The sequence below is a fragment of the Hippopotamus amphibius genome, chromosome 6, assembly GCF_030028045.1.
Source record: "Hippopotamus amphibius kiboko isolate mHipAmp2 chromosome 6, mHipAmp2.hap2, whole genome shotgun sequence".
NCBI classification, from domain to species: Eukaryota; Metazoa; Chordata; class Mammalia; order Artiodactyla; family Hippopotamidae; genus Hippopotamus; species Hippopotamus amphibius.
In genome coordinates, this window is record NC_080191.1 from 14,473,297 (window position 1) to 15,626,729 (window position 1,153,433).

Here is a 1,153,433-nt window from a genome sequence, read left to right on the forward strand (position 1 = left end):
CCAGAATGTTTCTTCATTATTTTCCTAAAGTATAATTTTCCTAATGATAACTCTTATTCCTTAAAAACAGTTATTTATTCAAATTATTTGTTTTTTATAAGAAAACAATGTGTAATATATATTTAAATGATTTATTTAATAATTGCTGAATTTAAAGTTGATAAAGAAATGATTACTTATGAAAATTTCAGTAAGGTAAAGTAACCTCTCCCATACAACATCAGATGCTGTATCTTTATCTTTGTTTTCATTAGAATGGAATAAATTAATAAAGTCTATATGATCATTGACCATTTATATCTATAAGAGTTCAAAGGATAATTAGAGAAAATTCTAGTTAATGGTCAAAGAAGAAGACCAGATTGAAGGTAGAATCGTGATAAAATTCCTTGGTCACTTTTAATCTTTGTAATTATGTATAAGACACTGTGTTTGGGAGGTAGAAGTGAGGACTTGTATATTTGACAGCAAGGAGTTACAGAACCTGAGGTCAAGTAGAAAGCTCCAGGCTCTGAGAGGTTATAAGGGGCAAAAGTCACAAGGATGTCAAGAAGAGAATCAGGGCAGGAATTCAAGTAAGTAGGAATTATGTAAGGCCTTAATTAATGAAGATGAAAGGTCATTCAGTGTGTTTGTTATAAACCAGTAAATTTGTTACAATAACCAATGTAAGAACAAATATCAAGGATGATTAAAAGTTAAGCTACTGATAAAATATTTTTAAATTCTCAACTAATTTTTAAGTTATCACTGAACTCATAGATACAGAGAACAGCTTGCTGATTACCAGAGGTGGAGGATATGGGCAAAAGTGGTCAAAAAGTACAAATTTCCAGTTATAAAATAAATAAATCCTGGCGATGTAACATACAGCATGGTGACTATTATTAATAATACTGTATCTTATATTTGAAAATTGCTAACAGAATAGATTTTATAGTTATTACAAAAAAATTGTAACTGTGTGCTCATAGATGACTAATTGTGGTTATTGTTTCACAATAGTTACACATATTGAATCACTGTGTTGTACACCTGAAATAAATATATTGTTATATGTCAATTATATCTCAATTCTAAAAAATATTATTGAAGTCTGGGATACACCTCAACTACAGGTGGGTATTTTTTCGTCATTTAAAAAAAAAATTATTGAAGTGTAGTTGATGTACAATGTTGTGTTCATTTCTGCTGTATAGCAAAGTGATTCAGTTATATATATATATATATATATATATATATATATATATATATATATATACTTTTTCACATTCTTTTCCATTATGGTTTATCACAGGATATTGAATATAGTTCCCTTTCTGAATGGGTATTTAGTGGCCAAAACTAAAAAATGTAATATTAAGATACAGAGATAATGTAGTAAATATATCATTAGAGTAGTCACTAGGAAATACTAACTCATTTGTAGCATTTACTATTTTAAAATACTTTTTCCTATTGTATACCTTTTAAGTGTTCTCATAAGTTGGGACATTAACCCACTGATCCATTAATTAGCATGATTACCATGAGTGAAAGTGAAATGCAATTTGATCATTATAAAACACAAAGAGCATGAGAAAGGTGGAGCCAAAATGTATGCCAGGCACCATGAGATGTTTTATTCATATGATAGCATAGAATCCCAAAGAATGAGTTATTGCTATTATTTCATAACATTTTTCATAAATATATCCAACCCTAAATTAATTAAGAGCTAACACTTCTGGGAAAATTACTAAGAGTTATGATATGGAATCAAATTATAAATACGCATATTATACTAAAAGCCTCTACTATGAGCTTAAAAAATGTCTCCAGCTGGTAGGTAATGCTAGTCTGATATCAAATCATAATATATTAAACAATGACACCTTTAGTATATGTTCCAGTGACACAATAAGCTACTTTTATATTATAAACCCCTCTAGTCTCATTGTAAGCCAGGAGCTTTTTTAAATTGTGAAGCACATGAAGTAGAACATTTATCGCTATTATGCCAAATAAATGAAGTGAAACAACAAAGAGGCCTTTAAAAGAACTGTATTTTATGGCTAAAGCACACAGAAGATTAAGTGAAAAATCAAGTTGGAGTTCATTCAGCCATTTTACTTTTTCATTTATGTGTGTGTGTGTAAGAGCACAGTCCACTCAGAACAGAAATCCTAGGTTCTGGTGTTCCATTATTATGGTAGGGTTGTGAAAGTGCCTAAGCCAAGAGTAAAGAAAATAGGCATGACATATAATACCTGAATTATATAATTTAAAATACAGAGAAGAGAAAGGAATAAAAACTGATTATTTTCCAACTCCATGTGGATACAATAAAGTCAAAGGGGTTTAAATTTCATAGGGGAAATTTGCTCATATCTAAGTATATATCAAAAATAATATATTTTAAAATATTCATTTAAAACCAAATTATTAAAACTTTAGTTTCCAAGCTTTTAAAAATGTGATTTTGGAGGCACAAAGTATAGGTTTGCTTTTTTTATGTCTTGACAAATGTCTTCTGTCTTATTTTCTTAATTCATGTCCTATGTTATTTTCATTAGTCTTATTAGCCTAAAAGACTCATGTTCCTATAAAATAAATTTGCTGGTATGGAAATATTAATTTGTGTGGAACTGTGACAATGTCTTCAAAAAAAGTAGCATGTATTGTTATAAGCTATTATAGAAAGTAAATAGTCATACATATTTAAAATCACTATGAGATTGAAATGGGTTACTATGATATGTTGTTGTTTAACAAAAACATCTGTGTCTTTCAGTGCTGCTGGGGTTTGCTCTCTCTTTAAGTTTGTTTAATCTCTCCTTTTCCTGAGCCACTAGCCTTCAAAATGTGCTAGAATTTGAAAGAAGGGGAGAGAAAGAGAGAGAGAAAGAGAAGAAGAAGAAGAGGAAGAGGAAGAGGAAGAAGAAGAGGAAGGAGGAGGAGGAGGAGGAGAAGGAGAAGAAGAAGAAGAAGAAGAAAAGGAAGAAGAGGAAGAAGAAGAAGAAGAGGAAGAAGGAGGAGGAGGAGGAGGAGGAGGGGGAGGGAGGAGAAGAAGGAGGGGGATGGGGAGATGAGGGAGAAAGAGGGGGATGTGGATGAGGACGGGGGAGGAAGGGGAGGAGAAGAAGGAGAAAAATAGGAAAAGGAAGGGAGAGAGGAAGAGAAAGAAGATGGAAGGAGGATGAGGGGGGAGGAGGAAGAGGAGGAAAGAGGGAGGGAGGAGGGGAAGAGGAGGAAGGGAAGAAAGGAAGGACTGTAGCTAATCTCATTACTACTGGTATATTTTTCTTTTCTCACTGCTAGTAGTTTTGAAAAAAAAAATGGTTTATTTCAAGTGTCTCCATTTTATCTCTTCTAATACCTTTCTTTTTTTCCCCTTTATAATTGTTTAGGCAATCTGTCAACCTCTCTTCCATGGAATTTATCATTACTTTGGCTTTGAGTACACCATATTTTCCTAGTTCTTCACTATATTTATAATGGATGCCTATATCTCATTCAGGGTTTCATGCTATTTTCCCCAACCACGTTCCCAACAATAATCTGACATATCATCAATAGTTGACCAATCCAAGTAGCTGATCAGCTTCACTCTCATTAGTGTCTGAATATTCTGTTTGAGTAATAAGTAGGTTTAATTCTTTCCCTTTCTCTCACATTTTCCCCTTTCCTTTTTGTTCCAGTGATACATTGTAAAAAGAATAATATATTACTGAATTATTTCTGAAATTTTTGAGTGTGAATTTGGCTAAAATTGGGTGAGGATTATATACTTGCTTTGTAGAGTCTAGAATTCAATCAAGGGTTGCAGAGATGTACCTTATCTTCCAAGTAAATGCAGACATGCCAGTTGAAAAAAAATTGTAAATAATTTGGCATTCTGCTCACAAAAGATCTACCCCAAGTATGGATTCTGTTTCCTCATTACCTACATGAGAGCTCTATATGAACCCTAACCCATCAAAAGGACATAAGTCACTTTGGGATAAAGACACTGTTGGTTTTTTGGGGACTCCCAGTCCTTTAGGGATGTTATTGCTCCACAGCTGCTAAAAACACTGATGATCTGAAGTGCAGCAATAAAAAGGAGGCAGTTTTACTGACAGCTTTTTCAAAGAAATATGCTCATGAGTAATGCTGCTTGATGCTGCATCAGGAGATAATCCAGCCTTGGTTCACTGGCCAATCTTTCCTTTTGGACTATTCAAATTATCTGACTAATTAGTGCTTTAAGCTGAATTTTTCTGAAACAAGATCTACTAACAAAAATTTCCAGTCACACTAAACCACCATTAGATCCTGTCAAATATATTTTATTAGCCAGGGTTTCTAATTCCTACATTTTTGTTTCCCACTTCAGATCAGTCAATCAATCAAAATAAATCAGTGAAGCAGAGCCATAATATGAAAGCCATCTGGGGTTTAAACTGCCAGTCTTCCCTCTAGCACCTTGATTTGGTAAGATCTTTCTTACATAAACTGAGAAGCATGAGACAGTGTTTAGTCGAAGAGCTAGGGAATAAAAAGGGAAAGGTATGGGGAATCGATTTTTCCTTTATCTAGGTTGTTTAAAGTAGGTTATTTTAGAGGTCTCTACCTAGAATGATGTGGGTAGGGTGTTGTCAGCTGTGCCTAATATCTACAGCATACTATATAGTCATTCAGAAAATAATACCACATGAATGTGTATGTGCACATGTGCAGATGGAGAGAGCAAAAAAGAAAGAGCCACAGAGAGAATGAAAACCAAATGGTGCAAAATGAAAGCAATATGTGAATCAGGGAAAGGGTATATTGAAACTCCTTGTACTATTCTTGCAACTGTTGTGTAAGTTTAGAAATAAAATAAAAACAAAAATTTACAAAAACAAATTTTAAAATGTAGAAGGGAAAATGATTAAGCAGGATGGAGAAGAGCTCAAGATAAGTTTGGGTAAGTAAATAAGAACTAGATGACCTAGGGCTCTGTGGTCCATGACCCAAGTGTGGATTTCACTTCAGCTGCAATTGAAAGTCATTAACTGCTTTCTAGTAAAACCTGATCTGATGGAGTTTCAGATCATTGAGCTACAACTTGCATGAGATTTTTGGTTTGGGGTTATTCATTTTGCTGTTGTTTTTGCACTTTCCCTAATAACTGCTATCAGCTGTGTTATGTGAACTTTGTTTCCCAGTGGGAAGCAAGTTTACTTATTGACATCAATGTAGTTCAGAGCACTTCAGTTCCTTTTATATCTAGTTAAAAAGTTTCTCTCTGACTCCCTCTTGCACGAGCACCGGAAATACAACTAACTGCTGAACAATCATCGACAGAAAAACACTGGAGCTCACCAAAAAAGACACCCCACATCCAGAGACAAAAGAGAAGCTGCAATGAGATGGTAGGGGGGCGCAATTGTGTTACAATCAAATCCCATAAATGTTGGGTGGGTGACTCACAAACTGGAGAACAGTTATACTGCAGAAGTCCACCCACTAAAGTGAGGGTTCTGGGTCCCACGTTAGGCTTCCCAACCTGGGAGTCCAGCAAAGGGAAGAGGAATCCCCAGAGAATCAGACCCTGAAAGCCAGTGGGATTTGATTGCAGGACCTCCACAGGACTGGGGGAAACAGAGACTCCACTCTTGGAGCACACACAAAAAACTGTACTCACCAGGACCCACGGGGAAGGAGCAGTGACCCCATAGGAGACTGAACCAGACCTACCTGCTGGTGTTGGAGGGTTGCCTGCGGGGGTGGGGGGTGACTGTGGCTCACCGAGGAGGCAGGGGCACTGGTAGCAGGGGTTTTGGGAAGTGCTTATTGGCATAAGCCCTCCCTGAATCCACCATTAGCCCCACCAAAGAGCCTGTGGGCTCCAGCACTAGGTGGCCTCAGGCCAAACAACCAACAAGGTGTGAACACAGCCCTATCCATTAGCAGACAAGCAGATTAAAGCTTTACTGAGCTCCACCCACCCAGCCCTACCCACCATCAGTCCCTCCCATGAGGAAGCAGGCATGAGCCTCCTAGATAGCTTCCTCCACAAGAGGGCAGACAGCAGTATCAAGCAGTATCAGCAGTATTGCGTCTTGCAGAACTGAAAACCACAGCCACAGAAAGATAGAAAAAATGAAAAAGCAGAGGACTTTGTACCAGATAAAGGGACAGGATAAAGCCCCAGAAAAACAACCAAATGAAGAGGAGATAGGCACTCTTCCAGAAAAAGAATTCAGAATAATGATGATGAAGATGATCCAGGACTTTGAAAAAAGACTGGATGCAAAGATTGAAAAGTTTACCAAAGACCTAGAAGAATTAAAGGGCAAACAAACAGAGATATGCAACACAATAACTGAAATGAAAAATACACTAGAAGGAACCAATAGCAGATTAAAGGAGGCAGAAGGGCGAATAAGTGACCTGGAAGACAGAATGGTGATAATCACTGATGTGGAAAAGAATAAGGAAAAAAGAATGAAAAGAACTGAAGACAGCCTAAGAGACCTCTGGGACAATGTTAAACGCACCAACATTTGCATTGTAGGGGTCCCAGAAGGAGATAGAGTGAAAGATCCCGAGAAAATATTGGAAGAGATTCTAGTTGAAAACTTCCCTAACATGGGAAAGGAAATAGCCACCCAAGTCCAGGAAGTGCAGAGAGTCCCAGGCAGGATAAACCCAAGGAGAAACATGCCAAAACATATAGTAGTCAAACTGACAAAAATTAAAGACAGAGAAAAGTTATTAAAAGCAACAAGGGAAAAACGACAAATAACATACAAGGGAACTCCCATCAGTTTAACAGCTGATTTCTCAGAAGAAACTCTGCAAGCCAGAAGGGAGTGGCATGATATATTTCAAGGGATGAAAGGGAAGAAACTACAACCAAGAATACTCTATCCAGCAAGGATCTCATTCAGATTCGAAGGAGAAATCAAAAGCTTTACAGACAACCAACAGCTAAGAGAATTTAGCACCACCAAACCAGCCCTACAACAAATGCTAAAGGAACTTTTCTAAGCGACAAACATAAGAGAAGAGAAAGACCTACAAAAACAAAAACAAAACAATTAAGAAAATGGTAATAGGAACATCTTGATAATTACCTTGAATGTAAATGGACTAAATGCACAAACCAGAAGACACAGACTGGCTGAATGGATTCAAAAACAAGACCCATATATATGCTGTCTACAAGAGACCCACTTCAGACCTAGGTACACATACAGACAGAAAGTGAGGGGATGGAAAAAGATATCCCATGCAAATGAAAATCAAAAGAAAGCTGGAGTAGCGATACTCATATCAGATCAAATAGACTTGAAAATAAAAAATGTTACAAGAGATAAGAAAAGATATTACATAAAGATCAAGGGATCCATCCAAGAAGAGGAGATAACAATTATAAATATATATGCACCCAATATAGGAGCACCTCAATACATAAGGCAAATGCTAACTATGAAAGAGAAAATGCAAGGCAGAAATAGAGACAAAGATGTAGAGAACAAACATATGGACACCAAGTGGGGAAAGTAGGGAGGGTTGGGGGGGAATGAACTGGGAGATTGGGATACCAAATTGTACACTCTAAATATATGCAGTTTATTGTATGTTAAAAAAAAAAAAAAAAAATCTTCTCCCTGCCTGAAGACAATATAGGATGGTGGCTCCAAAAGAGTGTAGCAGAGGAGTGGAGAACTGTCTCACAGTATATCCTTGATCCTTTGTTCAATTCTCTTTTCTAGAATCTGAGAGAAAGGGTTGGAAAACAAAGGCAGTTCCTTGTCTGCAGCCTTTGGTGATATTATTTTTCTATTTGTTTTTCTAGAATCAATGTTCCTAAATGACAGCAATAATGGGAGTGAATGAGCTGACCCCTTTCTGCTTCCTCCAATTATTTAGCTTAGATTTTAGTATGTGGCTAAGAATTTGACTTTAGTTCTTATGTCAGTTGAGTTTGTTAAGATCAACCCAATATTTTTTTCCAATAGTTGTATTTAAACATATTTATCATATTTTACTTGAAAAGTACTGTCTCAGAGAAGAATAATTAAAATAGGCTTCTGTTCATGTAGTAGACTTAAAAAATAGAAGTTAAAATTTATTATATATAAAACAAGGGGTATAACTAAATAATTTATATCAATATATAATTATAGATATGATAGAAAAGATTTTAAAGAGCAAAAAAAAACTGTTTAATTTTTATTATGAGCCAACATATGTAAATCATTAATTTTTTTCTAATTGTTTCCTAGAATCCTTCATTCAAATAAAATGTCACATGAAATCCAAAATAAAATAGATGGCTTCTACTGTGACCTGGTGACAGCATCAGTGGCCTTCACCTCTTTAGCTCTACCCAGTTCCATCACTTGCAAAGACTCCTTAGATCACTTCAAAACTCTGCAAAACAAACTTTAATACTTGCATAAATAATACTCAGGGTTTGCCATATCTCTCATTTTTCTTCTTAAGCAAATAAGTTTAAAATGTGGTATAATAGTTTATTAAATAATTGTAATGTAATAAGATACAATTAACATAATGTTTTTTATAAAAACAAAAATACCATTGATATTATATTTACAAAAAGCATGATATAAAATGTGTTTACATAGGACTTCTCTTTTCTAAAAGAATGGATATAAATATAAAATATATTGGAGTAGAGAAAAATATGGTTAATATGATTAATATGGTTAATGATGGTCCAAAGACTATCATTCTTTTGTTTTGTAATTTTGAAGTGAGTTTTACTTTATTTTGAAGTTGTATGTTTTTTTCTCAATTACTTAAAATACATCACATAAATTTAATAAAATCAGGAAAAAATTTAAACTTAAATCACTACCAAAGATCACTAAAAAAAAATTTGTTCAAATTTTATTTAAACTGTTTTTAACCCAAACTCCTTCCTAATAAAATTATTGTTGGAATTATAAAATATTATAGTTGAAGAAAATAGTATAGATTTTCTCCATAAGTCCATATAAAATCAGTGTTCTTGAAAACACTTTTATGTTATTATATAGTCAAATAGTTTGGGAAATACCACATAGTATCCATTAACTTTAGGTTCATAATTATATTAGAATCTCAAAGCCTAAAAAATAAAGATCTTTAATCAATCATTTTCCAGAATCACTTGATTTAACACCCATTATAATTTTTGGTAATACAAGATGCAGTATTAGCAATAGTCCTATAGGCTACTCATTTTAGAGGGGAGATAACCTAAATCTATGAATGAAGTCTCTGCCAGAGAGCACATATCAGGGGTGAAATAGGAGCTAGAAAAGAGGGTACACAGTCTGTGGATACAGTCCAATGCTTAGTACTGTGTTCCAGTCTTTTCAAAAAAAAACTGTATCCTGGATGTTTAATTGAAAGCATACTAAAAGGTTTACTGTATTCAGACAAATAGTTAAAATTTTATTAAAAACATTTATCACATTTGCCACATGCTTCGGGAATTACCACAAGTCCAAAGAGTATCATTCTTTTTCACGTATTAATTGTAAATAAGTATCTATCATGCTAGAGAAGTAAAAGATAGGAGGTGAGAAAGAGACCAGAAAGAAAAATAAATATAAATAATCTATTTGAAAATAATTATAAGGTATGAGAAAGTAGTCCAGTTTGATTCCTTTGTATGTAGCTGTCAGTTTCTCCAATACCATTTATTGAAGAAGCTTTTTCTTCATTGTATATTGTTGCCTGCTTTGTCCTAGATTAATTGACCACCTAAGTATAGCTTTATTTCTGGACTCTGTATTCTGTTCCACTGATCTGTGTGTCTGTTTTCGGGCCACTGCCATACTGTTGTGATTACTGTAGATTTGTAGTATAGTTTGAAATCAGGGAACATTTTCCTGATGATTAGTGATATTGAGCATCTTTTCATGTGCCTGTTTGTCAACTGTATGGATTCTTTGGAAAAAAGTCTGTTCAGGTACTCTAGTCATTCTTAAATAGGTGTTTGTTTGTTTTTTGTTGTTTTGTTTTGTTTTTATAAATTTATTTATTTATTTATTTATTTTATTGGCTGTGTTGGGTCTTTTTTGCTGTGCATGGGCTTTCTTTTTTAGTTGTGGTGAGTGGGGGCTACTCTTTGTTGTGGTGCATGGGCTCCTCATTGCTGTGGCTTCTCCTGTTGTGGAGCATGGGCTGTAGGCATGTGGGCTTCAGTAGTTGCAGCACATGGGCTCAATAGTTGTGGCTCACAGGCTTAGTTGCTCTGCGGCATGTGGCATCTTCCTGGAGCAGGGATTGAACCCCTGTCCCCTACATTGGCAGGCAGATTCTCAACCACTGCGCCACCTAGGAAGCCCCTAGGTGTTCGTTTTTGCTGTTGAGTTGTATGAGTTCTTTGTATATTTTGGATATTAAATCCTTGTTGGATAACTTATTTAAAAATATCTTCTTCCACTTAGTAGGTTGTATTTTTGTTTTGTTGATGGTTTCTTTTTCTGTGCAAAATGCTTTTTAGTTCAGTGTAGTCTCATTTGTTTATTTCTGCTTTTGTTTCCCTTCCTTGAGGAGATATATCCAAAAATTGTTGCTAAGATCAATGTTAAAGAGCATACTGCCTGTGTTTTCTTCTAGTTTTATAGTTTCAGGTCTTAAATTTAAATTTTTAATCCATTTTGAGCTTAGTTTTATCACTGATGATGCATGATTATTCTTTTAAATGCTGCTTGGATGGACTTATATGTGAGCTTTCCAACCTCCTTTTTCTTTACTATAGACAGTGACCCTTCTCTGAACAGGCCATTACTCTCTCTCATATGTACAGGTGATAGAATGAATTCATTTTCTTTACCTGATAAACTCCACGTTGCCCTTAAAGAGACTGTTCAGCTATTACTCTATAAATCATTATTCAGTGCCATTATAGACAGAATGAATGCATTTCCACACTGTGCTCCTAAAGTAAACAGTGTCAAAACCTAAAAAGATTAACCTCTTTTTTTTTTTTTTTTTAGCCATACCAAGATCTTAGTTCCCTAACTAAAGATTGAACCCAGTTCCTTGGCAGTGAAAGCACAGGGTCCTAACCACTGGACCACCAGAGAATTCCCTAAAAAATTAACCTCTTTTAAAATAACTCTAAGGAATACTGCTTAATGTTACCCACTGGGGCAGATTAGCTTTTTTAAAAATAGCCACAGGAATATTACAGTCTTATATGATCTTCCAGAAATGAGTCAAAATCTTGTTTTCCCTTCAAACCAGTGCAGAATTCTATGCCTCAAGGAATATATAAAAATGATACTGTATTATAATACTTCCTAGTCTAAGTCATAAAGATGAAATGACTCTCACCCCTGAACTCGCTCTTTCTCTCCCTCCCTCTCTCTCTCTTTCTCTCTCTCTCTCCATCCCTCGATATTTGCCCCTAGATACCAGTAAAATAAAAGGTTATTTCCTGTCACTAAGTTTTAGAATAATTTGTTACAAAGTCAGAGTTACTGATATGCCCATTTTAGACACTAAAACAGGTAGGTTGACAATTTTATGTACTTATAAAATAGCAATACTGTATCAAGAAGATTAAAAGATGCTATGGAGTCAATAAAAAGTGCGATTGAGAATGACTAACACATACAGTGAACTTAGGCTATAAATAAAATATTCATAATATAAGCATAAACAAATCCAAAACCTTTGCATTCTAATAATAATTTATAATTATCTTCTCAATAAGGAAATAGCAAAAATCCTAAAAATAGTGTGCCAAAGGAAAATGTCTTTATTCTGATCATATTCACATCTTTTCTAAATTTTGTTCCTTGTCTTATGTCTATTTGATGTTTTTTTTACCATATACAAATTTATATTGGGATATCCCTCCCATATATAAGACCCATATTCTCAGCCTTTGTTAATAGTCATCCACAAAATTCACCAAAAATATAGTTTCAATCAATCAAATTGAAAGCAGATTGAGTGCTTCTAGCACTTTCTTTGAAATAGCTGGCCACTTATTACCAGTTAGCTTTAGAGTGGCTTTTCTATGTATCTTTGTGACCCTGCAGCTTTCTGATCTTAGTTCTGAGCCAGGGTCAGGATCCTGGGTCTGGCCTATGCTGTGGTGATGATAGGGATTAATTCTCATCCTGTTCAGTGTAGAAGTACCTTCCTGTGTTGTAAGCTGATGATTGACTTTTCCAATTGGAGAGCACACACAGAAATGCCTGACACTGTCTGTGTTGCATTGTTAAACAACCGCCCTGGCTGCGGAAGCTTGGAAGTGTTCTCTTCCACCCTCGATCACCTCTGCAATGCAGACTATCAAACCAAATTATTCTTTTATTTTGATAGTATCCATTTGGCTAGAGTCTCAGCTTCATAAGAGGGTAAAACGTCATACCTTCATTTCCACCATGCTAAGGACAATTTCTCTTATATGAGTTGCTCAATAAATATTTTTGAGTTAATCTTTTGTTTGTAAATCTTAAAATCAAAATTAATATCTGACAATAATATTGTTTATTTAATTCTTACCAATTATTTACTCTGTAGTTCTTCTTTAATCTTTTCAAACATCCAGGTTCTAATGCCTCTCCTTTCTCTCAGTCTATAAACTGTGTCATATATTCTTCTTATCCTGTATAGGTTATTCTCCACAACCAAGTCCCTGTTTATATGTACAACTGCAACATTTAAAACTGCAGAGTGAAAGTCCAGAGTAACCAAAATATATGCCATTTTCACCCCTTTACCAAGCTGAACTTGACCAGAGAAAAAATGTCATTGAATATATAATGTATTATTAGCACCCAAAATTCCTAGTCTCTTATCTTCATGGCCCTTTAGAGCTACCAGGCAATTGTTCTGTTTTTCCAGTTAAGTCCACCTCCCATTATCCTTCAAGGCTCTTTCAAACCTTGTTCACTTACCCAAACCCCTTTACCCACTACTTTTCTACTCACTCTGGATAGATGGTCCCTAACTGAGAAGATATAGCTTCTATCAAGCCCATCATCATTCATTCCTCTGTGCTCTTTTGGAAACTTATTGCCATCCTCCCATCCATCTGTCTATCCACCCATCCTTATTTCACATCTAATAGATGAAATGTGTCTCCCTCCACTTGTGCTTGAGATCAAGCCTACCATCTATGCCAGCCTCTACTTCATTCCAAAACTCTAACAAATTATACCAAATCTCCCATTCTTCAACCTCTCACTTTTACTGGTTCTTCACATGAATATTTAAACACAACCTTTCTTGCAAATTTTGTGAAAAAACAGATTCTTCCTCCACCGTGTGCCATACTCTTAAGTGCCAGCCTGTCCCTCTACTCTCCTTCAGCAATTATCTTTACTTGACATTTTTATTCCACATTCCTAATAAATTCCTCAGATACTTCACTTTCTTTCTTCCTTCTCTTATCCAACCACTTTTTCAATGAAATAGTTGCCTACTTATTATGGTAAATGCAATTGGTGTTAATTAGTATTTTTATATTTTGTCATCAGATTACATTGTAGCTTTTGATAGTTTTAATTATTTTGATATTTTCACTTTGATTTACTCCAGTTACAAAATCCTGATTTTCCTGTCATTTCTCCAGCCACTTCTTAATTTTTTTAATAAGCTTCTTTTTCTCTTATTACACCCTCAGTACTTATTGTTTCTCTTTATAACAATTTTTTTCTCTCTTGCCTCTATACCATTTCCCTGGCTGATATTATCTGTATCTTGCTGATGCCCACCCTTAGCCCCTATATTTCAACCATGATAATATTCTTTCACTTTTAACCAAGCTACCAAGATAAGTATTTTGTTAGGAATTTTGCAGATATTTTTCAATCATCCTGAAATATTCAGCAGCATATGCTACCTTTGTCTTGATTCCTACTCTTCCTTCAAATCATAGCTCATTTCCTCAGAAGAGTTCATGAATGAGTGCATGAAGAACTCAGCAGAGGCAGGTATAACAGGACTGTTTCACCATTAAAATGCAAAAATAATAAAAATTGGGGGAACTGTGATGATGAGTAAACAATGGTAGGTCACAGAAAGGTCTTCTCTGAAAAACAAAATATCAGATATATGTTCCCTTGGGCACATTATTACAGCTTGATGAAAGGTAGGGAGAATAAAATATTAAAATAAGGAATTGAAAGAGTCATGAGAGTGAGACATTTTAAGAGATGTAGAAGAAGCAGATGGAACACAGACCATTATGACAGATAAACTGTCAGCAGGGAATTAAGGACTGCACTCTGTACAGAGGCTATAGATTTGTTTTTACAAATCCACAACCTATTGCCCAAACCACGTGTGAAGAGATGTCTTTTGGAATTCAGATATTTTTTTCCTGATTTTACAAAAATAACATAGTGAATGTTATTACTAAACAACCCTGGCAATATCTGAGACTACACTCTATATCTTAAACATATATGTGACTTTGATGAAATATATAAGTATTCACACTAGTTGAGATAAATAAAGACTTAAATAGTCACATGTAAATTCAGGTCAGGTTTTCCAACTGAATACAGTTATATCAAACGTAAGAATAATGCATGTTGTATTTTTGGAGACTGTAGATTTTGAGATTGCAGAAAAAAAGAATGTGGATCTTTATCTCTTGAGAATCAGAACACAGTAAACACAAGTGAAATCAAAATCAAGAGCTTCAACATATAATTAGAAATGTAGGTATGTAATCCCTATACTGTGTATGGCATATTAAATCAAACAAGAAATAATTAACTCATTGGAATTTACTTTTAAAGTCATAAGAAGATAGAACAAAGCAAAAATGGAAGAAACAATGAATGGCTAGAGTACATTCATAAAAGTGCAAATTTTTTAACTCTGAGATAATATCCTGGTTCAGATAATCAGCCATTTAGAGTCTCACATGTTTAATTCCTGGAAAACTATCCCTGACTTCTCCTACCTCTATAAAAAAATTACTTAATCTCAAAGTATATATATTATAATGTGAAGGTCATGGGCTAAAAAACACAATCTTTATAAAGATTAATAAAATATTTAATTAAAATATATTTCTGTACTTATTTAGAGGAAACTAAGCTTTAAAAAGTTTATAATAAAAATAATTCCCTGGAGTCCAATGGCTAAGACTCCACGCTCCCAATGCAAGGTGCACAGGTTCCATCCCTGGCTGGGGAACTAGATCCCATGTGCCCTAAGAGCGCACATGCTGCAACTGAGGATCTCATATGCCACAACTAAGACCTGAAGCAGCCAAATAAACAAATAAATAAATATTTTTAAAAAATCTATTCTCAAAGGGGAACATAATTATTTGTATTAAAATATAACATTAAAATGTTCTCAAATATTTTTCTAGATTTTGAAATGTTTAGAAATGTTCACAAGTTACAATACCACCCCAAATTTAAAAGACTAATGAACATGACTAGCTTAAGTAATGCTATCAATTTAGCTTTATGCAGAAGAACTTGATTTAAAATGTCAACTTGATTCTTTTATCACAGAACATAAAGAGATTTTAGTGGAGTAGTTTCCTCCTGTTTTCCAGATGAAACAAATTCTACATCTCACCAATGTGTTCTTTAATTGAATGATAATTTCACTTCAATTCAGGATTTTATACGCCTTGCTAAATTTTGTCATGATCTCCACATGTTCTTTTTAATTTTAAGCATTAGAGACCTGCTTTTGTGCATCTGATTTTACCTCTAAAATACTCCTCAGATCTGCTTCCATCTCTTCATTCAACCCTCTATTGCCATAGCACATGACCTTACCTCCTGTCACTTGCATTGCTGCAGTCTTTTCCTATTGATATGTTCTATAATTCTTAGAGGATTCTGCCCATGGAAAGAAATAGCTATGAAAATATGTGTTTGATTTAATATTCAATTATTGAATAATATTCAGTTACTGAAAATATTTATCCCAAATCAAAACTTTGTGTATCAGGGTTCTCCAGAGAAAAAGAATCAATAGGATATATTTGGAGATAAACAAACACACACACACATATATATATGAGGAGATTTATTATACGAATTGGTTCATGCAGTTATCGAGGCTATGAATTCCCACAATCTGCTGTCTGCAAGCTGGAGACAGAGAAAAGCTGGTAATATAATTCAATTCAAGTTCAAAAGCCTGAAAACCAGGGGAACCAGTGGTGTACTTCACAGTCGAAGGCCAAAAGCCTGAGAACCAAGAGCTGTGATGACTGAAGACAGAAAAGGAGAGAGAGAGAGAGAATTCACCCTTCATTTTTCTTTCTGTTGTATTCAGGCACCCAATGGATTGGATCATGTAGGTCCACACTGGTGAGGGCATATCTCTTCAGTCTAGTGAGTCAAATGTTAATCTTCCACAAACACCCTCACAGACGTCCAGAAATAATTTAATAATGTTTTACCAACTCTCTGAGCATCTCCTCGCCCAGTCAAGATGACACATAAAATTAACCATCATACTTTGAAAATCAAAAAAGTATATTTAACTGGCTTTAAAATAGTGATGAAAAATTTGATAAATTATATTCTACTAGCATTAATTTGTAACTGCAAGATTCATTCAGATGATTCTTTTGGATGGATAAAACACGGGAAAACAAATTGTTGATATCAAGAAAAAAAGTACATCATCACAAGAGAACCTGCAGATGCTAAAATGTTAATAAAGCAATATTAAGAACACATTTATGTCAATAATTTTGGCAGCTTACAACAGAGGTCAGTAAACTACCAGTCATTGTCCAAATCTGCCTGCTGACCATTTTTGTACAGCTTGTGAGCTAATTTTAAATGATTGAAAAATAATCAATAGAAGAATAATATTTTGACACATGAAAATTACATGAAATTCAAATTTCAGTGCCCGTAATTAAAGTTTTATTGGAACACAGCCACACATTCATTTGTACATTGTCTATGGCTGCTTTCATGCTATAACGGCAGAATTGAATATATGCTCTCATCATCACTGCTCTTCTGTACACTACAAATTGCAGTGAAACATTTATAACTCCATAGTGTTTCACCCCAGTTAAGTGAAATGTAATCCCCCAGGTAAGAATTTAATTCTTCTTGGTAGTCAGCTTGTGTTACAAAGTATAGTAGACCTATATTACCAAAAAAATTATAACATATTTAAAATTTCTCTCTTGTTATGGAAGTATCTACTTAATTACCTTGATGTTGAGTCTTGGCCCACAAAGTCTAAAATATTTATATCTGGACCCTTAGAGAAAAAGAAAAATTTTGACCTTTGGCAAAGATAAAATGTTACTTGATATATACACATACTACCAAGCAAAAGTAAGGGATAGAAAATCTGAGTCTTCTTGTATCTATTAAATAAAACAAATTCATAGTTTAAAAACTTGCCACAGAGGAAATTTCAGGCACAGATGGAGTCCCTGATAAAAATTTCATCAGAATAAATGTATTTAAGAAAAATGTATCAGAAAAAATGAATATTTGTATAAGGTTATCTACACAAACTCTGTCAGAAATTAGAGAAAGGTGGATCACTTCCCAACTCATCACTCTGATCAGACAAAGGTCACAAGAAAAGAAAACTACAGAATAGTAACCTTCACAAGCCTCAACAAAAAAATCAAAAACAAATTATTAGCAAATCAAATGCAACCATATGTAAATGGACAGTATGTCACAACTAAGTGGAATTTATTTAAAGAAAGCAAGTTTGGGTTAACTTTTTTAAAAAATCAATGTAATTCACCATATTAAAAAATAAAAGAAAAATTAGATGCCTATATAGATTAAAAAATTTTGACTAATTTAATACTCATTTAAAATTTTAAAAAACTAGGAATATAAATGAACTTCCTAAATCTCATTAAAGATTACTATATAAAACCTATCAACATGCTTAATGGTAAAAGACTAAATGGTTTCTCCTTTAGATGGAGAATAAGCTAGAGAAGTTCACTCTGACACTTCTATATGTTCTCATCTATTCCTTACATTTACACGATTCCCCTTGTGTCAATACCACACTGCCCTGATTGCTGGATCTGTCTAGAGCATGTCTTCAGATAAAGCATCATGAATCCTCAAAATTTATTTTGTAAAAAATAGTTTTTGGCTCATTCTTGGTTCTTTGCCTTTCTATATGAATTTTAGAGTAAGATGGTCAATTTCTTAAAGAAAAAGAGAGAAACTTGTTAGATTTTTCTATTGGTGTTGTGTAGAATTTGTAGATTCTTTCAGAGAGAATTGTCATCTTAAAATTATTGAGTCTTCTAATTCATGAATGCAGTATCTCTTTTCCTGTATTTATCTAGGCTCTTAAACACATAATTCAGAAATATTACATAGATTCCAGTGTATAAATCTCACACGTATTTTATTAAATTTAACCCTATATATTCATGTTTAGGATATTGCTGAAGGTATGTTTGGCGTTTCATTTGCTAGTATTATTATTCGTATTCAGGAATAATATTTTTTGTATAATAACCTTGTATTTTGCAGCCTTGTTAAATTCACTTGTTATTTCTGGTTGGTTGGTTGGTTGGTTGGTTGGTTTTAGGTTAGTTAAGATTTTCTAAAGGCACAATCATATTCTCTATGAATAAACCAGATTTTTTAATTCTTTTCATTTTTTTTGGTATCCCATTGTGTCAGCTAGGATGATCATATGACACATAACAATATTACTTTCTACTTATATTATTCCATCTTTAGTGCTCCTGTAACATACAAAGTATTTTCTTAAGGTTTTGAATTGCTAATCGCTAATCAAATTTTACATATTTCCTCATTGCTTAATTGTTTACTGTTTTATTTCCTACTGTTATGACAATGTATATCATTAAGGGAGATTTGACTTTCAAATTTTATAGTAGTTCTTACTTCACACCCTCGGGCCTCATCTTCTGTCCTTCCCTCTTGTTATATTTCCCACAATGACTTTGTTGGTGTTCTTAAAATAAGCCAGGCACCCTCCCAATTCTGAGTCTTCCCCTTTGCTGTTCTCTCTGCATGGAACATACCCCAAATAGCCACATACTTCATTCCTTCACTTCTTTCAGATTTCTGCTGAAGTCCCTTTATCAGTGAAGCCTACCCCAGCTATCCTATGTAAAGCTAGCAATCCTTATCCACAGGCTTGCTTACTTATGGACTCTGCCATGCCTTATTTTTCTTAATGTCACTTATTAACATTTAGGTATTATTATATTTATTTTCTCTCCACATTAGAATTTAAGCATCATGAGTGTAGGAATAATGTGTTTTACTCTCTGTGATATCCTCATCAATTATAATAGTGTCTGACAAATACTTTACAGAGCAAAGCGATTTATGTATCTATCATTTCAATGAGAACTCAAAATATTTTATGTGCATTTATTCAGTATGTTAATAAGTACGAATTATGGTCAGTGCAGTGGGCTATAAAGAAATCTAAGGCATCTGGCATAATTATTATATTCTTATGACATGCAGCATATTTTTTATGGTTAACAATATTTGTGAACTGTTTTATTGAAACAAGGGAGATTGGAAAAATATAGATAAATCTAAATAAACAAGTGGTAAAAACAGAAGAAGAAATATAAAGGTCAAAATTAGCATTTCTAGCTAGATATATTAAGATCTTTTATTCTTTTACTCAATTTGTTTAAATATTTTCATGTTAAAAACTCAGAGTGGTACATATTAAAATTTTATAGTGAAGTTTGTCTTCCACAAGCATGACAAACAAATTACGTAAGCCACAGACAGCAACTAGAGTTGATAATGTGAAAATAGATTTTGTATATGAATTATGACACTCTACATCTTTGATATTCTAGACTAAAATTTCAAGGAGGAACCTCATATACCCAGAATGGTAGGCAGATTATTGGCCTCTAAAAGATGTCCACATCCTAATCCCTGGAATCTGTGACTATGTTACCTTGCATGGCAAAGGAAGATTAAGGTAGCAGGTGGAATTAAGGGTGCTAATCAGCTGACCTTAACATGGGGAGATTATCACAGTGGGTCCAATGTGATTACAAGGGTCTTCAGTGTGAAAAAGGGAGGCAGAAGTTTCCATGTTTGAGTGATGCTTTGTCAGAAAGACTCCACCAGATTTTGCTGACATTGAAACAGAAATGGGATCAGGAACCAAAGGAATGTGGGCACACTCTAAAACCTAGAAAAGAAAAGGAAACCAATTCTCCCCTAGTTCTTCCAGAAAGGAATGCAGTCTTGGTAACACCTAGATTTTAGTTCAGTGAGACAGGTGCATGTAAGATTTCTGACCTACAGAACTGAAAAATAATAAAGATAATAAATTTGTACAACTAAGTTTATGATAACTTGTTACAAACAGCAGTAGGAGATTAATACATGCACCAAAAACAGATATTAAAGAAGAGGAAATGTGTAAGGCAAGTTTATATTCTAATTTCATTTATGTAGAAATTAATATACAATAAAGTATAAAAAAAATCTAATTATCAAGCTGTTTTCAAATGTATTTTTATATCTAATATTTTAAGACTCTCACTTCCTCTATCAGACCTTCCCCCAAAATTCAAGATAAATCTAGTATTTCATATTTTCTAGGTTTACCTAAAATTTTTAAAAATTTCTAAATTTAAATATTTAAGTTAAATCTTATGATATCCACATAGTCAAAAATGCAGTTAACTCTGAAACTAGCCACTTTAGTTATGACATGACTACTATCTCACATCCTTTAGTTTCTGTTGTGTACTTGACATCACATTGAATAGCCTGTTACCACTACAAAGGCTACAAGTCTTAACACAAATTTATAAATTCTCCAACCTCCCACTTCTGTATATGATTATCCTGCTTTTGGTTAATATTACTTTTTTTTTGTCTCCATCATCTACATAAAATATTGTGTTGGTATTTTTTTTTTATTCTGACCACATAAGCAGCCGCTGTGTTTTGTCAGTTCTTCCTTTACTTCTGTTCTCATTGCCACTATCTCATTTCTAAGATCTTTCATTTCATGCCTCCTTGACTACTTGAACTGAGATTTACTGTCCTTGTTTGTAAAATACAAAGGAGTGAGAAACAGAAGTACTAAAGTTCTTTACGCACACAATCTAATCTAATGAACATGATGTTCTTGTGATGTATTCTTTTTTTTTTTTTAACTCTTTACATTTTTTATTTATTTATTATTTTTGGGGGGGGTACACCAAGTTCAATCATCTGTTTTTATACACATATCCCCATATTCCCTCCCTCCCTCAACTCCCCCCCCACCCTCCCTCGAGTCCCCCCCACCCTCCCTGTCCCAGTCCTCTAAGTCATCTTCCATCCTCGAGTTGGACTCCCTTTGTTATACAACAACTTCCCACTGGCTAACTCTTTACATTTTAATACACATTTTAGAATTAGCTTGTCAATTTCCATATTAACATTTTCACACAGACACAGAGTCTGCTAGGAATTTTATTCAAATTGCACTGACTCTGCAGATAAATTTGAGGAGAGTTGATATGTTATATTGGATTTTTCATAGATTTGTGAATATGGCCTATTTTATTATTATTTCAAATATGGTTTCATTATTTCAAAAGCAGCTTATATTTTTCTATATAGAGAACTTCTATATTTTTATTAAGTGTATTTCTAGACTTTTAATGGTTTTAGATAATACTGAAAATAGTAGTTTTAAAAGTTTCACTTTCTAGTTTTTTGTTTCTAGAATATAATAAAATTTATATTTGTACATTGGCTTTGCTACTACTTGAACTGAGATTTACTGTCCTTGTTTGTAAAATACAAAGGAGTGAGAAATAGAAGTACTAAAGTTCTTTACGCACACAATCTAATCTAATAAACACGATGTTCTTGTGATGTATTCTTTTAAAAACATTCTATGAAAAAAATAAAAAAATAAAAAAACAACATTCTATGAAACATAACAAGCATGTAATAGACTGAGTTAAATGTATAAGTTTCAGTATACAGCTCAATGAATATTTACATGTGCACACTTAATATGTACATATGGATACATATTTACCCAGGAAAGTTCCTTAGCACCTTTTCTTAGCCAATCTTGGCCCCTAGGCACCAAACAAAACCCTTATTCTGACTTCAAACACCGTTGAATATCTTTACCTGTACAGGCATACCTTGGAGATGTTGCAGGTTTGTTTTCAGACCATTGCAGTAAAACAGATATCAAAATAAAGTGAGTTGCATGAATATTTTGCTTTTCCCAGTACAGATGAAAGTTATGTTTAGAAATTAAGCCCTTGTCAGTCACATCGTTTGCAAATATTTTCTCCCGTTCCATGGGTAGTCTTTTCATTTTGTTTATGGTTTCCTTTATTGTGCAAAAGCTTTTAAATTTAATTAGGTCCCATTTGTTTATTTTTGCTTTTGTTTCTGTTACTCTAGGAGACAGATCAAAAAAAAATATTGCTGTAATTTATGTCAAAGAGTGTTCTGCCTGTGTTTTCCTATAGGAGTTTTATAGTATCCGGTCTTCCATTTAGGTCTTTAATCCATTTTGAGTTTATTTTTGTATATGGTGTTAGAAAATGTTCTTATTTCACTATTTTACATGTAGCTGTCCAGTTTTCCCAGCACCACTTTTGAAGAGACTGTCTTTTCTCCATTGTATATTCTTGCCTCATTTGTCATAGATGAATTGACCATAAGTTTGTGGGTTTATTTCTGGGCTTTCTATCCAAAATATATAAACAGCTTATAAAGCTCAATATCAAACAACCCATCCAACCAAAAAATGGGCAGAAGACCTAAATAGACATTTCCCAAAGAAGACATACAATAGGCACATGAAAATATGCTCAACAATGCTAGTTATTAGAGAAATGCAAATCAAAAAAACAATGAGATATCACCTCACACCAGTCAGAATGATCATCATCAAAAAGTCTGCAATATAATACATGCTGGAGATGGTGAGGGAAAAATGGAACTCTCCTACACTGTTGGTGGGAATGTAAATTGTTGTAGCCACTATGGAGAATAATATGGAGATTCCTTAAAAAATTAAAAATAGATTTACCATATGATCCAGCAACCCCATTCCTGGGCATATATCTGGAAAAGATGAAAACTAATTCGAAAAGATACAGTCACCCCAATGTATATAGCAGCACTATTTACAATAGCCAAGACATGGAAGCAACATATATATCCTTCGACAGATAAGTGGATAAACAAGAATCAGTGTGTGTGTGTGATACATACACACACACACACATATGCAACGGAGTATTACTCAACCATAAAAACAAATGAAATAATGCCATTTGCAGCAACATGGATGGACTTAGAGATTATCATAGTAAGTGAAGTAAGTCAAACAGAGAAAGACCAATATCATATGATATCACTTATATGTGGAATCTAAAAAAAAAGATACACATAAATTTATTTACAAAACAGAAATAGGCTCTCAGACATAGTAAATGAACTTATGGTTACCACAGAAGAAAGGTTGGGGGAAGAATAATTTAGGAGGTTGGGATTAACAGATACACACTACTATATATGAAAGAGATAAACAACAAGGTTCTACTGTAGAGCACAGGGAACTACATTCAATATCTTGTAATAACATATAATGTAAAAGGAACTGAAAAAAAAATATATATATATGTATAACTGAATCACTTTTCTGTACACCTGAAACTTACACAAAATTGTAAATCAACTATACTTCAATGAAAAAATTTAAATACTATAAAAAGAACTAGTTTCCAAAGATGCATATATCTGAATAATGAAGGTTTTGTAAAGTTTTCTTATCAATTATGTTAATAATTATGAGGATGTAATTTAAAATGGAAAATTCATTATAACTAAAAATCCAGTTATGATTATTTTACTTTACATATTCCTTCACATAACTGTGACTGCAGGTTGAGAGTTACTTGCACTGAACACTTCCTTATGGTTGCTATGTGTTTAGAGTAGTCCCATCACTAAAAAAAGGGGAAATAATTCTTTGTCAATTTGACCTTGAAGGGAGTTTAAGAATAAAATGTATAAAATCTGTGAAGCACTCTGAGATCTTTGAAGTAGAAGTTGTAATATAATGTAATATCACAGAAATCTAAGAGATTTTTGAAAGAGTAATGTATTAAAGATAGTTTATCCTTCAACGTATTAATCTTTGACAGAACCCCAGGCAACCACTAGGATGCTAGCACCACTGTCCATTATACTCTTGAAGAGATAGGTGTAATAGCTATACAACTACATGTATGTTACTTTTTATTTTTTATGCCGTGTACTGATAGAGAAGAAAAATGGTGCAAAGAAATCAATAATTAATATGCTATTTTCCATAGTCTTTTAAAATGCTTGGCCATTTTAACCACTCCACAAAGTAGAAAAAATGGAACTAGTCATCTTAAAATGGAACGCTATAGTCTTGCTTGTTTATAGAGTATTTTCTGAACTATATTTTGCACATGAATGCTTCTATAAACAATATATATTGTTATTCCAAAAAAAGTCCCAATATAAAATTCCAATGTAAGTGTACCAGAGAAGTTATTTTCATCTTTGAAAGTATGTTATAAAATTCCATATTAGTCAGATAGGCATTGAAACAGATGCTTGTAGTTTAGGGACTTCATTTTTATTATATTAGTAGTTTTATTCAAATTTAGAATTTACAGTATATAATAAGAAGTAATAGATTTAGAGATGGAGCATTTTTCAGTATATATTTTGTCTAAAATTTACTATATGCACCTTTGAGATTAAAAGACATACATGCTGAAATCCCTATTATTCTCTGCCAGAACGGGTAGTCTTGGACTTGAGTAGATGAACACACTCCTGGGATACAATAAAGCAAGTTTATTTAACTTTAATAAAACATAGAAGACAGACAATGGAATATACACATTGAATAGAATAATGAACATCTGTCTCTCGCTTGGCACCCAGACATATGCAATCATGAGAAATGAGGCCAACTGGATAAGAAACTCCTCTGTTTAAGGAATTATCACCTCTGGCATCCCTTTAGGTCTTTTACTTTGGTGGTCATATGCCCCACTTCACAATGACATCACTAGTGCCTATGCTTTAGTTTAGCAACACCCCATTGGTTTATGACTAATCATCAATTTTATGTTATAAATAATCAATCTCAACAACCAGATGGCTACACAACAACCTCAATAGGACTGTCATTTAGTATGTATTTGATATATTCCTATACATTGCATAAGTAAGGGATATAAGAAGGATTATAAGGAGAATCAAAATCTCAGACATTCTTGATTTTAGAGGAAAGACTTCAGGACAGCTGTTTAACCATTTCTTTTGAGATCCTTTTGAGTCAAGCTTATGCACTTGACTCAATTGGAAATACCTGAAGCCAATGTCTTTTTGCCAAGAGCTCCCATTAATGTTGTTTCTAATTTTCTTTTGGAAATTTTTCTTTTATGTACAAAATGTGTGTGTGTGTGTGTGTGTGTGTGTGTGTCTAATTTGCTGTTTATAGATTAGAAAATGCTGTGAGGGCAAAGTCTTACCCTATGTATCTTTCTATTCACAATATAACCTAGTTTAATAAAAAAAATTAAAGTAGGAGACAGGGGACCTATGTTCTAGTGAAATTATTTGTTAACTTTAGGACATTAAGGAAATATGTTGGGCTCTCTGGGCCTCTGATTCTTAATCTATGAAATAAGTAAAATTGACTAGATGATATCAAAACCTATTTACAAATAAAGTATTCTCTCTATCTCTGAGTCTAGCAAAATACCTCAGAGTGTAACATTAGTTGAGTGGAAGATTTGTGATGTATTCTTTATAATTGTATACATTTTTGTTGCTGATGGGAGAAAAGAATATATTTGGAACCAAGAGAGAAAACTGTGCTGGCTTGTATTCTTATTTTCTAATATTTACACTCTCTCTGTAAGAATTACACATCTTCCTGTTCCTGTTATCAAGCTTAACAATGTGAATTTGTTTGGGGTAAGAAAATTTGAGTAGAAGTGACATACAGCAGTTCTGAAAAGAACCTTTAAGAGTCATTACGTGTTTCAGCAGCTTACTTGAACTTTTCCATCTGCTCCAAAGCCAGCATGTTCTGATAATGTTAATCTTATTGAAGACACACAGAACAGAAGAATAGAAAATTTGTAGGTTACAAGTAATGAGAGAAAATAAATCTTTGTTTTTAAAGCCACTGAAACTATAGTTCTCATCAACTATAGGTTATTTGTCATTTTCAGATTGTTAAGCAAACCACCTCACATACCATATTTCTACATAACATCTCAATAATATACATTTCAAAGGAGATTTATGTACGTATCTCATTTTGTGGAAATTCAACTGCCCCCCAAATATATGTGTGCATGTATCTGGATAAAATAATTCAGCCTGCCTCAGGAACACAGAAGTAACTTTAATATTTGATATTTTAAGGTATCTGATGAAAGTAAGATGTATCAGCTGACTGTGGTTAGAATAATACCTCTCTATTTGGATTTGGTGACCATCTAAATACCACATACTAAATTGTTAAAATCAGATGGCTGAAATAGACAAAATTATTTGACAGTTCTTTATTTCACAAACTCCTTACTATCATCCCCCAGAATTGTCATTTGTATTGTTATTGTTCGTGGTTGATGATAAGAATTGATTAGTAATACAGTATAATAAATGAATAGATGATATAGTGGATGTTTAATCAATTTCGGAATCCTTCCTGAGACTCTAAAACTTACTCAGATGCAACATAGAAAATAACAGTAAATAAATATTAGCAATAATTTTAAAAACATTTAAAATCACATTTTATAATTAAAGTAGTTAATTTACAATGTTATATTTTTTTCAGGTGTACAGCATAGAGATCTAATATTTTTATAGATTATATTCCATTTAAAGTTAATAAAAATAATAGCTATATTTCAATGTGTTGTATAATATATACTTGTTGCTTATTTATTTTATACCTAGTAGTTTGTGTCTTTTAATCACATATACCCTAGTCTCATTCCTCCCTGGCTTCTCTCCCCCAACTGATAACCACTACTTAGTCACTACTTTGTTCTCTATATATTTACATATTAATTCCTTTTTATAACTTTCCCACCTCTGCTCAAAACTGACTACTGCTTATGGAAAAATCTTTTTGAATTTTTTGATGGCCTTTCATTCACTTATTCAACAAAAATACATCTATATAGTAGTACAGATATTATGATACTATATAATTATAAATAGTATATCTATAGTATACTTATATATCTACATATATAGTACAGATATATAGATAGCAGTAGTATGGAGAATGGATTCTTGTGGGGAACAAGCAGGTCAGAAATTAGGAGACTGGTTTGGAGGCTTTTTCCCAAAGAAAGGAAAATATATAGATTCATGCTTCTTTTTTGTGCATTTTAAGTAGTGATTAACGTAAATGTTATGTTCAGATATCTGCAACATATGTATGATATTAAAATATCTTTTTTTGGTGACAGAGAAATTAGGTACTGCTGATACTACTGTAATTTGTTGATAAAAATCATAATGGAAGAGAGTGGTAAAATTTTGTTAGAGATCACTGAAAATAAAAACAGAATTTTTCCCGTCTGTGTTCAAGGATCCTTTCAGTTCTATCTGTAGACCTCAGGTTTAGGACCAGGTGAAGGGTCAGCAATTCATAGTCAGTTTGCCAGAAGCAAATATAATTCTTCTCTGGAGTGATATAATATTATTCTTAGGCATCCAATTATGTAAGCAATTTTTCATATTAAAAGTCTGAACATTCAAACAAAAGTAACCAAAGAATACTCCAACTGACAATAGCAGAATGCATATTCTTTTTAATGTGCTCATGGAACCATATACACCAAGATAAAACATATTCTGAGCTATAAAATAAACCCAAACACATTTAAAAGAATATAAATTATGCAAAGCTTGTTCTCGGGGCATAATCTAAACTGTAAAACAGTAATAGAAGGTATTCCTAAGTAATGGGAAATTAAAGAATACACATCTAAGTAGCCCATACATCAAGGGGCAAGACCTAAGGCAAAGTAAAAATAGTATAACTGAATATAATGAAAATATAATATCAAGTTTGTGAGATGCAGCTAAAGCAGTAATTTAAGTGAAATTTATAGTATTAAAATACCTATATTAGAAAATAAGACAAATATGAAAAAAGAGAAATAAAAGCAAGCAAGGAAAGGAAATAATAGCACAGAAATCAATGAAAATGAAAACAATACTGAAAGTCAATAAACACAAATTTTAATTATTTAAAAAGAACAATGAAATTGACCATTTCTAGCCAGACTAATCAAGAAAAAAATAAATAAAAGACAAAAATACCAATGTCAAGAATGAAAGAGAATAAATCATTACTGATCTCAAAGATATTCAAAGGATGATAGGAAATGCTGTTAACAAATCTATGTTTGAAAATTTGACAATTTATCTACAATGAGCCAATTCCTTGATAAGTGCGAACTAGCAAAACCCACCAAAGAAGTAAATAGCCTGACTAGTCTTATACCTATTGAAGAAATTTAATTTTTAACTAAAAAATCAAAAAATCAAAAAAGATAACTCCAGGCCCACACAAATACACTGGCAAATTCTGCTAAATATTAAAAAAAATATAATCCAAATTTTACATAATCTTTTCTAGGAAATAGAGGAGGAAAGATTACCCTAATATCAGAAGCAGATTACGGCACTAGAAGAAAACTACAAAACAATGACTTTCATCAATATAGAAAATCCTTAACAAAATAAAACAAACTCATTTTTTGTTTCAATAGCTTTAAAAAAGTTCAATATGATAGATATATAGACATATAAAAACATATACATTATATATATATATTTTTTTTTTTTTTCCTAGCTGTTTCTCTTGAAGGGTTTACAAAAAAGCAGTGACAACCTAATAGTAATGAACACATCTAGTTCTCAGATCTTGGTTTCTAAATGTAATTCTCCAATAAAAAGAACTAGGATTCCTTGATAAAATGGCTGATTCTAGTGCTAGGAAAAGGAAAACATGGAGTTTCTTGCAGTGCCGTAAAGTAAAGAAGTGTTCAAAAAGATAAATAAAAAAGAATTGGTGGCACGTCAAAAGGACACAGGAGCCAACCTCAAAAGAGCTCCCAATGACCAAAGCTGGAACAATTAGAGCAACAAAATAAATAATGTTTATTATAACTCAAAGAATAAAATAAATACCCACACATCTTTGAAATCAAAATAAAATAAAGACATGATTTAAAAAATAAAGAAATTAGAGAAAAAGGGAGTCTTTATTTTAGAAGAATTCCAGTAAAAATTATAGAAGGCAGGTGGTCATAGAAAATCACCATGAGTACTCCAGAGTAATGAATACTGCAGGTAAGATCCATTGGTAAATATTAAATTAGTGAGCCAAACATTAAGGAGAAACAAGATATTTGCATACCTTCATATAATCTTTTCAAAAATATATAAATTGATGTGATCTTTTTAACTTATATTCACAAAATCATTAATACCTCTCCTCCTGGTGGTAAGCTTTAAATACATTTTCTTTGAAAGTTGGCTGGACTTAGTGAATTGCTCTAACAAATAGAGTATGGAAAGTGAAAAATTGTAACTTTAGGGGGGAGAAACCTGGAAGATATCACCTTAATCTAATGATCAACGTTAACATCATTGGTAATAAGTCATAGTGACGTGTACCCTCTGATATGACATAAGGACACATAACCTTTGTGTTATTCTTCCACAAAAAACATAATCTAGTGTAATCATAAGAAAACATTAGGAAAACTCACATGAGAGACAATCTACAAAATCTGATCACTGAAGTTCAAAATTGTCAAAGTGAACAAAAATCAGGTAAGCCTGAGAGACTGTCACAGATTAAACTGAGGAAACTAAGGAGATATCATGGTTAAGCTCAATCTGTTCTTCTAGATTGTATCCTTGGACAGAAATGAGACATCAGTGGAAAGACTAGGGAATTCTGAATAAAGTGTATTAGTTTTGTTAACAGTCTTGTGCCAGTGTTTCTCTCTTACTTTTGATAAGTGGACTGTTTGTTATAAGATGTTGACATTTGGAGGTGAGTGAGGAGTATATAGGATCTCTCTATACTATCTTTGTGATTCTTCTGTATATCTAAAATTACTTCAAAATTAAAATGTCTAAAAACACAAACAGTAACAAAGATAACTTGAGACACAATGAGCAAAAACTGACAAACTATGAAGAACAGCAGACAATAAGAACAGATTTATAAGTAATCTAGATAATGCAATCATCATTATGTAGACTTTAGAATAAGTATGGTTAATATGATCAAAGGAATAAAGGGCAATATCAAAAATTTCACCAAAGGACTGGAAACTATAAAAAAAAGAATCAAATGTATATTTTAGAACTTGAAGCTACAATAACTGAAATTAAAATCACCAAAGACCATGGTGTTACTTTGTTGAGAAGACACTTCTCTGCTTTGTGTCTCCCAAGCATTTGACATTGTTGACCAACTGTTTTTTTCGCTCTTACTGCTTCTCATCAGTTTTCTCCTCCAGCATCTTTTTATTGGCTCAGTCTAAAATCTGTGCCTTCTGAAACTCTTCTGTTATGTGTATTCATCTCTATATGCCCAAGATTTCCAGATTTGTGTTGTATGTCATCCCCTACACAATTACTAAGTTGGTTTTGAATGTGTATAGAATTTACCAGAAATTTGGCAAGTATTTCTCAGAGTTTTTCTGTCTCTTTTTTTTATCATTTCTTTTTCCAAAAAGTAATTAAGCTCCTTGAGGATTTGTGTTTTTCTGAAATCCTAAAGCTTTTATTACTGTGATTTGCACATAGTAGACACTCAAAACATATTGACAAATAAAACTCTTACAAGGAGCCTTATTATAGCTTAGTGTCACATTATTACAGTCTAAGAACAAATGCAAATATGCTTAGTATTTATGGCAAGATCAGGCTTTCAAAATCAATCTTTAATAACCTTTTCATTATGATGACACCATTTAATTAGAAATGACTTGCTTGGAAAACTAAAATGTCACTTTTAAAAATTCTGTATGCAAAGCAGAATTTTTTGATTTATGGTCCTTAATTTTGAAGTTAAACAGATTATTTTTCTCTTATTACATTTCACCATTTTAATTATGGAATATGTTCAGAGATGAAAATGACTATGAAATGAAATGCCTTTTCTTCATAAGCAACACTTAATGATTGTTTTGCTCTAACAGGTACTTTGGGAATGAAACACAGTTGTTCTGTGCTTACAGCCTATTTGTCCTCTGAATTACTAGATATACTCACTAGGCATCCACTTATGAAGCAGAGGAACTAATATTCCTGAGGGCAATAAATAAGGCATCTATGCTCCTAGTTCAGAGTGTGTATAAGCAAAATGGAAAAACTAATCAGACTAACTAGACTGTGCAAAGATAGAATGCGATGAGGTATATGAGTTCACTTTTTAAACAGAAGATTGACACAAATGCAAGATAATAGGAGCATAATTAATCTCAAACTTCTGTTTAATGATTAATTGAATTTAAAATATATACAAAATTTTTATTAAATGTTATACATTGATAACAAATTTAAAAATATTTCACACTAGAGAAAGCTCACAGGAAAATAGCAGTTCAGAACTTTTATTACTTTAAAGCCAAAAAAATAAAAATAAAAGGGTGGGGGGAATATGTAATAGAAAAAGGAAGGGGAAAAGGAAAATATAATTCCTATGCATAAGAATATATATGGCTGGGTTCCAAAGCAAACTACCAAATGAAAAATAACAATTGTATTCTTATTATTGCTATTATTATTATACAAAGGAAACAGAATTGAGCTGTGATGAGCTTACTATATATAAAACATATATGTGAAAGTCCCAGTGAACATGGGCACTGTGTAATCCACCGCACCACATTTCTCCACTGAAAGATGAACAGCATATTCAGAGCTGTTTAAATGTTAGGAATGATGATCCAAGGTTATAGACTGGTAATATATTATTCAGGATCATGAATTCAAAAGCAATCCTTTGAGTATATCTTGAGATCTATGTTTGCGTTTATATTATAAGGTAGTTTAGGGTCAATTGGCCTTTTCTAAAGAAATTGATCCACATGTATGTGCTTGCCTATTCTTTTCACCATGTGAATTTCCCTGTATTATGTTCCATTAAGATGTGGATCTTGATGTAAGCAGCTGCTCATCAACAGCTTTTTGAACCATAGGATTATAGGAAGTATATTCAATTAAAAACATATTGATGCAATTTTAATTTCCTCCACCAATTTAACCCTCCATTCATGTTTTCCAAAGTATTAAAAATCCCCCAAATCTTGTTTTACATTATGACCCACCTCAAAAGTATACAATGGAAAAATACATTCCATAGTTTTAGTATCAAGCCTTTTCATGTTAGCCACAATAGTTGTCTGTTGCTTTATAATAGATATGTCAATATCAGTTTCATTAACTTTTTATTTTCTTGATCTTAAAAAGTTGAATATGAAACATTAGTAATTCAATAAATCTGCTTTCTTCCCTCATCCAAATGTCCTAAAATTGGAAAACCAAATGACTTTTGACCTTAACAGTAGTGAATATATTTCTGTCATTTGAAGAATATATTTTTGAGAGTGGTGGCCTGTCATGAATATATCCGCCTAAAACTGCCTAAGTGTGGTATGTTACTATTGCCCCCAAACTTATTTCTTTTTTTTCCTGTGCTTTAACTTTTAAGAAATCCTTCTCTTGGCCTTTATAGGGACTTTAACTCTTTCTAGTGACGTGTAAAAGTGCTAAGTGGAGGCACAGGGACATAATGCCCTCTAGGAAAAGAGCCGTACATTTGGTGTGAAATGTGTTTGCCTCAACTATGCCACTTTTAGCCATGTTAACTTAGCTAATATATTCAATTCTAAAAAACAACTTCCTTAGATATGATAAATAGTTTACAGATAAAGAAAATGTAATTATATGCCTTCTGCATAAATCACTACCTTAAGAACATAAGATACAAACAGGAAAGGATTTTAAATTGTAAAATCCTACAAGTATGTACAGTAATATTTTAATAGGCTGCATGATGTATATTTATATATCTACGGTTTGTCTATTGAAAATATCATAAGTGGATACAATTAGGCATTAAATGTGAAATTATAAAATAGTCAAGACCCTCTAAATATTAGTTTATATTGAAAGCACCCAAAGACAAGAAGCATATTAACTAAATTCCATTGTTTTAGGAGTACTAACCACCTTGCCATAAGCTTTATTATTAATTTGTAGTTAAAATAATTCAAGTTTGGAGAATTTCATTTGAAATGTGAAGCAAGATACTATTAACAAGAATATGCATGTGCAAATTAACAATTGTTTTCGTATGAGGAATTTGATCTTTATGTTTATTTTAAAACAGGCAAATTATTGTGTCTAATTAAAATTTTATTGTGATACGGCCTTCATCATGGGTGAGATGAATAAAGAATGCACACCCTTTAGACTAAAATACTATGGTTAACTGTGATATTGATACTCTTCCCTATTACATTTTCTGACTTTTGTGTGAAAAAGTAAAAGTGCCTCTTCAGGCTTAAAGGAAATTCACGTGGTATTAAATATGTCTTCAATACTTTCTAGTATTTTTTTAGGAAGCTTGCAAAGGCTATAGATTTTACTAAAAAGTAAACAAAACTTTAGAGGAATAAAGAAATGTATTAATGAGTTTTATATACAGATGTTGCATCAAAATTAATTTCATATAAGGATTGAATGTTGAAAATATATAGAGAAAAAAGAAGAATAAAATGGAATATGTGTAAACATCCCAGATTAACCTAGAGTAGATGCTGATTCTAATAATGTCTCTATAACTTCTGCCTCTGTTTCCTGCTTTCAGTCTACAAAAATTAAAGGCAATTCCATGATTAACTCAAATGATAGTAATATAGTCTGTTGAAATATTTTAAAAGATAAAAACATCTAAAATTGGTAAGCAAACTTTTTGCACAAGAGGATATTAGTCAGCAGCAGCAGCAATATTTTACATGTTAGTTTTTATATAGTTGGTAAAATAATATGAAGATATACACGTTGTTGCTTCAGTTAAAATGCTGCCAACAAATTAGTCTCTGACCTCTGTCTTATCTACATTTCCAAGTTACTTAAAAATTCTTGTTAACAAGGTAAAAGTATTGAAACTAATACATATTGGCAAACTCATTACTTAAACATAATGGGTGACATTTAAAGTTTAGTGATACAATAAATCACCTGGATATTCTTTTACATTATACACTACACTTTAAGCACACATTTTGAAACATACATATATTATATCGCCATCAACAGAAAAGCCTCTTCATGTTGAAACCACTATTTAAAGGCTATGTAGGAAATTTGTGTTTTTAAGGAAAGTACTTTATGCCTTTCAGGCCAACTATATAAAGTAGGTGGAACAATGTATCATCAAGTAATGACTGATTTCAATATTATTTTCATTTTGTTTGTGTATACATAAAAACTATAACCTTTAATCTTTTAAAAATTAGACCATCAGGTATATTATAAAAACATTTGTATTTAGATCAAATCTTAATTTTAAACTTATTTGAATATTATTTCATTTTACAGAGTGTTCTTTATGTTATGTTTGTCTACTAAAGGCCACCTGTATTGGAGTGTAAAAGTGTGAATAAAATGCACAAGTTGTATTATTGGTCAGAGAAGAACCGAATGTGATAGACATACATGATGTCCATTATCAGAGAAACTCATGCTGTGATAGGACATTATTATTTGTTGTCACTGTGGCCTCTAAACCAGCAGGAGAATGTATGAGAGTTTCCTCTTTGGAGAAGATGGATCACATATACAATTTTCAAAAGCCTCACAGTGGCTCTAATATTTTTACACAATGAGTCATTACCCTAGAACACTATTTCTCAAACTCTAGTGAGAGTCAGATCACTTGGAGGGCATGCTAAAATACAGATTTTGACCTACCCCCATAGATCTATTTCAGTAGTTCTGTGGGGAACCTGAGAATTTTCATTTCTACCAAGTTCTTGGTGCTATTCATCTGGCTGGCCGAGGCCCTACACTTTGAGAACCACTACCTTAGAAGGTCTTGTTTTTCCAGGGCATAGCCATTCATGGAAGACCTTGTCAAGGGTGAGGGAAGGTATTCTCTCCATTGGTGATTCTACGCTCTGGATCTTCAACTGATGTTAGGCACACAGCCTGCATTTTTATATACATTACTAAAAATATAAAGGACTGACAATTTTTACATTTTTTACTTAGTATCTGTGATAAGGTGGACATAAGAATACTAAAGTAAATGAGCTGGGGCCTTTCTTTTAACTTTCTACTACCTAGTTCAACCTAATCAGGTTATAAAGAAATAATACATGGTAAGTCCATGGTATTCTAGGGAGATAGAACACAGAGGAAAAGCAACTAGTGCAACATGAAATCTGAGTCAGAAAAGACTTTCAGAAGGGGGTGACTCAAGGATTATGTCTTAAGAGATGCATAGGAATTACCCAGGTGTCATAGTGAAGTATTTTCAACAACAAACACTCTGTGATGTAATCGAATCCATCTTTCTGATATGTGTGAAAGATTAAGACAAAAATAAGTTTTGTATTATTATCTGCTCACAAAATGATTTGACCCTAGTGACCATAGTCTGTGCCCTGCTTTTTTTTTTTTTAATGATTTTGCTCCATTCTAAATACAAATTTTTTATTTGTTTTTGGAGTTGGAGATGTATTTCCAGATTGATTCTCATTTCATTAAAAAAAAGTTTGTTTCCTTGACTCAAACTGGGAAAAATTGCACCTTCAAAAATTCAGATAAATTTCTAGTTGTGGTTTTCCACTGCTGAAAAGAAATATAAATATAAACACAAACAGGGTGAGTCATACCTCTCACTGTAAAAATGGTGGGTCGCAGGGAGAATACAGACATGGAGGCGGTTTCTTGTTGGTCTGCGCTTGTCCACTAGAAGGGTTGGTCTGGGGGCAAGACTGGCCTGGGCTTTTGAAGAGAAAAATCTTACTATACTGCAAGAAAAATCTTTGTCACTTTTGTCTCCTCATATCCCCCTTAGGCACTTGAAGTGATTTCTTGTATAGGGGAGAAGAAAGGCTAAATGTCTACTAACTAGAAAGAACTGTTTATGAGATATTTAGTGGCACCATACTTGTTCCAGCCAAATATTTAATTGCCCTAACAATGACAAAAAAGAAAATCACTTCAGGCAAAGGACCTAACATGTATAGCAGCATTAAAACAGAAATCTGAATGTGAAAAATTCCAAGCAGTTGTTTTTCCTGGAACATAAAATTTGGATCAACTCGATACTTTGTGATGACCTAGAGGGGTGGGATAGGGAGGGTGGGAGGGAGGCTCCAGAGGGAGGGGATATGCAGATATAGGTATACATACAGCTGATTCATTTTGTTGTACAGCAGAAACTAACACAACATTGTAAAGCTCCAATAAAGATGTGAAAGGAAAAAAAAGAAGTAAAGCTGGAATAAAGTAGAAAAAACAAATCATATAGAGGCTTATGAATCATTCACTGATACACGGATAAACTTCTCTTTGTGTTTGGGGGCGGTGTGTGTGTATGTGTGTGAGTGTGCGTGTGTGTTTATGTGATGAATCCACATAATGCAGTGGCATGCAGTTATTAAGAATACTAAGTTTTGCATAAGATTAAGAAGTCACTTGTGTTAAAATAAATGAATATTTAGTTTGTAAAGTTGCACATGCTATTAATTTCTCAAATATTTGTTAGGTATGCTACCATGTGTCAGGTGCTTTTCCATAATACTGATGGTACAGTGCTAAACAACACAACTTCTGGCCCTCATCAAGACTGTATTCTGTATCAAAGAGATACAAAATAAATTGGAAAAAAGAAAAAATATGTCATATATTTTTAACAGAATGGATTATGTGTATAACTACTGGATAAATACATCTGAAATATCTAAAGTCTTTTCATAAAATTAATTTTCATAAGGGACAGTGGAAGATCATCTCCTGAAGGACACCACTATTAAAAAAACACTCAGGGAATAAGAGAAAAATAATGGAAACTGGGGTTGTGGAATGTAAATATTCCCAATACAATAAAGTGCTTTGATAGGACATATGAGATAGGAAAATAAAATTTAGCTTAAGATACTATTTTTAAAGATGACAGCATTGAAATTTAGTATGTAAGTGCAACCCTCATGCTTTTCAAAGACTGACTTTAGCGTTGTGTTGAAGAGTCAACACTTGGATCATAAATTTATTTTAAATGTCCTCTTGGACTTAAGATTCTCCTCAACACCACATTCTTGTCCTATTTCTTCTCTTTTTCGATGCATTCCGTTGTTCACTTAGCTGTTGGTCAATGCCCAGAATAATAGACTTTGCCCCTTTGAGGATTTTACTCCTCTCTGCAAGTATCTGAGAGAGTTGGGTAAAAGGCATTGTGTCTCATTTGCCCTTTTTCAGACATTCTCAATGTTCTGATATTTATCCAAATAATTTTGTTTTTTTTCTAATTTCAGATTCCTTATGCATATCACATTCATTTTTTCCTAACATTCCTTGTTCTCTTCCACATAAGCAGTACAATCACTAAACAAAAAATGATAGATTACTCCAAACTGTATTTCCTCTCATTAGTGTAAGCACTTACTTGATCCTCATATACTGGCTTGCTAAGTTTTCCTGATAATTAAAAAAAAAATAACAAAACAGTTTCTCATACCTAGGAAAGTAAACATGATTTACAATTATAGACTTAAATATAAGGAGATCCTTATTTCTGAATGAAAGCAATAGTGAAAGTTTTAAAAGTTTTCTAAGAAAACTAACAGATTTACATGTAATTATACATAAAAAGAAGAAATATGTTCTCCAGATAGGAAAAAAAATTTAAGTACTATTGATGAGAACAATGTCTCAGTGATAACAAAATCTTCAATTTTTTTCTTCCCTCTACACAGTCTGAAACAAAACAATTAAAAAAAGAAATTAGACTCTGGATGTTGTACATCAATAAGATGAAAATATAGAGCATTTCTGATAAAAAGCTTTGGTTTTAACTAAAATAAACTTATGTCTACACATTTCATAAAACATTAAATTATACAATATAAATAGTACAATATGTAAAAGATACATGTATCTGTATTGCCTATGAGACTATAAATTGGTTGAAATTTCTAAAAAAGTAAATTAACGTGGAACTCTCATTTGACTGAGTAACCTATATCTTATCAGATGACTTCTAGAAAAGTTAGAAATGCTGACACTATTTATCTAAAATATGCATAATCATTATTGTCTTGAATAATAATGTTATAAATGGTAGTTAACATTTCTTAACCTCATAGTATATAGCAGGAACTGGGCTAAGTTCTAAGTCATGTAAGTATGGGAATGTATATGTAAGTCATGCGAATCAGAGATTTGAGTTTCAAATTTCAAGTATGTCTACCAAATGTAAAATAGATGGCTAGTGGGAAGCTGCTGCCTAACACAGGAAGATCAACATGGCGATGGGTGATGACTTAGAAGGCTGGGATAGGGAAGGTGGGGAAGGAGTCTCAGGAGGGAAGGGATATGGGGATATATGTGTAAATACAGCTGATTCACTTTGCTGTACAGCAAAAACTGGCACAACAGTGAAAGGTGATTATATTCCAATAAAGGGCTTAAAAGAATTTCAAGTGTGTAACTTATTAGCTATATTGAGCCAAGGCAATAACATAATCCCTATGAAATTCAGGATGTTCACCTCTAAAGCGTGGTAATGATAACATATAGCAAGAAGTGTGGTTATGTAACTGAAATGAAACAATACACAGGGAAACACCTGGCGAAAAAGTCATTTCTCTTTTATTAGCATTTCTGATCTGCGGAAATAGGCTGGAGCCTGGTTAATTTTTAAAAAGCAATAGTTTTGATATTTACATTTAAGATTTACTGCCACTTGAAATGTTAAAATCAAAACGTATTTCAAAAGAAGCCAATTGCTAGAGGTTACTTGATGGAAAATTATATAAGCAAGGCTGTTAGTTCATAACTATGCTACACATAATTAAGTCAATGCTGAATGTCTGTCTAAAGAGAAGGAAAAAAAAACACTAGAGAAAGTCAAGTCTCGAAAAATGTCTCCTGTGATAAGAAATGTTCAAGACATGGATAAAACACTTCAAAAAGCAAAAGGATGCTGCCTGCTGTTATGAGTCTTTTGTTCTTTATTCTTGAATCTCAGAAGATTAAGAGCTTGAAAGATGAAACTTCATAATACAGGCAAATGTAATTGAGACAATAGACAGGAAAAAATATAGATAAAAGACAAGATGATTTAGACCAAATTAAATCTCTGTCTTGAATAAAGTGAGTCAAGAACAGAGAGTTCAAGCCTGAAACTTTAACAGAGAAAATAAAAGGAGAAACACTCTTCTAACTCATTATATGAACTTATTTCTATCTACAAATAAGAACTATACAGGGAAATAATTTTAATAGCTGTAACAAGTATTATTCATTTCAGTTTTTGGCATAAAAATTATCCCAAAGTAAGTGGCATAAAACAACAACCATTTTATTGTGTGGGGCAGTCATTCTGTTAGGGCACATCTGGGTAGAGTTATCTCTATTTCCTATCTCTGTTTGCACTCCTCTGGCAGCAGTATACAGTGACCCAGCTTAGAAACATCTGGCCCATCTGGGAAGTATGAGCTATGTCTGTGACGCAGTCTCTTAAAAAACCTACAGGTGATGACTGCAACAGAAGGCAAGAATTATCTTGATACTCATTTGCATCTCATCTAGGTTGAGATGACTTGTAGATCAGGATCAGCTAGGAATGTCTACCTACACGTGGCCTCTGTGTGTAACTTGAATTTCCTCACAGCATGGTGACCACTAAGCTTTTGAACTTTTTACATAGTGACTGAAGGCTCCAAGAACAAAGCAAAGGCTGAAGGCTTCAGTAACTAGGATATAGAACTCACCTTTTGTTGGGAGGAGAGTAAAAGATGTAGTCATATTTTAAAATCACAGTTCTACTGGTGCTCCATGCCACATCTCCTCAGTCTACCTCTGATTTCAGCTATATGTGCAACAGGCCCTACATGCTATAAGACGTCTGTCACATTCTTACTGTGCACCTCAGCTGCTCTTTTGTTCTCTGCTTTTCTCTTTCTCCCCTTCTTTTTTTTGTGGTCTGGGTGTAGACCTTTAGATAAATGTATTCTGTTTCACTACATGTGGGGAAATTGTTCTTTTGCAAATAATAATAAATGAAACGTTCATATCAGGAAAAATAAAATTAAGTAAATAAATAAATAGATATTTCTCATAATTGATTCAGCAGGTCCTCAGCAAGACTGGGCCACGGTTGCACACTCTGGTAACTAGCTGAGTGATTCCATCTATGTGTGTGTATATATATATATATATATATATATATAATTTTTTTTTGGCTTTCTCTTTCTAATGTTTTTTGCCCTCTCATGTTTTTGCACCCTTCCCAATTAAACTACCTGCAGAGACAAGTTGTGGTCTTGGTTATGTCTTTGGACAAGGGGTAAAAACAAAATAGAAATCAATCTCATTTATGAATGAATATAGATGTGAATATACTAAAATAAAACAAAGCAAAAATAAGAAACCATATTAAATAGTACATTGTGAAAAAGTGGCTTACTTTATGAATGCAAAAGTCTGTTATGTTTTATTGAGGTATAACTGGCATACTATATATATAAATGTAAAGCATACAATTTGAATATTCACCCTTATGAATATCACCATAATGAAGATAATTAACATAACCATCATCCCCCAAATTCCTTTGTACCCTATTTTAATCTCCTTCTTTATCTATAGTATCAGTGAAATATAAACCTATAAAGGCATCTTATTTAATATTAAGCAATTGACAAAACCTGACAATAGTAAATATGAATGAAGATTAAATAAAGGGATGAGAGTATAACATAAGAATGTAAACTGGTAAAACTACCTTGGAAAATAACCTTTCATAAGTTTTAATATGAAGCATGAACAGAATTGGTGACTTAGAGATCCCCTTTTAGATCTATATGCTAGATAAACATATACATACACATATGCTGTATGCTCACGATAGCATAGTTTATGGCAGTAAAGCTCTCCTTCAAAAAGAGAATAGATAAAAACAAAAGAATATTACTAGAGAAGTGAAAACGAACCCTAGCACCACCTTAAACAAGAAATAGTATAGCATTGCTAATGGAGGATCCACCTGACCTGATGTGTTTCCTAATGTCACGTCACTTGCGAAAAGTCTACATGAAATGAAATTTCACATGAATATAATCAGTTCTTTAAACTTGCCTTCCTTTTTTTTTTTGGAAATACTAGAGATGAAGATTAGTTTAATAACACCTTAAGGACATGATCAGACAAATCAAGACTATGTGACATTCTACAAGACAACAGCACTTGTCTTAAAGTAAAGCCATGAGGAAAATGTAAGAGGGTGATCTGTTTCTACATTAAAGGAGGCTAAAGAAATGTCAGTATACAATGTGCGTACACTGAAAAAAACTGAAGGCATTTCTGAGACAATTATGAAATTTCAGTATGGACTGAATGTTAACCGTTCTAGGGAATTTTAATTTTTTTTTCTTAATGGTATTGTTTATTTAGAAAATACCTCTAATTGTTATAGATGTGTGCTGAATTATTGCCTTATGTACATGCAGCAAATGTGGTAATAAGTTAAAAACTGAATCTAGCGGATGTACATATGGGTGTTCATTGAAATTTTATTATTTTAAATGTTTAAAAATAAATTTTATAATTATTAGTAAATTCAAATTTATTTTAAAATGTTGAAAATAAATATTCCTGCTTCTAGTTTCTCTAGGTCTCTATCATTCTTCACATTGCTGTCAAAATTATTTTACACACATACAGATCTGATTAAGCTATTTGGTCCTCAAGGCTTAATTTAAATAGCACTTCTGAGATGCTTCATTTAACTTTCCAGGAATAATCCATTGTTTGGTTTGTTTTGGTTTTGGTGATCCCCTATATGTTTTGCCATAATAATTATACAGTTGATATTCTTAGTCTAGTTTTTTATTCAATTATTTATTACTCTTTCTAAACTCGTGTCTTTTTGTATGCAACTGAACTCCTGAAATTTAGTCTGCTATCATACCTTATATGTTAAAAATAATAAGCACATTGAAATATGCACATATGAATATGTATTCTAAACCTTTTAGTATGCTATTATTTAAGCATTGAATCAAATTAAAAAACCACTTAATTAAAAATCATTATAAATAGCTATTGTGTCAAATACAGAACATTGATTTCATAATATATATTGAAGAATAAAACTTTTCCAAAGGTCTAATATAACGTTCTAAAAATTAGAAATATCTACATCAAATTTACTACCATACATTTTTTTTAAACATGCCAGTGTCATTTAGTTTATTGAATTTTGTCTTACCATACATTTTGATACAAACTAATACATACATTTTGACAAAACTATGGAGATTGTTACTCAAAGAAGTTTACCATTTTTTTATTTTAAAACTCCTTTTAACTAATATAGAAATTTTATGCTTAACATCAATAGCTTGAAATAAACTTTTGGGAATGTTTTTCCTCCTGAGTTGTTTTTAAAATAATGTATACTAGATATGAGATAAAATTCCTCAATAATAGATGAAATTCTGACCATCTAAGCTACTCTGACATGATCCCCTCTAACATGTAGGTTATTGATTCCATTTCTGCTGGCTTCTAGATTATTACTATCACTGGCATTTTAATATCATCCTTTGCTGAGAGAAAATTTAGGTAATGGAAGTTTTGTATTTAATTAGCTCTCATAGATTTTATAGTTTGGATGACAAATCAATTTCTTTAATATACAAAACTAAATGAAAAACAAATACTACCTCATTTAGTCTATTGATTTCGCCCATGTTTTTGCTGTTTTGCTTTTAGTTATTTATTTTTTTAGTATTTTTCTTGTCCTTCTTGGATTGAAGCCTAAGCTTCCAGCCACAGCTGCTACCGTTCAAGCTAGTCCTAAAAGTGAAGTAAAGTATGCTCTTCTCGCTGACCTTCCTGGCCTCAGCTTAGAATTAGACAACTTATTCCCTCTCTTATACCAATGGCAGAGCTACTCCCTTCATGAAAAGCTGCTACATCCATATGTATTAGAGAAGGCATGAAGCACCAGCTGCTGTGTCCTGCTTTTCTAGCGCATAGAGCTTGCTCCCTGCTTATAGCTCAGCTCAGGAGACAAACAAAAGGCTTAAGAAGGCTTCTATTTGTTCTGAGGTTTTAGTTTATTCTGCCAAGTAGAACTACAAAAGGCTTTGTATTTCTACAACTTTTTTGATGATGTGTCCACAAAGGAAATAATTTATATGGCTTCCCTCCTGACACTTACTTAAAAGAAATACACTTAAAAGTAATAGGCATAATTAAATTAAACACCCCAGTACACGCATAGACTCTAGCCTTTATTTTATAGACTGACAGTGAGAATTCCATGTTTGTGCAACATAAATAAATATTACTTTTTAAATTGAGGCTGAAACAGATGAGAAGGCATTCATCATCTTTCTGTTGTCAGACTGCATTATTCCACCGCTGAGGAAGAGCAGTACAGCTATGCCTAAACGTTCCCATGGTGCCAGCCTCAACAAGGGGAGCACAGCTACAACTATTTCTGTAAGTCCTCTACATTTTACAGTGTATGCATTGAATCCTGTGATATGTATACATGTTTAATTTTATATTTGCTAAAACTGGGACTGAGCGACCTCTTGGGTCAAGTAGCTTCTTAACATTAAAATAACATATCACTGGATAGATCACTCTGTTATATTCCAGATGTCATTTTCTAGAGGCAATATATCATAGTGGTTAAGGACTTGGATTGTAAAGTCAGGTTTTCTGGTTCTTTGTTTCACAAATTCTGTCAATTAGTAGCTGTGTAATTTTTGACAGTTAACTTTCTGTGCCTCAGTTTCCCCATATGCATGTTTGGAAGACAAACTGAGGATGGAACATTGCATGACTCAAAGTAAACAGTAGCTGTGTGTGTGTGTGTGTGTGTGTGTGTATGTTTACTTTTGTTTGATTTGTTGTTGTTGTTGTTGTTTTAATGTAATTTTCTTTTTACCAATAGTTATCATTTTACCACACTATCTGTTTCTAGTTGCAAGCGTTGCACCACGGGGGCCCCTAACCAGTTCTAACATCACTCTGTGGTTTTCAATGTAGGCAGGCATTTGAGTAGGTACAGCATGGTGAGGTGTGATTTATTCAGCATGAGAGAAGTGAAGAAAGCATGTGTTCCTTTTGTCACACAGTCCAGGTGGAGTAGGATTGGTACCTGCACGTATTAAATTTGCATTATATAGCTAAACTACCTCCCACAAGTGGTCCTTTAGTTTAAGTTTCAATATTCCCATAACAACAAAATAAAGGATGGAAATTTTAAAGAAAAAGTTGTTTCTTGTAGGCGTATATATGCCTTCTATTTCTCTAACTAGTTGCATGTGTATCCATAACATAGTGTATTTCTTTCTTTCTCTGTATGTGTCAAAGGATCCATACAAGTATAGGTGAGAAAGCCAAGTTATCTCAAAACTGGTAGAGTTAAACTCTATCAACGACAGGAAGGACTAGACATCACTAGTGAGCTTACATGGTAATCAGGTAGGAGAAAGGATCTACCCTGTCTTCCAGACTGCACCATTTTACGCACTTTACTTTAAGCCCACACTAACAGCATCTGTGGGATCTCCTCAAGACCCTTCCACCTTCTGTCCTTTGCCCACTGCTTGTTCCCAAAGCAAACACCACGTGTTTTTGGGTTTCCTTTGCTTTGTTTGTTTTTTTAATGGCAGCACCTCAACCTAGTCCCAAATTTCTCTGCTGGATATTATTTCTATGTAACAAATTATCTCAAAGCTTAGCAACTTAAAGCAGTCATTTATTTTGTTCCTAATTTGGTGGATCAGGGAGTCAGGAAGGACTGAGCTCGGCAGTTCCGACTTGTGTTTCTCCTGTGTTTGCTAGGGATCCACATCAGCTAGGGCTTTGGTCTTTTGGCGGCTCCGCTGGGCTGAATAACCAAAATGGCTCCCTTGCATGGCCAATAAGCTATAAGCGGAGGGCTCTGCTGGAGCTGTTGGCCAGCACATCTATAAGTTGCCTCTAAGGCATGGTGTTGTCAGATTTCTTACATGCAGGTCTGGGATCCAAGCAGGCAAAGAAAACAGAAACTGTATTACCTTATATGACCTAGACTCAGGAGGCATACAGTATCAATTCCCTCTCAAATTATAGGTTACAAGTGTGTCACAAGCCCACCTAGCTTCAAGGGAAGTAAATACGAGTACAATCCCTACCTCTTGATGAGAATGCGCCAGGTCAAATTGTGAAAGAATATGTGGGATTGTGAATGTGTGGCCATTTTGGGGGGAAAATAACAATTTGTGACAATATAGAATATTCGTTTAATCTTGATACATTTTAGTACTCTTAAAATCTGTTGTTTCCTAAAAGGATATTTTTAATTTTCCCCTAGTCATTAACACATTAAAAATGTATAAGACATAGGTGATTCTTGACGTATATGTAAATGTTTTTATTTGATTATAAAAAGTAATTATGTTGACAAGCAATTAATCTGAAAATGAAAGAAGATTCTGAAAGATTAATGTCGTTAATGAACATGATGGCTCTTAAAAATGTGATTTTGAAATGAAATATAGAAGTCACTTTGGCATAACTTCTTTGGCATAACTTTTTTAAACTTTATATTTTTTCTCATTACCAAACAACAAAGGAGTCTCTTGAAATCTTTACTCACCCACACTGCAGTTAATTACTTCAAATTAAAGATTAGTCATGAGCTGTGTAAATGGTATTAGGAGATAATAGTATTATGAGATCACATAGTCATGGCAAGAGTTACTTAGGATATTAAAGAAATTAATGTGGCCTATTCTCAATGAACTAATGGAGATTCAAAGAATTTAAGGGTAAATACTTATGTACTTGGAAACTTTACAAGATGGAGAGTTTTGATGTACAAAATTAGGTTTAGGGGTCAAAATGTTACAATATGATATAGAGCTTTTTTTTTTTGAAATTGACAATTAAACAACTAAAATTTCCTAGATGGCAAAACAAAGGTGCATTTCCTACCTGAAGCAAGTTTATCTCGCTATGTACTTTACATGAGAATCATGATAAAGTAATATGCTTCAACTGTTTAAAGGTGTGCTTTATTTCAAATGGCTTAATGATTTCATACTCTAAACCAAAATAAAAACACAAAGCTGTAAGTGAACAGGCCAGCACTCTGGAAGAATTATAACTTTATCTTATGTTATTTGGAAAAATACAACAACAACGAAAGTGTCTGCTTGCCTTTTATATGGTTGAAACCCACGAGTGAGAAGAAGCTGACTGTAGATACCGCAGCATAAAGTTGGGTAGTATTAAAAGCTGAGAGCAGATGCCAACAGTTTAAAATATAAATTAGAAAGGCTGGAGAGGTCATTTATTCTGAGAAAATTTAATAGCTGTGAGAGCCTTTAAAGCTCAGAATCAGCAGCAAATGTGTACTAATAAGTTATGTAATACCTTTATTCCAACTGTTAGGTACATATAAGCAAAAATAATGGTCATAAAAAGAGAACAGACTAAGATTTATCATAGGTAATAGAAAGGATAAAAAAATACAAAAACAAGCAATAAAAGAGATGAGTTGAAAGTGAGAGCTGTGGTTAATAATGCAGTCTTAACTTCAAATTAGACTTGTTTCTTTTAATACTTACTCTAATATCTTTCATTGGTTGTTTAAAAAGCAAATTAAGCAACTTGGGAGATATTATCTAAAGAATGAGTGCTATTTTTATGTCTTAAAAAGCACAATTAAATAAGCTAACTCTTATCTAGTTAAATTAGATAGCTCTAGTTTCTATTTCTACCCATGTTGGATATACATCATTTTACTCATTTCAATTATTGTATCTGACATCACCTTTCAATTGATGGCAAGCTACAAGAATGAAAGAGAAAAATTAAAAGAACCTATTTGTAACTTTTACCAATACTATAATCTTCCCTTTCCTATTTCGACATGCATAGCTAGCTCTTTTATTTATATTGAATTTACCACACAATAATAATAAATACATGTTTGTCACGTTCATACTACAGATTACTTTTCAATAACAATCTCTAGAGCCAGGAAAGGAAAAAAAGATAAAGCAATAGTTTCATGAACAAGTTCCAATAAATCCATAATTTCTTGTATCATAACTGGCATGCGACAAAGCACAGATTAGGTGCTCAATCAGTGCTGAATGCAATTACAAGTTTATGGGGGTATATACAAAATGTCCCCTACATCTCATTAATCTGTCATTCCTGTAGGAGTTGCCTTAATAGTCTGCCCCTAAATCCAATAGACTTCCTAACAATTTTAAAACCTTAATCTTTTCTCTTCTTTGCATTATGTTCTTTAGAAATGAGGATGAGGAGAACAATGGATTAAAGTGATCGCATTTGTGTTCAGCAGTTCTGCAGATCTTCTCACACTCTTTGATGTTCCTTGCTTCAGTTTTACTGCAGATTCTCTAGTATTGTAAAGAGGTGGACTGGCCCACTCCTGATCTTTTACTCCTGCAATTGACCCATGTTGTCTGCCTCCCAGGCTGCAGGTGTAGACACTTGAAAATAAACAAAAAACCTTACTTGTGTACTGTCCATTAATTTTAGATGGTTGTGTCTGCAGAGTAGCTCAAGAAATTAGAAGTTTTTTTTCTTTTTCTTTTTAAAAAAATTTTTTTTGTTTTACTACCACGCTCTCTCCTCTTTCTTAGGACATATAGGCTAGTGGAACTCCATCTTTTTTCTACAGCTTTGCATCTAAGGAATGTGACATATCCCTATCCTTATCACTGAATCACTAATGATTCTTGTGGCAAGTGTTTGAGTTTCTTTCTGTGTTGGGTGGGGGTGGTTGGCGTGAGAAAAATTGATGGGTAGGAGGAAAATGACCTATAAAATGTTGCATCTATATCTCCAGAGTATTGACAAAAAATTAATCAGTCAATCTAAGAAAGAAATGGAAAATTTTATTTTTGAGTGAAATTGAGGATTATAACCTGGGGTTAGTCTCTGAGAAAGCTCGGAGCATAGTTCCACCCCCTAGAAGTTAGATCACAGTTATATGGGTTTTTTGAGATAGAGGGCTGTACATTAAATGATGCATTATTGACAGTTTGCACAATCCAGGTCTGTAAGTACAAAGTGGTGGGTCATCGTGACACCTTACAAGATCAAGAAGGAATATTATCTTTTAAGGAGTTGTCTTGTTGGTGGTAGGAGAAAGCTGCTCTTTATGATTGAGCAGGTGTTTCCGCCAATGCAGAGGACAGGTCGATGCATAATGCAGACACACAATGCACAGTAGAGGGGAGGGAGGAGGTCAAAGGGCAGAGAAGAAATTTTTTATGTTTAAATTTTTCTTGTCTTGCCATAAAATATGAATTTTATTTCACAAGGGGATATGCATTGTTTGAAAAATTCATCTCACCATTACCACCACTACCACTATAATTTTGATAAAGTTCCTTGGCTTAGAGTCACTGACAGGCAATGGTAGACGCATAAGGAAAGAGTTTTGAACTTCAAAGAGGGAGAGTTTGTGCTCAATCTCATGCTCTGTCCACCACAACCTCATTTGACCACCTTCCTACATGACATGCAGATCATCTTTTTTCATGCTTCCCATTGTCCTTCACAAAAATTTGACTTTTATTGCCCCTCTACAGTTTGTCTATGTGCATGTAAAACCAACTGTCAAATGAGAACATTTGACTAGATGCCCATTTAAGTGTTTCAATTGACAGTTAAGAAGGCTTTGTCTACTCAGAACAGATGGAAGCTCTGGGCAGGGTGAATAGGATGTTACCTGATCCACATACTGGCACTTCAGCATCTAAACTTCAGCCAAAATAGACTAAGAAACATTTTCACAAGTATACCAGACACTTTAAGCCTTTTCTCTCTTCATCCAAAAAAAAAAAAATTTAGTTAGGTAGGTCCTGGATTAAAATCTAAAAGACATTCTTATGTGGATATAATTATTTATAATTTTTGCACATAGATGAATAAGCTGAAAAGCATCTGTTCATGCTAGATGACCAGCTCCTTAGAAAAAGGAACCATGCATGTTCTATCCATTTTTGTACATTCAGATTTTACGTATTCAGTAGTCTATGTTGAATACCTAGGGAGTATGGCATTAGGCATACCAAGGAGGCAAACCTTTGCATCTGGATATTGCAGTCTACTTGCTTAGAGGAAGACAATTAAGCCCATCAGTTTAATACCTTTTCATAACTTCCATAATGGAGGTACGCGCAGTGCTTTATCTGGGCATAGGAAGAAACACCGATTCTTGTCAGAGTGGAGATGTCAAGGTGTCCTGGAGGAGGTGACACAACTTGAGCTATGAAAGGTAATAAAATATTGGTGAGTAATGTATGAAAGGGAGGAAGATGAATTGCAATTCAGGAAAATGTAACATCATAGGGAATTGGTATGTTTGAGGAAGTAAAGGTAGAGGCCAGGTTGAGCTTGAGAGGAAACGAAGATGGAAAGCTTTTGTTCTTTATTCTGAAGCATATGGGAGAACAGAAGGATTTTTTTTTTTACAGGAGTATTATGATCATATTTGGATTTTATAAATATCCCTTCTACAGCAGCACAGATAATTCATAGGAGTGGAACTGGACTGAAAACAGAGGAACAAGTTATATTTTATTAAATATATCACACTTATATGGTTTGGATATTGGGTTCCATCTAGTTTTAAATTGGCCCAGATTGTTTATTTTCTTATCAAAACATTTTTATTAATAATTTTATTAAAGGGAATTCCTTGGCTGTCCAGTGGTTAGGACTCCATGCTTTCACTATCGAGGCTCCAGTTTCAATCCCTGGTCAAGGAAATAAGATCCTACCAACTGTCCAGCATGGAAAAAATATTATTAAAATAAGCCAGAATGGGTTTGGTATGTGGTACTTCCAGCTCTGATACTGTCTTACCTAGTAATATGTGAAACCCAGGTGCAGCGAAGAACCTTCACATTCACACATGGTAAATTCTGAGACAGCCCTATCTCTTTCCCATACACTTGTGACTCAGTGTAACAAACATCTCTCTTTCAAGAGCAGCAGACAAGGTATTTCACTAATAAAAATGAAAGAAAATGTGACCAAACTTGTGCAGGCAGTGAAGACTTACTTCCTGTTGATGGTGGTGAGTGAAACATTAGTTGCCACTTGGTGTAGCAGTAAGTTGAACCAGAGTGAACAGTGATTTGAACTGCCTGAATTCCACAATTCACCAACCATGATGGAGTCACTAGAGGCACTTGGAAAGATACCTTCAGAGGACATGAAACATGTGTAGGAAATGCAGACAGAAGGTCCCTATTTGCTCTATGGAGTATCTTAAAGTGTGGGAAGAATCTTTTGATGGAATTCCTATATTTAACTGGGTAAATGTATATTGTACAGTGAAATAGGATACATTTGATAAGGCTATGATTTTTCAACACTTGAATTTGGCAAACTCTTCAAAAGAAGCATCCAGGTAACATTTTACTTTCTTGTCTCATAAAAATATTTATTGGCAGAAAAAGCACTCTGGTTGTTGACAAAAAGATAGTAGCTGTGCAAATATTTGGCCTGAAATATTTATATATTTAAGGAAGAATCTTAAACTGAGACCATTCTTTCATTCTGCAACATTGGCTCTGAGCTTTTTAATGAATTTCCACTAAAAGACAAAAGAAAGAGTACTAATGCCTTAGATTTTGTTCCCTAAGAACAGAGAGAGTGTTTTTGAGAAAGGAACTGATTGAGGGAGTACTCTCAGGAGAAGAGGAGTGTAGGAAGTAGGGAAGGTTATAGGAAGAAAGGTAAAGAAAGATGTTATCTTCGCAGGGGATTAACTTGGGCCTGGTGCCAAAATGGTTTTCCTATTTCTTTTTCCCACCTCCTCTGATTCCTTAACCACCAAATTTACCACAAGTGGTGAGGCATTCAACTTGTTAATTCTAAATATAAAAAGGGGGTTCATAGAAAATCTTTATCAGTTTCCAAAGTCATCAGCTTTATGTCTTTCTTTTCTCCCCTGAGATACTTCCCTTTCCTGTCCCACATTCCCTAGTTTAATACCCTCAAGCTGTGTATATATCAGAACATAAATTCATAATCTTCAAACCAATCATTTTTCTCTATAAACAGAAGACCAAAATGTCCAAACCCTAAACCTAGCAAAAATAAAATAAAATTTGTCCCATCTAATGCTAGCGGGGCAGATTTTTTACTTCCTTTGGTGAAGAGGGTAATATTCCCCAGCAAAGCAGACAGCGCTATTTTCTGCATGTTGAGAGCTATTCTCCAGGAAGAAGTAGCAGCTCAGAGTATGAGAGCATCACCAGCTGAAGGGGCTGGGAGGAACAGCATCAACAGCATAGACTACAGCTGAAAACCAGACTTGTGCATTTACATGTTAATTTTGTATTTACTAGGTCTCAATCTTCCACAGAATTTCCTTCATACTATACATGAGCTGCTACATTTTAAAATATATCACATCTTCAAAATCTAGCTTAAAAATCATGAAAATATCTTCTTTTTCTCAACTCTTTCATCACTCCAAATTACCCAGTTATTTTTCTAAATTAATTGGGAAAATATACAGTTACCCTTTAAACATTAAATGCCAATTTAAAATTTTTCATAGTACCGTTTAAAATCCTTGAAAAATAGGGGCTACAGTGGAAGTGCTGAGAAAACCTTAATTATAGCACTGGGAAAAGTAATGCTCTAATAGCTATATAGCAGATTGTATTTCAAGTGAAGGAACAATAAAATTGTAAACCATGAAGTGCAAGCAGGGGATAAGACATATGTCTCATGCATTCAGCCTCGACTAAAGTGACAATTTTCAGGCGCAGTTGGATTCTTAATCAGATAAATTTATCAGGTATAAAGAGCTGTCATTCTTACTGACCATTAAAAAATAGCTTTTAAATGGTGTAAAAAGAAGATCATTTTCTCTTTTCCTGTTCATTGGCACTACAGTTTGCCAGCAGTATATCTGTGTCTGCTTCTAAGAGCCCAGCTCACTTTCATTTTGGTCTTTTTAATTTTTTCTCAGAAGTGACAGAATTTAACAACACTAAAGAATTTAATCATACAGCATCCATAGCAAAAGAAACAACTAAAACATTTTCACATTTGCAGTGATTTTTTTTTTTTTTTGGGGATGAAGTCTTAGGCTTTTTTAAAAAAGAGATAATTTGTTAATTCAAACAAAGTTTGAAAGGTTTCTGAACAACAGGTGAGGAAACCTGTTTGTCCAGAGTAAGTCACTGTGATAACAAGCTGTGAAGAGCTAAAACAACCATGTAAAACTATTTAAATGTTATATTCAGTGCCAGAGTTTCTCTACAAATGAAATAAAATACAAACAGGCAAAAAAAAATTACATAACCTCCTTTTTCCAAGTTGCAAGGTTGAAAGGAAGAAGACTAAAAGATAAGGAACTAAGAAAAGAAGAAATGTGTGTGTGTGTATATATATATGATATATTCACATACACAACAACATCTTATATGTCTAATCCCCAACCATAAAAATATGAACCGTGTCTTCATTTATCACAAACAATGAAACTGAAATTTAATTCTATGAACAGGTTCAATTCCTGCAGTATTTACTGACTTTTTTATATAATAATGGATGATAGGTGGTAGTTAATCCATTAATAAAAGTTATGTAATGAATGTGTAATTTCTGAGATTCCTTCAGATTTATGCTTTCTATTTGATAATCCAGTTTCCCTTCTGGTAGGCATGAGAGTGACAGAGTGAATGAATGTTATTTCAGAAATTTAGAAGATGGGATATATGAGTGTCTTAGCCAGGGAAAAGGTAAAAGAGAAAGCACATCTCTTCTGCTCCCATGGATTGTCAAAAGAGGAAGGGAAAACTGGACTCCTGCCACCTGTAGGCTGTGTCTTTCACATTGTACTTGCCATGAGAATAAAATGAGCTTTGAGACATGTGGAGGCAGAAGGAAGGCCTGAGGGTCTCTTCAGCACCCGTGTCACATGAATCTGACCGTTCTGTTAGGCAAACTTACTGGGGATTTCAGTGAAGTGGGAGAGAAAGTATCTTGTAACTGAAACCTCCAGAGCAGAAAGCTGGGGTCAGACCTCAGGGGAACTGCAGTGCTGGCACAGTTAAAGTGAGGTTAAGTGACCTCTGAAAACCAGATTGGACATCACAGCAGCCATCAACTTAACCTGCACAGGGCCCAAGAATATGTTCTGCCCAGATTCTTCTCTGGGAACAGTAGCCAGTATATATTTCCCAAAACATGATTATGCAGACTTCCATATGCCAGTACTATCTTGAGAAGAATCTGGAGGTGTGATTCAAATCTGAAATGTGGAATTATCAAGAGCAGATTGAATGAATAAACTATTTGGCCATTCTGAGCTTATCGAATAGAGTTATCCTGCACTAGCAGTGCATGCATATGTATGTGTATGTTGTGTGTGGGGGAGTGTGCATGTGAGTGTGAGTGTATTTAATACCACACTTCTCTGTATGTCGAGGGAAGAGGGTACATGGAGAAGATCAGATCAATTATGGAAGAGTTAAAGAAGCTAAATCTGCGCATCTGAGTACAATGTGGGTAAATTCGCAACTTCATCATAGTCAACATTTAGAAATTCTAATTGGGACACCAATTCTCCAACAAAAACATAAAATATGGGTATAAACCCCCTAGAGTCTCCCATGCCTGCTTCTTGTCACTACTTTGGCTATTACTCAAAAAATTAAGAGAAATTTGCCCTTCCAATTTTGAATTGGGTCAAGGGTAAATCGTTCAAATCATAATATTCTATTCTGAGCCAGATAAAGTATGTCTCAGGAAACAAATTATCCATAAGTAATTTATTTATTTTTTAAAGATTTATTTTATTATTTATTTATTATTTTTGTTTTATTTTTGGCTGCTTTGGATCTTCGTTGCTGCTCACAGGCTTTCTCTAGTTGTAGTAAGCAGGGCCTGCTCTTTGTTGCCGTGTGCGGGTTTCTCATTGCGGTGGCTTCTCTTGTTGTAGAACATGGGCTCTAGACACGCTGGCTTCAGTAGTTGTGGCACACAGGCTCAGTAGTTGTGGCTCGAGGGCTCTAGAGCACAGGCTCAGTAGTTGTGTCACATGGGCTTAGCTGCTCACAGCATGTGGGATCTTCCTGGCCCAGGGATCGAACCCATGTATCCTGCATTGGCAGGTGGATTCTTAACCACTGCACCATCAGCGAGACCCTCCATAAGTAATTTATACTTAGTTTTAAAAAATCTCAATATCACATACTTTGTGTTAAGTTCCTTCTCTGTTGCTTTTTATCTCATTAATGTATTGTCACTGCAAAGGGACTGCACATTGTACAGATGGGGAGAATGAGGCTCCAAGAGATCAGATGAATTATTCACACTCATATAGCTAGAAGTAAAAGACTTGAGGTTTGAATACAGAAACCATGGCCTTTTTACTACACAGTATTCATAAATTACACTCTCAAGGGCAGGAAAAGTACTTGAGAACTTCGGTTATAGTTGAGAGGTGATACATGAGGGAAGATGGCAGAGAGCCCCTACTCTGACTGTGGGGGGATGGGATATAGAAGATGGGGAGGGGGACAATGAAGCTTTGGAAGAGAAATCACAAAGGCACATATAAATTGTGCCATTACATGCATTTATCAGAATTGCTTTACAATTTAATATCCATTGCAGAGCTAATAAGAAGATTAAAAACTAAAGCCAATTGACCTCTCACCCTCACCAGATCCTCAGTTGAGATACAGCATTAGTGTTTGGATTATTGGTCTCCAGTCCTGTCAATGTGATTTTAGACTGACCATACACATTCCTAGAAGCATGTTAATAAGACTTGCTGTGGTATTTTAAGAAGCTTATACTTCGTTAGAAGTTTGAATCCATCCTAAAATTTTCCCTTCCTAGGAAGGGCAATTTGGTTGCTATTTAATAGAGATAGCCATACCTAGCTGTCAGCTCCAACGGAGCAGTTTCTCATTGTGTCTTGAGGCATGGACTTCTATTTATTCACCTGTTTCTGACTGCATATATGATTTTATATTCAAAATCTACAGAGATAAGCACTTCATTTTTAAAAATAAAATAAGCGGTTTTCTACTTCATGAACTGAGAAAGTAAAACACTTAAGATCATAGATTATCATCACAATCTGTGTATAAAATGTCTTTCATCTGGGGAATGTTAAAAAATCAAGAGAGATTAAAGATAATAAAGGAGGGACAATGAACCAGTAATCCACAGAACACCATCACAACTTGCCACATTCATAAAACTTATTTAGAATTCAAAGAACTAGAAAATGAAAGAAATGTTAAAGCAACCCACACAAAAAACAGAGTATACAAATAAACAATTCATTAATGTGGCAAAGCTTGATATAAGAAAAATGGAAACTGACTTTGAAAACTAGAGCTTCTGAAAAATTAAATATGGTTTTAAAAAACTGCATGTCAATATGCACTGTATACTACCAGCTTTTCTTGTTTACAGTATTTCATTTGTAAATAACTCCTTCAAATGCAATAAATATTTACATATAAGAAGGAATTCCAAACACCTTAATTTACCTAAGTAATCATATAGTAGGACTGAATGTGAATGGTCACACATATAATTCTTTCAACTAAATGAACAATTGTTTTTTTTTTTTTTTTTTTTTAGTGTCCATTCATAGGGTCTGTGAGTGAAAAACTTATTGAAAGCAGATCAGGGAATAAGGAAAATTCATTGTCTGATTCTTTGATTATAAAACTTGCCCATTAGGAAATATCCCATAGTACTATACACAGACATTTATTTAGAACTAATCACTTTATGTTTTGGTTAGCTCTTTACCAGTTTATTTTATAGAGGAGTCTGGATTGATATGGGGAAAACATTTGCTAAAAGGATATATTCAAATTCTTAGACCAGATGAGAGGGGTATATGGAGAAGAGGCAGAATATATATAAAATATACAGAGTTGTAGGAAAACTATGTTGAGTTTATAATGATAAAAATAAAAAGATATCAAAATTGCAGAAAGAATACTGTTTTAAATTCCAAAAGCCAGATTCTACAGTAAGTCTTTTATTTATCTGAATTGGAAAAGTTTTATTCTTCAGCATGACATATCATCTTGCTTCCTAATGGAGAGAATTGATATTCTTCTAGTTACCTGTCAAATGCATCCTTCTCAATCCATCCCCTCAATCCAAATTCCACACAACCATTGTGAAAATAAGAGATTCACTTCCTGTTTCTTGGAAATCATTGTTTCAACATAATCATGTTTCTCTATCCACTCCAGTACTGAATACATTCATTCATGAGGATTTAAAACAATAAATGAAGTTAGCAGGAAAAATGAAATAAGGGGTATGAAGAAATCTCCCAAATTTCACAATAGAATTATAAAAATACTGTAAAACTCTTTCCTTCTGCAAAATTGTTCTCAAGTATGTATGCATATTATATTGTAACCACCACACATACAACATTCTCTTCTCTCTCTCTCTACTTATTTATAAAAATGTAATTACCTATTTTGGTAGTTATATAGTATTACAGAAGTTATACAGTAGCTATATAGTACTCTAAAACTTATATGTCAAGTATTTACCTAGACATAGACATTTAGTTAATTTTTAAATGTTGCATGTTTTTAAAAGTTAATTTTTCTGCTATTTTAATAATTTTAGAGAGAAGTGTTATAAATGACAAGCTTTGAAAATCTTAACAGGATTGATAATATAGATGTAATATTATTTAGAACATTTGACATTTACATCTATGTTAAATATCAACGGGCAATAATATAGAATTAATTTTTAAAAGAAAACCTATATATTTCAACAGTTCTCATGGCATTATGTTTCTATAGTCGCAGTCAAATTAAAAACATGTGTATAAAAACAGTTGATTGAACTTGGTGTACCCCCCCAAAAAAAATAAAAAATAAAAAAATAAAAAATAAAAAAAAAACATGAAGACAAGCAAGTGAAATTTTTCTACTATTAGATATAAATAGGGTAGCTTTATAGTGTCTTCATGGTGAATTTTCTCATTCTGTAATTTGTTTTTTGTTTGTTTTTAATTATATATATATATTTATTTATTTATTGGCTGCATTGGGTCTTTGTTGCTGCGCACAGGCTTTCTGTAGTTGCAGAGAGTGAGGGCTACTCTTCCTTGCAGTGCATGGGCTTCTTATTGTGGTGACTTCTCTCAATGCGGAACACTGGCTCTAGGCGGGCAGGCTTCAGTAGTTGTGGCACGTGGGCTCAGTAGTGGCTTGTGGACTCTAGAGTGCAGGCTCAGTAGTTGTGGCACATGGGCTTAGTTGTTCCACGGCATGTGGGATATTTCCGGACCAGGGCTCAAACATGTGTCCCCTGCATTGGCAGGCGGATTCTTAACCACTGCACCACCAGGGAAGCCTCTCATTTTGTCATTTGTACTTCAATTTTTTTAAATTGCATGATCATTGTACCTGAGAAAAAAATCATATAAACATCTCTAGAAAATTCATTTTTGAACTGAAATTCTGATTATAATTTGATCAGCTGAGTTACAATAAATTTATTCCAAAGAATATATCTCTTGTCATTAACTCTGAGGCCATGTTTTTTATATAAATCAGTACCATATTAGAAATAATAGAATACTATAGCTAAAAGAATACTTCATCAATTTAAGTAGTTAGAATACTAATTCACTATTATAACATGATCTGTATTTCAGCTTTGAACTTAAGATATTGTCCATTAACATTTTATTTTTAAAACTTCCTCAGGGTATTAAGCAGTGGCTCATTTCCAGGAAGTCACTAATATTTTTGTATATAGTTGCTGAAAAAAACAAGCTTCTACTTAGAATGAAAAAAAATTTTATCTTTCCAAGGATAATCAATTATTCCAATATAAAAATACTAGAAAGTTCTAATTCATACTTGAAGAGGAAAATAATATAATCAATTAAAAATACTTCAATAGATTCGAAAATCACAGCCAGAAATTTTTCTTTAAATCAATTTAGAGATATCCGTTGCCTACAGGAAATGGTATTTCAATGATTATATTCTATAAATGTTGCTGTGAATTCTATGGCCTTCCCAATCTACAAGGCAGTCACTCCATAGTGTTTCAAATTGGGATTGAATAATGCCAGGCTGCATATGCAGGGCTGCCCCATTCAGTCTTTCTATCTTCACAGGAATATTTCTAATTGATTAGAAGAAATGCCTCTACTCCTAACCACCTTCACCTTAGCCATCCAACTCCAGGTGAATACACTTTAAAATGTCCAGTTTGTGTTCAAGTTTGCTAAAGAGCCGAGCAATTGAAAGGAGAAAATATAAATGCCAATTTTCTCAAATCAACTTCTTAATGTATCTTATTATAATACATATAAGGGATCAAAAAAATACAACACATTATTTCTCCAGGTCAAAAAAAAAGCAGAAGGAATCATTTTTCAGTCACAAGAAATTTAAAAGTTAGAGTAGGTAGATAAAACACTCCTCAGAATTATAAGGAAGTGTTAACATGACATTTAATATCTTTGCTCTAATAATCACCCAGCAATACTTAGAGATAAGTCAAGATTTTAGGAGCCAAAGGTTTCAAAAATTAGGCAGAAGCCTCAAGGAGAGCTGTGAATAGATTTCAAAAAATCTCAGAGTCTGAAGAAACTTTTAAAGGTTTCTAATAAAAGTACCCAAATGATGTTTGAATTTCTTCTATTAGATCCCCACCAAGTGGTTGCACGGTCAGCCTGACAACCTACAGTGACAGAGAATCCGCCATCTTTGGAGGCAGCCCATTGTATCAGGACTGTGATAAGGCTTATTTTAATAAGCCAAAATTTGTCTTCTTGTAACTTTCAGTAACTGTACCTCATTGGGTCATAGAAACCAATATTTCACTTGGGGATTTCTATGATATAAATGTAAGTATTATATTGCCACATTCCTCTTTACTTCTCTGTCTCACCCCTGTTCTATTAATTATTTGAAGCCTTGGTTCTAGGTTCATTATCTTTGTATCCTCAGCACTTATTACGGAGCTGTGTATGTAGTGAATAGGCAGAGCAAAGGATCGTTAAATGAATGAATTGCATCTGAAATGAAAGCTCACTCAAAAAGCAGAAACATCATTTTGTCAAAAAACTGATAGTGGGCATTATGGGAAATGTAAAACGAGTTAGTGAGGAGTAAATTAAAGGACATCTTTTGAGAGCTGTGGTCAGTATTTTCAAATCTTCCCCATACTTGAATCCAGGTATTTCCATACGCTGTTGGTGGGAATGGAAATTGATACAGTGATTATGGAAAACAGTAGGAAGAGTACTCAAAAAATTAAAACTAGAACTACCATATGATCCAGCAATCCTATTTTGGAGTATATATCTGATGGAAACAAAATCAGAATCTCAAAGAGATATCTACACTTCTGTGTTCACTGCAGCATTCATTATTCAGCGTAACTCATAGAAACAGAGAGTAGAATGAAGGTTGCCAGGGTTTGGAGGGTAAAGGAAATGGGGTGATGTTGGTCAAAGCAAATAAACTTTCAGTTATAAGATGAATAAGTCCTGGGGATCAATGTACAGTATGATGACTAAAGTTGAGAGTACTGTATTGTATAGTTGAAAATTGCTAACATAGTGATCTTAAGCATTCACACACACACACAATGGTAACTGAGGTGATGAATGAGTTAATTTAATTGTCGTAGCCATTTCACAACGTATACACATGTCAAATATTCTTGTTGTATGCTTTAAATATATACATTTTTTCCAATTATACTTCAATAAAACTGGAGAAAATAAAAATAAAAATATTTAAAATACAAAAAAAAAATTCACTTCATGGCATATAACTAGAATTTTTAAAAATTTCTTAAGATATAATCCCTGAAAAATGGACCAAAGTGCTTCATCACACGTCCTCCCTCTTGATACTGGCAGCATTTTTAAATATCTCCTGTTATACCCTTCGGCAGAATGGGACATGCCTCTGTGACATGCAGTGCTCCAAACCAGTGGTTGTCAACCGCTATGTCACATACACTGGTGTGACAGAAGGACAGAGAGGGAGGAGGAGAGTTAGAACTGGCACAGCCTTGCGTGTGCCTCCCCACCTCATGTCCTCATCCCTGCCCCGGCTGTTGCCTCAGCAGAGTGCGAGTGAGCCTCTGGGAATGAATTGTGCATTGAATACTGTACTTCACGTAAGTCATGGCCTCAACATTCACATGACAGATTCACACATACCTTTCCCTGTACCACCAACAAAATGGATTGCAATTTAACAATTTGAACAAAAGTGCTAATAGTTTCATTACCTCAATTTTCATGCACTCAGATACATCTGCCATTAAATAAAATTGTGCTTTTTCCTTAGACACTGCTTGTTTCAAGAAGGATTGAAGGAATTTTAAGAAAATAAATTGAGTCATCTGGTTCAAGACAAGGGAGTGACGAAGCATATTCACCTTTCTCCATATAAATAGATAAATAAATATCCTCAAATCCTAAAACAAAAATGATAATGGGAAAAATGCTATCATATATCTGTGGATTTCGGGAGAAGATGATATATCAGATCATTATATTGTTGGGTAAAGCAATATTTGAAGTTAGGAGGAAGGAATGGGGAAAGCAATTTTTTCCATGAGGGAAATGCAAAAAGTGCTATGTTTAAAATATACAATCATCCTGGACTTCCTAGGTGGCGCAGTGGTAAAGAATCCGCCTGCCAATGCAGGGGACACAGGTTCAAGCCCTGCCCTGGGAAGATTCCACATGCCATGAAGCAACTAAGCCCGTGTGCCACAACTATTGAACCTGTGCTCTAGAGCCTATGAGCCACAACTACTGAGCCCATGTGCTGCAACTACTGAAGCCCATGCACTTAGGGCCTGTGCTCCATAATAAGAGAAGCTACTACAATGAGGAAACTGCGCAGCACAATGAAGAGTAGCCCCCGCTCGCAGCAACAAGAGAAAGCCCATGTGTGCAGCAGCAAAGACCCAACGCAGCCAATAAATAAAATAAATAAATAAATAAAATATGCAATCATCCTAAAATTAGCATTTGGAGTAAGCAGCTTCCCTAGCCCACCGGCTTGATCCCCCACCAATACATTTCTTATTTAGAGTGTGCATCCCATTTCTGCAAAGGCAGATTGGAGGAGACTTAACAACATTACAAAGAAAACACACACTAGTCCTCTATATTAATGGCATGTTCCCTATTCAAATTTGGAGGAGCAGAGTGAATTAAAAATAATTACATCAAGGAATGTTTTGGTGAAATTTTGGTTAATTAAATGAAGATTAGTATCTAATAGATTCCAGAAAGGAAAATGCAGAACTAGGTTCTTCATCGGCAACATTGTATGAGATAGAGAGAAAGCAAGTGTTGCTCAAATTTCTCAGGAAGAAAAATATTTTCAAGCTAGAATTCTATATCATGCCACATTGCAACATTAAGTGAGAGGGCATTTTTAGACATAAACTATCTCAGAATTTTTCATAAATCTGCTTAAAAATGTACTCTAATCTTTCAGGCAAAACATATCTTAGATTTTCTAAAACACTTATTAAAGAAATGCTCAAGCAACATAATATGGAATATACCTAAGAGGTGTCTTGAACATCCTAAAAAACAAAAAAATTATATATGTAAATTTATACATATACAAATTTATCTATGTTTGTACATAGATATATATTTTATATATACATATGAGTCTGTATGTATATATTAACAAATATGTGGTAGGAGATGATTAACAAACCCACAAAGCATTTATCTCAAATCTGAAACTCAGACGAATGTAGGAAGAACAACTAAAAAAAAGGAAGTGGATTGAAAAAAGCGTTTCTGGTTAAACCAGGAAGATATTTCTACATTGCATAGTAAGAATAAAATAAATAGTATTGGAAAGAAATAGAATTATAGAGATTATGGCCGTCAATGTGAAAAGAAAACTAAAATGTTCTATAATTTTGAAATAATCATAACTCTAAAGGAAAGAATATCCATTTTTAAAATTTTGGAACGTTCATGGTTTGACTTAGAGTTGGTTTATAACATAGATTATTAAGTATATTCATATTACTTTTTTTGTTGTTTCACTTTAATGTGTGTTTATTTGGGGATTATCACAACAATCATATATTTATGTGATAAAAATCAAAGATTACATAATACTTTATCTTATGATGAATGTTACAATTACTAAATGTTACAAAACTAATTGCTTCAGATCTTAGGGTACTAGAGCAAGCCTTTATATGACACTGAGTATATTAATTAGAATTTGTTTAAAGCTCTCTTTTACTTTTAAATTATCTCTTTCTTCCCTCTAGAGTAGATTTTTGTTTTAGCTTTATTTTTCTCAGTCATGCTAGTGACATACATAGTGATACATATGTATAATATATCAACAGATTCTCATAATATCATCAAAGTTATAAATAAAGGCCTGAGGAAGATAGTGCGTTTCCTCTGCTAGTGGATGAACAGTTCTCTCTCTCAGTTGGTCTCTCTCTTAAGCATAAAGTCTGGGTGAGCTTTGTGTAATTACAGTATTCAGGTTACAGGAAATGGTCCTGAACATGTCCTACAGTCTTAAAAATGCCGGAAAAGCTGAGCATTTTTTGAGACATTCACAGCTACAGTAGAGCTATTTCTATATAAAATTACCTGTTTTTGAGTGCTATCGCGCCTCAGTCCCTCGCTCCTCGCCTCGCTCCTCGCCTCGCTCGTCTCGCACAGGCAGCCCAGCTTCTGGTGCTGGTGTCCGGCCACGGTCGATGCTCTTGGGGATCACGGTTAAGTGCACAGCTTCTTGTCTGTCCGTGCTCTGTTGAGTGAAACGGCTTCCATGATGACCGACTCGATACTCATTTAAGCTGTAATGAGACTGAGTTTGGATAAGATGAACTGCAGCTTCTGAAGGACAGGTCCCCAGAATTAAACCGCCACCATGTCCAGCAAAAAGGCAAAGACCAAGACGCGCCCCCAGCACGCCACCTCCAACGTGTTCGCAATGTTTGGCCAGTCACAGATTCAGGAGTTCAAGGAGGCCTTCAGTATGATCAATCAGAACCAAGATGGTTTCATGGACGAGGAAGGCTTGCCTGATATGCTTGCTTCTCTAGGGAAGAACCCCACCGACGTGTACCTCGAAGCCGTGATGAATGAGGCTCCGGGGCCCATCAGCTTCACCATGTTCCTCACCATGCTTGGAGAGAAGCTGAATGGCACAGACCTAGAAGATGTCATCAGAAACGCTTTTGCTTGCTTTGATGAAGAAGCAACTGGCACCATTCAGGAGGATTATCCGAGAGAGCTGCTGACGACGATGGGAGATCGGTTTGCAGACGAGGAAGTGGACGAGCTGTACAGAGAAGCGCCTACTGACAAAAAGGGGAATTTCAATTACATTGCGTTCATGTACATCCTTAAGCATGGAGCGAAAGACGAAGATGACTGAAAAGAACTTGAGCTGAAACCTTCCAGTTTCTTTGTCTTACTCTGTTTTATTTCCCAGACACGTCCCCCCTCATAGACCCCTTGCATGCAACTTAGTTTCACAGCTTTGCCTCTTTTTTTCGGTGTATTTATTCTAGACCTTTCTGCCACTTAGCACTTGTATAATCAGACTGCAAATGGGGACGATGTTGTAAATTGTATTGAAAAAAGAGATTGCGAATAAAAATCAACAAATGTGAAAGCCCAGAAAAATATTTCTGGTATTTCTGGTTTTGCTGGATTTTTACATTTTTATATAATAAAAAAAATGCTATTTTGATATAAAGATAAAAAAATAAAATAAAATAAAATTACCTATTTTTTTTTCCTTTTACATAAGGAACATACAGACTTTGTCAAACGGTAAACCTCAAATGAGCTCTACTGTGGGGAGAAGCCATAGGATGACCAAAGAGCACAGTTATACCATAAATAGAACCTCAGGTACCTTTCCTCTGCCCTATTTCTCATCCTCACTCTCAATTGTTCCTGCTGATGCTGGAAAAATGGCTGGGATTATGAAATCCAGATGGACTCCTTTTGCTGTTTCAGGATAATTTACCACTTATAGAATCTTATCATGAAAATATAAACACTACTCTCTTGTCTAGACCTTATAATCTTTTGATCAGACTTTGTATGAGTTTCCAGTTAGCTACTCCTATAAATATGCAAGTTGTAAAAAAATCTCATAATCCATAATGAGAAATATCTTACCATTTACACTGCTAGAGATAAAGATTACATTTTATATCTCTTTGGTCATTTTAGTATAAAAATATACTACAATATAGTAGATTATTTAGTGTAATAATATATTAAAGCAATATAATTCACTTACTTTTAGAATAAATATTTTAGAAAAAATCTTCAAAATATTTTAGAAAAAATCTTCATAATTTAAATAGTATTTTCATCTATGTCAGAGCATAAATGTATTCTATTTTTTTATTTAGCATCCTGGTTATTTTATAATCCTTCTACCTCCAAAACAATATGGTTTTAAATGCCTAAAATATCATTTAAACATTAATTTAAAATAAGAGCTATGTTACCCAAGTAATTTCAAACTCAGACAATGAAATTTAATATTGACCTCTGAAATAATCTATAGAATGCTCTGACTTCTCGTTCTCTGATGATTGAAAACTGTGATGTTATTTATATTTCTTAAAACTACATACTTATTACTAACTTTATTTGATTTTAATATTTTTTATTTCACAAAATATAATTTATCCCTTGATTGTTTTTCCCTTTTTGTTTTCTCCCAGAAGCCTCTGTATTTCATTTTTTGATAAGAAAATACTTCTGCCACTAGGTTGCACTCTTATGTTGATTTATGCTGGGACCCAAGTGGAAAGGGAGCGTTAACAGGTACTTTCTAGACTTTCTTCTAGCTCTAGAAATGTGGGAAGATATGAACATCCATCAAATCTTTCCCAAAAAAATAACTTAAGAATTCTCTAAGAGCATATGCAGAGCCACATAAATGAGAATGTGCCAGGGGTTATGATTTATAGGAATGAGTACCTGTTCCTCATTATCAAGAATATTTATTGAGTACAGAGAAATAAGTATTGATGAAATACAATTGTTCCAGATAATGGAAGCTAGCTGTGTATTTGAGGACATCACTTGTCTAGTAAGCTAAAAGCTGGAGGGCCGATGACATCTTTCATTTGAGATGGTCTATATGAGCTCAATATGACCAAAGTCACAGTGATCTTGGTACATCAGCATCTATGCCTGGGAGTCACAAGACTTGCAGTCTACTATAGCTGTTAATGTTATGTTGTTGCCTTTTAAAATTCTGGGTACACTTGGTGTTCCCAGTGAAGGCTATTGTGTTTTAGGTGTTTAATTTTCAATCTAAACTGGAAACAACCAACAGTTGTGGTCAAAGAGAAGAATCATTTCAATAAGCAAGGTCTTCCTTCACAAAGTCTTTGTTCCAAACCTATACCAATGCATTTGTGTAAAAATTATACCAAACCAATCCAAATCAAATAAAATAAAACGAAATACAACATGCACGCACACACATGAGTGAGCGAGTGCATACCCACAGAACACTATCATTTTTAAGTACTGAATTATTCTTTTATGCTCCTTGTAGGCATTTAATTGCTAGAGTCCAATAAATCTTATGGAAAATGACAAAATGTTGGTTAACTCTACATCTAGGCAAGACCCAAGTCCGTAGTAAGTGATATAAAACCTCTAACCAGCTTTTGAAAGTTAGCATACATGGTAAACTTAGGCAAAGATTACTTTTATCTAATGTTAGTTTTCAGATTACATATCCTGCTGTGCATTTGCAAAGTAATAAAAGGTCTTATATTTACTAGGCTAGATCTCATGGTGTTAAAAAATGTGATAATTTACAAAGAGAAAAAGTCATCAGATGTAATTAGCAGAAGTGTTAAACAAATAGCTCATATGCTTTAATTAAATTGCATATTAAACTAGGCATCTATATTTTAATTTCCATAGTTTGAGTATTTAATATATTTTTTAAAGTTTTATTAACTGATCTGTGATGAATCAAATAATGCTTATGAATACTCACATAAATACAAGAGATTCAAGCATAAATTTGATATTTAAATGATTTATTTGCATAGAAAAGACATTTAAAAGTAAGACTAATTAACTGCTAAATTCATCTATAATAGATATAAGAAAATTCAACTAAAGGGAGTTTTAGCTCAGTGCACTTGGCAAAGTGACTTAATTTAAAAGGAAAAAAAAAATAACCTATAATAGAAGTTTAGATTTTTGAAATATAAAATTCGAAACATTTAATTACATTAATTTGGAACTAGAATTTCAGAATTAGGTAGTTAGTTCCGCAGAATTCATTTTTCTAACTTCCTTAGATTATTTCAAAATTTTAAAGTTACGTATTTTGTAACAGATGTTGTATTGAGTTATATGTTCTTGTGCCTATATAAAACAAGAATTATAAGGATGTATAATAGGATTTTCATTTTCCAGATGATTAGGTCTGCCATGGGCCACAAGACTAAGCCCTTTAGATTGCTAAATTCGTTCCTATGGAGAAAAAGAGTTTCAACAATGAAAACTGAACTACTTAATTTGTATGAAAGGAGATTAGTTTATTTGGGGGGATTATAAAATGATAAGAAACATAGCTTTTGTAATGCCACAATAGTTGTTTTTCAAAGTTTAGGAACTCCATAAAACACACATTAAACTGTCAACAAAGAACACTTCTAGATTTAACCAATATCTGAAATTCATCCTCAGATTATGAAACCATTAACTGTATTTCTTCTCTGTTCCTTTTAAATTAGAAGTGTTGAGGAAATTTAGATAATCTGTATATTTCTTGGTAGCCTTATTAATGTAAGTTATAAGATTTAGCAAAGAAGTGCTAGAGGAGCCTACTACCAGATCTGACAGTCAATTGTTAATGTACAAGAGTTTTTGTGAGCTTTGCTATCACCTGAAACTAACACAGTATTATAAACCAAGTATACTTCAAGTAAATAAAGAAGGAAGGCAGGGAAAGGAAGGGAGGTGAAGGGAAGGGAAGGGAGAAAGAAAGTGAGAAAGAGAGAAAAAAAGAAAGGAAGAAAGAAAGAATTTTGTGAGCACATTGAGAGTTTGAAATTGTCCATGGTGTATTTACGCCATAATCAGTCATGGTCTGAGTATTTACACCACGTACTTGGCAAATGCAATATATCGATTTTTTCATTTGTTTTTTTTTTCCTGTTTTCCCCTGGAGAAACAATTGTTAATTATTTACCAGCACTGTATTGGTTTTATAGTTCCCGGTGCTCATATGTGCAAAAAATTTTGGAAATAGCCCTGACTAAATGGAGTGATTGGTGAATTTCTTTGTGAATGAACTGTTGGTTTCTCATCAAATTCTACCCTTACTTCTCTGCTCCCATCATTTTACAGAAACCTAGCTTCCACATCCCCAAGTACTATTCTTTACAGAACCATTGACACATCTTCCCAGAAAGACACTTTCAGCATATAATTTTTCTGCTTCCTTATCTGATACTTTTGTTTGTCTGAACTCTGGCCCTAAAACCCTCTCTTCAACTTCCTGTTTCTCTGCACCCTACCCTCTGCTCGAGCCAAAAGAGTCAGCTTGCCAATGCCATCTTTTTTCTGTCCATAGCCTTTAACTTTTTCTTAGAAAGTGCTCCGTGTTCTCTAAATTTGTTGAAATCCTACTCATTCAATAAATAGAAATTTCAAGAGGTAGATATTGAAATTTCTCTAGCGGTCTGTCATTTTTTTCTTTTCATTCAGGTTGTCCCAGATTATCTAAAATCTATATTAAACATTTTATCCATCCTTCTTATACATCCTTTTTATACAGCATATTCCAGTCCCTTTTCTTGCCTGGACTGTTACAAGATTGCTTTACTCTTCTGATCTCTGACATTGACTCTAGAGTCACCTAACATAAAGGTAGAACTGCACATATCACTCCCACACAGAAACCCAAAGGCGAATAAAGTTCAAACTGCCATCACCCTGCATATTCATGGGTTTCACATATGTGGATTCAACCAACCATTGATCAAAAATATCCCCCCCAAAAAAAAAAATTTCAGAAATTTCCAAAAAATGAAACTTGAATTTGCCCCACTCCTGGAACTAGGGAACTATTTACATAGCTCTTACATTGTATCAGGTATTATAAATAATCTAGAGATGACAAAGTGTATGGGAGGATGCGCATAGGTTATATGCAAATACTATGGGATTTTACACAAGGCACTTGAGCATCCATGGATTTTGGTACAGGGGAGTCCTGGAACCAGTCCCATGGATACTAAGGAACAGCTGTACTCTGCAAGGAATACAAAAGTCACCTCAACTTATTTCTCCTTACTTTTCCAGTTACTTTGCCAAACGTGGCATAGTAGTCTTCCAGATACCTGTGCCTTATATTCATTCATCCTTCTACATAGAATATTCTTTGTCCTTTTCTTTATCTCACAAATGCCCAGAAATCTATCAAGAGCTAGGTCCTATGTCACTATCTGCTTCATGAAGACCAATCATTTCACTTCTCTTAAGTATCAGAGTTACTTTGTATTGCCATGAAAGGATATTCACATAGCCTATCTTTATATGGGACTTAATCTTTTCCTAGTATGTGAACTCTAAATTTAGAGACTGTGCCTTATTCACTCTTATAGTTGAAGTAGCTAGTTAAGATTTTATTAAATATTTATTAATTTGTTACTTTGAATGCCATTTAATTTTTTAATGCTTGAATCATCTTGCCAATCAGATTCTAATTGTTTGTGTGTGTATGCTTACAAAAAGGGTCTGACCACGCAAGTCTCTGTATCCGTATAGCTTTGGACTGATGGCCATTTCTGCCTTTATTTCATCACAGAAAGAAACAAACACACTCACACAACTATAACAAAACAAGAATTAGCAGGAGTTGGACACTCAAAAGGATAGATAATGAGCACTCAATGGGCTTTGCTATTAATTGCCCTGTAGATCTGCATGCCTTATAATGTAACACATTATTATTACAGAAAGTTATTGTATGACAAGTGTTTAAAAGTATTCTATCACTTTTGATATGAGAAAATAAATCCAGTCAAATAAGTTTATCAAAAGGGACCACATTTTATTTAATGATGCATTCCCAATAGCTATAACATATATATATATATTTCCCCCAGTAGTGATATTTTTAATGATATCAATGCAGCAGATACTATCTTAAGATATCACAGGTATTATTATACATAATAAAATGAAAAAAGGCAGTATACTCTAATGAAAGATGACAAATAGTAAATAAGCACAGTGGGAAAAAATGGTGCTTATTTAAGAGATAAAATAGAGGTGATATTACCCAGTACCTTGCAACAGATTAGATGTGGTATCAATATAGACAAAAATGTAAACAGGTAGATGTCACTTTCCCTGTACTCCTTTTTTTAGGTCAAACATTACTGTTTATAACAGAGCAGAATTTAAAGCAAAACACCTATGGCATCTCCAAAGAGATCAAAACTTAGATAAATGATAGTCCTTGCTCAGTGGAGAAGTGATGGTGGGAGCCACGTTGCCTCATAGCAGGGGTAGACAGAGTGTTAAAGATAAAGCAGAGTCTCATTATATGTCTCTTTAAGCAAGAAAGTCAAAGAGACAACTAATACAATCAAATTCATTCATGTTTTAAGAGTCCTTAATGAGGAAAATAATACATTACATACATTTATCGAATTTTCTGTACACTGAACATGAGGTAACAGGATATATCCATTCACCTGGTGGTGGATATAGAGATGTAGCGTCTACTTGAAGGAATGTGACTTTGATGATTAAATTTACGTGTCCATCTGACTAAGTCAAGTGATGCCCAGACATTTAGTCACACGTTACTTTGGGTGCGTTTGTAGGGGCATTTCTGGGCGAGATTAACCCTTAAATCAGCAGGCTGAGTAAAGCAGCTTGTTCTCCCCAATGTGGATGGGGCTCGTGCGATCTATTCAAGACTTAAGTACAACAAAAAAAGGCTAAGTAAGAAGGAACTCCTCCTGCCTAGCTGCCTTGAGCTGGAACATCTGTTTTTGTTTGTTCGTTTTCTTTTTTCTTTTTCTTTTTTACTGCCTTTGGACTCAGACTCAAACACTGACTCTTGTTGGATTCTCAGCTTGGGGAGGAACTTGCACCATTGGCTCTCCTGGTTCTCAGGCCTTCAGGCTGACTGGAAGTACACTATCAGCTCTCCTGGATTCCATCTTGCTGACTACAGATCTTAGGACTTAGTCTCCATATTGTAACAGCCATTTCCTTATAATAAATCTCTCTCTGTATCTCTCTGTATACATCCTATTGCTTCTGTTTCTGTGGAGAATGCTGACTAACATGGTGACATTGCATGGTTCCAAATGCTAAGTGCTCTGTAATTTTCCTTAAACATTTTCTTATATAACTAGACGAATACAAAAAAGCATATAAATAATTCGGTACATACGATGACAAATTGAGAGAAATGTTTATATATTTTTAAAAATTTTAATGGTCAGTGTTCGTTTTTGCTTGTACTCATCATTTTACATGAAAAACTCTGCTTTATTCTTTTTCTTTTGTATGCTCTGATTTTTATTTAAATACGCATCTACTTTATTTAAAGACGCACCTACTTTACCACCTTTATATAGTGTCTCTCGCTATGAATGACCGTAAATCTTATGTTTTGTAATTTTATATGATACAGCATTTGGAATTATACAGTGTCACATTTCTCCTTAAGTAGATGTTTAAGTCTGTGTTCCGTACCTACCACCACTTATCTCTACCCCAGTATACAGCAAATAGTAATAAATGAGAATAATGTAACATTTTCCTCAATAGGGATCCTTAGAAAATAGTAAAACTTGGAATTTAGTATTAACATATACACACTACTGTATATAAAATAGATAAACAACAGAGACCTACTGTATAGCACAGGGAAATATATTCAATATCTTGTGGTAATCTATAATGGAAAGAGTATATATATATAACTAGATCACTGTTGCACACCTGAAACACTGTAAATCATCTATACTTCAATTTAAAAAGAAAAGAAAATGAAGTATTAAAACTAGCCTAGAAAATCCAGGACCTATGATCATGGATCATAGGGATCACAGAGCAATTGGGATTTGACTGTTAAAAAAAATAGTAAGACTTGGTAATATTTGTTGTTCTCTTGTTTGACTTTTTTGCTCAATTTGCTTTTAATCAGAAAGTAAATGGGTTCCTATTCTTTTCAGTTCCTCACCCAATGCCGTATACTATATATAATAACGTACATGCTTGCCCTCATAAGCACACATGTTGTTGCATGTCAGATTATAATAATTTTTTCAGCTAAGTGTTATAATATGGATTGCTAGCCATGGAAAACAATGCTTACAGGCTAATGTGACTGCTATAATCGGCTTCCTAAACCTTGCTTTTTCTTCTACTGTAGAGGCTATAAAAAGCCAGCTAATTGTTTTTGCAGCTTCTCTTGCAGTTTGTGGTGCCAGTGTAACAGTTATCTCTGTAATATGTAAAGAAAGTTTACAATCCAATAACAATAAGACAAATGAGCCAATAAAAATGGGCAAAATATTTGAACAAACACTTCATAAAAGAAGACACACAAATGGCTAAAAAACACATATAAAGTTGCTAAAAACAATTAGCCATCTGAGAAATGTATGTTAAAACCAGAAGGAAATATCACCACACACCTGCTGGAATTGATACTACTGTGCATTGGTGTGGTTATGGGCAACTGGAATTTCATACAACCAAAGATTTTGAGGATGAATATAAATTAGTTTAACTATAGATTTCTCATATTTAAATTATGTCAAATAAGACCATTAAAATCCAACATGGACTTCAAGGATACTCATTGCCTGCAAGCTTTTTAGTCTATCTCAGGAGGTGAATACAAATGCAGCAGTGATGTGATAATAACTGTGATAGAGGAAGTATGCACTCTACAGCTGCTAGAAGAGTAAAATGCTTTACACTGATGCAACTACAGTAATTGGTTTGTTCTGCCCTGAGTTCAATTTAAAATGGCAATTATTTTTGGAATATGTGATTTAAATCTTTCAAGATATATTACAGTAAAAAGGAAAAAGCCTTAGAATTGAAATGTAGACTCACAACTAGTTATGGAGGAGAAAATGAGTGTCCATGAGACAGCATTTAAACTTTACGTTGTGACTTTGATCAAGAATGAATTTGAATTTTTAGAATGTATTATAAGAGCATTTGAATATATAAGACTAACCATTTAAAAATGACTTTTAAACTTACAGTTAAACCCTAATTAAAGATACTAAATGAGGTCTCATTCAAAATTGCCAGCTGTGCCACCCTCTGAATATAAAAATATTCATCTAACGCAGCTCCATGTGTTATCACATTAACATTTTCACAATTATATAACATTATATCACAAGTAAGACTGTCTAGGTTAAATGATCTCAGCTCACTAATTCTAACATTTAGAACTGTTCCAGTCAAGGAATAGTGGTTTATTCCTTTCTATCACAAATGTTCATCTGCAAATAAGTGCTGTAGAGATGAAGATTTAGGAATACATTTGTGATTTTACCAAATGAATGGAGCCTGGTTACAACAATTCATGATGCAGTTTAAAACAGCAGCAGCATCATTATAATCAAAGTTCAGTAGGCTAAGAATTTTGGGAGTTAATAAATTATAGTGAGGCTCATGATAGTAAAATCACGCTAGAGTTATACCACTTCCATGTAAACCAGGAAAACGTCATCTAATTATTCATAAACATATCAGGGAATGTTCATTTTTATGTATTAATGTAGGGGATTAGTCCAAGGAGTTTCCTTAAATTTATTTTACTGAAGAGATATATGTATTATTATTATTATTCCTTTTCATTAATTTTTCTGTTTGTGATACACTAGAATAGTAATGTTACTCGCTTTTCTTTTACGATGATGTGGCTATTTTCCCATCGATTCTACCAATACGAATGGACAAATTAAACTGATCTACAGCTGCCCTGTTACTACCAATATTATCGCATATTTATTGTATGGAAGGGGACTGATAAGAGCATACCAGCTATTCTTTAAATCTACATTCTTATTTTAATTTCCTTATACTTAGTCCCATAACTCCAGGATGATTTTTAACTCTCATAGTTACCGATGCCATGTTGGCAAAATGATGGGGAAGTGGAAGCATACATAGCATGTTTACAGGAGGCAGTGGCAGAGAAACTGGCTTAATGACTACAGATCTTCTGGCAAGAGGGCATTCTAAAATGAGTCTTTTTTACTTGAATTTAATTAGAAATAAAAGCAGAACAGTTTGGGTGGGGGAGGAATTTTAATAATTCTATTTAATTACTTAGTTTTTCTAGACACCATGCTATGTATTTTACAGTTAGTCTGTATCTCTGAACAAAAATGTATTAGCTGGTTATCATTACCCTCAGTTCACAGGTAAAACAAATAGGAAGTTTAAACTTTTTGCTAACCATATGGTGAAAATTTGAAGTGTGATATTTTATACACACATACACATTTTCAAAAAATATTTAATTCAGTTCTTCAAAAGAATCTGATTTTTCATTTTGTATCCAAGTCTTCATATCTGTGCCTCATGCCATATAATGAGAAATATATTATATCTACTAGGTAAAATCTTGCAGACCCTTTGACACAATTAAGTCAATAAAAAATACAAGTTCTGGATAAACTCCATTGGTTTTAGTTTCTTAGGGCTGCCATGACAAATATCACAGACTATCTTCAACAACATAAACTTATTTTCTCACAGTTCTGGAAACTGGAATTCAAAGAGTCAGTAGGTTTGATTTCTTCTGAGGCATCTTTCATCGGCTTGAAGATGGCCACTTCCTGTGGTCTTCCTTCTGTGCTTGCCCATCTTTGTCCAAATTTCCTTTTATTCTAAACATACCAGTTATATTGATTAAGGCCTATCCTAATGGCCTCATTTAATCCTAACTACTTTTTTAAGGGCCTTATCTCCAAATACAATCAAATTCCAAGGTACTGGGGTTTAGGGCTTCAATATACAAATTTTGGGGGCGGGGGGGACACACACAATTCAGCATATTTACCATCTCACCAAATTCTCTCCAGTTATTCTTATATGATTCTCTCCCTTTAATATACCTCAAAATCATTATTTTACACAAGCATAAAGGCTATATAATTAGTATCAAAACAGAAAAAAAGTTTCCAATCAGAGGCTCTCTTCTTGAAATATGTTTACTATCTTGTTAAATACAAATATTCAGAGAAAGAAAAAAGCAATTAATATCCTACACTTACATCAAATTATGAATTTTTTTTTTCCAGTGGAACAGCTATATCGGATCAAAGGTTGGTAGGGACAGACTTTAATTAGTTTGAAAATCATTTCAAAATGCCCTTATTGGGAGAAGATGCATATAATATATGTATATAAATTTGTATATAAAATAATTATAAATTATATAGAGTTCTATAGTCTGTGATTTCGAAGTTCATATAACAGTAACACTCTTCACAGTTCACTTAAGTCCCAACTTGAGATATAAAAATGTACTAACTTCATCAATTACTTTCATTTTAAGAATGCATGGTTTTTATCGAGTTTTATCCATATTACTTTGTAATTCTCTTTGCTCTCATTCTATAACTCTTCTGTCAGAATCATCTTAAATGATTGGTTTTCTATAACTCTTCTTGGTCTTACAAATAGAAAAAAGAGAAATAGCTGGACGCCTAAGACACTTTGAAAAATGGATTTCTAATTTTGCATTAATGTATGAAGTTATAGTTTTTCATGTAGGCAGAAAGGAGCCTATGCTTAAGTTTGAAGGGAAGTGGCTCAGTGATTTCTTCAGTATAGTTCTTAAGGATCTTGGTAAATTAGTATTCAGCTACTCAAAAACTAACTGTATAATAAAACTGAACAAGAATTACAGTGTTTGCATAAAACCAGAGTAAGACATCTTCAAACTCCCCTCCTTCAAAACATTACTAATAGTGATCTAAAATAAAAAATATAAATTTTCTTCCAAGCAATGCCAAAGAATATATAAATATATTTTCTAGTGAAATATATTTTTTAAAGTCTGAATTCTATGTCCCAAATAAATATTCAACCTGAGAGAATATAAACCAACTTCATATACATTTTATATGATATCTTGTCAGGATTTTTTTTTAGAAATGGGGATTTATTCTCCAAAACTTTTTTAATTACTTGTATTTTTTGTATTAAAATTTTCTATTTAAATTTAGACTTGCTGCTAAATTTATGTATTTTGGCAGCCATTAAATATAAAATAAGATAGACTTTCTTAAATTTTTGACACTGAATATTGTACTCACAGATTTTTTTCACAGTGAATCATTTTTGCATTACTGAACGAAACTAGCTCACATGTTAAAATTTTTAGTAAATGACCGTGTTTAATTTATTTTCTTAAAATTATTACATCCATAATCAGAAGTCTTTTTTTGTTTGTTTTTTCTTATGGTCTATTATGTTTTGATTATTGCAAAGCAGATATTGAGAAATTAAAAAAAAATCCTAGTGCTATAACAACCCAATGAACCAAACCGATATGATGTTGGTCAAACATCAAGAGCTTGGGTTTTGGATGACCATTAAGAGAGACTCACAGTCTGATCCCTGAATCATATTTGACTTGTTCTCTTACAACAATTTTGTGCCTGGTAAGAGATTAAGCTAATGACTTTTCATTCAGGAAGAGTATATAAGTTAGACATCAGGAGTTAAAATTAGCTTTTAAGAAGCTGCATCTAAAATAACTTTCTGGCCCCTCATTTGGAGACTATTGGCTAGAATCAACATTCCTAGGTTCCCCATCTGCCATTTGACTTCATTATATCCCTTCATCCAACGTATCCTAAATTTCTAAGTAGAAATGCAAAATAATGCAATTATTTACTCTCATTTGTCATTGAGCATTGTATCTGAATTAACCAAGGTGTTTATTAACAAATTTTCATTGCCACCGATCATATGAGAAGTTTAATCAAAGCAGTTCTCTAATTATATGTAATTATAAGCTTTCCTTCAAACCTCCTCAGTGACATTCAATTGCTTTTTGTTTATTTGTTTAACTGTTGATCAGTGTAGGCCAGGTAAAATTTTATTTTCTTTTCCAGAGAGAAAAATATAGAAAAACTCAGTGAAATAGTTCTCATGAGAACCAATTATAAACTTCACGTTATATGCTTTATAACAGAAGTATATGAACTGAATTTAAATTCAGTTCTTAAATGATGAGACTGTCAGCATTTTAAAGAAATAATAATGACTATTAATATATGGCAGGAATATGCATTATGAAAAGAACTCTTTAAGGAAGGGGGTTATCTTCAGCTCATATTTCACCAGAAATTAAGTTAGCTATTTTTCTCAAGGTCTTAAAATAATAAGTAGCTGTGCATAAATTCAAATCCAAGCTAACTCCAGAGCATGCATATTGTTGGATAATCTATGCCAAGAATAAGATAAAGTAGAGGTTTATGTAAATGATACCATACATATTGGTAGACAAAGATCTTCATAAAAAAAAAAAAAAAAAAAACTCAGAAATCCCTGGACATATAATCAAATAGTAAAAACAGAAAGCAAAAAGTAAAATGGATCAAGAGCTGTCAATGGCCTTTAAAGTCTAAGTGCAAAAGCCTCAATTCCCAGGCTTACCCCTGCTACTCCATAATGTAAGAAAAGTGAAAAATACATAAACACCAAAAAAAAAAGGCCAGGGCTAACTGGATAACAGAATATGAAAAATTTAATAGCTTTTGGTAAGTGAGATTATTTTCTATTTTAGTTTGTGGCCTCTCATGAAGAGACAAAGAGAACTAAAGTTTTGTAAGCATCAGTATTTTAAGCTAATTTGAAAAAGACTGGAAAAGTAAGTTGTAGAGGGAGGTGGAAGAAATGGAAAAATATAAGTATTATTTACTTATTCAATGTATAATAATTAAGCACTAAATATTTCAAGCACTGTTCTAGGTTCTGAGGACTGTGATACACAAGAAAAGACAGAGTCCTTGTCATTTAACCTAATCTAATCTTGAGATATGACTTGTATGGTGATCATTAAAAATCATGAACAAATAGTCTATTTGAACCATCATATATAACCACTAAACTCCAAATCCTTTCTGATATGACTATTAGCTTCACACAGGGTCCAGAAGCTTCAGAGGAAGAGAAGATTGTGTTACAGACATTCCAGATGTCCAAGCATTGTAGCATGACCTCAGAAATGTTCAGAAGATTTGCTATTTACAAAGTGTGAGAAGAGATTAGGGAAGGCCAGTTAAAGTAATCCCAAGAAATAATCTTGGCCTATGTGAGAACATATTGTAACCTTTATCACTACATCAACAGAATACAGTAGAGGGTAGGAATAGTCACCAAAATAAAGCTGAGGATTGGTAATCCTAATTCACTAGGAGTCAAAGAAGGGTAAAGACAGTTTCATACTTTGTGGAAAATACAAAAGTTAGGAGACACTTAGGAATAGCAAAAGAGAAAAAGAGGAGAAGAAATAGAAGGAAGATGTGTGCAAGAACAAAGAAACTAGGCTTTAGGAGAAGTTACTTCCTCATTAGTGGGAAAGTGGGGAATAAGTACTTATCCTCACATTTTATTTTATTTTAGTTTTGTTAAATTTAGTTTAGTTTAGTTTATTATTGAGGTATAGTTGGTTTACAATATTATATTAGTTTCAGCATACAACATAGTGATACAATATTTTTATAGATTACACTCTGTTTAAAGTTATTGTAAAATATTGGCCATATTCCCTGTGCTGTGCAATATATCCTTATTTATTTTATGAATGGCAGTTTGTACCTCTTAATCCTCTACCCTGTCTTACCTCTCCCTGATTCCCTCTCCTCTCTGGTAGCCACTAGTTTGTTCTCTATATCTGTAAGTCTGTTTCTGTTTTGTTATATTCATTCCTTTATTTTTTAGCTCCCTCATGTAAGCGATAACATACAGCATTTCTCTTTCTCTGTCTGACTTCTTCCACTTAGCTTGATATCCTCCAGGTCCATCTATGCTGTTGCAAATGGCAGAATTTCATTCTTTTTTCATGGCTGAGTAATATCTCATTGTTCATATATGTACTACATCTTCTTTATTAATTCATCTGTTTATGGACACTTAGGTTTCTTCTGTGGCTTGACTATTGTAAATAATGCTACTATGAACATTGAGGTACATATATCTTTTTGAATTAGTGTTTTTATTTCCTTTGGGTAAATACGCAGGAGTGGAATTTCTGAATAGAATGGTAGCTCTATTTTTAATTTTTTGAGGAACCTCCATATTGTTTTCCATAGTGGCTGCACCAATTTACATTCCCACCGACAGTGGTCTAGAGTTTCCTTTTCTCCACATCCTCCCCAACATTTGTTATTTGTGTTCTTTTTGATGATAGCCATTCTGTCATGTGTGAGGTGATATCTAACTGTGATTTGCATTTCTCTGATGATTAGTGATGTTGAGCATCTTTTCATGAGCCTGCTGGCCATCTGTATGTCTTCTTTGGAAAATGTCTATTCAATTCTCTTGCCCATTTTTTAATCAGTTTTTTAAAAATATGGAGTTACATGAACTGTTTATATAGTTTGGATATTAACCCCTCATCAGTCATATTATTTGCAAATATTTTCTCCCATTCTGTAGATTGTCTTTTTGTTTGCTGATGGTTTCCTTTGCTGTGCAAAAGCTTTTAAGTTTAATAAGGGCCCATTTGTTTATTTTTGTTTTATTCCCTTTGCTTTAGGAGACAGATCCAAAAAAAATATTGCTTACAATTTATGTCAAAGAGTGTTCTGCCTATGTTCTCTTCTGGGAGTTTTATGATTTCCATCTTACATTTAAGTCTTTAATCCATTTTGAGTTTATTTTTATATATGGTGTAAGGAAATATTCTAATATCATTCTTTCACATGTAGCTATCCAGTTTTCCCAGCGCCACTTATTGAAGAAACTGTCTTTATTATATATTTTTGTTTCTTTTATCATGGATTAATTGACCATATGTACATGAGTTTATTTCTGGTCTCTCTATTCCGTTCCACTGATCTATGTATCTGGTTTTCTGTGAGTACTCTACTGTTTTGGTTACTGTAGCTTTGCAGTATAATCTGAAGTCAAGGTGCATGATATCACTGGCTTTGCTTTTTTCCTCAAGATTGCTTTGTCTATTTGGTGTCTTTTGTGGCTCCATATAAATTTTAGCGTTGCTTGTTTTAGTTCTGTGAAAAATGTCATGGGTGTTTTGAAAGGGATTGCTTTAATCTGTAGCTTGCTTTGTGTAGTATGGAAATTTTAGCAATATTTATTCTTCCAATCCATGAACACAGGGTATCCTTCCATTTCATTGTATCATCTATTTCTTTCATCAGTGATTTATAGTTTTCAGAGTATAGGTCTTTCACCTCCTTGGTTAAGTTTATTCCTAGTTATTTTATTCTTTTTGATGCAATTTTAAATGTGATTGCTTTCATACATATTCTTTTTGAAAGTCCATTATTAGTGTGTAAAAGAGCAACAGATTTCTCTGTATTAATCTTGTATCCTGCAAATTACTGAATTCATTTATTAGTTCTAATAGTGTCTTGGTGGAGACTCTAAGGTTTTCTATATATAATATTATGTAATCTGCAACAGTGACAGCTTCACTTCTTCACTTCCAATTTGGATGCCTTTTATTTCTTTTAATTTTTTGATTGTTGTTGCTAGGACTGCCAACACTGTTAAATGGAAGTGGTTACAGTGGGCATCCTCTCCTTAATTACCCTATTTCAAAAGGAAAAACTTTCACCCTGAGTCTTGGCTTATCAACTCAAAGTCTAATGATCTTTGAAAAAACATTCATGTAGTCTTGTGCTGTTTTTAGATTTGAGTTTGATTATGGTGAACCTAATTTAGGGTAAATCCCAGCAGGGAGAGTAGCTCAGGGGTATAACATTTGACTGCAGGATAGATCCTCAGGTTCTAATTTCTTAGAAAAGAAAGCCTGGATATAATAAATATTTCAATAGATGTGCCAGTTATCAAGAAACCGGCCCTCAGTTTCAAATATCTTGGCAATACTTCAGTGGGATGATTCTCCAGTCTTGGCAGCACCCCAGGGGGCAGGTTTCTAGTGGCCTCCTCGGGTTGGGTTTGGGGAGGAGTGTGGTGCCTCTCCCAAGTCTTCCTCTTCCCTGAGTACTCTATCTCAGCCCTAGGAGTAGTAAATGTCCTTTGACATCTGCTACTCTTGTTTCTTATAGACTTATTTTTATCCTTCTTAGTAGTTAATTCCCTTTTACTGTTTAAAACATCTATATCAAATTTTTTTTGTTCAAACTACTGATGTGATTTTGCCTACTGACTGGACCCTGACTGGATACATAAGGATGCAAACATTTATTAGTAAGAAATTGTGACATTAGTTGTTGGAAATCAGCAGTTATCTAGCTGTTGCTCTTTCAGCCATTTATTTTCCCTACCCCATCACCCATAAAATCAGATAAATCACTCAGTGTTCTTTACCTCAGAGAAGGGATGACCAGAACATAAATGCTAAAAGAAAAAAAAAAAAGAAAAAAGAAAAAAACTTGGATTTTCTGTCCCAGAATGCTTAATTTATAGTGGACTGCAGAGGATTTGTAATAAAGATTAAAATGCTATAGAAATAACACAAGGGAAGAAAGATTCTCCAATTCCCTAACTATACCAACTCCCCAGATAAGGAAAACCATTTTATTTGAAATTAACAGTACAGAGAGAAAAGGATGAGAGGAGAAATGTGAATGAATAGCTGCACCCTAAAACCTTGTGTGTTTTTCAAAGTCTGTGTTGCCTTTCTATCTGAAAGAAATCTTGACTGATTGGAAAAAACTTGGGTGTAATGTTACCTCATTCAAATCTTCTGTAAATTTTTTTCTGCATCAAACCTGTTTGCATAGAATATAAGACCACATAATACATTACCTTTTATATGCACGATTTTTCTTTTTGATGCTTTTAAAAGTTTTTCAATAGACTACATCTAGATAGTGTTGATTTAATTAGATAAAATTTTCCTATAGCAAAATGGCATATTAATCTGTAGATTCTGTTATTTTTTTTATATTTGAAAATTTTTTTTCTATTACACCTTAAAGATTGTTGGTGTATATTTACTCAGCCCTCTATTTATAAAACACTAACAATCTCTCTGAACAATCTCTGTTTTCTGTCTTGAAAAACTATCTTCTCCAACTGATTCTTTGTTCTGCATTTGTTGTCATAACCTTTTTGGTGACTTTTTCCAATTAACTGATTCAGTTCTCTACCATGTCATTTTTGGTTTTACCTATTAATTTTATAGTAGTGATCTTTTGAAGCCAAATTGATTTTTTTAGTGACACATTTTTGCTTTTCCATTTTAATCAATTTTACTTTCATTTGGGCTTGTATTTCTTATTTCATCATCTTTTCCATTTTGCTGAGAGTTAGAGGAATTTATAGTAGGGAAGAAATATTCTCTTTACTAAATATATCCTTTCTAGAAATGATTCTTTCTTTCTTTAGCATGCCAGGTTATTTACCACTTTATTCCCTTTTCCACCCTATAAATATGTAAATATTTTGAAGACTTCATATATTTTCTTCTGATTCATGTTTGACATGAGTAATTAAGTCTAGCTTTTCTCTTTGCCTAAATTTATAGTTGAGGGGTAATCTTTCATTCAGTTTCTTCTTTATCTTAATAGTGTTTTTGACTTCATAAAATCTATTGAAATTCATACTTAAATATGAATTATAGATATAATTTTTTCAAATTTGCTATCATATATTTTGATCACTTAGATAATGTATATGTTGAGTTTCTTGTATATGCCCGACCCTGTACACTGGAAAGGTATATGTGAACACAATAGAAGGGCCAGTGCCCTCATACAATTTATGATCTAAATGATGGAGTATGAAACTATCCAAGAGACTCTGAAAGTCTTGAAGAGAGTCAAAGATGTCTTGTTTTCCACAGAGAATACCAAGCTCAGTTTCCAAGGGTAAGCTCAAGTTTGGATATAGATTTTGCTCCTACCTGGGTTTAATCTTTTATGAAAATAGCTGTTAACTTAGCTATAGAGAATTTTCTCCCATCACTGCTTCTCACCATATGTGACATTTGAATGGATAAAACTCTTTTAACAAAAGGTTGAAGTTTTGGATTCAGGTATCTTCTAGAGTAAACTCCTTGTAAATTACAAAATCCGTAGAATGAGACAACATATTGTCATTAACATCTATTAAAATATTAATGTGAGTTTAAAAAATCATAATGTAGTAGTGCATGTATTTATTAGAATTATGAGTGAGATCTTTATGGAAAGCATCTCTTAATCACATTATAATGTAGACTAGTACATTCAGAAAATGTGCATAGTTTGAATATTCTCATGCAAATGTAACATCTAATTTCTCTGACAAAGATCCCACTATTGCTTGCTTAAATATTATTTAACATTTGTTTAGCACAAATTGTATGATATTTCATTTCCAATAATGTATTTCTAATAAACAGTATTTTTTAGAGATCAAATTAGTAAATGCTTACAGTAGGAAGTGTTTAACTAGAAAATGTAGAAAGAAAAATAATTCAACAATAAGAGGAAAACTATTAGCTTTGGTATGTTTCTTGCCATACTCCCTCATTTCATATATTCAATATCATATTCTTCTTTAATTACTAAACAGGATGACATAGGAATGTTTCAAAGTTATTGCAAACTCTTAAGAAGTATGTTGCTTCATTTCAAGACTTTACCATTATCCTTTTCACTACTGTTAAACATTTGGCGTTTTTAAATCTATTGTAAATAAAATTGCAATGTATATTGTAGAATATAAAACTTTTGTTAAAATATCATTTCAAAATGTTAAAAATATGATTATTATTGAAATATAAAATACTCACATGCCAAATATTTTATTTAGCTTGCTGATTCATGAGGAAACCAGTAAGATATTAAAACCACTGTAAAGGAGAATTTGAACACCAGAAGTAGATAAAAGCGATCAGGAATGCCAAACTTAACATGCTAATAAATGCAACTTTGTTTAGTATTCTATGAGGCGATAAGATATAATGCTTGGGATTATGTTTCTAAAGGCAGGGAGTAAATTTTCTCTAGTGTGGATGATATCTATTGGCGTTGCTGTGAACAAAAATAATTAGTATGACAACCGTTATTCAAGAATGCTTGTACACTTACAAAGCGGTAAAATAGATGAGTCACTAGAATGACAGTCAAAGGTACACACCCTTATATCCTAATAAATCCTAAGGAGTACATCTTAATAAATATCATATTATCAGCTTGCTCTGAATGTTCTATTATACAATGCCTACTAAAAAACAGGCAGTAGTCTCTTTTGACCATTGTCAAATCTTAGAAAATGTTTCCTGACACTTTCCTTTTTTTGTGAACTCTGACCAGTGTCTCTCCACTTCCCCCACCCTTAGCCACCACTATTCTACTTTCTATTTCTATAAGTTTGGCTTTTTGTTTTTATTGTATTTATCTTTCTCTGTCAGACTTATTTTACTTAGCATAATGTTCTAAAGGTCCATCCGTGTTGCCACAAATGGCAGGATTTCCTTCTTTTTTTATAGCCAAATGATATTCAGTTGTGTGTGTTTATATATACATATCACATATATTTATCCATTCATCTGCTGTAGACAGATTGTTTACATGTCTCAGCTATTATGAATAATGCTGCATTGAACATGGTAGTGCAGGTATCTTTGAGAGAGTGATTTTGTTTCCTTCAGATAATATACCTAGAGGTGGGATAGCTGCAGCATATGGCAGTTCTATTTTTAATTTTGTGAGGAACCTCCATACTGTTTTCTACAGTGATTATATCAATTTACATTTTCACCAACAGTGCACTAAGGTTCCCTTTTCTCCATATTGTCAACAACACTTGTTATACCTTTTCTTTTTTGATACTTGCCATTCTAACAGATGTGAGTTGATATCTTACACTTTTAATTTCATTTTCCTGATGCTTAGTGATGTTGAGCAACATTTCATGTACCTATTGGACATTTGTATGTATTCTTTGGGAAAATGTGTATTCAGATACTTTGCCCATTTTTTAATCAGATTATTTGTGTTGTTTCTATTGAGCTGTATGAGTTCCTTATATGTTTTGTATATTAACCTCATATATGGTTTGCAAACTTTTTTTTTTTTACTTTCTATAGGTTGTCTTTATTCTGTTGGTTGTTTCTTTTGCTGTGCAGAAGCTTTTTAATTTGATATAGCCTCGCTTGTTTATTTTTCTTTTGTTGCTTGTGCTTTTGATATCAGATGCAAAAATCATTGCTAAGACAAATGTCAAGGAATTTTTCCCTATATTTTATGTTAGAAGTTTTGTGGTTTCAGGTCTTACATTTAAGTGTTTAATACATTTCAGTTAGATTTTATAAATGGTGTAAGATGGAGGTCCAATTTCATTCTTTTGCATGTGGCTGTCAAGTTTTCCCAACATTATTTATTAAGGAGACTATCTTCCCTCCACTGAGAGATCTTGACTCCCTTGTCCAATATTAGTTGACCATAGATGCATCTGTTTCTTTCTAGGCCCCATATTCTTTTCCATTGGTCTATGTGTCTGTTTTTTATACCAATACCATACTGTTTTAATAACAATAGTTTTGTAGTATAATTTGAAATCAGGAGGTGTGATACCTCCAGCTCTGTTCTTCTTTCTCAATTTTTCTTTGGCTATTCAGGGTCCATACAAATTTTAGGGTTGTTTCTTCTATTTCTGTGAAAAATGCCATTAAGATTTTGATAGAAACTGCATTGAATCTATAGATGGCTTTGGGAATTACAGACATTTTAACAGTATTATTTCTTCTGATTCATGATCGTGGGATATCTTTGCATTTATTTGTGTCTTTTTCAATTTCTTTCATTAATGCCTTATGTTTTTCAGTGTGCAGATATTTCACCTCCTTGGTTAAATTTATTCCTAAGTATTTTATTGTCTTTGATGCTACTGTGAATGGAATAGTTTTCTTTATTTCTTTTACAGTTTATTGTTGGTACACAAAAACATAACCTTTTTTAATATTGATTTAGTATTTTGCAACTTTAAGGGATTTGTTAATTAGTTCTAAACATTTTTTGGTGACATATTTGTTTTCCATTTCTAAGTTCATATCATTCATAAACAGAGATAATATTACTTTTCCATTCTGATTTTATGACTTTAATCTCTTTTTTTCCTGATTGCTCTGGCTAAGACTCCAGTAGTGTGGTGAATAGTAGTAAGAGTTGGCACCCTTGCCTTGTTCCTGGTTTTCAAGGAAAAGCTTTCAGCTTTTTACCACTGAGTATGATGTTAGCTGTGTGTTTGTCATACATAGCCTTTATTATATTGCAGCATGCCTTTTCTATACTGAATTTGTTGAGAGCTTTTATCATGAAAAAAATGTTTAATTTTTTTTGTTAAACACTTTTTCTACATCTATTGAGAGGATCATATGGTTTTTATTCTTAATTTTATTAATGTAGTGTTCTTGACTTTTTGCCAATTCAAATTAATTTCAATAATGGATTCCGAGAATTATTAGAAATAAAATTGCCAACTTCAATAGTATAAAATTATTTTACACCTAATGAAATAAACAAATTAACAGGTTGCACAATTTCCAGGAGGATTGTAACAATATAACTTTTACCAATATCACTTGAGACTGTCTCTTTCTAACAATATTTGGTGAAATTGAATATTAAAATATTAAACTGTTTCCAAAAATTATTAATTTTCTAGGCAAATAAAGATTTTCTAGTTATTTATTTTTTTACTGAAGCTGAGCATTAAGAAAATGTTTAGAAGTCTTTTGTGTTTTTTCAAGTATAAATGTTCCCTTATTGCTCTTTGCTATTTTTTCCAGTTCGGAGTTTATCAGTCTTTATCAATTAATATTATAAATTTGTATATTAAAAATATCAATCCATTTTTGTACTTGTAGCAAATTTTTTCACCTAAATTTGTTTAGCTTTTTAAATTATAAACTTGTTGTGATTCTGTGTTTTTTGTTTCAACAGAAAAAGCTTTTATCATTTTACAGTGACAAATCTGTCAGTATCTTATTTTGAGGTTGATTCTGCTTTTACACAAAACCATTTCTAAAATCACACACAAATATTCTAATTTTAACTCTATTCTACCTGGTATTTTGTGCGTGCTTGCATATGTGTGTATGTTTTGGGCTGATGACCTAGATATCTATTTACCTCTCAAATTATTGACTCATTTGTTCAATAATTATTCTCTAACTCCCATGTTAAAATTTTACATGAAATAAGATGTTTTTTCTGGGGTATTAAGCCAAACTATACTATTTACTATTATTATGACCACATCATATTATCATTACTTTTCTAAAGTAGAAGTTGTATATTACTTTCTGTTACATAACATCGCTCAGCACAGTTAAAGAATAAAGGGGAAATTTCTTTCCTACTCAAGGATGCTTATCAATCTGCTTTCTAACACACTGAGTCATTTCTCTTTAGTTTCACTCATGCTAAAACCAAATCAGAGCAAAATGATGCCTGAAAAATCATTCTGGAATGTATCAGTTGGCTTTCCTTTACCGCAGCTCTATCAATCCATAAACAGAAATAGAGTCACAAGGACCCTGCATATTTTGCTTTTGTTCCTTTTCTATCCCAAGCTACACTAGATGAAAATAGAGAAAAAGATATCAAGGGGAATAGTTGAAGAAGAGAGAAAATATACATTTTCCACATTATATATGTATTATACAATATATTTACACATTTATATAAATGTATAAATTTATCTGTTCATATTACTATAGCATATATTTATGTTATATATAATTATAAGACATAATATGTAATTTTCAAAGCTGTATTGCATTATATATATTATTCCATATATATGGGATACTATACATATATATTGTATCTCTACCATCCTCTTTTCCTTCTTTCTCTTATTTTTGATTAATTAGTATATTATATGAGTGTACTTAGGTGAAAAATTCATAAAATATAATCAAATGTCACAGCAAAAGCTGGTGTTTGCTTCAAAGATACGACATAGGAAAATGTAGAGGAAAATGTTACTTCTCCTTCTATTTCCATCAGGTATAATAAATGTTATAACCTACAAATCCAGAAAGAGAAACCTGGGGTGAGTGACAAATGTTTTCTTCTCCCTACTGCAGCAAATGTATGGCAAAAATGGGTCATTTTAAAGCACTATACAAAAGTGTATTTTTCCCCAAATTGTGAGATTTTGATATACTCATTTATATTTTAAATCAATCTCTTGTCATCCTACCTTGCTGCAGTATTCTGGCCATCTGATCACCTCTTCTCTTTTGACATTTCCCTGGCTTGGCAACTCTCATTTTCTTTGGCACCATATAGAGTATTTTAACTATGGTCTCAGTTGTGCCATAGAAAGAAGGGTCAACACCACTGGCTTTATACATCATGTCTCTGTGTACCCTGGGGTGGATTTCTTTACTCGAATATTGTTTCCTTGATTGTTTTAACAGAGTTGATGTGTTTTCCTAGGGTTCATCTATCACAAAACAATTTACAGTGCCTCACAAAAGCCCACTACCTTGGAAAGACTGTATTTATGTTTTCTTTGGCTCAGACTGAATGACTCAGGTAGTACCATGTCCCTGAGGCCTTGTTCTTTAGGTTCTTTCTGTTTAAAGAAAATACATTTAGGTCAAACACTGAAAAAGGAACTATGTTTAGATAGCAGTGAAAAATTGCTTGGCAAGCAAACTTTCTTAGCAAAATTCTCTTGCTGAACTTAAGAGCCTTAAAGCTTAAAGATCCTGTAGCCTTACATTATTTAAAATTACAGATAATTTAAAATTAATATTAAAGAAAATAAAGTTTTAATGAAATATAAAGATACTGTTTGATTTTCTACCTGTGTCAATGATACTTGTCCTCCAAGACTAAAATGAAAAACACTGTTTCATTCCTGCCACAATTTTAAACAGGCTGAGCATGTGCTACATACCTGATGTGCACTAAATTAATATGCAGAGTAAATTAATATGTAGAACTTGAGAATATTTCTTTTGTTTTTGCCAATATAATTGTGTAAGCACGCAATCATAATGGTCTAGTTATATAGATTAGTGGGGCTTTGGAAGGCAATCTAAATTGTTTTATGATAAATTGAAGCTAAATTGGAAACATATTCCCTAGTTTTCCAGTTCCTGTAAGTTTCCCAGTTAGGGTAGGTCACAAGAGGAATTTGTGCCAGGTTTAGAAGGTGGAAGTAAAGCAGTAGCCAGTTTCCCCAGTGATCAGCACAGAGCTACAGACATTACTGCAGTCCACACATATTGCTGATCTCCTGGCTCACAGGGCACATGCCTATTATAAGTCCTTCTACTCTGCAGTTTTGGGTCCTGGCTTATGCATTAAAGAAAATGTTTACTCAAAGCCTTAGACTGGGTTTCTGGTAGCTTAGTACCTTATGTTGTTCTTAAAATGCTTAGAATGCCTCTTCTTGTTTTGCAATATCAAGTTAAATAAGATTCTATAAACACTGGCAGTGTCTTATAAGCTGCACTCTATTTACCACTTGTTTACATTAAAATTGGCTTTAGTGAAATTCATACAAATACAAGTTTTCAAGTGAAATGTGTTATGGGTGATTAGTTGACATCAAGATTACCTATTGTCTGCCTAATTTGCTCAGAGGAGTCAGAATATTGGTAGAAAAATAACACGTTTTGGTTTTGCTATCTTTAGAAATTTGTACTTGGACAGAAATGTCTCAATTTTAATCAAAGAAGATGAAAGTGGAAAAAAAAAAAGAAAGGAAAGAAGGAAAAAGGGAAGGAGGGAAGGAAGGAAGGAAAGGAAGGAAGGAAGAAAGAAAATATAGGCAAATGAGAAAGACCTAAAGAATAGATTGGGAAAAATTAAGAATAGGCAACCTTATTAGGAAGGTAATTTAATGTTGAACTTATCTGTATTATCTTTTGTCTCTTATTGTAGCTTATCTCTATCTTTTGGAAAAATTTTTTAAGAAATAAATTTCTAATATTTTCACAAATAATCCCCATTAGCTTACTAATCTTTTGGAAAAATAAAATAATATCATGAAAAATTTTTATTTAACATTATATGTTCTTTAAAGACAATTTAGACATTATGACCACTGATGAACTGTACAATTTAAACTTAAATTTTAAATATTCAGTTTTCCATTGTATTTTCACAAAGCTTATTAGCATATTTTGCCTCATTTGAACCTAAAAATAAGCCAGAGAAGTGTGCCAAATGAAAGCTCTGACAAGGTTTACTATGCATATTGCCTTAAATTCAGCAAATCAAATTTCAAATATTTCATTTAATAAGGTACTAATGTATATATTAGTATAAAACTGAAGGAGAAAACAACTACACAAATACCGTGGAGGTGAAATAAATAATAAAGAGTTAATAACAAAACATTGATTAAGCTGACCCAAAAGTTAATTTTTGTGTCTATAGAGTGAGACAGAACTGAGCAGAACCCCCACATATTCATTAATTTAAAGTTTTATAACATTTTAAAAACACTTTATGTCTATGCTTTCTTTTTGTAATTTTCTAAGCAATTTCCTTCTCATCATTTTCTTGACATTTGAGTTATTTTTACCAAAAAAACCTTTTTTTTCCCAAATAAAAGCTATTTTTCCTAACAAAGGGGGAAAAAAATCTGTAACTTAAGACAGCTTGAAAAACTGAACAGGTATAGAACGTGTTTTTTCTACTCTTTACAAATAAATCCAACATGATCCTCTCTCACATACTTTATTTCTCTCGCATACTGACCTTAGGGAAATCTCCCATCTTATTTTGTCCTTTACAGCTAAGGGAGGTGAGGGGAAGTATTTATGCATTGTCAGTGCCAAGATTACATGAAAAACAATGAATACAATGTTCATATCCTTCATTCCAATTTGTTCCTAATATTATCTATGATCTTGTTTTATTTCTTGTAATTTGACTTATTTAAATGTGTGTACTTGGCAAAGCATTTTTGCTTATTGTGTTCTTTGAAATGCTTAAAAGGTATGTAATTTTAAATTCTGAAAAATGTAATTACAGAGATTTAAGGAATCTTAGCTTTCTTAAGCAAGTCTGTACTGTTTTATAAGAAAACTCATTGGATATGCTAATTGTTTAAATCCTCCTTAATGCAATGTTAATAAATGCAGATTTAATTTTAAAATATTATTTATAACCATATTAAAATAGACGTTCACATTTCAGAATGCTGGGAGATATATTCAATCTAGCTCAACAAATAATAAGCATCAACAGCATACCTGGCACTGTGCTAGGTACCGAATATACAGAGAAACTTATATCATGATAAATCATCAGTCTTCTCTACTAAAACAGAGGTTCAGCCTGAGCTATTATTTTGATGTCTGGAAGTTAAATATACAAAATGGTTAATCTTACCTTCATAGATACTCATGGTCAACTAAATAACTCTCTGTATTACCTAAAAGAGCCCTAGAACTGTCCATCCCTTTGGTGATATGTACTCTAGTAGACTCCTGGAGTAGCACCTGGAGGACATTGGTCCTTAGGCAAGTTATTGAACACTTTTGTGCTTAGGGTCCATCATCTATATAATGAGGAGATCATTCCAGATAAACATCCCATGAACAATATTTTACACTGCGTCTCTCTCTCCACTACTAGAAGAGTGAGTGGTTTCCTTAGCACCAAACAAGCTGATTCTTGCACTGATGTGTAAGGAACAAAAATCATGGGTTCAATAATACTTACAATCTCAATCAATTGAATATTCCTCAGTGACTTTTAATTTTAGAAAATGGTTGTGAGTGAAGACTTGAATTGTTTTTCATGGGTAAATGTATAGATGATCCCATTAAAAGAAGGACATATCATGTCTTATTTTATTTTTTTTCCTGAAACATTTATTTCCTTTATTAATTTGATATGTTACCATTTAGATTTCATTATAGGCAACCAGTAATTGGTTAAGTTTTACATAGGACAGTGCTTTCAACTAGACCAATCTTTTACAAATTTATCATATAGAGATGAAAATACATTGAAGGAAGAAACTTAAGAAAAGTTTTAGAATTTATTCCATAGTTTCTTTTAGCATATTTTAAATTCTTTTCCCAGTTTTGCTTAATCCTCTCGTTGAAGTCCCAATGGTGCAGAAAACTGTAACTGTCAGATAAGTAAGCTCTAAGGAGTGTTGCCATATTTTTTAACAAAACAAAAATTGAAGGCTTTTTTTTTTCCTGAATAAACTTGCAGTCTTTTGAGAGATTTTGTCTCATTTTTGCATGTTAAATTTATATCTTCAAAGAATTCTGCTAATAAAGAATTATGTTGTGCACTTTTACACTTTTCACAGATACATAAGGATTTAAATAAGTTATTAACCTATGGATCTTCTGTTCTGTCCCTTACTCTCAAAATAGATAAATCAATCCATGTTATTGTTCCTTGATTATCAGTTCTTTAGAATTGTCCCGTATATTCATTAGAGAAAATACATTTTAAGATATATATCAGACTTTTTCCAAAATGTAAGAAAGAATGCTTACTTAACTTTTACACTGAAAGAAAAAGTTAATTGAAACATTGTAAATATTGTCATGGATATGTAATCTAATGGATTAAAGGATACTGAATTTTATTGCTTTGAATTTGCAAGATACTTTTAAGATTTTTAAAACAAGATAGAAAAAATATATTTGATCTTTTCTTTTAATATTTGAATCCATATTTTGAGTAAAATTGTATCACTTAATAATCATTAGTGGGCACATTTTCTCCTTTTTACTTATTTCAAACATATATATGTGTTACAATGAAAATATATATACTATATTACATTATATTTATTACAATTTTGTTTCAGAAATTATTTCATAAAAAGTAAAGCTTTAGCAACAGAAATGTTTTAGTAATTGCATTTTGTAACAAAATAATAGAGTACTAATACTTACAAAATTTCTACTCTTCTTAGGTATAAAGCATGAAAGAGCCATCTACCATGTAGGAGAATATGGTTCCTTTTAAGGAATCACTAGTTGATTGCCTTGGGAACTTTTTTTAAGTAAAGATATAACTGACATATAATATTGTATTAGTTTTAGGTATACAAAAAATTATTTGATAAATGTATATATTGCAAAACAATTATCACAATAAGTTTAGTTAACATCCATCACTACACACAGTTATAAATTTATCCTTGTGATGAGAACTTCTAAGATCTACTTTCTTAGCCTCTTTGAAATATACAATACAGTATTGTTAACTATAGTCAGGATGCTGTGTATTACATCCCCAGGACTTCTTATTTATCTTATAACTGGAAGTTTATACCTTTTAACCACCTTCATCCATTTCACCCAATTTGCTGAATCTCTTAACTTCAAAATCCAGTTTCTTCACCTAACCTACACAAAGAGTCCCGCAAACTTGTAAAATTAAAGACTAATTTACTGAAACCCCTCCCAATTTAGTATCAGAATTCATGCAAATGAGCAATCATCAATCTTTTAAAAAAGTTTAGAAGTAAAGTTATTGTATACTGTGGCCATTGTTGGATCCAGGTTAGTATGACCCAAATCTTATACAATTTGTAGTCCCACTTTAAAGAAAATAATTCAAATCACGCAGAGGGCTTTTTAGAAGTAGCCCATGCAAATGAGAGTCCTTGAAACTTAAACTTCACTAGATTCTTGAAAAATTGATGAAAAAGTGAAGGTAGATTATAAGGAATATGTTAGGTAAGGATGGATATGATGAAATGAAGGAAGTAAGTGCCAGAACCCTGTGGTTTAAGGCAGTATGGTATGTTCAAGATGCTGAAAACAAAACAAAAGAGAACAGAACAAAACTGTGTGGCTACAGTAGGGGACACTTGGGAGAATGTGGGCATTAAATTGGATAAGTTTTACAAAAGTGCTCTATAAGCTATCAAAGTGTATACAAATATTGAAAATAATTATATATTTAATATTGCCTAGACATTGAGCAAGGGAAAGTATGATTAGTGAAGATGCCAGTGGGGTAGAGATGCCAGGAAATGTAGATGTCTATAGGCCATTTTAAGATGTTCTTTCTTCACCTTACAGCAAATATAACTCAGAAAGTTTCAAATTGGGTAGGTAAAGATGAGGGCAGAGCAACTGAGTACAAGCAGATTTGTATTTCATCAAGATTATAGTGGCTTTCTAGAGAAGGATTTAGAGAAGAGTAAGAGAGGCTTTTGCTGCAAAACATGCAGAAATAGTAGTGGTTAAGACTAGGTGGCTACTGGCTGGTAAATATGGCGGAAGTAGACTGATTTGAGAGATATTTAGAAGGGAATATCTATAGGGAAATCCAAGAGGTCAGTGTCTATGGTTACTCTTAGATTTTCAATTTATGTAACTAGACAAGCAGCAGAATATGGAAGAAATGCAGATTTGGATAGAAGGAAGATTAATGCAGTCTTTCTACATTAGTCATAAGTAGTTTTCAGTGATTTCAACAGATAAGACCAAATACAGCCCAAACAGTAGCCACTAACTATTTAAATAAAATTAAAAAATTCAGTCTCACCACATTTCAAGTGCTCAGTAACCACATGTAGCTAGTGGCTACTGCTTTAGTCAGTATATGTGTAGATCAGCTGGACTGATCTAGATAAAAATTCAGTTTGTGAATTGTCTGCAGTGAGATGTAAATAAAAATATTAGTTGAAGAGTAACAGGCTAGGCTGCAACTTGCAGAATAGTATCATTCAATAGAAGTAAAATAGTTATGAAGGCCAGAATAAGTTTGCATCATAAATCCAAGAAGGGAAAACTTTAAAATATATGGAGGTGTGAACAGGTTTGAGTGCTGTTAAGAAGCTAAGTAAGATGAGTGAGTCAAAATATGCACCGAGTTTAGAAACAGAAACCTGTGAAAAAATTAGTAAGACTTCCCATTTTCAGAAGCATGTTTTGGTATAAGCTAGAAGGGAGTGGCTTAAAGAGCTAATGCGAGATAAAGAATGAGCTTAACACTATGGATTCCTGGTTGTGAAAATAAGGAGAGAGATTGCAGTAGCTTCAAGATCATGAACGCTCCAGTGGGAGATCTATCTATCTATCTATCTATCTGTCATCTATTTTATTTTTAAAAAGTTTAGAAAAAAATGAATTTAACTTGAAGAATAATTATCCTGTTGAAAGGGAAGGGAGATAAATATACAAGAGGGAAAAGAAATAATCTGCAGTGTAAAGTCCTTAGGAAAGAGAAGAAATTTAAGACAAAGTATAAAATGGAAAGATTATCCTGAGATAGATTCATACAATTTACCAGAATTCCTGTGATTTTAACATGATTTGAGTCTTAGAATACATTGGGTTTTGAGGGTTGTTTTGTTTTGTTTTGTTTTTCTATTATGAACCATTCTGAACATCTGGTTTATAAACACACACAGAATATTTTATTTACAGGTATTTCTGTTTCCATGCTTGCCTGTTGTTTATATTTGTTCTTCCATAACCATTTCAACAAATTGAGGCAATGAAGTTCAGTTAATCTGTGCAAGACTCCTCTGTATTTCTCCCACACAGCAGTTAAACTTACCAAATGTTCACTCCTTTCCCTCTCCGAGGGAATGGAACATTGTTAGTGAGTTAGATTTTATAACTACATGGTCAGATTTATGTTTTAGGTAATTTCTTCCTCAGTTAAGTAGAGAAAATTTCTAAACCAAAGAAAGACTGGAGTTAAGGAGGATAGTAGAAGGCGACTGCAATAAAACCAGAAGAGAAACGGCAGCAGCCAGTGTTATCTGGGATGAGAATGAAGAGTGCCAAGACGATGAAGGACAATAGCAGAATCAGACAGGGATACAGCATTACCTAGAACAGAAAAAAGCTCGGCAGCTTCCAGACTGTGTTGTTTTTTTAATAGCGTAGTCTAACATTTAAGATTAATAACAGGATTATAGTTTGAATTAGTTTAGCGTTTGTATACATAGATGTAAATGTTACAGATACATAGTATATATCTAGATATTGAATATAGATTATTTATCTGCATATTTATAGCTATATTCATATATACATATTAAAGTTAAATTTGCATCAAAATTTACCAAATTCTCATTTCATGAGGGTTCAGTCTTTTTAATTTGTTTGCCTTTATGTTTTTTCAGATATACTCAAAAATTGATTCATGAACCAGGTAGGCAGCTTTCAACTAATAAGTACAAAATATTTTAGAAACTTGGAGTGGTTAGCCCAGTTAAGCAATGGTTTCTATAAAGGAAGCATTATGTTTGGGTTTGTTATGTTTTAGAACACATTAAGGTACAATTTATAGACAGGAGTAGAACATCAAGAATATTTAAGGATGATGAGAATTTAATTGTCTAAAATGTATACAGAGGTCTCAGCATATTGTGTTTTCCTAACGTAGAAACCCATGTCTTCCCTGGATTCCCATGCTCCTCTAAGGCTTGGGAGGACTTAAGTTATTTCTTTAGTCTCTATATGCTCCAGTAATCATAAAGCTTAGCAGTCATTCTTTGTCCAGCTTTGGATTCACACGTGCAACTAAGGGTATCCATCTGATTGCGTTTTATTAGTAATCAAAATATGCTTAAAATACCACAAATGAAACCAATCACTTTCACTACAAAATATGTTCTTTCTGTCATTTCTTTTTTTAATGACATATAATAAACTGCATATACTTAAAGTGTACAATTTGATATTTTTTTCTTATAGTAATGTATATATGGCAATCCCAATCTCCCAATTCATCCCACCCAACCCCATCCCCCACTCCCTTGCTTCCCCCCTTGGTATCCATATGTTTGTTCTCTACATCTGTGTCTCTATTTTGGCCTTGCAAATAGGTTGGTTTGTACCATTTTTCTCTATTCTGCATATATGCATTAATATATGATATTTGTTTTTCTCTTTCTGACTTACTTCACTCTGTATAACAGTCTCTAGGTCCATCCATGTCTCTACAAATGTCCCAATTTTGTTCCTTTTTATGGCTGAGTAATATTCCATTGTATGTATGTACCACATCTTTTTTATCCATTCATCTGCTGATGGACATTTAGGTTGTTTCCATGACCTGGCTATTGTAAATAGTCTGGCAATGAACATTACAGTATATGTGTCTATTTGAATTATGATTTTCTCTGGGTATATGCCCAGGAGTGGGATTACTGGGTCATATGGTAGTTCTATTTTTAGTTTCTCAAGGAACCTCCATACTGTTCTCCATAGTGGCTGTATCATTTTACATTACCACCAACAGTGCAAGAGAGTTCCCTTTTCTCCACACCCTCTCTAGCATTTATTGTTTGTAGATTTTCTGGTGATGCCCATTCTAACTGGTGTGAGGTAACACCTCATTACAGTTTGGATTTGCATTTCTCTAATAATTAGTGACACTGAACAGCTTTTCACGTACCTCTTGGCCATTTGTATGTCTTCCTTGGAGAAATGTCTGTTTAGGTCTTCTGCCCATTTTTTGATTGGCTTGTTTGTTTTTTGATATCTATCCATTTCTTATCTTGGTTGGTGTGCTCAGAATGTAACCAGTCACCAAGTCCAGAAATCTGAGTATTATCCTAAATTCCACATTCATCTTTACTCCACTATTTTAGTCAGAGGTTCTAATTCACTTATAATTTATATTTTATGGTAATTTTGGTATATTCTACTCCACTTGGGAATAATCCCTTTAATAACAAAGAAAGGGAAATTGTAAGCTTAGTTCAAAGTTTAAGTAAAAGGTATTTTCACTATTTCAGCTATCTCTGTTTTCAGTCACACATGTTGTAAAAGCACCCAGAGCCTCCAGCATGCTTTGAATATCCTGTGTCCAGAAGTGGAGTCTATCCTGTCTACTCTCATCTCCTCCATTGCATTAATAGACTGGTTATAATGCTTTCAGGATTATTGGGGGAAATAACTCTTAGCGTGGTTCTGAAATGAAAATGTCTCCCAGTTGCATGAACTCAGTCAGATAATCCCCTTAGCTACTACTTCTAAAATTCTGTTCAATAATCACTTCATGCCCACTGCATGCCCACTTCATTCTTTTTTTTTTCCTTCAAATTTTAGCCCATAAATTCCCCCCACCCCAAAATATTTGCACTGATCATGAATAGAGTTACAAGTGGAAAAAAACCCCTCAACTACACTATGAGGATCATTGATTAGCATACCTCAAAAGAGCATGTAGGAAGCTGACCCAATGTCACTACTGGAACCAAGATTTCTCTACTCTGTTTCTATTTCCCTTTTGTCTTTACTTCCCTGTCATATTGCTAATTCTCCAACCATGATAAAGATACTCTGCATGACTGTGGAAACACTTTCCTAGAACCCTAGGTTTATACTCTAAGAACATTAGAAAAAGATTGTGTTCTATCATCCATGCTTGGAAATATGGGGGGAAGCTCTTTGATCACCTGACCTAGTCCTGTGCCCACAATCATAGGCTAATTAACAGGGCTATGTGTGTAAGTTTTGTAAACAGAAAAATGAATAGAAAGGCAGACAATTTTCAGCAACTTTGGTAGTTATAATAAATATATTTTATTTAAAAATATGTTTAGCATGTTTTATAATTTTTGATTTTGAATAGTACCTGGAGTCAACACATATTTAGAAAATGTGTTATATTTGATTCTTCCATTTACTTCCTGCAAACAGAAAGGAAAAATAATCCCTTTCTCCTGCTTCTTGGTACATTTAGTCCTACTACTTAATGAAACAGCAGAGAAAAAGACAATATTATCTTATTCTTCCCACAGTGACTGGAGATAAAGCTTGATGTGAATGAATATACAGTGACTGATGCTAAGGTCACCATGCACAGTATTTAAAGACGTGTGCTGAAAAGTCAAGCAGGTCAGCTCCACCACACACTATCTGGGCATAGTTAGGAAATAATAATGAAAGTATTCAGAGATTCTCTTATGCCAAGATGTGTTCTACACACTTTGGATACATAGGAACTAAGGGTAAACTTGTCCAGAGTGGATTCTCTGCAGGTTGTTGTCCTATAAATGTCCATGGAAGCCAACCATTGTTCTTCGGAACAATGATTGTTCTTAGCCAACCCTGGATGAGCCTGGGATGGAAGATCATAAAACTGGCCTATGTTATGCAGGTGCAAGACGAGGCTTGGAATCTAGTCTCCTGATTACACCATGTTGGTTACCCACATTGATGTTCCTCCAGCTATCAATGCTGAGTGGAAAGATCTGGACTAGAGCCAAAGGCCTGCCCATTGGAGTGCAATCCCAGATCCTAATCAGGCCAGGAAAGGGATGATGATTTCTTAATCATGCAGTCTAAATGACCCCACAGTCTAAGAGCTTGGTTCTTCTACCAGAGTCTAGCAGCTGGTCCTGCTCTATTTCTAGGTTCTCACCTGGAATGTAACTGCTTACAGGGGATCCATACTTCTCCCATTAACCCTGACTCATAGTTTCCCCCAAAAATTGTCCCATCAACCCTGACGCATGTGTGTTCTCTGACCATTTATTTGACCTTGCTCACTTGATAGCATATTCACAGTTGTTTTTTCTCATTTTTCAAAACACTTTTCTGCACATAAACTCATAACCCAGCATTATAGCTTCCCTCCAAGGCTACACAAACTTTCACTTCGGTCCAAAATACCCTTTACCCTTGCTTAGTAAACACCCATCCCTTAGGACCTAAGTCAGGTATTGCTTTTCCTTTATGCTTTACCCTATTTCCCTGACAGAAATAGATGGAGGTAATCACTGAACTTTGTAACAGTTTTGTAGTTTCTATGTATTTCTAGAAAAGAATATAAAAATTATAGTTTTAATTATTTGTTTGCATGATTTGCCTCCTGGAGCAAAATATGTTTTTCAAGGGCAGGCAACATTCATCTTTTTATCCCTCTCTTAGCAAACATGTCCAAACTAGAATAGACATTTGATAAATTTGTGGGAATGGAAATCTGCATGAAAACACCACTCGGAATCCACTGTGACAGAAGTAACCAAAATATTTATATAATAAAGTTCAAAGCTACATTTTGAATGAAAATGATGCCACCATCTGGCTCATCTCAAAAAAAAAAAAAGAATTAGAAAAGTAATCTCTCAGAGTACTGGTTATAAAGTCAAAATGTATTTGGTAACTGAGAGAAAAACTTTATCAGTAACATTTCCCTAAATTGTCACTCATTATTTTAAAATGACATTGGAATATTTGAGCTTGAACAACTATGTGGTTAAATTTTCATGGTAGTTGATAGATCATCTGAGTATACTGAATAAATGGTCTCACTTGGTCACAATATCTGACCCATTGGTTTAAATGAGTACCTGTAATTCCTGTCACTTGTATCATTTATTCAGTTATATATTTTTGTCTTCTTCAGAAGTAAGTGAGTTAATAACAATGATTGATTTAAAAGTATAATTTTTACCCTGTCATTTATCCAAGAAAACATCTTCCTGAAATTTGTGGGTTGCAATCATTTCTTAAGCAAGTGTTATCTTGTACTCTGTACCACAGAGTTTATTTTTCATGAAGATTTATCTTTCTTCTACACCACACTGCATATTTTTAGGTCATTGATAACAATTTACAAATATATTAGACATTTAGATTTCTCATTTTGGAATGTAGGTATGAAATCTAAGCAAATATAATAAATGGAAGTTGTCTTTCCTGAGTGGCAATAATTTTATAAATAGATATGCAGTGAAAGTGCATCAGGTGGGAAGAAAGCTCAGAGACATCGCCAAACCAATAAAGGAAAGACAGCTGCCTAGTATTCCTGAGGGGCACCTGAATGCAGGGAATACTTTCACCAAGTGTGCTAAGAATACACGTTCTCAACAACAGAGGTACTGCATTTAGACTGAAATTAAAATAAGCACAAGAAAACAAACAAGAGCAATAATTCCTAGAGAAAACTCATCTCTGTCTGATTAATTTTGCAATGAGCATATACATTCATAACGAATTTTTACAGCAAATATGGCATGGTACGTTTTAGTTGCACTAGAAAAACAAATTGACTTTTATTACCTAAATCATAGAAGTCTCTCCAAGCTTCCAAAATGTTATCTAAGTTGGAAAATTTCTAAAGGGATCCAAAGAGAGAGTAAAACTATAAAAAATGTAAGAAATGTTTTATAGATTTTCTTAAAAACACTTTAGCCAGAAATGGACAAGGAAGCAAGTCTCTTTCTGTGTACACTTTTCATCACTGGAAAATAAATTTCATGCCAATCCCACAAAACACTTGCTAAGCACGAATTAACATGAAGGATCAGATGGTCAAATCAGACACACAAATCAGAGATCTTATTCAGTTTTAACCTTAATGATTTCAAGTAAATAAGCATTTAAGAGTCATGAGTGATGCAAGTTGAGTTGTAGGGATTTTCAGTGTGCCTTTCTATCCACGACAGATGCACACTCTTGCCCAAGTAAAAGTTGAAGTCTCAAGCTAGAAAAGTGTACAGTCTTCTCACAGTCAGGACCAGATTCAGTTACAAAAGACGTCCATTTCTATGCAGATAGTCATACAGCCCATGTGACATCTTCCAGGGAGCCATGCTTCATTCATCCACAGATTCCCCGTGTGTTTGTCGTAAGTAATCTTAGATCATGGATATCTGACGTTCAGTATATTTATAGAAGTATATCTTTTGTGCTACAGAAAGACTCTTTGGCATTAATTTGTTTGCCTAAAGGTCAGTGATTACCATGTTCATAGGGAGATTAGACCAGGATCATCTGTCTTCTTTCCTCCTTGAATTTGCCCCCCTTCACCTCAGAAATAAGAGCAAAATGGATTGCAAGTTGCTTCTTGACTTCTTTCTTCCTAGCATGCATTTAACAAATTTAATTCTAATTAACAGCAAATCATTAACTTCCCCTGGTAACCCACTTGACTTGGACATTGGACGAGCCCATATAAGGGACTTTTTAGCAGGAATTTCAGGTACCAACAAGCAGCAGCCAATCGCTGGATATTGGTGGTAAACTGCTAACATTAAGGAGCCAATGGCAAATATGGTAAAAAAACAAAATATCTTTCCCTTCACTGTGAACTCAAGAATCTAGTATATAGGAGGAACATGGTATATATTTGTCAAATTAGATTTTTTAATGCAGAGATATCCCTGATTTTTAAAACAAAATTTCAATTTAGACACAATTTAGCTTTCCTATATTTTAATTTAAACCTCTAAAAAGTTTTTAATCACATCATTTCAGAATACATAAGCTAAATTTGACAAGTTTCAGCACTATCAAACTTTGGTTTTTAGTGCTAATGAAAAATATATAAATTCCCCTTGAGTAGCAGATAAAAATAAATAAAGCTGGCAGAAAATGTAATGCTGTTTTCAAGTTTTCAAAACCATGTTACAAAAATAAATAATGGGGATCTCAAGATGGCGGCGAAGTAGAGAGACGTGGAGTGCATCCCTCTCCACAGTTGCATTGGGAATGCACGGAAGGACGCAGTCATTCCCACAGAGAACCAGCCGAACACCAGCAGACGGCCTCGGACACCAGAAAGGGCAGCGGGGAGCCCGACATAGCCGGTAGGGAGGCATCTACGAGGGCTCAAAGAGGGTGAAGCGGCGGAGCTGTGGCAGACGGGAGGGAGTGAGAAACATACGGAGGGTCCACAGCGCAGCTCAGCGTTCCCGGACCGAGACATCGATCTGCGGCTGAACGGAGGGTCCAGGAGCGGGAGCGTGGGAACCGGAGAGCTGGTTCAGGGGGAGAAACATTGTTGCCGGTAGGGTGACGGACCGAGAGCACAGGAGGGAAGAGGTCCGCGGAGAGCAGTGCCCGTCCCTGAGAGCTGCCCGGCCATGATGGCGGCTGGAGGCTGCAGGCTCCCGGGCGCGGGGGAGGAGCCGCGCGCATAGCCTCTCCCTCTCTTTCGGCGCCTCTGCAACAGGCAGTGGAGAGACGCCCTGCGGGCCACCTAAGGCACTCAGGGATAACAAGCACCCTCAGGCACTCGGGCTGGGCTAGATTAAAACTCCTTGCAACACCAGCAGCAGGGAGGCTGCCGAGAGAAAAAAAAAAAAAAAAAACAGCATCAAAAAGAAAAAACCCCGAGACAGGCCCAACTCTAAGACTTTCTGTGTACGCCTGAGCCACCAGCGCCCTCTGCAACAGGCACCTCCAAGCCTGACTGAAACAACAGTGCGCCACTGCTCACTCCCTCCCAGGAGAAGGAGCCACTATTGTACCCTCTCCCTCCCCACACACCGAGGCTTACAGACGAACAATAAAGGAACCTCTGCTGGTCACAGAATAACGCAAAAAAAAAACCCAAGGCAAGGAGAAGGACACTTACAGCTGAGACGCTAAGGAAACAGAAATAGTAGTATCAATACCTATTGAACTGGTCCATTCTGGGATCAGTTCTAGATTTTTTTTTTTTTTCTTTCTCTCTATCTCTTTTTTTTTTTTTTTTTTTTGATTTATTAAATACGATCTTAGCCCTAAGGGATCTACAAGTTTTATAACATAATTTTTTAAGGATATTTTTTATTCTTTTTTTTTTTTTTTTTTTTTTTTGCCTTTTTATATACTTCTATATCTAGCTAAGTTTTTGGTAGTACGGACAAAATATCTTTCATACTTTCCTTTCATCCCTTTCTTTTATACACTTCTATTCCTTTCTTTTTCTTTGCATATTTCCAACCACATTACGCTCTTCTGTTCCCCTTTCTTCCAGCCATTTTAAGTGTATTTTATCTTAACATACTGATAAGCAACACTATCGGTCTACTCAGACTCCTTGCTCTATTCTCCAGATGATGCACTGCCTTGGTATTAATATTAGGCTTTTGTCTTTATCTTAGTTCTTAGTACACTTGTCTAATTACATTCTGAGAATCTCCATTCTCTCTGGTGGTACTCCAGCTCATTTCTATATTTGATCCTAGCTTACAAAATCTCCCTGGATTGATGTTTATATGTGTAGGGTGTTATTTGTTGTTTGTTTGCTTTTGCTTTTGTCTCTGATTTGTTCTGTTTCAGTTGTCAATTTCTGCTGGGTTTCTCTTTGAATATCTGATAGCACACTGGGGTTCTGTCAGGTCTTTCCAGAGCCTTATGTCCTAACAGATTCAATAATTGTGTGTCTTATACATGTATGTGTTTCCTAGACTGAATATTCGTCTAATCCAATACTTGGACATTAGTCTGAGGCTTGGACAGTCTTCTATAAACACCTCTATCACCAGGACAAGCAACCCCAAAAGCTTGGACAACCATGAGGAAACAAAGAAACACCATGCAGGCAAAGGAGCAGGAAAAAAACCCACAAGACCAAATAAATGAGGAGGAAATAGGAAAAATGCCTGAAAAAGAATTTAGAGTCATGATAGTAAAAATGATACAAAATCTCGATAACAAAATAGAGAAAGTACAAGAAACAGTTCATAAGAACTCAGAAAAACAAACAGCAATGGATAACAAAATAACTGAAATTAAAAATACTCTAGATGCTATAACCAGCAGAATGACTGAGGCAGAAGAACGAATAAGTGAGTTGGAAGATAGAATGGGAGAAATAAATGCCACAGAGCAGGAAAAAGATAAAAAAATAAAAAGACTAGCAGACAGCCTCAGAGACCTCACTGATAACATTAAGCGTACCAACATTCGAATTATAGGCATCCCAGAAGAAGAAGAAAACAAGAAAGGGTCTGAGAAAATATTTGAAGAGGTTATAGTGGAAAACTTCCCCAACATGGGAAAGAAAATAATTCACCAAGTCCAAGAAGCACAGAGAGTCCCATACAGAATAAACCCAAGGAGAAATACACCAAGGCACATATTAATCAAACTAATGACAATTCAACACAAAGAAAAAATATTAAAAGCAGCAAGAGAAAAGCAACAAACAACATATAAGGGAAAACCCATAAGGATAACAGCTGACCTTTCTACAGAAACTCTGCAGGCCAGAAGGGAATGGCAGGATATACTGAAAGTCCTGAAAGAGAGAAACCTACAGCCAAGAATACTCTACCCAGCAAGAATCTCATTCAGATTTGATGGAGAAATCAAAAGCTTTCCAGACAAGCAAAAGTTAAGAGAATTCAGCACCACCAAACCAGCCTTACAACAAGTGCTAAAGGAACTTCTCTAAGTAGGAAACACAAGAAAAGGAAAACGCCTACAAATACAAACCCAAAACAATTAAGAAAATGGTAATTGGAACACATATGTCAATAATCACCTTAAATGTAAATGGATTAAATGCTCCAACCAAAAGACACAGACTGGCTGAATGGATACAAAAACAAGACCCTTCTATATGCTGCCTACAAGAAACCCACTTCAGACCAAGGGATACATATAGACTGAAAGTGAAGGGATGGAAAAAGATATTCCATGCAAATGGAAGTCAAAAGAAAGCTGGAGTAGCAATACTCATATCAGACAAATTAGACTTGAAAGTAAAGACTATTAAAAGAGACAAGGAAGGGCACTACATAATGATCAAGGGATCCATCCAAGAAGAACATATCACAATGGTAAATATCTATGCCCCCAATATAGGAGCACCTCAATACATAAGGCAAATGCTAACAGCTATAAAAGGGGACATCGACAGGAACACAATTATAGTGGGAGACTTGAACACCCCACTTACATCAATGGACAGATCATCCAAACAGAAAATAAATAAAGACACACAAGCTTTAAATGACACATTAGACCATCTCGACTTAATTGATATTTATAGGACATTCCATCCAAAAACGACAGACTACACTTTCTTCTCAAGTGCACACGGAACATTCTCCAGGATAGATTACATCTTGGGTCACAAATCAAACCTCAGCAAATTCAAGAAAATTGAAATCATATGAGATGGAGCTATATGTAATGAGGTGGATAGAACTACAATCTGTCATACACAGTGAAGTAAGTCAGAAAGAGAAGGACAAATATTGTATGCTAACTCACATATACGGAATCTAAAAATGGTACTGATGAACTCAGTGACAAGAACAAGGAAGCAGATACAGAGAATGGACTGGAGAACTCGAGGTATGGGAGGGGGCGGGGGGTGAAGGGGAAACTGAGAAGAAGCGAGAGAGTAGCACAGACATATATATACTACCAACTGTAAAATAGTCAGTGGGAAGTTGTTGTATAACAAAGGGAGTCCAACTCGAGGATGGAAGATGCCTTAGAGGACTGGGGCAGGGAGGGTGGGGGGGACTCAAGGGGGGGGGCGTCAAGGAAGGGAGGGAATATGGGGATATGTGTATAAAAACAGTTGATTGAACCTGGTGTACCCCCAAAAAAATAAAATAAAATAAAATAAAAAATAAATAAATAAATAAATAATGGTAGAAAAATATATACTCTGTAGTAAAAAAATAAATATACCTAACAGGACTGTTTAATTGACTCCTACTGCCTTTTATTAAATAGCAAAGTGTTAGCCACAATCAGTCAAAATTTAAACCAGCATGTTTAATTTATTAAAAATAAATGTTACTATCATCATCTTTGTTAACTTTTTTAATGAATTTGTATAAATTTCCTTAAAAATGCAGTTTTTTTCATAATTTGGCTGCTGCTTTGTAGAAACCAAAACAGTAAAAAAAATCTTCATCAAGCCACACGTCTATTTTTAAAATGAATTTTAAAAAATTACTTGCCTTCTCAAAGTGAACATTGAAAGTGAGAGCACCAGAAAATAAAATGGGTGATATGAATTACTAGAATCAGATGTTTCCAATTAAATCTGAGGTAATGTAATATAAAGTATGCCCACTAGCGTATGGGTTTCTCATAAGTACAAGTGAAAATAAGTGATTTTATACAAATGATGATTAATATCAATCTATATTTTACTGTTGTCTTTGTTAAATGTGTTAAAATATCTATACCCTCATTGCAGTGGAACTCCTCACGTTATGGGATAACTGAAGAATGAGTAAATGTTTTTAGAAATAATTTATCATGCAAATTTTGGGGAAGAAAATGTCTTAAATAAAAATTTTTTCACCATTATTTCATATTTGTTCATCTTTTGTTTTGGAGTGATTTCCAGGCAAACCCGGAAGAGAATGTGAAAATGGTAGAAGATAGGCTCCTTATAGTCACTAATTTTGTGCCAATTTGAAAATGTGGATTTTCCTTAATTGAGCTAATGTTTTGTTCTGAATCCTTGTAACTATTCACAGTTGATTTTGTCTTCACTGATTTAGGAGTAACTATTAGAATGTCAGGACTGCAGAATTTATCCTCCACAAGAAATTGTGATCTTTATCTTAATATTGACTATTTGTTGTTTTCATTTGTGTTTAGATATATTCTAGATATGCTGAGCTCAATAGAACATTTTACTGCCTTTGTAATAATATTCATGAATAGTATACTTTTATTTTTTTATTTTTTTTGGGGGGGGTACACCAGGTTCAATCATCTGTTTTTATACACATATCCCCGTATTCCCTCCCTTCCTTGACTCCCCCCTTTTATAATAAATTTATTATATTTTATAAATATAAAAATATATTTTACTTACTATATTTGTAATCTATATTCTATATCATATAATCACAAATGATTATGTATGGTATATAAAAATAATATACATTTATAGTATAATAATATATTATTCTATATAAAATTATATTTATTAGGTAATATAAAAGTAATATAGAGGACATTTTTATTTATATAATAGTATTTATTTGTTTAGTAGTTTTATTTGTATAACTATTTACTTATATGTGGAATGCTTATCTATAGTAACCTTTAACTTTTAAATATTATGTGTGTGTTCAGAGAGAGAATTCTTTATGTATTCAACCATAATAAATCACAGTGCTTATCTTTTAAAAATTAACAGACTACTGTAAAGCTTTTTCTTTAATATTTTGATGCTGTGTTCAAAATGATTATAAATGTTACTATGATAATGAACATGTTGCCTTATGTTGTAGATACGTACTCTGTTTTTTTTAACTCTGTGTTTTGATATTAGAAGACCACAGAGATATTTAAATTGGCTGAGAAATTTTTCAGTCTATTCTTTAATATCACAGGACATTTTTGTGATGGAAAGGTCTAATGATCCATGCATCCAATTACATTATAATTTGCATTTGCAAAATTCAAGTATGCTTCTTTTATTTTTAATTTGCTTAGCTTTGAAAATATATTATTTAAGGTTTAGAGGAGAATTATTTAAAAGAGGACAAAAATTGCTTTCATATGTAAGATGTTTTTACTGCAAAAGGCAATATATGTAATATATGTTTGGACAGAAAAGACAATACCTGTTAAGTTGTGTACTAAGAATAGTCCTAATATATTCAAGTATAAAAATATGCCAAGACAAATGGCTCTTTTATTTTTGAGGACCTATTTCTCTGGAATCCCAAATTTTTTAAAGTTTTAATAAGTCACTTGAAAATGAAGTGATGAAGCACAAATACATTAAACATGGCCATGTTGACCACTTAAAATATTTATAAAGATATTTTGAAACTCCTTTTTGTTTACTCACTACTATTTGGAAACCACTGACATAAGGGACACCACCAGGGTTGGCATGCAGGCAGGTGGATTACATGACCACCTACATAATCTATTTTAGATGTCCTCATGATTTAAAAGTAATAATAATTCTGGAAATTGAAGAGCTAGAAGTTTGTTTCTTAAATCTAATCTTTCATATCAGACTAAAAGGAAATATACCTTAGTCAAATCACACTTGAAGCCTTCTTTGGAAGAAACTAGAAAGATAGAAAATTAAGATACATATGATTTCTGGGTGGGGCTTAATAATTGTACTTAGGTTTTGGCTTTTACACAGATGTTAACTGGTAAATTTGCTAGCATAGAATATTGTTTCACCAAGAATAAACTGTCCCTCCAACAGGCTGAAAGTTTATGTTATTTGCTTACAGTTATTCCTCCCTTCCCCATTATTAAAAATTATCTCAATTAACTGAGAATATAGTCCCTCCTCATTGCTGTTGGGTGAGTCCATATGATTTGCTTTAACCAATGGAATACGGGGAGAAGTGACAAAGTATTAGCAAGAAGCTGAGCATTTAACAGGCATCACCTTTTCCCACTTGCCCCTGTAGTGGTCCTGCCATCTGCTGTGAGAATGCTTGTACTGGGAAGTCATCAGTCTAAGGAGAACAGAGACACTTGGAGGACACCTGAACCCAATCATTACCCCTGCTGCTCACCCACTGATAGGTAAGAAAACATTAAGTTTTTTCATGATCGGCCAATGAGACCTTGGGGTTCTTACTAATTAAACTCCAGTCAGTTTCTCTTGCAACTTAATTAACCAGTTGTGATAATGTATTCTCTATCTATATTTGAACATAGATATGTTAGAAAACTGAGTGTGTTGGTATTTTTTTCTATAAGGAAAATCTGAGTTTTGGTCTGTGCATTTCTCTGCTGCTTTTACCTTCATACACTGAGGATTTACACATCTATGTTTACAGTGTCACGTTCATCCCTTTAAAAGATTCTACATAACCTATGTATACTTTTTCTTACCTTTGCATCTGGAAAATATGTTTGTTTGCAATAAATTCTAGGCTATATAAGGCTCTTCACAGTATCATCTAATTTATAATTCCATGCTAATCTTTGTTCTCTCCAAAACACATAATGCAGGTCAGTTTAGAATGCCCTAGTGTGTCCAAAATTTCTGACAGCTATGCCTTTATTTGTGTTTTTTTCCATGCAGGAATCATTCTACGTTCTAGTTTTTGTATTCCCTATTCTTTCTTGCCCCAGAACCAAGATGCTGAAAATCTTGAATTAAACTAGTTGTAACAGGTTCTAACTGAAAAATAAAATGCCAATTCAGAAAATAGTATATATAAAAAGGAAGCAGAAGCTATTTTCCTCTTTTGTCCTCTTTTGTTTCCTTTTGTAAAGAAAAAAATAAAAGAAAATGAAAGATGATTATTCGAAATATGCCAAAAGTAGAAAAAGATACTGAAAAATTCTGGTTTATGAAAAAAAAGAAAAAAGATACAAAGAAAAAGATGCCAGAGCAAACATCCTCAAAACTTCATCGATGGTACAAGAGATAGAATTAAAAAGGTCACCCTGTGTGCAGCCCAAAGCTAAGAAAGAAAACTGTAACCCATTGTTGAGATGTTGTTTTAAAGATCAAACACAAGCAATTATACTCTAGAAAAAATATATTCTAAAATTTTATTTTAATGTCTGTCTTTGTACATTTATTTATTTTTCTTTGTATTAATGGTCATTATTCAGAACAAATCTGTTTTAATATCAGTGTTTAAGATTGAGAATAGAGAAAAAACTAGCTAAGGAAAATCTATTCATTAAGAATGACCTATTTCATGCATTTTGCACATTTGTTGTGGTTATGGCAAGAACGGTAGATACTACAGTTTTGCACAGAAGAAAATTATATATTTGTTTTATAATGTTCTTTATGCAAATATGAGAATATAACCATATGACTTTTTTTACTAGTGTTGAAAAAGATATATTTGCCTCATTCTAGAATTTAAATAACAAATTATATAATCACTACTTATATCGAAACAAATGCTCTTTAAATTTTCCTTTCTTAACGCTTATCTCTATCTATATCTAGCAATTTTTAAGCTTATAAATTAAATATGTACAAATAAATTGTAACATTTTTAAAAAATGAATTTTAATCTTAATGTTAGACTGCAATGAAGTGAGCAATTTCAAAAAAATAGAAGTTTCATTTCTGATAAACTAAAGTAACAATATTCTGTGCAAGAGGACTTGAAGTTTATATTATGAGATTTTATTAAAATAAGCTCAAAGAAAGGTAAAGGTTGACTGCAAGAAAACTTGACAGGACTATATAGAAGAATACATATAATTGTGATATTTTACAGGCTGAATGCTTTGCTAAAACAAGAGATGTTGTTATTTAAAAATATATTCATGGAAAAAAATCATACATTTCAGAATTTGAGAAAAATTGTTTGGTATTTTACAATTTTCAAAAGCTAATGTATTTTAGAAACTGATCATATTTCTCAGTTTAGTAACCTTAACAAAACACATGATGATAGACCCCAAAATCAGTCTAACCATATTCACATTAAGTCCCCAGGTAAATTAAAATTGCCAGCAGTTTTGAGCACTTGATAAATCCTAGGAGCTGTGGTAATGATATTATAAAATAACATCATTTAGTCAAAACAATGATCCTATTAAAAGGTATTATAATTGTTTTCCTAAGGAAACTGAAGCTTAGGTCATCATTTACCTACAGTCTCAAAGTGATGGGCCTGAAATTTAAAACTACACCTATTTAGGTCCAAATTAAGAATTTATACTTTACCATTTGTTCATTTATACTCTATTATTCTTTAATTCTACTAAAGTGAGCCCTAAGAAATATTCACTGAGCCACATCTGTGTTCCAGGAACAATTCTAGGTGACAGAACTGTGAACAAAGCAGTAAAACACCTGGACTTCCCAATAAACATGTCAGAAAAAACCAAAGAGAAAACTAAAAGGGGATGGAGGAAAGGAATTGTGGGGTTGGGGGATTTGTCTGTTTAGAGGGTGGCTACTGAAGTCCTAACTGAAAAGAAATGGCTCCGTAAAGTCTGCAGATGGCCTGGGAAGAGGTCCTGTGAGTATTCTGGGGAAAGTATTCCAGGCAGCAGGGAAGAGTGCATTAAAGCTTTGAGACAGGAGCATGGCTTGTGTGATCAAAGAACTGCAAAGAGAATAGTGTGGCTGGAGCACAGGGAACAAGAGAGGAGCAATAGGGGATGTGTTCAGAAGAAATAATTAGGAGCCAACCATGTGCATCCCTGTAGTTGGTGATGGTATATCTGATGTTTTACTCAGAATGATTTGCGGAGCATTGGAGAAGTTTAAGCAGAGGACTAACATAAACTGGCTTCCATTTACTAGGATCACTGTGACAGAAGTGTTGGGAATAAACTGAAGGGGAACAAGTGCAAATGGAGGGAGACTAAACACAGTGTTCAAGTTCAAGTAAAGCAGCTAGGAAAGTATTGAAATATCAAAGGGGATAGAAATTATTTGCATTAGGGTTATGACATGAAGAAAACTGGAGAAATGTATTAAATATTTAGAATATAAAGATCACAATCTATTGCAATGGGTTACCTATGAAGCATCAAAGAGGAGAGGTGCGTGTCAAGGATCTACTTGACTTCTAGGTTTCTGTTTGTGAAATAAAAAAGAAATTCAGAAGGAGAAACCTGGTGCCTTGCACTATCCATTCCCTTTCATATTAATGTGGGAAAAGGGCTATAGATAGAAGGGTAAACAACAAATACAGTTCTAAACAGTCAGACAGAGATAGTTTTAAAACATGTAGAGTAAATGCCAGATTGTCAAGTCTTCACTTGCAGGAAGGCTATTGAATGTATATAATAATTTATGATTGATTTGACTATAGATGATAAAGCCATGGATATGGATAAGATTATCTGAGGAGAAAATATAAAACAAGAGAACCTGATCCAAGGAACTATTGCGGTATTTACTGTCATGCTACAGATAGGGCTAGAGTGGAGACAAACATAGAGAATCAATGGGGAACTGCATTTGCTGTGAAAGCAGTGTGTCATCCAGGGTAGCAAGGATATCCTGGCAGGATCACACTAACTTCACCTAATTTACAGCACATACACCTGGAGGCATGAGTAGACCACAGGCCAGAAAGAGCACACAGCAATTGAAATTAATCTATCTGCAGAGTATCAAAAGCATTCAAAATCAGCTAAGTAGGGAAGAATCAGGATTATGCAGTGACTGACAAAGTAGTTGGGGATTTTCCTGATGTACCAAAAAAGAAGTTGGGCTTCTCTATGAAACAGACACAAGGGTAGATGACAAGAAAGTCAGACCAATCATAAAGCTAAATGCAGAAACCTTGCTCCCAGGGCAACCACCTCATTAACACAGAGAATAAACTGTGCAGAAATGAAGTTCCTCTGTTGGAACTGCCCAGAGCTATGGTTCCCTTGCTATTAGAGTCATTCTGTTAAATTACTGTACAGGAAATGTAAATTTATATCTACAGGCCCTCCAGCTTAAGATCTGAGGAGAGTACTAAAATAGGAACTAGGTAAACAGTGAGGAAATTTCAACAAGTATACACCATCAGTAATTGTTAATATATCCAAGATAAGGCAATCATATAAATTCAAGAGAAAATAAGCAGAAATTTGAGAAATAAAGAGGAAAAACAGAAGGAAGGATAAACATTTGTCTATAAAAATACTGTAAAATAAAAGGAAGTAAATATGATCTGTAAGCTTTTGTGTAGAATACTTGGAAAATTGAGAGCATTTATTCCTTTCCCCGTGTTCCTCTCCCAGTTAGAGAACTTCGAGAGCTCGCCCTGTCAGTCTGACTCTCTTTGCTCTCCAGTGGGACATCCGCAAACAAGATTCAAGCTCTTATAAAGTAATTGTGCTTTAGGGCTTATCCTCTTCTGAAACCCAGCTGACCTATAAGAAGTATGGGGTAGCCTGCTGGATAGAAGAGGCAAGTGGTCCTAGTCACCCACGTGGCCACAGCCTGCAGCCAACCAACTGCAAGTCCTGTGACTAAGACCACCCAAGACTAACCAGCTGGGCAGAACCAGCCTAAGTTACCTGAGCATGGCTCAGAACCAAAGAAATGCCCTGCAGAATCATGAGCTAAATAAATTATTGTTGTTTTAAACTGCTCAGTTTTGAAGTGATTTATGTGAAACAAAACTAATTGGTATAGATATTTATGTTTCAAAAAATAATCTAATAAAGATTCAAAAAGTATGCAACCAACCTTAACTCTGATTATTTGTTTACCTATGATTATGATCCGGTTGATATAGATCTGAGCCAAATGGGATAAAACTGGGGAGTTGTGGCTTATAAAGAAGGGCAGAGAGATTTTTTTGAAAGCATTGACACTAAATTATAAATAGTTTTTAAACAAGTTCAAAATTTAATAAATAACTCTTGCAAACAAATACAAGAACATAAAAACAGTTAATAATGAATCTGAAATCCCATATTATGCTAATAAAAATAGAAAATAGGATATAAGCAAGGAAAAAAAAGAAATAGGATGCTTAATGTCTTAATTTATACCATAGAGTCTCAAGATACCTTTTTCTTGTAACACTATTAACAAAAAAATATAGAATAAACTACCTGTTTATTAGGTACTATTACTAGTATACTTAAAAATAAGATGAGAAACAAAGCATGCAGAGCAAATGTAAACTATATGTAAAAACAGACATATAAATTATGTGATAACAAATATTAAATTACAAAATATCAGTTTTTATAAAATATATAAAGGGAATAAAATCAACATTCAAAGACAAGGCCTCACAAATTGGTTGAAACAAATCTATATACTACTATCCACCCACTTAGAACAAATTGGATGCTAAAGATTAAATATAAAACAATAGAAAATATACTAGAGAAATGCAACTAAAAGATAGTTGAGTATCTCCAGTACTGTCACAAGAAAAATAAAATTAAAGGCAAAACACATTAAAAGATATCATTGTTTGATCTTTATAGAGGGTGTAATCTATAATATAACACCATAAACTTTCAAAAGCTAAGTAAAGAATTGACAGAATGACAGTGAACAGCTAACAAATAGTAACCTTAGGAGTATAACAAAAATTAACATAAATTATGTGGTAGGAGATTTTATCACACTTCTTCCCTCTGGATAAATAAGTTAATATCTAAATAACAAGTCACTGAATCTGAATTATCCAGATAAAATTTGTTTTTGTATCAAATTCTAAATCCTCTCAGAGAAATACTCCTTTTTAAATATCCCTAAGCAATTTACAAAAATGATATCCATTTTAGGCTATTAAACTCAACCATTTCGAATAGCAGAAAATGCATAGGTTGTTTTTTGTAATTAGAATGTTTTAACATTAAAATTATTATTAAAGATATCAAGAGAAAAAACCCAACCACCTGAGAATATTTTAACTCTTTTAAATAATATTTCTGATCAACTCCCCCCCACACACAAAATTGCAATTGTGTATTTACAAAAAATAATGACATCAAAATTTCTGGTATGAATCCAAAGCTATATTAAAAAATGCTCAGTTAAAAATACTTTCATCTTTAAATTAGAAGGTATACATATTTAAAGTAAAGCAATTCATTCAATAATTAGAACAATAAAGAAGTCAAATAATGTTTAATAAATATAAACACCCAGATGGAAGAAGGACAAATGTCTCTTCAGACCATAGTCAGTGAATAAAAGAGAAAAAGGAAGGAGACTCTTCCTTCCCACAAGTCTCCCTCATCCATAACATTTCCATGTTCATCTCTTTACAAGCTGGATTTCACTATAACATTTTATTTGAACAAATTACAAAAAATTTAAATTGTTTAGAAAAGATTGCTTTAGAGCAATGTTACTTGTGAATATTGATGTTTTAATTGAAAGGCAATTAGATACAAAAATGAAATAAAATTATATCAGCAATAGATCATGGTAATGGTACTACAATAGGTTACTATTAAAGAACCTAAAAATAGAATGCAAAAATTTTATTAGTCAAAGATCCGACAAGAAAGCAAAATTATCTTCATGGACATGAAAATGAATTTAATAAAATTCACCATGTGTAATGATTTAAAAAAAATACTTTACTTTGAGTAAGACTACAAATAATTTTAAAGTGGCATAGGAATAAGACAAAAATTTTGTACCACTACTACAATTTAAAATAATATTAACTACTGAAATACTTAATATAAATGGAGGAGAAAAGGTAACAATCAATGTAAACGTTGAAAAGGAGAAAAGAAAATTATTCTGTACAGATTTCAACAATTTCTCTTAAAAAAACACAAGAATATCAACGGTAAAACCAAGGAACCACTTTAAGAGTTGAGTTGAATCAACTAATTGCTACAGCTCTCGACATAAACACTATAAATAGTTTTAAAACACTCATAGGAAATTTTGGATCATATGCAAAAGCATTACAATTCCTATGGATACATTTAAAAAGAAATGTTAGAACCAATAAAGTGAAAACAAAATTGTACTAGGGTTAATAAAATAATTCTTTTTTAAATTTTTATTGGAGCATAGTTGCTTTACAATGTTGTGTTAGTTTCTATTGTAAAGCAAAGTGAATCAGCTATATGGATACATATATCCCATCTTTTTTTGATTTCCTTCCCATTTAGGTCACCCTAGAGCATTGGATAGAGTTCCCTGTACTACACAGTAGGTTCTCATTAGTTATATATTTTATACATAGTATCAATAGTGTATATATGTCAGTCCAAATCTCCAAATTCATCCCACCCCCTTTTTTCCCTCTTGTTATCCATACATTTGTTCTCTACGTTTGTGTCTCTATTTCAGTTTTGTAGGTAAGATCGTCAAATATCCTATATTAATGCATATATGTGAAATCTGAAATAAAAGAATTCTTATGTAAACATCAGAAATTTCATGGTTCTGCTTTGGAAAATTAAATATTCTATAAATATCAACAGTCTTCAAATTAAACGACATAATTCTAATCAAGTCTTTTTTTGTACCTAACAACATGAAACTTTTTATATATGTGTATGTACGTACGTGCACATGCATGCATGCACAAGACACACATAATATTTTAATTACATTTATAAAGTATGGATTACATTTATTAGCACATTTTCAGGTTACACAGTTTACAAAACAATAATAACAGATTAGTTGCCTATCGTGAAGCCTACTATGAAGCTTCTAGTCACAAAATTCTTTTCTTTTATGAAGTACTAATGCCAAACCTAAAGTGTATCAGCTATGTCATAAAACATAAACCTATGGTCTCCATCTCAGTAAATTTTCAAAGTTAAATGTAAATAAAAACTGGATAACAATAAAAATCTTAGTTTGGGAACATAGTTAAAGTTGAGGTCAATACTAGGAATTAAAAATGATAATGTTATCATTTAATATTAACACAATTATTGTAGATTCAAAGAGCTTATTATTAATCTAAATAGTACAGATAGTCTTGCAAGTGGAGAAATGTATCTGATAAACCCAACAATATTGCAATTCCTTTTTTGATTAGGTAACCTTTTCTTACTAGTCTCATTTCACTATTTCCTAGCCTGGTTGCTGGAAGCAACTTTAGCTTTGGGAGCCTCCACACACTATGAGATATGTATGGAATATCTTAAGTGCTGTGTGGATGTGAAAACTATCTGTTTTCTGAGAATACCCTAGATTTATTAATTTACTTATATTTGCCCTATTGGTACTGAGTATCTTTTGTAGTTCTCAAAGACCATTAAGCAATTTAACAAACCTAATTAAGCAAAATATTCTCTATCCTGAAATGACTAAATGCATCTCTCCACACTGATGGTCATAAACTCAAATGTCTGGCATAAATGAGTGAATGGACCAGGTAGGAGTAACAGTTAACAGGACAGCATATGTTTCTCAAGAAGGGCAGCTGCCACTGAGCTTTGGGTCATTGTTGCTTTGGGTGGTTGTGTCTCCTTCGTTTTTCATATGAAATCTCCCTATTTTTATTATTAGAAATAGTTCAATTTCATTAAAACAGTGTGAAGGCTGAGTACACAACATTTGGTATGAGAATAATTAGTCATATTCTCAGTTTTACCCACACAGATATCAGTAAAAACATAGGCATTTTTAGTACAATAGCAAAATGATAGAACTTGGGATGTGACTCCTAAAATCTCTAAGACAGAATAAACATTAAAATATACAATGTTATACAACAAGCAGTAAATAAGTCCAAAGAATAAAGAACTAGCAGAGCTTCTAAAAAGTGCTAAAGTAAATATGAGGGTCATCCTGATGTCTCATGTTGTGACTCAAACTACCGACACTGCTGTGATTACACACATTCCAGGGTCAGGAAGAGAAAGGGAATAAGCCAGGTTCACCACATTCTGTGGCAATAGTCTGCTTTCTAGTGTTTTTTCCCTTAGATCTCTGGGAAGAAATTTCACACAACTTTGTGTGTGCAAGTGCCTGAAGCAAGGCTCAAAAAGTAAGTCTCACTGTATTCTTTTAGTGGAGAACAATCAGAAAGAAAGATGTAGAGATAGAAGACCTAAAGGCAAGGATGTCCTAATGACATAAAAGACATCACACTTTTATTTTAAGGATTTTCTAATGACATAAGTGATATAATACTTTTATTATATTTAATACAGGGTAAAACCCATGTATTAAATATGACTACATTCCAGGTGTTTTATCTATTACATTACTTTGTTTAGTCATAGCAGCAGCCAATACACTGTTATTATCCATACTTTTTGTGTAAAGAAATTGATGCTGAGAGTAATTAACATACCAAAGGACACACAGCTAGTAAAGAAGTAGATTTAAGAAAGAAATGTAGTTACATCTAGCTCCTTCAGTACAACACCTGGCCACTGAACAAAAGGAAGCGGAAACACTTCCCAAAGCCAAGTTTCGCTGTCTCCAAAAAGTATGGAGGAAAGGAGAGGAAAACATTAATTTCTACTCTATTATTAACTCTCTCTGGCAATCTTCTTGCCTGTCTTGTTGGTGAAGATAAATATGAGGTTGTCACAATGGGTCATCCAGGAATTTAGATAAGATCTTTTCAGCTCCCATAATACATAGCAGTCTTTGGCATAAACAAAAATATATATATGAGATAATTTCTTTAAAATTAAGTTACATTATTTTATTTCAAAGTAATATATAAAATATATATCATACTATATAAAAGACAAAAAAATTCAAATAGTAAGAAATGCATACAATGAAAATTCTCTACTCCTAGCTTTGGAATCTATCCTTCTTTCAGAGGTAATCAAATTTAATAGTTGCTTATATGATCTTCAGGAAAAAAAAATATATATATAATGTATGTGTGCACCTGTAGATATACACATACATATCCCTCTCTATATATAAAATAGGTATAGATATTTCGTGTATATGTGTGTACATATATACATGAAAATATAAATTTAGTGGCTTCTAAAATAGTTACAAAATAACACAATTCTGCCCAAGTTTAAGCTTATTATTTCATACATGAGCATTGTGTCAAATATTTTTCATTGTGACTTGAAATACAACTAAATAAAGCATAAGATTAAAACTATATCTACAAGAAGCATAGCAACTTTTTTGATTAACAAAAGAAAATTAAAACTTCCTGCCTTAGCACAAACAACATAATTGGGAATTTTCTGCAATATCCTTGCTCTCTTATAAGTAGAGAAGAAAATATGTATGTACATCTAAGTCACAGGATTTTCAATAAAAATAAAAATCAAGGAGAGAAGTACAAGTCAATATCCAGCATGATCTTATAGTATTTTCTATCCTTAATGGAATTTAATCCTTTTGGCACACTCATTTTGGATTTGTTTCATCTCTATGTGATTTTTATATTGACTTTAAGAGAGCTTCCATGAAATATTGATGATGTTGTGCCATAGAGTATAAAATAAAGACCTTTCTAAGATATAGAGTATTAACACCTGAGAAACAAAAAGCATTTTTAATGCTATCAGACTATTAGCATGTGATTGTACTAAAAATTCCTCTAGAGTTCTAATTTTTAAAAATAGATTACTATCTTTTTTCATCCATTCAACAATAATTTTTGAGACTTTAGGTATTTTATTTGAAAAGGAAAAAAATTATTCCATTATTAAGTTTTCTTTTTCAGTTTGAAGCCACTAAGACATCAAACTAAAGCTTCTAAAAATTAAAAATAAAGCAAAATGAAAATCACCTCTGGACATAGGCCTATATGTGGATGTTCTATGAGCAGTTTACAGCTTGGTCATTAGAAATCATCATGCTGCTTTGACTTTTAGAAATTTGCCATTAGACATATATTTGTGCTTGCAGCAATTTCACTGAGAAAAAAAATCTCTTTTATGTTGATCCAAGTATTATTGCCTAGGATTTTAGAACTTTTGTCTAATTCTCTTCTTAAAAGCATCCATAATTTAATTAGGAGTTTGTCTTAATACTGTCATTCGGAAATTAATGGCAGATTGCTAACCCCTATGACCAACAGAAAAAAATACACTGAAAGACCACCATATCTTACCTCATAGTGGACCACGCTAAACAGAAGTGGAGAGAAATCACCAGTAATGATCATTCTCTTAAAGGGAAAAATTCAGTGTTTTCATATATGGTCTTCCATCTGTCTGGGATGCTTTTACTCTCTCCTTTGCCTAGCTAATGCTATCAAGTGTGCATTTGCTTAAACTTTATTTCCTCAAAGAGTTAATGTCAGTACTCTATCCCATCTACCTAAATCCTTCTCACCTCACTAATGCTGAAGTGCAAATATCTACTGAATAGATCCATGTGTCTATTCTAACTTTCTAACATCGCATACCTCACTATCTCATGTTCTAGTACTCCACACCAGTCACACCGCCCTCCTTGCTATTTCTCAAACACGCCAGGAATTCTCTTTTCTCTGAGTTGTCATTGCTGCTGCATCACCTGGTACATTCTGCTCCAGTTGCCAGGAGGCTGTATTCCTGTCTCATTCAAACCTTTGCTCATGTCATTTTCTCAGTCTTTTCTTCTCTGGATATTATTTAAAAGTGAGTCCCTTGATCATGCATCAAACTCCTTTCCTTATTTTTTTCCTCCATAGCGCCCATTGTCCTCTGATATACCATACTGTATACTCTAGAATATAAACTTCAACAAAGCAGAAATTTTTCTGTTTCATTGACTGCCACATCTCCTCCATGTTGGAATAATGCTTGGCTTGTTGTAGGTACTTAATAAGTATTTTCTAGTTAAAAAATGAATGGGAAATATTTATGTTAAGGACATTTATTCTGGGATCCATCTGGGCCCATAGATTGTCTTCGTGGGTTCAATGAATCTCTTGAAATTGATTACAAAATATGCATAGGTCTTCCTGTATGTATTCTAAAAAGTATGGAGCAAGCTATCATTCTGAGGCTTTACATAATATGCCTTTCAATGCTTAACACATACAAAGTACTCAAAACTACAGTTAATATTAGTACTATGCTGAACAGCAAGTATCTGTTTATGCTTCTGGGTTGTGGTTGTTGTTGTTGTTTTTGTACTAGACTACAAAGTTCTCAAGTAACTTTGAACTCATGTTTTCTAACATAATCTTTGAACTTATATTCTCATATTTGAAAATATCTTTGATCTCATATTATCAAGCATGAAGCAAGCTAACCTTGCTTAATAAATATTTGATGCACTGAACAATTCATATAAAAAGATCACAAAGAAAAAATGAGAACTAGTTCAAGTTGGTAGATTGAATGAGTAATACTCAATTGGATCTCCTTCCCAAGACCCCATTAAAATAAGATTAATAAGACAAAATATATAAGCAAGTTTACCAAAATGTGAATAAGATGTGAACATCATTGCACATAATTTAATTAACATTTTGGAAGATGGAGAGTGAATGAAGAAGCAGTTACTGATAGAGAGCTTTCAGAAAATTTGACTCTGTAAGGAAAGCTAATAATGCCCAGGATGCCTGACACTACAAAAATGCAGGTAGTAGTAAAAAGAAAACTGAAATCTGAATATTATTATTTGAAAATCTATAGCTGAGTAGTCAATCTCATCACTCTTCCACATATATACTCCACACTCCACCGTGTATCCATTCTTAGAAAGTACATTCAGGGTTACTCCAACACTAGAAAATAAGCCAAGAAGGAAAATATGCAATACAAGAAATTATGGCTGCAGTCCAGGAAATCAAAAGATGTTGATAGAAGAGAGATGTCAGAAAGATGGCAAAATAGAATGCTGCAGACTGTCCATCACCCACAAGGACATTGAGTTAACAGTATATAAATGAGAACTCTAGAGACTATTTGACAAGCTATAGCTCTTAGGTATATGTAAAATCAAGAAGGAATTACAGCAAAAAAGGTTTGAAAATTCATGGAGTTTTAAATACCCATTTATGCCTGTCCACGTACACAATATAGTGCATACAACCAGAGGAAACCTACCACACTTGGGCTCTCCCTGTTGGATGGAAACAAGAGTGCATCCAACATTTTAGGGTGTTGGGAGGCTGACTGATGGAATGGTTTCTATCTTTCCTGTCTCAGAGCACGTAGGGAGTAGTGGCAGAGTTTGGAAGCCACTAAAAATAGGCAAGCACCTCTGCATGTTAGAGCTGCAGTTCCACAGGCAGATTCCAAGGGTAACAAGAGATCAGAAAAGGTTTGAGAGGTCCTAAAACCTTTAGCCAGACTGACTGGCAAAGTTTTTCCCATTCATAATGCTAGTAGGCAAAGACTACAGAGGAGGCTGTCTTCTTCAAATGCCCATATCCCAGAAAAAGATTAAAAGGCACATAAATAAATAGTAAAATATGGCCCAATCAAGGGAACAAAATAAAATTATGGAAACCAAATCTAAAAAAATACAGATCTATGAGCTACCTAACAAATAATTTAATAATAACTGTCATACAAATATTTAACAAACTTAAAAAGACTACAGATAAACAAATAATTGAAACCAGGAAAATGAGAATACCAATATAAAGAAACTATAAAAAGAATCAAACAGAAATTCCAGAGTTCAAACAAAACTAAAAAATTCACAGGAGGGTTTCAATAGCAGACTTGTTCAGGCAGAATAAAGAATGATGGCACTTGAACACAAGTCTTTTGAAGTCATTAAATCAGAAGAGGAAAAAGAAAATAAAATTAAGAAATATGTAGAAAATCTAAGAGACTTAGAACATCAAGTGGACTAAAATACACACATTTCCAAATCCCAGAAGGAGAAGAAACAAAAAGGGGCGGAATGTTTATTTGAAAAAATAATGGCTGAAAATTTCCCAAATCTGATGAAAGAAACAGATGTAAAATTTCAAGAAGCTCAAAGACTCCATTAGGGATAAATCCAAATGCTAATAGAACCACACTGATACACATTTGTGACTACCAAAAGTCACAAAGAATCTTGAAAACAGCAAGATGAAAGTGACTTATCACATAAAAGAAAACTTCCTTAAGATTATCAGCAGATTTCTCAGAATCAGCTTTACAGGCCAGAACGGATTGGGATAACATACTCAGATACTTAAAGAATAAAACTGTCAACAAAGAATACTATATCCAGAAAACATGTCCCTCAAAAATGAATAAGAAATTTTCCTAGATAAAGAAAAACTTAGGCAGTTTATTACCACAAGGCCAATTCTGTATGAAAAGCTAAAGGGAACCCTTTAAGTTGAAGCAAAAGGATGCTAGACAGCAACATGAAGCCAAACGAAAATATAAAGTTCTACAGTAAAGGTAATATGTGGACAGATATAATAACCTGTGTATTTGTAATATTGGTGCCTAGAATTTAAGTGACAAAAATATTTTTTAAAACTATAAACCTATCTTAATAGGTATACAATATATAAAAAAATGAAAGATGGGACATTACAACTGATGACACAGAGAGAAAATGAATTATAAGATAATATTATGAACAACTGTACACCAACAAATTTGATATCCTAAAAGAAGTGTACAAATTCTTAGAAACACCCACCTACCAAGACTGAGTTATGAAGAAATAGAAAATCCAAATAAACAAGTAACTAGTAAGTAGTTTCAAACAATAATCAAAAGCTCTCATTCCCCACCTCCAACAAATAAAAGCCCAGGATTAGATGGCTTCACTAAAAAAATTCACCAAACATTTGGAGAAGAATCAGCATCAACATTATGAAACTCTTCCCAAAAATTGAGGAGAAAGAAATAAGTGCTCATTTTATGAGGACATCATTACCCTGATGCCAAAGCCAGACAAAGACAATACAAGAAAACTACAGACTAATATTCCTAATGAATATTTATGTAAGTATCTCAACACAACACTGACAAATTGAATTCAAAAGTATTAAAAGGATTATACTACATGACAAAGTGAGATTTATTCCTGGAATGCAAGTACCACTCAACATATGAAGTAAAATTGAAAATCAATCAATGTAATATAGCACATAATAGAAAGGACAAAAACCACATAATTAACTCAATTGATGCAGAAAAAGCATTTAACAAGATTCAAGACCTTTTCACAATAGAAACACTCAACAAACTAGAAGAAAACTACTTCAACATAATAAAATCCATCTATGAAAAGCCCACAGCTAATCATAGTCAATGGTGAAAGAATGAAAAATTTGCAAATATGTATTATTTAGCCATAAAAAATAAGAAAATCCTACCATTTGCAACAACATGGATGAACTTTGAGGACATTATGCAAACTGAAATAAATTTGACTGAGAAAGACAAATATCATTTGACCTCAATTATACCTGGAATCTACAAAACATGAATTCATAGAAACAGTAAATTATTATCACCAGGGGCAAGAGGTGAAGGTGGTCAAAGGGTACCAATTTCCAGTTACAAGGTGAATAAGTTCTGGGGATACAATGTAAGGCATAGTGACTATAGTTAACAAGACTGTATTTTGTACTTGAAAATTGTTAAAATAGTAGATATTAAAGGTTCTTACCACAAACAGGAAAAAAAGGTAATTGTGTGAGGTGATAGATATGTTAACTACCCTTACTGTGGCAATCATTTCATGGTATATATGTCTATCAAATCACTGTATAGCATACCTTAAACTTATACAGTATTATATGTCAATGTATCTCAATAAAACTTGAAAAAATAAAATTAATACAATAAAAATAACATTTTGGTTATATAAATTAGAAGAATTGTATTCAAAACAGGCTAAAGAGTTTACTTCTCCTGAGTGGGATTAAATAAGAATGACAGCATGTAGCCAGAGGAAGGCAGCACAGAAGGGTCTTAGATTTCACAGAAGTTCTTATTGATACAATTTAATTCATTAGTATGTTCATGAAACATATTGATAGAACATATGAATTATTTTAGGGTAAAAATGGCTGGGTTTTCACTAGAATACTTGCAGTATAAAATGGGATATGGGAGAAAGTAATTCTATAGTGTAAATATTCTATTCTTGGTTAAGAAATTTAAAAGACAGCAAAGATCAACCTATTTTGACATGTGACAGATTTACATGAGTTGTTCCCTTAAAAAAAAACAAAACCACTACTCTAAAGGGGAGTGGCTAAGGCTGGATTGAGGAGAAAAGGGAGTCCAGAGCGATTCTTTTGTTTAGATTGTTGAAGAAGCAGAAAACTACTGGTGGATACTGGGAAGGACAGAGCAGAGGCAAGAATATTGATATCTCTTTTGTGTAAGATGTGCAGATCAATGAAGGGCAACTAAACGCAGCCAATGGTACCAACCTCCACAGAACCTTTAAAATAGAAGTCTCTGCAAGAGAGTATACACTCATTTCCTAGGAATCGGTTAATGTAAATTCATGAATTGCTAACTAGCAATCAACATTTAAACAAATAGAAAAGGTACTATATTTTTCTCTTAATTCTAATACATAGATGTATTTTAGCTGTTCTCCTTTAGAAATTTAATTCAATCATTTATGGACTTTTCTAAAAAAAAAAAAAAAAGAAGTCTCTTTTAATGTGCCACAAATAGTACACTATTTTGTGTGGTTATATTTTCTTTCTGGACCATCTGCCTACAAAGCTGGAATTCAACAAGTTTTGAGCTCAAAAATAGTACCACTCTCTCTGAAATCACTAATTCACCTCTAAACCCAAATATCCAAAATTAAATATATATCTTCCCACAGCTCCCCCTCCTCCCTCACCCCCAGGCATGTTCAGGCTGCTTTCCCTAGAGTTCTCCAGAAACAAACCCCTTGGTCTCCAGCCTCTATCTCCAATTTCTAAATCTTTGTCTCCATTCTGTCACTTTCTTTGCTACAAATGCTCTCCCAGATTGATTTTTATGCCCAGGCATCTAAAAAATTACAGCAGCTTAAAACTGTTTTCCTTTACTCCTGTTCTACCATTCTCAAACCAATGCCCATAATACTGTCAAAATAATCTAATTACAAACTAAATATGTACATGTTTCTCCACTGCTTAAAATGACTTTCTTGGGTCTGTCCTTCACTCTGGGAGGTGCTTGGGGCTGCGAGTCTCTGGAATTCTTATCTGAATTTGTGGTGTGGAGAGTTTGTGAAATGAGGAATGCAGCTGGGCATCTTGCTGAAGCCAACAAACTCTGTGGTGGTATTATCCCCATTTTACAAATAAAGAGCCTGAAGCTCAGATAGAAGCTTAAAGAGGGGTATTAAAAATCAAGATGCTCCTGACACAGCCCTGCTCATCAGAGAGAAAAGACACAGAGCCACATACCAGAAAGCAGACACCAGACCCCCCGCCCCCACCAGGAAGCCTACACAAGACACTGGACAAACCTCACCACAGGGGGCAGAGGACAGAAACAAGAGGAATTACTACTAGGCAGCATAGGGAAAGGAGACAGCAAATCCTATAAATTAGACAAAATGAGAAAACAAAGAAACACCACGCAAGAAAAGGATCAGGAAAAAAAAACCCACAAGACCAAATAAATGAAGAGGAAATAGGAAAATTGCCTGAAAAAGAATTCAGAGTAATGATAGTAAAGAAGATCCAAAATCTTGATAACAAAATACAGAAAATACAAGAAACAGTTAATAAGGACTCAGAAGAACTAAAGAGTAAACAAACAGTAATGGACAACAAAATAAATGAAATTAAAAATACTCTAGATGGTATAAACAGCAGAATAACTGAGGCAGAATAATAAATAAGTGAGTTGGAAGATAGAATGGGGGAAATAACCAGCATAGAGCAGGAAAGAGAAAAAAGAATAAAAAGAATGGAAGACAGTCTCAGAGACCTTAGTGATAACATTAAGCACAACAACATTTGAATCATAGGCCTCCCAGAAGAAGAAGAAAAAAAGAAACGGTCTGAGAAAATATTTGAAGAGGTTATAGTGGAAAACTTCCCCAACAGGAGAAAGGAAATAATTAATCAAGTCCAAGAAGTGCAGAGAGTCCCATACAGAATAAAACTGAGGAGAAATACACCAAGGCACATATTAATCAAACTAATGAAAATTAAACACAAAGAAAAAATATTAAAAGCAGCAAGAGAAGAGCAAAAAATAACATATAAGGGAAAACCCATAAGGATAACAGCTGACATTTCTGCAGAAACTCTGCAGGCCAGAAGGGAATGGCAGGATATATTGGAAGTCCTGAAGAGAAAAACCTACCCAGCCAGAATCTCATTCAGATTCAATGGAGAAATCAAAAGCTTTACAGACAAGCAAAAGTTAAGAGAATTCAGCACCACCAAACCAGGCTTACAGCAATTGCTAAAGGAACTTTTCTAAGTAGGAAAAACAAGAGAAGGAAAACTTACAAAAACTAACCCGAAACAGCTAAGAAAATGGTAATTGGAACACTCATGTCAATAATCACCTTAAGTGTAAATAGATTAAATGCACCAACCAAAAGACACAGACTGGCTGAATGGATACAAAAACAAGACGCTTACATATGCTGCCTACAAGAAACCCTTTTCAGACCAAGGGACACATATAGACTAAAAGTAAAGGGATGGAAAAAGATATTCCATGCAAATGGGAGTCAAAAGAAAGCTAGAGTAGCAATACTCAGATGAATTAAACTTTAAAGACTATTACAAGAGACAAGGAAGGACACTACATAATGATCAAGGGATCAGTCCAAGAAGAACATCTCACAATGGTAAATATCTATGCACCCAACATAGGAACACCTCAATATATAAGCCAAATGCTAACAGCCATAAAAGGGGAAATCGACAGTAACATGATAATTGTAGGATACTTGAACACCCCACTTACATCAATGGACAGATCATCCAAACAGAAAATAAATAAGGATACAAAAGCTTTAAACAACACATTAGACCAGCTCGACTTAATTGATATTTATAGGACATTCCATCAAAAACTACAGAATACACTTTCTTTTCAACTGCACATGGAATATTTTCCAGGATAAATCACATCTTGGGTCACAAATCAAGCCTCAGTAAATTCAAGAAAATTGAAATTGTATCAAGCATCTTCTCTGACCACAATGCCATGAGACTAGATATCAATTACAGGAAAAAAAAAACTATAAAAAATACAAACACATGGAGGCTAAACAATATGCTATTAAACAACCAAGAAGTCACTGAAGAAATCAAAGAGGAAATCAAAAAATATCTAGAAACAACTGACAATGAAAACACAACAACCCAAAATCTATGGGATGCAGCAAAGGCAGTTCTAAGAAGGAAGCTTATAGCAATACAGTCCTAACTCAAGAAACAAGAAAAATATTGAATAAACAACCTAACCTTACAACTAAAACAATTAGAGAAAGTGAGCAGAAGGAAAGAAATCATAAAGATCAGATCAGAAATAATTGAAAAAGAAATGAAGGAAACAATAGCAAAGATCAATGTAACTAAAAGCTGGTTCTTTGAGAAGATAAACAAAATTGATAAATCATTAGCCAGACTCATCAGGAAAAAAAGGGAGAAGATGCAAATCAACAGAATTAGAAATGAAAAAGGAGAAGTAACAATGGACACCACAGAAATACAAAAATAATGAGAGACTACTACAAGCAACTATATGCCAATAAATTGGATAACCTGGAAGAAATGGATATATTCTTTGAAAAGTACAATCTTCCAAGACCCAACAAGGAAAACATAGAAAATATGAACAGACCAACCACAAGTACGGAAATTGAGACTGTGATTAAAAATCTCCCAACAAAAAAAAGCCCCGGGCCAGATGGCTTCACAGGTGAATTCTACCAAACATTTAGAGAAGAGCTAATACCCATCCTGCTCAAACTCTTCCAAAATATAGCAGAAGGAGGAACACTCCGAAACTCATTCTATGAGGCCACCATCACCCTGGTACCAAAACCAGGCAAAGATGTCACAAAAAAAGAAAATTACAGGCCAATATCACTGATGAATATAGACACAAAAATCCTCAACAAAATACTAGCTAACAGAATCCAACAGCACATTAAAAAGATCATACACCATGATCAAGTGGGGTTTATCCCTGGCATGCAAGGATTCTTCAATATGTGCAAATCAATCAATTTGATACATCATATCAACAAATTGAAGGATAAAAACCATACGATAATCTCAATAGATGCGGAAGAATGTTTTGACAGAAATCAACATCCATTTACGATAAATACTCTCCAGAAAATGGGCATAGAAGGAAATTACCTCAACATCATAAAAGCCATATATGACAAATCAACAGCCAACATCGTTCTAAATGGTGAAAAACTGAAAGCATTCCCTCTAAGAACAGGAACAAGACAAGGGTGCCCACTCTCACCATTATTATTCAACATAGTTTTGGAAGTTTTAGACACAGCAATCAGAGAAGAAAAAGAAATCAAAGGAATCCAAATTGGAAAAGAAGAAGTAAAATTGTCACTCTTTGCAGATGACATGATATTATGCATGGAAAATCCTAAAGACTCTAGCAGAAAATTTCAAGCACTAATCGATGAATTGAGTAAAGTAGCAAGATAGAAAATTAATGCGCAGAAATCTCTTGCATTCCTATACACTAACAATGAAAAAGCAGAAAGAGAAATGAAGGAAACTCTCCCATTCACCATTGCAACCAAAAGAATCAAATACCTAGGAATAAACCTGCCTAAGGAGGCAAAAGACCTGTATGCAGAAAACTGTAAGACACTGATGAAAGAAATCAAAGACGATACAGATGGAAGGACATACCATGTTCTTGGATTGGAAGAATCAACATTGTGAAAATGACTGTACTACCCAAAACAATTTACAGATTCAACGCAATCCCTATCAAATTACCAATGGCATTTTTCACAGAACTAGAACAAGAAATCTTACAATTTATATGGAAACGCAAAAGACCCCAAATAGCCAAAGCAATCTTGAGAAGGAAAAATGGATTTGGTGGAATTAGGCTTCCTGACTTCAAACTATACTACAAAGCCACAGTGGTTAAGACAGTATGGTACTGGCACAAAAACAGAAAGGAAGATCAATGGAACAGAATAGAGAATTCAGAAGTAAGCCTAAGCACATATGGGCACCTTATATTTGACAAAGGAGGCAAAAATATAGAATGGAAAAAAGACAGCCTCTTCAATAAGTGGTGCTGGGAAAACTGGACAGCAACATGTAAAAGAATGAAATTAAAACACTTCCTAACACCATACACGGAAATAAACTCAAAATGGATTAAAGACCTAAATGTAAGTCCAGACACTATAAAACTCCTAGAGGAAAACATAGGCAGAACACTCTATGACATACATCAAAGCAAGATCCTTTTTGACCCACCTCCTAGAATAATGGAAATAACATCAAGAATAAACAAATGGGACATAATGAAACTTAAAAGCTTTTGTACAGGGAAAGAAACTATAAACAAGACAAGAAGACAATGCTCAGAATGGGAGAAAATACTTGCCAATGAAGCAACAGACAAAGGATTACTCTCCAAAATATACAAGCAGCTCATGCAGCTTCATACCAAAAAAGAAAATAACCCAATCCACAAATGGGCAGAAGACCTAAACAGACTTTTCTCCAAAGAAGGCATACAGATGGCCAACAAACACATGAAAAGATGCTCAACATCACTAATCATTAGAGAAATGCAAGTCAAAGCCACAATGAGGTATCACCTCATACAGGTCAGAATGGCCATCATCAAAACATCTAGAAACAATAAAAGTTGGAGAGGGGGTGGAGAAAAGGAAACTCTCTTGCACTGTTGGTGGGAATGTAAGTTGGTACAGACACTGTGGAAAATAGTTTGCAGGTTCCTTAAAAAACTAAAACTAGAACTACCATATGATCCAGTAATCCCACTACTGGGCATACACCCAGAGAAAACCATAATCCCAAAAGGAACATGTACCATAATGTTTATTGCAGCACTATTTACAATAGCCAGGACATGGAAGCAACCTAAATGCCCATCAACAGATGAATGGATTAAGAAGATGTGGCATATACATACAACGGAATATTACTCAGCCATAAAATGGAATGAAATGGAGCTATATGTAATGAGGTGGATAGACCTAGAGTCTGTCATACAGAGTGAAGTAAGCCAGAAAGAGAAAAACAAATACTGTATGCTAACTCATATGTACGGAATCAAAAAAAAAAAAAAATGGTACTGATGAACCCAGTGACAGGGCAAGAATAAGGATGCAGATGTAGAGAATGAACTGGAGGACATGGGGTTGGGAGGGGAGGGGCGACGGGGAAGCTGGAAGTGAGAGAGTAGCATATACATATATACACTACCAACTGTAAAATAGATAGCTAGTGGGAAGTTGATGTAAAACAAAGGAAGATCAACTCGATGATGGGTGATGCCTTAGAAGGCCAGGACAGGGAGGGTGGGCTGGAGTCGCAGGAGGGAGGGTATATGGGGATATATGTATAAATACAGCTGATTCACGTTGGTGTACCTCAAAACCTGGTGCAAAAGTGTAAAACAATTACATTCCAATAAAGAGCTTTAAAAAAAAAATCAAGTGGCCTTGAATAGCCTGCAAACTGTATCATACATTACTAAACATTGGAAAGCTAATAGTAGCATTTTTAGAAGGACATGATCAAGTTCTTAATACAGTATATGGATTAAATAAGAAATAGATATTGTAGGTTAATGCAATGTTATTTAAAGGCTCTACATAATCTAATAAATTTTAAATACATAAAAAATCTCTAAAAAACAAAAAATTACTTTCTTTTAGCTTCAGGATGAAAGTTAAGCATTTCGCATATTTAATAAAGTTCTCCCTATTCTGGTCTCTGTCACCTTCTTTAGCCCTGTCTCACTGTGGTAGTGATAGGTGGCCTTTGTACAAAGAGTACTCTTTGTACTCTTCCCATTGAGAGGTGGAGTCCAGTCACTGTCACTATTACCCTACCCTCATAACTGAATTTCTCCATTAGAAGATGACAGAAGGCATGCTGTTCACCTAATATCTAAATGCAATTAACTAGTTTACAAATATTACCCCTTGAGTCATCTCTGTGACGTAAGCTTACTAGTGCCATTCTATAGATGAGGACATCGAGGCACAGTGACTTTATAGAAGTAGCTAAGATTCAAACCCAAAGATTTGCGTATGCTTTTACCCTTGTTGATAACACTCGTTGTAATCCAGTTTTGAGGTAGATCAGACAGCCACATAGAGAGGTCCGCATGGAGGAGAACCCCAACTCCTAGCTAACAGCTCCAGCTGAGATCCCAGCCAGTGACCACTGGCAGTCACGTGAGTGATGCTTGTGCAGTAGATGATCCATCCCTGCCAAAATCTGCCCTAATTGTGTAATCATCAACAAGTAAACGATTGCTGTTAGTTTGTTCGCTGTGTTGATAGAAAATCAAAATACATATGCTTAATAAGCTATGTATATTGTTTGCATATGTATATATGCATATATATCAATATATACTTGAGTTTCAAAGACAAATAGTTCATGCCTATATCTTTATTATTCTATAGACCTTTCCGAAAGATCTTTCTTAGCTGGCTCCTTGAACTCATTTTCAAGGTAAGTAAAGTCAAAATCTTCTCTAAGGTGCATTCTTTGACAGTGCCATCTCGACCCCTCTCAAATTGCAAAGTTGGGCTTTGTACCATTCCTTAGTGCTTCGATGATATCTATTAGAATGAGACTTTCTGAGAACTGCTGGTGTGTATTATTTGCTTTCATTACATTTTCTTATCACCTAGTCTCCCTATTACTTGTACAAGCCTAGACAAATAGGCATTCTTAAATATTGAAATAACTGAACTTTCTTATTGTGTCAACTACCTGAATTGTGGATAAATGATCTTTGCAGCAAAATGCGAACAAGGAATTAGGAGGAAGGTGGTGGGGGAAGAGGAATTAAAATCTAAATATAATGTGCATATTTACATGTATTTAATTCTTATAGCATCTTTATAAAGCAATGTTAGTCATCTTATTTAGAAATGAAGTAATTGAGGTTCAAAGAGTTTACAGAGGTAAATGAGATTCGATCTCAAGTATAAGTGATTTCAAAGTTCTTACTCTTACTATTATACTGTTGTGCCTTGTGTTCCCAACCCATGCAGTCTTCTCAAATTATTAAAGTTATATACAGTCAGGAAATATTTCTCAGCTAGTATATTGTGCACAGTTGAACACAGCACCATGCTGATGCCTCATGTTTCATTGAGTAGTGCTACAAAAAATGTGTTCTGGAAAACCATCGTCATTACCTGAGTACTTGTTAAAAATGCTAATTCACGATCCTCACCCCTGAATTAAATCAGATCTTTGGTGTTGGGGCCCAGTAATTTGTGTTTTAACAAGCCCCACAAGTGATTTTAATGCTTTCTTATTTGAGAAACACTGCCTTTGAATATTACAACCTTTGTGATCACAAACCATTTAGTATGATTTTCTCTTTTCACAGATAAAGAAACAGAGGGTAACTCTGTTTGACCCCGTGAAGTTATTGTAATTAATAAGTGGCAAAGCAAAAACTAAAGTGAAGATATCCTGATTAAATGCTTTCAGTGCATCACTGGGAGATTTTTACTTGTAACTCATGTCATATTTTGACTATCAATAGCATAAAAGTTTTGTTTCAAACAAAAGAATCCAAAGTATATATACATATATGTACTTACCTAAATACGCTGAGATGGCGATTGCTCTCAGAAGGACATGTGCAGAGAATTGAATCTCAGCAGGCTGCCATATCCAGCTGGAGTAGGGCAACGACAAGTGGGGTTCACAAAAGAAGCACGCTAAGGATACACTGAACCAGCGTGAATTGATGAGGCATGATTATAGAGTGCCGAGACATAATCATAGCATAAAGAACAGGCTCAAGTACCGAAATCAGACATGGGAGCAAAAGCTCTGCAAACATCTGCTTTAACCCAACTCAAGATTACCAGTCACATTTGCCTGGGGTAAAACAATCTGCTGGTCACACTTTATCCAACGTAGATGGCAATTCTGAAACATGAGAGAGGCCGAGAAAATGCATGTGTGTTCAAATGCACAGAAATACCCAGAAAACAAAACTTCATAAATAGATGTAATATATATAAATGCAGATGAATTTAGATACATGGCATTTTAGTATTCCCAAAGCCATAAAATATCTTTTCATACTTTGGAAGGTCTAGGAAAAAAACGGAATATGATAGCCTCCTCTTGGAGATTTACATGTACTTTAGTGTAGCAATATCCTTAAGATGTTCAGATGTTCTACAGCAAATGAAATCTTTTTTAAGCCTTTGTTACCCATTCTTCTTTGAACAAAGATTTAAAAAACAAATTCTAACAAGCATGTAGTCTTCTACTACGGACGAACCCCCATCTTGTTACTCTCCCAGGATTTCAGTGTCCCTGCTGCCTCTTTTTCTGTTGGAAAAGAAACAAAGGCTATATATGCCAAGTAGCACTAACAATCTTTTTTTTTTTTTCTTGTTAGAAAATTGTAGTTTATTGCTCTCATCTACACAGGCAAAATAGCAATAAAATAATAAAAACGTGAAAATTTTGACGTTAACTATTTCTAAAGTATGTACTAAATGCTACTATCAAAATATTGTCCATTATATTGCAGTCCCTTAGTCTTCACTATGTCTATTTAGAAATTAACAGAGAACCTTGCAAAGAGGAGTTAAAAAAAAAAAAGGACAAAAACATATAAAAACTGGGTTTTATATGTAACATACAAAACGGAGTTGGTAGAGTGCTTTTCTGTACTTGAAAAATGCTTTATTTTTAGAGATGTCACTTTTGGAATTTAAAATATGCAGTATATGCACCATAAAAATTGCTTTACAATACAGGTAGTTAAAAAATTTTTTGTCTGTGATATGTTTTTTTCTAAAAAAATTTTAATTCTAAAAATAACTTTGAAAGGCATTGGGGAAAGATGGAGGAGCTGAATTATTACTTCAGGATCTCTGATTAGTGCTTTTTGTCCAGTCCAGTCAGGTAATTAAAGATTTATAAGAATATATATATAAATGAATCACTCTGCTGTACACCTGAAACTAACACAATATTGTACATCAACTATATACTTCAATAAAAAATTTTTTTTAATTAAAAAAAATACTTATAAGAGAAATTTTTAGAAATCAAGGTGATAAAAATAACATTCAGCCTGGGATCATACCATTCAAGAAAAAGATCGAGAAAACCGCTTGTAAAAGCCAAGATAATATAATCAAATGATATTCATAAGATCCTACTCTTAGTAACAGAAATACTCAGTATAAGCATTACAAAAGTAATTCTTACCATTTATTCAACACTATCATTTGCCAGGCACTGTGCTAGGTGCTTTACAATTATGATTTCTAATTCTAAAAACTATTCTTAAGAAGACAGCTAAGCTGTTTTTTGAAACAGAAGAAGGAAATGAAGATTAAAGTTTAATGACTCATCTAAGGCCATACAGCTGATAGATGTTAGAACTGGTGTTTGAATCCAAGTTTTTCTTCCACACAGCACCTACCGTATAGAAAATCAGCAGAATAAACTCCTCTATTTTATCCAAATTTCATTTGTAAAATCCCAGACATGACCTACTATTCTGATATCACAAAATCTATCTTTCATAGTATTAATAAATAAGAAAATTCATTACCTTCTTATCATGTGCTTGGAAAAGTGTTATCACAGATAACAATAAGCTATTCTCGTCCTCATTTCCAACAATTTAGAACCTGTTACTCAAAACAAGAAGCCCTCTGATTCAAATATAAAACACAATATTCTATTTAGTCACAATCAAAGATCCGAAACCCCATTTTTGAGCCATTTCTGCATAATAAGAATCCAGCCTGCATTTGTCCATAATAGAGAGAATATTAAACTAAGAAGTCCCTGAAGAGGTCACAGTGTTGACAAAATTCAACATGATGGTGGAGCCTACACAGACAGAGGAAACAAAGCTAGGCCCTTCCACACAGCCACAAGTCCTCGCGATGATTTCGTTTTAAGTCAATGTCTCTTCATGCCGCACATATTCCCCAATGTCTGCTTGATGAAATACCACAATCGCCATGGGGTCTACTTTCCTGCAGTCTTGTGTAGACTTTGCTGCCACCCCAAAACCCAAAGGGATGTCTGCCATGGAGTACACCACAACTCCCTGGTACTGAGAAGTATTTTCACTGATTCCACCAAGTCCAGATTTCAGCACATGGTTCCCATACAGAAAGGATTGCTCTGCTCCTGGTTTTATCCACACTTTATACTTGGCATAGGGTGCTAAGTAATCCAGAGCGGTGATGTGCAACCGAAACTTGTGGGTCTTAGTGAATTTTCCGAAGCACGTCCCCAGCGACACCAGCTTGTCACCGGAGATATTGGCGGCCAACTTCAAAATCTTCTCGCTCACGTAGTACACCCGGTCGTTGTGCAGCCTGAAACAGTAGGTGCAGTCGGGCCTGTCGACCAGCAGCTGAAGATTCGCCCCGATGTATTTTGCTATCTTCTCAAACATTACGCGGGTCTCCTCTTCAGTCAGAGGCCGCATTTTCCCGCTGGGTTGGAACGCCGAATCCTCGTGCCTCAGTTACCGGAAACGGAAGATCAGCACTAACAATCTTGTGGGAAAGAAATCACAGGCTGGAGAGATTTTATATAAAAATTTTGAGTTTTGCCTTCTCTTGGGAAAAAAAAAATCTGAAAACATTATGTTTACCTTCCTGCATGGCAACAATTAACTCTTACCTATTAGTGGCTGCTGTTATGCTAAGATAAGGGCTTTTCTGTTTGCCGCAGTGCCTACACTGCCTAGTTCACTCAGTTACTTTATCCGCTTGCCCCTATAAGTTTCAGAATTTGTTATCCTTGCTGTGGGACTTAGAGGGAAAAGGGTCATTCACTTCAGATGACAAGAAATTGTCAGTGTTTTAGGTGGAGATTTGTCATTAATTACTTTGCAACTTTGTGGATTTTACTTTTACTTAAACTACTTGCTGATGATAGTCATTGGTCAGAATGCAAACACTCACTCACATTGTTTTCCTACATATCCACTCCCATCCTGTCCGGTTGTAGATAAAAATAAAGAAGTCAAAGAACTATTGCCAATTTGTGGTCTGAAATACACATGTAAGTCAAAAACCTTTCCCTCTATGTTCTAATAAGATGATTTAAAAATCACATCATCTCTGCTCTTTGGAAACCTAACTTTCATTAATTAATATTCCAGGCAATGTTATTGACATCTTCTCCACGTACATGAGGGAATCAGATTGCTGTTTGCTTTTATTCTATTTAAACACCTATGAGGAACAAGAGTAAAAGGATAAACATGCTAAACTTCTTGTTTGAATTGCTAGTTAGTACAATGCCTAGACTTTGTTATTTGAAAAGTATTCCTCCGACAATAGAATAATTATTATTTAAAAAGAAATAAAGTGTGGGAATAATACATCGTATTCAGCTTTTCTCTCCTCTGGTTTCTGAGAGCTGCCTTTCTTCTTCCTTCTGGGCATGGAAAGAAGATAAGCCACTCTGACTTTCTCCTTCTGCTCATTTTTCTCTTCTGGCTATGTCTGTTCCTGAAGGGTTAGGAAGCTTAGGAAGCAGCTAAGTGTTATCTGGGCTGGTTTTTCCATTCTCTGCCTGCTCAGTAAGGAGCTATGGTGTAACCGTAACCCTCCTCAGTACTGTTAGGGCCCTCTTGGACAAAGGAGAAGAGGGCAATAGGGAGCATTAAAACAAACTTTCTATGATTAGATAATTATAAATTCACAGAAGAGTTGGCAAAAATAGTATACAGAGTTTCTATGTACATTTCCACTAGCTTCTGCTTATGCTGACAACCATAGAATATTTATCAAAACTAAGAAATTGATATAGATACAGTGCTATTAACCAAAATATATAATTTATGTGAATTTCATCTTTTCTTAAAATTTATTTGTTTATTTATTTATTATTGGCTGCATTGGGTCTTTGTTGCTGTGCAGGCTTTCTCTAGTTGTGGAAAGCAGGGGCTACTCTGCTGCAGTGCACGGGCTTCTTATTGCAGTGGCTTCTTTTGTTGTGCAGCACGGGCTCTTGGTGCGTGGGCCTCAGTAGTTGTGGCACATGGGCTCAGTAGTTGTGGCTCGCGGGCCCCAGAGTGCAGGCTCAGTTGTTGTGACACTCGGGCTTAGTTGCTTCATAGCACATGGGATCTTCCCAACCCAGGGATCGAACCCATGTCCCCAGCATTGGCAGGTGGATTCTAAACCACTGCACCACCAGGGAAGCCCAATTTCATCTTTTTTCATACTATTGTTCTTTTATATTCCAAGATCCAGTCCAGAATCCCGCTTTGGACTCAGTTGCTATAGCTCCTTAGTCTCCTCTAAGCTGGGGGAGCACCTCAGATTTTTCTTTAAAAAACTTTACACTTTCTAAAAGTATTGGTCAGTTTATAGACAGTCCCTCAGTTTGGTTTGCCTGATGTTTTCTCTTGATTAGATTGAAGTTGTGCATCATTGGGAAAGATATCTCAGAGTTCACACGCCTTTCCTAGTGCATCATATCAGCAGCACATGATATCCACATATCTTATTACCGGTGATGTTACCCTTGCACTTGACCACTTGGCAAAAGTGGTGTTGCTTGCATTTTGTCAAGTTGCTGTTTTCCCTTTTTAATTATGAAATATTTTGTAGGAGATACCTTGAGACTATACAAATATCCTATTTCTGCTTAGACTTTTGTCCACTAATTTCTGCATCCATGTCTATTACTTTTCCACTTGCTACTTTGCTTCTGTCACCAATATTTGAAATTCTTCTGTAGGGGATATTCATCTATTCTCCTCTATTTATTAATTTACTTTGTTATTTATTATATCATACAGACTCATGAATTTTATTTTAGCACAAAAAACAGGCCTAGACACCAGAGAAATTAATGAATGTGATTATATTCCAATAAAACTTTATTTATGGACACTTACCTGTATTTATATGGTAGTCACAGGCTGTGAAATATTTTTTTTTTAATGTTTTTCAACTATGAAAATGTAAAAATCATTCTAAGTTCGCAAATGGTAGAAAAACAGGCAGTGGGTAGGATTTGACTCTGACTACAGTTTGACAACTTCTGGTCTAATTAATAAGTTAACCATTTTCAAAATACCTGATACAACAATTGTGGAAGAAATCCAGAATAACCACAGTTAAAAAATTATCCAAGGAAAGAGATGCATAGTGCCTTGACCACTGACTCAAAAAATATAATATTTAATAACCTCCGACATAGGAATAGTGAATCTCACAGGTGTCCATTTGTTAGCTTACCTTCTTTAGCAGTTTATTCTCACTGGAAGACTTTTCCTTATATGGAGTCCATCACTTTCTGAGAGCAGAGTTGAAGTTTTGTTTTTATTTTCCCTATTGTGACATTTATTTTTTCATTAAATCTTCAACAAATATCTATCTTTATCTAGAACCTCTAATGTGCCAGCAATTTTTCCAGACACTTAGAATACATTAGTAAACAAAATAGGCAAAAATCTCTGTATCTATGAAGCTTATATTCTAATGTATCTTTTGATGGAAGGGGATAGAGACAGATATTAAAAAACAAAAACTATAAAATTAAATAACATGATATTTGTGAAGGGTTAAATACTATGGAAAAAAAACAGATCAAGGCAAAAGAGAAAGGAGAAATGGAGTTGGGGGGAGTTCCATTTTAAATCAAACAGAGTAGATCTCACTGAGAAGATGATTTGGGAATAAAAGATTTGAAGGAGGTTAGGGAATTTGCCTTGGACAAAGCTGGAAGCTGAGACTTCCCAGAGGAGATGACAGCCATTGGGAAATCTCCACTGTCCCAAGGCCAATATGTCTGCAGTGTACTGAGGCAAGGCAGGACTTGCAGGAAGAAAAGATGGAGGGATGAACTTGTTACCGACCAGGGTTTTGGCCTCCTTAATCAATAGAAACTGAGCAGAGGCCAGACAAGAAATTCAGTCAAGGCTTTACTGGGGCCCCTGCTGCAACAGAGGGGAGTGAGAACAAGCAACATGTTCCCTTGTTTGGCTGCTCCTAGGTGGGGGATAATCTTGTTCTTTATATAGGGTGAGGGTAGGTGTGTGTCCAGGAGTCAGGCCGGAGGGGTGACTTAGGTGGTTTGCCCACCCCTTGGGTGGTGTTGTGTGCAGGGAGTGTGCTCAGTACCCAGCTTTTCCTCCTGACCCCCTGTTTTTGCTCCTGGCTCTTCAGAAGTGGCAGTTGAGGTTATTTTGGTCTTTTGTATCTTTTAGTCCAGAATTTGCCCCAACTGCACATGCACGCAGTTATTTTCAGTCCCATATTAGTTTCTTTGTATTTTGTTGCTCAAGGAGATGTTTGTCCAGGTACAAGCATTGCAACACTGCAGCAAAGGGTCCCAGGTCCCAGCCTGTATCAAAGTGGACTATTCATTTGGATTTAATTCTGTGGAGACAAATAGCTTGGCTAATCAGATACATGCCAGGCTTTAAGAGAGAGAAAGAGAGCAAGAGAGAGAAAAAGGGAGAAGGGAAGAAGAGAGAGAGGGAGGGGGAAGAATGGAAGGAGGTGTTAAAATGGAGACCAGGCTTGAAAATTCCCCAAACAGACAAAACCATTTAAGCCATGTAAGCAAAACTAAATCTAGCTTTTGTGAATAAGCAAAACTTAACTTAGGTTATTTCTTACAAATTCTTCTGATGATAATCATAAGAGAAACTTAAGTCATCTTTCTAAGTAGTTTAAGATAGTCATTTTAACCAATCCCCTAATGTCTGGAACCCCCACTGTAATAACCTTTCATTGTAAAGGTTAAACAACTTCCTTATTTTCACTTTATAAGCCATCCTGTAATATCATACCTCTAAACTTTGTATCACTTTTGGATTTGAAGACTCCCAGTTTATGAGCTGTTCATAAGAACAGTAAACTCTTACTAAATACTACGTGCAATAAACTCTTACTAAATACTATTTTACTGATCTGGTTTTAATATTTATTGTTTCTGGATTTTTGACAAAGGGAAAATGGGAAGGAGTGAAGGAGGGAGGGAGGGAAGAAGCAAAGAAGGAATCAAAGAATGAAGGAAAGAAAGGAGGAACAAATATACTACTTAAAGGAGATGTATAGTAATATAAAAATTATCTGCAGTAACATCTCATAAACTCAGAGGATTATATTTTTATAAAATAACATTAATAACATAATATTTAACATAAGCAAGCTCTATGGTGAGTTAATTTTATTCCAAGCACTGCATTAAGTGCTTTCTATACATATTCTCTTTTACTCTTCACCATGTGAGTAAATAATCTTTATGGCATTATTTTAAAATATCCATAACTTGGAAATAGGTAAAAGATGAGTGTATGTCCGTTCAATATCACACTAGAGTGTTGTCTGCCAGGACTAGCCAAGAGTTATGTAATTTTCTAGTGTTATATACATTTTATTTTATTATATTTACTCTTTACTATTGACTGAGGATTTAAGAACTCTGTAAAGGTAGCTATTGATTTGCATAAGATTAATAGTACTGCAAATGCTTCATATCAAATAGCAATGCAAATGAATGTTGAGATGCAAATAGGGATACAAGCATGCTAAAGTTTTCCTCCCGAAGTTGTATGTAGTTTTTATTGTCCAGTGGGACATCAACGTGTTTTGTGTGTGATTTAGAAATCTTATTCCAGCTTTCTATCTTTCTAAATAGAAAAGAGAGGAATACATTGAATAGAAACACTTTGTTTTTTCTTAAATTTTTAAAAGCAAATTTTTCTCATAAGGAAGTTTAATACATTTTGACACAAGCTTATTCTATACTTCTATGAGAACTATACATTTAACTTTTTGCAAAGTGTGCTTTGAGAATTTAAATGACATTCCCCTTATTAAGACCAGGCAAATAGGAGAAACTCTCAAATAGCTGAAGCTGTAAGATAAAGATTCTGGAACTGTTCTTGATCATGAATGCTCCTGTCAACCAATATTTGAGGAGAGTAGAGTCTACAGGAGAGAGATAAGATGGAAGATGCATAAGGAAGATAGAAGACGCGAGGTGGAAAGAGTCTTGACATTGATCAAATACTGGATTCTACTTTTCTCTGAAGTCCAGTTCAGATCCCATCCTTGACTTCAACTGGACAGCTTAGAATAATTCTTTATAGGTTCACTATTGTTAAGCTAATTTAAGTGGTGCTGTTATTTGGTTATTTGTTTGTAATGCAACCCCGGACACAAAGAAAAAAAGAAGTGTTTCAACTATAATATATCTCAAAATGTAGCTGGCTGCATGGTGGATCCAAGTAAGTGTTCCTTCACAGACAGTTGATGGATACCAGTCTTTTTGATATTATTTTCCCTGAGGCGTATGTTAGGGAACCACAGGAATGGGAGATTTAAGGTGATTAGTAGAAAAATATCAGGTTACCAGCTCGTGTGTATCAAGTGTCTGACATGTGTGAGCTCTGCTCTAGAAACTAGAGAAATATTTCTGATATAAATTGACAAAAAATCTTTCACCTTAGAAGGAGCTTATACTGTGGTAAAGAGTTGTTCTTAGGGAAATCTTGTTCTCTTTGATATGGCCTGCCTGAGAATAATTAAGAACTCACAATACAAAGTTACTTTGTAAAAGGAAGCTCTTTTTGCCTACCTTCAGATATATGAGAGAGTGTGAGATTACTGTGATCAAGAAAGACATTCTGGGAACCGGGTGAGGGGAGATTCTGAGTCTTGTGACCCAATACCACTGCTGTGAATCCTTGCCGGGAGGCAAATGGCAGTGTATCTAAAGATAGAAATACTGAGTCTCCAGGCCTATTACTAAGAAACAGAGCCAAAACAATGGGATCCAAATCAAACAGCGAGATTTCACAAGATTTCTGGATTTCGGTTACCAGCAAATAGAACTCCTTCAAATGAAATTGCTAATAGCAAAGTTTTAAGGATTAAGTTTAAAGTTAATTCATACAGTTTTTATCATTTTTGAATGATAGCTATTCTATAGAATCATCCTGAATTTACTGAAAGCTTTAATTAAAATATGGATGTGATTCATATCTTTGAGGAGTTCATAATTAGGCTGTGCAAAGCTGTGAGGAAATAAATAAGAGTGCAGAGTAGAGAAGAAAAAAGTCCAGAGGGATGGGAAAAATCATAGATACTACAACTGCCAAAGGGCCCAGATTTACTCTAAGCCTGAATCTATACACTTGACATTCAGAGTAAAGCCAACTCTCACTTTAATGAGACCATTTTATCATCAGCTTCTGCCTTCCTCATACAAGAAGCTAGCTGTTAAGAGAAATATGTTAATAACCTACTTTCAAAGCAAACTTTGAAATAAGAAGTCCTAAAAATACTACCTTATTCATGCGTCATTATGTTTATTTAGCATACTATTTTCTAATCAGTGTCTATGCTTTCTACTATGAATGTGTTTGTAAATATTGCCTTAGTGTCCCCTGGAAAAAAGAAATGCAAAATGCATCCAAGAATAACAACAACAAAAGAATGAAATGAGGTAAGGAGACAATCTGTAGAATCTCAGATTTTAGAGCTAGAGGAGAATTTAGAGATTATTTGAATCAACTCCCTTCATTTCGAAGATAAGAAAAGCCCAGATAGATTAAATGCGCATATAGAACCAGGAACAGACACAGATATCCCAATGAAAGTGGAAGCCAGAACCACAGAGGATCCAGAGTCTGTACAGTCTTACAGCGAAAGAAAACACACACACACACACACACACACACACACACACACACACAAAAGAGCCCCACTTTCAGCTGTTCTTTGTTCTCATTGTTTAATGCACAAAAGCACCACATTTCATTGATTCAGTAAATATGTATTAAGAACATACCATACACCAGGCTTTCTGTGTGTCTGGTCAATTATTTCTCTTCTAGAACAAATAAACCTGCATGACCATGCTTTGAAATAAAGGTTATGTTAAATCAGGTTTTCCCTACACTATGAGGCTATGACTCCTAATTCTCACTACATTATAATCCTAAAGGCATCAATATTGCCTGAAATAGTATTTTCAGAAAATTGCAGTGGGTGACATAAATAAATAGCATGTCATGCTATAGTTTCCTATAAGAAAGAAGAAAAGTTATAATTGCCACAAGATGAGAATCAGAGAAGCTGATAGAGGGGTATTAGTCTCCCTGCAGGATGAGGCCATCAGTTCAAGAGGAAGACATAGAGAATTTGAAGACCATCCAGAGTCTACCAGTGGCCAACAATGTTCACTCTGAGATGGTAGAGAGTAACGTGCAGGGACAGATTTCTGTAGGATGGCCATTTTCCACAACAGCAAGTTTTTCAAGTTACACGTTGGGAAATTTATCTGGTTTAATTAGAGGGATACCAAGAGATGGCAGTAATCATGGGAAAGGTTCTAGAAAGCAGAGAAATATGTGAGAAAGTCAAGATTTCTAGATAAAATCTGCCTTAGGGCCAGGTTCCAAATAACACAGAAAACAATTCCTGGGACATAAACTTGTTGAATTTGTGAATAAATTAATCATATTGTCATTATTCACCATTGTAAGTAACACATTACACTCAGTCTTTCTTTGAATACATGTTGCTTTGGTACCTATAATATTGAAAGTATTCAGATAGGTTCTATTGATGATACAAAGTAAAATGGATACAGTTCTGACATCAGAGACTGCAGAGTGTACACAGGGAGCCATGACAAGCATATTCGTATCTAATTTATAAGGAGGAATAATAAATACAAATAATTGACAGATATAAAATTCAAAGGAAGATGTCACTTGTGCTCAGAAGAAAAGGTGAAATCTACAATTCGATTATAAGCATGAAAGTAACTGAGATGGAATGAACAGATGTGCATTGGCACCTAGGAGAAACACTACAGGGTATGGTCGGGCCAGAGTATAAGGTATAGAAACAATGTGTAGAGTAATCAGAAAAGGGGTTACAAGTTACAGCAGTCTCAAATCCTGAAAGTCTTGTAAATTATTCTTAATTTTCACTTTACTTTGATGGTATAAAGAATCTGAAGGTTTCTGTGAGCAATACGGTCAGAATCTAAGTGGCTTTGTAATGTTTTATGTGGCAGTCATTTGTGGGATAGAGAGAGAAGGAAAAACCCAGGTGCAAATAAATACATTTAATGGCTATAACAAAGGTCCATATTAATAAACTTTTAAAAACCTGTTATTTCCCATGAGTTTCAATGTAGGAGGATGTAATTTCATGAAAAAGAATACCTTAGTTCATATAAATTGTATATTTTATATGTTACTATATATTTTATAGTAAACTCAAAAGTCAAATATTGTGTGTCTTAGAAATGTCAGAAGTAATAAAAGATTGATGTAATATTAGTTATCCTACTTTACGTTTTAGCAAACTCATAACTACTATCGACCAAATGCTTTGAAAGTACTTTAAGGAGCAGTATAATAGAGTTTTTAATGAAAAAAAAAAAAAAGAAGGTCAGTTTCAGAGCAAATGAGGTCACCATCAAATGATAGGAGAAATTCACAATTCACTGCCTTTTCTATAGTGGATCTTCTCCTTCTGTTTCTTGCTTGAGTTTGGGGCAGATAACAATGGCAGGTGGAGGTGGCAAAGGTCAAATTGCTCTGGAGGTGATGAGCTAAATAATTATATATATATATAAATGATAGAAAAGGCATGAGCAGAATTTTCCAGAGAAAGAAACGTTAAAATAAAAACTATTTGCAGCTGTCCTACAAAAAAACTAGATCTTTGTTCTCCTAATGTTGCAATCAATTCTTGATAACCTACTCTAATTGGGGAAGTAGTGGCACATTAATCTCAAATTCATTTGTATGTGATGACTGACTCAAGGACACTTGGTAATATACATGCATGTTGAGACTCTCCGAGGACCATGTTCTAATGATCTAATACCAGTGTTCTAACACCAATTCTTCGGATTCTTAGAGAGCCCTTGAGAAGACTGAAAAGAAATGAATAAAACAGAAAAATGAGTATTCCATTTTACTTCATTAACTATAGAGAACCTAGATGGACATGATAACATCAACTAAAATACAACTTTCACAGGGCTGTCCTAGGATATACTACCCAGGCAAAGTTGTGAATTTAGTTCCATAATGGAAATACATGCTTTTCTAAAACTACAGAAAATAGAATGAAATGTAAATTAACATACTGTATGATGAGGAACTGCACAACTACGTCAATTCAAAATCTAACTTGAGACCAACAAATTCTGCCATTCATCATGTTCAGATGAGTTAGAACTGCAGAAAGTAATCCAAAAGCAGTGGGTTGAACAGTTTCTCTCTTTCTCTTTCTCTCCCCACCCCTCCCACATGTGTACATGCATGTTACTCACAGGTCAATTTGCTCTTCTGATGAAAGTTATATACTCTAATATCAGAAAAAAAATGTGTTAAATGTGCCTAATAATTTCCATACAGTTTGAGGATGTTCACCAATCCCCTAAAACCCTCTCTTGAAACAGTGAGGTAGTTTTGTCTCATGTGCAAGGCCTTCAATTTCAGTCAATGCTACCCAATAGTTAGTTAGTCCTTGTGTTATCGAGAGGAGACTAAGTGCATCTGTCTTCCAGTATGGATATCTAGGAAATGACAGTAATCATAGTCGTACTCATAATTGTAAAAGCAATCAATACCAACACCAAAAACTGAAGATTTTATTTAAGCTTCTTAAGACAAACTTTTTTTTTAATAACCAGGAGAAATAGTTGCTTTATAAGTGATAAATAGGAAACTACAAGATTTGTTAAAGCTACATAACTCAAGATTGTAAACTTAGTCTAAAAGTCCCTTTAGAATATGAAGTTCCTAACATTGAACCTGCCTTAACTAAAGCAGTGCTTTGCCCACAATATAGTTCTCCTTTAAAAGATTAGCACTTCTTTTCCTTTGAGTTTAAGTGCTTTATCATTTTAGGTCTTATTTTGATTGATGTGTCGTTTTGTGATACACAGGACAGTTTTTGTTATTTCAAGAAAAGAGTCAGACAGCCCCAAAGTCTGTCAGGGAAGACTAGGAGAATGGTAAGTGTGGGTAGTTTACTTTTTTTTTTTTTTTAACATACAATAAACTGCATATATTTAGAGTGTACTATTTGGTAACCCAGTCTCACAATACACTCCCTCCCAACCCTCCCTTCTTTCCCCACTTGGTGTCCATGTGTTTATTCTCTACATCTGTGTCTCTATTTCTGCCTTGCAAACCGGTTGATTTGTACCATTTTTCTAGATTCCACATAAATGTGTTAATATACAATATTTGTTTTTCTCTTTCTGACTCCCTTCACTCTGTATGACAGTCTCTAGGTCCATCCATGTCTCTACAAATGTCCCAGTTTCATTGCTTTTTACAGCTGAGTAATATTCCATTGTATATATGTACCACATCCTCTTTATCCATTGATCTGTTGATGGACATTTAAGTTCTTTCCATGTCCTGGCTACTGTAAATAGTGCTGCAATGAACATTGGAGTGCATGTGTCTTTTTGGATTATGGTGTTCTCTGGGTATATGCCCAGCAGTGGGATTGCTGGGTCATATGATAACTCTATTTTTGGTTTTTCAAGGAACCTCCATACTGTTCTCCATAGTGGCTGTATCAATTTACATTCCCACCAACAGTGCAAGAGTGTTCCCTTTTCTCCACACCCTCTCCATCATTGACTGTTTGTAGATTTTCTGATGATGCTCATTCTAACCAGTGTGAGGTGATACCTCATTGTAGTTTTGATTTGCATTTCTCTAATAATTAGTGATGTTGAACAGCTTTTCATGTGCCTCTTGGCCATTTGTATGTCTTCTTTGGGGAAATGCCTATTCAGGTCTTCTGCCCATTTTTTGATTGGGTTGTTTGTTTTTCTGATATCAAGCTGGATGAACTGTTTATGCATTTTGGAGATTAATCCTCTGTCTGTTGATTCGCTTGCAAATATTTTCTCCCATTCTGAGGGATGTCTTTTCATCTTGCTTATACTTTCCTTTGCTGTGCAGAAGCTTTGAAGTTTCATTAGGTCCCACTTATTTATTTTTGTTTTTATTTCCATGACTCTAGGGGGTGGATCAAAAAAGATCTTGCTGTGATTTATGTCAAAGAGTGTTCTTGCTATGATTTCCTCTAGGAGTTTTATAGTGTCTAACCTTACATTTACATCTTTAATGGTTTTACAGTTTATTTCTGTATATGGTGTTAGGGAGTGTTCTAATTTCATTCTTTGGCATATAGCTGTCCAGTTTTTGCAGCACCACTTATTGAAGAGGCTGCCTTTTCTCCATTGTATATCCTTGCCTCCTTTGTCATAGATTAGTTGACCATAGTTTATCTCTGGGCTTTCTATCCTGCTCCATTGATCTACATTTCTGTTTTTGTGCCAGTACCATACTGTCTTGATCACTGTAGCCTTGTAGTGTAGTTTGAAGTCAGGAAGCCTGATTCCACCAACTCCTTCTTTCCTTCTCAAGATTGCTTTTGCGATTCAGGGTCTTTTGCATTTCCATATGAATTGTAAAATTTCTTGTTCTAGTTCTGTGGAAAATGCCATTGGTAATTTGATAGGGATTGCATTGAATCTGTAAATTGCTTTGGGTAGTATAGTCATTTTCACAATGTTGATTCTTCCAATCCAAGAACATGGTATATCTCTCCAACTGTTTGTGTCATCTTTGATTTCTTTCATGAGTGTCTTATAGTTTTCTGAGTACAAGTCTTTTACCTCCTTGGTTAGGTTTATTCCTAGGTATTTTATTCTTTTGGTTGCAATGGTGAATGGGATTGTTTCTTTAATTTCTCTTTCCAATCTTTTGTTGTTAGTGTATGGAAATGCAAGAAATTTCTGTGTGTTAATTTTGTATCCTGCAACTTTACCAAATTCATTGATTAGCTCAACTAGTATTCTGGTGGCATCTTAAGGATTTTCTGTGTATAGTATCATGTCATCTGCAAACAGTGACAGTTTTCCTTCTTCTTTTCCAGTTTGGATTCCTTTTATTTCTTTTTCTTCTCTGATTGCTGTGGCAAGGACTTCCAAAACTATGTTGAATAGTAATGGTGAGAGTGGACATCCTTGTCTTGTTCCTTGATCTTAGAGGGAATGCTTTCAGTTTTTCGCCATTGAGAATGATGTTTGCTGTGGTTTTGTAGTACATGGACTATATTATGTTCAGGTAGGTTCCCTCTGTGCCTACCTTCTGGAGAGTTTTTATCTTAAATGGGTGTTGAATTTTGTCAAAAGCTTTTTCTGCATCTATTGAGATGATCATGTGGTTTTTATCCTTCAATTTGTTAATATGGTGTATCACATTGATTGATTTATGTATATTGAAGAATGCTTGCATTCCAGGGATAAACCCCACTTGATCATGGTGTATGATCCTTTGAATGTGATTTTGGATTCTGTTGGCTAGTATTTTGTTGAGGATTTTTGCATCTATATTTATCAGTGATATTCGTCTGTAATTTTCTTTTTTTGTAGTATCTTTGTCTGGTTCTATATCAGGGTGATGGTGGCGTCATAAAATGAGTTTGAGATGGTGGCCTCATAAAATTCCTCTGCAATTTTTTGGAAGTGCTTGAGAAGGATGGGTGTTAGTTCTTCTCTAAATGTTTGATAGACTTCACCTGTGAATCCATCTGGTCCTGGACTTTTGTTTGTTGGGAGATTTTTAATCACAGTTTCAATTTCATTACTTGTGATTGGTCTGTTCATATTTTCTATTTCTTCCTGATTCAGTCTTGGAAGGTTATACCTTTCTAAGAATCTGTCCATTTCATCCAGGGTGTCCATTTTCTTGGCATATAGTTGCTTGTAGTAGTCTCTTATGGTGCATTTTATTTCTGCGGTGTCCATTGTAACTTCTGTTTCATCTCTAATTTTATTGATTTGAGTCCTCTCCCTCTTTTTCTTCATGAGTCTTGCTAGAGGTTTATCAATTTTATTTATCTTCTCAAAGAACCAGCTTTTAGTTTTATTGATTTTTGCTATTGTTTTCTTTGTTTCTATTTCATTTATTTCTGCTCTGATTTTTATGATTTCTATCCTAATAACTTTGGGTTTTGTTGTGCTTCTTTCTCTAGTTTCTTTAGGTGTAAGGTTAGATTGTTTATTTGGGATTTTTCTTGTTTCTTGAGATAGGATTGTATTGCTATAAACTTCCCTCTTAGGACTGCCTTTGCTGCATCCCATAGGTTTTAGATCATTGTGTTTTCATTGTCATTTGTCTCTAGGTATTTTTTGATTTCCTCAGTGATCTCTTGTTTCTTTAGTAGCATATTGTTTAGCCTCCATGTGTTTGTGTTTTTTACAGTTTTTTTCCTGTAATTGATTTCTAATCTCATAGTGTTGTGGTCAAAAAGATGCTTGATATGATTTCAATTTTCTTAAATTTACCAAGGCTTGATTTATGACCCAAAATGTGATCTATCCTGGAGAATGTTCCATGTGCACTTGAGAAGAACGTGTAATCTGCTGTTTTTGGATGTTATGTCTTATAGATATCTATTAAATCAAGCTGATTTATTTTCATTTAAAGCTTGTGTTTCCTTATTAATTTCCTGTGTGTATGAGCTGTCCATTGGTGTCAGTGGGGTGTTAAAGTTCCCCACAATGATTGTGTTACTGTCAATTTCCTCTTTCATAGTTTATAGCATTTGCCTTATGTATTGAAGGGCTCCTATATTGGGTGCATATATGTTTATAATTGTTATCTCCTCTTCTTGGATGGATCCCTTGATCTTTATGTAGTGTCCTTTCTTGTCTCTTGTACATTTTTTTTATTTTAAAGTCTATTTTATCAGATATAAGTATCACTACTCCAGCTTTCTTTTAATTTACATTTGCATGGAATATCTTTTCCATCCCCTCACTTTCAGTCTGTATGTGTCCTTAGGTCTGAAGTGGGTCTCTTGTAGACAACATATATATGGGTCTTGTTTTTGTATCCATTCCACCAGTCTGTGTCTTTTGGTTGGTGCATTTAGTCCAGTTACATTCAAGGTAAATTATTGATATGTATGTTCCTATTACCATTTTCTTAATTATTTTCTTTTTGTTTCTGTAAGTCCTTTTCTTCTCTTATGTTTCCCACTTAGAGATGCTCCTTTAGCATTTGTTGTAGGGCTGGTTTGGTGGTGCTGAATTCTCTTAGCTCTTGCTTGTCTCTAAAGCTTTTGATTTCTCTGTCGAATCTGAAAGAGATCCTTGCTGGGTAGAGTATTCTTGGTTGTAGGTTCTTCTCTTTCATCACTTTAAATATATCATGCCACTTCCTTCTGGCTTGCAAAGTTTCTGCTGAGAAATCAGCTGTTAACCTTATGGGAGTTCCCTTGTATGCTTTTTTGTCGATTTTCCCTTGTTGCTTTTAATAACTTTTCTCTGTCTTTAATTTTTGTCAATATGACTATGATATGTCTTGGCATGTTTCTCCTTGGGTTTATCCTGCCTGGGACTCTGTGTGCTTCCTGGACTTGGGTAACTATTTCCTTTCCCATGTTAGGGAAGTTTTCAGCTATAATCTCTTCCAATATTTTCTCGGGCCCTTTCTCTCTCTCTTCTCCTTCTGCGACCCCTGTAATGCAAATGTTGGCACATTTAACATAGTCTCAGAGGCCTCTTAGGCTGTCTTCAATTCTTTTCATTCTTTTTTCTTTATTCTTTTCCACATCAGTGATTTTCACCATTCTGTCTTCCAGGTCACTTATTCGCCCTTCTGCCTCAGTTAACCTGCTATTGGTTCCTTCTAGTGTATTTTTCATTTCAGTTACTGCATTGCATATCTCTGTTTGTTCTTTAATTCTTCTAGGTCTTTGGTAAACTTTTCTTGCAACTTTTCGATCTTTGCATCCAGTCTTTTTCAAATTCCTGGATCATCTTTGCCATCATTATTCTGAATTCTTTTTCTGGAAGGGTGCCTATCTCCTCTTCATTTAGATGTTTTTTTCTGGTGTTTTATCTTGTGCCTTCATCTGGTACAAAGTCCTCTGCTTTTTCACTTTCTCTGTCTTTCTGTGGCTGTGGTTTTCAGTTCCAGAGAACGAAATACTGCTGATACTGCCTGATACTGCTGTCTTCCCCTTGTAGAGGAAGCTATCTAGAAGCTCTTGTGTGCTTCCTGATGGGAGGGACTGATGGTGGGTAGGACTGGGTGGGCAGAGCTCAGTAAAACTTTAATCTGCTTGTCTGCCAATGGGTGGGGCTGTGTTCCCAACTTGTTGGTTGTTTGGCCTGAGGCTACCCAGCACTGGAGCTTACAGGCTCTTTGGTGGGGCTAATGGTAGACTCTGGGAAGGCTCAGCACTTCCCAGAACCCCTGCTGCCAGTGGCCCTGTCCCCTCAGTGAGCCACAGCTGCCCCCCACCTCTGAACACAACCCTCCAATACCAGCAGGTAGGACTGGTTCAGTCTCCTATGGGGTCACTGCTCCTTCCCCCTGGGTCCTGGTGAGCACAGTATTTTTTGTGTGCCCTCCAAGAGTGGAGTCGCTGTTTCCCTCAGTCCTCTGGAGGTCCTGCAATCAAATCCCACTGACTTTCAAAGTCTGATTCTCTAGGGATTCCTCCTCCCATTGCTAGACCCCCAGGTTGGAAAGCCTGATGTGGCTCGGAACCCTCACTTTAGTGGGTGGACTTCTGTGGTATAGCTGTTTTCCGGTTTGTGAGTCACTCACCCAGCATTTATGGGATTTGATCTTAATGCAATTGTGCCCCTCCTACCATCTTACTGTGACTTCTCCTTTGTCTCCGGATGTGGGGTCTTTTTTGGTGAGTTCTAGTGTCTTTCTGTCTATGATTGTTCAGCAGTTAGTTGTAATTCTGGTGCTCTTGCAAGAGGTAGTGAGTGCACGTCCTCTTACTCCACCATCTTGAACCATTCCTCCTAATAGGATTTTGTTTGGTTGTTCACCTTTAAGGGAGAAACTTCCAGGATCCCTGGTGTTGTAACCACTGACTTGCCCAAGGGGCAGGCAGAGAGATGGAAAGCAGAGTCTGCAAAGCAATTGGAAGATAAGCAGTTTGGAGGGTAGTATCCCAGCTGTGAGAATGGCAAGGAGACTTCCTGCCAGCTTGATGGGATTCTCAGCCTAATCAGGTGACATCAAAGTAGTGGGACCTGAAGACCTGGGAGCTTGTCCTTCCAGTGGGACACTGTTGTGTGTTCTTCTCCCACATACAAAGGAAATCAGAACATTTGAAATTGAAATATTTGCCTGGGTATCTTGGAATCTTTTTCTTAAATATTACCATCTATTTTAATGTGAATAAGAATAATATGGACACCCTATACATAGTAATGATATAAAGTTTCATTTTAAAATATGTAAAATCAGAGATAAATAAAAATATTGATGATAAAAGTATAGATGGTATAGAGATATGGTAAAAATGTAATTATTTTAACTAAAGACACTAAATTTGGGAAAATGATAAGGCATTTTTCGAACCAGGGTTACTCTTCTGCTTCATCCATCACTCATATAATACCTTCTATATCCTTGACAGTGGCTTCCTTCCATTACCTGCCTTTAGCATACTTCTCAAGATTGTATCTTTGGTCTTCTTCTTATTGTCCCATACATGGCACCAAAACAAAGCATGACATAATTAAACAGAAAAGAAACAACAACAAAAACATTGACTCTGTTTTCTCAAAAAATGTGGATCAGTTTCCCCTTTGTGGTACCCACTATCCATGTAAGCATTCATTACCTCTCACTCAGATCCAGGCTCTGCCCTCCACAGTGCCCAAAGGCCCACACCTCTCCTTACTCCAGCCTTCAAGTCACTCCTTTGCACAAAAGCACTTAATAGTTCAGAACAAATATCAGAGGATATTGCACACCTTGAAATATTTGGATCTTATCGCCCTTTCCATTTTTATTTCTGATTCTCTTGGCATCCCCCAGACCTTCATTTCCAAGCACACCTAGGACTCGCTTCTCAAACCATGCCCTGCATTTTCATATTTGCTTCCACCTGAGATGAACAGTCTCCTCCCTCTGTCTGGTACGTCTTCACTTTTCTTTCATGATCGCTTCTTTCACTAATTCATCCACCACTTTCTAGGTCATAATATTCATTCTCTTCCTGGTGTCCACGGCACTGTATTTAATTTTCCACTTCTATTTTCATTTGCATTAAATTTGCTTAGATTCCATTCATTTTTTTTTTGAAAACCCTGCCATTGTTTCATGCTATTTTTACTTCCAACTTACCTTCTTTCATCCCACTCTTTGTCATTTCTTTCAGTCTCGGGATAATTCAGGAATTACTCAATCATGATTTTTCTCTCCCCTGATTTTTGAGGGAGGAAAGTGCCAGTGTAGTGAGAATGAATGTGGTCAAAACACTTTGTGATCAGACAGAGCTGGGTTTGGATTTTTGTGTCCAGTGCTGCCTAGATATGGAGACATAGTTAACATTCTTATCACTTTCAGCCAGAGGATATTGCACACCTCTGTAATATTGTAATCCTTACAATTGCAGATTTTTAAAAGATAAATGTATCGGTGCATGTTAAGTGCTCAGCCAGTAAGAGGCATTAAAATACATTATTTCCTTTCTTCTCCTGCTTATGTCTCAGCATGAGTAAAGAAATAGGTAAACTTAATTATAAACCATGTAGAGCATAATTCCCACACTGGGCTTTAATTACAGCATTAAGAAAATACTTTTATGATTCAAATTTAACAATGTCCCAAGTGTCTTGCTTGTGAGAAACAAGGCTGTATGCTGAAAGAGACCTGAGTTCCAGTCCCAGCTGTGTCACTGCCTTGTTATATGACTCTGGGCAAGTTAATTAAAGTATCTGCGTTTCAGCTTACATATCTGTAAAAAAATCAGTGTAATAATGCTCACCCCTCAAAGGATTGTTTGAAGATTAAATAAGATTGAGTTTGATTCACAGTTATACCTATGCACATATTGATGATGATTCTTGAAGGAAATAGTCTTATGGTTTCATTGTTTCATAAAGTTGAGTAACATGGCGTCCAGAATTGACATGAAATTTTGTAGAATAATCAAATCACTCTTAGTAGGCATCATAGAAAACACTTCTCTCTATAATATGCTTCTCTTGTCAGAATAAGAAACAAAAACTTAGCTGATTAAATATCTTACAATTGTACACACCTTCTTTTCTATTCATTCTGTTTTTATTCATTCTGCTCTAGTTCCTTGTGACTTTGACTTCAAATATGCATATATTTCTTCCTGTTCTCTTCTGTTATTCCCATGGTTCACAACTCTGGCTGCATGTTAGAATCAACTGAAGAGCTATAGAGAGAAAATATGAATGCCTACACCCCAGATACATTGAATGGGAATCTCACAATTGTTCTTAAACTTTATCATGAACCAGGTTCATCTGGATAGCCTCATAAAACATAAGTTTCTGGGATTCATCCCCAGAGTTTCTGATTTAGTAGGTCTGTAGTAGAGCTCAAGTATTTGCATTTCTAAAAAATTCTCATGTAGTGCTGATGCTGCTGGTCCAGGGAACACTTTGAGAACTACTGCACTTAAGAGTAAGATGCTGACAGTAGTGTTTTTATAAAAAGTTCTCACATGATTCTGGTCATACCAAGAGTTGAGAATTCCAGTGTTATCCTTTGCTTGGCTCCAAAATCTACCAATTTTACCATTCATTGCTATGCCGACCACAACCCACAGCCTGAACCTGCTATCTTTGGTCATCAAGATAGTACTGAAAGCACATCATCTATCCATTAATCCGGCCATTTATGTAGCCACCTCTTCAGTCAACACTTACAATTGAGATAAATTTCTTACTGTCAGGATTTCAGGGCCTCATGAAGAAGACTAACAAATGGAAATTTCAGTATAATGTAAATGTGTTTAATTTGGGGTGTAGGGTTGGGGAAAAAGACTTTTTCTGACTTCATAGAAGGCATGGTGTTGATGTCAATTCTTGAATTATAAGTACAGATTCAACAAGTGAGCTAAGTAGGGAAGAGAATTCTAAAGCATATTTTGGTTTTGTTTTTAATGTTTATTTGCTTAGAAGAATAGTCCAAATTATAATGATTTCATTTCTTAGAAGATTCATTTTATGACAAGCGATGTTTATCACTATGTTATCTAGGCTTGGGTGGATGCTTGGGTGGGGTGTGGATGAGAATAGGACAAATACATTTGGTCCAGCTATACTGAAATTCAGTACAAGTTTTAAAGTCAATGCCAGCACAAATCCACATTCTATAACTCAGAATAATCCTTACTTAGCAAAAAGAGTAATAGGAGAGAGGTGCAACAGTTTTCATCTAAAAATTTATCGCAGCTATTTACTGTTGAGCTCCTCCATTGCCCCCACTGCATTCGGCATCTGGAGTTAGATATGTTTGGTCGGTACTATCGATGATAGGCTATAAATCAGTCTCCATTCTCTGACTTCGTTGGTGCCACTGAAAGAGTAATTAGCACCTGCACCACTTGCAACTTTGCTGCCTGTTTATGCATCATTCCAAGTAAAAAACAAACTATTTCTGCTGCTTGCTCTGACCACTTGCCACCTTGACCCTTTGTCATTTCTCTAAACATAACCTTCAGAAGTTGTCTAAGGTGTGACAGACAACCTAACAGCTTTTTTGAAAGGCTCAGTTCATGCACTTGTTCATTTGAATGTTCAGTGCCAATTATGTGCTTCTTTGTACTGGTGCCTACCTACCTGCTAAATTGTTGCTGCCAGTTCCCATATTCTTGCTATTAACAATGGCTGCTGTTGCCATGTCTTTATTTAAATATCTGAAGTGAGTACACAGTTCAAATACACTTGTGACAAACATAAAAATGCTTAATTTGTTCCCATGACTCCAGCACTGAAGTAAATATCTGTGTTGCTCCTGTCTGACACCTGCAGTGAACATTCAAATCTTTCACCTGCTTCAGTTTTTAATTTCATTTCCCAGAAACATTTAGCTTGTCTGTGTGTACCAAGCTGTTTTCTTTAATAATCTCAAATTAACCTCAACTAATTTACAAAATATGAAAATAATAATGTGCACATTTTTATAATGAATGCAACACACAAAAATATTTTTGGCGTATATATACAATACTAAATGGAACATTTACAGAATCAAAGAATCATAGAGTTTTAGAAAGACCTTGGATGTAATCCAGTCTTACTTTACATGCACATGAAGATATCAAGACCCAATAAAGTTGTATAACATAGACCCTTAATAGAAGAACAAAAATTCCAGATATTCTAACTACACATTCAGGAATCTTTTTACTTAACTCAATTTTCAAAGTGTTTTATTTAATAAAAACTGCCTAACAACGGTGAAGTTAATGTATAGAACTAAAATAAAATTATGTATTATTAAATTAAAATGTCCACTTTTTAAAATCTTTCATGTTGTACTCCTGCAAAATCAAAAGTTTATATTTTAACTGTTGTCTATGTTCATTTGTTAAAGATGCTCTTATAGGACCATTGTAATTTATTCATTCTGCTTTAATGATGCCATTTTCTCCACTTTCTATTTGACAACAGTATTCACTTGTCTCTTTGGAGCATCACAGACAGCTGCAGAAGAGAGATCCAACTGCATATTGGCAGGAGACCACAGACATATAAGGCTGTTTGGGGTACAATTGCAGTTTAATTTAGGTTGATGAGAAAACACAGCAGAGTTAGCTTGTCAGGAATTTGGCCACATTTTTTGCTGAATATTTATGTGCATCTAAATTTCTACTATTCTTAAGAAATACAATTTTTTGTCTACTTAACATTCTGTGTATTAAAGAGCTGTGAGTTTTCTCACTGCTTCTTTACACTTTAGAGTTTAAGGTTATCTACTTCAAGCAGAAATTTCACAGATGAGAAAACAGATCCTGAGAGGTTAGGGGATATTGGCAAAATCACACAGTTAGTTCATTACAAAACTAAATTTCAGGATTCTCAGTTGATTTGGATTACCACCGGACAATAGCTTTTTAGCAGGCATTATTAAGCAAATATCATGTTTGAAAATAATGTTTTCTTAATACAATTTCTAGATAAAATAACACAAAATCCATGACTCCTGCTTCACTCTAACCAAATTACCACAGTGCGCTCATAATAAACTGTGATGATCTAAGGCCATTCAATAATTACTTTCTGCTCTATTTTTTTAAATTTTTTTGCTCTATTTTTTTAAACTGTGGTGTCATCCTCTTTATTTTTCTAAGAGTCTTAAAATTAGACTCTGTCTGATAGTTCATCTTGTACTATCTTCCTCGTACTTTATTAACCTGCTGCATTATTCCACTGTGTGAATCAGCTAACCTCTCCTTGAACACTTTCAGTAGCAGGGAACTTTGTGAGGCAAACTTTCCTCTATTAGTCAATGCTAATAAATTTAGTGATGATTTTATTTAACTAGTATTTAATTTAGGTTTACTATGAGCAAGGTGATATGCTAAGCATTAAGAGAATTAAAAAAGAAATAAATCACAATTGGTGACATCAGCAGTTCATAGTTTAGAAGAAGATAAAAGTAAAGCTCATGTGCACATAAGCATAATACAGATTAAAACTGATGAGTTCCATAAAGGGTTTAGATGAAGTAACAAGAGCTAACATTTCCTGAGTCATTTCTCTGTGCCAGATACTCTCTATATAAGTGATGCGGTAAGTGCTCATGGAGGTAGAGACTGTCATCCTCTAAATATTACTCATAAGGAGATCAAAGCTGGGAATGTCAGATGCTAGCTCCAAGCCACCCAGCGTGTTAGCAGTGGATCTGGAACATAAACCAACACTTCCACGCTAAGATATTTTGCCAATCTTAAAGGGAAAGGATGATTAGTAGAATTAAATGTGAGGTAAAAAAAAATCACGATGAGAGAATAAAATCAACAAAAGTTGACAGAAAGAAATCTTAGAGCACAAACAATAAGGTGTTTCAATATCAAAAAAGATGAGTGTGAGGGGATAATTAGGAAACATCCGCTGCTGGCAGATTACAGAGAACCTGGACCACCCGCCCACAGTTTGTGTTTGTTATTGAAGAGCTATTAAAATTTTTGAGCACAAACATGACACAATCAGAGTGAAGTTCAGGGATATTAACTTTGAAGGAATTTATGAAAATGTTGGATGAAGCCAGAGATGGAGAGGCACATAAGTTCAATGGTGGCAGGGACAATGAAAGTGATATTTTTTACCATGAGCCAACATATTTCTCCTTATTTTTATATTCTTGATCATGTTTCTGCCTTCTGAGGTGACCAAGGATATGTGCTCTGATATTTTTTTGCAACCTAATAAGGTTATAAGAAAAAATGTATATTTTAATGCATTTGTTGCAAAATATCAAAATTGTCTTATGCTAAATATTCTATTCTGGAAACCTGGCATATAAATGAATATGTACTTTCAGGTCCCTTTAAAACATACAAGTACTATTTACACCAATAGCACCTAGACAGAAACTATATAATATATGTAGTAATGCTTTCAGGATTTGTACAAATTATGAGAAAATTTCCTGAATGCATAATGCACAGTAATACGATTGCATTTGATTAGGTGATTTATGAGAAAGATATATGGAGTGTTTATGGCCTGACAACAGGCGTTCCAAAAAAATTTTATCAAGTCCAGTGCTATAGTGAAGTATATAAGAATTGATTACAGCTATTATTAGTGAATTTATAATATTAAGATGAATAAAAACACAACTTGTATTCTGAAACTACTTGTCCTAAGCAACAAAATAACAACAAAAATTATATTTTGATGTCCTTTAGGTATATATATTTATATTTCACATGAAAACTGGATGTTAAGACAATATTTTTGTTAACCAGTTGATCCATTTTAAATATATTCAGTATTAAGGTCAAAATTCCTAAGAATGTGCACACTATATATATCATCAATTTCAACTTAATCTCAGAATACACTAATGACTATATGCTAGAATGTAGCTACAAGAATGTCTATTATACCCTTGCTAATATTAAAGAAAATTTGAGGATTCATTGACTAAATGGTGCCCTGACACCTTAAAATTATTTTGGTAAGTGTATATTTAGTAAATAGGAAAATATTTTAAATAATTCAAGTGAAGAGTCTGGGCTATATGACAATAAATAGGAAATAATAAAATGTATATGCATTTCTAATATATATAAAATATGTTAGTATCAGTTTTCACTGGGTGGTGGTTTCATAGTTGTTTTTACGCTTTTACACATTTAGCAAATTTTCTGCATTGGGACATACCTTGGAAAGATATTTTTAAAAGTTTTTTTGTGAACTACAGTGAGTCCTTTTGGTTTCCATCCCTTGAGGCTATTTATTTCACTGCCGTTTTCTTCAATCATGTTTCTGATTATGGCTTTCATCCCAAATTTTCTGTTTCAGATATTTGTTTTCTCCATATGTACCAGCTTGTCACTGATTATTTTCATTCATTCTTAAGCAATCTGTAAGAAATAAATTATACCTCCTTAACTACTCATTCAATTTTCTACATTGTTTACTCATCTTTATAGTGCCTTGATATTATATGCCATTGTTATATATTTACTTTCTTTTCAGTCACCCATGCTACACATAATATTAAAATGGTATTTTTTCATCTCAATGCACATCCTCTTCATGGTATTTATTTTTCTCTCAAGGTAGATTTTCTATGTGTTATTGAGGATGCTAATTGATTTATGAATAATTCTCTGAGTCTTTAATAACTTTCAGAGGGCTATACGCAACTTACTGTAAGTCTTCAAGATCATATTTCCATTATTGGGTGCTTAGTGTAGTTTGCTGGTTGCTTTGCTTATTAACAAAAGAGGTATGTGTACTCCACTTGATCTGCATCCTTATTCAGTTGAGTCTTGGTCAGATTGCCTTCACAGACACAGCTTAATAAGCATGTTTAAATGCATAATTTCCAGCCTGATCTCTAGGGTCTAGTGAGCATTCTTGGATCATGATCATCCTATTAGTATAGTATAGTTATTTAAGGGCATGGATTTGGAAACCAGAGCTTGAGTTCATTTACTAGCTATTTGAACTTGAACAAGTTACTTGAACTTTTCATGACTCAATCTCCTCATTAAAAAATAATAATAATAATCCATACTTTACTGGTTGTTCTGAGAGTTAACTGAGTTAGCATGCCTAAAGTGTTTAGAATAACACTGTCACATAGGAAATATTACAAAAGTGATAAGTAGTATTTTTAACCCCCTACCACCATTCCTTGCCTGTCTGAAACACTAATCAGGGAAAGGATAAGAAAAAGGATAGTCTTGAGTGTACAGTGACCTCTGCCCCAGCCTATAGCATAATAATCGTGGATTCCATACCTTCAGAGAAGTGACTTGGCATCTCACCCAGCGCTGCTTCATCCATTGTTTTATGTCTTGTCCAGATGCATTTTGTCATTTAGCATTTCCAGGTGGTTATTTAGAGCTACCCCTGAAGGTAACGATGGTGGTATGAGGACAAAGCACTCTGGATCACTCAAAATACAGTACATACACTATAGGAATAGTATCCTTTTTAATATTCATTTCTCCTATTCTTTTTTTCAGCCAAAGACCATACATGAGGAAGTGGAACCACTTCTTATAGACTCTCAGGAGACAGGAATGTCATTTTTGCCATCATTGTATGTTTATCTCAGTGACTTTTCTTTTTGGTTGTTTGTTGATTTTTGAAATCAGGTTCATCGTACTTGTCATTAGTAGAAATTTTCCTAAATATTACTAATAGGTTAAATCTCAGATCTAGTTTTGGAATTGCATTCTTAGCTTTTCAAAATTTGTTCACGTTTTTATAAAATTGTAATGGGAATTTGAAAGAAGCAATAGCAAGTGTTGCTAGTTAGATAAAAATTTAACTGAGGTTACCTTCAAGAGATAGCCCATTATGCAAGGGCTTGGGATGCCATTTTCTTTGCTCTCTCTCTCTCAGAGCAAGAGAAGTAGAATGAAGTGCTAATGATTTATAGTGCAAAACATTTTACACTCCCTAGGAAGATAGCAGTTCTGATGCTTACTAACTTTCCTGCCAAGAGACCATTAGTATACCCAGTATGAATTCAGTAGTGAACTAGAGAAAATTTAGGCAGATAGATGATAGATAGATAGATAGATAGATAGATAGATAGATAGATCGATGATAGATAGATGAAACTCAGTTAATAGAATTAGAGACTAAATGAAGGAAATGGCTGAGCAGGGGAAGAAAAGACTCCTGTGTTATTAGTTTGTGTTTTTGGGTCTTGCAGATAACAAATCATAAAGAAGGCACAGAAGTTTGATAATAAGTCAAATTTTGGAAACATTAAATTTGATATGCCAATAGGGTACCTTATGGAAATTGACAGTAAGCTATTGGAAAGGAAAGGAGTATGGCCATATTAAATCACAAACTATTTAATACATACTTAATATAACATACAATGTGACAGACACTGAACCAAGACCTGTGATCAATGACTAAGACAAAACCCACTCTTCCTTTTCTGCTGGAGACTTATACAATTCAGCAGAATGAGCCAGGACAAACTCCACAGGCTGCCGTTGATAAAAATAACAAGTTAGATTTTGTTGATTGCTTTTTTTGTTCTGTATTGTTGTTCACTTGTTTATTTCTAAACCAGCACAGAATATACAAGAGGTTATAAAAGGAAATGTATGAGAAAGTGACCATCAATTCCTTCCAGTTCCTTGTGGATGTGAGCTCAAAGTTCTAAATATGTGGAATAAGGGTAAGAAACTCTCTAGGCAGAGCAGCCCCAAACTGAGAACTCATCGTCTTTTATACCACTTTAGGCTGAAAGTGCTGCATGAACACTCAAGGGTCTATCTAAGGGAATTTTTGCTGTACCACAATTACACATTTGCATTCCTTTTCTTAACATGTCACTATTTCTACTTGAGGTTCAAACAGACAGTCCTCGTGGTCCAATCACAAATAGTCCATAGGCAACAGGCATCCCAGTTATATGCTTCTATATGCTTCATACGATACAGAATAGTACAGAGGGCTAAAGTCTAGTGCCTGGGTCCTTCCTTAACCCAATCCCAAATGGTTACAATACTTACTTATAGAAATGACTCAAAGATCTGAAGAAATGTTTTGACTCTCTCTCTCTCTCTCACGCACACACACACACACACACACTATCTGGGTGTCTTAGCTCCTCTTTAGGGCCTTCCAACTGATTGTGAGACCCATGCAAATGCAAATTATCAAGGATAATCTCCCTTATTTAAAGTCAACTAATTAGGGAGTTTATTTATATCTGAGAAGTCCCTTCACAGCAACATATAGTGTTTGGTTAAATATTTTGGAACTGTAGCTTAGGCAGGTTGACATAACAAAAAATATCTGTCATAGCAGGTTACCTGAAAACTACCCATATTAATTCCACTCACTTTTCACTAGGAAAAACATAATTGTAAGACCCCATATTGTTACAAAGGAGACAAAGACTGGCAGTCTTCAGCTAGGTAATTGTGTATCCAGCTAAACCTCCATTACCTTCATTAATTACAGATTGCATGTAAAACATTTTATAAAGTCACATCACTTTGTCTAATAAAGATCCATCTCTTATTTTTTCTCCATTTGGCCCTTCTATCCAATCATTCAGAATTTCTAACCTTTTCTATATAACTTGCTTCTCCCCAAATGCCATTCCTAGCCTTCATTCTTATCCTTCTTTCCCTTTGCCTCAAATTTCTCCTTTCTAGCAACACAAACATTTCACTTTTTAAATAAAACTTATAATGAAAACATTCACATCAAATCTCTTCAATTAATTTCACCCAACATCCATCTTTCTCTCACTTATATCCTTGAGGCATCAGATATATGTGTGTGTGTATATATATATATATACACTTTACTGTCATATTTACTTCCCTCTTCTATGTTTTTATTTAGTTATTTAAGTGAGAAAATGGAATTTTCTCTCTTCTTCCTTCCTTTCATCTCTTTTGACTCTAGTAAGATAGAGTAAATAAAACAAGATTCACTAGTTTAAGATGATATTGAAGTTTTGCTATGGAAAACATTGTTAGCAAGAAAAACTTTGTTTTGTAGATGCTTCATTGGGAAGCTAATTAAATATTTAAGCTTGCTCTTAGAACAATAAATCCAGTAAATCCGTGGTGATGTCTTGCTGGATAGAATGAAAAGTTATAATCAGCACAGGATTTGTTGGTACCTTTCTCTGAGAGAACTGGCCTTTGAGAGGAGGATAAAAGATGAAAAAATACTGAGAGCATGATGGTGGAGATGGGGAAAAAGAAAGAAAAGAGATGAAAGAAAAGATCAAGGATATAAGGATTTCTCCAGAAGCCCATCTGAGATTTATCCCATTTGAACTCAAAGAGAACACCATAGAAGAATAATAAAAGGTTTTGCAATATGTGCTGACTTCTTTTTTATCAATGGTTGCCTCCTTGTAGATTGTTTTATATTGGTACCTACCAAATTTTGATGAGATACCAAGAGGATTATATTAGGATATTTCATCTTCCCCAATAAAGTGTAAACTTCACAAGAATAAAGAGCTCTCTTTCATTTCAGCACTTAGCACTACTGTAAGACACTATTGTATGAAATATTTAATAAATAAATTACTTATGAAATGGACAAAATTGTGAGTCAGAACTCGACGATGATCCTTGGCTAATATTCTTCCCTCTGATGACTTGCCTTACAACTTCTTTATTTCATGTGACCCCTCATAGGGTTCACTGTAAGGTACAAGATACGGGAGGCAATTATAACTTTTTTCTCACATTTTCTCCTCTGATCACAAGGAGAAAGAATCAAGTCTCCTCTCCACATGAAAACAAAGTATTGGAATGGACCTAGGCCCATTTGCTCACATATTTACTAAGCTCTCCTCAAATAAGTAAAAACTGAGCATCATGAAGTCATATTAGTCCAGCATTCATGAAGTCATATCTTAAGAGTGCAGGGAAAGTGAATACAGTCATGAATTCATTGTCACTTGTTTCCTCGGTAAATAAAGGGTTTACTTGTCAACTTGGCTTAGTCCAATGTTTTAACTACCCTTTAACTTTCTGAATTCATACATAGTGAGCTCTCTCCCATTTCCTGTTTTCCTTCATATTAAGTACTCCCTTTTTAGGGCCTGATTTCTTTTCCATGAGTACATGGACTTCAGTTTGCAAAAAGGAGATTGAGGAAATCTTACTTATATGCCTAGGAATCCACTCCACTTCCCAGAAAAATTGACCAGAGAAGGCCTTAAGTGGGAGAGGAAGGGAAGGCCTGTCTGAAGACGTGACATATCAATTGGTACTCCCCAGACATATTTTATTTCATATATTTCATGTTAGGATGTATCTTTGATGTATATAGAAATCCTAAAGTAGAAGGATAAATTATTGAATTAGGAAACTAATTGCCTGTCCCTGACAACCAGCAAGATTAGTATAGAAGGCCTTTAATACAGTTTACAAACTGTCAGAGACAATCCTCATCAATATTTTTACTACCTTCTTTCTGATAAAATTTAATATAACCTATTATCAGAGGACTCAATTCAGAGCTCTACAGAACTGAGGTTGTTTTTATTCTTATTGGCATGAGTCAATTATTTAATTTGATGGGTAACACAGGGGCCAGACATTAATATCAGAATATCCACTGCAAGGCGGTCACACTACCATTTTCATTTGTGCTCCTATCTCTTTTATTCCTTTACTTTGTCCTCCCTACCTTCCTATTGCTTTCTACAAACCTTCTAGTTTTCTCCTTCCCCTGTGAATGTTTATGCCTTCCTGGTGAACTTATGGGAACTGCTAAGCTTTGCAACTTGCTCTTAAGGATAAAGCAGGTGTGTACCTAAATTTAGTCCAAATGCTGACTGTACTTTCTAATTTTCAACTAGGTGATTTTACCTCTCATAAATACCATCCCAAATATTCTATTATTTTTATTCCTTTTTATTATGGCAACCATTGGGCAGTAAAGTGGCTGTCCCTGTCCCCTCAGCACACTTCAGATGAGGCTACTTTAGCAACATGTGTGAGTTGGCAGCACTTCAGTAGGCCAGTGATGTGATGGTGCTTTGCGGGGGGATTATCAAGGCATGTCTACTGAGACTGAAGAATTCTTCAGAAATACCGAATGGAGAAAATTAGGCATGAACTAAGAACCCAGAGGACTGTGTAACTTAAAGGCCATGAAATTACTTGGAAACTTAATTATGAAAAAGGATATGATTCTAGGGCAGGAGGTGAGCTTTGCCTCTGATTTTCACTCTTACTAATATGCAAAAAAGTCTTTTATGTGAGACAAAATTTGCTAGGCAATTCCCTTAAGTTTCTTATTATGTATTAACTAATTAAAAGCCTTTTCTAACCTTTAAATGATGAATTACCAGTAAATATCTCCACAATATTCACATACCTGGTATAATTTCTTTTAGAGCAAAAGGCAGCTGGCATAGCATTATTTATTAAGAAGAGAAATCGAGCTCTTCATAAAGTACTGAGAATGTGTTCCTCTGGCATATTCTAAACACAGATCCTTGAAAACGCTCAATTAATAATGTGTTGAGATGTATCTGTGCCCTACCTACTAATCACAGGATGAAAACATACATTCTTTCAGTTTTTTCATTTTTAATGTTTAATCTCAAAACGTAAATTTTCCCCTGCAGAGAACATCAAAAGACAAATTCCCTCAGTGGCATTTTACAATTAATTTTAATATCCGTGAACTAAGCACATAAATTCTTCCAGTCGTAGCGTATGCAAATGTGTTTCTGCATATCTTTGAAGTAGCTGTTATTAAATGCAGATACCATCTCTGCTTGGGGCTGAGCATTAAAATAGTTTTTACAAAATAACAAAATATGCTGTATGTTATTTTCTAGATGGTTTGTTTTATTCAATGAATTTCCTTAGACAGGAAAAGTGAAAATGCTATAACTCAAATTCCATAACTTACACTCAAGGAATGTAAGTCTAAGTATGAATAAAGGTTTCAGAATAGTCAGTCAATATCCTCAAACTAGAGAGAAAAGATACAATAGAGAGGAAAGCCTGGACAAAATCCATTCTAAACAGAAAAAATTCTACTCAAGAAATTTGAATTAAATACATGATAAAAATGAATGATCCTAAGTTATGAAGAACTTGCAGTACTTTCTTCATGTCTGTATATAATTTGGTATTATCCCTATGTATTAGTCAGGGTTCTCCAAAGAAACAGAACCAATAGGAGGGATTATACATGTACAAATACATATAATATATAATACAAACTATATATTATACATTTTGTACACACACATATATACATATAAAATGAGGAATTGGCTTACACAGTTATGGATGCTGGCACATCCAATCTTCAGAGTGGGCTGGCAGGCTAAAGACCTAGGGAGAACCGTTTCTCCAGTTTGAAGGCTGTCAGGCAGGAAAAGCCAATGTGATGTTGCAGCTAAAGTCTAAATGCAGTCTGCTGGAGAATTTTCTCTTACCCTGGGGAGGACTTTTTGTTCAATTTAGGCTTTCACCTGTTGGAATGAGGCCCACTCAATTTATGGAGAGTAATCTGCTTTATTTTACCAATTAGAATGTTAATGCCATCCAAAAACCCCCGGGGCAGAAATGCCCAGAATATTTTGGCCAACTATCTGAGCCCCCCATGAACCAATGAAGTAGACACATAAAATAAACTCCCACCCCTCTAAATCATTTAAAATGAAAATTCTTGTCAGTATATAGCAAGTTAAATATTGAGCAGATTTTCACATCAAAATATCTATTGGAATAAAAAGAAATAGTCATGTATGTAAGTCTGATACTTTCTATAAAGTAAAATAAAATACTTATCTAACCAAACTTGGGAGAAACAATCATCAATTTTAAATTGAAAATCTCATGCCATAGTCAATGCACAGGGGGGATTAAAAGATTGGTATTAAGATAGAACAGTGTTTTTCAAATGAGAAGTAACTGCCATTAAGTATTACTCAAGAGTTTTCAGGAAATCATAAAATTCAGACTTGGGGCCCTGAGTTAACCTCATGGGGTACACATGATGAGCTTGGTTAATTTTGTTCTAGGCAAACAGCTAAGATGATAATAGAAGCATATTGATAATCTTTGAGGAAAATACGTATGGGTTAGTAGAGGAAGAAAGCATCCATGAATTTTGAAAAATGGCTTATATATACCACCAAATGAAAACTAGATAGCTAGTGGGAAGCTGCTGCATAGCACAGGGAGATTAGCTCTGTGCTTGTGATGACCTAGAGGGGTGGGATGGGGAGTGGGATAGGGAGGGTGGGAGGGAGGCTCAAGAGGGAGGGGACATGGGGATATATGTATAAATACAGCTGATTCACTTTGTGGTACAGCAGAAACTGGCACAACATTGTAAAGCAATTATAGTCCAATAAAGATGTATTTTTTAAAAAAGAGAAAAAAGAAAAATGTCTTAGCTTCTAAAATTTCCAAAATTCTACAATTTGTTATTAAATGAATGGACTGGAGGGCACCCTAGAAGCTGTTAAATTAGTATTGAATCTCTTTTCTTTTTAAAGAATTAATAAACTACGAGAGCAAGATAATACAATTCTATAAAGGATATGGCAAGTGTGTATTAGACTAGTCATAATTGGGCTGAAAAATATTCTGATAATTCAGTTTCAACTAAGGATAATATTGGGTGGAATTATGAAGATTTTCTCTGTATCTTTGTCCTGTTTAGTGTATTTCTAATGAATAGGATACAGTTAAAAGGGGAATGTTGAGTATAGAGGTAACTTCCAAAAGAGTGGAAAGGTTAGTTAATAACTTGTGATTAAAAAAAAGAGAGAGTAAACAAGGATTTCAAAATTACAGCAGCACATTTTGTTACAGAACAAAACTAGGGAGATTTCACAGGTACAATTGTATTCTTATATTTTGGTTTTAGAAAGCAGTATTTCTTCAACAGCTCATGGCTGAGATTTTGTGGAAAAAAATCTAGGAAGAGGCTTTTGTTTCTGGCTATTTATGAGAGACTACAAATCCTGAAAATTGTTATCAGTAAAAAGCAACTAAAATAATGGCTAAATATTTTTAAACATATTTTTAATTCAAAGATTTTAAAGCAAGAAATTAATTTTCTCAGAAGTAAGATCCAGTTTTTCTTTTTTAAACTGGGTTTTAAACAATCTTATTGATGTATAACTGACATTCAATAAACTGCACCTACTGAAAGTATATGATTTTATAACTTTTGACAAATGTATAAATTCATGAAAAAGTTACCACATTCAAGATAATGAATTTGCCTATCTCCCCAAACATTTCCCTGTGACCTTTTTGTAGTCCCTCCTTTACATCCCTTCCCAGGGCAACACCAATTTGCTTTCTGTCACTATAGATTCGTTTACATTTTCCTAAAATTTTATCCATCTTAAAACATACAATAGGTACTCTTTTTTTTGTCTGATATCTTTCAGTTAGAGGGATTATTTTGAGGTTCATCCATGTTAAAGTGTGCATAGTTTGTTCTTTTTTTATGTTAAATATCATCCTATCTTAGGAATATCCTACCATTTGTTCATCCATTTACGAGCCGATAGACACTTGGGTTGTTGCCAGTGTGGGGCTCTTGCAAATAAAGCTGCAATGTACATTTGTGTACAAGACTTTGTATGTAAATATGCCTTCACTTCTCTTAAGTAAATACCAAACAAATAGAATGCTTAGATCATACTGTAATGGTATATTTAACTTTTTAGGAAACTACAGAACTGTTTTCTAAAGTGGTCACAACGTTTTACACTCCTGGGAGAAGTGATGCAAATGCTATTTTTTCCACAACTTTGTCAACACTTTAATAGCTAGCCTTTTAATTTTTAGTCAGATTAATAGTTTTATACTACTATTTCTTTGTGCGGTTTTACTTGGTCTTTTCTAATAATGATGTTGAGCATCCTTCAGTTTGCATATTTGCCATCTGTGTATCTCCTTTGATGAAGTGTCTGTAATTGTATTTTTGGTGAAGTGTCAAGTCAAAACTTTGACCCATTTTTATTAGATTTATTTCTTATTATTGATTTTCAGAGTTTTAAAATTATATGTGTGTGTGTGTGTATATATATACATACACATATACTGGTTACAGGAAAATATGGCACATAAAGAGGAGAAAAGTCAATCAAAACTGAAAGATATTAGAGTTAGTAGTTTTGAATGATTGATTTCTCTCCTCATTATGTGTTGCAATTTCCTGATTCTTCCATGCCCTGTTAATGTTTGTTTAGTGCCAGTCATTACAATTTCACTCTTCCAGGTGTTGGATATTTCTGTATTTCTATATTGTTGAGATTTTTCCTGTGTTGCAGTTAAGTTACTTGGAAGCCATTTGATGTTTTCAAGTCTTCTTTTTCTAATTGGCTGCTCAGTCTAGGGATGTTTATTTCCCACTATGGAGTCAAGATCCTCATCACTCTCCACAGTCTTCCATGAATTGTGACTTTTTCCCATCTGTCTGAAGGGAGAGGCACTATTCCTGCTCCTTCACATGTAACAGTGACTGCTGTCTCTAAACTTTTGAAGAGTTTTGCTCAGCTTCAGATGTTCTCATACGTATATACTGATCAGTACTCAACTGAATGCTCAAGGGGAACTCTCTGTAGATTTCTGGAGTTAGATCTCTGGACATCTTCCTCTTGTCCAGTATTTTCTCCTGTAAACTGATGATACTTTGGCCATCCCCAAATTCTCAACTCCATCTCCCTAGCTCCAAGAGTCTTCCAGGCTCTGCTTGGTTTCTCCCTCCCTACCCTTGAAACACTTTCAACGCAGTAAGTATGCTGGGACAATGGTAGAAATCATTGGTTTTGATTCCTAATGTTCAGCAGTAAATCAGGGATCATTATTGTTCACTGCTTGATCTTCACTGTCTTCACATTGTTGTTTTATATATTTTGCCCATTTTTTTGTTTGTTTTTCTTGTGAGAAGATAAATATAGTCATGATATTTCATATTGACCAGAAGCAAAATTTGATGCAGAACTTTTTAATGGATTAATTGAGGAAACAAGGGACAAAAAGCAGCAGCTACACAAGGTGGGAAACTCACAGTGGAGACTTCTGCATAGAACTGGGACTGCCTAAATGCACATCCTCTGAGGAAGGGTAAAGAATCTAAAAAAGAGTGGATATATTGTGTCTGTATAACTGATTCACTTTACTGTACACCTGAAACTAACACAACACTGAAAATCAACTATACTCAAATAGAATTTTAAAAAATAAAATAAGAAAATAAATTTAAAAAATTGTAAATCTTAAAAAAAATAAAAGACAGTTTATTGTCCCAAAGGGGTATGGTATGGTAACTTGCGTCTTTGGATATTGTCTCAGATAGGAGGGAAATAATTAGAACTGAAATTGTATTTTCATTAACCAGAAATTATGGGAACCAAAATTCCTGGTTCAAAAAAATACAAGCTGAGAATTTAGTCTAAAACAATTATCCAGTGGTAATGGTTTCAGATATTTGGAAGAAATATAAGCAAATGCTCTCAGAAGGAACATATGTTTCAGTTCATGACATCTGACACCAAGACTAGATTAGATGGGCAAGAGATTTATTTGAGAAAACACTTGTGAAGTATAAAGAGCTTGGGAGAAGAAATGGTTAGGAGGAGATTTCAAATTGTGATGCAGGTCTGTTAGCTGTGAAAAGAGAGCATGAGACAGTAATATTGGGTAGAAAGACGGTATTTAAGCAATACCTGGTTTGTTTCTGGTTGGCTTCCTCAACTAATAGAGTCATATCGAGGGCTAAGCACTGGTCTCCACTGCTGATAGTTTGGATGTTGTGAACCAGCAGTAGCTTCCTATTGGCATATGGACTGTCACATGGATCAAAAGGAATAAGTAGATGTCAGAGACAGAGTCACATATATGGATTACATATATATAACGAGACAGTACTTATGATCAGTAGTGAAGAAAGATATTAAAAGAAGTGCTTTCAATCTTTCCTAGTAAAGGTGTTTTCCTAATAAAACAAACAAAAAAGGAAAATTGTAACTTATCAGACAAGTACTTAAAATTCCAGATAGATTTCAAGCTGAAATGTGAAAAGCAAATGTTTAAAATTCTTCAAAACAATGTAGGAAATATATTCGTGACTCTGAGGAAAGATTTTTGTTTTGTTTTGTTTCATTTTATAAATAACATCGGCAAACTATCATGGGGAAAGTGATAAATTAAATCACAAAATTATAAAATTCTCTTGTCTTATGATGCTATAAAGAAAGTGAAAAGACAGGTCCTCAACCAGGATGCAATATTTCAGCAGATGTAACAGAAAACTATTAATGTAGAGAAAATATACAAATTTTTGCAAATCAGTAAGATAAAAAGAAGTACTCTAATAGAAAACTTAAGAAACTACATAAAAATAAATTTTACTCAAAAGAAAACACAAAGGAACAATAAATACAAGGAATGATGCTCAACATCAGTCAATGCTGCATAATAAAACTGCAAGAAAATAATTCAGTTAACAAATTTGAGAAGTTTTAAATGTGTTGCTGTGATTGTACAGCAGGGTGAACCAATATACTGATAGTACAAGTGGATACTGGGCAAACCCTTTGGAAAATAATTTATTAGTAGTACTTACAATCGACTGTGTACATACTCTAGACAGGCAGCAACATACGTAAAGTACAGTGTCCAGGAGGAGGGATGTGAAAATTCCATTAGACAAAAATAGAACATGTTGATGAGGACCTGGTGGTAAAAATTCAAGGATGATAGCAAATTGAGGAATAACAGCAATCTGTCACAGGCATAGAGAATCCTTACCCCGAGCCTTGTAGAAACAGCAACAAGACCTAAGGAAGGATTTTTAAATGTTGTTAAGTGGTTTTAAATAATTAAGAGCATTGTCTGTGGGATAAGTATGTTTAATCTGTTTGGTCACAACAGCCAAAAAAGAGCCAGAGAACAAGTGTTCAAGATTTAATTTTTACCTAATTAAGAAATGTTAGATCTGCCTTAGAATATATTACATTTCAGAGTGTAATAACATATCCAACTTACTCCTAAATGATTGAAATATTGAGGATATATTATATAAAGAGAGAGAAGAAATATATCTGTATATAATATAAATATACATGGAGAGAAAGGAAAATATTTATTTTCTCTCTATATTTTTTCCTATTTATTTACTTATTTAAACAATAAGATGCTGAACGATAGGGCTAATTCTCTACCATATTTTAGCAGAATAATCTCCCCTTGTCCCAAATGCCACAATGCATCTGAAAAGATGTCATTTAGTTTCTCCTTTATCTCTCAGGTAGCCTTATAACACATTTCCAGCATTTCATCCTTCCACAGAAGACACTTTAAAAATAACCATTTCAGAGTTACTATAATATGCCATGCAAGGATCAAAGCCTGTGTGGTTCCATGGATAACTTCTGCTTTAGAGCAGGAGTTTCTGTCTGAATGAATTTATCAGCAGGGATGTGGTGCGAACAGGGAAGAATATAGACCCAGCTTAGACCCTTCTTAGAGGTGTCATCTTCTCTGAACTTCTTCTCCATCTGTAATATAGGATAATGATACTGACTTCAAAAGACTGAGATGAGGATTAAATGGTGGAAATCTTGGCATCGTGTACAGGACTTATCATAGAGTAAGCTTTTAATCAAGTTATAATTAACAATACAGGAATCAAAATCTCATATTTTTTCCCTTATTCAAACCAGTGGATCTTACAGAGAGTTTTATTCTACACTGAAAACTATTAGAAAGGAAACTTAAACATCATAGCAAGAGCTTTAATCGAAATATAAAATTTCAGATCATTCCCTAAAGTTTGAGGCAGCAGTTTGATAAAGAGCCAATTTTACATTTTATTGGCAAAATTAATGGTTGATTAACACCTCATATACAAAGCACAGCAAATGTATCATCATTCATATCAAAGTAGAATTTCAAGTGGTAATGGCATATTGAGGCCAAATAAGAAACATGCACTTACATATCTGTGGTAGGCAGATAGCCCAGGATTCACACCCCCTAATGTGCACATCTTTGCAAAATCCCCACCCCTTGAGTGCTGGCAGAATATGGAATGTTAGTCTCATAAGTAGGGTACTAATCAATTGATTTTGAGTTAATCAAAATGGAGATTATCTCTTTGGGCCTGATGTAATCAGGTGAGCCCTTCTTGAAGTCAAAAGATTGGAGAGAACCACATGGCAAAGACCTAAAAACTGACAGCCAGCAAAAGAATGAGAACATCTATCTGGCCTATGGCTTAAAGGAAATTAATTCTGCCAACATCCATGTGAGCTTGAAAAAGAATCAAAGCTTCAGAAAGAAAAGAAATACAACCAACTGTTAAATTTCAGCCTTGTGAGAGAGACACTAAGCAAAGGCCCAGTGAACCCATACTTAGACAAGAGACCCACGGAAAGTGTGAGATAGTCCATTTGAGAGTTAATCACTAAGATTGCAATAATTTGTTATATAGCAAAAGAATATCAATGTGATATTAAAACCAAATAAGAAAGACAACAGATGGCTGGTGATCTTAAAGGGCAAGGTTGTGGGAAAAGGTTTGCACAAAGAAAGAACCTGGGCTTATATAGTTTCCTTGAGTGCCAGGTTTAATGGTTTGTTCTAATTCAGGTAGTGCTAGTATTATTAAATACAGCATGTCCATGCAATTGGCATAAGTCTTTTAGAAATTTTTTCAGAGATTGTTGTGTTTCCACCAACCTTTCATTTATATGCAATGTCTGAATCCCCTAAATCCTACCTACCCATATAGACAGATTCTGCAGATAATGAAAGCACATGCAGAATTCTTAAACTGAAAAAAAAAAAGATTGTAGCTTTCAAATAAGACTACTGAAATGAATGGTGTTTTTCTAACAGTCTATATCTTGAGTTTAAAATATGTCATGAAATTTAGATTTTCTGGTTCAATATTTTAATAAATAAAAAATGTACTTCCTAATGCTTCCTCCCCTGCAAATTTTTCATCTTTCTCTCTCACAAACACTAATGACTTACTCCTGCATGGAGAAAAGTGAGCACTTCAAAGGACTTGTGGTATACACAGCATGGTAGGAGGTACATGAAATCCAGCTACTTGAAAGACACCGTTTGTCTTTCATGTTAGAGGAAAACAAATAATTTTAACACACCCCATGGTAACGCCAATGGGATTTTTCTGATTATTATTGAAAGCAGCACACTCTCCATTACCTTCGTTTCGTTACAAAGATTGTGTCTGGTTTTTAACTTCCTTTCTAGGTTGATCCTTTGGTTATGACACAGAACAAAGCTGCCTGTCACGAATCCTCCTCAAACATCATATTTACAAATAATTTCATATAGTAGTTGAGAAAGACCACCTACACAGTCTTCGTTCACACAGCCTTAATAGAAACTGAATATGGTTATGTTCGGCTAAAAGAAGGTGTTGGAACCCACCTTTTCAGGAAAATTTCCTAGATTTTCCTTGCTCCAATAAGAGGGCAGTATTGTTGCATGTTCATTTTAATTTTAGTAAATATCAAAGTAAGTATCCCCTAGGAACTGGAGACACACAGTATTGTCAATTCGTCCTTGAGAAAGTTTGCACCAGTTTACGTGCCCTCCAGCACTGTCAGAATGGAAATAAGTCACTCTCCATCAAATTATAGTAAATCTGCTCACCATCATGTTAAAAATCACTTCCCAGTCTGATAAGCAACACATTAGGTCTTAAAATATTTTTAATTTTGTATTTCTTTCTTTACTAGTAAGGTCGTTAACTATTTTTTATGTGTATTTCCTGGTCATTTATTGTTTCTTCTGCCCTGAGCAAACTCATTTCTTCCCCCATTCTTAAAACACTTGCTTTTAATTTAATTATCTTGTAGCTTCAGACAGGATTCTCCACAGATTGCTCAAAAATTTTCCTCTTTGTTTCTCCAAAAACATAATTCATAAAGGAAATTTTTGGCTTTCTCACTAGGATCCACGTTAATACATTTGAAATAATAAAATGTTTTAAAATGTTTGTATTATTAAATTAATAACTGCTCATTATGGCAATTACCAATAGACAAGGCTCATAATTTGTTCTTATAAAAATACATATTAACTGGAAGCTATTATTCAAAAGATAAATGAATAATAAACCTTAGTAGAAAGAACTGCTATATAATTTCAGTGATGGTAAAATTCAATATCAGCAAGATTTTTCCCATATCTTTACAGTAAATACTGATTTTATTCAGTATAAATTAGTTTCTTTCAACTTTTAATGTTTGCTAATATATGATAATAATTGCTCTATTTTATATTTAGAAAATTCACTATCTTTATATCACTATTTCTTATTACAGTCTTTCCTTTGTTTTGCCTCTTCCCCAGTTCAGATATGCTCTGAAAAAAAAAGAAAGTTCAAAACAAAATAGAAAGGTTTTTAAGCAAACTATTTGACTTCACTCACTAAGACTGATTATATCTAGATAATTCTAATCTATGAGATGATAAGTCAAAATAGTTGTATATTTCCATAAATAAGTTTATTAAGTCAATTAAAAATAAATTATGTAAAATGGATTTTAAATAAAACTATTTATGTTCCATCTCAAAAATAATCTTCTGTTTTATGGAATACTTTTCTCATAGGGAAATATACTTTAAAAATGTTCTTTTTCTTATTCATAATGTGCCAAAAGAGATTACAGATGTTTTCATCATCTATATTTCAGCCTATATATTTGATATATAATATATGTTTCAGTATATATTTAGAAAATATCTGCATCTATAGATTTTCACCTTAAATTACTTAAAACATTTATATAAATAGATATCAGTCACTTTCTTCAGAAAAGAAGTGTATTAATTTTCTAATGTTTTTCTTTTATCGGTTCTGGTGCCCTAAAATTCAAAAGGTGTATTACAGGGCAGAAAACAAGAAGTTGGGATCATTGGCGTTATCATGCTTCAGGGGAGAATCTGTTTCTTGTCCAATTTTTTAAAGCTGTTGGCTTTCCTTGGCTTATGTCACATCACTCCAATATCTGCTTCTTTTGGTCATATCACCTCCTCCTTCCTGTGACCTCCTGCCTTCCTTTTATAAGGATCTTTATGCGTACATTGGACACACCCAACATATCCATGAAAATCTCCTCATATCAAAATCCTTAACCTAATCACATATATATGTCTCCTTTTACTATATAAGGTGATGTATTCTGATTTTAGAACATGGACAATTTTGAGGGACAACTGTGTAGCCTACCACAAGAAGCATCTATTTATCTTTTAAAATGAGAAAATGTGATATAAAACTGCCATCCAGAAATCAGTAAAGTTTCACCTACTCTTTAGAAAAGCAGTCTGTTTTTTGGTCAATAAACCTTTATGAATTGTACATTGTACCAGGTAGAAATCTATAATATAATTTACTTTTACCCACAAGCATGACTGCCAAAGTACTGTTACCAACCCAAGAAGAGTTTGGTAGATTTATAATTGATCTACTTTTGTTCTGTGCTTTTACTAAATATGTATTATTCTGTTCTGTATGTTGAAATATGCAGAAAAATAAATGTTTCAATAAAGTAAATGAAGGAAATTCACCCTCAGATGATAGTATACAGTGATTTTCAGCTCGAAGGCTATCTTTGCTACCAGAAGGACTGTAAAGTGTACTTTAAAAAGGGAACTTATATATAGTATATAGAATCCATAAAATGTGAGGAAAATACCTTAATCTAGAATCCAGGGATTTTCTACCTTCATGGATTTCCTCTGCCTTTGCTTATCATTCCACTTGGCTTTCAAAGAAAATTATCAGCAAAGTACTTAAGAAGCAGGCAATATTTCAGATAAGTTAATAAATGTTTATTTGAAAATACTCTCAGGCCATTTGGATGTTTTTCGTTTGCACTACGTATATATCCCACTTTGCATTATTCTGTTCTGCCTTAGCTTCTGTTCTTAATCCAGAAAATGAATACAATTAATCATATTTCAGAGAACACAGTCCCAATTGTAACTCAATGACATGTGTGTTCTTGGTATGAATCAATTGCTAATCTTTCCTCTGTCTCAATATTGCTATTTTTTCCGTATGTGTGGAAGTTAGTATACTAAAGGAGAGAGAGAGAGAGAGAAGGAGAATGAATACAGGAGAGAGAGATTTTAAGGAGCTGGCTCACAAGACTGTGAGAGCTGGCAAGTCTAGATCTTCAGGGCTGACCAGCAGGCTGGAAATTCAGGCAGGGTTTGCATTTTACAGTCTTCAGACAGAATTCCCTCTTCTTTGGGAAACATCAACCTTTTCTCTTTAGCAACCTGATTGGATGAGACCCATACATATCATAGAGAGAGATCTGTTTTGCTTAAAATCTACTGATTACAAATGTTAATCACATCCAAAATAAATAAAACAAAAACAAACAAAAAAAGCCTTCAGAGTAGCTAATGTTTGGCCAAACAACTGGGCACCAGAGTCTAGCCACGTGGACACATAAAATTAACCATCACAGTCAAGAACTAAAATCTCTATGGAATGAAGGTGATAGTCCCATGGAGGTGAAAGACTGAAAAAAGGGGGTTAGCAGGTGGCGGGTCTGGACCAGGAGATGAGAATCTCAGTGCTGAAGAACCAAATCTTACCTTCTAATTTCTAAGTGAAAGTAGCCAATCTGAAAAGGCTACCTACTGTATGATTCCAGCCACATGACATTGTGGGAAAGGCAAAAGTGTGGAGACAATAAAAAGATCAGTAGTTGCTGGTGGCAGGCAAAGGGGGAGATGGGGAGAGATGAATAGGCAGAGCACAGAGGACTTTCAGGGCAGTGAAAACACTGTATGACATTGTAATGATTATGATGGATATGTCTTTATACTTTTATCCAAACCCATAAAGTATACACACTAAGAGTGAACCCTAAGGTAAACTATGGGCTTTAGGTAATGCTGATGTGTCAATGTAGGTTCACCCTTGGTAAAAATGTACCATTTTGGTGAGTAATATTAATAATGGGGCAATCTATGAATGTGAGGGCTCAGGGGCTATATGAGAAATCTTTGTACCTTCTTCTCAGTTGTGTTGTTAATCTAAAACTGCTCAAAAAAGTTTTAAAAACAAACCAAAAGCTAAGTTTTTTTGGGAGAGGAGCAAGTAAGTATGGTTTAGATCTAGAAGCAGGAATAAGAAGTAAGTTGGTCAGCTAGTAGATTAGTACTCCATAGTTTACAGCATGCTTGTTTTGTTTTGCTTTAAGCTCTTTATTGGAGTATAATTGCTTTACACTGTTGTGTCAGTTTCCGCTGTACAACACATGAATCAGCTGTATTTATACATATACCCCCATATCCCCTCCCTCCCACGACTCCCTCCCGCCCTCCCTATTCCAGCCCTCTAAGTCATCACCAGTCATCAAGTTGATCTCTCTGTGTTATGCAGCAGCTTCCCACTAGCTATCTGTTTTACATTTGGTAGTGTATATACATCAACACTACTCTCTTACTTCATCACAGCATGCTTTAAAATGTATTATTCCTTTTAATTGCATTATCGGAACACTTCTAAAATCGAGTAGCTTGATGTGTGCCAGATCACATGGGAGATGCAGTGGAGGACAAGTCTCTGCCTTCTCGAAGATTTCTGAGGAACAAACCGGGATATTGAGAGGGGAGATGGCAATTAAAAGGCTTCTCTTTACAGTAAGTCCCCTAACACAGATGAGCTCAGTTCCGAGCGAGCGTTTGTAAGTCCAGTTTGTCCATAAGTCCAACAAGTTAACCTAGGTACCCAATTAACACAATCGGCTATATAGTACTGAATTGTAATGGGTTTATAATACTTCTTGCACAAATGACAAATAAAAACAAACACACAAAATAAAGAAAACATTTTTATTCTTACAGTACATTAGCTGAAAAGTACAGTAGTACAGTACAACTTCAACAGCTGGCATGCAGGGGCTGGCATCTAGTGAACAGGCAAGAAGAGTTACTGACTGGAGGAGGGAGAGGAGGTGGGAGATGTAGAGCTGAAGGATGGTCAGCAATAGGAGACGGAGGGCAAGCTGCAGTGTCACTCCTGCCTGACATGATTGGATATGCAAATGCATGTTTGCATCTTTGAAAGTTCGCAACTTGGAGGTTCGTGTGTAGGGGACTTAACTGTCATTAAGAAGAATCTCTCTCCTCTCACAAGGTGCTTTTGTGTGTTATCATGTCACATTGTCCTGTGTATTTTTGAGCCTATTCATCTCTGGATGAAGAGCTGAGATGTACAGATTGTCACGTTATGGACTCGCATTCTCAGTTTACCAATCACTTTTCTGATTTTATCCTCAAGGCCATGCTGTGAGATGATTTGAAAATTGAGGGAGAAAATTGCCTTAGGGATTCTAATAAAAGCTAAAGAATTAGAATTCATTGTGATTATGGTGTGTTGAGAATGGTTTAATAGCTAATACAAAATGATACAGTCATGGTTCAAGGAATTTTAACATTTAGTTTTATGTCTGTAAATTTAGGATTATGGCACCAGAGTTTATACACGATTTTGCAGAAATGTCAACACATTATTTTAAAATATACAGACCTTGTGGTTTGGGAGGAAAAAGTAACCCAAGAGATCCCCAAGTCCACTGTATCATTTTAAGTATTTAAGAGAAGTGTAATTGAAATGTTTCTACTTTGTATTAAAGGGCAGAAAACAATTTCTCTGGGATTACTCCTGTACAGTGTAACTTTCTCAAAATCTGGATATTATTGTTTATTCTCAATTATTGCTTTGTTTAGAAAGTGCTAGAAATAAACTAAGACAACAAAAAAATTAATGTCAACATAACTAGCTGAATATTTAAAATTCAATACACTTATGTATTTTAAACACAATGATAAAACTAATTTTGGAAAAAAACCTCAATTTTCTGTTATTGTTTTTCTGCCAGTTGAAAGACTAATGTTAGGGCTAAACATTAAAACATAATTCATTCTGTTATCCAAGCTATGTAATTTCTATTAATTTCTGTTCTAGTTTACCAATTCTTTCCTCTGTACCCTCCATTCTACTGCTGAGCCCATTCATTGAGGTGTCATTCAGTTGGTGGTTTGGGTTTTGTTTTCTTCTTTCTTTTTAAGTTGTAAAATTTGGTTCTACTCTGTACGTTATGTTTCTTTGCTGAGATTTTCTACTTCTTTGCTGGGGCTTTCTTTTTTTTTTTTTTTTTTTTTTTTTGGTTTCAAGCATGTTCCTAATAGCTGTTAAACATCGTTTCCATGGCTGCTTTATTTATTTGTCTTTTCAGATAATTGTAGCATTGCTCATCTCAGTACTGGCATCCACTGACTGTCTTTTTTCATTCAGTCTTCCTGTTTCTTGATATAAGAGATGACTTTCATTTGAAACTTGGACAATTTCATATTATGAGATTCTGGGTCTTATTTAAACCTTTGTTTTAACTGGATTTCTCTGACACCATTTCAGGAGGCGAAGTAGGCTCTCTTCTCAAAAGTCTTCAAGGAGACAGAGACCATTTGTTCTCCACTGTATTTCCCATGTGAGCACATATTTGCACACGGGAGCCACTCAGTAAATGTGTTACATGAATGAGTCAAGGGTGAATTATCCAACTATGAAGAGTGTTCAGATAATTAAACTGAAATGTCAAGTGGAGGTAGAAGCCGCGTTTCTCCATTTAACATCTCTGACACCCTGCAGTTGGGGGTGGGGTGGCACTCCTCGTAACTGCGAGAATGGGATGAGGGGTCCTGCTCTTCCTATGGTCTCCACGGACACTGGGCTCCAGCTCCTCATGTGGTCTCCACAGACACCGTGGTGAAGGGCTCCTCATTATAAGTGGGCGGTGATGAAAGCCCTGACTCTTCACCAGGCCTCCTCTGACACCACCCCAATGGGGAAGGGGAGGGGGCATCTTGTAACTGTCAGGTGGAAGTGGAAACCCAGGCTCCCCATATAGTCTCCACTGGCATGAGGAGGTGGTGCCCTCATTATCAGCTGACAGCGATGAAAGTCCCAGCTCCCTCTTTGGCCTTCTCTGACACTACCTGGTATTTGTGTTGAGACCTCATTGCAGCCTTGCAAAGGTGGAAGCCTGACTCTCCACTCAGCCATTGCTGGCACTGTGTAGCCACAGTTTTTCCTGTGATGTTTTCCTGGAGTACAGAGATAATTGTCTAAAAGTTTTGTTTTGTTAAGCTGAACCTTTCCTGCTCCTTCAGCTAATGAGAGCAGGCTTCCATTTGGACTTTTTTTGGTCAGTGTCTATCAAAGGTTCTAGGTTGCTGGATGTTCAGCTCCAAGGATCCCAAGGTCCCAAGCCAGTCTGCCTTCTCCTCTTCTTACATTTATGTTTTATATAATGTCCAGGGATTTTAGTTTATTAGTGGTAGGAACAGGGAAAAATCCATCTTTCTCTCTTGATATACTTTTTATATTTTTGATGTAATGCTATTAGTGTGATAAATATATTTTAATCTGTTTCCGCTTTGATCTATGTTGTCAATCCTTATGGTCCTGCCTTTGCTTGTATGCAGAATGACGGGAAATTTTTAGTTCTGTGAAATTATTAAATCCTGACAAAAAAATGAATGCTTGCTTGACCCACCCCAAGGCAATCATTTGGGGATAATGTATTTGGTCATTGAACAATGAAGCTGTGGCCTGGAATTATCATGAGTATATATTCAGGCAACTCTATGAGAAATAAGCTGAAAACATGAAACTTTTGATGATCTATTACTGGGAAAAACAAAAGTTAATTGCTCATATCATAACAGAGTTGTAAAAACCTGTAATAAAAGTAAAGAAAAAATCATAAAAAACTTACTTCTATGATATAAAGCAAAAATGATTTTCATATTTCAGATAAAACAATAATGAATTTCTTCATCAAAGCCCTCAACGAAGGACCCTGAATGTTTTCAAGGAGAATCTCATTAACAGTATATGAGTTTGGGGAAAAACATATTCAAAGCCAGTCAGTCTAGATAATAGATTCTCAAGCCTAATGTAAACTGTAATGTCAGTTGCAAAAACACAAACAAACCTGTTGGCCTGCACTCCCATATGGAAAAGTGTGGTTCCATAGAGCCACTTCAGATGGCTGCCCAAATTTGATAGTCTCAAAATCTGGTAAGCCAAACTGCATCTAGGTTAGACTCTCACTTTTATGTATCTTTCATATTAGAAATAACTTTTCAATTAAGTTTTTTCTGAGTGTCAGATTACAAAATAACCTTCATGTCTATTCAGGATAAAATATGGTCTCTTAGTAACCTGAAAGTGTCAAGGCAAAAATAGTCAAGAAAAGAGGTTAAAGCTGTTTTCAAAACTGAAGCATCCATACTAGAACTTTTAATCGCGAGAAGGTGGATTGAGTTCTAATTCTGTGGTTGCATTAAGTCACTTAGCCATTCTAAGATACCTCCTTCCATTTGGAAAATAATTTTTACTGTGTATATATTGCAAATTGCATCAGTCATGTTCTGTAGGTCTCAGAGATCCAGTGGAAGGACCAGATACGTGCATTTATTTTAATCGTTCAACAAATAAATATTATTTGCTCCTTACATGACAGACTCTGGGGAATCAGAAGCCAGGTAAGCACAATCCGGGCTCTCAAAGTGACCTTAGTGTCAGAGGCAGTGAGATCAAGAGCTCAGAAAGGCTTCTCAGGAGGGTGGCACCTCAAGCTAGGGGTAAATAGAGGAGATGACCTTCTGTATAAGAGTAGTTTGGGGGGAAAGATGAAGGTCCACACTCTTTCAAAATGTGGTGCAAAATGTGTGTATATGTTTTTCTTGAAAGAGTGATCCCATAGCTTTTACCTGAATAGCAGAAGGTCCCTGGCTCCCAGCATATCAAGAACTACTGTCTTAAAGGAAGAGTAGAATTTAACCAGAGTAAGAGGAGGGCTGACACGGTACCCTAGGCAGAGGGGGTAACACAAGCAAAGATAAGAACACAGAGTGCTTATCTTGAAGATAAGACTTTTTCTTATCATCGAAAGGGAGCTATTTAAGGTTTTTAAAGTAAAAGAAGAACATATTCAGATTTAGGGTTAGAAAGATCGCTCTGACTGTTGCGTGGAGGATGAATCCAACAACTGTACGAGAAGCTGGTAAGCAGAAACTTAATACTAAATGCCAGAACAGAGTGAATGATGGCTGTTATTAAAGGAAGTGATGGACTTCATAAAAATTTAGAATAGACCCCGAATAGCCAAAGCAATCTTGAGAAGGAAAAATGGAGTTGGTGGAATCAGGCTTCCTGACTTCAAACTATACTACAAGGCCATAGTGATCAAGACAGTATGGTACTGGCACAAAAATAGAAAGGAAGACCAATGGAATAGAATAGAGAACTCAGAAGTAAGCCCAAACACATATGGGCACCTTATCTTTGACAAAGGAGGCACGAGTATACAATGGAAAAAAGACAGCCTCTTCAAGAAGTGGTGCTGGGAAAATTGGACAGCAACATGTCAAAGAATGAAATTAGAACACTTCCTAACACCATACACAAAAATAAACTCCAAATGGATGAAAGACCTACATGTAAGGCCAGACACTATAAAACTCCTAGAGGAAAACATAGGCAGAACACTCTATGACTTCCATCAAAGCAAGATCCTTTCTGACCCACCTCCTAGAATCATGGAAATAAAATCAAGAATAAACGAATGGGACCTCATGAAACTTAAAAGCTTTTGCACAGCAAAAGAAACCGTAAACAAGAGTAAAAGGCAACCCTCAGAATGGGAAAAAATAATTGCCTATGAAACAACGGACAAAGGATTAACCTCCAAAATATACAAGCAGCTCCTGAAGCTTAATACCAAAAAAGCAAATAACCCAATCCACAAATGGGCAGAAGACCTAAAGAGACATTTCTCCAAAGAAGACATACAGATGGCCAACACACATATGAAAAGATGCTCAACATCACTCATCATCAGAGAAATGCAAGTCAAAGCCACAATGAGGTATCACCTCACACCAATCAGAATGGCCATCATCACCAAATCTGGAAACCACAAATGTTGGAGAGGGTGTGGAGAAAAGGGAACTCTCCTGCACTGTTGGTGGGAATGTAAGTTGGTACAGCCACTATGGAAAACAATTTGGAGGTTCCTTAAAAAACTACAAATAGAACTACCATATGATCCAGTAATCCCTCTCCTGGGCGTATACCCAAAGAAAACCATAATCCCAAAAGAAACTTGTACCATAATGTTTATTGCAGCACTCTTTACAATAGCCAGGACATGGAAGCAACCAAAATGCCCATCAACAAATGAATGGATACAGAAGATGTGGCATATATATACAATGGAATATTACTCAGCTATAAAAAGGGATGAGATGGAGCTATATGTAATGAGGTGGATAGAACTACAATCTGTCATACAGAGTGAAGTAAGTCAGAAAGAGAAGGACAAATATTGTATGCTAACTCACATATATGGAATCTAAAAATGGTACTGATGAACTCAGTGACAAGAACAAGGAAGCAGATACAGAGAATGGACTGGAGAACTCGAGGTATGGGAGGGGGCGGGGGGTGAAGGGGAAACTGAGACGAAGCGAGAGAGTAGCACAGACATATATCTACTACCAACTGTAAAAGATTCAGTGGGAAGTTGTTGTATAACAAAGGGAGTCCAACTCGAGGATGGAAGATGCCTTAGAGGACTGGGGCGGGGAGGGCGGGGGGGGACTCGAGGTGGGGGAGTCAAGGAAGGGAGGGAATACGGAGATATGTGTATAAAAACAGATGATTGAACCTGGTGTACCCCCAAAAAAAACAAAAATAAAAAAATAAAATAAAAAAAAATTTAGAATAAAAATGGCCAAACATTGATACGATTGAATAAAAGAAACTCATTGAAATTTATAAAAATCTGTATGAGTGGAACGTCCATTTCCAGCAGTATAAAAGAATAGAGATTCTATTTTCTAATTCGAATAGAAAACAGAGACTGAGGCAAAACTTACATGCTAAGGTTTTACTGGGAGGTGGACTCTTAGGCAAGAAAGACAATAATGAGAGGAAATTTGTAGGAGGAAAAGCAAATACAACGTGATGAGTTGCTGAGTGGGCCCTGGGCCTCTTAGAAACACTGCTGGTTGCTCAGTCATGTGGGATGCATGGAAACACTGCCCCTTGAACACCTGGGGGCGGGAGAAGGAAAAGGCACTTTCTCTTTCCCATCATCTGCTTCTTGTTGCCTAGAGCTTTCCCCATGGAGCATTAACTCTCCCATGCTCCTAAGAGGTGTTACTCAGACCCTACAGTCAGCTGCTGGAGACTTCAGATGCAGAATGAGGCACTTCATGTAAGTCCAGAAGTGGTAGGAAAAGTCAGAGTTTCCTTGAGCCCTGTAGGGGTAGCCTGGGTACTGGAGCTTCTTGGGATCCCCCCAAGCAGGCATGATCAGCCTCAGACAAACCCTAGGCTCAGGAGATGTGGCAAATTGCCTCTCATAGGTCACAGGTGGCTGGACAAGGCCTGGGTCTTTCCTATCCTCCCCTTTCCTCCTCTCTCCATTTTATCTACACTTGTTTCTTTCTGCCCCAACTCTCTTCTTCTCCCTTTCTTCTTTTTTCCTTTCTTCTTTCATACCCATAATGGAAAAGCAAGGGAATCTAATTAAACATCACTATTATACTGAATGTTTATCTGCTAACTGAAAAATACAGATATAATCCTTGCTTTTTCAACAATTTACCATATTTATTTGGATCATTATTCTTTCTCTGTGCTTTGTTTTTTATCTTAATTCTTAGATTTCAATGAATTGAATATATTCCACATAGTTTTTCTCTACTTTGGTTTGGTATTTTCACTCTTGAAGTTTACTTGGAGAAGGTGATTTCCTTTATTTTACTATAAAACAGTGAAGAAAGATGTGTCTAGTTATATAAGATAAGGGTTTATGGAAAGTGCATGAAAGAGAATGTATTTATGTATCTGTGTATATATGCCTGTATGCATATGTGTGTGGGAGTATATTTGTTTTTCATTCCCAAAGTATAGGAAAGTAAAATAGTAATGGTGCAGGCCGAAGTGAACTAGAGGATATTTTGACACTGATTAGTTTGAACTTCATGAAGAAGAAAGAAAAAAATCTGTCATGATAATAGGCATTTTGAATTGACGCAACTCAGAAAGACATAGAACAAACAAACTGGAGAGCATCATTGAACTTGGAAAATCAAATAGAAATAGATCAGCACTCTCCCTATTATCAACAGAATTTATATCTTCTTGGAAGATATCCAGATAATTTCAAAAAGAGGTCATATTTTGTGTATGTTTTTTATGATATGGTGCCAATTGTCTCAGAGACCTACAGAATCTAAGTACTTAGTATCATGGTTGCTTATTTCATTTTAACTATTTGTCTATTTATTGTTCTCTGCCTTCTAAAGCTGCTTAACTAAATTTTGTTTTTCTAATGTCACCATCAACTCTTGAGCCTCCTGTGTCTTTTACAGTAAGAAAATAAATATAAAAAAAAGAAAATAAATATAAAACACTGCTCTTAGGTTAGCATATTGGGCAGGGATTCAATTGGTGCCACTGTGAATGTCCTTGAGCTGGAAATCAGTAAGGTGCCATCTCGGTTTGCCAAGCGGTCCATAAACCAGAAATAGGTTCATGTCTCTTGTTCTGTCATAATTATTAATAGCACATGCACTCACTCTCAAAAGTGTCCTGGTTTGGATGATAAACAAAAGAACTCAAAAATGAGGGCAAGAAGATTGCCATCGGGAAGTTAAGGTACAGAATTAATAGAATGGATCAATTCAGAGACAGGCAGGGACATCTTATAGCCAGAATGAGAAGTCATTAGAAGGTAATAGCATATCTAAAGAAACACTATTTCAATCAGAGAAGACTTAGCGAGTAATAGAAGCCTAGAAAAATAATTGTCACAGGTTCTGCTTGTGCCAGCATGACCCAGGTGGGGTGCTGTCTTGGATCAGGACATTTCTGCAGCATTTCAAGCACCCAAAAGTCCTCACCTTATTATGAAGATGAACATATATGACAATCGCAACATGATATTGAGCATTTGGAGTCTACAGCTTTCTTCCTGTGCTCTAACATTGTGTTTATCAAGCAACCTTCTGGATTATCTTTTGAATTTTCTTGTAGAGCTGTACACACTCATTCTTTTTTTCAGCCTATTTTCAGCATCTGCCACATGTCAAGAAGTGTGATGGACCCTGGGTTTACTAAGATGAATCATGCTTTCAGAAAACTCACAGCCATGTTGAGAAAATGACAGAGGCAGAGAAAGGGACAGAAGAAAGAGAGAGAGAAACAGAGAGAGGCAGAGAGGGAACGATAAAATAATTATTGTTTGGTGTGATAAACATGATGGTAGTCACGTACAGGATGCTGTGGGAGCATCAGACCATGGGAGCTGGGAACAGGGAGTGAAGTAAGCTAAGGCCGGCTTCCTGAAGAAGGTCACATTTAAGTGGAGTTAAGAATAAAGTGAATGAAAACAAGGTGATCAGAGGGAATAAGACATTGTACATTATAGGCAGAGGAGGACAAAAGAGGCAGTTAAGGAGTCTGAAATTTACATTTGAAGATGCAGTAGCAAGCGTTTTTGGTTTTCACTTTTTTAACATTTTAGACTCATTCCCTATCTGATCTCCATAATCCAGTGAGGGTGACAACTATATTTCTCATGATAAACAGACAAATTGCCTTTTTATTTTTTACAGCATTCCCATGGGATGCTGGGGAGTACACTCCTGATTACAGTTTTATTACTGTGGAGAATTTTACTCTCAAAATGTGAAAAGGTTAAATATGGGTATAATGGTGAAATTTTGAAAATATGTCCACTTTCCTTACATATAGATCATGTCCCCTGGCATCCATTCCTGTGTCATGGATCTAGAAAATGGAAGGCACAAATAACATGCAAGTAGTATTAAATGTAGGCAAAGTCACCGACTGACAGAAAGGGTAAATAAAAGAAAACTCCCGGGTCTGTCTGAGAGAGAATAAAAAGCAAAGCCAGAAGAAAAGTGAGTGACTAGATATGGACACTGTACTGCCCCCTCTGGGGTGAAGGTCCAGAGATGGGCTTGGCATTATAAACAGAGAGACAAGGGGTGGTTAGAATCTGTTCCCCATTTTGAGTATCTGGGGAGAGAAGAGCACAGAGTTGCTCAGAATGAATATTCAACAGTCACATTCTGGCAAAATGACAACATACCATGATTTGAGACAAGGAGAGAGCCTAAGTTACCAATCCTATATCTCCTGTGGTTCCCATAAGGTATAGAAGAAATTCAGAACTTTGCAGAAGCTTCATGGTATTGTAAGAAAATAGTGCATAGAACAAGTTTTACCTCTGGTAGAGACAAAGTGTTTCTCAAACCAGACTCAGGATCAACATCAACCAGAAGTGTCTACGTTACCTACAACAGGTGAGGTGCTACCAGTGATCAAGAAAGGACTGATGGGACTTACCAAACCAAGGGAAACTACAAATTTGCCAGCTCCAGGCTCTACAGTGAATTTCATCTTAGGACACAGAGATCTGAGAGAATACAGAGGGCAGAAGGCAGATATAAATCCCTGCCCCAGCAACATCATACTTTCCTTTCCAATACCTCACTGACATCTTGGGGAAGAGGAGGTGATGGAGAGGAGGTATGAAAGACTGAACATTTACCCAGTAGAGACCAGAGGACCCTCTAAAAGACTATCTAGGGAATTCCCTGGCAGTCTAGTGGTTAGGGCTCCACGCTTTCACTGCAAAGGGCCCGGGTTAGATCGCAGGTCAGGGAACTAAGATCTCACAAGCCATGCAGCACAGCACCCCACCCCACCCCCCAAAAAAAGAGAACCTAGATCACAAGGGTCCAAGGGTCCAGGGGTAAATTAACAAGTGCAAGTCTTCCCCCCGCCCCGCTGCTGTGTCTCATCACACGGAGAAGTGGATTACACGACTTAGTGTTCTTATGTGCCTTTCATTCCATGAAGCGTGGAACGGATCCAGAAGTTCCTCTACGTGTGGTGGTGATACTGGTTAGAGTGTGGATTGTGGACAGTGGCAGAGCAGAGAGCCAGAACGACTCTTATGCAATTGTTCAGTTAGCAATTGCTACCTTCAAAAAATATAATAGCAAAAGACAATAAGTTGTTATTTTTCACAATACTATACTTTAGCACTCTGGACAGTTCTGCTGGATTTACCTGGGATTACTCATGCACCTGCATTCCTCTGACAGCTCTATGGGGGCGGAAGTGTCCAAGATGGTCTCACTCACATGCCTGAAAATGGGTAAAGGCTGTTGACTGGGTATCTTAATTCTCTTCCACAATACTTCTCATTTGACAGTAGGCTAACTTGGCCTTCCTCATCGCGTGGTGATGTCAGGATTCTAAGAAAGCAAGAGTAAAAGCCGCAACAGCCTTCTATCACCTTCTATTGATCAAGGTCGGTCACAGACCAGCCTACATTAAAGAGGGTGGAGAAATAGTCTCTGTCTCTTGACTAGAGGCACAGAATTGTCACATGGATGGCAGAGGCTTGAGGGCACAGGAAAATGGAATTTTTTTGGAGGTCTTTATTAACTGCCGTCCAGTGAGGAACAAGATGAGTGTGTTACAGAAACTGTGAAGACTGTTGAAAACCTGACTGGGGCTATGAAGAATCTGCTGCACCAGCACGTCAAACTAGGGGCTGATGAAGCCAGAAATATCTACAGGCGCTTCATTCACAACGTCAGTAACAGTTGCACCTCCAGGACCACCGAATGCAGCTTCCCAGTGTGTGACAGTCAGCCTCCTAGACCCCTTGTTTCCGTATCACCACATTTGGGAAGTCTGCCGTTCTGGCCCCTGAGTGGCCACCCTCATTCAGGCAATGCTTCCCCCAACACTATGTCCTTTTTCCCTTACCACTTTCCCTTTCTCCTTTGTACTTTCGCTTCTCCTGATATCTCTCTACTTCTCTCTCTGTCCTCTCCTACTTCTCTCCTGTCCTGCTGAGAGGATGGATGCTGGGAAGCTACAGCATCACTCCTCTCAGCTTGGCAGACCTCCTCCCTCTGGCTGACACATGCTCACTTTGACGAGTGAGCAACAGGGCTGGAGATACTGGCATCATCCCCTGCAGATCTTGGCTCTCCCTGATGGGAGATTTCTGAGAGTGATAACGATTCATCATGCATATCCTGTAGTGGGTGGAAATGTGATCCTCAAAATAGTCTCATCTTTATCTTCTTGCCACCAAGAGAAGTCCCTTTGGGAAGGGGCTGAAGCGGCAGATTTCTCTATTAACCTGTGGCTTAGAGTCCCACAGATGACATACAGGTGGCTGGTTTCTGGGCTTGATCACCACAGTGGACAGTGGGCCCGGTGCTCCTCCTTCACTGGCTCTTTCTGGAAGCTCTCAGACTGGTGCCTGAATAGACACACTCAGAGGGGAGAGTTGAAATAACAATCTCTCTCTTTCTGTCTCTTTCCCTTTTTTGGTCTTTTCTGTCCCTCTTCCCTTTACCTCTCTCTTGGTCCTCACCCCTACACCCCCAGCCCTTTCATCCTGGAGACTGTCTGTTAGTGACTCTGTGTCACTAAGTCTGGGGAGGCATTCTGGGATCCCTTTTGTCGTTACCCTAGGCCTCAACCCCATCCAGCCCCCGGAGCTCTAGTTGTCCGCCCCCACATTTATGTGTAAACATGGGAAGCACCCAGGAAATCCCCAAAGATTCTCCTCTGAGTCGCATTCTTAACAATTGGAGGAATTTTAAATTAGACGATTTAAAAAGAAATAAGCTGATTTTCTTTTGCGACCCAGCCTGGCCCCCGTATGCCTCAGGCGACCTGGAGAAGTGGCCACAGGATGGATCCCTCAACTTTAACACCATTTTACAACTGGACCTAGTCTGTAAGCAATCCCCAAAATGAGCACAGGTCCTGTATACGCAGGCCTTTATGAAACTTTATCAAGACTTCGGTGTGAGGGACTCCTGTCGTGTGTGTAACCTCTGTTCCTGTGTTGCCCCCAAAAGACTTGGAGCCAGACCTTCTCACAGACCCCCCGTTCAACCTCTGACTTCCATGGGCACCCGGAGCCCATTCTCTGGCCCTCATTTCTTCCCCTTCACCCTCTTCTTTAGCTCCCAGATTCCCACCTTTCCCTGTCAAATCAGAAACCCCCAAATCAAAGCCCCCCATCCTTTTCCCAGTGGGCGTTCCGATCAGGTTCAAGTTAGCCCCCACTTTTGCCCTACAAGACCTTTACCCCCTCCAGGAAGTAGCTCAAGGGAATGGCGGGGTTACTAGAGTGCACGATGGGGGACCTAGGAATCTGTGAGGAGGGGTTTGGCAGATTCTCAGAGAACCCTGATGAGCAGAGGAATGAATTTACCAGGCTGGGGTTCACATTCTCCCTGACATCACAGTTATTCTGGCCCACTGATGAAAAGGATCTTACACTGAGGTAGGCCAGGGGACACGCAGATGGCCTACTGGCCACCAATCTACACCACCAAATTTATCAAGCCGGTGGTGGTGCAATCCCAGAACATGACCCACACTGGGCCTGTGACAATCACATAGGCCAGGCTAGGATGACACATTATATTACTCGTCTATCAGAGGGAATGAAAAGGTGTATGGTGAAACCTATAAATTATGATAAGGTCTGAGAAGTTACACAGGAGAAAGATGAAAACCCTGTAGTCTTCCTGAGCCTGATGATAGAGGCATTCAGGAAGGACACCAATACAGACCCTGAGTCTGCAGAGGGGAGGTCACTATGGCCGTGCATTTTATCACCCAGGCCACTCCTGATATCAGAGAAAATTACAAAAGCCTGAGGCTGGGCCCCAAACTCCATTGTCAACCTTGGTAGAGGAGGCCTTCAAGGCCTATAATAACCAAGCGTGAACAGATGAGGCCAGTAAGGATAGGATAAGATAGAATAATTTTTTTTCTAATAAAGAAAAAAAAATGCAGCTTTTGACTGCTCTGATTCACTGGTCACCTTCAGGGGACTCTAGAGGGCTGAGAGGACCAAACGCATAGTCTAGAAGTCCTCTGGGCCAAAACCAGTGTGCCTTTTGTCAGAAGGAGAGGCACTGGAAGGGGGAGATGTCCAGAGCGCCATCCTGTGGAATAACCAAGGCACAACCCTGACTGGCCCCAGTTCCTCTTGCATCTCTAGGATGAGAGATTTGGGCAGACAGACAGATGGGGCCCCACTGTCTGCCTGGCTTCAGATCCTACTCAGTCCATCCTCATCATTCTGCCAGAGCCTCGGGTCATCCTTGACGTGGCAGTTAGGAGAACTGAACTTTTTGTGGACACTAGAACCACGTGCTCTTCTCTAACTTGGCCGACTGGCCCCCTTGCCAACCATGACTACTGTGAAAGGAGTTGATGGACAGCCAAAGGTAAGGCGATTTACACATCCTCTTACATGCGGTGGTGGGGCTCCATTATTATTATTATTGATATTATTATTGTTATTGAAGTGTAGTTGATTCGCAATATTGTTTTAGTTTCTAGTGTATGGCAAAATGACTCAGAGAGATATATATATACATATATCTCTTCCTCATATTCTTTCCTATTATGGTTTATTACAGAATATTGAATATAGTTCCCTGTACTATACAGTAGAACCTTGTTGTTTATTTTATATATAGTAGTTTATATCCGCTAACCCCCAACTCCTAATGTATCCGTCTTCCACCCCCTTTCCCCTTTGGTAAGAATAAATTTGTTTTCTATGTCTGGGAATCTGTTTCTGTTTTGTAAACAAGTTCATTTGTATCATATAAGTAATATCATATGGTATTTGTCTTTCTCTGACTGACTTCACTTAGTATGATCATCTCTAGGTCCATCCATGTTGCTGCAAATGGCATTGTTTCATTCTTTTTTATGGCTGAGTAGTATTCCATTGTGTATATATATCACATCTTCTTTATCCATTCATCTATCGATGGAAATTTAGGTGACTTCTGTGTCTTGGTTATTGTAAATAGAGCTTCTATGAATGTTGGGATGCATGTAGCTTTTTGAATTTGAGTTTTCCCCAGATTTATGCCCAGGAGTAGGGTTGCTGGATCACATGACAACTCTATTTTTAAAGAAACTTCCATAGTGTTTCCCATAGTGGCTGCACCAATTTACATTCCCTTGAACAGTGTAGGAGAGTTCCCTTTTCTCCACAGGAATCAGGTCCATTATTACTACTCACTCCTTGTTCTATATGCCAGATTGTCCCCCTCCTCAGAAGAGATTTGCTAAATACATTCGGACCTAGTATATTCTTAGGACAGGGTAAAGTCCAAGAAGGTAGAGAATTCAAACAGAGAATGCATCTATTAGTAGCCCCAGATGACCCGACTCCTGGTCATTAAAATATTCCCAGGATGTTATCCAAGAAATTAGAGAACAGGTGGATTCTGTAGTTTGGGATACCTCAGTGTCAGGAAGGGCAAATGTGTCCCCACAATAGAAATAAGATTAAGGCCTGGGGAAAAATACTCCGGGAAGGGACAATATCCTTTAATACCTGAAGCCCCGAGGAGGAGCCAACTGCTGCTCACCACATTTCTAAAACACAGACTCATTAGGCCCTGCCAATGCCCTTGTAACACCCCAACTCCCCCCACCTCATTCAAAGCCTAGCAGAAAATAGTGGTTTATGCAAGATTTAGGAGAGCAAATGAGGCAGGCATCCCTTTTCACTCACTGGTGCTGAATCCATGCACCCTCCCCACCCAAGAGCCATGGAGGCACCCCAACACACTGGAGGCTACACAGTATATTTGGACAGTGCCTGCACAGGGTTTTTGGGACAGCCCCCATCTTTTTGGAAACGCCTTAGCGAGGGAGCTGAGTCTTGAAAAGGGAACTCTGCTTACAATATGTTGATGATTTATTGGTAAGTAGTGAGACCAAGCAAGATTCAGATCAACATACTGTTAAGCTCCTAAATTTTCTGGCAGAAAGGGGATATAAAGTCTCCCCAAATAAGGCTCAGATCTCACAGCAGTGCGTTCAGTATCTAGGATTTGTTTTGATCCGGGGGCGGGAGCCCCTACCGTAGATAGGAAAACAGCAATTAGTGCATTACCTCCTCCAACCACAAAGAGGCAGCTCTGAGGCTTTTCATCTGGGTTCATGTTAAGCAACCAGCTGGCCCCCACCTCAGGGATTGAGCAAGGGAAGCTGTTACTTGTTTTCACTCCCTTGTGCTGAAGCATGAGTTCCAATATAGCCTTATCTGAATTTCTTGTCTGGCTTCTTATTAATATTTATTGATTAAATTGTCCAAGAGCCTGGTGGGTAACAAAATCATTTGTATACATATATTAAAATGTATATACTCCTCCACTACTTTCATAGTTACCTTATTTTCTTCTTACAATTTACCTTACCAACTCTATATTAAATTTTTGTACTTACAGAAAATAACTTTTCATAATTGATGTTGCTTTGAAAGTCACATTGTTTCTTTATGGTCCTAAGACAATCCATAGCCAAGAAGAACAATTTAGAAGTTAATTGTTTAAGCAGAAGGGTTTGTCTCTATTACAGATAGTTCAGCAGTTGGAAGCTATTCATATTTCCCACTAGAGAGGTCAGGTTTATGTTCACAGTAACACCTCAGATTAAGAAACAGACCACAAGTAAAGAGAGAATTAAACTGGAAAATTGAAATTTATTCAAAAGCACACTTTGTGATTTATTTTTTCTGTTAGGTGAGACTTAGCCCTTTCAAAAAATGGCTACAGTGTCTGCCTGAACACACACTCTCCTAAGCCAACACTCTGCTGCTCTGCATTTTACACACACACACACACACACACACACATGACCCACTGATTTCCCCAAGGCCTCTCTGATATAAAAGCAATTTTCTTCCTTTTCCCTCATGAAGTTTGTATTTTCAAACTGCTGTGAAACCATGCATTCAGTATAGCTCTTCGTTTCATTTTCAATTTCCTAAAAGAAATCTCCATCTTTTAAGTGCATTTAGAAATGTGTCATCATCGTTCTAATAGGATAGACATCTTGTATTGACTCTACTTCTTAGACTTATGGTTGTAATTGATAAGCCAATATATTTACATTGAAATTGATTCCGAAATACTGGCAGTTCTATATGATTCTACTTATATTTGCTCTGAATATCAGTTGCTTGTGCTCAGATTCCGTTGGCAATCTTAATGTAGTATTTACAAATAACTTCTGAGGTGATGACATTTTGTCAATAAATCCTCTTTTTAATCACATTAAGTGCACTAACATTTAATATAATAATATTTACTAGACAATTTTAATTTGTTGTGTAAAAAATACGCTAGGTATTTTTTATGCTTTGTGAAGAAAAATATTTCAATTAGATTGAGAGTTTATATATTGCAGTATTTTAAAAAAATAATTGCATAACCTTTACATTCTGGTCCTGGATGATGATTTCAAAGCATCACTAGTTTAAAAACAAAATATAATATTGTTCATATAATTGGAAGTTGGACATGACTGCAAATAACACCTTAACATGTAAAGAGTAACGTTAACATACTGGTGCTCATTGTTTTGTTTTGTTTTTAATCAAGTAGCTTGAAATCTGTCACCTAAAGTGTGCATTTTTTCTTATATGAAAAAATCAGCCAACTGTTTACTAAGACAATAATCGTAGCTAGTATACTGTGCATTAACTATTCACTGTTGAGTACTTTATATATATTGTATGAATTAACTATCATGAAAAAGTAAGTCAGGTTTTATTTATCACTGTGTAGGTGAGTAAAATTAGACATGGGATGTTAAATCATTTGACTAAAGTCAGACCACAGTGAAGCCAAGCTTAGCCTCAGGTGCCAGTATCTGCTCTTAACAACCAGGTCTGTAGAAAAATCAGTTCAATCCTTCTCACAGCACATATTTGAATGCTCTACTATATACCAAGATTTAAAACAAAACATCTAAATTTATGAAGGCCAAAAAAAAAAAAACAAACCTGTAAAGGTATGTACTAAAATATGCTAAAAAGTTAATAAGATTAGCTTGTGGGACACAACATTTTGAATGATTGATTTTCCCAACTTTGCTGTTTACAACAATGTGGTTTAAGACCACCTCTATACAAATCATCTGAGGTGGTTTCTTTTTTTAATGCAGACTCCTGATACACATAATATCAGTTGCCCACAAAATCTGCAGTAATAGGTCAGAAGTTTACAGCATAATAAATTTCCTAGGTGACTGTCATGAAGACAAATGTTTGAGAGAACTGCTGTCTCTTTTTAAATATTGCATTCTTTAATACTCTATAACAGCGATATCTATTTCAGAGTTAAAAAATACAAAAACAATTTTTAAATTTTGCATCTCAACATGTTATTTTACCTTCTCTAACATTCATTTCTGCATTACATCCTTCTAAATTAAATGAGTGAATAAATAAATCTTTCTCTAATTAATCTATGTTCCTTCAACTTTGGTTTTATTTGCCCTAAAATAAAGTTGACATCTAACCATTTCAGTTTTTGTTATGACTCCCCTTGCTCTGTATCCCTGATTTTTTTACCTCCAGGTCTTTGCGATGAGTATGGATGCGGTGAGCGGCAAAAAAAGTGCTGCATGAGCTCACATTCAAGGGTGTCAAAATACAGCTCTAGAGAGATTCTAAGCTTTAAACTCTGTTATAAATGGAAGTTAAAGGGATAACTTTGGAAGTTATCAAATTGTAGGATTCAGTGTCATCTTAATCATCAGATGAGTTATCTGAGCTGGTAGGACAATCCTTTAGGAGAAATACTCAATGTTATTATTGAAATAACGCTTCAAAATTATTGAAATAACTCTTCTTTTGTCCATTATTTCTTATGTCTTTTCCAATATTCTATGATATTTCCTCCTTCGAATCTGTCTAATGCACTTGGTAGAAAACTATCTTCCGTGAGTATAAATCTGATTATTCATTCTGTATAGTAAGCATAGCAAAGGAACCTAATTTAGTCTAAAACATCCAGGAAAGGACCTCTGGAGGAAGTGTAAAAGATGAAACATGAACGATTAGGAAGAATTTTCCAGGTAGAGCAAAAGCATTTTAAAGAAACTGTAGCAAGATATAGAGCATATTCTGAAATATGTTCAGATGGCAGGGAGCTTAGCTTGCCATGGATGGAGAAAAAGAATGGGATGGTTCAGAAGATGGAACTTAGATGCTAGTGAGAGATAAAGACAGAAAGTTAAAGGCAATGCATGGACCTGTAGGTAATTTTTAACCTGTTTTTCATGTGGAGTCAGTGAAAAGTTTTAAAGTGGGGAGCTGGAACATATAAATTGGTATTTAGAAAGACCACTCTGGTTCAGTGGTATCTTAGTCCACTCAGGCTGTTATAACAGAACTCCCTAGACTGGATGGTGTACCAACAACAGAAATTTATTTCTCGCAGTTCTGAATGCTGGGAAGTCCATGATCAAGCTGCTGGCAGATTCAGTGTTTTGTGAAGTGGTGAAGACTCACTTCCTGCTTTAGAGATGGGAGTCTTCTAGCTACAAGCTATAAGTTCACAGAGTGGAAGGGTGAAAGGAATTCTGTCACAAGGGCACCATCCCTTCTGATGAGGGCTCCACCAACCTGATCTAATCATCTCCCAAAGGCTTTACCTTCAAGTACCATTGCATGGGCAATTAGGTTTTGACTATGAATTCGGGGAGGGACACAAACATTCAGTCTACAGCAAATAGGGGAATTTTTGGACCTAGACTCCTGGGTGACATTCTCCTGTTTCCCAGGACATAGGTTATGTCTTCACTTCTTTGTATAAGGCACTGAGTAAAAATCTCAAAATTCCCTGAGATGCATATCATTTATATTATTTTTTGAATAATATTTTTATTGTGATATAATTTAGATACTGTGTAATACATAGATTCTGAGAGCTTTCTTGAGGTGTTACTGACATACAATAAACTGCACAGGATTAAAGGTCCTGATTTGACAAGTTTTTAATATGTAAACACTTGTGAAACATCAACACAAAACAAAATATGAACATAGCCATTATCTCCAGAACAATGTAGTATAAATATGGGGAGGACAGACATCCTGGGTCTGTTCCTGGTCTTAGGGAAAAAACATTCGCTCTTTCACCATTAAGTACGGTATTAGCTGTAAGATTTTTATAAAAAAGAAAAACACTATTACCAAGTTGAACAACAGTCTAGAATTAATTTTCCCCCACTACTGATTAACACCTTTTCTATAAACAAATTACATAAAAAAATTTGTCTAAAGTAGTGCATGTTTTGTGGGCCACACATGGTAGCTGTCTCATAGTCTTCATTTGTGTGTGTGTGTGTTGTTTGTTTGCATCTCTTTATCATCTAAAATCAATTTAGCTGAAGGTTTATATCAAAATAGGCCACAGGTGGGTGTGGCTCACAGGTTATAGTTACTGACTATAGCTCTAACCAAGCATCTGAATTAGGATTTTTTCTGTCTCAGCTGTTGGAAACAACTGCCCTGTGTGAACTTCGTGCATTATTTCTTCTAATTCTCTTGGGTGATTCTTTCTCTACTCTTTGGTTAGTTTCCTCATATACATTTGTTCATTAGTACTAAGCTGAATAATTGAAGGGCACCCTTTGAATATCTTTAAATTTCTTTCTGTGCACTCTTGTCTAGTTTCTAGGACTCTGTCCTGTAAGCTCTACCTGCCTTGGCATCTCCAAACTCTCAGCTCCATCTCCTCAACTCTGGGAGACTTCTGGGCTCTATTCAGTTGACACTCCCTGGACCACAACCCTTAAACCTTCTCTAGGCAATAAGCTAGCAGAATAATGCAATTCACTCTGTTTCCCATCACTCAGGTTTCACTGTCATGTTACCTGCTTTTCAAGATCTTGAGTGTCATTATTTCATATAGTCTGTCTTATTTCTTTAAGGTGGGAGGAAAAATCTGATTCCTGTTACTTCAATTTATTCCAGAAGTGTAATATATAGATCTAGATCTAGAATTTAATGAATTTAGACAATTATATATACCCATGTAGCTGCAACCTAAATCAAAATATAGAATATATTATGGCATAAAATTTCTTTGTGACTCCTTTCAGTTAATCACCTCCATGAGAAGGAAGTGTTTACGTAAATTATTGAGAACTATTCCGTGTGGAATTTTGTCTTTCATAATTATTTATTTACTTATTTAATCATACATTTACTTGGTACAGACTCATGGAAATTTATTTTATACTTTGCATTATAATCCAGTACTATTTTATTTACTTTGTTGTTCAGTTTATTCTGGCTTTGCCATTGGAGCTCTTTTAGCTTGCTTTTGTGTCCTTTTGACATACTCCAATCATTATCTTTTTTTTTCTTTATTTCTTGTTGTTCTGTTTCATTGTTATTGTAGTTTTCATTGTTTTCTGGCACTCCTGTACTCTCCAGGTTTATCTTGTATATTCTCTGATCCAGTCCTAGAATCAGCCATTTCTCCAACAATCCCTGGTTTGTTTTATTGGATAATGATATTAAAACCAAGATCCAGTCTCTAATAATGTGCTCATTATTATTGGAGTGCCATATTTTCTAAATCTCTCAGTTGGCAGATCTCGGAAACATATGTGTGTATACTAACCTGTGTAAATAATATACATATCTATAAATATGTCTTTATTGATCCTTCTTTACACATTTTAAGCTAAACATGATACTGATGTCTCCAATTCTAATCCATCGCCACATAGATCATTCCAGCCCTTTGCTTCTTTGTAACCTCTACTCCAACAATAATCAATCTGATTCACACCATCCAACATCCAATTACTTACTTACATGTACAATGGTTTCAGAAATGTTAACTAGTATCCCAATGGTACTGCCAACAAAAGGTAAAATTAACAACTTCACCAACTAGAATACTATGCTTTTGTATAATTCCTTTTGCCTTAATCTTACAGAATCCAATCATTTCCAAAGTTACATTGATGAGCACCTTTTTACCAAACCCCAGTGAAATTATTTCATACATTTATAACACAATTAGATTCTTTTGTCACAGTCTATATTCCATCTTGGGATCCTTGACCTACTAAATGATTTATTTTAAAATCTGTATACATTAAGATCCACTCTTTGTACTGTAAAGTTCTATGAGTTTTGACAAATGCATGGTCATGATACCTACACCTTGTATCAGACAGATTAGTTTCACCACCCTAAAGACTCCTCTGTGTGTATTCAATTCTCCGCGTTGCCAAGTCCCCAGCAACCACTGATCTGTTTATTACCTCTAAATATTTGTCCTTTCCAAATTCCATAGAAATGTACATATTATATTATACTATGCAATGTGTAGCTTTTAAGACCAGCTTCTTTCACATAGCAATATGCATTTAAGATACTTTCCTATTTTTATGTGACTGGATATCTCATTCCTTTTTATTACCTAATAGTATTCCATTGTATGAATGTGTCATAGATTGTCTATTAATTCATCCACTGAAGGACATCTTGGCTGCTTCTAGTTTTTGGTGATTATAAACAAAGCTGCTATAAATATTTGTGTTCAGACTTTTGTGTGGACATATGTTTTGAAATCCCTAGAATAAACACCTAGGAGCGTGATTATTAGATCACATGGTAAAACTATGTTTATCTTTGCAAGAAACTGTTGAACTCTCTTCCACAGTAACTCTACCATTTAGTGTTCTCACCAGCAATAAATGAGAGTATCCATTGTTCCTCACCTTCATCAACTATAAATTATTTTTGATTGCTGTTGAATTTTAAATAAATAAGCATACAGTATATATTGTTTTGTGTCTTGTTTCTTTTTTTCACACTTTTGAATTTCAACTACATTTTTGCACACATCAGTAGGGGTTTTTTCCTGTTTTATTGCTTTGAAACTTTCCATTGTATAAATATACAACACCTTGTTTATCCATCCTCTTATTGATAGATATTTGAGTTCTTTCTGGTTTGGGACTATTCTGAATAAAGCTGGTACAAACATTCTTACCCAAGTGTTTATTTGAATATATGTTTTATACTTTCATTTCTCTTATACTAATGTGTAAAATTACTGGATCATAGGGAAATATGTTTCAGTGTTTAAGAAATTTCCAAATACTTTACTAAAGTAGTAACATTCTCTTACAGTTCAACCAACAAAGTTTGCATGTCAGTTGCTCCAACACACACTACAATTAGGTTTTGTCCAAATTTTAATATTTTTTAATTGTAGCCATTCTTGTAAGTGTTATGTAATAACTTATTTGTGGAGGAAGTTGAATGATTTTCATCTGTTCATTAGTAATTTTTGTATTTTTTTGAAGTATGTATTTAATACCTTTACTTATTTTTCTTTAGCTATTTTTTGTTATTGATTTTTGAAGTCCCTTATATATTCTATATATAAGAACTTAAATGAGATATAATTATTTTGCATATTTTACTCATAATCTGAGGTTGGCCTCCTCATTTTTCAGTAGTGACTTTTAATAAGCAGACTTTAATTTTGATAAAGCAATATTAACTCATATTATCTTTTACATTTAATTAGTGTTATGTTTGTTCTCGCAAAGATAATATTATATAATATCTTAGAACCTTCATAGTTAGATTTAATGCTTAAGTTTGTGATAAATCTGTAATTAATTGTTGTGTGTGGAGTGAGTTAAGGGTTGACCAATTTTTAATATGGCTTTCTAGTGACTCCAACATCATTTTTTAAAAGAAATTCCTTTCACTCATCAAATTAACTTAGCAAATTGGTCAGAAATCAATTATAGATCTACTTCAGGGCTCTTGATTCTGTCTAATTGATCCATTTGTTTATCCTTGTGCCAATACCACATTCTCTAGATTACTGTAGTTTTATATAACAACTTAAATGTTCTCCAGTTTTGACATGAAATAGTTCATAACATTCCTGTATTATCTTCATTCTATTAAAAAATTGTGGTGATATGTTTCAGTCATGATATTGATAATCTGTATTTTCTTTCTGTTTTCTTGCTTGATTTTAATTTAATTTAATTTTATTTTATTTATTTATTTATATTTTTTAGTTTTTTCAAAGAACCAACTTGGCTTTTAAATATTTTCCTAATAGTTTGTTTTTCGTGTCATTGATTCCAGTGTTATCTATATTATTTTTTATTTACTTTGGATATGATTTGCTCTTTTTCCCTTGCCTCTTAATGTAAATAGACCATAAGTCTTAATTTTTTTTCTTTTCTATTATAGACAATTAAAGTTGTAACCTTCCATGTAAAGACTTCTGTAGCTTTGTCTCACAAGCTTTGACATTTTGTTTTCATTTCCTTTGAATATAAAATACATTCTAATTTCTTTTGTGCTTCTTTCTTTAATTTATGGATTATTTATGTGTATTACTTAATTTCTAATTATTTTCAGATTTTCTAGATATTTTGTCATTGATTTTTAATTGATCCTCTTGATTTCTAATTTCATACACTTGTGATCAGAGATTACAAACCTCTTCAGTTTATCAAAACTTTTTTTAAGACTCAGTATATGATCTATTTTAGTGAGTGTTCCATATGCACATTTAAAAGAATGTGAATTTTACAATTCTTGCACATAGTGTTCACTAATAGTCAGTTAGGTCAAATGGATCGATATTGTTCAGATTTTCTGTCTTACTGATTTGTCTATTTGTTCTATCTGTTACCAGAAGGGGGCATTAAAATAAAGATTTTAACAATTTTTTTTTTAAGTTAGATCATTTTCAACTGTGATTATGGACGGAATTTATCTATTTTTCCTCTTAGTTCTAAGAATTTTTGCTCTGCTATTTCATGTATACACACTTAATATTATCATATCTTCTTAGTGTATTCATCCTTTTATCATTATGAAACTCTGTCTTTTTCTTTAGTAGTACTCCTGTTTTGAATTCTATTCTCTGATATACATAATTTTATCAACTTTTAATATAATATATATAATATATGTATATATGGTGCATATATATTTTATAGAGTACATATACACTATGTACACTATGTACTTTATTTTTATCTTTTACTTGTAACTGGCGTTTATATTTATCTTGGGTCACTTATTTTAAAAAATCCTTGGGATTTGCTTTTATATGTTATGATAAACTTTGTTGTTAAATGGAAGAGTTGGCCATGTTGGTGTTACCAGACTCATCCCTTGAAAATTCCTGAGCTCTGGTAGCCATGTGCAGTTTCAAGTCACAGTCATGTCACAAGAGTCTAAAAAATGACTTAGTAATAGAAGTAGATCTCCACGCGAATGAAATCTGAAGTTTACCTTCTAGTATCAGAATGGGGGGGGGGTGGTTTGGACCATCAACTAATTTCTTGGTGCTGATATTCAAAACCAACTTTTTTTCACATAGTAATACACTTTCTTATTAATGTTCCATCATAACTGATCCCTTGGTACTTTTGTATATATACAATATGGCTTACAAAATCATCCTTATCTAGCAAAAAATCTATTCTCTTGTATGACTTTTCAGCACTAAATAAAGCAAAAAGTCATGAAACATTTTTTCATTATATATGAATTACAAATATGCTAATAGTTAATTCTTAATAAGTACGTAAGTGATTTAAAGCAATTATAAGGCAAAATATTTTGCGGCATGTGAACAGGCTGACCATTGCTTTTACTCATTTGACATTGTTGATACATGGCAACCATAGTATTTAATATTAGAATTTTATCAATAGCTCATTTTGTTTTATTTTCTGATATGTTTGTCATTGATTAGGCAATTGATCTCATTAATGTCTTAGTAACAGTACAACATGAATATCAACAATATCTTTTAACATATTTTCTGTAAGCAATACCAGAATAAGTAATGCCTCTTTAATTATAGTGTGTTTTCTGACTTTAAAGGAAAGATTAACCATAATCCATATTCCAAAAAAGGGATTATTTTGGATTTTGTTGGGACAAACTATATAGTTTGGCTTACCTGCTATCTTGCTATATCATACCTGAAAATTAATATAAAATATTTGATGGCTTCATTATACTTCACAAAATATTTTGTGATGGGCTAACACTAGTTATAGGAAATTAAAAATTGTCAGTCCCATGAAATCTAATTCTCAAATATTCATCAGTGTAATTATTCATTTTTTTTTTCTGACTGCCTGAGCAGAGTCTTCTACTTGGAGATTCACTTTTACCAGCATATACAGATTTTAATTCTATATTTTTCCTCTTCATTTTATTTACAATTATGATGTCATTCTACATTGTAATGTTTTATGACTATATTTATCACCATATTTATATTTCATTAAACTACTTTTGGGTCATTTACCCATTTCTGTGGAAGGAAATTAAAATACAACACAACAATCACCAATATTATGCATTTAAAACAGTTTGAAATTACATTAAATCACATAAGTCAAAGCAAACTGTAAACTCCTTCTTGAATATAGCTCTGTAGCAAATATACAAACTTTTAAAACTTTTTGTTGTTAAATACATTAAAAAGTTTATGAGAAAATAATAATTAAAAATTTATCATATTGTGAAATTAATGTAAAAAATTTTATTGCATTTCCTATGAAGCAGCCAAACTACTGAAGCACTACCGAGAAACACCAAGAATTGAATTTTAATAAGTGTTTATGGAGAATTCATTTCAAAGTAATGACTCCCAAATTTTTCATTAACACCTGAGAGTACTGCCATGTATAATGTTCCCCCATGACTATTTTTTACTCAGCTCTATAGAAGAGGGTTTATGTACAAATTTTTCTGATCTAATTGTAATTTCTTCTCCCAACCCTAGTTACATAATGGATTTAGATAGTCACCATGCTTTAAACAGTTATTTTGAACATTAAGGTTAAAACCTTTTTATTAGTCTGGTTTTTTTCATAGTATTCTTTTGAGACAATATGCTTTGTATTTTTCTCTTAAAGAAGAGAAAGCTGGAAAATAAAGGTAAAACTATCCCCTTACCCCCCTCAAAAGATCTGAGAGCATTGTGCTAGATAAGTAACATAACTACTTTTAATCTACCTAGCTTTATAAATTGCAGATGAGAAAACTGAGGTTAAATAACTTGCACAAACTCATGACCATTAGAATCTGATGCCCATTCTCACACTGCATTATGTTGCCTTAAAAAGGATAACAAAGAAATGATTTTATGTACTGACCTAAATGCATTGTGTGTCAAAGCAAGGTTCTTGGACCACCTGTGTTGGGCTAATTTGGAGTACTTAAAAAATATAAGGCATGCCAATGGATTTAAATAATATTTCTTGTTGAGCCCAAGTATTAAAATTATTCTCAACCACAGCCATATTCAACTGCTAATATACTGAAGCTCAAGCTAAAAGCAATATTTATTTGTTCTTCAATCAAATATCAGAGAATTTTTCTCATGCTCAAAATGAAACATTTTGGCTTCATGAGGATAAATTTCAGTTATTGAGTTCTTTAGAAATGCAGAATTCAAAATGATTTATGGAGTTATCATATAACGTCTGGGGTTTAAATATTCTCATGCATATGTTATTCATGGTTTAGTCATACATATTTACAAATAAATCGCTGCCCAAACCCAATTTCAATACATTGACATTCATGTATTTTATTCATTTTATTTTCATAATTTGTCTGTGTGCTCAGAAGTATTAAATTTTAGAAATTCTTTGCAATGGATTTCTAGGAATAGAACCTTATTACTGTGCTTATTAAGTATAAAACTCATTTTTTCTTATAATCTACTATGGGGTCACATTTTTGAGATGCATAATAATAATATTCTTCACCAATTACTGAACAGATCGATGTTAATTATTATCAAATGTAGATTTATGGTTCATAGAGAATTTGGACCATCTTGATAACACTCAAAATGTTGATCACATTGTATTTCATCTGGCATCTACAAATGGAAATGGCAAATATGAAGAGAGTAAAGAGAAGTTCCCCACAGATGACAGTTTTCTGCTTATATTTCTTTTAAATTATTTGTTAAGGGACTTCCCTGGTGGCAGTGGTTAAGAATCTGCCTGCCAGTGCAGGGGACATGGGTTCCATTCCTGGTCCGGGAAGATCCCACATGCTGTGGAGAACTAAGCCTGTGTGCCACAGCTACTGAGCCTGTGCTCTAGAGCCTGCGAGCCACAACTACTGAACCTGTGCGTTGCAACTACTGAAGCCCGAGCTCCTAGAGCCCGTGCCCCACAAGAGAACCCACTACAATGAGAAGCCCATGCACTGCAACAAATAGTAGCCCCTGCTCACCACAACTAGAGAAAGCCCATGCACAGCAAAGAAGACTCAACGCAGCCAATAGATAAATAAACTTATAAAAAAAATTATTTGTTAAATCATCTAAGGTTACTTTATAGATCAGGTACACTAAATCTAATGATGGCTCCCTGATTTAATCACTCAATTAAGTTGAAACAATTGAGAAATTTTGTATATGTTAGCATGAAAAAGCCATAGAAAAGCTTAATAACTTGGAACTTGTAAATAAAGACATTTTCTGGCATGAAAACTAGACTGCGACTAAAAAGATGTGGAAATTGTTTTACCTCAAAGGAGAAAAGAAGTGTAAGAGAAAGGAGTCTAGTCAACGTGAAACATAGAAAGTGGAAATTCCCAAAGTAAGTTATAATCTCTGTGCCTCCAGCCCTCTCCCAGGAGATGATGTGCCGTCCACGAGTAGGAGAACCCTTTCTCTTCTCAGGCAGGCACACAGAGTGAGGATCCCTGATGAAGTTTCAGGAAAAGATAACTTGATTCTCCAAGCTGCTCAGAGTCACAAAACTCTGTACCTATAATCTGAGTTTCGTATCACCGGGAAGTCCTTTATCACTTCTGAAAAAAATAATTGGCTTCCTGTCTAGGTTTTCTCAAAGCGTAGACAGCACCTGACAAATCAACATACATTTCAGTTACACTTATAATTTTTCATATAGGTTAAAACATAAGTATATTGTCATTTTTGTGTAATGCCGATCAGCACAATAAGAACCTATGTGTAGAAAAGGCGTGGCTGCTGGAGGTAGGATGATAGAGTTGAGAGCCAGATACTAGATAGTGCTCAATACCAGAGGTTCTCTGCAGCTGAGATTGGCAGAGGCAATGAAAGAGATCCAATTTAGTTTTATTAGATCTGATAAAAGAAGATAATCAAAGCCAGGCAAACCAGATGCATAAGCAAAACCGAAAGTGGAAAAACACATAATTTTATACTAAATTCAGATAAGATTCAATAAATAACTTGGGAGAACATTTTTAACTAATAAGGACCTACTGTATAGCACAAGGAACTCTTCTCAATACTCTGCAATGACCTATATGGAAAAAGAATCTAAAAAAGAGTGGATATATGTATATGTACAATTGATTCACTTTGCTGTAGAGCAGAAACTAACACAATATTTTAAATCAACTATACTCCAATAAAATTTTTAAAGTTAAAAAAAAAGAAAAAAAATTCCTTCCTTATTCTAAAGTTGCACTGTGCAGTCACCTGTTACTGTTTACACATAAGTTTAACATAATTAAAATTAAATAAAATTCAATGTTATCAGTTGCACATTTCAGTGCTCACTAACCACATGTGGCTAGTGGCCACTGTACTGCATAGTGCAGGTCTAGGGCATTTCAATCATTACAGAGAGCTCTATTGGACAGTGCTGCTCCAAATGATGTCCTCAAACATTTGTAGATACTATAGCAACTTGCATTTGCAAAGATATGTCACCCTAGTTTAAAGGTACAGCTTTGAAAAAGACAATTCTATGGAGATCAACAGCTCTACTACAGATGAACTAAAAGTCTGAACTTTCAAAACTTGGGACTAGATTTTGGACCGCGATGAAGACATCAAGGTCTTGTGGAAACAGTTGTGTTTTCCCACTGGTGTCTCTAAAACTCCAACAGATATGAGTGTATTTCTGTTAGTTATCCATGGATTCATTCATTCATACACTCATTCAAAAAACATTGAGTATAAGATACATTTGTTGGACACCATGGTAGAAGGTCAAAATACAAAGAAAACAGACATATAGACTGTTGCTTATAAGACTCACATTGCTGAAAAGAGGAGATACACCATTAGTGCTATAATGGAAATTGTTCTAGATGATCTCAAAAAAGTGATTCTGTCAGAAATTTTGAGATGTATTTAAGAGAAGATGAAACTGGGGACAAGAAAATAAGTTAATTCACCATGTCTGAAATAAGGCAGTAGTAGAAGTAATGGAGAGAGGATACATTCAAAAGTAGTCAAGAGGACAGTTGTCTACAAGTTCCTTAGAGATCGGGGCTAACTCTTAGTATTTATATTAGCCCACATATATTTACATCACTAAATAATCACTTGTTGAATGAAAAAATACTCAGGAGGAGAAGTTAATATAATTTATAGTAGAAGTCAATATAATTGAGTACAGGGGTAATGGAGAATGAGGTGTGAAAGATACCTCTCACAAATCCATTCCATCCTGTGTTCTCTTATCCTACTGTAAGACACAATCCTCCATGCTGTTGCTAAGCCAGAAACCTGGGAGTCATCTCTGATTCCTCCCTTACCTTTTCTTCATAAGCAATTATATCTTTTGACTCTAATTCCTTAATTTCTCTCATAGTTGTTCAAATTTTGTCATCCTCATTTCTATTTTTTTGTTGTTATATTTTGTTTTGCCTTTTTTTCTTTTCCTTTTCCTTTCAGGGATTACAACCATCCATTTCTTTCTGTTATCTTCTTTTTAAAGATTCCAAATCTAGGTTCCCCCTCAAACCAATTCTCATCTTGCCACTGAGGTGATTTCTTTTCCCTAAAATATGAGTATAATCAAATCAACCCCCTTAAAGTTCCAACAGCTGGACAGTGCCTAATGGATAAGTAGAAATGTCTCAGAATGGCATTCCTTCAGGGTCTTTCCTTCCTCCCCCTCCTCCCCACTGTATTCACAACCTGAAACGTAACCTTTGGACCTTACTTAAGCTTTCACAGTTTTCCGAATGAAGTGTACTCTTGTTCCTCTTTTCCATCTTTAAACTTATCCCTCTACTGGCAATGCTCCCTACCCCAAACCACATACTTTGCTACATGGGTTCCAGCAGGCAGCTTATGCAGGAACTCTTGAGGAGGCTTTCCCTTCATCTTTCCCGGCCTCCCATGTGGATTAGGTGCACTCTCCACAAGGTCATAAAATCCTGTGAAACCGCACTTTTCACAAAGGATTTTGACTTGCTTATTGTAATATATTTGATTTACGTTTTTCAGCATCTTGTAGACTGTTTAGTGGTGACTCTAATCAGGATGTGAATACAGAGAGAGGAGATTCAGGGGAAATCCATAGATACCCAGTTGGTTACCTAGAGGTGTCTGACAATCGAAGAATTATTCTAGACTTGATATAAATGTGAGAGTCACTGAACTCTAGTTAGTAATATCAGCAATGAAATTGTAGTAAGTGCCCATGGAGAATGAGTATGTTAAGAAAGACAAGAAGAAAGGCAGAGTCTCTAGATGATTCCTTGATTTCCCCTTTCAGTCCAGAGTTCAATATTAAAGGCTAAATAAGATTCCCTGGTAACCCATGCCTTCTCCCATCTTTCTATCTGATCTTGTTCCTAGCTTAGAATATTAATGACATTTTTGTATTATATTTTCTTGATACTATTTATTATTTCTTTAATTTTCAAACTGCCTCTGCTAACATTTCAGTATAATCAGATCACAAGAGCAGCCTTCTCTGCCTCCTTCCAGTCATTCTTTGCCAATAGATTTTTGACTATTAATTAGTGCCTTGTTATTTTCTTGAGATGCACTGTTCATTTTTTTTTCAACAACTATTTATTGGAAGTCTGCCTTGAAATTTTTCTGTAGACCCAAAAACAAATTATGTGAAAGAGAATAGGACATTGCCTCACAGTTGGCTACTGAATAATCAAGAAGGATTTGCTCTATTAGTAGACATAAGAATTTTTTTTTCTTTTTTTTACTGGGAAAATCCACAAGTACGTCTTTGTGTCTGTGGATCCGTGCATTTTCAATCTTTTGTTTTAAGGTGACAGCCTTGTGCACGCCCTTCTGTGTTATTTAGGTGCTCTTCCTGGAAACACAACTGCCAAAATTGTCTTTGAAAAACTCAAATTTGAAGACATAACTCATCTGGTCAAAAACTTTTAGTACTTCTGACTGTAATAAACATATAAAATTCTTTACATGAGCATCAGAGCCTCTAATGGGACAGTCTGGTTAAATGCCAGTCTGACTCTCAAGTCATTCTTTTCCTTGCTCACTCTACTTTGGTTACACCAGTCTTTTATCTTCCCTGCCTCAGTGTTTTCACATATGCTATTCCTTTTTTAAAAAATTAATTTTATTTTACTTTTGTTTATTTTATTTATTTATTTTTAACTTTTTATTTTATATTGGAGTATAGTTGATTTACAGTGTTGTGACACATGCTGTTTCTTGACTGATCCTTCCCTAGAACTTTCAGCTTCTCTTTTCTTATTCAATTCCAGTTTTCACAGTTTAACCTAAAATTTAATTCACTCAGAGTCAATCTTTATGTCCTGTACTTACTATACTGGGTAATTGGTTTAATATGTAACAATATACTGATCTGTGTAATTATTTGTTCAGTGTTTGCCTACCTATTATACCATAAGCTCTTTCAGAAAAATCCAGTCTCCTTGTTAACTACTGAATCTGTAGTTAATGGTATAATATGTGGCTTACAAGAGTTTTTGAGGAAACATTTGTGGAATTAACATGCTTCAAGTTATTTTCTTTAGAAGGAAGTCAGTCATAAATCATGATCTATAGATTCTCAGCTACCCTTAATAGAAATATTACTGACACATGTGACAAATAGGATTTACTTTAGAAAGGACTGAATAACAAGTTAACAAAACCACAAGCATGGCAATATAGAAGCAAATCCCTAAAACATATCATTATGCACTTGAAACTATCATAAATGAATTATGAATATCGTCTGTGTCTGTTGCCAATATGATCACAAGATTTTTTTCTTAATTTTATACTCCTTTTACTGAAATTTAGTTAACTTTAAAACTTATTTGCTTAAATATTTTTCAGGCTATAAAATATAAATTAAAATTGTTTCTGAAAGAAAAATTTATATATCGCAAATAAATGAACACCTACTATGTGAAAGACACTCTCCTAAGTCCTAGGAGACCTTAGATACATTTCTACTTGTGACTTAGACCATGCAAAATAAGTAGAAACCTTTGTAGGGAAAGAATGAGATAAGAACCTTTCAGGTACAGCAAATGTAGAAAATGAGAAAATTTACAGCAAAATTATTAATCAGTTATTTGGTATGTTTGGAACATGGAGTTTCTGGGTGCAGCAAGAAAAATGGGGTTAAAAGAGAGTTTAGAATCAGTTTATGTGATGATTCAAATGACATGTCAAAAAGCTACTATTTATATTGTAAGTAACAGGGAAAACAATCAAAGACTATTTTGCTCTTTGCAGCAAACAAATGATTTATTAGGTCTCTTTTGTAAAACAAAACAAAACAAAACTCTACTGGGGGGTATGAGGAGTGGATTAAAAAGCAAAATACTGGAAATGGAAAAACCAGATAGAAAGTACTTGCATTGGAGCAGCGAGAGATAATAAGGATCCAGCCTCTGTGAGGGCATATATAAAGAACCCAAAATATCTGAGGGCATTTGCTTGTTCACTTTTGTGCCTCCTTCACAAAGTCTGTCCCAGAGGACAGGCTGTAGTTCATATACTATATCTTTGTAACTTGAAGATCAACACAGCGTTTGAAATGTAGGTGGAGATCTAGACAAGTCCTGAGGGGAAAGGGAAATTTTCAAGTGCAGATAAAGATTTAAGCAGCAATTTGGAAAGACTGAAGCCAAATAAATAATGTCAAATAGGTTGGAAACATTTAATTTAAAGTCAGGAAAAAACTAAGATGTCACCTACTATATTCAGCATTGTATTAGAGGTCATAGACAGCTCCACAAGACAAGAAGAAACTTAAAAACAAAAGATTGAAAGGGAAGACATTCATTATTTGCATATCACGTGGCTGTTTACATAGAAAATCCAAAACAGCCTAGAATCAAATCTGTAGAAATAAAAGGAGAATCTAGCAAGGTGATTGAATATAAGATACATTGACTATAAGATATATATGTATATATGTATGCATATATACACATTTCTATGCACAAGTAACATCCAGTATAAAAACAGCATTTATTAAATAGACACCATTTACAATAGTTACAAAAGCTATAAATTACCTAGGAATAAGTAAAGTAAATGCGTGAGAACTATAAGCACAATATTGTGAAGGACATTAAAGACAAGTGTCTATAAGTAAGAAAAAAATTCTTTCCAAATTTATGCAAAGATTTGATTTCATTCTGATGAAAATTCCAACAGGTGTGTGTGTGTGTGTGTGTGTGTGTAACTTGAATGGTTGATTTTGAAATTTAGGTGATATAACAAGATACTTCTGAAGATACTGAATAAGAAAGAATTAAATGTAAAACCCAAAACAGACCCATGCATATAGGAAACCTTAATATGTTCCAGATGTAGCATAGGAGATCACTGAGAGAAGATACCATTTAATAAATTGAGGGGGAAAACAGTTATACATATTGGGGGGGGAGGGTAAGTAATGCACACATTTGAACTTCACTAAAATTATAAAACTTTAAAATTAAAAAAAAAACACATAGATGAATATCATTGTTATCACTAAAGAAAAGATTTCTTAAACAGGATACCGAAAGTGCTAACAATAAAGTAATAGAATGATAACTTTGGCAACATTAAGATTAGCAACCTGTTTATCAAACAGCCTTTAAGGAAAGTGAAAATACATAGGTCACACATGGGGAAGAGATGTTTGCAGCAAATGAAATCAAATAAGAGATCAGGTAATATCACTAGTATATAGACTTCTAGAAATCATTAAGAAAAATAATTCAGTAGAAACGGTGGTAAAAGACCTGAGTAGGCATTTCAAGGAATGTGAAACACATGTAGCTAATACACGTAGGGGAAGATAAAATTTGCACTAGTCAAGAGGGAAATGCAAATCAAGACCACAATGACATTTGACACACTTCATAAGCAAATTTTTTTTAATGACAAAATCCAAGAGTTTGAGAGGGAATAGATTATCAGTTTCTCTTACGTATTGATGATTAAGACACTGATTGGTTCAGTGGCTTTGGCAGTGTTGCAGAGCATGTATATCCAAGAAGAAATTTAACACATTAGTACCAGAAGACATATACAAAAATATACATACTAGCGTGATGTACAGCTTAAAAACAAAAAAGCAATTCTAATACCCACTATCTGGACAACAAAGAAATAAATTATAGTAGGTGCAGCCAATAAATATTACACAGTAAAAAACAATGAACAAGAACTCTTAGGAAAAACATAAACAAATCTTAGTAATATAAATTTCAGTTTAAAAGGAAGTTTCAGAAGACATTCTGGAGTGTCATACTTGTTCTCTTTCTTTCCATCCCTCTGTCTCCCTGGAAATTCTCACTTTTGCTGCATATTGATTGAATAGTGGCTAAGAATACTGGAGTCATTCTGCCTGAGTTTGATAACTGTAGCACTTTAAAAATTTATTTAAGTTCTCTTGTCAGTGGTTTCCTTGTTTATAAAATGATAATAACATTAGCCCTAAACCATAGGGTTACTCAGAGAATTAGGGGAGGTAATTCCTATAGAGTACTCCTTATACATTATGGCACAAAAATTGTTAGCAATCTTTATAATGATTATTGAATTCATAAGGAAATTATGTGAATTTCTGCCTACTAAATATTTTGAACCTGTCTTTTACTGTTGATCTTCACTGGTGCCAATGGGATTTAATCTAAACTAACATAGTATTTTACCCAGACTACTTACTGATATGACCTCTTCACTAATCTCCTATAATCTCTCTGGTACCTATTTAAACCATGCTCCAAATTGAAGCCTGAGTATTCTTTACAAAATGCAGATCTTATCCAACAATCTTGCTTCTGCTTAAGAGATTTAAATGGTTTTCATTGCTCTTTGGATGAAGATCAAATCATTAAGGTCACTTGTATTACCTTGCCAAAGTCCAGCTCTTAGCTGTATTTTAAATGCATGTCCATTACATATCCCTATGGCTTCTTTGTGCTCCATCAACACTGACTGCCTATCAGTTCCTCAGAACATGCCATGCTCCCTCCTATCACACAACTCTTATATGTACTTTGTCATAGGCTTGTGAAACTTTTAATGAGTATCTGCTTCTCATCTTTCATATCTCAGAGCAATCATCACTTCCTCAGGGAAGTCTACCCCAATTTCCTAGCCTAAGTAAGGTTCTTTTATTATAGGCTCTCATAAAACACCATACCTTTCCTTCCCATCACCTGTGTGAAAGAGTCAAGTGCATTTTTTCGGTAAATGTTTGGACAAGAGCTAAATATTTGAGATTTGGCTTTTTCATGCCATTTCAACAAGAATGTTCTCAGCATTCCAAAGCCAATTATTACGTTACTGTTCACTTCTATCGTGAAAGAAAAGCAAGAAACTTCAAAAAAGAAAGAAGCACTGATGGAATATTTTCTCGTACCTAAGTGAGGACAAAAGAAGAAATCAACACAAATGGCCGTAGTATAAGTCAGAGAAAAACTTAGGTAAAATTATGGTATCATATTTTGCATTTAATGGGGTATCACCACACTGAGTAATAGGATGTCAGTAAATGCTTTAACAGCAGAGTTGACATCTGTTTATGTTCTCCACACCTGGAAGAACCCTAACCTGTGCCATGGTTTGAAGCCAACAGAAGTTTGTAGTCCTGGGAGGAAGACACAAACAAGTATTATGTTTCATTATATCAATAAATACTTTCATTATATCAATAAATACTTCTGCATGCATCCTTTATAAATACAATCCAATTTCTCACATTTTCAACTGTTAAACTGCACTACTTGAGATCAAGTGAGTGAAGTCTCATTTCAGATTGTATTTATGTATGTAGCACATTTGATTAAGGTCAGCCTCCTCTCCTAGACTTTAAATTATCACAGCAAGCACCATGTCTCTTTTTGATCACGTTGCATACCCAGGATCTGACACAAAACTTAGTTTATAATGTAGGCTCACAGGTGTTTAAATATAGACAAGTGGGTGCATATTTAATTAATTCATGATGGTGGGGCACAGAGTAATAGGTCAATTCTAATCAAGGTGTCTGCATTGTTGAAGAATGAGAGAGAATATCTTGGGAATCAAAGGAATGGTTAATATAAAGTAGGTCTTTGTTTATAACTAAGTGAAATATATTTTGCAAAGAAATTTTCAACTACTTCCTATTTTGTTAGATTTTAAGACAAAGAGTGCTATAAGGGAAAATCCAGGTTTCCATTAGAAAAAAAATATAGGAAATGTAAAGAAAAACATTAAGGTATGAGAAAATCTGATAAAAAGAAAACGGTAGTGGTAGACGGCACACTAGTGGTAAATGATTAAAACAGGGAGTGAACAGAACAAGGTAGGGTTTAGTGGGTTGGGGTGAGAGACCGGAAATACCAGGGAAGGCAGAGATTGCAATTTGTTCCCCCAAATTTGCTTATACATTTTTTTTAGTAACAGAACCCCTGATTTTTAGGGGGCACATGGCACATGGTCCAAATTAAAGTCTGCATTTCCTATTCTACCTTAGAGCTAAGTGTGGGCATATCATTACTTCTGACCAGCATAATGTGCAACTTGTGATATGTGTCCTTACAAGGAAGGAGCAAGACCTTGTTAATTTCCTTTTGTTCTTCCTCCTGGTGGAAATGTGATTGTAGTGGCTGGAGTGTAGCATTTACCCTAAAGTACATGAAAACCTTAAATTAGGAGCTGAGATACAAGGTACATGTTAAAAAATAATTTAAAATATTATAGAAGGACCATACATGTAGTGTCTTTTATTTCCCCTTTTAACATATGAATTTTGACCAAAGTGAGTGGAATTTATGATTTTAGATTTTTCAGTGTATTAATGATTTTGAATTAGATATTAAGCTCCACAGATTGACCTTAAGGGTTATCTATTTTGGTAATTGAGAGTGTTATATTTTTGATGGTATAATATAATAGAAATCTCTGGTTGAAATGTAGGAAAACAACTATTCTCCTTTGTAAAGAGGCAGAGATATATTTGTTTCATTAAAAAAAAATTATACTCATAATAAATGTGAAAGCAAGGTACAGTATAAAGTATAAGGCAATACATTAAAGAGGATTCTTAAAATCTTACAATTCAGCATGATTCACTAAGAAAGTGTTCCTTATCTACATTATAACACATATTTCTTGAGCTTTATAAAATAGAAGTTGTAATGTTTTGAATTAGACTTAAGCCCTTAGGGTATAAATTACATTGGATTCCAAATTTAGCATTATTTAACAGGCACTAAAATAGAAATTTTCCCAACTTCAGAAATATTTGTGGGTTCCATTTTGTGAAATTCATTTTTATTGTGTAAGTATCCCCTTTACATATTGAGTTAGAAAAATTATTTGCTAAGAAGTAATCATTGGCAATATTACATTCTTTACAATTATAAGAGCAAATCTGTTCTATCTCCACTCTATTTGAACCAGAGTAGTTCTAGTTTTTATTTGCTTCCTGTCCTCAATTTCTGCATATTTTCTTTAAAGACAGGGTTCTTGTTCCAGGTAAGAGTGAAGGATTGAATGTATGCATCACATTTTGCTCCCTACTCAACCATAAGAAATACAGCAGAGAGTTTTTTGTTTTGTTTTGTTTTAACTCCAAGAATACGAAGAACGAGAGAGGTGAAAGTCTCAACAAAATTTTTGGAAAGAGAAAAGCATATGAACAAATGACGGTTAACCAAGCAGACTGGAAAAAAAATAGAATTCCAAGTGGTCATTGTGAAAGGCAGAGAACCAATCAGATTATATCACAGAATCCTCCACGGCACAGGATACAGCTGTGCAATGTGCATTGATAACTAATAGTGTAGGAGAAAGAATACCACAAGGAGGACCTATTGAATGTAGTTTGAAAACAGTGGATTCTCTTCCCCCATCTCACCCCTTGAGGCCATTCTTCACCAACTCATCAAAGTGATAAGGAATTATTCTCAAAAAGGAAAAAAGGAAGGACTCCAGACTGGAAGATGCCAGGTACAGTTGAAAGCCTGACAGCTAAATTTAAAACAGGGAGATTAAGTGACCTTAGTCATTCTGAATGCAGAATACAGAGATCTCAAGAGCTCTTAACCTATGATTAGCAGAAGATTAGCAGTCAGGGCCTTAATCTCCAGGCAGAATATTAAAAGATACTCCTCAGGGGAATCAAAGGAAAGATTCAAAGACAGGGACATGTTGAAGGATTCATCAACAAATAGTCCCTCTGGACTAATCTATGGTAAAGCTCTAATTAAGTAAATATTCTCCCTTACCCTACTGTGCACATAGAGCTTCCAAATCAGATTTTAGTTCCCTTTTCTTAATCATTAACAGGTTGCTAAGAATTGACAAGCATCTGAAGAAAACTTCTAAGATGGAAGATACAAATCCCAACAAGCACATTTAAAAATGCAACTGGGAGAAAACTGAGGTCTTTTCAGGAAGAAGGAAATGTCTTAAGATTACTAGTAATGTCTTTAGAGATATAAGAGAAATTACTACATTTATAAAATAAGAACTCATAGAAACTAAAATAATTTGGCAGAAATGAAAAACTCAATGATATTTGGAATATAAAGGTGACAGAAATAAGAATTAGGAAAGCAAAGGTAATAAACATAGACTTAGCAATTTGGTAGCTCCAATATTTCAGCATGCTGGGGACAAGCAGAAGATCAAACCTAAGAGAATTAAAAAAAAAATAACATACAAAGAATTGGGGAATGGCTTCATGTTTGTAGAGAGTGAATTAGAAGTAAAACAATGAAGGGATGCTTTCAAATTTGTCTAAGAAAATTATTTTCAACTTAGAATTCTACACCCAGCAAAATGAATAATTATTTATGAGAGTAGAATAAAAGCATTTTTAGACAAGAAATATCTCAAAAAGTTGACCTCTCAGGTAATCCTTCTTTAGAAGTCACCAAAATTAGAGATAAACCGAGAAAAGGGAGAACTTCTGTTCGAGGCAGCGGGGGATCTGCAGAAGGCAAGAGAAGAGAGGAAGCTCACAGTAGTGATTGTACTGCAGACACAAAGGGTCACTCCTGAGTCCATATTAAAGCAATAGGACTCACGTTACAGAGACACTGAGGACTGTCATGGCAAAATTCTCACTGCCATTGTTTATTTATTTATTTATTTATTTATTTTAAGCTCTTTATTGGAGTATAATTACTTTACACTGTTGTGCCAGTTTCTGCTGCACAACAAAGTGAATTAGCTGTATTTATACATGTATCCTCATATCCCCTCCCTCCCGTGACTCCTTCCTACCCTCCCTATCTCATCCCTCTCAGTCATCACCCATCATCGAGTTGATCTCCCTGTGTTATGCAGCAGCGTCCCACTAGCTATTTTATATTTGTACCATCTTTCAAACTCAGGACAAAATTCCTAGGCAAGCCTGGCCCATATTGTTTTCCATACCTTGTTTGCCTTGATCAGACACTGATGAAGTTATTCTCATACGTTTCATGCTCTGTTTCCTAAAACAGCTGGGCACTCTCTTCTATTAAAATATTCTGCTTAAATTTACACCTCAGAGTTGGAGGTGACTGACAGTAAGCCCACTCCCCATGACAAACAAGCTTCGGTGCACAGTATATATAGCCAGATGTGATGATTCTGTTGTACTTCAGATGCCATAATCTTGTTGTACATACGCACTGTATACAATCTGCTGTATTCATATTTCATAATAAACATTAAAAAGCATTGTGCTAAAATACTCTAAAATCATTTGTGTTTAGCACATATACTCATTCAATAATAAGGAACTTATTCTTAAAAATATATAACTGAATTGAAAAATATTTGAGACATTTTAGTTTATAAAACAGCTTTATCCATTTTACATATTTGTAAAATAGAATCTATCCCCTCGGTGCTCCCATAATTGTTAGGGTAATTCAGTTGTAAATGCGTGAATATATTTCCTTGGTAGTCTCATAGTTGTTAGGGTTACTTAGCTGTGAAATATAAGGAATATAAATCCTTGATGTTTGCATCTGGTTAGAGTTATTTAGTTGTGGCATGTGTAAATATGCCCCCCCAAGTGTTCCATAGTGTCTAGAGTTATTTATTTGTGGTATATGTTTCTCTACTGATTACCTGGAGTCATCAGGTCATGCTGTCAACCAGAACAGGCATTCTCTTCCTCTTCTTATAATTTGAGTGTTAGACACGGGAGAATAACCTTATTCCAGTATACCGCCTTTCCAGAGAAAAACATTCTTTCACTGGTTGAATTTATTTTGAAAGTAATCAAGATTTTATTAAGAATAGTACTTCATATATGCATAAGAACGCAGTGAGTAGGGCAATATCTGTCTTGGCAATAAGGTAGAAACCTTTTAGGAAATAGATAAAAATTAAATATTTCACATCATTTATATATTCCAATTACCTTTAGAGTTAAAATACAGCAGGTTTTTTTTATACTCTTTGAAATTTGTTAACTTAATACTTAAAGTTATTATCAAATCATACCAAAGATCTAAATAATTATTTCCTGACTATTTAAAAATAAAGTTGTCATTTTCTGCTTATTTTTAAGGTTGTTTAATATAAAGAAGAATTAAAATTTTAAAGTGCCTTAAAATCTGATTAGAATCTTATTGAGTAAAAGCTTAATATTGACCAAAATCTGAACATTTTATAAGCTATTTTATTCGGGGTTATTTACCACTAAAAAAAAAACAATGCTGAGATTTGCAACAGTGACTTGTATAACTCCCTAAAATTAAATTTTTGGACAGAATTATCCCTGAAATATGAAATTTCATGTAAAATAACCCTTACACTAGAAATTTTGAAAACACTTTGGCATTTAATTTTTAATTTAATAGCTACTAGCAATTTGATTATGCAACTTTTGTGAGTTCAGAGGTATTTTCAGTTTTCCTGTTCTTTTTTTTTTTCATTTATTTTTTCATTTATTTATTGGCTGTGTTGGGTCTTGTTTGCTGCATGGGCTTTCTCTAGTTGTGGAGAGTGGGGCTTTACTCTTTGTTGTGGTGCATGGACTTCTCATTGTGGTGGCTTCTCTTGTTGCGGAGCACAGGCACTAAGGTACACAGGCTTCAGTGGTTGTGGCACATGGGCTTTGTTGCTCCACGGCATGTGGGATGTTCCTGGCCCCGGGATGGAACCCGTATCCCCTGCATTGGCAGGTGGATTCTTAACCACTGCGCCACCAGGGAAGTCCTATTCTTATTTTTGTTTTCTTTTTTATTGGGTTTTTTTTTTTTTTTTTTTTTTTGGTCAGGAGCTCTAGTTAAAATGAGTCTGTATTTTTTTAACTTGTTGATATTGAGCTTATCTCTTCTTTAATTGTATTAAATTATCAGTGCACAATGAATTCTTAAATTGGACATGAGTTGAACTTCAGATATAGTATCAGCAATCACTATACAGTTGTACACAACCCTATGGACATAGTCAATATCCATTCACAGAAGAGGTAATAGATCATGACTATAGCCTCTAGAAAGGCTATTTTTCTCATTTGAATTGCCCTAAGCCTGAAGATCACATTTTATATCCCAGTCCAGGTTTTCCTATATCTGAGTAGCTCATTGCCCGAGCTTTTTTCTTCTTTTCTCCAGATAGTTGTGAAGTGGCCATCCTTGATGACCTGGAAGGATTCAGGAAGTGTACTTCCCTTCATGCAAGGAGCATATTGTGTTTACCCATAGAAGAGAAAAATGAAGTCAAAGCTGAAAGTAAAATGGACGTAATTTTAATGACTTTTTTAAATTTTGTGCATTGGATTCAAACAGCAAACTGTGTGCACTCAACTGTTATCACAATGTTGTCAAGAGGTCTGTGTCTTTTACCATTTTACACACAATTGTTCATTACAGTATGTTATCAGCCTCGTGGAAACCAGGGGTGTGGCATGGTAAGCAGTGGTGGTAGTGCACCTAGCTTTTATATTATCTAACTTGAAAATATTTCTCTTCTATGATTCCTTTTTTTCTTGATAAAAATAGTTTTCACCAAACGTTGGTGGTGCACACGCACTACCATCCATGCTTGACATCACACCCCGGACAGGAACGCATGTTCTTATTTTGTTGATAAAAAGTATTACAAAAATTTCCATACAAAAACTATTTTCATAGAAATCTTGCATTTCCACAAATAAACCTGAACATTTTTTTGAAAAAAACTGCTCAAGAATTTTGTTCATTTAACATTGTGACTGTATTGATAAATGCAGTCCACGTCAAAGTTCGCCACACGTACTTTTCTTTAGGTGACCAGTCCCCTTTCTCCTCTTACTGAGATCCACCCAGGCTCCATCGAGTTCATGTACAGCAGGAAGGAGGGTTTGGATTAACATATCGGAATGTTAGAATGAAAGTTTCAGTCTTCCACAGAACTATCAATACTCAGCCCTCTTTTACAACTTGAGACAAAGATTGCAAAACATCATCCTTTTTAATTCAGAATCTCTGAACCAACTGTTGCTTTTTTTTTTCTTGGTGTGGGGTGGGGGAAAGGGTGTCTGGGGAACAGGTAGGGATTTGGTAGAGTTACATGTTAAATCTCCTGCCATGGTGAATGTAAGAAAAAGCATTATTGCCTTGGTAATTGACATTTCTATCTCAATCAGTGACACAGACTGTCAAAAAGCAAAAAGAAAGAAAAAAAAGAAAGAAAAGCACTGATGAAGATCTGCTTTATATTCCACTTGCCATGAAATTCATATTTGTTTCGCATTACATTTTTTTCACATCCTATAAACACATATCACTGTTCAGAGGATCATTATACTGAGTAGTTGGGGGCTAGTAACATCACCACCCTCTTATCTGGGTGTTCAGAAGACTGTACTGTTTCTTGTAACACTACAGTTTTTGCTGATTCCAAGTATTTGTATTCTTAATGATTTTTTTTTTTTTTTACTGGTTACCCTTGGGGCATTGATATTCCATCTCCTGGCAACAGTTGGACTTCAAAAGGAACCTGTAATTTCTTACTGGACTGCATTTGAAACCAGCCACAAAATGCGTATGTCACATTCACTCAGAAGAAGGGAGGAACCCATGATAAACAGTGTAACCCCGTGTAAATTGGTTGATCCATGATGTTTGTAAATCAAGTCTGATCATTGCAACTGCTTAGATCACAGAGTCTCTAGTTCATAGACACAGCGGCATGAGGTAACTCATTTTATTTTGCACAGGTTGCATATTTCCACAGGAAACATTCTCGCTAAATTGTTTGGAAAAAAGACGACAGTTTGTGCTTGGGTGTTTGGCCTCCCAGCTTTATGCCATGGTTTCTTTACCTGGCAACCTTCTGTCGTTAAATGTGTGCATGTTGATAACTTCTTCTGTTTTCACAATAACTGGGGCCTGTGGCTTGTGTTTTAACCGGCGCTGGCACTTCAGGGACATCCTCAGTTCCTCTACCATTGCGCTACAGAAGGACCTCTACAGAATAACACAGAAAATGAAATATTACAAAACAGATCAACTGCAACAGTCCTGAAAATATTAAAATCATTCTCAACAGACTTGTCAACATAGCAGCCTTGAAGTTTTAAAAAATTCCATTATAAGATTATAACAAATTGTTACACTTTTAATACACAAAACATGATAATTAAAATATTTTATCAAAGTGGGCAAGTTTAAAGAAAATCTCCACCTGATAGTGAAGTAAACTGCCAACTAGGAATGCATGCATTACATAGATGTGGAATAAGATTTTTAGATATAAAATTGCTTAACATTATAAAATATAACTCTACCTTAAAATTTAAATACAAGGAAATATACATAAATCAGTTACCAGAAATCCATTCTTGCTATTAAAATAAAATTAGAAAAAAAGTACTAGTTTTTAGATCACAATGAGATATGAAAATTTTCTTTAAACATGGATTCTTCATTGTGCATTTCCAAACAGAACAAAAATAGTACTCACACATTTAGACATAAAATATGGAAAATAGTTTCTGGTATTCATTATATCTTTTTGTGACTATGCCTATAAAACTATCAATGATGATTACAAACACATATGATCTAATCATGAAATGACATTGTATCACATTAAAAATCATGCACCAATATGAACTTTTTTGTCATCATAATCTTGATAATTGAGCGCTGATAAATAATTTATTCCATGAAGAAAAAATTACCCTATAAGTAATTTTTTTTAAATTTCCTGTTTCATTGGCAATAGACTTGCCAGAAATTCTGTATATCTGGGGCTCATTATTACACACTCTTCAAAGTCCTATTACAGAGTCAAAATGTGAAACAAAAATTTGTTAGTCTCTCCCCAGCTAATTGAGAGATGTATATTAATTACATATAAATCAGATTTATGAACCTGTTGCATATTGCTGACATTCAGATGGTCTAAGACTTAGGATTCTTCTGTGCAAGAACTAAAAATGTGGACAACAACTAAAAATGTAGACACGTATGACAAATTTACACAATTCCAAAAAGTGATATGAAAACATAATGAAATAAACCTAATCAGATATGCATGTGAAGACTTATTTTTTGCTGTTGGTGTTGCTTCTTTGTTGTTTATCAGCTTAAGCTAATTCCAAAATAATACAAGATAAAAATATTTAATACCATAATATGTGCCTTATATTTAAAATAAATACTTTGCATACATCACCCTTTGTGACACAAACTAATACTGAGTTGAGATGGGCATCTGTACAACAGAGAAAACGGATTGAGAGAGAAGATAAGTCACCTTCTGCAGCTCACACCTGCACCCTCAGCAAGATATTCTGATACCAAATTTTGTGATTTTTTTGACCCTGCCCTAATACCTTATTGACCATTCCTGGCTACATTCTCATTTTTCTTTCATGGGTTCCTGAACAGTTTCCTTAGTGATCTTCCCAACTGTATGTCTTGGTTATTCTCAAAAAGCTCACAATTATCAGCATAATCTGTTGTTTTAAACATCAGTTATTAATAGCATTTTCTTGTCCAAGAAACAGCTGAAATTCAATTCTCCTCTTTTTTCCATCATGACCTCTCTGAGTCAGCCTCTACCTCATCTGTCTCCCCAAACTTTTCTTTTTTTCTCTACACATACCCTTCTCTTTGGACCTCCAAGGTTCTTCTCCTTTGCTTTTCCTTGCTCTGGTACCTAGCAGAGTTCTTTCATCTTTCACATCAATCCAGCTTTATCCCTTACCTCCGGACAGGACTCAAATTTTATCTTATTCAGGAATCACTTTCCAATTGACCAGGCTCATTATTTTCACTCAGTTTAGTATTTTTCACTTATTATCATGTTTCTCTGTCTGGCCTCTAGGTCTTCTATGCGTCCCTCTCACGGAATTGTAAAGAGCAGAGATCAAATGCTCATGGCACTGGTTCGTACACATGTATTTTTTCAATGTTGACTGAATCAACAATAGCCATACACGACCCTGACATTTTAATTATTTTTTAACAACGTTTCTAATTCAATTGCTTAAAGAAGTTTTCCTTTCAGAAGCTTAGTAATATGCATCGTGTATAAGTGATCTAATTAATCATATAAAACCTTGTTTAATAACATTAAATTAGTAAAAATATTAATTTATTAGTACTTGTAATGGGAGCTGATTAAATGCTACACGTGAATTCCCCATTAACTACAGAGTTACTTCTATGCATTATTTATTATGTGTTAAGTTACACAGTTCTGAGATTCATGAATTCTATTTCTATTAAAGGATCTATATGACACCTGACAGCCAATATATGGACACAGTGTTTCTTCTTGCTTAATACCTACTATTAGATGTACTTATTAAGGACATGGTGATGATGATGATGGAGATGGTGATGATGACAACACTGTAGAAATGGAAAAATCTGACTCCAAAAGAGGGAGGAATACATAGTCTTGAGGAAACTTAGTCTTGGTTCTCTGTTGAAACATTTAACAGAAGAATTAATTAGATAATGTAACAAGGTCAGAATTTGATGCCATCGACGTTTTAAAATGTTATAGGATGTGAGTAAGGTTGAATTGTTTGTAACAAGCCTTCATTTAAAACAAATAAATTTTCCAAATATTAAATAATTTATAACACCCTCTTTGGCAAATTCAATTTTAAGACATTTTGATTATACTAGTTCCAAAAAGAGAGAGAGTAGAAATATTAATTGTTTTGTCCATGGTAAGAGAGTGATCTAAACAACTGATTTTCTTAGAAAAAAAAATCTTATACATATACACACCCATTCAACTATGAAATGACAATTTTATTTCTAAGTAAGTCAAGAAGTAAACTGTATTAATATCCTATACTTATCTTCAGACTACAAATAAAGACTTTTAAACTCTTTTAAAGCAATTTTGTGTAATAGAAAATTTGTAATGCTGATTAACATAAACATAGGTAAAGTCCCTGCCCCAAAGGTCACAATACTTTTCTCTCTTATATTTTAAAGTTATCTTAAGTTATATTTCAAATTTACAAATGCTGAAAATTATAAACATGTAACCCCACCATTACTATTTTAGGCTTTTTCTATTTTACAAAGCCATTAGAAAGTGAAAATTTTAATCAAGAAAACTTTGAGCAATCAGTAGCCTTGATTATATAGTCATTTACCACTTTTGTTAATTTTTCTCTTTGAACGAGCTGAATTCTGCCAGTTCTTTTTTGATCTATCAATATAAGTTTACCTAAAAAATAGTTTTATCTTAGGTTCTACAAAAGTTACCATGAGACAATAGGTTCTTTTCTCACTTATATAATATTTCTAATCTTTCACAAAACTATGAAAGCCTTTAGATTTGAGCAAGAGTTTGGAATCAACATGACAAATTTAAAAAATTTAATGATACCATAAAGTACGGTTAACTTGTGGCACTAAGGCAAACAAATATTCTTTTCTTTTTTTAAAGTTTTAGAATGTAAATTCCATATCTTGATCTATGTAAGGATCTAAAGTTGAAACCGTAGAGATGATTGTGAAATATACTTGTTTTCCTGTGTTGTATGCTGCCAAAAAATTACTAACTTGTTCTAACTTGTCATTTGATAGAGACAAGTTGTCTTTCCTACTTCATATTACGATCAGAATTTTTTAAATGTCTTTTTTACTGAACTATAAAATAAGGCTTTGAAAAACCCAAGTGCACTTGACAGGAATTTCCTGGGCTATAATGAAGAAGAAGGAAGATGAGGAGGAGGAGGAGGGAGATGGGGAAGAAGAAAGAATAAAAAAGAGAGACAAAGAGAGTGGAAGGAAGGAAAGAAGGACGGAAGGAAGGAGGGAATGAGAGGGAGGGAAGGAGTGAGGGAAGGGAGGGAGGGAGGGAAAGAAAACTACTATGCTTTTCAAATTTCTTAGGGATAGAAACAAATTGTGTCATTAAATAAAGTAAGTTTCTTAGGGTGAAAACAACAACAAAAATGTTTCTGCACAATATAACAGACTACAAAAAGAAAAAAGAAAGGTGCAAAGATACTAACCATTATTAAAAACCTCTTTTAGTAAGTTTCAAAAGTTTACTAAACAGTGTCTGGATGGTAGGGTGGCACTAACCAAATAGAAGATTCCTGAAAATGAAAATTTAAATCTTTGAGCTGTTAGCATGTATAATTGCATTTAAATTATTAAACTCATTATAAAATCACTATATTTAATGAGGCAACGTGTATTTACACATCTCTAATTCTTGAAACAATGAAGGTCTGGAAACCTTAAAAATATGAATTTGGCTATATTTAAACTGCCATTTAAACAAGCTATTTTCTAATTTTAAGTATAAGACAACACATAAATAGTCTGCAGATAAATATTCTCAAGAATATTATTCTTGATGTATAATAATTTATTCTTAATCCCTTAACTTTCTAATTTATAGATATGTTTATATGATAACATGATGTGACAGCACTTTAAGAAGTACATAAATCTTTTTAATGTTAGAAATCTAGTTGTAAACATGATCCACATTGAACACTGATATATTTAAACTTCATTTTCAAGTTAAAACCTTTATGTTTAGCAATGTCTTAAAAAAAAAAAACAAAACCAGCAACTGATGAAAAATAACCAGTTTAATTTTTTTAACTTTGAAGCTCATAACTTTCATGTTGATTATATAGTCATTTATCAATTGAAGGAGAAATAATCATAAATATTATATGCTCCTATCAGGTCTCTAGTCAGTAGGTATTTTGTAAGAAGGAAACTATTTTAAACATCTTGCTGTCCTATTCTTTGATGGTATAAAATTAACTAAAGGATATTCCAATATTCATTCAGAATAATTTCCAACCATTTTTGCATACAGTTTCTATTTGAAGCCCTATTAAAACATCTTTAAGCTGCTTCTAACAGATTTTGTAGTGCAATATCCTAATATGTACTAGCATATATCAACCAAACTGTTCTGTTTGTCATTTAAATTATTTGTTAACTGATTATGGATACCTCGTTCATTCTCAGACATTTTCTAATTAATTTCTGATGCTGTAGGCCATTTGACCAAGAACTCTAGATCACATGTAGTAGAGACAAATCCAAACAGTCACTGTAACTAATCCCTGCAGAAAATTATTCCACATTAGATAATAATTACATTAACTAAATAATAACTAAAAGGAAATAAAAAGCATATTGGAGGTAATATGCAATATTTTATATAAATGTTGGTGTATCGAATGAGGAAGATAAATGTCATTTAACATGACCCATTCATTTTGATTTATACTCTTTAATTGGCAGTCTTTTAAAAATATCAAATAGCTAATGCTATACATCAGAAGTATGAACTTACCTAAGGCTATATGAATGTAACAGTGAAGCAATGAGAGAGAAAAAATGACTAGTTAAGATACTCATGTCAAAAATATATTTCTATAGCAACTTTGATCTTGATATTCAGTTTTAGAGCAGCTCTCTTTTTAAAAAAAAATATTGTTTAGATAAGCTGTGCAGTCAGGCAGGTATGCACGTAACTGGTATCCAAGCTAAAAGAGGAACGCTGTTCTCTTGCCTCCCATTCTGTACGTGTGTTATTATATTAGTCTGCCTCATTAACAGTGATTTGAATTTCAGCTGAGGCTTTTACCTGGACTCTGTTCTTAATACATGGTAGTTTGTGAACACTAAATAATAAATCAGACACAAAAAATTATGGGCCTAAATTATTTTTTCTCAATAAATAAAATGACAAAGCATTCTACTCTTTAACCTGGATTATGTTACAATGATAAACATAACCAAGGATTAAAATATTCTCAGAAACCTTGACTCTTACAGAAACAGTTACTGAATATCTTTATATTGCATTTTGCAAATACGAGACAGAGAAAAATGGGGCATCATTACATATTTTTACACTTTCCCTACTTAAGCTAGAGATATCAATATATAAGGTCTGACAATCTTCAACACTGCTTTATTTGATACAGCTGTGAAATGAATTTTAAGGAAAAGTAATGTTAATCATCATATTCTTGCTAGTAGTCATAATAATAACAATTTTTCAACAAAGTATGTAACATCCAAATAACTAATGCTTAATTCCAGGAAAGCTCTCTTCCCCTTAAGTTACAGCAGTTAAAATGTATCAGCTTTATAAATAAAAATAATAAGTATGTTACAACAATAGCTGCTTATTATATGCCAGACACATGCCCAAAACTCTATGTATATTAACTATATTAATTTCCAAAACATTTTCATTTATGGTGTATTGGTAACATTCATTTATTTATTTTAAAAGATGTATAGAAAGGTTTAGTAATTTTATCCAAGGTTGAACATATTTGAAGAATGATCCTAAGTCTTTTTTATTTCAGAACTCATGCTTAATGTCCAGGAAAGTGAAATAACTATGCAGGGCTCATGATCAAAGCCCAAAATCTGTTTTATTTAATTCAGACTCCTACTCCACACATTTTATCAACACAACATCAGAGAGAAAAGCTGTCAAGAAAAATAGTTAAATATTCTACCTCCACTTTGTGTACTGTGATATAGTGTAAATAAAGTTAGTCTAGGCATCTTTGACCCTTGAGATACTTATCCTCATCGGCACACTATGGATAATATTCTTTGCATAGTTCTCAGAGTAAATCTGTACTCAAATGAGATATTACACTTTAAAAATTCTAAAGTCATTTATGAAAATCAGCTACAATCTCATTTTAAAACATTATTTATGGGCATAAAAAGAGGATCAGTTATAAATGAATGATAAAAATCCTTCTGCTGATTTGCAACTACTTGAAACTACTTAGTGAGTAAAATGAAGATTGGCATCTCATTTTGAAGTATGATTTTATATTTATACATAAAATCAATTTTAAGAGCCACCCAGTTAGTCCCTATATAGGTTATTAGTAGAAATTCAGAGATACCCTGCTCTCAGGGAAAAGCAGTATCATAAAAACAATACAAAATGCACTATTTATCCAAAGTTTATTTGCAACTTTTAACTTCTGAATAGCAGTATGCTTTAGAGCTAAATTTTTTCATATTAAAAATGTACTCAGAACTTTAACTTAAGAACAGCTAAATGCAGTTAAAATTCCATACATTAAATTAAAATTCCACATATTAAATAGAAATTCCATATATGAAAAGCACAAGTATACTGTGGTTTGGCATTATTTGGAAAACGTAAATATTGGAATAAAATCTTTACTGATGATTTATGACAATGTTTGCATTCCTATATCTTATCCAATAAATGATTTCTTTTACAAAGCAATACTCCTGTTAGAAGTAATTCTTCAACATTCTAGAAGCAATTTGTGCATAAGGATCTGTGAACAACTTGTTTTCATTCTTCTGGTTCCATGAAATACAGATTCAGCCAGCTTTGAAAAGCATTTTCCTCGTGAATATACTTTCACCCAGAATCTCTGGTCTTGCACGTTTAAGCTAAACCACTCTGATTTTCTTCTTATTCCCCAAATTGCATTGTTTCATTCATTTATCCTTCTACTGTGAGTTACAACTGCCTTCTACATTTGTTATTCAACTACACATTGAAGAATATTCAACGTGTCCCCAAAAATATTTTTTGTTTTCATTGACTGTAAATTATTTTATTAGTTAGAGATTATCTTTGATAAGATTTACCAGTGTTCTATAATACAAACAACTAAGTAGACTACAATGGACTATATCCTGAAAAACTACCATACTAAGTAGTTCTTAAAATGTACTTCAATCATCTTAGAGGAAAGTTAGAACAAAAATATGCATCCAAGGCAGGACACATAGCTTAGAAAGTCAATAACTGAGCAATAATTTTTATATTTTTACTTAGACATATTTACTACATTTTGTTTCTACTTAAGTAATAAGAAAGGGAATATTTTGTCATTAAGTTTTTCATATTGAGAAACTCAAAGATTCATATTCAAACTGATGTTCAGTAAGAAACAATTCATACAGGCAAATCTATTTTCAATTACATGGAAAGGAAAATATCAGACAAAAACAAAAGATCCAACTATGTAAATTATGTTGTTACTCTTGTTGGAAATCAAGAGGACAGAATTATGTATATCTTTTAAAAGATGACATATTCACATATTTAAGAAATATATTAATATTTAAGAATAATTACAAACATAAATTAACAAACCATAATTGTCATAAAATATTTTATAAAAATTAAAATTATTACAATCATTTATACCTCATGCTTACAAAACCAATGTATTATCATAAAGATGATATATTACCAGAGAAGATAAAATTCTGTATATTAAGCAGCTTCTTTTTCAGTTATAAGTAAGATTTAGAAGGTGAACACAGGACCCTTCAAACAAATCCATGTAACTTGAAATGCACTGATAATTGTCTAAGATGTACAACAGTTTCTTGGATTGCTTACTGCATGAACCCTAAGTAGTAATTTTTTTTAAATCAGGGAAAAGTTGAGGCAAAAAGAAAATCAATTAGAAAATGCACATGTTGATTAGTTACTTTTTCAGATACATTCAGGAAAGAAAAACATTTTGAGTATCTTTCCAAATGGTCAGGTTATACTGTGAAAACCATCAAAAAATAAATACCTATTTAGTTTACCAGTTTGAATAAATGAAAAGCAGTATATCCTTGATGCATTAATATTTACATCAAAATTAAAACCGTTAAGTACTTTAAAAATTGTAATACACCATCTTGTGGTTTTTGGAAAGGAATGCAATTTACAATATTTGGATTTTTATAAGGTCTACATATTTCAGCATTATCTTCTGTTTTCAGTTTTAACTCACCCTCATTTACAAATATTAGATTCTTATACTACTCTTAGTTATCAAACAACTTGGAAATATAAAAACATTATAGTCTGTAAGACCTATTTGTTCCATTAATATCTTACAAAATATGTGCTATAATTTATTTTCACCTTTAAAAAATAATAAAGTTATCACTAATAATTATTTTCACCTTTAAATAATAATAATTATCACAAATTTTATCATCTTCACTATCATTGGAGGTAAGACTTGACATGGTAATATATTATTTATTCATAAATTTTAAACTTAAACTTCATTTTCAACTAGACTGTGTGTATATTTCGTCTGCCAGCCTTGTCAGATAAAGATAGAAAATTTAATTTGTTCTTTTACAAAATACTAGAATATTATTAACTAAAGAAAGAAAAAAGAAAATGGACAAAAATAAATGAAAGAGATAAACTCCTTTGGGGCTGAAATTGTGAATAATATATCCTGCTTATCATCAACGTGCAAACACAATTCATTTCATATTTGGTTCTCAAACAATAATTGTTGAGTAAATGAATAATTTTAGAAATGTTTACTTTGTTTTTAAAATCTAAAAACATTCAGTTAAAGACAGTTATAAGTGTAAATAAGCTGTTAATTTCTGTATGTTCTCAGGCATATCTTATAATAAAATCTAGGAATATTTCACAGCTAATTTTAATAACTGAAGGTGTTAAACAAACCATATAGCCCAACAAAATAAAATCTTTTTCTCAGGAAAAATGAAGAAGAATTGAGCCCAAGAACCTAATTTATCATAACAAATAAAATGGATCACTTCTAATAAACTCATTATTATTTATTTTACAAGCATAGTTCTTTTGAATTGCATGGAAACAAGGTTCTTTTTCATTCTTTATGATAGACTTTTCTAAATAAGTTACCGGAATCAACTTCATTATTTAATAGAGAAAAAGAGAGAAAATGAAAGGAAGAAGGAAGGAAGGGAGGAAGGGAAAGAAAAAGAGAGAGAGAGAGGGAGAGAGGGAAGGAGGGAGGGAGGGAGAAGGGAAGGGAGAGAGGAAGGGAAAGAAAATGAGAGAGAGAGAAAGGAAGAAAGAAGGAAAGAAAGAGCTTATGCCAGCAAACACTGTCTGAGACCTTGGAGATACATATCAAAATACAAAATTACTTTCTTAAAGGAAGTAAGAGTCTAATAAGGGGAGAGGCAGCCACACAAATGAACTTATCTACAAAACAGAAATAGAGTTACTGATGTAGAAAACAAACTTATGGTTACCAGGGGTTAAGGGGGGAGAGGGATAAATTGGGAGATTGGGATTGACATATATACACTATTATATATAAAATGGATAACTAATAAGGACTTACTGCATATAGCACAGGGAACTCTGCTCAGTACTCTGCAATGGCCTATATGGGAAAAGATCTAAAAAAATGTGGACACATGTATATGTATAACTGATTCACTTTGCTGTACACCTGAAACTAACACAGCATTGTAAATCAACTATATGGCAATAAATTTTTTAAATAAAAATAACAATAAATTAAATTTTAAAAAGGAATCAATAAGTATGAATAAAACAGTGTGCTAAGGGAAAACGGAGATGTGCAAAGAGTTCCAGAGAAACGGATGGATGTTGTTTGAAATGGATAAGACACATTCCCAACTTTCTCAAAGAGGGAGCAAATGTTTTTGGAATGATGATAGTTTCTGAAATCAGCTAAATGTGAAACAAAAATGAGATATGCAGGCGGGGTCATACATTTTTCATTGTAATAGAAAATAAAAACCTAACACCACCTTGTGGAAATAGCTGTCCCTATACCCAAATTAATTATACCTATTGATTAGGAAAAGCTTTCTTTGCAAGTTGATGCCTAGTCTTGAATGCCTAATCTAAAATGACTCGTGGGAGTCTGCCTGGTAGAAAAATGGGCAAAGTTTGCTCAGGTCAGATGGGAAGAGGATTTTAAAAAGCCAGCTGACCTTGGAAAATTGAAAGTAATTTAGTGTGGTTAGACTACAGGTGCAAATTGGGGAGAAGAAAAAGATAAAACTACGATGGTGGACAGAGACAGATCCTGAAGTGCCTCCTCTGTTAGCTAGAGAATTTGAAATTCATTACAGAAGCTTTGTGGTGACAGTGTGACATCGGGGAATGTGACTAATAATGCTCATGTCATATCAACACTGTTGTTTCTTTCCAATACAATATTTTATCTGTTTCAGCCCAAAAAGGTACACTGATTTCCTTTTTCTATTGTTTTAGAAGATCACAGAAGTCCATAGAAATTGAGAGCTGGTTGATAGGTGAAAAATTCAACTAAACTAGTCATTTATAAAAGGTGATTTTATAAAAGTGAATTCCCATGTCCTTTGAAAAAATAAACCCAGAATGCTTATGAAATAACTGTACATAGAGACATGGCCCAGGTAAATCATAGGAACAGGATAGAGAGAGAAAAGGGCAACAGAATACAGCATGTGCTCAAGAGATTAATGTATGTGTTTTATTTTAATACTAAGCTGTAAGTAAAAGAAAACTACTATATATGGATGATGTGAGATTCTAACTAGACAACCTAAATTTCTTCTATTATTTTTGGACTTATGTTAAGCTTTCACCAAATATCACATTTATTGATAAATCATAGTAAAAATGAAAATTGAAGAGTTAATTTTCATCTTTGATTAGTTCTTTGGATTTGATTCCAAAACTCATTTTGACATCATTGTAAGGGTCATAACATAAAAAGTGTATTTAGACCTAATTTTCAATCTTACCAGGGCAAAAGATATTTGATTTAGCCAAGTCAGTGGATATAGACATCCTGAATGTAGTGGGAAAATAAATCATATAATTGCCCAAATTTTTCAGACTTTTGAATTGGTTATTTTACTTATAGACAGAATGGGGCTCTCAAATAGTCATATATAAAAACATTATTTCAAGGAATTAAGTACTGTCGTCAGGTAAAAATGTGGGAAAGCTGTATCCAGAATTTTGATTTCAGAAAGGATAACTAACTGTATCATAAATAAAGATGAAGGAAAATATCATATTTCTACTCTTTATATTTACCAATAAAATTTTATAAACCTTTCAAATATTTAAGAGAATATAATCTCACTCTGATGCAATGTCTAAAAGTTAAGATCTAAAGGATGTTTTTAAATGAAAAACAAAAGAGATGTTTATATACTAAAAGACTAAAGTTTCAGAAGGCTTAAAAATGTTAAAACAGCATTTTATGCCCAGAGTCATAAAGTTACATTAAAAAGGAGCATGTACCATCTGAAAGAAAGATTTATCTATAAATATTCATCCTTATATTTATAGGACTAAGGGAATTGTAGCACTAGAAATATATAATCTGAACCAGGTTCACAAACTTTTTTAAGACTAGAATATAATGATATTTGTACAAAAAACTAAATATATTCAAATCCTAAGAAAAAATTGCAATGGTCTCAATATTTTTGAGGTTTATATATATTCTTCTAAAGACTCAGATGCAAGGCAATAAAGAATGCATTAAGAATAACATTAAGTGGCAAAGAAGAAACCACAATATTCTTACATTCAGAATAACATTGTGATGAAAAAGAAACCACAATATTCTCACATATTCATTAATGTAGAAAATTAATCAAAATTTCCACAATGCACATTGAGTTTTCAAAATTAGAAATTTATTGGACCAAAAATCTTCAAATAAAAATTTCATTTATTCTCCAACTTGAAACTGTTAATGAGTATTGTATCTTAAAGCACTTTTTATTAGCAGAGAATTTTTTTCTTCTTACTACAGTTTCTGAGTTTTGCTTCCTTCATTAATTATATTCCTGTAATAAACTAACCACAATGAACTTCAAGCAGGAAAAGTTTCTCCATTTTCAGACTTCAGTAGGAGGAAAAATAGTTACTGGTCCTAAAGCTGGCTTCAATTAAAATTATTACACTTAAATTAAAAATCACAAAGGTGATCCTGAGTTCTATGAACCTTTGTTGTATGAGTGGCAGAAGATCATTAACAGTCACAGTTCTAAATATTTCCTTGGTTGGAAAGATAAAAAATAGTTTGTTTTATTATTACAATGATTGCTTTAAGTTGTAAAAAAGTAACATTTACCTTTTCCAATTGAGCGTTTTTTTTGGATTTGTACAAAAACTCTCCCACTGCCACAAAAACTGAGAGCACCAAGCCGGCTGCCAGAACAATGAAGATGCCACCAATATTTTGAACCCCCAGGGCACTGGCCTCTTTGCTCTCCTCCTCTGGACACCCATTGCCCCTCCACCACTTCTCCTTCATCATGTGCAGCTTGCCTTCCTCTTGCAGCTGAAGAATTGCTATGGTGATTTTATCTCTATATGGAGAACCTAAGAAAAGAGAGGGTTTGTTAATGCTTTCCAGGAACCCAGAATTTCATAAAAAAAGGTTAACATGATGAGAGAAATGATGAGAGAACAGAGCACTTTCCAAATGTTCCAAAGTATGCTAATATTTATTTTCAGCAGAAAAAAACAACTGGAAAATAGAAGTTTAACAAAATAAGAAAAGAAGTGTAACAAAATAAGTAGGGCAGGTGGCATTTCTGATTTTGAAGGGTAGGACACATTTTGTTTGGAAAGAGGAAAATATCTCTTTTTTAAAGGCAGGCTCAACTCAGAGCATTGGAAAAATAATAAAAAGTTAAGTAGAAACCTACAAAAGGAAATAGAGGGCAAGGATATTTAGTTAAAGTCTAGGAATCACTCAACACTGAAAACAGAGCATTGATAGAACCGTAATTTCAAGTTTTAGGAAAGTTGTGCAAAAAATGGTGTTTCCCATGATTAAGTGCAGTAATTTAAAGTGATCATGTTTGACAAGCTCTATTCAGGGGTGGCTAATACTTTGCAGATAATAAATAATCACTCATAGTTGTTATTTGATATGAATAACAGAAGAAATAGGTTTGTACAGACTTGGATCATTCAAAAATCATCATGGTGACATACTAAGATTTTTTGGTTGTTTATTTATTCTTTTACACTTTGGAAAGAAACGTTCTTTACAGTGGAGTCAACAATATAAATGAAATTTAGTATTTATGCTGATGGGGGTAGATATTCATCTGCATTAGCTATTATATGATAAGTAATAACTTTTCTAATTGGTTGCCCAGAAGCATGGAATAATACCGAACTATATGCATCTTTCAACATCTGCCCCAAGGGGTCGGTCTTATTGCTTTCTCCCACTCCCAGAAAATAGCCTGTTTCTAAAGTTTAATTTTCTTTCCTAAAACACTATACTGCATTTTCCATTTTTCTGCACAAATTCATCCATAAGTGTTTTTCTGTTTGTAGGAAAACACTGATTTCAGCTCATATTCCATGTTGTCTGTGATTTTGTTTTGATTTAAATATACCTACATTCTACACCTAAAGATTTGTTTTTGCTTAGAGCAATTAAAAACCTGGTCAGGAAACTATTCTCCCTCCTAAGGGGATAGCACCATATGTCTTATTTTTACTCGATTACTATAACAGGACTAATTCAGCATTGCTCTTTTAGCAAGAATAGGAAAGCTAAAAAGCAGAAATACAAAGAAAATCATAAAAAAGTTAGTAGCTTATTGAAAAAGTTGGAGGAGTGAGGATATACCACATCCAGGTGGAGAGCTGTTTCTTTAGCAAAATCCTCAACCTATGCAGAAAAAATGTTTAAGTATATGGCTTCTATACATTTTCTCACAGCTTTCCTAAAAGGGGCATCATCTATTCCTATAATTAGAACTAAAATATTTTATTTTTATTGTGCAACAACTCAATTATAGTAGGGGAATTTCTGCTTCTCAGGTTCCTTCCTGTATTCTCTTCCAAATACTATGCTGATGAAAATGTTCAGTTTAAATTCTGCCCTTTAGCCACTTCAGATTTCAGTGGATTAGTCTAGCCCTTATTACTTTCTACCTTGATCACTCACTGGACACTCAGCCTAGGTCACCTAGTATTACTATTATTTATCTTTCAAGATGTGATCTATTTTCCTAAGTAGATTACAAACTCTTTGGAATAGAGGATATCTATCTATTTCTACTTTTTCCTTTCTTTCTCTCTTTCTTTGTTTCTTTTCTTTCTTTTTTCCTTCCTTCCTTCCTTCCTTTTTCTTCCCTCCCTCCCTCTCCCTCCTTTCTTTTTCTCTTTCTTTCTTTCTTCCTTTCTTTCTTTCTTTCTTTCTTTCTTTCTTTCTTTCTTTCTTTCTTTCTTTCTTTCTTTCTTTCTATGTATCATCTCTCTGTATCTATTATCTATCTTAATTTTCAAACTTCTCTCACATAATAGGGTCCCAACCAATGATTCATATTGTAAGGAGCATTATATCTGATTGAGGCAGTCCTAACAAAATGTAAGGGTGACAGTGGGGTGTTTTTGGTCTCCTCTGATATGTATTTAAAAGCTATAAATAAAGGTTATCTTGTTTGGCTATCCAATTTTCATTAATTCACTACATCTAGCCTAGCAGCAGCTTCAGTCACGTTTACTCTGAATTATCATTCTAATTAACCATGTATATTCCCTGCAAAATAAACATATGATTGAGGGAAAAAATCATTTTAAGAAGATCTGAGGTTTATCAAATATATCTTTCAATTAGAAACATAGCATCTGAAACAAATTTTGTAGTGATAGTACTCATGAAGATGACCACAGGTGACTATTATAAAAATGTGGCCTGGAAGTACAGTTATAAGCAAATGTTGGGGGGACAGTGACATGAAAAGTAGACTGAAATATGAAAAATTCTTGATCTACCTAAGTAATATTTTGAGCTATGTCATTTCTCATCCTGAGCAAAATTAAAAGAATATTATTTTATTGCCAGCTCACCAAATCCACTGAATTGCTTTAGGGTGTTTATTCTAATATCTTCAGACACCATATTCTTTACTACATTCTCAAAATAAGGCACAGACAAACAAAAGCAACTCACTTTTGAACAAATGATGGACACATCTTGATTTCTTGCTGGTTGAGCTTCCTATTTCCAGCACTTACTATAAATATAAAAATGTCCTATTGCTAGCAAACCTCTTCCACACTTGTTTTTCAGTGTAAACATAATACTATGTAAATAGAATTTGGTTTGAATCAAAGCTACAAAATTAATACACCTCATTTTGAGGTTTTTAACAGGGTGACATAATATAGATAATATAATAGATGACACAATCATTGCCATGCTTTATTTGTCATTCTATCATTGATTCATTTTAAAAAACAGTAATTCAATAATGAATTATTACTTCTTTAGTACATCATTCCTTTAGAAGCATTTCTAGCAGGTACTAGTTAAAGTCAAAAGTGGTTTGAAACTTTATCTAGTTGAGAAATCTCAAGGACATATTGAGATCAAAGAATAAAAGTATCTTTTATCTTCTTTATGACATGAATAGCCATGCACTTAGCTCTAATGAAGCGAACAGCCATTAGTTAGATAGATAGAGTCTGAGTTTTGCCCAAGTATGAACCCAGACTCAACCCATACACTGGCAAGCCAAGACCTATGAGGGCATTGAGTGGCACCTGGGAGAAGCTGAGGTTCTGCACCATAAGGTTGCCTCCAAGGAAGATGAGTATTTTCGCAAGAGGATCCTAAGTTAGATTAGGAAACTACTGAGGAAATTGTAAACGTCTATTATAACATATACTATTGCACCTAAAAGTCAGTCCTCAAATGCTTAAGAGGGTAAATAGGTAACCACAAATGGGTGAAGAAACAAGTTAGACAAAAACATCTGGAAAATTGCAACATCCAATATGACAAGATAATTTCCAGTTCCGGTTTTATTAAAAATCTGAAAATTTCAACATAGGGTTACCAGACATTTTAACTGTCATTATATCCCAGGAAATATTTTGTCTAAAATTCCCTACATTAAAATTTTGGTAAATAAATTACATTTAAAATACATCATGCAGGATAAGGCAAACGCCTCTAAAAACTGAATTTGGCTCTTTGATTTTCACTGTGCAATCTCTGGTTTTTGTTTCATTTGTATTCTTGCTCACAATGAGACTTTCTTTGGTTGCTTAAACATATGCTCCATACTGACAGTAAGGAACGATTATGTTTTAAAAATGGTCTTTTTTCAAGTTGCCAAAAGATTCCATTTACCAGAGGGGGAAAAAAAAAGGTTTCAGCTTACATGAAAGAAAGAGGGGCGGGGGAGGGGGTGGAAGGGAGGCAGGGAGGGAGGGAGGAAAGAAGGAAAGAAGGAAGACCTATGATTACTACATAGTGAAGTCCCTTGATGTATCAGATGCATAAGACCTGGGGCTTGAAAGAACACTCAAAGGAGGCATAAAGGCAGTTTCCAGTGAGAATCAGCAGCAGTATATGTGTGGGCATAAAGAAAGCCAACAAATGCACCTATTCAGAATTTCCTCATTAAAAAAAAAGATTAGTTTTCAGATGTTCCTAAATGGTCAAAGAATTTTACATAAAATTATAACTTCATTAACATTCCTCCCAACAAATAGATTAAAGCTCCTTAGGAAAATAAACTTTGATTTGTTATAAATAATACAAATCTCACCAGGTAGTTCAGAGCCAACTTGCTGGGTTTATTAAATTGAGTTGACTCCCTTCTCTCTTCCTTACTTTCTTCCTTCCTTCCTTCCTTCCTTCCTCCTCCTTACCTTCCTTGTTACCTTTCCTTCCCCCTTTTTCATACTTTATTTTCATTTCCTTTCCTTATTTTCTTTCCCTTCTCCTCAACCTCCCCTTTCTTGTCCCTCCCTCCTCTCCCACCTCCCCTCCTTCCTTCCCTTCCTTTCTATCATTGGATGTTTCTTACTTATGGAATGGAATAACGTGTTGTTATACATACTTGGTTCTGAAGTCTAAATCTACTACACATAATTTATTGATTTGTTCATGTGATTGTCTTTTTCATGCTCTTTACAAACACACCAATTTCAATATGTAGCAAACATATTCCTTATCTTATTCAGTATATCTAAATAATATAGAAATGATAAAGGAAATGGAGGTAGCATTACATTGAATTCTTGGGGAGGCTTAGTGATTGATAAATAAGTTTTCTTTAAAGGTTGCACAGCGATTTGTCTAATACTTACCATGCTTTAGTGAAATATTCTAAAATCACATTATCCATATACTGGAGATCTCCCATCCATCTGGCAAAGATTTCTTTACTTTCAAATCAGGTTTCTGCATGCTTTAATCAATTACAAAGGTCAGAAAAAAATCACTCTTGCTTTCTATAAATATCTCTTTCTAAAACTCATTACAGGGACTGTCTAGGTGGCACAGTGGTTAAGAATCTGCCTGCCAATGTAGGGGCCATGGGTTTGTTCCACACTCCAGAAAGATCCCACATGCCATGGAGCAACTAAGCCTGTGCACCATAAAAAAATAAAAAATAAAATAAAACTCATTATACCAATCTTTCCGAAACTGGATTTTCCCACACACTCCTCTTTTTTGGGAAATATACATCTGTGCTTCACTTTTAAAGAATTCATTGGTCAGATAAGCTTGAAGAATACTCCATAACAAATATATCTTTTGTAAATTAACATTATACATTAGCAAAATAAAGGCTTCCATTTCTCCACTGAAGAAAAATGTTAAAAAATTATTTTAAATGATTAAATTTATTTTTAGTGGAAGAATTTTTTCCTCCATATCTATTAATGTCCACATCAATTATTTTATTTTAACCTCAATTTGAAAAGCACTGCCTTAGATAACAATAATTACCACTGTTACTGTAACAGCTCTTTCTGTCAAAAATAAGTTGTTTCTTATTAGATCTGTTTGTCCCTGCCTAGCTTTAAGTTTACACATTATTACAGCACTACTGATCAAGTTGCATATTTTTTATATTTTTTTCATCTATTAGCTCCATATTCTTCATGAAACATCAGCTCATAAGAATTTGCATCATACTACTTACTTTAAGACATCTCTTCACACCCAGCTTTTAAGTCTCTTTACAAAATACTTTTGGGGGACAAAAGTTATAAGAGTTTTTAAAATATACTTGTATATCAAAACTGATAAAACCAATTTTGGGGAAAGATACATAACCTTTGTTTTTCCTAATAGCACCTAAATCCTTTAAATATTTTGTTAAATTCTTAGGGTCTGGTGAAGTATTTCTGTTTCTCATAAAGACAAATCCCTACTTTCCACTTCCTAAAGGATTTTAATTTCCTTTGTTTTATATTTCATAGTTATTCAGCTCATCGTGATGACAGAGAATTAGGTAACATCCCAGTATTTTTTTTTCTTTGGGTCTGGGAAGGTATTTCTATGAAGTAGACTACTTATAATTTTAGGTTTCCTCTAGCTTGTCATTTCTCCAAGATACTGTGTACTTTCTGAAGTACAGTAACTTACACATCTTGTGGGTATGCAACTATACTATAGTCACTAAGTATATATTATTCCATATGTGACTGTAGTATAGTCACTAGTTATATATTATTCCAACAGTTTGCCTCAAAGAGCTTCAAAACTTCCTTAATTCTTGTTCTTCTTTGAAAGTGTTTAATCTGATAAATATTTCTAAGACACATACCCAAATACTTGAAGCCCTTTAAATAATGACTTAAAAATCAGGCTAGCTGTCAGTTGTAGGTAATCAATCATCCATTATTCATCTTATTTCACCCAACATCTAGCACAATGCCTATTACACCATAAGCATTCAACAAATGCTTTGTGAAAGAAACATTGAATCAATTATAATACATGCATTATGATATAGTCAAAATATGTTAAGGTAGAACTTCTGATATTGGACACCTCAGGTTCTTATTAAATTCAGTGGAGCAAATAGAGTTCATAAACAGATTTGTTTCACACTTTTAGTGTTGACCAGCTAGAATAAGTTAGGGTGGCAAATAAGTTTATAAATTTTTATGCCATTCTTGCATTTATATCAACTGTCAATGGTGTCCCTTGGTCAGTGTCTTAATAAATAAAAGATTTGCTAGCACAAAAGATCTGAGGCTATCTGCTGGAACCATCACCTTTCATTCTTATATTACAGTGCTGCTGTTACATTTTATGAAATGGTTCCCTGCTTCCTATGCTGAGATGAGTGTTGGGTGCCCTAAATGCACAACATATTTTGGGTGCTTTTAGAGCTTTATCTTTTTTAACATTATTTCTATGATAAAATCTTCCAATAAAATTGGAACCAGACCACATTTTCTTAGAGCCTTTTTCTCAGCAAAAGATGGGTTTTATTATCTCTTAGGACACTGTCTCTCCCATATTTGTTTTTAAGAAGTGCTAAGTCAAGTTTTATATTTACATTTCAGATTGCATTTCACATTGCTGTTTTCCAGTTTTATGCCATATTCAGTCAACAAATGCTGCTATACAATATCAAAGCATCATTGTTCTTTTCCTCTGTAGAATTTATCTCAGCTTGTAACTAAAAAATAATTTATGTGACTATTTGTTTAATGCTCATTTACCCTTACAGGCTGGAAATGTCATGAGGACAGGGGTTGTATCTGCTTCGTTAGCATAACACCTGGCACACAGTAAAGATACTATTTCTTGAATGAATACATGCACAAATAAAATATTTATTACTAATCAGGTTGTCATGCTCGCCTGACCAATTTTATCTTCAGTTATTTCTTATGAACCCAAACTATATCTATATCTTTATCTAATCTATATACAATAATTACAACACATTTATTTCAAATGAAGCATTTAATATATGTAGCAACTAAACACTTCATGGGGCCCATTTCAGACTTCCTGTGAGACAAAAGCTAAACTGGTGTGAAGTTACTGTCATCGTACTTTGTATTTTCTTTTGAAGGTATTCTATAGAAAAATCTCAATTTGATAGGAGTATAGGAATCTATGAGTGATAATCATAAAAATTAAATCTCATCTTGAAAACAAATTATCAACCCATAACTTTTAACCACAGAATGGCAAATGAGAGCTAAAAGTGATCGGTGCTCCATGATAGTTAGTAATCTTTCCACATTGAAAACCTATGAACATCATTTCCTTGCTTAAATTTTTTTTAGTGGGTGATGCTCTAAAGCTATAGAATACAAGCTCAATTCCTAAAGATGTCATACAATTCCTTTCTTCAACCTATCACAGGCTTCTTCTCGGACTTCATCCTCTTCTCCTTACACCTAACACGCTAGCAATACAAACTACGAAGTTGTATTTCCCATTGTCTGGAGAGCCCTGTCTTTATAGTTCCTCCAGTTTTCTGGTTGAACATCCTCACATCCAGACCAACTTCTGCTCATCTTTCCTGATCTTTGCGCACTTTTCCTTGGCTGCCACAGAGATACACAGGATCCCTCTTCTTTGGTACAATAGCACATTGCAAATACTCTAGTACAACATTTGGTACATCATATTCTAATGTTTTACTATATATCTTTTCCTACTAGATAATGATATGAGTGTCCTGAGGGCAAGGACCATTTATGAATTTTTTTTACTATTAATTATTACCTATACATACACAGGTGCTAGGTTATAGGCATATGGGGTGAAAAATGTAACACGAGCCCTGCCCTCCTAGAGTTTTCACTGCAACACAAAACACATATGTTGAATAACCTTTGCAAGTATGAGGATCATTGCAATAAAGAACACTATATTATAGAACCATGTGACAGATGGAACTATCTCAGTCCGCTGACTAGGTACACAAAGAGGGTTGCATTATTTTGAAAAGAAGCATAGGGACAATAACTCTTCTTTCTCTTTGGCTGCCTTTCACCTATTTTTTTTCCTGTTTTCTTTCTATATGCATTCCTGGTTTAGAAAGGTATATATGAGAAAGGAAATTGATAGTGCATCCCAAATCCACTTTGTTCATTTCTTCTAAATAAAGAGGAAAGAACTAAGTTCAAGATATCAGAATCACAGAATGGGCCCAAATATAAATGCCACTGTTAATGTCGAAATGAGATAAGAGAGGTAAAAAAACTATGAGGTAGAGACTGTATGGATTTAGGGACTATATGGATATAGATATCAAGTGGATGTACCACCAAGGACATTATCTATATATGTAGTAAATTTTTAAAAAAAATTTAAGTTAAGTACCTATATTCTAAATCTATAACTGGCTTAAGTTGGATAGAGGTTGTGGTTTTTTCTCTATTGTAGACCTCAAAATTCAAAGTGTTATGACCTCTATAGAAAAGTAATTTAAATGCATTTTACTTAAAGGAATATTGGTAGAGTCCTGAGGAGAACATCTAAGATCACAAAAGGAGATGGTTATATGAGGGACACAAAATTTATCAATAAAAATTTCAAATTGTAGAGTATGTATTTTAGCCAGTTGCCTTTTATTCATATTCTGAACATTCTTTGACTTATGTAAAAAAAAAAATAAGAAGGGCAAATGTTATCAGCACATAATGAAAAAGTAAACTGTTTTCACTGGTTCTGACATATTTCATACATAATGGTTAAAAGTGGCTGGTGAAGTAGATTTGTAGTCACGTTTTTTTCTCTGGGTATTAAATCAGGAAACTCTGACCCTAAATATGAAAATAGAAATAGTTGCATCCTAGAAATTCTTCCTTTCTTACAATTTTTCATCTGCATAATAATCATTTGAATAGCAGTAAGAGTGGAAATGCCAGGAATATTTTCCTTACTATGATGTTTTTGTTCCAAGTCCAATATTAAACTTTAATGAATGAATTATAAAAGTTGGACCATTTTAAATAAAATCATCATCCTACTTAATCTTCAAGAACCCCAAAATTGTGAGAGAGAATAAATATTCAGGAGAGTAAAGTCGCCATCCTTTAAGGTAGAACTCAAGTCCCTTTTTCTATTTGGCCTAACTGAACTTTGGTCCTCACTGAATTCTACCACTCTGAGTTCCTGCATTAAATAACAGACTACTTGTTTATGTTCATTATTGTATTTTCCCTATTTGATGTTAAATTTGTTTTTCCAAGTCTATCTCCTTAAGAAAGGGGATGATGTATATTTATGTTTTATGTTCATTATTTGACAGATCCAAGAAGGTTGAAGGGTGATAAAATTTCTTAAAGATTGACAAAATTAAAAGGAAACATACATGTGTTCAGAGATAGTCTTCTCTGAATACACCTGGGACTCTGTTTACTAAACACTCAGGAAATGTTCAGAGAAGGAAAAACTTTGTGTTATTTATTTAGATACTGTCCTACAACAGAAACTGTCTCATCTTTATAAAGTAGATATCGGTCACTTTCTAAATAACCAAATGATGGTTACTTAACTACGGTATACTGATTGGCTGATGGTAAAATCCTGGTTTGCTTCCATAGGAAATGATTTCTAATTGGTTAGGAATGGATCATATTAACAACCCATCTTACCTACAATACATTCAATATTTTAAAACTATAAAGAATAGAGAGAAAAAAGAGTAAGATGCAAATAACTTTAAAACCACAAATACATTCTTTTACTTATTATAAAACATTTCTTCAGAACAGTCCTTCAGAATTATTTGTGGTGCATATGTTCTGATCCAAATACTATACATTTAACATGTTTAATCCTTATTGTAATCCAATTATGCAGACATGATTCTACCCATTTACTGATAAGGATGCTGAGTCTTAAGGAGGCTTAGTAACTTCACCTAGGACACTCAGGTAGAACCAAGATTTGCACATAAGTCATCTGTGTACAAAGATCACATATTCTATACTGTGTGGTAAGAAAATATGACTTTCACATGAGGGCCAGCAAAGGCAAGACATTCATCTTCAGAATTTAGTGCTTATACATTTCACCTCTATGCTTTGACTATTTTTTTTCTAATACAAGTGGTTCATTGATCGTACTTAGTCCTGCTAACCAAAGGATGACAGCCTAGCACAGTCAATCTGGCTAACTAATCTATAATGGAATTTGAACCCATGGCCTTGTAGTAAGCACAACAAGACACCCACAAAATGAATTAATGATCTAATGTTTGCATATAAAATCTATCAGAACTAACTGTTTTCATGAGAATTATCCATTTATTCATTGTTTAGGTACCATTTGGTCAGCATTTACAATATTAATGAAAGCTGCTCACACTGGTGCTCACAATTCATCAAGTTCCCTCTGGAAGCTTCCTAGATTCTCGCCTGCTGAGTCTGTTGATGTCTGTGCAGCAGGCATAGCTCACTGAGGTTCATCTGTTTTCAGTGACATGAAATCTGGACTTTAACAAATATGCCAGGAAACAATAGCTTCTACAGGTGTAATGTGGCTTTTTTTTGTTTAATTTGGGCTCTGAAAATTATTAGATCTAGATGTAGACTTGCAAAATCACTTCACCAACATTAAAATTATGCTGCTTCTGTAGTGAAAAACTAGAATGCATTTTAATGGAAGGCTTGACCTGCAGAAAGATGAATAATTTGCATCAATTTTTGTGCATTATGTTCAACTAATGAAGACAAATGTATTCATTCATTTCAGTAAAGCTGAAGAACTGAAGGCCGGCAATTTTATGCATCTGTAATGATGAATATTATAGTGCTTATTATATGATGAATTGGGAATTCTAGAAATGGATGGTGAGCAAAACGGGAAAAACATGCTTCTCATACTGATTTCTATTTTTATAAACGCTGGCATCTGCCTTAAACAAACAACATGTCTCCCTTAGTACCAATTCTACATCTCTCACTTCATCAAATAACAAGAAATAAAGAAGCAGTGAGATCTCATGCATTTAAAATTTGAAGAAAGAAATTTCACATTGTTCACATGTCAAAGTTGTATCCTTCTACCACAAAGAGTCCATGATAAGACCTACTGTAATATTTTTTACTTTATGCTGATTACGTGGAAGGGCATTATAATGAGGTAAAATTTACTTGAGAATTATTAATATGATTACAGCTATTTTGTATTCATAGATATAATATGTTGTAAAATAGTTTATAAAGGTAACATTAAAATCCAATTACAAAGCAAGATGGCATCTTATTATTTATCATTATATGAATAAATATAATACAAACAAAATACAAAAAAACAAATAATTTTGTGTCTGATAAAATTGTCATTAAATTTAACCTTAGTATTAACAGGGATTTACAGCAGATGTAAAGAACGGGCTTGAGGACACGGGGTGAGGGGTGAAGGGGAAGCTGGGACAAAGTGAGAGAGTAGCATTGACATATATACACTACCAAATGTAAAACAGATAGCTAGTGGGAAACTGTTGCATAACATATGGAGATCAACTCAACGATGGGTGATGACTTAGAGGGCTGGGATAGAGAGGGTGGGAAGGAGTCGTGGGATATGGGGATATAGGTATAAATACAGCAGATTCACTTTGTAGTACAGCAAAAACTGGCACAACAGTGTAAAGCAATTATATTCCAATAAAGAGCTTAAAAAAAGGGGGATTTATAAATTATACCCTTTACATTCATCTTTACTTCACCTCTATGTTGCCTGTTACATTCTTCATGCATTACACATATTTCAGTAGTTCTTTCACTATGATATGAGTAATTTAATTTGGATTTTGTTCAAAGAAATAATTATTTGTGGATTGTTTGAAATTTGCTATTTTTTTTAGCAGACAATAAACTGCATATATTTAGAGTGTACAATTTGGTATCCCAATCTCCCAATTCATTTCCCCCCAACCCTCTGAAACTTACTATTGATTTAACCCTAGAAGTAAAATGAGGACACATAAGATTATAGAAGATTTTAGCATTGGGGATGATAGGCACAGACAAGAGCAGAATGTCCTCCATCCCCTTTTCAATTGACTTATATTTCCCATATATTATTAAAGTTGGGAGGCACCAATAAATGAATGAAGTGTGCCACTAGCTCATTGTTAAAAACAGAAATAGTTTTAATGGACCCCTTCAGACACTATATAATACTTCTACCAAACTGAACACAGCAAAGCAAAATAACACCAACTGGCCCTAATGGATTTTTTCTAGATTGCTGCTTTCCTACCAGCTCACGGACTGCTGAGTCTGCCTAGTCCTCAAAGTGCACTATGCACTCAACATCGCAAAGACAGAAGCCAAGAAGGCTTTTAGTATGGGCAGTCAGGAGAGAGGCAAGGCAGCCGAAAATGCCATTAAATAGTAATGCTCCCTGTTCGGCTAGATAGATTATCACCTATGGTGAATGAAAAGGCAAGACTGCAATTGCTCACACATTTCATATATTCCTTAATGAACACTGCTGTGATTTGCTTTTTTTGGCTTTACCCCATCCAGTTGTTGCTGTTTTCTTTTTTTCTGTTCTTTCTTTTTATTATTTTAATACTAATGAATGAAAAGGAAGTTCAGTTAACTTATTTTGAGTAAAAACACCTACAACTTCAAAAATCTTCCATATAGTACATATCACATTAAAATAACATTGCCACAGTCAGGAAAACTATGAAAGGGATTTAATGTCACTGCAAGCTTAATTAAACTAGCTTATGCTTATTTAGCATTTACCTTCACATCATTGTTGATTGCTCCACTAAAGTATTTTTGTGTAAACAGAGCTTCCCTAATTAAATAGCTTATATCTTAGTCATTCAGTGATTTCACAACAGTTTGGACAGTAATCACAGGCTCGGAGTGATGAATGGTGATGGCAGGCCCGTAGCTGAATCACACAGGAGGAGGACTAGCAGGTTGAAAGGACACATAGACTTTTGGGGGGAAAGAAGGAAAACATGTATAATTTTTGAAATATTTCTGAATATTCACTCCAAAAGAGACGTAGTATTTCTGTTTAACTTCCTGCACTTAACCACATATGCCTCTAGGACAATATCTAAACATCTGAGCAATAATAAAAGCAAGACAAAAGGAGTTCCTCTCTTTGATCACATTGACAATAAAGATAGAATTTTCATTCCTGTTTATGGTTCCTGCAGATATAAACTCAAAATCCTGGGGAATTTCTGGAACTGACCTAAATTTCCAGAACCTGAGCCTACATTGCTTTGCTTTGAATAGATTCATCTCCTTAACTCTTACTGGGAAAAGAGACTCAAATAACCATTTTTTTTTCCACACCTAGATGCATTCTTTTTTATTTTTATATTTTGGCTTATAATTAAACAAAATTTTAACACTGAGTAAATATAAAATATTACAAAAAAATTGTCAGTATGCTTGAACAAGATGATATAAAAGGCAAATGCTAAATAACTAGTTGAGAAACACAGGTTATGCTGTTGGTTGAAAGTTTATGGTGTCAGAATCTCATTCATGTACTATAGTTGCATGTCATTGCATTTATTAATGACTAAGTAATAATTCATGAAGCCATATTTTGGCAGAGCTATGACATGGCAAATCACAAATTACTGCCTGAAGTTTTTTTCTCAAATGGGGGTAAAGTATGAAATGCCTCTTTCTAGATTATACTTCTTTGATGAAGTTAAATGAGTTGACTTACTCATAATGTACTGGAGTCTCAAAATCATTTTAATTTTACTCTATGCTTTGAGTTAATAAAATATAATTTACTAAAGTTAAGAAATTAATATTATCAAGTCAAACAGAAGAAAACTATTTATCTGAACAAGGGAAACAAAAAGTATATTGCAATACCTGCAGGTGAGTGATTTGCATATTTATTCCTTTAAATTTAAATTATTATGTTCAAATATATCTCATTCAAATTAGGCTAAAAACAAAATATGTGTTAAATGCATTAAACAACTTTTAGTAAAAAAGAGACATTTTAATAAATTTAAATTCAATATTATTTGGCAATGAAAATGAACAATATGGTAAAATATTTTTCATAGTCTATAAGTTTGCTATATCAAAGTATTTTAGATGCTTTATAAGTATTGATAATTTTACATTAAAACTCCACAAAGGTCCTTATAAAAGAAATTTGTCATGTGCTATTACCTAATTTTTAAAAATTCATTTTAATGAAAACACTTTATACCAAACTACACACTACAAAGAAATGACTCCACTTAGATATATAATCCAACTTGATTTCTATAAGTTTCTTGTGCAAGTGACCTTGCTAATATCGATGACTATTTTCTGCAATAACTATGCGTTCTTCAGAAGGGCAGAAGTTGATCTGATCAGCTATGTTGAACAGATAAAAGAAAAAAATCTACATCCTAAGGCTTATAGTTTAATTTGTTTTGTTCTTATCTATAAGATAAGCTTAAAATGAGAAGAAATAGGAATTCCAAATGCTGTGCCCCATATTTTCCTTAATTTAAAAAGTTACATTAAAAGTATAGTTTATATATTTATTAATATTTTGAATTGTTTTATATTTTCCTTATTAGTCAATATCTTTCAGTAAACAGTGTCAGGTGTAGAAAGAAAACAAAAATTGCTGTTTGTATGGTTCCGATAAACTATAACAGCTTCCCTAGAACTGATTCAACTATTATCTTTATTTTTTAAAATAGCTTTCACATCTGAAATATCCCAGGGAGTTTCTGAGAATTATATAATATACTATTTTGATTTATTTGTAGCAAGCATTTCCTCAAAGCAGGACAATGCAATAGAGACATTCCTGGTACACTGGTACATTGTATTTACAACACAAACAAGCAAACAAACAAAAAAACCCTCAAGTTTTAGGTTTTATATTAAGTATACGACAAATTTCTTTATTCTAGAAAGTTTGAAATTATGAGTGCTATTATGTAACTAACATTAATGACAAATATCTGTGCAATACTCTAAAGTCCTCGAACATCCTCCCCAAATCTTATTCAATTCTTGCTACCCTGATTCACTCAAGTTTGTTTAATGAGGTTATTGCACTGAATAATGTAATATGCCATGCTGATCATCAGCTCTAAAACGTATTTCTTTTCTCTGTTTTTAAATCTTGTACCATCATATTTTCAGATGTAGAGTTCATTTGTTCAACAAATAATTGAGGGTCTACAGAGTGCAGGCACCATTGTTGTGTGGGCTTACAACAACAGAAAGACAAAAATCTCTGCCCTCCTTCAGATGATGTCAACCAAAAGAGGAAGGTAAGGATATACAAGAGTCATACTCCTTTCAGAAACAACACTGAAAAATGCATTTATTTTCTCCAGCTCTTTCCAAATGAAACTATGAGGCAATGGGAGCTTATCAAAACACTGCTTCCATCCTTTAAGAGTTTAAGAATGTGCTTGATTTTTAAAATTTGTTCTAAGACATCAGCTAACAATATTTCTCCATGTACTTTCTAGCCCACTTTAGATCAAACTCTGGGAATCTGTCAAGCACATTATCTGTAACATTACTGTAAGTTTAGTATTAAATAGAACTTAGGTTTTCCTAGTCTAATCTTCTAATTTTACTAATCAAAAAAAAACAAAAAGAAAGAAATCTAGAAGCCATAAATTTCAAGATCACAATAAGTGATAAGCCAAAATCTAGAACATCAGTGTGTAAAATATTACATGATGATATTTTTGAGCATGTTATCAGTCTCTTTTCTAAACCATAAATTTTCTCATATAACTTTTCATAAACAAGTACAAGTACACTTGAAAAATTAGCAAAAAGTCACTCATCACAAATTCCAAATAAATGATACATGAACTCATGAAATTGTTGAGTTCTTTAGGTAATTCCTACTGAGGGAAAAAACTATATGGGGTCTAACTATGGAGAATGCCAGTATTTGAACACTCCATCAATGGGAAACTATGGCAATAAACTCAAGCCTTACTATGCATATAAATATAATTTAAAACATTTCAAAAAGATGTGCTCCTCAAGCTATAATTATGAAAACTCACTTTTATATATTTACCATAGATTAAAATTAATTAGAAAACTTCTGAATTAATACATACATAGGCATAATAATGGCAAAGCTTGGCGGGGTCTTTTCCTGGTGCAGGCAATAAAGGGGGTTCATTTTGTGTAGAGAATTTTAAAACAATCACAGCAACAACTATCACCACACACTGGCAAGTCAAAACATGTCAAAAAGAAAATATTCCTCCCTTGAACATATCTTTTGTTCATCCAATTTCTAAACAATTACTCTTGAGTTTGAACAACCCAACTCTTACTGGGCTTTGAGTTAGCATGTATTTATTTGTTATTCTTTAATAAACACTGTACTATACTTGGAAACTAGTTTGGAGAATTCTCATTATACAGCTCACCCTCCAAGACATGTAAGCTCGGCTACACTTGCATATTTTGGGAGTAAGAAGTTAAGGTTCTAGTTTTGCTTTGTTTTGTTTTGTTTTGTCTTGCTTTGCTTTCTTTATTTCAGCAATGACTGTGGAATCATTATTTGGAGTCTACTGTATAAATGCAGGAATATGTAATGTTACAGGAGCGAGTGTCTCAAAATTCTCTCAAAGTCAGTTCAAACTAGTTTGAACTATAATGTATTTGAGTAAACTTTGCCAAATATGATAAAATTTAATGTTGAATTTTTTGATGTCATTATGGTGGAAAATTTTTGGACTTCTTATACATTTGAAAGTTGTTAGAAATGATCCCAAAGAAACAGACATGGGTAGTATTGCAGTTTCTGGAATTTATCATGAAACGGGATTTTTATGAAGCTGTGCCCAACTTTCTAACTGTAGTATATGTTAGTTCATATGAAAGAAACTTTTCAAAATTAAAATTAATAAAATTATGAATGAGGATACATTGACAAATATGGCTATACCATTTATTAAACACAAACATGTGAAAATCAGTTTTGACCCAGTCATTGAAAAATCTGCAGAAGTTAAGGCTCAAGAAATTATAGTGTTATTATTCATTACTGTGATAGGCCAGTGAGTAGCTGTAAATGCTTCCCCTTTCTTTAAAAGAATATTGATGTAATAAAAAACATGTTAATCTGCTATTCTTTTTCCTTGGGTACAGTAACAGTTTCCTGTTTCTGCTAGAACAAATTACTACAAATTTAGTGGCTTAAAACAACTCAAATTTATTATCTCATAGTTCTGTAGGTCAGAAGTTTTAAAAATGAGCTACCTGTAGGGCTGCATTCCTTCTGTGGCCTCCAGGAAAGAATTTGTTTCCTTGCCTCCTAAACCAACCTCTAAAGGCCCTCTGCATTGCTAGGCTTGTGGTCCTTTCCTCCATCTTCCGTTCAGCAGTAACATTTTCAGATCTTTTTATCTCTCCTCCCTCCTCTTCCCTGCCATGGTCAGAATGTTTGTGAGCCGCCCAAAATTTATATATTGAAATCTAATCCCCAATATAAAGGTATTTGGAGGTAGCACCCCTGGGAGGTGATTGGGTCATGAGGGTGGAGCCCTCATGAATGAGATTAGTGCTCTTATTAAAGGGACTCAAGATAGATTCCCTGTTCCTTCCCGGTCTATTACCAAAAAGCAGCTTCTCTCCAGACACCGAATCTGTTGATACCTTGATCTTGAACTTCCGGCTTCCGAAACTAAGAAATAAACTTCTGTTGTTTCTAAAGCACCTAATCTCTAGTATTTTGTTACAGCAGCCAGGGTGGACTAGCACATTCTTTTCCTCGATACTTCTGTTGTGATATCTCCTTAATTGTGACTCTGACACTTGTGCTTCCTTCTTATAAGGACCTTTTTTATTACATTTGACTCACCTGGTTAATCCTGGATAATCTCCCCATTTTAAGATCCTTAACTTAATCACATCTGCAAAGTCCCTTTTGTCATAAAGGTAACATATTCACATGTCCTCGGGATTAGGCCATGGACATTTTGGGGGAGCCATTTTTATGCCCATGACATGTACATATGTACTGTAATATTATGTATTTATACATTCATTAACTTATCATATATATTATACCTAAATATGAAGCTCAATAAATGAACATTTTCATTGTTTTTTATAGCAATTATTATTATTATTTCATTCCAAAATTATTATTGAAAAGAATTTTGTCATATAGAAGAAAGAGAATGTTAAAAATAATCAATCCTAGTGTAAAATAGTCTAGGTATGTTACTGGTAGTCTGCTATTCCTTTTAAAGAAAACATATACCGCTCTTAAATAAAACAGTTATTCACAGTAACCATTTGTGGCTCATTGTTTTAGTTTAACTATGTCAAATACTATATTTTAAAGCCACTAATATGAAAAAATAAAGTTGCAAAAGCGATTTTATTCATAAAAACTTTTCTTAAGTGTAAGATTGAAAAGGTCCTTTGGGGGGGGTGTTGTGGATTTTTTCAACACTGATACAGCAAAAATGTCTACTGACCATTTGGTAGAAATCAATTTTCCTATTGTTAGTTATTCCTTTAGAAGTGGATATACAAATATCTTCCTGATTTTATATAGTCACATAGCAAGACACATTTGTTTGAAGCAAAATTCCTAATGGCATATGGAGGCACTTTTTTCTCCCTTCTCACAGCAACTAAGATTAATGAACAAAGAACAAATGGCTGACACAAAACCTACCCATGGGGGTGCCGACGCCATAACCTTTGGAGTCTATGAGGCCGCCAATCTGTGTCAGGTTACAGTTCCGCTGGGTGACAAACTCAATGGTTGTTGACTCCATTAGGAAAGCATAATCAGAGGTGAGGACTCTCTGGATTCCTTCCTCATTACTTTTGACGAGCACGGACTGCCTCCTGCTACTCATAAAAGCCCACATTTTGTCATATGTGGAGATTTTTGACTTCTGGGGAAAAACAGAATAAATAAGAAAGATATTCCTTAGTTTCCACATGATCCTACAATAGTTAGATGAAATTGACTATATTTAGTTTGCTCATACTACCTTATAATGGCATTATTAATAACAGTATACTAAACAAAAAATCAAAATCTGTACAAAAATGTTTCTCAGAGCAATTCCTCATCATATTTCCAGGTGGAGAGGAGATTTATTTAACAAATATATTAAAAAAGAAGTCCTGATGCTCAAAAGCTCACAACTACTAAATCATAAGAGGCAATAAAAAAAAGAATATAAACAAGATTAATAAGGAGGTTTTTTTGTGTTTGTATCTCACATGAATATCTCATGTGTACAATTTTATCTTTCAACGTTACTATAACATCAAATTTGGAAGATGCAGACACTGGACACCAATTGACACTACAAAATTTTAAGGTTTTTTTCCCTCCAAATTTGGTTGACTATAAGACAGATGTTACATTATCCCCAAAGGATACATACAGATATAGGTTGAAGAGATGAGAGGAATTTGTTACAAATAAGAATATTACAAGTAAGAATGACTACTACGTTTCTGCTGAGACACAATCTGGACACCACAGAACTTCTTTTAACCTGCCTCAGGACAAACAGGAAATCAATCATTCAGGTCTTACTAACTAACGATTCCTGGACCAAGAAAATAGAAGAGATTTTACATCCAACCAGAAATTCTCAGTAGGGCTGCAGTACGATTTATTGCTAAAGGAAAGAAATGAGTTTTGTTAAGAAGGCACTGATAAAACATAAACAGGAAAAAGGTTAGCATCTGCCTATGGAAAGCTCATTTGTGACACCTTTACCTTAGATTAATTCTTCTGCAAACACAAAGAATAATCCTACAACTATAAACACAAGAAGGATATTCACCATACTGGTTGCTCTGTCATGAAAAGTCAAAACTATTTTCAAGTAAATATATATGCAATCTTTTGCAGTTTAAGCATGCAATTAGTCCTACATGTGCCAGGACATAAGTGCGATATTACTCCTTCCACTAAGAGGTAGATACACAATAATATTTAGAAAAATTCCGCAACTATTTCAATGATAAAATGGGAAGAAAAACCTTAATTTAAAGGGGAGAAATATGTAAAGGTACAATAAGTGCTTTATAAAAACAAGTATAGCTTTAGTGTTAAGAAAGGATAGAAGTATAAACCTTTGCTCTCCAGTGAACACTAAAACAGGCTCAAATTTTGAAAGAATGCAGCTAGAAGATTGATATGATTACAAATTTGGACAGCTATGGTGGTATGTCAGTTGTTTTCAAGCAAAATAATCAAATGTTGGGAGTAGAAAAGGGAAATGAAAGGAACAGTTAAGGCTATGATGAGATTTTTATTGGAATAATTAAGACCAATAGTGAGATTTTGCAAAGATGCATCCGGCTATCCAAAGTAGTAACGTAATGAGGAAAACTAGAACGAGTTCATTTCCTTTCAAAGGTAAATAATTTTCTCCTAATGTTTTGGATTAATTGAAACCAAAATACAAAATAAAGTCAAAATCAGAGCTCACCTGGAGATTAAAGAGATTTTATGTAAAAAATAAAACTGGATACCATTTTTGATTTAGTGAATCTGTGACTGATAATAAAAGCAATCCCATAAATGTAATACTAAAGATTTATGTAATCAAAACTGCTTGCTCATTACTTGACAATTTAAAATGTAACATCTTTAATGGAGAATGATAGTGTAATATCATAACATGGTTGTACACATTGAGGACAAAATCAAGCAGAGAGATTAAAAAAAGTGTACAAAAAGTTATTCTTACTTGTATTGGTCATAAATTGCCTAAATTCTCTGCTTCATTTTAGTTATAGGAACATTAGCAATCAATACATTTTATTATTTTAGTTACATGATTTTCAATTCATGATAGCATGTTCCATCCATCGAAAAGAGTTAATTTAAATAAAAACTTGAGAACTAGTAATTTTGCCCAAAACAAAGGGAGAATATAATGTATACAATGGCATTAATCATTTAAACAGTATAATTACATCTCTCTCTTTTTTAATATTAAAAGTAGAAAGTTTTAGTTTAAAGATTATGCAACACAATTTAAAAGAAGAGAATTACATTTATAACAGTATGTGAATGTATCCATTATTAATATTTTGCTGTGGTTAATGAAGTAAACACATCAATCTTTTTAACAGAACCAAAACCCAACAAATTAATAAATATATTTCTAATATATTCTTTACAAATATATAGTTTAATTTTAGATTAATGTGAAATTTAGTATTATTTTATATTTGAAATGTCTAATCCACAATACTAACCTTCAATTGACAAAATAAGGATTTTACAAAGTATATTTTTATACAAAATTTTTAGAACACTTTACTGCACTGATTTTTTATTTCTATGAGCAATTCCTAGAAGGTATTATTTATACTCATTTTGAAACTAATCATTTCCTATCTTTTTAAAAATTTTTTATTGGCATATAGTCAATTTACAATATTTTGTTAGTTTCAAGTGTACAGCAAAATGAATCCGTTATACATACACATATACCCACTCTTTTTCAGATTCTTTTCCCATATAGGCCATTACAGAGTATTGAGTAGAGCTCCCCATGCTATACAGTAGGTCCTTATTAGTTAATAACTTCCTGTCTTCCATTATTACTTATGTATCTCTTATTGATATGCTTCTGATTTCTGAAATCTATTGTCTATGATTTTTGCACAGGTTCACTTATCTTTCCTGTCTGTAGAAAATATAAGTATTTCTATTGTTCTTATGTGGCATAATAGGTTTTGATAGAAAAGTTACCCAAATTGTTCTGTTTCTCATAATAAAAATAAAAACCCAAATAAGAAATATTTCAGTTTAGAAATATTGACTCTCTGCTGCTCACACACATTCTGTATGGCTTGCTGTCATTCTTTGACCACAATTTCCAACTGAGCACAGTTATTTCTCAATGGCTATAAAACACAATGCTGGTCTTCCTAGGTGGTGCAGTGGTTGAGAATCCGCCTGCCAATGCAGGGGACATGGATTCAGTCCCTGCTCCAGGAAGATCCCACATGCTGTGGAGCAACTAAGCCCGTGCACCACAACTATTGAGCCAGCGCTTTAGAGCCCATGAGCCACAACTATTGAGCCCATGTGCTGCAACTACTGAAGCCCACGTGCCTGGAGCCTGTGCTCTGCAACAAGAGAAGCCACAGCAATAAGGAGCCTGCCCAGCACAGCGAAGAGTAGCCCCCACTCACCACAACTAAAACAAAGAAAGCGCACGCACAGCAAAAAGACCCAACAAAGCCAATAAAATTAATTAATTAATTAATAATTTAAAAAAACAAAACACAATGCTGTGTAGAAAAGATATGGGAGATAAGACTAAAAGCCATTACTACCTTTGTAGACTGCATGTGTGTATGTGTGTGGTATGTGATACCATTCAACTCTACCTATTTCTACAGAATGTTGAAATAGAAAACTAATCTTCAGCATTGACTGGAAATTTTATCACTTTTATAATTTTCAGTAGTGAAGATAGTATAGTGCATCACTGGTTTAAGAACAAAATGTCTGAACAACATCAATTTTAAAATTTGCTTAAATTTAAAGCAGCTAAGACAGCTTATAAAATATTTGAAGAAAGTATCTGAACAAATTCTTAGGCTGAATAGGAAGCTTAAGATGCTTTTTTCTCTGTAAATCTGGCCACTAATAAATAATTGATTATCTATACTTAATTAATATGTAGGTAAATTCTGAATAATGTAGGCCTGAGTCAGAAGTAATGATCACTAATTCTATATCTCTTACTAATGGAAAATATGTTCTCATGCAAGCCAGTTAATCTCAATTTCATTTTACATAATAGTCAAATATCTTTGCCAAACTCACATGGTTTTTGTGAGGATAAAATAAGACACTACACATAGACACACTATGCAGTAGTAAGACATTTTTGTAACTAATTATTCTTTAAAAAGAGAGCATACTACTCCAAGTGCTTGTGTTTTATTTTTCTTAAAAAACACCATGTACTCTGGCAAAGATGGAAGATTGAATACCATCTTTGAACACATTCTCTCCTATGGCATGAAACCACAGGCAAAAGAGAATTAGATAGAGTGCAACAGAAACAAAATTTTGGAAGCTGGAAAGCTGATATGTGAGTTGTAACTGAGCTAACCAACCTTTAGAACCCCTTTATCCCCTACAAAATTTCTGAGATTGGCAGTTCTACGTCCTTCTCAAAACCAGAATGATCAAAGGTCTAACAAAAGTTAAATTTACTGAAAAAATGTCTTTAAAACAACTATCTCTGAGCAGCTTGGTGACTGCTCCATCCCATCCAAGCAAAGGACTAGAGGTTTTATTCTCTGGGAAGTAAACAAGAGCACACTGGAGGAAGTTGAGCTAGGGAAGCCCATACTGAAACCAAAAGGAACAGGTTGGCGTCTACAACCAATGTTGAGACAAGTCAGCCTTCTGTCTGCCTTGGTTCTTTGAATTCCTCCAAGAAGATTTTTTTAAGCAAAACTGAACTGCTCTAAAGAAATAACAATAATAATAACAATAATAGTAATAGTAGCAGTTAACACATATAAAGGTTAGCATGTGCTGAACATTATTCTAAATTATTTACACATGTTAAATCATTGAAGTTTTACAAGATTTCTATTAGGTGGTAGTATTTTTGTCCCCATTCTAAAATTAGAAAACCAAAAACAGAGCAGTTAATAATATGCCTAAATTCACGTGGCTTCTTCTGGGCCAAACCAGGAATCAAACTTGGGCAGATTAGTTACCAAGTTCATAGTCTTAATTATTGCACTTTATCAACTGCATCTGAAGGCACATATCATGGGTTTCCAATAGAACGACCCACTATATCATTCTAAAGTGGAGCTCATAGTTTTTCATCCTGAACTAAACACCAGAGCTTACCATGATTCTCTAACATAAATTATAAAGACCAAAACAAATAAAATGGGATAAATGTCCTTAGAGATGTAAAAGATACTGCACAAGTGCAAAGAAAAAAATTTAAATGGACTCTGTTGAAAGAAAATACATTCAGAGAACAAGTACATATTGAAAATCTGATATCAAAAATGGAAACTTCAAGTGAAATGTAGAATAAAAGAGGATTTAAAACACTATAATTGGCTTGACCTCTAATTTCAAAAATTTATATTAAATACATGTAGAATTATACTGATATGCTAAGATCTAATGTGTAAGGAGGAAATAAGCCTCAGCTAGTTTTACTTCCAATAAAATAGAAAATTGCTGAACACGTTGAAAATAAAATAGACCGTAGGACCTCTAAGGTTGAAATCAATAGGTGGGGGACTTCCCTGGTGCACAGTGGTTAGAATCCACCTGCAAATAATGCAAGGGAAATGGGTTTGATCCCTCATCCAGGAAGATCCCACATCCATAGAGCAACTAAGCCTGTATGCCACAACTACTAAGCCTGAGCTCTAGAGCCCACAGGCCACAACTACTGAGCCCATGTGCCACAACTACAGAACACCATGTGCCTAAAGCCCATGCTCCACAACAAGAATCCTGCGCACCTCATCAAAGAGTAGCACCCACTCACTGCAACTACAGAAAGCCCGCACACAGCAACGAGGACCCAACACAGCCAATAAGTAAATAAATAAATAAGTAAATAAATTTTAAAAAATCAATAGGTGGAAGCTGTATAAGTTAAAGATTAGGAATAAGAACTGATTTAAGGTCAGTAAGCTGGTAATTAAAACTAATAATCAAATATTTGTATATTGAGTGTGAAAGTTTATGAAAACTTACTTAGAAGTGAGAATATATCAAGTTGCAATGTGAACTAAAGATCGTAGTTGGAAGGTGGGGCATGTTAAAAGAATGACCTGTAACTATGTTCTGCTCAACAGCCTGTTAGACTAAGGTTAATTTCACTCAGTGAAGTAGCTACTGATCATTGCCAGGGGTCATGATAAAAATCATGGATGGAGACCAAGCTGCTGAGCTAAATGTGCACAGTCTTTGAAGGTCCTCTAGCCACAGTGATACAGAGAAGTGAAGACCTAGATAGAACACCAGAAAAGACTCAGGAATTGGGACGTAGCTTGGCCCTGTGCATCACTGCTGCCAAATTCATTAGGAAAGACATTCCAGAAGAACACATTATTTAAGAGAAATATGAAAAATGAAGTCAGATAATAAACTAAGCATCAAAAAATATAATTTTCTGTAAGCGAAGAATTGAGATCATGGCAAATTAGAGCACAGAAGAGAAACTGTTCAGATAAAGTGTAGCCAAGTTAAAAAATATATTGAATTAAGTGAAAAAAAAAAAAAGTAAGGACATCTTGTTTCATTCCTTTACTTCACAAGTGAGAAAACTAAGGCTACTCGATAAGAAAAAAATATTAGCAGTGAAGGTAGCTTTGTAAAGAGTAAAATGGTGATAGGATTTATGACATCATGACTTTAAAGAAGAATTTTAATTCCATAACAAGATGATAACTTCTTTGGCAAAATGAAAAACATTTCTAAGTATTATTGCAGTTATGCTGTACATAGTAATATAAAGTCAATAAAGTCAAGTCTCAGAGATATTGCTTGAAATGAATATTAAAATCAAAGCACTATAAAGGAAAAGCATATTTAAAATGTTCAAAATAAAATCATCTTATTTTCCCACACAACCCACCCTGCCATTCTAAATACTGGAATAAATATCTTTCTTTGTGTGTGTGTGTGTGTGTGTGTGTTTGTGTTATATCAGATGGATTTAGGATGTCAATATTTAGCAGTGTTTATCAAAACGCTGAGGCTTGTAAGTTGATTTGGTTTTTGCTACATTAGCACAAAACCAATAAAACTAGTTCATAAGGCACTGTCTTTTTATAACAGCAGTTTTCATGGGCTATGAAACATCAACAAAAGGATAAAAGAAAAAAATTCTTATCAAGAATAAACTAACAAAGAATAGGAAATACAACACTTAAAAAAGTTCACAGATGCCAAAAGATAGTGTGCTTTAAAAAGAGCATTCAGTATACGTAAAATATTTTAAACGTATAGCTAATGGTTCCAAACTTAAGGACATATAGCTTTAGCTTCTGATAGAACTCAAAATGAAGTTGTCAACCTGAAATTATCTGGCTCTTTGCTCTACTAACTAATGGGTTTTACGCAGCATCTTTCATGAGCATTTTAGCGAGAGATTTTTAGAACCGGTAAGATACTGATGTAAGGATAGTGCTTTGAAATTTTGTTTCTATCCCTTCTAAAATGCTATGAAAGCCAATAGAGTAAGGGTTACTCTCGTACCACTGGACTAGATCTTTTGTTGTAAGCAACATATTTTACAAATTCAAAGCCATTTATTTAAAAAAATAATCTTTGATTTAAATTCCTTAGTACAGAAATGAATTCTTCTCTCCCACTCACTTTGCTTGCTGTCAGATACAAATCAAAATCTAGAAACCATCTTGTGCTCTTTGGACCTATATTTGTAAACCTGCCAGATGCCCTAAAAATGATAAGAAAATATTTGTGAGACCTCTGGAAGCAAGAACTTAAATTAATTTTTTAAGTGCGTTCTAAAGGAAAGTTTATTTTCTTGAATAAGAGGGAAAATCTTCAATATTAATCTTGTTTGAATTATCATAACCACAAAATATCAACAGGACAAGGAAAATCCAGAACTATTTTGTAATATGCTTTTATAAATATTTGAAGCATCGACTAAAACTCAGATTCTTTAAAAAAGTTTATTAAAGTAGTACAACATCTAAAACATCTCGAACTATAAAAAAAGACTTTATTTATGTTAAGAGCCCATTTATTTTTATTTAAAAAATAAACATTCATGAAAAAATATTTTGTCACCTAAACCACAATGTCTGGTAGAATTAGTTGAACTCCAGTGTGTGGATGAGCATGGCAAAATTACTAAAAGAAGAGGCAGTAATTTCTGATGATTTTTCATAATTACCAAAGTAAATCTGGTGTCATTGGCACTTACTCAAGTTATTCCTTTTCAACAAATTCCACATCACCAATTTTGTTTCTAATATTAACTTAAATATTTGGTTATAAGTGCTATAATAACATTTATTATTTTGTTATGAAAAAGTCACATGTAATCATTCCTAATACAAGGTTTGAAAAAGCTTGTACCAAGGGAGATCTTGGGAAAAGAGAATTTGGCTGGATTTGCATTTTAATTTTTTATTACAGTAAATAAATTACCAACAATACTGGAACATATGTGCTAGGTAAGAACAGCTGAGCCCTATCTAGACTCATCTGACCTTGGTCACTAGGAAATTAGAGTTAATTCACGAAAACAGGACTGAAGCCATATGTGGTTCATATCAAAGGTGGATCTGAGGCTAGTGCAGTGATCCGAAAGCATTCGGTTGTTAGCAAACCTGTCAGTCCTTGGAATAATTCTGGCAGTTTTATCTCAAAGCATCTGCAATCCCTTAAAACAGGATATTTGAAGGGAAAGACAATGAAACAGAGAAAACTGCTCTTCTCAGAATTACTGAGAGTTAATAGAGGAATAAGAGAGAGAATTATCACTGAGCATAATATGATGAGCAGCAAGTTTAAAGCGATTTGGTGCAGTTAAAGGCAGTTATCCTTTGAGGCAGCTGAGCCAGGATTTGATGGTTCATTCTGAATTATTCACAATCCCTGTTGATGATTCTTCTGCTCTTGCACTTTATTCTTTAAATGAGATATCTTGAAATTTCCTGGTCAAATATTTTCTTTTCTTATAAATAATAGTAACCAGCAATACATTTTACTATCATTTGGCCAGATTTAAATAACATTAGGAAACTTGACTTCACTGGGTCAGTGGAGGACCTTAAACCACAATTTCTTGGCCATATCCAAGAAAATGCTTCCCTAACAATTTCAAAGAAATGTTACCAGGAATAATGAGAAAATTCATATTAAGTCACTTTGACAAGCTATAAAGCTCTCAAAGATATCAGGATTTTATTCTTATTGCAAATTTTATGTGATCAATCAATGGAGAAAGATAGCAACTCTCTACTAGGACTGCAGCATGTACCTACTATATTCTTATACCTATGCCCTTACCTTTAGAATAATTTATAATTTATAGGAACATGGAAACATTCACTTGCTTACCCATTCACTCATTTGTTCTTTCATTCCAATATTTATTGAGCACAAGCTTGGTGTAAAAGACCATGCCAGGCACTGTGCATGTACAGGTTAGCCCAAAAGAAAGCATGGCTCCTGTCTTAGCAAAGCTTAATGTCTCATAAATACAGGAAAAGTAAACTAAGAATTATGAAATGGTGTGACAATTGCCATGACAAATGACAGATGAGGTGTAACCTAAATTGATGAGGGGATGTATGACAGGAAGTCACAGGAAGTAATTCCTTTTCCTCTAGGATTCCAATCAATTGCAGTTTGGCTGGATCTCTCACTTTCTAATTGAATCTCTGACCTATAAATAGGGCTGGGGAAAAAAATCCTCAATATTTGTAACTCTTAAAAGAATCATTGTTTTCACTTTCAGCCAGTACCTTTTCCAGAATTTCTAAACTTTATTGGGAGATGAGGCAAACCTCGGAATGTTGTTGAGATACTTAATATTGGTATTGCTGTAACCTTATATACATAAAAATATACACAAAATGGATGCTTTGCTTCTAAACAGTAAACACATGACCCCAGGCCCTAGGGAGGAGAGAGAAACCATTTTAATCACTTCTCCATCCACTGGCTAAACATGCATAGTTAATCACAATAATCATGAATTTAATTGTATAAGGTAATTGCATTGACGATTATATAAATCACTAATCTGAGGTACATTTTATTTTTTATTTTTTTGGCTGCACCATGCAGCTTGAGAGATCTTAGTTTCTCAACCAGGGGCTGAACCTGGGCACAAAGCAGTGAGAGCACAATTAACCACTGGATGCCTGGGAATGTCCCTGAAGTACATTTTAATCAGAAGAACCACATCTAACCTATGTGCTTGAACTTGCCATTTTCTCTAGCTCCACTGTTCTTTCCTTGCATATCTGTGTGCCTCTGCCTTCACCTCCTTCCTATCTTTGCTCAAGCATCACCTTTTCAAAGGGACTTCCACTATTTATTTATAATTCTGATTCCAATAAAGCCTCCTGCTTTATTTTTATCCATAGCACTTAATAACTATGTAGTATATTACATATTTCCTTACATATCGGTTCAGTTCCTATCTCCCTTTACTGTGAGATAAACTGCATGAAGGTGAAGACTTTTTGCCTGTTTTGTTCATCATTGTAGCCCCTCTACTTAGAATAGTGTCTGCTGTACGGTAGGTACCAGTAGCTATTTATGGAATAAATGAGCTAAAAAAATAAGTAAATGAATAAATGCATACAATGGAATTATTTCTCTTGTGCTAGAATTTAGAAGACAGAAATATTAGTCTCAGCTCTGGCGTTACCAAGCTAAGTGATATTTGGTGAGTAATTTCATATCTCTAGAATTCAGTTTGCTCGCCTGCAGAATAAATGAGTTAAACCGTACTAATGCTATGATATCATTCACCAGAGATGGTTTATATAACTATACATATTTAGGATAGGCACATTTACTTCTTTCATATTCCGTTCATGGCTTAATTTAATAAGAAAAAGAATACCACTTACCTAGTTTTAAAGCAAAACATAAAGAAAGCCATATCACTGTACTGCATAAATAATTTTAAGCTCTATTTCAATGTTAAAGTGTAGCTTTAACATGTAAATGAAAAATAGTAGAATATATTACACATCCCACATATCTCGGGGATGGGAAGTAGGAATAGTGTCCTCTTTGTTCTTTTCCCTCTTCTAGATCATCACTGCCCCCACCCCCTTTGGAAAATAAGCCAAAGTACAAAACTTTGCTCTGTTAAGACCCATACCATATACTCTTACTGCCTGACTCCTCTTACTACAGTTTTCTATTCATTTTCTGGCTACTGTCATCATGCTTAGAAAACTGTAGTACCCAAATGTTGGTTTCTGTCAGTGATGAACTAGTAAATGTCTAACAATTTGGTTCTCTGGAAAAGTGGAAAGGCCAGATTTGTAGCATTTCCTGGTTTCTATGGTTTAAATATTCCTCCTCTTACTATTTTAAACTATGGACTTGATACCAACAAAACTATAAAATTCTTAAAAACATAACTCCTGCAAGTCAATATAAGCCAGCTCCAGTACAACACTCCTTCTCCTTCACCCAAAATTCTAGGTGAATTCTCAGTTGTTAGACAATCATTTCCAATAATTTTCTTACTAGCACTTCATCCACCCTAAACCATAGTTACATAATGTTGTGTATATCAGCACCTGAATTATCTTGCTTTCAAAATTAATTATTCAAATATCCTACTCCGTGATTATAACCTCTTTCTTTCTCAATTTTCTTATTCAATTTCTTTCCTGGTCATATTTTCCAGTCTCTTGGTGTCTCATGCCCATTAATGACCTACATTCCAATTCATTTGCTTCCTCTACTTCTTTATATTCTACTTTGTTAAGGTGAGCTTCCATGATCTATAATTTCAAAATTATTGTTGCTAATATCCTAAATTCATTAACCTCTCTCTCTTTTCTTTGGGCCACCTAACCTAACCAAACCCTGGATAAACCCAACAATTCACTTCCTCTAGCTCTACATCAAGGCAGCCCAGAGTTGCTAAAGAATCCCCTACTACAGAGTGCAACATGAAGTAGATGCTCAGCACTGCCCAGTAAATATAATACTTCTCTCAATTTCTTCTCTAAAATTCTTATCTTAACTTTCTCTCCAAAATGCAAAACCTTCTGTGGGATCATTCACTGTTGGCCGTTGATCATTGCTTCATAGAGAAAAAGTAAACTGTGTATAAGAGCTGACTCAAAGACTCAGCTAAAACCCTTCTCATAGCAAAAATCTTCTTATGGTATGCTTAGTCAGATTTATTTCAATAAAAGGATGTGACTGGAATGAATAAAGTGTAGTAATAAAGTACAGGCAACTAGTTATGAGACACCAGATTATTATCAAAAATATAATATCATTGAAGAAGCATCCTAAGGAAAAATTCAAGAATACATTTTTATTAATTCTAAAGGTATTAACTACACATAAAGTTATTATAGAATAGCTGAAGGAAACAGACTGATCATAAAAATTTATTAAATCTAATCTTCATGCAGGCAAGTTTAAATAATAGGCTAATTACTACTAACGTTAGAATCCATTAAATGAAGACTCTAATATTGCTACATATATTCTCAACTGTTTTTGTTAAAACTACTCTTAACTTAGAACTTATTACGTGCAAATGCTATGCTAAGCATTTTAAGAACACAATGTTATTTAAATCCTCAGGCCACTGTGAGACAGGTTTTGTGATAACTGTCACAAAAATGAGAAGAATGAGATGAGGGTAATTCAACATCCACCTGAAAGTTGAAGGCAGACTTACAACGTATAAACTAAAGCAAGTTGCTGTGAATTATAACAGTAGGCATGATTTAGCTGAAATTGCTTTTCTGTAATTAGTTGTTGGTATTATTTAAGGCAGTGATTTAGCAATAAGTCAAAATATACTTTCCAAAATAAGTACTGTAAGATGAAGCAAAATAGATGCAAGATGATAGATTCTGGCCAACAGGTTAAACAATCATAAGTTTAAAAGGAAATACCCAAAATATTTATGCAGAAGAATAATATATGTAATGAAAAAAAGAACATAAAAAAATCCAGTAGAAATACCAAATGAAGAAGGAAAAAAAAAAACAGAATTATATATATAGTATGATGGAAATGAATAGTTTTCAAGAACCATCCGTTGAAGTTAACTCCAAAAATGACAATTTTAAGTATGTGTTAAGTGATTCTAAATAAAGCCAAATGTAACCTTAAATTTAAAAGGATGGTAAGAATAGTCTGGGTTTGTCAGTGTGTGTGTGTCTGTGTGTGTGTGATATGTTGGCAACCTGTTCAACTCCCACTACATCCCCTGAGCAGGCTTAAACACACTGGGGAGTGCAAGAAGAATATTTTAAGCAGCTAGAGGCTAAAACCAATCAAATTCCAGGCCAACTTACATAGAACATGAGTAAGTATCTACCATTTACCAGCATGGTGTTTCTTGCAGACAGGAATGCCAACAATTACATGGTTTATTATTTTACACTGTTGTCCATCAAAGGCAGTGGTGGAAAAAACTTGCATGCATTCTACCCATAATACTTTTCTATTTAACTAAAATTACTTTCGTCAAGACTTCATCCTATGTTTTGATACAAATCTCTGCTAGAATGTTCTGTCTGTACCTTAGAGTGGACATACGTCACGTGTGTCTATCTCTAATTAGTATTCACTTCCTAGCATCCAATAATCATTACATTTAGAAAAGCGTAGGTTTTTGGGTTCTTTTATGTACTGTCTCAGTAATCTTGGCAATTAATTTTGCTTCATCTTTTGTCCAAATTTTTAATTTAGTAGCCACCTATTTTTTCAATAACTCCCCATCTCTGAGTTAGAGTTTCATACCTAGGTAGCTACAGGACTGATCCCATTTTATTCCTGCTTGCACAAGCTTAAGGTTTAATTTTGTTCAGTGGACTCTGTAATAGGAGTTCCCATGCCAGACCTTTCTTCCTCCACAGACACAATCACTCAGGAAGAATAGAACAAGCCAAGCTATCTGTACCAGTGACCTATGTTATTTTCCAAATAGGGCCAACCTTGAATTTTATTTGATCACAAATAATCTAAGTAAACCATGGAACTTTCAACTTCTTTTCCAGAAGGAATGTCCACATTTTTAAGGCGAGTTACCGAAGTATAAGGTATAATAGTATTAAAAACAAACACTCCAAATAAACCAGGCTTCCAAAGTGTAGTTCCAAAAATAAATGTGTATACATGCATGTGTATGTTCCTACTTAATCAGCTAATTTTGACAAATTTTTGAATGAGGAATAACTACATAACTGAAAATCTATCTCCCCTCTAATTTATTTAACAAAGTACATAAAGCTCTTTATCATGTTTTATGGACTTGATTTTGAAATCTTACCGAGTTAAGTGTATATAAGTGATTTTTCAAATTATAACAAAAAGACCCATTTAAAAGGAAAAGAAAAAGAAAGTTAATTTAAAGAGACTAGAGTGGAGAATTTTTCTTGACAATGCCAATGAACTTGAAAAACAATATGGATTGCTTGGATAAATATCTAAGTCTAATTATACTCATAAAAACCAAGAAAAGTTTCTGACATATTTATATGCAGAAAGCTTTTGTCTTTAAATGTGTTGGCACCAGGCTGGCCACATTGTGGTTGAAACAAAGAAAGAAAGGTATAGGCTAGTATTTAAAACATAAACTGACTCACGCTCACAAAATTAACTTTTTAAAATTTTGAATTAGTTTCGGATGTGATTGAAGTTTCAAGGGCACTTTAAAAAATTACAACCATAATTCAGCCTTCTTAATACACAGGCATGGGAGCTCAGCTGTGACTAAAAATGCATGAAATTAGATATGGATGAATTTAGTTAAATAAAAGAAACATCAAGTGAAAATATGGTGCAAAAATAAAGATATTAAAGCTAACTTAGGAATGTGATTAAGAATTCCAATAAATCTCTAACAAAGACAAACAGTAAAATTTTAGGTCATCACCTTCATTCTCATTAATAGGTATTAAAATTATATTAAAAATATAAATTAGCAAATTCCTAACTGAAAGCTCATAAATAGTATTAGTGAAAATTGCATTATAAATAAAGTAAAAATGATCTGAAGAAAAACTAAGTTCAGTAAACATAGCGTTAGATGGACTTTTTATTTGCAATATATTTATATGATTATTTACCCTGTGGAGAGTATAATTTTAACCATCTAATCATTATCAGGGAAAGTAAAACTGAAGGACTAATTTACTTTCAGTATTGATATGTAATGATAATTTGGTACTCACTTTTGCATTTGAGAATTTTATGAAAACAAAGCACGTCTCTACTCTGATACTTAATAGCCAGGAAATTAATAACAATAACAATATTAGAAAATACAGTGCAATGATATTTGATTTTTTTCTGTTTAGCCATCTGTCTTTACCAGTCATATTTTCCATCTTGCCTTAGAAAACAAGCAGAAAAGGTTGTTCATAAAAAGCAATAGTCTTTTCACTAAAACAAATTTGTTATATCTTTTACTTTCCATGTCACTGTGACCATGTCTAGAAAGCACACATTTCTCTATAAAGAAAGAATGAAACTACAGCTTCTTGTTATATGAACATTATCCAATTAACACATCTAAATGACTATTGCACCTTCAAAATAGTCACTTTATTTTAAATTTGCTTGCATTTTTTAAGCTCTTTATTGGAATATAATTGCTTTACACTGTTGTGCCAAATTTTGCTACACAACAAAGTGAATCAGCTGTATTTATACATATATCCCCATATCCCCTCCCTCCCACAACTCCCTCCCACCCTCCCTATCCCAGCCCTCTAAGTCATCACCCATCATGGAGCTGATCTCCGTGTGTTATGGAGCAGCTTCCCACTAGCCATCTATTTTAAATTTGGTAGTGTATATATGTCAATGCTACTCTCTCACCTCATCCCAGCTGCCCCTTCATCCCCCACCCAGGGTCCTCAAGTCTGTTCTCTACATCTGCATCTTTATTCTTGCCTTGTCACTGGGTTCATCAGTACCATTTTTTTTTTTTTTATTCCATATATACGAGTTAGCATACAGTAATTGTTTTTTTCTTTCTGGCTTACTTCGCTCTGTATGACAGACTCTAGGGTTTTGAATTTCTTTTTTTAGAATTGTCTTCAGATGTTATACTATATCCTTTCAAATACTCTCATTATTAACAATTTTATATCCTATTAGGATTCATTTTCTTTTTGAAAATAAGTCAAAGTATTTGGAATAAAACAATGTAAGCATAAGCCATACACTAATTTTGCTGTTAGTGTTCTGAAAGTAGGGATAGCTATAAAGTAAAAGAGCTGGTTTTCTTGTGCTGTATATAAGTGTGTTCTAAAAACAATTCCAAACTGAGAGCTCTAATAATTTTTTAGCAAATCACAATATTAAATTTAGTATCTTGAGGTGTTTCCTTTGTGAAGTGGTATTCATTTCCTGTATACAATCTACAGTATTTTCACTTAATGTAGTTCTCTTAAGTTAAAGATTTTTCTTTATTATAAATATTTTTATTTATCTAGCAGAAAAATATTTACATAAAAACTAAATCTGCTTATAATCTCTAACATCTGTATGGATAACGATGTTAAATTGGATATTTCATGGTACTGATGAACCTAGTGGCAGGGCAGGAATAGAGATACAGATGTAGAGAATGGACTTGAGGACATGGGGTTGGGGGAGTGGGGGAAGGAGAAGCTGGGAAGTAGTGAGAGAGTAGCACTGACACATACACACTACCAAATGTAAAATAGCTAGTGGGAAGCTGCTACAGAGTACAGGGAGATCAGCTTGATGCTTTGTGAAGACCTAAAGGGGTGGGATAGGGAGGGTGGGAGGGAAGCTCAAGAGGGAGGGGACATGGGGAAATATTTATACATATAGCTGATTCACTTTGTTGTACAGCAAAAACTAGCACAATACTGTAAAGAAATTATACTCCAATAAAGATGGGAAAAAAATGGATATTTCAGTTGAAGCACAAAGATAAAATTGACTTAAAACACAAAGTGTTAAATAGACAACCATGAGGGCATTTCATAATATATCTAGAAGCTGTAAGATGATTGATCCACAAGGGGATATAAAAAGATAGGATAATGAAAGAAATTAAGCACAAACACTTTGAGGATAACTTAAGAGACAGCTATGTTCAGGCTATGATTCTCAACACTCTTTTGCCCTGGTTTAGGTGGGAGTATGTGTGGAATGTACCTCATATTCCTGAACTGGTTTGAAGAGGTTGATCCAAATCCCCTGCATTGGTTGACACAGAAATCTGGTGTCCTTCATACAGTTAGGAAAACTAAAAAGTAAATGTCTACATATGAGAAGTAACTGCATCCCTTTTCAAGGTGGAACAGAGGTGTTTGAAACCTCAGGATAAAATGCAGTCATGAGAGTAAGAATGTTAGTCTTTGCCCAAGGGGGCCGTTGCCATGGGTAGAGGTAGTTTGCTCTCCAGTTGGCAAAAATTCACCAATTGCTGACGTAGGTGTCACAGCTACTTCAGCAGCCCCTGTTGTTGATTCTAATGAAGTTGCAGATGTTGAGGAATGATGCCTTTGCTGATGACAAGTTTCTTGTTACAACATCCATCAAAAAGATATTATGTCAAGACAGCATCAAACCAGATGGTAAAGACAAGTTTTGAGATGGCAGTTTGACTGACTCCAGCCCTAAATTTTGGCTGATGACATCTTTCTAACTTGATAAAACTAAGCAGAACTGCTAGCATAACCAACAAATTTGCCTGAGCAAATGCTACTAACAAAACATCTATTGAAATGAAGCCAAGGAAAATTTTATTTGTTTTAAAAAGTTGTTAAACTGGGACGAAGCGAGAGAGTAGCACAGACATATATATACTACCAACTGTAAAATAGTCAGTGGGAAGTTGTTGTATAACAAAGGGAGTCCAACTCGAGGATGGAAGATGCCTTAGAGGACTGGGGCGGGGAGGGTGGGGGGGACTCGACGGGGGGGAGTCAAGGAAGGGAGGGAATACAGGGATATGTGTATAAAAACAGATGATTGAACCTGGTGTACCCCCCAAAAAATAATTAAAAAATTAAAAAAAAAACCCCAAAATGTTTGAACATTTATTTCAAACAAAAGAAAATGTTATTAGAATGACTCACAGAATATTTTAGTGTTGCTTGGTTACTGTTAGAAAACAAGGTGCATTATAAGTAAAAAAATTAATTAAATTTAAGTTTTCTTTAAAATCTTTCCTAGCAACATTGCCATTTTTTAAAAATGTTGCTTAAGTTGTCACAAAGCTGTAGTTATTAATTGCACTCAAGCTAAATAAGCTAATATCCAGGCAAATGCCTTGCTCTAACTTTTCATGATTTCCAAAATCTCCTAGTTTTAGTAATTTTACCTCAGGAGACTGCATATACCTATTTAATTAGGCATTTGACATACAAGGATACAATTTTCTGCTTAAAATAATACACGATGTTTCTGAGTGTGTCCATGAAGCCCACATATAACAGACATTAGACAGTTATACAGAGACAGTTCAGAGAAATAAAGCCAAAGAGAGGGGATAAGTCTAGGCCAAAGGGTGGTCATTAGTGCAGTAAAGGTATTTAAGATATCAAAGACTTATGAATTTTTCTGTATATGATGTTTTAGGTAGTAATTAACCTGGAGTTCATTTCCTTCCATTCAAAGGCTTGGTCAGTCTATAACTTCCCTTTACTGCTGCCACTTGGGGGAAAGAGAAGTTTCTCCACAGTGTTTGTTGAAAGCATTCCAAAGAGAGTGAAGTGTAAGTAAATGAAGACCCTTATCTTTAGAAAAATCACATTGATGTAAGTGTTAGTAAACTAGGAACAGCAACAGTATAGAAATATAGCACTACCATTTTTGGAGATGCACACATCTCTTACATTTCCACAACTGCAAGTGGAGACCAAATACACTTAGAATTTATATAAAAGCCCTGCCAGAATTAGCCATTACAATGATATAAAGTGGGGCACTGTTCAAAATGGGATGAACAAAAGTAAGTCCGTGGAACTGAACTACACAATAAAAAAAAGTATTTCATTAGCCAGATCTGTTAATTCTTTTTCATTTTTTGTGTTCAGAGAACATAAAAGACACATCTACATGACCATAAAATAGTCAAACAAAAACTAATAAATATACATTAGATATACATTTTTTCAAAATAACTGGTTGGACTAATTTATTTCAATTAATTTAAACAAATAATCCTTAGTGAGGTTAATTTTGAATAATTTGACCTAAGTACTTTTCTATAACTTATAATAATAGGGAATAAGTTCTTCTGATATATTTTATTCTAACTATGTATATACATATATATACACATGCGTGTATGCATTACTTAATATATATAAAATATTATGTATAACACAGTATCTCATAATAATGCATTGTTCTAAAATTTTTCCTCAAAAGTTATGATAGTGATGGTTCTGGCTATACATGGTTTTGCAGAAATTTATTCTTTTATATATATATATATTTTTTTTAATATTTTTATTCTTTTTCAAAATCCTGAGGTACTCACTTTCAATAAGACTCACTATTATTCACTAAGAGTTTACCTTGGATTCATCAGCACACATAAAATCATTTTTAGGGCTTCCCTGGTGGTGCAGTGGTTAAGAATCTGCATGCCAATGCAGGGGACACGGGTTCAATCCCTGGTCCAGGAAGATCCCATATGCCATGGAGCAACTAAGCCCGTGCGCCACAACTACTGAGCCTGTGCTCTAGAGCCCACGAGCCACAACTATTGAGCCCACGTGCCACAACTACTGAAGCCCGCATGCCTAGAGCCCATGTTCTGTGGCAAGAGAAGCTACCACAATGAGAAGACCGCACACCACAATGAAGAGTAGACCCGGCTCTCCGCAACTAGAGACAGCCTTTGCGCAGCAATGAAGACCCAACGCAGGCAATAAAGAAAGAAATTAAAAAAAAAAAAAAAGAGATGTACCTTTAGAAAACATTTTACAGTTGGAAAAGCCAAAAGTCAAACCTTAGATAAGACATGTAATGTTTGTATATCCTATGTATTTTATGCGTTAGAGGCAGCACTACTTCTAGAGCTATATCTTCCAAACTCCCAGAGTTTATTGTTAACGATAGGTCACCACAAACAGATCTCACATGAGTCTTTTTTTGTTGGTTATCATTTTTGTCTACCTCTTGCTGACTATGTCCACAGAAAACAGTTCTACTCTTCTTAATCACCAAAACCCATCTTTACTTGTTTTCTGCCTCAGGTGACCTTGCCTCCAATTTTGCTGAAGCCATTCATGTCAGTTCCCTCAAATTCCTCATGCCTACCTTGTATATTATCAGAATTATGACCCCTGTATTTACACCTCTATGCTGTTGCTTGATCATGTGCTCTTCTGCTCCTCCAAGTCTTCACTCCAAAAACTATGCTCTCTCTTCCTTGTCCTTCTCATCTTTACCTTTCAAATAACTTCTTCCTATTTGTACACGGAACAGACCAATGGCTCCCTCACTTTCTTTACCCAGTCTCCTTGATATTCACTCTTTTCTCTCTTGCATTATATAATATTATGTTTTCATGGCTCCACCTTTCTAATCCACTTTAAGATGCTTTTCTTTCTTCTTCTTTTTCTCTTCCTTTCTTTCTTTCTTTTTCTTTTCTCTCTCTCTTTCTTGCTTTTTCTTTTTTCCTGCCTTCTAACATTTGGTTTCTCTAATGTTCTGCCATTACCTTTTCCTCCCAACTTCACCTTTGGTGAAAACTTTAAGAATTTGAATAATAATATATTAATGGCATTGCTTTTCTCATCTACAGCTCTCCTGGTAGGCAACAAAACATGTCTAATAATTTATTAAATATTGGTGTTCACTTATAATTCCAACCTTTTAAATTGAACTGGCTCAGAGTGAACGAAATTTCTTCCCCAAGAAAATTTTGTTTTTCCAACTTATGTTCAAGTAGATGGTAATATATCTTTCTACTTTCTTCCCTCACTATCACCTTGAATCAAAATTGTGCATTTTGTATATTTTAATACAATTCGATGTTTAAAGTATAATAAGGATGTTTTATGTAAATTCCCTCATGCTATTTTCTGTGAGAAAAACAAAATGTGTGGTACAAGTTTTCCTTATGAAGCTTAGATTCTAACAGGAGGGTCAAAAGAATACAGATTTTGATGATGCAAAGCAGATAAAGCCACAAAGTGAACACGGCAAGAAAGAATATTCTAATGGATTGCAAACTCCATTTCTAAATGTCTTTGTCTCTTGCCATTCTGTTATCTATTCCTCAAATGTTATTTTATTTCAGGACTTCATTACTTCTCATTTAAACTCACACTGTGAATTCTTAAATTGATCTATTTTCCTCCAATCTCTCTCCTTTCAGTTACCTTCTTAAAATGTCATGTTTGATCACCCCACTCTGCCCCAGACAGTTAAGATCATGAATTTCTACAAACCCCCTCATAGGCTGTAAGCACACTTCATGGAGTGTTATCTTTCAGGAAACTTCCATATTCAAATCAGCGTATGGGCTTTACTAGGACCAATTGTCTTAAAAGCTGGAAATAAGTTTTGTACATATTTGTATCATGCATAGCATCCAAGGTAGTACTTTATACGTAATAGGGACTCGACAAATATTCATTGATTTCCACAGAATTCAGATATGTAGGACTTTCAAATTATTGAAAAGCCTCCTATAATTTTTCCAACAAAATTAATAGCAATTATTTTCATTTAAAATGACACAGGATACACATATTTATTATTTTTAACAAAAATGTGCTGCATGAAATAAAGATAATTTTAATAATGATAGTGATAATGATGTAATATCAAGTGATAATATATAATTATTTACAATTATAGTAGAACATGCACATACATAACTCAATTGGTCTTCCCAAACATTGCTCTATTAAACATATTATGGAAAAGAATAACAAGACTTAGAGGAGTCAAGGGACTTAATAAGGATCATTGGTTTAATAAGATATGATGCTGAGTCTAGAAGCCTTGTTATCTGTTCCCAAATCAAATACTCTTTCTACCAAAATCTCCTCATTAATTCTATCAAAGAATAATAGAAGATAGAGTCCCCTATTTCCCTGGGCTTGCTCAGTAATTCAATCTCCAACATAAGTAATTTTTTGAAGATTTGTTTTATTCCTTATGACACATATTCCTTATGTTTTTTTCTCTACATTAATGTTACACAAAATATTTACTTAGCAGAAATCTTGGTGTTAGGGACTGAATTGTGTCCTGTTAAAATTTATATGTTGAAATTCTAACCCACAGTACTTTAAAATGTGACTGTATTGGAGATAGTTACCTTTAGACAGGTGATTAATTTAAATGAGGCCATCAAGGTGGGTGGGCCCTAATTCAGTCTGACTGGTGTCCTTATAAGAAGAGGAAATCTGGACACAGGAAAAGACACCAAAGGTGCACAGGCCCCAAGGGAAGACCAAGTGAACACACAAAGAGAAGGCAGCCGTAAACAAAGACTTCAGAAGAAACCAAATTGAACATCAGCCTCCAGGACTGTGAGAAAATTAACTTCTGTTGTTTAAGCCACCCACTCCGTGGTATTTTATTTTGGTAGCCCTAGCAAACTAATAAATTGGGTAAGATGTAAGACATTTTAATTTACCATATATGAAGCTTTAGTTAAAGATAGTTAACTGGACCAAGTGTTATGCTTTAGCATTCTAAACAATGGTCCAGTAGAAAAATTAATGTACCAGGGAAGTGTCTAATATACCAATGATAAAGCTTATTTATCTGAAAAGATTGGGTCAGTGAAGAGATTTATGCCTTTACGCATAGACTGAGTAAACTCTCTATTGTTATTCTCTGATATGTACTTATTCCTTATTCCTTGTTTACATTTTATAATAGCAATAAAAGTATATGATTAATTTATAAATGATGTCATCCAAAATATATAGTAAAAGTAGATATATTACAATTTATAGATTATATATTAATCTTTCACTTCAAGACCAGCATTTTAAGGAACTTCTTTCATATGGTGATCTATAGTGGACAGTGTAAGATTACATGTGTGCATTATGTATCTCTAGATATAGATATATATGTTCATATCCTAGAGTAAATTATAGGCCATTAACTATATATATAATGTGTATATATATGTTATATGTATAACATTTCTATCTTGTGTATATATATTATATATAATGTTTCTATCCCTGTTGATACAAACCTAATTATCAAAAATGCATAATAATAAAATATATAGAAAAAGAACATGAGAATCTCCTCTAGTTCTTGACAAGAAAGTGAATAAACACATGTTGAAAATGTGCACTTCCCCACATAGTTTAAAAGAGATAGATGCCATAAACTAATATTAAAATTATGATAAATCCCTGGAGATACAAAAAGAATTAAGTTCTATTATGGCAGGAAAATGTTGCATCTGAGAAAAGGGGAGGATGGTGTTAATCAACAGAGGGTGGGAGACCTTTATATGTAAATCCCTTTCCTGTCTTCATATTGGATGTATTATAACCTTCTCTATAATGATTCTAAATAGAAGAAATAACAATAGCTGAGCCCTTGCGGTGTGAGATGGAGAAAAACAATGTGGTACCAGAGGGCAGTGGAATGAAGGTGTGCAAGAGGTACAGACCATGCTTTCATCCCTGGGAATTGAGTTGCTTTTGATCATCTTCTCATTCATTGTACGGAGTTAGAAGTTACAACTTTGAAATGTGAATCTTAAAAATAAGCAGGTCTTGAATGCAGACATAGGAAAAGTCTCAGAAGGGATATTCCACTGTGGTAGGGAGAAGTTGATGGACAAATAAAATCAGATTGTAAAGGTAGAAGAGTTGTCCAGGGGCACACCTCACCTCTCTCTCACCTCCTAAAGACTCCACACAGGGTATGAACCAGAGACTAGCCTTTCTCTCTTCCACTCAGTTTCTTATAGACTGACAGAAAATGCTTCCAGAAGAATATAAACTTATAGAAAAAAAACAGATATAAAGGGAATATAAATCACTATAAAAGGCAACACACTGAACAAGAGAAAGCAAAATAAAGAGAATTAATGGAGCAGAAACATTAATAAAAACAAAGAAGGATATAAATATAATTAAATAAATACTTGATGATATGCAAAAAGCAAAGGAAGACGGACCAAATATAATGCACACATAAAAAAGAAAACTGGAGATACTAGGTCATAAAACATGACATTGAAATAATGAATAAAATAAATCTATAGCTACAACTAAAGAATGCTTACATGATTAGAACTCATCTAGAAGAGTTGGTTGAACCAAAAAAATGGGAGTCAGGAAATAAAGGAAACAAAAATAAAATTTTAATTCCTAGTTAGTAGGATAATACAGTAAGTCAGATTAATAGAGCTTCTAGAATGCTAAGCAGGATAATTTTTTTTTAAATCTACTTCCAGTTACATGTGTAGAAAGTTTTAAATACTTCCAAAAAGGAAATCAACTATTTATGGGTCTTCACAACTGCAACCTTAGATATGAAAAGCCAAAGGAGTAATGTTAAATATTTGACAGAAAAAAATTAAAATCTAAACATTTTTGCCCAGGAAATTAGCAGATAAATGCAATGACAAATAGTTTTTAGTGTATAAAGACATTCTTTGCTAACGGCTGAAGAAAAAAAAATTCAATGGAGAAACTTAAAAGTATTTTAATCTAAATTAAAATGAAACTAAAATGTATCAAAATTTATTGGTTAGAGATAAAGCAGTAGCAATATGCATACATATATTAGAAAAGAAAAAAAAAGATTCAAATCAATTACCTCAACTTCTGCCCCAAGAACTAGAAAAAGAAGAGTCAGTGAATCCAACAGTAAGAAAAGAAAGGAAGTAATACAGATGAGAGTGGAAATCAGTGAACTAGAAAACAGAAAAACAATAGAGAAAAATCAATGAGATGAAAATCCAACTCTTTTTAAAAGTCAAAAAAATTTGTAAGCTTGAAGTCACACTGATAAGGAGAAAAAGAAAGATGAAAAAAATTATCAGCATCAGGAATGAGAGAACTGACACCACTACAGATTTTACAGATATAAAAAGAAATAATAATTAGGCAAAATTATGAACAACTTTATACCAGTAAGTTCAACATAGATGAAATGGACAGATTTCTTGAAAGGCACAAACTATCAAAGCTCACTAAAAATAAAACAGACAATTTGAGTAAACCTCTATCTATGAAAAAATAAAATTTGTCATTAAAAACTTTTCGACAAAGAAAACTCTATACCTAAGTGACTTCACTAGTAAATTCTGCCATACATTTAAGATAAAACTAGTACCAATTCTAAATATACACTTCCAGAAAATTGAAGATGTAATACTCCTAACTTATTCTATGAGGTCATTATTACAGGATACCAAAACCAGAAAAGATGTGAGAAGAAAACCGTAGACCAATAACCCCCATGAACATACATACTAAAGTTCTTCAAAAAATTTTAGGAAATGCAACCCAACAATATACACACAGGATAAAACATAAAGGGTAAGCAGTGTTTATCACAAGAATGGATGATTGCTTTCACATTAGGGAAAGAAAAATCGCATTCACCATATACACATATAATCATCTCAAAAGATGCAAAAAAATTACTTGGGAAAATGCAGCTTCTATTTCTAATTTGAAAAAGAAAATTTTAGTAAACTAGGAAAGAAGAGAATTCCTCAAGCAGATAAAAGGCTTTTAACAAAACCCTGAAGCTAATATCTCACTTAATGGAAGACCAAATGTTTCCCCCTAAGTTCACAAATAAGAAAAAGACACCGGCTCTCATTACTCCTAGTCAACATTTTAGTGGAGATTCCAGCCAATACAGTAAGGAAAAAACAACAAGGATAAATTATACACATCTGAATTGGAAAGGAAGTAAGATTGTTTTTCACAGACTACATGATTATCTATGTAGAAAATTTTATGGAATCCTCAAAAGTTATACTAGAACTAATAAGTGAATTTAGCGAAGTTCTCAGGATATGGAAACACTGCAAAATAATTGTGTTTCTATATGCTAACAACGCAAACAAAATTTTTAAAAAATACCATTTACAATTGGTACAGCTAATATGGAAAACAGTATGGAGGTTCATAAATAACTAAAAATAGAACTACCATATGACCCAGTAATCCCACTACTGGGCATATACCCTGAGAAAACCATAATTCAAAAAGACACATGTACCACAATGTTCATTGCAGCACTATTTACAATAGCCAGGACATGGAAGCAATGTAAATGTTCATCAACAGATGAGTAGATAAAGAAGATGTGGCATATATACACAATGGAATATTACTCAGCCATAAAAAGGAATGAAATTGAGTTATTTGTAGTGAGGTGGATGGATCTAGAGTCTGTCATACAGAGCGAAGTAATCCAGAAAGAGAAAAACAATTACCATATGCTAACTCATATATATGGAATCTAAAAAAATGGTACTGATGAACCCAGTGACAGGGTAAGAATAAGGATGCAGATGTAGAGAACAGACTTGAGGACACGGGGTGAGGGGTGAAGGGGAAGCTGGGATGAAATGAGAGAGTAGCACTGACATATATACACTACCAAATGTAAAATAGATAGCTAGTGGGAAGCTGCTGCATAACACAGAGAGATCAACTCCATGATGGGTGATGACTTAGAGGCTGGGGTGGGGGGGTGGGAGGGAGTCACAGGAAGGAGGGGATATGTGGATATATGTATAAATACAGCTGAATCACTTTGTTGTACAGCAAAAACTGGCACAACAGTATAAAGCAATTATATTCCAATAAAGAGCTTAAAAAATACCATTTACAATAGCATCAAAATTACAAAATACTTAGGGATAACTTTGACAAAATTTATGTAAGACCTAGACAGTGAAACTAAAAAAATAATGTTGGGAGAAATAAAATATTATTATATGGAGAAATACACTTTATTTATCAAAAGTCTCAAATTTTTAAGACATCAATTTTCCATTCTTTCCCCAACACCCCAAGAAAGGACCTATAGATTCAATACAATCCCAAGAAAATTTGTATTAGCTATTTTTGTAGAATTTGACATGCTGATCCTGAAATTCATGTAGAAATATAAGGACCTAGAATAGTCAAAATAGTTTTGAAAAAGAACAAAGTTGGAGGACTTATACTATCTGACTTGAACTTATTACAAACCTACAGTGATCAAGATAGTGTAGCATTGGCATAGACAAAAAGATATTACAGGCTGGAGAGTACAGAAAAAGATTCAACATATATGGTCAACTAATTTTTAGAATAGATGCATAGGAAATTCAGTGAAAAAAAGGTAGTTTTTTTTTTTAATAAATGGTCATGAAATAATTGAATATCCATGTGCAAAAATTAAAAAAAACCTTTGATCTATATCTTATGCCATATACAAAAATTAACTCGAAATTAATCATAGATCTAATTTTAAATTTAACCCAATAAAACTTCTAGAAGCAAAGATAGTGGGAAAAATTAGTGACCATGAATTTGACAAAAATTATTCTAAAATACACCAAAAACACAATCTACTAAAGAAAAAAAAAGATAAATCAGACCACTAAAATTAAGCACTTCTGCTATTTGAGCACTACTTACAAGTAGATAAAAAGACAAGTCATGGCATAAAAGAAAACATCATGGATAAGCATCAAAATAATTGTGCAGGATTTAAAGAAAGACTAAAGATATTTATAGGACATTCCATCCAAAAACGACAGAATACACTTTCTTCTCAAGTGCACACGGAGCATTTTCCAGGATAGATCACATCTTGGGTCACAAATCAAACCTCAGCAAATTCAAGAAAATTGAAATCATATCAAGCATCTTCTCAGACCACAACGCCATGAGACTAGATATCAATTACAGGAAAAAAACTGCAAAAAAGATAAACATGTGGAGGCTAAACAATTCACTCTTAAACAACCAAGGAATCACTACAGAAATCAAAGAGGAAATCAAAAAAATCTAGAAACAAATGACAATGAAAACATAACAACCCAAAACCTATGGGACGCAGCAAAACAGTTCTAAGAGGGAAGTTTATAGCAATACAGTCCTACCTTAAGAAACAAGAAAATGATCGAATAAACAACCTAACCTTACACTTAAAACAACTAGAGAAAGAAGAACAAAGAAACCCCAAAGTGAGCAGAAGGAAAGAAATCATAAAGATCAGAGCAGAAATAAAAGAAAAAGAATGGAAGGAAACCATAGCAAAAATAAATAAAACTAAAAGCTGGTTCTTTGAGAAGATTAACAAAATTGATAAACCATTAGCCAGACTCATCAAGAAAAAAAGGGAGAAGATGCGAATCAACAGAATTAGAAATGAAAAAGGAGAAGTAACAACGGACACCTCAGAAATACAAAAGATCATGAGAGACTACTACAAGCAACTATATGCCAATAAATTGGATAATCTGGAAGAAATGGATACATTCTTAGAAAAATACAATCTTCTAAGACTGAACCAGGAAGAAATAGAAACCATGAACAGACCAATCACAACTACGGAAATTGAGGCAGTGATTAAAAATCTCCCAACACACAAAAGCCCAGGACCAGATGGGTTCACGGGCGAATTCTATCAAACATTTTGAGAAGAGCTAACACCTATCCTTCTCAAACTCTTCCAAAATATTGCAGAAGGCGGAACACTCCCAAACTCATCCTACGAGGCCACCATCACCCTGATACCAAAACCAGGCAAAGATGTCACAAAAAAAGAAAACTACAGACCAATATCACTGATGAATATAGATGCAAAAATCCTCAACAAAATGCTAGCTAACAGACTCCAACAGCACATTAAAAAAATCAAACACCATGATCAAGTGGGGTTTATCCCTGGGATGCAAGGATTCTTCAATATACACAAATCAATCAATGTGATACATCATATCAACAAATTGAAGGATAAAAACCATATGATCATTTCAATAGATGCAGAAAAAGCTTTTGACAAAGTTCAACATCCATTTATGATAAAAGCTCTCCAGAAAATGGGCATAGAAGGAAATTACCTCAACATAATCAAAGCCATATATGAAAAACCAAAAGCCAACATCGTTCTCAATGGGGAAAAACTGGAAGAATTCCCTCTAAGAACAGGAACAAGACAAGGGTGTCCACTCTCACCACTATTATTCAACATAGTTTTGGAAGTTTTAGCCACAGCAATCAGAGAAGAAAAAGAAATCAAAGGAATCCAAATTGGAAAAGAAGAAGTCAAATTGTCACTCTTTGCAGATGACATGATATTATATATAGAATACCCTAAAGACTCTACCAGAAAACTGCTAGCACTCATTGATGAGTTTAGTAAAGTAGCAGGATACAAAATTAATGCACAGAAATCTCTTGCATTCCTATACACGAACAACGGAAGAGCAGAAAGAGAAATTAAGGAAACTCTCCCATTCACCATTGCAACCAAAAGAATAAAATACCTATGAATAAATCTGCCTAAGGAGGCAAAAGATCTGTATGCAGAAAATTTTAAGACATTGCTGAAAGAAATCAAAGACGATACAAAAAGATGGAGGGACATACCATGTTCTTGGATTGGAAGAATCAACATCGTGAAAATGACTGTACTACCCAAAGCAATTTACAGATTCAATGCAATCCCGATCAAATTAGAAATGGCATTTTTCACAGAACTAGAGCAAGAAATCTTACGATTTGTATGGAAACGCAAAAGAGCCTGAATAGCCAAAGCAATCTTGAGAAGGAAAAATGGAGTTGGTGGAATCAGGCTTCCTGACTTCAAACTATACTACAAGGCCATAGTGATCAAGACAGTATGGTACTGGCACAAAAAGAGAAAGGAAGATCAATGGAATAGAATAGAGAACTCAGAAGTAAGCCCAAACACATATGGGCACCTTATCTTTGACAAAGGAGGCACGAATATACAATGGAAAAAAGACAGCCTCTTCAATAAGTGGTGCTGGGAACATTGGACAGCAACATGTAAAAGAATGAAATTAGAACACTTCCTAACACCATACACAAAAATAAACTCCCAATGGATTAAAGACCTCAATGTAAGGCCAGACACTATAAAACTCCTAGAGGAAAACATAGGCAGAACACTCTATGACATCCATCAAAGCAAGATCCTTTTGGACCCACCTCCTAGAATCATGGAAATAAAATCAAGAATAAACAAACGGGACCTCATGAAACTTAAAAGCTTTTGCACAGCAAGAGAAACCATAAACAAGACTAGAAGGCAACCCTCAGAATGGGAAAAAATAATTGCCTATGAAACAATGGGCAAAGGATTAACCTCCAAAATATACAAGCAGCTCATGCAGCTTAATACCAAAAAAGCAAATAACCCAATCCACAAATGGGCAGAAGACCTAAATAGACATTTCTCCAAAGAAGACATACAGATGGCCAACAAACACATGAAAAGATGCTCAACATTACTAATCATTAGAGAAATACCAGTCAAAGCCACAATGAGGTATCACCTCACACCAGTCAGAATGGCCATCATCAAAACATCTAGAAACAACAAATGTTGGAGAGGGTGTGGAGAAAAGGGAACTCTCCTGCACTGTTGGTGGGACTGTAAGTTGGTACAGCCACTATGGAAAACAATTTGGAGGTTCCTTAAAAAACTACAAATAGAACTACCATATGATCCAGCCATCCCACTCCTGGGCATATACCCAAAGAAAACCATAATCCCAAAAGAAACTTGTACCATCATGTTTATTGCAGCACTATTTACAATAGCCAGGACATGGAAGCAACCGAAATGCCCATCAACAAATGAATGGATACAGAAGATGTGGCATATATATACAATGGAATATTACTCAGCTATAAAAAGGGACGAGATGGAGCTATATGTAATGAGGTGGATAGAACTACAATTTGTCATACAGAGTGAAGTAAGTCAGAAAGAGGACAAATATTGTATGCTAACTCACATATACGGAATCTAAAAATGGTACTGATGAACTCAGTGACAAGAACAAGGACGCAGATGCAGAGAATGGACTGGAGAACTCGAGGTATGGGAGGGGGTGGGGGGTGAAGGGGAAACTGAGACGAAGCAAGAGAGTAGCACAGACATATATCTACTACCAACTGTAAAATAGTCAGTGGGAAGTTGTTGTATAACAAAGGGAGTCCAGCTCGAGGATGGAAGATGCCTTAGAGGACTGGGGCGGGGAGGGTGGGGGGGACTCAAGGGGGGGAGTCAAGGAAGGGAGGGAATACGGGGATATGTGTATAAAAACAGATGATTGAACCTGGTGTACCCCCAAAAAAATTAAAAAATAAATAAATAAATAAAAAATAAAGAGATTCCCATATTCCCAAAAAAATAAGTAAATAAAAAAATAAAGACTAAAAAGAGTACATAATATCAATTACATTTATACATATTTATAGAAAATGCCAACTAATCTGTATTGAAAGAAAGCGGATCAGAGGTTGCCTTGAGTTAGGGATGGTGTTGAGGAGAGGTGGGGGAAACAGGTTGCCAAAAGGTGCAGGGACACTTTTGGGAGTGATAAAAAAATTCACCATCTGGATTGTGGTAATAACTCATGGGTGCAGTCATATGTCAAAAATTTCAAATTTACATTTTAAAAACATGCAGTTTGCTGTATGTCAATCTTAGTTCCATAAAGCTAAAATAAAGCAGGTTTTGGTTTTTTCTTTTAGCTTTTCAGCAGTCTTATTCTAAGGTATATATATCATAAAAAACTTCAACAGAAGGTTAAATTTTAAAAAGGAAAAAAGAATTATTCAACCTATCAAATATTAATATATGCTACTAACATATATTAATAAATGTAAGTTGAGAGAAATAGACCAAAGATCAGTGGAATGTAATTAAGACTTCAGAGATAGATCCATGTAGATGATACATAAAGGACAGATTAGATAGATAGATAGATGATAGATTGATAGATGATAGATAGATGATAGATAGATAGATAGATAGATAGATGATAGATACAGACAGACAGACAGACACTTTGATACATGATGTAACTGGTACCACAAATCAGTCAGGAAAGAATGAACAATGTATGAGGTGATTATTGAATAACAGTTTGTGATAGCAGAAAGTTACAGACATTGTAGATTCTATGACTAGCAGATGGATAAATAATATGTGATAGATACATACTATAATATTTTGTAGGAATTAGAAACAATTAATAATTAATAATCATGTAGCCTGAAAAGAACAAAGTAATAGATGCAAATTTAAAATATAAAATTAAAACATGTTTAAAAAATTGAAAGATACATGTTAAAAACCACCATATATTCTTAAAAGATACACCCATAGTTGAAAAGATATACATTATATACATTAGAGTGGCTTGTTATGAGAAGAATAAAAAGGAAGTGGGGCTTGGGGTTCAATGGAACTGAGAGCATAAGAAAATAAAATTAAAAGAATATTTTGAAAACATTAAAGTAGGGGTCTTGCATAGACTAATAATAGTGTGACTGAGGAATGAGATAATCCAACTTATGCTTCTAAATGAAAAAAACAAAACCAAACTGGACTATTTCTTACCCTAGTTTTTCAGTGTCATTTCCCTCTAGACTCTTTCTTTTTCCAAAGATAAAAGAATGGAACTAATAATTTTAGCAAGTTACAAACATTTCTATAAAATAGGATGAAAAAGAAAGCACAGCTGAACTCGCTTAGTTATTTTTTAAAATTCAAATATGAACAAATAAAAATATCTGAAAGTAATGTTTTTAGTGGAATTAAATCTAGGGCTTAAAATAATTCAAGGTATTTGAAAGATTGGGAAATTCTGCCATTGGCTACACTCATCACAATAGGCCAGTTGTTGAAGAAACTGAGTTTCTAAGTAGTGATTCAATGCAACGAATCCATGAGCAAGTCTTGGTGAGTAAGTGTAAGGGACACAGACCTGTGGGGTAGCATATCTAAGCAAACACTGAGGCCAACTAGAGAATTCTACCCCTCTGTGGCTGCTTTCTGAAGCAGGGACATTCTGATGAGAGCAGAAGCAGATGCAAATTACAATGCCTAATCTTCAGTAATAATAACCTCTTTCTTGTCACTGGTAAGACTCCATTTTATATTGGATATTATGAAAAATAACATCCTCCAGTTAATACCTAGAGAAAATGAAAATAGCTTTGTATATGAAAAACTTTGTATATGAAAGTCTTCATATTCTGCATATGAAGATTGTCCTGCTGAAAGATTTTAGTGGAAAGAGAATTTCTTGACATTTTTTGGCTATATACAAAAACTGAACAATTGGACCATGCTTCTCAAATACAATAGAAAAGAAATAAACCTGATTGTAGTAGTTGTAAAAGATTATTTTTCACCATTTGAAATATCCTGCCTTACCCACTCTGTTGTCAACCATTTTCCCTCAAACTATAATAGCCTCTTCTGATAGAAAATCTAATGTAATAAAAATCAGAGAATAAGATTAAGACAGTAAAATAATCTTTGCCAAACTTCTCATTGACTCTACTACACTAGGTTTTAGAAATGGACTTCAGCACAGTGAGAAATTTAGAATAACTTAAGAACTCAGTTAATCAAGGAGTATTATGGTATTATATGGCAGAATTTCCAATAATAGTTGAAGGAAACAAAGCTGAAAAAAATTTTGCTCAAAAAGCTAACTATAGATTTGCACTCTAGTCAAATTCAATAACGTTACATGGACCCTATAGTTCTTATATTCTTCTTGAAAGATCTCCAGTTTTAACATGCTATAAACTTATTTAAATAGATGTACAAATTTTAAGCCAAAATAACTGGGACACTAAAATAATAGTTATGCTTATGTCTTTTTTTAAAAATCAAACATTTAAATGATTTTGTGAATAGACACATCCATAGATTCTTTATTCTCGTCCTGTGCTTTCCGCTATAGGATTTTCAGAAGCAGTTTTCTCTAAGTTCGTTAGAAGGGTTGTGTGTCTTTTACATATACACACACACACACATACACACACCCACATACTCTTTTTACACTCTCACGTATATATATTATACACGTACTCTGGGCTTGATAAATTTGAACAAACCTCAACCTTTGTCAAACCTTTCACATTTGGAAATAGATTTCTAAATGACCTATTTTGAAAGGATATGGAGCAGCATTAAAGCAGTCTACTATTTTCTGTAGAATAGTAACAATAATTATAACTTTCTAAGCAAAATAGATCTTTGAAATTGGACAAAAGAGACAAGATCATTAATGTCAAGTGTTCATTTCTGTAGAGAAATATGTGAACTACAAAAGAAAATAAGCATCTGTCAAAATACACCCAGTTTTCACACCACCAGTTTTAATGTTATTAGATCAAAGAAAATTTGAAAAATGTTAGTTTAGCAGTCAATTATTAATTTATATAGGGGACACAGACTAATGCCCATTTTGACTTGTGTTCTTCTGGTCAGACTTCTATTCTGTTTAATCAGAAAGAACCTCTCTCATTTCACTCAATCTGACTCAGTTGTTACAAAGCAAGTGACTCAATTTCCCCATTTTATCTGCTAGCTGGTATGACAAACTTGACTAGTTTGGATCTATCCTGGGTCAACTTTCACATATTGTAACACCTTAAAATTGTTTAGACAACATTTAAAGCTTGTCATAGATAATTCAGTAGTTTTCAAATAATAGGCAAACCAATAATAATCTATGTCAAAGTAGTTATAAATATTTATATGGCAAGTTTTCTACCCTGTAAGTCATTTAAAAGAGAAGATTACTGTATCATTAATGGTCATAAGCTAATATTACCTGATCAACATTGACAGGAAAATAACTTTGGTACAGTCTATTTCTGATTTTTTTCTTATGTCTCATGGTGAGCTATAGTTATGATAACCTTATCATTTATTGACATGATTGAGAGTAAAAGAAGGCATAATTAATGATTGATTTAGAAAACCAGTTACTAGGTGAGACTTTCCTGGAAAAATTGGGGCATATGTTCACACTAGTTGTAATGGGAAAAACTGAAGGATTCATGGTCAAGTGCTGGATTCCATTACTAGGGGAGAAATTTAGTAGGGGAAAAAATCTTAGGCAAATATCTTTATCATAAAATTTCCCCTCTATAAATTAGAATATTTTTTCATGCTGTGTCTAATTTTCAAGAGTACTGTGAAGATTTAATATATATTGATTCCTTTCTATCTTCCAAAAAATCAAAAATGTATTTAAAACATTGGTTCATTTTACATAATTTTGCATAATTCTGGAACAAGAGAAAATGGATCTTTAATCATTATTATTTTTTGAAAACTGCAGATATGCATGAAGTAGATATTCTTTATGAGTTATTTCATCTAATAAACACTGCTATGTAAAAAATTATGCATTAAACACACAAAAGCAAATACAAGTAAAAGCTTGGATTGCGAGTAACTTGTTCTGTGAGTGTTCTGCAAGACGAACAAACATTTCTAATAAATTTTAAGTTGATAAACGAGCGATGTCTTGCAATACAAGTAGTACATGATGCTGAATGTCACATGATCACAACTGAGCCAATGGAGCTGACCACCTACAAACTGATGGATCTGCATGGTGAGCAACAGCAAGAGGTTATGGAGGAGATCTCGTCTGCAGAGGAGGAGGAGAAAAAGGTGGAGGAATCCCACACTTCAAATGAGATTAGGGAGATGTGTAAAATGTGGGAAACAGTGCAAAATTTTGTAGAAAAGCACCATTCAAATAAGGCTGTAGCAATGCAAGCAATGAATCTGTTTAATGACAATATAATATCACATTTCCGTGAAATCCTCAAAAAGAGGCAAAAGCAAGTGTCACTGGACAGGTTCCTTGTTAAAGCTGCACATAAAGAAGAAGGTTCCATTGAGCCAATAGAGAGCAGTGATCCTGTTAGTGATAGTGAAAGTTGTCCTACACAATAACCCTCGTCTCTCTTGTCTTTCTCACACCAGCCATGAAGGTGTTAAAAGGTAAGTGCAGGTTAATTTCTTTTTCTTTATATTTTGTATTTCTTTATTATTTTATATTATATTACTGTATTTTAATCATTTTTATATGAGTATTTTTGGGTTGTGGAATGAATCATCTGAGTTTCCATTACTTCTTATGGGGAAATTCACTGTGATATACAAATGCTTTGGATTACAAGCATGTTTCCAGAACAAATTATGCTTGCTAACCAAGGTTTTACTATAATTGAGGCTAGAAATGTTACTAACGGTCCTATCATGTGGGAAGCCCAAAAAGTGGATGTTGCACCTGAGATCATTGAGAGGTTGGGAATGACCATGGGCAGAAAGCCCGGTAGAGACCACAATAATCCAGGATGCTTAAGTGAACTAATCAGTGGCATTGCGAATGTAGAGAATGGAACATAGGCTTAGTAGAATAAAACAATAAAACAATAAATAAATAAATATACATATACTATACCTAATATGATTCAAACACATACCAGTATCAATATATTCAATTACAATTATTCTCAAGGAAAACTATCTACCTATAGATAGATAAATATGTTTGCATTTCTAAAAAAAAAAAAGGACCAGGAATTGTGAAAGTTATTTCAAGACAGAACTATGGTATTAACCTTTAAGTAGCCATTTGCATGGGTACTATTTTGTTCTATATATTAAAATGCCCAAATTTATGGCTACTTATTATTAAAGCCACCTTTAATTATAAAGCCTGCAAAGCACAGAACATATGTATTTTATAATCCTTGAGCCCTCTCTACTCCCTGAAAAATACCTTACCAAATAAGCTCTAAATAAACAACTGGATTAAACAATAGTAAATATATTTGAAAAGAAATCCTGAGAAAAATAGAAAACACCTCAGCAAGAGAATTAACAAATAACTATTTGTATTATATACAACAAAACTTGTGTTCCTGTTTCTGTTTCCCTCCTCCTCCTCTTCTTTTCCCTTGTCCTCCTTGTTTTTAATTGTAGTGTGAATTGTTTGATGGAGTCAATGGGATTAGGGAAAGAACTTAATTGCTTCTCTCTCACTCAGCATTTGTCAAAAAGGAATTTAGTGAACTCTGAGGATACAATTTACAGAAATATTGTTAAAGCCTTATAAATATGAAAAGTACCTAGATTTAATTATGGAAAGTGTCATATATTTAAAATTATACATGCACACATATATACATGTTGCCCATCTATATAAAGTGATATCTAAATTATGTGTGCTAAATAAAACTTGCACAGATTTTAAATCCTTTTTATAAGGAAGATACTTTAATCATCCACCATAGTAAAATTCCCTTAATAAAAGCAACTTTTATAACTTATTTAATCTTTAGAATATTCCACCTCTTTTCCTGTTGATAAAAAAAAAGTTTAGTTTCTCTGGATAGTTCAAACTGGCGTACTTCTCTTAAAAAGCTCTGCTGAGAAGTCATTAAAATTTGCCCACTGTGCTTCTGCAAACTGAATCTGATTTTGCGACCTTTATGTTTCACTTTTAAAATTTCAATCTGTCTGAAATCACTAGCTTGGTTTTTCTTTTGCCTTTACCAAAATCCTCTCTATTGACCTCAGCTGCTTTGACCCTCACCCACGTACAGTATGATTAATGCCAAAGTGGAGCTGCATTAAGCGTTTGCTTTGACGGGCTCATTATCTTTCCTTTTTGTTATTTTTCTCTGAGTCCTTTCTGATACGTATGAATTCTTTGGAAATTGACAAGAGGCTTATAGTGATCTTATGCCCCCCTAAATAGGCTTTTATCTATGCCATTTCAAATGCTCCAGCAATATTAGAATGTATCATCCCTTTTACTTTGAGAACACAGAGCAATCTATTTATTCAAAAAACCCGAATAATAAGGAAGAGACTAATCTGAGGTCATGTAACTGTGTCTTTCCTTGGGAAAAACATCATGAATCTCTGTGGAAAAGCTGTTTACAGCTGATTTCTGAAACAGGCTGATATGCTCCCTTGTATCTATTTCTTAATTAACTTAAAAATTAACACTATTGATTATAAGAACATCTGCACAAAAATAAGAATTTTTCCATTATTGCAAATAACGTATAAATTTTCTATACAGCAATCCAACTCTAAATGACTTCATTGCAAAAAAACTGAAATTCTACCATTTCTACAAATTCAAAAGCAGTATAATTCCTATTAATAAATGTAAAAATATATGTTTATATATATATATCCTCTTTTTCTTCATTATATAATTGGTGTGTATCATGTCCATAAATATTCTCAGAAATTAGAATACAATATTGATTAGCTAAACTGGTCTGACTATCTCATACATTATATAACTTGGTATTACTTATTCCCTATGTGCATATTGACATAATTATTAAAAAAGCATGAGGAGAACAAAGAGGTTTTAAGGTCAGTTATAAACTGTGTTTACAGAGCCTTGTCTATTATTTCTAGCAATAATGACAGAATCAAACATACAGAATTTATTTTTACTATCACTAATCCAAGTGCCAAAGTATAATTATGAATATAAAAACATTTTTTAGATTTCTATTTCACAGAGAATTGACTTGACATTGACTAGAACACTATGAATAATTACAGGGACATTTGCTATAATTTTGTGAATTTCCTTGAATTTTCTATTGGACCATAAAATAAATATATTATCCCTTTAAGTATTGCATTTTACTTTGCTAATATAGAAACCTGGGCTCACAAGCAGCTACATATCAAAGTCCTCTAATACTGTCATGAAGTGTTCCATATTTTTTCAATATTTTTATTCTTTGTAAAACAAAACACCAATGAGTAGCAAGCTGTAGGAAACCACATTGAATAAGATTTGGGGCTTTGGAGTCAGATACCCCAACCTCACACTACTTGCTTACTTGCTTATCATTGGGCAAGTTACTGAACTTCTCCAAGCTTCAGTTCCCTCATATATGAAATGGGAATGAAGAACTAAAGAAGATATGTGATATGTAAGGCATTTTGCATAGTGCCTGACACAGGGGAAACACTCAGGAAAGAGTGTTATTAATAATTATTGACTATTGATACTCATTTTCACCAGTGGCTAGGGTGGGACTCCACAGAGAGGAAGAATGCAATCAAAAATTGTTATATTTGACAGTATTATTCTAGCATGCACCAACAAGAGCAGCTTGTGGAATGGTGGTTTACACTTTAGCATACACATCTTACACCTGTAGGATCCTTCAATGAAACATTTTATTGTACATCGAGTTACTTCTTTTTTATTTAATTTATTATTGACTCATCATAGGGCATTTAGTATGCACATTTACCATTAAAATGAAAGAACAATGTATTTTTAAATTTCCCATTTGACAATTTATTCCCTAAGGTAGATCTAGAAAAGAAATAAGAAAGTAATGACAATGAAACGTGTCCCTGCAATGATCCCACTAATGTATAATTTGTTTATGTCTATCTGTCATTTTTCAAAATTCACTTATTTAACTTAGGCCTAAGGAAAAGAAAATTGTTTGCCAAATAAGATACTAAGACACCATTGAAAAATTGGAGTAGACTTAAAAATCCTCTTTGACTGTTATTTACTCACATTAGAATAAGACCTTTGAAGAAATTTCTGTTCATAAAGCCATCTGAAATGCCATGCTTACCTTTTCATATCATGTTCTGACTCTGCATGTGCTAATCTTCCATTTCCTCTCTCAGAGACATTCAGACTTCAGAGTGTGTTTAGAATCATTTGTTAGAGTTACAATGACCAAACTCATTGACTGTTTTCAGAGAACATGAAATACTAAGTGGAAATTTGAGTTAGAAAATGAACAAATATAGCATATAGTAGTTTGAACTGGTGGCTGTGAAATAAGGCCTGAGTTCAAATCTTAGCTGTGGCACTTTATATCTGTATTTTCATAAAGTCCTTAAATTCTATAAACTTTAATTTCCTTACTTTTATATATGGATAATAGAGGTGCCCAGATCATAGCCTGGTTGTAATAATTATATGAAAAAGATCATGTCCTAGAGGAAAACATAGGCAGAACACTCTATGACATCCATCAAAGCAAGATCCTTTTGGACCCACCTCCTAGAACCATGGAAATAAAATCAAGAATAAACAAATGGGACCTCATGAAACTTAAAAGCTTTTGCACAGCAAGAGAAACCATAAGACAAGAAGGCAACCCTCAGAATGGGAAAATATAGTTGCCTATGAAACAACGGACAAAGGATTAACCTCCAAAATATACAAGCAACACATGCAGCTTAATACCAAAAAAGAAAATAACCCAATCCACAAATGGGCGGAAGACCTAAATAGACATTTCTCCAAAGAAGACATACAGATGGCCAACAAACACATGAAAAGATGTTCAACATCACTCATCATCAGAGAAATGCAAGTCAAAGCCACAATGAGGTATCACCTCACACCAATCAGAATGGCCATCATCACAAAATCTGGAAACAACAAATGTTGGAGAGGGTATGGAGAAAAGGGAACTCTCCTGCACTGTTGGTGGGACTGTAAGTTGGTACAGCCACTATGGAAAACAATTTGGAGGTTCCTTCAAAAATTACAAATAGAACTACCATATGATCCAGTCATCCCACTCCTGGGCATATACCCAAAGAAAACCATAATCCCAAAAGAAACTTGTACCATAATGTTTATTGCAGCACTCTTTACAATAGCCAGGACATGGAAGCAACCGAAATGCCCATCAACAAATGAATGGATACAGAAGATGTGGCATATATATACAATGGAATATTACTCAGCTATAAAAAGGGATGAGATGGAGCTATATGTAATGAGGTGGATAGACCTAGAGTCTGTCATACAGAGTGAAGTAATTCAGAAAGAGAAGGACAAATATTGTATGCTAACTCACATATACAGAATCTAAAAATGGTACTGATGAACTCAGTGACAAGACAAGAACAAGGACGCAGATGCAGAGAATGGACTGGAGAACTCGAGGTTTGGGGGGAGCGGGGAGTGAAGGGGAAGCTGAGATGAAGTGAGAGAGTAGCACAAACATATATATACCACCAATTGTAAAATAGATAGCCAGTGGGAAGTTGTTGTATAACAAAGGGAGTCCAACTTGAGGATGGAAGATGCCTTAGAGGAGTGGGACGGGGAGGGTGGGGGGGATTCGAGGGAGGGTGGGGGGGGAGTCAAGGGAGGGAGGGAATATGGGGTGTGTATAAAAGCAAATGGTTGAACTTGGTGTACCCCCAAAAAATAATAAAGAAAAATAAAAATAAAGAAAAAAATAAAAAGAAAAAGATCATGAAAGGTCCCTGTCATCGTATATCTCCAGTGTATAGTGAATAATAATAGCTCACCATATTATTGGTGTGGCAAAAATAAATCATTCCTACAAATAAGAGGCAACTCACATGTTGGTGATCCCATACAACTAAAATTATTGCAGTTACTTAATGTATTATCCATATTGAAGTGAAGGACAATAGTTTCCTATTATATAGAACAGAGTAGAACAAATATCTACATATTTAGGAGACTGTTCCTGGAAGATCCCTTGTTTCTTTGAATCAATCTTACATTTCCTCTAATACTCAAGAGAAGTCATGAAGCATAATTTAATATTGTATTAAATTCTCTGTCTGTTGTAATCATATTTTTAGTCATGTCTGCTTCTAGAATCTAATATCATGAAAATGTCCAAAATAACAAAAGTGCATTAAAAAAAACATGGTTTCCACTAAAGAAATAATGACACTAAAATTTATTGTGTATCAGTGAGGAGCTTAACCCGCTGTTAAGTGTGTTTTATAACTGCCAGGTATAAAGAATCCTGCAAGGTAGAATTTCTTAGCACCAGGATGTATTGAGGAAACTGAGGTTCAGGTGAAATAATCTTTTTCCAGGTAGGATAAGTGAGAAACAAAGGATTGCGAGTTCTTATGAAATAAAAAGTTACTTACTTAAGGTAATTGAATTTTCTTATTTGGAGGAAACCATTGCTAACTCCAAATTTATTAGCTAACTAATTTTTTCCAGCTCACAATTCATTTGCTTTCTTCTCCCAAATGAATTGACTAGAAGTGATATCAAATAAAAATGCCCTAAGTGATATGAAGAGTTAAACATCTAATGTCCCATCCAAGCATGCATGTCTCAATCCATAGCGCAGATAACACACTCAAAGACAAACTTAATTAATAAGTCTTTGATAAAGTAAGTACCTGAAAACATCAAAACCACTGTGAAGTATTCATATACAAAAAGCTTTGAGGTGTGCAACAGAAGGGGACTGTTTGCAAGGACATCCAAAAATAATTAACAAGCTCCTTAAGGTTCTTTTATTAAAATATATAAATTTGACATACTTTGACTTCAAACTTGGGGCTGAAAAAATGCATGGCATTTATGCAGTTCAGTATTTGATCTTACTGACATACAACACCCAGATTATGAATTTATAGATATAAATTAAATTTCTCTTCAGATCATTAGCAATGTATTAGCATAGGTTTTAATTAAAGCTTAAGATCCATTCTTTTCACATCAATTGGTTGGATATATAACATACATTAGCTATATATTCTAGGTGCTTACAAGAATTAGCTCATTATTACCCTGTGAGGTGGGTACTTTTATTATGTCCCAGTTATAGAGCATTAAGTAGCTTGTCCAAGGTCAAAAAACTATTATGTGGTAAAACTGGGGTTCACATTTAGACAGCGGAGCCCCAGCACCTATATTCTTTGTCATTACACTGTTTTGTGATCTTTTTGGCAATCTGCAGTTTCAATCTGCAGTCTCTCATAGTGCAGATCAGAGTTAAAAATAACTCCAAACATATCATCTACTATAAACTATTATAATATTGTGTATAGCTCACTGGCAAAATACTACATGCTACAGATTCAGATGTTAGAATACTTATAAGAGAAATTATCTCAACATTCAAAATTCAATTTTTAGTCACATGGTTAGCCCCTCAAATAATAATGGTGTGAATCAATATACAAGGTCATTATGATTAAGTTTTATAAATCATCCACAAAACATAAACCCACACACATACACATATACCCATAGACCTAACACGGGGATAAACTCTGAGCTTAGCAGTTCCCACAGCACTGAGTTATTTGAAGCAGTAGATAAAGGAGAATAAAGGCAGTTTTATGATCTGATAAGACAAATAGAGAAGAGAATATGTTCTTTAAATAGTTTCCAAGGAAACTGGTTATGGACTTGCATTTATAAACAGGAGTACAGGGAATTTTAAGCCCAAGAGGAAAAGGAAATTAATGCTACCATTTCACAGAAATGAATGCAAACCAAATGAGAGATTAAGCCTTTAGAGAACAGAGAAAAAGAAATTACAGAAAAAGTATATATATTTGACTATATATGGGCAAAATTTTATAATTCACAAATCTATATTGATTGGAATTTAGAAAAATGAAGATAGTAAAATGTAAATTTATAAGTATAATTTGATCAATATAAATATATTAATGTAAATACAACTATACATAATTACATATAAATTTTATTATGCTAATAATTAATATACATCTAATTAATAACACAGTAATCTAATGGTGTTTAATGCAAGTTCATTAATAGTATTTAGTATATAATTAATTAATTCCATGTGTCTTATACTAAGTATCATAAACTGAATAGGAATTTAACAAGCAATTGCATTTTCATTACATTCATACACAAGGTAAATTCACTATTAAAAATGGTCAAAGATCCATTTGCATTAGGCTTAAAATTTAGACGTGATAGAAATTACTAAAGCAAAATTATGTGATTATTTATGGAATTAACAAAGGGTTATCACCTATCTACTTTTATTTTGTTTGCTTACCATTAGAATTTCACTTGTGATTCTAAAAAGCTAACCTAAAATGCAGCCACTCTGAATGTAGCCATCTGTCTTCACCAGTGTTTTATATAAAAGTGCTCCCAAAAATTAGTATAGAGTAAGTAGCAATATACCTCCCATGTAGCGATATTCAGACTACAGTTCTTAAACTGAAAATGGCTTTTATCTTTTTTTCTAATAGATTTTTTTTTTACAGATTCATTTATTCAACCAATGAGTGTTGCCACTGTTTCAAGCATGAATTGCAACAGAATGATTCTTTGCTAATGGTTTGATGCAATATCATAATCAGGTCTAGATGTAATACTCTTCCACAGCCTCACCAGCTCATGTAGGGACGTGAAGTACTAATGCAATGAAACAAGATAGAAAATACAGCCATATATGCTCAAACATGACTAATAGAAAAAGCAAATAAACCTCCAAATCTTTCATCATGACATCATTTAAAACATCTTTATCTCCTTATGACTATCAGGGCCAGTGTGATGACAAAAGAGAGCTGTCAAGTTCAAACACCACAGAAAATGTGAAAATTGACTAACGTGTGGTTACTTCAGGTAATGTATCCAGTCAAACCACACCAACACATTCACCAATTGTTAAGTCACTCTTCTCATTTTGAGTATGCGTAACTCTCACACAGACACTAAAATATAATGAATATAAAATTAAAAGAATAATTTAAGGATAAATCTCCATCATTATAAATTCTGAGTTCTCTATTCCTTTGTTCCTTGAAGAAATAAATGTTTTCATTTTTTGAATTCATAATTGTAGTCCACTAAAATAAAATGACTGTATTTATGAGTGCTCTGAAAAAGAATCAAATGGCATTTAAATCATATCAAAAGTGCATTGAGTTCAATTTAATTGCTAATTTGCAAGAGATTGAAATCCAGACATTGAGATGAAAGTGCATAAATTCATATTCAAATGCAGTTCCTCACAGTATAAAATGCATATGGCATGAACTTTGTAAGAGAGACGTTTTTCTTAATAGCATGAGTATAAAATATGCGATAGGTCTTATATTACATCCTTTCACTTTTTGGACAGAAAGTATATGATGTAATTATATAATGTGAACAAAAATACTACATATACCACACACCCTGATAGAAATTAAGTTCCAAACATATGTGCACCTTAGCGTGGCCTTTCCTCTCATTTTCCATTCTATTTCATTACCATTTTCTTTTTTCTTTTTCCCCCTCTCTTCCACACTCTTCTATACAACAGATGCTCTCTGCATCGATCCCAAGAACTTTCTTTCAAGGCCATCCTAGGCTACCACTTCACATTCACATTTTTTTTTTGCCACCCAATGATTACTTTTTGACTTCTTTTATTAAGGGATAAGTCCTAGAGTTTGGCTAATGGAGATGAGCCTCATTTATTGACCACATCTGCTTCATTCAAAGTAGCTAACATACATGTTTTCAGAATAAGATCCAAAACATGCACAAATATATCAGAAGGCAACCAATCACCAAAATCCATGGAAGACTTCATACTCTCTGTTCAGAGAGAATGCAAAAAGCCAGAATGTGACTGAGAGAGGTGTGGAACTGCTCTCTAGACTGCTGGAAGGAGTTAGGACTTTATCATATTACTGGACCTGAAATATTAAAGAGCACGGTGGCCTTTCAGATAAATATTTCATTATAATGAATGAACAAAGGTTCTTCTAACAATGTAACAATGTCTCATCTGGAATATAGCACAAAAGCAGTCCTCAAGGACTGGATGATATGGAGTCTCAAATTCACTTCAAACCCACACTGCCGATCATCCAGGACTGGCACAATTGACTTCATTTGCTTATTATCTGACTAGTCACTGAGTCTGGTGACCTCCAATTCACAGCAATACATTTTCCTTAATATTCTATGGAGTCCTTGGGTTTAATAGAGACTTCTCTAGTGTTTCTGGAGAGGAAAACAGGGTGTGGAGAAGGTGGCAACCATGGACACTGAAGGGCTCAACTTTCATACATGTTCTACACTGGAGATCTAGTATGTTACTTTATTTTTTTAAGAAAAGTCTTTTTTGAAGAAAAAAAAAAGATGCTTTAAAACCACTGCTCTAAAAGTGTATTTTAATTTCATTTTTGGGGTCTGACTTATGGATCATCTTCTGGAAAATAATCTCATGAAAAGACCCTTTTTTGCTTCCATAACAAATTCCCCTTGAATTGATTCTGAAATGGAACAGCCTTTGATCAAATCTTATTACAGAGAAGATGCTGTTAAAAGTGAATCTGTGTGGGGCTTCCTAGGTGGCACAGTGGTTAAGAATCCACCTGCCAATGCAGGCGACACGGGTTCGATCCCTGCTCCAGGAAGATCCCACATGCCACAGAGCAACTAAGTCCGTCCACCACAACTATTGAGCCTGCGCTTTAGAGCCCATGAGCCACAACTATTGAGCCCATTTGCTGCAACTACTGAAGTCCATGTGCCTAGCAGCAAGAGAAGCCACAGCAATGAGGAGTGCACATCCCACAACGCAGAGTAGCCCCCACTCACTGCAACTAAAGAAAGCCCACGCACAGCTAAAAAAAAAAAACCCAACAGCCAATAAAATAATAAATAAATAAATTTGTAAAAAAAGAAAGTGAATCTGTGTGTGTGTGTGTGTGTGATGTGTATTCATATGTATAAACTGTCCATATATCTGTGATTCTACTAGGGTAATTGTATCAGTTTAATTCTTTCTAAATAACTGCATAACAGTATTTCAAAACTAGAAGTATCCTTGAAGATTCACTGAGGCCAGAGAAATTAAATGAATCTGGGTTCCAATGTTCTAGTCAAGGGGAAAGCTATTAAAGATACATTTTGTGGAGGATAATTCTATTTTGGCCAGGTACTATCCCACACACAAGAATGGGGACTTTAGCATCCCTTATCTTCGGTGTTTGGATGCAGCCAAAAAGTAAGTCTCATTCCATACATTTCCAAATGACTTTTCTACTGGGGATGGTAAACTCTCCAGTTTAAAGTTAACAGATTATCATTTAAAATTGAACATGAGCCAAAGCTCTGTGTTCCCAGTTCTGTTCTTTCTCCATTTTATAAAGACCTATCAAATTAATAACTTTAAATAAACATTTGAGACTTTCTGGTAATTTTATCCATTTGATATTTGAATATTAAATCCAACTTATGAAAGGTTACTTTCATGTAGCTGTACTACATGCAGAACATATAAATTAAAAAAAAAAGCCCAGCTTTGTTCCATCTGTGAAAATATTTAATTTGCTTTTATTTTGCTCAGAATAAATGACAAAAGATGTCCATGTTATAAGCAGTATGACAAACATGCTTTCTAAATTGTCAAAAAGTATGGTTATTCTCAAGTTCACATTCCAAAAATAAAACCAAGATATGGATTTCAAGAATTCAAAAGCCTAAGGTTTAAAAAAAATCAACAAAACTAGTTTAAGGAATTGTAGGTAAATAATCATTATACATTCCTAAGACAGCATTATTCAAACACAACATATTCTCTTTGAGATTGATAGGAAATTGTAGGGTACTTTCAGGTGAGAAAAATTTTTAATTTGTTTTGGCCCTACTTCATATGAAATGAAACAGTGATTTCAAGTAAATTTCTCACCAAGCAAAATATTTTGATGATTAACCCAACAATTACATTAATATACAAGATAGTAATAATTTAAGCCAATGTGCTGTGTAATATTGGAAATTCAATAATATTTTGACAGGACACTTATTAGTGAACAAGTGTTTTAATCAATAGAGAGAAACCCTAGGTTTACAGTTGCACTAAAGATTTTTTGTGGATGCTCTAAAAGATGGTGACAAGAAAATGACACTTAGAGACACAGCAGGAGTTCACACTGAACTGTCTACCTAAGATTGATGCAGCAGGCTTGAAATTTAAACACTTAAAGTAATGTGCAAAAATAACCATGATTTTCTATAGTTAATTTTGATCTGAGCTTGAATTTCCTATGATAGTGGGATATGCAGGAAATTTGGGGGGATGAAGAGAAAACCAACCAAAAGACAACTACTAATTAAGTCTGCCAAGTTTACTCTCTTCCAGGTTAAAACCATTGTTTAGTGTATATATTAAACCAATTAAAAGTTCAAGCTTTCTGTTTCCAAGATGGCCATTTACTGCCCAAATGGAACAGTTTTAAGAATGAAGAGTGGGTGCTAAAATAAATTAGAAGGCCTAATTGATTTAAACAGGTGAAAGTTAGGGCTATCCTAGAAAAACTGGATATTTGGACTTTATTAGTAGTGTTTCTCTCTTTTCAAGGGAACTTCCCTCTTCCTTCTTTTTTCCAAATCCAGCATCTAAGTGAAGAGGGAAGCATGTTATCTTTATAGACATGGAGTTAGGGGTCTGGTTCTCATGCTGTCTCTAGGTTCTTCCATGTCACTACTGAGATGCCATTCATTTCATAAGGTTGTCAACATCTTGAAGGTATGTGCAAATGATGCCATTTGGATCTTTTGGAGCATTTTGCTGTATGCAGTCTGCAATTTTTGTCTAATCTAGGCACATATTATCCTAATAGTGGCACTACACTGAAGTTCTGGATTCCTGTACACAACACTTTAGTGATGATAGCAGTTAATGATGAGAAAATGGCCATGGCTTTTGCATTTCCATTCCTGCCCTTTTCATTTTCTTAAGCTTCACTACCCAAGACTTCCTTCCTTCCTGCTTAAATTACACCTATGATTTAGATGAAACTGAAGAGAAGCCACCCTTTAGCTTATCTTCCTTCACATTTAGATTACATGGCTGATTATTCAGTCTACCATCCAGATTAATACTGAGCAATTTGATGATCACATAGGTATGGTAGAGTGACCATAAATGCAAACTTCATGGTGTTGAAGCTTAATTCCACATATTTCATTTTTACAAAAAAATCATTTCTGAAGAAACCATTCAGAAAACAGTCATTAGAGAAAGACACAGATGAATGACATGGAAGTTATTTTTCTCCTAAGAGGAAGAGACTAGCCCCAAGTTATATGATTAGTCAAGGCTAATGATTACAAAGACCACTCACAAATTCTCTTTGTGGAACTTTGATGCCAAATTAATATAAATGGATATTCATAACTCAACCAAAAATTCCAAGACTCCAGTCTTCTTTTGTCCTTTCAATTTGGCTTGACATAGTGGATGTGAAAATACATTGCCTGGCAGAGACTAAGAATTCAATAAATGTCTGTTTTCATATTTTCTCTATTTCTTTCCTTCCACCTAAGCATGCACCCAGCTATTCTCTTACCTTTGATCCCTACCTCATTCTCATTAATCATACAACTCTGTTTTCCATCTGCTTACCTAAGAAAATCAAGGCCATCTAAATGAATTCTATTTTCTCATTTCCATTTCAAAGTACTTTTTTAACTGCCACTTTTCTTCTCTGTCCATTTCATCTCAGAGGAAGAAGAAAGTATTTTCTTTTCCATTGTTCTTTCTTTGAAATTTTTCTCTCCTTCAAGGCATTGTTCAAATGATAACTCCTCTGTGAATTTACTCCCATGTCCCTCCTTTCCTCACTTGCCATGTTAGAATGAACCACCATTTCTTTGAATCCCTAAAGAACTCTGAGTGTATTATCATTAGAGTAACTTTTTTTTTTTCTCATAGTATGGTAATCTGCAAGGCTGACACCTCTACTAAACTGTAAAAACTTTGAAGTCAAGGATCATTTACCTCTTTAAATTAGTGTCTCATAGACTTTGAGCATTAAAGATGCTCAGTTGATGATTTTTGAGCTGAATGATGTTGATGACACAGACAATGCCCCATATGACTTCTAACCTTCCATATCCCTATACCTCCAAATGAGTGTCTGGGCTAGTCTTTCTCAGGTATCTAAGATGTTAAACTTTAGTGATTCTGTTGTATAGCAAGTATTATTCTTAGATTAATTTGTAAGTTAAGAAATATATCAGGATTTTCTGGTAAAGACACTTTATTAAAAAAGAAATTTTAAGTCCATGATGCTAAGAAAAGATAAAAATATTAATAAACTTGAAACAAAATAAAACAAAACAAAGTAGAAGGGGTGGATGGGATGATGCAACCTGACTGCCTGAGTCTACATCAGGAATCAGGCAGGGATGGTTGAGAATTCAGCTCATGTTGTAAATGGAACACATGTGTTCCAGGCAAGGTGAAAAAAACGGAGCCTGGCTTACTGTTTGGCATGATAGATTAAAGTGGAATTCTATTGCCTAGGGGCATGATTTATAAAAAGCTGCCTGACTAGGGACCCAGGAAGATATAGAGATAACTGACTGACCAAGAACAAAGCCAAGCTGCCTGTTCTGAAAATAAATGAGAGGGTCATGATTAATTTGCTGCTTCTAATCTTCTCCTTTTTCAAAGACAATTTTAATTTATTTATTATATGATCTGTGTGATGGACTCAATGTTATGTCCCTCCAAAATTCATATATTTAAACCCTAACCCCCCAATATGATGGTATTTGGAGATAAGGCTTTTGGGAGGTAACTAAGTTTATATGAGGTCATGAGGGTGAGGCCCCCATGACAAGATTAGTGCCCTTATAAGAGGAGGAAGAGACACAGAGGTCTCTCTCACTTTCTTCTCTATATGAGGATACAGCAAGAAGGCAGCCACCTGCAAGCCAGGAAGAGAGCTCTTACCCAGAACTGTATTGGCCAGCACTTTGATTGTGGACTTAGCCTCCAGAACTGTGAGAAATACATGTTGTTTAAACTATCAGTTTATGGTATTTTGTTATAGCAGCTTGAGCAGATTAAGATACTCTGCTTGGGACTTCCCTGGTGGTCCAGTGGTTAAGACTCTGTGCTTCAAATGCAGGGGGCGTGGGTTCAATCCCTGGTTGGGGAACTAAGATCCCAAATGCTATTCAGTGCGACCAAAAAATTAAAAATTAAAAAAATAATAATAAAAAGATTTAAAAAAAGATACTCTGCTTACTTTCTTGTAACTAAAGAAAATCTTTTAAACAATTCCAGGTAGAATTATAATTATTTCAGAGGAATATAAGTAAACTATATCAGAGACAGGAGAGATCTTGTTTATATACTTAGAAACCCAAATGAGGTAAGGCCAGAAATCCTGATATTATGTAAGCATACATATCATAAAAAAGTGATACTGACCAAAGCAATATGCATATTTTGGTGGCACACAGTAAGGGGTAGGTAAATATTGCTGACTTACTAATTGGGTAAAGATTGTTTACTGTACGAAGTCTATTATATAAAAAAGAGAAAATGATTTTTAAAAGATCTTGAGTAAGTCATGCTGTTGCTTTTATATTTCTTCTTTGGCTCTTCAAATTCTTCTGCCACTAACATAAGAAATTACTTTAGAAATATAGTTCTACTTAGGGACTTCTAAGATACTACTTCACTCAGAAGGAAATTTCTCTTTTCTTCAGATTCAAGAAAAGCAGTTGGAGAAGTGTGAATAATGGTAAAACAGTCTTCCTTCATTCTGCTGAAAATAATCATTTGTACTTTCTGAAGTTGTCTTAAAAGGTTTCAAAAGGCATTTGCTCTTTTCGACAATCTCAGAAGCTAAGTGCATCAGGGGAGGGTATGAGATTTAATGGGAAGTGGAGGGGAATTGTATAGAATGCATGAAAAATACCAAGCTTGGGGCTGCCTCAGTTCCTTATCTTGGATTTCCTCCTGCCTGTCATGTTTGCCCACCTCACCAGCATCCTTTCAAAAAATGTTAAATGTCACTTCTTCCAAGAAACCCCTCTGACAACAAATACAAATCTCAATCTCCAGTTATATGCTTTCTTGACAAATGCAGTTTTCCTCTCTGGAAATCACCATAGCTTTAATTGGTCATTATTTGTGAAGTAACTTGTTTGTCTCTCTCCTCTGCTCTTGGCTGCAGCAGGACAAAGACTAAGCACTCACTACAGCACCGGATGCGCAGGAGAGATTCAATAAGTATGTACTGAGTGAATAAGGAGAAGATACAGAGAATACATAACTTTAAAAAAAAAGTATACTATTTAGGGTTTTTCAGTCAACAAAGTGAAGTGGAAGCCCACATGCTAGAAGTAAGAATCAGTTTCACCAGAACATATTACCAAGGTAGAACCCTCGCATGCAATATAAACACATCCCTTCCTGCAGCAGTCAAATGTGAACCCTGGAAAAATATCATCTCCATGAAGAAGGATGAAGAGGGAGTCATTTCCTACCTACAGCTTCTTACATCCCAACACTCACCAGTCTTCCAGTGAGCCTTCTGGCATTCAGCAAATGCCTCTCTGTGCTCTACATCTTCTATGAACATTCTGCTTACCTTCTAGCTTTAACAGATCTCTAGTTCTCTCTTAAAGATGGTCTTTCCCTACAGTCCTCTCCAGTGGCAGCTTTTAGTCCCCCAACAGTTCTTGTGCCACTGGGTTGGGCTATAGGCTCTCTTTTCCTATAATTGCTCTTTCCATTTTCTTTTAGTACTCCATAAATTGCTCCATGCTTTAAAATCTCATACCATCAGGTCATCTCACCTTCTCTGTCTCGGTGCTGCCTTTTATTCATCCTTACTTTTCACAGAGTTGGGCTCCTTGTTCAGAGTCACACTGCCTTATATTTTTCCTGTCTTAATTCTTGGTATTTTCAATCACCTGTAGTCTGAAAATTCCCATGCCCTATCTTCAAAGTACTTGAACTCTATTTTTTTCAAGTACTTGAAAATGGCAACTTGGCCACTCTCTCTCTCCCATAGTCATACCATAAACTTTGTGATTACTAAAAATTGCAATCCTTCCATAATCAGATTTCTGAACTCTACTCTTGGATTGCTACTTCTAATTTTTCCAACAATCTTTCAACCCTAACACTTTGTTACTGTGTCTTACCCTTTATTAGCCTCTCTTTCCTTCTTACACAGATTAAATTGCCTGCTCAATTGTAAAGATCACTCCCTATTCAGTTCCCTACCCTTCTTACTTCTTCATCCATCTTTGGCTAAACTACAACCCAGGTTAAATCTAACTTTGTACCTGACTGCTTGCACCCATGCAGCTGAACAGGTTTAGAGAAAAATTCACAACCACAAGGGCAAATCTCATTTTAAATTAATAACCAAAACCTCAGGTTAATCATACCTAATGCTGTTCAACTACTTGCATCTCCATCGATCCATTCTGCTTTCCCTTCCTTTACTGGCTCCTAAAGAAAGCCATCCTCTTTTGCTTACTCAAGGACATTATTTCAAGTTTTTCCCACTTCTACATCATCTTTCCCTTCCTACTGAACTATTTCCATCAGCATACACATGATGTCTCTCCCATTTGAAAATAAAATATAGCAAAACTATTTATCTCTACTATGACAATAAGTTTTAAAATGTTATGTCAATAAAGTCATATTAACACAAAACAACTTACACTTGGTACCTGATTAAAATTTGGCTATCCAGCTGTGGTGGGTTCCCAGTCAAATGTGTCTTTATCTTAACCAACCACACCATTATTTGAGGATATATGAAAGTAACCAACATAACCTTACCAAAAAAAGCCAGTTCTTTCTGTGCTGGCTACTGATTATCTTCTTAGTCATTCTTTTCTCAAACTTTCTGTTCTCAGTCTATTGATATCCTAACTCTGGATGACAGAAATTGGGAGAAATGTGGAGATTGTAGAAGGAACAGTTTATAAGGAAACAAGAACTATGAGGGGGGAGTGGGGGCTTTCTGCTGGATTTGATTGATAGTTAATGATGAGGTCTCTCATCCTTTGATTATCCTGTGATCAAAGAACTACACTTGTAATCCAGACACTTTACTGATACAACATTTAAAATAAAAATATATCAAAAGACTTTTCGAAGAGTGGTAGTTCAGTGTCAATAGAATAAATTTGAATTTAAACTTCACTTTACTAAACAGTATAATTCCCATGTGGCCATCAGGAAGAGTAAAATTTTGTTGCCATTAACTGAATTTAGGAGAGTATAACTGTTTAAATTTGGGAGGGTATTCCTGTTTCTTTGTTTGTTTACTATGCAAACATCTGCTTACATGACTACTGGATACAGCTAATTGGTTGACAATATGACTGTGGGAAATGAGATGTGACTCATGATTAATATAACATACAAGAGTAGGAACAAAATAGCATTTGAAAAATATCCATAGTTATACCATTAAGAAGTATAAGAAACTAGAGGAGAGGAAAGATTTAGTGTCAACAGCTAATGCTGCAAAATAATTGTCATTTATTTACTAACAGTATATAAATACAGTTTTCTAATAAATAAAAAACTGATCATTAGCAAATGTTATGCACATGCTTTCCATTCAAGTGAACTAATTATTAATATTTATGCCAAACTGGCATAGTTTAATTCAACTCCTCTTTCATAATGTTTATATAGTTTTAGAAGTACTAGCAATAGTACCAGAAAAAATTGATGGAAATTGTCTTTTATATTCTAACTTCTTTCTGTCAGAAACTGCCAGATTGCTTCAAATATATGACACAAAGATATTGAAGACATAATGAGCTTAAAGAGAGCAATATTCAAAGAGGAAAAGTAAGATGAGTGTAAGCATGCAACAGCTGTCACTCAGAATTAAATAGCATGTGGTTACTATCAGAGTGTCAAAACAAGGACAACTCAACAGCAATATATAATTCTGTATTCAGTCATCTTGTAAAAAATGCCATTTTTTTAAGATCCAGGTAATACATGGCAGAGATGTGCGCAGACTTCTTAAACTCTTCATAATCAGGAGTGGAAATGTGTAATCAAGTACATACATCAACCAGCAGTTTTCTCTAATTAAGAGACCCTCCCCCCTTTAATCTTGAAACACCGATGATGTATGTGTAGAATTTCAGCACATCAAATTTGATCCTTAACATGCTGACATCTAAGCCATACTCTGCATGAAGATAAGGAGCTAACTGGTAGCTAAGCTCATGGACTTAAGTCTTGAAGGATATAAACATTTGGGACTCAGAAAAACCTTACATTTGCAGCAATGCAATTGTCATAATTTTTAAAAATATGTTTACATCCAGAAAGGAATTACAATCACTTTCTTCTACAAGCAAACAAATACACTGCTGCATTTCACTCAGAAGAATAACTCCGTCTAAGCCATTTCAAGTATATTTATCATCTAAAATGTTCTCCTGTTTAGTTCGCACTATAAGGCTTTATAAATTCCTCTATCTCCTCATTACAGTCACTACCTAATGCCTCGTCACTCCACTCATTTAAGACACTGTCACCTGTGCCACAGTGTTCTCTATTCCAATTCTTGATATGATACTGGCAATTTCATGTCCATATGGACCACTGGTTAAAGGTCTAACTTCTCTGTCTTCTGCAAAAATCCTTTCCACTCCTCCACAGCAACCTCCATTCCTTTAGTAAGTCATTCTACTGCGCAACTACAAACTCTCATCCTTCTTACTTATCTGCTTAATTTACTCCACTGCACTTTTATCTGGGGTGGGGGGGAGAGGGAACTGACCACCAGCCTTTCTTCTCTCTTGCTATGCCTCCATCTTCTAACGTCACTTACCTCCATTCCAAATTCAGATTCCACAGATCATTTTTGAACCACTCTTTTTTAACAGGAGTCTAAACTCCTCTGCTTCATTTTCTCTCTATATATATAGATATAGATTTAGATATAGATATAGAGATAGAGATATAAAGATATAGGTATAGATAGATTCATTCTCTGGAAAACCCTGATAGAGTTTTTACAGTACTCTCTACCTTTTATTCAGCATTCAATATATACCTCATTATGTCTTTAATATTTGTCTTCTCAACAAGATTACAACATCCAGGAGGGCAGGATATAGTGCTCATATTGATCAGTATCCCTAGAATCTAGCACATTTTCTAGAACATATAGTAATTCTCAAAAAATATTTATTGAAATAAGTAAAGTGTAAGGAATTTTGCTTGTCTCATTTTAATTCTTTTTAACACTCCTTGGAATCAATTACATTTTAGAAAATGCATTTATTACATAAAATTCTTTACAAAAAGGCAAGTTTGCTGAATTTCTCTAGATACAAGTAATCAAAGTTATATAGTACAAAATCAATTACTAAAAATAACTTTCAGAATTTAAATTAGCATAATTTAATATATTGATGTCTAATTAAAAAACTAACTCTATGATTCAGGTAATTTAGTGTATCTAAGAGTATATTTCTTCATACTCTTACATATTACTAGTAACCAAATGCCTTAGTTACAGATTGCATTGCAGCATTTCAAGACTTCTCAGGGCCTTTGATATGTCAACATTAACTGTGATTCACTGCACTGATATGTGCTACACAATGCAGCACTTCTCACAGTTACTTGATAACCACAAAGCTTTTGTTTCACATTGTGTCCTAAGGAGTGTATTCTAAAGATTTGCTTTGAGTAATATTGATGATTTAGAAGCCACTTGGGGATGATTTTATATATGCCAGTATTATTATATATCACATCCCTATATCCTTTAAAAGTATTATTTAATGCAGATAATCTTATAATTGGAATACATGTTCAAGATGAGATAAAAAAATAGGATACATCTTTAATTGTACAAAGATTTTGAAAAATCTTAGTGATTCTAAATTTCTAAAGAAAAGTCAACAAAGAAGTTTTTCCAGATAGTAGGAGTCTTTCTGAATATATATCCTTTACTACAAAAGATCTCTATCTTGTTAGATTTTTACTGAGATTGAACATTTACTCTATTATGTATGTTTGCAACTACAAGCATAAATGTATTTAAAAGTAGGTGACAACTATTAAAGAGTTCTGGTTTCAAGATTTAGTGTTCATAAGCATCACTCGGAATGTTTGCTAAAAATGGAAGCGTCTCAATCCAATGACAGAGTTTCTGATTTAGTAAACTGGGGAAAAGGCCTAGATTTTTATCTTTTTATAAACTTCCAGGTGATTTTGTGTCTGCTAAACCTTTCATTATGCCCTAAGAAGGGGATTAAAAATACAGAGGTACTATTATAACACCAAAAACCAAGCATTTGCTGGCCAAGCCCTTTTTATTGCTATTTACCATTACTTTAATTTATATTTCACTTGGGCTTACATGAGATACACTTATTAAACTTTCATCTGCAAAGACTATATGCTGGATTAAATATTATGCATTGAGACTGAATAAATCCTATAGGCAAAGAAAATAAATAATTCTATTAGAGAGCAAAACTTACATTACCTTTTTGGAAATGATTCTCTATATCATTGAAGTGACTATATTCTCCACAGTAGTTTTTAAACACTGACAATCATTTCAATATTACTCCTTGCTGGGTCTCCAGTTAAGGAAGCTCTTGACTTCTACCTTCAGAGGGTATTAATACATTATATTATAGCATTTCTTAAACTTAAAAAAAGCACTGTTCTGATGAGTTTATAGAAATAAGTGTTTATATAAACTGAATATTCCCAAATACTCAGAAAACAACAAACAGAATTTCTAATGGATGAATTCCGATAATCTATAAAAGATGCTTGCTCAAAGGCCATTTTCAATAAAAATCCAAATCAGACTGCTTTAATAACTATTATTCAAAGAAAAAAAGCTTATATGACTTTATATAAATTATCAATGTGACATAATACACAAGGGCATATCTCATTTTTATGACAGATTTGATTTCTCATTAAAAATATCTTTAAGCTGAATTTATTGTTATTATATTGGTTTAATAATCAAATAAACTTAATTTACTCCTATATAAATTTTCATATCATGAAAAGGTGCATTTTTTAAAATAAATTGAATCATTATTCTCTCAAACTTTTTATATCAATAATTGTGTTCTGTAGTGTGTCAAACAAAATTTCCAAGATATTTAGGTAACTTAAAACTTAGATTAATATTAAACTGAATTAGTTAAAAATTATTGAATACATAAGTAATTTATTTCAAAGATAAAATACTGAAACATTGAATACATGTAATATTAGCTAAGCACTATTTTCTCTGATATAAATGTAGCCACTCCAGCTTTCTTTTGCCTCCAAGAGACATTTTTAGTAATTATTAATAGGTATGTACTTATTGCTGTTTTTTTAATTGTTTACTGGCTGCTTTCATAGTTCTTCTCTGTTTCTTTCTTCTTTTGCTGAAGAGAGGATTGGATACTCTAATTCACCTCAATCTCTTCCAAAAAATGGAAGAGGAGGGAATTCTTCTAAACTCATTTTATGAGGCTAGCATTACCCTGATATCAAAACCAGACAAGAACACCCCAAGAAAAGAACATTACAGCCCAATATCCCAGATGAACGAAGATGTGAAAATCTTCAACAAAATATTAGCAAACCTATTTCAACAATACATTAAAAGGGTGATAGTATTGGAAGTCCTAGTCAGGGAGATTAAGTAAGAACAAGAAATAAAAGGTATCCAAATTGAAAAGGAAGACAAATAAAACTGTCACTATTTGCAAATAACATGATATCATAAGTAGAAAACCCTAAAGACTCTATAAAAAAAAATGACAGAACAAATAAATGTCAGTAAACTTGCAGGCTACAAAATGAATACACAAAAGTCTGTTGTGTTTCTATACACTAACAAGCTATCAGAAAGAAAAATAAAGAAAATAATTCCATTTATAATTTCATCAAAAATACCTAAGAATAAATTAATCAATGGGGCAAAGACCTGTACATCAAAAACTACAAGATATTAAGGAAAGAAATTGAAGAATATACAAATAATTAGGAAAATATTCATGCTCATGAATTGGAAGAATCGGTGTTGTTAAAATGTCCATGCTCTAAAAAGGAATGAAATTGAGTTATTTGTAGTGAGATGGATGGACCTAGAGTCAGTCATACAGAGTGAATTAAGTCAGAAAGAGAAAAGCAAATACCGTATGCTAACGCATATATATGGCATGTAAAAAAACAAAAAATAAAAAACCAGTGCTGATGAACCTAGTGGCAGGGCAAGAATAAAGACGTAGACGTAGAGAACGGACTTGAGGACACAGGATGGGAAGGGGAGGTTGGAACAAAATGAGAGAGTAGCATTGACATATATATACTACCAAATGGAAAATGGATGGCTAGTGGGAAACTGCTGCATAGCACAGGGAGATCAACTCCATGCTTGGTGACAGACAACCTAGAGGGGTGGGATAGGGAGGGTAGGAGGGAGATTCAAGAGGGAGAGGATATGGGGATATATGTATAAATACAGCTGATACACTTTGTGGTACAGCAGAAATTGGCACAACAGTGTAAAGCAATTATACTCCAATAAAGAGCTTAAAAAAAAAGAGGGAGGGGATATGGGAATATACATATAAATATAGCTGATTAACTTTGCTGTGGAGCAGAAACTAACACAACACTGTAAAGCAATTATACTCCAATAAAAATCTGAAGAAAAAAAAAAAAGTCCATGCTACAGATCTACAGATACAATGCAAATCCCTAACAGAATTCCAATGGCATTTTTCAAATGACGCACACACCAAAACTTTATACTAGTAACAACCCTGTAGGGGTAAACATTATTTTGTAGAATACTGATAGTGATACAAACAATTCTTGTCCCTAGCAATGCAAATCAGTTGCATATGTTAGAGATAAAACTGATTTATAACCTTTAGAATAGGTGATTCCACACATAATATTTTATTAAACTATAAGAAATTAATTTAATATCTATTCACAAATTCATTTTTGTACTCTCAATTGCTTCAAATTCTCTTTTGAACGAATCTTAACAATAAAATCTTTGATACATGTTCATTTATATTCTCATAAGAATGTTTTTAACTTAAAAATTATTCTTTAGCATCCCCAATATTTAAGAAAGTGTCTATGTGCCCCCAAGTATACACTTACCCAAATTTGAAGACATAACATAAAAGAGTCACTTTTCAACAGTGCTTCACTAGACCCTATGACAATGGCTTTCAATCTTTGTATGTTCTTCAGAATCATTGGCAGATTAAAAAATGAACAAATAAGAACTGTTTTGGCTTTACTCTTAGAGATTTTGTTTCAATTGGTCTGAGTATTCATATATTTAAAAAAGCTGCCCTAGTGATTTTAAGGGATAGCTGGGCTGAGAACTTCATTCTAGCATCACTTGGACCACAGTTGAGAGCAAATGAGGAGGAGATGGGCCTGTCAAGTACTAGTCCTTCTCCCCTGTTGCAACCCAAACGGCTCTGCTTTTAGTAGTTTTATATATAGACACCTCTTAAAGAAAGGGTTTCACAGCTTTAAGAAGCTTAAAAATCACTCCTCTTTCCTAAAGCCACTTATCTATCTATGATTCTCACTATTCCTCCCAAAATGAATCCTTATCCAAAGCAAACAATCACTCTTGACTGTATATACTCTATTTTCTTCTTCTTACCCCATTCTGGGCACAGCATCCCCCTCATCTCCAAATTTCCAAATCTTGCCTCTCCGTTAGGGCTAAGCTTAAATGTCATAGTCTACCCATGAAGATTGTGCACATTTTTCATTTTAAAAAAAAAGATAGAATTATTTAACCTTCTTGATTTATCAAGAAATATTTATTATATCTTATCTTGTATATATGTTGATTATAACTTTCTATCAATACAATACATATTTTAATAATAACAGTGTGATTTTCTCTATATCTAGAAGTCTTCTTCCTTAATCCACAACCTCACATTCCTTCCTCAAAAAATATCTAATATACACAGTAGAACTCATACCAGCAGAAGTTGTAACATCCCTTGTTTTATAAGTGGGCAAAAGAATAAAAGAAGTATAATATTCTATTAAAATACTGACCCAGTATTGTAATGTATTTTTATAAATATGCAAATCAACCAATGGAGCAAAAGATTTATTCAAAGGACTAGCTACTGAATTAAGCTCTTCAAAGATTTTACTATTTCACTTACACACCTGACTCATTTGAATATTAGTTATAAATCATGTATGCCATTCTATTGTCCATTGACTCATTTATGAATTAACAATTTCTTGAGCACCTAAATATGTCAATGTTTCCATATGTGTTCAGGATAACCAGATAACTAGAATATCCAGGTCCTCAAAATATCTTGTAAGAGTTAGGATTTAAAAAAGTAAATAAAATGGAATAGATCTACTAATGGCCTTACCTTTTTCCATGAATTTCCTTCAGCCTAGTCAAATCCCTATTCCATTCTGTCAAAATCTATTTGGGCATCACTTCTCTATGACACTGTTCCTAATTCCTCCCCCTCTCTCTGATTTATTCCAGGAGTATAATGTTGCTTTAAAATGCAATGCAAAGACCAATTAATGTAGTACACCTTATCCATAGAATAAAGGAAAAAACACATGACCACCTCACTAGACTCAGAAAACACATCTGACAAATCCAATACAACTTCATAATAAAAATTTTCAAAAAATTAGTGTGCAAAGGGAATGTGTTTTAGTCAGTGTTCTCCAGAGAAAGAGAACCAGTAGGATATATATTATATATTACATACATATGTACACATACACATGTGTGTAGAGAGAAACACAGAAAGAGAGAATTGGCACACACTATTATGGAGGCTGAAAAGTACCATGACCTGTCATCTGCAAGCTAAAGACACAAGAGAAGCAGTGCTGTAATTCAGTCTGAGTCTGAAAGTCTGAGAACCTGAGGAACCGATGGTATAAATCCCAATTTGAGGGCAGGAGATGACCAATGTCTCAGTTCAAGTAGTTAGGCAGAGAGAACATCCAACTTTTCTCTGTCTTTTTTGCTCTCTTTGGTCCCTGAACAGACTGGATTATGTCCACTTACACTGGAGAGGGCAACTTGCTTCACTCAGTCCCTCCAATTCAAACGCTAATCTCTTCCAAAAACATTCTCACAGACACACCCAGAATAATATTTCACTAGATATCTGGGCACCCAGTGTTCTAGTCCAGTTGACATGTAAAATTAAACCATTAGAGCATCTTCATCCTGATTTAGGACACCCGTAAAGAACCCACACCTAATATCATAGTAGTGAAAGACTGAATGATTTTCCCCTAAGATCAGGAACAAAACAAAAATATATACTCTTGCCACTTCTACTTAACATTATACTTGAATTTAATGTATTGCCATGGCAATAAAGCATAAATAAATAAATAATAAATGGCATCTAGAATGGAAATAAAGAATAAAAGCTACATCTCTTTGTTGATGACATTATCTTATATATAGAAAATCCAAGAGATCTACTGAAACACTGTTATAACTAATAAATGAGTATAGGCAATTTGCAATATATAAGATTAATATACAAAAATCAATTATATTTCTATATACCAGCAATGAAAAATTAAGAAAATAGAATTATAAAAGTTATTCTATTTCAAATACCATTAAAAAGAATAAAATACAGAGAAATATATTTTTAAAAGAAGCATAATATTTGTATAATAACACTACAAAACTGTTGAAAAAAAATTTTTAAGATCTAAATAAATGGAAAGGTATCCCATGTTCATTGACCAAAAGACAGCATTATTAAGATAACAATACTTCTTAAGTAGATACACAAACCCTACTTAATCCCTATTAATACCCCACCTGGCTTTTTGCAGAAATCGACCAGATATCCTAAAATTCATACGGCTCAGAATAGTCAAAATAATCTTGAAAAAGGAAAAAGTTGATGGATTCACACTTTTTAATTTCAAAACTTACTACAGTATTCAAGACTGTGTGGTATTTAGATAAGAACATAAGTCAATGGAATAGAATTGAGATTCCAGAAATAAAGTCTTACACTTATGGTCATTTGGTTTTTCACAAGAGTGTCAAACTTTTCACTGGGGAAAGAATAGACTTTCCAACAAATAATGCTAAGACACCTGGATATCAATATGCAAAGGAGTGAAGGTGTTTCTCACTTATTTTCTACAACACACCTATTGTATATGTGTTCCCCATACCATATACAATAATTCATTCAAAATGAATCATAAACCTAAATGGAAGAGGTAAAATTATTAAACCTCAAAAGAAAAAATACAGTTATTCCTTGGTGTCCTTGGGGTGTTGGTTCCAGGAATCCCCCCACAGATATCAAAAACCTGTAGATGTTCAAGACCCTTATATAAGATGGTGTAGTACAGTCAGTTCTCCATAGCCAAGAATGTGGAACCTGGGGATATGGAGAGCCAGCTATAGTAACAAATCTTTAGTATCTTTCATTAGAAAAAGTCTTCCTAAATATAATACCCAAATCACAAGCAGGCAAAGAAAAAATATATAAATTAGATTTCATCAAAATTTAAAACTTTGTGCATCAATGAATATAATCAAGAAAGTAAAAAGACAACCCAATGATGGGAGCAAAATATTTGCAAATCATACTTCTGATGAGGGATTTGTATGTAGAAAATGTAAAGAACCCTTAAACTCAACAAAATAAGACAAATCACCCAACATTAAAATGAGCAAAGGATCTGAATAGACATTTCTCCAAAGATATAAAAATGGCCAGTGAGCACACAAAAGATGCTAAATATCATTACCCATCAGGGAAATGCAAGTCAAAACCACACTGAGACACCACTTCATTCTCAAAGGAATGGCTATAATCAAAAAGATAATAACATGTCCATGAAGATGTGAAGACACTGGAATCCTCTTTGGACTATTTTTGGTAATGTAAAACTGTGCAGCCATTTGGAAATCTGTCTACGAATTCCTCAAACAGTTAAACATAGAATTAACATATGACCCAGCAACTGTACTTCTAAGGCATGTGCCCAAGAAATATAAAATCATATGTCCACTCAACTTGTACATGAATATTCACAGCAACCATATTTATCATATCCCCAAAGTGTAAATAATCCAAATGTCCATCCTCTGATGAATGGATAAAATGTGACATATCTAAGCAACGGAGTGTTATTCTGCAATGAAAGCATAAAGGAATAAAGTGGAATGAAGTTTTGACACACTACAACACAGATAAATATTGAAAACATTATGGTAAGTAAAAGGAGCCAGTTAAAGACTGCCTGTTGTATGATTCTACTTATAGAAAATGTTCAGAATAGAAAAACCTATACAGAAAATAGATTAGTGGTTGACAAGGGTTGGCCAGGGGGAAGAGTGTGTGTGGAGGATTGCATTAAATGGGAGTGACTGTTAATGAAAATAAGGTTTCTTTCTGGGATGCAGAAAATATTTTAAATTGATTGTGGTGATTGCGCAACTCCGTGAATATACTAAAAACACTATTGAATTGTACACTTTAAATAGGTGAATTGTATGGTATGTACATTATATTTTAATAGAGCTTTTATTAAAAAAAAAACTAAACTAAACTTGGCAACTACAACACAACTCAGCAACTGCACTCTTGGGCACTGACTCCACAGAAAACTTACATTCAGACAACACCTGTACACAGATGCTCATAGAAGCCTTGCTCATAATAGCCAAAAACCTGGAAACAGCCCAGATGTACTTTAATTGGTAAATGGTTAAACAAACTGTGGTACAACCACACGATGGAAAATTACTCGGCAATAAAGAGGAACAAATTATTGAAACACAATAACCTGGATGAATCTCCAGCAAATTACGCTGAGAAAAGCAAGGTTATGTACTAGATGTGGCTATTTATATAACATTCTTGAAGTAACAAAATTATAGAAATGCAGAAAAGGTTCATGGTTGTCAAGGATTAAGGGGGGTGGGGAGTGGGAGGGGAATAAGTGTGATTTACTATAAAATATTTCTTCTAATCTTTTCTTCATAATTTTCTAACATTTCCAAAATTGAAATAATATATTTTACCATCTTCCCATCTAAAAAATGTTTTGCTCTGTTCTAGAATCCAAGGTGTTTAATAGTAGTCCAAGGTTATAAAAGCTCAACTGCTGTTAAAAATCATTAAAAATATTTTTGGACACTTGACTCTGATTTCAGGCAACTAATTTCATTGATTCTTTTGTTACTGTTAAAAGGAAACTGCTTATCAAATTCATTATGTACTTTCTGAGAATGTTGTTTGATAATGACTACTTAATGTTAAAAATCTTTTATACAACAAACACTTTCCACTTTGCTCTGCCTTAGCAACTTATAGCAAAATATAATGTTATATTTAATGGGGGAATGTCTTATAGGGCCTCAGTTTCAATTTTTCAATTAAATTAATTAAAATTAAATAAAATTTAAAATTTCTATTCCCTAGTTGCACTAGCCACATTTCAGGTTTCAATAGCCCTGTACATTTTATTAAAAGCCATAACACAACAAAAATCCAGTCCTATTTCTTAGCCGGAGATAGTAAGATTTCTTTGAAGAGTTTTGTAGTAAACAACTGATACTGTCAAAAGTGTTCCCAAATTGTAAGAAAGGAGCAAAGGCAAAATCTCAAGTGTTTCTCTAACGACTACTAATAGCAAATCATTGTATCATTATTTTCAAGAAATTGCATTGACAATACATTAGGCCTGAGATTTGGAAAGAAAGAAAACTCTGAATAAGGCTGAGGTAGGATGGATGAGGTAACTATTGCATTGCTTCTACTGACAGTGCAAAAAAATATGTAAGAAGGCTTTGGCTACCATGTTTACTTTCAAAATACAATTAATTTTGTTCTTCTAGACATGAGTTTTACTCTAAGAATTATATACATTATGGCATCAGTGCAGAAATAAATGGAAGCGACAACTTGCAATGGTTTGACCCCAAAGAGCAGCTCTGAGAATAGGCTTGAGATGCTTACTTGCCAGCTGCTTCACTAAGACAAAGGTTGCATATAGTGATCTCAAGATTTCTGTTTGCAGTACTAGCTCTCAGACACCTTCAAATGCAGATAAAGTCTTTCTGACTTTGGAAGATTACCCTTTCCTTAATGCTAGTTTATTTGGTTTCTTGAAAAGGAATTTTGCTGTTTTTAAAAATTCACTTCTATTTTTTTTTTTCCTCACAGACATAAATAGCTCTAGTGTTCTCCCTGGATTCCAAGGGGATTTATGTCACAGATAGCAACACCTTCAAAGTCATCTTCATAATTGTCACCATCAAATTTGTTCCTTATGAGATCCTTTATGACACACCGGCCTGAAGGTTATAATATTTCAGGTAGACCTAAAAATGGCTGTTTTTAACCATGTTCATTTCTTAGCCATGGCCATCTATATGATTTTGATAAAATGAATTCCTAATTCACCCAGTTTAGTTCTATTTATTTGTTGGAGTCAGGCTGGGGTCCCCTGCTACTAGTACATCCTGAGCAGCCTAGAATAACTGGGAAACTGAAGTCCAACTCAAATGCATTCAATGTTAACTCTTTGTGAGAGAAGCACAGACATGCAAGTGGTCTTTCTCATTCACAGAAATGTAAAGGCTGAATAAACTGCAACTAATCAACAAAGAAAAATGTTTCTATGATCATTCCTCTAAATGTTTATTAATATAGTTTAACTGAAAAAGGTTAATGACTATTTCTATATATTTCTATTACATGATTTTTTTCCTCTTTTATTTGAAGACAGGATTATATTAGGAGGCCTACACAGATAACTTTTAATATCATCTCTCTACCGATGTTACTTGGTTTGTTTTAAAATATTTATTAAAGTCAATATTTTAAAGCACTGATTTTAATAAAATGAACATTAAAAATGAATGTCCCAATCACTTAGGTACTTAAGTTATAAGTGATTTCTCTCCTGTATATGCATGTTTATATATGAACATACTTCAAAATTTTGCAAGGAGTAAATGGAATGGGTTTGGAAATTAGCAAAAGGATATTTGTTTTAAACTCTGTCTCAAGAAAAACTATTTCTGAAAGTATCACAAGAACATTCTTTTTGCTTGTTTGTTTTGTTTTGTTTTTTAAGGACTTTTATTGAGATACAGTTAACAGACAATAAGCTACATATATTTAGAGTGTACAATTTGGTATCCCAATCTCCCAATTCATTTCCCCCCAACCCTCCCCGCTTTCCCTACTTGGTGCCCATATGTTTATTCTCTACATCTGTGTCTCTATTTCTGCCTTGCAAACCGGTTGATCTGTACCACTTTTCTAGATTCCACATATATGTGTTAATATATGATATTTGTTTTTCTCTTTCTGACTCATTTCACTCTGTATGACAGTCTCTAGGTCCATCCATGTCTCTACAAATGTCCCAGTTTCATTGCTTTTTACAGCTGAGTAATATTCCACTGTATATATATACCACATCTTTTTTATCCACTCATCTGTTGATGGACATTTCAGTTGCTTCCATGTCCTGGCTGTTGTAAATAGTGCTGCAATGAACACTAGAGTGCATGTGTCTTTTTGAATGATGGTATTCTCTGGGTATATGCCCAGGAGTGGGATTGCTGGGTTATATGGTAACTCTATTTTTAGTTTTTCAAGGAACCTCCATACTGTTCTCCATAGTGGCTGTATCAATTTACATTCCCACCAACAGCGCAAGAGGGTTCCCTTTTCTCCACACCCTTTCCAGCATTTACTGTTTGTCGATTTTCTGATGATGCCTATTCTAACCGGTGTGAGGTGATACCTCACTGTAGTTTTGATTTGCATTTCTGTAATAATTAGTGATATTGAGCAGCTTTTCATGTGCCTCTTGGCCATCTGTATGTCTTCTTTGGAGAAATGCCTATTTAGGTCTTCTGCCCATTATTTGATTGGGTTGTTTGTTTTTTCAATATTGAGCTGCATGAACTGTTTATATATTTTGGAGATTAATCCTTTGTTAATTCGTTTGCAAATATTTTCTCCCATTCTGAGGGTTGTCTTTTCATCTAGCTTATAGTTTCCTTTGCTGTGCAGAAGCTTTGAAGTTTCATTAGGTCCCACTTATTTATTTTTGTTTTTATTTCCATTACTCTAGGGGGTGGATCAAAAAAGATCTTGCTGTGATTTATGTCGAAGAGTGCTCTTCCTATGTTTTCCTCTAGGAGTTTTATAGTGTCTGGCCTTACATTTAGGTCTTTAATCCATTTTGAGTTTATTTTTGTGTATGGTGTTAAAGAACATACTTATAACCCTATTCTACTGACTCTTCTAAATATCTAAAGCATATTCCTGAAAAGAGCATCATTGCCTATGCTCAGTGAAAATAGAATTTGTGTAGCTGTATTAGGGCTAAAAGCCTTTAACACTGAAATAAGAGGAAAACCAAATAGACCAAAATATATTTATAGAAAAAAATGCTGGAGGTTATTGTGACAAGATATTAATAATTGTCTTTGGAGGTTGAACTTGGGACATTTTCGCCTTCTTTTGCTAAAATTCTCAGGAGTCATATGCATTATTTTTATAAAAGAAAAAGAAATTTGCTTAAAATTACAATGACTAATATTCATGGAGAGGAAGAACAATTGAAAATGGGAGTTTTTCTTCTATTTAAGCATTAATTCTGAACATGAATTGTTTGTCAAAGCAAATCTTACATGTTAATAAAAAAAGACCATTAATTAAACTATTAATAAAAAGACCACTAATTACAAAACTATGTATAAGGTATGGATGGAACTGGATTCATGGTGCATTTTATTTTTTCAGCTGTACAAAAGCATAATCCAGAATATTATCTTTAAATAATTATTTTGAAATAATTTACAATCAAGATCAAATTATTAATGAAACAAAAATGAACTGAGTGCCAGGTCTTAGCATTAACCACAGTAAACTGGATATATTTCCAGAAATACAAGCATTTATATTGGGGGAAATGGTTTCATCTGCTACAGAGTTTAACAATTCAACTAATAACTTCCTTACAATAAGAATCACAGTAAGTACGTAATGGGAATTTATTATGTTTAGTGCTTCATGTAAACAATCTATAAGACACAAACTTACACCCCCAGCTTACCTATATTTTCTTACCTATAAGAACACAGAAGCCTGGAGAGGTTAAATAAATCCCTAGTGAGAGACAGATGTAGAGTTTCATGCCACAATCTAGACTATGCATTTACTAAGTATGTTAAAATGCACTGCAGTGACTCAACACTTCTTTATATCCATTATTAATGCTTCTTCCTGATTCTTTGGTCTTTATTTAATTGTTTTTGTAATAAATTAAAATGAAGCATAAACTCATAGTGTTCTGAAAACAGTCAAGGGACCTAAAAAGCAAACTAATTTACGCTGTAGCCTCTAATTAGCTGTAATTACAATATTTAATAAATGAAACACCTACTTTTAGAGATAATCAAATCTTTTCACTGTACTCCACTACTGCTATGGTGTATACAATAGGCTAATAACAATCAAAAGCATTATTCAAATGCTGTTAGGAAATATAAATGTACAATTGATTGCCAACCCTGTACTATTCTTCTGTTAAAACAGATTTCACATGGAAACTGGTATAAGAAAAATAAATTATGTTATCATCCATAATTTAACTCCAATAAAGGTGGCATTTCTTACTCCTATAGAACACACTCATTCAAGCACATTTGCACATATACACACATTCACTTATCTGAAATGTTCTTTATTACTATTGAAGAATTTCTCTGAATACTGGAGGTGAATGAAAGTGCTCACCAGTATGTGTTAGACATTTAAACAATCGTAGACACTGCCAGGATCACTAATATTACAGCAAAAGGAAAAATTTGAGTTACTTTAGAATTTGATCCCTTAAAGACAAAGATATTTAGCGATAATGTTTAATCTAGTCATATTTTGAAAGCAATATTTTTAGGAACGTGTTATATTCAGCTTGCAGTTACCAACACCTATTAACGAACTATTTTGTGCTTCTTTCCAGTCTATGTGGAGCTAGGGGGAAGGATATAAAAAACTAGGAGTGAGTAATGAACTGTTTACTACTTGTGAATATGCATGATGATTGAGTATCAAATCACTGAGTATCAGAAGGGCTCATGACCTTATATTTTGTTTGCTTCCAAAGGGGAATAACAGTTTTGTGTCATCTTTAAATAAACATCTAAGCATCAAAGATGGCAGCAGCAGTAATAGTAAACTTCATTTTGCTTTATGATAAAATGAAAGGATCAACTTAACTACCATGTGATGTCTCAGATCAGCTCTTAATAGCAAGTGATATTACTGCTATTTGGACTTTTGGAAAAGAATAAGAAGACAAATGAACAAAAGAAAATTCAGCTGACCAAAGATGCTTATTAGTGTAAATTCCATTTGCAAGAAAAGAACAGCCTCCCTGCAAAGCGACATCACAGGGCATGCAAAATCAAGAACATTAACTGCCAAGGACATTCTGGATTTAGTAGAAGTTTCAGTGTTTTCACCTGTAATTAATGGACAATCTAGAGGAATAAGAATAATATGTCTTTTTTGATATTCTAAAGTGGGATGCTCCCCCCACAAAAACCCAAAATATAGTAAGCACGATTAATAGAGCTTAGTCGCAAGGCCAATAAATGTAATTTCTTCACAAAATTCACAAAACAGAGAGTTTGGATTTTTGATTGTACATTTGTTTTAGAAACACCAAATTACACTTTTATTTAGCTACTTATGTAGAAGAAATAAAATTTTCATTTTAATTATTTTTTAAGAAATCAAACAGGATAGTTTTTTGATACTATTTATCTTGGCTTCATTTTTTTTTTGTCCAAAAATACACTCTTCTTGAATTTCCTTCGAATTTTTGCCTAACCAGTGGCCATAAACTTTTACAGTGACAACTATTATCCATTATCCAGCACCTGACATGCCCGCTCAACATCACTATATTAACTGACTTTCGAGTTTTCTGACTCCCTGTGGGGCCCTCTCTCCTAAGATTGATGAGGTGCAACACGGTGTTTGAGCTGCCATTCTGACTTGACAAACAGCAAGAGTGGTCCCTGCACAGAGCAGAGGAGGGAGAGCAAAGGAGAGAGAGAACCGCAGCATATCCTGGAATAACAGCAGCCTCACACACTTGCTTTCCAAGGCAATTAAAACACTGTTTCTCATACTTTACACTGCAGTCAAACACATGACTTCTTTCTTACATTCAAGTGCTCCAAAGCTTCATTGGTATATGTTGCAAATGTAACAATTAGAGAGGGATTAAACTTTTGTCCCTTAGATATTTCAGAGAAGCTAAGATAAAAGTTACTGCTCCAAGTTTAAATACATTGAAACTCTAATCACTTAAAATTCCCAGAATGGTGTTATCACTTACTTTTTAACTATTGAATTCACTCTGGCAGAGCTAGGGTAATAAAACCCATCATATTCTAATTTTCAGACAGCTTGATAGAACCAATGTTCTTAGTATATATAAAGTGTAATGGAGCACTTTCTTTCCCATAGGAAAGTCTTTGACTCATATGCTCTGATGCCAACTAGCCTTCACATCTGCTGTTTCTCCATTGATAGCTGTAACTTGGCATGCCAAACTAGTGTCTGATGAAGCAGCTTTCCTCAAAGGCACCATTTTATTTCTTGCAATGGGGACATAGTAAAATGGTGTTGGTTTTCTGTAGGCCTTATGCAAATCCCTGTAATAAACATAGGATCAGGCCTCACATACAATAAATTGTGTGTTAGTTGAGGATGGGGGAGGGAGGCAACCTCTTTGGGGAAAAATCACCCCCTTACTCTGCCAATAAATTAAATGCATCATAAGGAATTGGTTTAAATATTTCAAACTTGACTAATTAATATCAAAGCCATACAAGCACTGAAAAGAATACAAAAACACTTTAAAAATACCAACTTATAATATAAATCTATAATAGTAAACAAATATTACCATTTAACCTAAATCAATATCTTGACACCATTAATAGAAAAAAAATAATTTGGGAGAATTAGAGAAATGATATGGCTACAAAAATCTTTGCTGAGCTATTTCTTTTTGATTTCTAGAAAAGGTGTCAGAGGAAGAACACATCAATGTGAAGAGATGAAAACTTCAGTAATAATATTAATCACTAATCTAGACTGACTGCTCAGATACACTGGTGTTCAATCCCATAAAGCTTTTGTTTCACTCATTTAAGTATGTAGAAAAATTTTAAAAGTAAACTAAATTATCCACAAACTTGAATACATGAAGTAAACAAAAAATTCAAAAGGAGGTCTCTGTTTATTCTAAATAACCATAGAGTTATTACCCAGGTGGTAACTTGCAAGCAAGTTATCAAGAACAGATTTTGGCCTGGAAGCCTAAATGTATCTGGTTTTCCCATCCCCCTAGATAGAGCAGAATGTCATGCTGGAGGAGCATGTTGTTTCAGTTTAGATCTGCAAGGAGATACAGAAGAATTATCAAGTGACACAAAGGAAGACTTCAATTAGAATTATGTAATAAGTTACCCCCATCCATTAATATCAGTACATTCTTTTTTCCACAACAAGGAAAGGAGTGACAGCAGTTCACCAAATATTACAGGATAGTGCAATAAGCCCAGGCAAGAAAACTACCTGAGCCCAAATCTCAAACTATTGCTCAGAACCTAACTTAATATATACCTGCAGTGTGAAGTGCTTCATCTCTTCTTAACCTCCTACACATTAGGAAAACACAAAATCACACATTCACTCTTTCCAAGACTCTATTATGCCCCCTTTTGGGTCTCCTTTAATTTCATGCCTCCCCATGATAGAAGAAACTGCAATAAAATGTTTATAAAGGAAAGGTGAATATATTCACTGCTAAGCTCCCATAGAACATATATTTTCTCAAATTTTAGAGACACAAACCAGAAACAGAATTTACCCCACCATATTTCTTTGAGAAAGGAGAAAACTCTAACCTTCTTCACCATGCTCCGAGACAATTCTTATTTATTCCTGTTGGGGGCCTTCAGGAATGATGTCAAAAGTGAAGATGTAATTAGATTATCTACTCTCAGCAAATCTGTTGAAAAAGGCTTTAAATACAATTCAGGTAAATAATTCAAAAGAAGTAAGAATGTGGTCAGCAGAGTTATCATCTCATGCCTCTGTCTGATATTTTGTGGGTTCTGGGTTTTCAGAATAGAAAAATGCCCACCCTAATATGAAAGAAATGGCAGTAGATGCAGTCAGGTATTAACTATCATTGCCAATAAAGAAGGGATTATTTAAATTTCAAATTAAATTAACTCTTCCTGCACATTAGAATTACCAGAGGAGGTTATAAACATCTCAGATGCCCAGGATCCTACCTCAAGAGAGTTTTAATTACTTGGCTTGGAAAGGAGTGTGGGTCTCAATATTCTATAAAAGCTCCCCAAGTGCTTCTATATTCTCATGTGCAGACAGGTTGAGATTACTGATTTAAACAAATGGATATTTTAAAGATGTTTGAAACTTAGTAGATTATATATCCAAATAGGACAAAAAAATGACTCTATCCCTTGAAAAAGGAAAACTGATATGAAAATCAAGACTATTATTCATCAGAATGGTATGACTGTCTATCACAGACAAGGCCACATTTCTAGATGATATACATGTTGTTTAGTCCCACTGGTTATCATATTCCCTAGGACTTCAGTAGATAAAAAAAAAATAGCCCCTAGAGTTAAAGTAGTGCTTTAACTGGGGATTCTGATAAAGTAGTGAGTATGACTAATTTTACTGGGCTATGATCTAGAATTTATGATGCATATATAGGAAGGTACACTATCAGCAAATCAAAAATTTTAATCACAAATCTTTGATGCCAATATACCCATGCTCATGTTAATATTTTGTTTTTAAATTACCTTCTAGTCATAGAGACAATAAATCCCCATGTGAGACACAAAGCTGACATTTGAGACCCTTTTTTTCCCCTAGCTTATTGAGGAGAAGAGGAGGTGTCATTAGTAAGCATAATTTGACTCCAAGTAAATAAAATTACCTGAAAAGAAAGCTATGTGGCTGGTTAGTAACACCTAAATAAACAGGGCATCTCTTACATGAGCGAATATTTAAGAAATAATTCCTGTACTTACTAAAGTACTATAATGAATTTTCTAATTATTATATTATCAAAGAATCCCTTCTGGATAATGGTGGAAAATGATTAGAATATGTAAAATAGTAAAAATCTGGTACACAATGAAAAACATACTCAATTTCTATCCATGTGCAAATAATTATTGAAACTTTTCTTTGTGATGACCATACTTCACTAGAAATTTGCTATATAAACTATAAAAGTCATTTAAAGAATACATTCTGGAGATCTAATGAGCAGCATAGTGATTACAGTCAACAATACTGTGTTATAAACTTCCAAGTTGCTAAGAAACTAGATCTTAATTGTTCTAGCCACAAAAAAGAAATGATAATTATGATGTCATTGAGGCATTGGCTAGCACTATTGTGGCAATCATATTGCAAAATATAAATATCTTAAATCAACACACTCTACACCTTAAAATTACACAAGGTTATATGTTGATTATATTGCAATAAAAATAAATTTTAAATATCTTTCCAGTTTTCAAAAACTATTTTAGGTCAATTTCCTGAATATACAAAATGAAAATTCCCAAGTATTTTACCAGCAATATAAGAAGAGGAAAATAAACATTTATTTCAGAAAACACTTTTCAATCTGAAAAGTAACTATAGATGCCATGTTGAGATTTACTTTTCTAATGTATAAATCTCTTTACAGTAAATATATTATAATTGCATTACCACCACTGTTCCAAATAAAAATAACAGATAACGTTTTGCAGAAATTAAGAAATATCTAATGAATGGTATGTTTCTAAATCCATTTATTAAGTGCATGATGTAAACTGCCAACTTTTTACATTCTATCCCTTGACTCAAAAATTACTTATGTTCTTTTGGCATTTAAGAAGCAAAAATCACTCGAGCTTTCAAAAAATCATTACAGGCATGCCACACAAGCAGTTCAGGCTTAAAAACTTATACTGTCACCCCAGCATAATTTAATTTTAGAAGACCATTGAACTGATAAGCTCAGAATAAGTAGCAGACTATAAAGAACATGTTATAGTTGTATCTGCCCCAATGGCTTAAGGCAAATGTTTGAGAAACTTAATATGATCAAGCAGTTGAGGTCATGTGGGTGAACCGAAATGACTAATGCACTTAGCTCTTCTGAGTAATGATGGTTATGCCATGATGTCTTTGGCTATTACTTTTATTGTTGATACTATGAGTCCCTTGGTTATTGCTTTCATAATTAATAAGTCACTTAACCTCTCCATGGCCCAGTTTCCTCATCTGTTAAATGAGCATAATGATAATTGCTTCCTACCTTCCTGAGGGGCTGCTGTGAAGATTAATGAGCTGGCATTTACAATGCACTTTGAGTTCTTCTAAAGAAGGAAACTATGCACAAAGAAAAACAAAACAAAACAAAATAAAACCCTCTTTGTTGCTAAGTAACAAGAAATAAAACTACCCCCTCTGCCCATGGATTAATCCACTTGCTTGCATTCCTAACACTGCAACCGTCACATACTACCAAATAAATTGACTTTTTAACCCAAGGTTAAAACAGAAATGCCATAGAGGGCTACATATTTTGAAGAAACCATTTTAGCTCTCTACAGAATAGAAAAATTTTGAAAGTAAACACGCATTCTACCTAAAACCCTCTGTCATAGGTGTTCCATCAGTGAATGCAATATTCACTATGCCAATAGGTAACTGTACAGAATTTGGTGGGAAAAAAAAGTGAGTTGCCGCCTTAAAGGAAATCTAACTATGTAACACTGATAGCAGATAACAATGAAATCGCTAGAGGAGGCTGGGAAAATGGGGATCTGTAAACCCAGGAGGAAATAATATTTTCAAAGTGTGCTTTATATTATAGTAACTTAGAAGATAGAAAACATTAATAATCTTCTGGACTTGGACAAAGAAATATTCAGACAAAATGACACAATATTCAAAGTATCAGCTGGTAAATTCAGCTACATAGGATAAAGTAGTGTAAGAAAGAGAGAGAACATTAACAATAAGAAGGAGAACAACAAAGAAGAGAAGGAAATAATTTTAAAAAGAACTGTGCAGTTTGCAAACAGAATTTTAGAGGTGATATAGAGGAGCTAGAATTTGTATGATTGGGTAATAAAAGTGTTTTCAATCTTCAGTATCTCAAGCCAGTAAAAGTTCTCAAAATTGTTTTAACATGGCTCCAGGCATTAACTGAAAATCAGATTAAGCATGTTGCCTTGAAGTGCTTTGTTAAAACCTCTGAAAAATTTAAGGAAATGCCTTGTCGATTGATTTTCTCTTCTGGATTAAAAAGCTTCTAGTCCAAAGTAGCAACGATTAAGTCTAGAGAGAAGCACATTTTAATAGGACCTGTGGTTGTGGTTTATATTATAAATGGACTCAATTGGATATATTTAAAGGCCACAAATGCTTAGCAGAAATAGAGTCTGTTCCAAAGGTAGAAAAGCCTCTGGGCCTCCAAATTTCTAGGAGTAGGACAGCTGACTTATAAGGTTAATGAAGGTTTTTGTTACATACCACTAAGAGTTTTTGATCCTTTGTTAAGCAACATTACTGTGACAACTGATAACTGATAAAGCCCAAAACACATGCACAATCGGTGCTGCGGACTAGAGACCCCACAGTAAATGATACAGATTCAATCCATGTCCCCGTGCTGTGCGGTGCTGTGTGGAAACAGAAGAACTAATGGAATACAGTTTGGGGTGATAATTTAATGATGACTGAGGTATAAATGCTCAGAGAATTTAAAAAAGGAGTACCTTACCCAGACTAGGTTGATTTGGGTAGGGGAAAGGATCAAGAAAATTTGCCTGGATTAATTGAATTTGGATCTAAGAAATAAAGAAAATATAACCAATTTGGTTGGTAGATAAGGACAGAAATGGAAAAATGAAAACAAAACAAAACATAACAGGAGGTATATCATGCAGTCAATAGGGGACTAACCAGTTTGGCTGGAGTTTAGAGTGTGAGAACAGCTGGCTAAAAAATAAAAAGAAGCCAGACCATGATGTGCTTTGTAAACCTGATAAGGAGCTAGGTTCTTATCCTAAGGCAAAGAAAGGGGGTGATTCTGGAGGGTGTTAAGTCACCTGGCAGCAGCGTAGAGAACAACAGGGAAAAAATTGAGAAAGAGAAATGTTGCAAACCCCTGCACAGAGATGATGCTGTTATGAAACAGGATGATAGTAAAATAAATGGAAAGATATACAGGAGGTCGACAGGTGTTGGGAGGTGCTTGGAGATACACAATATTTCTATAAGATTTAACATAATCCCTGCCACAGAAGACAAAAGTAAATCTTTATTGAATAAAAATTGATTCTTAAAACTGAACATCCATATCATATCATTGAGAACCTAAGATGCATGTTGAAACTGACTGAAATAAGACATCATACTCATTAGGTTAAAAAAAAAAGTTAAAATTAAGAATGAACTTTTTTTCATATTAAATACTTTTTAAAGTTGCCTTTACATATGGTTTGGCATAAATTCCCCAAAGAATTGTTAATTGCACCTCAATATACTATTTCACAGTACATAGTCTTGAAAATCGCTTCTGAAAACTGCTCCACTGAGTTTTTAAAAATTTCAGTTATCAAACTATTCCTTCTTCATGACAACAATAATGGGAAGAATGAAGCAATTTAAATAAGATAAACACAGTGTGATCTTTTAAAGTCTATTTTAAAATTATTTATCTAGTGGGTCATAGAAACATAATTCACTTGACTGTTTAAAATCATTCTAAACTCTGAATTTTTAAAGTTAGCCATGTATTCTAGTAACAGTAATTTATAATGTCTATCAAGCTTTTATTATGTGGTTAGCATATCATGTAGAGCTTTCATTTAACATTAAAAAAATTGCGAGAATGGTTCTGTTAATCATTCTAATTTAGAGATGAGGAGTCAGAGGCTTACAAGGGGCAGTGTCTTATCTAAATACAGCCAGTAGGTGGTGGAGCCAGGAATTAAGCTCAGATTTCTCTGATTCCACAGTTTCTTTCGCTCTTAACAACTATTCTAAATTGTAGACTATGTGTTCAGAAGTATTTAGTGATTTACATTAGATTTTTGATACCATTTAAATGTCCTTTTAACATGTGGCAGAATTATTTTTTAATAACCATAAAAGAGGACGTGTATTTCCTTTGATAACTTTTAGAAGGACAGACTCTATTAGTATAGGTGGCAAAGGCAGAGATTTCAGGGAGACCAAACCCAGAGAGAGAATTTGTACAAACTGAAAACCCTGAGTCACAGGTTGCACAGAAACAGGTGATTTCTGCCTCATTTTGTAAAACATATGACTCACTTTGAAAATATAGGGATTCTCAAAAGAGACCATAACATCTACAGGCTATAGCTGAGTTATTTTTGAGTCAGTATTCTATATGTACTCATTCTCCTAATCTTTATACTCTAAGGAGAAAAGAATGTGCATGTTGCTTGGTAAAATTCTGTACAGTGTTCAGCCCTGGGGTGAGATCAATTTTGAGTTATTTTGCCAGTCATGGCTTTACATTTATCCCTGGAGAGCATTTGTGTAGAGTGTAATGGATATAGAAGAAAAGACGAACTCTTCTTGAAGACAATATACATGTAAGGTCAATGAACAAGGTCAAGCGTGTTCTTTGAGAGAGGAATTGTTCAATGTTGTAGAATGGCTCTGTGTTTCACAATACTGAAGACTTGCCCCCTCCCCCCCCCCCTTAAGGCCAGGTATCTTGAGCCAGCTCTTGCTTGTAGTAACACAACTTTACCATTCTTTAAAATAATTTTCTGGAACTGAGCTGTTCCAGAATAATTAGCTAACAGCAGGGTCTTGTTCAATTAGTGAAAACAGGATGGAAATTCCTTTAGAAATCAATGCCTTAAAGATGCTTCCTAGAGTGTTTGTATGCATTGCTGTTAATTAAGAAATAAAAGAATGATATCAGATGTAAATTGACTATACACAATAGTTTCTGATTCATTGTGGAATTTCAAAATGACCACGCAATTACTGCAATTCTAGACTGCTAGGGATTTTTTTTTTTTAATTTCATACCAAAGGCTGATATAAGTATATAGTCCAAGAAGCCAAAATATGAGGTTAAAATTAGTATCATTTAGGGCTACACTAAAATAACTAAAGAAAAATCAACATTTACTGTGTCCTTTTACATTCTAATTTTTTTTTTTCAAATTTCAACAGTAAGAATTCAGCATGTGATAAAGTTATCAACATAGTAGTCAACTTAGTGATTATCAATGTGTGGTTTTTTTTTATAGTGACTATTGGGCATTCCAAAAGACTGCAGTTTTACAGAAAGAGTCTGTGCTGTTGGAAACAGAAAGTTGTTTCATGTCAATTTTCTCTGGGTGCCAGGGGCACCCCTGTGTGTAAAAAAGAAAACAAGAGATGAAAAGAGTAAGAAGAAAAGTGAGTAGCAAAGAAAAGTGAAGTTAGGCAAAATGACACCGCAAGAGGGCCACTGAACTAAACAAAAAACAAAAAAGACAAAACAGAAGTTGGAAAGACTGGAAAGACAAAAAAGGGAGAAAATAAGCCTAAAGACAGGGAAAAGGAGAACATTTTTAAACATTGATTTTCCAGAGGTATACCTTGCTCATAATATATAAGAGCTTTGAAACAGGATATTTGAGTTAAAAATAAAATTTAAACTCTGAAATGTTTGTGAAACAGAAATAATTACTTCTGGTATCAAATCACTAGCATTAGTATTTTGTTTGTATTATTGTACAAACACAACTTCAAAAGTTCCTTGAATACTGTAATAATTTAAATGCATCATACATTCATTCCCTGCAAAGTTACTGACACTGACAATGTACATTTAGAATTTTCAACAGCTACTTTCTTTTTTATTAAAAAAAAGTTTTTTATAAGAAAAAAATCTCTCTTAATATTAAATATTCAATTGGGGAAAACGGATCCTATTGTAGTTAATATAGTCAAATAGCACCATACTAATCATAATGTTTTGGTCAATTTAATAAATTTGATTAAATGATAATTTTTCAATTAAATGCAAAATATACGTCCAATCTTTAACCTAGCCATAAGAAATACTCTCTTTGAAAGTAATTAAATTTTAAGAATTGTATAGATTTGACTAAAACAATCAATCTATCTCATTCTTTGCATATTTGGTGTCCTCCAGAACCCTAAAAAAAAAAGCTGATTTAATTTGGTAAGAAGATTTACAAAGAAAGATGCATAATTATTTGGCAAATTTAAGTCAAATAAAACCCAGTTATATGATCATTGATCTAGTCTTCCCTGTCTCCAACTAAACTATAACTTTCTTAAAAGTGAGAATTAGACGTTATTTGCTCTAGCATACCCAAGGTGTAGACAATTTCTGGTATCGGTAGGCGCTTATTGAATGTTTGTTGAAAGAATTTGTTTTATAGCTTGAGTCAATTGTTTTTTAAAAAGATAAAAAATCTACCACCTCTACTGCCCACTTGAACTGCCAATTTGTGTGAAGTGAAGGAAAATACCAAGGCTTAAAAGTCTGCCCAAACTATAAACAAGATAAAAATGTTTAGTAAACTGAAAAGAAGTTATAAAGCGATATGGATTCCCTAACATGGGAACTCCTCATTGGGTCTACTCTGGCCCAGTGAGATCAGTGGAAGTAAGGAGAAGATCTGAATAATAAAAGGAGGGCAAGATACTCTATATGCCTGGAACTTGGTGCAAGCACACTTTCAATTTAGATGTTCCACAGGCTATCCCACTGAAAATCACTGCGAGTTCAATGAGGTAGCCCATTTTGAGATTCTGTGCCTTCCAGAATATTAGATGGATGAACGTCCAGAGAATAGGAACAGCTTCTACTTGTTTCTACCAGTCCTTATTTTCCTTCTTTTTCTGTAGGCTCTGAACAAGTAAACCTTGTCTCATAATAACAGAAAGAAATGTCTGTATGGAAAACATTTTTACATGTAATCATTCTATTCTTCTGGAATACCCACCCCTTGTAGGGTCTGATTCTACTACTACTCAATTTTTAGTAAATATATTTATTTATTTATTTACATTCAAAGATAAAACTTTGTTGGGGAAAAATAATGTAATTTTTTACAGATTCTCCTCCAAACAAAAATGGAGTATTTACAAGGCAACAACTCCTTGCCATTTTGCATGTATTAAAATATTTTGCCTCGATGGCCATATTTTTAGTTGTATATCTCTCCACCCCCTGAGGAATACGCTATTGATTATTCTGCACATATAACAAGGTTGCTCTGCATTCATTAATAGAAAAAATTTTGTTTGCATTCTATCATTTTAATACATACATTTCAGATAACCAGTAGGACTTACCTTGAAAAAAGTCATGGTTGCACCATCCTCTACCGCTCCATATTCTATCTTGGTTTGTTTAGCTAAATCATCAGCAGAGTCGATAGGGGATTCCATGCGCTCCACTGTCAGAAAGGCGGCTAAGTTAGCAGTATACGAAGAAATGATGATAAGTGTGAAAAACCACCAAATGCCTCCCACTATCCTGGTTGAGAGCGCTTTGGGCATGAGCTCAGAACCTAACAGAGATTGGGGGGGAAAGGTGAAACGAATACAGAGAATTTGATCAGCAGTCAGGTACTTTTGGTCACAGTGGCAGAATGGAATCACTGTGTAATAAAAGCTTAAATCATAGATTTACATATCTCTTTAGGAAGCAAGGAACAACCATTGGGAGAGCAGAGGCTAATTTCAGATAATACATAGACTCTTAGGGCATACTGTGTTTATACTGTGTTTAAGTATAGTGACAGGAGACTCAAATTCTACCTGAGACAGTGCAAAATAAGAATTACATATTAGTGACTGGATAACATTTATAAAAATATCATTAGAAGGGAGAAATATCTCCTTAGTTTATAAACCACTTTTATAGGTTTTCATATCTTGTTAGTTATGTGGGTTTTAGAAGAAATGACTTAATATACATTCTGATCCATTTCTTAACAAGCTTTATGTATGTACAGTTTCATTTTTCATGTGCATGAAACTCAAAAATCTTGTCTATACTGCCATTTAAAAAAAGTAATGTTGTACTGAAAGGAAAAAGAAAAGAATTCTTTGCTCTTTAAAAAAAAAAAAAGTAATGTTGTAGGAAGATAATTTTAATTATCCACATTTCTTGGGCTGTGGGGTTTTAATCCAATTTTTACTTTCAAATAGGTAGTCAATTATTTTCTTATACATAAACAAAAGTCTCCTATCACTATAGTTAGCCTCATTGAGGGAAGTCAGAATAAGGATAGTTAAATTGGCATAAATTTATTTTTACAAACATATAAAAATTTCATAATTATATTACAATACATGGCTGGAGTTGCCTGCTCATGGTATTAATAAGAGAATGAGATCTGATAATTATATTTTGCTTTTGAGTATTATTAATTTTAATTAATTTAGATTATAAAATAAAATTCTAACAATTTTTAAATTGTCTTTTGGTTTTACCACCTTATTTGCAGTCAATATGGAAATGAATACACAGCAGCATGTGTAATTTTTTTATACAAAAGTATACTAAATTTATGGATATATATATATTACTACTCACTTTTAATCATTGTGAACTTATAATCAAGAAAGCATTGGCTACAAATTAATTTTAATAGGGTTTAAGTAAAATGGAATGAAGCAAAGATGGACTGAATCCATTTTCTGTTTTGTTTTATATAAGTTTTAATATAATAATGGATGTAGTAAGGTAACATATCTTCAGATGGAATGGAAAATACAAATTATTTACGTTAAGATTGAAAAGAAGTGGTATCATCACTTGGCTCTGTCACAACAGCCCATCTTACACTGCAGTTCATTTTACCCTTCCATTTTCAAACAAACAAACAACATTTTAAAAAGCAGACAGACTTGGACATGACAGCCAACTCCAGCTCCAGACTCTGCCTACAACTCTGTAAGGAAAAAAACCGAAAAGTACCTTTCTGATGTAGTTGCTCCTAGGCCCTGTCAGACACACACTCGGACACCGAAACACTAAAATAAATACTCCCAAGATGGTCAGCAGCTGTGGCTGCCCAATCTACCTTTTTTCTTTTCTTTTTTTTTTTTTGAACAACAACACCAATAAAGTCAAACAAGACGGGGAAAGAAAAGAACAATGGAGACAATCGACAAAAATGGCCCAATTACCACAAGTTCATATCTTACCCAAGGACTTAAAGCGAGTACCTCCTAGGCTTGTGAATCAGAGCCTGGTTAGGGGCTGACTGTCATGTACTCAAGGTAACGTCATGTCCAGCACTATATCCCACTAATTCCTGGGGAGCTGGGCATCAGCCAGCATAGAATGGGTTCCTCTGTCATGTATCCACCAGCAGTGAAGTAGTTGTGTGGCAAAGCAAATGTATATTTGAATTTTTCATTGCTTGGCTTCCTTGTCATCATTTTCAGAGATATCAGATATAGTCTTATTTCTTATTGCTAGATTTTACAGATATCAAGTTCATCTCACCAGTATACAAATATAAAAATCTCCAAATATTTTATAAAATATACGTAAAAAAGGGATATTTTATTTTTCAAAGTGGTAGGATAAATAATTTAAAATTTTTTATTATGGTCAGGTCTTTATCATGAGAATAACTTGTTCCAGGCTATTAAGGTTAGTTATTAGCAGGTGACTAGCAATTTGCCTGCGTGAATTGCATAACCCAGTGCTACTTATAAAAGATGCTTGTCTCATATGATAGATTTTTATTCACTTCTAAAATTTTAAAAGAACTCCAACATTATCTTCCAGCTGTAAATAAATCCAAGGTGGGGAAAAAAAAAAAAACTAGACCCAAAATGTAGGAAAGGGCAAATACAAATACTGATTATTCATTTTATTTAGAAAGAGATGCCACAAACAGATTAGTTCATGTAACAGTTCCCTGACTTTTCAAGTTTTAGGTTTAAATACCTATATAGCTATATATAAGGAAGCTTATATTTTTAAAGGAAAAGTTATCTCAACTTGGTAGGATTGCTTGCAACATGTATTTGTTAAATTATTTCTTTTCCTTTTAACATGTAATTATTTATTTTCAGTTTAGGAAATAGTTTATAAATGAAACAACAATGAATTAATGGATTTATGAATAATATTAAACATGCAAAAGCAAAGTACCCTTTTTATAAACAACATTTTATAACTTAACAATAAATTTTCTCTTCTTCAGATCTGTAATGCAATTACCAAATGAATTTCTTCAAAGTGGATAATAAACATACCATTAAAATTTAAGGTAAACCTTTACAATAGGTGTGGTAACTCTTACAAAGAAATATGTTTTTATCCTTAATCCGGTCATTGTCAGTTGTTCAAATTTTGAGCATTTTGCTTTAGTTACTAAATTTTAAAACTTTAAAATATTACATTTTTAAATGCATAAAATAGTCTTAGGTCTTGGCTAATGAAATCTTTTATATTGAGTGGAAGGTCCAACATATTAATTTATATAAATATTAAATGTTATATATAAATATTAAAAGATTAATAAAGAAATCACAGCAGCAAAAATAAAAATAAATTCAGCTTGGGAGAACTGAGACTAAAATAATGAATTCATAGTTATATATATATACCATTAAGACATTTTGCATGTATTATGTCATTTTCTAAGAAATGTTGTCTTTACTTTTAACATTAATATTATAAATTTTAAATAACTGTGAAAGAGTATTTTTGCAAGCACTTCTGAGCATGCAATACTTTATATTCTTATATACTATCAGATGCAGCTAATATTTTACTTGAAATGGTAACTAAATGGTTACATATTTTGTTTTTGCAAATTTATATGCAGTAGATTCACTAATCATGCAATACAAAGGCATCTGGTCATCAAGAATTGATATGAAAGGGAATTTTTTACATCAAAATGAGACAGGAAACAGGAGCTGTATTCTTGTCTCAAGGAGATGCAATCTTAGTAGTACTTTAAATGCGGCTTCTAGCTAATGGATCAGGTTAGCTTGGTTATCTATGAGATAATGTATCTACTGTGGGTTAAGAAAAAGTTAGATGAGTATACTCTATGTGCAATTGCAAAAGCTAATTATTTTCTCAGAATCTCTCTTGGATGGGATTTGAGAATGCCTAAATGCATTAGGTTGATGGAGAAGCTGGATTATGGTTACATGCAGAGAGGCACCCATGCAAGTGACTTGTGCCAGCGAGAACTGTCACCCCCAGCAAAGAGTGGGACATGGTGCCCAAAGGAAATAGCAGGCTGAATCGTATACCTTGCTGCATGAGAGCTCCAACTCCAAACCAGAAACTATTTAGCAAGGTAAAATTGTTTTCCACCACGTCTGAGTCAGGGTTGCAAGGGTGTGGGTTATACCACTCATAGGGACTAAACCTGTGGTAATTGACAGAAGAAAAGAATATATTTAAATGGCAGTGAGAAGACATTCTATCCAGCATTTTTGCTGCAAAAGAAACAGAAAGACAGGTAAGATTAAGTAGAAACCAGAAATAAGCATTTTTATAGTACAATTTCATATGTACGACAGCAAGTTCTAGGTTTTAAAGATCCCTGTCCTTATCAACTAATTAGCATTTCTTTATCATACATGACTTATGAGAGGAAAATCTGTGTATCAGTAAAGCAAGAACATTTTTTAAGATGCAGGCTTTTCACGTGCAGGATTTAAAAAAAATTTTTTTAAAGACTAGAAAATCATTAAAGAAGAAAACAAACTTTGGTATGAAATAAACATTTTTAAAACTGTGGAAAAATTGCTAAAGACAGAAGAAATGAAACAAAATCATCTTACAAATTTTTTGTGATATAATAGAAACGATATACCAAGGTGACAGAGACTAATCAGTGAATAATTATATACTAAGAAAATTGTACAATGTATTTATACCTTTATGTGTAACAAACTACAATCTAAACAGAAAACCAAATCAGAATGAACTGCATTCTGATACATGCTTCTGACATCATTATAGGTTTCAGAGGGAATGGCAATAAGCAGTGTTAGAAGCAGCAATGCATACTGAGACTGATTGGTTTCCACTTATTGTTTGGTTTCAAATCTACAACTAATTTGAATCACTGTTTTAAGACAAAGAAATTCAATCTAATTTTTGAGGCCAGTTATAGATGATTTTAGAAATATTAATAATATCTCTCAACTAATTCAAACTGAGGACTTTTTAAATTGTCAAGTACACAGAAATTAATTTACTCTAATTATAATCCAGATATATTTTTCAATTAATGATGCTATCAAAAAATATCACTGCCATAATTAAAAATACTTAGTCTAATTACTAAACTAACAAAATATTTTCTCTAATATCTCAAGTTTTAAAGCCACTCTTTTATTAACCAAATTAGTGTGTGTGCCCTTTATGAAAGCATTAAACAATCTCACATTCAATCAAAGTTATTTGAATAATGTATCTGTCACTTCAGAAAGCCCAATTTTCTTCCCAATAATCTTTCTGACATATTAAAATTCAGAAGATCAAACAAACCATTTTCATCTTTCGAATGCAATTTTTAGAACACCCTTGTTTTAATAGCCTATCCTTGACAAACAAAGGAATGTTTTGTTTGGTTCTCTAAGTTAAGCTGACACACTGAACAGAAAGGTTGATTGGATAGTAATTAAACATTCTGATCTGATTTGTTATGTCTGACCGAAGTAGAACCAGCTTCAGTTGTACACATTTTATTTTTATTTAAATTCCCTTATTACTTTTTACCATAATGAAAACAGTTATATACATTTTTTAAAAGTATTTTGAAGTATTAGAATGTTGGTCATCAATCTTTACCCAAGACTGTCTTTAAAAATATTACCATTTTCAATTAACTATCTAAACAATTCATTGCTCGTCAGAGGCAATGTGATCTAGTGGTCAGATCATACAGTCTGTAGCTGGACCATGCAGCTCCATGCCCTTGGACAAGTTATATAAACTCTATTTTTAAACAATAAATATTTTAAAATGTGACTTTGCCTATAGTTACATACTCAGACTCCTATTTTGAATCTTTGATAATTAAACTGTTCTTTTCCTACTCTTGAGAGTATATCAGCTATAAATATAAAGCTGGTCTGTAAGATCTGGATTCAGTTTTTGCACATGACAAATCCTAGAAACATGATCACAGAGAGTGAGATGGTATCATCTGGCAGATCAAGATCACTAGTTTTCACACAGAATTCCATGAGCCCTTGAGTTTTACATAGGTGCTTCAAGGGATTCCATGAAAGGAGAGGAGGGAGATGTAGTGGTAGGGGCTGGGGAGGTGGAAGTAAAAATATGCAGGATTCTGCCCTTCTTTTCCATGTATGTATGTATTTATACATGTACATATAAAAATATACATATTTTTTAAATTCTGAGAAGGTAGGAAAGACAGGAAGGAAGGCGGGAAGGAAGGAAGGAAATGAGGAAAGGAGGAAAGAAGGAAAGGGAAAATGGAGGGAAATGTGGAGGAAGAATCTGGAAATACTGGCACTAGTTTCAAGAGATTACTGTCTACTGCAGTGAGGGAGTCACGTATAATTTAATTGAATGAAAGGAAAAAATGTATGGCTAATTAATACTTAAATTCAAATTATGTATAGCTTTCACATTCTCCACTTTGTCTGCTTTTTCCTTAGCATGAAGATTTCCGGTGTCCCCCAAAGAGGCAGAACTTGCCAGCCAACATGCTATTTAACTTGAATTTGCAATTTGCTCTTCATGGTGACACTCAGAAAGCTTTTCTTCCATCTCCATTTGATTCATTAACATTCTCCTAATGGTGGTTAATGTGAGTTCCTCCCCACCCCACCCCCCACAGACACACCCCCCCACACACACCCTCACACATAGTTTACTGGTCTTGCTCTGCTTTGCCCTTTGTCTGCTTTATTTCCCTCATGTTTAAGTCAACACAGCTCTGATTCTAGTTCCATTCTCTATTTTTTTCTAAACTGAATCACCTCTTCCCTCTAAGATCAACTGCTATGTTAATTCTATCCTTTCTATTTCAAACATATCTTGCTTCAGTATCTATCCCTTTCTTCCAATTCTTCAGACCTACCATTTTTAAAAATTCTATTGGCCTCCATGTTTTTTCTGCCCATAAAAAATATTTTGTTCACTTCAAATCTACATATTTAACCCTAATCACTCTCTAGACCTAAAGTGAATTTCCAATGGCCTGACAGTAGACTTTTCAATATTAGTATGTCCAACACGAACTCATAATCTTTCTCCCTAATCCTCCCATTTTATTGTCTTCTTCATCCCTGTCAACAGCATCCCTGCTGCATTCCCCAACAACAACTGCAAAGGTCCTGCTCCTCGTCCTTGGTTCACTTATTCTGAACACTTTAGAGTCTATTTTAGTTCTTTACATTCCTTTTCGCCACAACCCTGACCTTAAACAGTTATCAATCTACCTATAGAAAGATTTGTTCCTTTCCTCCCCTCTTCATTTCCTGTTTATTTCCATTGGCATTAATCCCAGTTCAGGTTGTCATATCCTGTAGCAGTAGTCTCCCAGCTGGTCTTTCTACTTTTTATTCCAAATTTATAAGCTCCAAATATTGCTACCCAGTTAATTTCCATGCAGGATAATGTCCAAAGTGATACAACTCTATTAAAAACAAATCTTCAATCATGTCTATGGTCTACATACAAAATATCCAGACTTTTAAGCATGGAATTTAAGATCCTCTGCCTTGTGCTTCAAAATACCATTCCAGGATTATGTTCCACTGCTTTTTCTCCTATTCACTAGCCTCTGGCCACTTTCCCCCCCAAAATCCTATTTTGATTCTTATCCATTTCTTTGTTCACCTTGTTCGTCAGTGTGTAATTCCCTACTCTCTACTCCTCTCCACTATTCAAAAATCCTACACCTGTCCTTCAGTCCCAACCTAATACCACCACCTAGTTGTAGTTTTCCTGATCTTTTCTTGGAGTAAATATCTAAGATAGAAACCGGTGTCTATCCCTCAGTATTCATTGTCTTGCCTGAGTTTTACTAGGAACGTTGCTGCCCAGCTAATAAAACTATACTTCCCTTCTCCCTTGTATGCAACTACATTTGAGCCTCTGCAATATGAACAGAAGTGATATGTACACCTGAGAATTCCCTTTAAGGGTGTTTGCCCTAGACTCTTTTTTCCTTTTCCATCTTTTAGGAAACAGTGATGATTACAGACTATTAGAAGCCCAGTGTTGAGGATGACAGAGGAGCCCCACCATCCTTGGACTGCACTCCTATAGACTGTAGAGTAAGAGGAATAAATGTTTCTCAATTCAAGGCACTGTATTTTTTGGCTATCTTTGTTAGAGAAGCTTAACCAGTCAGCACTTGATTCAGGTACCCCTCTCTTTTTTACATATCTATAGCACTAAGAGCTTCAAGTCATACTTATGATAGCCCTGCTTCTTCATTATAAATTAATGCACATATCTTCCCTCTTCTATTAATTGTAAATGAGTACAGGCAAATACAGTCTCTGATTTACCTTGTGTCTCCTACAATTTCTAGCACAAGGTTTTAAACCTAGTGGGCATCTAGAGGATATTTGAATTATTCTGATGCTCTTTTTACCTCTCTTTCTTTTTTTCAATTTCGGCTAAACATCTGAGATGATAATCCTCCTATTTCTCTATACCTAATACCTCCTTAACCCTAAGCTTCCAGCTCTGTTAAAGTCTCTTTGAATCCACTGTCTTTTTCCTTAAGACTATCACTTAATCATTTTTCAGCTTCTAATAAAATTCTTACTGAGCACTGGCCCTTTGGTATCTTCTCTCTTAACTTCTGTGATATGTGCTCCTGAGTATTTGCTGTCTCCCTCTAACAGGAGATCCTTTCTGGCTAAATCTTGGCTCTCAGATCTTTCCTCCTTCTTTAATGACCTAACACACTCATGGCTTTAACTCCTGTGCTGATAATTACAAAACCCTCTTAATTTATAGCCATAAATTTTCAAAGTATTTCCATTCATCTTTATATATTACTACTAAGGCAGCTCACCATTACCTCATACTTAAAATGCTTAAAACTAAACCCATACTAACTCTCCTTCATAATTTTTTCCATTCTAAAATGATATAGCACTTCACTGAGTTCTTGAGATTTAAAGTTCATTTCTGTCTTCTTTTAATTTCCTTCCTCAAATGCAAACAAACATTATATGCCATATCAACTTCTGTTTTATAATGTCTCTTTGTTTTATCCCATCCATGCACTTTTGTCTCAGTTCTAAATCTTGGATTTTAAAACTCAGTTCCTACTTGGTTCCTGTTTTCTCTGTTTTGTTTTGCAAACTATCTTCACATTGTTTTTTACCATGCAACTCCCCTTCTCTAGAACCAATCAATTCTATTAGCTACTGAATCAGGTTTAATATTCTATGCCTCTGAATTTCAAGGTTCTATATAATATGACTCAATATTTTTAACCTTATTCAAGCTATTATGTAGACTGGCCAATTGTCTTATTTTGTCTTTGTTTATGCTGTTGCTACTAAGGGAAAAATCCTCTTCCCTTCATTCGATTCACCGAGCTTGTGTCTATCCTACTCCTTTCTGAAATTCCATTACTTTTCTCCCAAAGCTTACTGTGTCAGATCTCTATATCTTACTTATTGCCTCCTGCTCTACTGTTGGCATTTCATGTGCTAATTTTGTATTCTCAAAATTTTATGAGATCCTTTAGATACGCTTTTTATCATTATAATTATCATTATTAATATATTTGTATTACTTCAGTGCCTAAAAATTGCGTAACAGAATGACTACAGGTTTGGGGACTATAAAACTTGAGTTTCAGCCACGTGTATATTTTGTACTTGGTGACATATTGCTAAATCTCTCTGAGCTGAAGATTTATTTCTAAAGAAGAGAAAAAAGAAACTAAGCATGAGAGAGAATACATGCAAAGCATTTTGCAAACTATACAGTGCTACACAAATGTTAGCTAAAAGTATATAATCCTTTAAAGATTTCTTACTTTAGAGTCATATCAAGAATATAATTAGATAATATATGAAATAGTCTGCTCATGGAGGAAATACTTTTACCATATTATGCAAAATGCTAATTTAACATTTATTTGACCATCTTTTTCATAGCAGAGGCAAATGACATCACAACTAATGGGGAGTACACAAATAATTTTTGTATCATATACCATTTTGAGCCAATGAGCTCTATACTTTCACATGTTTGAACACTGTTTTCTTGCTGATACCTTAAGCTGCAATGAGCTTCCTACAAAGCATCTCATTTATATTTCGGGATTTAAATTCAATATGAGTTGATATCGTCATCATCATTGGCATATCATAATAATCCTCAACTTTTATCTGCACCGTAAGTTCAAAACAAAACTTGTTTGAAAATTTGCCAGTAGTAACTGTGATACTATGAATTTTCTGCTCTGTTTTACTCTGCTTAATTACTTAGCTGACACAATTCTTCACCTCATGTTAAACTTGGGGTATAAATTGGTTGTAAGAGGGGAATTAAACAACATTCAAACTGAATTTGTCTTAAACAAAATAGACATGACCATTTCCAAAATCAAGTATAAACAAACATTTCAGCATGAAAAATACAAAGTTTTTAGCACTATATTATCTTTACATATTGACTATGGTTTTGTTTTTTTCTTTCATGGGCATATAATTAAACTGAGGATGTAATAATAAATGATCTTTTACTACTTTTCAGTTTAAGTTCCTAAGTAATTTAAAAGTCTAAAATTTGATATTCAAATTTTCAATATTACTTCTTTGATTTCTGGGAAAAATAGGTTTCATTTAAATCATTTAAAATGATCATTTAAAATAGATCATTTAAATATTGATCCAAGGTCTGATACACTGTATTGAATAAACTATTATAGAATTCTCAAGAGAACATAAAATTGTCCTTCCAAATGAGAATGGTTACAGGATCCAAATTTGTTCCTTTTTTTTTTTTTTTCTAAATAATGAAGTGACAGGTGATGCTGACTGGATTGTTTAGGGGAGAAATGAGAAGCATGTAAGTACTACATAAAAAAATCTGTATACATTGAAACCATTCACATAATAACTATAAGGCATATTTTCAGCCACAATTACAGATTTTTTCCAAGAATCACCCTCCACTCCAGCCATGTTCAACTGTTCACTACACTTAACTGATATAAATCTAATGATATATTTAAATGATATACTTGGTCAGAATAGGTAATCAGGCTAGGTTAGTGCTAATACAGGTTAGCATGGATCCAGCGGTATGTTTGGTACTTTATTTGAGATGCAGAACATGGAAGTGGATGTTATAACTATCCCCAGCATAAAAGCAAATGGACAGAAATGAGAGGACATATCTAGAAAATGGATCTAAATGGACTGAGAGTGGCAAGGGTTACTCTATTTCTAGGAGTCAAAAGTACTATTAATTTAATTCAGGAATGCCCTAAAGAGAGCTAGCTATAAGAGCTCTCATACTTGGGCAGAAAAGCTGATTAAAATCCAGGAAAGAAAGGGATAAAACATGCATGTTCTATCGAAATTATGCCGTTTTGGTGACATCTCTGGTGGGAGCAGATACAACATGGGAACTTACGAAGTCTTTGAAAATTAGGGTTGCCGTTTACTAAAAGAAAAGTTTAAAACAAGGCACCAAAGAACCTATTGAGTTACTCCCGATAAGGAAAGATTAAATAATAAACTGTTAGAAATGAAATATAGAATTAATAATAATATCATTTTGTGTCATACTTGCCAATTACAGAAACAAATGCAGCTATATTATCTCATTTTGAACTGCAACAAATAAGTGGAAATAAGAACAACAGTGTTAGTATTAAAAGCTGAGATTTAGATAGATCAGGGAGCTGCCCAGGAGCACAAAGAAGGCTAGAGCCAGATAAGCAAACAAGTCAATTCTATCTCATTTCACAGTGTTCAATCATTATCATACCCCATAAAAAAGGAATTCCTATGTTCTAATTCAGTTCCCTGTGATAAAAGGATATTATTTGTAGTTCCCCTACTCTCTAGTCAATGAAGAATTGCTTGATTTTCACTAGGGATAGAAAAAGACTTTTTGTTCTATCACTTTTTGGCATACTTATACCTTGCACTCTGTAAAGTCAATTTTTGCACATTGAGAACATTCAAAAATTAAGATTAAGTTAATGCTTTGATGTCACTGGAACACAAAAAATACTCTCAAATTTTTCAACAAAAGATCACATTTTGATTAACAAATGCATTAACTACCAGCTGATTTCTATTCAGAAATATTGCAGAATGAATGTCAGTTTTTAAATTTACCACCATACCCAGCCTGATAATATAAATATTATAAATGTTAAAATTCAATAATACATGCATAGATATGAAATCCTTAAGGGATGTTCAAATTCATCTGAAGTTTAAACTATTTTTACAATATTATTTTTGCTCTGTATTTTGCCACACCACCTGAATTCTAACTATTTTCCACATGGAATATAATACTGCTTCTCCTACACTGTCAGGACAAGTTATCTCTTCGAATCCATGAAGAAATGCTAAAAGCAAGAGCCTCGGCAATTTTTGTGAACCATCACAGTATCTTTGAGAGGGAATAAATCAAGTTAAAGGAATTTAACTCAATATATTGAAAGAAGAAAAAAAAAACTTTCTAGGATAGTCTGCTTATTATTCAAAATTATTTATTTTTAATTAACTTTGATTTTAGAAAAGAAAATGTCAAGAAGTAACTTTAAAATATTTTTATGTGCCTGTTAGAAATCATGATCAAAGATAAAGCCATATAACTTTGGGAAATTGAGAGAAATAACATGATTTCACACTCTAAACCAAAGTAACTCCCACATTGCAAGAACTGCCAGGTTCTCTTTCTAACACCTTACAAAACACAGGGGTTCCCAACAAGAAATTTCTGTAAAAATGCCCTTGTCGTTGTAAAGTTTAACCTGTCTGGTTATCTTTTATGGTTCTGAAAGTCTAAGAAGTGGAGACAATTTCCTCAAATACTAGCAGCTTTATTCCATAGCAAACAAAACAGTGGTGTCTTAGCAGTAGGCTTCACCAACAATCAAAACTGATTCCGAGCTACTGCTTTATGGGCATGATCTACTTATATTGGGATAGTACCATTTTACTTTTAAGTTTCCTGTTGGTTTAAAAGTTTTTTATTTTCTGAATCCTTACTACCAAACAGACCACTTTCAGTGCATAATTAATTCTAAATACTATCCTTAGCCAGAAAATTAGTTTTGTGATCATTCCAAATAAATAGTTTATATAACCTAAATGACACTTCCTTTTCAGAAATAGGGATCACTGATATTCTGTAGCAGTTGATACTATACATTTTATGTTGATAGTTGTCAATAACAAACACATATCCTGAAATAGTTCCTATTGTTCAGTAAATTAAATTTGTTTTACTTAAAAAAGTGATTGCGTGTGTATTAGAATATGAGTCATACAAGCTCATGCTGGAATTTTTTAATTGAGCATACATCAAGTACTTTAAGAACTGGTTTCTAAGGAAAAGACTTCCATAGCTATAGTTAATTTTAGTTACCTTCCAAATCATTAATGAGCAGGATATTAGTTAAGGCTGTATTGTGTTTTCTATGCTCAGATGTAAAAGGTTTCATAATGTAAAACGATGTGGTGAGGTTTTGAAACTAGATGGAGTTAAACTATGATTAAGAAAGAAATGAAAGGAACAAAACATTTGGAAATCATTATTACATAAACTAGGAGATAATATGAGTGTGCAATTTAGAAAGATGATTTAAAAAAAAAACACAACTGAACATAAATATATTTAGTTCAATTAAATATAGCTCAAGGATTAAGAATTACTGTCATTCATACACCCATGATCCCATTTGATAAAAGCAGATAAACTCTATTGCAATATATTAGCCAGTTAGCACTGTCAGAAGAAGCCCCAATAGAGTGACAATCAAGAAAACAAAAATTGAGAGAAATAACATGACTTCACACTCTAAACCAAAGTAACTCCCACATTGCAAGAACTATAATGTCAAAGAGTCTCTGTGCAGTCATTATTATTCATATAACTGTAAAACTAGCCTTATGCTCTTTTCTTGGTATAGTCCTTTGCTGACTTTGAATTACCTTGAACATCTAAGTATCTGAATCTCACTTAAATCTCATCAGCTCTTCACCCTGTATTTCCAGCTGCCTATGAGAGATTTCCACCCGGATGTATAGCCACACCTCAAACTTGGCACTACCAAAATCAAATTGGTCATCCACCCCATACCAAACCAACCCTATGTCTATAGTCAACCAATTTATTAAACAATCTAGGCATGTTCCAAAGATAGAGATTGGAATTCTTAAAGTCACCCATCTTTCCTTCAATGTCTGTATTCAGTATATCGCCAAGGTTTATTGTATATTTCTTCAAAATAATTCTTGAACTGGCCCTTTCATTCTCATTTGCAATCCTCTTATTACTATAATTTTAGCTTAGGAATTATTTACCTCTAATCCAAGAAGTCTTCCTGCTTTTTGATTCTCCCAACACTATCTCTCTTGTCCATCCTACATATGACTACCAAGGAAATCTTCCTGGACTTTAATACTGTTAACTCTTTCGTCAAAAACTTACAAGAAATTAATATTGCTTTCCAATCAACTCCAACCTTTTCTGCCCAATTTTCAAAGCTTTAGAAAGCTGTCATCTCACCATGTTTCCTACTATACCCCAACAAAAATCTTATAATGTGTTCAGATAAACCAATAAATATCTCATACATGGCATTCATATTAACATTTCCACATTTTTGCTAATGCTGTTCCTCACAGCTGAAATATTCCATTACAGTCCATTAATTAGTATCCTACTTATATTTTAAAGCATAATTTACTTATTGGACAATAAGCCCTTTCTCAGAAGATATACCATATTTATTTTAATCTCCTCCACCTGAAATGCTGTCTCCATTTTCCTCTACTTAATATAGTTTTCCTCATCTTTTAAAGTCTAATTCACTTATCAGGATAATATGCTCTTCAAAAGAAAGGAGCATGTCATTTTAATTTTATACCTCCTATAGCATTAGAATAATACTGGAAATAAAATAAGTGCTTAATAATAGTGTTGTTTTACACACACACACACACACACACATATATATGTAATCCTTTATTTTAGCACTTTGTTCAGTGTTACTTATAATGTGTGATATCACCACTTTAAATGTCAGATTCTGAAGAATAAGGACTTCCATTGGGTTAGATTCAAGATGAAATAGAAGGTCAATGTAAAAAAATTAATTATCTAAAAATGTTTAAACATTAAAATATTTAAACAAACAAATATGTTGCAAATAGCAATCATCTTTAAGTTTAAAGGATGTCTAGGTTAATCTTTAATCCAATATCTCCTAAAATAACACATTGTAAGTCAGCAGTAGATACACTGAAGCTACTCAGACAGCTTTTATTACATTTACAGGAAGGGATACATTTTTTCCCTGAACTCTTTAAAACTTTAAAGAAAATTTTATGTATATTTATAGGTCTTTCCTTCATTCGATACAGCAGGTGCTTCTCTACTTTACACTACATTAAACTATTCACTGAAATATTTATAAGATGCTGCAACAAGGGTGCAAAACTTTATATATATTAACTCCTCAGAGAATCAAAAGTCATTATTCAACATCATCCTCTGCAACTCTAGAATATGCTATAGATTATTCAAACAAAGTTTAAGAAAAACTTTAAAATTAACTTGTCACTTTGCATGCAATTTTATCATTTCAATTTTATTATTCACAAATATTTTGCCCATCAAATATGGACAAATCCACGAAGGCTTTAAATTTGAAATATATTTCATATACATAAGAATATATGTGTACAGACACTGTTAGAGAGATTAAGAAATAATTCTCGAGAAATATTTTCCATTACTATTAGTATTCTTATCAGTCACCATCTCTGTGTCTTATCTTTCATCCTAAATTTCTTAATCTGTAGGGTGAAGAGGCTGCCCCTGGTCATCACTATAGCTTCCTTCTATATTAATAATTCAGGATTTCATTATTCTTTCAAAAATATGTCCATTACCTTACTAATTACCTATTTGCACCATATTGTGTGAGTAATTATTCAAACAGAACAAATAGGACAAGTTTTAAATATATAAGTAAATCTTGTAAAAACTTTATAAAATAATTCAATTATTGCATATCTCTTTCAACACACATACTATTTTAAAAACACAGTTGTATAAATTTGCCCTTGGTAAGAACTTTGAAAATTGTCATTCTCAGAGCATAATTTAATGCCAATTTATCATTTACTACTTACTATTAGAGAACTAGAAAACTGGTTTAGCTTGCAAAAACTTTATTGTGACCAAAGTATGGTCATTTGCTTTTGTTTACTTAGTGGATATATGGATATATTTAGATATATCTGAAGATATCAATAGATATGGAGATATATATATATGAAATACATGGCAGTACAATAAAATAAGTTTTCAATCAAATAAACACAAATCAAGACTCTACTGATGAAATATAATAATTAATTAGGTCTAAACATTTGACCAATATGTAAAGAGGCAAATAGTTTTGTGGTTGTGGCAGGCAACCCGTGTTGGTAGGAGCAGGGAGGCTGTAGTTAAAGCACTTTGCTGTAGCTCCAGCCTCCTGATTGGCATTAATTACTCCTTCTACCTTCTCTATTTTCCTTGTATGTTCAATGTCCCCATACTGTCTGTGATTTTTCCAGATATAGTTTATCCTCTCCTTTCCAGCTCATTTCTTCCTTGTTCACTATATCCCTGTCAGAAGACAAAATAGCCTTTACATGGAAATGGTAGTGATAAGAAAGCAGTAACATAAATACAATGATTGGCTGCTTCTCTGTAAGGGACCACCATACCTACATGTGAAATAAATCCTCTAAAGGGCAAAACAAAAATGCCATCTGACTTTACTTGAAGAATTATTAGCAAGATAGTGTGTGTTTGTGTGTCTGTAGTATTTTAATATGACTCTTTAGTATGGTCATCCAATCATGATGCTAGAATGTCTATAGCACTACTCCATCTTACTTGTTTTAATTTCAAGATAGATGGTAAAATCTATTACTTAAAAGGCAAGCCTGGGTAGTTACTGTAATTTTTACAAAATGAAGAAAAGGAATACATTTGAAAGTCATGTGATTTCAACACACAACATGCTCAAATATACAATATAATTAGAGCTATGGGCCTTACTTGTAAATATGCGTTACATGTTTAGCACCAAAAAAACCTCACAAAATTACAAACTGCTTAACTTGATTCGACTTGATGGCATTCCATCTTTTTCTATGTAGCTTCTATCTCATCACTGTAAGGCAGGAAGAATTTTGTTTGTTATTTTTCACTTAAGGCCAAAACAAAGTAAACATTAGATTAGCTTGGGTTTTGCACCTGGTTAAATTATTTTATGCTCTAATGCATGACTCACTAATATGTTTAGAGCTTTTACTTTCACCGTAAAACAGGTTGACTTTGATTCAATTAAAATTCCTTTTCACAAATATGAATAAAAATTCCTTATTTTAAAACAAATATAGTTAAGAATTTAGGACTAGGAGTACGTAGCAACATTGATTCACAGCCACTGTGAGATTATCTGAATAGTGTAAAAAAATAGTGACACACTTAATAATGGATTTGTATGTACATGGTGGTTTAGAAAACTTAAAACACTAATGATATAACTCATTATGTAGTGTGAATATCAAGAAGTAAAATAGTATTTGGCATATTTACTTAGTGCCAGAAAAAGAATTATTGCCTTAGATTATTTTATTAACATTGGAACAAGCCCTAAATGTGATGATATTCTATTGTTTGGATACAGGAATTTTATAAATTTGACATATATTTAGAAGATGGATCATCTTTCTAATTATTTTTATACACATAACGTAATGTGAACTTCATCATTAATAAATAGCTTTGTACCAGTGTTTAAAAATTTACCCTGCAGCCCTCCCCATCACTCAACCTACCTATTCAACAAAGCTTGCTTCCCATTTTGGAAACTGTAGTAAGCTAAACTGATTTGGAAGATCACGTATGGGTTTCTACTGTTTTTAGAATCTATTCAAAGTATGACCATGCAATTATTTTAATAATTTCTTAGAATCTGCACTGGTTGTAAACAGGAGGGACAAATTGAGGTTACACATAATTTTTCTTTTTTTGGCCAAAACTATGCCTTAAATATTTTCTTAAATTTGAAACTAAGATTGTCCAGCCTTATTCCCTAAAATCATCTTCTTTCAACGGTACCATCAGAAAATAACTACCTATATCGATTTTTATACTTAAATATTTATTTTAGTTCTACTATATTTTATTATCTCTGCATCTTTATCAATGCAGTGTTTGTTGTTAGAAATCTCATAAAACATACAACCCTATATAATTAGATGAATTTTATATAAAGCCAACTTTTACTCTGTTACCACCTATCCTGTATGTGATATTTGCTTTATTTTGTGGGCAAAGGATGCAGCTTTAACTTAAACTGTATGTCATAATTAAAACCTGGGGTCAGGAAGGCAAAATGGAATACTAGTTACTTTTAACTAAGAAAGCATGTATTTAAAGACCATGACAGATACATTTATAGGGAAATTGTAAAATAGCTTTTAAACATTATCTAATATTTGCTTAGATTAACATAAAATATAGAAAAGTAGATGATTCAAAGACCTGCAGTTTTATGGCACAGAGGTTTATTAGAATATCAGAATACAGTTAATCATTTTATGGAAAACTTACAATGTTTTCTAAGATGTACTATTGTTTTTATCAAAGAAAATTTCCTAATCACTTGGATTTTGAAAATGCCATAAGAATAATACTGGTCAAAAGTCCTGAAATTACCATTTATTCACAATATTTTTACTTACATATAATAGTTTTGAGTGCAAAGAATGACTTTAGACTATTTAACATATACAAAATACTTATGTATTAGATTATAATCACATCTTTCTTTTGTTCTTTGATGTAGAAAAATATAAGTGATAACTGATTCTTTATTCTTTGCAAAATATTAAATTTTAAATAATTCTGTTTAATGCTCAAATTCTATAACTGCATATAATAGTTGAGTTTTGTAGAATACGTTTTAAAAATAATGATTATATCAGTGATTATATACTTTATAACATTTATATTAGCTATGTGTTCTCAAAATTCTAATATTTCTATTTTAATCAGAATTTTCTTCTGTCACTGCTTCTTATATTGTATTTATATAATGGAGTTGTTTTATCATGCAATTAAGAATTGTTTTTAACTCTCATCAATGATAGTGAATGTATATATGCATATATATGCATATATGTATGTATGTATATGTGTTTATATACACACTTATATGCACATATATAGCTACTTATTTTTAAAGAGAAAAAAACATATTTCATACATTTCCAAAAAATCCATTTTTCTTTGGCATTTTCATTCATTTACATATATTTACTTATCCTAAGCCAATAAAATAGGAAATATGCTAGTGAAAGAAGGCCAAGAAGTCCATCTGTGTCTGTTCATTTATCTGAGCTATCAGTTCTTTAATTTCTCAAAATATTTTTAATCTCAAGCTCAACTATCTGTTTCATCAAACAGACTGTTTCAAATTCTTCTAGCAGTAAATACCTTTTTTTCCCTAAATCCCAAGTGAACTTATTTAAAAAAGAAACTATCTTCCTCCTTCAGCATCCAAAAATTCTCCATTCACTCTGAAATCATCTTAGTATATATTTAAAGCACTTAAATTATCACTTTCCACCCCTCTTTTAGGAATTTCAAGGACATTATCTCAACTGAGTATCAGCTGCATAGTACCAAGCAATATGCTATATCCTAATTTGCAGTGTAGTCCCTCATTTATTTTTAGGCCATTAAATACATCCTAATGTAATGTGCATTTTTCATCATGCTGAACTTTTGGATGGACTAATTTCATTATTATCTGGTACCTTCCCATGTCCTTCTGTTCTTTTACAATATTGAATTTTAAATCCTCCCATTTAGACTGAACACATACTAAGTTTGTGTTTCTCCATACTGCTGTAGTCAGTATTCTACAAAGAGTGGGTACTCAAAAATTGGGGGGTAAATGGATTTAAGTTCTTGGTGTTTATAGTGTTTATCCTAAGGTTTTAAAAACACATATATACACACATACACATGATCTTGCTTTATGATTAAAATTTAAAACGTTAAAACCTTTGTATGAAATCCTTTCACACAAAATTCCGTTAAAATAGCTAGGTTAAAAATTAAAAGAAAAATTATAGCTTCTCTCAACAAATTGGATTTTTAAAATAATATTTTATATATATTTTATGCACAATGGAATTTCTGAAATTCTGTTTCTGTGCAATCTATGGGTTTTCATATCTGAGGTAGGGAGATCAGATTATTGTTTCCAGTTGCTGTATTCTGCAGTAAGAATTATTTTTAATCATCCAGAATGTTCCTCCACAAAACTGTAACTATCTAATGGTTTTTCATTTAATCAAACTTGAAAAATAAAAGTTCTACCTTTTTATTTCTGAAATAGTTTAAGTATAGTCACTGGCAGTTTATCTCAAATAAATATATATATTAGAAATTATAAATGGGAAATACATAAGGAAATGTATTATTCATTTTGTGATTTATATGACTAATACTTATTGATAAACTGATGGATGTAGAAAGAGACAGAGAGGTTTGACAGATCAAGCTGGAGTAACTTTCAGACAATGAAAAGATCACGGAACAACAACAAAAAATCAAGGCATATTATTATTTAGAACCCAATCTGGTTATATAATTTCAATCTTGTTATAAATTATGACCCTAGACTTAGTATTTGGATACACGCCATTTTATGATCATAAAGTAAATAAACGATGTATTTTCATTGATTCTAAAACACAAACAACGCTTGGTCTAAATTTGAGATAGTTGTAGCTGCCATTTATGAAGCTTTTATCTAACAGCATATTCTATTTGAAATAGGCTAAGACCTAAGCAATAATACTTTCCATTAACTATAAATGAGAGTGTGTAAGAGGAGCTAGAAGGCTGCAAACAAAAGATTAAAATGAATAAATGTCTTGAAGGATGGACCATATAATCCTTTGATAACTGTATTCATTTTAAGATGAGCCATTCAAAATTGCTACCTGTCCAACCTGCATAAGTGAGCAAACTAGAAGCATGTAGATAAAAATTGCTAGTTGCCCCTAGGCAGGCAGTTTTAATATCACTATAGCTGAGTTTTATACACTCTAGGCTCACATGTCTGCTGAATTCAATACTTATTTTCTGGCTGTTTTCACTTACGGTACTTGCATTCCATATGGAAACAGAACATCAATAATTATCATTTGATGTTGTATAATATGTAAATGAGATTTAAAATACAGTGACCATTCAGCCCTGTTTATAGAGTGTGGGTCATAAGCTAGACAAATAAAATTCTAAAAAGATTATGCCCTCATAAAAATATGTAGCATCAAAATTATGTCTCAAATTAAAATCTATATAATTCATCTACCTAGAGTACAGAACATTTATATACAAATAGATAACTAATTTCATCCTTGCAATAAATCCAAAATAAATTATCAACTATTTTGTATAACACTTCCTCCTTTAACACATAAAGTAATATTAATAAAACTGTAATGTATTTAAGCCATATGTTTACACTCGGATCATAATTTCCCAGAATGAAATACAGAGTTTGTTTGCTAAATTTATCATTACTCCAAAATAAGTTTTTTCCCCAATTATCTAATTATTTTATAACTTTTAATGCATGTAGGGAAGTGTTTTCCAAAACATTCAGTGAGTGTCTTTCTGATAATTTAATAGCAAAGCCTGATTTTCTAGCCAAGTTCACAAATAAGTAATAATGAGTTGTCCCAACACCAGACATTTTCAAACGGAAGGAAATTTTTTTAAAGTACATAATAAAACAAAGTTTTCACATTCATTATTTTACTTTTAAAGAACAAAATATTAAAAATGGAAGCAATTATAAAAAGTAATTTTTTAAACTATAAATGCTAATTAATGTAAGTAATATTGTCATAAACTGCCACTTAATAGATGTGATGGAATCTTATCTTTTCATATCAGCAAAATGAGTGCTGATAACAATTCCTTGAGGAATCAGGAGCATGGATCCTAACTCGGTGTGTTATGGGTGATTTAAAATATATAGAATGTATATGATAAAAACAAAAAATTTCAATTAACTTATACCCTAAAGCAATGCTTTACACTTTGAGTCAGCAAATTAATTGACAGCTACTAATGGAGAGCATGTAATAAGAGATAAGGTACGATTAAAAGAATAAAAATGTCCATGTCCAAAAATGTTTGGAAATTGCTAAGTTAACATAATTTGATTTTCTTTTATTGTAAATCTTTTCAGTCTTTAATTTGTTAATAGTGAATCTCTAAGAGGAGGATCTAGTACATACTGGTCATGACTTTCTTTGATCATAGAACTCTCCTGGGTTCATTTTTTCCCCTCTAGAAGCAGTTTAGCATCTAATATTTTGTATTACACCCTATAATTGGTATAATACATTTATATGCTGTGTTCTGGAGCCTACACATTTTTATTAAGCTCCAACTTCTCAATTGCTTGAGAAAAGTTAGGGAAAGCATTGATGTGCTGGAATACTCCATATCAAGAATAAAGCAGAGTTATTTTCTACAGGATTGAAAATTTATATTTTTATAGCATCATTTAAGATTTTAGGGTAAAAATTCATGCTTCTCACACAAAACTAATTTGTTAAAGTCATGTCTCAAGAATATAGGTCAGGACCAGAAAGAAAGTACAGAAGACCTCTAAAATATGAAATATTTACACTTACTCCTCATACATTTTTAAAACAAGCTTTGTTTACTTGTTTTAAAGAAAATGCCAGTTTTAAAATAATAAAACAGGAAGGAAGTAGTCAGGTTGCTTAGAGGCAGATACCCAGATAGTAAATGAGAAAGAAAATTTCACAATTGGAAACTTGAAATAAGAAATTTGAGAGAATTTCACATATGGCCAAATGATACTTCACAAATTAATAACTTTTGTGGCCGACACAGTCAATTACATACCAATAACATCTTTCTTACTTACAAAAGAACCGAGGTGGCAGTATACCCTGATAAAAGAAATTCACATGTGCAGGTTCTTTTGCAGGTAGGAATATCAAACTCAAATAACTCTAGCCAGTAAAATGTAGACAAGGGAATCATTTCTTTTCTGAATTAAAAGGCAATGTCTTTTGTCTTCTGCCTTTTTTTTCCCTCCTGTCTTCCTGCCTGGGACACAATGCTTGTAGTTGCCATGACCATCTTGCAATCATGAGGATGAAAGCTTCAGTCTAAAAATAGCGTACGTAGCACAGACACAGAAGGTACCAAGTTCCTTAATACCACCTTCAGCAGCTATTTCAATCTTGCCCTGCTTAAGGCTCCATTGGAACAATAATCTCCCTATTTACTTACATAACTGTTTCATCAGATTTCCTATTACCCACATGTGAAACTATTCCCACTAGCATGGGTTTGAACCTATTACTAAACTTTCAGAGGACATTATTGATATTTATAATATTGTTACTGAATAATCTCAGAAAATTTATCATTTTAGAATTTTTGATTAAAATTATAAGCAAGGAAGACCATTTTATGATTAAACATTTTCCATGTAAAGAGTTAAAATTTTCTAATATGATGATAAAATCGCAATAATTCAGAAAACATCAGCATTCACAAAAACATTCCATGCAATTGTCATATAGCTAATGTTTTCCTCAGTGTATTTTCTCTTTTTAGTTATTTTAATATGCAATTGATGTCAAGGAATTATGCAAATTGTTTATATATCAAATCATTTTTATCAGTGAAAGTATAAATTGGTATTGACTTTAAGTTTTGAATTACTTCAAAGTTTCTAATCGTACTAATAAAAACCCAGTTCTTAACTTTTGCTTTTGCAGCTGTGTAACCTTCCTGTTATCATCCATGTATTTTTCTGATACACCCTGCATATTGGTATAAACACATTCCACCTGGACAACCTGCTATTCACTTTTATGACCTGTGCTTTTCCTTTCATTTGAACATGGTATATACTAGGAGTAGGATACAGCCAGCTCATACTGGCTTGTGAGAGCCAATTTTACACCTATCTTCTGAATTCCATGTTCACTGAGACTCCATTGGCAGCTAGATATTGGCCATAGTGGTAGTATTAAATACCATGAAAACTGACAATTACTACAAACAAAAGCCTCTCTCACTGTCACAGTCAATTATTAAACAATTACTATCACACCACTGAACAATATACATCATTTATGTTGAAATTTTATGCCTTACATTGTTCATTAATTAAGCTTGGCTCTGTTTAATTGGTAACTTTAATACCAGAAAGTCACCAGATTTACACGGAGTGAAGCATAAGGATTATCTGTACATGAATGCTACAATAATATGCTATTGAACATATTATTTAGTAGATCTAAATGGGTTGGGAGGGCTTAATGAGATGGTAACAATGATCAGTTCCACTGATTTGTAATTTATTAATGACAAATTTAAATTGTGAAATTGTGATCAATTTTTATTAAAAATAGAATCTTGAGAAAAACTAAATATCACTCTTAGCTACAAATGGATAACTAGAAACAACAAATGTTTTCAAAACGTAGGACCTCCTACTGATTCCCATTAAAATTTATATTTGATGTAGGACATTAACTTCAATACTAGGCTGATTTCAGAGTCTTGAGATCTATTCTTATCCTCAGAAATATTTTTTTAGTAAAATTAGGTCCTAATGGTATACTACAACTTAGTTAAGTTTTAAACTAGCTCAGACTGTTTTTATTGAATGGAATTTAAAAAGTCCTTATTATAATCATCTCTGGGTTACTTTAAGATTTCTGAAGGAAAGGCATTATTTTGGTTGCCATAAAATTCAGACTTAATATTACAAATGTAAAACAAAAATATATATATATTTCTGCACTTAAAGCTGGAATCTATTTTTACATTATACGATGGCTTTTCTGCAGTCTCATTAAATAGTTGCTCATGCCATTTAAAAAAAACACTCAATTGTCCAATCAAATTAAATTGAGTGGCTTTAAATTGAGAGTAAAAAAGAAAATGTCCAACATATCAACACTGCACCAGAAAGTATAAGTTCATCCTATTAGTAATGTCTTACCAATATAGCTATTTGTTTGCAAGTGAAGTACCAAATATTAAAAAGTAGAAATTTTTAAATCAATATGAGCATAATTTACATTTGAAAGAATTATCTCTTAGACTTACAGTTCAGAAGCAAGTGTTTAGCTTGCAACACATTTGCTAGGGATTTTAAAAGCAGTAAGTCCAGTATTAATAGGCTCAAGGCAGACTGTCCTCAGATCAGTCAGGTGGTCATGTGGTTTCTAATACTGGAAAATGAAACAAACTATGCTTTTTAAAAAAATGGACACTTAGTAAATGAGTTTATCAACAAGAACTAACCAGAACTTGAGGCTAGCATTAAAAAGGTAGCATTTGATTTTCTAAGTATCATTTGGACATTTAAATTGATTTAGCTAATATGCAAATATCTGGATTATAAAAAATAGCAAATAAGCTACCATAAACATGCAAGGCTCATAAAGCTTTTCTTCTCATCGAATTTTTTATTTTAATAAAAGTTTCACAAGGTTTAATGACTTGTGGGCTTTCTTTTCTTCAATTAAATATCTTTTGAAATTATATTCTATTGTATCAACTATATCAATAAAATCTTTTAAAATTAAGTGTATGCACCATATATGCAGTTTAGTATCTAATGTTGGGAAGGTATTCACTATTTTTGTTTTCAGCTCACATATCTGAATTAAGAAATATCAACACAAATATTTTAAATTTTTGGCAGATGAAAGACAAAACATTATAAGGATAATGTTTATAAAATATAAAATGTAAAAGTATATTATAAATTATATTAGAAAAATATCTTCCTAATTACAAAATTTGGAAGCCCTAATTGAAAATTGAAGTAGTAATATGAAAATTTGAAGTCAACATGTTTCCCTGAATGTAAGTTGTTTTTGCATCTCTTCCACAAGCAAAATTTTCACTATTTTCAAATTTTTTTGGTAAAATCACCTTAGTAATATCAGTTTCCAAAACATATCTTCAGTCAGTCTAGTGAATTTATAAACTCATATTTAACACACCTCCCAGCACCCCCATTTTCAGTACCAATAATAGTAAGGGAAGCAGGGAAACACTTACCTAATTTTATTATGTTAAAATAATATTCAGGTGCATATTCTGAACCAACTTAGATGACAGTTGTAGCCCTATTCTGTTTATAAAGTTTATCATGCCAGTAACATTCAAAACCTACAATTTCACCTTTGCTTCAAATATCAAGTCCATTAATGTAACAGGGAAATCTATTTTAAATTCATTCACCTCATTTTATCATCTCAGGAGTAGTCAGTCAGGCACATGACAATGGGTAATGTTTTAAAATAATTAATTTAGGGTTAAACATCTCTTGTAAAGAACAGCAGGAAACTAAGTTATATCCAGGCCAGAGATGGAAGGGGACCGGGAATGACCTTTTATATTTTTTATAAAGTACTGAAACTAAAATTCTGTTTCAATTCAATGTACATTAGATAAAATAGAAAGAATTGCCATAGTTTTAATATGCAGATGCATATAATTACTTCATTAATAAGGTTTTTTTTTTTTTGTCATAAATGTTGTCAGGTTAGTTTCTGAGCTTCCAAACAAAATTTCAAAAATAGGTATAAAATCAACATATTTCTAAGAGAGATAACATCACATTTTTACAGTGTCCCTTAGTATGCAATGGTTAAGTAAAAATATTTAAAACTATAGGTTTGAAAACCAACAGAACACTTCGTGTTGTCATTTGTTTTACTAATCCTATTTACATATGAAATAGATTCTTTTGAGCTCTTTCCATCGAAATATCATATTGAAATTCCTATTGTTATTTGAGAGAGCAATGATATTTTGTCCTAAAAATTATGTACATATATATACACCCAACAGGATTGATATGAAAACAATTTAACTTGAATGATGTAATTATGTAATGGAATGTAAAAAATTATAGCAATTAAGGTGCTGTGACATGTTCTAATGAATGAAGTTACACTGGTTGATGACACTATATCTCCTACTCATTAATTATTTGGATAGAGTGCATTGTTACATAGCATGAAGAAATAAAGTCATAAATCACCACTAAAAATTACATCCATACATTTTCATTTAATATTAATGATATTTCTCCCACATCCGTAAATTATTTTAAAAATAAAAACAATATCAATAGCATTTTTAGTCTCCAGAAAAGCTCACAATGTGGTTCAATTCTTTTACTATATACAGCTAGTAATTTTCAGGGGAAGAAAGTTAACATTTCTAGAGAATAAGTTTATAAGATAAATCTGCACATGTATGGCTTGTGTCTCCTGCTTAGATACCCAAGTGATTGGAAATATTTTTTAAGTTTCTTATTTGCAGATTTAAAGAGAAAGACATAGCTCTTAAGGGTAGCTAATTAGAGTGATACTTTTAAGCAATAACCTGTTATTATAAAGCAATATACCACTAACACATAGTGCAAATATTAAATATAGAATTCTTTTAAATATATTTTAAAAATAGCCAAGGTCTTTTTTCTCTGAAATCTTAGAAGGAAAAGATGGAAGATGAATTTAATGTAATAGTCCAAAAGAACCAAATGATAGAAGTCCCTTTTCTGAGTCTGTTTTCTCTTTTCTTCTAAATGTTTTCTTTTCTTTAGAACAAACTTCTTCCCTATAATAAATTAGAATTTTAAAAGCATAACAATAATAGCATGAAACAAAGTGTAAACATCTCCAATTTCCTTAGTGAGAGGTATGAGAGTGGGGGTGATGTACACCTATTCATTCCTTAAACCATAAAAATAGTTACTGTGAAAAGCTAATAAGTTAATCTCTTCATGGTTCTCAAATTAACCTGGCTATTGTTGATATGCAGTATATATTAATTTTCTTCCTTTTCTCTGTCAATTACTTCCTTCACATGACCCACCAGTCCACTACAAGCCACGCAGGAAAACATCAATCTGAAAGAACACTTACACCAAAGAACTGACAAGCAAAGGGACAGTTTTTGACAGGCAAAGTTAAAACGTTACTAATTTAGGTGTCATGCTTATGACTGAAGAAAAAAATGACCTATCTTCTCTACACTTCTTAAGACAACTGCCTTTATGAGCACAGTACTCTCAATCATTGTACAAACATATATAGAAAGAAACAAACTCCTAGAGAATATTCCTTTCTTTACTCATTGTCTTGGTTTTACTGGCTTCCTGTACAGACTCCACTGTTTCAAGGTGTATGTAAAAGCTTTGGCCTCTCTTGACTAGACATTGCAGATTAAAATATTTTCTAAAGAACATTTTTAAAATTTAAAAAGACACTGACTTTCCTGGGATAGTTTCAGATTGTGAAGATCTTTCTTAAGTGTCTGAGAAAACCCCCAAAAGCCCAAGGGACCACTGGAAAGAGAGAAGTGCAATTTTGTTTGGTAATTAACACAGACAAATCAAGCTGGAAAGACAGCTTCTTACAAACAATTCACAGTACTCTGCAGCTATGGGAGAAGTAGCTACCGAGAAATTGCAAAATATAGAAGAATAAGCGCATCACTTGGTGAAATTCTGGGTTCTTTTTATCTTGTTGGTTCTCTTAAGAGTCACCTCAAAGAATTTCTTTCTCATGGCCACAAAACAAAACAAAAGAAAAACAAAAACAAAAGAAAGCAAAGCACCAATACTACCAACTGTAAAATAGTCAGTGGGAAGTTGTATAACAAAGGGAGTCCAACTCGAGGATGGAAGATGCCTTAGAGGACTGGGGCAGGGAGGGTGGCGGGGACTCGAGGGGGGGGAGTCAAGGAAGGGAGGGAATACGGGGATATGTGTATAAAAACAGATGATTGAACCTGATGTACCCCCCAAAAAAATAAAAAATAAAATAAAATAAAATTAAATTAAAAAAAAAAAGAAAGCAAAGCAAAGAAAAAATAAAGAGAAACAAGCCATTCACAGTATTGTTCTTGTCCTATTAATTTTTCATCCTGAATTAACTTATTAGAAATTACAAGAGACATGGTAGCAACTGCCAAAGGGCCACCACACTCCTTATCCAAATCTTTCAAAGAAAAAAAATAATTTCTTGCAAAGTACTGCTTCTCATCAGGAAGTGTGTGTATATGAGTGTGTGTGTGTGTAAAATACAATTACATGTTCCATAAAGGATCCATCAAGGACACAGGTGTGCCATTTTTTGGTAGCAAATGTAATAATTAAATAAACAAATAATTGAATAAACATTCAACTTCAAGTTTTTAGCATTCTCAAATTTCTTAATGTGACTTTATATACTGTAGTTTATTACAATTAGCTTCTGTGAATTACTAAGCTAGGCATTGTGGAACTTCTAAATTGAAACAAATCACCACAGGGTGACCGTAGTTCTCAGAAGCTCATTGGCCAAGAAATTTATTGAATGGACACACTGACAATGACTAGACGGAGGAAGCTATTTTGCTTCTAGGAGTCTTTGATTTCAATTCAGTGGTGGAGGCAAGCAAAGACACAGAGGCAAATAATTTATCCATAGGATACGAAAAATGAAAGTGGGCTATCAAACGCCTGCTATTGCATTTGTACTTAATTTTGTGCTAACAATCAAAAACATTTTTATGTGGAAAAATAATTTGGAAAGAGATGTGAAGACATTTAAAAGATACTCAAGAATAATAATATTTAAAAGAACATGCCAACAAGCATTTGATTACAGATTACAAAAAAAATCACTTCAATTTTAAATTGTCTTTGTCTTACTCAGTTTTTTATCATATCTTTTATATGTAAATGTCTCGTATAATTATAAAATTGAGAAGTGGAAAATATGCTTATTTTCTCTTATGATGATTGAGATTATCTTCTTCACAGATAATTTCAGTCAAAATCTCTACAGTCTCAATTGTGTAGACTAGAATACTAGAATATCTAGAATCATATTCACCATAGCTGAAAATAAGTCACTGATTCAACTTAGTTTCAGTTGGTCTGGTTCTACCAATTACAAAAACTAAGAAATTGTTGTGGGTTAGTGACTCCATTTATACTATTGGAACCATTAGAAATAAAAGGTAAATCATTTTATAATGTGTTTACCAAATAGCAATTGTTAAAGAAGATCTGTTAATATAGTAGTAGGCTCAATTCCCATGGAAATGTAATTTGAAAGTGCATTTAGTTTTACTCAATGTTGACTTTTAGGTCCATAACTGAGGTATTTCTTAGTTATAATAATCACTTTCATAGGTGTGAAAGGCATACTAGCAGAAGAGTACTATTTCAAACCAAATTTTCCTTAAATTCTAGGAAACTTTCTAAATGAGAAGAGGAATAGTAGGTAGGCTTCCCTACAATCTACTTGAATTAAAAAAAAACATAAAAGTAACATATATCTAAAATTATGGAGAGGTAAAACTGAAATAGTTTTCTAGTAAGAGGTGGGCAAGTTGGTGGCAAAGGCACACAACAAAATTGGCATTTCATTTCAATGTGACAACAGTCTTTTTGACAGGAGATTAGTTTAACATTGAACATCCCACCAAAACAGTCATCCACTTCCAAGTGCATAATAATTCATTGTGCTCTTCACCGTACATTAAATGTCATCCATAATTGTGACAGGAATATATAGAAGCTATTGCACCCTAGTTAGGAGCCAAGATCAAAGCCATTAATGCAAGCATTTTGGACATGGTTTTCTAAACTTGGTTAAACCATTAAAAACACCATGTTTAGAACATCTTTACCTCTGAGCTCCAAGAGAAATACAGAATATTTTTGCAAGTGTAAGGACTCTCAGTAAGGCAACAGCCTTGTCATCTTGTGACCACAAACCATGTTAGAGCCAAAACATGTCAAGACAGTCCTGGCAGTCACTGTAATAATAAACCCTGGAGCAGATTCTAGGGAGACTGTCCCTTACTCTCCTGCTACCTAATCCAATAATACAATAGATGATATTTAATATCCTAAAAATCATGCAAAGTAGTTCAATGCAAAAATCATATAAGAAATTCCTATATTCTTTTTAACTTAGAAAAACTGATCTTACGTATATAACATATTGTGTATCCTTGATTTGCTATTCTTGCTAAGAAAGCCAGGTTAGTCAATATCGCTTGGCTTTTTTTACTCTTTCTCCTATATTAGGCATAATCATTTGTGCATTTAAGTAACCTAAGAAATGTCTGTGTAATTACATTCTTACTAACGAATTTGGTATAGTATTTTCTTCTCTAGAGTTTATTTATATTTAATTTTAAAATGCCAATCTCGAAATAAAATATGAAATGTTCTTATATGCTTAGTGAATAATTATTAAGGTTACATCAATCCTGTTGGAGGGAAATGTGTATACCATTATTCCTTTCTTTTAAGTTCGACCTTCAGTTATTCATCTCTGTATACCAAACTACTAAAGATCTTACCAAAAGTTACATGCTAAATTTTAGAACAGCTCTGGTTGTCTTGGAGACAACTATGGCTAAAAGAAAATTTTAAATTCTCTAATATTATAGGAATTTAAATTGACTCATTTTATAAACAGGATCTACTGTATCAATATTATCTATTTTTTAAACAAAGGAAATATTTGAAGCAAGGTGAAAAATATCTCTCATTAGTGTAAAGGGTGGGTTCCCTACATAGGCTTTTCATATTACTAATTTCCATTCCTATACTAATATACCTGGATCAAAGGAAAAAAAGAATAGAAAGAGAGGGGAAATGATTTAGGGGCATATATGATTAAGCACAAGCTTGTCATGGAGAAGATTTCTTCCTAATCCTCTGTCAACCAAGAGCTATTCTTAGAATACCTAGGATAAGGCCATTCTGTGTCTAGACTGCAGTACCTCACGTTCATTTTTACTCTTGAATAAGAGTTCTCAGCTAATTCAGATAAGCATGCTGATTATGTCATTATGCTATAAATAACAATGCAACTGTTTGCAAGAGATCATGGATTATAAAACCATACCAAGACAAATAAATAAGATCATTTATTTTTTTCTTAACATTCACTAAAATAAATTTAGAGCATTTTCAAGTATTTCTTAATCTTTCCTCTTATAAAATAAAGGTGAGGGAAAATATTAAAATGGTATCAATCACGACTTACTTTTAAATTTAATTTTAAAAAACATATAATCTAATAATTATTATCACTTACAAATGTGTCATAAATTTAATGTTGTTTATGATACAGCAGGTATTCATTAAGCCTCAAATCTAGTATTCTAATGATAACTAACAATCTGCTTAATGTCTTATTTCCTTTATAGCTATATATTTCTCTTCAGTGAAATATATGTTACAAGTCACTTTTAGATAAATATATTTAAAATACATGTAATTCATTAAAAATGTTGGATAATCATAAAACACTTTCATGACTTTCATTCAAGGCCAATATGTATTTATTTTCAGATAAACATATCGGTTATGAGCTTATTAATGGAAAAAAATGTATCAAGCCATCTTAGATCTAAGTATCTGGTACAATTCTCAGAACATTATAGGTATCCGGTAGATACTTGCTGAATAAGTCAATGAATAGATGAGGGATATAAATTAATGTATAATATTTTATGAAATCCTAACTATCCAGTGTTCACTGCAGGTTCAAGAAATATTTGACTAATTGAGTGAATGATTGCTGGAATAATTAAAGTAGAAACAGAAAACAAACTGAAGGTGTGGCTTGGTAGCTAAAAAGGTATAGAAGATTAATTGTAACAATAATAATTGGAACAATATTAGCTGGTGACTGAAACTAAAGTAATGCCAATAAAAAATTTTAATGATATTTAAATCATTTATTATATCTTAATTTTGAGATAAAAATTATTTTAATTCTAAGTAGATATTACATAACTTCTTAGAATTCAATATAACATAATATCCAATAATAAATATGAATTTCGTTGTTGAAGGGGTATTTTAGAGCTTTGTTTTTGTGAATTTCAGTGAAAATAAAACAGATATTTGAGAATTTTTAATGTAATTTGTCTTTCTTTTCTCTGTAATCATTATAGAGATAAGGGCAGAGTATTCATAAAGGAAAGGGCATCTTTATTTTGAAATCAATAACAATGTTAATAAGTTCATCGGTGATCTCTGTATGGCCAAAGACATATCTTCATTCATAGGTAAAATTAAAATGCTACATTTATTTTGAATTCATAACAAACAATCATGATGTCATTTTGGTTAGAAAGGTAGTTAATTTCCACCATTGAAATTTAGACATTTTCCTATCATTCGCACATCATGAACTTCTTTTATGGTAGCAAGAGTTCAATACTACGTCAGAGTGAATTCTACTTATACAAAATCATTTGGTTTTGGAGATTCAGTTTAGAATTTAAATGGACTCTACTCAAGAAACTTTTAATCTAAGTTTTAGTGTGCTTTTGAATTTGACAATATTTATACAAGATTATAATAAATGTTGAGAACTGAAGAAAATATTCTGAGATAATCTGTAAAGAACTGATTTTTATATTGCATATTAATTTACCAACAAAATCTAATATTTATTACTTAATATAGGATATCCTATATTATTTATTATTAAATAGAACATTTGTTAATTTGCCCATAAATGAAGATATTAAACTTAATTTTTCAAGCTACATGAAACTGTTTTCACATCATTGAATAAGATGCTGAAAAAGAATCATTTTCAAATCCATTCATTTAATCACTGACAAAATTCAACAGTAATATTCTAAAATTCAAAGGCAGTGAAAAATGGCGCACCAGTTAATGTTATGTTCTCAGATAGAATGACATGGATGAATTTCTTTTGTGTAAAATTAATACACATTATCACAAATCTACAGATATTATGTTATTATATTATGTATTATCAAAGTGAGAGTTTTAGAAATTTTTAGAAGTTATATAAGTGCATATCCATACTACATGCCTCTATTTGCTGATATATTTTTAAGCGGGAAAAAATTCAAATGTTTCAGTATTTGCTTTTGAATCTAATTTTAGAAGATTTAGGCTCAGAAAATTAGAAATATCAAAATTTCTAATTTGAATTTAAGGCAACACAATAGTCTCTGCTTAGGATCCCCTGGAAACTGCTATTAAAACATAATTCAGCTTGATAGACAGTCACACAGTTGCCTCACAGCTGTCTCAGGACATTTTTCTCTATGCTTTTTTTTACATCCTCCCTGAGAACTTTAGTTAATTTGATTAAGAGGGAACAAGTATACCTGCAGACACCAAGAAAGCCTTTTTCTATACTTCAGAATTTTTTTTTTCTGTTTGTTCTATGGGCAGGCTGTAGAGTTCTCTAGCCATTGAATTATTTAAGCTGCAATCCGTGAACTCACTTCTCTGCACTCATTAAAACAGAATGGCTTGTGTTGGTTACTATAAAAAAGATGCCATTGGTCCAAAGATGCTCAAAAATGAGAAGGTTATTTTATTTGCACAAGGTATGGAAAAAACTGGAGCTAAAAGTTTATGAACTTCATACTTCAGATTCTCATTTTGGGGGAAAAACTCTAAACTTCAAATAAAAATTTTAACTCAGTCTACCATACAGCTACAAATGCTATATGCATATATGGTTCCAATACAAATTTTCAGTCAAATACCACTGGTAATTTTCTGAAGGACTCACATGTTAATACTACACCTATTAGGTGGAAAATTATAAATCTATATCTTTATGTAAATATATCAGAAATATCTATAGGTATAATTATAAAAATATAAATATATGAAAATATATCAAAATATTATGCTATTTCTAAAATTGATTTTATTCTTTTTTTTAATTGAATAAACTAAGCCTTTTTTATTGCTTGGAAAAAATATAAGACTTCATTAAAAAAATGTTCAAGGAAGGACAATTATCCTTAGTGATAAATGATCAGAAGACCCCATATAAATTAACTGAAAAAAAACCCCACATATTTAATACTTAATTTTGAATTTAAGGCAAAAATATTCATATTTATACATTATAAGTATTATTTTCAATGTGAAAAAATTATATGTAGCATTCTAATTCATCTTGGATTTAGAGTTTTCTTTTTGATATCTGAAAGAATATAAAAATTCAAAGACTATAATGAGTCTGTGACTCTCAGTCATTCAAGTAACAATGGAGCTCTGAGCCCAAGGGTAATTTTAATCTCCTTAATCAGGGCAAAAATAAGCTAAGTCATATCAAAATAGTCTATCTGTTGAAAATCTGATAGTGAGGTAGGCATCAGTGAAAAATGATTATAAATTTCCACTTCTAGAGTAACAATAAAGTAGCTATATCATAGATTTTAAAAGCCATTATAAAAATACATATTTTTTCATTTAGGCATTTGAGTTTCTGATGCTATGACTGAAATATACCTTACCTGTCAACAAAAATGAGACAGTTTTTTGTGGTGATACATTTATTCTGTGAAAAAAATGACAAATGTTATGTAGAAAATCATGACAGTCTTTTTATACTTAAAATGATTATTTTTAACTAGGCTTTGTTTATTTTTTTAAAGGCTCCTTCTAAAATTTACCTCTTTGGTTTTTCTTATAACTGTTTTATTAATTCAAATTAGTAAAACATATTGTTTTACCGTCTGGTTCAAGAGAAATTTTCAAAATGAGGAAATCATTTTTATATTACAGTGATTTGAACTATTTTTAGCTTCTGATTAAGGAGAGTAAATTCTACCACACTTATAGCTTACTGACACAACCAGCATGCTTTCTGCCCAAAAAGGCATCATAGTACATTTTAATAAGTTATATGACTCTTAAAAGTTCATAATTCTCCAGCACCCCATGGGAAATAAAGAAAAAGAAAAGTAAAACTGATTGTGACTTTTGACAATTATTAGTTAGAAAAAGGAGGTAACAATTGCCAAAAAAATCACAAAAGTGAGCATGTTACCTGGCTATGACAAAGAGCACACAACTGACACCCAAGTAAGCCAGCAGAATATACATCCAGATATCAGGGGAGAGAGGATTCAGGAAGGAGAAGACGCCTGGGTTTGTACCATTGGGCTTGCGGTACAAAATACTTATTCCAAGTGTCATAAAGGGCTTGGAAAAGTCGATGACCTTCTCTCGAACGTAGGTAATAGCCAGTGGAGCAACTGCAAGGTCAGCTTTCTGTAGAGAGAAACATAAAAAAGAAAAGAAAATGTTCTAAGTCACAAGAAAGTACTAACCATATCAAACAAAACAAAGACTTTGCACCCAAGAACTGTCTCAGTAACAGTCACGTTAACATTTAAAGCATTCTTTACTCTGAAGTGAAGCATTTGATTTACTCTGCTACTCATTTCTATGAGTTTCTAGATTAACAAATTAGCAGTTATTGCACGTAGGTATAGAAAGAAAAATCTTTATAGGATGAAAAAAATATGAAGAAACTGTTGTACATTTAGTACCTGAATTATGCTACTAAACCTGCTCAGAATACTTTTAAACTAAACTTTAAAAACAATATCAATTATGATTTTATAAATACTTTGGTCAAATTGTAAATAATAATAACTACCTCAAATTATTTAGCTGATAATCAAGAAATTTTTTTTTCTAGTTTTAAAATTATAGAGTACAGTTAAAACGTTTTAGTCTTTAAATAGTTAACACTGTGAAAATCCTCTTTTAATGTGATTGTGTTTATTGCTCCTGAGTTTGGTTTCTATCTCTCTAATTTGTTTTATATTATTTAATGAAAATCCTTGCAGCCTTGCCTAAATCACATTAGGAAATGAGTTTTTCAATTTTCATAAAGTTGCTAATTTTCCATGGTAGCTTAAATATGTTAAATTACTAAGGCTTTTCACTTACCATGTTATAACCATCTGTCAGAGATGAACTTAAGCTCTAACATATTGAGATAAATAATTATAACATTTTGAAATAACAAAGGCATCTATTCCAACCTACGATGGGAATCTATATTTCTGTATTTCTTTTATTTTTATAAACACAAGGAGCTTTCAGAGAATATATGGAAATGCTCATCTTAAAGAGCTACAGAAAGATGTACAACAGAGTGAAATTGGTCCTCTACTGTTTCCTTGTCTTAGGGATTGTTGGAAGACTTAAGGAAGAACTTTCCCTAAGACACTGTTTGTTGACAATATTATTCTGAGTATGCGTTTATGTGCATTTGTGTGTGTAGGGGGGTGATGGTGGGAGGTGCTTGAATAGGGTACCTCTGAGAGGAGCAATGGAGAGAGAGAGACATTTCCTAACAACCAGCATAGGAAAACAGAGCTTCAGGGTCCTAGGCAGAGTACAATCATATTTCAAACTCATAAGTCAAGAAATATCAATTTAACAATAATAAACTGTTCATGCTCCTTGAGCATTTGCTATGGAACAGGCATTGTACTAAGAAGGGTACCTGAATTGTTGCAGTTAGTTCTTACAGAATACTACTATTATTCTCACTTTCAGATAAGGTAAATGAAGTCACAGAAGTTAAAAACTTGTTCATTGTCACAGAGCTAATTAAGCATTGGAACCAAGGACATAAACCTAAACTTCTGGAATCCATACCTAGAACTAACCATGACATGCATCTCAGAAACCAGAAATGGAATCATGGAGACAGCATTCATTCATTCATGAAAAAGTCTATAGAGATGTAAAGGGAACTATATAGAAGCAAGGGCAGAAATTGATAGAGTATAGTCGCAGAATTCAGAGGGTCAGGTGCAGAGTTCAGGCAAACAGAGCATTTTCAACAAAGGAGACAGCACTTCCTTTAAGACAGAATAAAAGGAAGTAAAGGTGGTTTGAAAAAGTAAGCAAGCTTGTTAAGGAAGGAAAGTGATCATATAAGAAACAAGGATTCCAGGTTTAAAAAAAAAAAGGACAAAACAGAGTGGTGGTTTGCTCCTGTTTTGATGGTTAAATCAGCATAGTTTATCATGTGCCACTTAATTTTGCAACCCCACCGCCTCCTAGGCACATGGAAAGCAAAATTTTACCACATATAAAACATGTGAGTATGCTTTAAACTGGTAAAATACTTTTAAATTCATGATACATATCAACAAAAATTAGGAAACAATTCAAGTAACATATATTAAAGCAAAACTACTACATTATTCCAAAAATGTTGTTCTATAGGCATATATTAATAGGATTGACTAGACATACATCAAATTTCAAATTTTACTTAGCATTCCCTAAAAAAGTTATATTCCAATTATTAAAGGGAAAAAACAAAAAAATCATATAGTATGCTTTCAATTATAAAATTAGTCATTTGGAACAAAAGATATAAACAGACACTTTTAACCGTTTAATTTAAAAAATGTACAGACTTGTGCATGTATATAAAGGAATATTATTCAGCAACATAAAGAAATGTGCTATCAAGCCATAAAAAGACATAGAAGAACCCTAAATGCAAATTGCTAAGTGAACAATACCAGTCTGAGAAGACTACATACTTTATAATTCTATATATATGGCATTCTGGAAAAGGCAAAACTATAAAGACAGTAAAAAGATCAGTGGTTGCCCAGGGTTCAGGGGAGGGGGAGAGTGATGAATAGGTAGAGCACAGAACATTGTTAGGGCAGTGAAGATGTCTTGTATGACACTGTAATGATGGATACATGATACTAGGCATTTAGCAAAATCAATAAAACTGGAAAACACAAAGAATGAACCCTAATGAAAACTATGCACTTTAACTAATAATAATGTATCAATAAAGGATCATCAATTATAACAAATGTACTACATTAATGGAGTCTGTTAATAATAAGATAAATTGTAGGAAAAGGGGATAGGATAGAAGAAGGTATATGAAAATTCTACTTTCTGCACAATTTTATTATAAACCTAAAACTGCTCTTAAAAAGTCTATTAATTATTTTTAAATAAGAGCAGGTTGTTTTAACCACACTCTCATTAGCAGAATTCAATGTGTTATGTGTTGATTGATTAATTAATTAGAACTAGGTTGTTAACTATTAACAATAAAACACACAAAATTTATTGACCATCAATTGTAAAAAATAAGCAGTATCTAATTGCACACCAAATACATTTTTAAAATTCATTTACAAAATGAGACCTCAGGACTATCTTGCAGCAATAAAGATGAATATTTATTTATCCATTATAGCATTATCTGTGAATAAGATCTAACTTCATTACAAATCCATTAATACAATAATTTTGGAATCTAATCAAGATGCTATTATGAGAGATATGGTATTTTCCCATCGAATGTCATGGTATTAAAGATGGAGCATTAGGAGAAAAGACCTTGATAGTAAAATAGAATAACCCTAGAACTTTTTAATCTCCATAGATAGAGGTTAATATATTTAATGAAAATAAATTTAGTAACTGATTTTTTATTTTAAAGAATAAAGTATTCCTGCATTAGAAAGAGCCAATAGTCAAAACTGATTTTAAAAAGCAATTTCATCAAAAGAAAAATAAATAAGTAAATTGTTATGTGTCACATGAATGGTACAAAGTAAAGGGAGAGCTGACTTCTACCATCAGATTGGCTCAGAGAAGACCCTTCCAAACAATTATATTTCCATTACAGCTTGAGGAAAGAGTCTGAGATAACAAAGGTCTGAATTGGGAGGGTGATAGTAGCACAAAAAAGGAGTATCTCAGCAGTAGCATCAAATGAGCCCATTGTGGGCCAAGACTGTGTTGCATTCTTTGCCCATAATACTTCCATTAATTCTTGCAAGAGCTAAACCAAACTTGTAGTGCGATTCCCTTTTTCAACAGATGAAAAAACAAGAATTGTGAGAGTTTGAGGAAAGTATGATCCCAAAGATGACTTAACCATATTCATTTCCCACCATTTTCTGTTCAATCATTCAAGTGCATCATAACCAATTCTTCTGTTACACTGTCTCTATATTCCTCTGCCCCAAATGATCTTCCCTTTTCTCCACTATACAAATTCTATGTCACATCTCTTGATTCTTTTCCTCCAATGTAGCCTGCCCTGAACATTCTGTACACATTAATTTCTAAGTAAATTTTTATGCATTTATAAACTTAACCATGTAATTTAACATGTAACAATACTTTATGTTGTATTATTTCTGAGTTTTTCACACATAAGTTATCTAATATGACATGAGAGATTTGAATGCACACATTGTTGCAATTGTATTATGAGACTATAAACACTTTGAAGCCTGCAGACATTCTCTTCAATCAAAGCACATTGCACTGAACTGAGAGAATGGTAAAGTATCCCTCCCTGGAAATTTCACAAAGATGCCTAGGCAGCATCTATCTTATTAATTTAATAAGTATTAATTTACTATTCTATCATTCTATGTGAAACTCTTCCAAACTGTCTTATTTAGCCCTATGATCATAATCCATCTCACTAACATCTCTAGGGTATTGGGCAAAATCTGACACCAAGGAATCGCTTAGTAAATGTTTGCTGAATAGAGTTTCAATTTAACTTACTAAAATGTTCAAAGAAAGTTAAAGGAAATCACTCAGAGAATTTTAAAATTAAACTTTTTTCTGATCTTGCTATAGAAATGAGATTTATTTGTACATTAATATAATTTCTAGTGAATTAACCATCTAGGGAGAACAGAATAATTCTTTTTATGGAGTTATATAGCTAATAGCAGTCCTTTGATTAAAGTCTCTTTAAAGATTAAAGAAGAACGGTAAAATTTATTGGTCTAATTCCCTAATACAAAAATTAGATAAGAAAGCATATCTTCATGCATGACACAATGACCCCAAATTTGATTATGCTGAGAAAATCTTCGTTATGAAGTCCCAAGAATCAAAGAACATAATAATGTTATATTATAATATGGGGTCTGGTCAGTGTAACATCTTATGCACCTTTCTTAAAGTTCTTGCAACTTAACAATGGAAAACCAGTTCTAAACATTGTTTTCTTTTCCATAATGCTGTGAAATGCTTAGTTAATGGGTAAAATAATTAAAGTAGCGAGTGCATATGAATAAATTGGAATGTTTTAACTGATTGAGTTAAGAAATTTAAGCCAGTTAATTATGCATATTAATTTTAAAGTCACTTATAAGTGATAGCACACCTTCCCAAATTCGTCACAATGTGCAACGGGGACAAATGTTTTGCCTCTGTGGGCACTTGCAGGGAAACAGAGGTCACCTTCTGTATGCACAGCATACCCCTCCAGCACTACCCTCCCAGTCACACTACCTGGATTTTTGCAGTGACCTCTTAATTGATCCCCTGCCTTCATTTTTGCCCAATTAGTGTCTATTCTTCATCCAAAGACCAGAACCGTCTTTTTAAAGCACATGCCAGGTTATCCCTTCTTGCTCAGAGTCTTCTACTGACTTCCAGCACACATAGAATAAAATCTAACATCAGCCTACACCGCACTGCAAAAAGTGGCCCTGGCTGCCTCATCAATGTCAGTTCCAGTCACCTTCTGGTCTTAGTTGAATTACTCTTGTTCCAACAACTCTGGTTCCCTTGCTAATCTTCAACCTGTGCACACATTCCTGTTCTCAAGGTCTTTCTGCTTGCTATTCCTCCTGCCTGGGAAGCGTGTCCCTCACACTTAAACACAGCTTATACTCTTTCTTCATTCATGTGTCTGTTCTGATGTCAGTCACTCAAGGGGATCTTGCCTGACCACTCAGTCTATCACCTTATCTGCTAATCAGATTTTCATTTTCTTCATGAAACTTATCATGACCTGAAATTATGTAACATATTGTTGGCCTGCTTCCAATAGAATAGAAGTCCCTTTGGATTAAGGAGTTTCTCTATTTTGTCCAGTTCTATATTTCCAGTGCCTGATACAGTGTCGGGCACATAGTAGTCATTAAATAAACATTTTTAAATGAATAAGCAAATGGATAAAACTATAACTATTGCTAATTGATATAACTAAAGAAGTTTAGTGAAATTATGTCACTTATTTTTGGCCTTCCTCCAATAGAATAGAAGTCCCTCTCTTCTGTAATGGCCTAAGTAGGAATGATAGTCTATTACTTTCTACAATTCCTATGATTACATTTAAACATACATTAAAAACAACACAAGGAAAAAATTCCTACAATATTACTCATTATTATATATTCATCAAGCAAGTATTTGAGAAGTGAGAGACGTTGAATTGCTTCTTTGGCACAAATTTATATGCAAGTTTCAAAGTAGAAAACTACAAACAAGTCAACATGATATTTAAAATCTCAGGTTATTTCCTGAGCCTATAAAACATTCAAACAATTCATTGTTACTGATTTAAGCTATTATTTCACCTATATATTTTCAGCTAAACCTGTTTTCATTTCCCAGCTTAAATGCTCTGGGAACACAACCAGTGGACCAAGAAACAACTATTAACACTAGAATGGATGTCTATGAACTACAAGGAACCCTCTTAATGGAACTGTGAACTTATAATTCTGCTCTAGTAAACCATTCTCCAGTCGACAATGGACTAAGCACATTGGATTTCCAGGATCTATTTTAAAATAACAGGTAAATTATAACAGTTGTAAATATTCAATGCTATTAAGCTTTCCAATTATGATCAGTTTATGTTAAAACTGGGCATTACTTAGTTAAGAGCAAACTTAGAATTAACTTATTTAGCATTAATTTATTTATCACAATAACAAACATTCCTTCACAAAGGATTATCAAAATCCAGCTATGCACAAGGCCTGGGCAAAGTTAAGGATACAAAGGTGTTTATACCAGTCTCCTTTCTCAGGTGACAGCAGCATAGGGAAGATTAACATGGAAACAAAAAACTGCAACGTTCTAATAAGTCCCTCAGCTAAAATATGTATAAGGTACAGTTGTGCTACAATTTTACTGGCTTGCACAACTGTTACTTTAATGGGTTAATACAAAAAGATATTCCTTATCAGAATTTACATTAATCCTGCAAAACCTGGAGTTGAAATGGGACCAATGCATAAACACTCCATAGGTAGCAGTATTAAAGAAAGTGGGATGAACTCAAGAAGGAAAAGTGAGAGGCATTATTACCCATCTTAAAGCTCCTGATTACTTATTCTTCATCACTGGATTAACAACAACAACAGTAACTATGCTGAGGAGGTTAAAAATTAAAGTGATCATTAGAGTGATTCATTCTTCAACATGAGAGAGAATAAAAAGAGCTGAATAGTGGATAGCACTTGTACACCACATAAATAAACCAAAAGGTGCCCCTAGCTCAACCTCTTCTATTCCTTTTTCAGTTAAAATACAAATAAACATTAGATACTCTTCCTATATAGCCTCATTATCTTACTTAAATGCATTTGTTAGACTCTTAAGTAGTATAGAGAATAAATGATCTCTGTATAAGAGATCTGCATAAACAAGATCTTCTGTATATCTTCAGATATACAGAACAGGGATAACATTTTGCTACATAGAATATATCTCTCCCAGAACTTGCTTTACAAAGATACACATCATATGCTGAATTACTAAGCAAACTTATCTGAATGGGTCAAAGCTAAACTATAAATTTACTTAATTCTCTACATTCAAAAGTCTGTATTATATGCTTATACTTAGAACAAATACAAAGTACATATTAGTATTTGCTAAACAGATAAATCACTAAAATAACATATACAGTAAGAATGAACTTTGGGCAAAAATATTTACATATATCTAAACAGCCAGCCTGTGTTGCACGTGGATATGTTTACATTTAATTTTTTAGTGAAAAATATTTTGTAACATGTTTTCTCTGGTTTCCATGACTAATGAAATTCTTCATACTATTTAATATTTTTGTAAAGCTTTTAACTGTTTATTCAATACTTAAAATATTTGAAGTATGAGGGAACTTAGAATCCTGACATCTATCTGAAATCATTCATTCACTCATTTATTCAAGAATTTATTATCGAACAACTCACTAATTTTATCCAACAAATATTTATTCTTGAGTGACTGCTTTGTAATAGGAGCTGTTCTAGATGCTGACAGTACTGCAAAGACAGACAAGGTGAAGAAGACAGACACGGTGCAGGAAGCAGTTAGAGGCTATAATGTCAGGACATGAAGAGTGCTACAAAGGAAGATAAAGCAGGGTAAGAGGATCAGAGTATAACTAGGGAGAAAAGGAGCACACTATTTTCACTAAGATGAACAGAGGAAACCTCTCCAAGGTCTTGACATTTGAGTCCAGACTTCAGTCAAGTCAGGGATAAAGCCGTGTGAGGTGCTGATCAGAGTTTCCCCAGCAGAGGCACTTAAAAGTTACAAAGGCTCTGGGGTAGAAACAAGCTGGGTATGGGGGAGGAGCAGCAAACATGTCTCCAACCCTCCCCCACTCCTCCCACTTATCATGCTGTTGGTCCTCTCCAGAAAATCCTGTGGAAATATAGAAACATCACATGACAAAACACTCCAACACTAAACAAAAGGTGTCGGATTTAGAAGAGAAAATTTGTCTCATTACACCTCTCATTTCACTCTTCTATGTTTTTTCCACTAAAAGGAAATGATACCACTTAGGTTTATTACCTTATCTTTACCCTCTAAATGTGATCTCTATAAATTCTTTATTCAAATTCAACTGCAACAAAGCTATTTAATTGTGCCTTAGAATTTTTTAAAATACCATAATACCTATTAAACATTTAAGAAAAACATCATGTTTGTGGTAACTCAGCCTTATAAAAATAATAATAGAAAAATAGATTAATTACACTGTCCACAGTATTTCTGAACATATGACATGACCTTATTCCTATATCACCCAGTGATCACCTGCCCCTATAGAAATTCCCCATTGATTAATAAAAACAGCTTTATGGTTTTCTGCAAATATCGCTGAGGAACAGCAATTTCCTCCCAGAATAGTTGATTTTTCTAATAATTCAGGTGTAATAACTGAGCTGAGACCACTTCCCCATGTTTGTTAATAAAAATTAAGGCCATTCCCATATTTGTTTATTAGACTTTATCCCCATATATTTAAGGATGCTTGAATAACTCACAATTAAGTTTGAACATAAAGGTCAAACAAGAAAATTCCTACAAAACATCAAACAAAAACCTCTCCAATACTAACTTCTATAGTTGCAATAGTGTTTGATAGTAGAAAATTGGATGTGATATTAAAAAAAGGTCTGTAAAAAAGGTTAGAATTTTCAATCTATAATTTTATCCAAACTGCCCCCACTTTGGTCCTTCTTTCTGCCTTCCTTCCTAACTCTTTCTCTTCTTTCTTTCTTCTTCCCTAAAACCAGAAAGAATTATTTTTTGTGTGCTGTTTAAAACCCTTTGTAATAGAATTAAATGTCTAACTTCAAATGTAGAAGGATTTAAGGTGGAAATTGTAAGCAAAAACATTGGTATTGAATGAAAGTGGACCATCTATTATTCCAGCCTGATTAGGCCTTAAATCTATCCATTGTACTAGAATTTCACATCTCAAATTTTTAAGAAAAAGTTCTAAGTTCAGAAACAGGCTGACATACAAAGGTGTTCTCTCAAGATCACCTGTAATCCGGGAATGCAAGTAGCTTCTATGCCAAAAAAAGGGAATGTTATTAGATTAGGGTATAACAAGAAAGAATGCATCATTAAGCAGCATTTTGTGAAGTTTCCAATGAAATGGCATGGACACTGGCAATGCCGGTGAATACAGAAACAGACAATATTAAACATGAATTCAACAAAATAAAAGCACAGTAAAGGTGAAACCTATAGATTACATGCTTCTTTTTGTTTTTTGTTTGTTTGTGTTTGTTTTTTATTTATTTTTTAGATTACATGCTTCTTGAGACATGCCAACGAATCACAACTTAAAGAGCATTTTTAGATCTCAATTTAAACAAGTAAATTGTAATAAATGAGTAAATAAATACTATAAGACAACCTGAAAGATGTAAATAAGTACTGATGGTTGGGTACTTGGTGTCATTAAGGAATCATATTTATTCTATGTGATGAGAGTGTAGCCATTTAAAATTTTTAGTTCCTCTCTTTTAGTGATAAATACTGAAATATATGTATCATACATGACATGATATGAAGTCTAGGATTTGCTTCAAAATAATGCAGGTGGCAAGCAAGTTTGTGGGAACAGAGATGAAATGTAATTGGCCATGAGTTTCTAATGCGTGAAGCTTGGTGATGGGTATATGAAACTTCACACTTTTCCATCTGCACATGCTTGCAAAGTTCTACAACGTAATGTTTAAAAATCAACCATGGAAATAAATTGAGCAAATGTTAAAAATAGTTGCTCCTAGTTAGCAGAATTATGGTTGTTGATTATATTATTTCTCAGTTTTATAATTTTTATATGCTGAAAATATATTTTTATTCCAGTAAGAAAGAACAATACATGTCATTTAAACATATATGTTTTCTACCTTGAAAACCTTCACTAATCAAATGAAACATGACTATGAGCAATAAGCTAAATCCAGATAATTTTTGTGGTCATTTTATTTAAGAATGTAAAGATTGAAATACATATAAAGAATTTTATTTGACATAAACTTATATATTAACTTCAGTACAAATACAGCCCTTTTTTGATAATAAACTATTTTTAAAATATGAAATGAGTAAATAGTTAAAGGACTGTTTACCTTGAATTTCTGAAAACATATTTTGTATTTTGAGGGTAATGAAAAATAAGCTGCCCTTTTGTAAGTATTTTAACATGAACAACTCAGATGGAGCCTCTGATATCAAATATTAAATAACATGCTAAAGATAGTGCTATTGTGTTTCAAAGCTACAGATTCTTATCTTTTTTATATGTCTATATAGTTTTTCCAGGATTAAGAGGGAACAATAATCAATTTGATTATCTTTCTGTATTTCTGTAAACAAAAACTTGGAACAAAGACTAAATTACAAAAATATTAAATATCCATGACTTCGAAAGGTAATTGCTCTTCCTTCACTGGTTTAAAAGTTCACATAAATATATCTCATAGTAGAGTAAAATAAGCTTCTATTTTCTCATGTGTGAAACAATATGACAGGATCTATCAATCAGTATTTACTGGTAGACTAGGCAGAGAGGGGATGAAAGATATTTAAACAGGATCCCTCCCAGAGCTTCTGTAAGATTCCTTGGAGCAAGAAATATCCAGAGGAATGATAAAAACATAATGAATTGTATGAGCGAAGGATCAGTGCAGTTGTTAGGGGAAGATTCACAGAATACTTTGAGACAAACTATGAGCGAGAAAGACCAATATAGCAGTTAATAGGCATAGACTTTGGATTCATTAGTGACCCAAACTTTCCAATCAGCAGCCAAAATTTGTTTCCATGGTTCTCTTTTTCCAAGAGGCAAAAGCATCAGCCACAGAGAGGGGTATATTTAATCTACCAGAATCTAGCTTTCCAAAGAGCAGACTAAAACCCAGGGCATTGGCAACAGCGAGAGTCATAACTAGAGTTACAAGAATGGCCTTAACTTCTGCCCACTAATTAGAAAGATGACGTCCAGTTCGGGTTCTGTATGTTTAGCACTGATACTAGAGAGCCACAGGAGCCCAGTGGACAGCATTATGTTTAAACTTGTCAGTGAACCAAGTCTAGGCATTTAGAAGAACCTCTATGAATCTAGGGCCCTGGTTCATCAGCAGCTGTTTTACGCTGTGAAGTGGAGGATAAAATTTCCCCAAAGGGACAGTAACCTCATTTCATGTAAAGCCAAGATGTCACCGCTGCCTGGCTGGCTGAGTTCTAGAATATACTATTTCCATTTAATTAGTGAATTTTTTACAGTCTTTCCATATTCTTAGTTATTAAAGTCTAAATTGGCCTACCTCAAAATAGGACTATCAGGCCATGGAGTTACAGGGTTTCTCTGGATCAGGCATTCAGTTTCTACAATGGTCTAGCTGTAAACTAACAGCAGATTTTTAAAAGGGTATAGATGGTGACCGTGTCAACACTAGAATGTGATGAGTCCGGAAATCTGAGGGAAAACTTTAGGTACAGGAAACCAAGAGGCAAAAGCATCAGCCACAGAGACTTATAGTTCAAAGGGGACACTAGGATCATGGGTTGAAAGGTACTAGGACTTCTCTACATGTAACTTTTTATGATTAGGAAGATTCCCTCTGGGCCCTAAGAAATGACATATTATAAATAAACTCCTTTTTTTATATACAGATGTAGAAGCAGCACATAGAGTACGTTGAATTGGCCCAAAGGGCCCTTAACACAAGGTCATGTTAGATTCCTTTCTCCACTGTAGATCCTGACTAAAACTGATTAGCAGAATGTGGATGACTCCTGACACTGATGACACTGGGTAGGATGGTGCCTTGGTCACCTGTATCCAACAAAGCCAACAAGTTTTCTTACCTGACCAAAGTTCTCCAATACACATGGACAGGTATTTTTGGTTTTTAGTCCCTCTCGGAAACAGGAAGACTTTGACCCAGTGTCTACGAATTCTTGTCCTTGAATAAGCTGGGATTGGGACAGAGATGGTGAGAGGGATCCGGGAGGGTGGCGGCAGAGAGCAGCTCCGCACCAGTAGGCAAGAACCATTTACTTTCCGTTTTGAGCAGCATGGTGGTTGTTTGCTAGTCACTCAAAGTTCCCATGTTTTTGGCCAGTCTAGTGCTGTGTATTAGATGCCAAGATCCTTAGTCTGAAGTTATTTATTATTGTGACCCCTTAGTTAAGCTGCTACAGCCACATTGCCTTTCAGCTGTAACCATGGGGATTTCTGCATTATTTTCATGATAATATACCTTTTTCTACCTGACCAATTCACCATTTGGACTGTATACCTTACTACTTCCTGCTGCTTAGGCTCTAAACATTCATTAATGAGACAGAGTCCCTTAGCCTTTCCTCTTGCCCACCGTTTGCATAAGAGCATTAGCTCCTAGATCCCAGGAACTGGTCCCATATCATCAAACCCAGCTCATGGAGCCCTTGGCCTTGATTTTCTAGAAACCCATGTCTTTGTCTATATCCCATTCTCACCGCCTATTTGCAGAAATTCTTATAGTCTGAATACTTAAATTTCTTTGTCAGTTACATGCATTGGAAATCAGTCTGTGGCTTGTCATTTAATGTTTTTTTCTATCTGTATTGTTCACAGTGCGGTAAATTTATTTTTTTAACCTATTCTATCTCTCACTCAGAGTACATTTTTGATCTAGTGATAAATATTTTACCAAAATTCCAGCAAATCCTCAGCTATTATCTTTCCAAATATTGCTTCTTTGCAACTTTCCATTGTCTTCTTCTGGAACTCCTACTAGATATATGATGGAGCTTTTCACCTTATCCTCCATGTCTCATCTCTTCTTTCACAAATTATATTTTCTCGTTTTTCTGTGCTATGTGCTAATTAAATTAATCATTATTTTTAACTCACCAGTGCAACTTGTCTACTGAGTTTTTTAATGATACTTTTTAATACTTGTTAAACTTTCATTATTTTTTATTTTTCATATTTTCATATATAATTTTTACTATACAATTTATTTTTTGTATTGTATAGAACTTTAAAAGATATTTTGCCTTTAGTTTTTATTTTTAAAATTTTGACAGTTCTACAAAACATATTTCATAAGGATAAAATTCATGTTTAATTATGTTTTTGCAATATGACCTTGCATTTTTGGTTATTTTTATTTATTTCATCCCCTCTCACACTCTCTCATATATCCTTAGAGATTCTTTTCTAGTGGTTCTATCATTTCTTTCACTCTGTGACCCCTCTGTTTCATAAGGGGGATTTGATGTTCACATCCCCTGGTGATATTGGTGGTATTTTGTATCTAGTTGCAGAATAATTAGTAACTTGACAGAGTTCTTAGTTATCTAACTGAACTATGCCTTGCTGTTTACCTAGGACCACAGCTTTCAAATCAGCCAAAGCCTCAGGGCACCAGTATTTTCCTGGTGCTTTCACAAGTAAGGAAGCCATACCCAAGGCTCTGGTTTCAGGCAGTAAGCCTGCCTTCAGACTTAGATTTCACATAGAACACTTTTAATCCATCCATAATTCTAGACCAAAATACCCTATTTATGGTTCAGGGGCCTGAGGCTATAGCTTTAGTTGGGCTTACTCTGTTTATTTTGCATGGATTTTTGTTATGGGAATTAATGAAAGGGGAGTCTGTCAAAGCTTGATGTTTCTACATCATCTTGACAAGAAATAAAGCAGAAGGGATTTTTTCCCCCCTAAGTTTATTATAATATGCACTCTTTCTAGCAGCAATTAAAAGATGGCTCAAAGAGGTAAAGTCAGCAAATAGTAACCTAAGAGAGGCAACAGGAAAATAAGGGAAATTTTATGGAAACCAGTGGAAAAGAATCTTACAGATCAAATAAGATAAAGCCTGACAAATATCTACTGAATTTAGCAACTTGGAGACATTAATAAGAGTAATTTTTGATGACATGTTAGTTCAAAAACAATTATGGGTGAGATGTGAGATAGCTAGTGCAACCAATTAAAGAAGGAAAGGTAAAGGTGGGAAACGGAAACATTGGGTGACAGCTGAAAGGGATTTTTTTAAATGAGAAATGATGATCGTTTAAAAATACAAATGTAAATAGATCAGAAGAGAAAAGTCTAGATGTCTAAAGAGAGAAGGAAAGAAACATGGGTCTAAAAATTCCTGGATAGACAAGCTAGAATGGAAAAAAATGAAAAGAACATCCTTAAGCAGGACCAATTTCTCCATCAAACTTTGAAGAGGGGAGAACAGGTGCTAATGAAGCATCGCTTGTAAATTTAATGGTGAGGGTTGAAGTAGGATGTTCTTATCTAGTGGTATCTATTTCTCTTAGAAGCAGGAGACCAGGATTTCTGCTGTAAGTTGGAGAGCGACTGGTAGACTTGAGAAGTGGAAAGGAACTTTAAAAGAAGTGTTGCAGAATGTAAGAGAGTGTGGTGACTAGAAAAAGTTTGTAGCAGTTGTGACAGTGTTGACAGCTCATTTGGGATTACTATCAGTGGGTTCCATTTTTCAAGATGGGTTGATTTTCTTCAGCTGAGTTTATTCTTGTAAGTCAGGCCCAGTGAAGAAGATAATGACAGAAATACAGGGCCAAGTTTTGCTGTGAAACAACAGAGGAAAACTAAATTTGGTACTAGAAGAGAATGTCTGTAACAATAAGCCACAGAAACTAAGATGGGTATGAAGAAAAGTGAGGAGAGGGGAGAATTAATATATGGAAAACAAAGAGATGATTAATCAACTCATAGGTTTGAAAGGGTCAAAAACAAGTGTAGTGAGTGTATGGGGTTAAATACATTTATAAGTAATAAGGAAATAAGCTGAATTGCTGAGTTATTGATCTAAGAGATAGTATTTTGGGTCATAATAATGATTATGATGCAATTATAGGCATATATAAGACTTATGTGGTGAAAAGACTCCTGGGAATGAACAACTCACGAAGCTTAGAGTCCATGGTAATGGATGGGTCTTCTGTAAGGACACTGAATTTATCTAGAAGCATAAAATCAACTATCTTAAAGTGAAAGGCTATGAGCCAGTTGTTGAACTCAACAAAGGATGAGTAATTGTGATTAAAGAGTGAGTGGAGGATAACTTAAAAAAGAGAAGGAATGGTATATATCCAGAGACAGGCTCCTCAAAGAAGCATGACTTTCCTGGATCTTAGAGAATTCATAAACTGGAACAGCAATGGGGAGCATGGTATTGGGGCTATTTAATTATATTTCAATTTGTCTATTTCTCAGCACAAAGTATACTTTCTTCCCCATGAAGTTGAGCACAGCCATATGATTTATTTTGGTCAATGGAATATAAGCAGAAGCAGTGTGCTTTCATTCCTAAGAAGAAACTTTTATGAGACAGTGTCCAATTCACCATGTTCCCACTCTTTCCCTGATGTGATAATCAGTGATGCTCACATGGCAGTGGCTCTATCAGCTTGGGTTCTTGTGAGAAAACATGGAGCAGAGCCCTCAGCTGGCCTTTAATCTATATGCAACGGGAATGAGAAACAACTTCTGTAGGCATAAACTACTAAGATATTTGACTTTAGCCTATGCTGCCTAATCGAGTCAGTCTCTTGGATCTGATCCAGCCCCTTGAGATAAGTGGGGTAAGACAGAGTAGCCATCATTAACAAGGCTACAGAGAGAGCAGTTTCAACAGGAGGGAGGCCAAACACAGTAGGAAATACTCAAAGAAGAGAATGGAAATGAAGGAAGATTATTAATGATGGAGGGAGGGGATCAAGAGAGTATAATACATGGCTTATAAGAAAGGGGAGAAATGGGAACGTAGGTCAGAACAAAGTCAACATAGCCCAGCACACTCTAGAAATAAAATGCATTGTTTTATTAATAATTAAATAGTTAAATGGGCCAGATAGTCTTAGAATTTTTACAGTGTCTGATAATAATAAATTTGTGACATACATTTTGTTTAAAGAATCTTTTCATGTTTAAAAAATTAGTGCATTTTTTAATGCACTGGGGATACAAACTGCAATTTTTCATGGCTTCCGACTAAATTCTGACACACTGATTATCTTAGGAGCATGGAACCAGGTGTCAACCGTCTCCTCTTCCTTCTCTCTAGTCGCATGTATATTGGGCTAAGTAGGCAGAAACTTGACATTTGGATGGTCTCATCCCTAGATTCTGGAGAGGATGCAGACTTTTCCTTATTTGTTTATTCTGTTGATAATTTCAGTGGGAAGTAGGGTGAGTGGAAGAGGCAGTGAGACACCTGGGTTTATGTTTTCATTCATTTTAGATAAATGCTATTATCTCTACCAAAAAAAGAAAAATAACAACAAAAACTACTAATGACAGCTAATACTTATAGAAAGCTTATAATACACCTGGCATTATTCTAAGCACTTCATATGTTTTATGTAATTTAATCTTTAGCATGAAGTATATGATTTTGTCAATATTCTTTTTTTAGGTTAAAAAAAAAAAAGCGAGGCTCAGGAACTTAAGCGAGTTGCCCGAAATCACCCTTCTGATAATGAAAATCTGGCTGACCGCAAAGTTCTTCTACTAGCTATAATTTTAAAGTTTTTTTAATACCAAAATATATTTGATGGACTGATTATCTTTCAACATAGAATGAAAATGTATTAAGGAATAATGAATTGAAGAATAGATTTCACTGAGGATAGCAAATGAAGCCATGATCAAATCTCCACTAAATTATCCAAGTTCATATTGACATTTAAACATAAGAAATTGTCCTTGACAACACACTGAATCTTAGTTTATTCAAACAATACCTATTTTTTACTCAGATTGTTTTATTCCTTTAAAACTGTTTTTAATATACACATACATACATGTAATTGCTTGTATATATTAATAGACATATATACCATGTGCATGTAAAAATATATATATAAACATGCATGGGTATGTGTGTGTACTTGTAATATTACACCAATTACTTTAAAATATTGTGAAGGTCAAGTTGACCTGTCTTAAAAAACACTTAACAATACACCATGATTTATATAGAGACAATATGAGAACATATCGAAACACCAGTATTATTTGTATGCATATTACATATTTCCTTTTAATTAGAAAATGCAACCTTGCCTATTATGACAAACTATAACATAAATAATGTGTGTAAAGAGATGCATGGGAATGAATCCATCTATGTTAGCACATACATAAAAGTAACACCATTTATTGCGGGTCTCAGAATGACCTAAAAATACTAGCTGGCAACAAGATTCATCATAATTCAAAAAATTCTTTACAGCATGAAAGATTGATTTGAAAATGGAAGAACACTGGTTATTTTGTTACTATGGTCATTCCTGGCAGTTATCCAGGGATTACAACTGCACAACCTTACAAACAGCATAGAAATTGACTGTTTTAACAAAGGGTCTCAGCAGGGTCATGAGTGGTGCACATTTAATTCTCACTGTGCGTTGATGAGCTCTCTTTGAACTTCGCCAAGGTTTAAACAATGGCGACAGACCTCTGGCACTGTCAGAAAATGTGGGCCTTGAACTGTGCTTCAGGAATGAAGTTTTTTGTTTGTTTGTATTTGTTTTAGTAGGAAACCACATTTTAATCATTTAGACCAGTTATCAGTTCTCACTAGATTTAGAGTTTTAAGGAAGCTTGTGAAATATTAGAAAGGAATTTTTGCCACAATCATCTTCTTAAGAAAAGGCTCTAGTGTTGCTCTTAGATTAATCTTTAAAGGTCATATATTTAAATCCCAAGGTAAGAAAAGGGTCTGCAAACCTTTTAATGGTATGATGAGTAGAAAAAATGTATAGGTTGGGTCATATGAAATTTGTGGTATTTCATTTTAATCTATAAAAATGACAAATTTATGTTTCAACATAATATTACTATTTACATAATTGACTGATTTGCCTAAACATTTTTTTCTTAAATTTTGACATGTAAACACTGACTTCTGATTACATTTTTATTTGTAATGTTGATCCCAAGGTGAGAGATCATTATACTCTACTTAAAAACATTAATTAGCTTTTTTAAGCAAGGAAAATCAAACAAAATATTTGCGTGTGTGTGTGCGCGCGCGTGCACACAAGCATGTGCACTTTCTTGCAATTGATTCAACATAATTGTTGACCGATGGATTTTGTTGACCAGTGAATAATATTTTAAGAGAAAGTGAGTAGAAATTACTTATACTGACTTGTATGCATTGCCTTCTTTTATGATCTTGACTGGTGTTTATAAAAAAACAGATTGCCTGAACACGTTTTTTCTTACTCACAACTCTGACCATGTTAGATTCTACAAGGCCCATTCACAATGCCACCTTCCCACAGCACCTTTCACATGCCTCCAATCGTATATATTCTCTCCTTGCTCTGGATTTACTTTCCAGCCCTCGTGTGTGCATCATGACACTTGATTCTTTAATCAATCTCTTATGGTAATTACATATTCATATCTAGTATCTGTACTGCATTACATATTCTAGAGGGAGAAGTCCAGGTCAGTCATCTCTGTGTCACTGATAGTGACTAGCACAGAGCAGTGAACAAAACAGTCCTTCAATAATAAATGAAATAAATGTGCTTTGGGCTTTTTGTTTGATATACTTATTAATGTTATGATATTAATCACATTACTCTCTTTTTATAATTAATCACATTACTCTCTTTTTATAATCCCCATGTTTTTGCTTAATAAATTAAATATTAAATTTTTAATGTTGATGTTCTCCCATTTGGGGATTGGGGTCAGGAAAATGTCATTTCCCAAAAAAAATGAAATTAACAATACCAAAGTCCAATATACAATGGAAAGGACTAGTTATTTGTAGAAATGTCCCTTCAAATATTTTGAGAAGGATTAAATGACCAGAAGAATAGTTTTAATTTAGAACAATTAAAATGAAGAAAATATGAAGCCAAAGATTTTGAGCTGACATTGCCCTGAGGACACAGGCAACTCTCTAATCCTCACAGGCTAGTGCTTGAGATTTGATGAGTAAGAAGCCAAAATCAGAAGGTAACATCTGGATCTCATGCAAAATGAAAAATTTAAGATCAGAATGGAGACTTTTGTATAAAACCAACATACCCTAGCACACTCATATTCAATGGGTCAGCTAGAATAAAGACCATCCTACAGTTTAAGCTTTCTAAGGTCCCTGCATTGTTTTGATATTGATAGCTTGTTAAGTACACTTGCTAAAACAGCCATTAAAATAATAAATAAAAATAAAGCTTGTAAGTTCAAACTAATAGGGAAAAAAAGGAATGAGACCAAAGAAAATCCATTCAATCCAAAAAAAGTCAAGAAAAAAGAAAAATAAATTTAGATGATAAAAATAAGACTGTCTTAAGAGAGATTATCACTGTGTCACTAATCTCTTATCAACCTAATCAAGAAAAGCAGTTGTTTCTTTAAAAAAATGATAGCTCACTTAATTGTACTGTAACATCCTTGAGGTAAAACGTTGGTGATAGTCTTCCTAGCAAAATGAGGGGAAAAATAGTAGATGTGGGTTTTTATCCCCAAGAGTGGATGCTCTACCCTGTATTAGTACTCAGGAAGAAATATCACCAGAGGATAGGATAAGAGATCTGATTACCTAGGCTTTGTCCTTTGATTTCTAAGTTGGCTGATTTCTAAATTGGTTTTTATTTGCACCTATGGAATAGGAGTAAGAGCACTGTAAAGCACTGATCCCTGTTACACTCCCATAAAAATTAATATCTGGTTTCAAAATCAATTCTGTGTATTTAGTTAGCTCAATAACTCCTGAATAACTGAGCAGTGGGGACTTGCGTAATTAAGGACCAGACCCAGATTCAAGAGGTCTCCACTATGGAATCACTGGTTTGTATGGGTGGCTCTGCTGGACAGTCTAGCCAGTTTTAAACATGTTTCACTCAATCTTGTCCTCAGTTCATGAAGCACAACTTAGAATTCAGCTTATTATCAACATATCTTTAAAAATACTGCTTTTCAAATTATTTAAATGCTGGTTGAAAAGAGACATAAAATTCACCTAGTCTGTGTAATGGTTTGGATAGAGAAGCAGGTAAAATGTATGTCAGGAAGTTTGGAATACATAAAAGGTAACAGGAAATAAGCTGGAGGAGATAAGGTGAGATAGTAGATTTGGAAGAGATAGGAAGTGGGGACAGGGTGCATTAATCAACGAGTACCCATTTGAACCTATGAAAAAGGTAAGAGTCAAAATGTATGGTTACTGTGCACGTTTGCAGCATTTCAAGCACAAACCATAAGAAAAAAAATGGTAGCTATGAATTTCATATTCCTGGGTGGTTGCACTGTGAAACATAAAAGTATCATGAAAGCATTGACAGATATGAAGTTTTCAACTGGAGTTTGGATTATGTTCACTGTACTACAGTTTCAAAGAGTGAAATATATGTAATGCATTCTAGAAATGTTTCCATCCCAAAGGATTATATTACGGTACTGAAAAGATAAACTCTCAGATGACCGAGATGACTCTTCTTAACAAGCTGATGCTAAAATTGTAACTTTTATATTGATGACCCTTTACTTACAGTGCATACAAGATTTCTATCTGGCTCCTTCCCTGAGGACAAACTATCTTTTGATAGTGTCATTTGTAATCAAGTTTCTTTTAATTTATACAAATATAATTGTGACAATTTTAACCTTTCATGTACCTATTATTTGGGGGGGAATAAGTACAAAGCTACCTACTTTGTCTAAGGTTCTTAAGTGTTTTCCATAACTCATGCCCTCCTATTATTTCATCATGTATTATCTGATATATCTGATAATATTTGTTTAAGAAACATTCAAAAATGACTTTCCTATGTGCCTACATGAGATATTAAGTATTATCTATAATAAAGATAATACTAAGTATTATCTGTTATTCTGTAGCTATGATTAATTTCTCCATTTTAAAATTCTAACTTCCCGTGAGTTCAACAATCTTACCCAAATTTATTTATTTTCAGAAGGAATCTGTGATGATAGCATAGCTATGGCTTAGAGTAAAATCAAGTGTGATGTGAAGTTTATTGCATGCCCCTAGTGTGCAGAGGAGTAGAGGTGAGGTGGACAATCTATACCCATCCACTTATTCTACAGATATTTATTAACCATCTCCACCCTATGTGAGGCCCTGTGGTGGGTGCTGTGGGAGGTACCAAGAGGAACTTGAAACCATTCCTGTCTCAATGAAGGCACTGACACCTGCGTGGAGGAGACAAAGCATGTAAGTTGATAGCCCAGAGTATGATGTTTGGAGAAATTCATTTGAGGCGTATTCCTATTTATAAGTAGTTTTGTAAGTGGAGTTGGCCAAATTGACATCAATGGAAAAATAGGCTTGATTTATCTAACAAACATTCATTAAGAATCTATTGTGTATTAGGCACTGTGCTAAGTCCTAGAGATATAGCTTCTCCCAGAGCTTATATTGTAAACTGAGAGAGAAGCCTGAAGATTTATCTATTGAATAACAGAAAGTGACATCAGAAAGAATATTTGGGATCTAAATGATGTTGTTTAAAAATTAATCTAAGGTGAAAAAAAAAAGAGTATAATGTACCATAAGGTATCAAAGTTAATCATTTCCAAAGAGAAGAAAATACAAGGACATATAATTTTATATTGTCTAATACTAAACTAAATATTGTCACATAAACAAGTAAATATATTTGTACTTGAATACATCCCATAGACAATATTTCTCATTTTCCAAGAATCCACATTAGATAATGTTTTTAAAAAATTTGATCAGAAATATTATCAAAATTAAATATGTGAAAAATAAACTTTTTTACATAATTAAATATGTGAGAAATAAACTCTTCCCTTCAACGGCATTATCTTCAGCAAACTGAATGTTTTCAAGGAACCATAAAACCTTAAATATAATTAGCAATGACTAGGAAATTCTATCCAGACACATGATTCTAGCATAAAACAACATTTGTTAATGTTAGTGTAATTAGATGCTAACAAATAAATGCCTTCTCAATACATTGTTCCAAATTAATAAAAATAAACCTCTCAGGCAAAGAGATATAGAAATCTTTTTTCCTTTTGTTAATCCTGTCCTCAAAAGTTTTCTGAATCAGATCAGAGTTTATCATAAATTTAAATTGTTTCTCAAGACATTAAAAGAACCCGACCAAGTTGTAGTTCACTGTTTTAGTTATGTGTGATGTTACATAAAATAACATCCTTCAGGTAGAACTACATGCTAAAATTAAATTAACTTCAGCACTAAATATAACGTATTGGAAAAAGCATCTGTCATTTTCTTACAATTTAAGCTTAAAGACTTCCTTAATCTTTTTCCTCCCAGACAGGATTAGATATATACCCCTCAGGTTTCCCAGAATATCCTGGGAATATCTCTATTATTGCATTACCTGAAGTATATAAAATTTTTTTATGTGCCTATCTTACTTAGGATTCATATTTATCTTTATATCTTCAGTGGCTAAAACTATGACAGACACAAAAATACTAGTATTGAATTATACTTCCATTCAGGGACATCATGAAGAATATCGTTTTTTGGCAATTGTATTATTTGCATTATTCAAATTTACTTTGAAAAGCAATTCCACATAACTTGCATGAAAAGAAAATCTAGGCACAGTTAACAAAGAAATGACATTTATTCTATTAAGAAAATTCAGGCTATGGTTGTACTTTTAAATTATTTAAGCTTTTGTTTAGGACTTTGTTTTGTTATTGTTTAGATTAGTTTTATGATGTAAAGAAAATGTCACCTTAAAAGAAGTAACATTTGTTGAAAATAGAGAACCAATAAGGACCTACTGTATAGCAAAGGGAACTCTGCTCTATATTCTGTAATAAACTAAATGGGAAAAGAACTTGATAAAGAATAGATACATGTAATGTATAACTGGATCACTTTGCTGTGTACCTGAAACTAACACAACATTGTTAATCAACTATAGTCCAGTATAAAATAAAAATTTTTAAAAAGCCACATGGAAGCAACCTAAATGTCCATCAACAGATGAATGGATAAAGAAGATGTGGTACATATATACAATGGAATATTACTCAGCTGTAAAAAGCAATGAAACTGGGACATTTGTAGAGACATGGATGGACCTAGAGACTGTCATACAGAGTGAAGTGAGTCAGAAAGAGAAAAACAAATATCGTATATTAACACATATATGTGGACTACAGAAAAATGGTACAAATCAACCCGTATGCAAGGCAGAAATAGAGACACAGATGTAGAGAACAAATATATGGACACCAAGTGGGGAAAGCGGGGAGGGTTGGGGGGGAATGAACTGGGAGATTGTGATACCAAATTGAACACTCTAAATATATGCAGTTTATTGTAAAAAATTAAAAATTAAAAAAAGGTCACATTTGTTTATATCTGTTCTCAGTTATATTTATTCTGCTTTTCTGATAATAATAGATATAAATTCGTGTTTATTATTCAATAACACCATAGATCACAGATAAACAACTTTTCCAGCCCACTGCTTCAACAGTGTCCTTGTAAGTTGACTCCGTGAATCAAATACAAACTTCTTATTATTGAACTCAAATAATTCTAGATTTTTGATCTGTTCCTGTGGGCAATTTTCTCTCAGAATACCCTTGCCCTTAGTTTATTTTTCTACTTTCATTTTTATATAGTACTTGATTTGTTTGAGTCATCTTTAAATTCTCAAATTCAAGCCTTCTTCATTCTAGTCTGTTTTCCTTTGTTCATTTAAGAAGCTTTTAAAAAGCTTTCTTTTCTGAAGAAGCCTTTCCTGACTATGTCAAGGAAAAGTTTCAATGCCCTTCAGCATGAGACTGATTAGTTGTATACCGTTTTGTCAGAGGCAAAATTATGTATAGGATATATGGGAATGTATAGGAGTTTCTATACATCTACAGGAGTCTCTATAATCCCAATTAAGCATTTTACTACCTCTTAAACTTCAAATTATGTCTTGTGCTTTTTTTTATGATAATATTTATGTCTGAAACATTTATTTTACCAATATTTAAAGTTCAAGAATCATGTTTGAAGAACTTAGTAGTATCCATGGGGGATATTTATTCAATAATTTATAGTACAATTACAAAATAAAGTAATCCTCCATGCTGGTTTTTGTTATAGTATTACAACTAAATAGCATATTACCAAGAGATCATTATTAGGGAAATTATTTTAAAAATCTTGACAATACATTAAAATTTTAAAGATTTTTAAAAAAAAATTTTATGTTTAAGAAAACAAATATTTCTAAACACAACCTCAATGTTACTGTGAAAGTATATACAAAAATTAAATTGAACCATTATGTTTAAAAGATATTGTTAATGCTGTAGTTAACAGTGTCTCTCCCAGAAGAGACATTCAATAAGCAGTTGCTAAGTATCAACTATGGAATAATTTCCAGTGAATCATAATCTATTATATAGTATAAATCAGAAGTGTACTAGTCTGTGGTCTTCTGCTTCTGGAGTAACTTTCTCAATAGTTTTTATCTCTGAACTATTTGACAGTATATTTCCACTTTCAACAACTTGCTGTTTAAATCACTGAGAAAAATGTTCATTTATAGAGATCTATATTAGCCTTTTTAACAAGACATGTACTCTTCCTAATACCTAGCTCTAATGTCTGAGTAAACAGTCAAAGGATTTCTCACTGAAAGTAAAAATCACTTGCTTTCTAAGTTGCTTTTTTTCAGAGAAAGGAAAATTATTAACAAATATGCCTGGCCTGGAATATTTGGTTGTCTATCTTCGTGAAGAGAATGGAAGGAATTCAGACTTTTACTTATGCTGAAGTCAACCCATGTGGACTTAATGAGCAAATTACAGGTGGGTGAGAGAACTAAATTTGAAAAACAAAGATGTTAAGATTCTTAAATAACAGAATATCTTAATGAGTTCCAGTTAAGGAAGAATTTCCCCAACAAAGAAAGGAAAACACCACAACTATGAAGACAAAAATAAGTAAATTGACAAACTCAAACTTTAAAACTTCATACCCAAACTCACACAAACACAGATGTATACATATACACCTGCATTAAACAAATTAAAGTACATGATCCTAAATAGGAAAAAGATTTGCATTATTAGTATTCAGAAAATAAAACAGATTACTGTGTATCAATAAGGAAAGTCAAAGGAAGTAAATGGGAATTCAAGGAAGGAGAAACTAGAAAGTCAATAAATATGGAGGGAGTGGGGAAGAGGCTAGTATAATCAGGGAATTATAAATTAAAGCAATGGGATTCCATGTGTCTCCAGAATGACCAAATAACAAATACTAGCGTGAGAATTTCACGTTAGTGATATTGCAGAGTAACAGAAACTCATAAAATTCTGGTAGAAAGGTAAATAAGTGAAACACTTTAGAGAACAATATTTTCAATATCTAATGAAGTTAAAAATATCCATAAACTCTGATCAACAATTCCTTTCTCAGTACATCTCCTAGAGAAGCTCTTGCATAGGCGATCCAGGAGATAAGACAAGAAAAGATGTTGCTCTTCCTGACGGCACCTGTTTTCATAGCATAACACTGGAAATAACTTGAATCTCTCTCCATAGAGACTAGTTAAATAAAAATGGTATATCCCTAGTACCAAGTACTATTGAGAAATTTATACAAAATGGACCAGGAGAATATCAAACTTAAGAGTGGTTGCATGTGGGGAAGGATAAGGGAAATGTAATTTTATTTTTTGCATTGGATTTGGAAATTACTAAACTGAGAAATTTTATGGTGCGTAAAGGACTCCTACATTATCTGTAATGTTTTATAACTTTTATATTAAAAGAGAGAAACTTGAAGCTGAGACAACAAACACATTAACAGTTTCCACTTTTGGGCCATGGGAAATTATAAATAAATTTGCACTTCTATGTTTCAGTGATTTTTCCTAAAATTAAAAAAAAAAATAACAGTGACAATAATATTACCCCTATTCAGTTTTTTTTTCAACTGAAATACTAGAATGCTTCCACTAGATTGCAACATCTAGACAACACATTATCAAAATTCAAAGCAACGGCACAAGTCAATTCCTATTTAGTGGAAACTGGTTTTTGATTTAGCCTTTTCATTTTTGTGATAATACCTGGAGGCTTTTTAAGTTCTTTGAAAGACAAATGTTTGATTTCCTCCCTAGTATATAATAAAAGAGCAATCAGAAGGCAAGGCAAAGTGCAGTGAGGTCCTCTAAGGCTCATTTAAGACTCATAAAAGGCTTGACAGTGTTAAACGCCAGTTGCCTTGCTGAGGCAGCATGCTGGGAAGCATTCAGGCAGCTGGAAAACCATAGCATCACTGGTCTTCTCAAAAATTATGTAAAAGAAGGGGGAGCTAGGTCCTAACAGACTTCCCACTTTGCCGTAGTTGTTTTATAAACTAAAACAGAACTTTTCTCATTCTTTTTTTAATCTGTCAAATGATCAAGTTTCTGGTTGTTTTTAAAATTTCAACAGCACTTGAAGTTATAAAAAAGAGCTTCATTAAAAAGGAAAAAAAAGCTTTTATTGACTAATCCTCTCTCATCAACCACAAAGCATTAATGATATTAAAAGAGAAGTCTTTTTAAGCCCAAAGAATTTGTAAAGTTCTTTGGCATCTCTTAAAGACCTAAGAACAAACAAACAAACAAACACTTCTCATAGTCTAAACAATTCTAATGAAGTAAAAAGACTGAAAATATGGCTTTCAAAATCTCTTGCTTTTTAGTTGTAATGATAAAAAAAAATACCCCTTTTCTCTGATAATACCATAGCATACATAATATCTGTTTTAAATATAATCATGGTTCAACCATAATCAAACTAACTTATAGTGTTCAATAGCCAAGAGAAAGAAACATGAAAGAAAACATTTGGAACCACTTTGGATATATTAATAGTAGTAATAATAATAATAATAATAATAATTCCTATTTGCCAGGTAACACACCTGTGTAATACATTCATGTCCTCAGAGCCAGCTTCTCAAATATGATTCGAAGACTCCTTAAATAGTCCAGTCATAGAACTGAATTCAATTCCTACAGTTGTACACCAGATTAATTAGCAGTTTTTGACTCGAAGTTAGGTTTTCTGCTCTTTTTTTAAGTCTGTACTTGTGTACGTGAGAGCATCCATCTATGCCTGGAGCTTTCACACAGTAAGTCATGAGACCTACAGTGGGTTTAGCATCACTGTCCAACAACATTTAATTTGTTATCTCTTCCTGTCATTATCCTTCTCCCCTTCCCTGTGTCTCCCCCATCTCCCCCCATCTCTGTTGTCCCACTGATGTATTTGACTAAGTTAAAAATGGCTACAGTGCTGCTCTACTCTCAGATATTAACATTCAATCAACACCATCACTCTATGAGTATCATTATTCCCCACAGTACATGTGATAAAACTGATATTAAGACAGAATAGCTTTCCCAAGGCTACACAGCATAGATAGATAGGTAGGTAGATAGATAGATAGATAGATAGATAGATAGATAGATAGATAGATGATAGATAGCACCCAAATTTCCAAATCTGCAGTTAATTGTAGATCTGAGGAGTATGAGTACACAGTATTCCCTCACAGATTTTATCAGCATTATGACACTATATCAGAGAAGCCCCCTGCATAACACCAGCTTAAAGGCATTCAGAAATTCTCCCCCTGCTGGGGCTTATTCTATGTGAAAGATGAAAGGACAAAGAATTTCAAGTAGCAAGGGGTGTCTGTGATCAAGCACCAGAAGTAGGAGCTCTACAGGTGTTCAAAAAAACACCTCTTTAGAAACATGAACTAATTAGGAAAAGCCTTGGTGAGCAGAGTCCCAACACGGAACCCTGGAGGTGGACTTTAAACAGGTGATAAGGTGAAAGAGCTTAAGGACTGCATGAACTGCCAGGTGTCAGGGAACAGTGAGAAGTAAATTAAAGGTCAACATGTGTCCTTGAAATTTTATAGTCCAATCTATCGGTATCTCTGCAATACTTTGAGTGGGACAGCTTTGAGAAGACACTGGTAATTAAAGAAGAATCTGACTACAACGTGTAGGTGGTTTCCTAAAGAAGAGGCAGGAAGTACATAATAAAGACATAACGAGGTAGCAAGTGTCTGAACTAGGTTGGTGGGTGTAAAACTGGAAGGTAGGGACAGATCTGAGGTCTATTTTTATCCTGCACAAAAAGAGACCTGACATCCTGCTTTACTAACTTATGTATGGATGTCTACAAGCATAAATCTTCGTGGTTTTCCACTGCCAAGATAAACATCACCAAAGACTGGAAAGGAATGCCACTGCCCTTGTCTGCTTTAAGGAGTCCCAGAATAATATGTGCTCCTAGTTTATTGCAGCTTAGGTGTTTCCCCTCATGCTTACGAATAACTCTAGTTGGATTTATGAGTAACATACAACAGTTGTCTCATGAGCACACAAATGAGTTATTAGCCATAAGGAATACATAGCCCAAAGCCACAAGTAAATGTATGCCCAACTTAATACAATGGTTGCATTAGCAAGTGTCTGTGTCCTCATCTCTACTATGTCAGGTTCAATAGCTAAGCTTGCTTTTAAAAATGAAAAATGATCAAATATTTCATAAAATATTATACAAAAAGTTACAATGCTTTAATTTCTTGAGGAAAATATGTCAATATTTATTTCCTTCCTTGGAGCTTGAATAGACATTTTCATTGGGGCCCCAGGAAGACAACATAAGATGAAAAGCATTTGGAAAACATGTTGCATATCCTCTAAGGAGCAAGGTGCTTGAGTTTCACATTTATTGTGGCACATTGTGGACAATTTGTGTCATTCTTTCAATAAAGATTCTTGAATGTTGAACACTTTCTGCAACCTATTATTTGTGTCTCCTAATTATTTTCAGTATATTTGAAACAAATGTATAGTACCATGTGCATTCCTCAGTACAGAGGATTGTGGATGCAATGAACCGATGTGGTAAAATAGTGTCCTGATGTAGATTTTAATCAGTTTGATGACTCATGAAAATTTTCAGCTTTTCTAGCTGTCCAACAAATTTCAAATAGAATGGCACCAATCATCATAAAAACTCAAATGATGGTTAGCCTGATGGAAAGACCTCTTAGAGTTAAATACTATATAAAAAGAGTAGTCATCTATATTAATGAAAAGCTGCATAGATCTCTCCTTCATTTTTTTCTGTAGTAGGACATACTATTAATATTTCATGAAACATACCAAATAATGAGCGTCTGGGAAACTTTTATTTTTAAATATATATATATATATATTTGAAAAGTGCTTGTTTAAAGGATTCAAGCAAGGCAAATAAATGTCTTAATATTCAGTCATACACATAACTCAAATTTGACAAAATACCAAATCATTAAGTAAACATAAGATCTAAAAACATTTTGACTTTTCCAATAATTTGATTTAAAAATAATATTCAAGAGTAATTTTCAAAAAAATTAGGTACCACTGCTTTGTTAAACATCATTTTCCCCCTTTATCCTACCTATTGCTAATCTAATAGTGAATTAGATTCCCTATTAATCCTTCCCTATGTTTAATTAATTTTAATATAAAACTACCATTCATGAGACATGGATCATTTAGGTAGGAAAGCACTGAGATATTTGAACACTGAAGGTTCCAATTAAGAAATTTTACATTAAAACTTAACATTGATTTTACTATAATTTAATGTAAAATTAATATCAATAGCAAATATAATCCCTACATCTTTCTCATTGTAATACTGTCTAAATGTTATACTTTTTAGTCTTCAGCAAGAATACTCATAAACACAATAGCAGAAATACAGAATAAGTAAGAAGATACAAACTTTGGACTTATTAGTTCAAACTTATTATGTCTCCATTTGTTGATTATCTATTGTCAGACACTGCATTAGGAAAAGTATGTGTATATATATATATATAATTCCTAATTAATATGATGTTATCTCTATTTTATTTTTGAGAAAACAAAGGCTTAAAGAGTTTAAAGCAATGTACCCAAGGCATAAAACTATGTAGTAAAAGAATTACAAATTGAACCCACAACTGTCTCACCAAATACTCACTAGTACACGTTGTGCAGCTCTGTTGTAGAAATGATTGGGGAGGAAGGTGTTTTTAGGAGAAAGGCTTGTCATTTTCCAAGGGCTAACAATGCCTCAGGGAGCCACTTTCTCCTAAGAACTTTCTGAGGTTCTGTCTTCATATTGTACCACCAAGAACGGTCCCTGGTTAGATTAAAATGAATTTGAGAGATCATATCAAACCCTATACATTAAGGGTCCTCTCAAGAAGGAAGGAGAGAGAAGAAGGTGGTAAAAACAGCTATTACTAAAATAAATAGATTTGCAACTGTAAGAGCAAATACAAATTAAACATAAGAGACTCAATTCTATTGAAAACAAAGAGACCCGCCCCCCTTTCCTTAGAACATTTACTTAAGAAAACTTATAATTGTAAGTCCTTTCTCTCTCTCTCTTTTTGAAATATATATAAACCTTTAAAAGTTAATTAAGCCTCTTGCCAGATTTACCACCAGGGGATGCCTTTCTCAAGGACCTGGGAAGTATCTCTGAAATGGAATCACCAAGGAACAGTGCACCCTAACTCCAAATTTCTGTGGGAGGGTAGGAGCCTAACTTTGGTGGGAGAGTGCCTAAAATCTATCTGCTGTCATAAAGATACGAGAAGTTTATTTTTCTACTGTATAAACTCAATTATCTAACACAGATGGTTACCCCAATTATCAAATAAATTTGATATGAACTAAGTGTGATAAGTAGTACTTTCAAGAATTCTTGAGGACTAAGAGAACTTGTATGTCTTGTAATGGATTGTATTTGCTTGGCCATATAAAAGGGTGATATTTCTTTCTGTCTTTGCAATCTCTTAGCAAATTGCCTATAGTGTACATTACATTCTGGTGTAATGTTTATTCAATAATAAAATTATTTTCTTTTCCTTCTACCTTTGTGGAGAGGTTTTCTGGGTTGGGAAAGGATCTTATTTTTAATTCTATTTCCCCATCACAACACCTGAATAAATATGGTGGTTATTTCCCTTCTACTTAATGAAGTAAAACCTAGAACATCTAGAAAATCGATTGGCATATAGCTGCTATAAAATAAATATGACTTGCCTCTTCCCCCATAAAAATTATAAGTACCATAATACAAATGGGGCTGATTCTATCCCACAGTTCCAGATGTGGACATATGATCCAGGCATGGCCACTCTAATAACCACCTCCTCAGTCCCAGCCTAATGGGTTAGTTCACAGATGGGCACACGGCCCAAGCTGGCCCCGCTGACACCCCTCCCACCTCACCCCAACACCCTACAACAGATTTTGCTGAAACTTTGGCAAAGGAAGACCACTATCTCTTTTAGAAGGAGGACTCTAAAAATCAGATAAACCTAGATTAGGGTTTCTCAACTTCAACACTATTGATGTTTGGGGCAAGTAATTTTTTGTCATGAGGGGCTATCTTGTGCATTATTTAGAGACAAACATCTCTAGCCTTTACCCCTGATGGCAGCAGCACCATCTCCCCCCACCTCCTTAAGCTGTGACAATAAAAATGTCTCCCGAGAACCACTGGTCTACTGCCAACTTGAGCCACCTTTGTCACCAAGAAAGTGTTAAGAATAAAATTTATAAAGAGAGTAAAGCCAAGAGATAACAAGGCAGTGAAAGAGAGACCAATACATACAATAGCCTCCTTTAAGATCCTAGATCCAATGTACTTGAAGTGAAAATGGCTGTTGGATTTTTTTGTAATGTGGGGCTTTTTAAAAATGTATGTTTGTGTAAGCTATATTTAGCCATGTTTCTTAAGCTTGCAACTGAAATAGCCCTGGATTGATATTATAACTACTATACAACGTACATGCAAGTAAATAGAATAGTTATTAAGCTGGTAATTAAAATAAAGTGTGACAGCGTTATGTAATAAGAATGATGTGGAAACTTGTAGCAGGTGGGCTTTCTGGGGTGAGGTGGGGAAGCCTCATTGGGGAAGTGTTTCTGAAACTAAGCAAAAGTAATTTAGATGAGGTGAGCTGGACTGGAGTTGAGGAAAGTGCTGTAGACAGAAGACTAGACTCGAGGCAAAGGAGAACAAGACTGGAAAAAAGCCCACACGGATGTGGCTGGAGAGAGTAGAATAGATGAAAATATAAAAAGGTGAGCCGGTTAGGGTCTCAACAGAAAATAGGTGCACACTTAAATGAAGATACCTGGGCAGGGTTTATTCACAAAAGGACTAATTGATTCTCAAAAGTCAGGGAACATCAGAGTCTCATCAATAAGGCTTCTTAAAATAGAGATGGACAGGTTTCACTGCAGTTTCAGGTCTGGTAGGTCTAGAATAGGATCTGAAAATTTGCATTTCTAACAAGCTTGAAAGTGATAGTGTTTCTGAAGGTCTGTGGAGCATACTTTGAGAACCACTGGTGAAGGGAAATTTTAAGGGACGGTGCAGGAACCCAAGGCTATTAGCAGCTAAGCTATAATCACCCCTAAGATCAGAATAAACAAAGCTACGTAGGATGTAAATCGGAAATGAGTGCAGGAGAGAGATTTGTATGGAGCAGGCACCATTACGAGAAACTGGGACATTCAATGTGGGGACAAAAGCCAGCTCAAGACAGCATCTCAGGGAATGAGGAGGAAAATAAATATCTCAACCTTACTCTCCTCTCCCTCAGACCTTTGGCTGGGAAGCCCTGTTGATCTGTTCCATGTAGGACAACCTCCCAACACAGAAAGCAGGGTGGAGAAGGTCTGAGGATCTATCTGAAGGATCACAAAGATTTCCAAACGAGATAAACGATAACCAAATGTAGAAGGACTTGTAAATATATTATATAGTTGGTCCTATATTTTAGGACAATGAAAACTACTGAAAGCTTTTATGCAAAAGAGGGGCATGATCAGATTTCTCTTCCTGAAACAAGACTCTAGTGGAATGATATAGATAGATAATAGATTAGAAGGGGAAGATTCTCATATTGGAAACTTAATCCATGTGACCGTGGAGATGCAGAAGTGGGCAGCTTTCAGAATTATTTAAGAAGCACACTCAATATATAATGCAAACATGACTACTAAATTTTTTCCTTGGGAAACCTCTGAATTGTTTATGCCACTTACTGATACAGAAAACTCTTCAGAAGGAACAGATTCAGGAACGATGAATAATAAATTCAGTCTGGAACATGCTTCCTTTGAGGTGCTTATGAGACATTCACGTGGAAAATATACCAGGGGTAGTTAGATATATGGGTCAAAAGCTCAGGCCTGAAGATGTAGAATGGTGAAATTTCAGAATGAGAATGGTAATCAAGCTATGAAAGAGGATAATCTTATCTAAGAAGTGGGAGAGGTTCAGGGTGCTGATATGGTTAGTAGTTCCGTTACTACTTTACATGGGAATTAGCATATTCATGAACATGCAAACTAAGCTGAGATTGTACAAAGAAAATACACTGACTACAATCATCATTCCAGTTTAATGGGACTTATGCTAAACATTAAAAACCAAGGCTAAGCCAACAATATGAGACAAGATGAAAGATAGGGTATACTGAAATAGGACAGTACTCTAGCAAAAAAAAAAAAAAAAATAGAAAGTGAAGTGACAGGTATGGTACTAAGAAGAATAAAATGATTAAACACGTTGAAGGCTTCATCAGTGGTCTCAACTCAATACCGAAAATAATTTTTTGAGAAATAAATATCAAATATCCTAAGCTTCACTTTCTATTTTATAATTTTCTTAAAGAAACACTTAGATAGAAAATCAAAAAGAAACATTTTAAAAAGCTAAAACTCCTAATCAATTTTGAATCTCAAAAAGCTTAATTAAAAGAACATTAATTAAGCACATGTGCCACATATATAGCATAAAGTGATTTGTTCTGCATAAAGGCACTGGTGATGTAACATTTTTTTGTTTTGACTAAAATAAAAGCCTCACATAAGCTACTTAGTCACAGATTCTATAGTGAATATCCATTGTATCGGTCTGCACCGCATCCATTCCACTTTCTTCAGGTATAAACACCCTGATTTTCCTCTGAAAACCCAGTTTCCCAACTCAAATCTATGTGGTTTTAAAGTGGTTGACCCTACCTCCTAGTTTCTTGAGTGAGTATATACCCCAGGATATTCAATGAGAATATTATTTCCCTCTGAATAGGATAATTGGCACAGGATTTAGTTTGTGACATAAGTCAGGCAAATAAAACCTAATTTGGAGGATTTGATAAAATTATAGGTTCCAGGTGCTATATTTCTACCTGGATGGTTAATCTAGAACCACACTGGTAGCAGTTGTTCTTGCCACCTATTGGGAGGCACTTGTCTAAGAGTAAGACAAATACAGGGAAGCAAAAACTAAATTGATGTAAAAGATCAGAGAAACTAAATATTGATACTCAAATCCAGCCCCATTACCTCTGGACTTCACAAAGATGCAAACCAATAAATTACTCAAATCAGCTTGCGTTAGGTTCCTGATAGTTACTGCTATATTAACAGAAACTAACATACAGTTTAAGGTTTTACATTTGATTCCAAATCATGTATATGTTCATCATCTTCCAAGGTATTTTTCAAATAAATTAAAATATAAATGTCCCATATAAGCAGAATTTGTGAGAAATAACTGATCAAGTCTAGAAGTTTAGGATCTTACCAAGTAAATTCCAAATCATTAAAAGAAATATATTGAAAATTTGAAGAAAAAAAGGAATTTTTAAAATGTTAGCTTGTTCCTAATTGTCTAATATCACTTTCTTGACAGATAGGTAGATAGATAGATCTCCCTAATTCTCTTTCTTGATAATGAACTTTGTAATTAATGGCAAAGTATCTTCAAAATGCTTTGAAAATTGCCTATATTTGCTACTTCCATTAAGTAAGAATTTTTATTTCGGATACAATTCACAATGTTTTTTAAAAGAAAATTATTTTAATTATTTTGTAAAATTTTTAACAATAATTATGTGCCTTAATATTATGGTAAATAAAGTAAGCTTAAGTGTTACAAAACACATAGTAAAATATAGTCAAATACAATGTTATGATATTTAAAAGATAAAAGTTTTTTCAAATACATGAATTACTTGACACTACCAACTGAGAAATTATGAAATAATGCTTTCCTGACCAAGTATGAATGTCTGGCTTATTTAATTAAAAAAATAAAATAACATCCTGCCCCAATATGCTTTTAATATTCTTGCTTTATTTTCACACAATATCCTATTCTAGACTTTTTGCAGATAGATTTCTCTCATCTCTAAAGATAAGAAGTATCTTATCCTCGTACAGGAAATTTTTATCATGAAATTTAGATTTTGCTTCACCCATTTTCTCAGTTGATTAGAAAGCTAGTATTATAAAAGTGAGAAAGAAATTCATTGCTAAGAAACCACATTCTGTTTTACAAATTAAGACCAAATACTTCAAGATATTAAATCACTAACTACTAGTTAATTTAAGATAGACATCTGTCTCTAACAGAACTGTATATATCCCTTAGATTCTTTATGTTTGACAAAAGTAATATATGCTTTGAATAACATTAGTGAAAAAATAAATACTTAAAATGCATTACTATTCTTTAATATTATTAACTCGACCATCAAAAAAAAAAAAAGAAAAAAAAAGGTAAATCTATTAGCAATCTTCTAAAGGTAATAAATAATGAGAAAAGGGACTTACATGATCAATTAGTTCACGGACCATTCCATTCCATTGTCCATTGGCATCATCCTGGGCTCCATATTTCCCATCCTCCACAAGTCGAATTTCATATGTAAAGCCAAGGATCGTAGACAGCTCTCTGAGGAGGTCAATGCAATAGCCCTCAAATCGATCATTTCCATAGAGAGGTTTGTCGGACTTCTTAAACAGGACATAGGGTTCCTCCTGGAAACAGTGAATATGAAGGTAGGAAGTGTCAGTTAATCATGAAACTTACTATCAGAATTATAACTCTTACAAGATAGAAAATTTCACATTAATTTAGAGAAGTCAATTTTATTTTCTTCTAAGTGTAATTAATATAGTTTGAAACACTAAGAAGGCATATTACTTTGAGAATACATGTCTTACAAGAGAATATTTAAATATAATAACTTCACCACAACTATATAATAAAAAATGTTATATATCTTATACCACATCTTATATCACATATAATAAATAATATATAATGTGATATATGCTATATATAATAATATATAATACTAAGATATAATTTCACTATGATTACGATACCCCAATTTGAGTTTTACCATATAATTAATTTCTGGTGTGCTGTTTCAGTGAGATTCATTGATAAAAGAATGAAAAATAAAGTCATTACCTAATTGCCCACCATGTGCTAAGAACTGAATTAGGGACTTGTATATACATTATCACAGTTTGTTCTAAGAACCATGAAAGTTACAACTACTATAATTATAAGAGAAAAAGGAGTAGCTTACTTTAGAATACAGGAGAAGAAACTAACACTTATCAAATGTCTATGCATGCATCCAATAACATTTTATGGAGAACCGGCTGTGAGCCAGTCCTCCTCTATGTAAAAGAGAAATCCCTGAGTCATGAAGTTCACGATATAGAGGAAGAAATCACTAAATAAATGCCTAAACAAATAGAACATGTTACTTCTGATGCTGATAAATTGTATAAAAACATAAACTAGGGCAATAAGATATTGAATGACATCAAGGTACTTGGCAAGATAAGAGAAGAAAAGACAAAATTGAGTAATATGTCTGGAAACCTTTTCTGAGGAGATGAAACATGCACTAGCATCTGAGAGATGAGAAGGAGCCTAGCCATTTGAAAATCTGGAAGAAGAGCATCTCAGGCCAAGGACACAGCAGTAAAAAGCCTGAGATCGATACAGCACCAGAGTGTTCCAGGAAGAGGACAACAGTCATCAATATGGTTGAAGTCACATTCAATATGTGAGGGAATTAGTTGAACAAGGTAAGAATGAAGAGCAAGTGAGGAGCCAACTCTTGCAAGGCTCTGCAAAGCAGTCCCTCTTAAACACTATGTTCAACTAAGGGCTAAGAGAATCCATGTATTAGCATATCTTATTGGGAGTGGGTGGAGCATGGTATGACAGATTGTCCTATAACTAAACCAGGATGCAACTGACTCTACTACTTACTATATGACAATGGGCAAAACCTTTGGAAGCTTCTCTCTTGGAGAACGCTTCTCTCTTTGCACTGCCAACTGAAAAAGCTTAGGAGGCTGCAGTGCCAGTCCACCTATCGATGTGATCACCCTCTTCCCAACCCCTGGAGAACAACGGTCATCTCATGAGGGCCATCACACCTAGAGAAGTTTTGGACAGTGCAATGTGTCAGCTTGCCCACACTCATCTCGGAAACAAGACCCCACCTTTCTTTCCATCTCCTTCGACCTGGCTTCTCCCTACTGTTTCACTCACACACTAGCTTGATCTGCTTCCTGCTCTTCTGATGCTCCACTGTGCTAAAGAAGTCCCGCTCAAAGATCTGTTCTGCATCTTCACCTAATTTTTGGAACGCCCCTTGCATTCCTGCTTTACTGAACCGTATCCTCTTTGCCAAAGACTCTCTTCAGTGTCACCAACACCCTGCTCCCGGCCAGAAGCACATCTGGAGCCTTCCCTTGCCCCTCACTGTTGCCCCAGACCATTCCTTCCCCTGCCTCCTGAGATAATCTCTGCTTCTCTGAGGCTCATGCCACCCACCTACATCAGGCTGTCTCTTTACAATTGCTGTCATCCAATGAAATCTCAACCAGGAGATTCCCTAAGATCTGTGGGATACGTGGGAAGAGAAGCCTTTACTTTTCAAATGTTTAGCAACTGGATGACAATTTTTCTCTTTTCCAAATCTTATCAATATTCTCTATCGTATTCAAAATCCACCCAGATCAATATGGTCAAACTCAATCCTTTCACCTCCTCAGGGCCAAATCCTTCTCTCACGGGAACTTAGCCTCCTCCCATGATCACAACTGCATTCTGCATTTTTCAGAAAATGATATGCCTCTGAATTAGGATTTTTAACAGCCCATTAACCCAACTCATTGTTCAATCACACCCATCCCTACAATACTTCAGTTCTGTAAAGACCTCTAACACAGCAACCTCCACATTTTCCCACGATCCATCAACCCCCTCCTCACTTCATTGTCAGTCTTACATCCCACAGTCCACTAGTATAATTTCTATGCTCCATGCATTCTCATGCCCTTCACCCCTCTTGTGCTTAAGTATTTGGCTTTACAAAAACCATGCCTTCCATAAATAACTTTTTGTCCTTCCCATGCCTACTCCTGAAGAGTAGAATATTGCTAATTGTTTACACTTAAAATTAATATCCTCAAACATTTTATAGTAGTATCCATTTCCAGCTCTATGAGATGAACATTTTATCCATTGTTTCTTTATACTTATACCTTCCCACTCTAACAAGCAGTTAATTACTTCAGTGAGAAATTAAAAGCAATCACATGTGATACCTTTACCTTCAGACCCAAAACCCACCAAACCCATTTTCTCTTTCCTTTGTTTACTGCTATGGAGGAACTGGCCCTGTGCTTATGGGACTGAACTCTACACTTATGTCCTGATTCTGGTATCAGTCGGGGTCCCAACACAGGATGCTGCTTTGAGCAGAGTCAAGAAATATAACCAGTATAAGGCAACTACAGGAGGGATCCATGAGGATAGAAACCATGATCTCACTTTCTTCCCTCCCTTTGATCTCCTGCTTGGGCTTCCCATCAGTCAAACCCAATCAGAAGCCAGAGGGTACAAGAGTCTATTGATGCAACTCGTGCAGGTCACCATCCTGGGAGAATGAAGAAGAGTGAAGAATGAATCTGAAGGGACAAAAAAGAAGATACATAGCACATCCCCATCACCTTTCACTTGCTCCAAGACCTAATTAACTGAGTCGTCTTCTTTCCCCTTCATAATCAATCTGTCTCTTTATATAGAATTAGTTTCAAAGTATATGTACTTGTTCCAATAACCTGCTCCTCAGGACCCTTTTTTGTTGTTTCTTTTCTACCTTATTCTAAACGTAGCTGACTCTTAAGACTTGGTTATGGCCCCTCTCCCCTTCTTTCCTTAAAATGCATCCCTAAATGATCTTACCCATACACATCAAATTCAATAACATCTTTATACTGATGACTCTAAAATTTATATATCTGACTCAGACCTCTCCAAGTAAGTCTTGGGCACACGTATCCAGCAGCACCTGTCAGCACCACTTAGTCTTTCATAGACATCTCACATCCCTTAATTCCCAAACTGAATTCTCCTTTTCCCCAAAACTTGTATACCTTTTCAGTTCCCTCTGCTTTCAGAAAATGGAAACTTTCCAGTTACTCAAGCCAGTCACTGAGCCACCATCCTTGCTTCCCTTTCTTTTTGCTCATTCACTACAGAGCAACAAAAATGATCTTCTTAAGGTATACGCTGAATTATATCCCCACCACTACTTCACACCATCCCCAGACTGCCAATGCATTTAGAATAACACTCAAATTCCTTCTCATGACCCCTGAAACAAGTGGTTCCAGCACTCACAAAAGTGATCAACTCAAAAGCTAGGGAATCACTCTCATTCTCTGTTCTAACCTTTGGAAATCCAACAAGTTCTTCTGTCAAAATGTATTTTGAACTCATCAATTACTTTCAACCGTCCCTCCCACCACTGTGGTTCATGCAATCATTATTTTTCATCTAGATTTCTATAGTAGCCTCCTATCTCTCTTTTCCATTTATATGTTCCCACAGTCCTCTCTCCATAGAAAGTCATGGAGATCTTGTGAAAAGTAAATATGATTTTACCATATACCTGCTTAAAGCCTATCAGTGCCTTTTCAATGACACTAGAATAAAAGCAAAACTGCTTATGCTGGCCTTCAAGGCTCTGCCCACGTTCCGCTCTAACCTTAGCTTTTCATTCCCCTCTCTCGTCATGTCCAGATACACTGGTCTTGTCTTCAATCTTGCCAAGATCATTCCTGACCTGAGGTCTTCGCGTGGCCTTCTTTTCTCTCCCTTTCTGACTGGGAGGATCTTTCCTAAGATCTTCACATGGCTGTTTCATTCTCATCACTCAGGTCTCTGCTCAAATATCACCTCTTCAGAGAAAATACTCTCTGTGTCAGCTACCTCTCCCTTCTAAGTTACTCTCTATTGTTTCACCTTGCTTTATTCTCCTCATAGCCCAACCTGGAGTATGTGTACATGTATGTATACACATATGTTCACACACATGTATGTACGTATGTATATGTGTGTTTATTTATTGGGATGTGTGTGTTTCTTTCTTCCCCTACTGGGAAGAATATAAACTCTTGAGTGCGGAGACATTAGAGATTATGTTCATTACTATGTTTCAGTGCCTAAAAAAATGACTGGCAACTAGTTGATGCTCAAGAAATGTGGTAAGTGAGTAAATTATTCATCATAAATGTTTATCTCTACCTTTCCCTCCCCAATTTCATCTTCTTTTTAGATTCTAAATATCCTGTTTTCTTGTAGTTTCTCAAATATCTTGCTATTTTCTGCCTCAGAGCCTTTTAACATAGTATTCTATCTGTCTACAATGCCCTTCAAATGGTGAGATTCCTTACTTCCTTTAGGGCTCAAATTAAATGTGAAATCTTTCCTGGGTTCCTTATGTAAAGAGAATCCTGTTATTCTCCGGCTCAACACTTTATTTTCTCATAATAATTAGTTTATCTTCAATTTTTTATTTATTAGCTTACATTCTTTTAGTTTGTCTCACTTCCCTGGAATATAACATCAATGTTGATTCCTTACAGTATCTCCCATGCCTAATGTAATGTTTGGCACACAGTAGGTGCAAAGAAAATATTAATAAAATAAACGATAAATTAGTGAATTTTTGGACTTAAATTTCTCATCTCTAAGTTGATTTAACAATGCTTTTAAAGCTGTTTTGAGAGTTAAACAAAAGGAGCTGGCAGATACCATCTTCTTAATATCGTTTCATTATTTTAGGTAAAATATTTTCAATGGATTTTTACGAGACTTTATCTCTATAGCAGTTTTAGGTTTACAGTGAAATTGAGTGGAAAGCTCAGAGAGTTCCTGCTGCCAACACACATGCCTAGCATCTCCCAATATCAACATCCCCCATCACAGTGATACATTTGTTATTTTTGATGAATCTGCAATGATACATCATTATCACTCAAAGTCCATAGTTTACATTAGGGTTGTACTTTCTATAGAATTTGTCAAATATATAACTCACCATTGTAGTGTCAAATATGTAACTCACCAATGTAGTGTCACACAGAATAATTTAACTGCCCTAAAAATTCTCTGTGCTTCACCTATTCATCCTTCCCTCCCCTCTAATCCCTGGCAACCACTAATCTTTTTTATTGTGTCTTGAGTTTTCTCTTTTCCAGAATGTCATATAGTTGTATTCATACAGTACATAGCCTTTTCAGATTCTTCACCTAGTAATATATATTTATGTTTCCTCCATGCCTTTTTATGGCTTGATAGCTCATTTCTTTTCTAGTGCTGAATAATATCCCACTGTCTGAACGTAACACAGTTTAACCATTCACCTACTGAAAGACATCTTGGTTGCTTCCAAGTTTTGTCAGTTATAAATAAAGCTGCTATAAACATCCATGTGAAGGTTTTTGTATGGGTATATGTTTCAACTCACCTGGCTAAATACCAATGCATTCAATTGTTAGATCATATAAGAGTATGTTTCGTTTTGTAAGAAATTGCAAAACTGTCTTCCAAAGTGGCTGCACCATTTGGCATTCCCAATGAATGAGAGTTCTTGTCGTTCTACATCCTCAACAGCATTTGGTGTTGTCAGTTTTCTGCGTTTTGTTCACCTAATAGGTATTTTGTGATGTTTCATTGTTTTCTTAACTCACGATTCTCTAAGGAAAGATGCTATTGAGCATGTTTTCATATGATTCAATTAAGTTTTATTAGGACTATTTTACAGTTGTCATTTTTCAAAGAGCTTAAACAATTTTCCCAGGTCACAAAGCTAAGAAGAGATAAAGAACCCCTAAGAAGAGGCAAAGAAAAGATTTGAACTCAGGTTTTCTAAATTCCAAGATATATACTTTTCCCATAATCTTATATGGCTTTCTATACCTTAAGACAATTTATAGAAAATCCATATATGCTGTATGTTTAAACGGAATTAGATAAAACACACAGGAATCATAAATTAATCTAAATTCAAAGCTAGATATTTGGGTATACCATTAGGTAAAAAGGACAGTTAGGATCCTGTCTAATTTTTATGTATTATGTGATCACATATAAAATTCCCCAGGGATACACAGAGTACTACATATGTGACAGATGTAGTCCTCTTCCACCCTTGGGGATATTATACTCATCTTCCTCTCTACTCTTCCTGGTCTTCTAATCTTTTAAGTTTGATAACACATTTCCATGGATCACAATTTAAATGCTCTTTGTTACCTTGGAAGAGGAGGACATCCTGCAGCTAAACAGCTTTCAGGCATATTCAGGTGTCTCTTTTTCTGACTGCCCCACAGTAACTTTTGAATACTTCTACCATAATATTTATTATATTGAGTAGGGAGTGCTGGTTTACCTACATATCTTCTGAACTAGACTTGAGCCATTTATATGGCAAGATAGGTTCTTAAATTTGCATCAAAAGCAAACATCACCAGGCACATAGCAGGCTTGCAACAGAATGACTGCTGTAATGAACTGAATGGAAATGGACTGCTATGGTCAACTGGAGAAGCCAAGGGAACTTGAATTTGAAGGAAAAATGTATAAGGCAGCTAGGTTCCCCTATGGGGTTTGGGGATGGTGGTAACAAGTCTTCAAGTTCCTAACCCATGGGCAGGGGCTTAGGGACTTAAGAACATATCATGTTCCCCTGAAGGAGGGTACAGCTAGAGAATTTCTGGCTGATGGAATGGGAGGTCAAAAGAAGCATTTTGATACAATAATTAACGCTATTTTGGTTTCAGTCAGTTTCTGATTTATAAGTAAATGGATGTGCAGTTTTTTGTACTTAAAAGTCACAAAGGTGGACCATTTTTCAAGCTCCATAAACTAAGTAACAGCACTGCCTAATATTTTCCAAGCGCCTACGTATTGCCCCTGCCCTGTTGTGAGTGCTTTCATTGGATTAACTTTATTCCTCATTACAAGCATGTGAAGGCAGTGATATTATTTCTGTTTTACAGATGGAGAAACTGAAGGCAGAGGTGCTAACTACTTTGCCTAAGGTCAACAGCCAGCATACAACCTAGGTAGTCAGATCACTGGATCACTTACCTTTATACTATACTTCCCATATTAATTGGTTCCTAGCGATCGTTTCCAAACTCCATATGAATGCATAATTACACAGCTCACTAGATAGCTTAACGTGTACTGTATGGCTTTATTATTTTCTTCAGTCAACTGGGATTAGCCACTAATATACTGCATGCAAAATGGTAATACATTTACTAATTGAGTACTGCAATCAAAACAACACTGTAGAACAGATGTAAATATATAATCCAAGTATATATATATTTGCTTTTTTTTAATCATAAAAGTACTTCAAGAATTTGTAAAAATAGGGAATTCCCTGGTGGTCCAGTAGTTAGGACTCTGCGCTTCCTGGTCAGGGAACAAAGATCCCACACGCAGCGTGGCATGGCCAAATAAATATAAATAAATTTTAAATGGGAAAAAAAATAGAAGTTGTAAAAAATAGCATATTCTCAGCCCAACAGACTTAGGTAGCAACATATGAGTGTCTAAAAAATGTTTCTCCCCCACTTGCACTATTAAGTCATCAATGTCTATTTAAAATTTTTGACACTGAAGAAAAAGATGTTGAACGTTAGTGATTATTTAAAAGTGTATGAGGCATGTGAGGGATATATACACACAGAGTACAAAAGCAGAGCAAAAATTCCAAAAATTATTATGCTGTTTAAATCTCACTAATCCAGCTTTTTGTAGTAACCATTCTACCTTATTAATTTGATTTCCTTCACTTATCAGCTAATAAGAAAACTTCTGTCATAGGAAATAAATTTGTTGATCCCTGTGAGATTAAAAAGCCTATTTAGATGTATATTTTAAACAGGTTTTCATATCGCTAGGAAAAAATATGTTGTCTGAGTGCATCTTTTTAGTATTTATGGATCTCCACAATGTCTAGTATCATTCTTCCAATATTTAATTCTGAGAAGTAAGACACGCTTTTCCAGCTGTGATTCCTATCTCCAGCTACACTGTGTCACAAGATAGTTTACATCGAGTTATGACTCTCCTTTAGACTCTCTTTCTCTGTTTCACACAGCATAAGGATAAATAATAACCTCATGTAAGAAAAGAAAAATGGTACCAGAAGCAATTACCGTACCACACACTGAGTTCAATGAATAATATGATAAAACTCTCTTGGGCAACTTTACTGATTTCTTGCAGTCTTAAATCTCCACATTAGCATTTGCTAGAGGTAAAGGCACTTCATTCCACTGGCATCTGTAATAAGGATTTGTCAGCATTCCTACTGTCAACCCCAGTTTTAAGGAACCCAATAACTCACATATTTTTATCTGCATTAGATTGGGATTGGCACAGAGTAAACCCAAAATGAAGTTCTAAGAAAGTGAAATATATTTTAAGGTTAAGAGGATCAAAATGTTTTATTTAAATATAACAAAAGTTTATACTTTTCAAGTGTATAACTCATATATCCCTCAGCCTTTATCTGAAGGGAGATAAACTGTCTTATTCATGTGCTAACCCTTGAACTATCATTGTCTTATGCATGATTTCAAAACATTAGGGATATTAAGGTGCAAATTAATTTTCTATGATATGTATAAAATATCCCCTACTATTACAATGATAATAATAACTAATTTATTTATTTATTCAAACATATATCAAACTCTTATTATGTACGGGCACTTTTTTAGGCTCCAGGTGTACAACAATGTAAAACAAAACAAAACAATACCTAAAAATCCCAGCCCTATGGAGCTTCCAACCTAGTGGTGAATTTAAGGTTTTTATCTATTTTATATAATCCTGTATTATTTACATGGCTGTTTTGCTTCATTAATTACCAGAGGGAGAATATCACTAGAGAGTACATTTTTGAGAAACGTGACTCTGCCTTGTTTTAGAACATTCTGGTGAATATCAGGACCTATGACACAGTGGCCCTCAAATCATTTGTTTGGGAAAACAGAAGTGGATATTCAGTAAGCCCCAGCCTGGTTGGTAATTTACCCTTATGACCAGAAATCTTTTAAAATTCATTTGTGGAAACCAGCTAAAACTCCAGTTGTTTATGAGTAACAATATCCTCAACTATCAAGTACTCATATTTTATTAATTTATATTTATATTGTTAATGACAATTTTTCCTTAATGAAGATAGGGCTGACAAAAAAATACCTTATTTAATAGCATTTATATGGGCCAAATAAAAAAGACACAAATAATAACATCATATTAAAGTTATGGAGATTAAAACTTAAAACTGAGCAGTTTATATTTTCCCAAGGAATCATTTATTACTTTCTATTTTCTGAGCCTTATGTACATACTCTTTGTATCCTATCACTGTCCTCATACTGAAAGTATTAAATAAGTAATAACAAAGCAACTTAGTTTACAGTGTGTGGAGATCAGGTAGGTGCTACAAAGTTGATTAAAAGTAGAAGGCTAATGAATGGGCAGTGTGAAGGGCAGTGGCAACGATGCTATGACGCTGGCTCTGAGTGAGGTGAGTCAGCTCTCTAAAACTACAGAGTTATACCTTAATATGAGGGAAAAAAATGATCTCAACATCTTGCCCTGTGACGCTCACGAGAAGGCAAAGTGAAGAATCATGCTTTCAAAAGGGAGATTAAGGATGAAAGGACTATCTTACACAGCAATACCAAGAAGATGGATACTTCTTTAACAAATAAGTTATCAACTCACTCTAACTATGTGACCATGACTTATTCCACTCCTCAAACAAGCAATACCTTTGGGTACCTTAAGAACACATAATGAATGATGTGAAATTGAAAATAAAAAAACAGCTTATGATAACAATAAGAATGTTTTCTCAATACTAATAAGTGTTTTCAATTGGCATGTTTTGATTTTAATTGGCCACCACAATTCTTATGTGGAATAATGACCTATAAGTAAAAACAGCAACTCCAAAAAAGATCAATGAATTACCATGCTTTTCTAAGAGAGTACATTGCAAGTTGTTATATGATGTTTAACAAGATGTATGTAGGTATTTACATTTAATAACCTCATGTTAAAATAGAAATGTAAAATATTTTTATTGTTCATCCATCCATTAATCCACCAATGCATCCATTCATGCATTCCTAATCAAATATTTTCATGCAAATTTTTATACAGATTTCCAGAACAGAGGTCAGCAAAATGGCTCTTAAAAACCAAAGAGTAAATATTTTTGGCTTTGTGGGCAGTATATTTGCAACTGCTCAACTCTACCATGGTAGAGAAAAAGCAGACACAGAAGCAATGAATAAGCTGACAAAAACTGTCAGAGTTCTTAGAAATCAATTTTTTAGGAACTCTGGAATCTAATAAAAAACAGCAGCCAAGGGAATGCTTTATGACAAGAAAAACTATAGAATTTTGGTAAGAGAGTTCTGTGGCATATCAATTTACCCAGTTCCTACTACCCTCCACTCCCCAATTCTCCAGCAGCCTTGAAGATGGCAGCCCTCATTTCTGATGCAGGTTGTGCAAACCATAGGGGCCTAATCTCAAAGAACATAGTTCTGTGTTTCTACCTGTGTGTGCCTTTGTTTTGTCCACACAGGAGCTTCCCCAGGGCTGAAGCTGCTTCGTGGGTAGTTTTTCCATAAGCATTTAAAGGCAAATATGTTAGTCACTACCTCCTGAGCAAGAGAAAACAGCAGGGGCCAGAGATAAACTAAAATGCCTGGAATAGAAGGGTTAGAGGAGGCTTGGGAAAGAGATATTTGAGACAGAGTTATGAAAATCCCCAGCACATATTCAAGGAAATCTAGAAAGCCACATAGGGGCCTATGGCGGGATGTATGCTCAGAAAAGACCTGAGAAGACTCTAAGCATTTACCTCTGGCTGGACTTCAGTCTCTATGCGAGCAGAAAGGGAAGAATGGCAGAATTGTTGACTGCCTGGCTAAACAGTGAGGGAGTGTCTCAATATACAGACAAACTATAAAGATGGAGAGAGGTTTTGTTTGTTGTTATTTTGTTCCAGGAGTTTAGGGAAATGTTAATAAAATCCATAGAAGACCACTAATCTAAAAACCACATACTTCAGTGGCCCCAGATAACAAAGAATACAGACTTTACAAAATTATTTCAGCAAGGTCCCTAAACAGACAGACAACCACCACAATAGACAATAGCAGCAAATCCTGGGTTGGGGGTAGAATCAGATTTACAGGATTGTTACATTATAATATTCAAAATTTACATTTTTGATAAAAATTATGAGGTATGGCAAGAAACAAGAAGGTACAGCCCATTTACAGGAACTATCCCTGACAGAAACCAGGCATCAGACCGACTAGAAAAAACTTAAATCAACTGTTTTACATGTGATCAAAGTGATAAAGAAAACCATATACAATGAACCAAAAGACACCATCAGAAAAATGTCTCACCACATAGAGAACATCAATAAAGAAACAGAAATTATTAAAAAAAGAAACCAAATAAAAATTACATAGTTGAAAATTACAATGACAGAAATGAAAGATTCACCAGTAGGGTTTAATAGTAGATTTCAGCAGGTGGAAAAATAACAAGTCAATTATTTCTGACTAAAGACCAGTCAATTGAAATTATTCAGTCTGAAGAGCAGCAAAAAAAATGAATGAGGAAAAATGAACAGAGCCTAAAGGATGATGAAACGCCATCAAATGGACTAAGAAAAATGCACCATGGTACTCCCAGGAGGACAGGAAACAGAAAAGGGGTCAGAATATAAATTTGAAGAAATAATAGCCAAGTTCTCAAATTTAATAAAAAATATCACATAAGAGACCCAATGAATTCCAAGATGAATAAATTAAAGTGGTCCAGAGGAAGATACATTACAATCAATTTGTTGAAATGCAAAGATAAAGAGATTATCTTTAAAGCAGCAGGAGAAAAGTGGTTTGTCATATACAGAAATGTTCAATAAAATGCCAATTCTCAATAGAAATCATGAAAACCAGAATGCAGTAGGTTTTTAAAGTGTTAAAAGAAAACATTATACACGAAGAATTCTACATCTGGCAAAACCATCCTTCAAAAATGAAGGTGAAATTAAGACATTCTCAGCTAAACAAAAGGTAAGGGAGTTTGTTGCCAATGGGCCTGCTGTAAAAGAAATGTGAAAGGGAATCATTTGGAAGGACAGTAGACAGTAAATGGAAGTCATAGTGAAAAATTAAGAACACAGGAAGATATTGCTACACAGGTAAATATAAAAATCCACATTATTTTCATTTCTGATTTGTAATTCCTCTTTTTTTCATATATTACTTAAAAGATGAATGCATGAAACAATGATAAATATATGTTAATAGGCATGTATCTATAAAGATGCAATTGTGACAATAACAACGTAGAGGGGGCAGAGCTATGTAAAAGTAAAGTTTTGCATACTGTTGAGGTTACATTGGTGTTAATTCAAACTATATGTCCATAAATTAGAATGTTAAGTATAATTCCTATAATAACTACTAAGAAATTAAGTAGAAGGTATACAGTTAAAGAAAACAGAAGGGTATCAAAATAGTACCCTACAAAAATCAATTAAATTCAAAATAAGTTACCAATGGAGAAAGAGAGGAATAAATAACATGTAACGTATTGAAAACAAATAGCAAAATGGCAGAAGTAAGTCCTTCCTTATCATTAATTACATTAAATATAGATGGATCAAATTCTCTAATTAAAAGGCAACGGTTGGTAGAATGGATAATGGATTTAAAAAAAAATACGCGGTCCAACTACATGCTGTCCACAAAAGACTCACTATAGATCCAAGGACAGAAATAGGTTGAAAGTGAAAGAATGAGAAATATATTCCATGCAAATAGTCACCAAAAGAGTGACTATACTAATACCAAACAAAATGGAGACTAAGTAAAAAACTGTTACATGAAAGGAAGAACATAGAATATTCATAAAAGGGTCAATCCATAAAGATAATATATCAATTATAACCATATAAACATCTAAAAACAAAGCCCCAAAATATATGAAGCAAAAACTGACACAAGTGTAGGAAGAAGTAGATGATTCTACATTAATGGTCATAAACTTCAATGCTCCAATTTCAACAATGGTTAGAACAACTAAACAGAAAATCAATGAGGAAATAGGGGATTTGAATGAATCAGAAAGAATAGAAAATATGAACGGATTGATTACCAGTGATAAAATTGGATCAGTAAAAAACAAACAAACAAAGTCTAGGACCAGACAATTTCAGAGATAAATTCTATAAAACATTTAAAGAAGTGCTAACACCCATCTTTTTCAAACTACTCCCAAAAACCGAAGAGGAAGGAATGCTTTCTAACTCATTCTATGAGGCCAGCGTCACTCTTATATCAAAACCAGACAAACACACCACAAAAATGAAAATTACAGGCCAATATCACTGGTATACACAGATGCAAAATATTAGCAAACCAAATTTGACAATAGATTAAAAGGATTATACATGATCAAGTGAGATTATCACAGGGATGCAAGGATGGTTCAATATCCAAAGATCAATCAATGTGATACACCCTATAACAAATCAAGAATAAAAATTATACAATCATATCAACAGATGTAGAAACAGCTTCTGACAAAATTCGACATCCTTTCAAATTGTAAAGGAAGAAGCAAAACTTTCACTGTTTACAGATGACATGACACTCTACATAGAAAATCCTAGAGATACCACCAAAAAACTGTTAGAACTCATAAACAAGTTCAGTAAATATGCAGGATACAAAATCAATATGCAAAAATCTGTTGCATTTCTATAAATAAGAATAAACTATTATAAAGAGAAATTAAGAAAACAATCCCATTTACAATTCCATAAAATAGAATAAAATACCTAGGGATAAATCTAACCAGGGAGGTAAAAGACTTGTACTCAAAAAACTATAAGAAATTGAAGAAACTGAAGTTAGCACACATACACACACACACAAAAAGGAAGGTACACGGTGCTTATAAATTGGAAGAATTAATGTTAAAATGACTGTACTCCTCAAGGCAATCTATAGATTCAATGCAATCCTTATCAAAATACCAAAGGCATTTTTCACAGAACTAGAACCAATAAATCTAAAACTATATGGAAACACAAAAGATCCTGAACAGACAAGCCAATCTTGAGAAAGAAGCAAAAAGCTGGAAGTGTCTTCCTCCCTGGTTTCAAATCATACTACCAAGCTACAGCAGTCAAATGGACAATATGATCTGGCACAAAAACAGATGCATAGATCAACAGAAAAGAAAAGAGAGCTCAGAAATGAACTCATACTTATATGAGCAGTTAATCTATGATAAAGGGGGCAGGAATATAAAATGGGGAAAAGACAGCCTCTTTAGTAAACAAATGTGGGAAAACTGGGCAGCTACATGCAAAAGAATCAAACTGGACTCCTCACATTATATACAAAAATTAACTAAAAATAGATTAAATATGTAAGTGTAAGACCTGAAACCATAAAATTCCTAGAGGAGAACATAAGCAGTACATTCTTTGACATCTGTCTTGGCAATAGTTTTTTGGCTATGTTCCTCAGACAAGAAAAACAAAAGCAAAAATAAACAAATAGGACTATATCCAAGCTTTTGCACAGCAAAGAAAATCAACAAAATGAAAAGGCAGCCTACTGAATGGGAGAAGATACTTGCAAATGATATACCTGATAAGGGGCTAATATCCAAAATATGCAAAATACTCTTATAACTGAATCTCAAAAAAAAAAAAACCAAATCACACAATTAAAAACTGGGCAGAGGACCTGAATAAATATTTTTCCAAAGAAGACATACAGATGGCCAACAGAAACATGAAAAGATGTTCAACATCACTAATCATCAGGGAAATGCAAATTAAAACCACAATGAGCTACCACTTCACACCTGTCAGAATGGCTATCATTTAAAAGACAACAAATAACAAGTTTTGGCAAGGATGTGTGAAAAAGAGATCCCTCATGCACTTTTGGTGGGGTTGTAAATTGGTGCACCTGCTATGGAAATCAACATAGAGGTTCCTCAAAAAACTAAAACTAGAACTGCCATATGTTCCAATAACTCCACTCTGGGTATTTATCCACAGAAAACAAAACCACTAATTTGAAAACATATTTGTACCCCAACGTTTATTGTAGAATTATTTATAATAGCCGAGATATGGAAGCAACATAAATGTCCATCAACAGATAAATATTTGGTATATATTTTATATATATAATGGAATATTACTCAGCCATAAACAAAAAACTCTGAAATCTTGCCATTTGCTACAACATGGGTGGATCTAAAGGGTACTTTGCTAAGTGAAATAAGTCAGAGAGAGAAAGACAAATACTGTATGATCTCACTTACATGTGAACAAAACCAATGAATAAAACAAAATGAAAAACTCACTGATGCAGAGAACAAATGGTGGTTGCCAGAGGAGAGGCGGCTGGTGGGTACAAAATAAGTGAAGGAAATTAAGAAGTACAAACCTCCAATTATAAAATAAATAAGCCATGGGAATGTAATATACTGCATAGATAATATGATTGACAATATGGTAACAACTTTGAACGAGGATAAATGGCTACTAGACTTATTCTGGTGATCATTTCATAATGTATGCAAATCATATAGTATACCTGAAACTAACATAATATTGTACATCAGCTATATTTCAATAAAAAATAATTTTTATAATGATAAAAATATAAACACAGTTAAAAAATGGGCAATGTTTAGATAGAATTTCTCAAATCTCTTGTTTTTTACTTTATCCCATTCTCTTCTAAGAGAATGCTTCCTCTTTTCACTCTTAAATTATCATCCAGTAAGTCTGCTTTTATTTTCTTTTCTCCTTGATTATTATCCATAAAATGAATAAATGGGTCATACTAATATATATCCATTCATTTATTCATCCATTCAACAACCACTTAATAGATGTTTGTAATGTTCCAGGCATTGTTCTGTGTCATGAAGATAAGAAGACTAATAAAACATGGTAGCTACTCTTAAGGAACATTACAGCCTAGTGACAGAGACAGAGAGTGTGACAAATAAATACATAAGTACAATGAGAAATCTCAGGGAAATAGCATTTAAATTCAGTTCTCTGCCCTAGTTGCACCTTTAAATTAAAAATTTTACAATTAAAATTATAATACTGATGCCTGTGCTCCACCCCCAGAGATTCTGATGCAATTTCTCTGGAAGCTATCCTGGCATTATTACTTTTAAAAAAGTTTCTAGATGATTGTAATGTACAGTTGGGCCAGCTTTATGGGTGTGTGACCTGTGTAATTAACAGGGCCCAACACTCTGAAGACCTTGCTAGGTTTAACACTCTGCTGGTGCCCTTTTGAAATTCTGAATAATTTTTTAACAGGAGATTCTCATTTTTCTTTTGCACTGGGGATGGAAATGATGTAGCTGGTCATACATGCAGTCAACAATGAAAACTACTGCCTTAAACAAAGTAGTCTAGGTGGAAATACTTCGAAGAGAGAAATTATTCATGTGGATGCTGAAAAGAATAAAAAGCGCTATATGATTTAAGTGGAAAGAGTGTGGAGCAAGAAAAATAGGGGAGATAATATCATGAAGACCTAGTTAGGAAGCAGACTTTATTCCTATAACATTCTGAAATACTATCTAAATATAATCACTGTTGATCATCAGTACTTGAATTCATATCCTGCTTAGAATGGCATTTTCTTTCCTGGGATTATTTTTAAGCATCTACCTAAAACCAATTTTGATGCAGGAAATGAGGTTGAGGATTTTTTTTTCTAAAATAGTCTCCCTTTAGGTAATTTCTTACTATTTAGACATTGGGTGAATTTGAATGCATGTTTGGGAGAGAGAAAAGCAAACCAAAAGGAGGAAGATATGATTTGTCAAATGACTGCAAAGTGAAGTTTTCAATCCTTTGGATTCTGTTTCTTATAATTTAGTGAAACAATTAGAGTTTGGAGACACTTTGGTCTTAGAAAGGGGGACCCAATGTTAGCCATCCACTAATTCTACTTATGTCTCTCCAAAAAGAGCTGAAATATGCTGACAGAAAATTGGATTAGAATAAAGAACTGATACTAACTGGCTTTCTACCCTCATCCCACCCAAAAGTTGAACAAATACTGGCAACCCCTTCAATGTTCCTGAATATGCATGTAAAACACATGCAATGAGAATTATCCATCAATGATCAGTAGTTAGCGGCATGTATCTGTTGAAAATTCTTTTTTACACAAAGAATGGTGAGTATAACTTTCAACTGCTGCCTTTTTTAATCAATAAAATCAACAAATGTTTATTGAGTATCCATCATTTAAAAGAAAATACCCTGCTTTAGGACAAAGCACCTTTTAATCTAGTTGAAAATACAGAACTTGTACAGGAAATGTAAACTAATAATACAAGTTTTCATGTAAGCGCCTAAGAAATAAATTATATAGATAAAAGGACCATTAGCTGCCAGTTAAAGGAAAGTAAAAATGTCCCAAGGTGGTCAGATAAACCATCCTAGAGAAAAGGGCATGAGAAAAATGGATTGTAGAATGAGTATAAATTGGATAAATGGGGAGAAGTAAGAGTTGTTCAAGGCAAGAGAAATGAAGTGCACATGGCCTGAAGAAGAGGAATGATGGTTTCTAAGAGGAAGATGTTCATAAACATGTGAGAAAGCCTTGGGGAAACTGTAAATATGAGCACCAATGATTACTTATTAATTTTCAAATTACTTTATATCCATTAAAAATTACTACTTAGTGATAATTTTGTGCCAGGAATTATGTTTATATTTTCTAAATTTTTATCTTCAATACAAACTTTAAGTTGCACATTATTATTATCCTCATTATAGAGTTATGGTAACTTGTCCAAGGTAAATCATCTACTAAGTGGCAGACTCCAGATACGAACCTAGATTTTCTGACTTCCATTTGTCCCTTCAATCTACAGAAAAGCCCTTTCTCAGTTAGGTATTAAATTCAGTTACCAAGTGTCGACTACCTATAGAGTCTGCCTGCTCCTCTGCTGAGGGTTGCTGGGGTAGGAAGTTTAAGGATTTGCATATGTAAGTAAATTCTGTCATAAATATCAATGAGGACCTAAAAGTTGCCAGGATTTAACCTAAATATAATGTATTTGTACATAGTGTACTCTTCTGGAAAATTATCCCACAAATTTTACCATCAAGAAAACATTCTGGGACTTCCTAGGTCGCACAGTGGTTAAGAATCCGCCTGCCAATGCAGGGCACACAGGTTTGATACCTGCCCCAGGAAGATACCACATGCCGCAGAGCTACTAATCCTGTGCGTCACAACTATTGAGCCTGAGCTCTAGAGCCCATGAGCCACAACTATTGAGCCCATGTGCTGCAACTACTGAAGCCCACGCACGTAGAGCCCGTGCTCTGCAGCAGGAGAAGGCACCACAATGAGGAGCCCATGCACCGCAATGAAGAGCAGCCCCCGCTTGCTGCAACTAGAGAAAGCCCGTGTGCAGCAACAAAGACCCAACATAGCCAATAAAACACAAATAAATAAATAAATAAATAAATAAATAAACAAACAAACTTTTAAAAAAAAGAAAACATTCTGCAATTTAAAAAACTTGGAAATTCTACGTAATTGTATCCCTTTCAGGTATCCATAATACATATGAACTTATTAGAGATGATGATAAAGAACCCTAGTGAATTTGGCTTAACTCAGTATTTCCTAAAATCTATTAATTGAGTCATTGTAGGGTGTGCCTGCATTACATACCTATCAGAATTGTGGAGCACACTCTGACATTCTGATGTAACCGAATAACAAACACAGAATGCTATTTCTACAGAGCATAGAAATAGCTGTGGGAAATATCATATCTGCCAAACAACTGCAAATTTAAAAGTTCAAAAGAAGAAATATAAATTTAGATTTTAATTTTAAGAGCACAAAGCTATGACAAACATGAAAAAAAAATTATGGCCTTTGGCTCCAATTACATTTGAATGCAGTATAAAAAAGTTCTCCATATAATACAAAATGCTTTCCAAACAGCTATGTGACAAAGGCATTTCTCTTCTATTAGTTCTTAAAAGAAGTGGTAAAAAAAAAAAACCCAAAAACAAAAACATTCTGTTGGTTTGTTTGACCAATATGGGTTTACTCAAACAGAGTGGTGAAAACAATTTCATAAGGTATTTCTCTTAATTAATTGCTATACAGAACTAAAGCTAAGAGAGCTCAGAACATAAAATTTATAGATTTCAGTGTAACATTACTCATTCTTGTTTAGGTGTCTAATTAATGACAAGTTAATGGCATAAATGCCGTATGAGGAGTAGACCTAATAAAATATATTGACTGATAAATGGGTAAGAACCAGGGGAATCATCTGTTATTCTGGATTTCTAGGCAAAAAACACTCACTTTAGTGATGTCAGGAAAATAAAATATGTATGTGTTTTCTGCCATGGAAAGAGGTCTGTACCTTTCTTTTTTGAGTCACTGTGGTAGGGTTAATTGGAGTCAGGATATAGTCTGTCATGAAGAGTACCATCTAAATCTCAAATAAAGAGAAGCAATTAGGAATCAATGTCAAGTAGTCAAGTGTGGTTTAAAACACAGAGATCAGAACCTGAGAATCAGATATTGATCTGAAATGAAAGTCATGTTGGAAGTACCTGGCATAATTCAGGATGTAACTGGTCTTGAAGGTCACGATTGTCAACTGACACCCACAACTTTCCAGACTTAAAGAATAGTATATTTTTTAAGAACTTTTATTGATATAATTGACATAATAAACTGCATATATTTAAAGTGTACAATTTGAAATTTTTTTTCTTGTAAGAATACTTTATTTTTTCCCAGACTCTATATTCCTGGGAAGCCCTGAATTTATAATTACTTGTTAAGACAAAAAGAACACAGCAGTTTTTAGGACCGAATCAACAGGAGCATCAGGAAAGGAAAGAAATGTTCAGCGGTACAGATTCACTGAAAACACATGTGTTCTCTAAGTGAACAATATCGCCAACATTCATGATGTCAACCACCATCTATTGTGATAATTCCAAATGTGGTCTCCAGTCCAGACAACTCTCCTCAGGTATGGAACTGCATGTCTAACTGCCAACCAGAAAGACTAAATGCAATATATTCAAAATTAAATTCAACTTGTATTACACCAATTGCTTTTTCAAATCCATACTGCTTCCAGCCACATTTACCAGAAAATAAAAGTGTCCTAATCTCTGACCTCTTCTTAAACTCCAATTTGTAAACTGTTACTATATATACCCCTTTCTCCACCCTATATATCTCAGAAATTGTGTTTCCTTCCCCCAACCCTTTGGATAATGCCATAGTTTGGAATTTATCAGCTCTTACTCTTGCAATATTCTCTTGGCCTGGTCTTACCAAATCCTATCTCATGAACTACATACAATTCTATCTCCAATACTAAGAAGAACTTTTTAAAATCTCAATTTGATTATGTGGTTCACGTACTTAAAATCCTTCAAAATTGCCCCATTATGAATAGCAGACAGTCTAAATTCCTTCAGGAGGTCTACAAAGGCCTTCTTCTCTGCTAGCACCTGCCTGCTCACCCTCAACCACTTCTCTCTCACTTGTCTGTGCTCTATCTATAGTGGACTACTTACAGGGAGTTATTCACATACTCTTAGCTCTTTCACATGTCTCCTCCTTTTCCCACAGCCTGAAATATCTGGTATTCCTTCTTCACCTAAGAGATTCCTACTCCTAAATATAGCTCAAGATTTTGTGAAAAGCGGTCACTGGCATCCCTTCTCCTAATTCCTTACCAAAGTAGTTCTGAAGTGCTGGGCAAATCTGAAAACTCCCAACAGTAAAAAGAAAGTAACAAAGTCTTGCTAAAAGTCATGGGCATGGAATTCAGATATGTACAGAAAATCATGTGTGGAAGATAACTGGTAAGTGTAGGCAATGTGTAAAAACACTGGGGGAAGAGCACGAACATGTCATCAAAAAAGGACTTCATTCTACATGAGAGATAAAGCGCCTTCTGGTGGCTCTTAAGAAATAAGTTGTGTGAGCACAGTGAAAAGAGAGGACTGGCTGTGGGTAATGAATTCTGTTTAAAAAAGAAGAATGGACTTTCGGAATGGAAAACTGCAAATAAAAAATTCAGTCTGTTTTCTTGTTTAGATGTAGGTGGCATCACTGTCCCACTATTACAATAACATGTTACTGTTGGCAGGGTAGGGTGGTCAAGGTGACCTATTCATCTAGCTGGGATTCAGGATGTTTTTTTTTTAATTCTTGAAAATATAGAGTTACAAGGCAATTGATGAGGAAACTTTACTATCATTTTGAAAGAGCTGACACTAAATGTAAGGCCACAGGAAACCAAGAAGCCTTGGTCTCCTAAAGGTAGCTGAAAAAATGCTTTGTTCTTCTCCCCATCAGAAGTTCTTGTTTAGAGGTCCATACTCTGTACCAACTAGAAAACTAGGTAGATTCTCCAACACATTTCTGGGAAACTAACCACCTCCATCACCCTGACCCTGGCAGAAATTTAAAGGAGAAATTAAATCAGTGAGACTCTGGATTCACCATGCTAAAATCTAGAGAACTAAATTACAGTTTGGGGACTTCCTAGGTGGTACAGTGGTTAAGAATCCACCTACCAATGCGGGGGACGCAGGTTCGATCCCTGCTCCAGGGAGATCCCACATGCTGTGGAGCAACTAAACCCATGGGCCACTACTGTTGAGCCTGCGCTCTAGAGCCCATGAGCCACAACTACTGAGCCCATGTGCCACAACTACTGAAGCCCACATGCCCAGAGCGCATGCTCCACAACAAGAGAAGCCACCGCAATGAGGAGCCTGCGCACCACAATGAAGAGTAGCCCCTGCTTGCCGCAACTAGAGAAAGCCCGTGTGCAGCAATGAAGACTGCACAATGCAGCCAATAAGTTAATTAATTAATTAATTAAAAATTACAATTTGTATCAGTCAAAAGTAAGATCTCCAGCCTGGTTTTCCTTCTTGACTGAGAATGCTAGTAGCCAGGATGATGTTACCTGGACTATGGGCTGTAGGGTTCCTTTCAGAAATCATGAAACACAGAGAACAGATACATAGATATAAGTATTTATTATGCCCTGCAGATGGAAAGCCACAGCCCTCCCAAAGTAGTCCACTATTATCTGAATTTCAAAGCTTGATGTCATTTAAGAGATGAAGGTTCTGCATAACCCCAAAGCCCTCTGCTAACCATTAAGCTGTATTACATATTTTTTATTTTAAAAGTACCTTCAAAGCACTTTTCAGAGAAAAACTCAGGCTTATATAAAAGTATCATTAAATTATTTAAAATAAAATAGAGCACTTAAAAAATAAAAAGACATAATAATGGAAGATGGATAACCCAAAACACAAAAAAAGCAGGAGAAAAATAATAAGGAAATAGGAGAAAAAAAGGTGAAGTAGAAAATAGGAAAGAAGAAAATGGCTAAATTATAAACATGTCTTTTAGTAATAGTAGTATGTCTTTTAGTGAAATTTAACTAATCAAATTTAAGAAAAAAAGAAAAAAATGAACAGAACTTTACATAAGAAAGGGATTCAGTAGACAGAGGTTATAAAATTTATATGATGACCATATGTGAAAATCTCAACACATTTGAATACCTTGATATGCATCAATGCACCATATAAAATTGACTCAAAAAGAAGTAGTAAAATGAATAGGCCAATAACCATAAAATACATTGTATCAGTTATTAAATAAATCTTCCCAGAAAAAAATCTAAATACTGTGCAGTTTTTATTTTTGACCTAATATAAAGCAAATGACATCACGATACATAGAGTGCTTTAAGAGCATAGCAAATGCTGTGGAATGAGTTTCTTTCTTTTTAAATGAAGTTAGCATAACATTGACATAAAAAGCTAACAAAATGCTTAAATACTGTAACTCAGAAGCAGTCACTATCAAATATATCTAAAAACGATATAGCAAACAAAACATAGCAGTCCATTGAAATATTTTTCAACCATAACGAATAATAGTTTATCTCTGGAATACAACTGTTTTTAATATTCAGAAATTGATTAGCACATTCATCAGAAAAATAAGTACAACTAGAAAATTATTAGTTATCTCCATAGACGACCAATGTGTTCAATAATATTTAGTGCCCAATCTTGAAAAATAATTAATTGGAAAACTGGGAATAAAAAGTCTGCTTGAGAATACATCTATTATTGTAGTTAATAAAGACAATACTATCAAAACAAGGAAAACAGTCTCAGAGAGTGAAGTTCTCACCAAATATGAATAAAAATAAAACAGATAAAAGCAACTGAAATTAGTAAAGGAAAAGATGAAATTATAGCTCTGTATAAGAAGCATGCTTAAATACCTAAATTATCAAAGACAATTACTTGTAAATCTCTAAAATATAGGAATATTTCCATAAAGTAACTCAAGGGAAACATTAAAAAATAAATTATTTTCCTATATTTATATAATAAAAAACATAAAGTCACTTTGAACTCATAAGTAGGGCTCACTAACGTTGTTTTAAAAGATAACCAGTAATCTGTCCTCATAAGCTCTATTTGACAGATATTCTACTGAAATTATGATATATGGTTTCCTTTTAACTTTAGCTTATACTATCACTGTTTTTACTTTTTTGCATTGTTTTTTTCTGAATCTTCATTGAGAATTTTATTGGAAAGTAAAGAAGGAGGATATCTTTTACAGTGTTATTGAGAATAACTCCTATTACAGATTTGCAGACAATTCTAACAGCACTGTAAAACCAATACCAGAATAAATTAAAATGAGCGCCAGTACTGAAACAGTAGATTAAAGATGAAAAATAGAGTGCAAGTTTAAACAGAAAACGAGGCTCTTAGTGAAGGGGAATTTTACGTTTTGTTCCTTCAGCTTCTGTCTTTCTTCAGATCTGACTTGGGAACATCATAAGTAGCTGTTCTAAAGTAACAGTTCAGAACTTGTCTCCTGCTTGACAGCTGGTATAGGGACTCCAGACTGCCTGCCAAGTGAGGAGCCCAGCCATGGTCCAACACCTCCAAGCAGAAGGAACCAATATTCTCATGTCCTAACTTTCAAACAGTTTGCATTTTTTCCCTCTGAAAGTGGTTAGTTGTTCTCATGTTTATCCTAAATTGCTTCAAAAATATATATTGTATTTTATTATTTAAGAAAATTTCATGGAAACATTTATTGTGATGGTGAGAAATAATAGAGATTTTTAGAGCTTTATTCTTAGTTAGCCAACTTTTGGTTAATGAGTATGAAAGAAATTGTGAATCTCATAATTGGAAGATGATTAAAAAAGAAAAGAATTTTATATTTATCAGTATTATAGAAAATACAAATTTAAGTGCCAATTTAGTTGATCATGTTTTATAAATTCTTTCAAAATAAATTCAGAAGATTGTTACATTATACATAAATGATTCATTTTAAGGTGTTTGTTTGCATTAATTTAAAATGCTGTTTTTAAACCTGATGAGATTTAATGAGAATCCAGTATCATTAACGTTTGTAAAGTTTATTGACTACTTGGTTTTATAACTTCTTATATTATCCAAGGCCTGTAGACAATTTCACTTTTAATAATACCACCACTGGTCTAAACTACATTTTAGTCATTCGAAAATAATTTTGTTGTTTTTTTCTTAGCTCAATTAAGAAAATGTCATAAATGTATGTAGTAAACTTTGATCTTAAAAATGGAAAGGGATCATATATTTAAGAAAATTAGTTAACAATAAACTTAATTAGTACTATTTCATTACATTTTAATGATTCAGATTACCCTAAATGTAGTTGGAAAAATACATAGAAACCTAACTGAACAGGGCAATGAATGTTCCATTCATCTGGCAAGAAATGATCAATAAGAACAATAAGCAATAGATAAGCATAAATAATAATAACGCAGTTGAATGTTATTACTCCACTGATGAGACAGTATTATTCATTTCTTTTTTCAGCCTCTGCCATTCTAACTGTTATGCTCTTATTGCTCTAGAGCTGAGAAATCTTTCCATTGTCTGAGCCCTGGTCTTTAAATTTCCTTCTATTCACCATGGCTCTTGGAGTCTGAACTCTGCCATCCCTAATTAACATTCAAGTCAGAAGCCGACGGTGCACTACAGGCTATCACAATTGGAAGTGAGAATACCAGGAGGGAAAAGTGAAAAACCTAGCAGCAACCATCAGAACAACTTAATGTTTTCAAGAAGAGGCAATACTAAAGATGACTGGTTTGTTAGGATCAAAAAGTACTGATGAGAGTCTGCATATGAGCTTATACGTTGTTCTCTTGCCTAGAAAACAAACCTCATTTTGACATGTCCAGACATTAAAGAGGCACTTTCACATGAACATTCTGGATAGAAAATGAATAACTATCATAATCTGGGGCTTTGTTTTAAAGAAACAACAAAATAGCAGGCATTTGGAGCATGCCTATTAAGGTAGAATATTTTACATTAATAACTTATAATAAACTATGTTTCCTATTTATTCATACCTTTAACTTTTTTTTTTCAAAATTCAAGGGCATTCTGAGGCAGTCTACAAAAATTATTTTCTTTTTTCTTTCTTTCAGTTTGTTTTGCAAGTCTACCAAGCAAAAGCATCCTTTTTAATGCCTGATTCTCACGTAATCACACACATATCCCTTTAGCACACTATTGCAGGCACAATCATCACATTCTTAGCTGCTGCAAACTCTGTTTACCTCCTTTAAGAAGACTAACTTAAGAGAAGGTACATAATGTACAAAAAACCTAAGTCTTTATTGGGCCTAATTATCATTCTATGAAGAGGTTTTGTTTTCATTCTACATCTGTAGAAAATCTGCTGGGATTTGGGAAGGTGAGAAGAATGTCTTTCTCCCTGAAATGTAGTATTTAATCACCTGAAATTGTAGTAAATCCTACAGAAATAATGAGTGTGTAATAGGCTGAAATTAGCTTTCAAGGAAAAAGGGCTGGAGTTCTGCTAGTTGTGCTGTTCACCAACAATTCAGGAAAGATACTTACTGATGTCAGAGTAATAAGGGTTTGAAGGACAGTTTGGCTTAGTGATTATCATTCACATTTTAGTAAAAAACTGGTATGCTATTAAATTCCTCCACTTGACTGAATTATCAGTTTAGATTGGAAATCTTGGTTGTTAACTGTCTTTCTACTGGTATTTGGATTTTGGCCATTAAATATTTCATTAGCTTAATTCACAAATGAAAGAAGAAAGAGGGAAAAAAAATAAAAGCTGAACCTCCAATCAATCAAAAGTGCCATTTCACTGCTCTTCCAGTAAAAGGTTTGATGGGAAGGGAGACCGCACCTATTAGCTAACCTCCAAACTGCATTTCAGTTTTGAATCTAATTTATTATCCTCTTACATGAATAATCAAGATTTGACTCCACAAAATTATTGCCAACATCTGCATTCAGATATGACTATACAGAACTCATTATCTCCCTTCCCAACACCTTTATCATGCTCTATGGCAATGCTAAATCCCCGCCTCTCAGGCTTTTAACCTTGAAGTCCTTGTCCACCTTTCTCAATTGTTTTTGCCCCACATGTAACCCATTCCCAAGAAATGTCATACACAAGTGTTCAATGTTGTCACGATTGTCAATGTTCTCTTTCCTTTCACCTCTAGGCACAATGTCTCTCAACTCAGACTCTAAATCCCCCATTCATTAGTACCCATGAACAAACCATACTTCCCTTTTTCAAAATGTTACTTGACTCACTTCTTTGTTAAACTCTCTTAGAATAATCCATCCTTTCTTTCTTTTTGGTATCTGAATTATGAATATAGAATTTAAAGAGAAAGGGGTATCCGCTCTGGCTTGAGTGAATAGAAAAGTACTGGAACCATAAACAGAGCTTGGAAATATAGGAGAAACAGATCTTATAAACCCTGAATTGTAGAATGAGGTTTGAATCTTGTTGAGTTTGATCCCTCAACATGCAGGTAGATATATATCCCATGAGTAGTTGCAAATTTACATCTGAGTCCCAGATCAAGGGTGTAGTTAAAATTTAGATTATATAATTTTACATGGTAACTACTGTGATTACATCTTTGAAAATGAGAAAGCTAAAGCAAAATTATTTATTTCCATGTAGTTCACTGTGGTTAAGCTGAACTAAAAATTCATATTTCTCCAATCACTCTTCTAGAACTTAAAATACATTGTTCATAATAAAATAATCTTCAAAAAATTTATGGTATTGACAATAATGTTGGCAATGAAAAAGAATATAACAATAAAATGGAAATACTTAAGGGACTTTATTATGGTAGCATTTTAAAATTAGATTTAATGAAGAAGGATGAGACTTCCCTAGTGGTGCAGTGGTTAAGAATCCACCTGCTAATGAAGGGGACACGGGTTCGATTCCTGATCTAGGAAGATCCCCCATGCCACAGAGCAACTAAGCCCATGCGCCACAACTACCGAGCTTGTGCTCTAGAGCCTGCAAGCCACAACCAGTGAGCCTGTGTGCCACAAATACTGTAGCCCGCACACCACAACTACTGAAGCCCGTGCACCTAGAGCCCATGCTCCGCAACAATAGAAGCCACTGTACTGAGTAGCCTGTGCACCGCAACTAAGAGTAGCCCTTGCTCACCACAACTAGAGAAAGCCTGTACGCAGCAATGAGGACCCAACACAGATAAATAAATAAATAAATAAATAATAAATATAGAAGGATGAAGGAAACAGGTGTGTGTGTGATTATGTGGTAAAAAATGAGGTTCTGGTCACTCATAAAGCCTCTAAGATTTAAAAAATTATGCTTAATTTCACATTAAAACAAACAGCTTTCTTTCTCTATAGTACCACCACCAATAGTTTTATTTTGATCTAGCTAATCTGGAGGTCTAAGAGAATATGAGAATTTACTTAAAATAAAATGCATCAAGCTACTAGAGCAAGAATGAAAAGGAGAAATGCAGTGCAAGCAGGATCCCTGAAACAGGAGAAAATATATGGTGAGAAAAGGTTTGGTTGCCTGTGAATATTCTGGTTGCAGGAATGGGGAGGAGCAGCCTGAGTGAATGACTCAGGTACGCATCTCACATTAACGCTTAAGTGGTACTTATACCTGTATATCTACTGTATCTTCCTTAAATTATTTTGATCTTACTATCTCCAGAACACATGATTAAACTGCTTAGAAACTGTATAAGGATTGATAAGAATGAAAACCTTTTTTCTTTGTGAAGCTGTAGTGTCTGGGATTCCAAGCCCAAACACTAGTAACTCTCTAAGAAGAACTACATGCTTGACTGTCACTCTGTGATAATGGAAAGAGAAGAATCAGAGGGAAAAACCTATTGCAGGGACAGATTTGAAGCCCTAGAAGTCTGCTTTTGTTGATATTATGGAAGAAGCTGCAGAACCAGGTAGGGGATGATTTGGTCACTTCTCTCTTTTGAACTGTGATTCTTTCCATTGTCCTTGGGAGTTTGCTCCCAGATAAGCCTCCTGTATCTGTGGGCTGCAACAATAAAGCTTAACAAGCCTAAGCAAGTAAACTCAGTACTGAAATACACCTTCCAGGAAGTGCTAAGAAAATAAAAAATAAGACTAAGTTGCAGATGCAAGCACATTTGTTCTTTCTTTGAGCAACCAGGAAGAGATCCTCTTTAAGAGTAAGTGATTTTTCTAAAAAAGTAACCAAATTCATAGTCCTTTGCACACTAAAGTGCTACTAGTCCTTAGGGGAAAGAACATGTAGAGTGGCATTTAGTGCTAGTAATCTTTTGATGGACAAAGATCAATTATTCCACAGGAGCTGCACAGTGGGAAGCACTCAACATATTTAGACAGGCCTGAAAAAAATCTGTTGAAAACTCAGAGCACAGAGGGAAAATAGGCATTCCTTCTACAAACTTAAATAAATATTCAGCCACCTGATACTGCCCTTAGCTAGTGTTTCCATAGTGGTAAGGACAACAGGATGAGGCTAAAAAATGAAAACAGAGCTCACATTGTTCTTCAAATGCTCTCTATACCTCATTCAGAATGAGTATTTTTGTTATGATTTTTTGGTGATTAGGAATTTATATTTTAAAGATTGTTATCCAATAAGCAAAATAATCATAGATGAAAATATGATTCTAAGGTTGATATTTTTAATTCCATTAACAATGATAAACATAAGAAGCAAGAGAATTTTAACAACCATTGAATCTGAAATTCAAAAACCAGAGATGTAATATGAGGAGTATTAAAGACAGAGCATGAGTAGACTGGAGTTTTAGGTCTGGACCTGCAGGTGAGGCTACATAATTTTCAAACTGTATGATATCATTTAATTCAAAACTAAAAAAATAATTAAACATTTAAAAAATTGTTTAGAGCTTTCTAAAATGAACTCATTCCACGATATAACTATTGATATATACTACACCGATACAGTGTACTGGGCATAGGTTATGTTGTGGAAGAGGAGTAAAAAACATTTGTAAACAAGATGCTTAATCTCAATTCTAAAGAGGAAAAGTGAGATAAGCCCCATTACTCTCTTGATTGCCCGGAAAAATCTGAGATTATGGTTTAAAGAAGCTGAAAGAAAACTGAGTGCTAAATCAGGAGAGGAGAGAAACAAGAGACCCAAGGCATCCAAGCATGACCAGCCTACATCTTGGCCTCTAAGGGAAAAGTCTAGATGTCTGGGGACACACCTAGAATGCATCACAGTGCTCTAGCATATGTGGGATTTCTGGATGAGAAGCATTGCTTTAGGTGAACAATTCTCAAACAAGATGCTATTCTGGTCATAAACTATAGTTGTTAGGCTTTTCCATACTGGGCCACTAGAGATTTCATTTTACAGTATTGGTTGTTCAAGACTGGTTGAAAGCCCACTACTCTACTTTCTAGCTCTGTGAGAATGAGTAGGTTACTTAGGCAATCTGAATACCAGCTTTCCCACCTGTAAAAGAGTACAGATAAAAGTATCTACCTCAAAAGGTTATTATGACAGTTAAATGAGTCAATCTAAGAGAAGTGCTCTGAACAATGTCTAGCACATAGCAGACATGCCAAAAATGTGTGTTATTATTTTTTGTAATGAACCATATTCATATAACCTTATTTAATGGAGTTGAGAAGCAGATAGAACAATAGCCTCAGTCATTATGGTCTTCTTTCAATTTTGCAAATTTGTCAAGAACTCTCTGCTTTAGGGCCCTTGCATATGTTGTTCTCTCTGCTGAGAATATTCCTTTCCCTTCTCTTTACCTTGATAATTTCTTCTCCAACTTCAGCTCTCTATCCTTCTGCAGTGATACCTAACATGACCCATCCTTGCACTCCTGACCCCTGCTGTAACTCTGGATCCTTCTGTAAAAGATATCACACCATTAATCTTTCTTCTACAACCTAATCACAAGGTGTGCTATGTGGTATATGGTGTGTGGTGAGTGCATGCTCTGTGTGCATATGTGTGTGTGTATGTGTAGTTCTCCTTTTGAATTGTATCATTTTCTAATCTCCATAAAGGCAGAGACTATGTCTATTTTCTCCATCAAATATAGCACAAAGCCTTTATAGTTAGCACAAAGCCTGGTATATCATCATCACTCAGTACATATTTGTTAAATACAAAAAGAATGAATAGAAAAGTACAATCTTCCAAGACTGAACCAGGAAGTCACAGAAAATATGAACAGACCAATCACAAGTATGGAAATTGAGACTGTGATTAAAAATCTCCCAACAAACAAAAGCACAGGGCCAGGTGGCTTCACAGCCAAATTCTATCAAACACTGAGAGAAGAGCTAACACCTATCCCTCTCAAACTCTTCCAAAATATAGCAGAAGGAGGAACACTCCCAAACTCATTCTACAAGGCCACCATCACCCTGATACCAAAACCAGGCAAAGATGTCACAAAAAAAGAAAATTACAGACCAATATCACTGATGAATATAGATGCAAAAATCCTCAACAAAATATTAGCTAACAGAATCCAACAGCACATTAAAAAGATCATACACCATGATCAAGTGGGGTTTAACCCTGGAATGAAAGTATTCTTCAATATATGCAAATCAATCAATGTGATACATCATATCAACAAATTGAAGGATAAAAAGCATATGATCATCTCAACAGATGCAGAAAATGATTTTGACAAAATTCAACATCCATTTATGATAAAAACTCTCCAGAAAATGGGCATAGAAGGAAATTTCCTCAACATAATAAAAGCCATGTATGACAAATCAACAGCCAACATCATTCTAAATGGTGAAAAACTGAAAGCATTCCCTCTAAGAACAGGACCAAGACAAGGGTGCCCACTCTCACCATTATTATTCAACATAGTTTTGGAAGTTTTAGCCACAGCAATCAGAGAAGAAAATGAAATAAAAGGAATCCAAATTGGAAAAGAAGAAGTAAAATTGTCACTCTTTGCAGATGACATGATATTATATATAGAAAACCCTAAAGACTCCACCAGAAAACTGCTAGCACAAATCGATGAATTTAGTAAAGTAGCAGGATACAAATTAATGCACAGAAATCTCTTGCATTCCTATACACTAACAACAAAAGAGCAGAAAGAGAAATTAAGGAAACTCTCCTGTATGCAGAAAACTAGAAGACACTGATGAAAGAAATCAAAGACGATACAAACAGATGGAGAGACATACCATGCTCTAGGATTGGAAGAATCAACATTGTGAAAATGACTATCCTACCCAGATTCAATGCAATCCCTATCAAATTACCAATGGCATTTTTCACAGAACTAGAAGAAGAAATCTTACGACTTGTATGGAAACACAAAAGACCCCGAATAGCCAAACAATCTTGAGAAGGCAAAATGGAGTTGGTGGAATCAGGCTTCCTGACTTCAAACTATACTACAAGGCCACAGTGATCAAGACAGTATGGTACTGGCACAAAAACAGAAAGGTAGATCAATGGAACAGAATAGAGAACCTAGAGGTAAACCCAAGCACATATGGGCACCTTATCTTTGACAAAGGAGGCAAGAATATCCAATGGAAAAAAGACAGCCTCTTCAATAAGTGGTGCTGGGAAAATTGGACAGCAACATGTCAAAGAATGAAATTAGAACACTTCCTAACACTATGCATAAAAATAAACTCAAAATGGATTAAAGACCTAAATGTACGGTCAAACACTATAAAACTCCTAGAGGAAAACATAGGCAGAACACTCTATGATATACATCAAAGAAAGATCCTTTTGACCCACCTCCTAGAATAAAGGAAATAAAATCAAGAATAAACAAATGGGACCTAATGAGACTTAAAAGCTTTTGCACAGCAGAAGAAACCATAAACAAGACAAGAAGGCAACCCTAAGAATGGGAGAAAATACTTGCCAACGAAGCAACAGACAATGGATTAATCTCCAAAATACACAAGCAGCTCATTCAGCTTAATACCAAGAAAGCAAATAATCCAATCCACAAATGGGCAGAAGACCTAAATAGACATTTCTCCAAAGAAGACATGCAGATGGCCAACAAACACATGAAAAGATGCTCAACATCACTCATCATCAGAGAAAGGCAAGTCAAAGCCACAATGAGGTATCACCTCACACCAGTCAGAATGGCCATTATCAAAAAATCTAGAAACAATAAATGCTGGAGAGGGTGTGGAGAAAAGGGAACTCTCCTGCTCTGTTGGCGCGAATGTAAGTTGGTACAGCCACTATGGAAAACAGTTTGGAGGTTCCTTAAAAAATGAAAACTGGAACTACCATATGATCTAGTAATCCCACTACTGGGCATATACCCAGAGAAAACCATAATCCAAAAAGAAACATATACCATAATGGTCATTGCAGCACTATTTACAATAGCCAGGACCTGGAAGCAACCTAAATGCCCATCAACAGGTGAATCGATAAAGAAGATGTGGCACATATATACAATGGAATATTACTCAGCCATAAAAAGGAATGAAATTGAGCTATATGTAATGAGGTGGATAGACCTAGAGATTGCCATACAGAGTGAAATAAGCCAGGAAGAGAAAAACAAATACCATATGCTAACTCATATATATGAAATCTAAAAAAAAAAATGGTGCTGATGAACCCAGTGACAGGGCAAGAATAGAGATGCAGATGCAGAGAGAATGGACTTGAGGACATGGGGTTGGGGCGAGGGGACGAAGTGAGAGAGTAGCATAGACATATATACACTACCAAGTGTAAAATAGACAGCTAGTGGGAAGTTGCTGTATAACAAAGGGAGATCAACCTGATGATGGGTGATGCCTTAGAAGGCCGGGACAGGGAGGAGGGGAGGGAATCGCGGGAGGGAGGGGATATGGGGATATATGTATAAATACAGCTGATTCACTTTGGTGTACCTCAAAAACTGGTACAAGAGTGTAAAGCAATTATATTTTAATAAAGAGCTAAAAAAATGAATAAAAAATAAAATAAATAAATAAAATTCAAGAGAAGTGGAGTTGATTATGATAAGCACACTGATAATACCAAATTCTAGAAAACCTCACTAGCTTTTTTTAAGATACATAATAAAAATGTCAAACAAGAAGTATTAAGTGAAGTTTTCTTTGTGGAGATACTATTATTCACAACATAGCCAGAATATCCTCTGAGATTTTTCAAGAGAGAAAAGGACAAAATAATCATAGAATAAATCAAATGATCATACCTCCTTATAAAATATAAATTAAGTATCAATAAATCATATCAAGCTGGCTTAAACAAATAAGGTAAATAATCTCTTCAAATATTTTCCTGATTGTGGCTACGCTGTGATCTGAGTATTCAGAAAAAGAAGTTTTTCAACTAAGTGATATATAAAGTACCATTCTTTTTAACAAAAATCACAATCTCTTTGAAACTAATACAGTGCCATATTCTAAAATATAAGTAACCTATTTATTAAAATGTAAGCTTTGCATGTTCCAGAGTTGATCTTACATCTTGGTTATATGGAGTAATGATCTAAGGAATAGTTCTCAATCATCGTTATAGATCAGAATTACCTGTGGAACGTAACTTAAAAAAAAAATGAATATGTCCAAAGTCCAAAGCCCACAAATACTGTTATAGGTAGCTATAATTTTTTAAAATCTTTATGCCTGGCTCTGATTTGAAACTACGATTAAATACCACTTGTTTATGAATAGATATAAAATTGTTTATTATTGAAAAAATATTTGGATACTTTTTATAAAATAACTGAGTAATTAAGCAAAACAGAGAAACTATATGGTTAAGTCTTAATCACCTGCTTTGTCTGGACAAGAAGTTTGCAATAACCTGCACACTTGAAAAATATTTAAATACAGTCATTTAAAAGTTGCTTATTCCCTCTAATTTTCTGCTTAATTAAATATCATTTATTTTATTTTATTTGACAAATATTTATTAAGTGCCTGCTATGCCCAAGGCACTTTTTTCTGACACTAAGAGATCTAAGAAGTGTAAAATTTGATTATTGGCCTTGTACAGATCCATGCGAAATAGAGACACAGATATACACCAAATTTCTAAAATAAAAAAACAATGCATGGTAAGGGCCATGATAGAATGTTACGATACATCAAGTGTACACTTTCCTGTCTGCCCCAGACACACACAATTATATGAAAAGATCAAAGAGTTTCACAGAGAGAGTATTATCAGAGATGGGTCTGGAAGGATGAAAAAATTTTCACAGGGGAACATAAAGAAACGAGCAAAGAGTTGGAGCCATAAAATAAGCGATATATGTGAGAGTTTGGCTGGATCAGGAAGAACAGAGGATGGAGTATGGAGGCCGGCTGCTGTAGATGACAGGTGTTGCTTGCCCAGCACTCTTTACTCTGCAAGCACTGTAGGGGCACATGTGGTGTAAAAACAGGAGACTTAGCCAGATCCTAATTCTCCAAGGAATGGTCAGTGATGTTGGGAGAAATATTGCACATACGAAATAATTTAAGAATAGGATAGCATTAGTTCTAAATAATATAAAGTACTGACAAGTTCTATATTTCGGAAATGGAGAGAAACATGCTGCAAACAAAGGGAACACGGCTAACATAACCACAGTCATAGGCTAACTGGTTACCCCAGTTCAGTTAAAATCCAGGATTCCTGAAAGGGAGTAATGGGAAATGATAATAGAAAGATGGGAGAAGGCAAGACTGTAGAAGTCTTTGAATATCAGGGCCAACATCTGGGCGCCTTTTTAGTGATCAGTATGGATTCACTAAAGACTTGTAAGCAGGGAAGCAGGAAATGACAGAGTTATATATCTTCACAGTGGAGAGTGAAATGCATAGCAAAGAAGGAAGGTAGTCAGCAGGAGAGATAGTTACATAGTTACTGTAATTGTCTCAAAAGCAGGTTATGAGATCCAGGATATACTGGCAGAAAAAAGGATGTATTAGTGCCCTGTGAGAACATTCCATCTGAGGACCAGGGCTGGTGGATTGGTGGGTGTAAGAGTTATCTTTGAAAAAAAAGGGAGATACAAAATTAAGTTAAAGGGACCAGCACAGTTTGGATATAATGGAGCAAGTATTCACTGAGGTTCTTAGCAAGAGAGTGATTAAAAAAACCTCATGAACTTCCATCACTGTCATTTCATGATTACCAGGTTTGCTTCATTAGCAAGAGTTTTTAATCCAAGCTGTTTTGTTTTGACAAGCCTAGAGATCTGACATCCTTTGTTATTACTAAAAGGGCAAGATTATGAATTCCTCCTGGCTTGATTTGCCACCATAAATCAAATTGAGAAGTTATATAAATGCTGAAAGTGTATGGAGGTTTGCTCTGGGCAATAATCTCACATTCCTATTGACTACCTGGGGAATCATAGGAACTAGCATTGATAAACTTATTCTGTAGGTGAAAGTACTCACTAAGTAATATAAAAGCTCCTTGCTTGTCCTAAAATTAAAATTCCCATTGCAAATGGCATCGTAGGCATACGTAAACATTACTGTGTGATCTAATTAAAATATATAATTATAAGAGGGGTAAAAATATCTAGCTTATCAGTATTAATTTAATTCTGCTGGTGGTGAAAATATTTCTGGCTTAAAAAAGCACTTGTCATTTGATTTCATTAGGGAGATTAGTAAAGTAAAAGTGATTCACCATGATGAAAACAATTAAATTGAAAGCAAGGTTAAAATATAATTATAACAGAAAAAATCCTGAAAAATAAATGGCATACCCTCTGAAGTATATTTGCAGGAGATGAAAGCAGAAGCAAAGTTCACATGCAGCTCCTCACATAACTATATTTATACAGCTGCATGTCAGTGTATTTCTCGAATCTTAACATTGACAAGTTTTCAATAGCAACTAATTTTGTAGAAACATAAAGATTTCCAGTAGTATATGAAGCTGTATTATTAATCAACATAAGCAGTCCAAACATTAACATAATTTACAACATTAAAAGCTAACAAAATAAAACTCTGACTAAATTAACATTGACATCCGTTATACAGTAATTGCTAAATTACTGTAAAATATATTACATTCTGTTCATTACTACTCCAATTATAATGTACTTTTCTATCCACTTCCATGTTTATCTACATTTATCTAAAAAGAATGGAAAAATAAATACTTACCAAAATGGTGGTAACGATCAAAGAACGATTGGATAAGGAATCTGTGATGTTGGCTGGCTTTCCCTTTTGACTTTCTGTCATATTCAGGCCACTGGCTGGATCCCAAGTTCCAATCTATAAAATAACACATATACTTTGTAAATCGTCCATCAGGCACCTGGAAGAGGGCACCGCAGAGAAAGTTGAGTGCTAACACTTATTATTCACCTCTGCTGCATTATCTGCTGTTGTTGAAGTAAAGGCTGCTTGTTTTAAGCATGATTCGCTCTTTGTGAAGTGTGTCCAGTGAAGTGTGACATTAAAGAACACAATGATCCATTGCTTTTCTACAGTCAGTGTGGGAGCTTAATTTTCCATTCAAACTTGGTGAATTTTCATTCACCAAGATAAACCACAGTTGATGATCCCTTGATAGGTGGCTAGAAACTCATTAAGAGCACATATCTTTGACAGTAATGGATCTATCCTATCCTCTCATTATAATGATAACATGCCATATTATATGGACAAAGCTAAAAGAGAAAAACCTGGGGACCCAGGTTAAATTCATAGGTAAAGGAAGGCTTAAAAGAGGCATAGATTTGTATTCACAAAGCCCCCAGTAGGGCAAAATCATACCCCAAATTACCCTCAGAGCTGTTAAAAATATACCTTTGCAGCTTTTAAAATACTCCAAGGAAAAGAGATTAAAGCACTATCTCATCTGGATAACCCATTCTAATACCTCCACTTGTATTCTATTTAATATGTATTTTAACCTAACTAATACCCTCTGGTAGATTAGGCCACATACTCTCTGTGTTCAGACATTTTATACTCACTGAACACTGTCTATAGGATGCCACAGACATACCTCTGGAGGCACAAACAAGCATAAAATGCCACTAAATACAGAGTGGGTGGTTTACATACATGCACCTGCACCAGTGCAAGTCACATAACAACGGTGACCACTAAAGGAAAGCGGAAGCAAAAGGAGACAGAGTCAGTACTTAGTCAGCATGACTCTTCCTCACCCTCTCAAACCTGGGAGTCATCAGTAGGGAAATTTGTCTTCCATTTGCCCCTAGCCAATTACCCAACTTGTTTTCCTCAACTGAAGCTACAAATTATCGATTTCTCTTTAAAATAAAGTTTTGTACATACAGATCTCCCTCAACTTATGGATGAACCCATCGTAAGTTGAAAATATTAAATCAAAAATGTGTCTAGTACACCAGCCTACCAAACACCATAGCTTAGCCCAGCCTACCTTAAACATGCTCAGAACACTTACCTTAGCCTACGGCTAGGCAAAATCATCTAACACAACGCTTATTTTATAATAAAGTGTTGAATATCTCACGTAATTTATAGAATACTGTACTGAAAGTGAAAAACACACTGGTTGTATGTACAACAGGTTGGTTCTAAGTGTAGTGGTTGTTTACCCTGGTGACAGAGTGGCTGACTGGAAGCTGTGGCTTACTGGGCTGCCAGCATCACAAGAAATTATTGTACTACATATCACTTGCTCAGAAAAAAAAGGTTCAAAATTCAAAATTTGAAGCATGGTCTTTACTGAATATGTATCATTTTTGCACTATCACCACTGTAAAGTCAAAAAATCATAAGTTAGGAACTGTTTATAAATTAAATTATTTTTAAAGTGACATTGATTAAGCAGCTAACATTTACCCTGATCTACCTAAATATGCTAACAAGGTCTCATCAGCACAAATCCAAATTAAATATTATGATCTTTTTATTTTCTTTATATTTTATCATATGTACTCTTTTTGACCTCTTCATTTGCATAGCTTTCTTAGTAACTTTTTAAGATAGCTATAATATCTCTCTTTAATTGGAGAAGCACAAAAGTAGAAATGTTAATAATTTCTGTTCTTATTATTTGGAGTTATATTTTATATGAATGCCACTTTGCAGCCCTTCCTTAAATTGCTAGTATTTGGATGATAAATGATTATAAATAAATAAATGATTAATAAACTACAAGAATTACCAGGGTAATTAAACTTTCAACAATCACATTAAAGTGTATTTTTATTATGAAAAAAAAATAATTTCTGTTCTTTGTAAGGATATGTCATTCTAATAGTTAGATAAATGTAAACCCCAATGTATTTTTTCAAGAACTCCTTTGACTATCCTAAGAATTCAATAGAAATGTTTTTAGTGATGACTACAAAAAAAAAATCTCTTGCCATATTTTCTCATATTTAGTTCATTGCCCTCTTACCATTAAAAACTATATATTCCTGATGTTTGTGTCAATAAAGCAAAAAAGTCAAATAATACAGTAAGGGGAAAATAAATCTTGATTCAGCATTCTTTCCAAAGTAAATTACCTACCAGACTTAAATTACTTTAGACTGTGACCACCATGATGTCACAAAGACAGAGACTAACTCTAATGTAGGGTCAATAATGAAAGGAGCCAGATGGGTAGCATCAATGTGAGAAGTGAAAGAGAATAAGCCAGTAGCAAGAATTTCTAGACTAGGGTGTGCAGTTTTTAAATCTCACAAAGTCTCAAGGCAGAAAAGCAAGTAAGAGCCACAATCCCAAACCGCTCTGCTGTGTGCCTTGGGCTGCATGTTCAAGTTTTCAGCAAGGCAACTTCAGAGTTAGTAGAGTCCCTGCTGGGGACCTGGGTGGAAGAGGGAAGGTCAAACCTAGAATGCCTGCTGACCTGCTTAAAGTGTTTCAAATTCAAAATCATTAAAAACAAACAAACAGAAAAACACTCTGTTGAATAAACAACAGATCTGCAGATCATATTCTGCAATGACTGCCACGCTTCTGTCCCAATCTATAATTAATACCTATGGTACATTTGTCCCTTAGCTTTTATTGCCTTCCCCCCCCCCCCACTTTATTGGCTAAAAAGATTTTTTCAGGCATATAATTCTACCAGTCAAAGCACTGGCAAACATCATTTGCCCACTGTCATTTGCCTAATGATACCTTCAAGCTTGACCAGTAAGTTTTTCAACTTTCTAACCAAATCACTAATACAAAATATTGCCCATTTCACTCACCATCACCCTCCTTGTTTACTTTTATAAAACATAATTTAGCTAAATGTTTACTCTTCTAAACATACTTATCTAGTTTCATTCTCTGTCAGTTGCTTTTCTAGCACTATTTGGATGAAGGTGTTTTGGCTCCTGAATCTGTAATTACCTACAATCACAAATATTAGGTATCCCTTTTTATACATCTCAGGTTTTTTGGGTAGAATATTATGAAGTTTCAGAAATTTCAATAGCACAAAATTTTAAATTAAACAAAATTTTATATGATTCCCAGATTTTAAATCTCTCAGGACTATATAATTCAAAAATTCTATTGATTGATTCATCAGTGGTATTTATTGTTATGTTTTGTTTTAATCACAGAGTCAGACTAAGTCAAGATGATCTTTTTTCCTGCAATCTATGCTCAGAACCATGATTTTTTTCATTATATGATTTAATCAAGTCATTTAATATTTTTTTCAGTTCCAAAATTTAATAAAAACATCTAAGTACTCTTGACCTCACAGAGGTATTTTAAATAGAATGAGTCTTTATCTTGGTTTGCTTGGATACCTCAAGTTTACAATTAGCTTCCTGTTGTAAATGTTAATAGCAACCCTCTTATACAATTAAAAATGTCATGCTTTGGATAATAAATCATAAGGTCACTTTAATTATAAGCATCAAATTAGATAAGTAATATGAAAATATTTCAAAAACCACAAAGAATTATAGAAAATTATATTATTCACTTTTCTTATTTTATATTCTGAATGGTTCTTAAAATAAATGTGTTCTTCATAAAAAGAATGCATATTTATCATTGTCAAATTATAAAACATATGGAAAATAGAAAAGAGAACATCACTGTAAATGTGAACCTGTGCACATACCCATGTCAATCATAGTTAATGCTTCAGTGTACTTCCTTCAAATCTTTTATCATTACATGTATGTTCCTTGCATAACTTCCATCATAGTCTTGTAGTTAATGGCCCAGACTCTGAAGAGGGTGTCAAACTACCAGGATCCCATTACATCGCCACCTCTTACCATCAGGGGACTGGGGCACATTACTTCTCTGTGCCTCAATTTCCTCACCTATAAATGGGGAAATAACAGTCTCTATCTCACAGAGCCATCGTGAGGATTAAGTGAAAAAGAAGGCAATGTTATGTGTTTATAAGCATGCTACAATTATTATATAAATTATTAAATAAGTCCTAAGATCTACACTATCATGAGCATTTTCTTCTGGCATTAAAGTTAATCAGCTTCATAATTTTAGTGATTACATAAAATGAACATTGTATAAACATATCACAGTTTAACTGTCGTAGTTAGAAATAAGGCTTCAGTAAACAGTTATTTAAAAATATCTGCCCATGTATTGTATCATTTTAAAAACAGATTCCTAGAATGGGAATTACTGAGCCCAAATAATATGAGTAATTAAGATTGTTAGTACAGGTTGCCGTGTAGCTTTCCAGAGCTACTGTTGTCTTTGCTATCATCCCTTTGCTGGTTCATGGCATGAAACAACCTCCTAACAATTCATCTTCTACTTGTAATACTTTGACTTACATGATTGAATGATACTATAATAGTTCATGACTGTTGCCTTTATTTCTCGATATTGTGCTTTTTCACATAAAAATAACATTTTATTTCAAGTAATTCTTTCCACTTAAACTTCCAGTATCTAGTATTAATCATGCTTACCTTATTTGTGTATTTGCATTTGTTGATAAATAAATATCTATACTTTTACTTTCAACATCTCATTTTTATGGATTTCTTTATACACAGCTTATCATGAATGTTCTTAAGGTCCTACCTTTTTTTTTTCCTGAATCTTATTTTTAGCCTTGCTTCTTTCATATTATCTGGTTTTCAGTATTTCTTTTCTATCTCTGGATTTTTTGGTAGATTTTTTTTTTGCTGTGGTAATGTGCAAGATAGCAAAGTTTTAGGTCTACTAAGTGGATATTGTCAACTTTTGTTTAAACTTTTACAATCACATTACAAAATCAATATTGAATCATAAAAATTAAAATGACATCTATTCAATGAAAATTAACTACTTTGGTTCATTCTGCTACTACACGTACTGATTCATAGTTTTAGTTAATTTAATCTGGGGTTGTGGACACTGCCTCTCATTTTCTTTTACTTTGTATATTATAGATCATCTCTCTCTCAAGGAAAACATCTAATTTTTAATATAATCTTTAAAACAATTATTCAAAACCTTCTTTCTGTGTGCTTTAACTATTTTTAATGTTCACTAGGATTTCTAGTCACAATTTTTCCTCTTTGTTGAGCGTTTGTTTTTTATCATTGTTCTTATACAAGACAACTTATTTGTAAAGGATAACTATGTGACATGCTTCTATCTATTTGTAGATTTGAAAATATTTTTGTCATGTTGCTGCACAAAGAAAACTTGACTAAATAAAGATATATTGTGTCATAGCCTTCTTCTTTAAAAGCTCTGTCTTATTTGTGTTTTCTAATATTTAATATTACTAAAAAGACTGAGGGAAGTCTAATATTTGTTTCTTTGTTGGTAAATACTTTTTTTTATTGAAAGCTTCTAGTATTCTTTATTTGGAAGTTTTAAATCTTAATCAGGAGAGAGAGACAAAGACAGAGAGATAGAGACTGTAATTCTTTTTTCATTATATTTGCCAGAAATATAAGCCATTTCTCTATTTTCTTAAGGTAGATTATATTGCATTTGTAATTTTCCTAAACTACCCATGTGGTCATGTTTTCTATAAATGTTATATCCTTTAAATGGGATGTTTTCCCTCTTTCACTACCTTACATATGTATCTTGATCACTGATATAAACAACTAAGAAAAGCAGTTCCTTCTTCTGTGTAGCAATAGGCAGAACAATTTATGTACACCCCCAACACAGAAGTATCACATTACATTTTAATTGTAATTCTTTCTCTCTCTCTCTAGTTTAAACTTAAATCCCATGAGGCTAGAGACTGGTTTACTTGTCCTTTTATCCCAAGGCCTTTAAATATAGGAAATACTAGGGGCTTTCTATGTGAGAGCTCTGAATATTTTGGTTGAATGAAGGAATAAATGTTATCTAATTTGTCTCAGAAATTCCATTTATGTTTTACTTTGAATCAAAATTATATTTCATTTTTAGGGAGGGTGGGAGGAATTGGGAGATTGGGATTGACACATATACGCTATTGATACTATGTATAAAATAGACAGCTAATGAGAACATACTGTACAGCACAGGGAACTCTGCTTAATGCACGGTGGTGACCTAAACGGGAAGGAAATACAAAAAAGAGGGGATACAGGTATATGTATACCTGATTCATTTTGCTGTACAGTAGAAACTAACACAACATTGTAAAGCAACTATACTCCAATAAAAACTAATATAAATAGAGAGAAAAAATAAAATTGTACTTCATGTTTATGTATCTTATCCTCTTGTGTTAAACTCTGACTTGAAGGAAGAATGTCACCACTTTGAAATTTAGATAATAAATACCCAAGGAATATTTATTGAATAAATGACTGAATGGAAAAAATTAGTGAATTACTGCATAATGAAGACTTTCAGGGTTTTTTTAGGTTGTTAACTTTCCAAACCTGTTCATTCATTCCTTCATTTGGCAAATGTTGAATGTATGCTATGTGCCTATTATTTATTTACAGATTTTGTCTTTCATGTTTTGTTCTTCACATTCTGTTCAAGCTCTACCTTAATATTACATTTAACTTTGGGAGTAATGTCACATGCTACTTATTTGCATTTTTCCTAAGCTACATTTTATACATGTTATATAGATATTTGCAAGAATCTTACATAAATATTTTATGCTTTACTTTTTATATTTCTCAGGATTTTTTTAAATTCTCCACATAATCTCATGTGGTAGACTACGTTTTCTCTTTGGTTACTTTGTTTTATTTTTTCAAGTAGAAAAGGTTTATTTTCAGAATGATTTTAAAATTATTTAGCTGAGTATCTCATTAATTAGTTGATGCGTTATTCATTTATCTTTGTTTTTTGACGCTCAGTATAAATTTCCTTTGTTTTGCACCTCACATTACTCCATCACGTCCAAAGAATGTTTTTCTTTCGTCTCCTGAGCTACATAATTATTTGCCTCGTCTGTAATTAGCATTGTATAATTTCTTCTAAACATGTAACTTAGCACTGCTTTTTGTAAGCAGAATCACTGAGACACATTTTTTATTCTCTGTGGAATCTGCAATAATAATTTGTTTGACAAGTATACTGAAAGCTTTCTCAGGTAGGAACAAAATAAACATTCCCAGCTAAGTGTAAAATATTAGTTATACATAAAGTCGATCTCATTTAAAGTTAGGAAATAATTTCTCCACTAAAAAACAGTTGGCACAATAGGATCTATCAAAATTCTATTTACACTGTCTTATTGACATTTACTAACAATATAACCACGGATGTTGGAGAATGAAAAAAAACCAATACAGTTTTTCATTATAGAACAATGTAAAAAGAAAAAAGAATTCTCTGATTATACATTGTTTTGACTTAATTTTAGACAAATTCATCTGTCTTGAGCAAAGAACTTAAGTGGTACTCTTCCAAAGAAGGCCTGTGTGGTGATCATGAGAAACCACATCACACATTACAAAACAGTCTTAGTATAATGTGGAGTCCATCATAAAATAAGGTTGCTTTTAAAAAAATTCTTCTTGACAAGTAAAAGAATGAAATTAGAACATTCTCTAACACCATATACAAAAATAAACTCAAAATGGATTAAAGACCTAAACGTAAGACCAGAAGACATAAAACTTCTAGAGGAAAACACAGGCAGAATACTCTTTGACATTAATCATAGCAATATTTTTTGGATCCCTCTCCTAAAACAAAGGAGATTAAAGCAAAAATAAACAAATAGGACCTAATTAAACTTACAATCTTTTGAACAGCAAAGGAAATAAAACTACCAACAAAATGAAAAGACAATCTACTGAATGGGAAAAGATATTTGCAAATGATATGACTAATAAGGGGTTAATATATATTCAACATATATAAACATCTCATACAACTCAACAGCAAAAAAACCAAACAACTCCATTAAAAAATGGGCAGAAGAACTGAATAGACATTTTTCCAAAGAGGAAATCAGATGGCCAACAGGCACATGAAAAGATGCACAGCGTCGATAATCATCAGGGAAGTGTAAATCAAAACCACAATGAGATTTCACTTCACACCTGTCAGATGGTTATCACCAAAAAGAACACAAATAGCAAATGATGGTGAGAATGTGGAGAAAAGGGAATCCTTGTACACTATTGGTGGAAAGGTTAATTGGTGCAGCCACAGTGGAAAACAGTATGGAGATTTCTCAAGCTAAAAATAGAATTACCATATCACCCAGCAATTCCACTCCTGGGTATATATTCAAAAACAAAAAAACAGAAACACTAATTTGAAAAGATTCATGTACCCAAATAGAGCACTATTTACAATTGCCAAGTTATGAAAGCAACCTAATTGTCCATCAACAGATGAATGGATAAAGAAGATGTGGGGGGTGTGTGTTTGTGTGTGTGTGTGTGTGTGTGTGTGTGTGTATGTAATGGAATATTACTCAGCCACAAAAAAAGAATAAAATTTTGCAATTTGCAGCAACATGGATGGACTTGGAGGATATTATGCTAAGTGAAATAAGTCAGACAGAGAAAGACAAATACTGTATGATATCACTTATATGTGGAATCTAAAAAATATTACAAATCAGTGAATATAACAAAAAAGAAAAAGACCCATAGATATAGAGAACAAACTAGTGGTTACCAGTGGGGAGAGGGAAGAAGAGATGGGCAATATAGGGGTAGGGGATTAAGAGGTACAAAATATTATGTATAAAATAAGCCTCAATAAAAAAAATTCTTCCCAATAATTAGTTGCCTACACCCACATGACCCATATAGTTTGCCTTGCATTGTATTTACTATTTCTTTGAGAAGAAAAGGCATTCCTGATAATACCGTTTAAGGGTATTGAGAAGTAAAAAGCATAAGGAAGGTATTGATATTAAATGCAAATTTACATTTTGAAGATAAGTCCTCTCTCCAATTGACAGAATATACATGAGTAGACTGCATATTTCTCTGTTAACTAGTGTACCCATTCTTCCTGGATAATTTGCAAACTCAGGCTTCTCAAGTGTGTATGGAACACGAATAGAAGGGACAGAGTTTTTTCAACACAGTAGTTTTCTCACTAAGTGTTGCAGGTAAATTAGAGACTTTATGCCCTCATTTACTTCACCCATTGCAATGTTACATTTTTAAATGGAAAGTACAGATAGTTACTTAATCACTGTCTAATAACAATTAATAGTACTGTACTTCCATAGTGTTAAGTATTAACAGGAGATCACTTCAAAAAGAATTGTCATCTGATCTCTCAACAATAAACATGAAACATTTCATAGCAATGCCTATGTGCTGCCTGTCAGGGAGAATTCAGATCAAAGAACAATTACCTGGGACCTGGGCTTTTTTCAATCAGAGGTGATTGGCCTATCAGTGCAGTGCAAAGAACCCCTCAGTTAACCACTTTTCTAAAACTGTCTATTAACCAGTCAACATGGGGTCTGGAATTTCACCATTTGAGAACTACAGCATTGATATGAAAGCAGTAAATCAGTAAGTCTATAACAATCTTACAGAAAGGGATGACTAATCTAAACAGATTTTCCACCATTAAGATTTTTATTTTTGTTTAGGGCAGAGTCAACCCTAAACATAAAGAGTTAAGAGACAGGTGGTAGTTCTGATGTTTAAAATAAAATTTGAATCAATGAATTAACTGTTCTCAAATATAACAATGTGATAACATTCAATTAAGGGCCATTTTTTTCAAGGATAAAAATGTGATTAGTTTTAAATCAAACCAATGCATTACAATTACATTTAGTGTACATGTTTAATTCAAATTCAGTAATTGAAAGAAAAAAATCAATATTTGGCATTCTCTGATGGACCAAAATAAGAAAGTGTGTGCCCTCAACTAAGGCAATCCTATTTATTTTTAAACATAAACATCATACATAGTTTTCTTAAATATTTCACCACCCTGAAGGTTACAAATTATTGAGCAAAATAATAACTATAAATACACTGACACAAACCAAAAAAAAGTCAGTACAATTGTGAGATAGGGCATGTACTCATTCTTCATAAAAGTTGGACAAATTAAATGGTTAACATCTCCAAGAAAAGACACTAATGTTGGGTCCTGCCTAGGATACAGTTTTGCTTTTTAAGAAGCAAACAACACATTTCCCACTGGCTTAAAGATTACTGGTCAACATCACCATTAGCATTGCTTTTCTACAGGGAGGCAAAAGAAATCTCAGTTCCTAGGAAAGTTGGCAGTCATTGTTGCCATGGCAACCAAAATATATCCATCAAATGCCATCAAAGAGAGAGAGATAAAAGCTTCTATGCATTAGGTGTCTACAAATCTATCAAAACAGAATAATCCTCACTTACCTAGAATACATTTTCAGATTTAGATAAATTTGGAAGACTGTAAATTCCATTCAGACACCTTTTTCATAGGGAGCTAATGATTATAGGATTCTTTTGGCAAGAGAAAGTGCAATAGTAAAATTTTCCATAGAAATTACCATTATTTCTTTTAAATATATATATGTATATATATATATTCTACAAAAAAATTTTTCAGAAAGCACTTTGACACATGTTCTCTTCCTGGAACATACATGCCTGTAAACTCAGGCAGGCATAGTTTTACTAATTCTCACTTTCTCCATGTATTATCCAAATATTTAAGTTTTCAGCAGGAAGCCTATGGATTGCTGATAGCAGTTTCTCTACTGGTAGGTAGAAATGCAAGCAGTGTTTATTCAGAAAACACAGATTTTAAAAGTTGAAATGAAACTTCACTTAGTAAAATATAACAAATTTAAACTTTTTAAAGGTTTGCAAATATGGTTTATCTTGATCTATATTATTTATATAAATTCTTAATTTTGTAGAAATTGGCAAACATATATTCCATAAGATAGCTTTTTATAGCCACTTTTCTTTTTCAAGATTTTCCCTAAAGATACACACATTATAAGCTGATTTTATTATAAAAGCACACTGAGGCTAACATATGGCATGATTGTTCATAGGCCTGTACAATTCCAGGACTCTGAGCACCATTTCTGGCCAGATAAATGTATTAGTTTGATCTTTTTGTTTTTCTAAATTAATATAATATTAATATAAAAGCCATTTTAATACAGATTTATTAGGCCTTTCCACTGAGGAGACAAAACAGTCTATTCTCCAAGTTCTATTTTAATATAAATATCACATTTAAAAGACAATCAGCAAAATAACCAGAACAGATAGCAGATTCTGATGCTACAGAAAGGACAAGAGAGGTACACAAGTATGATTTTAGTTTAACATTTCTATTTAGAAGAAAATATTCTCTAGTATAATAAAAATCCATTTGAACAACCAATAAAGTATAATAGCAAGAGACTGATTTTTTTTTCTTGGAAAGCACATGATGTACATAGTTGTCACAAAGGATATTCAATAAGAAAATTCAATCATGTGGCAGGATTAAGCCATTTTATTATTGTATTATAGTTTCTTAGAAGGAATTCTTTTTAAAGTCTAAGTGTGTGTGTGTGTTTAATGGTCTTTAGATAGCTCATCTTGCAATAGAAACGCACCATTATCATGTAGTGTCATCAACTCAGTTCAAAGCTATTTTGTGTAAAACCCTTCCAACTCTTTTTGCTACAGAATTTTTTGAAGTAATTTTCTAAGAACCTTCTGAATATTTCTTAGTATCTTTTCCATTAGTCATGTTTTTGTTCCATCTGAAACTGATCTTTCCTAAAACATAGCTAAGCCTCAGAGGACTAGGTAAGTAAAGTTAAGCCATTTCCAATGGTAAATCATATCCTAGTTAGATATTCTAAAGAAAAAAAAAAACCCTAAAAATATTAACTCTATTGTCAGTTGTGAAGAAAATTTTTTTATTTCCTCGTGTTAATTATGCCCATTTTCCTTGGCTGTTTTTCTTTTTGTTACTATTTCTTCTTCCAAGTGACTTCAATAATTTCATTAACAGACTGAATACACAGACATAACAGTCAGACCACGTATGACAGTAGAACTTTAACCCAGAACCTCTGGAACAAGCATCCTGGGAAGCCAAACTACAATCTCTGCAGCAGTCTGCCCAGAATGGTCAAGATTTGTTCGATTACTTCCAGCTTCCTTTCTTTTCCCCCACTCTTCCAACTCAGCAGCAACCAGAGAAACTCAAATAGACCCTCCAAACCAATCACCCAAGGTACCTTGCCTCTTGTTAGCCCACCTCCAGTTTCCTCATGCCAACAATCTCCAATCAGAGCACACCTGAGACTTTCCCAAATAAAGCTTTTCCACTCCCTTGCCTGCCCTTGAATCTCTGCCAAATATAAGTTGCTCCCTTGCTATAGCAAACTCTGAAAAATAACTTTTATTTGTTCTCATCTGAGTGGTCTTTGTGGTACTTCCTTACATAAACTTAGAGGAAAAAAAAAAGGAAAATTTATGAATAAGATAATTATTTTTACTCTTTGATGTAATAAAGTGTCAGAAAGTATTCAATTGCACTACTATGTAGAAGACCAGAGGTGCTGTTGGTGCACCCTTAAGCTCAGACTTCAGCGCTGCCTTCTCCTGTGCTATAAGATCCTCTACCCACTGAAGCCTTGACTCACAATCCCAGCACACTGAGTGTTTGACTACTGGGTTTCTCTTCCCACTTTGTAAGTATGGAGCAAAGCTGGAAAAAGTGGGGGAAAAAAGCTGTGCTATTGGAAAATAACTTTGGACCAGACACTTGAGTAAGCATTCAATGGGAAGTATCTCTTATGATTCTCATAGAGATCCTTCATTCGTTCAACAATCAATAAACATGTCATGAGGATGTACGTTGTGCCAGACACTTTGCTCAGTCTTGAATATGTAAATAGTGGGAAAGGAGACACTTTTTTCTCCACCTAATAAATAGGATGTGTATTCTGCCTAGGGACATAGCCTTTAAAAAAACCAAAGTATATAAATACACAATTACAGGAAGTGTCAGGAAGAAAAAGTACAGGACACTATGAGAAACTTAAATTTGACTATGCTTAGGGGACACCTATCCAAAAAAGCAAATTTAAGCTGCAACCCCCAGGATGAGTAAGAAGTTAGCCCAGCAAAGGGGATGAGGAAATTAGACTGGGGAAACTCTACTGCCAAAGTAATAGAAAAGCCTTGACCCTGTGAGGAAATGAGAAACAGCCCGTGTAGCTGGAACATGGAAAACACTCGAGAGAATGGTGAGAGTTGAGTGGGAGAGGTAGGGGGAATGCATTGTAAATTGTGTTTGGATCTTAATCAAAATACAATAAAAATAAACGGATGAGTTAAATAGAGAAACAAAATGGATCATTTTGCTTTTAAAGACATCAGCTGCCTGCTGTGATTTGGGGAATGGATTACTAGGAGGATTCGAACATAGAGGCCTGCTGGGGCTTCAATGTATGTATGTGTCCAGGTGAAGGCTCCCCTGGTTATGACTGTAGCAGTGGATACAAGCAGAAATGGATGGGTTCTAAACATATTTTGAAAATGGAATATACAGTATGGTCTTTGAACTGACCAGAAGAATTCAAGCTGGGAAAATTATTCATTCTGATTTTCCTTTTCCTATTGTTAGTAGTCTCAATACCAGGATCTTAAAGAAAGAAATTGTCCTATTATTGTCTGAGGTAGACAAAGTTGCCTATGGTTTTATCCCCTTATTCTCCCTCTTTTGCTTCAGAGAAGGCACTGCCATGGCCCAAGAGCTTGTTTGGACAGATGGGGTTGGTTATGAATGTGGAATTGGTGACCCTTCTTGGACCTGACCAAGCCCACCTGTGAATAACTGCAGGAAGGAAAAAATTAACACATCCCCTCTGCAGGCTGACCAGAATGAGGAAATATTTTACTTTACTCCTTCCCCTTTTAGTATAAAAGAAGCCGGAATTCTAACTCAGGCAAGATGGTTCTTTGGGACACGAGTCCACCGTCTTCTCCATCTGTTGGCTTCTCAAATAAAGTTGTTATTCCTTGCCCCAGTTTAAAAAAAAAAAAAAAATGTGGTGGGTTGTATATGAAGTACCCTTCCTAGACCATGGCTAACTGGATTGGGTTCTAACCAAGGGCCCTGGCAACATAAAGGAGAAAGAATTCACTTTGATCTATGAGCCCTATCTATGTGGAAAGCTGTGTCCATAGTAGCGTTTTTAACCCCAAGCTCAGTTCCCCGAATATGTCCTACTTCTCTCTGTCAGAAACTACCTACTGCTCCCCCGTTTATCTGCTCCACAGTTACAAATATTAGAAGTGTGGATTTTACTCCTATTAACTGTTTCAATACTAAGGTTCACATTTCAGAAAATGATTCAAAATACATCATTTGAATGACATATAAACATGAGATACTTCTTTTTAGCACTTATTACAGCCCAATTCTATATTATAATTTTATGAATCTATTTATTATTGGCAAATAACATCCCCAGTAAACACTGGGATAAGCTCATATGAGCTGACTAAATTCCACCATTATCAATTCCAGTCTTGGGTATAGACTAATGTTCTCATCTTGGAAGCAAGGTAATTAGGAAGTGACAGCCTCATGAATATTTTAGTTCCAGTTTATTATAAAAGGTTCCTAATTTTGCATGGTCTTGACAAAGGATACAACCTGAAACTCTCAATGAAAAGAGGTAATACCCCTGTAAACTTCAGTCATCAGTTGTCCTGGTGACATCAAATATATATCTTTCTCCTGCATCATTGGGATCAACATTGATATAAACTGTTTTTTCTCTCAGGCTAAAAGACCCCTTCTTTTGATTCAATTTCATTCTGCAATTTCCATCTATGATTGATGCTCCATATTCAATTGTTAGATAAAATATAAGATAATTTATCTTTAAAGCAACATTATCTCAAACAGAATTTTTTCTCAAGTTCTTATCAAAATATTTTTAAAATCTGTAACTTTCAATGATCCATCAGAAAAATATCTAAATGCATATATTACAAATATAAGCAAACTTACTCTAAAATGTTCTTAAAGTAAGCACACACACCCAAATTCTACAAGCCTTTCCTGTACTTTACCTCATCCCTATAAATGGAATCAAGAAAGATCCAGTGTAATGTATAGCATTTGTGTTCATATCTAGTTTACTCATGTATATTAATTCAGACATTTCTCTTGAATATGACCTAACAGTGGAAACATGTTTTAGTATTTAATCCTTTGTATGGCCTGCTCTCAGTAAGAAAGTAAAATAGGAAAGTCTATGTAGGCACATGTGAGTATAAGCTGCATATTCAAAGAATCATATTATCCCAAACATTTTGTAATTATTATATCAAATCTTACAGCTAATTAAGATTATATTAATATATTAATATATATTATATTAAATTAAGATTATATACATTACATGTAAAGAATCAGAAACACCTGATGAGAAAACCAAAGCATTTAAATTGCCTTAAGACATCCTTTATCCTTGAGTCCTAGTTGTCAATTATTATATTCAATATAATGAATTGAAGATGTATTTTTTAGAGTTACTCAAAGTTAAATGTCAATAAAATGTGAATACAACAGGAAATATTTATTTCTTTACTAGGATATATTTATATAATATATATAATGTTTATATAATTAAAGTGAGTAAACTGAATGCCTCAAGTACCTTTTCCAGACCTTCTTCCTTGAGACTGATCACATCCAAATCGAAATCTGTTCGTAAGCCATTGGTTTTGTTGAAAGTTATTCTGCCTGTGAGGCCTTCCCAATGTGCCTTTGGGGAAAACAAACAAACAAACAAAAATCATAGGTTAGTAAATATGTAAAAGATGAGAAGATAAAATTTTTCTACAAAAAAATAAAGGAAACATTATCTTTGTTACTTCTCATAAATTTACTTTGCTATACATTTTTAATGTTTAACATTTTTATTCTCTTCTGAACTTTGAAGGATGTTTTTTTCTAAATATGATATCCTAGTTTCAGTAAAAATTTATTCTAAATTTTTCATTTTAAATAATGCATTTTCCAGGTACAACTTTCCTTTATGAGAAATGTGTGGCTTATGTTTTAAAAAAGCAAACCTCTTTTAGCAAAGTGAGAAGAATTTGCTCACTTATAATATATGAGATAGTGAATATCTCATTGGTGATTACAAATAGAACTACTATTATAAAATACCACTCCTAACATCAAAGTAATATAAAGATTTTATTACAATGAAAGAAACTGAATCTATGAAAAATTATGTTATACTACTTCAATTATACACTTTCCACTTAGAATAATTAGCTTATATTATTTTATCTTGTGTGAGACTGGGAGAAATGTACTAAAATTACTTGATAAAGCTATACTTCCTGCAGAAAGATCTCTCCAGGTAGAAGGAGGTGGGAATATAATAATCTAGCTACACAATGGGTTCATCCCTCAAAGTTGAGCAAGTATCTGGTTTTTTATAAACAGAAAGAGATTTCCCATTCTGCTGGTTACACAGCTCAAAATAAATGTTTCATATTATTTGTCATTTGCAAATAGCTTGGGAAAATAGTTATATATGAAAACTTTAAATAATGTAACATATACTCACAACTATATTTGAAAGACTATATACTGAGACTCAAAAGAAGTAAAACCCAGTAGATAAAGGGTAACATTTCAATAAGGATTACAAATGGATATCACTATTACTACATTTCTTCGGCTCCATGTGTTTCTTGGATACTTATGCGCAGGGATTCTAAAATAGATTTAGGTTAATCAATTACAAATAAAATAGAAAAAACTATAATACATATCTCTATACATATTATAACAGGTTATCACTGAGTTTAACATATGTTAAGTCTCTAGACAGGAAGAAAAAAGTTTTTAATTCAACTTCTTTCAAAGAAAATAATTGCGAGTGGTTAACAAAAATCTGTATTAGTATAAAAAGAAGCAATGGGATCAAGAAGTACAGAAGTAGAAGTGCTGAATAGTATCCAATCACAAGCTCTATTCTGACCTTTCCAGCAACCAATGCAAAGAAGAAAATATGATGAAAACACAACATATAGGATCCATACTTTAAGAAATACCCATTGCCCAGGAGAAACTCAGTTTTTCCTGGTACTAAGATCTGACAGAAATGTCTCTTTTTGGTCCTCGTAAGAGAGACTCTGTGTGATTTAATGGACAAGATCCTCAATAACACCCTACAAAAATACAATAGCGAGTTTCATACAACAGCGTCTCACAGGGCTGTTTGGCACCTGTCTCAAGTGCTGCGTTCAGAAAAAGCTCTTCTGCAACCAGCCAAACCAGTGTGCTATCTCTGCAGCCCTCTGATGCTTAGCTTTACACCAGAAGTAGATGGAGAATGTGAAGTAATAAAAGAATTGTATTTTGTTCTAGGAGTATCATTTCACCTATCTGAGGGTTCAGTAACAGCTAGACAAGGACAATTCAGAGGTATTCTTTGCCAAGGACCTGATGATTCTTAATTATGATTCTGCTTGCACTTTTATTTTCATGATGAAAAATTATTATATGAGGAGCTGATGATTTCTTTTAAGCCATTCATGAAAAATCTTACATAGTAATAACAGCTGTGACTTTTTATAGCAAAGATTAACTTTTCATAGTTAACCTTTCATATAGGGCCTCCCTGGTGGCAGAGTGGTTAAGAATCCGCCTGCCAATGCAGGGCACACGGGTTCGATCCCTGGTCCGGGAAGATCGCACGTGCTGTGGAGCAGCCAAGCCCATGTGCCACAACTACTGAACCTGCACTCTAGAGCCTGTGAGTCACAACTACTGAGCCCACATGCCACAACTACTCAACCCCACACACCTAGAGCTCATGCTCCACAGCAAAGAAACCAGCGCAATGAGAAGCCTGCGCACCACAACGAAGAGTAGCCCCCACCTGCCGCAACTAGAGAAAGCCTTCGCGTAGCAACTAAGACCCAACACAGCCAAAATAAATAAATAAATCCCAACGTAGCCAAAAATAAGTAAATAAATAAAATAATTTAAAAAAGTAAATTTGAAGGATACAAAATAAATATACAGAACTCAACAGCTTTAAAAAAAACTTTCATATAAAATCTCCTAAATCAACTATACTTTAATAAAAACAATTAAAAAAAACTCCTGTTGTAATCAAATAAATAGCACACTTAGCTGACAAAGGAATTTCCCTCATGAGAGGAAGAATGGAAAGAATATGTGTGTATAAATTAAGAGTATGTGTTTGTGTATGTGTGTGATCTTTAAGAGTTTTCCTTTTTTTTTTTTTCTCACTATGGGCATGCTTGGTCTAAAACTATAACAGACATAATAACAAATGATACATGGCCACAAAAATGGCTGTGTCATGCAACACGAAGTAAACTTTGCACTTTTATGAATCCATATATTCTGTTTTATGTTAACTCTAATATAATTAAAACAACTAGACATTATACTTAGGAATCATAACTCTAAAAAACAATTCTTGAAACCTTACAAATTGGATGTAATTTAGTGTAGTGCAAAGGGTGTTCACATTAAAAATTCATTGCATACTTTGTGGCCTACGATTAAATATTCTTTAAACACCTATGTTTCCATGTAAATGAAAAGTAACACACATAAAGAGTCAGAAAGTTGAAAATTAACAATGTCATAAATCATAGGTCCCTGTTTTCATCTGTTCACACAATCATAGATATTTTGTAGGAAATCCATGTATTTATCACACAATTTTTTCCACTTTTTTTCCATATTATTTAGTAAAGATGTTAATTTTGTTTGTATGGGGGAAGGTAGGAAGTTTAATTTAAAAGATAAAAGTGAAAGGTCACCTGTTAGGAAAACTGCAAGAATCTCAATTCTTTCAGCTTGAGGACAAGCGAGATAGGACAGATGTGCGTCTCCTGACTCACCTCTTTAATTAGGCTCATAAAGCGGGTCCCAAAGCGCCAGGGTTTGTGCCGATTGCACTGTAAGGAGCTGACTGTCATCTGGGGAAACTGTTGGACGCCCACAGACACCACGTGCACAGCATCATACATGAGAGCAGCATCAGTCTGAAAGCCGAGAAAAGAGGAAATGTGGCATCAATACAACATGGGAAGCCCATGGTAGGTGGTTTAGAACTGGAGAGAAGGAAAGGGTAAGAGAAATAAATACCCAGTTTTTCTTCATGTAAGGGAGAAAACAGTATCCCCACATGCTGTGGTTCTCTTAAATAAGATACTGTGATCAAATCACTTTATGGGCTCCATTAGGACATCTGACCTACCCTCCCTTTCTTGAATTGCTAACCCAATTTCATATCATCCTAGTATCTCTGCTGAAGTAGGAAATGTTGCAGACATGCATTATTTCATGTTTCTGTCACACCCTGTCTCTATCTTACTCTGTTCTACTGTGTGCGTGGACACACTCCACACACACACACACACACACACACACACACACACACACACACACGGAGAATGCAAATGTGAACATTTTGAATGGTTACATAAATTATATATTGTATACAAAAGTAAATAAGTAAATAATTTCCTTGCATAGGAAGAAAAAAGAGATTTGAAGAGATTCATCTAAAAAGCTTAAAGATATAAACCCTAATTTTTTCTGCAATGCAGCTTTTCAAAAGGTTCAATCTCAGAAATGATGCTAGAGTTTTGAATGTCAATACATGCCTTAATCCCCTTTCAAGAAACTAAGCTTAATACCCTGTACTGTTTTCTTTTCCCAAAATTTCCATATGAATAAAAGTTCATTTTGGCTTCTCAAGTAAAATGAATATGAATTCTACTTTGTTTGCACCTGCTCAAATGACTGACCACTTTAGAGATGGATGATAAAAACTAAAATGTTTATAAGTCATAACAAACCAGAGGCTCAGTGGCTGTCAAGCACTGTGTTAAATGGACCCTCACACTGTGTCTGACGGATGGACGCCAGGCTCACTACCTACAGAAGAGAGCCACACTGACGATGCGAGTAGCAATGAACTTTGGGCCATCTGCTTGGCATGCATTGGAATAAAAGCATATATTTCCTCTTCTCATTCACACAATTAGTGAGCTGTGAAATGAATTCCAAAATGAATAGGAACCCTGTAGATTATAGCGTTTGCCACAATACAATACAAAATGAGTACACACAGTAGCTTTCATGCAAATGGATCCTCGGGAACTTAACCACATAAAATGGAAGGCAGCTACAGAGCACAATGCAATGACAGAACATAATAATAATACCATTTTATAGTTCATAAATCTTTGGGGAATATAGCTCAGATTCATAACCTTCATGTGGTAAATACCAGCTGACTACTTTCACACACTCTGATGGCTGCATAGTGAAAACCACAGTAGTGGAGTTTATACAGGCACATATCGTGAGCCTGAGGAGCAGACTGATGTTTATTTGTCTTTGCCCTGAGTTAACACTCAGAGGACATATTTCATATATCACATGGATGATTTTTAAAAAAAATGTTGCCAAGACATGAAAGACACATTTGATTTTAAAATAAAATGAATTTTTTAAAAATCACTGTCAACAACTGTATAGAGATACGAACATGTTCAGATACTACTAGAGCAGAGATGAAGGGCAATTTTGCAAGTTGCACCACAAGGGAGTTTTTAAAATATCCATGTTCTTTTTAACCCAGTAATTTCTCTTTCTGAAATTTGCCATGAGAAAATCAAAGATAACAAAAGCTACATACATTATTAATTTAAAAAAATAAAAGAGTACACACCTACTGAATGTGCAAAATAAGGAAACAATAAAATCACAATGTTTTACATAAACATGAAAAATCATGTTTTGGAAAATCATTCAGATGTGAAGTTGCATGTGATAAAATGCTAAGTATAAAAGTAGATTATAAGGAACTGTATTTCCGGCATAAACCATTATATACATCTTTATGAGTACTTAATAAATACTAACTTATTTAATTCTCACAATAATGGTTTAATAAAAACACTGATATTGTTGCCTTTTTACAAATGATAAAACCAAGGTTTAGCGAAGTTAAGTAACTAAACAAAGTCACACAGCCAAGAGGTGGAGAGGCCCAGATTCAAACAGCCTCACTATTCATAGCAAGTATTCTTAAACATCATGCTGCATGTTATATGAACAACAACAATCAGGAAAAAAAAAAAAGGGAAGAAAATACACTTAAATGATACTAATGATTACTCTTGAGAGATAGTAGTGAGTAGAATTTATATTTTTTTCCTTTTTCCTTTTTATGCTTTTTTAAGCTGGAGGTTTACTAAATACCATTGCAATTATTCCCAAGATGAAAATTTTGATCTATTGCCACAAACTAACTAAAAGAACACAAACTATGATATTACTACTATCTTACTGACTTATATGATCTTATGTGACCTATATGAAAATCCTAGAATAGTAACCTTATTTAAAATGATAAGGCTAGGAAAGAATTTTGCCTAATTAAAAATTTGAAAATCATTTTTGGTACATAGTTTTAGCTCTGGTACATAGCTTTGGTACATAGTTTACCTCTGGATCAGAGGATATACTAGATGATAATAAACTAACTTCTTTGACTTTAAATGTGATTATGAAAAAGAGACAATATTTATTAAACTCTAAGATAAATACTAGAGAAAAAATTGTAAATATTTAAAAAGTTGCTGATCAAATTTCTTATTGAACTTGAAGTTTAAAATATGTTGATTTATTATAAAGCAATAAATAGAACTTCTGAAACTGCTCTTTATAATATTTTCACCTGCTTAGGGTGCTTTTTTTGTCCTACTTTCAGACTAGTTGTTTTATGTGATAATATGGAGTTGTTTTCCATTTTAGACTTGAGATCTTGTCAAACTTACCTTTACTGTCTTCTTTGCAAAACTGTACATGTGTAAATTCTTTCAGCTTTAAAAAGTTTTGAGAAAACTCCAGCTTATCAAAAATTTTTCTTATTTTCACGAGAATGCATATGCTTGAAAATTTGCCTTAATTTAGTAATATTACTAGTTAACATTCATTCAGCATTTACTATGTGTGAGGCACTTTCCTTAAATCATTTCCTTTAATTCTCATAACCATCATGCTGTTGGAAATTAATTGGGTCTGTATAAAATAGGAAATTGAAGCAGAGAACAGTTATGTAAGTGGTCTAAAAATCATAGCTTGTAGAGGTGGAGCTGGATTTGAATCTAGAAAATCTATCCAGAATTTACATACTTCTCTCTAGTTTTTTGCTCAGTGCTCTACATTTAATAGAGCAAAACAGTTTAAATTATTTTAAAGTTACAAAATATAAGATATCAATAAGTACTTAAATACATTATATAATTTCTTGATAAGCAGTTACTGTTTACATAAAAAAAATGTACTACAAAGTAAGGAAAAGTATTGATTGTGGAGAACTGGTAATTATAAATTCACAACAAAAGAAATACACTGATGTATGAGATTGAGTCAATAATAGGTTAGTTAGAAAGTTAGTAACATTAATCAGGTACAAGTTTATAAAAAAAGTAGATTTAATCTATACAGTTGCTGCTCATTAGATTTTCAAAAGGCAAAGTTACTAGAGTATCTTTCAAGATCAGGCTTAAGGGGCATCTCTACTCCCAGCTCTAAACTATAGAGTTTGATTGAGCTGCTCTTGCTAAGTCTTTCACCTTCTCATTTTGACTCTATAATCCTTTGCCTTGACTCTTCTCTCAATGGAAAAATACAAGGAAAGAAATGAGGAGTAGAAGAGGAGAAAAGTAGAGAAGACACACAGGTTAATTACTTTGTCATCATTTTAAAAATATTATTATTACTATCAAGTTACATTGCATGCTTACTCTATGCCACACAACTGTGTCAATTTCTTTACATGTATTTCACAAAGACCCTATGTTTTAGGTGATATTACTATTATCATTTTGAGAAGAGAAAACTGAAGTTTAGCAAGGTTGAAGTAATCCTCTCAAGGTCTCACCACCTTGAGAAATAACACTCAGAAAACAAGACTCAGGCAAAGCTGAGCTCTTAGAACTACCATCCAAACTATTGTTACAAGACTCTAGCAGAAATAAGACTCAGAAACAAGACTTAAAAACAAGATTCAGACAAGGTCTAATTCTCAGAACCACTGTCCTAACTACCATAACCAGCTGCCTCCCCTAAACCATATTCTCACTGAAACTATGACAGGCAATGAAGGGGAAACTGACAGCAGCAGATCTTGTATTTTTGGAGGCTCTGCTGAATACCAGACAATTATGTCCCATACACAGTAAGTATATCTCTGAGTTGAGATTCAAATAAAAGTTCATTTGGCTTCCAAGTCAATTTTTTTTTCCTTATACATCATAGCTACCTCTAAAAAAAACCTTCAGAGATAAACATAACTGTAATTTAACCAACTCAATTAAAATAGACTATGTGTACAATCTGGTTATTAAAATCCATAGTAGGGGGTTAGAGAAAGTTGTAGTCATTCAGATCCTAAACTGCAAAGACAAAAGCTAGGCAGAGAGAAAAAAATAAATCAGAAAGGAAAACAAAACAATCTGTCCTATTTTCTCTCTCTCAAGTATAATTACTCCCTTATATATAAATAGATTACACTTATTGGAAAGCTAGAATATCTGTTCACCCTGGGAATACAGCCCAGAAGGAAGCACAGTCTAGGTAGGTACAGACAGAATCAAGTGCAGCCCTCCACGTTTCGCTGCTAGGTCAAGCATCTATCAATAGCAATACAAGCCCCCTTGAGAGCCCATCTCAGACTAGACTGAAGCTGGAACTTCAATTTTTTTCCCAAAATAAGTTAGTTAACCTACAAAGAATGTCTTGTCAGCCAAAAACTTGTTTTGCAAACCTTTAAAACTATGCAATATAGTCCTACACATTTCAATAAAACAACAGTGATCTTTTTAAACGGATGGCTTGCAAAGATCACAAGAAGTGCCTTCTCATACATTTTAAATATGCATTAACCATCTCCTAACTTATGGCTGGGTTTATCTCATACCTACTCTAATTACTTTTAGGCATGGAGTGTGTAACACGGATGCAGGTGGAAGAGTGACGAATGCTAATTTCTATGGTTGAGCTATTGCCACAGAAATTGGTTTAGTCACCCGGTGCTATTTCATCTGTCCCAAGTAATCTCACGTCTGATGAGACTTTCAAGTACTGAAAGAACAGTGAAATATAAGTATGCTTACATTTCTTTTATGCTCTGAAAACATCCACTGCACATTTTTAAGTAATTGAAGAATCGGGGAGATTCGATGCTGCCAAAAGTTTCACATAATAAAAATTACCATTGCTAAATATTTTCGATTTTGGATGTATGATTGAAACATTTCCAAATATATAAAAACAAGAATAATAATGGATACTGTGAATAGTGAAAATATTTCTATGGACTTAGATTTCATTTACAGAAGATTCTGGTACTGAGCAGTAATTACCAAGCATGTCCATGTGGAGTGCACATGTTATTTCAGTTTCTGATCACTGTAATCATCATTAAATATCTTCTTTGTAAAGTTCTGGGATATATGTTCTGGGAGTTATAAAAATTAAAGCATCGCTTTTATTTGCATGGAGGATGAAACAATTAATTAGAAATGAGCAATTTTGAACTATATATGACCATGGAAGGGAATATCACTACATAAAATCTCTCTGATACACTAAAAAGCTACCAAAAGTATTTATCCTTCCCAATGGACAGGCAATCTTTTGGAACTTTCCATGCCCTGGCAACACGGCTTTTGGATACCCCATTGAGTTTTGCCTGGGAGAACTTACAATACAGCCTTTTCCCATTTATTTTCTCTATGATGCCAGAAGAGTTACATTTATGATAATGTCATTCTGCTTAAGCACTTTTTGCATATTTGGGCTCTTGACCTGGCTCCAAGCACATCTAATATTGTATTTAATAATTTACATTTAAATGTAAGTAATCTTAAGAGTGATATGATATGTGATCATATATTGAGTGTAGTGATGGTTATATGGTGTATACTTAGGTCAAAACCTATCAAATTACACAATTTAAATATGGGAAGTATAATACATCAATTTTACTCCAACACAGATATTAAAAAAAATTGATCATGCATTTTTCTGGGAAGATGGTCCATAGATTTCACTTTATTCCAAAAGTACCTAGAATCCTCACAAACTAAGCATCAATGATCTGTATCTTATTTCCTCCTTGAACATTCTACTTCTAATAAAACTGTTTACACTTTGTCACTTTTTATCTTCCTTTCTAGGTACAAGCTTTTGGATAATAAGCATACCTATCTTTGTAATACCGTGCACAGTATCTCATATGTTGCCTTGCCCATAGTAGGTATACAAAAGCATTTTTCAATACATTGATGAATTCAACCAAAAAGTTCATTTAAACCGTAAAAGAAATAGGTATTAGGAAGCTCTGAATAACAATCACACTTTGCCATCTAGCTAGAACGTACTCCCTCCCAGAGGTACAGTGAACCAAATCTGCCAGCAGCTCAGACCTGGGAGGAATGTGAGTGCAGCCTCTGTCCCGTTTCTAAATGAATTTATAGTAACAGTTCCGTGAACACATTTATCTTTCCATTAAATAAGTGCAGGCAGGTCCCCTTTGAGATCTGAATGCTAGCTGGCAGGTGGCAGATCCATTCTGGAACTCCTACGTCTTAAATTTTGCTCATTTCTGAATTCCCATCTGAAGTACAGTGCATAGCACAGAGAGCAGCATGGTCTGATACATGAGTTTAAATTTATGACTCCTGGCTCTTTCATTGACTTTATCTTTCATCTGAAACAAATAATAAAAACTATTTAAATCCGCATTTGCCTTGTTTCCTCATTTTATACTCGGAAATGAAAAATGATGGTCTGCCATATCTGTTTTTGGTTGGAAAAATCACTTTTATAAACCAGATAGTTCCACGAGAAAAACAATTACAAATACTGATTCTTCAATTAGAAGATGTGATTATTAAGGTTGGTGGGGAAAGGGCTGGATCCTGACCTCTGTAGCTCCCTCGCCCGATCAGCACAAGCCTAAATGGGACAGAGGATCATCCACCCCTCGGATCAAGGGTGAGGGTCACACATGGAAGGCAGGCTGGTGTTCGCTCATTCAGCTGGCACACTGCAGCCAGCACTCTGCCCGGCACAGAGCAGGTGCACAGTGGCTGCTAACGAAACTGAGGGATTGAAGAAGAAATGCCCTCAGACCCAGTCGGGAGCCAATTGTCAGAGACAATTCTCCCAGTTACACTGCAGCTGCCATTATGCTTACTGTGTTGCCGGCTCTTTGTACTCCTCTGAAACGGAGTTCTTTACCAGCAGCTGCGTGGACTGCACAGACTGCATGAGATAATACATTAAAGCAGTTTGCACAATCCCTGGCTCGCGGTGAACAGGCAGGTGCTAGATGATGATGATGATGACCCGCAGAAGAGCAGTAATCTCATCAAGATGGAGATGGTCCAAAACAAGGAACCAGTTTAGAAAGTATAATGTTTCAACCCTCTGTACCCCCTGTTAGCCTAAATGAGGGAACAGGCCTCGTGCTGTTCAAGAAAGCAGATCGAATTCAGGAAGGAGAAGGAGCAGGAAGGAAATTATCATACAACAACTTGATCCCTATAAAATGTGGTGTGTACACAATGCCACAATTCAGTGCTCAAAAAAAAAAAAAAAGTTACTGAATACACACACATTATCTGACAAGTTTAGAATTTAAATATAAGTGATAAAATATTACAGTATCTTCCATTTTGTTACTAAACTAAGGACTGCTATTGAACAGATAATTACCCATCAGCAATGTGAACCTGGACAAATCTGCCTTGTAGTATTTTCTAGTCTTCAGTTTCTTCACCTGTAAAAGGAAGGACTGGAACCAGGTGGATTTTAAGGTGTCCTGTGGTTTACATTTGCATTCCTAGAAATCTCATCTTTCATTCCAATTTTATATTGGCCTTTGTAATAAAATCAAAATCCTAGTTTATCCACCTCCTCCCCATAATTCTTTATGAGTTGTATGCTTATTTAATACACTTTTGTACCAATATTTCATACAAATTTATAAATAAGAAAAACCAAAGGTCACTTTTCTTCAGCCATCGTCTGTGTTCATTCTACCCAATTCTGGCCTGGTCCAATAAAATCTGCCAATACTTGTATTATATTTTCTTTGTTGTTTCAACTTCACTGTTAAACTCCTCACACACATTAAAACCCACTCTGGCTTCCTGATAGCCTGTAGAGAAAAACTAAAACCCTTCCTCTCTTATCCAAAGTCATTTACTGAGTAGCACAGACATATATATACTACCAACTGTAAAATAGATAGCCAGTGGGAAGTTGTTGTATAACAAAGGGAGTTCAGCTTGAGGATGGAAGATGCCTTAGAGGACTGGGACGGGGAGGGTGGGGGGGACTCGAGGGAGGGTGGGGGGAAGTCAAGGGAGGGAGGGAATACGGGGATATGTGTATAAAAACAGATGATTGAACTTGGTGTACCCCCCAAAAAATAATAAATAAATAAATAAAAATTAAAATAATAAAAAAATAAAAATAAATAAAATATACTTACTACAATTAAAAAACAAAACAAAACAAAACAAAAAAAAAACTCATTTACTAATATCCCAGAATTTTATCATCTCTTGTCCCTCTTACAGAGTTAGGATAAGGATATGCCTGTATTTTATGTTTGTTAACTAACTAGAGTGACTCCCGTATTGCAGACTGGTTGAATAAAAGGACATTCCAGAAACTGCATGGTGAAAGACCTTTAAAATCCTTTAAAAGAATTCCTTTAAAAGGAATATGGATTTTTGCAGCTACCTGTATGGCATTCAGTACCCATGAGGGCTAAAAGGAATGAGAACTTAAAGGAAAGATGAAGAAAGGTGAAGGGAAAGGAATAGAATGGATTCAGCCTCACAGTCAAATTGATGAGTTAGGAAGAAAATTCAAGTTCGGCAATGCTTTGAAGACTAAGCAAGGGAAACAGTATCAGATGATAGTTTTGCTGAGATTCAGAAAAGAAATGGCCTGGGCCAGGATTAATGCAATGAGTAATTAATGGATCTATTTGTTTGGTATTCCTGTAAATTTGTGAATTTGAATGTGTCTCTGCCTCTTCAAACTAATACTTTCTGTCTTAAGCTAAAAGCTACCAAAAAAATTGTGGCAGCAATTTCACCTATTTTTAACAGGCAGTCTAAATGTTAATTTTAGGAGTAAGAGTTTTCATTGGCTCTTCATATTTGTATTATACAATTTTGGGCTTTCAATCTTGCCAGAACTCTTGCTGGATGCCATTTTCTTTACCAACAGTCAACAAGATAATTTTACAAAACAGCATTATTTCTCTGCAAGCTTTTAGATCTTTTTAAGGTATGAAATGCAGTCTATGGAGTTTTAATGCTGGAATTGTGAAAGCTTTAGAAGATGACTATTTTATATTCTTTCCAAGAATTATACATATTCATCATGAACATTTTCTATACAATTTTCTTTCTTTCCTATATCTTTAAAATGCACCTTTTTCCAAGCAGATAATCCTATTTGTTTTTACTGCCACACTGTCTAAACTACTTTAAACATTTATATACAAATTCTAAGATGTTTAGATGTTTCTCAAATACCATATAGAGAAACTCTTCACTTTTTAAACAGAAATGATTAAGGAACAGCTGTGAAGCAGGTAAGAGAATGCCAACAGGTTTTCAATTAAAAGTTTCATTTAACTAATGTAATTATTCTTACCTAATTAAATTTTTCCACTAAGATCAGTCCATTGAGATATCGCATTCTCTTTTAAAATGTTCCATGAAGCTCTTGCTAGTGTCCATGAACTACACTGTATTGATGGGATTGTTAATGAACTCTCTAGCAACAATGCTCTGGCTTTAATAATTTAGGTCCTGTTAAATCATGTCTGCTTTTTACTACATTTGGAACTGCTATTGATCTAGAGAAGAGTCAATATCAAGGAGAAGTATTCTCTGCACTTCCAGCTGGTGTCCAATACATCCAATTATCCTGATATTTGGAGCTCAAATTAGCATCTTGCATTTAAATATTTATATTCATCAATATTGTTTACATTTACTTTTTTCAATGTAATGAATTAAAATTGATTTTTTAAATGTTGTTAACAGGCTGATTCTTTGTAATTTGAGATCTAGGAATATATAAACCAAAAATACATCAGAAACTTGGGTTCTTGTAAGTACTAATTCCAAATGCCTATAAAAATTGAAAACCCGATACTTCATATATTATTTACCCAAACCAAAAATTAAATTATAGTAAAGATCTATTTTAAGCATGATTTGAAAAATAACGTAGAAATTGATATAGATATTTCTGGACAAATAAAACAATAGATATGAAAACATATCACATTTAATATGTGTTCTTAACTTGTTATGCTCTTATTATGTGTTTAGCTTTTTATATTGTGCTCTATATACAAAATTGTAATAGTAACTTCTCACAGAAATGTGAAAAAGTAAAAGTTTCACAGAAATCTAATGGGACAGAGCTTTAGCTTTGTAATTTATTAGTCACTACTGTAAGTCATGTTATCTTATCTTTCTTAGCTTCATTTTTCTCATCTTTAAAATAAGAAGAATAATGTACCTCACGTTGTAAGGATCAAATTAGATAAATTTAGAAAAGTGAGAACTATAAAGCTCTTTAAATATGTCATAATTATAAGAGTAGAGTGATTGAGAATCTCAAGTATGTTAGCACCAATAATACCAATTTAGATCAGGAAGTGGTCTTTGAAGAAAAAAATAAGAATTGATTTGCATATTCACATTTCAAGGTACCTTAGATCTTAAATTGAAGATTCCCTGTCTCATCACTACTTAAATTAACCTGGTTATTTCCTACTTTGAAAATATATTGATTTAACTAATTATTGTTTTATTGCCACGAGGAAAAGCTTGCCCACTCTTGTGTCTCTTGAACATCCCTTTTCCCACATGAATATATGCTTTCACAATTATCTTTTTTTCATTTGTCTCTAAGTGCATTACAGTTTGATTCACTCATTCAACGTTTAAAAATATTGTGTTATTGACATCAAACACAATTATGAGTTTGGGCAATAAGATTGGGAAGTAAAAAATGATTTAGATAAACAAATCAACATTCTTAATATAATGCCACATGCTGAGTAATGGAGAGGTATCTAATTTTGTCCGGAGTAGTGCCTATCTATTGATACGTTAGAAACTAGGTAATGTTTGAAAGATTTTTCTATTATCACCTACAGCATCAAAAACAAAAGGAGTGGAAAAAAACTAAGAAAACAAAAATTAGAAAGAATAGAGGGGTCAAGGGAAAAGGTCAAACCAGAATTCTCACTAGTTTTGTTTTTTAGGTTTTTTTTTTAAAGATTATACTTTGTTCTTATCCTGAGATTCCTAACATCTCCTTTCAAAACAATTATTATAGGCTTGTTCTTTAATGAAATAGATATTAAAGGATTTTCTAAAGTTGAGTCTGTATACGTCATCTTATAACTGATCTAAATAGACTAAAAGAGGAGCACATGGAATTCAGAAGGCCGAGAATATGATTCCGATTAAATCATGTAACATCTTTGATGGGACACTATTGTTTTGCCTCCTCAGCCATCTCTTCCTATTATAGCAGAACCCCTTTCCCCTCCCATCTAGTCCCTGACCCAATCTCCTACCTCCAGGTATTACAGACCTGATAACAACCACTGCTTCAAAACACGGCCAAGTGACACAAGCTTGGCTTAGTTAAATCCAGGGCTTTTGAGGGAGCCACTGGGAAAGAAGCACATTCCTTCTCCTGAAGTTCTGTATCCGTGGATATAAACCTTGATGGCATCTCTGCACCTCTGTCTGAGAATGGAGCCAATACAAATGAAAAGGTCGGTGAGAGATGGAGAGGAACCTGTTTATGACTTTATGACCTGGACCCAATTGGATCCATCGTGTACTTTTTTACAAGCTAGAGAATCAATATGCTTTCTTTTTGCTATTAATTTTAAGAGAATTTTAGACAACTGGAATTTAAAGAATCTTGAATAATACAGGTTTAGGCTTTGGTTTCCTCAAGCCAAAAGAGATTAAACCACTTCTATCTACTCATAGAGTTAGGACATATTAATACATTTAGAAACATAGGAAGGTATATGTAAAAGCAGACCATGTGTAATTATATGCATGAAAATACTAGAAAATATAATAATCATTAAATACATTCACCAAATGTACAATTATTTTCTTCTAATTATTCATTCTTTATTTTTTGTAGAAAAACATTCAATATAGTAGGTAATTTGGGGGTAACTACTAACATATCTCTATAGTATTATGTATTGGTTACACTTATAAAAACACAAAATGGGGCAACTGTAAGATGTATACACTCTCCCTGCCAAAACACACAGGTCAAAAATTTGTCTGAATCAACACCACCCTTCCTACTGTGAATTATACAGGTTCAGGGACAATCAGAATGTGAACTGAAGCAAAAAACTTTAATGGTACATTGCTGAGAACATTATTAAGAAAGAAATCATAGAGGACTCCAAAACCAAATGCAAACTAACCCTCTGTGATGCCCTTTTAGTCAGTAGGTTAATAGACTGACATCAAAATAGGAAATGTCCGATTAAGCGGTATCAGTTAACTCTTGACATTTATACTTTTGAGTTTTATACTTGATGAAACAAATTATAAATCACAAACCAGGACATAAAAGATTTTCATTACAACATTTGTATGTGTGTGCTGAAACCTATGCCATTCAGGAAATTAATTCAGAGTAGACAGAGCAGGAGGTAAGGGTGATACCACTTTACTCAGAAGAGGAAACAGTTTGGTGACCTTCACTTGATGGATTTTACAACAGAATAGTTGCAGCCAAAGCAAGACTGTAGGGTGATATATGGCAGGGACTCAGAGGAAAATCAGAAGGAACAGCATTTCCACAGAGAACTTAGCAGCAAGAGGATGGTAGAGATGTCTTAAAAGGCATTAAAAAAAAAGGTCACCAGAAGAAACAAAAAGAAATTTAAGAAGTGATGAGGCAGTAAAAATAGAATGAACTAAATATTCTAAAGATAGAACACCGTAGTCTTCCTTGTTAGTTGAAAAAGAAATTTGATAAATTTATAAGGAAAAAATTTAAATTAAAAGACATTCAGAATTTAACTTTATCCTTGAGCTTCAAAGCTCATTTATAGGAGTCCTATAAAGCATGAATTGACTCAAAACCCACTGATGGCATCTGAGTATGTCCAACGAGCCTCAGCTCATGGCTATTAACTACTGAGTAGATTCCTGTGTTTCCAAAGTTCGTGACATCAGATATTTCTTCTGCTCCTTTGCATTCCTGATCCTGAGCCCCTCCGTTCATCTCTTCCACACTGTATATCCTTCAGTGCCTTCTCTTTCCTTTCTCACCTCATAAATATAAGCTACCTAATGAATACCCACACATACTTAGATTTTGAAGGAAAAATTACTGCAAGTATAAATATCAGTCTATGTTAAATGTTGAATAGAAGTCAATAGATTTTTTTTATACTTAGGTATTTACACCTACTTTTGTTCTCAAGGAAACAAGTACAAAGATGTTACACCTATCGATCATGCAAAATAGAAGAATAGAGTTTACTTTTATTTCATTGTTCTTTGAAAGTGATTGAACACAAGAACTATCCTTGACCAAAATTTGAGTGAAGTTTACTACAGATATGAAAAAACAGAGTAATAAGCGTATCTGCTATACCATTAGCGTATTATATCCACTTTTAACTACATTCCATGAATATTTTGCCTTTTTAAAAAAAAATTTATTTATTTATTTTTTTAATTTATTGGCTGCGTTGGGTCTCCATTGCTGTGTACCAGCTTTCTGTAGTTGCTGAGAGCAGAGGCTATTCTTCATTGCAGTGCACAGGCTTCTTATTGAGATGGCTTCTCTTGTTGCAGAGCACAGGCTCTAGGTGTGCGGGCTTCAGTAGTTGTGGCACATGGGCTCAACAGTTGTGGCTCGCAGGCTCTAGAGCGCAGGCTCAGTAGTTGTGGCGCACAGGCTTAGTTGCTCCGCGGCATGTGGGATCTTCCTGGACCAGGGCTTGAACGCATGTCCCCTGCATTGGCAGGCGGATTCTTAACCACTGCGCCACCAGGGAAGCCCTTGCCTTTTTTTTTTTTTTAATTAGAAAGAAAGTAAATACTTCACAAAGAAGTTACTTGGTTAAATATTACTTTCTGTAATTCCTACCATATGGCATTGTGGTAGGCACTTTACAGATAATAGTTAACATAATTTTCTTTAAAAATCTAATGAAATAAGTAAAAGATTCTGAGGAGCTAAGGCTTAAATCACCCAGTAAGGGGCACACCTGAGAGATTCTGCATTTTCTGATGCCATGATTCTTTATGATAACATCAACTGTGGCTATTTATAGCAGTGTCTAAACAACACAAGTTAACTATTTTAGACTAGCTTCACTCTTCTTAAGTTAATGCAGTGTGCTCTATGAAGCAAAGGTCACTGAGAAGACACATTTAATCCAAAGCTTTTCATCATTGAAAAGACAGTGTTCGTTTCTTGATGACATGAAGTTATTTCTCCAATCCAGAGATGAGAAAGAATCAGTAAAATTTCTAAGTAAGGGAAATCACAATTTCCTCAGGAGACATAGCTACATAATGACGTACTAGCACCTATGGCTGGGTGCTAGGAAAAACTGGTAATATTTTTCCAGAAAACAATCTGGAAATCAGTGTCAAGCACAAACTGGGACACATAATTTCACTTTGGGAATACTCCATAGAAACAAAAAGACAAGAGCACATAGATTTATATACAAATACATGCATTACAACATGGTTTATACTTTTTAAAAATATAGCAGCCTAAATGTTCCTCACAAGGTTAACAAATTTGTTATATTTATATAACTGAATATTAAAATTATTGTCGAGAGCTATATGTACTGACATGTAAATATGGATGTTAAAATTTACATATCCGTACTACAAAATAATATATTCCTCTTATAATGCATTATAGCAGTCTAGCATTACAACCAGTAAAATATTTTAGTCTTCCATTTGTGTTCCAAACTTCGAGGTAATTATTCTCAATAGCATCGATCTACAAACACACATACACATAGCCATTGTATTTATTTTTATTGTTTTAATCAAAAATGGGATATATTAAATTTGCTTTAAAAAAAAACCCCAAGATATACCCTTCCAAATTAGTATTAATAGGTCTACCTCATTATTTCTAACTACTGAATACATTTCAATTATGAACATTCTTAAGATGTACATTGTTTAGGTATAAGCAAAATACAGCTTATGCCCCTCATGTTAATTTAAATATATCTATATCTAGCTTCATAAATACATAGAGAGAGAGTATAATAAATTCAAAATGTTTCCAATCATAATTGAATTACAGAAAAGGTTATCTTTCTTCTTTACATTTTTATATTTTATGAGAACATTACTCCCATAGGTAGAAAAAGTGCTAAAATTATCACTGTCTAGCATAAAATAAAAATAAATAAGGCACAATTTTACTCATGCTTGATATTTAAGAATTATGTGTACTGCCTATAAGCAGCAGAATTTCAGGCATACTTCGCTTTACTGCACCTTGCAGACAGTAGTGTTTTTTACACATTGAAGGTTTGTGGCAACCCTGTATCCAGCAAGTCTATTGGCACCATTTTCTAACAGCATTTGCTCACTTTGTGTCTGTGTCACATTTTGGTAATTCTCCCAATACTTAAAAGTTTTCATTATTATTATTCTTTGTTATAGTGATGTGCAAAAACATTATGACTCAACCTGCTAAAGGCTCAAATGATGGTTACTACTTTTTAGCAAAAAAGTATATTTTAATTAAGGTTGTACATTATTTGTTTCAGCCATAATGCTATTGCACACTTGAGAAATTATAGTATAGTATAAACATAACTTTTATATACACTGGGAAACCAAAAAATTCCTGTGATTTGCTTTATTACAGTGGTCTGGAACTGAACCTGCAGTATCTCTGAGGTATGATTTAATGGACCAAAGTCAAATTATTATGTTTTTATTAAAAGCAGCATGTTTTAATGAACTTATTTACAAGACAGAAATAGAGTCATAGCTGCTTACCAGGGGGAAAAGGAGGAAAGGGATAAATTGGGAGATTGGGATTGACATACACACACTACTATATATAATATAGATAACTAATGAGGACCTACTGTATAGCACAGGGAGCTCTACTCAATACTCTGTAGGGACCTATATGGGAAAATAAATTTAAAAAGAGTGGATATATGTATATGTATAACTGATTCACTTTGTTGTACAGCAGAAACTAACACAACATTTTACACCAACTATACTCCAATAAATTTTTTTTTTAAAAAAAAGCATGTTCTCTTCTGAATTCTAGGTAATAACTCACTATTTACACGAGCCACTTTAAATTTCCCTAAAGTTCAACGACAGATTTTTCATCTTTGTATATGTAAACTCAACCAGAAGTTAAGAGTCAGGCCCCAATGAGATTAAAAGAGCTGCCTGGACGCTGCGTCAATTTAAAGGCAGCCCGTTTTGGACAACCATTATACAAACAACCAGCCAGGCCATTGTCTGCATCAAAGGACATAAAGAATTATTTTCTAAATATGGACATCAAAAGGAAAAAGCAATTAATCAAGTAGTATCTTAAAGCTTTTCTACAAGCATTGTTCTGTTAATTAACATGGTGTCTGTTTCCTGCAAATGAAGCCCCAAGCTATTAAATAGAATTACTGCAGTGCTCCCTAAGAGTGAGGCTCATTTGGAAAAGTGCTAATATGCTTTTTTTCTGTCTTGAGCTGAGTGATTAGCAGGCAGCTCAGCTCTAGAAGACGACACTCCCACAAGTCATTTGGTCATAAAGACATGCGGTATTTACCTAAAACACAGTTTGACATTTATATGGCATGACTAGATGTTTCCAAACCAGCTTGATTGTTTTATGTATTTATTTATAGCCGACTTTGTTATAAAAAAAAAATCTTAGGTAAACATAGCCGATCTGTTTCTCCAAACTGAATTCTGTAGAAATCCAAAACGTGCTCATTTATGTCAAACGTGACTTTGAGGAAGGTTTTAAATATTTCAGGAACTGTTTAAGATATTGTTTTGATATCCTCAATGATATCAAATACTTAACCATAATATTTAGAAAAAAAATATTCAAGAATAATTATTAAGGAAATTCCTTGGTAGTGTAGTGGTAGTGGTAAAGAAGCCACCTGCCAATGCAGGGCACATGGGTTTGAGCCCTAGTCCAGGAAGATCCCACATGCCACAGAGCAACTAAGCCCATGCACCACAACTACTGAGCCTGCGCTCTGGAGCCCACAAGCCACAACTACTGAGCCTACATGCCGCAACTACTGAAGCCTGCACACTCTAGGGCCCATGCTCTGCAACAAGAGAAGCCACTGCAATAAGAGAAGCCACCACAGTGAGAAGCCCGAGCACCGCAACGAAGAGTAGCCCCCACTCGCCAAAACTAGAGAAAACCCATGTGTGCAGTAATGAAGACCCAACAGAGCTAAGAATAAATACATACATACATACTTTTTAAAAAAAGTAATTATTAAAAATATATAATTAATAACATAGCTATTTAGCTTTTAAAAATGTCTATTAAGATTGATTTTCTCAGTTTTCTCTAAAAGCAAGTCCCAAATCAGTGAACAGTCATTATAACCGTACATGGAATAAGTACATCAAGTTTATCAGGAAAATGTTGTCTTAATAATGCCAGACTTTATCATTTTCTTAAAATAAACATGTGATCTCTTCATACTGAAAATGTTTTAAGTTAATATTTGGCTCCTTATTCCAATCAATGCATCTTGCAAAACAAATGTAGATTAAAATGTTGCTTTAATCATTTAATTTAAATTTTAATGGAATTAAACTCATATAGAACATTTTGAAATTTAGCCTTTGTGATGCAAAAGAAAAAAAAATGGATTCCCTATAACTGACTCAGAATTTTTTTGAAAAATCAGATTTCAATAGATGTATAGGAAAATCCAAATTTAACATGTTCCTAATTTCCAAATAAAAGGCCATTTTAATCATTATGGACCCAGATCGACCTCATTTAAAGGTAGTACCTGCCATTTCTACAGACTCTGAAGAACAGGTTACAAGATTAATTTCTGCTTCATGGAGAGGAAGAGAGAAGAATTGATTTCATAAGAAAACACTTCCTGAAAGAAAAAATATCTTGCTTCTGTTTTCATGTGCTTTCTATATCAGGTCTCTACCCCTGGGTTAGGCAGATTAACTTCAAGACTAATCCAGGTGGCTTTTGCAAAAGCGGATATAAATGTACTCTCTAAAACTGAAATAGTCTGAAATAATTGAATCATTCATTCCACTATTCTTCCTAGAAAATATGCCAACTATTCAAGACCCAAATGATGTGCCCAATTGCTATCAGCATTTGTATTTACCTAATAGTACATTAACACAGGCATAATATCATTTAGATTCAGAAGAAAATAGACACAAGAATAGCATACGTGCATTCCATAATCAGCTACCGTTTGCTAAGCCGAGAGAAAAATGAATGAACTCAGGAAATCTTTAGAAGTAGACTCTATCATTGACTGATTATTGGGGAGATGAAGGGAGTGGTGACAAACAGAAGGGAGGTTACAGTAAGTCTCAGGTTTCTTATCATTTACGCTAATGGAAAGATGGTCGTGATATCCACTGAGATAAAATAGTGTAGATAAATGTTATCAAAAATATTCCCTCACAATCACATTATTCTCTTACCTTGCCTTACATTTCTTCAAAGTACTTATCACTTTTTGACTACATACACATGTACACACACAAAGAGTGTGATTCTCTTCCCCTGCATTATGATATCATCTCCATAGGTACAGGGACTTTACTGACGGCTGTATCTCTATGAATAGACATGAGCTTTCAGGTTGGAAGATGATAAGTTTGAGCTGTCTCTGAAACTTGCAAGCAGAAGCATCTGGTAGATGGGTTGGATATATGATTTTGTTTCAAGTGACAGGTATGGGCCAGGGATTTAAATTGGAAAATCATCAGCTTGTGGAAAAGGATGAAAGCACAGGAGCAAATGACACCCAGGAGAAAAAGCAGAATAAGAGTAGAGAGCCCTGATGTTCAAGGACATATAAGGATTGATAGAGTAAGCGGAGCATGAGAGGGACACCACAGGTAGAGAGAGCCAGGAGGGAGTGGTGTCAGGGAAGTGAAGGCACAGGAATTAAAACTTCCTGTAATTTTCTGAATTTGGGTTGACCTTCCTTAAAGGCAAATGTCTATTTCTCCCCCTGTAAAATCAGAAAAAATTCATAAGTTGTTTTTGCTCTTAATTGTGCAAATGAGAAGTCTATGGAAGCACTAGCAGCAATCAGAGCTGGTTATATAATTTGCAGGGCCCAGTGAGAAATAAAAATGCATGGCCCCTATTCAAATATTAAGAATCGCAAGATGGCCACAGCACAGCATTAAAGTAAGCTGTGATGGCCACAGCACAGCATCTAAGCACAGGGTCCTGTGAGACTGTACAAATCACATGCCCATGAAATAAGCCCTGGAAACAACCTTTATCTTTCATTTTCAATCAGGTTTAAATGAACTAAACAATGTTATTTTCCATAAAAGATAAGCCACTTCATCTGGCAAATTTCTTAAACCTTGAGTGAACATGGGAAAAAAAATCCCCTGGTACTTTAGAGTTAATAGCAGCTTCCTGCTATTAATATGGCTTCCTCAATCAATCAGAAGGGGATTGATCTGAGTAGAAAATACAGATGATTTTGACTGGTTGAATAAACTGAACATGATTATAAGATGGTAACTTCCTTACATTAAGAGCAAAAAATGGAAATGAAATGTTTATCTTCTGGGATAGCTAAACATTAACAATGTATACAAGTAGCCAGGAAATTTGAGTTGTTTAGTCAGGTAACTGACAATGACCAAACCACAGACAGTGACTAAATAAGGCCAACATTCTATTTCTAGAAACCTCTGATTCAGAGCCTTTTTCAGGATTGAGTGAATTAGGACAATTACACCAGCCCAGAGCTTTGGTGCTGAGGGAATCACTCAGTTGTTAAAAACAAATCCTGCGACTCCAATGTTCTTACCACATTGTCGAGGAATCAAAGCAGTAGGCAGAACCCTTTGATTTTCTGCCAAGACCCTCGATCTTTACATTGTCCTTTTGTCATTATTTGTTCCTCGGGAGGATGGCCTTGATGTTCTTTGAAACATTATTTCATTTGTACATGAGCGTCTCCAAGGAACACCCAGCATGATTTGTCCTGGCACTGCAGCCTCTTGTAGACAGCCCTGGGATTGGTACTTGCCACTGAGATGGCCCAGTCTGACTCTAGGAGATGCAGTTAAAAGCAAATGCTTTATGTCTGATGATTCAGTCATAACGAAGTTTCTCAGCCAAATGATTACACAAAAAAAGAAAAGCAGAGCGTACTGAAAAATCACACTTTGATAGTGACTTTAGTTTGTTACTAGATTAACCTCGTGGGTGTCTGAAACTGACCCATACGACATATCTACTTTTTAGCTGAATACTACCTAGACAAGAAAGCTGTAATTAGCATCTTGAATCTCGACCAACCTCAAACCCCATCAAGGCATGTACCAAATGACACTATTTTAGACTAAGTCATTTATCAGACTAGACCAGGGAAATGCTGGTCTTGTCACTCTGAATACCCAGATTCAGAGGCATATATAAACCTAAATCATCCCCTCTCCTTCCGAGGAAGATTAGGAGGTACCTAATTAAGAAAAGAAATGGGGACATTATGGTAAGATGTGATTAGGTAAAACCTTTGCATCTGGTTTTGTTAAAAATATAACCCTGAAATATCCTGGCCAGAAAAGTTTTTACTATGAGTCTGAGAAAAAGCAAAGCCTCTTAAGGTCATACTCTAGTGAATGACTTTATAAGATCTAAGTTGGCTGATTTTAGAGTCAGGAAAGGAATATTGCAGAACGATGAGGAAACTATAAGTATAGCCAACAGGGATAGAGCATGTGTACTATCATGGACCCTCTGAAGAAATGAAGGGCCACACTTACACAATTTTGTGTTCTCATCTGTTTCCTAAGTTCTTTGAGGGAACTTGTTTAAACCTAAATAGTTGCTTGAACAACAGAAAAAGAAGGGTAGATAAAATCATCAGTCACATAGACATATATGCTCCTGCTTCCCTTTACAAGAGATTAGCACCAGCCGTAACCAAAAAGGCCACCCAACAGTTGACACTAAGACTTCTTTTTCTAGCCAGGGAACATGATGCTGGCCCTGCAGGTGATTTTCATATGCAGGTGTGCTTGAAAAGACTAATGTGTGACCAGCAATTTTCTCCTGGCTGTGATCTCTCTAAATGGAGTCAAAAGAGGACACTCAATATATGAGTTCTTGGGGCCATCAACTAACAGCTGACATATGATTCTCATTATTGTTTAACACATAGTATCTCATGTGAGACAGATACTGTATAGATGACATAAAACACATGGTTGTCAAAGTCAAGCCATGAAAAGCTAACTTTGTCTGACAGTGTTAGCTTTCTCAAAACTTACATTCACTAAACAAATATCTCAAAATAAAATGATATACAGCACAAGAGTCATTGTTTGTGTTAACCTTGTTATACATATTTTTAATTCTAAAATCTCACTCATTTAATTTAGTATCACTAAATTCCTATTTTGGTAGCCTATAAAAACTTTCACAGGTATAAGCTCACTCAAAGATGTTAAACAATTTAAAATATGTTTCTGTTTAAAAATCAAGTGCTTCAGTTATCTAGCTAGCAATCACTAAAGGAGAAAACTTATTCTAATGAAAAGAATATTCTAGAAATTGCTCACAGATTTTGAATAATTACTAGGAAAATTCTAATGCAAATAAAATTATGTAAATCCTCAAAAACTAATGATATTAAGTGTTGCTGTTTAATATACAGCAAAGGACCTTAATGGTGTTTTTATAACTTCAATTCAAATGACCAGGACCAAATCTGTTCTGCATTTAACAGCCACGTGTCCTCTGGTAAATTGTAACCTCTCCAAACTCAACTTTTCTCAGCTATAAACTGGGGGCAATAATACCTGTCCTATTTACTGCACCAAGGTGTAGGGGGCTTAAACGATACAATGTGTGTAAAAACACAGTTAAATCTCTATACAGTCATTAGCTGCTTTTTGTTATGAAAATTTAGAGACTTCCAGCTTTGGGGAAGGCTCCTTCTTTAATCATAATTTTTTTTTTCAATCCCAACAACAACAAAAACTAGCAATTTTAGGTCTTACATTTAAGGAAATCATACAAATGTAACATACTCTTTAATAGCATGTTCAGACTTTAATACTTCTTTAAATAACATGAAAGTTTGTAAAAAGAAAATACATATTGTCCATTTATGGAAAAGTTTCAATAACTGGAGTTGAGCATTACAGATGCAAAGAATACGCCTAAGAATTTTTTAATACGCTACTTGATATGCAAAAATGAAACTATCTGAAACTGCAGTGTTGCCAAGCATCATTTAGTTTGGGGGCACTGTAAATGGATTTAAAAATAAGAAACTCAGTCAATTCTACTTGAATACAAAATACTTTAACTTACAGTTTAACTTATTTCCGCCACAACCTCAGTACAATTTCAGTGAGATAGTTTCACTCTTTTGAAATTAAACGATGTTAAAGAAAAGCTTTTATTTGTTCCCAACTTATTTATTTTGTTTGCAAAAAGCTTTCCTATGTAAGCCAATTATTTCCAAAGAATGAATTAAGAAGAAGTACCTTGAAAAAAAGAATAATTCCCCCACTTTATCAGGTAATAAAATCTATTACCCCTGAAATCATTTGACTTAATTCTTACTTGCTCTCATATCCCATACTCCATTTTGCTGAGTGAAATTTAATAAATCTCTCAGTCCAGGATTAAATTTTACTGTTTTATGAACTGTTAAATTGCATTGTATGCTTATTAAAGCTGGTGTTCTTTCACTCCTAGACACATTCCCATCTCTACCCTAGGGCACAATTAAATAAACAGCAGAGGTTTTTTTCACCATTGGAGTGTCTTCCAACAGGGAGCAATATATGAACATCAGCAAGTCATTTAACTATAAACAATGCGCACTTAATAATCCACATATGCCTTGAACTACATAAACTATATTTTAAAGAGGATAATACATCAAATGAATAATAATCCCCACATCACGAGCTCTGACTCAGTTAAAACAAGATAGCTACTGAAATACACTGTAATACATTAAAATACCATACATTATTTATACAGTATACTTTTTAGGCAACCTACTGAGGTTTAATTACTTTTTCATACTCACACAATGGGTTTACCCCTTAATGCCCGGAATGAAGCTGGCATGTATAATTGAGATGCCAATGATAAACATACTACCATAAGTGGAGTGAGTAAGGGACAAAACTTTCAAAGGCGATGCATTTGAAAAAGAAAATGCTTGAAAGTGTTCTTTTCTATAGGCACACCACAAGAGTAGCCTTACCAAACTGTACCTGGGGGAAATCTCAATTCTATTAATGTGAGATCTCTGGAACTCATGCCTGGACTTAAAAGAGAGTCCTTAGGAACTCAGATCATGAGACAGGAGAGGAGACAGGCTTTATTGTTTGAATCCTGGCCTACGTGACCTTAGGCAAGTTGTTCATCCCTTCCGAACCTCCGTGTACTAATCAATAAATAGGAAAGACAACTGTGTTTACCTCAACTACATGTTGGGAAAGTGAGTTAAATTTAATCCCAATTTAAAAATGTAAATGAAATAAGGCTTCACTGGACTAAACACTCAAGAAATCTTAGCTGTTATTATTATCACTATGTAATAGGAGAAGAGTTATCTGATTTTTACTTAATGTTTACATTTTAATAATTTAACATGTTCATGACTTTCTGCACTTACTATATTTGATGTTCCAGGAAGAACTGAAATTTTTTGAATTTTTTCTTTCCCTCACAACAAAGTTAGATACTATATAAGTATCTATTGACAGTCTGTCCCACCAGCTTTTTAAACCAATATTTTTTTGGAACTTGAATCTCAGCAGTTAGAGTTCTTAGCAAGTAATTATTTACAAGATTTTAGGAGGTTGCTCTTCAAAATTAAATGCATAGATACAAAAACTGCCCTTGCCTTAAGAACATCCAACTGATTTAAGAATTATGAGAATTAAATTTTTTGTAAGTGCAATAGCAAAAAAATTCATGTCACTTTGTTAACCAAACTTCATGAAAATCAAGAAATTCATGACTAGTAAGTGGCAGGTAAGTAAACTCCATATTTTAAACTAATACACTGATTGAGCCTACTTGTCTAACAAGTTCTAATACTTTGGTATTTTCAGGTAAAACTCAGGACAGGAAAAAAAAAAAAGATGACTTTTTAAATTCAAATATTGGCCATCTGAAGAAACTGTTTTCAAAGAGAGCTGAATATCTATTTTCATACCAAGCCGTCAAAAACCTGTCCTTTGTTGAGTCTGAAGCAGTCTTCCAAATGACATTTAGAGCAGCCTCTGAGATTCACAGCTGGCCTTCATTCAAGCCTTCATTTAGGAAAGAACGTATCTTTTAAACAGTATTGGGATAAAATGCTTAATATCTAGCCATTTATAAATATACATTATTGTGGGAAGAGGAAACATTTTCCTAAGAAAAATTGTCTCCATGTTTCTTTTAGAACAGCATCAGGAAGGCCACACAGCAAACTTGGTTCTCGCCTGGTTCTTATTGCTCATTTTTGTCCTCGGCTGTGTTTGGTCTTGACTCTAATTTGTTTTCTAAATACCCCAGTGCCTCCCTCCGTTTAATTAATTCTCTAACTACTCCCTCAGGGAAACTTACCTCTTCCGCTAGTCTTGTCTGAACCGTGCAGCAGCCGTACTAACTAGGAATGCATCACATTGGCCTCAGATGTTATTAAGGAACACAAAACCTGGAGGGAGAGAGCTGTATATCCCCTGTAAATGCCCTCTAGTATAAAACCTTCCCATTGAAGTGCTACATGCCCTCTCTTAACAGAAAGTATTCCTTATAAACATTTTCCCCCAGGTGTTCGTCTTCATTTTCAACAACTAATGGAAACAATACAATTCCCTTATAATCATGTTTCTTAAGCTGCTTTCCTAGCATGAAATGCACTATATATGTCAGTTTTTCCAATAAGGTTAGGTATATATATGGGTATACCTATAAGAGAATAGAATACTGCACAATATTTAGCTACTATTTTGGCATATTTTATTAATGCTATTATAGTGCCGCCTCTGATAACTGCTCTGCTCCAAATGACTGAAAACCTACCTTAGCCACTTGGTAGATAATGTTTTCAAATCCAGTTTTTATTAGTGTGTAGTTTGATTTCTGATCTATATGACAAGCTAGGGTAGATGACAGATGAGTTTACCTGGAAGACAGAACTAGTTTCCGCTCATTATATTCCCATAGGAAAAATCTTCTTGAAAACTCTAGCATCTAGACTAGGTAGAAGAAATTTTGGATTCCTATAGTATTAGGAGTGATTTTAGTGATGATTTATGCTAACCATGTCATGAGGGACAGTGAGTGTAAATAACAGGTTTTTCTGTCTCTTTCATTGCTTCTGGTATCAATTTGTTGAAATCCATTCTCCAGACTTAAGTCTGAGTGAATTTTTAAACTTTTCATAAAAAAAAAAAAACAAAAAACCACCTGTAATACTTAAGGCTAACAATCTCTTTCAACATAAAGAAATAAATCTTTATACTCTGCTGCAAAAAAAAAAAACAAAACAAAACAAAACTCTTCAGAAGAGCCTCATTACTGACCAGATCAAATCCATATCCTCCAGGTGGCTTATGAGGCCCTTCATGCTCTAGCCTTTTCTCATCTGATCCTTTTCACGTTCCCCATGATTTCCACCATCCAGCCACACTGAATGATGCTTCGCTTCCTCCCAGGACCCCATTTTCTTCCCTCTGAGCCTTTGCACATGCTGTTCCCACTATATGCACTATCCATTCTTGTTGCCCGTTGTCCAGTTCCTAGTCAGCAGAGGCCTCACCTCCTTGACCCCTCAGGATGTGGACCAGGAACTTCTGCTTTGTGCTTACCTGGCAGCCTGTCCTCCCTTTTCACAGTGCTTGCCACGCTGGATGGACACTAATCATGCATTTGTTTGTGTCCTTCGGGAGACCTGAAATGCCTCAAGGAGAAAGATTATGACTCCTATGGTCACTTTTATATTGGGGGTGCGTGTCATGGGTCTGGTGTATGGTAAGTGCTCACTAAATTAAACGTTCAGTAGCTAACGGAAAGGCCCCAGGTGAGGAAAAAGTGGGCAGGAGAATCTGAAGTAGAACCCAGACCCTGTCTCCTAATGTACTGTACTGGCCCCTACGTCCCAGTATCTTTGTTTCCTCAGGCAAATTTGAGATGGGACAACCAATTATATACAAAACATAATAGACAGCTATTCACTTTCCAAAAGAAATTTACTTTGATACAAATTAAAGTACGTTTTTGGGGTGAGGTTATGGCTCAAACTTTGTATAGGCTAATTAGGTTATATAAATACTTTTACATAATCCCCAATTCTGACTATACTCCTAAAAGTGCACAATGAAAGAAGATAAATTAATCACTTTACCAATGTAATTTTTATATCATCAAGATCACATACACTTATAGAAGGAGTAATCTTTATAGAGAAGAGGAAATGTGATTTTTTTTCTCCTGCAACTGTTAAGTGGATATTTCTTCTATTTTTACTTAGAAAAATTGATAATTATCTTTCATTCCATAATTCAGTTCACATAGTTTCTAATAACATTTGATAGCTTCAATTAATGGAAGCAAACATAAGAATTAAAAGTTTAAAAGATAAATACAGAACATCCTTAAAAATTAATAAAGTTTTAATTAACAAAATTACTGCATCTGGTGACAGAAGGCTATTTTTAAATTCATTTTATTTTTACTATTATTTTAAAGTGTTCTACAATATAAATATTCTATGTGACTTTACAAGTAGAAAACCCCAGCAACACCCTTTTAAAAAGTCAGGAAACTATCAGCTATCATGCAGTAGAAATACAAGCTATACATTTTTCAGCAGAGTTCTGGTTCTTCTGTTTCTTTCTCTTTATCATATTAATACAAAACCTAATTGATTAGCAATTATTAATTGTCAGTCTTTAAAAAGTAAAGACATAGAGCAGCAAAGGAAACCATCAACAAAATGAAAAGACAACCTACTGAATGGGAGAAGATATTTGCAAATGATATGACCCACATGATATGCCCAAAAAGCCAATATCCAACATATATAAACAGCTCATACAACTCAACATCAAGAAAATAAACAACCCAATTAAAAAATGGGCATAAGACCTAAATAGACATTTTTACAAAGAGGAAATGCAGATGGCCAATAGGCACATGAAAAGATGTTCAACATTGCTAATCATCAGGGAAATGGAAATCAAAACCACAATGAGATATTACCTAACACTAGTCAGAATGGCTTTCACCAAAAAGAACACAGATAACAAATGATGGTGAGGACGTGGAGAAACGGGAACCCTAGTATACTGTTGGTGGGAATGTAAATTGGTGCAACCACTGTGGAAAACAGTATGAAGATTTCTCAAAAGAGTAAAAACAGAGCTACCATATGACCCAGCAATTCTAGTCCTGTGAATATATCAAAAACAAACAAAATAAAACAAAACAAACAAAAACAACCCACTCATTTGAAGATACACGCACCACAATGTTCATACTAGTGTTATTTACAATTGCCAAGATATGGAAGCAACCTAAGTATCCATCAACAGATGAATGGATAAAGATACACACACACACACACACACACACACACACACACACACACACACAATGGAATACACTCAGCCATAAAGAAGAATGACATTTTGCCATTTACAACATCACGGATGGACTTTGAGGGCATTACAGTAAGTGAAATAAGTCAGAGAAATACAAATACCATATGATATTTATATGTGGAGTTTAAAACATAAAACAAGTTAGTGAATAAAACAAAAAGCTGCAGACTCACAGATATAGAGAATAAACTAGTGGTTACCAGTGGGAGGGTGGGAGGGGGGAGGAGTAACATAGGGATATGGGGAGAAAAAAGTTATTAGTGGATTATGTGAAATCACCTAGTGTGAAAATTTGGAAACTTGTAAAGCAGTATAGAATTTAAAGAATCTTTCATTAACAATTTTGTTTTTAATTTTTAGAAACGAAGTCTTAGAAAATGAGTGTTCTAAAGTATTATATCTGGAAATAAATATTTCTTTTTCATGGATTGTATTCATAATTATATACCAAGTACATTTTCCCCACAAAGACTTTATACCATTGGTAACTCTATATAAGGAACATCAGGTTGTACTATAAATTTAAATTCTAGATCTTAGGAAAGAAGAACAAAGTGTTTTCTTTCCTTAAATGATCTTCTGTCTTTGGAAATCTTATCATTCTCATAGGAATATCACAACAAAGTGTTTTGGAAGTGGGATGATGATAATAGCCTTGTTATTTTCTATGTTGATTTGCAATGTTCAATTTTACAACTTTTCAGATTTATAATGAAAAGTATACCTGCTAATGTAAGTTCTGTGTCGGTCTGTATCTTACATCTAATAATTTTTCCCCTTTGGAGACTTACGGAAATATTTCCAAAATATATTCATGATTATACATAAAAACAATTTAACTTTGTACAGAACTTTAAATTCACAGAGTACTTTTACATATACAATATATTTCTTATATTTATTACCATTTCATGTGTTAGTGTTGTTTTTGGCTTTTGAGATAAATGTTTGTGTATGTAGGATAAAGCAAATAATTTGCTATGGGATAGTCTTATTGGTTTATAACATTATGTAAGTTTCTGTTTACATTATTATACTTCATCTTGTATATACACTACAGTCTGCTCACCACCAAAAGTTTACTTTCTATTCATGACCATAAAGTTGACCCCCTTTACCCCTTTTGGCCTCCTTCTACCTCGCTTTCCCCTCTAGTAACTACTACTCTGATCTCTATCTGTGTACGTTTCTGTTTAGTTTCATTTATTTGTTTATTGGGGGGTTGTTTTTTATATATATATTCCATGATACCGAGTGAAATCACATACTTTCTTTCTTCTTCCAACTTATTTCACTTAGAATAATACCTGCAAGGTCCATCCATGTTATGGCAACTGGCAAAATTTCACCTTTTGTTTTACGGCTGAGTAGTTGTGAAATTACAATTCTATCATTTTGAGTATCATTGAGAAATTAGATTCTTACTTTCAGGGAAGGGAGATAGAGATATAAAACAGAAGAAAATAAATAAAAATCCTGTAGTTCTACATTTGAATCATCAAAAAAAACTTATGGTGTGTTTTATCTTATAATTTTAAATAAAATAAATATTTCCTGGTTCTGTCTACTTAAAAGAACTAGAAATAACTCACTAGCAATGAGTACTACCAATGTCCATTATTATAGTCTTGATACACCATTTCCCGCTAAAAGGAACCAGACTCCTTGGATAAACTGTTGATTTTAGGGCTGGGACAAAATAATGTAAGACAAACCTAAAAATGCTTGTTAATACTCAATAAAGGATGCTATAGATGAAAAATAGGTCTGAATCAAATTCATTTAGAAGCTCTCTTGAAGTATTCACAATTGCCAAAAGAGAATAACTTGAAAACCAAGAAGAATAACTGAAATGGATTGAAACAGTAAATACAGTTAATTATAGGTTGTAATAATATAAAAAATAATAAGCTAATCTGTGTTCATAGATGATAATGAGGCCATTTATTATTTTGGAAACTGATAATAAAGGGAAATAATTAAGCATTTATTTTTCCTTTCCTACATTAAATTGTATGACTGGGAAACCAAATAATAAATAAGGAAGGTTTTTCTTTCAGATGTATTCCAGCTTATATATGAGGAAAAAATGGGAGAAAAAGAATTTCTTGATCTCGCCCCTCTGAATTAATGGATCTGGGCATTGACCACCCTAACAACACAAGAGGCAACCAAACATCGAGTGTCTTCTGGTGGAAAAATACAATATCATCTATGAGGTAGTTTTGTCCCCAAACAATCCAACCTAAATACAATTACATCTTTAGACCCGCTACCAATTTACAGAAAATACAGAGGACAGATGCACACATCACAGATTATCATCAGGATGCAATCAGCAAAATCCAAACAGTGAAAGAACGTCAGCCTATTATCATGAATGGATCTTATTTGGATGCCAATTCTAAAAACCAAACTGCAAAGAAAAAAGTATATAAAATTTATGAGGCAATTGGAAATTAGAACATTGTGTATTAGATGATGCTAAAGAATTATTTATTATTTTAGGTACTACCCTGTTATTTAGATTATATTTTTAAGAGTCCTTAATTTTTAGTGATATTTAACATAATATTTATGAATAAAATGATGTGATATCTGGGAATGAGAAGTAGAAGGGGATAAAGATGAAATAAAATGGCACAGTGAGCTGATAATTTTTGAAGTGAGGAAGAATGCATAAAGGTTTGCTATTACTATTCTGTCTACTTTTGTACATATTTTCCATTAAAAAAAGTAAAAATGAAAAAGAGAACAAAAGATGTTTATAAAATAGAAGTGACTTTACATATTTACACATAGTGCATGGTAGAAGTGAATCCCAATGTTTTTCTTCCCAATCCAGTACTTTCTTCACTGCATCACAATATTTTACGATGCTGAGAGAACTTGAAACTAACTTGAAAGTAATGATAGTATCCTTTGGAGAAATAGTCTTGTACCATTTGGCCTGTTAAGTCTAGAAAAGGCATGAAAAATAAATGAAGAAGCAGTGAAGGAAACAGCCAGTGGGCTTGTGTGAAAGAGAGCATGGGAAGTCTACCACTGTTCTACCGATCTATGTCCAAAAGCCTTGAGCAAACTATATGCAGTTACAAAACTTCTCCCCCAGGACCATTCAGCTGCTAACATTCCAAAAACAAGAAGCTTGGAAATATAGACAAATAATTGCATTTCTTCCTGAATGCTCTTCCTCGCCATAGCATTGAGACATTGATGAATCCTGTTACCATACCTGATGCTATAGATATGTGCAACAGCCTTGAAACTTTGTGTACTATTAATCAGTGCCCATGGAGGAAATACCGGTTATGCCATTGAAAAGGGAAAGGATTCTGCTAACAGGATTGCTACTTTTATTTTCTATCCAATCCCAATGAATATGGTTGAATGGTTTTCAATCCCATTTATGTGAGCTTCTCTAAGTGGGCTAAAAGAAGAAAGCGTCATGGAAACATCACAAAGTCTAGCTCTTATGAGAGGGGAAGCATTATTTACTGTGATTATGGAATATGGGCTTTGGATTCTAAGAAACGTATGTTCAAATCCCAGCCCTACCACTTACCTTACCCAGCCTTCACACTTACTGTGTGACTCTAGCCAACGTAGCCTCTCTAAACCTAAACATATTTAACTGCAAAATGGTAAATATAACACCTCAACCAGAAAATTATGGGTTAAATGAAGCAATTTTAGTAAAACATTTATCATAGAAGTTGGAACATAAAAGTGTCCAACAAATAATAGTTAATCTTTTGTTGCCCTTACTGTGGCTATAGATGTGGCTTCATTATCAGACCAGGTTTTAGGCCAGGCTCTGGATCTAATTTCTCAGTCTCAGCTTTGAAATCTGTTTAACAGAAATACATTCAGCTTCCTTAAAATAAACAAAATTAGAAAAACAAAAAAGCCAGATTTAAATTAGGCCACTGGTTTGTTTTAGGAACTTGTTGCAAATTTAACAATTATTTTTAGACTAAAATGTTGGAGTTTTTCTAAGCCACTGTCCTCTTCTTAGACCAAATAAATAAATAAATAAGATAATCATCTTTTAAAATTTTCAATATATGTGTTTATGTTTTATGACATATATAACATTGTCATGAATTGGAACATGATCGTAAATAAATAAATATGTTTAAAAATGTTGGAGACAATTATCCTGGAGAACGGTCTCAGCTTCTTATCCAACTAATACCTTCAATTCACCATTTTTTTTTAGTATCTACTGGGTATCAGGCACTGTGATAAATCCTGGAGATACATATATCAATAATCCCGCCCTAGCAGAACTCATAGTCTGGTGAAAGAAATTTATGTAAATATTTATGATGTAAATAATGTATGAAAACTATTTAGCTTGACTCATGTTAAATTATAAATACCAACCATTTTTGACTTACAAAAATGGCAGTTTCATACGGTTTAATTAACATATTTAATGACCTTCTTCAAGTCTTTAGTTGTTCCAGAATTTCCTAACATTAATTTGTCCATTAATTGAACAAGGATGATTAACTCCCAGAATACAAATTTTATCATGACTAAATAATTTTTATTTAATTATCTGCTTTGTGCTAAATTGATCAAAGGAATGGTAGAACCTAATTATGGCTATATTCTATGATCGTCCCTAATAGATAATATATCTTAGTCTACTTTATTTCTAACAGCTTTTAGAATAAGAAATAGCTAACTCCAAAGTATTTACTTATTTTGCCATACGAATAATATACGTTGTGCATTTTCACATCATCCTATAACTTACGTTAACCCAACCAGGATTTGTCCCCAGTTTTACATGGTAGGTGCTGTGGTAACATCATTTTGTTTATTCTTGCCTAAGATATGAACATTTTCAGGAGAGATTTTAGCAACTGCAATGCCAAGTGCCTTTGGCTGGTATCTTTTTTTGACTTGGCAGAATTTGAAATCCTCCTGCAGAGACTCTGGCTGCTGGCCTCTACAGCACGTGGCCTGCCAGCTACAGAACAAAGTAAGCTATAATTGTTGTTTAATATTATTCAAAGATAATTTCTGTATTGCAGTTTTCTCTCTTTAGTGCCCTGTGGCCTCAAAAAGCCATAGAGATAGCCTTTCTGTCTATTTTCCTCTGAATTTAATTAGTATTCAGACATAATTTAAACAACCCAAATTATACTGAATGATGTGTCTATCAACATTAATGTCTATATTGTTATTACAAAATAGTGGTATTTATCTTCAAATTATTTTTGAAATATATTATTATTAACTCAATAAATCAAGAGAGCCATATGTATATGAATCTACAGATATGAAGCACAGAAATTTCAAAAGACCCAAGAAACCAGATATTAATGACTTAGGAGAAAGTATTTTTCAAAAAAGAAGGAGGACCATGGATAAAGCCTGTCATTCATCAAGGAGGAAGAATACATTTTATGTAGACTTGACATGGTCAAATAGAAAGTGCATTCTTTCTGGAACATGTGAACAGGACATAATGGAAAAACTGCCAAGACTTATCACCCCTGCTGACAACTACCCATGCCTGCTGGTTCTGTGGGTATGAATGATGTCATCATGATAAATATGTAAACCATTTCTAGAAGTCATGATATCCTAGGCAGGAAACTAAAGGGCCCCTGGGACCCACATGTTGTTTTAAACCTTTCCTCCCACCTAACATGTGCTTAGAAAAGGAAAAAATGCTGAGCTGCTGGTTAAATAGATGATGGCAAAATCAAGATTTAAGATGCCCAAATTGGTGAGTCTTGGCCAAGTATGGAATGTAATTTCATAGGAAAGAATATTATTTCTCTGGTGAACTGCTAATCTAGTTCAGAGAATTTTAAAGTAAAATGTTTGGGGAAAGAAAAATATTATCAAAATATTAACAAGGATTACACAAATTATATTAGATATGGCACAGAAGGAAAAATATTAGGGAGTTTCCCAAGGTGTTCATAGAAGAACATAACTGGATTATAGGAAATATCTGTGTCCTCAGATAGCTATGCATCAATGGTTAGAGTATTCTAATAAAATGTATACATGTGTGCAATGGCCATGCACTTGTGCACGTGTGTATTTGCCAAGGGAAATTGAGGGATTCGATTGCAGAATGCAGCAGTGCAAGTGTATGCTTTAATTGAAGAAACTATTCTATTAGAAGGAAGGATGGAATAACAAAATTTATCTTATCTGCATGGATAGAAATTTGAAGGCAGCAGGACATTACAATAAAAAAAGACTGGATTGTAAGTGGCACCATTTATGAGGATGATACAGACTATTTGCTTAGATGATTGAAATGGATGATTATTTCACATTTACATCCAAAAATGCTAGAGCAATTAGTTATACAAATGATCAGAAAGAGTGAAGAGAGAGTGCTCAACTCTCCTTGGAGTGTTATTCAGCTGAAGAAGTTATTTCTTTGCTTGCCTGGCTGGATGGCAATTTAATGCCTCAGATGCCAGAGGAAGCAGTACAGTCACTTTGGATTAATAAGAACAAATTGGTGGGAAAGCTGGAATGATGGGACCCCGTGAATACAACCTGCCATCCCAAGTTCCGGATAATCCTCAGGAAAGGTGGCTAGGAGGTAACACTTATGGGATGCGGTTAAAATTTAGTCCATGTTTTAATGAACCAGATTTCACAACATTCAGAAAACAGAAAGACCTAAGATTTTTATATGGCAAAATAGCTCAATCAGAAAGGATTGAAAAGATATTTTCTGAAAATCAAAATTAAAATGTTATAATGGTAAATGATTTTGATGAGGAAGGAAACTGGTAAACATCTAAAAATGTGGCTGCATGGGAAACACCATGAAGTTCTAGGTTTTAAAAAGACATTTACAAGAGACAGAAAGAGAATATGACTAAGAAATTTTTCTTCCCTTATTTTCAGTTTTGTAAGCAGTATCATCAAACTTGAGAGTAGTTTTAAAAAAACTAAATTTTACAATGTGATTTCCTACTGCCCATCTATTTTTAGTAAAATGTTCCTCTGTCCACCTGGGTAAGAATACCAATCCTTTTTAAGAATATCAAGGCTTTTACATAATTTTGCCAGGTGCTTTTTAAGCACTGACCTTCTTGGTAATCAGCAGTAGAATAGCAGGCCCATCATATTAGCTGTTTGCCATGTGGATGCTGCCAACGTACGGAGGGATTCTATGTGATAAGGCAGCTATTCACTCTGATATACTCCCTAAATTGTATAAGTCTAAATTTTAGATCTCCAAAATCTAGTTCCTGTTTATAACACTCTTCACTACCAGTAGATATTCTTTCACTGAATAACATGTTGATATTATTTTATGTCATCAGCTTTTATCGAAAGTTGAAAAGAACTAACACTCTATAAAGAATGTCGTATGCAGTCTTGTAAGATCATGTTGTTTGATGTTCTTTATCAAAGCATTAATTTAATACATTTCTCTTAGAGCATGAAAGAAATTATCTTTTCAAATGAATTAATAAAACAGCTTTCCTTTAGTTACAGAAATTGCATAAATCATTTTGCTTGCTTTTTGCCTTGCCTATAAGGAGGCTCAGAACTAAATTATTGCTTAGATAAAGCAACTAGAATGTCTACTTGATATCTGCCTTAAATAGTGCTTACTTTTTATTTATTTTTTAAGTAAGGAAAAATATGAAAACTATAGAACCTACCACATAGGATACTCGGTATCATATGTTAAGGAAAGGTTGATGTTGATGGGATTCAGGACACGCTACCCCAAAATATGGGACCTTGTCCTGTGGGATATTTTCAGCTAAAGGAATGTGAGTAAATGGCAGAAGCAGGAAGGTTACTCTGACTTCCTCCCCCCACCTCACCCTTCTTCCCAGAAACAGGTCATAACACTCCCATGGGAGAGGTATCCTTCTTAAACCTGGAAGAAAGGAACATCCTCATCTCTCAAAACAAAGTGATGCCAAGAAGAATCCTAAGGAACAGAACTTGCTAAGTGTCCCTCAGTTTGTTACAATTACTTCATACTTCTTAATCTACCATATTCTTCCACGATTGCCCACTCTTCAACAAATCAAGCATAAAAATACTCAGGTCTATTTCTTCAGGTCTTCCTCTCCTGGTGAAGGCTCCCATGTCAGGTAAAACTTATATTAAATAAATTTGAATGCTTTTCTCCTATAATCTTTATCTGTTTAATTTTCAGAACCAGTCAAGGACCCTAAGAGGGCTGAGGAAAACATTTTCCTCCCCTACAGTGTTATTGTCAGGGACCAGAGAAAGAATAGGAAACCATGGAACTCCAATTTTAATTCCTTTTTCCTTTGGCAAAGAGAACAACATTTAGATGGGAAAAGATGAAAAAGACGATGGAAAGAGGCCTCTGAAGGCCAACACAGAGAGTCATTAAGAAGACAGCTCTTAGCTGTCTACATTCAAAATTTCTGTGCTCAAGTAAATTGCATCCCCAATGTGCTGAGAAAGTTTTCACATAAGATGTTCAAGCCTCTCTAAGATGCTGAAAACCATAAAGAAGTGTAAATTTGCTATTTCCAGATACAGAAAAGGTACATTCTAATAATCATCCTAAGCATACTTTTATGATAGCTTATTAACCCTATTAGAATCTAAAGTAAGCAGTAATCACTGGGACGTATTAAGAACAACACAGTATAATAGAATGTTGACCTTACTGTCAGGTAAACCTGGGTTTAATCCTGGCTCTGCTGTTTATTAGCTGTTGACCTTGAACAAATTATTTTGCTTACCTGAACATAATTGGGACATAGTGCTCAAGATGCCATAAAAATATAATTTGCTTTTCTGATTCAGTTATGGGTCATTCTATACTTCTCTGGTTTTAAGAATTATCAGGTGAAGGGATCACAGTTTGGGTATAAAGATTATTTTAAAGTCAAAATATTTGAGGTACAGAAGACACAGAAAGAAATTTTATATGAATCTGCCGCCTCTGACTAAAGCCAAGTCTCCTGAAAACACAGCTGCCATTAACCCCCTTCCAAGGGAGTTTCCTATGAATTCAGCTGCCATGGGGAAAGACTGCCCATTCATTTGCATAAAAAAGCCCAATAAAACCCTCAATAATTTCCCACTGCAGCCCTAAACCTCTCCCCATTTTTTTGTTGGGATGGTATATAAACCTTTACTTCTGGTTCTTCATCAAGTTACCCATCACTCACAAGTACTCTCACGTGTATATGAGCATGTGAGATTATTTTTTCCTATTAAGCTGTCTATTGTCAGTTAATTTGCAGATTCCAATCTTTTGAACCTAAGATGGTAGAGCAAAAGTTTTCCTTCCAATAGACAAAATCTGTAGAGAAGATATATATGCATTTCAACAGGGAGTTATATGAAAAGTCTAGTAATATCCTTGTAAAGAGAAGGAGGAATTGGGCAAGATGGTCTACTTTATTAATAAATCCTTACTATTTGAATATACAGTGTTTTTTGACCCTGCTTCACATTATGATCACTTGGTAAATTTTTTAAAATTCCAACACCGAGGTCACTTCTCAGTTCAATTTATACAGTCCAGGTGGAGAACCACTGTCCTAGGGGAAATCTCTAGTTGGATACTTGTAAGCTTGTGCCTTTCCCTGACCTTGCCCTCCCCAAGTTCTAGTTTGTTTATTTATTTATTGTTTTCATCTGGGATAAGAACCACAAAAGCCAATTAAATTTTCAGATGACAGGCTAAAACATGGGGTCAAATCCAACACCATAAAAGAAAAACAAGAGCAAAGGTTAAGTTCTCAACATAGTCTAAAAAATAAAGTTAAAATAACCAGTGCAGAAGTATAAAACACAGCAGTGTGACTTAAGAGCTTTAGCCCCCCTACCCATTGCCTTTTCTATTTTTGGCTGTTGTTATTAGATATCAATAATAAAGAACATTTGGGTTTACTGTGTTCCAGGCACTGTCCTAAGTGCTTTTAGGTGTCACCTTACTTAATCCTCTCAACAACTCAGGAACAACAAATATAACACTTTTTTCCTGCCAAAGAACTGCTCAGAGACGTGAAGTGACTTGAGAAGGATAAACCAGCCTGGAGAGCAGGGATTTAACATGAGACCCTGCTAGTTTGAGTCACTGTCCCATACCACACAGCCACAGCAGATTTGGACTGGATTGGATCTGCTAAAAAGCTGCTGGGAATGTAGACTCCAACTTGGAGTCTAGAGACACTAAAACATGCCTTCTCATTAAGGTGGTTAAGGGAGGACTTTGTCACATCAGCCCCAGAAGGCAAAATCAGTTGTTGAGCTGGAACAAATGTGTGGCATTAGCATTTCATGGGGTGAGCAATTAGGAAAACAGTGTCTACAAAGACTCCTTGGGGGTTGAGGACTGGTAATGAAAAAGAGAATCACTGCTCTAGAACATAAGCTTTTAGAGTCTGATTGTAGTTTGCTGAGTAGGACACACCTTACAGAAAATTATGGTAAGTTTTCAGTGGAACAAGATAAATATGGCAAACTGGAGATAAATTGACCAAGGTAGTGTAGGAGCCTGAAAAAGTTAAGGATGTTGATCAGAAGAAACACGGAGCAACAGCAATAGTGACAATTGTTCTCCCTTGGTTTCAGTAGTATCTGAGAAATACAAATTGTCTTTGATATATTTACCTGATTTTTAAAAAAGATACATACGAAACTGAGTCCAGCTAAAACTGCACTTCCCTACTGAGGTTATGATTAACTCCTCTATCCAAAACTTTATTCCTTTTCTTGTCCCATCCCTATTCCCCTCAGGATTGAAAATATCAAAGAAGAGGGGATTGAAACTAAACAGGACACTGCAGGGCCCTCCTGGGTACAAAAGCCCCTCCTTGTCCCCTGTTTCTTGTTTTTAGAAAAAGGTTTTAGTCTCCTAGGCCTTCCTTGAGTTCCAAAGAGTAGACACACACAGTTACTAATTAGGGAAGTGAAAGAATTCAGAAACACTGAAAATGCAGTCAAGAAACAATAAGTGATAAAACAAAGTTTGAGTTCCTCCTCAAGGGATATACATAACAATCTGACACTTATCTTTGAGTTGTTCTGCAGGATCTAAGACCCTCACCCAGGTAGAGGATGGTGACTACATACTGAGCACAAGCATGTAGATCCCAGGTTGGTTGGAACCAGATGGTTGATGATTAAGATTCCTGAAACACCACCACCCTGTTACTTCATCACCAACCAATCAGGAGAAAGTCATGTACCCTGCAACCCTTACCCCAAATGTTGCCTTTAATAACCCTTCCCTGAAAGCCAATGTGGACTTCAGGTCTTTTGAGCATGAGCTGCCCATTCTCCTTGCTTGGCACCCTGCAATAAACACTGTACTTCCTTCATCACGACGTGGTGTCAGTAGATTGGCTTTGCTGTGTGGCATGTGAGCAGACCCAAGTTCAGTTTAATTTTATATATATATTATATATATATAATATTTAAGTATATATATTTATTCATAACATTTAAAACATGCTCATATATTTACTATATAATTTCTTCATGGAAAACTATGAAGTAAATTTTTAAAATGTGTATAATAGTCCCTTTTAAGGGAAGACATCCAGAGGTAAATTGATTTGCCCAAGGTCCCCCAGACAGTCAGTAACAGAATCTGAACTGGTATTTGCATGTGCTACTTACAGTCCATTGCCCTCTCATTTATCACAGTGTCACAGCCTCTTCCATTCAGGATGCTGAGAGTACCGAAACCCATAAAAATTGCTGACTGGCTTTAAGATAGATTAAACCATGTAATAAACAAAAATTAACAAAATGGTTTTAAATAAAAATATACCTTCCAACCATCCACTGAGGGCCTATGTGACTTATTGATCTTTGTGTTTCCCAGTGGCAGAAACAGGACAGCAAAATCAATAGCAAGAGATAGTGCATTTGAACTTATAAATGCTCTATTCAGTTGAGGGATTTGATATATTCAGAAAGACATCTTACTGTGACAGTGGCATTTTGTAAACAGTCAAGAACCGGAAATAATTTAATCATATAAATAATATATCAGGCCCTTGCTTTAATTGATAATTTCATAGACAGGCTCTCAGTGAATGATAAGCATCTATGAAAAGAGAAACGGGCCTTCACGTGTCTGTGCTCCATGTAGACTGCTGCCCTCAGTGAGAAACCTTCAGAGCTCTTGCCCCTACTACCTCTCTTACCACAACCCCAGTTACTTTTACTTCACACCACAGATCACCACTGATACTATGTTATGTTTTCTATTGTCTATTTCTTTATAAATTTATTTATTTATTTTTTATTTTTGTTTCTTGGGTCTTCGTTGCTGCGTGTGGGCTTTCTCTAGTTGCAGGGAGTGGGGGCTCCTCTTCATTGTGGTGTGTGGGCTTCTCATTGCGGTGGCTTCTCTTGTTGCAGAGCACAGGTTCTAGCCATGTGGGCTTCAGTAGTTGTGGCACATGGGCTCAATAGTTGTGGCTCTCGGGCTCCTGAGTGCAGGCTCACTAGTTGTGGCACTCAGGCTTAGTTGCTCCGTGGCATGTGGGATCTTCCTGGGCCAGGGCTCAAACTGGTGTCCCCTGCATTGGCAGGCAGATTCTTAACCACTGCATCACCAGGGAAGTCCCTCTATTGTCTATTTTTAACATCTAGAACAGTGGTTCTCTACTGTTCTAGGGTGATCTTGCCACCCAGGGGAAATTTAGCACTGTCCTGACATTTTTTGAAGGTGCTAGTGGCATCTATTGGGTTGAGTCCATGTATGCTGTTAAATATCTGCCAAATCTAAATTGGCACTTGCCATAGGCACTTGGCATCTACCTCTACTACAATGATTAAATCACATGTGCTGCTGCAGCTGCTAGCCTTCAACATCCCCTGAAGGGAATTCAGGGTGGAGACCAGGAATGAGGCACTCTGTGCTTTGGAAAATGGGCAGAACAGGTCTTCAGATAGTTAGATGTTTTCAGGAGCTGATTTTAGGAGCCCAACCCTTGCATCACTTCATATCTAGAAAAGCACTAAATCCCTACGTGGTGATGTCTGTTCCTCATGACTAGCAGAAACCACCTACAAAAAATATGTTTGATAGCATGTACTCCTCCTTTACCAAGAATACATATATACTAATCTTCCCCCTTGCCTCTTTGAAACAGTTTCTCAGAGCTCTGGGATGCTGTCTCCAGGGCTGAAGTCCTCATTTTGCCCCAAATAAACTCAACTCGCAACTCTCACATTGTGCATTTTTTTAAGTCGACACATCCTACATTGCACAGGACAGCCCCCAACAACAAAGAATTATCTAGCCTGAATTGTCAATAGTGCCAATGTCGAGAAACCCTGCTCTAGAATGTAACCTGTGAGAACAGAGACTCTCTCTTTTGCTTAACAAATATTTACCACATGAATGAATGGGCAGATGAAGGAGTGGATGGTGCTAGCATCTCAGAGGATAAAGGAGGTAGGGGGACAACAGGCTATGAAGATAGGGCAGGTAGGAACATCAGAACAATTCTCAGGGGAAAAATACAAAACTGAAATGTGCATGACATCATCAAAGCATAACTCCTAAAGATAGTAGAAAACTGCTCTGTTAACTTCTTAAGAATTTACTTTACATAACTTTATTGTATTTTGTCTATAATGTTGTGGTAAGTTTCTAATTCCTCCACACAACCATTTAATTCTGAGTTACACAGGAGAAGACTTGTCTGTTTCTTCTCACTAGGAGAAAAAAAAAAAGTCATACATCTCAATCTCTATCTTCTTAGAACTGATATTTCTCAGTAATCAATAATTCATTTGCCTTTAAAGCTCATTTAATTATTCTCATCCTAAATATCCTGTTGAAATTGGAAATTTTTTCCTGATTTTAATCAATTCTGAAGTAGATTGATTTTTTGCTCAATCTCTTCCACGGTACACCATCCACTTCACATCTACAGCCAAAGTAGACCTACAGCCTACAAAGGCATTATGCTGACAGATGCAAAAATTAACATAAAAGCAATAAAAGTTGAAACTTATTAAAACATGACCCAAACCCAGAGATCAAATGAAGTCATGGTTTCTGCACATTTTTCACCAGGATACTATTTTTTTCTAGATCCTGATATTTCTGAGATATTGTATAAATGTTGATATACTGAACACAACAGGAACAAAGGACAACTGAGGGTACCTCCCTCCTCTGTTCATTAAATGCTGGTGCCTTTTCATGAAACTGAACAGGGCCCTGTGGGGCTCCTGGGCACAAAATTCCTTCTGTGTTCCCCACTTCTTGATTACAGGCAAGAGGCTTCATTCAGCCTCCATGACCTTCCCTGACTTCCAAAGGGCAGGTTCAAACTGTTGCTAATTAGGGAAGGAAGGGGATGCAGAGACAAGGGAGGAGCAGTCAAGAAACAATAGTGCAGCCTTGGGTCAGGGTCCTAGTTCCTCCTCAAGGAGGGATATATTATTATGTACATCCCTTCTCAAGCGATGTACATAATAATATCTTTGAGCTGTTTTGCAGATATGGAAACCCCCACCAGGTGGGAGAAGCTCACGGTATACTGCCCACAAGCAGGTAGACCCCAGACTGACTGGAACCAGAAGGCTGATGATGCCGACTCCCACTTACCTCACCATCAACCAACCAGAAGAATGTCTGCAAGCTGATCACGCCCTCTTTGAACCATGACTATAAAACTCCTCACAACCCTCTCCAGGTCGGGACACACAGTTTTGAGGGCATTAGCCAGCTATGGCCCCCTTTGTCTGGCAAAGCAATAAAGCTGTTCTTCTCTACTTCACTGAAAACTTAGTGTCCAAGATTTGAGTCAGTGTCAGGGTACAGAGGCTTCATTCATTAAATCCTCTATTCTTCTCTATCTCTACATTCTCTCCCTAGGGACTCCTGGCCACTCACAAGGAGCACGATCATCCCAGATTGCACATCTGGACATTAGTCCTGGACCACTCAGATGTGGTCACCAGCCCCTTTAACTTGAGGTACCTAAACTACAGTCATCATCTTCCCCCAAACTCCCTCCTTCCTTCATTTTCTCTGCCTTGGTAAATGACACACCATAAATACATTTGCTAAAACTGGAAACTTGGCAGCCATTGCTGACTCCGCCCTCTTATTCACTCTCCACATCAAGTCAATCTCAGTATATTTCAAAACTTTCCACTCCTTCTGCATGGAGACAACTTGAGACCAGACCACAGTTTGGAGCTACTATACTACCTGGTTCTCTGCCTCACAACAAACCCACCCCACCCCATGATCTTCTTCTAATTTAATCAGATTACTCTCCTTCTTAAAATCCTCCAAGGGCTTGCCATTATCCTTAGAACAAAGTCCAAATTCTTTAATGTGTCCTTCAAAGCCCTGTAGGATCTGCTCCAGACTCTTTTCCCCATTCTCCCTCGGGACTTTTGTATCTTGTTTCCCTATGATTCATAATTTTATGTGCCAGACCTGACTGGGCCACATAATGCCCAGACAGTTTGTCAAACATTATTCTAGATATGTCTTTGGGGATATCTTTAAATGCGATTATTATTTGAATTGGGTAGATTGAGTAAAGCATATTGCCTTCCCTAATGTGGGCTGCCCTCACCCAATCAGTTAGAATCCTGAATACAGCAAAGAGGGTGACCCTCTCATGAGTAAGAGGAAACGCCTTCCTGACTATAGGAGCTGGGAGGGACATCAGTCTTTTCCTGCCTTTGGACTTGAATTGAAACCTCAGCTCTTTTGGGGGCTTCAGTCTGCAGGCTTTTGGGCTGAACTGTGTACTGCAAGTCTTGGGCCATCTTGTCTTCCATAATCACATGACCAAGTTCCTTATAATAAATCTCTCTTTAGATATAGGTAAATTCTATTTGAATTTTGGTCTCTTTCTCTGGAGAACCCTGACTAATACAGATTTGGGTACCGAGAGTGGGGTACTGCTCTATCAAATACTTAAGCATGTGAAAGCAGCTTTGGAACTGGATAATAGGTAGAGGCTGGAAGAGTTCTGAGACATATATGAGAAATATGGACGTTAAGGGTAGTTCTGGTGAGGTTTCAGATGGAAATGAAGAAGGTGATCTTCCCAAAGTTATAAAGTGTCAAAGAACTTGGCAGGACTGTTTTCTAGTGTTTTGTAGAAAGTAGAACTTGTGAACAATAAAATTGGATATTTCATTTAGATGATTTCTTTTTTTTTTTAGATGAGCTGGAGCCTGAGACCACCGGGCCTCCACCCAGCTTGGCCAGCCTGCTCTTAACCACAGGGTCCCACAGAGAACACTGGCAGCTAGATGCACTGTAGCGCCACCTCAGCACCTCTTCCCTCAGCTGCCTCCGAAGATGGACAGGAGAGGGCGGGGCCTGGGTCCTCAGGCTGGGCCTGTGGATGCTGGTGTGGCTGGCACCTGGCACCTGCATCTGTGAGGCAGCGCTGCAGGAGCCGTGTGGGCAGCTGGATAAGTGGTACCTGGGGGAGGCGGCCCAGGGCTGCCATGTGCTGTGGTGCACCACACACCCTTCCTTGCCAAGGGCGGTGTGGCTGACTGTGAGAAACTGCACAAGATTGCTCACACAGTCGGTGGAGGCGGATATGAGGCTGTCCCAGGTTCACCCCAGCCGGCCGCAGAGCTTAGCTAAGACGATTTCTAAGCGATGTGTTGAGGGAGCAACTTAGTTCCTCCTGACAGCTTACACTAAAATGCAAAAGAAGACATGAATTGAAGAAGAAATTGTTCAACAAAGGAACCAGACCTTGAAGATGGGGAAACTTCTCAGTCTACCCATATTGCAAAAAAGTGAGAAAGCTAGTTCTGGAGAAAACACTTAAAGGTGTGGCTGAACAACAATTTGATGAAGAGAACGTGAGTGTGACTGACAGACTTAACCAGCCATCTCAGCAGAAGCCAGGAATAAAGATTAGACCAGCAAAGACACTGCCAGTTTGAACTAAAGGGGACAGAGAACACAAGACAGAATGAAGGAAGGCTGCTGGACTTCTAGGATTTTACAGAACTAGATCATGAAGTTATCTGGTTACTAATGAGTACTATTCTTCAAGAAAAGGAAATAATGTCCCCAAATGCAATTCAGAGATCATCAGGACTGTTTCTTTAGTTCCAAATGGTTGGACCATAACCGCATTGTCACCAGGCTAGAGGGCCTCCACCTGGAGCCTTGGGAACAGGACACCCATTCAGTATAGGCATAAAAGAAATAAGGATTTATGGAAAAAGCTCTTTGGAAATTAGTTATTTCCATAGGAATACAGGTTCATGGTGAAATGTAGTTAAAAACAAATATTTGTCTAAGTCTATAAAAGTTTTAAAATTAGTTATCAGTGGTTATTTCAATCAATATGTACTCTATAATGTAATGAAACAGCTCTTTGAACAATTTACTTTATGGAATAGTAGCAGGCATTACTTTGGACATGAAATTATTAACAGACATTTTAATTGTTAACTACATTCACAAAGGGAACTGAGGACAAAATACTATATTCATTAACCAAATATTGATTGAGCACCTGCTATGTGACATGCATCGTGTTAGGCACTGAAGACAAGAGGATGAGAGAAACTGATAAAGTATCCATGTTCATGGAGTTTATAGTCCAATGGAGAGAGTAAACAATTATCAAGCAATCCAATGTGGATATAATTAGATGCTACAATCAGGGCTAAGAGGAAAAGTCAAGTCAAAAGTCAGGAAAAGGCAACTGTATGACAGGGAAAATTGATCTAGATTGGGATGTCAGATATGATTTGACCTCAGGAATGACTTTTGAAAGTAAAATTGATGAATAAGTAGTTGGCTAAGGAAAGACTATGAGGTAATATCAGGTAAGAGCAGAGACTCTTAACAGCTAGAAGACAAACAGAACGAAAGCAAGATGAAGGTGGAGAATAGGGGAAGGAGAGTCTGCAGAGGTCAGATGGAGTAGAGCCTGGTAGACCTAGGTAAGGGAGGTAGCTGAAGAGTTTCGAGCAGGGACATGAAAGCCCAGATTTGCTTGACTTTTTTAAAAGAATAGTTTAAGAAATATGTTTGCATTTAGACACGCTTCTTTCCAAAACAGAAAAATAAACAAATGTTATATTCTAATCAGAATCCCATTATAAAGATAATGAAAACACAGAGGCAATCAGAGTATGAATATTTTCAGTTCTTCATAATATTTGATTTTTTGGACTTGGAAGAAATTCCACAGAGTGTTATTTGAAATGAAGTTAAAAGAAACTTAACCACAGAATAAATACATATGTGTAGATGTTGTATTGATACAGAACCAGACACTTTATAGTATCTTTATAATATTACTTAAAAACAATCAAGTATCTATTGAAAAGTGAAAAAAGTGAGATGATAATCATCTATTGCAATTTAAATAAATTGATAGTTCCTAAAAATAGAGCCTAATTAATTAAATAATTATACCAGTTCCTCGACTTCAAACAGACTCTACAATTTTACCATTAATCAAACCTTTACACATTTCCTTTTAAGATCCAAGTAGGAGGTTAGTTCATTTCATCCACAGAAGAAAGAAAATACATCATCCCAGAGGACTAGATCAATCGATTAGACTATATGAAATCTTAAGTTCTATGTAAAAGGAATAACCAAAATATAGACAATGATCACACTAGAAAAACAAAATGGTGTGTACGCGCGCGTGTGTGTACAAACACTAAGAACTAAAAAATGTGTTATATACTAATTTGTGTAGTCAAGGTTTCTATCTTTTGTAATGTTCATGATATGCTGCTCACTACTCATTTGAAGATGATGCAATGGTATTATTACGGTTCTGCAGGTTCTTGATGTTACTATTTGAGAGAAAACATCTGTCATTCAAAGGAAAATGATGTGTTGTTTATCGCACTCTTGACCTTGGCAGGCCAAGATTATAAGTCTATGGAAGATAGTTTAAAACTCTGCAAACTATAGGTAGTAACAGACATAGAAATTCTGTGTTGTCTGGTAGAAGATTCATTTGACTTCCCTCCCCTTCCTTATGGGAAAACAGTTTTGCCTCTATTTGCATATTCTTGGTCTATAAATGTGTCTGTTCTTTGGATTCTCTTTTAAACTGATTTTAATATCTGCCTGGTTCCCTTGTGAGTTAAATAAAATACTTAACAGGTGGTCATTGAATCATGATTTTTACCTTTATATTTGAACACTATTATCTATTCTGAGGTTTATATAAAAGGTGAGTTTAGGTTCTTTTCTACCAAACTCCCTAAAAGAAACCCTAAGTAAGGATGTTTTGTCATGTATGTATCCAGTTTTTCATTCTAAATTTACACTGTATTTAAATTTTGTATTTACAATAGACTTCGAAATTGCTCATGAGTCCTATCATTGTGTCTACCTTGTTTTCCTTAGTGAACTTGGGCAGAGACATCTTATTCTCATTCCTTCCTTAAGTTCTTAGAGGAACTACAAAGAGATTTTCCGGGTAGTCCCCTCTATAGCACTCACCAGAATAAATAAATAAATATTTTTAAAATATACATATACAAAGGAAGAATGGACAGAACTACAGAGGAAAACTGATAAATCCATGATTATTAAAGACAAAAAAGAAGAAAAGCTATTCAGTAATGGAGGGCAGGGATGAGAAACAAGTAGAGGAAGCAAAACAGTTATTTTGGCAACCAGGTTAGGGTGGGAATTGCCTATTTATAAAAGAGTCACAATTCACTTTTAATTTAAATCCAATCCTTTTTAAAGATGTGCCATGCTCTCTTCACTGCTGGGATAATTTCTAAGACTTGTTAGCTATATGGACTAAAACTGCATAGCAATACTTGAAGATTTGCCTTGTACAGAAAGTTGAAGAACTATGAATAGTAATCAATCATCTGCTTTGCATTTCAAAGAAGTAATAAGATATGATAACACTTTGAAGAGGAACATTCAAGTAAACTGCAGTATGTGAGGAGCATAGTTTACTAACACTTCAGACTCAAACAGCTCTTTTTCCCCCATCTCTTTCCCTCACTCTTTTTAATATTAACTTCCCATCTTATTCTCTCAAGTCCTGACTGATCCTCTCATTTTTGCTTCTTTTTTACATGAATTCTTTCCCCTCTGTGGCCTGTTTTGCTCTCCCTTTTTCTTGCTCTTCCTCTCCCTATGTTCTTCTTTCTCTCCCTGTTTTTCTCCTCTCACAGTCTCATTTTCACTTGTTTGTTTTCTTGTTTCAGACTCATATTAAGAATGGAGGAAAAAAAGAATGGGGCAAAATGCAACTGGAACACAATAACTGCACATATCAACATTAATAGCAATTATTTTATAATAACTTTTTTTGTTGGGTGGTAAAAAGTATACCTTTCAGCACCTTTTTTTTCTTTCTTTTTTTTTTTTTTTTAATAATGTTAGTAGTCCCTGTGGGAAAAAGAAAGAATGCAACAGAAACATCTGGTGAGGAGGTAAATAAACTCCCATCAAGACGAACTGACCTTAATCTCATGAGGCCACCTCTGGCTGCATGACAAGTTAGGGTTGGAGCAGGTTTTACATTATGTATTCTCATTTTATATATATGTCTCAATCTCATTCTTACATACTTGCTAAATATGTTTTACCATGTTGAGTTTTACTTCCATGTGACTCTCTTGATTTCTTCTGTTCTTCAGAGATCAGGAATTCCCAACAGAGACTTTTTCACTGCCTCACATTTACATGTGATATAGTGTTTCAGCATATTGAGGTTCTGCAGAAGCAAACAAGTTGTTCTTTCTAATGAAATGAAAAAGAAACTAATAAAAGACTGCCTAGTTTATCCTTAGCTATTATTAGGAGAGCCTCTGACATTTCACTTATTGAAATTTATGGATCTAAAAAAATCTAAGGCTATTTACAAATAACTTGCAAATAATTATGTATATATTAACTCAATAGTCAACTAATTACACATCATATAGCTCATCACTTCTGATAGTAGAGTTATAATATAGATAATGTTGGTCCTCCTCAAAGGTTTTTTAAATACCATTATTATTATATTAAAAGTAAAATGACTATACATTTTCAAATTCTATTTCTGAACAAACGTTGTTAGATAAAACTATTTTTACAATATGAAAAACAGAACATACTATCACATCAAAACTATGCTTCAATGATTCATCTTTTATGTATGAGAAAGATCAGAAATACTTTTTTTTCTCTTTTCACAATTTTATTTCAGTGATTGGTTACAACCAGTAGTTCAGAATCTGACAATGGTGTATCTGTTTTTCAATTCTTTGAAATGATAATGAGCAAATATTATAATTAGCGAATAAAGACATTTATTTAGGTAAAATATAATACATGTAGAAAAGTCTATAAAACAGGAAATTGATTCCTACATGTGCACTATCCAATCTACTTAGATTAAATAACAACATAAGTTCTATAATTTTATAATTAGTGTTCTCTATGCATACTCATGGAACAATTAGCCAAGGAATTCTAACTCTTTCAAAACAAAATTGATATCTAAGAAAGGTTTTGTGTAATTCTGTGGGAGTGTGTGTGTGTGTATGTGTATGTATGTATGTGTAGGTAGAAAGATACATAAATCAATGGATAGAAAAATCAGAGAAGTGGGGAAGAACATACTTCTTTAATTAAAAGCAGAATCATGGATGCTGATCCGTGTTACTGATGCTAAATTGTTTCCACTTTAATGAGTCATTTTAAATGAAATGGTTGCCTGCAATTAGACATCTGCAATCCAAGGAAAGCAAGCCAACTCTGTAGTCCGGCTGCCAGAATTACAGTGCATTCCTCAGCAGGACAATGAAGAGAAAGAATAATTGTAATTATAACATATACATCTTAAATGTTCTGTGGTTGAAAGAGTGTGCAAAACAATGCCTCTTAATATATTTAATTGCTAACTGTTAACAAAGGGCTGTCACAAAAGAGTTGCTTTTAATGTATGTATATTCCATTAGCAGTATTACTACCCAATAGTTACAAAGTACCCATTTTAACACAGGAACCTGCCTAGAAGAACAGATAATGGACTCTTACATTTTATGAGCCTCAGCTATTTGGGATCACAAGTAAGGGATCAGGTAGGTTATGATAGTATTGAAGACAAAGACAATATCCTTTAAAATATTTGAATGAATATCAACTGAGTTATATTTGTCATAGATAACTGAGTCAGTTAAGACAACATTAACAATATTGAGCGCTTACTGGATGTGTTATAAGTGAGGGAACCTAGGCACAAATGGATTGAGTAATTTGCCCAAGTCCACACAGCTACTATGTATCAATGATACTTAGAATTTAAACCCAGGTCTGACTTTCTTTACAGCCCTGCTCTCAACTACTCTATTAACTTAGTTAACTTAATTTCATTTTCTTTTTAAAAACAGTGCCTGACCGCAGAGATGTGAATGAAGATCTTTGCTGTGCTACTTCATTCTGTGATTTGGGTAAATTGTTCCCCTATCTAAGCATCAGTTTCCTCAGGTATCAATGGAAATACAAATATTTACAATGTAAGGTTGTTTATACAATTCAATGAAATAAGGTTCAGATTGTGTCTAGCACATAGTATGTACTCAATGGTCTGATCTATTTTTGTTACTTAACCAATGACAGTTCTCTGACTCCCATTATTTAATTCTTATATCTGCCATACCTGTGCTAAGTTACCCAAAATAATTTCAAATATCTTTGTTTGGCTTTCAGATTCGATACTTTTTATGATCTCCATGAAATACTTCACTGAACTTATTTTTAAACCTAATTTGACTGCACTTGGGCAAGAATCATTTGTCAATTTATTCACAACTGTGTACACATAGAGAATTTTATCATTTTTGCTTTAGATATTAGTTTGTATACAACTCTCACTGTTAAAACAACACACACACACACACATACACATGCTTCACGTGCACATAGTTAACTTTCAATCATTTACAGGCCATAGTTAGCTTCATATTTCTAAGCCCTCAATTCTACCCAAGGCGGAGCCACAGGGCCCTTTTCCCTATTACCATCTCATTTCACACTCTTACTTCCTCTCTAGTGGTGTGTATTTCGTATTCTCTGCACAGCTCAGTGAGAAATGGACTGGGCCCTCATTATAGGACAGTCACAAGGAATGGCTCCGAAATCGAGCTTTCAAACAGCTTTGCTTTCCTTCCAGAAAAGTAGAAACCAGCCAGACAAATCATTGAAAGATAAACAGAGTTGAAAGAGAGCATGCAACGAGTGATATGCCTATTGTGTACCGGTCTGGCGAGCGAAGCCAGCCAAGCGGTGGGAAGCTGGACCAGCAGCAAAAGGCAAGCCAGGCCAGGCCACCCACATGGAATCATCACAGACTCACTTTCTTGATAAGGTTTTTACGCACTCCAAGAAGATCAGACATGCCAGTACTGGGCTTCATTCTTTAAAGTGCATTCCCATATCAAATACCCTGTACTATTTCCTACTATCTCTGCATTATGCAGGATAGTATTACTTGAAATATGAAATAATATCCATTTTTCTGTTTTTTTCCCCTAAAGGGTAGCCTGTTTCTGTGTATCAATTTAAAAAGCATGTAAATCAGAGTTAGTTGTCTCATAGTGATAAATAAGGCATATTTGGGAGAATTCATGTATTCATTTGTTATACAGCTTAGTGCCTGTGTACAATAAATATTTAAGTAATTGTATACATCTGAATGAATTCATAAAAATAATGTTTACATTTTACTATATACAAGATAATATTTAATCTGAGAAATATATAAAATGTCAGATACTAAAAACAAAGAGAAAAACACAGTTTAAGGCAAATGTTACAAATCAATATCTGTGATTCTTTCAAGCAGGTAGTAAGTTTCTGGCTAAGCAAGCTGGCAGGAAGGCCAGTAAACATAACAAACACAAAATATAAAATTACTCTGTCTCCTTTTCTGACTTGGTTCCTATGTTGTGGACGTGTTAGAAAAAATAAAATTTTTAACAAGTACAGGTTTTCATTTCAAAAAACAAACTCTTTGTTTAACATCATCTATTATACAATATCATTATAGTATTATTATAACATCATTTATATCTTTTCAGTTTTTAAAATATGTAATAGACATACAATTTGACCAAAGAGAAGACAGTTGCACACATAAAATGCTAAAAATACATAGCACTGAAATAATTTTATAGGCTCTATATGTATGTTGCATGCAATCATTACTTGAAATTTTTGACTCTATGTTACTTTGGATATACGTTCTAATTTCCACTAATATAAATGCTTATCTCCATTTGTAGGTACTCCAGTCATCAATGTAACTGTCGAGGTTTTGGTTCCTATCAAAGGAAGTGATTATAAATGTTTATTCTCCTTGCTGTCACACTTGATTCCTGTTTGTATGCATAACTGAATCACAAGTTTATTATCAAGACATAGCTATAACCAATTCATGAGGATATTATGCATTCAAGTTTTCTTTAAGCATTTAAAAAATGTAGCAGTTAGATTATCGATTCATTTTAGTACCTTTCATTAGCTTCTAGAAAATCACTGCTATAATCTTCTGAATCAACAGACACTATCTTTGCACTAGCAAGTCTTGATTTTCTATTAAATGTAGAGGCTAACCAAGCATAACCACTTTTAATGAGGATTAGATCTTTTCTCTGGACACTGTTTGCATAACAGGTTATCCAACACACAAGGATTATTCTTCAAATTCTCCTATGAAGAGAAAATTACAATAATTATCTAAGTCATATCTTAGCATTGTTTTAAAAATCCTGAAAAACTAATGGCTGCATTTAAAATTGACAGTTTGACTAAGATTTAGTTTTACTAATCAAATTCACATAAAAGCATTGCTACAAATAAACCTCAGTTAGAATTGGTTATGTAATCATCATGTAATTGACCTGAAAACCAAAAGCAAATATCATTTACTTTAAGAATGTATAGAATAAATTTTGCTTTTTGGGTTGGATAATCAGCTGAGCACAATATATCATGTTGAAAAATATAAAAATCAAAACACTCTATGGACTGTCAGTGACCAGTGCAAAGTGATGCTCTCTTGAATTATGATCAGAAACCTGGGGATCTTACCAATATTGAAGATGAAAATTGCATATTTAAGAAATAAAGATATAGCTAAGGTAAACATGCATTAAAGCCAAAATTAATCATTGAGTCATTCTTATGACTATACTACCTGTACGGCAACATAAAAAGATTATACCTTTTCTCAGATGATTTACTCATGAATATAAAAAAGAGTCTTCTGAACAGAAACAAGTAAAAAAAAATCAGTGTCTATTGTCCCATAGATGTATAAGGCAAATACACATAAATTATCACTTCCTAGTTCATTTTCATGAGAAATATCTTCTAAGTCAATGTCAGTTCAGATTCAGTGGAGGTGATTTAGTTAAAATATTTTAGAAATCGCAATAGTGGTGACTTGAGATTTAACATTTTATGGAATATCAAAGAACTAACACCAGACAACCTGCAAAATGTGGGCCAATCAAAGACTCAAATGTTCTTTCTAATGGTGTTTCCTTTGGGAAATCCCACTTTGGGAAAAGGTCAGACAAAAGGAAATAAATCAATAACTGCTGAAGTTCACTTTGAAGGACCACATATTTTGGGTATAAGAGCAGCAATTTAATATATGAATGATGATTATCCGTGAAAAGCCATAAGCCTGGGTCATTGTCTCAAAGTAGCCATCAGATACACTGAATTTACAAAGTAAAGGAGCAAAAAAAAAAAACTTTTATGGAGTTTTATGCCGGTAGAGATGGGAGCATAGCAGATATACTAATATACAGAGAATAAGAAAATGAAGAGAAGACAGAAAAGGCATGCTCAGAGAGTGGGAGTTCCTCTATGAGATTATCTATAGGATAAGAAAATGTCAGAGTAGGGAGAAAGGAGTAACTGCTTTTCACTTCAGCCCACAAATGTCCCACTCTCTGAGCTCTTATATTAATCAGTCACATCACTTAATCTGTCACTTCATTAGGTATTGCCTTAACTAACTGAAGTGTTTCTTCTCTCATCAACTAGGTACCAATTTCCAAATACAGGAATTATGTTTTGATCATCTGTCATTAATGCCTTCTCACCTAGCCAAATGCGCCCATGCATTTTACATACTCAATAAATCCATTCTGCCTGGTGAATAAAGACCATACCTATGACAAGGGAGACCACATATTTTATCATCCAAACAGAGGCAGTTTTGAGAATGGTAGGGAACATTACTAGTTATTATATTATAATAACCAGGAATGTCCAGTACTCAACAGAATGGATGACCACCTAACCTAAGATAAATGTGGCCACACTACAACTTCATTAAGGGTTACTATAAAATAAAGACAATGTAAAAGTGACAATAGCTACTGACATATCTGAAGGGTACGTATGCTTTCAATTTTTTTTTTCTTTATAAGGGACCATGCCATCCTCAACTTCGGTGGGAATGTATTCTTCCAGGGGTAGGACATTTTTCTCTACAGAATGACATCTTTAAACTGATTAAACATGGCATTGATTCTTCCACCCCCTAGAACATATTAAGCACTAACTAGAATTGCTTTTAAGCTATTCCAATTTTCTCCAAGTTGACATTGGCTCAGACCTGGTATTTCTCAAGAGGATCAAAATATTTTAAATGAGTTTTTGCAACAGATATGGTAATGATCTTTATGACTGCTGTAAGTTCCTTCCAAGCATTTAAGCCTGAAATAATTATGGGAATTAAAAATGATAATTTAACAGAAAATAAGAGCATACTCATTTCTGTTTTAAAAAAGCAAAGACTAAATTACAAGTTGTTTTAAGTCAATAATTACCATGTCCTTAGAAAATTACAAATAAATGATACAGGTATTTGAAATGTAATTCAGAAAGTCTTTTGAAGATACTTTATAGTATTAATTTTACAGCAAACATTCACTACTTTATTCACTTCTTTCCAGTTTTAACCAATCTGGCTTTATTTTGTTTTTCTAAATTTATTTAACTATAGACGATTTATAATATTGTGTTAATTTTAGGTATAGCGCATCAGCTTCTTTTCCATTATAGCTTATTACAAGATACTGAATACAGTTCCTTGCGCTATACAGTAAATCTTTATTAGCTATTTTTATATACAGCAGTGTGTATCTGTTAATCCCATACTCCTGATTTATCCCTCCCCCTCCCCCTGGCATCCTCCTTTTAATTTCATCATAGCCAACTTTTTGAAATCAAACCAACTTTCTAACATTCAGAGTTTTGTCTTTAGTGTTTTAAGTCAAAGATTTACTTAAAATATGACATATTAACTCAATTCCCACACATATTCGTCCAACTGGGCAAAGTAGTAAAAGAAAAAAAGGAATGACGCTGAGAAAGGAGAGTTACTACGATCAATACTATTAGAAAGTATTTTAAATATATCATTGGTTACAGAGACACATTTAGTAACTTTGTACAATATGAAATAAGAAAAAGACAACAAGAAAAGTTAAAGAAGAAAGACTATAACAACACATAGTAAAATTCTCTGTGGATATTTTTCTTTATAAGATTAAATTCAGTTAGGAAGGAAGAAATTTACCTTCTTCACTCAGCTCTCTTATATTGCTTAACAGCAATGCCATATTTTGAATTTATTTATTATTTGTTATAAAAGTGCTGTTGAGTTTTTCACTTTTCACTAGATTTAACTTACTAATTATTCACTTAATTAGCTTAGTGTTTAGCTTCCTCAGCTGTAAAAAGAAGGTGTCATACCGATCGATCACTAAGGTTTTGCTCAACTCCAGGCTTAGGATTCTGTAATTACAGATATTACAGTGTAGTACAAGTATCTACAGCCGTGGAGGTAAGCAGTTGCTAGATATTTCTGAGATAAATACGTTTTCAAGTTTCTAGTAAGTGGCTTATTCAAAAAATGTTGCTAGGCATTTTTCAATCTATTCTTATTTTTGAGATTTCTGAAATAATTTTCTATCTCAGATGCTACAGTGGAAAATTTTGTCATTTTGCCGATATGACTCATAGTTGAGTTCTATTATGTCTAGAAGAGAATGATAAACACTGTCTTTTATTTTCATGTATATGAAAATTTTACTTTTGCAGTTTACATAGATTTAGTTTCTGTGAAACAATAGATTTGTAAAAAAAAAAAAAAAAGATAAATGTTGAACATGAGTCATTTCTTTACCAATCTTGGCTGTCTTATTATCCTTTGTATTTGAGGATGACACTACTGACCTCACTCAAAATAGTGCATTTATTTGAGTTCTTTTTTCTAAAAGTGACTATGAGTTTAAACTACCTACTCACACTTTCTGTCTTACCTATAGCCAAGCATGACCAAGTGCATCTTTCTATAAGGTATTTGGTGTTAGGATACAGTTTCTGGATATGATGTCTTTAAAATGGACACAGTTTATGTACCCCTGAGTAAAAAGGCCTGGCCCCTTAAAAGAAGAGCTAGAAGTAAAAAATGGCTGCCTCCCCAAATTATTCTGTACTGATCGCATCTTAAATTGCTAGCTCTCACATCTTATCTATTCTCTACTGTCAGTTTTGGCCCCATACTTTCTTGGTATCCGACTCTGAGGCCACCATCCTACTTATTTCCTTGAATTAGGAATTAGTGACTTCCCTCCTCCCCACCATCTTATCTCAAAGCATTTCATTCCTCTGGTTCTCAATTTTCCTAACAACAACCAATTTCAAAGGTGGCTTTTACATTTGGCATCCATTCCACCATGCACATGGTCCAGGTGAGCTATTTGGATGAGGAGGAGGTGAAGTACTACCAAATGGAACTAAAAACAAAACTGGACTTGTACTCATTAACATCATATGTAAATTGCACAGGTATGAGGTGTTACCACACCTCTCCACTTTATTCACACAAACAACATTATCAGAAGTAAAAATGGTGAAAGGCATATAAATACAAACAGGTGAAGTAAAGTCAGATGCATAGCTTGTACTTAGATCTGAAAGTAAAAAGAAGATAGGAAAAAAACAGGCAGAATTGGCACATTTCAAATGTGGTGCTATAAAGGTGAAAGAGAAGTTATTTTTAACATGGACAAGCTAATAGAAGGATCTACTAGATATAGGTTCTAGTCGAGTTCTGCCATGGATAAACAGGAAAATCTTGGGATAGTCACTAATCTCTTCATACCAGAGATGTTTTCTATTTAAAAGAGTAATGCTACTAATTACTATATATCTTTCAGAAATATCCAACATGTAGATGTAAACAATAATAACACCAACTATAACATCAACAGATTTATTCCTCACTTCTAGTACTTTTAATAAAGTAAAAACATTACTGACCCCTCCTGCTAATGAGTATACTGAGGCAGAGATGGATTCAAATAATATTTTTAGAGATTACCTAGATTTAAGTTTTGTGAAAAAATAAATCTGAAGGAAATAGTGAGTGAAAATATTGAGTTCCTTGAAAAGCATACAACATAATATTGGACTTTCTTTAAGACTAGTATAATAGATTAAAAATGAATGTTTTGTATTAGCCAATATATATGTTACATAAAAAATGTCAGAATTCCATAGCGGGTTACAAAAAGGTAAGGGCATGAAATGCAATAATGGGAAAGCCAATGTAATGAGGTATAATTTATAAAAAAAAGGATAAGGAAAACTGAAATGTAGAATAACTTATTGGGTAAAGGAGAGGAGAACACGCAACAAAAATAATAGCTTATTTCTGTGAAGTTGTTGCTGTAAAACCTGCCTTTTTTTTTCTTCTAAAGCTCTTTATTGGAATATAATTGCTTTACACTCTTGTACCAGCTTATGAGGTACACCAAAGCAAATCAGCTGTATTTATACACATATCCCCATATCCCCTCCCTCCCACAACTCCCTCCCACCCTCCCCGTCCTGGCCCTCTAAGGCATCACCCAGAGAGAGAGACATTCACATGTTTGGACAGTAAAAAGTGAAGCAACAACCAACAGACTAAAATTGTCCTGAGTACCTATAGGTTGAAAGAAACTTCCTGGCTTAAGAAATGGCAACATCATTAAAAATTTCTCATTCTGAAAAATAAATGAGCATAATAGATACAACCACCTTACCCAAATGGTTAATTCCAATCTTTCAGTTTCGCTAGTAAATTGGGAAATTACAAGACTGCTTGCTGATCAACCACCTAAATCTTGGCATGAATAGTATTTTTAAAGTGAAGGAACATAGATGTGACAACAATTTATCTCTGATGTAAGAGATGCAAATGCTAAGATTCAGCCTTTAAAGATTTTATAGTGTAACATGAAAATAATTCTTAATATGACACTATTTTATTCATCAGCAAAGTAAGGATAAAAACATAGTATTGCATTTTAACTACTTTCTACATATGTGCAAACAGAATTCAACATAAACATTCCCCCCCCGCTTTTAAAGTTGTTTTACTATAAGGCCATTTGAAGATTCATTTTTTTATATCTAAGCAAAACTTAGATGACTGAATTAGTACTTATTATTTTCAAAAGTACATAAAAATAGACAGGGTATGAGGAAAGTGATATTAGTAGATAAATACAAAGAGTCTAGAATGTTTTAGGAGGACAAATACCAGTACAGTGGTCCAAGGTATTTTCAAGACCTAGGGCAGAAACACTAGGAATTATTAATAGATAATGCTACAATTGTACATTTTAATTTCAATCTAAATTAAGCAAAATTGGTGTTCGCTGGATAGAATATTTGTTTAATAAGATACAAATTAACTGCTGTGCTTAAACAAACGATGCAATAAGATATTCAGGTATAGTCAACCTATATACCATGTGAATATAGAACATATAGAAGATAAGAAAGTAAAAAAATTAATGTGAAAATGTTTTCAATGGGAAAATTACATTGGCTATTTCATATACAAATGGCAATTGACAAAACACCAACTCTCTGAGGGTGTCAGGCTGGGCTGTCTCATAATGACATTGAGAACACATTCAGTACAGTGCCCTTTCCTGCTACAGCTCCACAAAGTATAATGATTCTGGTGGCAGGGGCAGGGAGGGGAGGGGAGAAGAACAAAGAAAATCATACTGAGCTACAATAATTATTCAATAAAAACAAAAACAAAACAAAAATAACTTTCTTAAAACAAGTCACTGAATTAATTGCATTTATCTTTATTGCAAAACTCAGTTTTTTGTTCTCTCTTTCTATACATGTATGAGCTCAAAAATATCATAGCAACTTGTGCTTCTTTGTGAAATGAAAATAAAGAGCAGTGCCATAACCACAGTGGCTCTAGAAGGAGAGTCAATGGGCTATTAAATGGGAAATCATCTGTTTTTCAGATTTTACTTTACCACCATTACATTCCTCTAGTGAGCTGTTATCTGGTAGAGGGGGCCTTAATCGCCTCCTGTGCTGGCAGAAAACCTCCATGCTTTTAGTACAGCTACTCATATCGTAATGTGCAATCACCTCCATGCAAAAATTCCCACTAAAATATATGCTTTCCCAGCACAGCACTGCCATTAGTGCATCTAACTGCCCACTGAACTCCAAAAACTCAATGTTATTCTATTCCAGCCTATTGAAGGCTCATTATTTAATCTAGGCTATTTGATGATTCAGTTACTTAGTTAATTTCTCCCCATTTCTTTCTCCTATTTGGTGTTAGTGCCTTGGTGTAACACATACACAGACATAAGTAAATGATATAAAATCAAATATTACCACTAGGTCATGTATATGTTTGGCTAGCAGTGAAAATATATTTTGTTAACAACTCCTCTGCTCTAGCTGCTATACAGTTAATGGTGAGAGGATATGAAGGCAAAACAACAACCAATGGGCCTGGAGAGAATGTGTTTAATACTTTCCCAAAACAGCTGCTATTTGATCCAGAAAATCTGCCATGCAACAAATTAAAAATGCTTAGGACCATTATGTAGTCATGAAAAGAAAGAAAGCTCTTGCAGTATGCTGCACATTTCAGAACATACATTTACATGGCTTCTTTAGAATACATTCAAGTGAACTACTGAGAGAAAATATGCTTTATACATTATCAAGTTTATATTTCTCATGCTTAATCATTACAGAAATTCTCATCAATGTGTATTTTCTTTAGAGGCATTGTCTTATTGGACAAAGTATCTAATAAAGTGGTGACTTTAATTAGAGCATGAAAACAGTACATCAGGGTTAAAATTCCTCTCTTGGTTGAGGATCATGTATCAGACTTGGTATCAAACCTCTGTTGCTAAGAAGCACTACAAGAGGACAAACTCAAATGACCTCTCCGGGCCTCAGTGTCTTCATCTAAAAACAAACATGGCGAACTGGATAATCACCAAAGCCCCTCCTGTTACACAACCGTAGAATCCTCTACTAGCAGCGTGATCTAGGAAGGATTTTTCTCGATACACAGGGAAAGATACAGCCAAGATAAGGGAAGGATGGCTGTGGTTGGGATATAAAATTCATTATCTTTTCTCCTTCTTCATAAAAATCTTGTACCTTGGAGATAATGTGTAATAATTCTATATTTTCAATTGTCCTCAGAATGTCAGTATTCAGTAATAGTAAAGAGACTACATCTAAATTAAAACTTGTATGTCTGACTTTTTGTCTGACGTGATATTTGTCATTATTATCCATAGAAATGCTGGCAATAAAATAGTTCTTCTAATTTCTATTGTAATCATGCATCTGACAATTGTTTTCTAGTTGTTTTATAGTGTAAATATTCTCCCTCCCCATATGTATCATAATCTCTTAGAAAATTGCAAACAAGATTTCTTTTTATTTTTCTTAAAGTTCACCTAGAATAAGATAAGTGAATTTGCCAATAGCAGATTTGAGCCTTGCTGGAGTACTCAATTAGTATTGGTTTGTTGTTATTTTTATTTTATCTTAATTAATGAAAAATAAAAACAAACACTATACATCCAAAAATAATTGAGTGGTCCAGACAAGATAACAATACCTGGTAAAGCAATATGGGCAGGAGGGTAAATAAGCCATTAATAAGCCATTATTAAGAAGAATGGCTTATATAATTTAATACGACATTATATGATTTATAGGAACCAGCTATTTATGAACCTGGCACAGTTGAACAAAGACTAGAACCTTTCCCCAAATACATACAGCATTTTGCTAAATCTATAAATCAACCTTCAAGAATTATTATGGATGTAATATATTATTGTGAATATCTGTTGACTTATTTTCAATGATAAATTTGAATTGGTACTATTTATTTACACATTCAATGCATATGTACCAAATTCCTCTTTAGTATCAAATACTGAAGATGACAATATTCAGGCAAATGTTTCAGTCCCATCATGGAAGGAAGTACATAAACACACACGTGCACGTGTACACACACACACACACACACTCCTTGCTTCTAATCCCACCAAACATATAAGAACATAGTTTTACCCTATTAATTCTGTTAAAAACAAAACAACAGGCCCAAAATGGAGTCACTTATGCTAAGCCCCACCTTACCAAATTGAGACTTAATCACAGCTGGCTCTTCCAAAATAGGAATCTTAAACCAGTGAATCAGGAATTGCCTGATCAGCACTAGTTAGGTAACCTGCCTGATAGATTCCTGCCATCCCCTAAGGGAAAGTAACCTTGCAGTAACCAACCTGCTATTTTGCCTAGTATAATCTCCTTATTCCTGCTCCCTTCTGCCTGTAAACATCTTTCATTTTGTACAGTTCCTTAGAGTTCCTTTCTATCTGCTAAATTGGATGTTGCCCAATTCGAATCGATTCTTGCTCAAATAAACTATTGGAAAATTTAGCATGCCTCAATTTCTTTTTTAGCAATTCTCGTTGCAATAAGTGACATTTAAGGAATCATTTTTTCCTAATTAAAAACACACACTGTAAGTTCTGAATCCTTACAATTTGTAATTTAAGCTTGAATATATCCATTGTATCTCCATATATCCATTTCCGCTGAATGATATGTCAGTGTTAACACTCAGAAGTATGAGAGGAAATAGAACTTTCTTATTATTAAAGTTTTATTTTACTTTAAAAAAAATGTTACCGTTAGGGAAAGAATGAAGGATGAAAGGCAGTTTACTTTCCCATGAAGGTCTGTCAGCTACTACGCTTACATTCTCTCATCTCATCCAACTCCCTTGTCTTTCTCCCTCTGCTTTCATTGTTTGCTCCCACTCACGACTCCTTTTTCTATATCTCATTCACAAGGCTTGCTAAAGCAGAAACACCCCTAGAACAAATCCAAACACTTTCCATTCTTCTTTCAAAAATCCATTTTCTCCACAAAGCTACTTAATTAGATGGAAGTGAAGTGCTAATTTGCTAAGGGGGAAAGATTATTTGCATATCAATTTACACACTTTTCTCCAAGTATTTATAATTAGAGAGCAATCAACAAGCTTTTGAAGGCTGATAGAAAGGAGAAAATGATTCCTGTGGAGATTAAGGAGCCAGTAAAGTTATAGAGAGGAAAGGGCACTGTAGAAGAAGCCGATGTCTTCATGTTGAGCAATTAATTTAACCTTTTGGAGTCTCAATGTTTTAGCTATAAAATGGGAATCGTGCCTACTTTAAATGTTTCAAGGCTATGAGGATGAAGTTTAATATGCACAAGGGCCCAGTACAAAAGCATTGTCTCTCCAAAGGTTGACAGTGGAGTCAATAAGAAACCATTTTTAACTCCTTTTGCTCACATTACTTTCTTTGCAAATAGGCATTAACATATTTACCCTAGAGGAGGTTAGATATTTAAGCAAAATTAAAATAGTTAAAATATCTGGAGAATAATAAGGAAGTAATGAATAAGTACTTATGGTCACTATTTTAGTTCCATATTTCATTGCATTTAATGACTTTTCTAATCAATCAGATGATCAGAACTTCCAGAACCTTCCCCAGCTATTGCCCTTTCCATTACAGTCTATCTTTCCTCCTCATTAGGTCCTGCCTCTGCTGAAAGGAAACATTTAATTGAACCAAGGTGTATTTTTTGTCACTGCCCCCAAATGGTCTCTTTACCTGGTTCCTTTTCTCCCCTTTACTATTAATTAATTTTTAATTAAACACCATTCGGGTATGAAAAATCTTGTCTAAAAAAAGATTAGGAATGATCTGGGAAGATAACTTCCAAACTGTATTCATGAAGTCTTAGCTCTATCCATAGGCGCTCAGGAATTGACATGGGAAAGAAAAAGTAGAAAGTCAGAGAAATGTGGATGGAGAAGAGGAGCAGGTGGAGGGGTTGGGGTGGGAGGGTTAGAGTTAGAAGAACTGCATTTCAAGAATTCTTTCAGGATTTCCAACAAAGACAACTCAATTTTTATCTTGAATAACATGATTTTGTTAAAATATGCAGTCACATAAACGACAACTTACTTATTTAGGCCCAAGATTATATATTTAAGAAACACAGGGACAAGTTTAAAAACACAAAGTAGGTTTATGAACAGAACTGGAATTACAACCAAAGTGTCAGCATTCCCTTTCCATGGTTCTTCCACATTCATAACTGAATTTCAACAGTTTATTTTCAGCCTTTTCCCACCTTCCTTCCTCCACCTGCAAGTATGCTGGTTTGGCAGCTACGTTAGGAATAATTCTCCTTCATAGCAGGATTAATGATGAGCACTAAAAAAATAAACCTCCCACAAAGCTTAAACGTTGGCAGGCAGTTTTTAGATTACATTTTATTCTTGGTAGAATTAAAGATGTTGATTTCATCTTGAATTCCTCCATGTAAACCAGAGTCAACTACTGGCAGTTCCCTAAATATTCTGTACTGTTACGTACTGATATCTTCATAACTTCCAATAAGCCGCTTTCCCTGATTAAAACACTCCCCTTTGGTCTTGCCTTTCCTCCTGTCTGCCAGTGAATTCATCTTCCAAGTCTCAGCTCAAACTCACATGCTCTGTGAGGGCTTCCCTCAGACCAGACCACATTCTCTGGATTGCCCCTCCATATCAAGAGCTCTTTTGCCATAAGAACTTAGCATCCTGAATGACAGTTATTTGTTTACAGGACCATTTACTCACTGGTACATGGCACCTGGATATGTGCTATCTTACTTCATCTTCACTTGCTCTGTGCTTACGAAAGAGTAGCAAATGTCAGATTTTCAGTGATGTTTCTTAAGTTGAACAGAAGATAAAAAGGAAACAAAATCTTTATAAAAATTCCTAAACTTCACCTATAACATTTCAAGCCAAGCCAGTATTTGTGGTATTTTGTTGGAATTTATCTTATATTATTCATTTCCTGACCCTGTAAGTGAAATTTAACACTTCAATACAATAATATTAGAGTCAAGAGTGAAGCCATTCAAAGTATGCTCTTAATATTAATCTTGAGTCACATGGTTCACACATTTTTACCTTAATGTATTTCTTTATAGGATAATTGTCATTTAAACTTAGAAAACACTTCAAATTACTCTAATGCTTTGTTTTAATATCATAATGCTTTGTTTGCTTTATATCATAGGTTATTTTAAAATCAATTCATCTGAGTTGGAATTCGAAGTGACAACATGCATTTTTAAGAATGTTAAGCAGAGAGGTGAACCACACTAAAGATAACAAGAAACAAAATGGCAGCAAAACACAGCACTTGTAACAAAGTGAAAGGAACTGAGAAGTATTAAAAGTGAAATTAGACATTGTATATGGTAAAAATTAAACTGGAGAACAGATGTTGTATCAAAAACAAAAGAGCAGTTGTGTGTGATCATCCCTAAAGTAAGCGCCCAAGGAGAAAATCCCAATGGATAAGAGAAAATGTTTTAAAAGTTGTCAAACGTTACTAATAAGAAAAAAAAAATATCAAATTGTACACTTTAAATATATGCAGTTTACTGCATGTCAATTGTATCTCAATAAAAGTTCTTAAAGAAAAAAAAATTTTAAAGTTAATGTCAAATGTTATTTTTGAAGGATTTTCTCTAAATTAAAATATTAAAGCCAATTTTTAAAAATCAAGTGTTAATTAAACACTTCTTAGAGAAAGAGATGTGCAGTAAGATACATCAGTTTATTAAAAGCATGGGAGTCAAGGCATCAAAAATGATGCTCATTCCTGGTTACTAATGACTCAACAAATAAAGATCACAAAAGTCTTGTGGAAAGTATTTCCAATAGTTATTGTAAAAATTTATTTTTTAATTCTTTATTTTTGGAGATATGATTGACATTCTAATTTTTGAGGTATGATCTTTTTTATTTTCCTCATATTAAAAAATAACTTTCCAATAGTTAAGAGAAACATCTGCTGTAAACGGGCAAAGCTGAAGTGCTTTATCAGCTCAGAAGGAGTTCCCTGACAACCAATCACTATTTCACACAACCTCTGTAAATAGCAAATGAGTATGCTACTCTAAAGTGCATTAGACGTTTCTTTGTGTTTCAGTGTAAGAAAAGAAGGGGGTATTTTTCTCACTAAGAAGGAAGCTTATTTCGAAAGCAGTAAACTTCATATGACAGCTTAAATAAAAAGAGATTTCTAATTTTAACTTAATCTAACATAAAGGAAAGAAAGTAATCCTTAAGTCAAAGATTCTTAGGGTACTATATAATTCACCCTATCTCATTTTCATTTTTTAGAGAAGAGAGGATAAAGTGATAAAGGACAACTAGGTTGTTCTCTTTGCTTCAAGATAGATATTTAAAAAGACAAGGATTAGAGGGCTTAAGTTTCTTATGCCACAAGTGTGGCCATACGTTTTATTTCTAATCACAGTCACTGAAAAAAAAATTTTAAAGGTTCTGATTACCAAACAGATAGTTTAAATGCCAGTACAAATGCTAGCAAGAAATAGATAGCTGCTCATCATGCAGACTTAGACTGAGAAGTAGCTGACGTGGAAATCTCAAAGTAGCTTCAATGAAAAGAAACCGATTTATCATCACCTTTCACTGAATATCTACATAGCTTAATAGGCCTCTTTCTAGAAGAAAATAAAGCTCACTTTGAGTTTTTCCTTTGATAAACATATTTATTGAGTAACATCTATTTATTTTTACTAAAAAGAACTTACATTATGACACTGTATATTTGTACACAAAATATCCCATGACTTGGGTCTCCACTAACTCAATTACTTGAAGGAAGTTAGTATTCTGAGAACGAAAATATCGAGAATGAAATAGTTGCATTTAATAAGTCCTTAAGGAAACAGCATTCACATGAGTTACACAATTTAAAGAAGAAAAGGTCAGGAGGTTTTTTCTCATGCATACAAATCAGCAATGATGACAGACATCATTACTCTAAATAGGACAGTGGTGTATTTTTTCTTTTTAAATGAACAGTCTCACAACCTAAAAGATAGTGAGCCTTTAGTCATAGCCATATTTTTTTCTGCCAGCCTTCCCTCCCACACTTAGAAAGAGGACTGCATCTACACATCCCCTTTCCTTTATTCTTGGTAACATGTTTCCATCAGAAAATGGAAAAATTGGAGGGTTTTTGTTTGTTTTCTAATCTTTACCAAACATTTTAGAAGTATGTCTTTCTTACATACTCAACCCAATATTAGCATAGAGATAGGCCTAGTCTTTTGACGAACTCTACTTTTTATGAGGAAGCATACAAAATATCTGAGGAAAAAGTATTTTGACCATAAGATTAATTTAATTATGTGTCTTTTACATGAATTTTAAAACAGACAACAGCCTTGCACCTAAAATCCAATTGGAAACTATAAATAAGATGTGAACAATGTGCTGTTGAACAGTGTGGTCTGAGGAGGAATCTAGTCAGTTAGTGACACTGATTGCATGTGAGACTACTGTGTCCTTCAATGGTGACAAAAATAAAAATTCAGCTCTGATACCTTATTGTCCAAAAACACTTTATCACCTGAACAAAGCATTTAGATAGTTTTAAATCTTTACTAGTAACAAAATATCAACACCTTGTTAGCAGAAAATAAAATATACATCACATAGCTTCCCCTTGGGAATCTGGTTTTCTCATCCTCAGACAGACATAGAAAGCCTACTGGATATTTGATATTTTATAACAAAATTAATATTTTTCTTGCAGTCCACCTGGTAAGTAGTGCATGTCTATTACTTATAAGAAAAAATGAGAAAGTATACAGTGATATTGCAGTGCTTCTCCAAACTTAATGGGCATACAAATCACTGGGGATCTTGATAGAAGGCAGATTCTGACTCAGTAGGTCTGGGGTGAGGCCTTAGATTCTCTCTCTCTCCATTGATACTGATGCTCCTGGTCGGTGGACCACACACAGAATAAAAAGGTTCGGAATGATAGTAATTAACTATAATCCTACGGCCCAAACAAAAGAACTTCAATGTGTTGAGGAGTTAAATATAAATTTTTCTATGATTGACTCCATTCAATTTCAATTATGTTTCTAACCATGATTGAAAATTCTAATTTCAGCTTGGCTGCAAATTTACTCAGTCATTTGCAGTGATTAATTTGACTTATCTAGGGGATCATTTACAGTTCATACTTTAGCAGTTGAAGAAAATTTAGAAAGCAAAATAAATACAATCTTTAGTATCAAATTGCTGTAGAAATATTGATAGAAACAGCAACTACAAGAAGCTTTACTAAATGTCAAGTATAATGCCACAGCTTAGTATTTTTGAGAAAGAAAATTCTACTTGCTAGTTTTCATCATGTAATATTTTGGCCAATTTCTGCTAATATGCATGCCCATAATACATGAAAATGCCACCATACATTTTTAGTTATACCTTGAGTTCAGACCTTAAGTGTAAATTTTCTACTGATTCTGATTTAGCTAACATAACACATTTCCTCTTCTGATCTTACATGTAAGTCAATAGTGTACTTTGACATTCAAATTCTCATCACAGCATTAACGAAGTTTTATCTGGATGCTTTGCTTCACAGGGTTTGGATGTAAGCCGCTGGCATTCCAAGGAAGTAAAGTACAAGTGAGGAAAAAGCTATTTAAATTCAATTGTCTTGTTTAATGCAAATCACTGCATTATGTAGTTTATTAATAGTTAATATTACTACTACATATTTAGAGAGAACATGTATAAGCATATGGTCATGAATATTACTCCCCAGATTTTATATTAAAATTACAAGTTTTTTGTATCTCAAATTGTGGAACCAAATTTAGGACACAGATGGACAAAATGTAAGCTCAGGATGATTGTAAAATATTCTTTCCGGGGATTTTTTTTTAATATATTTGGCATCATATTTACTATACAGTCAGCGAATTTCATCATCACACTGAATTTATCTTGAAGAATGTTTTAAACCTTTCTAATGTTAGTCATAAACACTCATAGTTTATCTTCTAAACTTCAGCAGCTAATTAAGCTGCCAATGCAAAAAAAAAACCCCAAAATAGCAAATGCTAACTGGGGTAAATATGTGTGATCATAAAAGCCAACTCAGAAAAGGTGTGTGTTTCCCTTGTGTACTCCTCTCATTGTCCCCGTGATTCCTACTATTCAAGAGAATTCTTACAAATGAGACACTCATAAGGGGTGGGTGGCCATCTGAGGGTGTCCACATAGCCACACCAGCAAGATTTCATGCATTGACTAGAACCCTCAAGATTACTAGAACCCCAACCAGGTGCCAAAGTCAAGCAAGATAAAAACAGCACAAGTAAAACAAGGCAGTTCTTCACAAGAAGCATTCTAAGGCTAAGAACTGGAGAGAAACATAAGTACACTCATTTAAAACACAAATACACTCATTTAAACCACCCTTTCCTTTTCTATCTCAATATCTCTCATGTCTCCCAGAGAAAATAATGTTTTAAATAATGTTCTCACCCTGGTGCTCCAACACTTCTCTTCTGGATAGGTGTTTTTTAAAATGTCTAAGTCTGCATTTCCCTCAACAATCAGTATTTATTGGGTGCTTTCTAGGCACTGTGGCAATGCTTTACACAGGCTGGCATTCATGGTTTCATATACTTAAGAACCTTATGAAGTAGATGCTATCTCTGTTTTTCAGATGATGAAACTGAAGTTCATCCATTTATCTATTTATTCATTCAATAAATAAAGTCTGTTCTAGAGGCAGGGGCTACAGTGGTTACCAAGACAGGCAAGATCCTTGCTTTTGTGGATCTTACATCAACAGGAGAGCCGTCAAACAGCAAACACATAAACAAATAAAAGCTGTGAGGAGAGTAAAGCAGGTACAGTGACTAGAAGGGCGTGTGTGTGCGATGAAGATGGTCAGGGAATGTCTGAGGAAGCATGATACTCCAGATAAGCCCTCAATGACAGAAGGAATCCCCCAAACATAGACGCGGAGGCAAAGGAGTAGGAAAACTTCAGTACCAACCACAGCAAATAATCTCCTAAGAGAAGAAGCGTTCCCCTGAAATATTTGGAGCCAAATGCCAGAGGGGGAATAACTTGCTTATATAACAAAAAGGGAGAAAAACATAAAGGTTTTTTTATAATAAACATGTAGATAGCCCATATAAGAAAGCGGTAGGTCTCCTAAGGTATATAAATGAATGGTTTACCAATGTTTCATCCCAGTTTCTAGGTAGGGAAACAGATATCAGAAGTCTCTATGATCTACATTAAAAGAGTTACATGATTCAGAGTTTAGGTACCTGTTAAAGAGTAGTAAGTGGCATATAATCAGGAACTTTTAAATTATCGTCCCCATTCAAAACTAAGCAGAGCTCTCATTCTCATAAACAGGCCGAGTTTCCACTTTGAAGTCTACACCTGTGATGGCACTGAAGTATTTCTTTTCTTCCTGGTTTAACACCAGAAATGGTAAAGTGCCACAAAATTGTTTTGAAGTGTGAACTCAACTGTCAAAATGCTTACCAATTTTCAGGCAGTATATAAAGAGAGCCCTGGTTGACAAGAGGTAGCTTTATCCTTTAAATAGTTTTTCCAACTATCAAATCTGCAAAGATAGTTTTTCATGAATATTAGTTGTCCGTTTGGCCCCAGTGGAACACACAGACCTCAGGTTTCGAATGAGCCCACACAGGGAGCAAGGAATCCTAGGATGGGCAGGATGGATGAGTCACAGGAGGGGCCATCCCCAATGGTCATACTCTTCTGCCTAGAGTCATCCTTAATCAAACAAACTTTTAGTTATTATGGAGTTTTCTTTTGTTCTTTCATTTATAGATTAAGTATGACTTGATTTATAAAAGAGAAGAAATAATTACGGGTCACAAAGTTTAATCACTCTTGATTCAAACTAAAATGCTCTGTATGTTTAGCTGCAGGTGTTCCTAAAACATTTGCATCAACGTGATCTCACTTGACCCTTACAGTCATCTTTTGTGGTGAACTTTAGAAGCCCATCTGACTCATGAGAAAACAGAGGTTCAAGTCACCTTTCCAATGACACATCGCATGTAAGCAGCAAAGCCAGGACTAGAATCCAGGTCTCTGATTGCAAATCCTCTGCTCTTCCATTTCACCATTACTGTCTCACATTCTGCAACTGTCTCATCATCCAAAGAGATGATATTGTAAATACTTTCTGTTTGAAAACACTTCGAAATGAGGACTCCACTGTGGGCTCTTCTTATGCTTGAAACATAATAAATGTCATCCTGATCAAATCAATCTATGACCAACTATCTCTGACAGTGGCATTGATGAATGTTTTGCTGAAAATTTTGCCTCTCAGGATATAATCCCAGAGGCTAAGGGTAAACCCAGAACATCCCTGAATTGACACGGTCAGGAAGCTCTTTCCCTTCCAGAACTAAATCTGCATATTTCAGCTGCATAGACAAACTCTTATGAAAGCAAAGCTGAACATTAATGGCAAGAATTTTCTGTTTTCTATCCCACAGAAATAGCAGATGATTCTTTGCCATCCTAGGTCTTTGCCAAAACCTGAAGCTAAGAGATAAGAGGCTAGCCAGAAATCACAAACATAAGGTTTTCACCCTGCAATCCAGTCACTACTAGAGCCATCAGCTTAAGTCTCTAGCCATACTTAGACCTTGCAGATCCCAGTTATTCAGCAGAGAGGATGATACACAAGCCTATTTATTTAATGGAATTTTCCCTTCCTTCAAATTTATAGCATTTTTTCTATACTAACTGGAAAACAGCTGCTTAAAGCCTTTTACAAAACAGTAAAGATTAAAGGTAGGTTCATTGGAAGACAGACAAATAAATGTATAAATAAATATAAGTACATATAAATAGTATAATAATTCTCTGCCTTCTATATAATGAGCTTTATGTAGATTCAAAAGTTAAGTATCTTTTAAACTTTACTTTTCTAACTGAAGAAAGGAATAAAATAGTAAGAATGTCCAATCTGGAGAGAGTATGGGTAAGAATGCACTCTCAAATATTTTCAGACGTTGTATGAGTTTCCTAGCGCTGCCTTAACAAACTACCACAAAAGGAGATGTTTCTTCATGTGATGTTCTCCTCTGTGTGTATGTGCACTTGCGTTCAAATTTCCCTCTTCTTACAAGGACATCGATCATATCCAATGATAGCCGCCCACTCTCAGTGACCTGATCTTAACCTGATTATATCTGCAAAGACTCTATTTCCAAATAAGGTCACATTCACAGGTACTAGGAGTCAGGACTTCAATATATCTCTTAGGAGACATGATTCAATCCATAACAGAGGAAAACTGGGAAACTATTACGTGAGGTTTGAAGAGTTATCTGGAAATGCACATTGAAACTTAAAACATGCACATACTTTGATCAAGTGTACCATTGTTAAGAATTTATCCTAAGGAAGTGATAAAAATGTTTATGGAGATTGATAAATATAAAAATATATTTTCCATAGGAATGTTTATTAAGTAACTGGAAACAATCTAAATATTATCAGTAAATTATATATCTATATATTTAGACTCCGTACTAATTAAGAAAGATAAAGGAAGAAAAAGAATAATTAATTTATAAATATTAAATGAAAAAGCAAAGTTACTGAACACCATGTATAGTGAAATTAAATTCAAGCTAAAAATATATGTGTGGGTGGATTTATGACTATAAACTATTGAAGAATATATATCAAACTGTTAATGGAAGTATCTTTGAGGATGTGTATTATCTAATTTATATATTAATTTCTTAAAATAATAATCTTTATCAGAAAAAATTAAGATATGAAGATATAACTGCAAAGTAATAAATGTTGAATTATGCTTATTTCAGTTTATTTTTCAATAATAGAATTCTTCAAGTAAATTAGATTCTTTTACCTTTTCATTAAGATATAAACTGACTTTTAAGCATTCTATATCTCAAGTTGGGTTCTGTGTTGTAGGATCTACAATAAACTCTATTAAAGAATTTAGTAGTGTTAAATACAGAATAAAATATTCTATCTACAAAGGGATATTACACAATTGTTAGTTCTATTTTGAGACTTGTTTATTTAGTTATCCATTAATTTATTTTGTCGGTTTTCTCTACTTAATGCAGTATCCCCAGTGTATAGAAGAACAATAGAAAAACATATTCTATTTGTCTAGAGGTGAATGAATGAAACTTCAATTAACCAACAAGAGAAGGGATACCATCTGATTTGCTTTTTTTGTGTACCTGCAGTTCCCAGGACAGGAATGCCTGGCACACAATCAACATTCATTATAATTTATTTTTGAATTTTAAGAAATATAACTTCACAATGATAACTAATTTTAAAATAACTATAATAAATTCTCATCTAGGAATACTGCAGTCTTTTTGACTTTTTTGTGAATCGAAGACTTTGCTGTCAAAGACTAAGTTATGACCTATTAAGTTAAAGTAAGTTGAGCACATTTCAGGGCTCGCTGAGTGGGAGAGCTATTCATCTTTCCTTGTGCTGTGGAATTTTAGTTTCAGAAGGATGATGCTATCACAGTTCTTTAAATTTATTTAATGCATTTGTAAGGCATATGGCTATTCCCAATTAACTCATCATTAACTCTATGCACCTTCTAATCTGATTGTATTATCTTCCGTGCTTACAAGTTTCTCTCCCTATTTTGTTGAACACTGCTGGGCATTCCTCATTAAAATATAATAATCCTCTTACAATTTTGAATTAGTTTGTTAATAGTATTATGTGTCAAATGAAAACGTTTATTTATTTGCAAACACATGTAAGCCTACACTGTCCTATGATCAGGACATATGTTTTGAGATTTATTTATTTATTTAACTGTTGTTGTTTTTAATCTAAGACCATGATGGAGCTACACAGTTCATCCTTGGTCTCTCACCTGATAACACTTATAGCTCATGGTTAGTTAGGAATGGGCATTATAAACTAAGGAAACCAAGAAAGAAAATCTATCCCTTTGTCAGTAACTCCACCAAAAGGCCCAATATCTGTATGTGTAATGGCCGTGGAGATCCCCTGTTTTAATCTTTCGTCAAGACAAACTGCTACAGGGAATATAGCTGGTTAACAGCCTCCAGCTTCTGCACCTTCCTATGCACCATTGTGTTTACCAGGACATATTTCTGCTGGGCTGCTCAGAGCCAAAGACTGAGCTTGGCAGGCTTCAGAGAACCATGCCTTTCCTGCATGATGCAAAGTTCCTCTAGAGGGAAGCTCTGGCTAAAGAAATCCCCTTCAGCATCGCTAAGAGTCTGTGCATTGCAGTCTGAAGTTCTTTCTAGCCAGTCCTAACTTCCCTCTCTCACAGTTTCAGACCTGCATCTTGGTTTGAGGACTCTCTACATAGTCTAACTTTCTCCCTCTTTATACTTTACTGGCATATCTATCAAGAAATCTCTCATACATCTAATCATATCTTGGCATTTGCTGCATGAGGACCAAAATAGATACAATATTTCACATATTTTTAATTATAAAATTAAAACATGTTCTGTGTATTATAGGTACACTTTGCAAATATACAACAATACGACAAAAAAATTTTTGAATGATAAATAGGCTAACAGATAAGTCTTGGGTGGTATATTTTTAGAGGGTGGGGACACCTACTTAATGCTATCATGTTCTGGTTAATAGTCTCTAATATATCAAAAAATTATTTATTATTTTTTAACTATCATATGCATAGAAGATATTTGGTAGAACAAAAACAAGAAAATTCAGCTTTTACTAAAGGAGATCTAAAACAAAATGATAACTCTCTGCGTGGTGCCCTCATGGTGTTCATCTTTGAACTAAAAACAAAAATCAAAGCTTGAAGTGCATTCACTGATTCATAGCTGAGTCATTTATGGGGCACTACAGAGCTACTAAAGATCACAGAAAGATATTCCATCCAGCTGTGTTCCTGTGGGTACATTTTGATGAAGGCAAAATATTGAATACAACACGAGCAAGAAGATTAGAATTCTGCATGTCTCCTTATATATTTCCTAACCCTGTTGATTTCTTTTTTATTATTGTACTTCTTAAAGAATTTATTCTAAACAATCAATTAAAGAAACAGAAACAATGAAGTTTAAAGAACTGTATATGCAATATTTAATATTTAAAGAGCATCACAGTAGATGGTAAAACTAATTGATATGTAAAATATTTTAACTACATTTAACTTTGTTATTTGTTGGCAATTATAAATGATAGCTGTCTTACATTGGCAGCATATTAAAACAGCAAATTCTTACATGAACTGTCACTAGTTCTATTTTATATATAATTTGATACATTTTATGAAATTTTGTTTCCTTTGTCAACACTTGAAACATACACACTATTTATAAAGATTTGTCTGTTCCATCTAAAGTAACACTGTTCTATTATAAAAAGAGATGGACATTAAATGCTATATGTCATTAAATGCTATATGTCATGACTTCTCCAATCTTTTATCATTTCCCCTCTTACTCTAAATCATCCAGCACACTGATAGGTCACCTATCTTTCCCTCAGATACAACTTGCTGTTTCCATTTCAAGAAGTTTGCATTTGTTTTTTCTTCTGCCTAGGATGTGCTTCTTAGAAATCTTTGAATGGCTCCCTGTTTCTCATTATTTAGGCCTAGACCACACATCATCTCCTTCCAACACCCTAGCTAAAGAGCTCTCCCCACCCCAACTCTCTGTCCTCTTCCCCTAACTTACTTTCTTTTATTTATTCACCTCTCTGAAAAGTAGAAGGTGAACTCCACCCTTATCTAGTTTATCACTATACCCCATGCCAATAACAGTGCCTGATAAATAGCAGATTCTAAATAAACATTACTTGTACTTAAAGACAACATCATGCGAACATACACCATATGATCTTGTTTCTAATAAAATATGTACAAGTGCACAGAAAAATTAAGAAATAAGTACATGGATGACCCGTTTTCCAAAGCAAAAAAAACCCTAATATTTGGCCAGTTAATTAAGATGGTTGACTAAATATATACTTTTTATAAATTTATTTATTTATTTATTGGCTGCGTTGGATCTTTGTTGCTGCGCGTGGGCTTTCTCTAGTTGCAGCAAGCGGGGGCTACTCTTCGTTGCAGTGCACAGGCTTCTCCTTGTGGTGGCTTCCCTTGTTGTGGAGCACAGGCTCTAGGTGCACAGGCTTCAGTAGCTGTGGCTCACAGGCTCAATAGTTGTGGCTCATGGGCTCTAGAGCGCAGGCTCAGTAGTTGTGGTGCACAGGCTTGGTTGCTCTGCAGCATGTGGGATCTTCCCAGACCAGGGATCAAACCCATGTCCCCTGCATTGGCAGGTGGATTCTTAACCACTGTGCCACCAGGGAAGTCCTGATACTTTAAAATTCATTTTAATGTAAAACATCTAACTGTAAATTTATCCCTAATATATTGATGTAGAGACAACACCCTTTTTATCATTCTCTTGATTGGAATCTGTCTTCTGTTTTGCATAAACCCCGAATATAATGGAGTATCCATGATTTCCAGTTTGGGTTTCTTTTCATTGAAAGTGCCCTTGTATTTTATTATTTGAGGTAATATTTAATTGAATTATATCATTAATAAGTACAACAAGCATAAACTGGTTTTGGAAGAAACACTAATGACCTTTTTTAAGAATACCCGACAGTGGGAGTAAAATATAGAATGATAGGGCAGCCTACTAGCAGTGAGTTTCTAGGCTGCCTTGGATATCAATTTATTTTAAGCAATAGAGAGCTTTGGTTACTCTCATGAATCAGTGAAGGGAAGGGAAGTTAGGAGAGCCCCCTTCCCTAAAATATTAGTTGTAATTCTCTTTGCTTTGTGTGTTAATGAACAGGATATTTTAATTTTCCTCTGTATGTATCTTTAAGGTTAAAAATTTTTACAGTATGCATAATCTATTCAATAAAATTTAAGTAATATTAAATATTCAAAACATTCATGATGCTTTTAAAAGTGAGCAAATGAGTAACATCTACATTTAACTTATTGTGATTTTGTTTCAAATTTACTTCAAATTTACTTAAATTTCAGTCTAGCAGGCTCCAAAATCTGGAAAACCGGGCATGATGTTTGTCAGTTAAATTCATGTGCACCTGCCTTAGGGGCTACAGAAGTTCATATTTTAAAGGTATTTCGCAGTCTTTAATTTATCACTTATTCATTTCCCTTTTGCTTTTGATAAAGGATTTGGAGAGAGGAATAAATATTTAAAGGCTGAGAATAGAGTCTGAAAAGTTGATTTTTAAAGGCAACATTTAACAGGAGTAATATTTTCCTTGAAAGCCAGGACCAGAATTCAAATTAACATCTCTTTTCCCAAGACATTCCCAAGACCGTAGACACATTTGCTGTAGAGCCTCAGGCTGTTCTGGCAGGACTACTGAGAAACAAAGGCACTAAAAGATGCAGTAATTCTTTACTGATAGTCAATATGACTTAAAATTTCTCACTTCCAGGGTTGCTTAGCGCAGGTGGCCAAACAAGTTACAGAGATCCTTTTCTTAGAGTTGCAAACATATACCCATAGAACTAGGATGTTTCCCCCTATTTTCGAAAAAGAAACTGAGGCATTACTGCAATGAGAAACAATATTGCAGCTTCTAATTTTTTGCCAGGTCCTCCTCCCATCATCTCAAATTCTACATGTCTGTAATCAATGCCATCCCTGTTCCAAGCCACCTCGTCCTCATTTTTATTAAAAATGGGGACAGCCCCATTTTTATTAAAAGCACTATTGTCCTCCCAGTCACCTAAGCTGGAAAGCTGAAAAGTTTCTCTTGTCTCCATTTTCTTCTTTCGGACCTCAAAAAGGCTTTCCCATTCAATCATTCCTTTGAGCCCTTTCCTCTCTACTTTTCAGTCATTATTACCGCTGACTTGAATTACAGCTTCCTGTCCTGCACTTTTTACAGTAAGTCTAATGCACTTGCACAGAGCCACCAGATGAGCCTTTGGGAGAACAAGGAGGAGCAGGAAGAGCAAGTCATCAAGTTAGAAAGGCTGAGACCTAAAGCTCAGCCTCCACCTGAGCTGAATGTCCTTGGACAACATACTAAACATATTTGAGCCTCAGTTCCATCATGTGTAGAGTGACAAATAATGCTCAACTTGCATCATTTTGGTTAGAATTAGAGACAGTGTGGGGCAAGCATATCTTTATATAATTACCACAAATGGCATAATGTTTAGCAAAGAGTGGATACACAGTAAATGGTAAATAGTATTCTCGTTGTACAGTCGTATTCTAAAACACTTAATGGCTTCCCATTCTCTTCTTCCAACATGGCTTTGCTGCTCCCATCTAGTTTTAGCAAAATGCTATTTGTGTTCAAATGCACATTCAGGATCCAGCTCAAGCACTATTTCCCCCAAAACTCCCTTCCCAACCCCACCAAATTTCCCAAACACACCACTGTTACAAAGTCTTACAACAACATAGCAGGTGTGTCCAGTACTTGATCATGATGGAATAATAATATTAATTAAAATAATAATAATTTTAAATTTAGCTCCATGTTGAAAGATAGAAACATCAAATTTTCTTGGTATAGTTTTTCTGGTTCTGAGTAGATCCATTGAGTGGCCTTTTTAAAAAATGTATTTAAGTAGATGAAAGCTCACTCTGCACCATCTCAGCGGTAGCCACAGCAACTGTGCATTTGGTTTTACAAAGACCACTCTTTTCTCCATTCCTTAACATTACCAGGAGCTTGAAAGTTGCTGGGAAGGAAGTGAGTACATTTGCAAAAGAGTCAAGGAAACTCCTAGGAGAAAAACAATCAAGACCCCAAACCAGAACACCTCTGAGGTATGGAGGCTGCCCAAGTGCAGTCAGATGAGAGGAAACACTCCCAGCTGACAGAGGCCCCAGTCTAGACAAGGCCTGGGAGCACTGGGGGAGGGTGGGTCAGCAAACATCCTATGACTATTGACACTGGCTGTCAACTCAGCCATGCTGGCAATATGCTTGTTGTGTAAACTAAGGAGTTAAATAACTGAAAAGCTGAAAGGTGAAACAGCGGACATCTAGGCCAAGTTGGGAATGAACTTGTTCCCTTATTCCAGTGGTGAGTGACTAGACAGGATGCGGAGAGACAATTGGTAAAAACTGTCCCTAACCCAGAGGCAACAGAGTGGATGGAGATGACCATTTGCCAGCCATGTTTCCCACAGAAATACCAGGACCCTAAGTGCAGCAGCAACTCCAGAACTGTGGTACTACTTTCTGGAGTGCTTCAAACTGGGTAGCAGCCATGGAATTCTCCAACTTGAACAGGGCACATCTGAGCGGAGCATCCTACAGTGAGCCACAGGCCAGCCATCAACTGGCCTGATCAACCTGATCAAGTCTCTGAGTTTCTTGGATTTATCACAGGATGGTGAATTTTTGACAATGTCCAATAAGGGAACTACAAAGAAAGGGAACTGTTTTTCCTGTTAACTTCAGCATGTAACCATTCTCAAGGTGTGATTTTATGTGAAGTTATAATTACATCCTTAACAAAAGGTGGATAAACTCGCATTGAAATACACTATTTTCTAAAAATATTCCTTATTATAGGTCAGCATTTTTTTTATTATTTAAGACTATGTTTTACTTTCCTTACTTAATTGATAATTCTGCAGGTGCAGACATTATGCAATATATAATATGTATATATATTTTTCTTATCATCCACATGATATTTTAACACAAATTGCATATAGTAGGTGTGAAATAACTATTTGGAGAATGTATTAATGAGTAACAATATACAGGAATTTTTCATGAAGGATTGATTTTGTACCATTTCAACATCTGTGTCTGTTTAATAACTTCAATTTTCCCTTCTGGTTCAATCTGGTCACAGGGTATTCTGAAGATTAATGAATAAAATATTTATGAATTCTTTTAGGAAGGCAAATGAAAGATCAACATAATATTTCCTCTCTGCATAATAAAGCAAGAGAATTCCTAATATCCCTTAGGCAAATTCACCCTAAAACTCTTCATTTCATTTTGTCTGAAATATTCTTTTGATTTATTAATGTTGATTTAAAGAATATTGGCCAAGCATATCTTGGAAATTAGTGCATCAGAGTAGATCCTAGACTGTTTCTTAGGCTTTTATATCACAAAACTGTATAAGCTACACTTTTTAAAAAATTGTCTTCCTAATGTAAATACAATACTTAGGTACCAGTGCAATGAAATGAACATCAACAATTTGGTAGTAAAACTAGTGATGATTCATGTCATTCATTCACTTGGTCTCATCCAGAGCATCAAAGTAAGCAGCTACCTACTCTTAGAATTTTTTTAAGTAGTATTTACATAGTTGCATCCGAATTCAATTGTTACACTTGTACAAACAGGGAATCAAATGACTCTTTGCGAATGATGAACTTAATCCTGAACAGAAATAGCACTTACGTTAAAGTGCAGAAATGGTACTTTTGCCAATTGTCTCACCATTTTTGGAGGATTTACTATGCGCCAGACACTGTCTTTGAGCAGTATGAAGTTATGTATTTAACCTTCATAGTGACTCTGTGATGTAGGCATTACTATTTCCTTTATATAGATGAGGTAATTGAGGCTCAAAGATGCTAAATAGTAAGCAGAAGTTTATAAAGGAAGTAATAAGCAGACCTTGGTTTCAATAGACAGATGAGAAGTAGAATACATTTTAGAGTCTTCTATAACTGGCATTAAAAAACTCAAGTAAAAATCCATCCTATAGGGCTTCCTAGGTGGCGCAGTGGTTAAGAATCCGCCTGCCAATGCAGAGGTCACGGGTTCGATCCCAGCTCCAGGAAGATCCCACATGCTGCGGAGCAACTAAGCCCGTGTGCCAAAAAAATAAAAATAAAAAAAATAAAAATACTTAAAAAAAAAAAATCCATCCTATAATTCTGTGCCCAACAAGCCATCTTCTTAACCTAAAAAAGAAGTGACCTAACATTGAGAAGAAATAAATATATCACAAACTTCTAACTAGATTTAAAAATCTGTTAAATGGGGATATATCATTCTAATAGAACATTTCAAATTATTGAGATTGGGTTCATTTTTAAAGAAGACTACTAGATGCCAGTAGTAAGTAGATTCTGTGTGAATACTTCTCAATGTTTCTATGTCAATTAACCATCCAACACATACACACACACACCCCACCCACCCACACACCCCCCCCCACATATCTATAAGTGTTACTGCATACAAGAGATAACAAAAGATGCTGAAATAATATATTTGGATTAATGAAGCTACAAGCACTGTATCAAAATTTGTTTTATATTTATAAGGCACTGAGACATTAAGAGGAGGCAATAATGTAGCTTATAATTATAAAAAAACCAGGTAAGTTTACAATTCTAATATGTTAATTCATTATCCCTTTCGATCTAGAAGACAACACACTAAAATTTATTACTTCTTTTTGACAAGTGAGGCTCAAAGAGGTTAATTAAATAACCTGCTTAAAGTAACAGCATTAGAAAGGATTGGAAATGGGATTCAGATGCTGGCTTGTGCTCCCTATTTACTGGTTTAATCTATTCGGGAAGGAAATGAAAGGATTTAGTAGACCAGCTACTCACCACCTCACCCAAAACTGGTGTAAAATCCTCAAACTGAAGAAGCAACACATGTAACATTTTTTGCCAGTTTTGAATTAATCATGCCTGACTTTTACCTCTGGATGCTTCAGGATTATTTTACATGCTTCTGACTACAGTCCAGGGATCTTCCTTTACATATAATCTACCTATTCTATGCATCTGCATCTATAGAATGAGGACAAAAACTGCCCCCCCATGATGTTGTTACAAGGCAGTAATAGCTCTAAGATGTAGCAAGCATTAAATACATTTCACAATTAGGTTATTTTATAATAGAGATTGTCAATACAAATGGTAACATGCCATAGGAACTAGATTCAGAGTTTATATATAAAGTCAAACTTCCTAGGGCTCCTGTACATACTAGGGTTCTTTATATACACACTTTATATATGTGTATGCTCCTATTTCTAATAACAGAGTCAGGTAATTCTTTGGATGAAATAAGCAAGAAAATTTCTGCATTGGTGAGATACAGAGGTAGGTAATTTAAAAACAAAAAGAGGGAAACATCTACTGTGGTATATACGCAAATGGAAAAAAATCAGTTACAATTGCCATTTATTATATATAATACAAATTTTAGTATATATCAAATTCTTGATTTATTTGCAATAGTTCCAGCTATCTCAATTTTTAAATAAAATTCTTCTGAAAATGAACATGACAAAAAAAAAAAGCTGTAATTTGTTTGTTATAAATCACAGTAGTGAAGAGGGAAAATCTGTTAAAATTTGGCAGAAGTATTGAGTCCAAAATTGATAAAATCTATAGTTAAATGCGCTATGTGTTTAAATATTTTACAGTTTAATAACAAAAATCTATCAAAATCTTATACATATTTAAGATCTTGAGGCCATGTATTATAAATGCTAATAATACTATTAGTATTGCACCCAGTACCACTATCTTTCTAGCAAATAGGTACACTTGCTAGACAGCAGAAGCTAAAGTAATAGGCATTTATATAAATCATAAATATATATTTTAAGTATTTGTTTTATATAAAATATACAAACATTACTTAAATAAATGAAAATTTACATTACGATTTATTATTTTTTAATTTATTTTATTTAAAGATTTAGTAAGGCCAAGATATCTTTTATCTGGTATTACACTTGAACATTTGTTGGAAATAAATTCCAAAATTATGGAAATAAAAAATAAAATGCCTAAAATAAATTCCTGAAACTACAAATAAAAATGGAATAATACAGGAAAAGGTACAGTTTTGACAGTAATTATGACTAGTCTACTTCCTCTCATTCCGTACCCTAGTCCCAATTACAGACTGCAGCTTAGCTCTGAGTACTTTACTCTAAAAACAAAATAGTCAGAAAACATGTTTTGTACATCTTATAAATAGATCCACTCTTTCTATTTTAGAAATAGATCCAATGAAGAGAAAGTGCTATTGTTTATAGCAACCAACCTTCCTTCGCCAGAACTTTTCCACAGTTTATTAGAAATAGGTATCTGAGTAGTAATATTTCTTGTTATTTATAGGCCTCAATGGCATTTCTTACTTTATGTTTTTAAGTAATTTCAACCATTATTTCATGCTGACTTTATTCTGAATTCCTATATGGTAAATATAGCATGCTTATCATAATCTATTAATTAATCAATAGGTAAAAATTTTATCCTGGCTTTATCTCGCACAGTTTTCAATCCATTCCTCTAATCCAGGACTTTGAACATTATGTTAAACTTGCTACTAGTCCCATTCTAACCTGAGTGCCAGCTCCAGTAAAAGATTCTACTGCTTATTTTCTTAATCACCTTGTATTCCCTTTGTATTAGGCACTGTATTTGCTTTCCCATGTTTGATGCCCCCTTACCTCTACTGCCTGCTTGGCATTTTGCTTTTTCAAGGTTACATTCATTGCTTACTCTCACCAATTCTATCTTGATGCTCAGTACAGATGTGGAGCCCTAAATCTCAGAACATTGCTAATTCCCAGACTCCGCGATGTTGAACTTTGCCCTCTTGTCAGAGCATTGCCCATCATCTTCTCTAGGTGTCCTTGTCATTGACTGTCACTTAAGGGGCCCTCCTTTCTGAATAACACAAATTTCTGTCTACCTAGACTTCTTCATAGCATCTGTGATTGGTTACATACATATGTAACTATGTAGCTATTAAATATATAATAAGAAGCTGAGGAAAACTGTGAGCAGAAATGTATTAATCACTTACAAGTTTGTAGTACATGATCTGAGATCAAGATAAATTTTGATTTTCAAGGTAGAAGGGTAAAAAATGTCTTTTGATTCAGCCTTACTTTTTCCAAGTGAAAAGTTTTAAAACTGACCTAAAAAATAACATGAGTATGAAGGAAATGCTTCATTACAACTGCCATCTTTAATGTTAGAAACAATTACTTTAAATGGAAATTCCATCTCTTCATCAGCTTTAGATAAATGCTGATTATTTAATCTGCCAATGAGCAAAGGCAATTAGATGGGTTGTTCCATGTTAGTGAAACAATGGAGGTTGTTATGTCATCTCAATTATTTATATTCAGATTTGAAGCTCAGTACATCAGAAAAATTAATAGATACATAAAGTGAGGAAATACAGTGCCATTCTGTTATTCATGCCACATACTCTACGTCCTTTTACTATTCATTAAATCAATTATATAAAAATGTAATGAATGTTGTGCTTATGACTTCATTACATACCATAAAACATCCTATACAAATATTTCTGCCATATTTGATTATAATACAGACCCCAAAATATTTTTTCTGTGGTAAAGACAAGAATAAAAGTAGCAGTTATGTGAATAAATTTTGTGAAATGTTACACATATTCAGCAAAATACTAAGAAGTTATGTAAAGCCCCTGGTAAATAAATATTTGTCCTTGGTGTCACAAAATAGCATGAAAAGCAAGGAATTTTAACAAGAATTTGAAGGAAGACTTAGGGACTGGAACAATCAAAGAAGCACCAAATTAGTATGAAATCAACAAAGTTTGAATATGATTTTTGTACTGCCAAAGATGTTGAGACGTGATCAGTAAGACATTCACTGTCTTCTGATTTTGTCAGTTCCCTAAGTTCTGTGAGGAAATACAAGTACTGACTTCATTACCAAATCCTGAGTGCCTGGTATCAAATCCAGAGTATTATGTGCAACATACTCATGAATAAAATTGATCAAAGAAAGGATAATTAATTCATTGTTTTGTTACTTTTTATACATTTGATGTTTTAGTGACATATGAAATAAACCACCTTTTTCAAAATGCCTTTATTGATTAAAAAATGGCAAGTTAGTTTGACCCACTGTCTGACAAAGTCTTATACTTATTCTCATTTCAACTGAATCAAATAAAAGAGCACCAGCTAATTAAGACAAGAAGACAGAAGCTAAGGCAGACTTGTAGTTCTAGCAGCAAATGAAAGCCTTCCTGGTCATACATTATTTCTCTATGGTTCTATTTTCATTGACTTTTCTAAAAGTAAATCTTTGTACAGTAACAGAGTGATCACCTGTGCCCCCTTAGTACATGAGCTAACTCCCTGCTGTGAATGTATATATAGGATGTTATCCTTTAAGTTAATCAAATGATGAAAGAAATTATGGGCCATGGTCTATTGTTATAAAGAAATAATTTTTAGGAAGACATTGGAACTTAAACATATAAAGACTTACCTCCCTTAAAAACATTCTCCCTTCTTTTGTAAAGAAAAAGAAAAACTACTCCTCTAACTCACTAAACTTTCACTATTTAATCAAAAGCATTTCTAAGTTTTTGTCTTTTAAGGCACTTTTCTAACAAAGAATTGAGACTAGTCTAATTGCATTTTCTAAGTGATTAGATATTCTGATAATGAAATACAAGTATGTAAATAAAACAAGCTCTCCAGAATATATTTGGAGAAATGAGACGGCCTAGTGATTAGAAAACAGATGCAGTATGATTAAAATAAATTAATACACACATTTATTCAATCAGGCAGTCACTCCTTCATGATGGGCCCATACTTTGTGCCAGGCACTGAACTAGGTCCAGGGCCTTCAGAAATGGCAAAACCTGGTTCTTGCCTCGAAAGAGCTTACAATCTATTGAGAAAGGGGGTGTAAAGACAAAGTCCCAGATTTAAATTTTAACATGGGGTTATAGATAAAAGTGCATAAATAAAGGTGCATACATGTAAAAGGTCTGGAGGACTCGGAGCAAATTCACAGAAAAGGTTACAGAAGTCCTGAAAATTATAGCGCAAGTGTGAATAACGCCAGACATTCAAACAGGGGTAAGTGATTCAGACAATGGGAACATCTTGCGCTGAAATGAGGAGCTGCATCAATACTGCTGACTCAGCTAGGGTGAGATGGTGAGGGGGTGGCTTGGAAGAGTAGGGAGTAGGCAAACATGAGGCTGGACAAGAAACAAAAGCCACATCACAGAAGACTTTGCAGGCTTGACAAATGAGCTAAAATTTCACCTAGCCAATGACAAGGAGTCATGAGTAATGTTTTGGTAAGCTCACACTAAAAAAAAAGGTTAACGTAGGAGAGAGATGTAAGGAGCGGGACTTCAGTGAGAAGATTATGGCAACAGTCAGGAGAGAGACCATGGAGTCCTTAACCAAGGCATAGCTCTGGGAGAGAGAAGAAGAATATAGTTAAGAAAGATACTGATACAGTAGATTTGACAGTGTTTGATGATTGTTGGATGGATGTCAAGAGAGGAGAAAGGAAATGAAGAGAGCAAGCATTAAGTCTCTAAGAGTTTAAATTTCCAAAAATGGTAATCTCCCTATAGTAATTTGAATGAGATAGCCAACCAACAGTCATTATTGATTTGTGTTGCAAATTTACATTGTCAAGGAATATATGTGATATTATATATCAACATAAGAAAGAATGGTATTTGTAAAATGCCAAATGGATTATGGATCCATTAGTATTAAGATGCATGGCATAATGGGGGCACTGGGAAGGAGTTCCAGGATATAGCTGGACTTAAAATTTACCTTGAGGTGTTTCTACTTGATTTCATTCTCTTGAATTGAGATGGCTGCAAACTCAATACATCAATTATAAATGTAACAACCATCAAACGCTGATGGATTCAAAAAAGTGAATTCCCACTTTATAGTAACAGTGCCTGGGGAAAGTAGATGTTTGGTCAGAAGATGGGGAGAAATGCCATCTGATCATGTGGTAAAGGACAGTGATAATGTTCACCGAAGGGGGCCTCCCCACTCCCAGGGGCATGGAAATATGTGAATAATTAATAATCAATGCACAGTAGAGAAAGGGTTTATAATACAGGCCCATGTCTAGGGAGGAGTTTAGAGCAGTACCTAGATGGCAGTGTGTGGGCATGGGGAAAAGTGGGAGAAAGGTGATATGAATTAAAAACAAAACTCTTATGTGTGAAGAAGGCTGGGCTTCCTGTCTTCCTTCCTTTTTAATGAGATCAGACTTGGATGTATTGTGTGACATGGTTCCCTGGTTGGGTTTACACCAAATGAAGATAAGAATTTTACTGAGCTACTAACATTAATATCTTTAAAATGATGCTCCCAGACCATAAAAGAAAGAACTACAACTATGGCAGAAATGGTCTTGTATTCAACAGTCATTTACCAGATAAACACTTAGCCCAGGGGTCGATTAAGGTGCTAACTCAACCAGAAAAATTCTTATGAATCCAGTTCGTTGTTTCTTTTTATACCTCAAACATAAAGAAAGAATGTGAAAGTCTAAGCACTGTGATCTTACATACTGACAAATGACTATGATACTGATAATAATAGGTCTTTCTCCAAGCACTAGGGACTTTGCTGATAATCCCATTTCTTAATGGGACCATAGGGAGAAAAAAGAACAAGGGATATATAAACACTGAGATCTCATGAATTGGCTAAAGGGAATGTTGCCAACTCTGCAATGCCAGGCTATAATTCTTTTCTTTTCTAACTAGAATCCTCTTAATTTTCTTATTTCATCCATGGCAGAAATAGCTTGTTAATTTCTTTTCCTAAACATCTAATAACTGGGAAAATGCTTATAATATAATCTTAAATGGAAAAGAAAAAGAATACTCATACAAGGCATAAATATATCAACATTTTTATACAGATCTCATGCTAGTTTTATTTTATAATAATCATGTACTATTTTATAATTAATAATTTTATATTATAAACATTTTGCATATAATCTTTTATATCATTATATAACATTATATAATGAAAATATTTTAAAATAAATTACCAATTTTCCAAAAGGGAAATTGTACAAAAGTAAATCTGCATCCATTTAAAAAGAAATCTTTATTTTAATGGCAAACTTTATATCTACTTCCACAATATTTTGTGTTCCATGCTCTATAAATAGCTGGTACACATTTTTAGATAAGAAGTATTAAAAAACTACTCATACAAGGAAATTTATGTTTAGTTGCTCATTTTAAAAATTTTCTCATGCAAGTCTTCTGTTGAAATTTTAATATTTTGAAGTAATTCAAATAAAAATATATAAATAAAGGGGCAATTATCACTTACATTTTTTTCTTATTTAAGATGCTATTTGAAAAGTATTACATGACTATAAAAAAGAGAAGAGTGTTGGCATTAAAAATTCTTCTAAAGATTTCAAAATCTATGGTCTATACACAATGCCCAGGATTTTCAATAAACAGGCCAATCATTTGTCATCAGCACATTTTTGTTCTATCACTTATCCACTCCCACTAAATCACTTGCCAGTTCAGAAGAAGGGGAGAATTGAGGAATGGACTCGTGGCTAGAAAGAAAAAACCCCAAACCTGCATTCATCCTACTACCCTGTCTTTTTGATCTGTTTTACTAAGGTTAATTCTCTCCAAGAGCCCCTACCTTCCTAGATAAGAAATGAATCTACCTTCATTTCTATTTATGTCTTTTGATAGTCTACTTAAGTTACTAGAAGTTTCAGGGGATAAGTAGAGTCATACAGAAATCACACAGAAGTACAGAGAATACCCAAGTAAGGTTGGATAACTTTGGTGATTCTGATATATAAAAGGGCACACGAATCCTTGGATATATCAGTGGAAGTCTTAGAGTATGAAAGTATTAAGACTGTCATGATTATCTACTGATTTACTTTTCCAAAAACCATTCAATAATGGTTTTGAATAACAAATAACAATACTCATCTTGAAATTAAGGAAGGATAAAGAGAATTGGAAAGCATATATGAAAAAAGATACATACATAATTAAAATAACAATTTAAAAGGTAGTATATATTTTAATTTTTTTAAGTAACATTAGCTAATAGTTTTTAAATGTTTGATTCACCATCATCAAACTGGGAATGAAATATAATATTTGTAACTTATCCCTGGTTGTATTTTATTTTTAATCTGGATGTACTTCAAAGGAAAAATATTTTCATTTTTAAGTTATTTATGTTTTCCTCCCAATAAAGTTTCTCAAATATATCTTAATATAAAACTAAAATACTAGAACTAGTCAACCATCTCTTTTTATGCAAAGGAGTAAAATTCCCCTCATATTAATTCTTTAAAAAATTAATGTGAATATAAGTTAAGGCATTTTCAAATTCTAGTAGGTTATTTTTCATACTAAAAGTCTTTTTTTTTCCTTTCCATTAGAAGGTCAGTGCCTAGAGGGTAACTGTGAATTCTTCACAGTCTCTGTGAAAACACTCAATTTGTATTACTAAATCTTCTTTTCAGAAAAAAATGTTTTCCTTTGTTTTACTACAACATTAAAAACATATTTCTGAAGCCCCATTAAAGCAATTAGTGGAAACACTGCAATCATAATAGAAAAAGCTTTTCCACAGGTCAGGATAGAGGATGTTTCCACTTGTAAAGTTTCCATTTAGAATGATACTTCTTAATGACCTAGGAAAAGTAAATATGGCCAAAGTGCTCAGCTCTTTACTAAATTGTACCAGTAACTTTGTCTATTGAAAATAGATTGAAAGCAAATATATCAGACATTTATAATTTGTTAAATAGTACAGTATAAACTTACCTGGTCCTATATGGTAGCCAGTAGCTACATTTGGCTATTGAGAACTTGAATGAGACTAGTCTGAACTAAAATGTGTAGTATCAAATGCACACCAACTTTCAAAAACTTAGTAGAAAAAAAGAATGTAAAATATCAGTCATAATTTTTATACTGATCATCTGTTTAAATAATGGTATTTTTGATACAATGGGTTATTTTATTAAATAAAATAAATTAACAATATTGAAATGTACCTTTTTGTGTATGTTTTTTAACATAGCTACTAGAAAATTTTAAATTATATATGCATTAGATTTTCATTGGCAGAACTGGTATAAACAACTAAAGTTATATAAAATGTATCCTTCTTTTATAGTTTATGCATTAATCTAGTTTCTAGGTTTAAAACTGAGACTTGAAAATAACAAGTGTGATTATTGGTTAATCGTGAACCTTAAAGAATAATCTCAAGGGAAATTTTTGTGTGATGTAATTTATACATTAGATATCAGAAACCAACATGATGAAGAGTAATTATGTATTGTTAGTTAAGATCAGAAGGATAACTTTCAGCTTAATGTCTTCTTTTCAGTGTCTAATTTATCCTATAATGGCACTAATTAATTTTAGAGAAATCCCCTACATTGTAGTATTCTAAAGGTAGTTGTAATGCTTTTTGAGATACTTGGATAAAAATGTAAATTTGCATTGAAATTGATTTAGAAAACTGTTAATAGAATTATTTGCAATAGTACTTCTGATATGCCTTTAACATTGATAACGAAACCAAAGTTTGGATCCATAGGACTCAATAATTTATGCAATACTACTTAGAAATACACAAACTGATCTTTAAGTGGGTATTCATACCGTCATAAATCCATCCAGCAAACCTGAATCGGGTTTCGGAGGTGCCTGCAACCGTTCCATGGACCACTTTTCAATGATGGAGGAGACTTGTGTATTTTCTGTATTTAATATTCTGAACCCTGTCATGTTAACACCACTATATCGGTAGGGCTCTACATCAAGAGCGAAGAGGTCCTAAAAGACAAATTTCTCTGTGTTAGTATCAAGAGAGAATATTCACAGGCAAGTATAATTGAAATAGTCATCTATTCTTGCTTCCCTTAGAATAATTAACACCACTATGTCTCAAGTGATATTTAAACATCACAAATCACCAAGATTCAAATACACTATCCTCATGTTTTGCCAATGCAAATATATATATATACTCTACATAAACATGTACACACACACACACACACACATATATATAAAGTCCAATTCCAACAGAACAACAGGCTTTTCTACAACCTACCTTTAAGGTTTACATAAGCTTTCTTCTCTGTGTTAGGAAGAGCTTGCTCTTAAATTTTAAGCATTACTCTTTCACATTTAACTGACTATAGGTATTTTTCCATGTCTTGTTATTTGACTGGTTATTGCCATTTTTATGTTGTTTTGCTTTGTCTCTCTCTCTCTTTTTTTTTAAGAAACAGATCATGAAATATAGCTTCTAACTAATGAAAATTATATGAAAGCTAAGGAAAAAAGTGAATAAGACTGACCTTATTGGTAACAGAACTCTTGTAGTTCTTTTGTCTTATACCCTATCCAACAATGCCCCCGTAAGGAACCCTTTAGCTTTCAGTTGCCCTTTCCAGTCTATATATTCACTCCAGTGAATGCACTGGATTTGCCCTTTGGTTTCCCCAGGAGTTGGGAGGCCAACGCTGTCAGGGCAGTCAGATGTCACTATGAGAACAGCAGCATGTGGGACTTTTGCCCTCTTCGAGTTGGCATTAGCTAATCCTTAGATCTTACATACAACATTGAGAACCACTGAGAATCAGGGCAAGATCAATGCCACTGGTCCTGGGCACAGCTTGCCTTAGACTCATACAGCTGTACAGACTAGATTATAGCAAAAAAATTCAGTGGAGATGAGGCAGAAGAAGATGGGACCCAGGCTGAACAGTTTCTCCTCTGTGGGCAGAAACTCCATAATAGCAGAAACTCCATAAAAGCAGGATGATGGAGGAGGCTGTGCTCTGCCCAGATAAGAGATAAAAGACCACACTTCCTCATTCTCAAAGTCAAGGAGACCTTCCTGACTATACATGTACAAAAAGGCTCTTTGGAAGTCGAAAAGGAAGGGGGCACCACCACATAGAAAGTGATGCCAGCTACCTTCACCAGAATCCATCTTGGCGAAGAGATGCACCTGCACACAGAGGAGGACCCTAAGATACACCAAATAAGTGCAGACTCAGAACCAGCAAAGCAAGATGACTGGTCAAAGGAAACCTGGAAGAAATGCCCCATAAAAGCGATTCAAACTGCCACGAGGGTGTGACTTTCTCTCTGAGCCTGACTGTGAGTCTATCCACACAGACCGTACTCTTTTTTCTCCTAATAAACACTTTACTTGTTTCACTACTTTCCGTCTTTGTGGGAACTCTTTTCTGCAAAGCCAAAGAGTCAGGGTCTTGTCACTGACCAATGGTCTAGTTGCTATGATTCGGTGCTCTCACTACCACAACACAACCTCAATCACTGGCCAGAAACTGAAACCCTGCTTCAAGCTGCTGCAGGCCAAGGCCACCCAAGATCAGAGAAGCTGACATTGTCCTGAGCTCTATTCTGTGAAAAATATAAGGAACTTTTAGGTTTTTAGTTTTGCACATTTGCAGTCTAGCCAAGGAGATTTTCTTCCTTCCTTCCTTCCAACCTTCCTTCCTTCCTCTCTCTCTCTTTCTTTCTTTCTCTTTCTCCCTTCCTTCCTTTCTTTTTCTTTCTTTCTTTCTTTCTTTCTTTTTCTTTCTTTCTTTCTTTCTTTCTTTTTCTTTTTCTTTCTTTCCTTCTTTCTTTCTTTCTTTCTTTCTTTCTTTTTCTTTCTTTCTTTCTTTCTTTCTTTCTTTCTTTCTTTCTTTCTTTCTTTCTTTCTTTCTCTCTCTCTTTCTTTCTTTCTCTCTTTTTCTCTCTCTTTCTCTCTTTCTATGTCTATCTATCTCTTTGGCCATATTTATATATATATAATGTATAATGTAGTGCAATATACACTAAGGGGCAAAAGAGTACAAATGATAAACGCAAGGAGTCAGAGCAAGACAAATGATTTTTAATTTGTATAGTCAAGAACAACTTCATAGAGCAGATGGGATCCGAGCTGCCATGAAAGAACAGCCCTGCTTTGACAGGCAAAAGACAAAAGGAGACCAAAATGTCCGTAGAGACACAAAAATTAGCAAATATAAAATCTACCCAGGAGACTGATCTAAATCAGTTTGGCTATAAGAGAATTCATGAAGCAGAACAGCAGCAAAAGAACACAGGAAAGTTACGTTAGAATCAAACTAAAAAGGGCCTTCGATTAAAGGCTAATGAGTTCTATATATATACTAAGCTAGTTTTTCTTTCTTTTTTTTCCCTTATTAAGAGAGACTTTTGATTTCCCTAAAATCTTATGATTATGGTAGAACTGAGTTGTAACAGCATTGAAATATAATTTGAGGACAAATGAAGTCTTCTACTCACTCTCCACCAGCCCATAAACTAAGTTTCTCACAGGCTGCAAAAAAGTCACCTGCTGGGAAGTGACACAGAGATACAGCAGAGTTAACCTTAGTATTTACCAGTAAAATACAATCTACTGTGTGAAGCATCTTTATTGGAGAAGAGTTGTTTTTATAAGAAGCTATTGAGATCAATTTAGATTTAAAATTTAGTAATTTAGATCAATTACTAAATTTTAGTAATTTGATCTGGTAACTTCAAGACTCCTAAAAGCAAGGAGACCAATTGGAAAACTTCTGCATTAACAAAGAGAGAGCATGGGTTAGACTGGTCATTGTGGGAAAGGAGAAGATGCATAATAGAGACACTATGGAGGAAAAATCAATAGAATTTTGTTGGGGATACAGGAATCATAGACAATGGAAGCTTTGAAGGAAGTCAGAAGACGAACCACTTTAGAGCAAAACACATTAAGGTTTAAATAACTTGAAATTATCTTAATGCCATAACAAATAGAAATGTTCTGTAACACAGCAATATACAACAATTCAGGAACATTACAGATGGACATTTAGATCTCATTTGAACAAAGGTAATAATTGAAGCTCTAAATACATATCCGTTCTGAAGAAATAATTGAAGAGGAAAAAAGAAAAGAAGATACAGGCCCAAACTTGCAGATATTCTCATAGTGGGGGGATGGTCAGGAAAGAAATAGTGACAGAGACAGACACCTGTTTCACAGTGGAAGGAAAACTAGGATAATGCATTGGTAAATAAAGAGAGCAAAGGGTAAGTAGGTTTGATGAAAAAATGAGAGTCAGATTTTCATGTATATTAAGAAAAAACTGTGCAGTGAGTATGAAAAGACAAAAGATAAAGGTAACATTCAATTTCCTAATTGCAAATTAAATCATATTTACTTAAATCCAACTTAACATATGCAAAAAAAGAATAGAAATTTTAATCTACTAAAGGAGCAGCTTCAATAAGCCTGATTTTCAAGTCAATAAGATCTGAAATAACAACATAAGAATTTGTGCTTTTCTAAAACACTGATTTCTCAGCAAACTAATTTTAAAATCTGTTATGCTCTGAACGTCCTCTAAGCAATATAAAAATAAGACATAGTATTTTGAATTGATATCTGAAATGATATTATTTCAAAATCATCAGCTTCCCACCAAGAATCATTAGTTCTCTTTGATAATAATTTCTCATGGGTTTTATCAAAATAAAATAAATTATAACTATAAAAGTGCCAGTCATTATATTACTTCTTCCCACTCAAAAACCCATTTTTCATCCTGAAATTCATTATAAGAAAATTTAGAGCATTATCTTTATGTTTTAATAAATTACTTACCAATGTGGTAAAGATATAATGATAGTACTCTGTCATCATCCCCATAGCTAATGCCTAGAAGTAAAAAATAAAAATAAATATTACAATATTAATAGTGAAGGTACACATTATATGAAATACATTATATCAGTAAGACAAGTGAGAAGAAAATTGTGGATGTAATAAAGAATCATCCTATAATATTCAGGTTACATTAAAACTGGGTTAAACTCAATCTTTTTTCCATAGTTAAAGAAGATTAGTGGTTATGGAAGAAATTTCTGAACCAATTCTCTTGATAGAAAAGCTATTAGTTGAATGTTTGCAATTGTAAGGCTTATGGCTTTACATATTAAAAGAGGCATTAAATTTGAAAAGAAACCTGAAATTAGCACATCTTAGTTTATTATATTTGTAATGTCTCCACTACAAATACCATAATAAGGAACACCATTTTATTTTGTTGAAAATTATTACTCAATTAGGAAAAGAGTGCTCCAAAATACAACACCAACAGGAATTTTTTAGCATTTTAGAGATGTTTTGTTAGTATTATGAAGCAAATGTAAATCACCACTGTACAGATAAGGGGTTTTTTTATATATTTTATTACTAGACCAATTGAAATTTACTATATTTTATTTCAGACTTCTACAGTCCTCATCGACTTTAGATTATCAGTCATAAAACAAAGACTTTTGGATTAGAACTTCCAGTCATAGAAGTGTCAATTTCCTCTCTGAAAATACACAATCCTTTTGAAATAGCTGTTTATCAGTGAACAGTAGTTGGTGATGATAATTGAAAAACGATGCATTTCTGAGCTAAATGAAGAGCTCTTAGTAGGAAATAAGTATTCTCAGGTGCATCTAATATTCTTCCACAAATTACTAACTACTCAAATTGGTTTACTAAGTAGCTGCCCCAGCTATATCCTTTGTATGCCATGCTCATAGGTAGGTATTAACGTACTAGCTAGAATAAAATTTGTATTTCTATAGCATTAGCTGTTCAGTTAAGAAAAGATAGATGTTTGTGAAAATTTTGGGGACATATAAAATGTATTTTTTTTAAAAGGAAGAAATATTTGTTAACAAAAGTTGGCATCAAAGAATTGAGCAGAGGAAAGAAATTTAGGAACTGTGATATCGTGATTTATAATAAGAAATATCTATTTGGTCTTCATCCCCATTTCTGGCACAAAGCTCCAGAAACTCTTGGAATTTCCCAAATAATAAAAGCAATACGTGCATCTTTTGTTATAATATTTGGTCTCTTTTCTTCAGTTCCAGAAAATGCTTGAGAACAAAGGTGAAATGGGTGTCTTGTTATTCTTAACAAACTCCTTTTAACCACAACTGAGTTTATATGAAATGAGGTAACTTAGGGAAATCCCCTAAAGATGGGGGGTAGGGGAGCTGGTTACCAGGGGAAAGCAACCTTGTGATTGGAAGGTTGGAACTTTCAGTTCTACCCCCTGACCTCCTAGGAAGGAAGAGGGGATGGAGATTGAGTTCAATTGCCATGGCCAATGATTTAATCAATGATCCCTATAAATTGAAGCTTTCATAAAAACCCAAAAGGAGAGGACGTGGAGAGCTTCCAGGTTGATGAACATGTGGAGATGCAAGGAGAGTGGCATACTTAGAAGGGGCATGGAAGCTCCTTTCCCTTTCCCCATATCGTGCCCTAAACATTTCTTCCATTTGGCTGTTACTGAGTTATATCCTTTCATGATAAACTGGGAATCTAGCAAGTCAAATATTTCTCTGAGTTCTGCCAGCTTCTCTAGCAAATTAATCGAACCTAAGGAGGGGGTTGTAGGGACCTCCAATCCGTAGCCAGTAGGTCAGAAGCACAGGTGATAACCTGGATTTGTGATTGGCATCTGAAGTGGTCGGGGTTAGGCGAGACAGTCTTGTAGGACTAAGCCCTTAACCTGTGGACTCTGACGCTATCTCTGGATAGATATTGTCAGAATTGAGTTGGATTGTAGGAAAATGAGCTGGTGTCAGAGCATTGCTTGTGGTATGGGGAACCACCCCCTGATACACAGTTGAATTGAACATACAATCTTTAGAAACCAAATAATATTTCCTGAATGGATAAAAATTATATGAGCCAAAAACACTCTGATAAAATTTGCATCTTAAGCAAAATAAGAGAAAATTTCTCTTATTAAGTAAAAATTGACAAGATTATCTTTGTAGAAGGCATTCATTGTTCCTGATGGATATGCATTAAAGGTTTCCCAACTTCAGAGCTACTCAATGACAGCTCAGCATTACCCTTGTCAATATTTTTCACTTTATCAACTCAATAGGCATAGAAATACAGATAAAGATAAATGAAAGAAATAGCAATTCAGATGTATAACTATAACACTTACATAATGCCTACAAAGTGTTAGGTATGATTCTAAGCACACCGCACATTTTAATCAATTAAGGCCTCATTAAAAACCCTATGAGGTAGGTCCTATTATTATTATACTTATTTTACAGGTGAAGAAACTAAGACATAATAAGAATGAATAAATTAACCAACAAATTGAGACCGTGAGCAAAGATGAACTCCAGGCCTCTAAATCTTGGAGTGTGGGTATAGAGCATAATGTACGCCTTTTATAAAGTGGCCTATTTTATATTCTCAAAAATAGAAATCCATTTTAGGACCTATGCATTCTAAACTTTTGGCCGTTTCCTCCTTGATAATTTGAAAACATGGAAATCTCAGGCCAATACTGGAAACTGTGTTTTGGAGGAGAGGGTGGCGGGGGGGAGGTTAAGGAGATGGTGTTCTGCACCAGCTGCAGGTTTCTCCTTCATCACCTTGAGAGGAAACCTCTCCGAATAACTCAGGACTGTGTGTGGATTTCACTGACCTCCCTTCGTCTTTGATTCTGAAAACAAGAGTCAGCTATGGACTATGAGCTAAGATTTAAGTAGAAAAGTTTACTTATTTTTGATGGAGTACCTACACTCTGACATGAACAAAGGTGAATAACTGGGATACTCATTTGAAAGGTGAGTTAATAATTTCCAATGGGAATTTAAAAACAACTTGTTCTGGACCTTCTTTTAATTATAGCATTTATGTCTCGCTACTACTACTTTTGAATAAACTGTATGCACACTTCAAACCCCATTAAAAAGAATAAAATTATTATCTTCTTATGTATAAATAAGAGTGACCACAACAGAAAATTGTTTGTGCCGTGTCATCCCTCCTAGGAGGAAAGAAATATCATAGATTATTTTTTCCAAAATCAATATATTAGAATTTCCTAATATTTAACTGATGTAGTGTTAACAACGCCATATGACAAATTAACATATGTAGTTACCCAGGCATATAATTTGCAAACAGTTTATCTTTCAGGTTATATCTGGACGTTACATTGCTTAAGGTTAACAATTAGAGGGGTAGACTTTATACATATTTCTTAAAATTTTATTTTACTTCTTACTGCTGTAGCGGTTTCTTTGCATCTGCTTTTACATTTTTCCAGGCTAAAAAATTTGATTTCGCACTCTCTGATATAGACTTTAAAGATCTTGGTTGCTATTTTTCTCTGTGATAGTATGTCCTCATGAGATATTACTGCATAGCGTCTTGGCCCTGCCATAAAGGATTCTCTTTGACAAATCTGAGTAGAGGTGGAATCTTTCGCTATTAAGGCATGTATGCCAATGAGTGCCCTCAATTTGCCTCAGAGAAAATCTAGCCAGGCCCAGGCTTCACTCACTTTTAAGGCTTTCAGGCAGGAAAACTTCAAATTCATGGTTGTCCAATATTTAGAAAGAGCTCAGTCAGTTTAAATAAAACAAACACCTCTTTTTCTGGATACTCCCAATATTTGTTCTTAGATTAAGCCAGACAAGCTGAAAGCCCATTTATGTCTGCTCTTCAACTCTTGTACCATTTCTTTGGAGTTTCATCATTACCCAATGTTGAAAAATCTCAGAAAAATGTCATAAATCATAAAATAGAGTCCTATTAAACATACTGTTGCATTTACAAAAAAGAAGCTACTTGCTTTCATTTTGAATTGGTTTCTAGATTAACTGAGATTCAAGTGTGAGACAAATGCTCTCTGGAATGAGGTAAGTTTAAAAAAAACCCCACCATGTGTGGTCTGCCATTGACAGAGGATTGAAAAGCATGCATTCTGTGTAACAGTGTTACTCTGACTTCAACTTAACTTTCGTATTCGCATTTCACCTTTGTTCTGAATTTTTACCTACTAATCTTATTAAAATTATATAATCTTTCTCTTGTATATATTTTAAATACTACTTTAATTCTGTTTGCATTTTGCAAATAGCAGGTTACACATCAGAAAACAAGTATAAAATAATGGATATATCAACTAGATGAGAGAATGGAAATTCTATTATTAAAGATGATGGATACCCTCACCTTTCAGACAGTAAAATAAGTCAGAGTTAGTTACCCTAGAGACAGGACAACTCATCATCTATATACTTGCTGGAAGCCTAGAGAAAGCCTACCAAAAGCCTCCTATTTGTCACTAACAAATAGTACAGTGCTACTCACTCCAGGCATAAAGGAAAGGTATCCTTTCCAAGTCTGTGTATTCTAAATGTGATCAAGAATTATTTGGTATTAAATGAAAAACAAATCCCTGCTCTAGATCGCAGCACTTACTTTATCACATCATTTTATTCCAAAAAAACCCAACCAAACCACAACCACCCTTACAGTCTTTATTACTCAAATATAACACCAGAGCAATTTTCCAAATCCAATTAAATATTTTATTGTAATGAAACCAACACCCATATTGGAAGACTGGACAAACATTTGCTTAATAAACTAACCATGTTACAATAGGCATTTACTGTTTGTAGTTATATTTTATGGGATATAATTTGACATCTGAATCTGCATACCTCTCTAGCAGAGATTCTTTATCCTACATTTGAGAGGTTTCAAGACAGTTGGCTTATCTCAAGTCCGCCAGTACGTATAAAAGAGCTTAAAAAACAAAGTCCGAAGACTTGTGTTCAAATTCAGGCTCTACTGCATAGTACAGCCTTGTACTACCTATTTAACCCCCTACATCAATCCCTTCATATGTAAGATATGATCTAATAATAGTTGTTTTCCAGTGTACTGTTAGGTCTGAATAGTACTGAAGTAACAGTAAGAGGTTTTACTGATATGAATTGTTTCATTTGATTGATTTAGTATTACCTTTCTAGGTAGGCAATGCTTTATTCCAGAATGAATACTTCTTAACATCAGTAAAAGAAATATAAATCCCTGTGCTATTTCCGTGCTGACGGACACTAGTCAAGTTACTTAATCTTCCTGAGACTCATTTTCTATGTCTGTAAAGTGGAGCTAGTCCCTACTTCATTTGGTTACGGTGATGATTAAATAAGATCAAACGTGTAAGGCATCTCAATATGCCAGGTAAAGAACAGTTTTTTTTTTTTTTCTTATTAGTTGATTTTAATGGCTGAGCTGCTCAATTGTTGATCTGAAGTTTATTCCCTCATTTCAGCACAAAACAGAAATATCTATTGCACTAAGCAATATTCACATAACAAACAGCATTTTAGCCATTTGAAAGTAACCTCGGAACTTCAATCTGCTTTGAAGATCATCAATATTTATATTACTTTTCTTTTAAGACAATTAATTAAAAACACTTGTCAGACTTCTTATCAGAAAATTACATCAAGGTGACTTCTCTGGCTTTTTTTTTCTTAACTAACTGTGAACAATAACAAAAACCATACTTCAAAATCAAATTTAGTAAAGAAATTAAGAATTTAAATAATTTAAAAATTACCTGTTTCAAAATGCCTGCTGCCATTTCATGGCTACAGTCGAAGATGACATGGAACTCCTTGCCTCTTTTCATTTCTTTTAGTAAGGGTTTTGCATCCTTTGTATCAGCAGGTAGTTGACGGATTTTAAGTCGAAGATTGTATCTTGATGGAGCTTTGATGAGCTCCTGCAAGCGAATGAGACCTTTAATGAAAAAGAAAAAATATGATGTTAGAGAAAAAATAGAATAGGTCACAGAATCATAAAACGTACTCCAAGGCCTGATTTTCTTGACCATGAACATGTGCACTTCATGACATGACTATTGAAATTCCTGCTTCCGAACTCCCAATCCCCACTTCTCAAATTATTAGGGCATTTTTCAGAGTACAAAAGACACATGTGACTATAAGTTAATGTAAATAATTTAAATACATGAAAGAATATAGAATTGAAACAGTCTCCCTCTCTACCCTAATTCTAGTCCCAGTGGGTTGTCGCTGTTGCTGGCTTGACATATTATCCTCCATATACTTCCTATGCATTTGCACATGGAGGGTTTTTGTATTTTACATTGAGTTATTTCATGACAATGTCTTATAGATCATTGTAAGTCATGATTACTGTTCTAGTTTGTCCAGTTAAACACTGTTTTTTAGTGGACGTGATTTATGTAATTATTCTCTAGTATTACAAATTTGGATACTTCTTTTTTGTTTTTGTTCACAAGTAATAGTCTGGTAATTTGGTGTATATGTAAGAGTGATAGAACGTTCTTAACAAAAAAGACTCTAAATAACCTGAAATTAAATTACTAGAAGAAATAAAACTTTCCTTTGTATTGTTTTCTTTTTTATCATTTTGTATTTATTTAGAAATTAATATAACGACAGAAATTAACAAAGCAAATATTTTCCTAGAAAAGTAGCTCCTGATTATATGTTTCAAAAATATATCAAATTACATAGGTACATTTTCAATAGGCCATAGAACTGTTACACATTTTAAAATAACAAAGACAAATCAATGAATTTATTCCTTTATAGAAACTTTCAAGTAATGAAACCCCTTTAAAAAGTGATACAAAAGATCCAATATATAAGAGTATGATAAGAAAAGAGGCATCCTACAATTCTATTAGCTTGGACCAAATTAAGCAATTTCCTTTCCCCTTCTCCTCCTCTTCCTTCTTATTTACCCCCTTTTTCCATCTCATCTTTATATTTCTAAAACTCTATTTCTATCTTTCCTGAAAAACTACCTTCATAAATGTTAGTATGACAGACAATAATAAAGGAAAATATTTGTAAATAACTAATCTGAAACACTCCTCTCGCTATATATATATGTGTGTGTGTATGTAACAGACACACACACATATTGTATGTATTGTATATATATACATATATAACTTTATTTGGAAATAGGAATTAAAATTTTCTTACTATGATTAAAAATCTACTGTGTATTAAAATAACGCATGAGGTCTAAAGAATAAAATCTAATTTTAGGAATTTTTTTCATTCAGTTTTTAAATAAATAATAGATCCTCTTAGACATATAATGCTATATATACTTTAATATGTTACAACATAGTTAATAAAACTAACATGGCTAATTTTCAGTATTTTCATCCTTGAGACATATAAGGTAAAAAAATATGTAAATTCATAAATACACCTAGTATCTTTTGCTTTTAAAACATTGTCCCATAAAATTTACTTCATTGTAAGTTATTTTAGAATTTTAATATTTAAAATTCTACAAATAATATTTGCATAAATTGCACAGTATAATACTATTATGTTATTTTGTTTTACAAATTTAAATATTTACTAACTGTAGTAAAATAAATATTACATAATTGATATCAATTCAGTCTAGGGAGTTATGTATGTAATGAGCACAGATGTTAACACTGAACTGTACAATGGTGAAAACATATTTGAATTTATAACACCTGGTTTATTGTAGTAGCGTTTAACACTGGGTGTATAAAATCCTCTAAAACATGTATAAAATGTTATACATTTCTTTGTACATATGAGTACTCCACAACTAAATTAGAATAAAATTTTAAAAGGTAGTAATATTAACTACGTTTTGTAAATAAACCAGAGTATAATTGCTGTAAGGCAGTGGCTTCCAAACTGTGGAAGGTATGACAGTAATCTTTGAAGCTGAGTATAATCGAAACAACCAAATCAGAATCTTCAGGGGATAGGACTGTGAGTGTGTATTTTTAATAATCTGTCCAGGTGATTTTCTTGGTCATCAAAGAGTGTGGCCAATTTCCAAAGATAGGTCTGGTTTCAGGTACCTTATGAGAGCTACCCTTTGAATTGTTTGGGCATAGTGATATGGAATAATAACTATTTTATATTAACTAGTAGCATAAAACAATAAAACAATTAATTCAAAGAATGATTTCTAACTTCATTAGGAAGAGTGAGTTAAAAAACTGTAAACATCACTGACTGTAGGAGTAAAAGACAGAGGAAAAAATTATTCATTTAATCATGCATCAAACAAACATTTATTGGATTATTTCTAAATGTTTCCTAGTTCTAAATTTCTGTTATTCTCATTAAATTATTTATATAAATGCAGACTGATCTAATGCCAACCTTAGATGAATAAAGAAAAGCAAGTTACCCTTGGCTCACTTACCTTGCAAGATTCTGAGTGACTCAAATGTAAATTTGGGGGTTTAGTCTCTCAAAGCAGCAAAAGCCTGAGTGATGAGTGTGAATCTCAGTTCAAAAATCTATGATATGTGGATCTTTATGCAAGACATTATATCTCTCTCTTAGATTTGTTTTGCTTTCCTCTTCTCTAAATAGGGTAAAACCATCTCGGTATTAATATATAAAACACCAAAAAAGGAACTGGCATATATTAGACTCTCAATAAGTAGCAGTTTTCATTATTGTTATTTGGGCTAAGAAGGAAAGAATACAGGTATTTAAATGTTCTGGTTACTAAATCTATTCTTGAAAGTTATTTTGACACATTAATATAGACTGGAAACCCAACAACATCAAAATTTTATTCAAAATGTTGAGATTACCTCATTACCAAAGAAAAAGTAGCTATATATTGTAGTTACAGATTAGCCCAAGAGTTCTGAATTGAAAAAGCTCAACTGACTAGAAAATAGAAATTTTCAGAAGGATACAATCCACAAACAGCATTTGTAGAGTTCATCTTAAGTATAAACATTGCCAAGTATTTTCAAGTGTCTTAAAAACTCATGTGGCGTAGTCCATTGAGCCACTGGGTACAATAAATGTTTACTTATTCTCTTCACACATATACATCCCTGCTGGCATTAATGTAACAGATTTCAGTTTGCCAGCTTCCCTGAAGAGTAATACTGAAGGGCTAAAATTTTTCAAAAAATAGCTATTGCCAGTAGGAACTGCCATCTCTTACTTGAGAATTCGAGGGAAATGTTGTCTTTATTCATTCATTCATTCAACATACATTTATTGCATGTCTACTATGTACAAGAGTTTCTTGGAAAAATATAATGATTGGAATAATAGTCTGTATTCAGTCTTTAACTGCATGAGATACAGTTTGACTTTTACATTTTTTAGTACCAACATTGTTTCTATAATGCTTTTCACATTCAGTTTCTGGAATAAAAATGGTTCAGCATTTCAATCAGAGAGAAGAAATCTAGAGAGTTGTTTGAATACTTAAGGTAGAACCATGATTTTTAAATCCTGGCTTTCCATCATCTCCTGCACAGGTGCCTAGAGTCCTCTCTTGGCTTCTAAGCCTTCACTGCTCTACCCAGTGATATTGTTTCTCTTTTGTCCATATTTCATTTAGATCCTCTGCCTTTCCCACTATCTGAAATTTAGATACAAATCCCTGTCTGAATTCTGTTACTTAGAACACCTTGAAAGAATGAGAAACGAGTTGACAAGATGGGAGATGCATGCAAGACATCCAAAGAGTGGACGTTTACTCACCTACTTAATATGAGTTGTTTGATGGCATCCCTATGTAACCTAACGTATGTGGATGAGGTTTTCATCCAAAGGAAAAGGAGCTTAACAGTAGCAATGTCTTTTAATTATAATATTGGCTCTGTATTTCCCACTGTGGGTCACTATCAATCTTCCTACCTCCCCCCATGTTCCTATGCAACATATCACGGTCCAAAAATAGCAATTTCGGAAAGGATTACCCTAATCAATCCATCATATACAAGTAAAAATGCATGTTTTGTAAAACGAAATAGTCTGTCCCCTTATTAGGAAAAAAAATAAGCCCTTCAAAATAATTGGGATAGTTTATATGTGGTCCTGTCCTATAGTTCTTTGGTCAAAATGGAGAAATAAAAGGACCCATCTATTAGATAAAATAAAAGGGCAAAATCTATTTTGTTGAAAATGTGGTTTAACACAAATAATTTCCAAACAACAATTTTCAGAAATATATGTTTACTTTAACAAATTTGGCACCTGGTTAAGTTATTTAATGAAAGAGTAGAATTATAATGCCTTAAAACAGTCTTTTAATTAAAATATCCCCTTTTCCCTAATGTAATTAGTTGATGTAATGATAATAAAAAAGAAACAATCCATGCAGATGGGTTCTTGAAAATCTAACAAAGAAGAGCACCACATTGCAATTATCCCTTTATTTTGGTAGACGAGTAACATTCCATTCCCTCTAATTCCGTCACCAAGAGTACATTTTTTCAAGCTTTTTCTACTTTCAGTTATTTTACAATACCTAAAATCAAGGTTTATCCTAAGCTTTCAGGGGACAGAGGTATGAGATGCTCTTTTCAGAAGTTGCCATCAATTTAGTTTTTCAGGAGAACCCAGAAGGAGCATTTATGCACACTCCAGCTGGCACTTGCTTCTAAAGAGATCAATCACACCACCTCTCCGCAGGCCCAGCCTCCCCCAGCCCCAGGAAGGGAGTCCCAAGTTTGCTCCCATACCCAGGTTTCCATTTCAGCAGCCACACAAACTAGAGCTTTGCCACCTGGCTTAGTCATCAGGCCTATTTATCAATTCAGCTACTGTGGTCTTCGTGCAGGCCAGACTCCCCTCACTCAAAATGCATTGCATAAAAATGGCTCACCTACATTCAATCATCATCATTTTTTTTTTTTTTTATTTTTTAGTTGCGAAAAGATAATTCATTGAAAGGCCAAGTATAACATTTCAAGGAGTTATTTTTATGGAATGTTTTATTTGTGCTACAGAGTGTTTTAAAGAAAACTAAATAGAATATGTATACCAGTTATGGACCTTGTAATGTACAGTAATGCTGTAAATATAGAGAAGGGAGCTCATCATAATAAGAAAATCATAAATGGCTTTGAAAGGAGAGGTGGATAGACATTGAAAAAAATTCTGTCCTCAAATTTTTATCAGCCCTCCTCTCCTTGGCGGCAAGGTGAATTTGTTCAGCAGTATAGGGAAAATAGAAAGCAAAGAAAAGTGGGTCCAGATAAAAAAAAGGGAGAAGAAGAAAAGATGAGAGGAAACTTCCAATGAGGTTTTCATCTTCGTAGAAGAGAGAGAAAGCTATGTAAAGTAAAATTAGAGGGCTGGTTTCCTGGAAAAATCCTCAAATCCTAACACTAACCTTACAGAGAGCAATTTCCTTCTCTCTTTTTGAAATCTGCTACATTTTTCAAGAATGACAGTGCTGAATACATTCAAAACTGAAAATATGCAAAAACACTTCAGCTTGATATATAAGTAACCAAGCAGCAGACGAGTTTCAATTCACATGCGGGGGTGAAGTGATTATTGGTGGCTACCTGGAGCACTGTGTTGAGAATATTCTTGAGACCCGTTCTGTGATCAGGGACATGTGTCAATAAGGTATGTGAACCTGGGTGGTGGGGTAGGCAGGCACGGTGGCACCATGTATTGGTCATCCCTATATTAAAATCTCCTCCATATTTATTAGTGTCATCAAATCCTATCCACGATATTGTTTTATTGATGGCAAAGCCTTTCGATGCTTCAAAATGGAAAATAATACAGTGCAGACCACACACTTGAGGCACCATGCTCTCTGCTGAAGCCAGGACCCATATGGTTCAACCCTGAATCATGATGAATTCAAATAAGTAGAATCCAAACAGGAATTCTGACACTTACAGTCCCATGGAAACATTTTAAAATTTTAGAAATTTATTGCCTGAAGCAGCTTATTAAAATTCTGTATCCTTTCTCTTCTTAAACGCCTCCAAATCCTGAAAACGAACTTTGACACATAATACATATACAAGTGTGCATCTGTGTGCCTGTGTACACTCAGGCACACATATATACACACACTACTCCTCTACTTCTATTTCCCTGGGAAATCTAATTTATCTCTGCCCTGACTTCTCCTCCGAGGAGACTCTAGCCATGATGCTTTTGTTCTTTCTGCTCAGCTCCCATTTGTAAAGCCCATACCACAAAGGCTCACAACACTGATCTAGCAAAGCAGAAGCTTCCCACGAAGGCCTCAGCGGGAAATCACTAACTGGCAATCCCTGAATAACCTTCAACAGATAAGTCATGGAGAAAGGTTGAAACCCTTTCAAACATATAGGAACCCCTTTCATAGGTTAATCTTTTTATTACATGCTGTATCAGGATGCCAAATCCCTGAACTGTGCTGTGGCATGGCAGTCTGCATCAGCCAGGCACGGGCTGAATCCCACATCATTCACTTTCTACTGAACGACTACAGACAGAGATATTTAAATTTTTTTAACTTGAGTTTTCTCATCTGTAAAAATGTGATAATAGTAATTATAAACCATATAGGAAAAATCAAGTGACTGAATGCACAGGGATCACATTGTCCTGTGCCTGGAACGTTTTAACACTTCTTAGCAGTTTCTGGCAGCCACTCTCTTAGAACTCAGAGACCGCTATTAATGTGTGTCTCAACAGGTTCTGTTTGCTCCCTGAACCCTGCCTGTAATCTTGTGAGCGGTGTCTATCAAAATCTCTTCATTTCAAGCATCTAAGGGAAGTCGGCTTCCTGCTAGGAACCTAATTAATACTCCATCTATATGCTGATGACTTCCAAATTTATATCTCTTGCCAGACCACTTCCCTGAACTCTAGGCTCCTAAATTAACTTTCCTATTTGACAACTGGATAGTAAAGAAGTAACCTTACGCACAGAGAGGTCTGGCCTTTGTGCTTAGCTCCTGGGTGGTAATCTCTAAGCCCCAACAAGAGTATCTTTGTTTATCTGAAGGCCTTGGGCCATGCAGGATATCTGACAATGTAATTTATGGTAGGGGCTTTGGGTCATGAGATAGCAGCTAAATCCCTGCAGGGGCAGGTCAGCCAAGTAGGTGGTCAACCATGTCTCCATGACCAAGCCCCAGTGAAAACTCTGGACAGCAAGACTCAGCTGAGAGCTCTCGGTTGGTAATCCTCCATGTCTACTGTCACTCACTGTTGCCTGGAAAAGTCAGTACTGCCTATAAATCCAGTTGTTGGGAGAAGACAGCTGGAACTTGGGTGTGGACCTCCCCTGGACTCTGCCCCACGTGCCTCTTCTCTTGGCCGATCTTATTCTGTATCCTTGTCATCATCTGTTGTCATACATTGTAATAGTGAGTAGAACAAACAGATTTTGGTCATTCTGTGAGTTTTTCTAGTGAATTATCAGACCTGAGGGTGATCTTGAGGACTCCTGAAGTGGCAATTAGTATCAGTAGTAAAGATGATCTTAGCCCCAAACTTTGCAGCTGGTGTTACAAGTGACGGTGTTCTTGGGGACTCCCGGATAAAGCAACATTTCTACTTCGATGTATAGTAAATACTATATAGCATTCCAAAATTGGTTCTTCATCTCCCCAGTCTCCAAAACTTTCTTCTTCAATTGTCCCCACCTATGATAATGGCAACTCTTATCATTCCACTTACTCAGGCCACAAACCTTGATGTCATCTTTAATCCTTTCTTTCTAGCATCTCACATCCAACTTAGAAAACCTTATCAAATCTACCTTCAAATATGCATAAAGAGCTGTCAACTCTTACTACTTCTAATACACTGGATTGAGCTATTATGAGCTCTCAAATGGATTATTGTAAAAAGCCTCCTAAATAGCACCACCCTTACGTATTTATATACCCAGATATAGCCAGTAGCAATTCATAGCCTATGGTGTTTATTTCTTAAGTCTGGTGAGTCAGTGCTCTGGATCTTTGAAAATAGGAAGGTGGAAATGAAGAAGGCAGGAACATACAGAACAATTTTGGTTAGTACAGGCCTAGATACGACGAGGACAGTTAAGAGGAAATATGCTCAGGGACCATTGAAATCTGAAGTCCTTACGCTTGACTCAATACATAAAGAATTCTAAAGCATGAGACACATTACATCAGTGGCTTGTGTCTCTAGCCCAACTGGAGGAAAACATTGTACTTCCAGACAGCCAGTCCATGTAGAGAAAATTGTTCCAATAACAGTACAGAGAGAACAATGCAGTCCTTCTAGGTAGGGTCTCAGGGCTATAAATAGAGGTCTCAAGTTCAAAATGGGGGAAGCAATACGGGTAAAGAGGAGAAAGAGGACAGAGAATGCCAGAACTCCTACCATGTGCTTGAATCTGGGTCCAAGGTGCGAGACAAGCTCTACCCCACCCCATAGGGCTCCTATCTGGTAACAGCTTGCCTCAGAAAATGGACTGATCTGAAGTCTTACATGCAGTATATCTGTGATCCCTGGAAGGCAAGGGCTGCCAGCCTGACTATTACTCTTTTAGTTGATATCAAAATGTTTTCCCTGTTTCTTCTTTCACTGCTATGAGAAAAAGCTATTATGCCATTATTAAAAAGCAAACAGTGCTTCTGATCACATCAAAACTAAAACCCTTTGGTCTCTAAAGCCTTGGGGTCTAAGTTCAATATGTGGGCAGGTCAATTTTCTATTCAGAATGTTCCAGTTTGTGAAAGCCAATAGAATTAATGTTGCATTTTCACTCTTTGCTTATTGCTATTAAAATTTAGTTGCATCTGATTTATGAGAGAATAAGCACATTAGCGACTAATTTCCGCCAAGATAACTTAAGTGCTCTGCTCACTAGGGTTACCAGAGTCATGATAAGTGGCTTTGTCCTAGGCTAGCCCAGCCTACATCCATCCTATCATTTAATTTTTCCTTGTCCCATTCATACGGCTGCTGAATATGGGCCTATGCTTGGTGTAATGAGATAGGGCAGGTAGAAAGCTGGACAGTTTAATGAGAAGGCAGTTTCATTTGTCAGGACTTTTTTGGTAATATATGCATATCTTAATTCACATTACAATGAGCAAAAATGGATTTCACTGCTCCCCATAACTGAAAATAAACTCCAGCCCTCATTGGAGACAGGAATTCTGTCTTTGTTGCCCAGTTTTCTCTTCCTCTATGTTGCCTTCATTACCCCTTGACATTTTCTCACTTGATGGCACAGATGGCCAAAGGAAACTCACCCTCATAAAGAGATTTCCTCAAAAACTCTGCCAAAATCCTAGGAGGGACTATGTCTGGCCTGGGTTGGGGTTATTTGGTGGGAGAAGGAGGGATGAAGTTACATGAGTTGTTGGATTCTAGGGGAAGAAAACTAGTCTCATCTGAACCAGGGACAAAGAAGAGTTCCTCAAAGGAATTCTGGATAAACACACAAACAGGGAATTCCCTGGTGGTGCAGTGGTTAGGAATCTGCGCTTTCACTGCTGAGGGCGAGGGTTCAATTCTTGATCAGGGATCTAAGATCCCACAAGCCAGAAGGCCAAAAACACAAACAAACAAACACAAAGGCAACCCAGAAACACATTAGAGCAGTGTTTTAGAAACTCTGTCAAAAAGATGACTATACTTTGGTTTGTGACCAGAGTTTGGTGATATTTTGATTCGATGGTTGTTTACAGTTAAAGTTACTTTATGGTCTGTTTTGTTTTGTTTTGTTCTGTTTTTATCAAACTAGGGCCCTTTTAAGAGTCTCAGAGGGTAGAGATAAGTGCATAGAAATCAGTGCAGGACAACAAGCATTACCCAGGAATGTCCTGGGCAAACCAGGAGTTCTATGCAGTCCTCCTCTTACTTCACAGCATCCTTCATCCTTCATCACAGATACTTCATTGCCTGCTGTCCTGAAAATGTTACTGACCCACCCCCAGAAGGACTGGCACACCTCATTGTTCATTTCTTATGGCCACATTGCAGGTTCCTTGGTCTGAAGATGATTTTGCTCAGATGTACACCCATCCTTTTGTCACTCTATCTGCCCTCTCAGCTTGGGAACACCCGACTTTAACTCTCCAGACAGTGGCTGACTAGGTGGCCTGCTGTTTTTTTAATTCCCACTTATGTCCAGGTCAGTGCCGTTATGAAGTAGCAAATGATCCTTCACAGCTCTTATTTTGGCTCTGTCTCAGGATACTGCTGTTACTGGTTTTATCCCGCCACTTATACATCAAATATGATTTAAAGTTGACATTGATGAAACAGCTTAAGAAACTTTATGTGGTGGGCCCATGGCTAACAATAATTACCAGAACTATTGTGTGCTGGTGGGAATGCCAAGTAGAATGTGACTCTTCAGGAGTTCAGGTTTTATCTTTTTGCCCCAGAAAAGAATACCATTAACCACCAATGCCTTCAGCAATTGTGTTCATGGAACATACATCTTATCTTATGAAAGCCTGAAAGATGTGAATATATCAGGAACACATGACAGCACATATTATGTGATTTGAATTGGGAATGCAGAAGCGAAATACAAAACCAAAAACAGTAGATGTTTGCCATCTACAAGATTATCGGATAGAGGGGCAATAGACATGCAAATCATTTTTCTACAATGAATTATGTGTAATAATAGGAGTGTCTCGAAAGTACAATGGAAGTCATGGGGATAGAATGTCTAAGGAGGAGAAACCATTTGGCAGGTGGAAAAGGATGGAGGTACTTGTAGGAAGAGGAAATTGCATGTAGAAAATCTGATATGAGAGTATGGAAAGTTCAAAAATCATGTGAGTTATTTGGTGGGCACTGCTGGAAAATTAAGTGTATGTTATAGTATAAGCTGTAACACAGTGGGAAGTGAGGCTTGACCAGTAGTAGGCAAGAACCAGTTATGAAGGGCGCCATATTAGAATGTACTTTCTAAGTGAAGAAACATCATAGTTTCAAGTATTAAAAAAAAAAAAAAATTCAGGCTGGCTTAAGCAGAAATGGAGAATTATCAGAAAAATCCAAGTAGTTTCATGAAACCCCAATGTGGGAATTTAGTCATTCCTTAAAAACAGAAGCAAGTAAGAGCAAGTTTATTAAGATATCATCATCTCTCACATATTATTTTTCGTGTGTCTGCTTCATTCTGATCTTTCTAATGAGACCAGTTTTCTCTTCTTCACAGTTCACACAGGAGACATGGCCATGCTTCAAATTCACTCCTGAGTTTGTTATACATTCAGCAGCTGGCAGAGACCAACTAATCTCTCTTGGTCCCAACTCAGAATTCCTAGAGAGAGGATCTAATTGGCCCAGGTATGTTAACCCTTGGTCTAATCAACTGTAGCCAGGGACACTGACTTACCCTAAGGTATGAACATTAGCCTTGGCTCCACCTCTGAGGGTGAGGAAGCTGGGGGCCTTGGGGAGTTAGGTGTGCTTCCCCCGCCCACTACAGAATCACTGAATAAACTCAGGCACAAGATATGAACAAATTTTGCTGTTAAAAGATCGCTTTGATTGTGCACTCAAGGATGAATTTGTGGGTGATACATTAGGGGACACTGACATAGTCAAGGATATTAGTGGAAAGGAAGTTGTGTTTTAGCCTCTATCAGCATAAATGAGAGAACAGCAGGAGACATGCTCTCTACACGCTCCCCTTTGCCTTGATTTCGCTAATGTCCTACCATGTGTCTGTACACATTCTCTAGTATCTATTTCTCTGGAGACAGAATTTCTTATAAAGAAGAATTGTCACTGAATTTAACTACATCCTTAACTGAAGCAATATGTGTTCAATTTTTGAATTCTGACGTTAGCTCAAAGAACTTTAGGTTGCTCTGAAACACATGCCACATTGCTGACATAATGGACACACATAAATCAAGATCATGAGAGTGACATATAACACTAGAAATCCAATCTATTAATTTATAATGAGAAATGTATCTGTCACAGGCACTGCACAGCAAAACTTGAATTGCATGGCCTCAGCATTCTCAAATTACATAAGAAACCATATAGCAATGTGAAGCTTACTTAACATTAGTTTGGGATCAGAACAAAGGGAACTGGCCCAATGAATGTAATAATTACAAAGAACACTATTGTGGGTTTGTGTTTTAGTTGTAAGAATTCTGAAGAGGTACTGCTGTCAGCCCCAATTTCCAGATGAGATGAGGACACTGGAATGTAGGTTATTATGTTCAAAGTTCCATGTCTAGTAAGTCTCAAAGCCAGACTCAAACACTGGAAATCTTTCTCCAAAGCCAGTACTCAAACTTTGCATCCAGAGTGCAATAAGCCTGGTCTTCTTGATAGTAAATCAACTAAGAATCTATTTTCCATTAACATTTTTTAGATGTGTCACTTGTATTTTCCTGATTTTGTCTAAAGGACTCAAATATCTAACTAATCCTCTTTCTGACGGACATATTCTTTCTTCGGATATGTCAGTTATCTTCAGACAGAATATAATCAAATCTTGCTTACCCGGGAGGCAGTCTGACTTCTAAGGCAGCTTTGCAAATTTTCATTCTCATTCATTTTGTTTTGATTTCATAGTTTTAATTCTCAAAAGGTGACTTAATTTCCAGGTGTTTCCAAAGTACTGCACTCCCACTTTTAACAGTGACAATGGTACCTATAGAGTTGTTCTGCAGGTTGAATTTTATTTGTCTATAGTGAGTTTGGGAAGTAAAACTATTCTATTTGCCATCTATTTGTTATACAAATATAAAATCTGTCGTATTTAAATATAAATCTATTTTAAAATTTCTATCCCAAAATACTTTGAGTTTAAACTTTATATTTTCTTTTATTTTTATTATCTTGCATATTTTTTCTTTTGCCTCATTTCCGTTTGCCATTTCTATTGCTTTTCAAATCCTTCCCACTTTCCCATAAATTATCTAAGAATTGTTCAGTCTTAATAAGATGAAGGACAAGTCCTTCTTAAATAATAAGCTTATGCATTGCATAGCCTCTCTCATAACTGCTATTAAGCAGTAGTCCTAGATTGTTATTCCATGCAGAACTCCTGAATACAGGATCTAGTTATTACCCCACACACACGGAATGCACACACTAGGATATTCATACATTGTTTTTTGCCCCTGTTCATTATCAATACAATGCTATCTTGACATCTCTTCTGGTTGCTTCCTTATTTGTGTCTCTCTGGCCCATTGAGAGTTACCCTAAACATAAAAAAAAAAAAAAAAAAAATGAAAGAAAGTAAAAAATAAACTCTCCATTATCTGTTTTTATTATTTGCAGCTAAGAGGATTTTTGATAATGATATTTGATAATATTTATAATCACTTGTTATATACAGAATTAGTATTGTACTAATTCTTCACAAAAATTCTGAGAGGTATTTTTTCCTCTTTTTATAGGCACAGGGATTTGAGCCAATTGAAAATGGCTTAAATCTAATAAGTGATAGAGCTGGAATTTGTACTCAGTACAGCTATATTTTTCTTATGAGTAACTGTTCTTAAGAATAGATGGTAAAATGAGCTCAATTAGGTTGGGCTGTTCCGTTTCTTTTTGCCAAACCTGTCAAAATATACAGATAATGATTTTCCTTAAGAAGAATATTTAGCCATTTACATGATAGGTGGGATAAGTTTCTACAAAAATTTCCTACTCTACCATAAATTCATGTATCAGACTTCCTGGGCAGAACAGACTCTGCAGTTCATGTACTCAAATCTAAAATGCTCTTAGTAGTTTTGCTGTATGAAAATGTGTTTGGACCTTCTGTGACAATTGAAGGAAACCTGTGAACTTGAGACTTAAGAAAAGAAATGGGCATTAAATAAGTACCTTGAAGTCAGAGGCACCCTGAAAACTGTTACCTTTTTATTAGAACTAGGAGTGAAAATCACTGATTTGTCACTCAAAGTTCCTTAGCCACAGTTTTCTTAGTATACAAAGGTCAAAGTTAGTAACACCAGGACATTCAATCCCCATGCATGTGTCATGTGCAATTCCAATTTCTTGATAAAATTTAAAACTGCAACAAAATACAGGATGTTAACACAAGAAGAGCTGAGAGTAACGCATGCACGGTGAAGAGTGGACACTGGGAATGATTTCAGAGAAGGGGTGAACAGAGAGGTAGGTTGGGCGTGTGGAAGGGTTTGCAGGTGAAACTTATGGCAGAGCCAACGTCAGACACGTGGCACAGAGGCCTGCGTGTATCTACACCCAGGCCTCATCCATGAGCTGCAGTGACACCGTGGGTGCGTGGAAGAGGAACAAAGGTGAGCTGGAAATAGCTTGCCGAGGCAATGCAGGAGTAGGATAGCTCTTCCTCCCAAGTTCAAGCCTAAATCTAAATCATGAAGTTTGATTTCATGTGGGCTGGTGTTGGTTTTGCATATGTCACAGGGCTGGGTGAGGAACAGCAGTGAGAAGAGTGGAGCAGCAGCAGACGCTACATGATCTTTGTCTCCCAGACATTCAGGCTCTAGCAGTCGAAGGCCAGCTCCCCAACATGTGGAACAGCTCTTTTAGCTGGCGGGATAGAAGTAAGGATCGGAGAGTAGCAGAAAGAATTAAGCCGGAGGTTAGAAGCCTGGTCAAATTAGTTGTAACTCAGAAGCAATCAGTCTTCAATTCCAACAGAGGATGGGGCAGGGGGAGGGGTGGGAGGGAAAGCAAAACAAACAAATGTTAGGATCCCAGCTGTAACTTGGTATAGTTGTGAGGACCAGCAAGTCTCTATAAGATGCAATGACCTTGGTTTTAGAGCAGCAGATGATCTTTATATCCAACTTGAATGAGGTCAGGGCTTACGTTAAGCTAGCTGGCTTGGTATTCACAAATTTCAATATATTTATTTGATTTATGACAAGTATTTATTAAGCAGCTAGTATGCAACAGACCCTATTCTAGATGCATAGAACACCATGGAAACCAGTAGGATAGAGACTTCCCAGCCTAACGGGGGAGATGGACAATAAACCACCAGTTGCAATGCACTGTGGTCGGTGCTACCATGAGGGAAATGCAGAGGCAGGGACAGTCTTCCAACAGAAGTATGTTTTAGATGAAATTTTAAAGTACCATGAGTTAAATATGCTAAGGGGGGCCTTGACTGTCAGAGAAGAAGAAAAATATTTTAGGCAGAAGAAATAATGTACAAAGGCACTGGTAAGAGCACGGTGAGTTTGGGGAACTTCCATTAGTTCTGTTTGCCTGCAGTGAGCAAGGAAGAAATATGGTGATGAGAGATGAGGGGAAAGCAGAGGCTGTGCCCCTAGCTAAGCTAGGACGACAGTGCAGAAAGTCAGAACCACGTATGTAAGTTAGGAGTCTGGGGTATAGGTTGTCAGGCCAGGCTTCAAAGGTTGAGGCAGGTATAAGGTTGTGAGTGGGTAATGTGGTATAATAAATGAGGCCTGGGGCAAGCAGTGATGACAGAGGTCTGGCAGGAGGAATCAGCTATGTAACCTGGATGTGGTGTCCTTCCACAGGTAGGCTCTGCTTTCACTCTTTAAATCCGTTTATAATTTTGAGGCGACTTTCAGCACATTTTTATAGTTTCCAAAAGAAAACATACATGACAGATTCTGCTGAAAAGTTAGTAGGAAAGATCGCAGAGAGGTTTATATCACAAGGCACGCTACACTCCCCAAATCCCCACGTCGTCTCTCTTCTTGCTCATGTGACACACAGTCTCTTTCGAAGCATTTTTGGCTCTTCCCTTCATGCTTTGTCCACTTCTCTCCCTCTTTCCCAGGGCAGACACGCACTCTATCTTAAGGCGCCCAATCATTAGAACCAGCTGACGGAGGAGGCCTGGCGGTCCAGCTGCCCAGCGGGCTTATCAAAGCAATCACAAATCGGGTCTCTCCTTCGGGGAGGCTGCTCTGCTCCCTGCTAGGAAAAATCACGCTTCCTTCATATCGTTACAATCAGCCACAAGTCTCTTCTCAATCCTGCATCATCACATCTTTCTTCTCTACTAGCTTATTCTCCTCAGAATACAAGCAGACTGTTATTTAAATAAATATTCTCTTGACACTAATTTCCCCACCAGCTATCACCTCATCCCTCTGCTTTCTTTTGTAAGAAAGCTCCTAGAAAGAGCTGCCTATATCCTTAGCCTCTGATTCCTCACCTCCCACTCTCATGTAAACTCACACTGATCAGGTTTTTGTTCCCACCACTCCACTGGATCTGTCCTTGTCAAGGTTACCAAGGATCTCCAGGTGGCTGAATTCCATGGTCAAGTCTCAGCCTTCATTTCACTTCATGTATCAGCAGTATCACTCCCTGCTTCCTTAATAGGATATCTTCACTGATTTCTAGGATACTCCATGCTCTTGGATTCCCCCTTGTCTTACAGACCTTCATTTCTCATCTCCCAGTCTCTTTTTAGTGATCTCACCCAGTTTTATGGCTTTAATACTATTCTCAAATGAAATTCCAGTTCAGACCCTACTGGGTTTCCAGACTCCTTTATCCAACCGCCTACTCCATCACATCTCTGGCTGTTAACAAACACTCAGAACTTGACTTATCCACAGATGTACATGCTGTCCCATTCACAGTCTTCCCAGAGTTAGCTGATGGCAATGCCATTTTTCCAGTTCCACCTTAGAATATGTCCTTTGCCTGTAATGCTCTTCTATTTATCTGCACGGCTTACTCTACTTTGATCACCCTATTTTAAAACTGTAGTCTTCTCCTTTTATACTTTCAGATTCCTCTTACGTTGTTTTTTCCCCACTGTTGCACTTATGTTCTAACTTACTCTATAATTTACATATTTAAGAGACTAATTACTTATTCTCTGTCTTCTTCCACTAGAATATAAACTCCATGGAGGCAGGGATTTTTGTCTGATTATTTCTTGGGTGTATCTCAGGTGATGAGAGCATGTCTAGCACTTGGTGGATGTTCAAAAATATTTGTTGAATGAATGAATGAATGAATTGTGTGATCTTTATTCTCGAGGAGCTTCCAGTCCATTTGGGGAAATAAATTATATGTTGGGAAAAAGAGTGTCTGCCAGTACCAGGCAGAATGTGCCAAGTGATAAGTGAGTAGAATAGGCCCAAACTGCTAAGACATTGTCTTTTCTAAGGATTCAGAAGACTGGGCTCAATTTAAATAATTCACTCTGGAAGAAAATTGATCATAATCTCAGAAAGTAAAGATGGAAGTAAAACATTTTAGATGAGAGCAATTTAGGGCCTCAATGCCACTGCATTTCGGAATTTAAAAGGAAGCTATTTGTTGCCAAGAAGAAATACAAAAAGAGTTCATTCCAGCTGGAGGTCTCTTTTTCTTCTTTGTCTACAAAAGTGCGAACCAATGTTCCACGAATGGACCTTTCGGTTAATGCCTATGCAGTAGCTGTTACTAGGTGCTGGGGTGGGCGCACAGAGGAAAGAAGAAATCGGTCTGTAAGCCTCACTTCAAATCAGATTTTTTCAAGTCAATTCACTGCAAAATTAAGAGGGGAGGGAATTAAACAGTTACTTAGAAACAAAAGAAAAACATGTAAGTGTGCCAAGGGAAAAGCTTTTAGTAAATGTGAAAAAATCATGCTGACACTGATGACGGGCCATTTAGGAGTGATTATTTCTAATGGAGCAAAGAGGGGCAGGCGGGTGCTGTGCGGTGCAGGCTGGAGTCTCTTCAAAGAGACCCCTGGCTTCCCAACTGTCACTTTGTCTTAGGGCTGGAGCTGATGTTCTGTTAATGCATCCCACCCCTGCATCAGCTGCCCCTAAGCACAGCCACTTAAGAGATGAAACAATTTTTGGTACAGCTTCTCTTTGTCCACTGAGTATTTTTTTCAGGGGCCGTTGAAGGCTAAACTGAAAAAGAAGTGGATAAAATGTATCTGTGCCCCAGGACGCCCCTCCTGTCCTTTCCCTCTCATTGGTGACCCCTCCAGTGTTTCAGAAACCAAGTGGACTGCAGGCTTTTTCTTCTCTTTCCAGCTACAGAAAGGAAGACATGTTTTGGGGCATTTAGACTAACACCCTTACGAAGTGGTTTCTAATCTGTTTCTCCTCTTGGGATTATTAGTATTTTAAACCTTTGGTCTTCAGTTGTGATCTGAAAAATTCTGCCTACCCTGGAAGATTAAGGAGAATTTAAGTAACTGAATTCATCTAAAAATAGGGCCTAACCTGCTTTCAGTTTGCTTTGGTCAAAGGAAACAGTTTAGATCTCTCAGGAAGCCCTGGTGCAATTTTAACTGCATGAGACTTACTTGTGGAAGATTGAGGGATGGCAAAAGGATTCTTCTGAACTTTACTGCTCTCATCTGCAGTAAACATGAGACCCCCAAGGCGTGGTCTCTGCCCAGACTTGGCACTGAGGACCCCCATGGCTGGTTATTTCCAGCCTTCTGTAACCTCTTCCTCCTCACATTGTATAACCTCCTTTTTTCCCTTTCTCAGCCAACCGATGTCAGCTATCGGTGATACAGGGCTTGTACTCTTGGCTTTATCCCTTGACTCTTCGCTGACACCTGGTCTGATTTCTTTGACTCTACCCTGAAGCAGGGTGACCCCTACCTTGAACATTTTGTAAACTCATTTGCTTGTTTTCTATAAATCTTAAACACCCGAACTTCATTATGGGGAGGATGTCCAGAGTGGTTTAGGAAGGAGACTCAGTTCTAATAATTTATGAGAATACGGGTAGAAGCTTGAATGTGGCTTGTACTTGCATGTGGACTGGGGTCATCTATGAAAGTCAGGGCTTATTATCAGCTAGTAAACATCTCCAAGTTGCACCAGCTATTGGTTACTGCCTGTGAGGAAATTGGTTATTAAATATTTTTAATATTACTTCAACCTACTGTGGCCCAGAGGCAAAGTGGTAGAATGGCAAAAGCACGAACTTTAGATTCAGCCAGACATGGGTATTAATTCATGTGTGACCCTCGGTGAGTTATATAACATATTTACGTCTTTGATGATCCCTGTGATTTCTCTCTTTTTCTTGCAAGGATTAAATAAGATGACAGAAATGAAATATGTATCAATTGCTGCCGCTATTATTTTACTTATTTATTTGTTTATATTCCCAGACCTGAACTACTTTCTTGGAGGGAAGTGAAAAGGGGGAAGTAGTTAGAAAGGAGTTTCTGGTAATAGGATGGTTTCAGCAATTATTCAGAATGTTTAGTCCCTTCTACAATTCTCTAAAAATAAAAATAATTTTGAAGTATAATTATCTCAAACAGTAAATACATTGATAAACACAATCTTTATAGCATTGAACTCAAGCCTTAGTTTATCATGTAAGTCTCTGCATTAAGCAACTGAATAGCATGGTATATAGTATCTTGGCTCATAACTTGAAGAAAAATTTTAAAAAGTTTTAAAAGCAATTTTCATATCTGCTTCCCAGGAAAAATATGGTATCTCACTGAAAATATCTCTACATAGATATGAGGTAATAAGGCCCACAACAACTTGTGATTTCTGATGCTCTAAGAGAATACAAGAGAGACCTTGGAGAATCTGGATGAATGAATAGTTTATATAATCCTTGGTCTAATTCAAATCTCAAACATGTCCTTTATTTTTGTACCTCCAGAACCTGAAACAGTGGCAGGCATTTCGTTGGTGACTAACAAATGTTTCTGTGACCAATGAATAGAGACACTGTTAGCCCAATTCTAATTATCTTGAGCTATGTATATTATTAGCTTCTAAGCTATATATACTTCTAAGCCATAACATCTCTAAAGTTGCAGCCTATCTTTATTGCAAATCTGCAACATATTTAAGAAAAAACAATGCAGGGGAACATATTAGGAGAAGCCAGTGGGTCTTCATCAGAGGTGATGTTGCCTCTAGGTCACATTTAGCTATGTCTAGAGACATTTTTGATTATCATAATTGGGGGTGGGAACTGCTACTGACATCTAGTGGGTAGAGGCCAGGGATGCTTCTAAACATCCTCTTATGTACAGCACAGCTCCCCACGACAAAGAATTATCTGATGCCAATGTCAACAATTCCAAGGACAAAAAACTCTGGCCTAAGCAACGGATATTTGAGACTGGAACTTAGCACATCGCAATGATGTGTGATTCTGCCTTCTGCTTCCCATGCTGAATGCCTTACATCCCATCCATAAGATGTGTATTCCAGCCATTTAGATAGACTTTCCATTATCTAACTTTACTTTGCCTGCCCTTTTTACAAAATGGCAGAGGCTATACATCTTACATTAAAAAAAAGCAAATGACTGAGTGAGCTGTTAGAGGGGCATTATGCATCCTTTTTATAGTGACAGTCTGCTGGTTCAGATCTAATCTTTATCCACTGTGAAACGGTGATACTATATACCATTTACTCATCTCTGCTTATCTCCTATTTTTGTTTGGCTGTAGTTTCTTAATCTCATAAAACAAAACCATGGCTTACTGTGCCCTTCTACAGCCTTGGTGAAAACTTTAGGTCCTCAAAAATGTATACAGTGCAAAAGTTACAAAGATCATATCACATTATTACTTCTGCTTAGTGTTTTCTGCAGGCCTTAGCACTTCCCCACCTGGAGTCAACTGTCTACACTGGAGCACAACCATGTAGAGATATGCAGAGATAACTGTAGACCCTGGACCCGCATTTAGCTTCAGATGCTAAGTCCCTCCTCACCCACCACTACATAGAGAAGTTTGTTTCTTTTGTCGTCACTCCTCACTTGTGGTTCCTTACTTGTGTCTGTTGTGAGAAGATAGAGACTTGTAATGAAGAAAATGAGTGCTGCATTCAACATTTGGGATTCAGATCCTGATTCTGACATTTAGTGGTATTTTACCTTGGAAAGTTTCTTAATGTCTTTAAAACTCAGATTCCACATTTGTATCCATGGGAACAATAAAAGAGAGTTGTGAAAGTACAAAATGAGGAATGTGTTTTAAGTACTTAGACTATAACTGTCATGCAGCAAGTTCTCAATAGCAATGTTGTCTTCATGATCAATATTGACATTTATCTCTTACACATCCTGTCTGTCCTGTCTCTTTGCTGTGTTAATAGTAATGGGATAATTTCCTCTCCAAACATCTCTGTTCTCTCCTTTCCATATATTCCTGGTTGAAGATTGGGAATTTTAAGACAACGTTGGCAGAGACAGAAATGTAGCACTTTCAATTTCTCTATCTGGCAAGAAATGTAATGTGTTTTGCTGACAAAGAATTTCAAAAATCATCCTCAATTTTCTGTGATATCTTTTGCAAATCTTTAAACATGGGGCAGAATATTTACAGAAACACTGCAGTTATAACAGAAAGCAATTTGATATATTATTCTTACTTTTTTTGTTTTCTATTTTCAATTTTTTCTGGTATAACTGAAGTGAACTAAAGTACATATATTTAAAGTATAAAATTTGATTAGTTTTGAATCATGAAATCATTGCTACTGTCAACATAAATATTTCCATCACCCAAAGGCTTTCCTCATGCCTTTTTGTAATTATGCTTACTTTTTACTTTTTCATGAGGCCAGGAGATAAGAATTGACTAGATTTAGATCTATATAAGCAAATCTCGCATTTTCTGAACTAGACATACAGAATTATAACTAAATCACCAAGAAAATAACAAAAGTTTTTCCTTTGAAATCCAAGTGGGACATGTAGCTGTATCAGAACATAGCTTCTTGGACCCCATAACTGTATAGTAGTTACTCGTTTGTTCACTCAACAAATATGCATATAAGCATCTACCAGGTCCTGTTTCAGGTGAGGACACAGGGCTAAGTAGACAAATTCCCTGGAAAGACTTATTCAGGAGAGAAGCAATAAACTAAAAGTCTTATGAGAAGAGTAGGAAATCCCACATTATTTTTTCTAATGCAATTTAAAAAGAAGTGGCAGAAATGAAAAAAATACTGTTGAAAGCACTAGGTTGTGATAGGTTAGACCACAAAAAAGAATTTGCAGGGACTTCCCTGGTGGTGCAGTGGTTAAGAATCTGCTTGCCAGTGAAGGGGACACAAGTTTGAGCCCTGGTCCAGGAAGACCCCACATGCCGCAGAGCAACTAAGCCCCTGCACCACAACTACTGAGCCTGCGCTCTAGAGCCTGCTAGCCACAACTATTGAGCCCACGTGCAACAACTACTGAAGCCTGCACACCTAGAGCCCATGCTCCGCAACAAGAGAAGCCACTGCAATGAGAAGCCTGTGCACTGCAACAAAGAGTAGCCCCCGCTCTCCGCACCTAGAGAAAGCCCACGCAAAGCAATGAAGCCCCAATGCAGCCAATAAATAAATACATTTAAAAAAAGAATTTGCAAATATAATTTATATGTAATAAGGATTCAATAACAAAGCTGAATTTTTTTATACTTGACCTTAGTGTTAGAAGAGACAGTGAAGAGCAGAAATGTTACTCATGTTCAAGGTAAGTATATATTAATGCAATTTAAAAACACTGTATTAACATCAAAATTCTTAAAGGAACAATAGGGACAAAGAACAACGAAGTTCAGGATTTTTTTTAGATAACAGTATGTTAAAAAATATCATCAACCTATAAAATCAGTTCTATAAAGAAAATTTTCAACAAATCAAATGAGTTCATATTTTTTTAAAGGACAACATAACATTTACTTGCTTAGGGTAGATAGGGGACTTTTATATTATGCTCCAGTTCTTTTAATTTTAGGGATATAACTGATTTACAACATCGTGTTAGTTTCAGGTGCACGGCAAAGTGAATCAGTTATACATATACATATATCCACTCTTCTTTAGATTCTTTTCCCCTGTTGGCCTTACAGAGTATTGAGTAGAGTTCCCTGCGCTATATGGTAGGTCCTTGTTAGTTATCTGTTTTATATATAGTAGTGTGTATGTGTCAATCCCAATCTTCCAATTTATCCCTCCCCACCATATCCTACAGTAACCATAAGTTTATTTTCTACATCTGTAACTCTATTTCAGCTTTATGGATAAGTTAATTTGTAGCCTTTTTTTAGATACCACATATAAGCAATATCATATATTTGTCTTTCTCTGTATGAGAAAGACTTACTTCACTTAGCATAAGCACCTCTATGTCCATCCTATGCTCCAGTTTTCTTGAACAAAAATGGTTTATATCTTAAAGTTATTAGATATTTTAAAATTTTAATAAGCAAGCCTTCAGAAAAACAAAACTCCCCTCCAGCATTTATTGTCTCGCTTACTATGAGATGCTTATTTTGCAGGTATTGTTTTGTGTGAATTTAAAACAACCCAGTTATGAATCATGTTTTCCATTTAAGGGAGAAATTGATGATAGCCAGTTGACACATTTGGGGACAAAAACATTCAGCTTTATGATTACAAGCTGAATCATAACCCAGCATTTATTGAGAGAAAAGCTAACCTCCTGAAAGGGAGAACAGTAGTGTATAACTTTGGCAGAGTGAACATCTGCCACAGTCAAGTTCATAACCGACACAATGAATTAGGCATCTACATAATGACAAGTATAGATTAAGAGGTAAGTAACAAAATAGTTCATTGCCCTGGCCTCTTTTGGGTAACACTGTGGTGGTTTTTAAGTCTTTTTTCCTTCAGCTCTTTGTAATCAAGTCTTTTTTACAGCCAATATGTCTTACTTTTTCTAGCCGTCAGGATAGGCTAAGTTATACTGTGATTAAAAACAGTGCCCACATCTCAACTGCTTAACAACATGAGGGTTTAATTCTTTCTCCTACAGTTTGTCTAACAAGGATGCGTAGGCTGGCTCTGTAGTTGCTTTAGGACCTGTGTGTGGACACACGCTCTCATCAGCATCATGGCATGGGGAAGTAAATGTGACAAATTGATCACTGGCTTCCAAAACATCCACCAAGAAGTGATTCAGTACTTTTGTTCACATTTCATTGGTGAAAAAAAAATCACATGACTATGCTTAGCTTCAAAGAGTGTGAGAAAATGCAATTCTATTCTGGACCTAAAAGGAAAGCCAAATATATATGGTGAATAGCACTAATAACTATAAAACTGAATTAATAACTGTTTAATGTTCTAAAATACATTATAAAAAATTTTAAATGTTTATTTAAAAATTAATTACACTACCTTTTCCTAGAAAATGTACTGATTCCTGTTAACCAACATTACGACACCAAAACCAAGATTGTTCCTAGTGTCTCCCCTGGGAATCTGCTTATGGCTCCAACCTGTCCAGTGATATTCAGTCATTTCAAGCTCCAGCATCGGCTCTCTCCATAGGGTTGTGTTGACTTTCCTATTGCTTAAATGCTTATATGCTCTGATTTCAGAGCATGCCAGGCCCTTCACGATCTCTCCTGACCTACTTGTTCTTATTCTTGGACACCCCTAGCTGACACACCCAGTGCTTCAATCACAGTAGACATGGTGACATGTATGGTCAAATGATTTTCAGGTACCAAGACCATTCAATAGGCAAAGGACTGTCATTTCAAAAAGGTGTTAAGAAAACTGGATATCCACATGCAAGAGAAGAAAGTTGGATCCTTACCTTAGACAACATACAAAAACTAACTCAAAATGGATTAAAGATCTAAATTTAAGATATAAAGTTATAAAGACATAGAGAAAAAGGCTGATAATATTGGAGATTTAGCAATGATTTCGTTTATATGACACCAAAGGCACAGTCAACAAAAGTAAAAATAGATAAGACTATAAAATCAAAAACTTCTGTGTATCAAAGGACACAATAAACAAAGCAAAAAGTCAATCTATGGGATGAGAGAAAATATGTCATACATCCAATATGGGGGTAATCTCCAGACTATATAAATAATACCTATAACTCAAAAACAAAATTTCAAACCACCTGATATGAAAATGGCAACAGACTTAAACAGACATTTCTCCAAATAAATTATACAAAAAACCAACAAGCATATGAAAAAATGTTCAACATGATTAATCATTAGGGAAATATAAATCAAAACCACAATGAATATTACCTCATACCCATCAGGATGGCTACCGTCAAAAAAATTTTCAATAAAATAATATAAAAAACAGAAAATAATGTGTTGGTGAGGACGTAAAGAAGTTGGAACCCATGTTTACTGTTAGAGGGAGTGTAAAATGGTATATTCTCCATGGAAAACAATAGGATGTTTCCTCAAAAAATTAAACATAGAATAACCACATGATCCAGCAATTCCACTTCTGTATGTAAATCTAAAAGAATTAAGAATAGAATCTTGACAACCTATATGTCCGTTGACACAGGAAGGATAAAGAAGATGTGGCACATATATACAATGAAATAGTCACAGAAAAGAACAAATAATGCCATTTGCAGCAACACGGGTGAACCTAGAGATTGTCATGCCGAGTGAAGTAAGTCAGACAGAGAAGGACAAATACATGAACTTGCTTATATGTGGAATCTGAAAAAAATGGTATAAATGACCTTATTTACAAAACAGAAATAGAGTTATGTATGTTGAAAACAATCTTATGGTTACCGGGGGAAAACAGGGGGAGGGATAAAATGGGAGATTGGGATTGACATATACACACTACCATATATAAAATAGATAACTAATAAGGGCCTGCTGTATAGCAGGGAACTCTACTCAGTACTCCATAATGACCTATATGGGAGAGGAATCTGAAAAAGAGTGGGTATGTGTTTATGTATGACTGATTCACTTTGCTATACAGCAGAAAGTAACACAACACTATAAATCAACTATATGCCAATAAAAAAAAATTTTAAATAAAAATAAAAAATACACACGAAAAAAGAATAGGGTCTTGAAGACATATTTGTACACCCATGTTCACAGCAGCAATATTCATAATAGCCAAAAGATGGAAGTAACTGAAGTGTCCATTGACAGAGGAATGGATAAACAAAATGTGGTAACTACATACAATGGAATATGGAATATTATTCAGGCTTAAAAAGGGAAGGAAATTCTAACACATGCTACAACATAAATAAACCTTGAAGACATTATGCTAAGTGAAATAAGCCAGTCACAAAAATAGAAATACTGTATGGTTCTACTTATACGAGGTATCCATATAGTTAAATTCATAGAAACAGAAAATAGAATGGTGGTTGCCAGGGGCTGCGGAGAGGGGATATGGGGTATTGTCTAACTGATATAGAGTTTCAGTTTTGCAAGATGAAAAAGTTTTGGCTATTGGTTTACAGCTATATGACTATACTTAATACTACTGAACTGTACAACTAAAAATAGTTAAGATGGTAAATTTTATGTTATGTGTTTTTTACTAAAATCAAAAATTTTTTAAATCTGAGTGCAATATTATGGTTCTCTGTAGGTGTTTTAAGACAACTACAACTAAACATTGCAGACATGTTTAGTCTATCTCTAGTCTAGACTAATGACCAACAGAGTTACAAATAATGTTGTTAGTCTGCAAAGTCTTTTAGAGCCTATCCTAATCTTCTCAGTAGCAACAATAAATTACACAACAATAAACAGTACTGAAGAAAATACATACACAATTAGGTAAACAGTATCACATTAGGTCACCGTGTGTGTAAAATCTGCCCAACATAATTTAGATTTACTCTATTCTAGCAAGTAAAAAGTTGACTTTCAAGAATTATTGGTTTAACAGGCAGAGAAAATCATTCTGTGTATCTCTGGTTTGCCAATAGCCTCTGTGAATGCTCTTTGATCTTTGCTATAGGGTAAAGGCATAAGCAGCCCTTCGTCAAAAGTGTAAAAGCTAAGACCTGAACAGTGTTTGAAAGTTCTTTAGATTTGGCTTCTTTTTTCTTCCCCTCGCTTTATTTATTTATTTATTTATTTATTTATTTATTTATTTATTTATTTTTATCTTTATTGGAGTATAATTGCTTTACAGTATTGTGTTAGTTTCTGCTGTACAACAAAGTGAATCAGCTATATGTATACGTATATCCCTATATCCCCTCCCTCCCACCCTCCCTATCCTACCCCTTTAAGTCTTCACAAAGCATCAAGCTGATCTCCATGTGCTCTGTAGCAGCTTCTCACTAGCTATCTTACATTTCTTAGTGTGTATATGTTAATGCTACTCTCTCACTATGTCCCAGCTCCCCACCCCCAGTCTGCATCTTCAAGTCCGTTCTCCACATCTGCATCTCTATTCCTGCCCTGCCACTAGGTTCATTAGTACCATTTTTCTAGATTCCATAGAAGACATATGTTATGTTACTTCCCCACCCCCAGTTTTACTGAGATATAATTGACACATAACTTTGTGTAAGTTTAAGGTATACAACATGATGATTTGATACATGTACATACTGTAAAAATGAATACCATAATAGGGTTACTTAATACCTCCATTACCTCACAAAATTACCATTTCTTCTTTTTTTAGGGGGTCTGGGAGGTGAAAATATTTAAGATCTAACTCTTCTAGCAACTTTCAAGAATATAATACCGTATTGTTAAGTATAGTCACCATACCCCCAGAACGTATTTATCTTATAACTAGAAGTTTGCACCCTTTCACCAATATCTCCCCGTTTTCCCCACCCCCAACCCCTGGTAACTACCACTCTACTTTCTGTATCTCTGAGTTAGGCTTTTTTAGATTCCACATATAAATGAGGCCATATAATATCTATCTTTCTCTGATTTATTTTACTTATTACAATGTCCTCAAGGTCCATCCATGTTGCTGCAAATGTCAGAATTTTCTTCTTTCTCATGACTGAATAAAATATATATTCTATATATATGCATATTGAATAGTTTGGGGTTTTCCTATTGAGCACCATGTTACATCTTAATATATTATAGATATTGTTTCCTTTAAGAATAGATAAAAAACAAGTTTTAAAGATTATGCTTAAAACACTGATCTAGTTCCTTGGCTAAGTTTCCAATGACATCTGATGGAATTTAAAAGAAAAAAACTTGCATTATTTCCTCTGGTCTCTCAATATATCAATAAGAGTTCTCTGACCTTCAGCCACACTTTAGGAAAGAGAATTATAGCTTGTCATTTCTCATTGTGTAATTAATAGGGTAATTAACAAGTTAGTGTTAAGCTTTCAAAGGCTGACTTAATTTTCTTTCTTTAATGCCAACCCAATTATTTCATTTGGATAAAAGCATAAAAAGTTCATTGTGAAAATGGAACAGGAGATTTTTAAAAAATGCTTAATTGACAAATCAGACTCATCAGTCATGCAATTATCACTTTTTGCAAAATTCTTTTAAAGTTAAATTAAAAAGTAAAACTATTTGTAAATTTGCTGAAATAGATATTATAAAACATTATATCAGGGCTAGATTATTGTAAATCATATTAATTTACACTTGACAATTTTTATTATATTTACGTTACAATGTTCTTCCTACATATTACAACTAATTCAAAGCTGTTTAAAATACTTTAAGGACAAAAATATTTACCAGAATTAAAACTACTCAATGTGGACGTTCAGACAATGAATATATATTTTTAATAAGTGATTAACAATTTTGTCAATACTAAATCACTACAAACCATTCTAGTTTTATATAAAAATTTTAAATTTGTTTTATATGTAAAATTATGCCTTTGTTATACTGACAAATTTGACTATCAATTATTTTTCAAGATGTGATAATTTGCATATTATCCAAGATTAGATGGATCAATCTTTCTCAAAGTGTTGTTGCTAGACCATACCATCATCATCACTTGGGAACTTACTGGAAAAAAACTCTCAGGCCACATCCCATACTGGTAGTATGGTTAGCAAGCAGTGTTTTAATATGCTACCTAATGATTTTAATGCACACTGAAGTTTGAGAACTACTAGAGCAGGTTATACCATATGAAAAATCACCTCCCAAATCACAGCAATTTAACAGAACAAGATTTTGTGTCTCTATCATAAAAGCAAGGTCTGCTGTAGATTTAAATAATTCCCCAAGGCATCTCTCTTGGATATTTTGCCTCAGCATTTTGGGATACTTCAAACATAGCACAATTGCTATGGCAGAGAACGAGTAAACTGGAGAATTAAGTGACAGGCAGTTAAATGCTGCCACCCAGAAATGAGCAACACTACTGCTCACATTTCATCAACTAAAGGAATCCAGGTGGTCACACCTAAATTCAAGTATTAGGAACCTTCAGTCTCCTGAGGTCTAGAAGTAGAGATAACCACATAACAGTAAACATTAATGCCTATCACAATTAGCTATGTTTCCTTTTCCAATTGCAAGTCCTTGAGTATAAACCCAGAGTTACTGAGTAACAGAGAAGACTGGCCTAGAAATCTCTAGTTTTAACAGTAGCATAGGAAATCCTGTTACCTGATACCACTTAAATTTAAGAGCCAGTGCTTTGGATTTTAATTTTAATATCCTGCTATATAATAAATTTTGTTTTACCAAAAGGAAGATGACTGAGTTTACAGAAATATAAGTATTTATGATGAATACAATAATGTCTTTGGTTGTTATATGAAGGCAAGTAGAGGTACATAACAGTCTTTGTATCGTCATTAGCTTTTACTAGTCAAAGCTCTATTTATGACTAGATAGATTTAGTATGTGTTTATTGAATTTATGCAAAAAATTCATTTCCTGAGGTTCTTTTTGAATCACTGAATATGAACAGAGTGGACACTGTACCACCTCCAATTTGGAATAATTCTGAAATGATGCACACTTAGCCTGTCTAGAATTTGAGTGTTAACTCTTGCTTGCTTTCTCAAAATGTCTGATTCTAGAGAACTTTGTCCCCATTGTCCCCAAATACAATTTATATACCTTACATTTAAAACAAGACAAACATTTATACAATGTTGAAGAGGAAACAGAAAACTGTTTTAGAAGGCAGCCGTGTTCACCTGATATATAATGAGTATCAAATCTAGTTTTTAATCCATTCAGGATCTCAATTTTTAAAAAAGTGTTTCTGCTGTAGAACCAATTTGTTTTTTATCAAGTATCCAATAAATATCTATTACATCTTGCAGAAATGAATATACGTTAGACTCATTTCTTCTTTCACTGAAGTCTCATCTCAGTTAAAAATGAATCCTATCACTGTTTTAGGGGTCAATGCTATGGACCATAATCACTACTAAGTAACTCATATAAAAATGAGCCTCTATGTGGAAAAGTCACTACACTGAGTTATTTTTAAAGAAATGACATTACCATTGCAAAGACAATAATGGAACATATACATAAATAACCATATATGTACATATATACATAAACACATATACACATACTGAAAAATGACAGATGTCACAAAAATCTCCTTCAGTTTTCAGTTTCTCAAAAAATTCTTCTCCAAACTAAAACAAACAAAACAACTTACTTAAAATTCTTCATCTCTTTCTCCTTGGTTATTTTTTACCTTCTTGCTTTTTATCTGAAACACTCTTCCTTCAGATACTCCCACGACATACTTCCTCAGCTCATGCAAGTCCTAGCTCAAGTTTCACCTTCTAAATAAAGTCTCCTCCAACAATCCAACTTAACATTGCAATACTTCCTCCCCTGTGCTCCCTATATGCCTCCTTTGCTTTATATCTCTCCATAACACCTATCATATTTGATCCTATATATATATATATATTTATTGTTATTGTTTATCACTCTACACTAGACTGCAAACTCCACAAGGCAAAGAATTTTTGTCTGTTCTGTTCACTCTTGTATCTCCAGTACCTAGAACAGTGATGACACATAGTAAATGTTTCATAATTATTTGTGAACAAAATAAATTACCAAAAAAAAAAAAAAACCACAAAGGAAGAAGCAAATAAATGGATGAATTAATTATAAGATATTTGGAGCTCTTAGACTGAGGAAAGCATTATCCCTGCTAAATGGGTCTCGTGAGCATGCTGAAAATTATACTACAAAATTGATGATAAACTATTTTATCAACTAAACTCCTGCATCATACTCACAAAGAATAGAATTATCAACTCATACAGGTAGCAGTCACGGAAGGTTACTTCACAAGTTTACCCTGTAAGAATATTTTAAGGTACACCTGAAGGTGGTGAACAGACCACCAAATGAGTAGGGCATATCAGGCCGAGAGAAATATTTGTGCACAGCAAAGAGATTTGAGACAGTAGAGCATGATTGGTAGGGGAGGACTACAATTACTCAAGGAAAGCTGTAGCATAAGTATTGAGAGAGGAAATACCAGGGAAAGAAAATCAAAGATGCATGGGAGTGCCAATGACAAAGGCCACATGTGTCATACTGAGGAATTAAGGCTCATTCTTCCAAGAACTGAGGAACCACCAAACAGCTTTAAGCCTGGGCATGACATCACCACATTGTCATTTCAAAAAAGACCATTTTGTCCACATCAGAGACAGGAACTTACATAGGGTAGAGTGCAGAACATGATCTAGGTGGTTTACCACAAGGATGTTACCTAAGACAGGCGGTAGGGATGGAGGATAGAGGCAAATTTGAGAAATGTGAGTTAAAAATGAGAAGTACTAAGTCATCAATTGGAAATGAGGGATGAGAGAAAGACAAGAATCCAGAATGACCACTAGGAATCTGGCTGGGCAATCGGATAAAGACGGAAACCTAGGAGAAAAAGCAAGTTTTGGAATAAAGGCAATGAGTTTGGCTTTTGTCACGCTGGGTTAGATATCCTGTGAGACATCCAAATAAAGATAATCAGTGGGTGGCTGGATCTCTGAGCCTGGCACTTGCTAGAAGCAACTGAAGATGTCCAGTAGTGACCCTACAACATACAGACAGAGAAAAACATGGGTCAGACGGAAGAGTGAGGTAAACAAGCAGAAAACAAGAAGCCTGGGAATAAAACCTTGAACAACATCAGCTTTTAAGGAGCAGAGAAAGGAAAAGAGTTTAAGAATATGAGAATGGGAATAAGTGGCTGAAAAGGACACAACAAAGAGAGTTGATGGCACAGAAGCCAAACTAGGAGACTTTTATTCCTTCACTTGAGAAAGGAGTGGTCCAAATTGTCAACAGCATCAGAGAGATAATTCAAGTACTATCCTTCCCCTACGCTGCATAGAGAGGGAGACAGATAAGACCAGGAAAAGGCTAGGGGGAAAGTAGCTACCAAGATGCTCATGCCAATATGTTCCAGATTTGAATATAGAAAACTGGCAGTGTTTGGCTATCACCAGGGAATTATTCTCACTTTATGATTTTTTCTTACCTAATAAAGGCAAATATTACTGGTCACTGAGATCTGATACAAGTCCTCCTTCTTCTGTTTCTTTAGATCTACATATATATTTATTTCACTATCTGCCAAAACATGAATTGTATGATTACTGTGGATTAAAAATTTTATTTTTGTCTTTTACAGTTGGCAGTATTTTAAAGATTTTAAAGCTTAGAGAAAGAATTAGTTCTATGAATATGTTTAAAAATACTCACTATCGTCTAATCAAAATTTAAGTAATAATATTCCAAATAATTTTGAGGCTTGCTTAAATAGAAATAAATAATCTATGTTCATGCAAAACCAACTTGGTGGAAACACTAATACACCAAGCTATGTAATCAACTATATCCAAATAATTAGGTTTAACTCATAATTGCTAATTGTATTTCAACCTGGAATTAGAGAACTTAAAGCTTTGTACTTAGAGCATATAACATATAATCATCTTAGATCCAAATTACCCCAATCCTTGAAATAAAATTAAAATTATTTGGTTATATGTTTTACAACAGAAAAATTATTATATTATTCAAAAGTTAGTATCTTCTAAAAATATATTTTTCACATTTACTTCTATTATTTTATTTATTCTATTTAAACATCAGTGCAAAATTATAAAGTAAAATAATTTTTTTACTATTAATTGACTTTACATTTTATTAAACTAACTCCAAAAGCACACACAGGTGTATCTAGAACATAGTCTATAAATAGAATTCATTCAACTTAATAAAGTTAGTAAAGAAACCATGTCAGCTTTTGCTTAGGATAAATGCCCTGGCCTTTTTTTCTTTTTATCATGGAAATTAATCAAAGCTGTTTATTAAATATTAGTATCTAAAAAATTACTGATTTTCCTTCATTAATTAAAAAAATTTACATTCTCCCCTAAATTCTTTTCATGTATATATTCATCTTCATGACTGCCTACTCACTAACATAACTCTGAACTTTCTTGTACCATGACCTTGTTTTTTGTCAGTTGTCTTCATTTCCTCATACCACAAAGAGTTGCAAATGGAAAGCAGAAGAAAATGCCTGCTTTTCAAGATGGATTTCTACCTCCAAATCACTGGATGACTCCAAGGTGCTTCAAGATTAATGTGTTAAGAACCAGATTTATTATACCCTTTTCCACATTCTTTTTCTTGTTTTCCTTTTTTAGGTAAATATGCCATTGATTAGTAGCCCAGACCAGAAATATAGAGGACATTCTTACTGTCTCTATTTTTCCACCACTTCTCTGCTTATTTACTTAAGTCCTACAATTTGTATCTCCTAAATCTTCCTAGAATTCTCTGCCATTCTATCAAAACCTCTTTAATTGAAACCATTATCTTTTTTTCAACTTGACTAATTCAAAAATTCTCTTGCTTCTGGTCTTGTCCTATTCCCCACCATATCTCAATAGCCTCAATGCATTCTCCACACTGCAGTTAGAGAAACTTTACCAAAAATAATACTGATTCCTGTTTTTAAAATAAAATAATGACACTGAAATGAATCAAATCAAAACATAATAACTACCATTAGGTCACAATATTTAATAAAGTGGGTTCTGCAGTTGACTGCCTTGGGTCAAAACCTAGATCTTCCATTTACTCGCTATGAAACTTTGGGCAAATTATCTCAACTCTCTGCATCTAAATAGTCTCATATTTTAAAACATGGGATTAATAATGATTTGTTTTCCTTGGAGTGCAGTAAGGAATAAATGGCACGTGGCACATGGCATTTCTATTATTGAGAGTTTTAAGCCCCTACTATGTGGCCTCCATGAGGCCTTTTACATATCTCACGAATCATGACAACGATCCCCTGATGCATGCATTATCTTTGATTTACAAATGTATCAACTCAAGCTCTTAAAGTCAAGTAACTTGCTGAACATTACACAACAGAGCCAGGATTTCAACCCATAGTCCAGTCTGTGGATGTCCCTCTCTCTATGTGCTTTCTGAGTTCCTAGGAAATGAACTGAATCGGTATATGTCCAACCCTGGGGCACTCCGTGGTGGTTTGGAAAGCAGGGTCACATCCTGCAAACGTGACTGGTACTGCTGTAACATTCAGATTCCAGAGCAAAGTACCTAGTAGAAAGTTCTTTTTGATTTCTCCTATGTTGGCCTTTTATACATTCTTCATCTTTTCCTCCTTTCTTATCCTTCCTCATCTTCCTTGTTTCTGATGCTCAGTCATGCCTGCCATCCCCTGACAAGCCAGCTTCTCAGGCATCCTCACATTTACACGTGACACCCTTAGGCCTTTTATCTAGTTGAAGCATTTCTGCTTGTCCTTTATGATAACTTCATGATAATGTCACCTTCTCCAAAATTCTCCTCTGCCTTTACTAGGCAGCTTTAAAACCTTCTCCTCCCCTAAATTCTTGTCATGTCTGTATTCATCTCCTAAGCTGTCACAATATTTTTTCTTGTCTATATCTGCACTTGTTACACTATAATAGTGTCCTGCTCACATGTTCTGTCTCCCCCTCACTCAACTCTGAGCACATGGAGATAAAGTTTTACCTATAATTCTGTCCCTTGTGCTGAACATAGCACCTGGTATACAGAGGATGGTTGATAGTGATTGTTCAAATAAGTAAATGAGTAAATGTATTTTTAATTGCCATAAGCTCAAAAGCACAATCACTCCAGATTTCTTCTAAAATTTTTGAAATGATGGGAGAAATCATATCTATATATGTGAAAATTATTGTTGAATCTTTTTACTCAATGGCAAGTACTAAAAAGCTACCTAACCTAAATTGACCTTGGACAGATTACAAAATCCATTGGAGTTTCTTTGTCTAAACAATGGATATGATAACAGCTTTTTATGCATTCATTCCTTAAATGTTTATTCAAGTATTTCCATGAGCCAGGTAATACCTAGGTGCTAGTGATAGGATGATGGACAGCCTTAGGGTCCATCCTATTCAGATGTGTATTTGATCTAATGGAAAATTCAGCCAGGAAAAATCATTCATAATGTGATGAATGTTCTCATGTGGGAGGGTCATGGGAGTACCACAGTGCTATGGGGATGTGTTGAGGGAGACCTATTGCAGCTTGGGAGCTGGGGCTCAGGATAGTCTTTCTTTGTGACATCTAAGCCATATGGTATGAATGTGTGTGTGTGTGTGCACGCATGCACGCAGAAATACACATGTACACGCGTGTCGGTGCTTAGTTGGGAGGAGGAGTTGGGGCCAGAATGAGAGAAACAGGTGGACTGGACAGTATTTTCAGAAACAAAGACATTCAATGGCTCAATTTGAAAGACGTAAGTGAGGGACTTAGATTAAAATTTAGACACAAATCTCATTGGAGGGGTACAGGGACTAACGAAGTCAGATCTTCTAAGGCTTTCAAAAAAGTTTTGATTTTATCCTTAGAGCAAGAGAAACTATTAATAGGACAATGGGTCAGATTGCAGTTTTTAAAATTACTTTAATTGTAGTGTGGAGACTGGATTAGTAGGGAGACAGAGAAGAGGCTGTTAGTAATAACCCAGGTGAAAGATTTTGACTTAAGAATTAGAAAGCATGAAAAAAAGGAACAGATTTGAGAGTTCATAGAGGTGTAGAATTAACAACCATTAGAGCTTGATTGTGGGGCTGAAGAAAGGCAGGAATCAAGGAAGATGTTCAAGTTTCTGTCTTTGGCTGCTGGTGGCAGAAGAGCCAGCTACTGGAGGAAGCAAGGATACTGAAGTGATAATCTGTTTCCCTAGAATTGTTTCGTTTAACAGAATTGTTTTGAAGATTAAATGTAATAGTTTATATGACAGCAACTACCTCAATGCCTAGTGCATCATAGCTGCTTTCTATAGTCATTTCAATTCCCTTCTCTTTTCCAAAGTTGTATCAGTAATTTAGTAGCAAAACTGGGACTAGAATCCCAGGCTTCTGTTTACCAGTCCAGAGTTCTTTGTTAATGGACTGCTGATCTATAAACAAAGATGAAACACAGGAATTTTAAAGCAAATATTCACAACTTATCCTGGAATTGCTTACAAGCTGACAGCTCTCCAACTTATTTTTAGTTTATATTTAAAATGAATCATATGTTCCAAAATGACTGACAGAAACACAGCTTTGTTTCTGAAGCCAATTCTCTTCCATCATTTTGGACATCATTCAGAGCTATAACAGACTTTCAGGGTGTTTAAAAGCATTCATCCACGACAACAACAAATGCTAATTATCATAAAAAATAAACAGCTCCTGTTAACATCGTTCTAAGAATTTCTCCTACTCCAGCACTATATTTCATCTATCATCCCATCTGTTTTGGGGGTGGGAACAAAGACTGGATGAAAGCATAATTATCATGTATCAAACTGGACAACATAACAAAATAGAAATGAATATAAATGGGAGGAATAGCATACATAATAAATCTGGAAAGGGAAGAAAGAAACATAAATAAAATGCATACTGAATCCTGCAGTAAACAGCAGATACATGAGTCCATAATGAAGTTAATAATGTTTATCTCATTGGATATGAGGTGGATTTTCTCCCATTTCAGTTTACAGTCCTACTGTCATCAGATTTTCTCCTTCATGACCAGATAGTCACCTTGTTCACCTGGGAAGTTTACACATTCTCTCTGTTGATTTCTATCATTAAAATTCCACCTTGAGACTTTTAAACATATCCAAAAAGACAAAAAAGTCTACTTCTATATGTTTATGAATACAATTCAAAGAGATTCTTCTATCTGTCTTAGAGTCTGTTCTATTCTCTAAAAATCAAGAATAGCAAAGTTCTCAAAAGTGCATTAAATTGAAAAGCAGGTTACAAACGCAATTATTTCACTACCAATAGTATTTAATAGTATTTAAAACATGAACAACCACATATTCCTAAATAGAAACTAGAAACTCAAGAAAGGGCAGGAGTTTGTTTCTTTTACTGGCATATACTCACACCTGTTACTGTCCCTGGCATGCAGTAGGTGCTTCATCAATATTTGTTGAACCTAATATTGCATAAAATGGAGTGTTAACATGCTTTTTTCCCCTCAGAGGATTTTTAAGGCATACTTATTCTATGAGTGATTCTGTAATGACTCTCGGCATTCATATTTATTTATTTTATTTATTTATTTATTTTTTTAGAGTTTTGTATATATTTTCTTTTTAATTTTATTTATTTATTTATTATTTTTTGGGGGGTACACCAAGTTCAATCATCTGTTTTTATACACATATCCCTGTATTCCCTCCCTCCCTCGACCCCCTCCACCCTCCCTCAACTCCCCCCCACCCTCCCCGTCCCAGTCCTCTAAGGCATCTTCCATCCTCGAGTTGAACTCCCTTTGTTATACAACAACTTCCCACTGGCTATTTTACAGTTGGTAGTATATACATGTCTGTGCTACTCTCTTGCTTCGTCTCAGCTTCCCCTTCACCCCCCGCCCCCACCAAACCTCGAGTTCTCCAGTCCTCAGCATTCACATTTAAATAATCAAAGACTTTTGGAATATCCAAGTATTGATGTTACCTTCAAACGACGGTAATGGTAAGGTTTCTTTTAATTAGTAACAAACTATTTTAATAAATGTAATCGTAGGTCAAGTCTCCATTAAAAGTACATACATCTAATTAACTGACTATATATGTTTCTCTATTTAAATTTGTCTCAATGAGGTAAATATTTAGAATATTATTCAATGCAAAGGATCAACTACAAGTGAAACATCACTTGCCAAACTATGATGTGACCTTGATCACAAATCCCATTATCTCTTTATTCAATCACCACATATATGAAATAAAAATGTCAAACACATACACATAGAAACAGAATAGTAAGAAAAGGTGGTATATCATAAACGTTTTGAACATTTGCCAAGTTCCTACTGCGAGGAGTTTTAAGATAATAAGAAATAACTACATAATATCACATGTATCACACATATACCTATAATAAATGTGTGTGTGAATATATACCATGTGCATGTGCATGTACGTATGAGGATTTGTGATGTTTAGTCAGAATTCACCTGAATTATAACAGGAGGGAAAGGAGAAGTAAATAAACTATGCATTCACAATGCTGGGTATTCATATTTGTATATTTCTACATATGACCACCCATAAACATAAGTGGACCAGTTTGTAACTAGAGCATCCCCTGAAGCATCACATTATATACCCTCAGAGAAGCCATTTACACAGAACCTGCCATGCATAATTTGACATATAGAACTTTATCAATGACAGAAAAATAATGATTTGGAATAAAACAATGCAATAAATTTAACAGGTCTAATTTAAGCTTAAAAACACATCAAAGTGTTTTTTTTTACTTAGGAGGTTATTTTAAAGCACTTTCATTGCTGTATTTCTAAAGTTAAAATTTTTAATAAACATTTCACTTTTTTAAGTCAAAAATGCAAAATTACACTGTTAATGTGTATTTAGACTTACTCTTTTTTAATCCCAACTTTTTTACATTTTTCAAATTATTTACATTGTTTTTCCAACCTTGTTCTCTGTTCCCTTGGGAGAGTTCCTATCTGTCAGTTTTCAGGTGGTCAATTTTGTTGGCAAATGGACTAATTTCTGCACATAGTTCTAAATGTTGCATTCATAAACAAAGTGTGATCCTGGTGTATTTGAGGAGAACTTAAATTCAAATGAATTTCAATTCTGATGTAAATATAAAGGCACAGTGAAATATTCTAGAATAAAATATTTTAAAATTCTAATTTAAAGAGCACTATTTAGACCAGTGATAAACATCTTAATGTGAAATTCCTTACCACTAGGTAATAATCAAAATAGTATGCAGTTCCTTCACCAACATAACTTCCAAGGAAATTAATACTTTATTTTTACAGTTCACTTTCTTATATTTCTCTGAGACTTGTTTTTATCTGATACTTCAAGATAACCATTCATACATAAAAATAATAACATGCATTAAAACAAGAAAGCACGGGCAGCCTCCAGCCAGCAAACATTCATTTTAAGGACACGGAAATGAATAACACTTAGTAAATACTATTTTCCAAGTCCCTAAACTACATCTACATATAAACAGTTCCAAAAACTCTGAGTATTTTAATGGGTACTTTAATGTGCTATACAGATATAAAGCTTATTACTTTTCATACACATTCTTTACACATAAACAGCTATAGAAAATGGTAAGGCAAAAGTCTGAATTTCTTTTTTCTATTTTCCTCTGGATTTCTTGATAAGCTTCAGTAACAGCCAATTATGAGGCTTTACTTTGGGAAACTACCCTGAAATTAGTAGAAAAGTTCTTTGAATAAATATTTCAGTATTCTATTTCATATCACCTCTATCCTTCATCCAATACTATAGTTGACAGTCACTGATCTTTCCCAGAAGGAAAGTGCTTATTTTACAAATATAGGAAAAAATAGTGTATGCTTTAGCTGCTCTTTGTTTGGATGTATGAAATTAGTGTCGATGTTTGATTTCAAATATTTTTCCTTCCCTTAATTTAAAAACAAAAAACAAACAAAAAACAAAACAAACAAAAACAATACAGTAAGAATCTCAAATGAGTTTCAGAAAATTATCTATATTTAAAGCATAGCCCCAAAGGCTACTGATTATTCTTACCAGTGCTGTCATCATAGACAACTGTGACAGTTTTCCACTTGAAGAATTGCACCAAGTCCAAAATGGCACGGCTGAGTGAAGAGAAATCTGGGTAGAGACTGACATAGAAGGAATCTTTGTTGTCTGACACCTGGTGCTTCCAGCGAGTCTGGATGTGGGGAACCCCCAGAGCATTGCAGATGGACTGCACTGCATTTGCTGAAGAGCTGTGTGAAGGCCCGAAGATGGCAGCCACTCCAAGAGACAGCTGATCACAGGCTGAAGAGGAGATAGAAGTCTGTCAATAATGAGAGGAGAGATGCCAGTGTGCCAACATTACCACATTATTATTGCAAACCCAAAGGCATCATCCTGGAGGAAGATTTGTTTGCCTTTATTATAACATCTACATCTAGCTGATGTTACATTTTGTCTGACTCCAAACATTTCCGTTTGTTAGAAGGGAAATTGATTGTTAGTAGGGAAATTGACCTAGACACCTGCAGCTCAATGTTCAAATAATTCAGCAAATAGTGTCAAGGGAGGAGTGGGGAAGGAGAAAAAAGGGGAGTAATCTAGAATTTAAGGGGACAGTGTTCATTTTGGAAGAATACTTCCTGTCAGGGGAACAGTGTTCTTTCCCAGATTCACTGGTCATCCTCTACAATTTCAAATTCTTAATTAGAAGCCATTTATCTCCCACTGCCCATCCAAAAAGCTGCGGCCACATATAGCTAAGTATGTGCAAATATCTAATGATATAGGTCAAATTGTACATATAAACACCCATACAAAGCCTGATATGAGTCATACAGGGTGAGTAGGAAGAACATTAAAGTATTTAATTAAATAGATAAGTATTTAATTGTCTTTATTTATTTGGCTTTTGGATACTATGTCTTTTATATTGTGCTAAATTACTTGTTTTAAGTTTATATTTACTTGTAGAAAATTTTATTCATATCAATAATAATTACAGTAATTAAGAGAGACATAAACAAATTAGAGACATAAACAAAACAGATGGGAATAGAAAGACTGTGACAGGACTTGAAATTCTATAAGGTACACTAAAGCAACTGCTAAGTTTGGGTCTAGAAAGTCAGTAATTATTGGAAACATGAAACTCATCTTTAACTAGTTGAAAATCTGGCCTGTGGAGAGGCTAAAGTTTGTTTCATGTGACTGGAAAAGGAAGAATTAGGTCAAATGTTTAGAAGTTTCTCATGAATTTTGACACAATTTAAGGGAAGCAAGAAATGTTCAGAAATGGGAAGTCTGCTCCAACAGGCAATGGTTTGTCTATCCCTGCAAATATTTAAATATGACTAAGGAGAACTGTTATTGGGATTTAGGGATCAATTAGGTGTTCAGAATTAATCCCTCCATATACTTTGGGATTCTACTGTGTATTCTTAAGCATAGAGATATTTAATATATAAATTTTAGTTGGAAAAAAAACACTTGTTTAAACTGTCTTCAAAAATTCAATATGACATAAATATCTAGTTTTTTAATATATAGATTCTTACTTTTAAAATAACGGTTGGAATTCTGAATCAGTAGAAAGGTTAGAGCCTAAAATTTTTCACTCACATAGATTTTAATTCACATACATTGAAAATAAAAGATCTTCTTTCTCCAGATTTTTGACAAGTCACAAATCAAGAAAAGTTAAAAATTCTATGTCAGTTTATATAGAACTTTCTGAAGTGTGTTTCAAATAAGAAATAGAGTTTTCAGGTATCAGAGGAGTCATTTAAAAGCAAGGTATGATTCAAATAATAATTCAAGCTCTAATGCATCAAAGTTTATTGAGCAAAACAGTATTATGTATTAAAAGTATAAGACCATATATCAGTGAAAATATTTACATTTAAACATTCAACTTATGTTCTTGCCTTGGAAAAGTTAATTTAAAAACTTTTTAAGAAAGTGTAAATTAATTATTTTATAATTAACCATAAATATCAGTATCATGCATATATTTATTGAGGTCCCACAAGATTCAGAAATTATGTTAGATTCTCTTTTATATTATCTTTTTACATATTGCTCTGCCCTCCAAGCAGCATTAGGTCAACAAGCAAGAGCTTCACAAGACAAGATCCAAACCACAACATCCACCTTTCCAACATCTCACAAAGAAACTTATTCATACACTTATTTGAGCTTTTTCAGCTTCAGGCCAAAGTCACTTAAAGAATTGGGTTCCCAATGGATTTTTAATGTGTGACAAAATTTGTAAATCCTTTTTAATAGTTTGAAATGAAATGCGTTTACCACCTCATAATTTTGCTAAGATATTTCCAAGATAGTAAGCTGTTTGTTGTTAGAACGTTCTAGTCCACTTTTTTTATGTTGCTACTTTGAAGTCACCATTAAGAAATCTATTAATATTTTATTTAGACTGCACTCATATTCCATATTCTTTGGCCTAAATTATTTCATTTGAGACGAGCTTCTTCCTAATGGAAATAATCATGAACTATGTCACTAATCAAATGCACTTGTCTTGCTGTTAATGACTTATTTTGCAATTATGATGACAAATGTAGTATTTCACAATAACCTTTACCCCTTTTTTCAGCCTTCAAAACCTTTCATCACCCTGACATGGTTCTGAAATGTGGAAACTTATTTTTATTCATAAAGATATGAATTCAAAGGGCAAGCAGAACATAGGTTTTGATAAACACTAGTTAGCTGGGGGAAAAGAAAGATACTTTCATCTCAAGAAATATTGTACCTTATCAACTGCCATTAATATTAATGAGTTTAGAAGAAATCTGTACTGTTAGAATTATAAAAAAATTTGTACATTTCTATTAATATATGGTAGCTAATAAAACAATATTAGCATTACAGAAAAGCAAATGCTGTTTTAAAAATATGAATTTAGAACAAACACTTCCTAAGTCCACTCCTTTGAGAAAATCTACTTTATGAAATCTACTTTCTGTTACATGAATGCTAACTATGCAAAAGGAAAGATCACCTACTTAGACAAAGTAAGCCTATGAAAACATCTCCCAAAACATATTCATTACTAAAACTGTTCTTTGGTTAAAATAATGCCTTGATAATAGTTTCTCTGTTACCTTCCTTCATATATGTATTAAATTTATATATCAGAAAATTATATTAAAACAGTTTTACAAAATAATAAAATAAATAAATTTCATAAGGTATTTTTATTATTTCTTCATATAATTGTTTCATATCATAAGCCATTTATTTTCAGTCACAAAAAGATACATCAAGTGGTTAAAAATGGGCATAAAATATACATAAACGAAAGATCGTTCAAATTTTTTCAATGAAGTTTAAAGGTTAGACTAACTTTTGGAAGTCACTTGGAACCACAGAACTTTCAAGGTAGTCAGTAAATTAAGACCACAGTAATAGAGTGAAACTGACACATAGTGCAAATAAAAGTGTAAAAGTGGATTGTAAAACTTGGCAAAATCCACTGATGGTATTGCTTTACTTTAGAAGGTTCTTAAAATAGGAATACTTTAGTAGCAACACAAAAGAATTAGTGGGGGGAGAAAAAACAATTTCACTATCCCAGGCCTAATGACATTTCATCTTCTAAGCAATTTTTTTCAATAGTTAATCGTATCACTTTTACCTTCCCTGATAAAATTTATGTGCAGTTTGAAAAGAAACATTCACATGAAAATATTCCTAAAGACTTCTTAATTGCTTTGGGGATTAAGAAATCTCTTAAGAATAGCTGAACATTTGAATTCCAGAAAACATATTGTTAAATATCTATCAATTACCTTTCTTGGATGCTTCAAAACTGTCATAGAGGTTTATCTTCTGGGTGTCATAGGTTAGGGTGGTATTGGGCAACAAGGTTCTGTTTCTGTTGATTGTGTTCACAGCAAATCTGAAAGCAAGTTCCTCAGCTCCCATTGGGCCAGATTCCACATATTCAAAAATACCACCTGACAAAAAAAAAAGAATAATCACAGTTCCTGCAAGATAGAGAAAATTCGGGAAGGTTTCTATACTATCATGTATGTATTTGTGCATTTATGTGTGTAAGTGTCTGTGTGTGTGAGTGTGATTTGTCTAAGTATGTGGAGTTTGTGCTTACTTATTCTATGAATTTGAAGATTTGGGATGTGCCCTTTAAGATAAATCCACACTAGCAAAATGTCTTTGATATTGCTACCAAAATTTAACATGACTGGAATATGACTTTGTCTTTTTATTTAGTAATTGCTTCTTTTAGGGCCTAGGTACTTGTAGATCTTGCCTTAAATACTGAACATTAACCCTCAAAATTTTGCACACAGTTCCAAAATAATCAATCCTCTATATTGCTATAAAGCTATAAAGTTAGCATTGGGAAAAGTGAATTAAATTTGTCTCCATTAATTCAGAAATCAGAATCTTTACCAAAAATTTTATGGCACTTACCATGTTAAAATCCCAAAATACTTATTCACTTGCAAATTCCATCATCTTACTTGCAGGAAAAAAGAACGAAGTAGCATTTTTCTATTTGTTTTACTCTAAATACTTTTTCAGAAAACACTTGACATTTTTGAAAGATAACTCTGCCAAACAATGCAAATCCCTTAGTCAGTGAATAACACTGCAGCATGTAATTCTGGCCATAATATGTAGCCTATAATTTAAAGACATGTCCTTTCCATTTGTACCTTCCACCAGCTGTGTCTCAGTCCAGTTCCCTCATTCATGTCCCAGCCTTGATATCATCTTTCTCTTTTCAGTTATGAGTGACCTAACTGGGACCTTGGTCTCCAACAGAATCTCTACCTTATTGCTTTGGTGAATGGAATGAAAAAGGGAGCACCTGATCGCTGACACCCTCCAACCTCTGTCCTTAGGAAAGCACAACATTAAAAATAAAGAACACTTACTTTTCTCCCTTTCAAACTTCACACCATATGCTCTCAGCACAGTCATTCACAAATTAAACTCCCTTGAATAGGGCATTTCCACAGCTTGCAATTCATACCTCATCAAAAGCCTTTTGACCCATGAATGCCAGGTGACTATACTGTCAACAAACTACCTATTCTAAATTAGTAAGAAGACATGGTATGGTAATAATTCCCCTAACTGTAAAGAATTAGGACTCAGAAGACACCACAGTGATTGGACAAATTTATATTCAGGAAGAATTAGAAATTTGTCATTTTACAGAATATTAGTTAGAAATACTTCTCTTATTTTTTCAATTTGATAGTATAGTTACAGAACCATCAACTTTGTGAAATTGTACTCCAAACATGTTTAAAACCTTTGATGACTTATGAGAAGCAGAAAGATAATAAGTATTTACATGCCCAATGGGAGTCAAGAAGAAAATTAGATGTCTTATATATGTGGAGGAAAACGGTGGTATGAGCATGGACTCTGGAGCCAAACTGGGTTTACATTCTGGCTCTGCCACTTGTCATCCAGATAAATTAGCACAGTTGCCTCAATCCTCAATCTGAGTTTCTTCATCTCTAAATAAGGGATGAGAAGGGAGGCTACTGCATAGAGTTGTTATAAAGGGCAAATGTTATCTCACAACAAAGCACTCAGAATCAGTGGCTGCCGTAGAGCAAACACTCCGTAAGTGTTTAAGATGTCACTGAATCTTCAAAGCAACCCCAAGCAGTATAATTTTACAGGAAACAATCCTTTGGCCAAAGATCATGCAGCTATCAAGTGACAGAGCCAACATTAGAATCTGTTCATGCCTGACTTCAAAGCCCTTGCCTATTCCATGACAAATTGCTAGTTTCTTCAAAATTTCATTCAGGCAAAATACACAGAAATTCCTAAAATGTGAGCTATGTTGACTTTAATAATAATATGTAATTAGAACTGTAAGTCATATATGGAACAGAAAAATAATTGAGTAATCGGAAAGTACTCCTTAAGCTTAAATAGGAATACAGAACCAGTTCTAGAAATGCAAACCTGAAGTGGTTCCTTAATGGCAAAATAAAATGGAAAATTAAATATTCTACTTTCCTTAGTTCAAATTTTAATTTGAATGTGGTATATATACAAAACAAGGATACAGAAATGGTCACCACATGACGATAGCAGCTTAAAACGTCCCTATCCTTCACCTCTCTTCAGAATAACAATCTGCTTTGAAAATTGTGTGTCAGAGTCTTCGAAAATTGAAAATACACCAATCCTGTGACCCAAAATTTTGTGCCAGGATATATACCCAAGAAAAATGTATATACGTATTCATCAAAAACCATGTACAAGAATATTCATAACAGCATGGAGTAAATGCATCAGTGATCACCTACATTCAACAGCAGAAGATGAATCTCACAAACAAATTGCTGAAAGGAGTCAGACACAAGGGAATATTGCTATATGATTTCATGTTTTAAAAAGTTCAAAAAATGGTGGGGGGCTAGGTGCAGGGAGGGTGAATGATGTGCTTCTGGGGTACTGGTGATACTCTGTTTCTTATTCTAGTTGCTTGCATATATATTATTAAGGCTTTACACTATGGTTTGTGTACTTTTGTATATATAGATCATCCTTTAATATAGTTTTATGTTAAAAAGCAATTTCATGAAAGTGCTAAGGCTTTTCTAAGTTTGATAACACAAGCAGTAAAAATAAGGGCAATATTGCTGAATGTAATTTGACTATTTGAAAAAAAAACATAATCCAACTCATTAAAATGATTAAAGGAATATGAAGAAAATATATTAAAGTATGCTAGCTAAATGCAAACATAATATATTAGAAAAGAAAAGGGTTGGTATCTTCAATATACAATAATATTAACAAGAAATATAATCACTTCAACGGAAAAACTGTCAAAGAACATGAATAGATAATTAATGAATATTACATGTAAATAATCAATGAATACATAAAAATGTTCAAAAATAGGGAAAAAGAAAGATTAAAACAATGAGATAGAATTTTTACAGATCAAAATAGTTCAGGTATCAGAAAAAAGTACAGTTGAAAAGGAAAATAAATGGATACAAACTTTCTTGAGAACTTTTTTTTTAGTTCATCAAACTTTAAAAATATCATACACTTGAATCTGCTAATTCTACTTATAGGACATAACCTTAAGAAAAATGTGGGTGACTTAACTACAAGGGTGCTCACTTTGTTCATAAGAACAATATGATTAGAAATGCTCTAAATATCCAATGGGAGGGGATTATTTACATAAATAAGGTGCACTTAATTACTAAAATACTATGTGTCTAGCTATTTTTATTCTACAGAAGGTATTTGATGACAAAACGCCTTATAAGAAGTTACAATGTGCACTTATGCTTAACAAAGTATTATGTGTGGTTCATTTTAGATAATAGGCATTTGATTAATTTTCTTCGTGTATATTTTAAATAGTTAATGAACCTGTGGTAATTTTACAATGTTTTAAAAAAATGAATAAAATATGTTTTAAAATGAAGCTAGAATATCAAGGGATAGCAGAAAACAGGACACTAACTAGAGATAGTATGACATTTCAGGATGTTTATGCATCTGTTTCTTTTCTATTGAGAAAGACAACACATTTATATGATGGGAAGAGAAAGTTAAAAGGCAGAAAAGAGAGGGGATAACTGATAAGTTATAACTCCTCAAGAGCCAAAGAGGATCAAATCCAAAGCATGGGAAGTAGACAAATCTTTGGATAGGAGAACACCTTACATACTCAAGCATGAGGCAATGTTCTGTAATCTGTTGATGCGAAGATGAGCAGGGAATTGAGGAAGTACATATTTTATTTCTTTTCTTTATGAAGTAGAAAATAAAGGTTTATAAATTTGATTCTCTGAGGAAGAAATCAGCTATTTTTATTCTAAAAGTATATCTTTGGTTTTAAAACTTCCTAATAAAAAATTGAAAGGTGAAGCATTTTTTCCATCTGTTCTTAGACCTGCAAAAGAGTAACTGTTCACATGATTTTGAACAGGGCTTATTCTCTTGCCTTGAGAAATAATATTTATTTTGTGCTATGCACCTCCTATAAAAGGTGTTTGCTTCTAGACTTATTCGTTTTATTATGAAGTGTCAGAATTGTATATAGCATTTCATAAGCATGTAGTACATGAAGACAGAATTGCTACCCTAAGGAGTTCACAAAAACATGTTTGGTAGATAAAATACATTTCAGGGTAATAAAGAACATAGAAGAATTATAAGATCCTAAATCAGCATCTTAGTAATCTACAATTAAGTGCTTTTCAGAGACCTGTACCAAGGTTTACACAGTTTCACATTTTCAAGAATCTAGAGACCACTTTGTCATTATCATCCAATTCCCTATTCTCTATTGGACGCAAGCAAAATTTCACTTCTTTCTTATACTTACCTTTGGCTTTTTGAAATTTAAAAAAATCACATAGCATAATCATTCTCACAGTTTTATTTTTGTTTGGTTTAATTGCTTTGTCTCTTTGTTTGCTTTAATTTAGGAAAGGCCATCACATCTCACATAACCTCTGTATCAAAAAATATGCCTGCAATTCTTTCTCCAAGCTTAGAGTAAAAGTTAATAGTTTCCATCATGCTTGTTAAAAAAGAGAGAAACAGAATAGAACAGCCTTCTTTTCCCTAAGCATAGTTGCCCCACTTTGTTTAGTATGTATAGAAGACCAAATGTCAAGGAATCTCTCATTTACACATAATTCACAACACTGCAACTTTCCCTATCACAGGCCCTGACTCACAAAAGAACAACATTACTCGAGACTTGAAATAAAAGATTTATATTAGTCAACTGCTAAAGCCTATCCATTTTTTTTCTCTTTTAGGTCAATTTTAACTACTACTGAGGATTCTATGACTCTTAAACCTGTGATGGATGTGCCAACCAACGTCACATCTAACTTCTAAGATTGTTCAAATAGGTCCTATCATAAAGTAGGTACAATCAGTGTCTTACAGACATTCAGTTTAATAAAGGAATCAATGCTATGAATGACACATCATCTGTTATCCTCAGAAGATATGCTGTTTCTTTCAATCAACTGTTATAATCTTATTTTCTATATAAACAAATGCAAAAGATGTTCTCCTCATTTTAATTTTCTACAAATCCTTATCCAAAGGATAACATCATCTCTTTCTTTATCTCTCTCCACTATATGAGGACATAGAGGGATGGCAGCTGTCTGCAAGCCAGGAAAAGCAAGCTTGCCAGAAACTAAACCCTTCAGATCTTAAGCTTGGACTTCCCAGCCTCTAGAACTTTTGTTTAAAAGTCCTGGCTTCATCTAAGTTAAGGGGTTGCAGGTTCAAGAAGAGGTTGGTCTGAGGAACAGAAACCCAGCTTGCTCTTCAACAAGTTTAATAGCATTGGTCCCTAAGAGTCTTCCTTGGGCGCTGGCTGGATCAGTTCCTGAGTAACTGCAGCTTGGGAAATCCTCCACTGGAGGTGGCATCACTTCAAAGTTAGATGGATCCTGTCCTACATGCCCCAGATCTCACCTTTTCAAAGTTCTAGAGAGAATGACCAGCATCTATGTCATCACAGTACAGACCTTTAAACTCCCAAAGTTTAGAAGACACACTAACATCCCAAAGCCAAATACAACCACTGGAACAGGCTTCCTTCTGAGCCCCAATACCGTTTGGTCCAGAGCTGCAAAGTTAAATGTTTACACTGGAGATTCAGTAAAAGGTGATGAGGACCAAAGAGCACTCACCCCATCAAAAGGGAAGTTCAGCTTTTTAAAATGCTCTGCTGGATAAACTCATCAGAGTATATCCACTAGACCACCAATGACCACTGAGGCAGATGAATGTGCTTTCCAAGGAAGGGTGTAGACCCCTCACACTACTGTGGTTGAATTTTTACTATCACACACAGCCACTACATGGGGGAAATGTGAGATGGAAGACAGAAGATAGATGCTCCAAGGCTTTCCCTGGGTGTTAATAAATTCATCCCATCTCATTTCAGAGCTTACAATGCTATCAGAAGAAACGTCCCCAGTGGTTAATTTCACAGATTATCACAGCCTGCAGAGGGGGTACAGAAAATCTACCACCCAACAGAGTTCATTCTCTCAGAAACACTTTCCAAAGAATACTCCTAAGACAGGCCAAAATTTAGAAATGTATGATGGTGGCACATCCAGGCCCATAGCATTTAGCTTCATTCATATATCCCTTTCAAGAGCCCCTCTGACTCCAGCACAATTGGCCTCTCACCATTGAGGGTGGTCTTTGTTCCAGGACTAAAAACAAACCAATAAAAAATAAAATTATCATGTTTCTTTATTAATATCAACAGCCATTTTAAAAATGCCCTGGCTATTAAATGACATTAGAGAATTGTTTGTTTCTTCTTTCTCCTTAGGAAAAATAATGATATTGTTTATGTAAGAAAATATCCTTGTTCTTAGGAGATCCATGATGAAGTGTTTAGGTGTGAGGTGTCACAAAAACAAAGATGGAAAAATGTTAACAATTGTTTAATCAAGGTGTTGAGTACAGGAGTATTTATTTCATTTAAATTTTTCTGTATATTTAATTATTTCATAATAAAGTTTGGGGAGAAAAGAAAAAGGACAGGATAAAATAAAATTCCGATACTTATCATTTTGTTATTGCTGCATGTTTTTAATAGATTTCTCAAAAAGACTGTTAAATCAATCTGCAAATATTTATAAAAATGCTTACTATGTATTAATACTAAAAGTGTACTATTATTATTAATGTAAAGGGTACAGGAGTCTAAGAATGACACAATCAATTATCTCATCTACCCATCTTTGGATATTCAGATTGCTTCTAACACTACAATATGGGTCTCTAGGAATGGCAGACCTGCTGCCATCTAAAGCTTCTTTATTCTCTGGGAGAGTTCTAGCACAAAGTTCTCTCATATATTAAGCCATCATCTGCTTCCCTGAAGCTTCTAACCATTTGTTCTGATTAGAATCAATTTAAGCCCAGCCTTCATGTGATCATATTCCAGAATTTGAAAACAGATACCAACTTCTTACTACATTTCCTTTATCCAGGTTAAAACTTTTAAATCTTTTAATGGTTTGTCACATGACTATTCTGATGCATTCATTTCTCTAGCTATTTTTTTCTTTGAACGTACACCAGTGTATCTGCAGCTCAATGTGAGTCCATTTCTTAATCATATTCCAACTGGGTTCAAGCAAAGCAAATTATAATGGGGCTGCCAACTCCTTAAATTAGTGTAGTATACATAGTATAAAAAAGTGTTTTTTTTTTTTAGAATACTATATCATACTGCTGATTCATCTTAAGCTTGCATTTAAAAAATTTGTAATGTACTATTTTTTTAATTTTCACGTGTCCCTGATTAATATCATCTATTTATAGTTGGTATAATTTTCTAATTAACACTATTTGGATTCTGATTCTATCATCAACTCTTTATTAATATTAATTTATTCAGTTTCTAATGTACCAAGACAAGTTATTAATACTACAGAGAAATATGAAATGTGTTTCTTTTCCCTTTGCCCTTAGGTCATTATCAGTTTTGCTTCTATGTCCAAGTCAGTGTAAAAAATGAGGAGCAAAAGAGAGATAAAGACAAAGACTCAGATCATAACCCCATGGATACATCCACTGGAAGCTCTCCCTATTGTTAAACTAGCTAATGATCTTAATTATTCTAGCCAAGAGTTCATAGTCCTCCATCACTTCTACAGAAACACCACTATAAAACTTTTCACAGGCTTTGCTTGACTAAGTCACATGCACTGTGCCTTCCACACTGTAATGCTGCCTTTCTACTGGATCTTCCACAGAGCCCTGCCCCAACTCTGGCTTTTTTCAGTAGTTTCTCCACACTGCAACCAGAGTAATATTTCTAAAATACAACTCAAATCTTGTTATTTATTTTCTAAAGTCTTTCAATAACTGCCTAATTTTTAAGCTTAATGTTACTTACCAAGTTCTTTATAATCTATCTTCTGCCTTCCTCTCTAGGTTCCTTTTTTACTATTCCCACTTCCCCAGTGCCAAAGCCAAATAAAACTGCATACCTTTCTCTGAGTGAACTAAGGTCAAATGCCTCCATTCTTTCCAAGTGATGTTCCTCCGCCCAGGAACCTAGTTCCTACTTACCTACACACACAAACACACACACACAAGCATATGCACATGCATATGCATACCTACACACATATACATACACATTAAAACATTTCTGTAACCTTCTCTCTCTCCTAATGCATTGTGAGTCTTTGGCACAGTCATCTGTTCTGGGGAGACATTCCTTACTGGCCCGAACTCTAACTTGACTGATTTGTAATCTCTGCTTTACATTCCCCCAGTTCCAGATCACTTTCAAACATTATAATGCATACTCCTGTAGCTGAAGCTTAAGAAAGTTAAATCAGTCACTATTTGCAGATGACATGATACTATATAGAGAAAACCCTGAAGTCTCCACCAAAAAAGCTATTAGAATTAATGAATAAATTCAGTAAAATTGCAGGATACAAGATTAATATACAGAAATCTGTTGCTTTTCTACACACTAATAATGAACTAGCAGAAAGAGAAATTAAGGAAATAATCTCATTTACAATCACATCAAAAAGAATAAAACATAGGCATAAACTTAACCAAGGAGATAAAAAATGCATAGTGTGAAAACTATAAAAGATTGATGAACGAATTTGAAAATGATACAAAGAAAGGAAAGATATCCCATGCTCTTGGATTGGAAAGATTCATATTGTTAAAATGTCCATACTACTCAAAGCAAGTTACAGATTTAATGCAATCCCTATCAAAATACCCATGACATTTTTCACAGAACTAGAACAGATCATCCTAAACTTTACATGGAAAAACAAAGACCCCAAATTGCCAAAGAAAGACTGAGAAAAAGGAACAAAGCTGGAGGCATAACATGCTTTTACTTCAGACTATACTACAAAGCTAAAGTAATCAAAACAGTATGGTAATGGCACAAAAACAGACATATAAATCAATGAAACATAATAGAGAGCCCAGAAATAAACCCACACACTTATGGTCAATTAATCTACAACAAAGGAAGCAAGAATATACGACAGAGAAAAGACAGTCTCTTCAAAAAGTGGTGCTCGGAAAACTGAACAGCTACATGTAAAAGAATGAGATTAAAACATTTCTTCACACAATATATAAAAATAAACTCAAAATTGATTAATGAGAGATAGCTTCCTTCACAAGAGGGCAGAACACAGTATCAAGCAGTATCAGCAGTATTTCGTCTTGTGGAACTGAAAACCACAGCCACAGAAAGATAGAGAAAATGAAAAAGCAGAGGACTTTGCACCAGATGAAGGGACAGGATAAAACCCCAGAAAAACAATTAAATGAAGAGAAGATAGGCACACTTACAGAAAAAGAATTCAGAATAATGAGGGTGAAGATGATCCAGGACTTTGAAAAAAGACTGGATGCAAAGATAAAAAAGCTTACCAAAGACCTAGAAGAATTAAAGAGCAAACAAACAGAGATATGTAACACATTAACGGAAATGAAAACTACACTAGAAGGAACCAATAGCAGATTAACTGAGGCAGAAGGGCAAATAAGTGACCTGGAAGACAGAATGGTGATCACCACAGATGCAGAAAGAATAAAGAAAAAAGAAAGAAAAGAACTGAAGACAGCCTAAGATACCTCTGAGACAATGTTAAACGCACCAACATTCACATTATAAGGGTCCCAGAAGGAGATGAGAGACAGAAAGGACCTGAGAAAATATTGGAAGAGATTATAGTTGAAAACTTCCCTAACATGGGAAAGGAAATAGCTACCCAAGTCCAGGAAGCACAGAGAGTCCCAGGAAGGATAAATCCAAGGAGAAACACATCAAGTTGACAAAAATTAAAGACAGAGAAAAGTTATTAAAAGCAACAAGGGAAAAACAACAAATAACATACAAGGGAACTCCCATCAGGTTCACAGCTGAGTTCTCAGCAGAAACTCTGCAAGCCAGAAGGGAGTGGCATGATATATTTCCAGGTATGAAAGGGAAGAACCTACAACCAAGAATACTCTACCCAGCAAGGATCTCATTCAGATTTGACAGAGAAATCAAAAGCTTTACACACAAGCAACAGCTAAGAGAATTCAGCACCACCAAACCAGCCCTACAACAAATGCTAAAGGAACTTCTCTGAGCGGGAAACATAAGAGAAGAAAAGGACCTACAAAAACAACAACAAAACAATTAAGAAAATGGTAATAGGAACATACATATCGACAATTACCTTGAATGTAAAGAGACTAAATGCACCAACCAGAAGACACAGACTGTCTGAATGGATACAAAAACAAGACCCATATATATGCTGTCTACAAGAGACCCACTTCAGACGTAGGGAAACATACAGCCTGAAAGTGAGGGGATGGAAAAAGATATTCCATGCAAATGAAAATCAAAAGAAAGCTGGAGTAGCAATACTCATATGAGATAAAATAGACTTTAAAATAAAAAATGTTACAAGAGACAAGAAAGGACATTATATAAAGATCAAGGGATCCATCCAAGAAGAGGAGATAACAATTATAAATATATATGCACCCAATAGAGGGGCACCTCAATATATAAGGCAAATGCTAACAACTTATGAAAGAGGAAATGCAAGGCAGAAATAGAGACACAGGTGTAGAGAACAAACACATGGACACCAAGTGGGGAAAGCGGGGAGGGTTTGGGGGAATGAATTGGGAGATTGAGACACCAAATTGTACACTCTAAATATATGCTGTTTATTGCCTGTTAACTGTATCTCAATAAAAGTTCTTAAAAAAAAAATTGTCCCAATGGCTCCACAGCAGTGTGGAGTATAGCCCAATTTCAATCCCATCCTGTGAATAAGTTACCCTAAAATAAACAGATATATTGATTATAAAAAAAATTGATTAAAGACATAAATATAAAGATCTGAAACCATAAGACTCCTAGAAGAGAACATAGAGACTCTTTGACATAAATCGTAGCATTATTTTTTTGGATCTCCCTTTCCTAAGGCAAAAGAAATAAAGGCAAAAATAAAAAGAATAAACAATTGAAAAAAAGGAACTAAAAAACTCAAGAGCTTTTGCATCGCAACAGAAACCACCAACAAAACAAAAAGACAACCTACTGAATGGGAGAAAATATTTAAAAATGCTATGACTGATAAGGGGTTAACATCCAAAACATATAAACAGCTCATACAACTTAATATCAAAAAAACAAAAAACCCAATTAAAAGTGGGCAAGAGATCTCAACAGAAATTTTTCCAAGGAAGATACACAGATGGTCAACAGGCACTTGAAAAGATACTCAACATAGCTAATCACAAGGGAAATGCAAATCAAAACCACAATGAGATATTACCTCATACCTGTCAGAATGGCTATCATCAAAAAGAACACAAATAAAAAATTTTGGTGAGGAAGCGGAGAAAAGGAAACCCTTGTACACTGTTGGTGGGATTTTAAATTGGTGTAGGCATTATGGAAAAAGGTATGGAGGTTCTTCAAAAAAGTAAAAATAAAACTACCACATGATCCACTAATTCTATTCCTGGGTATTTCACCAAAGAAAACAAGAAGACTAATTTTATTTTTTTTTAATTATTTCTGGGGGGTACACCAAGTTCAATCATCTGTTTTTATACACATATTCCCATATTCCCTCCTTCCCTCAACTCCACCCCACCCTCCCTCGAGTGCCCCCCACCCTCCCAGTCCCAGTCCTCTAAGGCATCTTCCATCCTTGACTTGGACTCCCTTTGTTGTACAACAACTTCCCACTGGCTATCTATTTTACAGTTGGTAGTATATATATGTCTGTGCTACTCTCTTGCTTCGTCTCAGCTTCCCCTTCACCCTCTGCCCCCCCGCAAACCTCGAGTTCTCCAGTCCATTCTCTGCACCTGTGTCCTTGTTCTTGTCACTGAGTTCATCAGTACCATTTTTAGATTCCGTATATGTGAGTTAGCATACAATATTTGTCCTTCTCTTTCTGACTTACTTCACTCTGTATGACAGACTCTAGGTCTATCCACCTCATGACATATAGCTCCATCTCATTCCTTTTTATAGCTGAGTAATGTTCCAATGTATATATATGCCACATCTTCTGTATCCATTCATTTGTTGATGGGCATTTCGGTTGCTTCCATGTCCTGGCTATTGTAAATAGTGCTGCAATAAACATTATGGTACATGTTTCTTTGGGGATTATGGTTTTCTTTGGGAATATGACCAGAAGTGGGATTACTGGATGATATGGTAGTTCTATTTGTAGTTTTTTAAGGAACCTCCAAATTGTTTTCCATAGTGGCTGTACCAACTTGCATTCCCACCAACAGTGCAGGAGAGTTCCCTTTTCTCCACACCCTCTCCAACATTTGTGGTTTCCCGATTTTGTGATGATGGCCATTCTGATCGGTGTGAGGTGATACCTCATTGTGGCTTTGACTTGCATTTCTCTGATGATTAGTGATGCTGAGCATCTTTTCATGTGTTTGTTGGCCATCTGTATGTCTTCTTTGGAGAAATGTCTATTTAGGTCTTCTGCCCATTTGCGGATTCGATTATTTGCTTTTTTGGTATGAAGCTGCATGAGCTGCTTGTATATTTTGGAGGTTAATCCTTTGTCCGTTGTTTCATAGGCAATTATTTTTTCCCATTCTGAGGGTTGCCTTCTAATCTTGTTTATGGTTTCTTTTGCTGTGCAAAAGCTTTTAAGTTTCATGAGGTTCCATTCGTTTATTCTTGATTTTATTTCCCTGATTCTAGGAGGTGGGTCCAAAAGGATCTTGCTTTGATGGATGTCATAGAGTGTTCTGCCTATGTTTTCCTCTAGGAGTTTGATACTGTCTGGCCTTACATGTAGGTCTTTAATCCATTGGGAGTTTATTTTTGTGTATGGTGTTAGCAAGTGTTCTAATGTCATTCTTTTACATGTTGCTGTCCAATTTTCCCAGCACCACTTCTTGAAGAGGCTGTCTTTTTTCCATTGTATATTCGTGCCTCCTTTGTCAAAGATAAGGTGCCCATATGTGTTTGGGCTTACTTCTGAGTTCTCTATTCTATTCCATTGATCGTCCTTTCTATTTTTGTGCCAGTACCATACTGTCTTAATCACTATGGCCTTGTAGTATAGTTTGAAGTCAGGAAGCCTGATTCCACCAACTCCATTTTTCCTTCTCAAGATTGCTTTGGCTATTCGGGGTCTTTTGCGTTTCCATACAAATCGTAAGATTTCTTGTTCTAGTTCTGTGAAAAATGCCATTGGTAATTTGATCGGGATTGCATTGAATCTGTAAATTGCTTTGGGTAGTACAGACATTTTCACGATGTTGATTCTTCCAATCCAGGAACATGGTATGTCCCTCCATCTGTTTGTGTTGTCTTTGATTTCTTTCAGCAATGTCTTAAAGTTTTCTGCATACAGATCTTTTGTCTCCTTAGGCAGGTTTATTCCTAGGTATTTGATTCTTTTTGTTGCAATGGTGAATGGGAGAGTTTCCTTCATTTCTCTTTCTGCTCTTCCGTTGTTAGTGTATAGGAATGCAAGAGATTTCTGTGCATTCATTTTGTATCCTGCTACTTTACTAAACTCATCAATGAGTGCTAGCAGTTTTCTGGTAGAGTCTTTAGGGTTTTCTATATATAATATCATGTCATCTGCAAAGAGTGACAATTTTACTTCTTCTTTTCCAATTTGGATTCCTTTTATTTCTTTTTCTTCTCTGATTGCTGTGGCTAAAACTTCCAAAACTATGTTGAATAATAATGGTGAGAGTGGGCACCCTTGTCTTGTTCCTGTTCTTAGAGGGAATTCTTTCAGTTTTTCTCCATTGAAAACGATGTTGGCTTTGGTTTTTCATATATGGCTTTTATTATGTTGAGGTAATTTCCTTCTATGCCCATTTTCTGGAGAGCTTTTATCATAAATGGATGTTGAACTTTGTCAAAAGCTTTTTCTGCATCTATTGAAATGATCATATGGTTTTTATCCTTCAATTTGTTGATATGATGTATCACGTTGATTGATTTGCATATACTGAAGAATCCTTGCATCCCAGGGATAAACCCCACTTGATCATGGTGTACGATTTTTTTAATGTGCTGTTGCAGTCTGTTAGCTAGTATTTTGTTGAGGATTTTTGCATCTATATTCATCAGTGATATTGGTCTGTAATTTTCTTTTTTTGTGACATCTTTGCCTGGTTTTGGTATCAGGGTGATGGTGACCTCGTAGAATGAGTTTGGGAGTGTTCCACCTTCTGCTATATTTTGGAAGAGTTTGAGAAGGATAGGTGTTAACTCTTCTCAAAATGTTTGATAGAATTTGCCTGTGAATCCATCTGGTCCTGGGCTTTTGTGTGTTGGGAGATTTTTAATCACTGCCTCAATTTCTGTACTTGTGATTGGTCTGTCCATAGTTTCTATTTCTTCCTGGTTCAGTCTTGGAAGATTGTATTTTTCTATGAATGTATCCATTTCTTCCAGGTTATCCAATTGATTGGCATATAGTTGCCTGCAGTAGTCTCTCATGGTCTTTTGTATTTCTGAGGTGTCCGTTGTGACTTCTCCTTTTTCATTTCTAATTCTGTTGATTTGCATCTTCTCCCTTTTTTTCTTGATGAGTCTGGCTAATGGTTTATCAATTTTGTTAATCTTCTCAAAGAACCAGCTTTTAGTTTTATTTATTTTTGCTATGGCTTCCTTCCTTTATTTTCATTTATTTCTGCTCTGATCTTTATGATTTCTTTCCTTCTGCTCACTTTGGGGTTTCTTTGTTCTTCTTTTCTAATTGTTTGAGGTGTAAGGTTAGGTTGTTTGTTTGATAATTTTCTTGTTTCTTAAGGTAGGACTGTATTGCTATAAACTTCCCTTTTAGAACTGCTTTTGCTGCGTCCCAAAGGTTTTGGGTTGTTGTGTTTTCATTGTCGTTTGTTTCTAGATATTTTTTGATTTCTTTAGTGATTCCTTGGTTGTTTAAGAGTGAATTGTTTAGCCTCCATGTGGTTGTATTTTTTGCAGTTTTTTTCCTGTAATTGATATCTAGTCTCATGGCATTGTGGTCTGAGACGATGCTTGATATGATTTCAATTTTCTTGAATTTGCTGAGGTTTGATTTGTGACCCAAGATGTGATCTATCCTGGAAAATGTTCCATGTGCACTTGAGAAGAAGGTGTATTCTGTCGTTTTTGGATGGAATGTCATATAAATATCCTTTAAGTCGAGATGGTCTAATGCATCATTTAAAGTTTGTGTGTCTTTATTTTCTGTTTGGATGATCTGTCCATTGATGTAAGTGGGGTGTTCAAGTCTCTCACTATTATTGTGTTACTGTCGATGTCCCCTTCTATAGCTGTTAGCATTTGCCTTATGTATTGAGGTGCTCCTATATTGGGGGCATAGATATTTACCATTGTGATATGTTCTTCTTGAATGGATCCCTTGATCATATGTAGTGTGCTTCCTTGTCTCTTGTAATAGTCTTTACTTTCAAGTCTAATTTGTCTGATGTGAGTATTGCTACTCCAGCTTTCTTTTGACTTCCATTTGCATGGAATATCTTTTTCCATCCCTTCACTTTCAGTCTATATGTATCCCTTGGTCTGAAGTGGGTTTCTTGTAGGCAGCATATAGAAGGGTCTTGTTTTTGTATCCATTCAGCCAGTCTGTGTCTTTTGGTTGGAGCATTTAATCCATTTACATTTAAAGTGATTATTGACATATGTGCTCGAATTACCATTTTCTTCATTGTTTTGGGTTTGTATTTGTAGGTGTTTTCCTCCTCTTGTGTTTCCTACTTAGAGAAGTTCCTTTAGCACTGTTGTAAGGCTGGTTTGGTGGTGCTGAATTCTCTTAACTTTTGCTTGTCTGGAAAGCTTTTGATTTCTCCCTCAAATCTGAATGAGATTCTTGCTGGGGAGAGTATTCTTGGCTGGAAGTTTCTCTCTTTCAGGGCTTTCAGTATATCCTGCCATTCCCTTCTAGCCTGCAGAGTTTCTGTAGAAATGTCAGCTGTTATCCTTATTGGTTTTCCCTTATATGTTATTTGTTGCTTTTCTCTTGCTGCTTTTAGTATTTTTTCTTTGTGTTTAATTGTCATTAGTTTGATTAATATGTGCCTTGGTGTATTTCTCCTTGGATTTATTCTGTATGGGACCCTCTGTGCTTCTTGGACTTGATTAATTATTTCCTTTCCCATGTTGGGGACTTTTTCCACTATAAGCTCTTCAAATATATTCTTAGACCCTTTCTTTTTTTCTTCTTCTTCTGGGATGCCTATAATTCGAATGTTGGTACGCTTAATGTTATCACTGAGGTCTCTGAGACTGTCTCCTATTCTTTTTATTCTTTTTTCTTTTTCCTGCTCTGTGGCATTTATTTCCCCCATTCCGTCTTCCAACTCACTTATTCGTTCTTCTGCCTCAGTCATTCTGCTGGTTATAGCATCTAGAGTATTTTTCATTTCAGTTATTTTGTTATCCATTGCTGTTTGTTTTTCTGAGTTCTTATGAACTGTTTCTTGTACTTTCTCTTTTTTGCTATCGAGATTTTGTATCATTTTTACTATCGTTACTCTAAATTCTTTTTCAGGCATTTTTCCTATTTCCTCCTCATTTATTTGGTCTTGTGGATTTTTTTCCTGCTCCTTTGCCTGCATGGTGTTTCTTTGTTTCCTCATGGTTGTCCAAACTTTTGGGGTTGCTTGTCCTGGTGATAGAGGTGTTTATAGAAGACTGTCCAAGCCTCAGACTAATGTCCAAGTATTGGATTAAACAAATACTAAGTCTAGGAAACACATATATGTATAGGACACACAATTACTGAATCCATTAGGACATAAGGCTCTGGAAAGACCTGACAGAACCCCAGTGTGCTATCAGATATTCAAAGAGAAACCCAACAGAAATTGACAACTGAAACAGAACAAATCAGAGACAAAAGCAAAAGCAAACAAACAAACAAATAACACCTTACACATACAAACACTAATCCAGGGAGATTTTGTAAGTTAGGATCAAATATAGAAAAGAGCTAGAGTACCACCAGACAGAATGGAGATTCTCAGAATGAAATTACACAATTGTACTAAGAACTAAGATAAAGACAAAAACCTAATATTTAATACCAAGGTGGTGCGTCATCTGGAGAATAGAGCAAGGAGTCTGAGCAGATCGATAGTGTTGCTTATAAGTATGTTAAGATAAAATAAACTAAAAATGGATGGAAGAAAGGGGAACAGAAGAGTGTAGTGTGATTGGCAATATGCAAATAAAAAGAAAGGAATAGAAATGTATAAAAGATAGGGATGAAAGGAAAGTATGAGAGATATATTGTCCGTACTACCAAAAACTGAGCTAGATATAGAAGTATATAAAAAGGCAAAAAACTAAAAATAGAATAAAAAATATCATTAAAAAATTATGTTATAAAACTTGTAGATCCCTTAGGACTAAGATTGTAATTAATAAAGGAAAATGAAAAAAAGAGAGAGAGAAAAAAAAAGATAAAAAAAAAAAATCCAGAACTGATCCCAGAATGGACCAGTTCAATAGGATTGATACTAATATTTCTGTTTCCTTAGAGTCTCAGCTGTAAGTGTCCTTCTACTTGCCTTGGGTTTTTTTGCATTATTCTGTGACCAGCAGAGCTTCCTTTATTGTTCGTCTGTAAGCGTCGGTGTGTGGGGAGGGAGAAGGTACAATAGTGGCTGCTTCTCCTGGGAGTGACTGTGCAGTGGCGCACTGTTGTTTCAGTCGGGCTTGGAGGTGCCTGTTGCAGAGGGACGCTGGTGGCTCATGTGTAAAGAGAAAGTCTCAGAGTTGGGCCTCTCTTGGGTTTTTGTTTGTTTGTTTTTTCTCGGCAGCCTCCCTGCTGCCTGCGTTCCAAGGGGTTTTAATCTAGCCCCGCTCAAGTGCCTGAGGGTACTTGTTATCCCTGAGCACCTTGGGTGGCCCACAGGACATCTCTCCACTGCCTGTTGCAGAGGCACCGAAAGAGAGAGAGAGGCTAGGTGCACGGCTCCTCCCCGCACCCCCCCCCCGCCCGTGAGCCTGCAGCTTCCAGCCGCCATCATGGCCGGGCAGCTCTCAGGGACGGGCACTCCTCGCCATGGACCTCTTCCCACCTGTCCTCTCGGTCCAGCATCTTACTGGCAACAATGTTTCTCACCCTGAACCAGCTCTCCGGTTCCCACGCTCCCGCTCCCGGACCCTCTGTTCAGCTGTGGATCGACGTCTCGGTCCAGGAATGCTGAGCTGTGGTGCAGACCCTCCATATGTCTCTCACTCCCTCCCGTCTGCCACAGCTCCACCGCTTCACCCTCTTTGAGCCGTCGTAGATGCCTCCCTACCAGTTATGTCGGGCTCTTTGCTGTCCTTTCTGGTGTCCGAGGCCGTCTGCTGGTGTTCAGCTGGTTCTCTGTGGGAATTATTGCATCCTTCGGTGCATTCCCAATGCATCTGTAGAGAGGGATGCATTCCACGTCCCTCTGCTTCGCTGCCATCTTTTTCTCTCCAAGAAGACTAATTTTAAAAGGCACGATCAGCCTAATGTTCATAGCAGCATTATTTACAACAGGCAAGATATGGAAGCAACCTAAATGCCCATCAATAGATGAATAGATAAAGAAAGTGTGATATATATATATATGTAGAGAGAGAGAGAGTGCGATATCTATATATAAATATGTATACAGTAATGTAATATTACTAAGTCATTAAAAAGAATAAAATTCTTCCATCTTTTGACAATATGGATCAATCTAGAGAACATTATGCTTGGTGAAAATAATTCAGACAGCGAAAGACAAATACTCTGTGTTATATGTGGGTCTAAAAAAATTAAACAAATGTATGTAACAAAACAGAAACAGATTCACAGGTAAAGATAACAAACTAGTGGTTACCAGTGGGGAGAGGGAAGTGGGGAGGAACAAGACTGGGTTATGGGATTAAGAGACACAAACTACCATGTTAAATAAGCAACAAGGACATATTATAAAGCACAAGGATATATAGACATTATTTAGTAATAACCCTAAATGGAATGTAATCTATAAAAATGTTGAATCACTATGTTGTACACATGAAACTAATATAATATTGTAAATCAACTATGCTTAAAGTAAAAAAGAAAGCTAAATCAGTAAACCTGTGCTTATTCTTAAGGATAAAAGCTTCTAACAGTCAACATTTATTAAGAGCATACTTTATATGAGGCATTGTGATAAATATTTTACAAACATAATTAGAACGACATCAAGAAATGTAGTTGAATCATACTTTCTGTCTTCAATGTATTTCCCATTGTTATGTTATATTTTAATTCTGAATATAACTGACATTCAGAGTTAAAATATAACTGCTTACCTCCTTTATGTTTCATTGTCTCACAAGGTATTTTAACTTTTAGGCCAAATAGCTTACTTTACTGGGTCTAATTTCCTCTACTTTAGCAAGACCTTGGAGCAGGTCCAGTACTTTAGCAAGACCTTGGAGCAGGTCCAGCATCCTGAGAATCTTGCCTAAAGTCAGTTACAGAGTCAGGAAGTGATGGATACTGGATTCAGACACAGGAGACCTCAATTCAGGCTCCAGCTTTTCTCTATGCTGTACTGCTTCCTGCTGGGTAAGACTGCCTCACTTTATCTTCAATTTCTGGTACTTTTCATGGCAGTTTTCATTTTTCTGAATGGTAAACACTTTCAATTTAAAACAGATTCTTAGAGTTTTACATTCATATGAAGCATGACTATTACACTCGTAAATTTATTTTGCATGAAGGTGGTACATGCCATCTTGGTTACTGAAGTGTATGCAAGTAGAAAAACACATGTATACATGGATTTGAGTGACTGACACACCATGGGAAAATGAATAAGTAGGTCACAGCTCCCAAAAAAAGGACTGTGTGAAAACCATATGGTATAACGTACGAATTTTCCAAGAGGAGGAGCAGTGATCCATCTCTATTTCACATCAAGAGACACCCCTCACTTGTTTTTCACTCCCCTGAGCCATGAAACAATGGATATTTCTAATTTAATTAAAGGACTGGCTCCAGTATCTTGAGACATTTTTCTAGTGACAATAACATCCTGAATTGTTATGTCACTGGTAGAATCTTATCCATGAATGCAGATTAGCACGCTTGTCAATATTTCAAGTACACTAAGAACTATAAAAACATATGACCAATGAAAATTCTGTCTATGGAATGTCCTATAATTTTCTGCAGCTTTAGCACTCTGCAGTTCTTTAACTTTAGAAGCTATGAAAGCTACTCTTGCATACCTCTTCTACATCTATCATACTCAATTCAACTCAAACTTATAGTGGGCATTTGGAAAAAAGAAAGCTGCTGAGAGTCTAGAATAAAGAACATGAGTTAGATGGCTCATAAAAACTGAAATCAAGTTGCAGGAAATAACACCATCATTCCATTGGACAAAGATTGGTTATGCTCAGGCATGTAAATGTGCTTTCTTATTTTAAAAATAAATACCCTTTTAGTTTTACAAACCTCCTACTGTTTCCAACATATTTCTCCCTAGTGGATGGAAAATAGGTGTTGATTTTTTTTTTCTTTCTACAAATGGACCCTTAAAATCATGGAGGACCATGGAGTTACACATTCAAATAACACTAATTTTAAAGTAGATGTACTACACACTGAGAGGAAAATTGGGAAATGACTACTTAAATGTTAGCAATTTAGGACCTAGAAGGAATGCATACTGATTGGAAAGGCAGATGCTTGAATAGTATGGAGATATAAATAGACCAGATCAAACTGAGATAACAGGAAGGCAACCATGTGAATAATCACCATATAAACAGTATAAATAACACCAACTACTCAAGGGCCAAGAGCACACACTTAATTGTATTGATTTTTAGGAAACAGGTCAGATAAAAGGCAAAAGTGATTGAACAACCAAGCCCCTTCACTATCCCAACCAATGTTTTCTCCTCTGCTAAATGAAGGGGCTGGGTGAAATGATCTTGAAGACCAGAGATTCAGAAGACTTTCCTGATTCTAAGATTGCGTAAGAACTGCTCCATAAATTGAGGAGCAACACTGATTTCGTCAGCAGTGAAGAGCTGGTTAAATGCCAGTCTCCTGCAAACACAGCACAGCCTCACTTTCACTTGCAAAAAATATACTGATTTGAGAAATCCTGCACCCAAATGTTACTGAATCCAGTCAATGAAAATACAAATACATTTTGAGTTTGCAAAGAGCATTTAGATATTATGAGGCTAAATTAGAGGTATTAAAATAAACTTCCTTAAGTCTTAATCTAGAAGTAGTAATAAAAAAGATGGCTGGCAAATTGATATTAAGCCTACCTCTCTACAAACTCCCTCAGATAGATTTCAAGCCTCTCATTTGCAACACTTTTTTCATTCCTCTTTTCTAGTATTTCCAACAGCATCACGTGGCATAACCTTCTATTACATGGTTCCTCATGTTTGGAACTTACTCATCTTTGACTCATTAGACTTAACTCAGTGGCAGGCATTTGGTGTGTGTTTAATAAATGTTTGAAGAATAAAACACTAATGTGGGGAGAGAATATGAGAGTACTGCAAGTATTAACAGAAAATAAATTGAAGGAAATTAAAATCATATTTTTATATCAATGTAATATAAAAGAAATATTATAGAAATTGACCAAGTAGCCATTATTTATTTTCCTTTTCCCAGGCAACTACGAGAATCATGTGGATTAGACTGTGTCCCTTCTTCTGTGATTTTCTTCACACAATCCAGGAAGCTTCACTTATTTGCTAAAGCCCTTTATTAATTACAGTCTTGTGAATTATTTTTTATAATTAGGACAATCTGTGGAATAAAAGACTATATCTCTAAGGCTAATTGGAATTTATATAAAAATTATAACTCAGAAGTAGTTTCAGTATTCAATAATGGATATTATTTCCTGAGAAACTTTAAAACTGAAAGAATTCAAAGCAGATGTGGAAAGAAAATATTGCAGACAATTGTACATCAAAGGAAATGTAAATATGTAAATAGAATATTAAAGTTAGTAAGTGTCTTTTTCCAAAAACTCAAGAAAGCACTGGGGAAATTTTAATTGCAGATAATGTGACTAAGCCAGCAGAGATCTAATACAGAAACAATGTACACATATGCGTTCAAAACTGATATACACCCACAAAGGCTCATACAGAAGCAGGATCTGAAGAAAACTTAACTGGCTAGACAAAGTAGAGGAGAAAATATAGTGGCCTGATACTGTCAAACAAAGCAATAAGACACTGACAAAAACGTTTACGCTGATTCTACGTAGATACAGCCTAAATAAGTGTGTCTTAGGGTCAAATGAAATGACCCAGCTATAGATTATGGGGCTTTGTGTCTTCAGAATGGAGAGTGGGTCAAAATGTACACACACATAAGTATCCTCACGCACACAGACACAGATACACGCACAACAAATTTTCACTGAAAACTGGTACAACTCCTAAACATATCCTGCTTTTCTTTTTTCAAGTGTCTAAAATTCATGAGCTAGTGAGAATAACTGGCCTGTAAACTCAAGCATTTGCTAAAGTTGAATGCCCAGCTCTTAGCTGAGTGCCTGTCACACAGTTGGTGCTCAATAAATATTTCCGGCATTAATATAATTTTATCGACCTGCAGAATCAAGGATAATCTTTGAGCACATAATTCTGTAGGGTAAATTTTATCACAGGAAGGCAAACTGCATAGATATTGAAGAGTTAGACAAATTATACCAGAAATTAAACATGTTCAAAGATGTTCATAGCAGTATCATTTTTAATAATGAAATAAACTGGAAACAATCTAAATGTACACCATCTGCAGAGTAGTTCTATGTAGTATTGTCAAACCACCAAGGGAATAGTGTGCAATCATTAACATTGTTGGGTAGATTTACATTTATTGACATGGAAAAATATTCAGGATATATTGCTAATGAAATAGTAAATCAGCATGTTTTTAAGAGGCAGTATTATGTAATCATTCAAAATAAGGTCTCTAGAGTCCGCCAACTTGGGTTCACAGCTCAGTTTATCCCACTGGGAAAAAATTGGCTATGTTATTGGTATTACCAAGTATTTACTAACTTGAGAGAATTGTTGTGAAAATTAAATGAGAGAATAGATTAAAATTCTTACAACGACAGAGATATCTCAATAAAACTTAACTATGCCATCTCAGTGATATCTAAATATCTATCTACAGATATATAAATATTAAAAAATGCATACACAGAAATATGTCTGAAAGGATATATACCAAAATATTAATGGAGACTATCTACGAATAATAGGAATATAGATAATGACTACTTTCTCAGCTTTTTTAAATAAAAAGAATTTTTATATATCTGAGATACCTTTGTAGACAGAAACAGTTTTTGAGGATGGAGTAATTTAGGACAGAAGATTATACAATTTTAGATTCTTAGGATTGGAAAGAACCCAAGCTAAAGGGAGAACATTTTCAATCATAGGAAATTATCCAAATATAGATTCAGCAAACTTAGCCCATCACTATAGAAATGAATCATTTTATCTCTACAGAGCAATGACCTTGAAAGTTGAGCTATAAAATGACTTGCTTTTAGAAAAGTGATTCCGATCAGGCAGGGACAATGTCACATCCCCTACGTCCTCCAGAACAGTATTTTCCAATATGCATTTGAGTAGCAAGTAATTCGGTTGAAATTTTCTCCCAAGCCTCGAATATACTAAGCAATTCAAAATCAAAATGGTTGCTTTTTAAATTAGAGGATAACTGTAAGCTGATGGAAAAAATAAATTAAAAGGTATTTAAAAATCAATGCAAAACAAATACAGGAAAAGTAACTTAAAAATAGTATTTTAAAATGTCTTCGGACTTCCCTGGTGGCACAGTGGTTAAGAATCCACCTGCCGATGCAGGGGATGTGGGTTCAATTCCTGCTCCAGGAAGATCCCACATGCTGCAGAGCAATTAAGCCCGTGCGCCACAACTACTGAGCCTGCGCTCTAGAGCCTGTGAGCCACAACTATTGAGCCCATGTGCCCCAACTACTGAAGCTCGCGCACAAGAGAAGCCACTGAAGTGAGGAGCCTGCACTCCACAATGAAGAGTAGCCCCCACTCTCCGCAACTAGAGACAGCCGTGTGCACCAACGAAGACCCAACACAGCCAATAAACAAATTAATTAATTAATTTAAAAAAATAAAAATAAAAATAAAATGTCTTCTATTTGTAGCCAAGCTGATAATGGGAGAGGTAACTGCTAATTCTCCTGAGACTGGCTATCACAATGGAATGAAGAGGGTTTGTAAGGAATTAGAAGAATGGGTGGAGGTTCTCTTGCAAGGTGAGCTCATTATCTGCCATTGAATCTAGGGTCTTCTTTGACTAATTATTCATTTTAGGAGAAGGATGATGAGAGTAAAATTTATTTTATCATTTTTTATTCCATGGCTCTTGGCTCCTTAGCCCCATATTGGCCAAGGACATATGGAAGTGATGCTGATTGTACACTGAAGGACCTTTGCCAAGAATGTCCTGAGGTTATCCTGTCATTATTGGTTACTTTGAGCTGGCACTTTCCTGCAGGCTCTAGAATGCTTAAATTGCTACACAAATTGCTATAAAGGTTAACTTAATTGATTTCAAGAAAGACAAATACCTCCCTAGCTGGGCAGCACCCATGTGAGAACAACAAAAAGCAAACTCTCTTTCTCTCTCTGGTAAGTTAAAGAATGACAGGTTTCAGCAACATTTTCAAACGTTGTCATTTGCATAAAGCCACAGATCAGAAGAGTGACTTTTAGTACTTTACAATTCAAAAATCAGCTCTCATTCACTGTTCCGTTTATGATAACAGATGTTCTGATCAGCATTCCCAGGTCACCATGTACAGTGTACATGTTTATATAATTACAAGAGAAAAGAGGTTAACACATTGTGCCTCATCCAATGCTGTCAAAATGAACCAATACAACAATTCACACTGGGGAACAGCAAGAGAGTAAATGCAAGCACTATAAATATACATAAGCCACAACCTAAACTGTTTCCCAGCCCAACATCCAAAAATGGATTCCTCCCAATAGACACATAAGAACCAATATATATCCCTAACTGCCTGTTGTGACCTAGTTGAAGGCAGGGATGGAATTTCCACTACACTTGTAGGATGCTATGAATATGTATTTAGCTTTTGTCAGAGGACAACAAATATCCCATAGTCCTAATTTGAGTAAAAGTGCCATTTGTTTTTCCTTCTCACATACCTGTCTGTAACACAGAAAATGTGGCACAAAGTAGACTTCAGAGGAAAGACAGAGAAGGTTATTTATGGACAGATTCACAGAATGGAAATACTAAGAAAACAGTGCAAAGATATTCTTCCTCTAAAGCACGGAAAGATTTTCTTGGGCTATTAATTTACACTGCCTGCATCTAAATACACCTAAGTTTTCTCTGGTGTCTCTCGTTTAAATTTTATTATTCATGTGCTGTACAAATACATGAGACCTAATCATACTACATCATGCTTATGTGAATTTACAGGAAAAATTAAAAAGCATTCTAACTGTGGTAAGTGCCAAGCAGGGTGGTGGTTCAGAGCTTGAGATTCTAGTTCTGGCTCAGTTATTAATTAACTCTGAACCTTAAGCAAGTCAATTAAATGTTCTTGGCCTCAGTTTACCTGGTTGTGACCTGAGGACCGTGAAGGACCTGAGGGACATCAACGCGGATGCTGTCTTTTTAATCTGCTTAATTCCAGTGCCTAGCACAGTGCTCAGCACAGAGGAGATACTCAGTGACTCTTCGTGGACATGAATGAGTGAATCATGTAATGAATCAATGAATAAAAGCCCCACAAGAGCCTCGCCACCCTAAATTATCCATGACATGTCATTAATTGGCATGACAAACAAAACTTTTAAAATTAAATCCTGGTTCTGAGGCGAATGTGCATTTTCTGAAAAGGGTAATGAAAGTAATATTACAGCATCACAACCTAAATCCCCTGTCAGTCCAGTCTGAATCATGTACCCGTCTGGAGGAAGCAAAGTTAATATAATGACTTAGCTGAGTCATCCAGTGAGAGCCCAGTAATACAGGTGAAGTTAGAGACCTCATCCATGATCAGATTTCCACTGGTGGTGACTTAATTAACCATTGACCTTGTACTGAACAGCAGAAATCATAACTGTGGTTTTTTGTCAGCTTGCTGCCTTTCCTGCTCATGCCACATCCACTACAAAATTATGATCTTATCTGAGAATAGGAAGTGAGCTCTACTTTCTAGAAAGAGGTTATGTATTTGAAATAATCCAATCATTATATTTCTACCTTATGAAATTATTATGCTAATGAGCTACTCTACAAAATCATTTTCTATGGCTTTTGTTCAAGTCTGGAAGAAAAGGTTAAGAAGAAATAACTCTGATTTCAGCTTATACCAAGGTAATCACGGAAGGTATCCAGTTATCTTGTACTTAGAGGACATCTAAATATCTGCATAAGAAGTGAAAAATTGAGTTAAAAGATTTTTTAATCTTTTACCCAACTTTTTAGCCATTTAAAGAACACTATATAAGCTTTACTTTTTTGCTTTTAGAATCTCCCCCAATAGGAATAGCTATTGGATTGAAAATGAAAGAAAGAGAGAAGGAATGGAGGCACAGAGGGAGGGGGAGAGGGAGGAAAGGGAAGAGAAGATAAAACAAGAACTAATGACTCCACAGCACTTGATAATGGGTACAGTGTTTTCATAAGCAAGCACAGATTCACTACGGGTGAAGAAAGTATTTATACTGTCCCACGTTTCAGATGAAAAATTAGTCTCAGAGAAATTAAGTGACTTGATCAAGATCACACAGTAGAAAGGTGATACAGCTAGAACTCAAACCCAGGTCTTCTATATGTAAATATCAAACCTTTCCATTGTATTTTAGCCACAACATACGCATTTTGTTCAGAGAGGATGCAAGACAGGAATTCTTTCAAAAATGTAAATGGTGACACCTTATCTCTCATAGAATGGTATACAGCCAAAAGGAAAAGGTATGAATCAATGGGATTGTTTCATCCAGTAATTATATAAGATTCTAAAAAATCATTAACAACAGTGAACCCCTCCCCTTTCACTACATGTATTGTTCTTTTTTTCCCTTCAAATTTGTAGAATAAATTTATTTTAAATATCAAGGTTCAAGCTACCCACTGCTTGGGGGACTGAAGCGTAATAATACCTAAAAAAGGAAGCTATTCAATTATTATTTTTTAGATGTTACATATTACCATAAGGAAGCTAAAATATCATATCTTGTGAAGTAAAGAGCAGGAAAAAAATGTTCATCATCAAATAGGTCATTACATATTTAAATAAATTATTGCCTTTTTAAACCGTCATTATGTGGATAATTAAGCAATCTTCTTGTCTTCTAATAGCCCTTCAAATAACAACGTTTACCATCATCGGGTCTGAAACTTCCCTTTGGCCATTGACTAAAATGAATACAAAAAGTGCTACACAATTTGGAAAATGTCTATTCTTCTTGAAGGTAATATTTACTTCTACTAAATCTTAACAACACTTAAAACTGTGCCACGTATCACTTAATTATACATTGTCTTGCCTTGTTCTTTATTTCTTCCATAATTTTATGTATATTAAACTAGGCTCCCAAGAAATTTCATGGCTCTAGAAAAGCAAGTGGAAGATGTCTGAAAATTTTTTAATTGATTTATTGTCAGTTACCAGTATCCTCCATCGGATATTACTGCATTATCCATACGCATCTGGTGTTATATTACAAGTACACATTACATATTACATTAAGTTTTTACTTTAAAACACTTATACTTTAATTTTATGAACAGGGAGATTCTAAGGCAAGTTTTCAAATGATAGCAATCAACCTTTTAATGAGAAGCCAGGGCTTCAATCTGGTTTTTAATTTTCTTGGAATAATTTGTAACTAACCTTTTCTACTAATAAAGATACATCCTTAGAAGGATTTCAATTCCAACTTTAGTACGTTGCTACTATATATTTTTATTTTATTTTTACTATATATTTTTAGAACACAATTATAGACAAATTTTTATGCTTTACATAAGCATTATAGAAGTAATTATTGTATCTTATGTTTTTATTTTATATGACATAGTATCCCCTCACAACTGAAATCCACTCTGAATAGAAACTACAATTGTAAAACTTTAAAAAATGCACGCATGCAGTTCTTTTTTCTTATTCTTGGCAATTATAAAAGTAATTATGAACAAGATTGCTGCTCAGATGTGTGAAATTCCTGGTTGTTAAAGCCCTAGCTCATAGCCTCTGCTTTAATGAAATATGTCATACAATGCACAGTTCTCTAATATCATTTAACCTATAAATTGTGCTTCTGACCCTTTCATCACTCAAATAGAGAATACAAAGAATAGAATTCATTATAAATTCATGGAGCTTCTAAAACACGAAGAGATACTGGTTATAATTCATTCATGAGTTATTTTCAGCTTATGAAGGAAGGTCTTGCCAAAAGAGAGTAAAAGCAAAGCACATTAAATCATAAAATTATATGCAGATTTTCCTGAGCACGGTCTTTAAGTTTCTCCACAAATAATTCCAGCCTCATTCTCACTCCACTCCCAAAGTTAAACAACTCTTCTTTCCCATCACATGAACTTCAGTATCCCAACCAAAAATTCTGCTTGCCAAAATTGTGGTTATGCTATGTTTCTCTCCCACAATGATCTACAAGACCCATCTTATCCAGAAGCGCATGCTTCTAACCTCTTTCCTTAGATCTCTAACAAAATATCCACTTGCTTCTAAGGTAGCTATGTTTAAGCCAGTTAACTACTCTACCTACTTTGGCTTGATATGAACACACTGGAATTTGTGAAATTCTGCTCTATTCAACTGACATTGACGAGATATATGTTGATTACTTGTACTGTTAGGTCTACTTCACATCCATTATTTTCCAGTTAAATGATAAGGTCTTTGAGATTGAGGATTGGGTTATTGATTTGGCTTGTGTTAGCCCAAGCGAAGCTAATACATTGAAATAATGCTTTAGACATCTATTATGTGAATGAATACAACAGTAGAATGTGTTCAACAAGAAGTAGGTTGAGCATATTGTATAGGAAATACAAAGATGGCAATCTTATTCTGGTAGGTAATTTCCTTTGAGTAGGAATTCAACCAGTGTGATGTGAATCACTTAACAATGCAAATAGTGATAAATTCACATTACTGCTGAACACTCACCTCAGGAGACATATGAAAACAGGATTGTTCTTTCTATATCTTTATACTGATTGTGTACACAGGTAAACACTACTGGTTTTCCTTTTTCTTCTAGAGTTGCATAACATCAACAAGGAAGAGTATAGGAACAGTAGCATTCAGAGTTGCTTTGCTCCAATCCTTTCATTGAGACACAAAATCTTCTGCAAATCATCTAACTAATGGGCTCAAAGTCTTCATGCTAAAATGTTAAAATGTAGAGAGATACACTACTGTATTATCTCTAAAGTTATCTCCATCTCTAAAAGAAAAACCAAAAATCAAAACAAAGCAAGCAAAACCTATCATTCATTGAGAATCAGTATAATTCAAATTTTTTCAATGAGAGAGAATGAAATAATTTCTGTTTAAGAGATATTAACTGCTGTCTTAAGCCATTGTTAGAACAACTGTTAAGAATTCTTATTCTATTCAGTTGCATATATACAATAAAATCCTATAAGCTGCATATACACAGTGAAAGTGAGTAGTTTAACAAGCTTCAAAATCTTGTCACTTTCCACAGGAGAGAGAAAACCAACTGACCAAAATGAGGGTATAATGGCTTCTGGTTTCAGAGTAAAGAAGTACAATTAGTTTTCCTTAGCAGGGAGGAAATAATTTTATATTAACGTTAACTACTAAATTCCTTGTGGTGGGTATTTTTGTCTCTGTTTAGTGACAAACACATTGACAAGGTACTTTGTTTTTTCTTTTCTTTTTCCTTGGAAGAAAAGAGACCTTAAAACAAGATAATAATAGCTAACATTTAATGAAAACTTTCTACCCTACCATACTTTTCTAAGTGCTTTACATTTATCAATTCATTACAATCTTGCAAAAACCATATAAGAAATTAAACCAGGATACAGAAAAGTCAAGGCTATTTGCCAGGGTCACAAGGCTAATACAAAGTGAAAGAGGACCAACACCAATGAGTCCAGAGCTCATATCCTTAAACATCCAACTGTGTCACCATCAGGATGAGTCAAGACAAAGGAAAGACAAACTGTTCTACTTAAGAAGTAATAAATCAGGGTTGGAGACAAGGACAAGGGAACTAGGAAGAAGGGTTGTAAAAGTGGGGCTTGGAGGAGTTAGGAAACCAACTAGAAGCCAAGTTGATATAATACAAACGGGAGAAAGTAAGTGAAAATGCAGGAGGACAGAAAGAGAACATTGTCCAAATAACTTTTAAAAATAGGGAGTTGTAATATTCAATTCAAATTTACTATATGTGTTCTACCCATACAACCACCTAGTAAATTCTGTCATACTTCTTGTCTTTGTGTGGATGGTGTTTGGGGTAATCAAGGAATAGAGACTTTGTTTTATATTTATAGGGATGCAGTAACAGCTGCAAGACCTGACAAAGACTGGCGAATTCAGAGGAAGCAACTATAGCTGGAGGCGCCTGGGTAAAATGCCATCCCCCCCGCCCCCCTCTGCCACCGCCAAAGAATCCTCAAGTTACTGGAAAGGACCAAGTGGCCCTGACATCTTTGCTGTACTTAAATACTATCTCTTTAGTAGCTTTTTAACAAATCTTATACTAAAGATACAGAAAAATCTTTGCTACGATGTGGATCTAACGGTGATGCCCGTGTTACAGCAGACAGGGCAGACGTGGGAACAGTGCACGAAACTAAACTCGCTCTGAGACTGGTGGGTAATTTATAATGCTTCCTGACTCTTCTATCAAAACAGATACTGTTGCCTCAGAATTGTTTTAAAAGTGAGAATGTTCTAAATTAATTCATTCAACAAGCAAGTATTTAGGATCTACTTAGTGCCAGGGAATAGAGCACTGTACAAAACAGACAGAAAACCCCCTGTACTCATAAGCTTAACATTACAATAGGCTTACATTCTAATTCAGTTTTCACTACCCACCATCTTAAGTGATAGTGATCTAACCATTGTCTTTTTTACAAACACTAAAATCAGCACAAAAGTTCAGATAGGGATTTTCTCAAAATTATGTAAAAGCATTTTAAAAAGGAGTCATCCACTTTATTCTATTTCAGAAACCACCTGCATTTCTCTTACAGGAAAGTCCTCCTGAGACCTAGAAGAGCCTTAATCATTGTACCCATCTCCCCTTGCAGTTAAAATATTGCCTCTGTTTAAGGGTATTTGTGATTACTTTTATGGGAAGATGGCAGAAGGTGAAACGGATGTTATTATTTCTTATCTTAACCTAGAATATTATCGAGCCCATTTCCCAGAGACACTGAATTCTAAAATCTACTCACTGACTCTTAAGAAACATGCTTTTGCTCTTCAACCGTATCCCTTGACCCTCCTCAATTTTTCCTGTCACTTTTTCAAATGGAAAGGACAATACCAACCATACGGAGTTGTGGTAATCACACACAGTAACATAAATCAGATGTCTAGCCATCCGGAACCTGGTTTAAAAAAACAAAACCTGATACTGCTTATAACAAATTAAGCCTCTCGGATAAAAAGGTGAATTTGTATGAGATGGTTGTTGGTGGAAATGAAATGATGAAAAAGATATCTGAATATCTCTCTGTGACACAATTATTTGTTCACTGATATGTTTTGCCTGAGAGTGAACAGAAGACACAGACAGAAAGGGAAAAAAATCAGTTTAAAAGCAATTTTGTTTGGATCAATTGACCACTGATCTGAGAATCTCTTGGTGGCACGATGACCAAAAGGCCTTGTGAGAATATGAATGTCTAAAATCAGTTTAAAGCTTGAAATTGTTTGCTATGTGAATCACGATGCAAGGACTCCAAAAGATTTACAGACCTTTAGTGAAAGAAAACACAATGTTTTTACATTCATGGATTTGGAGCTCAAGCGCCGGGAAAAAGAAGTTGTGAATCACAGTTAGGCTGACACCAGGGCAGAGGTAAAGAAAGGAATGCAAACATGGGAAAAAAATCGGTAGACAGAAAATCAGAACCAGAGACAACCAAGAGAATATAAGGCTCACAAAAACTGTCTCTGTGATAGGCTGATCTTATTCAAATTCAAGGAGTTAGAGATTCCAGATGAGTTCTGGTATGTGTATATGTGTATGAAACTATATACTCACACACACATGTAAATATTTACATATATACATATGTGTGTGTATCCCTGTTCTTTCATGCAGGAAAGCCCACTTCTTATATTCAGGAAAATCATAAAGCCATGCTAGTTTGGTTTATCTATAATCAAATAGACTCTGGCATAATCTGGATCAGGAGTCAGCAAACTACATCCCTTAGGTCAAATCTGATCTGCCACCTGTTTTTGTAAATAAAGTTTTACTGGAACACACCACCTCTTGGCTTATATATTTCTAAGGCTGTTTTTATGCTAACAACCAGAGTGGAATAGTTGCAACAGAGTTTATGGCTTTCAAATTCTAAATTTCAAACTCTAAAATCTGGCTTTTTACAGACTCAGACCATCACCCTCCAAAACCAACTGACTATTAGAAAACATTAATTAATTGAGTGCCTATCATTATTATTTTGTCCCTATATTTAGAGGCTATTTTTAGCGCAGTTTTCGGTTCATAGCAAAATTGAAAGGAAGGTACAGATATTTTCACATACCCCTGATCCCCACACATGCATAGCCTCCCCCCGTTATCAACATCCCTCACCAGAGTGGTATAAATATATATATATTTTTACAATTGAGCAGCCTACATTGACACATCATAATATTTCAAATTCCATAGTTTACATTGGAATTAACTTTTGGTGTTGTATACATTCTATAGGAGGTTTGGACAAATTTATAATGACACAGATCCATCATTATAGCATCATATAGAATATTTTTGCTGTCCTAAACATACTCTATACTCCACTTATTTATTCCTCCTACCCCACCCCTCCCTGCAACCCCTGACAACCAGTAATCTTTTACAGTCATAGTTTTACCTATTCTAGAATGTTTTATAGTTGGAATGGTACAATTTGTAGCCTTTTCAGATCGACTCCCATCATTTGCTAATAGCCATAAATAAAGGCATAATAAAGTTTCCTCCATGTCTTTTCATGGATTGATAGCTCATTGTTTCAGCCCTGAATAATAGTTTATTATCCAGAGGTACCACAGTGTATCCATTCCCCTACTAAACGACATCTTTGCTTCCAAGTTTCAACAATTATACATAAAGCTTCTATAACTATTTGTGTGCAGGCTTTTGTGTAGACACGAGTTCTCAATTTCTTTGGGTAAATACCAAGGAATGTGATTGCTGGATCATGTGGCAAGACTATGTACAGGTTTGTAAGACACTGCTAAACTGTGTTCCAAAGTGGCTGCTCCATTTTGCATTCCCACCAGCAATGAATGAGAGTTCCTGTTGCTCCACATCCTCATCAGCAGTTGGTGTTGTCGGTGTTCTGGATTTTGGCAATTCCAATAGGTGTGTTATGGTATTGTAGTGCTGTTTAAACTTGCATTTCCCTGACACCAAATTATGTGGAAGATCTTTTTATACTTGCTGTCTGTAAATTTTCTTTACTGCGGTGTCTGTTAAGGTCTTTGGCCCCTTTTAAAATTTGGTTGTTTTGTCATTGTTAAGTTTTAAAGAGTACTTTGTATATTTTGGAAAACAGTTCTTTATCAGATGTGCCTTTTGAAAATATTTTCTCTCTGTGGCTTATCTGCTCACTCTCTTGACCTTCCTTCCTTTTTTTTCCCCTTTTGTTTCCATGTTTGTGACTCCCCATCATATTCTCTAAAGCAACTACTTCAAACTTTTCAGGATTTTGAAAAGTCTGTGGATGTTCAACTTTCAGTGTCTCTGTATCTTCACCTCCCTCTTTCTGTCACTTCTATGTTTCTGAAGCTCAACCACCCAGTTGTGCCCTGACTTAGCTTCCAGACTTCATTATCTTGCCCAAATCCATTCTCATATGCTTATTTGTCTATTAATAGTTTCTATTCTCCCTTTAAAACAACATAAAAATGTCCCTGCCATTCTGTAACTCATTACCCCATCTACATTTACCCATGTTTTTACACTACAAATATTTCTTAAAACGTAACCCATATGCCACTGCCTGTACTTTATCACCATGCACTTACACTGTAAATTCCTTAAATCTGGCTTTGCCTTGCTACTCCATTGAATTTTACTCAGAAGCCACCAAGGACTAACTGATGATCAATTTTCTCTTTTCTTCCTCCTAAAGATCTCTTTGGTAATAGATTTTGTTGTATCTTTATTGAAATGCTTTTCTCACTTGATTTCTGAGACTCTCTAAAAATTCTACCAGTACTCAAATGAAATACACTGCTAACTTTTCCTCAAACATACACTATACTTCCCAGCCTCAGGCCAATTTTTATGGTTCTGTTTTTTTTTTGTTTTGTTTTGTTTGGAAATGAACAATGCTTTTATTGCAGCACAAGATCTATCTACTTCAAGTTGTGATACAACAAATCAGTCAAATACACAATACCAGTACATAAGATCCAGGAGGACAAACATCTTTCTTATTCTCTCTTGTGCCCCCAGTATCAGCTACATATTAAATAATAACAATTGAAAGATGTATTTAATATCTGAAAGAAAATTCGGATATCATCTATTCTAACACCCTTTGACTTTCCCTTGCTGATGAAATAAAGCACTGGTAAAGCTAGAACATCAAAGCTCATTCCAATATTTGTTTTTACATTTTCTTGCTGCCTCTATTATATTACTAAACCATCATGTAATTGTTTTCTTTTCAAACTATCTTTAAAAAAGTGATTATTTACTAAATTAAGAAAATCACCTATAGTGATTATCAGAAACTGTGAGCTAATTAATGTATTATCCAACACCCAATACCTCATAATTTTACTCTCACACATAACTTTCCCCCTGATATTTGGTTCATATGATGGAAGTATATCCAAGTATAGATACATTTTTCATTGGGGGGGTGTATTCATTTTAGAGAAATACTTATAGAACATTCTATCTGTAAATTCTGTAATGTTTTCCAACAGCATGAGAAAAAGGTCTCCCAAATGTCATATTACACCTACAGTAACATATGAAGCTGTCATCTATTCAAAAACTACACCTCGCTCATTTGGAAGTAAAAAATGAAAAAGTCAACTTTAATATTACTTGGCATCATCTATTGGCAGCATAATCTATAACACCTAATTTTATGAGATCTTAGTGTCTCAAGTATGAGCTCTCACTCATCCCACTAAAATTTGTTGACTGCTTTTCATATTCCAGGCACTTTTTAGCATACAAATGTGCTTTGTAGCTTGAAGTTTATAATGTTATAAGAAGGGAGTAATAACACTAAGCAACTGGACTTTACTTTTCATATCTAAAAATGGTGATAAAAATTCCTGCCCTGCCCAGCTCATGGTATGCTTGGAAGAGTCAGATGAGCCCTGAAAGCACTCTGTGCAATATGAATAACTACACAAATCCTAATTATTATTGTTATATATTGTTACATATAATAGCAAATTATCAAAGACCAAAATGTGTTAAGCAGTGAGGCCCAGGGCAGACGAGAGGGAAAAATCAACATGGAGCAGAGGATTAGGAAGTTTTTATAAAGGAAGTTGCTTCCATTTCCATCTCACGTCTGTCACCTCATATCTAGACTTTGAAAATTGCCTATCAGTGGTCTACTTCCCCCTAGTCTCCCCCGACTCTAACCTATTGCATCACTGCCAGCCCAAGATCTTACTAAGGTCTTCACAATCCTTCTGTCAACACCTTCAGACATTTCTAGGATCCTGAAAGAAATAGTTTAAATTCCTGATTTAGAAGCATCTCAACCTTACCTCCAACTGCTCAGTTTCCCTAACTTTCCACTGCAACTAAACTCCTATAGCAATAATTGTCCACATCATTAATTTGGTAATTTATTTTTATTTGTTCCAGCAAAGATTTAATGTGGCTCATTTAGCAATTAATCATGTAATGTAATTCCATGTGGCATCTGTTCTGCTGTTGCATCAAACTGTTACTTATATTTTCTTTTCATTTATATTGTTTCCTTTTTAACTTTTTTTTTTTTTTTTTTTGGTCTCCCGGTCAGACACTAATTGTCATTAAAAACTGACACCATGTTTTAATCTTCTCTTTACACCCACACTCCCAGGATCTTGCATATGATTTTGCTTCAATCCTACAAATTTATTGATGGACAATTCTGCAAAGCACAGTCATTCCTGCTAAAGAGAGATGTTTCAGTTTTTGTCTATGAAAAGCAAAAGAAATAAGTATTACCAATTTTGCCCTGTGCCTCCTAGATTCCTTTTCAAGACTAAAGGATATACTCTCTTGGTTGCCGGAAAGGTTGTCTACTAGCCTTCCGAAAAATTGCCCCTGCTGAAGAGTCCCTCCCCCAAAGCATACCTCCTTAGAAAACCAATTTTTTTAAAACTACAGAATTAACTGGGCATATACCCAAAGAAAATCATAATTCAAAAAGACACCTGCACCCCAAAGTTCATTGCAGCACTATTTACAATAACCAGGTCATGGAAGCAACCTAAATGTCCATCAACAGATGAATGGATAAAAAAGATGTGGTACATATATACAATGGAATATTACTCAGCCGTAAAAAGGAACAATATTGGGACATTTGTAGAGACATGGATGGACCTAGAGACTGGCAAACAGAGTGAAGGAAGTCAGAAAGAGAAAAACAAGTATTGTATATTAACGCATATATGGGGAATCTAGAAAAATGGTACAGATCAACCAGTTTGCAAGGCAGAAATAGAGACACATGTAGAGAAGAAACATATGGACACCAAGGGGGGAAAGCGGGGGTGGGGGTGGGGTGGGGTGGGATGAACTGAGAGATTGGGATTGCCATATATACATTACTAATAAGAAAAAAAATATCAAATTGTATACTTTAAATATATGCAATTTATTGAATGTCAATCATATCTCAATAAAAGTTCTTAAAAAATAAAAATTAAAAATTAAAAAATACAGAATTAGTAAATTTAGGGAGAAGGTTCTACTTCTAGGGCTAAGGGTGAAGACCTAAAGAAAGGGCCAAATTATAAGTTCTCCCATCCCCCTGCCACAAAACTGATATTCAGATTTGTCAGGAAGGGTATGACAGCCCACTGGACAGGGCTGTCCGGGGTATCCTGGCTCAGAGCTGGCTCATTGGAAGCTGCCCACTGGGTTGACATCAGAGTTCTCTGGAGCACTATGTGCCAGAGATGGTACACAAGAAGCAACTCGCTGGGTGACATGGACTAGTCAACTCACAACCACTGGGGTGCTGGAGAAATTCTCTAAAAGTTGAGTGGAGAAACTCACTGGAGGACCAGCACCATGGGGTTCCCACATGCCTATCCCCACATGCATGCTAAGAAGAAGAGTCATATTAAAAATAGGAAGAAAAGATAGAAATAAACACATCTCCAGAGAAGACATACCGGTGGTCACTAGGCACATGAAAAGATAACATCACTAATTATTAGAGAAATACAAATCAAAACTACAGTGAGGTATTACCTCACACCAGTCAGAATGGCCATCATCAAAACATCTACAAATAATAAATGCTAGCAAGGGTGTGGAGAAAAGGGAACCCTCTTACACTGTTACAGGGGATGTAAATTGGTGCAGCCACTGTGGAAAACAGTAAGAAAGTTCCTTAAAAAACTACAAATAGAGTCACCATATGATCCAGCAATCACACTACTGGGCATATATCTGGAAAAGACAGAAGCTCTAATTTGAAAAGATACATGCACCCAATGTTCACAGCAGCGCTATTTACAATAGCCAAGACATGGAAGCAACCTAAATGTCCATCCACAGATGAATGGATAAAGAAGATGTGGTGTGTGTGTGTGTGTGTGTGTGTGTATATATATATGCAAAATAGAGTGTTATTCAACCATAAAAAAGAACAAAATAATGCCATTTGCAGCAACATGGATGGACCTAGAGATTATCATACTCAGTGAAGGAAGTCAGAAAGAGAAGAACTAATGTCATATGATATCATTTACATGTGGAATCTTAAAAATAGTACAGTTGAACATATTTACAAAACAGAAACCGACTCACACACATAGAAAACAAACTTATGGTTAGCAAAGAGGAAGTGGGGAGGGACAAATGAGGAGTATGGGATTAATAGATATTAACACATATAAAACAGATGAAGAACAAGGATTTACTGCATAGCACAGGGAACTATATTCAGTAGTTTTAATAACATATAATGGAAAAGAATCGGGAAAAAAAGCATATATATAACCAAATTACTTTGCTGTACACCTGAAAGTAACAAAATATTATAAATCAACTCTACTTCAGTTTTAAAAAAATAGAAAGAAGAAGACTAGAAGGCAACCCTCAGAATGGGAAAAAATAGTTGCCTACAAAACAACGGACAAAGGATTAACCTCCAAAATATACAAGCAGCTCATGCAGCTTCATACCAAAAAAGCAAATAACCCAATCCACAAATGGGCAGAAGACCTAAATAGACACTTCTCCAAAGAAGACATACAGATGGCCAACAAACACATGAAAAGATGCTCAACATCACGAATCATCAGAGAGATGCAAGTCAAAGCCACAATGAGGTATCACCTCACACCGATCAGAATGGCCATCATCACAAAATCGGGAAACAACAAATGTTGAAGAGGGTGTGGAGAAAAGGGAACTCTCCTGCACTGTTGGTGGGAATGTAAGTTGGTACAGCCGCTATGGAAAACAATTTGGAGGTTCCTTAAAAAACTACAAATAGAACTACCCTATGATCCAGTCATCCCACTCCTGGGCATATACCCAAAGAAAACCATAATCCCAAAAGAAACTTGTACCATAATGTTTATTGCAGCACTGTTTACAATAGCCAGGACATGGAAGCAACCAAAATGCCCATCAACAAATGAATGGATACAGAAGATGTGGCATATATATACAATGGAATATTACTCAGCTATAAAAAGGGATGAGATGGAGCTATATGTCATGAGGTGGATAGACCTAGAGTCTGTCATACAGAGTGAAGTAAGTCAGAAAGAGAAGGACAAATATTGTATGCTAACTCACATATACGGAATCTAAAAATGGTACTGATGAACTCAGTGACAAGACAAGAATAAGGACGCAGATGCAGAGAATGGAGTGGAGAACTCGAGATATGGGAGGCGGCGGGGGGTGAAGGGGAAGCTGAGACGAAGCAAGAGAGTAGCACAGACATATATATACTACCAACTGTAAAATAGATAGCCAGTGGGAAGTTGTTGTATAACAAAGGGAGTTCAACTCAAGGATGGAAGATGCCTTAGAGGACTGGGACAGGGAGGGTGGGGGGGACTCGAGGGAGGGTGGGGGGGGAGTTGAAGGAGGGAGGGAATATGGGAATATGTGTATAAAAACAGATGATTGAACTTGGTGTACCCCCAAAAAATAATAAATTTTAAAAAAAAAAAAGGAGAAAGAGAAGCTCTTTCCTCTGCTACAACTTACATCACCCTCCAGTGTCCTCTTTTGACAAAACTTACCCTGAGTCATCTGACAAAGGAGAAATGTTTATAGGGTCCAGCTCTAGTACCACAAAAAGAGGGTGGGAGGGAGGTGGATTTAGAGCTGATAGATAATAAGCTAATAACTGGCATATTCTATCAGAGAATTAACTTTGTTAAATGAGATAATAAGAAACAGAAGCACAAACTGAGAGAAAATGAACCAGAGTTTTTTCAAATACACTATGTTTTAAAAATGAAGAATCAGGGCTTCCCTGGTGGCACAGTGGTTAAGAATCTACCTGCCAATGAAGGAGACATAGATTCAATCCCTGGGCCGGGAAGATCCCACATGCCACGGAGCAACTAAGCCCCTGTGCCACAACTACTGAGCCTGTGCTCGAGAGCCCGTGAGCCACAACTATTGAGCCCATGTGCCACAACTACTGAAGCCCATGCGCCTAGAGCCCATGCTCTGCAACAAGAGAAGTCACCGCAATAAGCCCATGCACTGCAATGAAGAGTAGCCCCTGCTTGCCACAACTAGAGAAAACCCCACGCAGCAACGAAGACCTTATACAGCCAATAAATAAATAAATAAATAAATAAATAAATAAATAAAATTTTTTTTTAAATGAAGAATTATGCCCAAATGAATCCTGAGTACGTTACATAGATGGGTAAGCACATTTAGTTCTATATATAATATATGCTTCAAAGCCAAGTGAAAATCAGTCTATCCTTCTGAAGCACTAAAAATATTAAAAAGCTATCGTGGTCCAGGTTATTAAGACTATTCTCTTCAAGAATGTAAACAAATATAGTTAGTAAATAAATAATTCAGTTACCCAAAGGCCTGAATCCCAAATCTCTATCTTCAAAATACCTCTCTCCTGAGCTCCAAACACATTTAACCTATTGACTATCAAACACCTTGATGTGGATGTCCAATCAGAACTTCTGGCACCAACATCCAAATCTCAGTCAGATACTGGTAAACTAGCTCTCAAAAATAAAAACCAACCCCGAACGTACTTTGTGCCAGTTTCCACAGTGTAAATATTCCCAACGTGGCCTCACAAGTTTCTGACAATTTAGCAACCATTAAAACTAATTCGAATTACCTGTTCAGTGTCTTAGTGAATCTCAGCCTCCTTCACTTCAATAGTCAAGCCAGAAACCTTGATTTCATCTTTTACTTCTCTTCCTCCTTCACCACCCATTTCATTGTTTGTATTATATCAGTTCTTCAGCTTTGTTTCTCGACTCTGTCACTGCCTTTTTTCCCACTGCCTTTTTTCCCACCTTACATCATGCCATTGTTGTTTCACTAGGCTAATTGGTGTTCTTGCCTCCAGCCCATCTTTCCCATGGATTGTCCACTGCAGCAAGAATGATCTTTTTTTTTTTTAGTTGTAATTGACATACAACATTGTATAAGTTTAAGGTGTACAATGTCATTGATTTGACACATTTTTTTACATTGTAATATGATTTTTTACAACTGAAGCTTTAGCTAACACTTTTATCATGTCAGATAATCATAACTTCCTTTTTGTGGTGAGAACATTTCAGATGTAGTCTCTTAACAACTTTGAAGTATATAATACGGTTGACTATAATCATCATGCTGGGAATTTGATCTCCTTTAACTTATTTAACCTACTAGTTACAAGTCTATCCTTTAACCAGCATCTCCCCAGTGCCCCATCCCACAGCCCCATTATATATGGTAGTGTTTTTCTATGAGTTCCGCTTTTTTAGATTCCACATATAATTGATATCATATAGTGTTTGTCTTTCCCTCTCTGGCTTTTCTCACTTACAAAATACCCTCAAGATCCATCCATGTTGCTGCATAAGGCAGGACTGATCTTTCAATGCACACAAATCTGGCTGCTTCACTTATATTAAAAACTTCTGTGGCTTTTGAAATGGAATATGATGATCTTTGTGACTCCTGAACACCTTTCGAACTCATCTTGCCTTACGTCCTAATCCCTTTTCCCCTGCATACTTCAAATTGCCTCCTCTCCAGCCACTTGGAACTATTTACAGCTCCCAATGTGACTGCTTTTCCTGACTTTCAGGCTATTACATACACAGCATTCTCCACTTAGGTTGTTTTTGCTTTTAATTTATTTTTTTATACTTTTTTCTTATCAATGGCCTGATCATTTTTTAAATTCCCCTACTGTTCACCTACTAGCTTCAAAGTTGTACCTGTTTATAATCTAATTACCCTTATGCTGTAAGTTGCATGTGTATTTTACCCTAACAAAATAGTAGGTTAAGGCAATTTCTACTCTCTTCCCTTACACAAAAATTTGAGAATGCCTATGTACAGGTCTTCCCCCCATAATACCCTTATTCCTGTCTTGTATTTTATTTATATTTTTCTGTTAGCTGCCCCAAAGTTATTTTTAAAGCTATAAATTATTTATATTTGCCTATATGCTTAGCAATTGTTTGTTCACCATTGCTTATAATGTCCCACATTTTTTCTGCCCAGTTTCAATTTCTTCTTTCTGAAGTACACTCCTTAATAGAGCAGACAGTATCTCTGCAGCCTTTGTTTGCCTGAAAATGCCTTTATTTCAGCCTCAATGTTCATCACCAATTTAGCAATTCTGAGTTAGAATTCTAGTCTGACAATTATTTATTCTCAGCACTTTGAAGATAGCATTCTATTGTTTTCTAGCCTCCAATGTTACTTTTAAAATCTCTGTTGTCCAACTAATTCTAATTCATTTGTTTATAACATCTATAAATAGATTTATTTTTATGTAATCTGCTCAGAACTCACTGTGAATTTCAGTCTAGGGATTCATGTATTTCATTAACTTGAAATCCCTCAGTCATTATCTCCTTAAATATCTCCTACCCATTCTATCAGCTCCTTCTGAAATCCTATTTCAGATAGATATAGGTAGATAGATGATTAGATAGATAGATAGATAGATAGATAGATAGATAGATAGATAGATGATAGACAGATGATAGATTCTATCATTTTATTCTCCATGTCTCTTAATTATTCTCCCATATTTTCTCTCTCTTTTTCATTTGTGCCCCACTTGGGAAATTATCCCCAAATCTTTTTCCTTGTGCAAAGTTTAGTCTAATTTGCCCTAAACCCATCTCTTTTGTTTTTAGATTTTAACATCTATAATTTTCATTTCTAGAAGTGCTGCTTACTTTTTTTCAGCTTTGCCTGTTAATTTTTTTGTCTTGTATTCTTTATTATTGTTACCAACTCAATTTCCCTTTGGATCTCTTTGTTTTAAATATATTAATCCATTCAACAAATTCTAGAATTATCCTCAACACTGAGGATACAAAGGTAAACAAAACAAACAGACTTTTGTCATCATTTAGCTTATATTTATATTTTATGGTCTTTTTCAGATCGTCCTATCATCGCAAGTTCTCAGGGATGCTGACTCTCCTTTTTGTTATGATTTCTCTCACGCAGTGTGGATGACTTTCGTAATGTGGTGAGCAGGGATTTAGGGCTCATTATGAGTGGGATTTTTTTTTCTCTGTGAGACTCTATGTATAGCTGGGTTAGAAGTATTCCTTCAGAGTAGTTTTGCATTTGCATTTGATTCTACCAGATGTCCAAAGGACTTCATCCTGTTAAGATCAATTTTGAAGGTACAATGTCCACGTCGAAATCCCTGCACCATGAAGAGAGTGAAATTTGTATATCATATTCTGTGTGAAACAAGCTTTAAGTTTTGTTTTCTTATAAAAACATGTTTTTTCATTTGATTTGTTTTGATTTCAATTCAGAGCCCTGGGCAGAGTTATGCCTTCTACTTCTTTCTGTGATCTCACGGGCAGAGATTTTATCTTTTTTTTTTTTTTTGCAGAGATTTTAGTTCCTATTCTATGGAAGATTTAGCCCTTCCTCAGTTTACCTTTATGCCAAAATCTCAGTTTTAAATTCATGCCCTGGGGCTTCCTAGGTGCAGTGGTTAAGAATCCACCTGCCAATGCAGGGGACATGAGTTTGATCCCTGCTCCAGGAAGATCCCACGTGCCGCGGAGCAACTAAGCCCATGCGCCACAACTATTGAGCCTACGCTTTAGAGCCCATGCGCCACAATTATTGAGCCCATGTGCTGCAACTGCTAAAGCCCACATGCCTAGAGCCTGTGCTCTGCAGCAAGAGAAGCCACAGCAATGAGGAGCCCGCGCACCACAACGAAGAGTAGCCCCCTCTGTCCGCAACTGGAGAAAGCCTGTGCACAGCAACAAAGGCCCAACACAGCCAATAAAATAAATTAACGAATTAATTTAAAAAAATTCATGCCCTGTCCTGACCTATCATTTCCTATTCCTGAGTGGGAATTAAAACCCAAATACCTGGCGGTAAGGGCCTAACTTCAGTGCTAATGTCTTAAGCCCCAACTCTAAAACTTCCATTGCATTATTACAATAACTCACATTGTTACCACTTTAAGTGTTCTTTTTCCCCTTGATTTTATTTAAAAAACAAAAACATACAAACAAGAAAAGACTTCTCCTTTCTGTTTGAAAGTTACGTATCGTTTTTTGTTTGCAAAACTTTATGTTAGCTTGGTCCACCACGTGGGTCTGGCCATTTACACTCCCTGCTTGGAGCATTCAATTCACTAAGTCCCCAATACCAGATAGCACAGCATATGTTCTTACCGCAAATGGAGGCTATCCTATGAATATTCTATATAATATTCACGTCCTTGTATTATTTGTTTCCTTATTTGCACTGTGCCCACTCTCTTGAGTTGCATGAGATTAGGATACATACCTTGTCCATCATTATCTGGTAGCATACTGCCTAGGACACTGCAGACTCTATTTATTGAATGATTAAATGATTGAATACATAAATATGTGAATTCATTTTATCATAATGGACCAGCAGACTCACATTCTTACACATTCAACATACATATACACATTCACATACATATATAAACATAAATATACAATTTTGACATTTTAAAATTAATTTGATAAAAAATTGCTTTGGAGTTTAAATAAATACAGAGCCCCAAAATCAACAAATTATTTTGGAAATGCAATGGCAGGTATGGGGCAAATTACTGAAATTCAAAGAGCTTACTAATTTATTAATGTTGATTATTTTTGAAAAAAATCTCAATTTTTTAGAATATAATCATGACTGAGGATTATCAGGATGTTATTATAAACTTGCTAAATTAGTTACGTAGATGAGAAGGAAGAACTTATCCTGGGGGATTCCTCTACTTCACTTTTCAAATGAAAAATATCCTTTTCAGAGCTTAGGAAAATGAAAAGTGCTGATTTACTAATCATAGTCCTTTTTCATGTAGTAAGATTCCCATCTATTGGACTTTCAGCATGTAACTAAAAGTCAAGTCCCACAGTCTCGCATTTTTGCAACTTCTGACATATGAGAGCATGTGTTTATAAATAACTATTACGTTAAACAGCTGCGAATGCCTTGTTATATGATCCATAATGTCAGTTCCTTCTCTTTCTCTTTGTGTCCTCTAGGTAACACTGCTGTAACTTTAAATGACTATGCGGATCTTGAATTTTTTCTGCTATTTCTTTAAAAATATAAAAATTTAAACAACAGTGCAGCCTAGATGCAGCTAGTAATAACTTTGATGCTGATTCACGTGACAAAGTGAAGTGATTCCTCTCTTTGACTTCATTTTTCTAGATTTTGTTCCTCAAGCAATTTCCCTACATCCAGATTTCTTGTAGCATTTTTTAAATGTTAGTTTTGCTACTGTCTCCTGATGCTAAGAAGATATTTCCTGATGTCGAGCAAAGCAGCAGACTTCATTAGAATCCTTATGAAAAAAAAAAGTTCTATGAAATTACATTAAACTAGACCACTTTTATTTGAAAACTTGAGAAGTATGGGTTGCCTTGCAGAAAAACCTTCCTCTAGAGAAAAAGAAATGAATTCTACTAATGCAGAAAATAGTTTGAATTATATTTGAGTAGATGGGAAAAACAACCGAGAGGAGGAAGTTCAATTTACTTTGGTACTGCATTTAAGTGGCCTGCTTTGCATCACTAGGTCCAAGAAAGCAAAAATAAGTATTACAAATGAAGCAGTATTAAAATATTCCTTGTACCTTATAAATACAAATTTATGTCAAAATATTACTTTATAATTTTTAAGAGAAAATTTGGAAAATACTACAAGCATGCCAAAAAACATCCATTTATCATTGCGTTTATGCCTATGATAATCTCAACTGCAGCCATCATACCAATACTCAATGACAGATGGCATGTGATAGAAAGAAATCTAGTTATATACATCTACATCATATAAAATCTGCCATATTAAAAAGACTTTTGCTCATATTAAAGCTACTTCTAATTTTCTCTGCCAGAGTAAGCAATTTATTAGGCAGCATGGTTGATGAGAGCAATTAAATTCTCATCTTTCTAGGATGGTAGCATCTTTCATGGACAAGACATACAACTTCAAACAAAAGCATCAAGTGAAATGAAAGGAGAAAAAAGCCAATTGCATAAGTTTTCACTAAACTAGTTTTGTTTTTCCCCAGCTGTCCAAATAGAACAATGGTCTACTTTATGATAATACTATTCTACAAGGAAAACACACGAGTAAATATCCAACAGAAAAAAATCATAGATTATTTCCATTCCTATAGATATCCCTGAAAAACATCTAGCAAGACTACTTTGTATGGTATATTGCAGTTCAGAAGAGGAAGCTAGTGACTAGAGGGCAAATCGTTTGTGTGAGGACTTTTGACTTGCAAGTATCAGCAATGCACTCAGTCAATCATAAATAATGGGACACGCGATGCAGCTATGATGGTAATAAGGCAGAAAAGACTCATAGGAATCCAAGAAAAGAAATTTTATTCATCTGTTTTATTTTTTATATTCCACATATAAGTGATAACAAAGTATTTGTCTTTTTCTGTCTCACTCATTTCACTAAGCATAATACCCTCTAGGTCCATCCACATCATTGCCAGTGGCAGAATTTCATTCTTTTTATGGCTAATATTCCATTGTGTATATATATACTGCATCTTCTTTATCCATTCATCTGTTGATGGACACTTAGGTTGCTTCCATATTTAGGCTATTGTAAATAATGCTTCTATGAATATTGGGGTGCATGTATCTTTTTGAATGAGTGTTTTCATTTTTTTCCAGATATATACCCAGGAGTGGGAATGCTGGATCGTATGACAGTTCTATTTTTAGTTTTTTGAGGAACCTGCATACTGTTTTCCACAGTGGCTGCACCAATTTGCATTCCCACCAACAGTGCACTAGGGTTCCCCTTTCTCTACATCCTTGCCAACATTTGTCCTTTATAGACTTTTTGATAGTAGCCATTTCTGACAGGTGTGAGGTAATATCTCATTGTGGTTTTGATTCACAAAAGAAAAGGAATGTGAAACCATTCAGGATCCTCATAGCTCCCATCCTGTTGCTCCAATAACAGTAAGAGCAGGAATTTTTGCGTTTTCTTGACTTGTGCATCTCCATTAAGAGCCTAGGTATTCACTAAGTCCTGAACCCTCTCAGTGTGTCTTTTTGACTAATTCTCCCTCTATCAGCAAGGCTATCCTTTATTCTGTGTATTATTTTCTCTCTTGAATCAGCTTCTTCTCAAACTTTCACTAAACATTTGCTTCATAAGAGCTTCTTCATACTTGTAAATACCCATTAACTTCTGCTTTCGAATTCAGCCTCTCTCTGCCTCACCTTCTTTCTGTGATGTTCCCATTGCTCTCACCTGACTGTCTCCACACTTGATAGTACAAGTTCTCAAGAGACAAAACTTGATTCACTGGAGTGATCTCTACTGGGCTTTCCACACCAGGCTATTCACAGGCCTCTGTCCACTACTGATTTTACTGGCTCTGGACAAAAGAGAGGTCGGAAAAGGGGGTGAGCAACATGGAAACCATGTGGTTTCCCCTGCTCAAGGAACAGGAGCACAGAGGCTTCCATGTGTCAGGAACTGCATGTGAAGGCATGTCCACTATACATAACTGACATCTCCCACTCCCTTCATGTGTATGTTTCACACGCTTCTCAAATTGAAATGCATACTATTCTCTGCATATAACCTACATTTTCCATTGCTATACAGATTTGTTCATGTCAGTCCTTCCACTTTAGCAATCCTCTAATTCCCATCTCATCTCTTCTGGCTGAAATCCTATTATATATTCAGGGTCCGTTCTTAAAGGCCAATTTCTTTAAAAAGCCTGCCTTATTCCCCTTAGCATTTTAATTATAATTTTTATGCCACTGTATTGTTTTATACTGCAGATATTTGTATGCTTTAATTCCTTAGATTTTAAATTTCTTGAAGGTATGGAGTAATTTTATCTTCTCTTTTTTCTAAGCAGCACCTAATCCAATACTGCATGTTTACTACTCAGAAAATTCGCACAGAATAAATTAATTCAACCATTCAACAAATATTTGTTACATGCCTAATATATACTGGGCACTACTGTAAGCTCTGAGGATACAGCAGTGGATAAAAAAGGCAAAGATCCCTACTCTCTTGGAAATTCCATTCTGCTGGAGGAGAAAATAAGTACACAAGTAAAATATGTAACATGAGAGAGGGTGGTAATTATTATGGAGAAAAACAAAGAAGGGAAGAAAATTCAGAGTGTAGGAGCTGGGTGCTGATTTTAATAGAGTGATCAGGGAAGTGCTTACTGAGAAGGTGACACTGGTGCACAGACCTGGGAGGGGGCCCTAGGAGGGACCTACACAGCTGTCTGAAGGAAGAGCCCTAGGGAAGAGGAAACAGCAACATGCAAATACGCAAAGGCACGATCATGTCTGGCATGTCCAAGAAAGAGCAAGGAGGTCATGGAGGCTGAAGGAGGGAAAGACAGAGTAGTTAGCACTGAGGGCAGAGAAGTCAGGGTGGGGAGTGCAGCTCAGGTAGGGTCTTAGAGGTGGTTGTAAAGGTTTTGGTTTTACCCAGCAGAGGAGAGCTACGATTTTACTTACACTTTAGAAGAATTATTTTGTTGCATTCAGAAGAAACTGAATGGGGGCAAGAATAGATGCAGGGAGACTAGTGGGAGGCTCCTGTAATAATCAAGGTGAGAGATAATGGTGAGTTGGACCAGGAAGGTAATGTAGAGATGACAGATTTGGCTGGTAGATTGCATGTGAAGTATAAGGGAAAAAGAAGATTTAAAATTACTTCCAAACATTTGGGTCTGTGCAACTGGGAGGATGGCGTTGCCATTTGCTGAACCAGGGAAGGTGACAAAATAATAGCTTGTCAGGGGAAAAATGAGGAGATCAGTTTGAAATGTCACATAGAAAATTGGGTGTAAGAATCTACATTTCAAGGGAGAGATCCAGAAATTGAGATATGAATTTAGGAGTCATTAGATTACAGACAGTATTTAAAGTCACAAGGGTTAGATAAGATCACCTAAGAAAAGAGTGTAGGAAAAGAAGTGAAGAAGTCTAAGGACTGAGAATCCTGGAGCTTTCTGAAACACAGGGGTACTTTGTTCATGTAACACTATGCATAGTGCTAACTTCTATTAAGATTCCCATTTTACAGATGAGGGAAAGGAAGCACATAAGTTAGATGCCTGCAGTCTAACTTAACTGTATTTTCTACACTGTAAAATGGCGGGAGTTGTCATTCAAACCTGTGTGATCTGGCTTCACTATTTTATTTTGCATCTCAAAGAATATGACCCATACGTTGTCTGCGACACAGGAGATACTCAATAAGTAGTCACTGAATTTGACTGCAGTACATCAGCAACGACTTCGTTCCTAAACCTAGAAATAAGTCTTCATCAAATAACTCGTCAGCAGTCTGGAAACACATCCACACAGCCAAAGAGGAATTTTCACATGGGGAAGCTGGGAAGGCCGAGGGGGTAATTTAGGCCACTTACAGGTAGAGTGGCCACAGCTGTTCTCTCCGCTCCCGGTACCCCTAGGATTACCAAGCAAAACCCACATGTTTCTGAAGCAGTCCAAACACAGAACCAGATACTTGACATGTTCAAATGCCCCCTATGCTGGACTCTGATTAGCTCTTTTGGCGCCAGCACACAAACCAATCCAGGCTGGTTACTTTCTGGCTCGTTGTGTTCTGTAATAGAGCAGAGACTCAAGCAAAATGAAATAGTTCAGCGCCAAAACTATTCTGATCTTCTCATCTGAGTCAACAGTGTAGAAAATGCATAGGCAGAGTTCAGATTTAACTTGGTGCTGCAGGATGGTTCCTAGGATGTCTTCAATCAATACACAGGCCATATTTCAGTTCTCCCAAGCCCTTCAGCTTGTTTTCTCTAAATTATGCATACTTTTATATAAGCCAAAAAGGGGGGGGGGGGGTACTATTTAACATGGAAAAGTGAACCGGTGTATCCCCAGCCCTAGTGAAATGCACTGCTGGATAAAAAATATTCCCAACAGCTATTGGTGTATTGGTGCTGCCTTCTGGATTAAGACTCCGAGGTCCCAGTGTTTTTTTAGGGAGCACTTGAGGTGAAAAGCTGGTTTTGGAGGTGTTATTCATCCACACTACATGAATGAGTTGTTAGCTGCAACAAGCCAAGCTCATGATCAAGACTCAGACCTTTTATAAATATCCCCACTCTACCTTTATAAACCTCCCTCATACACACACACACACACACACACACACACACACACACACACACTCACAAGCTCTCTGTCCATTCATCACATTAATGGTAGCTTTCCTGTGGTCCTTCTCTCTCAAGGCTGCTTCATCACAAGCAAGGGATTATATATTGCATTGACTTATCTCTTCCTAAGACACACTGAGAGATCTAATTAATACTTTATTAACTGCTTTATCATACTGAGGGAAACAAGTTTAATGTCATACATTCTTCTGATCACTTGTATTGACCTATGTTTTTAATTCACAATACAATTCAAGATAAATATACTCACTTATATGTACTCTAAATAGGCTCCTGTTTTATTGAATGTTTTTATATAATATTTGGTTTTATTTTGTGGTTTAAAACTTTAATATTTGGGTTTAGTTAAGGGCTCATCAAGTTATTATCTTCTAATCTGAGGTTCACTTGTGGATTATTTTTTTATATAATAGGAAAATTATGATTTCTGATCACTTTGAATTTTTTGTAATATTTATGATTTGGGGATTGTTTTCATAAAAAATGATGTGCTATTTAAAAGCATACAGGGAATGCCATCATGTTATTTACTATCATTTACAGAGATTTTTTAATGCATATTGCTGATCTATGCAACTAAATACATCAATTTAATTAAAGTTCTTTCTTTATAGTGCAAAATGGCCGATTAAATAGTTTTCTTTAATGAGTCAGATGCAAAGTTACATTTAGCCTGATGTTGATTTTTTTTTAGCCCATATATAACCAACTGGAACCCAGCTGTCAAGGAAAGCAAATGAGATCTAATCAACAACTTATTACTTGATTTCTAATGACACCTTTAAAAGTGTCTATATTCTAATCTCAAACACCATTGTAAAGACCTTTCTTAAGCAAGGTTGAAATTCTCATCATTTGCTTCTAAAAACAAGCTGATTAGATTGCCAGATATAAAAACAGGATATATTCATTATATATTTATAGAATGTAGCATTATTTATGTATCAGAAGGACTTTTTTTTTTTCTGAATTGGCTCTTATTGGTGACTCTCTAGTACCTACTCATCAAAACCCTTAGATAAAAGTGTACACTTAAAAGACAGACAAGCAGTCAAAAATTTTAAGTTCAGGTATCCTATTTTATGCAGCAATTCTCCTAACTTGCACAGGAAAGTAATATATAAATGCTATTTTTCTCAAATAGTCAGACACCTCATGTTTTTTTATGTCCTTGTAGGAAAATAGCAAAAGAGATTAATTTAGCATTGGAAGTAAATATAAAAATCCATTTCTGTGCATTATGTGACAGATATTTGCCCAATGTGTATCACCCTGGATATCAATATAAAAATCTTGATTAACATGTCAATTTCCTACACACAATCACCAGGGGTGAAGCATACTTACCCAAGATAAATAATTCCTCTGGGCAAAAAAGAAGACAAAAATGGTGAAAATTTTATAACTTACACTGATCCTAGTGGAATATCAGGTTTAGATGTCTTAACAATTATCACTGCATAAAGATTACAAATGTCATCATGATTATAGCAGGGACTGAAGATTTCCTACAGATTACAAGTTCCTTCAGGCTCACAAAGTTTAGAGCAAGAATCATGGTTTGAAGTACTCCCTGGAATTAGCCACTCCCTTGTAACCCCTGCCAGTGTCTACTGACATTACAAGTGCTTGGAGAGACTTTTTGATTCCTAATCAGTGGTAACTGAGCACCCTGGAGAGCGTGTGTGGAAATTTGATATACTCAACAAACCACCCATGTTTATTTTACCATAATTTGTCCTATTAAAGGCACAAATTTTAGGTTCAAATACTCTGGTTGTTTAGCAGAATGACAACTGTTTATTAGTTAGCCTTTGCAGACCAATCTCTAGATTGAAAGTAGAGGGGTGGAAACACAGAAATTCTTACATAGGTTACACAGAAAAGGTACCTTTAATGCCAGGTGAGGGCATGAAATGGAAATGATAATGAGAGGACATGCAGACTAGGATACAGATGTTAATTTAAGACAATAATGCAAAATGTGACCAGCTGCAAAAACCCGTAATTAATCTCCTGCCTTACTGTGTGACGATTATAAAGCTAGAGCTTAATGGTTTTAATAAAAACAAAAACAAAATTACTATGTCTTTGAGAGAGCCTCAGAAATATGTTCAATGAATGGAATGAACCAACAGAATACTGTTTATATTTTCTACATGAAATCATGACTTGACTAAAAACAAACCACCCAATATGCAAAAAACCAAACCAAACCAAAACAATAAAACCACACAATGGTATGTTTACTCTCAGATTACCAACAAAATAAAAGATATATTTACTAATATGGAATGGTTACTTCCCAAATTCCTCCAAAACTTCTGAATGGAAATAATATAAAGTTTACGGACTTAGGACAATATGATCATTTACACGTGGTACTATTCTGCACATTAATTTTTCTTAGATTTTATTTAATTGAAACTTTTTTCAGATATTAATGTCTAATTTTTTTCATGTGTATTTCATTAAAAGCTTGGTCTGCCAACAAAAAATTTAGAAAAGTATTACATATATATACTGAATTAACGTAAGATTATCTAGTAAAATGCTATTGCTTTGTTACCATCTATAATGGGGGAACTTTACTGGTTAAGGCTTAGGGACAATTTCATTGTGCTCTCTTATCTTTGAAAATAATAAAAATAAAGTAACATACTGCACATGAGAAGTAATAAAATTATTCTAAAATATAAATAAATTGTATAATATAAAATAATACCAACATATTTGCATTTGGAAAGTCAACTCTTCGTAATATTAGAGGTATGTATTTCAATCTAATTTCCCCCAGCACATAATAAAGAACAGCATTTTCAAGAAATGAATATAGGAACTGTTTATTAAAGATAAATATTTCCTAAATTATATATTTGAAATCCTCATGTTATGTAATATAATAGCTGTTTTGAAAAATGATACTATTTAATATGATTATCTGATATTGTACATCTTAGATAAAAAATTTTAAATTTAGTCTTAAACTTGGCATTCTAAATTCACATTTTTCTCCATTGAAACATCCTATAAACCAGATTTTATAACACATTTCACTAGCAGTCTGCTTTGTATTGTTTTTAAAAAAGTAAGCCCTGCACATCCATGGTACTAAGCAGTCCTAAGATATAGTAGTGAAATTTAATAATGACCAGTGAAACACTTAAAGTACACATTGCCTGCTTTCCAATTCTTCATTCTTCTGCTGTGGCATAATTTTATTGTCCAAAAAATGAGTATGGAACTCTTTACTTACATGTTTTCTTTTCCTTCTTAACAAAATAAAGACGTAACACTCTTACATTAGAACGCATCAGAAATATACATATATTTTAACAGCTTATTCATAACATAGTTGTCTCCATTGGATTTGAAACTCATCTTTGCTGTTACTAAATCTGCACTTACTTTTTATTATGCCTTTATTTTTTAATAAATGGTTCGTATAACATCTATTATTTATCCTCAAAATAATATTCCCTTTCATTTTATGTTCTATGATATACTTTCATACATAATCTCAATAACAAGAGTAATTAAGACCTAAACTCCTTTTCACAGTATAAACTAAAAATCTGAGTGCATTACAGAGAAACAAACACAACATGATGGGAACTGCCTGTAAGTAACATGATCTTTCTTAATCTTAGAGGGGGAAACTAAGTAGAGTCCAGTTAGGGTTTAATATTATTGGGAAATTATTTTTATAATTTAAGGGATATTTCCTGTAGAATCATCTTTTAAATTCTACCAAGGCGGGGGTGGCAGAGGCGGGGAGGGGGAAACACTCCTTAGCTTTTGTTGTTTCCTAATTCTCAATTTAAATTTGATAAATACTGACTGCTTATTTGTATTAAAATGCTATTTGACCTAGAGGAAAACATAGGAAGAACATTCTTTGACATAAATCACCGCAAGATCTTTTTTGATCCACACCCTAGAGTCATGGAAATAAAAACAAAAATAAATAAGTGGGACCTAATGAAACTTCAAAGCTTCTGCACAGCAAAGGAAACTATAAGCAAGATGAAAAGACAACCCTCAGAAGAGGAGAAAATATTTGCAAATGAATCAACAGACAAAGGATTAATCTCCAAAATATATAAACAGCTCATCCAGCTCAATACCAAAAAAAAAAAAACCCAATCAAAAAATGGGCAGAAGACCTAAATAGGCATTTCTCCAAAGAAGACGTATAGATGGCCAAGAGGCACATGAAAAGCTGCTCAACATCACTAATTATTACAGAAATGCAAATCAAAACGACAATGAGGTATCACCTCACACTGGTTAGAATGGGCATCATCAGGAAATCGACAAACAGTAAATGCTGAAGAGGGTGTGGAGAAAAGGGAACACTCTTGCATTGCTGGTGGGAATGTAAATTGATACAGCCACTATGGAGAACAGTGTGCAGGTTCCTTGAAAAACTAAAAATAGAGTTACTATATGACCCAGCAATCCCACTCCTGGGTATATACCCAGGGAACACCATCATTCAAAAAGACACATGCACTCCAATGTTCACTGCAGCACTGTTTACAGTAGTCAGGACATGGAAGCAACCTAAATGTCCATCGACAGAGGAATGGATAAAAAAGATATGGTTCATATATACAATGGAATATTACTCAGCTGTAAAAAGGAACGAAACTGGGACATTTGTAGAAAAGTGGATGGACCTAGAGACTGTCATACAGAGTGAAGTGAGTCAGAAAGAGAAAAACAAATACCGTATATTAACACACATATGCGGAATATAGAAAAATGGTACAAATCAACTGGTTTGCAAGGCAGAAATAGAGACACAGATGTAGAGAACAAATATATGGACACCAAGTAGGGAAAGTGGGGACAGTTGGGGGGAATGAATTGGGAGACTGGGATTGCTATATATACATTACTAATAAGAAAAAAAATACCAAATTGTACACTCTAAATATATGCAGTTTATTGTTAAAAAAAAAAAAAGTTATTTGAATTTTTGCCCTGTCCCACAAAAGGTTTAAAGTGGTCCATAATACATGAACACCCTGCAAAAAGATAAGTATATAACATGTAGAAGTCAGATTTAGATTTGGCAAAAATATTGGGTTGGCCAAAAAGTTTGTTCAGGGTTTTCCATAAGATGGCATGGAAAAACCCAAATGAACTTTTTGGCCAACCCAATAGTTCTATCACAAGGTTATCACACGTTACGGCACAATGTGCCAGGCACTGTGCTAGGCTCCAGAGATTTATAAATAAATAAGAATAAGTCTGGGGACTTCCCTGGTGGTGCCATGGTTAAGAATCCTCCTGCCAATGCAGGGGACAGGGGTTTGATCCCTGGGCTGGGAAGATCCCACATACCGTGGAGCAACTAAGCCCATAACATGTGCCACAACTACTGAGCCTATGCTCTAGAGCCTGTGAGCCACAACTACTGAGCCTGTGTGCTGCAACTACTAAAGTCTGTGTGCCTAAGATCCAGTGCTCCTCAACAAAAGAAGCCACCGCAATGAGCCCACACACCACAATGAAGAGTAGCCCTTGCCCGCTGCAACTAAAGAAAGCTTGTGCACAGCACCAAAGACCCAACACAGCCAATAAATAATAAATTAATTAATTAATTTTTAAAAAGACTAAGTCTGTAATTTGCTCACATGTGAGTGAAGATGATAGAACTACTATAGAAGGAAAAGAAATGGATCGTTGAACAAAGTGAGTACTAGGGCTGATTCTCAGCACAATCATTAAAGAGGAATATACACCTTCAGAATTGTGGCTTCTTTCAATGGTTAGCTTTGTTTCCTTGGACTGTCTTTGCCCCCATCAACATGCTGCTTCCTGGCTGCTCAGGGTGAGGATCTGCTTCCAGACTATCTATGACTAGAAATCTCACCAGCCCTAAACTTATCAAGATGAACTTTATAATGTAAAAATATTCCACAGAAGACGATTAGAACAAATTCTGAGGTCTTCTTACACTCTTCATGCCACAGTCCTTTAGTAGACAAGATTTCCACCACCGCCAACAGAACAATGTGACCACCAAACACCAATTATCTAACTTAAAATGATTCTAGAAGAAGAAACTGAGGCCAAGTGAAAGGACAAAGTTGCTGTAGTAAAAAATAATACCGATGTTTTGGGACAGACAACATCTTGCAATAAATTTTGAATTGCATTGTAGAGAATCTTGACCTCCATTTATGCTTGAGTGACTCTAAAGGGAACACACATCTGCAATAGATTTTAATCTCTAATCAAAAAATAAAAGAACTAATCTTGGCCTCATTGTGATGGCATCTCCTGCTCTACTATTTATTTCCATCCTTTTAATCATAAAATGAATTCAGCTTTAGTTTAATATAAATGTTTAAAATATTTATACCATGTTATATTATAAACAATTAAAGCAAAATATTGGCTACAACAAAACTAAGGCTATCAGAATGATTTCAAACACAGAAATAATTATGGTGGAGGGGAGAGTGCTGGTATGGGGCAGCAGAAGAAATATATATTTTTGGAGTTAAAAATAAGAAAAAACCCCACAGACAAAGCATTTGCTATACTAATCAAGAAGAAAAGAGAGAGGACTCAAATTAAAAAAAAAAAAAAAGAATAAAGAGACATTACAGTTGGTACCACACCAATACAAAGAATCTTAAGAGACTATAAACAATTATATGCCAACAAACTGGACAACCTAGAGAAATCGATACATTCCTAGAAATACACAATCTACCAAGCCTGCATCCTGAGGAAATATAAAACCTGAACACACCAATCACTAGTAAGGAGATTAAATCAGTAACCAAAACCTCCCAAAAAAGAAAAGTCCAGAACCAGATAGCTTTACTGGTGAATTCTACCAAACATTTAAAGAAGAAAGAATACCAATCTTCAAACTCTTCCAAAAAATACAAGAGGTGGGAAAACTTCCAAACTAATTTTATAAGGCCAGCCATACCCTGATGGCCAAACCATATAAGAACACTACCAGAAAAGAAGATTACAGGTCAGTATTCCTGATGAACATAGATGCAAAAATTCTCAACAAAATATAAGAAAACTAGTTCAACAGTGCATTAAAGGAATCACACAATAAGATCAAGTGGGATTTATTCCAGGGATGGAAGGACAGTTCAACATATACAAATCACTGTGACTCAGCACAGTAACAAAATGAAAGATAAAAATAATATAATTATCTCAATAGATACAGAAAAAGCACTTGACAAAATTCAACATCTTTCATGATAATACTCTAAACAGGGACTTTCCTGGTTGTCCAGTGGTTAAGAATCCGCCTTCTAAAGCAAGGGACATGGGTTTGATCCCTGGTCGGGGAAATAAGATCCCACACACCCCAGGGCAACTAAGTATGTGCACCACAGCTACTGAGCCCACGTGCTATGGAGTCCACACGCCACAATTAGAGAGATGGTTATACACCACAAAGAGAGAGAAGCCCATGCACCACAACTAGAGAAGCCCACACACCACAACAAAGAGCCCATACACCTCAATGAAAGATCCTGCATGCTGCAATTGAGACCTGACGCAGCCAAGTACATTAATTACTTAATTTTAAAAAATTCACTGCCTCCTCAAGCTAACAGACTGCCCCCATAGCCTTCCCAACCTGAAATACTCAGAAAATTCCTCAGGACAAAAAAAGTCCTCAAAACATTAAAAAAACAAAAAACAAAAAAGATAAAACAAAACAAAAAAAAACCTCTCAACAAACTGGGTATAGAGGGAATGCAATCCAAATAACAGAGGCCATATGTGCAAGACCACAGTTAACATCATACACTACAGTGAAAAGCTGAAAGCATTTCCTCTAAGATCAGGAAAAGAAGGATGCTCACTCTTGCCACTTTTATTCAACACAGTATTGAAAGTGCTAGCCACAGTAATCAGAAACAAACGAACAAAAAAACCGGAAAGAAATAAAATAAAAGCAATCCAAACCAGAAAGGGAGAAACAAAACTGTTACTGTTTGTAGATGCCATGACGCTATATGTAGAAAAACCTAAAGATGCCACCAAAAAACTGTTAGGACTAATAAACACAGGAAAGCTACAGGATATAAGGTCAATGAACAAAAATCAGTTGGATTTCTATATACTAAGAACAAACTATGAGGAAGAGAAATTAAGAAACAATCCTGTTTACAACTGCATCAAAAAGAATAAAATACCTAGAAATTAATCTAAAAGGTGAAAGACCTGTACACTGAAAACTATAAGACATTTATAAAAAAAAAATTTGAAGACGACACAAATAAAGTGAAAAGATAATCTCTGCTCATGAATTGGAAGAATTATTGTTGAAATGTTCATATTACCTAAAGCATTTCACAAATTCAATGCATCCCTATTAAAATTCCAATGGTATTTTTCATAGAAATAGAAAAAACAGTCCTAAAATTTGTATGGAACCATAAAAGACCCTGAACAGCCAAAACAATCATAGGAAAGAAGAGCAAAGCTGGAGGCATTTCAGCCGCTTGATTTCTAACTTTATTACAAAGCTTTAGTAATCAAAACAGGCATATAGATTAATGGAACAGAACAGAGAGCCCAAAAATGAACCTATGCATATTTGGTCAATTAATTTATAACAAAGGAGCCAAGAATACACAATGGGAAAAGGACAGCCTCTTCAAAAACAGTGCTGGGAAAACTGGATACACATGCAAAAGAATGAAACTGGACGCCTATTTTACACCACACACAAGAACCAACTCAAAATGGATTAAAGACTTTGAAAGTAAGACGGTGAGTGGCAGCAGAAAATAAGAAAACCAATTATGGAGAACACAATAACAGACCTTCAAACATCTAAGAGTAACTTTGCACCTTCATTTATCCTGATTTGTCCTTCCCTAATTCTCACATTGCTGTTTGGAGAACATCATCACAATTTCCCGAGTATTTATTGCACACCAGTCAGTAAGCTTAAGTGATTTATACATATCCTCTCATTTATTCCTTATGCCTACTTTACAAGGTTAATATTATTACCATAAGTTCACCATTCAGAAAACTAAATTTTGCAGAGGTAAAATAACCTTTCCCAAACCGTAACAGATTGTGGAAGTGGAAGGTCTCAGATTCAAACTCAAGCCTGTATGTTTCAAAGGACTATGTTCTGAACCACTACACTATATTCAATGACTGAGGAAGGACTTAAGTTAGCTGTTTCAGCAAGTTTCAGGCACTGTATCCATTTGGCTATATCTTCCACTCCATCACTACCTGTAGCTGAAGTTTTAGTGCTTCACCATAAACAAACTTCATGAAGATTATTCTGAATCAAGAAGAAATGTTTGCCTCAAGCTCAGTGTACTATTTATTTAAGAAGGCAAGAAAGAAAGTAATTCAAAAAGATTTCCAGCAATGGTATTTAAAATAAGTACACCCAGGCTTAAGGGGTTAACCTTTAGTTATCTAGGAATATAGTCATCTTTCTGGAATTATTCCTTCTGAAAGGATATAGTTGGTTAAAGATTTATTCAAACACTTATTAAAGATAAGCAGTTAGTGCTTTTTTGTTTAAATACATAAATATTTGATGATTCTTTGGATAGAAATGTCAGCATACACAGGAATATGAAAAATTCACTGAACTATTCTACTATTATTTGGGTAACAGATATAGGATATAGTAAGAATGCGTATATAAAGATTAAATCGTGGCTATATATCACTATATCATCTGTAAACACCCTAAATACATTTAAAAGAATTCAGCAATAATGTTAAGCCACTCAGTTCTATACCATTTATATTTTATGAATTTACTAAGGATATTACTTGCTGTATATATTTCAAGGTAGCATCCATAAAGCAAACTTTGATTGGAATGTAATTCCATTTGAATCATAAAGTTTAATAGCTACTTAATTATTTCAAAAGCTTTATTTATAACATTGAGTGAAACTTTTTAAAATAATCACTTTATTATGAGGCTGTAAATATTTTATTTAGTTTTATTTTTCCCTTATATAATATATATGAGTTAAATATTTTTTCTTAATAATTTTCGCCAATGCCAAAAAGCAGATTTTTTTAAAGAAATGTTTGAGAGACTAAATTTCCTGTAAGCTAGATCTATTACAAAAGGCTCAGAAATAACAAAGCTATGGATATTATACAGAATGTGCATTCCTTTCAAATTAGAGAAGCTTCTCCTGCATTGGTACACATTCATAGCTAGGAACAGATGTGAAAGTCATGGCTCTCAAAGCAAGGCCTTTTCCATCAAGGGTCCTTGTCTTTGTAATTACCTCCTACTCCATCTCTGTAAGAGTCTGTTGAAAGATAGAATTCCAGGAAAATTGATTTTCATTTTGAGAAGGAACATAGTCGATACACGAGGATTTTCATTGCTATAGAATAATGTCGTTTCATGCTGCAATGTTTTCCGTAGACTTTCATATGTGAGTGCATGGGTTTGCTATCAGAGTAATAAGCAAACAAACAAATCTTTAAAAGTAATTCTAAATAATTGAAAGCAATCTCCTAAACAAAAATGTCTTGAAGGCAAATTTTAACCATTTCTAAGAATGATAGAAATGGCCTCAAGGTCATAAAAAGAAATTTTATGTTTGGCACTTGCATTGTACACTAAGAGTCCCATAAGATTAAAATTCTTAGTAGCATCATTCACAGTTTCAAATTACCTTTATTAAGCAACTCCTTAAAAACGTACACAATGCTAAGATTTCTGTGTAATGAAGGTAACAGGTAGAGCCTCTGTCTTAGAGGATGGTTTACTAAAGTACATAAACAGAAGAAGGAACCATCATATAAACAGTCTGGGCTCAAACCAGGATTTACTGCTACAATCAGTATCTCTTAGTAAATAGTTAAAAGCAATATCTATGTAGGAGTGAGATATAGGCCAGATGACCTACTGACAAGAAAAAGGGCATTAGAAGTTGGCCAATAACAAACATAACCTTACACACTTGATTTAAACCTAGCCCTGCATGTAATAAGTAAAAATATGAACTTACAGGTACAAATAATAGTGGGCTGTGCACCGCAGAAACATACCCAAGCAATTATACCTTTTTAAAGCTTTTTAATTGAGGATGGTGGCTGTAAACATCACAGAAATATCATTATGTATCATATGTTTAATAAACACAGACTGTAAGTCAGGTACCTCTGGAATTCACAGTAACTCAAAGACATTTAATATCATTTACTTTTCTTAACTTTCAATCTGATGAGCTATTTTGTCCCTCTACTATACGAACAGGAAATTAGCCACATTCATTTTAGAGGAATATACTACTTTTGGCTTCTGATACTCATGAGAAAGTCTTTCTTCAAAGAAACTCTACTTTCACATGTATTATATTTGATCTACAGTAGGCGGGAAAAAGATGATCTGGATTTTGCTTATACCTATCTCTTTTTCTGTGTCAGAGGTGAAGAGATGTAAATGTGTCCCAAGGAAATGAACAAAGAAGGAATGGGTGCACGGATGGATGGAAGGATGGATGGGAGGGTAGATGGAAGAAAAAGCTAACATGGAGTGTAGAAGAGAGTGGGTATATGTATATGTATGGCTGATTCACTTTGCTGTACAGCAGAAACTAACAAAACATTGCAAATCAACTATACTCCAATTAGAAAAGAAAAAGCTAACAGACTTCAAGAGACAAAACAAAGCTCATGATATTTTAGGGCTAACAGCAATCCCTAACCCCATTCTCATCCTCATATATTGTGTCGTACAGCATGCACAAAAGGAGAAAGATCAAGCTCACAATTTTTCATTGAAAAATTACATTATTAAAAACAAATCTGAGGTTGATCTAATCTGCATTTCTCAGTCATCAGACTCTTTACCACTTTTACAATTGAATAATTAAATTTAATACAAATGGCAGTCAGGGTTTTAAGCATGTTAAGTGCTCAGAGGGCCATAAAAGATTTAGATAACCTTGGCGTTAGTCCTTTTTTCTGCCAAACTCAATATAGGATATTGAGTAGAAACTTGCCTCACAATACAGTATAGAGAGCTAAAAAAAAAAATCAAAAGAAAAAAACATATAAAATAGTCTGAAAAAGAAAAGATTAACATATGAGTTTTTTAATTTGACAAGAAAATGATACTTTGACACAAAAGCACTTCCTTTTTGGTTCACTAAGATAAAGGATATATATATTCTGTAAAATTTGCCCCAGATTCCTTTACAACTTTAAGTAAGAGAAGCATAAAAGTTTATGCCTATAAGAAACAAAGATTTTTTTTTAAATTATGCTTCACAACTAAATATTTGCCTTTATTTTCTGATCTGTAAACAATAGCTTTATTTTAAAATGTCACATAAGCTTTCTTCTATTCATTGTGTACATTATCTTATAACTGCAATTAACTGCATTCTGTTAGGAAGACTCTGAAAAATAAAGAACAAAATGATAACTGTATAAGCAAATTCAGAAAGGACAAGAATAAACACCTAATTGATAAGTTAATAATGGATTTAGGATGGTGATATTCCATAAGTTGATGTTATGGAAAGAACCTACCATGCTGTTACACTAAATATCTCTTGGTGGCTTTTTAGAAAGTAGAATTGTAACTCTATTGAATAAGATTTTGATTTCCAAGTAGGTAGCCAACTCAAACATCTACTGTGTTTCTAAGTTGTGATAAATGGAACAAAACAGATCTGTTTACAGTTCTGGAAGAAAGATGGTTGGAAGTGTTTAAGCAGTCTAAGTGTAAGAAGTCTAAGCAGGTATGCATCCTACTTAGAAATTTCAGAGACATTCCCTAACGATGGCAGCATCAGAGCAGTATTTACAATGATTCCAGGGAGTAAGATGCATGAAATAGGAGGTTATTTCATTGGCCCAAATGTGAGTTAATGAAGAAAATATATGTTGTAGGGGGAAAACAGAAAACAATTAAGCAATAAGAAATAATATCAGTGTTGAGATTTGATATAAATTCAGAAAACAATGATGAGCCCCTGAAGTCTTCTGAGAAAGGTAGTGAGATGAAAGAGTCATATTTATGAATATTCATCTGGCATTTATTTTGTAGGATGGATTGAAAACAACATTTTTTTGAGACAGAAAATAATTTAGAAGGTTATTAAAATATGCCGAGAGAGAAGGTAGAAGTTTGAAATAAGATAGAAAGAATGTGAATGAACAAGAATCTAGGTACAAAGAATTTGTAAAGTGAAGAGATTCCATCATTATTACCATTAATAAATATTTAGGGTTCCTATTACAGAGCACAGGGCACCATGCTCACTCCGAAAGTACAATGAAATATATGTTCCTAGGTAAAACAATTTCTGCCCTTCAAATTGACAATATACCAAAAATCATAGAGCAAGATTTTTTCTCTTAAAAAGAGCCTCCCAAGGAAATTTTTATGTAATACACATGTTCACAGATTTGGAGTATAAAAAGAAAATTCTTGGGCTTTCTATTCTATTGATAAATAAAAGACTGATTGATTTTGAAGTGGCAAATAAGAACAGAGGAGAAAAGTAACAAAAGGTCTTTTGGTTATGCCGAAGATAATTGAAACCCTTTCATTTTTAGGTGGGATGAGTTTACTATGAAGCAAAGATACCTTAGTGACAGTTTTGTTTGTTTTTTAGTTTGACATATTAAAAATTCAGTTTCTAATTTCCTTAAATAAAAAAATCATGTGATGCTAAAAAAAAAAAATCTTAAAGAAGGCATGATTTATTTTTTAAATGTTTGGGGGGAAAAATCATTCAAATGTGTAAGACAAATGGTATACCTGGTGAGGGGAAAGTAGCCTAGAGGTAGATGTTTTTATGTGAAAACAAGCAAGTGGTTGTAAGGAACATACGAGAGACGTTTGTGGTACTTGCTGCAATTCCAAATAGCATGTAATATTATTCCCTCAGAAGCTGGTTATTTTAATATATTTGAAGTTCAATTTAGTAATCATTCTGCCATCAGATGAAATTTAAGATTTCAGAATAAACACTGAATGGTTATGATATGTATTATAAACGGTTATAAAAACTGGCTTGTTTTAAGGTGACAGAACATTTGTGTTTTGATTTCTGACACAGTTAGGAACTGAATAAATCTAATCCCTAAAAGAAAGTAAAATATATATTTTTTATTTACTGGCATAAACTTCCTATTAGGAGTTTCTTTCATTACATTTTCATGCCTTCAATATAATTGTCTTTATTAAATGATTTGCTCACTGTAGAAGGAGGTGGATAATTAAATGTACATCACCATTGTCATATTTGACACTCAGGTGAACTGAATATTCCAAAGAACAGACATATAAATAGCATATTTTTTTCAGAAACATATCCATTTAGAAACTCTTCAAAGTAGAAAAATTAGGGAGTTATAAAAGAAATTGTATTAGGCTGACTGGTAAAGTCTGAACCTAACACTTATTTCACAAAAATTGGGACATTTGTGCAAGAATTACCAGTACTTTCTGCCTTCTAGGATGGAGATTGGTAGATTGATATTGAGAACCAGCTAATCCTTTGTTGTCAGAGGGACCACACTAGAAGGCCCTACTTTTTATTCGGATTTTCTTATATATCCTTTTGGGAAGACCTGAATACAGTGCAGATATTCCAGACTGAGATGGAAAGTGTTGTGTTTAGTAATGTAATTGGTGTACTCTTCAGAATAACCTAGACTCTATAAATTATGTTAACTAGCTTCCCCCTAAATCTTCAAAACCTAGATTGAGGTAGTTTCCTGCCTGAAATATTATTGAGAGAATATAAAGCAGAAGATTACTGGAAATGGAAACGAGGAAACTATAGGAGGGAAGGTACAGTCCTGCTACTTCCCCCACAGAGTAAATGGAATTAACAGTGTTGGTTAAAGTACAACATGGATCAGAATACCATTGTCCTATACATGTAGCATTTAAGACTGAACACACAAGAGTTTGGGAAGCATTTTAGACCAGGACCAGATCGCATCCTAAAGGAGGTGAGGGCTGGGAAACTGTCCTGAAAGTAACCATCAGAGGAAGAAGGTAATCCAGGGGAGCAAGGTGATGGGAGTTAGATGGGTCGTGGGGGCTGCCTAATCTCTTCCCAGTGGCCAGTAATGAATGGGGTGACAGTTTGATCAAATCTCCAAGGCAAGCAGATGTACGAAAAATATTTGGATTAAGGGGAAAACTTCCTCCTGCTGGTAGGGAGGCCAGCTAGAAGCTAGACAGAGAGGCACAGTGAGGGAACCTGAAGTCAAGTGGGGGCATTTGGCTCTTAAGAAAAACCACTCCAGTTCCAGCTGATGTTACATTCAAGTATTCCATCTTACCAAAGTCTGTGATTGTATATAGTTTTAGTTTTGTTGTGAAGAAGTGGGAAAGCCTCATGCAAATTTTTCAAAGTGGCCAAGGAGAGAGCCACACCCATTCCACTCTGTTGCTGAGTTTCCATCAGAGGTCACCAATGAAGGAGAGCTACGCAAAACAGAAGAGCATTCCCTGGGGGTCACTGCTAGTGGAGGGTCATTGTTGTAATAGGTAAGAAAGATACAGAAGTACCTGCTTTGAGCCTGAATGGGGCAGAGCACTAGAAACCTCTCAAAAAGAGCTCAGGGTGACTCGAGGGGATATCAATTAGCCCAACGAGGGGCTCACCTTTCAACATCCGGATGTATGAAATAAACGTGTTTTATTCTGTATTCAGGCTGGAAGGGATCTAGGATATATATGTTGAGCAAATAACGAAGTAGTTCATGGTAATATTCATAAATAGAAATATTGAGTATTACATCTCCTACACTGCAAGTTTTGTATTAATTTTACTCTTTCCTGTTAAAGCTTTTGCGTCTCGGCTTCTGATAAAAGGAAATGTGCTAAAGGCTGTAGTGTGCTGAAATCATGAAGTCAAGAATAACAGTTGTCCAAGTTAGTCACGTGGGATCGATGGGAAGTTGTAGAGATAATGTAAGTAAAAAGGTATTCTAAACTTTAAAAAATATATATACAAATACAAGATAGCCCATATTATATTTTAAATTGTAGGATTTTTTAATAAATTATTTAATGCCTTTCTATTTGTTACATTTATAATTTATAAAACCTCTTTTAACTTTAGAAATTTAGCTCTTCAGGTTTTCTCAATTTTTAAAATGCATAAGTTGTATGGGGGAGGAACTGTGAGAGGGAAAAATGTTTTTGAAAACCACTGATTTTTCTGATAATGTAAGTACCTAAGTACAACATTGGAAAACATCCAACTGAAGTTAAATTGTTAAAACTAATGCTCTACATATTACAATATAGGACAATGCAGTGTTTCAACAAACCTAAATAGCATTATCAAGATGTTTGCTGGAAATATGCTCTTCCCTTCATTATAAATAAAATTATCTTGTCAGTCAAAAGCAAATTACATTTTCCTCTCCAGGACATGTGTTTTAAGCTTTTTAAAATCAGCAATAGTTTGTTATTGGTATTTTAAGATACTGAATAGAACCAAAAAATACACTTAATGATAGATGTCCTGTCTACTGGTGCACTGCCCTGTCCTTTATGCCCAAATTCCTATTTTTCTAGTTTATAGTGTTTAACAATTACATATTGCATATAAGCAGATGAAAATCACGGATATGGTATCATGAGGGGGAGGGAGAGGCAAGGACTAAGGATGAAAATCAATGCAAGCCTTAGAGACTTGGTAGAAACAGCTGCCCTATTAAACACATTCTTGGTGAACTTGCTATGAGAGAGGATGCAGCCCCATTACAACCGTGGTAGTCCATAAAGCTTCACTGCCCCTTTCTTGTTTCTACTAGTTTTATTTTTAACTCATCATTACACAGAAGCAAAAAGAAAAGTACAGAGACTACAGACGGATATTTGGACTCAAATAAATGAAAAGGTAATTATCAGTATGGTACATAAAGCATCATCTTAAAAACGAGATAGAAAATATCATTTATTGAGTGTATGGCACTCGACATTTTACCTATATTATTTCACTTAATCATCAAAAAAAAAAAACAACCACCAAACGATAGCTATGATAAATAATTCCCATTTAACAGGTGAGAAAATGGGCTCAAAGAAACTTGCCCCACACCAAACTGTTTGATGCTCTTTCCATTATGCCAGAACTATCATCCTGGAGAATATATCACTAAACACCAAATAAAAATCAGAATCATAGCTTCCTCAAATGTTTTTTAGGGAATTATGGCAGATGTAAATGATTTTAGTTTGTGGATACTTTTTTTTTAAGTATATGTTTAACGGCACTTTATTTATTTGGACCACATCCTGTGCCCAAACCGCTGGACCACCAGGAAAGTCCCAGTTTGTTGATACTTCTGACAGCTGTCTGCAAGGAACATGAGAGAATATAATAGACTGCCCCCCTTTCCACAGACATACACTGAGCTGGAATTAGAATAAGAACAGGCACGAAGCTATGCTATTACTTTTTGCACTTCTGCCAGGCTAGTAGGGATGATATCCACTAACTTCAAGGTCAGGTTACCCCCTGCTAGTGTAACTTATTTCAAGAGCAGTTAAGATAATTCATACAAGAAAACAATATATGCACAAATAACATATCTTTAAAAATTACTTTCTTCACCATTCATCCTTATATAACTACCACCAAATAGCTCTCTCCTTCCTTTCGCAGGCAGATTTCTTCTAGCAATACTCCCACATATATTCTAGTTTTCTAATGCCGAAGACCAAAATCATCTTCACTAAGGTCCTAATGATTACCAGGCTGCTAAAATCGTGGACAGTTTTCAGTTCTCATCTTCCTTGACTGCACAGCAGCACATGTTATTGTTGATTGTACACTCCCTTCATGAAGCCCACTCCTTCAATGGTTTCCATAACATCACATTCACCTTATACCTCTATCCTCTATGGCAAAGTCTTACTAACTGCAACCGCCTCCTCAAAAGTAACCAATGCTGCAGGTTCTCAAGGCTTAGTCTTAGGGCCCTCACCTGTCCCTTACACAAAGGCAATCTAATCAACACTTGTAGCTTGGCAACTGCAGAGTTACCAAACCAGCATACAAACTGTCTAACACTGCATGCAGAGCACACAGGCACCTCAAATTCTAAATGTCAGAAACTGAATCCACCACCTTCTTCCAAAAGTCTGCCCACTTTCAACCCTCAACTGACTGTGCCAGTGAGAAATCTAGGAGTCATCTTTGGGACCCCATTCTGCCAATCACTCTTATTCAGTAAATCACCAAATCCTGTGGATTTTGTCTCCTAAAATACATCTTGAATCCGTCAACTTCTCCCCAGTTCTTCCACCACCCAAGTAACAATCTACCATCATCTCCCACCTGGAACACCTCAACTACCTCTTAATTGGGTTCCTCACATCTATTCTTCCTCCCTTCAATATTTTCTACAAAATGTAGCTAGGTTGATCATTTCAAAATTCAATGTGATCATGTCACTCTGTTGTTTAAACCCTTCAGCAGTGCCTCGTGGAGTTTAGGAGAGAGAATGGAATTCTTGGCACTGTGTTGATCACATTCTGAGTAATCTAAGCTGCTCCATCCCTGATTTCCACCATTCCCTCCTTACTCTCATGTTTCATCGCCCCGGTTTACTCTTAGCTCCTCAAATGTGTCATGCTCCCTCTCTCAGAGCTATCACACATGCTATCCTTCCTGCCTGACATTCTCTCCTCTTGCTTCCTTATATAGTTAATTCTTACCTTTCTTTTTGTGCTCAGCCCTAAAACTTGTCTTCAAGGAAGGCATCCCTAACCCCTAAGACTAGATCAGGTCCCCAGGTACCCACTCCAACAGCACCAAGCAATTCTCCTTTATAACATTAAAATTGAAAAACTAACACAACATTGTAAATCAACTATACTTCAATTAAAAAAATTGTAATTGAAATGAAAAAGGCAAGCAGTTATTTAATGACTTACATTCCTGCTGGACTAAAAGCTCCATGACTTCAGGGACGAGATCACGCTCACTGCTGTATCCCAACACAACGCTTTGCACGTTTTAATTTTACAAGTGTATGTTGAAGGAATGCTTTAGTCAACGGTTAACACTCATCTTTACTTTTTCAATTCTAATCTATGCCCTAAAATATCTTACTCTGGTTTCTGCTCTCCACCTTCCAGGAGAATTATTTTATTTCCAAAAAGTCACCCATGACCTTTAGTTGCCAAATATGTAGATACACTATGAACTTATAATATGGAACTCCCCACATCCTTTAGCACTCCTGATCATTTTCTTATTCTTGAAATTATCTTCTACTGTATGCCTGGTGACATAATCATCTTCCGTTTTCCCCAATGTCTGGTCTCTGTCTCAGTCAATCCTTTTGGCATACTGTTTCTCTGCTGGCTCTTTAAATGATGCTACTCCTAGCGTTTTAGCCCCAGCTCTCCTCCCCTGCTCACTCTCCTTAGGAATATAGCTAATACTGTTGGAGTATTTTATACTGCTTTTGTAAGTGCATTACAAATATTATCTCAAATTTTCACAAGTTTTTATTATATCATACACATTTTACTAATGAAAAAACTTAGATATTAAAAGGTTAATTGACTTTCTGAAGTCACACAGTAATTGAGGAATTTGGGATTTGAATACAATCAGACTGATTCAAGAACAGAATTCCTGACCTCTTTCTGTATTGTAGTTTAAACCATTGAATTGACTATTCTTTTACCACGATGATTCTCAAATCTTTTTCTCCACCTCAAATAACTCTAATATGTTCTGATTGTTAATATCCACCTGCTCACTGAACACCTCCACTTGGTGTCACAGTCATGTTGAAAGCTACAAGACCCCCAAACTGAACCCTTACCTTTGCTCAAAATATCTTTTTCCTAAATTTCTTGTAAAATATCACCATGACCCCCACACCAGTCTCAAATATCCAAGTCCAATTCCTCCCTCTTTCTCACTGCTACTGATCTCACTTCCAGTCCCCAAGTTCAAGAGATTTTTCCATCTGTATATTCTTATATACATTCTTTATTTTGCACTTCCATCATTGCTATGATAGTCTATGTGTTCTTTTTATAAAAAAAAATATGTATTTATGTATGTATGTATGTATGTATGTATTTGGCTGTATTGGGTCTTGGTTGCAGCACAGAGGAATCTTTATTGTGGGATCTTTTAGTTGCGGCACGTGGGATCTAGTTCCCTGACCAGGGATCGAACCTGGGGTCCCTGCATTGGAAGCACGGAGTCTCAGCCACTGGAACACCAGGGAAGTCCCCATGAGTTCTTTATTATTCATCTGCACAACAGTATTGGCTTCCCAACTGGTCTGTCTAAACCTACTTACTTATATCCTTCTTACTGCTGCCCAAGTGAATATTCTAAAACATTGATTTGACTGTGACATTTCCCTGTTGTACAGCATTTAATGCCTCCCTGTGGCTTTCAAAACAAGAGCTTAATTATTTAGCAAAAAGTATAAGTGTCTACATCTCTGTCTGCTGCCTGTTTATATTCTCATCCTTGCCTCCTATCGCTTTGTTTGCATCCTAAGTTCCAGCCATACTAGCCACTTAAAGTTCCTCTAAAATGCCATTATTTTCTCATGGTTTCCTTTCAACAGGAATCCTTTTATTCCATCACAAACTATTCATACTTTAAGACCAGCTGAGATGTTTCATCTTTCAAATGAGCTTTCCTTGATCTTCACCCTGGGCCTAGTTATCTCAAGTACCCAACCCACAGCCTCCTTGGAACTTCTTGCATTCTTTGGCAAAAGAATTCCCAACCCTCACTGAAGCTGTATATGAACAATCTGTTTCCAGGGTCCATGGTTGCTCTCTGTGTTCTTTCCTCACTTAGTCCAGTACCTGGCCCACAGCTGAAGTCCTCAATAAATGTGAAGTAAAAGTATCTATAACTAAAGTCTATATTTACTTCCTATTTCCTATAGAATAGACATTATTATTTTCCAAGTCTACACTCTTCAGAACACGATCGGTAGTAGATATTTTTGCAAATATCCTTACCATTTTTATAAAAAGAATAAAATAATGCATCCTTAATACAGTTCTTTCTTTTAAAAAAAATTATTGAACAACACCCAAATAGCCATTCTGTCTGTTTTCTTATCACAAAAATCCTATCTTCAAATTGCTAGCACACTGATGATAAGAAATGTATAGAAATGGCAAGTTTTAGACTGTAATAACAACATGACTTAAAATGAACTTTTACAAATAGTGAGATTTCATGAGGTATTTTTTCCATTTAAGACTTACTATTTTTTTCGTTGCTTTGAGAAAAGAAATAATTTTACTGCTGCAAAGGGCATCAAGTTATCTTACAGAATTTAGAGATGTCTGAATGATTTATATTAGAATTAAATAGTCTCCTAAATCATTTGTCAACAATCACTGTGTTCAGTTTTAATTTATCTGCTTGTTTAATCCCTCCTATTTTTTTTTGTAATATCCAGTTCCTAATTATCTACAGTGTGTTTCCAAATGATAAACCAAGTTATAAGATGGAACTAATATTGTTAAGATCATGGAAATATTACTCTTGCATTAGAAACAATAACACGTGTCTTTTAGTTTTTAAGGCTGAATAATTAATAGCTATAGTCAGATGGAATTTTTTTTAGTGACCCTAAAAGCCTAAAAGACATTTTTGCTACAAACAAAAGTAAGTACTAATTTGCCCATAAACTGGTTAATCACCAACATGTAGTATAAAATTATAAGTAAGAAATATTGTGAAGATAAAATCCACAATGGACTAATAAAATGAATGTAGAATACTGGAGAAATATATCCCAGTCTCTTGACACTCACCTGATGGGGGTGAGTGCTGCCACCCCACAAACTGTCTACCTAAATATTAGGCTGTGAGGACTGTAACTCTAAAGTAACAATGCTTAACCATATTTTCTAATAGTGCATCAAATAAACTGACATATTCCTTTTCTATGAATCAAGTTGAAAAATCCTTCCAGAATTCTTGCTTTGTTCACAGCCTTTGCCCATTTCTCTCACTCTCTCTCTCTCTCTCTTTTTTCTTCTTCTTCCTTTTTTTTTTTTTTTTTGTTTTTTTGGCCACACTGCGGCATGTGGGATCTTAATTCCCCGACCAGGGATCAAACCCATGCCTTCATTGGAAACACAGAGTCTTCACCACTGGACTCCCACAAAAGTCCCCCATTTCTCTCACTCTTATTTCACAGTCCTTTTCTTAGATGGTCCCTCACCTCCCTGATTCCTAATCTCTTGCTCCCTCTCCTCCTTTCTCATATGGTGTTTTGAACCTGGTAACTAATGTGGTCCTTTCAGCATGAACCTTTGGTATAAATTCCACTTGCCTCTCTGTATTACTCAGCCCAGGACACTCCTGCAGAGTACCATTTACTTCCACAGCTCATGTATTAATCAGGGTAGGCTATGTTGAGCTGTAGTAATGAACTTCAAAATCTCTGTGGCTTAAAACAAAAGCTCTGGGGCTCACTCTAAGTCTGCCACAGGTCCTGCAGCTCTATAAGGCAGCATCAAGCCAAGCAATGATTCAGGGATTTGACTGGGTCCATTCTGTGGTTCCACAATCTTAAGAGGAAGCTTCCGTGATCACTGTGGCAGGAGAAAAACAGAATTCAGGAGTCTCCCGACAGTTTTTAAATGCTCTTTCCTCAAAGGGACAAAGGTCACTCTCATAGCCTATTAGCTAGACAATTCACATGGCCCCACCTTATTTTAAAGAAATGACAAAAGCGAAGACACACACACATATTTGGTAACCAATAAATATATCTCATCCAGATAATTTAATATTTTTTCCACTTTAAAATATAGTGGCAATTAAATTAGTTTCATACTCAAATCTAAAAGTTACCACTAAATTCAAGAAAAAATAATGAAATTTAAACTTAACTTTAAAGTTTACTACTGAAAACTGTGTTTCTGTTTTTTATTAAATGAGAATGAGACCCTCAAATTCAATAAATGTTTTCAAAGGTGGCAGTAAACCAGGACTCTGTTGCTCACATAAGTCCCTTTCTCTTCTATGAAATATCAGAAAAACTGGGTGGAGTGATTACTTAGCAAAAAGGCCATGCATTATAGGCATTTTTAAACGTCTAAACTTGAGCAACAAAAGTTCAGAATTTCATAGTGATATAAATCACAAGCTCTCATTGTTCATGTATGTGTGTGTGCATGTGTGTGTGAAGGCACACGCACACTGAAAACTACTGACTTTAGTCACTTCTCAGTCTAATGAAGGAGATTCTGAAGTACATAGGTAAATACAAGGACAACTTATGAAATGAGGGTGGTGATTAAAAAAAGTCTAGTTTTTTGAGAGCCTACAGTAGAGTCAGCTAAATCAGACTGATTATGTGGTGGGAAGCGAGAAGGAGATTCAAAGGAATCATAAATATGCATGTTTTACAAAGAAGTTGTATCTCCCTCATTGTTATTGAAATTATAAGGCAGTTAAGGATGTAGGTATTAAACAATAAATATTTGAACAGTATTATGTGCCCAACATTCTTGGGAATAGTTGATTGCAAATATAACTGTAAATAAGTCCCTGTCCTTGAAATACTTACAGTCAAATAAATATATCACATTCAATCTTAATCTCCAAATAACTGAAATACATATAATCAACACAAAGAACACTAAAACTTGAATAGGACGCTGCATTTCAATTCACATTACAATGTTTGAGTAGTACTAAGTATCATTCTAATACCCCAGATATAGCCAAAAATATATATGATATCTGCTTCAGAAATTTAAATCTCATTAGAGAAATAGATAAATTAACTACTTTGAAACAGGGTAGAATACATGGGCATTATCAGAGGTCCAAACCATGCTAAGGAAACACCAAAGACCCGTTCATTCCAATCTGAGCTATGCACTAAGGTTCACAGAAGTGGTCCTAAAAACACTGAGCCTTGAAGGAAAATGGGAGTTCATTTTATGAAGGCAAGTGAGGCAAGGAGATGGACATACTAAATACTGAGTGAATCCTCAAGGGAATGAAAGAGGATATTCAGTGAATTGATGACATATAGAGTGAAGCAGTCATGCAAGGATTTCAAGACCAAAAAGATAGATTGTGGCAAGATTATAAACAGCTTCTGGACTGGAATATCAAAGTTGGGTTCTATTTTGTACATAATTGAGTATTCTGAAAGATTTTAGAAAGAAAATAAGTTGATTTAAACCATATTTTATATAGTTTTATTATTAACTCCAACATAAAAGACAAATTGAAGAAGAGGCCCCAGGTAGTGAAACAACCATTAAAATACTTAGGAAATATTTTAGGTAAAAATACTGATGACATAAACTAGATGCGGATGAAAATAAGGGATTAGACACATCAAGTATTTTAGTAGCATGACTGATTATGATTTTGGGGTTTGGGTTTTTTTGGGGGGGAGTTTTTTTTTTTTTGCCACACCAAGGGCATGTGGGATCTTAGTTCCCCAACCAGGGATCCAACCCATACCCCATGCATTGGAAGGTGGAGTCTTAACCACTGGACCACCGGGGAAGTCCCAGCATGACTGATTAAACATCTAATCAGTTATCCAGAGGGAGAAGGGAAAAACGAATGCAATCCTTCTCTTGGTAACCAAAAGGAAGGTGACAATCATTGAATGAGATAAAGAATACCAAAAGAACAAAGAGTTTAAAGATTAAATATATTTTGATATTAACCATATTTGATACAAGGTGAATTGACAAACAGCAGAAGATGAACATTTACATCTTTAGTTCAGAAGAGAATTCAGGGACAGAGATTTATAGATGCTAGTAAACTGCACGTGGCTAATATAACAGCTGAAGACGTGAAGTAGATAGTATCACCTGGGCTACGATGTGAAATGATGCTATATCATGCAAAAGTCATTTTTGAGGAGTAAATTGAAAATATGGGAGTCAACCAAGGAAAACAAGAATCAAAGGGGATGAACAGAGGCAATGGAAAAAAGTTGTAAATCTGTACACTCTGAACTGTTTCCAACTTCCCAATACTATACCCAGCCCCATCCTATCCCTAGACATTATAAGTTAGAACCACATTCACTATTTCTAAAACATGCTATGCTTGTTCCCAATTCAGTGTTGCCTTATACTATTTAAACAGCCTGCAATTCCCACCCACTAACCCTTTTGAATACCACTTACTCTGTGAAATTCCCCCACTCTTTTTCCCACAATGACTTACTCCGCAAACAACTACATTAGAGCACTCATATCCCTGTATGGTCACTGTTTTTGCATCTGTCTCCCTCATTTAAATGGGAACTCCAGGTGGACATATGGTGGGCCTTATTCATCTTCTAAAGCCAATGCTTTGCTTATAATGGGCATCTAAACACTTACTGAATACAGAATACTTAGTGGACAGTAATGCTACAGGCTTCTGAGCAGTTAGGTAGAATGAGCACAGAGAATGGGACGTTGTATTTGGCTATTTGGAGGGAAGTGATGACCTTTGTAAGAATGATTTCACTGCAGTGTTGTGGGTAGAAGCCAGATAATAAAGGATTAAGGAAGGAGTGGGTGGTATTTAGATAGAAAAACTGCAGATCACTTTATCTACAATTTGCTATTAAAGGGCAGTTGAGAGATGAGAGAATAACTTGAGGGAGAAGCAGTGTTGAGCGAAAGAATTTAAGGATAAGGAAATCTTGAGTGTGTTTTTAAGCTGAAAGTCCATATTTTAAAAATCAAATAGTAGGAGTAACTGTGTGACGTAGAGAGGGATGAAGAGAGAGAAATACCAAAGGCACAGGTAGCTAAAAAGCAAATGGGCACCATTCCTCTTCCAAGGTTAGAAGGTAAAGGAAAGGAAGTGTCCCCATAGAAATGTTCTGTTGTAGATGAGAAAAATTAAGAGATCTCTTTTCTTATTGAATGGCTTCTGTGATTAGGTGATGATTATTCTGTCACATTCCATGAGTGTAGGAGTTAGGAATGAAATATGAAAACCTGGATGTTTAATAGAGGAAGGCAGCACGACTATATAATTTAGTAACAAACAGAAAAACCCACTTTATTTGGATTGAGGCTAAATATTTAAAAGTCTCATAGTTAGTAACTAATTAATAAAACTTAACATCTCTGTTATACATAATAAATAGAAGTCTGGTTAATAAAATACCTCAGTTAATAGGGAGTTACATAAATCATGAGCTGGTTTGATAATTATGACAGGTAAAGTTTTCTTAAATTGCTTTTAGCACCAAAATTAGATGACTCCTAACTTTGACTCTGCAATAGACAATATTTCAGGATTTTACTCTGCCTTAGAGTCAGGAGAATCATCTTGAATTATCATGTTACTTGAGTCATCTAAAAACATAAGTTAAGAAATTTCAGGTCAGTAGGAATCTAGAAAAACAATAATTAACAGTGCATTTTTTAAATATTATATACACGTTTCCTACTAGACTGCATTAACTTCAAAGCCAATTTTTCAAGTATTTAAAATTATCTTTTTTTAGAAAAATGTGGTTTAAATATACAGAGACTAAAACACTTTAAAAATACAAATGCTTATATGAAGTCAAAAAAAATTGAGAGGTTCTATAGTTTTTTTCGAACCCTAATGATGCTTAAATTTTTCTTATTCTAACCCACTATGAAGTACCACAGATTCATCATATCATTTATCATCCTCAAAATATCACCATGAAGCAGGTTCCTAAAACACAGTACAGTGAATAAGAGGCTGAGGTTTGACATTAAACAGCCCTATTTAAATACTCAATCCACCATTTACTAGTTAAGTGATCTTGGCAAGAGGTTTAAACTGTCCACACCTGTTATGTTTTTTATGCAATAGGGATAACAGCACCAATCTCACAGGTTTGTAGTGAAGATAAAACAACCAGCTGTGCATAAACCATTTAAAAAGTTGCCTGCTGGAACTTCCCTGGTCCAGTGGTTAAGACTCTGAGTTCCCAATGCAGGGGGCACAGGTTCCATCCCTGGTCAGGGAACAAAGATCCTTCATGCTGCACGGTGTGACCAAGTAAATAAAAAATAAATGAATAGAAAGGTGCCTGATACAAAATAAGCTCTCAGTCAACGGTAGCTATTGTTATTGGTGATGGTTTCCTTCAGTTCAACCATTTTCCTTCTGACATATCTCCTCTTTAATTGAAAACAAATTTTTTAATCAAATACCAGATGTGAAAGAAGAGTTGTTAATTTGTTAAACAAATTTTAAAATATTACCATTATATCACACAGTGGGATAGCAGTATTTCTGGACAAATCAACTTTATAAAGAAATCTATTACACTAGCTAAATCTGCTAATGAAAGTAGGAAAACTAAATGAAGAGATTAAACTTACATTATTAAAGTGTTTTATAGAAAACAGACTTTTGCATAACTTTCAAAAGTGTCATGTCCTTATGATTAACATTTATGGAAATATACAGACATTTATAATTTGGAGATACACCTGTAATATATATATATTATTAAAAATGAAAATGTATTCATTCAAGTGCCTTCTGATGAAATGCTAACATGAAATATTGTCATCAGTTACTGAAAACGTCAGTGTTTAATATTCCATTCATAGCATTGTTCCTATTTTCCTCCTTCTCCTCATTACTAATGAATTTATTTTGGTTTTCTTTCTTATATTAATATGCAGCGTTCCAATGGTTAGTCAGATATTTATTACCCACATGAAAGACATTTTTCTCAAAATTCTCCATCTGTTATCAGTTTATATTTGTATTTACCTCAATGGAAATAGTTGAGTGAAAAATTAAATCAAATAATGCACTCAAAATAACCAAGTATTTAATAATGTTTGTTTCCACATGCATGAAAAAGTAATTGAAAAAGTAACAATTACTGAAGCAATTCATATTGAAAGTCTTACAAATATAATACTGGAATAAATGAATATATATTCTAAATGCTGTTAGTAAGAGAAAGAATGTACCCAACAGAAAGAAAATTACATAAAATTTTAGATGAAAATGGGCAGTTATGGATGTGCCTTTCTCTTGACTAACCTTGAAGTCTAATCCCTCTAGATATAGAAAGTACTCTAAAATATCTATGTCTCATAATGCAAATATGTTAAACTTGACATTGAAAAGAGGAGCCAAGAACTACTGAGCCAGATGCTTTCTGAAATCGAGAGAGCCATCATATGCACGCTGTTTGCCATGAGAGGATCTGCCCCACTAACCTTCCTTAGAACCCTGTAATTACCACAGGGGCGTGGCTGGAAACTAGCGCTATTTACCGCACAGCACAGCACACCTCTGCAGAGCACAGTCACTGTGCAAAAAGCTCATTTACGTCGAAGACTAAGAGGACTTTTGTTTTGAGTCACTAGCATGAAAGTTAAAGAGGTTACCGCAACAAAAACAGTAAAATCCAACTATCAATTAATGAAAAGTAAAAGACATCTGAACAGCATACTTTCAGTATTCAGTATTGAAATTTTTCTCAATAATGTTTCCACTATCAGTATAAAAAGATGGTCAGGAATGATTGTGGGAATTAAATTCTATTGCAACTCGTATTCTCTTAGTCTTTTCTATCCAGTTATTAGATCACCCAGTTACATCATAGTGCTACCACATACTATTCTTTCTCTTTCAGTGATTACATATAAATACGGTTTATCTGGGAAGAGATTCAATATTTAAGTCAGTATATTTAATAACAAAAGGTATCCTTTCCATATCCAAGTATAGATTTTTTCAACAATCATACATCAAGAGTGTAGTCAGTGGGCATTCTGTGGGCACTAAAAGAGGAACAATAAATAATTCAGAACCTTACCCCTACGCACCTAGTATCTAGTGGAGAATACAGATATAGGGTTTGATTAAGAGAGAATTTCAAAGCTATACTGATTATCATGATAGTGATATATACAGAGTTTGATGGGCAACTCTGAGAGGCCAACTAACCCAGACAGGGGTAGGTGTGGGGGCAATTAGGAGAAGAGATTTGAGCTGTTTTCATCCAAATACAGCAATGGAAGTGCTCTGCCCACACAATTCTCTTGATTAATTCCACCTAACATCCCAATAACAAATTAGCATTTGTGAATATTTTAATTGGCTTTTTGGATGTCTTGAAAAGAACGTAATTCCACTTCAGTTACCTCTAACAACAACAACAACAACAACAGCAATAAAAATCTCGTATGTGTGCATCTGTGTGGGGTTGGCGGGGTGGTGATGCACAATTCCCAGGACATGTGTACTGGGAATAAAAAGCCTTCGGAAGATTCGGCAGCCCTGTCCCTCTGTGTCTCTCGGGGGCTGTCTGGTCTCTCCTTCACATGCGGTCTCAGCTCCCCCTGCATAACTCTCCATTCTTTCCCTTGTGACTTCTGCTCCTTCATAATTTCAGCCGTGGCCTTCCTGATTCAGTTCCTCCCACTAACAGTTTTCGTCTCTGTACATAGATACACACACCTCAAATTCTAATGCCAGGTCAGGCACAGAAGAACGGGTTCGCTGTCTGTGGGTCAGGAACCCATCCACAATCCAACCTGGTTTGGACAAGAAAATGGCCCAAACTATAGGAGTCCATTGAGGCAGCTGTGCCTGTCGGTAGGCAGTGTCTTTGGAAGATGGTGTGGGGAGGCAGGCGTGAACTGAGCACTGAGATTTAAGACATTTCCTGACAAGGTTTAAGGCACTTTCTGACTCTTTCCTGTTTTAGCCTTTGTTCCTATCACTTTGACTTTTAGAATCCTGTGGCTTCTTCCAGTTCTCTAAAATTTGATCGATGGCTGCAGAACCTAATTGTTTTAATACAATTCCATTCCCAAACACCTTTGCCCTGCTGCCTTCCATGACACAAATGTAACTTGCTCATACAAGAAAGAAAACTTTGACCTTGGTCTTATTAGTTCTTTGCACAGACTAAGCCCTTGAGTTTAAACTCCTTGTGGTCACTTCTGCCATGATTCTATAATCAAATTCTGATGGTATTTTTCATTTAAGGGTAACTCATGCATTCATTAAATATTTATTTAGCTTGCACTATGGGCCAGGAACTGTTGTAAATGCTGAGGTTATAGCAGGTACAAACAAAATAATTCTTCACTCATCAGAAATTTCTAGAAAATAAAATATTCCAAATAATGACAAATTCCACAATTGATATATATCCCTTCAATTAACACATTTTTTAATTGTCTTTCTATGATAAATTTGATAAATTCCAACCTTTTAATTGAGAATTTTGGAAACATTTTACCACTTCCTAATGACCAAGGACAATCATTATAAACATCTACTGTTGTGTTATATAATATCTGTGGTACTCTGCATATAACTCTATTATAGTGTTTATGATGTTGTACATCAACTCTTTTCTTCTTCTGTCTCCTTCCCAAAACTAGGAGCTCCTTGAAGACATTTTGTATTTCCCCTCAGTGCCTGACAGAGAACTGGCCTTGACTGTTGAATGGATGAGGATGAAATATTCACAAGGACAGCACTGAGAGGCAAGTAATTTGATCATGTGCATTTCCAATATGATTACAAGTGGAAGTTAAAGAGTATGCTGCTGTGCAGGGCTGCCCGGACTTATCAGAGTCCAGTAGTTTGAACTTCAGACAGAGTGTTTTCAGAGTATTTCCTATTGATCATCTCGGAACACCCATGAAAGAGTAAAAGGAAGCCTCAGGTGGCAGGAGAGGCCTTTTCATTACAGGCTTTTGAAGTTCCTAGAGAAATAAGCTTATAATAGAAGGCTGAGCACATCACTTTCCCAATTCTCAGGTGTACAGACAGCAGGTTAGACACATCTGTGCTGGGCTGAGCATCTGATCAGTGCCGCGTCATGTGCAATGAAGCATCCCAAAGGCCAACAAAGCTAAATGCACACGCTGAGATTTCCCAGCCATACATAATGCCTAAAAGGAGCAGGGCTAAATTTTGGATGGGGAGGAACCACTCTTCAAGGACCTTTAATGATTATCTTCTCTAACCCTTTTATTGTTTGTCCTCTACAAAATAAGGAGATTACTCCAAAAAAATCCAGCCAAGGCATATGCAGAAGACAATGTTGCATGAGATACATAATATATTTTCAGAGAATTAAAAAAAAGCAAAGAACAGAAATCCTCTGGGTGAAACCTCAGGACTATCCTCTCAAAACTAGAATGTAGAGGATGATAAATCCCACTGCCTCAATCCTTCAACACCAAAACTGATGATTAACTTTCTGTGTAATTCTGATCATTCATTTGAGATATTCCAGCTTAAATTTCTTCAACTGCCAAATAAGAGGAATGTATAATTTGTGCAATTCACCTATGAATTTACTGCTACCTCTAAGGGCTTCTCTTTTCTAAAACACAAATAGATAGTCCTTCTCTCCTCCCCTCCAGCCAGGGCACTGAGAGAAAACTCCACACACTCCCCACCCCCGCTAAGTACTCCCTAGCATGACCGACCTGATGACAGACTAAACTAAAATTCAGCCAATATTTTTCATTTATGATTCACTAATTACCTAAAAGTCAGCTCTGTGTTTGATGCTGAAGCTTTACATCAATCTTGGCAACTCGTAGTCCTTGCCACAATATCAGAAAGTGAGAGACCATCACATAATCACATTTTGTCTATTACACTGGGACTATCTGTTTGGCTTTTGTGACAAGAGAGCATTCCAACAACCAAAAAAGAAGCAAAGTGAAGAGGAGAATTACATAAGTAGGCATAACAATGATGCCTGTGTGAAAGTCAGCTCAATCTCAGCGTTGAACTCGTCCTGGTACGTCTTAAGTGGTGAAAAGTTTTTTTTTTGTCTTGTGCACATTTGTGTTCCCAGGGCCTAGAAAAAATGCCATCACATGCTGAGTGCATGGCAAACTTTTATTTATCAAATGAAAGAATGAACATAATTGGGACTTAGCCAGATCCAGATATAACCATAACCAGTGAATAACTGAAATCGATTTAAGCTTCTAAATTATGAATATCCTACATTGTCTTCTTACTTCCCAAAGTTTTGTCCCTCTGACTCTAATCCCTAGGTCTCCCATGCCTGTGCATTACTGGTAAAAAGGAATAGTATAATAAGTCATGCATAACTTAAGGTGGCTTTCAAAGGTGAACTAGGACAGTCTTTATGGGCTCAAAAAAGTGACCACCACCCACCCACCCCCTTCTCCACAGCCAGGAATACCACCTAAACCACCCATTTGCAACTGCTATGCAAAGCTCTTCCAAATGGGAGCCACACATTTAACAGTCAGCTGGAAGCTCACTGTGCACCAGTCTCAAAAGAAAATTCTCACATTCTGATAAATTTCATTCTGAACATTTTCTGGACAAGCTCCCAGGAAACATGCATCTCTAGGGGTAACAGGGTAGGGGGAAATTTGAGATCACAGTGATTTGGCTACAGTCGTCCATTCTCGAGGAAATTGTAGAGTCGTGGGTGAGCCTTAGGTGGGTGCAGACCTGAGGCTTCCCCAGGTAGTTGGAAAAGAAACAATACAGAGGTAAGGATAACAAAATTCCCAAGATCACAAAACATTCATGATTCAATCCCAAATGGCTTCCAAAAGATTTAGAATAACCCCTTCCTTTTAGAGATAAGGAAATAAAATCCCAGAGAGGTTAAGGAACGTACCCAAGGTTACTCAACTTATTAGTGGCAGATGGGTGTTCTCTCCAAATCATAAATGCTTTGAAAGGGAAACTGTACCCACAGCACATTTGCACACGCTGCATCTGTCTACTTTCACTGCAAATGGAGGCACATGCTATTCACTTTTGACTAGAAAGGTAAAATTGGGCCAAATAATATTTAATTCCCCACTGTAACAGTAGTTTTACATTCCACAGTCAGTCGGCTGGCATAATTGAAGACAGCTCCGAACCCCTGAGGATATCCAAACTGTCACAATTGGAGAAAAGATTTAAGTATCCTGCAGTGTAAGACCTACTCAATGACATTACAAAGCTGATTCAAATATCATCTTTGTCGGATCCTCAATATCCAATCTATGAACAATAGACATAATTAAACATAAAAAGCTGTAAATTAAGCAAGCTAAATGATGGAGCAAATCATTTCATATTTGCACCTGTGAAGTACAGTATGCCATTGTTATTTTCCCAAAGAAGACAGAACAGACACTTGCATGGACAATTATCAAAAGGGTTCAGAGCAGTAGCAGCTATAATGGACAATAGATTTCTTTCCAAAGACTAAAAAGATATCAATGAATGTAGTTTTCACATCAAAGTGAGAATACACAGCTGCTGCCACAGATTCTATTTAATGTGTTTCAATGTTACTAATTAAAATAAAAACTTAGGTCTCCTATTCTCAAGCTGGTAAAAAGCAGAGAACAAGAAAAACAAGTTCAAATTATAATTTTGTACATCTCTGCAAAAGAGTTCCTGGCTTGTTTCATGTTTGACAGCTACAGAAAATAGTCTGTGCAGAGAAGCACCTTTCCTGGAGATGACTGTTCAAAAGGAGGCGCCGTCATGGTTAAGTGCATGGGTTCTGAAGACAGAGGCCTGGGTACAAATCTTACTCAGCCACCTCCTGAGTAGCCACAGGTAAGTTAATTAACTCCTCCATATTTTGTTTTCTCCATGAGTAAAATGGGGATAACTATAGTTCCTCCCCCATTGGATTGTTGTGTGAATTAAAAGCTACAAACTAAGCAAAGCACCTGAACCACTGACGCTCAGTGGCCACTCAGCAAGTGTTAGCTTTTATTACTGCAGTCTAAAATATTGCATCTGGGATTTTAAATTAAGCCAACAAGAGCAGGTATCTAAGAACCTATTCCCACCCTAGCATTTTAATGGAAGATTCATAAGAGCTATCAAGGCAGTTTCATCCATAAAGTGGCTCTCTAAACATTTAAATTGAAAGAAAAAAATTTACTGCATTAAAATCAGATAAAAAGTAAATAAAAATTTATTTTAATGTGAACTGGAAAACTATTGGCAAGGTCACTGTATATATATATTGCCAGCACAGACACACAGTGTCACCTCAAGCCTGGATTGAACTAAAAGAGCCAGGGGAAATATGTGCCAAAGAGCCCACCATGAACTAGCATAAAACCACCTGCAAAATCCATTCAAGCATCTGTCTCTATGAAGTGCCAAGCCTTCTCCTCCCACCCCATCAGGCTGGGCCCATCTACCACAGAGCAACACTAGAGGCCTTTTGTTTTTTTTTCAACTCATCGTTTCAGGCCTCCTCTATTTGATCCATGCAGGAGGCATTACGTGAAACCCGACACAGCAACTCATTCTCATTGTATGTCACAATTTATTCTGTATATGCTTCTCCCTCTAATTTAATACCTGCCAAAACCAATCAGGCTGATCCATGTGTTCAAGTATTGGACATTTACTGTCACCTAAATTAATCCTCAAAATCGTCATAAGAGAAATGATAAACATATCATCCACTCAGTGGTCATTTGTCATCTTCCAAGGGTTCAAAACAGGGAAGGGATGGTGGATCACCCACAAGGGAGTGTTTCAGCTACAATGCTTCTCTGAGGCAACACAAAGGTAAGAAAGAAGCAAGAGGAGTGACGACACTCTTACAACATTGCTGTGTTTGTACCTGAGGATAATATCACCTACTTCATGTGACTCTTGTGAAGATTAAATAACTCATTAAATGTAAAGTGCTTCACCTAGTTCCTGGTAGGTCCTAAGCATTCAATAAAGGTGAGTTATGATGATATCGTGATTGTGATCAAGGGATGATGATGATGATGATGATGATGGCGATGGAAGAAACTGCTAACAGGCAACACATGCCTCGGACCAGTGAGTGCAGTTTGGAGAGGATAACTAGAAGAGTCAGCTCTCCCTCCGCTTTCACTAATTTCACGCGTTAGAGGAAAAAAATGGGAACTACCATAATATAGATGGCAGGTGTTTCTTTCATAAATAAAACATGAGCAAGAGATGCAAAAACTGATGAGAGTTAAAGGAAAACAGAAAAGCCACAGTGAATGAAAGAGATACTATGGAATTATCAAGTTCAGTTCAGGAGATGACAAAATAGTACCCCTGAAATATTAATTAATATGCATGAAGGATTTGCAACAAGTCAGGAACTGTTCTAAATATTTTAGCATATATCACTTATTTAATCCACACAACAATTCTGTGTGATAAGACTATTATCATCCGCTGAAAAGTAGGGCACAGAAAGATTAAATAATTTGCTCAAGGTCTTATAGCTGATCAGTGATGAAATCAGGATTTTATACCTTTAGTTTGTCTCTAGTCTTTGCTCTTAACTGTTGTACTACAATGCCTCTTAGTACATGAAAGAGAAGATCTTTCGAGAAGTTTAACACTTATTAGAAAAGCTAAGACAAATTATGGGTGGTGATATGAAAAAAATGCCTAAACAAAACACCAACATAAAACTTCATCATTTCTAAGAGTATCACATTAATCATTAGAGGTGATTATTATGCAGTATTTAAAGTAAGCAATTCTATTCTAAGACAGAAATATTTATCATGCTTTTTCTGAAATCATATTTCAGGGAATTGCAGTATTTTATCTTCTTGTTTTAAGATGCTTAGTCCATACAAGATTTTTCTCATGTCTATTATCATCACAGTGTGATATCGTTCTTGTCCATAGCATAAGTGAAGGGAAATAACCCATGCCCTTTGATGGCCCATAATCCAGAACTGAAGAACCATCAAAAGTATCTGCAATACTTTTAAATAAATAGGGTAGAAACTTTGCTGGCCACAGCAGCATGAGAGAGATGGATGGAGCATTAGATACAGGGGAATGAGAAAGCTGGAAAGATCGGTTCAGAAAAAAAAATATTAAGAACTAAATGTCAGTACACAGAAATCTATAAGACACTAATGAAAGAAATCAAAGATGATACAAACAGATGGAGAGATATACCATGTTCTTGGATTGGAAGAATCAACATTGTGAAAATGACTATACTATCCAAAGCAATTTACAGATTCAATGAAATCCCGATTAAATTACCAATGGCATTTTTCACAGAACCAGAACAAGAAATTTTACAATTTGAAACGCAAAAGACCCTGAATAGCCAAAGCAACCTTGAGAAGGAAAGACGGAGTTGGTGGAATCAGGATTCCTGGCTTCAGGCTATACTACAAGGCTACAGTGATCAAGACAGTATGGTACTGGCACAAAAACAGAAATATAGATCAATGGAACAGGATAGAAAGCCCAGAGATAAACTATGGTCAACTAATCTATGACAAAGGAGGCAAGGATATACAAGGGAGAAAAGACAGCCTCTTCAATAAGTGGTGCTGGGAAAACTGGACAGCTACATGTAAAAGAATGAAATTGGAACACTCCTTAACACCATACACAAAAATAAACTCAAAATGGATTAAAGACCTAAATGTAAGGCCAGACACTATAAAACTCCTAGAGGAAAACACAGGAAGAACACTCTTTGATATAAATCACAGCAAGACCTTTTTTGATCCACACCCTAGAGTCATGGAAATAAAAACAAAAATAAATAAGTGGGACCTAATGAAACTTCAAAGCTTCTGCACAGCAACGGAAACTATAAGCAAGATGAAAAGACAACCTGCAGAAGGGGAGAAAATATTTGCAAATGAATCAACAGACAAAGGATTAATCTCCAAAATATATAAACAGCTCATCCAGCTCAATACCAAAAAAACAAACAACCCAATCAAAAAATGGGCAGAAGACCTAAATAGACATTTCTCCAAAGAAGACGTACAGATGGCCAAGAGGCACATGAAAAGCTGCTCAACATCACTAATTATTACAGAAATGCAAATCAAAACGACAGTGAGGTATCACCTCACACCGGTTAGAATGGGCATCATCAGAAAATCGATAAACAGTAAATGCTGGAGAAGGTGTGGAAAAAAGGGAACGCTCTTGCACTGTTGGTGGGAATGTAAATTGATACAGCCACTATGGAGAACAGTGTGCAGGTTCCTTGAAAAACTAAAAATAGAGTTACCATATGACCCAGCAATCCCACTCCTGGGCATATACCCAGGGAACACCATCATTCAAAAAGACACATGCACTCCAATGTTCACTGCAGCACTATTTACAACAGCCAGGCCATGGAAGCAACCTAAATGTCCATCAACAGATGAATGGATAAAAAAGATGTGGTACATATATACAGTGGAATATTACTCAGCTGTAAAAAGGAACGAAACTGGGACATTTGTAGAGACATGGATGGACCTACAGACTGTCATACAGAGTGAGTCAGAAAAAGAAAAACAAATATCGTATATTAACACACATATGCGGAATATAGAAAAATGGTACAAATCAACTGGTTTGCAAGGCAGAAATAGAGACACAGATGTAGAGAACAAACATGGACACCAAGTGGGGAAAGCAGGTTGAGGGGGAATGAATTGGGAGATTGGGATACCAAATTGTGCAACTAAATGTATGCAGTTTATTGTATGTTAACTGTATCTCAATAAAAGTTCTTAAAAAAAAAAAAAAACTAAATGGCAGTACAGATAAACAAGAATTCTGCTCTCACCAGAAATGGGAAGAGGAGGTAAAGGAGTCAAAAAATTCAGATATATAATCAGGCTAATGATAAAAAGGAATACGGACTATAAAATATAAATAAATCTTTAGGAAGTCTCTGTGAGAAAGACTTCAAGGTTTCTTGCTTAAGAATTGAATGATATAATTATGGTTCTAGTATCTCAAATTAACTCAAAATTAAAATCTTAGCCAAGTAAAAAGTTGCTTTTATGAAAGAATGTTATGTATACTGGCACTATACTTATGTAACAAACTCATGGTTTTTTTTTTTATATCTTCCAAAATCAAGCCAGGCGTCTATGAAACACAACGATGCACACATACATTTTATAATCGTGCAGTGTCGTGTGTTCTCAGAAAGGCTTCCGTTTAGTTGTGCAGGTTCCAAGATGAAACATAGCTCCTCCTGAGTTTTGTGTTTCTACGTGGGGTACTTCTCCTCCCAGAGCATTCAGCATTGTGCTGGCACACATATATCCATAGGAGAAACATGGTACACAAATATGGTTAGGCACCTTGCCTTGAAGACTTGAGAAACACATTATTTTTATATTTCTACAAAAACTTCTGTATTACAAAGTAAAATGCAAAATGTACATAAAATATAAAAGAGAAAACAGTATACTTCCAAGAAAGCTGCTCTAAAAAGAAGCCACTTCAGACTACTCAAACTGAAAATATGCACATGGCCTATAGGCCTTTAGAGGCTCTTAGATGACAACATGTAGGAAGCACTGCTTGGCTTTGTTTTGTGAGATGATACAGTAATGCCTTCTGTACACTTGGGAGGTAGAAGATCAGAGCAGCACTAATCTGCTTAGTCAGGAAAAAGGCCAATTCTCTGTGAGTATCTCCCCAGTGACATAACTAAACATTCCCAGAGAAAATACAAATACTATAAAGATAATCTAAAATTAAGAAACAATCTGAAAATGTCTTAAAAGATTCAAGAAAGGAGAAACTTCAAGAAGGAGAGAATGGCAAAAATGAAGAAATAAATGTTTGTTTAGCTTTGAACAAATTACCTAAAGAAATAGGAAGCATGTGTGGGAGCCCGTCCAGGGTGGCCTTTATTATCTAAAAAAGAGCAGACAAACCCTCTATCTCCAGAGGGCCTTTTTCATACTTATCCCTTGAGCAGAACTCAACAGAAGGTTGCTTTGTTTGTGCAGACTGTACAGTGAGAAGGCCAGGGTTTGAACTTCAGCTCCACTATGACCTTGGAGAGCCTGGAGCAAGATAACTTTTCTGAACCTGTTTTCCCAACTGAACAATGAGCAGAATGATAACTGTATCAAAGAGCTAGTTTAAGGATTAAATTATTTGAAATATGTAAGAGTACAGACCATGGCATAGAGGAGGTACTCAAAAAAGGCTAGTTGATCTGGAAAAAAAAAATTCCATATAGCATAAAAAGAGGAAGGCATATCACAGGTATGGAATCCAAAACAAAATAATAACTGAGAGGAGACACAATAGAGAGAAGCACTTCAGTGGTGATTTATACAGGACCCAAAACAATCGTACAGGTCTTACAGGGTGCAACAAATTGAGTTACACACATCTTACTTCCAAGGCAGGACCAAAGCCCAGTTTTCATTCCCCAGGGTACACTGAAGGCCCTGTTCAATGGAACATAATCACTATGGAAGTTCAGTGAGTCAAAAAGCAGAGTCTATCCTGCTTTGTCATAGATGGTGACATGACAGGAGAGCCTTAAATCTCTGTTTAGAACAGAAAATATCCTATACAGATAATCTATCAGTTCAAACTCTTAATATTCTCCAGCGTATTTTTTGATAATAAAGACATTGCTATCGTGTTTCCCAGTATCTCCTTTTTCTCCAAACTATTTTTAAAAATAAAAGGAAAATGGAAGAAAGGGAGGGAAGGAGAGAAAACTCAATTGGTTACAACACATTGAAAAGAGGTGAAAGCACTAACCCTAGTATCAAGGCTGTTTTGACACTTTTCCATCAGCACAACCTAGTGTCTGTTTATTTTAAGTAATTACAGCCCTGTGTTCTTGACATATGCTCAACCAATGCCCCACTGAGATCACAGCACTTGTTCTGCTATATTCTTCTGCTTACTCAATCATTTTCTATCATTGGGCATTGTTTGAATTCATCACGAAAAGCAGTATTTTGACCAACTCCTTACTAAGCATTATTCTGTAGTTGACAATTTATTGTTTGGGTTACATTTTTATTTAACTAACAATGCTTGTAAGCATGGCTGAGGACCAGCCACTGTTTAATCATTTTACAAACAATAACTCGTCTAATCCTTACAGCAACTCTAAGGACTAAAGATTATTATCACCAATTACACAGGAGGAATCCTAGGCACAGAGAAGTTGAATAATTTGCCCAAAACCACACAGCTAAGTGGTATAACTAGAGTTTGAACCCAGACACTGGAGTCCCTGCCTTTAAACAGTACTTTATGCTGCTTCTTGATTAGAATAAATGCGTTAATATATCCAAATACCATAGAATAACACCTGGCACATAATAAGGGCTGAATAAATGTCAGTTATCCTTTATTGTTTTGGTGATGGTGTTGTTGAGATCATGTATAGACCTATTAGGTGATCTGGTAGGGTTTATTCGAAATGTCCCCATTGGCCAAAACTATTGCCAATCTTTTGTGTGTTGATAGAAAAGTTTACATTTTCCAGGCTGTTAACTGGGAATAGTTCAGAACAGAAGAAAACACTCACTATATCAGGTTATATTGAGACTTTGACTTCAGATGGATCTACTAAGTCTGTCACTCCGGCACAGAAGGAAATTAGATTAATCTGATAAGAAGTGTTCCTCATGGAGTCACATTGATTTTTGCCTGCATTGAATGTTCTTCCAGGTGCTTACAAAATTGATCCATCCCAGGTGAACAGAAAATCTATCATTTCTGGAGTTTGTCTTTTTTTTCTGCCTGCTTGTTTTACAAATGGCTTTGAGCTTACCTATTCCTAAGCATATATTCCATAAGCATAGTCAGAAGACAATCCAATTCTCCATACAATTTTTTTTTCCTATGGAATTTAATACATAGGTAGTTCTTCATTAATGGAAGGTATCCTCCCAACAATTATGTATATTTTCTTACCCTTCCTGATAACAATGGGTTTGGAATAAATCAGTGGTCACCTAAACATATGACAGCCTGTAAATCAAATAGCCACTGATGATATTCTAAAAGTTAGACAGGAGCATAGTTATTAATGTAGCATTCTTGATATCACTGGATTTTCATTTGATGTGAAGACATTAATGTTTCATAGTTTAATTTTCTGCTTGAGCTTTAAGGTCATTTATACTTACAGTTATTATGTGACAATATAACTATTAAAGAAGCTTCAAATGTCGATCGCAAACAGCTATTGGTAAGTAGGGTCTAAAAATTGCTGACTTGTAAATGCTTTGAATTTATGCATAATACTTGAAATAGTATAAGCTATTATCTTTTATGTACATCTGCTGACAGAAAGAAATGGTTTTAAAGGAAGATGCTACTGCTCCTTCTAGATTCTGTACATCAAACACAATCTTCTTGCTACAGTGACCGTTCTTTAGGTATGTTTGTTGCTGATATGGAAGCATTTATGTGCCTATAAAATGCAAAGAACTCTGAGTTGCCAGTAATAGTTATTCAAACATGGGTATAATGAACATGATAAATATGCAATTTATTTTTAAGACAATTATTTTCTGATTTCAACAATTCCAGCCTCATTAATAGCATTTGAAATTCTCTTATGATTCTGTATTTTTTTCTTCAGATTTACAAGAAAAGTCTCCCAAAGCTCATTATAAACTATGATTAGGTCTACTTTTGAACTGGATTTCATCAAAGCTTAAAAAAATCGGATGAGGGACTTGATTATTACAGTTTCCTTAGGAACACAGGAAACAGTAAAAACACCTTAGAATCCAAGACTTTTTGGCAAAGATTCTTACAGTCCATCTGCTATGTTCAACTATTACGAGAATGCAAACAGAATAGCTATCTTTCCAACATCATTGTGTATAATTATATTTTGTTAATAAAGACAAATCATTGTCTTTATGATCTGTAACTATACAACGAATACATATTAGAAGAAAGCAAGAAAGAAGGGAAGGAAGGGAGGGAGGAAGGAAGGAAAGAAAGAAGGAAGGGATGAGGGAGGGAAAGAAGGAGGGAGGGGGAAGAAGAAATAAAAGGAAATAAAAGGAAAAAGGGAAGAAAACAAATGAAGCTTGAACGTCCTTCACTATCCAGTGGTCAACATTTATTATAATAGCCTCCAAGGGTCTCTGGGGCAATAGTTTGCTAAACTATATTCTTTTCATCTACTGAGAGTGGACGAGCAAACTTCTAAACTACACCACTTAAATTCATTTCGTCATTTATTCATTCATTTGTTTAACAAATATTTACTACACAAAATCCTATGTTCCAAAGACTGGAGTAGAAGCTGAAGATTTAACAGCAAACAAGACACAGTCTTTGACTTCAAGGAGCTTAGATGCCACTGGGAAGACAGGAAAATAACAAATTATTTTAGTAAGATCTTATCTTTTACTTTGAGCAACTTCTAACCCATCCCTGTCTCAAAACATCGCTTTAATCAATATACTTACTAGAGCTTGATTCTGGTGGGGCTGGCAGACACAGTACCCAGGGTCTCCTCACCTACCAATCGCCTTTCCCACTCCCTCCATCGACCACAAGATTGTTATTTATTAATTTAGGTCCATCAGTTTTCCTGGAAATTTGAATACTGAACATAGACACAGGAACAGAAAAGTTCTGAAATTGAGTCATCAAATCATAGTCCACAAATTCTGCCGTGGAGATGCAGGGCTGCCATGGTTTCCATCTTTGGTCAAGCTTGATTTCAATTGCACACTCAATTCTGCAAACTAAAGATATCCTCCCAAAGAATCTCTTTTTCTCTTTTTCTTGCTTATGCTAGTCAGATCTGTGTCGAAAACCTGGCTTATTAATGAGTCTAATATATCACTGCAGAGTATCATGATAACTTACCCAATGCATTAGCTGAGAAAGACAGATGTTCTGAGTCTAATTCTTCATGGAATCCTTACTCAAGCAAAATTCCCAGAGCAATATAATTATATTTTATTTGGGACTCATAGAAACAAATTTAATTTGTGTGAAAATGAAAATTAAGAATCTTAAGACAAGGTCACCCAGTCTTCCACTCACTGGTTTTGACAATCTCCATCATATAACCACACAGCTGCTCTTTAAATACACCCATTGATAGGGAACTCACATTATACAAGGCAGTTAGTTTCCTTTTTAGATGATTCCAGTTGTCAGAAAGGCCTGGCATTTAGCTAAAGTTTGCCTTCTCATAAATTTTCATCAAAACTTTTCAATGCACATTATACTCTTTGCCATTTCCTACAAAGCTCTAAACTTAATTTGACACTTGTATTATCAACCAGTCTTCTTATATGTTCCAATACAAATTGTCAGAATAGGCTTAAAATCCTAGAAAATGGGGTTTAAAAAGGATGTACATCTTCACAGACCACAACTTTGACCACAGGAAAAATAGCCATGCTTGAATGAATATTAAAAGATCAGGTGAAAAAATGCCAAGAATCTCTGACCTTTCATGACAAGCTGCCAAGAAAACAAATATTCCTTGGCAGGTAGACCAGATTCAAAGGCCAAATAGCAATGGATGCACACTCATCCTCCAATCTTTAATATGATTCAATGAATCTTAGAGTTGGCAGGAACTTTAGAGATCATGTAGCTAAAATTCTGTCATTTTTACTGCAAGAAAACTGAGGCATGGGAATTAACTATTATTTGCTAAATAAAGTTGCTGCCACTTTTTGAAGATTCAAAGCTCTAAGAATTTCTGGTGTTTTAAGACGTGAGAAAAAACCTACAGCTAAGAAATTATTATTTTTCATGTGCAGACATGACTTAGGACATTGAAAACTGGGTTTCTTTATGACTCATCCATCTAGAATGCAAAGTGTGAGACAAATCCTTACTGTATTTGGGAGATCTCATATTAGCAAAAACATAGAATAAAATAAATAATAATAAGAGGATGCCCACTAAAAACCTACACAAAGAAACAGAGATTGTTTGTAACTTATTACTACCCCTCCTAAAAAGCAGATGACTGTGTTGCCAAGACCCCCAAATTAACTTTGAACTCTATGGTAATTAATCTGAGATGATAAATTATAGTCATTGCAAAATTTCAATCTCCTGCTTCAGTTATTTAAAAATTTTTAAATAAAAGCCTTCAGGTAATCAGATTATTGCCTTTCTTCTTTTTTCATAACAGCTTCATTCATGTTCTGGAATTTGGAGTTAAATTTAGAGTAGTTGATATTTATTACATGTGCCTGTCAGGGATGTATTTTCTTTATAGAGCCTATTTCACCAAATATTTACATATTTCTGGTATAAGGTTGGTATTGCAATTTGGTATGGTATATCTCTGCAAAAAAAGTAAATAAAAGGTTAAATTTACTTTCTAGAACACAGTGAATTGCCCTTCAAAAACTCTCATTTTTAACTTCAAGAGTCTGTGATAATCATTATCTAACCAATGGTATGAAGTGACAGTTCAATCTCTGCCTCTAAGTAATGATTATTTGTTGAAAGACTCAATATCATTTAATTGACTTGCTGGATGAACTCTGAAACTCTTTTTCTATATGCCATATTTTTCATTTGTGCAATATTGTACCTAATACTTTCAAAATATAATAACTCTACTTATCAGTAAGTTAGCCATCCAGCATTCTCAATCACATGAAATGTGTCTGGAATTAGAAGTTGATAAAAGAGATCTTTGGGCAGCAGAAATAAATTTTATAAAAATATTCATCAAGGCACCCATATTTTAATCACAGGAAAAGTCTTATATGTTTACATGAAGCCTGTTTGTTCCGGCAGCAGTGAAGTTAACAGTTGATAGGGAGGATGCACTACGGCTGACTGGAGTTGTTTAGAGTAAACACAAGCAGGGCTAAATAAACAAAATGTACTGAAGGTATTATGGGTCACAGCAAAATACTATAATCGATAGTCTTAATTATGAGCCCAGACTGTCACGAAAAATGTTAAATGTGCTTAATGTATTATGTATAAAAAGTAAAGTAAGAATACACTACCTACCACAAAATTTACTATGAGTGGTGAAAACTTTAAAATATTACAAATGCTTAAAATGATAATTTTAATTATATGAAAAACTAGGCTGGGGAGATAACATATTCTCTAGCATTGTCAAATAGTACACGTCACAGTAAAAACATAGATCAGTGTAATTTTTACTCTCAAATCTATCTGTACACCTTGGAGTGCAGTTGCCATCACTAAGCTTAGATTAATTGATTCCATGTTCTGAATATAAGAATATATTCTGAATAACCTAGTTGAGCATCACAGCATCTTGAGAGAATCCTAGTCTGCAAATATAAACTACCAGTATGCTTTTTAGTAGAAACACAAAACCAAAATTATTGTGTAAGCAAGGGATGCTAGGTTACAGTGTGCTATTATCAAGAGTCTTGCTGGTTTCAAATGTTGTTGACATTGTACATACTTTCTTGTTTCTATGGTAATAAGTAGTTCCCTTTATTGAAGTTTCCACTGTAGTCAGTCTAAATCTGAACATTTCATCTCTATTATATTTCAGAAAATTTTAGGCAAACAATACTATGCTGATGGTTTTAGGAAAATCTTAGTGTGACAGGCATGTGCCTAAAATGACTGCTTACTGTAAGGTATTCCCTCTAGCATTGCTGAAAAGTTTTGTTCAATGGCAGTGGCCTATGTAAAATAGTGCACTTGAAAATACGAGTCGTCAGTTCCCACTCCAGCTGCATCACTGATAATTTGTGGAGGTCAGCGAATGACCCTAGGCATGTTTCTTCAATTAAATAGCAAACTAGAGAAACAGTAATTGTTTTTTTAATAAGTTTATAGGACAATTTGAAATCCTCTCAAGCCATTCTACCTTGCCAAGATGATCAGCCTCTCTCTGCGGCACAGAGGTCTATCTGGCCACAAAGACTGGAACACAGATAAAGAAATCACTAAAAAGGCATTGCTTTCTGCCTCTGTCACTCCCTGAAATACTGTCTCCCTGATTTGCTTAAAAGAAGAAAAACAAAAACAAAGCCAAAAAAAACCCCCCAAAAGACAACCACTCTCATTTTGTGACTTAGAAACAATTAGAATGCTGATTAGTTTTTATCTGCTGGCTTTTGAGAAAACAGCAATGGGCTCAAGCCGGCTGGAAGCAATATTAATTAAGCAAAATAATCTCTGTTGATTTGTCCCCAAAATGGAAATAAAATATAAATTCCTTTTTAGTTCTTATTGAAAAGAATGGTTCATATTTAATCTGAATTACAAACAGCAAGTGGTCAAACATGGAGAGCCAAAAATGCTCCACGGGAAGAAGTGGACGGTTTCAGTAGTACTTTTAACTTCTCTGGCCTACCTGGATATTGTTTCAAGTTCTATCAGAATAATACACCAAATAAAACTTTAGGGGCCTAAAAGAGCTAGCATGCCTCAGTGTATTTTGATCCGCTTCCACAACAGACCAACAGCATACTACTCATTTCAAAAGCCATATATTTAGAATTTTTATCGTTTTACTCCTCATTAGAAAGATAAAATTTGATAATGTTAAGCTCATTTAGATTGCAGTAATGTGACACTGATTAAAACCAGAATAAATCTGGCTTTTTATTTTATTTTTTTTTAATATTTATTTATTTATTTGTAGGCTGCATTGGGTCTTTGTTGCTGTGCACGGGCTTTCTCTAGTAGTGGTGAGCGGGGGCTACTCTTCATTGTGGGTGTGCGGGCTTCTCATTGAGGTGGCTTCTCTTGTTGCAGAACAGGGGCTCCAGGCAGGCGGGCTTCAGTAGTTGTGGCATATGGGCTCAATAGTTGTGGCTCGCAGGCTCTAGAGCACAGGCTCGGTAGTTGTGGCACACAGGCTTGGCTGCTCCGCGGCATGTGGGATCTTCCCAGACCAGGGATCGTACCCGTGTCCCGTGCACTGGCAGGTGGATTCTTAACCACTGTGCCACCAGGGAAGCCCCAAATAATTAAGAATTATTACCCATTGGAGAATCTAGATGAATGAACACCAATGACTTCTCATGGAAGGAAAATTTTGATATTCATAATAATAATAATCTGATTATAACACAAAGAGACTGATAAATATCTATACAAAAACATTAAAGCCAGTTCTGAAGCCAGAGTAAAATCATGTTATGTCTTAAAGCATAATATAAATCAGAATAAATCTAATAAAAAAGATAATTAGAATCAAAAGAATGTAATTTCTTAAATGTCTTTTCTAAGGTTTTTTTCTTATTTGTTTGTGTGTTGCTTATCCCGCTCCAACTCTGCTGGATTCTGTACCTGGAGAACATTGAATGTATATAGTTCGCTCAGATAAAACCTAACATATAGGGTGAATTAGAAGAAGATGGGCATGCTAGAACGAAAAGGAGATGTGCCTGATATGCCTAAAATCATTCTTGAAAATTGAATAGATTTTTTTCCTGGAATAATAGCGTTTTATCTAAGGTATGGCAAAAACCAGGTCATCTTTGACGCACAACATGAATAGAGTATGTTGAAGCAATGTACATCATTCCTGAACACCTTTCAGTAGCAAAAATAGTGGGGGGGTTAAAAACCAGTTCATGAAAAACAATCTCTTTTACCCTTTCAAAATGTCAATGAAACAAATGGGAAATAAAATAGGTAATTAGTATAACAATTATCTTAGTTGACCATGAAATTATAGTTTGTCCCTCAAGACTTTCTATCTGCTGCCATGCAACTAGGAAGAATTAAATCCATGAATGTAACTAGTGGGAAAAAAGTATTAAAAGCTGCTGGCAGACTATATACTTTATCTCTGAAGCATGGCTTACTAATTGGTTTGGTGTTTTGCTAAATACTAAAGTGTGTATGATGAAAACATCTGCACAATACTTCATTTAGGTGCTTACTGTCAGTAAAAGCAGCATTTTACAGCAACAAGATAGTCTGTCTTCATAAACTATGTCAGCATTATGAAAAAAATGTGTTATGAAAGAAAAGGGGAAAAAATCATAGGAAGTCAATTGCTCAATGTAGCTCATCCATGTATATTCCACTATAATACTACAATTGCTTTTTACATAGAGGAGAACCCAGCAATTGCATAATATGGCCCTATTTATTTTATATATTAGAATTAATTCAGCAGAGGAAAGATGGGATACGAGCAAATATATTGAAAATTGAAACAAGAGCATTGGTGATTATTTGATCTCCACTTCAATTAAAAAATGATCAGCAGTTTGTAATTTCCTCGGTTCCCCAAACAAAGCCATCTTGTGGTACAGTGGCCTGGCTCATATTCTCTTTACATTAAAAACAAAAAGCTATCCAACACGGACAGGAAAAGAATTATGCCTTAGATCAAAAAGTGAATTTTCATTTTCATGTGGTACAACTAAGGCAGTTATATTCCATTAGTTGACAAGTACGATATTGCTACCATACTGATGTAATCTCAGTTTAAGCCCAATATTTCATGAATGTTTCTCATTTCTAGCCAAGATTTAGAGATATCAACAGTAAACACATCATGCTTTTATGGAGGTTTTCGTTCTCCTCTGACACACCATTTTAGTGATACATTTTGTTACATTAATAGAATTCTGGTTTTTTTCCTTTTACAACACTGGAGCAATACCTAGTTATTTTCAGAGAAATCATACTTTTTTGCTACTTGTAGAAAATGTGGGGTATTATGCCACAAAATGAAACTACTTTGCTTTTAGTCATAAGCAATATGTTAATGATGTAGCTCAGAACCCAGCAAAATAATGTCAAACTAATCTGCAATCTGCCCAGAAAAAATGAAATGTCAGCCAATTCTACCAAATGGCAAATGGTTTTGCTGTTCGAGTGCATGGCTTATAAATCTGCTGGTTTAGAGTAAGGGGGGAAAAAAGGAACGAAAAATCAAAAGCCTTGAAAAAAAATCACTGTAATGGCGATCTTTTATTCTTCCTGAGAATTACTAAAATTTTGTTGGTAATGCTTTAATTAGCGCATTTGTTTTGTTTTCAGTGCTTTTGGAATGATTCAGTAGCTCAAAGATGTAAGTTAGCATTTTTCAGGGTCTGTAGGATGATATACTTCAAAGGAATTATAAACAGAGAGAGACTGTCTCCCTCAAATGATATTAAGAATAGCCCTTATAAGTAAAACCATTAAGTGGAATTTCGTATAGTCATCCATCTGTGTCAATGTTCACAAGGATTTCCACAGATTGTATTGGGTGGGCATCTTACTTAAAAGTAAGACCAGCATAAAATACAGATGCCTTTTACACATTGTTTAGATCATTTGAGCTGACTTTCAAAACCACTCATCTTAATATTGGTATGTAGAGTTAATATTTTGTGGGTAAGAAAATTAACAGTATATCTAGAAAGAGCATGCCTTAAAAGTGATTCCTTTCTCAAATATGTGAACACCACAAACTGCCTGAAGTTTTTCTGTATTAAAGCAGAAATTGAAAGCATTCAGTAGGACCCTAGAATACCAGTGTCTAATCAACCAATATCAAACACATCTTATGTCAGTCATTAATAGCAGGAGACACAAAGTTGTGAGGACCTGTCTTTCAATGCAGATTATTTTCCAAAGACTAGAAATACTGTTGAATTGTGTAAATTTTATTTGAAAAAAAAGTTAAACCTTGATTTATATCACAGCTTCTGCTTCTGATTAGCTTACCAGCATCCATTTTTTTAGACAACTGGGAAAAATATATTTTATGGACCTGCATACAGTGTTTTATAAGGATTGCCTCTTGAATCTGCAAATTCTTCTCTTTTAATGTCAATGAGTAAAGAAGGTATGAAAAGAATGAGGATCTATGATATTTAAAATCATAACTTCATAACTAAGAAAGGACAAATGCAAAATAAATACAGAAATGCCATTAAACTATGATAAATAAGTTCCAGTAGCAGAAACAACTGGATAGTCATGCATTATGATTAACTATAAGGGCAGATGTTTAATTTCCTTCATGATGAAAATAAGTGGTTCAACAGCTGTCGTGTAGAAAAATCACTGAGCTCTTATAGCGAGGCACTCACATTCAAAACCAGAGCACAATTCGCATTGTCTCTACAGTACCCTCTATGAATGCATGAATGGCCTAACAGCACTGTCAGCAGGCAAGGTGTGATAGCATCACAAGGCATCTCAGCTATTTAAGAAGACCATTTAAAATCTTCAAACAGGCTTGCCTTCTCTGAACAGTTGTGTAGACTAAAAATCCTTTCATAGGCACGATGCTACCTTTCAGAGTAGAATAAAGGACATTCAAAAGAGAGGGTACAACAAGGTACAAACAGTATCATTCTCTCCTTTTCCCAGACCTGCCTCATGGCGTCTGTCTAGCCTCCAAGCTAACTAATCTTCATTTCTATTTTTCCTCTCCATAAACTTCATATCAATGCTTCTTTTTGTTCTCACTGATAAATTAGTCCCTACGCTGTAATTTCTGCTTGGATACTTACATTAGCTTCTTAATTGCTCTTCTTGGAGACTTTCTCACTTTTGTAGCCCAGTAAACTTAATCCAACTCAAGCATCACTTCCAAAAGAACAATCAGGGAGCAGAAGAGCTCCGCCTCACATAATAGACCAAAGCTGAAGTGCTTACCATGGCATTTAAAGCCTTCTATAATCTGACATCAAATTAATAAATTAGTTTCCCAATGTGGTTATGGATGGTAAGTGTCCTAAAAGACAAGCGTGAGGAAAGCCCTATGTTGACAATTTCATGGAATGGTTTGAGATAAACTGGACCTAATTGTTCATTTTGTCTTAAATATTAATTCATTCAACTTATCCACTCTTAACATCTCTTCCCTATGTCTTTTCTATGCTTTCTTCTTTTCTGCATATTCACCCTTATTCCTTTCTTACAATTCTGTGTAAATACACTGAATAATCTAATGTGAAAAACATTAAATATAGAAAGATATAAGACAAAGTCCATGACTCCCCTGGCAGTTCAGTGGTTAAGACTCCAAGCTTTCACTGTAGGGAGCATGGGTTCCATCTCTGGTTGGGGAACTAAGATCCTGCATGCCCTGAGGTATGGCCAAAAAAAAAAGACAAAGTCCTCTACCTCTTCACCTTCATCTTTTCTTCCTCATATACAACCATATTCTTCCTCATATTGGTTTCTCTCTCCAACAGCCCATACTCTCTATTATATCTTCCCATCCAAAATCTCTTGGGACTTGGGACTCTGATATGCCTTTGAGATTCCAACCTATTATTTTTTTAAGCTACATTCACTGAATCTGATTCTTTACTCTCTAATTCCTTAAACTTCTCAAATCTGTCCCTATCTTTACCTCTCTCCTAAAAGTATTATGATGACTAAGATACTCTCTACTCTCTTGGAATTCACAGTATAAACTCCTCTCTTACAGGCACGTAAACGCAATAATGTATGATAGAAACTACGCATGGCATAAAGTACATTCAGGGCATAAGAGAGTGGTCAATTCTACCGGGAGATGTCAGAGAACCCTTACTCAGATGAGATGGTAATTGAGCTTGTAAAAGAGGAACAGAAATTCTTCAGAGTAGAAGAGCATGCTTTCCAAAGAGAGAAGTTAACAAGATACAAAATTGCATGGAATGTTTCAGCTCTGATTAGGTTAGCACATTTGGAGATGTGAGTAAAAGATAGTAATGAAATTAGAGAGACAGACCAAAACACAGCAGGCACCCTGCTACACAGAGGTGTGTGATTTGTAATTTGAGCAACTGAGAGCCACTGCAGCATTTTTAAAGAAATAAATACAAGTATATTTGTGTTTTATAAAGATAATTCTGTTCTCTAATGGTGGAGGCTTGAAGGCACAGATAAAACTGGAGGCAAGGAAGACAAGTTGGTGGGTTATTGCAATGTTCCAGTTGATCAATTATGAGAACTGGGATCAATCAGAAGAAGCAGGAGAATGTGAAGGCAGAGGGAGGCATACAGTTATAAGATATTCAGGAAGTACATTTAATAGAAGAAGAATCAGATTTGCAGGCATGAGGAAATCTCTACTCCAAGATTTCTGATATATTGCATGGTGGTGCAATCAACCAAAATAAGACTTAAGAAGGAGAAACAGACTGAATAGGGAGAGGCATAATTCATTCAGTGTTGGAATTCTTGATTTAAGGGGATTATTCAGAATGCATTTTGGCTTATCTCTAGTGCAGGAAAGAGATCAGAGCTATAAATATATAGTTTCAAGTCTCTAGCAAATAAGTAATATACCTCTATACCTATACCCCTGTGGTGGGTAAGCTCAACCAAAGGGGTCTCTTTTATAATTATATGGTTACCCTTGAGGACTTTCACCTCACAGGGGTTATTACAACTTCTAGGAAGACTCTTTACATGTTCCTTGCTTCCTTTCTTATTTATTCAACTAAACAATTTTGAGTGCCTACAGTACTGGCACGGGATCAAGCACTGTATACATACTTTTTAAAAGAATAAGACATGATATCTTTCTTCCCAAGGTATATATATCAATAGGAACGAATAATATGAATAAACAAAATACAATTTAGTAAATGTTATACCTGTGCATCATTCTATGGGACCACAGAGGAGTCACTAATTTTTACTAAAGGGAAAGAGGGGGCTTGACAGAGCTCTCAAACCATATTTCTAAGGGGTTTGTCAGATATCCCAATTGAACATCCTATGGCACTTCAAACTCAATGATCTAAACTCAGCCTTTAACAGTAAAACTTTTGATGAGAGTCACCTAACCTCCCTTTCATTTTCCTACATACAATTAGAGAGAAGAAATAAATGGTCACTTCCAGAGCTAACATTCTCTAATTTCTCTGAACTGTTCTCATAAACCGTAGCTTTTAAAATATTCTTTCCTTAGGTTAACACCACTAGTCTTAGTCAGTGACTCCCTCCTCTTCTTCGCTTTCCTGACCTTGACAATGTGTAAATTCTGTCCATCCTCTCTCCAAAAAAACTCTAGTATCTATGCTTCTCTTGCATCTCTACTGCCACTCTCAAATTCCATGTCCAAATTCTTGCCTCCCTTGTAGGTTACTGTCTTAACCACTTAAATACTCCTCTTATTCCAATCTCGGTCACCAAAAATCCCTTCTAAAGATTGTTTTCAGAACAACTTCTAAATGGGGAATTTTTAAGGATCATTACTCAGCTCAAAAGTCACAATTTCCCCTCTCCACATTTGCCACATTCCACAATCACATAAAGTCAAATTTGTAATTTTAAGGCTTTCCAGGATTTTCCAACAATTAGTTTTCCAACTTTATGTCATCTCTTTTCTTCACCATCTCTTCATCCTTTCTCTGCTCCCACCAAATTGGATTCATGAATACACAAACATAGCCATAATTTATTTCTAATTGCCATGTTCTTCACTAATTTATCTCTAATGGTTAAAATAGTGTTCATAATGACTTTGGACATTTTTAAATTACTTGATTTCTTTTAAATTACTTGATTTTTAAATTACTTGATTTCTTTTGTAAAATTGACTCCATCACTGTAAATAATTCAAAGAAAATGGAAAAATACAAAGAGTAGGCAAAAGTCATTTGAAATTCTAGCCAACTTTTGTTGAACATCTTTTCAGACAATTCTCCAGATATCAACATATGTATATAATTTTATACAAATAGATTATACTATAATGCTGCTGTTTGACTTGTCTTTTTTATGCAACATGTTGCAGGCACCTTTCAATATTAAAAAAATGTAAATTTGCATCATTATTTTAATTATTATATATTCCACTGTAGATAAGGTTCATGTTTAGCCGGTATTGCATATAGGACAGCAGCTGTCCATTCTAAAAAGTCAGACATCTGTTCCGAATTGTCAATGTACGCATTGTACTGGTCATTGAATATTTTTAATATCAACCTAATTTTAGAAGTGTATCATTATTTCTTAGTCAGTCTTCTCTTGAAAAAAAAAGGTAATATTTTAACTGATTTTAATAAAAAATGAATTGTATCCATCATTTGAGATGCCACTTAATGCAATTTCCTCCATTAAACCATTTTTCAAATCCCCAGCCAGAAATGATCTCCATCCTCCTTCTGAATTCCCATAGGACTTTGCCCAGTCCTCTGCATTTATCACTTTCAACCTTGAATTCTAATTATTTTAGTCTTCTACCCCTAATAGAATATAAGCTTCTTTAGGACAACAACTCTTTTTATAGATTTCACAGTAATTGGATCAATGCCTTGCTCATCAAAAACATTCAAAACTTGTTTGTTGAATAAATGGTTGAATTAATGAATATCAAAAATAGATCAGCAGAGAACACTATATCACAAGGGCAATTCAGAATTCAGCATGTTGAAATTATTTGTAAATGCCCAGTTAAATTATATAACTTATCCTAAATTATCTAGTAAGCAAATTAGCAACTGTCAATGACTTTAGAAAGAAAAAGGAGAAAAACCTATCAAATAACAATTTCTCATAATGCAATTAGAAAAGCAATTAATGAGGGGTGAGCCTTGGAGAATATAATGGAATTACTGGGTGGAAATACCTTCATTTAGCCATCATTTTTCTAAATGTCAAGCGAAATTCTACAACCTTAATTTGCTGATGTTGCTCTTCTGTGAGGAAGCTAAAAAACAGAAGACAGAAAAATTGAATCATGTGAACTATATTTTGAGTTTTGCTATCATCAGTGAACCCCAAGAGAATTTTGAAATTTATGGAGAAACGAGGTAAATGAATAATAATGCAAGTTCAGTTTCTATAAGCATGGGGTCCCTAGGTACTTCAGCTTTTTTTTATGAGAAAGAAATCCAGCTTAACACTCCATCTGGACCATTAATCAGATCAAATGAAAGGCATGGATTTTGCCCTTAAGAGAAGATATTCATAGACTAAGCCGTGGCATCACCCAACAGCAAATTAACTGTTCTCAGTGCTGGTTGAGTAGTATAGAAAGTCCTTTCCTTATCTTAAATTTCACAACCAAAAGAAGGCCATGAATTAGTAATACCACCATATAGTAAATATACAGAATGGAGGAAAGAAACAAAATGAGTTATGGTTTCTGGACATAACAGAATCGGGTAGGTAGTTTGGCATTTTCTTATCTAGAACTTCAAATTTTCAGGTAAACCTCAATGTTCACATGAGCATTCGTAGGCATTACCTTTGCCTACAGCAAGCAAGACGGAACAACGTGGGACCTGCATGTGGAGCCCTAAAGCCCTGAAGCTTTGTGAAAGAAAAAGGGTTGAGCCAAAACAAGATGCTTCTGTGGACATGAGATCCAGCTGGAGACAGCCCAGTCTGTCTTTTCTAGAGGAAAATCTGTGAAGTAGTGAAGCAAAACCAGATTGTAAGAACAGGCTTTTTGAAAATAAAGCAGAGAGATTTTAGTGAAAAATATTTTCATTCCATGTATGGTATCTGTTCAGTCTGAATAGAATATTAGGGCCCTCATATAAGCCAGCCTTACCCCACAGTGAGGCCTGAGGCAGCAGTACTTTAAGTACACAGAAAAGGGGTCTGCCCCTGTCTTTTCAAGAATGCTCGTCCTCCTGTTATTGGGCTTAGGGACATAAGAAAATATAATAGAGATCCACAATTATGTATCTGGAATTTAAAAACCTAAAAAAATATGTCACAAAAGAGGTTTTCTTGGTAACTTGTTTAGTATCAAAACCTAATTTGAACTGACCTGAAGCTCTTTATAGTTTTTAGTCATCCCATGTAGTATGACTATCATACAGATTCTGCTGCAGACATATCAAAATGTTTGCTTAAGAGCTGCTAAAGTGGGTATTCCATAATACAGAGTATAGGTAACTTCTAAAATCTAAAATATTCTCAATTCCCACATCTATGGCCCCACAGGTTTCAAATGTAGTTAGGTAATAGTATCATAGTTAGTATTTACTAGGTGTGAGCTGAGTGCCAGGCACCTTCTTAAGCACTCTACATGCATTAGCTTATTTAATCTTCATTGCAAAAACTCTATGATTATTCACATTTTACCGCTGAAGAAACTGGTAAAGGTAGGTTCAGGAAATTGTGCCGAATGACCCATCACACTGAGTAGCAGAGCCGGGATACCAAATTAGCAGTCTGATGTCATAGCCCAAATACCTAGCAACTCCATGCTACCTCTCCATGCTTTGTTGGAAGATGTCAATTAATCTGCTCTTTGGAATAATTAACTACTTAAAGGACTCTAATAAAGTCTTGCTCTACAAGGAAAGTTTAAACACATAATTACCCACCAGTCTTCACTTGCTAAATTTTCCATAGAAGAGAGTGGGTGGATAAGGAAAGAGCACCTCTCTTCCTATTATTTTCTACAGAATGTTACTGAACTGTGCATACTGGACTGTGCCTCTAAAGTATGAAACATCATGTCCTTAAATGAACTCTTAAGATGGCCCCTGCTGGCATCTATTCCTAATGAAATCTGAAGAACACCAGAAATACCTCTGTGCACAGCTTGACATTATCCACAAAGTGATGGAAACAAGCAAGCAAGACTGGTCTTCATCGAAATCACAAAATCAAAAAGTGGTTGGCATGTTCTGAGAAAACACCCCTTCTGGTAACTGAAAATTGACTTTTTAGTCAATTTTCATTCCAAATTTTAGTTTCAACTCTATTCTCACCATAATATATCTGCCTTGATTAAAGGTCTCGAAACCATCCTCATTTGCTGAGCTTTAGTGGATTCTTAAGCAGATACCATTTTGTAAGGAGACTTCCTTTCTTTTATTGTCTACAGGCCTCTAATCTAAAATTAGTTGATCAGGACTTCCTAGGTGGCGCAGTGGGTAAGAATCCGCCTGCCAATGCAGGGGACATGGGTTCCATCCCTGCCCCAGGAAGATCCCACATGCCGCGGAGCATCTAAGCCCGTGTGCCACAACTATTGAGCCTGTGCTCTAGAGCCCGTGAGCCACAACTGTTGAGCCCATGTGCCACAACTACTGAAGCCCATGTGCCACGAGCCCGTGCTCTACAACAAGAGAGGCCACCGCAGTGAGAAGCCCACGCACCACAACGAAGAGTAGCCCCTGCTCGCCGCAACTAGAGAAAGCCTGTGTGCAGCAACGAAGACCCAACACAGCCAATAAAATAAATAAATAAATTTAATAAATAAATAAATAAATAAAATAAAATTAGTTGATTGAGTTTGATCACAATACAGCTGTTTTAATTTGGATTTCAGTAGTCTGTGTCTAAGGTGTGACAGATTTATAGTTAACTTTTCTAAAAGGCTGAGCAGATTGTTTTTTGCTTGGGGTTAGGGGGTAGGGGAAACACTTAGGCCACCGTGCCATCCTTGATGTGTTGGATACCTGGTGTCTTTGATCTGTTCACTCTCTAAAAGTGTAGGGGAGAAAAAAAAGAGTAGAGGCCACACTTTGCTGAATCCAATAGAAAGAGAACCTGAAAACCTTTACTTTGGAACAGCCTGAGGCAATAGGACACAGGTCAGATCTGTGACACCAGTGTGTACCCACTGGAACTTGCTAAGAGAAGCTGCCTTCTCTGAATCCCAGGAAAGGACTCAGCTTTCTACAGGGCCCATGGCCTGAGGAGGGTCACTGCATTTACTCTCTCTAAGCCATTAACTTGTGCTAAAATCTATGTGATGCGGTGAGAAAGTGTAACCCTTACCTACTCTCTGCTCAGAGATCATCCCTTCTGGGTGTCATGAGAGACTGAAGGCAGCATTAAGCTCTGAGTCTATGTCCCCTATATAAAGCCTATCCATCTACAGGCAGTTCCTGATTTATGTTGGTTCAACTTAATGATTTTTCAACTTTTACAATGGTGATAAAGAGATTCATAATCAGAGGAAACTATACTTACAGTTTTGAATTTTGATCTTTCCTCGGGCTAGTGACATACAGTATGATGCTCTCTCGTGAGGCTGGGCAGCAGCAGAGAGCCACAGCTTCTGGTCAACCATGCAAGCATGAGGGCACACAACTGATACACTTCCAGCCATTCTGTGTGTGTGTGATACACACAACCATTCTTTTTCACTTTTCAGTACAATACTCAATAAATTTCACAGGATAGTCAACACTTTATTATAAAATAGGCTTTGTGTTAGATGATTTTGTCCAAGTGTAGGCTAATGATGTACTTTTAAGGTAGGTGAAGCTAAGCTATGATGTTGAGTAGGTTAGGCTTATTAAATGCATTTTGACTCACGATATTTTCAATTTATGATGGTGGGTTTATCTAGACATAACTGCATTGTAAGTTGAGCAAAATCTGTAGAAAAAAGTTACTTTCTCCAGGTACACATCTGGAATTAGAAAATTAGTACTAATCAATATATCAGCCATTATTGAATCCACTATATGTAAGGTGAGAGAATGTAATAGAGCAGCTACCTTCATGTTTTTGGATTATCCTACAAGTATCTCAGCAAATGAGTTGAAACACGCTGATTTATGCTTATTTTCTTTCTGGTTTAACATTTAACAATAAGCAATTGTGTATAGTTTTATATATCTACCCTGATTATTAGAAATTCTAACAACGCTACCACGTAATTTTCTATTTTTTAAAAAACCCTCTCAATGAGTATCAGTATGTAAAAGTATATAAAGTTATTAAATCATGAATTATGTTATAAGAGTGAAAATTGAAGTAAATCATGATCGTACTAACAATAAAGATCACAGTTCTCGTTTCTGAACGGAAGTCAAGTGTAATTGTTGAGGATAACTGGAAGTGAGCCATGTGCAGAGACTGGGCAGAGAAGGTCCAAGATAGAATAGCCGGTCTGGGCACACATCTAGAGAATCATTTCTACTCTGCTGCTTTTCCAGACATCATCCCAGCTTCATCTTCTGTCTTATGCATGCTCACCTCCACGATCTCAGTGCCTCTTGCTATACTTTATTTTATCCATCACTACATCACAGTTTCTACCACACTAGTGATATTTGCTTTTCTCTCTTTTTATGCACCACATTATATGGTCCTTAAAACACCACTAATACTCAGGAAAAGAAAATGGGAAACTGTACCTGATTAACATGTGAACTTGATAATCCTCCCTCATATAATAGAATTGACAGCATGTAATTATGCACACATTATTTTCATAAAGTTGCTCACCCACGTCATGTTTGAAATCCACAATACACTTTTTTTATGAAGTGGGTATAGGAAAACAGGGAATCCTGACTCATCTTAAAGCATAAGGAAATTAAAACCAGAGAATGAAAGTAATGAAGGATTTCAACAGCGTGCTCTTCTCTGAAACTCAGGAATTGGTCCTTTAAAGCTATCAGCCATTTAAAAAGTAAAAGGGGAATTATTACCTAAGCTCCTGAATTAGCCTGTAGCCCCACCTAACATTAAGAGTTAAGAAGCACTGTGTTTTGTTTTTATAGCAAGAAGAAAAGAACTGAGCGTACTGATGGGCACCACCCATATGTATCACAACTATTTAATCAATGAGCATACAAGAGAGGGCGTCTGTATTTTCTCCTTAGTTGCAATGGCCTTCTGCCCTCCTCAACATGCCCAAGCATTTAAGGCTCAGATTTAATGCTACTTCCTCCATAAAACCCTCCCTGATATTCCTAACTTGAAGATTTGGGTGTTAGTTGATCTACGAATCATAGTGCCAGCTCTTATCCCTTATGCTATACTGCTTTTTGCAACGGTCCTGACTGTATTTACCTCTTATCCCCAATCAATGGTTAGCTCTTTCAGGACAGAGATCTTGTATCATTCATCTTGGAATCTCTCCTCTCATTTCACTCCAGCAAGTTCCTAGTATAGTCTTTATCAGAGTAGATCTACAAAAAGTGTTTTTGCTAATTGGTTGGGGAAGAAATATCTTACAGAAAAAATTTCTGGCTGCCAAGAGTAAGTTTCCTCCTACTTGCACTGAAATATACTTTCCTCAGATTTCTTCAGATAGTGTCAGTAAGCTAATATTTACTAAATACTCAACTAATCCATTAAGAAATAATTTGCTGGGACTTCCCTAGTGGCACAGTGGTTGAGAATCCGCCTGCCAACTCACGGGACACAGGTTCGATTCCTGGTCTGGGAAGATCCCACATGCCATGGAGCAACGAAGCTCGTGTGCCACAACTACTGAGCCCACGTGCTGCAACTACTGAAGCCCAGGAGCCTAAAGGCCATGCTGTGCAACAACAGAAGCCACCACAATGAGAAGCCCATGCACCACAACAAAAGAGTAGCCCCTGTTCACCGCAACTAGAGAAACCCCATGCCCAGCAACAAATATCCAACACAGCAAAAATAATAATGATAATAATAATAATAATTCGCTTGCTTCATACTATGTACACACCATCATACATGAAACCATGGGAGAGTCAAAAGACATGAACATAGATCCAACTTAGTCACTTAGCATTCTAACTGTAAGCCTGCACGTCATGGAGAACCATTAGTTCATTAATTCAGCAACATATATATATATGCAGCTGCTTACCATATGCCAGTTATTGTGAATAAAATTGCTAGCAAAAATAGATGTAGTTCCAGAAGTCACAGAGCTTACAGTCTAGATGGGAAAAGATACCTATGAAACAATTCATTATGATGATAACTATGAAAAAGAACAAAAGGTTAAGAGAGCTTCTGGAGAACATCAGGGAAGAGGACAGTGGTCAAGAAAAGATACACAAATGTTTCATTTAAGCTGCATTTGGTAGATATTACTAATGCCTACTGGCATTCTTCTTCCTGCATATGCGGGCAAATTAATACTTCCAGAAAGAAGTACTTAAAAAGTGTTGCCTAATTTTTCATGCTTTCTTTCCTTGTAGTATTCCTATTGCAGAATCATGTGTTAAGATGGAGGTACAACAGGATGGAAGCAACTGGAAGACAAAGACATCACATGAAAGACATGACAGCCCATAACACCCACCTCCATCGACCACAGGCTTGTGTGAGTGAGAAATAAATGTTTGTTATGCTAAGCCACTGAGATTTGGTCTTTCTTTTTTAATGCATCATAATCTAGCTGATCCAGACTAACACAAAGCTACCTAAAGGATGAACAGTGATTAAGTAAATGAAAGCGACAGGAAAGGGGAGAGGACATGGTGTGTCAAGCAGAAAAATCAGATGGGACAAAGCCCTAGAATCAGAGATGACAGGTGCTTTTAAGAAACTGAGTAAAATTAACTTCATGGTTTAAATTGCGGCAAAAGACCCTAAGCAATTAAGTTTCTGAGAAGTTTGTTCAAACTGATCTTTTAGTCCTAAAATTCTGATAGGTTCTATGGACATGTGAAGCATGTATCTAATCTACAGTGATACAAGTTCTAAGGAGACACTTTCTCCACAATACCTTCTGAATATTCATAAAGACAAATGCCCAACATAATCACTGAAATCTCATTAAATACAAAAAAAATACTGTCTTACTTTAAATGTCTTACTTTACCTTTGATTTAAATGAACCAAATCCAAACAATGAATTTTTCATAAAATTAAACTTTCTTTTCTTATATGTGGATTAAAATAAAGTTGAGCTCCTTTTATTTGGTTATCTCCTATCATCTCTCCAAAATGCATAATCCAGAAGAAAAACAGGGAGAAGGAATAGTTATTTTACCTCACAACTTATTTCGGAATAACTCTAATTTACTATTAAGGAAACTAGACGTTTATTCTCCACATAAAAATTGCTTTAAAAGTACCTTGTTATTTTATTTCACTTAATCTTATCTTAAAACAATTCTACTCTACTCAATTTCTGATCAATACATTGCTAATTTTTTACCAATATTTTAACTTAGTCAAACTTCAATTTGAACAATTGAAGATTAAAAATTTCATTATGAAAAACAGTTTTGTTCTGCCAATTTTATTCATTAAAAGATTTGCAAACAGAAATACAGTAAACAACCAAAAACACCCACAAAAGTTTGCATGAAGATGCTTTTAATGATTCCATAAAATAAAACTTCTGGAAACACACAGGAAAAAAATCTTGTAAGTGTTCATTTGCTAATAAAATTAATGATTTGGCCTGATAATTTTATTTTTGATAAATCCTAGTAAACTGACCTGCTATTAAAACACAGTCTATTAAAACTGGATGAAGTTTAGTCTATATAATAGTTTCCTTTTATCAGCCAGAATAGATGTGGCAACTCTAGTTATTAGAAATTGTACATTTGTGTTTGAAATAGTAATACTTCCATTTTCACTTCTTTAGAGAAACTAACTGTAGAAATTGGGTGTAAATCTTTTAACCTGAAATCTTATTTTTCTGAAAAACATATGTATAATTATCTGAGTAATGAAAATCTAGCATGGTCAAACATTACAATGTTGCTTCTTTGATAAACTTTCTTCTTCAATTTGGGAAATTTTTTTTTCCTAGAGACTGAATTTCTTTGATGCAAAACATGGTACAGCAAGGCATGGTACATCATGCATATATAAATTAGTAGTTATGAAAACTTTTAATATAACTGAAAACATTTTCCAAGAAAACAATCATAAACAAAATTGTGGTTTTTTTAAAGACCTCAAGACATTGCTCTGCTAGTGGTACTGTAAAAATGCTATTTCTCATTGCACAGTATGTACACTGAGAATAGCTGGGAGATTGTGTTTTAGTCTATGTGATCACTTGGTTGTTTGTATTTTTTAATTCTAATTTAGATTGTTTATCACATACATTCTCTCAGAGAGGAGTTGCAAACAAAATGCCAAATGAAACTGGAGACCAGAAAAAAGAAGTCCCTGGTATTTTTACTACATCCAGTGAGATCTGAGAACCTCAGAAGAATAGAATAACCCATGTTTTGATTATACTCTCTTCCCTAAGCACATTTTTCTTTCTGTCCTTGTTTGGTTATTCAATACCTATAATATTAAACATATAATAGCTGTTTATTAATTGCTACTTCATCCTCTGTACATATTATTTCTGGTGCTTATGAGCTTTATCAAACACCTCATGTATTAGTTTGATGTAAGAAACAATATACAAACACTGTATAAAGTGCTTAATGTTAGAGAAAAAATCCCTTGGCTAATAGCAGTTAACTATGAAAATTCAGAAAAAGTCTGAAAAATATTGACACTTATTTAGAACTTTGTGGGGTGAAATATATTTTTCTTCCATTTATAATCATGTAGAAAATAATAACTACAAAAAGTCTTATTATTTCAGTATTCTAAACATGATTCTCATTATTAACAGTTTATTAAAAGCTTTGGACTAAAAAGAAAAAGTCAGAATAACTTTGGAATCCTCAGAGGCTTCCTGTGATTTTTGAGGCAATTTATATCTGCCAATCAATGTTTTCAGATAGATATCTTGCTCACATATTCTGCTGTAGAGAATATATAGGTTAGCCTGTATCATAAACCAAACTTCAATTTCAATTCTAGCTGATTGTACTAAAAGAAAAACACAGGCAAGTCATCAAAACTGTTCCAGATGTACTCTACAGAAATAGGAATTTATAAAATTCCTTAAGAGAGAGTCAAATATAAAGGCTCAGATAAGCAACTTGACTGGTTCCATTATAAACCAAAAGAAGTCCAAAATTTACACAAATATTTTGATACTTTCTTATGCATATCCTCAATTGTAACTCAAGCAACAGTGGGGATTCATAATGTTTTCTATTATTTTATATTTTATGTCCCATCTATAACTCAATCAAAGAATGTGCGTAGCAGTATGACAGAAAAGAAATCATACTTCCCCTTAAGAATGAAATCGAGAAGATATTTTGTATTCTGGGGCTTAATTAGATGACTTTTCTATACCAAAACAACGAAGTAGCTAAAATGCAGGCTCAGAAATGGGGTTATGAATCTCCAACATTCATTAGCAGTGTAACTCAAGGAAGATTATATGAAATCTCAGTCTCTTTATGTACATAAAAAAGGAAAATAATAACCATCATAGCATGCAGTGGTTTTGTGGACTAAGTAATATGTAATAAAGTTCTTCGCATGCTGCATATAGTAGCACCATTACCTGCCCCCTCTCCCCCAAAAAAAGTCTTTATTTAACTTCACAATGTGCCAGCTGCTCATTTTGGACTTGGAATTTGGAGTATCAACTGTAGAATGATGTCTCTTCTATCAAAATATTGCCCATCCACTGAGGCTGATTTAAGCCCCACCTGCTCCATGAATCTTTTTCCAACCTTTCCAGCCTCCATAAATCTGTCTCTACTTTTCATCTCAGCAGCACATCTTGTGTGTGCCGGTACATCCCAAGGTGCACTGGGAAATGCTGTGGAGGTTATCGAATAGCATGCTGATGAGATTATCCTTAGTTCAGAGGTAAGGCTTAGTCATTAAAAGCTTTCAAACGTAGGTAAATGTCTAGAAGTATGCTTCCTAAGCCAAAGAGCATTTATATGTTATATTTCTGCATGTTTTGCCAAATTTCCCTCCCCAAAAGTTGTAACAATTTCCACTGCCCTCAATAACTTATTTTTAATATGACTGTTTTTAAATCACCATTTCATCATAGAAAGTAAGCTTTCCCATCCTTGAAGGGGATGCTCTGTTGGATTAATTAGATTCTAAATCAAGGAGCATTTTCTAAAATGGGCTCCTATAGGAGATACTCAGGACATGGTCAAAATAAGCTGGGAAAATTGTCTGTCCAAATAATTTTTACTGGCTTCTTTATTGCAGGCCTTCTCAGACTCTTTAATATGCTAGAATGCACCGTAAATCTCTAAAAGAGATATATATATTGGGCCACATTTCCCAAACACATTTGGCCATAGAATATTTTCCTCAGAGCATTTCAAGGAAATAACATTTCATAGAATACTTTGGGAAATGCTGCTCGTCACTTACTCATATATCAGCCAATATTGCTATCTGTTTCGTGCGGAGAATTTATTGCCTCTCCAGTGTGATGGGAAGCCACTTACCTTGTCTTACAATCTTTGTGCTCTGCATAACTACCATAACATACACTGCAGAAAAGGGGTGCAATAAATCTTTGCTGATGAGCTGACAGCATATTTAACAAAAAAATTATATATGCTAAAAGTTCAGAGTACATGAGAAAGTAATGCTCCTAAATAGTAAGTAGGACCCAAAGCCATTTCCATCTTTTTAACTAATGAAAGTACCTTTTGCTTTTATCACACTCAGAAGTGTCATTAAATGCTGCAGTACATTAACAGTGACTGTTTTCTCTAACTACAATTAAACACTTATTACAGTACTTTTTAAAAACTTTATTGCCAACATATTTATTTTAACAAGACACACTCCAATAAACACTTTATCTTGCAATCTTAATAACTCAAAACACTTGGGGTCTAAAAACTCTCATAACGGCTCTTTGTGTAAGAAATAAAACTTTATTTTTTATGTCTTAAGATTAGCTTTAGGATGAAAAGGTTGTGGTTTAAAATAGTCACTTAATTGTATGGGAGATAACAGATACCAGGAGTCAATTCCTAGCTGTGAGAGCTATACAGGAAAAGATAGTTAACATGCTATGACCTTTGGAATCAACACTTACTCTCTCCTACACCTATCTTTTAAGGTATCTTTAGCCTGTTAATAAGAGTCTTTATTAAGTAGCCAAAATATCGCTTGAGGAATAGAAAGTCACCGAATAAAATCACAACCGGTAACATGCAATACTTCAGAAAAAGCTAATAAATATGACGATATCTGGTTAGAAGGCAACATATTTTCAGTAACTGAAGGTTTCGAAGTCAAAACTGTTTGCCCACTTGACTGTTTCTTGACTAAAGCACATCACGCTGCCTGCTTTAAAGTACAATATATCTACAGTTGGAAATCTTTTCTGGAATGCTTGGATGTAAAGACAAAGGAAGATAAATACCATATTTAATATTTTAGTAAAAGTAAAAAAAAAAATTGGCTCAAATTTTCTTTGAATTTATAACAGTAAGAAACATACATAATTTCTTGTTTTTCTCCTAGGAGGACCCCTTTTCATAGCCTATAATTTAGTTCTTTTAACACCTAACCTCCCTTCTCAGATGTGCAAACTGAGACTTATACAAGGTAAGCAACTTTCCTAAAGTTTCACAGCTACCAAGCGATAAATTCAGGTTTCAACTTAGAGTCTGGTTTGAAGCCTGCTCTCCTTCCTCTACAACATGCTGGTCCTTCTCCACATTTTCATATCCTCCGCAAAGCCTCGCATTACTATTATAACATCCTATAAAATATTCAGATTTGTTAACTAAAAAGTAAAAATGATAAAAGTAAGTACCTTAACAACTTATTCAATAAGAAAGGGCAGGGGACAGAATATGTATTCCAGAAAAAAAGCAACTGACAGTTGCTTATAAAGTGACATTTGAATTTGGCCAATTTGTTCCATAAAAGAAGTATAGCTTAGAACACAAGACTACATACTATTAATTACCAGGCTCAAAACATAGATTGTTTTTCTGCATGTGAATTTATCAAATATAGTAAAAAGATGTGTTATCATTGCAATATATACATATATATTTTAAGGGTTGAGAAGGCCAACTTGTTTAACAGATGAGGAAATTCAGTTTTATATACTTGCCTTTTGCTGGGAAGACAGCCAAACTTCTAACTGAATCTAAGTCTATATTTTATTACAGCTATATGCATGTAAATGAACAGCATATAAAATATAGACAGCCTCCTTTCAGGTTATTTAAACTATAAGGGATCAGTGTACCATTAAGAAAACATTTCCTGTTTCATCTTTTTCAGAAACTGAAGTTCTCAAGATGTATTCGAAAATTATATACGTCATTTCAGAATCTCAATGTTTCTGTGAATCTACCCAAAAGAGCTGTCTTACTTTAGTCTCAAAAAAAAAAAAAAAAAACCACCGGACAAGCTATGTGATCATCGCTTTACATGCTTCTATACTATGTATCCTTGTTAGAGCTATAATCTACTATCATGATCTTTTTTCACTGAAAAAGACCTCTATTCCATTATCATCATTTTCATTATCTTTTAAGTGGTAGGACTGATACACAGCTGACTCAAACATAAGTGTCTCTAACATGTCTCAGATTGGGGTATTAGTTTGATTGTTTCAATAAATATAACATGTCCTACTTTCTATTATTAGCCATTAAGAGAAAGTTTCATTAAAGAATTTATAATCTTTTTTTAAATCACAAAATGATTTTATTTTCTTCATTTTATGAATGTGAAATATTTACATATTATTACAATAACTTCCACAGCAGTTGGAACAAAATCTGATACATTGTTAATTGTATAGTTAAAAATGTGTGCATTATATCCATATTTTTTGTAGTTATTCAACAGTTTTGTTTTGTTTTTTCTTTCCAATTTTTATTTTTTTTTTATCTAATTGCTTTGACTAATATCTCCAATGAAATGTTACACAGTCATAGTGGTGATAGTGTGTACCTTTGCTCCTGATTTAGTGGAATTTCTAAGTGTGATGTCTTTTTTTTTTTTAAGCTCTTTATTGGAATATGATTGCTTTACACTCCTGTACCAGCTTTTGAGGTACACCAAAGTGAATCAGCTGTATTTATACATATATCCCCATATCCTTTCCTTAAAAAATAATATTCTATGGAAAGACTGTTTAACAAATGACAGGGTGTAAGTCTGACCAGAATTAGAAATAAAAAAAGAAAGAAAGCAAAGCTAGGATATAGCAATAGCAGCACACATAAAGTCATTGTTTACATTAATCACAGGCAAAATATTATGACAAAGAACTTGAAGCCAGAAGTTTTCCAAGTGTGACAGGATGTTGTCAAAGCAATTAATTATTTGAAAACAAGACTTTTAAAACATAGTGAATATTTATAATACGTTGTTTTGAGATGGAGGTGACCATAAACGTCATCTGTGCCACATAGAGGTTTGCTGATTATATTAACAGCAAAATGAAAAATTAGTTGTTTTTTGAAAAAAGTTATCACTATGAAGGAGTAAAAGTGGATGTTTAGAAATATCTTCATTGTGTGAAATATTTCACAGGATTTTAAACCAGTTTGTTAAGAATATATAAACTTAACACCTTGTGATTAGTTTATAAGAATGACTTCAATTGAGATGGAAATTCATCAGTTGGATTTCAATAAAAGACCCTGGTATAATTTTTGGTCAACAATTTCCTTTCTTCATTTGGATCTATATATCTTTGTGAGGAATCACTTTTCAATTATGATAGCCATTAAAACCAATAAACAAAACTTTAGAACTAGGCTTTCAATTCCTGCATTTCAAAGTGTTAATTTTCTAAAAATAATGATTCATATTCTATTGCATTGCTTCACAAAAATGTTAGCATTATTCCATTTCTATACTTTAGTCATAACAAAAATGTTTATTACATGAATGAAAGTAAATAAATTCTTTTAAAAATATCAGTTATTCCATCATTATCTTATTCTTTTAAATTTCTTCCTTGCATATTTTATAACACATACAATATAGATGTATTTATATATTACTCATAAATATCACAGAATTATATCCTTAAAGATATTTTATGTACACATGCATGTATGTACATATGTATTTGTTACAAATAGACATATTCAACAAAAATAATTTTAGGAACCACGGATTTAGCAAATGACACTTTCAGGGCCCAACTTTTTATTAAACTACTTTCCTTGGGAACTTACCCAATTCCACTTTACTATTCAACCAATAATTAGTGTTTACACCCCACTGTTCTATGTGTCCAAAATGTCAAGAATTATGCTACTATTGATTGATCAGAGGTGGTTCCATTAAAAATTCAGTACATTTTTAAACTAATCATTTAAAACCAATGGATAAGCCAATCATAAGTAAGATTACTTTAAAACATCTCAAGGTCATTTCACCACATAAAAATTAGGAAAAACAGTCTTAGAAATGAGTACTTCACTTCGGTGTACCTCAAAAATTGGCACAACAGTGTAAAGCAATTATATTCCAATAAAGAGCTTTAAAAAAAAAGAAAAAGAAAAAGAAATGAGTACTGTCATTTTCCATTTGCATTTTGCTAACTTCCCAGCAGAGAAAACTTGAGATAATAATCTGTTTTTTTTTTTAAATTTGTCTTTCTAATGATACATTTAAATTATTAGAAAGTGTATATATTTTGTAAACTTCTTGGGAGTCAAAAATGTTTAATACACTGATTATTGTCTGTTAACTGTATCTCAATAAAAGTTCTAAAAAATGTTTAATACATTGAGCTATGCGGTATGTCTCTATTTTAAATAAACATTAAATAATGATCACATTAATATTTCTCTATACAAAGGGAATTTTACTGTACTTGATATTAACTTTATTTGTGCTACTTGGAACAATTTGATCATAATTTTTTACAGAATTGGGAGGGATCTTAAAGACCTTCCCCAAAGCTTCACTTAACAAAAAAGGGAGCAGAAACCAAACAACTTGCTAGTTAAAGGTCAAGAAGCCAGGTCATATAATAAATCATTAACCAGTATTTTCCCATTATACTATGCAAATGTATAAGACACACTGTGAATTAAACTGTAATGATTATCTTGCTTGAATAGAAGGATTTTGATGATATATAAATTCTTAGAGTACTCCCTTTGTTGTAAGGTAATTATAATCAGTATTTTCAGCCCTGTGAGATATTTACCTGGTGCCAGAGCAACTTTTCTAAAGCCCAGGTAACTGGATGTTTATAAAAATTCCTGCAAGTTTCCTGTAATATTTCCACTTAGTATATTAGCTGAATTGATAAGGCCTCCACATGATTTACATTATAAGAAGCAGAATATCTCATCTTTTTGTCAATAATTTTATTTATTTTTTTATGAATCCTACTCTACTGTATGTTTTGTGTTCATTGCCTGCCTGGAATTCATTATACCTTTTTTAGTAACTACAGCCCTATTTTATGGTGGTTGTTTAAAGATCTACTCCTCCCCATCTTGCATACCATGACCTTACCTAGCCAAACAAAAAGATTGTGAGCCAATAGGACACAATTACACTTTTGCTGGGAACAAAGGCAGCTCGAGAAGACCTTGAGAGGATGATGGGACTGGAAGTGCTACAGCTACATTCCCACCACCTGAAGCCTGAGAGTATCATCATCACACCCACCAAGGTGCAGCCTTTCACAATAAGCCTCCTTTGCCCCTTCCAGGGCAGAATCCTCAGAAAAGCTAACATGTCACGAGTGTTAGCCACGTTCACCTTTTTATTTATATGCACAATTGCTGCTAGTGCCATATACAGCTAACCCATTATTCTCATTTCCTTAATGATATAATTAGATGAAATGAGACATAATTTCAATTGCTACAACAAGAAATTTCCAGTTATTTTCACATTACTTCATCAATAGGTTAGATACAGTTTTACCTTTCAATTTCAGCTAAAATAGGCCGATACAAACAGGTACCATGCTATATAGTTTTAGTTTTCATATCTGGAATTATTATTGAATGACTATTAAATCAATTATTATTGATTTTCACATAGTTTATAGTGTGTCTTTTCAAATTTTACCAGTGTCCAACCTTATATAAACTAAAATCAATATTTTTTTTATTGCACACTTTATCAATTTAAAAAGTCTGTGTATGGCCCATCTTGAGTAATTGCCCAGTTTGTAAACAGTACAACTTATAAATGTCGATTTTTTAATGTGGATATTATATTTTCAACATTTACACAATCTTCACACGTTTCTTTAGTAACAATTTTGTGCAACAAGACCTCTAAGTATCTAAAAGACCAGTGCTTCTCAAACTCCTTTGCACATGTGAATTAGCCGGGGACCTTGTTAAAATGCAGGTTCTGATTCAGCGAGTCTGGGTTACAACCAGAGAATCTGCATTTCGAACAACCTCCAAGGAAACATGAATGTTGCTGGTAGTAAGTGAGTAGGTTATGAAACTAATATTAATTAATTAAAAGTTAACTAAATAACTTTACTATCACGATATTCTTTGGAATCTGGAGTTGAAGTAAGTATTCCTTCCTCTTAACTACAAGAGGCCTAGTTATATGCACAAGCTTCTTCATGTATGAAATAATAATGTATTATCATATGCTATATTACTGCAACCAATGGCTTGGTAAACATATTGAAAGTTCATTTTCAACATACATTTTTTTCTATACATGTGCACAAGACCATAGATTATGCATTGCTTGGTGACATCTAAATGCGATTTTCTCCAGGCCAAGATAGGCAATCTACAGAAGATATCACAGGATTAAAGATGCAATCTTTGAAACCCAAAAGAATCCTGTAAGCCAGTATCGCAGTTCCACAGCTAATCATGTTTTCTTTACAATGAGATGAAATTTAATACAATTTCTGAAATTCAGCTAAGTTACAGCAGAAAATAGAAAAATAGCCCCAAATTTGTATGTTCTATCACTTAGTGGCGAGCTGAGTCTTCCTTTGCTCCTAGAAAACAGGTTCAAAAAGCAAAGATTTAAGCCACTCCTCAGGAGACATAGCTGTTACACATTTGGCCAAGTTCCAGATAATTGCAGAATCACTTTCTTTAACAGAAATCATAGTTTATTTATCATCAATGTTCCTTTAAAATATTTAGATGCTTACTTTTCAAATAACCTAGGATTGAAATTCTCAGGTCTGCCTGAGCACTTCTGAAATAATTTTGTTGTTAAGGAAGCAAACCATTGTCAAAAACTAAATGTGTAATTAGAAGTATAAACTATTAACTTGTGAAAAATAAGTTTTTGAAAGCTACATTTATTTTAAATACCTCTCATCATCCCTCTTCCACCTCAGAAGAGCCAAACTGCTTACAGAGATGTTTGATAGAATCAAAATCTTCCAAACCTTCGCTTACAAATACTCAAAATTGCCTTACATGCTTCTAATTACTAGGTCATGGGTATTGATTTTATTTAAGAAGTTATTAACAAAAAGACACTTAAATGTCATTGAAATAAGTTTACCTATACTTCTTGAGATAGTCATTTATTTAACAGGAATTAAATAGATAGTCCTAAATTAATAAAAAGATTATGAGAGAAAATTTAGCCAGTTAATAATAATTAAATAAATATAGATATGGAGGAGAATCGCAAGCACTTCTAAACAAGTAGCAAAGCACTGAAAATTCAAAATACTTCATAAATGGTTCTTTTTTGGAAAGTTGGTTGAACAGAACAGACAGGAGGAGACTGAAATGTAAACTGCATTCTTTGCACTCTGCTGTGCACACAGTAGCGACATTTCTACAGTCAACTCCAATGATTCATTTTAAGAGAGCAAAGCAATAGAGCAGAAAATACCAAATTGCAAATAATTCAAATATCATTTGGAATGCATGTGTTGCTTTCTATTTGATTATAAATACCCTTGATGTTTTGGAATTTACAGGCAGGACTTGAAACGAAATAACAAAGCCAAGTTTAATATCTAATTCAGAAGCAGATGGAAAGTTTCCCAGATTCTTCACCCTCTACCTAGGTCACTTCCTGGCTGTGCCTATTCCACCCCAAGTTACAGAGACAAGATAGTCTGAGCTTCTCCATAACTTCTTCCTAAGCTTTCAGTTCAGGGCAGAAAGATAACTGCAAATTTTTGTTTAAAAAGATATTTGCTGGTAGCTGAATTAGAAAGTAGTCTTCAAACATCCTCAGCTTTCAACTTTAATGGTTAATTCATTTATGAATTCAATCACTCAGTGCATACAGTGTTCCAGGACTAGGGAATGAATGGTTCAGTGTTTTAAAAAATTCAGCTTGCATACACTGCAGGCCTTATCTTTAAGGGGCTTTAAATCCTATCTGGCATTATGGTGGATATAAACAAATAACAGACACTGTGGTCAGGTTGGTTAGCTGCTTTGTATACATCATAAAATTTAATCCTCACAGCTCTGACTAGGAGGGATTACCAACACCATTTTGTTGGTGAAGAAATTGAGGCTTGGAGAAGTTAAATAATTTACCTTAAGTCATATAGACAGAAAATGTCAGCAATGGAATTCAAACAAAGCCTCTCTAAATCTAGGTGCTCTTTTCAACATACCAAACTGATTCTTAGAGAAGGGAAAGGACTTATTAAATAAAAATTAATTATAATGTCATCTAGTCCAAGAGTCTCTGATATAAATATACCTTTGGAATAAGCTATATCACAGTATTTCATAGAACTGAGACAGCTGTCTTTACTAACTTAAAGCTTAAGTTAAGCTTTAATAACTTTTTTTTAACTTTTTAATAACTTAAAAAAATGTCCTAAGGATGAGGAATGTACAAGGTTATGAAATAAAGCAAAAAGAGAGCTGGCAAAATTAAAAAGTCTCATGTTTTTCTATACCAACTCTGATATAAAGCTTGACTTTATCCACATTTTCTTAAGGGATGGAGTAGTCTCAAGTACTCCCTTCATTTAAATTTACCTAACACATTGTGTTCTCAGAATCTGTACTAACTGGAATTATAGTTAGATGCACTCAGTCTCTCGTCTCTACTGAACTTCAAGATCCTAAAGAGCAGAAATGCACCTTACTCACTCTGGGGCTTCAGCAGTATCCAATGTTATCTGACAGGTAATGTGAAAACTCAGTAAATATTTGTTAAATTTAGTTTTGTCTTATATGCTTTAATTTGCTCAGAAGTGATCTTTCCTTTGAAATGAAGATTAAATAGTGGAACAAAATATGAAGGTTTAAGACAGGATGCCCTACCTGAAAAAAAAAAAAAGTCAGTAAGCCTATGATTTGATCTCAGATGGACATAACAACTACTTAACTGCCTAAATTTCCCACTTCACTAGTTTCTCTGAAGGCAAATACAATGTCGAACAGGCAGAAAATTAACTATTGTCTTTCAGGTTTTTCTATTATGCGGTATTTGATGACTCCAAAATAATATATGTTTATGTAAATTAAGAATCATGATGATAAAACTAATTCTTGTGGTCTCACCATTAAGTTAACCTAGGATGTTATCATAACCTTCCCCCTAAACCCACCCCTGCCTTCCCACTGGGGGCATTATCCTGATTTTTCCATTTATCATTTTTCTCGCCTCCGTTTTGAACATCATTTCACCACTGATTTGTGTATTACTAAATAATACATAGTTTAGTTGTGATGCTCCAATAGCATCAAAACTTGTATTTTAGCAACTTGTATTTTTCATTCCATATAATGTCCAATAATTCTATTATTCATCTTTATTTTGGCTGCAATCCATTCATATTTATGTCCAGTGAATAATATTCCATTGTGTAAATATATCATATCTTCACCTCTTTTTAGCTTTAAAATATTTTTTTAAACCTAAGTTCTCAATCTTTTACATTTCAAAAGAAACCTGGCCTTAACCCTGATAAGAAAATTTTGATGAAAACTTTAGTAGAAAATATTTCTAATGTATAAATAGAATAATATCACTGGTGTGTTTAAGCACACCCGCAACAAATAGATACATCTCTAAGGCAATAAGTTATATCTCCAAAAGCAATTAATCAAAAGCATCTTCTGCTCTTTGAGTAGCACAATTTATTAAAACAAAGTGCTCTAATTAAAGCACCTATTATGTATGGTTTTAAAAAACATAACGAGGACTTCCCTCATGGTGCAGTGGTTAAGAATCCACCTGCCAATGCAGGGGACATGGGTTCGATCCCTGGTCTGGGAAGATCCCACATGCCACGGAGCAACTAAGCCCATGCGCCACAGCTACTGAGCCTGTGCTCTAGAGCCTGAGAGCCACAACTACTGAGCCCATGTGCCACAGCTATTGAAGCCCAGGCACCTAGAGCCTGTGCTTCTCAGCAAAAGAAGCCAACGCCCAATAAGAAGTCCGTGCACTGCACGGAAGAGTAGCCCTGCTCTCAGCAACTAGAAAAAGCCCACGCACAGCAACGAAAACCCAACACAGCCAATACATAAATAAATTTGTTTAAAAAATAAAGAATATATGAGTATTTTCCAAGCTAAGGAATTATATATGTGAATTTCTGAATGAGTTTTTAGGATTCAGTGTGTGATTTCAAGATTCCTAAAATAGTCAAGTCAAATTTTCAAAGCCTGTAAAAAATAAAACATCTGACCCTAACAGTCGTGTTTAATTAGATATAAAAAAAGAGTTTGTGGGAATACAGTGGTCCTAACTGCTTCCAAGGTTCATAGAAAGTTGCATGTCTGTCTGTCCTACTTTCCACACAGAGGAGTCTGAATAATTCAAGTGAATATCATTTTAATGATACTAAGGAGAGAGGGTTTTTGTTGATTAATCAGTCCAACCTATTTAGGTAAATCTTAAACGAGTAAAATGGCTTATTTGGTATGAAAACCTACAATGCACTTTGTATCAAATTCATTTCTTCAAAATATTCCTCATATCTTTACAGCTCTTACAAAATATAAACATAGCTGTACACTTTGGGACCTTAGAACGTATGAAACTAACGTCATTTAAAATATATCGGGAGCTAACAGTATTGGCAGCTGCTTTCAAAATTTGAAAGAAAAGCTCTATTGAGATTTATCAATCACTAGCCTTATGCAGTCAAGAAATGAAAATGAAGACACCTGTAAATTATGGTTTTAATTGTATTTTTACGCAACTGTTCTTTTGAAAAAGTATATTCATTTAGTATATGTGAAGCTAAATACAAAAGTGAAAGTTGAAAATTTCAGTCCTAAAATCACATATTTAGAAATATTTATATTTGAACTCTTTTTAAAACCACTTTAAATAAATATGTTTGAACTCATTCTTTACACGTCTATATTACATTGAAGGACTAAGGCCATGAGAAGAACATGGATTTTGAATTTTCATATGAAAATAAGATTTAAAAAAAAAAAAAAGCCCAACATTTTTCAATTGGAAAAACAAAAACAAAAACAAAACAACAAAAAAAACACCTCTCTCTGAACCAAGTCCTAATTCCCAGGAGGAATGTTCCTAACTAGAGAGAAGCCCAGTTGAGATCAACCTGTGGGCGCTGGGGCCAGCTGCCTGGGCTTGGACCCCAGTTTTGCCACTTCATGGCTGTGTGACTGTCTGAGAAGAAGGTAATGAATCCCAGTACACATTATCCTCCTCACCTGAAAAGTGAGAATAATTATAGTAGCAATACATGTTTCATTGAACAAAAATGAGCATTAAGTTAGTTAATTTATACAAAGCACTATAATAATATCTGGCACCTAGTGAGTACTCAAAAAAGGTTTGTATTTTGATTATTAATTTGCAATTTGTTAAGCTATTCCTAATAACATATTTAAAATCTTTAGGAGACTTTTTAAGTTTTGTTTTTAATATATTTTAACAAATAAAAACACTTTTATCAAGGAGGTAATCAGAGATTGCCACACCTTTACTTTTTGGATGAAAAATAGTCTTCTGCTTTTAAGTTTTTCAAGTAGTTGTTTGTACAAGAGACTGTACAAGAGTCTAATCCTTGGGGTCTCATCTTAGAAAGAAGCGAGAATTGACTATCCTTCCCTTCCTTACTTCATCTAACTTTAAATTAGTACATTAGCTACTAATCCACTTGGGACTTTGTGAAGTTAGATCAACAAACTGAGGGAACTCACACGGATTCAGTAGGGAAATGTCTCTGTAATATGAATGGTATTGTTATTATTTCTGTTTTCCATGTCTGGCACAATAGGGCCAACCACATTTTCAGTTTAGTGTCAATGCTAATAACTTCAGAAGTCACAGAAAATGGAAGTGTTGAAGGAGAGAGAGTCAGCAGGCTGAGCCTAGGTGTGAAAACACTCTTCACGTTTCTATAATGAAGTACCAGACTACAGCCAGCTGATTAATATAGAAAAACTTCCATAAGTCATTGGAAAAGGACATCAGTTTAAGCAACACTTTCAAAGGCAGCAACAAATGAACTTCTCTCGGCATAAAATGTGCCAGGTACTAGAAGACATGAAAGCAGAATGGAAAACTCACAAAGAAAATAAAACATGAAAATGGATGTTAACTGAACAATATGGGTAATGAAAACAATGAATCGTCAGCAATCTAAGACATCAAATCCACCAAAGACTAAAGACACACAGTATTTTTAAACTTAATGCTAGAGCTGAACTTTATCAAATGAGGTTGTTCCCTAAAACGAACAATGATAATATATATATACATGCATAGTGTACCTATTTCAAAAAATACTGACTTAATAAGTATGACATTTGAACTGTAAAAACTAATCATTTCTCGTTCCTCTCTACAATTCACCATGATTGTGCCTAAGGACACATTTTTTTCATGAGAATTTCTGATGGCATATGGGAAATACACAGCTTACACAAGGGGTATCCTGGGCTATGAAACTAATAGGCAACTTCTAGTTAGAATAAGATTTCACCTTATTTTTTCATGCATAACCTCCTAAACTCCACAAAGGATTTAAAATAATTTACAATGAAAGCAACATACAACAAAACAGAGCATTTTATATAATATCTGCATAACTAAAGATTCAGTTGCTAAATCCAAGCTTCAACTACTGGCCCAGGGTGTAAAAACCAAACTAGCATAATTCATATTGTTGTTTTTGTCCTGTGTATGACCAACGCAAATAGAAAATTTCCTTTTAAATCAAAGGCATTTCAAATCAAAAGTCTGAAAGAAAAAATTACTAAAAATTTTTACAGTGATAAAATCTCAATTATGGTATAATGGATTTTTCTTACTTTTCTACAGTCATATCTTTCCAGATTTTCTACAGTCATGTCTTAAATCACACACACACACAAAAACATTGAAATATAATTCACTCACCTGGTACATGATTCATATCCTTATAACTGAGTAAAATAGTTATGCAAAACAAATGATCCCTTTGTTAAGCACAACATTTTAAATGTACTTTACGTCTCAGGGAAGTGTATAAAATACTATGCAGTATCTGGGCTGTCCCATGGATCAATGCAATAACTTGAGTGGGACCAAAGATAAAAATGAAATTTAGAATGTATTACCCATTTTATAATATATATAGTAAATATATAAATATTTGTATACACAAATATATGTATATATATTTATATACACACATCCCTAGTTTGTTCATCAATAAAATAGAGGGAGTAGTATTTAGACATACCTAGTTCTTGACTTTTTAACAATTGATGGAAGTCTGGGTTAAACCATGATGTTACAAGTTGCTTTCTTCATGGCTTCCAGGTGTCCTCCACACAGCATTTCTAGATAAGCCTATCTTCTTCCTTCCTCCTCCACAGCCTCCTGCTGTACCATCTTGCCTGCTTCTACTTCTAGCCTAGTACTATGGGATGGGAGAAGGCATAGAGTTTGACAGAAAGCAAGCCATAAGCAAAGCCAAAATGTTACAAATCGAACACTGAGGAGAGTGTCAAAGCACACACGGAGTTTTGTTTAATCCATGGAAAGAGAGAAGAGGATCACTCCAAAACTTGCATCATGAAACTTGAATGCAATAAATGACTAAACATCCCCTTTGACCATCAAAAATCTCAGCAAGTTGTCAAGAAAAATGTCAAAATTAGAACAATATTACTTCTTTGGTCACCTTCCAAGAAAAACTGGTTAGAAAATGTATGCTTAAGCAACGGAACTGATTTGATTTCCAGTTAATCATTTGAAGTTGGGATGTCTACCAAAAATGATTACCTATATTACCCTTCAAAAATTGGTAAAATTGAGTACATCAAAAAGCCTCTTCCCTTTTATTCCACCCTCCTCTCTTCCATTCATAGCCAGATGTCTTGAAAAAGAGAGGTCTAGAACACCTGTGTTCTCACCTCCTACTCATCAATTTACTTTGGGATTGGATCCTAACTTTCTCCCCACACCCCAACCTCCACTGAAATCATTCTCACCAGAGTTGACAATTATCACTCTGTACTTAAAAGATTACATTTCAATACCTAATGGATCTGACTTCCCTGCAGATTTTGACAAGGTTGACCACTGCTTTCCTTAAAACGTGGTCTTTCCCAGATTCCAATAATGCTACAATCTCCAGGCTTTCCCCGCTCCTTTGTGTACTCTTCTTCTTTATGGGCTTTTTCCCATGTCTTCCCCTTGGAGGTTGGGTTTTAGTTTTCTTAGCCCTCTTTGCCCCTATCTGTGAGCAGCATCACCTGGAGCACACAAGCCCCACCTGTGAGCTACCCCTCTCTAGAGCAGCCACCCCCAGCTGAAAGCGAGGGCGATGGCAAACAGCTTGCAAAAGCCTTCAAGTCCTACACAGAATTTATTTACACTCTAGAGTATTCTGTCTGTCCCACTTTGAGTAAGAATCTCTAGTGAAATAATGAGAATCCTGAACTAGAATGATGCCAAGGGGATTTAAAATAGTAGAAAAAAGGAATTACATATTTTTTTTAAAAAAAGTATTTTTGTAATGATCTGTTTTATCTTTAATGTTTCAATACACACATTACACATGAATGTATTCAGCAGTCTCCAACACCCAGATATCATAGCACTCTCCTCACAAAAGGAACCACTATCAATAATTGTGTAAATATCATTTTAGTGATCTTCAAAGTAATTATAACAGTATGCAGGAAATACATATTGCATTAATTAATATAGATATGTAATTACATATTATCTTTATATTCATATTTTTACAAAAATAATATACTTTTCACAACCTGTGATATATTTTTCATTTATGGTATTCCAGACTTCTTTTCATTTCAGCACTTTCTTTGGTGTATGACTCTATCATGGTTCATTTAACTTTTTCCTAATAATGGATGCTTAAGTATTTCCAAAGTTAGATTATAAACAATGCTCTGATAAACATCCTTGAACATAAGTCTATTTGTACCAGTGCATTTCTGTAGAATATATTCCAAAAATGGTATTACTGGGTCAAAGGGACTGTACCTTTTAATGTTTAATAGGTAACATCAAATTTCCCTACAGATATGTTCTAATAATGAATATTCTCACCAATAGTGTACTGTTTTCCTATATCAATTTCATTAATTTTTGCCAACAGGATAAGTAATATTTCATTGTTATATTATTATCACAATATTATAGATGAGGAAACAAATTCAGAAACGCTAAGGAACTTTCCCAAGGTCACACTGCTAATAAGAGCCAGGTTTGAAATGAGGTTAATCTAGTTCTTTCTACAGCCTTTGCTGCTTTTAAAAAGTACAATTGAGCAAGCCAGATATACAATCTACAGGATATACTGACTAGTAAATGCCTCACTTGTCAATTTGAATGTAAAGCCCATCAGAATATGTCTAGACACAATGAAGTGTGGTCATTGAGTAGATAGATGTGACATATGTTGCCACTGAAGTATCTGTGCAGCAATTATGCAATCTAAAATTACAAGCAAGGTAATTGGTATAAGTATTTGATAAAAATCACTGCTTAGTGTAATGATTTCAAACTTTATATTATATGCATAATATCAACTGCTCTCTGAATTTTAAATTAATGGCATAGTCTAGAAAAACAAATGAAACTGCCTTCAATTCTCAGCCTCCCTAGTTAGTTTTGAAAATTATTTAAAAACAGATATCTAGAAAAGTAGTCCTCCCTATTTAATGGAATTTTTTAAAAAATCCACTTCCAAATGTATTTACATAGAATCACATATTAATGCTGAGATACAGTTGAAGTACTTGGGATTTTTCCCAGACCCTTCTTTTATTCAAGACACTTTTTATGATTCTGAAACTGCTCTGGAAGTTTTGTTTACCTTTAAATCTGCACTTATATGATTGTCAAGAGAATTGGTCCTTAAGCTGAGAAAACATTCTTGTTATTAATATTGAAAAGGTAACTCAACATCACGCTTATCTCAAGATATACAACAATCTCCATTTTTTTGATAAAAGAACAATCTAGAAAAGCTGTCATAGCTTGTAAAGTATTGATAACAATAACTAGCATTTATCAAGCAAGCACCTCACCAGGCAGTGATCTAAACATTTGACATGCCTTGTATTACTCTATATTAAAACCCTGAAAGGTAGATACTGTTGTACTCAATTTACAGATATATTCAACCTGATCCAGTCATAGAGTTGAGTCAGGATCCAAACCCTGGTTTTGGATACTAAAAACTATACTACATTACTAAAATATGCAGAATGAATCAATACCATAAATAACCAATAAAATAAATGCCAATAAATATGAACAAAAGTCTTTGAGGGACAACAGTTTTCAAAAATATGTTTTAGCAGTTTAGAGATGTGTTTTTTTGTGTGTTTACTTTCTTCCCATCAGTCGTGTAGGGTAAGGGGGGGTGGGACAAACTGGGAGATTGGGATTGACATATATACACTACTATGTATAAAACAGGTAACTAATGAGAACCTACTGTATAGCACAGGGAACTCTACTAGGTACTCTGTGGTGACCTAAATGGGAAGGAAATCTAAAAAAGAGGGGATATATGTATATGTATGGAGGATTCAGTTTGCTGTACAGCAGAAACTGCCACAGCAGTGTAAAGCAACTATACTCCAATAAAAAAAAAAATCATGCAGGATAACAGTACTATTAAGAAAAGCAAATTCATATTTTTCTAACATCTAGTTTACTCATTTAAATTCATTCAGAATTATGCAGAGGAAAATTCATCAAGTATACTAAAATTCATCAAGATCAGGTTTAAAGCCATTCACCAAAAGTAGTTTTTTGCGAAGTCACCTTAACTTAAAAGTTAGTCAATTGTCTGTTACAACAAATTTAGTTCTATATAAAAACAATGAAGTTGCCTAGAAAACTCAGATCGTTCCAAATCTCAGCAATACAAATAAAGATTAAGAGGAAAAATTATCCCTATGTAAATCCCATATATCTTTGAATCATAAATTCTAATTTATCATTATAGTAACAGACCTACACTTAGAATTTAGAATTCCTAGACTTATTCACTCTAAAATTCAATACGCAATAACTGGCTTTTTTGAAAAAAAAAAAAAAACCCACAACTCTTTCTATGCATATAGAGATAATATTGGCAATCACATAGAGGATGAATTTATTTTAAGGCCTTTAATCTAGAATCTACCATTACTAAATTAATTCCTACATAAAATTATTTCACGCCACAAGATTCATGAAAACCTAGAATACTCAATCGGATCCTTCCCTGCTACTTAAAGGACATGTCTTAGGCTTTGCAAAACAGTTCCCACCCTAATGGATCGTAATATAGAGTATATGCCTATACAATGGCTGTAAACCTTACAAGTATCAAGAAAATAGTCCAGTTTTAAAGCAACTAATTTTGGTGGCGGATATGAGAATTATCAAACATTGCAAATAAACAACATGTTTCTGCAAAATTAACCAAAATTAACCAAAAATAAAAGAGGGGGCTTAAAGGAATCACAAAATCAAAGTACATGAAAATGTACTTAAATATCATTGCCATTCTTATAAACCAATACAACCCTAAGCTTTATTTGCTACAAAATTAATTGAATCTTCTAAAACAGAGCCTTTATATTATGACAGCTATAAAATGTACTAACATATCAATAAAAAGCATAAAGTTTGCTAAAGAAAATAGAATATTTTACTTTAAATTGACCAAGACATTTGCATTTGGTAAGTGAAAGAAAATAGTATTACTATTTCAAATACTACCAACTTTTTCTAAGTCAAACTTTATCATCACATATCAAAGTCTTTGTAAACACATCCCATCTTTACAGTGTTTATAACGGTGTTTATTAATAAAAATGAGCTTATAAAAATAACTAACGCTTAACATTTAAATTGGAACATTCAATTAGCATAACAGGCTATTTTAGCCATAAATTTCTATGTCTTATTTTCAAGTAAAATTTCATAACATTTTTAAAATTCAGAATATAAAGTTAACTTTAAATTAGCTATGAATGTGAACATATGGAACTTTTAGATAAGAAATAAATCTTTAGTACTAAGAATGAAATTTTATGATATTAGATACATAAAAAAAGAATAAGCAATAAGAGGTTCAGCATTCTTTTCAACTTCATACTCCCATCTGGTGGAATAAAAATGTTATTACCCTATTTTAAAACATGAACACCAAGGGTGTAAAACACCATATTTCAACAAAGCTCAATAAAAAGCGAATATAATCCACCTTCCAAATTTACATATTTCTGGTTCACTTGTTTGACCATTTATTTTACGTTAAGTCAACAAAGTATTTATTGAGCATTTACTATGTGCCTGGCACTATGGCAGGCATTGAAAACAGATGGTTAGAAAGTAAGACATGATCTCTGACACTGTGGAGCTTATCATCTAATGCAGGAGGCACAGAATGATTAAGCAAATGGAAAGATGAATACGGAATCCCAAGCTGTGGCAAGGTCTTTAAAGGAAGAAAAAAAGCAGGGTATGAAGAGAAAGAACAGAGGGGGTAGCTTTCTCAAATTAGCTTACTCAGAGAAGCAAATTATTGGAGAATAACAAGGAGAGTGAATAAAAGATAACACACTAAGAGGAAAGCAGCAGGTATGAAATTCCTTGAGGTGGAAAGGAATTTGGTATGTTTGAGAAGCTGGGAGTGGCTGGATCAGTGAGTGAGAAGGGCAGAAGATAGTGAATTAGATCCATTTAGCCTCTTGAAAATTGTGTTTTTTTACTTTAAAAACATTTTAGCTTACTTAGGCTCTTTTACCAAACATAAAACCAGGGGTCATCAAGTAACAAAGCTATTTCTTAAACCATGACTGAAGCTATTTCAAAGGTTTATTTGATCAATCTCTCTTTAAATCCTTATGTTAGCTAAACTGAGTGAACTATATATATTGGCCAAAATGTAAGTGACCTTCAAGCTCAGGATAAGTACAGATTTTTTTTTTTTTAATTGAAAGGTCACTCACTCATTATTTGGGGACTAATGATAGTAAATGATCACTTAAAACTTAAAAAAAAATCCAAAAACACACACTTCTTCATTAAATGTAAAAATAATAAATGATACTTCATGGGTGTTTAGTTATTCTCCAAACTGTATTACTTTAAAAGGCACAGATTTTGTTTTTCTTAGGCACTGAAAGGAAGCATTTTTCTAGATGCCAAGTTAATCCTTGTTGGCAAAATACATACCGTGTATAATGTTTGTGCAATTTGTAATTACAAACTGACACCCACTGACAATACACAATAGCTTCTACCCCAGCAAGTAGCTACAAATATTAAAGACCATTGTCTGATCCCATAAGGCATGTCATTAACTTTCATTATTACTAATGGGAGTTATGGGCACACTTCCAAAGTAAATCATAGGCATTGTTTCACAACACTACTCCAAAAAAAGGCTTTATTTTCAGGTTGTACATTTTTGGCCATGCAGACATTTCATTATTTTATTTTTCTGCTTAGAAAAGTCCAGATATACAAAGTACCAACACACATCTTTCCTTTCTCATCCTATTTTCCCTCTAAGTCAGTATATAATTTAGGAGAGAAAATAAAATCTGTAAAAATATTTACTTAGAAAAATCTGATGTGAAAAAAAAATGTTTTTGTATAACATCAACCAGTCTTCATAAGTGAAATGTATATTCCCATATACTGTTTGAGATATGAACTGTTACAACCTTTATAATAAACTGGCAATGTGAATCAGAACCCTTAAAAACATTCCTAAACTTTTATTAAGTAATTCCACATTAAGATATTTGTCATAAGAAAATAATCAGAGATGCATATGTGCCCAAGATTCAAATACCTTGAATGAACTTTTCATATGCATGGAAACCAATCCAATACTACCTGCATCTTAAAGGATGAATTAGACAATGAATAAATGGGAATTTAGATAAACAAGTATGTAGGTGGGTGGGTGTACAGGTGGTAGATATCTACATGATAAATTATATAATATATAGTATACACAAATATATTAATATATTTATATATTGTAAATTACATAATAGATAAAATAGAAAAAAGCCTGACGAGGGTAAGTCAGAATATTGACAATCTCTAAATAAAGAAATTACAGATAATTTTATTTTTATACACTTGTGTGTGTGTATATATACATGAGGTATTAAATGATATCGGATATTATTTGTTTTAAAATATATTCAGATGTATATTTATTTTGAACGATATAATCTGGTATTCCAAATTCTCTATACTGAATACTTCTTAGTTTTATAAACAGTATCATCAGTAAAGGTAACAATTTTTAAAGTCTTAAACCTCAGAGGTTCCAAGATACATACTTTTAAAGAATACGTTCTTGCACAGGCTCCTTGCCTGGATGTCTGCTTGTCCCTGCTCTGTCCAAGTATGTCCATGTACTTATTTCTATAATTTTCCTGATTACCTTAGAAATTATAGCACATACATTAACATAATCTAATTTTAATCAAAAGAATACAAAGATAATAGATGCTTTAATGTCAGTCACTATTCCTCAGATCGCTATGCTACTTTTGTCTAGTATTTTAGTTCTTGTTTATAATTTTACACATTAGACTTCGTTACTATTTTATTCAACCCATGATGGTTTATATTTACACATATGTTGATCATTTTCTCTGATAATTCCTTTCTGCATCCCTGACCTCACTTCAAGGTTCTTTTTCCTTTTTCCTAAATTATGTTCATTAAGAGTTCATTTGGTGATGATCAGTAGGTCAGTAGAAATTTCTCAATATTTGTAGCCTGAGAATATTTTTATTTTGCCCATGTTTTTGAAAAGTAATATTACAAAGTATATGATTCTATGTTGAGAGTTACTGTCTCTTAGAAACTGATGATATCATCTCACTAACTTCTATTCTCCACTGTTTCTATTAAGAAGTTAGCTGTTAGTTGAATTTTGTTCCTTTGTAGATAAGCTGTATTTTCTGTCTGGTTGCTCCTAAGAGTCTTCTGTCTGTCTGTGATATTGTGAAATTTCACTACAATGTGTCTAGGTATGAATTTCTCTTTTATTGGATTTCTTGAATCTAAGGATTCATGTCTTTAATATTTCCAGAAAATTCTTACCCATTACCTCTTTGACTATTGCCTTTCTTCTATTTTCTCTAATCTCACCTTCAAGTAGCCTGATGAAATGTATATTATGCCTTTTCACTCCATCGTCTGTATCTGAAACTTTTCTCTCTCTTTAACACCTGCACTACATTCTGGCATTCTGGATAATTCTTCAGATAATTTAGTTCACTAATTCTCTCAGCTGTGTCTAATCTACTATTGAAACTAGCTATTGTACTTCTAAACACAAATACACATGTTTTATTCCAAGAAGTTCTATTTAATTCTTTTTCAAATCTACCAGGTTATTTTTGATAGTCTTATTTTTCTTGTTCCTTTGCTAAACCATCAATCCCCTCTTTTATTTCTATTAATATAGTAAACACATTTGTTTTTCTGAATATGATAATTAATATTCATATTATTTGAAAGTCTGATTCTAGAATTTATTTTCTCTGCTCCCTCCAGTGATACTTACCTTATCATATATTTTATCATTTTTTTTTTTATTGTGAGTCTATGTTACTGGTAAAGTTATCCAAAGGAATTGTCTGTCTTTAAAGGACATTACTCTGGGCTCCCTGGAGAAGTGCCCAATTCCAGGTCTGGGGCAGGGAAAGTACAAGTATAGCCTAGGACATCTTGTACTATACAGAGGAAACTCTCAAAAACAAATGAGGGCATGTCAACAAGACAGAAGAGAAAGCTTAGGACAATGTGGCCTTCAAAAGAACAATAACTGTAATTTATTATAACTCATGGAATAAATTTTTTAAAATGAGTTTGTAGTGATGCTCAAGAGAGAAAAAAAAAGGGAGGAGGAGAGATTTATTTATTTGTCCTTATTGGAGGTGGCGGTTATGTCAATAATTTTCTCTAAGAATTGGCAACTGAAGGGGAAAAAAAATCACTTACCTTTTAGGAGGAATAGTAGTTCATTTCCAGTTGAGAAAGGAAAAGTCAGCATTACAGAAGAACATCAGTGAATAAATGTTAAATATCAGCTAAAGAATATAAACTCTCAAAGTAATTGATTCAGCTAGTATCATTTTAGAATGCTGACACTAATAGGTGAAAAGTCATTTGGAATCAAGGTATTCAAGCTGGGGCAAAGTATCACCCTAAGGATAATTTGCTAATGGCAAAGAAAAAAAATAAGTACATTTACAAGGAGATCTGGTAATCACCACCTTAACGAAGTGATCAACCTCAGCCTCACTAAGAGCAATATCTTAACTTCTTGTACCCCCAAAAGAAATGTAATATGAAATACATAATAGAGATAATTTTTTTCCAAATAAAGTTTAAACTTTCCCTAATACACATTTAGAACTTACTTTCAATTAATCCAGACATATATTATATATATAAAATATATGTGTATAATATGTGTGTGAACTATGATAGAACCCTAGGAAAATAACAGTGATAAAGATATTTAGCATCATTCATGGAAATTTGAATATCCACTAGGCATGAGATGACATTAAGAAATTATTATCTTAGAAGTGATGAGGATAGTAATGTGGTATGTAAGTAGGTATTCTGGGGGGATGTAAAATGTTTATGGATAATGCATTATGATATCTGCAACTTATAGTCAAATGTTTCAACAATAAGAGAGAAAATGGAAAAGTAGAAACAGAGAGGAAAGAAACAGATATAAAGAAAATCTGGCAAAATGCTGACAACCGTTGAATCTAATTGGTGGGTGTATGAGTGTTCATTGTACTACTCTTTCAATATTTGTAATTTTGAATTTTTTCATAATTAAAACATTTTGGACTCATTTAAAAAATTAAACTACATTCCTCCAGAGCAGGTTTGTGTCTGCTTCTATCATGTGCCTAGGACCAACCCAGCACAACTTAACTATATTTTTGAATTGATGATTTCCAGGCCACCCAGATGGCAGTGTAAATCCCAGCCCCAGATGAGTGTGAAACTTTTCTCCTTTTTCCCCTCATCTAGAAACAAGGTTTAGAATGACAAACAGACATATTTCTTTTTTTGGACAGATAAGTTTTTTTTTCCTTTTTTCCTAAACTTACTGAGAAAGTAGCCATTTAGGGGTCACAGGTTTGGGGGCACATTTCCAATCCAACTTCCACCTTGCTAGACCCCAAGTTCTGTCCCCTTGACCTTCACATATGTGGCTCATTGAAGTTAGAGGGTCACCAAGAAGTGGCAGACCTCCCTGGATGCCAACTTTGTCACTCTTTGTGATCTCTGAAGATTTCTCTTACTTTTTCACAAGATCAAGTTTTTGTTTTGGTTTTTTAAGATGTGTGTTTGGGGTGTGTGAATATGTGACTAAAGTTTTTTCCATCAGCCTATTCCACGCTATTACTAGAAATGAAAGTGAAGATTCAAAAAACATTTTACGAGAAGTACTTAGCACAGTGCCTATATTAAGATAAAGATGTTCTTATTTTTGTTGTTTTTATCATTCTCGTCACTTTCCCAAGGCTGCTGTGTTGTAGTTTTGCTATTCTCCTTGGTGGAAAAGTTACACTAGAGGCAGGTCAAATATCAATAAAGAGTAGTACACTTAGTGATCTTATAAATAAACTGTTAAAATCAATGTCACCATGATCTCCTTCTCAATCTTTATCTTACAGTAATGCCTCTATTCAAGACAAACTGAATGCTAAAATTCATATGCTGAAGCCCTAACCCGCAGTGTGATGCTATCTGGATATATTGTAGGGCCTTGGAAGGTAATTAGGTTTTAGATGAGGTTATGAGGGTGGACCCCCATGATGAGATTGTTGCCCTGCTAAGAAGAGGAAGAGCCCTGTGCCGTCCATCTCTCCCCTTCCCTGTGAGGACACAGTGAAAAGGTAGCTGTCTACAAGCTAGGATGAGGGCTCTCACCAAGAACCAAACCTGCCAGCACCTTATTCTTGGCCTTCCCAGACTCCAGAACTGTGAGAAATAAATGTCGGTTGTTTAAGGCACTCAATAAATGGTATTTCATTATGGCAGCCTGGGTTAACTAATATAAGACATATTTCTGAGCACAGCTAAAGTCTCTTTCCTCTATGATGCCTTCCTTCACCACCACTGCTTCCTCTGAACTTCTATAACAATTCTTGTCTGCACCATACTCCTTCATGAATTCAAGTTCATGGGGAGGTTAAGGGCACATACTGTAGTCAGACTGCCTGGAGTTTGACTCACCAATATGTGTGGGCCCTATGACTCTGGAGATGTTCTTAAGCTTCCTATGTCTCTGTTTTCTCATCTGCAAACTGGAGTCATCAGTAGTTCCACTTTATAGGACTCTTGATTACTTAGTGATATGACCCTTGAAAGATGTTTAGCATAGCTCATAGCATGTGGTGAGTTCTAAACACATTATTACTTAATGCTTACTTTGTTATTTATCTCTGTAAACATCCATGTTTTATCCTTCCATGCAGAGCAAAATTTCCTTGTAAATAAAGACCATGCTGCTATCATGGTTCCATACTTCTTCATGGCACTAGGATGTCACTGAGCATACTGTTAATCAGATTAAATCATATTTATATTCAAATAACAGCTATAGTCATTTAAGAATATCACCATCATTTTAACATTTTCCTTTCCCTAATAACTATATTATAACACTGAACTTGGATCTTTCTCTTTCAGACGAAAAAATGCTATATTTTCCAAACTGACAAAATATACTTCCAGTAGCACCTTATTTAGAGAACAAAATCTCTAATGATGAGATTTCATAGTCCATAACACCGTCAGAGAAGTACCAATGGATAGTTGGGTTTATCTGGAGTCTTCTAAAGTCATACCACATACTTAGAAAATGAGAATTCTATGGAAGAGCGCCACATGCCTGGAGAAGCATAGCCAGTCATCTAAATAGTCCCTAAGAAGATTTCTTTAACTTCAACAACTTAATTACAAAAGAGAATAACTTAGTAAGTTTACCAAGACAATCAAACACTATGTTACCATAATAGGCAAGATAGTGATTTCACAAATTCAGCTTCTATAGAAGTGCTTCAAAACACCACCATATTAAAAATATATATTCTCAAGGAAAAAGTAAATAAATCAGTGTTGGGGAAATAAAAATGCCAATTGAACTTCACCTGTGTTTCAAATGAATATGTTTCCACAGTAGAATAATCAACTGACCTCCAGGTACTTCCTTGGCTCTTCTTGGCGAGTTCCCATGGAACATAAAGTGCCCCATGTCCACTTTTCATGGTTCTCTAGCCAGTTACTTAATGGAAAATAGTGTGTGTCTGGGATAACTGTCAAAGGGATTTTTACTCCTGGAAGAAAAGTTAATCGTGTATCACCTCCTTATGTAAATGGGGCGCACTCTCCTCTGAGTATTTATGACATTTTGCGAATACTTGGAGCCACAGATAAATGGGGATATTCTATAAGTAGGTTTATATTTTAAATTATATCTAGTGGTCATAGTGTTCAAAATAGTAACAGTCTTAGAATTCTAATTAAAATATAGATATTCAACATTATCATTATTTTAGACAAATTTGTGTTAAGCAGAATAGAATTTAGTTTTCCAAAAAATAATCACCTCTTGAAATACTAGGTAGCTTCTCTTTCCTATAGCCTACCAGTTAGTTTTTCTCCTAACTCTCAGCATTACAAAGGAAAATTCAATAATTATATTTACATATTTTCTATACATATAAATTCATCCCCTATGGAAGAGAAAAGGTAAATCCACCTATTATCAGCAATGCGATATTGAGAAAATCATTTTGAAAATTAAACAGGATTACCAAAAAAAAGTTTCTGTAAATATGACTGTAAGAATCTAATTCAAAGAATTTAGACATCATTTGGTCTGATAATTTTAATTTGGATAAGGAAATACATGCCCAGAGAAGAAAAGGGGGCTTCTAAGTCACATATGGTAAAACCAAAATTAGAATTCAGGTTCCCCCAAAGCTAGTAAGACATCCATCCATCAATAAATGTATTAGCACTTAAAGTGAAAATAATAAATCTCTCAACAATATCTCAGATTATCCTTAAACCAAATTCACCTCTACCACTTGCATAAAAACCTTTAACAAGTTGTGTATATTGTAATAACAGGCACTGTTTTCTTCTACTGATAAAGATATTTTCCCATAGAATGAAATTAAAAGCTTTCTAAACGTCACAATCCATGACTAATTTCGCATGCTCTACCCACATGGCCTGTCAAGAGATTACATTAATTCTGTGGGCCATAGGCTATAGAAGTTATACTTCTGCTATTGGAGAGGACTTTTAAGCTTTTCATAAGCATGCTTTGCATTCCTCAGTTAGGTCAGAATAATTTGGCTAAAGACAGGGCAGGATGATTATTTATAAGGAGAACAAAAGATATTATAAAAATATTACTAGAAGCACTAATGATGCTTAAAAATTTTAATTCTCATGTCTATTTAGAGCTTCCTTATATTCAGTTTTCAAACAGTAGAAATAGAAAAGATGAAAACTTATACCTTTATAGTTAACATCCATTTTAGTCAAAAATCCAAAGGATTAGAGTTGGTATCTTAACTTTAGGGAGTTTAGAGAGTGGTTGTACATTCCTTGGTAATTAAAAGATACAAATCAGACTTTCCTCTTAATGAATAGTGTTTTGCCTACTGACTAATAAAATGATAACATTTATTCAGTGTTAATGTCTTTTCCTATATAATGCTGAAAAAAAATTCTCCCTAATTTTGCTATTCCCCCACCAAAAGACAAGCTCCATGAAAGCAAAAATTTTTGTCTTTTTTTAAAATTTAATGCTGTATTCACAGCACCTAGAGCACCATATAATTAGTATACATTATTAATAAATATTTGTTGAGTGAACAAATGAATGATGCAAGAAAAGAGGGGCCACTATGTGTAAGTTACACGATATTGTTTCTACAATTGTTCCTATGTTAAGTCACAGTGTGACTGTTATTATGTGTAAGTCACATTGTATTTTTTTCAGCAGTTTATGTTTTACATGTCGGTTATTTTCACAAAAGATGTGAACAAATGAATGATGCAAGAAAAGAGGGGCCACTATGTGTAAGTTACATGATATTGTTTCTACAATTGTTCCTATGTTAAGTCACAGTGTGACTTTCATTATGTGTAAGTCACATTGTATTTTTTTCAGCAGTTTATGTTTTACATGTCGGTTATTTTCACATAAGATGGCTTTCAAAGATTATAAAACAACAATGGTCTCACACAAGTGCAAAATGATGACAATTCCCATTAACATGCATCATCTCATTTTATCTTTATAATAATGCTATGGTCAAGGTAGGACTGAGATTACTACTGCCAATTTATAAATGAAAAACTGAGGCTCAGGAGGAAGGGAGGCTTATGCACATTGTAAAGTCAGCCAGAGCTCCACTCTGATTTACAGTTGTCAAAACACAGAAATAGAATTGATGGAATGGATTTTTGAAGCCCACTTTTAGATTCAGTAAACAAAAGTACAAGCAAAGATCCAATAGATCATCAAGGTTCTTTCCTAATCTGGTTTTCCTTCAACCACCAAAGAGTTAGTCAAGGTGGCTCGAATGATTAAAGTAGAATAAACACAGAAGTGTCTTCTGGGCACTCTACCCTATTAAAGTTCCTACCTTAAATGCCTTAGTAACTTCCTTTCACTTGTAGCTTGGAAGGAAAACCCTTTAATTCAGTAGCCTTTCCACAATCATTTTGCTTACCTACCACTTCTCAAAATTCCATCTCCATCATGCTGATCCAATGGTCATCCCATGGATGCCCCATAGGGAAGCCAGCCTCATAAACACGCAGTCACTGCTGAGCCACAGACTTCTTTCTCCCACACCCACTCAGGTTGAAAATTTCCTGGGTGACATCACTTCTCCTTTTACCTCAAGTCTGTTTTATGTATGTATGTATGTATGTATTTATCATAAATTTTACCTGTTAAAAATTTTAGGGGGAGGGACTTCTCTGGCAGCTCAGTGGTTAATAATCCGCCTGCCAATGCAGGGGACACTGGTTCAAGTCCTGGTCCAGGAAGATTCCACATGCCAAGGAGCAACTAAGCCCGTGGGCCACAACTACTGAGTCTGTGCTCTAGAGCCCATGAGCCACAACTACTGAGCTCACGTGTCAGAACTACTGAAGCCTGCGTGCCTAGAGCCTGTGCTCTAGAAGAGAAGCCACAGCAATGACAAGCCCGTGCACTGCAACAAAAAGTAGCCCCTGCTCTCCACAACTAGAGAAAGCCTGTGCACAGTAACGAAGACCCAACGCAGCCAAAAATAAAAATAAATTAATTAAAAAAAATTTTAGAGGAAAGTGGGGAAAGTGGGGAGGGTTGGGGGGGAATGAATTGGGAGACTGGGATACCAAATTGTACACTCTAAATATATACAGTTTATTGCATGTCAACTGTATCTCAATAAAAGTTCTTAAAAAAAAATTTAGGGAAAAGGAGATTAAAAACACTATGGCATGGTTTTCTCCAGGCAACATCTCTCCCAGAGGAAACCCTGATATAAGAGTAAGACCCACCAACACTCATCAATTTTATTACTAAGAGGTTGATAGACTGAATTTCATATACTCATAAAACAGCATAACTAAAAGTCATAACTAGAAATCTATGGATTTCATATCATAATGCTTTAAATACATATCACCAGTCCCACTCACAAAGAAAAGTAAAGCTATTTCACTAAACACAAAATAGCATAACAGTGTCTGCTAATTACATTTTTTACCAACCAGAAAAATGGCAGCATAAACTGAAAATATAAAACTCCTTTGGATCACATATTATAGCTCAAAAGAACTATAGCTTTTCTTTGCCTATTATGCAGAAATGTAGCTGTAATTGTGTTATTTTTCTAAAACAAATATTCATATTAAAGATTTTCATTTTATATTCATGTTTTATCATCTAAGCATATTTCAATATAATTGGCCTTATTCCTATAAAACCTTTCTGACTGTTATAATCAAATCTACTAATATTTATGGTGCAAATCCTTCTCTAAATTCCATAAGAACTACTTTTCAGAATTAATGACCGAAACAAAATGACTAATATACAAGGTTATCACCATATTTCATATAAATACCACAGACCAAATTCTCCAAAATGTCACAAGTGGATTTTGCACTAAATGATTTAGTTTTCTAAAGTTACACAAAGTTCCTACAAAAGGACAGTATGTATTTGAAAGATTAAATAAAAATTACTGATCATTCAAATAAGTTTACTATGCCTAAAAATTAATTAAGTTTAAGGTAATGCAAAAAGAACACAACTGGGCCGAAGTCATGAGTCTTGCTTTATATTCCTCCTCATTATAACCAACTACTTGATTTTAGGAAAAGTATTTAACCTCTAAGGGACTTGAATGTTCTCATCAATAAAATGAAGAAGCCGAACTATCTCATTGCTAAGGGACCTTCAAAATATATGATTCTAAAACTATAACTAGTTTACATAGTTTAAAGTAAGATATATGATTTAGTACATGGGTATTTAGACCTATTCTTTTTGCTGAAGCAAATGATCTGGGTTTAGTCAAGGTTGCTGTCATCACACTATGTAAAGTCAAGGGTATTTGATGCTATTTAGTTTTCCTGATAGGAGAAATGTGTTTCAATTGAATTATGACATGCTTCTGCAGCCTGATTCCTGCAAGACAGCAACAGTCTGCTGTCTGTCAGCTACGCCAATAAAAGTGATAAATGTTTCCAGTGATTAAGTTATTTGTCAATAATGGAAGAAGCATTTTGAACTCATAAATTCTGCACCTATAATTTCATACTTGTCTAAAACTGTATAATCTATTTAATAAGCATTGAAATCTAACAGAAATACTTGTAGTTGAGAAAAATCAGAAGTACATTTTCTAGGTTAAAGAAATACACTTTACTTCAAACTTCTCTGTTGCCTGAGAAAAATCCCAGTAAGGGGATTTCACTGCCCCTTTGAGACAGTTGCTTGAATATCATCTTAACATTATCTAACCAGACATCATTTCCTGATATCAAAGCCATAAATACAAACTTCCTATGTCCCATACATTTATATGTGTATATATGTATATATACATATACATGTTGTATATATACATATACAAATGTGTTTATCACATACATATATATATAATTTTTAATGTCATGGTAATACAGTGTAAGAATTAACTAGCAAATTCTCAAAATAGAAAGTATTTAAAATTATTTTTAAAATCTGATAAGATTCCCAAGGAAATCTTTTCAGAAAATACAATGGAGGATAATACACTAAAGTAGTAATATTCAGGCTGTAGTAGGTCTTCGGGGAAATATTCAACGCTCTCTGCAGCTTTCATTGAAAAACTAAATAAACAAAGCACAAGCAGCAGGATCGTTTTCCCTCTGGAAGCGGATGGTTATAGATGTATTAAGGAGTATAACATATGCTATTAAATATGGATGGTGAATAATTCATATGTGCTATCAAAAGAGCCAAGCAACTGGGACTAATATCTACTCTGCTAAAATTCTCATTTTGTTCTCTGTTGTCTTTTGCAATCAGGAGGCTCACAGAATATCTGGTGTAAATGAAATAAGGTTGACTGCAAAGTTATAAAAAATAAACAAATTAAACTCAGGTTAGAAGCCAATGCTGACACATTTTCCTTTACTTGAGAAAATCCTCAAAACACTCTAAATAGCTGCCCAATATTTCTTACTATAACCTAAGAAATGTGCTGGCAAAATGTCCAAATTAATTTCTTATTTTAAATAACTCTTTGGTTGAAGCGAGAGGGAAAGTAAACAACAAAAAGTAATACAGGGAAGCAGTAAAAGAAACAGTCATGGAAATTGTATCAGTTATGCAGGGATTTCAAAGGTGTTTATTTAAAGGTGACATTCTGCTTAAAAGACATATCTGGATAACCAAGAATGATGCTTAGGAAAGCGTCTAGCCTGGTATGGACTCAAGAGGGTCAAAAGTGGCATTTTTACACCCACTACTAATTGTATTGCAGAAGATCTGAAAGAAGTGAAAGTTGCTTATTTAATAAACGTTCTTTGACAGTAAAATCACTGTAAGTATGACACTGCTTCTTGCCCAGCACAGTCTTTGTCACCATAACAACCCTGAAGGCAAGTCTCAGAAAGTAGAATTCCATAAAAAATTGAATGCTCACTATGAACTCTGCAACATTTTAAGATCTATAAAAAAAATAAAATTTAAAAATGATGACTACTGCTTTTGAAAAATACATAATAAAGAAAGAATAATGTAAGAACTGCTGTGACACATTTGTAAACCTATTTTTCCTCAAACATCTTTATATCACATGGCTCATATATATAAAATTACACATTGGATGCAAATAATTGCTTGTTAAAACTACCAAATATAAAATTATTCTTGGTTTCGATTGTACAATTTGTCAAAATAACAAGCAAAAACATCCTCTTATGAACATTAAAAACAGCTTTATACAGGTCATGGGTAGTGAAGGACTAGTTTTAAAGTCCCGCTTTCCCATCATTTATCACTTCCCACTTGGTCCCTAAGTCATATTGAGTCAACCATCCCATTCATTACTTCTTCTCCATTCCCACTCCAACTACTGTAGTGCAGGCTTCTTATTTTTCACCGAGATTACTCTAATGGTCTCTACCTAACCTCTCACTAACCCTGCTCCCACACCACACACCTCTCACAAGTCCACTGCTTCCAGAGCGATCTTGCAAAAATACAGATCTGATGCCATCCCTTTGCTCAAAACCCTTAAAAGATTCTCCGTAAGTTTTGTGCTGTCATTCACAGTTCTTAGTTTAAATCATAAAGCCTTTCCGGATCTCATTCCCTCCTGTCTCTGTAACCTGATCCTCTGCTCTGGTCTCATACACACCTTCCTCTCTTGATAGGCCCTGATGCTGTGGGGCTGTGTCCCAACCTCAGACCTTCGCTCACAGTGATTCCGCTGTAAGAAAATGCCTTTCCCTTTGTCCCATTTACAATAACATATCCATCCTTTAATATTTAACAGCTGACATCACTTCCCTTGGGAAACCTGAAGTACCCAGATGGTTATTAGGAGCTCCACCTTTGAACCCCCATTTCATTCAGGTAGCATATTTCAATCAGAGAAGTATCACTGACAATCTCTGTCTCACCCGCTGATAAAGTCGGAAAATCCATTGAGAAGAGGGAACAGGATTTATTTTATTTTTCCAGTGCTGAGCACAGGCCTGACAACAGTACAACAGGTGTTCAATCATGTCTGTTACGTGAGGGAATCTAAGAAAGAAAGTTTAACTTACTGAGGGGAATAAAAATATTATTACTTTGGCTTTACTGGTGTACATAATAATCAGACATATATCTGCACTCATTCACCTATTAAACCCCCAAGCCAAGTACTTCTGTGTGGTAAAATGTTTTAGAAACACTTTTTTAGGTTAATTTTGGCCACTTGTGCCTCAAAGAAATAAAACTGTATTTACCTGAAAATGTTATGTATTTAATACTCAAAAACAATCTGGAAAAAACCTGTACAAAAAAGTACAAACTTTAACTGAATAGTAAATAAATTCTTGTAATTTCTATAATTTGCAATCTTTCAATTTGTAAATAATTCATAATTTGTAAATTTGTAAATAAATTATAACAAAGCATTGTTTTATGAATGTTGTCTTCTTGGAAGCAATGCCTTCTAACGTTTCGTTTACCAATAACTAGAGACTTATCTCTTTGTCTCCAAGGATAGACTCCAAGCTTCCAATGTGAAATGAGAACTAATTAATTGGTAATTGACAATTATGACTCTAATGATAGCAAAATATAAGATTCCTTTGAGATTTGCTCATAGTATACTGGCTAAAACCGCCTTCCGAACTGATTTCCAGCACCGAACACAGCTTACATACTCCCTTTCCAAAAATCAACAAGGTTTCAAAGATTATGTTATTAGTTTCTAATGCCGACTAAAGAGAGTTCTTGAAAAATACAAAAACAATATATTTCCTCAGTGACATTAAAGAAAATCAATGTGTCACTAAGTTTATTTTTTCATTTCATGAACTTTAGAGTAAAACGAATCAGGTACAGAGCTATTTGGACATCGAAATTATCTCTGGGTTTAAAAATAGGCTCATCTTCTGATTTCCAAAATACTTTTTCACAGAGAATCATTTCATACTTGCCAATGCCATTCCTGTTTATCAACACACTATTCATCATCTTCTTTCTTTACATTACATCATTACTTCATGCTCAGGCTTTTTACTGATTTCAAGTCCTCAGTAATTGATTCCATATGTTATTATTAATCTCTGTGATTACAGAACACGTCTACTTTTTAAAAATAGGTTAATATTTTAAAGACTAACAAAATGACTGAGTGAAAAGCAAAAGTAGGGACCACTGGACAGAGCACTTAGCACAAATCCCAGTTTTTTTTTAAACCATCTCTTAGTAACAAAGTAAAAAATAAATAAATAAGGTGCTACCTTAACAGCTGGCACAAGAATTTCCATTAGAAATGAAACTTTCTTTGGCTGGAAAAATGCCTTACCAAGCTATAGAAAGCAATACATTTGCAGATGTGGAAGCCAAAGCAACAAAGCAACAGTGGGGCTTTGTAAAAAGTAGGAAATGAGATTTCCTTTATAGTATGAAAATGAGATTTGTTTTCCTCCTGGCAAAAGAAAAAGAGGGCATTAGATAGGATGACAAGAGGAAGAGGCAAGGGGAGCCCAGTGGAATGTGATGAAGTTCGGGCCAAATAGAATTCCTGAGAGATATACTAATAGCCACGTTCCAATTTAAAGTCATTTGTATTGATGTGATGTAGACCCTCCTTGCCTTGCTATCCTAAAATCAGCTAAGATTAATGCTATTGGGAATAAATGGTTTAAATAGTTGTTTTGTGGACATTGATGAAGAGGCTTGGTTTCCCCCGTGGGTTGAGGCTTTGCAGAACAGAAACTTCCCTAAAATAAACAGAAATCCTTCTATGGCATGACCTTGAGCATACAAACTTTTTTGCACCCACCACACGCCTTTATAAGTTTGCAGAAACCATGTGGAGGGGATTGGACCTGCCTGGGGCATGGTCTGGAAGGTTGAAGCCAATGTTTTTTGGATTCTCTGCTGTCACCTATGTCACTTAATAAATTTAAGAAGTATGGCAAGCCCCACCTTTCTCCCTATTGAATACAATATGACTTTGCCTCTCAAAATTGTAATGTTTTGAAATAAAAAACTTCAGAATATACAACTAAAGGTACTGCCCACAAATAATAACCCAAAGATCCAAAAACATTCAAAATGAAAAACGTTTTTCATTCACGAAGTGAAACACTTTTCAGTGTCTAAAGGTAAAGATTAAAAAGACATTTAAGTGCTGACATTTTACATTGGTGTGTACAAGTTCATTTCATAACCTATTTCATTAAATAGGTAACTTACATGTTAATGTTAATAACTTTTTTATTGTTCTAACAGGCAAGAAAACAGTCAAAGTTAGCCAAAGGTAAAATATGTTGAAATGAGAAATAATAATAATTTTATCAGTAAAAGCTCTTAGGAAATTCAAAAATACTAGCACTATTTTTTCATTGAATTTTTAAAATAAAACCATTGTTTTGTAGAACCAAACTTTTTGTCTTCTAATCTGCATGCAGACCTCTGTACAAACATATGGTAAATAGCCATGATGATAAATGACTTACTTGGCTAATTTTTCAACCATGCCAAAGTAGTATCAACCTTAAAATACAAAGAAAAAAATGTTCCCTCACTGAGAAGGGAATACTTATATGATATAACCGTCACGCCAATACCGCTTACAGCACCTTTGAAACAAATATCCGCATGATCATTGCTAATAAAATTAGAATAAGTGGTACAGACTGTTAAGAAGTAAAGGTTACAGAGAAAAATAAAGTCAAAGAAATGAGATTAGTGACTATAACAACAGGAATGAGAGCTTGGATCTTGTCTAGACATTCTCTCTCTAATTTGTGTAATTGTTTAAGATCAAATTTTTAAAACCAAAATAAAATAAGGACAAGTTACTATCAACTTTCTCATTCGTGATTACACATTCTTTTTGTTTGTTTCCTTGTTTGTTATTCACACGCCCTGTTGTGTCTCGTTTTTTTTTCTTCAACTGAAAAAGTCTGCTGATTTTGTAGCTATAGACAGTATAATCTATCTCAATAAAAACGCCAATATATGTTTGCAAATTGAGGGTATACTGCTTCAAGTCACATATAAAAGGCTAAATATGACCAAACAAAGTAAAGCTGATAGAATGAGGCAAAATGGGTTATATTCACTAATATTGGACCCAGGCTTCAAATTTTAACACTACTTTTTAAAGCAGATGTTATAGAAACAAATAAAAAAAACTCGTTCATTTGCATATAATGTATTTTTTTTAATCTCAACATTTTGATCGTTTTTAAAAATCATTTTTTATTATTCATCCAGTCATCATTAATTGTGCTCTATTTATAGAACATACTGATCAAATAAAAGTAAACATTCACTGTAATACACAGGATACAAAGATATAGCAAAGCGTCATTTAAATACTTTAGCTATCTTCCTGCAACTAAATTCTGGTGATATAATCAGATTTTTGAAGTAGCTAATAATTTTTAAGGACCCAAAAAAAACCTACTCGTAAAAATTTGGGTTAAAAGACTGCTTTCATTAACATTTCCTAACTTTCAATGAATTTATTAATCATAAAATCCCATCCACATTATACAGCCCCATTTAAAAAGTTCTTTTTTAGTAAAAATAGTTCACAGTCCATAATCTACCCAAACTCTATGAGAAAAAAAAAAAAATCAAAGATGCTCGCTCAGCCATCTCAGCTTAAGTTTCAAGCAGTGTCTGGCACAGACAGTAGATATTTGATTTTAAAGACATTCATATTTTTCAAACCTACCTGTAGTGCTATTTTTAGGAATGGCAAGCATGATACACTGATAGACTCCATAGCTGTTATAATGCAGTTGACAATATAAAATGTAAATTATGGTCTAAACTGGTAAAGAGGGGAATCAATTAGTGCTTAATCTATTTAAAGTTCTTTCTAAAAGTCCTTAAGAATGAAAGACACCTTCCCCCGTTGCTCATTTAACATTGGCATTTCTACGTGGCAGATGGTGACCTTATCCATGTGCTTCAGCTAAAAAGATTTTTATTAAGGCTAAACAAGTGTGAATGGTGCTAATTTCCTGCAGCAGGCCGATATGAATAAACCTCTAGAATGACTGTAAATGCCCTGCCTCACCATATGGTTGAGGTCCACATCCTGCCAATAGAATGGACTGAAAAGTAGCCAACATGCTTGAATCCTGCCCTGAGTCCCATGTTTCATCATAGGGAGGTCATAATGGACGAGAAACATAATCTGATGAATTGTTTGATGGGCTAGGTTCTGAAGAAGGGCCAGCTGTGGGTAGATTCTGACACATGAAATATTTGCCTCTCAGTACCCCTCATCATTCTTGCAATGCTCTTGCCACTTCTCTCCCTAATACCCACCTACTCTCCCCCTTCTAATAACCCAGAGCCCAATGATGACTGATATTAATCATTGCTCTGGGCATACCACCATAAACTGCCCTCCTAAGTGTGTATTCCAAACTCCCAAGGTGTGTCTCAAATTTAAAAACATTTTGAAACCTCTATAATTAGTAAATTTAAATTAATCACAGTTTGCTGCTTCACTATGATAAATTGCTTGATACTTGAATATGGTATAGTTTCTTCTAGGCTGACTACATTACTACACTTTGGATGAGGATCTATGATCTCACCACTTTGTCTTCCTGGAATCATTGTAAAACCTACTCACAGAGCCTTGGTTTGAAAACGGTGTTAATGAGATACTATATTCTTAACATCTGGTCATCTCACTGGTTAAACAGGTAAGACAGAATGATGATTTTCATAGATCATCAAAATAATTATTAAGAACTTAACCATTCTCATGGGAAACTCAAGGAGTATTTTAAGAGCCACCATTCTAAAATTCCACCTCTTTTTTCCTCTACCAAAGTATAATTACCATATAGGTAAGATTTACTGAACTCTTTCCATGTACCAAGCTCTTTATATGTCTTATCTCTAGCAATCCTCCCAACAGTCTTACAAGATAGCTACTATAATCATTCACATTAAAGATTAAAAAAGTAAGATCACACAATTAGAAAGCAAATGAAGTTTTAGTGGACTCCAGAGCCTTTTTCCTTAATTACTACAATATGCCATCTACCAACTTGTTCCCAGCTAGCTGTCCAGTGGAATACTAGTTAATTCTCCTTAAAGAGCTGACTACCTCTTTTGAGAATATTTTCGTTTCTCTACTTCTTATCACCCCCAAAAGTGAATAAAAATAAAAGTAAAAATAGCAAAAGATTGGTGGGGAGAGGAACAAATCATTCTGTAACAACAAATGGAAGATGGATGAAGATAATATAACTATATAGATAGCTACTTATTCTCCAATAGCTCAATCTGACGGCCCTAGAAAACACATAATAGCTGAATCCACTGCAGTTATGTTCTAAATTAATTGCTTGGTATTCCTTGTGTTAGCTGTATATTTGCTGAATGAAAGGAAAAGATGGCATGACCTTCTTAATATTTTTCAATGTCTTAAAACAAAGAAAGTTGAAATATCTCACTTTATGACATGCTTGCATCTATTTTGTACTTCCACAAAATTTCCCAGGTTAGGCAGATCAAACACAGTACTTTCATAACTCCTTTCTGTTTCACTCTGCATCTGAAAGTATCCATCCTTTATATGCTCCTCTAAGATTCAACTACTCTTCTACTCTTAATCTGTACAGATTTTCAAATTTTAGTCTATTTGTCTAAGTATTAATGATTTTCATTCTCAAATGTCTTCCTCTTACATTCCACTCATCCACATAAAACATTGCTTTTTAGATTTAAATTCCAAGGCTATATAAATTTTGTCAATAAAATACTTCACGTCTACAAAATAGTACCATACATCAATAGAAGATTACTGAATATTTTATGCAACTCTTTCCATCCTTTTGCTTATAGAAAGAGAGAATTGTAGTATGTCCTGAACTCTTCAAAAAGTGCAACACAAAATCTAACAGAAACAAGGCAAAACAAACCAAAATCAGAAACAAAGGTTCTCATCAAAGACAAAGACACTGAAGTGATAAAATAGCTATTTATAATTTATAAATTTCTTAAATGTAATCCAAGTTTTAAACTGATTAAAGTTTAGAGTCTACAAGATTTTTTGTCTTAGCCAAAATTATTCCTTTTAACTACATTCTCTATAACACACTTCACAAGCAATTTTAACATTTCACTTTGATGGACTCAGACAATATTTGTGATGTTAAAAAAATAACAAATTCAGTTATGTGTTTGCCCACCAAGCTGACGTTTTGAAATTCACTAGACACAAGAGGATGATAAAATTCTAGTCAGGGAAGGAAAGCATCAGCTCTCTAGGGCACAATACACCTTCCCTAAATGTGTGTCAGCTTCTAACACATATTAGCCTTTAGATGTGTTATCAGTCATCAGAGTCAGGCAAAGCAGATAAGAATGTCTTTCAAGAATTCTTTTTCTAAGGCCTCAAGGGAAGTCTCCTATAATTGATCAACACAAGTGTTACATCTTCTGGTTATCTAGGAAGCACAAATGACCCACGTAATGAAGCACTCGAGTGTGTGCTTGCATAGGACTATGGGAAGAAGAAAAATCTGTCAGCTGCAAGAGTAGGAAAGAAATCACTGATGTAAAGATTTACATTTTAGATTTCCCCAAAATTTATAATTATAGATATGGTGATAACCTGTATTATGTGAGCTTTCTTTTAAACAGTATCTATCATATATAATCAAATAATTGCATTACTTATAAAAGTTATCTAATATCCTACTTGTACAATGCAATTTAGGGAATGAAAGCACGAAGTACAGAAAACATGCCACTCTTCTATTTTTCTTCTGTGGAATCTGAATTTACTTCACTGACTTAGATGTAATAGTGATACATGTAAAAGCTTAGTAGGAATATGAAATAGAGGGTAAGGGTCTTGGAATATGATTATCATAGAAATAAGATTTTTAGAGCCATAATGCCTTCATAGTACATTATTAGAAAAATCCACAGCAAAATGCAAAGCACAATATTCAAGTCTGAATTTCTCATATTAAGTCAAATATTTTAATTGACCAGATAAATCTTCAGGACATTTATTATATAAAAAATAAATAAGACTGACACTAGGTGAAAAATATGTGCTGAAGGTTTTCCCCATATTCTGGCCATCGTGGCCCTCCTCAGACAAGCATCCCATTTAATACTCTGTGTGGCTTAAGAAATAAAGCCCTTGCATTTTGAAAGCTTCATTTCCAAATGATTAGGACATTTCCTTTCTAATTGTATATAAATTTTAAAGGTCTTAATCTCAGGTTTTAAAATTATTTATTCAGTCGACTAGATTATTTTAAATGAACAGTCTAATAGTAACATTGGATTCAATCCCAAATAATCACAGCTCTTTTGGGGGTCGCACTGGCCCAGCAAAGGGAGTTTTGCTTCATTTTCACACTCCCTCACCCCAATGAACTCTGCAACCACCTTCTCTGCAAACACCCCATTCAGGATTCATTAGTAGGACCATGTCGGGGTAAGAAGGCATTGAAAGAACTAGACTATTAGCCACTCAGCTGGTAAGTTAAAAAAGAACTGGGCAGCAAGGTTTGCTTGGTTGTTTTGTTTTGTTTTGTTTTGTTTTGTTTTGTTTCAGCTAACAGCAGGAGTATGCATGACCTAATATTCCTACAAAATTGTATATGATTCTGATTTGTGATTGTAAAACAAGGCAGCATGAGAGAAGCAACATCTGCTGCTCCTTATTTGTGCTTCCCATTTAGTGATTGATCACCATATCTATTCCTCAAAGCTATGAACGTAAGTGCTTTGCTTTATGACAGAGCAGACAAATAAAATGTGTTACGAACCTAAGGAGATCCAGTAGGTTGGAAATATTAGCCAAAAAAAGACCCATAACTAGTAACAGAACCAATTAATTTAGTTGTTATTTGGTTCTGAAACAAAAATACAAGCTATCTCAAAGGCGGCAAGTAAAGTCTATCAGAGCTAATCATTGAAAATGTTTAGCTCTGTTCTAATTCCTGCTTTGTTTGCTGAAAGACAATTATTTGTTTTCTAATAAATAGCATCAGACCAACTAAAGCACAAACCACTAGCATTGTAATTTAAGTCTGACTAAATGTTTTCTATGACTGCTATCTACATTGTTCAAAAACAGAGAAGCATTCTAATTGTTTACCAAATCCACGTTGTGTATAGGAAAATAGAAAGACAGAGAAAAACTGGGGTGCTACTAGTGCTAAAAGCCTTAAAATTCCTAAAACTCCTAAAATTCCTAAAAGAAGCAGTAAGTGAATGAAACCTCAAAGCTGAAATAAATTATTTAATCCACATTTCTGATGTAAATAGGTCTGATTTTGAATTAAACACAAGCAGGTTTTGTTTGTTTTTTAATTACTGTTATTTTTTTCTGCCTGAAACCCTTTTTTAAAAAGCACTCTTACTGTAGGGCTGAAGTCTCAGAAATAAAAGAAAAAAAATGTGTTGTAAAAAATCATACAGAAATGAGAGAATTTCCTTAAAATGGGCTGAGTAAACACAAGATATGATCAATTAGAGACACTTTCAATTTTAGTTATTAAACCTCTTTTTCTTCCTTCCTCACATCTATTCTGAAGTTTCTATTAGACTAAAAAATTGAAAATGAATACGATTTGTTGCTTTCCAATTCTGAATATATTACATTTCTCTCCTGAAATGAATATCATTCTTTAAAATTAGCAATCAAAGAACTCTGAAAGCAGACAGTGCAACAAACTGCAAAATGATTTTAAATCACTAGAAGGAATAGCTGCCAATCAGCTAATTGTAATTATGTATTGTGCCTGCTCAAAAAGAACCTGAAATGGAAATTGTTTCTTATTCACACACTTAAAATAAATTTTGGTCTGCACAAACTTCATGAATTTTGAATAGTCTTTAGGCTGTACACTTTATCTGTCAAGCCATGGGAGGCTTTCCTGATTTTAAAAGAAAAAAACAAAACAAAAAACAGTACCTTTATATTTCTGTAAACATGTTATAGATGCATTTATTTTAAATGCATATATCCAGTATGGAAAATCTGTGATGTATCTCTTAGGACTCTATACTGAAGTCAAAATAAATAACCCTGGATATTCTGAAAAATACCAGAACAAGATAATCTTCATTATCACTGTTTCAAAATGGTATTATATCTCTATTGCAAAAACAAATTCAAACAAAAAAGAAGCCACAAAGGAAAGGATATTTTTGAAAAGGTAATCTTTTGGTGCTGAAACTTCCAAAAGGAAAGCTATTCCTAAAGAGAAGACTTACAAAAGATCCAGGTATCGTCAATCCCAAACATACCTTTAAAAAATATATATATAAATAATTGATGACAACACATTGCTCTATGGCAAACACTGAGACTAAGTAATCTAGGATAAATAACAATAAATATATTTAGCAATATAAATGCAACATCTAAGTATCTAGAGAGAAAAACTATATTTCAAATGTAGTATGACAACAGGAAAACATTCTTTATTGAAGAAAAAATTTTTATAGACACCATGACTTATATGGAACACATAGCTCATCTTGAATGCTTAAAATATTTGCCTATTTTCTACTCATATATATATACATAACAAACTAAAGTTGTATTATTAATGAAAGAGAAGCCTACTAAGTGAAAAGAATTTCTCTCAAACTAATACTAATCCAATTAAAACAAATGAACAAATATAACAAAACCAGAAACAGACTCACAGATACAGATAACAAACTAGTGGTTAGCAGAGAGAAGAGGGGTTGGGGGAGGGCCAAAACAGGTGAAGGGGATTAAAGAGATTAAAAACTACTAGTTAGAAAATAAACAAGTTACAAGAATGCTTATGTACAGCACAGGGAAGATAGCCAATGTTTTATAATAACTTTATATGGAGTATAATCTATAAAAACATAGAATCACTATGGTGTACATAGTGACACTAACGTAATATTGTAAGTCAACTATACTTCAATTTAAAAACAAACAAACAAAAAAACCTACAGATATGCTTATGCTTGAGTTATATTAGCAAGCTTAAAGGTCTAATGATATTTAAACCATCCGGTTAATGAATTAGGAAACTAAATATTTTAATGAAACATATCACGCTTGTCAAATAATAACTGCAAGACTAGACCTCAATGCCAACTTTAAAAAAGAGATAGATCCTGAACAAAAATCAAAGCACCTCAGTTTCATGTAAACTACTCTTTGTAATGTTTAAAGTCATTTTTATGATTGGTTTTATGATTGATGTAAGATACGTTTGCCACTCTGTATCTAAGTTGTTGTATGGCAGTAATCAAAATAATTAGCTGAAACATCTAACGGTCTATTTTAACAGGACTGTGTAAAAGTTGCAGACACCAAATCATGAAATTATCAGGCTACTGGAGACATAGTAAAATCAGGTGACACTGGGCAAACATTGAGCAAGCACATTAAATTATTAACAGTGTTTTCTAATTAGGATTAGTACTAGGCATACAATGAGACATTAAGTAATCTACCAAAGTGTTCTACATAAGGATACTAAATATTAAAGTCCAAAGAAGGTAAGGGAGTTGTCCAAAGTCACACAGCAATGCAGTTATCCAGAAGAGGCTAGATTTGAACTCTGATTTTCTGATGTCAAGTCCAGGTCTCTTTCCAATGCAAACAGGACATGCTGATTGTACATTAATAGAAGAAAGTGAAAATATGGGAGTGACACAGCCATAGCTATCACTTCACATAATGATATAAAAAGAATACACCAAAAGGTAGCATTTATATTTGAGTTACTGTAGTCAAATTAATAATTTCTTCCCCAAAGTATACTGGTGTTTATAACATCATGGTTGTGTTGTAGATCAGGCAGGCCACCAAATGTGTTCACATGTGTAAAATATCTGAGAGATAAAAGATGCTGAATATTGGCTTTGTCCTGTTTTAAAAAAAAGTTAGCTTAGAATTTGTTAGGTTGGTTCTTCCTATTTGTACAGTCTAATATCAATGTACAGGAGTGTCGTGAGTAGGGAACCCCCTGTTTCTCAGAAATCTGTGACTAAGCTTACAGACTGAGGACAAAGACTCACTGAGTCTGAAGATGATGACCCTCCTGCAGGTCTTGAGCCCATCTTTCCAAAAGAGACCATTCCCCTCCCCTTCCCCCCTCTCCAGGATGCATAAGGAAAGCACTTAGGAAGAAAGAGGAGGTTTTCATAATCAGCATGAGAAAGGGGAGGAAAATTCTCCTTCCAAAGCAAGCACTTGTGTATGTGTGAGGGCTATTTTAAAGCAAATGACACTTAAAAGCCTCCTCCAAGAAGAAAGACTGGCATTTTGCTTCTCACTTAGAGATCTGCTTGGACCACACACTTCCTGATTGTCCTCATATGTAACTGAGCAAGGAAAAGAGACATGGAGAGAGACGGCAGAGCCAACAGAGAGAGCCAACAGAGAGGGGCTAGGATAAAGCAGCTCATGGTCCACCCATTGCCCTGCAAGGATGTAGGAGTGTCCCTCAGGTCAGGAGAAAAGAGCCACATTCAAGTCATTTTGCTGATACTCTATCCAAGAGAGCTATCCACCAGTAAGGAGACCCTAGGAGCAAGCTGCTGAACTGCCTGAGGCAGAGCTAATGTGGGAGAGTGGAAGAAGTCAAGCCTCCCTTGCCAAAGGCCTGTCCAGGGGGAAGCCCCCACAGAGCCCCTGAAGAACTTGCATGTGGACGAGCCACACAGAGGGCATGAGCACCCAGGTAGTGTTATCCCTAGAGTCACTGACCAACAACGAAAAGAACTAGAACAGCAGTGACATGAGAGGAGAGAGTTCATCATTTTGCCCCTCAATCCTCTGCATCCTGGAGAAGCCAGGTCCTGAAGAGAAGAAGAGAAGTGTCTAGAAGCAAACTATACCCTCAGTACCTGTGCCACTCTGAGAAAACACACACCCCCTCCTCAAGTGTACAGTTGGAAGACGGCACAGGATGAAACGAAAGTGAGTATTAAACTGGACTGGATTTAAAGAATTAAAGTGACTGGAAAGTTATGGAATCTATTCAAGGTATTATTAAAGGATGGGAAGGGAACACAATACTGAATGGTTAAAACAAAACCATTTTAGGTTTTATATCCCACCATCTACTGAGTTCAGAGAATTGAATGAACTTGCCTTTACAAATGCATAATCTAATTGGTTTTTATTTATCAATCAAATCAGTTCTTATTGGTAATAACAGAAATCCTATTTGGACAGTCTATTAACCTAAATGGGCCCAGTAAATTTACACCTTCTAGAAATAAAAAAAAAAAAAGAATGATATTGTCCATTTTAAATAATTTCCTTTGACTGGCTTGGGTCTTGCATTAAGGAGTGTGATGAAGATAGTTGTTCTGTCTTGCATTCCAGTAACAGTTTTCCCTTTTTTCATTTGCACGTTGTTTCAATCTTATAAAAATGATAAATAGCATCCCATGTGTTAACATAGTGTAGGTCATTGATCAAGAAATCTGAAATCATAGGTTCCAACAGTCTTGACTAAAACTTCTTATTTTCTCCAGTGTGGGGTTACAACCATTGTATGTTCTAGTTGGTGGATGACCAGAGAACATATAGTAAACTTCTCACTCATGGTAAGGTCTTCCTTTCAACATTTTTGAAACAGGACTATCCAAACTCTATTTAAATATTTCTAATTATTGCATTCCAATGGCATCACTGTAACTGGAGCAGTCTCTGGGATATTCACGCCTCACTCCATGGGTCTGCACTCACTGTTGTTCAACAAAATGAATGTAGGTGATTTGTGTTGGGAGGGAGAGGGAGAGAGAAGGGGCAAGTCAGAAAAGCTGAGGTTATTATTATGTGGCACCTATAACGTGAAGGTTTCCTCTCTCTTCATGGAATTTGGAAGAGCATATTACCTAATTCTGAGGTTTGTTGGATTATTATGGTTCAAGGAGATCTCCTTGATTCTATCTGCAAAAGGTCTCTACCTTCTCCACTTCCTGTTAACATTACATCAGGAACAAGTAAGGACAGTTGTACAGAGGAATATGTCCTAGTGTCTGCTTCAAAAAGGAAAGGGTTCTCACACCTGTTTACAAAGCAAACTAAAAGCCACAAGAGGTAGTCATCCACCATTTATAAGTTATTTGTCCAGAACATTTTTTTTTATTACTAAACTAAAATCTGCCTAAAATTTCCATTGTAGTTCACATGAATAGCAACTGAAATTTTTCATCCAAGTAAAGCATATTATAAAAGCGTATGGAGTAAAAACACTATAAAAAGTTAGCTGGAATTAGAGCTCAGAGTTATATTTGATCTAGTCCTCCAATATAAACAGAAATTTTAAAACTGAATGTTTTCATGTAAAGTTAAGCGTTAGTAAAGGACTAGAAAGTGAAACTGAACTAATGGAAGGAATCGAGCAAAAAATGAGAAAGGATTATGGGAGCAGCACTTACTAGGGGCCCATTAGGAAATAATAATCTAGATTACTTTTCACTATAGGAGGTTCCATGTGTATATTCAGTATGTAAACTAATGTATGGCATGAGGTTTATACATTTATATTATACTATGCTGCTAAACTTGAATGATACAAAAAAGTAGGAATAGAAGACATTTTTAAATGTTATCATTTAGGGTAAAAATGTTTCCCTACCAGTGCCCTACCAGGAATTTTTTCCCCTCTTTTTTCCCACTACACCAGGTAAGGGCAACATCAGGTAATGGGAGCTAAGGCCCTGATTTTGTCAACTAGTAAAAATACAGATGAAAGACTCTAGCTTGCCCTACTCAACATTTGAATCATTGTGCATTTTTACCAGGCTATATAGAGGCACTGAAAACCTTGTCTCTGATCCAAACCTTGAAAGCTTTTTATCTTTTATAAAATCTTTGGTAATGTTAATAAAATACAATCTATAATTGTCCTATATATGTTACTTTAGCATCTGGCAGTTTTACAGACTTGACTAAAAATATATGTTTAAACCTCACTACTGTATAATTAAATGAAAGTTTGGCTTTATTCAAAAATGCAAATGAATTCTTGGCTTCTTCTCTTATATACTTATCAATTATTTATATGCATTCCCCATTCATAGTGCTTTCTCTGGTCCAGAAACAATTCAATTTTAACAAATTTCCAATTTGTTTAAAATTTTACAATAAAAAATGGCTTTAAATTATACAATAAAGGCACATTTCTGTTGCTGGAAGAAGGTATAAAATACATCTTGTGATATGCAACTTGCCAAATCAGAAATGAATAAATAGACATTTCATTTTCTTGCATCATCCAACACAACTATTATGTATGTATATTAGCAGGTGCTTAGATCAAACCTCAAAAGAAAGGAAATTATTTTTATGTTATGTGAAAGTAATAAATAAACACCTTTAAATTTTATCCATCCTTTAAATTCTAATCAGTCAAGAAGTAAATGTTTCCAATTCCATAGTCAACAAGTAGCCAACAGTAAACATGTCTAGATTTCCACCTTCATCATCTGCAAGGGTTTTCTTCTAAATATCCTGAAAGCACATTCACTTTTTAAAAGTACACCACAATTTTTGCAGTTGCCTGAAACAGCTGATGTCTCCTTTGCTCCCCATAAAGGTTGACATCTTGAGTTATTTATTTTTTGGAAAATGGACAAATGAAAGATGATACACGTGTCACAACAAGTTGAGGCAACGAGGCACCTTTTGTTTTTAAAATATTAATATTTCAAAGTAACCAACAAAGATGTTTCCACTAACTCAAAATGGTTTTATTTACACAGCAACTGACTACTAATTGTGAAGTAAGTGGACGCTACAAGCTGCAGCACATGAACTTCCTATTGAGTTTTGGTAATTTTTAGGGCTGTTCAACTCATTCACGTGCTACTAACAATAAGAGCATGCTGATATTAAGCAAGTTACAAAAATAAGCACAAATTGCATATTAGTTGTTTTTCTTTTTACGCAAAAGTAAATAAAATGGAAGCATATTCATGAATATTCTATTAAATCTTATACATTCATAAAGTACAACTGTGCTTCTTTGAGGTAAACAGAATAAATTTAATAACAGGTCGGTTTAATGTCAATGAATAGATGAAGTCTGAAGAGTTTTCAAGGTGATGAAAGCATGACCCAGAAAGACATAATTTGACAAATTAAGAACACTGGCAATGACAGAAGCAAATATTTTGGAAACAACTGAATTAGTGTGAACCATAACAGCCTAGAGTGTCAGTGCCAACAACATTGACTGGAGGCCAAGATTTAAATAAAACCTGTCTTTGATTTATAGTTGTTCCTGTTGTTCTTATTTTTGAGCTCATTTGGAAAGATGATCTTACCTCATGCTTTTAGACATTGCCTCCCTCTAGTCAGAACAGCACTCAAGCGCCATAAGACTCGAATTACTCTAATCTTATTCTCCAAATGGAGGATAATTTTCTTTCTGAGAAATGCTGCTAAATACTTGACCTGACTGGAATCTTAATATATCTGAATACCTTTGATTTAAGTAACCCAATTGTCCTGCTTGATATTCCTCAGATGGAGGAGGAGTATTTTTATTACCGCAAGGGTTTCTCTGTGGTGGTCTGAGTGGTCCCTGGGTCTCCTACCTCAGAATCATACAGGTAGCTCATCAAAAATGGGGATCCCTGGGTCTCACTGCAGTCCTACTAGGTCAGACTCTCTAAATCTGGGATCTGAGAATATACTTTTATAATAAGTTCTCCAAGGAAAGGCAAGATCCGTTGCTCTCAGATATCACCTCCATGGCCATTTTGCATTTCAGGACAATTAAACTGCTGCAGGTAACAAAATAGTGGAGAAAGAATTTAGGAGTCCTGTTATCCAGGACTGGATTACAAAGAACTATTGATTTAGTACCCCTACATACTCCATCTATGCCACGTGTAAGCCCTTTAAAAGGCCTATGTTGTTCTACCTTGAAGAATCCACCAAAAAGTCTTTTTATAAAAAGATATGGTAAAAATTTTAATACAGTTCAATGCAATTGCCTTTAACTGTAGGCAAAGTTTATATCTTCCCCTGAGATTATCTCCTGCCCAAGAAAACCACCAAAAATGTCTGAAATCTGGAGTAGTAAATTGCTTCATTAATCATGTCTTCTTCACCCCACTTCATGCACTCATCCATGTACTGTACATCACTTACTGAACTCTATCATTGCTAAAGACATTGACCTTCTCATTAAGCTGACCTGCTCTTGTGTAGGGTATCTCATCTTCCTGCTAGTCCGCTTTCTGCCTGTTATCTCCCTAGCCAGCTTCCAAACCTGTACTGGTGCTCTGTTCCATGTGCACTCCTCTGCTAATCCTATCCACAGACATCTCACCTAAGTGGGTTGCCAGTAATAAAATATAAACACACCTAGAAAAAAAGAGAGGGTAATATAATCAAGTAATCTTGTGAAACACTGTATGCCCTATACAATATCTTACCTTCTCTGAGAGATGTGCTCTATAGATTAATGCTTTGAAGGAACTGAGAATTCTTACAGCAAGGAAAAGTCTATAATCTAATCTAATCCAGTATTCCAGGTGAACTCTTTTTTGGATTAACACAATCATATTCAGTGGGACTAGCGCCCCTCAGAACCAACCTTAGAAAATACTGTTCTCTATATACCTTGGCATCTCTTTGCCTTGTGCCCATGGCCTGACTCTATGTGTGTGGTGAAGGCTAGAACTCTGGAGTTGTTCTTGAATGGAGGCAAATTCCTGGAGGGCCTGCGAGAAAAGACCCTTCTTACCTCATGTGTATGGGAAGTGGTTCCCTAGGAAAGGGATATGGCATTTTAAATCATCCTCTCAAAACCGATTTTAAGAACTACTCCCAAAGACCAGGTGGTATATTCCCAGTGGAAACAGTTTTCTAGTTTGATGTAAAGACAAGCAATATAGAACATGAAACACAATTTATATTCTTTCAGTTTCAGTCCCATTCCAGCCATTATGTCTGGCATCAAGAGAGTCCATAATTCTTAATTAGGAAAACCAAATGACGTTTTTCATCACAAATTTCTTTAAAGAAATAGTAGTAACCAGCACAATCATAAGAAGGCACTTATCAAGTAATATTGTGACCAACAAATGCTACCCAAAGATATTCAGGAATACATATGGTTTCTTTTTTTTTTTTAATCATACATTTTATGTGGCTTCTTACAGGCCGTGGAGACTTTGTCTCTAAAACACTGCCTTTCAAATATCATTATTTAAATTATTAGATTATTTTAATAGAATAGTCTTTGAAATGATGATTTGTCACATTGCTGTACTTCATTCAAATTTCAAACAAAATATTTTGATAGATATTTTACCAAAATGATAAATGTCTGAAATGTTTCAAATGTCTAAGTGCTAATCTATGGTATTTTAATGGATCAATAAAAAGGAAGGTATTTGCTTTTTTAAACACAGTAATGTTCAACATTATAAACTCTTGCTTATATAAAAGAGTCCTTTCCTTAGGTAACTCAGATGTTTCCAAGTTGCTAGAAGTCTTCTCCCCTGCATACCCATATACTTCCCTATATACTCAGCAGTCCTCCCAGCCCATCCCTACCTTTTACTAACCATGCCCCTCATAGTTGTGGGAATCCCTGTGGGATGTATGCATGGCTGGTAAATGAAGGCTGAAAGTTAACTGTCCCCTTGGGCAGAAGCCCAGTCCAATGCCCTGCCCTGCTCTTCTGGACAAAACCTCTCATTCTCCATTCTGCCTTCACTTGGGCTACACCAGCTAACTTCCTCTTAACAAATTCCTAAAAACACTGGCATGGGCCTGACTTTAACTTCGCAGAGCACAGAAAAAAAGCAGACCCGAGTATAAAATGAGACATTTCTCTAGCCATAAACAAAGATGAAAATTGGACTATAGATATGAGTATCCCCAAGGTCTACAGCCATCTCCTTAGTCGCAGCCAGCCACGATGATACACAGACTGGCTATCCATTCCCCGGGCCCATCCTGTCCCCATCTCAGCCACAAGCCTTCACCATGGCTTTCTTTTTCCAAATTCTGGCTTTCTATTCACTCAGAGTCCCAGAAGAGACAACCTTTTTTACTTCCTAACAGGAAAGATAATTTCTAATATGCACTTGTACCTACAACTTAAAAAAAATTTATACTGTAAAGCAGAGAAATGTTGTTGCTCAATATCTTGAAGATCTCTATTTTAGGACAGCATTTTGACTTTACTTTTGGTGAAAGAAAAAGCTCAGTGACATTTTTTTCTAAAAATAAAGGGACATTCTGCCCTCTTAGGTGAATTCAACCTTCTCCTGAGAAATAGAAAATATGCTGTCAACTTCAAAACAATACCTCATGATTTTCTCCAACCATCCATCAATAAAAAGAGAAAAAATTACTTGGATCCAGTTTCAGATGGAGCACACTGTTATATTAGAAAAAAAAAAAAAAAAGACATTAACTGAATGGCTTTGGGGTTACTTGGTAGCAATATATGGTTCTACAGTAATTATAAGTAACTTCTATACAGTGCTAGGCATTAATAATTCTAGCTGAATAATACACTAACATATTAACATTATACACCCCAAACTAGATACTATTAGTATCTCTATTTATAAGCAAAGTTAGGCACAGAAAGGTTACATGACTTCCCATGATCACACAGCTATTAAGTCAAAACTGAGATTCAAAACCAGACAGACCTGGGAAGCAATTTTCAGCTTCACACGTCTTGAGAGTAGCTAAGAACGTCAGGGAATATAACACTCTAATATGTTGGTTCTGTAGAAAAAGTATTAGAAGTTCAAGAGACTTGGGCTTTAGTACTTATGAAACTAAGTTTTTACTCAGTCCTTTTCTTTAGCCCAGTTCAACCCGAACTGGTATTCTAATGCTAAATGGTTTTTGGCAACTGAGAACTATTAAGATCGTTCAGCATTGTGATAGGTAGAAAAACAGCTTCCCAAAGACGTCCATGTCTTAATCCCTGGAACCTGCGAATATATTGTTTCATGGCAAAAGGGACTTTGTAGATGTGATTAAGAGTGTGGACCAGGAGATGTGGAAGACTGTCATGATCCCTCTGGAGGGCCCAGTCTAATGACACAGATTCTTAAAAGCTGAGAACTTTTCATGGCTGCGTCAGAAAAATGCAATGTGAAGACCATCAGCCATAACTTGCTTTGAAGATGGAGGAAGGAGGCTATGAGACAAGGAATGTGGTGGCATCTAGAACCTAGGAACAGCCATCAGCTGACAGCCACCCAGTAAGCAGGATATCATTCCTACAACCACAAGGAACAGAATGCTGCCAACAACTGGAATAAGCAGGAAAAGGATTCTCCCCCAGAGCCTTGAAAAGAAATTCGGCCCTTGTTGACACCTTAATTTTTGTCTGGTGAGACCCAGAGCAAACTTCTGACCTACAGAATTGTAAGATAATGTGTTATGCCAGCAACAGAAAACTTTATAAGCACCCAGAGACAACATGTATGTGTCCACATGGCTTCATCGCCGGGATTTAGGAACTGGAAAATTATCTAACTCTTCTGCCTTAATTAAAGAACACTAAAAGAGCGATCACTTCATCTCCACATTGTGTTATTCTGTTAATTTCCATTCACATCATCCTGTTATATGTCTAGAATAATCCACACACAGTGGGTACACACACACTGGTACTAAAAGGACTGCTGTTAAAAATAGTTATATGTCGCCTCTAACTCTCATCATAAAGTAACTACCTATATAAACTTCATTACAAGGAGTCAATTTGTTGTAAAACGAAAATAAAAAAGACAGTTGACTTTTCATCAAAGTTAAAAAAAAAAAAAAACTGAATTGTTGGGAATGTCCTTGTGCTTTCCCTCAGGCTCCTAAGGACACAAAATTTGATCTTAGAGAACCCATATTTTTAATTCTCCCAGGTGTCCTTCCAGAGAAAATGAAGGAACTGCATAGTGAAAATTGAAGATTCTCTATGTGGAGATAACCCCCCACTGTTCAAAGATTAAATGCTAATTTCTCCAGGATGGGGTTGTACATACCTCTCTGTCTAGATGTATTGGGCTAATGCGTTAATGTGCTCTATCATTCTTACCACATCAAAAAAGTAATTCAAACTGCAAAGGACTATTCTAGTTTATTTGCAACAGTTCCTTTCAGTGTTAAGAATACTTGTTGCTGTAAATTAGATTTTAAACTGGTGTTACATTACTAATACCGTAAGTTTATTTTAGGATCTATTCTTCCTCTCAAGAAGAAACAAACTTCCAGTAGAGGAATAACACCTATTCTCTACATTAGCTCTAACAGAATGTTCTAGACCAGCTCTTAGGTCTATAAAATGGTTACTCTGGAGGAATGCCTCTTCTCCTCTGAACACATGTCCGTGTATAAACAGACCTAAAAGGCCCCAGGGAGAGCGCAGTGACACTCTGCTTTGGGGATATGAAGCTGGAAAGAAGCTAGGAAAGCCTTCACAGAGGAGGTGATGTTTTAACTATGGTTTCAGAATTGTCACAGCACATCTAGAAAACTGGGAGAGAGAGAGAAGGAACTAGCAGGAGGAAAAGGAGGGGCAGAACTTGGAACAGGGCAGTTGAGGATAAGAGCAAACAGTATGTAATCTCCATGCTTCAAAGCAGAACGCCCCCTAAAGTGCAAGTAAATAAGAGGCAGGTATCAAGGACGTCCTTCAGGGAGTCTCCACATTTTGGGACTTGCTCACTGGCCACCAGCAATGGTCCAATATAGTTGAAAAACTATTACTCTGAAATTTCCTATAAAGTTCAGATCCACCGGTAGGAATAATCATCACTATTATGTCCATATAATAAGCTGTGCCTTCTAAAAAAGTGTTTCGTCTCTTTATGAATAGAACTGGAATGTGAATATACTACTGACAAAGATTGGGGAAGTTATTTCAGTACGAATATATCATAATGGGTTTTCTTAAGATGCGCAGCAAATGTATTTGTGCCTTCTAAATGGAGGACTAAATGGTTTCTTCCACATCAACAGAAATTATAATATATGGCTATTACTCTTTTTCCCCTTTGGACTGAGTCACACATGCCTTAAAATGACAACATTTAAAGTTTCAATTCAATTTAGGTAATCATCAGAAATGTCAGCTGCCTTTCAAAAGACTCTTGGAGTCTGCCAAATTGGGCTAGAAATCACGCATGGATCGTTTTCGTTACGTATGAGCTGACAGTTCCTGCTTCTGGTCAAGAAAAATCCATTCCTGCAAAGAAGGTGTAGTGGGTACCTTAGCCCCTGCCTAAGAATAGCACAAAAGCTGAAGGCAACAGACCAGGAAGGTTTTGTTTTTCCTATTATTAGGCCTCCAACTTTGAAAAAAATGAGAATTTTTACACTTTGTACTTTTGCAGTTTCTGAAAATTGGGGTTCGTAATCACAAAAGACTCAGTTTAATTTTTAAACCAATAGCAACCATATTCTAGCTCTTCACAAGGAGTTCTCAAGAGGAACTGGCAAAGCCCCCTCCCACCCCCACCCCCCACTATTCCCACTATTTTTTGCTTAAAGGCTGCTGCCACCAGGCTCAGCCCAGTTACAGAGCAGGAGTGGGCCAGGTTTGACCTTTGTGGTAGGCATGGAATACAAAGGTCCTGACCCTGATGGAGCTCTGTACCCGTGCTGCCTAGAATCCAGGCACATCAGCACTCAGTGAGTGTCAATTACCATCACTGTCTCTCAACTGTGCACAGAGTGGGGGATGCCCTGAAGGAAGCAGGGGTGGCCCAAGCTCTGGGCCAGCAACCTTCACCTACCAGCATTCTCATCCTTCTATTTATCTCACTTGGCCATATGTAATCTGATCATTTTCTACGTGTTTTAAAATGTGAAAAATATTAGGAACACTGAATTAAATGAATGAATAGCCCTATCAAGGAAGTATCTAACAAACATGGCTAAAAAGAGATTGGTTCACAGCTTTTCACAAACACATCGTGATGGGATAAGTCAGTTGCAGAATAATGATATGAACAATATATTTTTTAATGTTAAGATTTTTCTGGAAATTTTCTTTAAAAAAAGTATATCTCCTCCCAGAAAGGAAAAAAAATTATAGAGCATAGGACAAAAATAATTTTATTTGATCATTTCAATAATAATCCTATATATTTAAATAACAGAAATCTACATTTTAATGTTTTAAAAATATACACAGTGTTTTTATGGAATACTTATTTTTCACAAAAGACTTTAAAATGATGGTTTAAGTGCTTTTGCATTTTGCCTTTCAAAATAAATTAATTTCAAGGTCTAACCATGATTTTCATCATTTTAAAAAAGGTATTATATGAAGGTTTAACAGTTTTAAACTTACTGTAAAACATTTTGCTCTCACATTGGACATTCTTCACCTTTGCTTTCATTCAGAGCAATAGCCACAGGATTCTGTGACATCCCAGGAGTCGCTGTTTAATCAAGCAAGGCAAATTATAATTTCTAATTCCAGGTCAACCTTATCATATAGGAAAAAAACATTCAAAGGAATAACCTTTTGTGAAGCACTAAAATCTTAAATGTTAAGGTAGTTGAAATTCCTAATTCGATAAAAGGGATGAAAGAACCCACTGGAGCATTTAGCAAGTAACTCTAACTAAAATTTGGCTATGTTCAGAGACCAAAGAATCTGTTCAGAGACCAAGATGGACATTTATTTCTAGAAGTTGAAAGGCAATATATTAATTAAGATAGGATTGGCTATGAAAAAAATTAAATATCCCATAAGAGTAAACTATGGGTAGACAATCTTAGCCAATAAAGATTACACACAGATTTATATATATAAATATGTAAATATTACATAAATATACAAATACATAGACTTTTATATATATATCAAAATCTCAGGGGTACTAAGTGCCACACTGCTAAGTTATACTTGATACCATCCTGCCAGACTTTCCAAAAGCAATTTCTCCATTAAAAAATGCATTAAAGATATCAAGATTTGTTTGTAATCAATAAGTGACCTCAAAGGTACAAACTGATTAACATATGCTCATGCCTCACCAAGTTTCCCATACCCTGTTACAACTACCTAGTTATAATATTGATGCTGTTATTGAAATTACACAAGGAAAAAAAACAGATATACACTCAGAATTTGCTCATAAATTCCTATGCAAAGCCTTAATTACTGGCAGTTACATATCTGCAGCTAAATAAGCATGTCATTTTACTCACTCATATACTTTGCTTCTCCTAAGTGCACACACACACACACACAAGACACCAGAGTGTTCTCTCTAGAATTGTTTGGTAGTTACTCCAACAATTCAGCTAAACCAAATCAAACATTTTTATCACAGTTTGCTTCAATGATGTGATTAACTTCACTATGTTTTGAGTACCCCCCAAATAATCCAGAAATAATCATCTAAACTCTGAGTTTGTTCTCCAGCATATATCTGTATCTATGAAATTCATATTTTTTCTTGTCTGATTTAAAAACCTGAAAAAATTTAAAACTTTTAAGATTTAGATAGAAAAATATATATAACTGAAAATAAAGTCTTAATAATGCAAGAACCCAAGATTTATAAGAACTATAGTAAGTAGCTTACATTCTTCTTTAACCTCTATTTTTTTTCCAAATTAAGGTTGTATTCACACACAGATGCATACATGCACATACCAAATACACATTTGAAGTTGAATTATTATTTGCAATCTCTCAACAAAAATTTTGAGTAATTATTATACGCCAAATACTGTTCTAGGCACAGTGGATGCAGACAATGTTTATTTCAGATAATTACTGGTATTTGACTAAATTTAATTACTCTGCTTTTTGGAATTTGACTTTCTGAACAACTCTAACTAAAGGATCCCATATCTCCCCTCCCTAGCACTGAGTAGCTTCCTGGACAAATAATATTCAGCCTAAGCAAGTTTGAGTATAAATTTTTCCAAGGACAACATTCCATCTCAAATTGAAAATATTTCAGTATCTAATTCTGGATTCTACTAAAGCATCTCTGAGTCCTAGGCATTCATAATATCCTTTCATATCAATTCAGGTGATATACAATCAAAAATTATGATGTCAATAAAGTTTTCCTTTAGTGTCTTCTGAAATGCACATGCCCCTTTCAGCATCCCTGTTTTCCTTTTTAAAAATCCCTATTCCTGCCCGTATCCAACAAGCTAAAAGTATCTAGAGCCCCCAAGACCTGCCCTATATTAGAAGCATTTTGTATTTCAGATCAAGTCCATGAATCAAACATGCCAAATTATCTCCTCTTTCAAATAATGAGAGTGTCTCTTGAGGGCTTATTCTGTGTCAGGCCCCTCACCAACACCCCTCTGGGACATCTTCTCTGATGAATAACAGCCAGCTCATCTGATAAACTGAGCGAATACGTTAATGGGTCCTACTAGGATAATGGATTACTTTCACAGTAATATGTTACATGTTAATAAAAGCTTCCTGGAGATAGCACCTTAATCCATAGAAATTACTGCAGTAGTTGAAATTTCAGGTAGCTGGGCAAGTCTACATTTAAAGATCACTTCAGATCTAGAATGGACTTTCAAGACAGTGTAGTCAAACTCCATTTAAAGAAACCCAAAAGTGTTACATAATCTCCCTAAAATCTGACATCTGGTTCCCGTAAAAGTTAACATTTAAGTTCCAGTTTTCTTGTGCCCCAGCCTTTAGAATTTTCACTTCTCAATTCAGTATAAACTACTAGCTATTTAATTCAATTATATATTGAGCAGACCCCCTGCTTATGGACTGTAATTCTGCTTCTGATGAATTACATCCACCATCAGAAGTACTATAGTACAAGCAGATCATACACAGACATAAAACAAATAACCCTATCAAGTCATAAACAGCATTATTTTCTTTCCTACTAAACCCTTAATATATTTACATAGGATCACGATATTAATGTGGGCTTATCACGTTTATATGAAGATTTTCAAATCAAACCATTATCTACCTGTATTATCCAGGTAGATGGACCACTAAACAAGAATTCAGAAAAATTACTGAGCCCTCAGCTCCTAAGCATTCTACAAAATGTCCATATTCCATTGAAATTAACTTGGGAAATATAAATCTAACCTAGGTCTAATTATTTTATGACATGCCACCTAGAACACTGTTACAATCACGGAGACTGGCCCACGGCATGCTAGAAGCAGGGAGACATGAACAATTCAGCAGTGAACTGGAGCAATTAGAAAACAAGTTTTAAAAAAGTGACTTCCCACTCCCAATCCCAATCTCCTGAGAATTTTGCCCTCATCCCATTCCAGTCACGGCAGAAGTACACCTTGAATTATGGAATACTGTTTGGAAAAAGAGGGCTCAACATACAAAATACAACATATTGCTGAAATCATCGGAACCAAATACAACCAGTATTTCTAGACACATTATCTACCATTTTTTCCCTTCTTTTTAAACATAGAAAACACAGAGAGCAAAAACAAGCAAATGAACCCACTTTGCCAGAAGAAAATCTCTGCTCCCCTTCCCTGCACAAGCCTGCCACAACCCCGCCAATCCCCTGCAGCTCATGTGCAACTCCCCCAAATAATAGCTTTATGCCTGTTATCCCGAAATAGTGCATGGAAGACATTTATAGAGTCTAATGAAATTATTTCAAACAGCAGTTAAAATTCAGAATTATAAGAAAAAATAAACATTAAAGAAACAACATTATTAAAAATAACACATTTACTGCATATAAAAGTTAGTGAAAGCTCAGGTATGTCTGAAGAAATTTGGGGGTCCCCAGCATAATTTGAAGTGTTTGTAAGAAAAGAATCCCCACCGTTTAAGTCTACGGAAAGTCTAGAGAGTATAACTAAGCATAAAACAAACTAATTACTCAGACATCCCTGAATATCCAGTGAATTCAATACCTTCAATTTGCAGAAGTAATTTTTAACATTAAAATATCAATGCCAATTACCACAGGTACCTGCCCTCTGATGCACTGGCATATCTTGGGCTGCTCCCCCTTCATTTATTAGCTTTCTGTTAGCTTTTGGCCAGCTTCCTTCCCCATTCTTTTTTTGTGAAGAAAAAGAGGTTCCACAGAGCTAAATCCTAACCTTGGAGAGAATTCTGGACTTCTAATCGTATGGAACCGACCATAAATTAAAGATTACAATATTTTTAACCTAAGAAATAAAAACGAAAACCTAATGGTTATAAAGGTCTTGTAGCAACATGGGGAAATGTGTATAAATTTAATCTTATGTGAAAAAGCCAAATACAAAACTGTTTATGAAAAAATAAATGTATGAAAGAATTGGAACAAAATAAACTAAATTGCTAATAACTATGCTAGGGGGTAAAGTTATAAGTGAGGGGGGTTTTTTGTTTGTTTGCTTGTTTGTTTTAAAGTGTACAATTTGATATCTTTTTCTTATTAGTAATGTATATATGGCAATCCCAAGCTCCCAATTCATTCTTTGTTTTTCTTGTTTCTGTTTTCCAAACTTTCTGTGATACTGTTTCTATAATGAAAATGTTTAATTAGAAAAGTATACTAAATTATTAGTATATTATTAAAACCAAAATTTCCTTTAGGTTACCTTAAACTGATCATTATGTTTTACCCAAAACACTATCCATTTAGTACAGAGCATTTTCATTCTGACTTAATGTCAACATATTAAGAACAGAGAAATTGTTCACTCTGTTTCACAGATGGGGTATGAGTTCATAACTTGAAAACATACTTTTTTATTTAAAAGGTTGAAAATAGTTCTTATGATTGTGCATTATTGATATGATTTCGAATCCTAAAGAAGAGCTAATACTGAATGTCAAAGAAATGTAGCTCTTATCAAATAAAGAATTATACAAATGTTCATGATCAATGTCTAAATATCTTCAGACCCCACCAAATTTATACCAATAATACTAAATTCCTCCTTGGCTATCATCAAAAAGACCACAAATAACAAATGTTGGTGAAGATGAGAGAAAAGGGAACCCTCGTACACTGTTTGTGGGAATGTAAATTGGTGCAGCCACTGTTTTTTTTTTTTTTTTTTTTTTTGAGAAACAGTATGGAGGTTTCTCAAATTACTAGAAATAAAACTACCATAAAATCCACAAATTCCATTCCTGAGTATTTATCCAGAAGAACAAAAACACTAATTCAAAAAGATACAGGCACCCCAATGTTCATAGCAGCATTATTTATAATTGTCAAGATATGGAAGCAACCTGTCCTTCAACAGATGAACAGATAAAGATGTGGTATGCTTGTATACACACACACACACACACACACAAAATGGAATACTACTTGACCATAAAAAAGAATGAAATTTTGCCACTTCCAACCACATGGATGGACTTGGAGGGTAAATAAGTCAGACAGAGAACGACAAATACTGTATGTTATCACATATGTGGAATCTAAAAAACAAAACTAACTAGTGAATATAACAGAAAAGAAACAGACTCACAGATACAGAAGACAAACTAGTGGTACCAGCAGGAAGAGGGAAGGGGGAGGGCCAAGTTAAGGGTAGGGGATTCAGAGATACAAACTCTTTTGTATAAAATAAATAAGCTACAGAGATATATAGTGCAACACAGGGAATATAGCCAATATTTTCTAATAACTATAAATGGAATATAACCTTTCAAAATCATGAATCACTGTTATATACCTGAAACTTATATAATATTTGTATATCAACTATACCTCAATTTTTAAAAGTTTAAATTCATCCACTTCGCACAGCACTAAAGCTGATGCTCGTGTAATCCTCTCAAGCTCTGCTCCAGTAGAGCTCACAGAAGCAAAAAAAAAAAAAAAAAAATACCAGTGGTTTCTCCACAGAGAAATGTATTGGAACCTCTCTAGCACTACAACATAAAAGAGTGGAATTCAGTAAAAGCCAATGATTGAATTGTACCGTCCAAGGGTTTAGGTTTAGAAATTCTAAAAAGAACTCAGTATAGGGCACATTATACGAAGCAGTTTCATGGCTGGGCCCACCACTGTAACTGGACTTCAGTACTGGAGACTAACTCCTATGCTGAAACGCGAACATTTAAACAGAAGGCATTATACAGCACCAGTGACTTGTCTGGGACAGCTGCACTAGCTTTCCAGGCCTCCCCTGCTGGGAAGAGCGAGCATGCTTGAGCGTACTCGTGAGGGCTAGAGGTTGGACACTGTGCAATTCTCACTGGTATCTCATGAATTTATATTGGACTTCACAGAATGCTCTAAAAATACGCCATCCCATAAATCATAGATTATTCCACTGTCATTAAAATCTATGATTATAAACAAATAGATTTCCGTATTCTGGAATTTTAAAATTCTGTAATGTTTCTTTGTCTTGAAGGAAAGTCAAAGGAACAAACCTGTTTTATATAAAATCAGATGCCTTAAATCTGCAGTTGGTAATGCTACCAATCTAAGATGACGAAGGAGGAAGAGACGGGGCGGGGGGGAGGTAGCAGGGAAATACACCTGCTTGCTTCAGTCTGCAGGAGGAATGACTCAACTGTACCCCTCACGCAAAGGTGAGTTCAGCTTCTCCTCCTTTGCTTCCATTATTGTTTCAAGTAACGGTTATTTGGTGTTTAGCATTTCTTGATGATTCCCCTTTTTATCTCTTATGCTTTGTTCAAACAATTACGACTCCTCAAAGCCTGTTAGTGGGAAGTAAGTTGATATTTTATGGATGATTTCTAAATTGTATATTTTTGAAGGACTATGTCGATGAAGCAAGAAAGGAAATTTAACGCAATAAAGTTTAACACATGTGCTAAAAGGGTGCTTATAAAATCGAAGTATAGACATAGAGCACACGGGCTGGAAGGGTCTAACATTTAATAACATAACCTTCTGGGGGGCATTCCCAATATGTATTTCTGATGAAAAAGATTACATTTGTATTGCTCTAGTGACTGGAAAATCACAAACAGACATTTAGAATGCATCACAACTAATAAGACTGTGGAAACCCTTCCTTATTAAACTAGGTTAACATTATCAATTTAAAGCATATTTCTGACAGTTCAAATACATTTTTTGGCCATGTAACAGGTTTGCAAATCTTAAATGGTTTCACATTTCTCTAAACCATAATAAGAGCATAACATGAATATTTAAGCAGCTTAGCTTTGATTTAAATATATTTGCTCAGGATATGCTGGCAGCAACCCAAAATGTAGTGTAACACCCTCAAAGCTGGCAACTCCAAACTCATTTAAGGAAGCAGATAATATGGGCTGGCAGCATCAAAGCAAATAAAGTCAATTAATTTTTTTTTCTTAATTTGTTTCTTCTAGCTTGAAATTGCCAGGGATGGATAAATCTGAAGATGAATAAAAAAGAAAAGAAATTACTGAGAAGGGACCAAAACAAACAAAAAAAGGATGAAAAAAATCTAAAGCTGCTGCTTCTCATTCTAATCTTAATAGCAGGTTAACAGTTGAATAATAACTATCTATTGGAGGTCACTGAAATGTAGAGAGGGAAATCCATTTTGAAAACTTTAATATGTAGAAAGTTGGTACATCATTTCACAAGCAATACCCTAAACAGAAAGGTTTTTTTTAGCACTATTACGTTACAGAAAATCTTATTTTTATAGGAACTGAAAGATGAAAACTTACTGCAGAAATAAAACTGTCATTTTCTTTTATTACCGTTAATCATACGGTTTGAAGTGTGATCGCTTGTTGAAGCTGAGACTAAGTGGTGAGACATTTCTACCAACCACACCCAGACAGTGTTCTCAATGTTTCACCACCCTTCTTCAGCCCATTTTGGCTTACTATGGGACTGTAATACCATTTTTCAGAAATGGGAAAGCAATAAAGAAGCACATTGAAATGGAATCCTAACTTGCTTTCCAATAAAAAAAAAAAAAATTTGCATTATTTAGTTTCTGCTTGAAGGCACTTCAATTTTTGATGCTTAGATGACAACTTAGGTGTTGAGCAAACATATCTTTCATACTATCATTGCCACATTTTTAGGAAAAAAAATCATAGAGTAAAGCTGTTTTGGAGGAACTTAAAAGCAGTGTCTTATATGCTACTTTGAGAGCAATAGTTCTCAACCCTGGCCACACATCGGAAAAAAAAAAAAAACCCAACTTGGGTTTGCACTGCAACCACAAGTCAATTAAATAACAATGCCTTTAGGTGAGCCCTCAGGCATTAAAATTTTTTCAGAGTTCCCCAGGTGATTCTAATATTTGGCCAGGCTTAAGAACCACTACTTTAAGAGTAAGTCACTCTTAAAACATTAATAAGGTTTTTACTACTGCTAAATGAAGGCCTCTCATCTTTCATTAAACCAGGGCAGGGCATCATACCACACTGATTATCAATACTATAGCCATGTTTCTTGAAGAAAGTGTTTTAACATATGGAAACCCGTATGCTACACTTGCATATCCATATGCTCTGTTTCTATGTATATTTTTCAAAATACCATTTTATCCTTTGTGTCACTTTCATAAGAAACCTGTCCTCCATGTTTTGTGAACTGATTAACAGGAGGGCATTTATTTCTATATATATAATGATTTAAAAATTATAAAAATATTATTTCAAGCTATAATTCATAGAAAATTATTGAGATAAAGTATTAGATATTAGTTTGAATATTAGTGAATACTTGTTTTATACTTTAATAGGTAATATTGGATATCAAGAGTGCCTCCATAGGAAGGGTAAACTAGCATAAAGCATAATAAGCAGTGCAAAATAAATTTTTTAATATTTGCTAAAAGAGTAATAAAAAGAAAACTGATGTTTGGAGGGCACATCCTCTAGCCAGTCACATTAAATATATCATTTCACCTTTTTAAAAAAAAAAAATCCTGAGAGGTAGGTAGCACTCATCATCAGAGTTGAATAATGCGCTCTCAGAAAAATTAATAATTTATCCAGGTCACGCGATAATTAAGTTCAAACATGGGGTGCAGATCCAGATTTTATTTTGTACTTTTTTCTACCACTCCATGCTATCTTCAAGAAAGAGAGCTTTTGTTTGGCTAACTTCCATAAGACAACCAAAGCAGATATCTCAAAAGAAATGCCATAATTAATTTAATTCCATTCAACTAATTTATTGACTGCCTAATATAATCAAGAGCTACTAGTAGCTATCAAAGATATAGGGGGACTTCCCTGGTGGCGCAGTGGTTAAGAATCCGCCTGCCAATGCAGGGAACACGGGTTCGAGCCCTGGTCCAGGAAGATACCAAATGCTGCGGAGCAACTAAGCCCATGTGCCACAACTACTGAGCCTGTGCTCTAGAGCCTGTGAGCCACAACTATTGAGCCCACGTGCTGCAACTACTGAAGCCCGGATGCCTAGAGCCCACACACTGCAATGAAGAGTAGCCCCCACTCACCTCAACTAGAGAAAGCCTGGGCTCAGCAAGGAAGACCCAACACAGCCAGTAAATAAATAAATAAATTTTTTTAAAAAAATATAGGAATGAAATTCATTTGACCCCTATCTTCAAATATATTATTACGCAAACAATAGTTGATGATAAAAACATATTAAGGGTTATGAGAAAAGTATAAACCAAGAAGTACTAGAGTGGTGCAGACAGAGGAGAATTTTCCTGCATCAGGAATCAAGGAAGCAGTGGGAATGAAAATAGAACTCAACCATGAAAGTTAAGTAGAATTTCCATTGCACGAGGGATGTGAGAAAACTGTGCAATGATTAATCTACAAAGAGAAATGGTTTAGAATGGTTTACAGACTGGTAAGAAGTAGTGAAATCTGGCTAAGTATAGGACACACAAAAAGATGGAGTGGGAAAGGAGGCATGGTCATGGGATCAAAACCAAAAGGCCTGAAAGCCACGTTAAAGATTATCAAATAGTATATCCTCTCTTTTTACATTGAGGACACTGCAGCCCAGTGATGTTGAATGTTTCACCAAACATCACACCAGTAATAAGTGGTGGAGCTATACACAAAAATAGATCTCTTACTAGCCTTTTCTCTGTTCCTTACCCGATTCCATTTCATCCTCCCTCTCTTCTTCCCTCACTGTCTTCCTGACTCCCTTTCTTTTCTTCATTATTTTACATTTTTCTTTTTTTTCATTTTTCCTTTTTTCTTTTCTGTATTGACAACACCCTATATAAACTACAATAAATAGCATAATAAAAGGGTTTGACCTAAATTGTGTAAGCAATGATGAAAAGCCTGAGTAGTTACTGCCTAACTTATAGATGCCACTTAGTTTACTAGCAAAATAGTGTTTTCTCTTGTAGACACCACACCTTAAGCCAGCTACATTCTGGACCAGAAGCTCTGAAGCTGATTCTGAAATTACCCTCACCCAGAATCACATCCTTGTTGTGGTCCTAGACCTGCAAATCTCTGGCACATTCATTGGCTTTCAATCTGCCACTTTTTTAAATTTCGCGGAGCAACAAAGAAAAAATGTTACAATAACATATTACCATATCTTAATAAGGTTAATTCCCAAATGTACTGTGAATTCATTTAAACAAAGACTCCATAATGCCTCTTGTCTTTTATCACATCCACTCTCTAAATCTATTGTTACTAGAGCTGCAAAATTTCATGCCATCTGAATATGACTTGTGATTTCCCAGATTTCTCTTATTTTCTGCATTAGAAGGCCATGAACTATATACTCTCCAAGCCATTACATACCTTACTCGAGTTCCAGGATGACTTTCAATAGACTCAGTAATATTTTAGAGTCTATTAGTCAATGTACTGAACAGCAAGTTCAGCAGAGCAATTTATAAAGAACTAAGAGTGAAAGCCATGATGACCATAATTTTCCTCACCGTTTTTCCAATTGGAAAATGTTCCCATTTTTCAGCTTTTTTTCCAAAGTTTTATCCTTGTATTACTAGCCCCTGTATTTCAAGAAAAATCATGTCCACAGTCTTCCTACCAGTTCTTTATTATATTTTGAAATCTTTATTAAAGGCATCTGAAATATCTGGAAAGAATTATTTGATTAACAAATACAATATATTCAAAGGGTTCTACCACAGACACTAAGCAATATAAATTTTCAAGCAAAAATACTTTAAAAGCCTCTCAGTTTAAAAAATTCAACTAAAAAAAGCCATTATTTTCATGATTAATTATATTTGCAGAAAATTTATTAGATATTTTGATTCATTCTAAAAATACTGATTAAAACAATTTATCCTAAATCTAAATGTAAGTTACAATGAATGTTAATCAGTAGCATAATTTCTTAAATTTCCTCACTTTGGTATCTTTGGTGTGCCAACATCAGGTAAAACAACAGGAATTCATCTACCTAAGGACTTCAAAATAGTCAAATGTGAGATATGGTGACAAAATATTTGCACATATAATAAACCTTTTCTGGCACAAGCACTGAAGTAAAAATTAAGGAATTTTTAATATGTTATGTATAAATCATATACATACACACAAACACACATTCAGTACATGATTTCAAAATTCTTATTAAGTAAATTTTCACCATATTGTTAGGAAATACATCTGTGAATGGCTGAATACAAATTCATAATGTAGGACTAGACAGAATATGTCAACCTTTTCATAATCATAACAGAATTAAAACCCCCTCAAATCTGCTCAAGCAAATTGATCTTCCTTCAATATCAAAGTATCTATATGGCCAAGCACTTACCAGAAGACTGACCCTGAAACTGATCAGTATTCAAGCTTTGTGAGAAGTGCTGCTGAGCTAGTTGGCATGTCAAAGGGCTGGGCCAGCCACCAAAAACTGATATTGTCAGATAATTAATATTGCTCTCACAAAATCCCAACCACATTGCTTTTTCATATTAAGTCCTTGAATTATTATAGGGAAAGATCTACAAATAAAAGTGTTCCCAAGAAAGCCACTGTTAAGGCCATTGTCCATTCTGTTGTTACTATTTCTTATAAACACCCTTTACACACATACATATATACAAAAAAAGATGTCTTCATTTATCAGATTATTATATTACTGCTAAGTGTTTCATATTGCCCTTGCTTCCAGAATGCTTAGAGCTAAATTGTTTTGTGTTGATTTCAATTATAAAGTAGTACCTTAAAAAAAAACACAAAAAATATAGAGTAACATTAAATAAAAGGTAAACATCATTTTACACTCTTACAAACAAGGAATACACTCATTACCACTTTGTTAGTTAAATAACTGCATTTTGTTTTTGTTATTGGCATTTATTTGATTATTTAAATTTGATTACTTATTTGATCACTTAATATTTAAAATATTATAGTAAATCAATGTCATTTTTATTTCTTATTAAGAGAATTTGTATTTCTTGGTATGTAAATTCTCTTTCTTCATGTCCTTTGTCAATTTTTCTAATTAATATTTAAAGATTTTCTTTATAAATTTACAAGAACACTACACATAATGATAATATTTGATATATTTCAAATATTTTCTCTGCTTGCTTATCTTTTAACAGGCATTCAAATGTCCCATGAACAATTATTTAATAAGCAATCTTCCCTTTTTCTTACCAAATGAATGATGCAACTTTTCTTACATATTATTTTTTTCTAAAACTAAGACCAGTTTTGATTTTCTGCTCAGTTATGTTGATTTAGCAGTAAATCAAATGTTTAATTGCTGAAACTATGTGAGCATGGATGATTAGAATACTTCTTTTAGAATTAGAATTCTTTTAGATTAGAATACTCTATTTTCTAGACAATTTTTAATGTTTACTTTTATTTTTAAAAAGTTATTAAAAGAAAGCCATTTGGGTAATTCAAATAAGTAAATTCATATTAAAATATTCTTTTATAATACAAATATTTCAATACATTTATTGCTATTATCATTGCTATTATTGCTGTCAAATCTTAGGTATTTTCTTTCTGCCAAGAACTTTACAAAGAATTTTTTAAATAATTACTTCTTTCATATTGGAATCATGAGGCTGTTACTCATTAATGTGTGAACCACAAATAATAATTCAGAAGTTAATAACGAAAACAGACAATACTCATAAGCCTTTATTTATGTACATCAACCTACTGTTTCAGTCTTTTTCTCTCTTATATCACGTACCTGAGTCAAGACTGTATATTTTAGAACTGGAAAGGACTTTTAAATCCAGTCAAACTACCATTTTTCTGATGAGGACTTTGAGACGTTGCAGTTGAAGTGGCCACTCTGGTAGGAGAATCTCAGAACCAGATCCCACAATTCCTTTAGACTCAGTTTTCTCCCCACTCCACCATTAGCCCTTTCACTTCTACAAAAGAATAAAAAAACACTGCACTTCATGTGTTAAATTTCCAATTGAATCATTTAAATTGGTGTTTTACATATATAATTTCTCTGACCGCTGATGCTATATGAATTATGATTAACATCATTAATATAAAAGTTATCTTTCTCAACAAATAAGTATGATTCTTTGCATATCAAGAATAATATTTATTCCTAACATAGTAAAAAGAAATATTAATGTATCAGCAAACTACCCTAGCCTAGAAGACATATCTTTCAGGTTCAGTCAGTTGAACCCTGACTCTCAATGTTACGTATAGGATATGAGGTTACTTATCCAAATTTGACATTATATTACATTTCAATTATTTTAACTCTGTTTTCACCACTAGAAAGTAAATACTGTGAGAACAGGGGATCAAAACATATCTGAGCTGTTTTCTATTGTAGTCTCAATAACTAGAATAGTATATGGCACACAGTAGGTGCTCACTAAGTATTTATTGGATAAGTCATTACTACTTTGAGATTTATTTTTCACCTTGACTATAAAAAATATAATCTAATATATAATTTTATCAGTTATCCTAAAAATCATTCATTTCTCCATTTCGTTTGAACCTTATGAAATCTTTTTACATGTCAAAATGGCCAAATATTAGTAATTACACACGGTTCAGTCTAATATAAATAAATAATGGAAAGTTGGTTAAAACTTTTGGTATTCTTTATATAAGCAAGTATGTACTCACTTGTCAGGTATTTGGGAAATTAAGTATAAGTGAAAATCAAAATTTCAAGTCCATTTTTTTTGTTGGTTGCTTGCTTTTGCCTTTGGGGTGTGTGTATGTGTTAGAGAGAAGTGGGGGTGGGGGGAGAGAGAAAAATAATCAGGGTTTATCTCCATAAATAAGAAAGCTATATATTTAAGACTTCCAAAGCTATAAAAAGCTTAAGTAAACTTTAATTCTTAGAACATACAACTTTAAAATAATAAAATGTAAGCATTTAGATGGAAATATTTTTACAATGTAGTTCCCACTTTGCATCGCACCTTGATAATCTACTGACCCTAGCTTACCTTTTCTGCTTGTTTGGAGCACTCATGAGGAAACTGAGAGGGTGGACCATACTGTAAGCCAGGGATGTCCTCAGGGCTCCTGAGATTATAAAAAGCTTTCTAGCCTTACACTTCTGGCTGAAGTTCAAGCTATTGAGTCTTACGTCTGTTTTTTAAATGAGTGCAAAATTGTATGTTTGGGGGAAGAGGAGGTATTTTGTCTGCTCCCTTCTCTCAGGCTATCTCTGTGCCTTCCTGCCAATCTTTCTGTAGATGTCTGTAGTACCTGCTTCTTCCCCTTCCCTTCTCATAGTTCAAAATGGCTCATAAAACAGAAAAATCAGGCTTAATAAATATGTTTTAGAAGTGTTTCTTTAATGTATAAACTTTGTGTCCAGCCATATGATTATATAGACAAAGAAACTGAGGCCCAGAAAATGAACTTATTCCCCCAAGATTACCATACTGCCTACTAACTTCTGGTTAGTACAATTTTGGGAAAAGGATTGGTTCATGCAGTTTTGATTAACTAAATGTGGTTGATATTTAGCTCCTGTCTCATAAATCACTTACTAAATAGTGCTTCAGATCTCAGGCTTAGATGGTCGTGCAAAACATAGTATTCAATTTATTTTGGTGCTGAGATATATGCAAAATTTAATAGTTAAAATGAAAAATATATTTGACAAATAACTTATCATAAAATATAAAATACAAATTTTGGAAATAAAGAGATTAATGTCCAAACTCTTGCTAAGGAATCTGAGGACGGCCTACATAAAACAAAATAACCACAGCATATTCTATATCGGGTAAAGTAAATCTAAACCATGTCTCTAGTTGACCACAAATTCAATGAGCCAATGCTTAATCTGGCTTCCTAAAATAATTCCAGCCTGAAGTATAGTATATAAAAGTCATGCTCACATCATGGTCACACTATACTTTGTGCCAGATTATTGGATCCACTTCTAAGAGTACATGTTTTAATTGGGACATTGACAAAATATTCAAAGGCAAAAGACAGGATGACAAGAGGTCTGGGAACTATGCTATTGGATGGTTTAATTAAAAAATCTTAAGTAATTAAAGAGAAATGATATTTAAACAGCTGTTCATATGCGACTGGGATTAGTCTTATTTGGCCAAATGTCAATTTGGGGTTTTAGGGAAGGATTTTCTAACGATATGTATTGCCAATAAAGGATGGGCTCTAAAATAAATAATGTCCCATCCACAGATGTGTACAAGATGGCCTTATATGAAAATCTATCTGTGAAAGGTATTATAGAGAAGATATCAGAACTGAACTACATGGCAGGCAAGTTTCTTCTAATTTTGACATGCAATCTATAGATTTCTAGAAATCTGTAAAACTTACATTTCTCCATATGTTAAAAAAGATCTGAATATTTTAAGTACCCAATTACAAACCTAAACAAGTAAGATAATGACTACAGATCCCAAATTATCTATTTAAATTATTATTAATCAAAACTCCTGAGAGACCCACTGTTTGAAGAATATCAAGAAAGTAAACATAGAGCCCTTGGTGAACCTCTGTTTTGAAACAGATATTATCTAAAGAGCAAAAAAACTGGACTCCAAGAATTACTGGGTCAGATTAGTTAAAATATATTTAACTGGGACAAGATCAAATTTATAACTTATAGTCTTCCATTGGAAATTTGTGTAAGGGGCACAACTTCCTTGGAGAACATATTTATAAACCTGAGAGGCCTTTTTCAAAGAATTTCCTTCCAAGTCTCTAAGATTCTGATTCCCCTTTGGCCCTCCCCTATAGCAATGAGAAATCACTGCTTCAGGAAGCTACTCTTATTGAAGAAAATGAATTAGATCACTCAGATGTGTTGAGGAGAGAATAAAGGTAGAGAAGCACTGTGGCATATATATAAAGTCTTTTCCACGTTCAGTGTGTCATAGTCAAGAGCAAAGAGACAAGGTGACTGAAGTGATTCTAGTAAGGCAGAGGTGGCATTTCCATAAATTCCCCCACAAAAATACTAATACGGTCATGTGTGTAGAGTGTTTTTAAAATTATTTCAACAGTTAATCTAGTTGTCCTTCAATGCTCAGGATTTTTAAGTACAGTTGTGAAAATATATGGTTAGTTTAAATGAAGTTATTCTCTCAAAGAGGTAACGATAAAAGTGATCTATCAATCCCTTTCCAGTACTCATTCAGATATATGTCTCACGAGCAAGAGCTTGATTACCTGATGTGATTAAGCTCTTTAACAAGACAGACCATCTTATGCTACTAAAACTATAGGTTCTTAATGTACAAAGATATTACAAAGAAAGATATTACCATGAAGAGGAGAGGCATCAATGCCACTTTATATCTGTTTATTACAACACTGTATGATTTTATTCTATGTAAAAAGGATTTTATTCTTTGTAATGAAGTATGATAATGAACTGTACAGAGAAAAAAGATGAAAATTTCAAAAAAGTCCCATGAATAACTCATAAACTCACAACCTTGTGCTATAAAAAGCATGCTTCTAAATTGGCAAAGCTTATCATTCATCTGAATTTGGTTCAGCAAAATGCATTCTGCCTAACTAGATACAAATTATTGGGTTAACTACTATGAAGGATGCCAGCACCAGAGAATCTTGTAGGCCAGATTATCAGAGAGAAAGATTCTACTCAGGAAAGCCAAAAGAAACAATCCAAGTGCTAAGTGGGAAGAGGTCATAAAGAAGAGACTAGTATTTAAGTTTTGAAATTTGGAGGAGCTTAACCCAGAGATCAGGATAAACGACACAGAGGAGGTGGTAAAGCATGAGCTGTGCCCATGGAATGACAATAATACTAAGATCTTAAAGATGTAAAACTGTGTTTATACATATTATCTCACTGTCTTTACAATGTCCAGTCATTTAAAGAAGGCAAATATTTTGGCCTCATTCAGAGGCAAAAAATCACATAGCAATAGTTTCTCTGTGTGCCATGACAGGAAAAACCCTGCAAGCCCTAAACCCTGGAGAAGTTTATCACAGCTACACTGGTGAATGGTTCAGCTGGAGATGGAGAAAGTGGCCATGACCCAACTGCCATAAAATTGCCAGAATGTGTTGAAGAGGTAGTCAGAGCTCATTTGGTTCCACAGCCCACAACAACTACACTTTTTGGCCCATTACAAAAGAAAAAACAGACACAGGAGAATAACTAGGGCTATGAAAAGATGAAAGAAAATTAGTAAAAGATCAAAGAAATAATGGATTCTAAAGTGGTAGCAAGTGCCCTTTTGAAATGGCTGTCCCTGGAGTACAAGCTGAACATTTAAGCAGCTGAACCAGAATGAGTAAGATGTAGAGGGCATATGAGAAGGACAGAAGGACTCGGGGGAGGAGATAAATAAGAAGTTCGTTACGGGGGCGGAAAGGGGAATAAGGAATGGAAAAGAGGATGGAATAAGATGTAGTGCTCACAGAAAGTATGTTCAGAGTTAGAGCTCTTGAAAATATCGTTTCAAGTAATGAAAGAAAATGTAATCGCAATGATAGGTAGTTGAAACTGGCTGAAACTGAATAGAAATAAATGCCACTAGGTTTTAGGAGGTGAAAACAATGAAATACCGGGTTAGTCAAGGGTCATCAATACAAGTATTGTCTCCAAATAAAATGGCAAGAGAAAGCCATTGAGGGAGACTAAATCAAATCCTTAAGTTACTAAGGAAGAGAAGAGCAAAACAGTAGAGGTCAAGGATTATGCTGAGCCTGCTTCTCACTTTCAAGAATTTTAGGGAATTGATGGAGAAGTACCCTGCACTGGAAGGAATCCCAGGGATGCTGTCACATTTGGGGTAATATAAAAAGGAGAAGGAAGAAATGTCTGAGAAGTTCAAGTCTGAAGATTAGTTTATTCCCAACAGAATGAGACATGCATGCAGCAAAGTAGAGGCAACTGATAAATAGCAAATGGGGTGAGGGGATCCTAAGGGCTTATCACAGAGTAAGAAAACAAGGGGATGTGGAAGTAAAACAGAGAAGGTTCATCTAAGAGGGGTAAGCTCATGGTTCAACAATGACACAAGGAGTGGTGAGCAGACTAAAAGCAGTTAATGAAGAAGATTTTAGTACCATCAACCATGTGGGTCAAGTTGGTACCTTTTTTTTTAATTTGAAAAGGTACAGATTTTCAACAAGAAAGAAGGACCAGTTCCCAAACTGGAAATTCCTACGTAGTGAGCAACTTGTGTGGTTCCATAACAAAATGCAATTAAGGTAAACTTCACATAAAAATTGAAGGGATTTTGTAAATTTGGATCATTACCACCTTTAGAAGAAAACTAAAACCCAAAAGTCATCAGAGGCTAGTATAAAACAATGTTTTCTTTTCTAATTCAGAAACCTTAATACATTTTACAAATACCCTGTAGTATTTTGAAAATCATATGGTCAAATTGCCAAGGTTTCATTCGAGATGAAACATTTTTACTAAATTGAATATATTATTTAATATAAACCTAAAATATTTCTAAAAATTATTAAAGTCACAACTATATGAATAAAAGGAAGTAAAACTTCCTTATCTAAGCTTATCTAAGAATATAGAATATATTCTTCTTTGAGACAGAAATAAAGTAATTAGGAATGAACACATATTCAGACTGAGGTACTATAAATTGTCATACTGAGTGAAGTAAGTCAGACAGTGAAAGACAAATATCATACAATATCACTTGTATGTGGAATCTAAAAAAGGCTACAAATGAACTTATCTACAAAACGGAAACAGAGTTACTGATGTAGAAAACAAACTTATGGTTATGGGGGGGTAAGCAGGGGAGGGATAAATTGGGAGATTGGGATTGACATATACACACTACTATATATAAAATGGGTAACTAATAAGGACCTACTATATAGCACAGGGAACTCTACCCAATACTCTCTAACGGCCTATACAGGAAAAGAATCTAAAAAAGAGTGGGTATATGTGTATGTATAACAAATTCAATTTGCTGTACACCTGAAATGAACACAACCTTATAAGTCAACCATATTCCAATCAAAATTTTTAAAATAAAGAAAAACAAAATTTAAAAAAAAGAGAATGAATAAATTTTCAGACTAAGATCTTGCAAATTACACTTGATACAGGTGGTAATCACATTTCTAGGGAAAGTCATCAAGAAAGAGAGAAAACTATCATCTGGCTTTAGCTTGGGATTTTCCAAGTCTATGCACACATTCAAAAGATTCATCCTAGTAAAAATTTCAAAAATAATTTTCATTGATATATAATAAATAATAATCACTTTCAAAGTGGTTGTCAAAAAAAATTTCCTTGCATCCAAAATTTATTCGCCCATTTTAGCTTTATTGTTGTCTTGGAAGATAAAGCTGAACAAAATTAAATTTTTTTATTAAAACTCAGATACACATATCCACTCATTGGCCTTGAGGAATAATCACAATACAACCACATAATTTGTTCTGATAGTTAATATACTCTGCTTTTTCCATCAATCACTGGATATTTTTAGTGCTTTTCTATATGACAGTATTTCTCTATGTAAATTGGAATTCAATTATTTTATTTTTGAGATAGTATTTTCCATACTTAGAGACATTTTCCTCCTTTCATTTTCTCTCAAAAGAGCTGTTTGATTCTTGGGGCGGGGGGGGGGAAGCAATACTGATGTTACTTACTTTTTTACCCCCAAATAGGATGTTATTGGCTACCCTCGTTCCTTGTGCCCTTTCTTGAAGACCCCTTTCCTGTTTTAGATATTTAGAAACGGGAATAGCCAATCTCAAACTGATCACTCTGCGATGCATTCTATTACACTGAAAAGAGTGATGAAAATGAAACAGTATAATGCAAAGAGAGGTCGTAGTAGAATCGAAGGTATTCATGTCCAATTGTACGATAAACATAAGAAAAAGAGTAAAACTAGAAAAGTATCTTGTGTTATTTCTTTGCTAGTTCACTCATGACTTGCTAACACCAGGCATGGTAAACATTCCTAATCTACACAGAAATCTGGGAAAACAATCTACAGAAGAGGTGAAAACTATCACTCTCAGGCCAAATCTGTCCATTACCTGCTTCTGCAAATAAAATTTTATTGAAACTCAGCTGTGCCTATTCATTTATGTATTGGCTGCTTTCATGGTACAAAGGTAGAGTTGAGTAGTTGCTACAGAAACTGTATGTCCTCAAAAGTTTAAAATATTCACTATCTGGCCCTTCATAGAAACTGTTTGCCAACCTCAGGTTTAGGTTCAAAAGCATTCTCCACTAATTTGTCCTTTCACCACTCTTTTTGTCTTCTACTTCCTTCTAAATCCAATGGCAGCATAGAGAAAACATAAGTTTCTGGTATGTCTTTCAAGAAATCTGGCAACTATCAAGCTTCAAGACATATCCGTCACTAAAGCCAGGCTCCATCCTATCCTTTCCTGCCATCTAGCAGACGTTGGAATCTCAGCCAATGTTTCTCCCCTCTTTAAAATTATCCTCACCTTCTCTTACCCCATGAAGTTACCCCCTCCCAAGAAGTAGAAAAACTCTGCTCTGCTCATCCTTTTCTTGAATCTCTTAAAAGACAAGTATTGACATCCTTTCACTACAACAAGTTTCCCAAATTGCTTTTCTGTACTCTGTAGTTCAAGCAACAAAATGAGGACATAGAGACTTCCTACTTCATAAAGCTTTTCCCAGGTCTTAAAGCCAATCAAGGCAGAATTATTGGTCATCCATTGTTGCAGGACGGTAAATCACTTCCTAAAGGGGGTAACACCACGTTCTGGGTGGCATAGGCATTTCCAGTGTTAAGATGAAATGGAAACAAACTAATTGACAAGCAAACCTAAAAATATCCTGTTCTCTCACTAGAAAAACAACCTGGAGACCTTCTAGAAATATAGGAAACTGTAACCACTTATTTTTTTTCCTAATCTTGTGGCACTGAAATAGAATCTGATTCACCAGCCTTCCAGGAAGTGCAGACTGGTCTGGAAGGGTCAGTCCCCCCAAAAGCAAGAGACAGGAGACAGACACTAGACTACCCAGAAAGTTTCACTCAGTCAGAAATGATATGGGGATACTGGCTTTTGGAAAGGGTTGAGCTTGGAGAGTATATAAAGATATGAAGGCCTGCAAAATGGAAGATTAGCTACGAGTCTTGCAGTCTAATGCTCTCCCTGCTGTGAATCTTCGGTAAAATTGAAAAAACAAACACAATAAAAACACAGCATTTCTCGTGGAACCTGGCAAAGACGAATCTTTAAGCCTGAGTCTGAGGACACCTGGGTCTTAAAGTTCCTTGCATAGTAGGGAGGGGGTCAGGGGAGAGGCTGGGGCAGACAACAGGAGGAAGTAATACATTGTAAATCTATGAAAAGGCTTTGAGCTGCTCTAAGGCCCTCAAACAGAAATATGGGTAAATATGTCAATATGTCCTATTGCAGAGAGGGGCCTCCAGCTGTAATCTCATCATCAATTTTAATTTCTTAAACTGAAAAGAACTAGGAAATATAGTTGTTGGACAGCCTGCATGGGTTCAGGTTTTATTACACAGGCAGGAAGATGTACAGCTTTCAGTTCCTCAGTCCAGTTACTTCCAACTGGGCATAATAATCTCCCTCAAATGATTTTCCTTCAAAGTTGACTGGTCTTAGAATTGGCTGATTAACCAGATCGACTGTGCAAGCATTTGTCCTAGGGTTCTTGTGGCTCCAAACCATTGGGTAAAGAAATAGAGATTCAAGTGCCTCAGCAGGTTTATTTTAATTACTGATTAACTTAATGCACTGAACTAAATTACAACTTTGTTCATTTCTTCATAAAATCTGGTATTTCCCTCTAGTTTTTGTTGACATCAGTTGACCCCTGTCAAATAAGATTTGATGCATGCTGTGTCTTATACCTAATTCTGGTAAATTTCTCTGCATCTAATTTCACCTTGATTATTTCCTATTGTCTTTATAGAGTCTTTTTCAAGGACTTTTCCATAAAAAGGTCATTTTTATTTGATATTCCACCATTTTTTCTGCAACTGTGTATGGGTGATTTTATATATATGTATACCTTGGAAGTTATTTTTTCCACTGGCATCTACTAATATTTGTTCATTCCACAGACTTTTCATAATCTCATTGAAATGTTCATTTTTCAATTAAAACATTATTGCCATAGTTGTAGTTTTTAATCTCAGAGTCTCACTAATTGTCTTAAACAAAGTGAATATTCCCTCTCAGGAATCTTTTCAAGAATCTTCTTTACTCAGGACTCTATCTAAGGCAGAACATTGCTTTTCTTTACAAATTGTATTTAAGTCAAGGTAACTAGGTATACCCATTTAACCCAAAATTTTAAACCAAATGTCCATCTTAAATAATCTCATAATAGATAACTACCTATAATACCTACACATCTCAGAGATTTTTTCTTGTTTTTGTTATTTCAACTACTGTACATTGCATTTCCATTTTTAAGTAAATGTTCAATACACATATTCACCTGTATAATGGTGACTTTAACAAAAGGAAGTTGAAAAGAAGAGAAATATTTATTAGAGTCAGTAGAGTATAATGGAAAAAGCCCATGTCTTTGGAAACCAGAAAATCCTGGATTCAAATGCCTATTTGCATGAATTTAAGTAATCTGGCTTTAAAATTTAGTTTCTTGATCTACAAGATGAGATTGGGGATAATTTTTCTTACAGGGTTTTTGTGAGGATTAAATGAAATACACGTATGATGCAGCCTGTGAAGCATTAAGCGGCTGCCAGAACCGCGGCTGCCAGAACCACGGCTTCCTTCTAAGGCTAGAAATCCCAAGATTTTCTCTCTGCTTAAAGTTGTGACTTTGATCTATGGGTATCCAGTGAAACCATCACTGCTTTCTGGACGAAAATTAACTAGACAAGGGATTGGTAGCCGAACTACAGACAAATACAAGTAAGCTTATCTATGAGATGGGTTCCACGGATCAATGAACACTAGAAATAATCCACATGATATAAACATATATGAATGCAACAGGACCCACTTTCAGTATGTAAACATACTTACTGCAACTGACAAAGTGGTTACCAAACTCCAGCTGTATGCTGAAAGCAACTAAGCAATTGTTTAACATATTGATGGCTTATTTTACATCCCAGGCTTAGAAGTTCTGAGATAAAATTTGGACTCAAAGTAAATGAAACCAGGATGACTTAAAATACGCCAAACCTCATTAGTTCTATATACTTATCAACAGCCTTAATAGTCATTGTTATTGTCACAAAAATCAATAGAGCTACAAAAGTGTATGCCACCTTGTAAACATAGATGTGTCCTCTGTAGGCAACTGAATTTATTCCCAGGGATTCAATTTCTATCAGTATGGTGACAACTCCCAAAGTCCCCTTATTTGTGACTTTGTTTTAAAACATAATTCATTCTATCACTTTACTGAGAAAAACACTAATAACAGATGACATGCTACTTTTAAATGTTGCTTTATGTATATTTACTGGAAAGTAATGATGTCATACATCTATAAATTACAAATATGGGCTCACTGCAAGAGAGATGCCAGGGACAAAAAAAGACATTGATCACATGTTTGTTGATGGTGATCTCACAATGTGGCTGCATTATTTTGGTCTTTCCAGAGGACGTTGTATTGGAAAGATCTATGTCCCATTCAGGAGTTCTTCACAAACATTTATTTATAAGTGCAATAATGGACCTGTTCACAGGATACATTAGCTTTTGTAATTTTAAATCTCTCAAATAAAACTCATCTAAAGAATTAAAGCAATTAATGGCCAGTGTCACTTCAGAACAAATTGTTCTGATCAATTATGTCATTCTGTGAAAAATCAAAACCTTTCAGTTGGCTAAGATCAAAACAACAACAAATGAATGCCTTCCCTTGAACTAACCAAATCCTGATCAACCTCTAAAGTTCATTTCCTGTCTTCCCTTCTTCCATGATACCTTCCTAATCATTTACTTCAGTCCACAAGGACCACCAACTTACTAGAATTACAAGAAACCTTACTGCCGCTATAACAAATTCGGCATTTAATCAAAGCATACCCAGTTAAACCCTCATCTGATGGATAAACGGAGACATGGAAAGGCCCAGTGATCAAACCAAGGCCTTAAAGCTGTTTGTGGCAAAATCAGAAAGAACTACTAGAGTTTATGGGGTTTCATGACAAGCTGCTTCCCCACTACACTGTATGTTCTCTGCCCACTTCTTCGTATTTTATTTCCTTTTCAGTATGTTTTTGTCTCTCACAATAAAAACATAAGTTATTTAGGGAAGAAGGATGGAGTGTGGAGGTGAGCTGGAAAGGAAATAGAGGGAAGTTTCGGGCACTCTGCTAACTGCTTTACTTCTATCGTTTATTCTACTCACTACAATATTCCTATAGATCTCTCTCCCTATTTTACAGGTAAGAATTTGAGGCTCAGAGAGATTATATTAGTTGGTCAAAGCTACTCAGATGACAAGGTGGACAGTTTGGCCACTTTGGGAAAATGATTAGTGTTATACTGTATATACTGTAAGGAAATCATTGTGCTATGCTTTCCTCTATTCTCTCAGATATAGAGAACATGTACCCATTTACTTATAATACTCTCCTGTTCCTAAGTGTCCTATTAAATTATGATTTCTTAAAGGCATACTAACAGAAAGAACAGAGAAATGGAGTAGGAAATCTTTAATCACAACATTTACTGTATTGCAACAAGGAATATAAAAAGGGGCCTTGACATAAATGGAAATGGAACAATCCTTTTTTCCTAATTGGCACTGTTTTGGGCAGTTGTGAAGTTCATTAGATACTCACTACATTATGCTTCTATTATGTAGCTAGACCATGATCAACAAAAGGAAAAAAGAACATATTTGCTAAGATTCCCATTAAGTTAATAGCCCTCATGAAGGAATGCAAAGCGACATTTTTGCTAATGCCTTTCTTTACCTGAGAATGGAATCAAACTGAAGATTTTTCTGAGAATGGAAATAAGCCAGTAATGTAGTTTGTTGACTCCTTACTATTAATAGCATCATGTGACAGGAGTTGTATGCCTCTCCTTCAGTCCTTGGTAAGTTCAGGGGATTTCTTTGCCAACTACTGGCTACAATAAGGACACAGAGTTTTGTTTTGTTTTGTTTTAATTTGGTTTACAAAATACAGTATATATGTCCATACAGATGGTTAAATCTGAAAGTATTTAACTATATAATTACATGCACTATATTACACAATTATAAACTATATGAAAAATCTCTACTTTAAAACTACAAAATAGTTCATTTCTAATCTTAATTTAGAAGAAATCTACAATATAACTTTAAATCATCTGGGACTAACTTTTTTACTTTAAAGTATTATTGATTTTTACCCCCCAAAGTCCCTAATTATTAAAGAAAAAGAAAAACTACAAGATCTTTTATCAGGTTATTTAGTTCTAGGAAAAGATTATACACGATGAACCAAGGAGAATCTGAAAATTTGCAGAAGATACCAATTCCCCAAATTATATATTCTTTATCCAGACTAGTACTTGCTCCCACATAAAAATCTTGCTCCAATAAGAGCAAGGGTAACATAAATCATAGGATCTAAATATGGAAGAAACCTAATTATTCACCACACCCCCACTCTATTCAAGCTTTGCCACAGAACATTTTTCTCACAAGGCAAATGCTAAATGTCTTTGTACATAGCCTTGCAGCTGGAAAAAAAAAATGTAACAATGTCACTAAGAGTTCAGTACAGAAAAAGAAGCCATCATCATTTCAGTCAAGCTTTCTGTTTTGTAGAATATTCTAAGATACTCAAAAAACATACTATAGGAATATAATACACAAGCACCTTCAAAAACACAGCTTGAAAAAAATTATCTCATAAAAACCAATACACAATTAGCAAAATGTAGCCATATAAACGTTTAAGCATTATATAAATACATCTACTTGTTCAAAAGTTTTACTCCTGAAGAATTTCTTCAAGATCACACTTACGATTCACACGTAAGTTGAATTTTGAAAAGGATAAACAATAGATCCGAACTTTCAAAAAAAATCAAGTGCACATTTTAATATTTCTATACGAAATAAGAATGGCAATAGACAAATTGGGAGCCCACTCTAATCATCCATGTGAAAAAAATGAGTATCTAACTATGAATGTAAGAATAAGCCAGATCCAGGAGGCACAGAGATGAAAGAGTCCTCAAGGCTTGGAAAATGTTGAGCTGTGAGAGGAGGGGTAGGAAAAAAATCAAAGACAATCCAATACTCTGAGTCCAAGTAACTGGAGAATGTCAGTGGCATTAATAAAGAACATGGATTCTGGGAAGAAGAAAACGAATGCTGTTTGGGCACACAACTCTTGAGGTGCCAGAGGAAATCCTGCTGGCATGAAAGGAGGACAGGACTAGAGACAGAGATTTAGAAATCATGCGTGTAAAGGAAATTGTTAGAGCCATTGGTAGAGACACAGTGGAAAAGGGAGAAGGGAGAAAGAGAGGCTTAGAGGTTCCAGAACGCTAGGAGAAAACTGGGAGAGTGGCTTATTTGGGGGAGAGTGGCTTATTTGGGGTAGGGTGGCAGGGCCACAGCTGCATCCTGCTTTAAGATACCTGTTTTAAACCCTCTTCTGTTGCAAAAAATAAATAAAAATCACTTTGTCTTTATAAGGTAGTGAATTGAAAATTGTCTAATTCTTGGCACAGTTCAAGCAGGATAGATGGAGACTGAGTCCTGAAGGGAAGGATCCCTGCTCTGAACAGCAGGGAGTGCCAGCATCAGAGAGGTGGCAAGGCTCACAGCACTGGGGAATTAAGCACAAGACACTGTCACCCCTGCTGAGTCACACTATGTTAAAAGAGGAACATAATAGAAAAGTACATTCATGGTTCTGGATGAAAGCACTCAACAATCTGATCTAGAAACTGTTATACAGGGGGAAAAAAAAAAAAAGAAATGGCACCAATGAAAAAGAAGAAACAAATTTAACTCTAGGAGCTGGGATTATGTGATCTATTATTTTCTTTGAAAATGTAAGCTCGGTTTGAACAACCTAAATCTCTATGGACAGAATTTTCTTTTCTCCGCAGACTCCTTCTCAGGAGCTAAAATAAATTTGCCAAGTACCCAGGGTCCTCACAGGGTAGTTGCAGAGAAATAAGCAAAATATTGTTTGTGTCCCGTGGTTTTTGTTTTCCCTTCAGCAATCATGGTGAGGAAAGAGGTACCCTGTTTGCCTTCACTGACATGTCTGAAAGACCTTCGAGAAAAAAGGGCAGCCCTCCACAAGGGATCAAGTATGTGATATATTAGATAATCACAGAGAGGTGAGGAAAACCCCCTCCACCTATGAAAGGCTTTATCTCATTCCAGAAAGTTGCAGGAAAAGAATACATTTTAAATCTCCATGTCTAGAAGGTGATGTTCAAACCATTAAGTTAAATTCAATAGAGGTATAAAATTTTACCCAAGATTCACAAACTTCTCAGGAAGAAAAATATATACATGGCTCATCTTTTTCTTGTCTCTCCTCATTAAAAAAAAAAAAAATCAAATTAGGGGGGAAAAAAAAGTCTACATGTTATCTCTCCTGTTCTCAGAATCAGCCACCTACAAGGTACTTTGAAGTTTGAACTAGATGTCCACTGATATCCAAGATCCCTTCCAGCCCTGAGATTCTAGTATTTTGAGTTTGCCTGAGAAGAGGGCAACTTTTCTGAGAATCCATTTCTAGGGAGGTAACCAGAGCCATGTCTCCCCTTAGGGTTAATTATAGGCCTTCCCTCACAAATGATCCCAGGACACATTCTCCATTGCATCCTCTCTTCCTGACCTCCAGTTGGAGCTTCTGCTGAAGCCTCTAGAATTCTGCAGCCAGTGGCCCTTCTCACACACAGGAATAAGAAGCAAACAAGGAAGCCCCACTTTGTATTGTGTGCCTGCCAGGGTCTAAAAAACCCCACAGCCTTAGGGTGATCTATAAAGCACATACATACGCCTGGATCAGTGGGCCACAGCAAAATGTGGGGCCACCATGTTGCTGTGACTGGTCATGCACTGTTTCTTCTAGCATAGTAAAGCGGGACTTCTAATCTCTAGTCACTATTTTAAGATCTATTCCTGGCCTGCAAGGCTCATAAAGTGTTCCTTAAGCTACTCCGGGGAGTAATTTGCATAGGCCACTGATGATCATTAATTGGGTGACTGCAAATGTAGGCAACAGACGATACATAAATGCAGAGCTTTCTCTTTTAATCACACTGCTAACCTCTAGATTCAAAGTGAAAACGAAGTTCTCATCCCCATGCACCACCTGCTCTGTTGCACAATTCTGAATAGAAAGCTGTATATCTTGTTCTTCAGCATACAGAAAACAGAGTTAAAAAATAAGAAAAAAAAAAGGTACCTGAGATAGGGAACTTTTGATGAAGAAAAAATTGAAGCTAAGTTATAGACACATAGAAACATAGAAGAAACAAAAGCATACATTTCTATTCTCAGGCATAAAAAAAAAAAACATTTATTACACCCTTACCACATGCAAGTCACTGGGCTAAGCCTGTTTTATATGCTGTCTCTTTTAATCTACATAACCCTCCTACAAAGCAGGTGCTAGTATTATCCTCATTTTATAGATGAGGAAATTGAAGCTAAAGAGGTTGAGCAATTTGCTCAGGGTCATACCGCTAGAGAAACAGCAAGCCAGGACAGTCTGTATTCTTCTAGTTTTTTTCAAACCTCCAGAAGTTAGATTATTCAGTCTTGCCAGAAGGCAAATCAGAAAGAAATGGAGGCAACGTACACTTCCCAAGCATCTTCTAGATGCCGGGTACTTTACTGGACACCTCCCACACCTTTTACATGTGACCATACAACAGCCCCCAGAGGAGTTACTGCCTCCAATTTATAGAAAAGATCACTCGGGATTCTGCCAGCCCCAAAGCCCTCCACAGCCTCTGTCTCAGGTCACCTCATCCTGCCAGGAAAGACCCTCAACTCTCAACTCCGTGTCTGTGGCTCAAACCTCAACCTCTGACTCATTGTGCCGTCCAGGTTTCTCTCTCTCTCCTCCTCTTCCACCTCCTTAAAATCACAGACGCTGGAAAGGGGGTGTCCTTTCTTTCTCTGTTTTACATATTCTTCTTCTCTGGCTCTATAAAGACTTAATAGTGGAGACGGTTTTCCCCTCCTTTTGTTGATTTGCCAAAGGGGGAGAAAAAGATATTGAGAAAAATCTCTTCTCAAGAAAATAGCCCAGTGTGTATGATTATTATTGTGCTCTCTAATCCTACTCTCGAGTGACAGAAACTGAATATTATCACGGTCTTTTCTTAACAAATTCTAATCATCGCCCCCTCCTATTATCCCAAGCAGATGGAGGTTTTGAAAGACTAGGATGAATTTGTTCCCAAAAAGGCAAAAGAGAAGTGCACAATTATTTTTAAATGTCACCCTCAATACCTAGGCACTAATCTCCTCTCCTAGACAACCAGAATACGGAATCGAACTTTTTTCATCTTTGTATTCCTACACTATATTAGGTGTTGAATAAATGTTTACAGAGTGGATTCTTGTTGAGTGTTATCTTGGCAGAAAATACCAGTTAGTCCAAGTACAAATTAGTTTATCAGAATAATTAAAGAAAGATCCAAGAGTTTAGGACACTAGAATCTAAACTCCATGAGAATGTGGAACTTATCTTTCTAGTAAGCACCTAAGACAGAGCCAGGAATAGAGCAGGATCCTGGAAAATATTAGTTGAATGTATGCTTCATTAAAGCAACTCTTCCTAGGCGAAGCAGAAGAGAAAAATCTAAAATATAACAAAATGTTGGAAGATAGGTTTGATTCAATTACAGGTAGGAAGCCCAAGACAGACACTCTGAGGAAGTGGGGAGAAATATGAGAGCATGGGGTGTCTGAGAAGAAGCAGGACAGGATCTAATGAGAAAAACAAACATTACATAGACACAAGATTTTTTTTTCTCCAACTCCATTTTTTGTATTATCACAAGTCTCATGTCTGTTACGAGATTCTTAGTTGTGTAGAAGAGTTTTAATTTCTTTAACAATTGCTCAGAATGGATTATTCGCTTTCTGTATGTGGAAAGTAGAAGAGAATGGAGATCCTGCTTTTTAATAAGGAATTATATTTTGTTGGGAATATGAACATGGAGTGTTTACAGGACTCCTAGTACCAACTGTCCAAGTTTGAAGAAAACATGCATGGGACTACGCTAACCAGGCCGTGCTGTCACGTGCAGGCAGCCTTACGCCCCTTAACCTAATTGAGTGTTGGGAACTTCTCCTCTTTACAAAGAATGTTAAATCAATAGTTATAAGGTATTCAAGGCAGGCCAAATAACAAAGCAATGACACATATTCTCATTTTTCAAATGGCCAAACTGATGTTACAGACAAGTTCTACTCTGGTAAATAATAACACAAGTTACATTTGTTTAGGTCACACACTCTCCTCCACACAACACAAACACTCCCAAGTGCACACACGTAAGGTCAAACCCTCCTTTCCCTGAGGATGTCTGTCATCTTTTTCTCCCTTCTTATAGACTTGGAACCTTTTTATGGCTCCTGAACAAGAACTTTTCCAGGTTGCAACTGAGAGGAAAGATGTTAATTAACTACTTAGCACTTTCTTTTTAGGCTCTCAGTAGTAACTGCTCTTCATTTCTCTGCCAAGGTAATTCTTGGTCTATTATCAGAGCGCTGAGGTCCTTATGTCACCATTCTGACTTGCAGCTGTGAACTGCCCTGCTCAAAATATAAGAGAAGAAGGACAGTGTATACACTGTGAGGGTGGGTACTATGTCTCTCTTTAGTTAAGGGTTAATGAAATATTTAAGAGTGACAAGGATATCACTTCTCCCGGGCCTATGTGAATTCTCTCTTTCATCTGCCCTACTGTTGTCTTCTTAACATGCTGCTTACAAAACCAAGATTCTTATGGTGCTTATGTTAGAAATAACAGGTAGATAACTATTTTTAAAGCATTTTGACTAAAAAAGATCTGACCCTGTTCACATGTCACTCCCACTAGATGCCACTGGGGACAACAAGATCACCAAGGCTTTTACTGTTCACAAGAGAACTTACAATGAAATGACAACACACACACAAAATTAGTATTTTAGACATGGGATGAGGTACACACACACACACACACATATATATATATGGGTGAGTCAAAAATTATCTGCACTCTGGCTGTAGAATTTAATTAACTTTTAGAAAAGACAAATACATCATTTTTTGGCATAATCTCCTTCCTTTTCAATACACTTTGTCCATCTGTCAACAAGCTTTCATACTCCCTCATTAAAAAATGTCTTAGGCTGAGCTGCGAGCCACGAATGCACCGCTGTCTTCACTTCTTCATCAGAAGTGAATCTTTGGCCTCGTAGGGCTGCTTTCAGGGGACCAAACAGGTGAAAGTCTGATGGAGCACGATCAGGACTATAGGGAGGATGCTTTAACACTTCAAAACGAAGTTTTTGCAGAGTGTTGACAGTGTGGGCAGAAGTGTGCACATCCTCAGACCACAAAAAACGAATCACTGCACGCTGCTCTTCTTTCAGGCAAATCACAAGTGGGACATCCATTTTTGCTCACATCACCGTTACAAATGAACTGATGTAACATGTTCATACCTGCACAGCAGTGACTGGGGAGACAGTAGCCTTGAACGGAAAGTGCTAATAAGACACTGCGGTCAACAGAAGTTTTAATATAACCAGAGTGTGGATAATTTTTGAGTCACCCTCATATGTGTTTAATTTTTGGTAAATAGGAAGTCATTTGATTTTTCATAAGGCTTTATCTTAGAATTTCAATGTGGTAAACTCTAATTAGAAACCTAAGAATTTAAGAGGAGAAAGAAGAATCATAAAGTAAATTTGAGAGAGTGATCTTGTGATGCAGGGGAAGAGCTGGGAGACATGGTCCAATGCAGACTAACATTCACATTCCTCATGTGAGGAAATAAGGGTATGGATGTAATGATTTTGACATCACCCTCTGATTTAAACTCTATGGTTTTATGGATTCTCATTATATTTGCTTTTTGTAAAAAAAACTAACACATGGATTTTCATTCCTGCCTGGTTCTTTATAAAAGTGGAAGTTTTCAAATTGCTTGATCATGTTAATTTCCTTATGGAAATACAAGAAGCTCTTACAATTTCAGTATACTTTCTTGTATCTTATCAAAGCCACCATAGGCTTTTAGATAGCCAGTGGGAAGTTGTTGTATAACAAAGGGAGTTCAACTCGAGGATGGACGATGCCTTAGAGGACTGGGAGGGGGAGGATGGGGGGGACTCAAGGGAGGGTGGGGGGGGAGTCGAGGGAGGGAGGGAATACGGGGATGTGTGTATAAAAACAGATGATTGAACTTGGTGTACCCCCTAAAAAATAATAAATAAATAAATAAAAATTTTTTAAAAAGTCAAGAAACAGTAAAATGTGATACTCTCATCCTACCAAGATTTTAAAAATTATTTTCCAAATGTTAATTTTTTTTGTAGTGACCCAAGCTTTAAGATTTTTCTTTTGTGTTGACAACTGACCGACAAAAGGCATTCTCAGATTTGGTCTTACCATTTAATGCTGTAAAAATAGCTACCATCAGTGAAACGCATTTTCCTCACTTCAATATGGAAAGAAACACTAAAAAGCTGTATGTTGGGCTTCCCTGGTGGCACAGTGGTTAAGAATCTGCCTGCCAATGCAGGGGACATGGGTTCGAGCCCTGGGCTGGGAAGATCCCACATGCCGCGGAGCAACTAAGCCTGTGCACCACAACTACTGAGCTCACCCACCTAGGGCCCGTGCTCTGCAACAACAGAAGCCACCATAATGAGAAGCCCCCACTTGCCAGAACTAGAGAAAGCCCACTCACAGCAGTGAAGACCCAACACAGCCAAAAATAAAATAAATAAATAAATAAATTTGGGGAAAAAAAAAAAAAGCTGCATGTTAACAAGTGAAAGCTATACTAAAGAATTCTCAGGGCATAACTAGCCAACAGAGTTCACAACAAGGTAATCATCAGACTCAAAGAACCCTTCATTCTTTGTTTTTGCTTTTTTAACATCAGTGATTCATATTCAGAAATTATCATTGTGTGTTGGTTTGGTTCACATGAAAGAAAATCACTGACATTTTTGTTTATAGACAATAAAATGCAGGCTATTACTTCCAACAGAAGTATTAATTCCTAACGAGCTAGTTAAAGAAACACGGATCATAGTGGGATGTATTGAGCAAAAGATGTCTCCAAAACCACTTCCTAAGTAGATAACCCTAAGGGTAAAATATACATTTTCCCTCTGTGATCCATTAATTATCCCAGAAATTTTACAGCAATTTAAAGACCACCAATATCTTTTAGTTACAAACTGTTGGCATTCACTGAATGAATGAATAAATGAATGATAGACACACTGACTGGCTGACAGACTAAAGACAAATAACCCACTAACAGACTCATCAGCTCACTTAAATGAATCACTTAATTTTACAAAATATTTCAGATTTGTGTTTCCTCACAGAATTCACAGATAGAAAATACTACCATAATTCATACCTGGTCATTTATTTGCAATCAGTGTGCAAAAGTTTGACAGAGCTTAGGTACATTCTTTTCTAGGGAAAAAAAAAATATTGAATAATGCTGGTTCAAAGTTATTCACTCAGCAAATATTGACGGGCTGTCTACTAGGATAAGAGCACCAGAGTATGGAATCAGAGATGAAAAGCTTAAGGTCTCTGCCTTCAAGCAGGTTTTCTAGCTACTTAGAGCATCATACATAATTATGTGTTCACATACAAAATAACTACAAAAAAGGCAGAAAAATGTGTAACTTCCTAAATAGAGTTATTTAGGAGTGCAATGGGATTTCGGAGGGGTAGAGCAATAAGAGTGAAGTGGCATTTCACCTAGGTCTTTTTTTTTTATTGGAATATAACTGCTTTACACTCTTGTACCAGTTTTTGAGGTACACCAAAGTCAATCAGCTGTATTTATACACATATCCCCATATTCCCTCCCTCCCTCGACTCCCCCCCACCCTCCCTGTCCCAGTCCTCTAAGGCATCATCCATTATCCATCCCTTTGTTATACAGCAACTTCCCACTGGCTATCTATTTTACAGTTGGTAGTATATATATGTCTATGCTACTCTCCCACTTCGTCCCATCTTCCCCTTCACCCCCCCGTGCTCCCCCCCAACCTCGTGTCTTCCAGTCCATTCTCTGCATCAGCATCCTTATTCTTGTCTTGTCACTGTAGGTCTTCTTGAATATGCAGGAATTTCAACAAAAGCTCCATGAACAAGAGGAAGCAGGGTCAAGAGGTAGGCACCTGGCCAGGGCTCACATTCCGTCCTTATGCCTCAGTTTGAATGTGGAAGTTGTTAAAATACTGAGATACTTCCATACTAGGTGGCAACTGGGAATATTTTCATTTCTCCATTTTTATCTTTTCACTACGTATGTAATGACATGACTTTACATAGATGCATAAGTACGCTCATGTTGCTTCTTCCTTTTTCCCCCTTTTCCTTTTTTGTCTGATTCCTCCCTTTGGTCTTCCCATTCACATCCATATTTCCCACCTATATCCATGCCTTTTCTCCTCCAGCCATCTATGTTAACAATCAATCGTCCTTTCCTGTATTCATATAATTGCATACATGTGTGGGCATGTAAAAATGCATGGGCACATATACACACACAGACATAACATGTGCATATATATTTGGCCAAGAAATTCTTACAGAAAAACCCGAATGAACTTTTGGGCCAACCCACTATTTACACATGAATTTTTGTCAGTTTTACAAAAAAAAAGGAGGAAAACATTTTATACATACATATATATTTTATATACATAATATATAATTATATATATTATACTTATTGTTTTCTCATTCAACATCTTTTGGAAAACTCTCTAAGTCATCTGGTATAGTCCCAATTTGCTCTTTTTAGCATGGATAAAATGTTATGTGGCATGAATATATAGTTTATTCAATGATTCTCGTAACAGAAATTTACTGTATTTCCTTTTTTTTTTTTTCCACAACAAACAACATTGAAATAAAGAACCACTTACTTATATCTTTATACATAGCACATTTATTTACATGGGCTAGGATCTTACGAGTATATTGCTTGTTTGCATATATTTAATTTTAATGGATACTGCCAGATTGCTTTCCAAACAGGCTGTAATGCTTCCCATTTCCACCAGCAATGTATGAAAGTACCATCTCCCCCACATCCTAGCCAGCAGTATATGCAAAAGCTCTATTCTATTTCTGCCAGGCTGATGAGTGTGAAGAGATATATCGCTTATTTTCAATTTGCCTTTCCCTGACTGCTAGTAAACTTGAACATCTTTTCATATGCATATTGGCCAAGTGCCCTGAAAAATGAAGAAGTTCGTTCTGTCTTCTTTTTTAGGGATACCCCATAGGGCTTTTTAAAGTATACCTAAGAACAAGCTTATCTAGCCTACCCATGTGAGTAAAATGGGATTTCCTCTAGATATTCAAAACTAAATCAGTCTGGAAAAGACACTCAGCTGTGTTCCATGCAGAGACACCAAAGAACTCCCTAGTTCCAACCTGAAGTATCTAAGAGTGTTCAACTTGGCCAAGGGTTGGTCTTGCCGGGTTGTGGACTGACAGAAAGAGTATAAGGCATAAAGACTGAAGTCCAATGGTAGAGTCAGCTGGGTAGTCAGCACTGCCTTCAGACTTTTAGATTTAGCATGTGCTACAGTACACAAGCCCATCTGCTCTCTGATAGGACACATCCCATGTGGTAACAAAATTAAAACCAAGAGAGCAGTGAAGGTTCATATGAATTCCCAAAAGAGCCATAAGAAAAAAGTTCAAAGAAAATATAAAAAAGACTCTATACAGAGTTCTAAGAGGTGTCCACGTATATATTCACACAATTGGTTTTCCTGGTCATGTTCTAATGTTGAAAAATTCAGGGAGAAATATACACATAACATTAAAATCATGTCATCTGATTTTTAACAGTAAAGAACTATTTGTGAGCACTATATTGAATTTATATTCAAAAGCATCTCTTTTTCTTTTGTCTTTTTACTCAGGAGTAGGGGTGGAGTAAATATGAAAGGCTGAGATTATTTCCTTCCAAAAATATACTCGATAAAATTTTAAACTTGAAGTGTTTGTCTAAAAGGACTGAAAAAGAAAGGAGGACTTCATCAGGTAGGTCATAAAAGTGCTAAACATTGAGAAATCAGAGCCATAATGATGCTTCAAATTAGCCTCCCTGAGGAGGGGATTCTGGCCACAGCCTTTGTTAAGTGCTGTAATGTGTAGTGAGTAAAATGAATTATTCATGTACATACTCTGGGAATTTCTGAAGGACTCCAGCAGAAAAATATGGTTTGTCTTTCAGGTGATAAGAAGAATCTGGATCCTGATTTCAAGCAAATAATACAATTCAAGAGCAGCTTGCATTGATTTCATAATCTTTAGAATCCCACCCCCACCCCCATAAAAGCAGAGGAAATATAATTTAATCAATTGGGTAAGAACCTGTGCTGATTATCTGAGCACTCTTCTGAATTCTCAGAGGTGCGACTGCCATTCCTAATGCAGGATTTGCATTCAGCCGGCCTTTGCTAAGTACACAGCTGCTGTTATTTGCGTATGTGAATTATTTCTTCTATAACAAGGCTGGAATTACATTTGGGAATTTAATTCAAATTAAGTACAAATAATAGGAGAAACTTTTTTAATGTCATAAAAAGAGCCATTGGTTCTTAAAACATAAATTGTCACAAAGCATTCTCCCTCTCCCTGCATACCTTCAGGTTCTAATCCCATCATTAAATTTTCTATCAAATTATTTTCTAAGTTATTACCAATGGAATGAAGGGAATCCAAGTGAGATTCAATGCTCCTTTATTTGAGATTGCTTTAAAATTCTGGGTTTTTATTTCTTTTTTGTTTGTTTGTTTTTTAAAGAACATTCAGCAGATATTTGCTCCCTTTTCTTTGGGAACTTGGTGGCACAAATGGCCCAAGGATGCTTTCAAAAAGAGCAGGGATTTATTCTAGCTGCATTATTTGTACTTAAGTGTCATTTATCAAAAGTTGGCTAGTTAAGAATTAACAAAATGGGCTTCCTAGGTGGCGCAGTGGTTAAGAATCCGCCTGCCAATGCAGAGGTCACGGGTTCGATACCAGCTCCAGGAAGATCCCACATGCCGCGCAGCAACTAAGCCCGTGTGCCAAAAAAAAAAAAAAAAAAGAATTAACAAAATGAACCCAGGATGATAATAACTTCAAATACTACTCAGCAAGGTAATGTTCTTTAAACTTTCAGGACTCATGCCTTGGTAAATGGAACAGTGTTAGGAATGTCTCCCTTTGAGAGGACAAAGAGTTCATGAACATAGATTAAACAGCACACCCCCCAGACTGGGGGAGACCCAGACAATGGGAAGGTCCCAGTCACTGCTGCTCATACCCCTGCCTCCTTCTCTTCCCTCTGTGTGACTATCAAGCAGACCAACCTCTAGAGGGCTAAAGGCAGAGCCATCCTTTATGTCATGCTGCACAGCTCACTGAAATGACAAAGCTCTGGAATAAAGCACACCTTGTCATCTGCCCACAAAATGATGCCCCTCAAACCAAGAGGTAGCAGCAGATCAGTAGCCAGATGAACCAGCTGGCTGAAGGCTGACCAAGTCCTACCTTGAACAGTCCTAGTTGTCTCATGCTGAAAAGTGGATTTTTGCTCTCCTCCCACAACCAATAAGGTCTCAAAATGCAAAAGAGCCATCCCTAGAGACAGGGTGAGGGGAGGGGCAGAGAAGGGGACCAAGATGTCTGGATTCAATGGGACTGAGCCCTGAGCACTATTTTCCCCCCTCCCCCGCTATGTTCCCACACACTTGTCCCTGGATCTGTGTTTGTCTTGCTTGGTCTTACTCACCCCCGTGATGGGAAGATAACCCTTTTTCCATTCTAATTTTGCCTCTGAAGACTCCAGTCTTTTGGCAGAGATATAGAAATGCTAATAGAAATATAAGTACCACTAAAAAGAATAACTCGATATTTGTGTTTCTTAAAACGTTGTCCTTCCTAGTAAAGTATAAACTCTTTGAGGGTAGGAACCATGTCCATTTCAGTTTATGCTGTAAACCCAGTGGTTTACAGAGAGTAACTGCTCAATAAATATATTAGGTTAACCAGTAGTGTAACCTAATTTTTTAACCCAAATTGGTTTAACCCAAATTTTTGTGGGTGTCACCTGGAGATCTTGTTAAACCACAGGCTGCTAAGCCTCATCCTCAGTTTCTGATGCAGTAGATCTGTGGTGGGATCTGAGAATTTGCATTTCTAACAAGTTCCCAGGTGGTAATGCTGGTGGTCCAGAGACTGCATTTTGAGAAACACTGCATTAAACCACATGAAATTATCATTTATGTCAGTCCAAAATGGCCAAATAGTAACAATTTCATATGATTTGAGTTAATAAATGTTTATTATATGAGTTAATATATACAAATAGATGTTTATGAGTTAATATATATGAATAGATGGATAAATATAATGCAGGCATTTATGCTTCATTGAGTTTATTCCTGAAGCCAGCATAAAATGTATATGGCAGGTTCGAGAGCATGGACTCTGGAGCCAGGTAGACCTGCATTTAAATTCTCACCCTGACACTTACTAGGTGTGATGCCCCAGATAACTCACTTATCTTCTTGGAGGCTCCATTTTCTTGTTTCTAAAATGGAAGTGATGCCTACAGTCAACTAATCTGTAACAAAGGAGGCAGGAATATACAAGGGAAAAGGATAATCTCTTCAATAAGTGGTGCTGGGAAAACTGGACAGTTACATGTAAAAGAATGAAATTAGAATATCCCCTAACACCATACACAAAAACAAGCTCAAAATTGATTAAAGACCTAAATGTAAGGCCAGATACTGTAAAATTCTTAGAGGAAAACATAGGCAGAACTCTCCGACATAAACTGAAGCAAGATCTTTTTTTGATCCACCTCCTAGAGCAATAAATAAATATTCTAGAGTATGAAATAAAAAACAAAAATAAACAAATGGGATCTAACTGAACTTAAGCTTTTGTACAGCAAAGGAAACCATAAACAAAATGAAAAGACAACCCACAGAATGGGAGAAAATATTTGGAAATGAAGAGGCCGACAAGAGATTAATCTCCAAAATATACAAACAGCTCATGCAACTTAATAACAAAAAATAAACAACCCAATAAAAAAAATGGGCAGAAAATCTAAATAGACATTTCTCCAAAGAAGACATACTGATGGCCAAAAAGCATATGAAAAGATGCTCAACTAATTATTAGAGAAATGCAAATCAAAACTACCATGAAGTATCACCTCACACTGGTCAGAAATGTCGTCATCAAAAAATCTACAAACAATAAATGCTGGAGAGGATGTAGAGAAAAAGGAACCCTTCACTGATGGTAGGAATGTAAATTGGTACAGCCACTATGGAGAACTGTAAGGAGACTCATCAAAAAACTAAAAATAGAGCTACCATATGATCCAGCAATCCCACTCCTGGACATATATCTAGAGAAAACCATAATTTGAAAAGATACACGCACCCCAATGTTCATAGCAGCACTATTTACAATAGCTAGGATATGGAAGCAACCTAAATGTCCATCGACAGAGGAACGGGTAAAGAAGATGTGATACATATATACAATGGAATATTACTCAGCTATAGAAAAGAACGAAATAATGCCATTTGCAGCAACATGGATAGACCTAGAGATTGTTATACTGAGTGAAGTAAGTCAGACAGAGAGAAGTACAAATATCATATGATGTCACTTATATGTGAAATCTTAAAAAAGGCTACAAATGAACTTATCTACAAAACAGAAACAGAATCACAGATGTAGAAAACAATCTTACAGTTACAAGGGGGGAAAGTGGAGGAGGGATAAATTGGGAGATTGGGATTGACATTGTCTCACTACTATATATAAAATAGATAACTAATAAGGATCTACCGTATATAGCACAGGGAACTCTACTCAATACTCCATAATGACCTGTATGGGAAAAGAATCTAAAAAAGAATTGATATGTGTGTATGTATAACATTCACTTTGCTTTACAGCAGAAAGTAACACATTATAAATCAACTATACCCCACAGGAGGGAGGGGATATGGGGATATATGTATAAATACAGCTGATTCACTTTGGTGTACCTCAAAAGCTGGTACAAAGGTGTAAAGCAATTATATTCCAATAAAGAGCTTAAAAAAAAAAACTATACCCCAATAAAATTTTTAAAAATAAGAAATAAATAAATAAATAAAATAAAATAAAATGGGGGTGATGGACTTGCTGTAAGCGCTGAGATGACATAAGAAAAATGCCTGTGTTGTATCTGGCATGTGGCAGATATCCAAGAAATAGTAACCATCATCATTATTATTAATTTCACCATTATTATTATCATCTTAACTTTGGATCACATTCTAGAAATTAGAATAATTCATGTTCTTCTATGCATTTTCTCTCTGTAAGAAGTAAATCAGAATTTGGAAAGGCTGCTTGAGGGTCATTTCAGAAGAGCAATGGTTCTTCATGCTGGGGAAAATATTCTTGTTATGGTATGCAACGCCTGCTCCAGGTCCAACAGCAGGCTTGGAGAATCCCACATCCCAACCACAGAGCAGCAAAATGCAATCAAATTCTACCAAAATTTATTGAAACGTAAAGATCAGAAGAACTACTGCCAGAAGTCTAAACCAGCTTCGAACTCCTCAATATTTGGAACATTCGGGAAAAGTTATTTAACCTTTCTCAGCCTGTTTCCTCATCTGTGAAAGGAGATTAAGAGCACCTACTTTTTAGGCTTATTATAGGAATTAAATAAATATTATGCATTAAACAAGTATATTTGTTTGTGGAACATGCAGTAAAACACTCCCAGTTTCAACCACACTATTCCACTGTCCCTATAAGTCCACCTATACATGCCATACCTGTGTGTTGATTTAGAGTTTATAAAATGTGGTCATTGTAGCTGTACAATCTCTATCTCAGGCCCTCAACCATCCTTCAATGTTACCAGTGAGCCCAGATACCTCCACCACCACCCCAGCCCCACTGCATAGGCCTGTATGAGATTTTGGTAATTTAATAAAGCCACTAGCTACACAAAGAGTGAAACAGAGACAATGAGAATAGGTTGATTATGACCAAAAGGAAGTGGAAGATGCTTACGATTAAAAGGTCCTGGAAAAGTGAAAGGGTGATGGAAAAGATCCTACACCCCTGTGAAGAATAGATCATGTGATAGAACCAAGTAAAAGAGGTGAGTAAAACCAGTTTGCTGCTGAGGCTGAGGAAGAAGAAAAAAGACAAGGCATCAGAGCTGTCCTCAGGGAAGGAATGAGTCAGAGAAAGGTAAGTAAGGGGGAAAACAACGTAAGTTATATGAGAGGCTTTCTTCTTTCCTATCTTGGGTGCAGCTGAGACTCATCTCTGCTCTTAAAAAGGAAGTCATGTAGACACAACCATATTAAAAATAGTGCATACAAGACTTTCCAGCAAAGATCTGAAATCTCCTTGGCATGTCAGGGTGACCCTGTTACTGGAGCTCTCAAATAAATTAGAGAAAATGGAAAATAATCTGGGTTTGGGGGCTCAGTCTCTTCTAGATTTCATAACTGTCATTTTGCAGATGCTGTTTAGAGTAGCTATTTCTCATTCAATTGATGTTGAGGACATTGACATTTCCATTATTAGAATCTAAGGAAAGAGGAACAAACGGTGATTGATGAAAGGGGATTAGCAAAGGGAACAAAGGAGTCTCCTCTCCCACCTTCCCTCACACTCCCAAGCATCAGCCTCACAGAGAGCCCCAACCACCATCCTGCCCCCTTGGAAAGATCACATGGACGGCTGCCTTTTTGTTCAACCAATGTGACATGAAACAGTAAGAAAGGAAATGAATCACAACAGACAAGCATTTGTAATGCTTAGAGTCTCAGACTTTTGCAGTGTAGTATTTCGATTCATGGAAACTTGAATCTAAAATTTTACAAACGTCAGTGGAAAAACTATCTTCACCCCATCCCTCCATATGTAGTCTGGTACCAGTCCATAAAAGGGTTGTTAAACTCTGCACAGACCACTTTATAAAAATAGGCTCTTTGCTGCCAGAGAGCAACAAAAGAACTCTTGCGTGTCTGTGGAGATTCTAGGATTATGTTAGGATGGATAATAGAAAGACAAATACTTGCTAAAATGCTGTCTGTTACTCCCAGAATCACTATAGCAATACCCAAGCCAAGCAGCTGAGAAAAGCCTTAACACACTATGCAATTCAAATGCAACCCATCACTGCTGCTATAATTACAGGTGCCTGCCTTCCTCCTCTCAGATCTGTGGATAAAAGCCGAGGACTGAATTTGTATCTCAGCTTCACAGAAGCCGAAACTAGTAGTCAATAAACACAGAGAACTCTGCATTTGACAGACAGGCTCTTGTAGGACAGAGAGCTAACCTATTGTTCAACAGTTTTTCCACACTGAGATTATCAGGATGACAAAAAGGGAAGGGATGTTTTTGGATGCTCCCTAAACACAAGGACTTTATTTCATTTAAGCCCCACAAGAATACAAGAATCATGTAAGTGAGGTGTTACTATCCTTATTTTTTAAATAAGAAAAATGAGACTCAAAGGTTGAGTCATTTGCCTTAGGTTGCAACTTCTGTAAGTGGTGGAATTGGCCCTGGAATCCCAATCTTTCTGATCACATTGTCCATGCCTTTTCCAGATCTGCCTAGAACCAGGCTCCTGGTAATAGTAGGCTATTAGCAATGGGCTGTGGATCTCATAACTTGTAAACTCCTCTCAAAGGCTGATGCATTGCAATTTTCAAATGACAATTCTGCGCCTCCATCCTTTTAGGGGGAGGAGGAGTGATCAGGATTTAAGATTCCACTGTGGCTGTATGGTGTGCAGGCAGATCAGAAAATATTGAACGTAAGGGCAACCTAAAAGGTTAAAAAGAGCATACTGGGGTAACTAGAGAAGGAATGTTTGGGAAGGCACAGAGAGGCAACATTTAGAATCTGTCTTATTAAAATGGGACTGGAAACATTTGTGCTGAGGTTATACAGACCCTGTTAGAGGATGGGGATAGTGTCTACCAGCCACGTGGAAATTCGCCTTCGTACACAATGTAAGTTACTCTCAGATTTTTGCTGTACTAACATTGAAACCACTCCCTTCTCTCTGAGCAGGGCAACAGGGATCTCCTGCCAGTGATGTAGGCTCCTCTCAAATACAGAACCCAGGATAATCACCTCCAATTTCCCACTCTGTAGATCACAACATTAGTCTATCTCAAAGGCTCCAGCCACACATTTTTATACCATGTTACTAGAAATTTATCAAAAAACATGATCTTAAATACATAGAAAAAAATACATCTACTATTTAAAAGTAGCCCTTTAAAGAAAAAACTGGGTAAACCTAGTAGCAAACCCTGAGGAATCACCCATTTCAAAATGTTAATTGTTATGTGGAAGTGGCTTTTGAAGTTCAATTTAATTTCCTGAAACCCCCAAACAACTCTGTTTCCCTGCAGAAAATAATTAAGCATCAGGGATGATAATGTGATTAGCAAGTAAAACACCTGGAATTTGCTTAGCAAATCAGAAAGCAAAGAGAGGACTGCTGTGCGACTGCTGCGGTTCCTTCCCTGCCCAACCTCATCACCAGAGCTGAAGAGCCATCCTCATCTTCAGAAGCAGGTAGAGGGTGGCAGGCCTACCACTGCCGAGAAATAGTCCACTATTTATTTATCACCTGTCTACAGGCCTGTCGGGTCCGGGTTGATCATCTGGCCCCTCATGTTCCTAAGGGGTACCCCACTGGTCTGAGAAAACCACACAGGACTTCTGGTGGGGGGTGGTTTCCACTCATCCTTCTGAGAATAACATAATATGTAGAAGCATCTGATGTAAATGAACCTGAACCAATTACAGAAACCAGTACTTTGTATTGCGAAACTAATTAAATGATTGACCAATTGATTGATCACATTAACACTTAGGTTCTTCTATGCCAGGCACTTCACTAAGCACTATATGTATGTTATCTCTTTTAATCCCAAGAATAACTTTATAAGGCAAATAATATTATCATTCTCACTTTATAAGTAAGGAAACTAAAACTTAGGAAGATTCAGCAGCATGCTCCAATCATACAGCTCAAAAGCAGCAGAGCTAGGTTCAAACTCAGATATGTTTGACTCCAAAACCCAAGCTCATGACCCTATAATGGAAGAACTGGTTAATAAATGACAAACACCTATACAGTGGAAAATCAGATGCTTAAGAAACGATTACACAAAAATACTTGGAAACAGAAAAATGTTCACAATAAAGTATTAAGTGAAAAAAATTAATAAAACATGTACAGTAAGAGTCAAGGATAAATCTCAATGACATTTATGGTAAGATAACGGGTGATTTTTTAAAATAATTTGTATATAGTTTCCATTTTCTACACTAACTATGCATTACTTTTATAATCAGTCAAAACATTTTTTTCTTTTAATTTTAAAAGGCTAGCAAATAGAAACAAAATGATAACAGCAGTTTTAGTTGAATGGCACAATTATGAAAAGTTTTATTTTCCCTTTTATACTTTCATATTTTCCAAAATGTACTACAAACACACGCACACACTTAAATACGCTAAAGAGCTGAGCTCATTTCTAAAATGTTTAATTGAATGCCTGTGGCAGAGACTACCATTGGTGCTTCCATATTCATTCTCCATGTCCTCTACGGGAAGAGATCCTGAGATTTTCAACTGGGCACATTTCCTGTAACAGGGCTTTAATTCCCAGGCTCCTGTGTGCCCAGGTGTAGCCATGTGACTAAGTTCCTGCCAATAGGATATGAGGTAAAACGGTATGTGCAACATCCAGAAGGTGTCCGTCCTGCTGTTGGGAAGGTGCATGAGATGGCTGGACCCTGAGAAAGGCCACACCAGATGCCAGATACAGATGCCGGAAGAGAGAGCTGGAAGCAGCACAGACCCCAGAGGGCTGCAGATCCACTACATCATCCCTGACTTGTATGTGAGAAAAAAGTGCACATCTATCTGGCTTTGTTTTGTTTCTCTGGGAGGTGGGGTGATATTTTTGGGATATGTTACTGAATCTACACTCTAACTAATACAGTACTGAAACACTTAAAATAATTTACACTAGTTCTCTCTCTCCCTCTCTTTCCATATGCATATATACACACGTGTGTGTGCAAGCGTCCATGCATTTATGTGTGTGTATATGTGTGTGTATATATATATGCATAATATATATATGAAAAATATTAATGGCACCACTACGATTTGAGAGAAGAGGCGCAGCCCAGCTAAGGACTTCTGGAGTTACAGCAGTGGAGAGAAGGAACACAAGCAGCACAGCCATTCTAATATCTAATCTAATATCAAGAAGGGAATGTCTGAGTAAAGGTCTCAGTAGATCACAAGTCTCAGAGGCAGATGCAAACAACAGGCTTTAGAAATCTTTCCTTGCAGATGCAGCTAGATGCCTCTCTTCATGTTAGAGTAGTTATTTACATGTTACTGCATGCACCTGTCACATTGTTTTGCAATTTTCTTTCATGTGGCTACCTACCCCTGTAGGACATGAGATCCTTGATTCAGAGACCAGTTCTTTTTACTTTCAATTTCTTCGTGTCCGAGAGCCCAGTGCCATGTCTGGCATACGGTAAGCAGTTAAACATTTATTAAATGTATGATCCAAGAATGAATGAACGCACAAATAACCAGATTACTGGTCACTTGTACAAACACAGACAAATACTAAGGTATATATTACATACAGGCAATATATTACAAGGTATATATTAAGGTACAAACTTTAAATATTAGAGAAAAATCATCTCCAAGTATATATACATTTTGACAAGTTATATCAAACTAAATGCGAATTTCTTAAAGGTCAATACAGTGGATTCTTCAGTTCTAACAAGGTACTGAAATAAAATATTGAAACAGAGCCTACAGTATGGAATTGAAAGATATACATCTTGCTGCCTATCAGAAAAAGAACAGTATCATAAGGAAACTCTATATAATGTATTTTGTAATAGCCATTTTTGGGGGAAATGTTCATATTTACTGAAATTTTAGTTACATTTTGCTTTTCAATTATTGTATTATGTCAGATAATCAAAGAACTGGATCAGAAACCAATGTTGCATAAATATTTGTTGAATTAAATGGGAATTTAAATAAAAAAATGGAAGAAAAATTGAAAGACTTGATGGGAGGCTTTCAGCATCCTCCTTACCACAGTATAAAGCATTACCTTATTTTCTGACAAATTTAGCTTTATCTCTCTTTCTTGAAGAATAGCACCAAAAGAGAGGAGAGAGATTACTTATACTACATATGGCTTTTTCTTATTAATATGTAGTGATTTTTTTATATTCACTTTTAGTGCCCTTGTAACATACAGAATACAGGAGGACAATAAACAAATTTGAGCATTAAAATTCTCTCCACAGTTTACTTAGAAAATATGCCACTTTGAAATCTTAGCTAAGATTCTATCCTTGTTTATATTAAAAATGCTGATGGAGTCTGCCCACCTGTGAGGCAATAAAAGATGTACAAAATTCAAAGAACTTTGAGCAATTCACTTCTATTACCACTTCCTGGTGGCTGTCAAGTTTAGTAAAGTCAGACTCCTACCTAAAACCAACAAATGAGTATACCTGAATAAATGTAAAGGTATTAATAACATCTACTGTGTAAATTTTTTCATATCCTACATGTATATAAATTTATCCTACACAAATGGAAAAGTTAAAGGCATAGTAATTCTAGACATATAATGGGATGAATATACATGATTAAAACCTACTGTGCGTCTACCTCTGTTTTGTAAATAATTTCATTTATATCTTTTTTTAGATTCTGCTTATAAGTGATATCATATAACATTTATTTGCAAAACAGAAATAGACTCACAGACATAGAAAACAAACTTATGGTTACCAAAGGAGAAAGGGGGGAGGGATAAATTAGGTGTTCAGGATTAACAGATACACACTACTATATATAAATTAGAAAACATAGGCAGAACACTCTATGACATAAACCATAGCACTATCCTTTTTGACCTACCTCCCAGAATAATGGAAATAAAAACAAAAATAAACAAATGGGACCTATTGACACTTAAAAGCTTTTGCACAGCAAAGGAAACCATAAACAAGACAAAAAGACAACCCTGAGAATGGCAGAAAATATTTGTAAATGAAGAAACTAACAAAGAATTAATCTCCAAAATACACAAGCAGCTCATGTAGCTCAATATCAAAAAAACAAACAACTCAATCTAAAAATGGGCGGAAAACCTAAATAAGCATTTCTCCAAGGAAGGCATACAGATGGCCAACAAACACATGAAAAGATGCTCAACATCACAAATCATTAGAGAAATGCAAATCAAAACCACAATGAGGTATCACCTCACACCGGTCAGAATGGCCATTATCAAAAAATCTAGAAACAATAAATGCTGGAGAGGATGTGGAGAAAAGGGAAACCTCTTGTGCTATTAGTGGGAATGTACAGCCACCATGGAGAACAGTATGGAGGTTCCTTAATGACTATAAATATATCTACCATATGACCCAGCAATCCCACTACTGGACATATACCCAGAGAAAACCATAATTCAAAAAGATACATGTACCACAATGTTCACTGCAGCATTATACAATAGACAGGCCATGGAAGCAACCTAAATGTCCATCAACAGACAAATGGATAAAGAAGATGTGGCACATATATACAATGGAATATTACTCAGCCATAGAAAGGAATGAAACTGAGCTATTTGTAGTGAGGTGGATGGACCTAGAGTCTGTCATACAGAGTGAAGTAAATCAGAAAGAGAAAAACAAATACCGTATGCTAACGCATACATATGGAATCTAGAAAAATGGTACTGATGAACCTAACAGCAGGGCAGTAATAGAGATGCAGACGTAGAGAACAGACTTGAGGACATGGGGTGGGGGAGGAGAAGCTGGGGTGTAGTGAGACAGTAGCATTAATATATATACACTACCAAATGTAAAATAGATACCTTCCGAGGGAAGCTGCTACAGAGCACAGGGAGATCAGCTCAATGCTTTGTGAAGACCTAAAGGGGTCAGATAGGGAGGGTGGGAGGCAGGCTCAAGGGAGGTAGGATATGGGAATATATGTATACATATAGCTGATTCACTTTGTTGTACAGCAGAAATTAACACAATACTGTAGCGCAATTATACTCCAATAAAGATGAAAAAATTTAAAATAAAATAAAATAATAAAATAAAATAAACAATAAGGACCTACTGTATAGCACAGGGAACAATACACAACATCATATTCAACCTTCAATGGAAAATAATCTGAAAAAGGTTACATATACAAATGTATAACTGAATCACTTTGCTAACCACAACACTGTAAATCAACCATACTTAAAAAAAAAAAAAAATTCAGGTAACAATTTAAAAAAAAAAGTACTGTCAAATTCAGGCCATATAAAAGGATTTTTCATAATATGTCTTTCAGAGAACTGCACACCACCAGATACAGTTTTCTGAAATTACATATTTCCATGCTCTCAACCATTAAATCCCCTCTGAACTATTTTAAGTAAAATAACTGACAATATTTAAACACGTATAGGTAAACAATGGTGAGTCTCAATAAGAAAACTTCCGAGGAACAGTAAAGTTAACTCAATGAGTTTCTGCAATATTTACCTTAAAATTATCATTAGTATGTAATTATGATAATTTCAATACTTTAGAATCTCTAACCAATTTATAATTGTGCTACTATTAATGGTACCATCAATAAGGTGTCTCCTATATATAATTTTGTATAAAGTCTCCCAGATAGCAAGTTAAATTATAGGAATATACTTAATAAACTGATGTTTTACCTAATTGGCAATAAATATGGAAAACTCTTAGTTCCCAATAATTTGGGCAGATAAAGATATTATTAGCAGTCTTAATACTAAATCAGCATATATAATTACTGACAATATCCACTTAAAACAAATATACGAGCATTCTGGTTTCATTCCAAAAGTAGTGTCCAGATTTCAACTCTTGGCACCATGACCTAACAATGACTCGGTATAGCCGCTGCAAGGGGCCGGAGTAAGGGTGGATAGGGTTTAGTCCAAGAGATTTCTAATGAACACCACCTAGGCTGGATTCTATTTTCAGCCCAGATTCTGGGCCATTTACATGTATTCATGGCAACTGAGTTGGGGTCTTCTTAACTAGAGCAGACGTCTGCTGGAATTTTTTATTTTGATAGGTTTTGGGAAGACAACATTTTAAAATGATCTCTTAGGGGTGACTCCAGTAAGAGGTTGAGAGGGAAAGGTCCCACAACCATTCATCATCTTAGACATTATTTGTAAAACAACACCTGTTTAAGATTCCTTTGGGCTGTGAACATGAATATTCTAAATGCTTAGATTTTAAACCATCAGTCAGCCCATCAGTGGGATGCTGAGAGCCCAACACTGTGTGTGCTCTGTGAGGAATAATAAAATATCCAAGCCACAACCCTCATCTACAAAATTTACTCATTGTTTTACACAGCCTAGTCATGATTATCCATTGCCAATACAGAAAGCTGATGCACCCGCCCAGAGGAATTATAAATTTTAAGGTCAAAAACTCCTCAAGATTATCTACCTCAGTGATTGATTTTCAACCTGTCTGGGAGTTTTGTTTTGTCTCTTTTAAGTGCATTTAAGAGTTTTCTAAAAAAGTGAAGGCACTACTGACTATGCAGCTGTGAAACTACAAAGTTGTGAAAAAAGGAAACATTTTAAACTACAGAATCTCCAGGTTTGGGAATCAGGAATTTAAATATTTTAAGCTCCTTCCATTCTGATGTGAAATAAGGTTCGGGATTCATTGATCTGATCAAATTTTCTTGCCAATGCTTGAATTTATTTTACAGAATCCCTATCTAAAATAGACCATTTGGAGGAGACAAAACATTCTAGATTTTTAAAAGGATAGTTGACGTATGGAACAGCAAAAGGAAGAGATACGCATCTTAGAGAACAAGCTGAGGATGAGTGATTGAAATGCCACCCCCAATCCTCAGGAAGGCTTCCTAAGGGATCAACCCAGAATTCTCAGGGAAAGATGACAGAATGGAATACTGCTCCGTCCTTCACCCGCTGGAAGCAGGAACTCAACTGCAACTTCACATATGCCAGCATCAGTTCTGCTACCATGCAGAACTGCTTCCAGAAAACACAAAACCAGACTTAAGACAGGAGAGTATTTTTCAACCTGCATTTAATTTAGTCCATTTGTCCTCTAGATTATCATAAAAATTTAAGACTCCTTATCCTTCATCCCACTCCTGACAGCTGGGAATCACTGCTTCAAAATCTCATTATCTTCAACATCCAGGAAATTTTCCCAATAAACTTCATACTGCAAAGTTTTAAAAACAAAAAATTTTTTCCAAGTGTAAAAATGTATTACAAGTTGAATACACTTTTCAAATGGTCTCCTGGATGCTCTAATGTGGCACGACTGATGTGTGTGGAGGAGTCTTCATCTCTCTCCACTCACTTCTATGCTGACTCCCCAACACTGGGTTAGCGCTTATAAAAAAGAGCCAAAGGTAATTCAGAGAGGCCTTAAGGAAGAATGGTGAGGTAAGTGGTTTATGGGTGACAGGAGAGTCTGTTGTGCCTTAAAGAGTAAGCCCCAGAAAGACTACCTAGGAGAGCTCCTTGATGAAGATGCCAACGTAACCAGAGAAAAGTCCCACCTGTCTATCTCAAACAACTATAGTAAATCTGCATGTGAAACACTCCCAAATCAACACAAACGGATCAAATATAATCACTTGTGTACCTACAAAACTTGAATAAGAGCTAACAGTTCATCACAGGCAGATGGATGAAGACTTAAGTATATATAAAATCAGGCACAGGTTTTCAGAAAATGTTTTTAAACATAGACTAGAAAGACCATGCAGTTGTGAAAAAGTGGAAAATCAAGCCACCAGACTTAACATGATTTCTTTGCTTATTATTTTGACTTTTAGTTGTGACTTGTTTCCTACTTGCATTGTGGATATTTCATAATGCCAATTAAATTCCTGATCTACAAAGAAGAAAAAGAAACTATGGACTTGCTCTTCAAACTGCCAACTCAGAAGTAAGTTTGTACTATCAGTCAATAATCCTTTTCAACATGTTTATAATCACTTCAGGTGCAATCCAAGGAAGTCTATTCAAGAACAGTTTAGAAAAGACAGACTACTGCAAATGTTATGCACAGTTTAAGAAGCTGAATGAAATGTACATGAGTGATAACAAATTTGACTTTGCTCTACACATACACAATGAACAACTATACCTTCAATCTCAGAAGTCCTCTTCTACCAATAAGCCCCAAGTTCTATGCATTTTCATATTAATTCCAACATTACCCTTGGAAGATAAACAGATAGCAAGTAATACCCATTCTACAGAAGTAGACATCAAGACCTACTGAGATTTAATTATTTTTCCATAGCCACTAGATGACAAGGTCAAGAGTGAAATTCATAACTCAAACAGGTCTGGCGTATTGAGTTCACACAGAATTAGAAAATATCACTAAAATGAACTTGTTCCACTAAAAATGTTTTTAATTTTAATTTAACTTTAAATTCTGATTTGAAATTATTTTATTATATATATATAATGATACAATGATTGTATACATACAGTTTCAGGTAATGGAAATCTCTTGGAATTAGACAAAAATCATTGAGAATGCCTTGGAGGCAATATACTATATCTTTCAAAGAAGCTAATGGTGCTTTTAAATTGTCTTCCAGTGCATTCTCCTTTAGACTAACTGGAAACTTTTCCTTGCTTAATCATTTGATCTAGCCATGTGTTAAAAAGTTATTCCTTTATTTCATTTCAGAATTTCACTTAAGAAGTATCCGTTATCCCAGACCAAGAACTTCTTAAAGGCTTCAATGATCAAGGACAAGGCTGGGTCCTTTGCTTTCATTTAAATAACACAGAGAAAAGAGATCCACTTATTCTTCATAAAATGTAAGCAGCAGACTGAGAAACCACTTGACTGTTTGTTGGAGACCAAGTCAAGCCCATCCTTTTGATTTCAATTGCTTTCTAGGGGTGACAAACAGGAGTAGAACCCCTACAACCTAAATATTTAAGCTCTGAAAAAGCAAGGCCTTAACTATCCTCTGATAGGGCCTGTCCATTCCCTATTCCAAAGCTCGCCTTCTTAACTTCTGATTAAATTCCTTTTCTTGTTCTGAGTCTTCTGCCAATGATATATTTCCCTCTATTCTTTCCTACCACACTTTTTTTTTTTTAAAGTCCCAGCCAGAGTCTAATCTCTCCTATAAAAATGCAAGCCCACAATAATCTCCTTTTAAGAACATTGTATACATTTTCTGCACCACTCAATTGGTACTTTAATATCTATATGTCTTGTCTCTAATTGGATTACAAACTCCTTGAGGTCAGAATCCGGATCTTAGAATTCTGTTTGCCTGGCACATAATAGATATTCAGTTACTATTTGCTGAATAAATGGATGTGGTCAAAGTTCTGGACACGGGGAGAAGAAGACCCTGGCAGGCACAGAAGAGGGGGATGGAAGGAGCTACAGAAGAAGGAGAAAAAGAAAAGGTATAATCTATGAGATAATGTCCTATGAAAGAAAAGGTGGAAGAAATTAAGTAGGCAAACATCTAGGGAAGCTACCAGAACCAGTGACTCTTCCTAAAACTGATGCAAAGCACAGAGAATGAGAGGCTACCCTGGAAACACAGCATAATTCACTGAAAAACATCAGCCGAGCAGCAGTCAGGATATTCATGTTTGGGTATAAAATCTGACACTAACTAGCTGTGACCAGAACAAGTGATTTAACTGCCCTTGGCAACTCAAGTCTAAACCTGGCATTCTAGACTTGATCTCTAAAGGCCCCTTTGGCTCAAATATTACAGGATTCTATAGTTTTCCTTTATCTTGAGAGAGTTTGCATTTCATTTCTTCGGGGCAAGGAGGGGCCTGAATGCACTAAAAGGTATAATAAACAATACAGAAGCTTTCATTGGTAAAAAGATGACCAGAATTAAAAAGACAACGTAAAATAAACCAAATGCCTACGATGCTGCTGAAGCAGAATACTTCTTTAACATTTGCTTTGCTTATTTGATCATTTCAGCTGAGCAATATTCCCACTGTGATAGGTCAGGAACTCAGAGTGAGGCAGAACTGGATATAGAAATCAGAATTAGAGGCAACACCTTCCAAACACTTGCTTTACTTCAATGATGGTAAAGTACCTCGTTGATTTAAAAGAGTGTGAAAAGCGTTTAAAGATCCTTTTGATTGGGAGGAAATATGTCAATGTAAGAATATCACTGAGATCTTATTTAAAATCATCACATATGCTCAAAGATTTGGACTAATACAAGCAAAAAGATCAATTTAAAATGCACTGAGTGGTCTGGCAGTAAATCTAGAAAAGACTTTGTATCAAACAGCATTTGACTTCCCTCTTTTTTCAGCCTCCCCTTCACATCAGTGCTAATCACTCAGCACTCCCTTAGGCACACAGAATTCTCTTTTGTACCTGAGCATCTCTGTCACAGACAGAATCAATTGATCTAATAAACTCATCCCAACTTGACTATCTAGGGACTATGTGCTCTCCCTTCCAGAATATATTTGTCTTAAAACAGGGCCACTGGAGACGGCTAATGCTAAACCAAAAAGAGAGACTGATAGAATTACATGTATCAGTGGGGAAGATATCTGAAAGCCACAACCTCCCCAGACCCTTTCAGATCTTTACACATAGCTCTGCTGTCCAGTGACCTACCTCTATTAAAAAGAATGTTTAGTTTTTAATTAAGGAAATGAAGGACTCAAGTCGATCAATAGGGAAAAGCTATATTTGAATGCTTTGGTAAATGGAGAAGAGCCTCAAAGCCCAAATATAAAATATAAAATGGAAAATAAAAAATTCTGCAGAAAGATTTTAAGGGTCTTTGCTAACCTCCCATTCAGTTTTACCATATTAGTTTTATCTGATAAGCTAATTGGCACTTTGAAAATACAGTATAAAATGGTTGGCCCTAAAGGTGTGAGGCAACAGACAAATAAGCCTACTTTTTCAGGGATTGATGAGGAGTGGGAAGGTGGGGTGGGCAGGAGGGTGAAAGCTGGTGGCTTTGAGGCTACCCCCCAGCAGCTGAGTGCTTTTGGTTTGGTCAACTTGGAATTTTTTAAACAATTTTTTAAATTATGTGCAATCAAAATTCAAGAGATTGTTATATAAAAACTTAATTTTTGTGTTTTTCTAGAATAAAAAAGGAACAGACAACTTGGAGAAGACAATTTCACAAGACAAGAAGCAGCTGGAAGGAACAATTTCATAAGAGACCGAGGCTTGACTTGAACCATGGAACTGGCACTAAACATGTTCTCAATGTAAAGCAAAGAACTGCCCTTCTTCCAGGGGCAGAAGGAAGCTGAATGCACTAAAGTGTAGTAACCTGAACGGAGAAGTTTCATTAAGAAAAAACAAGGGCAGGATTAAAAAAACAGAATAAAACCTAAGTCAAATACCTATGACTCTGTTGAAACTGTAGAATATTTTTTTTAAATTATCTTTGCAGTTTCTCTAGTACACATAAGCTTTGTTTATAAGAAAATATTGCCAAAAACAAAACTTTTAAAGAAAAGTCAAATTCATTCTTTTCAGTTACTGAAAAGAAAGGATTCATCATGAACACTCACCCTCAACACCCTGGATCCTCTCTAAGAATTTTACATGTCTTTTGTTTTTGAAATAAGAAACATACACAATTTATGAAGTGAGCTCTTGAAAATATTTCCTTATTGAAACTTGGTCCTAAACCTAGGTTCACAAAATACGATGAAGGTCTAAAGAAAGCTTATTGAACCTACATTAAATCTTGATAACGCATTAATGAGTCTTTTAAAGGGATAATTTTAATTCCCCAATCTTCAACCATAAAGACTATATAGTGCTAATCTGCCTTGCCCTTTCGATTAAACTTGTTAAGGGCGTTCTATTTAGTCAGCACTCGGAATGGGCCATTAAAATTCTTGTTCGGTAAGAGTTGTGTTCAGTGCTCTGTTGTTTTAAATTCCATTAAATCCAAATGGTCTTTATCGCCCCATGACCACCGTGACTTCAATCAGCCAATTTAATTACCTTACAAAATTGTTAGCAGAAGCAGCAAAGAAAAACAGGAAGCTCTATGACGTTATCAGATTGAAATCTCCCTCTTCAGTGTTTAATCTAAACCAGCCAATAATGATGATGTGCACCTACTTCCCTCTCTTTCAGGGGCTTTTGACCTTACCTTTCACGCTAAGATTTAGGGTTTAGGATTTATCTGAAGCACTTCTAATACCTTGATAACTGGATTACAAATTGAAAACCCATAGAAGATAAAGCTTCACCACCCAAATGTAAGACCATCAACAATTCCATTTCAATACTTTAGATCATCCTACAGAGGAAAACCTAGGATCTCCAGTAAACCCCAGGTATTATGGATGCAGTAGATTAATGACTTAACGATATTACAGTTGAAAGACAGTGAACTGCTTTCTACTCTGATGTGTAAAAATGGACATTGACAATTTGGGGGGAATAAATGGAATTGGAGCTACAATAACACAACAAAACCCTAAGAACAGAAAGAGAAAATAAATTCCTCTCACTTGAGCTTCTACCACAAAAGAGCAAGACATTTTATCAGAAATTTTGATAACTAAAAAAATCAAAGAGTATGCCATCATTATCATAGACAACCCTTTATTCAATGGTGAATAGACTTGAAAAGGCTCTGATAATCAATGATACATCCTCTGTTTGGTCTATGTTATGTTCCTCCTTTGTGTGGGAGCAATTCACATTACCTTTCCTGTGCTAAGTAAATGTTGAAACAGTGTCATCTGAGAATTCAGGAATGAACACACTGCAATGATAACTTGAATTAAGCTAAAAAGCAAAAGGTGTCTATCTGAAGAAATGTCTACTGACATATAAACCCCTGTTCACTGCTTAAAGACAACCTCACAAAGCCTGAAAACGTGTTGCGTTCCATGTGTCTGGGTGGAGAAGAAGTGTTATTTCTAGAGGACGAAAAGATCATTTTTCAAAGTCATTTTCTGAAATGAGTGTGCCTCCGCTTGATGGATCACATCAGAGTTATTCTTTGAAGCTTTAAGAATAAGTGAGAACTTATGTGAAAAACAGATTTTTTTTTAAAGTGTGGCCGTTGTGTTGGCGATTCTTGGAAAGATTTCCCTCCCCTGCTTTCCAGAGCTCAGCTGAGCAGGTGTTCGGGCTTTATCTGTTTCAGACAGCAGCCGCTATTACTCCCCCATCCCCGCCTCCCAAGAGCCAGTTTTCCAGCTTCCAGATGTAAGGCCACTCCTCCCTCCCGCCCACCTCACCTCCCAAAGGAAGAAAAATCTCTTTCAAAGAACTTGTAGAGAGTGGCGGCTTCCAAGCCCAGCCAATTCACTCACACTCCTTGATGTTGTAGTACATCTGCTACTAATTATTATATCAGGGAGCACATGGGATAGACAGCAAATGGGGGGATTTCCATAGGAACCTTCCCGCTCCTTCTCACTCTGTGGGTTTTATAATCTGGGCAGTCCCTGAGCTGTTGCCTTCACCTTTGGCACGTGCGCAGAGAAGTGGCTACACGCTGCGTCATGGCCTCAGGGCCAGCGCACAGTGCCAAGGAGGTCCGAGCGCGTCTGGGGGAAGACCTCGCCTGCGAAGCCTTAAAAAAAAGAAAGTCGTCCTACTGGCATGCTGAAGAAAAAAAGCTAGGTCGAAACATCTGAAGGGAGTCAGTGGCCTACCACAAGCTCAGCTCTTCTGAAAGGACTGTCTTGGAGAAGCTGCCCACAAGTTTGGGGGAAAGTTTGGGTTCCTGTGTTCGCTCTTGGCACTCTAACTTACATTTCAGATGAGGAATTGGGAAAACCCGACCTCGAAGATCCTAAACAAGTGGTGGCTTGGGGAGTGATTACTTAAAGAAGACGCCAACACCCCCCGCCTCCCACCACCACCACCACCACCACCTCCGAGCCGGACTGCTAGCCCTGCGTGGAGCCCCGTCCGGAGCTGGCTTCGACTCCTTCCCACGCTTTCCCAGGAGCAGAGGGCGAGCAGACCCGGAAGAGAAGGGTGGCGAAAGTAACAAAAGAAACGTTCAAGTACCTCCGAGCCACAGTCGTGCTGGGAGACAGTGGAATCCGGGCCCACGCCCCCGCGGACGGAAGGATCCCGCCTTCGTCCCGGATCCCGGCCGCTAGCAGGGCCGGGCGCAGCTGCGGGGAGACAAAGGTGCCTCATTTCCATAGCGCGGCGCCGCGGGGCGGGAGCGCACGGCAGAGGCCCCGCGCCGGGCATCGCAGGCTCCGCTCCTGGAAACGCCGGCCCCAGGCCGTTTGACCTGACTTGGAGTGGGGAAACTAACCCTCTAACTGCCCAAGATCCACCGTGTCCCCCCACAACGTGCCCGCTGGGGGGTCGCCCCGGAGAAGCCAAGCTGGGCCAAGCCAAGATCAAAGGCGGGGAAACTGCCACGACCCACCCACCGCGCGGCGCCCGCCCGCGGGCGAGGAGCTGACCCTTGGCCGACCCTCAGGTCGCTCCCCCATCTCTCCAGGCCGCCTGAAAGCTTCGGGAAAGTTCCCTGGGGTCGGCGCTCCTAAGACTTTCTCTAGGAGGTGTTTGCAAAGCGGCTTCGGAGTAGCTGGCCCGAGTGGGCAGCCCCGAGGCCAGGCAGGGTGGGAGGGGGCGCCGGGACACAGGCGCTCGCGGATGAGACTGCAGGAAGCTTTCCTGGGGACCAGAGAGGAGTCATCGTGTCAAAGTGTCGAACTTGCTTCTCGAGACTGCACTTGTCCGTGTGTGTGTGTGAGTGAGAGAGAGAGAGAGAGATTGAGCACCCGGAAGATGGGCGGGGGCGGCGAAAGACTCGGCAAGTGTCAGCACCCTAAGCTGCTCCCCGATCCACACTCGTTGGTAGGAGGACGTAGTCAAGTCACAGTCCTAGTGGGAGCGGAAGAAAGGACAGTACAGAGCCCGAGAAGGTGGTTTTCCACCACCTATGGGAAGAGGGGCTGGGGATGGGGCGGCCGCCGCGCGGGGCCCCGCGGTTGCCATAGCGCCGCCGGAGAGGCGCCGGGCGGCTGGCTGAGGCCAACCACACCCGGGTCGGTGGGGGAAGGGGCTGAATGCCACCTTCTCTGTACAGGCGGCGGGTCTCACCCGCACGCCAGGGGCAGCTGCTCCACCAGTGACTGCAACCCTTTCCCTTCCCTTCCAAGACACCGGACCAGGGATGAGGCTCTGGTTTGCCTTTTCAGCTGAAGTTAAAAATAACCTTTCTCAAGAGTGGCTCATACACGTGCAACCAATCTCCACTCCACTCCAAACGTGTTTTTCCCAGATGGAAATAAAACTCCCGCCATTGCATCAAAATATCCCCTACAGGGAAATGTTCCAATGATTATAATGTATACAACCCTTCACCACAACTCACGTCAGAAATCAGAGAAAATGGATCTCCACTTGGAAGATGTTTGAAGTTAATGGAGAAAATAACAGGTTATCTAGAAACTGGGCTGTTGGTTTAAGGTAGCAAGGCACACACAGGTGGGAAGTGTTTGCCTACTCCCCTATTTCTTACGGACATTCTTAGTAAGCACTGGTCTAGGAAAATGTATTTTTGTGTGTGTGTCAGCTCTTTTGGAAAGCTGCTACCCACTCTGCTACAGTCGCCAAGATTTTTAATATGAAGATATGAAATGATCAGCGAATGTAACAATCTAATGATTCAGCATATATTATGCTGCAAGACCAGAGCAGCAATAATTAAATCTTTAGAGTATTGGTGGCAGTTTTCCGGCTCCCAGACTTCTTTTTTTCCCCACCCAGTCTTGAAACACACTAAGACACACTCATTCATAAACACACTTCAGAAGACACCTCAGTATTCCAAATAAGTAGGTTGTACTACTAAAAATATTGGGCGAAACTACCAAACTGAAGCACTTAACATGCTTGAAGCACACACCATGCTTGAAGCACACACACACATTTTCAGTAATACAGGGACCTGTTTAATCTCATCCAAAGAAACAAGCATTCCTGTGGACGCTTGTTGCTAAGAGCAACGTGCTTGAGTACTATCTAAAGGCATGAAGAAAGCAGGAAAACTACTACAGTAGGAATCCAGTTATAACTCATTGTCTTTTCTTGTCACTACCAGTCTTCTGGACTCCAGGTGTGTCTATGTGTTGGTGAGGGAGGGAAGGTAGGGTTCCCTTTTTCAGTATGTGAAAACATTCCTACCCTGGTTCCACAAAGCCTGAGATAGATGATAAATGTTATCATTATGGAAAAAGCATACTGGGAAAAAGGCAAGAGAGAAGATGCTACTGACAAAATAGGAAGTGCAGGCAATCACTCCTCGATTTAAATTTGACTGAGTGACTTAATGTATCTGCTTTTATCTCAGAGACACATACTGAGGATTATATGGTTTCCTGCACTCTTTGGTCTAAATCCACTTGAACTGTCAGAGGAGGCGCCCACAGTGGGAGAGTTTACCCTGTTGACTTTCTCTTCTCTGGCTCTTATCTACTTAAGGGAACTTTGCCTGACTAGTTCTCCTACTGAAACTCCATTGGCCATCCAGAGCAGCTGAGTGTTGCCCACGCTTCATTTCCTCCAAGCAAATCTTCTGACCAGCGTTTCCACCAGAATTTCACGTTTAGATTTTCCTTCGAGCCTTAAGGAAACCTGATTCCTTAGGAAAGCAATGCATTCCCCTAATATATAACTGCCGCCGCGGCTTTTTAATCATGCTACAAGTGAAATAAAGATGCAGACTTAGACTACCATACAGAGACCCCCCTCCGCTCCAATCATCACTGCTCGTTATGTACTAGTCCAGGACGCGCAGTGAGAGGATTCACAGGTTAAAAACAACAAAAACCCTTCCTTAGGACGCTATTTCACTGAAACAGCAGCCTCCCCTTGTTAAGTAGAGACTTCAACCTTACAACAATATCTTTAAAAGCTCCGGGTACCCATAGGGCACCAGGGATTGAAAAACTGGTGAAATGAACCGAAAAGGCTCTCTGATAACAATAGAAATCAAAAGGGTTAGCGCCTTCCACTTGCGGACCTGTCCAGGTCCCAGGGCAGAAGCGGACAGACGCCAACTTGCCAAAGAGTTACCAAATATTAACTCATCAGCCGGGCAATCTGAGAGGCGTGTAGCCCCAGCGCGCACATTCTTGGGGAAGGAGCAGCGGGCCAAGCCCAGAGGATCCCGGAGAGACAGGCGGAAGCAGCGGTGGTGGCCGTACCCCCAGCGTCATTACCGTGTCTGAGGCTGGCTACCATGGGGAGGTAACGCAGCGACCACTACCACACACTGACACTCACTTCATCCTCCCGCGGCTATTTTTTTTTTTAATAAGGGGGGGGGGGTAGAAATGAAATGAAAAGCGCAAGTGGGTCCTTTCAAACCCCGGGAAGCGACGGAGCAGTGAACAAACAGGTCGAAATGCACGGAGCCCACCCGCCTAGCAGGGCGAACACGCCTGTTTACATCCGGCTGCCTCTGAGCCGGATACCAGGCGAAGGAGAGGGATGGGGAATCTTACCAAATCTTAATACATGTGTGGTTCCTTGAGAATATCCAATCCACAGTAAGCAGAGCAGGAGTTTAATGGTGCGCCTGAAGACTGGATTACTTAGAATCGGGGAAATAATCTTCATGGTGTTTCTGTGTCCACACGCGCGGCACCCACTTCCCCGATCTAGCGTTAGGTTCCCGGTTCGGGTAGGACTGAGGATGCGTCGAGTGGTGGCCGCAGACACGATCACGGCATGGTCACAGAGAGAGGAAGGAGTCTCCGCTTCCCAAACCCATTAGCAATCGCTGCATGTTCTTCACTCACTGCGCCAAGGAGCAACCTTCCACTGCAAGGGATGGTGGGACATCCATGTTAGTCGGGGAGCATCCGGGAGAAATCCAGCACGCACACCCACAATGTCCGGCCGCGCGAGCCTGGGGAAGCAAAGGAGGAGGAAAATCAATAGGAAATCCAGCCTTGGAAACCGCCGAGGCGTCAGTAGCGAGCCACAGCCCCAGCACAAAAGGCGCTTTGCTCGCAAAGGTTTTGCCAGGCCCTATTCTACTGCACTGCTGCACAGCTTCTGACGTGAAGCCAAGATTAAGTGAGAAAAATTGAGATAGCTGCTTGCCTCTTAAGGCTTCCTGCCAGTGAGCTTCCCAATATCTATTATGCAACCGATCTGGTCGCCCACCTTGAGTTACAAGGAAGAAGTCGGATTTAGTTACCTGAAAAAAAAGTGCTTTTATTTCCAGTAAATCTTTGCTAAGATAGTGACGATGTATGCAAGCGGACTTCCTACATCAACTGATGAATTTTAATAAATGACAAGCTAAGTCAAAGTCACTTTGCCTAGGAGTTGTAAAAAAGGAAGTGGTCTAAGAGGGAGGAATTTAGTGCAAATGTAACCTGTTCTTAGGCCGAAAAAGGGTCTTTTTATACTTTTAAAATTTTGCCCAGGAATTAATATAGATTGAAGTGCAATTGGAGACATAAATATAGTCTTTAAAAACTTGAGTGGGACATTCCTTGATTACTACCCAGCAATAAAAATAGATTTCTGCAAGTGGCCTTTTAGGGGGGGAAATTTGAATTAAAATGAAGGAATGACACTTTCCCATCCATTTTTACCTTATCTAAAATAATTGTGCATATATTAAAAAACAATGGTATTTGAATTGGTGCAGCAAACTCCAAAGGCTTCAATAATTCATGCCCAAATTTCTTCTTATTTGGTTTTCTGAATATTTTTCTTGAAGAGGTGAAATACGGAATCATAGCTTGAACAACATTGAGCATCAAATTTTGTCTTAAAATACCTTATTATTTTCTAGTGTTCTGACCAGAATATTCAGACTCCCCAGACAGTGGCTGTCTTGGCTTTCACAAGTAGCAATTTATTCAAGAAAAAAGTAAAGAAATATATTTTCTTTTAACATAAAAATATACTTTATTATTGAAATAGGTAATATGCTGCCCTCCATGCATATCGATAAAAATATCCAATCCTAACATTTTACATTAGTAAGTGAAACTAAGATGGATAGGGATAAATATATTACTATATATTAATATTTTTTAAGTGCTCAGGAAGCACAAAGGGCAAATTGCTGGACCTCTACCTTGAAGTTAATCTCTTTTTCATAAACAACTAACACAGTACAGGTTAACCATTATGAAAAAATTATAAGATCATATAATATTTGAAGAATATCTAAATTTTAAATGAGTGATATGAGTACTATTTCTTCCAGAAAGCAAAATTTCTAAAATCTATTTTAAGTCTATTTTTCCTTAAGATATTATAAAATGCTGATGTGAACATAAACCTACATTTTGCAAAGGCATTAAGTGGGCATTGATTTTTTTTTTTTAAGATGGAGGCACAACTGCAGTGTCAAAAGTAAGTATCATGAATGGCTAGTTCTGCAGTGTAGCAGGCAATTCAATCAAATAATTTGACTATTTGAGCACTTTAAAAGGAACACCTTGTGCTAAAACCAAGGGTATCTAGCGACTCCTTCAGTCCATGCTTAAAATATCTCTTGTAAAGCATGTACAGCCCAACATGTCCTGTCTCGTATTTGCTGTCTCATTTATTCCATTCTATTTGTTTTTTTCTTTTTGATCCTAGCAGAGATAATGATGACTGCCAGGGCAACAATAAATATTCTTATTTTTTCATCTGTCAATATAATTGATATCTACTACCTGAAAATGGCATGTTCTGTTGTGACTAATCAAAATACTGCAGTTTTGCAGTATAGTTGGCATTTAATGGAACTCAAGAAAACAAAATGTACCATAACTCCCTGTTTATGTATTCTGTTAACATAATGGCATTTGACATTACAGTTGTAACTTTTCTACTTCAAACTAGCATTCTAAACTATTTAGTTTTTGCGGGATTATTTATTGGGTGTCTAGTTGAAAAGTGAAAGATCAAGCTTCCAGTTTCATGAAGTTCTTACACAGTAAATTAAGCACTAAAAAGTCTATCACAAATTTTTCTTACTATTAATTGGTCCCCAAAGAACCAATTTTGCACATATGCTAAATTAGGTTCATTTACATCCATCAGCTAATCTGAAAGGCTTCAACACCACAGACAGCAACTCCACCTGTCCAACTGAACTTCTGCAAGACAGGAGACGACCTTTCTTCAGTACCGCGGACAGCGCTCCAGACTTCGATATAAGAACAGTGCATTAAAAGTAGTATATTGAATGGGTAATGTGCCATTTGAAAAGACAATGGTGCATATTTCTACTATACAGATTCTGGGAGTTTGAATTATTGCATTGTTCACATTGTCAAGAGGACTATTTTGTCAACTGTGTTATGTGTATATTTCAGTGTGACTTAACTGGGATTCCTTAGCATACCCAGGATATACTAATAGCCATCTCTTTTCAGGGTATACTACTACAAAAGCCATTTACATTAACTGTGAGTTCCCTCATGAGCACTAAACTTCTCATTTCTCAGTCCAGAAAATTGCCTGAAAGACCCCCAGATTCAGAATACTGAATACTTCTGTCCATGTTCAGTGGCTAAAGACGTTTTTAAATGTACAATTAGTTATTGCTTTAGAATGCTCCAGCTCCAGATTTCCATCTGTTACAATGGTTGTCAGATTAATTCTCATTCTTTCTCATTAAACTTCACTCATTCCCAGGGCAAAGACAACAACAAAAACCCTAAAATCGCCTCCCCAAAACTAGAACAAAATGATTTGGTGGTGTAGAAGATGCATTATAGTAAGGCAATTGTGAGGTTATTACAAGTTTCTCCACAATGCTGATACCATACATCACAGCTCTGGGGCAAAAGAGTCATTATGTAGTATTCACTGACCAGATTTAACTCTTTTTTAAATTTGTAACTTGCTCCTTTCTCAAAGGGGGAAAAAAAAACCAACACCTTTTTATGTCAGGCGATCATATATATCTTTAGTAATAATGAGATTTATACACCCTATTCCATGGTTTCATTTGCTTTTTTTTTTCTCTCTCTCTCTCTCATTTTAACCATATGGCAACATTTATTTCTAGGAGCCAAAGCTCTGTAGGTTCCAAGGTCAAAGCAGAGATGACAAACTGCAAACACACACACATATGCACACACACAGAGCAGCTGTGTCAAAAAGTAAGCCTCAAACACACACACACACACACACACAGAAGGCTGACATGAAGAGATATCAAGACTATGATAAATTAGCAAAGAAGAAAATGCATTTCATGTTCATTCAGAGCTTGTTCCAACAACAACAACAACAACAACAACAACAAAAAGCCATTAGCTTCGTCTTTCACTCTATTTTTATATTTACTGACACTAATGACCTCTTATTCTTGGGCACTATTACTTGAGAAGCAATTTTAGTTTTCTATTCTCCCAGTGAAAACGAATCTTATTCTAGTTAGCTGCCACCTGCTGGGGCATGTACAAATGTGTAATAATCCTTGCAGTACAATGTTTAAAAAGACAATGCCTATACTTTTTGCAAGAAACAGCAAATACATATCCCACGACAACTTGCATTTCAAAGGTGTTTCAAAGGTTCTTCCATGTTATAGCTATATTTAAGTTTTTCACATGGAATTCTTTCTAAGAATTCCACTTGACTTGTCACTGAAGTCCTGCTGTTATGTGACATTTGAGAAACCTCATCTTCTAGTAACACCTGACCTCTTCTTCCACGCATGTGGCCTGTTGTGTTGCAGCTAAGCTAAAATAAACAGGCTGTTCATCCATGGCATTAGAGGTGCCAGCGAATAATGTCACAGCTGATATCAGTTAAAACCACACTGTTGCATATTTGCACTTCACCCTTCCTAACTATGAATGCTATGCTATGCAATCCCTTGTGATTCTGAACACATTTCAGCTGTTCCACCAACATTCTGCTGCATTGATGATTAATAACATTTAGAGTTTTAATTAATTTTTAGATGCGAAAAGAAGTGTATCTTAATTAAGAAATTGAATTGGAATAGGTGTACATGACCTGGAGTCTTTTTTTAAACTTTTTTTTAAATTTCAGAGCTGTGCAATCTTCAATGGGTTTGAATAGAAGAAAACAAACAGGTAAGACTTCTAGCATCACATTTCTCTAACACCTTCCTCTGTGTGTTTCGTTTTGTTTGTTTAACTAATAAGTTCCTAGGGCCGTTGGAAGCTGTCCTGGTGGTTATAGGAATGGTTTCTATAAAAAGTTACAAGGTAATGAACTTAGACAAATCAAGATTGAAATATCAGTGCCTATCTTCCAGCAACTAAACGACAAACTAATTGAGATTCAAATGAATCAATCATCTCTTGTGAAATTAAAATAATCATTAATCCATAAGGTAATTTCTGATGACATAATACTTACAGCATGAGGATGAAGAAGTGATAGAAGGTAATCTGTGCATTACCAAAAGAATCGCAGTAGTAAGTTCTCTAACATCCCCTAGTCCCTACATTGGAAATCATTTTCTAAGGAGCCTCGGCTAGGTCCCCTTGTGCAGGAAACAACTCCTTGGAGGTAAAAAATATCACAGGATGAGAGTCATTAAAAGTTTGTGGCGTTTCTGATCCACCCTGGTGACACTCCTCCCCTCACCCTAATGGGACGCCCTCCGAGTTTTTTCAGACGCTCTCAATACTGGCACCGGATAAAATGAATGTCTGCACTTGCTCAGCACGGAACTCAGGAGCAGAGTTAATGGAAGAATGGGAGGATGGAAGGAAGGCTGAGGAGTTTGTCAGACCCGCAGGCAGACACACAGCTTCTTGCCATCTGTCTCTCTCCGCCTCGCGTGAGTCCCAGAAGCTGCGGCCACTTCCCGACACGTCCACTTATTAAATTATGTTATGGGGAGAACGCGAGCGCCGGCAGCCCACCGAGCCAGTCGCATCCTTGACGGGAATTGGCGGAGGCGAGCGGGACAAAGCCACTCGCAGCGAATCGGTCCAGCGGGTGCCCCGAGCGCACCCCGGTCCGCCGCGCCGCCGTTCGTTCGCCTTCTTCCCCGCCGGGCGGAAAACGCCCCTCGCCCACCCCGGGTCCCTCCTGTCCTCGTGGGGACAGACACCTCAGGAGGCAGCCCGGAGCGGAGCCCACCCGAGGGGAGCCCTTACCTTTGGCCGAGGGTGAGGTGGGCGGGGAGGGGGAGGGGTGGTCCTCGGGGAGGAGCAGCCGGAGGAGGTCGGGGTGGAGGTCCCCGGCTCCCGGACCGAGCAGCGCAGCCGCGGGCGCCGAGCGCGAGTGACGGCGGCGGCGGAGCAAGAGCCCGCGGAGCGGCAGCGGCGGCGGCGGCGGAGAGACACGCCTCCTGGCGGGGGTTCCTCGCCTCTCGCTTTAAAGGCGCCGCACTCTTTTCCCCCCGAGGTCTCCGCACGCTCCGGGCCGCCGCGGCCACCAGGGCGCAGCCCTCGCCCCTGGACCGCAGGAGCGACAGTACGAAAATTCTGGGCTCCCACACAGACTTGAACGTTATTACCTCCCCGGCCCGCACTTCCTCCCCAGCGTACACCCCTGCCTCCTCTGAGATGGGGCGACTGGGAATGTGATGCTTGGTTAGGGAGGGATGCAAATCGCCAAGGAATTTGCCTGGCCCTGGGCGGTTGACAACATGTATGAGGAGCTTGAGCACGTTTGGTCCTGGGTGGTGGCTTTTACACCTCTCCGAAACCATAGCAACGAAACTTCTCTGCTGCAAGGATTTGGGGAGCAGCTGGTAGTCTCCAAAGTGGCCCTCTTAGTCCAACTACTGCCATTTCCCTTCGAAGTCCACGAGAAAGATCTTGACCTGCGCCTCACCCCCACCGCCTCCTCCAGTGCACCCTACAAAGGCGCCTCCCCCTTGCTGCCTGTACCCCCTTAGACGCCTGGAGTCGCGGCGCCCGTCTCCCTGCCTCCGTTTCTAAAAACAGAAAGGGGCTCGCGAGTGTCGGGAGCTAGAGGCCGGAGGGTCGGCGGACAGTCTCTGTGAGTGTCTGGCGCCTTAATAGCAGATGCCTCCTTTCCTCCCAGGTCCCTGACCTCCCAACCCAGATAAATCTCAGAAAGGACTTGGGTTTGAGATCTGGTGCGCGCCGTAACGTTGGCCGCAGACTCAAAGGTTGGAGAAAGAAGCCTGGGGAGCATTCCAGGCCTGGCGGCCGCCGGACCTCTTAAATAGACCCAAATTGAGGAGGGGCGCCTAAGTTCCCGAGTCTTCCCGCAGCCCGGCTTCCAGCGAGGGGCGGCCGGCGGCGGGCACACAAGTCTCCAACTGCTTCTCAGCAGAAACGATTAGCTTTTGCAAACAATCCCCGATTTCCGCTCCTCTGGGGAGGAAAAGTCAACATTATTCAATACCGGTGCTATTTTATCCTCGGCCCTACAATATTAACTAGAGCAGAGACTTTGCAAATTGCCCCCAGAGGAAGTTGGCGAGCAGCGATTCGCTGGGAGGTTTAAGTGAGGCTGAGCGGGAACAGGCCTGGCGCGCTGGGCCGGGGGACAATTTTCAAATGGGCTGTGTAAGGCGGGGGCCAGGTGAGATCCCGTGGCCCTGCTGAGTCCCCGAGCTGCCCTCAGCCCTGGGGACACCCTAGTCTCTAATTCCCAAGGCCGGGAAGCAGAGAAACTCTGCGTCCCCTGGGACTACTTGTCTTGGCTGGAGACAAGCATTCGTCGTTTTGTGGCTTCTTCCCCGCAGTCCTGGTAGAGTTAAGCCCTCGCCCGCGCCTGAGGCAGCATTGCTGCCCTCCACACCCTGGGGCTGGCGCCTGACTCAGCCCAGCCCTGAAAGACGCACAAACTCAGTCCTGACAAAACCCACCTGGCTCTCAAGCAAAACCACCAGTCTACCCTCTGGGTCATCACTCCTGGCTCCCCTGCTCACTACATGCCTGCTGTGCCGGACCAAGTCAGGGAGACTCGGCTTTTAAAGAGGTTAAGGAGAGATGAGTTAGTGGCAATGGAGTCCCTCCGTCATTTAAAGATCCCTGGGGTGGCAGGGAGGCTCCCGTAATTAAGTCAACAGCGGCCCTGTTGTAGGGAGTAAATAAATAGTCAATGACTCCATTGTGCCTCATGAAGCGGGCAGCACAGACGCGTGACTGGCTCTGGGCGCCTGGGCTCCAGCTGCTGTGACCTGCAGCCTAATGGGCCCTCAAAGCACAGCCAAGTTTGGGCCAGGCCCAGAGAGATACCCCATTCAATCCCATTCCCCCCACAGAAGTAATGAAGACAACTTGTCTACTGGCCAAAGACACTCTCCTTGTCTTTGCCTCCCCACTTGTCTCCTTGTCTTTGCCTCCCCACTTCCCCACTTGTCTTTGCCTCCCCACTTCCAGGGAGGGAGGAGCGAAACACTGGACACAGAGTAGATTCCAGTGCACATTCCTGGGTGAAGGCATCCAGCTTTGTTTTGGTGTGACTCTGAGAGTATAGAACAGGGAATGTGTCTCATTTGACTTTGTGATCAGCATAGGGTCCGTCATGCAGTAGATGCTGAATGAAGGAATGAAGGGATTACTGGGCTCAGTCTTCCACCTTCCACCCTGTTGTGCCCAAGACCACATTGTATCTGGGGAAGGAGAGGCTTCAAACAACTTCCTCGAAGTGCTATGTGTGTTCTCAGAACCTAGTCATAAACTTCTTTTCCAACCTAGTCGTGCACTTCTTTTCCAGAGCAGACAGGACACACTTATAAAGAGAGAACAGGCACTAGAGATAGCATGAGGTGCAGGAGGAGAGAGCTGGGAGAAAAGTGGAACAAATCAAAATTATGCATGTTGTGACAAATTCATTTTCTAAATAAAACGTTATCTGGAGTCTAATGAGAAAAGCAGACTAACAAGGGAGATTTAGCCTATGCACACCCATTTAAACCTTCAAATTAAAATTCTCCACACTGAAAGATCCTTTCCATAATTTATTTCAGGATTTATGAGGTTAAACTTTAAGGAATCCGATCCCAAGACTCTTTGGAGGAAGCGGTGAATCTTTTTCTTCTCCATTCCCAGTCGTCCTTAAGACCTGATCTCCCATCTTTGAGAAGGTCACTGAGTCTCTCAGCTAGAATTGTATGCAGGAACCACCTCTCCATTTTCCCTCTCAAAGTGCTCTTAGAATATTAGTATGTCTGGGATTCTGACTCTTGAGGACCCAGCTGGGACCACTGTGAATTCCCAAGCTTACTACCAGGTTTTGTTTGTTTCTTTGTGTTGGTCTGGTTTGTTTGAATTACATATATTCATTCAATTGGAAGATACTATTTTGGATAATCTAGTTGAATACCTTCATTGTACAAGCGACATAAACCAAAGTGAGAAAAGAGGAGTGACTTATTAAGGACATGGCAGAACTGAGACTGCATTCTAGCTGTGCAAAGTAACATCAGCCTGTTTCCTGCCGTCCTCGTTCAAAACTTAGAATCATATGAAGTTAGGACTATAAGTAATTTCAAGGACTTCTACTCCATTTCAGGGTCACAGATCTTCCTATGAGGAAAAAAATGTACACATGTGCACACAGCCTCGAGATTTTGTACGCAACAATAGATGCACATAGCACCCATTGTGGGCTGAAGAGTCCCTCAACCCCAACCTAAGAACCCTCAATCTTCTCCAACAACATCATTTTACAGATGATAAAATCTAAACAAACTTACTCAGAGTCCCATTATAGGTTAAGGACAGTTCCAGAATTGGATAGATGAGAGTTCCAAGGGGAACAGTGGAAAAGTTTGGGATTTGGGGATATACGTAGCAATCTGGAGATGAGAAGTGATATGGGATAACCTGGAAGCCCTAGGCTTCTTGTAAAGACTACTATAAATAGGGAGAAAAGTCAAGTTGGGTTTAAGCCTAATGGTCTCTGAGGCATATTGTGGTGCTAAGGTTGTATTATTTGTGGCATGGGTGGGTGGGTGGGGTCGTTCTGGGACCCTGTTTTTACTTTTGCCTATGAAAGTGTGGATCAGAGAAGGCCATGATTGCCAGACCTCAGACCCCTCAAGGCTTTTGCCCGCTATTTTTCCTAGAGAGATTTCCCTCGACCCCCCCCACCCCCCCAGGGAGGAAGGGGTGGCAGAAAGATCTAAGTACCTCCTCCAATGCATTTTCTCCATCTCACCAGACACCTAGGACATACAACTGATTCTCTTTACCCTGGATAAGACCATATCCAAACTCAACAAGTCTGTGAGATCTCCAAGTCACCGGAAATGACTAAATCATTTGCTTTTATAATTCATTGCTCCCTGTGTAAATCTATTTCCATTTAGCAGCTTCCATATTTAATACATCCTAAGTTTCTCAGTGCCAAAATTTGCTCACTTTTTTTCACTTTTGCCTGGACTCCTGAAACAATACCAAGACCAGAATACTCCTCAAGTATTCTACTTGGATGACTTACAAATCTGTGAGCATTCCAAAGATTCTCACTTACCCTTCCTACTAATATAAGTTTTAGGTTCTTTTTTTTTTAATATTTATTTATTTATTTATTTATTTATTTATTTGGCTGTGCCAGGTCTTTGTTGTGGCACGTAGGATCTTTGCTGCCACGTGCAAGATCTTTTTAGTTGCCACATGTGAGATCTTTAGTTGTGGCATGTGGGATCTAATTCCCTGACCAAAAGTCCCACCCAGGCCCCCTGCATTGGGAGTGTGGAGTCTTAACCACTAGACCACCTAGGAAGTCCCAAGTTTTAGGTTCTTGAGATTACTTGGTACTGTCTCCCCTCATCCTCCTCACTACTTTCACCAGTCTCTAAATGTCCAAGTCCTTCTTCAACCCCAGCTAATTCATTTATTCTTTCAGCCAATATTTGTTGAATGCCGATTGTATTTTAGGAAAAAACAGCGAGGAAAAAATGTAGGCAGTATACTTTGTAAGATATTTCTAAAGACACATGGCAACTTCTGTTAGCAAGACCATGCGTGATATTCCTGCTTCTCCTTTCGTAGAAAGGACTGATATCAAAGTAGGAGTGTCTTGGCATACAAGTGGCTTCTGTTAGAGAGGCATCGTGCTAGAAAATATTTCTTACTAGACTCCTCATCCCACCTGCAACTAAGGAGGCAAGAAATTGCAAAGGCAATGAAGATCCTTCGGCGTACGGACAATTAGAGAGGGGTTCCCATTCTGGGTGAGATAAGGCACACAGGGACAGAAGTACATGTTTCCTCAAAGCACAGGATCTAACGTGTCAGATCATGAAGGAACTGCCAAACACAAATCCTCAGGACCATTCCCCATATACCCTTAGTCTCTGCTCCTTCTTAGAAGCTTCATACAAGGTTTCAGGGGAAGAAAACTCTTATTTATATAAGTCCTACTCTATTCTAGAACACTTTCGTATAAAATATCACATATAACTCTTTGAACAGTCTTATCAAATATATAATTACTATTTTAAGGATAATAAAACTAAAACAGAGAGAGGTACATAACTTGCTTATGGACACACAGCTAGTGAAAGCAAAACTGGGATTCAAAACTTTGTAGTTTATTGTTCTTGCTGGTACATCAGAGGAGGCAGGTGGAATAAAGTAGTATACGCCCCAGCTCTTTGTCTCTTATCTCAAGGGTTTCAGATGCTGTTACGAAGTTGTGAGGGATAAGGCCAACAGTTTAGGCTGGGAATATGGAGGGCTGGAGAACACGGAGCAATTCGGATTGAACAGATTTGCTCCCTCAGCAGCCCCCTGAGTAAAGGATTTGTCTAGAGCCAGAAATCAGAAGCAGCTGCCTCTCAGAGGGGAAGCTAGCTTAAAAGCAAGCAGAGGGCTCTTCTCAGCCTTTGTTAGAGTCCAAGGAAAACCCCAGAACTTGATGGGATCCCTTAAGAGTGTTCTCAACAGAAACCAAAGGACATCCTTTGCCAAGAACGTAATTCTTACAAGTGAGAACAAAAGATAAAAGATAAAAACAAAAGATAAAAACACTTCTAGTAATAACCATTCATCCGTAACAATAATACCTTCTTAGTTGCTCCTTTCATGCAAGAATCTATACCTGCCAGCTATTATACTAACTTTCCTGACTATATAGCTGTCCACAGCTCTCCAAAAACATTGTGTTCATGGGTTGTTTAAATGACAGGATTGAGTTCACTTGTATATGTCACAGGATTCAAGCAAACTTTGTAAACTGGTTTAGGATGTCGAGTAGGGTTTTCTATTTAATTTTCATTCAGCACTGAAACGTTCTGATTGATTCAATTTATCATAAAAGAAGTTGCTGGATACAGAATTAAGACTGTTTCCTTAATGGGCCCTGTTGTAGAAAGCTGTTATAGAGGAACGGACCAGGGTGCCAATAGATTTTTCCTCTTCTACTTTAATGTAGTGATGCTAATTAGTTTTGAATCTCTTATTGCAGGTGAGCCCAGCTTCAAGGGCTGACGTTCATTAAGGATATGGACACTGCTGACCTCCTACCTTTCACATTCCTTCCAACCAAAGGATCACACAGACTGCTGGATCAGGGCTGCCATGGGCTTGTTTGGATGTGCACTGTTGGAGAGCACACAACAGAGGTAATAGAATTCAGTTATGGTTTTTAATTCTGTAAATTAAGCTTAAAATGAAAAGAAAATGAACAGGCAGGACACTGGGATCAAAATGTAGGCCCCAACTCTGTATACAAAGGGAAAGTATGAGAATTGGAAAATAAATTTTTATTCCGCAATCTGTTGTCCCCACAAACTTTTAATATATAACTGTTTCAATCTGCTTCCAGATCCGTGTTCCTTTGTAAACATGCATGAAATCTGAGTACAAAGAGATGAACAACGAACAACAGCAATGCATCACTTAACTGCATCAATATTTTATGTAGTTGATCATATAAGAATCAGAAGCAGATTTAGCCTTCTCTGGGGATTGTAGGGACTAAGGTTCTGTTGACCAAATTTCCACTTCACAAACAGAGCTATCCAACCAAGACTTGTTTACAAACTGGAAATGTGCTCAAACACACTGTTCCTGATATTTTGTTTGCTCTTCTAGGCTGACAAATTGCTAACTTTAGAGTTATTTCTATGATACTGGATACATATATAATTAGGAAAATAGAAGAAATGAAGTTATGATAGGGAAACACCTCTGATGATATCTGATAATTAGAAATTGCTATTTGGGGGATAAAACAGAAGAAATGTGGTAATTTTTATAATATCTTCCAATATTTACTAATTGTAAAGTAAGACATTGGTTTCATGTTTATATGCACTTCACTGTATTTATTTCACTACAATAATGGACTTAGAAATCAAGATCCAAATGACAACAGCCAGAATGATTGAAATGGTCTCAGCCAAAAGGGAGGAGGATCTAGGATTTGCAAATATTTTTCATTTATTTCTCCTCATTCTATACTTATAACAACCACTAATGACAGTCACAGGATATAGTCTCCTCACTTTTTAGAACAAGTGTATGCATAGCAAAAACAATACTGAACTAAGAGTTCCACCAATTGAACCTCTATTTAAATATAATGTCTTTGGTAATGCAGTTAATTCCTGTATGCTCCTATTTTCTCATTTGTAAACTCTGGAGCAGGAATTTATTTTGAAATCTATATGGTGTTAAAATTTTTTAAAAAGTGATTATTCCTTGACAGACCCAGGATCACATTATAGTCACTGGTGGAACGGGAGTAGTACCCAGGCCTCCAGAGTTTGACCATTATCCAAATGATGAAACATTTCTGAAATTAAAAGCTGAGCTGCAAAAAGTATATAGTTCTTTGCTTTGATCTTTCATTCAAAGTCACCAGAAGCATGTAAAACTCACAATCAAACTTGAAGACAAATAATTCTATAAAAAAGAGATAAATTTTGTTCATTTAGCAAAAATCACTAAAGATGATAATTTAATAATTCTTGGCTAAAGTTAATGTGTACAGGAAGTGGTACCTTAATAATTTTTTATAAATATCGTCCTGATTAAACTCACCCAGTATTTGTACCCAGGTAATAAACATTTCTAGAGAAAATCATAGAACTGAGATATACTGGGTTGAAAAGTATCTCCTCAAAATTCATGTCTACCTAGAACCTGTGAATATGACCTTATTTGGAAAGAGTCTCTGTATATGTAGTCAAGTTAAGATTTGCTGATGAAGTCTTATTATTGCACAAGTATTACGCAAAATGTAACTAATTTATTTACAAAGAGTTTGTAATTTCTAACATGTAAAGCACCACATTATATAGTATGTATCACATATTTTTGTGTCCATGCATAATTACTAGTTAAAATATTACAAAATTATTTCCCCAAACTTACAAACTTTAAAACTGCTTTTTTTTAATTAATTAATTTATTTATTTTATTGGCTGTGTTGGGTCGTTTTTGCTGTGTGAGGGCTTTCTTTTTAGTTGTGGTGAGCGGGGGCTACTGTTTGTTGTGCTGCATAGGCTCCTCATTGCCGTGGCTTCTCTTGTTGCGGAGCACGGGCTCTAGGTGCGTGGGCTTCAGTAGTTGCAGCACATGGGCTCAGTAGTTGTGGCTCACGGGCTCTAAAGCGCAAGCTCAGTAGTTGTGGCGCACGGGCTTAGTTGCTCCGCGGCATATGGGATCTTCCTGGAGCAGGGATCGAACCCGTGTCCCCTGCATTGGCAGGCGGATTCTCAACCACTGTGCCACCTAGGAAGCCCTAAACTGCTTTTTTTTCCGTGTTAAGAGTTTAATAATTAGATACAAGGAATGATCACTGCAGATGGCCAAGTTTCATAAGTAAGCCTCTGTTTTGCTAGTGATTGGACAAATCCAGAAGATAGCAATTGCATCTGATTGTGCTTAGAAGGGTCAGGGCTTTTAGTGCATTGGAACCTTTGCTGTCAGTAAGACAAAGTTATTGGAACACCCCTTATATTCTAATTATTTCTCCTCTTTTCCAAGATTACTAATTTGTCTCTGTTTAAGGCTTTGGCAGGTGATCCATGTTCAATTTTCTCCTATAAAATCTGATGGCGAACTTATAGTGTTACTTTTTTCTTGGTCCTTATGCTCCTTTTAGGATTGAAAAAGGAACAGATCTTTGTTGGATAAATTATATGGAGACACTCCAGTAGGTGTTTTGCATAGTTATCTCACTAAATCTTCCTAAAACAATCCTTCAAGGAAGGTATGGAGACTGATGTTCAGGGGCCTTCAGATTCTCAATCTACTCGTGATTGTTGAGCACAGCTCTGCTTACTTCTAAAGTTCAGACTGTTATCACTCTACTCCCTAGGAATGACTTTAATAACAAAGAAATACCATTTTTAAAATGAAATGTATTAGGTCAGATAGGAGGCCTTCTCCTGGCTGAGTGTATGCTTTGATAATACGCTTGGTTTCACATCAATACCATCCGTGGATCTTCAAAATAGTGTTCCCCTATTTTCTATAAAAGTGGTTTTATTCCAGAAGGACAACTCTGAAACATTTTGAAAGTAAACTAATTTGCAGGGCTTTATCTCAGCATATGGTTGCAATGTCTTGTTTATATGTCAGTTTTCTTACACTGCTTCATGCAGAAAACAGAAAACAATTGTTGATTTTTTTTTTTCCTGGTTGACATACCCTTTAAACAGAAAAGAATTCTAACTTTCAGCTCCATTGACCCTATGTAAACTCTTCAAGTTCAAAACTGATTTTAAGTTTTGCACTTTCTATTGCCTGCAATAGAAAGGTGAGGGAAATCTAAGATTAGACCTTCAAGTGTGGGAAAGAAAGATGTAATGGATAGAAAACAGATGTGTGCCCCCAGCTCACTTCTACTGCAAAATGAGAACTACCATTTTTGATAAAGATATTTTTAAAGATTGAAGAATTCTGAAGAAAAAATTCGAAGACTGTAAAGAAAGTCCTCTTGTATATTTAACATATTGATTAATTTATATACATCTATATATACCTTAATGTAGAATTGGAATACATGCTCTGAATATAAAACAAAATAATTGAAATCTGAAGCGTTCCAGAAAAATTTAAAGTTATATTTACAGAAGACTGCATAGTGTTTCCTAATTTAAAAAAACAAGAATATTTTATAATGTGGGTACTTGTTACAAGTACATAATAATTTTTGCATCTACTTCTTAACCTTCTCTATCTCCCTTAAGAGTATACAGACAGGGGCTTCCTAGGTGGTGCAGTGGTTGAGAATCTGCCTGCCAATGCAGGGGACACGGGTTCGATCCCTGCTCCAGGAAGATCCCACATGCCACGGAGCAACTAAGCCCGTGTGCCACAACTATTGAGCCTGCGCTTTAGAGCCTGTGAGCCGCAACTATTGAGCCCATGTGCTGCAACTACTGAAGCCCACGCACCTAGAGCCTGTGCTCCGCAACAAGAGAAGCCACGGCAGTGAGGAGCCCGCGCACCGCAATGAAGAGTAGCCCCCACTCACTGCAACTAAAAGGAAAGCCTTCACACAGCAAAAATGACCCAACACAGCCAATAAAATAAATAAATAAATAAATAAATAAATAAAGAGTACACAGACATACAGCGATTTTTCTCATTGTCGAAGAAGGTACTACAATTTCTAAAGCTGCCCTTTGAGTGTTTCTGAACCATAGCCAAAAGCTATTTCAAAATGAGGACAGATTTGTTTTCTCCCTGGGGACAGACAGCATGATGCTTCCTCAGCCATGCATTCTAAGCCTTTTCTCCCTCAGATCTTGCTCAATCCTAGGCGTAAAAAGATACTTCTTCCACTATTAAAATTCTGACAGCAATTAAGGTGGGAGTACATCCATTTTTTATTCATTTCATGTTAAATTAAATCATCTGTAGTTCTGTAACAATGAATTTGGCCATACACTTAAAGAGAAACAAAAGAAATTTCAACCCTTCCATTGGAAAAGAGACAACTACCAAATAGTTCAGATTTGGGTCAAGAACAGGTCATTGTGAATATAGTTGAATGTAATTACAACATACATTCATAAAATCCTGGCATTGTTTCCACTCTCATCAAGGAGTGTGCAAAGAGGATGTTTTAGATACCAATGGTTACAGACATCTCATCTGCCTGACCCATCACTGTTATTTTCTCAAGACTGGCTTCCTCCTCCATTGTATTTGCATCTATTAAAGTAAAACAGAGCATTTTGTTATTGTTGCAGAATTTTCCCAACATAGTGCCTTTTTCATATTCTCATAGAACTTGAACAACCTGCAGATGAATTCTCACAACATCCCTTCAGACTTTCCACATGGATTCAAACACAATATGCAATTATGTCATTTATATCAGTACAGAGAAACCAAGAAAGGTTAATGTTCCAATGCTTTTAATGGAGTTCTTTCTGCATCATACCATTTTATTTCTTCGTGAGGAAAAAAAAATGCAGTTACAGATGGTAATAAAAGAACTGAACCAAATAGGCCCGGATCATATTAGTGACATTGAGTCAAGCCTTGGCTCTCGGAAATATCCCTAACTTGCTACAATACAAACACCCATGAAGCCACCAATATTCTTCTTCACTGTTTGGATTTTCTACCTATTTAACTTGCAGGATGGGATGGGGAGAGGGAGAAGGGAAAGTAATACATTTTGCATGTGAATCATTTGCTTTATAAAGAACAGCAGTGTTGATAAGTTTCAAAAATTTCTAATATTAATCCCATTTTGAAATGAAATGAGAAAAAATATTTTAATAACTTACATTACCTACTATGTTAGTGTTACTGTTTTTGTAACTTAACTGCTAATATGAATCCCATGTTGAAATGAAAATAAGAAAATGTATTTTAATAACTTAAGTACTCTATTAGTGTTTTTGGTATGCATGTATGTGTATGTGCATGTATGTGTGTGAATTTTTGCATATTGGATTCACATGGCCATTGCAGATTTCTCTCCCTAGGACCAAGATTCCAGTTTGCTGCTTAGAACAGGCTTGAGTTTTGCCAAGAGCAAATGCATAAACATTTCTATAGCATTACTGCTATTCCCTGCCTGTCAACTGCCATACCAAGGCTCTGGCAAGGATAAGACTTCACACAAGGGAAGGCCAAGCAAACTTGTGGGTTTAACAGAAGCCAGGGACTTACACAAGGACAGTTGTCAATGAGATACCAAGTTATGCAGCAGGAAGAAACATGGATCTAAGATGAGCGATGAAAATGGTACAGATGAACTTATTGGCAAAGCAGAAATAGTCACAGATGTAGAGAACAAACTTAAAGTTACCAAGGGGGGAAGAAGAGGGTGGGATGAATTAGGAGATTGGGATTGACATATATACACTACTATGTATAAAAAGACAACTAATGGGAACCTAGTGTATAGCGCAGCACACTCTACTCAATGCTCTGTGGTGACCTAAATGGGAAGGAAATGTAAAAAAGAGTGGTTATATGTATATGCATATAACTGATTCACTTTGCTCTGCAGTAGAAATGAACACAGTGTGGTAAAGCAATTATGCGCCAATAAAAATTAATTTAAAAAATGACAGATGAATGAGTAAAAGGAGGAGGGCTGACAGAACTCAAGTTCTGAGGATCAAGATCTTAGCAGCTGAGATGGAGACTTAGATACTTAAAGAAAGAGCACTTGGGGCTATATCTAGGCACAAAGAGACTTGAGGTCAACGGTAGGAATCCAGACAATTAAAGATGGTAACCTCTTCAGGACAAAAAACAAATGAACTATCTATGAAAAGACGTGGAGGAGTGGTGATTTTTTTTGGAAATGTATATAAATATCAAATCACTGTATCGTGTACCAGGAACTAACAGGGTGTTATAGGTCAATTATACTTCAGAAACAAACAAACTCATAGAAAAGAGATTGACTTTGTGAGGTAGGAGGTAAAGGGAGGGGGAACTGGATGAAGGTGGTCAAAAGGTACAAACTTCCAGTTATAAGTAAGCACTAGGGATGCAATGTACATGATAAATACAATTAACACTGCTGTATGTTATATATGAAAGTTGTTAAGGGAGTAAATCCTAAGGGTTCTCATTACAAGGAAAACATTTTTTTTCTATTTGCTTAATTTTGTATCTATATGAGATGATGGAGCTTCGCTAAACTTACTGTGGTCATCATTTCACGATGTATATAAGTCAATTCATTGTGCTGTATACCTTAAACTTGTACAGAGCCGTCTGTCAATTATATCGCAATAAAACTGGAAGGAAAAAAAAAAAAAGACACCATTGAGAAAGTGAAAAGACCACTCAGAGAATGGGAGAAAACATTTGTAAGCCATATATTTGATAAGGGACTTATATCCAGGACATAAAAAAAAAAACACCTTACAACACAATAACAAAATGACAAATAACCCTATTAAAAATGGGCTAATAATTTGAGGAGACATTTGTTCAAAGAAGATATACATGCCAATAAGCATGAAAAGATGCTAAACATTAGTCATTTGGGAAATGCAAACCAAAACCACAATGAGATACCACTTCACACCCACCACAATGGCTAAAATCAAAAAGTCAGATACTATATGTGTTGGTGAGGATGTGGAGAAACTGGAGACTTCATATATCACTGGTGTAAATGTAAAATCATGCTGCTGCTTTAGAAAACAGTTTGACAATTCCTCAAAGATTAAATCCAGAGGTACCATATGACCCAAAGATTTTACTCTCAAATAAATATCACAAGAGAATGAAAATCATCTTCACACAAAAACTTGTACACAAGTATTCACAGCAGTCTTATTCTTAATAGCCAAAAAGCAGAAACAACCCAAATGTTCATCAACTGATGAACAGATAAAGAAATGTGGTACAGCTACACATCAGAATATTATTCAGACATAGAAAGGAATGACATTCTGATACATGCCACAACACAGATGAACCATGAAAACACTATGCTAAGTGAAAGAAGTCGTCACAAAAGGTCACATATTGTATTAACCCTTTGTATGAAATGTCCAAAATAGGCAAGTCCATAGAGACTTAAAGTGAATTAGTGGTTGCCAGGGGCTGGGGGGCAGGGGGTGGGAGAGGATGGAGAGTGACTGCTAGTGGGTACTGGGTTTGTTTTAGGGGTGATGTAAATGTTCTGGGATTAGATAATGGTGATTGATGCATAATTTTGTGAATATACTGAAAAAAAAACACTAAATTGTATGCTTTAAAAGGGTGAGCTTTATGATATGTGAATTATATTTCAATAAAGCTGTTTTGTTTATCAAAATGGATTAAAGACCTAAATGTATTAAGAACTGAAACCATAAAACTGCTAGAAGAGAACATGGGAACAACATTCTTTGACATAAATCATAGCAATTTTTTTTTTGATCTGTCTTCTAAGGCAGAAGAAATAAAAGCAAAAATAAACAAATGGGACCTAATTAAACTTAAAAGTTTTTGCACAGCAAAGGGAAATATCTACAAAATGAAAAGACAACCTATGGTCTGGGAAATAATATTTGCAAATGATATGATTGACAAGGGGTTAATATCCAAAATATATAAACAGCTCATACAACTCCACATTGAAATCAACAAACAACTTAATCAAAAAATGGGCAGAAGACCTGAATAGACATTTTTCCAAAGAAGACTTACAGATGACTACCAGGCACCTGAAAAGATGCTCAACATCACTAACTGTTAGAGAAACACAAATCAAAACAACAATGAGCTATTACCTCACATCTGTCATAATGGCCATCATTAAAATGTCTACATGTGTTGGCAAGGCTGTGGAGAAAAGGGAGCCCTTGTACACTGTTGGTGGGAATGTAAATTGGTGCAGCCACTGTGGAAAACAGTATGGAAGTTCTTAAAAAAACTAAAAATAGAGCAACCACATGATCTGGCAATTCCACTCCTGGGTATATATCCAGAAAAAAACAAAAACACTAATTTGAAAAGATACATGCATCCCAAGGTTCATAGCAGCACAATTCACAGTAACCAGGACATGAAAGCAACCTAAGTGCCCATCAACAGATGAATGGATAAAAAATATATGGTATATATTTATATACAATGAAATACCACTAAGTCATAACAGAGAATGAAATTTTGCTATTTGTAGCAACATGGATGGACTTAGAGAATATTATGCTTAGTGAAGTCAGACAGAGAAAGAAAAATACTGTATGATATCACTTACATGTGCAATCTAAAAAATAATACAAATGAATGTATATGTAAAATAAAAACAGAGATATAGAATACAAACTGGCGGTTACCAAAGGGGAGAAGGAAGGGAAGAGGGATTAATTAGGGGTATTGGGTTAATAGATACAAGCCAGTATGTACAAAATTGATAGGTAACAAGCATATAACAGGGAATTATAACTATTATCTTGTAATAACTGATAATGGATATAATGTGCAAAAATACTGAAACACTTTGCTATACACCTGAAATTGTTTAATATTGTAAATTGACTATAAACTTCAACTCAAAAAAGAATTTAAAAAGAATGTTAAAAATCCCATTAATTTTTTTATTGATTACATGTTGAAATGATACTATTTTGGTTATATTGGATTAAATAAGGTATATTATTAAAATTTTTCTCAAAAACTGGTTTTTGTTTTGTGTTTCAAAGACATGGAAGAATATTAAATGCATATTACTAAGTAAAAGAAGCCAATGTGAAAAGCCTACATACTGTTATGAGTCCAACTATTTGACATTCTGGAAAAGGCTAATTATGGAGACAGTAAAAAGACCTGTGTTTGGAAATAAAAACAAAAATAAATAAGTGGGACCTAAGGAAACTTCAAAGCTTCTACACAGCAAAGGAAACTATAAGCACGACGAAAAGACATCCCTCAGAATGGGAGAAAATATTTGCAAACGAATTAACAGACAAAGGATTAATCCCCAAAATATATAAATAATTCATCCAGCTCAATATCAAAAAACCAAAAAACCCAATCAAAAAATGGGCAGAAGGGGACTCGAGGGGAGGGAGTCAAGGAAGGGAGGGAATACGGGGATATGTGTATAAAAACAGATGATTGAGCTTGGTGTACCCCCAAAAAAAATTAAAAAAAAAAATGGGCAGAAGACCTAAATAGGCATTTTTCCAAAGAAGACATACGGATGGCCAAGAGGCACATGAAAAGCTGCTCGACATCACTAATTATTAGAGAAATGCACATCAAAACGACAGTGAGTTATCACCTCACACCAGTTAGGATGGGCATCATCAGAAAATCTACAAACAGTAAATGCTGGAGAGAGTGTGGAGAAAAGGGAATGCTCTTGCACTGTGGTGGGAATGTAAATTGATACAGCCACTATGGAGAACAGTATGGAGGTTCCTTGCAAAACTAAAAATAGAGTTACCATATGACCCAGCAATCCTGCTGCTGGGCATATACCCAGAGAACACCATAATTCAAAAAGACACATACACTCCAATGTTCATTGCAGCACTATTTACCATAGCCAGGACATGGAAGCAACCTAAATGTCCATCAACAGATGAATGGATAAAAAAGATGTGGTGCCTATATACAATGGAATATTACTCAGCTGTAAAAACGAATGAAACTGAGACATTTGTAGAGACATGGATGGACCTAGAGACTGTCATACAGAGTGAAGTGAGTCAGAAAGAGAAAAACAAATATCGTATATTAACACATATATGCGGAATATAGAAAAATGGTACAAATCAACCAGTTTGCAAGGCAGAAATAGAGACACAGATGTAGAGAACAAACATATGGACACCAAGTGCGGAAAGCAGGGAGGGTTGGGGGGGAATGAACTGGGAGACTGGGATTGCCATATATACATTACTAATAAGAAAAAAAATACCAAATTGTACACTCTAAACATATGCAGTTTATTGTATGTTAACTGTATCTCAATAAAGTTCTTTAAAAAAAAAAAAGACCAGTGTTTGCTAAGGGTTAGGACGGAGGGATGAGTAGACAGAGCACAGAGGATTTTGGGGGCAGTGAAACTATTCTGTGTGATACTATAATGGTGGATATGTCAAAACCCATAGAAAACCCATAGAATGTACAAAACCAAAAGTGAAGCCCAATGCAAACATGAATTTGGGATGATAATGATGTGTCAATGTAGGTTCATCAATGGTAACCAATTTACCACTCTGATGGGAGATGTTGATAATGGAGGTAGCTGTGTGTGTGTGTGTGTGTGTGTGTGTGTGTGTGTTTAGGGGGTCAGAGAGTATGTGGGACCTCTGTAGTTTCCATTCCATTTTGCTGTGAACCTAAAACTGCTCTAAAAAATAAAATCTCTTAAAAAAAAATATGGTGCCCTTAAGGTCAGAAGAGAACCAGCAGCAAGACTGCTTCAGCATTGACCCAGAGCACCAGGCAGAGGAGTCCCAAGCATGCCTTGCTGTCCAGGGCCAGGCTCAACTTTAGGGACAAAGAAACATGATTGAACTTAGAGTAGTATGATACCGCAGACTGAATTGTGTCCTCACAAAATTCATACTTTGAAACCCTAATTTGTATTGTGGTGTTATTTGAAGAGTGGAGTTTTTAGGAGATATAGACTACCAAATGTAAAATAGATAGCCAGTGGGAAGTTGCTGTATAATAAAGGGAGATCAACTCAATGATGGGTGATGCCTTAGAGGGCGGGGACAGGGAGGGTGGGGGGGGGAGTCGCAGGAGGGAGGGAATGTGGGGATATGTGCATAAATACAGCTGACTGACTTTGGTGTACCTCAAAAACTGGTACAAGAGTGTAAAGCAATTATATTCCAATGAAGAGCTTAAAAAAAAAAAACAACCCTAATTTGTATTGTGGTGTTATTTGAAGAGTGGAGTTTTTAGGAGATAATTAGGTTTAGATGAGGTCATGAGAGTGGGGTCCTCATGATAGGATTAGTGTCCTTATAAGGAAAGACAAAGCTCTCTCTCTCTCTCTCTCTCTCTCTCTCTCTCACTCTCTCACTCTCTCTCTCATGCGAGGACACAGTGAGAAGGTGGCCCTTTGAAAGCCAGAAAGCCAGCTTTCAATAGAACCCTACCATGCTGGCACAGTGATCTTGGACTTCCTGCTTCCAAAATGGTGAGAAAATAAATCATTGTTATTTAAGTCTCTGAGTCTAGGGTGTCCCATTATGGCAGCCTTAGCCAACAAAAACAGGTGATATCATTCAGGTCCCACTTCTCCTGAGCCAATGATCCTAAAGACCAATCTGAAGGGGGAGGGGGAGGGGGAGGGGGAAACATAGCCACTGCTTGCATTTAATCAGGTGTGTTTGTGCCATAGGCATAGCTGTCGGGACAGAGAGCATGGTATTTGTGAAGGGACGGGGAGGACTTTCTCTGAGTGGTCACTGAGTGAAGGGTGGGGGCGTTGATTCTGTGATTAGCTTAGGATTTCCCTTCTTGGTGGCAAGTTCCATTACTTATAAGATTATAAACAACGTTCTATTAAAAGTGAGAATTAGGGGAGAAGGAAGGGTGGGAAACCAGGTAGGGCAATGCCCTCGATCTCCTCTGTGGCGCTTCCCTTGCCTGGGGCTAAATGCCCTGACAAACTCAGCATGAATGGATGGATAGTTCTACCTGAACAGAGAAAGTTCTCATTGTTTGGTGCTCCATTTATAACACAAAGCAGAGTAGTATTTTTATGTTTAAATGTAAAAACAAAAACATTATATATATGGGTGTGCAGATAAATGTGTGTTTTTTCCTTAGGGAGAAAAAACCATTGTGGTCACATGGAGCCAAATTTGAGACAAGAAGTCTGAGTGGGAGAGGGGGTGGGAGAGGCGGTGCTTGAAAAGTTAGTGCTTGGGGCTTCCTAGGTGGCGCAGTGGTTAAGAATCCGCCTGCCAATGCAGAGGTCATGGGTTCGATCCCAGCTCCAGGAAGATCCCACATGCCACGGAGCAACTAAGCCCGTGTGCCAATAAATAAAAAAAAAAAAGTTAGTGCTTGAAAAGTTGGCTATTTGGGGCTGTTATTCCCTCACTATCACATCAGGCCTTCTCTGTGCCCTGTCCATCCTTCTGGGGAGGCTGACCCTGGTTGGTTAACAGGTGGAAGCCCGTGATGGCAGTAGCAGTCACCTGAGCCCCAGAACTTTGGTTTAAAAGACACACATGTACACACAGGGTTTTGGAAATACAAGCTGGCTGGTCGACCTGAACGCGTCCCTGACAAGGGGGCACTGGGGTTATTTTCTGGTGGGACTAGCATGTCACTAGAGCAGACCTTTCGATATATTTAAGAAAAAAAATTTTTTTAAAGCAAAACAAGTTTAGATTTTAATCATAGTTGTAGGGTTTCTAAGGCTTTGTTTTACAGAATTGCTTGTTGGCTTCAGCTGTCTCTTGCTCTTGGAGGAGATGGGGACAGGACTAGAGTCACAAACGCTTGTAATTTTATATCCTGGGGTCTGTTCTCTGAGGGTGAAATAGTCCCTTTCTTTGTTAAGATTCCTGAGGAGTTTTTTTTTTTTTCTTTTATAATAAAAACAAACACCACCTTCATCCCTACATCTCCCCTGCTCTTCCTGCCTGTTTTCGTGTTGGCTGCGGCAGGTGGGCTGTTGTTTTCTCTTACCATGACAACTTCTAATTGCCATGTACAGTATGTTCAGAGTTAGGTAACTCATTGTAAACAAACTGTGCTAACTGCCCAGAGCAGCTCTTATAAATCAACCCAACATTTAATAAATAAATTAAATTAAATTCGTATGTGGCAGATTTTGACCAAACTCTTCAATTCTTGCAAACTGCCAGGCCTTTCTGTCTTTGCTTCATAGCCAGACACATTTAAATCTTTCACCAGGTGCAGGAGAAATTGCTGAAGGCAAGAAAATATATTTAGATATCTGCAATCCAGCTTGCTTTGGGAACAAGTACTAGGTTACTCTGAATGAACACCTATTCTTCAGTATAAAAGACGTGAAAACTCTTAAAGGACATAAAAGTAACTAGGGTGGTGAGTGTACCCACAAGCCTCCTCAGCCCTTCCCTGTTAAGTGAAAATGCAAAGCAAAATAGAAGAAATATGGAGAAACATGATGCTTTATTTTATTTGTTTTTAAAACCCTGTCATTAAAATCACTTCAAAGAAGAGTTGCCCTCCGGCTTTTCTATTCTTGTATTTGCTGAATAATTCCACACTCACCATACCCATTTCCCACTTATTCTGACTCTAATTCCCAGAGTAACACAGCCTCCTCGTCAATCTATATTCAAAAGTTGCCCTAGTGTTTTCTCTGTTCTTCCCTCAAGGGACAACGATTACAATCTGGTGACGTGCCCCAGGTAATGGCTCACTGAAGCTTAGTGAAGGCTCAAAGATAAAGGTTTCCCCAGCCCCTCCCGGCTCTGTGGTCAGGCACTGAGGGTGGGGGTGCAGGCTCAAGGTCCTGCCTCCATGAAGCAGCCCATGTGTACAAAGTAATACGATTGCCCTCTGTGCCTCTGCGCCTTGCAGTAAGAACATGAAGCTCTGAAAATTCTTTTTGGATGTGATGCCAAAGATGACAGTAACAATAATAGAAGCTAAAAATTTACTCAATTGCAGTTAGAGGAGAATCTCAATGTTTCCATAGGCAATAAAAGCAGGGAATCTGAGGACACCCTAGCAGAGAAGGAAGGGTGGGGAAAATAACATTCAGCGGCAAAGGCAGAAGTTAGAAATTATATTGACCCCTAGGGTTAGCCTAATCTGTGGATATCATGTTACTAAAGTGGTTCCCACCGCGAATTGGCTGCCACGTCCTCCCAGCTCTACATCAGCTCATCTAGATCATCTAGATCCTGTTCTAGAGGCAACTCCTCCTCCCCAGCTCTACGGTTCCTTAGAATGACTTGCACTAGGGCCAAGCATGGAGGGCCTACTCATTGCTACACACATCCTCTCATTTAATACTCAGAGCAAACTTCAGAAATGTCCTTACTCTGAATTTTTTATTTAGGACATAGATTCAGAGCCAGTAACTAACTTGACTAAAGTCACAAAACCAGCAAGGATGAGAGATGGAATTTTACCCCATGCTTCTAGAACTCTAGCCCATTTAGCCAGAAGTATGTGATGCTATGTTGGGATTATAACTAGGAAGCAAGTGGACACATTATTTTATATTGAAATAAGCATGCATGGCTATTTTATATAACAATACCAATTTTATAAGGATTTTAAGGTAAGATGTGGGACTTTAAAGAAACTTGTAGGTGTATTAGGCCACCATGGGTTGTCCCAGGTCCTCTTTCCATTTCATTCTCCTATGTTGTTGGGTTGAAAAGTGAGGAGTGTGCGCCTTCCACACAACTACTTTGATAACAGAGTTTCAGCTTTCCTAAGTAAATTTTCTGAGGAGAAATGGCAGAAAGCATGACAAATAAAATTGCAAAACCTTATACGTAGCAGAATAACTTAAAATGTAGACCTTTTGTGTTTTGGTTGACATAAACTCTAAGTTCTCACTTCATTCCTGTCTCATTGGACACTAGGCTACCAGGCCAGCCAGCCTGATGTGGATTTGAGTTGCCATGGTGGTCAGAGGCTTTCTCAGGTGCTGCCCACAACCTCCTTCCTTGCCCCCTTTCAGGGAAGAGCCCCACATCTGGCCCTGGCTCTGCTGCACTTCAGCTCCGCAGCCATCCTGGCCTGAGGAAACACCACCCTACCTTGGCTCCAAATGTCCCTGCCGCAAGCCACTGCACACTAACTCTACAGTGGACTTCGCCCTCTGAAAGCCAGAGACACGAGCCTGCAGATTCCATTCCCCGTGATGCTTTCTTGTTACACCTGCCCCAGCACATGACGCACCCCTTTCCACCTTCCCTATTCCTTTGAACCATAACTACTATCCCCACTACTATTTGAAGATGAGCTCCCCTTACACTCTAAAAGTGCATCGGAAGCTGGGCCCCTGAGCATCCCAATAGCTTCAGTGTCTGCTGATACCACCTAATCAGAGTCACCATCTCATGACACTCTAGACCAGGCTATCACTGCCTGGCAGGAGTATTTTACCAAAGCAGGAACATTTGGCAACTATAGCTGAAAAATCATAAGGTTTTACCCTAGGTTTCTATAATCCGAAACCAAGTAAAAGCCTATTATATACAGTAAACATAGTTTCAAAAATGGAGACAAGATCAGGGGAACACATGTCTGAGCACATGTCTCCAGGGGCACAGTCTCCTTTACCTCTTTTTCTGTTCTATGCACTGTGCTCCCATCAAAATGTCCAATCACTGAAACAGATCCCAAGGCAGTTTATAGGTAGTGGTGAATGAACAGTGAGCCCAAACTTCCCTTCCCAAATTAGAACTTATTGACTCAAATGAATCTCCTGTTGGTGAAGTAGGTGGAAGAGCTCCCACTGCAGGCAGACAAGCTCTGCTCCATTTCCATCACCACCCTGCAAACTGGTAGGGCCAGCAGCAAAATTCATGGAATCACATGGCCTAATGTCATTCACCTGCTGTACTTTTACCTTTTGAAAAAAGCTTCATTCCCATCAGTAAAACAGTGAAAGCAGTCTTTCAATAGCAAAGAATATATTTTTAAAACTATAGTGGAAAGTATCCAAATATAGAAGTTTTCTACCCTGCTTTCCCCTATTTTTGCTTTGCAGCAAATTCTATAATGAAAAAAACTGGAAAGAAATAACTCTTCATTGTCCCCATCCCTTTCCAAATGAATTCGCAAATCTTCCAGTCTGCCCTTCCATCAAAAAATTACTAGTTTAGAAAGCCTGCAAGATATGACCCAAATTCACCCCGTCCTGTCTCCAATCACAAAAGCATAACACCCTTTCATTTTTTAAACGAACATGACTTTGGTGGAGAAGTTCTTTATTTTGATACAAATCTCATTCTGCAAGAAAACATGAATAGTCAATATTTCCTCATGTATCATGCTGTTCATCTACAATAACCAATTTATTCAGAGATTTATTACCTTACCCCAGCCCACTGCTTAGCACTGACAAAGCTGATAAGAAATTCACTGTATTTATGAAATGCCAACCCTGTGGGTTAGGTAAAAAAGGTACATATAGAGATGGGCATTAGCTAAATTTTACATAACTGGAGACAATCAGAGCGTGTTCAAACTGACAGAGACACCTTAAGGAGCCAAGTGTTGCCAAATCTGGCTGAGGGTCTCCTGGGCTCCCACTTAGAAGTGGTTCTATTAAGCAGAAACTGTATGTACAAAAATGCCAACTCCTCCTTCATATCTTTGACAAGTATGTGTCAGTGTTAAGTTCCCATTAAATGCAAATTTGATCTTTTATAAAGTCATGCTTAAAGCTAATATCACAGAGCATCAATTAGACTTCTGTATGCTTTTAGGAGGCTGAATAATTACATTCATTTCGAAGCTACCTTGTGATATGTATAAAACAGAAATTTCATCAAGTTTAACTAATTACAACCCAAGTCAAATTCCATTCCCAGTATGTAAATAAAGTCATCCCACTATTGTTTACTTACTTGGTTCCTTTATCCTCTGAAGAATTCTGGTCCCTGAAATCAATAGTAACTGATTTATTCTGCAGTCATGCTTTATTTACCAGGCATGAGAAATGAGGTATTTTGGAAAAAGGGAGGATTGCCCATCTTTTAAACTATACTTTCAAACCTTAAAATTTTTAATAACATAATCTTACAAATATACTTTATACATTTCATTTACTCAAAGAACATACATTATTCAATTAGATTTGAACCCTCTCCTTCACTCTACAAGGTAAAACAAGTATTTTTACCGAGCAGAGGAAAAAAAACGAAAGCTCAGGGAAGTTAAATGACTTTCAAAGTCACTTATCTTGTAAGTGAAAGACACAATATCAGAATCTTCAGACTCCACAAAAAGTGTTCATCAATAAAGTCTTTTGAAAATATACTTAGCTCTCTGCTTTATAAAATAGAAGTTTCTCAAAATATTTTTAAATTTTCTTGATGAATCAAAATTTTTATGAACAACTGACAAACTGAACTATGCAGCAATATATTGCTATTTTCTGCTTTTTGAAGTGTGAAAGATTGCTTTCCCCAACACTGTATAATTCCAGAATGCTGTGCTGTTCTAATTGGTGAGCTTTAGTCTTAAATTGGCACTAAGAATCCCTAGAGGGTTACTGAGTCATGCAGAACCTAACTTGCCCTTATACTGTGTCCTCAGAATATTGTAGCATTTGAATAGGTGTTTCTCTCCCTCTCCGCATTGTTATCTGGGGACACTCTCACCATTGATCACGTGTCAGCAAGTTTGTCCCACTACCATTTTAATCCCAAAAGGTACTTCCAATATCATCTTTTTCTGCTGTTTCCCATTTTACCATCTTTCTAAGACTTAAGTTATTGCATTTAACTTCCAGTGAGAGTGTTCCTTTCTTCAGTTTGATAAACTAAATTATTACATTGCATTTTCTATTGCCTTTTTATCTTTGTATCTGTGACTCTTTTCAGCAATTTTTAATCACTGTTTATACTTAGAATATATATATATATATACACACATATATATTTAATTTCAAGATTTGGACTTGCAGTTGCTTAAAATTGTGGTTACAAATAAGTGAGGATGTTGCTGTTGTAAATAGAGCAAATTATTCCAAACATATAATACTTAAATTGCTTTTGAATTAATAAAATAAAATAAAATGATAACTTTCAGTGATAGATGAAGTAACCCAAGAACATTTTGTATCCATTTGGTTCCTGAGTGAAGACTGAGGAATATCTCTAGTGGAATAATGGGATCATAGAATGTTATGGAGCAGAGAGCCTTAGTGACCACCTAAATTAGGCCCTGAAGCTCTCAACTTCTTTTTCTGAATCCATAAACAAGATAATTCTCATAAATATGAACTATTCCCAAGTTTATTCCTGGCACACAAGTTACACATCTATCCTTTTTTCCCCTCTACTCAAAATTAGCATGTAGGAATGAAAATTATTGTGAATGATATTATTCTAGGGGTAGCCACCCTAAAATAAAATATTAATCCTTGGCAAATTTGGCACTTTACGTACAATTAGAAACAAATTAATTTCAAAACACATCACATAGACTTCGATAAAGCAAAGTGTCAGAGATGAGAGTCCAAGTCTTTATGCAGAAACTGGGTTTCAGAGAAGGAGAGTGACTTACCTAAGGTTACACAATAGGTGATAGTAGTGCTAAGGCTGGAGACCACCTCTTCGAGTCTACTGATGTTCAGAGCATATCGTGCTGCCTCACAATTAAAATTTGAGACTGTGATCTATTAAAACACTGAAGAAATACAGTATAATGATTTTCAAACTGTGCTATAATATTGGTGCAGAATATTATTTTTCTTCACAATGTAAGCCATAGTAATTATTTAAAAGTATTAATAGTGATAAGTTAATAGTCAATGAAAAATTTCTACCATAGAAAAATTACCTAAAGGACAAAAAAATAATCCCCAAAAAACTCTTAAAGAGGGACTAGTTAGCACATTTTCTATCATAAACATCCTATTTCTATGCCATATTAGTAAAAAAAAAAAAAAGGTTCCAAAGCAATAGCATCATAATAATCAATAAATATGTATGTGATGTAAGATGTAATTTTGACACTGAACAAAGTGGTTTCCAGTAAGCTTGTATCTACACGCCCAAAGTAGCAGATGGAAAATAAAACTGTCTTCTTACAATTATTTTGTGTATCTGGCTTAATTCATTTTTTAGCTGAATTGGTTGATAGAACTAGATTCAGGTGCCCTTTAGGCACTTACAGTCTAAAGCAGATAACCTCATTCTTGGTACTGACAGTAACCCATGGGCTAAAGAATGTGCCTCAATCAGTTAGAAAAGTTAGAATTTTATCACAAAGCTATGCAGAATCAATCCAATGAGAAAATATGCAAAAGTACTATAGATCTGTCTTAGTCAGCTCAGGATGCTTCAACAAAATATCATACATTGAGTGGCTTAAACAACAAACACTTATTTCTCACAGTTCTGAAAGTCCACACAGTCAGGTTCTGGTGAGAGACTTCTTCCTATCTTGCAGACTGGTGCCTTCTTGCTGTAGACAGAGGGAGAGGGAGGGAGAAGAGGACGGGAGAGGCAGTGAGAGAGAGAGAGGGTACCTCTGGGTCTCATAAGGGCACTAATCCCATCATGAGGACTCCCCACCCCCATGACCTCATCTAAACCTAATTACCTCCCAAGGGCCCCACCTCCTAATACCAGTATATTGAGGGCTAGAGCTTCAACATATGAATTTTGGGGGAACAAACATTCAGTCCATAAGAAGATCAAAGTGTTAGGTTTTGTGATTTAATAGCAGTAGTAGATTTTATCATTGTCTAATAATCAGCATACTTACAGTATCTTATAATAGACATATATTAAAATATATATAGACACCCACACACACACACACACACATATATATATATTCCAAACACTATTTATAATTCACTAGAATGTGCCTTGCTGTTCCTTACAGGTGATTTTAACTCCATTAGGCTATCTGCAGACAAACTGCTTGTCAGATAGATGAATATCTCATCTATTTCTCACACAGTTCCCTTACCTGCAGTGATAAAATTATATTCCACATATTCTTTGGGGATGAAAAAAATCACATTCTACTCTTTGCTTATCCTGAATCACCTCCTCTATGTATGCTCTGTTACCCTTTACAGGTGATGATGCAGATTATATACACATATATTACAGCATAAAACAAGATGCACTTGACTTGAAACCACTCTGGCATCAAAGCAATGTTTAATACTGCTCCTTATCTGCTCTTTTGACATAGGATAGACAAGTCCTCTAAATAAGCCCAGCCCTCTTTTAAAGTGCAGCAGACCGATACCCCACTGGAAAACAACCAGGACAAATCAACAAAATTGGCGTTGCCAATGAGGAGTGTGTGATTCATCTTGAACAAAGATCCTGAAGGGAAAAAAACTCCACCAAATTGAAAGAATCACAGACTGTAATGGGTATTTGAATTGCACCCTCACCTAGCAAAGAAAAAAATCATCTTTAGACATGCAAGTAAACATTTTCCCCAAAAGTGAAAGCCAAATTTTGTAAAGATAGTTGAAGATGATTAAACAACTTTTATGAAACCTGGAAAACAGATTCATTTTTTTAGCAAGTTTTTTCTCTTGGTGCACATTAGGAAATTCAGAATGCATTTAGTATAAATAGATTTAAATGTAGAGTGATTTCAAGTCCTAAATGTGCAGCTAAAATATTTATGGCTTCCCAGTCTATATATGTCAAGTACTTTGAACTTACAGACAACCGTCAACAAATATTCATTAGCAATTCGTCTGGGGGAAAGAAAGGAAAAGAAAGAAAACATCCAGACTGTTCAATTTCTTAAAGACATGAATCTATTTTAGAAAGAGTTGAGGCTAATTGAGGGTGTTAAATAAGTGGTAAGAAAATATGTCTCAATTAAACCGTTTTGTTCCAAAGTTCAGCAGAATAGATTTTATCCTTTATTAGCTAGGTATTCTATTAACTCATGTTAATCTGATTACAAAAACAAAACAAAACAAAAACAAACCCTAACCACTTCTGCATAGAAGCCTGAGAAATTTAGTTATATTTACATAAAGTAATTTGAAGAATATTGACCAGAAAGGATGTTAGAAAATAAATATTCCTTTATTCAAAATACCTTTGAATTCCAAACTTAATTTAAAAACTCAATACTTTAATGAAATTTGAGGAGTAGCAATTCTAATATATATATATAATATACATAAAATATTATATATAATAGTCTAATAATATGGACTATTTTAAAGGCATGAAGTCTGTAATTATTTTCAAGTATATTCAACAAAACTAAACTATCAATCCCACATTCAGTCTATTTTTAATCATTAAATTCATATCTTGTATACTATACTTAAGTTCATAAATTATTAATGTTTTATTTCAAAAATATTTAAGAAATTTTAATTTCAGAGTAGTTCAAAGATCACTCAACTCCAGGTTTATTAATCAGTACCTTTAATAGGAGAATATTTCTAAGCAAAACAGGACAAGCTTAGCCCCTGCCCACTTGTCTAAGTCTAAAATTAATTTAGTTTTTAGGAATTGGTATTGGCGTGGTTTTATTTCTGAGACTGTAAACTCCAAGAGAGTAGTTTTGTCTGTTTTGCTTCCTATCTCTAGCATCTAGAATAATGTTGAGCACATGATGGGCACTAAAGTCTTTGTTGAATGTTGAAAAAATATGTTGTATTCCCAGCTCTACTCCTGGAGAGAGTCTGTTATTCTTTTCTCTGGAAGACAAAGGCTTGCAGGAGAGAAGTTCTGCAATTTGTCTTTTTCATATGGTCCAGGCTTGTCTCAGTCTCAAAGTTAGTATTTTCTCAAATAATTGCATGCTGTTATTTTCTGAAATAAGATTTTAGTATACGATGTTGCTTTTAATCATGTTGAATTTCAAGATCTTTTAGAATACATAAAGTCACTTGGGTGTACTTAAAGGAAAAAAGCGCCTTGCTAAGCTTCCTCCTCAAGGAAGTTAACCAGCTAAGTGCAAATGTTCCAATTTATTCAGTGTAACCAGGAGACTGATGCGAGCTGGAAATTTTCAAAATGTTCCAAGGATTAGCATTTCAAAAAGACATATTACTAAATCCTTTTTTTAACTTCTCATACTCAATTTACTTTGAGAACATTTCTCAAACATTAGCAGAAATAAAATGTTTCAAAAGATAAAATAAAGAAAATCACAAAGACTAGAAAAAGTCACTTTTATTTTATCATATCCATTGACAGAAATTAATAAGTAAAACACTACTTGGAGTTCATCTCCTTCAAGGCAATATATTTCAGAACTCATATAAGAAAGATCAGATTGAACATTCTGCTATTCATTACCCAGAAATAATCCATAATTTTTTATCCCATTGAAACTATGTTTAGAGATACTGTATACATTCTTCAGTCTGATTTGTAGTCCTGGCTGTCTGTTAGATGACACTGAAAATATGTTTCAGGAAAGTCTTTACACTTACTACTTCCTTTTAATCTTTTTAAAACTCTATTTTAACTTGTGCTTTAAAGAAACACATTCTCATTGTTAAAAAATGCAAACATTAACAAAATATCTCAAAATTTATAACTATTAACAGGTAATGAACATACTTCCTAATTTCTTTTACTCTGCATATACTAAAATGTGTGTGTTGTATATTTAGGCAGACAGCCATGTGTGTATATTTTTACCAAAAGATGTAATCGTACCAAATATATTGTGTACACACTATACTGTGTACTATATGGTGTCCTTTTTTGCCTAACAACATATCTTGTAAACCTTCCCATGTTATTACAAGTGGATAAATATCATTTTGTAAAATAGTAGCATACTATTTTATAACAATACTATAAAATATTTAATACCACACTGGTAGATATGTAAGTTTCCCTTTCTTTCCTTCTTACAAGTGAACACTCTTGCATTTACATCTTTCTTGTGTGTTTCTGTAATATGAGTTTTCTGGAAAACGGAATTTCTTGTGTGTTTCTGTAATATGAGTTTTCTGGAAAACCGTCAAAGGGTATGTATAATAGCCAAATTTCTCTAGAAAAAGATGGTGCAATTGACCCTTTCACCAGTATAAATGAGAACATACTTCACTTCACACTTGCCAACATTAAGTATCAATATTTTTAATACTTGAAAATATTTTAGGTGATAAATATCTAATTTTAATTTGCATTTTAATTATTGCTAAAGTTGATGGGTAGTTAACATAGTTTATTTCTTTGTGGATTATTTAACTTGTTTATTTTCTAGTTTGGTCATGATATTTATGTACATATTTTGTCATAGAGTTGGTTTGTGCCATGCTTGGTAAGATCTTCCTCATACAGTAAGTCCCTTGTATGCGAACCTTCAAGTTGCGAACTTTCAAATATGCGAATGTGTATTTGCATGTCCAATCATGTAAGTTCGTTCACATGTCTGGCATACATTGTCATGGGCGTGCATCCTCTACAAGTGGTTGAGCTTTTGTGTACTTCACTGGACAGTGCTGTATAGAGTACAGTAGTACAGTATCTTTATAGGTTGAATTGAATCCAGCAAAGAGCCAGAACCTATGCCATCAGCGTCAGGCAGGAGTGACACTGCAGCTTGCCCTCCATCTCCTATTGCTGACCATCCTTCAGCTCTACCATCTCCCACCTCCCCTGCCTCCTCCAGTCAGTAACTCCTCTTGCCTGTTCACTCGATGCCAGCCCCGGTAGGCCAGCCGCTGCGTGGTGCTACTATACTTTCAAGGTACTGTGCTATAAGATTAAAAATATTTTCTTTATTTTTGGTTTGTTTGTTTTTTATGTATTATTTGTGTGAAAAGTATTATAAACCTATCACAGTACAGTACTATATAGCCGATTGTGTTAGCTGGGTACCTAGGCTAACTTTGTCGGACTTGAACAAATTGGACTTATGAATGCCCTCCGGGAACAGAACTCATTTGTATGTAGGGGACTTACTGTATACAAATATATACAACATAAATAGGTGAGAGAGTAGCCTCAAAGTATTTAGCACTATCGCAACTTGAGGTTAGATTTGTACACTAAAATGGTAGAGGTAGATAGATGACAGAAAGATAGATAGATGATAGATAACGCTACATATTCCATGTAACTAATATGCCTGTACTAGTATGTACAAACAATACCAATTCTGCACCTATGTTTTCTTTTATGGTTTACATTTTTACATTTAAGTTTTTTACCTGAATGAAATGTATTTAGCATAAGGAGTGAGAAAGGGACCACAACCCACTCTCCCAAAAGGATAATTATTCTATGATCATTTATTTATTAAATAACTCATTTTACTCCCATGATATGAAATGCAATCACTATTTTGTATAAACTGTACAGATATTTCAGAGTGAGAATGTTTCAGAAAGACAAAGCAGCACCAAGGAAGCCAGTGTGGCTGGAGAGGTGTGAGCTAGAGCAAGAGCAGGAAAGAGGAGGATCACATCATGTAGGACCTTCTAAACCACTTCACATCTGAAGGATGTTTTACTGATTTCCTTTGTTTTGTTGGTTTGTTGGTGGCTAGGAACGGGTATAGATTTTTTTTAAATCTCCCGATTTATCCCGTTATTTGCTCATTTAAGTTGTCTTTTCTTTTTAGATCAATTTTGATCATTTGTATTTTTAAAGGACATCTATTTTATCCAGGACTTTTCCCTAATTCATTAATATGGAAAGGCGCAAAGAAATCTCAACATTTAAAGTATATATTTCCCTCAATTAATAGAATATTGCTTTCTTTCATTTTCCTTTTTGTTTTGCTTTCCCTTTTTTTCTTCATTAAGGTATCTAGTAGTTTAGCTTTTTCAACAGAATTATTTCATGAAGACAGCTCTTTGATTTATCTATGTCACTGTCTTCCTTTATTCTAATTTATTAATTTATATTTTTATTTTAACAATTATTTTTCTCTGTATTCTTTGAGTATATTTTTATTTTCCTTAATTCCTTGAGTTTGATATTTAAGTGATTCATTCTTATTGTTTTGTGCTTAATAAGTTAAACATGTAATGCTTGGTATTTTCCTCTGAGTAAATTCTTAGAAATATCCTATAGCTTTTGATTTATAATGTAGTATTTTTATTTCCTAGAAATTCTACAATTGTTTTGACATTTTCTTTGATTATGTTTTGATATTTTCTTTGATCTAAGAATTGAATTGTAAGCCTAACAGAAATTATTTAAAAAAATAAAATAAATGAATTATATAGGAGGAGAGGGGTTTGGTTGTGTGCGTGGGGGGGGGGTATTTATTTTTTACTTTTTTAATGTTTTCAGTTTTTATTGGTTTCTCTTTTTTTTTTTTACTATAACCTCATGCTTTATCACTCTTTGTCAAAAACAATAAATGTTTTTTATTGCTTTTATTTCTTAAAACCTTTAGGGTTTACATTTGTTGTCTAAATGAGATTCTTTTAAAAATTTTAATAGGCACATTTACACTTAATAGTAAATCTGAATTTAATATTTAAAATTTATTTACATAGTTTTTTGCTCTTTCTCTGAACTGATAAAAATCATAGAGTAAGCTGAAGTCATTACTTGTTATTCATAGAATAAACTGAAATCACTACTTGGCATTAATGCATTGATCTGATCCATGCAATCAAATCCATTCACCCAATCCAACTGAGCCCCAACAATGTGTCAGGCATGGAGATAATCTTATGAATAAGCAAGCTGTAGGTGATCACAAAAAAAAAGACAGAGGGCCACACACAAAGTCTGGTGAGGGAACACAGTAGGGAGAAATTAATCCTGAGAGAAGGTTGAATGAAGGCAGTAGGGAATCACTGCCTTTCCTAACAGGGTCTCCAGTATATATTGCTCAACACATTAGCCCATGACTGAGAGGAGAAAAGACAAAGATTGCAAGGATTGTCAGTACGCGCGCGCGCGCGCACACACACACACACACACACACACACACACACACACACACACACACAGAGTCTCCAAATATCATGAAGTCTGTGCTGTAGACGTCATGGTTTGGATCATAAACCCAAAGTCGGAAATATTTCATTACACATCTTCCAGTGCAGATTCTCTGGCAAGACATACTAATCAATTTCTCAGATAATAGCAATCCCCTACCCTGCTTCAGCCCCACACAATTGAAAAAGATAGGTCTTAAGGGAATTTATATTTGAAAGCATGAATCTCTGAGGCCATACTAAAAGCTAGTAAGAAAAAAAAAAAAGACCATCAGAAAGGGAAAATAGGTTTTATAAAACAAAATGGGACATTTCTCTTATTATTAAAACATGCCATGGAACTCTAGGGATTGTGGTACTCAGGTGCAGAATAATGAGCCTTGATTTGGCAATGGAAAATTCCATGAAGGGTCCAATAATATGTTAAGCTTCATTAATATGAGTTTTTACATTTATACTATGATTTTCACCCTTCATTAACCCCAAATGCTTTATTAACTGAAGTTACTGTGAGGAAAATCTCACCACCACCTTGGGAGAAGTTCCTTGTGATATGTTTTTAAATTAAAATATCAAAAACAATTTTGTTTAAGGAAGGGAGAACAAGATGACACCTAAATAGAAGTTTTACAAATACCTAAAGCCAGCAAATCTTAGCACCACCACATTTTAAGTTTAGATTTATACAGTCATTTATTTGCACTGAGAGTAAGGACAAAGGGCTGGCCTGAGGTGATGGTTTAAGAGTGAATCTGGACATCTACCCTTCTGCTTGGCAAAATCCTTGAGTGACAATCTCTGGGAGACCAGAGTGATACGAGCAGAGTGATACAGAGATGCTCATTCCTCTGCCCCTGAGAAGTAGGATTTAATTCTCACCAGCCCTCTTCTCTTCTACCAAAGGTTTCTCTGGTGCTCCTAATAGAAGTAATGTGGCTAGATAACAGAGATAACAGCAGAGTCCTTTGCCTTCTCCTGGGCATGCTAGTAAAGGGGGCATCCCTTATGTCCGGCAGAAGCACACACTCATGAACTGAAGCTGGTGTTCCCTATTCTTGTTCTGAGCAGTCAGAGTCAGGGAGTCACACCAGTGCTCTTGGTTTAGGCTTCACTGAAGGATGCACGGGCTATTTCCCAAGGTGTCTTCCCAAGGGTAGAAGAAGCAGCCTCACCCATAACAGGTTGTCAGGGAAGCTAATGGCCGGTGGCCGGCAGTCGCAGGGGAAAGTGGTCAGAAGGAATGGATTTCATCTCCTTGCCCAGCAGTGTCACTGTCATCACATCACCTCTCCAGGTTTCTGTTTTGAAGCAGGATAATATATAAAATGCTTTCTAAAGAAAGCAAATGTAAATTTTTATTCATCAGAAAAGCAGAAGATCAGACTTGATCTTAAAAGCCCTCTACTGCCACAGAACTCATTCTTCCAGACTTCGGGTGGGCTCTGCCCAATGTGGTCTCTAACACATACTTCCTCAGAACCCAAAGCTATTTCCTATGTTGACTTTTCTAACAGTGTAGAAGGATGAGTTCTCAAGCTTATAAGTTGGGTGACCTTGGGCAAATTGCCTTATCACTTCTTGCCTACATGTCCCCACCTGTAAAATGGGGAAAATAGTCATACTTACTTCATAGGTTTATAAGGCAAGTGATTAAAATAGGACTTCACGTATAGAAGGTACTTTACATAAACTGGTATTGTTAATGGTCAGGTTATGTAAGGTATAATCAGATTCACAATTTTGAAAATACAAAGCAATAAACTATAAAAAATAATTACAAATCAAACTACCACCAGCAATGCTTTACAAATTTACATATTTAAAAGCAAGTTGCCTGGCATTTTATTATAACCATTTCCCTTAATATAATGGGAGCATTTTCTCCTGTCATTAATATTTTCAACAATGGTTTTATTACAGTTTTTCATATGAGGATATATTGTGATATAGTTAAATGCCCCTATTTAAGAAACAGTTTCCAACCTACTATTTGAAAAACACCAGAATAAATGCCCTTGATTACAAATATTGGACTAAATAATTGATATTTATTTCCTCAGGATATATTCTATGAGTGAGATTTCTTGGTCAACAGGAATTATCATCCTCGGGGCTCTCTGTATGTAGCTCTCAGCTGCTTTCCCAAAGGGCTGTCCTAATTTGGGGTGTCCTTATCAAACTGCATCCTCTTCAGCATTGAATATTACCTTTATGTAATCTTTGTCAATTTGATAGATAAAAACGGTATAAAACTAATATGTTAATTTGAATGTGTTTACTTACAGTGAGATTAAACTTTGTTTCTCATACTTAATAAGCTTTGTATTTCTTCTGTAAATTATCTGTTCATTATTTTGACCATCTTTTTTATTATTTATTATAGTATTTATGTTTTACTATGTATTGTTTTATTATATAACCCTTGGTCATATTTCAACAAGGTTTTCCTCACAATTGCTATTCATCTCTTCCTTTTGTTTCCAGCGATGTTTTAGTCATTCAACACGTATTTATTGAGCAACAACTATGTGTTTCTCACTGCTCCCAGCTCTGGGGAAATAAGACAATATTTTCTACACAGCAAATAAGCTAGAGAAGTCCTTGATCTCACAGAACTTACAGTCTAGTTAGGGAGATAGATGTTAGCGGAGAAAAGAAGTAAATAATATAATAAATAATATAATTAAAACGAAGTTCAAATGGTATGGAATTTTCACCTGCCAATATATCACAACATGAGATATATTATTCATTCATTATAAAGTCTAGGCTGTGTTTCTCAGAACACAAAAACTAGAGGGATTTTTTTCTTGACAGTTTACAAGATAATAAATGCCTTCCTTTTCTCCCCCAAAAGAGGGTTCTCGTCTCTAGCTGCACTCAGAAGCACCAGCTTTTTGTTTTTTATTTTATTTATTATTTATTTTTATTTTTTATTAATTTTTATTGGAGTATAGTTGCTTTACAATGTTTTGTTAGCTTCTCCTGTACAGAAAAGTGAAACAGCTATATGTATACACATATCCCCTCTTTTTTGGATTTCCTTCCCATTTAGGTCACCACAGAGCATTAAGTAGAGTTCCCTGTGCAGTAGGGAACACTAGTTATCTATTTTATACATAGTATCAATAGTGTATATATGTCAATCCCAATCTCCCAATTCCTCCCACCATCCCCCTTTCCCCTCGGTATCCCATGTCTGTTCTTTACATCTGAGAAACACCACCTTTTTAAATACCCATGCATGCCCACCCCTCCTACCCCATGAATTGGTCTTGGGTGAGGGCTGGGCATCAATAATTTTTTAAGCTTGCCAGGCAAGTCTAATGTGAATACAGTGCTGAGAATAAAGGGTTGAGAAGGCACTTACTGGTGCCTTCCTGCTCTCTCAGCTTGAATACAAAGAGACCAAGACCTGGCTTTTATGTTAAAACTAAGGACACTAATCTAGGTCACCTTGGGACAGTGCCGAGAGATACAACTCTCCTCATTCCTAAGTGAAATCCAGATGACTGGAAATCAGACCTCAAATCATCTTCTAACAGTTAAAAGGAAAGACTTTGGGAGTGTGACTAATCCCATAACTGAAGATAAAACTAAGAGACATACTGGGCAGTGTGGAAGGAAAACTGAACAGTGAGGAGAGGTACACATACAGCATAGAAGGCTGTATTAGCCAGGATAGGAGTATATTACAGCATGGTAACTAGAAATTCCAATTTTTAGCGGTTAAAAGCCACAGAAGTTCGTTTCTTGTTCAGAGTAAATATCCTGCAAGAGTTGGCAAGGAGCTCTACTTCATAGTCACACTTAGAATTTTAGGCTAACACATGAATTTAAACACAAAGAAATTTTTTAAAAAATTGAAAATCAAAGTACCATCTCTTTCCAAGTTGGGCTGATGCCAATAAGATTACTACTTTTTGCTCTGCATTCTCAAAAAAAGAAAAAAAAATGATAGCTGGTAGCTACTCTGGTAAGTGAGTTGAAGCGCTCCATATTTATTATTGTTAATGGTCAGATTACACCTCTAGGCAAAACTGGGCTTATTATTTCCTGTCCAAAGTTGAATTCAGCAGGGAAAAATAAATCTGGGTTAATCGGTTTTTAATATATGTTGCCCCTGCTCATCAGGGATATGTTTTAAGAATTTACCTACTCAATTAGCAACTCCTCCTCACATCTGGAAAGGTATAAGGGTGGCTGGTGGATGGAATTAAGAAAGAAGATAGAGACACAAAGCCATTTACTGCACCTACATAGTTCTTAATATTTTTCTTAAGATTTTTTTGATGTGAACCATTTCTAAAGTCTTTATTGAACTTGTTACAATATTGCTTCTGTTTTATGTTTTGGTTTTTTGGCCACAAGGCATGTGGGATCTTAGCTCCCCAACCAGGGTTTGAACCCACACCCCCCGCATTGGAAGGCGAAGTCTTAACCACTGGGTAACCAGGGAACTGCCCACCTACATAGTTCTTGACAATTATGAATAATCAAGTGGCATGGAGTGTGTATTCTATTTTTCTGAACTGCTACTGTGTATGTGGAAAAGAATCACAAGACCCAATAAAGTCAAGAAACAAAGGGTGTCACTCCTCCAAAAGGAAACATCAGGTAATACTGAAGAATGTATTTTTTAATATCATCATCTGATCTATGCTGACTCAAGTGGATGGTGTTATGTGGGGCATTAATTAGGCTGACTGAACACCATGTTCCTGAAAAATCAGTCAACAGTGTGATCCGAAGAAACCTCTTCCCCAAATCCATTCGTGACTACCCACCTCCTGGAAATAAGAGGGTACGATATGCAAGAGATTGGGTGGATTACTTCAAATACTTCCCCATTACCAGGAAAGGAAGTCAGAGCATGGGCCTCTTTTAACTTCAAAAACAACACTCCAGGAATGAAACAGTAGTCCTTTCGCAGTTTCCACTGTGTTCTTCAAATACTCTGCTGTGAAAAAATTTACTACTGAGGAATTTAAGACTATGTGGAAATGGGTTTAGGGAATTGATGACATGAGGGGACCTGTGAAAGCCCTATAAATATTTTTACATTAACCAAAATTAAACTAAAATATAGTGGATTAAATAGAATAGCAAGAACACATTGTATTTCTTTAAATGAATAATAACTAACACTCTACAATTAACTTCCATTTTCTTTTCCTTCCTTGCTGGAGCTATTTCAGGATCTTCTGTCCCACTGTTTTAGTGAGAAACTTATAACTGACTTTATTTTGTTGCAGCTTATCAATATACTGAAAAGGAGTGTGTACTCCTAAAAAGTTCAATGTATTTCTGCTCTTAGGACCTAAATTGTTGAGTTCTGCTTCCAGAAATCCAAGAAAACCAAAAGAATTTGTATACTTGACATATTGAGATGAAGGGGAAAAAAAGCAGCAACAACAACAAAATTGTGGGTAATCTTGTAAGTTTTTCAGTGTATTACAGAGAAGTAGATTTTATCAAGGCCTAACCCCTTCCCTGGAACATTCCAAAAGGCCAAGAGACAAAGTTATTCAGGATTAGCTTCACCCATGAATCTAACCAATAGCAGTATAAATTAGAACACAACAGGGGCTTCCTAGGTGGTGCAGTGGTTAAGAATCTGCCTGACAATGCAGAGGTCACAGGTTCGATCCCAGCTCCAGGAAGATCCCACATGCCACGGAGCAACTAAGCCCGTGTGCCAAAAAAAAAAAAAAAAAAAAAGAAGAACACAACAGAAGACGTGGCCCTGCCTCTGTGGGAACCTCTGACACTTACTGCTTTTTACCTAACAGAGAAGGCTTAGGGTTAATTGCCTCATCTTCCCATATCTGTCTTTTTTTTTTAATTAATTAATTAATTTATTTATTTATTTTATTGGTTGTGTTGGGCCTTTTTTGCTGTGCATGGGCTTTCTTTTAGTTGCAGTGAATGGGGGCTACTCTTCGTTGTGGTGCACGGGCTCCTCATTGCCGTGGCTTCTCTTGTTGCAGAGCACAGGCTCTAGGAGTGTGGGCTTCAGTAGTTGCAGCACATGGGCTCAATAGTTGTGGCTCACAGGCTTAGTTGCTCCGCGGCATGTGGGATCTTCCTGGAGCAGGGATCAAACCCATGTCCCGTGCATTGGCAGGCAGATTCTTAACCACTGTGCCACCTAGGAAGCCGCCCCCCCCCACCCCCCCTCCATATCTGTCTTAAGGCAACACTGCAAAACCCTCCACCATGCATTACTGATACCATCATTTTATCTATCTTTGTGTTAGCTGAAAAAAGTTCCCTTCCTAAAGTGTGCTGTTAAGTATTTCCACAACTGATGGACTAATCGATCTCTGTTTTTAATTTTCTGCTTTGACCAAGAAATAAATATACGAACAAAAATGAAAAAAGAAAAGAAAAAGAAAAAATTACAGTGTGCTCTCGACGGAGTTGTGTCCCCCTAAGTTGAGATTCTTTCTCTCTGAAGCTGTCTCCACTTGTCATGTGAGGACACAGCAAGAAGATGGCCATCTACAACCCAGGAAGAAAACCTTCACCAGGGAATCAAGCCAGCACCTTGATCTTGTACTTCCCAGCCTCCAGAACTGTGAGAAATAAAGTTCTGTTGCTTAAGCCACCTAGTCTGTGTGGTTTTGTTTGTTTGTCTGTTTTTAAATAACAACCCAAGCAGACTAAGTCACTATCTCAGAATGATGATGTATCTTTCATAAATCTGTGGACAATTCTAGTATGTTTCTAAGTGTTACCATTTTTTTTCTTCTTATTCAGCACCTGGGACACTGTACTGTGATCCTGAAGAGACATCAATATCTCCTTTTCTCTCCCAATTCCCACCCAATTTTCTGCCACAAAACTGCCTCAAAATCCACATCTTCTAAAACTGAAATTCTCCACGTCAAGGAGGCACTTTTTGAACCAAATTTTCAAAGTGAAGAAATGTGTATGAGGACAGACTAAATTAAGAAATTTTAACTCAAAAATCTGTTATGGTATTTTTTTGTATTACACATATGGTACTGTACATTAATAAGGTAAAATTTAATTTAACAGAATTTTCCTCAAATGAAAGTGTTTGCTCTGTCCCTAACTTTAAGTAGACGTCAAAATTATGTCTGATTCCTTTTTAATGTTATGTTTGAGAGGGTGAGGGTATAAAAGTGATCTCACATTTTGATTTTAGAAGAAAAATTATTATTTCGTATAGGAAGCCCTGTAGCCTACATGTCCAAGGCATTCTCAGACACAATTTAATGAACATGAACATGTTAAAGATATGATCTCCTTTGAGGTTGGCCTTGTTACTGACCCTAGGGAGAAATGGACTATTTTAGGATACCCTTATGTCATTCTGAGCTATGCTGCTACACTAACCTTGGTGCCTTACTTCTTCCTCCTTAAAGGAGAATCCAGGCTTCAAAGGACTTCAGCGTCATCCTCACACTTCACGGGTTCCTTGGGCTATAATAGCCAAGCTGGACCTGTGATGAAATTCCTAAGGGAGCTTATAGAAAGTCTGAAGCATGAGTTGGAGGCTCACAAAATTTAAAAATACATTTGCTAAAGACCTACTGTGTTTCCCTCACAAATTGTCTTCCCTTCTCTATTTGCAGTTTACCAATTCGTTGCTTCACTTTTCTCCAAAGGCAAATATTTTAGCAAAATGATTTTGCTATTCTTCCTCTTCTAATGAGAAAAGGCAACATAATTTGAAACCTCTAATCCCCTTGCAAGAATCTCAGAAAATACTCATCTTGTGAATCAGCATTATTGCTAATCATTTCAAACTTCAAGGACCACCATTATGTTTGCTTCTGCATCTTCCTTTATGTTTGTTTTCCATGTGTTTAAAGTGCTAATGACATTCATTGCTTTTGAGATTTATCAGATTAGCACTACCATAGCAGTTTATGGTGTTACATTTTACAAGATTCACTTAATATAATTTTAATTATCACTGAAAAATGACTTCTAGTCATAAAAGTGCTTTAAAAATTACAAGCTAAACTCACCCTAAATTAAAAGTCAGGGCTTATGCTGTTAATAATAATTTTATAAAAGGAGAACATCACATGGCACAGTAGCTCAAAATTGAAGTATTCATATTTTAAATAACAAAATACATTTAGAAATATAAAACTGCCAAATAAAATGGGTTCTTTGTGATAATGTTTTACAGCATTGTAGAAAATTACCGGTGCGACAATTACAGGTTATTAGCAATGTATATTATTTCAAGAAACAAGATTTAGTTTAGAATCTTGGCATTCAATCCCTATATGGTGTTTCCAAAATATCATAACGTGACGGTGAAAACAGTGTAAGAATTAATTCTATGCTATGCATTATAAGGATTGTACTTGCATAAAAGTTATACTTTTAATTTTGAATCACCTACAAACAAAAACAATACAAGCTTTCATTATTGACTCTGAGGAAATAAAATTTCCAAGGATATCTAAAAATTTTGCAAATTTTTAAAATTCTAGTTGCTCCATTTCAGAGGATATTATAAACAAAAGTATCAACTCTTTATCCCAATCAAAACCACTATATAAAAAGGACATTTATTATTTCACATAACTGTTTTTGTCCTCCCCAAACTTGCTCTAGATTACCTAATTTTGCCTAAATTACTTCCCCTACCTCTTATTAGTTTTTCATTTCTCAATAACGCCCTACTGCATTAAGTATTATATTACTTTCAAGACTTTGTTCAAGTCTGAGAGTTATTTAAAAACAAAACAAAACAAAACAAAACAAAAAACCCCTCAAGATTACATACAGTTCCTGTCTTGGGTTAGACAGGTGTTGGATCCTGAAAGTTTGACCAACAATGGCAGGGACTGAGGACATTAGTAACTTAAAGCATGAGAGCATGGGTCCAAATGAAGATGTGAAGTTTGGAGATGAGTTAATCGTGGGGAAAGAACAGATAGGACCAAAACATGACTAGTCAAAGGTTCTAGATCTTACCTGAAATTCAAGACACCCATTCAAGCCAAGTGTCTGGTGACAGAAAAGAGCAGGCAGGCAAGTAGCCAGCATTTGAAAATCTGGGAACAGATAATGGAAAACCAGCTCTGAGACGTTGATTTAAGGACAGAAAATTCATTCTCCTGGAGGTCTAGGGCAAGGATGGGGTGGCAGGTAGGGAGGGACTCAGCCACAGAAGCCCAATGGAAGCTTGATTATTGGAAACTTGAGGCATAAGCATTTACTTCCAGATTCACAAAACAAGAACTCAGATGATGGGTGGGGTACTGAGGCCAGAGTGGAGGCAAACATCCTAAGAACCAGAGTGGCCTAAGGCCTCGGGCAGGAGTCATCCTACACTGGGAGTTGAAAGCCTCAGCCATAAAGAGGAGAAAAGGTTTCCTTAACCCACTGAAAATCTGACTCCACCACAAAAAATAAGGACTTAAAAACAAAAATTGCCATGCAATTTCAGGAGATCCCTGTCCTTTCTGAAGTCCATCTGTGGATCACTTTCACAACAACTAGGTCTCAAGCTATGAGGGTGAAGCCTACAAAACCATTGCTCTCCTTCCCTATGAAGCTTTCTACCTGCCCAACCTTGACTTCTGAACTCCTGTAGTAACTATTATTTCCCTCGTTGATTTAACATTTAGAATATGCTATCAGTGTATAGTTTTAAAAATATATTCATGCTTATGAACTCCCTTTCTTCTGAAGTCTGAGACAATATTTTAAGTCTCTTTGCCCTTTTATTTCCCAGGAGGCCGGCACACTGAGTATCAATAATAGTTTGCAGATGATGGTGAGTTTGAGAGACAGGATGGGGAGAGTTGGCAAAGACATTGACTTTGAAAGTTCAAAATGTCCAACAACTTTGAGGGAAAGGGGTAAATTTATTTACCTTGAAAACCGGATATTGCTCCAGTGAGCTTCCAAATATCAAATAAACAGCTGTTCAGATTAACCGGATAAACTTGAAAGCATTGCCAAGAGAATCTCAGAGTTCTCAATATTATGAGAGAGGGAGGGAGGGAGAGTGGGAGAGAGAGAGAAAGGGTGCAGTATGATAAACTTAAAATTATTTAAATGAGTAGAATTCTTATAATCATCTTCCAAACACTTATAGAAAGTGATTAAATACAGTGAAAAGAGAAAATTTTAAGAGGCTTTAAAAGTGTATGATTAAGATGAAATGAATGGAAAGAAGAAAAAGGAAATGAGGCTCAAAATCAGGAAAGATTTTTGTAGCAGAGCCATTATCCCGAAGTATATAGAAGCAGATAGCAGAATTAAAGATACTGTGAATAGACAAAACTTCTCATCGCCCCAGAGAACAGACTAGATTTCTGAGTTAATCTTTTCCCATCCAACTAGTGAGATGCTTTGTGAACTAACTGGTGCTATTGTGGTTCTGAAAAACCTTGCTCTCATTTTGCTTGTAAGAGTGTCTGTGTTTATGAAAGACCTGAAGGTTTTCTATCTCAGGATCATATCTTCTCTTCTTCTGTGCTGACGGCAGCTTATATACTCACATTCATTCAACAAGGCCACACGTACACACACACACAGAGCAGGAAAAGGAGTAATCTGTGTTCCACGTACCTTTGAGATATGAACTTAGAGATACCTTATTTGCAACTTCTCGAGTACTATCATGACTTACTTATGAGTCCTATTGACACTAAATGTAAAGACAGAGTCACCAGCCCATGGTTAAGTTGTCTCACCAGCTGGCCTCAGTGATTGACGATGTATGTGTGCCTGGACTACTGCTCATGGACATGGAAGCTCCACCCACCTCAATTTCCCAATTGAGAAGGGGCAGATGCGTGACAACGGTAACTTACTAAGGGCAAAAGGGAACAGGAGACACACCTGTAAAATGCACAGAAGTGTGACGGAGCCATATAATGTAAGCTGCAAGCAACAGTCAAGGTAGATCTTAGAATGTAAATTCATAGGCTATTATGCTGGAAGGAACCTTGGAGCTCTCCCCAGACACCCTAACTTGCCCTTCTTAGATGAAGAATTTGAGGCCCAGTGAAGCAAAATTATTTGCCTGGGGTCATATGCCTGGTTAGCAATGGTGAGTCGACTAGCATTACATACTTTTGGAGCCAAGGCTCGGAGTGACACAGTCTTAAAGGCAGTTTGCTAGCCAATGCCTGCAAAAGATTTTCATGCGGAAAACAAGGGCAAGACTTTATGCATGAATACTGAAAACACGGGCTGGCTGCCAATAATTTTTTTAAACTCCTTTCAATTATATAGACATTCATTCTTGTTGGTAGTGAAATCTTCAAAGAAGAGAGTCACATAACGGTACATAAACTGAATAAGCACTATCGTCTTCACTCAAATCTCTCACTTAGCAACAGTAGCCCTGACAATTGAACTCAGCAGTTTTGCTCTACTCAGGGGAAGCCCCTGAACATGCACTGTGCTACCCAGTTTAGAAAGCCATTTGCCCCCATTTCATTCCATTAGTTTCCTAGGCTCATATATATTCATTCATTCCCTCACCCTCTCATTCAAAACACATTGTGTGTCTATTATGTTCCAGACACCATGCTAGGTTATAGGAATAAGGAATCGGACAAAACTGAACAATCCTTTCCATCGCTGGACTTAAATTCTGGTGGATATAATAAAATAGGGTAGACAATGTCACATGACCTTTATGAGGACGCACATTCATAGCTTAAACTATCTCTTACAAAAGGAAAGATTCACCTAAGTGATTTTCTGCAGTCTTTTTCAGCCTTATCATTTTATACCTGTCAGTGTAATTGCTAGATATTAGAAGTGTATTCATAACTGAGAATTTAAACATCCCCTATACTACAAACTCCCATTCAAAGAGCAAAACCACAATATCCAAGTATGGTGCTTTTTCTCTTTTTTCATTGGGCAGTCCCATTTATATTTTCTATGAAGAATCACTATTCCTGCCTCTCACCTCAGAATAATACATTATTTTAGGGAAAAGTGTGAAAAATTGTATTTGGTTATCTAGGAACCAGCCAATCCTAGCCAAGTTCATGGTGACTTCAGTTCCCTTCTGTCACTCCCATCCTCCCTGTCTCTTGTTCCTTCCCCCAGCACTTATGTGATAGATACCCAGGGCTCCGTAAATGAGGCACTTGCTGTGATGGGGACAAGAAGTCACTTTCCCCTTGACCCCTTCCCTGGAGCCCAGCAGATGGAAAATGTACCAGTTCTGTTGTCTGAAGCTAATCAATACAGATTCATACCCCGAATGTAACTCGGATCAGGTAAATGTGAAAAGAAATGAGAAAATAAAATACTGTAATCTCCAAGACTCCATTCCTTTCCATTTTGATGTAAGTGATCTGGTGGACAACGGATTTAGCATAAAAGAAACTAAGATGAAACCTTGAGATACAATCTGTAAATAGGTTGCTTCACATTTATTAGCTTTGTTATGCTAAAATACAATTACTAGCATTTTTCTATGTCCTCTAATTCCACTTTCCTAAACCTGATTTCCTGAGGAATATCAATATTAAATCACTGTGAAGTGGCGTATTATTCACAGGAAATGTAGTTGCCAACTAAACAACATATCAAAATTCAAGTTTGATTTTTAAAAATTTCATGTTTTTATTTATTGCTCCTGAGAAATGCCAGTGTGCCTCTGAAACCGCAGAAAAGTGTAGGGGTCTGTGCTTTTCTTAATCAACAAATATTTATGTGGTAAATAGAATGCCTTTGGCCAAGAACTCGCATGTTGACTTGCATTCTGATGAAAATTTAAATAGCTGATTAAACTCAAACACAGGATTTATAATGGATGCCACTATCATTTTGCTAAGTAATTTAATGCATATTTAGTGCAATTATTATGTGCTCTCTTTTCATAAGGAGACCCAGCTCTGATTCTGCAAGTGCAAGAAAGAGAGCAATTGGTATAAGGGCAGCAGTTTGTTGAGATTTGTGTGAAGAAGGTCTTCTGATCCTCGCTTCACTAGAGATATATAATTGTAGCTTTGAAAAAAACCTCAAGATGTTGCTACTAGATATTGCATGCATTTTGAGTAAAGCAGACAAATGTAATATTCAGCACTCAAGGACTGAAAAAATCTATTTGGAAGTTCCTATTGCTAATTAGATAAACACATCTAAATGAGCACACTCCTACGGCATAGCCCTTAGACTACGGAGGGCCAAATGAGCTAAAGATTCAGGATGGTTGGCAGAGTAATGCCTCATAAAGCGCATGCGTCCACCTGCGCACGTAACAAATGACGACTAAGAGATGTCGCTCTTACCACTATGTGAATGAACCATAAACACTAAGGTCTATCTTAATTAAGCCAAACAAGAATTCTTCTCCTAATTTCCAAAGATTTTACTTTCCTCAATTATTATTATTATGAACGCTCACTTTGTTATTCTAAGGTAGCAGAATGTTCAGATCAGTTTTTGCAAAGAAACCAATGGAAAATGTAGTACTTCACACAGAGAGAAAAGGGAGATAGAGAGAAGCCAAAATCAAGGATGAGAAATATATTTTCAGATGAGAGTTAAAATGAACTTAACTAATGTTGTCCCATAATTTATTTCAAGTTGTCTGGAGTCTGCACCATGAACATATTCTCAATATTTGTAGCCTTTTATGAAGAGGAAAAAAAGGCTTACTCGGGGTATCATATTTTGCATGTTTTCTTTCTGTTGCTTCTAATGAAAATGTTATCAAATCTTTGCAAAGCATTTTGGCATCACTGACTCACAGTGCTCAGCCGGTGTGTGCATGCCTGAAGCAGCCTTCTTCCGGTAAGCACCTGAAATCTGTTAGCACCAATTCCCCGCCCAAGAAGCATAATAAATACTTTGGTCCTCTGAACCTCACTTACACTGACATGTTTAGAATACTAACTAAAAATAGGCCAATTTCTTGCCTCTTTTTAAATGACATCCAAGATTAGAAATGGAAAAACTGGTCTAGAAAATAATACTCTCTAACATAAAATATTTGAGAAACATTAATATTTTGCAATAAAGGGACTGTAATAAAAGTGCCACGTGCTATCTCTGTCATTCCTTCAATCTGGTGCTCTATGGGGGAAAGACAGCTGAGAGGGAGGAGAAGCCCCCCACTTTTTTATTTTTCTATTTTTTTATTTTTAAAATTTACTTTATTTATTTATTTATTTATTCATTTATTGGCTGCATTGGGTCTTTGTTGTTGTGCACGGGCTTTCTCTAGTTGCAGCAAGCAGGGTCTACTCTTCATTGCAGTGCATGGGCTTCTCATTGCAGTGGCTTCTCTTGTGGCAGAGCATGGACTCCAGGCGCGTGGGCTTCAGTAGCTGCAGCACATGGGCTCAGTAGTTGTGGTGTATGGGCTTAGTTGCTCTGTGGCGTGTGGGATCTTCCAGACCAGGGATCGAACCTGTGTCCCCTACATTGGCAGGCGGATTTTTAACCACTGCACCATTAGGGAAGTTCCAGCCTCCCCCCCCCACCCCGCTTTTAAAATGGGAGAATAAACAATAAAGAGCACCAAGATGTATATATATATATTTTTAAGTTGAGTTTACATTAGTATAAGAAAATGCACTAGGGCCTTGGGAACGTCCACAAGAGTTAGTCAGTCAGTTTAGTTGTTTGGATTTCTATGAATCCTCTCAAGCTAGTACTTGAAACCGACAGGTAACCAGGGGGAGCCAGGAAAAAGGTGTTGGTCCAGAGATTCTATTTATCAGGTTTTCTCTTAGCCAAATTCTCAGGGGAGCTCCAACATCAAAACTTTGGCATCTATATTTAATAACCACTGTTGATTTTTTTAGTGTTTAGTTACTTGTTTATGCTTTTCACCGGGAGCCTGGAGGGAAGAAAAGCATTCTTTCAGTAGCCCTCCAAGTAGCTCAGCTTTACTGGAAAGGAGAGGGAAGGCAATGGGTAGCAAAGAGCAGGGACAGACGTAAATAACTTTCCTTCCAGAGAAATCAGGAAACTGAGGCAGAATTTGGGGAGTTTTGCTCAAAGTACATCAACTTTAGAAATCTGACCTCCACACTGAGAGGGGGAAAAAAAGCACTGAGAGGTTAAAAAGGCACCGGGGTAAGAAACTGAAGTTGTTTTTCAACTCCCTCTCAGTTGCGTTTTCACAGAATAAGATGTGCTCTTGAAATGTACGTATTACAGAAGTGTCAGTTACAGTCATATTCAGAACCAAAAATAACATTAAATTATCTGGCAGTCAATATTTACAATTTTGCATTACAAGCGTCATTGCTCCATTTCTCCAGTCAACTTCAATCTACAGTTTAGCAAGTATCTCTTGAAGCTCTACTGTCCATCTAGCCTTGAACTATGAATATAGGGGATGGATTAAAAAAACAACAACAAAAAAAAAAAACTGTGACCTGTGATATGGTCTACACCCTAGAGAAACAGACAGTTTAGTTGAGACGTCTACATCCAGAGTTTCCCTACTGATTACAGGAAAGTTTGTCCCCTGTTCTGAGTGGACAGGAAATAAAACTTCATCGAAGGGATTCTGTATGAAGAGTGCAATTCATGTTAGTAAAAAGAGTTTTTATAATTATCAAGAATTAGAGAAACACTGTTCTGTGCTCTCTTGAGCCACAGACTCAGCCAGTGAGTTTTCTACAGCGTATCCCCAACTGAGGGAGTTCTACAACTGACATTATTTCTCTGCTCTTATCCCTGTTCCTGTCTTTCATTGTTTTTTGGCAAGCAATTGTGATTGAATAAGGCAGTTAACCAGTGTGTAAGTAATACGGCTGGAAATGCTGTGTAGACACAAGGGAGGATTATCAAACTAGAGTTCATGACACAAGTTTTAGAACAGCTTGAGGAATCTTCAAGAGAAAGGTCAAAGAAACAGGTAGTGAAAATCAACATGCATTCAGGGATTGGAGGAAGCCTAACTTACTAAGGGCACCGTGTAATTATTGCAACAGGGGAGGACACACCAACAAATGCACTGACAGTAGCTGGAAAAAAGTATGGTTGGAGGTGCATCAGGACGTTGGGGATTTGAAGAGAAGAGTGATTACTAACATGAGCTTCCAGGAGCAAGACTCAGCAGAGCTGCACTATAGTAAAGCTGTAGAGAAACGATCTAATTTCAGTTCTCACTTATAGGAATGCATCCCTAACACCACCAGAGCCTGACTCCATCTTTTCTTAAGAGAATAGAGCAAATTTCTGGTTAGGTATATCCAATCGTAAAAAGGTTTTAAGCATGTACTCTGAACACACGTAGATTTACATCTTCTTAACACAGAGCAGATTTTAAAGGATGACATAAAGATGAATAAAAAATAATTATAAATACGCTTTTCAATTAATGGGATAAACTTTCTTGCTCTTTCTACAACACTGTCTATAATATATGTGGCCAAAGATGCTTTATCATTTTTTTAATTGGCTTAAACTTTGTGATTCACTTATTTGAAGGTCTGGTTTTTTAAGTCCCGTTTATCCGAATACGTGATTTTATTTGCTATCATAGTTGAAAAGATAGCTCAAAAATATGTAGTTTGAAATGAAGTGTACCACTAGCTATGTTTACAGAATCACGAAACTCATTGCCATCTATCAATTATATAAAAATTTTTGCCAAAATTCAGAGCAAAATGTCCCTGATAGTAATCAGATGTTCTTACATACAAATTGGAAGGCATTTTCCCTTATATTTTAAAAACAAAGTGGTTCAAAATTCACTGAATAACTTCATTTGGAAGATTTTTAAAACAGGTTAGGAAATTCAGTTTCTCTGTTTTGTAAGTATACAGAGTTTGTAAATAGAAGAGTTTTTATAGATGACATTATTTTCAGCAATAAAATCACACAGCAGTGAAACATTTGCAAATATTCATTTTTGAAGGACTCTCACTGTAGTGAGATTTTTTTTTTAAAGTAGCATTTACTTTCTCACTTATTGTTTAAATGTCATCTTTACCTTTGAGAGGGACAGATTTGGTGGGATCTTTTTTATATCTCCTAGACAGCATACTGTTGAAAGCCATTTCCCTCACAAAAATATTTAGCAAACTTAAAATATTTATCTTTTCATAAAATAAAAATGTATAGCTTTTACACTTCAATAACTGTTTTAAATATTTTGCCACAAGATAAATGGCAAACCTCTGTGTGGAACAGATCTTCAAAGCCATTCCACCTCACACTGCAAAGCATATAAAAATTATAATATTTCCAGGTCTTACTTTTATGAAAATAATCACCTTGGCGGCAATAAATGGCAAATAAACTACACTTTTGTCATGAGATAGTAAAATCAAATGAGTGAGGGCAACCCTGTCAACACCTCCACGTTGTGAAACTTCCATTTTTCCTTCAGGAGGCCTCAAGGGCTTGGGTTACTGGCTGAGATGTCAAGGGTGTGGGATCCCTGTTAACTCATATACGGATTATTAGAAAAGTTATACTTTTTATTTGAAAAGTAATAAAGAGAAGCTGTAATTACTTTTTCACTGCTTGCACACTCCAGGGAGCATAGCCACTGTGAAGACAACTGTGCGGTGTGGTGACTCTTGTCTGGATTTTTCTACACAATCACAAGCAGAGGAACCATAGAAGAGTAAGTGCGGGTTTGGGATTTGATCTCAGGTGTTATAAGCTTCAGAACTCATCTTTAACCACCTCACCCACAGCCTTTGCAGTGGGGGGTGGGAATGACTGCCTCACTCACCCAGATGTGTGTATGACAAGTAATAAAGTCAGAAGAGACCCACCTCCTAAGAACCCAGGGGCCAAAGAGGAAAGTGGACCACTTGTTTCTGCCCCTGGACCACAGAGACCTTACCATTTGTATAAGGACGAAGGAGCACACCAAATCTGACCAGAAGATCGTGGTCTTCTTCCGGGAGGTATACGAAGGAGTGAATAATTCCCACTGACACTCTCCCAAATTGAAAGAATAAAGGGCAAAACCTCCCCTATAGGCTGAGCTTCCCTATCACCTCTAGACAGTCAGGATAATTTCATTCAACCCCTTTGAGCTTCTGTGTCCTCTCCCTGTAAAAGAGAGATTAGAATTCCTGCTGCCAGGATTAAACGAATGTGTTTAATGAAGTGTAACATATTATAACTATGGGGCTGGATCAGGTGGAAGGGAATGAAGAGGACCTGCACGGTCCTCAGTGGTTCCAGACGTGGAAAACATCCATGCCCGCGCCTGACTGCTGGGTGAATTGAGGAAGAGAATACGTTCTAAGGCCATTTCAAAGAAATTGGTTCTCAATTCACAGTTTGGGTGGGTACAACTCTTCCACCCACAGCCAGCTGTGCACAGAGAAAGCCTAGTCCTGGATTGGGTGGCACCTGCGCTGCCTAGAAAGTTTGAGAAACAGTTCTATTTCTAGCCATTGCAAAACTCCCCAAGTACTCCTCCACAACATGCAATTTACTCAGTGCTTTCTCTGGACTGCTTGCCTTCTCTTTATTAGTATTACATGTTATAAAGCTTCTAGAGATGCAAGGAATTCTCATTAACACCCCTTTTTGTCTTCCCAAAAGAGTTAACCAAAACATGACTCCCTTTCCTCAAGCTGTGGAAACCTCATTCAGCAGGGAATAAAAAAATGATACCCCTGTCTAAAAATGCTGTGTTTTTTGTTCCATAAACCCCTGAACTTCACTCTTATAGAATTGCTTATGAAAGCTGCTTTCAGTCCAGGATTGGGTATAAATGATAAATGAAATGAATAGCATAATTCATAATGAGATATTTCATAGGTCCTTTGCCTTTGCTAAAAGTCAGAACTCTGCTATGCCTCCCTTTATTAAGAGCTCCCAAATAACCCATCTTATTATAACTCTGGTGCTCTGCATGTTATATATCTGAAAGGCAGATATTCTGTAATGGATCTGAAAATAAACTTCAGATACAATTATGAATCAATTTTCTTTCTTCTAAAGCTACTACTCCGAGTTTCTTCTTCTCTTTACCATTATACTTCTATGAGGAGCAGTCTGTCTCACACTGGCATAACCCGTAGCCTGTCTTCCTCCGTCATCCCTGGACTGGAGCTGCTCTCTGGGAGATCACCAGCTGCAACCTCATCCATCTTAAAGTCATGGAACAGTTGACATTAACATCCTCTCCTAGAAATCCTCTCCTCCACTGATATCACGCTAGTTTCTTCACTCTTTCTCATCCCTCCAGTAGCTTGTACACAGTTGCTTTTTCTGGCTCCTCTCCCTCAGCTGCCAGCCTTAGATGATCCACCCACAGGTATCCCCTTGACCTTGTTCCCTTGTGCTTCACTTTACAAATGCTCCCCTGGTCCAGCCCTTTTCAGCTCTAACCTCTAGCCCTTGTAGGTGTGTAGAGGGAGGGGAGGGCCAAAAGCAGGAGAGATGGAATTTCACCAGACATTTGGGAAGGCTTCTCAGACGTGGGGCCATTTGTGTTGGGCTTTGTTGAAATCCCATTCATTCTTCAGGTAGAGCATTGGAGGCAACAGAGGTAGGAAAACTGCACAGTGCCTTCAGAGGACAATAAGACATCTGGCATCCCTTGAGAGAAGAATTCTCTCTCATAGGGATGGCTGGGAAATGAGGTGGAAAGCCTGGCTGGAATCAGATCTTGAGAGAGCCATCAGTGCTAGGGAGTTTACACAGTATTGTAAAAGTATTGAGAAGCCACAGAATTTTCTAAGGAGGTGAATGATATGATTTAGCCTGTATTTAAGGTAGATAACTGAAAAGGTTTAAAGAATTAAAATACAACCTGAAAGCAGGCAGACGAGTCAGAAGGATAGGTTAGGGATGAAGGACTACATTTACCCTACAGGGTAGTCCCAACCTACAAGGGCCTGTCCTTTCTGCTAGATCATTAGGTGAATGGAGCTTGTGTTAGGTGTCTACATGCATGTTTAGCAAAGGAGATTTTAAGGTAGAAAATGCTCAGTAAATACCTAATACAGGATATTAGATTGTATTGACTGGCTATAGGTCAGGGGAAGGGGGGATAATTTTTTTTAATTATATAAAATTCTAAAATAAAGGGCAAAAAATATTATAACAGACACTAATGTACCATCCAGAAATAATAAACAAATAAATAAATAACAAATGTTGACATTTTGTGTTATTTGCCACAGATTTTTTTTTAATTTAACAAAGCATTTTTGATACAGTCCCCTTAGTATTCAATCTATAGTTTCATTTTCTTCTCTCTCTCACCAGAAGCAATCTCTCATGGAATCGCTCTATATCTGATTCACCTCAGTTTTTCATTTTTAATATTTTTTTATATACTCAATAATCCATAAGCAATGTTCATATTGTTTTACGCATTCCGAAAGTTTAAATAAATGGTAACACTATATAACTTGCTTTTTCCACTCAATATTATACTCTGGAGATCTGTCCATATTGGTGCATACAGATCGAATTCATTCATTGGAATTGCTATGTACGTCATTTCATAAATACACCACAATTTATTTATTCATTCTTCTCTTAATGGATATTAAATATTTCCCCAGGTTTTGGTGGGGAAACAATGTTGCAACGAGCATACTTGTATCTGTCTCCTCTGCACATATTCAAGTGTTTCTCTAGAGTATATGTTTAGAGAAGAATTATTGGTTCATGAGTATTGTTTGTTCATTTTAATTTCCAAATTAAATAGATATTGTCAATTTGATCCCCCAAATGGTGGTTGAAGATGGAGACATTTTAATGAAATTTGAATGCGACTGACACAAGAAAGACTTATTTATGTCATCAATAATGTTCAGAGCTAACTAAAACACCAGGAAGTTGAGGAATACTACATAAATTTTAAGAATTGGCAATTCTCTCATTGCCAGCCAATAATCAAGTAGGCCTAATTTATAAAGACACCAGTGTCAGCAATTTCTGTGATCTTTTCTAGTATATAAATTTTACCATGCTTTTGCAAATATGAATCTTGATGAAAATCTCAAGTAAGCAAAAAACTGAAGCATTTCTCATTTTTTCTTTAAATCAACTAAATTTTGACTAAACTCTCTATTCTTCTTTTGCACCCACAATTCCCTGAGATATGCAGAGTGTCCAGGAATTTACAAAGCATCAGGGCTTCCACAGTCCTCTTTAGTGACTGCTCTGGACTTATCATTGAAACCCGCTATCCCAGGGCAGGCAGCCCATTCAGATCTGACAGCTTTGCTTCTCATTAGTCACATGTAGAGCACAGAAATCTTGTTGAAGGAGTGAGTCCCTGTGTGTAGGGTCCAGAGGACTCAGAAAACACTGCAGGCTTCTGAGGTTTTTGTCCCTTCTGTGGGCCACTCTTAGGGAGTAAGGATCACCTAATTTTGAGACTTTCCTGCTTTTGTCCTCTTCTCCAGTCTCCTGGAATCCAACACCTCTCTCTCTCCTCTCTCTTGCTCTCACACACACATACAATCTTTCTCCCTTCCCATTATTTTCAAAGGCCTTTCTCTTTCTCTTCCTTCCACTCCAAAATATTTAGAAAAATACCCATGGTTTATGATAACAAAGCACTTCTGTGCTCTGTGGGATTCTATAAGTTTTAAACTTTAGTCTTAGGTATTTCAGGGTCAATTGCCACTTTTTGTTGATTAACACAAGAGGTAATTAGGGATACCAATTATCCAGAAGCATTACTTTAATTAGATGGAGTAATTATTTTCTGTAGCATTTGGAAGAAACATGAGTAACCACTTCTTAAACTACTGAGCAGTCTGGGGAAGACAGTTTCGGAATTACCAGTTCTCATTTCTTCCCAACTTTTCTCAAATACTTTAGGCACAGAGTGTTCAAGCTCAGAGTGAGCCCCAGGGCTGGACTGTTGCCAGCTAATACCAGCTGGCAATGCTCTACCAATTATAAAGAAATAAAAATTATCGGACTTAGAGCTTACTATGGTTTTGTGAAAAACTGTTTCCAGACCACTGCTCAATTATTTAATTATATTTTATTGACTAGTTGGGGAAAGCCAAAAAAATCAGGGGAAACCCACTAGGTGATTTGACTCCCAGTCCAATTCACCTCCAGGCTTCCACGTTTTCTTAGAGCTCTGGGTAGACACTATGAACAGATTGTCAGGATCTGGTATATAATCCAGTGTGAGCCTTGCTGTAGCTTCTGCTGACTATACTCTGAAATTTCCTTATGCACCCAGGTCCCGGCTTTGGGAGTTTAGAGACTAAGCTACACCAAGACAAAAAATAAGACTAAAGGCCAAAATCTTTTGTGAGCCTGTCCGACTGAAAGTGAAAGCCTGTGTTCTACATACAAATTGGGATCTCTGGTGTTAAAAGTAGTCAGCACTAACAAGGAACATGCATGTGGATGGCAATAATCTACTCACAACATACATACTTGCTTACAGGCCATTAAGAATATTCCCTGGGGGCGGGGAAGTCAGTAGAATTTGGGGGAGAATATAGCCCTAAAAGAACTGTAACTCAGAATTGGCCTCAGCTCTCTTGCCAAGGCAGGCAAGAGTAACCATAAACATATGGCAGTTGACAAATCAATATCGCCTTTGTTGGTGAGGAATTCTGGAGTAAAACACAAGTTGGTGTTTAACTAAAGGAAGATCTCATAGACCTTACTCTGTGATTGTTATTTTTTAGCATATGGTGTCTAATTAGGAGTGAAACTTTAAGAGCCTTTTTTTGCAACAGAATGACTTGAGCTTTCTGCAATGAAGGAATCAAGATACTAGCCCTTTATTTTTTCCAAGATGACCACTAAAATAGAGAGATATCGCTGAGTTCTGCTAAATATGACAGGGAAATGTACCGGTGAACAGAAGAGACAATGAATCCAGTACATGATTTTTTTAGTACCTGATGAAAATATACCTCAGTTGCCCTTAAGTACATACTTTGAAGATGGGGAAAGGGGTCAAGAGAACTGGGATCAGCGTTCAGTATTCCACGCAGTATTCAGCTAAGACAAAGGAAAAGTAAAGAGAGCCACCACTGCTTCTCACTCCTCGGGATGGAATAAGTAACACTTTGAGGCCAGAGTTAAGGTGGGGCGAGGTGCGAGAAGGGAGATCCACAGAACTGGAAAACTTCTAGAAAGCTGGGAATAGTTGACCTCTGCAAGTCAACTTCTTATCCATTGGAAAGAAATCCTAGGACTGTTCCTATGTATATAAGAAAGAAGAGTGGGGCTGGGATTTAAAGTAGCCTACAGGATAATATACAGAATAAGGGCAGAAAAGTTAGAAACCAGCAACCAAATGGAGAGTGAGGAGGGGAAGTCAAGCACTGAGGGAAAATGCAAGATAGGAAAGTGTTTGTACATGAACACAGGTCTTAGTACCTGTGCAAAACTGTTTACACAGAAGAGTTAGGATATTTAATTCTGTAGGGAGGAGAAACTGTCCAAGAGGAATAAACTTGGAGGAATAAGTGAATAGCAAGTACCAGATGAGAAAGATATTGGAAATAAAAAAGTAGCAGCACTTTTAAATAATTTATGAGCAAAAAAAATTGTAATGGAAATTAGACAATACTTGGAAAAGAATGATAAACTTATAACATAGCAAAACTATGATATGCAGGCTGAATGTTCCTTAAAGGATGACTTATTGCCTTAACTGCTTAGAGAAAAAAAGGTAGAATAAAAATTATTGAGTTAAGAATTGTACTTAGGAAGTTCAAAAAATAACAGTAGACTAAATTCAAACCACATGTAAAGAATGAAATAAATATGATACTAAACATTATAAAACAGAAAATAAAGATAAAATAAAATGAATCAATGAATCTAAAATATGTTTTTGAAAAGCTTAAGGAAGTTGACAAATTTATAACATTTATCAAGAATAAACAATATTAACAATGATAAAAGTCATAACTACAGAGAAAGTTAAAAAATTAAATATAAAAGAATACTATTAATACTTTTGCTAATAAACATGAAACTCTGAACAGTTTTCTGAAAAAGTGACTTACTAAGAATGAATCAAAATGAAAACAAAACATGAGTAAAACTAACCAGTCATTAAAAACGTATCAACTTTAATGCATTCTGAGTTTGTTTTTGTATATGGTATTAGAGACTGTTCTAATTTCAATCTTTTACATGTGGCTGTCCAGTTTTCCCAGCACCACTTACTGAAGAGACTGTCTTTTCTCCACTGTATAGTCTCACCTCCTTTGTCACAGATTAATTAGCCATACGTGTGTAGGTTTATTTCTGGGCTTTCTATCCTGTTCTGTTGATCGATATGCCTGTTTATTGTCAGTATCATACTGTTTTGATTACTGTAGGTTGGTAGTGTAGTCTGAAGTCAGGGAGCCTGGTTCCTCCAACTCTGTTTTTCTTTCTCTAGATATCTTTGGCCATTCATGGTCTTCTGTGTTTCCATACAAATTTTAAATTTTTTAGTTCTGTGAAAAATGCCATTGGTAATTTGATAGGAATTTCACTGAATCTATAGAATGCCTTGGGCAGTATAGTCATTTGAGCAATATTGATTTTTCCAATCCAAGAACATGGTATACCTTTCCAGCTGTTTGTGTTATCTTCAGTTTCTTTCATGAGTGTCATAGTTTTTGGAGTACAGGTTTTTTGCATCCTTACATAGGTTTATTCCTATGTACTGTATACTTTTTTGATGTGATGGTAAATGGGATTGTTTCCTTAATTTCTTTTACTGATCTTTCATTGTTATGGTCAACTGATTTTTGACAACTGCCATTACCATTCAATAGGGAAATAATAGTCTTTTCAATGAATGGTGGCAGGATGACTGGATATTAAACATATTAAAAATTGACTTTGGACCCCCTACCCCACACCATATACACAAGTTAACTTAAAATACCCTCCTTTCCCTGAGTTTCATTGACCTAAAGAGTTAATTTCCTTTATATTTTTTAAAGAAAATATTAAAAAATACCAACTGTCTTAAAAAAAAGAAACTTAAAATAGATCAGATACCTAAATGTAAGCACCTGAAATATAAAACTTTCAGAAAACTTAGGTGTAAATCTTTACAATCTTGGATTATCAACATATCCAACATAGGCCTATGATTTTATAGGCCTATCAACATTTCCAATCCTACTACATTCATTGCATTGTAACTTCAGAAATTATCCCTAATCCTGCCTATACCTCTGGGCTTTTGTTCTAGCACAGGTTCATTACGGACTAGTATTCTTTGTCCTCAGACTTTTCTGTGTAGTTATTTTCAAGTTCTTGCCAATAATTAGGTCTGTTTCAATCTGAAAATTCCCTCTCCCTTGAACCCCTAGACCCTAGGGCCCACCATGAAATGCACATTCTGGTCCCACTCTAGAATATACTTTCTTGTAGCCCTCAGTTATATTTAAATATGACCATAGCCAATTGTTCATTACATAAAAAAATTCCAGACTTAAGATATACAAGCAGAATGTAAAATTAGCTAAAAAATTACCCTTTTAATTTTTCAAACTACTGTTACTTAAGAAAAAATAAACTACTTCATCTTTTAGGTGATTTGTAAACTATAAAAGTAAATAAAAATTTTATTAAATATTTTCTATAATTAAGAGCTAAACAATAGACAAAAATTGAATATTGACATTTTATTAATTTCCTCACTTATACATGAACTCTTTTTACCTTGTTCATCATATTTCCTAGATTACAAATCTGCAGTGTTTTTTCACCTTTTTCAATTTGTATTGCAGTTTTGATAAGCTGCATTGAATATTTAGAAACACAATAAAACATTCCCTGTTGATTGAGAAATTAGCCATGAAAGCAAGATTTAGAATTCAAATTCAGAAAGATAGTTATATATGTTTAGAATGCAAAGATTTCTTTCATGAGTCAGAGAGCCCACGGAACCAGTTGTAGATATTTCATATCAATTTTATAGATCTCTCCTGGGGTAATGAGATCTAACAATAAATTTAAATTGTCTTTTTTGGAAAACAATGCATTAATTAATCTATATATTAACATGCATATTTTTAGTTTCATCTTTGGAAGTAAGAACTTAGTCTTTGACAGCTAAAACACCTACTTTCATTTTTAACATGAAGAAAATTTTAGTTTTCTAGGATGTAAACTGAGAACTAAGTGACTTACCAAGTTTGCATGGCAGGTAAGGTACAGAAAGAGGGTTTAATATGAATCTTATAGATTTTGAATATCATACTTTCCCATGATATCATATCATAAGGTTATAAAATATGCAAAATATTAAAATTAATTTACACAATGGAGCCAATGGCCTGAGAGTCAGACTTAGTAGAAAATAAGAGGAACAAACCCCAATATAAGAGACCACAGAGGGATGATAAATAAGCTAAATAATACTATCTCTTAGGAAGACCAACCATCTCCCCATGCTGAAGCACTTTTAATATATCACTGAGAGGTCCAGCTCCAATTGTCTGACTCTAGTAATGAATATACAATCATTGTCTTTATATTCATGAATCTATTTCTCTTTCTAGAAAAAATACATCATTTAAACCAATTGACTATGTAACAGATACTAGTAAGCTATTACCCACTAAAAAATTAATCCTAATGGATTGTACTACTGTGTAAATACACCAATCACTAACTCCTAAATCTAAGTAAGAACACACCCCATTCTGGACAAAAGCAAATGACATAAAACACCCAACAATTATTGCTTCATAAGAAGGGTTTTGCCCCTACCTACACTTTCAAATCATTCATATGCTGTTGCTGTCCTAAAACCTGGTTACACATAAGAATTACCTGGAAAGCTTTTAAGAAAAGTATGCAAACACATCTTCAGACAGAAGTAAAGAAATAGAGAACCTGAACAACAGAGAAAAACAAACAAAAAACAACTAGGTCTAACAGACATATACAGAAGACTCCACCCAAATACAGAAGAATATACATTCTTGTCAAGTGCACATGGCACACTCTCCAGGAAAGAAACGTACATTAGGCCACAAAACAAATCTTAATAAATTTAAAAAGATTGAAGTCATACAATGTATATTTTCAGACCACAAATGGAGTGAAGTTAGAAATCAATAAGTGAAGGAAAATGAGAAAATTCACAAATATGAAGGCTCAAACAATGCACTCTTTTTTTTTTTCCTTTTAATCTTTTATTTCACAAAAGGCAGAAAGGCAGAGAAACAGGCAAAGAAGAGAAGAGGTAGTGGGGTGCGAATTAGAGGATGAAATGAAACAGGCAGAGGTCTTTGCCTCTTGGAGAGGTCTGGGGGTGGGGGTGGTGACAGAGAAGGATGATCTGAGCCGGAAGTCACTAAACTGCCCTGGTGAAGATGGAAGAAGTGGTAGGTCTTGTCCTCCTTGGGGAAAAAAGGAGGTACTGGGGGAGAGCTGGGGGATCCAGTGGATCTAGTGCTGCTGTCTCGAGGTGGGTGGAGGAGGGGCATCACGCAGTGGCTCTCCACCATGGCTGCACATTGGAACCACTAGGGAGAGCTTCCCAATCCCAGTGCCTGAGCTACACCCTCACCCCAATTAGGGCAGAACCTGGGGGTGGTGTGAGGGAGGGGTGCAAGGAAATAATGCACTCAAACAACCAAAGGACAAAAAAAAAAAAAAAAAAAGGAAAGAATATACTAGAAGAAAATGAAAATGAAAGCACAATATACCAAAACTTATGTGATTCAGATAAAGCAGTACTCAGAGGGAAATTTACAGCTATAAATGCTTACATTAAAAAAAAAAGAAACATCTCAAATATATAACCTAAATGTACACTTTAAGGGACTAGGAAAAAAATGAGCAAACTAAGTGCAAAACTAATACAAGGAAGGACATACTAAAGATGAGAGCAGAGATAAATGAAATAGAAAATAGGAAAGTAATAGAGAAAAATCAATCAATAAAACCAAAAATTGATCAATAAAATTGACAAAACTTTAGGTAGACTAACAGAGAACAAAAGAGAGAAGATACAAATAACTGAAATTAGAAATAAAAGTGGGGCTATTACTACCAACCTTACAGAGATAAAAAGGATTATAGGAGAATACTATGAAAAATTGTGCACCAACGTAAAAATCACTCGAGACACAAAATTACCTAAACTGACTGAAGAAAAAATACAAAATTTCAACAGCTTCATAAAAAGTAAAGAGATTGAATCAGCAAGCAAAATCTACCCAACAAATAAAAGTTCTGGACCAGAGAGGTTGACCAATAAATTCTATTATACATTGAAAGAAGAATTATCATAAATCCTTCTAAAACTCTTCCAAATTTGAAAAGGAAGGGAACACTTCCTAATTCATTTCATGAAGCTAGGTAGCATTACTTTGATACAAAATCAGATTTGCATTACATGAAAAGAAAATTTCAGACCAATATCTCTTAAAAATGTACATACAAATCTCCTCAACAAAATATTAGTAAATCAAATCCAATAACATGTTAAAAGAATTATTCACTATGTCCAAGTGGGACTTAACCCAGAAATACAAGGGTGGTTTACCATAAGAAAGTCAATCTATGTAATACTACACATTCATAGAATGAAGGGGGGAAAAACACATAATCATCTCATTTAATGCAGAAAAGGCATTTGACAAAATCCAACATCTTTTCACAATAAAAACTTTACGAAAACTAGGAATAGAGGGAAGACATCTCAACATGATAAAGGGTATTTAAGAAAAACCCTCAATGGTGAAAGACAGAAAAGCATTCCCTTAGAATCAGAGGACTCACATTTCCCAGTTGTGAAACTTAATTACAAAGTCATTACAATCAATGGAGTATGGTACTGGCATGAGGACAGACATACAGGCCAACATAGAATTGAATAGGGAGCCCAGAAAGAAACCCTTATATATATGCTCAATTGATTTTTGACAAGGGTATGAAGAGCATTCAATGAGGAAAGGACAACCTTTTCAACAAATGGTCTGGCAAAACTGGATATCTACATGCAAAAGACAAAAATTGAACCCTTAACTTATACCATATACAAGAATTAACTCAAAGTGGATCAAAGACCTGAACTTAAGAGCTAAAGCTATAAAATTCTTATAAGAAAACATGGAGAAAATCTTCATGATGTTGTATTTGGCAATGACTTTAAGGATATAACACCAAAAGCACAAGCAAACAACAAAAGAAAATACAGATAAACTGAGCTTCATCAAAACTAAGAATTTTTATATATCAAAAGGTATTATCAAGAAAGTGAAAGACAACTTATCGAATGAGAGAAAATATTTGTGAATCATATTCGTAAAAAATACATACAAATAAAACTGTGTCAATTGTAAATTGTATCCGATAAGAGATTGATATCTAGAATATATAAACAATTCCTAAAACTCAAGAACAGAAGAACAAATGACTCAATTTAAAAATGTGCAAAGGATGTGAATAGATATTTCTCCCAAGAAGACATACAAATGGCCAAAAAACACATGAAAAGATAACATCATTAGTTATTAGGGAAATATAAATCAAAACCACAATGAGATACCACTTCACGTCTACTAGCATAGCTATAATTGAACAAACATAAAATAACAAGTGTTGGCGAGAATGTGGAAAAACTGGAACAACTGCGTTTTGCTAGTGGGAATATAAAACTGTCTAGCTTCTGTCAAAAACAGTGGGTTTCTTAAAATTTATTTTTATTTTACTTTGGAAAATTTTTTAAAAATTTTATTTTATATTGGAGCATAGTTGATTAACAATGTTGGGTTTGTTTTAGGTGTACAGCAAAGTGATTCAGTTGTAACTGTACATGTATCTATTCTTTTTCAAATTCCTTTCCCATTCAGGTTATTATAGAATATTGAGCAGTATTCCCTGTGCTATACAGTAGGTCCCTGTTGATTATCTATTTTAAATATAGCAATGTGTACATGTCAATCCCAAACTCCCAATCTATCTCACCCATCCCCCCTGGTAACCATAACTTTGTTCACTAAGCCTGTGAGTCTGTTTCTATTTTGTAAATAAATTCATTTGTATCATTTTTATTTTAGATTCTGCATATAAGCAATATCATATGATATTTGTCTTTCTCTGTCTGGCTTACTTCACTTCGTATGATAATCTCCAGGCCCATCCATGTTGTGGCAAATGGCATTAATTCATTCTTTTTAATGGCTGGGTAATATTCCATTGTATATATGTACCACATCTTCTTTATCCATTCATCTGTTGATGGACATTTAGGTTGCTTCCATGTCTTGGCTATTGTAAACAGTGCTGCAATGAACACTGGGGAGCATGTATCCATTTGAACCATGTTTTTCTCCAGATATATCCCCAAGAGTGGGATTGCTGGATCATATGGTAGCTCTATCTTCAGTTTCGTAAGGAGCCTCTGTACTGTTCTCCATAGTGGCTATACCAATTTATATTCTCACCAACAGTATAGGAGGGTTCCCTTTTCTCCACACTCTTTTCAGCATTTATTGTTTGTAGACTTTCTGATGATAGCCATTCTGACTGGTGTGAAATGATACCTCAATGTAGTTTTGATTTGCATTTCTCTAATAATTAGCGACATCGAGCATCTTTTCATGTGTCCCTTGGCCATCCATATGTCTTCTTTAGAGAAATGTCTCTTTAGGTCTTCTGCCCATTTTTTGATTGGGTCGTTTGGGTTTTTTGATATTGAGCTGCATGAGCTGTTTGTAAACTTTAGAAACTAATCCCTTGACTGTTGAATCATTTGCAAATATTTTCTCCCATTCCGTGGGTTTTTTCATTTTGCGTATCGTTTCCTTTGCTATGCAAAAGCTTTTAAGTTGAATTAGGTCCCATTTATTTATTTTTGTTTTTATTTCCATTACTTTAGGAGATGGCTCAGAAAACATATTGCTGCAATTTATGTCCAATTGTGTTCTGCCTATGTTTTCTTCTAAGAGTTTTTTATAGTATCTGGTCTTACATTTAAGTTTTTAATCCATTTTGGGTTTATTTTTATGTATGGTGTTATAGAATATTCTAATTTCATTCTTTTATGTGTAGCCATTCAGTTTTCCCTGCACCATTTATTGAAGAGATTATCTTTCCTCCTTTGTATAATCTTGCCTCCTTTTTCATAGATTAATTGACCATAGGCGTGTGGGTTTATTTCTAGGCTTTCTATCCAAAACAGTGTTTGTTTCTTTGTTTTTTTTTAAAGTTTAAGTATAGAACTACCATATGACTTAGCAATTCTACTCCTAGATAGATATCTAAAAGAATTGAAATTGGAGTCTTGAACAAATATTTGTACACTGATATTCATAGCAGCATTATTCATGATAATGAAATGTGCAAACAACTCAAGTGTACATCAACATATAATGGATAAACAAAATATGGTGTGTATATATAATATACAATGAAATATTATTTGGCCATAAAAAAGGAAATTTTGATATATGCTATAACATGGATGGACTTTGAAAACATCATGTCTAGAAAAATTAGCCAGAAATAGAACAAATGTTTGTAAAATGACAGAGTATGCAGATGAGGTACCTATAACAGGCAAATTTATAGAGACATAAAGTATAATAGAATAGAGGTTGCCAGGAGGTGGGGAGAGGGAATGGGGGAGGGCTACTGTTCAATGTGTACAGAGATCTTGTTGGGGATGATGAAAGTTTTTACAGATAGTGGGTGATCGTCACACAATATGAATGTATTTAATTCCAGTGACATGTATACTTAATAATGGTTAATATGCTAAATATGCATATTTTGCTACAATGAAAATGTGTTATTGCAAAACCAAAAACATTATAAGAAAGGATAATGTCCTTAGGTAAATGTATAAACAAACTGGTACAATTACACAATGGAATATTATTCAGCAATAAAAAGAAATGAACTATCAAGCAATTAAAAGATGAGGAGAAAACTTGAGTGCATACTGCTAAGTGAAAAGTCTACAAAACATATGATTCCAACTATGTGTCAGTTTGGAAGAGACAAAACTATAGAGACAGTAAAAAGATTCGTGGTTACTAGAGTTTGGGGGGGGGCAGGGATAAACAGGAGAAGCAAAAAGGCGAAGCTTGTATTCTACATGATACCATAATGGTGACTATTTGACATTATGCATTTATCAAAACCAATAGAACTTTACAACACAGAGTTAAGCTTAACATACGCAAATTTTAAAAACTCATTTATATTATTTTCAATAAAAATTCTCAATTATTGAAAAGATTTTTTTAAATTCTATGCTTTCAGAGGTTTGCTAATTATTCCCAATGACATGGGAATTAAAAGTGATTGATGAGTAAGTGTTCCTTATAAGGATTCAGATTTGGGGCCTGTGGTGGTGGGCAGAATTTCCCCAAAGATGTCCACATCCTGATCCCTGCAACATGGGGAAATGTTACATTGCAAGGCAAAAAGCATTTAGGTATAAGTAAGGTTACAGAATTTAAAATAGGTAGATTATCCTGTATTATCTAGCTGGCCTCAGTCTAATCACACGAGCCCTTAAAAACAGAAAATTTTCTCTGGCTGATGCAGAAGAGATGCAGCAGCAGAAAAGTCAGAGAGATTCAAAGAAGATACCAGTGAAGAGAGGATTATATACATATTCCTGGACATTGCACTACCACAGCTATCCTGCTCTTGTGTACTCATTCATCCCATTCATTCATTCAACAAATATTTTGAAATGGAAGATCCGAAAAGTCTTGCAGGAGAAAAACATGGAGAGAATATGGCAATATAAATGTAAGTGAAATAAGAAATTATCAGTCGTGATAGATTCAAGAAGAAAAGAACAAAAGCATAGAGCAGGAACAATGAGTAAAGCAAAAATTCCTGGTTTTCTTACAGGTGGTTTAATAAAAATATAACAGAGAAGAACAAACCTGACTCCATATTGGATCTATTCCTTTAGCCCTAAGCTTTGTGTTCTGTTGCCTATGCTTGGTCAGGCTGGCTCTGCACCCCTGTAAAAGAATGTTGCCTATAGCCTGAAACATACATGATAGTCCACTCTCAAGGCTCTGACCTATAAAGGTATAACACTTTTCCATTCATATAAAGATTAAAAGTTGCAGAACAGAAAATAACAATTGTCCTGTTGGAGATTTATAGGAACAATGTGATCAGATCTACATGGACAGCTGCAAGAACAAAGGATTACTACGCCAAGGATTGCAACAACCAGCCACACTTCTCCCCCTTTTAGTATAAGAAAAGCTTGGTCTCTTTCCTCAGCTGCCGTTAAGGTACTCGGTCCTTCCGAGGAAGCTAAGGCCATGTTGGGGTGAGGCCCTCACTTCATCCGGCGACTAGCACCGCGCCCGGCAGTCCCCGCCTAGCCCTCATCCGCGCCATGGCCTCCGTCTCGGAGCTCGCCTGCATCTACTCGGCCCTCATCCTGCACGACAATGAGGTGTCGGTCACGGAGGATAAGATCAATGCCCTCATTAAAGCAGCTGGCGTAAATGTTGAACCTTTCTGGCCAGGCTTGTTTGCAAAGGCTTTGGCCAATGTTAACATCGGGAGTCTCATCTGCAATGTAGGGGCTGGTGGACCTGCCCCAGCAGCTGGTGCTGTACCAGCAGGAGGTCCTGCCCCCTCCACCACGGCTGCCCCAGCTGAGGAGAAGAAGGTAGAAGCAAAGAAAGAAGAATCTGAAGAGTCTGATGATGACATGGGCTTTGGTCTTTTGGACTAAACCTCTTTAGTAACACGTTCAATAAAAAACTGAGCTCTTAAAAAAAAAAAAAGGAAAAGCTTGAATTCTAACTCAGGTAAGGTGCTTCTTTGGGACACTAGCCATCTTTTCAGTCCAGTGGCTTTCTGAATAAAGTTGCTATTTATTGCCCCAACACCTCGTCTATTTATTGGCCTGTCATATGGCAAGTTTGGACTTAGTAACAAACAGAGTGATAGAGACCTAAGTTCTAGTTTCAGCTCTGCCTCTGGCTGGGACTAGAACTTTAAACAACTTTATTAGTTTCACTGGCCGCTTGGTGAGCTGACAGAACTTTTCTAGATCCTTCCAGATTTCAAACTAATAAAAGAGATAGAGGGAGAGAGAGAGGTGATAGTTGGGGAGTGCCTCTCTGGAAAAATATTTTTGGATTCATAAAATCCTTCCCTCTGACATCATTACTATGGACTTTAAAGTATTGCAGAATCCCAAATAGTGTCATGACTTCCTGTGGGGGAGGGATGTACTTTGAAAAGGCAATTATGAAAAATCCAGAGAAAGCTAGGCTGTTTTCTGTGAAAACAGAAAGTCACTGTTTAAGACAAAATCCTTTTTTAAGGGACTGAAGTGATGCAAATGAAAACTAACTAGACAGTCATGAATATGATATTTTTTTCAGCAAAATGATAGCTCTCTGAAGACTTAAGAACTTAGCAGACTATTGAAAATTGAGTTTAAATAGAAAGTTTCACCAGTTTGTTCTTCTGTACTGACATCTCATTCAAATACATTTTTAATTCAACTTTATTGAGATAGTCTTATGCTAGCAAGTTGACAATTTAGTGGGGGTAATAAGGGGAATTCCTTTTGGCCATTAACTACTCCCTAAAGGTTTCCATCTGAGTGTTGCATTTCATTGAAACTGAAACTAAGGTTGTGTAAAAATTCCCATAAGAGTAAATTGCAGGATTCTCTGTTTCTTTTTTTCTTTGAAAAGCTGGTTAAGGTAACATTGGCAATGAGTGGGAAACACAAGAAAGTCATTTTTACCTAATTACTATCATTACAAGCTTTAAATGAGAAACATGAGTGATTAAGACTTGATGTTGAAATCAAGGTTGTATAAGTTGCTGTCTGAAGACCTGCCAACTCCAGGGGGTAGGCAATTCTCTCAGGCTGGGGAAGTGAGTTTTCTGCAACTGAGTGTAAAAGGGTGACAAGGTCTTCATAGATCCATTATGCTAACATAACCTGTGGTTGAATAAGATTGTAAATTGTATGCACAGTATAACTTAAAAATTTCTGGCTTTCTTCATTTGATTTGGAATTTTGAGAAAAACTGAAGAGATTAAGTAAGAAAAAGAAAGCCCAGATTAAGAACACTGAATAGGGAAATGGAATGAGTAAAGGGAAAGCAATTGAAGTTATTTTTGCTTGTTGCCTTTGCTTTTTGTGTCAAATGCAGAAAACCATTTCCAAGACTGGTGTCAAGTTGCTTACTTCCAATGTTTTCATTAGAAGTTTTATGGTTTCAGGTCTTATGTTTGAGTCTTTAATCCATTTTGAGTTAATTTGTACATGGTGCATGGTGTAAGAGAGAGGTCCAGTTTCATTCCTCTGCATGTGACTGTCCACTTTTCCCAACACTATCTTTTGAAGAGACTGTCCTTTCCTCATTGTATATTCTTGGCTCCTTTGTCAAAAATTAATTGAGCATATACTTATGAGTTTGTTTCTGGGCTCTCTGTTCTGTTCAATTGATCTATATGTCTATTTTTGTGCCAATACCATGCTATTTTGATTATTACATCTTTGTAATATAGTTTGAAATCAGGAAGTGTGATACTTCCAGCTTTGCTCTTTTTTCTTAAGTCTGCTTTGGCTATGCAATGTCTTTTGTGGTTCTACACAAAATTTAGGATTTTGTTCTATTTCTGTGAAAAAATGCCATTGGAATTTTGATAGGGATTGCATTGAATATTGCATATAAGTTTAATATTTCTTAGAGTTCTACATCTAATAATATTAGCATGTAATCAGCAATAATAAAACCTTGAATGTATATCACTATGGTGTCTCCAAAATATTTTCATATACAATATATTATTTCATCTTCACAACAAACTTGTGAGATATTATAATGCTCACTTAACTAGTGGCCCATTAATTAGCCATCTCAATTACTGAGAGTATGCTCAAGCACCTGGAGAGGAGCAAAAAATAAAACAAAACATTTTAATTAACTCAAATCAAGTCTGAAAAGGCCACATAATAAAATTTATCTACTCTACTATTAGAAAAACCCCTCAGTTTTACTCCAAACCTACCTATTTTTATTTTAGGCACAACTCTAAGAAAATTGGGCACACCTGATTAGAAAACAACTAGAAGAGGTATGCAGCAAAGGAGCAACATGGTGCTATGATGTACACACTTTTTAAGGCTAGTAATAAGTGGTGTCTGATATTTGAAACTCTGACACATTATTTTTATTTTAAAGCAGATTTACCATTACTAAATGGTATCATTTATTGGAGGCACAAATGCCTCTGAGTTATTTTATCAAGTATAATATATTAATTCTAGCTATTCATGTTTATTGACTACTGTTATTAAAAATACTTTATATATACATTAGGATGCAATGTTCCCCATAGTATTATGACGGTACCGTTTGTATCCCCATTTTATAGATGAAAAAACTGAGACACAAAGAATTTAAGTAACTCATCCAAGGTCTTATGGCTAAGCTAGGATTCCTATCCAAGTGGTCGAGCTCCAGAACACATATTTTTAACAACTCTATTCTAATTCATATAATGACCCTACACAACCGAAGGACAAATCTATTATATACAATACATATGCTTTTAGAAAACAGGGAAATGGTTGTTTTTAACAAACATTTTCTACAAAAATATTTTCACATTTTTAGTTTGTTTTTAAGTTTATGCATTTGTATTAAAAAATTAAAAATTCCATTCTTCAACAATACTAGGGGTTTTTGGTTTGTTGGTTGGTTAGTTGGTTGGTTGGTTTTACAGTATTTAAAATTTCTGGCTACCTACAGCCCAATTGTCCGACTGGGAAGTTAAATAGCTAGAAGGACCCAAGTGAGAAACTGTCTGACAACTTTATTAGAAGGAGAATGGAAGAAAATAATAGGCAGTTTAGATTAATTTGAATTCATTGTCTGCTATATGCTGTGTTTTACATGTCAGGTGGCAGAGAGGAGAATTTCCCCAAGCTTACGGAGAAGCTGGAGGTGTGCAGGTTCTGCTAAGGGTGGAAGGCCCAGCCCAGTCCCTCCTGGTGCCTGGAGACGTGGCTGGACTTCAGGAGTACATAGTTGCATGAGAGTGACCACACAGTCCGGTTGGCCTGGACAGGCCCTTTATAGGCCAGTTAGGTCAGTGTGGACTCCATTCACTCTCAAAATGCATTGATTTGGATTTTAAATGTGGTGTAGCTAGAAAGGTTGAATGCTAGGCCTCAAGTTCCCAGGTGAGTCAGGTATCTTCGTCAACAGAAACGGAACAGTGGGCTTGGACCAGAAATAGTTCAGTGGCAACCAGTGCAGACTAGAGACCAGAAGCCTTCAGTGCCTATGTGGCCTCCGGCCTTTAAGCTGGGGAGCTCCAAGAATGTGGGCATGTCTGTCATCTAGTAGAATGGGATTGGGGGAATCATTTTCATCTTAAAAGTAGTAATAACATAATGTGAGATTTCTACACTCTGCACTTGAGACCAGGGCTGGCTTCATGGGCTTGCATACGGACCCACAGTCAGAAAGGCCTTGTGCTTGGTTTAAAACTCTGTTGTTGCCATATTGAAATTCCTGGTTTTTGATCAAGGGTTCCCACATTTTCATTTTGTACTAGGCCCTGCAAATTATATAACTAGTCCTGTTTGTGAATATGCAGAGTTAAACTCACACCTCCTACAGAGTGTTTTGGTTACTTTTTATACATCCACTCCACCTGACCTGAACCTTATAGCTAACAGCGAGCGAATCTTAGGACTGAGTTAAAATTACACACCAAATACAAATAAAATCTCACACCAGAGATATTTTTTCTTTTATTTTCACAATTTAATAATCTTGTTATCAAATTAAATTTTAGAGCACGAAACCTTGCAGGCAAAGTGGATTGAAAAAATCCTTGTGGAAATGTATATTTTAAAGCCAAGTAATAATCGAATCCCTGCAGACTAAACAATATCACTTAGCAGCCTGCACAATGTGAAAGACTAAAAGCTTTTAATTAGACTTTTACTCAATAGGGGAGGAAAAAATAATTTAAAAGACTCAGGGCTAAAGCTGAATTGTTAGTTTTAACTTTGAACACAATGCAGAAACAATTTGACTAAATTAGTTTAGCTGTGCATTCATTAGCCTTTAATAGAAATGTGAATGCAAACTGACTCCAGGTTATTGTACTTAGAGCCAGCTTTTTAATTAGTGATTGGCAAAATGTTTATCTAGTTTGTTGTTGGAATGTTGAACCATTTACACAACAGGACTGTTGTTAAACCTTTATGTAATCTTAATTGGATCTTTCAGGAGAACAAGATTTCATGTACATAAAATCACAAACTATAGTAATAAAGTTAGCTAATTTATATCAAAGTTGGTACTTAAAAAGAAGTTGTGCTATGTAGCTCAATGAGGTGGAGAAATGGTTAACATCTATTTAAACTTAGTTAAATATGAAGCTCAGTTGAACTTGGCCAAACCTTGGCTGTCATTGGCTTTGAAGTTAGACCTGGTTTCCAGGTGGTAAATGGGTTACTAATCCTATGATACTGGGCACTTTAATTAGCCTTTCTGAGCCTCAGTTGCCTTATCTGTAAAATGGGTATTATGTAATAGGTCTTAAATAGTCATCTTGAGCATTGAATATTCAAATACTACAAAATCCAAAATGTACAAAAGGGCTTACAGAGAAAAGTTGCCTCCCATTCACCACGAATAGTGTGGCATTATGTGCATTGTTCAATAGGTTCCTAATATGTCTATAATATTACATGATTGTATAATAGTAATTTATCCTAGAGCTCATTCTATATCAATATACATAAAACTTCCACATCCTTTTTAATGGCTACATGGATATACCACAGTTAAAATAAGTAGTGCCTTATTATCAGAAAATTAGCTTTGTATCCACCCTTTTGCAGCTATAAATATCACTGAAGTAAATATCCTTACTCATAGATTATTTTGACCCGTGTGAGTACAGCCTGAGGATGAATTTCTAGAGGCAATATCGGTGGTGAAAGCATATATGTACTTTTTATTTTGATAGATATTACAAATTGCCCTCCACAGAATTGCCCCAATTTACATTTCTATCAGTAACTGTAAGTGCTCCTTTCCCTACACCTTCACCTACAGTGTATCAATTTTTTTTTACTTTAAGTTAATTTATTAATTGATATCAACAATATATTTAGCTTAATAGGAAGTTTTACTGAGTATAGAGAACAATTAGTGCCCCCAAATTAAAAATGTTTGAAGTGTATCAATTTTTTAAAAAATCTCTGCCAATCTTACACATGAATATTTTCTCCTTATAGTTTCAATTTTCTTTCCTTTTATTGTATGTGAAATTTAGGCCCTTTTTATATATTTAAGAGTAATTCACATTTCCCTTTCTATATACTATTTCTTCATGGTCTTGTCTCACATTTACTGTGTTAATGGTCTTTTTCTGAAATTTACTTTTTAAGAAAACTATATGTACTCAGAAAATCTATCCTTTGTCAATTGTACTTATTTTTATACATTTAATCTTCTCATAATCCTTTTATTTTTATGTAAAGCTATATAGCCTTTCTTTTACAGTTTAAGTTTTTATATTATGTCTAGCAAACTTTCTTCAAGAATTTTTTAAAAATCATCCATATTTCTTCTAGTATATTTCTGCTTTCACTTTTTATATGTAAATCTTTGAATTTGTTTTAGTTACCTATTTAGCTGTTCCAGCCTAATTTGCTGAATAATTCATCTGTTCACCATCAGAATACAATATGATTTTGATCATATGCTAAAATCATTTATTAATAAAGTGTATCTTTTTTTGGACTCTAGTCTTACTGATCTATTTGCCCTGCCAACTGTTGTAAATTCTGTAGAATTTATACAGTTCCAATACCTGTAACATAACCAGCTCATTATTACTCTTCTTTTTTTTTTCACATAAAGTTCAGAATCATATTGTGTTCTATAAAGATAACTGTTAGTATTTTTATTGAAACTAAATAAATAAATGTTCAGATTAAGTTAGAGAAAATAATACTCTTATGATTTTGAATTTTCCCATGCAAGAATAGAAAATGCCTTTTCCTTTTTCAGTTATAATTTTGGTATCTCAACACATTAGAGCTTTCTTTGTGTATGTCTTTCATATTTCTTATGTTTGTTACATAAATATTATGTTTTTTCTGTAATTGAATCTTTTCCTCAATTATATTTTCAAATTGGTTTTTGTGTAACTACATAAAAATACTATTAAATACATATTTTTAATATACTAGGAGGCTTTAAAAGAAAATATATGCTCTGTTTCTTTGAAGAGTTTGATATTTATATTCAATTAGACATAAATTACTGTTATTTAGTTCCTCTATAATTCTACTTATTTTTTGTTTTCTTAATTAATAATTTTCTGAGAAATAAATTTGCATCTCCTGTTACCAGTGAAATTCTGTCTGCATCATATCATATTTTTATATTTTGAATCTTGTATCTGATAAAAAAGAAAGAATGAATAAAAGGGAAAATCATGAAACCAAAAGCTGTTTTTAAAAAAGCAATAAAATTGAACTCTAGACATATGAGACATACTGAGAGACATCTAAAGAGAGAGAGAGAGAGAGATACAGAGAGAACAAGGTTACCTCTACTGGATATGGAAGAGGGGCCATCACTTAAAGTAATAAAAGAAAAATAAACAAATATTAGGACTATATTTATGCCAGTAGATTTGCCAAATTAATCAAACTACTTGAAAGACAAAAAATAATCTAAAGTGATTCAAGAAAAAACAGAAATTCTGAGTAGCCCTATACCTATTAAAGTATTTCAATTTACAGCTACAGCCAAAAAAAAAGAAAAAGAAAAAGAAAAAAAATCCCAGGCCCAAATGGCTTCAATATGAATTCTATCAATCATTAAAGGAAAAAATAATACAAAAACTACATAAACTCTTTCAGGAAATAGAAAATATGCAAACACTGGCCAATTTATTTCATAAAGCTAGCACTGCCTTGATACCAAGATAAGACACAGATATTATAAGAATCTCTGGGACTTCCTAGGTGGCACAGTGGTTAAGAATCCCTCTGCCATTGCAGGGGACACAGGTTTGATCCCTGCTCCAGGAAGATCCTACATGCCACAGAGCAACTAAGCCTGTGCACCACAGCTATTGAGCCTGCGCTTTAGAGCCTGTGAGCCACAACTATTGAGCCCGTGTGCTGCAACTACTGAAGCCCATGCACCTAGAGCCAGTGCTCCACAACAAGAGAAGCTATGGTAATGAGGAGCCTGCACACCACAACGAAGAGTATCCCTGCTCTACTCGCCTCAACCAGACAAAGCCCGTGTGCAACAATGAAGATGCAACACAGCAATAAATAAAGAAATAAATAAAATTAAAGCAATAAAATAAAAAAGAATCTCTGAATATAGACACAAAAACCCTCAGCAAAATATTATCAAGCCAAATCCAATAATCTCTAAAAAGTTTACTACACCATGACCAACTACATTTTTCGCTAGGAATGCAAGGTTAGTTCAAGATTTAAAAATCACTCAGTGTAATTCAGCACATTAACAAAGGAGGAAAAATCCCATGATTATCTCAATAGATGTAAAAAAAAAGCATTTAACAAAATTTGACATCCACTTACAAATTAGTAATAGAAATGAGCTTCTTTAACCTAATAAATGGTGTCCACAAAATACGTTCAGCTAACATCTTCAGTGATTAAAGATTACATTTTTTCCCTAAGATTTGAAACAAGAAGGGAAGGCTTGCTCACACCACTTTTATTCCACATTCCAATGGAGGCTATAGCCAGTGCAATAAGGAAAAAAGGAAAAAAAGAAAAGAAAAGGAACAAAAGGCATGGAGAAAGGTAAAAATATGTAAAAATCCTTTATTACTCTAAGACAACATAATCATGGTTATGTATATTGAAAATCCTAAGGATCTACCAAAAACTATTAGAATTCATAAGCAAATTAGCAAGTCCACAGGATACAAGGGAACTATAAAAAATCAACTGCTTTGTATATGCTGATAATGAAAAACTAGAACTTGAAATTTTAATTATTACTGCTTTCATTATATTTAAACATGAAATAATTAGTGATAAATTTAATAAAAATACATGCCAGATCAGTACACTATAAACTGTAAAACATTATTGACAAAAACTAATGGTCTAAATTGATATAAAGGTATGCCGTATTACCTTCCTGTATCAGTCTATATATTCAACATAATCTCAGAATCTCAGAAAGCTTTCTGGTATAAATTGACAATTGATTCTAAAATTACATTGAAAAGAAAGGACCTATTAAAAGCCAGAGGAACTCTGTTCAAAGTTAACTCTGGTAATCAAGAAGGGAAGGAAATGGAGAATGGCAGGTCTACACACAAAGAGAGGTTAGTGGACTATATTATAAGCTCAAAGTTGAGGACTTATTTTAAAAGCAGAGTAATTAAGACAGTGTGGTATTGGCATAAGAACAAATATATAGAATAATGGAGGAGAATACAGAATACAGAAATAGATTAATATAACACCAAATGATTTTGAATAAAGCAGTCAAGATAATTTAACAGGGGAATGGATCATTTTTAACAAATAGTGATGAAAAACTGGATAACCATATACAAAAATATAAACCTCAATCTTACTTCACAACACACAAGAATATTAACTAAAATAGCCGTAAAAACTACATTTTAAAAAATTCTAGAAAAAAAAGAAAAAATCTTTGTGCTCTTGGGATAGGCAAATATTTCTTAGGTCACAAAAGAAAAATTACTAATTGGATCATACCAAAATTTAAAACTTTAGCTTTTCAAAAGACATTATTAAATATATGTATTATACACGTACAACTAAAGATTTGTACTCACATATTAGTAACTCTTACAACTTGTGAAATAATAAGGAATACATACATTGGTCTCTGCCCCTTGTTCCTGCCAATATTTTGGTCTTTGACCCCAGTTTCTGACACAGCGTCTAAATCCCTTGAAATTTCTAGGTTACAGGGACAATTTTTTTTCTAATGAGGCTGGCTCTTGGTGGGCTCCTGGATATGGGCTTGTCATTAGAAAGACCAAGCCATGATTAGAAGCTTGGAACTTTCAGCTTTGCATCCCATTCTCTGGAGAGGAGAGAGAGGTTGGAAATTAAGTTAATAATTGATCATGCCTGTAATGACAAAGCCTTCCATTAAAAAGTCCAAAAGTAAGGAGTTGGTGAACACATCCACGTGCCAGGTGGATGGCACACCCCAACGCCACAGAGACAGAAGCTCCTGCACTCAGGACCCATCCAGACCTCTTCTTATGTATCTTTTCATCTGGCTGTTCATTTCTATCCTTTGTAATAGGTCAGTAATAGTAAGTAAACTGTTTACTTGGGTTCGGTGAGCCACTTGAGCAAATGACCAAACCTAAGAAGAGGATGATAGGAACCTCTGATTTGTAGCCACGCCCTTAAACTGTAGGGTATTCACTAATTCTGATTTGTGTCAGAATTGAGTAGAATTGTTAGGATACTCAGCTGGTGTCAGAGAACTGGACAGTGTGGGGAAGTAGTCTCAGTGGCAAGTAAAGAAAATAAATGTTTTCTTTATACAACTTGATAAGAAAACAACCTAATAGAAGGTAAATAAATGGCCAATAAGCACGGTAACGATGCTCAATGTCATTAATCATCAGGGAAATGAAAAATAAAGCTATAGTGAAATCCAACACACACCCACCAGGATGGCCAAAATTAAAAAGACTGATGCTACCAAATTTTGAAGAGGAACTCATATGTTGTTACTGGGAATGTAAAATGATACAGCCACTTTAGAAAAGATTGGGAAGTTTCTCATAAAATTAAACATGCCATAACACACAAAAATTCCATTTCTAGACATTGACTCAAGAGAAATTAAACATATGTTCATAAAAAATCTTGTTCAAGAATATGCACACAGCTTTAATGGTAATAGCCAAAATATGGAAATAAACTAAAATGTCCATCAATAGGTGAATGGGTTAGCATACTGTGGTATATTCTTACCGTGGACTCAGCAAGAAAAAGAAACTAGCTACTGATACATGCAACAACATAACTGAATCTCCAAATGCAGTATGGTGAGCCAAAAAAGCCAAATATAAAAGAATACTATATGATTCCATTTATATGAAAGCCTGAACACAGGAAATTTAGTGTATAGTGACATAAATTATAGTGGTTACTAGCGGCCAGTGTGGGAGGTGAGGACTGACAGGAAAGGAGCATAAGGAAACCTTCGAGGTGAAGGAAATTTTCTATATCCTGATTGTGGTGTTGGCTGTATTTGTCAAAACTCATGGAATGCTACGCTTATGATGGAGCTTTTTCTCACATAAATTATATATCAATGAAATTGCTGTTTTGAAAAGTAAAAGCTGATTTTTTTATACTGGTGGTGAGTGTATGTGAGTGATGGATTTTATATGAGGTGCTTGGTTTGCAGTGGGAGATTTTACAGAGCAGATCCTAAGAAGAAACAGAATCCGGACTTCGGATTTGAATGGCTGAGTGCAGAGTACTCAGCTGATCCTGAATGAGGCTCACTGACTTCCTCGCCCCACACAGAATTGCGAGGTTGGCCAAAAGAGGCCCAAGCTTTTAGCATAAGACAGAGGAAGTTGTTCTGAGGCATCCTCCCTCAGGGATCTCTAAAGAGTGCCTGATTGCTATATGGAGATTGAGATGGTTAATTTTGTGGGTCAGACTTCCCTGGAGGCACAGTGGTTAAGAATCCACCCGCCAATGCAGGGGACATGGGTTCAATCCCTGGTCCGAGAAGATCCCACGTGCCGCAGAGCAACTAAGCCCATGCACTGCAACTACCGAAGCCCACGCGCCTAAAGCCTGTGCTCTGCAAGAGAAGCCACTGCAATGAGAAGCCCATGCACTGCAATGAGCAGCAGCTCCGGCTCGCCACCCTCAGACATTGGCGCCCCTGGTTCTTGGGCTTTTGAATTTGCTCTGAAATTACAACACTGGTTTTTCTGGACCTCCAGCTTACAGAGGGCAGATGGTGGAATTTCTCTGCCCCATAATGGCTTGAGCTAATCTTTCATAATCAATTTCTTTCTATGTATATCTCTATATACCCTATTGGTTCTGCTTCTCTGAAGAACCCTGACTAATACAGAGCTGTAGGAAGGAAACTGAATCTGTTTCAATTTAAAGGATCCAGTTTATTCCTGTGGAAAAACTGAGCTGTACATTGTACACTTTATCCTTCCTATATGTATGCATGTATATCTATTTCTCTGTTTAATTGCATCTTTTTATTGTTTTGTCATTTTATCCTTTTATTGTATCCTTTAATTTAATTTTATTATTTACTTTTTGATTAGCAAAGCCTATAGCTGGCAACACTGTTGAATGTAGCTCTCTGCTATATTCATTACTGTGGTGCTGCGTCCAAATATGTAAAAAGACATTGAATCTTCAGGTTTTAAGTTCTCCCCATAGTAAATGATAAATGACCCAGTTAAAAATAGAATACCTTAGGTTATGTCATTATAAGTAGATATTAAGGTAAAATAAAGTTATTACTAGGCTCCTACCTCTACAACACAGAAAGGTCTTGACCAAGACAGTGATTGATCAGATTTATATTTAAGAATATTCTGGTGATAAGAAGGATAATTGGAGTTTGAGAAAATGATTACCAAAATTCAAGAGAGTGGTAAATAGGAGTTTATAAAAAGTGGGACATTAAATCAGTTGAAAGATGCATCATTATTTTATGTACTATTCTGAAATAACAGAAAGCACTGCCAACTAAACTATGAAAATCCTAATATACCATTAATTGTAGGACACATTCTAGTTTCAGAGATGTTAACATTTGAACAAATATGGATATTGGAATTGATGAAATATAGCATAATGATTGTAATGAAAAGGAAGAAGAGATTAAAAGTTTTGACAGGATATGATAACTGACTAAAAGCAGAGTGGGAAAAGAAGGACTCAAACATGGAGCTGAGATTTCTAATTTTATTTCTTAATACCAGTATCCAACATGGGGATGATTTCATTAGGGTGCCATTGGAACTTCCGGGGTGTTGTCAATCAAGGAAGTGGAAATGTGGACTAGAACTAGAAAGCATGGTTGTTATTTGAGAGTGATATTTGAAAATCATGTACTTAAGGATAGTTATTGAAGTCATGTGAATATGTGAGCTCACTGAGGTACAGAGAATATAGAAAGGAGAGAGTAGGATTAAAGACAGGAAGATGCACTTTTGGAGGAGGAAAAAGGAACAAAGAAAACAGGGGGGGAAAGAATTAGAGAATAGAAAAACGGTCATTCTAGGACAGAGAACTCAGATCAGGGAAGAAGAAAGTTTCCAGAAGAATGAGTTGGTTGTTAGTGTTAGTGGCTGTAGAGCAGTGAAGAAAGCCAACTACTGGAGAAAAAAACATGGTTCTGTTTCAACCAAAGTTAATTAAGTGAAGTTAAGGTTTTACACCCTGAAAAATATTCTCAAAGAAACATGCTGAACAGATTTTATGTTCTCATCTTTTTTGAGAAATTTCCAGCGTTCAATAGGGACACATTTTGTTTTAAAAGCTAGTATATAGGTGTTTAGAATCTGCCCCAAATTTTTAAAAGCTAATGCATGTACTTTACCAGGAATCTTAACTGCATCTGAAACATAGCTGTCATAATAACTTCTCTAGTTCCCAGTATTGCAGATGGTCACTAGAATTTTCAAAGAGAAAAAAATAAATGTAGCATCCAGAAATATAAAAACAAAAAGCAAAACATTTCTCCAAATGAATAAATAAATATTAATATGAATCATATTACAAGTACTTTCTAACAGAGGATAAAGATATCTGGTGTATATTCTTTTAGAGCCATGAGCTCTACCTGGTGACACCTTCTCAAAGGCAGCATAATTTCATTGGGAGGAAGCACCTCAACCTGTGCCACACTTCTCACTTACCCCCAAAACAACCTGTTTATGTCACATAAAGAACGTTTGGGACTTTCTAGATCCCTACATGTGCATGGACCTCTCTACTTCCATGCTAGTTTTTTTTTTCCCCCAGCTTCTATTGTGTTTTTCAGTGAGAATAGCCCAACATCTCCATTCATCTCTTGCTGGACGTTTTGGCTTCTGAGGAAATGTTAGAATTAAACTCTTTTCTAGGACTATGCCTAGGAAAAGGAAAGGAGGCTAGGGAGAAGCAAACCACGTATTCAACTACCTCCACTCTGAAAATTTCTATACTGGAAAAATCGTGGTAAAAATGAGCTTCAGGGGAAGCCTTGACATAGAAAGTGTAGGCTCACAAAGTAGGGAAAGAAACTAACATTTGTTGAGCATTTAACTACGCGCCAGATCCTCTGCTAGATGCTCTAGTGACATTTTAAAATTTTATTCTCAAAACTACACTGTGAGATGTATATTATCGGTCCCATTTTACAGGTCCTATCATGGGTTATACTGAAGACAACAAAAGGTTATTTGTACCATGTGACAAATCAGGATTCAAATTCAGGTTTGACTCCAAAATGCAGTTTGACTCTTCCCCAACACAGCCTGCTTGGATATGAGAGGAAGTGAGGACAGAGACCCAAAGCTATGTTTGGAGCACAGCTGACTCCATACATGAGGGCTCAGTTCTCTTTTTTGCCACCAGCTTAAGGGAGATATCATCTTCATACCACATGCTTTCTGTGTCAGTGCCTGTCTGTCCACAGCAGAGAGGTATTGAACTTATCCAACCTAGAATTTAAGCCAGTCCACACTTCAAATACTATATAAAGCACTGCTTCTATAAACTAGATGAACATACTTTGTTATTACCTATATCTATCTGCATGTAACTAATACCCTAAAGCCTTTTCAAATGATCTTTTCAATGGGATAAGTGTGCTCCACCAGATGACTTTTCTTACTAGAAAGCCTCTACTTTTTCTACTCTAACATGCTATATATTAACTTTTGACAAAGAACAGTAGAAATACTGCCACTGTATCTCAAATTGCCTTAGGAAGGTAGGTCCCTAATATGTGAAACAGGTACAACAATATCTACCTTCTAATATTGTTGTGACTATTAAGGATAATTTATTTATTCAAAAAATATTTGTTGAGCACCTGTTATGTACCAAGAACAGTTCTGGTTATGCTAATCCCCAGCACTATGCATGGTACATAAGGGCACTGGCCACATCGCATAGGATCACAGGAGAACAGAAAAGCAACTACGACAAAAGGGACTGCTCATGACTTCTGAGAGGTGTCCCTTCTCCTTAGTCTCCTGGCACCACAGTGATCGCTGAAGAACAATTGCTATTTCATCAGTGGCTGCTGTGCCTGGCTTCCTTTTCCTACAGCTGCGTACCTGCGTAACACGCTGTTATATAAACGGGCCAGAGATGGCCTGTGTACATTGGCTTCGACGTTGTTTACTTCTTCACAGCAGGCTAGGACTATTATGCCAAAGCCTTCCAAACTCAAATTCTGACACACGAAACAGCTTTAAATATAGCCCCAATGAGCATATTTTTAGCCATTTAGAGTCTGCCTGCTTTGCCCACCCCATGAAACTGCACCCAACATCTGCTAATCATAGATAAGTCACACTAAATACGCACAAACAACAACCAAAAACATGTGTAAGAAACTAGAGAACTGCTGTTCAATGGGTATAAAGTTTTGATTATAGGGGGTGAATCAATTCCAAGATCTGCTATACAACCCTATGCCTGTGGTTAACAACACTGTACTGTGCACTTAAAGACTTGTTAACAGGGTAGATCTTATGTGTTCTTACCAAACTTTAAAAAAGAAAAATGCAAGAAACTAGTCATAAGGAAAAAAAATGCAGGTTTCCAAAAGCGGAATGATACCCTCCCCCACACGCTAACACAAAATCTCTAATAAAGGACCATAGGAAAACTTAAGCTTAAGACTAAAATGAATAAATTGAAAGAATTGGTACTTATTTTGCCACCTTATATACAAAGTTAACTCTACCTTATTAATATGCTAACTGTGGGCATTTGAGATGTAGTAGCTGTATTTCTACTGTTCCTTGTCAAAAGTTAATATATAGCATATTAGAATAGAAAAAGTAGGGGGCTTTCTAGCAAGAAAAATTACATGGTGGGGCACATTTAACCCATTAAAAATATAATTTGAAAAGGTTTTCGGGTATTATTTATATGCAAATAGAAATAGCTGATAATAAACTACATTTATCCAGCTTTTAGAAGCAGTGTTTTATATAGTATTCTAAAATGTGGATTGGGTTTAAATTCCAGGTTGGCCATTTATTAGCTGTGCAGCTGGGCAAGCTACTTATCTTCTCTAGGCCTCAATGTTTTGATCTGTAAAATAGAGAGAATAACATTTAGGATGGTCCATATGGAATTGCTGATAGTCAACAGTTTTTCATCTATAAAGAGGGCAATTTCATGTGGTTTAATCTAATAACGAACTCTAATATGTAAACTGAGGGGATTATAGAGATAATATGGGAAGAGCATCCAGCCCACTTCCTGGAATATATTCAAGCCTCAGTAATGTTCTCTGATATTCCTCTCAATTCTCCATGGATGCTGCTGACCTTTACGTATAATCTGTTCTCAATTTTCTGTGTTAGTGAAGATAGCCATGGGATGGAAAACCAAATACTGCAAGTGATAATCATATACTCTAAGAGCTGAATTGGACCTTAGGTATAAATTGCTCCAGCCTGTTAATTTTTCAGATGAAGAATCTGAACTTAGTCACTCACAGAGAACCCCATCACCATCCTAGGTTAGGATCATGGTCTATAAAAGCCTGTAATTTTTCTAATAGAACCAATCCATCAGAATATCACAGAATAGCTCTCAACCCAAACTTTAAATGCCAAAACATCTAAAAGGGTCTCTTCGTGATCATTTTAAAGTTTAAAATATAATTTAACATCGGTGGCAATTTAGACTAATATGAATATGCTAAACATTACAAACTATAATCATTTTGGTCACCAAGGACACTTAATAAAACACTTACAGAAAAAAAATCCCTAAAATAGAGCTAAAACATTAAATTAGCTCTAATTAAACAATATATATTTAACATAATTCCCATGCTATTTCCTCTGAATTTCTTTCCCTTATGTCAACTATTCATATATCTTTGGGGCCTCCTAGGTTCACTTATTCCATGCATACTTTAACATAATAATACAATAGTCACAAAATTTTTAAAAAAGAACAAGCCACCTTGATTTTAGGCATGCTGTTGGTTTATATACTGTCGCAATGTATATACATGCTATATCCGAAATAAGAATACCAGCTGTTGGAAATAGCAAAGTATCATGACCACTTCAGTTAAGAAGCTTAGTCATTTGTTAGCTTAATTAAGACTCTAGGCTTTGATTCAGAAAAGTGTTGACTAGAGTTCAGTTTCAAGTAGATTCCAAGCTAGCAAAAAGCAAACATATTAATATATGGTCACGAATGGCTGACAGTCTTGGAAAAGTCTGGGGAAAAAACCAAGAAATTATTTTCTGGGTATGAAATACAATCTATTTTCCTTACTTATAACCTCTGAGTGGTATTATTATATTACCTATGGAATTCAAATTGCAAAGCAATCTTTTTTTTTTTTTGCTAATGTTGTACTACTGTGCCAAGTGGGCTAACAATTCAGAAATATAAAACCACAACTACAGCCTATTTTCCATAAAGAGGAAATAATTAGCTAGGTTTTTATTTGGTGTAGTAGGGTTGCTATCCATAGACAAGGGAAAAAGTAAAGTGGAACAAAATAAGAGGAAAAAAAAAAGATGGCCTCAAAGATGACTCAAGTTAACAAAGCCGCCAAAGAGTCAGGATCACAGCACCTTTTTGTAATTTGTTTTCTCAAAGTGCTTCTGGCTTTTGAATTAGGACCTGGAAGCAATCCTGGAAGTACTTATCTCTGTACCAACTATGCTATGCTCACTCCCTAGTCTAGCTGGATATCAGTTCCTTTTTTTTCTGATTAAATTTATAAGAATAATGCAAAAACAATTGCGTTGTGAATTTTGCCTCTGATACCCCAGTCAAGCAAATGTAAAAGTGGCATATGGCACAAAAGCAAGCTGCAGATGGGCCAACAGCAGCCGTGCACATCTGGCACATGGCTGTTTGATTTTGCATTTGCCAACTTGCCAGATGACTCTTTCTGGAGAGAAGCCCAATAAGAGAAATTCACTCATCTCCCTTCTTCTACAGGCTCAAGGCTTCAGCCACTCCTCTCACCCTCATCAGTACAACACCAAACAACCATGGATTCTCAGCCCTTCTAAAAGAAAAAAAAATTTACCCTGGCTCAGTTTGAAGGTAAATAGTACCCAAATTTTCAGATTTTACAACCTCTGTAACTAATTCAGAGCTTTATCTTTGGGAGCTAGTTAGATAGCCTATAAAACAGAAGAACATTTGGTGCAATGATTGTGTGGTGGTAAGAATACATTGATAGAAATTCAGGAATATCAATCTCCCTCCAAAAGCTTTGCAGCTAGATATCAGAACCAAGCTGCCAAGATACTGTAAAGTTCACCCAATTTGACACCAGGGGTCCAATTATCATAGAATGTGAAGAAATCACTCTCTGTTACAAAAATTATTGTATATGGTAGATAATTTATATGTTCTAGGGAAAGTGGCATGCACTCTTTAAGTATGATCTATCTGCATAAGATGTCTGTGGTAGTTATTTTTGCTAATCTCCTTACATTTCCAGCTTTACCAAACAACTTACATTTACCTAAATATACCATGATTCATCATATCTTCCTGTATTTGCATGTTTTTCACTGTACCTGAAATATTCTTTTCTACTTAATGCCATCTTATTCATCATTTAAAATTCAAAACATTACCATTTCTATAAAAGTTTCTCTTCTTTCTTCTTTTCCCCAACTCCTAAAAACACCTCCTTTGTGTTTTCATAGTGCTTGAGTCCTTTTTTAAAAAATGCACTCATCCTAGTTTATCACCTTGATCAGTGCATTGGTTTGCTAGGGCTTCCATAACAAAGAACCACAGACTGGGTAGTTTAAACAACAAAAATTTATGTTTTCACAATTCTAGAGGCTAGAAGTCAAAGATCAAGATATTAGCAGGTTTGATTTCTTCCAAGGTCTCTCTCTTGGGCTTTTAGATGACTGTCTTTTGCCTGTTTTCGCATGGTTTTCCCTCTGTATATGTCTGTGTCCTAATTGCTTCTTTTTATAAGTATACCAGTCATATTGGATTAATGTCTATCCTAATGATCTTATTTTAATTTAACCTTTAAAAACCCTCTTCCCAAATACAGTCACATTCTAAGGTACTAAAGGTTAGGACTTCAATATATGAATTTAGGGGGAGACACAGTTCAGCCCATAACAACTAAGTTATGAATACTTTGACAGTCAAGACTTAGTCACATATATGCCCCTAATTTCTAGCACAACCTCCAATACATGACTTGAGAGCAAGATTTCAAACCATTTCTTCTAGGAATAATTAAACAGAGATGGAAGTTGAAGGTAGGTCCAAATCCATAAGTAGGAGAGGTCATAGAGAGGACACGTGAATAGCATTAGGGCACAGGATTTAATCAACAACCTAGGGGCCTATTCAGTCGTGCTGTTCTCCAGGCAAAGGGTAATCATAAAAGGTAAAGGTAAAGAAGTTATTGTCACTGGGGATAGGGTGGGTTCAGCCACAAGTATTAGAAAACCAAGTCAGGAATCCTAACACAGAAATGCAGAACTATCATTGGTACCAGCTTTTTAGTAGGTGTGCTCTGCATCAGTCAGCTATTACCACATGATGCTATGTAAAAACCACCCAAAATCATTGGCTTAAAACAACAATCATTTACTCTCACTCAAGTATTGGTGGTTCAGCTAGGGGTTTGCTGATCTGTTCTGGTTAAACTGGTCAAGTCCACTTCAAGTTTTCCTTGGGTCTAGGCTTACTTCCTCATTGTGGGTTGGATCAGGGCATCTCTGTGTATGTTCATCCCAGGACCAGGCTGAATAGGCAGCATCTTACCCAGGGGAGGCTCTTCCCATGGTGATAGCAAAAGTGCAAGAAGGCAAGCTCTATCATGTGAATCCATTTTCAAGCTTCTGTTTTCATATCTGATAACAGCTCATAGGCCCAAGCAAGTCACACGGTCAGCACAAAGTCAAGGTTGGAGCTTACTCTACCTTTAGTGGGAGGGACAGAAATGTCACATGACAAAAGCCACGGATACAGGGAGTGATGAACATTTGGGGCCAGGAATACAATCTACCATAAGCTTTTGGAGATCCTGAGGATAACTTTACAGAAGACAAAGAAGAAGTTGACCCTCAATCACTTCGTAAATTGTTTTATCTTTATCTAAATAATCTTCTTTAAAAAAATAACATAATTCCATATGTGGAATCTAAGAAAAATGGTACAAATGAACTTATTTACAAAACAGAAATAGAGTCACAGATGTAGAAAACAAACGTATAGACACCAGGGGAAAGCAGTGGGGAGGAAAGGAAAGGATAAATTGGGAGACTGGGATTGACATATATACCCTACTATATGTAAAATACATAATTAATGTGTCTGCTGTACAGCACAGGGAACTCTACTCAATACTCTGTAATGACCTATATGGGAAAAGGACCTAAAAAAGAGTGGATATATGTATATCTATAACTGATTCACTTTGCTGTACAGCAGAAACTAATACAATATTGTAAACCAAATATACTCTAATAAAAATTAATTTTAAAAATAATATAATTCCTCAAAAAATACACAGAGATTTATGTTGTCATCACCATGGAATTATACAACCTTCCCTCAATTTCAGCTCCCTCCCAATACAACACCTCACATGTGGCTAAATTCTACTCCTCACTCAGGTCTGAGCACAGACAAACTGTCTATGTTAACATGCTTCTCTGTGCGCTCACAGCACTCTGATGTTTCCTGATCTTTGGAATTTCCCCACTTACTTCATCACAGAGACAACCAGGTCTGGGGCTATATTGTTAAGGGATATAATCTGAACATCTAACACATCTGTGTACTACAACACATAGTACATACCAAGTAAATTTGTGTTGAATGAGAAGGAATGGTGTCTTTGGCTCAGAGACAGGCTTCTCAGTGTTAAGGGGTAAATCTAATCCTGGAGGTGCAATGAGAATAACTCAAAGCTGGATTCATAAATTTTGATGAGAAAATATTACAGGATCTTAGGATGGCCCAATAGTGGATCCTGCATTTCAGTGAACAGGACTCCTAAAGGATGGGTCACAAGGCTTTGGACACAAAGTAAATGCAATGACTGACCCGTTTTAGGTTCACATTTGGGCTCTTCTGGTCTACAGAATTATGCTTTTTCCATCATTATACTTCTTTACTAGAGCGCATAAGTGTTCCTTCAGGACGATTTTTTTTGGATTGGGGTCCTTGGGAATCAGAATATATAGGTTAAATTCACTTTGGGGAGGTCGGTGGAATCCCTGAAACTGAATCCAAGTATCTTGTTAATTACAGAAATCCTTCTGGCATTAGGAGTTAACTCAGGTCTGCACCTGCAGCTTGAGTGAAAACCCCAGATGATCTTCTGTGTACCAGATGAACCAACAGAACAGCAGCAGACAGCTCCTATGGCCCAGGAGAAAGGTGTTGATGGTTCAGGTGTCATGGCTAGGCCAGGTTTCAGTGGTTCAGAGGAAGGTGGCTGAGGCATTGGGCCCCTTAGGAGAGATCAACAGTATTCTGAAAAACTTGTAATGCTCCTAAATTTGCTAACTTCTTATAAGGTAGGTTACTGAAAGCACTAAAATAATGAAGGCCATATATTAAAACAACAATGATATTCCAGTTCTCACCCTAAAAAATACTGTTAAAGGCTTGTTTAAAGATAATACCCAGTTTGAGTTTCTTTTGAGGTGATCAAGCAGCAACTTAATTAGGCAGTTGGATAAAACCATCCAACCCCTCACCATAGCTTTCAGGGCCTTGGCCATCTACCCTCCCAGCCTCACCAGACCCTTCTCACCCCAGAAGCATCCTTGTTTCCTGTGGTCTAGATACTCCAGTATGGATTCTGAGTCTCTGAAACTCAAATATACCAGACTCGTTCTTATCGCTCTGCTTTTATTTCTACTACTTCCTCTACTTGGAATTTTTCCTAAAATATCTTCCCATGACGTCACCATCTCTCATTCAGGTCTCTGTTCAAACACCATCTGCTGATAAAGGACTTCCCCACACTCTCCAGCACAGGCTCCCCGCCCCACCCACCTTTGGGTCCCTCACTTGATTTTTCTTCATAGTACTTGTCATTCTCCAAAGACATCTTGTCTGTTGATATACTTCTCATTTATCATAATATTCTCTACTAGGATAGCGTTCCCTCCAGGGCAGAGAGTCAATAAACATCTGTTGAATGAATAAATGCATGAATGAACAAAGTAATTCAAGCAGAACCTTCAGTAAGACTGATGCTGAACTTGAGACTATTGATAGAGGGTCCCATATCAGACAACCAACAGCCCTTATTACAGGATTGATTCCAAAGTTTGATGTGGGACTGAATTAAAACAATTAGAATGATAATTATTAGTAAATATCAATTTACATATAGAGAACATTTACATGGGCCAGATACTGTGTCAAGCACTTTATATGCATTAACATTTAATGTTTAAATAACCCGATGAGATAGGTACCATTTTCACCTCTATTTTAGAGGTAAAGAAGCTGATGGTTACAATGGTTAAGCTGCTTGTTGAAGGACTTTTGGAAAGTAAAGGGCACAGAGATAGGATCCAGAGATGTGTTATTCAAAGTGTAAGCACAGTGCTGCATCACCTTGCTACATGCCTGCAGCTGCTTTGCTTTTCTAGCAATATTTCCACTAAGGTATGTATGTATATTTATCTCATAGTCTTTTCTTTTGGCTTCCTTCTCATTCCTTCTCTCTGTCATGCCACAGAGGACTGAAATCAAGAGTAAATCTTATTTCCATCCTCCCTTTCCATCCTGGGTCATCATGACCTTGCTGACCCATGAGGGTTCCACAGATCTCTCCTTACGGGTCCCTAAGTCCTTGCAACACGGACTTTTCCTTTACTGTCTATTTTGGTTACTTCTTGGCAATCATGCTTTCCTTGCCCATTACTCATATCTTCTGCTCTGTGCCACTGGTTACTGCATTTCAAAGAATATTCTAAGGAAATTTATAACCTCTTTAGTACATTAAATTAGATTGTCCAACCACAAGTTGGAAATTCCGATGTACTAGTGAATTTACTTTCTGTTTTGAGGACTTTAACTTTCCCATCAGAGTGAGAGCAGTTCCAACAGAAAGAAGCATTCCCAGGTAACTGCCAAGATTCTAATTTTCTGTTTTGGTTCCTATACCTGCTATATACACAGACATTTAAATGCCTAAGTTCTACATGAGACAAGCATGTTTGTGATTATAGATTTGGGGCTAAATAGTTTCCTCTTTTCTGTGTATCCACAAAAACAACAGAATTATGAGCAAAGAAATAACTGGCACCCCAATTCTTTAAGCAGAGGTAGGGATTATACTTAGGGCCAAGAGCAGCTGTGGTAAGGGCAACATTGGAAAACTGAGCTGAGGGTGGTCAAAACGAGGCTAGGTTCCTAGGAATTATGAATCGTGGCCTTGAAAGAGGGTACCATGGGACAGGGTTTTGTTTCAAGGCTTCACTTTCCAATGTAGTGTTCTTTACATGGCTAGCATATCTTAATTTATGCAATAAAAATGTATTATTTGCCAGCAATACAACTGATATTTAGCTCAATGTTAGTGGGCTGGTTTAGCAATTGGACAATCAATGTGATAGAAGTTCAAATAAATACTAGTTCCAGTCTATGAATTCTTTCTTCTAATGTACAACTCTAACTGTGGGCCTGTCCTTTTATTTTTGGTACATTTTCACATGGTTCCTTTCACATATATTTTCACATATGACTTATGTATATTTTTTTACATATGACTTACTTTTATTTCTATATTTATATTTTAAAAATAAAGTGGCATGACAATCAAAGTTAAATAAATAATAATCAAAAGAAAAAAGCAAAAATAGTCCACATCAATAGGGCTTTGTAAGGAGGGGGCTTAGTGGTAACTGAGACATGTATTTGAGAACTGCTTCTGCAACCAATACCTCTGGAGAAACATCTATGTTCTAATCAGATTCTGTCTTAATAGGAAATGCCATACACGAAATACCCATGTGTGAGAAGGTCTAAGGTCATGGCTCTGGACTTAATCCCATACCAAATCCACACATCAAATTCCATGAACTTTAACTGAAGTTAGGAAAGACAATTTCAGAACCTGGCTGTAGGTGGATAATTTATGATGTAGTGTGAAATAAGGAACTCTCTATACCTGAGCAACACAAAGGGCTAAATTTACTGTCGTCAATTACTTCTATACAACAGCAGGGTCAGCCTCTGCCCCCAATTACTCATGTGCAGAAACAGAACTGGTAGTGGGAAAATCAACAGATTCTCAGAGGTTGTAAGGTTGTAAAAGAAACCTGGAAGAGGACTGAGCCGGTAACACTGGTCCCTCCATCCTCTGCCCTGGGCACCAGAAAGCTTGTGACCCTAAGAAACTCACTATCAGACTTTCTGAAATTCTGATTCTTAAAGAATGCCTTGAGTTTGGTTCTCCTTATAGTATGTGTAAGGGTACAGATGAAGGAGAAGCTGGAGCCTAATTGGAGTATCTCACACCTCTTTTTTCTCCACTGTTGACTGAAGCAGGCCAGGAGTGCTGGCTAGATACCAAAAAGCTCTTGAATGAAGAAATTTTATGCAGAGGAAAAAGGTTTCATATACCAGCTCAACAGGACTTAGCCTCTGCCTATACATGGTACACGCCAACTCTACCAAAGTGAATAAGACAAAAGGTAGCTGTAGACTTGCCAAAGCTCAAGCCCTGTCTTCTCTCCACTCCCATGACGTATTTTCTACTTGCATGTTAGGAGTATGGGCCTGGACCAGGAGATATTGGTCACATCCTCTAACCTCTAAGTCAGTTATTTCCAACAGTTCTCCAGTGTCTAGAATATCTTCTACTCCTTTATTCAACCAGAGAATTTATGAATTTATATATGAACTAGATAAGGTTTTATTAGAATAAAGTATATGTGGCTAAAGATTTTGAAAATCACTGCAGATGTGGGAGCTCAAATATGTCTTTACTCTGCACTTCTACATCTGAACTTTTCCCCTTGAAGAGATGAACAAAATGTAGTTCTAAGGAGACCATGAGGCCAGAATGTATGGAAGTACAGCTTTTAGTAAGTGGAATTATACATGAACTGGAATGGAACCACTCTTCTGGGGGGACCTGCTTCCATTTTTCTCTGCAGAGCTCTCCCCATTCACTCCCATTTAAGATGGGTTGTGGAGGTTAAGGAGGAGGATGAGGTAATAACACCTTTTTATGAGGAAGCCTTATGGGACTAGAGTGGTGGTAAAGGCAGAAGACACAATGGGGCACTTCCACCAATGTGAGATGAAGTTCCCCTTTTCTTCTTTCCCAATTTTCTCTTCCTGTTTTTAGGGTGCAAACTAAGGACAAAACCATATACATATCTAGTGGAAGGAGAAAGTCTTTTTCTGCTTTTAGTCTGATCCATTATAGGATGAAGGTAAAAATGTTCTTGAGGCTCACTTGTGTCTTAGACCAGCTTCACTGGAGTAAAAGATAAGATAGGGGTTGGAGTTCAATGCCCTAGCTGGTGATGATGTGTATACACATTGCTTGGTGTCTTCTGAGGATATATTGCAAGGATGGCAGAGCTATGATAAGTTCAAGATTTAGATTGATGTTTCATGACCCCAGAGATCTTCCTTTAGAAGAAACATGAATAATAGAGTGTTCTAAGGGGCAGAGATCAGGTGTTTACAGAAGTGAGTTATACCCTTTTAAAATGCTCACAGTGGGTAGAGACCTCTCCAAGGGACTAACTTGAGAGAATAGCCCCCAAGCAGACATAAATTTCCTGGAAAGATAGATATCTAAATACTTTTTCTTGCCTTTAGCAATTTCTTCTGCACTTAGTGAAAGATTTAAATTCACCTGGCTATGGAGCAAAGATAAAAGTCCTAGAAGTTGGCAAGGATTGAAGAGTACAGTTGACATGTACTACATCCAAAGTTGAGAGTGGGCTTTAGGGACATTGATTCAGGAGAAGTGGGACCTGACAGGTATCGCCTATCTTAGTCTGCAAAGGCTGCCATCACGAAATACCATAGACTGGGCGATTTAAACAACAGAAATGCATTTCTCACAATTATGGAGGCTGGAAGTTGAGATCCGTGTGCCAGTGTGGTAAGGTGTGAGTGAGAGTTCACATCCTGGCTTGCAAACAGCTACCTTCTCATGGTGTCCTCACATGGTAGGGGCGGGCTGGGAGGGGAGAACGAGAGAGAGAGAGAGAGAGGGAGACAGAGAGAGAGAGAGAGAGCGCGCGCGCACGTGTGAGTGGGCTTTCTGTTGTCTCTTATAAGGGTACTAATCCCATCATGAGGACCCTACCCTCATAACCTCATCTAAACCTAATTATCACCCAAATGTCCCATATCCAAATACTATCACATTGGGGGTTAGGGCTTCAATATATGAATTTGAGGGAGACACAATTCAGTCATAGCACAGAGTTTCTACGTACTTATACTATTGCTATGTATCTATAAGCATACAAAATACCACAATTATGATGATGAAGCATTAAGAAGTAATAGGATTAAGAAGCCCGCAGGAACAGGACTAAACCCTTAAGAGATGCAGCATGGTTTAGTAACATAAATATGAGCACTTAGAGCCGGACAGATTTGTCTTGCAATTGTACTTCGGCACTTGCTATCTCTGTGACAGGAGAGCTCTGGACAAGAGTAATACTAATTCCTTTCTAGCAAAATTGCTGTGAAGATTAGTGAAATAATGTATAAAACATCTAGCACCACGGCTGGTACTTAGCAGCTACTCATAAATATTAATTTACCCTTTTGCCTTTTATTGTTAGGAATTTTTTGAGCATAAATAATAATAGCTTTGTCAGTAAACACAATTAATAGTCTCTCAAAATTAAGACGTCTGGAAGTATAAAGATCTAAGCTTGACATAATAGCTCAACAATGCCCTCAAGGACTATTTACATTTTTTTCTCTACCACCTTAGCATTTTTTATCAAACAAGAACATCGTCAATTGATCATCAAGAGAAACATATACATGCTTGTACCCAGATGGCTTGGTATACATGTTTGTCAGCTCATGGTCACCAGGTGGCCAAGGCAACTCCAAGCATCTTATCTACATTCCACACAGGACCGAAGAGCTCTGGGAGTACCTGTTTATTTTATCAGGAAAGTAAAGGCTTCTCAGCTGCTTTCCAGGGAATTCCCTCTTAATGGTTCACTGGCCAGGTCTACTTGTTATCCTACCTGGAAGGGAGCCTGGAAAACAGTATGGACCTTCCAGCTTCTATACTGGGTATGGTATGTGAGAAAGGAATTAGGATTGACAGATAGGTTAGCCATCTGTGGCAGGCAGAATTCTAGGATGGCCCTCCAAATCTCAGCCTCTGATGTACACACAACTTCTGTCAGTTATTACAATCAAACTCTACTATAAGTACCGCAATGAAGGGATTTTTGAAAATGTAATTAAGGACCCAAATCAGTTGTCTTTAATAAAGGGAGATTATCTGAGTGGTTTTAACTAAATCACATAGCACTTAAATATGCCAAGAAGCCGAGGAGAGTTCAAGGCACCTTTCCTGACTCGATGATGGAGAACACCATGAGGTAAGGAGGGTGGTAACCTCAGGAGCTTAGCTGATGGCAGGCAGGGACATGGGGACCTCAGGCTATCGCCTCAAGGGACTGAATTCTGCCAATATGAATGAGCTTGGAGGAAGACATCTTCCCCCAGACCCTCTGGGCAAGAACTCATTTAAGCTGATGTCTTGATTTCAGCCTGTGAGACCCTGAGCACAGCCACGTTGAGCTGGACATCTAACCTATGGAACTCGGAGCTAATAAATGGGTATTGCTCCAAAGCCACTAAGTTTGTGGTAATTTGTTACACAGCATTAGAAAACTAAGACACAATCCAGCACTGCCAACAACATCCCCTGATTTTACTATTAAAATATTCTTATAAAAAGTATAACGTCATATTTATACAGTCAAATTTAGGAAAATAGTGCATAGTGAGGAGATGAGAAATACTTTGTGGAGAAAGATGATCTATTCAAGTCGGCAAAATGAAAAGAGGCAGAAGCAAGGAGCAGTAGTGAATTTTGACTGAAGTCTCTAGACTGGAACAATTTGAGCCTGAAACTTAAAAGTTCCAGGAAAATTAGATACTCAGCTACCAAATCCAATTTTCCTAAAATAAGGAAGTTTTAAAACTTAATCCAAAGGATAAGAAAATTAGCATTATTTTATAAAGCAATGACACCATCACTTGTGTCCTAAAAGAAACTTGGACATTTAACTAAGATATGAACTTGCCTATATTATGGTTTTACTAAGGAGGCCTATTCTATGCATCTTAAGAGCCTCTATTATGAAATAAATTTACATAGATTCTGAATAAACTAGAGCTCCAAAAGTCATAATTGATTACCCAGCAAATATGCATATAATCTAAACACATGTAACATTACTTCCCCAATATTCTATTTATACAAATTAAAATATTGAGTGATAAGCCACCAAGATAAACATGTAGTATCGATATAAATGTTAGATAAGTTGATTGCATGGGAGCCCCTTTACACTTATTTGGAATGGAGAATCGCTGCTTGATTCCAAAGGGTCAACCAGAACCTTGGCCCACACTACCTGGAGCAGGTGAGAGCTTACCAAACCTCCTGCTTTGCTGGAAAAAAGAAAATAAGCCAGATGTACCCACAATCCAAACCCTGGCATCTTAGAGAAGACATGGTCATTTGTCAGAGTGACATCGGGATACTTTGAGGAGACTGTGAACCCTAAATATCATTCAGCACATTAGGATTCTGGAAGAGAAAAGTTAAAATCACCCTGTCACTTGGTGGAACTGAAGGCTAGAAAAATTAAACTTCCTCGTGATTAATGTTAGTAGCTTCAGCTTCCGCTCTGTCACCTACTTGTATGGAATCTGGGTTTACGTCGTGGGCAGGAAGAAGCAGTTAAAGCATGCATCAAGGCAAAAACAGAACCAGCTTTTAAAGAAAGATTGCTTTAACTCTTCAGAGAACCTCCCCTTTCACATACATCATGTCTCTTACAGTGGCTGGCTCAGATCAGTAAGTATAATTAGACTGACTCTGGTGGCAGGGCAGGTGGCAGCTGAATGGCTAGAAAATTACACACTTTGCTTCTAGGCTGCCAGTAGCTCCCATTTTCCTGTTTCTGATTTTGTTCTTTGAAAAAAAAAAAGTTTTTTCAAAGAACAAATTTAAGTAAAGCTACATTTCAAAATCATTATAACATAGTTAATTTTGTGGGAAGACAGTCCATAAATATAAAACCTTTTTGGAAAGGATATGTAAGTTAATAAAATGTAATATTAATACCAACCAGACAGGGGAAGGAAGAAAAGTAGTGAGATCAATTATCTACAACTATTTTAAGTTCATATAAAAATCTAATTGAACTTATTCCTTGCAAAATTTGAAGGTAAGATCTTGACCCTTATACTCTTAAGTAAGCATGTTTATTTTCATCCTGGAGACCTTTAAGAATTAGCTAAAATTATGAACTCTCTCCACATGATAAGTATATATGCAGACATGGTGTAATACCAGGACCTATAAATTCTAAAAACATTGGTTTCAAATCTTTTTAAATTAGAATTCTATTCATGATAGATAACAGATTTTAAAAATCCCAAAATATGAGAAAGATATACAAGTATGAAAGAACAGTCCTTTCCTTCAAGAAGTGTCCCAAACTGGACAAATGTCCAAATATGACAGTTCCTTTCCCGGAAGTAGTACCTAAGGTTGATGACGGTGTGCTATGAGATAAATTAAGGAAGGACTCCTTTCGAAGCAAGCTTTAAACTTAAAAAGAGATTGACAGAGACCAGAAAATTATTTAAGAAAAGGGACAGTGGGGAAAATGTTACACAAGGCTTTACTAGATGAAGCAGGAAAAAGGAGGGGATGGTTGTTTGGATGGAGGCAAGGGAAAGGACAGAGCATATATAAAGATATACAGAAGGACATTGAAAGAGTGCTCTGAAACCAGGAAAGGAATCTGTTGCAAAGAGCAACAGATGGACATGTGAAAACTGTAAAGGGTGAGGATCATTTTCAAAGTGGTGTCAAAAGAAAAAAGCAAAGGAGTTAGAAATAAAGTTGATGGAAAAGAAAGTTTATTACTTGGCTACAAAATTAAGAAGCACAAGGCATGGAATTCAAAACTATATAACAAAGCTTAGACATAATAAAAAGAAATGAGTGTCAGAGGCTTGAGGGTATGATACATGAACGACTATTGTGACAACTTTTACAACTAAAGTCATTATACTACCTGACTCATGTTTGCAAGGCTGTAGTCCAAACACGACCCAGGAGTTGTGCGGTGGGAGGTGGGGAGAGACGCTTTACTGGTTGTTCTTACTTGCCTGGAAGGCTTACCTTTCAATAGGACACCTTCAGGGATTTCCAGAAAATCTGTTTTGCACAGATATTCCCTAATATCCATGAGATAGCCTTTGGTCTCTCAATTCATTCCCAAACAAGAATCCGTGACCACACCAAGGGAAGGATTCTCGCCCTCCTGAACCTCTTAATTTCTCTTTTTTACCTACTGGCTGTCTCTGGTTGGAATCAGCTTCAGTAATCTGTGATCTCTCCCAAATCCATGTCTCCAGCTCTGACTCTCTCTCAAGTTCTGTCTCTGTATTTGCAATTGCTCCCATTTGCCTGTCGGAAGAGGCTAAGATCCCTCATCAGCATGAAGAAGATCCTTTAGAACTACCTGTTGATCTCTCTGCCCTCATCAACTTCACTTCTTGCTCTGAATTCCACTTACAGCCAAACTCAACTTCCGCAAACACATGAGCAGTGTGCTCCTTCAGCCTGACCAGGAAAACTCTACTCGCTTTCTACAAACCTCAAATATGACTTCTCAGAAGCCCCTGCCCTCCCTATAGCAACAGCTGTATATCTGCCTCCTCCATGATACTTTGAGTGCCGAGACAAACGTGAAGACATGCTCATCTCTGCTTCTAATACAGTGTCTGCTATGTCTTATAAATTACTACAAATGCTATGGCTTCAAATTCCTGTTTCAACCTACATTTCTCCTTACATACATTACTTTATCCAATGTACAGAGTATACCTATGCCTCCAGAAAGAAATATGTTAGGATATAATAGGAAAGGAGATTTGTCAGGTGCTTAGAAGTAGATAGGAGAGGAACTGGAAGCATGTATGTTGTTTTGCCATATTATTTTCAGAGCGAATATCAAAATAATACTCTAGATATAGCATGGCTTTAACAGCACAAATAAAAAGATTGTCACAGAGGCAAACATCCACAATGGTAATACAAACATTTACCAGGAGAGAAGATGCCTTTCCAGGCAGGCATAGGCATAGACCTGATCTGGCTAGAGTATTTCTGTTAAATAGCTTGATACCATAAGGTACTAGTACACATCAAGTGCATTTACCTAATACCCCGTGCTCTAATTATATCATCACTGATCCCAAGTAGTTTGTCTGTAGAGGAGAGGGGCACATCAGGACGAGAAATACCTGATTTTTCTAATAGTTATATTTCTCATTTTAAATTAATAAGCTGCTTTTGTGCTTTATATACTGGTCTTTTGTGAGGTCTGTTTGCATGATTCAGCATCCCAGCATCTTATCATATTGGAGTACAGATGAGATTGGACTTCTAACCTCACAAGGCTGAGTGCCAGATTCACCATTCATACCTAAGACAACCCTTTATAATTACATGCTTTCTACCAACACAAATTACCCCAATAAAAAGCGAGAGATACAGAGCAATTGGTAGCAGTCTTAAGAAAACAACCTCCCAGAAAATGGTGGTAATTGGGATCAGTTAAAGCAAAAAACTTTAGACAAAGGTCAAAAGATCCATCTAAAATAATGAACGCGAATGGAGGAAAAAACTATACTTCTGGATCCTGAAGTGTGACTTCAAAGAGGAAAAAGAAACAAAGGCAATGATGAACTCCAGAAGGATAAGTAATGAGAGTATACACTTAGAATTGGTAATAAGGACGTGATTTTAATGGACCAGAAACTAGCCTGCTGAGAATCTAAGAGAAAGCAAGAAAAAGAAAAGGCAATAATATAAATCTTGTAATGCACAAGGAAAAGTCACACAGGAAGATTCACACCCATGTAAATCTGAGAGCCTATATAGATCTGGGCTTTTGCTCTCAAGATCTACAGCAAATCATTTTGGTCATATGACTGCAGACACGACTGTAAGCAGGAGATTCCAGAAAGGCAGTGGCCAAAAAAAGAAGATGGTGGTCAATGCTAATTATATAAAATAAGAACTAAAGTGGCTCCGTAATCCTTGTGTCTCACACCAAACCAGGCCCAAGAGGAAAAGATCAGAGTTTAGGTGGCAAAACAGAGAATGCTGCATGCACTGTGAAGACCAGCACTAGGTTCCTGCTACTTTACCACAACGAAATGAAGGCTGTAGGGGCCTGCTTTGTGCTCAAGTACAGATTTTGCCACCAATTTACAGGCAACTCAAGGGAGACTCTCAAACCTAATTTTAAAAAAGTTAAGAAGCTTTTATTTTACTGTAAATAGTTGTGGATTCCTCTAACATAGAGGGATAACCCTCACTGTTTTTGAAATGAAAATCTGAAGAGTAAGAGGATAAGTAACACACAGTTGGCAAAGATAATCTACGCTACTGACGTTGATCAGGATTTATCTAGCCTTTAGTGCTTAGAACGCTTTATAGTATAATTTAAATACAGTACTCGGATAAGCCCATGAAATGTCTCCTAAGGAAAGCAGTTCAAGTTCAATAACTTAACATTTCTCAAGTTAAAGTGAAAATTATTTCCAGGGCTATTGAGAAGGTAATCCTTCACTGGCACAGGACCAGGCTGCCAAATGGGTCTTTTCCATCTTTTATTTCTTCATGGAGAGTAAAAATTCTGAGACCTTTCAACTCTTATGGGATTAGACAAACAAGAACAGTAAGCTTTCTAAAAGTTGATGAAACTCCCCTTAAAGCAAGGCTCTATGTTCTAACACATGACAGCAGCCGAGCAAAGCTCAAGCTTTGGAGCAAATTATGTGATGTTGAGCAGAGTCAGTGTTTTTATGTAGTTCTGCAGGGAGCTAGAGTAATGAAGAGAAGAGGATGAAACGTACAACAAACAAATTATAGTTAGTTACATTCTTGCAAATATTAATAAATTGCTCATCCAATGTTAAAAGCATATATAGAAAAAATTGGAAACAATATTCCCAAGCATCATTTATCTACTTTATTTTTTTTCCTGCAGATTCCATGATCTGGCTAACTCTCTTAGTCACTCTCACTTAGACTTTCATGGCTCACTATCTAGTAAAAGCCACAAACACACATACACAGACATACAGAGACACGCATATGCAGAAACTGACACACCTCACAATACTGCAATGAATTTCATGGGCTTTATAGACCTGTTGAAACAAAAACCACAGTGTCCATCCTGGCTCTCTCCAAACCCCCTCCTGTGATAAAATTTTGTTTCAGTTCTCACTATGTGTCAAACATGCTGGTAATGGCAGCCCATTAAGGGCTTACAAAGCATAATGCAACTATAGTTAGCAGAGGACAAAACGCTGCCTGAGAATTTTGAAAATTCACGAAAAACGGTTTCCTTTAGTGAAAGCTAATGGTATACCACAATGAGATACCATTTCACACCTACTAAAATAGATAAAATTGAAAATACTAACAATACAAAATTTTGGTAAGGATGTGGGGCAGCTGGAACTCTCTTCCATTGCTGGTGGAATTGTAAAATACAACAACTTTGGAAAACTCTTAGGCACTTTCTTATAAAGTTAAACATGCACCTACACTATGACCCAGCAATTCCATGCCTTGATATTTACTGCAGAGAAATGAAAACATATGTCCATACAAAGACTTGTTTAAAAAAATGTTCACAGCAATTGTACTTTATATGGCCCCAAAGTGGAAAACAACCCAAATATTCATTGTCAAGAGAATGGATAAACTAAATGTACTATAGTCGTAAAGTGGAATGTTAGCAATTAAAAAAAAATAAACCATTAATACAACATGGATCTCTAAAAAACTACATTGGGTGAAAGTGGTCAGACAGAAAACAGTGCATATTATGTAATTCCCTTTATAAGAAGAATAGAAAATAATCCATGGATAAAATTCATAGCAGTGTTTATATCTCTTGGAGAAAGGATTGAATGACAAGGCAATCCAAGGGAATTTCCTGGGTGTTGGGGTGTGGGTTAAACAGGGGCCTATATCTTTCAAAATTCATCAATCTATATATTTAAGATCTATGCATTTCACTGTGTATAAACTATTCCTTAATTTAAAAACTTTTTGAAAATCTAAGGATAGACATCAAGTTTGCCCCGAAACAAGAGAAACAGTAAGAGCTTAGTGTAACCAGAAGGAGAGTTCTAGAAGGAGGTAGCCACGGACCTTTCCGCAGGGACATTCTCAGATAAATGTCATAGAATCTGCATGTGGAACTGCATCACGCATATTATCCAGCCTTTACCTATTTAGTTTTTTTTAATTAAAGTATAATTGACTTACAATATTGTATTCGTTACAGGTGTACAACAGAGTGATTCGATATTTTTATACATTACAAAATGATCACCACAAGAACTTTATATTAGTTTTTGGAAGTCATGTCACTTTTTCAAATGAACTGCTACTAAGCCATGTTTCTCCTGTGCTAGGCATGGGCAGCAGATCAAAATCACAGAATGTTAAAGGCAGAAGCTGCCTCAAGAATTGTGTAGTCCAAACTCCTCCTTCAGCACCTGAAGAACTCAAGATTCAGTGACTGATCAACCCAAAGCTCTCAGCAAGTTTATGAGAGAATTGGATCAACGCCCTGTCCCTGTTCCCCTGTCCCTGTTCCTCGGTACTGTTCCCCATCTACTGCGGCCACATGCGTAGAGTTAGGTCCCTAATCTTCAAAACTTTTTGATCTCCCATGCCGAGACCAGCTCGGCGACTCGGGGCGAATGACGGGTGCCACAAGCTTAAAGAAACACAGACACAGATTTAAGAGAAAGATGGGATCAGGGGACTCAAGACTTCTAGGATCAAGAGCCTCGCTGATTCATCCCACGGTGCTTTTATTGAGCTCTCGGCATTCCAGAAGCAAGATAGCCTAAGGTTCTCATACTCCCAGTTTCCTCCCACAATCAAGGTTATCTTTGAAGTAAACAAACAAAGGCCTCACCTGATTGGGGGCAGTGATCTTTGTTTACCTCCTGGGTCCCGATCTGAGCTGGGAGTGGAAAGCAAAGCAGCCATGAGGGCAGGAGACCTCTCTCAGAAGGAGTAAGGGTCTGTGCCCCACCCCTCTTGGCCCCTCTGCGACTGTGCCTGTCTTAGGTTGTTCCTCCCCTGAGGAATCTTACCCATCTCTGGCTAACCAGCCATCCTCCAGGGCCAAACAGGGTGATATGAGATGTGCAAGTGAGGAAGGGGCTGCACCCCCAGAGATGGTCAATATTCTGTTTCCACGATAGCCTATGCCCCCATGGCCTCCACGCCCAGCACCCTTAGTTCCTCCGCTGCTCAAGCAGGACATCCTGCATCCAGTTGCTTGGTCCACATACTTTAATTACTTTTAGTAACATTTTCAAGGTTTCAAAATACTTCTGAATGTTTTCCCACACTCACAAAACTGAGACACTACACCCAGTAAACAATTCCCCATTTTTCCTTCTCCCAGCCCCTGGTAACCACCATTCTACTTTGTTTCTATGAGTTTGACTATTCTAGACACCTCATATAAGTGGAATCAGACAGTATCTGTCTTTTGCGGACTGCCTGTTTCACTTAGCATAATGTCCTCAAGGTCATCCATGTTGCAATATGTGTCAGAATGTCCTTCCTTTTCAAGGCTGAATGATATTCTATTTTTTGTACATGCCACATTGTGTTTACCCATTCATTTATTGATGGCCACTTGGGTTGTTTCCACCCTCTGGCTATTGTGAGTAATGCTGCTATGAACATGGGTGTGCTCAAATGAAAAATTTTTAAATTATTTTTCTTAGTAGTTGTAAATGATAATTATATTAAAAGCTAGCAAAACTAGAAGCCAATAAATCAAACATTATGCTCTTGGCAAAAGACCAATAAAAGTTTCCATATAAAGTAAAAATAGTCAATTTAACCGTCTTTACCAAGTTCAATATGAAAAATCCTGTACTTGCCAAATATATAATTAGAAGAAACTTTTAGAAAAAGAAAATAATATGCCTCAGTTTTACATACATTACATATGTAAAGTTTCTAAATTTTAGTAAATTCATTGAATAATCAAAGCTAAAAGCAGATATAAAGCCATCACTTTAAAATTATTCAATGTAATACAAGGAGATACTTCTTTACTGATCACCATAACTAAACACCTTCAAAATAATTGTCCTGTGTTAATAAGAAAATACCTGGAGATTCATTCCACAGGGTTTTTGGACAATAGCAGCTAAAGACTTTTTTTTTTTAAAACTGTGCACACTGAATAAGAGAAATGGTTTAAACATATGCCTAGCTCTGCAGCTATAACTTAGCAGATGGTTAATACTAAGTTTGAAAAACTGAAATGGAATTTCTTACCATCTTAATATACCATGTGATCTTATTTACCTGTTTAATGACTGCTGTATCTTTCTATGATGTAGATTCTTTACATCATGGCTGTATGAGACAAGATTATAGAAAATACTTGTTAAATATAAGAAAAGGAAGTGATACAACCATAACAATTTACCTCAAGAAAACACTGATTTATTCGTAAAGTCTTTAAATAAAAGTATGGTAAAATTAATTACCTTATTACAAGTTCAACTAAATCATGTCCTTTATGTCCTATATATGTAACTCTTACTCTAACGTAAGAGGCCTCTGACACTAGTGTTAAGTGTTCTGGTTTTCCAACCCTAGGTATATAACAGAGTACTATGCCTCTAAAAATAATAAAATATCTGCAAAGACTAGTCCCCTCCCCAAGCCAGGCTTGTGGGTTTACTAGAAAATTATCCGGTTGGATTGGGATACGGCCATAGAGCAGAAATTTTTAAATCTTAACTACCTATAGTCTGCATGTTTTAATTTTTCATGCATAGAGTCTGAAAGTATCCATTATTTCTGGTTGTTTACACATGGAACAGACAAGAGTTGTACAAAAATTTGTTCAGCGAAATAAATATCTAATAGTTATAAAAAAGATTATTCACTGACATAAAATAGCAAAGAAATTCCATTTGGTAGGAAAAAAGAAAAAGACGGTGATTAATATACAGCTGATTCTTGCTTTTTGCAGTAGTTATGTTCTATAAGGTTGCTACCAACACTGAACTATTGCTCCAAGGAGAAATACAAGGTTAGGCTCCTGGGAGCCTCTGGTCACAAAATTTTCATCAACCAAAATGCCACTTGCGTTATATGGGTTCATTTGCTAATGTCCTTATTAAATAAGCCCGTCTCATCCATACTGAAAACCTGTTCTTCCATGTAAGCCCTTCTCTGTGCAACACTTTACAGGTATTTTTAAATTCTTCGGCAGCACCCTGATCTGCAGAACCTGCCTCACCTTCAGGTTTAACATTTTTTCACACCATATCACCTTTTGAAAGGTGTGAGCCAGCCAACACTAGCAGAGAAGGGTTTAATATTTTCCTGACCCTGACTAATATGTCTACAAATTTCTTCGGCTTTCAACCTCACAACAACGCTATTCGCTGCATTTTTAAAATCAGTTGTTTGCAACAAAAAGAATAAAATACCTAGGAATAAACCTGCCTAAGGAGGCAAAAGATCTGTATGCAGAAAACTTTAAGACATTGATGAAAGAAATCAAAGATGACACAAACAGATGGAGGGACATACCATGTTCCTGGATTGGAAGAATCAACATCGTGAAAATGACTATACTACCCAAAGCAATTTACAGATTCAATGCAATCCCGATCAAATTATCAATGGCATTTTTTCACAGAACTAGAGCAAGAAATCTTATGATTTGTATGGAAACACAAAAGACCCCGAATAGCCAAAGCAATCTTGAGAAGGAAAAATGGAGTTGGTGGAATCAGGCTTCCTGACTTCAAACTATACTACAAGGCCATAGTGATCAAGACAGTATGGTACTGGCACAAAAATAGAAAGGAAGACCAATGGAACAGAATAGAGAACTCAGAAGTAAGCCCAAACACATATGGGCACCTTATCTTTGACAAAGGAGGCACGAGTATACAATGGAAAAAAGACAGCCTCTTCAATAAGTGGTGCTGGAAAATTGGACAGCAACATGTAAAAGAATGACATTAGAACACTTCCTAACACCATACACAAAAATAAACTCCAAATGGATGAAAGACCTACATGTAAGGCCAGACACTATCAAACTCCTCGAGGAAAACATAGGCAGAACACTCTATGACATCCATCAAAGCAAGATCCTTTTGGACCCACCTCCTAGAATCATGGAAATAAAATCAAGAATAAACAAATGGGACCTCATGAAACTTAAAAGCTTTTGCACAGCGAAAGAAACCATAAACAAGACTAGAAGGCAACCCTCAGAATGGGAAAAAATAGTTGCCTATGAAACAACGGACAAAGGATTAACTTCCAAAATATACAAGCAGCTCACGCAGCTTAATTGCAAAAAAGCAAATAACCCAATCCACAAATGGGCAGAAGACCTAAATAGACATTTCTCCAAAGAAGACATACAGATGGCCAACAAACACATGAAAAGATTCTCAACATCACTCATCATCAGAGAAATGCAAGTCAAAGCCACAATGAGGTATCACCTCACACCGATCAGAATGGCCATCATCACAAAATCTAGAAACAACAAATGTTGGAGAGGGTGTGGAGAAAAGGGAACTCTCCTGCACTGTTGGTGGGAATGTAAGTTGGTACAGCCACTATGGAAAACAATTTGGAGGTTCCTTAAAAAACTACAAATAGAACTATCATATGATCCAGTAATCCCACTACTGGGCATATGACCAAAGAAAACCATAATCCCAAAAGAAACATGTACCATAATATTTATTGCAGCACTATTTACAATAGCCAGGACATGGAAGCAACCGAAATGCCCATCAACAAATGAATGGATAAAGAAGATGTGGTATATATATATACAATGGAATATTACTCAGCTATAAAAAGAGATGAGATGGAGCTATATGTCATGAGGTGGATAGACCTAGAGTCTGTCATACAGAGTGAAGTAAATCAGAAAGATAAATACTGTATGCTAACTCACATATATGGAATCTAAAAATTGTACTGATGGGGGCTTCCTAGGTGGCGCAGTGGTTGAGAATCCACCTGCCAATGCAGGGGACACGGGTTCAATCCCTGCTCCAGGAAGATCCCACATGCCGCGAAGCAACTAAGCCCGTGAGCCACAACTACTGAGCCTGCGCTTTAGAGCCTGTGGGCCACAACTATTGAGCCCATGTGCTGCAACTACTGAAGCCCACGCACCTAGAGCCTGTGCTCCACAACAAGAGAAGCCACGGCAATGAGGAGCCCACGCACCACAACGAAGAGTAGCCCCCACTCACCACAACTAAAAGAAAGCCCGCGCACAGCCAAAAAAAAAAAAAAAAAAAAGACCCAACACAGCCCGTAAAATAAATAAATAAATAAATTTAAAAATGGTACTGATGAACTCAGTGACAAGAACAAGGACGCAGATGCAGAGAATGGACTGGAGAACTCAAGGTTTGGGGGGGGCAGGGGGTGAAGGGGAAGCTGAGACGAAGCGAGAGAGTAGCACAGACATATATATACTACCAACCGTAAAATAGATAGCCAGGGGGAAGTTGTTGTATAACAAAGGGAGTTCAACTCAGGATGGAAGATGCCTTAGAGGACTGGGACGGGGAGGGTTTGGGGGACTCGAGGGAGGGTCGGGGGGGAGTCGAGGGAGGGAGGGAATATGGGGATATGTGTATAAAAACAGATGATTGAACTTGGTGTACCCCCCAAAAAATAATAAATAATTAAAAATAAATAAAAATAAATGAGGAAAGAAACTGAAAAAAAAAATCAGTTGTCATCTCATAAATCCACCAATATAGCCACTTTTCCATAGCTCTATCACACCATAGATGTTACTTTAGCACTGGAGCAGCCTCACATACAGATTGGAGAATTTCCTCTGGTTCCACCATCCCCAGGCTGAGATCACTGAAGTCCAGCCACAGCCCCCAGGTTAAGTGTGAGCCTGAGGCACTTGACCACTGTAGCCTTTATCATCTCCCTGACAGTAGGAGAAACTATTTCTGTTCTTTTCTCCCCCCATGTAACCATAATCTAGAAATTCAAAGAAATAATTTTTAAAGTCTAGAGGGGCTGATTTTTCTAATTTTTTGAAACAGCTGTTTCATGGTAAGAGTAATGTAAAATAAACTGCAAGTTTTAACACATGGATAAACCCATGAAACCATCACTACAATCAAAATAATGAATACATACACAAAAGTTTCCTTGTGCCCTTTTATAATCCTTCCCTCCTACCCATCCCAGTCTCTCTCCCCATGCATCCACTGATCTGCTATTCATTCCTGTAAATTAATATGCATTTTCTAGACATATATAAATGAAATAATCCAGTATGATTTTTTTTTTTTTGGCCTGGCATTTTTCATTCACCATAATTTTTTTTTTAAGATTCATCCATGTGGTTATATATTTCAATAGTTCATTTCTTTTTATTATTGAGTGGAATTCCATCGTGTGGGTATATCACAATTATTTGTTCATTGATCTGTTGATGGACACTTGTATTGTGGCCATTTTGGGGCTATGAGCATTCATGTACGAGTTGTATATGGACATTGTTGGGAAACAATGTTCAATGAACATTTTTACTCTTCTGTATGGGTCAGGGCTTTCTGAGTAGAGAACACTGGCCATTGTATTAAGAGATAACTGAGTAGCATCCTTAAGGATAAAGACAATCAGAGAGATGTCTCCCTAAAGGCATCATTTATTTATATTTCAAAGGATAATGACCCTAGAGACCTTCTACCCCCTCCCCAGAGAGGCTTTGCTTACACTGTAGAGCAAAGCTTGCTCTCTCTCTTTCTCTCTCTGGAAGGGAAAAAGGGGATCTTTGCCAGCTGCTCTATATAGAATCTGAAATTCGTAATTTTGGAACTCCTCTCCTGTGGTGCAAATCCCTCCCCACGCACAGGACCATTAGGCCCTCATTGTGTCAGCCCGTGGATTACTGAGGCATGAAGAAATGGCACAAAGATGCTCCATGAGTAAATAATTGATCTGTTCTCTGACCCAGCAACTTCGTGTTTCCTGTCAGGATAAATAAATAAAGATATAAAAATTTAACTGACATATGCTTTCATTTTTCTTGGATAAATACCTTGGAGTGAAATAGTTAGATCATATGGTAGGTGTATATTGAACTTTAAAAAAAATTCCTGACTGTTTTGTAAATTGGATGTACCACTTACATTCTCACAAGCAATATATGAGGACTCCCATTTCTTCTCATTCTCTATAACACTTGATATTGTTGATCTCTTTTTACCTTAAAAATTCTAGTAGATATACAGCTTCATCTCATTGTGGTTTTAATTTGCATTTCCATAATGATTAATATTATGGAGTATCTTTTCATGTGCTTATTTGCTATCTGTAAATGTTCTTTGGTGATGTATCTGTTCAAATTTTTTGCCCTGTTCAATTTTTTTTTAATTGGGTGGTTTGTCTAATTATTGAGTTGAAAGAGTCAAGTATATATTCTAAGATACAGATATATGTGTCAGATATATGTTTGAAATAGTTTATCATGAAAGAGTTTGACTCCGTGTTCATAACAGTGTCTTTTGAAGAGTAAAACATTTTAGAGTCCAATTTATTAACTTTTTCTTTTATATGCCCTGTTTTTGTGCCCTGTTTAAAAAATCTTTGCCAAACCCAAGATCACTGGTTTCCACCATATTTTATTCTAGAAGTTTTATATGTTTACATTTTAAATTTAAGCATATGATCAATTGTGAGTTCATTTTTATATGTTGTATAACATATGGATCCAAGGTGGGTATTTTCTTTGCAAATGGATATTAGTTATTCTAGCACCATTTCTTTCTCCATTGAATCTTTGTTAAATATAAGCTGTCAAACATGTGTGGGTCTATTTCTCAGTTCTCTCTTCTCTTCCATTAATCTAGTTGTCTATCTTTATTTAAATGCCACATATCTTGATAATTGTGGCTTTACAACAAGGCTTGAAATTAGGTAGTGTTAGCCCTTTAACTTTGATTTTCTCTGTCAAATTTGTTTTGCTTATTCTAGGTCCTTTGTAATTCCATATGAATTTTAGAATTAACTTGTCATTTTTAAAAAGCCTACTGATATTTTGACTGGGACTGCATTGGACCTATACATAAATTTGTGGAGAACTGACATTTTAACAATATTGTGTCTTCTGATCCACCCATACATCATATTCTCTATATTTTTTAGGTCTTTAATTTCTCTCAGCAGTGCCTTTAGTTTTCAGTGTACAGACCTGCTCTACTTTTATTAGATTTATCTCTATTTTGATGCTACTATATTGTTTTCCAATTTCAACTCTGTTGCTAGTATATAGAAACACAATTGATATTTGTATATCAATTATATATTCTGTAACCTTGATAAACATGCTTTTTTGACTACATTTGCGTGACATTTTAGTTATTTTTATGTAGATGCCATAGCTCAGTGCTGCCCTTTTCATTGTTTCCCATCTTTTTCTTGGTTTCATTTTGGATAGTTTCTGTTGTGAAATCTTCAAATTCATTCATCTCATCTTCTTTAGTGTCTAATCTGTGTATTTTTATCTCAGTGTTTGAATCATATGCAGTGTATTTTTCATCTCAGATACTGTAGTTTTCATCTCTAGAAGTTCAACTTGGGTCTTTTAAAAATGTCTTCATGTTTCTACTTAAATTTTTGAAGATAAGGTCTACAGTTATAATTGTTCAATGTCCTTGTCTGCTAATTCTAACATCTGTGTCATTTCTGAATCAGTTTCTATTGCTAAATTTTTCTCATTATGGGTTGTATTTTCCTGCTTCTTTGCATGCCTGGTAATTTTTAATTGGATAATCATACCTTGTTGGCTGCAGGATATTTTTATATTCATAAAAATATTCTTAAGGTTTTTCCTTGATGCAGGTATGTTGCTGGGCAACCGTTTGATTCTCTCAGGTCTTGCTTTTTAAGATTTGTAAGGAAGAGCTAGAGTCATATTTACTTTAAAGCTAATTATTTCCCTCTATTGAGTCAAGACTTTTGGGTACTCTATCCACTTCTCTGTGAATTCTAAGATTTTCTAGTCTGGCTTGTGTGTCTATTCCTAGTCCTATAGTAAGCATTAGGTACTGTAGTGAGTATGGGTACTGTAGTGAGCATTAGGTACTATTTCCTCTAATGATTTTGAATGGGTCTTTCCATAGCCTTGAATACTTTCCTTTCATTCATGTATTAATCACTATACTGCTGAATACTCAAGGGGGACTCTGACAATCTCTGGAATTATCTGTACAGATCCTCCATATCTGGCAATCTCTTCCATAAACTCAAAGCTTCTTGGTCTCCCTTAATCAGGAGGCTGCAAAGCTACACTTCTGTTTCCCTCTCCCTGAGCCCCAGCTTGGAAATTCTTTTAAGACAATAGCCTAGGACAATTGTAGGACACACCTTTTTCATTTCCCGCATCTCAGGGATCGTTGTACTTCCTTGCTTGATGTCCACTATCTTGAAAATCATTGTTTCACATATTGTGTCCAGTTTTTTGTTGTTAATATTGTTTCTCATAAGAATTTAAATCTGATCCCTGTCCCTTGTCACCAACTAGTAGTCCTCTCTGTTTTGTATTCTTCTGGGAGAGTTACATTGTCAGAAATCTCCTTCCTTTGATTTTATGAGAATTTTCAGCAGTTTCAGACTTATATCTTCACAGCTCCAGATCCAGAAGAAAAGATATCAACTCCTTTCCTAGTCAGTGAAGTAAAGATCTCCAATATGGTCCTGACTGAACTTGAGTGGCTTGGCATTAGGTAACTATCCTGAAGCAATCACTGTGGCTTGGGAGATGCTGTGTTGTGTTTGGAACTGTGATTGAATCCCTGTCTATCCTAGGACCAGGGTGGACTCAACAGTGCCACATTACAAGGGCTGAGACTCAGGTAGAAATGCCTCCCCAGAAGATAATCAGGGCAGATGGATGGCTAAGTGGAGAAAAATAGAGCAAAACCAAACCAAACATGATACCTATTATATGCTTACTGTGAGAATTATGAGAAAGTAAGTAAAGAAAACTTACTTTAGTCATTCAATTAAAAAGTTGTAGGTCTTTTTGTTTTCTTTTTTGGTTTGTTTTGCTTCTGAGTCATTTTGTTAACAGTTATAGTTTCATAATAATTCAACTGAGATAAATTAATTCTCTGATTCAATATTATAAATGCTCTCTGTTCAAGATCATAAACAAAATATGCTTTTATTAATAAAATATTCCCAGTGCAGAGAAAATACTAAGAAAATACTGAAAATAATAAGACTTGTCTTTATCTTTAGTCTATATTAAATGTTTATATCACTTTTTCAATTATTTAACTTTTCAAGATATCTTTTTATAATTCTGTAAAAGAAAGACTTTCATGATTTATTTTATATTAAAAACCAGGAATATGCAAACATATAGCCATTGTTAGTAAAGATTTTGAAAATTTATCATCTTAAATTAATTTCAGTAAGGTGACCTATCCCTTGTTGACCAGTGGATTTCACACTGCCTCTTGTGAATAGAGCAAATGAGGTGAAAGTACACATTTCTACCCCCTTTATTTGTATTTCTAAATGACTTATGAATAGGTAAATATATCCTAGGCAAGATAACGACATTGTCATTAAAGTATATATTACTTATTTTTCAATGATCTTTTTCACATTTTCTAGAGTTTCTTAAACAGGATCACCATTAAAACATAATTTAAAGATGTTTTTCAATAAATCTTTCACTTTTTTTTACCATGAATGAGTAACAAGGAATCAAGCAACTTATATTAGAATCCTTTCCAACTGTTTAAAGTGGCAAAAAATTCATTTTAAACACTCAAAATTAGTGAACTAAGAGTTCTTTAAATCAAAATTTTGTGACATAAAAAAAGGTATATCTACCTACCTTTCAGAACAATGTAATGCCTACTAGGAAGTGCTAGCTGGGAGTCACCTCACTGTACACATTTAATTTACACCTGGCCTACTCCTCCTCACAAACCACCCCTAACTGCAGACAGATATAATTATATAAAGTTTGAATTACTTTTTTTTTTTTGCATGCAGCAGTGCCTCATTTCAGATATGCTTAAGCTTTCCATTTGTGCTCTATTTTTTTTCTAAAATGTTAGTTCTTTGAAGAAAATGATATAGTAGTTCATCAAGTTAAATTGAATAATCCTTTTCATCCCGAGGACTACATCAATGCAATCTATAAGATTTTATTATTTATTTTTCATCTTAACTAGAGGGTGTTGATTTACCTCTACTTAAATTTTAAAACTACCTAAAACTCTACAAAGTTATAAAAGAGTTCTTAATTATAGGACTCTTTCTGACTAAATTATAAAAATAATGATTTTGAATGATAGTTGGTGAAACAATTAGCATTTTTTTTCTGGTTTATTTTAGATAGCTACATAATGTGATTTTATTTTTCAAAGTATTTTTACAAACTTTCCTTATTTACCTTATCTCACCACAGCGTCAGCTGAGTTGAGTAGCAGCTACTTAGAAACTACCACATAATCTTAAAGAGTGTATTGATTTGTGACACAAGCTCATCACCTAGCATATTTTAAAATGACCAGCTGTTAAAACATTAATAGATGATTCTTTAATATATCCACTTAAAGATTAAGTATTCAGACTCTGACATCAGAAACCCCAAACTTCCTTCAATGGGTTAAATCTAGAGTTTGTTAAAAAGCAATCATAGAACTGATCAGGAATTCCAATTATGGCCAACAGGAAAACATAGAGACTGAAGATGAAACAACTGAAACCATTAAAAACAGATATCAGGCAATGAAAGACAGTGATGCCTAACAGACAGGAAACAATGCAGGTAAGCCTTGCTATTGCTCCAAACCACTGTCTTGACAACGTTTCCAGGCTGTGACCTAGGAAGGGGAACACAGGCAGAATCTGGAAGAGTCTATAATTGTGGAGATGGAGCTGAGAGTTCATGGAGATCAAAGCAGATAGAGTTCTCAGGACAGAGACCCAGAGATGAGAGAGCTACAAAGAAAAAGAACCCCAGAGATGAGAGAGCTACAAAGAAAAAGAACTCCCTGAGGAGAGTTTCCCTCAACTATTCAAAGTACTGATCAGTTCATGCATGCTAAGAAACTACCTGAGTCTAGAGAACAAATCATCCAAAAACAATAAAGAACCTCAGACAGGGCCAGAAAAAATGACTGTTCCCACAAGTCAAATTGGAATACTTTGTAATTCATGGGGTATTTGGTAGAGTTACTAGAAAGGTATTGCCTCACTAGAGAAATGTTTGACCTCACATAACAAATCTTAAAAGCAAACCAAAAAAATCTAACTGTTCTCAAGTAACTTGACTATACTCTTGAACAAAGCTCCAGAATATAATAATTCAAAAATATTCAGTATAGATAACATTACAAGGTCTAGCATACAACAAAAAGTTACTAGATAAGCAAAAGCATGGGAAAAAATGAGAAAAAAATCTATCAAAATCAACCCAGAACTGACATGGATGTTAGAATTAACAGACAAGAACATTAACAGAGTAATTTAAAAACTCTATTCCATATAATAAGAAGCTACAGAGAGATCTAGCATTTCAAATAGAGACATAGAAGACACAAAAAATACACATTAAATTCTAGAGGTAAAAACTACAACATATGACATGAAAAAATGTACTGGATGAGAGTAACAGCAGAATAAACTTTGCAAAGAAAAATTAGAAGAAATAGCAATACAAACAAAACGAAAAAAAAAATGGTAAAAAGATGCAAAAACAAATGAAGAGAACTAGAGACCTGTGGTACAACTTCAAGTGACCTAATATCTGTGTAATTTAATTGTCCAAAGGTAAAGAGAGAGGAGGAAGGGCAGAAAATTATTTGAGAAAATAGTGCATAAAAAATTCCCCAAATTTATTACATGTGTAAACCTACACATTCAGAATATCAACAAAGTCCAAGTAAAATAACAAAGAAAACTGCAGAAAGTAACATCACAAACTTCTCTAAAAAGAGTACCACCATGGAAATAAATTAGAAATCAATAACAGAAATATCTCCGTAAAATACCAATTTTTTTAAAGTAAACAATGCATCCAACTAACCATGGGTCAAGAAGAAATCAAAAGGAAAATTATAAATATGTGAAGTGAGTGAAAATGAAAATATATAAAATTTGTGAGATGAAGCTAAAGCAATACGTTTAAGAAATTTACAGAACAAAGTGCCTTTATTAGAAGAGGTAAAAAGGTTGAAATAAATCTCAGTTTTGTTTTATAAAACTAAGAAAGCAGAGTAAGCTCAACCTAAAGTAAGCAGAAGAAAAGATATAATAAAGATTAAAGCAAAAAAAATCAATGAAATGGAAAACAGAAAAAGAGAAAAATCAATAAAACCAAAAGCTAGTTCTTTGAGAAGATCAATACACTTAATCAAGTCCCTAGCCATGATGACCATTAAAAAGGCCACAAATTACCAATATTAATAATGAGAGATATACATCACTACATAGTCTATGGATATTAAGAGGATAATAAGGGGATATTATGAATAATTTTATGTTAATACATCTGACAATTTTGATAAAATGGACCAATTCTTTGAAAGACACAAACTACCAAAGCTCTGTAATAGGACCTGAATATCCTTGAATCTATTAGAGAAATTGACTTTGTAGTTAAAAACATTCTTACAAAGAAAATTCCAATTCCAAATGACTTCATTGGTGATTGATTTCAGAAAACCGAAGGGAATACTTTCCAATTCATTCTATAAAGCCAACATTGACCTAAAAGCAAAACAAAACATTATATGAAAGTACAACTAGAGACCAATTCCCCTCCTGAATACAGATGCAAAATTATTAACACAATTTTAGCAAACAAAACCCAGGAATATAAAAAAGGGATAATACATTTTAATCAAGAGGATGTAAACCAGAATGCAAAGTTTGTTTAACATCTGAAAATCAATAAATATAATCTATCATAATACAATAGAAAACTAAAAAAGAAAAAAATATACATAATCATCATTCTTATTAACACAGAAAATTCATTTAACAAAATTCAACTGCCATTCAACATTTTTTATAATCTTTCAACAAACTAGGAATAGAAGGGAACTTCCTCAACATTGATAAAGAGCATCTACAAATAATCCTACATGTAGCATCATACTTACTGGTGAAAAACTAAATGCTTTCGCCTTAATAGCTGCTCTCTCAAGAAAAAGAAAAAAATGGTATTCATATTTGAAAGAAAGGAGTAAAACTGCCTTTATTCACAGAAGACACTATCATTCATGTAAAAAATCCTATAGAGTCTAAGGGAAAAAAAAGAACTAAGAAGTGAGTTTATCAAGGTTGGAAGATACAAAATAAATATGAAAAACATATTGTACTTATATATACTAGCAGTGAACAATCCAAAATTGAAATTGGAAGGAATATAAGAAAGTTACTGTTTCTTTCCTGAGGAAATCTATGAGCTTCTTTCTGGAGCATACATTTTACTCAAAATGATAAACATAGCTATTTTAATAATTTAACTAAAGAGACACATTTTGGAAAAAATTTTAAAATTGGAAAGCAATATTGTAGCATCAAAAATGTGAAATAATTAGAGATGAATCTAACAAAAGATATATATAGTTTATACACCAAAAAATAAAACACACTGCTTTGAGAAATCAAAGAAGACCAAAATAAATAGAATGATAAACTGTGTTGATGAATCATAAAATCCAATATTGCTAAACTAAGACATCAGTTTTCTACAAATTGACACGTAGATTTGATGCCATCCCAATTTAAATCCCTGTATGCTTTGTTTTAGAAATTGACAAGCTAATTTTAAAATCACATAGAAATACACAGGAACTTATAATAAGAAAAACAACTTTTATAATAAAAAGTTGGAGGACTAACACTACCTAATTTCAAGACTTACTTTAAAGCTATAATAACCAAGGCAGTGTGATTTGGTGTACAAATAGAGAAACAGATGAATAGAACAGAATAGAATGCTATAATAGACCCACACATATATAAACAGCTAATTTTAGATAAATATTCAAAGACAAGTTATTAAACAAATATAATGATTTCTAAAAATCATTCTAGAACAACTCAATATCCATACACACAAAAAAAAATTTGAACTTTGACCCATACCTTGCACTGTATACAGAAGTTAGCTTAAAGTGGATCATAGGCCTAAATGTAATACATTAAAACATAAATTTCTAGAATGAAACATAAGAGAATATTTTTCTTAGATTAGGCAGAGCCCTCTTAGATACAACATCAAACATGATCCAGAAAAGAAAAATTGATAAACTGGAATTCCTCAAAATTAAGAATTTCTGTTCCTTGAGAGACACTGAAATGAGAATACAAAAACAAGTCACAGACCAAGAAAAAATATTTAAAAATCATATATCTGATAAAGGATTTGTATCTACAATATATACAACCTCACAAAACTCAATAATAAGAAAACAAAAAACCCAATTTTTAAAAAAATGAGTTGAAAATTTGAACAAAGATTTTTACCACAGATAATATATCAATGGCAGATAAGTATATGAAAATAGTCAACTATAAATTGGAACTTGCCATCTGCCTGTACAAGAATTAAATCATTGTGCTGTTGTAGCTACTGACCTTCCACATCCCTTGAAGGGAATTCAGGGTGGAGACCAGGAATGAGGCACACTGTGCTTTGGAGGATGGGCGGAACAGGCCTTTAGATAGTTCGATGTTTTCAGGAGCTGATTTTATGAGCCCAACCCTTGCATCCCCTCATATCTAGAAAAGCACTAAATCCCTACATGGTGACGTCTGCTCCTCGTGACTAGCAGAAACCCCCTTACAAAAAATGTGTTTGATTGCATGTACTCCTCCCTTACCAAGAATACATATATACTAATTTTCCCCCTGCCTCTTTGGAAGAGTTTCTCAGAGCTATCTGGGATGCTGTCTCCCGGGCTGCAGTCCTCATTTTGCCCCAAATAAACTCAACCCACAACTCTCACATTGTGCATTTTTTTTAAGTCGACAGTTTGATCAACATCATTAAGCACTATGAAAATAAAAACTCAAATGACAATGAGATGCTACTACATATCTATTAGAGTGACTAAAATTAAAAACACCATACCAAGTATGATAAGTATACTGCCGGTGAAAATGTAAAGTGGTACACCACTTTGGAAAACAGCTTGGCAGTTTATTAAGAAGTTAAAAATATACCTATCCCATGATCCAGCTATTCCACTAATAAGCATTTACCTGAGAGAAATGAAAGCACATGTTCACACAAAAGCTTGTACATGAAAGCTCATAATAGCATTTTTTTTTGCAATAGTCCAAAACTGGTAATCACCCAAGTGTCCATCAATAAGTAAATGGATAAACAAACTGTGATGTATCCATACACTGGATTACTTACAGCAATAAAAAGGAAATAACAATTGGCACACACAACAGTATGAATGAATTTCAAAATAATATGCTGAGCAAAAGGAGCTAGACAATGCACACTGTCCAATTCCTGTTGAGTGAAATCTAGAAAGTGAAAACTAATCTACAGTGACAGAAAGCAGGAAAGTTCTCTGGGACTAGAGGGGGAGGGGCAGGATTACACAGGAGCAAAAGGAAATTTTAGAGGATAACAGATATAGTAACTGGGTATTTGCATGAGTCAGAATATATCAAATAGTACATTTTTTGATATGTGCATTTTATGGTATGTCAATTTTACATAAAAAAACTGTTTTAAAATTAAACAAAACTAAACAAACAAAAGGAAAGTAGAGATGGGAAATTATCACGTCTGCATAGCTCAGTGGATCTAGCTGGGCCTAAGGCAAGATCTGCCCCAGCACTTTTCAGTTTAGTGTGTGAATGAGCTTCATCTTTGAGGAAGTTGTTTTAGGTTGGATTTACTGTCAATAGAAACAAAAGTTTTAGCTGATATAAAGTGTCTTTTTAATCTTATCCTCTAGGGTAAATTCTCAATCATTCAAATTACACCAATTACATTAACAGTTGAGATTTGACAGAACCACTCAAACCCTATTCAGTCTCCCAAGGCCTTGCCTTCATGTATGCTTCACTCCCAGGAACCACAAGGTAGAAATAAAGTGACTGCATTTCCTCTGCATCCCATGAGCTAGCAGTATCTACTGATGATAAATCATCACTGCTTTTACCCTAACTAGGTTTGATTAGGGTTGACAGGTTTAGCAAATAAAAATACAAAGATTGCATGAGACGTGCTCAAACTAAAATATTATTTGTTGTTTATCTGAAATTCAAATTTAACCAGGCACTGTGTACTTTATCTGGCATCTCTAGGTGAGATAAATAATCCCAGATTTATATCTTTGACAGTCTATATCCTGGAACCATTTCTGTTACCAAACTGAAATCATTTTATGTATTCCAAGCAGGATGAGATTGAATAAAGAGAATTCTATACTTACAAATACGTTGGAAGGAAGAATAATACAGGTCAGAGAAGTTTCCTTCTATATCTCAAGTGTACCACTAGACTTCAGGAAATCTAGTGCTCAGATCAGAAACTGCCAAAAATTAGTTCCACTGGTCAGGGCTACCTAAAGGCAACTTATAGACTGGGAGAAAATATTTGCAAACCACATGTCTGATAAGGGGTTAATGTCCAAATATACAAAGAATTTATATGACTCAGTAACCAAAAAATAAATAATCCAATTTAAAAAATGACTAAAAGCAGCTGAATAGACATTTTTTCAAAGACATACAAATGGCCAACAGGTATATGAAGAGTGCTCAACATCACAAATCATTGGGGAAATGCAAATCTAAACCACAATGAGCTATCACCTCACACCTCTTAGGAAGTCTATTATCAAAAAGATAAGAAATAACAAATGCTGATGAGGATGTGGAGAAAAGGGAATTCTTGTACATTGTTGGTGGAACTGTAAACTGGTATAGCCATTATAGAAAACAGTAGAGAAAGTTCCTTAAGAAATTTAACACAGAACTACCATATGATCTAGCAATCCCAGTTCTGGGTATTTAACCAAAGGAAATGAAACCAGGATCTTGAAGAGATATCTGTACTCTCATGTTCACTGCAGCACTATTCACAATAGCCAAGGTATGTAAACAACCTAAATGTCTGTTGACAAATGAATGGATAAAAGAAACGTGAGATGTACACACACACTATGGAATATCATTCAGTCTTAAAAAAGGAAATCCTGCCATTGATGAACATGGAGGGCATTATGCTAAGTGAAGTAAGTCAGAGAAAGGAAAAGAAAAATTCTATATGATCTCACTTACATGTGCGATCTAAAAAAAAAAAAGTTGAACACATAGAAACAAAGTAGAAGAGTGGCTGTCATGGGCTGGCAGATTGGGGTAATAGGGAGAGGCTGGTAAAAGGTTACAAACTTTTAGTTATAAAATGAATAAGGTCTGAGGATCTAATATATAACATGATGACTGTAGTTGATAATCCTGTAATGTATAATTTAAATTTCCTAAGAAAGTAGAATTTAAATGTTTTCACCAAAAAAAAGGGTAAATATGCGAGATGATGGATGACAATGTATACATATATCAAATCATCACATTATCAAATCATCACACTTAAAATATATTATAAATTTGATTTGTCAATTATACTTCAGTAAATCAGCACGGGGCGGGAAGAGCACATACTGTGTGCGTCAATTTACATGAATTTGGAAAACAAGCAGAGATGATCTAAGGTGTTAGAAGTTGGAAGAGTGGTTACCTCTGAGGTTGGAGGGTGAGATTGATTAACATGTAACAGGAAGGATTCTTCTTGGTGATGAAAAGATTCGGTGTCTTTAACAGGGCGTTGATTACACAGATAAATACATACTTAAATATTCATCAAGCTGTGAACGTAATATTAATGCACTTTATAGGATACATGTTATATTCCAACTCAAGTCATGTTTGCTGAAGCTCACACATTTATCACTACTAGAAGAAGAACAATATTCTCTACTTTCCCTACAACTGTCAAATTTCATCAAGTGCCTCTCAGTGTTAAAAACTGGAGTCATATCAGCAAGAGATTCTGGGGAATTTAGTTCCCAGGATTCTGAGCTCAAAACACAGGGAATAGTATGAAAGGAAGTAAGAATAAATGCTGAGTATCCCTAGCAATGCAAAAATTGCATATCTTGTAAGAATTTAATTAAAAGCAAAGGATAAAAAGTATTCTAGAATATGACACTACAGATGATATTTTTAAAATATTCCTCTTGGAATATCCTAGGACTCATAATTAAAATCCAAGACAGATGTGCATGTGTGTGTGTGTGTGTTTATTTCAGCCAGGAGAGCAATATGAGGGAAACATGGTTATCTAGCAACTAGAGTATTAAAATTATGAGTTCCTATACAATTCCATGATTAAATTTTAAATATTCTTAGAATGTAGAAATGACAATTTTAATTAGACTATATTTTAACAGAACAAAACACAAGCATTGATTCTCTAACAAAAGAATTGTTATTGGAATGGTAGACAATGCAACAGAATAAAAATAACATTTCAACAACTTTCTTAACATAACCCATGATGTAAAAAATAAGTATACCTTATTTATGTTTTTATTTTCCTTGTTTTATTTACTTTGCTTAGAAACTTAATCTTTGAATGTACGACATCTAGCTTCAAGCTTATCAATCCAGTTTTATGATATTTTTTTAATTAACACATTTTACTAGAGAGAGAAATATTTTGCATATTATAAACCGTATTGCCATCAATGGTGTAATGGTGATTACACATGCCTTAAACCAATAGTTCAATGTTTTATCGCACCATATTACAACTACAAAACACATGTTGTTACAGAGAATCAAGCGTTGTAAGGCTTACAAAGAACAGTGAAAGTATTTTTTAAAGATTTGTTGCCTATTCCTCTGTGAATTTTCATCTTTAATGCTATCCCTATTGCTGCATGCCATGTGTTCTCACCCATCCTCCTGTTACTGCCCAGACAACATCATCTGACAAGCAAAGCCCATATAACTCTTTTTCATTTGGAAGCCTCCAGTTGTGGTCTTACCTTGGTATAAATTTGACAGGTCTCCTTATGAGGAGGAACACAGGGCTACCCATAAAATAAAGATACTTTGCCCCACTTCACCTGTCATGTTATCTTTTCCCACCTCTACTGAGTGTGGGAACCCTAGGTTCATTTGAATATAGTGTCCTCACGTATCTCAGCATGGTCCTAAGGAGATAAACACAGTCTCTCTAAAGTATCCTCCCTACCTTTCTCAAACAGCATATTTTGCAATTTCAAGTTCACTGATCATTTCCTTCTGATTTATGGTATACCACTGTGCTGCATGTGTCATCCAATAAACTATTCATGAGAACATTTGCAGCAGGATTAACAGGAAAAAAAAAAAACTCAAAAACTGCATTTCCCAACATCGAGGTCCTCCCTTTTTTTAAGCAACGTTAGTACCCCCTTATTTCAATACTATAGTCATTTGACATTTTCCCTACATCACTGAAGACTCTGTCTGAGTTGGATGAAAACATTTTCAAACATGTAGAATTCAGCGCCGCATTTCTGACCCACCATAACATCTGTAACTTTTCTGTGAAAGCTTTCGTTTCTTCATCACTTCTTGGACTTCCATGTGCTCTTTGGCATTCTTTCCCTAATTCTGTTTCCTTCGTGATCTCTGAACTCATTTTATGAAATATTTTCAATTCTTCCTCTCTGTTACACTCACCTAAATCTGATCACAGTTGTGAGAAATCAGATTGTAAAGATCTGTAAATATTCTGCTCCGTAAGTCTCAAACCTGACATTTGTTAAGCTGCTGAGTTCATGAACACGTGTGTACACACGCACACACACTCTCACACATGCACACACTTTGCTGCTTCTGGAATCATACTGGTCTAAGTTCAAACCCTAGCTATACACTTCCCTCTCTAAGCCATCGTTTCCTCAAATGTAAAAAGAAAGTAATATCCCATAATCTGTTATGAGAATTATTTTATTTATTTATTTATTTTTTTGGCACACGGGCTTAGTTGCTCCACGGCATGTGGGATCTTCCTGGAGCTGGGACCGAACCCGTGACCTCTGCATTGGCAGGTGGATTCTTAACCACTGCGCCACCTAGGAAGCCCTGTTATGAGAATTAAATAGGATAATGATGTATATATAGTGCTCCACACAGAGCCAGTACAGAGTAGGTCTTAAGCTATTCTCCTTCTCCTCCTCCTCATTGTTTAATATTATTTCATACGTAAAATGTAACTCAGCTCCTTGAGGCAAGCCAGCTTCCTTTGTCCTCCACACCAGGCACAAGAATTGTGACTCCAGTGGAAAGATGGGTCCTTCAGATCCCTGGATCTATTTTTAATAACACCTAGAAGAGTTCTTTTTTAAAGATTTTCTGGCAATGATAAAAGGATTTGTTGGCAATGACTAAATCAACTCTCCATAAAAAAACCACATAAAGTTGATTCTAAGGTGTCCATTCCAGCTCACCCCCTTTTCCCGGAGGAACTGGCACATCACTTGGCCAGTGTGCTCAAGGTGATAACATGTGCCTTGGCCCTGCGTGGAACCTCTCCCAGATTTTATCACATGCAGAGTCCTCCTTCTTTGCCCCACTAGGAACTCCTTTGTCTTCTCACCAGGAAACCAATGAATCTAATTGTCTCCTCGCCCTCACTCTTTGCCTTCTCTTCTGTTATAGTGGAAGACGTGACCTGACAACCCTCCGCTTGTGCTCCAGATCCTGCTTCCATTCACCTTCTCAGAGGCTTTTACTCCAGGGTCACCTCTTTCTCTCCTGCATTTATTGATTCCTTCTTCTCGACCATGCCATTCCCATCTGCCGTTGACATGTTCTAGGATCTACTCTCCTTAAATTGTAAACCTTCCCCTCAATCCGAAATCCTCCTGCAGCTAATACTCCATCTCTGATCCCCTTCACAACAAAATTTCTCAAAAATCCACTCTCCTCTTCATTTCCTCAATTTTTATTCATTCTTTAATCACTCTGGCTTCTTTCATCATTGAATCAGGACTTTTCTTTCTATGGCAACCAATAAACCACCATCCAGTCAAACCCAAGCCCATCTCGCTGGTCTTCTCTGCCTTGGCCTCTCAGCAGCATTTACAGAGCACTTACTTTTTCTTAAAACATTTTCCCCCTCACTTCCATGTTGTCACACAATCTTGGTTTTCCTTTTATTCTATCCTCTATCTCCTTGGTTGGATCATCCTCCTTTCCAACATCTAAATATTGGAAACCTTGGAGCTCAGTCCTAAGAGGTTTGTTCTTAATTTTTCTGTATTTAGTCTCTCCATCTGTAATCTCCTCCACCTCCATAAACAGAATTGCTGCTTTTGAATTGCTTCCAAAATCTTATCTCCTGCACTGAGCTCCTCTCTTATGTATCCTGTATTTCTACCTAGATATCCAACAGACATCTCATACTTGACATGTTCTAAATCAGTCTCTTAATATAACCCCTCAGTTCTTGCAAACTTTCCCATCTCAGTAAATGGCATCATCCTCTTTCCTGTTATTCAAGCTAAACACATAGCCTTACCCTTGACTCCTCTTTCCTCCCCTCCCCCAATTCAATCTAGTTAAGTCCTGTCTGTTATTTCCAACTGTAAAATATACCTCAAATTATCCATTTTTCTTTACCTCAGATGCCACAGTGCCCAGTTAAGCCATCACCATGCTTTCATGTTATCAGGGCAGAGAACTTGGAGCGAAGGGGGACTAAATCACAATGCTGATATATCAGTATTTATATAGCAAGGAGTTTCCCCATTCTTCAACCCTACCTTTTGAAGAAGGAATTTTAATGGTTTGGAGAGGCAAATGATGTACACTTACTCCATTAAAAGAAACACTGGAGTGAGGAAGAAATGGGATTATAAGTACAAGGAGCACATGGACCAAATAGATATGATGTTCCTTTTCAGGAAGGTCCCTAAGTATTGCCGAGTAGGAAAGCATAATGGTAATAGTTTAAAAATTAAATTAGAAATAAATCCATGTTTTGAATGTGTTAATCCAAAACGACTCCAAAATGTATCAGCTCTGTCTTTCTAATCTGAATATGTTAAATCTGAAACTTTTTCTGAAGCTCAAAATCTTCGTGTTTTCAATATGAAGTGGCAATAAATGAGATTTGGTAGAAAATATATCTTCATGTGTGAAGTTAGAACTTAAAATAATTCTCATTTATTCCTCTTGTATCCCTATATCCCCACCTGTCATACAGCCCCCAAAATAGTCATTTGGGACATTGCTATGTAATTGCTTCATGCTCTAAAGTAAGAAATTTCTGACACATAAATGCATCATTTAATATTGACTCGGTTTCGGAAGAAAGTTTATTCTCCCCCCTCTTACGACCTTCCACGCGTTCTCCCTTTGCACTGTTCGCGGCCCAGCAGTGCTCACAGCTGTTGCAGGGCTCCTCTCCACGCACAGTGCCCAGGGCACTGCCTGTGGACTGTCAGCATGGGTCCCTGGTCACATGGCTCAAAACATTTGCCAGTTTGAGCTGAACTGAGAATGTATAGACCGTACAGCGTGGTGTTTAAAAGTATGGCCTCTGGAGCCAACTGGCCTGGGTGTGACTTCCAACTTTGCCCCTTATGAGCTGTGTGACTCTGAGCACGTTATTAACCTCATCTGCAAAAACTGGGAAATAACATTTCTCTCACAGAGTTACTGTGAGGATTTCATAAATTAATACACGTAAAGCATTTAGAATAAAGTCTTTTCGTCTCGTAAGCAAAAAAAAAAAAGTATGGACAGTTTTTATTGTGGGATCTGGCAAATACCTCTTTCCATTTGAATTACCTTCCAATTCTCCTATTGGTCTCTTCACTTCGGGGAGCAAGGAGTCGCTGATTTGTTTCTTTGCTGGTGTGCTTAGCTCTATGCCACCTTTCTGAAGCCTAGCGTAGGGCAGATGCGGCAATGTAGTGATGGAAGACGCCACCCTCTGTGAACCCTCTGTTTATATTTACCTCAGTGGCAGGCTTTCCCTGCTCTCTAGGGAAGACAGTGTCTCTGCTGTGGTCTTTCACGTATTTTAAGAGACATAAAATCTTACTTTGGTTTCTCTCGTTGCTGTCTTTATTTTTCTAGCTTCTACCAAACAGTCATTTTTCTTTTGTCCTCCACCTCCAAAGATGACTCTATTCAGCTCAGCTATTCCTTTAAATCTCTCTCTGCCAATCAGAATGCCAATGCTACCCTACTCTATGGTATGTTCTCACTGTAATTTTGTTAAATACACGTGTGCTAGTTGACTCCCTCAAGACAACCTTTGAATTTCCCCCTTGCCCTACGGCCATTCTGACTGTATTTTTCAATTCTATTTCTTCCCTAGTCTATATTTTCACTTCTGTTATAGCTTCTATATTTTTACCTCTCTCAACATCACAGTATCTCTTCCCCACACCTTTTCTGACCTTTACTTTTTTCTGTGATATTCTTTATTCGTGGCTTATTCAGAGGAATCACTAAAATCATTCCAAAGTCCTGACCTCTTTTTCCTCACATTTTCTCCAAAGTCTGATCCATTTTTCCCCCCACTGATCTGAAGCTTATAGAAAATTCATTATTAACAAGGATTTTAATGATCTCAAACATGCCTCTTGTGTTCAGTCCAACTGAGTTTCTAATCTGCGTTCCCTGGTTGAGCAACCTTTCTCAGCCACCTGTGGCAAAACTTCACTGTGATTCTTCCCTCGAAGGCATCGCCAGCAGCATCCTCTCAGAGCCTGAACGTCTTTCAGGCTTACTCTCAAGCTCCTAAACTAGTCCTTATTTTTAAAAAAATATCTAAGCCAACAAAGTGAGTTTGCTTTCCTTTTCCTCTCCCTTCTTTTGTTTCTCCTTCCACACTAACTCAGCTTCTCACTACCACTCCTCTCTTTGAGAGTCCCCACTTGCAGGCACTGGGCACTGACACAGGCTTGGCTCCAGCTGAGCACCACTGCTGAGCGCTCACCATAGGCAGACTCCACCTGATGGGCACCTGCTGTGGCTTTCCTCCTCCACACGGACCACAGTAGCCTGCGCAAATGCTCAACTGTTGCGTTCCCCTGACTCCTCCAACATCTGAACTACCTGAGTTTTAGCTGTCGATTGAAAATTAGAAGCAGTGAAAATTGTTTCAGGAGTCCTGGGCCCTGTACTTCTGGTATTTTCTGTAAATTAAGTGTGCTTTGCTTTCCTCACTCTTTGTTCTTCCTTTACCCCTCATCCCAGAGGCAGTCATGCTGCCTTATCAGAAATACAAGCCTTTCGCACACGTATAAGAGGGTCCACAAACTAAATTTAATAGAAACTCTATTTGAACTATATTTGCTCTAGTATTTGTAATTGCTTCTAACCTGGAAATGACAGGGGTCTGCTGTAATCTAGCCAGACAGGATATCACAATCAAAAGTAAATAAAAATTATTCAAATCTGTATTCATCCCCTAAGAAAGTCCAAAAGGCATAGCAAAAGATCTTTAAAATTCTTTCCAGCCATTACTGCCACTCTTAATACTCGCCACACAGGCAGAGGTCCTCACAAAAACTCAACCCAAATTTTCTCTTTCTGTATTTTCTCTCTTATGTTAATGGCTAAAAATCACTCCTTCTCTAGCTCATGAATGTAGCTCCCTTTGTCCACACACTACTTTCCAATTTCCCTTCCTTCACACCCGTGCCATCACCTCACCCACCATGTCTTCCACAGACGCCCAAGCTCTCCACTATGGAACATTCCAAAGAGCAGGTGAAAGAGATGCTGTGAATCTGCTTCTCTCACCAGAATCACCACATCACCCAAACTCCATACAAGAAAGGAGAACTCATCAACTGACCCATTACTGAAGAATGGAATTCTCCCTCCTTTAAAGTAGGCACAGGAATGAGAAAATCATGAATATAGTGAATATCTTATTATATATTTTTACAAAGTTCAAATCCATATTACTTGGCTATCTCCTGCACAAAAATAGCATACAGAGATATTTTCTGACTATACTTCTACCTCTATGATGTATTTCATGTAACCTTTCTACATGAAGGTCTAGAATTAATCAATATAAAGATCTAAGTGTATACAGAGCACTTCTGGAATGTGGTAGCAAAAGGAACACTAGTCTAAGAGTTAGAGGACCTAGAACTGAACTCTGCACTATCACTGGCTGAATGACACTGAAGTCACTGAGTTTGAGTTCTCCACAAGCAGACCTTAAGACAAATATTTAAGTACAATCCATTGACTTGGAAGATGGCTCCAAGAAACACAAGTAGTTGAGTGGCGAAGTGAGACAGTAAAGAAAGAAGTTAGACACTGTTGGTGGAAATGTAAATTGGTACAGCCACTATGGAGAACAGTACGGAGGTTCCTTAAGAAACTAAATATAGAGCTACTATATGATCCAGCAATCCCACTCCTGGGCACATATCCAGAGAAAAACATGGTTCCAAAGAATACAGGCACCCCAATGTTCATCACAGTGTTGTTTACAGTAGCCAAGACATGGAAGCAACATAAATGTCCATTCACAGATGAATGGATAAAGACTATGTGGTACATACATACAATGGAATATTACTCAGCTATTAAAAAGAACGAAATAATGCTATCTGTAGCAAATGGATGGACCTGGAGATTATTACACTAAGTAAAGTAAGTCAGACAAAGACAAATATCATATGATATCACTTATATGTGGAATCTTAAAAAAATGATACAAATGAACTTATTTAAAAACAGAAACAGACCCACAGACTTAGAGAATGAACTTATGGTTACTGGGGGGGAGGGTGGGGGAGGGGTAGATTGGGAGTTTGGGATTGACATGTACACACTGCTATATTTAAAAAGATAACCAGGGAGAAAAGATGGCGGCAAAGTAGAGAGACGTGGAGTGCATCCCTCTCCACAGATGCATTGGGAATGCACGGAAGGACGCAGTCATTCCCACAGAGAACCAGCTGAACACCAGCAGACGGCCTCGGACACCAGAAAGGGCTGTGGGGAGCCCGACATAGCCGGTAGGGAGGCATCTACGAGGGCTCAAAGAGGGTGAAGCGGCGGAGCTGTGGCAGACGGGAGGGAGTGAGAAACATACGGAGGGTCCACAGCGCAGCTCAGCGTTCCCGGACCGAGACATCGATCCGCGGCTGAACGGAGGGTCCAGGAGCGGGAGCGTGGGAACCGGAGAGCTGGTTCAGGGTGAGAAACATTGTTGCCGGTGGGGTGACGGACCCAGAGGACAGGAGGGAAGAGGTCCATGGCGAGGAGTGCTCGTCCCTGGGAGCTGCCCGGCCATGATGGCGGCTGGAGGCTGCAGGCTCACGGGAGGGGGGGAGGAGCCACGTGCGTAGCCTCTCTCTCTCTTTCCGCGCCTCTGCAACAGGCAGTGGAGAGACGCCCATGGGCCACCTAAGGCGCTCAGGGATAACAAGCACCCTCAGGCACTTGGGCGGGGCTAGATTAAAACCCCTTGCAACACCAGCAGCAGGGAGGCTGCAGAGAAAAAAAAAAACCCGAGAGAGGCCCAACTCTAAGACTTTCTGTTTATGCCTGAGCCACCAGCGCCCTCTGCAACAGGCACCTCCAAGCCTGACTGAAACAACAGTGCACCACTGCTCACTCACTCCCAGGAGAAGGAGCCACTATTGTACCATCTCCCTCCCCACACACCGAGGCTTACAGACGAACAATAAAGGAACCTCTGCTGGTCACAGAATAATGCAAAAAAAAACCCAAGGCAAGGAGAAGGACACTTACAGCTGAGACGCTAAGGAAACAGAAATAGTAGTATCAATACCGATTGAACTGGTCCATTCTGGGATCAGTTCTGGATTTTTTTTTCTTTCTCTCTCTTTTTTTTTTTTTTTGATTTATTAAATACGATCTTAGCCCTAAGCGATCTACAAGTTTTAGAACATAAATTTTTAATGATATTTTTTATTCTTTTTTTTTTTTTTTACCTTTTTATATACTTCTATATCTAGCTAAGTTTTTGGTAGTACGGACAATATATCTCTCATACTTTCCTTTCATCCCTATCTTTTATACATTTCTATTCCTTTCTTTTTATTTGCATATCTCCAACCACATTACGCTCTTCTGTTCCCCTTTCTTCCAGCCATTTTAAGTTTATTTTATCTTAACATACTTATAAGCAACACTATCGGTCTGCTCAGACTCCTTGCTCTATTCTCCAGATGACGCTCTGCCTTGGTATTTAATATTAGGCTTTTGTCTTTATCTTAGTTCTTAGTACAGTTGTCTAATTACATTCTGAGAATCTCCATTCTCTCTGGTGGTACTCCAGCTCTTTTCTATATTTGATCCTAGCTTACAAAATCTCCCTGGATTGATGTTTGTATGTGTAGGGTGTTATTTGTTGTTTGTTTGCTTTTGCTTTTGTCTCTGATTTGTTCTGTTTCAGTTGTCAATTTCTGTTGGGTTTCTCTTTGAATATCTGATAGCACACTGGGGTTCTGTCAGGTCTTTCTAGAGCCTTATGTCCTAACGGAGTCAGTAATTGTGTGTCTTATACATGTATGTGTTTCCTAGACTTAATATTCGTTTAATCCAATACTTGACATTAGTCTGAGGCTTGGACAGTCTTCTATAAACACCTCTATTGCCAGGACAAGCAACCCCAAAAGTTTGGACAACCATGAGGAAACAAAGAAACACCATGCAGGCAAAGGAGCAGGAAAAAAATCCACAAGACCAAATAAATGAGGAGGAAATAGGAAAAATGCCTGAAAAAGAATTTAGAGTAATGATAGTAAAAATGATACAAAATCTCAATAACAAAATAGAGAAAGTACAAGAAACAGTTCATAAGAACTCAGAAAAACAAACAGCAATGGATAACAAAATAACTGAAATGAAAAATACTCTAGATGCTATAACCAGCAGAATGACTGAGGCAGAAGAACGAATAAGTGAGTTGGAAGATAGAATGGGGGAAATAAATGCCACAGAGCAGGAAAAAGAAAAAAAAATAAAAAGACTAGAAGACAGCCTCAGAGACCTCAGTGATAACATTAAACGTACCAACATTCGAATTATAGGCATCCCAGAAGAAGAAGAAAACAAGAAAGGGTCTGAGAAAATATTTGAAGAGGTTCTAGTGGAAAACTTCCCCAACATGGGAAAGGAAATAATTCACCAAGTCCAAGAAGCACAGAGAGTCCCATACAGAATAAACCCAAGGAGAAATACACCAAGACACATATTAATCAAACTAACGACAATTAAACACAAAGAAAAAATATGAAAAGCAGCAAGAGAAAAGCAACAAACAACATATAAGGGAAAACCCATCAGGATAACAGCTGACCTTTCTACAGAAACTCTGCAGGCCAGAAGGGAATGGCAGGATATACTGAAAGTCCTGAAAGAGAGAAACCTACAGCCAAGAATAGTCTACCCAGCAAGAATCTCATTCAGATTTGAGGGAGAAATCAAAAGCTTTCCAGACAAGCAAAAGGTAAGAGAATTCAGCACCACCAAATCAGCCTTACAAGAAGTGCTAAAGGAACTTCTCTAAGTAGGAAACACAAGAGAAGGAAAACACCTATAAATACAAACCCAAAACAATTAAGAAAATGGTAATTGGAACACACATGTCAATAATCACTTTAAATGTCAATGGATTAAATGCTCCAACCAAAAGACACAGACTGGCTGAATGGATACAAAAACAAGACCCTTCTATATGCTGCCTACAAGAAACCCACTTCAGATCAAGGGATACATATAGACTGAAAGTAAAGGGATGGAAAAAGATATTCCATGCAAATGGAAGTCAAAAGAAAGCTGGAGTAGCAATACTCATATCAGACAAATTAGACTTGAAAGTAAAGACTATTACAAGAGACAAGGAAGGACACTACATAATGATCAAGGGATCCATTCAAGAAGAACATATCACAATGGTAAATATCTATGCCCCCAATATAGGAGCACCTCAATACATAAGGCAAATGCTAACAGCTATAAAAGGGGACATCGACAGGAACACAATAATAGTGGGAGACTTGAACACCCCACTTACATCAATGGACAGGTCATCCAAACAGAAAATCAATAAAGACACACAAGCTTTAAATGACACATTAGACCATCTCGACTTAATTGATATTTATAGGACATTCCATCCAAAAACAACAGAATACACTTTCTTCTCAAGTGTACACGGAACATTTTCCAGGATAGATCACATCTTGGGTCACAAATCAAACCTCAGCAAATTCAAGAAAATTGAAATCATATCAAGCATCTTCTCAGACCACAACATCATGAGACTAGATATCAATTACAGGAAAAAAACTGCAAAAAATACAAACACATGGAGGCTAAACAATTCACTATTAAACAACCAAGGAATCACTAAAGAAATCAAAGAGGAAATCAAAAAATATCTAGAAACAAATGACAATGAAAACACAACAACCCAAAACCTATGGAATGCAGCAAAAGCAGTTCTAAGAGGGAAGTTTATAGCAATACAGTCCTACCTTAAGAAACAAGAAAATGATCGAATAAACAACCTAACCTTACACCTAAAACAACTAGAGAAAGAAGAACAAAGAAACCCCAAAGTGAGCAGAAGGAAAGAAATCATAAAGATCAGAGCAGAAATAAATGAAAAAGAAAGGAAGGAAGCCATAGCAAAAGTTAATAAAACTAAAAGCTGGTTCTTTGAGAAGATTAACAAAATTGATAAACCATTAGCCAGACTCATCAAGAAAAAAAGGGAGAAGATGCAAATCAACAGAATTAGAAATGAAAAAGGAGAAGTCACAACGGACACCTCAGAAATACAAAACATCATGAGAGACTACTACAAGCAACTCTATGCCAATCAATTGGATAACCTGGAAGAAATGGATACATTCTTAGAAAAATACAATCTTCCAAGACTGAACCAGGAAGAAATAGAAACCATGAACAGACCAATCACAAGTATGGAAATTGAGGCAGTGATTAAAAATCTCCCAACACACAAAAGCCCAGGACCAGATGGGTTCACGGGCAAATTCTATCAAACATTTCGAGAAGAGTTAACACCTATCCTTCTCAAACTCTTCCAAAATATTGCAGAAGGCGGAGCACTCCCAAACTCATTCTACGAGGCTACCATCACCCTGATACCAAAACCAGGCAAAGATGTCACAAAAAAAGAAAATTACAGACCAATATCACTGATGAATATAGATGCAAAAATCCTCAACAAAATACTAGCTAACAGACTGCAACAGCACATTAAAAAAATCATACACCATGATCAAGTGGGGTTTATCCCTGGGATGCAAGGATTCTTCAATATATGCAAATCAATCAACGTGATACATCATATCAACAACTTGAAGGATAAAAACCATATGATCATTTCAATAGATGCAGAAAAAGCTTTTGACAAAGTTCAACATCCATTTATGATAAAAGCTCTCCAGAAAATGGGCATAGAAGGAAATTACCTCAACATAATCAAAGCCATATATGAAAAACCAAAAGCCAACATCGTTCTCAATGGGGAAAAACTGGAAGAATTCCCTCTAAGAACAGGAACAAGACAAGGGTGTCCACTCTCACCATTATTATTCAACATAGTTTTGGAAGTTTTAGCCACAGCAATCAGAGAAGAAAAAGAAATCAAAGGAATCCAAATTGGAAAAGAAGAAGTCAAATTGTCACTCTTTGCAGATGACATGATATTATATATAGAAAACCCTAAAGACTCTACCAGAAAACTGCTAGCACTCATTGATGAGTTTAGTAAAGTAGCAGGATACAAAATGAATGCACAGAAATCTCTTGCATTCATATACACTAACAACGGAAGAGCAGAAAGAGAAATTAAGGAAACTCTCCCATTCACCATTGCAACCAAAAGAATAAAATACCTAGGAATAAACCTGCGTAAGGAGGCAACAGATCTGTATGCAGAAAACTTTAAGACATTGATGAAAGAAATCAAAGACGACACAAACAGATGGAGGGACATACCATGTTCCTGGATTGGAAGAATCAACATCGTGAAAATGTCTGTACTACCCAAAGCAATTTACAGATTCAATGCAATCCCGATCAAATTACCAATGGCATTTTTCACAGAACTAGAGCAAGAAATCTTATGATTTGTATGGAAACGCAAAAGACCCCGAATAGCCAAAGCAATCTTGAGAAGGAAAAATGGAGTTGGTGGAATCAGGCTTCCTGACTTCAAACTATACTACAAGGCCATAGTGATCAAGATAGTATGGTACTGGCACAAAAATAGAAAGGACGATCAATGGAATAGAATAGAGAACTCAGAAGTAAGCCCAAACACATATGGGCACCTTATCTTTGACAAAGGAGGCACGAGTATACAATGGAAAAAAGACAGCCTCTTCAAGAAGTGGTGCTGGGAAAATTGGACAGCAACATGTAAAAGAATGAAATTAGAACACTTCCTAACACCATACACAAAAATAAACTCCAAATGGATTAAAGACCTACATGTAAGGCCAGACACGATAAAACTCCTAGAGGAAAACATAGGCAGAACACTCTATGACATCCATCAAAGCAAGATCCTTTTGGACCCACCTCCTAGAATCAGGGAAATAAAATCAAGAATAAATGAATGGGACCTCATGAAACTTAAAAGCTTTTGCACAGCAAAAGAAACCATAAACAAGACTAAAAGGCAACCCTCAGAATGGGAAAAAATAATTGCCTATGAAACAACGGACAAAGGATTAATCTCCAAAATATACAAGCAGCTCATGAAGCTTAATTGCAAAAAAGCAAATAACTCAATCCACAAATGGGCAGAAGACCTAAATAGACATTTCTCCAAAGAAGACATACAGATGTGGCCAACAAACACATGAAAAGATGCTCAACATCACTAATCATCAGAGAAATGCAAGTCAAAGCCACAATGAGGTATCACCTCACACAGATCAGAATGGCCATCATCACAAAGTCTGGAACAACAAATGTTGGAGAGGGTGTGGAGAAAAGGGAACTCTTCTGCACTGTTGGTGGGACTGTAAGTTGGTACAGCCACTATGGAAAACAATTTGGAAGTTCCTTAAAAAACTACAAATAGAACTATCATATGATCCAGTCATCCCACTCCTGGGCATATACCCAAAGAAAACCATAATCCCAAAAGAAACTTGTACCATCATGTTTATTGCAGCACTATTTACAATAGCCAGGACATGGAAGCAACCAAAATGCCCATCAACAAATGAATGGATACAGAAGATGTGGCATATATATACAATGGAATATTACTCAGCTATAAAAAGGGATGAGATGGAGCTATATGTAATGAGGTGGATAGAACTACAATGTCATACATAGTGAAGTAAGTCAGAAAGAGAAGGACAAATATTGTATGCTAACTCACATATACGGAATCTAAAAATGGTACTGATGAACTCAGTGACAAGAACAAGGATGCAGATACAGAGAATGGACTGGAGAACTTGAGGTATGGGAGGGGGCGGGGGGTGAAGGGGAAACTGAGACGAAGCGAGAGAGTAGCACAGACATATATATACTACCAACTGTAAAATAGATAGCCAGTGGGAAGTTGCTGTATAACAAAGGGAGTCCAACTCGAGGATGGAAGATGCCTTAGAGGACTGGGGCGGGGAGGGTGGGGGGGACTCGAGGAGGGGGAGTCAAGGAAGGGAGGGAATACGGGGATATGTGTATAAAAACAGATGATTGAACCTGGTGTACCCCCAAAAAAATAAAATAAATAAATAAATAAATAAATAAATAAATAAATAAATAAATAAAATAAAAAGATAACCAAAAAGGACCTACTGTATAGCACAGGGAACTGCTCAATATTCTGTAATAACCTAAATGTGAAGAGAACTTGAAAAATAATAGATACATTTTTATGTACAACTGAATCACTTTGCTGTACACCTGAAGCTAACACAACGTTGTTAATCAACTATGTTTCAGTATAAAGTAAAAATAAAATAAAAAAGAAACTCAGTAACAGATGTGTTATGAATCAAGTTACCATCGTGGGCAACCGGAGCTATTTCCTGCCGGGAACTCTGAAAGACTGTATAGGAGATACCCTTGAAGTTATCCTACTCCAGGATGGAGGAGATAGGGTATTTAAATAGCAATTTCTATAAGACACCAGTTAGGAGACTTTTGTTGGGGGAGGAGGTGTTAATTTCAGTCTTCCCTTAGAACAGATGCAGAAGGATCTGTTGATCAGAGTAAGCACTCAGTCAAAGAGTCACAAATCCTATCAGTCTGAAGAACTTGCAGGGTGCATGGAAATAGTAAACACCAAGGGCTACGAGCTGGACACGTGCAGTATCTTGCTACATGCTGCCCCTTGCGCCATTCATACTCACGCATACCTCATGAAGGAACTCCACCCCATCACTCATTCACAATTTCTTTTGTAAAAGTGCATTAGGAATGTTAGCAGTCTCCAGTGCTTCCGCTGATTCTGAAGCTCACAACTGATATGCACCATGTACTTTCTTTATCACTCATGCTAGCTTTTTCTTCATCTTCAGCCAGTGCTTCAGCTTCTCTAGGTTGCTTTCCGGTAGGGTACCCCAGACCTTCATTCTTGAAGGCTCTGAGTCCTGGTTCTTGTACCCCTGTTGGAATGTGGCTGCTGCAGTGCCCATTCAAAGTTGTCAGGCGTGGAAGCACCAAGAGGCACCTCACTGAATTCCAGACGTGCTCTTTCTTTCCCCTATTAGGTACCAGCAACTCTATCTCCTCTTGATTATGAGGGTCAGTTATCTTGCCAGTACAGTAATTCTTTCTTTGCCTGCTTGTCTACTATTATGAGAAGCACAAAATTACTAGATGATATTCCTAGCTAAGATTTAATGGAACATTTACCATATCTGTTGACAGAGGACTTTACTTCGCGTTCTGGGAACCAAGATCTCTAATCCAGCAGAGTTTAAAGTTGTGGAAAGAGGAATCACAAATTCCCCAATCAAACTGATGTTAAGACAAGCCACTCTGACTTCCATCCTTTGGTTCCTTTTCTATGATCAGGGACACAGAGCCATACAATGGCAAGCAATTCAAAGTATATAATACCTCTTGAAAGCAGCACCCCACCTCCTCAAAGCTTCATCCCCCCGCTGGCTTCATAACCATGCCATTAAGAACTAAATTATACAACATTCCATCCAGGCCAACAGCTTCTGGATGACACATATAATGATTGAACTAATGGGCCCCTAGGTCATATGTTTATTGTTGAACCTCTAACGCTGTAAAAATGCTTCCCTTGATCCAAGCAATGCCATGTGGAATTCCATTACGATAAGTCAGGCACTTTGTGGGCCCTCTGATTGTGGTTGCTGGAAAGGCAAAAGGTCACATTTACTGTCAATTTGAAAGCAATCTGACAGGCACAGAAATGAGAAATGCCAAGGGATATGGGTGGGGCACTGACATTATCTGTAAAGTCCCTGAATTTGTCTCCTCCTCTATAAATTGGACCAAATAATAATATATCTCAAAGGATTTCTATGGTAATTTACTTTTGAAGAAGTATAGAACATAAGCTATAAATATTCAGTTTTTTGATAGAAGCTACAAAAGAAATAAATATCATCACTCCAACCTCCAGAAAATGAGAACTATCTTGTGTTTTCTTTTACATTATATTTCATACTTAGCCACCTGTGGTTAACATGTGACTTTAAATCTAAGATATAAAAATTAGGCAACTAAAAAGAAAAGCTATCTTAACTTATAAATGAAAAACTGAAAATAAAGATTTCCATTTCGAAAAGGATGGCTGCTATTAATAACACATACAAAAGAAACTAAGAATTAATTTTTTAAAATAAACTCTGTAATTAAATATTTGGGCAGTTGATGGAGGGGAAAGTCATTTACTGGTTTATCTTAGAAAATATGATCACTGAATGATATCCTCGATTTCAAAGATTAATTAGAGTAATCATTAGATTGTTATATATTATTTCCAAAGTTGTTAAATTGCTTTAAAAGTATCAATGGTATTTTCTTTCTGTGAGGATCACTATTTTATACTCAGTAAGTACATATTCATTTCTGTGAAAATCCTGTTTCTGTTAAGCTGTATTAATTTTTGTGGACTTTACAGGGGAAAATGATGGCATGCCCTTAGGAACACAAGGCCATATTGTGAAATTCAAGAGCCAGTCTTATAGAAAGAACAGTTTACTAGGAAAGAAAAGGCACTAGGCTGAGACTGTAAGGAAGAAAGGAAGTTTAATGGTGCAGAGAGAGCATTTTTATACCAAGTTATTTTTAAGAGAAGGAACAGATCTGACCTAGTTGGTCCAAATAGCAATGTTCACGAGTGAGATAATCTCGGAGAGACAAGACAGGTTCTCTCAGAAGAATGAGAATGTCAACCTGTCAGATTGGTAATCAATTAAATCTTTGAAAAATACTGTTATTTTTAAAGGGAGACAGTTTCCATTTGCAGAAATGTTCTTTGTCTTTCCCTTCTCATTTGTTATTGTGGTTAATTGTAATTGCTTTAACTAAAATATATATCTCTTGTTATAAATAAATATCAACATTAACTTTTATGAGCCCACTGTAAAATCTGCACGTTCCTGAGGCTGTTCGGTTATTCCCTCATAACTAAGGAGCATCTAGTATCTCTTCTCACCCGGTGCCAGTAACATACACGGGAGCACACAATCTCCGCTGCATCTAAGAAATCTAGTTAGATCTGTCTCAAACCTCAAAGTGATGAGAAAAATAATGGGCAAAGCCATACTCAGTAAAAAGACACGATGGCATCTGTCACATCCCCTCACGAAGGGCAAACATGGGAAGAAAAAGTTCATTAATGACAACAAATATCTGCCTGCAGGCTTCAGGCTGGACAAATCAGGACTTCTGACTACACCAACTTCAAGATTAATGTTCTCTTTTTGTTCACATGGAGAAGCCAAGACATGATTAAAGGTCTGTCTCTTGACCACATCCCCTCTTGTACTCTTTCTACAAACAAAGAAATGCTTTCCTCTTCTCATCAACCTTAGAGATAGCTATATCATTCTCAACTCACACGCAGGAAAAATTTATAAAATACTGTAAAGCAGATTGACTTTATGTATCTTACCACCTGCGACATAAAAGCTGGTACATATGTATATATGTATATATATTCATATGCACATATATACACATTTATCCTATATTCATTTTACATATGCAATAAGTTTTATTCTTAACTTCTTGATGAGTTATGCTTGTCTTCTATCAGCAAAGAGGTATTTCCATGCAGTATTTAAACTCATGTTCTAGAGGAAATAGTATTTTTGGCACACCGGTGGGGAGAGGAGTTTACTTTTTCCCTTACAATGCACAAACACAGAGAAGTCTATTTTCTTTACACCTTCACGCTTGGATGATATTTTAGATGTTATTTTTCAAACTACCTTAAAAGAAATGTGCATCTCAAGGTATTTAATGATGACTGCATTAGCCCAAAAAACAAGGATCCATGCACAAAGAATAAATGAAATGTTTAAGAAGAGAAAAAAGTTCTATGATTGCCAGGACACAAATTATTTTTAATTACAATGTAATGATTAGAATCAGAATTCCAAGCCCCTGGTCTTACAGTTTATAGTACCATAGTTTTCTGTGAAATTTAAATATGTAGAAATTGGATTAGGTTTTATCAAAATGGAAAACTAGATAAAATATGTTGTCCAAAATGGATGTTCAATTCAATTTCAAAATTTTAAACTGACTGCCAGTTAAGTTATACAAATTGAAACACTTTTGTTCTATTCAAAGGAGGACACAAAAGAGTTAAAAAGTTTCTGCATTTACAGCATTTGGAAAACATATATTTATTCTACTATGCTTTCTTGCTTAACAATTTGATTTAGGCTTAATTTACATTACTGACAAGATATTCAACTAATCTGATCACCATACCACAATTCTAAATATTAAATATAAACAGACACAAGACATAGTTTATTCTCCTTCTTTGCTTCAAACACCTGGATTTTCAAAGACAGCAAATTGTAATGCGAAGGAAATTCTGTGAACTAAAGACACCACCTTTATGTAATACTGCTATTAAATGCCTACTACAATCATTTTATAAATTTCCAACAATCTGTCATAGAACACTTCAATGAATGTATACTTAACATGTTTAATAAAAAATTGTGCCTCTACTCCAAATTCAAATATATAACACTATCCTAATAAGTAAAACTAATAAGAAAACGTATTTGAGTTTGACAGTATGAATGTGCTCTGAACATTCTGAATTCTCCTCAAATGATTATACAAAAAAAACATGAAAAAGAATGGAGAAAAGGATGGGAAAGGAACTAATATTTATTGAATGCTTTTCTCTGTGTTTTTTCTGTTTTCAGTATATTACAAAGATCATCTTAAATAGCAATTGTCTTCCCTTCCGTACTCTGAATCAAGGGTTGGCAAATTTTTTCTGTGAAGAGCTCGATACTAAATATTTTAGTTTTCACCTAGATGTCACAACAATGAACTGTCAACATGGCATGAAAGCAGCCATGGACTGTATGTAACTGAATGAAGCACATGTATTCCAATAAAACTTTATTTGTTAAGACTGAAATTGGAGTTTCATAAAATTTTTATGTCAAAAATATTCTTCTAACTTTTTTTGAGCTATTTTTAAAGGTAAAAGTTATTCTTAGCTTGTGAGTTATACAAACAGGTGTCAGACTGGATTTGACCCACAGGCTGGAGTATGCTAACCTCTGCTCTAAATTTATCTCTATGTAATCTATATTTTAACAATTGAAGTATTGGCATTTTAATAAATTAAATTAAATTGATGGTTTAATTAAAGATCTATTTACTTTTATTCATCTCATGCCTGTGTGGATTACATTTGCTTATGTGTTTATTCTTTGGCACCCAAAATAACCCCATAAACTTGGGTAGAAATTTATAACTAAAATTAAGGTGATTATTGCAATGTTAAAATTTTAAATTTCATTAATTTTAAAATGAAATCTAAAATTTAATGCCTATGTTCGACAATGAATGCTAGGGTACTTTTTAAAACATAAAACTTTAAAAGATGATTAATGTAACAGTTGAAAACTATATTTCATAGTATATAGAAAAATATGTTCATTTAGACAAATTGTGAAAACAAATATGAATTCAAAAGCATATGAGCTAGGACTCAGATCAAGATGATGGAGTAGGAAGACACAGAGCTCACCTCTCCCCACGAACACATCAAAAATACACCTACATATGGAGCAATTCTCACTGAAAACTAACCAGAGACTGGTAGAAAGACTCTTGTACAACCAAGATTGCTAGAAAGATCCACACGGAATTGGGTAGGAAGGGAAGAGGAGCGATCAGGTCAGGACCTGTGCTCCTGGGAGGGGACTCAGAGGAAAGGGGAGAATACACAGGTGGAGATCCTTCCTGGGGAGTTGAGCACCCCAGCCCTGGGGTCTAGCACAGGGAAGCTAAGTCCCCTTAGGCTGGTTAGAAAACAAGTGAGACCAGAAGGAGGGCTGTAAGAAACCTAGGCTCCGCTTGTGAAGAGCACACAGATGTGTGCTTACTCCTGAAACAAGGTGTAGAGAATATACTGAAACTGCATGGGACTTTGGCCAGTTTCCCATGACTGATCTGGAGCAAACCCTAGCCTGAGTCAAGCACTCACTCTGCCCCACCTGCTCTGCAATGCAGCTCCACACTACGGCTGCCAAGGCTGAAGGGAGTGTTCAGTTAAGAGGGATGGGAGCCAGCCCAGACCAGAAGTAACATCTGAATGGGGGTGGGGGGAGGGCAGTCCTTACTGATGATGACAGAGGCAGTGTATCAGAAGATGCGGTGGTCCTGGACTCTGACTGCAGCCAGGACCACCACAGCTCACTCCAGACTAACACCAAGCCCCACTCCAGGCCTTCTTGCTCCAGCACTGCTCCCCTCTGGGGTGAGGCTCTAGAGCTGGGAAAGGGAAGAGCACACCCTTAGAGGGAATAGAGGCAAGTTGGACCGGACCCTCAGGGCTACTGTTCAGCAACTTGGGACCCGACTCCACTCCCAATAGGGTATTGTTGGCCAATGAGCAGAGGAGAAGCCCTGGCTCACACCTGGCTCTGGTCCTAGCTCCTCCATCTCCAGCCCTACCTCCTCTTAAGGTGACAGCTGACAGCACATCCTAGGGAAAGATGTGACTAATGCTCATATCAGATCTGGCTCTCCCACCAAAGCCACTGGGCACATTCAGGCTGTATAGGGATGCTCCCACACAAGAGCATCCCTTCAAGACCAGAATAGGTAAAGACAGAGAAAGTTAAATAAAATAAGAAAACAGAGGAATTTGTTTCAACTTGAAAGAATAAGAGAAAACTCCTGGGGGGAGAAAAAAACTAATGAAACAGAAATAAATAATCTACCAGATAAGAGTTCAAAGCATTAGTAATAAGAGTGCTAACTGAATTAGGGGAAAGAAAAGGTCAACACAGTGAGAATTTTAACAAGGAACTAGAAAATAGACAAAACAACCAGTCAGAGCTGAAGAAAAAAATGACTGAAATGAAGAGAACACTGGAAAGAATTACCAGCAGACTAGGTGATACAGAAGAATGCATAAATGACCTGGAAGATAGAATGATGGCAATCACCCAACCAGAACAGCAAAAAGAAAAATAAATTTTAAAAAATGATAACAGTTTGAGAAAACTCTGGGACAAAATCGAGCATAACAACAATCGCATTTTAGGGATCCCAGAAGGAGAAGACAAAGAGAAAGGGTAGAAAATGTATTTGATGAAAGTATGTCTGAAAACTTTCTGAATCAGAAGAAAGAAATAGATATCTAAGGACAAGAAGCACAGAGGGTCCCAAATAAGAGGAACTCAAACAGACCCATATCAAGACATATAATTAAAGCGACAAAAGTTAGAGAATTCTAAAGGCAGCAAGAGAAAAACAAAGAGCCACATACAAGGGAACCCCCCATAAAGCTATCAGCTGATTTTTCTGCAGAAACTTTGGAGGCCAGAAGGGAATGGCATAATATATTTAAAGTGCTTAAAGGAAAAGAACTTAGGGTATACCACCCAGCAAGATTATTTAAAATTGAAGAGATAAAGAACTTCTCAGACAAGCAAAAACTAAAAGAGTTCATCAATACTAAATCTTCCATAAAAGAAATGTTAACAGTTCCCCTCTAAGTGGAAAAGAAAAGCCTGAATCCTTAAATCAGCAGACAGACAAAAAGATACCAGGAAACCAAACTTCTATGTTTCTAAGCCAGTGAAATTTGGGGTTTAGTTGTTATGACAGCCGGCATTAGTCTAATGAGTATAACACCCTAAGTGTAACATGTCCAAAGTAGAACTATACTCCCCAAGGCCATTCCTCCCCTACTCTTTGCCATGTTAATAAATGTGGTATCAACCACCCAGTTTCTCAAGGCTAAAACCTGAGAAACACCTATTTCTAAAAAGTAAGCCAGATTATGACAATCCCCTGCCTAAAACCCTTCAAAATTTTGTCCATGAACTGAGATGAAAATCCCAATTTCTTGTTATAGGTCCTCCAATATCTTTAACCTCATTTATTTGCCACAGACTCTATCAGTCCTTGCACTCCAGCAGAACTGGCTTCTTTGAGCTCCTCAAATGTACTAAACTCTTTCCTTCCACAAAAAATCTGAGCCTGTGTTACTCTCATCCTGGAATGCTCTGCCCACCCTACTTGACCTGGTTAGTTCAGACCTCCACTCAAATGCCTCTTCCTCAACATAGTCTTTGCAATCTCGCTGTATAACTGAGATCTTCCTTTTCTTTCCTCTTTCCATAACATTGTACTTTTCTTCACAAAATTTGTTATATTTATAAGTATACAAACATGTTTCTTTCTATTAATTCAATGTCTATCTCACCTACTAGGCAAAATTTCCCACAGGGGCAGCAGGTGACACAAGGGATGCACCTGAGGTTCCATTATTAAAACTGTTATTTATGTTTCTTTTAATCTCATCCCATCAAAATTTATTCTTGAATTAGTTTATTTTATACACTTGTATATTAGTGAAATAGTACATGCATGCAATTTATAAGTAAATATCCCCATGTTAATTATTCCTTCTCAAATATTTTTATAATAGGGCTATTTAATCAAACCAGTTTTAAAAACATTGCAACAGACCATAAACTCCACAAGAGGAGGGATTATGTCTGTCTCTGCACCCTTCAAATGGCCTTGCACATGATTACCCTCAATAAATACTTGTTTAATAGGTAAATGAATAATAAGCATCTCCAATTTACTGTCTTTAATAATTAGCTGGAATTATTATATGTATGCTAGAGTAACTAAAACTGTATTTGTAAAAACAAATTATTCTAGGCTTGCTTTAATAAATAGACAAAAATCAATTCATAAATAATGGCATGCATTTGCATATAAACAATGTTCTAGTCTTCTAAAATTATGTTGTCTCTTTCATAAAGGTTAAACAGCCCCCACCATAAGCTATTCATCTATTCAGTTAAAACTTTCTTCAAGATAATATGAAGGGAAATGTCAACCTTGGCAAATGATCACAAATTCCAAATTAAACAGAATCTGAATTAATGTGGTTTTATAGTATCTTCAAACTAACAAAAATCACTTATTATACTCAAGGTCATTACTTCCATTTTTAAAATGATAAATGTAACTTCTAAGCAAATGTGTGCTCAATAGTAATTCTCATGCCCTATGGTACATTCATATCTTGTAATCATGTCTTGGGAAACATTAAAATAATTATTGCTATTAAACTTCATGTCTTCAATGTAATCAACACCATACTTTTATAATTTTTACAAATCATATAGCTGCTTTACTATTTCCTAGAAAAATTTTTATATTAAACATATAAAAATTTTCCTATTTTTTCACATAATCATTTGTATATAATAGTTTTTTGTTTAAAGCAATATCAATCACCTGCCCCAAATTTTTTACTTCCCTTCAAGCTGCAAGAATCCACTACTAGTTCTTCCTACTAGTAAGCTATAAGAATGAAGTGACAGAAAGTTGAGCAGGGCCTTGATCTCTGATATCTACCAGTCTATTCCTCTGCAATCAAAGCAGGAGGAATACATTGAGAATTCAGTGTCCGTAGCTGGTGACAGACGCTAATCTTCACATACAATTACTAGTAGTATTTCCTCTCATTTGTTTATTCATTCAATAGTCAATATTTACGATACACCCTTATATGCCACATGTTATAGATTCATGGATGAACAAAACAGACTTAGACCCTGCCTTCATGGAGTTTACTGTTTAGCAAGAGAGTTTTACACCTGTGAAAAGATACAAGTACATTCTCGCAAATTGTGATAAATGCTAAAAATCAAAAGAACAGCTATTCTAATTACAGTCTACCCAGAAACTGGTGATTTGATAAAACATGATCGACCATAATCGAGAAAGGAACATTTTTAAAAAATTCCGTCCTGTATATTGGCAAACCGATGAGCATTAGCTGAGACTTTCCTGGTTAGAATTCAAACTGATTCACTCTCAGTATTGTAACCACATCAGGCCTTGCTTCCCACCAGTCTCTATCTCGGTATTCTTGAATCTTTCATAGTTACTCTATATAAGAACATCATAAAGGGCAAGGTGGGATGTGGGAGTTAGAGAAAGTCAGAACTTAATTTTTTTAACGTATGTGTAGAATAATAAAATGTCTACCATGGTAAACATTAAGGAATGTTGAGATAAAAGCAGGGAAAAAGAGGCAATTAAAATGCTGACAATGCAATGGTTACTCCTATGCACTAGCCAGAAAAAAATACACACATGCAGCCTGATTGCATTTGGCTATGAAATATAAGGAATATACATATATACATGTTTGGCTACGGAGTATATATATATATAACATATGTACATAAATGTTTATATATACACATTCCTAAGGAATATATTCCTTATTATATATATTTCTTAGCCAGATGCAATCGGGCCAGTTCTAACTGAAATGGGTATCTTTTCCTAAGCACAACCAGGTTGTGACAACCAATAAAATCCAACACACTCCTAACATGCTCACATTCCAACCCAAAATAGCATTTTCAGTTGTATGTACCAACATATTTAACATCATCTAAGGAATAGTTACTCTTCAGTTTCTGCTGTGGAATGTGCTTACTTATCTCTTTTTTTTCTGAGCTTCCAGAGAAAATATCAATGTAAACCTACAAGACAAATGAGAACACAGTTCAGTTACCACCATTTGCTGGTTTGCAAACATGGGGAATTTTCCTGGTGAAATCTGAAACTGGCCCTTAAAGCACAGAGGGCAAGGAGAGATCAAGGAAAGAGGCAGACCTCTCCAGACTGATAGCTGGCAGGTTTAATAAGCAAGAGAACTTAGTTAGGATGCATCTCTTGGAAGGCCACAAGCTGAGTTCATCTCCACACCAGCCCATAAGAATCTAAAAAGTTTATATAGAGCCCTTAACGGGATTCAGTCACGTATTCAGTCCAGATGGGCTCAACATCACATTGCTATCTCCAGGCTATGTCTGAAAAGGGCTCCCACTGTGGGGAGAGTGGGCAGAAGTTACACTCCACGGGGGAGGGTGAAGAGCCTCCTGTTGTCTGGGTCCAGCTCACTGGTCAACTGGCAGTCACCTCTTCTCCATGATCTCATCCAACACTGTTAATTCAGGAAATGTGTAGTGATTCGCTAAGGAGAAGAAGCTCTGAATGAGGACCTGGTGTGTGGAACAACAGCATTCAGAACTGTACTTTCTTCTTCTTGATTGTCTTTTCCTTTTTAATGGGCATTCTTCTTGTTAATATTGTTATTATGTGGGGTTTCTCTTCATATAGGGAAGCAAAATATATATCCTTATACAAAAATACAAGTATGCCAACAAACTAGTTCTACTTGCCAGCTTTCCCAAGGTAAGGTTGCTACATCGTATTAGGTGCACTTTTATTATGATTATTTGCTGATCTAATTAGCATTATAAAAGAATGCCATTTTCTCATATTTCTAGGTAGATTTTAATCTCTCCTCTAATTCAATTTTGTGATGGTTTAAAAACATCTATTTTGTATGTATCTACGAATACCTGAATTTTAGATTTTTAGGACTGTTGAATTTCTTCTTTCATGTATCTTCTAATTTAATCTTCTGTACTCATTTATTTTCTTGTTATCTTTTTTTTTTTTTTTTTTTTTTTTTTTTTTTTTAATTTTAATTAATTTATTTATTTTTTTGGGGGGTACACCAGGTTCAATCATCCGTTTTTATACACATATCCCCATCTTCCCTCCCTTCCTTGACGCCCCCCCCAAGCCCCCCCCACCCTCCCCGCCCCAGTCCTCAAAGGCATCTTCCATCCTCGAGTTGGACTCCCTTTGTTATACAACAACTTCCCACTGACTATTTTACAGTTGGTAGTTTATATATGTCTGTGTTACTCTCTCGCTTCGTCTCAGTTTCCCCTTCACCCCCGGCCCCCTCCCATACCTCGAGTTCTCTAGTCCATTCTCTGTATCTGCATCCTTGTTCTGGTCACTGAGTCCAACAGTACCATTTTTAGATTCCGTATATGTGAGTTAGCATACAATATTTGTCCTTCTCTTTCTGACTTACTTCACTCTGTATGACAGACTGTAGTTCTATCCACCTCATTACATATAGCTCCATCTCATCCCTTTTTATAGCTGAGTAATATTCCATTGTATATATATGCCACATCTTCTGTATCCATTCATTTGTTGATGGGCATTTAGGTTGCTTCCATGTTCTGGCTATTGTAAATAGTGCTGCAATAAACATTATGGTACAAGTTTCTTTTGGGATTATGGTTTTCTTTGGGTATATGCCCAGGAGTGGGATTACTGGGTCATATGGTAGTTCTATTTGTAGTTTTTTAAGGAACCTCCAAATTGTTTTCCATAGTGGCTGTACCAATTTACAGTCCCACCAACAGTGCAGGAGAGTTCCTTTTTCTCCACACCCTCTCCAACATTTGTTGTTTCCAGACTTTGTGATGATGGCCATTCTGACTGGTGTGAGGTGATACCTCATTGTGGCTTTGACTTGCATTTCTCTGATGATGAGTGATGTGGAGCATCTTTTCATGTGTTTGTTGGCCATCTGTATGTCTTCTTTGGAGAAATGTCTATTTAGGTCTTCTGCCCATTTGTGGATTGGGTTATTTGCTTTTTTGGTATTAAGCTTCATGAGCTGCTTGTATATTTTGGAGGTTAATCCTTTGTCCGTTGTTTCATAGGCAATTATTTTTTCCCATTCTGAGGGCTGCCTTTTAGTCTTGTTTATGGTTTCTTTTGCTGTGCAAAAGCTTTTAAGTTTCATGAGGTCCCATTCATTTATTCTTGATTTTATTTCCATGATTCTAGGAGGTGGGTCAAAAAGGATGGCGCTTTGATGGATGTCATATAGTGTTCTGCCTATGTTTTCCTCTAGGAGTTTGATAGTGTCTGGCCTTACATGTAGGTCTTTAATCCATTTGGAGTTTACTTTTGTGTATGGTGTTAGGAAGTGTTCTAATTTCATTCTTTTGCATGTTGCTGCCCAGTTCTCCCAGCACCACTTATGGAAGAGGCTGTCTTTTTTCCATTGTATATTCTTGCCTCCTTTGTCAAAGATAAGGTGCCCATATGTGTTTGGGCTTACTTCTGAGTTCTCTATTCTATTCCATTGATCTTCCTTTCTATTTTTGTGCCAGTACCATACTGTCTTGATCACTATGGCCTTGTAGTATAGTTTGAAGTCAGGAAGCCTGATTCCACCAACTCCATTTTTCCTTCTCAAGATTGCTTTGGCTATTCGGGGTCTTTTGCGTTTCCATACAAATCGTAAGATTTCTTGCTCTAGTTCTGTGAAAAATGCCATTGGTAATTTGATCGGGATTGCATTGAATCTGTAAATTGCTTTGGGTAGTACAGACATTTTCACGATGTTGATTCTTCCAATCCAGGAACATGGTATGTCCCTCCATCTGTTTGTGTCGTCTTTGATTTCTTTCATCAATGTCTTAAAGTTTTCTGCATACAGATCTTTTGCCTCCTTAGGCAGGTTTATTCCTAGGTATTTTATTCTTTTTGTTGCAATGGTGAATGGGAGAGTTTCCTTAATTTCTCTTTCTGCTCTTCCGTTGTTCGTGTATAGGAATGCAAGAGATTTCTGTGCATTAATTTTGTATCCTGCTACTTTACTAAACTCATCAATTAGTGCTAGCAGTTTTCTGGTAGAGTCTTTAGGGTTTTCTATATATAATATCATGTCATCTGCAAAGAGTGACAATTTTACTTCTTCTTTTCCAATTTGGATTCCTTTGATTTCTTTTTCTTCTCTGATTGCTGTGGCTAAAACTTCCAAAACTATGTTGAATAGTAGTGGTGAGAGTGGACACCCTTGTCTTGTTCCTGTTTTTAGGGGGAATTCTTCCAGTTTTTCTCCATTGAGAACAATGTTGGCTTTTGGTTTTGCATATATGGCTTTTATTATGTTGAGGTAATTTCCTTCTATGCCCATTTTCTGGAGAGCTTTTATCATAAATGGATGTTGAACTTTGTCAAAAGCTTTTTCTGCATCTATTGAAATGATCATATGGTTTTTATCCTTCAATTTGTTGATATGATGTATCACATTGATTGATTTGCGTATATTGAAGAATCCTTGCATCCCAGGGATAAACCCCACTTGATCATGGTGTATGATTTTTTTAATGCGCTGTTGCAGTCTGTTAGCTAGTATTTTGTTGAGGATTTTTGCATCTATATTCATCAGTGATATTGGTCTATAGTTTTCTTTTTTTGTGACATCTTTGCCTGGTTTTGGTATCAGGGTGATGGTAGCCTCGTAGAATGAGTTTGGGAGTGTTCCGCCTTCTGCAATATTTTGGAAGAGTTTGAGAAGGATAGGTGTTAACTCTTCTCGAAATGTTTGATAGAATTCGCCTGTGAACCCATCTGGTCCTGGGCTTTTGTGTGTTGGGAGATTTTTAATCACTGCCTCAATTTCCGTACTTGTGATTGGTCTGTTCATGGTTTCTATTTCTTCCTGGTTCAGTCTTGGAAGATTGTATTTTTCTAAGAATGTATCCATTTCTTCCAGGTTATCCAATTGATTGGCATATAGTTGCTTGTAGTAGTCTCTCATGATCTTTTGTATTTCTGAGGTGTCCGTTGTTACTTCTCCTTTTTCATTTCTAATTCTGTTGATTTGCATCTTCTCCCTTTTTTTCTTGATGAGTCTGGCTAATGGTTTATCAATTTTGTTAATCTTCTCAAAGAACCAGCTTTTAGTTTTATTTATTTTTCTTATGGTTTCTTTCCTTTCTTTTTCATTTATTTCTGCTCTGATCTTTATGATTTCTTTCCTTCTGCTCACTTTGGGGTTTCTTTGCTCTTCTTTCTCTAGTTGTTTTAGGTGTAAGGTTAGGTTGTTTATTCGATCATTTTCTTGTTTCTTAAGGTAGGACTGTATTGCTATAAACTTCCCCCTTAGAACTGCTTTTGCTGCATCCCATAGGTTTTGGGTTGTTGTGTTTTCATTGTCATTTGTTTCTAGATATTTTTTGATTTCCTCTTTGATTTCTGTAGTGATTCCTTGGTTGTTTAAGAGTGAATTGTTTAGCCTCCATGTGTTTGTCTTTTTTGCAGTTTTTTTCCTGTAATTGATATCTAGTCTCATGGCGTTGTGGTCTGAGAAGATGCTTGATATGATTTCAATTTTCTTGAATTTGCTGAGGTTTGATTTGTGACCCAAGATGTGATCTATCCTGGAAAATGTTCCGTGTGCACTTGAGAAGAACGTGTAGTCTGTCGTTTTTGGATGGAATGTCCTATAAATATCAATTAAGTCGAGATAGTCTAATGTGTCATTTAAAGCTTGTGTGTCTTTATTTATATTCTGTTTGGATGATCTGTCCATTGATGTAAGTGGGGTGTTCAAGTCTCCCACTATTATTGTGTTCCTGTCGATGTCCCCTTTTATAGCTGTTAGCATTTGCCTTATGTATTGAGGTGCTCCTATATTGGGGGCATAGATATTTACCATTGTGATATGTTCTTCTTGGATGGATCCCTTGATCATTATGTAGTGTCCTTCCTTGTCTCTTTTAATAGTCTTTACTTTCAAGTCTAATTTGTCTGATATGAGTATTGCTACTCCAGCTTTCTTTTGACTTCCATTTGCATGGAATATCTTTTTCCATCCCTTTACTTTCAGTCTATATGTATCCCTTGGTCTGAAGTGGGTTTCTTGTAGGCAGCATATAGAAGGGTCTTGTTTTTGTATCCATTCAGCCAGTCTGTGTCTTTTGGTTGGAGCATTTAGTCCATTTACATTTAAAGTGATTATTGACATGTGTGTTCCAATTACCATTTTCTTAATTGTTTTGAGTTTGTATTTGTAGGTGTTTTCCTTTTCTTGTGTTTCCTACTTAGAGAAGTTCCTTTAGCACTTGTTGTAAGGCTGGTTTGGTGGTGCTGAATTCTCTTAACTTTTGCTTGTCTGGAAAGCTTTTGATTTCTCCCTCAAATCTGAATGAGATTCTTGCTGGGTAGAGTATTCTTGGCTGTAGGTTTCTCTCTTTCAGGACTTTCAGGATATCCTGCCATTCCCTTCTGGCCTGCAGAGTTTCTGTGGAAAGGTCAGCTGTTATCCTGATGGGTTTTCCCTTATATGTTGTTTGTTGCTTTTCTCTTGCAGCTTTTAATATTTTTTCTTTATGTTTAGTTGTCGTTAGTTTGATTAATATGTGTCTTGGTGTATTTCTCCTTGGGTTTATTCTGTATGGGACTCTCTGTGCTTCTTGGACTTGGTGAATTATTTCCTTTCCCATGTTGGGGAAGTTTTCCACTATAACCTCTTCAAATATTTTCTCAGACCCTTTCTTGTTTTCTTCTTCTTCTGGGATGCCTATAATTCGAATGTTGGTACGCTTAATGTTATCAGTGACGTCTCTGAGACTGTCTTTTAATCTTTTTATTATTTTTTCTTTTTCCTGCTCTGTGGCAGTTATTTCCCCCATTTTATCTTCCAAGTCACTTATTCGTTCTTCTGCCTCAGTCATTCTGCTGGTTATAGCATCTAGAGTATTTTTAATTTCAGTTATTTTGTTATCCATTGCTGTTTGTTTTTCTGAGTTCTTATGAACTGTTTCTTGTACTTTCTCTATTTTGTTATCGAGATTTTGTATCATTTTTACTATCATTACTCTAAATTCCTTTTCAGGCATTTTTCCTATTTCCTCCTCATTTATTTGGTCTTGTGGGTTTTTTTCTTGCTCCTTTGCCTGCATGGTGTTTCTTTGTTTCCTCATGGTTGTCCAAACTTTTGGGGTTGCTTGTCCTTGGGTTTTTTTGCGTTATTCTGTGACCAGCAGAGGTTCCTTTATTGTTTGTCTGTAAGCCTTGGTGTGTGGGGAGGGAGAGGGTACAACAGTGGCTCCTTCTCCTGGGAGGCAGTGAGCAGTGGCGCACTGATGTCTCAGTCAGGCTTGGAGGTGCCTGTTGCAGAGGGCGCCGGTGGCTCAGGCGTAAACAGAAAGTCTTAGAGTTGGGCCTCTCTCGGGGGTTTTTTTTCTTTTCTTTTTTTTTTTTGTTTTTCTCTCGGCAGCCTCCCTGCTGCTGGCGTTGCAAGGGGTTTTAATCTAGCCCCACCCGAGTGCCTGAGGGTACTTGTTATCCCTGAGCGCCTTAGGTGGCCCGCAGGGTGTCTCTCCACTGCCTGTTGCAGAGGCGCGGAAAGAGAGAGAGAGGCTATGCGCGTGGCTCCTCCCAGCCGCCAGTGAGCCTGCAGCCTCCAGCCGCCATCATGGCCGGGCAGCTCTCAGGAACGGGCACTCCTCTCCGCGGGCCTCCTCCCTCCTGTCCTCTCGGTCCGTCACCCTACCGGCAACAATGTTTCCCACACTGAACCAGCTCACCTGCTCCCACACTCCCGCTCCTGGACCCTCCGTTCAGCTGCGGATCGATGTCTTGGTCCGGGAATGCTGAGCTGCGCTGCGGACCCTCCGAATGTTTCTCACTCCCTCCCGTCTGCCACAGCTCCGCGGCTTCACCCTCTTTGAGCCCTCGTAGATGCCTCCCTACCGGCTATGTCGGGCTCCCCGCAGTCCCATCCGGTGTCCAAGGCCGTCTGCTGGTGTTCAGCTGTTTCTCTGTGAGAATTACTGCGTCCTTCTGTGCATTCCCAATGCATCTGTGGGGAGGGATGCACTCCACGTCTCTCTACTTCGCCGCCATCTTTAATTCTGTCTTGTTATCTTTTACTTATGTGAGAGGATAATTTTAATTGCTAAAGATTTTAACTCTTTATCATGTATTACATTGTATATATTGTTATAGATTTTTCATACATTTAAGGACTGAAATACATTTAAGTTTCATGGCATCTTGAATTTCAGTATAGTTAGGAAGATATTCTCTACTTCTATTAGGTGAAATGGGCATTTCTTTCCATTCCTTCCTTTTTTTATCAGTTATTATTTTTTTCCATTAAACTTTAAACAAGCCCTCAGAATAGCTAACTAGCAGCACATTCCTGAATGGACTGCTGCTGAATCCACAGCAATGTTTGAATGAATGAATTAATTAATTACTAAATAAATAAATAGATGCAACTGTGACTTAATACCTCACTATTCAGCTAAGTTTAAATGCAACACAAGATACTTTGGTCCCTTAAGAAAGAACTTTATGTTGAGAATGAGGCCAAGACTTGATGTTGGCCCTTCCTCTGAGGGACACTTTAGTCCATGAGGCTCCCTGGGACATCTCTCTCCCTCAGCCATCTTTACCCTGTTCCACAGTCTTAATAGTGTTATTCCACAACTGACTGGGAACACAGCACTTTCTTTCTAAAGCAAATCTTAATTCATTTCACAAAAAATGGCATTTCTTCCCAACAGAAGATGTAGGTTCAGGATGAATGAACCTTGAATAAAGGAGAGTTAGAGGAAAAAAATAGGTAAGCCAGCAGTTTCATCTTTGAATGCAGAGAGTTAGCAATTTTGTCTAGAATTGATAGAGGAAAAAAACATTAGCTGAAACTGAGTTTTTTATAGTAACAAATGTTAAAAAAAAGTGGTGAACTGAAAATAACAATATAACGATTTTAGGAAAAGAGGAGGCATAAGATGGAGAGGTGGTGTGAATGAGTTCAGGCCTTGTCTGTTGACCTCCTGCTAGAATAGATTATGTCTAAACTTGATAAATCAAGAAAGAAAAATAAAAGCATGTTATTTGGAAAGCCAGACATAGTGACAAGAAGAATTAAAACTGGAAGTTTGGGACTGGCAATAGTGGAGAGTGGTGCAGAAGACAGGGAGGGTAGAGCCATATAAGACCTTTGTGCAATTTTATATTTAAGTCACGTGCATGTACTACTGTGATAAAAACTAAATATACACATGAAGAGGCAAAACAAACCCAATGATCAGTCTAGGCATTACCATAATAAAATGTAGTAACAATTAATTATTTACTATGAATTATTTTTGCCCTGAAAAGAACCTAAATGAAATTGAACATTTATAATCTAACCACCAGTTTATTGGAAATACATGGAATTAAAAAAAAAAACTTTTAAACAAGAAGGAAGCAATCAACCAAATTCCAAAATATCAGACATTCTAAAGGACCAATGACCTAGTTTCTAAGAAATCAATGGCAAATAAAAGGGGTGGGGAGGAGACTATTATAGATGAAAGGGACTTAAGAGACATAAAATGGGAATACATGTGGCACACAACTGATTCCTGATTCGAATAAACCAACTGTAAAAATGTATCTTCAAGAAACAAGAAAATTTGAATATAGACTGGATATCAGATGACATTAAAGAATTATGATTAATTAGGATCAGCAGGATAATGACAGATTATGTTAAAAATGCAGTTACAGGCGAATATGAAAGTTTTCATAGGTAACATGACATGATATCTTGGATTTGCTTTTAAAAGGTCTCAGCAAAATAAAAGGTTAGGGGTAATAGTGATAAAAAATGATGAAAATAAATGATGATTTTTGTCTCCAGGTGATGAGTTCATCGGAGATAATGCTATAGTACTATGTTCCCCATTTCTGTGTATATTTGAAAGTTTCTACAATAAAAAAGATTTTTAAATTTTAAGAAGTAAATTGATTTCAGATTGTACCAGCAGATTTTACTTAGTAATATATAATCATGTAGAAAAATTAGAATATGTAGATAAGCAAAACTAAGATTGAAATCATACAATGTCACTGTGATATATAACATTCCAAATCTTTCTCTAAGTATGTGTGTGTGTAAGAAAGTGGTGTTTTCCGCTTGAAAAAAAAAATATGATTTTTCCTGAGAGAGAGGTACTAAGGGCTGGATAAGGGTGCTGAGCTGATTCGAGGGTTGGTTTGTGACAACTTGGAAAACCCTCTGGACCCAGCTACCGTTTACTTTCCTTGGAAACAGGACTATGAGTGAATATCAAAAGAACCATAAATTGTGAGCACAGCCAGTCTTCCTATTGAGTGTTTCTGGCTGAGGAAAAGAACACTGAACAAAGAGCTTTCCTCCCTCACACCCCGAGGAGCTTTGGCCTGGGCAGGGTTGTGCACCAGCAGAGGGTGCAGTGAAAGTGTAGGAGGCTTGATCGAACCATTTCATGCTGACACATCACAGGGGAAACACCTGCTCCCTGCCTTGCTGGGAACCTGGTAAAGCAATCAGCATTCAATGCTAATGTCCAGTCCTTCACCCTCAAGGGAGAGCTTCTCAGTCCTGGCTCTTGCAACATCTAGGAAAAGCACAATGGGTCCTTTCAACCTGAGAAAACAGCCTTAGGTGTTCTTAGAGCTATCAGTGAAGAAGGAGCCCAAGGTGAGAAAAACATTCTACTCGTCTTTGTAGGAAGGTGCTCCACTGTCATGTTGTGAATGTTGGGAACTATTTAATGAAAAGTCATTATTTGCTCCCTAAACAATTAAGGTGAGTATCTCAGTTAAAAACGCATTTACAAAACAATGATCATATGTACATACTCTTTGCCTTATTCCACTTAATTAATTGTGAACATGTCAATAAATAAACTAAAGTGTTATCTTGCTTGCAAGTATTCCCATTATAGTACTACACCTCAGTTTGTTCAGTTCACCCTCTACATCTAGGTATTTAGGTTGTTTCCCAATTTTTACTATTATAAAAAATGACCCAAAATATATTTTTATAGTTAAATCTTTGTGCTTATCCTTATTTTCCTCAAATGAATTTCAAGCAGTGGAATTTGAGTCAGTATAGTATTGTGAATGAGCAAAACAAAATGAACTGCCCCGAAAGGAGCTTAGCATATGTAAAGTATTAAATATACAATAAAGTAGGCACCATGCATCAGTGTAGAATGAAATTATTTTATAATAAATGCCACTAGGCCAATTTCTTAGCTATTCATCAGATTTATTTTTTATATCCCTCTTTGTTATATAAATAGTTTAAGATGGCTTACTAAGATATGTATCATACAGCAAGATAAGATAAATTTTAGATGGAAGAAACAAAGTAAGGAAAAAACAAACAAAAGGAGAGAAGAGTTTGTTTGTTTCAATGCATGCCTAAAAATACTATATATTTGCTGGACATATGCCACAAACTTTAACTTTCTAGCATCAAATGAGAAGACAGAAAGTAGTTGTTGTTTAATTCACATAGATAATGAAATAAAGACAAACTAGTTGCTAGGAAGAAGCACAAGTATTTGCCTGTAAACCCTGAAGAAAATCCCCCTAGGCTTTCTTGGAGAACAAGACAGAAAAGAAATGGACAACCCCCTTACAGTATGCACAGCAATGCATTTCATCATGCTGTTCACTGCAACATCCTTCAACATAAGTTAATGGCATTGTGTCAAAGTGCAAATCAATACAAACTCCACAGGGGAAGGTGAGAAATAAAATGCAGTCCACACAGGCAGCAACCTATAGTACTGATTTTATCCAGGGCAGAGTATCTAAAGGAGGATGAAGGGCATACTTTTTAACTCAATCCCTCTTAGATACAGTTTCTCTCAACCAGAGCTTTGATAGATGTTGAGCATTAGTGAGTTAATACTTCCTGAAATGTGCTATGAGTGTAGCTACATTAAAAGTGGTGAATAGACCAATGAAACCCCTTACAAGTACACATAAACCTTGGCGTAAGTCCATCTCATCTCTGAAGTAAGCAGTGCAGGTAGCTTTAAACAGTTTAGGTGGAATAACTGGTCATTTAATGGGTCCATAATCTTTATATCATGGTCGTAATTAAACACTGATGTAAAGATATAGTTAATTTGTAATATTCCTGCTAGACTGTAAGCTTTGAGGGCAGAAGTGATAGCTACCTCACTCGCACAGAACTGAAACATCATAGGGATTTACAACCCACCAATTACCACCTCCTTGCATCTTGCATGGAATATCAACCTATACATTTAGGCTCATAATTTATAAGCCAAAGAGTGGCACACATTTTGGTCAGAATGTTCAGCAAGTTAATAGCCTATAATTGGTTGGGGCGGGGGGATTAAAGAGCTTCTGCTTTATGAAAAGGACTACATTAAAACTTGGGATCTCACATCATTAAATTCCACCTGTTGAGCTGATGAACATGTAAGGAAGAGCTAAAGGAGATTCTTGACAATGTTAATGTCAGGAATTCTGCCCCAGTTGCTTCATTTACCTTAAAACTTGAATCATATTCTACCTGGGTTCTGCGAAGTTTGAAGCCGGAGCCTTTGGTTTATAAACTGGGAAAAGTAAATCTTCCAGGTAGTAATTCTCCAGAAATATTGTACTCCTTAAACAAATGAATCTCTAATTGATGGCCACGTAGGCAGCTGTGGATCTCATATTCCAAAGCTTGCTTTCTTAGGATACACACTGCCTATTGGTAGATGAGGGTAGGTGGGGGCTGGGGGAGGAAAGTGAGAAACATATGAGGCTTCTTCTCTTCATTCTTAGTCCTTGTTTACTTCATATATGTTTTCCTAGCATGTAGGCCACTTTGCAACATGTCTTGTACATGAGGCACTTGGATCCTACTTGTACAGACTCCATATTTTTAAATGAATTCTTACATACTTTTTAATTATCCAATAGTATGTTTTTCCTAAATAAACTAGCAAAAAGTAATCCCTCTTTGAGACTCTAAGCTCTCCCATTCATGGGTTATGAAGAGTCTAGAGAAAGGTATGGTGATATTGTAATGAATTCTATGCTTAGAATACTGGCTCTATGAAAAGTTTCATATTTGTGTTTTTGTTTTTTGCTCCAGCTGAACATGTAAAAATAAGCTATCTTATTAATACAGTGGTGACACATGCATAGAAGTAGAAGTCTTATTTTTTGCTAATATTACTTTAGATAATATGCATAGCAAACCAAAAAGTTAAGCTAAAATATTTAAATAGTTTTAAAATCTATCCTTGATCTTAGTATTAGGGAAAAAAATAAATTTCTGTAATTATGGTTGAATTTAACAAAGTTCACATTTCATCCAGGAAACCAAACTAAACTCAACTATATTTCATGTGCTATAACCTCAATAATCAAGAAAAAAAAAAGAGTTTTTCTTGAAAATACACAAAATGAAATTCATTACTGAAACAGTTTGCACAAGCACTTGAAATGAGAAATGGTAGAGCCCTGCGCTAAACAAAACAAAGGACAGGGTGGCACACATGTGCAATCATCCAGAAGCCTAAATCAAAGCTACCCATTTCTGGAACACTGATGACTTGCTGGTCTCTACAGAGAATTCTGAAGTAGCAGGGGCAGAGAGGATGTAGTGATGGAACAGAAATTTAGAGTGAACAGGGACAATTAATGATCTGAGTCTTTAGGAGAGGCAGGCAGGGTCCCTGGGAGTTTGCTAGAGACGAAGGAAGAGGATTGAGTCAACAAACATGATTTGACCCACTGCGTCAACAAACGTCTGAAGGCTTACAACATGCCAGACAATGGTCCACGCATTGACATCAATTTCAAATACTTGAAATCATACCTTCCAAGACGTAGAACGCAGCAGTCCTTGCCAAAATATCACATAACTGAAACAGAGTAAGAAATGTAAGCACCAAGAAATGCAGAGCATAACGGCAAGAGTCGAAATGAGCAGAGGAGCAAAACCAGTATCTGCTGGGTTTGACCATCACTAGCAGAACACATGGGCAGTTAAGGGATGCCAAAGCACCAGCGGTTCCTTTGTTTTTATTTTCTCTCTTGATGGGGAAATATGCTTTTTACCAACTTGTGTATTAGACCATGACTTATATTTCACAATTTAAAGCGTCGGTTTTAAGTTGATGACAGCAACAATTCTTTTTATCTGTCCACACACATAGAACATGTGAGGTCTCCTCTGAATCCCAACACACACACTCCTGATGTTCTTCTTATTTGGATTTGTTTGTGATTTGATGCAAGATTTATAATTGCAAAAACCCTAAACATAGTAGTAACTAAAATTTTATTTACTTCACAAAATTAATATTATTGTAGATCTAAGATTGTGACAGATCTATAGATCTAAGATAAAAGCTTACTTTGAGACATACACTATTTCAAGTCTCCAGGGCCATATATGTCCTTACAGTGTCAGCTACCCTCTGTTGACTCAACTCTATTTGAAAAACTGCTGTGGTGTCTTCTCTCCTTATCTGAGTTAAGTATCACATTTATTCCCGGCCTTGTCCTCACTGAGAGTCGCTTAAAGACACGGTGCCCTCCTTCTGTCAGCTGCTTGCTGTTCAACACTCACTGAAATAACAAGACAGATAAAACCTTCATCTGCTCTACCCCTTGTTCATCTGAGGGGAAACACCAGGTGCCATGTATAATTTTATAAATGGCAACCCAGCTAAAAAACAAAAACTAAATGATTACCACAAATATCCAAAAGATACATTCTAACACCTTAAGTATAATAGAAGTTCAATAAATATTTGCTGAATCAGTGAACAAATGAATGACAAAGAAAATCAACCTGCCTTTATACTCACTACAGTTGAGTTACACTCATCTAATGATATGATGTTCTATTTACTTGTTCTACATAATATTTTCCACGATTTTGATATTACCATTCTCGTTCCTAACCTATGAAATACTATATTCTGATATATATATATACACACACATATATATGTAAATTTTAATTACAAGTGGCACATTTGTAGACTGGGATCTTTTCTCCTCAATAAAAACTACTTTTGACCCAGAAGATAAGAGAGCCAAGACCACTCCCATCTATTTGGTCAATGATAACTGACTTAAAATGTCCTAAATTAGGTCATAGCACAGGAGACCATACTGACTGAAACAAGTCATTAGGCTGTTTTAACTTCTGACTTCTTTGGATTTTTCTAGATAATTATAAAAACATAAATTTTTAAAAAGGAGAAAAAATAAGAAACACTTTTTTACACCCTCATACAGACATGACATTTAGACCTTCAAAGTTCATAATTTCCACAAAAGCTAAATGACTATTGCCAGTCACTGAGAGCTGTCATAGATTATAAAGCAATTAAGACCTTTTTAAGAGTTCATAATGACTATTTTTTCTTCAAATACTATGGCAAGCAACAAATGACATTCAGCTGCATTTAAGTCATTTTAATGGTTTGATTGGATCACATTTATCATTAAGATGAAAAAAGAAGGCACATTTTTCATAATCTCTCTGTACAAATTATTGCTGCACATGCATTACTTAACATACTCTTCTCAATTCCTGGGTACAAGGGCATAAAAGTAATCTTGAAAGTTTAGCTTTACCTCTATTGCCTTGAGTTGGTGCATTAACACTAGACTATATCCTCAGCATTTTATAGGAAAGCTTTCTGTTGCCAAAGGGCCTTCATGTCTACATAGTTTTATGCATGAGAAGATATATACAGCTATGACCAGAAGGAAGCATTTCTGAAAGCAAGCCATAATCGTAACTAAGTCTTTTAAATGATATGGAAAACAAGTGTAATAGGCAAATCTGTGTACTGGCTGGAGTGACAGGTGCAGATAAAGTCAAGTTCTGGTTATCAAGAAAGGACAGAAAGAGGCTCAGTGCTTAAGAAAAGTGAATGGAAATGTGCTGCCTGAAGGCTCTGAAGCAGACACCGAGGTCTGGATGACAGCTTCCATTCTCACTTACTGCTTACAAGAGATTGATGACAAGTGGTAGATGAAGGAAAAAAGATAGCCCCGCTCCCAGACATACACAGCATCTTTCAGCAGTTTCCCTGGGAATATTAAAGTTATTGTTTCTATATCCTAAACCCAGATAGAGTTCTAAAGAGTAATCAAGAATCTAACCAAAATTACATTAACCCACAGGATTTGAAGGCACGGAATAATGAAAGCTAAAAATACATTTAAGAGGAAAGGTTTGAAATTTAAACATGTTTCTTACAGTATTCAATATATAATTGATCTGATGCATGCACTTACCTTTATGGGATGTAAAACAGCATGCGGTGACATTTTATTTTTACTAAACTTAGGTAACCACACTTTTTTGGAATGCCATCCATGAATCATTGTATACATTAAAATCATTCCTCTTTGGTGGCATGAACATACAGGCCTTTAACCAGCCAAACATTAAACCATCTCTATCATTTCTGAAACAGAGTAGATCGATGGATAGGGTCTGGTAATTATGGTGTGCTGATTGTGTATGTGTCAGCTTCCTGCTATATCATCCCTTTCTTCAGTCATAGTGTCAACTGTCATCATCCTCCTCCTCTAAAATGATAGAATGTTTGTACTAGAAGGAACATTAGAGACAAAACTGTCAGACTGCTTAATTTTCAAGAAATTAAGGTCTAAAGAAACTCAACAATACAGGGCAACCTGGCAAAAGAGCGGGAATGCAAGTATCACCACCCACAAGCCAGCACTTTCCTACTAATGTTGTGTGACTCTAAAGGGCTGCTTCTACTCTACTGTATTTCATTTCATGCATAGTAAGGGGCTATGAAGTATATAGCACATAACTATTTTATGTACCATTTTAAAAACTACAATGGACATTAAACTATGATATATCATCAACTGTTCGCCACATCTTCATTTCAAAGATGTCAATTGTGAAAAACAAATGGGAATCTTAGAACTGCTGAAATATGGTATCACCTACTATACATGAAGGAAAGGATCACTTCCTGGTCCAATAAATTCATACTTAGATAATTGATGATTATCTAATTCATACAACAACTTTAATATTAATAAGCAATTGAGATCCAAAAGAGCAAGTGACTTTCCTTAAATCACACAGAGATCCGATATACATATTAAGACTTCAGTGCAAATTTGGACCAGCTGCTATGGCAGCTTCGATAAGTTTAACTCCTGTCTCAAACAGTAAGTAGGTCACTAGGTGACTGTGGGTGAGTCTTATGGCCCTCTCTTTGGATTACTGGTTTAATAAAAGAAGTCTGCAATAAGAAGGTAACACAGTGATTTGTGCAACTCCTTCCAGACTTAATGGTCTTTAATTATTATGCACGTATGCAATAGCATATTCTACACACAATAAATCACGGTTCTTATTAATTACCTGTCAGAGAAATGCAAAAATTTATTGATATTTTTCCTTCACCTTATACTGAATTCAGTAGAAAAGCTATAAAATAAAAATTCAAAATGTTTATAAAGGATCTGATTCTTACCATAATCACCACTTTCTTTCTACTCTCCCATTTCATGAAAAAAATTTACTGAAACTTCAGATATATTTTGGACATCAATATCTTTGTGGTCATAATTTGTATGTTATAGCAGAATCTAATGTTCACTATTCCCACCTAGACCCAACATATTAGGGTTTGTTAAGCATAAAACCCTGAGTATTCACCACTCATTACACTTGTAGGACTGCCTGTTGCCTTTCTGCTCTCCTAAGACTGAAGGTTGAGACTAAACACAGGATCTGGACCTGCTCTGAACCGACAACCTGGAGCAGGACCTTACAGTGATAATCTAGGCAGGCACCTGGGGGAGACTGAGGGACCTTCACAGAAACTATGTAGTGGTTGGGATACTGGAGGGGACGCTTTGGTATCCCACCCAGATCCCCCATTTAGGACCAAGGCACTTATTCCTCCAGTTGCCAGGAGTGTTCACTAACAGTAGTTCACAGCTGAGTCCTGCTATAAGTAAGCATTGCCCTCAACCAGAGAGAGTGGCTTCACCCAAGCTTATACCCTCCCAGGGGGTTTAACCTACATCCAGTGACTGAGCAGTGTGGGGGTACAAAAGCCCAATGCCCTTGCCTTGAGTCAGGACAATTCTGAAAGTCCATGCCAGCCCTAGAGACCCCCAGGGGGTGCACTGAGCATTGCAGCTGCAGGATAATTCAGCTTCTCCCCTGCCCAATCCACCTGCTCATCCTCCCTCACAGGCGTTTTTCCCAAAAGCACTCCCAATACATCACCTGCATGCAAATCTCTGTCCCAGAGTCTGATTTCCAGGGAAACTGATATAAAAAAGGAACTATGGCCTTCTACACATACTACCTCCCCCCACCCCCAAAAAAAGTGCTAGGGAGAGAGGTTTAATTTCTATAAATTAGATAACTGTATGTTGAATAATCTCTTTGTGTTACATAATTCTATAATAAATATAAATATTTCAAAAGGCTACCTTGATCAGTGTCCACATTTTTACATTAAATCCACTTAATATATTTTACATTGTGGGTTTTAGACCTACAGTTGTTTTATTACTGCCCTCGTATGTTTTTGTAAGCCAGCTGTTGGATCCTATTCTAATATATAGAAATACTACAATCTATTTCATTAAATCACTATTCACATATGTGTTTTTAGACTAGATTTTATATAATGTATATAATTTCTGCATATGATAGAAAAATAATAACTACGCAGAAGAATGAAATAAGTAACATCTCCTTTACCCTTCTCCTTAAGTTCTAGGTCCCAAAGGTAACCACTTTATATTGTCTGTTTTTTTGGTTTTGGGGGACTGCCATTACAATAATAATATAATTGAGTTTTTTTCATAGTACATAAATTCAAATAGCGTCTGTTGATATTTCTTATTAAAGATGAATGTATACTATATTTTACCACTCCTGCCACTTCTTCACTTTGTTTCATTATATTACTATATGTAGTTCTTCTAATAGTTTCTCTTTTAAGTTTAAATAGTACACTAAAGTCTCAAATTCTTGACTGACCGGCATAAGACATTATTTATTACCTCCCCGCTATTTATGATAATAATGAGAAGGGTGACTGGACCAAAAGTGAAATAATTATAATTCTTTCCCCCTTAAAAGAAAAACAATCATGCATCTAATTCTTCTGAATTCTCTTTTAATTTGTTTCCTGAATTTCATCACTTTTCTTAAATACAATCACCTACTTTTATTTACTGTATCCTGTTCCATCTTTCTTACATTCATTTTATTGTCTGGGTCATTTTACTGAAGTACTTACTCCCTAAGAATATTTTACATGTAGAGTGTATGAATGGTAAATGTTCCAAGTACTGCTGTGTCCATTTTTTTTTATTTTGCTGATAATTTAGCTTGATGTAAAATTCTGAGTGTAAAATCCTCAAAATTTTGAAGATATTGTTCCATGATCTTCTGATATCCATTGATACCAAAGTCATTCTCATCCTTCTGAAGTATCCTGCTTTTTCTTATGTTTTTTCTCACCAAAAGGCTTTAGAATTTTTTGGCTTATGGGTCTTAAATTTCACCAAATTGTATCTAGGTGTGGTTTTGGGGGTTTGTTCAATTTTTATTTTCCTTTTTATTAAACACACTTGGTATTTGGTAGACCCTTTCCATTTAAAGACTATTTCTTCAGACTTGCACTGGTGTTTTGTGTTGTTCTCATTAGTATCGTCTCCTCTCTAGACTTTATTACTTATGTTTAAACTTCACATTAGAAGAATATTGCATCTATTAAAACACTCATCCATGTATTTTAGCTTTTCTCATTTTTTTTTCAACTTTTTATTGCCTAGCTCTGTGTTCTCAACTTTATCTTCCCAATAACAAGCTTGGTACTCATACAAGTCTATTCTATTCCTCAGTCATCCACTGAATGATTTTTATTTAAGTAAACATAATTTTAAGTTCTTCCTTATTCTGTTTCTTTTTCATTAAGGCTTATTCTTGATTTATGGGCATACATTCTTTTGAGGTTAATAATAACCTCAAATTCTTCTGAGGTCAATAATATATATATATGTATATATATATATTTCTTATTTAGCTGAAATATCTCCCTTTGCAACAGGGTTTTTGAGTCTTGCTGGGGGATACTGTGGTGTGCTGCCCAGATGCCCATCCAGGAAGAGCTTGTTACCCTAATTGTAAGAGTATTCGGCTATCAGCCCCATCAGTTGCAGAGAGTCCCATTCCACAAGCCCCCGCCCCTTCCCAGGGCTTCCCCGTCTCATGAGGGCTTGACATGGCCTAACCTGGGAGGAGTCTGAAGGGCCACTTCAGTCCAGAGCTCCCCTTATGATTGGTTGAGGCTCTCATTAGGCCTGCATCACAGCTCAACTTCTCCTTCTGCTGTGAGAAAGCAGGAAATAATGGAATATTATTCAGCCACAAGAAAGAAGGAAATCCTGCCACTTGCAACAACATGGATGGGCCTTGAGGGCATTAATGCTAAGTGAAATAATCCAGACAAAGAAAGACAAATACTGTATGATATCGCTTATATGTGGAATCTAAAAAAGCTGAACTTAAAGAAACAGAAATAGAATGGTGGTTACCAGGGCCTGGGAGAAGGGGGATTGGGGAGAACTTGTTTAAGGGTACAAACTTACAACTAATAGATAAATTAGTTCTGGATATCTAATGCACGGTGTAGTGATTATAGCCAACAATACTGTATGCTTCACACTGTGAAAAGCACAGTTCTTAATTGTTCTCACCGCAAAAAAGAAACGGTAATCATGTGACGTGATAGAGGTGTGAGCTAATGCTTTGGTGGTAATCAGCTTGCAGTGTATAAATGTATCAAGTCAATACTTGGTATACCCTAAACTTACACAATGTTATATGTCAATTATATCTCAATTAAAAAAAATAAGAACATATGTATCACTTCTGTTTCCTTAAACAGGAAAAGGATTCAGAGAAGAGGTGAGATTTTATAGATGTCATAAAAGATGATACTCACTTTGTCTCTAATGCATTCCGAAACAGTTGGATGACAGCAGGTCTGCATAAATGTTGTATACATTACAGCAACATTAAATGAAAGCAACAGTTCCACTTTCCCCCTTCAATACTTTATGACACTGAGAAAATCTCTTTGCAGAGAGTGGTTTTGAAATAAGCATTATTGACTGACAAAACCAGAAGAAATTTTAAATATTTTAAACCACTGCCTCATTTCCATTTTCAAAAATTAGAGCTCATTGAGCTCCTCTGAAGTCAAAACAGCTTGGAGAGTATGTGATAATTTGAGGGCAGGCCAACAAACTGATCCAAAACATTTCATATGCTTAGAATAGATGTAAAATGCATCTCGACACTATGAAGACATGGTTAATCCCACTCACATGGAGGGAGAAATGTGAGATTAAATTTACTATAAACTGATTATCTTCCTTCTCTGAATTCAAGTTTTCTAAATTTCAAGCTATGAGTAATGACAAAGAAATGAACTAAATCCTATGTTGTCTGAATCTAACCATCTGCTTTTCAAAATTATGTTTAGAAAAGTATGCATAGGGACAAAGCAATCTGAATCTCTTCTACTGCAAACATTCTTTTTTTTTTTATTATTATTATACAACATGGGTAATATTGCCAATATTTTTTTTTATTTTTTTGGGGGTACACCAGGTTCAATCATCTGTTTTTATACACATATCCCCGTATTCCCTCCCTTCCTTGACTCCCCCCCTTGAGCCCCCCCACCCTCCCCGCCCCAGTCCTCTAAGGCATCTTCCACCCTCGAGTTGGACTCCCTTTGTTATACAACAACTTCCCACTGACTATTTTACAGTTAGTAGTATATATATGTCTGTGCTACTTTCTCGCTTCGTCTCAGTTTCCCCTTCACCCCCCCGCCCCCTCCCATACCTCGAGTTCTCCAGTCCATTCTCTGTATCTGCATCCTTGTTCTTGTCACTGAGTTCATCAGTACCATTTTTAGATTCCGTATATGTGAGTTAGCATACAATATTTGTCCTTCTCTTTCTGACTTACTTCACTCTGTATGACAGATTGTAGTTCTATCCACCTCATTACATATAGCTCCATCTCATCCCTTTTTATAGCTGAGTAATATTCCATTGTATATATATGCCACATCTTCTGTATCCATTCATTTGTTGATGGGCATTTAGGTTGCTTCCATGTCCTGGCTATTGTAAATAGTGCTGCAATAAACATGATGGTACAAGTTTCTTTTGGGATTATGGTTTTCTTTGGGTATATGCCCAGGAGTGGGATTACTGGATCATATGGTAGTTCTATTTGTAGTTTTTTAAGGAACCTCCAAATTGTTTTCCATAGTGGCTGTACCAACTTACATTCCCACCAACAGTGCAGGAGAGTTCCCTTTTCTCCACACCCTCTCCAACATTTGTGGTTTCCAGACTTTGTGATGATGGCCATTCTGATTGGTGTGAGGTGATACCTCATTGTGGCTTTGACTTGCATTTCTCTGATGATGAGTGATGTTGAGCATCTTTTCATGTGTTTGTTGGCCATCTGTATGTCTTCTTTGGAGAAATGTCTATTTAGGTCTTCTGCCCATTTGTGGATTGGGTTATTTGCTTTTTTGGTATTAAGCTTCACGAGCTGCTTGTATATTTTGGAGGTTAATCCTTTGTCCATTGTTTCATAGGCAATTATTTTTTCCCATTCTGAGGGTTGCCTTTTAGTCTTGTTTATGGTTTCTTTTGCTGTGCAAAAGCTTTTAAGTTTCATGAGGTCCCATTAGTTTATTCTTGATTTTATTTCCATGATTCTAGGAGGTGGGTCAAAAAGGATGTTGCTTTGATGGATGTCATAGAGTGTTCTGCCTATGTTTTCCTCTAGGAGTTTTATAGTGTCTGGCCTTACATGTAGGTCTTTAATCCATTTGGAGTTTATTTTTGTATATGGTGTTAGGAAGTGTTTAGTAAAGTAGCAGGATACAAAATTAATGCACAGAAATCTCTTGCATTCATATACACTAACAACGGAAGAGCAGAAACAGAAATTAAGGAAACTCTCCCATTCACCATTGCAACCAAAAGAATAAAATACCTAGGAATAAACCTGCCTAAGGAGGCAACAGATCTGTATGCAGAAAACTTTAAGACATTGATGAAAGAAATCAAGGCGACACAAACAGATGGAGGGACATACAATGTTCCTGGATTGGAAGAATCAACATCGTGAAAATGACTGTACTACCCAAAGCAATTTACAGATTCAGTGCAATCCCAATCAAGTTACCAATGGCATTTTTCACAGAACTAGAGCAAGAAATCTTACAATTTGTATGGAAATGCAAAAGACCCCGAATAGCCAAAGCAATCTTGAGAAGGAAAAATGGAGTTGGTGGAATTAGGCTTCCTGACTTCAAACTATACTACAAGGCCACAGTGATCAAGACAGTATGGTACTGGCACAAAAATAGAAAGGATGATCAATGGAATAGACTAGAGAACTCAGAAGTAAGCCCAAACACATATGGGCACCTTATCTTTGACAAAGGAGGCACGAGTATACAATGGAAAAAAGACAGCCTCTTCAATAAGTGGTGCTGGGAAAATTGGACAGCAACATGTAAAAGAATGAAATTAGAAACATTCTTTAAATTAAAAAAAAAGACCTTAAATAGCAAGAATCTCGCATGAAAATAAAGCTTGAAAATTTAGTCATCCACTTGACCATCAAAAACAAAGCACTGAGATATTTTTAATAAAAATGTTACATCAGGTTTAGATTTGAACCTAGTGCTTTTAAAATATAAAGTACTTAAAATTGTTTATAGTTATATTTTTGTTTGTTTTAACAAGACTGATTCCATATATATAACTTTTTTTTTTAAGCCAGCCATAGAGTAGTAAAAATTTGGTACTTCTAGTTTTTAACACACACACACACACACACACACACACACACACACACAGAGCTACTTCACAGCTACTTACAGATAAAAGTAAAATTTTAAACACATTATTTCTAGCACTTATCTCTTGTGCATATAGCAGATTTTCTGAGTATTCCCATAATTATGTAGCTATGTTTTCTATGTCTAATTTAATTAGTTCTTATTTTTCATATTAATGAAATAAATTACAGTCATAGATAAACCAAAATAGTACACAACCCTCCCTTCACAAAAACAAAACAAAACAAAAAAAACTTTTCACTGGAAAATAATTCTGTCCTTTAGTATGAAGAGGCAGAATGTGAAACGGCTAAGAATATGTACTTAGAGTCAGACCTCTCGGGATGGGTTCCCAGACTCGCTACGTATAACCCTGTGATTTTGAGCAGATGTCCCAATCTATGTAAGCCCTAGTATCCTCATCCACAAAACTGGAGTTGCTGATAATACCTACCTGGTAGAGTGATTGTGTAGAGTAAATTAGTTGAAGCGTATGAAGTCCTTCAAACAGCTTCTAGCACATAAGTGACGAATAAATGTTAGCGGGTAGTCATAGACATAGCAGTACTAGCATTCTGGAAATCCACTGCAAACAAAATTATAAAACCACAAAGGAGGTGATTTCATAACTGAGGTGGTTTTAAGATCCAATGTTTACCGTGAGTACATCTCAGTGAAAATAATCTCACTATAATTTAAAAGCTGAATATCACAAGGTCTGACAGCTGAAAGGCTGCCGGCTGACAACACTCTGACAATTAGGGTAATGAGCTCTTCCTTGAGGGGGGCTGGGCAGCACATCACAAGGTCCCGAAGAGGATCAAAGGCCCTGTTAGAAACAGGGACATTTCAGTAAAATAACATATACACATATATAGAACAAGTATATGTCATTATTATATATATAAGTATTATTTTCACAGGAATTTATACCTGTAAATGAAAAATAAGCTTTAGTGAAAAAGGAACAATCAGGGAACAAGAATAATCTTTAAAAGTATGCTTACTTTAAAAAAAAAAATTCAGTGGGTGACTGGAAAGAAACCAAAGGTGCTGAGAGTTGCAAGAATGGGTATAAAATACTAAAAATCAAACAAATTCAGTTTCGAAGAAGCAACAGTCTGGTTTTACGCTGAATTGTCTATTTCCCTAAGAAGCTGGGAAACCTAGATGCCTAAACAGTGAAATCAAAGCAAGGAAAGAATGTCCATACCAGTGTTAGGCTAGTTATTTTATCATTCTTGTGACTCTTCTCGCTTAGGAGATGAACCCAAGAGTTTCAGCAATAGAAAGAGATGAGAGAGTCCCTGCATAATTTTTCTCCATCTTTCTAGCCTGACTTCACTTGGAAGTAGGAAATATTAAATGACAATGAGAAGCTAAGAGGTAATCTGAAGATGCCCCGCAACATTAATATGTAATGAGCAATGGGCCAAACCTGTGATGTCCCATCAGTGGCTGTTTCAAAGAACAGGACCTGAGGGTTGAAGAGACAGCTTCCTTCATAATGAGGCAGCAGTTCAGGGAGAAAGGCTGCAGGGATTCTAGGCCAACGCACGCAGCTGGCAAACAATGGCAGAGGTGCCCACTGCAGATGACCCCCGAACACTTCAGCTCATGAGAAAAGTAGCTTCAGAATTAATGCCTCTAGCCCCTAGCTGAAGGACCGTGAGAATGAGTGGTAGTAAAAAGAAAAGACATTACATTGAGCCTAGCATCTTGTTTCTTTCAACTCATTCCTCGTATATGTCCGTATGTATCAGCTCCATGGAGCAGTGTTTCTTTTAATCATAGTCATTCCATAAGATCTTCCTTAAAAAGAAATTTTGTCTGTATCTGCCTTAATATGTTTCCACCTTTCTGCCTGTAAGCCCCAGTCTGCACTGCACCACCAAGTGCCCTTTCCACCTTGTATCAGTTCCTTCCATTTGCAGACACGAGCCTGAAGACAGTAATAAGCCTAAAGAGGGCATGGCTTGCCAACATAATATGATTTTAGTGACAGCTCATAAGATCTGAAACTAAAAGAGACATGAACTACCCCTCATTTTAGATAAGGACTCTGAAACCAAAAAGATTTAAATTAAAAAAAAAAAAAAGTGTCCAAGATCACATGGCTAGCTAGAGACAGGTCTTGGACTAAATCCAGCTGTCCTAACACCTAAATTTCTGCAATTCTCACTGGACCAGCAAACCACACTACCATTCTTCAAAAATGAGGAAGAAGGAAGAAGGCTCTGCCGCTGGCTGTCAAACTTACTTAAATCGCATGCTGCTCTGCAGAGAAGAGTCTCAAACCCAAGGCTGTGAACCTTCTTGACTTCTACCCACTTCAATGTGTTTAGAGTGTGTACCAAATCCAATTTATGTCCCCTTTCCTGTTTACATTTGCTCAGCTCTCTCTTCCTTCTGGGTATTCTGCCTTATGCTCAATGTAGAACTTCAGCTCCTGCCACCATTGCCTGACCTGTGAGCACTGTCAGTGTCTCAGTCTCTCTCCAAATGAGGACCAGGCTCTGGCTGGGCCTCCGTGTGCCCGTGCGTCAGGAGCCAGAGCAGCCCCAACCCATACCCTGCCCTGTGGGACCAAAGAGGCTTGGGCGACTCCGATCACTTCTGAACTCAGTTGAAGTGTCTATTTGTGGCATATGGAATCTGCCCTTCATCAGCACTAACATTCAACCGCTTACAGAGTGCCTGATTCTGCAGTTTGGTACCCCCGTGACATTACTTTAGGCCATAAGATTCTTTTTTATTTTTATTTTTTTAATGAGTTAAGACAAAGGGCTCGTGACTATGCGAGCTTTTCTAGAAGCCTGGGCTGATAAAAGTGAAACAATCTGTCAAAAGCTCAATTAAAGTACTAGCTTGGGGAAATATATTTCAGGATTGTGGCACGATCCTTTAGGGTGTAGGAGCTGCATTTAAACAATGGCCAATGTATGATACTGTCTTCCTAGCAGCTAGAATACAGAAGGATGGAATTAGGAGACACACTTTCTAATCTCTTCCAGGGACCCCCATGCAAAATTTGTGCTTTCTCAAACTGAAAACATAAGATCTACGGGCTAGGAATCCTGAGTGGGAGAGGTTCCCACTCCTATGGAAGGATATATTCAGATTTCCATTGAATTGGAGACAGACAAATCACCTAGCCATTCTGAACTCCTCATGTCAATGGACAAGCAGAAGAGAAAAAGGAATATAGCAATTGGGAATTTAATGAACCCTGATTACCATAGCAATCTAGGATTACAATCTTGGGGCCAGGGAGAAATGTGTCTAAAACCTAGGAAATTCACCGGAGCTTCTCCTATTACTTTCACGTCCAGTGACCGTTGTCAGTAGGCAGGCAGAGACTACATTCCCACACGGCAAGGCAATTAAGGGTCCTCGAGGTAAGAAATTCTTGAGAAAGATGGTGAATATTAATTACAGCAGCAGGATAGGCAACAGCAGAGGAGGCTATAATTTAGACCTTTAAACCTTTTTCAGAAATTACGTTGGCTACCATGCTTAAGGATAATCTGTGACTGGCTGGATTTATACCTCCCCTCTTAAGCATCTCATCTTGAAATGAAGGCAACTTGTTCTTACAAAAATGGAGGTCCCACATTATGGTATCCCAAGAAGGTGGGAGAGGATCTGAATGGTACCAGGAGAAGACTGTCCTGGACCTGATTCATATGTCTTCCCAAGTTTGCACAGACTCACCTGCCTTCTGGTCACACAGCTGCTCAGAGAGCCTTGTTGTTGCCTCACCTCCTAGCACAGCCAGCTGCCTCTGCCGCCACCCCTCGCCCTGCGTTAGGGCTGGGCTATGCCAGCCTGTTAGAGCCACGGAGGCAGGAGCTGCCACAGCTCCAGGCCCCAAGCCCAACCCAAGAGTTTGGCTTCTCCCACTCTTCCACACTCAGATGAAGTGCCACGCCATGGGATGTAGGGTCTGCCTTCCAAGTGGCAAAACCCGGAAGTGCAGGAGATGACGATGAGAAAGACCGGACAGATTCCTCTCCCTTCCTCCCTCCGTGAGACCGTTCTGAAGTGCGGTGGGCTCCACAGCTCATCTCATCCACAACTAGCTGTGGTTTTCTTCACCAAGTCATGCAAGTTTGGTAATGAACCACCTTAAGTGGACTGATTCTCTTCCCCTGCCTCTCCCTTCCATGTCCCCTCACTGTTGCCACATGGGGTTACACTTCCCAGTGAAAACATCACCACAAAACGTTTTGCCTCGGGCTCTACTTTCTGGAGATCCCTGGCTAAGACTAAATATTTTGAGTCACTCCTCCAGGAGAGGTACTTCACAGATTGAAACATATGTTTGTGCTGCTTTCCCTGAGTTCACCACAAAAAGTATACCACCACCTAAGGACTCTATTTCAATATATGAGTGGTCCTAATTTGTACCTGAAATAAAATAAAAAAAAATTTAATGTTGCTCTACTAATCATTATTATTTTATAATTCTCAGATATGCATTCCACTAAAATTGTCTAAGTGTACTTGAAAATCTTTTACTTCTAGTTATTGTACTCCACCAAGCTTTTCATAAGCTTTAATTTGAAAGCGTATTGTTTAAGTTTGAAATAGTTCCATACTTTAACAAAGCTTTAATGGTACAGATTTAAAACTTTTTTCTCCATTAAGTAAAAGTTTTAAAAGGTAGGAGTGTTGTTCTTAAAATTGCAGAGCACGAGTATATATAGGAATAGAAGTCTTAATATTTTACCAATTCCTTCTCTATCTAGAGTGGACATATAAGACACACATTTTTTTGAAGGCTACAATATAAAAAGAAGGGATAGTTGTTAAAATGCTGTTCTATCATCTCTAGGTTACCCAGTAGAGGAAAGGTCACACCATCAAAATAAGAAAATTAATGCATTAGCAGGGAAAACTGAAAGGATATCAGATTATATATACCTAACATAGCAAGTAGAGGAGGTTTTGTTTGTTTCCCTTGAATCATTTGATTCAATTGAAGCTTTCAGATAGATTTACTAATTAAGCTCAATGTTAGTGATATACTGGATGTGAATTACACTTTCATTAATAGAATGTGCAAAGGATCCAGAGAGACTATATATACTATGTCCTAAAAGGGGTTATTGTATATATTCAGTCCAACTTGAGGACAGGGCATTCAAATAATGGCAGCTTGTCATAGGTCATTACAACCAAACAGAGTAAATGAGAAATTCACAACAGTACATCCTCTTATAGAAGAAAAATATTAGGCTCCCTTGCCTTTAAAAATAAATTTTCTATTGGCTATTTTAAAGTTGTTTTCCCTGAGATACAGCAAAAGCTAAAGAATGTTTTCATTAAACAGGTTCCAACATAACACTACTCAGAGAATATCAATTGAAATCTCAGCACAGGGGTGGTGATGTCTTACCAACAACAAATAATAGATCTAAGACTGAGTGAGCAGATGTCTATGACTTTAGGGAAGTAGCTACACATCCATCTTATTTTCCTCTGTGGAAAGTTGGTGGATTATGGCGTATGCTCTCCTTTTCAGTTTTTGACACACTGGCCTTTGAGAAAGTCACCAAATCCCTGAGAACATGAATTTCCCTTCTGCCAATGCAGCCTTCATTTACATGAGGCAGCCATAGTAGAAACTTATAAAACTCTTCTAAATGTGATGGTGACTCCTTTGCTTGACTCAAGTAAGAGTACACAAGCTTACACATCTCACACATCTTTTTCAGAAAATCAGGTAGCCCTGATCTATACAATTGGTGAATAGGGATCATTAAAAAAAGCATTTAGAAAATCATGCTTTTTAAATAAAATGTGTCTGTCATATTAAAAATGTGTTTGAAAGGGTAGGAAGAAAGAAGCAACTTTGAAATCAGTGGTCTACTTGCTTCAGTAAAGAAAACTTTATCTTCAGGAGCTAATGATTAGGAGGGAAAAGGAAGAGAGAAGGGAGGAATGGAGTAGGGTGGTAGCCTTGGCCAGCATAAAAATAGAAATAGCCTGTGATAAAAGCTTGGAAACATATAACAATTGCTGATTGGAAAGTTGGCACACAGGGAGATAGCAGAGAAAAAGAGAGAAGGAATAGCATATTTTCTATTTTTACCTGAAATAGGCAACATCAAGCAGTGGCCCTTCTAAGGAATGTGCTATAAACTAGCCTCCTAGACTGTGAGCTCCTGGAGAACAAAGTCTGTGTCTTCTTTATATCTTTATCCCCAGCCGGCACACAGTATGTGACGTATAGAAGGTGTGCGATAGATGTTTATTGAATGAATAAATGACCACGCAGCTCTTTAGTAAGAGGGAAGCACAACCAAGTAGGATACAGAAACACAGGAAGTTAGCTCATGGAAGATGTTATCCATCAGCGACCGCCACACACAGAGGAGCAGAGAAACATACAGCCTGAGAGACCCCTTGTCTTTTATCTACTGTCTCCACCATTCGGCTTTTATGAGATTCCTAACGGAAGCCACCTTGTGCAAGGAAGCTGAAGGTATCTTTGTATTTTTTTTATATTTTAATCACTGCAGAAACCTAAAATTCTTTCTTGAAATATTACGTTATCTTCTCAAATGGTGCGATTAGAGACTAGGACATCCATACCTCACCCATGGTCTCACTCTTCTTTGCCAGCTCACTCTATGAGCAGCTCAGTTTTACTTCTATATCAAAGACATGCATATTCAGAATCACATTTACCTTATTTACTTGTGAAGCTCACAAATTCATGGCACCCATTTGATTGTGGAATGGCTTGAGAATATATTCTAGTCACATTTTACGTCTATAATTAAGAAAAATATTGGCTCAAATCCCAGTCTGTAGAAATAACTCTTCCTCTTCTACCACCAAATGTATTCTGTGGCTATTTGTTTGGGAGGTTTTTATGTCCCCAAACACCAATTCAAAACAGAACATAGGGTAAGTCATTACCTAAAGCACAGCGACACTTTAAATTGAGTGTTTAAATGACCTTGTGAATTTGTTTTTTCTAGGTGACATTCACATTGTTTCTCGCTTAACACAACAGTGTGTGATTCTCGTGAATACTAACATGAAAAAGCACTGCTTATACTACTGGACACTGCCCATGATGTCTGCTTATAGCAAGTGTGCGTGTCGCAGGAGCACATGCCACTCAGCACATACAGAGGCATCCAGACGCCAGTCCTCCTTGATGGGTGACTCTCACGAACTAGCTGACATACAATCCCGTCAATCCTAGTTTTCCGACCTTAGCTATTCTCTTGTTTATGGCTCTCTCTCTCCATTTTGGCAAATGATCCCATAAACAAAGCCCTTTTGTTTCTACCCACACTAGAACCCTTGGACTCATATACCACCCCAGGGGGTAATTTTCCTCTGGTTTGTCCCCAACTTGCAGAAAGAATTTGTACAGTATTTTGATCTACAGTGGAATATACCACACAATCATGCATTATTATATGCACTAATAAATTATGTTTAACTCTAGACTTTCTCAGCATGACAAATTATCAATCAAATAGATATATGAAGCTTATCCTTTCAACAATACTAAGTTGCTAATGCTGGTAAAGCTTATTTTGAAATCAGGCCTAGAGTAGCTTCATTCTAGTGATGGACAATTGTTCACTAATGGTCAAATCTCCATCATCAGCAACAAAATTAAGAGGAGATATTCCAGGGAAGAAACCCTTCTCATAGGAAACTACTTACCTCCTCTACGTAAAATGGACTGACCTCCTACCCTCAGTCCTCAGTCTTCCAAACTGTAAGTGATCAATATGGCTAAACTCCAAGCATACACTGAAGACACTAATTGAATGACAACCTCTTCTATCACTGCCAGTAATTAGATTTCCTATAGGTCCTATTGTTTCCTGTTAACCAAATGTCAATTTCACTAATTCAATAAAATAGATATAGCATCACCTCAGGATGTACCTGATGAATTCTACAGTCTTCTCCATTCAATAAAATATCTTTTTGACCCCTAGAGTCAATTACTTCATAAAGGAAAGCTTGCTATTTAATTGAGCAATATTTAGCAAATTCCATTTTTAAGAGCTCTACTTACATGCCACTAAATGATCAGACCATGATATTAAGCTAGAAGGTCTCTTTTCAGAGTTGACCTCCATAACCACAGGCCAGATAATATATCTCAAGATAAAAATAGTAAACCTTTGCCATTAGAGCACAAGAGAAAATCTGATTGTTAAGAGTGACTCAAATAGCAAAAACTATGTTTAGCAAGAGTATAAAATGTCCCAGTCTCAAAAGTAATTACCCTAAAAGTAACGGTGAATGAAATTGAATTTAAAATTCAACCTTAAAATTGAAGGGTGTTATCAATTCTAAATCTGAGATAAAAAGGAAAACTTGCTAGTTTTCACATCATGTCCTTGTGTGATGATTCTATGCCTCTGTGCTTACTCTTCCCTCCAATTGGAAAGCACCACTCTCCTTGACCACTTGGCCAGGCTCTTGCAAGACTCCATTCAAATGCAACCTCTTCAGTGAAGTCTTTCCAAATATAGCTGGGACACTAATGATGGGACAACTGGCCATTACGTGCTTCACGACATGGATGTGACACATTAGGAAATATTCACCTCTACCTATAAAATATTACCACAAAAAAGTAGAACCTCTAACTAATAAAGCCCCTCAATCTAACAATCAGTTTATAGGAAACATATGAACAGAAGAACCAGTGAAATGATACCCCAAAGAAGAAATTAGCCAAATACAGAACATGGGATGTTCTCCACAACAAATCAGTGAGATTTAAAATGTTAGGGTCACTATCACAGAATAAAAGCTACAAAGAGACAAAATAACCAAATGCAATAGGTGGATCTTATTTTGCTCCTGATTCCAACAAAATAACTCCAAAAAGATATTTTTGAGATAATTAGGAAAATTTGAATATGTACTGGGTATTAGATGATATTAAGGAATGATAATTAATTAGGTATTATAATGAGGTGGCTCTCATATTAAAATTTTTTTTCAGTCAGAGATTCATGTTAAATGAAATGACATGGAATTTGCTTTAAGAAAGTTAAGCAAAAAAAAAAAGGGTAGATAATAGCAGAAATAAGATTGGCAAAATGATGCAAATTATTGAGGCTGGTGATAGGTACATGAGGGTTCATTAAACAACATTCTCTACTTTTGTGTACCTTTGAAATGTCCCATAATAAAAAGTTTTAAAATGCTGAATGTCTGCAGTGTGGAATAAAGTCACAGAATTCTGGGTGTAGGAAGATGAACGAGAGCCCCAGGGGAGCTTACATTCTTAAGCAGGAAAAGCAATGTTAAGCACTTTTATTTTATAAATAATTAATAAATTACAGTCTGTTAGTGCTCCAGAAGAAGAGTCGAATGTGTCATGAGAAGGTGCAATTGGGATTGTTCCTGGCTGTCAGCAGGGCCCCTGTTTTCTCCTCAACACTCAACCATCACACCAGCTCTCAGAGTTATCTTGCCCTCTCTAAGACATTCAGTCACTCTCTCCTTTGCCCCATAACTCTCACACCACACACAGTTTTATTCATACACCTATTACAATTTACTGCACGTGTTTACTGCATGTCTGCCTAATCCACGCCCACCTCCCATCCCCCCAGGTGTACAAGGTCCTTAATGACAGGGACACTACTCAATCCAGCTCTGGGTTCTCAGTACTCAGTTAACTGGGCCTGTGGAGACACTGCTGGTCCCATCGTAACCAACTTCTCACCTAATGGTTTGGCTATGCGTTGTTCGTAATCACTGCCCAGATATATTATTGGAGCAAATTTTTGAAAATAAGAATTTGCTAAGGACACAGACTTTTAACAGGCCTTCCACCTGCCCCGCCAGATGCCAGGACCCAGATGGACAGAAGGACCCCTGACACCTCCACTTCCTGACTTCGTAGCTCATGTCCACTCACTTCTGTTCACCCTAGGTTGGGGGTTGAGTTCTTTCTTTGTCCCTTGGAAAACCTCTCATAGGAGGTAGAAGTATCTAGATTCAGAGAAGAATGAAGCCAAAACTCCAAGAAAACCAAGTATGTCCTCTCTCTCTAGTGTGTACGGGGGTATACGCTACACACACACATATAGACACTCCCTAATGTACTCACAGGAGTGATTATATTACTGATCACATCCATTACCTTTGCCATACTCTGTTAGAAGCAAGTCAAAGGTCTCACCTACGTTCAAGGGCAGGGCATAAACATCGTGGCCATCCTAGGGTCTGCTGCATGTATGAACAATAATTATACCATAATATTACCATAAATTAATTCACTTTTTAATTTTTAGGATAAACTTACAAAGTATAGTCATTAATAGTCATTATAAAGTTCATTGCAGCAGAGACGGAAAATAATTAACAGATATGTTCTAAAGTGGGTAAATGAATAAATGCAGAGTATGTTATTTAAAATCATAAAGGTAACCACTGCAAAAACTAAAAATAAAACATAACAAAAAAAAAGGAAGTAAAGAATTTACTGGTAGTTTAATGTAATAGATTCTTCATCTTTTATAAAGTGAGTCAATATTTTCTGGTAGTAAAACTAGAAATCAAGCCACAACTATATTTTTTAAATGGTAATCACTGGAAGAAGTGAAAAACAGAAACCATTAATGCTTGCTTGTGTGACACAGACCAGTGATGGGAACAGGGGAGAAAGGAGACTCTTAATTTTTCTTTAGACCCTTTTGTACTACTTGATTTATTTTTACTATCGCATTATTTTCATATTATTTTTAAACTTGTTTTAAACATAAGACATTTTAAGGAATTGGGTGACAATATTTACATCAAATATAAAAGCCTGACAGGAAAATAAAGGTTATAAACACCATATTCTCCTTTTTAGAGCCATAGAAATTAAGTCGTAGAGAAATCACATTGTTTACTCCAGATCGTCCTACTGACTCTAGACAGCCATGAGTAGAACCTTGGTCTCCTCATTCTAAAACCATCCCACATCCCTGTATAACACACTGCTCAAATACATTCAGTCAAAAGGCAGGAAAGCTGGGTTCTGGGTTCTGCGTTCCAGTTCTGGATCTGCCAGTAATTTGTTTGGGGCAAGTCATTAATTGAACTTCAGTTTCCTCGTGGATAAACTTCATGGTCATGTATAGATCAATGATTTTTTTTTCATTTATTACTTTTTTTTGGGGGGTACACCAAGTTCAATCATCTGTTTTTATACACACATCCCCGTATTCCCTCCCTCCCTCGACTCCGCCCCCCACCATCCCTCGAGTCCCTCCCATCCTCCCCCTCCCAGTCCTCTAAGGCATCTTCCATCCTCGAGTTGAACACCCTTTAGATCAATGATTTTTAACTTTTTTTTTCAGCAGCAAAATTTATCTCAAATGAAATACTGGAGTCTCAGATTTGACAAAAGCTTGAAATCAAAGGGAAAGAGTCAAACCTGAGCTTCTCTGAAGAGGGCAGGATGAACACTTCAGGCTCTCTATAGCCCTGGCAGGTGCTTTCAGAGTCTATAAAGTTCTTTGGTCCAAGTATGTGAAAACCATCAAGTTAGATTCTAACTGAGAGGCTAGGTGGGTGGGGAGGCAGGAAGTCCGAGTTTCTAACAAGCCCCTCTGTGGTGCTAATGTTGCTGGCCTTTTAGCAAGCCACTAGATGATCTCAACGTCTTCTCTAATGCCTAGATGGATTTTATCTTTATTTCACTACTTAATACCCATTTTTATGAGCTCATTGACAACAGAGACTAATCTCAAAGAGCATCACTAGCTCTTGATTTACTAGTAAAGGAGTTTACTAGAGAAGGAGCAGAACCATCTGAGTTTGCACTGAGGCACAAGAGCATAGTGATGGACAACATACCCTTTGTATGTGACAGAACCAGACTCAAGTCTTAATTGTCCCACTTACTGGCTGGGTGACCTTGGCAATTAACTTCATCTCTGTGAGTGTTAGGTGTCTAATCTGTAAAATGGAGATAAAAGTAGCTGTTTTTGAAGTTGTTGGCAGGATTATAAATGGTATTATTTTTTAAGGTCCTTAGCATGGTACCGTGAATATAAAAGGCATTAAATGTTAGCTATTAAAGGGGCATAGAGGATATTTTAGAGAATTGTTTGCAAAACCTTAAGTCTAGTATTAAAGTATCTCTGTATAAAGAACTCTAACCTGTGGCTGGTAGACTCAAAGCAAAGGTACGATGTATAGAGCACAAGCACATGAAGGGTTAAGCAGCAGAAATCAACTCACCAGGCCCTACTGACTATTTATAGCCTATCAGGACAACAGTGTCCTGATTTCATTACAGTTACCCAATGTATCAAGAGAAAGTATTGTTCATATAATGTGTCTTTGCAAGAACAAGTTATAAATAAAATACAAACACGAACAGATCTTTTCTGTTATAACTAACTAAACCTGTCCTGAAACATTGATTCCATCTCCTTAGCTTTTCTGTCATCTTTTTAGTCATCCTCAAAACCAAGAATTAACATTCTTTCCATCATATCAAAAATATTCCCTCTGATATTTACCCCCAGCTCACCACACACAAATTACCAAAATAAAATTTTTTGAAGATTCTACACTACAGACTTCTAGATTTAAACAGAGGAGGTTCTGCCACATTACTGGGAAACATACTCAAGAATGCTCTGGTTATTTCTCATTTTCTTTGAAGCAGCACTTCCCATGACAATATAACTCATTGTATGGTGTAGCCTAGGAATTCAGTATTTGGGGCTAAGGCATCATGCTAAATTTTGGCAGAACATTATGCAACGATCCAGCCTCAGTCAAAATGCAATTCCAGAAAGCTTAACCGTGAATAGACAGCTAACTTAGAAAATAGTCCAAAAACTTAATCTGTTAGGAGAACATGAAAGAATACCGAAAAAATGCTAAGGCTTCATCAAATGACTATTGACTAAAGGCTGCACATATTTCCAAAAATAAAGCTTAATTTACCTATACACTAACAACGAAAAAGCAGAAGGAGAAATTAAGGAAACTCTCCCATTTACCATTGCAACAAAAAGAATAAAATACCTAGGAATAAACCTGCCTAAGGAGGCAAAAGACCTGTATGCAGAAAACTATAAGACACGGATGAAAGAAATCAAAGATGATACAAACAGATGGAGAGACATACCATGTTCTTGGATTGGAAGAATCAACATTGTGAAAATGACTATACTACCCAAAGCAATTTACAGATTCAATGCAATCCCGATCAAATTACCAATGGCATTTTTCACAGAACTAGAACAAGAAATCTTATGATTTGTATGGAAACACAAAAGACCCCGAATAGCCAAAGCAATCTTGAGAAGGAAAAATGGAGTTGGTGGAATTAGGCTTCCTGACCTCAAACTATTCTACAAGGCCACAGTGATCAAGACAGTATGGTACTGGCACAAAAATAGAAAGGAAGATCAATGGAACAGAATAGAGAACCCAGAAGTAAGCCCACACACATATGGGCACCTTATCTTTGACAAAGGAGGCAAGAATATACAATGGAAAAAAGGCAGTCTCTTCAATAAGTGGTGCTGGGAAAATTAGACAGCTACATGTAAAAGAATGAAATTAGAACACTTCCTAACACCATACACAAAAATAAACTCCAAATGGATTAAAGACCTACATGTAAGACCAGACACTATAAAACTCCTAGAGGAAAACATAGGCAGAACACTCTATGACATACATCAAAGCAAGATCCTTTTGGACCCACCTCCTAGAATCATGGAAATAAAATCAAGAATAAACAAATGGGACCTAATAAAACTTAAAAGCTTTTGCACAGCGAAAGAAACCATAAACAAGACAAGAAGGTAACCCTCAGAATGGGAGAAAATACTTGCCAACAAAGCAACAGACAAAGGATTCATCTCCAAAATATACAAGCAGCTCATGCAGCTTAATACCAATACAGTAAATAACCCAATCCACAAATGGGTGGAAGACCTAAATAGACATTTCTCCAAAGAAGACATACAGATGGCCAACAAACACATGAAAAGATTCTCAACATCACTCATCATCAGAGAAATGCAAGTCAAAGCCACAATGAGGTATCACCTCACAACAGTCAGAATGGCCATCATCACAAAATCTATAAACAATAAATGTTGGAAAGGGTGTGGAGAAAAGGGAACTGCACTGTTGGTGGGAATGTAAGTTGGTACAGCCACTATGGAAAACAATTTGGAGGTTCCTTAAAAAACTACAAATAGAACTGCCATATGATCCAGTAATCCCTCTACTGGGCATATACCCAGAGAAAACCATAATCCAAAAAGAAACATGTACCACAATGTTCCTTGCAGCACTATTTACAATAGCCAGGACATGGAAGCAACTTAAATGCCCATCAACAAATGAATGGATAAAGAAGATGTGGCACATATATACAATGGAATATTTCTCAGCTATAAAAAGGAATGAAATGGAGATATATGTAGTGAGGTGGATAGACCTAGAGACTGTCATACGGAGCAAAGGAAGCCAGAAAAAGAAAAACAAATACTATATGCTAACTCATATATACGGAATCTAAACAAATGGTACTGATGAACCCAGTGACAGGGCAAGAATAAGGATGCAGATGCAGAGAATGGACTGAAGGACATGGTGTTGGGGGGGAGGGGGGTGAAGGGGAAGCTGGGACAAAGTGAGAGAGTAGCATAGACATATATACACTAGTAAGTGTAAAATAGATAGCTAGTGGGAAGTTGCTGTATAACAAAGGGAGATCAACTCAATGATGGGTGATACCTTAGAGGGCCAGGACAGGGAGGGTGGGAGGGAGTCGTGGGAGGGAGGGGATATGGGGATATATGTACAAATACAGCTGATTCACTTTGGTGTACCTCAAAAACCTGCACAAGAGTGTAAAGCAATTATATTCCAATAAAGAGCTTAAAAAAAAAAAAGCTTAATTTACTAGAAGCACATATATTGCAGAAGGGCAACAACACAAAGCAAGAAGGAATTGGTTGTGCCTTTGTGAGTTTCCCAGACAATACTAAAGAAAAGAAGGTGAGAGATGAAGCTCACCTACATGTTCCAATAAAATGTATTTTGTTTTCTCACTTTCAAAAAGTAATATATCATCATTTTTATAGCCTCTGGACTAAAAAGCAAGTGAATTGATTTCTTACCCAATTTTACCTCTAATGGGTTGTATGACCTTGGGCAAGTCATTCAATTTCTTTGAACTTTGCCTTTTAAATTATTCAGTGAAGGAATTGATCATTTCAATTATAATTTTATTATAAACAGATTTATTATGTGTGCTTATTCATTTTATTAAAATATAAATATAGAAAATTATATATAAATTTCTAATTTTTTATTATTTGTTCTGTGCTTATTACTGTAACCCTTTCAATACCCATCTTTACTTGGTTCCAACCTTTCAGAAACTTAGAGTAACAAATTTTTAAATGGTTAAAATAAATTTTATTTGAGAAGGAGGAGTGTATATGTGTGAAAGAGAGAGAGATAGAGTTCATGACTAAAAGAATGCATACGTGTTTAAAATAAATGAATATCCCTTTCAAAAACAAACCCAGGTTTTAGTTTGATTTGAATTGTGTATTGACACTGCTATCTCCTGAAGGAGAAGAAACACAGCTTCAGAATGACTGTGCAAGTAAGATCGTGCTATGGTCTCACAGGCATTTAGGGAGTTATGGGGAATCATGCCATTAGAATTGTTTCTTCCCTAAAGAATTTCTCTTCCTTCTCTCCCATGACAGTTCTTATTTATTTCCCAAAAGGCACAGTGTCTTATATGTGGTGGCACTCAATAAATGCTTGCAGAACGGAACTGAATGCTAGCCAATGTGAAAACGGAGCAAAAGGAGCAGTGTCTCCTTCTGAACTTCTTTCTCCTAGGTCTGTAAGTGCCTTTCTCTTACTTTGATGTCTCAGAGTCCATCGGAACCAAGGAAGTCTGCCCTTTCTCTAGTTCTCAGCCTGGAGACCTCCTGCAGCTCAGCCACCTGCTTCCTGATAGAGTTAACCAGCACACGCCTCCCACGCCAGATGGCTCCCTTCCCCCGCCTTTGCTTGGCAGGAATTTACAAACATATTTCCACGTGTCCAGACGGGGACATGCATGGATGCATTCAAGGGTCAAGATTCTGCATAAGCATCAGCAGAAGAGGCCCAAACAGCCTAAATGAACTTGGAAGACCTCTGCCTCTACACCATCCTGCATTCTTTTTTTGTTTGTTTACACTGTTCTGTTTTGCATGAAAATACTTTGTTCTGGAAGTTTTTTCCCCCACTCATCTTCAGAATTCCTCACAAATTTCTCAAGTTTCACAAAATAAGGCCATATCAGAGAACTACAAAGATTTCTTTCATCTCAGTTTCATATGTGACCTCACAATTGTGTGTAACTTGATTATCAATCACAACCACTGGGAGAGTGAGATAAAGACTGAAGTGCTTCTTTCTCTCCAGCTGGAATTAGAGGTTGGGAGGGGAAAGTGTGTGGAGGAGGCAGACTTTAGAAGCTGCTTGGAAACCAAAGTGGCAGAGCACTTGTACAGGCTGAAAAGGCAAATTTTTCTACCCACATTTCAGAGATGCCTATCACTTCTCTCCTTCTTTTGATTTAAATTGCTAAAAAGTGAAACTAGTTGTTAAAATGGGACTATAGACACTATAGAGTTGAAACTGAAAGAACTTGATTTCCTTCTGGTCCATCTGTGACGGAGCTGAAGGAAGGAATTAAGTCTTTCTTTTACCTCAATTCCTCCTGTTACACTGTACAAACTAATGTAAAAAGTGAGCTGAAAGTAGAACAGAGCAGCCTTGGAAACAACAGAAACAAGAATTTAATTCTCAATCACTTTAACAACTACCTTCCTTCACTGAAAATCAGTGACATGTCTGAGCCATTTAGCCCAGTTGGTTAGATCCAGGGTCTCAAAATATGGGCAAGAACCGGTGAATCCCCAAGGTACAGCAAGTAAACTCTGGTGTGGTCTTAAATCATGACATTTATGATATTGCCGAGCCTAAGCTAATAACTGCAGAGTAAGAAGGGTAATTAGTCTATAAGTTTTAGTAGAAAACTTTTACAGATAACATTTAAAAACTGTCGGCTTGCCCCCTCTGTCCAGTGAAGTTACTTGGCTGGTCCATTTGGTTGGGAGGTTGGTTATAGCAGAAGTCAAACTTTGGTTTGAATGGTCCTTGGCTGTTTCTAGATGTTATCAGGGCCACTGCGTATATATTCCAACTACTATGTATTTACTTGCATGTCTCCCCACCTCACAAAATTATCTTCCACCCACCTGGGGAAGGAAATGAGAACATCAAAAAAGGTGATATCCTTAAATAATTTCCCCTTTTACAAATATTTTTCTCTCCTTGAAGGAACAATCAAGGCAAAGGCTTTATCAGTCTCACAGTCAATGAGAGGGAGAAAATCTCGTACATCCATCAATTTCTTAAACACTTTCCTTTAGTTCCAGGAGATCCTTCCGTTAAGGACTGTCGACACCGAGCCACACAGAGGGTGGAAACAAAGACACCGTGAAGGTTCCTGATCTCTATAGCTGCTTCACTCCTGCCCGCCCGCTGTTGCTGTCTGTCTCCATTATCCCTCATTTGAATCAGTCTAGCATAATGCCCGTCCTGTGGACCAAAGGTTCTGAAGCCAAAAGCCAGAAGTTTGAAAAAAAAAGGAAAGTAATGAACATAAACATCACTTCTCCATCACTTCGCGTGCTTCTAAAAGCATTGGTGCATTCATTTTTATTACTTTCCTAAAGACGCTTTCCTAAAATTGCTCTCAAGAAATAACCGAGGAAGGAAGTCAGAGAAGGAGGGAAGGAGAGAGAGAAATAAGAGACTGTGGTCGGGGGCTGGCATTCTGAGTAGGCACTGTGTGTGGCTGTCCACCTCATGTCCTTTCAGAAAGGCTTCCCCGCCCCGCAAATCTCCTTACCCCACCAGCTCTCGAAGGTTGAAAATGCCATCATTAGGCTTAGATAAGTTTGAATTAAAATGCTGGCTCCGATTAAAATTCAGTTGCAAACTCTGAGGAACCTTAAATACATGATTTACAAGATCCATTTATAAGACTAAGTTTTGATAGCAGTAATGGCGGATGAACACGAGAAACCTGAGGGTAAATCTAGAAAAGAAAAAAAGAGAGAGAGAGGAAAACATACAGAAAAACTATCTCCTGGCATGCTACAGATAGATTGCTACTGCTTAACTTTGAGGTCAGCATTAGGTTTTTAGTAACAAGAAAGGGAACTGTAGGTTCTTGGAATTCATTCACATTATTTGCTTTCTCTCTTATAGAGTAGTGGTGAAATGTGTAGCCTCTGGCATGAGAGTGCCTGCTTTGAAGCCTGGCTCTGCCACTTAGAGTCTATGCTAACTTTGGGCATGTCACATAACCCCTTCCAGTTTTGGCTTCCTCATCTGTGAAATGGAGGTAATAACCGTGCCTGTTCATGTAAAGATTAGTGACATGGTGCACTTAAAATGCTTCATTCAGTGCCCGCTGCATTAGAAAACCCTGAACAGTGTTTTCCTTCATCCCATCATTATTACATGGGAATACCATGAAGAAACATGGGGATCGTGTCAGAAAATTAGACAGTAAAATGGTTAATTTACAAACAGCTTAGAGGGCTGGAATAGGGAGGGTGGGAGGGAGTCGCCGGAGCGAGGGGATATGAGGATGTATGTATAAATACAGCTGATTCACTTTGTTGTACAGCAGAAACTGGCACAACAGTGTAAAGCAATACTCCAATAAAGAGCTTAAAAAATAAATAAAAATAAATAAAAATAATTCCCACATTCGTGTCAGGGGAAATAGAAACAGCAGAACTATATAATATACCAAGGTTAGTTCTTTAAATAGTTGGTCAATAATTGGTCAGTTATGTACTTAATAAACTTAAAGATAATATTAACTATCTAGCAAGTCTTAATTTTCTCTGTGAAGCATGCCTAAATGTAAGACCCCCAATAAACTTTCTTATTCTTTAAATAAATAAATAAATAAAAACAATTCCCATTTCATAGTAAGAACAATTCCCATTTCATAATTAAGTTCAATGTCAAATTGTGGTTTGCTTATCTCGAACGATAATAGTCATCATTTATTGAGAAACTACTAAGTACAAAGCACTGTGTTATTTACTATATGCATTTACATTTAATCTGAGACATGGTACCCCCTACAAAGTTTCAGTTACACATGATGAATAAACTCTGGACAACACAGGGCCTATAGTTAACAATACTGTATTGCATACTTAAAATTTTGCTAAGAAGATAGATATTATGCTAAGTGATCTTCCTGTAAGAGAAAAAAATATTTTTAAAATAAATGACAGGGCAGGAGATAATGTTCAGAAGTGATGGTAAGTTTATGGCCTTGATTATAGTGATAGTTTCATGGTTGTATATTTATCTCCAAACTCATCATGTATTAAACATTAAATATGTACAACTTTTTGTATGTCAATCATAACTCAACCAAGTGGTTTTAAGAAAAAAAAATAAGACCCACTACCCTGGGGGAAAGCCAATTTTTCCTAAACAAAGCAGATTAAATTTTAAAATTTCTTTTCACACAGCAGTTTACCTTCTAGCAATTTTCCTAGAGGAGAAAAATCAGGCCTATGCACAGAAATGCATGTACAATGTTTATAGCAGCATTACCCATAATTGTGAAAACAGTGGGAAGAAAACCTGGATGCCTGAAAATGTAGAATTGGGTAAATATAAAATAGTCACCCTTTTGATGAAATACTATTAAGCTATTTCAAAGAGAAATATTCAATGCCATGGGAAATTATTCAAAATATTTAAGTAAAAAAGGCATTTTACAAAACATTATTTATAGTATTATTTCACCCGTATAAATATTGATACAAAGTATCTAGCACAGAGCCTAAATCAAATGAGACTTTTTAAATATATGTAAATCCAAAAGACAAAGACAGTAAGAATGTCTAATCCTACCAATGGTTATGTTGGGGTAGAGGGATTACAAGTGATCCTTGATTTCTTCTTTATATTTCTCTGCATTCTCCAAATTTTATATAATAAACATATGTTACTCTTGTAATTCAAAAAAATAAATAAATAAAACAAAACCCCATTCTGACTGTCTCAGAAAGTAAACAATTCTAAGAAGCTCAACAGAGGGGAAGTACTTACAGGAGACAAGAATGAAAATCCTATAAGGCAGGTAAGTGAGGGCTTTAAAGACTGAGCGCAGGAAGCAGAACCTGGACAAAATTCCTTCGCGGGACAAAGGGGCGCTGCAGCCGTTATTATTACATGCAGCCGGCATGAGCCAGAAGTAGGTGTTCAAGGTTCCAATCCACCTTGACATTCATTAGTGTTTTTTTAAAAAAAAAGGCTACTATAACTGCTTAAAGCATATAGACATGTTCCAGCATGTTGTTCACTGCCTCCTATAGGAGACCCCATGTGACCAATTCTTTTTCGAGTTTAGCACCCAAAGGAATGCCATTTTCCCCGTGAAAAGCAGTTTAAATGTACCCTCTTTAGGTCAGGTGTGCCCACGTGGAAAATGAATGTTAGAGTAGTAACTACTTCATGGGCTTTAACGAAGACTAACTGAGATACTACACATGTGACAGAAATCACTTTTTTTTTTTATTTTTATTTTTATTTTTTTTTATTTTTTTATTTTTTTATTTTTTTGGGGGGTACACCAGGTTCAATCAACTGTTTTTATACACATATCCCCATATTCCCTCCCTTCCTTGACGCCCCCCCCTCGAGTCCCCCCCACCCTCCCTGCCCCAGTCCTCTAAGGCATCTTCCATCCTCGAGTTGGACTCCCTTTGTTATACAACAACTTCCCACTGACTATTTTACAGTTGGTAGTATATATATGTCTGTGCTACTCTCTCGCTTCTTCTCAGTTTCGCCTTCACCCCCCGCCCCCTCCCATACCTCGAGTTCTCCAGTCCATTCTCTGTATCTGCTTCCGAAATCACTTTTTAATACCAGCTATTTCTACTGTTGCTACCGGATAATGAAATATATAGGTAGCACAGTCTTTCCCTATTCGCCTAGACGTCCAGGGAGTCCTGAGTAAAATTTAACCTTCAGTTATACTAACTAAATTACCCCTCATGAATAGACTATTTGCTCATTTTGCTTTTACAAAATTTTACTTTTTTATTTTGTGTTCGGATAGTATCAAATTTATAACATTTTTCACAAAGTGACAAATTACTTTCTAAAGGAAGTTTTTTTTTTTAATCTCTCCATTCTACTTCTCTTTCTAGCTGTCAGCCTATCTCAGCTCCTTCATTACATACTCAAACTCCTCCCAAAGATTTTCTGTATTCACCACCCAATTTCCTTTCTCCTCAAATCTCTGTAATCTGATTTTACTCTATAACCTGCTTTGCTCTGTTCTAGCCCAATCTGAATAGCCTCCCTCTATGGTCAGCAATGGTATCTGAATAACTAAATTCAACTGGATATTTTCAGTGCTCCTCTTATCTGACACTCAACAATGCTTGTCACTGCAGATGGCTCCTTCCTTCATGAAACATTCTCTTTCCTTTGCTTCCTCACTTAATTTTCCTTCAAGAATCTCTGGCCCTTCCTTCTCTTTCTAAACTCACTGGCGTCCTCTCCCCACGCTGGCCACTGAATGTCAGTATCTTCCAGTGCCAGGCTTCGTCCCTCTCCTCTGTCCTCTATATTTATATAGTTATTGATCTCGCTGGTGATTTCACTTTACTCATGTTATAATCTATCTGATGATTCCCAAATTACCTCCAGCTCTAGGCCTGAATAACCAGCTGCCCACCAGACTTCTCCACTTAGATGTCTCAAAGGACATTTGTTTTCTCAAATCCAAAATCATAGGTTTCCCCCTAATTGTCTGAATGGCTTCATAAACCAACAACAATAAAAATAATCCCCTTTCTCTAACCCCGCACACCGTTTATTAATCAGTCTTACATAATTTACTTCTCTCTTCTCCCCTTCAACCAACTTGGTTCAGACTATCACCTCACTCCCAGACTAGTGTAATAGCCTCTTCCTCGGTTTCCCCAGGCCTGTCGTGCCCAGCACAAGACCATTCTCCATGTATCTGTTAGAGTATTCACCTTAAATTAGAACCAATTGTCTCTCTGCTGTTTTAAATCCTTTGTTTTGGGGCTAAAGCACAAAGGCTTAATCTGACCTCTGAGACCTTGAGGGATGTGGCCTGGGTTCATGGCCTCCTCTCCTTTCACACTGCTTGCCCTCTTTTCCTCTGCTTCAACCTCATGTGTCTCCGCCCAGTTGCCTGAATGTAACCAGTTTCCCTCTCACCTTGAGCTTTTGAATAAACTGGTCCTTCAGCCTAGAATACTATTCCATCCACCTCCCCGCCTTTTACATGTAATTCTTACCCATTCTGATTTCATATCTAATGTTACCTCCTCAGGGAACCCTTCCCTGTGTCACAAACTTGGGTCAGATCTTCTACTCCGTGGTCTTCTAGCACCAAGTTTATTCCCTTCATAGCCTTGTGTTTGCAATTACATAATTTTGCAATTATTTGCATAGTTCCTTGCCCACTGCCATATCATAAACCTTATGAAGGCAAAGATCATTTCTCTTTTGCTCACCAGGATTATTTCAGAAACCTAGCAGAGTCCAGGGTATCCAAGTACATATTAATTGAATGAAGGCACAGCATATTTTATTCATTTACTTCTTCCCATCTCTACTGCCTCTTCAAAGTCAGACCTGCATTATCACTTTCCTAGGCAATACTCCTTAACTGGAATTCCCACCTCCCAGTCTCTTCCCTCTTTAGCACATGTGACAGTTCACTGCCAGATTCATCTTCCAGCAACATAACCCTGATCATTTCATTTGCAGCTCAAGAATCCTGAGTAGTTTTCCATTGCCCACAGAAGAAATCCAAATTCCTTTTGGCTTCCAGCCAAACTTACCAATCTTACTTCCCCACTAATCTTCACATGCTCTGTGTTCTAGTTAAAATGAACTGTGTGTGATCTGAGACAGTCTGTAAGTTTTTTGCCACACATGGGATCTTTTTTTTTCTCGCTGTTTCCTCCACCTAGAATATTTTAATAATGCCTCTATCATCTTCACATATTCAAATCTTTGTGATTTTCTGAATTTAGCCCAAGTCCAATTCCTCCAAGAAGCTCTCTTTGATTTCTTCTATCTAGAAATAATCTCTCTTGCTTCTGAATCCCCATCCTTCCTTTCCTGTACCTCTTGAATCAAGACTGTCATTTTCTACCATTCGTTAGAACTATTTATTATGTTCAAGCTCCACTAGACTGCAAACTCTTTGGAGACAGGACTGCAACACCCAATCACTGCCTTGTACTACACAAATATTCATTGAATTTTTGACTTGTGCAAGTACGCGAATTATTCTAGTAAGACGCTCAAAGATTATTTCATAACTAGAAAGGGAGAAAATCCACCTATATTACCACTCCTTTGAGGAAAGAAGTTGGTTTTCATTGACCCAGTAGGTAGTTTTCTTTGTTCACTTGCTTAATTTCTTCTAATCACTAAAGTGGCAAAAAAATGATACAGGAGAAAATTACACTTTTAGCCATTTCCTTCTCTTTTGATGGTAACTTCGGGAAACATCTGCTAGAGATCCTTTTGATAGATTATAATTATAATCTATAGTTTTTATCTGTTTCTTGTTAATTCCATTCAGGGGCTCCTGCTGGCAACTGAAATTCTTAGTCTTTCTTTTTGGCTGAACTGCTGCTTCCAGCTAGCTCGGACGGCTCACGCTGTGCACCCAAGCCATTTCTCTCAAGGGGCTCCTGCTTCCTCTTTTGAAGTGAGGAGGCAAATCAGGGAGAGAAAGTGCCTTTCCTGACAAATTTCAAGCATTTAAGGGCAGAAAGAGGGAAGTCACCCATCAGCATGGCAATGTGGACTGTTGTCACAACTTTATCCTCAAAAATTCAGAACCAAGTGAATTCTAGGAAAATGAATTCAGATTAAAAGATCTCATAATTGTGGCTTTAAACTTGTTTTGCACATTTAGTGTGGTTACACAAATACAAGGCATTGTTAATACTACCCAGATGTGATCCAAAAGACAGATATAGATATAACATTTTATTATGCATGACAGATGCACTGCATATTGTTTGAGAATCTAAAGTGACAGGAATTGACTCCATTCCTACCTCTCCGGGATAGTGGCGCACTACAGCGCAAGTCAAGAGACCTGTGTTCTGGTTCCATCTGCCCCTTGTTGACCATGAGTCACTGGGAAAAGTGCTAAACCTCTCTGAGCTGCAGATTTATTTTCCCTGAAAAGAATTCTACTGCCTCTCTGGATATTTTTTGAGAATAAAATGAGAATAAATGAAATAATATATACAAAAGCATGTTGTAAACTGAAAGACATGATTTCAGTGACACATTTTCAGCCTAATCTAGTTAATACCATAAGATCTCATTTATATGTGGAATCTAAACAAACAAACAAATCAAGCTCATAGATACAGAGAACAGATTGGCCATTACTGGAAGCGGGGGCGGGGGGCTGGGCAAAATGGGTGAAAAGGGTCGAAAGGTACCAACTTGCAGTTATAAATGTCATGGGGGGACTTCCTAGGTGGTGCAGTAAGTAAGAATCCACCTGCCAATGCAGGGGACACGGGTTCGATCCCTGCCCCAGGAAGATACCACATGCCGCGGAGTAACTAAGCTTGTGTGCCACAACTATTGAGCCTGTGCTCTAGAGCCCGTGAGCCACAACTATTGAATCCATGTGCCGCAACTACTGAAACCCACGTGCCTAGAGCCTGTGCTCTGCAATAAGAGAGGCCATCGCAATGAGAAGCCCGTGTGCCACAATGAAGAGTAGCCCCCGCTTGCCGCAACTAGAGAAAGCCCGTGTGCAGCAACGAAGACCCAACACAGCCAAAAAAATAAATTAATTAAAAATAAAAAAATGTCATGGGGATGTAATGTACAGCATGGTGACTATAGTTAATAATACTGTATTATATATTTGACAGTTGTTCAGAGAGTAAATCTTAAAAGTTCTCATCACAAGAAAAAAAATTGTAACTATACTTGGTGAGGGATAATAATTAGACTTATTGTGGTAATCATTTTGCAATATATACAAATATCAAATTATTAAGTTGTACACATGAAGCTAATGTTATATGTCAATTATACCTCAATTTAAAATTTCTTTTTAATTTAAAAGTTTTAAAAAGGACTTTGCCTGTCAGAGATGAAGATGCAGGAAGAGGAAATAAATCCCTTGCAAGGATTAAATAGGTAGGGTCCTACCTATTTAAAGCTTCTCTTTCCTCAACACTGCCTTTGCCAATCATTGTGAAGGGAACTGCGATCCCAGAACAGGCACTGAATTCCCATTCCCAAAACAAACACTCTGATTCGACCTCCATTTAATTAGCTCTGACCAGAAACATGTTACCCTTTTCTGTAAAATTAGAAATCAAATTAGAAGAACTTTTAAGACTCTTAGAATTCCAAACCTCTGTGATATTTTTTCTTCCCTTGCCATCTTAACCCCGTCCACAAATATAAACCTTAGTAATAACAGATGTGCTTTAGGTCTGCTCACTAGCTCTAGAATGGAATGCCAACAGTCTAGGCGGACAATGGTTTCACAGTGTGTTCACTCATATCTTCCCTTGATCCTGAGGTAGAGGAGGCAAGCATTGCTATTGAAGAAACCACACAGAAGAAGCATGTGCAGAGGGTACTTAACTCTTCCAACCCCAAATGTGATTATCTCCAAATTATTCCAAAAAAAAAAAAAAAGAACTTTTCAGATAAAATTCCAAATATCTCTAAGTTTTTATTCCCTGTTTCTTTTGCAAGTCAACTCTCTCTTATGTCAAAACTTACACTGCACTGCATCTTTTCCACAAAGATCCACGGATTATTAGCTCCCGAGGACTAGCAGCATGAATTGAATCCCAGTGCCTAACACAATGAATGGGCATAAAAGGCAAGTAATTGTTTTTTTAATATATCAATTAACAGCTTCAAACAGAAAAGTGTCCTTATTTCCATATGATGCATGATGGTTGACAGAAACCGTGCACTTTTTAATTCAATTTGTGTGTGATTATAATGAGCTTGATACATTAAGAAAATATTGACTCACCCAGAAATAACAGTGATATCACTATACTCACAATATGAAAAACAAAAACCTATGCTCACCTTATAGTTTATTTTTCCATTTTTGGGATTCGATTCTCCCGTTGTCTGGATCCCAAATAACCATCCAGTTCACCATGTCAGTGTTGGATACTACTAATTGTAGATTCTCATGGAAGATAAAATATCCCAACGCAAAGGCTTTAAAAATTATTTTTGCTGAATAAATAAGCTGGTTGGCTACAGAAGTTATCCATGTGGATAACTGAGAAGAGTATGAGGTCAGGAGAAAATAAACTTCATTTTATATATTCTAAAACCTTTTACATTGACATCTTTGATCAAATTAATGCATTCCCTTGTCATGAAATGAATTTAGGGTCTCTTACTTCAAAGAAGACATCACTTTCTTCTTTCCTTGAGATTTTAATACTGCATTAAATTTGTCATATTTAAGGCAAACATTTCAAGAACAGACCAGATTGCTCAGCTCTGATTTTTCATTCAGACTGTCTTTGCATTTTCATTTTTCAGTCACACGTGAACATTATTTGCTTGAAAAATTTGCTCTCACTTGACTCCTAACACTTCCCTCAAAATTCACTATAGATGAAAAGTTCTAAAGTAATACCGAGTTTTTCATTTTTAGCAATATGTAAGAATGACTTCATTCTTCCCCTGAAGAAGCCTTTTTTGAAGTTAGTAAGAGATCTGCAATAAAAGAAACAGAAGGGAATTAAAAATCTAACTGTGAAAGTGTCTGTAAATGAACACAAAAATAAGATTAGAGATCTAGAAGACCTCAGACCTTTCAACTCCACAGCTGCATCAGTTTTAACCCATGGATTGGTACGTCCAAAAGTGGGCGGCGTGGAGAATATTCTATTTCTGTAATGAAATATGTAATACTCAATACAGTGCTCTGAATATAGTCAGGCTCATTGGTGTATTCTAGAGCACTGGACTTGTTATTTGGACACTGGGTCATTCTCTGTCCTCCCTTATTCCACATTTATCTCAATGTTAAATAAATCAATTAACATTTCTAGGTGTCATTTTCTGATTGTGCTGTGAGGATAATAAAAATGTGTCACTTTTCTATTTTACAAGTGCAAGTGGATGTTAATTACCTACAATCTGTCCCAGGTAGTTTCTAAAGAGAAACAGTAATGGAGGAAAAAAATGAGAAAATTTATGTACTGGCTGAACTACAAGTTTTAAAAGATGATCAAGATATTTATCCAACAATTTCTGTTATTTCAATGCATTTGATACAAAAAAATTACAAAATCATTACTAAATGTTACATGGTAGACAGGGTGTTCTCTTGACAATATAGCAAAAGTTCATGAATGGAAGGCTAAGTGTTACTTGTGTTGGCGGGGATGCTAAAAAAAATATGGATACTTCCTATTTAAGGCAAACATTTCAAGAACAGACCAGATTGCTCAGTTCTGATTTTTCAGCTTTCATTTTTCCTTTGAGATAAGGGTATTAGTCAGAGGGCTCCCATTATTCCTTATTTGCACAGGATTTGCCCTTATCTTTTGGTCTGAACTCTTAGATGCCACTGATTTCACAGCAATTTACTGTGATCACATTGTGAGTAATTGGCAATATCTTGATTTATGTACTGTAAACTGACAAATGAACATGGCATGTGACAAAGCACTAGAATTATGTCATCCATTTCCTTGGGACAAAATCGGTAACAATGACATGAGAAGGATATTTTACTCTAAGGACTTAACAAAGAAGATATTTAATCTGACTCCAGTATTTGCATTATGGAAAATATTCATGATTCATCTAATATCTGTATAGCATCCTTCCCTAAGGAAAGTGTTTTCATGACATGATTATTCTCAGAACAATTAAAAGCATGCTTTTTTTTTTTAACAGAGAAGTTACATTGTATTTAAGGGCATTGTTTGCACTGGAACCCAGGTTGCCTGCCTCTTATGCAGTATTCTATGCCACACTTCATTCATTCTTTCTTCAACCAGCTGATGAATAACTCCTACTGTGTCAAATACAGTAAACCTAGTGTTATAGTATCAAGTATATTATAGATGCTCAATAAATGCAAAAGAGGAAGAAGAGAAGAAAGGAAATCAGGAGGACTAAGAAGAAAACAGAATGAAATGGAAATGTGAGGATATAATTATTCACTTTTGTCTTCAACTCCTTCACTTTAACAACAGGCATTGATTGTCATCCTCTTTCGTATCTCCCCCAATCCAAAACACAACCGTAATGGAAGTTATCGTCAGCGTGGATAAAGCTATTTTCCCTAAATTGGCAAAGAGTCAGTGACAGTGATTCTGCACAACGCTTCTTTAAAATGTTTTCCACCTCAGCCTTCCTTTCTGACTCCTTCTCCTCCCTGATGCTGGCTCTTTACTTGGTCCTCATCATTCTTTGCTCCTGGTTTTGTTTCCTTCCATTCCTCCTTATCTTCTTTATTGTCTCCTCTCCATTTTCATCTTCTAAATATAGCTTTTCCTGAAAGTTCTACACTGCAAATTTACATATTCCTCTTCCTGTATATTCTCCTTCCCCATGATCTCATCCGTTCTCATAACTCCAGCAATTCAAACCTCGTCCTCCTGAGCCCAACATTCCCGCTGTGCTCCAAATCTGCATTTTCAGCTCTCTGCTTGGCCTCTCAGCTACAGTGCCCTGCTTTGGTCTATAGCTGCTCAGGATAGCTTTGGTTTGCCCTCCAGATCACTGTCCATCCTGCTGTGTGCCCTGGAGGCTGACCCAAATGGAAGACATTAACAGCTCTCTTGACCTCTGGCTTCCCAGTTGTGCTTGGCCAGTGGGGGAGACCTCACAAGAAAGCAGGGAGGGAGTGGGGAGGAGAATAAGCTCAGGATATTTACCCTGAAGCTGCTCTGGACCAGCTGCCTCTTTCTACTACAGGCTTTCTGCTCCGCACAATTCTCTCCTGGGTTCTGATAACACTTCTGTCCCACACCACTTCAGACCTAGCAATGGTGATGGTCCCTGCACTAACAAGTCCCTAAGAACTACATCATCTATCCCTTATGGTTCTCCCCCAACCAACCAATCACACCTTTGAAAACAGTACTTTTATTAACTCTCCTCTAATGACGCAAATTGAATGTGCCATTTGTTTCCTATGTGGACCCCATGCAACACTTCTTACAATCTTACTAAGTCTCCATTCCCCTCTCAATAATCCAGGTGCTAGATTATTGCAATAATGCTCAACTCAGCTTCTCCCCTCTTATCTGTCTCTACCCTCATATCTGCCAGACCACATTTCTTACATCATAGCACCAAACCTACTCTTCTTTTCCTCAAACTATTTCAGTTTGAGGCTCCATATCTCCTATTAAATGAAATCTGGGTATTTCACCTAATATTTAGGCCCTTCTGCAGTAAGGCCACACTCTTTCTAATTTCATTTCCCACCACTTCTCCAAGTGTACCTTAGATCCAGATGTAGTCAATTATTCGAAAATAGTGAATATTCAAATATTCACTATTTCAAAACACAGACCACTTCCCCACTGACACAGCTCTGCTCATGTTCTACCTTCTCCAATGCCTTTGCTCCCCACCAAACAAAATCCCATCCCTTCGTGTCCATCTTAAATGTCATCCTTCCCATGAATTTCAATTACATGAACTAGTTTCTGCTCTTCATATAAATGATTTGTTCTTAATTATAATTATTTGTGTGCTTAACTCCGCTACTGAGTTACAGGGCTTCTTGAAGATAAAGTCCATACCTTGACCCATTTTTTTTTATATTTGCCTTATACATAGTGCACTGTTAAATAAATAATTGTTCATTGAAATGGAAAGTTAAATTTTTATGATATTGTCATATGTTACATGTATATTTTGATATATGAGCTACTAGCCCAAAATTATGAAAATATGCTGGTTCTGGTTCTTGATATGACATACACATATTTAGCAGTTGTATAATTGTGTTATTCTTTACCTCTCTATTTGTAGTTTTGCATCTACGCATAGTAAAAAAAAAAAAAAGAAGAATTGGTGAGGAAATTCCTCTATTATTGCACTCACACGCAGCAAGGAATCATAGGGAAATTTGCTATACTGGATTTTGTCCCACATATCATGGAGGAAGCTGGGGGAGAATGTGATCACAAAGACTAAGCTGAATGTCGAAAATCCAAAAATGCCAACTTTTATGACTCGAGATGAAAGAGTAATATTTGCTGGCCTATTTGCTACCCCATGAATACTAGTTCATTGCTGTACAGAATCAGGGCAGAACAAGAATAGAACTTTCAAATTCCCAAGACAGGAGAAAGCTTCACTCAGCTCAACTCTAATACAGCTCTTTCACTTTTATGTCAACTGTCTTGTCCAAAGTCAGATTGTTGCCGGCTGGTCTGGCATAACAAAACAGAGTATTAGAGGGTCTTAGAGATAAGATGGTTAGCTTGTCTGTTTATTGGCACATTCACCAATTCATTCAATTACTCACTGAATACAAATTTATAGAATGCCTACGATGTGCTAGCCATGGGGAATCAGCAAATAATAAAGAAGAAAAAGTAATAAAAATTATAAAGGAATGCTTCAGGGAACTCACAATCTGGTTGGGAAGGAATAGAGTTCAACTCATTCCTTTTAAAAAAGAAGTCTAGGAGAAGGCTTTTTCTCCCCCTCACTTTTATTACTTTTCATTATAATAACCAAAATATTAAGGCACATATATGATATAAACATTCTTAGCATTTCATTTTTTAAATGGTATCGAAACAGAATTCTATTATATAAAATGATATGTGATATATATTTATAATATGCATGATTTAGTATATTTGACATAATACATATCATTACACAAAATGAAAAAATGGTAAGTCAGTTCCTTGGGAAATTAAAATTTTAAGTGTTAGGTGGAGAGTACTTTGCTGTTTCAGCATCCTGAAGCATCTCCATGGAACCACTGTGTTTTCAACAGCACGACTTGAAACCTGCTCTACTTTTCCATGCTCCTCTTTGACATCCTCTCAAGAGTAGGGAGGGGGGAGTCCTTCTTCATGACTAGAGGAAGTCTTCATTAACCCTTAGTGGGTTTTGGTGTTTTTTTTTTAACCAAGACACAGAAGGGAGTGAGGACGGTGAGTAAAGAACCTCACAGTTGATTTCTACTGAGTCTATGTGAGTGAGGAGTCAAAGGACCCAGAAGAATGTGAATTCCAGAAGCAAGGTGAATTGTTTGATCTGGTCCTTAGAGAATGCTCACAATACAGTGGGCTAGGTGCCACATCAAATAAAAACTTGCATGGTTCCTGTCCTCTAGGAAACTAAAGACCTGTTTTGGCCTTTGTTTAAAAACAGAATCCTCAAGTGGGCCAGTGTTCATTTACTTTTTCTGTTTTACACAGAAGGAATACCCAGGTCCGCTTTGCAGGGTGGACATCCTGAATGACCTGAATGAATGTCAGGAGCAATGACTCCCCAGAGAGAATTCTATTTCAGTTGAGTCATCTTTAGTGACTTTCTGGCTGCTTGAGGACCAGACCCAAAACAGTGAGAGATCCTGTCTGTGCCTAGTCTGCAAACAGCTTATCTAAACCCTCAGTTTTGATCCAACATAGACAGCAATCATTCTTGTCTATGAATTTACATGGTCACCAAAAGTACAGTTCAGTTTCACCTGAGAAGTTCAAAAAGTCTGAAAGGAGTAAAAGAAAGAAAATATGTGCCAATAGATAATAGCAATATACACAGTGAGAACATGGAGGAAATATTTTTTAACTAATTATTCTGAGTAAAGTAAAATGAATAGAGAAACAACAGCATTTCTAAATATTATATGAAAAGAGAATTTTAAAAAGAGAAAATGTCTACCAAATGTGAGAATAAGTAAATCAAAGTAAAATAAAAGTAGTGAAATAACACCCAGCACACTGACCAAAAAATGCCAACGAAAGCAGGGGGAGCAGAAGCTTGGTTGACATTTTATATCTAGCATGTGAGCTTTCCTAAATTTCCTTTCCTATATATTTTCTCATCAAACCTCTGTAGTCAAGGACCAAGGCTACAACATGCTGTGAAAACGAAAGAGGAAAAAAGATTTAATGACCGGAAGCTAATAACAATAACTTCATGGAATGATAAGGAGTTTGGACAAAGCAAACTGTTATACTACAGGATAATCTTCTAAAGGTATAAGTTAATCTTTTTCATCATTTTTTGGAACAAAGGAAAATTGAAGCACAAGCATTAGCTACTAATCTTTTATCATAAAGATCTGATCTGTCTCTGTAATTGCTTCAAGAACAGCTTAATTCAAAGAGAAACAGAAATAGAAATATAATATCACTAATGACAGAAATCAGTGTCTTATTTGTTAAGCGGATATGATAACAAAAGAAATTTGAAGGCCTCCTCTAAACACTAAAATCAATCAAGTAGTCTTCTGAGCATTTACCCAAACAAAACAGAAACACTAATTTGAAAAGATATGTGAACTCTTATGTTCACTGCAGCATTATTTACAATAGCCACAATATGGAAGCAACCTGTGTCCATCGATAGATGAATGGATAAAGATGTGAGATAGATCCATAGACCATAGATAGATAGGTAGGTAGATAGATAGAAAGAAAGAAAAATGAGTAGCCATAAAAAAGAATGAAATCTTGCCATTTGTGACAACAGAGATGGACCTAGAGGGTATTATGCTAAGTTAAATAAGACAAAGACAAACAAATAGCATATGATCTCTCTTATGTGTAGAATTTAAAACCAAAACAAATGAACAAAGAAAATAAAACAGAAACAGTCTCACAGATACAAAGAATAAACAGGTAGTTGCCAGAGGGGAGATGGATGGGGACTTAGGTGAAATTTGTGAAGGGGATTGAGAGATACAAACTTCCAGTTACAAAATAAGTAAGTCGTGGGGATGTAATATACAACATAAGAAATATAGTCAATTATACTGTAATGATTTTGTGTACTGACAGATGGTTAATAGATTTACCATGGCAATCATTTCATAATATGTTTATGTCTCATCACTGTGAGGTACACCTGAAACTAACATAATATTGCATGTTAACTATACTTGAATGAAAAATCAACTCAACTCAAATGAAATCAGATCAAATCAGTGGAGCTGTCTACTTCTAATGTTCTTTCCTTAGTTTTTACAACAGTCTGCAGCCATGTGTGGAATCATATGTCAGAAGAGCCGACTGGCCTTCACTGAAACCTCTGTCTCTGACATCGAGTGTGACTACAGGTGTATAGGTTGAACTGTGTCTCCCCCACAAAATTCATAAGTTGAGGTCCTAACCCCCAGTACCTTAGAATGTGACCCTATTTGGAAACAGAGCCATTGGAGATATAACTAGGTAAGATGAGATCATACTGGATTAGGGTGGGTCCCTAACCCAGCAGGACCAGTATCCTTATAAAAAGAGGAAATCTGGATACAGACATGCACACAAGCGAGAACACCATGTGATGATTAGAATTTTGCTGCCCCAAACCATGGCAACTACCAGAAGTTAGGAGAAAGGCCTGGTACTCATCCTTCCCTGAAGGCTTCAGAAGGGAGTGTGACCCTGCCAACAGCTTGATCTCAGATTTCTAACCTCCAGAACTGTGAGACAATAAACTCACAGTTATTTGTTATTTATAACACTCAATTTGTGGTACTAGAAACTAAGGCAACAGGGTTGAAAATCCTCTATTAGACTAACTAATTCCTATGGTTTGTTTAGTGCCAGTCTCATTCCCATGGTAGGAAAGTCATGAGAATTGGTCAAGTTCATTGTATGGATCATTAGTCTCGACTTTAAATCAAAACCTATGGGTGAAGGACTGTTCAATGACCAAACCACGTAAGATGGAACTGAATTGCTGGATTAAAGTATTACTGGAAGATACAGCTTTGTACAAGTCTTGAAATATCCTAAAATCATAGAAAAAGGAAAATCCAAGTTGTTTTAATCCTTAACTACTCTACAGGCACATGTATTTTTTTTTTCCTAGAGAAAGATTCATCATTGGATCACCAACTTTTAGAGTTGAAGTACTAAATAAAAAGCCCAATCAGTCTCTACAGTGCCTTTCTACACTGCTGTGTAACAACTGTGATGAAAAGATTCCACATGTGAACCACTAAAATTATGCCTCATGAATAAAATAGTAGAAGCAAAATAAACGGATGTGTATACTCAAAGTGGTAGATAGTGGACATACAGAATAAAGCATGCCTAGTTTCATGGTTAATTTGAAATTATAAACCTTGAGAACCAGGTGGGGCTATTATTATTGTTCAGATAGAGTAGACTATAGCAGATGATATCCATTAAAACATATTTACCAGAAATATCATTAATTAATATAAAAAGAGCTTTGTATGCTGCTATATTAACAGTTCTTTAGTAAATACTATCGCTCCAAATATAAACGTTGGTGGCATTACAAAAGGGAGGAAAAAACCCTCATGAATTACACAAAGCAAATGTTTTGCCCTAAGGACAATACTTAGAAAATGAAGATGACAAGTAGGATGTGATGTGTATTTTTTACTAAAATTTTTTGCTAACTCTTGGCTTTAATTTTATAGATTGTTTATTGACTTCTTTTTTTTTGTCATATTTATTGATGCACAATTTACATATAACAAAATTCTTACTTTTTATAGTGTTCAATTCTATGAGCAGTTCTGTGAGTTCTGATAACTGCATAGAACTGTGTAACCCTCACAAAACCAACAAACCAAACCAACAAACAGATCCGTCACTCCATAAAATTCCCTCGTATCTCTTTGTAGTTAAGTCCTCCCTGCTACAGATTGTTTGTATCCTCCCCAAACTCACTAAGTTGAAATCTACTACCCAACTTGATGGCATTAGATGGGGTATTTGAGAGGTCTTAGGTCTTGAGGGTGTATTTTTTATTAATAGAATTAGTGCACTTATAAAAGAGAACCCACAGAACTCCCCACCCACTACCACCATGGAGAAAACAGCAAAAAGATTGCCCTTTATGAACAAGTAAGTGGGTCCTCACCAGATCCTGAATCTGCTAGCACCTTGACCTGGAACTTCCCAGCCTCTAGAACTACGAGAAATAAATTTTCATTACTTTTAAGCCACCCATTCTATGGCACTTTTGTTGTGGCAGCCCAAACAGATAAAGACACTCCCTCTACACCCATTATCTGACAACCACTGATCTGTGGCCTGTCCCATTCTTTTGCCTTTTGCAGAAGGTCATACCAATGGAATCATTCAGTAATAACTATTTGGAACTGGCTTCTTTCACCCAACACATTAATATTTTTTAAAGCTTCATCCATGTCATTGTATGTATCAGTAGTCCAATTCAATTCATGGCTGAATAGTATTCTATTTTATGGATGTACTGCAGTTGATATATCCATTTACCAGCTGCTAGACATTTCGATTATTACCAGTTTTGAAGCTGTTACAAATAAAGCTGCTATAAACATTAGTGTACAATTTATTTTTAATTTATCTTAAATAAATTACCTAAAAAGTAGTAATAACAGACCTTACGGTAAGCATATGTTTAACTTTATAAGAAACTGGTGAACTGTTTTCCATAGTAGCTATACTATTTTCTATTCCCATTAGCAATACATAAGAGTTCCAGTTGCTCCACATCCTTGCTAGTACTTGGTACTTGCAGTTTTGTTTTTGTACTTTAAGCATTCTAACAAGTGTGTAGTAGTATCTCATTGTGGGTTTAATTTGCATCTTCTTAATGACAAATGCTTATTTGCTATCCATATCTCTCCTTGGTAAAGTATATATTCAAATCTTTTACTCACTTTTAAATCCATCATTTTTTTCAATTTTTTGATTGTGTTGTGAGAGTTCTTTCTTTATTCTGGACACTAGTTCTTTATAAAAGATGTAAGTATTTGCAAATATTTTTACTCATTCTGTGACTTGTCTTTTGATTTTTCTAAACTGTGCCTTATGGAAAACAGAAGATTTTAATCTTGATGAAATCAATTTATCAAATTTTTCTTTTATGGATCATGCTTTTGGTATCATTTCTAAGAAAATTTTGCCTAACCTGAAATCACAAAGATTTTCTCCCATGTTATTTCTAGAAGTTTTATAGTTTTAGGTTTTACATTGAGGTCTATGATCCATTTTAGGTTAATTTTTAAAATGGATGCAAGTTATGATTCAAGACTCTTTTTTGTTTCATATAGATGTCCAATTGTTCCAGCACCATTTGTTGAAAAACAATCATGGATTTCCGGTTTCAGCTCCAACATGCAAAGAGCTCGGAAGTTATCACTCCCATCCTCACAACAAGAAAATTACTGAACAAACTGAAAATCAATGACTTTTCTTGGACCCAACAAAGAATTAAGGTTGCAGGGCAAATTGCCACCTCTGAAAGCTGGAGAGAAAAGTGAATCCAGAGAATCACAGCACAATCTTTTTATCTAAGCATAGAAGCCACAAAACAGTAGGAGCACTTGAGGGTAATTCTGCCTAATTACTGGAAGTTGAGTGTGGATTAGCATGAAAGTAAGAAACTACTCAGAGTCAGAGTCTTAGGAGGACTCCCAACCATGGTGGGATTTACCTCCAGAAATCCCACCAGGTTCTCAAAGTGAAGAGTCAGGAAAAGAACAGAGCACTGGGGTTAGAGGGCTTTGTTGAACGTAGTACCTTTTCATCTTTACATCTTCTGGGATAATTTTTGCATTTCTCAAACTTGGGGTTGTATTATTTACTTTTGGACTTATAGCTATTTCTTAAAGTTAAGGGTGACAAATAATTGGAATGTAAACTATATTTACTTGGTTGACAACTAAGGCCAAGCAACTGTCACCAGTACAATTAAAATGTTTGTAAAGTATATAAAGAGAAATGGAAATATAAACTACCATAGCCATTAGGATTTATCAAACAGTAAGCCATCTTTTAAAGAAATTTATTATTAAAAGTTAAATTGAAAATAATAACCTACTAATAATGAATTCAAATGGTTTTTTGAATTCAATTATTTGCTTCTGAAATGTTTTGTGTAAAGAAAAAGTAGAATTTGGTAGATCAGGTAAGGTAAAAACTAGATTGGATAAATGCAGAAGTGTATAAAAACTGTATAATAACAAATAAAAAATTGAATCACATTTACTGATAAAACCATCTTCCAATAATGTGGCTTGAAAACTTGGAAGCAGCTAGAAAAGGAATGGTATCTCAATGCTACAAAACCAATAAGAATAACATACAAAAATGCATGAGGTGTAGCTTGATTGATGGAAGAAATGCCTGCATTTTTCCAAATAGAAAAAGGAGCTAGGCAGAAAATAACTTGAGTGCTTCCTGATTATAGAAATAATGAATAAGATCAAGAAACAAGAAACACTGCAAAGAAGAACGGATGGGACAAAAACAAGCAGGGAGAATTGGAGAAAAATAAGCATACAGATACTGATAAGCTCAGGTCACACATGCAGAAATGAGGAAAAAAATTTAAGCAGAAATAAAACATTTGGAAAAGGTCACATAGATAAGGGATATATGAAAAATAAAAATTAACAGAGGCAATGTGCTTCAAATATTGAAGCAAAGAAATAAATGCCAATTGCATGCCAAGAAAATAAAATAGGTTTAAATAATAAAATCTCACTTGAAATGACAGAGAAGACCCCCAAAAAGCTAAACAGAAAACCTAAAGATCATGAAAGTATATAATCAAAAAGGATTAACCCACAATAAGGTACCACAATAGCTAGTTTCCAACATGTTTGTTTAAATCAGTTGTCCAATTTCTTTCATGGATTTGAAAGATGGAAAACACTAAAGAAAGGCCAATGATCTAGAGTGTAATTATTTTTTAAATGACTACAATAAATGAACAATGTAAAAAATTTTGCAAAAAGAATTAACATTTATCTAGTGCTTATTATACACCTAACCTATGTCATTTGATTTCACAGCAACACTTTAAAGTCAGTATTAGTGTTCACATTTTATAGATAAAGAAACTAAACTCAAAGAGTTTAAGTAATCAACCATAGGAATATTGCTCTAAGCCAAGAAAAGGTATTTAAATACAGGTCTCTGAATGTAAAGCTCATATTCTTTACAGTCTCTATGTTGCTTCACTCCTACAACTAAATCTAACGATGCACGAAATTGGGAGGAAAATGACAGTGTAGATTCTAGGAATCTACAGTAAAAATAAAGGCATTCACTGTAAAATTCATTCAACTTTGCTGTGTGTTTGAAAATTTTCAAAATAAAATGTTGCAGTGTGAGGTTGGGGAGACACCTGACAGTTTAAAAGATCTAATTAGAAAGGAAACTCTAGACATTACTGTGTTACTTACAAAGAATATGAAAAGGCTTAAAGGCCCATTTTCTTAATGGGTACCTTTACCAGGGTGCCAAAAAGACATTAACACCTCTTTTGGTTAAGACGCTTATAGCTCTATAAGTCTCCTGTCGAAATAGAGATATGCTGCCTTGACTGAGATGACACCTTAAACCATTTAAATCCATGAACACATTATGCTAATGACATCATCTTAATACGTTAGAAATAAGAGAAGAGGGCCTTGGAATAACAGGATGAGAAACAGGTACACTTAGATATAGAAAACAGTAATAATAAGAGTAGCTTCATGCCCACACTGTGCTTGCTGTGTTACAGGCACTGTTCTAAATACATAACAAGTCATAACTCATTTAAACTTCATAACAACCCAATAAAGTAGGTACCATTACTATTATACGATATAACTGATACCAGTAGTTTGATTCCAGAGGACACACCCTTAGTCACTGTACTGTACTGCCTTTCTGAGGTCGATTGCTATCTCTTTGGAATACATGGAACCCCTGGATACCTGAGAAATGGTAGAAAAGGCTGAAAGTGATAATGGCCAAGGTCAGGGAATGGGGAGGGGTTAACCGCGAAGGAGGATTGAAAATAAACAGAATGACATGACTTTGCTGAGGTGCATTTCTCATAATAGGATAAGAAAGGAAAATAAGATATATGCAAGGTGTTTTTGATAAAATAAGTAAGGAGAAACAGGATATAAATTCAACATGAAATGAAGCAAAAAAAGAGGAAAATAAAAAAAGGATGCTTATGCACTGGAAGAAATAAATGTTGAGAAAGAAGAGGGGGAAAGATAATGAACAGTGAATACATCTTAAAAGTTTATTTTTAAAAAAGGAGAAAATTTCCAAGTCAACAGTAATAACATTTTAAATAGAAAAGTATCTGAGGATAGAGCATGGAGTGAGTCCCTTAGTGCCAATGCAAGGCATATGCAAACATTATGCATTTCTATGCAAATGTATTTCCTTTTACATGTTTCCATTTGCATTATTTCATTTCATTATTATGCTTTGCTACTCAGTATCCAAATACTTGCTTCTGGAGGAAAATCCCTCCTTGTACTTTGTGAGGGAAAGTCCCCCTCTAAACTAAAGTTAGCCAACTGGTGTTCCCACTGAGGACGGGAAGTCTCGCGGGCATAATGCACATGCTCAGTGACTGCAGTCTAATGTGGAAGCTCAGATCAGAGCTACGTCAGCTCCAGTCAGTAAACAGAGGCTGGAAGCCTCCAGCAGGACCCAAACAGGCTGCTGTGAGGCATGACCTTGGCTGCACGGCCTGCTGCAAGTGCCTTACTGATTGCCACTCCTAAACTTAATCCGTCAATGTTTCCATCAGCTATCTTCCGATAAATTCGTTTTCAGCTAAAATAGTCAGACTTAGTTTTGTTGCTTGTAACTAGAAAAATTGACAAACAAAAAAGGGGTCCCCTGGAGAAGGCTGCAGCAGTGAGGGCAAGATGTGGAAGGCCACACAGCAAGAAAGGAATTGTGAGTGTCAAGACCTGCTGGTGAGGTGGACGGACCTAGAGACTGTCATACAGAGCGAAGTAAGCCAGAAAGAGAAAAACAAATACCATGTGCTAACTCATATATATGGAATCTAAAAAAAAAAATGGTACCGATGAACCCAGTGATAGGGCAAGAATAACGATGCAGATGTAGAGAATGGACTTAAGGTCACGGTGGGGTGGGGGCGGCAAAGGGGAAGCTGGGATGAAGTGAGAGAGTAGCATTGACATATATACACTACCAAATGTAAAATAGATGGCTAGTGGGAAGCTGCTGCCTAACACAGGGAGATCAACTCAATGATGGGTGATGACTTAGAGGGCTGGGATAGGGAGGGTAGGAGGGAGTCGCGGGAGGAAGGGGATATATGCGTAAATACAGCTGATTCACTTCATTGTACAGCAAAAACTGGCACAACAGTGTAAAGCAATTATATTCCAATAAAGAGCTTAAAAAAAAAAAAAAAAAAAAAGACCTGCTGGTGACACCTCTTCCACCATCTGGCACTGAACAGATTAAAGAGAATGACAAGTTCTAGCCCTAAATCTCTGGCTTATGGAACAAACTGATTACCTAGAGACCTCCTCTGAAGAGAATAAATAATTTCTTAAGTCTTGAAACTTCAGGGCTGAGGTGGCCAAAAAGCACACTTAAGGTTTGGGTGAGTAACTTGTTGAATTATGTCCACTCAAGTTTAGAGCCTCTTCAGGTTCCTTTTATGTAAAAGTTACAGTATTGATGAAGAAAGACTAAGATCCTATAAACTGGCACAGGGATAAATAAAAGCCTTCAGGGGATGAAAGCATCCTGAACCCCAACCTCTCATTCTCACCTCCGTGAGCCTCCCTTGTCAGCTACCAGTCGCTCATTGTCTGTGAGGCCGCTCCTCCTTACCTGGGGAGTTACCTTACAAGAGGAGTCAGTGTTCAAATCCCACCCCTCCTTGCCCCTTCTGACTCAGTCCCAGCATGCCTGGAAGGTTAAATGCATCACCGCATCTTTCAGCGTGCTGCCGTGAGCAGCTGGGAAGGATTATAATTGATTGCTCAGCTGATAATTAGAAACTTGGAATCACTGGTGGACTACACAAAAACGAACATGCCAAAAAGTCCTTGTTAGCTTCCATTAGGAAATCCTGTTGGCTCTACATCCAAAACATACTCAGGACACGGCACTTCTGACCATCTCAGGATACAGCACTGTTCCCATCGTGACCTGAGTCACCATCATCTCCCAGCAGGATTACTGCAAAAGCCTCCTAACAGGTTTCTGGGCTGCTACCCTTGCCTCCTCCACCTCCATCCTATAGACTATTCCTGGTTCAGCAGCCAGATGGATCTGGCTGCTGAACCCTGTCGTCAAAAGCTTGCCAAGGCTCTCCATTTTACACAGAGTAAATCCAAAATCCTTATAATGGCCCATAAACCTCCACATGACACAGTTCCCAGTTGGCCCTCTGAACTTTTCTTCCACTATTCTCCTCCTCACTCACTGCTTCGGCCACACTGGCCTGCCTGCTAGTCCCTGAACTTGCCCAGCACACTCCACCTTACGGCTTTTTTTGCATTTCCTCTCCTTCGACCTGGAACTCTCCACCCCTGGATGACTATGTGGTTGGTTTCCTCACCTCTTCCAAGTCTTTGCTGACCTTCTCAATGAAGCATACCCTGAAATCCTGTTTGATTCTGCAACCTGATCCTTCTTCCCATCTGGCAATTTCAATCCCTCTTGGCTTTCTCTTTTTTTTTTTTTTTTTCCCCTGTTGGCACTAATCCTCTTCTAACAGGATATGTAATAATTTACTTAATATGTTTACCATTGATCTTCTACCTTCTTGTGGTAGAAAAAAAGTCCCTGTGGGTCAGGCTTCCTGTGCCAGTTTTCGGCTCACCTAATTTGTCCTTAGATTCCTTCTGAGCCATTCCTCTGCTCAGTTCTGTATCTAAGAGATGCTGACCTCTACAGGCTGCATTCCCAGGTTCCCAGGTCAGCCACTTTGGACCAAAGGGAACCAGGAAACCTGAAATTGGTTGGTAAGGTAGATATTATACCTTTCACCCCCACTATACCATGGCCCTCCAGAATCCTGCTGTTTTTAGAAAGATCTTTAATATCAATCTCCTAGGATACTATTCATTGCAGTGAAGATGTACAGTTTATTAAATAGTAAACTGAAGGCTTTAAAGAGTTAATGTCACTTTAAAATAGGCTGAACATTATCAGGCCAAGCCTTTAGGGTAGGTGAAGAAATGGAGTTTTGTTTGATTTGCTTAGATATTTGTTTTGCTTTGTACAGTTTTCCTCAAAATTCTAAAACTATTACATTCATTTGAAAAGGCATATCAGTTGAAAATTATTATAGAACACTTCTAAAGTTAATTTATCTTCTCTTGATTACTTTCCATAAATATTCCCTGATGTCTCCTTCTGTCTTTTATGTTTTTTGGAGTAATTTTGAAGTGTCTGAGAAACAATCCTGGTGAGCTAGCTGCATGCGAGCATTCCAAAGTCTGTTTCCATATTTCCACCCGACAGTAGGCTATTTGTTCTTGGATATGTCCTGAGGCAATCTTGACACAGAAATGCAAAGTAATCACAGTTATCTGGAATCTTTGATTAAAACTTACAGTGATAGCTTTGGCAGCAGAAATATTCTTATACACCAAGGTGTCATAAGGCTTGCTTTTTAGACTGTGATTAGATAATGAATCCACATAATCCTGCAAAAGCACATTTAAATTTATTGCAAAGACATCATTTCTTTAGCCCATTTCTGTACTTGGCATTTTACATTATCTTTTTGAATTCATACAACCGTGCTAATGCCACACTATTGTTCCCATTTTACAGATGAAAAACTGGAACTCAAGTCAGATAGCTATAAGTGACAACAGTGGGATTTCCACACAGCTCTCCCTGAATCCAAATTCTCAGATTCCCACTACTCTGTCACCTTGGGCTTTATAAAAGGTAGGATGGAAAGATACAGGGATAGATAAATTATCTACAAAATTTGTATGACCCCCAAGTTCATTTCAGGAGAGAAATCAGGAGAGTGAGGTATATGCAAGTCAGCAGATCCAGTTGGAAAGGGAGCCAACTGGAAATAAACTGCCTATTGTCTTTTGCGGCTGTGGCACCTACATGTAACATATACAACAACAATTTCATTGTTTCTAAATTGGTAAAGATTGAGCAGATACTTGGGTGATGAGTCATTGAAGAATCTAGAAAGAATACACAGTGAAAATTTTTGCCACTACTATTAATAATAATAGATATATTTTTCATGGTTTCGTATGTGCCAGTCACTGGGAAAAGTATGTAAATGTCCTTCAAGCTCTTATTATCAACTATTATAGCTAATGAAATTCAGACAGAGAGGTTTAGAGTTTGTCTGATATTTAGCAAATTCCAAAGTTGGCTTTAAGCTCATGTTTTTAACCAAAATTCTAAGTACTGTAGAGCCTTCATAGTACACTAGCAAACTATAATGTAGCTTCACTATATGTCCTCTACCCTCTTGCAAGGTAATGACATCTTAGGAAAACAATTTTAATTGTTTAGAACGCCATAGCACAGAACATTAAACAGAGCAATACTTGAAATCAGCTATATAAAGTTGTGAAACATACATTATGGATCATTTGTTCTGCAATAGTAAGAATCATCAACTTTCCAACATAACGTTTTAGAGGGAGATCTTATCACCACAATAAAACTCCTGATGTGTCACCCCTCCTGGTAGTCATATCTTTGTGTAGTCTGCTCCCACACTGACTCTCAGTAAGGCCATTGGCCTTGCTTTGGCCAGTAAAACATAGCAAATACAACACAAGCAGAGGCTTAATACGTGCTGGAACACTGGCCCATGTTCTTTCGGAATACTCCCACCAAACTATCCTGCTGGAGGAACTACATGGAGGAGAACCAAGCAACCTCAGCCAAGAGCCCCACACACACAAGTGATGTACTATGGACCATCCAGCCACAACTGAACCCACCCCCATGACCGCAGACACAGGAGTGACTCCAGGCAAGATCAGCAGAAGAATCGCCTGCTGAACCTAGCCAAAATTAAAGAATCATCAGCATACAAGTGGTTACTTTAATCCACTATATTTGGGGGGTAGTCTGTTACCAACAGTAGATAACTGATACACTGCCATTTTTCCACAGAGGTACAAGCACACACATGCACACATGCATGCGTGCGTGTGCACACACACACACTGTCCTCCCGTCAGCATACTTTCATATATTACCTCTGTTATTGACACTGGAAAATAAAATCTTATAAAATGTGTGGGTCATATTTCTCTACACTGTGGGAATCATTGATTCTACTGTCGTTTGGTTATACTTTTGTTGAGCTTATGAACACCTCACAGATACAAGTTTACTGCCCTGAGGTATAAAACTACTTAGCAAAGATGATGCATACTAAAATTCAAACTATTATTTCATTGAAACATTTATATCTACAAGTATTTAGGCCAAACCTTCTCTTTTTAGCGATTAAAAAAAAAATAAGACTCCAGCAAGTTGGGAAAGACTTTAACAGTAAATTGAGTAATACTTTCAAGTTAAGGAACATTGGCTTAAGGACAATTTCATGACAAGATACAAAGTATGGACATCCATTTGTGGGACCCTCAAAAACATTCTCCTCACCTACATTAGCCATGGATGATAGAAATAGCAGTAAGATATTAAATATAATGGCACAGGGTTTTGCCCCAAGTCAAAATGCAAATCTTGGGGAAAGGGCACATCTCTAGCCTCCTCACTCATTATCAATTGAGCATAATGTTATTTCTCCTTGAGTAGGGGTTTCCCAGGATGTTAAGAAGAATGTGAAGAAAGAACCCAAAGGTGTTTGACTAACAAGAGAAAGAGGGATGGGAGACACTCAAACCACTTCACGCTTACTCTTGAGATCGAGGATGGAATCTGCCTAGCTAAATCTGCTTTCAGGAAGGTAGGGAGGTACCAGCCACATGAGTCCCCAACTCAGAGAGGACAGGCTTTTACAGACACAGGGTTTTAATGATATATAGATGTCATTTATCTTAGAAGTCCCCAACTCCCCCAACTTTCCACACAAATTGCTGTTTTTGTCCCCATTCCTCTTAAAATCTGTGCAACTAAGAAAGAGTCACATAGGCTTTTGTGAAATAAGAGAAAAAATTCTAGAAATATATTCAAAGCTCGGCTACTTTCACCTAAGTTCTCTTGGTCCACTCCTTCTTAAAAATTAGAATAAAAAATCTTTTCTATGACTGCCCTAAGGCAAGGGTTAGCAAATTCTGGCCCATGGACCAAATTTAGGCCATTTCCTGTTTTTGTACAGCCTATAAGCTATCTCTGGTATAGCCTACAAGGGACACGTCATAACCAGCAATGTGACAATTTTTTCTTCTGATTCTTACTAAAAATTTAACCTAATAATTGATGCCAAAATTTAATAATGATAAAGATGTCTCTAATAAATACTGCTTTTAATAAACTCTGGAGAGCATAAAATATGTTTTTGTTAACTGCTATAAAGGAAAAATAGTGTTTAGTACTTAGATGATGCTCATGGAAAACTTTTATATGAATGAATTCATTTAAATATTTTTATCCAATATTAACAGCTTAATTAATTACCTTATTCTCTTATGTACAGCCAGCAAAATCCCCCCAAATTCAGAGAATATTGGGTAATTAGACTAATGCAGACAAGAAAACCAACTTGCAAGATGGAATTATTCAGACTGGCTGCTTTTACTGCTCTAATTACATAATAATAGCTCTGTTCCTGTCTGTTTTGACTTGTTTGTGTGGACCTTGTCTTAAACAACAAAGTAGAGTATTTAAGGCTAAAGAAAGCAGAAGAGGGAATATTTCTAAGAGAAACAGAGGAATCCTGGGAGCAGATGGGCAGATTAGAGAAAGAACAGCAGAGCCGTGGCAGTAGCTGCACCTGTCAAAATTTGGCTGGAAAGTATGTTCCCAGTTGATCTGATTTTAGAGTAACAGGATGGGTCCATGAAATACTTATCCTGACACTTTAAAATTGTGGATTTTACGGTTTGCTGCTGCTCCTGCTGGGCTGCCTGTTCCATTCAGCTATGCTGAATCCACAAATCTGGAAATGGCACCTCTTGTCAGAGGGAGGACCGCTTCCAAAAAGGCCAGTTTAGCCCAAAGAGACCCAAGACAGGCAGTAAGCACACAAAGTATTATAAGGCTTGGAATGTAATAAAGAGAAGCATATTGGGGAAAATACTGCAGCATTCCAGTAATCAGTGAAATTGATAAATCATACAAAGATTTATTACTTGGCTCTGAATCTTGAACAGAAGAAACCTTGGTTTCAATGGGCTCTAAAAGGTTTTTAGTGTTTGAATATTTAACGTATTTGAATCTATAATGAATAAAGACTAAGATTGTATTGAATAGATACTGTGGCTCCCATCCTGGTAGTTTTGAGATGGGGATTCTGTGAAAGCAAGCAAGAAAGAAGGGGCCTGATATAGACTAGCAGCTCTGGATCCCTTCCCTTACCACCACATAGCCTCACTCTCCACTCCCCTCCTTAACCTGCTACCACCTGACTTAAACCACCTACCAATGCTCTGAAATATGCTTTAAGGAATGCCCATAGTTACTGATATCACAACTCATTTTTAGCAACAATCTGGTGAACTAGGTACTCTGACTGAAACTCTTATCAAAAAAAAAAAAGAAATTTCAGATCAAATATCTTTTTAAAATCTTAAATTTATCTATGATTTGACAAGAAAGAAATACTGGGGGAAAAAAAAAACCAAAACAAGAAATTTGGCTTTCACCTTGTGAACATTTGCCAAATCTTGATATATTTTCTGCTCAGTTTTTATGGCTTTGAATTAGAGAGCGTAGACAGGAGGAGAAAAAAGTCCAGGATCTCCTAACTTGGAGAATGTCAAAAGATCTTCCCCCGTAAAGCTGAACTTCAAAGGGCCATAATCTCAGTGGAAAGGTAAGAATGAGCTTGAAATAATTCTACCCAACTACCTACCCCTCAAAGGGTGACTGCAAAGAGAATTGCCTTGATTCTGAGTGAAAGGTAACACCTTTGAGAATGTTTAACCATAATTCAGGCCTCACATGGGCTTGACTTAAATGTATATGGCTTATTTAATATGAAAAACCTCAAGCTGAGAATTTCAAGTGTTTCTGGACTAGAACTAGCAGAAGAAAATACAACTCTTCTCTGTATGAACATACCTTTATCCTAGGTCTCAAATTATTCCTACAGATTAAACTCCAAAGAATATTTACTACCAGCCAAAATCAGAAAACACAGAAATAAATGTCACCAACTGCAACAGAAAAAACAGAGGGCAGATCAAACAAGTAAACAGTTCAGACACTGAAATTATCATACAAAATATAAAGTAAGTATGTTTATGTTTTTTAAAAAAAATAATGAAAGGAACAATAAAGTAAATAAAGATCAAGAGACTATACAATGGTCAGCCATATTTGAAAAATAATGAAGCAATTTCTGCAAGTGAAAAATACAATGCTTGAAATTTGAAAACCAATAAATGGATTTGATAGATGAAGAGAGTTTCGTTGAACAGTACAATATATCTGGAAACTGCCACACAGAGACAAAGAGATGGAAAGTATTTTTTAAATGTTGAAACATGGAAGAGAAAATGAGAAAGTCTAACATTTTAAATGAGTTAAATTCTCTGTCTTAATTTATATTAAACAAGATGAATAAAAAAGACATTAATTCCCTAGTCAAATTGCCATAAATCTTCAGAAAAATAAGACAAACTGTCTTAAAATAGAAGGAAAAGATAGATTGAATTTTAGAGAAAATACAATTATACTGACAGCAGACTTTTAAATGGCACCAATGCAAGCCAAAAGCAAGTGGAATATTTTCAATGTATTGAGGGAAAAAAAACCAATCATCAGTCCAAAATTCTAAATCAAGTAAAAATATCTTACCAAAGAAAAAGGACAAAACAAGATGTTGTTGTATAATGAAAACATGAGGGTTTGCTCACCTAAAGACCCTTACTAGAATTAAATCTAAATGATATACATCAGGCAAAAGGAAAGTGATTCATTCTGATGGAAGATCTAAGAAGCAAGAGGAAGTAAAGAACAGAAGCACTGGTAAATATCTGGATAAATCTAAGTGTATATTGACTGAATTAAACAATAAACTAGATGGTAATAATAACATAAAGTTAGAAAAAAATTAAATTTAAAGATTTTAAGGCCCTTATGTTGTTTGGGGGGTGGCGGGTAGAGTAAAAATGACTAAATTTAGACTTAAAAAATGTGGGGCTTCCTAGATGGCGCAGTGGTTAAGAATCCACCTGCCAATGCAGAGGACGTGTGTTCGATCCCTGCTCCAGGAAGATCCCACATGCCATGGAGCAACTAAGCCCCTGCGCAAAAAAAAAAAAAAAAAAAAAAAATGCATGCTGAATTTTCTGGAATAATCATTTGAAAATAATCAATTAATCCAAAAGAAGGCAAGAACAGAAAAAACTACAGAATAAGCATGATGATCAAAAAGCACAAAATATGGCTGTAGAAATAAATCCAAATAGTTTAATAATTACAATAAATATAAGTAAAAAATGTTCTACTTTACAAATATTATAACTAATTCCTTGGATGTCTATCATGGATTTCTTTTTAAACTCTCTTTACAAAAGACACATCTAAGATACAAAAAATTTTAAAAATTACAGAATTCAGACATACTGAAAGAAAAATGATGGAAAAAGATATACCAGTCAAACACTAACCAAGAGAAACTGGTGTCACTCTCTTAGTATCAGATGAAATAGATTTTAAGGCAAAAAAAAAGTTATTAAAGATAAAAAAAGTCACTATTTAACAGTAAAAGATTCAGAAATATATAAAAATCCAGAAAACATATTAAAATATATAATTTGAAATTTTATGTATTTAAAATATACAAAAATCCTGAAAAAACAGTGGCATCGTCTTTAAATATAAATAGCCAAAATCAAGAGGATTACAGAAAAATTAATCTAAGCCAACAAGTAAGTCTAATAAGGATATCAAAAATTTCAACTGATGTAATTAACAAGCGTTATATACATAAACATATATAAATAATAGATTCAGCAATTGCAGAATACATATTACTTTCAAGCTCACAGAGAAGAATTACAAAATTCACCAAAAAATGTTTATAGTGCTAGTCTCAATAAATTTCAAAGGGCTGGGATTATAACAATTACATTTTCTGATCCAAATAAATTTAAAAGAAATCAGTAATGGGCTTCCTAGGTGGTGCAGTGGTTGAGAATCCGCCTGCCAATGCAGGGGACACGGGTTCGATCCCTGCTCCAGGAAGATCCCACATGCCGCGGAGTAACTAAGCCCCTGAGCCACAACTATTGAACCTGAGCTTTAGAGCTCGTGAGCCACAACTATTGAGCCCATGTGCTGCAACTACTGAATGAGGAGCAATGAGGAGCCCACGCACCACAAGGAAGAATAGCCCCCACTCACCGCAACTAAAAAAAAAAAAAAAAAGCCCGCACACAGCAAAAAAGACCCAACACAGGCAATTAAATAAATAAATAAATTTGAAGAAAAAAAAGAAATCAGTAACAAAAAATAAATATTCATATTTGAAAATTGACATGCCCTTCTAAATAATCAAGGGGACAAGAAAGAAGTCATAAGAAAAGTAAATATTTTCAGCTGAAAATAGTGGAAATACTGTATATTAAATTGCGTAGAATGCATCTGAAATAGTATTTGCAACCTTAAACACATATTAGTAAAGAAGAAAGTATAACAATTAATGAGGTAAGCATGCAACTGGTTTCAGTACTTACTATGTGACCTTGAGCAAGTTACTTAACCTCTCTGTGCCTCAGTGTCTCAGTTTCTCATCTTTAGACTAGTAAAAACAATAGCACTTAGGATTGCTGTGAAGATCAAATGGATGTGCTGGATATTTCACATCTGCTTCTTCAGATCTGCCCTCCTGTCTTCTCCACTCTGATCTGTGTCTTGGCAGGCTGACCTGTATGGACTACAACTACCAGGCATTCTTGTTCTCTGTGGGTTTCAAGCACCAGCAGGAGATTAATCGCTCAGGGGAAAAGAATAAAGGTATTATCATGTGTCTCCTCCGCTCCAGGCCACAATTTCATAATAGCTGCATCCCTAAACCTAAGGACATAAGTCCTGTTTAGCGGTTTTCCTCACCAGCTACCCGGAACCACTGCCTTCTGCATTTTAAGGCTTAGAGGTGGTAACAGCTCCCCACTGTGTTAGCCCCAGAGTGTTTCACCATCTACTGTTGGTTTCCTTTCATCTTAACAAGAGCATCAAAAACAGTCCCTTCATTAAAGTCTCTTCAACTACCCACATTGTGTTTCCCACCAGGACTCTGACTGATACAATGAGCTAATATACAAACCATTAATATACAATGCCTGACACACAGCAAGCTTTATATAAGCATTAGCTATTACTGATATTGTTGGGTTTTTTTGCTGTGTCAATAAAGGTAGAAAAAAAGCATTAAATAATTTAATGCCCACTAATGGCTTTTTAAAGCCTACTTACAAAGTGAGAATAAAAGGGAACTTTCTTAAATACAATAGACAACTTTCAAGTCATACCTTACTTGGCCTTCTCAGGAATTCCATTCCCCTAACCACACTCTACCTTGAAAACACTCCCTGCCCTTGGCCTCCGTGCCTCACATGGGCCTGATCTTCCTCCTACCTTTATGACCTTTCTTTCTACTTTTATAGGCTTCTCTTCCTTTACTCACTCCCCAAATGTTGGCATTCCCAAGGGTCTGTTCTCTGTTTTCTGCTCTTTTTATTATACCTATTCTCTGTGGATAGTTTAATCACACACTTGTCGCTCATAATCCCCAAATCTCTATCCATAACCCAGACCCCTTTCCTGAGTTTGGAACCCATACACAACTACTTGTAAATGACCTGTCACCCATCCTTTGCAGCCCAGATCCCAGTCCCCAGGTCTGATGCTTTCCTTGGCGCAGAAACTGTTTGTAACCATACAAGCTACATAGCTGGGTTTTATCAATGCAATGCCACAAAGGCCCACAGCAAAACCAGACTAAACTGTATAGATCCACAACAGTGGGGTAAGTAGGCTAAAAGTCTCCCCTTTCCTTGCCGTGATTTAGTTCTGTGTTTCCATACCAACCCAAGAGCTAAAGGATACCTGCCCTGATTTTTCTGTTTCTGTTTCAAAAGTACCTGATGTTTGGCAGAGATGCTTTGCAGCCGTACTTCAAGAGATATACAGTGGTCAGCCTCCCCAGAACCAGCTCTGATTTGACCACAGGGAAGAGCCTGTGCAGATGAGACTGGAATGCATCTGAGAGCTACCTTTCCTTCATTACCATGCTAAGATCTCTGCCCAAAGTGGGGATTTGTGCTCTGTTAGGCACAATTTGAGCCTTGTGCAAAGCAGTGTGGAAGACTTCACATGCCCCAGCTGCCCCTCCGCTACCAGGAAATCTCTGCCCCTTTCCTAGAGCTGGCTGACTGTCTGCTTCCTAACCCTTAAGTTCCCTTACTCCCCTCCCTTCGGGGAGAAAGTGTTGTAAGAGCATGAACCCCCCATTTCCATTCTCTGGACATTGAATAAAAGCATGTCTTGCTTGCACCAAACTCAGTTAATGGCAGCACAAACCTGAGCAGGAAAGAACTCCCTGGCAGAGCTGGGGCTTTGGTTCAGCTAGAACCCCAAGAGGGTGGCCTTGCCTCTAAGTCAGTAACAGACCCACAGGTACCTCAAACTTGGTCTTTCCAGAGAGCTCCTCATAGTTTCCTCCAGGTTTGCTCTTCCTCTGATGTTCCTGATTTCAGTAAGTCCTCCCTGTCCACCCAGCCGTCCGAGCCTGAAACCTAGGAAATCGTCAGGTCCCTTATCTCCCCCATCCCTCCTGTTTACTTCCCTAATATCTCTCAACTCCATCTGCTGTCCCTCTCACCCACCTGCACCACTGCAACCCTCTACTAACTAGTCTTACAGTATCTCTCTTGGCTCCTTCAAACTCGTTTTCAGGGCTGTACCTTTTCCTAGTAATCAGGTTACCCTTGCTTAGGATCTTTCAATGGCTTATTATTGCCCTAAAGATAGAGTCCAGATTTTTAATGTAGCTTTCAAGGTTTCCTTTCCAAACTGACACCTCCAGCTTTACCCCTTGTGTTCTTCCTCTCTCACTCTATCCATATGGAATTTATTTCAGTCCCTTGAAAATGGCATTCGCCTCTACCTCTAGAGGGATATCTATGCATACTGTCTTCTCTACCAGAAATACTTCCCTCTTCACATGGCTAATTTTTAAACCTAGCAATTTTATTTTTTATTTAGCCTTTTATCTTTTTATTTGACTTTTATAGGAAATTTTAAACACACACAAAAGTAGACAAAATAGTCTAATAAAGCCCTATTTCCTATCTCTCAGCCCCCAATACTAACTCATGCCAATCTTGTTCCATCCAGACTTCTATCCACTTACCCTTTCCTATATTATTGTGACATCATATCACTGCATTCGTAAAATCTGTGCAATCTTCAATATGTATCTCTAAATTATAAGGACTTTTTCTTTTTACCATAACTACATTACTATTTTCATATTTTAAAAAATTAATTAAACCCTTCAACTATCCAGCCAAGATCCACATAAGTTCAAACAGCCAATTGCCTCATACATTCCATATACATAAAATTATTTATACTTATAATTTCTTTATGGGACTCAAGAGCCACATAATTTCACTACATTGTGATTAATTGATACAGCTCTGAAGTCTCCTTTAAGCTCAGATTCCTCTTCCATCCTTTGCAATTTATTCACCGAAGAAAATGGATTGGATGTGCTGTGGAGCGCCCCACATCCTGCATAATTCTGATTGCATATTTGTTGTATCATTTAACATGTTCCTCTGGCTTCCATATTTGATGTAACTTGATAATTAGATCTAGAGACTCAATCAGAACCAGGTTCTTTTTTATCCCCCAAGACTACATCATAGGTTGTGTTATACTCTTCAGTCAAGAGATATATAATGTCTGCTCACCTCTCTTCTTGTAATGTGAGCAGTCCATGAAGATCAGTGCTTAAATCCACTAACTGGATAAATGTTGGTAAATTTTCTGACTCATGTCTAAACATCTTATTCATCCTTCACGTCAGAATTTAATACACTTCTCTTCTGCAGAAATTTTCCGTGATTTCCCCATCAGTCTGTACTTCCACACTAGACCGTGTTCTTCTGTTATGTATCTCCTATCATACTCTTTACCTCACATTGTCATGGCTTGTTAAATTGAGTATCTGCCCCACCAAAATGGAAGACTAATGTGGACCACATCTGCTTATTTACCATCAAATCCTCAAAACCTTGCACAAATAGCTGACACACAGTAAGCGTATAAAAAGTGAAGAAAAAGAAAGGAAGGAAGGGAGGGTGGAAGGAGGGAGGAAGGAAAGAGAAAGAAAAAGAAAGAAAAAAGAAAGAAAGAAAGAAAGAAAGAAAGAAAAAGAAAGAAAGAAAGAAAGAAAGAAAGAAAGAAAGAAAGAAAGAAAGAAAGAAAGAAAGAAAGAAAGAAAAAGAAAGAAAGAAAGAAAGAGAAAGAGAAAGAAGGAAAAAGAAAAAGAAAAGAAGGAAAGAAGGAAGGAAGAGAGAGCGTGGAGGGAGGAAAGCAGGAGAAAAAGAAAGAGAGAAAGAAAGACATTTAAAAAGGCTGGTGAGAGGAATGGATTTTAAAACATGTGCGCACTGACAAAAGACTGCAGTCATACATGAACATAATGGAAGCAGAAAATGGGAGCACATACAAGGTTACCTGGATTTATTTTTCTTGCTAGAATTAGGCCATTTAACAAGCATGTCTCAGCAATTTTCAGGCATAGATTGATGGATTTAAAGTTTTAAGTTCCCTCCGATGAGATAAGAATAGTACAGAAAATAATGCATTAAGAGGAAGCTGAGATCCTAAGAAATACTCTGGAAGCCCTACAGTGATTGAACTCAAAAAACAAAAACAAAACAAAAACTGAATGGTAATGGGCAGAAATGCCAGACATGTTTTGCCCAACATCCTTCCCATACCCCACATTCTGCTGGCTTCCCTCTTTGATAAGTATTTTCAAAGTCATTTTGGGGAAAAAAATATAAAAATAAAAAACTTCTCTCTTTTCCTATCCCTGCCTTATACCCTAAAACACAGAGATATTTGCACCGGCTCTGAGAATTGAACATAACTGGGAGTCACTAGTAGTGTGTGTTTCTGTAGGTAAGAGGCTAACTCTATGGTACCCGGGTATCGTGTTTTATTGGAAATGTGAACAAAGAATGGGCAAGTAAAACAAATAAAATATCCGTCCTTATTTATACAGAATGCGGTAAAATGCCATGTTTCCATAATAATCATCTTTGTTGATAAGAAACTTTGCCCTTATGACCCTTCAAAATTCAGATGTCCAGGAGACTTTCTTAATCTTCAGGATGTGCAGAGGTCCCATCTCCCCATTCTAACAGTACCTTGGGTATATCATCAACAATCTCCCTACTAAACTGAAATTTTCTGACAGCCTCATTTCATGCACAGCTCTAGGGCAGTGATAACGTTGCTTTCATGATTACATTCCTGTACTGTAGCACATGTGTGCATAATACATGTTACATATTTCTTGCACAGTGGCACCAAGGTGATCCCATGTAAAATGACATATACGCTACCCTTCATCTAATTATCACCAAAAGTAGTCCTCCAACATAATGAGAGACAATATTTAATCTGCAATTACAGTAAAAGAATAAACCTAACAATCTTAATATAAACAAGAAAATCTTCTTCATGCAAGCTTTAGCTCCACCGAAATTAAACTTCAAGTGATGCCACTGATATGTAATGCTGATACCTCATGCCAGGTAAAGTATTTGAAACAGGAAAACACATTCATCTTGGAATACAGATATTTTCTCTAAGTGCTGAGCTTTTATATACTCCTTCCCTTTCTTTCTTGGCAAGGTTATCTCATCTCCTCAAGACACTTTCAAACATTTAATAATGTAATATGACATAATATAATGCCCTCAAACAATCCCACGGTGTCTGAAAGACAGGATAACACAATAAAAGAGCCCCTGAAACAACTTCAGCATTCCCTAAAGTTGCCTAGGCACATAACTAAATATATCAAATATAGTCTATTTGTGCTATGTATTTGTTTTTCTGATTTTATGAGACATGTAACATCTCCATAAAAATATCTTGTTCTCATTAAGAATATTTTGTAGTAGAAAAATTAATTAATAATGTTTTTCTGTGAACTGATTTGGGGGGGGATTTTTTTTTAAACAAAAGAGGGAGAGAGCTGGGTGGTGGGGGTGTGGGTTTTTCTTTATCAATTCTAAGCATTTACGATTTTACACAAGTTAAAACAAGTGAAGGATAGCTAGTGGGAAGTTCCTGAATAACATAGGGAGATAAACTTGATGATGGGTGATGACTTAGAGGGCCAGGATAGGGAGGGTGGGAGGGAGTTGCGGGAGGGAAGGGATATGGGAATATATGTATAAATACAGCTGATTCACTTTGGTGTACCTCAAAAATTGGCACAACAGTGTAAAGCAATTATATTCCAATAAAGAGCTTTAAAAAAAAATGAAGGCATTTGTTCCTGTATTAAAGTAGAAGTATGGGACCCAAACTAGAGAAGAAAGACTAACCGCATCTAGGTCAAGGGTAAAGCATGTTAGGAAAATATAGGAAAGTATGCATCACTTTTTTCGTCCCATTCTACTGACACCCCTCAATGATATGGAATTTGGTTATGTGAGGATCCCCACTGGATCCCATTTTTTGTTTGTTTGTTTAACATTTTAGAAAGCAATACAGCACCTCTGATGGAATATTCTTTTTCTCCTACGAGGAAAGTTCTCAAGTATGACCTTATTAGGATTTTTTCCATAGTCACGATTTTAAGAGCCCACCAAAATCTGTACCCTCTTCCTACTGAGGTTGCCTATATGGGCTAATTTCAAAACTGAGCCCCAGGTCTAGTAACACGAAAGTCTGAACTTTAAGACTCTAATGACCATTACTGGGAGTTTATTGCAAGGCTGGAAAAATCAATAACTTTATCATTTCAGCTCTTTTCTGAGGGCTTCTCAGGCACTGTCCTAGATGAGCATGGTGTCCAAAAATTTAGAATGTTATTCCTGCCCTCAAGTAGCATAGAATAAGACTTAGCACGGCTTTGAGTAGTCCGTGAGCTTTAAAGGAAGGAGAATACTCAAGGGCATCAGTGCACATGGGCTTAAAGAGTGTAAACACAGAAGCCAAGGCAGAGCCCAAATACTAAGTTGCTTATTTTCAAAGGAGTTTAGTTTCTTAAAGCCTCAGTTTCCTTAACTAAAAGATAGAGCTAATGATACTTACTTCATGGGGCTATTGAGAGATCAAATTGGACAAAGTATACCAAATGCTTAGCACAGTGACTGGCATGTGAGAATTAAAATAGGAGAGTTAATATAATGCCAAGAACCAATAACTAATTAGTGTGTGCAGAAAGAGTAAAATATTTATTTTAACACTCTTTTACTTTCTTTCCAATGAAAACATTTTTTTTCTGCAGTATCCACAGGTAAGAATTTCTTGGCTTGAATCTTTTACTCACTTTCTGTATACAGTAATCCTGGATTTTTCTTCTCTAATTTGTACTATACTTTGATCCTTTTTCAAAGAAGGTCTATTTGAGGTTGACCCTTTGGATTCTCTGTACAGCATACTTACAAACCACAAAAAATGAATTTAGGCTTGTTATGTATGAGTTGAAAGAAGGAGCACTGAGGGATCTCGGATAGTATGAATCTAGTTTTCATAGTATCACATAAATTTCATGGATTCTGCAATCCAGTGGGTCATAGATGATTTGTGAATTTGGTCTCACTGTGTCTCAATTATACTGAGTGTCCCTGTTAGGACAAGATTAATGCTTGGTTGCTTTAAGTAGTCTTTGTTTTTGTTTTTTTAATTCTACTATAGTTCCTATGATGCCCCGTGCTGACAGCTGCAGTTTCCATAACATCCAGCACTGTTAATTTTATTTTGTCTGTATTTTTAATAATACCATTTAATTCATTTTTAATAGATCCAATCTGACTAGCTTCTATCACATCAGGATAAAAATGCAGCATAATGACAGTAAACGTGCTACATTGAAGATTTCACGTGGCCTTTTGCACATCCTCTAGTCTCTTTGTTTTTAAAGCTAGAGGGGTAAACACTAAAATTACTGCATGAATTAAAACTTTGCCACATCAATTTTACTGTGGTACCAATAGGCTGGCAGGGTACATTTCAGATTATGGTGATACGAATGCTTAATCTCTGAGCAAAACAATGAAATTCAAAAACATAACATTCCTTTGGCGGGGAGGAGTTGCTTTTGAATGAGATCCATTAAAAAAAAAATGCTAACTGATTACTCCAAGAACACTGAAAATTAGACATCGCCAGAAGGAATTTTTTAAAAGGCTTTCTGATGGCTTGGATTAGAGACAACTGTTCCCACAAAGCCGATCAGAGATAAATGAAATAAATGGAAGGAAGACGCAGACTCGGTCTTTATTCCAATAACTGCCGAATGTCATATTGGAATTCTCAACACAAAACCAAATGGCTGGCAAGATCATCTGTATGCAAATGCAGAGTAAGTGACCCCTCCCAGCTCAGTAGCTATTTTGAGATAATTGAAATCTATACTATATAGGAAAGTAGTTTCTTTCCAGAACTATGTTGCCTTTTTTTCAAGAGACCTGAAAAATTCTATGGGAGCCCTCCATGCCTAAAAATATGTTACTTTTATAGTTTAATAGACATATGCCAATTCCTTTAACTGTCTGGCATCTGGAACCCCTTCCTACCTGGTGAAAGGCAAAGCTTCATCTTTCTCTGAAAATCCTACTAGATCAATGGCCACCTCTCTCTGTCATAGACAGGTAGGACAGCTGACCCATGCTTGCCCAATCCGACGATCCTGCCTGCCACTCTGAACTGTGAGCAAGTGAAAGAAAGAAGCAGGGACAGGTTAGAATTCATTCCAAGAGGCGTCCCACAGTGCCAGTAGCAGCATCCAATGTCTAGGGTGGTGGCCAGGGGAGGTGTGGTAGCGGCAGGGCTCAGGGGGTGGGATGTCCTCACCAGGCTATTTCTGCAGCATGACCCTGGCTGTGGTTCCTTCTGCTTGAAACTGCCAGTGTTCCTTCCAGTTTACAGGGTCTCTAAGCTTCTCAGCAAACAAGTGAGCTTCCTGATACCCTGCCAGCAAATCTCCCTTTGCTGAAGCTAAAGACAATCAGCTTCTGATGCTTACAACAAAGAACCCTAACTGATACACGGACGGTTTACTCATTGTTAAGTGTTGTCAGTGCCGCCCCAGTAAGTTTTGTTCTATGTATAAAAAGAACACTTGATGAGAATATACCCAGCCTTTCAAGAGATTGTTTGTATAATAAAAAGCATCATAATTCTAAGTATCACCCATTTAAAATATTTCAGAGATAGATTCATCAGAAGTATTCAAGATTAATATTGTGGTCATGTTACTATATATGATATAATAAGTATAACAAAGGATTGGTTACTGAAAATAATAGAAACATACTCCTAGCTCTTAAAAAGCTTTATTATAAAGCACAAACAGGAAAATTCACAACGTCCAACTCTATATAAGCAAAAATGTCACTTTAGAAATATGTAACTAGCAACAGACTTTGGGAAGCAGCAGAGTATCATTGTTAAGACCAGGGATCTGGGTTCCAATTCTAACTTGCCACTTACTAGCCTTGTGACTTTAACCATTCCACATCACACCCTTCTCCTCTATACAGTGTGTATACTGATACCATTGAGTTCACAGGGCTAACATGAGAATTAACCCCAGAATCTGGGAGCACAGTACTAACGTATAAGAGGAGTTTATATAAATGACGTAGGCCCATATGCCAGCAAGTCCATTATCCGATGATACATTTGTCTCCACTTGTGTGTGTCTGCCCCCGCCCAACCCCCAACAGAAACACCACCACCACCACCATCACCCTCTCCTATATCCCCACCAGTGGATTTGTTGGAATTTATGTTGGGAAGGTTAACACAGCTCAAATTAGTGCTCTCTCCCCTGGTCACTCAGGGATTTCATCAAAAGACCCAATCACCTCCCTAGACTTCAGCACCTGGAATTTCCCGGTGGGTGTGGTGCTGCTGGCAGGGTCCTTTTCTGGCTTCTGTCACATTGAATGAAAGCAAAACCAAAACACAAAACCTCAACTCTCTCTTGAGAACAATAATATCAGGAAGCTTGCTCTAGGATGAGACACCCTAATGATTTAGACAAGGAGAGCAGCAATTGGAGAAACACCACTGAATACTCCCCAGCTTCTTCCAGACAAGCTCCTCCTCTCTTTCCTCCTCCATTGCTTCACTGCCCACCCCTCCCCAATTCCTCACCTTAGACCTAGAATCGACTGATGAAAAAAGCATCTTGAAACTTCAAGGAATGACGTGAAAGTAGGGTCGATGGTCCAAAGCTGCCCATTGCTAAAGGGCTGACCCCAAATCTCCAGCCCCACCATCCTGGCCCAACCCACCACCGTCTCCCCCTACACCAGCCCTCCTGCTTCCAACCTGATTCCCCTCCTACCTACTCAGCCCCCACCAGGTGTCTAGTCAACCTCCTGAGAGACCTTTACCGCATCACCTCACAGCTCCTCACCAAGCATTCAGTCACCCACCTCTATACTTAGAATCAAATCTAAACCCCAGATACGTCCCCACAAGCTGCCCCATAGTCTGTACTTCAACCTCCACCTCTCTGTCCTCACCTGAAACCCTCTGGCCTTGCCCACTGTGTGCTAGCCCGTCCAGCCTTCATTCCTTTCCTTGAACAAGCCATGGACTTCCCGATATAGGACCTCAATGTCAGCTTTCCTGCAGTACAAACCACCTTCTTTCCCCAGATCATTTCCTAGTTATATCCTATGAGTCAGGTCTCAGCTTAGATGTCACCACCATCCAAGGACTCTCAATCCCATCACTCTGCTTTATTTTCTGCAAAGCTGCTTTCTGAAAAAGTCTGGCATATTTCTTTCTCTCTCTCCCAGGTACCAATGACACTAAGTGCCATGCAAACAGGAACCAAGTCAGCTTTATAGCATGTCCCCAGTGCCTTAGGCCATATTTAACACATGGAAGTTACACAGTAAATATGGGTTGCCTGACTGATTGAATGAAGGAATGAACGTTTGGTCTGCTTTTTTTTTCTTCATATCTTTATTGGCGTATAATTGCTTTACAATGTTGTGCCAGTTTCTGCTGTACAACAAAGTGAATCAGCTGTATTCATACATAGATCCCCATATCCCCTCCCTCTTGAGCCTCCCTCCTACCCTCCCTACCCACCTCTCTAGGTCATCACCAAGCATTTGGTCTGCTTTTGAACCCGCCCCCCAAATCATGGTCTCTCCCATCTACCCCTCATTCCTCTTTCTGAAAGTTCCTCTCATTTCTTGAATAGGATTCTGCCAGGAAGAAAGAAAAACATGGCTCCACCGCTGCCAGCAACTTCTCGTTCCGCTCATCAGAGGGGCTCAGAAGTGTGCAGAGCCTCTGCCAGTTCCCAAATAACAGCCTGGACTTTCCGTGGCCGACAGGGTCGTCCATGCTCCTCTCTGGACCAAGGAACCAACCATCCGGTACTGTCTCCCTAGACCAGACAGTAAGCAGACAACCTCACGTGGTAACACCACACTCAAGGTCAGGTCAGGAAATTTCCTTACCGCACATCAGGGTATCAGAGGCACCTGAGGGCAATTTCACAGCAGGCTTCCAGCTCCCACAACAGAGAGTGAGGGGGCAGCTCATCAACCAAGTCTGAAGTTAAGGGTAAAATGCTACATTTTCACAGGAGGAAGTAGATGTGTTTTCTGTAAAGAATTCCAGTCTGATTTCTCACTCAGTCTTTTAATTCCTAAATGCAGAAAAAAAAAAAAAACTAAATAAAAAGCCTTGCAGAAATCCATACAGAAGCCGCTCTGTTTAACCCTAAGCTATTTAACACCTCAGTGGTTTTATAAGCACCAGAGCCTCATTAAATTGTGTGTGTGTGTTTGTGTGGGTAAGGCGCAGGGTGGCCCGGGAGTGATCACTGCCACCCTGACGGTCACACTGAATAAGCCAGGGAAGGACTGAAATTAGCAGGCAAGCAACAGTGACATCTAGCGTGGGGAAGAAATGCCACAACATCACGGCAAACTCCCGCTCCTCCTGTGGCAGACGGGAGGACCTCACAGAAACCGATGGCAAATTAGGGTCGGAAAAATAATGCCGAGGGCAAACGTGAAATGAGAATGCAGATAAAATAGATGACTGTAGAAAAAGAATCTACTCACCTGACATTGCTACTAAATTCTCTCCCCAGTTCTACATTACCATACACTTTCTCATCCCACAAAGTCCCTAAGCTGATCCAGTCTCTCACCTGTTTCCCCCTCCTCATCCCAAACCCTCCCACTGTGGCCCCTGGAATCAGCAAGCCCACTCATCCTCAGCCTCTCCTTGGAACACTTCTTCACCTCTTGTTAAAGAGCTCTGTTTGGAGACCACCTGCTCTGAACCCCTCTTTAGGAAAAGCTCTTTTGTTTGTTTATCTCACCCTGTGCCCTGACCCGGCCACTCTCGCTTCCCCTCACTGATCTCTTCCTCCCTCTTACAAATATCCCTGCTCCTCTGAGCTCCTGCTAACGGGATATATCACTCTATCCCCACACTGGTTGCAATCATCTGCCCATGCTCTGCTCAATCATCTGTTGACTATTTTATCTCCTGGCTCACAATCTTCCCTCGACCACACGGTTATCATCATTTTCAGTGTCACCACTGACTTCACCTTCCATCAGTCCCCTTCTGGATTCACTGCCCTCCTATCCAGCCCATATACTCAAGGTCCGATAGTTTATTCCCTGCCTTGCAAGTACTCTCAATTCCCTTACTCCTTTCTCCCTCCATTAAACTGATGGATAAGATGGCTTACCTGTGCCTACAGTTAAGCAGCTGAACATTCCTAAAGAAAAATCACTCAACCCAGCTGACCAGTTTCACTTGAAATTCATGACCACAAACCTTAGGGGGATGCTTACTACTGCCACTGCCTGACAATCCCACTGTGTTTCTCTCAAGCAGTATTACTTCTAACTCACCAGGAACTATTCTATGCATACTTCATCCTCACTCTAACGTAGAGGCCTCACCTCATTACTCTCTGAAAATAAGAGAGTCAATGATCTGCTTTATCTTCTCAGCTTCTGCACCCATTTTTCCTTCTTCCCTCCTCCTATCAAAGCCTGGTCCCTCCTCGTGCGATCAGGTTCCCATCTTCTGTCTCACCCTCTCGCTGGTGGACATCACTGCTTTTAGTCAATTCCTTCCCGTTCTATGTTAGCAATTCCCCTCTGTATGAAAGCAGCGCTATCTTTATTCAAATATGCTGCAGGATCATGGATCTAAAAAAGAAAAAAATCACCAAAACTCAATCCCAAAATATTCTGTTACCTCCTTCATAGCTAAATTCCTCAAAAGAAGCATTACGTGAGCTGCCTCCACTTTCTCACCTCCCATTCGCTCTTCAACCCACTTCAGTCTGGTTTCTGCCCCCACCATTCTGGTGAACACTTCTTTTTCCAAAACTCTCAGGAGCATTCATCAGAGGTGACAACTCCATCCCCTCCGCTGAACAAAGGACTCTACACTCTCTGAGTTTTCTTCTGCTTCCCTGGTCACTCCTTGTCAGTCTCCTTTGGAAGCTCCTTCTCACCCAGACTAAATCTATAAGTGTTGGTGATTCTCTGTGCTCAGTCTTGGCTCAACTTTCCTTCTCGCCTTTTGGAATCTTCTGAAAATACTGTTCCTATGCATATCCCCTAGAAACTTAGGTCTCCAGCATGACTCTGTACTGTGAACCCCAGGCTCACATATCCAGCTGCCATTTAATATCTGTACTCGCATATTTCACACACATCTCAGTCTTAACGTGTCCAAAGCTAAACATTTATCCTATCAACGTCCCCATCTCAATATACAGCAACGTTACACAACCCGTCATTCTTGATTCTTCCTTTCCTCCCCTCCTCACATCCAAGTATTAACAGCAGCGGCTGTATGCTTTTATCCTTAGGGTATACCTTGAGTTAGAGCATTTCCTCCACTTCTTCTGCCATTACCCTATCCACAGCCACCATTCTCTCTCAAGAGGTCTTTGCAAAAGCCCCCAAGATTAGTCAAGGTAGGTCAAGCAATGCGGTAGCAACAATCGGTCATGAAATCTGGAGAAGAACTAGAAATATTTGGCATTTGGCACTAATGACTAGCACAGTCTGCCCCTCTAGTACACAAATATTCCATTCATCACCTTTCCCACAGGCCCCGAATATCTACCTGCCCTGCTACAGAAGCTACCCAACATTGCAGCTGGCCATGGTATCAAGCTCAACGTTCAGCATCTCCGGGTGGTGTATAGTAAGCTCTAAAACATGCCAAAATTTAAAAATCAATTATCTTTCCTATACATTCCCTGAATACAACAGTGGAACAAACAGGGTAACAGCAATAAACACTCCCATTCGGAGACCAAAGGAATGGGAAGAAGAGACAAAGTAGTCAGTATTCCATAGTAACTGTGAACGCCCACCTGGGGCTAGAGAATGTTCTTTGATTAGGCCCAGATTCTTCTCCTGGAGAGGGGTTCCCACCTCCCACCCCATCCCCCCTTTCCTTCACTAAAATTTAAGCTGGATGAAATCAGCAACTCTGACTCTATTGTTTGCCGTATCTATAACACCAAGCTCAGTGCCAGAGGTGTGATTGGTAGGTACCAGTAAATAGTTGTTAAGTGAATAATTAAATGAACCTTACCTAAGTTTCAACGATGATTTTGCTTTCAGCTCCACATTCTAGTTCCTTTAATTTTCACTCTTTTTTCTTCTTATCTTTTCTTGGTAAAAAATGTTATGGTCCAAGTCTAAGTGCCTTCTAATTCTAGTCTTCTATTTCCTTCTCTGTAAGTTCTCACTTTCCTCTCTCAAGTACCTTCTGGGTCCTGACAAGGTGCTGAATTCTAACTAATATCCTTCATCTGTTTTCCTAAGACATTATCTTAGCCTTCTCTAAATCTAGAGCAGTGGTTTTCAATCTTGGCCACACAGTAGAATCAGCTGGAGAGCTTTTGAAACAGCCCACTAGCCACATTCCAAAGTAATTAAATTGGAGTCTCTGGGGGAAGGTGGGGTGGGGTGGGGGTAGGGCGGACCCGGGCATCAGTACTTTTCATCACTCCCCATGATATCCCAATGTGCAGCCAAGATTGGGAACCACTGCTCCAGAGTGAGCTTTCTCTCTATCATCTCCTTCTCTTCTCCATAACTCTGAACCCTAACACTGATTGCTTAACCTATGGATCCACCATCATCCCAAACAGCAAATCAACAAGTATTGAATTCCCTAAGTACTCACATCTGTGACTAATTTTACTTCCTCCTCACTCTTTTTCCCCCCTCCCAGCTGCATCTCTCCATCTCTATTCATGGCACTAAATTCTTGATTTTAACAATTGCACTTTAATTTCCTTTTAAATCTGTTCCCACATCTTCTCTCCTCAATTGCAAAACTTAAGATTTCAACTAAATCTTCCACATTTTCTCATTCAGCACGTGTGCTGATTCTCTCTCCCTTTCACTTATTCTCATCCACCTGTCTGTTTTGTTTTAATCATAAAAAAAAGTATATAGAGATTTTTAGTAACTCAGCTTGTCCGTTATGTGCCCTGTCCTCTAGTCTGTTGTGACTCTTGCTTTTTTTAGTGCAATGGCTGATCATAACATCTTCCTAAATATGACATTCTACAAGAAGGACACTTATTTACTATTTCAGTGTCTGCAAAATAGTAATAAAAATGTAAACTACTATTTCATATGCTTTGGTATGGGCCCAGTGATTAACAGAGTGTATTTTAAAAGCAAATAAAAGAATGGATGCTTGAAGATCCATAATTTTAAAACACACACATAAACACAAAAATATATTATGAAGAATGAAAACACCCTTCAACATTCCATCATCTTTAACATGTCAAATGGTTGTAAATATGTGTGTGTAGAATATCAAACCCTAGCAGCCCCCAAAGCTGGGGCTCACAGGTGGTATTGCTGACCAGCTGGTATTTAAATTTCCTCTGTAGATTCCACCACCCTCTAAATGGGACAGAGCAAGCCACTGGAAACCTGACTGCGGAAATGTTTCTAGTCCAGAGTACAGTTTGGGCAGGTCGCTGATACATGCAGTGGCTGAGTTCAATCCACACCCGCCGGGAGGCAAGAGGCTAACAGTAGAAACAATCACGATCAGGCAGGGAAAGAATATTCACTGATCTGCTTAGCAAATGCTTGTTGATTTCCTAAACCCCCCCAGGCACAGGGCAAACCACTAGAATTAAGAAAGTCAAGGACAAGTGAAGGAGGTAAATATCCTAAAAACTGTACTACAATTCAAAAACTGAGACGTACACTGAGTGGAAACCTAACACAAAGGAGTGTTTGAATAGGTCTCTAAATCCACTGCGAACCAGGAGCTAGAAATTATAGAATTAAACTAAACAGGCAGAAAAATGTTGCAACAATTAACTGGCCAAAAATGAAAAGTTAGTGGGCTGTTTTGAAACGTAATGAACTTTCTTCCCATCAAAAGGAAGCTGGTCACACCTGATAGAAATGCTGGAAATTTCTCCTAGAGGTGAAGATAGCCAAGGTACCTTATTGAGTATTTACTTCCCTGCTCTTCTCTCTGCAACCCTGGAGTTCAGGATGGGGAGTTAAAAATAGAATCAGGTAGGTAGATAAAAATATAGATACATAAAATGAGAGCACGTGCATGCGAGAGAAAGAAAGATATGACAAACTGTGCTTAACACACAGACTTGGAAATTTTAAAAGGAGAATCGCTATTAGCAAAATCAGTGAAGTCAAATGGAACAATTTCAGTCGAAAAACCTTTCCAAATATGCTGTCTTAAAACAACTTGAAGACTCTCATGATTGAGACCTGTGGCTGTCAAACTAACTTATACAAACATCAGACATTTTCAATCATTTTCTGATAAACTGTACCATAGAGCAACCCAATCAGCTGAATAGACTCCTTCCATCTCAGTACCTACACTTCATTATTCTAATCATTTTCCTACATCTTCTCCTCAGGCTATTTCCCATTGTACTGGTTTATACTCTGGGATCCCTACTTCATAGGCCTCCCAAAAGCTTCTCATCGTTTTACAGACTGTATCTCTCCAGTAATGTCCTTGATTATGTTTTAAATATCTTAATCTACTCTATAGTATTGCATTGGTCATGTTAGCAGAATGTGATCAAAAAGCCAAATCCTGTAACGCCGATGAAGAAGGGGTTAATGACTTTTCAGCTGCATTTCTTGCTGGTGAATATGCCACAGATGAATATTTTCAAAATGAATATGAGCAGTTTTAGATGAGTGCTCCTTAAATGTCACTGTGTATTAGTCATGCAAGGATCATTAAGGGGTATGAGAGGTAGACTTGCACATTTCATCCAAGACAGATTCTTGCTGTAGACTGTTACTGTCAGAGTTGCCAGGTTAGACTCTGCTGGTAATGATTATTAATGCAACTGCAGCATTAAATGGTTCGTTTTTCTCCATTTTTCTCCATATGCAGCAATATTTCCAAAATATTCAGAAAAAAAAGGAACATTTTTCTGCATGAGTCCTTGAGGGGTGGCAAAGAATACAAGGTAAATAAACTGCTACAAATTCCAAAATAAGTTGATAAAATGGAAATTATCTTCTATTAAAATTTAACAATATATTAATGTGCCTATTTATAGAAAGCATGTTTCTGCCAATCAACAACCTTAGTGGTTCCTTAGTACTTTAGGAAAACATAAATCACTGAGTGACTTGAATGCTTAAATGATACATCAGATACCAATCCCTGGTTTATAAGTATATAAATACATATAACTAACCTTGAGGTGACATCTGTATCTCCTTAGACATTTATATGACAAATGGGAAATGCTTCACAATCTCCTTCCCAAACACACTGGGTGACCTATCATTTAGATTGTATCAGGATATCAATTGCTTGAAAGAGTCTTGAGATTGATCAAAGAAGAGATCCTTTGAAACTCGCCTGATTGCCCCTGACAGTGCATCTGCGCCGGCAGCAATCTTCTTGCAGGAAGGTGGGGTGGGTCTGGACCGATGGTCCGAGTCAAGCCCTAGAAGCCTAAGAAATAATACCTCTTCTCAATACCAGGTCTCACACAACCATTTCCTTTGACTGAGCAGTCATTTACCTTCAGTTTCTCCAACCATAAAGTGAGAAGCAAATACCCCATAGGGATGACAGGCTTCTTAAGGCTTTTAATGAGGTTCTTTGAAGAAAGCTAATACAATTTGCTTATAATTATAATACAGCAATGTGAATTGAAAGAATTTTTTTTCTCCTGAGTGATTCCAGTTACTGAGCACTCTTTGTCAGTGTAGAAAATTATTCTAACTAGGTAAAGGTAGCCGGCAAAGTGTGAAAAGTTACTCTCAGCATCTTAACACTGCACAAAAAACAAGCTATCACTATAAAATAGCAGCGTCTTTTATCTGGTTGAAATATGAGTGAGGTAGCAAATAAATGTGGTTTTAAGCCTCGTTGTTAAACAATGAGTTCTTAAATTGAGTAGAAATCCCTATGCAGGAAAGAGAATTCAGTGGTGTCTATTGTTATTACTATTATGTTTTCAGAATCCAAAGCTTTATATGAAAAGCTATAATTAAATTCCTAAATATTAAATCATATAATAAACAAAACTTCCTTTTCTCTCAGTAGAATAAAAATGATTTTCATTTCCTGACAAAAATATGACTTCTCTGGGAGAGGTCTTTCTTGTCTATCTATTTATCTCCTGTGCATAATCAAGTAAAAAGTCTCCCAAGACAACTCAAATGATGCAATAAAGCAGCCCTACATATCACAACCTCATTAAATGAGCTTGAGGTAGAAGTGGCAGGACACACATGCACCTTAAATGCACTCGGGCCAAACAGGAGTGGGAAACTATAACTCCCCTATCACTTCAACAATTTTCACTAAATAATATGCTCCATTCCCGTTCCCGTTATTTTAAGTCCGATATTATCACTGTGAGCATAATCATCTTAGGCATTAGGATGCTAGGGACCAAGAAAATTAAATGACAGGTCCAGGGATCTTAACAAATCAGAAACACACACACACAGGTTTGGGACCAGTCCTTCACTTGGTACTGTGAGCTTGCAAAGAACTATAAAAATGGCTTCCCAGCATGCTTGCCTCAGTCAATCCACCCTCTGCACTTCTAGAATCACCAGGATGAAGCCCAAATGTTTTAGCGGCACCCATACAGCCCTTCAGACTTTGTCCTCTTTCTCCTAATCTCTTTAGATTCATTTCTTGCTACTCCTCATGTACATTTCATGCTCTTTCCCATCTTTCCCTGACATGTTATACACATACAAATGTATATATATGCTCACAACACACAGACCTTCCTATGTTTTCACATACTTCTTTCACTACTCAGAACTCCTACTCATCCTTCAAAACTCCCTTTGAGGTCTTCTCCTCCAGGAAGCCTTCCCTGGCACCAAATCCCAGTCTGTATTCCTATAGTACCCTATTTCCTGCTGTCATAATGCTTTTCATAGTCTGCCTTTTCTCTATTTTCTCTATAAACTACTGTGTGCAGCTCAAGAACACGGGCTCTGTCTGCTTTATTCCCACAGCCTTGGGGCCTGGCACAGAGACTGAGACACACTGAGTGTTTGGATCTGGGCTCTGCTAGTGCTAATAAGCTGGCCAAATAGCTAAGACACGCATGTACAATATGATGCAACTAAACAAAACATTAGGCCATGTCAAGCTTTGAAATACGGAATCTGGTGCTAATCGACATAAGAGGCTAAATTTTTAGAGAAACAAGAATTTAAACTGAGCCCACATGAGCGAAGAAATGGAGGTGAGCAAAACAGTATGACAACCAGGAAGCCAAAATGGGAGACTAACAGCAGCAGAATGAAAAGAGACAGATCCAAGCAATACAAGAATAGAATAGAATAATGTATTATGCACTTATAAGCCTATTAAGAGGATAGATCTCGAACTAAGTGTTCTTAACCAAATAAAATAAAAGACCTAGTGTCGCTCTTACAAACTGCTGTTGGGTTAAAGTTGTACAACCTTCCAATAGGCAGCTTTTCACCACTAAAGCCTTAAAATGTACATCCATCGCCGCGCTCTTGAGCATATTCCTTTTCCCACCTATTGACACAATAATTCCACCGCTAGCAACTTGCCTAAAGAATGTGTGAAAAGATGTGTATACATAAAGTTGTTCATTAGAGTATTCTGAAAATTAGCCAAAAGAAGAAAACTAATCATTTCCCATTAATAGAGGACTCCTTAAATAAAGCATCACATTCCATGTAATGAAATATCCAATTGATACTTGGATATTCATTTTCTGTTGTTATCAGGATATAGTAATAATAGTATTAAATGAAAATGTTAGAATGTTAAAGGTATTGACTGAAAAAAATCTGTTTATAAAAAGCTTTTACATCGTTATTTTATTTTAAAATATATTGACAGGAAAACAACTGAAAATATAAGAACATGTTAACAATGGAGGAGTTATAGGAACTTTTACTTCTTTGCATTTTATATATTTTCTAAAAAAAGTGTATTTTGTAGTAAGAAAAATAATAAATTCATCTAGATTGACATAAAATCTTTACTGCTCTAGGAAATTAAGGAGGAAGAGTACATTAGGATAGGAAGACTATTTGGGGGGAATGCTAAGGTTATTTTCAAATTATATGTTACAGAATGGTTGATAGAATCCAACAAGATCAAATGTGAAAGAACTTTGAGAACTGGAAAGCATAGTGACTGCATTTCTTGAAGCCTCTTCTTAGGAATGTTTATAATGTCTATGTCAAAAGGTTTCATGGTATAACAAAGGTAGAATATTCTGAGTTAAGCAAAGTTAAGGGGATTTTTCACTGCAGGACCTATCAGAACCTTTAATATGCTGGTTTTCACTGTGGAACTTTAAAAGGGCAATATAGCATACATTGTTTCCCAAGCATATTTGACCATTTTCTCACAGAATATCTGATAGGGCTTATGTTTCAAAGAGCACACCTTGGGAAAGTGTTTGCATTAAAAAGTGCATTGTAAGGGAGAAAAAGATGGCGGCAAAGTAGAGGGATGTGGAATGCATCCCTCTCCACAGATGCATTGGGAATGCACTGAAGGACACAATAATTCCCACAGAGAACCAGCTGAACACCAGCAGACGACCTCAGACACCAGAAAGGACCGCAAGGAGCCCAACGTAACCGGTAAGGAGGCATCTACGACGGCTCAAAGAGGGTGAAGCGGCGGAGCTGTGGCAGACGGGAGGGAGTGAGAAACATACGGAGGGTCCACACCGCAGCTCAACGTTCCCGGACCAAGACGATGATCCACAGCTGAACAGAGGGTCTGGGAGTGGGAGCGTGGGAACCGGAGAGCTGGTTCAGGGTGAAGAAAATTGTTGCCAGGAAGGTGACGGACTGAGAGGACCGGAGGGAAGAGGTTGGCAGCAAGGAGTGCCAGCCCCTGAGAGCTGCCCGGCCATGATGGCAGCTGGAGGCTGCAGGCTCGCGGGCAGTGGGGAGGAGCCACGGGCGTAGCCTCTCTCTCTCTTTCTGTGCCTCTGCAACAGGCAGTGGAGAGATGCCCTGTGGGCCACCTAAGGCGCTCAGGGATAACAAGCACCCTCAGGCGCTCGGGCGGGGCCAGATTAAAACCCCTTGGCAGCAGGGAGGCTGCTGAGAGAAAAAAAAAAACCCCGAGAGAGGCCCAACTCTGAGACTTTGTTTACACCTGAGCCACTGGCGTCCCTCTGCAACAGGCACCTCCAAGCCCGACTGAAACAACAGTGCGCCACTGCTCACTCACTCCCAGGGAAAGGAGCCACTATTGTACCCTCTCCTTCCCCACACACCGATGCTTACAGACGAACAATAAAGGAACCTCCGCTGGTCACAGAATAATGCAAAAAAACCCAAGGCGAGTAGAAGGACACTTATAGCTGAGACACTAAGGAAACAGAAATATTAGTATCAATTCTATTGAACTGGTCCATTCTGGGATCAGTTCCAGATTTTTTTTCTTCTTTTTCTTTTTCTTTTTTTTTTTCCTTTATTAATTACGATCTTAGTCCTAAGGGATCTACAAGTTTTATAACCTAATTTTTTAATGCTATTTTTTATTCTATTTTTATTTTTTTGCCTTTTTATATACTTCTATATCTAGCTAAGTTTTTGGTAGTATGGACAATATATCTCTCATACTTTCCTTTCATCCCTATCTTTTATACATTCCTATTCCTTTCTTTTTATTTGCATATTGCCAATCACACTACGCTCTTCTGTTCCCCTGTCTTCCATCCATTTTAAGTTTATTTTATCTTAGCATACTTATAAGCAACACTATCAATCTGCTCAGACTCCTTGCTCTATTCTCCAGATAACGCACCACCTTGGTATTTAATATTAGGTTTTTGTCTTTATCTTAGTTCTTAGTATAATCGTCTAATTTCATTCTGAGAATCTCCATTCTGTCTGGTGGTACTCTAGCTCTTTTCTATATTTAATTCTAGCTTACAAAATCTCCCTGGATTAGTGTTTGTATGTCTAAGGTGTTATTTGTTTGTTTGTTTGCTTATGCTTTTCTCTCTGATTTGTTCTGTTTCAGTTGTCAATTTCTGTTGGGTTTCTCTTTGAATATCTGATAGCACACTGGGGTTCTGTCAGGTCTTTCCAGAGCCTTATGTCCTAATGGATTCAGTAATTGTGTGTCTTATACATGTATGTGTTTCCTAGACTTAATATTTGTTTAACCCAACACTTGGACATTAGTCTGAGGCTTGGACAGTCTTCTATAAACACCTCTATCACCAGGACAAGCAACCCCAAAAGTGTGGACAACCATGAGGAAACAAAGAAACCCCATGCAGGCAAAGGAGCAGGAAAAAAACCCACAAGACCAAATAAATGAGGAGGAAATAGGAAAAATGCCTGAAAAAGAATTCAGAGTAATGATAGTAAAAATGATACAAAATCTCAATAACAAAATAGAGAAAGTACAAAAACAGTTCATAAGAACTCAGAAAAACAAACAGCAATGGATAACAAAATAACTGAAATTAAAAATACTCTAAATGCTATACTCTAATGCAGAATGACTGAGGCAGAACAACGAATAAGTGAGTTGGAAGATAGAATGGGGGAAATAACTGCCACAGAGCAGGAAAAAGAAAAAAGAATAAAAAGAATAGAGGACAGTCTCAGAGACCTCAGTGATAACATTAAACGTACCAACATTCTAATTATAGGCATCCCAGAAGAAGAAGAAAACAAGAAAGGGTCTGAGAAAATATTTGAAGAGGTTCTAGTGGAAAAATTCCCCAACATGGGAAAGGAAATAATTCACCAAGTCCAAGAAGCACAGAGAGTCCCATACAGAATAAACCCAAGGAGAAATACACCAAGGCACATATTAATCAAACTAACGACAATTAAACACAAAGAAAAAATATTAAAAGCAGCAAGAGAAAAGCAACAAACAACATATAAGGGAAAACCCATCAGGATAACAGCTGACCTTTCTACAGAAACTCTGCAGGCCAGAAGGGAATGGCAGGATATACTGAAAGTCCTGAAAGAGAGAAACCTACAGCCAAGAATACTCTCCCCAGCAAGCATCTCATTCAGATTTGAGGGAGAAATCAAAAGCTTTCCAGACAAGCAAAAGTTAAGAGAATTCAGCACCACCAAACCAGCCTTACAACAACTGCTAAAGGAACTTCTCTAAGTAGGACACACAAGAAAAGGAAAACACCTATAAATACAAACCCAAAACAATTAAGAAAATGATAATTGGAACACACATGTCAATAATCACCTTAAATGTAAATGGATTAAATACTCCAACCAAAAGACACAGACGGGCTGAATGGATACAAAAACAAGACCCTTCTATATGCTGCCTACAAGAAACCCACTTCAGACCAAGGGACACATATAGCCTGAAAGTAAAGGGATGGAAAAAGATATTCCATGCAAATGGAAGTCAAAAGAAAGCTGGAGTAGCAATACTCATATCAGACAAATTAGACTTGAAAGTAAAGACTATTAAAAGAGACAAGGAAGGACACTACATAATGATCAAGGGATCCATTCAAGAAGAACATATCACAATGGTAAATATCTATGCCCCCAACATAGGAGCACCTCAATACATAAGGCAAATGCTAACAGCTATAAAAAGGGACATCGACAGTAACACAATAATAATGGGAGACTTGAACACCCCACTTACATCAATGTACAGATCATCCAAACAGAAAATCAATAAAGACACACAAGCTTTAAATGACACATTAGACCATCTCGACTTAATTGATATTTATAGGACATTCCACCCAAAAACAACAGAATACACTTTCTTCTCAAGTGCACACAGAACATTTTCCAGGATAGATCACATCTTGGGTCACAAATCAAACCTCAGCAAATTCAAGAAAATTGAAATCATATCAAGCATCTTCTCAGACCACAACGCCATGAAACTAGATATCAATTAAAGGAAAAAAACTGCAAAAAATACAAACACATGGAGGCTAAACAATTCACTCTTAAACAACCAAGGAATCACTAAAGAAATCAAACAAGAAATCAAAAAATATCTAGAAACAAATGACAATGAAAACACAACAACCCAAAACCTATGGGACACAGCAAAAGCAGTTCTAAGAGGGAAGTTTATAGCAATACAGTCCTACCTTAAGAAACAAGAAAATTATCAAATAAACAACCTAACCTTACACCTCAAACAATTAGAAAAAGAAGAACAAAGAAACCCCAAAGTGAGCAGAAGGAAAGAAATCATAAAGATCAGAGCAGAAATAAATGAAAAAGAAAGGAAGGAAGCCATAGCAAAAATTAATAAAACTAAAAGCTGGTTCTTTGAGAAGATTAACAAAATTGATAAACCATTAGCCAGACTCATCAAGAAAAAAAGGGAGAAGATGCAAATCAACAGAATTAGAAATGAAAAAGCAGAAGTAACAACGGACACCTCAGAAATACAAAACATCATGAGAGACAACTACAAGCAACTATATGCCAATAAATTGGATAACCTGGAAGAAATGGATAAATTCTTAGAAAAATACAATCTTCCAAGACTGAACCAGGAAGAAATAGAAACCATGAACAGACCAATCACAAGTATGGAAATTGAGACTGTGATTAAAAATCTCCCAACACACAAAAGCCCAGGACCAGATGGATTCACAGGTGAATCCTATCAAACATTTAGAGAAGAGCTAACACCTATCCTTCTCAAACTCTTCCAAAATATAGCAGAAGGCAGAACACTCCCAATCTCATTCTACGAGGCCACCATCACCCTGATACCAAAACCAGGCAAAGATGTCACAAAAAAAGAAAATTACAGACCAATATCACTGATGAATATAGATGAAAAATCCTCAACAAAATACTAGCTAACAGACTCCAACAGCACATTAAAAATATCATACACCATGATCAAGTGGGGTTTATCCCTGGGATGCAAGGATTCTTCAATATACGCAAATCAATCAACGTGATACATCATATCAACAACTTGAAGGATAAAAACCATATGATCATTTCAATAGATGCAGAAAAAGCTTTTGACAAAGTTCAACATCCATTTATGATAAAAGCTCTCCAGAAAATGGGCATAGAAGGAAATTACCTCAACATAATAAAAGCCACATATGACAAACCAAAAGCCAACATCATTCTCAATGGGGAAAAACTGGAAGAATTCCCTCTAAGAACAGGAACAAGACAAGGGTGTCCACTCTCACCATTAGTATTCAACATAGTTTTGGAAGTTTTAGCCACCGCAATCAGAGAAGAAAAAGAAATCAAAGGAATCCAAATTGGAAAAGAAGAAGTAAAATTGTCACTCTTTGCAGATGACATGATATTATATATAGAAAACCCTAAAGACTCTACCAGAAAACTGCTAGCACTCATTGATGAGTTTAGTAAAGTAGCAGGATACAAAATGAATGCACAGAAATCTCTTGCATTCCTATACACTAACAACAGAAGAGCAGAAAGAGAAATTAAGGAAACTCTCCCATTTACCATTGCAACAAAAAGAATAAAATATCTAGGAATAAACCTGCCTAAGGAGGCAAAAGATCTGTATGCAGAAAACTTTAAGACATTGATGAAAGATATCAAAGATGACACAAACAGATGGAGGGACATACCATGTTCCTGGATTGGAAGAATCAACATCGTGAAAATGACTGTACTACCCAAAGCAATTTACAGATTCAATGCAATCCCGATCAAATTACCAATGGCATTTTTCACAGAACTAGAGCAAGAAATCTTACGATTTGTATGGAAACACAAAAGACCCCGAATAGCCAAAGCAATCTTGAGAAGGAAAAATGGAGTTGGTGGAATCAGGCTTCCTGACTTCAAACTATACTACAAGGCCATAGTGATCAAGACAGTATGGTACTGGCACAAAAATAGAAAGGAAGATCAATGGAGTAGAATAGAGAACTCAGAGGTAAGCCCAAACACATATGGGCACCTTATCTTTGACAAAGGAGGCACAAATATACAATGGAAAAAAGACAGCCTCTTCAATAACTGGTGCTGGGAAAATTGGACAGCAACATGTAAAAGAATGACATTAGAACACTTCCTAACACCATACACAAAAATAAACTCCAAATGGATTAAAGACCTACATGTAAGGCCAGACACTATAAAACTCCTAGAGGAAAACATAGGCAGAACACTCTATGACATCCATCAAAGCAACATCCTTTTTGACCCACCTCCTAGAATCATGGAAATAAAATCAAGAATAAACAAATGGGACCTAATGAAACCTAAAAGCTTTTGCACAGCGAAAGAAACCATAAACAAGACTAGAAGGCAACCCTCAGAATGGGAAAAAATAATTGCCTATGAAACAATGGACAAAGGATTAACCTCCAAAATATACAAGCAGCTCATGCAGCTTAATACCAGAAAAGCAAATAACCCAATCCAGAAATGGGCGGAAGACCTAAATAGACATTTCTCCAAAGAAGACATACAGATGGCCAACAAACACATGAAAAGATGCTCAACATCACTCATCATCAGAGAAATGCAAGTCAAAGCCACAATGAGGTATCACCTCACACCAGTCAGAATGGCCATCATCACAAAATCTGGAAACAACAAATGTTGGAGAGGGTGTGGAGAAAAGGGAACTCTCCTGCACTGTTGGTGGGATTGTAAGTTGGTACAGCCACTATGGAAAACAATTTGGAGGTTCCTTAAAAAACTACAAATAGAACTACCATATGATCCAGTAATCCCACTTCTGGGCATATACCCAAAGAAAACCATAATCCCAAAAGAAACATGTACCATAATGTTTATTGCAGCACTATTTACAATAGCCAGGACATGGAAGCAACCTAAATGCCCATCAATAAATGAATGGATAAAGAAGATGTGGCATATATATACAATGGAATATTACTCAGCTATAAAAAGGGATGGGATGGAGCTATATGTAATGAGGTGGATAGACCTAGAGTTTGTCATACAGAGTGAAGTAAGTCAGAAAGAGAAAGACAAATATTGTATGCTAACTCACATATATGGAATCTAAAAATGGTACTGACGAACTCAGTGACAAGAATAAGGATGCAGATGCAGAGAATGGACTGGAGAACTCGAGATTTGGGGGTGGCAGGGGGTGAAGGGGAAGCTGAGATGAAACGAGAGAGTAGTACAGACATATATATACTACCAACTGTAAAATAGATAGCCAGTGGGAAGTTGTTATATAACAAAGGGTGTTCAACTTGAGGATGGAAGATGCCTTAGAGGACTGGGAGGGGGAGGATGGGGGGAACTCGAGGGAGGGTGGGAGGGGAGTCGAGGGAGGGAGGGAATACAGGGATATGTGTATAAAAGCAGATGATTGAACTTGGTGTACCCCCCCAAAATATAATAAATAAATTCAAAAAAAATGCATTGTAATGTTCATTTTGAAGTGATTGTAAACACCTGTAAATACAGGCCTGGCACAATCCTTGTCAGAGTTATCACCATAGTTGGTTTTCTCCATCTTGGCATTATTGATAATTGGGGGTGTGGGAAGACATTCAGAAGTCTTTCTGAAACCTTGTAAATGTTACTAAAAGTAGTTAAAGTATGTGGGCCGAGTGACTGGATGCAGAATGTCCTGCTTGAGCAGTGGAGGAGCTAAGGGTGCTGGGCGTGGAGACTATGGGGGCATAGGCTACCATGGAAACAGAATATTGACCCTCTCTGGGGGCACAGCCCCTTTCTCACTTGCACACCTCATATCACCCTGTTTGGCCCTGGAGGATGGCTGCTTAGCCAGAGACGAGTAAGATTCCTCAGGGGAGGAACAACCTAAGACAGGCACAGTCGCAGAGGGACCAACAGGGGTGGGGCACAGACCCCTAATCCTTCTGAGAGAGGTCTCCTGCCCCCAGGGCTGCTTTTCTCTCCATGCCCAGCTCAAATGTGCACCCTGCTCAGATCCACACCTGCTCAAATCGAACCCAGGAGGCAAACAAAGATCATTGCCCCAGTCATGTGAGGCCTTTGTGTGTTTATTTCAAAGATCGCCTTGTTTATGGGACTAAACTGGAAGCGTTAGACCCTTAGGCTATGCCAAGAACTCAATAAAAGCAATGTGGGATCAATCAGCAAGGCTCTTGATCCTAGAGGTCTTGAGTCCCCCGGTCCCATCTTTCTCTTAAATCTGTGTCTGTGTTTTCTTTAAGCTTGCGGCACCCGTCACTCACCTCGAGTCGCCGAGCTGGTCTCGGCATGGGGGCACATAATTCTTTGTTGTGGGGGACTGTTCAGTGCACTGTAACAAGTTTAGCAGCACCACTGGCCTCTACTCACAAGATGCCAATAGCAAACACCACCTCCCCCCACCCAGCTGTAACAACCAAAAAATGTCTGCAGACATTGTCAAGTGTCCCCACCAGTGGTAAAGAATACTGATTTGAGGAATTAAGCTAGGAAGCTATGGCTGAGGTCAGAATTCCCAGGCCCAGTTCTTCAGTCTTTTTAAATATAAGCTGCTTTAACATTTGTAAAATGTCTGTCTGCTCTAGCAAATGCAGAATGTCATCATGTTACTTTTCTAAAACACTATGTCAAAAAGAACCATCTGTTAAAATGCTACATTGCACATCTTCATTTTATCTATATAACATTTTGATGAATGCTTAATTTTAAAAAAACATTAAAAAAGTTATGACTTTTATAAACAAATGAAAATATCCTCTTTTTTATGTTAACTGCAAAAATAGGTGTGTTATTGGGAAAATCAGTTACTTAGAGCCCTGGTTGCCTCACATACACACAAGAAAAAGAGGTTTAGGCCACTGGCCAAGATAATTTCTAAAGTCCCTCCCAATACCAAAAATCAATAAAAGCTGACTTTTATTTTTCATTTATGGTATAAAACAATTTACACATCAAACTTTCTGGTTGTTGCCACACTTTCAACTGGGAAAATGCTACATTCAGACATTGAAATGAATTATATTCAAAAGAAACCAGGATTATAACAAACCTTCCTTATTCTTTGGAAACCCAATGTGCAGCTGGGGAAATAAGCTATGAGCTTATCAAAAACAGTAATACAAATATCTGACATGAGGAAAGAGAAGGGAGATTTAACTTCAGAAACAGGGATTTTTAAATCATGAGTGAATACTATGCTAATAATGAAATTAGAATTATTGATGAAATAATTTTCTAGGAAAAAAAGATGAAAGAAATTGAACAAGTTGTCCAAAGAGAAGCCAAGCTCAGTTTTATGGCAGAATTCTTTCTTCAAAACACAGATCATTCTCTATACTATTTCAACTCCTCCAGTGTAGAAAAATCTTGAAAACTTGATTGTTTTTAAAAAGCTATCATAATCCTGATACTAGAATGAGAGTAACATATCACGCCCAAAAGAATATTAAAATAACAATATCACTAACATAAATGCAGAAATCCTAACCAAAATTTTAGAAAATCATATCCTGTAATGAATCAAAGGAAGTATCTGATATAATTAAGTGGGATTCAATGCATCTGTTAATCCGTTCAACAAATGTTTATTAAGCATCTGTAATATAAGTCATAATTCTCAGTACTTGGGATATTATCATCATATAAAACAAAGATCTCTGCCTCAGATTGTTTTCTTAAGCTCTTTATTGGTGGAAATTACTTTATAGTAGGGGAATAAACTGGTGTCATTAACAAGTACACAAGTAAGTTAGTGACAGGTGAGATAGGAAAAGAAAAATTAGAATAGGGTAAAGAGGTCGGGGTGAAGAGAAGAGGAGGTGGATTGCAATTTTAAATAAGAAGGTCAGGAACAGACCTCCATGAGTTGGTAGCACTTGAACCAAAACATGAAGAAGACCTGGGAGTTAGCTTCACGGACACTGTTAGGAATAGCAGTCCAGGCAATGGACACAGCCAGAGCAAAGGCCCTAATGGCCAGATTATGCCTGGCAGGTTCAAAGAACAACAGAGGCCAGTGGGGTGGGAGGAGTAGGAGACTGGGGTCAGAGATGTAACAGGGCCACATTCTCTAAGGCTACCTTACAACGGCTTTAGCTTTTACCCTGAGTGAAATGGGTAGACTTGGGGGATTTGAGCAGAGCAATCACATAGACAATTTACACTGTAAAAGAATCACTCTGGCTGTTGTATTGAGAGTAGAATACAGTGGGAAAGGCTGGGATCAGGGAAAATAGGAGATTATTGTCTATTCCAGGCAAGTGGGTAGCTTAGACCAGTGTGGTACCCGTGGAAGTGGTAAGAGGCAGTTGGAGTCTGGAAATATTTTGAAAATACAGCCATCAGGAATTGCTGATGTGTTGGAGAGAGAGGAGGCGACAGGGACTCCATGGTTTTTGTCCGCAATACCTGGAAAGATGAAGCTGCTGTCAAGTGCAATTGGGAAGCTATACGTTGAGCAAGTTTGAAGGATCAAGATCAAAAACTGGTCTGAACATATTGCATGTGAGAGGAATTTAGACATCCAAGAGGAGACATCACGTAGGCAGCTAGGTAAACATGTTTGGAGCTTGGGAAAGTGTCTAAACAGGAGATATAAATTCGTAAGTCTTCAGCATATAGATAGTATTTAAAGCCATGAGACAATAATTTCAAGGGTAGAAAGCAATAAATCAAAGATGTATTTGCAGCATTTGAACATTAAGAGACTAGAGAGAGGAAATGAGCAAAAGAAACTGAGAGGGAGAGAAAAAAAAAGTAGGAAGCAAGCCAGAAGAGAATGGTGTTCTAGTAATGGTGTTCAAGTCTGTCCAAGTTCAGTAAAGTAAGGATGGTTCAACATAAGCGAGCCTACTAATATAGTCATGTTAACAGAATTATTTTGATGTAATTAATGAAATGCTAATAAGTCAAAGGAGAAAGATTATATCATCATTTTAACAGCTGCCAGAATGTTATCTGATAGACTTGAAGGCTATTTAAAAAGATATGGGATCTCAATATCCCAATTCAGATCATGATCACGTATCTTTTTAAATAGCCTTCAAGTCTATCAAACGACCTTCTGGCAGCTGTTAAAATGATGGTATAATCTTTCTCCTTTCACTTAGTAGTTCATTAATTACATCAAAATAATTCTGTTAACATGATGGGGATTGCCATATATACATTACTAATAAGAAAAAAATATCAAATTGTACATTTTAAATATTTGCAGTCTATTGTAGGTCAAAAAAAAAAAAAAACCCAATATGTGATCAGCTAATAGCCAATATCCTACTTAACTGTGAAACAGTGGTAACATTCTCATTGAAGCCAGGAACAAAAGTAGCATGCCTACAGGAGCCACCATAATCATTTTTTTTTTTTTTGCAAACTTTCATGAATGAAATAAGAAACATCCCTCTATAAGAAAAAAAATGAAATAATAAGTTATGTATACTAGAATTCAGGACAATATGATTACCTACATAAAAATCTTCTGAAAAATCAATTCTAACATTTCACAATTAATAAGATAATTAAATGAGGAGATTAGTTACAAAGTAAATATGAAAAAATATTTTTTTTACTATTAAAAAAATAACCCGTCAAAAAGTATAAAGATCCCATTTTCAGTAAGTGCAAAAGATAAAATATCTAGAAGTAACAGGTAATATGATAAAAATGTGGCTACTGAAAGTGTCAGTTATAAAGCATGTTACTCTAGCCAAAAAGGATATAAGAACACTAACCTGTGTCATACAAGACATCAAGCATAATGGCCTGCACTACTCCTTTCCTCAGCATCTTTGTAAGACCCATAACCGGAGTGACCTGATTTCTCAGCTTTCCCTTAGGCTACGGGACCAATTTTATTTCTTCTCCAAATATGAAACTTTTGGTATCTCCAGCCCAGGCAGTAGTCATTTCTCCAATCAAACTAGATGCATGCGATTGTCACCATTATTTCCCACCTGGAATGCACTGCTTTAGGACAATAACCATGCATTTTCAAAGCCACAAAATTTCCTCTCTTTTAATTCCTTTCTGTTTAGTATATATTTGTTATTCTGGGGAGAATAGAAAAAGGAAATTTTTAGGTCCATTGACAACACGAAGTTTTAATTTGATGCAATAAGATATAAAATCTCCCAATAAACTTTACAGGATAATAGGTCAGCTTTGGAAGAGTGAGCCATCAAGAGCATCATCTGAGGCCCAAGTAGATATTTGAACCTCTGAAAATATTTCCAAAAATTGTGACTGAGGACTGTCAGAATGCTGGGCCTAGAGGGATGGTTTTTATGAGATCTCTTCCCCTTGAAGTACGTGTCATAGTCATGTATCAGATTTCAGAGAACTGAGCATTCATGAGCAAAAGGCAATGTAGACAAAAAGAATTTATGCACTGTCCAAAATGGCTGGAAACCTGAACTGTGGTTCAACCTGCCTGTTCAACCTATGAATTCTAGTTCATACCTTATAGCTGTGTAGAACGTTCGCAAAGCAGCTTAATTTTCACATTAGTCATGTGAGGTCTCACATAGGCTTGCTGCGGAAGAGGAAACCTAACTTCTTAGAGATTAAAAGACTTGCCCGAGGTCACAAAGAGAGTGAGAAGCAAAGCTCAAGGTTGAACTCAGGCCTCCTGACACCAAATCCAGGGTCTTGCCATTACATCTGCGTAGCCCTGCACCAATCAGTTCTCGAAAGACTCATTTTCCTTATCTTTAAAATATACAACCACTAACGTTCCAGTCCTTCTGGATTTAAATTCTTTGCGTTTTATAGAAGTTAAAAAAGAAGAGGTTCAAAGTAAATTTTAAAAAGTATATTATAAATGGATATTTATATTCTATGTCTGGTCAGTGAAAAAATTTTTTATTGAATTTTTATAATCTCATACACATTCCTTTTAATTTTTGACACTGCCAGCCTAATCCTAATCCTTTAATTTCAATTTTCAAAACCTAGCGAGTTTTACTGCTGGACTAATTGTGTGGTGTAGACGGTACCAATCGTTGCAACACTTGTCTGCTCAAGCACTTTGTAATATTTCATCACATTCTAAATCTTCTCTCTTCTGTTTGGTGTTCAAGTTCTCTCTGATTTGGTCTTATGTATTTAATCTTACTTCCCACCTTGACCTGCCTTCATTTATGAGACCAGTGTCCTTGACAACCAAAGAAGCCGGAGTTCAATTCCACATTTGTGTCTCTGGTCGCCCTGTTCCCTCACCTGGAACGATTTCCCTGACATTCCACATATTTCAGGGCTTTGTCTCCTTAAAGACTGCTCACTTTCTGCTATCACCTCAAAACCTCTTTTTGCTACAAAACTACTAACACCTCTAAAAGCCTCAAAATGCCCAGAGAACTCATGTCTCCTCTTGAAGGTCTTAATTATATTTAGTACAAAGTAGATATTTTTCTATTTATGACCACAGAGAATTGTTCATGCCCACTTATGTTCAAAGATGAAGAAAGATCTAGTTCTTTTGTGTTCAGTGTGCGACTACGTTATCACTGATACTTGAACTCTTAGTAAAACAATCATTCAGCACATTATAAACTATGCCCTCAAATTATTTCATAGAAATTCTATTATTTTATATTGTTCTGGATGAACTACCTTAGCTTTCATTGAGAAATATTTCCTCAAGCACAGACCTTAGAGGAAAACTAACCAAGTTGATTAACCAAATTTCTCATAGATTGCTAGTCTAATATACATAACTACTTTAATATAAAACATCATTTTAGTATAAAATTACAAGTATAAGATATTGAAGCAATATAAAATTTATACATAAAATGTTAAAAAGTAGAGATTCTTAAGTTCTTTACTATTGTTACATTATGGGCAAGATGTAATATTCAAAATATTCTAATAGGTGTGGTATGAAATATACCTTACAGTTCTTGGAAAAACTTAACTTTATACTTCCCTGAAGGCTTAAATCTGAACAACTTACTTGGAAAAAAGAAGAATCAGTTGAATTTAATGAATATTCTTGCCTGAATAATTTTCTGCTGACTGCTGTAATCATAGGTCTTTTTCCTTTTAATCTTTTAAGTAGGGAAAAGATACCTGTAGGAGAAGATACCTTATTATGCCTGTGAAACAAACCAAGAAGACTATAAATCTATTTAAAAATGTAGTTCATTGTTAAAATAATACACATGGCAATTTCTGTGATGCACAATACTTGGAAGGAAGAAGGACATGGTCCTTCTGAAAAAGGCACTGGCTTTGGGCTTGTAAGACACAAGTTAAAAGACAGATTTTAACAACATAATAGTGGTGTGAATGTGTGTATGAACTTTTATGAACAACCAGTTTTCACATCTGTAAAATAGTCCTAAAAGACTTTCCATTATCTGACATGGTAAGAAGTTAGCTGTAAGTATTCCATGTAATAATGTATGTGAAAGCAGTCTGTATACTGTAAGGTACTATATAATTTTTCAAATATTTTTCTTGTGCTTATTATGATTATAAAAAAAGTTTGTCAAATAAAATAAGAAATGCAAACTTTATTTAAAAAATTAAAGATTTCAAATTACTAATAATTTTATAATACAGGAATAATTATTACTATTTTTCAGTAACTTTCTAGCTTTTCTTCCATGCACATATATATGTGCATATACATATATCTTTTTAAATTTTGCATGACACTACACGTATTGCTTGAAAAGCTGCTTTTCTCATGTAAAAAATGGTACATAAATTTAAGTCATCATTAGGTATATACAACAAGGACACATAAATGTAGGAAAAGAAGTTTTCCACAATCGAAACCCGTATTGGGGGACTCAGGTAAATAAAACAAAAATCTCTCTGGGAACCCTTGAATGTATAACACAAAGGACCCTCAGGATTAAAGTCTCCCTGGTTTTCCAGTGGCGGCTACTCCGAATGTCCTCCAGTTGGGAGCCCTCTATTTTTCACAGGCAAGGGCAGCTCACACCTCAGACTTCATACTGGAACCAGATGGAAGAACTGTGGTGCTCTCACCAGATCCCCTTTTCAGATCAGAGGCACCCACACCCTGGCTGCTGGGGTGGTCACCGATGGTACACAGCTGCCTGCTGGCTTGGAATGCCCTTGGCCAGGAACTGCCTCACCCAGAGGTGGCACCCAGCCATTGACTCACTGATGCAGGGACCAAGGTGTGGCCTCGCGCCTCACTTGGGAACGAGCCTAAAGGGCCTTCCTCACTTTCTTACAGGGGTATCTCCAGAGAGTCTTCCCCATAAGCCAACTTTCTCCCAGTATACTCAGTCTCAGAGTCAGTTGGCAGAGCACCCACGACAACATGACAACTCCTTCAGGGGAGAAAAAGTACCTGAAAAGGCCTCAGTTACAGAAAGGAAAAAAATTAAGTTTTAAAGCAAGAAATAGAAGGTTGAAATCCAGAGCCACTTTAAATAAAATACTGTTAGTAGCCACCACTTTGCCAGTTACTAAAGACTTTCACATATATTCTCATTTGATCCTTACAATAACCTGGTGAGATGTATTTTATTATTTCCATTTTATAACTTAAGCATCTGAGAAAAGTAGAGTGAATAGTATGATTTATGGAGAAATAGTCCTACTCAAATGTCCCTCCTCTAACCCACTGACTCTCTGAAACTCTAAGATTTATCAGATACACATAGAAGAGTTCAGGGAACATTGTTAATTTCTTTAGTGTAAATTGTATTCCTTTCCCCACAGTTTCTGAGATGTAGTTTTAATGGAAGTTTGGGGAGATGAAATGGTGGAGTAGTAAAGGTAACCTTAGAGGATAATCCTCTCTCCCCAACTCCCATCCCTCATACCCTGGCACATCCTGCATCTTCAGTCTCAGTCTCCCCATGATCCCCATCTCATGGCACATCCTCTAGCTAAGCTTAAACTCTGGTCTTCAAACAGGTCCAACTCCTCCACATTTTACACAGGAGTTTGGTTTTCTCTGCCTGGAATGCACTTCATACCCCTTTGTGCTTAGAAAACGTCTACTCACCCTTCAAGATCCATTTCAAGTTAAGACTACTTTTCTGGATAGAGTGGATCCCTTATTTCACTACTGCACATTCTTTCTTTTACATCTCTGTTCCCTGTTCATGCTCTTGAAAACATGGTCTTGTAATTACCTGCTTACATGTCTAATTCAACCATTAGACTCTGAGGGGGCAGAACTGCATCTAATTCATCTTTGAGTTCCCAGGGTTTTGTTCATTTTCTGGTAGGTCATGGGTTCTCAATAAATGTTTACAGAACACACGAATGAATGGGGACTGGGCTGGGTAAAAAGCCACAGAAGGATTGCATGGAGGCAGCTTAAAGGATTAAAGTGGGTTTTGAAAGGTAAGTAGGAATGTTAGGGTGATTTAGCTAAGTTTTATCACATGGTTTATATTACCACATTTTACTTTATTCATTTTAATGGTTTTGAAGTTGCATATTAAAAAATATAGTGGATCTGAATTTCATAAAGTAGACAGGAGAAAGAAAGAGGATTATGGAATGCCAAGCCAGACAGCAGCAGAAGGTACTTCTGTCAATAGGGCTACAGAAACCTCATCTTATATACCCGTAGCCAGACAGTAGCAGTGACTGGTTTACAGGAAATTACCTCACATAAGAGTGACTGCTCTTAAAAGTTTACCATAATTTGACTATTTATGATTACAAGAAGTTAGAAAAATACAATGTTCAAAATTGACTTCAGAGAAAAAAATTAGTTGATTTCAAAGGACGGTAAAAGGAAAACAAACAACAAAACAAAACCTAAAATCTTTTAGGAGAGATTTATAATGGTTTCCTCTTGGATTCTAGGCAAAAATAAAACAAAATTACCCTTAACTCTAAAGATGTAAAATTATGCTTTTGATACTTTTAAAAAGCATTTAAAAGTGTTTTCCTACTGCTAGAGTCTATAGACAAAAAAAAGGTTTGTATTTTAATATATTACATGTATGTGCAATTCCCTGAAACACTTGAATTGTGTGTGCAATGTTTTTCTATTCTGTAAATCAACCTGTTCAGAAAATACTAGGGAATTTCAACAATTGACAGTTATTATTTTCTCCTGAATCTTGCTCTAAGTGTTGCTTGGATAATACTCTATTTTATGAATATTTTAGTAATCAAATAATTACTTACTATTCATATTGAAAACACAAAAATAAAACATCCATTTGCTGCTATAAATTAATGGTTTCTAAGTAACCCAATTTGAAGTTCAAAAATTAAATTACAGAAGGAATGTGTTCAATAATTAAAGAAGCATTTTGAAAGTAACTATATTAGTCTAATTCCCTTGAGCAGAGCACCAACTCATTTCTATAAGCTAAGATTTGTCCCTTTGTTTTATCACATTTTGTCAAGTATTGGGTTGGTCAAAATGTTCATTCAGATTTTTCCGTAAGATCTTATGGAAAAATCTGAATGAACTTTTTGGCTAACCGACTACAACTTACGACTGCCTCTATCTATACATGAGCCAAACCAAAATGAATTTTCTGCACAACACTGCACAATGATTGAGGCAAGACAAAAAAAGCTACTGAGCTTGTAAATGGTACAGGAGAGTTCTATGACACATGTACCTGTAACACTTCATCTTAGCTAGTGTTAGTATAACCCAGCTTGCCTAACCCCGCCCCACTAAATCTGAGGAGCTTGGTGTGAGTTTACCCCCAAAATGCTATGGTTCTTCAGTTAAAAATCACAGTGACTCATGAGAACTGAGGATCATTAATGAATCATGTCCTGTTGTATTGGGTGTGTGAAATACAATTCAGTTGTCTTTAGGACATTATTCTAAAATACATTTCACCCTTGAACAATGCAGGTTTGAACTACAGGGGTCCACACAGAATTTTTTAATAGCAAATACTACAGTGCTATGCGATCTGCAGTTAGTTGAATCCAAGGAGGAGGAACTGAAGATACGAAGGGCCGACTATAAATTACATGTGGATTTTGATTGCAGGGAGGGCAGGTGCCCCTGACCCCAGCATTGTTCAAAGTCCAACAGTAGTTCCAAAATTGTTTTGGCAAGTTAATATTAAGCCATTTGCATTTGAAATATGTAATCTTGTCAAGTTCACCTTATTTGCTTCATGGAAACACTGAGGAGCCATGCTACCTTTGTACCATCTCAAAATTTATAATCAAATTCTATATATGGTACTGAATCTCCTCCATTTGCTCCCCCCTCCCCAGATATGTCCTCCATCCTTCACCACCATGCTCTGTGCCCAGGAGGCTGACCTCTACGTCTTGCCTTCTGGATTTTGCATGGGTTTGGCCAGCAAGAAGCACCAGTAGCTGATCAGAGGGTGAAAGGAAAGAGAGATGGGGGTATTTATTTCCCTGGCGCCCTCTCTGCCAGGAGCATGTTAGCAGTGTCTACATTTCTCTAAGCCCACAGCTCCTGCTGGTCCCGCACTCCTTCAGCGACAGCTCTCTCAGGATTCTGGTAACCACTCCTTCCCCTGTGGTTCCCCTGTGGTTGTTAGCCTTGAGTGACCTTAATCCTGCCCACACTTTACAAATAGCCTGTTCATTAAATGAGCCTAATTACCAGAGTGGAGTGTGCCATTTGTTTCCAACCAGGACCCTAAATGATACAAGTAATAAAGCAAAATATGTGCTATTTTAGAAAAAAAGAAATATTTTCTTCCCTGCTTTCTTCCTGCTAAACTGAGTTACCCCTTTAGATACTATTTCAGTTTACTAGGGAAAAACAGTTCTTTTGAGAAGAAATTATATTTCTCAAACATAGGGGACCATGAATTCTATTTCTATGGTAGCCATCAAGCACCACAGTCCCCCAATTCCTAGAGGATACTAATGTACATCTATAAGGCAATCAGCAAAATGGTCATTGGTTTCAAGCACTGAAATCTAACCTAAATAATTTCTATGAGTGATTATTTTATGATCCCAACTACCTCAGTAATGTTACCTGGGACAAAATTAATCATTTAGCAAAAAAAAAAATTGTATTAATCAAATAGGAAAGAGTACATAGTAGTTTCAAACTCAAAAACTTTTGAAATTTCTAGGACCACCTTTGGGAATTGTCAGTGAAATTGAATAAGGCAGGTGGATAGGAAAGAGATCAGTTTTTAATCAAATATAAGTCTAGTAACTGCATATGTTTACTAATGGATAGAATTTAGTGTTTTCTTAAGGTTGAATTAACTTTATATGTGTTTTTAAGAAAATTTCTTAAGCAGGTGGATCTAATTAAAACAGACTTTCCATCTCCTTAATTTTCATTATCATTACAACATTATTTTATGGCCATCTTATAATATTTCAGTAATTACTATAGATAAGTTGGAAGGGAAAATAATACATAAATAAGGCAAATAATGTTATTCCACAGCAGATTCAAATAAATATTGAAGTGTTTTTCTTAGTCATCATTCTTAACAAGTAGGTTATAAAAACTTATTTGCACAACCGAAAAATAGAAAATGTGTAGAAATTGAATCTCGCAGAAATTTACTTAACTTTTCATTATGTAAATCGAAGAAGCAGAGCACCCACAGCTTTGACAAATGAAGATTAAGTACCCTATTTGTTTTGGTTAGGTTCATTCTCTTTCACAAGCCACAGTCCTGCAAGTGAGAAGGGCCCCATTGCAGGCGAAAGGACAAACACTTTTAAGCCCAGAACAAGCTAATCTGCCCATCTACAACCTTGTCTCTCTGAGGAAGACCAAGTGACAAAGGGATCGGTAAGCCTAGGCTATGAGGACACGTGTTACCCCAGACACATTTGAGAAAGTCAAGGACATAAGGCTTCTGAGCCTATGGAGATAGTTCGTAACCTGCTCTATGCATAATCAGAAGTTATACTTAATCACTTTATGGAAAAATACTCAGGCCTGAATACCTTAGAAATGTGATGCTTCAGCTTACAAGTATTGTGCTGTGAAAAGTAAACGTAACAATAAAAATCTTCAGAATGATGAACAGCTTTCATTCTGGAGCCACTAAAAAAGTAGTTTCCCCTACTAAGTGGAATTTAACTCATTATACAGAAAACAGTAATTTCTTACATAGAAAGTAATCATAATTCTCAAAATCCTATAATAAATTTTAAATGTACATAATTATATTACTAAAGTTTGTGAATATTAATGTAGAGAAACATTTCAAATATCAAATTGGAAAAGCATTTATTCTAAGATAATGTTCTTTTAAAACCTTCTGACTACAACGTATTATTCTCTTTTTCTCAATCTGTGATCCTGAAAAGCAAAGTTCTTGATTCTTTTCCTCTTAAGAGTTCAAGAGAGTCAATAAAATTGTTTTATGGTGGCATTTTTAAGTAATATTTATGTTGTGAGAAAGTAGTTTTTTTTTATTTTAAAATACAGAAAAATGCAAAGAAGGAAAAAAATCATCTATAATAAGCCAACCAAAGACAGCCACTGTTCACGGTCCAGTACTGACTATGCCTTTTGATTCCTGTCTTATTATTGAACATCTCATCGGTATTTTCCTGTGAGTGAGATATATCATAATTTAGCTATTATAAACAACACCTTAATTTGAACACCTTTTTAATTAAAATTTTGTCTGTGTGTTGAAAATCTCTTTAAGATTGAGTTGTAATACTGAGAGAAAGAAAACTAACATTTTTGAGATACTTGATATAGATGGTGGTTAATGTTCTCAAAAGAAACATCCCCTGTTGCTTAAAACTATTATTTTTTTCTGTGATTTTAGATTTCAAAATTCATAGAAAAAGAAATGATACATTCAAAATACTGAACACCCACCATAAGAACAAAGTTTACAGGATAATTTGGGATTAAAAAGCACTTTTATTTGAAAATCATTTCTGAATTATATATTGGCTACCCTTGGCAAAGAAAAATAACACTGGAAGGTGTTAAACAGTCAAGGAAGACTTTATTCAAGACTAATGCAATATGCATGAGAGGTTGAATTCAACTTCCTTGGGATGGAAGTTAGGAGAGTTTTTAAGTACTGGGGTTAGCTAGTGGAAAAGTACTGAAGGACATCAGGGGTGAGGTGGCAACGAGATTAGGCCATCTGTGTCTGCCAGTTGGTACTTATGGAAGTTAGGCTCCTACCCTCTCACAGAGACTGAGATCTAGGGCATCATCTTTTTTGATAATTTCATTTCAGAGGGGTGGCACCCAGGTCCTTGAGAAAGGCAATCCTGAGCTGCAGGTTCACATCTCAAGGGGACAGAGAAAGAACTTACAATTACTAGTTTTCTAATGTAAGCGCTCTAAGAAAAGGAAGGTCAGGGGCCTGGAATCAAGAAGAAGCCAGTGTAAAGTTGTCAAGTTGAGGGGAATCTTAAGGCCATCTTGGTCACTATCACCAATGAGGACATTGCCCCATTGTACTGGATGGCTGGTTTTATGGCCGTGAAAACCCAAGAAGAAATATCTGTCTTGAATAATATAATTTCCTGTTAGTTTTTCTTATGACTAAACAGTAAAGAAAGGACACTCAGTAGCTGTTGTTGACATTCCTTCTAAAGATGCGTAAATGCACCCACATACCAAGCACTTAACCCATTTTTCCTGGTGATCTCAAAAATCTCAGATACATGGGATGAAATTCCCACAGATGACCACTGGGCTGTGATGTGAATGAGAAATAAACCTTTAGTGCAATAAGCTCTAAATATTTGGGAGGATTTTGTTACTCAGTAATTACCGCCCCCCACCCCAATGAATTCAACCCGGCAGAATTAGTAGGAATTCAAAAGATGGACAAGAGAAGAATGAAAAACACCCACTAAACTTCAAGGCAAATTTCCAGTAAAATTTTCAACTACAAGGACTATAGATTATTTCTAAATTTAATTATTTTACCTAGTAATATTCAAAATCTAGAACAAAATGCCTATTTTCGACAACTGGTAACTCTCCATACTTAGAGAGTAGATCATTATCATACCTTTCTAGTTAATGAAACATAAAAACTGTTGTACAGAGGAGTAACTGTTGGCGGGCGGGGACTAAAACATTCAATTTATATTCAGAGCCAATATGTAAGTATATCACTTGAAATTCCTCTAATTATTTAAGCACTCATATTTGTATGAGTAAAATTTATTTTTCTTGATATGGGCTCATTAGTGGCAATTCTAAGAACAATCAAATTTAATACTGCTTGAGTTTTCTATATACTGAAGTGTGAATAGTCTCTTGAAGTCTTTCGAAAAAATTAGGAACTTCATCCAAACGTCTATTCCTATAACAGACAATTCTCTTGGAAAATGCCCATCTAACCACATTTTACCAAACAATTCACGCTTTTCCCCAACTTTATGACCTTAGCTCTGCATAAAATTTATGTACTTGTTTGTAGAATTCAACATTAATAGAGTAAAAACACACTACAAAGAATTGGGTAGTAGCATATAGACCTAGCCTTTCAGAAAACCATTTCTTTTGTAAATCCCTTTAATGGTTTTTGGTATCTTTTCCAAAGCATACTTTGATTTATTATTACAACATGGCTTGTAAGAGTTAAACCTTACCTTTTTTTTTTTCTTAAACTATGGTTTTTAATGATCTGGGAATGGTAATTCTCTAAGTCCAAAACCATGGTAACCCCATGTAAAGTATTAATTATACCTCAAACTCAGGTGCCCTCAACATCTCCCCAAAAGCCTTTTTGGCTGTATCCCCATCTTTAAAAATGGCACTGTCGATATTTCTGTAATAACCATAGCTGTATAAAAATGATATAGTTATATAGATAAAAACTTTAAGAGAACTCACATATATAATTTTTAAAGGCAAAAAAAAAAATGGCATTGTCATCCTTCCTATCCTGCCTTTCAATCTCCGCTACTCTGCTATCACCTTCTCATCTCCAAGCTCCAAGTCCTGTTAAGTCTGCATCTCCAAGCTCCAAGTCCTGTTGTCTGTATCCATTATGTCGTCTCCCCAGTGCAATCCATATTACTACAAGTTACCTGTTTGGAAAAAAAATACAAATTGAAAGCACAATAAGATATAACTCTAGACCCCTAGAAAGACAAAAATGAAAAAGATAAAATACACCAAGTGTGTCAATGATGTTGCGAAGCCAAAACTTACACAAAAGTGTTGGGAGTATAAATTGATGGAATGTGTTTGGAAGTCAGTTTGTAGTGTGTACTACAGCTGAGTAGGTGCACACCCAGTCATTTCACTCCTAATATTCCCCAAGTGGTAAGGAATGTGTTCACCATGTAACTTTCTTTGTTCTCTGAGAATTAACAGAAGAGAAGTAGCCATTTTTAACTAGACTACCAAAAGGACACACTTTATTTCTTCAACATACTCATGACTGTAATACAATTAATAAAATATTATGGTTACATTCAACTATAACAAACTGAATTAAATATGCAACAAATCACACACATTCAATTTAATTTAACAATAAGGGCAATAACCAATAACTGTCTTTTAGTGCCCTTCTGCACTTCCTGCTGGCAACCGTTCAGGCCCTTATGACAGCATTCCTTGTGTTCACCACTCTATTTTACTACTTTTGTAGGGGTTTTTTTCTCGCCTGCCTGAAGTTAATCTATTTACCAGTTGTTTTGTACAGTTTCCTTTTATACCAACATAATTTATTTGTACATTAAGGTAAAACATAAAGTTAAAATGGCTCTTTATTTTTGTTGGAAATTTTAAAAATAATTTAAAAGGTAAGGCCCGATTCAGCGAAAAGCTAATAAAGTAAATGTTATATTGTAAACAAACCTTTCATTTCTATTCTGAATAGATAAAAAACTTGCTTTTTTTGCAAATAAGAATCAGCATTTGTCATCATTTTGATTCTACTTTATTCATATGAATGTAAAAATTATTCCTATGACATCTAATAGCACTTAGTCTTAGCTCTAATCCTCATAAAATAAGGTGAATCAATACACAGAAGATTGCTGCCCCAGATGCTTATAAATAACTTGTCTTTTTTTACTTTTAACGTGAAGCAGAAAGCATCTTTCATAGCTGGAATAGTTTTCATTTTTGCTCTCATAATATACTTATTCATTAGCTTGAACTACTTGTGTTGAGAGTAAGTTGAACAAGTGGGTGAGGGAAGAAAAAGTTGAATAATGTTACATGTATCAATCCCCCTAATTGTGACAGGAAATCAAATAACATATGCTTTATTGTGGGAGGATAACCCAGGATAATTGTTTTGTCACCACAGCCACTGCAAAGAATGGATTTCAGTTATAGTACTTTATCTGACTGCTTTTGTTTATAATGAATCATTTTGGAGGTGCCATGACATTTTGCTCTGTCAGATAAGTAATCTGTACTTTTCCTTAATACTCACTGCAACTCTATGAACATGTCATGGTGAATAAAGGATATAGTGTAACAAAAAGCATGGACTACTGTGAAGATATGTAGTAAATGCATGTTGGAGCCAAAGGTGTATGTTCAGCAGGCTTCCCTCAGGCCTCCTCTGTGCACCAGGAGTGGTGTTGGTGCTGTAAGAGGAAAATGAAAGAAGAAGCAACAGTCTCTGTTCTTAAAGAGCCGACAACCTAGTAAAGAATAATACTGAATTACAAAGCAATGAAAATGTTCTCTAAAAATTACTTGCTGGGGGGCCCCAGAGCAAAGAGTGACTAACCTGGGAGATTTGAGAACTCACTGGAGACAGCCTATGTAGTGGGTCCCACAGGATTGGCAAGGTTCCTTGGACTAGGTCCTCTCTTAATTCTGAGAGAAGAGCTGATATTCTAGACAGAGGAAAGACAGGCTGGACCCCTAAAACATGGAATCTCCAGATGAGGTTACCTTGTTCTAACACTAAATAGCCCACAAAGGACAACACTCTTTTCGGTTTGTAAATCAAATAATGGCAGCAAGGCACTCCAGTAATTCTGCATTTATTTGGATTGGAGAATTCTGAAGGAATTTATCTCCTGCCAGAAAACTGAATTTATTATTAAAGCCATTAAGGTAAGGCGTTTAGGCAGAACAATTGCAAAGTGTGTCTGTGCACTTTGAAAGCTGCTAAAGGGTCTTTCTTTTTGGCTTTAATAATCCAATTAAAGGCTACAGAGTTAGATCCTATGGAAGGAAAAAAATTTCTTCTCTTTGTCCCAAATTTTTTTCTTTTGTCCAACACTGATATTTCAAGTCCATTTATGCTGAATGCAGGATGGTCTTAGGTCTCTTCAACTGTGTGATTAGCTTGGCCTAAGAGTGAGATAAAGGTGAAAGAGAGTTGGGGTAGGGGGGCAGGAAGAGAAGCTATTTCCAGTAACATTGCATGTGCTATTTTTATTTAGGCTGGATTATTTCTTTAAAAAAAAAAAAGTAGCAAATGTTAATACTAAGAGCGAGTTGTCAGTAATCTTCCAAGGTCTGGGTTCAAATCAGTATATCTTCGAATCCTTAGCACATCATGCCTGATAATGTCTCCTCCAGTGAGATTTTAGCAATAACTACAAAATGTTTGGTGTATGATGTTTTATAGCATTAGTATATTAAAGGACTGTGTTGTTTACTCAGATATGTACACTCAATATGGCATACTCAGAACACTTCTTTATTGTTCTTAAAGATAAAATTATTTTTAAATTATAGAAATCAGAATGTCCATGATGATAAATTTTTCATATATTTCTTACATATGTTCACAAAGAGAATATCCCTAAATCTAACACATTATCTCCTCTTCCTGGGAATCCTTATGTAGGAAATACATATATGGCGGTGCTCAGATCAGCACATCAGACAGCACCTGCTGCAGTACTGTTTCCCTGATTGGAACTCGGAACACTCCCACCTGCCTCCCCTGACCAGCTCCAACATTATCTCAGAACACTGTGTCCCTTATTCAGTCTCACTGCTCTTCTTTCTGTCTCTTGAACACACTGGATCATTCCCACCTCAGGACCCTTGTACTTACTGTTTCCTCTACCTAGAATAATCTAATAATCTTTTATCAGATCTCCCTCTGTGTGTGTGTGTGTGTCTGTGTGTGTGAGGAGGCTCCTCTGGGAACTCAGCTGCCATATGGAACTGAGTGTTCCAGTCACAGCCCCAGCAAAGGTCTCAGCCAACAGCCAGCATCAACTGCCAGACATGAGAGCAAGTCTCCAGATGATTCTACTTCCCAGCCTTTGAGCCACTCCAGCTGATTCCAATTTGAGCAGAGATTAAACGATCTCTGCCAACCCCTGCCCAAATGGTGCACAAAATATATGTTGTAATCACATTAAGCCACAAAGTTTGGGGGTAATTTGTTATTCTAGTAACTAGAATAGATTTTTGGTACATACATTGTACAGAGTATATACACACACACATATATGTACTGTGTATACATACACAGTATACACACACACAGCCACACACACATGTATGGCTAGGTGTGTATACAAAATAATTAAACTGCACAAGAAATACATGATTGTTTTTGGGCTTTCATAAACAGTATTATTTTTTCCTGTCAATATTCATATACTCATGTATTTTCCCTTTCCAGTGTTCTGCATTTTCTCCCACAGCTTCATGCTTCCATCAGTGATCATTTCCTTTGCTTAAAGAACACCCTTTAGTATTCTCTAGTTTGGGTTTGCTGGTGACAAAAGTTGTCACCAGTCACTTCTTATTTAAAAATGTCTTAATTTTTCTTTATTTTTGAAGGACATTTGAGTAGAGAATTATAGATTGGAAGTTATTTTCTTTTGGCGCTTTGAAGAGACCATACCATTGCCAGTCTAATTATTGCTCTGTTGAAGATAATATTACTTTTTTCTAACTGCTTACAATATTGCCTCTTTGTCTTTGGTTTCCAGCCGTTTAATTACAACATCTCTAAGTACAGTTTTCTTTGTATTCATCCAGCTTAGGCTTGAGGCTTCCTGAATGTGATTTAAATCTTTTTTAGCAATTATCTGTTCAAGTGTAGTTTTTGCCACATCCTGTTCCTCTCTGCTCATTCTTGGACTATAATTATACATATGTTGAAACTTTTCACCATGTTCCATATAACATATATGTTCTGTGTTTTCCATTCTTTTACCTTTCCGTGCTTCAGTCTGCCTATTTCCTTCTGATCCAGCTTCCAATTCACCAATTCTCTCTACTGCTGTGACTAATCTGATGATAAACTTGAATTCAATAAACATTGAATTCTTAATTTCAGTTGTCTTTTCAGACAAGAATTTCTAGAAATTCTACCTATTATTTTTCTTATAATTTCAACTTCTCTATCAAAATACTCACTTTTATATTTAACTTATAAAGCATACTAATCATAGTACTTTAAATTCCAGGTTTGATAATTTCATATTAATCATTTAAATATCTGAACCTTCTACAGGTATGTTTTGTTGTCCAGGATTTTTTCTCTTGGCTGTCATTCAGTTCTTATCTTTTTATACATTTAGTTACTTTAGACTGAATGCTAAATACTGTGAAATCTCTGAATGAGGTTATCTTCCATCAGAGAGGATTTACAGTTCTGGGGGGCAAGCAACTAGGCTATACTGGGCTTCCTTTATTTTGGGGGTGGTTTATTACCAGCACACCCTTTCCTCTAGATATTAGCCCTATGGGGATTCCAGCTAAAAACTTCAGGTGTTTACCAGGGCCTCTCCTCCTTAGAGAGGTCCAAACTCTAGCAGCATCCAGAGACTGCTAAGATCTCTGCTCAATTTACCCTCTAAGCCAAGGCTTTAACTTCAGTTTCTCAGCTGCCACTTTTGAATCCATGAATGCCTCAAGGGCAAAACTGATGTCAAATGTGGGAATTCATTTCTAGGTATTTCCTTACACATCTTCACTATCTTGCTCTCTCTCTGATACCATCAAATATACTGGTTTATTTTTTCAAAGCCATCAAATACATTGTTTTTGTTTATTCCAGCTTCATAGTTATTCCAAGTGGGAGGGGTGGTAGAAAAGAAATTAGTCTCTCGTTACTGAAAATTGATCTCTGGATGGCTTATTCTTAAGCATTAGATGACTGCAAAAATATTACTTTGTTCAGAGAGGACTTATTTCACCAAGGATTAACAAAATCATCCCAATTCCCATTCCTTTACTTTCCTTCATATTACCTTGCTTATTTCCTTTATAGCATTTATCACAATTTAAAATTATCATGTTTAATTATTTGTGTATTTATTAATGATTTTTAAATGATATATTTCTTCCAACTAGAACACAAATTCCGTAATAACAGGAACATGACTTTCTTGATTATTAGTATCCTCCAACGCCCAGCACTATGCCTAAAACACTGAATAAATATTATTTGAATGAATAAATAAATTGTTTCCTAATCAGCCAGGAGATCCAAAAGGCACTTTCTACATAGATAACTACATAAAAACTACAATGTCATAGGTAACATACTATTAGGTGCAGTGAACTTTTTACCTATTTTTTTAATTAATGCAAAGAGTAAGAAGGTTCCTCATACTGGGTTTGATAAAGTTTAGAGAAATTATATCTGAATTCTGTGACAGATTGTCCACCATGTCAACCACATAACAAGTATTTATGGAGTAGCTATTACACTCTGTGTTAACATCCCTTCTCTGTGAATTATGAGGAGCCATGGGAGCACTGAAAACAATCACCCTTTCATGTTTTTTCTTAAATCAGTAGCTGTTATGGCCAGCACTACTTCTCTCTTTAGAGTACTCTACAATTAAAACTACTACAACAATTGCAAAATAATTTTCTTCTTCCAGCATTGCTTTTCTCCATCTTTCTACTTTATGGCGCTAAAAGTTTTTCTCAGGGAATCCATTTTTAAAATTTCTTTCTTTGGGGACTTCCCTGGTGGTGCGGTGGATAAGGATCCGCCTGCCAATGCAGGGGACATGGGTTCTATCCCTGGTCTGGGAAGATCCCATATGCCACAGAGCAACTAAGCCCATGAGCCTCAGCTACTGAGCCTGTGCTCTAGAGCCCGTGAGCCACAACTACTGAAGCCCGTGCACCTAGAACCCATGCTCCGCAACAAGAGAAGCCACCTCAATGAGAAGCCCGCGCACCACAACAAAGAGTAACCCTCTCTTGCCGCAACTAGAGAAAGCCTGTGTACAGCAGCAAAGACCCAATGCAGCCAATAAATCAATTTTTAAAAAATGTCTTTCTTTCAAAAAGTGTCTGTCAGAGCTATTGTGGGCATCCGTATGTATGCATGTATGTATGTGAGGGATGAGAGGGAGAGAGAGAACTAAATGGCAGGGACTTTGAAATATATTGTTAACACATTCACTCTAAATAAGCTGGGTATTCAATCTGCCCACATCTCTGAACCATGCTCAAAAGGACAAGGTCATTTAAATAGAAGTTTGTTTTTACCTCTTCTAATACTCAGGGAGAAAAACGTCCTGTAGCTAACCTGAAACCTTGTGCGTGTGAAAAACACGACGAGCCATTTCTTGGAGTCTGCTTACAAGATCCATGTCAGGACAGGCTGTGACAGCTGGTGATAAAGCACTGCACGTTTGTGCCAGGTTGGTGCCTCAGTGAACCTCTTCTCCATACCAAATGGGAGGTGACCTGTAAGTGCACCACAGCTACAATAATTCTTTCTAGGTACTAGCTACAGACAGGTCTTCCAGCATGGGCATGTTTTAGTTACTTTTCCAGAAGAGTTAGCTCTGTCCTATTACATCTGGATGAGTAATAAAAAGGAAAGATGTTGGAACCAATCTAATATGTACTGGTTACTATAGGGAGGCTGATGGAGGAAATAAAAGACAAAACATCTCATTCTTCCTTCATTCTCTTTTAGTCACAAAATTCAGCCTCAAACCTATTAAGGGTAAAGCTTGAGCTAGTGTTGAACACAGGCCAGAAATGAAAATTTTAGAACAGAGGTCATAAACTGGCAAACTATGGACTGAATTGACCCACACGTATGTTGTGTTTGGCTGGCACAGTAGTCTTAAAAACGTGAATGTAATGCCTTTGGATTGGAAATGTGTCCTCCACTCTGCCAAATCTCCCCTACCACCTAGTATTTTACACCAAGTATAAGTCACTCAATTATGCTGCATGTCTGGCTTCTACAGGCATTTTGGATTGCAACCTCAATTTTAGAATGTGTGTATCCAAGCCTTTAAAATAAATGAGATTATCTTAAAAAAATGAAATGCACTAAATTAGTTTGCAAAGTCTTTAAGGATACTGAATAATGATTATTATAATTTTTATTCCAAAGGAAATATTCAATATATTCAATCACTTAGATGCCAGGATAGTTAGAAATGTACAATCTAGAGTTAGAAGACAGAGCACTTGGGTTCCACTTTGTTTTATTTCATTGGATTGCCCAAAGTCCTCCAAAATCATAAAAATTGTACATCATTATACTTTTCCTTCTAATTTAGTTTTACAATTTATCCATAAAATAGGAACAATAACGACAAAACCTCAGTGGCATGAAACATTTGTGCTCAAGAGTCTATGGGTTGGCTGGCTGATTCTGCTGATTTGAGCTGGGCTCAATGAGGCCCAACCACGAGTCTGGCAGATCAAATGGGGATGGGCTGGGCTAAAATAATCTTAGTTAAGACAACCAGTCTCTCACATGCCAGCAGATTAACCCCTGGCAGGAGAGTCCCCAAAGAGAGAACAGAACAGTACAAGCCTTTTTTGAGGTCTAGGCTTAGAGCTGCATACCAACATATCATGAAACTGGCCAGGCCAGATTCAAGGCATGGAGAAACAGACTTCATCCTTGGAAGTAAAGTCACATCTCAAAAGTCACATTACAGGGAGGGGTGGAAAATTGAGGCCATTTTAAAAAATCAAGCTGCCAAAGCAGTATTTTCTAAATCTTTTTCTTCAATATACCGAAAGATCTTTAGAAATAAATAATACCCTCAACTCATTTCTTAGGAATGTTTTCACATTTAATAGCATAGGATTTTAATGTTGCCATGGAATCTAAGGATTCATGTTTTAAGAATATGTTTGAGGTTTACGACTTTGAATCTCACATAATATAAAAACTAGAGAGGCTAAGAAAAACAAAATAATTTAATGGCAGAACCACAACTAGGTATTTCCTCAGCCACCACTCTGATTTTCCTTAAACCTTGTTGGTTTTATGTGTACGCACGCATGTGTGTGTGTGTGCGCGCACGTGAATGTGTTAAGATCTTCCACTTAAATATAGTAATAACTCCTAAGAGCTTTCTGCTTGCAGTGTGGAAACTCCTCCAATGCATCTTGCACGTAAGTGCCAAATTGACCCTTAAAATGATATTTGATTCCAGAACTCCAATCTGTAAACCTTTCAATGATTCCTATTCCCACAGGATAAAGTCCAAACCAGCACTATCTGGTTTCTTCCCATATCTAACCTCATCTCCCACCACCTCCACACGCTCCTTATGTTCTAACTGTACTTCAACACTCTAAGAATGTGCTGCTGTGTTGTGTCAAATCTTAGAGCCTTTGTGAGGCTGTTCTCCGTTGTTGCCTAAGAAATTGATGAAAAATGTTTAAATGGCTAAGGTGCAGAGAAACAGACACTTAAATACACCTGTTGATAAAAGTCTACATAATTACCAACTTTCTGGAAAACAATTTGGCAGTATCCAAATCTTTATTTTATATTAAAATACAAGATATTTCTATTGTAGGGGGGAAAGCACATTAAACCTTGATCTTCCTGCTTTAATTTCTATTCTAAAACTTAATATTAGAATGAGAATAGTAAAATGAAATTTAACTGAAATTTATTGGTAAGAAACATTGTTAAATGAGGTTCTAAGTAATTAGTAAGTATCATATAGCCCAAAAGTCCAGAAATACACATTTTTAACCACTGAAAACGTCTTAGTCCTAAAAGTGAAGATTTTTTTCAGCATCTCTAACAAGCATCAGAACATATATTAAAAGATAAAACTTTGTAACCCATATGTGCAAGAAATGACCCTAAAAAGCCAAGATATTACTAGAGATGGCCTTCGAGCAATCCTGTGCCTCCTTGGGCCCTCCTTAAAGTTTATTTTTTTATAAGATCCACAGTGAAGATCAGTCTGCTGTGCTGAGTAAACTGAATGTAGATGCCTCTTCCCATTTGCTTGTGAGATGGACTTGGACCAACCCCAAAAATGAAACAAGTTCATGGTTTGGGAGAGTGGAAGAAACATTGCTAGCATCTTAGTGAAGTTTGCAGTTTTGCTGCTGAGTCAGGTGGACAGCCTGAGCTGGAAAAGGGTGAGTGATGGGCAGGTGATGGACTAATGACCAGAGTGCGCAGAGAGACGGTGAGGCATCTGCTGACCCCCTGGCTCGGTACATACAAATCCATGTCATCAGCTAAATGGGAGAGAAGGAGCTGACTCTGCCTGCTTTTTGAAACTGACCCCACACACCCTCATTCACCCCCCACCCCATGGGGTGACCTACTTAACCAATCCTTAAAACGTCTCTTCAATGAAACCTTTGGATGACAGACTAAAAAAAACCTTTTTTGAGCAAGGCTTGTGTAATGTACACACTCCAAACTTTATCACAGATCAAATAGAAACAAATTGCAGACCTACAGTTGCCATTGATTTCCTTCTATACTTTCATGGTTTTATACAGCACTTTTCATAAATATAAATAAACAATTCACTTCAGCATATAGGCTATGAAATGAGAGCATTTGAGGCAGTTACTTACTGATAAAATAATTCATTTTTTACTATTAGCCAATGTGTTTCATAGAATTGAAAACTAGAAGTTAACAACTTAGGAACCAAATGTAAGTAGCAAATTTCTTAAACTAGAACCTAACTTCAGATATGCCCACACAGAAAACCACATACTAATTATATTGCAAAGTATTAGTAAAAGTATTATAAAGAGATATCAAAAGAGGGGAAAGAAACTCCTTTCTACTCTCAGAGAAAAATGCACAAGCATAAATAGACACTGGCCTAAAACAGGATTAATGTTCAAAATCATTGAATGGTGTTTGGGAGGATAAAACCTAAAATCTACTTCTTTTATGTATATTCTATTGCCATTTCTATTTTTCAGGATCAAATATATTTTTCATTACCAATTGCATTACCATGCAACCACATGCTTTCGCAGTCATGTGATTTTTTAACTTAGAGGATAGTCTATTACGTATTTAACTGGAGTTGGAAACAGAGCCATCCCCACAGTCTTAACAATACACCAGGAAAGCTTGCCCAATGCAGAGGGAGCCCAGCTCACTAAATTTCCCTGCAGGACTGTTTTCTGCATTTCTGAGTTAGGGCTATGTCTTAATCTCATATAAGAATAATGTATTGTTTAAAATTATTCTAAGAGCAACCTAAGTGTCTGTAGACAGAGGAATGGATAAAGAAGATGTGGTACATATATACAATGGAATATTACTCAGCCATAAAAAAGAATGAAATAATGCCATCTGCAGCAACATGGAGGGACCTAGAGATGACCATACTAAGTGAAGTCAGACAAAGAAAGACAAATATATCACTTATATATGGAATTTTAAAAAATGATACAAATGAACTTATTTACAAAACAGAAACAGACTCACAGACTTCAGAAACAAACTTATGATTACCAAAGGGGAAAGGTGGGGGGGATGGATAAATTAGGAGCTTGGGATTAACATATACACACTACTATATATAAAGTAGATAACCAACAAGGACCTACTGTGTAGCACAGGGAACTCTACTCAATATTCTGTAATAACCTATATGGGAAAAGAATCTGAAAAATTGGATATATGTGTATATGGATATATATGTGTGTATCACTGAATCACTTTGCTGTATACCTGAAACTAACACAACATTATAAATCAACTATATTCCAAAAGAAAAAAATCTAAAAAAATAAAAATAAAAATAAAGTAATTCTAAGAGGAAAAAAACTGCAAACTAAACTAGGAAAATATTTTTTCTGCATATGGTAAGTCTGCTATTTTCAATATTGTAACACAAAGCGACTCTCCTATTCCCGTGTGGAAGGCAGAATTCCAAGACAATCCTTAAGACTCTCATCCCCTGGTATGTTACACCCTGTATAATCCCTCCCTTTGACTAAGAGTAGGACCTACAAATTTAATATCACTCCTGTAACTAGGTTGTGATATATGGAAAAGTTGAAAGGATTCTGCACATGTAATTAGGGTCCCTAATCAGGTTAAATTCATTAAAAGGGAGATCACCCAACGTGGGGCTAATTTAATCAGATGAACCTGTTATTTTAGAAAAAGTCTAGAGATCTGAGACAGGCGAAGTCAGAGAGATTCTCCAGCTGGCCTTGGAGAAACAGACAGCCATAATGTGAATTGCACTTGGACAGAGACAGCTTCTGGGAGCTGTCTTCAGTCCTATGGTTGCAAGTCATTCAATTCTGCCAGCAACCTAAATGAGCCTGAAAGAGGACTCCAAAACATAGATGCAATTACAGCCCCAGCTGACACCTTGATTTTAACTGGGTGAGACCCTAAACAGAGTTCATTCATACCTTGGCTCCTAACTCACAGAAGCTGTAAAATTATAATGTATGTTGTCTTAAGCTATTAAGTTTGTAAGTAATTTATTGTTGAGCAATGGAAACTAATACACCCAGGAGGTTGTTGGTTGAGTTCCATGGTATATTCTTGAGTGGAAAGGACATTAGAAGTCTTTTTCATGCAATTAGTTATGTAAATACTTTCCTGATTAGAGAAATTAACTTCTCCTTGTTTCCTTGACTACCGCCTTTATAATACATGGAAGGACTGCATATAGCTTTAAGGAACAGTTCCTATAGTCCATTCATTTCCTCAGCTTACACCTGTGGCTGGAACCAACGTGGGCAGAGAGCAGTATGGTGGCACAAAATGGTCCACGTTGCAATGCACAGGGCTACATGGTATTTAGTTACAGTCAGCTGGTCCAAAAGTAGGTTTGAGATTTAATCATTCAGTTTAGATCACTAGGATGTGTACCACTAGACAGTCAATTCTAAATATAAGGTAATTTACAAATTCATATAACTTTGAAATGGAAGACTGAAGATTTAGGTGTAGATTCTATCTCTGCTACTAATTCATTGTGTCATCTTAGGCAAGTCCTGAATCTCTATACATAATTTGTATAGTTATGTTAATTATTAGAGAAAACTCTCCAATGGCCCTTCTAGCACAAATGTTCTAAGGTTATGTTAGTTCATACCTATTTTTTTAAGTAAGGCTGAGCCTGTGCTAGCTCAGATGATTGCTTTCGTCTACCTGATAGAAATACAGTTTTATTTTTATTTTATCTAAGTGAAGAGCAGCAATGATGAAAACAAGTCATAGAAGTGCCATTATAACCTCTTTGGCATCTACCCAGCTAGCATCCCAGGTTATAGTAGAAAAAAATATGGGTGGCTAAGGAGGATAGGAATGTAAAATCACCAAGAAGAGAGAGGAAATAGGGATAAGAAGAACATAGGCTGTGAGACGGGAATTTAAAGGGCAATGACTACCAACTTCCTCAATCTCATTTCCTTCCAGAGAAGGAATTCCAGAAATGAAATTACTCAAGAGGCCAAGATAGAGAGGCCTTTATGTAAATCCCAATATCTAAGAAACCTATGAAAAGGCCCCTAGCCTACCTACAACATGAATTCAGAATGTCTCTAGAAACAACTATAGGATACACAGAATCTTAAAGGAAACTCAGATTTCACTTACAAGATTCTACCCATATTAGAGAAGAATTAGTCTCTAAGAGATGCCCTGAAATGACAATATCACTAAGATCCTAGAAGGCAGAGTCAATGTTTAATAATTTTTTTGCATTATCTAGAACACTACTGCATAAATATTAGCTCCTACTAAATGCTTTTCAAAATCCTAATGCAGACAACACACAGTTTCATAAGAGATCTGTAAATAATACCACCCAGGAAAGAACAATTCAACCATCTGTCCCTTTGTAACATCTTTAAGAGTCTTACAATAAGTTGACAGTTAATGCCTGGGGACATAGGTTAACTATGATGTCCCTTAAAGAAATCTAACTCTCAGGATCCCTGTAGATCTCAGGGTGTGTAAACCAAAAGCAAACTACCTGGAACTGTCACCAGCATCAATTTCAAAGGATGTGGTAACTAAAAGGGAAATAAATGTATTCTTATTAACAAATGTTTTCAACACAAAGTCCATGGAAGATATAATTCATACAATCTATGTTGGTAGGGTTCTTGCTGAGGTAAAGAATAGGCAAAGTGGTGGTGAGGCAGGGGATGTCTAAGGCACAGATACTAACAATATTATGAACTAAGACAAAAATGTGAACTTCATAGTGCCCATCAAAAATATAATTCAATCCAGGGAAAGCTGTTACTTCCCCCAGATTTCAGCCTAGCTTTCTATAATAGATAAAAGTAAATGCTATATTGAGAAACTCTTTTGTGGAGGAAGGTGCTAAATCTCCAATTACATCTCAGAAAAAAAAAAAAAACCCTCAATAGTTACTCATCATAGAAAATGACATATATTTTGAGATCAAGAGTCAGCCACCTGCCTGGACATAGAGTGAGAGAAAGATAAAAAAAAAAAAATCTATCTTACACTCTATGATAACATAAGTTTGATAAGATAAATGACAGAGAAGAGTAATACATAGCATAGCTGCATGGTCATAGCTCAAATTAATGGCCTTCGGAGTTCTTTTCCGACTCTCTCATGAGTGTCCAAAAAAAGTCCTTTTGAAATCTACAAAGTTTCACATTGCATTTTCGGGTCATGAGGCAAAAAATCAATTATGAAATAATTTTGCAAGCCATTTTAAATGCTATGTATGTGTGTACACAGATATATGTGTGCATGCATAAGTGTATGTATGTAGATAGTTTTGTAGAAAACTCTACCTTTCATACCCCACTCTTTTAATCCGTATGGCCTTAAGCTTTGAATATCATGATAACTAATAGAGTTCCGCCTGTGAAATATTTCCTTCTCAGATGGAGTCAACAAAATCCAAATGACAAAGAAACTGCCAGTAAGCTAGAGAAGGATAGAAAACTGTTTTGAAAGCAAAATTTAAAGAGGCCCACAGACACCAAAAAGGGAGAGAAAATGATCATTATAAATATTGGGCAGGTGTAAAAAGAAGATGATATGTGCTCATAAATAATCTGTACTCTTAGAAAAAATGCAGAGAAATTTGGGGACTGAATGGCAAGGATTAGCTCTTCTTGATGTACACTTTCTTGCCAGCAGAGAGCCATCTTTAAATGAACAGAATAATTAATGAGGCACAGCACATTATAAATTGAAAGTTTATTATTTGAACACTTAAACTGAAGCTTATTTTAAGTACAAGGATATAGTTTTGTGATTTATCCCAAAGCCCACTTTATGCCTACACGAATCTACAGTTGTTCCTCCTTTGCAAGATAAGTATGTTCATTCTTTTGATACTCATCAAATAAATACCGTATTTATTTACTGTAGTGACTTGGAATGTTACTTAAGAAAAATTCAGTGAGAAGGAAAAGGTTAGGAGTAAAGCATAGAGTATACTACCGTTAGGGAAAAGGAAGCAGAGCACATGCTGAAATGCGCCTCCTGGAAGGGGATCTAGGGAATTAGGGATAAAAGTTACAGGGAGACTTACTTTAACTGTATACACTTTATATTCTGGTCTAATGTTGTACCATAACCACATATTACTTTTTCAAACAAATAAAAATAAATAAAAATGGCATGTACTTGTTGCCTCTTACCTGTAGTGGGGATTAGGAAGAAAGCAGCATGTATAGAGCCACCCCACATACAACTGTAGAATCACATCTTTCATCTGAAAGTCCAGACACCCACAGACCTCAGGTACACAGACCCGGTCCCCATCCCCGAAGTGAATGAGGCAGAAAAGGCCTCTGGATTTGGTTGTAGCTTCATCATAACCAGTCACCAGGTCACTAGGTCCTCACCTGTGACTCGTCAGCAGACATTCTCACAGCAACCCTACAAGCTTGGTATTCTTTTCTGCCTTTTAAACTGAGGTTTGGTGAGATAAAGACAATTCCCCAAGATCTCACAGATCCCAAGTGACGAAGTGAAGAACCCCTCAGGATATCTGGCCCTGGACCAACACCCTCCCCGGCTGCTCAGGAGTTGGGGGTGCAGGCATTAGGAGCAGCACACTAACAAAAGCAAGGATGGCGGCCAATAGGCTGGAGAGCAGAAAGAAAGCAACTTCAGCTTCAGAACTGTAGCATCCTTTAGAGCAGTGGTCCCCAACCTTTTTTGGCACCAGGGACCAGTTGTGCGGAAGACAATTTTTCCATGGACAGGGGTGCGGGGGTGGGATGGGGAAATGGTTCAGGCAGTTACGCAAGTGATGGGGAGCTGCAGATAAAGCTTCGCTCACTAGCCCACCACTCACCTCCTGCGGTACCTACTGGTACTGGTTGGCAGCAGGGGGGTTGGGGACCTCTGCTTTAGAGCTCTAAGAGGACCCAGAGTTAATGCTCTTAGAAAAAAACAACAGACACGGAAGTATGTTACACTGTGTTAGTTTCCCTACTGCTGCTGTAACAAATTACCATCTTAAATCAACACAAATGCATTTTCTTACCTTTCTGGAAGTCAGAGTCCAAAATGAGTCTCAGGGAGCTAAAATCCAGGTAGCAGGGCTGTGCCCCTTCTGGAGGCTGTCAGGGAGCACCCATTTTCTTCCTTGGCTCGCAGCTCCCTGCCGTCTCCAAAGCCAGACACGGTCGTTGCTGCGTCGCTGTGACCCAACTCTTCTGCCTCTTGCTTCTTCTCATGATTATATTGAGCCCACCTGGATAATCCAGGCTAATCTCCTTATCGTAAAGTCAGCTGTTTGGCAAACTTAATACCATCAGCAACCTTATTTCTCCCTTGCTACATAACATAACATACTCACAGGTTCCAGGGATTAGAACACAGACAGCTTTGAGGGGCCATTACTTTGCCTACCACATATCTTTTTAGGAAAAAATGTCATCAGTAATGTTAAAATGAAGTAGCTTTCAGAATTTTAACTATCTGGGAAATTCATATCTGTTTCCTTGATGTTGCTGGAGGGAAAAAAGGCATTTCTCTTCTCAAAATTAGTTTATTCTGAAAAAGAAAAGCTATATTGTCTACAACAGTACTTAACACATTCAGGAGTCTGGATAAATTATATAAATCATTATAGCTGATACTATGTGACTGTATTATAAATTTCTAAAACCACATTTTCCTGCTGCTTCAGCATCCCCCCCACAAACACCTGTGAGCACATCATCCAGGGGACCCGGGGCACTAGTGTGATAGGCTGGCCCCTGCCCCAGGTTCCCCTTTCTGCCCTCTCCTGACTGTGGCCTAGTGACATTCAAACAGATCAGTGAAACCCCTCGTGCCTTTTACCTGTGTCCTCCCCCTTGACCCACAATAAAGGGCACTTGTCCTCAGGCGCTCACTCTCTCACAGCTCCCCACCCCCCGGGCTGAGCCTGCTCCCTTGGCCTCTCCCCACGGGGCCCCCTATGTCTGGTGTGTGTGCCTCCCTCTCCTAGGACCTGTGAGTATAATAAATCCTTTAACTTCATCTGCCTGTCCACATGCAAATCCCATGGATACGCTGGATCCTTAAAGATCTCACGGGAGGACTTCCCTATTTACAGCGCAGAGACGACTTCATAACAGGCGAATAACGCTCATAATAATCAAAGAATTCACTTTATAAGGTAACTGGCACTGATGTTGTAACTGTCTACCTAATTTTACCTCTCTGTGTCACATCAGACATCTTCATGTGATTGCAAAGTCCCTTCCAGGCTCATCCAGAATGAAGGCCACCACCGGAACCCAGCTGTCATCTGTGTATCTGCCTGACGCCACATCATCCCTCTAGGACTTACCTTCTAACCTCCCCAAACTCCTACCAGACCCAACAAATCTAACTTTTTTCACATATCATTAAAGGAGATCAAATATTTTAACTGCCCAACAGGCCTATAGTTCTATATTTAGTTAATTGACCATCTGCCCTTAGAGCCATCTGCTGAAAAACCAAAGGGCACCAAAGATAAAAGAAGAATTTGACTACTATAGTTGAAAAATTACAGAATTTTTGAAGCATCTAGACTCAGAGATAATAGTTGGAAATATTTTTAAACATGCAATAAAATCATCCAAACTTGTATTTTTCTAGCTAAAAACGTCATTGGCTAAAGAGATGGCTGATGATTGATTCTGAAACAATTGAAAGAAAAGATCCAATGTGAGAATTTAGTGTGTGTGTGTGTGTGTGTGTGTGTGTGTGTGTGTTCCAGTTACAACAAGTTTGCCCAAATACTCAGTTATGCAGCAAATCACAATTTGTCAGGTGTGGCACTGGGTAGTTTACAGTCTTTAGTTTTGGTTCAATGCTTGTAGCTTTAGGAACAAAGGTGTTACGTTCTATGCACATTTAAAAAGCAGTTTCATAAGCTTAAAATGCCAACAGTTTCTTATAAATGTTACTGTAATTGTTTTAAATCACCTAATAATATTCCAGGAAAAAAGTGACGTAACTGTGTTAAGCCCAAGTCCATTTCACAGAAAACATCAGCATGGCCCATAGCTGCGAGATCTTTGTTTTGTTTTTGGCTTTGTTTTTTAATCAAGGTGTCTGTTGTAGTTCAATTATTACTATGGTTGCCAAGAAGCCATCTCTAGGCAGGCATAAAAAATGATTCAATTGATTTAAAGAATACTGACTAATGTGGATGATTAGTAGACTTGGGAGATACACAAAAGGTTTCTTTTGTGGGCTAAAAATCTCCGACCTGATCCTTATCTACCAGCATGGGGAAATCATAAAAGATTATTTTACATTCAAATCAGTAACCATTTCATTGTTAGCCTGTATACGGCTTCCTTCAGGAATCCTGTTTTCACAAGTGAAAATAATGAGAAAATATGATCTATGCAAATAGGAAGGAAGTCTAAAATAATGATCTGCTAAAGGCTTTTTTCATAAAAGCATCAGAACTTCTGAATAAGCAAATGTATTTTCCTCTCCAAACAATCAAGTTTTTTGTTGGTTTATATTTTGTTCTTTATGAAGCATTCGTATTACCTGGGTCTATGTGACAGGGGACGAAATATATTTGGATAGCTTTTTTTGTGCTGTGCATCAGCATCTTATCTGCAGTGATTCTCTGTACTTTCCATAGCCAGTCATATTCATAGGTACTGGCCATGATATTTGGGATTGGAGGGTTCGGGAGGCCAAAGAACAAACCACTTCAGTGCCCAGCCTAAGCTCACTGGGTCAAGGTGTACTAGATAAGCAAAATGAAATCGGTGTTTCCTAGTTAAAAAACAACTGAATACTGTTCCCTTAAAAATTCTTCAAATTTTATCATATATTTGAAATTTTTCATAACAAAATGTTGGAGGAAAAAAGGTCAAATATAAACACATTCATATCATTAACCTAATAGTATTTCCTAATTCTATACCTTGAATTTCTGAAAGTAGACTCCTCAGCCTTCTGTGCCTTGATCCCTAAGTTCTAGCTACTTCTACTTAATTAACCAAAGTCCCAGATCCTGCCTAGTGGCATCTAGTATGCTGCCACCCAAAACCTGGGTAAAGCACAGCAGTGAAGTTGAATGGAAAGTCTCCTCACGCCTCAGAGAAACATCCTTCCAACCGACTTCCTACATTTCTGAAAACAGGTCACCTAAGTTTCCTGTGCTTAAGCAGCCCCTAGGCATCAGTATAGAGGCCATGCAGGTTTTTGTCCCTAAGTGCCAGTTCCCTCTGGGAGTCCCTTCACACAATCATCTAAATGTGTTGTATCGATCTGGTTCTCTGTGTGCACTTCCTCTTCAGCTTACTGCCTACACTCTGTGCAGTCCCTACAGCATCAACTTCCAAACTTTTCCCTGTTCAGTCTTTCCTTCCAAAGCAGCATCCGTTTCAAGATCCTCTTAGATATGTCTGTTGATTATAAGGCCTTGCTCAATGCATCACTATGTGAAGAGTTTAAATACTCATATCACCTATTTTGAGTGGTTACAGTCCATAGTTTCAAAATGGTTGCACCATTTGAGGAAAAGGAAGATCTTCCTTCCACAAGGAAGACAAGCCAACTGGACTGTTCACTAAACATTCAACCAATATTTACGGAGCCAACAATCTATTATGATGGCCTGTAAAAAACAAACAACTAGCTTCTCCTCATAAGCTTATGATGATTCTCAATGAATTCCAATATAAAGATTTCTTTTAAAGTACAAATTTCAATTTGTAATTTTTAATTTGTTCCTACTTTTTTTTGTCCATGTACCATTCACATATCTTTAAAAGTCTAACAATACTATGAGCCTTCTAATAAAAATGTGCAGTACCCTAACTCAATACACTCCCCCCTTAAACTTTGCAACAAAAAGAGAAAACATCTGCCAACTCTCTTAGCTGATTATTCTGTAATTTAAGGATATGTTGTTTATTTTAGTGAACAACTGCTTTCATGGTGCTTACTACATGCCAAGAACTTTCTAAGTACTTTACAATATTGACTCCTTGAATCCTCATAATAACCTACAAGGCAGTTATTCCTACTTTCTGCCTGGGAAATTGAGGCAGAGAAAGGTCAAGTAACTTTTGCCCAAGGTCACATAGCCAGTAAGTCATGGAGCCAGTATTCTAACCCAAGCAAGTCTGGTTCAAGCCCTCAATTATAACCAACAACAACGCATATATATTTCTAAGTAATAATCTTGAACTACTATTTATTAATTTAAAATTTTTTGACAATATTGATTTTCTATGATGAAAAATCAGGATAATTTTCTGCATAAAACACACACAAAACACAAATCACACACTCACACACATATACATCCTCTCCCCATTCTCCCAATATATGTATTTTATTGAATTACCATCTAATTTACATTTTTGTAACAGCTGACTCATGCAGTGCACATTGGTTACATCTTTCTTGTACAGATTTTGGTTTTCAAGATTTTATTTTCAAGAAAATTCTCGGACCTTGGACATCACATCTTGAACTATTTGATCTGTTTGTTTTGTTAGTCATTTGAAGTAGACCATATTCCTGTGATCGTAATAGGTTTAAATCAACCCTATTTCCCAAACAAAACAGTTTTTAGAAGATTGGCTAACTGTATATGAAGAAGAGGTTAACCTTCCAGGCTCTCCTAGATTGTAATTGGCACATACAACACTGGTAAAAAAAAAACGTAGACTTAACCGAAGGACTATATCCATTGCCATATTTATGTGCATATTTCCTCCCTCTTACAAGTAGATATTTTATTGCTAAACTTACTGAATTGAAATTATGCACACTTCCCTGACTAATGCTGACCAGACCTCTGGAAAACTCTAGGATTTCCACAATTCTAGTTTGAAGAATATTCCCTCTCCCACCCCCAACCCCGCACAGAGAAGCCCCAGGATGCCATGAAAGAGCACCTGAAGAGCCATTACCAGTGCTCCTTTTGCTTTTACAAAAATAAAAAAAGTCACATCAAAATGATTTCATAGCTTTTATCAAGCTCTGAAAGTCACAGAAACACACAAAAATAGAATTATGGCGGGGGCTATCAGATATTTAATTCAAAACTTATGGATGATAACACAGACGGAAATATGACACTATTAAAATTAGAGGTACATTAACAATTAAATGTTTGATATTGCTGCAAGAATTTTCAAATTTGTTGAAAGTTAACTTGGCTGTTTTAAATATACATTGTTTGAACTGGGTTTAACCTGTTTTGACAAATATAATAAATACATCTTTGAATGCAAATTAATAATTATAAAACAAATCTGCAAATTTCTTCAAAAAATTCTTTGTGAATAAAGCTTCCCTTAGTTATGTTGTTTATTTCCTTAAAAACTTATGTTTCAAATAATGTGAAAATAAACTTTTCATCTAGCCTGCTTTGTAATAAACACAAATCCTGAATAGGTGAAGTCTATATTCACAACACTAAATTAAAATAACTACAGGGTGTTAAAAGAAAATATTTAACAAGCTTACATATCCACTATTCAGTCTTTCTCCTTTCTCAAAATCACCTTTCAACTTTAAGCTTGAAAAGAAAAATATAAAAAGTCCATCTGAAACATATATTGATAAGTCCATCTTAAACAAAATTACAATATATTTTCTTTTATGTTAGAAGTTATCAGAACTACAAATCCCAACATTTTATTTATAGATAATTTTTTCTAGACCATGTTACTGTAAGTACCTCACCCACTGTGGAAAAGTTTAGTAGAATTTATTCTTGTATTCAAAACCCAATTTCCTGTGGTGCAAGCTTTGAAAATATTAACATTTTTTCCTCAGTATCAGCTCAACACAGTAAGAGAAAATACACCACATGGCATAATTCATCCTGTCAGGAAAAAATCCATCAGTTCATCGTAGACAGTAGAGACTCAGCAATAGGATACAAGCGATGGATCAGGCTCAGGAACTTACCAAGAATGTTCAAATCACAATATACGTAGCAAATTGGCATTAAAAAAAAAAAAAAGGCAGCCACCTGACAATTACACCATCTATACATGCAACCTGCATCCTTTGTACAGACTAGAACTTTTAGACACAGAGTAAAGAGGGTAAACTTAACCAATTTATCAGAAAGGAAAAAAAAGAAAATCAGAGGATGTGATTCAATAAGTCTTTGGCAAGTAAACAAATAATTTTAAAGTTTAGTCATCAGCTCTAGTTTCCTCACAACCATCTAATCCTGATCCCTAAAACTAAATATATGCATAAGTTTCATAGGCTTCACTGCAGACACAGGCCCATGCCAGTCCTATATCTAATCTGAAAAGAGCACGTAATATATCTTGTGAGGCTGGTATATTTGATGGAAATACAATTCCAAGTTCAGAGCCAGTGACCCAACAATAGCTGTAAGACTTCTGGTCACCTTGTTGCCCTAGCCCTGCCCCACTACCAGGTTCACCTTTCTTCTTAGATAACAGACCTGGGATATGGGATATGCATCTGAGTGAGGTTGCTCTTCTGAAATGTTCCCCACATACCTGTGGGTAGGATTCTGACAAGTCCTATGGTCCTATGTTGCCAGGTGCTAGCTTGGCAATAAATGGAAGAAGCAAAAGTTCAAATGATCAATTCTTAAGAATTTGATGCAATTACCCTCAATATTTATATATATTTCTTTAAAAAGAACTGTATATAACTTACAAAAAACATATAAAATGTAAAGACAGATAAAGAATAAACTAAAAAGATACAAATGAGGTTTCTACAATGACTATAATAGAATAGCATAGTCTAAATTCACCTTCCTAATGTAAACAACTAGAAAATGGGACAAGATACTTGAAATAACTGTTGTCAGACAATAAGCAGGACAGATGACAAGAAATCAGCTTTAAATCTAAAGATATGAATAAACAAAAGTAAAGACAGAGAGAAAGATATAGCACAAAGACTGGAGAGACCTTTATTCTTTTTATTATTTTTTCCCCTTTAAAAAGAATTTTATTGAGATATAATTGACATACAATAAAATGCATATATTTAAGGTGTATAATTTGATTTTCTTTTTCTTATTAGTCATCTATTTTATATGAGAGGCTGTTTTAATATCAGACACAGTAGACTTGAGAAGAAGGATTTGTATTTTCTCTAAGTGGAGAGCAGTGATGAGGTAAACAAGCCACAGAAGTGCCATAGCAGACTCTTTAGCATCTACCCGGCTACTATCCCAGGTCACAGTAGAAGGAAACGATGGGAGGCTAAGAAAGAGAGGGACACAAAGGCACCAACAGGAGAGAGGAAATAAGGATAAGAAGAACATAGGCTGTGAGACAGAAATTATAAATGTAAAGGGCAATGACTACCAATTTCCCCAACTTCATTTCCCTCCAGAGAAGGAATTCCAGAGATGAAATTATTCAGGAGACCCATATAATCAGAGGCCTTTATGTAGATCCCAGAATCCAAGAAACCTACGAGTAAGCCTCTAGCCTACCTATAACATGAATTTGGAATGTTCTTAGAAACAACTATAGCATATACAGAATCTTAAAGACACCTCAGATTTCACTTATAAGACCACTCATATCAGAGAAACACTGGAAAACCAGCATATCAAAATGTGTGGGATACTGCTAAAATAGCACTTGGAGGGAAACTTATAGCATTATGTGACTATATTAGAAAATAAAAAAAGGTCTGAAACATATTATTTAGATTTTTACCTTAATAAGTGAGGAAAAGAAACCAAATTAAACCTGAAGCAAAGAAATAAATAAAATAAATTATATCAATAGAAGGAAATTACCTCAACATAATAAAAGCCATATATGAGAAACCAAAAGCCAACATCATTCTAAATGGTGAAAAACCAAAAGAATTCCCTCTAAAAACAGGAATAAGACAAGGGTGTCCACTCTCACAATTATTATTTAACATAGTTTTGGAAGCATTAGCCACAGCAATCAGAGAAGAAAATGAAATAAAAGGAATCCAAATTGGAAAAGAAGTAAAATTGTCATTGTTCGCAGACGACATAATACTATACATAGAAAACCCTAAAGACTCTACCAGAAAACTGCTAGCACTAATCGATGAATTTAGTAAAGTAGCAGGATACAAAATTAATGTGCAGAAATCTCTTGCATTCCTATACACTAACAATGAAAAAACAGAAAGAGAAATTAAGGAAACTCTCCCATTCACCATTGCAACAAAAAGAATCAAATACCTAGGAATAAACCTGCCTAAGGAGGCAAAAGACCTGGATGCAGAAAACTAGAAGACACTGATGAAAGAAATCAAAGACGATACAAACAGATGGAGGGACATACCATGTTCTTGGATTGGAAGAATCAACATTGTGAAAATGACTGTACTACCCAAAGCAACTTACAGATTCAGCACAATCACTATCAAATTACCAATGGCATTTTTCACAGAACTAGAACAAGAAATCTTATGATTTGTATGGAAATGCAAAAGACCCCGAATAGCCAAAGCAATCTTGAGAAGGAAAGATGGAGTTGGTGGAATTAGGCTTCCTGACTTCAAACTATACTACAGGGCCACAGTGATCAAGACAGTATGGTACTGGCACAAAAATAGAAAGGAAGATCAATGGAACAGAATAGAGAACTCAGAGGTAAGCCCAAACACATATGGGCACCTTATCTTTGACAAAGGAGGCAAGAATATACAATGGAAAAAAGACAGTCTCTTCAATAAGTGGTGCTGGGAAAATTGGACAGCTACATGTAAAAGAATGAAATTAGAACACTTCCTAACACCATACACAAAAATAAACTCAAAATGGATTAAAGACCTACATGTAAGACCAGACACTATAAAACTCCTAGAGGAAAACATAGGCAGAACACTCTATGACATCCATCAAAGCAAGATCCTTTTTGACCCACCTCCTAGAATCATGGAAATAAAATCAAGAATAAACAAATGGGACCTCATGAAACTTAAAAGCTTTCGCACAGCAAAAGAAACCATAAACAAGACTGTGGGAAGACATTCGGAACGTTTCTGAAACCTTGAAAATGTTAAAGTATGTGGGCCAAGCGATGGGATTCAGAATGTCCTGCTTGAGCAGTGGAGGAGCTGAGGGTGCGGGGCGTGGAGACTAATATCACCCTGTTTGGCCCTGAAGGACAGCTGGTTAGCCAAAGACGGGTAAGATTCCTCAGAGGAGGAACAACCTAAGACAGGCACAGCCGCAGAGGGGCCAACAGGGGTGGTGCATAGAGCCTTCCTTGTATCACCCTGTTTGGCCCTGGAGGATGACTGGTTAGCCAGAGACGGGTAAGATTCCTCAAGGGAGGAACAACCTAAGACAGGCACAGTCGCAGAGGGGCCAACACGGGTGGGGCACAGACCCCTAATATCTGAGAGAGGTCTCCTGCCCCCAGGGCTGTTTTGCTCTCCACCCCCAGCTCAAATCCATACCTGCTCAACTCGGACCCAGGAAGTAAACAAAGATAATTGCCTCAGTCATGTGAGGCCTTTGATTGTTTATGGGTGTAACCTGAGAATGTTAGCCCAGGAACTCAATAAAAGCAACCTGGGATGAGTCAGCAGCGCTCTTGATCTGAGAGGTCTTGAGCCCCCCGGTCCCACTTTTCTCTTCAGTCTGTGTCTGTGTCTTCTTCAAGCTTGCGGCACCCATCACTCACGTCGAGTCACCGAGCTGGTCTCGGCACAAGACAAGAAGGCAACCCTTAGAATGGGAGAAAATACTTGCCAATGAAGCAACGGACAAAGGATTAATCTCCAAAATATACAAGCAGCTCATGCAACTTAATACCAATACAGTAAATAACCCAATCCACAAATGGGCAGAAGACCTAAATAGACATTTCTCCAAAGAAGACATACAGATGGCCAACAAACACATGAAAAGATGCTCAACATCACTCATCATCAGAGAAATGCAAGTCAAAGCCACAGTGAGGTATCACCTCACACCGGTCAGAATGGCCATCATCACAAAATCTAGAAACAATAAATGTTGGAGAGGGTGTGGAGAAAAGGGAACTCTCCTGCACTGTTGGCGTGAATTTAAGTTGGTACAGCCACTATGGAAAACAGTATGGAGGTTCCTTAAAAAACTGAAAAGAGAACTGCCATATGATCCAGTAATCCCACTACTGGGCATATACTCAGAGAAAACCATAATCCAAAAAGAAACATGTACCACAATGTTCCTTGCAGCACTATTTCCAATAGCCAGGACATGGAAGAAACCTAAATGCCCATCAGCAAATGAATGGATAAAGAAGATGTTGCACATATATACAATGGAATATTACTCAGCTATAAAAAGGAATGAAATGGGGCTATATGTAATGAGGTGGATAGACCTAGAGTCTGTCATACAGAGTGAAGTAAGCCAGAAAGAGAAAAACAAATACTGTGTGCTAACTCATATATACGGAATCTAAAAAAAAAAAAAAAAAAAAGATACTAATGAACCCAGTGACAGGACAAGAATAAGGACGCAGATGCAGAGAATGGACTGGAGGAAACGGGGTAGGGGCATGGGGCGAAGGGGAAGCTGGGTCGAAGTGAGAGAGTAGCATAGACATATATACACTACCAAATGTAAAATAGCTAGCTAGTGGGAAGTTGCTGTATAACAAAGGGAGATCAACTCGATGATGTGTGATGCCTTAGCAGCCCTGGACGGGGAGGGTGGGAGGGAGCCGCGGGAGGGAGGGGATATGGGGATATGTGTATAAATACAGCTGATTCTCTTTGGTGTACCTCATAAGCTGGTACAAGAGTGTAAAGCAATTATATTCCAATAAAGAGCTTAAAAAATTTTTTTTAATATTTTAGATCAAAAATCAATGGAAAAAGAAAATATACAAAAGAGAGAAATTCATTGGACAGAAAACAAATTCTTTAAAATATTCAATGAAAACTGACAACCATCTAGCAAAATTGATCAAGGAAAAAGAGATGAAAGAAAAATTACCAATATCAGGCACAAAAGAAGGGATATAACTACAGAGTGTACAGTTATCAAAAGGATAAGAAAATATAATGAACAACTGCTGGAAAGTGAGAACCAAGCAGGGGTGTGGGGAGGGGAGGTGGCAGAGCCTGGATTCTCTGAGCAGTGGCCCCATGCATTGCAGAGCTCTCCCAGGCCTACCAGATTTTAAGGAAGAAATAATACAAATAACAAAAGTTTTGAGAAAGAAGAGGAGGGGGAATTTTGAAATTCATTTTGTAAGGCCAGCACTACCCTGACACCAAAAGCAGATAAAACATTACAAGCAAAGGACTACACATATCAATACCTTTCATAAAATAGAAGCAAAAATCATTTTGAAAATTATTAGCAGTTCAAAATTCAGCAATATACTAAACCATGTGGGATTTGTCCCCAGAATTAAATATTAATTTAACAATCAAAAATCTGTCAATATAATTCACTATACTAAGAGAATAGGAGTGAAAAACCATATGATAATCTCAATATATGTAGTATTTGACACAATTCAATAACCACTCATTCATGATAAAAACTCTCAGTAAACTATGGCATCAGTGAAAAACCTACAACTAACTTCATACTTAATGATTAAAAAATGAGTACTTATTTTCAAATCAGGAATAACAAAAGGATGTATGCTCACATCACTTCTATTCAAAATTAGTCTCAAGGGCCTATCTAGTGAAATAAGGCAAGAAAAATAAAAGGCAAACAGAGAGACTTCCTTGGTGGTCCAGTGGTTAAGACTCTGTGCTCCCAGTACAGGGGGCCCTGGATCGATCCCTGGTCAGTGAACTAGATCCCGCAACGTGGCAACAAAGATTCTGCGTGCCACAACTGAGACCCAGCACAACCAAATAAATAAATATTAAAAAACAAAGGCAAACAGAATATAACCAAGGAGTAAAACTGTCTTTATTCCTGGATGATATGATAATGTATGTGATAAAAAATCTACCAAAAATTATGAGACCCAATCAGTAAATTTAGGAAGTCATATGACACAAAGTCAATACACAAAAATCAATTGTATTGTTACATATTCACAATAAAAACTTGGAAATTGAAAATTTGAATGTCCATTAAAACAGTGTCAATTATATGAAATCAACAAGGAAACTTTTATGCTAAAAATTATAACATTAATGAGAGAAATTAAAAGAGTTCTAAGTAGTTAGCCCATGTTCATTAATTGAAAGATTCATTATTGTTAAGATGTCAAGTCTTTCTAAATTGAACTATAGATTCAATGCAATCATGAACAAAATTCCAGCCAGATTTTTTTTGTAGAAATTTTCAAGCTAATTCTAATATGTATATTGATATGCAAGAGATCTAGAAAAGCACAACATCAAAAAAGAAGACAAAGTTGAAGGATTCTAAAAGAAAAAAGAATGGTGTATCTCTATAAATATCAGACAAAATGGACTTCCAGGCTAAATGCATTACTAGAGTTAAAGTGACTATCTGAATAATAATTTAATTCACCAGTAAAATGTAGTAATTTTATTTATAATCATGATGGCTTCAAAATATACAAAGCAAAAGTTGACAGAACTATTAGAAAATGTAGAAAAATCTACACTGATAGAAGATTTTAATTCATCTCTCTCAGTAACTGAGAAAACAAATAGAACAAAAAAACCTATACACATGGAAAATTTCATCAATGTGATTAACAAATGACTTAATGAACAAATATACATTTACATTTTAACCAACTTGCACAAAATACACAGGAAACATTTACAAAAATTGACCATATTCTGGTCATGTATGGACGTATATGACATAGGTAGCATTGCAAATAAGTCAGGAAACTAGCAAGATATAAGAATATTGCCTCAATACCAAGCAGGGTTATCCTGGGAATGCAAGGCTAGCTCAGCACTCAAAAATCAATCAACATAATCCATCATATTTACAGACAAAGAAGATAAAATAATCTGATCATTTCATTTGATACCAAAAAAAACTCAACATCCATTCATGACCTCTTAACACACTAGTAATAGAAGGGCACTTCCTTAGCCTGAAAAAGGCACCTACAAAAAAAATTTATAACTAACATCAGACTTAATGGTGAGACACTGAATGCTTTCATGCTAAAATTGGGAACAAGTTTTGGATGACTTTTTCCAGAAACATAGCACAGAGGGGAAATTTTCCAAGCTCTTTCCTGTATTCACATGTCAATTTTGCTCTTATACTTCACTGTTTAATTTGTTGAATTACATTTCAACAATTTTAGGAGAAACACCCATCTCCATATATCAATTTATGGAATCCTCTTCTCCTTTTAGGGTCCCTTCTTTAAGCATTTTCTCATTTTCCCATCCAGGAAAGATATCTTCATCCAAAGATTCCCCTACTCCCTTTGCAATTCTTTAATACCCATAATATGTAACAGTTACTTTTGCAATTCCTTCTCCCTGGTCAGTTAAAAGCTCCTCAAAGAGACTGTATCTTTCCTGTCTTTTCTTAGCAGCATCCAAATGAATCACTTGTGTAAAGCTGGTAATCAATTAATATTTCTTAAACAGACTAGAAAATTGCTGCTAAACATTAGAGACGAGCTGGTGAAACACTGCACCTTACCTGTCACCTAAAAGCCCTGATGCCTGCTCATTTCATTCATTTAGGGCACCTCTTACTATTCAGTGCACCTTCTGCTGGCATAGCTGTTAAAATTCAAATGAGGCATTAATTAACTGCCACTCAATTCCTTTTTACAAGCATCTAGTGCTTTGGTGGCTTCGCATAACCAAAGAACTATAGCAGTTAAGCAAAGCAAATAGAACACTTTTGTAAATAGAAAAATATAATTAGCAGCATTTCTTCTTTTCCAACTAAAAATAAAAAAAAAACCATAGTTCTCCTACCAAGGGAAATACTAAACTGCTGTTTCACAGAATTATGCACTATTAGAAGCCAAAACAAAATTATAGAAGTGTAGCAACAGGTAATACAATTTTTTTCTCCCTTCATATCACAGATGGTAAGATAGATAACTTTGAGAAGTTTATCAGAAATGGAACTCTTTCAAAAGCTAGGGAAAAAAGATATTTATTTATGAGGAACTTCAGATAAAAACTTAGCATCCTGTGCCAAACACTTTTCAAAATATGCTTTTTTAATCACTATTCTGAAGCAGAGAATTTTTAGAAAAATGAAAAAACATGCAGAACAAGATCAAGCCTTTCCCCAATAACATGACATTTCCAAATATAGTGATATCCATGCTCATTAACAGCAAAGATTCATTTTCTTTACATTTGATACTGGAATCCTTCTGACATGTAGTTAGTATGTGTGTTTAAAATTAGTTAAGTATATAAAATAACTATATGGTCCATGCATTTAGCATTATACCTTGTAAATTCCTTTTGACAAGATTAGACAGTAATAGTTTCTTATTAATATAGACCAAAATATTTTGTGGAAAAGGAAAAACACAAAAAGATCCAGTACTTAGCACAGTTTGTAGCACACAGTAGTCACTCAAGTAGGGAAGGAAGGAAGGAAGAAAGGAAGGAAGGGAGGAGGAAGGAAGGAAGGAAGGAAGGGTAAGAGGGAGGAAGAGAAAGAAAGAAGAGAAAGAAAAGAGAGAAATAAACAGTCAAGTAAATGTGTCTTTCTAGCTCTATACAAAATAGATGCTTTGTAGTTACAATCGTAAATAAAACTGTCATTAAAAATGAAAGCAACTATTTAGAGTGAAGGCAAATTCTTCACTGAAGGCATAAATTAATTACTGCAATTTTATTTCAGATTCCTCTAAATGATTTCTTTCCGATCTCAAACAAACCTCCATGGGTTTAATTAGGACTTTTTCGCCCCCATTTTTTAGACTTCCCTCCTTAATCATAACATTTTCCTTGGTTTTCCTGACAGGTAGTTCTGGAACTGCAAAATTTTAGATTCATTTCTTGCCTATCACTACTACACAAATATACAGTGTTTGTTGAGAGGACCTCATCTTCGAATAACAAATTATTGTACTTGATTGAGATTTTAAAGTTCTGTTTGGCTCAACCATTTTGCCTCAGCCTTTTAAGGCAATCAGGAATACATTTATGCAAACTTTGATGTTACCAGAACTTAAAGGGAAATTGTAGTACAGGCAAATGCTTTAGAGAGGAATGGGGCTATTCTGTCTACAGATTCAAGAAGGTTGTTCTTCTTAGACAGGAGGGTCTGATCCTATTAGGGGAATTGTATCTCTGTGGTCCTCGTCCCGCAGCTCTGAGACTGCAGGTTCACTTAGCTGCTTTCCAACCTAAATGAAATTTCCTAAATCATCTTTACAGGAAAGTGATGCACTGATCAGCCTAAGTTAACATTAGTCACAGCAGTAGCAATCATACTATCTCTCACTGCAAAGGACGAAATTTACTTTTTGGTGCACAGTATCCTCTTGTAAGCTTGAGGGTCTATACGTTTTGCTCTGGAACTCGTCACTTGTCACTGGCCGTCCAAATTTCAGAACAGCAGAAAAAAGAAAGGAAACCCTGAAGGACAGAGAAGTAACACCCAGGGTTTCTTGACCATCAGCCTATTTCCTACTAATATGGTGCAGTGATTTCTTTTGGGGGTAGAAGCAAGTATTTGCTTTATGTGTGAGAACTCAGAAAGTTTACCTCCCACGTATCCATTCTTGAGGTTATACCTTTAACAAAACAAGCAGTTCAGGAAATGGTGGCTCCAACTGAGCAAGTGTAACCAAGCAGGACCCTATAGGGCCTTCCTGGGACAGACCGCCTCCCCCTGATCCTCTGCCATAACTCCTCTCTGAAGGGCCGAGATAATAGTACCTGATGCACACTTCCTAGTTGTTTTACAGATGCTAAAACCACCACCAAGTGGAAGAAGCTAACTACTTGATGGTCAGAGCCCCCAAACTCACTGGCGCCTAAGAATTGATACCTCACCATCAACCAGAGAATTGAGCACAAGCTGATCACATACCCTCCAACCCCCTTCCCTCCCTCACCCGGCCTTTAAAAGTGCTTTGCTGGATCCCTTTAGGGAGTCTGGGGTTTTCTGAGCATGAATCGCCTGTTCTCCTTGCTTGGCCCTGCAATAATCCTTTCTCTCCTCCAAATGTCAACATTTCAGTCTATTTGGCCTCACTGTGTATGGGGCAGATGAACTTGTGTTCGGTAACAGAAGCAGCAAACGGAAGCTCCAGAATAATCTAAGGGCTTGAGAGCAATTCACATTGCTTGTAACCAAAAGACTCTGAGAAAGACAGGTTTTCCAGAAAAGGAGGGAGACTCCATGCAATAAGTACTATAACTGAGAGGCAACATAAACTTGGGGACATGGCAAAGACTCATTTTTTTAATCAACAATAAAAAAGAAAGATGTGTAGATTTCGGGGTGGGGAAGGATAAGAAGGTGTACAAGAAAACATTTTATGATTACATAATTATTGGAAGTGCAAAAAAATAATAATCAATCCAACTTTGTGGCTGGGAACATCCTCTTTTGAGTAATGCAGGAGTCATCATTTTGGATTCATAATGAAATAAATATAATGCTTAGCAATATTTGTATTATTAAAAATGTAAACACTGTCTATTGGATTTTTGCTTTTATTCATTCATTAGTTCTATTCCAGGCACCATTCTAGGAACCGGTTGTAATTTATTTTTTAAAAACCTTTAGAGAAAGCATTGAAGATTTATTTTGATTACAGAACAGAACTAAATGCGACAGTGCCACTGTAGTTACAGCTCAGAGACAGTGGGAGATGTATACAATAGGGAGGGAAAGTAAAGAGAAACTAGAAGGGCCTAATAGTGTCACATTATACAAGTGGGAGTCTGCAGTGATTAAGTTGGAGGAACAATAAATGGAAGTAAAAATATATTGTTTAAAATTCCAATAAATAATAAAATTTGGAGTGGGAGAAAGAAGGGGAGGTAGAATTTGGTGAGTTAAATCCGAATCATGCATAGTAGGGAGTCTATAGCTACTGTCTTGATAAAGTTGATTATCAAGCAGAAGAAACAGGAGCATGTTATTTAGAGGTATAATTAGAAGTTTTCCAAGTTCCTCAGAAAGGACTGCTGAACTTTTCATTGATTTTTGGATTGAATTTATAAAATTATCTAAGATTAATTGACATTTCAATATTAATTGTGTATCCATGAACAAGCTATATATTTTTACTGATTCAGATATTTTTGTGGTCTCTCACAGAGTTTTAAAATTTTCTCCATAAAGATCTTGTGCCTGAGGGCCTTTTGGGAACCAGCCCTGTGCCAAGAGCTAAATAAAACCTACTATCTTCTGCTATCACTCCCCACCTGGTTGTAGGATCTCCTGACCAGCTGCCCGCCAGAGCAGGGTAACACATGCAACTTAGAGTGAAAATGAGAATATCTGTTCAATTTTTGTTTTGTTTATTGCACGATATTTACTTGAGTTTCATTAAAATTAAAGTCATGGTCTATACTTAACCCTTAGATTCTGCTCTACCCAAAAGAGAGCCTGGGTCCAGACCTGAATTTCTTCTATTATTTATGATGAAGTCTCGGTAGATAAGATAACTGGGGAAGAAAGTCCTGATTAAAAGAAATTATCCTAGGGAAGAGAAGGAGTCAGGATCTGGGGCAGAAACAGAGGAGGGGAGGGTCTGGAATCCAGCCTTTAGAGTATGGTGTTCCCCACAGCTCCAGAAGAAGGTCTGGGCATTAGGCCTGGGAATTTTTCCCATCTTTCCTCCCTTTTAAATACCTACAGGGCACAGCCCCCTTACTTTTCCTCAGTGGTTTCTCTAGCCTTTTCCTGTTCTAAGAACACTGCATCAGAAACCTCAACAAGAGATAAAAGCCCAAATTGGATCAAACGACTAATAAACATAAGAAAAGATGCTCAACTTCTTTAATATCTTGAGATCTTTCCTAAGGGTTTATTCTTTTCTCCCCTAAGGGCTCTGAGGAAGGTAGTTGGGAATCATTTCTAAGTGAGGTCACATAAATTCAAAACAAAATTGTAATTCAGCATATAATTCTGAGGTCTCAAGATATAAATGCATACTTGAGAATTTTTTACATACCAAAAAAAGAAGCTATTAAACACACACACACACACACACACACACACACAGATATTTCAGCCCTTGAAAAATAGCACAATATAACAGAAAAACTAAAACTCGTATTTTATTAACAAAACCCAGGGTTTCAAGAACCTAACATCTTCTCTGAGCACACAGCTGCTCAGTGCTCTGGAGGCCCCTTACCCAGCGGCAGGCCTACTCCAGCCCTAAGGAGATGGCAGCCCTGCACTCTCTCCCAAACTTGAGCCATACCTGCATTGTCTAATGACAATCTCTATTTAGGAGCTTGTTCTGGAGACATTCTCCACTCTAAACTCAACGTTTTAAATGAGTTGAAAGACTGACTTTGAAAGTAACTCAAGGACTTCCCTGGTGGTGCAGTAGTGGGGAGTCTGCCTGCTAATGCAGGGGACATGGGTTTGAGCCCTGCTTGGGGAAGATCCCACGTGCCACGGAGCAACTAAGCCTGTGTGCCACAACTACTGTGTGCCTGAGCTCTAGAGCTCATGAGCCACAACTACTGAGTCCGAGTGCTGCAACTATTGAAGCCCATGCACCTAGAGCCTGTGCTCCACAACAAAAGAAGCCACCACACTGAGAAGCCCAAGCACCACAACAAAGAGTAGCCCCAGCTCGGCCGCAACTAGACAAAGCCTGTGCACAGCAACGAAGACCCAACGCAGCCAAAAAATAAACAAACAAATTTATTAAAAAAACAAAAAAATGTAACTCAAAACCATATTTTGAAGTTAGACTGTCTAGAGAGTGGTCTAAGGGCTGTGGGCTGTTCATGCCCATCTCAGAGTAAACTGAAGTTCAAGTTAAATGCTAAGGTCACCCTGACTCTGAGACTTTGAAACCCAGAAGCTCTACATTCCATTCCAAACATTCTTCTCAGACCAGCTGACCTTTTGTAGCACTTCGGGATACACAGAATGACCATGACTGTGGCAGTTAACTATTTTTTAGTATTTCAAGTAGTTAAATATATTGAATGGTTTAGATGGCACATCATCATATATTTATAAATTTAATAATTTATATTATGGACTTATGTGTCCCATTGTTATAAAACATTTTTAGGCTCTGGCCACTGAATAGACCTTAAAAAATAAGCATTTCCAGATATTGCAACATTAGAATTAAGAGCACATAGAGTAGTGCCAGACATGAGAAAAAAGTAAGCAGATAAGTGAATAAAAGTGAGAAAGAAGAGGAGCTGAAGAGATATTCAAGAGATTTTCAAAAGACAGAATCAATAGTGGACAACTTGTATAAAAAGGTACAAGAAATAAATAGTCCAGAAAGAACCCAATACTTTTGGCTTGAGGAACTTTCTGTATGGAAATAGCACAGGTAATATCTGTTCATAAATGTAATTTGGGATGATGTGTAAAGGAAATATATGATTTAATTTTGTGTAATTTTGAAGTGTTTGCAGGCTATATAGGCAGAAATATCTAGTAGGTAGTTAGATATACATCTATAATTCAGGAAAAATTGGGTTTAGATACATTTTTTTTTGGTTTGAGGTAGAATTTACAAATCATAGTGACATTCCACTTTTATAACACTCCCACTTCCAGCCCCACACAGACACGGATCTATATTCTGTCTTTATAGTTTTAGAAATTTCATATAAATGGAGTCATCCAAGATGTATACTTTTGTGTCTGGCTTCTTTCCATTAGCATAATGATTTTATGTTTCATCCATTTTGTTGCATGTGTCAGGGAGGAAAAAATTTTCCCCTGCCTTTCTAGATTATTCTGATTGGAATAAGAATTAAATTGACATGAAACAGATTAATAGGAGAAAATCACACAAAAGTTTAATAGCATGGATACATGAGACAGACCCAGGAAAAATGAGTAATTCACCAATGACTGAAGCCTTCACTTCAAATACCACCTTCAGCTAAAGATCAAAGAGGATACTGGGGGTAGTGGTTTGGGATTTCAAAGCGAAGGAAGGCAATTCACTTGGAGGTGGAAAAGCAAATGTTTGGTAAATAAATGTTTTGTGGGCCATGCAGAGACAACGGGACACAGAGGAATTTTAACAAACTTTGCTAGTTTCCTCCCTGTCTATTATACCTAGTTCTTACCAATAGTTATCCATGGTGGTAGCTTCTTTCTTGGAAGAGGTCCTCTGTCTACATTCTTTTAGGTAGTTAGGGGGAAGGTCAAAGTTTCTTCCTGAGTCTTTAGGGTCTTGATTGTTTTCAACTCAAAATAATCCATATGCCGAGACATTTTGGGACAGCAAATTTTGGTCCCCTGCACATGTACCAGTAGTTCATTCCTTTTTATTGGTATTTCAATCAATGGATACTAATTTTGCTTATTCATTCACATGTTGATGGACATTGATTATTTGGTTATTATAAATATTTGCAAAAGATCTTTCTGTGAACCTATGTTTTCATTTCTCTTAGGTAAATATGTAGGAGTGGAGCTCCACAGTTGTACAATACATGTGTGTTTGACTTTTTAAGAAACTTCCAAATTGCTTCATTAAGTGATTTTATCGTTTTACATTTCCATCTACAATATATGAGGATAAAGATATAATTTGATTGTCATCAGTATATAAGTGGTAGTGGAAACATGGATGTGATTATCCAGCACACTAGTCAGAATAAGCTAGAGTATGCTGCAGTAACAAATACTCCAAAATTTCAGTGGCTAATAATAACAAGATTTCTTTTCTGTGCTCAAGTTCATCAAGGATTGGTTGCAACTCTACTCTAATTCATCTTTATTCTGGAATTCATGCTGATGGAGCAGGCCCTATATGGAGCACTTGCCTCTTGTAATGTTGAGATAAAAGAGAATGTAGGAAAAAAAAAAAAAAAAGCTGGTTTTTTAAAGCTTCTGCCTGAAAGTAACACACACCAGTTCCAGTCATAATTCTTTTTTTTTTTTTAAGCTCTTTATTGGAATATAATTGCATTGCTTTACACTGTTGTACCAGTTTTTGCTGTACAACAAAGTGAATCAGTTGTATTTATACAACTATCCCCATATCCCCTCCATCCCACGACTCCTTCCCACCTTCCCTATCCCAGCCCTCTAAGTCATCACCCATCACTGAGTTGATATCCCTGTGTTATGCAGCTTCCCACTAGCTATCTATTTTACAGTTAGTAGTGTATATATGTCTATGCTACTCTCTCACTTCATCCCAGCTTCCCCTTCACCCTCCCCTCCACCCCACCGTGTCCTCAAGTTCATTCTCTACATCTGTGTCTTTATTGTTGTCCTGGCACTGGATTCATCAGTACCATTTTATTAGATTCCATATATATGAGTTAGCATACGGTATTTGTTTTTCTCTTTCTGTCTTACTTTGCTCTGTATGACAGACTCTAGGGCCATCCACCTCATTACAAATAACTCAATTTCATTCTTTTTTATGGTGGAGTAATATTCCATTGTATATATGTGCAACATCTTCTTTATCCATTCATCTGTGGATGGGCATTTAGGTTGTTTCCATGTCCTGGCTATTGGAAATAGTGCTGCAATGAGCATTGTGGTACATGTTTCTTTTTGGATTATGGTTTTCTCAGGGTATATACCCAGGAGTGGGATTGCTGGGTCATATGGTAGTTTCATTTTTAGTTTTTTCAGGAACCTCCATACTGTTTTCCATAGTGGCTGTACCAATTTACATTCCCACCAACAGTACAGGAGGGTTCCCTTTTCTCCACACCCTCTCCAGCATTTATTGTTTCTAGATTTTTTGATGATGGCCATTCTGACCGGTGTGAGGTGATACCTCATTGTGGCTTTGACTTGCATTTCTCTAACAATTAGCAATGGTGAGCATCTTTTCATGTGTTTGTTGGCCATCTGCATGTCTTCTTCGGACAAATGTCTATTTAGGTCTTCTGCCCATTTGTGGACTGGGTTATTTGCTTTTTTGGTATGAAGCTGCATGAGCTGCTTGTATATTTTGGAGATTAATCCTTTGTCCATTGTGTCGTTGGCCAGTATTTTCTCCCATTCTGAGGGTTGCCTTCTTGTCTTGTTTATGGTTTCTTTCACTGTGCAAAAGCTTTTAAGTTTCATGAGGTCCCATGTGTTTATTCTTGATTTTATTTCCATGATTCTAGGAGGTGGGTCAAAAAGGATCTTGCTTTGGTTTATGTCATAGAGTGTTCTGCCTATGTTTTCCTCCAGGAGTTTTATAGTGTCTGGCCTTACATTAAAGTCTTTAATCCATTTTGAGTTTATTTTTGTGTATGGTGTTAGGAAGTATTCTAATTTTATTCTTTTACATGTAGTTGTCCAATTTTCCCAGCACCACTTACTGAAGAAGCTGTCTTTTCTCCATTCCATATTCTTGCCTCCTTTGTCAAAGATAAGGTGCCCATATGTGCATGGGTTTATCTCTGGGTTCTCTACTCTGTTCCACTGATCTATATATCTGTCTTTGTGCCAGTATCATACTGTCTTGATCACTGTAGCCTTGTAGCATAGTTTGAAGTCAGGGAGCCTGATTCCTCCAGCTCCATTTTTCCTTCTCAAGATTGCTTTGGCTATTCGGGGTCTTTTGTGTTTCCATACAAATTGTAAAATTTCTTGTTCTAGTTCTGTGAAAAATGCCATTGGTAATTTGATAGGGATTGCATTGAATCTGTAAATTGCTTTGGGTTGTATAGTCATTTTCACAATGTTGATTCTTCCAATCCAAGAACATGGTATGTCCCTCCATCTGTTTGTATCGTCTTTGATTTGTTTCATCAGTGTCTTCTAGTTTTCTGCATCCAGGTCTTTTGCCTCCTTAGGCAGGTTTATTCCTAGGTATTTTATTCTTTTTGTTGCAATGGCAAGTGGGAGTGTTTCCTTAATTTCTCTTTCTGTTCTTTTGTTGTTAGTGTATAGGAATGCAAGAGATTTCTAGGCATTAATTTTGTATCTTGCTACTTTACTAAATTCATTGATTAGTGCTAGCAGTGTTCTGGTAGCATTTTTAGGGTTTTCTATGTATAATATCATGTCATCTTCAAAGAGTGTCCAGTCATATTTCTTCGGTCAGTCTAGTCACATGGATAAACCAGGCTTTAATGAATGGGGAAGTGTAATCCTCCCAGGGAGGGGAGGGGAAACAGATATTGGTGAAGTTGAAGTTTATATTCTACCACAGTCAGAGAGATAATAAATGGCCAGAAATGGACAAGGACAAAATGTTGTGGAATGCTAGAATTCATTTATTCATAAACATATTTTACTGAGCACCTAATATGTGTCAGTGATAATGCATCTCTCCTCATCCAGCAACATAGCCTGGGCTTGTTCATGTGGTGGTGGCAGGGGACCAACAGGACCAGTGGACACAGTCAAGACCCCTTGAAGCCTGTGCTTGAAATTGACACAATCTCACCACATTATCCAGCCAAAGCAAGGAATAGCAACTACCCAGTTTAAAGAGATGAGGCAATAGACTCCACTTGTTGATGTAAGGGTCTACAAAGTCACCCTGCAAAGGTTTCATCCTCTCTATGTCTATGCCTTCATTTTTACAACCAAGTTACCATGCATCAAAATGCCAAATATTGCAGCAAACCAGAGTAACGCTGCTTCTATATCCGTGTTGAAAACTTCCATTGGAAATGGATGGTTGGGATAAACACAGGATGAAGGTGATTGAAAATTGTTGTTTAAAGGTAAAAACTGGTCAGGTCTCAAGAGTTCATGGTGTTCTTGGCTGGGGTGGGTTTTGTACTCCCCAAGGGTTCCACTGGCTGACCCTGTCCCATGGCTTCACTGGGCATTAGTCTCATCCTTTGAAACCAACGTAGAGACAGGTGCCCTACCTACCCCACCACAGTCTGGGCTTGTGGTAAGAGTGGCAGTCCTGATAATCTCTGAAGCACCTCTGAGGCCCTTCTTCCCATGCCTTGAAGAATGGTACAAGTTCACAGCTGAATGGGTCTATGGTCTGGTTCTGCAGGGTCTTTTTCTGTCCTGTTTTTTCTATTTCCTTTAGTCCCAGCAGGCAATGTTTCTGCTAATATAGTCTCATTTCTATCCCTGCCTCTTGTTGAGGTGGTTGATTAAATCCTTGGGTCACACCCACACTAATTTCCTGTCCAATCTATCACACCTTTAATGTTCTCTTCTGAACAGCTTTCTCATTTTCATAATATGGACAGGCTGAGAATCTTCAAATCTTTAAGTGTCTATTTCCTTTTTCCTTAACCACATCATCTTTAGTTCCTTTTCTCTCTCACATTTTACTATAAGTAGTCAAGAGGAACCAAGCTGCTCCTTCAACACTTTCCTTAGAAATCTCCTTTGCTAAATATTTAATTTCATCACTTGCAAGTTCTACCTTCCACAAAACACTAAAAAATGAATACAATTCAGCCAAGTTCTTTGCCACTTTATAACAAAGACTGCCTTTCCACCAGCCTCCAATGACATGTCCCTCATTTCTGTCTCAGATTTCATCAGAATGGCCTTTACTGTCCATATTTCTACCAACATTCTATTCGTGGTTACTTAGCTATTCTCTAAGAAGATAGAAGTGCTCTCTACAGCTCTCCTCTTTTCTTTCTGAGCCCTCACCAGAATCATCTTTAAAAATCTGTTCACCACAATTCAGCCTTTTTCTAACATGCACCTCAAAATTCCTCCAGTTCTACCCATTACCCCGTTCCAAAGCCACATCCACATTTTTACAACAGAACTCCCACTTCTGGGTACTAATTTCCATCTTAGTCCACTCATGCTGCTATAACAGAATACTGTAGAGTGGATGTCTTGTGAAAAACAGAAATTTATTTCTCACAGTTCTGGAGGCTGCAAATCTGAGATCATGGTCAGGTTCTGGTGAGAACCCTGCTTTAGGTTGTAGACTGGAGTTTCTCATTGTACCCTTGCTTGGCAAAAAAGAAATCTCTGGGGTTTCTTTTATAAAAGCATTAATTCCATTCATAAGTGCACCACCTTTATAATCTAATAATCTTCCAAAAGCCCCACCACCTAATACTATCACATTGGGGTTTAGGATTTCAACATATGAAGTTTCAACATTTGAGGGTGGGGGGGACACAAACATTCAGTCCACCACACCACTGAATTGATTTCCCCATCTGTAGTAATAGAGAAATTTCTATATCTTATGACATCCTATAACGATCATTATGGAAATTATGATCAAAATTCCCTATGCTAGAGGACTGAAAATAGGTTTTTCTAATGTAATATAGAAGCAGTTTTGCTATAGTCTTATTAAAACTTACAGATTTATGTGGAATTGCTTAAACTTCAAAATATACCAGAATATAGTCCTAATATATGGTGATACCGAGGTACATGATTCCTGGAACATATCATGTGTAAGATGTTAGAAGATTTGATTGGGCACTAAATAGGCTCAGGGCCAATTTCTGATAGGAACATTTGTCTTCCATTTATTTCTCCTCTAACATCCAGAAGAAGTTGTCAGTTTGTAACACTCTGAGATAAACACTAAAATGGAGGATTATTCCGAAGATCTGAAATTAGAAAGACAAGGAGTGACAATTTGAATGCTAAGAGCATTATGAGCCCAAGAATTATTACATAAATGAAATATCATTTTAAAACTCATCACTTGCTCAGTGAAATACTGTTAAGAGTAGTTTTCTATACTATTCATATTTGAAACTGTGTAGGGGAGCAAAATTTGCCATTCCAAAATGTGTATCTTTGGCACAAGTGTTAATTTAGGCTGATTATTTTTAAGAAACAGAAGACTCAGGACGTCTTCCTTTTTACCTCCCCCTTAGCTGCCTAAAGGATTCAGGTAAAGAGTCTGTTCCAGGAATAGAGCTATCACCAGAGATATGTGCAAAGAACATGGGCCAGGTGTGGTGGGAGAACCTCAGATCAGCGTCTACTCTGTGTCCCATGTCTCTGCATGGTCCAGCAAATATTGGTTTACCAAACATTTGCTTTTCCATCTCCACGTTAATTGCTTTTCTCTCCTTTGAAATCCAAAATCACTACTCCCAACATCCTCTTTTGTCTTTAGCTGAAGATAGTTTCTAAGGTGAGAGTTTCAATCATTTGGTGAGTTACTCAGTATTCCTGGGCCTCTCCCATGCATACGTGTTATTCAACTTTTGTTTGATTTTCTCCTGTTAATCTGTCTTATGTCAATATAATTCTTAGACCAGCTAGAAGAACCTAGAAGGGTAGAGGAAAATGTCTTTCTCCCTGGCACCCGCATCATATGTGGACCCCCTTTGACATTGCTTCTCACCTATACAGGCAGAGTTAGTCACTGATGCTAGTCTAAAGACATTTTGTTTTGAAAACTGTGAGGTGCCATTTTGAATATCACTGGCATTTAGAAACAGAACAAATTGAGATGAAATCAAATGCCTGAATTTGAAAAACAAACTACTCACCTTCCATCTTTGATGAAGGAGTTAGAAATCATTTGCAAGCCAATTACCATACTAGGCAATTTCAAAATGGGAAAATTAATATATATTTCATATCACATGAACTAAATATATAGTCAAATATGCTTTATATACAAGAGATTCTCTCGGCAGTTGTTAGAGAGCTGGGGGAGAGATGTCCATTTGAGTCAATCTTATCCTATGACAATGCATGTAACAAGATGGGAAAAGATACAGCTCAATCCCACTTTTCTGCTGATTTACTGACACTCGCAAGGCTGACAGAACACTGTGCCCGAGGCATCAATATTAATGATTCCACAGCTGTTTTCAATTTACCTCTTGAGCTTCCCAAATGTTAATAGCATGTAGTGGTCCAGAATGGCAAAAAGTTTTGAGTGAAGGTTTAAATACTTATTAGGAAAGATATAGATATAGATGACATTATATCAAAGCAAATATGGCCTTATGTATGAAAAAGGGACTTGTAAAACAATTCTGTTTTTAAATTTGTCATAAACTACATATAGAACCACAGTGTTTAAACAGCATTCCTGTGTTTCAGATGTTGCTTATATGATTTCTTATAAGCATTTCCACAAGACCTAGGAAATTCTTTGACAATTACATGTCACAAGAATAGTTTTTCCAAACAAGTGAAAGTTTATTATTGTACAGGTTGAGAAAAAAAACAGCTTGGTTTGACTTTTCCTATGTTTGCCACCATCTCCATTTGTTTGCCTACCTAAATTTTATTTTAGACATGGTGGATATGTGGTTAAAAGAATAATAATAATAATTTTAACCTTAATTCCCTGAATAAAGACTGGGGAAGAAAATTCAACACTGACCACTGTCTCTTTCTAGTCTACTGAGAGTTTACAGGGACCCCAAATTTTAGATGCAAAAATTAATTCTCTTCTGAAGTGGCTTTAAAAAGGCTGGAGGAAAATAAAACCTTAGATGGTAGATTACTCAGTCTGTCTATAAACATTTTTATTTTCCACATTTATAAAATAAAAATGTTATCTTTTTCTTGAGTTGCTATAAGGTTTAAATATGATAATATATATTTTTAAAACCTGGATGAATAATAGTCAACTTGTCTGGAATAAAAAGTATGGAGCTGGAAAGAAGAGTAATACCTAACAAGAAAGTATATGATGATGGTCTACTTTCTTTGCTGGCTGGATGGCTGACTGAGGGAATAAATGCTACAATCTCTCTCCTCACCCCTTCTGACTGCCTACTAGGCTCCCATTGCTCAACCAGAAGTCAATGGACAGGAAGGTCCACGGATGTGATCTATATTAGATCAGCCTCGTGTAAAAGAGAGCAGGCTAGAGAAGGAGAAAGAGTGAACTTGAAAGGACAAATGGAAGATACTCAGCACATTAGATTTTTCATTGATGTTTCCTGAACACCATGAAGGTGGGATACAGCTCATGGCAACTCTTATACAACTCTTTATTCTCTCTTCCATTGACTTCTCACACCACAACTCCTACCATACTACCCTCTCCCAAACTACCAGAAAAAAAAAGACTTGGAAATCCTGCCTAACCCCACTAGCCTTTCCCTCTTCTCCTTCTTCTGCCTCACAGCAGCCCAGAAGGAGTCCAGCATTGGCAGAAATCTTCCCAGAGGAGATGGGTAGAGAAGAAAATAGGTAGACAAGGTGGATATCCTCTTCCCAGATTAAGAGGGGTTGAGGAAAGACTCAGAATATTCATATGATAATTTTTCCCAGTACAATTGCAAAAGTCTTCTCAAAGCTATTCTTGCTTTTTTTCTGCTCTACCTCCTTTCCATTTTCCCCACTTCTGTTAGAGTAGTTACTCTAAATACAAATTTGATCCTACCATTCATTCCAAAACAGTTTCTGCTGTAAACTGTAAAAAGAAAATGGCCACAATTCTCCACTATTCTCTATACCCAGGCCTCTTTGCAGTGGTGATGTGACTGGTCCTCTTAGCAAGAGGTACAGTCTAGTTCCTCTCACTCTTGGGAAACTTGCCATCTGTGAATAAGCCTAAGCTGCCCTGATGGATGAGAGACATTTGGCTCAATAGCCTCTGTCATCCCACCTAAAATCCAGCCAACCACCAGATATGTAAGGCCATCCCACCCAGCCAACCACAGACCAATGAGCAAGTCTAGTCAAGTTCAGTGGAGCTTGGCCCAGATCAGTATTACCAACCAGCAAAACCTTTGGCTTATAATTAATAAATGGTTATTACAATATTTTAAGCCATGAAGTTTTGAGATTGTTTGTTACATAACAGTTGATAACTGATAAACTCCGCATTACATACAGTACTAAAAATCTGAACTTCTTATGCAATAATCAGATCCTTCATAAAGCCTTATATAAATGTTCAGCTTTATACTCCAACCTCTAAGCCTATCTATACTGCAGTTTGCCCTTAGAGTCTGGTCAGTATTCTGCAAACAAGTATTCACCTTCATATCTCTGTGCTTTGCATGAGTTGGAGGACAGACAGAAAAGGAAATTGAAACTAACATGTACAGAATATCTAAAATGTCCCAAGATTTTTACATATGCCTGTTAATTATACCTTCACAGTTAACCCTCTAAAGTTGTAGTCATTCCCATTTTATAGATTGGAACACTGTGGCACAAAAAGTTTGGATTTCTCAATGGTATAAAACCAACAAGTGATAGATCTGCATGATTTCAAAGTTCGTGATCTTCCTATTGCAAAATTGGTTCTCGGTTTGGTGACCAGGTAGGGAATGAGCTGTGGTAGATACTCAGAATTATATTGATAATGCTTTAAAAAATTATTTTCTTACTCTGTTTATTCTGTTGGACACATAAGAATTTTAGCAGGGATGGAAATGGGCTCCTCTAATACAACTCTCCTTCCATACTCCCCTCTTTGAAAACTACCATACTTTTTCTATATTATCATCTCTGTCTGGAAAAACTTTTCCTCCTTTTCTGTCTGGCTAAATCATACATATCCTTCAAAGCCCAGCTAAAAAATCTAATATTCTCAGTGAAGATTAGATAGAAATATTACAGATAGAAATAAATGTTCACTCCTCTGAGCTTTAAAACCACTCTGCCAATGTCTTTATCATAGTGCATTGAACTTAGTTGTGTACCTTTCCCTTCTTCCTTGTGAGCTAATTGAGGACAAGAACCATCTTTTATTCATTTGTGTTCCTGAAACTATACCTGGTGTACAGCAAGTGCTCACTAAATATTTGTGGAATTATAATGAAGTGCTTTCCATGAGCTTAACAAGAGATGGAAGAAATATGTTTCTTTTTTAACGCTTAGGATAAAAGACCTGGTTTAGGCTAAAAATGAGATATTTGCTGAAACCCCAAATTCTGTTACTTTTTCTAAAAGAAAGAAAATTTGTTCAAATTTCTTTTACTAAGTAATTTACAATATAATTAATTCCAAGAATTAAAACATGAAGTCCTCTAGAGAAGAAAAATAATGACAGCAGTATCTGGGGTAATTGGGGAATGTAATTGTGAATTTGCACAAAAGACAAATAGAACCCCTGAAGAAATCCATCCTGCTAAATGTAGTTATTAGCAAAAGCACATATTAATCTTCTCGTGCCAGATAAAATTTCGTACTTAAACTTTTACCTAGTTGATTACTTAGCTGACAAAGCCATAATTACGGCTGCAAATTTTAAAAGAAATGTCAAGATATTGAAGTAGCCTGGTCTAGAAGAGTGAAAGTTATTTGTTTGTGTTAAGCCATTTTGGTAGATAACGCCTTTTTCAGAGAAAAAGAATGATAGTGAGAAGAGTACAGCTTATAACTAAATTTCTGGACTCTTTTCAAATATCCCCTAACCCAAACCCAACCCTCCAAAGGGAAGGGCCTCTAACTGTTACACCTTGACACTAGGCTCTCTAAGGAATTGGATCTCCCTAATGACCGAGACCCATTTTAACATGGCAATATATATTTCAGAGTTCAATGATACTATTTTTAATTCTCAGATTAAGTTTGATCTTTGCCCCCTATTCATTTCAGTGACTGTCATACCACCACCATCCTCAGAACTGCAGGATCAACTTTGGTAATTGTTGCTTGTAAGGAGATATGAAGATTATTTCCTACACCTTTAGTGTCTATTTATATACAAACGTCAGTTGTTCAGAGTAATAAAATAGGCTTACTTTATGCAGCAAATTGATCACAGATCATGAGAAGATGATCACTTGCTCATAAACCATAGAGCTGAGGATGCGTGTGAATTCATTAATTAGTGAGATGTGGGATTAAGGGTGTAAGAGCACAGGCCCCAAAAAAGGCTCCTCAGGGTGTACAATCAGTCAGTTATAAGGCAGCTGCTGGCTACCTGGGAACACGTTAGTCACCGTTCCAGCTTTAGACAACACTGGCTTATTATAAATGCATGAGTGGGAAAAGGAATTGCCACTTGAACTAAACATGAAAATCTCCAAAATTTACCCTTCAGCTGTCTAGGGCAGTTACAGGTGTATATATATATATATAGCTATGGATTGATTCATTTTTTACAAAGCAAAAATACAAAACAACATCATGTTCAAAATTGGTTATTTTGTTAAATCATAAGAGAGCAGTTGATAAACAAATAATCAGAATCTCTAAAAATGAAAGTGTCATAGTAAAGGTAAAAGAGCTCATCCCAAAACATATATTTTGATATGTCTCTAAGGAATAATGATGGCTCCTGGGGAAACATAATTGAAATATAATGTTGAAATATAATTGAAAACTTGGGGCCAGTTCTACCTGTTTTCTTGAATTCTGTTTTCCACGGAAGATTTTGGTTTGAGTTCTCTTTCCTTTGCTGCTTTCCCCTGCCTGAAGTCATCATCTCCCAATTGTAACATAAAATATCTTTTTTGTAACAACCAACTGTGATACCTCAAACAGAGGACTACTCTTTGCGATTTGAAAAAGCAGCAGGAAATGACTGTCAAACTTTTTTTATAAAAAAAAAAATCCCAGCAAAGACCTAAGCAAGAGAAATTCAGAGAACATAATGTAGAAACAGAAATGACCTTCCAGAGAATGTCTAATTTTCCCAAAGAGATTTCATTTCCGTTAGGCCACTTTCACAAAATACAATCAGCCAAGATTTATCTTGGAAAGAATGACAAAGCTTCAGAATAGAGAGAATTTAAGGCCCAGAAATTGTTTAAAACTCACAGTTCTAAAGAATCTCACTATTCCAAATAGAAATCTCCCAGAACTAATTTCTTAAAAATGACTAGGTAAACATTAGTAAGTCAAACTCTAAGATAAATATTAAGGAAATAGACTACCAACAATAGAAACATTACAACTTTCCATGAAGTTATATGCTGCCTCTATCTATTGAAAGAATTTTTAACAGTCATAGAATTGGTGGACCAGGAGACAAAAAACTGACCAGTATTGAACCATGAAATAATTTTGAAATTGAGAAGCATTTAAATTATGTTGCTTGGAAGACACAATTAAATCATTTTTAAAAATCCCAAATTAGGGGCTTCCTAGGTGGAACAGTGGTTAAGAATCTGCCTGACAATGCAGAGGTCACGGGTTCGATCCCAGCTCCAGGAAGATCCCACATGCCACGGAGCAACTAAGCCCGTGTGCCAAAAAATAAATAAATAAATAAATAAAAATAAAAATCCCAAATTAACAACTACATGATATCTATTGCTCAAAAATGACACCATCCAAACAATTCAAGAGGCCAAGATCACTGGAACACTTTAAAAATAAAATTTAGATTGTTGTGGGAATCAAAAGAGATAATACACATGAAAGAACTTTATAAATATGAAACATTATCCACATAAAATGAATTGTAATAATCATTTTGGAGGGTTGACACAAGTGATCACAGAGCAGATTCTAAAGTATTTCACACAATTACCTGATTTTGACTCTTTCAATCCAAATGTGTTATTCTCTTTTTCTGATTGACTGAGGAAACATTTTCTTTTCACCTTTAACACTCCATCTCTTGATAATATTTTAAGGATGTTATACTAGAGGGGGTAAGATCTAGTAGCTTCTTATCAACTCATCTAAAGGCTTATAACTCTCTTAGTCTGGATTTCCCTGAAAACAGAGTCTGAGATGAGCACCTATATACAGGTGAGTTTATTGTGGAGACAAAGCGAGACAGGGAAGGACCAGTTAATGAGACGGTGATTATTGAGGTCACTCATATAGGCATCCCAGCACTTC

General features: G+C 35.4%; 4 protein-coding genes across 7 annotated transcripts; 2 read left to right on the top strand and 2 right to left on the bottom strand.

Moving 5' to 3' along the window:
• The first annotated feature begins 63,253 nt into the window (after nucleotides 1–63,253).
• On the top strand, nucleotides 63,254–63,766 carry LOC130855714 (myosin regulatory light chain 12B-like). 2 transcript variants are annotated; one of them, XM_057739651.1, is made up of 2 exons: nucleotides 63,257–63,460; nucleotides 63,605–63,766. In XM_057739651.1, exons 1-2 carry the CDS (start codon nucleotides 63,257–63,259, stop codon nucleotides 63,764–63,766), a joined length of 366 nt encoding a protein of 121 aa, XP_057595634.1. The 2 variants fall into 2 exon arrangements, with proteins under 2 accessions (XP_057595635.1, XP_057595634.1); XM_057739652.1 differs by having other exon boundaries at nucleotides 63,254–63,766.
• Nucleotides 63,767–135,430: 71,664 nt separating this feature from the next.
• LOC130855856 (60S ribosome subunit biogenesis protein NIP7 homolog) lies at nucleotides 135,431–136,158 on the bottom strand. Its single transcript, XM_057739880.1, has one exon. It carries the CDS (start codon nucleotides 136,121–136,123, stop codon nucleotides 135,581–135,583), a length of 543 nt encoding a protein of 180 aa, XP_057595863.1. The 5' UTR covers nucleotides 136,124–136,158; the 3' UTR covers nucleotides 135,431–135,580.
• Nucleotides 136,159–221,666: 85,508 nt separating this feature from the next.
• Nucleotides 221,667–839,977, bottom strand: GRIK2 (glutamate ionotropic receptor kainate type subunit 2). 3 transcript variants are annotated; one of them, XM_057738750.1, is made up of 16 exons: nucleotides 839,637–839,977; nucleotides 608,830–608,997; nucleotides 605,063–605,320; nucleotides 565,100–565,281; nucleotides 559,297–559,350; nucleotides 555,279–555,452; nucleotides 465,329–465,472; nucleotides 462,085–462,192; nucleotides 446,235–446,348; nucleotides 408,970–409,176; nucleotides 372,689–372,912; nucleotides 340,754–340,872; nucleotides 336,812–337,029; nucleotides 255,622–255,847; nucleotides 236,308–236,558; nucleotides 221,667–223,384 (listed from the first exon to the last, which is right to left on the bottom strand). In XM_057738750.1, exons 1-16 carry the CDS (start codon nucleotides 839,749–839,751, stop codon nucleotides 223,220–223,222), a joined length of 2,727 nt encoding a protein of 908 aa, XP_057594733.1. In that variant the 5' UTR covers nucleotides 839,752–839,977; the 3' UTR covers nucleotides 221,667–223,219. The 3 variants fall into 3 exon arrangements, with proteins under 3 accessions (XP_057594733.1, XP_057594734.1, XP_057594735.1); XM_057738751.1 differs by lacking the exon at nucleotides 221,667–223,384 and adding an exon at nucleotides 227,452–227,499 and having other exon boundaries at nucleotides 839,637–839,751; XM_057738752.1 differs by lacking the exons at nucleotides 221,667–223,384; nucleotides 336,812–337,029; nucleotides 340,754–340,872; nucleotides 372,689–372,912 and adding an exon at nucleotides 227,452–227,499 and having other exon boundaries at nucleotides 839,637–839,751.
• A 70,688-nt stretch (nucleotides 839,978–910,665) lies between these two features.
• LOC130855533 (60S acidic ribosomal protein P1-like) lies at nucleotides 910,666–911,171 on the top strand. The gene has a single exon (XM_057739280.1). It carries the CDS (start codon nucleotides 910,781–910,783, stop codon nucleotides 911,123–911,125), a length of 345 nt encoding a protein of 114 aa, XP_057595263.1. The 5' UTR covers nucleotides 910,666–910,780; the 3' UTR covers nucleotides 911,126–911,171.
• Nucleotides 911,172–1,153,433: the final 242,262 nt, after the last annotated feature.

Excerpts from the sequence above, each read along its gene's own strand:
- LOC130855856 (XM_057739880.1), bottom strand. The coding sequence starts at position 136,123 with ATGCGGCCTCTGACTGAAGAGGAGACCCGCGTAATGTTTGAGAAGATA.
- LOC130855533 (XM_057739280.1), top strand. The coding sequence starts at position 910,781 with ATGGCCTCCGTCTCGGAGCTCGCCTGCATCTACTCGGCCCTCATCCTG.
- LOC130855714 (XM_057739652.1), top strand. The coding sequence starts at position 63,257 with ATGTCCAGCAAAAAGGCAAAGACCAAGACGCGCCCCCAGCACGCCACC.
- GRIK2 (XM_057738750.1), bottom strand. The coding sequence starts at position 839,751 with ATGAAGATTATTTCCCCGATTCTAAGTAATCCAGTCTTCAGGCGCACC. Across the intron at positions 446,349-462,084 it reads AGGAAGAAGGTCTGGAAAAG|ATTGGAACTTGGGATCCAGC; the intron begins GTACTTGAGGCA and ends GTTATTTTATAG. Across the intron at positions 236,559-255,621 it reads TGGCGTCGGCACCCCCATGG|GTTCTCCATATAGAGATAAA; the intron begins GTAGGTTTTGTG and ends CTCTTTTCTTAG.